The 1,153,433-nt window shown below is 45.3% G+C and overlaps 1 protein-coding gene across 3 annotated transcripts in view; it reads left to right on the top strand.

Moving 5' to 3' along the window:
* Nucleotides 1-54,443, top strand: part of DIAPH2 (diaphanous related formin 2) — a 5,141,990-nt gene extending 5,087,547 nt beyond the window's left edge. For all 3 annotated transcript variants that reach the window (XM_069612994.1, XM_069612992.1, XM_069612991.1), the window contains one exon: nucleotides 44,954-54,443. In XM_069612994.1, coding sequence (XP_069469095.1) covers nucleotides 44,954-45,018 — 65 coding nt within the window. In that variant the 3' untranslated portion in view covers nucleotides 45,019-54,443. The remainder of the gene's footprint in view (nucleotides 1-44,953) is intronic.
* Nucleotides 54,444-1,153,433: the final 1,098,990 nt, after the last annotated feature.

The following is a 1,153,433-nucleotide window of genomic DNA, read 5'->3' as shown; positions in this document are numbered from 1 at the left end:
AAAAAGTGCTGAAGTCTGGATTCTAAGTTCTGGAGATGGTACTTCTGGATATTGCCTGGTCCGGCAGAGTGCTTCGCAAGAAAGTGGAAAGTGAGTCTCTTGCCTGTCCAAAGCAGTCTCTTTTTATGTGTTTTGAAAATGGATGTGTGCGTGGGCAGAACTAAGCCTGCCCCTCACAACTTATCATTGGCCAAGCTCTCCTCTCTCCCTTGATTGGGGGAAGGAATGGAGTGTAATCAGGCATCAATTTTATGGCATACAGAAAGAACACTCCCCTTGTCAATTTGCACACAAATCAATTTTTGATCCAAATACATATTTATCTATGTACCATTCTCTAATATTATATGTCCAGTTAACATATTTTCTGTAGCACCAAACCATCCGATCCCTGTCTTTGTAAGATGACGTGTCCACTTATAACAGAATTCTGCCCTTTTCATCAAGAACACAACTTGCGGAATTTACACAAACATGCACAAGGAATATGGGCATCAGATGATAAAGTGTCAGATTATTAACATACAGACATTCGGAGTAATACCTTATTTTCTGCTACTACCCCCCAGAACATACCGCAGCGTGCTAACCCCTCTTAAAATGTGCACAGAAAAATCACAAGAATAATGATATTAATTATATAATTTTGACAAGTCTGTACTATGAATTATCCATCTTTTTAAAATTATGCTCTGGCCTGAGGGGTGTGGTTCCCAAAGCACATGGTGGAATTTCTGGTTTATCCACTTCCTCCGACTCAGGTTGCTCACAGAGGCACTGCTCCTCCCAGTTTCTCCCAAGAGGAAGCCATTTACGACCCCCCCTAATTTAACATTTGCCTGAGCCAAGGAAGGCTCATTGTTTTGTTTCCCTGCTCCCAGGTGCTCCTCCCCTGATTCAATCAGAGAGGTGTAATCTCCTTTTGGTGGGATCAGCAGAAGGCAGCCAGGCCTGTGAATGCAGTGGCTGAGCAAGTTTCAACTCCTGTCGGGGGTATTTGCCGGGCAGAATTCAATCTCTTCAAGCCAGGCTTCAGCCAAATGTCACTTTTGTTCCCAGTTTTTCTTCATTTAAATCAAACTTACCATTTCTACACATGCAGCTAGAATGCTGATTCTAAGATCAAAACTATTACATTTAAACAATTGCAACCTATGTGACACTCAAAGTAGGTCACTCATTTATTTTAAACATTTCGATTTTAGTGGCTTTAAATCCAATTTCACTTCAGCTGCTGACATCCACAGCTCAGCCAGTTTTGTTATAAACATTGTTTTGGGCTCTTCATCTTTCCAGATTTTGTATGCACACAAGACTACATTCTGCCAAATGTCTGCTGGTGTTCAGTGAGATTTTTGAATATCTTGCAATGTTTAAAATAGGCATTTTTAGCTTGCATTTCAGAGAAACAAAGGTGATTTCAAAGCGCTTTTTGAGCTAACAGTCACTGCTGTTTTTCCTTTGGCACTATGTTTCACTCATGGCGCTTCTGGCCCATCACGCTCGCACTGGTGGGTGGTAGGTCAGGCGACCATTTTGGTGTGCGCAAAAACTGTGCGGTTTTCCTGGATTCTGATGCAATGTGGGCTTTTTTGGCCATCTTGGATTTTCTGAGCCCACAGCCCAAAATGTTGCAGCATAATAACTCAAACATGGGTCAAAACCCCTGACAAGTTGTTGGAAGAGAGAACCCGCCCCTTTCCTATGCCTAGGCTCAAAAGCATGTTTTGGTTGTTTAGGTTTTTTGTTTTGAAGAATAGGAAGAGAAAATAGGTTAGAAAAGAATTTCAGGACAGAGAACTTAATTTATGTTATGACATCCTGACATCCTGACAAACACCCTTTGACCTTGTTTACATAGATTAAGACTTTGTAGTACATGTTTAGGCAAACATTTGGTCTTTTGAGTCTGATGAGATTATAATGTGTATACAAATCATGCCTCCTTGTTTGTCTCCTGATTTTGACCTACCACAACAGTCACAGTAGCATAAAAGCAGGCGTTGGTTGATCAGTTGACAAGCTGAGCTTCATAAACAGCTAGCCAGGACTCAGCAGATCATCTGTGAGTTGGAAGACTGATACACTGGAATACAGTTCATTTTACTAGTCTTATTTTTTCAATTTTACTGTGCTAGAAGTGCCTTACTATGTAGCTTAACTTGTATTCACTGATGCTGCCTGCACAAGCTTTGAACTATTCCTAGTCGGCAGATATTAGTTGCAGTAATGGAAAGATCCAGCAGCAATAGACACTGATTTACAGATATTGAATTAGTTCTGTCAGTTCTCAGTTGGTACTTTTCATTATACATTTTCAGTAACTAGTACCAGAGTAATGCGTCCTTTATGTTGATTATTTGTATTTCACTTAAGCATTTATTGGTGTAGGTCTATTTGCTGTTCTACAGTTTGAGAAGGTGTTTAAAATTGTTTTCTTTCCTTTCTACAGTGGAACACACGTGGATAAATAATGTAATAATTATTGTGGAAATTAATATCTTCAGTTTTGTATATCTAATTGATGATTGTTGATGTCTTTTTCAATATAACGTTTTCTCTAGCCTATTATTTAATCAATGTCTATACACAGATATGGATTCCTTCATTACACAGAATGTACTGAGAGAGTGACACAATTTAAATGATGTTATATATTTCAAGCTACTGGGATCCTTGTCGTCAAAGGTCTGACTAATGATTGTTTTTCATGCAAATGAATATGGTGTTTGCTCAAATAATCATATATCTTTGGTGGCTCAGATGCCACAGAGAACGAATGCTGCTTCACCCTCTTAGTTGTACCTGTCTTTGACTAAATTAAATGACTGGTTGAGGGGTGTGCAGGTAGGCGAGAGATATTCGATCAGTGCCGGTGGGATGAGGGGGAATTTGTATTGCTTGTAATGGCGTCCAGTCCAACCTTGTTACACCTGTGTCCATTCTTGCATTCCCCAAGACTTTTGGTTTCTTGATCCATGTTATCATACGTCTGCTACTACACTTCTGCACATTTACAATTCTCACATGCTGCAAAAGAATCTCTAATTTCCCCATACAATATTTTCTATCACTTGCTCTCATTAAGTAGCTCCTAAACTGGCAACTGAAATTACTTAATCTAGCTTGCCTGGCAACTTCCCATTGCAATAAAAAATTACCCTCCAGTATCAGATTGGAAAGAAATACCCAATCCTTCAGGAAACAGCTGAACACCATACTGTTCAAATAATCAACATCTCCACCATGCTGGCCTTCTTGCAATGCCCCTCTCTTTTGTTCTTTCCCCTTTCTATCTGTGTTGTCCTGTGAACTCTCTGTCCTTGTGTCTTTGTCGCGCCCTGATGCTTGCGAGCTTTCGGCGCGTTATAAATACATAAATAAATAAAATAAATAAATAAATACATAAATTGTTCAGTATAATCACCACTAGGAGGTTGTGTGTTGCTTCTTGACCACTTACTGAAAAGGTTCCTATCCGTTTATTCATGTTTATCTTGCAATTGTAATTACTAGACTCAAAATACACTCCTAGGTCCTATTTTTACTTCTTTCCATGAGGACATTTGAGTGGAAAAGGTTTGAACACCATTTGCTGAGCAAATCGAACTGAGTGAAAGGTGATTCCTACTGCATAAATCCCAATAAATATAATGTGTGTATAGTGTATTACTGTGCTAAAATTGTGGTGCATTCCTTACTTGGAAAACAAATTGGGACACACTGCTCACTCACTGTGTGTCTTTACTATTGAAAGCAGTAAGTGTATACAATACATTTTAAACATTGTATCTCCCTGCTTTGACCTCACGGTAGTGAAATATGAAAAACATACCGAAGTGTGTGACACTATGTCAGGGCAGTGCAATATATTTTCTGCTTCCTGCAAGTCTACCTAGACATGAAAGAAGCAGAGAAGGCCCATTGCTGTGCCTGGAGTGACATATTGCAACTCACTGATAGGGCAGGTCCCCAGGCCTGTCAGTTTTACAATGCAACATGTTGTCATAGTTTGAGGATTTTATTAAATTTGGTGAGCAACTTTTGGTTAAACCAATATAGTAGGTGTTAGAGTAGCCTATGCAGGGGGTGGCCACTTTAAGAATCAAAGAAATTCAGTGGATGATTGTAGAAGAGGGTGAAGCCCACGTAGAGTTTGGAAGTGGTCAAATAGGATTTTGGTGATTGTGATTTTGTAAAAAAAAAAAAACGAGAGGTGAAGTCAAACAGTATGAAGACATTTAACACATTCTGTTCAATTTGGCATGTGGTTATAAAGAATCTGACTGGTAAAGGCATAGGATCCACTGGGACCATAGGTAGGAGTTGGTCTTTGATCCATTCCAGCAGAGGCAATTTAAATTCATCCAACCTCACGCATTCATCAAAAATGCCTTTGTTTGGTTTCTGTCCCCAGACCTTTTTTCTGAAAATTAAGAAGAAATTGAGTACTAACGACAGACTTATGGAAGCTGATGTCATGAGATGATTAGAGCCTGTGGGGGGCCTATAGATGTTGGACAGGATTGCTGAGAGGATTCAGTCTTGGACCTCTCGACAGAAAATATTATTTGTTTTTCATGTTTACAGAGCTAATTTTACTCTAGCCTTGTGATTCTTCAGGAAGGACGTGAACCAGGTTAGAGCAATTGGGCAATCCAAGAACGTTTGGGTAGGTGTTTGAACATTAGTCTTCGACTCATGATATCAAACTCAGGTGAGACAGCAAAGAGGACCAGTGGACAGGTATTTCCAATGTCTAGAGTACTGAGGAGCTCTTATTTTATATTTAGTATGTAGTGCTGGTATTACATTGAGTTTGGAGTTGTACTGGATGTCATATTGATGACTGCATTACTGTATGCTTCCACGCACCGTGATAGTTGCAGAGTGACCTTTGAATGCAGCTATTTTCTGATTGAGGAGAGATCTGATTTTGGCCTGTAATTTGATTAGGTGTCAACGGCAAGTGTCAGTGTACATGTCTAAATTCTTTCCATGAGGAGGTTGATATTATCGTTGGTGAAAAACATCAAATTCCTGTCTAGATCTTTGTCGGACTGGGCCAGGTGTGACTGTTGTCTATGTTCATTGGTGTCATTATTTGCTCACTGGCGTAACAGGGGCCCCCCCAACTCCCGCGGTGTGGGGGGGCCCCATGACCACATGTTCTGGAAGGGGGCCCCACTTGGAGTAAAAAAAACATTTTTTTTAGCATTTTTTATTTTTTTTACATTTTCTTTTTGAATTCATTCTGCATTTCTAAAGAAATTATTTCTGTAACAGAAATAATTTCTTTATGAAGGCCGAGTGAATACAAAAAGTCCGGTGGCTACCCCCACCCCATGACATGAAGATCCTAGGCTGGAGGCCTCCATGTCATGGGGTGGGGAAGCCCTATGACTTCAGAAATAAATAGTTTATTTTTGAAGTCACTCTGCCATCATAAAGAAATTATTTCCGTTATGGTTCAGTCCTTAACGGAAATAATTTCTTTATGAAGTCAGAGTGACTTCAAAAAGAAACAATGGGCCTCATTACGAGCATGGCGGTAGCCGTGCCTGTATGGCAGGCATGGCTACCGCCATGCTCTCTACAGGCACCGCCTCCCAAAGTTGTTCAATAACCGGCACATTACAAGATGAATGGGCCGGTAATTGTCTATTCGTGGGTGGCGGTATTGCCGGGCTCCAGATCCCCATTCTGCCCAATAGGGCAGAATGGGGGTCGGGAGCATGGTTGCGCCGTCACCGTTGATAACGGTGCCGGCGCAATTATGAGTTATGCTCGCGGGTGCCGCACAGCCCGCCAGGAGGAACCTGCGAGCAGAACTCGTAATGCGGCGGGGCGGTATGAATGTTGCCGGTGCCTTACCGGCACCGTTCATACCGTCTCCGCCAGGGTCCTAATGAGGCCCAATGTATTTTTGAAGTATTACGGCTCCCCTCAACCCATGACGTGTGCGTGTGTGAGTGTATGGCGAAAGAGTGCACACAAATGTATGGGTGGCTGGGTATGCATGTGTGCATGTACGGTGAAAGGATGCACACTTAAATATATGGGTGGCTGCCTGGATGTGCCTGTATGGTGAAAGTGTCCACACTTAAATGTATAGGTGACTGTCTGTGTGAGGGTATGGTGAAAGGGTGCACACTTAAATGTATAGGTGACTGCCTGTCTGAGTGTATGGAGAAAGGGTGCACACTTAAATGTATGGGTGGCTGCCTGGGTGTGGCTGTATGGTGAAAGGGTGCACACTTAAATGTATGGGTAGGTGCCTGGGTGTGTGCCTGTGTGGTGAAAGGTTGCACACTTAAATGTATGGGTGGCTGCCTGGGTGTAAGAGTGCACTCTTAAATATATGGATGGCTGGGTGTGCGTGTTTGTTTGTTTGTTTGTTTTATTATTTGTAATGCGCGAGCATACCCTAAGGTAACAGGGCGCAGCAGTTACATGTATATGCGAAGCTTAGTTACAACAACAACAATATATACATACACACAGTAATAGTAATAGCACGATTATACACAAATATACAGATAAACACATGTAGGAACATTATGTACATATTGCAGGAATATGAAAGGACTTGACACCTGGATGTGTTTCAAGGCCTACGTTTTCAACCATAAAACAACCTTAGATCGGAAGTTTTGATAGGGCAAGTGTGTGTGTATATATGGTGAATGGTGTGGGTGCTTGTGTTCAGGGGCGCAACAAAACCTACATTTCAGGGGGGCTTACTTTTCAAATGTTGGGAGAGGTGCTAACTTCACGTGTGGTGGGGAGGAGCAAACTTTGTGTGGGGGCATCTAACTTCTTTACGCATTTTAATGAGACTATTCTAGTGCAGCTTCAATGTTACAAGCAGTTAACTCTCTCCTATAGGTCTGAAAGCACCCACTTATGGGCTGCTGTGAGAATGTCTGGTCTCCTGTTTCCGCTCTACCCTTCCAATCACACCCCTGGCATGCAAGTACAAAACCCACATCACAATTTCAATTGCTTAAAAAATTTGCCATTTGAATGCAGGTACTAACAGTGAAATGATGTACATTAGTAATTGCTGGGCCGGGCCCTTGTTAACGGCAAAACCCAGGTGCCGTTTAAAATCTGTGTCCTTTTCTGTCCGGCAGCTGCTCTGAAGGTCAGCCAGGTCAAGTCAACATAGCCTACAATTTCAGTGGAGGGAGGGAGTGCTGAAGCACAGTCAGTTCAATGGTGTTGCACCACTACTTGTGTTTAATGCCTTGTTTAATTATTGGTAATCTTCTTTACACCTAGCCCTATTCTTCCTCATCCCAGTACTTGTATATGAGGCAGTACTTGTGTATGAGGCACTATGCCTCATACACAAGTACTGGGATAAGGTAGAGGTACAGGAAGGTAATGCCTGACTTAGCTACCTGTAATCTTCATTACTCCTAGCCCCACTCTTCCTCCAGTACTTACCAGTGAGGCAAGGAGCCTCATACGTAAGCACTGGGACAAGGAAGAGGGACGTGGAGGTAATTCTGGGCCAATTAGCTGATTTTGGAGGTTGGGGTAGGGGATGGGAGGGAGAAGGGATGTGTGGGGGGTTGGGATTGTGCAATAAATCATAATGATCGTCCATGTCCATGCTAAGCAGGCATGATATGTGGTATTAGTGGCTAGAGAGGCATTTTGGTGCAGCCAGTCTAGTCATTCCTCAGTTTGGTATGACTTTTTTTAACTGGGCATTTCTGATAAAGCAGTCCTGCTAAGTGTAATTACCTGGCTAGACTGGCATTTGGGTTCTGCCAGTCTAGCCGTTTCTTACTGCGGAACTGCATATTTTTCTGGGCACCTATGATAAAATGATATGTTATGATATGATAAGTCATTTATAACACACCTGTACCCCAGTGTTTTTAGGCACGGCAAGACAAGAGAATGAAAACTGAGGGAGGACAAGACAAATGATCTTACTAAGCCTTGTGTCATTCAGATCGTGCAAGTGCGAGAAGGAGAAGTGCAAGGGGAAAGGGAGGGGGGAAGTGCAAGGGAGAGGGGAGGGGAAAACAGGGCAGCAATGCTCTGAGTAAGTGCCGCCAGGGCAGCGCAGCTCTGGGAAGTGCAAGGATAACAAGGGACTGTAGGGTTACAATTACAACCCCTATCTGCGTGGAGGCAGTGCAAGGGTGACTGATCAAGAAAGAGCCTGGACTCAGTGAGACAGAGGGTAGCCAAGCAACCAGTTGGTACAGCAGACAGGTAGGTCAGCAGGGGAGGGAGAGAGAGAAAGCAGAGGAGAAGAGGAACGTTTTGAGCTGCTTCCGGAACTTCAGACGGTCCGGCTCAAGTTTGGGAGGGTCAGGGAGGCCATTTCAGAGGGAGGCGCCTGCAGGGGAGAAGGATCTACCCCCCCCCACTCTCTGCCTGGAGAAGTATCTAACCCTTAGGGCTCGAGAAGGAAGGTATTTTGGAAGATAGCGTTGGATGTAGTGCGGATCCCAGCCGCAGAAAGCCTTGTGGACAATGAAAAGGGTCTTGAACTTGATCCTTGCAGCCACCGAGAGCCAGTGGAGAGATTTCATGGCTGGAGAGATACAGTCCCTGGGCTTGAGGCCCAGGATAAGTCTTGCAGTCCTGTTCTGGATTAGTTGAAGAGGGTGGAGAGTAGAGGAAGGCAGATTGAGAAAGTGGGTGTTGCAGTAGTCCAGCCTAGAGAGAACCAGAGCTCTGGAGACAATGAGCTTATGGGGGAAAGTGAGAAATGGAAGAGTCCCTTTGAGGAGGTGCAGCTGGAAGTGGGATTTCTTGGCGACGTCCGAGATGTGAGGAGAGAAAGAGAGAGTGGAGTTGAAGATGACACCAGGAATGAGCGAGAGAGGAGAGTAGGCTGAGGTGAGCGTGAAGGAAAGCTGAGTGTCATCTGGATAACACTGTAAATTAGAGGAGAAGGTAGAGATCAGGTGGGTCAAAGGAGCCAAGTAGAGGTAGAAAAACCAGAGTGAGAGGATAGAGCCCTGGAGAACGCCACATGTAGAGAGAGGTGCGGAGTGAAAGGGACAAAGTTGGACCTGCAAGGGGAGGTCCAAGAGGAAGGAGGTTAGCGACTCCAGGGCCTGATCCATGATACCCAGGTTCTCACAGAGTCAATTGATCAGGATGGTGTAGTTGACTGTGACGAAAGCAGAGGAAAGTTCCAGGATGTTGAGGACAGAAGGAATGCTGGAATCAGGGTTAGAGATCAGATCTTCACAGGTGTTCAGGAGAGCAGTTTCCGTGCCTCTGGCAGCTCTTAAGCCAGACTGATGGTCATGGAGACAACCAACAGATTCAATGTGGAGAGTAAGCTGGCAGTTGGCCAGCTTTTCCAAGAATTTGGGAGAGGGGAAAGTTACAGTGGGAAAAGAATGATTACAGAAATCGGCCAAGGCTGGATCGTGTCAATGTGGTCCTTGATGGTTCTGGAGGAGCAGGCGAGCACCTGTTTAGACGACACTTCCATAGATGGGACTTGTCTAGAAACCTTGTCAGGTGTTAGAGAGAAAGAGGAAAAAGGAGGAGGAGAGGGAGAGATGGCCAAAGGGGGCAGAGAGAGGAAGAGGAGATAGTGGACAGGATGTCCTGTGTTTTAGCGGAGAAGCGAGAGGCCAAAGCTGTACAGAGGGCCTGTTGAGTGAACAGGAGAGGTAGAAATCGCAACAGGATTGGCCAGTTGATTTCAGATTTTAAAGAGTTTGCCTGTGTTGTTAGAGGCCGTAGAGACGCAGACTTGAATGTGTGCTCTCTTCTTGATGAGTCTTATTGCTTCGACTGGCATTTTGGTGCAACCAGTCTAGGTGTGTCTTAATGTTACTGTAATGTTATTATGTTTCTACACTGGTCTACATTGTGCAGCCAGTTGGACATGTTTTCATTGGGGCATGGCATTTTTAATAGCAAAGCATTAATGTTCATGTGCACTGTTGGTGACTTGCATGTTTTGGATTGCTGTTACCCTACACAACAATAGCAAACACTGTGGCTTTTTAGTAAATTTTTCTCATAAAGTGTGCTATATATTGCATTAAAACACATATTTATATCTTTCTCCTAGTGCAGTGTGTGGCATACCCCTTCAGCAACACGTTTGTGCATATTGCGCAAGTGTGGTAATCTAGGGCGGCACAGAGTGTGGCGCGACCCGTGATTTGTTGCCGAGTTGGGGGGGCCTACTCAGCATGGCTTGCAGTGGGGCCCCCAGACCTTGTGTTATGCCACTGTATTTGCTTCATTAAAGGGATGGTCTAGTAAAAATTTTTATTTAAAAAATAGATAGGCAACATAAAAAGAAATACTAGCATTCTCTGTTTTAAAACTTCCTGTGTAAAATTTTGAGCTATTCAAGCTCAAAATTCGCAAAAGCAAGCACATGGGCGCATCCATTTTGTGAAATGGAGGCCCTCCTGTGCTGGCTTTTGCTTTTGCGGCACTAATGAAGGAAAAGCCAGTAAAAATACAACGTAAATACAACGTTATTGTGTTGGAAAACGCTGCGGTTTTTCTTTCCAAGTTTCTCAGGCTCCTCCGGCTCGGAGGAGCCTGAGAAACCTGGAAAGAAAAACCGCAGCGTTTTCCAACACAACCGCGTGTGTTTCTGCCTGCTGTGGCTATCACAAAGTGAAAGCCACAGCAGGCAGAAACACAACGCGGTTATGTTTACATGCCGCATAGTGTTTCTACCTACAGATGATTTCCCATTTGGTGCTCTCGGGCTCCCCGTGGGGAGCCCGAGAGACCCAAATGGGAAATGCTAAATGCTGCGTTGTGTCTGCCTAAATCTGCTTTCCCATTTGGGGCTCTCGGGCTCCCCGTGGGGAGCCCGAGAGCCCCAAATGGGAAAGCAGATTCAGGCAGAAACAACGCGGTTGTTTTCCGCAATGCCGCGTTGTTTCTGCCTGAATCTGCTTTCCCATTTGGGGCTCTCGGGCTCCACGTGAGGAGCCCGAGAGCCCCAAATGGGAAAGCAGATTCAGGCAGAAACAACGCGGTTGTTTTCCGCAATGCCGCGTTGTTTCTGCCTGAATCTGCTTTCAGGCAGAAACAACGCGGTTGTGTTGGAAAATGCTGCGGTTTTTCTTTCCGAGTTTCTCAGGCTCCTCTGAGCCGGAGGAGCTTGAGAAACTTGGAAAGAAAAACCACAGCGTTTTCCAACACAATAACGTTGTATTTATGTTTGCGGTCGCTTGAAAAGCGACCGCAAACATGAATACAATGTTTTTAAAGCTGCGGTTTTATTTCTAAGTTTTCCGGGCTCCTCTAGCCCGGAAAACTTAGAAAAAAAAACGCAGCTAGTGCTTATTTTTTTTTAAAAAAAAAAATAGCACTTACCGAGATTTAGCTGCAGCTTTCCTGCTCTGGTCTCCGGTCCCCGTCCTCCGCCGACAGCACTAATGAAGGGAAAGCCACCCAGCGGTAGCTTTTGTTTACTACAGCTGGCTGGCTTTTCCTTCATTAGTGCCGCAAAAGCAAAAGCCAGCACAGGAGGGCCTCCATTTCACAAAATGGATGCGCCCATGTGCTTGCTTTTGCGAATTTTGAGCTTGAATAGCTCAAAATTTTACATAGGAAGTTTTAAAACAGAGAATGCTAGTATTTTTTTATGTTGCCTATCTATATTTTAAATAAACATTTTTACTAGACCATCCCTTTAATGTTCCACTAGAATTGAGCCATTTCTTTTCATTAATTAATGTTTTATAACACAATACCGAAGACCAGTTTCTAAGAGCAGAACCGGAATTTTAACCTGTGTTGCTTTACGTTTTCTTTCTTCCAAGACAAACACCTTGCCCCTGAGTTATGCCCCCCGGCACAAGTGAAGTGAAGATAGCTCAACAGAGCTACATTTTGTGTTGGATGTTAAGTTGGTTAGGGATGGTAAAGATTATGAGTTGTGGTCAGTCCAGGAAAGTGGTGAGTTTTCTCTGCTTTGGAATTCGTGCAATAGGAAGAAAATTAGGTAAAAAACGGTGGCCTCTAATGGGAGCTGGTTGGTCAGCAAACTAATTAAAGACAAGTGTGTGTCAAGAAAAAATAGCACTGCAGAATTGGGATGTGTGCTCTATACCACTCTATCCACACTCAAACAAGTGCTGTAGAATCATCACGTGTCACATATTTTTCAGCAATTTCTGGCAAGGAATGATGAATACAGATATGCTTTGTAATGCCGAATAACTCACATCGTTGGGCTGGACAAGTCATATGTCCTCACACTTGAGTAGATGGCAATTAATTATTGCATCACAAGAAAATTATTCAGATGATGCAAGCATCAATATTCGATGAAACATATGATTAAAGCCATTTGTTGAATCTCTCTTCAAGACAGGTCTATGAGAATACTTCAAAAATACAATGTCAAAGCTCAAAAAAAATATTGTTTACCCCTTTGCACTGCATATATATGCAGGGGGAGACCCCCAGCAGCCCACCCACCCAATACCCCTCCAACCTTTTTCTTAACTTAACCCCCCCAATGTATATATACGGTAACATTGACCTCTCGATATTCTGTGTTTTGGGCTTCTAAATTTGTATATCCTTTGTTTTGGTATGATCCCTAAAAGGCTGGGCACAAGTCGCTAATCACGAATGCCAGTTGCACAGTATTGTTTCTGTACAACTCTGTGGATTGTGCCCAGCACTAAATGTACAAAATGGGTGTCAGGATATTACTTATAATGATCAACTATGTTTCCCAGGCTGTAGGTTTTAGTCGGTGTACTGTCGCAGTCCATATTGTCCAGAATGATGGCTCTTTTACGAGATGTCAAATTAGGACTGTGGCGAGAGAAATAAGTTCTTTGGGACTGTTTTTCCCCGACATTTAGCTGTCAATCTGTTCTTGCAGAGGATACTATGGGTTGGTCCTTTACTGACACACGTGACATGCAAAGATGAGTCTGTAAAAACAGAATTAGTTGTGGCTAGGATGGGGTTGTGTTTGGCTTTGATCGAATTGTGGGTTTTGCAGCATCTATAGCTTTGATATAAGCAGCTGACTGATGAAGTTCTTTAGTGATTTGAAGCGATAGATGCAGTCGAACTGAGGCTTCATGGTGCATTGGTATTGGAGGATGTACATCTATGAGGTGGGTACAATGTCAGAATAGTGGAAAGTGCAATGGACTTGGTATTTGAGACGATGTGATCTTTCGAAGCTGGTGTTGTTGCTTGCTTAACGAGACATCCTGTGATTGCTCCTATTGGTAAGGGACCAGAGCTGTGTCTGGGGTTAGCGTTAATGAAGCAGAAATGTAATGTTGTGGGAACAGTGATTACCCCGAACTATGATTTCCAAAGTTCCAATGTTTGCATCATTGGATATAAGTGGGGGTCGTTGGGTGATCTGACAATAAGCGATTAGGGACCAAGGTCACAAATGTAGCTGATTTAGAGTAGGCTAAGACGTTGTGGATGTGCAGAAAAAGGGGATAGAGGTTAGGAGACTTTGGACTGTATTATGAGACGTCTCAACTTTCAGGTTATCTCTGTGTTGGAGCAGGATGTTTAGTTTACAATTGATGTTTGTTTTTTTAGGTAACATGGAGGGGGAAAGCAATTTCACTTTTTGAGTCAATGTTTTGCGGCAATTGATGTTTTTTTTTAGGTAACATGGAGGGGGAAAGCAATTTCACTTTTTGAGTCAATGTTTTGCGGCGTTCAGTGTGACCATTAAGGTTTGGAACACACACATCAGGAGGAAAGAACGCTGCCATAGATATAGCAATATTCAAGGTGGAGTATATCGGGTTTCCTCTTCATAAACACTGCAACACAACTCGGCACTTATCTTGCCAATGCAAACTCCCAGCCCAAAACGAGAAAGAAATAACATGGAGGCAAAGACATTGATTTTCAGGCCTCTGACCATAAAATCCTTAAGTCCCTCGTCTAGAGATCTCCCTGATTATGGTTCTCCCTGATAATGCTTTCCCTGGTATGCACTTAATATATCAGGAAAACCCATCCTATGAATAGAGCGACAAGACCCTACTCATATTCCAACCCTTTTCAATGGATGATACTGGAGATAATGACAACACAGCACTTATGGAGGAAGTGCTTTCATTTTGCTAAACAAAACACGTAGATTGATGTATTCAATGACTGTGCACCAGAACATTTTTTTTACATTTTCTTCAGAACATCGTTGGCCATTTCTTCTACCTTGAAGGGGTGTTGTTTGTTTACCGCATGTTTTTTTCATAAGTGTACATTGAAGGCGCAGTTGAAATCCCAAACATACGCCTTGCACCTACATGAACAAAATAAGAGTCAATATGACTGAACAGACAAAGCATACATCTAAAATGCAGACCTCATTTCCAAAGGTGTTTCACACCTCAATGAGATTCTCAGATGAGACAAACCGCTTGGCAGAACAAAGTATTTTCAGGGTTCAAGTCCTGAAAATTAAAGTGGGGGGACTCATCAACAAACGCAATAGGATGAGTTGCCAGAAATTAGCATATCAAGGTGAAATATGCACATTTAATTAAATTGGTTTTGCATAAGCACCCAAATTGCACAGGACGAATGGCATTTGCCTTTCATAAAATCAACACACACACAAAACTAAGAGAGGATATGTTCTTCTATTAGTATTTTTCAAAACGTTAAAAGGTGTGCATGTTTTAAACTCCAAGAACCAAACTAATGTTTTCCCTGGAACTTGCAATACTGAAGTGTGATATTTGACCTTTAGTTGTCTGTTATTTTTCATCAGGTTATATAGTGTAATGGTGCAGTGTCTGGCCTGCAAAACCTAACGACTTTAATTCATAAATTCAAAGTGAACTTTCAATGTTTTTCATTTTAGCTGGGGGGGGGGGTGGGCTGATTCCACGCTCTGAAAAAAGTGGGTGGTTCTGTCCACCCGCGTGTACCATCGACTTTATACTGTGTTTCTTTCATATTCAAAGCTCACCAGTTTTTCAATGGCTTGCCTGAGAAAGTAAGCCAGTCCTGTTGTTTTCTGTAATTTTGGAAATTGTCGTTTTTGAATTTCCTGATGTAAATGTAGGGCTGCAAGATCTTTTCTGTATGCTGTTTTGCTTTCACAAAGCGCCAAATCTCCACTATAGTAGTTACAGAGCGCCAATGCTTGCCCATAGATAGGCATCCAGTGCTTCTGCCAGGGGGATCCATAATTGTTTTTTTTGACAGAAAGAAAATATGCACGGGGAAGATGGTTGGGGAAATGTTACATACATGTTACAAACACGTCGCAGAGGGATGCTGTGGGGGTAGAATGTTTTGTGATAGCGAGGCTTCATGTCACTTCTGCTATGTGGACCACACTTGTGCAAAAATAAAGAGACTGACAATGCCTGATGATTGAGTTGTCTTTCCATAGCGCGCTTGGAGGATTGGAATTGAGTATACAATGTAATGTTGGATGTATGAGGGTCTTGAGAGTGTGCTTGGGCAATCCTAGACGTTTGGTTGCTCATTTCTCTGGGCATCTCTGTACGGTGTACCCCAAGTCGAAATCCAGACTGATTGTTCTGTGACTACCAGGCCTGAGGCAAGAATGGCATAGTCTGGAGTGGGCTACTGTGAATGTCATTGGTAACAGAATGTAAGCGAATGAATGGTCAACCTAGTATTTCAAAATTGAAGAAAAGCCTAGCATTTCTACGTGAAAAAGTTATTATTAAGTGTTTGTTTGGTGTCATGTGTTGCAATTAATTTTAATTTATGATACATGGTTTTCCTTATTTGGAAATCATCCATCGAAGGAAAGCAACACACAGCCAATATAGACGTGTGCTAGTATACCCCCAGCTCCTTGCACAGCTTGTGTGCATTAGACTGTTTGGAAAAAATAGGAGGATATGCGACAAAAATGGTAGGCAGGGCGACAAGGGCCTTCTGTGTGTCCGTCTGTATGTATTAATATCCTTGTGCAATTCAGTTATGTTCTGTTTTGCTATGTTATGTCATGTCACTATGCTTTGACGGTTTCCAAAAGGCGATGACACACTTTGTGGCTTGTACAGTACTTTAGACCAGAGGTAGGCCACCACACAGAACTGAGGAACAGGGAGGGAATCTTTTCAAATGCATGGCAACAAACTAAACAGCAGTCCATCCAAAGATCAACTGTGAGGGGCATGACAGTCACCTAGAGTGGAAAGAATTAAGGTGAAACACATGCAATTGTGCTCTAGAATAGACCCACAGGCAAATTAAATGGTGAACTGGGCTGATAGTACACTCAGAACCCCTTTTTTTAATGACAAGGCCCAGAATTCAAGATGCAAAAGAGGACTCGATTACTTTCTCTCTAATGGCATGACAAAAATTAATCTTTTATGTAACATTACCATTTGTTAGGATACTGTTTATGTGTGTGTCCTTCTAAAGTATGATTTGGTAGTGATAAGTGTCTTTGTGCAGCATGCAATTGTAATTAAACTATGCAGCAATTCCGTCTGCATAATACTAGCAAAACATGGGTATTGGCCCATTTTTGTATATATTGCCTAATATTCTTTTTTATTTTCTCGTCTATTTTGTATTAATTTAACTCGGTCATGTTTTTACCACTAGAGACCACAATGAGAATTTGGCAGTAAAGTACAAATGTGGAACTAATGGGTTTCCACCACTTTTACTGCACCGCAAAATTAAAGTTTCAGATTCAAACTCGTAAATTTCCGCCTAGTTTTGTATAGAAGACATTTTCTCCACACAACACCATTACCCAAGGCCGTAATTATTGATCCCCATGAAGTCCAATTGGGCTCCAGAATCACTGAAGGGTCTGCATGACTCTAAATCATGTGGAACCTTCCGGTTACCGCATGCGTAATGTCTGCCATATGGTAATGATTTTGACGTTTGGCAGTACTAAAATGTGCATGATGTCATCTCATCCGTGCATTGACATCCGTGCAACACAGCTGGGGCATGTGCACTGAAATAAGTTAACCAAATGAATTGTGGGATCCTGTTAGTGTATCATCAGATCATTTCAGACTGTTTCTTGACTGCACCCTATGTAATGTGTGTCCATACTTATCCAGGCGATATTTTGGGTGAATTGTTTCTCTGCTTCATGTGTGATTGTAAAGATGTGCACAGGTGTAGGCTTCAACAGAAATAATACCCATAAGCCGCACAGCGGACCAACTACCAGCGAGAACGAAATGCAGAAACTCAGCAATTTCATATTTTTAAAAAGTGAAAGGTACTTTTAATGAGGCTTGCCAATTTGTCAAAGGAAAATCAATGTTGCTTTCCTGGTAACTACGCAATACGCATGCACAGTTGAATATCTGGTTCCTGATCAATACAATTGATTGAATGCAACGATTTAGAATTTGTGAACCCCGTAGACTGAGTCAACATATTAATTATGAAAAGGATTTCTCTGAGCCCATGAGAACTGCTCTGCTGAATTATACACGGTTAATATTTGCGTATTTGGGATGCTTTAGTATGCGTTCTGTCGGTGCTGCAGAGCAGTGCGTTTAGATTTTGCTTTTGGCTTGTCACATATTGCAGGATATTTATCCTTGTACAAGAATCCTCACTTTGCATGTGCCCTCCTGTTAGTCCAGTACAGCCTCCAGTCCTAGTTAAACTCATTACCTTTGGCTGATCCATGGTTTTTCTATTTCTAGATCAAAAGCCATTTTAGCATTCAAACACAACGTTGCATTTGTGTGCAGCTTTTTTCCACAGGAAGGCCGTTCATTTTGTCTAGGTTGTAGGTCGTCAGTGTCTGGCCGATTTTGATATAAGAATGTTTTGACACACCTCCCGTTTGAACAAAGTAACGCTGCCTCTTTTGAGATTGTGCAGTGTCTCCAATTCAAGGAGTATTGGCAAGTCTCTCACTCTGCACTTTCTAAGGAAAACTGTAATAGCGGGACTAGACACGTGTGCCGTCTATGAAGTGATCTATGAAGTACGTTCAGTTAAGATACAACATAACACAGAAAGCAAGCCTCCCGATTCCGGAGCATAAGGCTTCACCCTCATTCCATTATCTTGACAGCCCACCGTCCCCTCGCAATGTTATAGGGAGTATAGTGCTTTGCAGCTTCTCCTTGTGGCAGGGCAGGGGCGCACATAGCCCGTGGCCCGACTGCCGCCTTAGACCTTTCTAGCATGTTCTTGGGACAGCTGCCTTCCCCACTTCATAACAATCCTCTACTGAGGCCACACTCTGGTCATGACTCACTGGGTCACGTGTGTAGTTAATGAATTCAATGGAGCGCATCCCCATTAAGGTTTCATGTCTTTTGTTCGTTCATCTGTACAATATCCTGTATGAATCGAATCCGGGTCACTTCTGCCAGTCACACATGTACTATCTAATCATGTGCTTGGAAACATTAGGCATGCCAGTCAGGTTACGTTCCTAAATATCATCGTTATGGGCCGGTGTGCAGAACACGGAAGGCCAACACAAGAAATACTATAAATAAATTCATGTATACACTTTTAAAAAGTCGGATTTAGTCCTCCAACATAACATTCAATGCATATGTGTTTGCCAATCCTAAAAGAACGGCAAGACCGATGGCACTCTTTCTCCATCATTCAGTAGAGAGTTCATCTTCGGTTACTGTTGCATCTGCTGGGGCTGGAATTTTACATCAGAAACTGCGCGTGTAGGCAACACGTCCTTCCATGCAGAACCTGTGCCTTGCAGAGGGGAATGTGTCTGGCAGCCTAGCGCTATGCAGCGCCGATGAGCCTGCATACTTGCCATTGTGCACACATCCTCTCTGCACGCTCTTAGCTTGCATTCTTCCTTACCTGCCCCTGCTGACTGACACCTGGGAATCGAATGATGTGCTCCGAAAGTGTACCTCGCCGGAAAGGAAGGTAAGCAGATTTTAATAACGAAGGATTTCCTATGGATTTCATCTAATCTTCTTTAAATACCCATGGGCTTTGAATGCAGGCCAAGGCTTTCATGCTATAAATCTAATTTCTGTTGTTGAACCGCTTGCATACATTTAGATCCTCTTTTCTGTGCAGTCTTGGTGAAGCTAAAATGCAGACTGGTCAGGGGAACATCATAATTGTACCCCCACCCCCTCCCCCCACCCATCTTTCACGCCTCAGCAGTGAAGGGGTTCGCCTTGTTTCCCAATCAAACGCTTATTTTATACATACTTGTTTAACATATTAAAAAAGCAAAGGATGACTCAGTTATGAGAGGGTAGAACAAGTTCATATGCCTGTCAAATCTCCCGCCTCCTTGCTCTGGTCCATTTCACGGAAGTGTGCGGATAATAGTATCGAAATAACAATTACAAAAGGGGTTTTAGTAGTGCTGGTGTCCAACATTATGGGGCCAGATTTCTATGTCAGCTGCCAACGCTTGTGAATCCAAGAGTACACATATTAAGCATTGGAATTAAAGGGATATCACATATGTGTTGCATACTAGCCTATGTATTAGCGAGACACTGGCATATTAATTAATATAGGCAACAATTCCCACCGAATCGTATTGTGTGACATAAAAGGTTCCTTCAGTATGACATCATTGAATGAAAATGTACCTCTATTGCTTGCTTAATGACAGATATTGTGTGTTAACTCATTTACTTAATAGCCTAAATTAGCTGACAAAGGCCAGGGCAGGTGGTTAGCCTCGTCACTCCTTCTCCATAGTCTGTGCGTATAATAAGAATCACGTGCCCTTATGATTAGCCACTCAGGAACACTTTGGCAAACATCCATCCCGAGGAAACGCTGCACTGCACAATAGTCCTTTCCTGTTGTTAAGTGGGATCTAAAAGTATACTCTGGAGAGTTAACACACGGAAGTTCGGTTTTGCTTTCAATTGCGTGGTGACGTATGGGGACTGATTAGAGAACGTAGCTGCCTTTGCGTGTTAGGACAATCGCCAGGAGAAAAGCAGATAGACTATTGAGGTCAGTGGCAGAGACTATGAGGTGATCCCCAATGCACTTAATTGTGCCATACATTCAAAACACGTAATAGGGTATTTAAAGACAATTAGATGCAGTGCGCAGGAAATCCTGTTATTTTAAAAAGCTATTGCACTGTGCACATCACCACTAGCAACGCAAGTCACATATACATAATGAAGGAAAAGTGAATATAACGCACATTCATATTTTGGAATATTTTCAAATGTAATTAAGGACCAGGACACCTATTTTTGAGCAGTTTGCAAAGTTGTTCCAGCAGTGAGAGTATTTTTATTTTTTATTTAAGTATTATCAAAGTGGTTATTACCATGAAAGTGAAGAGAGTAGTTCTAAAAGTGTCCATACAGTGAATCCTGGAGGGTGGACAACCTTTCTGATTTTGACAAAGTTACATTACATCTTTTAGCAGTTGCCAAAGTTCAAATTCCACACCATTTGATTGGTTGGCTTCACTTCTCCTGATACAAATACAGCATGGCAACAGTCTAGGCCCTTGATCAGCAGGACCATAACAGTTTGTTGCAGTGTTTGCACTGCTGTCCCTTACATCCAGTCCCACTACCTCAAAAAAGTAAGCAATCAACCCAGCATCTCCTACCTGAATTAATCAAATGTAAGATACTACGGACAGTGAACTTCAAGAGGTTCGTTTCAGTCTACAGTCTCATTCTCATTCTACATTCAGCCCAAAGTAAAGGGAATCAGGATGGAAGAATGTGTTATGTTTGGCTACATAACTGCAGAGGCGTAAACAGGGCAGGACCTGAGTGGGCAAGACCCACCCAAAATCTGTAAATGCCCACTCAACAGCGCTGTGTGGGTAGTTACAGCTGTTCATATCACTGCGGTCGGACCAACTACATTAGCTTCAGTCCCCACTTGTTATACAATCCTGGCTACGCCTCTGAACCACACTCTGAAACATTTGATGTTCTGTCTCCTAAATTGAATTGCAGCTCTTCAATATTTCTATACTTTATTCTATACTGCAAGGTAGAGGTTAAGTATTAACACTCCAAAATGTGAGGCACTGTTTTGATAGGATGCTTAAAGGTTGTGCTATGGAAATCTATACCCTTTGCTGAATGTAAATTCTCTAAGACTTCAGCAAGAAGGGACTGGCATATGAGAATATTGTATTAGCCATAGCATGCATTTCTCAAGCATACACTTGTCCCTCAATATGTAACACTATATGGTGGTGGGCACGTGCAGACCTAAGGACATAGGTTTTGTTACCAAGTAAAATGGGCAAGAATGCATATGATCAGAGGTCAGCTTTTAAAAAGACAATTTGAAATTCTCAGGCTTGTAATAACCACCTGTATATCATATATATATATATATATATATATATATATATATATATATATATATATATATATATATATATATATATATATATATATCTCTCTATATATATATATATATATATATATATATATATATTTGAATTTATTAATAATGCTACATAGATCACAAACAACTTTAGAAACGTGTGTACTTAATACAATTACAAAAGCACAATACAAAGTCATTACACTTCATACACAATCCTAAAATGTGCTCTTATAATCAGAACTTGTGTTTACATAGTTAATTAAAATGTATTCAAATAAATGAATTTCATCAACAATGTTAAAAGTTCATTTAGGTTACCAAAAATACAAAAGTACAATTTGAACTATTATTCAAAATAATCACATAATATCCAAGAAGACTTTATCATCTAATTTAATTTAACTTAAGGAGAGAGGACTATTTAACATCTCAGTTAAAAACTTTGCTACAGTCAAGGACAGAGATACTTGAATGGCACTTATACAAAGTACCCAAAATATGTAATTCTCCAGAGACTAAATAGAATGTACAAATCTTTCAAAAAATAAAATTCAATTATTCTTCAAAGTTACACAGTTGGGTAGCCAGTGCTTACATGTTTCAATTTTTACCTCCTAATTACATAATCTACAGAAACAGTTCTCTTTTAGAATCTTTAATCTGGGAATCCACAACTTCCAATGTGCAGAATAGATTGTCTAATTCTTATGTATATACCTGGGAAGCAAATTAGTTTATGGCATAGGCTTATTATAAAGAGCAATATATTTCAAGAAAATTCGGGGCTAGTTTTTTCTCTTTCAGGTTCACTGCATTTTTTATCCAGTCCCTTAGGGGAGCTTTCTGTTCCATTCTACCCCAAAGGAGCACTAAAGCCTTTCTTGAAAACAGAGATTGAAAGTGTACTGTGACTCTATCTGATCGAGGAAGGCTTTAATCTACTTTTTAAACTCAGAAAACTATTCTCATCTACTTGATTAATCATACCTTTTATTATATGCAGAAGTGATCCAGGAGAAGCCATTTATATTTTAATAAAATGTTTCACTCTATACATTTCAATGAAGGTTTCCAGGGAAATTAAACCCAAATTGAGTCATTTCATTGCCATCCGATAATACATGGGTAGATTTGATTTTCCTTCCAAAATCTGGATTCTATAATCCTAATCCAGTAAGGCATATGACATAATCCCGTCTCAAGTCTATATATTGCCATCAGCATATTTCCCTTCTCTATAAATTGTTCAGATTGGGGTTAAGAAAACACCACCATGCATATCATGGACACATTTCGAAACCACTACATCAATTTAATGCTAAAATTACATGCTTTGATTGAAACTTGTGAGACCTTGAAATAGTGTTCCCAGATATCTATACAAAGTAACTATTTTCAATGACATTGTTTGCACAGTTTCCACACAAAACAATTCTCCTTACTGAGGGATGGAACCAGACAATCTTAATATTCAATTTCTCAGTATTTATTACCATATTTTTTACTTGGGCATAAAGGACTAACACATCTATTGCAGATTGTAAACCAATTTGCCTTTGGCCCAGTAACATGATATATTCCACATAACCCACCCATCCCAATCTGACAGCTCCCAATGTAGACAGACATGAATTAACCATTGCAAGAGTCTCCTGCACATCTGATAAGTTGAGGTGTGATTTGATTATAAAGAGAACCCACTGTGCTATCATGTTTTTCATCATACTCCTTGCCAGGCTGCACCCTCTTGCATATATGGGACTACCTTATTGGGAATGTATCTGGTTTTGCATCAGCGCATAGTGCTGTACCAAACTCATGGTTCTAGATAGAGTTATATGCCTTTGGTCTATGACAAGAGAAACAACCATACTTAAATGACTGGACGTTTTATTGTTAGTCAGCAAACAATCCCGGAAGATATATGAAATACAGTATTTACCTTTGTGTAAATGATTAAGTTTAGATGTCATTAAAAACGTCCCTACACAGTTTTATCACAAACCCAAGAAGTATTTTCCCTTATAATATAGTGCCTCTTTATACTCATAAAAACAAAATGCATACAGATTACTTTCTCAGTTTTATTTAGCATGTATTTATATCTATTATCTAGTTCTTGTAGTGAGAATATATTGTCACTACAATAGTATAGCAAACAATAAGCAATGTCTAACATTAGCAATAGTGTACTTAACTAGATTTCTAGCATCCTACCCTTCTCCAATTCCCTTCTAGGAATCTAAAGCCTACAACTAATCAGCAATCAGTATAGCCATCTAAAATATGACACTGTCAAATTAAAGATATAATCACTTTAGTGTTTTAAGGAGAGGTGTGAAAAGTATAGACAAGAGAGGGAGTCCCAAAAACAAGCTACCTATTGATGTCAACATATAGGTTGGAAATTCAGACTGGCATGAGGCAACTATAGGTCAAAATCTTGTGTGGAAACATATATCACAAGATATAAGCAAAGGCCAGTATTACAAAAATATACTAAATTTTATTTTTCTGGTACATGCTAAAAAGCAGGGACGTCAATGGTCTATTAAAAAAAAAAAAGACAACATGTGACAACATATAACAACAATGAATGAGACACTGTGTTCAAAAGCATACAAATATGTCTGTTGGCATATGTCAAAACTCAATATAGCCCATTGCCGATTTAGAGTGGAGTTAGTAAAACAAGGTGACTTCCAATCGTAAACATTATAAATGATTTTTCAAGGGAGCCCTCAAAGAGGATGTGTCGACAGAGATGACTCTGTTTCCAGCCTTAGATATGTAAACACTCGGGGTAATACGTGTCAACTATTGTACCCGGACACCTGATGGTACGACTAAGGCTTTCGTCAGGACACACAGAGGACACCTGGTGTTGGATGTCGTGTTTTCAGAAGAGATGCTTTTTGTTTGTGAAAAGTGTCAAAAAATAGTATTATAACCATTGTAGAGCCTCTAAAGGGAAACCGCTGAACAGCTCAATCATTAGCCCATAACTACAATTGGTAATGTTTATAAGTTGTCTAAATCCACAGATAAACAGAGAACTAAACGAACAACAATCCACCTGCTGGGTTTCCACCTTTCATCAAACAATGCATGTGTGGATATTCCTAAACTGGCCAGGAGAGGTCCAAAGAGGAGAAAGGGCTTTGAAAGGTGTTATGCACCAATTTGTGGTGCACAACAAAACGGTTCTTTTGGAGGAAGAATAACAGAACATTAGAATCAGGTCAAGTGGCTGTCAGCACTTTATGATATCCACAAAGGGAAACAAGATAGTGATTTGTGCCACACCTCAGATCATTGCTTCCCCCAAACAGTAGTGAAATGTAAAGTGTAACTCAGACACACATGCATCATTCCCAAAGTTACATGTCAGACAATGTACCCAAAATACATGGTACTGAAAGTCTAAAGATTAAAAGTCAAATTCAGACTTACAAAATATAAAAACAACAATTAGATTCAAGAAAAATGTCAAAATTGCAATAGTGGAGAACCAAGGTGCAGATGAATAATAAAATATGACCCCCAACAGCTGCCTATACAAAAGTCGTTCCAATTCTGTCCCACATAGATTCAGTTTAACAGGAGTGTAGGAAGCTCTCTGGGTGCAACAACCCTTTTCAAGCTGTCATTGTGTAATGTTTCATTTAAGGAGCTGGCTGATTCTGCTTTTAGGAAACACAGGGTTATTATGCACACATTTTTAATGTTTGACACTATTTGCTCTGGGGTAGAAAGTATTAACTTAATGTACTGTAAGGGGTTGCAAAAGTGCTACCTTGGCTCATGTATATTAAAAGCAGGGTTTGAAATTGAGAGGAGCCTGGGAGCTAATTAGCTGCTTCTTGTAGCCTGGTTAACTTGACATCAACAGCTGTCAGGAGCTATTTTCGGCTGCCCAGGCCAAACAAACACACCCATGTTTTAACTTTGTGCGTTTGGGACAATGTACACATAAACATTAGGTCCCAACTATATGAAAATGAAAGCATAATAGGCCATAAATAATGTGCAACATTGTATTTTTCCATCTTCTATGGGAGTTTGATTTGTGGAACGCTATGTACTAGCTTATCGTTCACCGGTGGTAGCTATTGGTCACTGGTTAATGCTGGATAGACAGGAGCTGCTTTTAGCTCTTGCTTAGTCAATCTTAATTTCAAACCCTGAAAAACATGACCACACATTTCATCCCCAAGCCTTATTAGTTATGCTCTGTTTTCATCTACCTTCCTACAAAGAAGATAATCATAATCAGTACCTGGAGGCTTGCAGTTTTGGTACCCTGTACTTTACCTATTTATGTAAATGGCTTTATGTCAAAATGAGGCTAGGTATTCTTCTCTTGATTTGTTTAACCTCTGACTAGAACAAGGAAGAAACTCTACTGATTGTTGTCCAGCCTGTCCAGCTGTTATGCAGGATTTAGTACACATCATGCATATTTGCCCGAGGTATTCAGCTACCAGCCAACATTGTCCTACATCAATCTTTGCTTTGAGTAGAATTTTCTTGTGGTCAAATGCACATCTGTCTATTTCAGATGTGCTAGTGAGATTATTTGGGAAATAGATACCTGAGGACATATGTACTTGCTGTGACATATAGCAATATGTTTCTCTATATATTATCGATGGAATGACTGAGATTCATGGTATTTTTGCTATATTCAAATTTGCTTAGGTTGGTTTCAATAACCATTGGTCTTGGGATTTTTTTTATCATATCGTTTGAGAAGATTTAAAATAAATAATAATTATTTACCTTTTGAACATGTGTTCCATTTGAACTTTTAACTGTGTAATCTTTTCTCCATACATAGTTGATCTTGCAGATAAATAAAAATCTGATTTACAGATTCAATTATTGTTATAGTTTGATATTAATTATTCAACTGAATGCATCAAGTGATTACAGTATTTGAGGACATGAACTCTTGTTAGATATAAGAATTCATTTAAGAATAATAATGTAAGGTTGAAAGTTGAAGACTTCTGCTTTATGTCTGCAGCCAATAATCACATTCACGGGTCATATTCAGTGAGACACTGGGCCATGGCTTGTGTGATAGGGTCTATGACTGCACCCTGTCAAAGGGGGAGCAGGGACCGCTCCCGACCCAGGCCACAGTGCTTACCAGAATGAAAGCAAGAGCTATCCCTGTCCCAGAGGTGGAGTGTGGGAGTTGGGTGGGGTGGGCTTAACAGGACACAGCTCTACCTCAGGATATCCTCCATAGAAGACATGCACAAGATCAAGGTCTGTCTCACATTGATGCAGTCCTGGATGCCGAGTGCTTACCTGAAGCACAATCTATCAAAGACCTATTTCGTACTGTTGACCAAGAAAGCCAAACCACTTGACATACAGCATTGGCTCCCCACTATGAACCTCAAGGGCTTCAAACCCCAGCTGACCAACTGTGCCATGTCCCTTGGTTTCTACATTAATAAACACCCCTCCCTCAAGAGCACATAGCAAGGAAGAAACAAACGGCTAAGTACCAACTTTCCCTCTTGATGTTAATATGGCCCTTGATCCCAGCAAACAACGTCCGATTTGCTGTACATGCCTTGGTCGCCTGCCAGGTCTACGGAGGCAATTCCCTCCTGGGAGACCTCCAGGAGACTACCCTGGCACCCCTGAGATGTGTGCTAGATGCCGCATTATGACTCATCAAAGGTGGCAGAGTGTTTGGAAGAGCGTGTTGTTATTTCTACTTGCCTCTATTGGTGCCTGCAGAGTCTGTCTTCACTGTTTACTGCCTCCAGGAGGAGGTGCTACCCTTCAAAGACCTTGCCTGATAGCAAAGCATGGTGCAGTGTTTGGCAGAGTGTCTTGCCAGGCCTACTTGCACATTTGCTTCCTTCAGAGTCTGTCTTTGCTGCTTACTGCCTCCAGGAGCAGGTGCTAACCTTCGAAGACACTGCCTGATAGTGGAGCATGACAGAGAGTTTGGCACAGTTTGTTGCCATGCCTACTTGCCTCTATTGCTGCCTACAGAGTCTGTCTTCACTGCTCACTGCCTCCAGGAGGAGGTGCTACCCTTCAAAGACCCTGTCTGATAGTGGAGCATGGCAGAGTGTGTTGCTGTGTTACTGTGGAGCTGTTGAGGCAGAGTCCCTAGAGTGCAAACCAAATGAAAGATCAACAGAGGAGAGACAACTGGCAAAGAGAACAGGAGGAACCATCCAGTACAGGCTCAAAGCAAACAGTAAGTCATGGCTTAAGCTTGTATACTGAAGTGGTGTGCCTGTGAGGTCGACAGTGTTCATCGGTCAGAGACGTGCTAGGTATTCCAGATCTGCCGAGCTAGCTGTTTAGGCCTGCGAGTGCCTGTGATACAATTTGCCATCCTTTGATGTCTTTGCACTTTTATCCGCAGCTGCTTGAACATTGGGATTATTTGAGTACAGTTTGGTTCTCGACCGGGAACTTATTAGCAGAAGGGTTCCGGATCCACCATTTCAACTCCTACACTGATGACAACCTTTTACGATGAAGCGAACCAAGAATCGCAGAAGTGGGCTCAGTAGTGCTGCCTTGCATGCAGGAAAAAGACCCAAGAGCCTGCTCACACTCTCTAACAATACCACTCTTGATGTTTGCGCAAAAAAGGCCAGATTCGAAGTGCAATTAATGACTCAGCCTACAATAACGACTTTTTTGAAGCCATTTCGTCCACTTCGAAAGTGTGTCTAAACCTGAATTTAAATAACCCCAAAACTAACATTGAAATTACTGACAATGAGTTTTCACTGGCCATTGATAAGAATAATTTGCTCCTTAAAATGTGTTTGGGGTTACATCGTGCCTCTCCTGGTGGGCCTACAACTCCACAGCAGAGCAACGACATGGATAACATCATAGGCACCAGGATATCTGCCACCCCATAGCTTGTGGCTTCTTTGTCTTCTACAGACTCCTTTGAGTCTTCTCTTTCAGAGAATGATGATCTGTCAGCTTCTGCTCCTCAATTGGTGGGCCCTTTGGAAAGATCTCGAGCTTGCATGCTGGTTTATATGGCAAATGTAATTACTCCAAAGTAGATACACTGATGCTTTTGATGACATGTATGGTCAAAGAACAAATGGACACTAAAACGCTATTAGGAAAAATAGTGGATGTCGTCATGACTAATTTCACCAGTTCGAATGCAGCTATGAACACTGAAGCAGTTATGCCTCCCAGGGTAACACATTCATCTGCAAGAGCCAAGAAATACATTTGAACTGACTACATTGAACTTGAGGGTCGATTCACAATGGCCATCTACAAGTGGCCTGGACATTGGAGAACCCATTAATATTAACCACCCGGAATGGGACTATGAACACAAGAAAAACATGTAAAGTTCAAATCTCACTAATCTCGAAACATTTCATCTTCAAGTCCCCAGTGAGCCTAAATCAAAAACAAACTGGAATCAATCAAATACATAAAAAAGGGGACGTAAGATTGCCTTAAGGAAACACTTAAGGAAAGCTAACAACTCCACCGAAACCCTGATTTCTAATTGCCTTCAGGATGGTTCTATTAGGCAGGCCAGACTTTGTGGCCCTATGGTACAATGGTTGCATCCTTGACCTGCCATCTTGGAAACAGAGCCTTCTTCTAATAATAAGTCATTACATGTGAATGTTAAGTCGTGTAGCACTGCTACTCAAACTATAAAGCCCTGTGATGATAGGACAGACCTGGAGGAGGTAGTTCCTATACAAGCACCGACCACTACGGCAAGCACACAATCTTAGGCTCCTACAGGAAACTTCACTGCTCCTAATTCTACAATCAAAGTGATGGAGAAAAAATGCCTGATGGAGGAAGATCTAGCTGCACTGGAAAAGTGGGTCATATTGGAGGATTTAGATCCGTATCCCTATAGTCCTTTCCTAAACCGTACTTGTTTATTACAGTTATTCAGCTCATTCAAACGGGTTAGTATTATCACGTCACCTGAAATTTAGTAAATTGAGTTGCCTTAGTTTGGCAGCGTTACCAACTAGACACCATTGAGTTCAGCTCCCCTATAATGGTTTCTCTATTAAAGGCTAACATTATGGCCCTTGCAAAAATGAGCCTCATACTGTCCACTTGTCAGAAAAACAAGGAAGTGACACATTTCTCAGACGAAGTTTCATCTAAAAAGAAATCCCTTAAAGAAAAGGAATTGGATTCCTCTGAGCATTGCATTCTGCAGACATCCTGTTCATTGGATGGCAACTCCAAGATGACTACACATTGGATTCCTGAAAAGATCCCCTACGCCCTGAATTGATGAATTGCTAAAACACTCCCTTTAACTTGTGTATCTTGGAACACACAGGGCTAATGCTCCTTCGTTATGCACCCTTACGGGTAATGCCTCTGTTGCAATGGCTGACTTGTTCCTTTTACAGGAGATGTGGTCTATACATCCTTTTTAGATTGATGGATTCACCATATTACATAATTATACTATTCCATTTTGTAGAAGGAGAGCAAGTTTGGGACTGGAAATTGGGTGTAAATCTAGCTACCATCTTGATTTTTTTTCTGAACGCATCAACATACCATACCTCTTCACTGCCACACTTAGTTTTAATATTAATGAGCTAGAGAAGATCCTTATTATAAATGTTTACGACCTGCTACTGGGTCATCATACTAAATAAATACAGATGGCAACCAACAAGGTCCTCTTTTGCTTGTACAATAAATATGCAAAGTGTGGCATTTTGATCGCTGGGGATTTAAACCTTAATGACTTGCACCTTAACCAGATCTTCCATGGTGGCCTGGACCGTAACTGGAGTTCTTCTCTTAAGTCTCATGAACTGCAATGTTTGCCTTTTGATCATCAGATATCCCCAGCGGTTCCTTATACTTGGTCAAATGGGCACTCATGCTCACATATAGATTAATTCATTACAGATGTAGCTATGTTGAATTGGTGTAGCATTGTTAGATTACACCCTAATGAGATAAGTGAACATTCTTCATTTCAGTGGACAGTTAGTATGAGTGAGCTGCAATCTCCCAGGCTCCATAACAATGATATAAAGATTAATATTCAGGGCAAACGTATAATTTGGACAGAGGCAAAAATAAAAGAGGTTAACGATTATATTTTCTCTAATCAAGGTGAGTTTATGACATGGATCACACAGAGTCAATGGAGAATGGAGGCGATGACTGAAAAAATTGCACAAATTACCCAGTTGGACACAACTAAGTCACTGGAAAATCACTACAGTCAACACTCATCTCCTTTTGATGGCTTGATCCATCAAATGAAATCCCTCTATCATAAAGCAAGGGTAGGAGTTAGGGGTACTTAAAACATTTATACAAGAACTTGTTATGAACACATAAACATTTTTTGCGTAACATGAACTGGCCACTATTATATGGTCTTCTCAAAACTAATGATAAAACCACATTTTGGGAACATTTTAACAATGCCAAGGCAGGTCTTAATACTGCATAATTGAACCCTTTTTCCGCCACCACTTGGAGTCATCATTGAATTATACTACTACCAGGCATTTGATATGCAGATGGGAATAATTTTTTCTGAGAAACACAATTCCATTCTCTGGGAATACGATTCGGGTGACATGTATACTATACTTACTAACCTAAAGCCTTCAAGAGCCCCTGTGCCCGATGGCATCCCCAGTGTCTTTTGTCAAGCTAATCCACAGCTTTAGTTGAATGTTTTATTCAGCCTTTTTAAAGAAATAGCTGATCAAAGTTGATACTTATACCAGTATTTCAAAAAGGTGACTGTCTTGCTCCTTCAAACTACTGGCTATTAGCCATAATGGACTCCAGCCAAAACATATTTGCAACCATATTATTAAGAAAACTGACAAAGTGGGCAACTGAAAAAGCCCTACTAGGACCATTTAAAACTGGCTTTAGAAAACGTACAGTACAATTGATTACAGTAAAGCGTTCAACTGGGTTTCACGTCCACTAATTGGAGTCCTGGGGCATAGAACTGCAACTGTTTCACGTTATTAAAGTGTTATATACAAACACCTCCATTGCTGTTCATTTAAACCAGGATTTAAACCAGGATTGAAAGCTATTTGGCTTTTGCCAGTGCAACCATGGCCTTAAACAATGCAAAAAGCGTAGCAGGCACCCCTTTCCCGAAAGAACATGGCAGGATAACCCGTTCTGTGGTATTTACCCACTGTGAGAGTCCGCAGCTATCGCTTTTAGCTCACTGTACTTTTCACAAAGGAGGAATATACATTTGCATATCAGTCTTTGTCCCGCCCAGAAAGGCAATCAAGGACCAAAATGTCAGGCAAACCCCCTTTGAACAAGAATACCAACGGCAAACCCATATATGTGTTACAGCCTTGTTGGGCATCATCAATGAGGTTGAGCTGTGTCTCTCTGAGCACAGTGAGCAAGGGGTCCACGTCTGGGTTCCCCTCAAGTAACTTAGGATGACCAACCCCAAGTTTCTTACAAAAATGCAAAAAAGTTAGCAGGCGCCCCTCTCTCAAAAAAAAAAATGGCATGATAACCTGTTCTGTGGTATTTACCCACTGTGAGAGTCTGCAGCCACTGCTTTTAGCTCACTGTACTTTTCACAAAGGAGGAATATCCATTTGCCTATAGGTCTTTGTCCCACCCACAAGGGCAGTGCAGCTCCGAAATGCCAAGCAAACCTCCTTTGAACAAGAGTACCAACAGCAAGCCCACACACGTGTTTCAGCCTTATTGGGCCTTAACAGTGAGGTGGAGCTGTGCCTCTCTGAGCACAGTGATCAAGGGGCCCACCTCTGGGTTCCTCCATGTAACCTAGGGTGACCCACCCCAAGCTCCGTATAAAAATGCAAAAAAGGTAGCAGGCTCCCCTCTCTCGAAAGAAAATGGCATGATAATCTGTTGTGTGGTATTTACCCACTTTGAGAGTCCGCAGCCATCGCCTTTATCTCACTGTACTTTTCACAAAGGAGGAATAACCATTTGCATATCAGTCTTTGTCCCACCCACAAGGGCAGTCCAGCACCGAAATGCCAGGCAAACCTCCTTTGAAGAAGAGTACCAACAGCAACCCCATACACGTGTCTCAGCCTTGTTGGGCCTCATCAGTGAGGTGGAGCTGTGCTTTGGGGCATAGGCTGCGTTTTGGGTCCTATGCTATACATTTATATGCGGCTGATTGGGTTAATGCTAGAATTAATGGCGTCCCTATTGTTTGTCTCACTTATGCTGATGATACCATCCTGTTTGACCGGACACTGATTGGACTTCAACGTTCCATAGATGCTCTGCAGGCATATGCGAACACAAACCTAATAATCACCAATACATCAAAAACAAAAACCATGTGCCTTGGTGGATCCGTTCCCAAAAAACATTCTTCGATTGGAGAACAAAAGATTGTACTCTTTTTCTAGTGGAGGATTATTGTAATTCGGGATTTCCCATCAAACATAACCCCACTATTATGAGTCTTTGATGATTCCCAGAATCTGAAGAAAATGGAATGTGGCGGCTTTGCTGGAGATATATCGAGTCAGCATTATAGCACGCCTCTTGTATGCTCTACCAGTGCTTTTTTATGTATTTGTTTCTTGGTTTGACAGGATCAAGGTAAACATTTTAAGATCCTTTTTTAATTTGTCTTCCTCCATTCCAGTCGAGCCTTTGAGACTGGAATATGGTTTGACCTCTCTTTACTCATTGTGGTTAGCTCAATGTACATTGTTATTTCTAAAGACTACTCGGAGTGCATAAATCCGAATGAGCTACAGTCCCAAACAGGTAAGGAGAGCAAATATAAGTTTATTATTAGACTAAAGCAATGCACCTTAATCTATCTGGCCACACTAGATATCCATATTGAAACGGCCTTGACGGATCCCGATATAGAAACGCTTGTGAAGGCAAAGTCTGGGCTTTGGGACGAAGTGTGTAATATTGATAAGCTTTCTAAGATCAGACGACACACGGAATATTCCACTCACAGCTTTTTATTTGCTTCCCCTCAATCTTATTTAATCAAACACAGTTCAATTGAGCTGAAATGATTCATTGTATTACTGTGTTTAAACTTGTTACCAACTAAGGAACTTCTGGGGGCCTGGAAAACAAATCACAGGAAGCTCGGCTGTGTCGCCGATCCCGGGGCACAATTGACACTGCTCGCCACATTCTTACCGCTTTCCCAGTGTTGGTAAAATCCTGTGCTAAAGGTTACAGCAAATTTGTCAAGCAAATACATTGTATTGAACTAGATCATCCCCATTCAGATTTACTCCTCTTTTGAATGCCTTGTCTGCAGGCTCTCACTCTCTCCTAGCCACTCTCTTACTGTTGCTACTCTCTACCGGCCCCCCGGGCAAATCACCTCTTTTCTCTCTGAGTTGGCCGACCTCTCTTCCTCCCTCCTGGCCTCAACCACTCAACTCTTCCTCCTTGGTGACCTCAACATTCACCTCGATTCTCACTGTCCCTCATCGCTGCTCTTTCGCAACCTCTGCGGTACCTTCTCCCTCTCTATCCTCCCCTGTGGCCCGACGCACTCTGCAGGACACACACTTGATGTCTTGATCTCCCCTGGTCTCCCCCTCTCTATTCCTCTGACCACTCCTCTCTCCTGGAGTGACCACTGCCTCCTCTCCTCCCATCTCTCACTCTCTTCTCCCCAAGCCAACCACACCCCAACACTTCCACTTACCTTCTCGGACATCCGACCTATGAAGCGTGTGTCAGCTGAGGCTTTCGCTGCCACCTTCTCTCCCCCTCCGACTCCCCTGGCTGACTCACAGCCCGACACAACCCTGTCCCTTCTCAACTCTTCCATCTCTGATACTCTTTATGCCCTTGCACCTGTCATGAGGATCTGCTTTAAGTCCAAAGCCAAGTGCAATTCCTGGTATGATTCTGACCTAGCTACACTTAAACATAAGTGTAGGGCGGCTGAGAGGAAATGGAGATCTTCTTGCTCATCCTCTGACAAACTGGCCTGTCGCCTGCTCCAAAGGCAATACCGACTCTCTGTCCGCACTAAGAAGAGAGCCCACATTCAAGCCTGTGTCACTGCGGCATCCAACAACTCGGCAAACTTTTTTAAAATCTGCAAGGAGCGTGCCAACCCTGCAGCATTCTCCTCCCCTCCTCTTGCCTCCCAGGCTCTCTGCAATGCCCTTGCCTCGCACTTTATCTCTAAACCCAGGACATCCTGTCCACCCTCTCCTCCCCCCCCTATTCCCTCTCAGTCTGTGCTTGGAGACCCCCCTTTAAGCACTCCCCCACCATCCTTCTCTTCCTTTTCTATTTTCTCCCCTTACGAGGTTGCTAGACAAGTCCGATCTATGAAAGCCTCGTCAAAACAGGTTCATCCCTGTTCCTCCAAAACCATCAAGGACCACATTGACACCCTCGCTCCTGCCCTTGCTGATTTTTGCAACCACTTGTTTGCCTCAGGATCCTTCCCCTCCCCTCTGAAGCACTCCCTTGTGCATCCTCTTCTCAAGATACCCACAGCTGATCCTTCCTGTCCGGCAAACTATCGCCCAATTTCCATTACCCCCTTTCTGGGCAAACTCCTGGAAAAGCTGGCCATCTCTCAGCTTAACCTTCATTCAGATTCTGTTGGTTGTCTCCATGACCACCAGTCTGACTTCAGAGCGGCCAGAAGTACGGAAACTGCTCTCCTCAATGTCCGTGAAGATCTGCTCTCCAACCTTGATTCTAACATTCCCTCTGTCCTCATCCTTCTTTATCTCTCTTCTGCCTTCGACACGGTCAACCACACCATCCTGCTCAACCATCTCCTTGATAATCTGGGTATCACTGATCAGGCTCTGGCTTGGCTGACCTCTTTCCTCTCTGATCGACCCTCCCAGGTCCAACTGGGGTCTTTCCTATCATCTATCTTCCTCTCCACCTGTGGGGTTCCCCAGGGGTCTAACCTCTCAACCTGGCTTTTCAACCAATACCTGGCAACTCTTGCTCACTGCATTGCCATTTTCTGCTCATATTTCCAGTCCTACGCTGAGGACACTCAACTCATTTTCTGGCTGCCCTCGGCCACGTCCTCTCCCTCTCTCATCTCTGACTGCCTAACTGCCATTCAAAATTGGTGTGCCACCAATGATCTTTGTCTGAATGCCAGCAAGACGGAGATCCTCAGCATCGGCACACCATCTCCATCCTTTTCCCTCACTCTCTGGCTGGCCTCCCTTGGCCCTCCTCCTACCCCTACCTGCGAGGCTAAGAACCTTGGTGTCATCTTTAACTCCACACTTTCCTTCTCGGCCCATATCTCTGATGTCTCTAAAAAGTCAAACTTCCGACTGCACCTCCTCAGAGATATTCTGCCTTTCCTCTCCTTCCCCCAGAAGCTCATGGTATCCCAAGCTCTGGTTCTCTCTAGATTGGACTATTGTAACAGCCTCTTTCTAAATCTACCTGCCTCTACTCTCCGCCCTCTACAACTTATCCAGAACAGGACTGCCAGACTTGTCCTTGGCCTCAAGCCCTGGGATCGTATCTCTCCAGCTTTGCAATCTCTCCATTGGCTCCCAGTGGATGCAAGGATTAAATTCAAAACCCTCTGCATTGTCCACAAGGCTTTCTGGGGCCTGGGTCCAAAATACCTTCAGCATTCCCTCCGCAAATGCCTCCCCTCTCGAGCTCTTCGCTCCTCTACCTCTAAATCCCCCAGGGTCAGTCGTTTTTCAAAGAAACGAGCTGGGGGTAGATCTCTGTCTTCAGCTTGGGCCTCCCTCTGGAACAGCCTCCCTGCCACTCTAAAACTTGAGGAGAACCATCTCCGGTTCCGGAAGCACCTCAAAACCTTCCTCTTTGCTTCTGCCTTCGCTCTCCTTCTCCCCTGCTGATCTGCTCTCTTGGCACTGTGCACCTGGCCACCCTCTGTCCCCTGGGCCCAGGTACCTGCTCACCCTGCCACCTTCCTGCACTGCATCCTGGCCACCCCTTGCACTGGGGACAGTATCTATACCCATATAGCCCCCCCATTTTTCTTCTTTTTCTTCACTTATTCAGACTTACCCAGTCTGCTGCCTTAAACACAGCACTTGCCACTTGCTGGCTGCACTACCACAGTTTGCCTCAATTTTCTATTTATTTTATTTATCTGCGCTCCTCGGCTTCTGCACTTTCCACTCTCCCCCTTCCATGCACTTTTTCCCTTTTCCCTTTCCCATGCACTTGCACGTTCTCAATGTCACTGGGCCTAGTAAGATTGTTTTCATGTTGTTCTGTGTTCTCCCTTGTTCCCCTCCCTTGCCTCTGAAACACTTGTGTACGAGCGTGATACAAATAAAATATCATATCATATCATATCAATTATGGTCCACATCTTATGGTGCTGATTCGATTATAGTGATTTCTGCAGCTTCTGTTATATGGAAATAGTTTTTTTAATTACTTACTAAATATTCTCATAGTTTTAAGGACTATATTTGTTCAGTTTTACATGCAAATCATGAACTAATCTAAATCTGCTGTATTATTTATAATTACTGATTGTCTTAAATAGTGTTTTGTAAATGATATAACTTTTTAACAATTGTATGTGCTTTAGGCTTTTTTTAAATGGCCAAAAAACATTAATGCACAATAAAGAATACAAAATAAATACAATAAAAAAAAGACTCATCAAAGGACTCTGCAAATTCAACCACATCACCTTGATCCCCATCAAACTGCACAGCACCCACTGAAAGTACATATCATCTTCAATCCTACTGCATCATCTACAAAACCATTGCCCTGATGTACTGAAGCTAACTTGCTAATAAAAATCAATATCTCTACAGGAGAACAATCCATCAGAAGTAAAGACATGTACAGACTTTAACTCTGATTGTACAAGAAGGAAAGCATCACAAGACTGGCTTTTTCTTTCTATGCCCCCTGACTCAGGAACCTCCTCCCCATCAACTCAAGACTGAGCCCTTCACTACTACATTTCACAAAGGAGGTCAAGACCCTCCTCTTCAAGGAATGGTTCCTCCCCAACACCTATATCCACTAAAACTTCACTCCTTACCTAACTTGAAACTGGGAGATGTTCACCTCCCTTTCTCATTCCTGGTTGCTTGTAAATCTCCTGATGCCAAATTGCCTGCCCTCTCCCATCTTCCATTGTAAGCTACCCCATCCCTTGAATCTCTGTCTTCCTCACAGTGTACTCCCACTATGGCTGCACAACACTCTGTTGCTTCCTGAAGCTGGGTCAACACTCACTAAAGGGAATAATGCTAATAAAAATAATATAATAATAATAAGTGTTAATGATCACTAGATGGGGAAGCTGTGTTGGATGGAGGCCGGGGTTAGAGTGGACGGAGCCCACTGGAGGTTGAGAGGAAGCCCATTAGTGAAACCTGCCCTCAATCTAAAGAGGGTAAATGTGATCAATAAATGTATCTGTGAAATAATGACCCTTGAACCATTCTTCAGAGTCTGGAAGTGTCTACTGTTATCCATGACACATGATTATTTCAGTTTAACAGCATTGTGTTTATTAAACAATCCTCCATGTAATTCAGGATGTACATGGAGCTGTTGGGAGATTTGCTCTACGGCTCAAGTGTCAACATCTACCGCAATGCTGTTTACAGCCAATTATATCTAAAGGTGTCATCTTTGGTAGATGTCCACTATCTGAGGAACTGTCAGGGTGCAATAGTATACTAGATGTCATAGCAAGTTCCAAGGGCAAATCCCCCTGAAAACGGGTTTACCTTCACCTTCTATCTCTTACTTTTTGGTACATCATTTTCTGAAGGTAATTCTCCCCAAAAGTGAGTTTATGTTAATCTTTTCCATCTTGTCTCTCAGTCTTTGGTACAATTATGATTTGTTCATCTATGGTCTCTTGGGATTTCACACACTTGTGTTTCTTCATTTCACTCTTGAGGTTTCACATTGAATTAGTTTCTTAGTTTCTGCATCCACATATTAAAACTGTAATGGAACTGTTTCTTTTCACTATCTTTACCAATGGTGGAAACACATTTTCTATCTTTCTCTGACTTTCAGTCAGTAATTGAAGGACTGATTATTTAAAGAGTACGTGTTGGAAATGCTCTCCACTCAGCACTCAGTGTGTATTGCATGCAGTAGTGAGAGCTCGTACATAAGTTAATGATAATGTTAAATGTTAATGGTATTTGTGCCTCGCACTGTCACAACCGGAGCGGTCCACAGGCACTCAGGGGGATCTGAAAAGGGCAGGGAGTGGGGTGGTTAGTAGGGTGTAGTGGGAAAAGGAAAGTGAGAGTTTTGATGTACTGTTGGGAGCCTTAGTTCGGTTTGCACAGTTCACTGAGCTTAAGTACAGGTTACGGGTTGGTGCAACTTTCCAGTGTGCTGTTGTGACGGGTTATGTGTTGTTTGTCTGTTGTTGAATTGTGTTGAAATGTGTGGATTGCTGTGCAGAGGAAGTGGTTGTGTGAGTTTGTGTATGAGAAGTGTATGCAGAAGGTTGAGGTTTTAGAGTTGGATTAGCAGGTTGTTTCTTACCTCTTTAACTTTGTGTTTGTGCGCTCAACATCCATGATTATCCTGTGTGTTTGGTGTTGTAATGTATCTTCCTAGTTGGCAGGCACATTGAGAAGTGGCAGTTCTCCTCTGTGTTACTCTAGAAGTATGTATATCTGGCTGATGCAGGCATGTTCCCCTGCCCGGGGTGTGCGATGTTTGGGTTAGAGGGTTCTGGTCACTCCCTGTCCGTTCTGTGTGGGGTCCTTACCTACCTAGGATTACTTTGTGGACTATCTGTATGTGGAATGGGTGATTGAGGTGTCCTCCTCCATGCCGTCTGGTTGGGGAAGATTAAGTTAGGGGTCATGGGTTAATCCTTGGGGATCTTATTACCCTCTGGTTATATGTTTGTTAGTCATTTCCTTCTGGTTCTGGTGCAAAGAGACAAGTTTTGAGTAGTTTTCTGAATTCCAGATGATCCCTTGTGTTGCAAATGTTTTTTGGTAGAACGGTTTATTGCTGCCAGGTGACAGAAAGATGATCCTCTGAATTGTCTTTTATTGTATGGTTTAGGTTCTAAGCGAATGTTGTTGCTTGATCGGAGTGATCTTGTCAGATGGTAGATGGTTATTATTTCATTTAGGAACTCTGCTACTTGGCCATGGATTGATCTTTGCATTATGCATATGATCATATCACTATATTGTTTCATCTACTCCTGCTTCCATTCCTTTTCTGCATTTAGTACACATTGTGGAGTCAAAGCATTGACTCAGAGTACTCCTTCGTATTTGACTGATATGCTCCATACTTCTGGGGGAAGTAGGCTGTCACAAAATGATACAAGAAGGATGGACGTTGTTCTATTTAAGCAGGCATAACATCCACCCAGGTCTGCATATGCTTCTGGAATTCACTCCCAGCTGAGATTTAGATGCCCCCTACCTTCTTAAATCTGCAAAAGGCTTTGTGGTTTTTGTTTTATGTTCTGTTGTACAGTGGTCGAAGTGTAGGAAAAGAAGTAGTGGAACTATGCTCCCTGCTGGCCTGCCCCTGCTCCCACAAACCCCATTGCCACAATCCCTCCCACACACAATACACCACCTAAAACACTTGCACCTGCTGTTTAAGGGAACGTTCAGTGCAGTGCACTGAAAGTGAAGCTTTTAACTTCTTCCTACACTTTTATTTTAAAACAAAACCATTCCGGAACGGTTTCTTTTTAAAATAAAAGTATAGGAGCTGTACAAGGTAATTTAAAAAAGTATAGGAGCACCGCTCCCGACCGCTCCCACTCACTTCGACCACTGCTGTTGTATTGCATTCTTTGTTTAGACTGAAGTTTGTTTTTTTCTTTAAAATTAGTTTAGTCTTTGCTATTGTACAGAGCCCTGCTAACTCCAGGTGAGGGTGCTCTTAGTAGATAATTTAAATAACTAAATTATCTTATCACAAGTAATGCATGCCAGAAAAGACTGGGATGAAAAGGAATGGCAGTTTCTGCTTTTCCTCATAAAGTGGTACCATGAAGGGGTTTTCCATCCACATTAACCATAAGTATGCAGGAAGAAGCCTTCCTTGGCCAAATCCACTAAGACCTTGTAACTGATACTAATCATTTAAGAGTACAAACATCTAACAAGCAATGAGAACACCACAAAGCTGTTGCCCAGTCATATTGAAACTTTAAGATATGGGCAGGACAATCACAGGATTCATTACAGAGAGATTCTTATTAATACGAAACTGGCAAACATATCGTCAATGGAATTCTTGCCGTTTCCATTTGTAAAAGCAAAACATTAGGGTATGGAAACTTACTAACTGCTGGATATTCCAAGTTGTCATTGCATCACACAGGACCCATGAACCAAAACATATAAAATGTCATTATTAGAGTGTTCAGCTGAGGTCCTTTCTGATATATAAACATCTACATTCGAAGAAGCAGCTTGAACAAAATACAAATAAATCATGCTTTGCTAATGCAGCACATTCTTAAGGTTGCCTGAGCTAGTACTTGAGCTTGTAACCTTGTATATCAGGAGATACAATGTTTCTGGAATGATAGCTTCTCCAGAATGGCTAATTTAGCTTACCTACTGAGTCCCTAAGCAGCTTTGCTGGATTTCTAGGATTTATTGTTTTCACCTGGTAAGAGTGTGAGCCTTTTTCCCCACTCTTACGTGTGTTTTGCTGTGTGTGTTTAACATTTTTGTGCTCATAGACTGTGGAGCCTCACCTACTCCATAGGCATTATCTTTCTTTCTGTGTCTTAGACAGCACCTTCAGTGTAGTGACACAGGGTTGTATTTTTCAGACTTCCCACTTTAAACTCCATTTTCTGGGACTGACTACTGTCTCTCAGAACATGTAAAGTTGCCATTGACTTTGTTAGTCTTTTTAAATCCACAGACCCAGTACAAAATATCTTACATAGAGTTATTGAAAGGGTTAATAGTTATCCTTTTTTGTCTGTTCCTCATGGAACATTATTTTGTTCCCTTTTCATTGAGATTTGGCTGGTGGCAGTGGTATCTACACTATTTTTCCTACTGCGGTTATTTTATTTGGTTCTGGCTGGGTTTATTTGCCATTTCTTTTTGTAAAAGTCTTTCTTGTGTTTTACTCTGTGCGCCAAGCCAGGTTTGGTTCCTTTGTTTGCCGTCCTTTGACGGACTTCTACACAGAAGCCCTCTTTAGGCGCCTGAATTTCTGAGGGGGACAGGATGTGAGGGAGGGGTTTGAGACTCCCTGCACAGGGTGTCCTTGGAGACCCATGTGGCACTCTGTATGATTGGCTGTGGTGACTGTCCCGCCGGGACAGCCGCCCTGCTGTGTGATTGACAGCCAGGCTGTGTGAATGGGGGAAAACTGCATAAAAACCATGCGTCTGGGACTGAGAAGGCACTGGATCGAGAGACCCGAAGAGAAGCTGACAGAAGAGAACCTCTACCACGACTGATCCTCCCGGTGAAGCCCTGCTGCGGGTCCACATCTCCAAACTTTGACGACAGGGAAGATCTGCAAGGAATATTCTCCCCTTGAGCAAGCCAGGCCTCCCTCCTCTGGAAGATTTTGCTGTGCACAGCTACAGTGAACCGGATAGCCAGGAGGAACAGACCCTACTTTGGTTTTAAGGAGCGCATCTTTTATTTGTTGCTTTGCTCTGCTGCTGGTTTCTTCCCTGGGCAGTGCAGGACCCTTCAATCTTCCTACTTCGTGTCAGTCGGACAGTCGCTTCAGGAACCATGAGCCTGCAGGACCTGCCAGGAACATCCACCTCAGCTACAGCTTCTTCTCCATTTAAGACAATGTTCAAATCTGGGCGTTCATTTCGTCCAACCACGGTAAAAGTGCTTAAAATCTTTTGTCAATCCAAGGGCTTGTCCTTCTCTATTCTTTAAAGTAACTTTTAGTCCGACCAACTTCGTTCTGAACTCTTGGCAAAGACTTAACCGCGAACTACTCTGAACTGTGTGATCCTCTGAAAAGACTTTGGTGCATTGAATTTGGCCCAGGCATCTTGATTTGATTTCCTCACTGTAGTTACTTTTTCTAGATTTCCCTGCTTACTTACTTGTTGGTGCTGCTCAACTTTTGCCTAACTTTGTCTTTCCCTCGCATTTAAATTACTGGAGTGCCTTTTTGCGCATACTTTATTTTGAGCTTAACCTGTCCAGAATGTATTGGGTGTGGTGTAAAGTATTAAGATTGTGATTTTTCAACTGCTTGATAATAGTGAAATATTTTACAACTGATGGTATAAATAAATGTATATTCTTTTACTCAGAAACCTTGAGTCAGTGTTTGTTGTTGCACAACCCAAAAGAAGATGGGACTGCAGGGTGCTTTACAAATAGAAAGTTCTTATGGGATTAACACCGTGTTCAACATGGGTATTTTGACTGCTAGTCAAATCACAGGTTAAATGGTCACCGTCCACATAAACTGTGGTCAATGAGGTGTCCTACTCCCCAAAACTGCCATGACTATTAGAAGAACAATTGCCAACTGCCACACTACTGTTTGGTTTCAAATATATATATATATATATACACACACACACACACACACACACACACACACACACACACACACACACACACACACACACACACACACACACACACACACACACACACACACACACACACACACACACACACACACACACACACACACACACACACACACACACACACACACACACACACACACACACACACACACACACACACACACACACACACACACACACACACACACACACACACACACACACACACACACACACACACACACACACACACACACACACACACACACACACACACACACACACACCCCCCCCCCCCCCCCCCCCATGTGAGCATGCACACCAGATGCAACTGAATAACGGTCACTCTAAAAGGAACCCTCTGAACAAAATGAGCAAGCCCAGAATGTTCATGAGTGTTCCATGAAGGACTGTGTGAGAGGACATATAAACATCAAGGACGACCAGTAAACAGATGCCATCCTCATCCAGCACACTAAGGGCATTGTCCACAATCTGTAATTCTATGGGTTTTTAAGAGAGTTTAAGGGTTTTTATTTGTCTTATCAACAGAAATCATGTAGGTTACTCGTTGTTACGATATTAAGGCTTTTCGAATATGGAATAATATTCATGGGCATTCGTGCAATTTATAATTTATATTATTTGCTGTTTTCTATAAATGAACGTCTGGCATTGGATATGATATGTGTGTGAATCAATACACTATGAACCTGTGTTTTTTACGAACTATGTCGTTTAAATATTTTACATCAGAATTATATGCATGTACAAGGAATATATTATCCCTGATTTGAGACAGGCCAGGAAGAGCCGAAACACGTGTTATCACCAAAGGGCCAACCTAATAATAAAGCCGTTTTCCATCCTATTGGGCGCAATGTCCTGGATATTTTCTTCATTTTTGTTCATACAGAACAACACTTGCCTACTTCAAACAGGAAAAGGGCTTTCACCCAACCAGGGTACAATAAAAGAGAAGAGAAAAACTGCTCAGGACTGTGCAGGCCTGACGTCATAGGGAGAGACAGCAGTTTCGTGCACAGGAAATATTTCTGAAACAGAAAAAGCCCACCCCTCCTCTAGCTGCCCGTTTTTCTCTTCTTTTATTATTTGTTTGTGTAGCCTGGGGACTGCCCACTATCGAGCGTCATTGAAATGCAAATGGCCCCCACAACAATGTTGAGAGGTTGATCACAATGCTTAGATGGTATGCTAATCGCATGGGTATATACACCCCGAATTACAGATAGGCAATAGGCTGGTTTCTGCACTGATAATTATCTAAAATGTGACTGGCTGTAGGTAATTTAAATTAGACTTAAATATCAAAATACTGAAGAACAGCACAACTAGGTTCTTGATTTGTCTGCCGGCGCTGGTGAATGTAACTTGGTGAAATCATCACGACTGCCTTACTATGGTCTGTCCAAGTACATGAACATGCTGGCCTTCATCACACAATCAGTGAAAAGCAATAGGGCAAAGTTGTCGCCTGCCAAACATTGCCTTAGTGCAAATGTCTTTTGAGCCAATGCGTTTGTTTATCAGAGGACTGCTCTTGGGTGCAGGTTACGAATAGGGCTTTTCCTTTGAACATATTTTACGTTAAGAAGCAACTTGCATGTGGCCTATCACGGAACGTTTAGTTCATGTTTCGAAGAGCAGTGGAGATGAGGCTTCCTTCTAGCGAGAGCTTGCACGTGGCACAGCCGATGTTCATCAGACTGACGGGCTCCGTACATAATGGATAAAGTTGACGAAATCTTCGCCTGTTTGTGTTCAGTAGCGTACCCAGACCGTACGTTGTTTTCCCTCTGGGCACATAGATGCGTGCTCCTTAGTGGCACGCGCCTTCCTTTGCTGCTTTTATCACACCCTCTCCTCTGATCAGAAAAAACCCTTTAATGCTGAGAGCGGAAGTGTTGAACTCAGGCAGGCAGCTGCTGCATGAATCCCCTCTGATCCCTTCTCGCGGCTGCTTATTTACATATTCGTCTTGAAGGAGTCGAGGCAGCATCTGAACAGACTAGTGGCTCCTCGGTGCTTCTGTGTTTAAGTCGTGCCTCGTCCTATTCTTTTGTTTTTCTCACAGTCTTCTCTGTGTTTGTTTTGTTGCAGATGTCAGACGGGCGCCCCTGGAAAGGTCACGTTCCCGCCACAACGGAAGCATGCTGGCCGTGTGATGCCGCCTGTGCCAAAGGCGTTAGAAATACCAGTCACAGGCGTTTGGAGGGAACGAAAGGGATGCTTCAGATCACAGCCTATCGCGGAGACGCTGGGAAGACAATTGAACTCAAGAACTGTTACATATGAAAAACAATGCAAACCTATAATTCCAAGCTTGAAACTCGGCAAACAGTGTTAAAGAGAAAGGATTCTTGTGTTACATTACGCATTGCTGTTACATTGTGACGAACTCGGCTTTCTTACTCGGGGGAGATTTGCATATCACAAACACTTTTTTTTAAATAAATATATATGCAAGAAAATAATATTTTCTAATTGTACAAATGAAAATTCAGTGACAGCTTGGATGAAATATCAAAAAGGAGATGTTTGTCTTAAGGGTTGACGCTCCTTTGTAAATGGGAGCTACACAGAGCATGATTTTATATAAAGGGGTTATCATACGAGAGCATATGTTGTGTACATTGCAGGATGTATTTCTTCTTTTTTTGGCATGTAAAACATGTATTGCACATTAACACGTACAATATGTATACATTCATCAGAAAGGTTCATAAACCAATTTATTATTTTAAACAGAGGCCACGCTTCCTCGATTTAGAATGCTAAATGCAGAGCGAGGCCCAGAAACCTAGCAGCACTAATTAAGAATCCAGCCTAACAAAGACGTTATGAAGAACCATATCTGATGAAGGTGTTTCCTTTGGTGTAACTGTATCTGAAGCGCCATTTTTAACTTCTTGCAGATAAATAATGTGTTGTATGTCTGCATTTGCAGAGAAGAATAATAGAAATACTGAAGAGTTTACATTAAGGAACATTTTAAATAATAGCTTTGTTAATATTAACTTTGCAACAAAAATGACATTCATGATGTATCTTACCAAAATGGTACCTTTAGATTGCTGTGTCTGTATAGCGTTTTATTCTTTGCCTTCCACCTTGTATGTGACCTAGTAATAGCGCCATTGTACCCTAGCCCTCAACTCATTTTATTAAAATGCAGTAATTGGACAAACGCATTAGGGTCGAGTGAGGCTCCCATTGGTGATTAGACTGACACAAGCACAGCGGAAGAGGGTGAGGGAATAAGGAGGTTGTACCTGTAGTGACCTACTGAAGGCTAGGGGCCGATTCAATGGTTATGATGCATTTTATATCGACAATGTTATTTCTAACTTAATCATGAGGTTTCCATACTGCTGCAGGCTACAGGTTGTGACCGCAGTCACAACAAATGCAGAGCGAAGACACGCATTTCAATGTCAAGTGAACTGAGTGATAATCCTGTAGGCTCCAACTTTATTTTTGCTAATGTGTGCCTTGATATTGTAGATAGGTGTGCCTTTGCTGATGATAAAAGCAAGCACCCACAGGACACAGCAACAGCATTTTGTTATAACAGCCCCGTCAAGTCTTAATGTAATCGCTAAAGCAAGGAAATTGAACATTTTTTGTCAGCCTCAACTGAAAGCTTGATCTCCCTACACACGAAAATCTAGACTATGCATCTATACTAGAATCACAAGAGAGAGACCCAAGCATATGTTATGCAAAGAAATATGAGAGTTGGTAGAACCTATTCCAAATACATCTAAAAATCTATATCAATAGGAAAACACCCTATCCACCCAATTTGTTAAAAAAATGTCTATTCCATCAGTGATCAAGAAATCACTGATGAAATAGACAGCAATAATTGTAGATTAAACAGTAGAACATTACACCTGCCAATTGATCAACAAGCGCAAAACCAAAAAGTGAAATCTCCAAAATTCCGAAACAGGCCCCCCCGTTGATCATAATAGAAGAAGCACTGGAACTGTTGGGTGGTTGACCCAAAAAGTAGAAGGATACACTTTGTTAATCGAGAAAATTGGTCATCCATAAAGACCCGGCTTGGAGGATTTCCTCGAGTAATATTAGTCTGGATTTTTAAAGGGAATCAAAACCCTAACATAAAATTGGTGCAATGGAAAGGGTTAGTTTGCTTACCTGAAAATAGTGTATTATATACCTGCCCATACGAATGAATATTTATTTGTGCCAGAGTACCAATCCTCAAAAATTGCTGCAGATATTATACACTGTGAATTTGATTCTACCTTTCTGACCAAGATGTTGAGAAATTATATTTTCAATACAAATGAAAACACAGTGAGGATACACCCAAAGGGGAATTACAATACTGCCTTTCTAATCTTTTTCTAGAGGAGAAGGAACCCATTGATGTCAACTGGGTTAAGGAAATCATCTGTTTCTGACACAGATGTGTCAGCGCAAATATTTTCTCCTAACATATTGCACCTGATATTGGTATTTTTAGTCTATCCCAGAATACCCTCTCTTGGGAAATCACAATTGATGAAGACAGTACAGTATGAATTATGCAGCCCGACAGCTTGATTAGTGTAACCCAGGGTTTTGTCAGAATTATTCCAGTTTTTGTCTTTATGAGCTACGATTTATTTTAAAGAATGTATATGTATTATATGTATTTATATTGAATATTAGTTAGATATTTGTATTGTGATCAAGTTTCAGATATGTTTAGACACATGTTATTCATTTGTGCTACTTGATTTAATGATGTTTTTGGATTAGAGAGAGAAAGAGCAGTATTTGATAGCAGACACATGGGTCCCTTTTTTGTAATTCTGGTTTTGGCCCTAAAACACAGAGGACACCCTTAGTTGTATTGCTAATCTACTTTAAGCATATCAGAGCTGACAACCAAGATCAGGCAATTCTTGTCCGAGTTGATCAACCTTTTGGATATTGAACCAGAAAGTGTATGAGAAGCATTTTTAAATTCTTGTCATCAGATTCACAATGATGACCTGGAATGGATCACACTGGTAAAGTTAGCTTTTTAAATAAAGGAACTTGCAAGCTTGTAACAAAGCACATCACATGGTTCTATATGAGGAGAACTAATCAATTACACTATCTCTTTAATTATAAGAATGTATTTAAAAGCAAGAGACACATGAACGTTTTAACTATATTCTAGAAAAGTTTCCAGACACTTTGTAATTCAAATAAATGTGACCTTATTTCTTCTGGTGCAATACATTTGTGACATAATGTATTCATAGATAGTTATATTTGACAAATATGCAGTAAGGATCACCTATATATACAATTACACACCAGTTAGAGTTGGCAACCACTTTCCCTGGCTTTCACATCTGGTGCAGTGTGAGATCCAAAAGTGAAATATGACTATTAACAAAATAAGATGTCATTGTAATCATAGTAGTCCATACAAATATCTATTTGGTCTCATATAAAGCAGTTTGTCAGGGGCAATAAATTCCGAAATGTTCAGAAAAAAAATGCCTCATACTTTTCGAGTTGGGAGCTTTCTGTCTGGAACAAATAGTTGATCTCCCTTCATCAACAAGCAGTTTATATATGAAAATATCTTTCAGTCTAGCTTCTCAAATGAACCATCCTGGAGCCAATGGCATCACCTGTGCACTATTCGGCCTCTTTGGTCAATCAGGTGCATTCAGTGCTAAAGAGATGCTGTGTTTCATTCACTCATTATTTCTTTAAGGATTTTTATTCATGATATTTGGATTGGAGGACAAAGAACCAACATTGCTGCCCTAAACAAGTGTGACCACATGACAAAATCATCATTACACCTTTGCTCTCTCTTAATACCCGTACACTTATCATAGTGAGTCTTAATAATATGACCAGCCACCCTGCTCAGGGCTTTAAAACCTATAAAATCTGGAGATTGTCATAGTCTTGCCCTTACCAAGAAAATTTGGACCTTGGTCTGTTAAATACTAGGAAAAGGCAGCAGTGGATGGGGACATTTATATGCTGGGGGAAGGAGTATAACACAATTTAAATATTTGTACAAGTAAGAAAGGGCACGAGGGGTAGTGGTAATTTGCATGCCTGTAGAATTAGTGAGTAATGATCAAGACATAGCACTGATTAGACAGTTGCAAATGTAAGATGCTCATGCAATCAAATGCACAGCCATGTGTGTAGATTTTAGCAACATTAAAATGCATCCCCTAACCTATATGTCCTTTAAAGTAACTTCACAATTACCTGTTTATTTTATTCACTGTCATAAACTACACACATGTAGCCACAATGCATACATCGTACACATCCTCATAACCAATGGCCACTTAAATTCATGCTTTCTGTGAAACCCTCAATGCTGTGACTCATCCCACAAACAAACTATCCTGTGGGTTATTAAAGTCACAGTCTTTGCAACTCTTTTTCAGCTATGCTTTGTGTCTGGTGAGTCAACCTGACCTTTGTCTCAACATCATTAATTATCCCGGGAATGCCAATTCCCCTCAAAACCACTAACGTACAATAGACACAAAAACCCTTGAAAAACACAGTTAGTACTAACGTTCAAGGCACCTATCACCCACCCCACAAAGGGTTTGACAAATCATGGAAACACTTGGCATACATGTGTATCATTCCTGGTTTGACACACATTACCTACTTCAGACTAATCAATCTGCCTGTTGGTTTTCACAGAGCATCCAGTCACCATCATATATATCAGAGGGTACCTTGTGGAGAAAATGGACACTATTCAACGCAAAGTTCTAATTTTTCTTGACCTATTAACAGCGTTCGATACTTTGGACCAAAATATCCCAATTAATAGACATTAGGCTCAAAATGAAATTATGAGAATAGCCTTTCACAGTCTGAAGTCTTCCTTTCCAACTGTTCCAGAAAAGTAAAAAAAAAAAAACGTGTATCTTCCTGTGCCAGACTATTAGCTATAGAGTGTGCAGGATATCCTCAGCAGCCATTTCTTTTTACATATTCAGTTAACATAACACTCTCTCAAACAATGCTTCACAACTGGGGGGCTGCCCTTTTAGCCAACCTGCACACCACCATACCCACCAGAAAGAACACAGAGTTTTCTTATTTGTACCTAGGTTATTGGTACTTCTGACCTTCAACCACTACAGATTTTCTGCATCTGATGCTTCCTCTATCCGATGAAAATCGCCACCCACCTATCTTACAAATCCAGGTGCACCAAGGCAAACATTATTGGCAGACAGAAGCTATATGGGACCACTTACATTACCTACCCTATTCACATTCTAGCTGATGACCTAAAACATGTCAAAATTATAAATCAAATGTATGTTGATGCACTTAACTATTTCGTCAGAACCTGTCTAACACAGCCTTCCATCCAAAGAATATTTTAAAGCCATAGCTTAAAAAATGTGTCGGCACAAGAGCATGGCTTACAAAAACTCAAGAAGAGCATTTTAATCAACTGCTAGAAATGTCGATGTCTGTGTAAATGTGGGTTTGCTAGTTCAGCCAACCCCAGTATTTAGTATTGTATATCCATGGATACTTTTCCCAACAAGACCTATGGGCCCCAGTGTTCTTGCCCCTAGTTGTGGTTCCTTGCCCCTCTAGTCTCTATTGTGAAAAACCCAAGCATAAACATGGATGCTGCCATACCTCTAGCATGCCACATTGCAAAGGCAGTGCAGACGTGATTTTTCCATCTCTGAACGGTGCAATAAGTACTTAATTTTTCATCCTTACAGTCAAGGACTATTATAGTCAATGGTTTTATCTCCAGGAAGTTCAGCTATTATAATGTTCTTTTTCTTCCCAAATTGTACATTTCCCAGTAACAACCAATTCCGAATGCTTCATTCATATTATTTCAATATCTAAAAAATGTTGGACCATGTCTCCTTATACTCTGTTCGATTCACTTTCTGCTGGTTGAGGAATGTGTCATATCCAATGCTCTCTGTTTTGTTTTCAAGGTCCCTCATCATCACTAATCTTTGTTTGGGTTATGCTCACTTAATCTGTTTAAAGTGCACATATTGTGCCACAATTGTGTTGGTGGATGGCCTTTTTCTGTTCACTCCACAATGTTGTGGAACACTTTAAGACACAAATTATTTGTATCATCCTCAAAGTAGTTCCTATAAAATATGTATTACAAATAAATTGTCCAGAAGTTCTACCACATGTACAAGAGAATGTTTCTTTCGGATGATTTAAGACTTTGTAATGTACTGATCATTTCGGTGGCATTCTTCATTTAAACAGCTTAAAAATCCATGCTAACAGGAGACAGATTTCAGTTTTAAAAATACATTATGTAGTTGATGGTGGATGTTGAAGAACTAAACAGGTTTTCCCATTTCATTCTGAAAGAGGAGTAGGGTTGGATCTTCAAATATAGATACTTCATATTTACAACAGCTGTAATATTAATTGAGGTCTGTAAAATCCCCATCAAATCTATCTCGAATTTATAATAAAAGACCACTAGTTCCATCTTCTATTTCTCCACTTAAGAAACTCACAGGCTGCACAGACATGTGCTACCACGTCTTGCATTTCATCTATATTGGTGGGGTATTTGGATGCCATCTTGACTTGATGACAATTTGATACATACCTCCTTGTCGGTTTGTTCATCATTGGATGTCAAGATGTTCTTCATAGTAGGGTAAACATCTGTTCATCAATGCAGGCTTCATGAATATTTCAGTAGGGTACCGTTTATAGATTTTGCAGTTATCTCTTTATCATTGATTACAGATTTTGTACTATACCATCCTCCACAGATTATTCTCAGATTAATTACATTCTGCATCACAAGGAAGGTTACAACTCCCAATCATTTAACAGCAGGAGAGATAAATATAACTTTCCATACTTCCCAGAGCAAAACACAAACACTGTCTTTTGGATATAGAATGTATTGAAGATGATTAAAAAAATACCTGAAGTTACTATCATGGGCAAAGCCTAAATCATAGCCTAGATATTACTGAATTTTAAATGAAGTGTTTTGGTGGATATGATGGGAAACATTCTAATCACAGTAGATTGAAGGGGACAGCACATCTACAATGCAACTGGATTCCTTAACCTGTGTAAATACTATATTTTCTAGATCGTTTTCATTGCAAAGAATTACTTCAGTTCACCTTTAAAACTAGTGATATGTTGTTTCCTCTTTCTGTCTTTGGTCTCTCACACCATTCATATGCCCAGACAATATATTACATTAAGATATCTGAATTCAAACAGAGAATGACCATTACTTTCTTTTGCACAATCGTACAACAGTCTATCTTCTATAATGCATGCAAATCTCTCCATCTCATAGTTGATTTGAACTTAGTCTAACCTCCCGCAAAAGCATCCAGTGCACAGGAAGAAGCCTCCCCCTCCCCCAAAACTGAATCATCACAATGCTAATTAACTGACTTTGTGTTGTCTAAATTACCCTACACAATACAGAAAAACATAAAATGAACATCATAATGGCAGTCATGTATTTAAAACACTGTTTTGTTTTAATTAATTCCTGTCAACAATAATTTAGTTTCAAAATGAGTGTATCTAAATGCTTAACTCACTGTAATAAATTCATAATTTCGAGGTGTTTTTTTTGCTATTTTTTTATATTGTGCTTCATGTTGGAATCCAGCCTCTAAGCACGGGATCAGGTATCAAACATGTGTTGTTCGGCATTGACTTGTTTCCAAGATAACCACGTTGCCCTGAAATGATTATCCCAGCCCACATACTTGATCATGTGTCATTAAAATCCTACACCTCCATATATGTTACTTCATATAAGCCAATTGTTGAAACTCTTTTCTCAAAATGTTTATAAATATCTTAAATGGTTTGCATTGCTTGGTTCCTGCTTGAACCCTTTCTCTAAATACTGTATGGATTTGAGTAGCTTAATGTTTTTATTTCTCCATTTCTAGACATGACTGCACCCTATAGGAGTCAAAGAAACTATGTTGTTTTGTTTCTGTCAATCTTTCCAAATCATCAACCTTTTCTGGTAGATGGCTTTATGCTACTGTAATAACTGAATGTTACTGGCATTTTGATCTACACAAGCTATGTTCCTATATTTTCTCAGAGAGAATAGGTATCTGTTTTAAGGATATCATATTTTCCTCTGTTTTGAACAAGGGTCAATAGTGTCTTTCAATTGCATCTCTGCATTTACTGTTTACTTCTTCATGTTCCCCATCAAGGCTGGTAGATTGCCACATTCTATGAGGATCTGCCAGTATAAAATGGCTGCTAGACTAGAATTCCTGAACCATTCCAGTGACATCTCAGCCTGCTGACTGCCAGTACTGCACTGCCCCTTGCAATTCGCCAGTAGCGTTGGTCCGGCTTCTGCTTATTCACTTTGGAATTGTAGATGCTACAACAATAATGCCCTTCTCCTGCACTTACCTTGTCCTCAGCCTCTACACACCCACTACCAGCATTTTAAAGTCAAACGCAACCATCGGAAATTCAACTGAAAACTCACCCTCTGCCCCAGTCACAAGAGAAATTCCAAGGTAGATTAAAAAAATAAATGCATAGAAAGAATGAAACTTGGTGGATGTCTAGAATTACCAGCCAGAAGGACTCTTCTGATTGGATGAATCTACATTGCTTACAAAAATGTGTTGTGTCGATCCCCGGCTTTCTTATCTACTTTTGGAACCATAATTGTATTATGATGTTAAATCAGTTTAATTAAATGTTATAACCAAATGTAAACTGCAGAAACATCTTCAATTGCAGTCATTCACACCTCGAAAGTAACCTACATGGTCATTGTTCAATTTGCTTCTTTGTTAGTGAAAATATGTATGCATCTTATATCACCTGTTTGCCTTGTAGCATATGAGAAATGAAGTGTGTGTTCGTTAATGAAGTTATACTTGCAATGTGTCCACGTCATATCCAGTTATATAGTTCTTGCAGAATGGCAATGCACGCACTGGACTGACAATGAAGGACTTTTCTGACGGAATTGACTTGCCTTATGTCCCACCGCAGCACAGCTGCAAATTATTATGTATAAACAATATGTTGATTGCATTTTTTGTCGTTCAAAGTAATTATCACAACGCATTGCACAACAGTTTTTGCCCTGTCATATTATTCATGCAAAGTACAAAGTAAATATCGTAAAATAGATCATGCTTGAATCATGCATTATTAAAATCAAGGTCACGTTTGTAAGAGATGTGTCCAATACGAAATCAAAGTGGCATTTTCGGAGATGTGGACTCTTTTAAACCGGTGGCATTCTTTCTTGGAGTTAGTGAGGGGGGCATGTTTATGCGTTGCTATATGGGACAACACAATTATTTTAAGTAATGCATAGATGGTGAAATATGTTATTCAGGCAAGGGCATTTCAAAATAATGCAGGAGTAATCTAGTATATTTCTTTGATGGGGCATATGTGTAACTCTCTCATGGGGTCTGTCTCTTCCTTTCAAAAAATAGTTGCCAATATCTATGCTCAACTTTTTGTAAAACGTACACCTCTCTACTCTTTTGTTAATTTAAAATACAATAAAAACTTCAAGTACATTATCATCTCTGGTCTCTCCAGCTGTACTTCTATGTAAATTCGTTTTTTTTGTACAATTTTGACATTGGTCTCTTGGATGTGCAATTTTGTGTCAATGTTCTATTGAGCCAATTGTGGAGCATACGTTATATATAGGAGGTGAATAAAGTTAGGGCCTGATTCTGAAAGAACCGTGCAAGAAAAACAAAAATAATATTAAACATAGCAAAAATCAAACATAGATGACATGCCTTGCAAGATTCTAAGGCATGTACAGGTGGTCATTTTTACACAGTTGACATGTATATTGTAGGAAGGGGGACTGTACTCCACAGCATATCACACTCTGCCCAGACTCCTTGCTCACTTTAGTGTTGCAAGCCTGCTGCCAGCACTAATGCATAATTGGTTCTCAACAATCACATGCACGCTGGTTGCACATTGTGCAGTGGCAGACCAGTGATGTTCCCTTCATTTAATGATGTATAAAAATGAGAAATGCATTCTGCAAGGGCCTTTAATGAGGGCCCAGGGGTGTTACCACCTGGTACATTCCGAGGAACTCATCATGATGGATATTAGCACAAAAGGTTTACAACCCGGAGTGCTAATAGACCTGTATTTCAATAACGTGTCAAGATGAGCACACAACCTGGTCTTTCAAAGAAATACTAACCTAACATGGAGGCTATGGAAAATAGATTGAGTCTCCAATCGGCACCTCACTGCCTTTTCCAATGGCAGCTGGCAGACATGAGAGGAGTGGTGCACTGTGCTGCACTGCTGCAACCTCTTCAGAAAGGTAGGGGGGAGGGAAGGGGTGGTGAGATTAGCGTGGGTGGCAAGGAGAGGGAGGGAACATGCTGGGACGGGCTCTGGCAGCTCCAAGGTTGCTCGGAACATGTGAGGTTCAGCCCACATTCTGAACAACCTGATTGGCTGTGGCACCCCTCTTTTAACCACTGCTTTGCACAATTGTGTGTGGTGTAAAGGCATCAGAATATAAATGTATTCTGATACCCTTTGTGCGTTGCATCCAAGATTTCTGGTGATAGCACGCCCTCTTCATTTGCTCCAGGAAACCTTTGAGAATCAAGCCCAAAAGGTGAGACAAAATGGTACGTCCGTGGCGATTAAATTAGGACCTATTAGGTGTTGGAAATACTTATTTCCTGTCAAGAGACATTACTATGATGGGCCGTTTTGAGAAAATTGAATATAGATGTAGAAATGCAGAGATGTTGCCTATGCAAATCTTCACAGTGATATTAGTTGTAGCTACTCCTCAGCGACAGTTGCACCTAGAGAGCGATGGAAACAATGTTGTGTATTCACATTCAAAGTAGTTTAAAGGGACATTTGTGTCCAGCCTTTATGACACAATGCTATTTTTAGGGTGCACTATTCATTACCATGCACATATGCAGATAAAACATGAATACAATTGTTTACCTTTAACAGGCATAGAATGTCTATTAGAAACGTTTTCAAGAACACAAGCGCTCTGAAACACTTGTGTACGAGCACAATACAGATATCAGTATCAATACCTCGGGATGGCACCATGGTTGCATAGACGGCAGTACACTTCAATGTACAAACAATGTACGGGATCGGCTAGCAGTTTGTATGTTTCACCGGTGACAGCTAGTTTTTGGTATTCATGGAACATAATTTTTGGGATTAAAGTCCTTCAAATACAGATTCAAGCAAACTGGAAAACAAAAACACTGAAAAACAGGAAAAAAAACAGCAATTACAGAAGCAGTATCATAATTTGGAAGAAAGCAATTGGTGACATCAGCAATGAACTAAATGGGTTACCAAACAAACGTCAGAAAAACATGCTAAAAAGTAAAGGTGAATGACATTGTTTTTTTCAGTTGAAACCAAAAGAACATAAATTGTCACCCATTGAGCACATCAATGTGAACGTCAGATTTGCCAAATACTTAAAACCTTTGTGACATTTTAAAACAAACCTTCTTTATTGTTTTTTTCCTTTTACAACAAGTAAACAAATAACCACTATACTTCCCCCCTTCCTATATCCCTCCCTCTTCTCCCCTTCCCAACTACCGAGGCGTTAGTTCCAGTGTGCATGGCAATTTTTGTGTAGTAACCTGCTTTCAATGAATCCTTGTTTTGTTGCATAGCATTCGCTGTCTTCATCAGATAACGTTAATTGCAGGGGACATCCCTTTTCATGCCCTGAGGTTCGTGTCTGGTGAGGTTCGTGTCTGGTGAGCCGATCCCTTCTTTGGGTTCCTCTTGTTTCCACTCTGTGTTGTATTGTCAAAAGGGGGGTGAGTAATCGATTGGTTTGCTACTGACTGCTAGCAATAGTGCGTACCTCCTCACCTAAAAAAGCTCAGACTAATCAAAAGAAACCTTGAAACTACCTGGAGACTCTCTCCCTCAGCTGAAAACAAACTCAACCTAGCCAAGGCATCCTCCCAATATAAGAAAGACATCTTACTAGCCAAAAAGGAAACGTACAATACCAGAATATCACAATCCAAATCTAGTGTCAGAGAACTGTTCAACATCCTTAAAGAACTGGAAACTCCTATTGCCCCCCAAGAAAACTGTACCAAGGATAAAAATTGGTGCTCCAGCATACAGTCGGCCCTCACCAACAAAGTAGCCAATCTACAAACTAAAATTGCCCTCAAAAAAGCTTCTCTTACACCTCACATCCCACAGACTACAGTTCCACATCCAAAACCTAAACAAGAACTACGTTTCTGCTTCGCTAAGGTATCGACCATTGAGGTAGAAAAAGTTATCTTGGGACTAAAACCATCTAACTGTAAAGGTGATCAATGCCCTGCCCAATTAATCAAGGATGCTGCGAGAGAATTATCGCCATTCATAACCAAACTCATCAACTCATCCTTTACCACAGGCACTGTACCGAATAACCTAAAAGAGTCCTGGGTACTGCCACTCCTAAAGAAGCAAACCCTTGACCCGGCCATCCCTACTAACTTTAGGCCTATCACGACCGTGCCCTTTCTTCTAAAAATCTTAGACAAAGTGGCATACATGCAAATACAAAACTTCCTTGAATCCAACCTTTTACTTGGAACACGACAATCCGGATTCCGCCCACAGCATGGGACTGAGACAGCCCTAATCGATCTCAAGGCCCAAATAGATCAATGTAGAGACAATGGCCAAGCAGCCCTTCTCCTATTGCTAGACCTCTCAGCGGCCTTTGATCTAGTCGACCACACAGTATTATGCAGTCACCTAGATTCTGCAGCCCACTTCTCCAAAGAGGCCATAATATGGATCAAGTCTTTCTTGAGTAACAGAACTATGAGAGTCTTCTCTCCCTCAGCCTCAGCAGACCCGATCCCCATAACATGTGGGGTACCTCAGGGATCCTGTGTGTCTCCCACCCTCTATAATGTATTCACAAAGCCACTTTTTGACGAAATGGATCATCTGGGTATTGCCTACACCAATTACGCAGACGATACCCAGATCCTCCTCCCGCTTTCAGGTGACTACGTCAGGGATCTGGCTTTAGTGAATAAAATCTACAGCATCGTTCAGGCATGGATGGCCACACACGGCTTATGCCTGAACGATGACAAAACTGAACTCATTATCCTAGGCACCCAAACATACATAACCAAACTCAGCCCGGATTATGCCAATTTCATCATCGATGGGAACAACATAAAAGTAGCGAAGGAAGTGAAGACCCTAGGCTTCTACCTAGATGTCACCCTGAACTTTGCTAAACAAGTTAACTCCCTAGCCTCAGCTACCGCATACACATGCAAACTAATCAGAGCGAGCAAACAATTCCTTTCTACAGACAGCTGCATCACGCTTGCCAGAGCCCTCATACTCTCCAAATTGGATTATTGTAATGGACTATACATTGGGGCTAATAAACAGATTATTCATAAAATCCAGGTCCTCCAGAACAATGCCCTGAGAGCAGCTCTCAACATTAGTAGAAAGGAGCACATATCCTCGGTAAGAAGAGAACATAAATGGCTATCCACACAGGACAAAATTCAACTTAAAATTGCCTCCCTCACCCACAAGTGCCTCAATAACAAAGCACCACCATATCTCAAGGATAGGCTACACCCTAGAACCTCGACCAGACCCACAAGAACAGCAAATGCTAACTGCCTACAAGTCCCTCGTTTTAAACTTGCGACTATAGGAGGACAGAGCTTCCCAGTCAAGGCAGCGCAGCTGTGGAACTCACTTCCCCTTGGCATCAGAGAACCCCAGCCCTTTGCGAAATTTAGGCAGAACTTGATCAATTGGCTGAGAGTAAATGACGACTAACTAACCTCCCTGTCCTGACTGTTTCCATTGATATACTAACTGAAGCTCCACTGGCACCCCTATACCAGACTATCTAAATCAACTCCCTTTTACACTAGAATGTTCCTGATACCTGTATATTACTACTGTATATATCATTGTACACTATATATTGTATATATATTACTACTGTAGATATTATTATATACTCCTGATAGTGTACCCACACCTGCAAAACTGCGCTGACTCTGGACCTAGCTCCGGCCGCGTATATATATGCCTACTATATACTGTATATTGTATGATACCCTGTACTATTGTATGATACCTTGCACTGTTACCACTTACTATGTACTTGTAACTAAGCCGAGCATTTTCTTGTCCTGTGCGCCCTGATGCCCCAGGGTATGGCGCGCCCTATAAATAATAAACTAAACTAAACTAAACCTAGCTTCCCAAGCCACGTGATAAAAGACGGCCTCTTCCATATTACATCTCCTGCAGGCAGAGGACCTATCTGGATAAATCCTATTTAGTCTGCCCGGTGAATAGTAAACCTGGTGTAGTAATTTGTAATGGATTAGTCTAAACCGGTTGTTTATGGATATGGTGCCTGTTTGCATGCAAATTATCTTCCAGCGCTCTTCCTCTATTGTCTTTCCCAATGTGTTTTCCCAGATTCCTCTGTACCTCTGTCCCCGCTCCACCCCACTCTCTCTAGCCATCTTATATATGGTATACACCAATTTCTTTGTTGACAAAGGATTAAGTAAATATTGTAGTATACAGTGGGGAGTGGGTGCTAGGGGGAATTCGGGCCATTTGGATCTGAGAATCTCCCTGATCCTATAGTATATGAGTACGGTAACATCTGACCACTCCCCCCTCGCCTGTATGGTTTCCCAGGTGATAAACTGGCCCTCGTGGACCAAATCCCCAAGTTCTTGAATCTCTAGCCTCTGTAGGTGAATCCAGAAAGATTTCTTGTGTGTGAGCGGTATGCCGTGTACATTGTATATCGCTAGGCTGGGTGAGTAATGGTTCTGTGAGTTGGATGTACATGTCATCTGTTCCAAAGCCTTACATGTCACCACCGTGGGTTGGACCTCAACTCGAGGCGCACTCGTTGGGGATCCCGATATGATTTCCAGCAGGCTATCCGGATTCACCACTTCTTTTTCCATTCATATATTGAACCTGTGCCGCCAAATAATACAGCTTTAGGTCTGGATATTCTAGTCCACCCTAATCATACAGGAGTGTAAGAGTATTATAGGCCATCCTAGCGTGTTTACCCGCCCATATCAATTGTATCATTGAACTTTTAGTGCATGTCCAAAATCATTCTGCGGGCAAAATAGGTACGTTGTTAAAAATATAAAGTAACTTGGGAGGGATGACCATTTTTGCTAGTGAGATACGCGCCGCTTGTGATATGGGTAAGAGTATCCATGCTTCTAATCTATGTTCCAAGTGATTTACTATCTTAATGTAATTGTGTACATAAAGGTCTCCCACACTGGTAGTCACAAATATCCCAGGTAACGTATTCCTTGTGAGCACCAGCGGAATTCAGCACTGACATCTGCTTGTAGCACTCCCAGAGTCAAAGGCAGTACTTCGGGTATTCTCCAGTTGATTCTTAGCCCAGAGAATTCCCCAAACTTAATTCTTCTTGTGTCAGTGGGGGAGGTTTACTCTAGGGTGCTTAGCATACAGTAATATGGCATCTGCATAAAGCGATATTATGTTGAGTTGTGATTGAGCCTCACACCCCTATGTGCATGCATTTCCCTAATATGACAGGCAAGTGGTTCCATTACTAGTTCAAACAATATTGGTGAGATTGGGCACCCTTGGCGGGTGCCCCTCATTGGGTAAATATAGTCTGCTATTATCCCATTGGTATAGACCGCTGCTTTAGGTGCTGTGTATAGGAGTCAGATCCACCGTAAGAAAGTCAAGCCAAGTCCCGAGCGGAAAAGTACCTCAAAGAGAAAAGGCCAATCGACAGAGTGAAAGGCCTTTTCAGCATACAACGCCGCCACTACTATAGGAATTTCAGGATCTACGTTATGCATAAGCATAAATAGTAATCTCAGATTGTGTTGAGATTGTGTTGAGGGGAACGGCCTGGTATGAATCCTGCCTTTTCCGAGAGGACCCGGGCTGCCATATGAGGGAGTAATCTATCTGCCAGAACTTTTGTGAGAATTCTATTGTCAATATTAATTAAAGATAATGGTCTGTAAGATGTGCACTTTCTGGAAATCTTTGTCCGGCTTCAGGACGACCGTGACCAGTGCTGTTCGAGTAGATTCCGTTAACACACCTACTGCATTCTCATACATGTTGTCGGGGCTAGGGAGTAGTAAGTCTATGTAAGTTTTATATAGTTCTGCAGATATCCAATCATTACCTGGGGCTTTTCCATTCAGGAGGGAAAGTATTACCTTGTGGATCTCTTACTCTGTTATCGGTGTATTTAGTACTCCCCTAGTTCAGGGTCCAACCATCCCAGGGCCACTTCATCTATGTATTGTATCATCGTTTCATGTTCTATCGTTGAGCGGGATGTGTATAGTTGGTTGTAATATTCTCGGAATACGCCATTTATCCCCATCAAGGTTTCCAAACTGGTCCTCCACTTCCATAATGGGTGTTAATCGTTGTTCTAGTTTGATTGCCCACGCCAGTGTTTTACTAGGATGGTCTCCCTTGCCGTACTTTGTCACTAGAATCGGGTCTGCCATCAATCTTTCCTCCATTACTGTCCATTGGCACAATTCCTCCTTTGTTCTCTCAGGCAGTCACGTATATCTCTTTAGAGTCACAATCCCCCTGTGCATTCTCAAGATCTTTAATGGACGCTTATAGCCACCTCATGGACCCCTATATGGCCTTCAGCACCCCCCTTCATTAGACATACAACATCCCCTTACAAATACCTATGGGAACCCAGATTATGCCAGGGTCTGGGCCCAAGTCTATATTAGTTGTGAAGTAAGTCTGTATATCTCGGCTGATTTCATTCCGGAATGCTCCATCTTCCAAGGCCAAGGTCCTGAACCTCCAGACTAATTGCTTTGGAGCGGACACTGGACCTGTTATGTGTATCAGTACTGGCAAGTGGTCGGATAGGGTGCGGGGGAGTATTTTGGAATCAGTGACGCATCTGGCCACATTATAGGTGGCCTTAATATTATCTATTCTGCATGAGCTTCCTAGTACTCCGGAGAAGAAGGTTTATTGCCTGTCGATCAGGTGGTTTTCCCGCCAAATGTTGTGTAAGCCATGATATGATGCGATGTCTGGCCAGGTCTGTGCCACTTGTGGTATGGTTTGTTGTGCCGTGTTGGACCTATCAAGGTCCATATTGAAATATCCGGGCCAAATTATATCGTCCCCCAGGAATTTATGTGTATGGTTAGCGCACTTTTGATAAAATTCAGGGTGAGTCAGTATTAGGTGCTTATATATTTAGCAGGAGTTGTTTCAGACCTGGAGTTTCCCCAGCTAGTATTACATACCGTCCTTCATCATCCCTTATCTGTTCATGTAGACTGAAGTCGAGGGAACTATGAATATAGATCTCCACCCATCTGGGATGTGTTGTATAGGACGAGCCATATCTATGTGTGCCCCGGCCAGATAGTCGAGGTGGGGGTATTTCATGGGCTAGATGCTTTTCCTGTAAGCACAGTATGTTCACCCAATGGTTCTTACTGTAATTAGCTATGAGTCTGTTTATTTTCTGGTTTGGAAGGCCCCTTACATTCCAGCACATTATTGAGATGTTAAGAGGATGTTAATCATCCTCTCCCCCATGGCAGTTGCCCCCATTGTGTGTAATCAGATGCACAGCTTCTACTCGTGTTGTATTGACGGTTCATCTGAGTGTATAGTACTCCCATCCTTATATTGTCATCTAATGTTGGGTGTCTTGACCCACGTTTGAATTATTATGCTACAATATTTGGTGCTGTGGGCTTAGAAAATCCAAGATGGCGGAAAAGCCCACATTTGCGCCAGAATCCAGGAAAACCGCGCAGTTTTGCGCACACCAAAATGGTCGCCGGACCTGCCACCCTCCAGTGCAAAGAAAGATGGTTCTGTTCAAAATCGGTTTTAATTAATGTCAAAAATTGCTAAGATCATGGGCCCAAAACCACCAAACAAAAATCCAACTCTGGTTGAGTGTTCTACTTTACTCTACTGCAGATCCACATCAATGCCATGTCAAGCAAGGATCATATACTATCAAGTAAAATCCTTTCTTTTTTAAATGTATTAATTCAAGACAGCTGTCAAAAATAGGTGCAGTACCGGCATTGGACACTAACCGGCGCTAGCGATCTAAACTCTGATAGGAGAACTGTATTTCAGGAGTTGCAAAAGGATCCTGAGCTAGCTGGGACTTCAAAGGCTTGCTGGTTAATGAAAATTCTTAACACCTGCTTTCCCAGAAGGCAGTCTGATTCAATTAACAGTTCAGAGACCCACACAACAGCCCAGGATATCACATGGCCCTGTTGATTGAGATGGAGGAGTTTCCCCTGCAGCCTGCAGGACACAACACAATAGACCCTTTCAATTGAATAGAAATGCAGATTAGGGTGTAACTGTCAACAGCTGCCCTGCCAGGAAGGAGAGGCCTGTGATCTCTGACTCACCAAGTTCTGGGGGTGGGCCAGACTGGTATGTGAATTCAATTAAGGGCAAATGTATGTTTGATTAAATTGCTTATAAAATCTTGTATTAAGCTCACAGAAATGGGGGTCCTTAATATGGAAAATGCCCTCACGATTTGAGACCAAACTCCACTTGGTGCGGTGTTCTGGGACCGAACCCCGCTATTTATTAATATTGCAGACACAGTGTTTAGGATAGAGACATAGTAATTTCCAGTAATATGCTCAGGGAAGGGGTGCAGGTCTGTGTAAATTTTGAGGAAAAACCAATATGGCGAAAGTCACTAAAAAGCACAAAATGTTGCCATTTTTGAACCCAGGCTCTTAGGGGGATCAGAGTTGGGCAAGAGTGTATCTTAAACTAATCTGTGATATGTGTATGTAATTTCAACGACGTGTGTACCTGGGAAACCTGTTAGTTATGAAAAATTAATTTTCTAAGTAAAAGCAAAGGGATGTATCTTCAATAGATTGTAAAATGGTAGCACTGGATGACTCACAACTCTGTTCCCCAGTCAGGTGACAGAGAATCCTATAGCCTATCAGGATCCTCAGAGGGTTGGGCATAGAAAGTCCGCCTTCTCACCCACTTTCAAAAGACATAAAAAAAGACTGCTTTGGACAGGCAAGACACTCACTTTCCATTTTCTTGCGAAGCACTCTGACGGACCAGACAATATCCAGAAGAACCATCTACAGAACTTAGAATCCAGACTTCAGAACTTTTTCAGCAGGCCTCAAAATCTTTTGCCAATTATTCACCAGCTGGGCGAGCTGTTTGATTCTGGCTAGAACCTTGGGCCAGAACCATATCCAGACCCAGAAAGCAGAGCTGCATCCAGAACCGGTAGCAGACCCAGAAAGACGTGCTGTATCCAGAGAGACCAGAACCAGAGAGACCAGACCGCTGTGAAGTGCCGCTAGCAGACCCAGACCAGACCACTGTGAGCAGAACCAGTACCAGAAGCCGCCAGAAGTCCAGTCCAATCCTGATCCGATCTGTGACGAAGTCGCATTCCTGTCCAAAATTAGGAGTGAGTATTCAGCCAGAACTGTGCAGAACCCATCTCTTAGTTTAAAATAATCTGATTCAAAACATTTGAACCTGTCCAGAACTGCATCATAAGAATCGTGTGTTCATTCTGTCATTTCAAAGCTGAAAAAGTGTCATTTTGTCATTCTGATCCTTCACTTTAATTTTGAGAATCTACCTTCACTAAATCGTCCGTATCTTTTGAATCGTAGGTGCTAGCAACGAGATTTAACTTTCATTTTAAATCTAAGATTCTAAGCTTTCCAGGAAGCCTAAAACCTTCTATTCATTATAGTTTTTCCGTAATCGCGCTCGACGCACTCGTAAAAAGTGCTGCGATTTGCAATTTGGTCCAATTAGCTCCTGTCAAAATAGACACTTTTGCTTGAACTTCTAAAATTCATTTTCAACCTGCTAATCCCTCCTTGAGCATCGCGAGTGTGACTTGAACTAATCTTAAATAGCTATCACCTACCCTGAATCTCCTACAGGGAATTAAAATCATTTTTAGCATATTTTTACCTTCTTTGCATACCACATTTAAAAGTACTTTCGCCTGTGTTTAAAACCATCCCTGTTTCTCTAAGCTTGCTAGGGGGGAACTGAAATTCGTATTGTATTGTGATTGTATTCCTGAAAACTGTGTGCTTTACTCCATCTCCTTATATTGCATAGGGGGGGAGTGAATTGCCACAAGGGGAAAAGTGAACATATTATCTCTTGTGAAACCCTATCAGTTTATTTCTGTACTGCATTTTCTTTCCATCATTGTTTTTCCTTGAAACCATAAAAGCATTCTCAGTTACCTTTTCCTTCCTATACCAACTCCTAAGTAATTAAATAAGTGTACAATTGTAATATTATCCATTGTTGATCACTGTCATATTCTTAAGTGTGATATCAAATATTAATTTATTATAAAAGTGTGATATATATATATATGTCCAGAACTGCATCATAAGAATCGTGTGTTCATTCTGTCATTTCAAAGCTGAAAAAGTGTCAAAGTGTTATATATATATATATAGTTTCATTTTTCCATTAAATCTTTTAAATTGCAAAACAAACCTACTTCTTGGCTCAGTGAGGTCAGGGGGATTCAAAGAGAGGGGCGTTATATAAGGATGTATCATCCAGAGTATACCTTGTCATAAAAATATATAAATAAGGGCTTCTTTGGGCGTCCCAGACGAGGCACTGACTTAGTGGGATTGCTGAATTGAAGTCACTTAACAGATTGGGGGCTCGAGCCGGGGATTCTGGATTAGGTCCCACTTGTGCAGCTTGATACAGTGGGCTAACTGACAGGATATAAAAATCCTGTTGGATCACCACGTCGTGTTACACTGTAAAAACACCCCTCAAAGGAACGCTTTAAGGAAACGGTCTGTTTTGCAAAATAAAATACAAACTTCTGTAAGTCAGGGAGGAAATCAATTTCCAGAATGATGACCTTGGTAGATATCAAAATAGCCAGAGAAACACCCCTTACATAAGCTATTTGTGAGAGGTGAGTGGGCTCATCAGGACCAGGCGGTCCGGTTGCAGGCAATTGCACCCCAGATCACTGAAACAGGGTCAGATAAATGGAGAGATCAGGGTCCCTTACATGTGGCCCTGAGTGAACTATATATGGCCCCTAAGGCCAAGGATGAGCACAACAAGATTGCCAGGGTAGCGGCATATTTATATTTATGTATGGGAGCCATACAGGACAAATGTGCTGAAGGCCAAGATCTGGCAAACAGGCAAGTGGTGGCATTAGAGAAGGCCCAATCTGACCTGGTCTCTTCTGAGCAGAGGCTGCAGAGGAGCCAGGAGTCAGAAAATGATAGTAGGCAGTATATCATTAAAACAAAAGAGGATATAGGTATCCTGCAACAGGAAAAGTCTGACCAGGATAACAGATTTCTGGCCTTGCAGAAGGAGTACCAAGAAGGTTTGCATGCCCTACTGCAGAGCCAGAAAAAGCTGGAGCAACAACTGGACTTCAATAGGGCATGTGCAGAGCAGGTAGTCACCCTGCAAAGCCACCTAGATAGGGAAAAGGCAGAGAGCAATAAACTGATTTTGAAAGACCTGGATACCCAGGCAGAGTTTGATCAAGAACGCCAGAAAGCTGGTGCCTTCCAAAGGCAGAGGGACGACCTGGCGGCACAGATGCATGCTCTTAGTCAGGAAAGGCACACCTTAGGCCAGGAAGTCTGCCAATTAAAAGAAAAAATTGAAGAAAATCACCTGGCCCTCCAGGGACTGGGTGACCTCCAAAAATAGCATCAGAACTTGTTAGAGCACACCAGGAGGGTGGAAGATGCTCTGGCAAGAAAGGAACAGGCCAGTAGGGATCGGACTCAGGAGGTAACCCTCCTGCAGCAAAGACTGGCCCAGTATTCCAGGACCAACTAGGAGGCACAGAGAGAGAATGAGGCTCTCTGTCAGCACACTGATAGGCTCCAGCAACAGGTAACCATGCAGGAGAGACTGATCGAGTCTAGTAAGACCTTAACTGAGGAACTGAAAGCGCAGGCTCTTGCATTTCCACAGGGAGCAGGAGCGAAGTAGGGAAACACCTGAGCATAACCTCAGGAGCCCTAGTACCAGAGGCCTTCATCTCTCCCAGTTCTTGGACTCTGCCACCCCCATGTCCCCTGGCGCACATGAGCACAGGGCCACAGGGATGGCAGATTACTATCCAGCCAAATGTATGGGGCTCATAGGCCAGTACCACCCAGGAATGGATGGGCGGGCTTCCGGGTATGGGCACCTAAGTACAGTGCAATTTAGTGAGGAACCCCAGGAGAGTAGGCCCACTAAGGGCATCCTGAAAACCCCTGCCCAGTTAGGTCAGTGGGGGGGGTACCCATCAAATCCTGGCAGCAAGGAGGAATCTGGAGACTCCTCTGAACGTCACAGGACACAGGAGACCAGGTCCCCACATTCTGCCAGCCATTCCCAGGCTTGCAAAATCCGGGAAAACCTGGAAGATCAGACGGGCACCTCCAGGAGCAGTGCTTCTGAGTCAGAGGATGAATGGACCAGGGTTACCCGAACCAAAAAGGCCAATAAGGCAAAAAGGGCCTTGCTTAAGGACCCCTTAAAACAGATTAAGGCAATAACGAGCGTCATCACCCCTTATCACAAGAACGCCAAGTATTCTGTTTGGGAACACTTGGAGCTTTACGAGCAAATGATGGAGTCTTTCCACTTGAAAGACAGCAGTAGCTGCATTTAGTATCTAAAATGGACATTCTCCCCAGAATACTCCAGTTTCTTTGCGGGGCTGGAGGACCAAAATCATTCAAGATAGTCCACCTACAGGGCGGCCATCTTGAAAAAATGTTCTGTTCACAGAAATCCCCAAGACGCTCGCAAGGCAGCCTACAATTTGCAATGTGAGGAGGATCAGGCCCCACAAGAATTTGTGCAGGAGTTAAAGCGTGCTTTTGCGCAGACTACAAAAAGGGTACGCACGGACAGTAAATAATTTGTTAATACGTTTTTCCATGCCTTACCCAAATACATAATGACCCATCTCGTGAGAGATTTTCACGAGAAAAGATCTTTAGACTGGGTCATTGAGCAAGCCACCCGCATCTATGAGGTGCAGAAACCGGTGGAAAATAAGAATCAGCCCAAAAACCCCAAAACCAACAGCACCCCTTCTGCTGCCAAGGTGACAGAGGTTAAGGATGCCCCCGTTTTAGATCTGGAGATGGGGGGCCTAAAAACCTGCCTGCACCGAATAATTCACAGCCCAGAAGGCCCTCGGGCCAGTCACAGACAGGGGGCCAAGTAGGTAATCCCACAAATGGGGTCCATCGCTCCCCTGACTATGTAAGTCCCCGCTACAAGGGAAACCAACCCATCCTGGGGTATGTGTGGACTCCTCCAGCCCAAGGGGGGGATCCAACGAGGCACCCAACCCAGGGAACCTCCCTCCTAACTTCCCACAGGAGGGCAGAATTTCACCAAACCCTGGGCAGAACTTTTTTCACAGGTATCCACCCAATTTCCAGCCCCAAAATCATCCATCCTTCTTTCCCCAATTCCCTGAGCCCGGACAGCCTAATCTGGGAGAGGGGAGGCCAAGGGTGGAGGGGTACCCAAATCTTCCCAACCCGTGGTACTACCAGAGAAGGGACAGCTACCCTTCCCGGGATCAGCCCAGGGGAGAAAAATAGAACCCCGTATCAGCCTGAGTGGGTTTCACAGTTAGAGAGCCAGGTCCAAAATATGGCACGGGATCTGGGTCACATACTGAGGGCTCAACAGAACCCTCAGATGAGCATGCCAGCGCAGAATGCCCCAAACTCTGGGCCTGGTGCTCCAGAACAATGACAGGGGCAGCACCCCGATAACCCACCAGTTCCCAGGGAGGAGGGACAAGGGGAAGGGGGGTGTAAAACCTTGGAGGAACAGCCCCTGGAAACCCAGGAACCGGAAACAAAATCTCCTACCTCTGAAAGTCTGCCACCCAAGGAGCAGAGAGGAGGTAGGAGAAACAAAGGACCCAAACAGACCCATTTTGTGGAGGAGGTACAGGTCTTCCAATTTGAGGGAGAGGGATACTCAGAGGATCCTGTGAAAATGATCTTCTCCTTCAGAGATGGGGGAACTCCTCCCAAAGAAAAATTGGTCCCAAGGGATTCGAACATAGACTGGGTAGATGTGGGGATTGAGCTGTCGCCGCCCATCATTCTATCCCAGAACCAACAATACCAAAAACCCCTGGTTCAAACCCATCCTGGTGACTGCCCCCAAAAAGGGGGGTGCGGCCCAGAACCGGAACCAGGGGAACCTAAAACCAAATCAATAGACTGGGTAGATGTGGTCATCGAGCTGTCGCCGCCCATCATCCTATCCCATAACCAACAATACCAAAAACCCCTGGTCCAAACCCATCCTGGTGACTGCCTCCAAAAAGGGGGGGCGGCCCAGAACCGAAACCAAGGGAACCCAAAACCATATCCAGTTGCCAACTTTTTCTTTCAGATTCCTGAGACTCTCTACAGAATTTTGCCCAAATCTCTTCTCTCTCAATGTCCAAAAAAATCAGAAAACTAGCCGCCAGTTGTCCAAAAATGTGCATTATCTGTGCTCCCTTACAGAGAAGGACGTTAGATACTATGCCCCAGTTCAAGTACAGGGGCAGTATACAATTTTGGCACTGGTGAACACGGGATCCCAAGCTACCCTTCTGTCCAAAAGGGCCTTTGATGAGCTAAATTTAGGAAGGGGGGAGAATTACCAAATTCCTCTCACCTCGCTTCCTGGATAACTTCAGAACTTTGACGGGAAGGAAATTCCCGTTGAGGGGACTGCAGATTTGGACATCAAAATTGGGCGACACAAGGTGAAACACCCGGTCATAGTGGTGACTCCAGAGGGCACCCCTTATTTACTAGGGAATGACCTCCTGAGAAGGTTGTCACCCGTAATAGATTGCGTAAACAAGGTCCACTGGACCCAGACTTGCCGACCAATAAAATTAAAACAGAGCGTCAACCATGTTAGTTTAAACGGCACCTGTCACATGGTTGAACAAAAATCTGACTAAGTAGAATTTCACTTCCAGAAACACCAAATTCCAGATGTGACAGTAATAGCAGTAGGACAACAGACTGGTGATGGGGGTCCTCTCTATTTCTGAAAATCAACTTTCCCTCCAGTTTAAGGTGGTATTCCACACTGGAAGGAAATACTCTGAAATTTTTTACTAATCCACAATCAGAAACTCCCACTCCTATAGTCCAGAAAGATGTGAAATCAGCTCAGAGCCTGGCTGATGTTCAGCAAATTGGAGAGCAGTTGTTCATCCCCGTTCAGTTAAAAGATGGGAAGGACTCTGTTCTTGCCCGAGTGTGTGTGAACAACAGTAAGAGCTTCATCAGCGAAGCCATGTTCCGACAACTCCCAAAAGATCCAGCCATTCCCACATTCAAACTGATAGACAAATGGGAAATGGATCTGGAAACACCCAATTCGAAACATCTCCTGCCAAGCAGGTGTATGCTCAAAATCTTCATTGGCAACAGGAGCATAGTCCATAATTGTTGGGTCGTGCGAGATTTCACTGCCGCCTTTTACTTAGTCAGTGACATTCTCAATCGCTTTGCCATTAGTTTGGACCTAAAAAACTTCAAAGCTTGGTCCCGATTAGTGGATAATCCCATGGGCTTTGATGATCCAGAAAAAGCATTTAGGTGAGCTCAATTGCTACCTTATGCAGTTCAAATTCAGGTTAAAGAGGAAGTCAGCATCCCAGAAAGGACCCGACAATTTTCCCTGGAAGTGAAAGTTAAAAGAGGACAACAATTGAAAAACCCTGATGCTTATATTCATCTAAATGCTTCTCTCCAACAGCAAGGGTTGGGGGTAAACCCAACACCATTAGTCAATATAGAACATGACACCATTCCAATAGAGGTGGATAACAGTGACTTAAAGAGATTACTCTAGCTGCAGGCACCATTATTGGAATGGCGGTTGATGGCTGACATTTCTCCATTGATTTAGGAAATGAACTGTTAGGACCAATCCCCAAGGACTGTTTTGACAGTGACAGTGATGACAATACAACACCAGACAGGATCAGACAGGATCTTTACCCGGCATGGGGGGAACGTCCTGGTGTACACTTCCTGCCCTTATGGTAAGAAAGATGTGACTTGTGACTTCAGGAGGGATAAGGTGATTTTCCAGGTCCATGAGGGCTGCCTTTCCCACCCGAAGCCTCCAGTCCAAATCAGTACTCTGACCAGGGACTTCTCCACCCAGCTGGAGGAGGCCGCTGAGATAGCAAAACCAGAAGTCTTTCCAGGCTTCAGGCAGATGGTGGAAGAGAGAGCAAACCTAGCTGACGCCTGTGTGACTCTGGAGCAGAAGGAAAAGTTGAAACAAGTTTTCTTGGATTTTCAAGATCTCTTTGTGGTAGACTCATATGACTGTGGTCGCACCGACATCCACACAACAACAATTCCCACGGAACCGGGCATGGCTCCAGTGTTTGTGAAACAATATCGCTTGCCTCTTGCATCCATGCAGTCTCTGTGGAGTAAAAATTCAACGATTGTGAGAAGGCACTTCTGGCAAAGGTGTGGGCATTGAAGAATTACCGGCCGTTTATCCAGGGGGAACACATCATAATGGAGACTCCACACCAGCCTCTGCAATATCTCCAAAGTGACAGAATCCGGGCCGGAAATGTGAGTAATTCCCGATTTACTTCCTGGATTTTGTCAATGCAAGGTTTTCCTGTGGAGGTCAGATATGGCCAAAACAAGAAGAGTCCCCTCGCGCAAGGTCTGGCTGACTTGCATGATTGTGCCAGAGAAAACTGCCTCGAGGACGAAAGTCTAAAAATCAAGGACAACATGGAGGCATACCTTAATTCCCCACACAAAGTCTTTGAAGAAGACAAGTGTGAGGGAATTCCCACTGTCTATGTGGATGGATGCTCTTACCATGTTGACAACAACGGGGAAAAAGAACTTGTGGCCGGCGTAGGGAATGCATAGGTGAATGAGTCCCCAGAACCCTCCGCTGGATACAAAATTGGTCCCCGAAGTAGTCAGGTGGCAGAATTGATGGCTGTGTATCAAGCCATCCTCACTGCCGTCCAACATCAACTCCACGAACTGGTCATAATCACAGACTCAGATTATGTACGGAACAGGATCGTGGAGCACCTGGTTAATTGGAAAACCAGAGGCATGTTATGTGCTAATAACAAACCCTTGAAACATGGGAAGTTAATTCAAAACATTGATGACCTGGTCACAGTGAATGGGATGACCATCTACTGGAAAAAGATCAAGGGTCATTCCAAAGTAGAGGGACCAGACAAAACTGGAAATGAATTAGCTGATCAGCTGGCCAAAACTGGGGCCATCCAAGGGAATCTAATAGAGATTGAGTCCCTGTTGGGGGAAATCCAGGTCACTGCTATGACTAGGTCCCAAACAAATGCTCACAATGATCTTTCAACTGCACAATGGAGCAAGGAGACCCCCAATGCCGATTTGATTACAGCTCAGAAGGGGGATCCAATAATTGGTAAGTTTTACCAACACATTGAGGACCCTGAGAACTTTCCCCTGACGGATACCGATTACATTGGGAAAGAGGACCTTAGAGTGTTGATGAAATGTCAAAAAATGTTCTGAATCCAAGACGGTTTGTTGGTAAGGAAATTCCAAGCTGGCCATGATCAGTGGGTGGTCCCTACCTCATTCCAAAGCCTGATGTTAAGTCACACCCATGATGCCGCCACCGCCGGTCATAGGGGGTTTCACAAAACACTTGAGATTTTAAGAGAGGTTGCATACTGGCCACACATGGGGCAGGACCTTGACCAATACTTGAAGGGGTGTCTTGTGTGTGCACAATTTCAGCCAACATCCCTCACACACCGTGCGCCTCTCCATGGTCAGATTTGCAAATCGACTTCATAGGCCCCGTGATTCGCTCCTCTAGGGGATATAAGTACATGTTGACGGTCACATGCTTATTTACTAAATGGGTGGAATGTCACCCGGCCCCAAACTGCAAGGCAGAAACAGGAGCTGCCCTGATGATCAACCACATCTTTTCATGTTTTGATCTACCCCAAAGGATTGAGTCAGACAGAGGTAGCCATTTTACCAGCGAAGTAATGACTAAGATGTGGGAGATACTGGGGGTTAAAAGGAAGCTACACATTGCTTACCGGCCAACCTCTTCTGGCGCAGTTGAACGTTAAAACAGAACCATTGTGAGCATATTAAAAAAATTTGTGGCAGATTCTGGGCCAAGTTGAGATATCCGATTACCTCTGGTCCTAATGGCCATCAGATCTACCCCTTCATCTGCAACTAATATGTCACCATTTGAGCTGATGACTGGACGCAAGATGGTGCTTCCCCAGCATTTGCTCTACAGGACCCAAGAGCAGATATTGATAAATGTCTCCACAACTCATGAGTATGTGAAGAATTTAAGGAAACACCTCCAACATGCTTTTGCCTATGCTCAGCGGAATCTAGAAAGATCAGCCGAGAGTATGAAAACTCACTATGATTTGAAAACCACCAGGAAAGAATACAATGTAGGAGACCGGATTTATCTATACAATTTCCAAAGAAACCAGGCCAAACAGCAAAAATGTTTACCTACATGGAAGGGACCTTTTGAAATTATAGACAAGATCTCCCCAGTTGCCTACAAGATCCGCATCCCCAAAGGTAGTTTGGCAGAAGGGGAAGACAAGTGGGTCCATATAAATCAGTTAAAGTGTTGCCATCCCAGACACACTCTGCAGCAACTGGAGGAGTCCTCTGCAATACCAGAGGGGGCCGCTCCAGAGTAATTCAGTTCCAACCCTAAAATATCCCACATATAGTCTCTAAAATATTATGATTCTTGAATAATTCTTGATTATATCTTGTTTTTTTTTAAAATAAGAATGTAAATGTCTATTGATTTATAAAATGTATATGCCGCCCCACTATATCAATAGTGGGGGAGAAATGTTTACGAATAGGTATTGCCGCTTTGCTTTGTCATCCTAGGAGAAAGAAAACCTGGAGACTGACCACGGAAGACGACCTGGGGACCGGAAGCAAAGATCAGAGGGGCCCGGGGTACCGCCCAATACTCCCATCAGGACCGGCGAGGAGAACCGATCGAACCACCCTGAGGAAGGAAAAGATGCTGAACTTTGTCATCTGAGGAATCGGAAGAAGATGATGCGGACATCCCAGCGCGTGGATCAAAACATTCTTTGCACCTGACTCCCCCTCGACTCGAAATCAAATCAGAGTCGGGCAGGGGGGCTTGTTGGGTGTCTTGACCCACGTTTGAATTAATATGCTACAACATTTGGTGCTGTGGGTTTAGAAAATCCAAGATGGCGGAAAAGCCCACATTTGCGCCAGAATCCAGGAAAACCAAGCAGTTTTGCGCACACCAAAATGGTCGCCGGACCTGCCACCCACCAGTGCAAAGAAAGATGGTTCTGTTCAAAATCTGTTTTTATTAATGTCAAAAATTGCTAAGATCATGGGCCCGAAACCACCAAACAAAAATCCAACTCTGGTTGAGTGTTCTACTTTACTCTACTGCAGATCCGGATCAATGCCTTGTCAAGCAAGGATCATATACAATCAAGTTAATCCTTTCTTTTTTTAATGTATTAATTCAAGACAGCGGTCAAAAATAGGTGCAGTACCGGCATTGGACACTAACCGGCGCTAGCAAACTAAACTCTGATAGGAGAACTGTATTCCAGGAGTTGCAAAAGGATCCTGAGCTAGCTGGGACTTCAAAGGCTTGATGATTAATGAACATTCTTAACACCTGCTTTCCCAGAAGGCAGTCTGATTCAATTAACAGTTCAGAGACCCACACAACAGCCCAGGATATCACATGGCCCTGTTGATTGAGAGGGAGGAGTTTTCCCTGCAGCCTACAGGACACAACACAATAGACCCTTTCACTTGAATAGAAATGCAGATTAGGGTGTAACTGTCAACAGCTGCCCTGCCAGGAAGGAGAGGCCTGTGATCTCTGACTCACCAAGTTCTGGGGGGCGGGCCAGACTGGTATGTGAATTCAATTAAGGGCAAATGTATGTTTGATTAAATTGCTTATAAAATCTTGTATTAAGCTCACAGAAATGTACAATTTGGGGGTCCTTAATATGGAAAATGCCCTCACGATTTGAGACCAAACTCCACTTTGTGCGGTGTTCTGGGACCGAACCCCGCTATTTATTAATATTGCAGACACAGTGTTTAGGATAGAGACATAGTAATTTCCAGTAATATGCTCAGGGAAGGGGTGCAGGTCTGTGTAAATTTTGAGGAAAAACCAATATGGCGAAAGTCACTAAAAAGCACAAAAGGTTGCCATTTTTGAACCCAGGCTCTTAGGGGGATCAGAGTTGGGCAAGAGTGTATCTTAAATTAATCTCTGATATGTGTATGTAATTTCAACGACTTGTGTACCTGGGAAACCTGTTAGTTATGAAAAAATATTTTAATAAGTAAAAGCAAAGGGGCGTTTCTTCAATAGATTGTAAAATGGTAGCACTGGATGACTCACAACTCTGTTCCCCAGTCAGGCGACAGAGAATCCTATAGCCTATCAGGATCCTCAGAGGGTTGGGCATAGAAAGTCTGCCTTCCCACTCTCTTTCAAAAGACATAAAAAGAGACTGCTTTGGACAGGAAAGACACTCACTTTCCATTTTCTTTCAAAGCACTCTGACGGACCAGAAAATATCCAGAAGGACCATCTCCAGAACTTAGAATCCAGACTTCAGAACATTTTCAGCAGGCCTCAAAATCTTTTGCCAATTATTCAACAGCCGGGCGAGCAGTTTGATTCTGGCTAGAACCTTGGGCCAGAACCATGTCCAGACCCAGAAAGCAGAGCTGCATCCAGAACCGGTAGCAGACCCATAAAGCAGTGCTGTATCCAGAGAGACCAGAACCAGAGAGACCAGACCGCTGTGAGGTGCCGCTAGCAGACCCAGACCAGACCACTGTGAACAGAACCAGTACCAAAAGCCGCCAGAAGTCCAGTCCAATCCTGATCCTATCCGTGACGAAGTCGCATTCGTGTCCAAAATTAGGAGTGAGTATTCAGCCAGAACTGTGCAGAACCCATCTCTTAGTTTAAAATAATCTGAATTCAAAACATTTGTACCTGTCCAGAACTGCATCATAGGAATCGTGTGTTCATTCTGTCTGAATCGTAGGTGCTAGGAACGAGATTTAACTTTCATTTTAAAGCTAAGATTCTAAGCTTTCCAAGAAGCCTAAAACCTTCTATTCATTATAGTTTTTCCGTAATCGCGCTCGACACACTCGTAAAAAGTGCTGCGATTTGCGATTTGGTCCAATTAGCTCCTGTCAAAATAGCCGCTTTTGCTTGAACTGCTAATTTTCAACCTGCTAATCCCTCATTGAGCATCGCAAGTGTGACTTGAACTAATCTTAAATAGCTATCACCTACCCTGAATCTCCTACAGGGAATTAAAATCATTTTAAGCATATTTTTCCCTTCTTTGCATACCACATTTAAAAGTACTTTCACCTGTGTTTAAAACCATCCCTGTTTCTCTGAGCTTGCTAGGGGGGAACTGAAATTCGTATTGTATTGGGATTGTATTCCTGAAAACTGTGTGCTTTACTCCACACCCTCATATTGCATAGGGGGGGAGTGAAATGCCACAAGGGGAAAAGTGAACATATTATCTCTTGTGAAACCCTATCAGTTTATTTCTGTACTGCATTTTCTTTCCATCATTGTTTTTCCTTGAAACCATAAAAGCATTCTCAGTTACCTTTTCCTTCCTATACCAACTCCTAAGTAATTAAATAAGTGTACAATTGTAATATTATCCATTGATGATCACTGTCATATTCTAAAGTGTGATATCAAATATTAATTTATTATAAAAGTGTGATATATATATATATTGTTTAATTTTTCCAATAACTCTTTTAAATTGCAAAACAAACCTACTTCTTGGCTCAGTGAAGTCAGGGGGATTCAAAGAGAGGGGTATTATATAAGGCTTTATCATCCAGAGTGTAACTTGTCATAAAAATATATAAATAAGGGCTTCCCTTGGGCGTCCCAGACGAGGCACTGACTTAGTGGGATTGCTGAATTGAAGTCACTTAACACTAACAATGCCTTAGTTGGGTGCCTTTTTCATGGTGGTATCCCTGAGTTTACAGTTTTGATACCCATTTCCTCCCAATTGTGTGAAAACCATCTTTTCTAAGTCCCCGGTAACCCAGCCTCTCCCACCCACGCCAGAAACAGTAACCTACAGGCTCCCTTCTCACCCCATTCAACAACATTCCACAATAACATGATTTTCATCGCCCCCTCTCATTAATCCCCAACTTAGTTGAAACTGAACAATGCTGCAGTGACTGCGGGTTCTGGAGCGATGTGGGCGGCCGTTTACTCATATTGGTTACGGCCACTATGTATTGTCCACTGGACCCGATTATACCCCTTGGGGTGTATATTTAAAGTGTAGAGGTTAATGTTTTGAGCAAATGAGGCATTTTTATTTCCTGTGCTTGTGTTAAGCTCTGCCCTCACGGCACAAATGAAGCAAAAGCCAGCCAGCTGTAATAAACAAAAGCTACCAGTAAGTGGCTTTTGATTCATTATTGCCAAAGAGTAGCAAATGCAGGCAGGAAGGCTGCATGCTGGTAAGTGCTTTTTAATTTATTTTCCTTACACAATCATGGCAATTATAAATACAACCACGTTGTGTTTATGATAGCCATGGTTTTCTTTCTAAGTTTCCCGGGCTCCTCTGTGCCGAAGGAGCCTGGGAAACTTAAAAACAAAACCACAGCAATAATAAATACAACCTCATTTTATATATGACTGCAGCGGCTTTTGGTTTGTGTATCCCAGGCTCCCCCGTGCCGGGGGAACCCAGGAGACTCAAAGCAAATGTATCGGCATTTATCAATACAAAGTTGTATTTATAAATGCTGTGGTTTTCTTTCTAAGTTTCCTGTGCTCCTCTGGCCCCGTGGAGCCCAGCAATCATAAAAAGAAAACCACATCATTTTTAAATACAACTTTGTTGTATTTATGATTGCTGTTTGTTTTCTTTCTGAGTTTCCCGGGTTCCCCCGTGCCGGAGGAGCCCGGAAACTTAGATAGGAAACCAAAGCAATTATAAATACAACTGTGTTGTATTTATTATTGTGGTGGCTTCAGCTTTCAGTCTCCCAGGCTCCCCTGGCCGGGGGAGCCCAGGAGACTCAAAGCAAAATTACCAGCATTTATAAACAACGTTGTTGTATTTATAAATGCGGTGGTTTTCTTTCTAAGTTTCCCGGGCTCCTCCTGCCCAGAGATCCCAGGAAACTTAGAAAGAAAACCAGAGCATTTATAAATTCAGCCGCATTATATTTATGATTGCCATGGTTTTCTTTCCATGTTTCCTGGACTCCCCCGGGCTGGAGTAGCCCAGGAAACTTAGAAAGAAAACCACAGCAATTATAGATACAACCACATTGTATTTATGATTGTGGTGGCTTCAGCTTTTAGTCTCCCGGGCTCCTCCAGGCCGGGAGAGCCTGGGAGACTCAAGGTGAAAGCTGCTGCAGTCATAAATACAATGCGTTTGTATTTATAATTGCCATGGTTTTCTTTTTAAGTTTCCTGGGCTCCTCCGGCCAGGGGGATCCCGGGAAACAAAAAAAGAAAACCACAGCATTTATCAATACAACAGCACTGCATCTCCCAGGCTCCCCCATTTATTTTACGTTTTCTATGCTTCCCTCGGTGTGGGGAGCACAAAAAATGTCAAATTAAAGTGAAGGCAGCCTCCTCTGTGCATGTTAAGCTCTGCTCTGGCTGCAGTAAGAACAAGCTCCCAGTAGGGAGCTTTTGCAGCTTGATTAGTGCCACCAGAGCAGAGCTAAACATGCACAGAGAAGGCTGCTTGAAATCACAAAATAGTTGCCACCATGTAAACACTTTGAGCCTCGTTTGCTGAAAAGTTTACAAAGGAACTTTCTTTAAAAATATGTTTTACAAATATTTTCGATTATTGCCCATCATTTGGGACAGTAACATTTTAGAGTGAACTATCTCATTAAGGTGAGCTCTGGGGTGGTCCCCACTGAGTCTTGAAGGTTAACTGCAAATCTTTCTGCTGCTTCCGGCGAGGTAAAGAAGGTGGTTGAGCCATTATATTGCACCCTGAGTTTGGCAGGGTACATCATTGCATAATGTTTTCCTTTTTTGCATCAGATGTTTTTAACTGCTTGGAAAGTTTTGCGTTGCTCGTGGACCATCGGCTGAACTCTGGAAAGAGCCAGATCATGGAGGATCCCCACCTAAGGTCCTTCTTGTCTCTAGCTAAGCACCCAGTGCGGGTTTCATTGCGAGCAAAAGATGTGCACGTTCCACCATATACATGTTTGTCCGGGGGGGACATCCAAAATCTCCCCCAATAGGTTCTTCACAAATTTCTCCATGTTGTCGATCACGGTTGACTCTGCTATGCCCAGGATACAAATATTGTTTCACCTCGATCGGCCTTCTAGATCTTCATTTTTAGCAACACTTTCTTGATTGATTGCTGCAATTCCACCACTTCCCACTGGAGAGTAGCGACTTTGTCTTCACCATCCCCTATTCTTTGTTCTGCTTCCGCCATGCAGCCCCACAGTTTGTCTATCTGTATGGCTAAAATTTCCACCTTGCACGTGAGGACATCAATCTTTGCCCCCAGGTTGTCTGTGCTGCTGTTTGACGATCTGTACGGCTGAAATGTCCACCTTGCACGTGAGGGCATCCATCTTTGCCCCCAGGTTGTCTGTACTGATGTTCAGGGCAAAGATAGTCTGGTTCAGGGCAGTAATATCTATTTCTGACGGGGTTTGGCACAGTGCAGGGGTTGATGTTGGTTGAGGTTGATCGGCATATGCAAATTGTACATTTTTAGCTTGTTTCTTGAGGTTGACCATTTTAGCACTGCCTACAGTTTGCCTTTCGTGCGCAGATCCCCGGATGGAAGCCACCGTTGTAGTAAGTTTACAGCCAGTCCAGGAGGCATGTGTTATCAAGGGGTGATTCCGCTCACATTACTGCATTGTTCTCATCGTAGACATCTGTGGGATCTTGAATTGTAATTTCGTAGGGCTTCAGTGGTCTGTATCAGCACTTCCCTCCCTTCCAGGGAGAGTATATCTCCTCAGGGCAGATCCACTGTCACATGGAGGGCTTGATCATAAGGGTATATCTTTTTTCTGCTTGATTACGTGGGATCGGCGGTGACACCAAGGATTAGATGCCCACTTATCAGGCCTTTGATGTATGACCTCAAAAGTCACCTAAAAGCAGAGGTAACAGGCCCTTCTATATTTATTCGAGGTGAGGAGACCCTGGGTTAATATTTGCTCCTTCTCCCCCAAGCTATGCCTCACAGGGTCTCAGACACCGCACGGCATACAGTGTGTGCATTCCGGGTAGCCCCTGCTCTTCATTGTCAGAATTCCTGGGGGGCCTGGATCAGTGGACCATTCGTATTGCTCAATATAATGTTAGTTTGCACGGGATAATGTCTGGTTTATGGGTCAGTGCGCTCGAAATGTTGAGAGAGCAACTCTGTTAGGACCCCTCTGTTGTATCTCGTTCTGGATTGAGGAGGTTACAACCTTCGGCTGGGTGTTGAGGTTATGGAATAGTTCTTTACATTAAGACTTTCAGGGTCCTGGTGTAGGACTGTCTGTTATTGGTGGCTCGCTCCATGCATCGTAGGCCTCTGCTGACTCTGTTTTTTAGGGGTAGCATCTCAAATTCAGGCTCCAAGGTCCCCTGCAATGCAGCCTCACTTTCTTCCATCTCAGGCAAGGCTTGGCTTTACCTGTTATGGGTGGAAGCATGGGTGTCTCCTGATTGCCCCTGCCGGTGCATCCAGTGTTTACAATGTGTTTGGCTGTAATGGCTGAAGCCCCGGGCCTGTGACCTCTGTGTTATATCAGACCGCGTATTGCCGGTTCTTGTTGGAGGGGTTGTGGGGTAGCGTGGCATGTTGCGAGGGTTTGAAGGTATCTGAGTGATCCCTTCCCGTCGGTGCCGCTCCTGTGCTGATGTGGGGATTGAGTGGACCTGGGGGAGCGGCCTGTCATTGCTAATCTTGGACCCCAAAAGGTGTGGGGAGTGTACTTATCAACCACCTGTGTTCAGTGTAGCTATCGTTGTGATTTGGCCCCAACTCGCAGCCTTATGTGTTATGACCTTTCGTAGTCCTCTCTCCACTTTGAGTCATACCATGCCACCCCTGCATACACATGCGGAGCCAAGGTGATCCTGGGTATTTACTCCTCAGTGCACCCAGGAAAAATATCTGTTGGTCACTATCCTGGGACTTGCAGGTTCGCAGTGACTGCAGGAGGTGCAGGGTCTCCTGTCCCCGACCGAGGGTCAATGACCTATCAGGTATCACCCTCCGAATGAAGTCCAAGCACACCTAGCCCAGGGTATGCCTGTCACCAGAGTCTCTCCCCAGGTACTCTCCGGGTTGGTATATGAGGAGCAGGAGCCCCAGCCTTCAAGGGGCGTAGGGCAAAGGGGTTAGTTAGGGGTTCTTCACAGCAGGAAGGGAACCAGAGACCTCAGGTCTAGCCCCAGGGTCCCGAGGTGGAAGATGTACTGATCCCACTCTAATTGTAGCTAGGTAGCAGGAGAAAGGCGTGCTGCTCTGAGGCGACTGTTCTCCGTTCGTCAGCCCTGTTATGGATGTTCGTGGGAGCGGGATTTCCATCCGGATCCTGCCTTTGGAGTTGTTAGCGCGGGGGTCTCACCTCACGTGCGGGGGGTGATATCCTCCCCACTGTTTGTTTTGGCCAGGGTGTGTCTCACCACTCTCCTCTGCTTCCGCATGGCGCTATGCAGCACCTCTGATGTGGGGGAGGTGCAAGCCGCCATGCGGTGTCTGCACCACATACATAGGCCCGGGGCTTGCCCCCTTATGGATCTTCACAGGATGTGGCTTGGGGACCCCCTAAACCCCCTAAAGCGTTGTCTCGTGCATTCACCTTGGCTCCACTGATCCTTGCAGGATGGTGTTTCAATATCTCCCACTTCAGCAGTCTGCATCCGAGTCTGGCCGGGCATTCAACTATGTTCAGTACCACGTCTCCCAAAGGAGTTTCTCAGCGGTGCCGAAACTTGCCCAGATGATGGCCTCCACTTTCCTTTTTATATATATATCTGCCTCTGGGGTGTTATCAAGTCAGCAGGAGTAAGGATTTTACAAGGATTTGTCTGCCGTTAACGGAGCCTCTCAGGTGGCGGCCATCTTGGTTAGCCAGGCAACAGCACCCCTAAAATCTTTGTGACTTAATGTGTAAAAACTGTGAGCTCTGTGACCTTTAATTAAAAGCTTGCTGTAAGTTTGAACAAACGTTTAGTACAGTTACTGAAAATAACATGAAATGTGTCAAACAGGTAAAGAAACATTGAAAAAGCAAAAAGTTTAGCTATTGTATCAAAATATCTCATTATACTGCAACTGTTACTGACATATATGTCTCCTGGTGCTGAAGCATGGGAACTGTATCTGTGTTTGAGTACAAGAAGGGGTGTTGTCTGACGAGGTAATATTGGCAAGGGAGATGAGGCATGAGTCCATGAAGGCTAACACATGGAGAACATGGAAGAAGTGAGAAACAGTGGGTTTCATAGGTGGGCGAGATCAGTGAGAAGTAAGTAAGGGACTATAGAAAGGAATGAATGTTGACAATTTAAGATGAGTGGGTCTTCGATAAAAGGCCAAGAAGAAAAGGGCAGTGGGGGAGGCATACATCCACATCTTAGATCAGGTACACAGATCTTCATCAAGAAACAAATGAAAGAACACAGCAGAGGAAAGACAATGTCAATCTTGAAAGAAGTGGGCAGTTTTGCACTTTCCCAAACTGACAAAGTTGAAATATAATGCTTCATATTTCTGCTGTGGTGAGTTGAAGAAACTCCACATTTACTTATGTAAGGGGGGCAAGATATAGTGAACTGGATTGATCTATCCACAAAATGATGGTGTACAGGAAGAGCCGAATACCGCTACCAGAAGCTACGTTACCTATATGTTGGGAACCGGAAATTGTGACATGTGCAATACCAGTGAAGAATTTTGTTTTTTATTAAATGCTTCGAGATTGTACTGTGCGATGTCTAATGTTACTCCCTGTTTTGGATAATTGTTAATAAAACAGTACTAAGGTTTGCCAACTTCATGAGTCGGTTTGATTATTGATGTATGAGTAAGTTCTGCATCCCCAGCCATCTCTAAGAATTGCTACCTCATCTTAAAGGGCCCCAGGTCCTGGGGTTCACGTAGTAGCATAGGTAGGATGGTTTAAGATCCGTTGACCCAGTAGGCTTTTAAGGGTCTCAGAATATCAGATGTCCTCTGCCATTGGATAGCGGTCAAAAAAGTTCTTGCGAGACATAAAGAGATAGGTGGGATGGGTCCCTCTTTCAATGCATACTCTCCTGGTTTCTACACGGAGCTGAGTGGACTGAAGGCGATGGTGGCCGGTTGAGGAGGAGACAATCCCAAGGATCAGGAGCTGAAAAGCGAATGGTGAGTACATTGAGAAAGGTGGCAAACAATGAATGAACATTGAGTGGGAAAAGTGATAATGGGAATAAAGTAATGGAGGGTTGGTGGGGTACTTAGTTAATGACGAAGAGCGTCACATAGAGGTACTTGGTTAACAACAAAGAGCGTCACATAGAGGTATATATGACAAGGAGCATCACAGAGTAGGGTTAACCTCAGGAGAATTTCGAGATAGGAAGTATCAGAGTCAGAATCGAGAAGGCTTATCAGGAGATGAGGACAAAAAGTGAATCGAGAAATAGAGGGAAAGACGATTGATCTGAAATTGGCCAGTTGCAAGGCAAGGTGGGAGCTTGTTTAGTCTCGAGCACAGAGCTGTGTCTTTGGACGGGCTGACTCTAAACAGAGATGAGAAAGATGATAGCCATAATAGTTGGGGACAAGCAATGTCAGATGAAGACAGGGAAACCTTCCGTGAGGAGGAGGCTAGTGCATGCGGTCCTGACTGATGTTTTCAGACAGACAAGGAAGTAAGGAGGACGGACCAACCTAAAGAAAGCCCGCCAGAGCCTATGGCATACCCAGAGTGACCTAAAAGGCGATCTCATAATGAGAGGGGGGAATCGCTACCACATGTGAGCAGACTGAGGTCATTACCAAGGAGAAGGCAATCAGGAACCATTGTCCTTACTATGGATAGACAGACGTTGGGAGCCGATTGCAATCTTGGGATTTCACAATTCTCCTTGTTAGAAAAAGGAGGGGCCAGACTGCAATATATCCCATGGCCCCAGATGGATAAGGACAATTTAAGATGCAAATTGCCCAGCTTAACGGTGGGGTGGGAAAATGGATCAATGAATTGGAAAAAATGACAGGAGGAAATACTTTAGCTATAGGGGAGATTAAGGGTCAGATATGGGTGCAATTATGGCATGCAAGATGCAGGAAGGTGAAGATCCGCTTGCTTACATTCTGAATTTTCAGGAACAGTGGACTTTGGAAACTCGAGAGTCTTGGGGGAAATAAATACCTGTATTCCATCATATTCTATCATATTTTGCATCATGGGGTTGCCAGAACATGTACAGAAGCTGGTGGGTATGGAACCAAACCATGGCCAAAAATACAGCTGACAATTGCGCACCATTGCCGATTGTTGCAGGAGAAAAATAGAAAAAGGGAAGATGCTAGGAAGCTCGGGGAAGCTAAGCTATTACAGAATACATTGTCAAAATATGCTATAGAAGGGGCGATGTTGTCCAGCGGAGAGGGGATGGGGACACAGCAAGTAGCGGGGGTGCCGCATGCTAATAATCAGCAGCAGTCAGATCAAGGAGGGAATGGATTCATGCCGTGAGGCAGGGGAACAGGTTTTAGATGGAGAGGAGGCTTTCAGAGTAATCAGGTAAGATTCCAGATTAACCAAGGTGGTTTGCAGAATGATAATCAAGGCATGCATTGAGGGCTGATTAGAAGATTCCCTCCTGTGTGTTGGACTTGTGGAATGACGGGCCACATTGCGCAAACATGTGGGAGCCGAGGGTATGTACAGAATGGGCAATTCTCAAGAGGGTGGACAGCTTATCCTCCAGCACATAGCCCAAAAGTAGGGATGTGTTTGCCCAAGATCAGACAGTGTATCAAGCACAAGTGCTGAAAACACAACAGGCTTTGCAACCACAGCAAGCACCATTGAATCCTCCACAAGATCTGTCACAGAACGCACCCATGCTGATACAGCAGAGTGCAAACACAGGACAGGTATTGACTCCTAGAGTAGGGGGGTTCACTATCACGAGAGGGAATCCTTTTATAGGTATGGGAATAAGCATGTACCCACAATAGGACAGCTCACAGGGTGACTTGATGTGTTCAGTAATATCAGTGACACCAAATCCTCAAGAGGAACCAAGGGTTGATGTTACCATAGGAGGAACATTTTTCATTTTTAGTAGACACTGCGGCAACTCATTCATATATACAAGAGGGAAACTTTCCTTATCAGGAAATGCGCATGGGTTCTCTGGAGCTACAAGTAGAGTTCCTGTTACTGAGAAATTGGCAGTCTCTTTAGAAGAGTGTGATATGTCTGTCCCGTTGTTGTATTCAAGACAGACACCAGTTAACAAACTGGGCAGAGATTTAATGACAAAGCTAAATATGACGAGTTCCTTCACTAATGAAGGCATAGTGTGTTCCATGCCAGGAATACATTAGTTAACTGTGGGCGAATTTATCATGGCATTTACAGGACAAATATCTCTGGGGTACGCATTTTGTTGACATGGCTACCCAGTTTAGTGGGCAAGATTATGAGAATCCCTGATGAATTTTATTTCAGGCCACATATACCTATGGAGGAAGAGGAGGGACAAGTTTTTTCCCCTGGAATTACAGGCAGCTATAGTGGTGGGGAATCGGCCATGCTTGAAGGATTTGATGACAAGGGCAGGCCATGGAGAGTATTGATTGCCATTGGGGAAGGGTACAGATTGACTGATGTCACTGACGAGGATATATTTAAAGACGACCCGTCAGATGACCAAAGGATATGAAGTGGATAAGGAGAATCAGTTAATTTTGCATGGAGGAAAGAAAGTTACACCTGAAAGAGCTAAGGCGATTATGAAAACGTCAAAACTGCACACAATATAGCAAATGCAGTAGTTTTTGGAACTGTGTAATTATGTCAGAGCATGGATATTTGATTATAGTTCATACACAAGACCCTTTTGCAGGCACTGAAGAAAGCACAGGTGAATAAGGAAAACATTGAATTGACTGAGGAGATAGAGGAAGGGTTTGACAAATTAAAAAAGGCAATTTGTACAGCTCCAGTTTTAGGAATTCCAAATTATTCTGAGGAGTTCTTTTTATTTTCACACACAACTGGAACAGTTATGACAGCAGTACTCACACAAAGAAACACATTGGGGTACAAACCCTTAGAATATTATAGCGGGATTTTAGACTCAGTTATAAGGGTGATCCCTTATAACTGAGTCTAAAATCCCTTGTGAACAATCGCTGACAGCAGTCGCGTTCAATATCAGAAGTCTGCAAACATAGTGATGGGGTGTACCTTGACTTTATTTGTTAAGCTTGCTTTGTTTGCTGTTTTGGAGAAACCTAAGGGTACACTGACATCTCAAAGAGCTTCAATTTATGAGGTGGTTTTATCGAATCCAGCGATCAAGCTAGTCAGGAGTAAATTGGTGAATCCTGACATGTTTGTAGCCGAACCACTGGCAGCAGATGAGCAAGTGCATGATTTCTCAAATTATGAGGAGTTCCATGACAAGATCCCAAGAGTAAAAGAGAATGCATTATCAGCTGGGGAGGTTCTCTTTATTGATGGGTCTTCGAATATTGATCAAACTAATGGAGAAAGACATTCAGGTTCAGCTGTGGTAAGGCACAGACCCAACAGGGAATTTGAAGTAGTAACAAGTCCAAGACTACCATCTAATTTTTTAGCACAGGCTGCAGAATTGGTGGCACTTATTGTCACGCTCGAGGTTCATGCAGGGCAGGAAGTGCTGGTGTACAGTGACTCTGCCTACGTGATGTCAACTGTGCCCGCAGGGTTAGCACTCTGGAAAAGGAGGGACTACCTCGGAGCGGACGGCACTCCAGTGCAACACGCCACATGATTGGACAGGCTTATTCAAGCACTGCAACTCCCAGTAGCCATCACAACAGTTAAGTGTGCAGCACATACTAAGAGAACTTACTTTATTTCATGCAGAAACCATGCTGCAGATGAAGAGGCCAAAAGGGTGGCATATTCATCTGATATTTATAGTTTTGATACTCCTGATGTCAAAGAAAAAATGCTTGTAATAATGGTTGTAAATGAAGGATTTAATCATTTGTCAAGAACGAAGTTGATGGAAATTCAAGGTGGCATGCCACAGGAAGAAAAGGAACTGTGCACACAGAGGGGCTGTTCTTTTCCCCCTGCCGAAGCATTGTGGTGACAAGTCAGCACTGGCATTGTGGTGACAAGTCAGCACTGGTAAACCAGTGATGCCTGTAGCCTTGTTATGGTGGGTTAGAACAGCTACACTACCCTGCACATGTTACTAGGGAGAGCCTTGCAGCAACCATTGCAGAGGACTTGTATCATACCGAACTGGTTAGAATACGTTGCTTTTTATGTAGTAAATTGCATCGTATGTCAAAAGTTTACTGCTGGGCACATGCTGCAAACAGTCAGAGGAGTAATCCCTCAACCAAATGGTCCTTTTCAGCATTTACATATTGATTATGTTGACATACTTCAGGTTTGTAATGGCTATAGATACATGATAGTAGTAGAGTGCCCCTTTTTGAGATGTATTGAGGCCAGTCCATGCACACATCCTGATGCCACTTGCACTGCAAAGTTTTTAGTTCAAGAAGTATTTCCTAGATGGGGCATACGTGAGGTGCTGAGATCAGACAATGGACCTCATTTTGTGAATGAGGTATTCAAACAGGTTAGCTTATTGCTAAGTATTAAACATAAGTTTTCTTCTGCTTATCACCCGCAAGCAAATGGAATATGTGAAAGACTCAACAGTCTTCCCAAGGAAAGGATAGACAAACTAAAATTGACACTGAAGAAGGGGTGGCTGCATTGACTGCCCCTTGCATTATATGCATTGAGAAATCAGCCTGTCTCTGACCACCACCTCACACCCTACAAACTAGTTACAGGTAGGCAGATGAGAACACCTCTGACTCCTTCATCGAGGACTAAGAGTGATGCCCAGACAACTGCACAATTGTTAGGAAATGTGTTACGTGATTACTTAACATGTATAACTGCCAGTATCACTGTCATTTCAGATCAACTCAAATGAAAGGGTTGTCGGTCTCAGGACACAGATTAAGACAATACAGCAGCTAGACCTAAAAAGCTATGCATTCCTAAATTATTTGCTAGAGACACAGTTCTAGTAAGGAACTTCACAAGGAAGTGGCACAAACTCAGATTTAGTGACACTTTCGTTGTGGAAGACGTTACTCCTTCAGCAGTTAGTGTCCAAGGGAGGCGAGCATGGGTTAATCTAGGAGATGTGAAAGTCTATGCTGGAAAGGCCGACATACCCCCAACTCATTCAGAAGCAAGTAAAGAAGAAGTTCAGCATTTGTAGACTTGATCGATGACGAGGAAGAAGGACGCAAAGACTATCAAGTAGATAGAAGAAAGTGTATATTTGGACTGTGGCTCCTCTGAAACACTCCTTATAAATATGGTAGCAGGAAGTGAGAAAGTTATTGTTCTTGAGCCACAGGAGTTTGTTGACATTGAAATTTGGAGCACTGAAGCAAATGGAAAAATGCTCATCCTTTTCAACGACTGGAATAGGGAGCAGTTCCCCGACTTGTTTCTTACTGAGTTTCTCTTTGGAGGTGCCCACCGTGCTGTCAGATGTTGACATACACAGACTAATTATTGCTGTCTTCATTTTTATACTCCAAGCTTACCTAGGACATGTTAGGCGCAGCACTGATGTGAGCACTTTTATCCAAGATCCTAAAAATAGCCCGGCGATTAGATGTTTATTGGCATCAATTATGGAACAGATTATATAATTACCTGAGCATTTAACTAGATGGCCTGAGTAAAACAAGTTTTTCCTTCCTTAAAAGTAATTACAGGCAAAAATGTGGTCTATTGAACATATTGCTGGTCCAGAAAGTGAACACAGTCAAAGACGTGTGGAGAGACACCAATGGTGGAGCCTAATGTATTGGTGGATAATATATGCCTATTCTGCATCTATCATCGCTTTTCTGTTTCAATTGATCCACACCTTTTACTTTAATGGTTACAAAAGGTAAGGAGTCCCGTTAATCCTTCCAACTCTGGTTACCTTTGCAGAAATAGACTCTGTAAGAAGGCCAGGGCCATATGTAATTGTCCCTACACCAGCAGCCCATGTGAAGGCACCGATTTCTCTGACAAGTGTCCCTATGATTCCTCCAGTAGGAAGAATATATACTGATGTATTTCATGAGTTGCTTATACAAGCTCATCTGGTAAGAAAGAGACCTAATGGAAGTGTGAGGGAGGATGATTACTAATTAAATGATTATTTATCTAAAATATGCATAGCTGTTGAGATAGATGTTCAAACAGCTCATTGACTGATTCACCTTGCACTCTGTCATACAAGAGGTCAGTTCCAGGGTTGAACGGCATCCTTAGTATGGGTGACAAAATAGTCAGCCCCAGAAGAAGATGACTATGTCCAAGATTTGAAGACAAGAGAAAGAGCACACACCAGAGATCATGTGATAAAATATGAAACACCTGGCATGAAGGGAGCTGGAATCAAATGGGAAATAAACAGGAAGCTCAACTGCCAAGGAAAAACTGATGAAGAAGTTTGACGCTGCAAAGAAAGAGGCCAAATGCGAATATGGGGAACAATACTATCTCCAGATGGCTTGGAGGAAGGCATAGTCATATGCAGAGCTGCGGCAGTAACTGGTCATCATAAGCCAGTTTTTGAACAAGTGGAAAATGAATGCAAACCTCTCTGGCCGAGGCTTGCAAAGCATCTGACATGTGTCGAAGACAAAGGAGGCCCATTGCAGATAGTGCCGTTGGTTAGTGCAGAGCTATGCTTCTGATATAATGGCATGAGAAAAGTTGGAGAGAATCAACAGTGCGGTCAAATCTTTGATGTACCAGGAATGAAGGATGGGACTGTGGTGATAATGGATCACTACTGGGCCTGTGGATTCAGAGCATACATGAAGCTGCCCAGAGATTTGGGGAGGACTGTGTTTGTGTTCTATCGTGATTGTTCATGTTCCAGCATTGGTAATCACGAAGAGTGACTTGAACATGCAAGAAGACTGCAAAGAAAGCAGTAGGAATGAAGATTGTGATTGATGTTGCGTCAGAGTTCAAACCCAAAAAACTGACAGATGAAGAAATCAGAGACTATGTAAAGTCCAGTGTTCATGCCCCTGAGGGAACAAAGTTCCTGTATCTGAAGAACCACAAGAAGTATGTGGGAAAATGGATTTACTGCAGTCTCATTGGACAATGCAGTCGTATGACCTGGAGTATTGATGAGCGTGTGAAATCAGCAGGATGCCTGAATGGAGTCATAAAGATATGGACTCCAAAGAAGCAGTTCTTCAGAGAAGGATGTCTTAATGTGAAAAGTGATGAGAGAGTGGTCAATGAATCGTCCAGAGGGGTTAGTGTAGAGAAAGAACCAAATACCCCTACCAGAAGCTCCACCCCCATGTTACTTATATGTTGGGAACCAGAAATTGCAACACATGCAGTACCATTGAGGACGCATATACCGCAAAGAATCCCTGAGACAAGATATCCATTGAGAAAACCCTACATGCATTCACGAGGAAATAATGGTCTTCTAGACAGAGTCCTGGAAGAAGTAATAAAATGAATCAGAAAGAGGACTGGTGACGTCATGAAAAGCAGAACTGACGCACCTAGAAAAAGACACCAATGAAAGAGGAACATAAGCAGTCTATAAAATCTGAAGAGGACTTGTAGAATAGTGAGCCGAATAGTTGTTTTTTTAGGCAAACATATTCTAGGGCATAAAAAATAGCATTTCAATGAATAAACTAAGGAGGTATTCTATTGCATGGGTACATATTTATTAATTGGACACATATCTGTAAGCTTATGACAAATGACAAAGAAAAAACAAAAGTTATGGGAAAAGCCCTCACTCATAGTAAGAGTAACCTGTAAGGGGAAGGTTGTATTTTAGGTAAACAAGCCTTTCAACATTTTCAGCTAAGAGGCTACTTCTGTGTTCAGAATAAATATCTCCAGCTGAACTGAACTGAACTCTCGCTGTCCACACTAGTAGGAGGAGGTGCCAAGTACACACACGCAACTTTTGCCAACCCTGGAAACCGAACACTGTTCATGTCCCACCACTCCAGCGGGTCTGCAGTTTTAGGGAGCAGCGCTCACTCAAAAAGACAGTGAGCTCAGTGTCCAGGGAACTTATTGACTGACTCACAACAGCCGTGGACTGCTCAACAACACTGTCCCAGAATGCCCATATGCCACATGGTGGAACGCTCTTCTTGGGTGGTGGCTCGTCCTCTTGTGGGTCAGGGTCTGCAGGTTGCCCCTCAGGAGGGGAGGACTGCTCACAGAGGGCTAAGGCAGTAGAGTGCATAGAACATTTCACATTGTTGGCCACAACATCATTGCTGTAAAATGTTAATTTGAACCACGGATCAATGCCTGTTGCCACACAGTAGATGGGTATAGCCTCAATGTCTTTGAATCTTGCCTCTACAGCCTTCAATAACTCTGCTTTCACTAGCTTCACACCAGTGTCCCTAACCTCGCCAGAGTTCTGGTAGGCCCTTAAAGCTTTCACAGCAGGAACCACCAAGGAGATGCTTGATGCATGGGAGCAAATCTCCTTTGTGAGCTCTGCAAAGGGTGCCAACAAAGATAAAACATTTTCTGAAAAAAGCCACTGGCCGGCAGAAAGATTTGACACTTTATCGTCCTCCGCACAGTACAAACCTACTGGCCGCCTTTGCCCTACCAGTCGCCCCAGCATCAAAAAGGACGAGTTCCACCATGTAGACACATCTTGAATCAACTGCAATTCAGGCAACCCTAGATCTTGTTGCAGTGCGTGCAGGCAGGACGTGGCGGAACTAGAATGTTTGAAGTGGCCTTCAAGTTTTCTTGCATGTGCCATCATGTCCTACACAGATCTTTGCACAAAAAGGCCATCATGGATGCAAAGCTGTAGGGGGTGAGCAAAACACCCGACAGTAGCTAAGTCTGCTTCCCTGAAGGCCTTGCACATGTTAGCAGCATTATCCCGAAGAATGATGTGCACTTTGGAATGGCTAATTTGCCACCTCTCTAGCATTTCTTGGAATGCTAATCCTATTTTGGCACCAGTATGGCTTCCGCCAAAAGCCTCACACTGCAACAAAACTCCATGCCTTTTCATGTTGCTGGCCAGCCAATGCCTTGTTAAACTCATAAAAGATTTCACAGTGTTATCAGATGTCCAAATGTCCACAGTAAATGCAATTTTCTCAGCTCTCTGAACCTCTGAAGCAATAAACTTGCTCACTTTCTCATACAGGTCAGGGATGATGCGTGTTGAAAAATATTTACGTGATGGTACTTTGTATTTAGGCTCCAATTTATGGAGTAAACACACAAAACCGACATCCTCACCAACAGAAAATGGTTGCAAGTCTAGCGCTATCATTTCGCCAATACTGCGATGCACTGCATGTTATGTTATGTTATTTTGCATGTATGTAGCACCTTATATACCATTGGTATGGTCTGAAGGCGCTGGTAGGTTGAACACCCTTGGGAACCGAAGTTCAGATCAGTAGAGAGAGTAGAGAGTCAAAAGGTGCATGTGAGCACCGGCTATGTGTGCAGCTGGTGCAGTATTTGTGTAATAGCTGCTTCTTAGCGGTAGGTGTGGTGGTTGAGAGATCAGGAGTATGTGTTCATTCTGGCAGGATTTATCCAGACCGAGTTGGCTGCATTATGCCTGAGGAGAACGCCTGGCTGGGGGTTGTGTAACCAGCCGTGTTTTACTTAGAGTGCTGTGGAGTATGCAGCGGATGTTACTATGAGAACAGTTATACCGAATGGTGTCATAGTATCTCTGTGTTCTGGTTGAGTGGTGGTGTAGAGGGGAGAGTAAGCGTGGTGGTGTGATATGATGTGTTATATGCTCTTTCAAAACGTTCTCTGCATTCCAAACCATACTATATACGTCACGCAGTTCTATGCGCTCCAGTCCGTTCCATGCACTCCTATCCACTCCATGCATCCCAATCTGCTCCACACACTCGGTTCGCTCGACACACTCATGCGCTCCAGTCCGCCCCGCGTGCTCCAGTCTGCTCCATCCATGCACTCTTGTCTGCCCCACGCGCTCCATTTCACTCATTCCATCCACTCTACGCATTCAGTATCTCTGCGCAACTCGTCCGCTCTAGTAACAGGTCAGTTCCACTCTGGGCACTCGTTCGCTCCAGGCACTTGTCCTCTTTATGCCCTCACACGCACTATGTATTCACCTGTTTTGCACACTCATTGGCTCTACGCACCCGCCCCCTCAATGCACTCGTCCCCTCTACGCACTCAGCCCCTATACGCACTCAGCCCTTTCTACCCTTGCTGTAGAGTTGCTTGCATCTTCTACTTCTCACAAGTCTAACAACTTGTGGCCCTACATTGATTCATCTTTTTCTTCAAAGACTTCTGAAACATTGTGCTAAGACTTTTCTACTTAACTTCAAGGAAGTGCTTCAGCCCATCTACACTATTGCCTATTGACTTTGGCTTAGCCAGTTTTAACTGAATGACTCCTATTGAGGGATCTGAAAGTATTTGCCTGCTTAAGGAATATGTGTGGTAACTTGTTTGCTCTAATAATCTTTTTCCTTTTTACTTGCTCTTAACTAATCCTGAATGCCAACATTAATACATTAATGTCAACAGCACCCTAGCATGTGCGGAAGGGCTGTCCAGAGGCCACACTTGTTTTTTGTCCAGACAATCTTTAATTGACAGCTGTGACAATGCCCTCTTGCCCTTTGCGGGAGACACATTGCTATTGATTCTCCCAACAACTGCCTCTTTTTTCCTTTCATATTGGACATAGTCATTGTGATGTTTGGACCGCAGATGGTTGGTCAGTGCTGATGTGCTGCACTGTCTCGAGTTTGCAGATCCACGAGACAAAACCGCAAGGCACACAGAACACACTGCCTTGGAGTTATCATCTATTTTAATGGTAAAGTAATCCCACCCAGGGCTGGTTTTCTCCTTGGTGCTACTCATGCCGACAACGAAGGGGGTTCTGCAGCTCTGGGCGAGGGATAGGGTTTCTGCTGGGCACGTCTCCTAGCCGTTGCTTGTGGGCCTTTAGGTAAATCAGAAGCTCATACTGGTGACAAAGAAATGTAAAGCAAAAGTCAAACTTAAGAGTTTTGGCAGGGCAGTACTGCATGATGGCTCTGGGCTCTGAAGTGGTATCAGGGTTCCCTTTAAAAATGTTTTTGAAAAAGCCTTTTATGAAAAATAACTATGTAAAAAACGAAATATGAATGACAAAAATCTCACTTGAAATTGCCAGGAGTTGAAGGAGCCATTATGTACATCCATTGGCGGCGGCAAGCATAATATAGCAGTCTTTCATTTAATCAGGCATATGCACTGAGTGCTAACCTCCCACCTCAAGCTTCCCCATAATAGTAAAACCCCCATAATACTCACCAGGATTGTAGGCACTAAGCAGGCATCTGCATCAAGGTGGTGTAAGTCCATCTCAGGGGTGAGCTTCCTTGGTAGGTGCTGTGTCTTTTCTTTGCTGTGGTATAACTAAAGTCAAGAAAAGGATGATATTACTGCTAGACAAGTGTTGCAGGATCAAGAAAATGCACAATTTTTCTACTCGTCACATTTTGTCACAACAAGTCTACAAGAACAAATAAATGGCCCAGGACAACTGGATCATAAGGTAGAATTCAGAAGATCAAGAAACTCTATGGCCTAAAAGGAAGAAACTATGAGACTCTTTGGGACGCAGAAGTCTCATGACAGCCAGTGGAACTGAGATCAACTTATTTCAGACACAGAACTCTATGGAGGGCAAGGCTAAAAGCAACTCTGGGGGCCGCTCCTGCAGGGACATCATGGCACAATGGAGGGGGTGGAGGACATGCAAGATCATCATGGGACAATGGAGGGGTGGGGGTAAATGGGAGTACATTGCGGGACAACAGTGGGGGTGGGGGGAACATGGGAAAACATTGCGGAACAACAGTGGGGGTGGGGGAACATGGGACAACATTGCGGGACAACAGAGGGGGTGGCGTGAACATGGGAGATCATCATGGGAAAATGGAGGGGTGGGGGTAAATGGGAGCACATTGCGGGACAACAGTGGGGGTGGATGGAACATGGGAGAACATTGCAGGACAACAGAGGGGGTGGCGGGAACATGGGAGATCATCATGGGACAATGGAGGGGTGGGGGTAAATGGGAGCGCATTGAGGGACAATGGAGGGGTGGGGGAACATGGCAGAACATTGCGGGACAACAGAGGGGGTGGGGGAACATGGGAGAACATTGTGGGACAACAGATGGGTTGGGGGGACATGGGAGATCATGGAACAACGGAGCGGGTGGGGGGGCTCATTTGAATTTGAGGCTGCCTGAGTGGGCAAAGTGCCCCGGCAGCCTCATGAGTCTGGGGAGGCCGCTCCTGCAGGAGCGGCCCCCCAATGGAAAACAATGTCGGGCCACCGGCTTTGCACCGGTGGCCCGACCAGAATGAACAAAATTATTGCGGTGAGACCGTGAGGGTGCAGGGCACCCCCGCGGCCTCACCATGATGAGGGGCCATGGGGGGGCACATTTCAAATTGAGGCTGCCAGGGTCTGCAAAGTGCCCCGGCGGCCTCACGAGTCTGGGGGGGCCGCTCCTGCAGGAGCGGCCCCCCAATGCAAAACAATGTCGGGCCACCGGCTTTGCACCGGTGGCCTGACCAGCATAAACAAGATTATTGCGGTGAGACCGCGGGGGTGCAGAGCACCCCCGCGGCCTCACCGTAATGAGGGGGCAAGGGGGGGCACATTTCAAAGCGAGGCCGCCGGGGTGGGCAAAGTGCCCTGGTGGCCTCATGAGTCTGTGGGGGCCGCTCCTGCAGGAGTGTTGGTCCAGATCAGTGAATCCAAAACAATGTTGAGGGTTTGGTCTCAAAGACCAATAGAAGTAAACAAATCATCAGAGTATCCAAAACGATCTACATATTGTAATAAACAAAAATGGGCTAGTTTAGGGAACTAGTCACTGGCCGAACAGGGCAGTGACTGATAAAAGAAGGCCGCACGTGGCAGTTAGGGAGGAGGACTGGGAAGAAGCAGACAGGCCTTCATCCACTCCTTGGAAAATGTAGGAGTACATTACCTGGAAAGAGGTAGTACATTTGTTGACCTTCGCACAACACTTATTCTGGTGAGGGTATGCCAGAGGTTTGAGCAGAAGAGCTGGAGCTGTATTGGAGAGAGGACCCAAGGACAGGTCCTGCCCACAGAGTTTGATAACCAAGGCAAATTCATTCCTTGAGGAACCAAAGAAGAAGGAACTCTCTCAGGAGGTTGAGAATATTGTCTGTCTGAAAAGGTCTCTGAATGAAGGGGAGTGAGTGTAACCATCTCTCAAGAATGTTGTGCAGAATTAAACCTAGATAATGGTGAGACCTGAGAAAAATGTGTGGGAAACCAAGTTTGTGCTGAGACCTGTCAGAATACTGAGAGGAACTGCATTTGTGATGAGACCTAAGAGAAACCAACATCCTAGTTAGATGAATGTGAAACCTGCAAGAAACCATGGTCATCGTGAGAAATGGGAGACAACTAAAAGAAAACAAAGTCATAGCGCAGCCCGAGAACAATTGGAGAAAGCTAAAGTCTGTGACATAACCTAAGAGGATTCTGAGAGACTGAAGTTCATTGCATTGCATAATGTAAGATAACTATAAGGGATCCTAAGGTTGTGGAGAGACCTGCTGGAAATCAAAGTTGCCAAACAGAATAGATACCAGAGACTGATGCTGACAAAGATAATCCTTACTGAGATGTGGGAGGGCTGGTATAGGGAAGCCTGAAAGAATGAGAGGTTGATGGATGACCTGAGAAGTCTGAACAAATCAAGAGAGACCTATGAATGTTCATGCGTTTGAGAACAAGAGGCTTTTTATGTTGAACAAAGAACCTCTGAAAGGCAGAACTGTGATTAACCCCTGGAGGGAACTGCTCAGGAAGCATTTGGTATATGATTTTGTGCTGTCCAGACAAGTGGTCGACTGTAAATTGGTCGAAAGACAAATGGTCAACGTAATTTGGTCGAAAACCAAATGGTCGAATTTTTTATTTTATTTATATATGTATTCTTTTGGTTTTCGTTTAGGGAAAAAAAGGGGTTTTCCCCAACCCCCCCCCCCCAAAAAAAAGGGGTGGTTTGAACAATTTGTCCAGTCGACCAATTTTTTTCGACCAAATGTCTGGTAACCTGATTTTGTCATAGCATATGGATGGACTATAAAAGGATATGTGTGAGGGGACAATTTGAGGGGAGGGATAGGTTGAGGCATATGCAGAGGGCTGATGGAGGGGCCGGTGGGTGGAGGGAGCTTGTAGTACTTTTGTACTGGCTATAAAGGGGATCAAGAAAGTAAAGGAGAAAAAAAGGGGACAGTAATTGTTAATATGAACCTGGAGAGGTGGTTGTTTTTTTACTAGGTGTATTGTTGAATTATTAAGCTGTAGCATGTAGATCACTGCAGTACATATGGAGAAGTGTTGCTAATTTCCAATGTACTGTCTAGTTACATCATCGCTTACCTGATGTAAGGACATTTTGTTTATCTACGGTGAGGACCTTTTTGTCTTTTGCTGGCCTCCATGTAGGATTTTGAAGTGTGAGTGAAGTTAGAAGTAAAATGTGTTTTTTTTTATTTTAGAAAATAATCTGTTATCAATGGAAATATTACACAAGTAAAAATATAGTTGACCTCTAAAGCAGGTCTCTTCAATCCATACGTCTTTCCACTTAGTAATTGATGCAAAGTAAGATTGAGGTTTACTTTGGAGTTCCTCTTCAGATCAAGCAGTAATTCTATCATAGCCGCTTCCTGTGTCACTTCTCATCTGGTATCATGGATCCAAACATCTCTGCATAGCTGTATGAATGGATGCACAGGGGCATGATTATTGGGTTCCCTTTTTTCCGGGAGCATTTGTATTCCCCATTTTGTTTTGATTGGGAGAATAGGCTAGTTATATTGCCTACAATTAGGTTGCCCGTTCACTATGTTTACTCATACCTTCAGAGTTGTGGCTTGAGCCCTTTTGCTTGTCATGAAGAGTTCACTGGCCATTTTACTTAGTGTTTCCTCATCCAAGGACCCACCATGGGAGCAACCGTTGTTAAACATTAGGATGTCTATTAAGGGACCATGTGTTTCTGGGCAAGAAATCCGCCTAGTTCCAAGTAATCTCCAGAAGATGGCAGCACAGAGGAACCAAAGCAAGTTGCCCAAGCACTGCCAACTCATTTTCAAGTGAGCACACCTGCCGATTAGCACAATCCGTAGGTGGCACTCTTAAATTAGTATTTTTGAACTTCTCCTGCTAAACATGGTGTCTTTGTGTAAAAGCAAATGGATGTGACCATATATATCTCTTTACCTGGTACAGGATGCCTGAAGCCAGGGCATTCAAACCAGACCTGACAAGTATTTGAATACTGGGATGCAACCTGAACATAAGAATGGCCTATAAAAGGTCTGCTGTGGTAAGTGACAAAGAGGATGCCCGCCATTGGTATCTACAGACTTCTCAAATGATCATAGGGATCCATGAGTGGCACCCCTTCTGCCAAGAACCCAAGGGAACCCACATTCTCCTTGCAGGAATCTTTTTTTGATTGGGAAGTCAATGTTTGCAGTACACGCATCTTTTGAGGCCTAAACAATACTAGAAAAACCTTCACCAGGATCCTGTTGATGGTGATGTTCCAGTTTCAGTGGGTTTGTTTTTATTCCTATATATAACACTGGTTGAACAGACCACCTGTAAAAGTTGTGCCTGTTGGCCTCATTATGTAGGTGGTGTTCGAATAAGGCAGGAGGAAAGGGAAATTATGTTACTAATGCCTCACATCAGTAGAGAAGGGTCCTTAAAGGTAGGTTTGAGCTTGCATCCTCCTGCAGGCCCTTTCCCCCCTTCCTGATTACTTCATGTTTGCCCTTTTGGTTCCATCTCCTCTGGTGTCATCCCTTTTCCCCTCTAGACCTTCCTCCCCGCTCCCCCCGACCACCGGATTGGTAAGTCACTGGGTCGCCTGACCAGAAACAATCAGAGCACCTGGTGACCCATTCTTCTCTGCTCGTGGTGCATTTTGTTAGGCCACTTAAGCCATGCAAAAGCAGAGAATGGACCCTCAAAGTCAGTTTCAGCAGGCCTACGCCTGCAGGTCCTTTTGCCCCTGCACTGTTCCTCCATTTTTGCCCTTTTGGTTCCCTCTCCTCCCATGTGGTCCCCTTTCCTCTACAGACCTACCAAATTGGTCAGTGACTGGGTCACCTGAAAAGAAACACCTCTCTTCAAGGATCCTCCTAGGGTAAACTGCCCGGGCACCTGGCTAATGGCCAAGGCAAAGAGCAGCTCACTCCTGGGCAGCTCACCTCCCTATTTGCCTCTGTTCACCCATGGATGATGGACCAAGCACCCTGCAGCAACAACTAAGGTAAGGTTGATATGGTTGGTGAGCACAGTCATTACGGTTCTCCATTAAACCCCTGACTTTCCTTCCTATAGTACCACCATCATGTTATAACACTGCGTAGATTACCTGCTGCACCCCCTAGACAGTCCACTAGATGTATATGAACTGGGGAGTAGGCAATGCATTCATTTCAAGCTGATTTTGGGAGTAGGAAATGTATTTTACCAAGCTGTAATTCAGGGCCAGGAAATGTGTCACATCTGTAGGATACTGTGGTACATGGCATTATTTTCAATGGAGATAGTCAGTAAAAATAAAGGCAAATAGAGAAAGCTAATTATTTAGTGAAAATAGAGGCAGTCAAATTAAAAGATAATGCATTGGGTTCATGGGGGCAGTGAACTAGACTTTCAATGGTGTCAGCAAAATGGGTGCAAAGACAGCAGATGCACTGAGCATGTGTAAAAAATGTTCCATATTATAAATGAATTCACCATCTGTGTAGTTTTTCATTAAAAAACTAAAACAGATGAATCCATTAACAGGTCCCTATTAAATAACATTGCACCCAGTTTAATTAGTGTTCCCTTTAACACTGAAATGCAAGGTGGCTCAGATGGAAAATTCTGTTTTCATTCAGTGGAATTGTGAGCGTGCAAGAAGATGTATTTTCTGTATTATTCATTTTGAAAGTGCTATTGTCCTGTGCAGGAAGCAACATTGATACATGTAGGCCCTCGCTGGGTGATTGGACAGAGAAATGCTATGGTTCTAGAAGCTTACTGGGGTGATAGAAGATGTCAGGAAAAGGTCAGGAGGTGGTTATGACTGACCGGTCTGATCTATAAATGAAGGAGGCAGAAAAAGGTGGTGCAGTCTGTTCTTGCTGTCCGGGGAAGAAGGGGAGAGCAAAGCAGACAGAGGGAAGAGCCAAGCTATCCAGCCCTTTAGATGAAGCTGGGGCTGTGAGCTGACCTTCGTGGGTGACGAAAGCAGAGCGGAATTTGCAACACTCCCTTTGCTGATAACCAAGTCAGAGAGAGGGCTTCTCCTGATAACAGTGCAGATACTTAACAGTTTGATGTGAGTATCTGTGGAAATTGAGGAGAATGCGGAGAGAGTGTAACCTTTTCAGTCAGATAGTCAGAATTAGACCATTATTTTAAACTGAGCTTTTATTTCTTTTCTCACGCTGTAATTGAGAACACTGTGGGTTAACAGAGAAAATGAAAAGTGGCTTGTGCTATATATGTTTGTGTCTTTTCTCTTAGAAAGTATACTCTGTAATTGCATCGTGTTGCAAGCTTTGGTAAGAAAAAAAAATGTTTTCACTGTGTACAAACTGGCTCATGTATTTTCTACAAATGTGTTGATTGTGTGATATATGTATCACAACATCTATTTTAAAATGCTACATGCACAAAAGAAAATAATCGCACAAAAACTGAAGCAGTGGGGCTGCAATTTTGTGTCTCTGTTGGTTACTTTGAATGAAGATAATAATCGGGAGGTGTCATAGTGCAACCGACAGCAGTAACATTTTTACCTCATGCGGTAAAGTGAAAGTAAAAGTTGGAGAACCAGATAGCAAGCTAGAAAACCTGTGTGTTCAGCTGTGCATGCTGGAAGCTGAACAGATCCATTAAATTCAGTAGGCCGATCTCGTAAATAAGTTATCAGCAAAACAGCTGGAGCTGTTATGGTCCTCTATGTGTAAGGTCCAATAATCTGCGCATACAGTCAACCCTAAACAGAATATAAATATAAGGGTTCAGAGATTTGTCTCATCATGTAGGGCAGTACTAGAGATATGCTCACCACTGTTATGCCACAATACTAAAATACCACCACTTTACTGCCAATTCCACGAAACCAAAATACCACCCAAGTTTTGTAAGAGCCCTATGACAAAAACCCTAAAAATGTTTGGTGTGTTGGCCTTTGGGAACAGACTGTAAGGTAGTTACTGGGCATGACAAGTGTGTTTTACACAAACATTTGGGCATTTAAAGGGAACTAATTCTGTGAGATTAGTGTAGTGCTGCAAACTGTATCATTAGAGGCCACATTTTCTGAGCTGGTGAAATACCTGGAGGCAAAGCTATTTGACCATGGGGTATGGTCATCAGAAAATGCCGTCCTTTGGCATGACCACATTTGTGGGGAAGTGCAGAAAGAGCCATTAAATGATATTTTTGAAGAAGGCAGCATAATTCAATTCTGCCTCTTGAGATTATTTAGAGCTGCAGACAAAAATGCTGAAAATGATTTTTTGATAAGGCTCTGTACAAAAATCTGGTTTCTTTTAAAAAAGTATTTTTTTTTTATTTGTATTTGGTTCATTTACAAAAATAAAATACCTTTGTAGAACCTTTACAAAACATCATGAAAAGAGGAAACATCATAAGACATTAAAATATCTGATAGAATATTAACATTTTTGAGCTCGAAGACATATATATATTTACGCTCATAAGATTACAAGTTATCGAGGCCTAAATATCATTTCTACTTAAACCGTATCAACTCCTTTTCAATGTATTTACAAAGGCTTACCAATTTGTATAGCAAAGGTTTGTGCATAGCCTGCATCATACGTGCCCACAATAATTGCAAGCAATCTTCAAAGTCCACATTTACAAATTTATAGAGACACTTAGTCCTCACAGTTTTGAAATGTGGACATTCAAGGATAAGATGCTTCATTGACTCAATAGATTCATTGCAAGAAGGGAATTGGCATTTCGTTATCCTTGACTCTTCATAGTTGAGCCAATTAGCTGTCCTTTCTCTGGTATGAAATAGATTCAATCTAAACCGTATGTAGGCTTGTCTCGTATGGTTGCATGGAAAAGTAACAACATCTTCGTATCTAGGTAACCGTGGTTTAAGAAATGCGCAATACTCTTTGTACATTTTATATGATTGTATAGTTTCAATCGTACATCTCCAGTCCTTTTCAAACAACTTTTTTTTTGCAAAGGCAGGACGAAGGTATAAGTCGTCCACTGTAATGCCCAAATCATTCAGCATTCTTTGCATATTTGATTGATACGTTTTAAAGGACAGGGAAGAGGAGGTATTCAACAACCCATTCAAATCCATGTACAATGAGTTTTTTGAAGGGAAACAAATCTTTGCATAGCCTGATAATTGGCGCCATTTCCAACGTGAAGATAGTGCAATCAGCCCTAACTCATGTCTTAATACCGAGTTGGGTGTCGACATTGGCAAATGCATGGAAGATTTAACAATGTACCCTGGGTCATGTCCAGGATAGCAGTAATATCGATGAGACACATATCAATGACATATAAAATAACAGCTTCTATTTTTAAAGTTAGGAATTCAATCATGGGTATCAATGAGAATTTACTATATTTTGTATAGATCAATTTTAATTGAGATACTAAAGTACGTGACTTATTTTTAATTAGGTCAGTCCAATATTTTATTGAATTTTGTGTAGTTAAATTATATCCCTGATAAGTTGCGCTCAGAGAGCATTGTATTTTAATTTGCATAAGCTCCCATTGATATCTTTTGGTATTTTGCTTGCCACCAAATCTAAGAATAACAGTTTTTGCAGGATTACGTATGAGATTGTGTGCAATCGCAAATTCTTGAAAAAGCAATAATTTGGCCTGTAGCCCAGCTGGTGTGGGATCAAAAAGTATAATATCATCGGCAAAAGCGATCCACTTTAGCCGCATTGTTCCAATTTTTACAGAAAACAGGTTGTTGGCCTCCCATAGTTTATCCAAGTCAGCGATGTACAGGTTGAAAAAAGAGGCCGCTAAATTACATCCTTGCTTTAGGCCTATTGATGTATTAATGTGATCTGTTGTTCTGCCATCTTCCGAAATTTTTATCTTATATGAGGTATTAGAATGGAGTTGAATAAACCAATACAGTAATTGTAGTGGTATACCCATCAACTTTAATTTGTTCCACAACAAATTTCGCACCACATTGTCGAAGGCTGATGTCATATCTACCATGGCCACGTATATGGGTTGTGCGTTTTTTTCTTTAGTATCTGCAATCAGTTGCGACATAACCATTGCGTTTAATGAGGTGCTCATGCCCTTTCTGAAGCCTGTTTGATACTTTGAAAAAAGAGCTTTTTCTACAATGAATGCTTCAAGTTCATATAAGAGAAGAATGGCGAACAATTTTGCATCGGTGTCAATCAGTGCAATTGGTCTGTAATTCTGTGGGAGAGCAGGATCGCCCTTTTTGAATATTGGCACGATGTTCGCGGTAGTCCAAGATGAGGGAATCCGACCCGTGTCAATGATATTATCAAATTTGATTTTTAAAATTTCCACCCAAAACTCCGGGTCAGCCTTATAGAGGCATGGAGGAAGACCATCTGGGTCTGCTGATCTAGAATATGAGATCTTTGATATAGCCCATTTGAGGTCTTCTTGTGTCCATTTCAATCGGGCGATCATACTATAGCACAGCTGTGTGTTTGCAATTGATACGAATTTAATAGGGATGCGATATTTTGAATTTATATAAGCGCACCATGTATTATCCGATATGCAGCTAACTGGAGTTAGAGCAGTTTTCTTATCGTCCTTTTTTATCATCTGCCATATAGTTCTTGTGTCATGATGAATTATCGCTTGTATGAGGTCACAATTGTCCTTATTAAACTTTATTATAAGTACATGTTATATATTCCTTTTGAATTCTTTCACAATTAAAGACCTCATATAGCGAAACTGTTCTACTTCATAGCCAGCTGTTTTAAGTTGACGAATTGCCTTCTGTTTCTCTCTCTTAAGTTTCTTAAAGTTGGCATCATAAGGATGCAAGTGCAATGTTTTGTTGTACTTTTTACTAAACGTCAGGAGTGCATTTTCAATTATCTTGACATAATAATTGAGCTTTGATATTTCCAATTCATTTTTAGAGAGTTGAGACAATTTTATCTGTGATGATACATGATTAACAAATTGCTGGCATAGACCTTGACTCCATCTAATGGAGATTTGTGGACGATCAAACTCAACTAAAGCCAGTGCTGGAATACTGGCAAAGTATCTAAATTCCCATTTCAAATTACCGACAATTTGTGCATGATCACTAATCTGTAAAAAACTACATTGGAAGGATGAAATAAACCTGGACAGTAGTCGCAAAACAAAGATAAAATCAATTGAAGACGATTTTGGGCCTCGGGACCATGTTGCTGGAAAGTTAGGGTTTTTATGTGTTACTATGTCCATGTCCCAATTCTCCAACAATTCTCAAAATTGCGCACCCCTATCTTGAGAGGGCCATATTCACTCACTTCTCTGCAATCGCAGTTAAAATCGCCCCCAATCATAATTTCTGTAAATTCAAATTTCATTCTTAGATTTTCTAGGCATGCGTCCAATTCATCTAACATTGCATCGAGCGTAGAGCTCACTGGATTCCAATATAGACAGACAATCAAAATAGAAGGCAGCTTTTTGGACAAACTATTTTGGACAACTACTCCTAAAAGATTTGCTGATTCCCATACTCCTTCAGATCGAAAATTGATTGAATTGTTTATGACTATTGCAAGGCCTCCACTAGGCCTTCCTAGGAGAGGCCTCTTGGCGGGCTTACAATAGGTGGTGAATCCTGGAATAGAAAATGTAGTTAATTTCATTGTCTCCTGTAATATCAAAATTGTGGGTAACTCTGAGATTGATAGAGATGAAGGAGAATGACGCAGACATAATGAACAGATTACAGATTATTCTGGAGGAGGCAATTAAGCAAGAAAAGAATTTAAAATTGGAATTGGAGTCATGTAACAGAGAGATGCAATCTAAATGCAATGAGTTGGACATATAGCTGTCTCGGAAAAGAAAACTAAGGAGAGTGAGCAGGAGCTAAAACAATTAAAAGGGCTGGTAAGTGCCATTAGACAGGATAAAGAGGGCACTGCTTTGGAAATGCAAATGCTCCAAAAGGACATCATGGAGAGGGAAAATGAGTTTCAGGCTTTTGAACAAGAAATGGTCAAAATGCTACAGGAAAATGACAAGAAGGACAGGGAATTTAATCAGTGTCAAATACAGATAAATGAAATGCAAGCCGTGATTAATAAGATTAATGGTGAGAACTCTAACCTTTGTCAGGAGATAGACAGACTTCATAAAAGGTGTAAATATTTAGAACAGCAAATATCCAGTTTTAAATCTCAGGAAAGACAACAAGGCATCACATTTAATAGGATTGAGACTATCCCCAACTCTGCACGAGGAGCAATGTATCAGTAGCTATACCGGTTGTTAGGCCTGATTGTAACCCATTTGGGGGGTTTGGCTTACCCGCCGGTGGTTACCATCAGCCGTATCCATCTGAGAAAAGGAATGAGCAACAGAATAATGCAACTCCAAATATTGACCAAGTAGTCCCATTAAATTAATGAAATTAATCAAGACCTTGATTAAACTGTTCAAAAAAGGAGGCGATTGTTGCATAGAGGATCACTTGGAAACAACGCATGATATATTTAAAGCTCTTCAAATACCTAGGTAACAATATAGGCAGTACTTTCACTTAACTCTTGATTCTGCTACTGCTAGCATTATCAGAAGTCTAAATGAGCAAGAAAACCTGTCATGGGTGGAATTTGAAAAAGAGTTTAGACATCACTTCTCACCATACCAGTCATTGCAAGATGCCAAAAAAGCAGCGTTTACCAGGACAGTAAAGCCAAAAGTGTTGCCTCACCAGTTCCTCCAGGAATTAAAAAGAGCATTCTCCCACTTTGATGTATCTTTTAGCCCTAATTCTGCTGAGTTTAAGACTGCAAATTTTTATGGGCTAGAAAAAAAGAAAAATGTATCAAAGTTGATTTGCAAATTTGACCTGGAGAAATCACTAGCCTGGATTGTAGAATATGGGACCAAACTGTATGAGGTAATATATTGTCAGAGTGAAGAGGGAGCTAGAAATAAAGAGGCAACATCAAAATCCAAAGATTCCACCCCATCGGTAAATTAGATAAAGGGCCTCATTCCGAGTACGGCGCTAACCAATGGCGCTATTAACGCCTTGGTTGACGCCGTACCCGGACCGGCAGCGCCTTGGTGGTTGGCGGAATTACCGCCCCATTCCAAGGTTGGCGGGGCGGTAATTCCCCAATCCCCATTTACCCTTCCCCATTCCCATTCTCGCCCCATAGGGCATAATGGGAGTGGGGAAGGCGTCAATTACGCCACCGTAAATTACGGTGGCGTAATTAACATCAAGGTCCCTTAGCGCCATGGTATTTAACGCCTGCTAAAAGCAGGTGTTAAAAGCACCATGGCGCTAAGGGAACTCGGAGTATGGCGGTAAGGGATTACCGCCACCGCTCTCGTTAGCGGTGGCCGCTATCCCTTACCGCCATACTCGGAATGAGGCCCAAAGTCTCCCAAAATGCTACTATAATCAGCCCAAAATCCGAAAGGAATAATATGACATCTGATCAAAGGGGCGCACCACAGAAGACGCCACCCCAAACACCTGCGTTCTAATCACATGATGGGAGCAATAGAGAAAATTACATTAGTCCTAGATATATGGGAGACAGACCTAGGGAAGGGTACCGACCCGATATGTCAAGCATGAATAACAATCAAAATCATAAACAAAGACACAATGGCCCATAACAGATGCTGGGGGCACATAGCAGATTTGGCACCAACACTATGGTGTATGGCAATCAAGACAGACCACGGTATGTGGATCGGTTCATTGAAAATGGAAATCGGCACAGGGGACAGTTCCCACAAAATGAGAGACAAAACATGAACTATATCCCGCGCCATTATAATCAGTCACCACAACCGGTCGACCACAGCCATAGGATGGTCAGACCTTGATCTCCACCTCCTATGAATCAAGAGTTCAGAAACAACTCAAATAGAAATCAATCTCCTGAGTGATACCAGAACAGATCCAACCACAGTGAATTTAACCAGTACCGGCCTAGGTCGCAAAGAGAAGATTCCAGGGAGATGGACAGATTTCAGTGTCTTGAGGCCCAAGTTAAAATGTTGTATGAGCAAATAGGAAAACTCTGTGCAAGTCAAAAGCACCTGCAAAGAGAGGGTGCAGAATGTCAAAGGAGGGATCTTGTGCGCTCTGACAATAAGTGACTATGTAGTAGCCTCTGCAATGATGAAAGTACAGAATCCCATGAACCAGTTTTGTGTAACGGTCCTGAATTGAATGAAAATACCCATCAATGAAAGCAAAATAAATAGTACACAACAAAACAAAAAGAGAGTGTGGTTCAATTTGGAGTTGAACCAGACCATCGAAGTGTGCGCAAACGAAAGACAGAAAGGAGAAAATAAACAAGAAAATCCAAAAGAGCAGAGAGACAGATTTAAAAGGAGCATCACACACTATGATAAAACACCTGATAAAGAGGTAAATTGTTAAAACATCCTCTCTTGACAGCCAGAATACTAATGAAATGCATACAGAAGAAATGAATGCTCAGAACAAGGGTACAGGCCAGTCCCCTGAAGAGTACTTTGAGCCATACATATTCCAAGAGACAGAGAGAATAGGAACCATACAAGATGTGAAGGGGTGTTATGAGCAGGAAATGGCAAGCTACCACATGATTCTTGTGAGGATGTTTAGTCAAAAAACTGCAGTGTGAACGCTGATGGTCCCCGAACAGAGGGGCGGACAGTGGCTACACTCCAGATGGTTTTGGAACATGGAAAGATAGACAAAGATTCCCAAAATAAGATGGGCGAAAAGGAGGGAAAGGTATAATTTCACTTGCCCCTGTGTTTGGCAAAAAGTAAAAAGGGCCTGAGAAAGGTGAGTCCTAAAATCAGTAAGAATTCACATTTGCTGTGTGTGCTTGAAGAAGTTGAGGACAGATATTATACTCCTCTCACGGTGGAAGAGAAATGCAATGTGTTTGCAATGATTGACACAGGTCCACATACCACGATTATGGCCAAAGAGTTGGTAACAAGTATCAGTGAAGGGAGATCCCCACAAAATCAAATCAAAGTGAAACAAAATGAAGGCACAGTGCATAATTTCAATGGTGAGGAGATACCTATTGAAGGTGTCACTGAGGTTGACATAAAGATAGGAAAACACAGGATGAGACAGGAAGTGTTGATCACATCTCTCAATGAAATTCCATTTTTGATTGGAACAGATTGCCTGAAGAGGTTGTCACCCCTCATTGATGGGGTAAATGGAGTTTTATGGTCCCTAGCCAAGCAGCAATTGAGGCCTAAGAAAGTAAGGTTACAAAACAACAGTATAAAAGAATGCCATACTGTTGCTAAATCAGATGATTTAGTGGAAGTGTATCTTCAGAATGGTTGTGTGACTAGTGTCACTGTCATTCTAATGTGTCAAGGTGAAATGCGAGGTGATGAAGAGAAACAGTCTGTAGAGATGTATTTGGACCCCAAGAAAAAATGGCAAATAGAAATAGATGAGGACACATTACGCTATTTCTTAAAATAGGAAAAATGCAAGCCAGAGAGCAGGCTTCTGTCATTTCAGAGATGAACACAGAGACACACATTTCAGCCCTTTCTAAAAATCACATGGGACATGGGCAGCCATAGGTCCCTATAAGTGTGAATGGTCATTCTGAGATGATACAGGCCACTTGAGCACTTGAACAGGAAAGAAGTTTCATTAATGAGAACATATACCAGCGAATAACTGACAGGGAGTAGATCCCAAAATTCAGAATAAAAAACCAACATTATTGGGTTGGATGATCCGAACTCAGGGAACAGAGTGGTAGGAAGATGCATGCTAAAAAATTACCATTGGCCCAAAAACTATTTGTCATTATGTGTGCATAGTGAGTGGGACACAGAATAACTTTTATTTGGGAAATGACATTATGCACAGAATGTGTATGGTACTGGACTTCCTTAATCGAAAAGTATGGTCCAAGTTAGGGGGAGCTGCACCTGAGTTTGAAGACAAGAGACAGACATATCATTTTGCACAGTTGGTGCCATAGGCAATTGAGCTACACGTGAAGAAGGATGTTACCATTCCTGAATTCACCAGACAAGTTACCATAATATTAAAACACAGAAATGGACAGCAGATGAAGGATGTTTATGCACTTGTGATCTAAATGAATCCATGATGCAGGAAGAGCTATAATGTGAATATGCACCACTGGTTGAGACTGGGGATGGACCCATTAAGACACTGGTGAATAATAAAGGATGTCAGGATATTCATTTAGAAGAGAATTCAGCATTAGGAATGGCAAAACAAAAATCACATTATACTGCAGATTTCAGTAATGCAGTAATTGGGAATATTCCTGAAAGATATGTGAATGCAAAGGGGGAGCTGCCAGAGTCTCTGAACTCCCAACCTAACGGAATATTCAAAATTCAATATGTGTACACTTAGGATTTAAGTGAGATGGTGTGCTGTCACCAAGAGAATTACATATTATTTGATTTAAATGGAAATGAAATAGAGAAACAGCGTATTGAAATGGAAGCGGATATTCCAAAATATTTAAAGATAGCAACTCTACAAAGAGATACAGCCACACGGTTAGAGGAGAGCGCAGAGGTTCCTCCAATGGAGGATTTCCCCGAATTTTCAAAACTGGTGGAGGAACAGGTTCAGGCTGCAGATGCATACACGAATGATGAGAAAAATATTTATGGAATTTAAAGAGGTTTTTTGCCAAAAGATGCATATGATTGCGGCCTATCTGATTTGCCTGTTGCCACATTACCAGAGGGACATGGTAGGGAACCAATGTTAGTGCATCAATATCGGTTGCCACTAGTGTGTTTGGAATCATTAGCTGAGATAATTAAAAATTTAGAATCCAGAGGAATTATTAGGCCCATTCACAGTAATTCACTGGAAATGGGAAAAAGAGCAATGTGAAACAGTGGCTAAACTGAAGGAATGTCTCATGAAGGCGCTGTGTTTGACCTATCCCATAAAGAACCATGATTTCTTTGTAGAAATAGGATTCACTGAGCAATGCATGTCAGCTGTTTTATCTCAGAGGCATGATTTAAATCACCAACTATTGGATTTGCAAGCAAGGCATTATCTCAGATTGAAACTACATTCAGTGAATGTGGGAGAGCGCTACTAACCACTGTTTGGGCATTGCAACACTTCTGTCCCATCATTAAAGGAGAAAAAGTAATTATTGAAACTAATCACCAACCTCTACAATTTTTGCAATGTAAAAGAATTAGGTCAGGTAATTTGGCACAGTCCAGGATTACTTCCTGGACATTGGCATTGCAGGGTTTCCCAGTAGAAGTAGAATATGGTCAAAATAAAAAGCGCTGCCAGATCTGCATGATTGCGCAGCTAGATGCATGCCTGATGAAACAGAAATAGAACCCAATTTGAATGAATTTGAGCAATCCCCACACAAAGCTTTCAATGAGGAGGTGTATGCCAACAGTGTATGTGGAGGGATGCGCATATCATGTGGCAAATAATGAAGAAAAACAACTTGTGGCAGGAATAGGAAATATTTGGTTTAAATGTGACAACATACGAAGAGTGAGCCAAAGAATTGGAGCTAGGAGTAGCCAAGTAGCAGAGTTGGCTGCCATCTATAAGGCAATTGCTACTGCAGTTGAAAACATATTCAAAGAGAGTTTTGGTGACTGATTCTGATTATGTGCAAAATAGTTTTGTAGAGTATTTACCTGGCTGGATGGCAAAAGGGATGCTCACATATAATAGCAAATCCCTTAAACATGGTAAGATGATTCAAACCATAGATAAACTAGTATCAGAAAATGATTTAATAGTACACGGGAGAATATTCCGTGGCCATTTAAAGGTGCCAGGAGATGACAAGGAGGGAAATGACAAAGGAGATCAGTTGGCCAAAACTGGTGCAGTTATGTGAGAGCTGTTTCCTACTGAACATCTACTGGGTGAAATACAGGTAGATGTGATCACATGCTCCAAATCTCCAAAAGAAATCGAACAGCCTGTAGTGCAATGGAATTATGATACCCCAGATGAGGATCTTATCAAAGCACAAAAAGAAGACCCAATTTTAGGCCTATTTTATAATTATTTGGTAGATGCAGAACAAAATCCTCTGTATGAAAACAAGAGCTGAGTGTATTGTTCAAAAACAAAAAGAGAATTAGGCTACAGGATGGTTTGATGATTAGGGAATCTATAACAGGTCAAATCCAATGGGTGGTACCTCTGTCATTTTGGGAGACTGATGTTACATCATGCCCATGATTCAATAACCGCAGGACAAAGGGGTTCACAAAACACCTTTGAAATATTAAAGGATTATGCATACTGGCCACACATGTCCCAATATGTTGAACTATACATGCGTAGGGCTCCATTAATGAAAAGAGCTTTGACCTTTCCATGGTCAGATTTACAAATTGACTATGTTGGGCCTGTAAAAAGATCAGCTAGGGGAAATAAATATGTATTAACTGTGATATGTCTGATGTCCAAGTGGGTGGAATGCATTCCCACACTGGATTGCAGTGCGCAAACAGCAGCCACACTATTAGTGAATCATATATTTTCAAGATTTGGGTTACCTCAAAGAATAGAATCCGACCGGGGAAGTCATTTCACTAGCACATTGATGTGTAAAGTTTGGCAGATACTAGGTGTGAAAAGGAAGCTGCATATTTCATATCGAATCTAGTTGGGATATTCAGTTGCATTTAGTATTAATGGCCGTTAGATCGACTCCTGCTAAAGCAACAAGTGTTAGCCTTAATGGGATATTGACAAAAAGAAAAATGGTATTACCACAACATTTACTGTACAGGACGAATGAGCAAACACTTATGAAGGCCTTCAAAATTCACAAATATGTGGAGGAATTGAGAAAGCACTTACAACATGCATTTGCGTTTGTGCAGTGAAATCTGAAGAAAGCTGCTGATGGTGCAAAAACATATTATGATAGAAAGGCATCTTTAAGGGAATACAAGGTAGGTGATCAGGTTTATAAGTACCACTTTGGGAAAAATAAACATAAAAACTCTAAATTTCTAGCGGCATGGCCGGGGCCATTTGAAATTATAGACAAAGTATCCCCTGTGGTATATAAAATTGTCAAGAAGGAGGGCGAAGTGGGCATAGAGCACTTCGTACATGTAAACCAGATTAAGCCCTGCAACCCAAGACACGAGGTGAAAAGGCTTGAGCAGGTTCAAACTGGTTGAATGAAAATATTAAATGCAGTGAAAATAGAGCTAACAGGGGATTCGAGATAAACATGCCTGTTTGGAAGGAGATATAATGGGACCATGAAAAACCCATAACCGTAGTATTCTTGCTAGCATGTACATTATACAGGGAATGATTCATAGTGCATATAACACAGTGACACAAGAGTAAGTATGATACAGCACGCAAGTAAACAAACACAAGGTCTGTTGAGCAAGCAGAAGTGAATAGAGCCACGCATGACAGTGAAAAGTTGTTTATTCTCTTCATAATGTGGCGCTAAACCAAACTGAGCTCCCTTGACATTTTGTAGCAGGGTGTATTTCTGCATGTGGTCAAGCGGTTTTTGGGAAATGGTAAGGGGTTTTTGAGGTGAAAATATCAAGGGGGCGGGATGTCTATTTTTGAGAATTATTTTGATTGCATAATGTGGGATGTTGTTTTGTATTGCATAATGATGAGTTTAAATTAAGGTGTTCAAGTGTGGCAAACCCATGGAGCCACTATGTGCTAACAATAAGTCCAGTTTTATTTTCAGGCCTTGTAGCAGAAGAGGGATAGAACATTGTTTAATGCTATTACTTAATCTGTTTTTTTTCTATTTACTCTAGAGATGACTAACCCTTTACCCCAGCAGGGCCAGATCCTTGGAGCGCTGGACCCTTGGAGGATGCTATGGGAAGAGGCCCGGGAAAGCCCCCACACAGAAGAATGGGGGTGAACATAAGGAGCCTGAGATGCCAAAAAGATGACATCTGTGGAGGAGATTCTATGAAGTGCCAAACTGGAGGAATTCTGTGGATGACAGCGTTATGTGCAGTGTTGGTGCAGAGACTGATGGACAGGACATCCTGGAGGCGTGATGCTATGTATTCTGGGTACCAGGAACTGAAAATACATATTATTCATTTTGTTTTGTTCATATTCACTTTTGTTTCATTTTTCATGTATGGCTTATGGAGCATACTTCTATGTTGTTTTAAACCAAAATGGATATTGGACTGTGGACAAAGAATGTTTTTTTTTTTGTAAAGTTTTGCTTTTCTATACATTGATATATCCGTGAGAAAGGTTGCTTATCCCATGGAAAATGTATGTAAGTGATGAGCATGTGATTCAAGGTGTATGGGGGTCATTATGAGTACGGCGGTAGGGGGTTAACGGCACCGGTAAGGATGGCGGAGCCGTTAACCCTCTACCACCGCATTTCGAGGTCCCTTAGCGGGTCCCACTAGGGCCGGCTGGTTTTACCAGCCGCCCTTAGCAGGACCCGTTAAGGGACCAGGGAGCTAATAACGGGCCCGCTATTTGCGGGCCCATTATTAGCTCCTTCCCCATTCCCATTGAGCCCTATGGGGGCTCGAATGGGAATAGGGAATGGTTTTCGAAATGGGGACTTACTGGGTTTGCATAGGTCGGAATGTCCTGGTAAGTCACCATTCCGACACCCCGGACACGGGTTTGGAGGCAGCCATGGTGCTATTAGCACCATGGCTGCCTCCAAACTCGTAATGACCCCTAATGATGTTTATTTTGGAATATGGACTTTCCATTTTTTCATGGACATGCATATGTGGACATTTCAAGTGGAGTACATATTTTATATTATTTGTTTCTTTGGTTTAAATATGGACATTTCAAATATGGGCATTTATACCCAATTTTAATTTTTTTTATTTTATTACTATATTATTGTTTTCAACTCCTGTTTTTATGGTGGCTTGTGGAAAAAGAGAGTGTAGAATATTGAATTCTCCCAGAGAAACTCATTCTTATTGGGACACAAAAAGTTGCATACTGTGAAAATCAATTTAAAGAAAGGCAATACATGCTTGGTGGTAGGAGGACCATTCAACTGGGGACCTGAGTAGAAAGAGGTGTGGTGATTTTGGTGGTCCCAATTGTGTTAATGGGGGGGTGGCTTATTGTCTTTACCATTAAGATGAGGGTGTTAGTCATGCTGCTGACAACAATGGGAAAAAGAGAGGTGCCCTGTGGCGCATGCATTCTAGTAAAAGTGGTTGTTGTTCTTCATGTAGTGGTTGTCGAAAGCGTTCCATACATGAGCAACAGAAGGGATGTGTAGGATACTGTGGTACATGGCATTATTTTCAATGGATATAGTAAAAATAAAGGCAAATAGAGACAGCAAATCATTTAGTGCAAGTAGAGGCAGCAAATTAAAAGGTAATGCATTGAGTTCATGGGGGCAGTGAACTAGATTTTCAATGGTGTCAGCAAAATGCATCCAAAGGCAGCAGATTTAAATGCACTGAGCACGCGTACATTTTTTTGCATATTATAAATGAATTCGCCATCTGTGTAGTTTTGCATTGAAAAAAGAACCCAGATTAATCCATTAACAAGTCCCTATTAAATAACATTGGACACTGTTTAATTAGTATTCCCTTTAACATTGAAATGAAAGGTGGCGCAGATGGGAAATTCTGTTTTCGTTCAGTGGAAAGGTGAACATGCAAGGAGATGTATTTGCTGTATTATTCATTTTGAAAGCGCTATTGTCCTGTGCAGGAAGCAAAATTGATGCATGTAGGTCCTCGCTGGGTGATTGGACAGAGAAATGCTATGGTTCTAGAAGGGGTGATAGAAGATGTCAGGAAAGGGCAGGAGGTAGTTTTGACTGACAGGGCTAATCTATTAATGAAGGAGGCAGAAAAAGGTGGGGCAATCTGTTCTTGCTGTCCGGGGAAGAAGGAGAGAGCAGAGCAGACAGAGGGAAGAGCCGAGCTGTCCAGGCCTTTAGATGAAGCTGGGGCTGTGAGCTGAACTTCGTGGATGGCGAAAGCAGCACAGAATTTGCAACACTCCCTTTGCTGATAACCCCGTCGGAGAGAGGGCTTCTCCTGGTAACAGCACAGAGACTTCACAGTTAGATGTGTGTATCTGTGGAAACTGAGGAAAATGCAGAGAGAGTGTAACATTTTCAGTTAGATAGTCAGAATTAGACCATTATTTTAAACTGAGATTTAATTTCTTTTCTCACACTGTAATACACTTTAATTGAGAACACTGTGGCATAACAAAAAAAAATAAAAGTGGCTTGTGCTATATATGTTTGTGTCTTTTCTTTTAGAAAGTACGCTCTGTAATTGCATCGTGTTTCAAGTTTTGGTAAGAAAAGAAAATATGTTTTCACTGTGTACAAACTGGCTCATGTATTTTCTATAAAAGTGTTGATTGTGTAATATATGTATCGCAACATCTATTTCAATATACTACATGCATAAAATAAAATAATCTCACAAAATCCCAAACGGTGGGACTGCAATTTTGTGTCTCTGTTGGTTATTTTGATGAAGGGAATAATTGGGAGGTGTCATAGTGCAATCAACGGTGGTAATATTCTTACCTCATGTGGTAAAGTGAAAGTAAATGTTGGAGGACCATATAGCAAGCTAGAAAACCTGTGATGCATGTGTGTGTCTGTTCAGCTGTGCATGCTTGAAGCTGAACAGATCCGTTAAATACGGTAGGCCGATCTCGTAAATAAGTTATCGGCAAAACAGCTGGGGATGTTATGTTCCTCTATGTGTAAGGTCCAATAATCTGCGCTTACAGTCAACCCTAAACAGAATATAAATATAAGGGTTAGGAGATTTGTCTCATCATATAGTGCAGTACTATAGATATGCTCACCATTGCTATACCACAATTCTAAAATACCACCACTTTACCACAAAACCAAGACACCACGCATGTTATATAATAGCCTTATGACAAAAAACCTAACCCATCTAGATGGATTTTGACAGTAGGACTTGTGTCACACAATGATGGATTTTGCAAGTAGGAAAGGTGTGGCACTTCGATGGAATTATGGGATTGGGAAAATGTGGCACTCAGAAGGATTTTGAGGGTAGGAAATGTATTGCACTCTTATGGATTTTGGGGAATAGGAAAGGCGTATGTATTGCACTTAGCTGTATTCTGGGGTACAAATGTATTGCACTTAGCGGTAGTTTGGGGGTAAGGTATGAGTCACACTAATTCCCACTTCATTGTGACTCTCTCTTGGAGCCCCCCAACGTGTGGACACTTATTTATCAGTCACAACAGCTCCTCTGAATCATTTAAGGACTGGTCCACCATCACTCTGCACGTCTGACTTCCAGGTATTTACGATGCAATATTATGGTGTCCCACCCCCAAACCCCCCCAACCCCACCCCCCCCTTGTTTTCTCCAAGGCATTATTACCAGTGAGTATTACTGCACCCAGCATTTATATAGCTTTCCAATATCTATGGGACTATCACTAGTGCTCGTCTGTGCCCCTATGTGCATGACCGATTACCATGTCATATACGTTTCTAATAATTAGCTTGATAGCTCAAATAATGCCTCCCGTCACGACACGGTTCGATAACAGTGACGCTTTGTAGTTTCCATGGTCACTGCGGCGTCCATCACATTTCCTTTGGCCACATTACGATCATTATCCTTACGCATGCGCATAGCTTAACACGCTTTTCTGTGACGCATGCGCGCTACTATCTGGCTGTTCTATGCGCATGCGCGTTGACCGTTTCTTGTGTATACAGCTCAGTTTCAAACACCATTGAATCTGGCTCCAACGAGGCACTTGTTGCCGGCTCGCCCTTGAATTAGAAAATCATTCTGCTACTCTCGCAGCATTATTCAAGCTGTCGAATTTCGTCTACCCACAGGTAACTGAATTTCCTGTTCGCTTTGTTTCCAGACAATTTACCAGTTAGGGCTTTTGATAACCTTTGGCCACTGGTACATGTGCGTCTTCTTCTTCTTCGCACAGAATTCCTCCATCACGCTGGGGTCATATTACGATTGTTCGCCACTTCCAACATATGAATTTATTAACGCTCTGCTGAAGATTTATAAGAGCGCCCCTTGCACAGAGCCTGCTTTATGAACTACATCTTCATAATCAGGTAATTTTATTTGAGTTTTTTGCCTTTTGTTCCTAAGGCTCAGCTTTTCAAGAAAAGCGCTAATTTAAGCGCCTGGTTTTTAGCTTTGGTTTTTCTTAGCACTAGTATTTACCATATTTATATGGTTTTATCCTCTTTCTACAATTAGGCATTGCACATGAAGACAATACAAGCCATATTTACACTGGCTACAGAGCCTTTATTCATCTTCATGGTAAAGGAACCTGAATCCTTACCTTCAACTTTGTCCCACGCAGGTTAGTTTTTTGTTGGAACACATTTTGGTTTTGGTGGGGCACTGTACTTTCTGCACTCCCGTTTTTTTAATATAATTGTTTTTTAAAAATATACTGTTTTTATGATATACTAAGATCAGTTTTGCTGCACAACACGACATTGATATTTTTTACATATCATTCTTCCCCATAGGGAGACTGGGTCATTACCCTTGAAAAAGGCGCCTGCCGCCGAAACGTCCTGGGACCACTTACCACCTGGATTTCAACAGTCTGTCCCCCTTCATCTTTTGATTAACATCTAGACGTAGGGCCATAGACTTGGTTACCTCCCGCAGAATATTTAGTATACCTTGAAAATAGCAGGTATAATGTATTTGTATCTGTAAAAAAACCCACCCTGGTTCATCACCTACGGTTTTACGTTTTTTCTGTGTTTCTCTAACGACAATTTATGAAACAATTGTTCAGTTTTCATGTTATGTTATTGCAAATCGGTATGGCAACTAATTGAATTATGTTTCCAATCTATTTTTGCTTTGTTTCTATTTGATTATGTTTGCAAAATAAGTGGGCATGTGTTGTTCATATAAAACTATTAAATGTTATGGTTGATTGAATTCATTCCATTCTTCGTCTTTGACATTTTAGTTGAATTAAGCAGCCTAAAAGTCAATTTCATCATTCTATGTGTATTTATTTCTCGTCTAATGAGTTTACAAACTTGTTGATACTTAGTATGTCAAATGGAGTTTACCTCTGCAGTAAATAAGGAATGCAGGAATTGTTTAATGTAAATTAATGTGGTAGGACGCCCTTTCTCATGTTCCCATATGAGTCACACTAAGACAGATTTTGGAGAGTAGGAAAGGAGTCACACTCAGATGGATTCTGGGAGTAGGAATGGCATCACACTTAGACGGATTCTTTGGGTGTAGGAAATGTATTGCACTTAGCTGTATTCTAGGGTTAAAATGTACTGCACTTGGCTGTATTTTGGGTGTAGGAAATGTGTCGCAGTTAGACAGATTTTGGGGAGTAGGAACTGCATCCCTATTAGATGGATTCAAGGGTAAAAGAAATTAGGTAGGTTAACACCTGTGTTGCGCTTAGAAGAAATTGTGTAGATTAGCAAATGTATTGCATATAAAGAACTGTGAAGGCTAGCACATGTATTGCTCATAGATTGTAAATGGGTAGGTTAGCTTAGAAGAAACTGTGAAGGGTAACAAATGTATTGCACTTAGAAGAACTTATGAAGGTCAGCAGATGTACTGCATGTGAAGAACTGTGAAGGCTAGCACATGTAATGCTCTAGAAGAAATGTGGAATGTAGCATGAGGGTGGGCTTTGTCGCTGCACCTAGACATTTAAGGTTGGAATTATATCGAACATGAGGGACCTGTTGATGGGCTGTGTATCAATCTAAGATCCACAAAGAGGGTGGGTACTTTGACGGATCAGAAATGTGAGGCGGACAACTTTGTAAGGTTTTCTCAACAAATGCCATTTTATTAAATTAGAAGGTTGGATAAACGCCCCACTATCCCTACCCGGCAAGGATTTCGCTGCCTAGAATAAACTAAAGGAAACCCTATGAAAGAGGATATCTTTCCCTTACATTTATGCATACAACAGATACATGTATGGCTGCTCAAAGCAATAATGATTGAATTCCTATTGTAGCAACAGTCTCTTTTTAGAGCCTGGGTGAATTCCCCTTCCCCAGATTTCTGCTCCACAGTTCAAGAAAAGAAAGTAAGGAAACCCTGTTTTACAACTAGTTCCCAGCACAGTTATCTGCACCTTCATTTGGTCAATAGAAAGTTCCACCATAGTTCTTAGCAACTTCAATTTGTCAACATAAAGTTCCAAAACTCCAATAATTCAACAAAGAAAGCAGAATACTATTCTTCTCTTTGTCTGATTTATCCTCCTTAGACAAAGGACAACTTCTCAGTTCATCAATAACAACAATGATTGTCTTGGTCGGGATGATTTGTCACAACTGATACATTCTAAAGAAATACAACTTTTTTGTAATAGCTTTGCACATCTCTTTCTTCAGAACCACAAGCAACATAAATTGTCTTGGTCAGACCAACTCTGGAGCACTTCTTCAACTTCCACCTTGTCTACTCCCATGCCAGGTGTCCTCCCCCAAAGGTTTACCATCCAGGTATACTGCCCTGCCCAAACAGTGTTTCACAACAATAAGTGTTTTTGTTGTTAAGGTCAACTGACCCAAGGTTCACAACAGCTTAACAAGATGCAACAGTTAGCAGCTTTAAAATGTTTAACAACTCTTCAGGGAAACCAAGATTCACATTAGTGATCTTTAATACTCTTCTGCAAATAATGCTCCTCTCCTTCTGAATATCCGTTCCCAGAAGGGCAGCCTCTTTTGCCACTCTTGTTTCCCCACTGCACAAGTAACCAAATACTGACAAGCCTAAAGTCTTTTTCTGCTTCTCTCTTGGCTTTGGCAATGTGAGTTAATACCAGCTCTCACCATGTATTGTACCAGGTATGGGAAACAAATCTCACAATTTACGAATCTTTCATTAGCCCCCTATAGCTATCTGCTGGATTGTATTTGCGTTGGTTTTAGTCGCTTTTGGCTTTTGGCTTGGGCAATTCCTGTGGGTGTTACTGCTTAACGATATCGCCCCATCGGGTAGCTGGGTTTTTCATAGACTCACAAGTTTAAAGTGAAAGTCATTTGGTTTTGTTACACAAGGCTTTCACCGCTGTTCTATAGTTTGGTATTCAAGATTATCTTGAGCACCACTTTCACTCATACGCTAGTGCTGCAGTTGCTGCTTTTCAATAGTTTGGTATTCAAAATTACGTTCTGATTTACCTTCACTCATATGCGAGTGCTGCTTATTGATGAACGCTTGCCTGGAACACGCACGCGGGTCCAGAGCGCTCTGGGGTCACTACCTGCTTGTGAACTCCCTGAGTAAGACGAGCGCTTCTGATCCCCATGCCGCTTGCAGCACTTCAGCTTCTGTGGGTTCTCGCGACATGGCAAACTGCTTCTTTTAGTCTGCCTTCCCCCATGCCACCGGCAACAGGAGCTCCTCTTGCTCCTGAGGCCCTCCGGTGCACGCCAGTCAGCAAAGTCTGCCTCAAGGCCCTCAGGTTCATGCCATCCACCTGAGGCGGCCTCATGGAAGGAAAGCTTCCCTCGCTTTTGCTTCCCGCTCCACAGCCACTGCAGAACAGGTCTACAGGGGGCAACGTCCCCCTTGCATGCTTCCCACAGAGCAACCTCTTCACTTCAGGAGTTGGGAAACGCAGACCCTCCCAGGACCGGCAGCTGATATCTGCCGAACCATGGCCCCAGCGTCGTCTCTCTCCTCCAGCTTCTGTCTGGGCTGCCTGCTCGAACCACACTGCTTCTGCTTCTTGCTCTCTCTACTCTTCTCTATGGCCTGTATCTGAGGTGTTCTTTTAAGCCTCACTGTCTGCCTCAGGTGTGGGTAATCTGAATGAACTATCTGACCACTCCTGCAACATTGCACCTTTTAAATCCTTTTCTTTGTCCAAGTACTGAGGAAATTATGGGACTTGAAGTCCCTAATGGCAAATTGAGTGTTTCGAGTTTGATTTCTACTTTTAAACCCAAGTCTGATATTTATAATATTCTTAAAAGGAATATCATGAAGATTAGCCACCAGATCTGATTGAAAAGGAGATGGCAGTTGGTTTAAGTCGTTATTATTCACAGATTTCCTTTCACTGTACCATTGAGTGTTAGGGAGGTTTTTAACTTTATAAGTCTTTCAAATTTTAGAAGGCTTCTTTTTTCTCCCAAGACCTGGGCGTTTGTGATTGTTTTCACTCATATTCATAGGTGTATCTTGTGGAACAGAAAGATGGTTATTATGACAAGCCATCACATACTTTGGCATTGAGGAGAAATCCTCCCTAGAGGAAGACAAATACTGCATCTCATCACACAGAGTATTCTCATTCCCCTGGGCCTTTTCTCCTCCCAGGTGATCCTCCCGCTGAACACCACCCTTGGATCAGGAAGCATCTGCCTTTCCCTGATCACCTGGGAAGAGACTTTAGGCAGGGGTTTAGTGAGGAGTCTGTAGGATTTATCACAGTACTTTATTTCACTTAGATCGTAGGTGAGATTAAATACTGCTTTCTGCACCTAGATGGAATCCAGGGAGTAAACAATGTTGAATGTATAGCTAACTCATTTATTCCTTTTGCACTCCACACCTTTGGAACTTAGCCGAAGGCATGGCCTCACTTCCACCCACATCTGCTTTCACATATAACTCAAACTCTTTTGCACAACACCCCTGGCAGAGAATGCATCTTCCTTTCACAACAACAAATGTGAACTATAGCTACTGTAAGGAATGGTGGCAACAATAAAGACGAACACAAGTGATCACAGTTCAAGGGTGATAATTAAACTGTATGCAGGTTGGAAAAATGCCTATTCTAAACCTAAATCTAAGATGGGAGCAAGCGTCGACTATCAAAGGAAAATAAGGCAGTCCTAGTGGCGTTGTGTCAAATAAAAAGGGCCTATACCTAGAAACCGATTGCCTAACCTTACAACTAATACAAAAAAGGGTGTGGGATGGTTTTCAAGAAACGAAAGAAGTGTTCTCATATAATATGTCAGGATGCGGTAGCTTGGTTCTCCCTTCCCCACGTTTTGAGCACAGGGCAAGGTGGGATCTTGGAGCACAGCACACACTTGAGTTTCCCCAGCACAAGTCGACAGTTCTGTTCCAGTTAATCAGGAGCCTCGATGGCCAAGTTTTGTTTCTCATGAAAGTCTCTTTCCTTCGAGGGCCTGATGTATTCAAGTAACAAAACAAAGGTTTCTTCAACAAATGAAAGTTTGTTTCCGGGGATTTTTCACCCTTCGAACCCCTTCTTCAGGGCACTGACCCCTCTTTACTCTCATCCTATTTAAGGGAATCATGGTGGCAACAAGACAGACACAAGTGATCACAGTCAAGGGTGTCTATTGAACAATGAATGCAGGGTAGAAAAACGCCTAATCTAAACCTAAATCTAAGATAGGAGCAAGCGTTGACAATCAAATGAAAATAAGGCAGTCCTAGTGATATTGTGTCAGACAAAAAGGGCCTGTACTAAGAAACCTATTGTCAAACTTTACAACTAATACAAAAAGGGTGTGGGATGGTTTTCAAGAAAAGAAATGAGTGTTCTTAAAGAATATGTCAAGATGCGGTGGCTTTGGTCTCCCTTCGCCACGATTTAAGCACAGGGTAAGGTGGGATCTTGGTGCACAGCACACACTCAAACCTTTTCAGCACTAGATGACAGTTCCTCTTCAGCTATCAGGGTCGTCGACTGCCAAGTCTTGTTTCTCATGAGTCTCTTGTCTTCGAGAGCCTTACGTATTCAAGCAACAAAATAAATAAACATTTCTTTAACAAATGGATGTTCTTCAGGGTGATAATGGTTCACCCATGGATCTTCCTCTTCTGGACATTGACCCTTCTCATTAATTTGACTCAAAGTTCTGTTCACACAGTAGTGGCAAGGCAATCAATCACCCCCCTGGATTCCCCAATTCTGAGCGTAGAACCCTTGTGATTATTAGCCACACTTCCACGAAGCAATTAATAAACACAAAGTCCTGTTCTATATGTCTGTTGGGTGATGGCTTCACCCCTGGGTCCCCCTTTACCTGGCACAGACCCCTCTTTGCTTTCAGCCTCCCTCCACCGTGTTCACTCTGGCTTTCCCTTCTACGGCTTCAAAACTCTCAATGTCTTTTTAAACAGTTCGTAGTCGACATCCCTCGGCCGGGTTCACGTCTGTCAACAAACTGTTCCTTGGGCCCTTAGACTTTGACCCCCTTTATTGGTATCCCTTCCTAGGGTTCACTCTTACTGTTTCCCAATTTTTTTTACTTTCACTTCTGGCTTTTACTTTCACCAATCTTTGGGGTGACTACTTTTCACCCTTGGATCCCCCTCTACTGGTCTGTGACCCCTCTCGACTGTGAGCCTCCCTCCTCTGGGTTCACTGTGGCCCTCGATTAGGGTGATAGTGGCTCACCCCTGGCGAGATTCACTTCCCTTGTTTTCTCTCTATGCAGGATTCACTTCCCTTGCTTTCACACAGTTTGCAGATCAAAGTCTTTCGATTGTACGGAGATTTCACTAGACGTCCTGTATGACCACTTTGACCTCCTTTTTAACACTTTTCCTAGTTCACAGTTCATTGAGCTTGGTTCAAACTTGCCACTTTGCAATTCTCATTCAACGCAGCCTGGTTCTTATCGGTCCTTCCCTCGACTCACCGGCTGTGATGAAGCACGTGGCTTTCATCTTCACTGGAGTCAAGGCCGGTACCATGGGGCAGGAGTTTACCTCACTCCTGCTTATCGGGGTAGGCTTTCCCCATGTACCATTGACATTTGCTGCGAGACACTTGTGCTATTGTTCTCAGTCTTATGTCCTCTTCCACGAAGGTTCAGTGGACCTGTGACGAAAAGGGCAAGGTCAGTCTCTCCTCACCACCGTCTCTACTCCTGCTGTCTTTCTCCATCTCTTGAACTGCTGTGTTAGTATTAGCAGTGCACGGTGGCGCGAGTTATGGTTGCTTATCTTACCATAACTGCCGAATTTCAGGGGTTTTTCGATTTTACTTTGAACCATAACGTCCCTTTTAACAAAGTTTTTTCATTGAATTTCATAGGTTTTATTAGCGCAACTTAACCATAACATCCCTTTAACAACGTTTTTTTACTGAATTTCATAGGTTTTTAGTAGCGCAACTTAACCATAACGTCGCTTTAAAAAAGTTTTTTTACTGAATTTCATAGGTTTTTAGTAGCGCAACTTAACCATAACATCCCTTTAACAAAGTTTTTTTACTAAATTTCATAGGTTTTTAGTAGCGCAACTTAACCATAACGTCCCTTTAACAAAGTTTTTTTTACTGAATTTCATAGGTTTTTCGTAGCGCATCTGAACCATAACGTCCCTTTAACAACGTTTTTTTACTGAATTTCATAGGGTTTTCGTAGCGCAACTGAACCATAACGTCCCTTTAAGAAAGTTTTTTTACTGGTTTTTATAATATTTTAGTAGCACAACTTAACAATAATAACTTTGACTTTATGTACATGTAATATGGAACATACTGAACCCTTTCTACTGAATTTGACTGTCCACGGACATGTTCGAACAACAGTACCACCACCTAAAAACTCTGGGGGGGTATGTGTAATTGTTATATCATAACATAGGAACATTTAACAAATTCACAAAGCAGCACACATACAAAGTATATGTAGTAATACTTAAGAAATGTAACCCATATATGTAACACACTAACAATTCATTAAAATACAATATGTTCTAAAATGGAATATACCAAAAGAAGATAAAGTGGCTTCCAACATAATTACCTCACAGACACTCCACAACTAAGAGCAAGACCAGACGTACAGACTACTCATCACATACTTTCCTGAAATAGTAAGTGCACTTCATTTTACTCATATATTTATATACTTTCTATATTGGATAAAAAAAAATATTACTTTTTTGTTTTCTCACAGAAATGTGTACTACTCTGGAGTGGCTAGAGGAGCATTTCCCCAAGACGAAATGTCAGAAGATAGTGCACCTAATGGTACACACTTTATTATATAAACCAATTAATAAATATTATTTTGTATACATTTAACATTTACATTTTTTTTTTACAGACCATACAAAAATTGCCACTACCACAGAAAAAGAAGCGGTGGATAACACTCTGGAACACATTAACCAAAAAATGGACCAACTTATGGCAAATTTTAACGATTTAAAGAACTTTGTGGAAGATCACCTAAAACTACCAACAACAAACCATTGTCCCACCTGTACTAGTCCCCCCTCACCATATCCCACTCATTTAACCCCAAACCCTCTCCATGGACCAAAACGTTTTGATGACATTTCCATCCCTTCTTCACCTGATCCCAATTATGTTGAAATCCCTAATTCTCCTGTTTTTGTTTCCGTTTCTGCGCCACCTTCTCAGTCATAAATTTTTTATACATTTCAAATAAAGTTATTTTTTTATATTGTGTTGTAATTACTTTCAGTTCTTTGTGTTAAAACCAATTTAGGTGTCCACGGACAGCGCGGTTGTTCGGAAATGTTCGTAAATAAACGAAAATGTAAGTGTCCTGAGGACACTATATCTGTCCGTAATGTTCTCATGCAAGTTGAAACTGTTCTAAGAACACTCGTACTGTCCTGAAATGTTCGTAAATAAACGAAAATGGAGGTGTCCTTAAGAACACTATGCCTGTTCGTAGTGTTCGCTAGCAAGTTGAAACTGTTCTAAGAACACTCCTGGTGTCCTGTATTGTTCGTAAATAAACGAAAATGGAGGTGTGCTGGGGACGCTATGTCTGTCCATACTGTTCGCAAGTAAGTTAAACTGTGCTAAGAACAAACGGCTGTCCGTAACTGTTTGTTTTACATGTGATGCACTATTAATTAGTTCAGGTTCCGAACACTGTCCATAGAACATCCACACGCATGCGCAAAACAATGTCCGTACATTGGGTTTCCTGCGGACGGCCGCTTACTTAGCGAACATGCTCACAAAGCAATCATGTGACCGCGCCCACGCTGATCGTGTGTTCTGAATGCGTACACTGTTCATATCCCCGAACAGTTTAAAAGTACAATTCCAAGTAATCCACAATATTTCTCACTAAAAACTCACCATACCACAAATCCCACATACTAATCCTAAGTTTCCACATAGTTTTTGTGCCTTTTTGAACCTTTTTTGATGTTCGATCTGTCTTGCGGATGGCGCACATGTCTGCGAATCGTGTACAAGCACCCCTATAAAAGACCACGCCCTAGAGCTCATTCTCATTGTGTTTCTGGCTATTCCACAGAGCACACTGCATTTTGCTGCATACTTTGCAGATTTTGAGATTTCCATCTCCAAGACAATGACATCCATGGCTCCACTATTGCCACCTGGTGCTCCATCTGCCTCAGCACCACCCCCACCCCCTCCACCACCATCATCTCCCCAAGGGCCTGAAGAGGGGAACAGGAGTGAGGATACAGAGGAGAAAAAAGAGGATGACGAGAATGAGGTAGAGGAAATCCCTACTACCCACCCTCGGCGTGATTCTTGGGTGTGGCGGTTGTTTACCGTTCATGGGAATGTTCCTAAGGCTCGTGCGAACCGTGTCACCTGTAATGAGTGCAAAATGGTACTCAGTCACGGGAGGCATGGTGCGTACAGCTTTGGGACCACAACCATGAAGCGACACCTGAACTCATTCCACACTGGGCCCATTCGCCAGGTTGTACCTTGCGAAGAGCGTAGTAGGTTGATTGCCTCTACTTCATCCTCTGTTTCTGATCCTGTCACCACAAGGAACACCTCTGTGGGACAGCGTCTTCCTCAAGCTGCCTCACAGGCCATACAGAATTCTGATGACCCTTACCTTTCGAGGGTCACAGTTGTATGTATGTACTGTGACACAGTACTCTGCAGGGGGGAGCGACTTCGGAGTGCTTTTGAGACTATCGTCTCAGAGCACGAGAAGACCTGCTCACTACCCAAATAAAACCCACTCTACATCTTCCTCTCTCAGCTCGCCCTTTCTTATCCCTATGGTTGGTGTCCCCCCTTTACCCTCCTTTCCCCTCCTCTCCTAGTGTGTCGTGTATAAAAAAACCAAAAAAATACAAAATAACAAAAATCAAAAAAAAAAATAAGGCTCTTTTCAGAGCCGCCTTTCACAGTTAAAAAATAGAAGTGAAGATAAATAAAGCAAGGCCCTTTGTATATCTTAAAAGTCCGCGGACAGTTCGCGAACATAAAAAAAATTGGGGTGCTACCCTATTGTAACCATTGCATTTTTCTCTGGGAGCAAGTGGTGGCTCTGAAAAGAGCTTTTGGGAGGTGTTTGTATGTCAAACTTATAAATACTTAACACCTACTTCAAAATGGATTCTGTATTTCTAAAAAAGGTCGCAATGCATTTTGTACATTTATCAGAAAAATCTGATTGCCAGCATAAGTAAGATGGACTCCATCTCTGCGAAAAATGTGTGTACTACGAAACATAATATTTGCATTGTGAAAAGAAGACATGCCAAAATCTCTTAGGAAGGCACAAACAGCCTTATTGACATTACGCCTTGCTTTCTCCATTTGTGGACCACATGAGAAAGAACAAAGCCACATTTGTCTCTGCGCAATCCGTGAAAAAATTACTTTGGAGTTTGGAAACATGTCCATGATCTTCTGAAGTCCTTCTTTCATTGCAAATTGCAAAGAAATTCCAGACACATGTCCTAAACTGTTCCTTCCACAATAAATTACAATTATGTCTGGATGTTCCTCTATCTTCAAAGTTGCACAGAGAGGTAGCAAGTCCAACCACTTCATTCCACGCACTCCATTCCAGTGCACTTCCACATGTGGGAATCAAAGATCTATAGATACTCCACAGCTTTCTGCATGCACCTTCAACCAATGTATCCACGAGTCTCCCAAAATCCACACAATCTGTTTTTTGAAACACTCAGCCATATCTGTTCTTCTCTCAGCAAAAAGAATATCTGAGAAAACCCCTCCTAGCACAACACACTCACTAAACTTTACTGACCAATCCCTTGCTACATTCAATCTCATTTGCATGCCTCCCCACCCCAAATTCCCCGGATGTAATACGCGGTGTCCTAGAACTACCGCCATGTCCGCGAACATATCGTAACATGGACAGCCCTTCTACCATTTCCACTTCACTCTCTGTACATTCCCTCATTGGATGTAGCTAAGAAATCACATGACCATCCACCAATCAAATCCAAGACCTCTACATGTAACTGCATCATCATAGATCAGCACTGCAAATGTACGGTGAATCTCTCGGAGTACAAGTCTCATACCATTGGCAAGCACGATCTACGAGAAATACTATACAAGTCTAGAAGATTCTATTTGCAGCTTCGTCCATATCCATATGCATGAACACAAACTACAGGTATGCATATTTTCTATACAGTACATGAACACATTTTCTAACCGACATTTACCTTGTATAATCTGTAAAATGAATCTACGATCATTTTTTCATTGTCCTAAAATGAACTGTGACTTACAAACCTTTATACCGTTTAATTTCTTCATACACACACACACACGCAAATAATGTTAAACCAACATTTTTTAAATAAAATATATAGACTACATATAATCAAACAAAAGTACATGCGCACTCTATGATCAAATCTCAAACAATATTTGTACAAACACGTAATTGGTTTTAATTTTTTCAATTTATATAATTACTTACATTTATATAGGACAAGCAGGCTATGACATTGACTCACTATTGTGTGGAAAAGCAGGCTATGACATTGACTCATTATTACCTAGATAAGCTTAATTTTCTTTCCTACAGTTAATCATAAGATAGTTTTCATGGTTTTGAGGAAGGCGCTGAGCATTTCAATTTAAAAAATCTATGTCTAAATTAAAAACAGTGCTATATACAAACCAAACTACTAATTTCTTTCTTTTACAATTGCAGTGAAGACCATTCTCCAGAAAAGAAGCAGTCTAATTTGAAGTACAAAGAACAACTAAGAAGTGAACTGCTCATTTTAGAAAAAAAGTAAGTAAAGTGTTACCATAATATTTGAATTATTACTCAAACACGCTGTAAGGTTAATTCATGCTATTTCTGTGCCTAAGACTAGAGATTCTGCACCATTCTGACCAAAAATCCCCCCGTCTTAAACAGTGATTTACTGACAGAATGGCCCATAACTTCCTATTTTTCGACACACAAATTACCCTTCTCAGCGGCTAGAATTTAGATGTTGTGGAACAAACAACTGTTTTAATTGTATAGCTTTAGATATACTATTTATACTTCTCCAAACCACTGGTTTACTTTTTTCTGTCATCTGAACCCCAGTTTAGTAACACATTAATTCAAGAATACCCATCCCTACTAGTTGTACTTCCCAAAGCACAATCGCACACCATTACATACATCTTTATCATCTTACTCAAACACTCATGCACACAACAAACATGCATTCCAGAACACCACAACCCATACCTTCTGTATTTTTTTCAACAGACCCTAAAGAATGCCTACCAAAAAGCAACTCCGTAGAAAGGAACGCAGAAGTATAGCAAATGAAAAGAAAACTCTCCAACATAAAAATCCATCTATAGCAGAATTTGTAAAAAAAGTTGAAACACAACAGCTAATACAGTCATGTAGTGAAACAGAAGAAGTTTCTAGTACAAGAACTTTGCCTCCTCTATGAAAAAGTAAAACAAACCAAAAAACAATTAACAGAAAATCAACTATCACTACAAATAAAACTTCTTCTATAAATCTTGATGTAGTAAAACTAACCATACCAAGAAAAGTATTTTAGCCAAAATGTTCAGTCAGAAAGTCCTTCAAAATCTTATGAAAACAGGAGAGAAACCAGGTTCAACACTTCAAACCTATCGTAGAAAAGTAATCTTAGAAGCGTTGATAGACAGTGCAATTCTTCTCAAAAGAAAGTTATTTATTTTAGTGTTAAACAGAATAAAACCACTAACAAAACGAATAACTAAATTACAAAAAAGACTTCTCAATAAACAAATGTCAACAGAAATAACTTCTTAAATATCTATGGAGGTGAATGGAGTCACACTACAAGCACAGAACCATACTTTAATGAAGAAGCGTACAAACAAAAGCAAACAAATACAATTGCCATACATAGCAGTGGTCTAGGTTATGAAAAAGTTAATAATACCATAATGGAACAAGAAGTACTCCTTACAAAAATATGCCCTGAAAACGTAGATTTACCCCTCCATTCAACTGAATCAGAACATCTAGTGTACAAATGGCCATGCACGTCAATGTGTAACATTCTCAAAAAAAATTTCAAGTCTTTACGCCAATTCCTCAATCAATATGTGAAAAGCAAAGACAAAATCAAAATTAAACTACTGCAAAATATGGATGCTTGTCCAGTGCGCAAGTACACAGGACTACAAGGACATTCATTGGCCTGCATTACAGGACCTACTTGCAAAACAAACTTCCATGATATCAAAAGGATATCAACACATCATGCAAGTATAAGAAATCTAGTTTATAAACTGTACTATGCTAAAACTCCTGCTTTAGCACTATCCAATTTAAATAACATTCTTCTACATGGTACAGCAAAAGACCTACTAAAAGAAATTGACTATATCCAGACAAAATATGTTGGAAGTGAAACCCACTTACAAGATGAATTAGCTGTAAACCAACTTCGTAACAATTCTGCAAATGGCAACCTTTCACTACACACATACAAAAAAGAAATACTAAAATTTGAAAGTACTCCAGCTGAAGTACCAAACCACGTGTGTGTATGTTGCCGCAGAACTTTTTATAAAAGCAACACAAAAACTGTAGACCTATCATACAAAATAGAAGACAGTGAAGAATCCAAATGGTTTGAATTAGCTCTCTACCTTATAGCAGAAAACAAATACAAAATAACTGACCCCATAATACTTTGCAGTTACTGCACTACAAAACTTGACAACAACCAAACTCCTTCACGTGCTATCACAAATAACTTGGAATTATATCCACTACCAAAACCGCTTCAACAACTTAATTTATATGAGAGCATCATAATTCAAACAGTGCACCCATTTCAAGCAATAAAACGCCTTCAACCAAAAACTACAAAATTACCTCCCTCTGAATTAGTGAAAGGTGTTTGTGGAAAAGTAGTGTATTTACCATTAGATCTAAAAGAAAATGTGCACACTCTAGGAGTGCAACGTCCAATGCAACAATCTTTAATTATCTTGGTAAATGGAATACCTACAAAAGACAAAACAATTCGGCAACAACTGGTAGATTTACATAAAGTTAGAGAAGCCCTGCAATATCTGATGAATATTACAAAGAAATTAATATTGAAGAAAACTTGAAAGATACAACTGAAATAATTCAAGAGACACAAGAAGCTGGTCAATTTGAGCTCCTAGATCCTGCTACAATATCAAACACTTTAGACCATTATACAATTCATCCATTGCACTCTAATGACACCATAGAAGATGCACTGGAAACGTACCAAATGCGTCAAACAAAAGGATCACCAATCAGCATATGGGAAAAAAGTATAGAAGCACGTGCTTTTCCTCTCCTCTTTCCGACTGGCAAAGGAGGAAGATACGATCATAGACCTATTCAAATATCAGCATCAGAATATCGCTCATTATGAATGTATTCTGAAGATACCAGATTTTGACAAAATGTGGAATACATATTCCACCTACTCTTTGAATGTGAACTAGCAACTTTATGTTACGGAGTTGCACACATATTAAAATCAGGATCACACTTTCAAAATATGACAGCTACACAATTATTACAAAAAGTTCAACAAAAAGATGAGGTTTTACAAGCAAATCTTACAAATCTATTAGCAAATATGCGTGGTACTAAAGAGTACTGGTTTCAACGTTATGGAGATATACGTTGTATGATCAGAAACCTTGGCCCACCCACTTGCTTTGTTACATTAAGCTGTGCAGAATATGCATGGGAATATTTACATGCTTTCCTACGCATATCAAATGAAAACAAAGCAAACATATATATACTAACACCTGGAGAACTTTGTTCTCAGGATCCTGTTAATGTTTCAAGATATTTTCACCATCGCTTCATTGCTATGCTACATTTTATTTGTAATAAAACTGTTCCTCCCCTTGGAGAAGTGCAACACTTCTTTTGGAGAAAAGAATACCAATCCAGAGGAGCACCACATGTCCACATGCTTTTATGGATTAAACATGCTCCTAGGTCAAGACAGTGATGCTACAAAAACAAAGGGAAATACTACACCAAATGCCGATTTGGTTTCCCTAGACCAGTTACAAATACAGGTCAAGTGAACAACCTCATGTCTTCAGTTAGACATAGTGTTAAAGGTAAGTCACCTAAAAATACATATTGCATAAAAAGAAAAGAAGAAGAAAAATATATCAATGATTACAATGCAATCATTGCCCACTTATGGAACGCAAAAATAGATGAGCAGTACATTGCAGAAAATTCTACTGCAGTTGCACGATATGTCACAGCATACTTAACCAAATCAGAAAAGACAGAGCTCCAAGACCTCTGGAATGACCTGTCATCAGATAAAACAGTGTCTCAGAAATTATACAGCTTGGGCATAAAAATGCTGTCCCATATAGAATGTGGATCCTATGAAGCAGCTGATCGATTAACTGGTACTGCATTGTATGGTAAATCTGCAAATATAGTATGGCTAAGTCTTGGTCAAGCTAAATCTAGAAAAAGAGTTCTAAAATCATACCAAGATATAGAAACAATAGCCAAACATGATCCCAACAGCCAAGACATTTTAAAAAACAATTTATTGGACACATACTAACCAAACAGGAGTACCACTTTGGAAACCATGTGTCTATACCACATAGCCCAAAACTACACATACAAAAATAATATAAAACCTGATGAACAAAACCGTAAATACAAAGTGACAAATTGTGAAGGCAGCTTAGTAAAACTCACCAAACCAAATTTAATTAATTATATCAAATTGTCATTAAAGACACCTCAACATAAAAAAGTATATTACATGTCCCTGTTACAACTCTTTAAACCATGGAGAAAAGAAGAAGAAATACTAGATAACTATGACTCATATGAAGACGCTTTCAAAGCAAATGAAAGCAGTATAACTGATGTAAACTTTGCACAGTACAAAACAATGTTGCACAATGAACAGCAACACGAAGAAGAACTCCAGGCCTAACAAGATAAGGACACTCCTGACATTAGTCAACCTTCTGTCACAGGAAGCCAAGAACCACTGGGAGACCTACTAATAACAAATGAGGCAGAATTAGCTATGATAGAAGTAGAAAACACCATGTGTCAGTATGAAGATAAAGAAGACTTAACTATAATACAATCAAAGCTAAACAATGAGCAACGTCGCATTTTTCAAGAAGTAACAAAAGAAATTGCACATGGTGTACAACATAAAAAGAAAGAATGCACCTGTCAAAATTACAAATGTATACTATTCTATGTCAGTGGTGAAGCTGGTTCTGGCGAAACATTCCTAATCAAAATCATCAGTAAGTTCCTTCAACAATTGACAAACAACAAACTGTCAGCTGTTGTCACTGCCCCCACAGGTTTAGCTGCCTACAACATAGGTGGTGTCACTTTACACGGATTACTACTCCTGCCAGTAGAACACCAAAACAAATTAGATTATTACAAACTTTCTGCAGAAGCTGCAATGGAACTACGCAGAGTATTGAAACACATGAAAATGCTACTAATAGATGAAGTGAGCATGGTGTCCAACCTAATGTTGGCTTTGATTCACCTCAGATTACAAGAAGTACTCAAAACAAACTATGAAGAGCTCTTTGCAGGAACACACATTATTGTTTTCGGAGATCTTCTTGAATTGACATCAGTAAAAGGTGAGCCTATTTTTAAAACATTAGGACACAAACTCTGCCGTAAAACTGTTGGCAGCATAGGAAATGTCAACCTTTGGCAACATTTCCAATACAGAGAATTAACATAAAACATGCGCCAATCTGCAGATCTCACTTATGCCAACATCTTAAAAAGTATCAGAGTTGGTATACTTTCTAAAGAAGCAGAAGCAATATTGAAAACCCGGCACATTCATGCACTTTATGGTGATAATGCATGTGCTACAGATGTTATGGAACAATTAGCCCACAAAAATGTCAATTGTATGGCCTTAATGCCAACTCTTGCAAGCTGTTTCAAATTCAATGAAATAATGTTAAGTAAAGAAATGCAACCAATAATGGAAATTAGCGCCACAGACAAACTAGATGTACATGGAATGACACTACCCATGTGTGACCAAGCCATAACAAGACTAAATAGTTTAGAAAAATCAATCTCAAACACAGCAGGCTTGGAAAAGATATTAAAATTATCCTTAAATTGCAGAGTAATGCTGAAAGGTAACCTTGACGTGGAGCAAGGACTAGTTAATGGAGCACTGGGTACAGTTGTTGGCTTTCAAACATACCCGCGTAACAACAAAATTCAGTTTGTCAATATTCTCTTTGACAAACTTTCAGAAGTAAAAAGAATAGGACGCTCAACAGCTCGATTCCTTCTCTACAAAGACATGTATGTATGCAGAGTACAATTTTCTCTAACTCTTGCATACGCAGTCACCATTCATAAATCATAAGGTCTTACCCTAGACAAAGCAATGATAGACATTGGTAACACAGTCTTTAAAGAAGGCATGCACTACGTAGCACTATCACGCTTACGTACACTTGATGGTCTATTTCTAATCAACTTTGATGCAAGTAAAATAAACGCTGATATTCCTTGCATTTTAGAATACATTAGACTTTGTTCACTATACACTCCCCATCTAAACACATATTCTGTTCCACAAAAAGTAAAACATTATAAAAGAAAAATAAATCAAACAGAAAAGCAACAGGATGTCACTGCAAGTCCTTCAAAGAGCGTTAAAGAAAGTAATACTTCATCAAGTGCCACAAGCAAAAAAGAATCAATTAGGGAAAGTAAACCAGGTACTTCTTAAAAGAAGGAAGACAAACTCCAAAAAAGCAGTCAGATACAGAACTACCTGGTCCATTTAAACTCTCAAATATAGTTGGTGTAAGTTGCTACGCAAATGTAGCAATGAATATTCTATTTCAATTACCACCAATTGTTTTGAACATTTACTTACACAGTACAGACCCATTGTGTTTGCAAATGTTAGTACTTCACAGAAACGCAGCAAACAATCCTGACAACACGTATAGTGTTTATGGAATAAGACAACAATTGGACTACTGTGCTGGAATGGTGAAATTCACTATAAACTCACAGATAGATCCACAAGAATTTCTAATGTACTTACTATTAGTACTGGAAAACAAAAACATACCAGAAATTAAATCTTCCAGATTTCATACATGTGGAAACATACATGCACTCTCTGCAACAATGTGACACAAGAACAAATCCCCAATGAACGCTTTGTGTATATATCAATACCTAATTGTGAATCCGTTCCATTTCAGCAACTTGTACAAAATGCAAACCATGGTAGATTATGTTCGACCTGCAATTCAGATAATCTCTCCACGTTAGTAATACAAACACATAGTAAATACGTAATACTAATGCTTCTACGTTACAATGCAGATGGTACCAAAAACAACTGCAAGCTGACTGGATTCACACATGGTCAAATATCACTTGGTAGGAAAACCTTCACAACAATAGGTATAATCTACCACGCATGAGCCACAACCAATTCAGGGCACTTCACTGCATATATAAAAAAGAAATGTGGATAGTTTGAATGTAATGATAGTACCAATACTCTAAAGCAGAAATTACCAGCAAATCTTACAAACGCTTATTTAATGTTCTTAAAACCAAAATTTGATAACTAAACTGTACTTAAACCTTAAGTACACTTGTAGTAAAAAAATATAAACTGTCAAAATATTCCAAAAGCAATCTAACTGCCCAAAGATGCTACAACAACTAATCAGATAAATTAATACCACTCAAATAGAGAAAAAAACAGACAGTTAGAATATGCCAATTGGTATCTAACTGTCCCAAAATTTAGAAATATCCAAACAGATAAATCAATACCACAAAATTATATAAAAAAATAAACAGTTAGAATACGCCTACTGGTATCTAACTGCTCCAAAATTTTACAATATCCAAACAAATACCTAATATCTTACTGCTCCCAAAAACTGGAACAATCCAATGTACAAAGCATTAGCCAGAAACAACAAGTAAATACTGAAAACACACAAACAAATAAACTGTAGCATAACACAAAAGGTTTTTTTTTTTAATCCAACATGGATTTTTTTTCTCCCACAGACCCAATGATTTTAGCAACAAACACAGAAACTGAGCAAATTGCACAGTACTCTGGTTTGTCATCTACTAAATATGAGGGTCAAAAAAAAGAAGAAAATGTTGATTGTACAATGTAGTAAGTCTTTATAAAATACTAATACTAACATGCTATTTTCTTTTATCACAGAAATGAACAGGAAAAACATGGACTCCCGTTACTAAACCAAATAGTAAGTATAACATGATAAATACAACGATCGCAGCATATCATACCCATACTGGCTTACAACAATGTTCCTTATAAATTTGTTTTTGACCCAAAGTTATAAGCCACTATGAGTGTGATATGCTGCAGTGCTTGTAGCCAGAGCATAGACTCTTGGGTGCATGGCATATGAGTGTGATATGCTGCGGTGTTTGTGGCCAGGGCATAGAGTCTTGGGTGCATGGCCAAATGGACATGCACCCAACATTCTATACCCTGGCCACAACTACCGCAGCATATCACACCCATAGATTCAAGCATTGCAACCCTTTTAATGTCCGCCAGAGGATGATACGGACAGCGTCCTCAGGACACCCCCCCATTTTCTTTATGTACGAACATTTCAGGACACCGCGAGTGTTCTTAGAAAACTTTCAGCTTGACAACGAACAATACAGACAACGTGTTCAGGACACCCCCTACGAACATTCCAGGACCCCACAAGTCTTCTTAGAACACTTTCAACTTGACACCGAATCCATTCTGCTTATTCACAAACATTTCAGAACAGACATATTGTCCGCAGACAAATCAAACACAACAAAAGCGTCTAGCACATACAAAAAATACAACATTGCACCTATCTCATACTCCCCCACCCTCCCCAAACACTCTTACACACCAACACACTCCACTAAATACAATTTTTAAACCAAGTTTCACCTCACTGTCCGCGGTCGTCCGCTAATGCAAGATGTTGGGCGCCACCAAAAATCTGACGTGCTCCACGCCCCACGCTGTCCAATCAAGGAACATGTCGGATGTCCGCGGACATCGCGCAAGCCGCTCGGCCAATCAGGGCACTGTCCGCGAAGCGAACAGAGATATCACAAATTTGTTTGCCTTACATTTTGGTCATTTTAAAAAAAACTACTGGACGGATTTACACCAAATTTGCAAAAGCACGCTTTCGGGACCAAGCCCCCGCTCCTGCCGCAAATTTGGTGTAAATCCGTCCAGCGGTTTGGGCTGCAGGCGTGCGCAAAGTTTTTTCCCATTATGTCTAGTTTTGGGATCCCCCTTATAACTTTGCCCCCCCCTGGACCAAACCTCTCCAAACCTTGCAAAAGAATTCAGAGTGGGCCATATACTTTTTTTGCAAGGTTTGGTGAGGATTCGTCCAGAGGGAGCGAAGTTATAAGCCACCCAAAAAATGTTCTTCCTATGGAAACACCAACTTAACCATAACTACATGGACGCTACCACGTCTATGTAATATATATATATATGGGACAGCAATCACCCAGTGGAGACAATACAATTCAGAAAATAAGCAAATCAATTGAATTCACTTATAATGATGCAAAATAGAAACACAGGAAAAAGAACAGTTTTGATTAATAATTTCTAATTTGGTACACCTATGGGTGCTTATCGGTGGATCATGTACACACAATTTTAGGCTTGTAACATTAATAGTTCTGATACAATAGGGATATTTTCATAACTTTGGTTCCTTAAGTGATACAGGTTTCATCATTGTCTTCAAAGCACAAGCCTAAAATTAGGTTAACATCTACCAATTTTCAGACTTATCCTTCTTTAGGTTGCACAGTTAAAGAGTTGCAAACTTAACCACAAATACAGATTTAAACACCAAGAAGTTCAGAGTTTTTTTTTCTTCTTTCAACAAACAACAGCTGTCAGATCCCTTTGATCAGGGTGGGGTGTAGAGAGAAGCATCCTGTCCCTCCCCTGCAGAGCATGTCCTTTGTTCTTGGCACAGCCACAAGACGAATGTCTAATGAAGTCTCATTGTGCTCCTTGTTGTCATTATCCGGGAACCATTAGCATCACTTAAGCCTTCCTATAGCAGTTGAGTGTCAAGCTGAAATTTGAATCTTTCCCAGGATGGGATGTCAGATCAGAATGAAATAGTTGATTAGCTCCAGATGGGGTTCCTTTAAATTAAAGTCTTTTCATTTCACACATATAAAATATAAGCACAGTTTATAAGGGATTTGGACATTTAAAAGAATTAGCCCTTCACAAACATGCTTTAAATAGGTGAATTTTGCCCTGTTAATCAGGAAACAGAAACACTTTTAAACTGGGTTTGACAGCTAATTTTCTGATGCAGCTGTCAATCATCGAGGCCTGGCCTTCTCTGAGCCACCTGTAGAATACTTGATTTCAGCAACTTTTCATTTCAATAGCTCACTGGGGAAATGACTGAAATTAGCCACAAAACAGCACTTTGAAGGTTGAAATTGATTAAGAGAACCGTGTTTAAAGGCATTTTTGGATTTTGACCCACTTCTGTGGCCTTGATTCGTGTAACTGGTAACAACACTCACTGGCGGCTGTCATGTTGCCTACCCCCGGGCATCCGGATCGAGTCCATCAGCCCCGGGAGCAGGCATCCAGATACTCATTAAAACCCCAACAGCCCCGGCTGGGGGCTGTTTGGATTCAGTCCTGGCGCCTTAGGCGCCAGGCTCATCATAGAAATCAGTCCTGGCGCCACAGGCGCCAAGCTCATAGACTTTACTTACCTTATGCAGACCATGCTGCAAATGAGTCCGAGCCAACGTGAGGCCTGGATGGGACTATTTTATTATAGGGACTATTTTTCATTCGGGTGTGGTTCTGGGGAACTTCTTACCTGGGACTACTTTGCAGGCTATTTAAACCACACCCGAACAGCAGCCCATGCTTTGCGTTATTCTGCATCCAGCAGCGTGACGCTTACCGTGTCTGCAAGTCAGCATCCAGTCTTCTGCCACGCCCGCCTCGAATCCGGAGCTCCTAGACAAAAGGCAAAGAAAGGGGAAGAGGTCAGATCACAGACATTATTTGATTCCTTACCTGATTCCGGACCCAGCACATCTCCGAGCCTGGAAAGGACATTATTTCAGCACGCATCGCTTTGCCAGCAGCAGCGCTGCGTTATACTCACCAGTCCACCGCATCTTTCGACTCGGCGCTGCCTCCATCATTTTCTTCGTCGAAACCCAGCACCTGGGGGGAAAACAAAAGGAATAACAAGGTGAGCCGAGAAAACCAACAGGACAATCTTTTTGCCACCATAGGCTTACCTGCTTTACCACCGGAGGTATTATTCTTTAATTCGCTGCATCTTCCTATGCCGCACCTATAAAGGGAGAGAAAACAGCAAGTTAAACTCGTGCAACTTTTACCGGACAGTGTTTGGTAATACAGACTCTTACCTGAACGCCATCAGCTGCCTCCTGGCAAAATTCTTTTGGACCCAGCTGCAACCTAACGAGGGAATGGAACAAGAGTGAACATCAGACATATTGAACTCTTTGAACTTTATAGACACTGGAGTCAATATGCCTCCGGAACTCCTCCAGTACCTTCAACCCAGTGAAGTAACTGGTATCTACGCGCCCCTGCATGCCATGCCGGATGGAGAGCTCATCATTTAAAAACATAAGGTGAGGTTACCAATGGGGAATATCGGAGGTGATTAGTGGGGAGAACGAGAACTGTTGGGGGGCCATCACTAAAGTCCACGGGTGGCTAAATCCCTTTCTCCACTTGCAGGAGAATACTTCTACAAGTCCAGCAGACAAGATTAGGTGGGCCAGTCCAGACTGTCATCTCTTCACTACGCATCACGTTGGTGGAGACCTCAGCTGTCCGGGTCCGGTCGACGCCCCTGTGGGAACCAGGTGAGCATAACAGAACGCAAAGCCTATCTACAAATCCCCACCCGGGCGTAATGGAGACCTCAGAAACCCACCAACTAGCCCAATTGTTAGGAGAACTTAGGGCAGAATTGCACTCCGCGTGCCAAGAAACTAATGCCCTCAGGAGAGAACTGATTGTGTCAAAGGAGCGCACTGATGATCTTGCCAGACAACTGCTGCAAAACCAAGCCGGGCAAACACCACTACCTGGACTTGGGGGTAATTCAACCCCCGTTTCATCGAGCAGCCCTGTGCAGGTGGTTCTACCAGGGAGCATTCCTTTAGCTCCACCCGAATGCTTTGCTGGGGACCCGAAAAGGTTTGCCGTGTTCATGAACCAATGCCGCTTGCACTTTTTATGCAGACCAGGAGCTTTTCCAAATGACCAAGCCAAAGTAGCCTTTGTACTGTCATACCTTAGTGGCAGCGCAGCGGATTGGTCAATTCCATTAGTCAACCAGGATGACCCTCTTCTTCGGGATTTTCAGGGTTTTCAATTGAGCATGGAAAGAATATTCGCCAGATATTCACAGGGACAGCCCCTGGATAACAAAATTCTATCCCTACGACAACGAAACCAGGACCTGCTAACTTATATCGCAAACCTCAATAGGTTGGTGGTGGAAACCGGATGGCCAGAGGTAAAGCGAATTACATTATTTCATTGTGGACTTCGGGGTGAACTCAAAGATGTTTTGGCCCAAGTTGTGAACCCACCTCAGGATTGTGCAGAATATATAGACTTAGTGGTCCAGCTAGACCCCGACTTCAGAATAGAAAAGCTGATCGAGCTAAATTCGAGAATCGGGTATTGGTTAAACCCAATGTTACTCCCAAAGGAACAGATGCATCAGAACCAATGCAGATCGGGGGTGTTAAGGGACCCTTAACTCAAAAAGAAAGAGAAAGGAGACGACAGATGCAGTTGTGTCTGTACTGTGGGGCCTCAGGACATTTTCTACGGGATTGCCCTATAAAACCATCCAAGAAAGTAGTCGGAGTTGCTGATAGAAATCAAACAGAGCCTGATTCGGGAAACGACCACGCCTGACAAGAGTAGAGGTCCGCTTGCCGAGCTTAAAGAAGGACACTCAGACGTTGCACTTAATCATACCAATGATCCTTATTGATCCAAGGCAGCCATCACGTATGCACACAGTTAGGGCATACATTGATAGCGGGGCCACAGGAAACTATGTGGACCACGAATTGGCTTCTAGGATGAATCTACCTCTCTGCAAAAAGACCACTTCGGATATTATCACCACAGTCGATGGAACTGAAATTGCCTCTGTGCCTGTAACTCATTCCAACACAGAGATGACACTGTTGGGTCAAGATGGGCATCAAGAGACTAAGGTGTTTGACTTAATCAAAGCCCCGCAGTTCCAAATAATACTGGCGATACCTTGGTTGGAAACACATAATCCTTGTATTGATTTGCGAGAGAAGAGAGTAACCTTCCCGGAGTGTGCACACACCTGTTACCCGGAATAAACCTTGAACAAAAGCCTAGCCACAGTCGCTAATCCAGTCATGCAGTTACCTCAGGAATATCAAGAATTCCAGGATGTTTTCCAAAAAGAACAGGCAAACACCTTACCACCTCATAGATCATACGATTGTCAAATCGACCTCATACACGGTGCACAACCTCCATGCAGTAGAATCTACGCCCTTACGGAACCCGAAAACCGTCACCTACAACAATACTTGGACCAATACCTTGCTAATGGCTTCATTCATCCATCTAAGTCCCCTGCATCTTCAGCTTTATTCTTCGTGCCCAAAAAGGAAGGTGACCTCAGAACGTGCATAGACTACCGCGCATTAAACCAGATCACAGTGAAGAACCGATATCCATTGCCTCTGATCGCCGAACTACTAGACCAAGTAAAGGATGCTTACATCTACACTAAATTAGATCTCCGAGGGGCATATCATCTGGTACGTGTAAAGAAGGGCTACGAATGGAAGACCGCTTTTCGCACCAAGTACGGATTATTCGAATATCAGGTGATGCCCTTCGGGTTGTGCAATGCACCAGCAGCCTTCCAGTATTTTATGAAAGATGTCCTTCGTGAACTCATTCACGTCTGTGTTGTCGTATACATAGACGATATTCTAGTGTACTCCTCCTCAGAATCAGACCATATTAAGCACGTTCGTGCAGTCCTTGAGAAACTATGCCAGTACAAGTTATATGCAAAATTGGAAAAATGTGTTTTTCATGCTACAGAAGTTGAATTCCTTGGATTTATCCTGACTCCAAAAGGAGTCCGAATGGACTCTCGAAAGGTGGACGCAATTCTCAAGTGGCAATCACTCAGTTCAGTTAAAGGCGTGCAAAGCATGCTTGGATTTGCTAATTTCTACCGCAGATTTAAATTGAAATTCACGTCAGCACCTGTCTTAAAGCATCCACGCCCCGAGCTCCCATACATAGTTGAAACTGATGCATCCAGTTTAGCCATGGGGGCTGTCCTGTCCCAGAAGGATCCAGAAACCGGTCAACTTCATCCAGTAGCATTTTGGTCCAGAAAATTCTCGGCCCCTGAATTAAACTATGCGGTTACCGATATAGAGTTGTTAGCCATTAAATCCCCCTTCAAGGCTTGGCGGCATTATCTTCTCGGTGCCAGGCATACCATTACTGTAATCACCTATCACAGGAACTTGCAGTATTTAAAAACAGCCAAGGCCCAATCATCGCGTCAACTTCGATGGGCCTTATTCCTTGCCGAATTCAATTTCGTGATCACTTACCGACCAGGTTGTAAGAATGGTAAGGCAGACGCTTTATCCCGAATCGGGTTGGGAGAAGCATATTCGAACCCAGAACCGGTGCCTATAATTCCTGAACAAAGAATTCTTGGGATAACTACTCTACAGAACTTAGAAGATATTTATTTAAAGATCCAACAACTTTTCGAGTCAGCAGCCCTGCAGGACTGGGTTAAAAAGATTATTCACGATTATTCAGTTGTCAATGACCTACCTTACTATCAAGGGCGTCTATTTCTACCACACAAGGAACTACAAGAACAAGTCATCTCCAATTACCATGAAGCTCTGATGGAAGGGCACCCAGATATTGCAAAAACTGAAGCTAAAATTAAAAGACAATTCTGGTGGCCCACCTGGAGAAAAGATGTAAAGTCATTTGTACTGTCTTGTGGCATCTGCGCCCAGAACAAAAGCCAAAAGAAGAAACCAGCTGGTCTTTTACAACCTTTAGATATTCCATCCACACCATGGCACACTTTGTCTTTAGGCTTTATTACAGATCTACCGCCATGCAATGGATTCAACACCATTCTAGTTATTGCGGATCTTTTTTCCAAGATGACCCACTTTATTCCTTTAAAAGGATTACCTTCTGCTTCAATCTTGGCCAAGGAATTTCTCAAAAATATTGTTTGAATACATGGATTTCCTTCCGTATTGATCTCTAACTGAGGTAGTCAGTTAATTTCACAATTTTGGCAGAAGTGTTTTCAATTGGCACAAATCGACGTAAGGTTATCAACCAGTCACCATCCCCAAACCGATGATCAGACGCAGAGAACCAACCAGACTCTTGAACAATACCTACGTTGTATGCTCTACCAAACCGAAGGTAATTGGAAGGACATTTTATGGATTTCTGAATACGCATAAAATAACTCTGTACATTCAGGAACCGGACAAAGCCCCTTTTATACCATATATGGACATCATCCTCGAACCTCAGAACTCGATTCGCCCCAGCATTTAGAAATGCCGGCAGTAACTCATCTGCATTCTACTATTACACACGCCTTTAAAGAGGCAACAAAACATTTGAAACAAGCAAAAGATAAATACAAGAAAAATGCTGATCAACATAGAAGTGAGACCCCACCATATCGAATCGGAGACCAAGTTTGGCTGGCTACAAGACATATTCCTCTGAAAGGAACTCAGACTTTTAATCCTAGATATTTGGGACCTTACACCATTTAGGCCATTATCAACCCGGTGGCCGTCAAATTAGAATTATCCTTTAATATGCGGATTCATCCTGTCTTTCATGTTTCACTTCTAAAACCAGTTCAACCCGGGACAACATTAACCAAACCACCTGACCCCATCCTAATAGATGGAGAACCTGAATTCGAGGTAAAAAACATCCTGGACTCTAAAATGGTTAAATCAAGACTTTTTTATTTAATCGACTGGAAGGGTTAAAGACCACAAGAAAGGTCGTGGGAACCTAGTGACCACGTTCATGCTCCTCGATTGGTGAAATAATTCCATCGGGACTTCCCAGACAAGCCAGGGCCAAGGAGAAGAACAACTTTAGGAGGGGCCTTGGGGGGGAGTGCTGTCATGATGACTACCCCCGGGAATCCGGATCGAGTCCATCAGCCCCGGGAGCACACATCTAGATACTCATTAAAACCCCAAGAGCCCCGGCAGGGGGCTGGTTGGATTCAGTAATGGCGCCGTAGGGACTACTTTGCAGGCTATTTAAACCACGCCCGAACAGAAGCCCATGCTTTGCGTTATTCTGCATCCAGCAGCGTGACGCTCACCGTGTCTGCAAGTCAGCATCCAGTCTTCTGCCACGCCCGCCTCGAATCCAGAGCTCCTAGACAAAAGGCAAAGAAAGAAGAAGAGGGTAGATCACAGACATTATTTGATTCCTTACCTGATTCTGGACCCAGCACATCTCTGAGCCTGGAAAGGACCTTATTTCAGCACGCGTCGCTTCACCAGCAACAGCGCCGCGTTATACTCACCAGTCCACCGCATCTTTCGACTCGGCGCTGCCTCCATCATTTTCTTCGTCGAAACCCAGCACCTGGGGGGAAAACAAAAGGAATAACAAGGTGAGCCGAGAAAACCAACAAGGACAATCTCTTTGCCACCATAGGCTTACCTGCTTTACCACCGGAGGTATTATTCTTTAATTCGCTGCATCTTCCTATGCCGCACCTATAAAGGGAGAGAAAACAGCAAGTTAAACTCATGCAACTTTTACCGGACAGTGTTTGGTAATACAGACTCTTACCTGAACGCCATCAGCTGCCTCCAGGCAAAACTCTTTTGGACCCAGCTGCAACCTAACGAGGGAATGGAACAAGAGTGAACATCGGACATATTGAACTCTTTGAATTTAATAGACACTGGAGTCAATATTCGTCCTGACCTCCTCCAGTACCTTCAAGCCAGTGAAGTAACTGGTATCTACGCGCCCCTGCATGCCATGCAAGATGGAGAGCTCATCATTTAAAAACATAAGGTGAGGTTACCAAAAGGGAATATCGGAGGTGATTAGTGGGGAGAACGAGAACTGTTGGGGGGCCATCACTAAAGTCCACGGGTGGCTAAATCCCTTTCTCCACTTGCAGGAGAATACTTCTACAAGTCCAGCAGACAAGATTAGGAGGGCCAGTCCAGACTGTCATCTCTTCACTACGCATCACGTTGGTGGAGACCGCAGCTGTCTGGGTCCGATCGACTCCCTTGTGGGAACCAGGTGAGCGTAACACATTCTCCTGCAGGGAGTTATGTTCTGACATCAACCTTGCCTGTGTGTGGCAAGGTGGTGCAGCCTCTTTGTGATTTCTGATCCATGCACAGTTTTTGCAGATTTAGTGCGCACAGGGCTTAGCGCCTCAATTTTTGGCAGTTTTCTTTCCCCCATTGGCAAAGGGATGTAGTATGGCGCATTGGCATGGGTTGAAATATCCCACACTCTCCCTCAGCCACCTTTACTCCCTGTTCTTCCTCTGGCCCCTCGTTGGCCACCTCTCCTCCCTCCTTCTCTGCCATTGTCCTGTTGTCCCCAGATGAGGTTTCTAGACAAGTCTGATCTATGAAAGTCTCATAAAAACAGGTTCACCCCTGTTCCTCCAAAACTATCAAGGACCTGGACCCTGTGCTCATGGAACACACGGGGAAACTCCCACTTGTTTAATGACCCATCACCCAAATTCGACTCGTATCAGATCATTTGTTTTCAAGAAACTTGGCTCTCCAATACTCCATGCTGTGATGGCTTTCTAGCCTTCCTAAACCCAGCCCCGACAAGAATCAAAGGAAGACCCTCATCAGGTCTACTAACGTTTATCAAAATTGACCCCACATGGTCAATACTGCACTCAACAAACATCAACCTGTGGATACAAAATACAGTCATAAAAATAACGACAAAGGAAGGCCCAGACTCTACCACAATGACACCCAAACAAGAATAAAAAATTGCAATCATGAATCTGTACTGGAACCCAGTGGCAATCAACAGTGAAGCGTTCTTGGATGGTGTCTTTCTAACAGTTGACAATCTTGTTCTCAAACATACAAGAATTGAATTCATATTATGTGGCGACCTAAACCTACACCTATGGCAACAAGATGGACAACCAACTCCTAACGAAAAACTAACAATTCGTGAAAAAAAACGGATCAAAGAAACCAGCATATGTAACCTACTATCAATTGATTATCCTAAAGACGAAACAGGCAAGCCCTTTCCCACCTGGTCCCGAGGCAACTCATCTGGCATAATTGATTACACTTATCTTTCCAAAGAGCTAAGAGCTGCAGTACAAACAACAAGCACAATTGCAACAACAAAGAGCGACCATAACCACCTTGTCGTACATGGACAAGACATGCCGCGCCAACCTCAGCCCAAACGTCCTACCCCGTTAGCAGTCTACACAGCTGGGAAAATACTTCGCATAACCCAACAAGCAACAAACTCACTCACAAGACAATTTATCCAAACTACTCTACCTGATGACCAGAAATTAAATTACAGATGGTTACTTCAACCTCACTACAAACCAGCCAAACAGCAAACCTTACAGACTCAACAACACTCCTACAACAAGGAGCTAGTTGAAAGGAAAAGGGCACTGAGAAACACAGTGCGGCAATTGACGAAAAAAAAAGACAAGGAATCATTTGCCAAAATAAAAGCAGCCAAACAAACCTACAGAAACTGGATCAAAACGCACAACATGATGCTACTACAAGCAGATGCAGAAGCAATCATAGAAACTTACAAAACACACAATCTCCGAGACCTATGGAATCTTCTGAACAACAACGCAGCACACCAGCAAAAACTGACAGCAAACGTGACTGAACATCGATGGATTGACCATTACACAAAAATATACAAAGCCCGGTCATCAGAAACTGGAAAAAACTCAAAAAGACAGACTGTAATGTGGATAGTAAACTGCAGCTATCAAGACATTTTTGAGATGATCCAAAAACTCAATATATCTCGTGCTCCAGGCCCTGACGGAACATCGAACGCAATGATAAAGAAAGATCCACACTCATGGGCCAATCTCATGAGGAACATCTTGACGCTCATAAACAAGCTTAACCAGATACCAACATGATGTAAAACTGCGACCATCGTACCTATTCACAAACAAGGTCCGAGGGACGACCCGACAAATTTACACCCAATTGTGTTACTGGATCCGTTAGGAAAGCTGTTCGCATCTGTTCTCCTGAAAAAACTTAATCAGTTGGCAACAGACACAAAGCGCTTCGCAATAAGACAAACTGGCTTCACCCCAAATGTCGGGACAAACATTAACTTACTATTGCTAAATCTGATAAAACACAAAGCAATCCACAACAAATCAAAAATTTACGCGGCTTTCATAGACCTCCACATGGCCTTTGATGGGATATCCCGGCAAAAGCTTTGGAATAAACTTGAAAAATGGGAATGCCCTAATGACATACTAGGCCCAATCAAACAACTTTATTCAAACACCACCATAGCAATAAGACTTACAAGAGAAGGCCACACAACACCAAAAATAAAAGCCGAAAATTGACTAAAACAAGGATGCCCTCTAGCAGCCACATTGTATTATCTCTTTACTGCAGACATCGAGACTCACCTACAGGCCGATGCCCTCAATCCCCCAAAGATTAGCTCAACACCGGTAACAATCATGAAATATGTGGACAATATCATTCTCCTGGACAAGACACCATCAGTTCTACAAAACAGCCTCAGCCAATTAAGCCTCTACATGAATCTTAACGAACTCACCATCAATACAAAAAAGCCAAAAATCATGCAACTGTCCAGACTGACCAATAACAACGGAAAACAACTAAAAATCCATTTAAACGACAATCTGCTTGAAGAAGTAACAACAATTCAATACCTGGGCATCCACATAAACCAATCCAAATCTGAAAAGAGTGGACTCTGAAGCTGGAAAAACAGACTCAATCTCTGGCAAGACAAGGTTGCGTGATCCAACGCAAATTCGGCAAATACTCTTTCAAACCAATAACTACATACTACAAGCAAAAGGTGATTCCGACAATAGTCTATGGAACAGAAGCCATGATACACGCAATGGACTATAGCTGGACAAAATTAGAGGCCCTTTTTTGGCGTAAGATCTTGCAGCTGCCACCTTCTTTTCCAAAGCCTAGGATCAGACATGAAATAGCATTACAGTCCATCAGTTCAATTGTCTTATGGAAACAACTAGACCTATATCGCAAGTTCTTCACCGACGAGGAAACACCAGCAATCCAAATCTTGAAGTTCCATGACGGAGCAATGAACAGCACAATCCTTGCTAAGTGGAAAGGCAATCTGGATCAACACATGCAAACGGAAGAAATCTCACATGAAATCCTTAGGATGCGTCCTCAACATGCAAAAATAATAATGGAAAATGACTGGATTAGAACCCTTGAAGAAAAAACAAAATACACCCTCAACCTACAATGTGACAAAGACATTCGATCCATCAATGAATTACCAGCCTACCTGACCATCTTTCCTGACGCCAAAATCTGTGCAATATATCTGAAAGTCCGAACCAACACTATACCAACACGCTTCTACCTAGCCAAAACCAGACAAATCGCTCCAACAGAACATTTTTACTGCTTCTGTTCAGACACTCAAAAATCTGAAACACTGTTCCACCTACTAATGGAATGCAGCGATCTCTCAGAACAAAGATCGAGATTCGGCGGCCATTACAAGATCGGAGAGCAAATAATGGAGACAGAAGAGAGATGGATGGAGATGCTTAACGGCAAATCGCAATAACTTATCTTGACAATATGCCAATTTCTACAAGAAATTCTAAGTCTTGGCAAACCTGTAATAAGTTAAAAAGAAACCTTGGGAAACTGGAGACAAATGAAAAGTTTAAAAATTAAACTATAACATTTAAAAGAAAAAAAACAAAAAAAAACTATCAAGGGCCACATTGGCACCATTGCCCCTGCTGACTTCTGCTACTACTCCTTTGCCACTGGAGTCTTCCCTTCCCCCCTGAAGAACTCCTGTGTGCACTCTCTTCTTAAGAAACCCTCTGCCGAACCGTCCTGCCCAGCTAACTATCGTCCAATCTCCATCACTCCTTCCCTGGGCAAACACCTGGAAAAGCTGGCCATCTCCCAGCTTAATCTTCACACTGAATCTGTTGGTTGTCTCCATGACCATCAGTCTGGCTTCAGAGCTGCCAGAAGCACGTAAATTGTTCTCTTGAAAATCCGTGAAGACCTGCTCTCCAACCTCGATTCGAACAACCCCTGTGTCCTCATCTTACTTGATCTCTCTTCTACCTTTGACACGGTCAACCATGCCATCCTGCTCAACTGTCTCTGTGATAACCTGGGAGTCACAGATCATGCCCTGGCTTGGCGAACCTCTTTACTTTCCGATCGCCACTCCCAGGTCCAACTTGGGTCCTTCCTCTCCTCTATCTCTGTCTCTACCTGTGGTGTTCCCTAGGGGTCTAACCTCTCTCCTTGGCTGTTCAATCAATACCTGGCACTTCTTTCCCACTGCATTGCTGCTCTTTGCCCCAACTTTCAGTGCTATGCGGATGACACTCAACTCATTTTCAGGCTCCCTTCAGCCACTTCTTCTCCTTCTCTCATCTCGGACTGTATGTCTGCTATCCAGGAGTGGCACGCCACCAAAGATCTCTGCCTCAATGCCAGTAAGACCAAGATTCTCCTCATCGGCACACCTGCTCCCTCCTTTCCTGTCACTCTCTGGCTGGCTCTCTTGGCCCTCATCCTGCTCCCACCTGTGAGGCTAATACCTAGGGGCCATCTTCGACTCCACACTCTCTTACTCTCCTCACATCTGTGATGTCTCTAAGAAGTTTTACTACCAGTTGCACCTTCTCAGAGGTATTCTTCCTTTTCTCTCCTTCCCCCAGAAGCTCACTGTCTCCAGAGCTCTGGTTTTCTCTAGGCTGGACTACTGCAACAGCCCCTTTCTAAATCTGCCTGCTTTTACTCTCCGCCCTTTGCAACTCATCCAGAACAAGACTGCAAGACTTGTCCTTGGCCTTAAGCCCAGGGATTGTATCTCTGCAGAACTGAAATCTCTGCACTGGCTCCCAGTGGCTGCAAGGATTAAGTTCAACACCCTCTGCATTGTCTACGAGGCCTTCTGGGGCCTGGGGCCTCAATACCTTCAACTTTCTCTTCCTAAATATCTTCCTTCTCAAGCTCTTCACTCATCCGCCTCCAACTCCCTCAGGGTCAGGAAATGGATTTGTTGCATCAAAGTTTACATAATGGGTGTGAATCGGTAAAACACAATCTTTCCGAGTATTCACAAGATAACCATGAAATTGTGGAAGATTCAGGTTGCATACTTGGAGCAGACCATTTAATATCACTGAAGGCTTTGCGATATAACATTCTCCAATTGGTACACAAACCTCACTTAGGCAGAAATCTTATGGAACGTCGCCTCAGAGAAAGGCAGTAGTGTGCTACTGGAGAATGCTGAGTGATGTGGAAAGATTAGTGAGGGGCTGTCAAGCATGTGTAAATAGTGATATGTCAAAAACACCATGCAATCTCCCACTAACAACCTGTGCAAATACCAGAGTCAGTATCCAAGAAGTTGGCCATTGACATTACAAGCCACTTCAACCTTTTTGGAGTCAATCTATATAATTGTGTTGCTTGTCTAGGAATGGGGAATTGTTCAGGATATAGTGACGACCAGGAAGGTAATCAAGTTTGTTTATGCAGTGTTCAGGTGAGAAGTTGTCACAGAGGAAATTGTTACTGACAATGGTGTGCAATGTTTATCTGAAGAGATGCAAACATTCTTAAAAGTTCCAGGGATCAGACACGTGTATAACTCATTGTATCACCAAACGATTAACAGTTTAGTCGAATATCTGAACAGATTTATTAAGGAAACTATTCCGCTGGCAGCAGCAACATCTTTGCCATGGCACCATACATTTAAATAACCCTAAAATGCATATAGGGTTACCCCCCACATTGTTACACACATTGAACCTTTTAAGATGATCAGAGACAGAGCAGCCTGTAATTGACTGAATCCGTCATGGACTATGGAAAAGAAAACTGAGACTGTGGACATGCAACGAGTACTAAGGAGAGTAAGAAAGAAATAAGTTAAATATAAAGAGTACTATGACTGTAGGGAGGCAACACCCAACTTAACTATACAACAAGGGGATTGTGTCGGCATAATGAACCCACATAGAAACATAAAACGTGTGTCCAAGTGGGGTGATGCTGGATATTGGCGGGCAGTGGTCCATGGACAACAGACGATGGATCTGATTCGTACAGGCAATCTGTCAAGTAGCTCTATCATCAATGTGTCATCTAGTGGCACCAAAGTGCCACGGGAAATCAGACCCAGAAATCAAAAGAGGACAGACAGCAGGAACAGTAAAGGAAATGTACCAATTACAGACTCACACACAAGGTTTCAAACATCAGTTACAGTGAACAATAAAATACAAACTGCAGCATGTATGGTCTCCCGATCTGGGCGCTGAACGAAATAATAACACAAGGTGATCTATGTATGTTTTATAAATATCTTCCAAAACATATGCATTCCCTAAAATATCCTGCTCCATGCAGCCATTCATCAAGGGACTTTCCTGCCGAATCAGAGCACCAGTGAATGATATTTGGGGTCATGTCCTCATTAGAACACCAATGCATTTTAAATGTATAATATATTATTCATTTTTGGCAGCAGCCTGTATATGAAAATATTTGCTTGCAGCATATTTCGTGAAAAACGATTTCTAAATAATCACACTCCCTGCAAGCGTGTAGAGGAACTTTGGCAAGACACATATGTTGATAGCATTGAATGGCATCCAGAAAAAAATGAGACAGGCTTTTTGCTCCATGTTGGATTTGAGAATAATGGAAAGGAACAAATATATTATTATGAGTGAGCTGAATGGGTACTCAAAACTTAGGAATGCTGTGCCATCCTGTGCTCAGTTATGCCGCAGAGAAGTCCGGGCATTCTACATTACTAAATTCAAGCTCTAGTGGTCTCTTCTCCTGTCTTTACTTTCTCCCAGCTACCCTTATGCCCCGCTCAACCTGTTTGAAATATTGCAGGTCTGTAAGGAGAGCTGAGCAGTGAGAGCGTGGAACACTGCTGAGAGAACACTGAAAGCTGCACCATCATGTCCTTCCCTTGACCAGTGATTCCAGTCACCATAGTCACCTCAACACAGCTGCCAGGATATGCCTCACATCCAGTATAGGTGTGCTGACTGTTCATGGCACACGGGGGAAAGAGTTTGGGCTGCTGCTCAGTGGGCCTTGGAATCTTTGTGTTGCTGCTATATCCAGGGGCGTGATCAGTGGAAGGAAGCCCAGCATGTGCCACCATGGAGCTAGTACTTCAGTGGCCAGAAATGCGCATCCTCACCTCTATCATCCAGTGCATGGAATGCTTCTCCTGCTGAGATAAAGACGTACTCATGGCAAACAGAACCAAGTGGAGAGAGTGTGTAGAGTTTGTACTTGAAAGCCTTTGGCATCACCCATTTCAGGGCTGTGCTATACTGCAGTGTCGGGAATCCCAGAATACTCCATTTCTGAACAGGAAAGATGATGACCTGAATGAATGCCCTCAACTTAACCCTGCGGCTGGGTTGTCCCCTGGAACTGGCACAAAAGGAGCACCATGCAGTGCATGCTCATGCACGTGAGTGCTGAGTAACACCGGAAACACGGCTTAGCATATTTGCACCCATTATTGGTCACCATGTAAAATAGTTAATGATACTATTTCATGCCACTTTAATTCAATGTGTCTCTGTCACAGGTATGGTCATTTGCGTTTGCCAGTCTGCTTGTGCCAACTTGAAAAATTCTAGAATTCCATATATATAGACCATAATATGATATTGCATTATACTTTACATTAAGAAAAATGTGCTTTGAAAGATACAGAGTGCATACAAAGTTAGAAATGTGCATTGTTAAAGAGAAACATGGTGAACGTTTTAGAAGGTCGGCAAAGGCTAAAAGTGTGCAATAACTGACACAGGGGGCATAACGGGGAACTAAGGCGTGCAGTGTGGTGTAGAATGAAGTCATTGATGAGAGGATGTAAGAAATAGATAGAATGGTAAATTGTAAGATATATACATTGCGAGCATGTTAGGTCTTAAAGACGACTGTGGGGTGCTTGTTTAATTGTATCTCCTACACACACCCAGAAGTTGGATGAGAGGAAGAGTCTGCTCTCTCCAGTTGTTTTTAATTGCCTGCGTTAAATGGGAATTTCGTATCACTTCGGCAGTGCCATGGTGGTTGAAGGCAGATGTACCCTGAGTGTAAGTTACGTTGTTGTAATGTTTTGATGATGGGTGGGGCCTAAACCGACCAATCAAATATCGTTGTCATGTTGCCTGTCTTCAGTGATGCATACGCGTGCAATAATCACATTATGCACGTCAAATGCTTGCAGTTCACCTAAACCTAACCAAACGTGCAGAGTGCCTGTCAGAATTTAAGTCAAACATACCTCCGGTAAACTCCTGCAGATCTCCCGAGATGTTGGTTCGTAGTCATGCATTAGATGGCATTTAACCAGATCACTTGTGGGTGGGCAATGTTGTGGCCCTGTCACATGATTTCACGTGGGCAAGCACCTCTAATTTCACTGAAGTTAACTCTAATGACTAGTGAATTAGTAGTTGACAATGTATTTGCAGCCGTGGTCGATCATCCATAAACAGCCATTTTCATACCAGTGGGCATAGTCTTTAGTAGGATTGTGTAGGCCATGGCCCACACTTATGTTGAAGGGTTCAATTATGGTCTTTAAAAAGAATCAGTAAAGGGATTGTTGTGAGCTCCATTGGTTAGCATGGCAAGTGGCGCACATTTCTGTTAAGCCGATTGAAGTGTGCATGTTAATTAATGTTAGTGAAGGGATGGTCGACTGTTAGCTGTTAAACTGTAAAATGGCTAATAGTTTGACATGCGAATTGCAAAACGTTAATATGTTAGATGAATCCCTTTCAGGAACTCTTTTGCACACAACAATTAAATGGTTTTGCAATTAGTTTGTTCCCTATCCAACCAGATGGTATCCTGTATCCCGTCTGTATGACATATGTCTGTGTATTGCATTTAATTGTCACGTGTGTTCTGTGTTTGCCTCTTGTGTGATTGTACATGTTGTGTTTTATGTAAGGAGGAAAGACGTTTAATATTATGTATATATGCACACCTGAGTGAGAGAGTGTGGCAAAATGACTGGAAGAGTACAAGGGTGAGTTGTACTGGAACCACTTACTCGGCACTCACACTTATACAAAATAACAGTGATCACAGTAATAAAGGTAAACAAGAGAACATCAGGAAATGTACCTCCTTTGCCTTTTGTGTTAGGATGGGGAGATGGAGGGCTATACTCTCAAGAGGGTTGTGAATGTGATTTAGTAGCAACCTAATCAAGCAAAGTTTAATAGTACAAACTAAAGGGAACGTCCAATCAAGGTTCTATTGTGTATATGTATCCTCAAACAAATAAGGGGGATGCATGGCCTGAGCTCATGCAGTGAGGGTTTTGCTTGACCCGTGTATGACCACCTTGACACCTCATGTCAGCCTTCCCTAAGGCCTCTTGGTACTTGTAGTTTCTTTACCCTTTTTGTTCAACGCTGTCTCTTCATTCAGGAGAGGGGTATCAGTCAAAGACCTCCGAACAAGCGCCCATGTGGAACCAGATCATTCTACCTCTGGTACCAAGTTCAGTCACAAAAGACTGCTGTCTCTTAATCTTCTTAATGTTGCCAATACAGCCTTGAGTCTAACACAGTCCGGCCCACTATCAGGTTTGTCCGACTCACTGGCAGTGCTGAAATCGGTGTTTCTTCTGTCTTTGGAGACAAGGACGGTACCACAATGGCAACCACGTCTCCCCACCCTGGCTATCAGTGTGGGAGGGTTCCATGTACTGGTGACATCTGTCACATCACTAGCCAGCTGTGATTCCCATTCTTATGTTTCTTTTGTCAGAGGCTTTGCGGGTCTGGGCTGAAAAGGGCAAGGGCAACTCCCTCCTTGACATCCTTTCAGGTCTTGCCACCTTTCTCCTCCATTTGAACTGCTGTCCTGGAATAGCTGCTTCCTCGTGTGCTCAGCCTTGCTCAAAGTGTGATCCTGTGCTCCGCCTTTTATCCCAGTGGGGAAGGAAATGGGCAATCAGGTGTGTGTAGTTGTCAGCAATTGCCTGACTCTGGCTGACCCTTGTGTTGGGACATGTCAGGTAAACGGCTCTGGTATTAGTCTGTTGTTGCTCATGATGTGAGAAAGTATTTGTGTTGGAAAAGGGGTGGTAGAGTTTCTAAGTATCCTACTGGGCAGGATGTGGTAAAGGTGTCATAAGGAAGGAGATACCTCATCTCACCCTTCGGCGTCCCACTTCCACTCCCGAAAGATCCCCCATCCAGGTGATCCTCCCGCACTGGTCCACCCTTGGAAACAGGATTCAATAGCAATATCCATGTCCTGGCCACCTGGATGGCAGATCTCCGGGGACTAGCGGGTGAGACACCTCCTGGTGTCTCACAGCCACTACCCATGCAGAAACAGGGTGAAGTCCTACTTGCAATGCAAGGACATATCCATAGTGTAACTCCGGGAGACGCACCTGCTAAAGGAAGAGCAGGAGGCACTTCTGAACCACTGGGGGGTGGGTGGATTATGGCACTACGTATTTACCTTTTTTGTTCAACACAGTCTCTTCATTCAGGAGAGGAGACATCCGAACAAGTGCCCATGTGGCACCAGACCACTCTACCTCTGGTACCAAGTTCATTCACAAAACACCGCTGTCTCTTAATCTTTTTAATGTTGCCACTGCAACTTTGAATCTAACACAGTCAGTCCCACTATCAGGTTCTTCCGACTCATCGGCTGTGCTGAACTCGTTGGCATTTCTCTGCCTTTGGAGTCAAGGATGGTACCACGATGGTAACCACGTCCCCCCCCTGGCTATCAGTGTGGGAGGGATCCATGTACTGCTGACATCTGTCACATCACTCGCCAGCTGTGATTCCCATTCTTATGTTTCTTTTGTCAGAGGATTTGCGTGTCTGGGTTGAAAAGGGCAAGGGCAACTCCCTCCTTGACATCCTTTCAGGTCTCGCCACCTTTCCACTACATTTGAACTGCCATCCTGGAATGGCTGCTTCCTCATGTGCTCAGCCTTGCTCAAAGTGTGCTCCTGTGCTCCGCATTTTATCCCAGTGGGGAAGGAAAAGGGCAGTCAGGTGTGCATAGTTGTCAGCAATTACCTGACTCTGCCTGATCCTTATGTTGGGACATGTCAGGTAAACGGTTCTGGTATTAGTCCATTGTCGCTCACGGTGTGAGAACGTGTTTGTGTTGGAAAAGGGGTGGTAGGGTTTCTAAGTATCCTACTGGGCAGGGTGTGGAAAAGGTGCAATAAGGAAGGGGATACCTCATCTCACCCTTCAGTCTCCCACTTCCACTCCTGAAAGACCCCCCATCCAGGTGATCCTCCCACACTGGTCCACCCCGGAAAACAGGATCCAATAGCGATATCCATGCCCTGGCCACTTGGATGGCAGATCTCCCGGGACTAGCGGGTGAGACACCTCCTGGTGTCTCACAGCCGCTACCCTTGCAGAAACAGGGTGAAGTCCTACTTACATTGCAAGAACACATCCATAGCGTTACTCCAGGAGACGCACCTACTAAAGGAGGAGCATGAGGCACTTCTGAACCACTGGAGGGTGGGCGGGTTATGGCGCTACATATTTACCTTTTTTGTTCAACACAGTCTCTTTATTCAGGAGAGGAGACATCCGAACAAGCGCCCATGTGGCACCAGACCACTCTACCTCTGGTACCAAGTTCATTCACAAAACACTGCTGTCTCTTAATCTTTTTAATGTTGCCACTGCAACTTTGAATCTAACACAGTCAGTCCCACTATCAGGTTCTTCCGACTCATCGGCTGTGCTGAACTCGTTGGCATTTCTTCTGCCGTTGGAGTCAAGGATGGTACCACGATGGTAACCACGTCTCCCCACCCTGGCTATCAGTGTGGGAGGGATCCATGTACCGCTGACATCTGTCACATCACTCGCCAGCTGTGATTCCCATTCTTATGTTTCTTTTGTCAGAGGCTTTGCGTGTCTGGGTTGAAAAGGGCAAGGGCAACTCCCTCCTTGACATCTTTTTAGGTCTCGCCACCTTTCTCCTACATTTGAACTGCCATCCTGGAATGGTTGCTTCCTCTTATGCTCAGCCTTGCTCAAAGTGTGATCCTGTGCTCCACATTTCATCCCAGTGGGGAAGGAAAAGGGCAGTCAGGTGTGCGTAGTTGTCAGCAATTGCCTGACTCTGCCTGATCCTTGAGTTGGAACATGTCAGGTAAACGGCTCTGGTATTAGTCCGTTGTCGCTCACGGTGTGAGAACGTGTTTGTGTTGGAAAAGGGGTGGTAGGGTTTCTAAGTATCCTACTGGGAAGGATGTGGAAAAGGTGCCATAAGGAAGGGGATACCTCATCTCACCCTTCAGTGTCCCACTTCCACTCCTCAAAGACCCGGCATCCAGGTGATCCTCCCACACTGGTCCACCCCGGGGAACAGGATCCAATAGCGATATCCGTGTCCTGGCCACCTGGATGACAGATCTCCAGGGACTAGCAGGTGAGACAACTTCCGGTGTCTCACAGCTGCTTCCCCTGCAGAATCAGGGTGAAGTCCTACTTGCAATGCAAGTGCATATCCATAGCTTTACTCCAGGAGACACACCTGCTAAAGGAGGAGCAGGAGGCACTTCTGAACCCTTGGGGGGGTGGGCAGCTTATGGCGCTACATATTAAAAGTTTTACAGACGGGTACTGATCTGGATTGATGGGCCACTGCCATTTTACTTACTGGAGGTTGAGAGGGATAGGTAAGGGAGATATATTATTGTCCAGGGTACCTTGACCAGAGGGACATTTGTATTATCAACTTGTACTTCCTAAATCATGGAATCCCGTCACATGTACATGCGCTGTGTAATCTTGTTGCCACTATGTTCAATGGCTTCACTTTGTGTGGTGGGGCCTTTAACTGTGTGAGGGACGCAGAACTTGATAGATCCTCTTGCCCAAATGGTGGCTCTTCCCCAGCTTCCATTGCTTTGAACACGACACTGACTGATCTCAACATGGTGGATGTCTGGAGGGTATTACACCCGGTTGCTAGAGATTTTTCCCTTTTACTCCTCACCTCATAAGCTACACACACACATCGATTAATTTTTTTTGGGTCGGGGAAACTTATAGAATTTAGCGGTGCAGAATATCTGGGCTGCACAATGTTGGACCACTCCCCCCTGATGTTGTAGTGGGGCCTTGTGGCACCAAGACCTAACGTGGCAGTGGGGGCCCTAACAGATGCAGCTTTGAAGAAGTAATTGTTAGACTCCCTGACCAGTTACTTTGAAGACAATGTTGGGAGCGTAGATAGGTCGGGCACCATCTGGGAATCCATGAAGGTTGTCATCAGGGGTGAGGTCATAGCAAGTGCAGGCAACATCCGCCAGGAGCTGCGACAGGTCTTAGAGTCCACAGAGGAGGATATTAGAGCGTTTGAAGCCCAACAGCCAGGCCAGCAGTCAGTGGAGGAGAAAATGGTTGAAGCTTGCTCCAGGTGTCAGAAAGCATGGGGGTGACTGCCCAAATTCAATTATGTCATTCAGGTGGCACTTGCCCATGCAGAAAATACGGGAGGGAAAGCCCTACCAAGACTCAGGACTAGGGGCCATTAACAATTGTGTACAAAAAATGGGGGTGTCCTGACTGGAAAGGTCTAAGCCGACTGCCACTTATTGTTTGCAGCCTAGGTTTATCGACAATGTGTTATCCTTGGGTATCACCATTTGTGTATTTACCAAGGATAACTGTACATAAGAGAACCATATTAATCCACTTGTGCTAGACCGTTAGTCTGTAAAAGAACAGCTTTTATTAAGTGGCTGTCCTTGTTCTTTTACATATTTTTTGTAAAGAAATTATAAGTATAAAATATACAAGTGTACATTTTTTCACCAAAAGTCACACATACAAAATATAAACAAATGTAAAACATAAAAAAGAAAGAAAAAAGAAAAAAGACATGTAGCGAAAGATAGGACAAAGTCATACATGTGCATGCTGACAGAAGTATAACGTCATTCTGTTGCTGCTACTACATTTCATTTTTCTAATTGTAGAAAGTTATCCTCGAAGGTAAAAGTCCTTGGATAGGTCTAACTAAGCCAGGCTAAAGGGTGACCAAGAATTATAATTGATCGACGTCCCTGAAGTGAATCTCTACTTGGATCTAGGGGGGACCCCTCCGCACCGCAAGGGTAAGGGAGTCCCAGGACGTTTCGGCCTTAATGGGTCACAGCCTTCTTCATGGAACCAAGGAATCGAGTCCCCTATGGAAAATTAAGGGAACTTGGGTTACTTGAAACAAGTAACAAAAAATTTTTTGAAGGACACATAATGGTAAAAACGGGAAATATGTACATAAGCATGTCATTGTCACAAGAAAACAAGACCCTATAATTTAAACTTGAAAAATACATGTCTAGTAATACTCGACATGGTGTACCAGAGCTGGCCTCACATCGGCCTTGATTTCTAAAATGATGGTCAAAGCTAAATTGGAAAATATAATAAAATACAACAAATACTCCTTTGGAAAGTGAAATCAAAATTTGAAGGGGCTACTGCCCTAGTGCATTAGATAGAGGGGATGTGCAATGGAGAGGTTATAGTACCGCATTGTTCCAACCACCCCAATCCAAAATATGTAAAGAGAGTACCAAATGGAAAGGAGAGGAAGTACCTTTAGATGGTGCTGTGGCGCAGACACATGGAATTATGTGGCTGCTAAGCAGTACAATGGCCACAAGAATATGGCGTGCTGGACGCTGCTACTGAAGTTGAAACGAGCAGCAAGCGGCTGTCTAAGCAAAGAAAAAGGTAGAAGTTTAGACAGGAGGAAAAGGGGGGGCATGACTAGTGCCTGGTATGGAAGATAGAAGGTCAGACACTAACAGACCATCAAGGCACTAATTTACCTTACAGACGGGAGCCAGTCACCAAAACGGAGCTTCGACTGTCTGTATCGATTTGGAAGGAAGCTGTGCAACATTGCAGGGCTAAGCAATGCTACGCATGCTCCTTATTACGTACACTGCTCCTGCGCGCATGCGCTGAGGGGCTTAGCCAGGTCGGCGTCTCGGTAGCCAGGGTTGAACAGTGCTGAGCATGCACCTAATATCGTACACTAATCCTGCGCGCATGCGCTCTGGGGCATTGCCAGGTCGGCGTCTAAGTAGCCTGGCAACCTGTTATGCGGAAATATACCGTTATTCGCCCGAGTTCTAAACTCGGCTGCTTATATGGTGAACAATTCCACAAATGCAGCTCCAAAATTAAATAGTGAACTACAAATAACAGTCCTAATCAAAGGAGTTTAAGCCCAACCTTCGTTTGATTGTAGCGCAGGGCTAAGCGCCTATAAATCATGGTGGACGGAGCAGTGGCGGGTAAGGAGCGGGAAGGGGGGGGGGGAAGAAAGGGGGTTTGCGGGGGTATAAAATTCCTCACAAATAGGCTATGCTGTGAACATGCCTGTATTGGAATGACTGTCAACTATCCTCCATAAGTACCAGATGAAATTGAGAATGTGTAAACTCCTATGAATGGACAGGAAGGAGACTGAATAAATGCCCACATTGAATACTGGGCGTAATGGTTTGATGTTTTATAATTGACTCTGGGGCTGTGCTTCATTCAGGCCTTTTGTAATGGCCTGAAGTTTATACATCCACCACGATTCTTTAAAGTTCAGGGAGTTGGTGATGTTGCTGGTGTTGTATACTTTGTCTGCAACCCACCATGTAAAGCTGTCCGGGTTGTGTTGGTATTCAAGGAAGTGTGGTACCAGGGGTGCTGTGATATTTTTGCACCGAATACGGGACCGGTGTTCGCCAATTCTCTTGTGGACCGGTCTCGATGTCTGTCCCACATATCTGAGCCCGCAAGGGCATTCGATGATGTAAATCACATTACTAGATTTGCAATTAGAGAAGTGCCTTAATCTCCATTCCTTCGCTCCGATATTGAAGGAGGTCATTTTCTTGGTCTGCTTACATACAGTACAATTGCCGCATGGATGGTGGCCATTGATTTCTCTGAGATTCCATAAGGTAGATCTCGTACTGTTTTTGCTCATCCTGGCATGGGTAAGCATATCCTTAAGGTTCTTTGATCTGCGCAAGGCCATTCTTGGTGTTGGTTCTTTCGGTAAACTGAGCTGGATCAGTGGCCAGAATTTTTTTATGAGACTTTTGAGCTTGGTTGTATTTGGACCGAATGTGGTGACACAGGCCATGATGTTGTCTGCTTGGTTGCAGTGAATTTTGGGTGTAAGTAGGACTTCGCGAGGTGTAAACCTGGCTCGCTTCATGGTATCTCTGAGTAGTTTTTTAGGATACCCTCTGGTTTTCAGTTTGTCTTCTAATGCAGATGCATTTGTTTTAAATTCTGCAATGTCTGTGCAGTTTCTACGAACTCGTAGAAACTGTCCATATGGGAGGTTGTTTCTTAAATTGCGCGGATGGTTGCTTTTGTAGTGCAAAATTGTATTCCGATCAGTTTCCTTTTTAAACATAGTACATTCCAGTTGATTATTCTTGGGTTTGATGGTCAAGTCGAGGAAGTTAATGCTGGAATTGCTGCTGTTAATGGTAAATTTTATTTCTTCCGTACAGTTATTGATCCAATCAAAAAAATTTGCCAAGTTATCCTCCTCTCCTTTCCAAATGAAAATGATGTCATCAATGTACCTATGCCAAAGTATTATGTTGTCCAGGAATGGGTTGCGTGTATTCAGTACATTATTGTATTCATATTCTGCCATAAAGATGATGGCCATACTGGGGGCGAATGCTGCCCCCATGGCCGTCCCTCGGATTTGCAGATAAAATGTGTCCTCAAATTGAAAAAAATTATTAGTGAGTGCCAATTCCAATAGCTCAGCTAAAAAGTTGGTGGGGACTCTGGTTTGCGACATATGATGCGTGAGATGATGTCTAATGCATTCAATCGCTGAATCTTGTGGAATGCTGGTGTAGAGGCTGTTTATATCCATAGTCACTAGTATATCTTCAGAGGGATTGAAAGGTTGATGCTCAAAAGTGTTGATGGTTGCCATGGTATCTCGCAGATAAGTAGGTGTTTTTTGGCTCAAGGGTTTCAGAAAGAAATCAATAAATTTACCAATTGGTTCCAGTATCGAACCACATCCAGACACTATAGGTCGACCAGGTGGTGTGGTCCGATTTTTGTGCAATTTGGGAAGGGCGTAAAACGCGGGAATTCGCCCTTCCGAGTTATTCAAAAATATTTCTTCCTTCTCAGATATCCAATTATTGGACAAAGCAAATTCTGTGATTTCTTTTATTTTTATTTTTATTTCTGCAGTAGGGTCTTTTCGTAGTTTTTTGTAGTTGTCCTCTTCATTGAGGAGCAGTAGCACCATTTGTTTATACTGATCTCTACTTTGCACTACTACTCCACCTCCCTTATCTGCTGCTTTAATGACAATAGAATTATTGTCTGCCAGTTGTTTTAATGCTTTCTGTTCTCCTTGGTTGAGGTTGTGTCTTTTATTCGAAGTTGCATCCTGTATTTTTTGCATTTCTTGTTTTATACATTTTTCAAAGGCAAGAACACATGCCGGCATCTCATTGTCATTGGGAACAAAAACTGATTTTTTCCTAAGTCCTGAATCTTCAGGTCCCATAAGGTCTTCTTTATCCTGAAAGAAGACTTTTCTTCTGATGGTCCGGTAGAAGCTGGTAAGTTCTTGGTCTAGTTGGAACCAATCCGTGCAATTTGTGGGGACAAAGGATAGTCCCTTTGATAACACCGATTTTTCTTCTTTTGTAAGTGCAATCCCGGAGAGATTGAAAATTGGTATTGATTTTAGTATCTCCTCCGTCTCCTGTTCGGAGTGGGTGTCCGCCAGCGTGGGCACTTGCCCATGCAGACAGGATAAACCTGGGAGGCTATTAGCATGGCTTTGCAAGCATGAATACCCTAGGCCCTTGACTACACTACTCCATGATGCTTGTGGGCTCTGTGGAGAGCCCAACAGGTGATCAGTGAAATGTTTACCTTCTACTATACTCAACTGTACAGACATGACCGCCAAGTTCCACAGAAATATTTGACTTAAGCCTTTTCATTGATCCACCTCCCCAGTTTGACAGACAACCATAGAACCTCCTTAGACCTACTCATTACCATGGAGGAATTGGGCGAGGCAGTTGCCTCCATTTCCACTTGTAAGACTCTGGGTACTGATGGGCTCCCCCGTAGTTCTATAAAGCGTACAGCACCCCCCTAGTTCCCATGCTCCTGAAGGTCTACGGAGAAACCTATGACAGTGGCGTGCTCCCAGTTGGCATGAGAGAGACTTTGGTGATACCCATCCCTAAACCAGGGAAGCAAATTGATTGGTGTGACTCCTACAAGCCCCTAGCTATGTTGAACTATGACATGAAGATACTTACACCCCTTCGTAAAGTCATCTCTACCCTGGTACATACTGACCACACCGGGTTTGTGCTGGGTAACAGCACAGCCCTGAACCTCTGTAGACTCCAACATATCATTGACCAAACAAATGAATGTGAAGAACCTCACATGGTGTCATCCTTGGGCACCATCAAGGCCTTAGATTTAGTCTATTGGGAATGGCTACTTGCCTCACTACAGAACTTTGGGTTGGGGGAAGGATTTGTTTGATGGGTAAGAATCTTGTATACCTTCCCAACAGCTAGACAGATATCTGGCAGACAGATATCTGGAGTGTCGGATGCACAACGGGGCCCCGCCAGGGTTGCCCCCTTTCACCCATGCTATATATTTTGGCCATGGTAACCCTGGCTGCATACATGGCTGCATACCTACGTCAGAAGTACCTAGAAGCGGGCGTTACAATTGGTGGCCCAAAGCATCTGATATCACTTTATGCGGATGATGTCCTGCTTTACCTGAGCGAACCACAACATAATCTCCCCATAGTTCTTGAATTGTTGGACAGATTTGCTGAGCTATCTTCTTCAGTAAACAGAAGGCCTGCCTCTTCCCTTTGGCTGGTCTGCGCAGGGCGGGTGTGGCCGATTTACCCGACCTGGGACTCCCATGTGAGCCTCACTCCTTTAGATATCTGGGGATTCACATTACTCATACGCCAAAGGACAAACACAACCGTAAAACACTTTGGGTGGTCGATGGCCTCAGGAAATCCATGTCTTTCTGGTCCTGGCTACCACTATCACTAATGAGTAGAATTGCCAAAGTCAAAATGATTGCCCTCCCCAGGTTCTTATACAGTTTCACAAATGTACACTATTACATTGGGGTCACTTTCTTCTGCCTCATAGATTTTCTGATCAGGAACTTCTTGGCCGCAGGACTTCACAAGATGGTGATTGATGTATTATGCTTACCTTTTAAGGAAGGGGGAGGACAAAGCAACCAAAGCTCAAGCTTTATTATCTAGCTGTCCAACTGAGTTTTTTCTCGAAATGGTTAGAGGATGTCCTGCCGCCTGAATCACTATTGCTTCAGCTTCTGGTGGCTCCAGCCAGGCTTAAAGTAGCTTTTAGTATTCCAGAGAGCTGCATGAACACCCTCCCAATGCTGGTTAGACTGGGTAGGCAGATCTGGTCCAGAGCGATGAAGGTACTCAAGGTGTGTCGACCATATTCGACTAATGTACCAATGGTGGCTGATGTGTGTTCAAATAAGGCTGACCTGGGTGTTGCAAGGTGCTGGGAAGAATATGTTGTATATGTGGGAGGGGGGCATGTATGACAATGGCCAATTTAGAGATATGGACAGCCTGGCACAAAAGTCTGGTCTACCCAAAGGACAGTTCTTGAGGCACACAAAAGTGTTGGGGGTGGAAAGGCATAGTTGGAGTTTGTGGCCTGCTGAGCCTGAGATGACGGCATTGTACACTCTAGAGGATGGCTGGAGACCTGTGTCCAGGTTATACATCTGCCTACTGGATGGCATTAGCCATAGGAACCCGGGCCTGAAACTGAAATGGGATGTAGACATGGGCTCAGCAAATATTGAAACAATGTGAGAAAGGATGCGTGGGTTCCCTGGAAATGTGCCCCGGAATGCAAGGTTCAGGTTGTTGTAACTCAACATGGTTCACTGCACATACATGATCCCTAGTAGAGTAGAAAGATTCAGTAAAGATACGCCGTCGACTTGTCCCTGATCCCATCAGGACAGTGCCGATCTAATTTACATGTTTGGAATTGCATTAAAGTACAAGCTTTCTGGTCCAAAATTGAACATGCCTGCAAGGTGGCTGGTATTAGTAGATACTCCAGAAAAGGTAAACATAAACATGTCACCAGATTCATGGATCTATCATGAATAGTTGTGAAACGATGAATTGCCATGTCCTGGAAGTTTCCAAAGGGTCATGGACTTTGAAACTTGGAGTGAGGCGGAAACAAGAGCCTGTGCTATGCTGCTATTGTCTCATGGTGAAGTACGCAATGACACCTTTATGGCCTGGAAGGCACTGGTCGTCACCATGTTCCACCCGCCAGATGATAAACCCCCATGATAGTCTTGCCTTAGCCACCTTTTTGTAATGAATGGTGCCCCTATGGTCTATGGGACATTGTGCTCACTAACAATTCATCCCCCGGCAAGTGGTCCTATGTCACTCGTTGTGCAACACAATCCCCTACCTAAGAGAGTTGTCTAATTTTTTGCCCAATGTGCGATCCTGGTTAATGTATGGAATGTTTGTGTGTAGTTTGGTTTTTATGTGTAATGTTTTGCTCTATGTCCTGCCATAAGGTTGGGCAATGCTGTAATTATTGATGTACATTGTTTTGTGCTCCTGCATTGTCACAATTGGCTCTGTAATTCAATAAACAAATTTAAAAATAAATAAATGCTTAAACTAATCAACTGCAAGAATAACTAAATAGAAAAACACTCTATAAAACCAACCCCTGTAGAAATAACAAAGTAGATGTAGGGAAAGAAAGATGTAGCACTCATGATTAGAATACTGGGGTGAATAGCAATTTATTAACAACAATGTATTAAAAAAAGGATATGTCTTTAAGTAAAAAGGTGCACAAGTGACCTAACCAGCCTCTAGGCCCCAATATAAACTTGGGGTGCATTTATGGGTCATGGGTCAATAGTACCTTCTTGGTGGTTTGACAGCGTCAAAAAAGGCTTAGAGCTGTTATAAGAGTGGATAGAACTCAGGTTGTTTTCAGCGACTCGTGTTTGCCCACATGGCAAGCTGGTGTCCAGTTGCTTTGGTAACTGTGGCTCAGAGCAGTTTAAAAGGAGGCGTTTTGGTTTGAAGTTGCAAGCACAGAGGTTTGAAGGTGTGGTTGCATGCCAAAAGCATCATAGGAGAGTTTTTCTGGTTTGATAGTGACAAACATGGTTGAAATTGTGTTTAGCGGTTCAGTTAGCTGAACTGGTCCTCCTAATACTGTTTGACCAACTCCAAGGGAACTAGGACAAGATGAGTCCATTGAGGGTATGCTCTGCCAGTCTGAGGAGGTTTGGTGCATAGTGACATGTCCTGGCCCACAGCAAGAGTCACCTCCAATGTGCTCTGTGAGTGGGTAGTGTGCCACAGACAACAGATTCAGAATTCAAAACAAATAGTTTTATTACCTTAAATGCCAGGATGGAAAAATGCCTAACTTGCCCTATGCTAAGGTGGGATTTCCCTAGCTAAAAAAAAACTAAGGAAAGTCTGAGTCAAAGAGTTCAACTGAAGAAACTCTGCGTCCAAAACCCATACTTGCCCTCACAACGGATCTGTACAATGTGTGGGGATGTCAGCAACCAAAACAGTGTCCAACACAAAGTTATGAGCCTCTTCCAGCTTGCAGCTTCCTTTCAGCTCCCTTCCCAATGTATAAAACAGTTTTAGCAAAAGTCTCAAAGTTACCTCTCTTAAGTTTAGAATAATGTTGTTTTAACCAGTGCTCTGGGTTCCCTTCCCCAAGTTCCAAGTGTCACAAATCTAAGCACCAATGAATCTTGAGACTTTTGGCCTCATTACGAGTACGGCGGTAGGGGGTTAAAGGCACTGGTAATGATGCCGGTGCCGTTAACCCCCTACCGCTGCATTCCGAGGTCCCTTAGCAGATCCCACTAGGGCTGGCTGGTTTTACCAGCCGCCCTTAGTGGGACCCGCTAAGGGACCACGGAGTTAATAACGGGCCCGCTGTTTGCAGGCCTGTTATTAGCTCCTTCCCCATTCCCATTGAGCCCTATCGGGGCTTGAATGGTAATGGGGAATGGTTTTCAGAATGGGGACTTACTGGGTCCTCCAAGGTTGCAATGACCCAGTAAGTCCCCATTCCGACTACCGTATGCAGGTTTGGAGGCAGCCATTGTGCTAAAAGCACAATGGCTACCTCCAAACCCGTAATGAAGCCCTTTGTCCTCAAGTCAATAAAGGATTCAAGTCTTCGTGCTCCCTTCCCCAAAGACTTAAGTTCAGCACAAAAAGTAGAAATGGTTCCAGGCCCAGGGTTACCTTCCCCAAGCCTATCAAAGATAATTCTCTGTGATGTGCAGTTTTTTGGCTTCACTTAGATTTTTAAATTGAATGTAGAGTTCAACACTTAATAGTTTTCTCTTGATTTTAATGTTCTGTTTTACTTTTGAACTTAATATGTAATAGATTTTCCCTTTGGTGAAGATTTCACTCAGTTCGGCATTCAATAGCTGTTGAATTATATTTGTTAAGGTTTCCTTCAGTTCAGGATTCACTAGGCATGGGTTCCATTTAAAAAAAAAAACAAAGCTTGTCCCCACAGGCAGTGGTATGAGGGTAATGTGGTGTATAAATTACCTACATCCCCACTATTTTATCTGAACACAAAACCACAGAGATTTTAGAGAATAAAAGATCTTGTGTCTCTCCTCTCTGGATGTGTGAATCAATATTTACCAGCTAATGTCCTATTGTGGGCTGTATCTTCAAAATAACATCATGTGTATGCAGAATCCCACCATTTGTACCTTATTCTGTGCCATTTCAATCAGGCAAGAGAAAAAGGTCTACAATGGACATACATTTCAACAATAAATTCAAAAATGCTTTTCATGGCTTCTTACAAAACTTATGTCAATTTTTTATACAAAAGTTCACAGAATATTCCAAACCGTTTATAAAACAAACTCAGCTTTAGACATACTATAAAAAGAAAAAAACAACAGCTGATCATCTAAATCATTCCAAATTGTCCAAGAAAAAAAGTTGCTTTTTTTATATCAACAAATAAAGCAGAGAAAACAACGAAAAAGAAAGAACACTTTCCAATCTGTGTGTGAATTCACTGAAAAGTCAAAAGAATTAAATTAGTGTCCTACAGTGGGAAATGCTAAAAGGAAATTAAAGCAAATGCATTTATTTCCAGGAAAACCACCCAATTTCCATGATGTTCCTAAACTGATGGTTTTCAGAACACAATCTCAGTGATGTTACAACTCAATTAAAATTTGGAGAGTTGAAAGCATCCCACAATACCCAACAGAGGTGTTTTAAAAATAATTTTTGTTGTAGGACTTGAGATTGAATCTCTCATAGGGAATAGTTCATGTATGAACACTGCATCGTTCTTTCTTACGATACTGTTAGAACACACCTTCCCTTTTACCCTTTGATGTAAGTTTCCGATTAGATCAATGTTCAACACATTTGCTATTCTTTAATTATAATTTTTTTATTTCTTTATTTTTTATTGGCTTTATTTGGTTCTAAAATATAGCAAACATTTTCGCCACTTTACATGAGATATACATTCTTTCATGTCAACATCGCTACTCAGTTAAGGTTTTGTTGATTAGGTTTAAGTTCATCGATTCTTCTAAACATTTTCAAAACTAATTTCACCAAAACTAGAGTCAGTGGGATTTGATTTCCCAACAACAGTTCCTGCCACCATTCTTCTTTTGATCCCCAGCCATACTTTTCCGCAAATTCTACGATGAGGCTAGTTCTTTTCTCTTCCATAGCTGGACAAAATAGGACCTAGTGTTTTAGTGACTCAGTTGAGGACTTGTTCTCACACAGTCTACACATGGCGTTGGACAGACCATTTCTGTGGCGCCTCAATATTTCCCAGTTGGGAGTACGTTTAGTCTAACTCTCATAAATTGGTCCCTATAGAACCAGTATGGGAATTGAACAAGGTACTTTGGCAGGACGTTCAACTTCCTTGCTTCATTAAATGGTTTCCCATAGAATTTCAATTGCTGCCTTTCGTCATGTGCGTTGATCAGTTTCCCCCAGGTCAACTGTGAACGCTTGACAAATTGTTTGCCACTCTGATAGAGTAACATCACTGTTGCAGGACAGTGCTTCCCTTACCGCTGCAAAGCCTCCTCTCTGTGGCGTTTCCAAACATTTTCTGTACACAGCTAGTACTTTCCAAGTTACCGTGGTCTTCATTGAGGTTAGGCTTAGCTCCGTTTGGAGCGCCTGTATGGTGGTGCTTTTTGGAACCCGCAGTACTCACTTCCAAAATGTCCCCTGAAGAGCAGACCAGTTCTAGCATCAAACAAAAAAACAGTTTTCGATCCATATGTTAAAATAGGGAGTACTTTCATACGATAGAAAGCGATGAGTGGGTTTAGTGAAACCTGGCTTGGTAGGTTTCTCGCTTTTGATTTTAGAAGATCTAACCTTGGTAAGTCGCTTCTACTCATATTCAGGCATACGTATGATGTGACCTGGGGGATTTTCTTGCCCCTTAGGTGGCAAATCTTGCCTCTCCTGCGTTGGCTTCCTGGGCCTACACCAAAAGCCATGATCCTTGATTTATCTGGATTTATGTTGAGGCCATTTGACGCCACATAATTTTTAAGGGCCTGCAATCCTACTGGGGTCTGGTCTAACAAGAGCACATCGTTGGCATACAGCAGACGTATCTTCACCCCTCCTATCTTTGGCGGGAAGCACTTGATGTTGATAAAGGCGTCGTCAACATCCGAGATGAACAAGTTGAAAAGCTCAGGGGCCAATGGGCAGCCCTGTTTCAACCCTTTGTAGGTTTGGATCTACTTTGTCAATGTGCCCGATCTTTCCATTCTTATTTTCGATGAGATTCCTGAGTGGAAGACCTGGATCACTTCTAGTGTGTTAGACAGGCAACCCCACTGATTCAATTTTGTCCATAATCTCTGGCAATCGACTGTATCAAAAGCTGCCGTCAGATCAATAAAGGCCATGTAGATGTTCTTTCCTTTGTTTCTTTCCGCCTGGGTTTTAAGGATTTTAATGAGGAAGATGTTCAGAGGTGTACAGACTCCCTTGATAAACCCGGCCTGCCATGGGTCTCTGTGGTTGGTTTCAGTGCTCCATTTCCCCATAGTCTTCAAGACCAGAGAAACAAATACCTTTCCCACAATTTTAAGCAATGCTATGGGACGATAGTTGCTTAGATCTGTCCTCTCTCCTTTTTATAGATCGGTATGGTTACAGCTTTTTTCCAGGATGATGGAAGTTCTCGTCTTCCCATGATGTGGTGAAAAGGGACATTAGAAACTTGGACCATATTGCTGGGTTTGACTTCAGCATGGCTTTGGTAAGCCCATCTGGCCCGAGCACTCTCGAGTCATTTAATTTCTCAATGGCCTCCTTGACTGATTCAAAATAAATGTCTAATTGATCTCAGCAATTGTTTGCCCCTTGGAGCAGTGCAAATTGAGGCGTGTCTGGGTCAAAGAATTTAGAAAAGTATGAAATATAGGTTGCTTTCGCAATCGGATTAGAAACCAACACCTCCTGGGGAGTGTCCAGGGTATTGATGATAGACCAGATCTCAGACGTGTTCTTGGATCTATCAGGTGTAGCATGGTTTTGCCATCTTTCGTCAGAATATCCTTTACCTGATGCTTGTAGTGTTGCCTTAGTTTTGCTATTTTAATTGATGATAAAGCGGTACCTTCTTTTTTTAACACACATATCTTGTGGGTGATGATTTTCTTTTTCTACCAAGTCGCCAATTCGAAGGTGTGCCGATGTTGAAATCCTGGTTTGTTTCTGGTCACTTTCTTGCATTCAAATGATTTAAACAGGCTGGTCTAGTCCAGGGTTTCTGATGTTCTGTTGGTTGCGTGGCCTGTGTTGATTCATTTAGTTTGCCCGTTAGGGCTACCAATTGGGTGTTGCGGATCCTTAGTCGATTCCTGTCTGGGATTACCTCAGGTTCTGAGGTATAACTGCGTTCAAGTCTTTGCATTGAGAAAAAACAGCTTAGTTTCAACAGGTTGTGATCACTTTGCAGCTTTACTTAAATGACCAGGCTCTGAACTACCTTCTTCAGGTTTTCGGATGAACAGATATAGTCGATGGTCTGACCCACCTTCTTACCCCTCCATGTGTTGATGGATGTCCTAGTACCGCTCATGTTATCAGTTAAGATGTATATGTTTCACAATGAGATGGCTTTTCTCCATTGGAGATCCCTTTTCCTTGCGGCTGAAGTACTTAATGGCTCTTCTTCAGTCTCGTAGCCATCAGCCGGCCAACAATGGGCATTTAAGTCACTGCATATTAGAAAATGGAGATCTTTCCATTTCTCCCACATAATATCCACCCAGCCAACCACCTGTTCCGGGAGATCTTTCAGCTTCTCGTTAGTGGGGTTCCAATATACGGGTTTTGAATCGTTACCCGGTCCAACACTTATCTTGCCGATCAAAGCCTGTAAGTGCAGGTGGATTTTATTCATATCCAGGATTTGTAGATGAAAGGTGTTCCTTATTGCAATTAGGAGGCCCGATGTGGGTTTTTCTTGAGTGCCTTTTGGTGCTGGATTTAGATGAACAGTGTATCCCTCCATATGGGTGGCTCTCTCAACCATGTTTCTTGCAAACAAATGATGTCATATTTCCTAGTTAGTAGATCTTTCTTAAGAAACAGGTGGGAAAACTCCTGTGTGTTCAAACTTGCTAATACTAGAGGGGTCTCGTTATACTTTTGTTGTTAATTTTTGTTCATTTTCAGAGCTAGTAACCCCACTAACCATTTGCAGTTATCTTCTGCCTCTTTTGTCTGTCTCCTTGGGGTGCCGGTCACACACCTGCCTAGCTCTCTCCATGGAGATTTTTGTGGTCGGCCTCTCTCTCCATTCAAATCCCCTTTCCTATTGTGGGGTAGGTCTTGTTTTCTCGAGGCGGATTCTCTAGATGTTTGACTCCTTCCACTTAGGACTCTTATGTCAAATCCCATAAGTCTCAAGTACCGAGCTTCCTCTATTAATAGATGTTTGATGAGTTGACTTGACAGGTGTAAAATCACCCAGTCCGTTCTATCTTCTTCCAGTAATTCAATTGTGGTAAGATCGTCTGAGGTCAGGAGTCTCAGTGCTGGTATATGATGAAACAACCGTATGACATTCGCCCTGTTCAGTATTAGGCCATCGTTTGATGGAATCAATCTCTCCAGTATTATCTGTAAGGTTGGAAGTTTGGATTTCCATGATGATTTAAGGTGGCTGTCTTGTGAGTTTTAAGAGGCAGCCATCTTTTGCATTTTATGTTCAGGTGACCTGATGTTTAGGCTAGTTATTCTAAGAGGGGAGATTGAATAGCCATTGTGATTGAAAGAGCTAAGTCCCGACGTCTGGACAGGTTGCTTCAATGTCAGTCCATGTCCTTGGGGGTCTGAACTTCATTCAGCTATCGGTTTCCTCGATTCAGGTATTATCTTAATGAATAGTCTTGGCTGCTGGTTGCTTCTACTTCTAGATGGGCTAGAGCTTCTGTGGTCCGGATCTTCATGTCCTCTTTGATCCTCCACAGGTTCCTGAGTGCTAGACATTGGACGCAACCCACTGTGAATGCCCATGCTGCCATTAGACCTGTTCACAGACGAGAGCTGATGTGGGTGTTCATTTCCCATTTGATGTAAGATCTTAGGTCCTAGTGGTAGTTTCAGCCAGCGAGACCCTCGGCCCCTTGGAGTCTCTGTATCTCTGTCTGATGTCACTGGATTGTAGGTAGGATTTGAGTCAGGGCTGTATGGGGACTGTTCATCAGACTCTGATATTGTGTAGGTAGATAAATTCAACACATCTGCCTCCTATATAGTTTCTATGTCATCACAATGTAGTTTTGCTGTCATTGTTGCTAATGGCCGAAGCAGTGGCAGTTTGGGTGCTTTGTTTGATGTTTTTTGGTTTTCTAGAAGTGGGTTCACAGGGATTGTTTACTTCGTAAGTGAGATATTTTTTATAAAGGTCTTTCTTCCATTTGATCTTAGTCTAATGGGTAGAACTTGTTTTTTGTTTTTTTCCAACTGAATTGACCTGGCCCTGGTGCCTGTTTTTGTGGTTGGTTGTTTTCCATCCTTATCTCACTCTCCCACTGTTCGCGGAGATGATTTGCCCTTGCTGTTCTTTGTGACGTTAGGAAAGATTTCACACATTTTCTTTGGGTTGTTCATGTTATCCTCTTGTGGTGCAATTTTTCGATGGATGTTTTAACCCCTTTTGATGATTCCCTTAGAGCCTGCTGGTCTTCCTTTTTTTTCAGCACGGTATGGATTTTCCTCTAACTGTTGAAGAGGAACAATCTCTTTCTAGATGATGGTGTCATTTTGGTTTGCACTATATCTTAGGTAAACTTGGAGGGGTCAGGTCGCCATGTCTCATCACACGAAGACAGTGACAGGGCCCCCAAAGTTCCTGCTGAAGTGATGACCTGTTCCATTGTGTCAGTTTGCGTTGTTTGGCTAACCAGGGATTTTGGGCTGGTGCTGCTGCTGTTGCCAGTTCAGACACCTCAAATGCTCTGGACAGTCTTATTGCTTGTTTCACTTTGATTTTAGGGTCCAGTATAGTGTGTAGCAATGCCGACACTTTCTCTGTACTAGTGTCGTGATAATGTTGGACGCCAGTTGCAGAATGCTCAACGTAGACCATTTTTTAATGGAGCATTGCGAGCATAGTGGTTTGATCTTTAAATTGATCACCCATGTGCTCGTACAGTTTCATAAACGGTGCCAATATGGAAGTCAGAGTAGAAACTACGAGAAATTCCAATTCTTGGGGGCCACCACATTGGTTGTCCAGACTTTTTTCTTCCGTTTGTGTCCATTAGATACCATGTATGGGGTTTTGTTCCATATCACAGTCTGATTCTCATGTGAAATACTCACTCCAGACAACAAGCCGGTTTGGTTTGCTGAACATTTCCATGAGTTGGTTGTCCAGGCTTTTTTCTTCCATTTGTGATCCATTAGATACCATGTATGGGGTTTTGTTCTGTATCACAGTCTGGTCCTCCTGTGAAATACTCACTCCAGGCAACAAGCCGGTTAGGTTTGCTGAACATTTCCACGAGTTGGCCCCCTGAACGGTAGGGGCGGGCCTAATTCCCAAGCCCTCTCGTAGTTGGGTTAGTGATGAACCATCCGCTTTGTGGTAAATTGCTCCAGCCCACTGAGGGGTGTGGGTGGCCTGCCAGGAAAGGCACCCCAAACGTGTTCAGCCCCAGCCTCAACCGCCAGTGATGTTTCCAGGAGTTGGTCAGATACTTTGCTGTTCTGTTTGTCACTGGTATCACCAGGTTGACTGGTTGGCTGGTGGATGACTGGTGTTCTGTTTACTCCTAGTAATTGTATTTGAGGTTGTACTTGTGAGTAGGAAAAATGCCTTCCACTTAGAAGATCTTGGGGTTTTAATCCCATTGGTTTCCATTTGTTAGTCGCTGAAGGTTTTCTCAGACACGGAATTTCTACCCCTTGAGGCCCCCGGTGCTTTTGGATGTCAAGTCTTCGATGATTGATGTTCCTCAGAAAGTCTCCTGCTTCGTTTAATGGAGTGGCTGTTTGGTAATATGAGTTTGGCCTGGTATTTAGCTGGTAGGCCCCGGGGTGAGCATTTATCATCTTGTTGGAGATAAGTCCTGTGGTGTTTCATGATTGCCTCTCTCTGCAGAACTTTTTTGGTTTTTGCAAGTTGGTACACTGTCTTGGTGACCTCCCCACTTGTTTTGCAGGGATGGTGGTGTTTTGCTCACCAGATCAAATCTCCCGGTTGGGGAAGGCTGCGGATGCTGGTATCCTGTCACACAAACCTCCCCGAGAGACCATCCTCATCAGTCTCCTCCCACACCCGTGTTCCCTACGGGGTGTGGGATGAAGTTGGGTGCCTCCTTCATGCTGTCGATATACATAGCTGTGCTAGATTTAATAACCACTTCCACGTTTAGGGGGCTGGAGGGCATGGTAAGTGCCTGGTGGTGTGTGGGTTACCCGCCATGACCGTTCTTTCTCCTTTTAATTGCGGGCTGCTTTCCTTTGATGCTGCCACAGCTAGTTTCCTGTGTGTGGGGGGAGGTGTTGGAGTGCTTGCTTCCTCCTCCACCTGCGCAGAGGCTCTGCCATCGTCAGCGGCATTCTCCATGTCTCCTGGTCTCCTGACACCTGATACTGAGTGTTGCAGGAGTTGCGGGTGTTGCAGGGCACTCTCCCCTCCTCCTCCCTAGACAGCAGGAGTGCACAGCAGGAGGACATCTGGCACAGCAATTTCCCACTCACATGCTCACCTTTACTTAATGGGAAGTATGAGCACGAGTGTTGACACAATGTCAGGTAAACCTCGGTGTTGGAAACCCCCTGAGGAGCAACTAAGGTTCAGATAAGTGCCGTGTGAGTACTGTGAGCGCTGTGTGATAAGGTGCAGATGTGTGCTGTGGGGAAAACTAAAAAAAACTAAAAAACAGAGAAGAAGGGTTTTTAAGACTTTTCAAGCACCCAGTGCTAGGTGGTCGCTACCCCCCAGCACCTCCACCTACCAACCAGCAGAATGAAAGCTGCTGAGTCCTGGCAAAATGCAGTGTTCTCGGGGTGCTTAGGGGTGCTGCTAGAACCTCTGCTTGATAGTAAGTCCACGTTGTGGCACTTTTCCCGGGAAACAGAGCGCCAGCCTGCAGCCTGCAGTCATCACTACTCAATTCCACCTTCCTCCTTCCTCCTCCTCCTTAGAGGACAGGACCTATGCTTGGAGCGTCAAGCCGCACTGTGTGTCTCTCGTCTTTTCATCTCTCTGCGCATCTCAGAGCCACTTCAAACACTAACTTCCATTTACCATTGATTCTTTAATCATGTTCAATAAGCGTGTGTTGCACTCACAATGGATTTGCTGTTCAGCTGCAGTATAATACCTCTTTAATTCATTTAAAAATGAAATGTCCAGTGCTCAGAGACTTTTGAAAATGTGTTTGTTCCCACATGCGACCACTCCAATACAAAGTATTCCCCTAGGACATTTCAAACACTTGCATCCCGGGTTTCTCCTTTGCTAGAAACTCACTGGTTTAAGGATCTCCCAGCAGAGCGGATCACTCGGCCCTTTGCTTTCCACAACAGGGTTTCAATTCCTGCCCCTCAGGTACTTCTGTGTCTCTGTCTGAACACAAGGATATGAGTACTTGCAATTAAATGAAAAGGGACAGCCTCTCCACACGGCTGCGTTCTCAGCACTCAGTCTGCTCCACGCAGCTTCAGCTCTGGCGCCGCGCTTACATAGGTCAGCTTCCTCTGCAGACTTCAGCATCTCGGCATGCCTCTTCACCACAGTTCCCTTGTGCATCTCTTGGCCTCTCTGCTGCTGCTGCTTCAGCTCCGCCTCTGCTTCCACCTTCATCCTCATACCTTGAATTGGGTTCCTTTTATACACCTGCATCCCTTTAAAAGGCTGCAGTTGTGAATGTTCAGTTAGCCCTGCCTCAGCACAATTAAAGGGGCATGTCTTACCCTTCCAACTATCAGCAGGCATCCCAGTACCAGAGTGGTAAAAGAGCATAGTCTTCATTGCTTCTTCTTTGTCTTAGTACTGTCAATTGTCATGTGTGAAGGAATAACGGGAAATGACTCACAAGAAACTACAAAGGTTGGTGAGGGGTTGGGTTGATCATCAATAGGAAAAAGGGGATACCAGGTCTCGCCCATCTTCTGTTTAACTCTTTTTCCTCTCCTTCTGGTATGTTTGAGTCAATTTTATCTCATACTCTTTTCCTGGTCACTGAGACATGTGTGACAATACCCCATTATTGCCCTTGGAATAGAGGGTTCTTCATGGAAGGGACAGGGTATACTGGGTCTCGCCTGAGTATATCTCACTCCCTATCCCCAAGGAGCCTCCACCCATGTGATCCTCCCTTGCTTCTCCAGCCCCTGTGTCAGGATCCAAACGTGATGGCCTTTCCCTGGCCACTTATGCAGAGGATCCAGGGGGAGTAGATGTGAGGATGTCCTCATGTTTTTCACAGTAGGGAGCAGATCTTTCCTCTGGCTTGGACTTCTCCTTCTACACCTCTGTGGGAGAGGGCTTTGGAAAGATATTATCTTCAAAACTAAGGTCCACATTCATTCTTCCTTAGGTGTTTGTCCAAGAGTGAATCAAAGAAGCTGTGGAAGTCCTGTTCCTTTAAAGGCAAACGTCCAAAGGAGATTTGACTACATTAAGCCTGCTTAAGGGGTCTAATCCCTGTTCTTGAGACAAGTATGTTTTGCCTTCTTATATCACATCCAATGTTCTTTGTACTAAACGAACAGGAGGGGACAGGGAAGCATGATAAAGAGAAAGAAGATGGTGGAATTTTCATCCAGGTGGTATGACCTCCATCTGTCTACACTAACGCTGCCCTCTCCCTTCTAAACAGTATCAACGTCCCTTTTGATATGGTATGAAGTGTGTCCTTTTCGTATGGGTGTGCCACTGATTCCTGTTTCCCAGGCCATTTCCTGCAGGGATGCTGGCTCACTAGATAGAGGTGTTACTCTACTTCACAGTAGATTAAAAATAGGTGACTCCCAGAGCTGAAGTCTTGCTGGGAGCAGCAGAGACTGACTGGCTGTAGGGAATGGACATAACCATTCTACAGCTGAGCTGGGCTCACATGACTGGTACACATGTGATATCAGCTTGATTTGACTGCAATACATATCAGAGAGAACAGCCTCTATACCTTAAATTCAGGTATGGCTTATATTTATAACTTAACAAGTGCCACCATAATAGTACATCTAATTGATATGTGATTTTTGGGAACAGGTTGCATATCTTAACTTTAGTCCCTGTGCTGCAATGACTTGGCTGTCAAAGCAGCTGTTGGATGAGTGGGCACCTGCGACCCCTGAACCTATGATACTGATTCAGGGCACAGGTGTACACTATGCTTGTGGCATGGAGCGTATGAAAGGGAGGCTGAATTAGCAAATTTCCCTTACTGAGATGGAATTACATATATCATTTTATTAATTTAATAAAAAACAAAAAACAAGGTTTCAACACCGTTTCCAGATGGCAATCCATCACAGAGAGAGCATTAATAATGTTATAAATCGGGTAAGGTTTGGAACACATTCAGGTACGACTTATTGTTATAAGTAAGGAATTTAAAACATATAAGCCTGCAGTGGAGATGGTGTGGAGGGGGCTGTTAATCTTCTGTTGTAATATAAGGAAGAGTTGCATATTATTATCTTGACCTTTCTAAAATGAGACTGTCAGGCACAACAGGCGATTCAAATGATTAGAATGTATAGAAGGCAAACATAGAGAATAAAATGTGTGCAAGGTACAATAAGGCATACAGTTTCACTACAAGACATGAGGGCATACTAAGACACAAAGGTGTATTGAGAAGCAGAAAAAACCTTTGAAACTCTGCCCACCTTTCATAGCAGATTGATTGTGTAGGAGACATTTCCACAAGCATCTTCCAAAGAATTTTAAAATAACAACTTCACTAATGTATCCAAAAAGAACTTGCTGTGTCTTGTAAAGTGACGGAAATGGAGTAAAGTTCAATGAAGTAGGATTTCCTAAGGGTGTATCCATCCACATGAAGCCATCAGATTAGCATTCAGTAATTAGTGGAGTAGCAAAAAATATGCCAATCCCCTTGCAAGCAATATGATAGACCTCCCCTCCCCCAAAGCTTAACACAGCATGGGACTTACTTGTCACAATTTGGGCAAGCCTGGACCATCACGCATACTCAGTGCCCATGTTGATCATGCCACTGAAGGGGCACATGCACACTGTGCTGGGTAAAAGATGCAACAATGCTTTTTAATCACAGCTTAAATCGTTCACATAGTGTAGAAATAAGGTGAACATACCTGGTCCCTCGCACGCAAATGTTCCAGCCACTAATTGAAGCTGGCAAATTTAATTAATTGGAGGGGTGTAAATATTTGACACAAGTATGCAAGAGCAACCAAGCATAGCGAAGGAGCCCAAATCACCGAAAAGGGCTTTGTGGGGGATCCTATCCTGAGAACATTTTTGGAAAAATGGTGCATTATTCAACACACTTTCTTTGTAAAATTGGGTAAAATGTTGGACTGTTTGTTTCCGTTTTCGTAGGTTAAAACATAAAATGAACAATAAATGCAAGTCACCAAAAGTACACAGCAGAATTTCCCATCACATTGTCATGCCCCTCTCCACAATATATACCATTATAAAATACTTTTTTACACTGACTGTGCCCATACCTTCCCATGCTGGCTGCAACAATACATGCCAGTATTTCCATATAAGAACATATTCATGTTTGCTTCTTGCATAACGCTACTATAAGAAAACATGCCCAAGCTGGCTCTACCAACATATGCCAGTACCCCCACATAAGAACATACTCATGTTGGCTTTGCAATTAAAAATGCCATGCCACAATAAGAAAACATGTCCAATGTGGCCCAACTGTAGGCCAGATTAGAAGAATAAGAACACGTATCATGCTTGCTTTTTGTATAGATGCCCAGTGAAACATGGCCTGCCACAGTAATAAAATGGCTAGAATGGGTTCACCAAAATGCTGGTCTAGCTACATAATAGCACATATCATGCTTCTTTCATCATGGATGCTGTGGAGAATCCTATGGATCCCTCACTGAAACGCTACCGAAAGTCTCCTTCCAGCTGGCCAAGGAAAGGCAGATGTTTCCTGATCCTGACCTTGGGGATGGTGTACTGCAGGAGGATCACCTGGGAGCAGACAGGGTGCAGCATGGTGAGGAGATTCCATGGGATGAGACGCAGTATTTGTCCTCTGAAAGGAGGTGCCTTTCTGGGTTGCCAAAACAGGTAATGGCATATTGTCATTATCATTTCCCTGACCCTCATATAAGATCTTTGACCTGGGGTACACATTCTGTTAAATATGAGCAATCCTTGTTAATAGAAAGATTGTTTAACACATTTCAGGATTAACACCCTCATTACTCCAAAGGTATAAGGTAAAAGGATTGGCAAAAATGCCTTATGTCAAATATCTTCATATTTAACTACAAATACTAAAAGTCCAACGTTTAAAGAGTTTAAGGGAAATAAATATACCCTTGAAGTTAACTCATTTGTTAAAAGAACTAACTTTGTTGGAGGGGACAATATGTTCAATAACCGCAAGAAAGCTGGGATGAGGAAGAGGGCTGCAGAGGCATGCTGTAGCAGTAGTCAGGCAATTACACCTACCAGATCACACCTGAAGGAACCTGGGAAGTTTAAAAGGCACCCTAATTTGAAGACAATCGGAAGGAGCTGCAACAGTGACTGGAGTGCCAGCTGTAGAAGTAGTAGCAGAAAGAAGAAATCACAAAGCTGGTAAACCAAGAAGAATTGGGAGAACAAGAGGGACGACGGAACTTGAAGACAGCAGATTTCACCTGCTTGTTCTGAGCTGGCCCCAAACTCTGAAGTGAACAGGCAGTGCAGTGGAAGGCATGCAGGAGAGCTGCCTTTCCCCATATGTGCCTGTTTGCTGGGGTTTCTGTGCAGTGAAGGTGTTGGAGACCAAAGCAAGGAGCAGTTATCAAGCCATGGGTCTCAGGAGTGAGAAAGGCTCCATAAATGTGTGGCCAGACCAAAGCCAGAAGTTGTGGCAGAAGTCGTGGAATTGCTGAGATTCGCAAAGCAAGTGTTAGAGAAGCCGGTGAGTGCAGCCCAGCATTCTAAAACCTTGCACAAGCATTGCCAGCAACAGTATCTAGTTACCTATTCACTCATGTGTGATTTAAAGCAAGCTGGAGTTATTTGTTGAAGTTATAATACATGAACAATGGAAAGTAGCACATGTGTATATTAGGAAAGTCCTTTTACTCTTGTGGAGACCCATTGTTAAACCCTAAACATACTGTATCTGCCTGTAGGAGTGGTTGCGTGTCACTAATTAAGAAGAGTGAATGTTGTGAAGACATTACCAAATACCTAACCTTGATAAAACAATTGTAGAAGTCTTTAACTTGTGAAAACTATAAGAGTGGTCGTGTGTGCCTAATTGTATTCCCTAAACAATGACTGTGCGCTATTATTTACTTTAACATGGCATACCTTTTCATATATGTAAGAAGTTAAAGCGTATCCACTATTGATAAAGAGAACAAGCATTGCCCAATTCAAGAGCCCCATACATTAAACCAGCCTTTCTCAGAGTTAAAAAGCAATCTGACTGTTACTGTGAACTTCAAAACTAATAGATTGTTTGCAAAGCGCCAACTTGCCCGCAGGCCACAGAGCGCACAGTTCAACTGGCCTAAGATACATGTGTGCAAGCATTACCTGAAGCTAAGAGAGTGTCACCAAGGCTTCTTGGTAATTACTTTGTCTGATAGCTGGCAGAAAGTTGAAGGTACATTTGGGGAAGGGAAAATGGATGCTTGTAAAGACTGTTTTGAAATTGACATAACCTGTATTGCCAAAGACTGTGGAAAACAGAGAAGTGAGTCTCATAGGCAAACCCAGGTTGTTATTGTGGCAGACAGACAAGAGAGGCAAATAGGCTGCCCTTTTGAAGATATATATTCAGAGGAAGAGTGACTTGCCTACTTGAAGGTGTTGAAATACTTTAAAGTATATCTTGATGAAGCCTATCTATAAGTGCTAATCGCTGAGGTTGTAGTAGTAATCCAAAGTACTGAAGCTGCAGTGGTATATCTGGTTGTCGGTAGATGCAGCATTGTAGTAGCCTAAACAAAGTGGAATACTGTGAGGCAAAGGTGACTATTCTCATGGTGAATCAAGTAGAAGTGAAGTTGTTGAATTGGAAGCAGCAGCACTGTGAAATCATACTGACAAATATACCCTTATGAATTCTAAAACTATAACTAAGGAAATACTAACTGTTAACCAATAACTGGGTATCACTGATAGTTGTGGATATTGCATTTCTTTTGAACTGTGGCAACTCTTCGTAAAGAGGAGACACATCATTGGGGTTGAGATTACCATTGGCAATATTTGGTGGAAGTGGAAAGTGGATATTACACCAAGAAGAAGAGATTTGCTATCATTGGAACTTAGGTTAACAACCCTTAATTTGATGTTGAAACATCAAGAACTGATTTGAGACACTTCTTTCCTTGGTTGAACATTAGCAGAGTTGACCTTGAATCCTGGGCAAGGGAACACACCCAGGACATCAAAAGATTATTCAGAAACTGTAAATCTTATTAATGTTATGTTGTATTGCTATATATTTTCTTTGTGTATTTGTTGCTTAGTGCGAGGGCCAGGTATCCTGTGTTAGAGTGTTTTACCTTAGCTTAAGCTAGGCAGGTTAATCCTCAGTCGAGTAGATATAGTGAGGCATTTTGCTACATTTATTTTGAGAATATTATATGGCATGTTTTGATACATCTTCAAACTGTTGTCCACCTCAGATTGTCAGTCCAGAAAAAGTAGACACCCCTCAATCATAAGGCAATGTACTTTGTTGGCTGAAGACCAACCGCCTCATGTGTTCAGTATTAGAAATATATAGCCATAAGCTTGACTAAAGTGCGGCCATTTTAAGGTGACTGAAATCGCCATTTTGTTTTCTCTAACGTTTGCCTTTTGCTTTCTGTTAAAACTGCTTTGCTGAAAACTTATTCTGCTCCACTAGTGCATAACGCAAGGCCACGAGAGACATGTTGAAACATAACGCAGCAACCCAGACAGAAATGCCGGTCTCCTCCCTCACAAGTCCTTGGAAGTGAGCAGCAAGGCATTCTTGATCAGCACAGAGGTGCCAGCTAGTCTCGTTAATACAGTAGAAATGTTAGAAGCGAACATTAAATGGCTTGAAATATGCTCTTCTTTGTGGCCCCCCTTTCCTGAGCCCTGTAGAGCCCTGGAGAGCAAGTTGACCCCAGTAGACGAATAGAAACTAGGAGATAGCAAGGCCTGTAATGTGTCTCTCCCCTGTACGCAGCTTGCTTGTTAAAACAGAAGCATTGTGTTCTTTAAAACAAAGACTTGTGCCTGTAGGCTCGCAAAATTGCAAACTGTTGCTAAATGAATGTTTGAAGGTGTCATACATGTCACAATTGTCAATCATCGGGCCCAGTTCAAAGGACATACAATATGGGCGGTATTGAATGTGTCACCACTGATTTTAAGATGCTCGTTTTGTATATATGTAACTGTTGTACGATTCTCTTGCTCTTGCGTCCCCCGAGGTCTGGAAACACACGTCGTGGGGCGTGGGACCCAGTTGGCCAACTGAGACTATTTGCTTGCAATGAAAGATGGGTATTGTTGGAATGCATGGGGGAATATTTAACAGCGAGATGGAAACAGTTAATTAGAAGGCTACCACCACAACAGTTGTTGGATTTGAATGCATTAGCACGTACAGAGAGAGATGTAGAAATAAGGGAGCATGTAGACCGACTTTTTGAAATTAAGAATGAACTTGATGATGAAAATGCTTAAATGCTTGCCACACCGGGGTATAGGAGTAAAGATATTAGGAGAGACAGGAAGGAAGCGGTGGTGCCATATATACAGCGGCAATTTTTGTCATCGTCAAGACAGACAGGTGATAAACTAAAAGTATGTATACGAGAGGCGTTAAAATGGATTTCAGATCCTATTATCCCCACAATGGAGATACATGAGAAATTTGAGGAATACCCCTTGCCAATGAAAAGAAAAGCACTGCAGACGATGGTTGAATATTTGATAGACAAAGATATAGATCAGAAGAAAGCCAGCCCCTTAACTGATGGCAGTATACAAGAGAGCATTAGAACGTGCAACAGGAGAAACAGCTTTATCACTTGATTTGGGAATATTATTGCATATGAGAGAAGGGGGAGGAACAGTGAGTGCAGTATTTCCCATGAGAGAAGTCCCACCTACTTTTGTACCAAAGGTAGAGATTCCTGCAACAGGTACCACACCAGCGCGGGTAACGGAAGCACATTATACAGCACAATATGTGCACGTCCACTTCTCCAGAAGCAAATGACATAAAACAGACGATTCCCGATGTAAGAAAGAATCCAGCGGGATTCTATAAGGAAATAGAGTCCTATTTAAGATCGTCCATGTTCACTATGAGTGATATAGATCTAATATTCCCAGTAGTTCTGCCATGGAAGCAAATAAGAAAAGTGGATGATGTAACGGCCTATGGCGCCACTTGGGCGAATTTAATAGTGGAGCATAGGAATAGAGAAGGGGGGGGAAACTGGAGGCAAATATGGTGGCATTACCAGCACGGATAATACAAAGATTGAAAGAAATTGTTCCAGAAAAAAGAATTCAATGGGACAAAATGACTGCATGTGTTCAGGGCAAGGATGAGTTAGTCACAGATTATTTTAATAGATTTGAGGAAGTATTCACAGATTTCAGTGGACAGGATGTAAGCACAGAAGCGGGAAAAAGACTATTTGTCGATATGTATGTGAGAGGGTTAATACTTCCAATTCAAAACCTAATAATGACATCAGAAAGTGCATGGCAAGCAAAAACATTGAGAGATGTATTACATATGGCCCAATATTATGAGAACAGAGTGAACACAGAAAAAGAGAAAGAGGCGAAGGATAGGGCGAATTTGAAACAAGGGGGCTACTTCAGCAAGTGGCGGGACACAATAGAGGGAGAGATAATGCACAAGGCAGAGGTAATTCGAACATGCATGGAAGGCCGCTGGGACTAAATCAGTGTGTGTACTGCAGGGAGGAAGGTCACTGGCGAGCGCAATGTTCACATTTACAAAATAGAAATGGGTATGGCCAGAGAAGACAGCATAGGTGGCATCCAGGAATAAATGGGCAGAATAGAAACAACATGCAGCAGCACCAAAATAGCCAAGGGAATGGTCCCCAAAATCAGAACCAAGCTCAGAATCAAACTGCTTTTACCCAGAATCAGAGCCATCAGAACACACAAAATGGAAATAGAGGAAGGGGCAGGAACATTTCTGACACCCAATCAAATGCGTACTATAATAACAGCAGCGATTACACATCGGATGATGTGTTGTTTCCTCAATAGGACAGCCCAAGACAGGGGTCGGAACCAGTGCCTATTCCCGTGAATCAAAAAGGACCCTACGTAGAAATGAAAGTCAGGAATGGAGAGCATAGCTTTCTCGTAGATACGGGGGCACAAAAGGGCTCGATAGATCATCACTTGGTTCCAGAAATACCACTGTCAGGGCAAATAAATATTTCAGTAGGTTTTACAGGTACCCCAGTGATCAATCCAGTGTCCCAACCAGTAGCAGTGACGTTAGGTCCATTCACTGAATATTGTCCATTTCTCTTAACAGAAAATTGTGGGGAAAATCTTTTGGGGTTAAATCTATTGAAAAAACTGAGTGCAGTTATACATTGCACACCAGATGGAGTGTTCTTGACAATTTCGCCACAGGATGTACCAGTATCTGAATTTCTGTCCAAGCCTTTGCCAGGAGAATTGAGTGAAGTGCCAACTTGTATATGGGCAGTGAATGACAATGATGTGGGATGCTTGAAGATAGAGCCAGTAAAAATTGTTCTAATAGAAGGAGTAACGTTACCACGTATTCCACAGTACAAAATTTCAGCAGAAGGAGAGAAAGGATTGAAAAGCATTGTTTCGGATTTGGTAAAATTGGGGGTGATTGAAGAGATTACAGGCAGTACATGTAACAGTCCCATTCTTCTGGTGTATAAGAAAGGAGGTAATGAGGTACCATATCATTTCCTAATTGATCTGTGTGCATTAAACAAAGTAGTAGATCCTCAATTCTCATTGGTTCCAGACATCACCACAATTTTGACAATGATTCCTGCCTCGGCAGAGTACTTTAGTGTGATTGATTTGAAAAATGCCTTTTTCAGTATTCCAGTACACAAGGAAAGTAGATATCTGTTTGCCTTCACATTAGAGGGCGATCATTTACATTCACGCGCATTCCACAGGGCTACACAGAGAGTCTGAGTATTTACAGCAGAGCATTGAAAGAACAGCTAGATATGCTAGAATTATCGGCAGGTTGTGTATTGTTAGAGTATATAGATGACTTATTGATCTGCAGATACAGAAGAGATTTGTAAAAAGAGCACTGTTTTACTGTTAACACATTTAGCAGCACATGGCCATAAAGCAAGCTTAAAGAAATTCCAATATTGTCGTAAGGAGGTGGCTTATTTGGGCTACCTACTTTCAAGAGAAGGGAGAAGACTGACGTCAGAGAGGATAGAAAGTATTTCTGGTATGCCTATTCCAAAAACACAAAAAGGAGTCAGAGCTATAATAGGCATGGCTTCCTATTGCTGGCAGTGGATTGTAAACTTTGCATTGATTGTGAAGCCAATGGTGGAATTGACAAAAAAGGATGCTGTGATGCCTTTGCAGTGGAATGAAGAATGTCAGAGAGCATTTGATCTGCTCAAAACTGCATTGAGTTCTGCTCCAGTTTTGGGCACACCAAATTATGAGAAAATGTTCTGATTGTTTGTACATGAGAATGAAGGCTGTGCATTGGCTGTTTTGACACAGGAACAAGGTGGAAGAAATAGGCCATGCGGCTATTTTTCTTCCGCGCTGGACCCTGTGGTTCATGCATTACCACAGTGTTTTCGAGCTGTTGCAGCGGCTGCTGCGTCAGTGAAACAAACAGAAGGGATGGTATTGGGGCACACCTTAATATTGATGGTGCCACATGCCATAGACGTTCTATTAAATAGAAAACAGACGCAACACCTCACCTCTGCTAGATTGACTAGATACGAAATTGTCCTTTTTGCGCCACACATCCAAATTATGAGGTGTAGCGCTTTGAACCCTGCAGAATTAATGCCACTACCCACGGAAGAACTAGGTGAAAATGAATCACCTCCCCATGATTGTTTAATTGTTACTGAGGAAGAAAAGAAAGGCAGAATTGATTTGACAGATACCCCACAAAAAGAGCCAGATGGAGAGTTGTTTTGTGACGGCTCCTGTTTTAAACTACCTGAGGGCACATCAACTGCTGCCTATGCTATCACCACGTTGAAGCGAATTGTAGAAAGCAAAAGAATCGCCTACAACTCTGCACAAGCAGCGGAGATAATAGCTTTAACCAGAGCCTGTGAGATTTCTGAAAATCTGAGTGTAAACATATATACTGACAGCCGATACGCTTTTGGCGTGGTTCATAACTTTGGCCGACTCTGGGCTGAGAGGGGTTTCTTGACATCACATGGGGCCAGGATTCAACATGGCTCTTTGATTGTATGATTACTGTCTGCACTTACGTGTCCGAAGCGCCTAGCAATAGTAAAATGCGAGGCACATAGAAAAGTAACATGCAAAGTGGGAGAAGGAAACACATTTGCAGACAGGATTGCAAAGCAAACTGCCACTGATTTGAACACCAAAATGTTGACAGTACAGTCAGAGGAAGTGCCCTGCATGATAGCAAATGGAATTGCTACTATCAAAGAGAAGCAGGCAGAAGCCACTGCTGATGAAATACGAGGGTGGGCTGAGGGCTCTGCTGAATTAAATCTAGAAGGTTGCTGGGTGGACAAGAAGAGTAAAAATTGGATGCTGCCCAACTCCTATGGAACTGCAATGGTCACGATGGCCCACAGCCCTACTCATATTTGTGCCAAAAAGATAGTCCAGCATCTAGCCACAGTATGAGAGAACACACACATAAAGAAAAATGCTGAGAGGATGGTCCAGAATTGTATCACGTGCCTACAGCACAATGTTGGGAAGGGAACGGTGACTCCAACAGGCAGTTTTGGCCCACCCTCTATGCCATTTGAGGTAATCCATTTTGATTTCATAGAAATGGAGAGATGCCAAAACTTGAAGTATGGCCTAGTGGTTATATGTGCATTCAGTAAATGGGTGGAAGCATATCCATTAAAAGACTGTACCTCCATGAGCACGGCAAAAGTAATGTTGAAGGAGTACTTCTCCCATTTTGGTCTGCCCCGTGTCATTTGGTCAGATAATGGTCCGCATTTTGTGGGCACAGTGATATTACAGATTTGCGCAGGTCTCCACATTGACAAAAGATTCCATTGTTCTATGCACCCCATGAGTGCCGGTCTTATTGAATGTCACAGCGGCATTTTAAAAGCCAAAATAAGTAAAATTTGTGCAGGGAACAAGTTAAGCTGGGTAGACACATTACCATTAGCGTTATTGTGCATGCACACATCTGTGCAGGCAAGAACTGGGCTCTCCCCATATGAAATAGTGATGGGGAGACCGGCGAATGTTTGATGTGCACTGCAGCCAAAGCGGTTAAGGGAGCTTGAATACCCTGTGCTCAGCATTTATTGTAATCTGTTAATTCGAAAATTGCGTTTGATTCATCATCAGGTGCAGGAGGCATTACCAATCAGGTACGCTGGTCCGGGGCATGCACTGGAGCCCGGTGAGTGGGTGCTGATCAAGAATTTTGAGAGGAAAACATTGCTTGCACCAAGTTGGCGTGGACCCTATCTGATACTTTTAACAAACCAGACAGCCATCCGCATGGACGGAAGGAAAGCATGAATTCATGCAACGCACGCTAAAAAGGTGCCATCACCATCTGAAAAACTGCCTGATCGAGACGACCAGAAAGAGACAGCGGTCCCAGAAACGAAAGAAACGGTTGCCAGGTCTTTGCCACAAAATCTGCCTGATCCTGAAACGAAGTCTGAAAAGATTGCTGTAAAAGAGGAAGGGCAAAGAGTGACCCTACGTTGTCCAGCAGAATCTGCATCATTGCTGGCTGACACAAAACATGTACCACTTTGGCGCCCACCATCATCTTCCATTGCACCACAGGCTGACTCCGAGCTCGAGTCTGGAAGTGTACCCGCACTATTCATTGATCACACGATACCAGGAGCAAGATGGTGTAATTTGCGGAACCGGGAGAAGGAGTGAGCAAATCTTCATTTTTTAAAATCTTTGTTGCCTCTGTTTCCTATGGTGGATGAAGTAGGAACCGGAGGCCTAGAGGAGAGCGGCGTGAGGGTTGTGCAAATCGACAGCCCAAGAACGGGGCTCCTCGGTGCTAAAAAAAAATCCATGTGCAGATCACCCCTCCCGGGCAAGAGGGTCTCACATGGTACGAGGGCAATGGATAACTGATCTGGAGTTCTTTTAGCAATGTGCAGATGTACAGCGATCTTGCCCAACATATAGCAATCCAGGCTGCTAAGAACTGGCAGAATAGACTGTTGACAATTAACAAACTTATTGACATTCAAACGAGTGCAACAAAAAGAGATATTCACGAAAAACATTGTCGGAGAATAAGAAGAAAGCGAGAGAAAAATGCTGGAACAAGCTTTTGCCCCCTCCTGCACCACTGCTGGTAATGAGTTAAACATAGAGACTGGAAGGTTACACAAAAAGAATTGCCGAAAAAATTGTATGCTGATCTTAACAATAGTAATGTGAATAATGAGTATATTAGCCCCAATAATGACCATATTGTTATTATGGTAGTTGGAAGAAATACACCCCTTAGAAATACTCTTGCCAGTTGAAAACATCTCCACAACTGAAAGCCCGGTCCATGTGATTGCTTATACTTTGTCCCCAATGGAAGAAAGACACAGGGAAGGTTATGGGAATAACACATTACTGCTAATAATGAATATGACTCATTCAATAATGAGAACAAATAATTGCTGGGTATGTGCCCACTTGCCACAGCATGGTGGTCAGGGAATTGGTTGGTATGTGCATCCCCTGCCATTGAGTTCTGCATGTTAGGCATCACTGAGTGCATTATATTATGGGAAATGGAACGAAAGTGAAACTGGTCAATTAGATAGAACAAATATGAATGAATTCGAAGAGATTATTATGAAACCTGTAGGTTGTTCTATATTTCACAAAGCACGGCCGATCACACGAGTAGTGATGCAACAAGACAGACTATTTGTGTGCTATAAATCATCTGTAATCATGTTTCAAATTAACCCAGAAGGAAAAAAGATACAGTGCCCCCCTCCTATCCAGTAAATTACAGTCCACGCTCTGTCCCCTTTTGCCTGAGAAAGAAGGGTTCCTATTTGGTGGGGACATTCACTAGATGTATGAATATAGCATTCCTTGATAAGGAGGTAGAGCCAGTTTATGTAGGAGATCCTGTTTATTTTATATGTGGAGAAAAAGCGTATCCCTGGTTACCTAGAATCTGGGGAGGTACTTGTTACTTAGGATTCCTGTTCCCTGGGGTATTCCTTTCAGAAACAGCAGACATAGCCAAATTGGCCAGGTCAAGACCACAGTGGAATGAGGAAGGAGGTTTAATCACAGAGGACATAGCAAAATCATTCATACCATTTTGGGGCCAAGCAATACATTTGTATAATATAAGACAACTGCCCAGAATACTAGCGAAAACGATAAATGGGACAACAGATATATTATACAATATGACACTAGAGGAAAAAGGAATTAGATTAATGACACTCCAAAACAGAATTGCCCATGATGAAATCCTGGTTGATCATGGCGGAGTTTGCAAAATCGTGGGATCAGCGTGTTGCGAATTTGTAAGTGACTCCTCCCCTATGATTTTCGAAGCGATAAGAAAGTTGCACGTTTTAAGCTCTGACCTTCACCCCCCCCTGAAGGAAGTTGGGATTTAAACATAAGCGCCTGGTTTTGGGAGATATTACGCTCATGGGGCTGGAAATTATTTGCGATCATAGTAGCAGTGCTAGGAATATTCATGACATGTTGTTGTTGCATACACTGCTTACCCATAATATGTACCGAAATAAGCGAGGAGTGTGTACAGATAGTAGAAAAAAAGAGCACTACTAAATCAAGTACTCACGGTAATGATGAATTAAAGACAGTGAAAGAATTCATATCATTCAATATTGATGACAATAAGGAGGAGACCAGTAGTGTACAAGATTCAGAATCAGATACTTGGTTGGAAGAGGATGCAATTATGGATGAAGCGTTTGGCATACGGCCAAAAGGAGGGTTTGTCAGTCCAGAAAAAGTAGACACCCCTCAATCATAAGGCAATGTACTTTGTTGGCTGAAGACCAACCGCCTCATGTGTTCAGTATTAGAAATATATAGCCATAATCTTTACTAAAGTGCAGCCATTTTAAGGTGACTGAAATCGCCATTTTGTTTTCTCTAACGTTTGGCTTTTGCTTTCTGTTAAAACTGCTTTGCTGAAAACTTATTCTGCTCCACTAGTGCATAACGCAAGGCCATTAGAGACATGTTGAAACATAACGCAGCAACCCAGACAGAAATGCCCGCTCTCCTCCCTCACAAGTCCTTGGAAGTGAGCAGCAAGGTATTCTTAATCAGCACACAGGTGCCAGCTAGTCTCGTTAATACAGTAGAAATGTTAGAAGCAAACATTAAATGGCTTGAAATATGCTCTTCTTTGCGGCCCCCCTTTCCTGAGCCCTGTAGAGCCCTGGAGAGCAAGTTGACCCCCAGTACACAAATAGAAACTAGGAGATAGCAAGGCCTGGAAGGTGTCTCTCCCCTGCACGCAGCTTGCTTGTAAAAACAGAAGCATTGTGTTCTTTAAAACAAAGACTTGTGTCTGTAGGCTCGCAAAATTGTAAACTGTTGCTAAATGAATGTTTGAAGGTGTCATACTCGTCACAATTGTCAATTATCAGAACCCAGTTCAAAGGACATACAATATGGGCGGTATTGAATGTGTCACCACTGATTGTAAGATGCTTGTTTTGTATATATGTAACTGTTGTACGATTCTCTTGCTCTTGCATCCCCTGAGGTCTGGAAACACACGTCGTGGGGCGTTGGACCCAGTTGGCCAACTGAGATTATTTGCTTTGCAATAAACCTTAGCTTTTGGGAATACAACCTTGTGTCTCGCGTATCAGTTCGTGTGTGGTGATTGTGCCTTGTTTCCATACGCGAGGGTCCCTCAGGGGCCCCTTCAAGATTACTGACCCCTTACAATGGCCATTAAAATTGCAGTGGTAGCGCACCCTACCATCCGCCCCCACCTTCCAAAATGTGTTAATCGGCCCAGCTCAGATAAAAGTACACACACATTCACACAACATGCAGTCCTTCATTTACACACACCCATGCACCATCCCCTTGCTCATTCAAATGTGCACTTGTATACCATACACTCGATCATTCACACATGCACCCATAGACCCATATATCAAACACTCACTGATTCACACACATTAACTACATTGTATACATCATTGCATGCCCACAAGCATGCATACATCATAAACATGCAACACCCTCGGTCTCATACAAATTTGTTTTTCTTACCTATTTTGGTTGGCAGGCCTCCAAGGGACTCCTCTTCAGCAGGGCTCTGGTTCCCATGCTCCAACACTCAGGCAGGAACCAGGAAGATGTCAAGCTAGGAGAGATGGGTGGAGCCTGACATGTGCAGTGGAGCCAGAGCACCTCCACCTGGTACAGCATCGGAACACATTATTTCTTTTGTGGCTCGAGAAGAAGGTGCTCCAGGCTGCAGTGCCTCCCTCTCGTGCTGCAAAGGCCTTTGTTACAGGAGATGGAGGAGCTGGAGCGCCTGACTCTCGAGCCATAAATACAATAATTAATTATTACATTTCCAGCTTGAAATGGAGGCACTCACTCTCGAGCCACAAAGAACATAATTAATAATTAAATTCACACTGCAGAAGAAATACTGATTTTCTTTGCGGAGCAAGATGGAGGAACTGTGGCACCCCCATCTTTTGCTGTAAATTAAATAATTAGTTATTACCTTTGTGGCACAAGATGGAGGCACTCTGAACTGAAACAGAAAATAGTTCTGCGACAGCAGATAGATGAACCACTCCCTATCTGAGGAAATAACCTATAATAAAAAAAGGCAAAAAACAGTGGCGTACTGTTTGAGCAATTGATGTTCAGTGAGTATTAATCTGCAGAAGTACAGCATGTTCTCTCTATGATATTCGCAAGTGATTGAGACATTAACAAACATCAATATCTAAGCATTTGCACTTATGTTAACCCTATGGATGTGGGGAGTGCTCACTCACCTATTGAATTTGGAGGCATGACTGCATTAGCATGGCTTGATAGATAGATTCCTGGACATCTGAATATTGTTGCTAACCCAAAGCTATTATTTCTGTTTCTAATCCTGATTGTCTTTTAATATAACACTCAAATATTGCAGTATCTGAAACTAAGGCAGGTGACTATGACTGGAATGGGTTATCAATGTAGGTTAATAGTGTTATAAGAGATTTGGGTAATATACCTCCTTCATAACCATGTTTGCATTTACGTACAGCTCCAACAACAAAAGGAGCAAAGTCCTGCGCATCTGGAAGCCTGACTGTATAGATCTCAGTTAATATTTAAGCAATAATCCCCTAGCCGCAGGAGCATTACGCAGTCAGGTAAGGCCCTGGGGCCCATAGTTACAGGCCCGAGTGAATCGAGGACCTTAACCCTTTAAGTGCCACCGACGAGCCGGCTCGTCGGTGGCAGGCGCTCCAGGTTGCCACCGACGAGCTGGCTCGTCGGTTTAGACACTCTGTTTTGCTTGCAGGGGTCGAGCAAAACTGTAATCCAACCCCCGCACGTCGGCGTGAAACTGAAAGTAAATTCCCTGCAGCAGCCATTTTCGGCTGCTGCGGGGAAGAGAGAAGGTAAGAGACCTTCTTGTTCCGCCTCGATCTCCGGCTGTATTGCAAGCCGGAGATCGAGGCGGGTATCGTTGGAAAGGGGAGATCCTCCCCTATCCAACGATACCCATTGTGTGACATTGCTGGCCGCGGATGTGTTCTGAAAATAGACTTGGGGTTACTTGTGTTTTAAGCTTTCCCCTTGGTGACCAGGTAGGTGCACCCACACATGTGAGGTACCGTTTTCATGGGGACACCTGTGGGAATGTGGGACGGTAGGCAATGTGTTTTTGGGGGCGTGTTTCGATGGGTGAGCCAAGCGAAATGTACGGAAAATGCTTTTTTTTCCCCACAGTTCGGACTTGGCGGGGGTGTCTGGGTAATAAATTCTGGGGCGATTTGGGCATATCATACCTCTGCAGATTCCCACGGGTGTCCTCTTTTCGGAAATGCATGGGGTTCCCTCTTTCCCCGGTGGCTTGGACACCCGAGGCCCATATCTGTATGTTGTGCCGGTCGGCAGAGCGTCTCAAATTCCGCTCTGAAAACAGACTTGGGGTTACTTGTGTTTTAGGCTTTCCCCTTGGCGGCCAGGTAGGTGCACCCACACATGTGAGGTACCGTTTTCATCGGGACACCTGTGGGAATGCGGGGCGGTAGGCCATGTGCTGTTGGGGGTGTGTTTCGATGGGTGAGCCAAGCAAAATATGCGAAAAATGCATTTTGTTTCCCCACATTTCGGACTTTGCGGGGGTGTCTGGGTAATAAATTCTGGGGCGATTTGAGCATATCATACCTCTGCGGATTCCCACGGGTGTCCTCTTTTCGGAAATGCATGGGTTTCCCTGTTTTCCCCGGTGGCTTGGACACCCGAGGCCCATATCTATGTGTTGTGCCGGTCGGCAGAGCGTCTCAAATTCCGGTCAGAAAACAGAATTGGGGTTACTTGTGTTTTAGGCTTTCTCCTTGGCGGCCAGGTAGGTGCACCCACACATGTGACGTACCGTTTTCATCGGGACACCTGTGGGAACGCAGGACAGTAGGCCATGTGCTGTTGGGGGCATGTTTCGATGGGTGAGCCCAGCGAAATGTGCAGAAAATGCGTTTTTTTTCTCCACATTTTGGACTTTGCGGGGGTGTCTGGGTAATAAATTCTGGGGCGATTTGGGCATATCATACCTCTGCGGATTCCCACGGGTGTCCTCTTTTCGGAAATGCATGCGGTTCCCTGTTTTCCCCGGTGGCTTGGACACCCGAGGCCCATATCTATGTGTTGTGCCGGTCGGCAGAGCGTCTCAAATTCCGGTCAGAAAACAGACTTGGGGTTACTTGTGTTTTAGGCTTTCCCCTTGGTGGCCAGCTAGGTGCACCCACACATGTGAGGTACCGTTTTCATCGGGACACCTGTGGCAACACGGGACGGTAGGCCATGTGTTGTTGGGGGCGTGTTTCGATGGGTGAGCCGAGCAAAATGTGCGGAAAATGTGTTTTTTTTCCCACATTTCGGACTTTGCGGGGGTGTCTGGGTAATAAATTCTGGGGCAATTTGGGCATATCATACCTCTGCGGATTCCCACAGGTGTCCTCTTTTCGGAAATGCATGGGGTTCCCTGTTTTCCCCGGTGGCTTGGAGACCCAAGGCCCATATCTGTATGTTGTGCCGGTCTGCAGAGCGTCTCAAATTCTGGTCAGAAAACAGACTTGGGGTTACTTGTGTTTTAGGCTTTGCCCTTGGCGGCCAGGTAGGTGCACCCACACATGTGAGGTACCGTTTTCATCGGTACACCAGCGGGAATGCGGGACGGTATACCATGTGCTGTTGGGGGCGTGTTTCAATGGGTGAGCCGATCAAAATGTGCGGAAAATGAGTTTTGTTTCCCACATTTCAGACTTTGCGGGGGTGTCTGGGTAATAAATTCTGGGGCGATTTGGGCATATCATACCTCTGCGGATTCCCACAGGTGTCCTATTTTTGGAAATTCATGGGGTTCCCTGTTTCCCCTGGTGGCTTGGACACCCGAGGCCCATATCTGTATGTTGTGCCGGTCTGCAGAGCATCTCAAATTCTGGTCAGAAAACAGACTTGGGGTTACTTGTGTTTTAGGCTTTGCCCTTGGCGGCCAGGTAGGTGCACCCACACATGTGAGGTACCGTTTTCATCGGTACACCAGTGGGAATGCGGGACGGTATACCATGTGCTGTTGGGGGCGTGTTTCAATGGGTGAGCCGATCAAAATGTGCGGAAAATGCGTTTTGTTTCCCACATTTCGGACTTTGCGGGGGTGTCTGGGTAATAAATTCTGGGGCGATTTGGGCATATCATACCTCTACGGATTCCCACAGGTGTCCTATTTTTGGAAATTCATGGGGTTCCCTGTTTCCCCTGGTGGCTTGGACACCCGAGGCCCATATCTGTATGTTGTGCCGGTCTGCAGAGCGTCTCAAATTCTGGTCAGAAAACAGACTTGGGGTTACTTGTGTTTTAGGCTTTGCCCTTGGCGGCCAGGTAGGTGCACCCACACATGTGAGGTACTGTTTTCATCGGTACACCAGTGGGAATGCGGGACGGTATGCCATGTGCTGTTGGGGGCGTGTTTCAATGGGTGAGCCGAGCAAAATGTGCGGAAAATGCGTTTTGTTTCCCACATTTCGGACTTTGCAGGGGTGTCTGGGTAATACATTCTGGGGCAATTTGGGCATATCATACCTCTGCGGATTCCCACAGGTGTCCTCTTTTTGGAAATTCATGGGGTTCCCTGTTTCCCCTGGTGGCTTGGACACGTGAGGCCCATGTCTGTATGTTGTGCCGGTCGGCAGAGCGTCTCAAATTCTGGTCAGAAAACAGACTTGGGGTTACTTGTGTTTTAGGCTTCCCCCTTGGCGGCCAGGTAGGTGCACCCACACATGTGAGGTACCGTTTTCATCGGGACACCAGTGAGAATGCGGGACAGTATGCCATGTGCTGTTGGGGGCGTGTTTCAATGGGTGAGCCGAGCAAAATGTGCGGAAAATGCGTTTTTTTCCCACATTTCGGATTTTGCGGGGGTGTCTGGGTAATACATTCTGGGCGATTTGGGCATATCATACCTCTGCGGATCCCACAGGTGTCCTGTTTTTGGAAATTCATGGGGTTCCTGTTTTCCCTGGTGGCTTGGACACGCGAGGCCCATATCTGTATGTTGTGCCAGTCGGCAGAGCGTCTCAAATTCCGGTCAGAAAACAGACTTGCGGTCACTTGTGTTTTAGGCTTTCCCATTGGCGGCCAGGTAGGTGCACACACACATGTGAGGTACTGTTTTCATCGGGACACCTGTGGGAATGCGGGACAGTAGTCCATGTGTTGTGTTTGTGTGGTTTTCATAACGTTTTGACCCATTTGCTGGTGGCCTTTGTCACACAACCCTTTCATTTCCCAAATGTGACCTACATTTAATCGCTGCTTTAGGCACCATACACTTTTGTAACCTGCACAAGTGACCTACCCTTGAAAAGGTCTCCCTGTGCTCTTTCAAAAAATGTATGCTTGCCGTTCCTCACCACATTGGTGTTCCCGATTTACACATGCTAAGTGCGTCTGTTCAGGCCGTGAGCGTAAAACTCCTGTGTACCATGGCTCAGTGTTTGGCTTGTGGTATTGCTTGTTTTGTAAAACAGTACAAAAAAGGTGTGCTCTCCTAACTGCAAGAGTCGGGGGAATGTAGCTGAGCATTGCTTTTCTCCAAATTCATAGAAGCCATTGCCGTACCAAGCCAACCATGTCCAACACATAACTTTTTTTCGGTCATTTTCCCACTTTTCCCCCAATCTATGGCAGTTTCCTATACCTAGTTGTTGCCTGACCTACGCAAATCACCCCTTCTGAAACTTGGAATTTTGTCTACTTTTCAGAAATACTTGCCTTTCTGTCCTCCAATTCGGCTTTCCTACCCTTTTCTTCCATTCCGTCCATGCATGTCCAATTGGCAAAAATGGCCAAAATCGCCTACCTCTCAAAAAATGGTTGATAACCACATCAAAATAATTTTTCTTTGTTTCCACTCAACCTGTTCTTGAAAGCCAGGCAATTGGGGAATTCAGCACAGCAAACCATTCGTTCCTAGCTCTTACAAGGAAAAAACCACAGGCTTCTTTGTACATCATTTTATTGGCATTTTTTGAAACATTTTTGCACTCTTTGCTTATTTTCTCTCACCCCCCTACAGCAACCTAGGATTCCTGGGTGGCGTTACGACCGCCTACATGTGGGAAACAAAGGAGCCAAATTTGGCTGAGATACCTCATGTAACAAAATAGTTACAAGCCATTGAATGGCCACATACTGAAATCACCAAAAAAAGGCCCTGGAACTGGGGAGAAATCCCCATGGCACTTAAGGGGTTAATGAAGACCCCGGGGCATTACCTGACTCTGTAATGCCCCCGCAGCAAGGGGCTTATTGCTATTAGAACCCCGGCCGACAAGACTGGGATACTAATAGTATTGTTTTTGTGTTCTGAAGTGCGGCAGCGTTTCAGGACAGAAAAAAAAAGTTTTCAAAAATGGCCGCCAGGAAGGCAAAACGGAGTCTGTTTCCCTTTCCATGGTGGCCCTCGGGAGCGGACGCGCTGGGGACAGAAGTGTTCCAAGCGCGTTAGCACCCAAAAAAGGAACAAAAGCAAGGTAAGTTGGGTTGAGAGGGCAGGGAGGAGATTGTTTGTAGGGTGGGGTGGGGGAGCGGGACGAAACACTTACCTGAATCCCCGGTGGGGCTGGTTGGCAGCCTCCAGCCATGTGGAGGCTCAGAGCAGGGATTGCCCATTTCAAGCCTCCTCATTGGCTGAGGGGCTGCCACTCCACCCACCGTGAACAAAGGAAAGGAAACCCGGGCAAAGGAATTCCCAGTCAGGTAAAGCCCTGGTGAGGCCCAATCACATTGTTTGTTACATTCTGATTGACCCTCGCCGGGTACTAATTAAGGATATGCAACTGCAAATGTAACTGTTAGTGAAAATGCACAATTTCTTGGAATTCACATTTGACCTGGGCTTTCCATCTCCCTATATAATTAAGTCTTATAGATTAAGGTTGAGGCCATTAGTAATCCTGCAGAGGTCTTTAAGAGTTTAGCAAATGCTGTTGTGCAAATAAAAATGAAAGCATTTTTAATGTGGGGAAACGTGGGCACACACTAGTAACTTGTCAATTTAGTTTAATGAATATTGAACTCATTGTGCTGAACTTTACACATTGTTTGTTGGATTGCTATTTAGGAAATTGAATCATGCATGCTTTTTTACGCAGTTCAAGAAAATTGTTTCTGTAATGACCGTTAGGCTGCTGCACAAAGCAGAATGCATGGAATGAATTGTCCATACCAGAGATTTTAAAATGCTTTCCAAAAATTGTGAATGGATGTGATGAAATCTATAATAGAATCCATGTACTTTTATCTGTTGTGGAATGATATGTAAAACAAGGCTGATAATATTATAAAACAACTGGGCCTTTTTGTATAAATCACTTTATTGGCTTTTTGAACAACAAAAGCAAGTATGAAAGCAAATAGCTGTTGTGGCACCATGGCCAAATTTACATTAGTTTGATGCCAACGTCTTAGACAAACATAGACAATGCACATAATAACAGCTTGCTGTCCACCATTGTGACTATTTGTACAACGTGGCATTCTTTTTACTCAGAACACTGTCTAAAATCTCAAAAAGACAAAATAATTATTGTAATTAATTTTAATTCATGTTTTGAAGCCTAATTTCTGGAAAAAAAATCTGTAATGGAAGAAAGGTTTTTTGTATTTTCCTTTTAGCTACTAAGCCACTTTCCATAGTTACCACATTGGTGATCCAACTTAACACTTTGCTGCTGTGCCATGGATTTACAACAGTGTGCTGAGCAATGGGGAGGTGAGACAAAGGCCATGTCCTGCACCTGGAAAATTGAAGAGGAACAGTAGTACGCAGGAATCGTACGTATTAGGCTTCACTACAAAATGTAATATTGAATTTGGGCTGACGGAATAATCATAAAGTTATAATTTATTCACTGGGGTTCTTCCCTTGTAGAGGAGTGATTGCTGGCAAATGGGGATATTTCATTTTCTAAAATTAAGGTGTTTATAGTGAAGACTTGGTCCTCTGTAACCCTTTAACTGTTAGGATCATATACTTTTCTCATGGGACGCTAAGGATGGTTGAAGGGCCTTGATCATGGGTATCTTTGGGTTTTCCACTATTTATCAGGTGGATCACCATCCCAATTCTGACACCATATGTAAGGATGCAGAAGGAGGAGACCGATTCACAAGTGGCATGGTTGTTGGCATAAATCTTTATTATCCAAAAATGAAAGGGAAAGCCTAGCTCTCCCTAAATCTAAGAGTGGTTTCCCTACCTCAACCAAAGTACTAAGGATTCAGTCAGGATGTATAAGTCAATCAAGAATGACTCCCTTCTTCTGGACAGTGTATCACAGTTCCAATTGTATTTGGGACCTTTACCTGGGGCAATGACTTCCTTCCCAGGTCTCAATTCTTTTCCAGAATATAAAACGAAGTTCCAAGTTGAAAGGTCAACAAGCAGCAAAGTTCTCCGTTGATCTCAAAAGGGTCAAGATCAGATTCTAGGATGGGATCTTTACCTGAGAGAATGCCTCCCTTTCCCAGCTCTCAATCAATTTTCAAGGCACAAAACAATTTTCCAGATTAAATATCCAATGCAAACATCAACATTCTTTATTGCCCATAGTTGTTTCTTCACTATTGAGTTCCTGGAGAATTCCTGCCTTCTCCAGGTATCTTGCTCTGAGTATTTTCGCAATGCCAGGGGAATTACTCCCTTCCATTGGCCTTCTCTCAGGCAGACGTACACTTTACAGTTCACAATTCCAGGGGTTATGACACCCTTCCCCAGGCCTTTTCTCAGGCTTGGTTTGCAATTCACAATACCACAGTGTATGATACCCTTTCCCTGGGTCTTTAACAGACTTGGCTTGCATTTCACAATGCAAAAGGGATCTCAGATCCTCCTTTCCATCTCTTTGGCTTGGCCCACTAGGTTCACTCTCTTACCAAGGGTTGCCATGTTATTTTTGTGGGGTCTCCGACCCTGGTCTCTTGTGCCCCTTAGTTTGACCAACTTGGCTCCCTCTCTTGCAAGTACTGTCACGATAAAGATACCCCATTTCTACATGTGGATCCCTGACCCTGATTTCCCTTCCATTTCATTCTGTCCATTTTGGCTCCCTTGTGAGCCCAGTACTGTCATGAGGAATATACCTTGTTTCTGTGTGTGGGTCCCAGACACTGCTATCCAAGCCCCCAATGGAACCGACGTTTAGCACTTTAACTTTGTGGGCCTCTGGATGCTCAGCCAATTCTCCTAGGGTGCTTGCCATCGTTCGACGGGCTTGAGTGGGTTTTTCTCTGCTCACCGGCTCTGGTCCCACGCTTCTCGTTTCCGGTACCGGCTACACGCTCCCAGTGCTGCCACAGGTTCAATCCATGCCATCTGGTTCTTCGTTCCTTTAAGATCAGATGGATTTCTTCTTGTCCAAGTCTCATTTGAATCTCTCGGGCTGGGCGGTCCCGCTGCTTCAGCTTCTGGTGCACCTGTCGTTTTCCCCAATGCAGTATCTCTGGCTTCTCAGAAAGTTCTGTAAGTCTTTTGTCAGTTGTTCTCCTCTATGGAACACTCGAATGGTGATTAACATTCCACCAGGCATTCTTCATGGCTACGCATCTCTTCTTCATCTCAGTTGGAAAGCCATAGGTTTTAATTGGGTCATCTGTCCTCTTCCTCAACCCAGAAGTAGCCACCCCTATAGCCTTGCCCACATACATGGGGTAGTTAGGTAACATGGAGGTGGAGGGCAAGAGATATGAGGATGCATGGGAGAGGCATAAAGGGTTGGAATACTGTGTATCCCTTGGTTAGTCATTTCTGTCTCCACAGGGGGACTCTCTCCCCATGAGATCCTCCTGCTGAGTACCACACCCAGGGGGACTATCGAGTATTGCCCACACATCTCTGGCTTTATGGGAAGCTCCTCCCTACTGGCGAGAAGTGACCACATCCAAGGATTTTTGATCTTTCATTTGTTTTTGCACCAAATGATTGTGCCAACTGCTCTTGGGGGCTGTTCACTGTATTGATAGTGTGTTATTAGTTTCCCCAAATCAAAAAGGAGAAAAAAACAGCCTTTCCCCTTTGTGTCAATTTTTAAAATTGAAAAACCCAAAGAGCAATCCCTGCTCCTAATCCCCAAAAACACAAAGCCAACAAAAAGTTTTACCTTTTACAAGTTTGCCCTTGTATATTTGTTTTTTATCATTTCCTCGCCATACGTGGTTTGATATGCAGTGATGTTTGTATTATTGTCGTACAGTAGTTATTAGGGGTTTTCAGTTGTCATCCTGGGATTGTGCTTTGGTTCTCAGGGGAGTTTTGGTGTTTCACACTTTTGGGGGACCTGGGTGTACTCACTCGTGGTTTTCAGCTTCCAAATGCCATTTGTGGTTGTCATGCAGCATCTGCTTATCCTGCTGGGAAGAAGGTTGATGAATAAGCAGAGGAGCAGTCTTTGTTCATGCAGGATGAGAAGGGCTTCCCCGTGATAAATGAGGAGACAGAGCCTTGTGCTGCATGTGGTGGCTAGTTTACAGGTTTGGGCCATGCAGCATCGCTGATTGTTCTTGTTGACAGGAAGGCTGAAGCATTGTGAACTACAGCAGACGTCATGTTCAAGGAACCAGGACAACCTGAGGAGGCCACAACCATTAACATAGAGGCATGGACATACTGGGCTTCTTGTTCAATTTCCCACATAGGCAGAGCAGATATTGCATTACCTATGAATGGAAGGGAGGCAGTGCCTCTTTTTGACAGTCCAACTGAGGCACCAGAAGCAGGGACGCTAGTGCATGTACCCATGGATGTAAGGTGAGTGGAGGAGCAGGAGGGAATGTTCCTCATGTGGGAAGAGCAGGCATATGAAGCAGCTCCTGTCTGGGCAGGGGTATTCATGAGGAAGTGTTCTTCACCCAGCAGATTGAGGGTGCAGCTGTGAACAGAGGAGACGCCCATAAGGAGGCGTTTCATGTGGCATACCAATCTGTTCAAGTACAGATGTTAGTCCTACATGCAGGGGTGGAGTATAGAAGCAAGTTGAGAAGGCAATGAAGCAAGAGCCACTTCCTATTCCTGCTGTGGTGGAGATGGCAAGCCAAGAACAGGAGGATCCACAGAAAGCAATGACCACTACTCCACCTACACAGCTAACACCGTGCTATGTGTGGATTTATTTTGCCCTACCAACAGGATAGATCCTCGACAGGTAGGAGAGTGAGGTATTCTGCATAGCGGAGGGTCGTGGGAAGAGGTTGTAGTGGTGGCAGATGTTAAGGGGCAAGGGACCTGCCCTAGGTACAACAGCCATGGGAGCCAAGTTTAACAGTTGAACAAGAAGCTATACATGGAAGACAAACCCTTTGCAGAACCTGCTAGTGACCAGGATTCCACTACCACCCTCTCTGGTTGTAGTGGAGAGGATGGCAGTATACAAGCACTTCTCACATCAAAGGTAAAACATGGCAGCAACATCAGGCACAGCATGCCACTATCTCCATTACTGTCCGGCCTGCTCAATCAGTGGCAATGGTAAATGTGAACCTGGCAAGACCATGCCGCCAGCACCACCCAAATGAGCAACTACATCATGAGGCATGGAGGCAACTAAGGCCTTTATTGCTTGGAATCGATTATCCAGAGGGAGCTGGGCATGTAGTTGTGGCAGCCAACCTGAGGTAGCACATGGAGCACCACCATCCCACCTTCAAGTACAGCAATGAGGAAGCCTTGGGGAATGACTAACTTTACTACGAGATCCTCCAAATACAAGAATGGCATCAGTCTGTATGAGAGCTTCAGGTTTATACATCTATGTAATTCGAATGTTCTGCAGCATTGTGTGAGGGAAGTTAAAGGGTGGCTGTGCCGTGGATGTTTCAGGGCACGTGATCTGTAGCACCTTTTCCCCCAAGTCTGCCGGTAGATCCAGGGGAAAGGAGTGAAAGAGAGCAGCCTCTGAATGTAAATGTGTTATTGCAGTGGCGAAATGATGCTACAAACAAGCAAGAAAGTACCGCTGGAGGCCCAGAGACAAAGATTACGTTGTTCTTTAATCAACCAAAAATCAAAGAAGACATTATATGATCTTCAATATACAAAGCAGCAATGAAAAGTGTATAGTGGAAGGGAGATTAGTGAGGTACTTCAAAATTCATACAAGCATCAGACTGTCTCACCTTTCTTTTCAGGGTGTAACGTCCTTTCATCGCCAAGCATGTTTACGTGTGTTTTTTAAACGTGTACGAAATTACGAAAAAGGTTAACAAAATGTTTTTGGGGGTGAGAAAGGGCGGGTAAGGCATTGGGGAGTCGGGGATAATTAATAATAGGCGGTGGAGGTGGGGTTTGGCCCGCCCAAAAATGTGATGACCTTTTTTCGTTATTTTGTACACGTTCAAAAGGCAATCGTAAAAATGCATCAAGATGAAATAACATAAAACCCTTTTCAGTAATCTCGCAAGCTTGATCCTTCTGGTGTTCTCACCTCCACACCTCCATGTGGTACCAGGGGAAACAGCCTTTGTGATCCCTACTGCACACTCTTCCATAAATCACCCTTCAAGATATCAGCGGTACTAGTTGGCTGCTCGGGGTGGGTACAAATCACAAATAGTCTACACGGCTTTTATGTTCAGCTGATTCCAACTAATTATAGCATACAGTCAATTTCAAAGGGCCTGCACCTTTGATGTTGTGCTGTAATGAAAACAAGCATTGCAGAAAACAAGGTGAGCCAACTATACTCTTTCCATCAAACATTCAAGGCCAGTTCATTGGTATCATTCCAAGAAGTGATGTGTAAGCAAAATATCTTGGCAAAGCTACATAGCTTCTGCCTTGCTGGGGCATGCTGAACAGAGAGCTGATTAGCTCAGTGGGCTTCTGCACTGATAACTAAGAATCTGAAACACACAGATATACTTCACTCTTCTTTTTGACTGTAAAACATGACACCTTTTCCCATGTGAAAGCTGCTGGCCATATCTGCTCTGCTGCATTGGGGAATAAATCAAGATTCTTAGTGGGTGGGTGTTTGTGTACTGTGAGAGAACCTGATAACCTTATGGGATGGCTGTGCCCTGTTGGAGATCTTGAGAACCTTAATAGATGGCTGTGCTCTGTGAGAGAACCTCAAAAACCTGTGGGTGGTTGTGCCTTTTGGGATGATTGGAGATCATTAGTGGATGTCTGCACCCTATGAACAATGCAAAGAACCTTAAGGGATGGGTGCAATATGTGGGAAAAGCTTAAAAACCTAATGGGTAACTGCATCCTCTGAGAGAACATGACACCTTTTGACAAGTAGTGCAATCAACATGAAATAATACAAGGATTGCACGAAATACCCTTAAAATAACAATATACAATGAATGAGTAAGACAGCAACTGGTCAGTACAGCTCTTTCACTAGTAAAGTTATCCATTTCACAACCATGTCAACCACGAGGCAACTTGCTCAACCGATTCGGTATCTTTCATGTGCCAAGAAACAAATCATCACGATAATGTGAGCTTTTGCGCTGACTCTGGGTAGATATTATTCCAGAGTTTTCCTCAAGGAAGTGACATAACGCAAATGTTAATGGCTTATCTTGTGGCACTAAATAGTCATTAACCATCTGCACAGCTGATAGTCTGTTGTTTATTCCAATTGAGGATCCATCTGGATTTAAGATGCCTGAGTCACTGATTAGAGTGTTTCCCATAGTTTCCCCTCTGTAGGTTGTGACCACAATTCTCACAATGTTTTAACAGGAGTGTATGATGCACTGCCTTTTAATGCCATTAATCATGAGCTTTAGTTACTTGGTGTGATTTGCAAGATATTAGCTTATTGGTTTTCTTGATCGTGCCAATGTTCTTTCTCCAATTGCTTTCAGAGTCATTGCAGTAAAGCATCCAAGCACATTTTCACAGTGTCCCATCCTTATGCTTTTTTATGTGAGCCCCCTCATAGCCCCCCACCCCGAGAGACCTACAAACAAAAAAGCAGCCATTTTTACTTTCAAATGTTGGGCAATAAAGTAAGCCAGAAGTTTCTCAATGTTCCATTTAAATCCAAATACCTATGTAATACCATACATGGTTGAAAGCGTGTCCCTCATCAGCTGTGCTGCATTGGTATCACCTGCTGCATCACTGGCTTTGCATTGTTGACCAGATTGAACTCAAGCAGGTACACCAGAGGGAGAACTTTACTCGGGCATGCATTATAATAACTTACCTGCTTTATGGCCTCCTTGAGAGGTCATAGCATGGAGCAGACATTTGACAGCAGATGTTACAGACACAGTGTTAAGAATGACCCATCTAGAACTCTGCCCTCAGTGTTGCAGAGATCGGTGATGGCTTTGCACTGCCCACATAGCCTGCAAAATGTGCACAGTAGAGTACCAATGAGTGGTTACATAGGTCTTGTGATGAATCCTGTAGAGTCATCACTAAATCCCAGCCTGATGGTTCCTCACATGTGGCCAAAGGAAGGCAGCCACTACTTGATATTAATGCTGGGAGTGGTAACTGGAGGGCAGATCAAATTGGAGGAGATAGCTATCAGGGGGAAGTGTTGACTCCTCTAGGAGAGACACAATATTCATTTTCTATTGAACATGAGATTCCCATCATACCCAAATACCTAATGGCATGTGGTCAGTGTACAACCTCCTCTCATATAACTACCCAAAGGACAGGCTATTCAAAGATTGCTAAACAGAATAAGGTTGGTATATTGGGGGTTCAGGACATGAATGTGACCAACTAAAATTGTTATAATTCTACCATAGGTAGATTTCCTAAACCCAAGGGTGAACCACAAACCTTTTTTGCAAACTCCCATAAACTTAACAACTCCTGAAATAAGTTACAATTAGCTAAATATAAAAAGACCCAAACCATTATAGACTTCAGAACCCATAATGCCTGTGGTACTAGGCCAAGGATGAAAGACTTAGAATTGATGAAAATTAAAGGTACCATTAAACATAATGAGCGGTCTAGTTTTTGAAGTGTTAAGCACCTGAGTGGGGCATTTCAACTCAGGAATGAGTTACAGCTGGGGGAAGGAGATGCTGATGGAGTAATAGAGGCAGCAGCAGGTCTTAGTGCAGGGCTCACTGTGGAAGCAGCTGCAACACTAGCTGAGTCAGACGCAGGAAAAGGCCTGTGACCGAGAAGAGAGAGTGCAGCTGAAAGCAGTATTAGGTGAAGCTACAGTGTGGAAGATGAGTTCCCAACACTCTGTGAACTAGTAAGGAAGCAGGAGTGGAGACCCTCACGGAGCTGTCAGAGCTCCACCAAAGGATTATGCTCATTGCAACAGTCGTACCGGAGCTGGCAGCAGAGCTGACAGACCCTGAAATATCTGCTGCAGTGCCAGCAAGTGAAAAGGAGACAAAGAAAAGACTGGTGAGTTGGCCTGAAATGCCAGGTGATCCCAGGGTGCTCTGAATAAGACAATTAGCTGGAACTCATAATTTTGAAAAAAGAATAAGTGAAGCAAGACGGAGGCAGCCATGGTGTAACTCTTCTTATATGGGACACCAACTGGGAGACACTTGTAGCCCACATTGTGTGACTCCGAAAGTGACCCGTCTGGAAGACTGTGTTTCCAAGCTTGAAGCTAATACTGATGGCTTGGGGGTGGAGATTACAGACCGTTTCTGGGCTTACAATGAACTGAAAGCAGAACATTTGAAGGAAAGAGAGAAAACCCGTGCGTGAGAAACCTGAAGGAGTCTCACCCGCTAGTCCCCAGGGATCTGTCCTCCAGGTGGCCAGGACACGGCCATCGCTATTGGATCCAGTTCCTGGGGGTGGACCAGTGAGGGAGGTTCACCTGGATGGGGGTCCTTGGGGAGTGGGATGGCGATGGGTGAGACGCGGAATCCCCTTTCTTTCAGCACCTTTTCCCCATCCTACCATGTATGATATTCCAAAATACTGCCTCCCCTTCTCCGACACGAACATTTTCGCACAACATGAAAGACAACAGACTAACACCAGAGCTGTTTACCTGACATGTCCCAAAACAAGGGTCAGACAAAGTCAGGTAATTGACCAGAATCACACACATCTGAAAGCCCTCTCCTTTCCCCACAGGGGTAAAAGGTGGAGCAAGAGAGCATAGGAGGAGCAAGGCAGACCGCACCACCTGAGAGTTAACTCAGAATGGCAGTTCAAAAGGAGGCAAAAGACAGCACATACGGAGGGGGTGACAAAGGAGAGAAGCGACCTTGCCCTTTCCGACCAAGGCTCGTGAAAACTCCACGGATGAAAACCTAAGACTGAGAACAATAGCCAACGTGTATTGAGTCGATACTATAACCTATAACCAGATGGGTGTCCAGTTAAAGTTTTGAAAACAAAAGGATCGAATGCCAAAGGTGAGAGTGTATTCGACCTAAAACAAAAGGATTGACATTTTGTTTAAAATGTATATTTTTTTTTGTTCTAGTTTAGCTTAAAAAATGTGTTTTTACACCAAAAACAGGGGTTTGTGGGGGATCCCCCACCCCCAAAAAATAAAAATAAATTTCGATCCTTTTTTTCAGTCGAATTGACTCGCCCCTTTTGTCATTCGACCGTTTTGAGTCGATACTATAACCTATGACCCAACAGATGTCTATGGTACACGAGACCCTCCTCCACTAATAACCAAGCTGGGGAGAAAAGCTGGTCTCTGTGGTACCAACCTTGACTCGCTACAGAAGAAAGCCAAGCAGTTCATCACAGCCGGTGAGTCGAGGAAAGAGTCGATAAGAAACTGAACTGTGTTGAACAAAAAAGTAGCAAGCAGCTAAATTTGAACTTTGAAAGGTTTAAAGGAAGTGTAGAGAAAGGGGGGGGGAACCCACAACAGAGGCGTCCGGCACCAAACTCTGGGCAATTACCCGATGATAAGAGAATACCATAACCAGAAGGCCTTGGGAAGAGGCGAAGAGAGATCAAAGTGGTCATACAGGGGTTTTGTAAAATACTCTGTACCGTCGAACATCTTTGACAGACAGATGATTGTGAAAGAAAGAGAAATAATACCTGCATGGTGACCTGCATGGCGAAAACGAGTACATGAACTGTCTGTAGAAGTTGGCGAGAGTGAACCCGGTGGAGGGATGCTAACGAGACGGGACAAAGTCTAAAGTCCCATACTGAACTCTTTGTGTAAACGTTGTCAAGAGTGAACCCAGCAGTGGGAAACCGGCAATCAGGGGCGAAGCCTGAAGAACTGTTTAAAGAGACAGTATGACTTGTGAAAATAAGCATTGGAAGACCATGGGAAGTGAATGGTCCCCCTTGTCAAGTGGGTATGAGCCCGGTCGAGGGAGATCCAGGGGTGGAAGGTCCTCACTCAAAGTCCATTTGCAAAGGAACTTTTTGTTTGTTTGTTGTTGAATACATTATGCCCTCGAAGGCAAGAGACTTTTTTTATTGAAAAGAGACTTAGCCATCGAAGAACCTGATAGCTGCAACAGAACTGTCAACTCGTGCTGAGAAAGTTAGAGCGTGTCCTGTGCTGAAAACGTAGGGAAGGGAGACCCCCTGGCAATCACATCTTAACCTATTATTTGTGAATACTTCTTTCTTCATAAAGCCCTTATCCCACACTCTATTTGTAATCGATTCGAAAGGGGTCTTTTTTTGGTGGGGCTTTCAACTTCTTCGACCTTGTGACTTGTTGAGGTTTTTGGTATGTAAGTGTTGCGTATGTGTGAAAGGGTTTGGAGGAGCCACTACCCCACCTCCGTGGTTATTTATATGATTGTTGTTGTCACACAAATAAACTGTGCCTCAAGTTGTTTGTATTCAAGTTCCTTGATTTATAGTTGAGAAAATTGTATTACATCTAATCTTTTTGTAATTAGTTGTAAGTAATTGATAATAGATTTTTCTTAGTATAGGCCCTTTTATTTTGACACATGTAAGGATATATTTGGGGATTTTATTGGTAGTATGCAGTATGCAGTATGAAATGCAGCCATTTCGAAATAGGTGCCAGGTTTTTCAGCAAGCATTATTTTTTTTAATGCATTTAGCAAAACGTTTTAGAAACATGCCAGTCATTTTAAAGTGCAGAAGTACATAGGTACAATTTGGATGTTTTCATGTGCGTACAACTTCATTAGAAATACATAATTAACTAACCCTATACTAATTGTCTTACTAACATATCAACTGCCCCTTTAACATTGTAATCCAGTTTGTGAGCACAGTGAGATTCATTAATTTTTTTCATGAAGAGCAGAAATATGTGCGGCAGGAAGGTAAATGGAAACATTTGCCTGAAGCCTTCATTGTTCTGGAGCAGAGAGAGTTTTTTACAAAACATTTTTGCACAATGATTGGTAGGAATGGAGAGTTGGTACAGCTGATGTCATGGGAGGATGACTTTCAGTTGATAGACAGGGAGTGCTTTTTTAATGGGCAGAATGAGGGGAAGAGGTCAGAGATGCCTGGGATTTGAATGCAAATGGTGACTTCCAGGGGTGGGAGATCCGTGGCTGCAGTCTTGAAGACAAGAGAGGGGGAGAGCTGTCTGGCTTTGAAGCATTCCGAGGCAGTGCAAGGCTGTGTTCCTGGGAGGTGCGCGAGGGAGGTTCCCATAGATAAAGCTCCGGTGGCAAGTGCTTCAGAATTTGCGCATTTTGGTGAGTCAGGTCAAAGATGAGGAGCGTAAGAATGTATGAGATGCATTACACTTATTGAAAGACAGTGTATTGAGATAACTTTAAAAAGAAAAATATCATGTTTCTCTAAGCATGTTTGCACTGGCTAAGAAAATGATGCACACTGAGTTCATTTTGCGATGTGTTTTATTTTGATATTTTTTGATGCATTTATTTCAAAAATAATTGAATACAATGTTTTTATTTCTTCCATGTTGCCATCTCTTCACTGTGTTTATTTTCTAGAGGACGAACATATGCTCGCTGTTGGTAAGCTGGATTGTGTATAACATAAATATATTATAAGAAAAAGCCAAGCTGGTGCAACTTTATTGGTTTTATTTTATGTCTCCCATGTTTACTGTATTAGGGGGAAAAGTCAATGGGTAATTCTAGTGTTATACCAATATGGTAAAGAATTGTGCTACCTCATTTACCACGTGGGACAAGTTTAGGACAAGAGTAAATATATACAAATAAGCAAGACAGAAGGTTGTGTATGTGTGAATGTGCTTTTCTCTGCATGCTGTGAGAAAAGCGGTGCATCAGAGCACATAGGTTACTGAATGTACATAAGTCAGTAACACGGGTTATATACAATAAGTGGTATTCTGAATAAACTCACTGGTTTCTATAAAGGTGCTAAGGCCACAGAGTGCATGCAGACAGCCAAAAAGGGGTCACAATTGTAATAAGGGAGGGTTTGTTCTATGATGGAGCAGTAGTATAAAAAGATATGCTCACCACTATACCACAAAATAAGGTCATTCTAAAAATACCACAGAAATAAGATACCACTAAAGAATTACCGCCAATATAAGCTAACACCATATTATCACCAAAATAAAGTAATATTGAACTATCTCTAATACTAAGGCCAGTTTACCACCAGTTTACCACCAAAATATCATGGTAAGAAAATACTGCCAAATCCCGTATTTTGCCCCAAAAAGACAAAACCTCTTACAGCAACACAGTATACTTGGCTGCGGAGTCCATTGCCATGCTGATTTTTGTGCCTCCAATTTCTATTGTTGCCATCGGTTTTTCAACATCTTCATCTCCCACAATATCTTCTGAATCATCAATGGCGAAAGTGCATTCTTCCAATTCCTCACAAAGTTCATTGACGCAATTGAGGTTCTCCATCTTTGTTCTACAACAATTGGTGAAATGTCCTTTCTTATTACATGTCCTGCATATTTCTTTGATTCCAGGAAATTTATCATTACTAGCTAGATGGTATGTGCTATCACAGCGATAACACTTTCTCCTCTCATTTCCATATTTCCTCTCCTTGAATCTAGTTCCCTTCATCTTTGCTATGGTTTCTCTTTTGGCTCCCAGTTTCCTTCAGGCAATATTCTTTTCTTGAATGGCTAAAACCACATTTGTTGGTGTGTTGAACTTCTTTTGCGACTCTGATAACTTCTTCTATGGATGGATGGCCTTTCGACCACAATTTTTCCCTCACTTTACTGTCATTGCACTCCAACATAAATTGGTCTCATCCAGATTATTGCTGAATTCACATGAAGTGGCTGAACCACGTGATGCTGTAATAAATTGCTCTACAGTTTCCCCAGCTTTTTGTTTCTGTTTGCCAGAATATCTCTCAAGGATAATGCTCACAGATTTTTCATAATGTTTATCTAAAACTTTACTACATTTTTCATATTCTGTAAGCCCCAATGATTCCTCATCCACACAGAATGAAGATTCTCAAATTGCTCTTGCCCATAGTTGCCTAAACAAACAAGTAAGCACTTTTTCCGTTCACTGGAGAAATTCAAACCATGAGCTGCTTATACATAATGGTCAATACGTTTCTTCCATCTTTTCCAGGGTACTGTTGATTCACCCTTGGTATCCAGGAAATAATTTGGTGGGGATATTCCCTGCATTATTGATGTTAGGTATGTTGTTTCAATAGGAATCCTTAGATCAGGACTGTATTTCTTGATTCTTGATGGTACTGATTAATGGCAAGTTTCAGTACTTGTTAATATTTGTTATCCTAAATATCACTGTTTTTAAGGTCTCACTTTCCTTTATTTATAAAAAGTAATGGCTGATTTGTTCTGGAATATGTTTTCACAGAGCTCGGTATGGTGATGGTGGTTGGATCATTTTTTTATTTATTTTATTACTCTTGCTTCTTCAATAGCTCACTTCAACCAAGCACGCATTGCTATACTTTGCTTAACTTAATATCCAAAATGTAGCACCTGAATTGTATTTTATTTTGTTTTAAACATGATGCGAATGTAATTGACCACTACTGATTCCTTGCAAGAACTGCGTGTCTCATTGCACGTTCAGTTACAATGTATGTTACGACAATGTTACTGCACATATGTTACGACAATGTTACTGCACAGTTTGGTATAGTATTTGTTTTTGTTATGCAGCTTGCCTTTTAAAATACTATGTAAGTAGTCAGGGATTTGCATAGCTGATGTGTAGCACCTCCTTTAAATATGCCAACACTTTTTCAACTGCCCCCAATAATCTTGTTGTAGTTATAGTATTACCTATTTAGTTGCCAAGGGAAAACAATGGCAGCACACAAAATGATGCAGAGAAGTTCTTTACTCTAACCACCTTGAAGCACATCGCTGTGTCTCCTTACGCGCAATTGGAATGTCCAGTTGAAAGATGCACCGTCTCGCTCTGGAGGATTTGGTGTGGCTCGCGCAGTTGGGTAGGATGTGGCCGCACGCTACAGTTATTTTCCTTTTGGCCCTCATTACAAGTCAGGCGTTAAGGGTTTAACGGCGCCGTTGGTGCCGTTAACCCTTAACGCCTGATTCACACTTTAACGCCTGCTTTTTGCAGGCGTTAAAGTCCAAGGCGCTAAGCGACCTTGGTGCTAATTACGGCACCGTAATTTACGGTGCCGTAATTGGTGCCTTCCCCATTCCCATTATGCCCTATGGGGCAAAAATGGGAATGGGGAAGGGCAAATGGTGAATGGGGAATTACCGCCCCACTCACCTTGGAATGGGGCGGTAATTCCGCCATCCACCATGGCGGAATCCGGCATGGACCATGGTGCTAATAGCACCATGGTCCACCGCCTGACTTGTAATGAGGGCCATGTCTCAAAAATGCTATGAATGCAACATTAAATTGTTTTGATTGCTGTGCAGCGCATTAGACTTACATCACAATCCTGCACCGGATAGCACATTCACTGTACAGTCTGAGGTGCTCAGGATGCTATTGCAAACCGGTCATCATTTTTATGTAGCACATCCCACATGACAGTATGGGTGTTCTTATTGCAGAGTTAATCTTTGTTTTCATCCGCACGATGCTGCCTCTTTGGAAACCTCTGGGGTTACAAGGTTTCTGCTGCATCACTGATAGTTGCACTTTTCTGCTTGAATAAACGGCTACTCTGTGGGCCACCGTTCAGGGACATCCCACCTTCATCAACCCTGAAATAAAACTTTGCACTGCGTAATGTAAGGAGGAGGTTTATTGAGATAAAGGTTTAGCCCACCGGCTCATTAACAGCAATCCAACAAATGAAATTCTCTCTGCATTTTCCTTTTTTGCATTCATCGACCCTGAAATAAAACTTTGCACTGCGTAATGTAAGGAGGAGGTTTATTGAGATAAAGGTTTAGCCCACCGGCTCATTAACAGCAATCCAACAAATGAAATTCTCTCTGCATTTTCCTTTTTTGCATTCTACATTCTCTGTTCCATGTTCCACAGCGTCATGGTCGATAGTGTACATGAGCAGAACACGGAACAGAGAATGCTGAATGCTACACTAGAAAAATCTGCTCATACAATATTTCCCACCAACTATAACAAGCCACACAGGAAAACAAAAAAAGAGAAAATGGGGAATGTGGACATGACACACCTAACAAATACAACACAGCCTCACTTTTCCAACACCACAAACGGAGCAGGATCATTTTAGGTACACCTCAGACAGCTACAAAGAATCTATTTACTGGGACAGTTAAGACATCAGCAGCATCGGCCAAGACATTAGCACTCATCTCAGGCCTGCAACCAGCAGGCATCTCATCAGCCTGCTCCCCAGCCACTCCTGCAGGCAGACCTTCATCCTGCAGCCTAAATCCCAACAGCCTTCACCTTAGCTTCCCAGCAGGCATCTCATCAGCCTGCTCCCCAGCCACTCCTCTAGGTAGACCATCATCCGGCAGTGTAGCACCCACAGGAAGCCCATCAGCCTCCACCTTAGCTTCCCAGCAGTTATCCATCAACCTGCATGCTACCCCCCTTTAGAGCAGCTGGATGGCACTCCAAACAAAGGATGTATAGGGCCAGGCGTGCCCACTGACTAGCAGGTTGTCGCCACCTACTGTCTTGACCTGCCCACCATTCTCAGCCTTCAAGCCAAAATAAAGAGCTAAATTGAGCCAAACAGGCACACTCTAACATCTATCATCTCCTCCCCTTTTGAAGTGACTTAAAGTGCTATAATTGCATGCAACAAACATATTTCTGCACACGGTTGCCCTGGCAAATGACAACACTGGGCCATGCTTTAATTGTATCCTCTGACATTTCAAAATGAGACGGATTCATCATGACATTTCCTGCCCCACTGTGGCCCTAAACCAAATAGAGGGTGAGTGTCGGCTTCCTCAATTTCATAGTGCACACATGTTGATCTTCACCCAGGGAAAAAGAACATGATTTCCAAAACAGAATCATGAAACACTTCTTCAATGTGCTGGTGGTCTGTGATGCTGACCTGCTCTTCACTCAAGCGTGTGCCAGGCTCCAGGCATGACTGATAGATTCTGGCATAGGCTATCCAACCACTCACCATCAAGAGATTACAACAATGATGTTCATGAGTGCTGCATATATACATGAAAACCCACCCTGTTACCAATACATGCAATTGCACACACACACACCTGCTGTGAATGTGTCCTCCACAGCATCCCACTATGCACACAGGACACACATTGCCCTCTTTATGTGGGGAATTTGTGAACCATAGGAATGATATTCTAGGGAGTGACACAACATTTGAATAATTTGAAGGGGTGGCTAGTTGTAAGGTTTTCCGCATGAAGATGAAGCAAGTTACTGTGGTAGGGGCAGAGGCTGGAGGAGGAGAAAACGAAAGATGGTGCATAGAGTGGTCAGTGAATGGAATTATAACAGAGTGTAGCACAGCATAGGGTGTGTTTAAGAGCATAGTAGGAGGCAGTATTAGCGAAATGAGGGGGAGCAAGGTCATGCACATATTTCACAATAAGCAGTAGAAATCTCAATACAGAGCACACGGAGCGTGTGAAAGCTCCTGCGTGCCGTTGTCGGGCTGAATCTCAGAATGCCGTGTTAGGCGGTTGCCAGGGCTACGGCTAATTAGTATTGCATGTGACCGACACGCGCCGTTGGGCAGCCCCCGGTCACGCAGCAGAGTGTAAGGCAGGTGTAGGCCTGCACAGTTAAAAGAAGAAGCGTGCAATACTAATTAGCCGCAGCCCTGGCAACCGCCTAACACGGCATTCTGAGATTCAGCCCGACAACTGCACGCAGGAGCTTTCACACGCTCTGTGTGCTCAGAGGTATGAGACATGATTGCAACATTTGCAAACCACCGTTTGTAACCACGGTTCGTTACGCTGTCTCACTCACACTTAACCTTTCCCTTCATTAGATTCCATTGGTAAACACGATTGTGTTTACATTAGAGCCGTTGTAATCACGGCTCATCGTTGCGACCCAAGCTGCTGTGGGCATTGACTACAAACGTTACCATCTATGCAACGCTATTAAGGTAACCACAGTTTCTCACACATCTGTCTGTTTTTGTTATCTACCATACAATTGACTTATTATTTCTCTCCATTTTTTTTTTTTTTCTCGTTTAATCCTTCTGGAAATTCCACTGACTGGTATGTTGACATCGCTCTTATTTTCAAAAATATATGCAATTGTTATGGTGACATTGGTACATTATGTTGTTTATGTGCAATTGACTAGACTTTCCCTGAAGAAGGAATTATTTCCGAAATGCATTGGCTTTAGTCTGTATTAGATATGAGTTGCGGCAACTGCTCCCTCACTAAGAAGATATTAGTGGCAGCTTTGTTTGGATAAATTACTATTTGAAAACCAACAGACTTCCTGTTTATTTTTATTTTTATTTTTTACTTTTGATACTTGAAAAAGAATTACATTTTTGAACTTTGAAAGAAATACTAGCCCTTGTCTGGGCCCCATTGAGAGCGGCTGTGTGACCTGGTATTCTTACTCGGTCTCTAGCTTTTGTTGTATTTTTAAGTCAGGGTGTCTCCAGGCTTGTCACAGCCAGCTTCTTTTGAACTACAATTTGCATACTTCTACTTCCACATTGATTATAAGACTGGAAAAGACTCCTAATCAGTGGTGCCCACTCTCTTCTCTGTTTGCTCTTTTTCCTCCCATTGCGAGACACAAAACAGTGGAGGCACACAATTCTTTACTTTAATGATTTTTGTATTTCAAGAATTTATTACATTAATATGTCGTTTGAAGACATAGAAGGTCTTTTGTCGAAGTGCGCTGAAACCTTAGGGTTTTCTACGGAGGAAGCAACCGCAATCCTTGAACTCATCAGCGAAACATCAATAGGTACACATCGAACCACACCAAAGGATCCAGCAAAACGTATTAAACAACTAGAATACTTTGTACAGAAGGAGATCAACAGGAAACTCCACGCAATTACCCTGGGCCGTTACTTAAAAAAACATTGCATTCCAAGGGGACTTAGAATACAACTACGTCTCACCCTCTGCAAAGAGAGTAAGGAATTTGTTCGCAAATGGGAGGCTATCTTAAATAAATGCTCCCTTGACTTGATTTCACTCACCATTCAAGAGCTTGCGAAAAATTTAGTTACTCTCAATACAGAAATCCAGGAGATTGAAAAGGAACTTGTGGAATCATTGAGAAAAGAAGAATAGAACCTTATTCTTTCCGATATAAATACTAAACTTGAAGAGTACAAAACTGAACTGGAACAAAAGAAAGTCAAGAAATTTTAAGCGAGACACGTACGATTACATCAATGACGAAGTATATACTTGGATGGAGAGATATGGCCTGATAGCACCAAAAAAGCTCCATAAGTATCCGTCTGAAAACACCTCCAGCTCGGATTCAGAAACACTGTGGTAGTCAGAGACACCTGTTGAACAAGCAATCAATAATTCAGATCGTACAGCTAGTCCTTTAGTGCAAGCACCCTCCACCTCGGCTTTTTTAGGCACCCGCCCAAAAGAACCTGCAGGGGGAGGAGGAAACCTAAGAACCAAACCACAGACACGTCTACAACTAAGGAAAACTTAGTCATCGACATTTCAGACAGAATCCTCAACAAGCTTGAAGAAGATACACTGCAAAAAGGACTAAGCTTTGTTCCGACTTATGGTACCACACTATTCAACAGCAAGATTGAACTATATAAGTTTGTAAGGAAGTTGAAACTGAAAGTGTTTTTTGAGGAACTAGAAACCTTTGATAAACCAACTCAAAAGTCTGATTTCCAGGAATTCAGGGCCAAGAGCGGATTTGTACCGCCTATCAACGTACCCTCTATCGACATCTTTCAGAGATTGGTCACCCGCGATCTGGAACAGATAAGTTACAGAACTCCACCTCATAAGAACCTTAAACCGCATGAAATGAGGCTTATTAAAGACCTGTATAGTGATACGAAAATAACAATTCGACCTGCTGAAAAAGGTGGTGCCCTTGTGATTCTCAACACTGTGGATTATGATTCAGAATGTCGGAGACAACTTCAAGATGATACCACATATGCCATATTAGACCATGATCCAACCATCTCCATCAAAAACAACTTGGTCATCTTGCTTGATAAGGCGTTAGAACTCAAATGGTTAAATGAACACACACGCAAGTTTCTGCTCAATGATCACCCAAGAATTCCTAATTTTTATACACTCCCTAAAATCCACAAGGATTCCACAAAACCCCCTGGCAGACCCATAGTCGCAGGGATGGACAGTATCAACCAGCCATTGGGCGTTTACATTGACTTTTTTCTTCAACCACTTATACAGAAAACTCCAACCTACACCAGAGACACAACTCATTTTCTTCAGAAACTTAACTCTACCACCCCTCAAAACAACCAACTGATGTTTACCATAGATGTTAAGAGTCTATACACTTCTATACCACACGATCTCGGAATTGAAGCTGTAGAATGGCTGTTACTCCAATCATCAGGTGTGCGTGCCCAAAAAGAATTCATTTTGAAACTGTTACAGTTTATTTCTGAAAACTCTTATTTCTAATATTGTAATCAGATTTTCTTACAAACCTCAGGTACCTCTATGGGTGCCACCATGGCACCTACATATGCCAATTGTTTTATGTTCAAATTCGAGATGGATCATATATTGACCAAACAAGAATGGAAGAAAGACATCCACATGTGGACTCGATATATAGACGACATTTTCGGAGTTTGGACAGGCACAGAGCAACGATTTGATGATTTTTTCGAGTATATCAACAGCATTGACCCACGAGTGCAGTTTAACAGAGAGTCATCACGTGACAAGATCACTTTTCTCGATGTACAAATTGTAATGGAAGACAATAGCTACAGTACCACCCTTTTTTGGAAACCAACTGACCGCAACAACGTGTTGCACCGCCTGAGCTTCCAACAACCGAGTTTACTCAGGAATCTTCCGTTTAGTCAACTGCTATGAGTCAAGAGGATCGTTAGTGATCCTGAAGACTGCATTGCACAACAGCTTGTAATGAAAGAAAAATTCCTTCAACGAGGCTACCATCAAGAAGAATTGGACTCGGCAGTTCAAAGAGTCAACAGCCTAGATCGGGATACTTTACTATCTGTTTCAAAGAAACCAGTCAGAGAGTTGAAATCTCCTGTGTACGTGTTGAAATTCTCCATCCAAAGCAACAAAATCAAGAAGACAATCAGAAAACATTGGAGTATTTTCAAAAATGACACGAGAGTACAAGATCTGTTCAACGAACCACCTGTGTTTGCTTTCCAGAGAAGTAAGAACCTCAGGGATGAATTAGTACAGACAAGATTACCCTCCGAAAAATTGATCACACACTGGACAGGCACATTCCCCTGTTTACACTGCATCAATTGCAACTCTGTAGTAAAAGGGAATGTTATTTTCCACCCACGAACAGGCAAGAAGATTTTTCTTAAGACATTTGGCACTTGTGATAGCACCAACATCATTTATGGTATTAAATGCCCCTGTGGAAAATACTACGTGGGCCAATCCACCAGAGCTGCTAAGATACGGTGGAATGAACTCGGTCCTGCATCCGGAATTCCAACCCGAACTCAGCCGTGGCCCGTCATTGCGCCTCAAATAACCACAACCTTTCACAGATTAAGTTTCTGGTGTTGGAGGTCTTAACCAGGAATAACCCTCATGAAGATCTAGGCTTGCGCCTAAACCGAAGGGAAACATTTTGGATCGATAAACTCTGTAGTCTGGTTCTGAACGGTTTGAATGAAGAGATTAATTACACTGTTATATATGAATCTGGTTTGAAACATCACGACATCTGTGTTCATCCCATTGATGTGTAAATGCACTGCAATCGTGAAGTTTGATGCTGACTCTGTTCTGTTTTCCATTTTATTGACCAACATGTTTTCCATATCTTGTAACATCTTGGATCCTGTGTTACCTCAACAACAACCTCACTGCAAGTCCCGGACCCTGGTCTGGGACCCAAGGTGCCGCCTATAATGGGTGACACCGCCTGCGACGAGGTTGTATCGTACTTTCAACCATTGCTGATTTTGTGTGATTCCATGCACTATCTTCCTTTTTGTTGCAAATTAATGTACCAGCTAAAGTTTAATTATCCCTCAATAGGTGTGCCACATACAAGCCTCAGGTTAATCTACATGTTTTATTCACCTATTGTTTGTTGTCCTGTATGTAATTTGATATGCCTAGTTTTTTTTTTCTTTGTTCACAACGGACCCCGTTGTGGTCCCTTTAACACCCAAGTATTTTTTCTATTTCCATGTATTATCTTCGGTGAGTTCCTTTAATTTTGGGCTAGATACATCTCTCACACAGAACATTTTACTGGTATGCCCATAAATTATATACTTCTTTTAACTGTGCAGGCCTACACCTGCCTTACACTCTGCTGCGTGACCGTCAGCCGCCCAATGGCGCGTGTCAGTCATGTGCAATACTAATTAGCCGTAGCCCTGGCAACCGCCTAACACGGCATTCTGAGATTCAGCCCGGCAACTGCACGCAGGAGCTTTCACACGCTCCATGTGCTCAGAGGTATGAGACATGATTGCAACATTTGCAAACCACCGTTTGTAATCCCGGTTCATTACGCTGTCTCACTCACACTGAACCTTTCCCTTCATTAGATTCCATTGGTAAACACGATTGTGTTTACATTACAGCTGTTGTAATCACGGCTCATCGTTGTGACCCATGCTGCTGTGGGCATTGACAACGAACGTTCCCATCTATGCAACGCTATTAAGGTAACCACAGTTTCTCACACATCTGTTTGTTTTTGTTACCTACCATACAATTTACTTATTATTTCTCTCTATTTTTTTTTTTTCTCGTTTAATCCTTCTGGAAATTCCACTGACTGGTATGTTGACATCGCTATTATTTTCACAAATATATGCAATTGTTATGTTGACATTGGCACATTATGTTGTTTATGTGCAATTGACTAGACTTGCCCTGAAGAAGGAATTATTTCCGAAATGCATTGGCTTTAGTCTGTATTACATATGAGTTGCGGCAACTGCTCCCTCACTAAGAAGATATTAGTGACAGCTTTGTTTTTTCTTTGGATAAATTACTATTTGAAAACCAACAGACTTCCTGTTATTTTTATTTTTATTTTTTACTTTTGATACTTGAAAAAGAATTACATTTTTGAACTTTGAAAGAAATACTAGCCCTTGTCTGGGCCCCATTGAGAGCGGCTGTGTGACCTGGTATTCTTACTCAGTCTCTAGCTTTTGTTGAAGGTTGAAGTCTGCCATAAGTGATATATTCCCTTCAGTAGAAATGAAGTTGAGGATAAGGTCTAGATCTAAGAAAAAGGAAAAAGATGGCAGTGGAGCAAATATATGAGGAGGATGGTAGGGCAGGTGATTGGGACTAGTACGGGTAGAAATACATTCAAATGGGAGTAATAGCAAGTTGGAGGGTGGAAGTGAGCAAAGGGATCAGTCGTGTAGATCATTAGCCCAGTACCAGCTCAACATTCACAATTGTGGAGGGAACGAAAAACGCAGCAGATTTGGGGTGAAAGGCAACATGGGGAGAGGAGTTGAAGTGATGTTCCTTCTCTATGTTATCCCCTTGTTTTTCAGAGTGAGCTCATAAGGATTAGATTGATTGATGATGTAGAAGATTGGATTAACAATATATTGGAAAGTGCAGAGCACAAGTGTGAGACTATTGTGAGAGTGTGCAGGGAGACAAGTAACACTGGGAGAGATGAACATGATAGATGATATTACAAAATGTAGGTGTTCATGGAGGCCTTTTGTAGATGTGGTAAAATGTAGGTACACAAGAAGAAGAAGAAGGGGAGCACATAGAGCTTTCGATTAGATGGATGGGCAATGGATAACATGTCTGTAAGGTATAATGGAATTGTAACACGTGGGTAGATAATAGCATTGGGGGATCACATTATGTGCTGTGGAAGAAGTAGTATGCCAAAGGGGAGAAATGATGGTGCAGTGAGGTGGACAGTGAGCAGAAAGGACTATGTATCGCAGGGGCATTCCATGTAATGAAGGGATGAAGTAAAGTTGTTTGCCTTAATCAGCCAAACAATATAAGAAGCAAATGCAATGCGGCCACCTACAGGAGGAACAGGAAGGGCCATGGGAGTAGCAGATCAAGTAGGCATTCCACATGTATTTTAGATACAGTTAAAGTTCATTTGGACACAGATAACATACATGGACGGTGAATGGACAAAGGGGAGGCCTGAACACATACCTTCCTGAGATCTGGCGTGTTCCAGTGTCTTGTCTGAATATAGTCCTATGTCAGCACACATTGTGTGTTTTAGGCCATGCAGTCTAGATACCCTTCCCTGCACTAGGTGACTAGTAATACATGTTACATCACAAAGCCAGCTATGCAGGTTGCAGATTACAACTAATCTCTTTCCCCAGAATCAAGAAATACAAATGTGCCAGAAAGTATTTTTTACCCTACCCCTGACCATCACTGTCAATGCCCTTGTAGCCTTCATACAAACAGCTTGCCCTGCTACTGCACACATGAATCTTACCCGTGTTCCTTCAACTGCTAAGGGGAGTGGCCACAATCATCACTCATTGGCATACCACCGAAATGCATGTTGCTCACCAATTTATATATACCTGGGCCTTGTCCTTTGCACCTTCAAAAATATTGCAATAACCACCACGACCGTACACTCTGCTATTCTGTTGATGCTGAATACCCCAGTCTCCTTTGGCTGATGATACCACAGTAGAATCCTGAAAACCCCAGATAGCATGACTATAATGTGGCTTGCACATGTGTTCTGAATCAAATTGAATCACAGTTGGCATTCTAAATGCCTTCAAGTGTCTTAGCTGGACAAGTGGTGCATTCACATACGGGCAAGAGAAGTTCTGCATCATCATGGCCATGTGATGCATGTAGCACAACATTTTCCTCTGCTGCAATGTGCCCAAGCCCAAAGAGGGAGATGATGATGCAGGCTCTGAGGAAGGTAGAGATGGCCAAGAAATGGAAACAGCAAGGCCTCAGGAGCAAGAGGACCATATCAATGGCCTCATACTGTTGGAAAATGCCATCAACAACTTTCTTCCAACAGAGGCGAGTGCAACACACCAAGCAAGACCATGGCCCACCTCCCTTTCCCTTGCCTTATCATATAATTCTAAATGAATATACCACACTAACTCTTCAACAAACACATATTCATGAAATGGGAAGTATGGGAAAATTGCTGCTTACCCATCAGGATTGAGGTGAAGGGTTCAGAACAAAGAATGTCCAGTGTGAGTACAAAGAACCAGGTATAATTGTCAAGGAGACGGTTTGCTCTAAGAAATCCAAATTCAAACAGTGCTGGTGGGGGGCAGGGTGGGTGTTGATTCCAGGATAAATAAAACACTGATGCTACAAAACCTACCCAGAAGTGATTATGTGCATAGGCAATGTGATGGGAGGGTGGGTCACTTCCTCACAGAGGCCACTGTGCCATGTTTAGTAGGGGTTTGAAGGCAGCCAATCAGGTGACGGCAGGAAATGTGGGGTGAGCAGGATTTCTCCTGTTTGGCGAGCAGCCCTGTAGTCCTATCAATGCAATATGTGTCAAAGCATGGTGCAGTGGTAGTAAAGGATGCCATTGAGTGGGTCTATTGGTTCAGTGCTGCAGATGAGCCAAGATCAGCATGGCATGAAGAATGGGTCTGCATTGAGGCCTGCTCCAAGGCTAGACAATGAACTTCCCTGGCATGAGCACATGCCTCAGAAGCTCAAGCAGAGACCTTCTACTGTCCCAGTCAGCCATCCTTTCAGACTTGATAACTGGCCTGTGTTGCTGGAATATCAGATCATAGTGTGCTTCGGGGCAAATCAGGTATCTATCTTGGCTGTGCACAAGTCACTGTTGGAGCCACTGCATTCTGATTTTGGGCAAGCCCATCACCCTCTCTTGCCTTCCTGCCTGCACCTTCCCAAGCAAACTCTTCCTAAGCTGGCTAGCTGCATCTAACTCATGCTGCACATTCTCGAGGGACAGTTGGACCTCTTAATCATTGGGACACATGGGAAACAGACATCTTCTAGTTTCCCCCAATTATCTTCAGCCTGTGCCTGGGCTTACACAATGTCTGACACTCTCTGAGCAATATCTGCTTAGAAAATGTTTGTCATAGGTGTTAGGACTGTTTTTCTGAAGTTTTTCTGAGGATTGGTAATAGTTATTTTTCTTTAGTATAGGCTCTTTTTATTTGACTAGACTCCACTATGACTGTATTATTATTATAATTGTATGTTCGTAGCTTGCTCCCATCTTAGATTTAGGTTTAGATTAGGTGTTTATCTCACCAACTTTTACAGTTTAATAAATACCCTTTAACTGTGATCACTTGTGTCTGTATTACTTTGATACCATGCCTGCCTTACGTACGGTGTCAGGGTTGGGATGTGATTCAACTGATAACATTGAAACCCATGCTGATAATTGTTGTACCACCAGAAGGGGAAAATACAATTGTTGAACTCCTCGACTCTGACCACGTATATCCACACTTAAAGAGGCTTTGTTCTCACAACTTCGTATCCGACTGGTCAGCAGGATCTGTTCTTTAGAACTCAAGTGTTACTAGACACCCTTCTTCTCTCACATTATAATATGCAACAGTGGGATCGCATAGTATTGAAAGTTCGACCCATCTATACTTTTATTAGACCTAGTGCTCTGAATACACCACCCACGCTCCCCTTTCAAACCTTTTTATTTTTGGGACCCAATTGCCATCAATTGCGGGCCATCAGAGTTAGAGATTAATTTACCGAAGTCCATTCCATCAGCAAACTCAGATTCAGAGGAATCAGAAGATTTGGAAAACCTTGTCTGAGGGAGTCGAGAGTTGTTTTTTTTTCTGATTCAGAACCATTCACGGAAGGAACCCTTACACCCCGAGAAGCAATGGCCGACCTAGCCAAAATCATTGCCCAGTTAGCGGCCCAACAGACGCAGGCCAAAACTAGACTCCAGGAAAATCTAACTAAACTAATTGAATTGCAGGAAAGACCTTTGCCACCACATGGGGTACTTCAACCATATCTTGAAGGTGAAGATTTAGGAAATGTTTTCTTAAAATTTGAATGTCTAGCTGAACAACTAGGATGGGAAGAGAACCTTAAAAATGCTATTTAGCCCCTTTGCTGAAAGGTGAACTGAAAACCTCCTATCAACTACTTAATCTTGCACAGGGGACCACCTTTCTATCCGTCAAAGAGGGGCTGTTAAATAGAGTGGATCAAATCTGCAATTTCTATCGGCAGAAGTTGAGGACCATTAGATTAAACCGAGGAGAAACCCCCTTAGAAATGGGGGAACATGTTAAAAACACTGTGGCTCTGTGGAATAATGCTAAATCCTCAGAAGAACTGACAGAAATTATCACCCTGGAACAATTCACTAATTCCTCACCCCATTTTATGCAGAAAGTCTTTCTATAGTTACATCAACCTACCCCAGCCACAACCATTGAGACTGGGATGAACGGAAGGATCATAAGCCTTCCTACCAACCTTAACCTCAGGGAATAGAGAAACAAGGGGGATCACATAAAATCAAAGAGGGATGGCACGAGAAAAAGTAGAAATCAGCAAAACTGATCCTAAGACCAAAGAGGAAAGACCAAAGGAGGAAATAAAAGGAAGCAGACCAACGCCTCATGTCTGTTTCTCTGCTAGAGAAACAGGACATGTAGCTAGACACTGTCCAAAGAATCTAAGGGACGAACCTATGGAAATAGGATTAAAAGGTGAAGCATGGGAAGAACCTGCAGAAGAGCTAGAGACCTTAGTATGTGTGTGAAGCTGACTGTACTTTCAAAAAGGTTTGGGTGTACGGGAGGCAAGTAAGAGCCTTGATTGACTTAATAGTAAACAGACAGTTAAATGGGCTGATTTAGTTACAACCAAGGACCTGAAAAATGTGACCCTACTTAGGGTTAAATGTGTGCATGGGGTCAATGAAGTGCACCCCAAAATACCTGGACACATTAATATCCAGGGCAAGTCCTTTGAAATATAGTCAGCCATAATTCGTGGGATCTCTGAAGAAGTTATTCTGGGGATGGATTTCCCTTCCTTCTCTACACTCTTACAGGAAACTCCAACCCCCTTTGGAGATTTTCTACCCCAGAGTTGGTGGAAAGCAGACTATTCTTCTCAAAACTCTCCAACATGGGACTGGGAAGACTTTGAACCCATGAAACCTGAAACAACCCATAAAACCCAATGTATAGGTTACTGTAGTGAGACCAGTAAAACCTATACACCTCTACTGACATGACCACCACAAATCAATGGTATATGTGAGAGTTCTTGGACATCTCTCGTCCCTGTTCTCTCCCAGGTCGTGACAACATGGAACCTGGGAAAAGAACAGGCATATCCACCTTGCATTGGAAAATAGTATGCGAGAACCCTGATGGTTCCTCACTTGCCTGTCCCTGGGGATTCATGCCTCTGGAGGTACAGCAGGATGCCCACAGAGGCTCAGTAAGATTCAGAATTCAGAAGACCATGCATTGCACAATGGCTCGAGTACCCAGGTTATTGGGGTATTGAAGCCCTTCAAGGTCATAGCATGGCATGGGTTGGCTCAAAACACAGGGACTTTTGGGTCTATTGGATCTCATCAGCTTTTGGATAGGAGTCCTTGTGTTTGGGACTGCCAGATTGATTGGAAGGAAGGGCTACAACAGGCTCAAGTTACACATCATGCTCTCTGGTTGCTGGAAATTGTCTCAACTGCAGTTTCTTCATATTCCTCTTCGGATTTGGATCCATAGGTTGACTACTACTTCAGCTGCCAGGATCAAACCTTTATGCAGGAACCCAACCAATCAAACGGCCACCCTCCCAGTTTGAACTGGATTCTCGCAGTCAGGCTGGAAGACAACGAATGAAGTTTTGAGCTCCTCCCTCGCTTACTGCCTTCACAGACACTCTGGAGCCTGGTTGTGGAATCCACAGGCTTCCCGCCAAATATAACACTCACACAAATGACTTATCCACTCTAAATGTCAGGGAAAGAACAAGAAAGGACAAGGAACACTAAAATGGTAAAAAAGGAAGACAGGGACCATTTTAGTAAAATGAGCACCCATCGGTGTCTTTACCAGGGCTGTGGAAACAGCCCACAGTAAAGGTGCACTGAATTAATAACAATGTTCACTACCACCAGCCATTAAAGGTAAGTTTGTTCTTGTAACTTCAATGTTACATTAAGAATGAGAACATGGATATCTAGCATCTCACCAGCACTACACATAAGGTAGGGGGTGATGGTCTCACCTAATAAAATGTAAAAGGGATCCAAAGATCCTTTCTACCCTTGAGAACTGTAGTTCTCACAAGGTTAGCCAGAGAACGTTAAAAGGAGAGCCTCAAGGGCAATCCAGCAACAATAGGCAGTAGGTAACAAAAGTTGTCAAAGAGGATAAAATAAAAAAGACACTATGGAGTGTCTTAAAAATGACACCCATGAAAAGAGTAAAATACTCTGTGAGTGTGGAAAAAGGTTCGCACTCACTGAGTTATAGGGGAAAATAATCTACCAATTCAGCAAAAAGTTCTGGGGTAGACACGGGTCAGGAAGATTTATAATTGATAGGAAAATCTTGCCTAACAATAGGGAGAGGAGCAACCGGTGGAAGAGTAGGAGGTTGGGCAATCAATGCCATTTCCTGGGTAGATACTAATCGCTTGGCTGCTGAAGGAGGTTCAACAACTACCTTACTCGACTGGGCAGATCCTCAACCAACCTCGCCATTCTCCACTTTCTATCCTACTCCACCAATGCCAGAAGGCCCATGTCCCTGAGCTAATGGACCTCCTGCTCAGCTATGATGCCAATGCATGTATAGGTTCATCTGAGAGTGAGGTCTCAGGCCAATGACTGTGCAGCCACCACCCTTGAAGGGGATTGATGTAGCTGGTGTGTGATGGGATTGTGTGTCCTGGAGCATTTGATTCTTCACCCATTTCTGTGCAAGGATTGCTTGCTCTTTCCATTGGTTTTCCATCGTCAACTGCTTCTTCTCAATCATCTTCCTGCTTGGGGGATTCTTCATGGTCTGCATGCTGGTGAAAGCACAGATTTAGTAGGCACGTTTCATTGCACACATTCAACATGTTATAATTGTATGAGAATTTTATTTACTACACATATCTTTGCACTGGCAATTGTCCACCGCTTGTACTGAATATTGGCTGAACTTGCATAAACACATCCTTCTACACATATAGGTGTGTAATTAGTGGATGGCACAAATGCAGGAACAGATGATTGGCTTTCAATACCACACTGCATACATTGTTATTTTGTTTTGGGGGCACATTGCTCTGACAAATTTTGTTCTTGCAGTTATGCCTGCAATTTTGCTGAAGAAATGCTGCACGTTAACATCACTGTCTGTATTTCCAGGTTCTTGTACCCACCCTTGTGAGATATCATCATTGCATTATCATGCTGCAGATATCATGCGACACATGCAGCTGGGTGGTGTGTGATCATGCCATATGTAGGCGGGTGTTTTGACACATGGACCCACCAGAATGACTCCATATAAGTCTGACCCATGGACCTTCACTTGTCTGCAAGTGTAACTACATTCGTAAAATACTGTTGAACTCCAAGTAGGGAGAAAATAGTCATGATACATGTCAACTGATGACCCTCTGTTGCCCTGTTCTTGTAGTGCGTGTTGTGAATGGTAGCCAGCTACAATTTTTTTTTTCAACACAGATGTAGGTCCAAGGGTATTTCTGACCTTAAATAGACAGATAAGATCCTGAATTTGGGTGTTCTCTGAGGTTCGCAGGGCATGGGTCTTTGGGCAATAGGACAGTCCCTTTCTGGTTCGACTTACCCAGCCTTTCCCTCCTCCCTAGCCAGGCGTACATAACAGGGATGTTAGTTCTAGTGAACTGTGCCAACAGTCTGTCTGGGACTAATGATGTTTTCCATAAGACGATGGCTACCTGTCTCCCTGGGGGTCTTCTAGCTGTCCCTAACCTAGCCACTTATTACTAGGGCTGTTATGAGATGGTACCTCCTTGAACTCAGTTCCACCTGTTTTTCGTGCACACACGGTCTTGTGTGACCCTTCCCTACGCTAGTTCCCAAGATGTTCTTCTGCAACAGTACTACTGTCCCTCCTATCTTGCAGGCCGCCTTCCTACCTGCACCCTTAGATGTCAGGACTCCCGTTATTCCTCTATCTTCAACCACCATTCTACTACCAATACCTCTACTACTATCTACCTCCTTCCTCCTCAGTACCACTCTACCTTCTTTTCCCACTCTACTGTTAACAGTGCTTCCACACTACCACAACTATTTCTCTGCTGTTCCTACTACTCCTATTAAAACTAATACTCTCACTAATTCTCTCTCTCCCGCTACTGTCACTTCCAATACTGTCACTACAACTCACTACCATCCACTACAGCTAACTAGCACTTCCTGCTACTACCACCACTCCTAACTGTAACTACCTTCTATTTTATCACTATTTCACACATGACTTACTCTCACACACAAACACTCCACAGAACGCCTTTCACTAATAGCTTCGGCACCCCTGCCGTGCTTGCCTCACACACAGTTACTTAAATACCCCACACCCTCTCTGGTTTGGCCACTTACCATATCCAATAAATTACCTGGCTGAAGGGGTGTGACAGGGGAAGGCTACATGAAGAGCTTAAAAGGACTTGTAAGCCCTGTCCCCTCTTCATGTAGTCCTGCCGTCTTTCAAACTTGGGTCATGTAGTGATCTGTAGGGAACTGCTGCCCTCATGGCTTTTTACAGGCCTAGTTTCCCTGGTGGGTTAATGGAGTTGTTACCACATCCTTCATGGAAGCCTTTCATTAAAAGAAGCCCTGGGTGGCTTAGTGATGGTTCCCTGAGTGCCGGATCCAGTAGGCTATGTCTGCTGAAGCCGTGCTCTTGCTGTGTTGTGTGATTGTGGTCCTTCCTGCACTATTTCTGCCTCCCCAACTCTCCCCTCTGGTGTTCTGTGGGCTATGATTTTGCTGGGCCAACTAACATGGTCTGGCATTCCCACTTTCTTTTGTGGTGCCTGGCCCACCCGCCTCCCTCTGGCGTCTTGATGCAGCACCCTCATCCCCACTGCTGCTGATGAAGGTAAGGAGGGTGTGGGTGGGGACAGTTCACAGACATTCTTCCATGCTGGGGCATCAGGAATCAGGATCTCTCTCTCCCCTGACAGAATTTGTTTTTCGCCCCTGTCACACTGTGCAAAGTACATCTTCACATTCAACGACAAGCCTGCAGGCGGACATTACTTGATGTAATAACGTTCTTGTCTCCCATGTTTGCAGATGGGCCATTTTTACAATTCCCCTCTCCCCTTACCCCAGTACTAGAGCATAAATCTGAAAGTACACTTTGCTGAAATGATAGTTTTAAGAGGGATGGGCAGGGTGCTTTACAGTCATTTTGATGGGCGGAAAATGTGTGGGGTATACTTGTTGGTGGCCCATCAGGGCTCTAGCATGGGGGTGCATTGGTTGGTTAAATTGGGTAAGTTATGTTATGTTATTTAATGTATAATACTTATAGAAAGTTTATATCATGCACCGCTATCCTTTTGCATGCATGGTCTCCAGGCACTCTGGTGGCTTTATAGGAAAAGTGGATAGGGTTTTTAGTGAGGGAGAAAGGGATAGGTGAAAGGCTGTGCTCATCCTTTGATTCACGCTGAACCAGCAGAAACTTCCATCTGTTTGTGTGAGCTTTTAGGATGTCGTCCAGTGTAAGGGTTGTTTCTTGTCTGCAGATATCAGAGATGTCAAACTGAATGGAGTGCTGGCACATTCCTGGTCTCGAGATCCATTGAACAGGAGGCGCCTCGATGCACCCCAATACTGGAGCCATAGATGAGAAGTGTAGAAGTACCACCCTGTACCAGCCTACCTTGTCTGCAACATAGGTGACAGGATACAGGGTATGTCTTCTTGCACTACAAAAAGGATTACTCATGATGAACGTGGTGCAGCAAAAACAGTGCAAGGTACTAGTTGGTAGAATCCAGATGGTAAGTTATGTTATGTTATTTTGCATTTATATAGCGCCTTATATACCATTGGTATGGTCTGAAGTTGCTGGTAGGTTGAACGCCCTTGGGAACTGAAGTTCAGGTCAGTAGAGAGAGTAGAGAGAGTCAAAGGTGCATGTGAGCACCGGGTATGTGTGCAGCTAGTGCGGTATTAGTGTAATAGCTGCTTCTTAGCGGTAGGTGTGGTGGTTGAGAGATCAGGAGTATGTGTTCGTTCTGGCAGGATTCATCCAGACCGAATGTGGCTGCGTTAGGCCTGAGGGGAACGCCTGGCTGGGAGGTGTGTAACCAGCAGTGATTATTTAGAATGATGTGGAGTGAGCGGCGAATGTTGATATGAGAACAGTTATACCGAATGGTGTCATAGTATCTCTGTGTTCTAGTTGAGTGGTGATGTAAGGAGAGAGTAAGCGTGTTGGTGAGATATGATGGGTTACATGCCCTTTCAGAGACTTCTAATTCACGGAGAGGCTATTGGGCACACTTCTAAATTCAACTTTTCACAGAGAGGCTATTGGGCGCACTTCTAAATTCAACTTTTCACAAAGAAGCTATTGGGTACACTTCTAAATGCAACTTTCTAAATGTACTTCTAAAATTCAACTTTCACAGAGAGGCTATTGGGCACATTTCTAAATTCAACTTTCACAGAGAGGCTATTGGGCACATTTCTAAATGCAACTTTTCACAGAGAGGCTATTGGGTACACTTCTAAATGCAACTTTCTAAATGTACTTCTAAATTCAAGTTTTCACAGAGAGGCTATTGAGCACACTTCTAAATGCAACTTTTCACAGAGAGGCTATTGGGTACACTTCTGAATTCAACTTTTCACAGAGAGGCTATTGAGCACACTTCTAAATTCAACTTTTCACAGAGAGGCTATTGGGTACACTTCTGAATTCAACTTTCTAAATGTACTTCTAAATTCAACAGTGCTTACTTAAAGTGATGGGGAGTGAGCGGCGGATGTTGGTATGAGAACATTTATACCGAATGGTGTCATAGTATCTCTGTGTTCTAGTTGAGTGGTGGTGTAAAGAAGAGAGTAAGCGTGGTGGTGTGATATGATGGGTTATATGCTCTTTCAAACGTTCCCAGCATTCCAAGCCATACTATGTACATCACGCAATTCTATGCGCTCTAGTCCATTCCATGCACTCTTATTCATTCCAGGCACCCCAGTCTGCTCCACACACTCCGGTCTGCTCAATGCGCTCATGCACTCGAGTTCGCCCTGTGCACTCCAGTCCACCCCACATACTTGAGTCTGCCCCACGCATGCACTCTTGTCTGCCCCGTGCATGCACTCCTGTCTGCCCCACGCATGCATTCCTGTCGGCCTCTTGCATGTACTCCTGTCCGCCACTCACACTCCTGTCTGCCCCTCGCACTCCTTTCCGCCACTCACACTCCTGTCCGCCACTCGCACTCCTGTCCACCACTCGCACTCCTGTCCGCCATTCGCACTCAAAACCGCTCTATTTACTCCAATCCGTTTCGTGTATTCAAAGTTGTTTTATGTACTCCCTGCACATATTTCATCTGCACCATTCCGTGTATTCTAAGTTGTTTTATACGCCACCCCTTCTATATACATATGTCAGCAGTTCCATCAACGTACGTCACCTGTTCCATCCACGTTCGTCAGGCGTTCCATCCATATATGTGATCAATTCCATTCACATGTATCATTTGTTCTATCAATATAGAATCCATCTACACACTTCGCTCGTTCCGTCCGCTCTATGCATTCAGAAGCTCTACGTACTTATTCGTTCTACGCACTTATCCATACTGCATGCACTCTGTACTCACTCAATCTACATACTCATCCGCTCTACGCAACTTGTCCGCTCTACGCAGCACGTCTGTTCCCTCTAGGCACTCGTTCACTCCACTTTAGTCACTTATTCGCTCTAGGCACTCGTTCGTTTTATGACCTCATATGCACTATGCATTTTCCTGTTTTACGCACTCATCCCCTCTACACACTCAGCCCCTCTATGCACTCGTCCCCTCTACGCACTCATCCCCTCTATGCACTCATCCCCTCTATGCACTCATCCCCTCTCTGCACTCGTCCCCTCTATGCACTCGTCCCCTCTACGCACTTGTCCGCTCCCCGCACTTGTCCGCTCCCCACACTCGTCCGCTCCCAGCCCTCAACCGCTCGCCTCATTCATCCGCTTGCCTCACTCATCCGCTCCACGTACTCATCTGCTCCCCTCACTCATCTGCTCTATGTACTCATCCGCTCTATGCGCTCGTGCTTTCCACGCATTCAACTCATCTGCTCCCCGTACTCATCCGCTCCTGGCACTCATCTGCTCTATGCACTCATCCGCTCTATGCACTCATCTGCTCTAGGCACTCATGCTTTCCACACATTTAACAGCAATATGCACTCATCAGCACTATAAAGTCATTCACTAATACGCAGTAATCCTGTTCTATATATTCATCTGTTCTCTACACTCATCTGTTCTACACTCATCCGCTCCATACACTCATCTGCTCTATACACTCATCCGCTCTGTATACTCATTCGTCCCATACACTCATCCACTCTATACACTCATCCGCTCTGTACACTCATCTGCTCTGTACACTCCTCCGTTCTGTACCCTCCTCCGTTCTGTACACTCATCTGCTTTATAAACTCATTCGCTCTATACATTCGTCAGGTCTGCACATTCATCTGCTCCAGCGAGCCACACACTCTCCACACTTCTGTACTCATCTGCTATCCACACTCATCCGCTCTACATACTCATCCGCTCTACATACTCATCCGCTCTACATAATCATCTGCTCTACATACTCGTCTGCTCTACATACTCGTCCTCTCTACATACTCGTCCGCTCTACGTACTCGTCCGCTCTAAATACTCGTCCGCTCTACATACTCTTCAGGTTTACGCTCATCCATTCTGTACATTCATCTCTTCTACGTACTCATGTGTTCTACTCGCTGCTCTGTATTTACGCACTCATCCACTCTACACGCTTGTCTGCTCTACACACGCAACCGCTCTGCACACTCATCCGCTTAACATGTTCATCCATTCTATACACTCATCCGATCTACATACTCATTCGATTTACATACTCATTCGATCTATTTAGTCATCTGTTCTTCATCTGTTCCGTACGCTTTATCCACTCTAACTATTTAATCCACGCCATTCACTTTGTTTGCTCCTCATGGATTATGTCCATTTCGGCAGTTTAAATCTCTTTACTGTTTCACTATGATTTATTCCTTACTCGTTTAATTCTGTTAGTCCTTCTAGTTTATATTCGGGGTTATTAGCTGTCAATTTCTCGCATCAGGTAGTTTGTTGGATTGGTGTCAAAGACATGCTGTCAGTCTGTTTGGTTAGTTTTGGTACCAGCTGGTTTTAGGGGAAGAGCCAGGTTTTCAGCAGTTTGCAGAAAGACGTTAAATCCTCAGTTCGGCGGATGTGGGGTGGGAGCGAGTTCCACAGGGTGGGGGCCAAGGCTGAGAATGATGATCCACCCAGCCTGACTGAGTTTGTCTTAGGTATGACTAGGAGGCCAGCTGAGCTTGATCTTAGGGTGTGTGGAGGGTGATAGGGTTTTAGCGTGTCTGTTTTATGCAGTGCTCGATGGGTGATGCATAAGGTTTTGAAAGTCATCCTTCGGGCTACTGGAAGCCACTGAAGTGTCTTAAGAGCTGGGGAGATGTGGTCTCTCGGGCCGAGCGCAAGTAGCATTTTGGCAGCCGCATTTTGTGCCCTTTGGAGTTTATCCAGTTGGTACACGTGGACTCCGAGGTATATGGGGTTTGCGTAGTCCAGTCTAGATATAACGATTGATTGGACCGCAGAGAGTCTGTTAGGAAAGGAGAGATATGGAAAGATGCGCTAAGGGTTTTAAGGTGGTAGTGACAGGACTTTGAGAAGTTGTTGACTTGGCTCGAGAGTGTTAGTTAGGTCAGAGTCAAGTGTGCATCCAAGATTTTTCACTGAGTTGCAGGTGGTCGGTGAATTGCCCATGGCAGGTGGACAGGGTAGTGGGTGCGAAAGAAGTTCGGAGTTGCCACATACCATGATTTCTGTTTTGGAGGGGTTTAACAGGAGGTGGCTTTGGGTCATCCAGAGTTCTATGTCGAGGAGGCAGGAGGCCAGGTCAGGTCGGGGGTTGGGTTTTGAGTTCATTCGTTTTAGAATTAGTTGAGTGTCATCAGCGTAGTTGTAACACAGGATGTTGTGTGAACAAATTATTGGTGGGAGGGTGATCAGGTAGAGATTGAATAGGAGGACGGATAGGCATGCTCCTTCTGGGACTCCCGTGTCGACTGGTCGGGCTTCAGAGGTATAGGTGGAGAGTATTGTTATTTGGTACCTATCTTTGAGGAATGAGGCTATCCATTTGAGTGGTTCCACAAATTCCTAGGGAGTGGAGGCGGTCTAGGAGGATTGAGTGATTGATTGTGTCAAAGGCTACAGATAGGTCAAGAAGAATTAGTGCGGCGCATCCTGCGGCGTCTGCCGTCATTTAAGGTCATCCCAGATTGAGATTAGGGTGGTTTCAGTTACGTGACGGGCTCTGAAACCTGATTGTGCGGGGTCTAGGAGATTGTTGGCTTCGACAAAGGCATTTAGTTGGGAGTAGGCGGTTCGGTCAATGAGTTTGGCAAGGAATCTGGTGTTTGAGATGGGGCGGTAGTTTGCAACCCGGTGGGTTGCAACATTGTGCAGGACACATGTTGCCACTATGATCCTGCACACTACTGGGGGCACGTATAGCAGCTGCCCACCAGAGCGGTCAAGGGAGCGAAAGTGTGACTTGAGCACTCCGAATATGCGCTCCACTATGCCCCGGGTTGCTATATGGGCTGTGTTGTATCTTACCTCAGGTGGTGTGGTGGGGTTCAGAATTGGCGTCATCATGTGGGTGCTCAGAGGGTAGGCACTGTCCCCTGGGGAGGTGATTATGGTTACCATTAGTGAGATTGTCACATTACTCAGTATCTGACATGCATGCATTTGCAGAGTCATTCATACTCACCAAGCAGCCATGTATCGCCATGCCGCCCAGCTTCTAGGTCCCGGTTTAGGGGTGACATTCTGAAAATGAAACTATCATGGGTGGACCCTGGATAGTTGGCATATACTGAGGTGATGATTCCCTTGGCATCACATACTACCCGCACGTTGATGGAATGCCAGTGCTTGTGGTTTCTATAGATGTGCTCAGTTGCCCTGGGTGGACGTAGAGCCACATGGGTGCAATCAATGGCACCTAGCACTTTGGGGAAGTGTGCCACCCAATAAAAGTCCTGACGGCAGCCTGCCTTTCTGCAGGTGTTCTGGGCATGTATATGTGCCTGTGGACTGAGGGGCGTGCAGTCATGATGGCCAACACCTGGTGTAGGCAGTGTGACTGCGTGGCCTGTGACACCCCCCCACTATGGCACTTGTCCGCTGAAATGAACCAGTGTCCAAGAGGTGCAGTACATTGAGCACCTTTTCCAAGGGGCTCAATGCTTGGGAGCACAGGGTGGGTGATGTGAGGTCATTCTCCCACTCACTCACCAGGTAGAGTATTATGTGTGGTGGAAACCTGTACCTACCATACACCTGGTCATCAGTCATCCCAGAAAGGCTTGCCCTGGTGTAAAAATTCTGGGCCTGGCTAACCTCGTCCTCCTGCAGTGTCCGACGACCACTGCTGCGAGGAACGGTATATTCATCATAGCGTCTGAGCTTGTTTTTGTTGTTTGTGCACACTTTATGTTGCGCTGGGCCGCGTACGCATACTTCCTGCTGGCGTATGTGTTTCCGGATTAGCGTGTCTTTTTTGGCACACGCGTTTCCCCTGTTCGATTCCATGAATACGTGTTGTAGGCACGCATGTGGGCGTTCTGCGCATTTACCTCCTGTACTTCCCCCGTAACGCCCACATTTTCACTCATTGTTCCCCATTCCACGTGTTACGCCCCCGTGTTCCGGCCACTTTGATTGTGTGCACCGCGCTAAGTGTGCTTTCGCTGTGCACGTAGCACACGCGGTTTGATGACGTGTGTGCCCGCGTGTGCCACTCATGATTTTTGGCACGCTTGCGCTGCGATTTTCACGCTTGCGCTGCGATTTTCTGCGCACATTAATTCCATGAATCGGCCTGTTAAGATCAAGCAACAACCATCAAATAGAAACACAACGCTTTGAGAAAAGGAAATTCGGAGGAACCGCCTTTTTCTCTCTGCTAGACAAACTATGGAACTCGATACCGAAGGAAATAAGAATAATAGAAAAACACCTAACATTCAGGAAATTACAATAAATCTGGCTATTCAACTCACTGAGATAAACCATACTCCTGGACCAAAGCAAACATGAGACAATACAAAATGAAAAACCGACAATAAAACTACTCAACTCCTAGAGATCACCAAACGTCAACTAACCAACCCCCTGCTTTTTTCCACCTCCCCCACAATCACTCAAATACTACACACGCCAAAAGTGCTAGTGAAACAACCCACCGAAACACACAAGTCACACACCCCTCTTGTTATAAAACTGTGTACCTCCTGAGGCCCGGGAGCTTGGCAGTTATATCCCTCATGGCATCTGCGGGATCGGCAACCCTGACATTGCACTGCTTACCTGGGTACTAGTGGTCTTCCTCCCATCCGCTCTGCCATAGTCTGTGTCAGCTCCTTGTTGGCCCAGCAGAGTGACCAGTCCTTGGGGATAACAGGCTACCGGAGGCGTCCAAATTTGCCTGGATGTCGCAGGCATGTTACGGAAATGGTCAGGTAGACGCATGCGTGCAGACACCTAACAATCTTGTTTTGCAGGCATAAAAGCCAGCAGTAAACACAGCCCTGTGCGCCTCACCAACCTTGTTGTCCCGCTCCTGATTTCTGTTCCTTTTTCTCTGTGCATCCTCCTTGGGTGTTTCCTTGACTTAGATATTTATGGTCTGTGTTCCTTGTTCTGCCTCTTTGTTGTTCCAAGTTCTAAACTCTTTGATGACTCCTTTGAATTACTTAATTTGTCGTCAACTGCAACTGAAACTCCAAACCGCCCACACCCAACCTTCAAATCCCCTAAGCCAAACCAGATCATCCTAACTCACACAGCCACCCAATCCCGCCAGAAGCCCACCAATACTTCTGCTTGCCCACTATTCTCATTGATCATCGCCCACCCTACCCCTCACCCTCTCCAGCTTCCAGTCTCTCCGCCACCACCCCCTTCCGCTCCAGCTCCGAGACCAACCTCGCCTGCCAATGTGAACTGCATCCTATTTAATGCCCGATCGTAGCAAAAAACAGACACTGCATCTTTGACCTCCTCGCCTCCGACAAACCAGGCCTGGTTTTCATCACCGAAACTTGGCTCTCTGACGACTTCGCCCCAATCGCTAATGAAGCCTTCCCCCCTGACTACTCCCTCATCCCACTGAACCATCCCTCCAGAGGAGGGGGAGTAGCATTCGTCTTCAAGTCTTTCTTCCACGCCTCAATCATCGATAACCACTCTTCCATTCCTTCCTGCGAATCTCTCCTCGTTAAACTATCCCTCTCCCCGTCGCTCTCACACAGCTTCCTATTAATCTACACACCCCCTGGCTACGATAGACAATTCGCAAACAACCTCTGCGACTCTATTGCCACCCTTCAACTAAATCATCCCAACCTCACCCTTCTTGGAGACTTCAACATATGGCTCGACATCCCCACCAACGCTATGACACACTCTCTAGTTGACGGTTTAGACACAATTACCTCCAACCCCACATAAAGGGCCCGACCCACTATAAAGGACACACTCTTGATGCCATCTTTAGCTCCAACACCCGGATTCATTTAAACCCCCCACCCCTATCATCTGGTCCGATCACTTCATTCTCTCGTTCACCATTTGCTCACCCGACCCCCTTCCCGTAATCAGATCTGAACCTCCGAATCTACGCAAATGCTGGAAAAAACGAATTATCGCCCCAGACCTTGCCGATGTGCCCTTCCAGTCTCCACCACCTACCTGCCAACTCAATAAACAAATAACCAATGACGCTTTTGACTCATGGCTCAACGCATCTCTGATGTGGCTCACACCCCCTTGCAAACCATCAACCCGCCTTGGCCTCTTCCCCCAAATGGTTCACTCCTGAGTTGAAGTCCACTAAACAACTATATAAATACCTAGAACGCAAATGGCAGAAAGACAAAACCAAGGAGAGCAAGGCCACCTTGGCCCGACACCTCTATCAGTACAAGGCCGAAATCCGGAAAGCAAAAAAAGCCCACTACAACTCCCAAATCCTAAACTGCAAAAACCCAAGCAAAGAACTCCACAAAATCATCTCTGAATTCACCAAACCAGCATGCACCACGATCGCCCTGACCCCCTCACAATCACTGTGCGACTCGCTCTCCCTCCACTTTTACACCACGGCTCTCAAAAGAACAAATAAACTAGCCACCAAACTGGCTCTCTTACATCCACCAGAAAATACTCCCCTCATATCGGTCAGCCCACCAGCTGCGACCACCACGCAACCAACGTTCGAATCCTTCAGTCCAATATCACCAGAGCAATTTCTCAAACTCCTATCTGCCCGCAAACCATCTGGCTCTCTGCTGGATCCTTACCCGGCCACAACCCTCAAAGAGATTTTCGCTTCCACCTGTGCAGGAGAACATGCAAGATCCATCATAAATGCCTCCCTTTCCTCTGGTATCTTTCCCAACGCATTGAAAATGGTTCATGTCAAACCACTAATTAAAAAACCTTCCCTTGACCCTCTTGAGCCCAAAAACTACCATGGGAGGTGAAAGGGCATGTGGTGAGGCAGCCCGTACACAGCTGGTGGCTAATTACTTCACCTAAAATCACACCCCTGTGGAGTGCACACAGACCTGGCACATACCAGCTGACAATCAATGATGATGACATAAGGGACAGTCAACAGTCACAACCATACCAGCCTGAGATTGCTCACCTGGAAGTGTTACATTGTGTGCATCCCTACCTACTTAAATATAACCAATGCTGTGTGACAAAAAGACACACATTCATGCTGCATGAATGACTACCCCCTTGCAAAATACAACATGAAAATAGTGCCATGTCACCCAACCCCTCCCCATCTCAGCTACCCAACACACCATGGCATGTCATGCAATGTGAAAGCAGCCAAATGAATGCACAACACATGACACAAGTGTCACAAAGTGCACTGTCCCAAATGTAAACAGGCCACAGACAATATGCTCCCAGTAATCAATAAGAAACAGCACACATGAACAAATACTTACCAGCAACACAATACAGCAACACGGGATGAAACAGTAGCAAATTATGACAGTACAAAATCAAAATAGTGCAAGTCTCACAACCTGAATAAGCCAGCACATCGACCCCTTCCAACTGCAGAGTGTTGCTGTCAGGCAAATGTGTCAGTGTACTGCATACAACATGAACTGCAACTGAAAAGGAGACGACCTTGTGAAGACATGAAGAAGGTACATGTGAATAAGGAGAAAGAAATGGATGCACAAACACATATCAATACACCATGCAGTGTCAATCCAACAACAATCCCCACTAGGGATGTCCACACAGTTATGACTACAGACTGCCCACACAGCTCATGGGAGCCCAATGTCACTGTGTAAGTCACTGTCACTTGGTCACACCCTTTGCAAGCCCATGGAAAGGGGAAGCAGGAGGGGTGTGTGTGTCAGGAACCCAAGCATCTAACCCAAAGACAGGACAAGCCTGCATCCTGCATGTGCCCAGCTGGAATACACAGTGGATGCCCACGGGAGCCACAAAAGGTAACACACTGGAAAACAAAAATTAAAAGAAAAATACAAAAATCAAAAATGGACATGTGTGGACCAGGGGGTGGGGGGAGGCCACCCAGGAGGTTCGAGGACAGGGTGCGCCCCAACACCCACCTGCGTGGATGTTGCGAAAAAAAAATACCTCCATGGGCTCATGGCCGGCACAGCTACGCTAATGTGGGAGAACTGCTGTTGCTCTCTTCACCCTCTGCTGCTACATCAGGAGGTGGCGGTGCTATGGGAGGCAGCCCACGCAAAGCCCTGGTATGGTCCTCCATGGCAGCAAGCATGCAGGTCTGGAAGGTCTGGTTCTGGAGGATGATGGTACGGAGATCCCCATGCAGCACCTCACGGTTTGCCTGCATTTCTGCATGCATGGCCTCACGTGATACCCGGATCTCTTCACGTGTTGCCTGGAGCTCAGCTGAGAGTGAACGTATGAGCTGCTCCAGCTGCTGTTGTGACCTAAAATTTCGGGAAGCCTCAAGTTCACCCAGAGTCGCCCTGAGGAAATGGAGTTCTAACCTCAGGGCTTCCCTGTGGCCCTGTGACACTACAGATATGGCTTCATGCAGAGTCTCCAGTGCCGCCTGTCTTTTCTGTGTGATTGGCAAATGGAGTCTGTTGCCTGATGTTGTGGCTCCATCTGCCTTTCGGGGGGAGAATGGAAGTGGCCACCCTCTCCATTGCCTGAGCCATCATTTCATCCAATGCTCCCTGTTGTGCTGCTATACTGTAGATGGAGTTTTCCCATACAGTATTGCCTGGTGGCGTACGGGCACCATGTCGGCGGGCACCACACCTGTTTGGGGCAAGGCGATCTGCACCTTGCTGAGCTGGCTCTGCCTGAGGCTGCAGAACTGCATTCCCCCTCTGATCTACTGGCCCAGGAACATGGATCAGATGTTGTTGAGTGTGACCCTGTATCCGTAACTGCCAAAGGCGGAGTTACCAACACTGACTTCCGCATTAGAGGGGTCTCCCCCTGGTGCAGGTGGGTTGGTCAGAACAGCATCCCTCCCAGTAACACTCATCTGCAACACCACATATGTCTCACTCTACAATTCAGCACCTGAATCATAGAGGTCTGGGGAGGTGCACCCAGAGACACCCGAGAGTATGGTCTGCAGGAGGATTGGGTTTTCACCCACCACCACCCCACGTCCTCCACTGGTGCCCAGTTGTGGCTGAGTTTCCTCCTCGGTCTGCACCATCTCCTCCACCTCAACAGTATCAAGTGCGTCATCACCTGAAAAAACATGAAAGACAACAAATGGAAACAGGCATGGGCACCATAGCACACACATAGGCCTGACAAGCCAGAGATCAGTACCTGGCATGCATGCACTGTCAATGAGTTGGAATGGGAGGCAAAAATCAGACACTTAGGACTCCAAGATGGAAAAGCTACACATTTGCTGCATGCTGGATAGCACTGGCATCACACATTAGCCTGTGAGTGGCATGTCCAATACACATACATGACACATACCAGCACTCAGATTGCACGTAGCATAGCCATGGTACGTTTGACAAGTACAGCCATATGTTAGTCAATGAGTACTGTCACCCATCCATGTGAGATGGACATCAGATTAAAAATGTAAAATAGTGTGACAAAACACGATTGTGCCACACACTGCAACACATCCAGTGTACAATTATACAGTGATGGCAGGCAGATGGATACATCGATGCTTGGTCACTTAAACATGACAGGAAACAACAATCATGTTCCACATTCAGACAGGCCACAAAAGTTGATGTGAGCAGGCACTTACTCAATCAGCCTGAATGGTCAAATCATTCCCATAACATAGTAATAAATGTGGGACATTGTGGGGTGTAATCTATGCCAGAAGCATGTCACATATGTGGCATTAGGGCAGAAAAATGTGTTGCAAAAATTGGATTATTGAAACAATCAGGCTGAATGAACACTGAAAATTCCAAACATTGTTGTTGCAAGATGACATTTCAAAGGCAACTGCAGCAATGTGGTGCTAATTGGCCACTGTGGTCAGAAGGGATACTGTCATACCCAAATGCAAGGCCGGTGACTGGTTTGGAGGAAGCACATGGGTGACCCATACCACTCATGAGTACACACCCTCACCTGGCAATCAATCATAACACATCACCCAATCAACATACACATGGATTACACACACATGCATGGGCACTCACCGGACAATGCTTCATAATCTGGTAGGTCTCCCACGCCTTGGATCTGTTCCTCTGTGATGAAGGTTCCAGCAACAGAGTCATGTTCAGTGAGTTGGTCGTCCTCTGGTGGAGACCCACCGCCAGTCACCAGAGTAGAGGCATGATTGGAAGCCAGCTTGTTCTTTGCTCTGCGTTTCAGGTCATTCCACCGCTTGTAGCAAACAGCTGTGCGCCTGACAAATCCAAGGGCACTAATGTGGTCCTCGATGGTCTGCCAGTGGGCCCTACGTTGAGCAGGCGTAGTCTTGCAGCCTGCAGTCACCACCATTTCGTGGCTATGTGCCAACACATAGGCCACAAGTGCATCAAGTTCAGCGTCATTGAAGCTAGGCTTCCTTGACGTGCCGGAGTGTGTAGCCGTGTCTTGGGTCTCAGCCTGTAGTGCAAGAGCACCCTTCTTCTTCTTCGTCTTGTAAGGTGGTGCGGATCCTGAGTGGCTTACACCGCTATGGTCAGCAGGGGCAGAAGCGCAGGTGGACTGGGTACTTGAAGCCTGTAAAGGCTCACTGACCAAAGGTCTTGGTGCAGGCATTGGCTGCAGGGTGATGGTGGCAGGGGCAACGTTGATGTGATGGACCTGGGCCGACACTGTACCGGCTGGGAGACTCAGAGCTGGGGTGGATTGAGCTGCAGCTGCCCCTGCAGCCTCCCCACCCTGCCTACTTTGGGCAGCAGATGACATTGCTGCCCCAGATCCACGTGGCCTGGTGACAGCAACTTTCACCACCACATGTGGCTTAGACTTGGTGACCTGGAAGTCAGCCTGGGAGTCATCCTGTGCCGGTTCAGTTGACAAAATGGGCCGTTCCAACAAGGGCTGAGCTGGGATGGTGTCAGCTAACTTTCCCACAACCATGGGGGCGGGCATAGGTGGCCCCGATTGGTCCTCCACACACGGGGCTCTAGGGGCACCCTGAAAATCCTGGCCACATCCCCTACCGCGCCCACCACGCCCACCTCTTTGAGATCGGCCACCTTTGCCTCCCTTACTGCTTGGTCGCCTCCCAACCATGGCACTGATGTTGTTGTGCGTATGGGAGTTGCAGTAAACAATTGTCCTGGGCAATTGGGGTGAAAGGGGTAGGTACTAGATGGAATTCATACCCTAGTGCTCTAGCAAGGCTGTCTGTGACCCCTGGGGGAAGATGATAGGTCACGCAATGCACAGGCACCGCAAAAACAAAAGTACACGTGCACGAAACCACTGGTAGACCACGTGTGTGAAAAAATGAACCCACACTACGCTGTGGCACCCAGAAACACAAAAATAAGCGTACGCATGTTACACGCAGCCTACAATGACCTCTGAAGGGGTACGCGACACACGGGGGCAAGCACAGTTGGAAAATATGTGCGCGACTCACCGTCTGCCTTGAAAGAGAACGTGAAAAAGACACCGCTGCCAAAAGAAGAAAAGAACGCAGTCTGAGGAAACAGGGAGTACGAACTGGAAACGTTGTGAAGTAATTGCGCGTGAACCAACAAGAAGTACAAGAAACACCCACTCGCTCTCCACAAAAAGCACATACAAGTAAATAGCGTGATACTCGTACCTTTTAAGCCAGCCCACACGTGCAACGTCACTTACGCACTTACGCGCTAAGGTCCTTTCCTCCAATAGCATGGTGACGTGCAGTTTTCTCACGTGCTGATTCACTATGCACCCGTGTTGTGGGGAACGCCTGCGCGTGTAACGTCACTTACACGCTTACGTGCTAAGGGCCTTTCCTCGGATTTCACGCTGAAGTGCACTTTTTTCATGTGCCAAATCACTCCGTATCAAGCTGGCCACGCGAAAGCACACAGAAGACCACGCTCCTGCCCAAAAGGCCATTTTCCTGCCCCCAAGAGCCCCGAGCACGCTCCCACCAGCCATCTGTTGCTGCCTGCCTGCTGCCCACGTGCCCTGCCATTTGGTGCCTGCACGTCAGCCATCTGCAGGGGTCCAGTTGCTGTGTCCACCCCTGCTGGAACAGAAGACTCCCAACTGGGATATCATCGCTCTACAGCCCAGCCCCAGGACCCAGTTGCCCACCCACGCCTGCCTCGGGGGTCGCCATGTCAGGGCAAACACCATCTGAGACCACTGGCGACCCCCAGCCAGAGAGGCAGAGGGCCACCAGCTTCAGTGAGAAGGAAGTTGGTGTCCTGGTGGAGCATGTCCTGGGGCATTATGATGCCCTCTTCGGAACATCACGCTCCAACAAGGAAGGATGGGAGAGGATCTGGAAGGACGTAGTGGTTGCCATCAATGCGGAGGGGGTGGCAACCCGCGACATCAAGCACGTCCAGAAGAGCTGGGAGGACTTCACAACCAGGACCCTCTACAAGGCCCGTCGCCTTGTGAAGGCAGAGAATGCAGAGGGGTGCCGGGTCAGCATGAGCAACATCCAGATGAGGGTCCTGGAACACGTAGGCCCAACGCCCCATGCCCAGATCCTTCGGAGGCAGACCCGTCTGGAGTTGAGCGGTAAGTGGCCAAGCATTGCTGTATGAGACAAGGCATGTTGCAGTGTGCTGGTAGTCTGCTACTTGCCTGTATGTGTGACATAGGCCATATATGGATGTGTGTGTGCAGGGACATCATGGTCATGCATGTGAGACCAGTAATGTGTGAACCACATGGATGTTGCATGTGTTCCAATGCAACGTGGGGAGCTGTATGCGGAATGCACACATGAAAGCATGCCAGTCTCTGTTCTTGGACATGGAGGGGGTGTGAGGGATGGTTGCTGCTGTCATGCACATATATGGTGCACATGTGTGTGTTTCTGAGAAGTGTGTGTGTGACTTTGAAACGCCATGGATGCATGACACATGTCCGTGATGATGTGTATATTCACTCATGCAGTGCGGTCACGGTTGTATCCACTGTGTCTGTGGTGTACAAGCCATGATGCATGACCCCCCGGTGATGTGTGTGCATCAGATCAGTATGAGCCATGATGCATGTGAGTTTTAAGGCAACATTTTGGTTAAAAGAGGCCCTTGTATATGGATGCTGATGTTGATTGCAGGCGCTGTGCCTGTTTCTGCATGTGTGTTGCGTGCATTCACCCATGTGTTGTGGAGGGACAGGATGAAAGTGACATTTGACAGTGCCACTCATGTGTTATTGCTTCCTGCCTAGGAGAATATTGTACTGTACCCTGATGCTTGTGTTCTATGTCTCCCTCTACGCAGTGTTGAGTGAAGAAGAGGGCGGAGACGGTGCTGTGGAGCTAAGTGGCAGGGATGCCTCCACTGGGCGGCGACGCAAGGCCCAGCCACCCTCCCAGCAATTGCCATCATCTGGGAGTGAGGGGACTGGTGCCGCGTCTGCCACTACGGCTGTAGCGGAAGGGCCGGGTGAGCCCCCACAGTGGCTTGCAATGGCGGAAGACAGTGCAGAGACATCCAGGTTGGTGGTCTCCACAAAGGAGGAGGAGCCCGCTACTGAGCCGCACATGGGGCCTGGTGGGGGTAGTACCACTGGTGCAAGTGGTGCAGTCCAGGACCAGGGTCAGGAGGCAGCACAGGTCACCACGGAGGGGCCTGTGCATGTTGCTGTCCTTGACCCTGTGACTGCACCACCATGCACCAGCAGGGATGCCCCGTCCCAGGCCCGTCCACGGGTAGGGGGGAGGCCCACGTCATCTGCCTCTCCACTACCTACGGACGAGGGGTCCCATGACCATATGGGCTCCGTCCGGATTGGTGTTGCGTTGCGCACGTGTGACATTCATGATGGCGTGCGTGCTTCCTGGGGCAAGCACGCACGACATCACGAAGAGCGGCGTCTCGACGTGGCACTGTTGGGAACGGCCCTGGTCGGTGGGTTCCTACATGTGCCGCGCACTCTGGCGGACCTCTCCTCCTCTGTGGAGAGTATGTGCCAGTCGTTCTCCCTGCCGTCTTCCGGCCCAGATTCCACCAGGGCCCCCTGTGGACCTGGCCTGACCACAGTCAGGAGTTGGCGGTCCAGCAGGGGTGGACACCACAACTGGAGACCAGCAGATGGAGGATGTGCAGGCATCATCGGACAGGGCACATGGACAGCAGCAGCAGGTGGGAGCAATGATGGCTCTGGGCCATCGACATCAGAGGGGCAGGCATCGGCCAGAGGGCAGGAGGACCCTGGAATGGGTGTGTCTTCCATGTGGCTGCATTTGGGCCAGCATATAGATGCGGAGCGGCGGCGGGCAGAAGAGGCATGGCTCACAATGGTCAGGGCAGAGAACTCCATGCGGAGGGCACTGAGGTGGGCCGAGTGCCTTGACGCTATTCACATGGAGTTGGAGTCCAACATGGCATCGTTCCTGCAAACCCTCGGGGATATGGAAAAGGACAGCCTCCAGGACATAGACCAGGAGTTCGATGATGCCCTGGACCAGGACATCGGAAAGTGAGCCGTCGGTCTAGCCTGCCGCCATTGTAAATAGTTTTTAGTGTTAGGTTTCCTTTTCGTTTTCATTTCTTTTGGGGTGATTGGACTATGCCCCACACTTTTGTATATAGTTCTTTTCTTAGGTAGTTTTTTAGATAGGTTTAATTTCTTTCGTTGGGCTCATGGACCCTTTCAAAATTGATTGTACATAGTTGGACTTTGGATTTATGTGTGCATTTTCTTTGAATTTCACCAAGGGGCAATGGATTTTCATTTTTACGTTTCCTTTGGATTTGTTTTGGTGGACAATGATTTTGGACCATTTTTCTTCTGGATTTATTTGGATTGCATCTACATTTCATTTTTCATATTTTAGGACATGCATTTCATTTCATTTCATTTTTGTATTATTTATTTTTACTTTCATTTCATTACATTGATTTTGATATTTTAATTCCATGTGTGGGATTCGCTCATTGGGTTCATGCATGTCAAATTGTGGTTTTGCACAATCTATGGCAAACAGTGTGCGTGTGTGAGACGGACATGTGTTGATGTACATGGTTGACTTTTGATTTGTGTTGTGACATAGGCATGTCGTGTGGTGGATTGTTAAAATCATTGCATGTCAAGGCTGGGGTGGCGTGCTGTGGAATTGTGGTGCACATGAGGGCCATGATTGTGCAGCTTCCTTTTGTGTTGCAGGGGGACATGAGTCGGGGCCTGCTAGAAGGTTCCCCTCAATGCTGGGTGGATGGGGGTGCTGGGGGACATGAGTCGGGGCCTGCTGGCAGGTGTCCCTCAATGCTGGGTGGATGGGGTGCTGGGTGACATGAGTCGGGGCCTGCTGGCAGGTGCCCCTCAATGCTGGCTGGATGGGGTGCTGGGGGAGATGAGTCGGGCCTGCTGGCATGTGCCCCTCAATGCTGGGTGGATGGGGTGCTGGGGGACATGAGTCGGGGCCTGCTGGCAGGTGCCCCTCAATTCTGTGTGGATGGGGGAGCTGGGGGACATGAGTCGGGGCCTGCTGGCAGGCGCTCCTCAATGCTGGGTGGATGGGGTGCTGGGGGACATGAGTCGGGGCCTGCTGGCAGGCGCTCCTCAATGCTGGGTGGATGGGGTGCTGGGGGACATGAGTCAGGGCCTGCTGGCAGGTGCCCCTCAATGCTGGCTGGAAGGGGTGCTGGGGGACATGAGTCGGGGCCTGCTGGCAGGTGACCCTCAATGCTGGGTGGATGGGGGTACTGGGGACATGAGTCAGTGCTCACTTGTGCATGGTGACATGTGGGCTGGCTGGGGGGCTTCAGCAGGTTGGATGGGCTGCCTGTGGGGCATGGCCAGGGGTGCAGTGTGTACCCCTGTGTTGGGGTCTGACTACAGGCCCTGGGGAGGGGGGAGAGGGCACACCTGGGAGGACACACACTGGCAATTTGTTGGGGCACCCCCAAAATGCACGTACCACGCTCGCACAGGGCCAATCACGTGTGAAACTTCCCGCGCACCCCCAAATACACATACCCCGCTCGCTCAGGGCCAATCGCGTGTGAAACTTCCCGCGCACCCCAGAAATACACGTACCCCGCTCGCACAGGGCCAATCGCGTGTGAAACTTCCCGCGCATCCCAGAAATACACGTACCCCGCTCGCACAGGGCCAATCGCGTGTGAAACTTCCCGCGCACCCCAGAAATACACGTACCCCGTTCGCACAGGGCCAATCGCGTGTGAAACTTCCCGCGCACCCCAGAAACACATGTACCCCGCTCACACAGGGCCAATCGCGTGTGAAACTTCCCGCGCACCCCCGAAATACAGGTACCCCGCTTGCACAGGCCAATCGCATGTGAAACTTCCAGCGCACCCCAGAAATACACATACCCCGCTTGCACAGGGCCAATCGCGTGTGAAACTTCCTGCGCACCCCAGAAATACACATACCCCGCTCGCACAGGGCCAATCGCGTGTGAAACTTCCCGCGCACCCCCGAAATACACATACCCTGCTCGCACAGGGCCAATCGCGTGTGAAACTTCCCACGCACCCCAGAAATACACGTACCATGCTCGCACAGGGCCAATCGCGTGTGAAACTTCCCGTGCACCCCCGAAACATGTACCCCGCTCGCAAACTTCCCACGCACCACACAAATACACATACCCCGCTCGCAAACTTCACGCGCACCCCAGAAATACACATACCCCGCTCAACCAAGGCCAATCGCATGTGAAACTTCCTGAGCACCCCCGAAATACATGTACCCAGCTCGCACAGGGACAATCGTGTGTGAAACTTCCCACGCACTCCAGAAATACACGTACCCCACTCGCACAGGGCCAATCATGTGTGAAACTTCCCATGCGCCCCCGAAATACACGTACCCCGCTCACACAGGGCCAATCGCGTGTGAAACTTCCTGCGCACCCCAGAAATACACGTACCCCACTCACACCGGGCCAATCGCATGTGAAATTTCCCGCGCACCCCCAAAATACACGTACCCCACTCGCACAGGGCCAATCGTGTGTGAAACTTCCCGCGCACCCCAGAAATACACATACCCCGCTCGCACAGGGCCAATCGTGTGTGAAACTTCCTGCGCACCCCCAAAATACACGTACCCAACTTGCACAGGGCCAATTGCATGTGAAACTTCCCACGCACCCCAGAAATACACGTACCCCACTCGCACAGGGCCAATTGCGTGTGAAACTTCCCATGCAGCACGGTACGTGTATTCGGAGGGGTGCGCAGAGATTTTTACGGAATTTTTCGTGATTGGGTGCTGTATGCTGGTCCACTGGCCTGTGCGCCATGGACGGGATTTGTGCGCTGTTCATGGTGCACGGGGAGGGTTTGGGGGGGTAACTGGTGCTGCTGCAGGGTCGCTGCGCCACTCTGCACCACGGCTGATTTTAGATGTTGAAATCCATGAATACGCTGTGCGCGGAAATTGATTTTAGCGCAGGCGGCTCGCGCAGACTGCCACACGCACACACTGTGCGCCAGCCGCATGCGCCACTTGGCCACTGAATTCTATGAATTACCCCCTAAGTCTCTTGCTGGTTGGTAATTTGGCTCCGTGTCTATGTAATGATTTTTGGCCAATGCAGAGGGCATTGAAGTTAATGCATTTCTTTACCAGCAACCAGTGAAGACTTCCCAGGGTCGGTGTGATGTTGTCTCTTCTATTTAGTCTCATGAGCAGTCTTGCTGCAGTATTTTGGATGCATTGTAGTTTTTTTATGAGACGTCCTGGCATTCCAAGATAGAGACTATTTGCGTAGTCTATTCTTTATAATGCTAAGGAAATGATCACACGGGTTCTGTGTGGGAAATCAAGGTAAGGGAGTATCCCTTTTATTAATCGAAGGAGGCAGAGATATGTTTTTGGTCTTGATTTGACTTGTTGTTCCAAAGAGAGGCAGTAGTCCATGAGAATTCCCAGATGTGTTATTACTGTCGATGCCTCCTGTTGGGTTCTGATGACGGTGGCCTTGTCAGGTTTGCCTGTGTTGTATTGTCTTCAGGGGGATAGAACATGATTTCTGTTTTGGTTGGATTTAGCTTGATGGTCTTGTTTGTCATCCAGGTGTTTATGTGAGTGAGACATTTGTTGAGGGTGTTTTCAGGGACTCAGTTGATCGTTATCTTGCAGATGAGTTGGGTTTTGTATGAAAATGTATAGACCCTCAGTGCATGGGTTCAAATGAGTTTCATTGGGACGTCATGTAGATGTTGAAGAGAAGCGGGGAGAGGCTTGATCCTTGTGGTACACCGCAGGTGATTATTTTAGTGTTTGATGTAAATGGTGGCATGTATGTTCTTTCATTTTGTTTGGTGAAGAGGGATTTCAGCCATTGTAGTGCAGAGCATTTAATGTCACATTCCTCCAGTCTCTTTGTTAGTGCTGTGTGCTTTTTTAGTGTTGTATGTCTAATTGTGTCAAAGGTGGCTTACATGTGCAGTAGTATGGGAGCTGATTGGGTTCAGTTGTCTGTGTTTATTTTTTAGGTAGTCCCATATGGAGAGGAGTGCTGATTCAGTTCCTCTCATGTGTCTGAAGCTATGTTGGGATTGGTCAAGTATTGTATTGCTTTCTACCTGATTGAGTAGTTATTTGTAGATGTGATTATCTATGATTTTCACTGGATATGGTCAATTTGATATAGGTCTGTAATTAGTATGGTATTCTGTATTTCCCATCTCATCTTTTAGGGAGGGGTTTGATGTACGCAGATTTGAATGATTTTGGTACTATAAGTAATGGCATGATGTATATGCACAGTGAGCTGCCCATTCAACATCTCCCAAGTCACTACACAGTGCATTCAAAAACTAGTGAGGATCAATGTGGGATCGGATGACATTACAACCCTGGGCTAGACATATAGAGTCATCATTTTCTAAGTTCCTCGAGTGTTGAGGCATGCGTGGAAACATGCATGAAAGCAGTGAAATGGTTGCAAGCATGTGCCGGTGCTCAGGAAATAGTAATCAATTGGTCCTTGTGAGTAAGGACATGAAACAAGATGTCACTTTCACAATCTACCTTCCATGTTCCAAAAATAAATGAATTTGCTGCAGCATAGAATGGTCATTTTGGCATGAATGCATACCAATACTATAGGTATCAACAGCATCTTTCTGCAGATGATAATTGGTGCACTATGTTATGCTTATCCATGATTATCCATCAGATGAGGTATAGATGGCAGGGAGCATGCAGTACAAGGTTCATACGAAGGACATCAATCCTTTACCTCTTGCAATTACATGCATTATTTGCACTCTGTAATGCTACAAGTATGGTTGCATAGAGGGGAGTTCAGTGCACAATAATGACTACATTGGCTGTAATGTCCTTAATTTGTACATGTTTATTCCAATGTCCTTCCATGGCTTCTTGCATGTAGTAACCCATATGGTACATGGCCATCATAGGCTCTAAACTGTGGTCAGGGAGTGGGGGGAATTCATACAACCATGTACTTGGTGAAGTACAGGTAGGTGATGACTTCATGTCCCTTGGGACATTGTCAAGGGGAGAGGCCAAAGATGTTTGGTGGCCACAGTTATTGCGCCTTTGTTGGCAAATGTATGCCAACACTGGATATACCCAGATGCAGTTTGTTTGTTACAAGAGTGGTTTGGGGTTTGGCAATTGATCCGTTAATTGACATGGAATCATTTGCAACGGATAGGAAGCAGTAATTGTCCCAAACCTTGTACAGGGAAGAGGAAGAACATGTATATTTTGAGATTGCACTGGTGAAGGCAGATGCGAAGGCAGATGTCCTTGACAGCTAGGACCGGAATGGTTTAGTGTTCACTAAAGCCATGTATTCTGTCTTGTTAATGGCAAAATAGTATTTCACATTTGCACATCACATCATTGGATGCCTTCTGAATGCTCAACTTCAACCCAAGTCATGACTCCTCAAATTCCCCCAAGGCAACTAAGATCTTTCACATTCATCAACTGCTCCTCCCGTGACCACAGCATCATCTGTGGTTGTGGTTTTCCGTTTCCTGTGGCCCTGCTCTCCATCCATGTCAATGTAGGTTTTTCCAAAGCATCTGGAACTCAGAGTGGGTGCTAGTGGTAGGTGCTGCTCTAATACACGTTGTGAAGATGGGTTCTCACATGTTCCGCTGTCTTGGTGGCAATGTTTGGTTCCCAGGACCTGTGAGGCAAAGCGCCTCATTCACTAGGCCGTCCACTGGGAACCTCAACTTTTTCTCAGTAAAATGGGTCATCCTGAATAGGCCATGGCCATGGTGAATGCCTAGTAGTGTGCAGAAAGATGGCGGCAAGCTGGTCTGGCTTGGAGTGGGCCAAAGTATCTTGCTGCAGGTGCAGGTGCAGGTGCAGGGCATTGGCTGATAAACAGGGTTTTGTGGCGTGACTGGGGATGTAGAGTAAGAGCTTGGTGGCAGGTCTGGGAAGTTGGAGGCAGCAGAAGACAGATGGCTGTGACTGGGGCAGAGGGCAACAGGGGTAACAGGGAGCAAAGCAGACAAAGGGTGGCAAGGCGTGGCAATGTGGCATAAGGATGTATGGGCTCTGCAGCAGGCAAGCAGTGGACACAGTACCAGTCAATGGGCATATGGCATGGGAAACGCAACAACATGTGCATGGTGGTTCCCCCCATTCGATGGTCCCGGTGGATCCTTGATTGGTGGAAATACCTCCATTCCCTAATCAAGTCTAATTGCCATTTTGAGATGGGGAATAACTGTATACTCAAAATTAGGAAGAAACACTGCTGTTAAAACTATTGGGGATGGTAATTCAATTATTAGTTTTAGCTTATCTCAACAAACTCTAGTGACCTCATTATGAGGTCGGTGTGTGGGAAGAATTGGCAGGAATTTTACTGTTATCCCATTACCACCACATTTCTGCTGCATTAATGCACAACTGAACTAGTAGATTGGTGATAGTATGCCAGATTTACCTTCAGCTAAATGCTGGATGTAAATCTTATCGCCTACTGCCAATTTACTGTGGAATTACCACAACAGAACCACCACCGGTGGTAGTTCCATCAAAAACCCAATTGAGTCCTGTGGAGTGAGAAAATGGTGATTTACACCACCATGCCACCACTTGTAATCCTGTGCTAAACCCAGAGCACCAAGTTGAGGTAACAGAAATTGATTTTGATGGTAGTTCAGCAGGAATACCGCAAATTACTGCCAAAATTGTAATGACGACCTTAATAAGGCCCCCCGTGTTTTATCATACCATCATACTCACTTTGATTTCTGTGCTGCCTTGAACTTGAATCAGTACTCAACTGGACGACAGTAGAGTGATTAAAGCACTGAACTGCTGGGGTCTCTTAGTGGTATGCATAGTAACAATCTGGGTGCCTTGATTTGATCCAGCTGTAGTTGGTAATATATCAAGGTAGATACAATTACCCTAGCCTACTCTAGATAAAATTGAATTGTGGGGTTTAAATGCATGAAAAAAATGAAACTGCATTTGGTTGACAGGAGCCTAAAAGTGTAAAACATTGAATGCTCACTGTTGGCTGACAGACAAAAATACAGTGTTTTACTTGCAACTGCCAAATATCAGAATGTTGTTTCCAGAGCAAGATAAATACTAACACTAAATGGGCCTTGCATTTGAGTGACTAGGCCAAAGGCCAGAAACTAATTTCCATTACATGTGAATGTTGTCTAATGTACAGCCTTGCTGACACAGAGAGCAAAGAATAAACAGTAACCTGCATGTTACTATCACACCGGCCAACTTGTAATGAGGCCCATAGTCTGTTAAAGTAATTGGGTACTTCCATTTGTTTTTGCCAACCCTGAAATTCCCTTAATGGAGGGGTGCATACAAAAAAGAAATTCCCAACTCGAAGGCTTCCTGTCGTCCTCCCTTGTGCCCCTGAGAAGTGAACTACACGCGGCGGCATGCCTCATAAAGGGTCTACACAGAAATGACAGCACCACCCAGCCCTCATCGACCTTCAAGTGTCAATCCTACATGACGTTGGAAGGTCTGCAAATATCATTATTTTAGGAAAGCCTGGGTTTTCAAGTGAGGATTGGATGGCTATAGTGACAATGTGGAACCCTGAGGAACTGCCCAGTCCAGTTTTAATATCGGGGGTTTGAAGTTGCCTATTGTAGCTATGTGTGATTTTGTAGAAACAAGTAATGATGGTTCATTGCTAGTCTTTTGATAGCCATGGTTCAAAACCGGCTGTATTACTTGGTGGTGGCTGTATTACTTGGTGGTCTACTTTCTAATTGGAGTCTACTGTTTAGCAGATCATTTCTCTTATAATCACTATAGTAGATTGTGTTCATTTCTGGTGATAGTGCATACTAAATAACTCTTCACTACAAATTTGAGATGTTTGGTATATTTGTTTCTAAAATATTGGATATTTAAAACAGGTTTACTTTGGCTCGGTCTATGTGTTCTGTGGCAGACTCTCTACACAATATGCTTCTCCATGAGATGTATGATCATGCAAACATTCACCTTGCCATTGCACATATCAGTGCAATGCATGAATGAATTCTCAATAAAATGACACTAAACGTGTGCCATTGCAGGACAGTGCAACATATTGTACAAAAGATGAGCAAATAAATGGGCATTTAATGGTGACCCGATGCAATGTGCATCGGCTAGATCTAAATGTTTAATGCATGAAACACGTGCACATTGCATCAGATGCAGCAATAATGTGTGCAATCACCCTAAGAAATACAAAGGAGGAGGCAGCCTCCCTCCCAGCACTTGCGTGTGAAATGAGCACTGTCTGTAAAGTCAGAAACAAAGCCAAGGATGTGGATTATGGTTGCCAAGGATGGCATGGGGGTGGGGGGGCGCTAGTAGAGCAAACAATGTAATTTCTATTGATGTTGACATTACCATTGAGTACATGTCAGCAGACGAGGACACCATCTTACAGCTACATTGCATAAGGTTCACCATAGCAGCCAGAAATGTGCTCTGGAAAGACACGATATCCCTCTTTCCCTTTCCCTTTCCAGAATGAACCCTCAATCCCTCATACCTTTATAGGATACTGTCAGCCCTTTCCCCTCAAAATGTCCCACAGAAACATCACCCTACCACTGGGACGTGGAAAAGACCAACTAGGAGGACACATCATCATTTGGGTAAGACTATAAATCAGTCTTATATGGTTACACAGACACACAGCTATCAAGTAACACAATGATGAAAAAGCAAAACAGAGTCATGTACACTTCATTTAATTCAAACCTCCCCAAACACTACTCTGCTACTGAGGCGAGGATGGGGGCTATGCAGGATTTCAGTTGGAACAGTCAAGCATGTCCAGCTAATAGGTTTCACCATGGTTAGGCAATTGAATTCAATGACCCGCACTTGCAGCTTTTTAGCTAGATCAAGGTGTATACAAATGCTGGCCACCCAGCACATGGGGAGAGACTGGAGAGAAAGAAGTGGGCTGGAGAGCCAGAGTGTGCAGGAGATGAACAGCCTGGACTCCTGTCGCCTGGGCCAAAGCAAACTCTAAGGGTCTCTCTCCCTGTAGTTATTAGTAGACCCAGGATAGAACTCATTTTCCTCATCTCGCCTTTCAGGGAGTCTGAAGAATTCCCCCCCTTCCCCTGAATGTATGGAGGGTTTTATGATGCCCCTCCTGGGCTGAAGTTTTGAATGTTCTCCTCCAGCGAAGCAAGCTAGGGGCTCCCTCTGCAATCTCATTTTTCAGTCCAACTCTCTAATGTTCTCATCAAGGGAGTTTTCATGGTAAGAAGTACTCACTAGATAATTCCTTACTTCCCAGGACACACTGGTCTGACCACTTTCCCTTCTGTGTGGTAGACGTGAGTACTCCTCAGTCTGAGATAAGGACTGGCCTTCTGGATCAGTTTGGCTAATCTTGGGTAAGACTAGGTGTCTCATGTTCGTTTGGCTTGGTAGATGGAAAGCAAGAGGTCAGTCACAGTTGGCTCATAGGAAGTTGTGGTTGACTAGCATGAGGCTCTTGATGGGGAGGACATCACCCCTGGATCAGAGGGCGCTTTCCTATAACCTGATTGGTCAGGGTACCTCAATGCCTGTTTGTGTTTTTCAATTTCATCTGCCAAACTCTCACACCTGCTTCTCTCTGTCTTCAATTCCTGATGGTGTTCAGAGACATGGCATTTTAACTCTGAGACCTGATTGGTTTCAAGCACTTTACTCTGGCCCATTAATTGATATTTTAATTCCCTAATCTGATTTAATTCTTACTTGACTCCTTTTGTTTTGTGTGGTCTGCATTGTGCACAGATATTCAAATCTCTTTTTCTTACTAGTGTCTACACTGTGCTGCCTGTAACAGCTCAGCTTCTGCTTGCCTCACTCGCTCCATGAGTTCTAAACTTTCTTGCCTATTTCCAGTCAGTTCCTGAGAACCTGACTGACTCTATTCTACATCCATTTTCCACTGATGAACCTGTCCAAGGACACTATTCTCCTGGTTGAAGAGGTCTTTTTGCTTCACAAGTTGAATTTTCTGTTGTTTTAAAGTATGTACCTGCTGATATAGCTGATCAAAGTCATTTTGGGAATCACCCCCTTTTATAATTAACTGGATGTTTTCATTTTTCAATTCCTTTACTTGCAATTGAAAGGCCATCTAACAGCCCTCAATTATAACTTGTCTGGTCAATGATATCATGTTGCAGTGTGTTCACATTTTCTACACACTCTTTATCTGCATCTTGCAGTGCAGAAAACTGTGTTTCATGCTCTGCACTCACTTGCTGCTGGGTTTTTTTCACTCATTTTTTAGTTGTTCCATGAGGCTTTCTTGTTTTACCTTGAAAATATGATTCTACTGTGCTTGATCTTCTAACTGTTTAAGGTCTTTCTGCATCTCATTTAGAATCTCTGACTCCCTGCACATGCCTCTCTCTGCTGCACTCGCTCCTCCACTAACTTCAAGTGGAAGTATAGATAAACTGTAAGCTGAGCAATTTGTCTCAGTTCTTCCTGAGCATTTCAGGTAATCTAGAATGCCTCTAATGCTTTTTGCCATATCCCATCTTGACACCAAATGTTTATTCCTTCTGATATAACATCTTGCATCATTTTAGCTTGCCAGCTCCCTTCATCTGCCTCGGTCTACTGACCACGAATTCACAGCTTAGTAAGAAAATGTCTCCTGTTATCATCTAATTCAATTGTATTCATTTTTTTAAATTGCCTTTTTGCAATTTTTGTAGAATTTCCTTTTCACATGGGCAAAAATCACCTTGTTCCTGCCCAATTTCCTTTCACAAAGCCAAATTCAAATCAATTCTTACTCATTCTTAATGTATCACCTATACACCTCACTGGAACTCAGGGTTCAAGTCCTCACAGCACTTTAACAAAACAAAGATGACGTTCCTTCATCAATGCGATTTCATCAAAATGAATAGTCTGTCACACTCCACTTGTCATGAGCCAAGAATAGTCAGCCAAATCCCAGCACAAGCCCCCAGTTTGTAACAGTTCATTGAGAGGCCACCCTCAACACAGGCAGTACCTTCCCACCCCAATCTAAGTGTCACACAATAAATGGTTAGTGTCAGTTATTTTATTCAGCCTTAGTTCAGCCTCAAATCATGGATCTCTCCCCCCGAGCAACCAATGAGCCAAGAACCAGGGCAATGTACAGGTAATATGTTTGTATTTATTTGAATTATAGGTAATTGAAATGTAACACTAAACTACACAGACCACCTTCTCTGTGGCACACAATTAACTTCTTGTTACAAAAATAAATCACATCAATGGATTGGGGAAAACACACATTACAATACTTTTAATTCTACAGAGTTCATTTTCAAGAAATAATCAGCACTGGTCAATGACCAAATTCCATTTACAAATGCAACGCTATGCAATTCTGATTGTTTTCCTGCCCACTTAAAGGCTAGCAGTTTAGTTTTACAAATATGTGCAAATGCATATTGCAATTATTTCACCCACACCTTTGCTTTAAAATAAACACTGGGTGATTTAGCAGTTTGTTTTTCAGACCCCTGTAATAAAGTCTCTTATTAGTCACAAGGGACACACAGACCAGCTGTGGAGACTGATGTTGTCCCCAACTCCTACGCTGAGAGTTATCTTTTTACTTATTAATTTGAACGGGGCTCCTGCAAAAGGCCAATCCTCAGCTAGCAGGGCCCTTTTGTCCCCACTAAGATCTCTGGGGCATATTCTTCCTTTTAGTGCACATTTATATGAGGGAACTCTGGGGAAATTATTGGTTGCTGGGGACCTCCCTCCCAGAGTCCAGTGGCACATATACATTTTCAAACCTGGAGCTGGCAGGATGTTTATTTTTGAGTCTTTGGGGGAACGGTGGGTCACTCTTAGGCTGCTTCCCCCCCACAGCTCTCCTTACTGTACATTTATGTAGCTGCAGCTCCTCAGTTGCACTCTGTCCTTTTAAGTTGTATTTGTCCATATTCCTGGGTTCTTTAACTCTCGTCGCCAATGTAATAAAGTCTCTTATTAGTCACAAGGGACACACAGACCAGCTGTGGAGACTGATGTTGTTCCAGGTATGCTTTATTGGTACAATATGTACAGTTCCAGTTACTCTCAGGTATTTACAGTGGTCTGGATGACAGGACAAGGACAGGGATAGGTAGTACAGTACACATGAAGGAGGAGACCCACCGGCCATCCACTCACTCCAGCTCAGGCCCCCAACTGACTCACTCAGAACATTCATACACTGATGCACTCAACATTCTCCTGGCTGCATCATACATCACATTCTATTGGCAATCACTCCAGGCCAGTGACAAAGTACAAGACTATATATAACAACCCCCGCTACTTTGGTCTGTGTTGTGGAAGTCCGGCAGAAAAATTGGAATGATTTGGGATTTTTGGATTTTAAATCCCCCCCCCACTTCCCTCCACTTAAAGGGCTGTGTTAGGGAAGCTGATCAGAAAGATTGCCCAATTAAATGACAGGTTATAGTTTTCATCGCACACTGGGAATGAGGTCTGTTAATTTAGAATTTTATCAAAAATCATACTGTGGTATACCGCAAAATGGGGAAATAATTAAATTACATTTTTAGTTAAATGGGCTAAGGATCTACACAGTTTTGTCACCCCCAACCGCTATATAGGGAAAGGATTTAAGTCATCGGATTCCCTCTCCTTCTGGTTACAAAGGGCTCAAGTCTGCACACATTGAAAACAAACCTCTGTTTAAAGTTCAGGAAAGCCTGCTGCTTTTCAGGACCCTCTGGAAAGATAGGGCCAGGGTCTGGTCACCCACTCTCAAGGGTGACCCCCATAGAACCCAGTCAGCTTTCAAGCCTTCCTTGAAATAAACAGTTCCACCCAGATGTAATCTCCTTTGGAGTTATCTTGCAGTTTCGAGATGGCACGTTTTAGCAGCTCTGTTCAAAATATTAATTGTATGAGCTCCCTTTTCTCTCATAGTGCATAAACTTCATATGACAGTGGTGGCACCATCAAGATTACAATCTTGGGGAGTACCCTGAAAGAGTTCTTGCAAATAGGATTGGACAGTTACCCTTACCTCTCCTCTCTAATCCAGCCTCTCTAAGGATTGGTTTAGAACAGACATATGGTAACTTCCCTTTGCAACCCCCTTTTGTTTCTATGTCAAATTTTTTGCAAAAATCTAGTTAAGTGTCAAAAACATTTTGATTTACTAGTAACTGCCATCATTTATATATATTCCACTTCAGTTAATCATGGGGAATTAAATCATGACAGCTAGGTCTGCACCATTTTGCATGGCTATTTGGCAATTTCCCCCCATGTTTACAAAAACCATAACAGTTAGGAACAGGTAATTAATTACCCATATTCCTAATTTTACCCTCCACCAGCACGCCAATTCTTCGGGACATGTTAAAAGTTGCCAGGAACAATTGTTAGCTTACCATTACAATTCCTTAAGTCACAGTGGAAGAATTCTATATCAACAAAATCGTCTGGGAATAATCTTAAACATGACACATCAATTAAGAAAATATGACTTATGGTTGCTGAGAAAACGGCCTAATTGACAATAGTCCTTTTAAAGTAATAGTACATCTTTGGGATATGTAAATTGAAGGGCTCCTGTCTCTAGCACCATTTGCTTCTCTGGGAGAATGTTTTTTTATTAGTCTCTTTGTTGTTTGAGGTGTAGGGTTCAGATCGTAAATAGTGGATGCATTTGCCACACTGAGAGCCCTCACTGTAGACATCTGGCATCCTGTCCTCTTATCTGAATGGGCCAGCTTTTGATCTGAAAATATTCAATTTTCCTGTATTTTTTTTGTTCTCCAGAATTCAGTCTTGATTATAGCACAAGTGTTCCCACCTCTCCCCTACATTCCGGTCATGCACCAGCCAGAGCATTTGGCCTGCTCAGAACTGCCCTCAGAGACAGCAGGTCTAGGGAAACTTAGTTTTTGACACCCTCCAGGGACACATTTTATTGCTGATGTAAACAGTGGTATGCAAGCCATGCTTTCAGTGGGGAAGTCCTTTGTGAATTTGACCGAGAGGGCCACCATTTGTCTGTGGCTGAAAGGAACTCAAATATTGCATGTTCTAGCATCAGTCTTGATTATTTTACATATGGTGGGCTTTACTGATTAGGGTTCACTTTGCTTGTGTGCTGAAAGTGTAGGGCTGTTTGTTTCAGTCATTAATAAAAGACACTTTTAATTATCTGCTGTTCGTTTTTCTGCTGAAAAGTAGGTCTGATTTGTCCCACTGCACCACTTTTTAATGGATGACAGTTTCAGTAAATTTGCTGCATTTTGTTCTCACCCAGTAATGTGATGTGCTTTTCCAATCTGCATTTGGTTTATATTTTAGTTTTAGCGTTCTCTGGATTTCCACTGCAGAAAGACAACCACATAGACTGCCTCGGGCCTACAGTTGCTTTTTCATGGAAACAAGATGCACTTTTCTTTACAAATGTTTCCCTGTATTGTGCATATGAAGCATAATATACATTACATCTTGTGAATGCACACTAAGTCTTTTCCCTGACATCTTTTTGTTGGCAGCGAAAAAAAAATTCTCTTGTCTGGCTTTAGCTTGCAAACACACATGCAAAGCCATTTTGGTGCCAGTGTTTAAAAAACATGTTTTTCATGTGAAATGAACTGTTGAATTTCTTCTGCCTTTGTGAATTAAAATGTTTCTTTTCTATTGATAATGACAGGTAGGAGTTCTTCACATGGCCCTTTAGTTCCATTAGTTTGGGACCTTTGATTACACCTCGCACTGCACAGGTGTTTTATGCAGCAGTGGGAGCGAGGACCACATGGGTTCAATCAATGGCAATGCACACCAATGCAAGCTAACTATATCTTAAAATAGCCTCTCTATTCCTACCTTAGAACATAGATAATGTGGTATGGCTATATATACCCTAGCAGATGCAAGGAACACACTGTTAACCTGTTGTATGGACCATGACTGTGAAGATTCAAAATATCCACACTTGGACAGCACTGGAAGGAGCAAGTGTCAAAAAAGTGCAAGGTTGCACATAGCTCCGCACGTTGAAGTATGGCATGTTTTTGCATTGAAGGTGAAGTGAGGCCCCACATTCACTGTCTTCGAGGTCCAGCATTAAATGAGTGGTGAACCAGTACCTAAAGATGCCCTCTTCATTTGCGAGTTTGAAAAGAGAAACTCTTCTCCTCTATATCTATTTCCTCACTACTTCTCATGAGTCCATGAAGCCGCCTAGTGTCCACTGGTTCTTCGATTTTGGAAAGGTGTACCTGATGGAATTGAAAGCCTTTCATATTATGTTGTGTGTTCTGATTGAAATGCTATGTGTCATTTATTTTGGTAGACAAATCATTTGCTAGCTTTGTGAGAAATGTTCCCCCTTTCTTTTTTGAACAAATGGTACTGGGAAGGTTTTTTGGAGCAAGGAATTGGATCAGCTTTTGTTAAATGAGTTTTGAAGCATCTTTCCTCTCCTTTGCTGGTCACTTCCTTCGTGCATGCATTATTGGGCTAGTTTACATGCTTTTGAAATTCTGGCCATTGTTTCACTCATTTTGTATATGTTATTTGCACTAGTGCAGCCCTGACAGACACAATTGTGAGAATTATTTACATCTATGTGTTGCATATTTGTTCTACATCTCAGAATTGCGTCAAAAAAGATGTTTTGCTTTTGATCAAGGACATAATTGTTGACTCGTTCAATGCTTGAAGCATGCCTCATCACAGGACAAAGAACGATAGACCACATCACACCAATCCTGAAGGTGCTTCTCTGGCTACTACTTCAATCATGCAACATGTCCAAGACTGCTAGCAACCCCTACAAAGCAACCACTACCAAAACACCCTCTACTTAGCAGAGAAACTTATCCTTGCGGAAGCCAGCATAACACCAGATGCCAGAACCTCACCAGTCTAAAAACAAATGTAAGAGGGATACAACAAGAAACAGGCATTTTCCTGCTATGACTCCTGTTTATATTTTATTTGATTTCATTGTTTAAAGTGCTTACCTAGCTCGTGAGCAGCGGAGCACTGTTCACACTTTTGGTATCCAGTATTTGGGCTGGCATCTTTTAACAGTAGCACCGTAATGTGAGTTGAGGTCTGTGAGTCTATCAGGATTAGTCATTGGTCAGGTGTTATTGAAATAGTCGAATTTTGAGAGATTTGTGAAATTGAAGAATTGTGGGGGCATTCTGAGCCGATACTGGGATCAAGTTCAAGAGAAGCAGTTTGTGGGTCCTCTCTTTGTGGATTAGTTCTAATTCGATCTGGTTGGTTGATTTGCAGTGCTCCGAGCATGTTCCACAATACATGTTGCGCTTGCCCCCCAGTTCATTGTTGTGATACTTGTGATTGCTATGCAAATCCGACATTTAGTTACTTAGAAACCGTTACCAGTGTAGACAAGAATGGCCCCCTCCAACCTAAATATCAGGAAAAACTTTAGGACCCTGCTATTCACAAAGATCTCCCCGCCACAGATCATTCCACTCAACCCTTTCTCCCCCTCTGGATTTCCCTTCCTCCCCACTGCCACCTCTGATCCCTGCTCCCTGATTCTAACCTCTGAGTATGTCCCCTTTGAACAGTACTCCAAGGTTTCATCACTGGGTTTGTGCTGTATAGATCCCATGCATGTATCTTGTGTGCTTCTATTGATATACCTGTGATCAAGGATGATTTAGGCAGCTTGTTGATGTTATGGGTGAATTTGAATATTTTCTTTAATAAGGGGGATTTGGGTAATATTACATTGTTTTGTTGATGCCTTCATAGATTTGACTAAACTATTTATTTCAACAGGAATGATTGTTGAGAAATTGAGGAAGCTGCATCCAGACTTAAAGGGAGGGTTTATAGATCCGGTCTGGCTTTTGGTACTGTGGCCCTCATTCCGAGTTTGGAGGTAAGTATTGTCCCTTACCGGCATGGCGCAAATAGCGTGTCCGTGCTGGCACCAGTCCGCTAATAGAGGACTATTACGTCTTCGCGGGCGCGAGCTTTGCGCCATGCCAGTAATGTACCTAGCGCCATGCCGCAAAAGGCTCCCAAAAAGCCCTTACCGGCATCAAGCTTAGCGCAGATAACACTACCAACATAGTCCAATGCGTCAATATGTCGTTGTGTATCAGGCCCACTAGGGTGGTGATGGTGTCCCGGTCCAGACGGTACTGGGTGTGGATCTGCTCAGGGGTTAGGTTGAAAGGACCTGCTCTGATGCAAGGGATTGGGGCTGCCGGCGTGGTAACAGTGGCTGCTCTGGTGGGGCATGCTGGGCCTGTCTCACCCTCCTTCTCATCCTGCGTCTCCTCTGTGGTGGCGGCTGTTGTTGTTGATGTTGTGGTAATGCAAGCAAGTCCTCCAGCTCCAGTAATGCTACTACTATTGGAATCAGCTTGGTGTGGGAGGGGGTGTGAGTGTGCTCCTTTTGTACTGGGCCTGACTCCATTGCCTCCACCTGTGCTGATTGTGTGCACGTTTGGCAGTTGGGAACACTGCTCAGGGCTTTTTATACGGCATGTCGGCGATGCTGGTATTTACGGCGTGCCAGTAAGCACTTTTTCCGCCTTCATGAGGCCGTTATTTGCATGTCTGCCTCACTTGTTATCTACTCCGGTTTACGGCATGCCGCTAATGCCGGCATGGTGGGTCGCGCGCGCGCGACCAGACGGCTATTAACGACATTGTACTTTACGATGCCGTTAATAGCGGTCTGGTTGGTCAGAATATCCCGTAGCGGTAATCGATACCGGTATTCCCTTACCGGCATCGTTTTTCCCTTAGCACCAACCTCGGAATGACCCCCTGTATTTGATAGTGTGCATATTCATTTTCGGAAGGAGGGCTATTTGTTTGCGAGTCATAGAAGTGATAGGGTCCACAGAGGCTTAAGGAGGATTGCTTAGTGCGCTATAGTCTATGATTTTTCCGGGCGAATGATAATGAATTTAAAGGCATTATTATTTTTGTGAATGACTGTTCCTTCTTAGATCCCGCTTGTAGTTTCTACAGTCGTACACTAGTGTCTCTAGTCTACAACGTTTACGCTTCATTTTCTAGTCATTCTGTTGAAGGGTTTGGTCATTTTTTGGATAAGAGTCATCAGTGAACCAATGTTTTTTTACCATGAAAGTTGACATTTTTGACAATTCTCTCAGGACGTGAGCGTTGTTGCTCTTGTGTCATTCCATTGATGAACCATTCAGCAAAGGCCGTTTCGTTGATTGCTTTCTAGTGTCTGCATTTGGTATGCCTACTTTCTTTGTACAATGTATGTTTAACTTTATGGGTTACGTTAAAATCTGCTATGGTATGGTACAGTTTCGTCTGGTATAGTATGGTATGGGAAGGGATGATAGGGTGCAGTATCGAACCAAACTGTTTTAGAATGTGGTGTCGAATTTGGAATAATGTGACCTGGGTTCCAATCCTGACTGTATTTTTTTAGAGTTGTGTTTTTGTATTTGTATTCATTTGAAGAATAGGGGTGTCCGTTTTGATCACAAATGATTTACAATAGCATTTTTACTGATCACTGAGACATTCCGAGAGATGGTATCTGCACAAAGGCACACAGGTGACTAGGTGGGCCCGTTTATGAGGGTGTGAACATAGAGAGACATAGATCAGGCACAACACAAATAGGTGATACCAAAAATAACATTAACCTAGCAAGAGTGGAGCACGTGCAGCAAACTAAAGAGAAGTACTGGACAAATAGCCAAAATGATATTACATCACCTGTCCACATTTCTACATTTTTTAATCCTGTGCTGGGATGACAGATCTGGGGCAACGTGCTTGTCTTGGAAACAAGACTATGCGGAGAAGCACAGGTTCATGTGCTCTGAGGCTGGTCTCCGCGCCATGAGCCGCGATATATGAAACCAATTTAATTGTATTCGTTTTTTTGTGTGAAAATCATCTTTTGTCCCTGTGGATCTGTAGAGCCACTTAGCAATATTGGGACTGGAATTAACTTTGTGTTTACTACCAAATGATGTGTGCAACATATTATTGCAGGTGGCGGAATAGTATTTGGAACCAGGAGACCTAAGTTACCACATCAAACACAATGTGTGATCCTGGAAAAATAAGCTTAGCAGCCAAAACCTGAGTCTATCTCTGTGGTATATTTGGAAGTGTTTGTTTGGAGTGTGCTTGGTCTGGCAATTTATTTGTGTGATAGACTGTTGAAGGAGTGTGTGACAAAACTGGCAATGTATATAAAACAGTGCCCACCATTGCTGGAGCTACCTGCCCCAGTCCCGTTTGCACTATGTTCCTAAACAATGCTCTAACTGAATGATTTTTTAGAAGCATATGAATGGCAAAAGAAACTATCACAGTGGAAGTCATTGGGGGTAATTCCGACCCTGGCTGTAAGAGATTAACGGCACCAGTAAAGGTGCCGGAGCCGTCAACCCCTTACCGCCTCATTACGAGTTCTGCTTGCGGGACCCGCTAAGGATGCCTGGTTTTACCAGAAGTCCTTAGCTGGTCCTGCGAGCAGCCCAGCATGCTAACAACGGGCCTGTTATTAATGGGCCCGTTGTTAGCATGCTCCCCATTCCCATTGAACCCTATGGGACTCGAATGGGAATGGCGATGTACCAGGTCCGGGTTCCTTGAATGAGGAATTACCGGGCCCTCCAAGGTCGGAATGGCACGGTAATTCCTCATTCAAGGAACCCGGACCCGGTACCTGGTAAGGGGGTAGCCATGACACAAATAACGGCATGGTTACCTCCTACCTGGTAATGACCCCCATTGTATATTTTCAAGTATCGTAAATCAGAATATCTCACCAAGTCCAGAGAAAACGAATTCTCCCATATATACAGTAGAATCTCTGCACTATCACTTGAGAGTAGAAACACGTTTTGTCACTGTCAATCATGCTCGTGTGTTGCTGTATTTTACAAACAACGAAACGATAACATACGTGCCAACACAACAGATGAAGCTACGAAGGTCATATGGTTGACAATATGCAGCAAACATCACATAAACATGGTCGTAGCATGACATACTCTCACTATGAGACTACAACACAACTTGAGGCTGAAACCCGAGATTATATTAAACAAACAAGTAAAACAGTAAACATGAACGTGAAAGCAACGTATATGTGTATAATAATTGTGGTTCTTTTATCCAGAATGGCGTCACCTAACACACGTATTCTGCCTCTCTAAATTCTGTAAATAATGGAACACAAAGAAAACCGAGAGATAACTGCACACACAATGCAATCTATGGGTAAGTGGATAACAACAGGGTGCGTTTTGATTGCGAATGCTTGCAATCAGCACTGAAGGGAATAAGAGCATTTTCAAGCAATCAATGTTGCTGCATCTATGAAACTAAAACGCATTGTCTGTAACAATGCTTCAGTGTACTGCTATCTGAAAACAAACAAACACGCCATCTTTATTTGACGCAAATCCCGATGAACTGAAACGTCTCTATTAGTTCCATTTCCAGTAAGTTCCTACTTCGAGTAATATATGCAGACAGAGAAAAATGTGAAACGAATGTATATAATAGTAGCAACATTCCCCTAGTTTGTACAAACATATGCATTGTAAAAGTGAAATACTTAAATTGGACACACAGAAATAAGCTAAGCTGTTATATCCACACTTTGGTTACATTACGCTTGACTGCAAAGTCCATCAAAGCACATAAATAAATACCCCTTCCTATAAAAGAAAGGTTAACAAGGTGTACAAACTAAAAGCAAACAAGAAGCTGATATGTACAGCACATGGACGAACATATTCAAGGATTGGTAAATATGGACCATAAGTGACATTGTAAAAGGTGTGAATTTGATCGCATTCTGGGATGCTGGTTTGCCATCTCATTTCAGCACGGGGAAGCCCCGGGAAATGACTACCTCTGGGTCCTCCTTTGGCTTTGAGACCTTTGTGTTGTTTTGCCTTGTTTGCTAACTGGTCAGATGGTATTCCCTTCACCTATAAGCAGAGGTGTTGCTAGGTCTGGAAAAGATCTGGCGCTACACTTATATCGGGACTGTCAGGGACTCTGGGCTTTGCTAGCCTTTTGGGTGCAGCCCCTGAGCTTCTTTCTGGGGCTACAACTAATAGATCTTGGTCTATATCCCCTCAACAACCTCCCTAACAGCGCCTCTGCCTGTAGGGAAATAATTTCACATGAGAAGGTGGGGTAGATTGGATACCGTGGGGCAGTGGTCTTCAAACTTTTTATGCCAAGGCCCCCCTGAGCAAAAAATAAATTGTTCGGGACCCCCTGCCCGCCCCTCTGTGTTGGTGTTATTTCTTTTATAGAGATAGCTGCGAAATGTGTGATGTCCGTATACAAGCACACAGGATTGTTTTGTATATGAGACTCTGACGAGCATGCCAATCAAAGAAGTTGTCTCACATTGTAAATACACTAGGCCAGTGGTCTTCTTTGGCCTGGGCACCCCCTGAGCAAAATGTGGGCAGGCCAGGCCCCCAAAAAATGCCAAATGGACAGTATGTATTGCGCACCGTCACTGCACCCTACTCCCAGTATAGTCCCTGGGCTCCCCCACCTGTTCCCATTACAGTGGCTGGGCTCCCTCATCCCACTCCTATCTACCCAGTCCCGGGGCTCTCCCACACATCACATGCCCTGGGCTCTCCCCATCCTGCTCCCACCACTATCCCATGGTTCCCGCCCATCCTGCTCCCATCACAGTCCCTGGGCTCCCCCATCCCATTCCCAACACAGTCCGAGAGCCAGTGGCGGTTCATGAATTTTTTAAGTAGAGGGGCATAACTATTTCCCCCAAAAATGCCATAGCAATCGAGCACAGTGAGGGAGTCGGAACCAATCAAGGGGAATTTGGGGGGTTTCCCCCAGATAATATTTTTAATAAAATAATGGGTTAAAATATTGCACTGTAGAGCATTCTTTAAAAAATAAATGAAAAGGGCAATATCCAAACAGTTTGCAATTGCTGCTAGGGGGGAAGGGCAGGGGGCAGGTATGACATGTTTTGCTGGACATCTATGATAGATGTCCAGCAAAAACATACCATCCCTGTCACCTCGGCCCCACTAGGCCTAACACAATCAACATGGTTATGTGTGTATTCAAGGCGCTGGGGTACCAAGTGGGGAAGCATGGTATTTTTGACTGGACATCTGTGATAGAAATCCAGTAAAAAAAAATACCATCCATGTCCCCTGGGCTCCACAGCACCTCCGAAGGAGAGCTGATTTTGGCAGGTGGGTAGGGGGATTGTGCAACAAAGACATTTAGGAATTTTAAAAATGCCTTTGTAGTACAACCTTACTTCCCCCCTCTATCCACCACTTGTCAAAATCAGCTCAACAGACCAAAACAAACTAACACACACACATTCATACAGCAATCGCTCTATCATACACACGAGCAACCATCACCATACACTCACACATAACACAAGCATACACGCATCCATACACAGGTTTCAATAAAATAAATGAACATAAACATACCTTCTGCATTGGCCTGGATGTGGGTGCTGAAACGCCCTGTTCCAGTCTGCTCTGTTTGTATGTGGGAGGAGGCGCAGGAGCTCCTCTTCGCACATACAGACGACATGCAGTGCCCCAGCCAGCATTTTCATTGAGCTATGCAATGCTGGCAAAGCAAAAACGCCCCAGCCTTGCATGGCTCAGTGAGCATGTGCGGCTGGAGAATGAACTGAACTGTCAAAGGGAAATAGGGTTTCCCTTTGACAGTTCAGCCAGCCAGGAGCACTCCCTCGGTTGGAAAAAGCAGCTGAGGGAGTGCTCATTGTTTCACTGGGCTGGCTCCTTAGCTCTTACATAATGGGTGAGGGGGCCACTGGGTGGGTACACCCTCACCATTATGGATGAGCCGCCAGGATCGGAATGGCCTATAGGGCAATCCCTGTACCAAAAATGCAAAATGCTAGTGTGGGCCAGTCAAAATGTGCCACCTTTTTGGCCAATGTGGGCCAGTTTGATGAGTTACTTCACGATGCAGTTAGTAATTTTGACCATTGTTGCTGAATAAATATTCTATAAATATCACAATGTATTTACATTTTAACACAAAGCACCCACTTGGGTACTATTCAAACAGTCTGTTAATGAATATCCATTTACAACTGCGGGCCACTTTTTCATTGGTGCCTGAGACAGGGGGCCCATTCCGAGGTGGGTGCAAAGGGATACCGGGCACCGTTAAGGACATCGCTGCCAGTAATCCCTTTGCACCCTATTCCGAGGTCCCTAAGCGGGTCCCGCAATGGGCACCTGGTTTTACCAGCAGCCCTCAGCCGGAGCCGCTAAGGGACCAGTGAGCTAATAGCTAATGGGGGCTGAAATGGGAATGGGGAATGTTTTTTTCAATGGGGACTTACCGGTCCCTCCAAGGTCAGAATGGACAGGTAAATCCCTAATGAACCAGGTCAGACTCGGTACCGGTATGGGAGGGAGTCATCGCGCAAATAGCGCCATGATTACCTCCATACTCGGAATGAGGCCCAGTGTCATGCTTCAGCCTGACTATGTGAGCCGGCCCTGCCCATTTATTCCATTCTAAAAAAAAAAAATCATGCTGGGCTCTCGCGGCCCCCCAGGGATGCTGCCGCGGGACTCACGGGGCCACGCCCCACAGTTTGAATATCGCTGCCATAGGGTAAGGTATTCATTACTGAGGAGAGCTAGCCTGTCAATCAAAAGATCTTCATACAAAGTGAATTAGTCCACAGGGTGTAGAAATAGAGTATGTTGGAATAAATCAATCCTACTGTCCTTTGTGCAGTGACCAGATTTTAAGCCTCATAATGTTACTTGTAACAGACTGATTTCCATTGACGCAGAGTTTCTGGCAAAGAGTTTGATAAACGTACTACCCCTGTGATGTTCGGCCTTTCCATCAGATTGTTTTAATTTTCTGCTTTGGGAGTAAATAGATATAACATCCCAAGAAGATCCTATTTCCTCGTATCGGTTTACTCCCAACTACATCTCTGTTATGAACACATACAGCATAGACAGGGAAGGGAGGGCACTATTACAATGGATCCTTATGAACTCTGGCTGCTCTTAGCCCATGGTAAAAAGCATGAAGTGTCTGTGGGGATCCCTTCACAAAGCATATGTTCCACCATATGTCCTAATTTCTGTGGTGAAACGTTACAAAAATGATCCAAATGAGGCAAAAACCACAGAAAAGTAATTTCCCCAGGTAGTCACAAATCCATACTATGTTGCAGCCTCCTTACAAATAAATATCCCTATAGATCAGGGGATTTTGAATTGTATCAATTTTCTGAAACTTTTCCGGAACATCCCGATGTTCAGACATGCCAGTAAGTTGTTACATAGCGTTTCAAAAGGTACAGATAATGGGGGTAATTCATAGAATTTAGCGCACAAGTGGCGCATGTGGCTGGTGCACAGAGTGGGGTATGTGTATTCCGGGGGTACGTGTGGATTTTTACATGCGATTTTGCTGGCGCGAGCAGGGTACATGTATTCCGAGGGGTGCATGTTGATTTTTACATGCAATTTCACTGGCACGAGTGGGGTACGTGTATTCCGACGGGTGTGTGTGGATTTATAAATGCGATTTGGCTGTGTGTGCCCTCCCGGGTGTGCTCCCCCTCCCTATGCCTTGCAGGTAGCCCACACAACAGGGGACATACCCCATACCCCAAACCCCTGGGCATGCCCCACAGGCAGCCCATCACCCCTGGGCATGCCCCGCAGGCAGGCCACATGGCACCATGCACATGGAAGCCCCGACTCATGTCCCCCCACCTTCCCACCCACCTCCATTGATGGGCACCTGCCAGCAGTCCCCGACTCATGATCCCACCCAACACGTCATCACAATGCAGACCCATGGTCCTTATGGTCACCCAAATCCCACCCCACGCCACCCCAGTCCAAACTCCCAACCAAGCATTCCATCCACTAAACCCCATGTCATGACAGATCCCAAACAACCAGTATGGCCATGAATACATGGCCGTCAGACCCACATAATGGCGACACATGACTGAGAAAACCCACATTGTGACATGCACGAAACCAATGAGAGAAGACCACACAAATGAATTAAAAAATAAAATGTATTCTATACAAAACGAATGCAGAAAACAATGAAATCCAAAGTAAAATGGCTGCAAAGCGTCCGTCCATAAACCAAAATCCAAAGTTGGAAAAAAAGAAAACCATTCCTCCATGGAAAAAATAATACAGTAAATCAGGTCCATAACTATGTACAAATATAAAATCAAGGGTCCATGAGCCCGACAATCCAAATGAAACCTAACAAAAAAACCTACATAACAAACAACTATTTACGACTATTTACAAAAAGGCAGGGCATTGTCCATGCGCCCCAAAGAAAAATAAGTAAGAAAGGAAACCTACACCTACTAAACTATTTACAAAGGCGGCAGGCCAGTCCCATGGTTCATTTAGTGATGTTCCGGGCATCATCGAACTCCACGTTGATGTTCCAGAGGCGGGCCTGTTCCCTGGCCTTGAGGTCTCGCAGGTATGCAGCCATGGAATCCCTCAACTCCCTGCGAGTTTCCTCGAGGCCCTCCGCCCGCCTCAAAGCCCAGTGCATGGAGTTCTCTGCCCTGACCATCCTGAGACCTGCCCTCTCAGCCTGCCACTTCTCTGCATCTATTTGTTGGCCCAAACACTGCCACACGGAAGGCACTCCCACTCCGGGGTCCTCCTGCCCCTGGGCCGATGCCTGCCCCCGGGGTGTTGATGGCCATGAGCCATGATGCCTACCACGCTGATCCTGCCGCTGCCTCCGACGCAACTGACTCTGCCACCACAAGGACATCCGGGCTGATGGAATCCACCGGCGCCGTTGTGCACGTGACATGATGATGATTCTGGCACATCCTCCATCTGCTGGGGTCCAGTTTGTGGGGTGGCCACCCCTGCTGGACCTCCGACTCCTGACTGTGGATCTCCACCAGGCTGGCTGTGTTTGTTGGGCAGATCCACAGGGGGCACTGGTGGTATCTGGGCCAGAAGACGGCATGGTGAACGACTGGTGTATAGTGTGCACAGAGGAGGAGTGGGCCGCAATACTGGCCGACACATAGAGAAAACTCCCGACCATGGTCGCTCCTAACTGGGCCACGTTGGCACACAGTTCTTCATGATGACGAGCGTGGTCCCCCCAGGAAGTATGCACGACATCACAAATGTCATGTGTGCGCAACGCTATACCAATCAGGATGGACTCAATCCGGTCACGGGTCCCCTCGTCCGCAGGTAGAGGAGTGCCAGATGATGTGGACCTCCCCCCTAGCTGTGGACGGACCTGGGATTGGGCATCCCTGCTGGTGCATGGTGATGAAGTCACAGTGTCAGGGACAGAGACATGCACAGGCACCTCCGTGGCAACCTGTGCTGCCTTCTGCCCCTGGACTGCACCACTTGCACCAGTGGTACCACCCCCACCAGGCCCCATGTGTGGCTCTGTAGCGGCCTTCTCCTCTATACAGACCAGCAACCTGGATGGCTCTGCACAGTCTTCCACCATTGCAAGCCCCTTTGGGGGCTCATCCGCCCCTTGCGCTGCAGCCATAATGGCAGACGCGCCACCAGTCCCCTCGCTCCCAGATGATGGAATTTCCTGGGAGGGTGACTGGGCCTTGCATCGTTAGCCGGTGGAGGCATCCCTGCCGCTTCCCTCCACAGCGCCGTCCCCGCCCTCTTCTTCACTCGCCGCTTTGTAAAGGGAGACATTGAGCACAAGTTCAGGGTACGGAGCAATAGTCCCCTAGACATAAAGCAATAGCACATGAGTGGCACTGTCAAACATCACTTCCATCATGTCCCTCCACAACACCTGGGTCAGTGCGGCCAACACACATGCAGGAACAGGCATGGCACATGCAACATACATTGGCATCCATGTCCAAGGCACTGTAGATTCATCCAATGGTGGACTGATACTCACATGCGTCATGGGACATGCTGGTCACATGCACACACATCACCGGAGGGTCATGCATCTGGCCCGGTATACCCCCAGACACAGTGGATGCAAGGATGACTAGGCTGTATCAGTGAATCAACACATCGTCACGGACATGTGTCATGCATCCGTGGCGCACACACTACTCAGACACACGGACATGTAAATCATGTATGTCCATGACAGCAGCACACATCTCTCACACCCCAAACATGTCAAAGTACAGACACAGGCATGCATACATGTGTCCATTCTGATTGCTGCTCCGCATGATGCATTGTAACACATACACCATCCATGTGGGTCACGCCTGACTGGACTCACATGCAGCACCGTCATGTCTCTGCACACACACATCCAAACATGACCCATGTCACACATGCAGCCAAGTAGCTAACTACCAGCACACTGCAACATGCTCTTTTCTAAAAGTGAATGCATGGCCGCTTACTGCTCGACTCCAGACGGGCCTGCATCCTGAGGATCTGGTGGTGATGCACTGGGCGAATGCGCTCCAGGACCCTCATCTGCTGGGTGGTAAGCTGGACCCGAGGGTCCTGTACTTGTAGTCCTCCCAGCGCTTCTGGACGTGTTTGATGTCGTGGGGTGCCACCCCCTCCGCATTGATGGCACCCACTATGTCCTTCCAGATCCTGTTCCGTCCTTCCTTGTCGGTGCGCAATGGTGTGAAGAGGGTATCATAATGCCCCAGAACTTGCTCCACTAGGATACCAACTTCCTTTTCACTGAAGCTGGTAGCCCTCTACCTCTCTGCTGGGAGGTTGCCACTGGTGCCGGAAGGTGTTGTGTCAGACATGGCAACCCCCAAGGCAGGTGTGGGTGGGCAACTGGGTCTGGGCTGTGGAGTGATGGAACACCAGTCGAGAGTCTTCTGTTCCAGCAGGGGTGGTCACAGCAACAGGACCCCTGCAGATGGCAGATGTGCAGGCATCAAATGGAAGGGCACAGTGGCAGCAGGCAGGCAGGCAGCAGAAGATGGCTCGTGGGAGGCTGCTCAGGGCTCTTGGGGGCAGTAATTGGGCCTTCTGGGCAGGAGCATGGTCTTCCATGTGTTGTCACATGGCCAGCTTGATACGGAGTGATTTGGCACGTGAAAAACAGCATGTGTGTGTGAATTCTGAGGAAAGGCCCTTAGCACGTAAGCGCTTAGGTGATGTAACGTGCGCACTGGTGTTTCCCTCGGCATGGGTTGAAGGTCCCACGTGGGTTTCCATCGCTCTGTACGTGCTTTTCGTGGAAAGCGGTGCGTGTGCTTTCCAGACATTGGGGTTCACATGCGATGACTTCACAGCGGCTACAGTGCGTACTTCTTCTTTTGGTGTGGGTGTTGGCTACGCATTCTTCTTCTACACGCAAGGCAGACGGTGAGTCGCACACACTATTTTTCCTACTGCGGGTGTCCCTGTTAGTCGCGTACCCCTTTTTTTCAGGCAAACTAGCCTGCGTGTTGATCACATACTCATTTGTTGTGTTCCTGGCTGCCACAGCGTACTGCCTGTGTTTTTTTACACGCACGTGGGATATAGGGGTTGCATATCTCTTTTTCTTGCTTTTTTGGGATGCCTGAGCATTGCATGACACGTCATTTCTCCTAAGAGGCCACAGAATGGGACATTCATCATAGCTGTATATACGTGCTTTGTTGTTTGTGCGCCCTTTTATACTGCGCAGGGACGCTTCCGCCTGCCTTTGGGTGTTGGACGTGTTAGGCCTGTGCGTGTCTTTTGATGTGCGCGTGTTTCCCCTATTCGATTCATTCGATTCCATGAATACGTGTAGTTCTTGTGCAGGTGGGCGTTCCGTGTATTTCACAGCAGTACTTGCCCAGTTACGCCCTTATTTTCACGCATTGTTCCCCATTCTGCATGTTCCGCCCCGTGTTCCGCCCCCTTTTTGGTGTGTGCGCTAACGTTGTGCGCTTCGCTGTGTGCATTGCGCACAGTTTTCGGGATGTTGCAGTGAAGTGTGCACCCGTGTGCGCCTGTGTGCGCCATGCGCGGATTTGGTGCACATCCCGGGGAAAACACGTGCATGGCCTTCCATGAATCTCACGCATGCGCGTGCATTTACTTTTTCACGCTTGCACCAGCTTGCGCAACGGATTTCGGTGCACATTTGTTCCATGAATTCGCCCCATAGTCACTTTCTGGATCATTTGTCAAGAAAAGTGTGTCTCAAACTGCTAGCATTTGGCCATTATATCTGACAAGGCCATTGTGCTCGGCCTTTGGAAGCATTTGGAGCCTTAGTGCTCATTTGCCATTTGATCATAGTGACTTGCAAAAGGGTGAAGTGTTTCGTTCTAAGATAACTGCTATATCTTTTCATGTTGGTGGTGAGATTTTCACAACAGGCTCTTTTAATCTAAATTTTAGTGGCGTAGAACAAGTTATAGACAAGGAAGCTTACATGTATCACAATTGGATACCGCCTCAATGTTTCTGTTTTAGAGGGACCGGTTTCAAGGGAGGGGAGGGGAGAACCATGAGCACTGATATATAAATGGAAACTGGTTACCCCTGAAAACAGAGGAAACATATAAGCGCATTGCAATAATCAACCAGATGAAATGGTCCGGAGTAAAGAGTAGATTTTTTCTCATCTCTTAGGTCAAGTAATACCTCCGAGAAAAGGTTTTGCAATTAATTGCAATTTTTTAAAAATAATAATGACATGTCAAGGAAATGATGATGTTGACATCCTAAAATAATGGGCCTCATAATGAGGGGTTTTGTTACTTGAAGATAATCGACACAAAGTCAGTAATTATGATCTGAACAGATGATATTGGTCTGAAGACTCACCCAGTATCACAAACATAAAGAATAAGGTTAGTAGTGTGTACTACATGTAGAAATTGAGGAAACAGTTGTCAAACAGAAGAGTTGACTAGTCCTAACTGCTCTCTTCTGTTTTATTTTTATTTCAGTGTCCATTTTGCATAAGTGGGGGTACACTTGATTAATCTCACACACAAAACAAGAATCTCACCCTGAAGAAGGCCTGTCAAACCACTGACCAAGAACGTTTTGGAAAAACATGTCGTGCACAGGGGCTGAAACACATGTACACAACATCACAGCTGGAATGACCGACCATGTTCCCTCTTTATGCCCCCTTCTTGTTTCGAAAGTTATATGAATATCATTTGCTGTTTTGCCCATGATGAAATATGTCAGATTTATTTGGATGGAATGAAGTGTCGAAGTACTAAAGTCACATGTTACTAACCCCCAGACACAATGCATATTATTTAGATTGTTGATATCTGTTTGAACATAGTTGTAATATATGTATTATCTTGTGGTTATGAAACACACATTATTCAAAATAACAAAAAACTTTAACACAAAATATAAATAAATAAATGTATATTTTGAAATAAGATAATCTCCTGTTTCACAATATGCTGAATGTTAGTGAAGCATAAGGTAGTAGTACTATGAATGCATGTGGTATATAGGGAGGGCTAGCCATTTCCCATTTGTATATTAGTGCAAGGAAGTTTACAGTAACGTTTGTGGGATTTGGTTTAGGAGAGGACCGCCTTGGTGGATTGCTTACCTAAGGAATTCAGTTTTTCATTGCTGCTTAAATAAGTGAGTTTGGTTGTGATAGTCAGCTCTTCATGTAATCAATCTTGTGATCCCACACTCTGACTCTTTGTCTGTCAGCGACAACAATATGTTAGGGCTTTATTCAGTATTCATTTCACTGGTTGTTTCCCTTCCAAATTTTCTGGTACTTCATTTTTCACACATCCCTTTGATGCCCGCTTTACTAGAGCTTCTTGAAATCAAATGTTTGTGTCAAAGAAGGCTGTGACCAGCCCCTGGAAGGTTGATATTCCTCGATTTCCCTTTTTCTTTCATCAATCATTACTTGGATATACATTGTGTGCTTCTTAAATATTTCCTTGAGGACATTGGCGGCCTTGGGTGCTGTTCCCATTATCATGTTTCTTCCACATTCTCTACATCTTGGCTCACCTATAGTAAATAGTTCCATTCCAATCTCTAGTGGGTTCTTTGCTTATGTCTCCATAGATGCTTTGATTGTTTATAGCCAACCTGACACCAGGCACTTTGTCCATAGAACATTTTCACTGGTAAATGATGTGATCAGACATTTTGAAAGTTATCCCAGGGTCACAAATGGCACTAACTGCGATAGGCATGATTGTGTGAAAACCACTGCCATGTTCACAGGTTTTGCCATACTGTGCGTGCTAATATCCCATTTATTTTTCACTATCTCTTTTCTTAGGAGTAATTGCAATTTTCGAGCAAGGGTCATATCTAGACAGTCATAGGGAACAGTGTGGAAGAAGGTGCTGGGTGAATTTTAGAGAAGGGTCTGCCTCTGCTTGTGTGTTTATATTAGGACCATTGCACCGCATGAGTCTTCTAGCCCTCAAACCTCCCTATTGCTGGAAATGCTGATGGAAAGTGTGATGAAACAGTTGTGTTAAAAGTACAGCTGTGTGATTGATCTAGAAGCCTTAGTGGTTCATTTGCAAACCGTCTGATTGTGTGGCTAGAGCTGCAAGAGCTGAGTTGGTAGATAGACAAGGAAGACCGTTGGGGGGGGCACACTCACATAACTGCCACCTTCCATATCTTAATCCTCTGCAACAAAGATCCTGTAGAAAAAGTGGGAATATGGAATAGCAAAAAGGACAAAGTTGAACTTTTTTAAATGTTCTTCACATCTTTCTCCTCTTTTCTCTGTTGTTTTGTTAGTGGTATGAGGCAGCACTATGGAAAAAAGACTCCCACCGAAGGTGTATCCGTTTGGTTGTTCCACCTTGGCTTCTGTAGCTAAGAATGCTTACCTATATAAACCCAACCCAGCACTCACGCACAGCCATGCACAATCTGGTTTATTCCACTGTACAGTGCCACCTAGCAGCCAATAAGATGATTCTGAACATTTTATGAAGACCCTTAATCTTATGATTTGCATAAAAAGTGGCAATCCTTTCCCAGAATACAGCATTATGTATTGCAAGTGTTGTAGCTACACAACTAATACTCACCGCCACTTTGTGTCCCTTGAGACCTCTAATTCATTTAACATACAGAAGGTATGGTTGGCAATACAAAAAAACTTTATTCCAGCAACCCAGCTCAACCAAAGTCACACTAACGTTATGTTAATTTGTAATGTAATAGGGGAAACACATTTTTTATCACGAGACGTTTATTCAGAAACAATGAGAAAGAAAATCGATGCGTGGATCTGGACTCCTCACTTAGGATTTGGGACATCAACTATGGTGTCCTGGAGCACCCAAGAATGTTTGTTTCCAAAGAAATTAAAATTATACTATTGACCAATCTAAATGTCTGGGAAGCTTCATTAAGTAATTGTCAGTGACAAATGTCACCAAAGCCTAGTTCCTTAGTCATGACATGAAGAGAAACGGCTTGTCTCTTCCACATATCACCTTGACAGAGATGAGGTACAGCCAGAAAACAAGTGATTACTCGAAAGGATGAAAACCCCAAAAAAGAAAAAAAAGAGTCTGTAGCACTGGGCAGATATGATGTTCAGGATGTTCAGCACCATTGTTTCATTGCTGCATCTAAGCGAGTGGATGCGTTCTCCGTAGTAAATGCCCCCTTGCCCCCATCCTATTGGAGGACAGACAAGGGACCACAATTGGGAACCCATGCACAAGGTTATGTGACATGTGCATACCACGTCGACTGTATGAAAAATGATATGCACTCAGGCAGCCATTCAGAAGATACCCTCACGTTGAAACTGTGGTGGATAATTACCAAGAAGGATGTCCCTTGCTGAGTTGTCAAAAACCAGTCATTAATAAAATGGTGCACAAGATGGACGTACATTAAACAAAGTCTAACAACAGCAAATGAATGTCAGAAAGAAGATATATCACCCTTGGTTGAAATGATATGAAAATACTTAAGGATGACAATGTTAGAATACTAAGAGAAACATGTGCTCCATAATGCAGTATTTATGATTACAAAGAAGAATATAATGTTCACTGATCAAAAACTGTAAATACGCTGAAATGCAAGGTAGAAAGAATGCATAGACGCTTCCTCATGAGAGGTATATATTCAATGTTTAGGACTATCATAGAGCAAGATGGACGACGGCTCATGTCAATCAACCCAGTTACCTCCAAATACAAGACAAGAGTTTTAACATGGAAAGCTGTTTTCCTTGCAAAATAGGGGAGTACATTGGCTTTGAATCAAGGATGCTATTTCGAAAGATGGGGGAAAGCACAAAGGGAGTTTATGAGCAGACCATGTGCAAGGACATTTTTCCCAACGATTAGGAGGAATACAAACTTTTACTGATGCCAAATATTGGACAATTAAGCAGACATAAAATCAGTATGGGATATAGTGAGCAAGTCTCTAAAGGCCAAAAAGAGAACAACACCAAGCATAAATGAATGAAATGATGTTAAATATACTGTCGAAATAAACAAATTCATGGTCTTCCAACATGTGATGGAGAGCTCGCAAACAAGGGCTATTCATTAGGCCTGGAGCTAAAATAGCAGTGTGTCTACACTCCGTCAAATGTCCCTATACAATGCAGACTGGCAAGGGCAACCTTCTAACAGAAGAGACTGGCATGAGGCCTACCGATGATGGAGAGTGGCCTAATTGAGAAACAAAGGAAGCTCATGTATTGACAAACCACTGGGTTTTGTTGCTATGTACGGGCTGCTAACAAGCCGAAAGTCCAAGGTTGGATTTTGGCTACCAACCAATTGGAATAGCCTGCCATGCACTTTTTTATACAATGTTGCAAAGTATTAGAAAGCTGCCACATTTTCTACTATGACTATTACTTTACACCATGTGATTAGAAGTGGCTCAGGGTGTGTCTCACAGAAAAGAGACCACCAATGAGGGACCAACACACACAATTTTTTATATGAAGAGATCATCCCCTAATCCCACCCCTCGATAGGTTTTTAAAATTTGCCACGTATGAAGACATCATTGATGACACATCTAGTAATATAAAAGCTAGAACTAAATTAAAAAACAGTGTGATCTTGCATGAGTTGAATTGATGCGTGTTTGTTCGCTCTGCTTCTTGAGATGAAAGCAGTATTTTACCATCTCCTTTGAGTCTGTCCGGTTATTGGGTCCGAAGTATTTGCTTCGTAATTCTATCTAGCACAACAAAATCTTCAAGGTGCTGAAGCACATTTTGTAGCAGTGCGGTTTGTTCTGGTCTAATTGAGCTAGAACTCAGACCTAGGTTCCTGAATGCTCGACGACTCGCACCATAAACCAGACAAGTGCAGTGTTCCCTGTGGTGAGCAGTGTGCTAAAACTAAAGTCACATGGCTGATATATGGTTGGCAGGTACCCCTTTGAAGGAATTCCTGTTCGGTCCTCCCAGGTGCCCTGCGGACGAAAGACGAACTAGTTGATTACAGGAGAGTCAATGCCGGGGGACTAGACCTGAGGAGCAGACGTAAGTAGACCATCGTAGTTGGTAAAAGCATATGGAGGGAGGGTTTGTAATTATCTCATGTTGTAAACAAGAAGAATGGAGAGTAACCGGATTTCTTGCGATTATATAAATAAGAGATAAGGATACCTTCAATTCACGGGCTCAAGAAAGACAGAAAGGGCATACACTATAGTTCTATAGTAGAACATTAAGGATTCCTACTGGCAGAGCCAGGTAGAAGAGTGAGTGTCAATCCCCCAGAGGGGGTAAATAAAAAGAGAGCAGAATACACCTAATAAGGTAGTGGGAGTAGACATACGCAAAGGGGCATATATATATATATATATATATATAAAAGTGCACATATATAAAGGGTATAATATGATTGTGTAAAAGATAATGGGCCTCATTATAACTGTGCCGGTCCGGTAACAAAAGTGCTGGTAAGCCTACAGGCACTGTTGTTACTGGACCAGCACAGTACAACCCTGCTGGCGGGTGCCGTCCGGCCCGCAAGGGTCAGACCTGCCAGGCGGGACGGCACCAGCTTGCAGAGTTCTCATGGGAGCCCTGGCACCATTGTTAACGGTGCCGGTGCTCCCTTGTCCCCATTCCCATGGAGTCCTACGGGACGCCATGGGTATGGGGACTAACAAAATTACCGGCGCCTGACTTCCCAGCCACTGGACTTGGAATAGGCCGGTGACACCGGGAAGTCAGGTGCCGGTAATTAATTACTGGTCCAGCGGCTACCTGCTGGTTTTACCGGCACAGCTACCACCGGACCCGTAATGAGGCCCAATGTGTTTGAAACGGAAAGCAAAAACAAAGAAAGAATTGCACAGATAAATAAATAAAAACATCTTGTCCTTACACTTTTTTGACTAAGAATCAGCGTCAATCAAAAAGCTAGAAATGGACAAAACCAAAATAGAAGCAAAGAAGACAGTCTAAATATACTAAAAAAACAAGAACGATATAACAATAATTAACCTAAAGTGTAAAGGAAAGACTTAGAAAAATACTGCCAAATAAATGTTGTTTTCAAAAATAATAAACAAAGATAGAGAAAATATTTGGAATATGAGTAGCAATTGATGGTGCGTACTCAAAAATATTGAAACGATATATTTTGTTCATTTCAAAATAAGAAAAAATCTGAGCAAGTATTAACAGCCTGAATCGGCTTGTCACAATGGAGGAGACACTTCTCACACACCTATGCATGACACTGCCAAGATATACAACTAAGATTATGCAGTGCTATTCCGAATGGATTGAGGGCACAATCAATAAGACATTTATGAAATGGCCTCCAGGAGGTTTATCGTCAAATATAATATTACGAAATGTGACAACATATTTGCATGCCACGTATAAGGGGAAGAAGCTAGAGAAGATATTGGCAGTATTAAAGCTTTGGAAAACATATCATAGTGAGAAAGAAGATCCAGCCTATAAGGCGGAGATGCTTAGTCACCATAAAGGGGATTACATAACACTTACAGGGGTTTTAGACTTTAAACGAATTGAAAGCAGCAGCAGGGTATGCAAATCCACCATACAAACCCAGTGACTATACTAGTGAAGAGACAGAAGAAGAAAGTAAGAGCAGAGAATGCAAATATATACAGACACACAATGTACGTTAACAGTGTAATGAGAAGAAGGATAGACAGAATAAACAGAGATAGAAGAAGAGGCAGAGAAATAAAGGAGAATACGAGACACAGTTAAGGGTACAACAAGAGCATAGAATGAATGGTTTGGAGGACAGGTATTACTCAAATGAGATGAGAAAGGTATTGGTGGAGTTCGAGAAAGAGAGGAGAAGGAAGAACAAGACAAAAAAGCAAAGGAGAAGGAAGCAGAGGGGTTATATAAACAAGAGAGGGACAAGCAATGTAAACAAAGGGAAGAGCAAGGAAAGCATAAGGCGAAAAGGAAGAAGGAGATGTAAGAAGAGGAGAAATGAGAAGAAGTAGAAGCCCAAAAATGTAAAGCATGTAGGTTGCTGTCAGAATGCACCAAAGTATCAACCGAAAAGGATACAATATTCAAAAGGATACAGGAGGTAGGGTCTTCCGGATCCCTGTTCACCCGACTTGATAGTCGTGAAGTCAACAAAGACCTTCCAAATGATACAACCCTCTGGCTGATAAAACAGGCAGAGCGATGGATCACTGGAAAGGGCGTGGGTAAGGTATAGTAATCCAGCCTAGGACAAATTAAAGTATCATGAATAACTGCTCCAACCTGAGTATGATGAGTTAGATAATGACAGGAATGGTCACACTGACCTGTATCTCTGGGTAGAACAATCCAGAAGTCTCTTGATGGATTTGAAATGAAGAACAAAACGACAGGGAAGGGAAAATTAGTAAGGGAGACTTATCCCGGACGGAACGAGGCTCACGCTAGATACGGGTTGAATTCACCACAGGATAGCGTCCAAAGTTCAGTTCAAAGTCACTTCCAATAATCCTTGAAAGGCTTCCTTCCCACTTAGGGATCAATCCTTCTATTAGTTCCACAGATGCAGGAGTTAGAAGAAATTAGTGTTTGAAGACAACGTGAGCGTGTGGATTTACACGCGGGCAGGAATCGCGCAGCCTGGGCCAGCCGCGTGTGAAGACAACGTGCGCGTGTGGATTTACACGCGGGCAGGGTTCGCGCAGCCTTGGCCAGCCGCACTTGAAGACGAAGAGCGCGTGTGGATTTTACACGCGGGCAGGATTCACGCAGCCTGGGCCAGCCGCACTTGAAGACGAAGAGCGCGTGTGGATGTTACACGCGGGCAGGATTTACGCAGCCTTGGCCAGCCGCGTATGAAGACAAAGAGCGCGTGTGGACTTTACACGCGGGCAGGATTCACGCAGCCTGGGCCGGCCGCACTTGAAGACGAAGAGCGCGTGTGGATGTTACACGCGGGCAGGATTTACGCAGCCTTGGCCAGCCGCGTATGAAGACAAAGAGCGCGTGTGGACTTTACACGCGGGCAGGATTCACGCAGCCTGGGCCGGCCGCACTTGAAGACGAAGAGCGCGTGTGGATGTTACACGCGGGCAGGATTTACGCAGCCTTGGCCAGCCGCGTATGACGACAAAGAGCGCGTGTGGATTTTACACGCGGGCAGGATTTACGCAGCCTGGGCCGGCCGCACTTGCAGACGAAGAGCGCGTGTGGAATAGCACGCGAAGGGATAGCTCCAGGAATCAGCGTGTGGCGGAACACACGCTATCGAAGGCCCAAAAGTAGCTGTAGGAATATACCAGGATGTAGATCAGAGGTTCAGCTACACGACGCCAATAGAGACGATCAGAAGCAGCGAGTGAAGTTTCTACGCTGCTTAAATACGTGATACCGTAGTTCACGTGACGAAGCAAAGTCACGTGAAGTTAGCGACGTGAAAAGTGTAAACGTCGTTTTCCCGGTAACGTATCGAATAGCCTCCATTTGGAGTAGAACGGTCTAGCTGTTCTACGAGCGTAGCGTCCAGCATGCATGACAGTTGCAAAGAAGGCTAGAGGAAGAGGAATTAAGGGAAGTAAGGAGATGCAAGGAAGAGATGAATAGAAGCAGGGGATTTTAAGATGATGATATTTTATGCTGTAGAAGCATGATACCCATAGAAACGCAAGAGCGAACGGAAGAAGAGAGAGGATCGCAACCATCCCGTGGGTGATGGCGAGGACCATTAGATATGCCAACGTGGAAAGAAGAAGATACAGAAAGCATTGGAACAAGAATGGGGAGACTATATAGAGAAATAAGGGATAAGGAAGGGTATAGAACACAATAGAGTGCACAAGGAGCATTCTTTAGAGGAAGAGTAGGGAGCTTAGATGATGTCAGAATAAACAATCATAGGACTACATCCTTAAGTGGGTTAGATCTTGAGGATGCAGAAGAAGACAAAAGTCAAACGAGTTGAGGTATAATAATGTCAGACTAGGAAATTAAACAAAATAAGGAGACACACACGAAGGTGCATATGGCTTTGCAAGCGAATCAAGCGTATATACAAGGGTAAACTGTTTAGATCTAGAGGACCCGATAAGAAAAAGACCAGAATCAATACCATATACTGAACAACCACAGGTACAATCACATAGTACAAGGGATGCATCCCCACTCTATGTGAGAAGATTAAGGCCATTACCAGGGAAAAGACAAGCAGGAGATGATACTGTTGCCTTAAAACATGGAGTGTGGGTAGGTATGACAAAGGATCAGGGTTTTAACAGTTCCCACTGTTAGAGAAAGGAGGGGGTCCCAGATGGATAAGGATAATATATAATTCACACTGCCAAGTTTGACTTCCAGTGCGGGAAAATGGATTAAGGAATTAAAGAAACGGATGTCAGGAATCACGTTAGCTATAAGCTATATAAAAGGTCTATTATCAGCCATTGCAGGGGAGAGATCTGATGATATTTGGAAAAGAGCAGGGTGCCCAAAAGTAACTGCACAAAATGCAGTGCATGATATAGCACAATTCAATAATTGTAAAGCAGACATATGGCGACTGCTTAGAGTACAATATCCAGATACATTGGATATTGAGATGATATTGACTAGGAAGATGAGGGAGGATGAAGACCCCATTGCTTTTATTCAGGATATATAAGATACATTTAGTGTGGAAATGCATGAACCATGAAATAAACTGTAGCATTATTTTACCATACATTATGCCAGGGACTACCAGCACCAGTACAGAGGCAGTTAAAGAAACAGGTGGGAATGGAAGCAAAACCATGGCCAGAGATATAATTGCCAATCGTGCATTATTATACAATGCTAAAAGAAAAATATAAGAAGAAAGCACAAAGAGGCGAAGATGGTGCAGAAAACAAAATAAAAGTATGCCATAGAATGAGCAGTGTTAACTTGCAGTGAGGGAAGCATGGTGCAAATAGTACAGGTCCCAAAGCAAAATAACATAGTAAATTCACAAGATCAGAATGAGAATAATTATGTGCCGAGATGCAAAGGGAATGGGCCTCGAGGTGGAGGACAAGGAGGATTTCAAACCCCTCAACGAAGGGGAGGATTTAATGGTGGACAAACATTCATATGCTGGAATTGTGGAAAATTAGGGCACATGCTATCGTGTGCTGTGCAGAACTAGAGCAACCATGCCACAGCAGAATTGGCAATCTTCAAGAGGGGCGATGGAATATGCTCCAAAATATAACACAGATTCACAAGGATATTAGGCCCAAGATTACATGCAGAATCAGGCATATGCACCGCAACCAAAGCAGTTTCAGAAAGAGCCAATGCCGACACAAGTGTCACACCACAGCAATTGCAACAAGTACCAATGCAAATGCAATCATTATAGGGGCAGCAACAGCAAGCACCCAGGCAAATGCAACAGCCACTCATTCAACTGATAAAATATATCCCAATGCAACAGACAGGGGCATCAAAATGACAGATGGACACAGGAGCTACACAGGTAGTCAAACCCAAACTGTGACTGTGGTTGGAGGAAATCCTTTCACAGACACGGATCAATGTATACCCACAGTACGACAGCCTACAGGATGACCTGATGTTGTTCAGTACTATCTGTAACACCAGACCCCAAAGAGAAACCATGGGTTAAGGTGACTATAGGAGGAAAGACATACTCATTTCTTGTGAGTGTCTCCTTCATATGTCTGTGAGGGAACATTTTAAATGTCAGGCATTGCCATGAACGCTCAGGGATTTACTGGGGCAACAACTTTAGTTGCATTTCCAAATGAATTACCTATTTCTATAGGGGAATATGACAAGTCTATGCCATTGCTATATATTAAAAAGACACCTGTGAATATATTACGACGTGATTTAATGAGAAAACTTAATATGACAGTGGGCCTCATTACAAGTTTGGCCAGTAAAACCAGCAGGCTGCCGCCAAACTTGCAATATTTTCCGGTGCCCGTGAATGGAAAGGAAAAAAGATGCTCCCCATTCCCATTCGGCCAATAGGGAATGGGGAGTTCGGATGCACCAGCACCATTTTTAACAGTGCCAGTGCATCCAACATGCTGTGCTCGCGGGTGCCTTTCTGCCTGCCAGGTCCGACCTGGTGGGCAGAAAGGCACCCACGAGCACAACTCGTAGTTTGCTGCTCTGAGAACTATGGTACCGGCAAACTTACCGATACCATAGTTCCCAGACCGGCAAATTTATAATGAGGCCCAGTATCTTTTACTGACAAAGGTATAGTGTCTTGAACCCTGGGGACACATTATATAAATGTGAGGGAATTTACACTAGCCTTTGCTGGAAAGAAAGCCTTAAGGGTAGTCCCTCTAGACGAGGAAGTATTCTTGTATGGAGTCCACATGTTATTATCATGGCTATCTAAGTTAGCAGGTAAAATAATAATGATGCCTGATACATGTTTGTTCATGGCATAAATTACCATGGATGATGAGGAAGAACAAGTTATTCTTTTGGAATTTGAAGCAGCAGTGGTAAGAAAAGAAAGGGTGATGCGTCATGGGACAGACGAGAAGGGAAGAGGATGGAGAACAGTGATAGCCCTCAATGAAGGATATAGACTGACATACTTTACAGACGAGGAACTATTCAGATGACAAATTAGTATTCTTTATAAGTGTCACTATTGGATTGATGAGAGTATAGAGGCACCACAGATAATGCCGTTGGTAAAAAATGGAGCAGCCAAATTTTCAGGAAGACATGGAAAAAGTGCCAAGAAACTTATGAACCACAAGTACATATGACATGGGATTACTGAAGGGAGTAGGAGCAGTGACAATTAAGCTGAAACCAGGAGCTATTTAACCACGTGCAAAACAGTTTCCAATGTACAGAGAAGCGAATGAGTGGATATTTGAAACCATTTCTACACTAATGAAACAAGGCATACTGGTACCATCAGATTTGCTATGCATCATGGCCATGTACCCTATTAAGAAATCCAAGGGGGGTTGTGGAGATTTATCCAGGACCTTTGTCCTTTAAACAACATAGTCGAATCAGAGTTTTCTTTAGTTCCAAACCCTGCAACAATATTATTAAATATTCTGTCAACAGCCAGATATTTTACTGTTGTTGATTTGCAAATGCATTTTTCTCAATTCACCTACATGAAGACTCACACGATTTGATATCCTTTCCATATAGAGCAATTCGCCTGAAACATACCAAATGACCTCAGGGGTACCGTGAGTCACCTTCCATCTTTAACAGATTCGTTCAGATGGACTTGGTGAGTTCGAAAGCGATAATATTAAATACATAGATGACAGTTTGTTGTGTAGAGAGACAGAGGAGGGATGCAGAGAAGACTCTGTCAAACCTATGATGATACTCTCAAAGAAAGGGTACAAAGTAGACAAAGAAAAATTACAGTAATGTCAAGAAGCAGCATTATAAATAGAACAATTAATATTGCATGAAGGGAAGAGAGTGACACCTGAAAGAGCGCAAGCTGTATGAGAACTTTGCAGCCAAACACGTGGAGACAAATGCAGCAATGTTTAGGTCTATGCAATTACTACAGGTTTTGGGGCTTTGACTACAGTACATATATTCAACCACCTTTGAAAGTGCTTAGAGAAGCACAGGTGGCTAAAACTAAATTGGTGTGGACAGAAGACATGACTGAAGGATGTAATGAATAAAAAAATGCACAGCTCCCGTATTAGGGATTCCAAATTACAGTGAATAATTTTAGTTATTTTCCCATTCAAATGGAGAAGTCATGACAGCAGTCCTTACACAGAAAACCACACTAGGACATCGTAATAAACTATTGGCTTACTATAGTCAGATTCTAGGCCCAGTTAAGAAAGAACACTATCCCTGCGAACAATATTTGGCGGCTGCTGCATTTGCCATAGAAAATTCTTCAAGTATAAGTGGGATGTTCCGTGACTCTATTTGTAGAGCATGCATTATTTGCAATTTTAGTGAAGCCTAAGAGCACGTTGACCACTCAAAGAACATTGGGGTGTAAGGTATTTATCTCAAACACTGTGATTAACATTGTAACGCCTTGTCTAGTAAATCCAGCAACATTCACAGAAAAAACAGTGGGAGAAGATGATGATGTGCATGACTGTGTTACTTACACTGAATGTTATAATGATATTCCCCATGTTAGAGCGAATGCTCTAGGAAGAGGAGCAGTGGTTTTCGTTGATGGTTCATTACCATTACTGTCAACCTAGTTGATGTCAACAGTACAAGCAGGCTTAGCATGTTCGAAGAGGAGGGGCTTCCTCAGCGCAGAAAAGCACAGAAAGCACTCCAGTGCAACATACAGCGCTATTAGACAATGGGCCTCATTCCGAGTATGGCGCTAACCAATGGCGCTATTAACACCTTGGTTGACGCCGTACCCGGACCGGCAGCGCCTTGGTGGATGGCGGAATTACCGCCCCATTCCAAGGTTGGCGGGGCGGTAATTCCCCATTCACCAAGGCTCTTCCCCATTCCCAAATGAGCCCCCATAGGGCTCAATGGGAATGGGGAAGATGCAAATAACGGTGACCGTTCATTACGGTCATCGTTATTGGCTTGGAGGCCCCTTTGCGCCCTCGACTTTAACACCTGCTCAAAGCAGGCGTTAAGGGCGAGGGCGCAAAGGGAACTCGGAGTATGGCGGTAAGGGATTACCGCCACCGGTCTCGTTACCGGTGGCCGCTATCCCTTACCGCCATACTCGGAATGAGGCCCAATATCATGGAAGCCTTAAACTTTCCACCAACCATTGCCATTGTGAAATGAACAGCACATTCAAAAAGAGCAGACTTTACTCCCCCACGAGAATGAAGCTGCAAACATAGAAGCCAAATGTGCTGCATATTATTCAACAATGTGTGAAGATGAGTTAAAAGATTTGAACAAAGCAAAAGGGTGATAAATTTTAGTAAAAGAAGGAGTTAATATGATGTACATTGTACAGTTAATTGAGATACAAGGACGAGCATCACAGGAAGGAAGAAAAGGAGTGATGTAAAAGTGTGGTTGGTCTATATTCCCCACTGATGCAATGTGGAGGCAGGATGGTACAGGAAAGCCAATTATGCCTATAATTTTATTGAGAGTAGCATTGGGGCAGCTCCACTATCCCCCGCTTGTTACTCGAGAGAGTCTTGCTATTACTATAGAAGAAGGTCGGTACGTACTGAATCTCAGTGAGAATGTCGCACAGTTAATTGTTAAATATTTTGTGTGCCAAGAAATCACAGCAGGGCACATCCTGTGAATGGTGAGAGGTGTAATCCCCAGACCTAATGGCCCCTTCCATCATTTGCACTTAGATATGTTGCAAACATGTAATGGCTATTGATCCATGAAAGTTGTATTTTGTCCCTTTTCCAAATGGATTTAGGCAGGCCCATGCACGCATCCTGATGCTGCATGTGCTGCAAAGTTTTTGGTCCGCAATGTCTTTGCGTGATGGGGGGTGCACATTTTTCCGATCCGACAATGGACCACATTTTGTGAATGAACTCTTTCAAAATATAGTCTGGCTATTAGACATTAAGCATACATTTGCTTTAGCATGTCACTCACAAGCCAACAGTATTTGTGAACGATTAAATGGACTTCTGAAGGAAAGGATAGCAAAGCTAAAGTAAACACTAAAGAAAGGATGGCTCCATTGTCTACATCTTGCATTATATGCACTGAGGAACCAACGTGGGCCAGATCACCATTTAACGCCCCATTAGTTGGTGACTGGACGCCAAACGAGGACTCCTCTCACCCCCTCCGACAAGGGCAAATACATACACTCACAGTGGAGCAAGGGCAAAGGTTACGAAATGAATGATTATTTAAAAACGATGACTCAAATTGTTTTTTCTTTTTTCAACGGATAAAGCGTCAACAGGCGGGGGGTCAAATGTAAACAAAGAGGACAATTGCCTAACAATTTGGGAAACACATTAAAGGCATTGCCAGTATATGTAGGGGACCAAGTGTTAGTATGCAAATCTGTACGCACCTAGAGTACCCCTCGATTTGAAGGCCCATGTGAGGTGGTGGACATAAGCCCCACTGCTGTTTATCTGAAAGGAAGAAAGGCTTCGATCCACCTGCATGATGTCAGATCTTATGCAAGTGAAGCAACATTGACTTCTCCTGCACCTGCTTTCAGTGAAGCAAGGGTCCACAGTGAAGCAAGAGAAGAACAGCAAAGAATGACCACAAGATCAAAGATCAAGAACTTGGATAAAGAAAAGAAAACAATTTTAGAATAGAATTGACTTATGGAATAATTCAGCTGCACTAATCTTGAAGCATCTTCTTTACACTGAAATAGAGAAGACTATGAAATATTCAAAGAGGGAAGAGAATATTTGAGCTGTTATGTTGCTGATCCTCTATACATTCTAATTTGCTGTTTTCTCTTACATACTTCAGACTTATCCAGCTTTAATAGAAAGCAATATGAACATTGTCACATTTTTCAGTTATCCAAAAAATAGCTTCATCTTTTTAAGAATTGTTTTGGCAATCACTTTGCAGTTCTTGTTATAAATGTATGACTTACAGTTAAATTGATTAAAAAAAAAATGATGTATCTTAAAAATAAACTAGTGACAACGGAAATGTTCCAAAAGTTGAGAGCTGTAGCTCCAAGAAAAAGATGTACCAAAAGCAAAATAATTTGGTGAATTTTCTGTTACATTCTGATTTTGACTATTCTCCTTATAACATTGGAATTCACAAATATTATACACAGTGAGAAACCAGGAAATAGGACTTCCCCCACCAGCCCTATTATTCCTATTTTCCAGATTAAGAGACCAAGAACCCCATTATGTTCTGATATAAAAAACTACTTTTCCCGAGTAAAGAGAGATGCTGGAGAAGATAATGAAAGTATTAACTCATATTTAGATAAATCGGCTCATTGGCAAATCCTTTATGGCATAGCACATGAAAGAGGTTGGAGAGAGAACGTCAGAAGAAAATTACTATGTCTGTTCCTTAATACTGTATGCCATGCATGCAATAAGAACAATTATTTCAAAAGAAATGTCTCCACATGATAGAAATGCCTCAGTCATTTAGCAGCCTGCACTACAAGAGGCCAATTCGAAGGGAAGTGTGCAACTTTAAGATGGCGATCAAGACAGTCTTTTCTATTCAAAGATACATATGTAAAGCCAAAAATTATGGACAGTGAATTAGGGTGGACAAACAAAAAACATATATATCCATCCCAATTTGGAGAGAAGACACAAGTTGTTGACATGTAGAGAATGAATTGCTCCAACATAACTGAAAATTAGGGGAGCCAGGATGGTGGGAAAGAACACAGCTGTTGGTGTATGGGCACATAGCAACCATTACTGGATGAGAAGATGGCCTAATATCATGCCTTACACACCTATTGAAGAAAGAAGGAAGGTGCAGAAGGTGAATGATGAATGCTAGAGTCATGGGCTAAGCATGCAAGACTACCAACCTGGGTTGAGAACAAAGAAGGACCAGTACATATATGGCAAGTAAAGAATGCAACAACCTGCTTCAAGAATGATACCAAGGTCTATTTTTGGAAAGAACAAAGAATGTGGAGAAACAATGGAAGCACCAGGAATTAATGGAGGAACTGTTGTTCTAATGGATGGATATTGGGCTTGTGGATCCAGAGCCTACATGCAGTTGCCTAAGGATTGGGGAGGAGTGTGTTCTGTAGTAAATGTACATGTCCCAGCACTAGTGATTCCCCAATGCGACCTCCATATTGAAGAGTTCCCGAAAATGAATGAATATAATGGAAAGAAGAGATCACTTCATCTTTGTCGATTAAAGAGAGAGAATTACTTCTCATCGAATTCCATAAAAGCTTACAATATTTCAGATGAGTTCAAACTATTCAGCAATACTGCCATGATAATGACATTTATATTCATACCAGGACTTCAGACCGCAGTACACACCAGGTGGCTCCAGAGTATAAGATGGGAGCTGCTGCAGGCGATCAACAATAAACGAATTCAATGCAATAAACGTAGAATTGAGAGCCATCACGCTGATGACTCTCCAGAATAAGTATATTTTGGATCTGATAACAGAATTGGAAGGAGGCTGGTGTGCCAAGGTCGATACTTCTTGCTGTACATTTATATCTTTTCATGATGGAGAACATGGTACGTTGACAGAGGCAATCATGATGCTGACAACCTTTCATGCACCGATGGAAGATGAAACTGATAAAACAGAAGGAAAGAAATGGTTTTCATCATTGTTTGGATGGATTCCATCTTGGTTAGCCAATGTTTTTAAACTACTTGGAACAATATTACTGTTGGATTCTGTCTTATAAGGATCATCTTGGGACAATGTTAGAAAACAGCCGAGAAAGCTATTGGAATGGAAATAATGATTAACAAACCTACTGCAGAACAGATACAAACAGAAAAAGGTAACTAAGAAAAAATAAGGGAGAGCTCTCTTGCACATCCGGGAACAAAGTTCTATATGCCCAGGATCAGAAAGAATATGTGGGAAGATTGATATTTCCAAGGAAAAGAAAATATGATGAGATGATTGAAGAAGATGTAGCAGGAATTGCCGAAGAGGAGGCTAAGTGTCTGGTCGAGAATGCAATCTAAGAAGGAATGTAGAGGAGCAAGTGGGCGCATACTCCCTAGTCAATTACCCCTCATCCCCACCATATTGGAGTAACAGACGAGGGACCACAATTGGGAACCTATGCACAAGTTTATGCGACATGTCCATACCACGTCAACTGTATGATAAACAATATTCACACAGGCAGCCATTCAGTAGATACCCTCACATTGAAACAGTGGAGGAAACTTACTAAAATGGATGTGCCTTGTTGAGTTGTCGAAAAGCAGCCATTAATAAAATGGGGCACAACATGGACGTACGTTCAACAAGTCTAACAACAGCAAAAGAATGTCTGAAAGAAGATATATGAACCCATGTTGAAACAATATGAAGATACTTAAGGGTGATGAAGTAAATAGAATACTAATAGAAACATGTACTCAATGATGCACTATTAATGAGTACAAAGACAAATAAAATGTTCACTGATCATTAACTGTAAATACGCTGAAACACAACGTAGGAATAATACATAGAAGCCTGTTTATGAGAGGTATATATACAACGTTTAGGATTACCATCAAAACAAGATGGATTACGGCTCATGTTAATCAACCCAGTTACCTCAAAATGTGAGCCCAGAGTTTTAATGTGGAAAGATGATGAAGAAGCTGTCTTCATTGCAAAATCGGGGAGCACATTGGCTTTGAATCAAGGATGCTATTTCGAGAGATGGAGGAAAAGCACAAAGGGAGTCTATGAGCAGACCATGTGCAACAACATACTTCCCAAAGATTAGGAGAAATAAAAACATTTACTGATAGCAAACATTGGACAATTAAACAGGCATACAGTTGATATGGGATGAGTGAGCAAGTCTCTAAAGGCCAAAAGCAGAACTACACCCAGCATCATTTAATCACATGTTGTTAAATGTACTTTCGAAATGAACAAATTCATTGTCTTGCAACACATGAAGGAGAGCTTGCAAACAAGAGCTATTTATTAGGCCCGGAGCTGAGATAGCGGTGTACCTACACTCCCTTGAATGGCCCGAGACAGTGCAGACTGGCAAGGTCAACCTTCAAACAGAAGACACTAGCATGAGACCCACTGATGAGAGAGTGTGCCCTAATTGGGAAACAAAGGAAGAGATGACGTATCTCTAACCACCTGGGTTTCGTTTCTATGTACACGCTGCTAACAAGCCGAATGTCCAAGGTTGGATTTGGGTTGCCAACCAATTAGAATAGCCTGCCATGCGCTTTATTTGATACAATGTTGCAAAGTATTAGTCTACTGCCACATTTTCTACTATGACGATTAACCTACACCATGTGATTAGAAGTAGCTCAGGGTGTGTCTCACAGAAAAGAGACCATCAATATGGGACTAAAACTCACATTTTCTATATGTAGAGATGGTCCCCTAATCCAATCCCACCCCACGATCAGTTTTTGAAGTTTGCCACGTAGGATGATGTCATAGATGGCACATCTAGTATTATAAAAGCTAGAACTAACTGACAAAAACAGTGCAATTGTGCATGAGTCAAATTGATGAGTGTTTATACCCCCTGCTTTAATTCTTCAGATTAAAGCAGTAGTTTACCATCTCCTTTGAGTCTGTCCGGTTATTGGGTCTGAAGTATTTTCTTGGTAATTCCATCTAACACAACAAATGCTTCAAGGTGCTAAACCACAGCTAGATGGTCAGTGTTGCACGGGAGAATTAGGGAAAGTTGTTGCAGAAGTAGAGTAATCACTGAAATTCACTGAAATGAGAAAATGAAGGAAATGGAACCTCACCTGTTTAAATGTCCTGGCATCAATTCACAAACCTCTAGTATAATTGGCTCTATTAAAAAGTCCATATTCAGATTTTGTAGAGACAGAATGTTGCATTGTTTGTATGGTATGGTAATGTTTATTTGTATAGTGCCTATACACAAGACAAGTTTTTCAAAGTGCTCAAGAGAGGGTGGGGGGCAAGGGGAGAAAAACAACAGTCATTCAGAGCCAGTGAATTTCTGAACGATACCAGTCTGCCCAAGCAGAGTAAGTGTATGAATACATTTAAGAGGGTAGATAAAAGCAAACAGGTCTGACAACGATACTGCAGTTTTTCCAAGAGCAAAGGGCACAACCATGAAGGAGGAGAGACAGGGGAGAAATTATAGACAATCTACAGGTATGGTGCGTTCAGATTGTGCAAGTACACCGCAGGTGCAGGAGTGGGAAGAGGGGGTAAGTGCAGGGAGGGAACTAGTGCGACCAGTTATGATATGATAGGTTATTTATAACACACTTAATACCGAGAGGTTTCTAAGCGCTAACCTGGGGATCGAACCTGTGGTGCTCCATGTTGTCTTGCTTCAAAGGCGAGCATGTTGCTCCTGAGCTATCCCGAGGCAGTTAGTCAGAAAGCTGGTAAGTGCTGATAGAAGTTGTTCTCATGGGTTATTGAGCAAGTGCAGTAACAACAGGGCAAGTGCAGGCCTTGAGGCAAGTACAGGAGGACTGGCGAGGGAGCCAGGGACCTGTGAGACTCTGAGGTATGCCCGGCAGCCAGTCGGCATCCTGTGTGGAAGGGGAGGAAGAGCAGTGAGAGATGTTAGCAGGGCAGGGGGAGAGAGAAGGAATTGGAGAAGAGGAATGTCTTAGGAGTTTCCGGAACTTAAGGAGATAAGGCTCAAGACGGAGTTTGGCAGGGAGGCTGTTCAAGAGGGAGGTACCTGCTAAAGATCTCCTTCCAAATCTCTGCTCACTTTGTTTGGCGGTAGATGAGCAGAGGGCTTGGGAGGGACAGTATTTGGGAAGGCATTGATGCAGATAGGTGTGTCCCAGGCATCAGAAAGCCTTGTGGACAATGCTGAGGGTCTTACACTTGATAATTGCAGCCACGGGGAGCCAGTGGATGGATTTCAGTACCGGAAAGATGTGGTCCCAGGGCTTGAGGCCAAGCATAAGTCTTGCGGTTCTGTTCTGGAAGAGTTGCATAGGGCGCAGAGCAGAGGCGGAGAGGTTGAGAGAGAGGTTGTTGCAGTAGTCCAGCCTTGAGAGAACCAGGGCTCTGGAGACAGTGGGCCTCATTACGAGTCCGGCAGTAGCCGTGACAGTAAAACAAGCATGCTGGCCGCTGGACTTGTGATTTTTCCAGCACCTGGCTTCCCGGAATTACCAGGGTATTATGATCCAGGCCTTCCAGGAAGTCAGGCACTGGAAAAATGGTATTCCCATTCCCATTTCAGTCCCATAGGACTCAATTGGAATGGGGATGACAGTAGCACTGGCATCCTTATGAACATTGCCGGTGCTACTGTGAAAGTCTGTGAGCAGGTGTCGTTCTGCTCCCTAGGTCAGACCTGGCGGGCCGAAGGTCATCTGGCTCACAAACTTGTACTCTGCCAGTCTGGTAACAACGGTGCCGGTAAACCTACCGGCACCATTGTTACCGGACCGGCAGGGTCATAATGACCCCCAATGAGCCTCTAGGGGAAGATGAGAAAAGGAAGAATACCTCTGAGGAGGTGCAGTTGGTAGCTGGACGTTTTAGAGATGTCCGAGGTGTGAGTGGAGAAAGAGAGAGTGGAGTCGAAGAGGAACCCTAGGTTCTTTGCCTCGCAGTTGAGTGCGGGCGTAGGGCCGAAGGAGGCTGGCCAGAGTGAGAGTGGGAAAGCGGGAGCAGAAGTCCCAATGCGAACAATCTCAGCTTTGCTGTCATTGAGGCAGAGGTTGTTTTCAACACACCATGACTGAATTGCAGACAGAGAGTCAGATAAGAGTGAGGTAGAGGAGGTAGCTGAAGGTAGCCTGAAGGAGAGTTGCGTGTCATCCCCATAACATTGGAACTTAGAGGTGAAGCTGACAAATACACATGCCAGGGCAGCATTGTAGACAATGAAGAACCATGGGGATAGGTTTTGACTCTTGGGGACACCGCAGGTTGAAAGAGTGATAGTAGAGAGAAAGGACTCAAGTTGTTCCTGGGATGGTTGGTCGGAGAGGAAGGAGGCTAACCACACCAGAGCCTGACCTGTGATTCCCAGGGTGTCATGGAGACGTGCAATCAGAATGTTGTGGTTTACCGTGTCAAAGGTAGAGGAGAGGTCAAGAAGAATGAAGACAGAGGGAGTGCTAGTGTCAAGATTTGAGAGCAGGTCTTCACTGGTGTACAGGAGAGCAGTTTCCTTGTGTCTGGATGCTCTAAAGCCAGACTGATAGTCGTGGAGGCAAGAAAAAGATTAAGTGTGAAGGGTGAGCTGAGAGATAGCCAGCTTCTCCAGGAGTTTGCCCAGGAAAGGAATGATGGATATGGGGTGGTAGTTTGCCAGGATGGAGGGTTTGGCCAAGGGTTTCTTAAACAGAGGGTGCACAAGGGAGTTCTTGAGAGAGTTTGGGAAAACTCCAGTGGCAAAGGAGAGATTGCAGAAATCAGCCAAAGCTGGAGCAAGAGAGTCAACAATGTCCTTAATGGTTTTTAGAGGGGCAGGGGTCCACCTGTTCGGATGAGGCTTTCATAGAACGGTCTTGTCTGGTGACCTCATCAGGTGTGATGGGAGAGAGAGAAGAGAGGAGAAGTGATGGATAGGCCAAGAAAGGGTCCAGAGGTGTTAGTATATCATGTGGTGTGAGAGAGGAAAGGATGTTGTGGGTTTTTGCGATTAAGTATGAGGCCAGGGCCGAGCAGAGGTCCTGGGTAGGTGTGACAGAAGAGGAGGCTGCTGCAGGATTGCCCAGTTCCGTACAGACTTTGAAAAGTTTGCCCGTGTTGTTTGAGGCTGCAGAGATGTGGGCTTGAATAAAGACTCTTTTCTTGGTGCGGTTTCAGAGTCAATATTGCCTTTGAATGAGGCGGCATGCCAGTTTGTCAGAGGGTTCACCAGATGCATTCCATTTCTGCTCAGCTGCCCTACACTTGTGTTTGAGGGTAGCCAGATCAGAGTCATACTAAGAGATGCACTTTTTGGAAGGCTTCTGTCGGACCCCCATGACAGGGTGAAGAGTGCCAAGGGTGTTGAAGATAGAGAGATTGAAGTAGGCGAGGACTGTGTCAGGGTGGGAGCCAACCACAGTATTTGGAATCGGAAAGTAGATGGAGGCAAAGGCAGCCACTGTCACTCTTTTCATGGGTCTGGTGACTATGAATCCGAGTGGCCGCGCAGGGTGTGCCGTTGCAAACGGTGAGGAGAGCTTCAAGTGGGAAGAGAGAAGAGAGTGGTCCATCCAAGCGAGAGAGATGGGGAGAAGTATAGAGAGAGGGATGTTGATGGAGATGAGAGTCTCCAAAGTGTGGCCCGCTGTGTGTGTGGAGCCAGAAGGTAAGACAGAGAGGGGGAGGGAATCACATAGGTTGCGGAAAGGTCCTGAGGAGCCGGTAGAGTCCAGATGGATGTTGAGGTCACCCAGCAGGAGGGGTTGAGAGGAGGAGGAGAGTAGAGAGGAAGTTAGGTCAGCCCATTCTGAGAGCAAGAGAGTGGATTGTCCTGGTGGCTGATAGAAGGTGGCCACAAGGAGAGAGGATTTGGGAGAGACTGAGAGCCTGCAGACAGGGCATTTGAAAAAGGAGTTGCCCTGAGTGGGGATGATGGACGCAGGTATCCATTCTGGGAAGATCAATGCCACTCCCCCCTCCTGACCTCTTGGGCCTGGGGACAGAAAGGATCTTGTATTCTTCAGGGAGGATTGTGTCAAAGCTTGTGACAGAGCTGTCCTTAAACCATGTCTCTGTGATGGCGAGCACATCAAAATCCATGAGTTCAAGGAGGTTGCAGATGTTGGACGAGTGTTTAACAGCAGAGCGAGAGTTTAGTGTGGCAATATGGAGCAGCTTGCCATCTTTGAGGGTCAGGAGAGCCAGAGGAATAGTGGAGGATAGCGGGGAGCCAAGGCCGGCAAGGGAGCCAGGACAGTAAGGCAAGACCTGGGTGCCTGTGCAGAGGAGGAGGAAGGCACAGCAGGTAAGGGAGCCTGTGCAAAGGAAGAGGGAGGCACAGCAGGAAAGGGAGCCTGTGCAGTGGAGGAGGAAGTCACAGTAGTCAAGGGAACCTGTACAGGCGGATAGGTAAGGTTTGAAAGGCAAAGTAGAAGCCTGTCAAAGAGAAGAAGGTTGGGGTGAGGGCCATGAACCATGACGGTTCCATTCAGATATACATTGATAATGACCCTGGAATTGGTGCAGTGGTCGAGGAGGACCTCCAAGTGTGTGCCACCATTAATGGGAGAAGAGGCAATACGAGAGAGAAAGGTGACCATGTACCGGTTCCATAGGTCGGGTTGTTAAAACTGATATAATATTGTTTCGTCCTCATTGTATATGTTGGCCTATGCCCAGTCGCTTTGCGAGGAAATTCGTATTACAAGGTCGTGACCTCAAGTGAATCAAGCCTCCATTTTAGGTTAGAGCCGCCATTTAAGTTTATTGTACAAAGTCACCCTGTGGCCTAAAATGGCCGTCTCGTGTGCTCTTGTTCTTGCCTTAACCTCTTCAACCTATGTAGGAGAGTTAATGTCCAACCTGCCTTCAGGCTACATGTTAGGGTCATGTAGACCTTGTCCTTTGTTGACCTCGGGATCAGGGGATTACTTGAACCAGCGATGTTAACCTACAAGTATACAAGAACAATAACGCTATCCAAATACGACATGCGAAACATTTGTTTGATCTGTATTAAAGTAATGTGTAAAGAGTGTAATGTTAAACTTAGAGAATAATAATGTTTGTTAGTGAATGTATTAAAAAGTAAACCGCATGCATGAGATATGTAAATTAGGAACGAACCTGGCGTGACCCTAGCCCAGTACATGATTAACTTGAAAGAGGCTGGACATCGTTATAACGAAAATGTATAAATGTATAAACGCCGATGTCCAGCTAGCAAATCCTGCTCACTGCTCACATTGAACCCTGCTGGTGGTCTCTGTGTTGACGGCCAAATAGCTATTTGTGTACTTTGTTTTATAACTGTTCAGTTTTGTAATAAAGATCTGGGAATCTTTACAAGCCCGTGTCAGTGTATTTGCCTTTTGCATGGTGTAAAAGCCTTAATATTGTATTTTTCTGATTCCACAGGGTGATGGAACGACAAAGAGGATGTCTGTGAGAGTCTCTCTGGCGGAAGCCATGAAATAGGTGTTTGCAATAGTAAGGCCTGGGTTAGAGCCCAGTATGTACTTCTTAATTTTCTTCCGGACAGATTTAGTGATAACAGAGGGATAGGAAATAGAGAAGCAGTTAGAGAAGATAGGAGAGATAGATAGTGACATAGCTAGCTGCAATGGTGATGAGGGCATTTACCAGGCTGATGCACTGGGACACCTGTATTGGGGGTGGGGATGAAGACAGTGGTCGTAGGCAATGGAGGGTGGCAAAGGTGGCTTAACAGGTCAAAAAGGCACCTTCTAGGCAACAATGGGGTACAACTAAGAACGATTTTCATGCAAACAGGCACTTTCTATCCAGCAAGGGTGCACAACTAGGAACCATTTTCATGCAAACATGCACTTTTTAGGCAGTAAGGGGGCGCAGTTAAGAACAACTTTCATACAAAGAGCAGACTTTGAAGGGCACAGGGACAGCAGCACGACAATACAGTGGATGGTGAAGTGGGAAACAATGAGTCCAGGCAGAGAACAGAGTCACGTAGAGCTTGGGGCTTTATTGATGTTGATGACTTGGAAGGCAGAGAAAAGGAGATTTTATGGGCCTAAGGCAGCCAATTAACTCACTTGATGGCAAGGGATCGGGAAGAAAACAGTCCAAGCGTAATGTTGTTTCCGAATATGTTTTTTGAGATCATGTTGACTGAATGGTCCAGGAAGGTTTGGTCCGGAGCACGTCCAGGCACTGACAGGTATAGACAAGGACTTCGATGCGGGCCGTAGGTGAAACGGGCCGGCTCCTGCCGCCCGGTTGCTGTGATTGGTTGAAGAAGACCAACCTAACCAATGGGAGGGGAGCAGGCTCAGGCAACAGGGTGCACACTGAGGCCTAATTTGCAGGCAGCCATTTTAACATGGCCACAAAGACAAAGCAAATGTGCAAAGAAAATAAAGAAATCCGGAGAGATAATGGTGCTTGCGCAGGAAGGATTATGTTGTCCTTAGTTTTGTGATATTTTTGAACTACTACAAGTGCAGGGGTTGTGCTTGACTGTTTGATTTGGTAATGCTCCCGCACTGTGCTGGACAGCTGGCACTTCTCTCCATGAGTCCCTTATAAAGAACACAGCCAAACTCCAGTGCATTATACATTTCACTCTTTGTAGTCTTGTTTTCGCACAAATCATACAAACACCAGAGTCAGGCGGATGCATATGAAGTGCATGTAGGTGGATCAACTACTATTTGTTTTCACCAGGGAGCAGCATGCTTTTAAACACCCTATGACTTTTCAGTTAACTATTCGATATACTACTGTTGCTCCTGGATCTTTTCCACTCTGAAGCAGATCTTGACCCCATGGATTTTCCGGTTCTAAATTGTTTCAAGATTATGAGCGCCCAGTCCCTCGAATCCCCTCCCCTACTGAGAACAGCGCAAGTAAGTGCAGTCATCTGTCCGATTCTTCAGGTGTGCTACAGTGTTTTCACCCACCTGGCGGAGGCAAGAGGTGGAGACTACAAAAGGTCTTCACTAGCAGGGAGCACCACACGAAAGTGCAGTAAGTGCAGTCATCGACCTGATTTTTAGACATTGGAGGTGTGCTGCTGTGTTTTCACCTATCTGACCAAGACATGAGTACAGGCTACAAAATGGCTTTCCTTGCATGGAGCGCTGCGTTGCTTGCTTAAGCTGAATAGTCAGCACTAATCTGGAAGGCACTCTTTTTGATAGTTACATTAAGTTAACTTGTGGTAACCATGTTATGACATCTGTGTTATCCCACTGTTGACCGCCCATCATGATTTTCTTCTGTCATGCATGCAGCGCATTTATAACTTGTGTAGTAAGATCAGTACATGCTTAAAACCCTTTTCGCCTAAATGTATAAGGTCAAGTAGAGACGCACCTGGTTCAAAGAGTGACATGAACACTATGATGCCACACTGTCTAATACAACGGACAGGGAAGTATTAGTAAACACAGTAGTGTCGATATCAAGTTAAGGTAAAGTTGCCTCATACTTTCCCATGAAAGGGTCACCTACGCAAACATTTCCTTTGAGGATCACTAAGAAAGTGAACCAGTTTTAAGACCAACATACACAAAGCATTGTGTTAGATAAAGGGCACTCTGGACTCGTAATGAATATCAAAATAAAACGTGATGCATTGAAGGCCGAGTTCGTCATGGGTCACGTTGCAACTAATTATCATTGCGATCTGGCGAGTGTTCAAACAGAAATGACACACGTTTCAGAAGCAGGTGAGCCAAACAATGATATAAAGAGTTGTCCACTCTCCCCATAAAAAATTTAAAAAACTCATTCCCATCAGAGGAGGGGAGATGTTTATTGGTTGAGTGTAACAGCGGACGTATTCTTGCTAGTAAACGTTTTAAGGTCAAAACAACAGAAATACCTGGCAAGTTATACAAGCATAGACACGAAGAATATGAAGGCAGCTGGCACACAAAATTAACAACTGCAACCAAAAGGGCCTGAATAACAATCACTCCCATCGGAAATTCTTAAGGTGTCTTAGATTTGAAGAATCACTAGCTTCTGTGGTAGCAAATGAAAGTGGTACACAACAATCTAAAAGTATGCAGAAATTAAGAGATACAAAAGGAGTTCATTCTGCTTTTATGACAAAAGATATCTACTTATTTAAAAATCGCATAACTTATCAAGTCAATCATTGACAGATCGCTCCATGAAAGCAACCAAGAAAATGAAAAGATCCTGGCACAGGTAGGCAACAGCATTGTAATGGCAGATGACGTGAACTTGTTTACTCAGGAGAATCCATCATTGGTTGAGGGCTCCTGATCAATCACTCAGTCAAATTCTTTGGTCGCCCCACACTTACAACAACATCCTCATTGTGATTGGAAACTGGGAGTATAGGTCCTTTTGGAGATGCTGAGTACATTCTCATTTATTGAACAAGGTTGTTTCTTATTTTCGTATTTGCAATACCCACAATTCAATGTCAAGGTATTGGCATATAATTCTGTTTTCTGTTGACTGTTATGAATACCCTGGTTACATGATACATTTCTATCAATTTCTAGTGTAATTTCAAGTACCCGTTTCAGATACATTTCTATCAATTTCTAGTGTAATTTCAAGTACCCGTTTCAGTGCCAAACTCGAGCATAAAGCTACCCTTTCATTAGTGACAATTTCAGAGGAAGAGATAGCTCTGCTCTGTATACATGTTTTCTGATAATGTATTTCATTACTTCTCATGTCTTTGGCTTCCTACAATTTGCATTTCACGTTCCTGAATACATTTCCACACACACATACACCAGTTTGTACGGTTCCAGAAAGAGAAACAAAGAGAAAGAGAGACAGATTTAGAGAGTGAGAGAGAGAGAGAGAGAGAGGGAAAGAGAGGGGGAGAGAGAGAGAGAGTGAGAGAGAGAGAGAGAGAGAGAGAGAGAGAGAGATGGCTAGCACCTGCACAGAAGATATGCAGTTTCCACACAAGTAACAGTGGCTTTTATTAGGATACACAATTATCTTTTTTGCGAAGAGGATACAGCCATGGGCTCCATGAGAAAGAGGCAATGAGTGCTGATTGCTATAACACAGATCTGCACCAACAGTAAGGCAAATGAGAAAACACAATCATGGATGTAGGCAGTGTGAAACCCCACATCTGAGGCACTTAATGGAAGCTTGGGGCACCTTTGAGATACATCCTGGGGGACTGGGGCAGGGAAAATCCTGGGGAGAGCAGAGAAAGAGATTGGAGAGGAGAGTTAGTGATTAAACAAAATGTAGAAGCTCTATATTAGAACAGGAATGGCACTGTCAGGAATGTGTCCCAGAAGGAACGAGGAGCTGAAAATGAACAAGAGAGTGTCAGGATTGTCATTGAGATGTGACCCCAGAGATCCACAGTTCTCCAGAACCTCGCTGAGAGAAAATAATGTGACCCCCAGACAGAGCTGGTAGGGTTGCCCGTGGATATGGAGAACCCTCGGGAAGTGGCAAACCACAGGACCCTAGGGAGAGAGAACAAAAAGAGGGTATTAATGTCAGTAGATGAATGATATAAGGAATGTATTGGCATAAGTAATAATGAGTACCTGTTTTATGGCTTGTAGATGCAAGGAACAGAAGAGGTTCCAGTCCGAGTCCAAGCAAATTCAGCCAAACCCGGCAACACGAGCACCACCCATCGGCACAAGGATGCAACAAGCTCCAAAGCAATCCAGGTAGAGTTCCAGGTAAGTGTTTTGGGTAGAAGAGGGGCTCAGATATTCCAAGAATCAAGGGATGGTTCTCAGGAATATACAGGCAGTTCAAAAGCTCATTTAATTCTATCCAGAGTATTCCAGAAGAGGGTGGGGGGCAACGTAGCCAGGAGGCATGAGCAAGGAGAAGCACCAAGCCACAGACCGAAGGAAAGGTCTGAAGTGGCATTGAGGAGCAGAGCATTACTAGAGGAAGGCATCTTTAAATGCTGCCGTAAGTGCCTTCCATGAGGGGATGATGGGACATGAAGTCTACACTCATTGAAGACGTACAACCTGCAATCGGTGTTGTGGCAGTACCTGACAGTAACTCTGCCGAAAAGAGCTTTCTGCTGAGGAATTATAAGGGGGCAGTTGCTGAAATTAACAAGACGGTATGCATGGACATTTGTTGCAGTCTCCCAGGAACAGTCTTCAGGTTTGTAGCCTTTCCAATGTACCAGATATTGCACCTGGAGCAGAACACATGGGAGTCAAGGATAGCATTCACTTTCTACTCTGTTTGGCCTTGTACGTCAGTATGAGAGGAATGAGCAGAAGTGTGTGTGGCCTGTACCCAGGGTTTCATTATTGACACATGGAATATGGGGTGTATATGCTATCTTCGGGTAGTGTCAACGTAACAGCCACACAATTGATGATGTGTGCAATAGCATAGGGCCTATGTATCACATCATAAGCTTCCTAGGGACTGGGATGTGGAGGTCTCTGGTAGATAACCATACCAGATCACTGGTTCAATACACAGGATATGATTGACTGTGTTTATCGCATACTATTTGTAGGCGAGCTGTGCACCTCACAAATGTTCTTGAAGGTCCCTTTGGGTGTTTCTTATGGCAATAACGGTATCTTTGGCTATGGGTACCGTGGTGTCTGAGGATAATATGTTCGGCCATAAACAGGGATATCTGATAGAATTGGTGTAAAAACGTGAACAGCCCGTGGAGGAGTGTTTGACGTTGTTAAGCGCGAACTCCGTAGTCAGTAAGAGGTGATCCAAGAACGTTGGATGTTGTGTACAGTAACACCTGAGATGCTGCTTGAGTGTCTGATTCCGCTTCTCTGTCTGGCTATCAGACTGTGGATGGTAACTAGATGAGAGATGTAACTCTATGCTTAGGAGAGTGATGAATTGTTTCCAATACTTAGATGTAAATTGGGAACCTTTTACGGAAACCAACAGCATGGTTGGTCCATGGGGATGGAGAATACAGGACAGCATAAGACATGCTAGTGTGGAGGCCTTGGACACCCATTTGCAGGGGATGAAATTACCGATTTTGGTTAGTGAATCTACCACAACCAATATTGAAGAATATCTATGATCCAGCTGTAATTCCACGATAAAATCCAAGCTGAGTGTATTTCAGAGATCAGTTTGTATCGGGAGTGGAGGATACAACTGTGATGAATCCAATGGAGTCATGACGGATTCCCCGGCAGTGACCACCTCCCATGTGGCCATGGGACAGAAGCTGCCACCTGATACTTACCCTGGGGGCAACTATTATGAGGGAGGATCACATGGAAGGAGACAACTACCGGGGAGATGCCATTACTTCATTGAATGAGACGTCATAACTCCCCTTTTCCCATAAGGAAGACTCCCTTATACGCAAGACCATTTTCAATGAGGAAGACACTCTAATACCCAAGACCTTCATGGCATACTGCCGATAGCAGCATATTATGTTCTCGTGCTAACACACAGAGTCAACACAAAACCTTTTTCTGCCAAGATACCTTTAGAAAAAAAACAGTAAAATTAGCTATTCTAAACCAATGTCACTTATGGACTTTAACTCTCAGAATTCTCCAAATACTGAGAAGAGGAGGAAGCAGGAGTTTGAACAAGATGCCAAGAACCTGAAACTTCATGAGCAGTCTAGTTGTTAGTCCAAAGTACCTGCATGAGGAAACTTTAAGTTGTTGGCTACTGTCCCGAAGCTCAGGAATGCAAAAAGCACATCCCGGTGTGACAGAGCAGAGGAGGCCACTATGTGGGAAGGAGAATTGCTGTACCAAAGATAGAAGTGCTATGGAGATGCTGGGAGCTGCAAAAGAGGTGCTGGGTAGTCAACGAGTCAGGAAGCTGGAGTTCTCCAGTCCAGGCCCTTAAAGAAAGCAGGCATGTTATCACAGATCCGCGAGGGAGGCCAGAAGAACATTTACACTATTCATTTTCGAAGGCGGGTGAAAGCAGCATGTTACAGAAGCGCAAAATGGACCAGAGACGCTGGATAAAGCCAGTGAGTCTTCCCGAAGCAAGTGGGGACCCCAAGGCATTCCGGCAACCACACCAACAGCAATTTGAATCTAAAACAATTGAGGAATTAATTGAATACAAAAAACGCTAAGTGCAAACCCCAAAGAAGGTTTTTTGTGGTCACTGTTTACAGTATTACAATGGTAAGCACCCTGCAAGTACTGTCACAACTCTTCAAAAGCCATCTTGTCAGTCATAGTATAATTCACCTTAGTGGGGCTGAGCTTACAAGAAAAGTATGCTACAGGATGCAGCTAACCCATATAAACACAGTTTTGGGACAATACTGCTCCTACAGCTATAGAAGATGAGTCGGTCTCCACCATGAATGGCTTTCTGTGATTAGGGTGTGACAAAGCAGGGGCAGTAATAGCATTTTGAGTTCATGGAGACAATTCATAAGGGATAGCCCTTTTGGTAAAATTGGTGAAGGACTCAGCAGGAGCAGAATAAATATGAATGAACTGTCAATAAATTAGAAAACCCAAGAAAACCCAGAAGGTTTTTTCTAGTGATGGAAGGCACCCAGAATAGCCCATGTCTTCGTGTTATACATGAAAACCTCCTGTGGATTTAACATATACCCCAAAACTCACTTTTGATGTCACCTGAAAGGTACATTTTTCCAATTTGGCATACAAGCAGTGTTTATACAGGATCTCGAGGACCATGCAGACGTGTTGGATATGGATGACCGGATCTTTTGAGTAGATGACTATATCCTCCAGATACACCACTACATATCTGTCAATCAACTAACAGAAGATATCATTAACAAAATGCTGGAAGGTTGCTGGAGCATTTCACAGGCCATACGGAATCACTATAGATTTGTATAGGCCGTATTTCATGCAGAATGCCATCTTCCACTCAGTAAAGACATCTATCTTACCACAGGGAATCTTGGCGTTGTCTACAAAATTGATTGGGAAGTCATAATCCTGATGGGGGGTTAGCATCTCAACCTCTTTTTGCAAAATAGTTCCTTATAAGAGGAGTATTCCAGGGGTATTTTGGTGGTAGCAGTAAGGGCCTCCCACTGAGACACAAGACATCTTGCACGTGAAGGAGATAAAAAACCTAATTTGCGTTGGTATCATTTTGACGGATGGGAAGGTCCAAAACATTCAAACTGCTCGAGTTGATGGTAGTGTTATTTTGCATCAACCAAGGAGTACCGAAGATGATACCAAAATGAGGCGCCTTACTGAGGTCAGATCTTAGTTGTTCCTTGTGTGCTCTTTCTATGGTGATAGTCTACAAGACTGTTTGGTCTGTTATGGGTCCTAAAATTATGAGTGAGTTGTCCACCACCTGGACGGTCTCAGACATTCCCTTTTTCTCAGTAGATATTGCTAGTGTCAGGACCTAATCTGTGTCCCTATATTTGCCCCAGGCTCCTGAATCTATTAGAGCAGTAGAGACCACAGACTTCCTGTCACTCCATGCCAGCACAATGGGTACATACATATGAGGAGCAACAGAGGGACAATTATCAGTACAAGGGGAAACCGCATGAGAGACAGGGACTGGCATATGTGTCCCATTCAGGTCCGGGCATGTACTTTTTCTATGGTCCAGTCGGATGCACAGGACATTTGCATATAAAATGGCCACTTTTGCCACAATATAGACCAAGGCCATCTTACTGTCGATGATTCCTTTCTGTAATGGTTAAGGGGCACATACAACTCCCAAGGAACTCTTGGTGGGAGCAGTAAAGACAGACACAGGTGCTCACAGTTCAAAGCTGTGTATTAAACTGACTATGCAGGTTGAAAAAACACCTAATCTAAACCTAAAGCTAAGATGGCATCAAGCTACGACCATGAAATGAAAATAAAGGCAGTCCTAGTGGCGTCTTATCAAATGAAAGGGCCTCTACTAAGAAAAACCTATTGCCAATCCTTACGCTAAATACAAACTAAGTGTGTGGGGTAGGGTTCACAAGAAAGAAAGAAGTGTTTATAAATGATAAGTCAGGATGCGGTAGTCAGAGTCTCCCTTCCCCACGTTTTGAGCACGGGACAAGGCGGCACTCCAGAGCACAGCAGAAGCTTGAGCTTTCCCAGCACGGACTTCAGTTCCGCTCTCAGGTATCAGGACCTTCAGTGGTTGAGTCTCCTTTCTACAAAAGGTCTCTTGCCTGCGAGGATCTGATGTGTTCAAAGATAATAAACAAAAGTCCCTTTCTGCTTTCACATTGAGTGAAGCATTTTCACCCCTGGATCCTCCTCTTCCATGCGCAGATCACTTTTGATCATCAGCCTCTCTCCATCGGGTTCAGTATGGCTTTTCTGGTATTCACAAGTCTTATTGTCTTTTTAAACAGTTCACTGTGGACAACCCCATGCCCGGTTCACCTTTGTCAGCACTCTGTTCAACAGGACTTTAGACTTCACCCCAGTGGTCGAAGTGTTTGAAAAGAAGTAATGGAACTATGTTCCCTGCTGGCCTGCACCCACTCCTCGCAAACCCCATCACCACACCCCGACCCACACACAATACAAACCCCCAAACACATGCACCTGCTGTTTAAGGGAACGTTTAGTACAGTGCACTGACAGTGCAAGTTTCAACTTCTTCCTACACTTTTATTTTAAAACGAAACCTTTCCGGAACAGTTTCTTTTTAAAACAAAAGTATTGAAACAGTGAAACTTAATTTAAAAAAAATAGAGGAGCTCTGCTTCAAACCGCTCCCACTCACTTCGATCACTGCTTCTCCCCTTCGTTGGCATCCCTCTGTTAGGTTTACTCTTGCCAACATTTGCTAATCACACATTTTCTTCGACTTTCTTGTGATGCAGGATTCACTTCTCTTAACGTTACAATCTTCTGCCGGTCAAAGACTTTCGAATGTAAAGAGGATTTTATTAGACCCCTGTGTAACCACTTTGACCACTTTCTCACCCTGTTCCCAAGGCCTTCTGGTAACAGTAGTTTAAACAATAGGTAATCACCCAGAGTTTCTCATGTGAGCACCCATGTGGTGCCAGACTCTTCTGCAGCTGGTTTTCCCCTCTCGTATAACAGTTCTTTGTACTTTTGTTGAATTAGCTGTTTGCAACTTTTGTTCAAACACAGTTCAGTTTCTTGTCGTCTCTCCCCTCGACTCACCAGCTGTGACAAACTGCTTGGCTTTTCTGGTCTTTGGAGTCAAGGCCAGTACCAAAGTGGCAAGCGTCTCCCCTTGACTTGGCTGTCAGTGGAGGAGGGTCATGTGTACGGTTTACATCTGCTGCAACACAAGCTGACTACTGTTTGTAGTCTTACAATTCCTTCTGTGGAGGTTTCACAGGCCTGATTTGGAAAGAGCAAGGTTGCTTCTTTTCTTGTTACCCTCTCGGTTCCCGCTGTCTTTTGCCTCCTCTTGAACTGCTGTGCTCAGTTCACTCTCTCGTCGTGTGGTCTGCCTTGCTCGTATTGTGCTCTTGTGCTCCACCTTTTATCCATGTGGGGAAACGAAACCGTCATCGGGTGTCAATTGCCTGATTTTGCCTGACTCTTGTGGTGGGACATGTGAGGTAAACGGCTCTGGTGTTTGTCCGTCGTCTTTCATGGTGTGCAAAAGTGTTCGTGTCAGAAAGGGGGCTTAGTGGTAGAGTGCTTGAGTGCCCTATGGGATAGGATGGGGAAAGGGGATAAGAAGGGTGATACCACGTCTCACCTGTCAATGTCCCACTTCCACTTCCTGAGGACTCCCATTCAGGTGATCCTCCCTCATTGGTACACCACAAGGAACTGGATCCAATAGCGATGGCCGTGTCCTTGCCACCTAGATGACAGATCCGCGGGATTAGTAAATGAGACACCTTCAGGTTTCTCACATTACCCACAGTTGTTTTACCCGATTCCCAACCACCAGACGTAGGAAATGTAAAAAAAACTGCATTTGGTGTTTCTCACCCTTCCACACTCGTATCCTCTGTTCAACCTGTAAAATGAGATATAGGAATTAATGGAATGAAGAAGATACTGAGTGTATTATTCAGAGGATATCTTTTATCTCATTGCACAACCCCTTATGAAACAAGGTGGTTCTTTTGTTATTGGGCCACACCTTTCGGGCCAGAAGCTGGTGAAAGTGTGCTACGTATTGCGCAAAGTATTTATTACCTTGTTTGAGTTCTAGCAATTCTATTTCAGAAGCCTGGGTCTGGTTTCATGTATCAGAGACATGAGCAAGGGCTTGGGTCAAAGCCTCGAAATCGTAAAGTATTGGGTTGTTGTTCTTCAATAGAGGGTTAGCCCACTGTGCTGTCACACTACCTAGATAGGATAGTAGGAATGCAGCTTTGGAAGCAGGGTCAGGAAACGCTGTAGGTCTGCAGATGAAGTGAAATTTACATTGATTAAGGATGGTGTAGTAGGTTTTGGTATCCCCCGCAAATATTTCAGGTGGGGCTAACAGGAAGGGATGAAAAGGCACATGTGGTAATATAAGTTTTTGGTGTGGAAGGACTGGTATTGGAGCAGAGCCTCATTTGGGGGCACTGTCAGCCAATGGATGTCTGCACCTGATCTACACATGTTGATAATGCCTGTATGTTAGTGCATAGCACAGTAAGAGTCTGAGTGATATCTACTACAGGGTGAGCTGCTGGATCCATGAGGACCACAAAAGAGGCTCCTCAAACTGTCTAGATCAGCATTTAGATGTGACCCCACAGAACCACAGTGTACCAGCACCTCCCTGTAGGGAAATAATGTGAACCCCCAGAGAGGGTGTGTTAGCCCCTGAATATGGAGAACCCTCAGGACCCTAGGGAGTGGGAACAACAAGAGGGTCTTAGTGTCAATAGTTGAATGATATATCTATTGGCGTTAGAACTAACACACCTGTTTTATGTCTCGTAGATGCCAGGTATGGAAGAGGTTTCTGTCCAAGTCCAAGTGGATCCAACCAGGCCCGACAGCAAGAGGACATAATATGCTGCTCAAAAATCCAGGTAGAGTTCCAGATAAGCGTTCCATTTGGTAGAAAGTTCCAGATATTCCAAGAGTCGAGCGAGGGTCCTCTGGGATATAACATGGAGCAAGTCAGTTACGAGACCCATTTAAGTGTATGCAGGGTATTCCAGGAAAGTGGATATGCAGGGGAGCAAGACCACCGGATTCAGTGGAGAGTAGTAGAAGTGAAGCAACATGGTCAAGGAAGCCATTGGGCACATTGAATGGGAAGAACCAAGCCAGAGTGATGGACTGAAGGAATGGTTTGAAGTGGCATTGAGGAGCACCACATTACTAGACGAAGGCACCTTTAAATGTCGCTGTTTGTGCCTTCAGTGAAGGATGATGGGACATGATGTTTCCACTCACTGAAACCGTAAGGTGTATGACCAGTGTGGCCTCAGTACTTGACAGAAGGAAAGGGAGAGCAACAGGTCGGACTACGGCATTATCTTAGACAAAGGCAAAGACCAAAGCAAAGGTAATGAGCAAAACTACAAGCCTGCTGAGGGCTATATCTCAGTCAGTGCCTGAAAATAGGATCACAGGTGAAGAAACTGCTGCAAGCATCCTGAAAGCTATATCTCAGACACTAACAGGATCCAAAGATCAAGATTTAGAGACCAGATCTTGGTGAGACTGAAACCATGTTCCAACAGGGCAAAGCCTGGCTCAGCCTGCCAAGCACAAAAAAGTGGCAACACAAACTTGCTGGTAGGATCATGAGAGAAGAAATACTTGGAGGTTGAAATGTTGTATGTGTATAGATTTTAATATCTATAGTGTTATATTAACTAGGCTGACACCCCCAATCTAATATCCCCTGGTATACATTCCCACCCTACAATTCTGAGGATAAGAAACAGGCTATGTCATAAATCAAAATATGTATTACAAGAAATCAGTGCAAATATGGTCCCCAGACTTTATGTAGGGGAAGACACCACATGAAATCAACAACACAATTAAACTCTTCTGTCCCGCAACCGCACCCTTACAAATATTTCCCACAATTCCATTCCTAACTTACAAAAGGCCACCTCTAAACGTTATGCAACTCTATGAACACAACATTGATTATCGGCTAACATATTACAATTCTTCAATTACCATTAGCCAAAACCTAGTTCAGCAAGTAAATGTCAGAACCAGCAAATGGAATATATCTTGAGTGTCAGAAACAAGTATTGGTACCAGTTAAAAATAGAATAGACAATAGTCACCACACTTTACTCCCTTGTCAGAGTGCGAGATTGTGCATTACTAAACTATGTGCATGCAATTAGGCTAAAATGATTTGGATCAAACTTGTGCAGGTTTGAGTTGGGAGAACAGCACTATCAATAATGAACACACAAAATATATTAACTCACCCTTTCCACACAGAAGAATGCATTTCAGAATGTGATTAAACATGGACTATTACTCTTCCTCTTTCACTTTGCAAATTAACAGGATTCACTACAGTATCATTGTGTATAGACTTGGAAGTGACATACTAATCTCCCTTCTCATTCCCAATATATTATGAACATATATATGGCTTCCAAGGGCCAACGGTCTTTGTCAGGCTTTAAGTGGGCCGGGGCCTGCCGGGGCTGGGCCCCGGCAGGCTCCGAAATTTCGTTTTGAGGCGGGGCCCTGCCGGGGCCCACTAATCTCCCCGGGCAGCCCCGGCCACTACACGAAAAGGCATTTTTTTCTACAGCCTGAAGCTCTCGCTCGTGTGCGAGAGCTTCAGGCTTCAGAAAAAAATGCCTTTCGGCTATAATGGTGGCGCCGCACCAGCGAGGCATCCCTTTAATCAAGGGATGCATGTGGGCCGGCGCCACCATTATGGAGAAACGTGAGGCCGCTGGAAGCAGAGGCCTTGCTTTCTAAATACTGAAGCTCCCGCGGATTCGCGGAAGTTTCAGTCTTTAGGAAAAAGGCCTCTGCTTCCATTGGCCTCACCCTGTCAGCCTTAATGGTGACGCTGCCCCTCCCCAGCTGGCGAGGGGCAGAAACACCATTAAGGCTGAATAGGCGAGGCACTGTCCCCTGCCAGGCAAGCCTATACAAAATAAATGCCGAGATCAGCACCCTCTCCCCCATAGGGGAGAGGGTGCTAATCTCTACAAAAGGCTGCCTGGCAGGGGTGCCAGTAGCCCATTGAGCCGGGGCTCGTCAAGGGGGCGTGGCCTAACGGCCCATCAAGACCCCGTTGTTAGGCCACACCCCCTCGATGGGCCCCGGCTCGATTTGTAGTGCCACTTAAGGCACTGGCTGTGATGCTTGAAGATTGGTTCATAGTCTGGGTTAACAACTGTCCCGGGTAAAAACACAATGCGTATGATTCTAATAGGATCGACTGATAGAAACTGCACATTACCTGTGGAGAAATGCAATCAGTGTTACACGGAGCATGCACCATGTTTCTAGAAATAGAATCTCGCGTCGGCACTTCCATATTTTTTTTTCATTTTATTAGCCTTTAATCAATATAAAATCTTTAGGCACACAAAATACAAAATATAGAAGAATTTCAAAATATACTTAAGACATAAGTAAAACCTGCATTTGATCCTAGAGAAGTCCAGCCAAAAGCAATCTTCCATATTGCTCCACGATGGAGAAACAGTACATAAGAGCCACAATAAAACAATCTAAAGCGATAAAATGAAGCAGTGGTACATTGCTATTCTTACTAGCTGGTTAATGTTGGGTGGTTGTTTTCATTTTTAAGCAGGGATGACTTCTTGAGCACCGCTCTATACAGATATTTAGCATAGACATATTTTCCATCGCCTGTAATTCTTTGCAAACTCATTGCTTCCTTTACATGTCTTACACAGCAGATAATTAGTCTTGGTTTCAGGTACGACTTACAGAGGTGCAGGTACAGTGGGCACACGAACAAGAAATATTTCACTGTTTCAATTGCATTTTTACAGTGAGGAAATGTATTGCACACACACGTGTCCCATATATTCAGGCGATATAACAGGGGTAAGATCCCAAAACCGAACTTGACATGCAATTTCGAATTTGGGTTTCTTTAAATCCATGTACACCTCGTAACCCTGGCATGATTTACTCGACCAATGAGTATACTTAGGAGAGTGGCTGAGGCCATTTTCTACAGTAACCCAACTCTCTTTTTGGCAAAGAGATCTCTCATTACAATTGGTTTAGAGTTTATTTCTACTGTATTGGACCAAAGTTCTGTTCTGCAAAGTTCATTTGTGTAAAGTATTCCTTGCATGTGTGCACCACGGTTTAGAGAGTTCACCTTCCTGGTTCATGAGGTCTAGCAGGGCATCTCTGTATTTACCCAATTAATGAGAACACTAAGGTTTGAGCCAATCCACCTGGGACCTGGGGGCAACAATATGCCCCGGTTGACACAAATGTAGCTGCTCATGCGGGGGGGGGGGGATGTAGGTGCGGGATTGTTGGACAGCTATGTGGAAGGCCCAGGATCCGCTTTAGGAAAGCATTCTCTGATGAACTACATTCTGTGTAGCCCCAGATCTCTGCTCCATAAAGCACCAATAGTCTTGCTTGGAGTTATAATTCCTTCATAGTAGGTCTGATTGCACCATTAGTTAAGAAAAATAGGGGGAATCCCAGGGAAAAACTAGTGTAATATAGTTTATGTACCTGACCCAAACCTGGCCTCTTAAAATATAATAAATAAAGAAAAAGTCAGGTAGTAGTGGGTTTATGTCAGGGCCAGTGGAAGCAGAGGGTTCACGGAGCACACTATGGGCCTCATTACGAACCAGGCGGTAAGGGGTTTACGGCAGCGTAAACAGCGCCGACCCTTACCGCCTGAGTACGAGGTCCCTTAGCGCCATGGAGCTTTTAACACCTGCTTTTAGCAGGTGTTAAAATCCATGGCGATAAGGGACCATGGAGTTAATTACGGCACCGTAATTTACGGTGGCGTAATTAACGCCTTCCCCACTCCCATTATGCCCTATGGGGCAAAAATGGGAATGGGGAAGGGTAAATGGGGATTGGGGACTTACCGCCCCGCCAAGGTCGGAATGGGGCGCTAAGTCCGCCAACCACCATGGCGTAAACGTAGTTTACGCCATGGTGGTAAAGTCACGGCCCAGGCGGTAACTTACCGCCTGGGTCGTAATGAGGCCCTATGTATTAACATGCATTTTATTAAGTAATAGCATATAATTCTAAAAATGTATTAAATCAGCCACAAAAATTCAATAAACAAAGTGCATAAGTGCCAACTCAATGGTCAAAATATTACTTCTGTTATGGTCACACAGAAAAACGTATCTATGGACTTTATCAGATGACAAAGATATAGTAGTTGATCTTTTCTCTTTTCCTATCCTGGGAGGTGATTCAAGCTGAAGTTACATTCTCAATCATGTACAGTATAGCACTTCAATAACCATCTACTTAACATGTTTCTATTCTAGTGCTTTTTGCTGAACATTTCTCTGGCGCTATTTTCTTACTTGTAACATGTATTTTCAAAATGTCTTAAGAAGATGTACATATAATAAAGTGCACATGCATTTTTGCAACCAGTGAGTCTGTGTGTCGTTTTCTTATTTTTTAAACATACGCCTAAACTTCGCGACACTTTTTTTTTTCTTCAAACAACGGTCCCCCATGAGTACTCAAAAGTTGCCTGCTCATCTGTGTAGATATGTAGATATAATTGCTGGTGTGTTGTCATAGCCGGGCCCACATCATATATTCCAACTGGATATTTCCTGTATTTGTTGTGTAGATCTAAATTTGGATGTAGTTTTCACAAGATAAGCATGACGTTCGTTTTTAAAGGCTTGATTTCAAGTGACTTATAGGGGGCATAGGTGCCGCGCTATTCATACTGTTGATAATGGCGTAAACCCATGTTCTTGTGTCTCCTCTCTTTTAGTAGGAAGTATGAACGGGCGTAAATCCCTGCTCCAGAGTCTTGTGGCTAGAGGTAGCTCCTCCACATCACGCTCGCCGATGCAGTCAAGATTCTGCTATTGTTCATTCGTGATCTTTGCAATGGCATCACAGTGTCTGGACATCTTCACATCCGCTTTCTCCACATGAATATTCCATTTCCCTGTGGTTGAAAACTTTGTACCCAAATATTAATATTGATTCACTTGTTCAATAATAGTTTTGCCCACCTTTATTAGTAACATTGGCTTTTTAACCCTTCTCTAGGCAAAGACCATGGATTTTGTGTTGTTTAGCCCTTTTGAATTACAAAAATGTAGGAATATACATAAGCCCTGCAGTGAAAAGGGCTGCCGTCTGTTTTGCTGCATTTCACTTCAAAGATCAGCTGTGAGAGAACGCTCGCACACGGACTGAACTGGTGCCTGAAGTGGTGCCTTTACCTTTAATTCGACTCCGGTTCCGCCTCCTGGAAGAAGGAGGAAGGAGGAAGTGCCTAGAAAAAGGGGACCCAGCAGCCCTTGCGGCGATAAGCCCTGCCGCGAAAAGGGCTGCCGTCTGTTTTGCTGCATTTCACTTAAAAGATCAGCTGTGAGAGAACGCTCGCACACGGACTGAACTGGTGCCTGAAGTGGTGCCTTTACCTTTAATTCGACTCCGGTCCCGCCTCCTGGAAGAAGGAGGAAGTGCCTAGAAAAAGAGGACTCAGCAGCCCTTGCGGCGATAAGCCCTGCCGTGAAAAGGGCTGCTGTCTGTTTTGCTGCATTTCACTTCAAAGATCAGCTGTGAGAGAACGCTCGCACACAGACTGAACTGGTGCCTGAAGTGGTGCCTTTACCTTTAATTCGACTCCGGTCCCGCCTCCTGGAAGAAGGAGGAAGGAGGAAGTGCTTAGAAAAAGGGGACCCAGCAGCCCTTGCGGCGATAAGCCCTGCCGCGAAAAGGGCTGCCATCTGTTTTGCTGCATTTCACTTCAAAGATCAGCTGTGAGAGAACGCTCGCACACGGACTGAACTGGTGCCTGAAGTGGTGCCTTTACCTTTAATTCGACTCCAGTCCCGCCTCCTGGAAGAAGGAGGAAGGAGGAAGTGCCTAGAAAAGGGGACCCAGCAGCCCTTGTGGCGATAAGCCCTGCCGCGAAAAGGGCTGCCGTCTGTTTTGCTGCATTTCACTTCAAAGATCAGCTGTGAGAGAACGCTCGCACACGGACTGAACTGGTGCATGAAGTGGTGCCTTTACCTTTAATTCGACTCCGGTCCCGCCTCCTGGAAGAAGGAGGAAGGAGGAAGTGCCTAGAAAAAGGGGACCCAGCAGCCCTTGTGGCGATAAGCCCTGCCGCGAAAAGGGCTGCCGTCTGTTTTGCTGTTTGGCTGGACGCTGGACCTCGGCTGAGGTATTAAGATCCAGGAACACATAAAGACGCTGATACTGGGGAACTCAAGTAAGTCCCCCTCAATGTAAACGTCTGTCTGTAACGAGTGCCAATAATCAGTCTTTTTCGATATGCGATTTATTTGGGCAACACAGGCAAAGACCCACTTATACCTGGAAAACAAACACTGCAAGAACAAAGGCGGAACGGGAGACTGTGGAGGCTTTGACCTCTTTGATCCCGTCAGACGGACGTGACCCGATACAAAAGAGCAACTGAGGAATTATTATGTCAACAAGATATAATCTGAGAAGCGGCCCGGGGGCGGACGACCATAAGGAGCAGGAGGGGGAGAGCCCCAGAAATGACTGCGTTCCAATCCAACATGATAATACCTTGCAGGAGTTGCAAATGAGTATTCCAGCAGGGCAGCCCGTGCTAACCTATGCACAAATACATAACTCTACTCAGTTACATCAGAGTAGAAGGAAAGACCCGGGACATATAGCTGCCTCATTGGTTTCAACGCTTAAACGGGGAAAGGATTTTACACTAACAACCTCAAATATTAAAGGAACTATAGATCACTATTTTCAGGGAGGAGGGCAGAGAAAGTGTATAGAAGAAGGAGAGGGTGTAACAACTCCTATGATTTGCAATATAAACCTGGTGGATGAAAGGAGAAATACTTCTTTGCAAATGGCAAGCCTCGACTTCTCAGATGGCAGCAATTTGTCTGTAATTCCACCAGGGACTGGGTTAGACTCTGATCCCCCATCAAATGAAATAATAAATAACAAAACTGGCCTAGGGGCCCATCTGACAACGAATTCGCCAACGAATACACATGAACATATTCCTCTAGAAAGTCCGTCAACTAAGGAGCACAGCGCTAACCAGATTACTTTAACAGCTCTACATTTTGTCCTCAATTCCTTGGTAGGGGTCTTGGAGGCAACCAAAAGTGACACTCAAGCCCACACTGGGATTTTGTTAGAAATATCTAAAGATTTCGATCTGTTTGAGTCCTCAATAGTTGGCCTTACTACGGCCATAAACAGTACAATTCTTCCTTCAATAACATCATTGACTGGAGCCCTGTCATCCCAAAATATGGAGATAGCTAACATTAATAAAATGCTTCAAAGCATAAGTCTAGATGGAAAAGAAATCAAAGCAATGCTGTATAACTTGTCTCAGATCCAAGGAAATAAGGGGCAAGAACTAGTTCGCTCAGCAGAGCCCGCGAAAGAACAATCTCCAGTGATTTGGGACGACAAGCCATTATCCTCATCAGTGATGGAAGAGTTCTGTCGCCTAGCCCACCTGGCGGAAGCTATTCCACAAGTAGAGGTGATCTGCATAGAGGAAGAGTCTCCCCCAAAACTAAATGACTTGGAGAAGGAAGAGGGTGATGGAGAAGACAAAGAAGAACAAATCGCACAAAAAAAGAGGAGGGGGAGAAGAAGGAAACAAAAAAATGCAAGGCATAAATCACAGCAAGTGTCTAGGCAAGAAAAGAAATAAAAAAACATGAAGGGAAAGAAGGCGAGCAATTCTGATACAAACAAATTCATTCAGAATATAGTGAGCTTACCTAATAAGCAGAATAAGAAAAAGAAGAATAAAGAGGAGAAATTGCTCCTTGGATTTGAGACAGAATCTTCTGGGGTGATTGGGTGTGAAATCAATCAAAAGAAGACAAGGAAAAAATGGAACCCCGATACTAAGGAACATCTAAGAGAACAGTAGTAATACAAACAGAACAAATTGGCAGTAAAAACTTGGAAAACTCAATTGGCCTAGCTGCGGGTATACTACCATTGGAGATTGCAAAGAAATCAATAAAGTGGGCCCCTATTTTTTTGCCTAGGGTTAAACGGGCACCCACAACTTCTCCTCAGTTAAGGGCTCCGGTATTAAAAATAGCTCCGATATTTTTGCAAGGGCAAAAAAGGACCAATAAGGCATCTGAACAATTGGAAAAAGGAGAGGAAAGAGCAAGAGAAAACCTTCTACCAATGGTAACCCAAGGGGAGTTATTATCACCATTAACCTCAGAAGAAGGGGCAATAAACAATGCCTCGTCAGAGCAATTAAAAGACAGTCAAACTGAATGTCGAAAAGAGGGAGAGTTAGAAGGAAGAGCTGAAAGAGAATTAGCTTTGACAAAAATAAATCCGTTTGCTGTACCTCGGCTCTGGTTCCGAGGTCAGAAAGATAAGATGAATTGTAAATATCTAAATAGAGGGTTACTTTTGATATTGTTTAAAAAGATACCAGAACTTTACCTATTATCATCAAGTGATATTGAGTACATTAATTTTCCTGACAGTCAAGCAACCCATTTTGTGGAAGTGGGATTTACATCTAAGGTAGGAGCAAGGGCAGTGTTGGATGCAGCAGATCTCTTGCAGAGTCAAGGTATAATTGTATACAAAGCTATCCCACTAGATTTGGGGGTAGAGGAAGAAAGGGAAAAGGGAGGGAGTGAAGGAGGAATAATACAAAATGATCAAGTAAAAAGAACACCGGTGGCTACCCGTTAGAAATCGGTGGAGGATAAACGGGCAATGTGGGTACTATTACCAGAGATTTTAACACAGGTTTGCCAGAAATTAGGCATGGGTGATACCTGCCTTTAGTTGGGAGAGAATGAGGGTAGTGAGCTGGAACACGCGGGGCTCCAGTTCGTTTAGAAATCTCAATATGAGAGCGGAGATATTTGGTTTAAACGACCTGGTTATCCTACAGGAGACTTGGCTGGTTAATGGGCCAGAATTGGAGGGGTTCAGAATTATCACCCAACCAGCAACAACCAGTGGGAAAGGAAGGCCAAAGGGAGGCCTGCTACTTGCCTGTAAATCCACTCTCTTTAAAGAAGTAAAAATAATCTCAGATGAACGAGAGGGGATTTTGGCAGTAATTTGTGAGGCCTATACATCAAATGGGTCAAAACAAATAGTAGTAGTAAATTTATATTGGAATCCCGTGTGCTCGAAGCTTACTATTTTTCTGGACGGTCTGTCGGGTGTGCTGACAGGAATAAAACTGGCTTATCCCAATGCATATGTGTTGGTGGCAGGAGATCTAAATTCCCAATGTGTGGAGGGTGGTAAAGGGAGAGGTATAATAACCCACAAAGCCATTTCTGCAAATGGAAAAGTGTGGAGATCCTTTTTAAAGAATGGGATCTGAAAATGGGGAATGGATCCCTGGAAGGGGACATTCCAGCAGCAAGTACCTGGTCCCGGGGAGGTTCAGAGTCTATATTGGACTATATGTTTATGTCAGCAGGTATGTTTGCTCAATGTGAAAACATGAGAGTAAGGGAAGGAGGCACAAGCGACCACAAACGTCTGGAAATGTCGGTAAAATGGAAGAATGTTAGGAAGGTAAAGATGCAGATGGACTGCACAGTAGTAAATAATCAGAAAAATCAGCTAGTTAAATATAAAAGGGAGGGAGAGGAGTTGAACAGAGCATTGGATAAGTGCAAACAAGAGCTAAGTGAAAGAAAATGGAAATATATGTGCAATCCTTATGTTTTCCATGACTTCTTGTGGTCGGTTGAAGCCCCAAACTGTGTGACGGGGAAAATGAGAAAAAACCATAAACATACATTTGATAAGCAAACTTGGGAAAAGAAACGTGAGGTGCGGTGGGCAATAAGTGCCATTAGAAGGGAAGAACATGTCATAGCAATCAGAGAAGTTAAAATAAAGGGAATCAGAAGTAAGTATAAACAATGGTCGAAACAGCAGCAAATGCTCCGGGCCCAGGAGGACGGGAAACTATGCTTAAGGCAATTCTAAATAAGAACTCACAAAATTTTTGGTCATTAATTAATTAATTAACCAACAATCGATGGACCAAGCCGGTGCTCAGGCAAATATGGTCACAGAGTTGGAGTGGATAAACTTTCTGTCAAAAAAATATACTAAGCCAAGGGGGGGTTAATTCTTCCCTATTTCCGGAGTACAATGGAATCTGGATATAACGGAAGAGGTCATCCATGCCCTTATAATTAAGTCTTCAGCCTCAAGGGCGGCTGGTCCAGGAGGGTTAGCATATCAAGTTCTGAAAGGAAACCCCAAAAGGTGGGCTGGTCTATTAAATACTCTGTTTCATGGGATCTTGAGTCTTAAAATGATCCCGTCATCTTGGAAGACGGGAATTATCGTCGCAATATTCAAGAAGGGGGACAGAAGAGATCCCCAGAATTACAGACCAATCACCCTCCTTGACGTGGAAAGTAAGTTGTTTTCCAGCCTCGTGTTAAGAGAACTGGAATATTGGGCTGAGTTAAATAACATTCTTCCAAAACAACAGACGTGCTTTCGAAAGGGTCATTCGACATCCTTAAATGGCATAGTGCTTTCCACGCTGTGTAACATCAAGGAGGGGGGAAAAGCCCCACATTTATAGATCTATCTAACGCGTTTAACTTGGTAAATCGGGACAGATTATGGTTTAAATTAAGAGACAGGGGAGCTCCACCCCAACTTATTGATATTTTGGTCTCACTCCACGAAGGAAATTCAGTCCAAGTAAAATTAAACGCAGAGGGGTTCTTATCAGCACTTATCCCTGTGAAGAGGGGGGTGAGGCAGGGGTGTATGGTGGCTCCCTTCTTGTTTAGTTTTTACTTGGCCGATTTTGGGCAGGAGGTCGATGGGGCAGCATTGGGCAGTGCCAAGTTAGGCACAAATTCAATAAAGTGGCTCATGTATGCAGATGATATCGTCCTCCTGGACAGAACACCAGTGGGACTGCAGAGGTTGCTAAATGCATTGGATCAATATATGACAGAAAATGATATTAAGGTTATTAAGAGAAATCCAAAATAGTGATTTTTGGGAAGAAAGGGGATAGAGGAGAGAAATGTGGGTGGTCTATCGGGGATATACGAATTCCGGTAACGGAGGAGGTGATTTACTTGGGATATACTTTGTATGCAACACCTAAAGTGGGCACAGTCTGGGCAGAGATGCTACAAAAATGCAGACAATTGGTGGCCCAACTGCAGAAAATAATCAAGCAGTATTGTAAATTCTCCTTTCTTCCCGCGATTCGCTTTTATCGAGCAAAGATTGTTCCAATTCTTCTATATGGATTAGAGGCAAAACCCCTGGTTTGGAATATAGACTGGCAGATTTTAGAGGGCAAGATTTGGAAAAAGGCATTACATCTTCCAAATAGTCTACTAATGGCTAGCCTGCGATTGGAGCTAGGTCTGTCTTCACTGAGGGCGCTTGCCGATTGGAAGCTCTTATCATTCTACAATCTGATAATAAATCCTAGACTAAACACACTATACGAAGATCTTCAAGTCCATTTGAGCCGAGAATCGGCAGGGATTTTACAGGCCTTAAAAAATGTTTCTCAAGGAATCCTTATTAGATGTAATAGTGGGATAGATACTTTAATTAGTAACCCCATGAAGATTAAGAAGGAACATTTATCATGCGATTGGATAAAGTCAATTAACCACACACGATCCTCAATCATGGCACCCTCGCTCTCACCGACGGATAAGAAATTTAATGCTGTAGCAAATTACTTGATGAAGTTCCCGGATACAATAGGGAGGTAAATCTTTCTCAGACTTCGATTGGGGGTGATCCACACAGGAGAGGTTCTAGCTCGTTGGGGCCAGGGTGAAAGAAGTAGGCACCTATGCCCACAATGTCAAAATCCCAAAAATCAGTCACTGGAGCATCTGTTAAGATTCTGTGAAGGCACATTGGCTGCCCGAAAGAAATATCTGGAACATTTTGTTTGCTCAAGTGACTGGCTGACATCTGATGAGTTTTGGGTACAAATGACTTCGGGCCATGAAACGGCCCTGACCATGAATGTAGTTAGAGTTCTACAACAGTTTTACTTAATATTAATATGTCTTCTTTCTCGTCTGTTATCGGTAGTGAAGCTGTGAAGATAAGAACATTTTGAAAAATATATTTTTTTTATATGACTGTAATTGTGTAAAAAAACTATGTTAGTTTAATATCACAATAAATAATAAAAAAAATAATTTAAAAAAAAATGTAGGAATATATGTCATGCACACGGGCGCATGGAAACAGTGGCATCAGTTCCGTTGGGGCGGCCATTAAGGTTCTGGCACGTTGTTTTCAATTCTAGGTGGCGGTCTAGTCTTTTCACGTCTTTTGTTTGCAACCGCGGCTAGCTGGGAAGTACTTGGTTCTGGTCCTCCTAGCTACCGGTGGGTTGCAACGTCTGGGATACGCTCTCCGCTTGCTCCTACTGTTGCTACAGCGCTTTTTCTCCGTTTCACACACCTTGGGTGCATTCTTTTTTGCTCTGCTCTTTCTCCGTCTCTCTCTTTCGGGGCCTCGCCCCGCCTCTTCCTATTTGCATATTGCACTTACTTTCTGGCGCTTCCGCTCGCTACTGCGAGCATCAGTCTTCTTTTCTTCTGTGTACTTCCACTTTTTCTCTTGCTCCTCGTATTTCTTTTCATCCGAAGTTTTCCTTCTGTCGGAATGCTTTTCATTATGTGCAGTTTCCATCATTGCTCCGGGGTGGATTCCTGCTACTTCCACTCATATAAGGATCCTCCATTGTACTGCTTGGGGAACTCCTGTTTACCGGATCTGATTACTCTGCCGGATACTTGCCAACCAGTCTTCTCTACGATTATCACTGCAACTGGACATAGAACTGGCATAGGGTTTTTTTCTCCATGCAGCCTTATCCCCCTTCTTTTCGCCTGTCTTGGTGGAGGGGCCACAGGGGCCACAGCTTACAGGTGGCCGGTGTGGCTTCCTATCAAGGAAGGCTTGTCTCGGCAACCACACACCAGTACAGAGAGCCAGTACACTACACCACGGATTTCAGTTCTACAGGTGAGGAGTCGGAGGAGGGTAGTGGGTCTGAAGAATTTGAACCGTATTGTGACAATTTGCAAAGCCACCCAAACATGGCAACTTCAGAAAGGTTCAAGAGTTAATGGGGGCTATCCATACGCTTTCTCAAGAGGTTGAAACTTTGAAAAGTGAAAATCAAGTACTTCAACAAATTTCTCAAGAAGTCCAAACCCTAAAGTCAGAAAACATTGTTCTCAAACAACTGGTGACCATTTGAGAAACCCCAACTACTCCCGAACTACCTCCAATGGCCCTTTCATCGGGTAAATTTGACGGAACCTCACGGAAGGTGAAAGAATTTTTGGATGCCTGCAAGGTGTACTTTACTCACAGACCAATCTTATTTGCCACAAGCAAAGCCAGAATAGGTTTTCTTATCTCAAATATGATTGGCAACACCTTGGCTTGGGTTATGCCCTTGGTTACTGGAGAAGATCCGGTGCTACAAGATTACGAAGGCTTTTGTGCCCTCATTAAACAAACCTTAGAAAGACCAGAAACCACTTATTCGGCTTGTGAGGATTTGTTAGACGCACACCAGGGTTCCATAGACATGTTGACATATATCTCAGTTTTCAAGACATTGGCATCTCAGGCGGGTTGGCCTGAGCAAGCCCAATATGCAATTTTTTGGCGAGGTCTTAAAGAAGAGATCAAGGACGATGTTAGGCAGAATCCAGTGCAGTTCCCTTGGGGAGCACTACACCAGATGAGGACTACAGGTGAGAGCAATAAATCTCCTTTGGTATCAGCCTGTACGACAAAGATTTAGTTGGTAGCTGTGGCTGAGCAGTCAGACTTATCTCAAGAGGGAGATGAGCAGTATTCAGGGTTTACACAATAGGCAGTACAGTACAATGGAGCAAGGAAACACTGACCAAAGCATTGTATCAAAAAGAGAATATATTTATTTATCCTATGCACATCGGGCCTCATTACGACCCCGGCGCTAAACCATGGTGCTATTAGCACCATGGTCCATGCCGGGGTCCGCCATGGTGAATGGTGGAATTACCGCCCCATTCCAAGGTTGGCGGGGCGGTAATTCCCCATTCACCATGGGCCCTTCCCCATTCCCATTTTTGCCCCATAGGGCTCAATGGGAAAGGGGAAGGCGCTAAGTACGGTGCCGCAAATTGCGGCACCGTACTTAGCACCAAGGTCCCTTTGCGGCACCCTACTTTAACGCCTGCTAAAAGCAGGCGTAAAGGTCGGGTCCCGCAAAGGGAACTTGTAATGAGGCGTTAAGGGTTTAACAGCGCCGACACCTTTTACGGCGCCGTTAAACCCTTAACGCCAGGGTCGTAATGAGGCCCATCTAGTTTCAACACATAGGGCCTCATTACGACCCAGGCGGAAAACCATGGTGCTAATGCTGGTGACTTACCGACTCCGCCAAGGAGAAAGGGGGAATTACCACCCCATTGCAAGGTAATTCCCCCTTCCTCCATGGCCCTTCCCCATTCCCATTTTTGCCCCATAGGGCTCAAAGGAAATGGGGAAGGCGCTAAGTACGGTACCGCAAATTGCGGTACCGTACTTAGCACCAAGGTCCCTTTGCGGGTCCCTACTTTAATAGCTGGTGTAGACCAGCCGTTAAGGTCGGGTCCCGCAAAGGGACCTCATAATCAGGCGCTAATGGGTTAACGGTGCCGCAGCCTTTTACGGCGCCGTTAACCCATTAGCGCCAGGGTCATAATGAGGCCCATAGATCACAGTTGATAAAGTAAGTTAAGTTTAGTCAACGAAAAGCATATACAACTCCCTATTCAATTGTAGACAAGTTTGTGGTAGAGTGAAAACTGAGCAAAGCGGCACAGTGAAAACCAACTACAAATGGCACTCTAACAATTTAACGAAAGGGAGAGAAAGCACAAGTTAAACCGAAATATCTTCAGACACTCCCTAGCAACACTTCCCTGAGGTTTTGTGAACAAGTAATGCACAGTAACATTTTAGCAGAAAGATAAGTGAATGAAAACTGAGCAAAATGGCACTCCACAAGTTAAAACAGTAGGAAGGAAGAGGGATTTAGAAGATTTAGGTGCATCCACACATTTCTCATTGAAAACCAATCTAGTGAGAGCAGATATAACAAATCAGCCAGAGTCAATAGGCCTGAGCCAGAGTCAGTGGTACAGGACCAAGACCTTAGGAGCAAAAATGTTCTTGTAGCTGCAGTCAAGTCTTTAGTAGAAAAATATTGAAGAGGTAGATGCGAGGTGAAAGACAATGTTAAGAGAGAGGGCGGCCGACCCCACAAGTAGTTAAAGGATTTAAAACACCTTTAGGGCTACTGCGGAGAAAGGGTGGCCTGGTGGAACAATGTACCTTAAACGTGAAGAAGTGGCTCCTGCGGTGGCGGTTGTTCCTGGTAGTTCCTGCAGGTCGAGGGGTCCAACAGAGGAAGAGAGGCTCTCGTCATGGAGGAAGGTTCGAGTCGCTGCACTACCCAGGGATGAAACCAGCCGCCGTGCTGCCAAACGAAGTTTAAAAGGTACGCTCCTTTTAATCGTGGTCCGGGTTGATAGCTGCCTGGCTATTCGGTCTCCAAGTGCGGGGCACTGTCGATTCAACCAAGGCAGGTCCGAGGAAGCGATAGGTGAACTGGTTGACCCCACCTCTCGTCGTGTGGAAGAAAAGTGGTGAGACGATCCGGCAGGGCTTCACCGGTGGTGTAGATGCTGAAGAAGTCTGTGGCTTCTCTCCCCTTTGGTTCCGTAGTTCCAGTGGCGACGTCTTGCTCTTCCAGTCCTCAGGACCCTGCTTTTATGCAGAAAGAGACCCATTCATACAGCCTAGATGTCACTCACACAGTGGAGTGGTCTTCTTGGCGGGAGACCCTCCAGCCTATCAGGTTAGAGTGTGACCTGAGTTGCTGTGGCAACTCTGTCCAGGGGTTCTACTGCCCCTCCCAAACAACAGCCCCACCCCAGAATCAGAGGCGCCAAAAGGAGGGCTTCTTGGCAGAAGCCCGCCAAAAGAGCAAACAAAGGATCCCCGACCTGGGTTAGGAATATGGAGTAAGACACGAGAAAGAAGTTATATCAAAGTTCTGGCAAACAGAACCTACCGGAGTAAAGTTAATAATAAAATAAACCGGCGATATGTTAGAGGCTGTCAGTAAAAGTGTTAGCCTCGAACAATGGGAAAATCCCATAGGGAAATATTTGCGGTCGAATATAAAAGGTAGTAAACACTGCCTCCAGCCAGAAACTTTGTAGATGGGGACTTTAAGGTACCCTCTAGAAAATGAACATAGGGTAAAAACTATTAACCTCTTCCAGTACTTCCATATTAAGATGGGTTGTACTGGTCTAGTTCATATAGATTGACTAGTAAAGTCAATGGGGACTTTACATGCCCTGGGAGACAGTAGTCAGCCCCAGGGTATGGAGTCTATGTTTGGGGGTCGCTACGACACCCCTGTGTCACTGCACGGAGGGTGCTGTGTAACACATGTGCATAAAGATGGTTCCTGTGGGTGAGAGAAAAGATCTGATAGGCATTAAACACAAAAATAGCCTAGAACACAGATAGCAAAGATGCCTAAGAGTGGGAAAAAGAGTCTCACTCTTAGCAGGTAAAAAGAAATAAACCCTTCAGATCCAGCAAAGCTGCTGGGGGACTCTATAGGTAAGGGAAATTAGCCATAAGTGAGAATTCTCCCTAACAGACCAGTTAGCCTGAACACCAAGACTGTCCTCTCTCTCGTATCTGCTATCTGCAGTACTCCAAATTGAACATCGTATGGCGGAAAGAAGAAATGAACATCGGAGATTCAGAGGCAGACTTTCTTTGAGTGGACCCATCCCATATTCTTTGACAGCCTCATCTGACACCCTCATCCTCCATGCAACGAGAGGAACTGATGCAAATAGGAATAACTTGTGGTCCCCTTTCAGCTGAAGAGTGACGGCACCGCAGAGAAAAGGGGTTATGCGCATATTGTGCCTCAGAAAAGCATTCTGTAAACAATTGTGAAGAACTCTCTTCCCACAGGTCGGGAAACGACAATCCTCAAAGTTAAAAGGGACAAAGTTCTGTGGAGCTAAATTCACCTCCAGTCCATACATTTCTTTGTCTGTTTCCTCATATACTCAGTCCAAAACAGAAGATTCCCGGCTATTGGTTGTTACGGTGCATATCAAAGGTAAGCTCGATTGGATGGAAGCATTTGTGTTACTGGACTGTGGTGCCGCATTGGGCCTCTCAGGTGGGTATCTCTCGGGTTGAGAAACTCGAAAACCAGAAGGTAGAGGGAGTAGATGGTACTCCATTGTCCTCTGGTCCTATCACACATTTGACGGAAGAACTCCAACTCAAGGTATTTCAACACTCAGAAACAATCACGTTTGACATCATCCGAGCAGCACATTTTCCAATCATTCTTGGAATCACATGGCTCCGTAAACACAATCCTCACATTGATTGGTCTCGGAACCAGTTGGCCTTTGTTTCCGAGTATTGTAAAGAACATTGTATTACTCCAACCGGTACTGTCAAGATACACGCTGCAAACTCTAATCCCAGCACCATTATAGGGATTCATTCCTTGCCAATGGAATATGCACAGTTCGAACAGGTCTTTACCGATCAAGCACCCCTGGAGCGTCTGCCTTATAGACCTGAGGATAGTGCAATAGACCTGATTCCAGGGGCTTTGGTTCGATTTGGGTGTCTGTTCTCACTTTCCCAAACAGAGAAGAAGGCTCTCTGAACCTATTTAGATAGCAACCTACAAAACGGTCTTGTCCAACCTTATAAATCTCCCGCAGGGGCTTCTCCCTTCCTTATTGCCAAAAAGGATTCAATGGAACTGAGACCCTATATAGACTTCCGTGGGTTAAACAAAGTTACCATTAGAGACCAGTACCCAATGCCACTTATTGTGGATATCTTGGAAGCAGTACATATTTTTTACTAAATTGGATCTTCACAGTGCCTACCATTTGCTCTGCATACGCAAAGGCATTTCGTACTCCTTTTGGCCTCTATGAGTACAGAGTGATGCCTTTTGGGTTAGTTAATGCGCCAGCAATCTTCCAGAGGTTCATGGATCGTATGTTTTCTAATGTAATGTTCATCTCAGTTATCATATATCTCAATGATATTTTGATATTCTCTAAAGACCCTAATCTACATACTCAGCATGTCTTAGAAGTACTTGGTCGCCTCCAAAAGAACCATTTATTAGCCAAATTGGAAAAGTGTGTATTTAGGGTTACTTCTATACCTTATTTAGGATTTATCCTATCCGAAGAAGGTATCTCCATGGATGAAAGAAAGGTCACAGCTATCCTAGACTAGCCATCACCCAAGTCTGTTAAAGAAGTACAGAGATTCCGAGGATTAGCGAATTTCTACCACATATTATCCCAAAATCTTTGGAAGAGGTGCTTCCTATTACTTCCCTTTTAAAGACAAGCTCACATCCATTCCAGTGGACGAAAGAGGCAGAAAGGAGATTCCAGCATCTCAAATCACTATTCTGCTCCGCTCCGATTCTCAGACAACCTGATCAATCTCTACCTTTCATCATTGAAACCGACGCCTCAGCAGCAGCTATGGGAGCAGATTTGCTCCAATAAGTGAATGGTATTGAACACCCCATTGTTTATCTTTCTAAAACTCTGTCACCCAGTCAAAGAAATTATTCAGTCCTGGAAAGGAAACTGATTGCGATGAAAGCCTGTGAATAATGGCGCAATCTACTCCAAGGAAGTGTCCACACTTTTACGATTCGCACAGACCATCGCAACCTCAAGGTTTTGGAAACGATGGAATGTGTTAACTCGCGCCAGGCCAGATGGGCTCATTTTTTTGCGCAATATGAATTTTGTATTACCTATCACCCTGGAAGTTTAAACGTGTTGGTAGATGCATTGTCCAGGAAGATTACCACCGACGATTCACTAGTATCCACCTCAGCATGATCCCTAATAATCTCCGAATTGCTTCTGTGAATACCTTTCTACAACAAGTGAGGCAAGCCGCCTCTCATGAACAAGAAGTTCACTCATCCTTACCTTCAGGATTTGCTGAAAAAGGCGGATTCTGGTTTAAGGATAATCTTCTATACATTCCGACGGAAGAACTACGAAAGAAGATATTACTGTGGTGTCATGATCATCTAGCAGCTGGTCATTGTGGAGTGGCAGGAACGATGGACCTCATCCAGCGTTCTTATTACTGGCCTCATTACCGACGAGATGTGACAGTTTATGTCAAGAATTGCCCGGTATGTGCCAAAAGCAAGTATCTATCAGGCTAACCCATTGGACTGTTAGAACAAACACCAATCCCTACTCGTCCATGTGGTATCATCACCATGAATTTCATCGTAGAATTGCCACCTTCCCATTCTTGCACTTGTATAATGGTTACAATAGACACTTACACCAAATTGGCACATTTTTCCACATTACCCAAACTTCCGTCAGCGGAAGAGATGTCCAGAGTTTTTGTTCGTGATATATTCCGCCTGCACGGGATACCAGACAAGATCATATCAGACCAAGGGTCACAATATACGTCAAGATTTTGGAAGGCAATGTGTCAACACTTAAGCATTGAAAGAGCCCTCTCATTAGGATTCCATCCACAGTCTAATGGCCAGACTGAGAGAGTGAATGCCATCTTGGAGCAATATCTCTGCTGCTATTGCAATCAATAACAAGACAATTGGGTACCATTACTTCCCACTGCGGAATTTGTGTATAACAATGCTAAACATACCGCCATCAATATGTCCCCATTCTATTGCACCTATTTGCTACATCCCAGGAGTATCAACCCAGTGGCTATCAGTCAGACCAACCTGCCAGCAATTGAAATCAGTCTCAATAGGATCAAAGAAGCACATTTAACAACTGTTTCTAGTCTGGAAATCACAGCGCAGACTTACAAAAGGCAGGCAGATGCTCATCATCAGAAGGGGCCTGTTTGGACAGTGGGTTCCAAAGTATGGCTCTCTACCAAATTCCTTCCTAGATGGGCTCATCCATCTAAACTGTCTCCTCGGTTCTTGGGGCCTTTCCCTATTCTCTCTAAGATCAATCCTGTGGCTTCTAGACTCAAATTGCTGCCCAACCTTAAGCGTATACACCCGGTGTTTTATTTCTCCTTACTCAAACCTTTCTCTCCTCATTCCCATGGACGCTCCAACTCCAACTATGACCACTTAAAGACAGACTCTGATGAGGAGTATGAGATATCTCACAATTATGACTCCAGATGTCACAATAGAAGGCTGGAATACCTAATTGGTTGGAAGGGGTATCCTAGATCAGAAGATACATGGGAACCCCTATCACATGTGCATGCTCCCATTTTGCTCAAGAGGTTTCATAAGTTCCAATCCCGGAAAGCCGGGGGGAGTCGGCCTGAGATGGGGGCATACTGTCATGCGCACGGGTGCATGGAAACAGTGGCATCAGTTTCATTGGGGTGGCCATTAAGGTTCCGGCACGTTGTTTTCAATTCTAAGTGGCAGTCTAGTCTTTTCACGTCTTTTGGTTGCAACCGCGGCTAGCTGGGAAGTACTTGGTGCCGGTCCTCCCAGCTACTGGTGCATTACAACGTCTGGGATACCCTCTCCGCTTGCTCCTACTGTTGCTACAGCACTTTTTCTCCGTTTCACACACCTTGTGTGCATTCTTTTTTGCTCTGCTCTTTCTCCGTCTCTCTCTTTCAGGGCCTTGCCCCACCCTCTTTCTATTTTCATATTTCACTTACTGTCTGGTACTTCCGCTCGCTACTGCGAGCATCAGTTTTCTTTTCTTATGTGTACTTCCACTTTTTCTCTTGCTACTCATATTTCTTTTCCTCCAAAGTTTTCCTTCTGTCGGAAGGCTTTTCATTACGAGCAGTTGCCATCATTGCTCCATGGTGGATTCCTGCTACTTCCACTCATATAAGGGTCCTCCATTGTACTGCTTGGGGAACTCCTGTTTACCGGATCAGATTACTCTGCCGGATACTTGCCAACCAGTTTTCTCTACGATTATGACCGCAACTGGACATTGAACTGGCATAGGGGTGTTTTCTGCCTGCGGCTTTTTCCCCTTCTTTTAGCCTGTCTCGGTGGAGGGGCCACAGGGGCCACAGCTCATAGGTGCCGCTATGTCTTTCTGTTGAGGGATGTCTCAGCAACCACACGCCAGTATAGAGAGCCAGTACACTACACCACGGATTCCAGTTCTACAGGCGAGGAGTCAGAGGAGGGTAGTGGGTCCGAAGAATTTGAACCGTATTGTGACAAGATATTAAACTGTTTCTTCAGCCCAACTGACTCGAGGACAGAGTTGTCTGCAAACAGCAGAATTGTGTGTTTACCTGCACCCAAAGTTGGAAAGTTGGAGCATCAGTGGAAGCCAACAGTAGATTATCGACCACTACAGGAATTAAAAGGCAGAACAACGTGGGCACTGGCACACATCCCTGATGTACTCTTTTTCATAAAGCAAAGGGGCTGTTTGCTCTCCACTAAGACCCCACTTTACCACTGCAGTATTACCGGTGTATAACAAGAGCAGACCTGACAAGAGGGTTTACAGTATTCCCAGTTCCAGGTGAAGATTTTCCCAGAGGAATACAACATGGAGATTGGGTGATAATTGGATGGAATCTCACAACCTCCTTCTTGTAGAGCAGCAACATTTTGGCACTTATCCAGGATTTGGGCATGTTACAAGAACACATGATTGCATTGAACAGTTTTACCAAATACAGTGCCCAAATCATCTGCTCATCCTTAAATAGTTCCACTGGAACCTTTTTGGGGTTGCCTTTTGTCTTTATTGCACATTGATTACTTCCAAAGCATCTTTTAATGTAATGACTATTGGATCATGCAGCTGTTCTTCTGGCAATAATCTAGGTGTGTGGTTGAATCATATGTTCTTTTTTCACTATATAGATTCATAAAATGGTCCTGACATTCATTCGCTAGGATGCAACCCTGGACAATATTCTCTTCCCACCACCTTTGCAGTTGATATCAGTTTCCAGAATCTAGTTTTGTCTTTATTGGTTATTGTTCCCAAGATTTCCTTCCAAAGTCTTTCTCAGTGGTGTCTTTTTTTATTGAGGATTACTTTCTTATATTGGGCCCTAGGTGCCCATAGCTCTTCTCTAACTATCACCTGTCTTTATAGCACAGTATAATAATTTCTGCATTGCAGCCCTCCACTCGTTGTCATAGCACACACTCTTGGTTAGTGGTACTTTATTGACTGGTTTGTAGGATTCTATTCTGATGTGATTTGGGCAGTGCCCTTCCCTTGTCGAGATCTAACAATTTCCTCGATTGCCTGGCATGCTCTCTGACATGCACAGGTGCATTATTAGTCAATGCCATATTACCTGCAGTGTGAGGTAAGTCCACGTATATAGCCAACACTAATGGTCTGTGGTCACTGTATGCTCTTAAAATGACTTCGAAATCTTTGAGTAGGGCCCAGGACTGTAGTTTAAGGTGATTGTAATCGATGTGACTGATCCAGCCCCCTAGCATAGGTTACCTTTACCGGGTGGTCCCCTGGGGCCCTTCTATTGCATGCTCTTAAATTCATGGTGGACCAGATTCATGCTATCTCCAGGGCAATCTTGTGTTCCCTGTGCTTTATGGATGTTTTTAGGTCTTGGATACCCCAGGTCTGGTCCTCGTCTTCCAGTAAACCTTCCATTGGAATTAAGGACTCAAATTGAAGATTTTGGTCTCCTGTGTGTTATATGTGCCCGGGGCCCCACACACGCAGGCATTCATGCAGGCACACAAGGAGTACGCGGGACGCGATGTTGGTTCGTCCGCGTCCCGGCGGGAACTGCCGCACGGGCGCACTTTATTGCCGCCGCGCATGCGCGGGCCACAACGAGGCTCGCGCATGCGCGCTATCCATAACTCGGGACGTCACATCCCTTTTCAATTTTAACAAAAATAGAACATAAACTTGCGGGGTGCCTGGTCCCCAATGCAATTGGTGGCCTTGAACACAGCCTTTAGCAATTACACTTACGTCCCATCAGGTCTCTTCGGCTTAGTCCCCCGAGTCCAGGACATAGTCCTTGAGATAGCCTGGCAGCCTCCGCTCTCGGCGGACTGGATATCTCGGTGGGGTCCCAGGTCGCGTGGGACAGCCGGGTCCGGCTCCGGCTGGGGCTTGGTGCCCGCTCTCGCCTTGATCGGCGTGTGGTTCCTCCGTGCTTGTGGCTTCCTCCGGTACTTCATTCTCGACTGGATTTTCAATTCTCTTGAAGAACGACCGGTTGCGTGTAACAGTCCCCCGATCGCAGGCCGCCGTTACCATCGTGCCCTTCACGTGTGTTACCTTCCACGGGCGTGGCTCAAATGGGAGGGACAGTTTGCCTTCCGGGTGTCGATTCCTGACCAACACCGTGTCCCCTACCCGCATTTCCTTTTCCTGTAGCCCTCGTCGTTCACTTTCCTTTTCGTTGCGCCTGATTCGCTCTTCCCGAATGTTCTCATTGTCAATAACTCCGGGTGTTCGGCCTTCTTCCTCCGGTAGCAGTCCTCTTGGGCATCGTCCAAATAGTGCTTCCGCGGGAGCCACTCCCGTGGACTGGTGAGGTGTCGTGCGGTATTCCCTAAGAAATTCCACGAGCTTTCTCTCCAGGTCTGCCCCGCTGCTGGCGGATATTCGTAGGACTTTGTTGAGGGTCCGCATCATCCTTTCGGCTTCCCCAATAGCCCGTGGCCAGAGTGGGGACACCCTGCGATGTTGAATTCCTCTTTCCTTGAGGTAGGTGGCGAACTGGTTGCCAGTGAACGGCGGGCCGTTGTCCAAGCATATGAGGTCTGGGAACCCGTGTGTGGCAAACATCTTGTCTAGTGCCTTCGTTGAGAATTCAGTCGCCGTTGATTCAACTATCTCTACCTCGGGGTATCGTGACCATTGGTCCACCGCTACCAGAAAGTACATGCCCCGTCCTGTTGACCCGAAGTCTACATGTACCGTCCCCCATGGTTTTTGGCTGCGTTCCATGGACCGGATCGGCGGAGCTCTGTCGCCTGGGGTCGCGGCCTGGCACGCTAGACATCTTTTCACAAAGTTCTCTACCATTTTCTCCAAATCCGGGAACCATACTTTGGCTCTTAACCGTGCCTTTGTTTTGACCACTCCCTGGTGACCGACGTGCGCTAGCTCTAGCATCCGGGTCCTCAGCGTCCTTGGCACGACAATTTGGCCTCCTCTCAGTATGAGCCCGTCGTCCGAGATGGAGAGGTCCTCTCGCACCTTCCAGAGCGCTTGGAGGTCTCTCTGGGCCACTTCTAGTCGGCGTGAATTGTCCCGCAGCACCTCTTTCCAGTCACCGCTTCTAATTGCCATTCGGACAATGCCGAAGACCTCGTCGTTGGCCGATTCCGTCGATACGACTGCTCTTGATATCGCCGTCGGAAGAGATCCTTCCACCACTTGACACAGTAGTCCGTGACAGTCACTCGCGCCAATGTCCGTATCCGGATCCTCTTTGTTGGGGTGGCGTGATAGATAGTCTGCCGGGTTGTTGGTGCCTGGCCTGTATATCAGTCTTACCCCATACTCCATCAGCGCCAGCATCCACCTTTCAATCCTGGGTGGTGGTTTCGATGACACACCGGTTAGTATCGGTATCAACGGCTTGTGGTCCGTCACGACCACAACAGGTTTGCCCAAGATGTATAGGCGGAAATGGCGGCAGCCCCACAGGATGGCTAGTGCTTCCCTTTCAATCTGTGAGTATTTCATTTCAGTAGCTCGGGCTCGCATCTACCACCACCTCGGACTCCACTCCAGGGTTGAAATACGCCATGGTGTCGCCATCGGACAGGGCGGTCTTCAGGGTCTGGAATGCCTCTTGCTCCTCGGCGCCCCATTTCCATGCTGTGTCGTTCCTCGTCAGCGCCCTGAGCGGCTCTGCCGTTGACGCTAGCCCTTTGATGAACCGCCCACAGTATGTTACCATCCCCAGGAAGCTTCTCACCTCGGTGGGGGATTGTGGGGCGGCAGCGTTCCTGATGTCCTTGATTTTGGTCGGGTCGGGGGATACGCCCGCTGCATGGAAGATGAAACCAAAGAAACCTATGCGGTCCTTGAAGAACTCGCATTTTTGCCGATGTAACGTGAGGCCTAAACTTTTCAGCCTTTGGAGAGTGCTTTCCAGCCTCTTCACGTGTTCCGATTCCGAGGCTGCGAACACCAGGATGTCGTCGCTCATGTTCAACACGCCTTTGAGGCCTGCTAGGGCCCCTCGGATGGTATTTTGAAATACTTCAGCGGCTGACGAGACCCCGAAGCTTAGGCGTTTGAATTGGTAGAGGCCATTGTGCATCGTGAATGTTGTTATATATCTCGAGTCAAGGTGGAGTTCAAGCTGATGATACCCTGCTCTCAGGTCCAATTTAGAGAAAACCTTGGCGCCTTGTAGTTCTCCAATGATGTCATCGAGGGTCGGTGTTATATGTCTTTCCCTCTTAATCGCTGCATTGGGCAGTCGCATATCAACACATATTCTAACCGCCCCGGGTTGTTTTGGTTTGGGCGTCACCACGATCGGAGAGACCCATGGCGTCGGCCCCTCTACTCTCTCGATGATGTCCATGCTGACAAGGGATCGGAGTTCCTCCTCCACCTTTTCCCTGAGGTGGAAAGGTATCCGCCTGTGTTTCAGGGCCGTGGGCCTGATTGATTCATCGATGTGGAGACGCACCGGGGGCGCTTTCCATTTCCCAATTCCCTCGAAGATGCCTGAGAATTTGTTCAACAGTGTCTCAATGTCTATCTGATATACCTCGTATGCGAAGTGGACGAGGTTTAGTGCCTCAGATGCAGCGCAACTGAGTATGGAGTGTGGGCTAACATCTGTGACGAAGAATCTGGCCTTGATCGAGACTTCCCCCTTTGACACTGGTGACACAAATACCCCTTTGAGAGGCAACGGGGTATCCCCCCGAATGTGAACATTTTTGCCCTGGACTTGTCCAGTGTTGGAGGGCCTGGGAGTCTCAGGTAGTGTTCCTCTGCGAGAACACACACTGATGCACCTGTATCGATGAGAATTTGAGTTGGCACCCCCAGTATGTTCACTTCGCACTTGGGCTGTCTTTTCCGTTTGCTCGCCGATGCAATGTTCGAGATGAAAAAGACCTCGTCCTCCTCTTCTTCGTCTTCTTCCTCTTCCTCGGCGAGCTGTAGCTTTTGGATTTCTAGTTCCAGCGCTGCGATGCTCCGCTGTCTTCTGAAACCGCTACCTCGTACCCTCGCGGGTCCTCTCTGCACAGGCACCGGAGCGGGGGCGCGGCACATGCGTGCATAGTGTCCTGGTTCGTTGCACCTTCCGCAGGACCTACCCTTGGCTGGGCACTCCTCCGTGTGTGGCAGGTCATATCCACAGTATTTGCAGGAAGGTCCAGAGGTGGTAGGGGTGTTGTTTCCGGATGACTTTGGGGTCCATTTGTCTCTTGACTTGGGCCATTTGTTCATGGCATATGCTACATCCCGTGTGCTGGGATGGACCGCTGCGTCCATGTTCGCCCCTCTGGACTCTGCCAGCTCATAGGTTCGGCCACTGTCTTGTATTTGTTGCAGTGACCATCCTGGCTCCCTCAGTATTTGCCGTCTCAGTTTGCCTGAGCTGCAGCCCTGGATAACCTGGTGTCGTATCATCGACTCTTCGTTGTCCCAGCGGCATGTGCTAGCCATTAGTGTCAGCCTTGCACAGAATTGGTCAAGGGATTCCTCCTCCCGCTGTCTCTCCTTGGAAAACAGGAATCTTTCATAGTCTACATTTGACTGGGGGATAAAGTGGTTTTCCAATGCAGTCTTTACCGTTGCATATGTGACTATTCGCAGGTTGAGTGATTCATATATGCGCATCACCTCTAGCCCCGCCGAATGTAGGAGCGTCGCTCTTTTTGAGTCATCATCGGTGGTCCCTGTGGCTGTAAAATACATTTCTAGTTTCTTCACCCATAGTAGCCACCGGGGGCCTAGCTTGGACGGGGGGCCGGAAGTATCAAATTCCTGCATGGGCAGTAGCGACCCCTGTTGAGTCCTTATCACTCTTGTCGCAGTTTCTGTTTCCCCATCACTTTCCGCCATCCTCCCAGGTCGCACAAGCACCTCTCAGTAATTTGGAGGCCGCAAACCTGACTGGGGTGGGGTTCCACGTACCTCAGACTGCTGTTTTCCAGGTCCTTGGTCTCTGCCCAACCGTGTTGTGCTGTCTGCGTCGTTGTGATCGTCCCCAGATTGTTGGGGGCGGTCGGGGTTCCAAAAATTTGTCGTGTTTTCTTGAAGTGGCAGCGCACGAGCACCTTCTCAGGCCGCTACTGCCACTCCACGTGGAGTTTTACCGCTGGGTCCGCTCCGTGTCACTGCGTAGCAACGCGGATTTGTTGTTCCTCTGCACCCACGTGTTGGGCACACGTTGCGGCAGTGATCCCGCTTCGTCGCCAGTTGTTATATGTGCCCGGGGCCCCACACACGCAGGCATTCATGCAGGCACACAAGGAGTACGCGGGACGCGATGTTGGTTCGTCCGCGTCCCGGCGGGAACTGCCGCACGGGCGCACTTTATTGCCGCCGCGCATGCGCGGGCCACAACGAGGCTCGCGCATGCGCGCTATCCATAACTCGGGACGTCACACTGTGCACTTAAATATAGTAAGATTCAAACTTGCAATTCACATTGCAATGATCCTGCTTTCTATTTTTAACTAGCACCCTTTAGTGGAACTCTAAAAACATACTTATGGGACTTAGTTAATGAGTACATTTGATTATTTTTGGGGGATTCATATACTTACTTTTTAATACTACTTTCGACTAATGGAACTAGCACCAGATAGAGCTCTAGTACTCTAGTCTAAGTCTCTATAGACGAAGGTAAAATCTCCTACCATGTGCTGCAATCCCCCTCCTGGACAAGGCTTTTCTTTCCCAGATATCTTTATTCAGCTCATCAACACTCGAGTTGGTCAAACAGCTTTTTGTTCATAATCATATTTTTCTGACTGTCAGAGAGAGTCTGTCCTCTGTTTCTCTTTGTTTAACATTAGACAATCTGACAAATGCTCACGTGACAGCACATCTTCCTGATGTGACCCGTATTTCATTTGGCTGCTGTAATAATCAGACCTACCCATTGAATGAAGAGTTCACTCTCCACTGGATAGTTAGGATTTCTATCCATTTAACGTGAAAAAGGGAGAGGGACGATGCACTGCCAATTGTCCAGGATGTAAAATGTGTTGGTCCTTTCTAATTCATGCAGAAAAATGACAAGTTAATGGAATGCCGATTTCTATAATCTATCCAAGACGCACATTCAGAGATGTGATGTAACCCAAAGGGATATTTATGTAGTTGTAAATGATATTATGGCAATTTTGAATAATTTTCAGAATTGTGGAAAATTGATATTTGGTGTTAGGAATTTCTGATAATCGCAACCCACCTGGTCCCACATGTCTAAGTATTACGATCACTGAGTTATATTAATTTTCAGTTTTAAATGTTAAATCAATGTTTCAATATAGATGCTTTTTTGCCCTGACACAGGAATTTCAGACAAGTAGCCTGCTGTGTGCGTCCATGCTGGGGTTTCAGTGCTCAGTCATGCAAGTCCTCATGGGTAGTTTCTGACATGGATGGATCTGGATGAAATAACAAAAGTGTTTTGTTCTCTGTTCACAGAGCCCATCATCTGGTTGGATTGATTACCATGCACAGTTCAAAAGGATCATTTTTAACAGACAAATCTGCCACATAAAGGAGACCAGTTCCATCCAACAGATAGTAATCTCCCGATTGAGCATAATTCTTCTTCAATTATGAAACATTTCAGATTGTTTATCCCACATTTTCCTCTACAGTGTCTTTAAAAAAACAAAATGGAGTCACCGTAAAATTATAATGTTCATTTTACAGTTAAAATACTATAGGACAGAAATAAATACATAGCTCTTTCAAACAAGGCAAAATATGGCTTTTTAATCATATGCACAGGTACTATATTAATTTGAATCAGTTCAATGTGTCATTATGGCTTTGTACAATAGTCTGAAATAGTTAAATCAATACACAATTTACATACAAATCTTTTAAACAGTGAAGCCCTTTACGCTTCATTCAATGTGTCAGAACTGTGTACCTTTTGTATAACATTGGTATGCTATTTTCTTTTACAGATTTTCTTGTTCTCTCCTTTGAATTGTGTCTGATGTTAATACTTCTGAAACACAGGACATTAATTTCCTTGTTTAGCCAAGTTGTGAAGTTGGTCTTTAGTGCTTTTGTATGCAATGGGATTTCCTAATATTCTGTTGTTGTAATTAAAGTTGTTTACAAACCCATTCCTGTTGGTATTGCTGGCATAAATGTTCCAGGATGTGGAGATATTCCACGTCCCATTGTCTTTTCTGCCGTAATATATTTTCATACAATTGAATCATATACAGGAGAGTTTTTCAGCACCTTTCACTTTAATTTCAAGCAGTCTACTTTTGCCTTTAAATCATGTCTTAGACAAAGTTGATAACATAATTTCTTGTCTGAGTTTGTCATTCTAATAACCTAAGGCAAGGTGGAAAGAAATACTTGCTTGTTAAGGTTTGCTTTCCAACATGTGAAGCAGTCCAGCAAGTTGCCTCATGGCTAGCGGGTGCAAATATCTGTGTCAGACAAGCAAAGATATTCTTGTCTGGACTGAGAAGTTAAGAAGCAAAACAAGTGCTATATTTTATGGTAGGTTACGGTAGGTTGTCTTAAGTTATGCTATATATTTGTATATAGCATGATGGATCCAAAGGTATTACAGTGCTACCAATTACCATGGAAGAGGAACATTGCTGAATGTTGGGTGAGAAAATAAAAAATGTACCATCCCAGATGAAAGTAAAAAAAATGTGTTTCAGCCATTTCTTGAAAATAAGTACATTGTGTACTTGTGTAAGAGACAGAGGGGGGGATCTAGGTGTTTGTGTTGTCAGAAACCAGAAGGTGTCTCACCAACTAGTCCCCAGGATCTGTCATCCAGGTGGCCAGGACACAGCCATCGCTTTTGGATCTAGTTCCTAGGCGTGGCCCAGTGCGGGAGGATCACCTGGGTGAGGAGTCTATGGGTAGTGGGACAACAGATGGAGAGACGCGGTATCCCCTTCCCTGTCACACCTTACCCCATCCTACCGAGTAGGATATTTAGGAACTCTGCCCCTCCCCCTTTTGCAAAACAAACACTTTCACACAGAGAGCTCACAATGAGGGGAAAAAATCGAACACCCGAGCCATATACAGGATGTGTCCCAATACAATGGCCAGGCGAGGCCAGGCAAATACTGACAATCACACACACCTGACTTCCATTACGCTTCCTCACAGTGATAAAAGGCGGGGAGAATCGCCAGCTGCTGTGATACTGTCCTTGGTTCCAACAACAAAGCAGTGTCAGGGAAACAACATAGCTGGTGAGTCGGGGAGACCGATACAAGACCGTCCTGTGTTAAAGTCAAGGTGGCAAGTAGCAACATTGTATGGTGAGCACTGGAATGAACATTGTTAAAACATGTGTGATAAAACAATGCAGGCAAAGTTGAACCGCTGATGAGTGATTGCATTTTTAAGGCAAAATACAATACCCTTGACAGAGTGGTCCGGCACCACGTGGGTGCTCAGTCGAAGGTCTATGTTGGGTATCCAGCTGAGAAATGAAAAATGAAAGTGAGAAAGAAAGCATATCAATAAGAGAGCAAGTAATTGTGAATGAAAGTGGTCCTGCGATGGGTTGAGCAAAGTCCTGCACACAGTAGAATGACTTTGATTTCTGAAGTAAAGAAAGCTTAGAAAAGGAGAGAAAGTTGGTTCAAGCCCGGCACAGAGAGAGATCAATTGAAAGCTTCATGTTAAAGTGGGTCTGAGCCCAGCAGAGGCCTACCTGTGGTGGACAGTGGGTCACCTGAGAAGGTTTTGTGTTAAAGTGGGTCTGAGCCTGGCCAAGGGGGACCCAGGGTGAAGAAAGTGGATCTGAAACCGGTGGAGGGGCACCGAGGGTGAACAGTAAAGCACCCAAGAGATTGTACATGAGAATCCTGAGGAGAAAGGAACTTTTGAATGTTTGTCACATTAGCCCCTCTGAAGTAGGAGACTTTGAATGGTAAGAGAGCCTTTGGCACAGAAGGCTCCCCTGATACAGAAATTTGAACTGCATGCTCGTGCTAGAGAAGCCAGAGACTGTGCTAAGCTCAAGTGTGCCGCCTTGTCCTGTCCTGAAAACGTGGAGAAGGGAAGCCAACGGCTTGAATATCCTACCATCATTTCTTGAACAGTTTTCCTTTGCATACACTATTGTTCCACACCATTTTGGTATTTAGAAGTAAGGATTGGAAATAGGTTTATTAGTATGGGCCCTTTTATTTTGATAGACTCGGCTAGGGCTGCATTATTATTATTTGATGGTCGTAGCTTGCTCCCATCTTTAGATTTAGGATTAGGGGGTTTTCAAATCCAATTGAAGTTCAATAAACAACATTGAACTGTGATCACTTGTATCTGTTTTACTGTTTGATACCATGCCTTCCTTACTGTGTCCTGTACCAAAAGAGCTTTACATCCACCATGATTTAGGTTGACGATATTCCTTAATATAGGTAGGCAAATTCCCATATAGAATTTAATTGAATAACGCCACTAATCTGAACATGTAAGGAGTGGTTAAAGGAAGCCAATGCAAAAATGTGTGACATGGTGAAGCACATGTATGATATAAAGTGTTAATAACTCAATGTGCCATATTCATACTTTAGTACTTGAAGTGTCAATATCACATTTTAAGGCTCCAGCATAAATAGAGTTACAATCATCTAACTTAGAGAATATTGCCCTGACAATACCAGTGCATTGTGTTTTGAAAGAATTAGCTATATCCCTGAGAATGTGAGATCTGAATGAATATATTGTAGATTCTTTGCATTTGATCATTGAATCTGATCAAGAACAGAAGGATCCCTTAGATAGCTCCTCTCTTCATCATTTAGGAAGATTTGACCGTTTAAATGTGAACTTTGAACCAATGGCACTTAAGTTGTTTATCCCTTCCCTCACATTAGAGTTCATTGCAGTATGATGGCAAGGCAGGGGCATTGAATTCAAGGTTAACCAGAAGTCTAGGGAATCCTGGAAAGCCCAACAATTTATAATTGAATGCCTTACTATACATTGTTTGGTCAGTTTTTCCCCAAAGAGGTCATTCTCTTTTTTGTGATCCCTAATTGCATTAGGTGTTCACCAAACCCAAACAATTGTGCATAAAGACATGCGTCGAACCTTATATCCTGTCTCATGCATTTTGTTGATCCGTCATTATACTTCAACTGTACTGCAGCAGTTAATTAGTGCAACAGTACTGATTTCTCTGAATATAATATTAGTTTATTGAACTAGTTGACAAGAGCACACAACTTCTTGATGCTGCTCTTAACTGCAGGGCTGCATCAATGCAAGTTTAGTGGCTGTCAGCAAATGCTTGTGGGACTTTTAAAGCAGACCAGACTAGTGTGAAGGCTCCATGAAGCAAGACACAGACAACAGATTCAAAGTTCAAATAAACGATATTTATTAAATCAAATGTCAGGATTTCCCTACCTAAATAAACTAAGGATAGTCTGAGTCAGTAAGTTCACCATAACCATCTGTCTGTATCCAAAACCTATACTTGCCCTCACAACTAAAGCTAAACTATGTGTAGGGATGTCAACAACCAAAGAAACAGTGTTCACACTCAGGTTCCGAGCTTCTCCTAGCTCATAGTTGGCGCTTAGCTCCCTTCCCCCATGTTCGAGACGGTTCCAACAAAATGGCCTCAGGGTTCCCTTCCCCATGTTCAACACAGTTCCACAGAATGGGCTCGGGGTTCCCTTCCCCAAGTCCAACACAGTTCCACAGAATGGTCTCAGAGTTCCCTTCTCCAAGTTGAGCACAGTGCCACAGAATGGTCTTGTGGTTCCGTTCCCCAAATTCAACACAGTTCCATAAGTTTCAAATTTAAAGTCACATTTATTTTATGACTTGAACGCACTTAGGGTGACCAGCCTCAGCCTCTAGACTTCTCTTGGTTTACTTTCACTCTATCCAATAGTGTTTTGCTTTTTTATCATTTGACTTTGTTTGCAAATAATGTCTCTTTAAATTCACTCCACTTTCTGTTACATTTTTGTGATATTCTCATATCTTTTCGTATGTTCACCATTCAAACCTCATTACATTCTTGACAACTTGTTCAGTATTCATTATTTCATGTTGTGTCTCCAGACCCCCTTTCCATAGATCTTTGCTCGACTGGCATCAGGCGTTACACACACCATGCCTATGGAATGCCCCGGCCTGAGTGATGCTTCCCTGTCACTCACCAGTGTTTGGCCGCTCCTCCGGGTTCTCTGGTTTTGCTCTTGGGTACTTGCTGGCTCTGCTCTCTCTAACACAGAGGTCCAGTGATTAGCACCCGCATCTTCCAGACCTTTCTGCAGCGTTCAGCAGCTTCTCACTCCCAACTGGGATCCCTCAGTAATGGGCTCCACTCAGCTCCAGACCCTCTCGTGGCCCGCTCCAGCCTCAGCATTTTTCTGGCTTCTCGGCAGTCAGCTTCCTTTTCACCTGTCCATGCTCTGCCTGCTCCAATTCAGCATGCCGTGCTCTCCTGCCCAACTGGTTCCCTGCTCTCATGCTTTCTTCCTCTTTATACATCTGCAACCATTTAACAGGTTGCAGGTGACAGTTGTTAATTCTCATTACTTGGCCATAGTTATTGTGACATGCCTAGCCCTCACAACAGTCCTCAGGCCACCTCCTCCTCATCTCACTACCAGAATGGTGAAATAACATGTTAGTATGCACTACTCCTAGTCGCCTCTTCCTCATCTCAGTACTATGATGGTGTGTATGGTGGAAAATGAAGAGAGATGGTTTGCAACAGCCTATAAAGTCAGGCGGAGGGTAAGTTTGGTTCTCACCAAAAGATGGGGATATCATGTCTCGCCTGCGGATATCCTCTGGCCATTCCACACGGACCCTCCATCCATGTGATCCTCTCTCGCATCTCCATCTCCATGGTGAGGATTCAAATGTGATGGCCTTTCCCTGGCCACCTGAGAAGAGAATCCAAGGTAAGTAGGTGAAAGGATACCCTACAGGTTTCGCACACTAGCTAATTCTTTAATTGCAAAGTTTGTACACGCTTTCCTGCTAATAGGTTTTGACTGCATAAGGGCAGTTTAAAAAACAAAAAATGCTCATGTAAATAATTTGGATATCTTTTTTAAAACAATTTTAATGTGATATAGTTTATACATAATCTTTTCACATACAACTAAAATATATTCAACAATGCTAAAAAATATACTATATATGCTTAGATATACATAACAAACAAATAATAATTCCATTAATTCATGCTTCATAAATAATTGCAATACTTAAAATCGGTTAAATTCAATAACAGCATTTACATTAAAACATACAAGAACAACCAAAAGTAACACTTATTTAATTTCACTCAAGACTTTCAACAATCTCACACCAAAGCCTATAAAGTGCTATCTGCAATGTCATTTTCTTTGTGTTCAAGCAATATATCCAGCAGGACTCACTTTGTATAGATTCCAATTCATGGACAAATTGCCCTAAGTTATTCATGTAAACAGGACCAAACTCCTTATAATCAGTTAAGACATGTTTCCCAGTTTCAGTAACAGTACTTACTGCAAATTCGGCAATACATCTTAACAATATCTAATTTCAACTTCAAGCCTAATACAGACAGAACTGGGAGTCGATTAAAATGCATTAATAAAAGGAATCTGCGCATGACCGCTGAAGGACAAAGAAGTAGGTAGCTTTGTGGAGCTTTGAATAGATACATTCTCTCTATTATACATGCATAATTCTTCATCATTGATAAACAATCTACAATTTGAAGCTAGTCCCATCTCTCAGCTTTCCTTAGAAAAGGTCTTTCCATTATATCCTAATTCTCATTCAGATTTGGATACCAACTGATTTCATTAAAAAGTATGTTACATTCACCACAAAATTTTAATTTTGTTTTTTGTTGGGTTTTTTGGCATTTCAAATTTTTATTCCAACGGTGCAATCACAAACAGCACTAGTGTTTACAATATCTCTGGTATACAATCAATAGTGCACATAAAAATTATTTTGCAAAAGAAAAACAAATAATAGCCAACAGTGGAAGACAAAAGGACAAAAGAAGAAAGAAAGAAAGGAGAAAAAAAAAAACAATTGATAAACCAACAGAACCATCAGTGTAATTTCAATGGAACAAGGATCACAAATCACAAGCAATATTAAACATAGCAAGCATACATTCTAAATACAGAGGCATTTCATAGTGCAATAAAAGCAGGATTTAACCATAAACCTCCAAGAATCTACTCCAATGTCCCAAAATGTCTCAAGTTCATCCGAATTCTTGTATATTGTCCTCTCATAAAATGAAACTGTCGAAAGTTCATCCACCCATTCATCAATATTGAAGGAGCTTGTCGACTTCCATGACCTTAATATCATCCTCTTAGCAAACATACTGGCACGTAGGATCCAAGTCGTCTGACCAAAAGACATATCTTCAAGCCCAGACACATCCCCCAGGATAAATAAGGCAGCTGAGGGGAATCACACTGCTCAAAATCAGACCCCACCTCTCGCAGACATCCCCCAAAATTGTGTTGTTTTAGTACAAAACCATAGCAGATGACTGATGGAGCCTTTAGCAGCCTTACATTTCCATAAAGTTCATTATCCACGAGATGTCTCTTAAACAACCTGACTGGGGTCCAGTATGACTGGAAGAGCGGCTTCGTCTGCGATGCTCTGAGGCCCCAGTCCAGACTCACCAATCGGGTACTCTCACAGCAGCGCCACCATCAGGCATCATCAATGTTTTCTCCAAGTTCCTCTGCCCAGATCATTGGCAAGCTCGAGTCAATCTTTCTGAATGATTTTTAAAAAACCATACATCGTGGCAGCCGGGTGAGTAGCACTCTCACACAGCTGTAACACTGACCAGGCTACATTCAGTTATAACAAATCAACATCTCCAAAGCAAGCCATGACAATACCTTCCAGTTTTCTGTAGTCAGAAAATGACCAACCAGCCATATCATAAGTTTGACATAACTGTGCGTATGGGATCCAATTTCCACCATCTATTAGGTCACGGAGGTACTTTATTCCCACCAGAAACCATTCTGGCCAGAAAAGGACCTTTCCTTGACTTTTCAGGGCAGGATTCAGCCAAATTGAGGCATCCAAATGCAGGTAGGGTTCTGCTCCCATGCGCCTCGAGATGTCACACCAGCAATCCTGAAGAAAACTGGTCAGAGCATTCCCTCCCTTCATTCCACATTTCTTTGAAGTCAACAGGGCTCTAGGCTCCAACTGGGATACAGCACCACATTCCCATTGCACACAGTGTGAGCAGTCAACCTCCGGAACAAGGAACTGACACAGATGTCGAGTCGTAAAGGAGAGATGGTATTCAGTGAAATTAGGCAATTTCATCCCACCCTTCTTCAAAGGCAATTGCAATTTCCATATAGCCAATCTCGGAGGCTTATTGTTCCAAATAAACTTCTGCAAAAGTTTATCTATTGTCTTGAAAATATGACCAGGAACCTTGATGGGCAGCATAGAAAGGAGATAATTCACTCGAGGAGCCAGGTTCATTTTAATGCAATTAACTTTCCCCCACATGGATAGTTGCAAAAGTCCCCACCTTCCAATGTCAGACTGTAGTGTTTGAATGAGCAAACCAAAGTTCAACACTGGCAACTTAGTCACATCCAGAGCAATCCAGATTCCCAAATATTTAAGTTGATCGCTACACCACTTAAATCGGTAATGTTCACAAGAACTATGTAAGCACAGACTATTTAGTGGTAGGATTTCAGATTTACCCCAATTGATTTTGTAGCCAGATACATCTGAGAATGCCTGAATGTCATGCATCAAGTGGGGTATGCCACTAGCTGGATCCTGGAGTGCGACCAAATTATCATCAGCGTACAACCAGAGCAAATTTTCACGGTCATTGCCAATTTTGGGTTTAAGGTGTACATCCGCTCTCAGACAGATCGCCAGCGGTTCCATAGACAAGATAAACAGCAAAGGGGAGAGGAGACAACCCTGCCTTGTTCCCCTATGGAGTGTAAATATATCGGAAATGAGACCGTTGGTGAGTACACTAGCAGAAGGACACCTATACAGAAGCTGCACCCACTGCAGATATTTATCACCAAAGTGCATCCTCTTCAGGCAAGAGAATAAGAAGGCCCACTCCACTCTATCGAACGCCTTCTCAGCGTCTAAAGAAATGGCAGCAGCGGGAACCCCCTGCCTATGACCACTTTCAATAGTTAGCAGTAGGTGGCGCATATTATCAGCCACAGCCCTACCTGTAACAAATCCAACCTGGTTTCTGTGAACTACAGTTGTAATCACTTTTTACATTCGCATTGCCAGAATCTTCACAAGTATCTTGCAATCACAATTAATCAGGCTGATCGGCCGATAGTTTTCACACCGCGTGGGGCTCTTGTCTTTTTTCTTGAGAACGGTTATTAAAGCATGTTTCATCGTTCCAGGCAACAGGCCAGATGCAAAGGCCTCCTTGTAGACATCACATAATAGTTGTACAGCAGATTCCATTAGGATTTTGTAGAATTCACCAGAAAGGCCATCCACACCCGGCGAATTGCCCCCTTTAAGTTTTGAAATGGCCAATTTAATATCGTCCACAGTAAAATCCTCATCAAGATTTGCTGATTGATCGTTTGAGAGTTGGGGTATGTCATAAGAGGCAAGAAAATCAACAATATCAGTCTCATCACAGTCCATGCTTGATTCATATCGCTTCGAGTAAAAGTCACGAAACAAATTGTTTATTCCACGCTGTCTAATTTCCGTTACGCCGTTCTGGTGTGCAATTGCTTAAATGAAACAATCACCTTCTGTTACCCTTAGCCTGTATGCCAGCAACTTTCCAGCCTTTTCTCCATTTTCAAAGTAGTTAATTTTTAGTCTGAATAGGGCATGGTCCACCTGACTTGAAATCAATTTATTAATCTCCAACTTGGCCCTCCTAAGATAATTTTTAATACATTCATCCCTACTACATGCAACCAATGAATCCAATCTTTTTGCCTCAGCAGAGAGCCTTTAGATTTCTTTCACTTTCATTCTCCGCTGCTTACCAGTCCTATCAATCAAGAGCCCACGGGCAAAGCACTTCAGCACCTCCCACACTGAGGTTATTTTGACATCATCAGTTCTGTTGATCCAGATGAAATGATCGATTTCATTCTCGATCTTTTCCCTGATAAGGTCATTCTTGAGAATGTTAGAGTTCATCCTCCAGCGTGGAGATTTTATCAAAGCGTGTTGTAAAGAGAGATGCAGAGACACTGGGGCATGATCGGACAGCGCAATAAGTCCAATTTCAGAATCACAACAACTGGAAGTCACTTGTCCTGAGGTCAGAATAAAGTCTATGCGGGAGTATGAGTCATGACACTGAGAATGAAATGTATAATCCCTTTCACACGGGTGCTCCAGTCGCCATATATCAGCCAGGTTGAATTCATTCATTAAATCATCCAAGGATCTCTTGCATTTTTTAGGATTTCTCGAACGGTCTCCATTCGAGCGATCCAAAGCAGGATCTAGCACCAAGTTGAAATCACCAGCCAGCACAATTGAATCCACACTATAACTTTGAAGTAGTGCTGCAAGTCCTTGAAAGAAAGCTGGTTCATCCAGGTTTGGTGCATATACATTACATATAAGCAATTTTGTTTCCTGAATCTTGAGCAGAACACAAACAATTTTCCCCTCTTCAACCGCTTCGCTAGAGAGGACAGTTATTGGCATATTTTTCTTGATCAGCAGAGAGACACCCCTTTTACTGGACGTATAAGTTGAAAAAAAGTTTCACCAACCCAACCTCGCCTCAGCTTTTCAGACTCAAGTTCAGTAAGGTGTGTCTCTTGGAGGAGGACAATATTACAGGAATTTGCTCGCAAATAAGATAACACTTTAGTCCTCTTAGTGACAGTTTTAAGTCCATTAACGTTCCACGAAACAATGTTCAGATGATCCACAATTTTAGCATTCATATTAACATATATAATATATAACTTGATGTATGAGCTCCAGCTAATCAAAAGCAGTAAGGCAAGCGAAAATAAAAGAAAGAGTAAAATGAAAAGAAACCCATGCCCCGATAGGACACAAGGCAACCAGAAAAGCTTATACAGACCACAAATAGAAGACACACTGAAAAGAGAAAGCAACAAGTCAGCACTGTTCAAGAAAAAATCCCAAAGCAACTCACAGATAGTAAGAATCACAAGAGACCTCAAACCTCCCCCCCAAAACCCTGTAAAAACATAACCTCAATGGTAAACGAAGCGCAAAAAACAAAGTATTTCCATCGCCAGCCATAAAGAAATGACTGAAAAAGTACAACAGCATCCTTAGCCAACTAGATTCAAGAGCAACCTATACACATAAATGGAATCTGGCACAGAGATCCAAACAGCAGAAGCAGCCCCAAACCGCCAATACAAAATGGCACCAAAAATTTAGAAACAGGGGAACGCAATTTTTGCTAGTTCCCTGCATACAATCAGCCCCAAGCACAGGGTTCACCACAGTGTTAATAGCTGATTTGAAGGTAAGATGTAACACCAAGGGCAGTTAAAAAAACTGTCTCAATTGCAGCATCTTATTATCTCAAACAGAAGCCATCACTCTCAATGCACCTGTCCCGATTGCCTTCCAATCCCCCGGACTAAATTTGCCCGAACATAACCTTCCCATCCCCATATCCGCCGTGACCCCAGAGATCCTACCTAACCCAGACTGATGGTATTCTTCCCCACCAACCGTTACCCCCATCACATACATCCTGCCATTCCTCATATGGGCAAACTAGTACAATCTAGGCACCGAACTTCCTAGGCATTGACATTTACCTTTCTATGAGCCCAATCCCACATCTAGGACCAAAACAGCCACAGCCATGGAGCCACGTGGAAATTTGTGCACACCCTGTCCTGCTGCATCATCCCCACCGCACCCCTGGAAATTTGCACACACACACCACCAACCGTAACAAGGGCAGCACAGGGAAACAGGGATTAAGGAATGGATTGAAAGGCCCAGAATATCTACACTTATAGAATGCAGAATCGGGTAAACCTGTCACCAAATCTAGCAGTGACAATTATTTCACACAACAGACGCCCTTGAAGGAATGATTACATATCTCAAGGAGTTCCCCAATACCTTCTTACAGAGAAAATGTATTGGAGACAAGTTAGTCCATCCAACACCCCAAACTCTAGGGTGTCAAACAGATCAACCCTGCCAGCACACCGGCTGGCTGTGACTTAACACTGCAGAAAAAAAAGGGGGGGTTGTAGATGGGTTACAGACCAGGCCAGAGGCAATACCAAGTCTAATGTGTGGGGGGTGGAGCGGAAAGTACCAGTACTCCTCACATCAACAGCGATCCCATAAATACATCTCACGGATAGTAAAGCACCCGGAGTCCAGAGAAAACAGGCTCCAAAGAAGGGGGACTAACACTGGGAGCCCCGAGGGAGGGGAGTCCTGCAACGGAGCCATGCAGAGGGAGTATTTCAGCACCACAGTGGTAACACACACCCGCGGTGGGTCCCAGCAACAGGAGCAGCTCCAGCAAATAACAAAGTCTCCAAACATCCTGTTTTTTGGAGACAGACTCCACGTTTACACACCATAAACAGCGAGCACCCTATTTTTAAGAAAATTCTAGACAGTTTCCGTGACCCTCCGATAAAGGCTGTCAGCAGACCAGGGTACACTTTCAATGGCTCTATTCACTTTTCTGTTAGAGGGCGACCACATAAACATACATATCAGCCCTGTCTGCAAACCAACACAACATACACGCTGCAGACCCAAGCAGGCCCCCCCCACAAACCCCGCAGAACCGCCCGTCCCCAGGCAGACCACGCCCACCCCCAAAACCTCCAAGGACTAGAGGCCCCAGGGGTGAAGCGTGGTCCACCCGAAAGCGAACGGCCCTGCAAAGCCCGCAAAAGGAGCACACCGAAGTCGGCAACACTCCCACCACACCAGTGCACAAACGGAGTCACACAACACATCTTTGCTCCGGAGCACCACACGCCACATGGGATAACAGCCTCTGCACTTCATCCAAAAGCAACACCGAAACCGACGTTCAAAATTACACGAAAGCAACGTGCATACATATAAAAGGGAACGTCATGCATGTAGGGGCACGTTAACGGGTGCTTTCCTCTAATATGGGGAAACCGAAGGAAAACAGATATTGAAATGCACACGCATTGACAGTTAAACGGACATAAGTGAAACTATCGATTTATCAACAAAAAAATACTGTATCAAAGCAATAACATACAAATCAGAAATGCAAATAAAAGATGTTCAAATCAACAAAGCAGAATACGCATGAAGTCAGACAATACAAACAACGTTAGCCCTATTGAGATGAGGCTCTCTCAGATGCGATGTGTCGAAGCCAAACACACGCTTGCTCAGGGTTGTCAGTCATCTTTACTCCGTCTGGAAGAAATAGCTTCAGAGTTGCAGGCTTCATCAAAGTAGTTTTAAGGCCACGTTCCCTTGCCAGACGCTTAGCTTCTGAAAATGCCTTCCTCTTAAGTGCCACCTCCTTAGGGAAGTCAGGATAAATGTGAAACTGCTTTCCTTGCCATATTAAAGAATTGCGCTGCCTTGCCATGAAAAATACCTTTTCCTTAGTTGATGTCCGTGTAAACTTCACAATAATTTGTCTTGGCTTCCCATCCTCAATTCTACCAGTCCTGAATGCTAGATCCAGATCACTTGACTGAATATTACAACCAGGCAAACTTCCTTGTGGCACTTCAATCACCAAAGTAGCCAAAAGTTGTTCTGGTTTCTCAGGGATGCCAACCAGGAGAGCATTTTTGCTCATAGCCTGAATTTCCAAGTTCACGTTGGTCAGCTGTAGCTTAGACATCTCCTCCTGCAGTTCCCGATAAGCCCTGTAACTTCCAGAGGCTACTCTTTCCAGTCCAGTTGTCCTGCTCTCCACATCCACCATACGAGTTTCCAAGCCATTAACTTTGCCAGATAAGTCATTCAGGGTAGCCTTCACCTCACTCATGTCACTGGCCACTTGCTTCAACAATTTAAAAATGTCGGCACTGCTGGGAATTTCCTCCTCTGAACTGTCATTGACCTGCTTTGGTTTTTTGGAAAGAGGATTATCCAATGCATCATGTTTCTTCTTGGCTGACATTGTTCAGAAAGTAAGGCCTCAGATGGTTACCAGGGTAGAGGGCAGGAGCTGCTTCCTTAAGCTGCTGCTCTCTCAGAGGCCATTCAAGAATCCAAACATTTTTTATTTCTGTTTAGCTGCATTGGACCCCCAAGCAATGATAACAATGGGCAGCTAGGATTTGTCATAAATTTTATATATAGGATACCCTGTTTTATAAGTACATTACTTTGGAGGGAGATGAGGTCCAGCTCCAATCTAAGTATAGCCATTAAGACAAAGACAGGCAGCCCCAGGATTTTCTTTCCAAAAGTTACCCTCTAAAACATTTAACCAATCTAAATTGTTGATTGCATGTGCCTCCAGGCCATACACTATTGTAGTGGAAATACATTGCCTGTATATTCCATCAAAGCTAGAACCTGCTGTTTGGATACTAAATGTGGATATAGTTTGCATAAGTAGAGCTGGATTTCTTTTCGTTGCACTGTGAAGGCATAATGAAGTAGACACAGACTATTGAATAAAGTGTGGGCTATAAACTAATACTAATTAGTCCTGGGAGGATAGCTCAGGGGCAACGTGCTCGCCTTGGAAGCAAGATGACACAGAGCAACACAGGTTTGATCCCCGGGTCCGTGCTTAGAAACCTCTGGGTATTAAGCGTGTTATAAATAACTTATCATATCATATCAATTCAAAGGAGGTATAGAAAAAGGCCTAACTTGTTCTATGGAAAGGTGGGATTTCCCTACCTAAATAAAACTACTTATAGTCTGTGTCAGGAAGTCCAAAGCAAATGTCTGTCTGTGTCCAAAACCTGTACTTGCCTTCACATCTAATTGTATACAATGTCTATGGATATCAGCATCAAATAGGAAGTGTTCTTCCAGCTCTTGGTTAGAAAAGGAGTTTCCCTTTCCTCCAGGTTCAAGATAGTTCACGTTATAAAAAGAGGGGTTCCCCTTCCTGAGCTTCCAAGTTTTTCAACTTTCCAAAATAACACAATTTCGCTCTTCTGGCGTGGTTACCTTTCACCAATTTTTCATTTTAGATCACATATTTTCCTTTATTCAAACAAAGCTTTGGTTGATTTAAGTGGCTTTTCCTTAGGTGGGTGTACTCAGTCTAGGCACAGTTGTCGGACTGCACGGTCCACCCATTACAGTTCACGCAACCGACACACCTTACTTGCTTCTCCGCAGACACATTGCCACTGTTTCAGCTTCACAGTGGTGCTTGACCTATTCTCATTTCACATCCTCTTGATGCTTTATCAATGCTTGTTTTGCCACAATTCACTTGTTGCACTTTCACATATTCTGAGGGTTCCTGCCACTGCTTATTCTCTCAAATTACACAGTTCTTTGAACTCTTATGGTCTTGTCAATGCTTGCTCTCTTGGTTTACACAGTTATTTTTTATCAGGGAATTGCATAAAACTGCTTTCAATCAGACCAGTTCTGCTACCAGAGACCTCTCGAAATGTTCCTGCCACACTCAGCTTCCACTGCAACACCTCTGCAGCTTGTAGGCCCTTCGGAACACGTCTCTCTGGCTTCACCTCTAGTTTCTCCAGCAAGCGTTCCACTGATGATTCTCCTGCCAATTTAATTGGCCTTACCTGAGCAGGCCATTTATACCGTCCCCTTGGATTCAGGTGCAGGCAATGTTCATTCATTACATAACGATCATTGTACTCGGCATCCCTCTTCCTCGTCCCAGTACCAGAGTGGTGTCTGTGTGTATAAGAGTCAATAAAGAGAGGATGTATGGCTCTGGTTTCTCTCTTCCTCATCCTAGTACCCAACTGGTGTTTACTGGGGGATGATTTACTTGAAATATAGGGAAGGGACTAGCATACATAGGGAATAACCTACAAAGTCCTGGTGGATATTGGACTCATTAGAAAAGGTAAATGGGGGATTCCATGTTTCACCCAAGGTTGCCCCATTCCCACTCCCCAAGTCTCCTCCACCCAGGTGATCCTCCCTCGCAAATACACCCCCAGGATCAGGATCCAACAGTGACTGCCTTTCACTAGCCACCTGGGAGGAGGATATATTGGGGAAAGAAGTGAGGACGCCCGCGGATTCCTCACACTACCCAATCATTGATGGTAACCATGCGTGGAATCAACATCAATGCCCAAGTACCTATAGCTGTTTGTATATTCAACTGGACCCTCGATTGGCATAAGCCTAGTTCTTTTTGGTCTCTTATTTGCGAATAGCATAACCATAGTCTTTTCTCTATTAATGATGAAATGTATTTTATTTTTTAATTTCTTTTTATTTTAATTTCATACAGTTTAAACTTTTGAAATATAAATATCTTAAATAAACAATGCATAATACCTTGAGGAGTATTAAAGAAGTAAACTAAGGTAATAATGATATTGTTTTCTGTTGCACATCACCATAGTTACACAATGTTCCTGTTTAGGCCAGAATAGGTATGGTTACAGATTAATATAAATCCTCTGCATATTATAGGCTTATGATATGCAATGAGCCAATTTTTGGTGGGCAGCTAGAGACTCAGAGGCACAAGAGCAGGTCCATGGTACACAGGTTGCACAGCAGGGGGGCAAGACACAGCCCTTCTTGACACTCCTATTGATTTGATTGGGCTTGATATGGTCCCCCACTGTCCAGCTGAATTTTCACAATCGTCTCTTCATAAAAAGGTCTCTGAAAATAAAGCAAAACCTGAGGACAACAATAATAAGCCAGTTTCAATCATAGTTTTTTTCTATTGACAGAGTCAAAAGCGGCTTTAAAATCAACCAATGAAGCATAAGTATTGCAGCTTCCCACTTCTTTGTCTTTTCAATTAACATATGTAACAACCTCAAGTTATGAGTTGTAGAGGAGCCAACCCTGAACCCCATTTGGTACGGATCAAGAATTCTGGCACTGTCAGCTCACTTAGTGAGCTCATCCAATAGAAAGATGCAAACATCTTCCCTGTGCTGTCTATCATTGATAGGAGTCTGGAATGTGATCTCTCTGCTTGTGAGCCTTTCTTAAATATAGGCACCAATACTGCTTTTCTCAATGAATTAGGGATGTATCCAGTATGCATCCACTTGTTAAACAATACTTCAAGTATACTGGAAGACACCTCAGGATCACCTTTTGGGGCCGCATTAGCTAACCCATTAGGTCCAGCCACCCTAGATGATTTTACAATTTCAAGATCACCTCTATTATATAATAAAGTGTTTTTAACATCATTAACATCATTGCATAAATGGTAGAGGTTTTGCACAATATGATCTCTCCATTGTGACTCACTAGTAGGGTTAATAACTGTAAAGACCCGGAGGGGGGTGTCTGTACTTCCGCTCTCAAAATGGTAGAGGAGAGGCACAGAGGACCCCAGCCAAGATTCTCTGTTATTGGTACCTGGTCGAGCAATCAAGGCCTAGCTTCTCAGGAGGTTATGCAGGATGGTTCTTAAGTACAGTGTAGTCCCCAAGCCGCCACAAAGGAATGTCCACACACTGTATAGGTTAAAATACAGTCTTTATATAATTAATATTCAAGGTTATGTACACGATCACAATAACTCACTTTGTGCTGCAAAAATCAACAATGGTAAATATATATAGTTCTAAGTGGTACCACAATTATTAGCAGATCTCATTAAAGTGCATCAATGTACTCAGGTTAAATGTCACACAGATCCAATTAATAAGGAAACCAACAATAGAAAATAGGAGGAAAGCAGTTGGTTTGAATAATTGGTCGAATACTGGTCCCGCTACCTAGACACAGTTCTGTGTGGAGATCCCCCCACCTGGGCAACCTGTAAAGCAACCTGTAAAGCGAAGATGTATCACAAGGCCATTCCATATATTGTTCACAATTAATTTGTGTCCTACAGTGCTACGTTTAATAATCAGAACTTTCAGAACGTTGTATGACATTTAAAAAAGATTTCCAAGGTAGGACTGAAAGAGCTGATCAGAACATCTTTACCCGATCAGACTTCAAGAGGGAGTAACTAGTACTACTTAGCTTAGTGTGTGTGTATTTCATTTTTGTACTGGATGCCACACCATGGTCTTTTCACAATGCTCCCTGATTGCATGTGTTGAGTGGAAACCTTTTTAGGACAAGCGTGCATTTCTGCGATTCTATCTCTAATCCTGGTTGACATACTACTAGTGGTTTGCAGCATACACACACATGCCTTAAAATACTCTAGCTTATTAGGACGAGTTAGGAGTTGGTGGGAAATAAAGGGCAAGAGTAAGAACTTAATAAGAACACAGGGAAAAAATAAAGGGTGCCTGGCAGAGTCCTGATATGCCCAGGAGGGTACATATATTGATAACAAAAATAATCAGGATGCGAGATCCTCACAACAATACACAGTTTTTGGACATATTTATTTCAATCTCAAAAACCAGTGTGTTAAATTATTACAAACTTTCACTAAGCACAAAAGCGATAATGGACAGATTTCAATATAAAAACATAGGGAAGTGCAGTTGTGCACCCTCATCAGGATGTGGAGGATGAGTACCCTAGTGACACAAGTAACTCAGATAAGTGCTGCCCGAGGCTGTTTTTCAATCCGGGTGTGGTTTAAACAAAAACATTGTACACAACACAAAATTAGAAACATACAACAAAGGGTATTTTCACAGTTGTGCCACAAGTGATCGACACAGTTGTGTTTCGGCCACAATGGCTTGGTAGAAGCTTGTAGTTGTGGTGGCCTTCATCAGGAGAGACTAGTTGGGAGAGTCTGTTTGTGGGTATGATCGTCCAACCGGAGTGAGGCGGTATGCTGTCAGCAAACCTAGATGTAATCCTAGGTCTGGTGGTGTGATGGATACACCAGTGGGTGTGGATCGGCCGTGCCGGGAAAACCCGATTCAGACGGCATTAGGTTTATGATTAGCCATTGATCTAATTAGCATTCTTTTAGTTCTTGCTGGGTGATCAGCAAGAACTGAAAGAATGCTAATTATTATTTTTGTTATCAATATTAATAAGAACACGTATGACAAACATTGTCTTATTCAATTTTTATAATTGTATAATGCTTGAGGTGGGAGATTTGCAAAATGATAGACAATTCTGCTAACATACTTATAAGAAAAGCAAGGGGAGATGTTTGTATAGAAATAGTTCAGCTTTTTGAACATGTGCCTGAAAATAAACATTTTTTGCATGGAAAAATAGCAATAGCAATGATAATAATAGTAATAATAATAATAACAGCAATAATGGCCAAGTGACATTGAGATCGCTCAAGTGCAGGGGAGAGGGGAGAGGAAAAGTGGCAGGGGAGGGGCAGGAAGGGCAAGTGCAGTACACAGGATCTATTTTAAATAACACAGGTAGTGTGGTGAGCAGCTGGCAGTGCAATGGTTAAGTGCAGACACCAGGTTTCCAATAAGTGCAGGTAGGGGAACCGTAAGGTCGCAGATACAGCCCCAAGTTCAAGGGTTACCAGGAGGCAGTGCAGATGTGCAACTGGGTGGGCAGGGAACCTGGGCCCGAATTCAGAGGGTAGCCAGGTGACCAGTGCAGTATTAGAAAGGAGATCAGCAGGGGAGAGAAAGAGAGAAGGCAGAAGCAAAGAGGAAGGTTTTGATGTGCTTCCGGAACTGAAGATGGTTCTGCTCAAGTTTCAGAGAGGCTGTTCCAGAGGGAGGCCCCAGCTGAAGAAAGAGATTTACCACCAAGTCGTTGCTTGGAGAAGTGTCTGACCATGAGGGAGTTGGAGGTGGAGGAGCGAAGATATTTCTGAAGAGAAAGCTGGAGGTAGAGAGGACCCCGGCCCCATAAGGCTTTGGGGACTATGCAGAGGGTCTTGAACTTGGTCCTTACAGCCACTAGGAGCTAATTAATAGATATCAGGTCTGGAGGGATACAATCCCTGGGCTTGAGGCCAAAGTCATGCTTTGCAGACCTGTTCTGGATGAGTTGCAGAGGGCGGAGAGTATGATCAGGCAGATTTAGAAAGAGGCTATTGCAGTAGTCCAGCCTAGAGAGAACCAGAAATTGAGACACAGTGAGCTTTTGGAGGAAGGTGAGGAAAGGAAGAATACCTCTGAGGAGGTGCAGTTGGTAGTTTGACTTCTTAGAGACATCAGAGATGTGAGGAAAAAAGGAGAGTGTGGATTCGAAGATGACCCCAAGGTTCTTAGCCTTACAGGTGGAAGCAGGAAGGGGCCAAGGCAGGCTGGCCAGAGAGTGACAGGAAAGGAAGGTGCAGGTGTGCCGATGAGGATGATTTCCACTTTACTGGCATTAAGGCTGAGATCATTTGCAGCACACCACTCCTAGATGGCAGACAGACAGTCAGAGGTGAGAGAGGGAGAAGAGGTGGCTGAGCGGAGCCTGAAAACAAGTTGCGTGTCATCCGCATATCACTGAAAGTTGGAGCAGAGAACAGCAATGCGGTTTGCAAGAGGTGTCATGTATTGGTTGAACAGCCAGGGAGAAAGTTTAGACCCTTGGGGTGCACCACAGGTACAGAGTGAGATAGAGGAAAGGAAGGACCCAAGTTGGACCTGGGACGGTCGGTCAGAGAGGAAAGCGGTCAGCCAAGTCAGGGCCTGATAGGTGATTCCCAGGTTATCACGGAGATGGTTGAGCAGGATGGCATGGTTGACTGTGTCAAAGGCAGAAGAGAGATCGATTAAGATGAGGACAGAAGGGCAGATTTGAATCAAGGTTAGAGAGCGGGTCTTCACAGATGTTTAGGGGAGCAGTTTCCATGCTTCTGGCTGCTTGAAGCCAGACTGATGGTCATGGAGACAACCTACAGATTAAGTGTGAATATTAAGCTGGAAGATGGGCAGCTTTTACAGTAGTTTGCCCAGGAAAGGGGTGATGGAGATCGGGTGGTAGTTAGCGAGGCAGGAGGGGTTGGCTGAAGGTTTCTTGAGAAGAGGGTGCACAAGAGAGTGCTTCAGGGGGAGGGGAAGGCTCCAGTGGTGAAGGAGTGATTGCAGAAGTAGGTCAAGACAGGAGCGAGGGTGTCAATGTGGTCCTTGATGGTTTTGGAAGAGAAGGGAAGAACCTGTTTTGACAAGACTTTCATAGATCAGACTTGTCTAGAAATCTCATCAGGGGAGAAAAGAGGAAAGGAAGAGAAAGAGCGAGTTGAGGTGGCTGCAGGGGGTGGGGGGCAGAGGTAGAGGAGAGTGGAGGGAGAAGGAGGAGAGGGCGAGAGGATGGACAGGATGTCCTGGTTTAAGAGATTAAATGAGAAGACAGAGTCGTTCAGAGGCCCTGGGAGGGGACAGGAGAGATGGAGACTGCAGCAGGATTGGCCAGGTTCTTGCAGATTTTAAAGGGTTTGGCTGAGTTGTTGGTAATCTAAAAGTAACTATTGGTTTTGACTTCCAAATAACTCCTGTTAGGTGTTCCAAATATGATTATATGCTTTGTTCTGTGTACCTTCAAGCATAGTGTTGTGTTTTTATAAATGTGGTTATATATAATGTGATCGTACTTATTTCACCCAAAATGTATCCGGGCATACTCTTATTTAAGTAGACCATTCACTTTTACAATACATAGTGTTTTTGTGTTTCTTTGCACCATTTGAATTGCAATTTCATTTGTACTGATTCTACAGCCCTCTCTCCCTCCTAAAACAATCCTAGCTGCTCTGCCTACACTAACCTGAAGTCAAGGTGGTACAGCATTATATTACGATTGGACTGTCGGACTGCCCCAGTTGAATATTTTTACTAAGATCTTATTTGGTCTTCAGAAAACCTGTCCTAACAGCCTCCCTGTAGCAAACAAAAATAAGTCATTACAACAAGGTATATATTTGATATATGTACGAGGTGGAGGGGCATCCCATCGACAATACATTTGATGAATGGGTAATTGAAAGGGGTAAAAAGAATGTCCTCGCAGACATAAAATCTATCCCATGGCTCCAGTTGGCTACATGGATCATGCCCTTGCACAACCAATACCTTTTACGCACAGATATCCCATAAAGGTATTCGAAGTTGTCTGGCTCCCCAACTATTTTCACCTTTAGAAAACTGATCTGCCGCCAAGGGAAAACCCTACTCGAATAGTGGGAATCAATTCTTCATCGTCTCAGGCCCCTTCCTGACTTGCTACAGCCTTCACAAGAAGAACCTCTTTTTGCTTCTCCGGCGCGATCGTGCGCTTTCATGCACTATTGCAATGTTCAGCAAAGGAAACCCACTTCTCAGGACTGGACTAGAAAGTTAGGGAATGACTCTGAAATAACGTCTAATTCTCCTAGCATTTTAAGCAACCCTTCACTTTACAGGTTGTGGCTGTGTTTTTCTCATTTTTCGCATTATGAAGTGAATTGAATACACGGTATATAGTACAGTATTGTGTGTGGTAACTGTTTACGCATAATAAAGTTTACTTGTATCTATTGGTCCTGTCGACAATAAATGTATATATATATTTTATATACACTTATCTAAGAGTAATTTTTGGTTCATTGCTGTGTTTGCTCATTGAGGGCTTCTGATCACTATCACCCCTCCTGAGACTTACTCTTGACCGCATGCCAACCTACTTAGATTTGTCTGGCTTCTCCGGAAAGTTCCCCTGTTTCACTAAACTGGGGGTGGCCTCCTATACTTTGGCACATCAGGTAAGAGTTTAGAAATGCATCTTAAAACCATCCTCCAGCACTCGTACTCCCATAGGATCCTCCTTGCTTACCCTATGCACTAGCATGGCTGATTGGCACAAGGCCTAGTCGGAGTATGAATGTAACTAATTTAGCATGGGCACGCAATGTCACCTGTCTCGCATGATGGTAGAGTGGGCTGCCTCAAGTGTGCAAGGGAGTATGAACAGACATGCATGAATTATAGTAAGCGCTGGGCAATTGAAGGCTGTCCCCTGTTACACTCACAACAGAATGAATACAACACCCTAGGGAAAGAAGCCAAGACATAGCTTGGAAGGATAACATGGTTTAATCATACCGAATACAAATATTATCAGCAAAGGTCTCTGCTGCGCGAGAACGTTCAGACTGTTATTGCCTTTTGAGAGGCCACAGCATCAGTAGTGACATCACATATAGGGTCTGAACTCGCACTATTGTGTGCAATGTACATAAAGGTAACATGGATCTGGAAGAAATATAATCAATTGAAAAAGAATGTGTCATCTCTACTGAATGCCACAGAAAACACAACAGGTGTTAATAATCCTCAATGACTATGAAATAATTGGCCCTTTTTACGCTGTGGCTATTAATCCAAAAAGGGATGGTAAAGCAGAAAGCAAACAGCAGTCAAAGAGATATGGTTGATCGGTCTAGATGGAATTTCATGTTTATCCTATTTGTCACATTGAATGTATTTTATATAATTGTATTTCTGACTTATGTTTCTTTATCCCCTTGTAAATGAACCAGTGTATGTTATGTAGTACATATATATGAAAACAAAATATATATTGTGAAAGTCCACCTATTTTGTGGTTCAGGTTATTGTTTATGCATATGTGACATATTTTATCAATAAGCAGATCAGCACACACCACACTCTTAATGTTGTCTGTGAATGTTGGTGACAATGTTAATGATGTATACATGTGAATGGTGTGAGGATGGGTCTGCCTTGATCTCCTCTCACTCACCATGTGCTATTGCCCGCATTCTGAGTGGGTTTCCATCAGTAGTGTCCAGTTAGTGCCCTGGGGCCCTAGGACTCTGAACTTCCCCCAGAAGTGGCACAGCATGCAACAGAAATCACACTATGTGGGGTCCTTCCAACTATGCCAACTTAGTGCTATAGGATACCGGCAATGTGGCTTTCTCCACCAATGTATTGTCAGTAAAATAAGGCTCCAAAGTAATTTGTGTAGCTAAAGCTCCAAAGGTGCATTAAAAAAAAAATTGCATTCGGATTTTATAATTGTTGAATCTAAAATTGTTTTTTGGAGACACGTGTAAGCTTCTCCCTCCTGTGCCCAATGCTCTGACCTGTATTTCCTCATTTGGAGGAACCTCATTCAAATTTTGATATTTCCCTTTTTTTGCATAAAAGGCAACCAATTATTTTGACCCGCTATAAAATAATCTTCAAGTCCAACACATCAACAATAACCAATATCAAATGCCCTCACTACAACTACATTGAGATCTTCAAAGATATTTAGAGAACTGTTTCCTTAAAATCTCTGTTGTTAGATTTCAAATGTTTAAACATTTGTTTTAGCAGTGCACACATACGTCATACCGCTCAACTCACATGCTTTTGGCGGGTGTCACCCGCCACTTAGGCACCTCTGTCACCTGCCAAGATCTCCACACGCCCTTAGGAATCAATGGGCTTTCACCCCTCAAATATAAAATCAGGTGTTTTCACCCGCCAGGGGCCATGAAAGGTTGAGAGCTATGATGCGTTATTTCTGTTTTGAACAAAATTACAATTATACTGACATTGTGTGCTATAGATGAGAAATCTACAACTTATTTGAGGTGCATCTGTGTTTTCCAAACTGACTGACATTACTTGAGGTTCATTCTTAAAATAAACAGATCATATGTTGATAGGGGTTTTAACGCTTCAGCACCTAGTTTGGATTGCGTCTGTATCAAAGTTCCCAAGGTGTCCTCTGTGCCCCCCAGATTTTGAGGGTCTCCTACGTCCCTGCCGCTGGTGCACAGCTCCACTGCTTTTTTTGGTACACTTCAACCACTGGTGAAAGCTTGAAATGTTGCCAGCAGAATTCCCTTTGTTTTGCTTTTTTGTTTACCATGGTTCCCCATTAAACCCCCACCCTCCCCATGGCCTTTAGTATTCCCTTTCACTATAAAGCAAATGAAACCCTAATGCCGCTGGCAACGTTTTTAATTGGCAACATTCCTTTTTCCGGCAATATGACATAATGTGGCCAAGCCAGGTTTTATGCAGTCCGTCATCAATGTCTACTTCAATCTAACCTTCTTGTGATGCTATCGGCAAGAGTGCCGACGCATGCAACTCGGCACCTTGCAGGGAACACATTCCCAAAGCTCCGATCTGAAAAATGAGCAATCCGGCTCCAATTTAGCGGATTTAATGAAACTATATATATTATGAGGATGCTCTTGTTTTACTTTGTGTTTCAATGTCAAGTGACACCTTAGGACAAAGACTGCAATAACCTCAGCTGCGAAGAAAGACACCAATTGATGTATGTTTACCGGAGCCGAGCAACCACAGCACACGAACAATATCTGCGCAAACAGCTTCTTTCTATAAAAAGAAATTAAACAGAGGCCCTGGTGCTCATCTACATTGGACCTCCAGCTGTTTATACACTTTAGGCTAGTTTGTCAGAGTCAATCCGGTGCCCAGAATACAGCCTAGGAATTGAAAAACAGGTTTATCCTGGAATCATTGCAGTTGTGATGTCTTTTCTGGACTGAGAATTCATTACAGTGCAGCGTGACCTGGTTAACACAAGAACATATGGCAAACTCGTTTTTCCTAAATTTAATAGCCTCGTGAATGATAAACCGAAACAGTTTTCATGCCTATAGACGAGGAACACAATGTACCAATTCTGACCATCAGTAGAGCAGGTGATTTACAAGCCAGGAGGAGTAACTCTACCCTGTGCTGCTTTATGTCCCAATTGTGCTACGTCAGCTATCCTTGGATGCAGGAAATACGAGATTTATTGTCGCGGTTGGATTGCCATCATGGTTCTGTTTGAGAACTGAAATTCTTTTTTACTGTCCCAGTCTCCAAAAAAAATATGCATTTTGAGTTTGCCTGCAGTTATCCTAAGAAAGTTACAGGGATACAGGGAGGTTTATGGGCTGCAGGTCAAACCCACTTTGCTTATACACAGTTATCACTTTATAATAATGCACAATAACAATGCATACATGATAAATAACGTGAAACAAAAGCGTAGCTTCTATTTAGTGATGAGTAACTAATTCCTAATGATTGTGCAGCATACACAGACCAGATGGCTCGGTGGTCCTTCTGTATAGAATGTGTGTTTCTCTAAGGATTCACCAGTGTTAAAGAGGGGCGTATCAGGGGTCTGACTCAAGGCTTAACTGTTGGGTCCCAAATAGTTTCCTTTCCGTGTTTATTATTCAGAGCTCTGTATAGCACACAGTTTTGGTATCACGGCACGCTTGCCAGCTGGAAAACATAAAAGATTTAACAAAGTAAACATGGCAGCTGTTGCGTGTGAATAAAGGCAGAAGCCCCATTAAGAGAAGGAGGACACGGGACAGTGGGAGGGAGCGGGAGGAGGGAGGAAGGGGAGGGACAGGGGAAGGAAAGGGCAGTTATGGGAAGACGAAATAAAGTGAAGGTCGAAATGGAAAGTGGCTCCCGACCCGTTATTTAACGCATAGCTCTCAACCATTTATGTCACAAAGGCGGGTGAAAACACCCGATTTTATTTTTGGCGGGTGAGAGGCCCATTGAAATGAATGGGCGTGCAGGAGGCTTGGCGGGTGAGTCAGATGTCTACAAGGCGGGTGACACCCGCCAAAAGCGTGTGAGTTGAGAGCTATGTTTAACGTGCGTGATGCAGCTCATGCCCAGGCCAACAACAGTGTGGAGGGGCACATGTGCCCGCAGTACGGAAGGGCCCGTGTGCCCGCAGTGAGGAGAGGCCCGTGTGCCCTGCAGTTCAGGCGGGCCCTTGCGCCCAGCAATTCAGGTGGGCCTGTGTGCCCTGCAGTTCAGGCAGGCCCGTGCGCCCAGCAATTCAGAGGGGCCTGTGTGCCCTGCAGGCGAGAAGAGGCCCTCGTTGGAGAGCCCGCGTGGCCAACGTATATTGGAGGGGCCCGTGTGCCCAGCTGGCAAAGTGGGCCCGTGTGCCCTGCAAGCGATTAGAGGTCCGTGTGCCCTACAATAGAGAAGAGGCCCGTGTGCCTTGAAGGTGTTAAGGGCCTGTGCGCCTGCAGATTAGAGCGGGCCCGAGCGCCCAGCGATCCGGAGCGAGTGACCTCGCAGGCCCGTGCGCCCGACATCCACCAAGATGAGTACTACTCCCATGAATCCTGGCCAGCTTAGTCAATGATAAAGGGTCAAGTGATTTGTAATCCTAAACACCTAGAGAGCCACAGCGTCCACATTAGTCCATCAGAGAGTTTGTCCTCCGTCTCCAGCAGAAAATACTGACCTGTGACTTTCCCAACTTCAATGATGAGGAAGCTATACGGCTGAGGATCATAGAAGGGTGCACCTCGTCAATGCTCAGGTAACACCTTCTCAGATTGCAGCCCTCACAATAGAACAGCCTGATTACTCCCAGCCCACAGGACCTTGGAGGAGGAGAAGACTTAGAAGATACTGGCAACAAAATCTGAACAACACGAAATGCCACAACTGCGGGTGGGAGATCCCACACAAACGACCATGCCCGGCCATCGGGCAGAGATGACGGTGCTGTGGACAAAAAGGCCACCTTCAATCGGTATGCAGAGCGGGACTGCCTACAAACCCTGCATGCCAATCAAGCATGGCCAGACAACCTGGGCAATCAGGAGGTCCCCACGACCGGCCAATGTGCTGGAGGATCCGAACACCACTGCCCCAAGCAGGATACTTAAGGCTGCCGACAACACGGCCATACATCAAGAAGGACATCGAGAACATGGACACCAACCCACCCAGACTACAAGGGCGCAAACACCCCCTCCGCCCAGAGCTCAGTCACACAAGAAGATACGGAGCAGCACACGGCACACATACCTAATATGTCCAGCGAGACGATCATGTGCCATACAACCACCCAGGACCCTCTGAGATGTCATACCGGGGGGGATGTGGAGGCCACAGTAAACGCTGGTACAGGACAACACTACCAGAAAAGAGCGGAAGCACAACCCCTGGACAAACCTCAAGTCCATGTAGTTCAGTGTAGAACAAATCAGCCGGTACAGCCAAGAGGACAGTCCCACTGCGACCCAACACAGGGAGACTGCAGAGTACCTGCCTCCATCCACATGATACCAAGTCCCGCCCCGGGAACAGCCGTCTCAGCCATCGGACGCCCCTACAGCGCGCCCTCATCAACATCCACTACAGATCATTCAAAGTCACCCACAAGGAGGGCCACATCCCCGAGCAAGATGCGGGAGAAACAGAGGACAAGGAACCAATGATAACCATGGCAAAGAGCCACAGCGAGGTGACGCCAAGGGCCTCCCTCCTCCACGAGCTATACCTGGAGGAGCCAGAACTAAAGAAAGAGGCAAGGACCGAGATGAAAGGAGCAGAGAACATAGAGACACACACAGCACTGCAACAAGGAAATGCAGACGAGAACCGCAAACCACAAAGGAGATCTCATCGAATCACAAGGAGGCCTCAAAGACTGATTGTACAAATGTAACCCACGAACCCTCTTAATAAGTACGGGGGAGGTGTTGCTTGTGAATGAAGGCAGAAGCCCCTTTAAGAGAAGGAGGACACGGGACAGTGGGAGGGAGCGGGAGGAGGGTGGAAGGGGAGGGACAGGGGAAGGAAAGGGCAGTTATGGGAAGACAAAATAAACTGAAGGCTGAAATGGAAAGTGGCTCTGGACCCGTTATTTAATGTGCGTGATGCAGCCCGTGCCCAGGCCAACAGCAGCCACAGTCATACTCTGAGATGCACGCCCAGGTTCTGGGATTATTTGTGAGGTACAGTGATGAATGGCCTTGTACTGCCTTTGTGTAGCAGCTAAACCACAGCAGCCCAGGTCTGCCCTGCCATCATTGGACAGTTTTGCCGTTTAAGAACTTCAGTAGAGAGTGGGAGCATAGAGTCTCCTCTGCCAAGGCACAGTGCTCATGTGCTGGGAATAGACTTATATGACGAAGTACAGCTCATTTAACGATACAGATATACATGATATGTAACTCCCCCCATAGGTTTCCATTGTAACACTTGTGGTAATGGTAAAAAGAGGGGTATTTCAAATACTGTTATGAACTCTGCCATTTTATTTATTTATGTATGTATTTATTCATTCATTTATTTTGTTTGTTTGTTTGTTTGTTTGTTTGTTTGTTTGTTTTATTATTTATAATGCGCAAGCATACCCTCAGGTAACAGGGCGCAAAAGTTACATGCATATGCAAAGCTTAGTTACAACAGCGTAATTATATACATACATACAAGTATACGTACATTATATATAGAAACAAAGTACAGGAACAAGCAAACTGCTTACTGGCATTGGAAGTATATACAGGTGAAAGTGAGATAAAGTATGTACAAATAAACAGTGGGGTGAAGGGACGGTGCTGCTCAGGGTACAGCCTGGCTGCTTGTTGCATTTAATGATCCTTTGCTTTCAACAATAGGATAGCGTTAGTCTGGAAGTTTTGGTAGGGAAGGTCCAATCTCAGGTTGGGCGGTAGGGAGTTCCATAGTTTGGCTGCTTTCACCGGGAAGCTGTTGCCACCTATTGGTGAGCCTTTAAAGTTAGGAATAGAAAAGCTATCTTTGTAGGCTGTTCTGGTGGTTCTCAGGGAAGTCTGTCTGTAGAATCTGTCAACCAGATAGATGGGAGCAGCGTTGTTAAGAGATTTATGAGTAAGTGACAGAGTTTTTAAGAGAATTTTGTTGTTGATTGGGAGCCAATTATTCTGACGGCTGCACACAGAGATGTGGTCTCTTCTGGAGATGCCTAATGCCGCTCTAAGGGCATTATTTTGTAGGGTTTGTATTTTTCTGGTAATAGCTTTGTAGACCTTAGATAAAGTGCATTACAATAGTCCAGGCGAGAAAAGATAAGGGCTCTGGCTAGGGTCATGCAGCTGATGTCGGAGAGAAATGGCTTAGCTGTGCGGATCAGTTTACATGTGTAGGCCGTGGAGGATGCTAAGGAGTTAACCTGTTTAGTAAATGTGAGGTTTGAGTCCAGGTAAAAGCCCAGCATTTTTTTACCCATTGTCCTACTTGGATACTGTTACCATCGATCAAAAATGAGGTATATGCCGGACCTAGTTTCTTTAGCTAGAGGTGGTGCCCAGGATGATGAGTTCAGTTTTATCAACATTCAGGCATAGTCCGTGTATGGCCATCCATGCCTGGATGATGATGTACACTCTGTTCACCAAGGCCAAATCCTCTTCATAATCCCCAGAAAGCGGAAGGAGGATCTGGGTATCATCTGCATAATTAGTATAGATGATACCGAGATGATCCAGATCATCGAAGAGGGGCTTGGTAAAAATGTTGTACAATGTGGGCGAGACACAAGAGCCCTGCGGCACGCCGCAGGTGATAGGTATAGGGTCTGCTGCTGCTATGGGCGAGAAAACCCTCAGTGTTCTGCCATTTAGGAAGGATCTAATCCAGGTAATAGCATCATTGGAGAAGTGAGCAGCTGTGTTAAGGTGGGTGCATATGATAGTATGGTCGACCAGGTCGAATTCTTAATAAGGCACCGAATCGCCTGGAGGCCTCAATGTGCGAGCCTTGAAGTAAATGTGATATGTGGTACTCCCCAGAAATAGATCATGTGGTAAACCATGAGGTGAAATGCCTTCACATATTTCTGCCAATGTGTACTTCTACACAAAATTTGGAGGTACAAATAGTAAAAGCTATGAAAATGCATACATGTGAATCCATATTCTAGTACATCTGTTCATGAGATAAAAACATGTTTGGGGCCGCTAAACTCACGGCTCCTAGATATTACATTCAGAAACATCACACGACTATATGTTGATGAAGGAACTTTAAGTCTCATTGTAATGGCCCTCACAGGTCCACCTGGGAATGCAGTCTGCATCACACAGTGCTTATTCCAGCACAGGATTGTATACCCCAGTTCTCACACTGCCACACTATGATTAGATCCCCTAACACAACTACATGGCAAATAAAACACACGATTTACAGTATTTCTATCACAATCCAAATACATGTTCAAGAAAACATGTATGAAATCACATACGGATCGTTTCGCCAGATGCTGGCTCATCATTGGAAGCCACCATCAATGGAGTCATACACTCACTCACGTATGCGTTATTGCTCTTCATCAGTTTCTGAATAACCAACCGCACCCTCACTTTGCAGGCTCTGCACAGATGGACAGAGCTGGCACTTACTGGCAGAGCACTGAACCCAGCCAGTTTATTACATCCTGTAGCATTGTAATGTCCACCAGGCAGACCCATATGTATTCACTTTAATGACAACCGCGGTGTATGTATGTGGCAGTGGGAATAAACGCTGGTTTTTCCCCGAGAACTGAAAAGTTATGGGCACACTGGAGTGACTGGATTACAGTACCTTTTCTACATCCCGAAGCAAACATAATAAAACAAGATGAAGAATCGGCAAACACTTAACAGTGAGGGGCTGCAGTCCTCTGCGGGTTATTAAGGCCTCACTTAACATGAGCCATTTTTGTGTTCAAACTGCTGACCACGTTGTAGGAATTCAATGGTTATTTCCATTTGATGCATAGCCACTTTGTGTGTTGTATTCTATTTTAAAGGAGTGATACATGTTCAATCTGATGTGGTGTGTTTGAGTTGCAGACAACATTCTCGAAAAATGTTTATTTAGTATAAAATTGACTCTCCAGAGGGGGAGATGCCTACAACTCTGAGAAAATTAAAACAAATCTACAAAGGTCTTTCAGCAAACACATATGTAGACACAAATATGAATATTATGACCAGGCCAGATCCTGGACACAGGCATAGCTTGGCTCAGACTAACAAACCTGGCTTGGAGAAATGGATTGGATCCATATACTAATAGAAGCTTGCTGACACACCAGGGTCCCCAAGGGGTCCAGAGCACTGTGGGAGCCCATGTCCTAGACTCATGAGTCACTGGGCATGGCCTCTGCTCATTCTCAGTATTGTGTTGGTATAGGGGTCCAAAGGACTAGTGGACAGACAAAGTTTAAAGGGCGAGTCTAAAAACAACCAATCTGATTGTTTGGGGTGACCAAATCTTTTCTTAAGGACTGACATCGTGGCCCACATATTGTATGCATTGTTCACTGGGCCCCACCACAAATGCACACCAGTATACTGTAAACTGCAGCCTTCTTTGGGTCATGCTCAACTTGCAGAGGATGAGTGGTGTGATATGCCAAAACAAGTCATTAAAAAACATCCTTTGGCCACAGGTCGATGGCCATCAGTTAGGGGTTGTGGGTGGCATTGTGTGGACAATGTGCGACCAGTCAGGCCCATATTCAAGCTCTTTTGTGGTCAGACCCATTCTTCCGTCCCCATGAAGAAACACGATGGAAAAAGGCTACTGGGGCAATGGAGTAGATCCTGTCAGGAGCCAAAGGACATTTAGAACACATACAATGCAAATGGCGAACAGGAAGCTCAGGCAGAGGCATAGCTTGGCTCAGACTAACAAACCTGACTTGGAGAAATGGATTGGATCCATATACTAATAGAAGCTTGCTGACACACCAGGCCCCAAGGGGTCCAGAGCACTGCGGAAGCCCATGTCCTAGACACATGAGTCACTGGGCATGGGCACTGCTCATTCTCAGTGGCCCCATTGTGTCGGTATAGGGGTCCACAGGACTAGTGGACAGACAAAGTTTAAAGGGCGAGTCTAAAAACAACCAATCTGATTGTTTGGTGTGAGAAAATCTTTTCTTAAGGGCTGAAATCGTGGCCCACATATTGTCTGCATTGTTAACTGGGCCCCACCACAAATGTACACAAGTATACTGTGAACTGCAGCCTTCTTTGGGTCATGCTCAACTTGCAGAGGATTAGTGGTGTGATATGTCAAAACAAGTCATTAAAAAAAAACCTTTGGCCTCAGGTCCATGGCCATCAGTTAGGGGTTGGGGGTGGCATTGTGTGGACAATGTGCGACCAGTCAAGCCCATATTCAAGCTCTTTTGTGGTCAGACCCATTATTCGGCCCCCATGAAGAAAAAAATTGAAAAAGGCTACTGGAGCAATGGAGTAGATCCTGTCAGGAGCCAGAGGACATTCAGAACACACACAATGCAAATGGCGAACAGGAAGCTCAGGCATAGGCATAGCTTGGCTCAGACTAACAAAGCTGGCTTGGAGAAATGGATTGGATCCATATACTAATAGAAGCTTGCTGACACAACAGGGCCCCCAAGGGGTCCAGAGCAGGAGACAGAGGACATTCAGAACACACACAATGCAAATGGCGAACAGGAAGCTCAGGTTGGTGGATATATAAAATATAGCTCAGCAGCAAAGTGCTCATCTTGGAAACAAGCGATACAGAGCAACACAGGTTCGATCCCAGGGTCCGCGCTTAGAAACCTCTGGGTATTAAGCACGTTATAAATAACCTATCATATCATATCATAACCTGGTCTGGGCATAGAACCATAAGCAGAAGGACATTGATTTGAACCTTAGGAAGGTGAGCTTGATGGTGGGTGACAATATCTTCACTTTTAGAAGCACACAGCTGGGTGTCATGCGTGATAGGAATTCCAAACAGGTCACACAACCCAATACCAGGAGTAAAACCACCTCTCGCACTCACGATACCTCCTCGACCAGTAATAGCGCTAAGTTTCCAAAATCACAATTAGTTCAGGGTTCTAGGCTACCTGTGGTGCGAGGGAAGCATGGGCGGTCCTTGTTGCAAGGCCGGGGTGGCGCCCGCCTTCGCTACGTTCCTCGCTTCCATTGGCAGCTTCCGTGGAGGTTGTGAGCAGGCAGACGCCGCTGACCGCGTTCGCTTCCTGGATACGGGACGCTTTCCCGATCACGTGACTTGTCATCCGCTCATGTGATCGGCAGCCACACATAAAGCCAGGTTATTCGAATAGCTCATTGCTTCACAGCTGTTTCCCGTAACACTGTTCAGCATCTCGTCTCAGGATTCAAGTTTCACAGTACTTGACCTCGGCTCACGGATCACGGACTGCTTCCTCATTCAACCTTTGGCACCACTACTTGTTCGGCACAGATACACGGAATACTGACCTTTGGATTACAAACTTTGGACTGCCTTTGGATCTTCCTCTTGCTTTGTTTGCTTTTCATGAACACTCGGAATCGAACCACGGACTGCATATTGGATTTGCCTTCGCCTCGCCCCATCTGTTAAAGTCACGCTCAAGTATCGTTTCATACCAAGTGCCACGAGACATCCAGGTGTTGACAGCCAGCACTACCAGGCTTCAGGGACTGTCTGCGCGCACCCTTGCACCACCACTCCCGATCCAGCCACTCCCTTATCAGGTTTAGGTAAGATCTTTGGGTATTTAGAGTGTGCCTGTTTTCATACTTATACTGTACCTGTTTGTGTTAATACTTGGCTTCCTTCCCACAGCCTTGGGGTCTGCGGTTGCGCCTGGTTCTTGTTGAACAACACCAACACCTGTGGCTTCAAGGCTCACACAGAGAGTATTTTGTCACCTCTCTGTGGGGAACTTGGGGACAGAGGCCCTATTACTCTTCACGACACAGCAAGTCTGACACTGGGTGGTGGTGAATATACGTTTCAAATTTAATTTAATTTGGTTCCACCTATTTCAGAGTAATTCTCCAACCCACACCAAACAAGACCTGGCCAAATGTGATTATGTTTAGGTTGTGTAACAGCCCTGGTAAATATTGATCTAACAGCCCCACACATGCCAACCACATGCCCTCTCAGTGACAAGACAGAAGATGGTTTGCAAGTTCACCTTGTTTCAATAATCTTTTCAAATTCAAAAGGGAACCAGGTAACTCCCCCCTCAAATTGCAAGTGAGTACAGCTGTGGCACAGAGCAAACACGCTGTTTAACCAAATGGTCATAGTGATCCCAATGATCTATTATATAAGATTTTGACCATAAGCCTTGCAATATAATAGGCACATATTTCACCCATTCTAAGTAGGGATGGGGCAATGTTCAAACTATGAATTCAAATCACATACGTTGGCAAACATCGAACCAGAATGTCAAAATCATTAAAAAAAAACTCTAAAACATGTTTTCCAACTAAACTCTATGCCCCAGCCACTAACCCAATGTTGATTCCTAATAGTCACTAACATGTTTGACTTTTCAACAAATGTATAGGGTTCTTGAAATCTGTTCCAGAATATATGGGACAATGAACTTTGCTTGCTCTTGATTCTTACAGACTGACAGTACCCTTAGAAACAATAACCCCAGTTCATTGACTGACTATTATGTTCACACTGTGTTAGATCTTTACAGATATTACTTCCAACCTGTGAGACCGATTTTAATTGGACATCATAGACTGAAGGAATAGATCTTCTGTCAGGGTCACACCAATGGATTGTATTTTATTCAATTTCCCCAAAAAATATATACCTTCTACTACGTTCTAATTCAAAGTGATATCAATGTAATCAGGGTTCCCCAACTATACATTTACACACACAAAGGGATATTATTAAACTCTATAGAAACTAAGTACAATTCCTCAGAGCAGCTACTGCTTTGGGTCTGTCTTTCTCAAATTCAACCTGGCAGTTAGATGGTGACCACACTCTGGCGCCAGATAATGTTCGCCCTCTTTTGGCACCTTGCCGTGGATATGGTTGCTAAGTGCCTCTCAGTCCAGGACACTGGCCTGCTCTGTGATCCTTTCTGTAATCAGTCCACATTGGTAAGGCATTCAATTCAATCCAATCTGCTCCATCCCACAGCAATGCTGTCTGCAAACAATTAAGTTGACTAACAGTTTTTTTAGATGGCTCTCCCCAAAATCATTTGTGTTGAGCATTACATAGACAGAAGACTCCACCATGTATAATATAATATGGCATTGATAACGCACCTATACACAAGTGATTCAGGCGTGACAAGGCAAGGAGGGTGGAACAGAGGGAAGACAGAGACAGCGATCTTACTAGGCCAGGTGAAATTGAGATCGATCAAGTGCAGGGGAAGGGGGAAAGTGGGTGGGGTAGGGGTAGGGGGCAGTGCAGTGCATAGGATAAACAGTAAAATGGTAAAACACTAATAAATAAAAAGCGTGACCAGCTGATGGCAAGTTTAAGTGCAGACATCAGGTGTCAAGTACTGTTAGGGGGCTCTAGTGATACAGAAACAGTTTCCGAGTGCAAGGGTTGCCAGGGGGGTAGTGCAGGTGTGCAACTTGCGGAAAGGGGACCTGGGCCCGAGATCCGAGGGCAGCCAGGTAACCAGTGCAGTTTCAGGTTCAGCTAGGAGATCAACAGAGGAGGGGAGGAGAGAAAGCAGAAGCAAAGAGGAAGGTCTTGAGGTGCTTCAGAACCGGAGATGGTTCTCCTCAAGTTTCAGAGAGTCAGGGAGTCTGTTCCAGAGGGAGACCCCAGCCGAAGAAAGGGATCTACCACCAACTCGTTGCTTGGAGAAGCGACTGACCCTGAGCAAGTTGGAGGCGAATGAGTGAAGAGCTCGAGAAGGAATCTATTTAGGAAGAGAGAGTTTAAGGTATTGAGGCCCCAGGCCTCAGAAGGCCCAGGTGCTTGTGTAAAGGTGTTATCTCCATTTCTGTTTTCATCAGAGGCTCGATTGGATTCGTACCTTAGCCTAGTGATGCCACTCCTAGAACACACCCTATCTCTGTCATAAGAAAAGGGTCCTTCATGGGCTGTCCAAATTGTTTAGCAAATGTTAAAGTTTCACCACACCCCCTGTCATGATGCAATTTGAGCTTATACTGGAATTGAACAATTCTATTTTCTATAACTCTACTTTCTAATTGCCTCATAGGATTATACACTATCTGATGAAGTGTGTCTCTTTATAGAGAAATTAATGTGATTACTCAGGACTCTGTAACTTTAAACGGCCATAGTTATAACATTGTATCCCTTTATGACGTCAATTCCATTTAAATTTTGAATATTGTTATATTTTTAGATCCCTTTTAGATCTCTGTTGCACTAATATGTTTGATCTATTTCTAAAACCTTTAAATCATGAGTTATTAACATGTTTATGCATCCCATATTAACATTGAAAGCAGTCATTGTGAACACATTATTTTGTTGTTGTTCTCTCCCATTTAACATGTATAACACTGTGCTGTTTCCCTAAATTAATATCTGAGGTCTATGCATTCTGAATATGTTTCTTATATCTGCAGTTTTTAAGCTTAGCTCCTTCCCTATCCATCACACAACATCTAAGCTAATGTGACAAGTCCCACCAATATTTATTCTGCAGCCGGTCTTCTCATGCATTCCCTCATCCGTGAAGACAGAATGCATAACCCCTTAGGGCCATATTCATGGAATAATATTCACTGAAAAAACGTAACTTGCGCGCCCCGTTCGTCGATTCATGGAACACAATTCGCGGGGCTTACCCGAGACTTGCAAGGAATCCGCGCCGGTCCAACACATCACTGTGAGCCGACTAATGCCTTGCGCGTTACTCCAAGGGAAGGGTCGGGCGGGCTAGCGCAGCCACCTAAAAAGGGGGCGGAACACATGGACTGAGGAAGAACAAGTGAAAATGTGGGCGTTACAAGGGACGTTCTACCATCAAACAATCGCACCACCCATAGGTGCGCAAAAAAAACACATTCATGGAATTGAACAGGGAACGCCTGCGCGCGAAAAACCATGCGCAAATCTAGAAACACCTACACCATGTTATAGCAGGCATAAACGTCAATGCGCACACTAACAAATGCATAAAAAGCATGTGCGATCACCAAACACACGTATACAGCCACAATGAATGTACCATTTGTTGCAGCAGTCATCCTGGGACACCACAGGAGGAGGATGATGGCCAGGGCCCAGATCTTCCGCCCAAGGACCAACCTTTTTGGGATGCCTGATGACAAGGTCTATGGCAGGTGTAGGCCCCCCATATCATCCTAGACCTGGTCATAGAGTGGGAATATGACCTCACATCACCCACCATGTGCTTGCAAGCACTGAGCCCCATGCAAAAGGTACTTACTCTTTTGTATTTTTTGGTCACTGGCTCATTCCAGCGTACCACCGCCATAGTCAGTGGCATCTCACAGACCATGCATTCACGCTGCTTACACCAGGTTTTGGTTATCATAACTGCACATCCGTCTGTCCACCAGCATATATATATATGCCCAGAACACTGGCAGAAAGGCAAGCAGTGGTCCAGGATTTTTATGGGGTGGCGCACTTCCCAAAAGTGCTAGGTGCTATTGATTGCACACATGTTGCTCTTCGTCCACCTCGAGCAACAGAGCACATCTACAGCAACTGTAAATATTGGCACTCCCTCAATGTTCAGGTTGCGTGTGATGCCTAGGGCATCATTACTGAAGTGTATGCCAACTACCCTGGCAGCACCCATGATAGTTACATCTTCAAGATGTCCCCTCTACACTGGGCCCTGGAAGTTGGGAAGCATGGCAACACATGGCTCATTGGTGAGTATTAATGGACATGCACATCCATGCATGTTGCACACAGACCAATAGATACTGTCAACAAATGACCATAACAACCATGCTCACCTCTACAGGGGACAGTGCTTACTCTCTGAGCACATATATGATGACACCCATCTGCAACCCCAACACACCTGCCCAGGTAAGGTACAACACTGCCCATATTGCAACTCAGAGCATAACGGAGGGCACATTTGGAGTGCTCAAGTCATATTTCCGCCCCCTTGACCACTCTGGTGGTGTGTTGCTTTATGCACCGCCAGTAGTCTGCAGGATCATTGTGGCAGCATGTGTCCTGCACAATGTTGCAACACAGCGTGGTGTCCCAGTGGACATGGTGGTGGCACCCCATCCACACCCACAGGCACACTGCTTGCGTATGGCTGGGCAAAGGGCACGTGGAGAGGCTGCACGTACAAGTTTATGCAATCATATTTCACAGAAAATGCTTCCCCTGTGGAGTGCACACAATCCCACCAAATCCCAGGTGCCATTCAATGATGACAATGGGCCAATCCAATGTTACCAAAAATCCACCATGAGAAAGTGCCATTGGAAGTGCATATGTGTGTGCATCCATTAGAACTATAAAGACATTTATTTTAGTGTTTCCAAATAAACACATTGAAGAGTGATGACACCACTACCGCCATGCCAACCATTTGATTAAATCACCTCTTTGGCACCAAAACCATCCCATGTGTAAAGTTAAAGGATATTGATACCGTCCACTATCCCTGCTTCCCCGGTGCTGTGGCGAATCTGACTAACTAAAATACCTGCCAAATTTGTATGCATCGACAAATCCTGAAACATCATGTCTGAGCTCCAAGCCATACATGTTGTCAACAATTTACCTGGATACAAATTAAAACAAGCACAATTTCAAATAGCTGCACACATGTACTAAAACGTGTATGATGCACACAAACAAGTCCCTATCGTGGAGTGTAGAAAACAGTGCAGTTTTGACACACAAGTTACTCAACATGTCAACATGACCACAATAAACCCCATCCACAAAAGAAATATTAACAAGAGGTAATAGACAATTGTGGAAAAGAGTGCAACCCACCAGAATTACCACATCCATCAAAAAAAAGTAGCCATTCCATAATGATCAAGATACATGCACCTCTTACCTGTCCCCTTGGCATGCAGTCGCCATTCAAATTTCATCAAAGAAATAGCCATCATTCCCTGACGGACAGATTTGCAGACAATGAACAAAATGAAACTGAGTGCAGCTAACACATCCATGCACCCATAAATTCAGGATCCACGGGCACCCTTCAGTGACATACAACACCTGCAAGCAACAACTCACAAGACCACCATCAAAATGTGTCATTGCATAGATGCAGCAACACCTGCACATTGCATGCAAATCAAACACAAAAAACACACAAACTGACAAACAACAATACCCCCACACTGTCTGTCACCCTCAATGACATGCATCAAATGTGCATGTCACATATCCCCATTCACTAGCCAGTGGCACATACACAATGCACACATCAGTCAACATGCTGCGTGAAACTTAGAAGAAATCACATATCACAACACCCAAAAAAATCCAAATCATTCAGAACAACGCCCTAAGAGCAGCACTGAATATTACAAACAATTTAAATATCTCAAACACTAGATGCACTGCCCATTGGCTACCCATCATAAACTGCATCAAATTTAACACTCACCATCACACAAAACTGCATCACTAACATAACCCCCAAAGACCTCACCAACAAAAATTACAAAACACCACTCTTAGAGACCCACCTGAGCCATCACCTCCCACCTCATCACCATGACTAAATTCAAACGAACTAAAGCAGACGGCCGCAGCTTCCCAGTAGTAGCAGCCAAACAATGGGATGCCTTACCGCTCTAATTACCGCTCTCACTCAGATCTGACCATTAACTATACTCTGTCTGCACAAAAATGAAAACCTGGCTCTTTACACAAGACCTGTAGCTTCACTCCATCTAGCTGTGTCATCTCGGTCATTGTTATATTGAATTATGCCTACTCATCCATATCATGCAATATGCCAGATGACTGTTTCACCTATGTACTGTAACAAACGCCCACATACCTCCAGGTAAGGCGCGCTCTACAAATGGAAATAAATCAAATAAAAATAATAAAATAAATATGCAGATAATTGAGCACACAAAAAAGCAGGGACACCCCTGCAAGACTAACAATTAAATGGCAAGGCATGCCATCACCTGTGTAGTATTGTGACAGTGCTCTGAACACAGTCATGGGAGTACATTAATTTATTCATGTATGTATTGTTCACGTGTTAGGTGCTTATACAATTATCAAAACTGTTTCAAAGTGCCCACAGGGCAACATGGTGTGGACAAAGGAAGTTAGACAATTAATGACAACCACGATAATCAATTGAATTAATAGTACAAACAAATCATGAGAATAACTGGAAGGGGAGATGAGGATAGCATGCCTTGTGAGTGTTCAGAATGTGCACATGTAGAGAGGAGGGGGGTAAGGGAAATGTGCTTAGGTGCACATGGAGTAGTGCACTCGGTGAAGTGCTAAGAAAAGAAATGAAAACTTAAGTTCAACTTCCAGTGGTGAGACTGAGCTGAGCAAGTGCAATATATAGAGAGTGGCTTGGATGAGAGATGTGGAGGTTCAGCACCCCGAGGATACATTACGGCCCTGCACATCAGTCAAGCTACTGCATGATGAGCAGGGAAGAGAGGAGGAGTAGGAAGAGGAGAAGACAAAGGTCTTCAGGCTCATTGAGAACTTAAGGAGATCCTGCTCTAGACGCAGAGGGAGATGGAGGCTATTACATAGAAGTCAGCCCGCCGAGCAAACTGATTGACCACCAGTTCTCTGTTTAGGAGACACTTCACACACAGGGAGTTGGTTCCAGAGTAAGCCATGAGTCTAGAAGAGGAGTATTTGATCAGGAAGCATTGAAGATAGAGTGGTGCCCAGCCCCAGATAGCCTTGTGAATGATACAGATGCATTTGAATTTAAACTGTGCAGAGACCGTGAGCCAGTGAAGGATGTGTAGGGCAAGAGAGATGCAGTCCCTGGGCCCTGAAGCCAAGGATAGGTCTTGCTGCCCTATTCTGGTTAAGCTGGAGGGGTTTCAGGGTGGGCAAAGGAAGATTAAGGAGGAGGCTGTTGCAGTAGTCTAACCTGGAGAGAACCAGAGCATGGGTAACATTGGGTCTCTGGGGGAAGGTGTGGAAGGGTACAGTTATTTTGAGAAGGAAGAGCTGAAAGTGGCCCTTATTGTACAATGGGCCTCATTAGGAGTTTGGAGATAGCCATGCCGTTCTTACCGGCATGTCTACCCCCAAACCGGGTACCAGGTCCGGGTCCCAAAAATAGGGAATTACCGGGCCATTGCAACCTTGGAGAGCCCAGTAATTCCCTTTCGCGGGACCCGGGCCTGGTACATGACGGGCCCATTGTTAGCATCCTGGACTGCTAGCGGGTCCTGCTCTGCACATCTGGTCTGGCCAGGCATCCAGAGCGGGACCCGCTGCAGACCTCATGATGTGGCCACCCAGAATGAATGGTGCTGGTCCTTTACCGGTACCGTTCTTTCTGCGTCCGCCCTCCTTGTAATGAGGCCCAATGTCCTGAATATGAGGGATGAAGGAAAGGGTGGAGTCGACGATGACTCCAAGAATCCTGGCTTCAGAGGAAGGAGCATGGTGGGAGCCCATGGAGGAAGGCCAGCGTTAAGGCAAGAAGTAGGGTGCAGGGGATCCAATAGGGAGACTCTAGGTTTTGCTGGCATACAAGCAGAGGTCATTTGCAGTGCACCACATCCGGATGGTGGAGAGGCAGTCAGAGATGAAGGAAGGCGAAAGGGCATCAGTAGGAATTTTGAAGAAGAGTTGTGTGTCGTCAGCACAGCAATGGAATTTGGGGGAGAAGAAGGCAATGACGCACTCCAGCAGATAAATGCATATGTTAAGGAGGCAGGTCAAAAGAATGGAGCCCTTATGTAAGCCACAGGTGGAGATGGAATTAGAGGAGGTGAAAGGGCCAAGAATGGTTTTTGAGGAATGGTTGGTTAGGAGTGAGCTAAGCCAGTCCAGTTCCCGTTCCGAGATATCAAGTGTATCATGGAGACTTTTTAGGAGGATGGAATGGTTCACTGTGTCAAATGCAGAAGAGATATCAAGGAGGATGAGGACAGCAGGGTATTTTGAATTAAGGCATGCAAGCAGGTTGTCACAGGTGTTCAGAAGCAGTGTCCATGGCTCAGGAAGCTTGGAATCCACACTGGTGGTCATGTAGATCACCAACCAGTTCTTCATGGGCATTGAGTTGGGGGGTGTCCAACTTCTCGAGCAGTTTTTCCAGGAAGTGGGAGATGGAAATGGGGCAGTAGTTGGCTGGACTTGAAGGGTCTGCAGATGGTATGGTAAGAATGTACTGTACAAGGGATTGCTTGAGGGAGGATGGAAAAAGACCAGTATCAAAGGAGTTTTTGCAGAGATCAGCAAGAGCAGGGGCGAGAGAGGAGATGTTGTCCTTGAATGTTCACGATAAGCATGGGATATCCTGTTTGGATGAGACCTTCATGGAGTTTCCAACTGTGATTTATTTATTTATTTACTTATTTACTTATATTTTTTATAAAGCGCTACTCGCCTGTAGGTCTCAAAGTGCACATGACTTCTTCGGGTAGACAGGAGCGAAGGAGGAGTATTGGGGGCAGAGGGTAGAGGGTTGCGTTGAAAGAGTGTGTGACAATGATGTTCAGTATTTCTATTGTTTTTGAAAAGAAGTGAGAGGCGAGTTCATTACAAAGCGACTGTGAAGGAGTAGGGGCAGAAGATACAGTGGATCAGTTTGCAAGTTCTCTGCACATTTTGTAGGTTCATTGGTAGTACACAAATACTCAATTCTTGCACTATTGGCAGGATCATGCTTGCCGCATCAATTCACAGAGGCCGATGTCAGAATAGAAGTGTGGCCACCGAGGCAAATACCATGGAAGACAAAGTGATGTGATACAGCAGGCAAGGAGAAATACATGCTCAATGTTGGATGCAAACAAAAAGTGCATGGTCAATGCAGACTTCATTGTGACACCATACAATTGGTCAAATACTGCATTCAATTTAATGCAGCAGTACCAAGCACCCAGCTGCACTCACCTTGAAGCTTCAAAAACCAATGTGCAGCATGCATGGGAAATGCATTTGAAAATACCAACACAACTGAACATAATGTGCTGGCACACAACATAGCATCCCAAAAATGTGCTTCAATGTTCACATGGTTGTGGCTTGTAAATGGTGCGGCACACCGTGTTTGGGACACCCTAAGCAAGAGAAGTCAAATGTGCCGTTGATCCATAACCACGCAAAATGGCAAGGGATGTGAAGTGTCACACAGTACACATGGGCAAAGTGCAATGAGACAGACACCAGCACAAACATCAACACCTGTCACAGGGGCTGCCTCTCGAAGAACTTTTCCTCGATGTCCTTGGTCTCACTGAGAAATGGTTCATGGCCAGCCCTGTTAAGAGCTTTGACACTCTCCTCCCAGACGGCTACAAGATCCTCCGAAGCCCTGAGGACCTGAGGAAGAAAAGGAAGTAGAGATAGGAGGAGGAGAGGAAGAGAGAGAGGACCACATTGACACCCTGGTTCCTGCTTTGGCTGACTTCTGCAACCACTCATTTGCCACTGGAGTCTTCCCTTTGCCCCTGAAGCACTCCCTTCTGCACCCTCTTCTTAAGAAACCTTCATCCAACCCCTCCTGCCCTGCTAACCACCGCCCAATCTCTTCACTCTTTTCCAGGGCAAACTCCTGGTAAAGCTGTCCATCTCCCAGCTTAATCTACACACTGAATTGGTCGGTTGTCTCCATGTCCATCAGTCTGGCTTCAGACCTGCAGAAGCACAGAAACTGCCCTCCTGAACATCCGTGAAGTCCTGCTCTCCAACTTTGACTCCAATACCCCCTGTGTTATGCTCACCTGGTCTCTGCAGGGGTGCCGGGGGTGTTTGAAGCCCTCCCTGGACCTGGCTCCCATGGATCAGCTCTCTTCCCCAGCCACTGCGTTGTCGAGGACCCAGGACACTGTTTCTGCTCCTGAGAGAAGATGAAAGACGGTGACAATGGCGTGGTGACGTCGGGATTCCCCTCAAGCCTTGCGTGCCAGAAGGTTGTGAGCAAGAGTTTGCCCATGCAGGCTCACCTGTTTTGAATGAAAGAGCAGCTCTCCATCCTGCTTCCTTCCAGCAGGGGTGCTGTAGATGCAACTGGTTGTATCACTGGTCCTTGGCATGAAGGTCCAGACTGGCTGCGACCATTCTGTCTTGAAGGTACGTTTTGTAACTATGATTATTGTTCATATTGATAGTGTTAATCTTCCTCCATGATTATTGTCCGTAACCCTATATTGTCCTTTCTCTCTCCCATAGGTATGACGATGACCCAGGAACGTGTGATGACAAGGTCTACTCCAGAGGAGCTAGCAGAGGTAAATGGCCTCTGCCTGAGGCTCGCTGCTTAGAGTATGAAAGTCTATGCAAGTGCTGACCTTGTGTTTCCTTTCACTTTGTAGGTGCAGCTGATCGTTGCTTGATGGGTGGTTTCCGAACTCCGACAGGCGGCCAGAGATGAGGATCCTTGAGAATGGTGCATCGGAAGAAGATCCTGTGTTGATGGAAGTTTCTGGACTGGTAAGGATGCCAGGCGGCACCCGCGAGGTTCTGCAGATCCAGGTAAGATATGCGCATGGCTGCAGAAGGGGAAGCGATAGCAGTGCTTCCAGCGATGGTGCTGCTGACCCAGGTAAGATACGTGCGTAGTTGTCAAAGTGAAGTGATAGCAGTGCTTTCAGCGAAGGTGCGGCTGACTCAGGTAAGAGGTTCGCATAGCTGCTGAAGTGAAGCAGTGGTGTGGCTAACCTCAAGGTAAAATGCTGGAGTAGCTGCAGAAGTGAGGCGATGTTGTGGCTGACCTCAGGGTAAGATGCTGGAGGGTTCCGGAGACTGAGGATATACGTGCTGAAACAGGTAAGGTCTTCTGAACGGTGGTAAGCGTTATGCTGCACTAGCAGACTAACGCAAAGTGCCAGCATGCGGGTGGGGCTGGCTTATATAGCCTGGCCACAACCACTCACTTTAGGCCGTGCCCTGAGGCCCCACCTTGCCACTCCTCCTGCCTTCTGCACATGCCTTCCATGCATTGCTAGGGCCCCGCCCTGCCCAGATGAACGTGCCTTCAACAGTCTGTGTGCAAAGCACACTTTATCATGAGCTTGGTGCCAAAAGCACCAAGACTGAGTCCATTGGGACCCTGCCGGTTGTGAAGTGACTGGCCAATGACCAGTGGTCATGACATCCTGTGTCCTCATCTTACTAAATCTCTGTTCTGCCTTTAACATGGTCAACCATGCCATCTTGCTTCCTTCCTCTCCTTTATCTCTATCTCTACGTGTGGTGTTCGCCAGGGCTCTAACCTCTCTCCCTGGCTGTTCAACCAATACTTTCCACTTCTTGCCCACTGCATTGCCACTCTCTGCCTCAACTTTCAGTGGTGTGCAGACGACACTCAGCTCATTGTCAGGCTCCCTTCTGCCACCTCTTCTCCTTCCCTCATCTCTCACTGTCTATCTGCTATCCAGGAGTGGTGTGTGGTCAACAATCTCTGCCTTAATGCCAGTGAGACTGAGATTATACTCATTGGCACACCTGCTCTCTCTCCTTTTCTGTTGCTCTCTGGCGGGCCTCTCATGGCCCTCTTCCTTCTCCCACCTGTGAGGCTAAAATCCTTGGGGTCATCTTCAACTCCTCTGTCTCCTTCTCTACTCACATCTCTGACGTCTCTAAGAAGTCACACTACCAGCTGCACCTCCTCAGAGGTATTCTTCCTTTCCTCTCATTCCCCCATAAACTCACTGTCTCCAGAGCTCTGGTTCTCTCTAGGCTGGACTATTGAAACAGCCTCTATCTAAATCTGCCTGCTTCTACTCTCCGCCCTCTGCAACGCATCCAGAACAGGACTACAAGACTTGTTCTTGGCCCCACGCCCAGGGATCGTATCTCTCCAGGACTGAAATCTCTGCACTGGCTCCCAGTGGCTGCAAGGATTAAGTTAAAAACCCTCTGCATTGTCCACAAGCCTTCTGGGGAGTGGGGCCTCAATACCTCCAACTCTCCCTACCTAAATATCTTTTTGAAGCTGCAAACACATTTGAGGGACAGGGCCTCCCTGTACTTGTCCTGTAGTCCTTTTTCATTTGTGTTCTGTATTGTTTTCTGCCCAACAGTCTATATGGGGCTCCTGGCAGTGCAGCTCTTCCTGTTTCTGGTTAGGTGTACAGACCCATGGGATACCCTTATGGCACCCATGGGTGGGGGTGCAACCCTGTGCCCTTAGTGTATGTTTTTGGGCACCTGTGTGTGGCCCACAGAGCAGGGTATGGGCTGGTGGCAGCTCCATGCTGAATTTGACAGATGCTCTGAGTATCCTCCATTTTGGGATACCCAGCCCTGCCTTTGGAATCAGTTGATTCTTGGTAGGAAACAAGGTGGCCCTGTGGCCTCTTGCTTTCTATTGCCTGTTACCTTGTTTCCCAAAGTACTCGGAAGCCCTGACTCTGTCCCTTCCCCCTGACTGGCTGTTGGGTGGAAGTTCCATATATGGTGGTGCTTTGAAGTCCAGGTTAGACTGGCTGGAGCCTTCCTAGTGACTGTATGTTGTGGGTACACCCTGTGGGGGGGACCTGGGTGAATGGAGTGTGTGACGAATACTCATTCTGTCTTGTGGATGTCTAGTATCTGGTGTTTGACACAATGACTGGGACAGCCCTGCCCGAAACTGGTATGAATGCAGTGTGGAGTGTTGAATGGCTGGGTACTTGTCCCAATACACATAAATTGTTGTGAGTGTCTGGAGAGAAGTAAATGGCCTGAATGTGCTATGCACCTGATTGGATTCCTGCATGCATGAATGCCCTTCTGACCAATTGGTTGCCTGAGTGTGATCCAGCAGAATGAATGGGAGATCAACTAGTATATCCGGGGGCCTCTCACTGCTAGAATTCGCGTTCAGAAGCTGAAGAGAAACGGGTGTTGAAACTGAAGCTTAACCTTGAAGCCCTGCTGGAAGAGAAGTCTTGATGCTGCTCTACTTCAGCAATCTGAAAGCTGCTGTGTCTCCAAGGACTGACCCAGAGTGGACCTGGTAAGGCGCCCTCTTCCCAAGCTACGAGGGACCATCGTGCACCAGCTGATCTTTGCCAAAGCTCCCTGGTAGACAGACCCAAGGACGCTCTTGCCTCCACCATCGACCACTTTGTCCCGCCGGATAAAATCGAGGCGGCCGACGCATCGAGGAGCATCCGCTGGTGGGTTTCCTGCCACCTGATGACCGTAGAGACGCCGGACGACTCGACGCCCTTGCTGGGCCACAGTTCTTCACAATCTCTTTGCAGTCCTGAACTATCATCCTCGAGGTGCCCCGCATGCCTCTTCCTTGCAGGACGCGAACGCTCCGTCGTCGCTGAGCACCGCTAAAAACGAAGCTGCCACCTCGCTGTCATCGTTCACCCCTTTTTCCTCATGGGATCGCAACAATCCGTGGCTCCTGCCTTAAAGGGAGCCGCTCAAGAAGGATCCGTCGACGACCCGATGACGAACTCTTCTATTCCAGATACATAGGGGTTGTAGAACTATTTTAGAAGGAAATAAGACTCTTTTGAACAATATATGGACTTGGCTTGTACGATATATCTTTATTTACAGGTTGCCCAGGTGGAGGGATCTCCACACAGAATTGTGCCTAGTGGGTAGAGGTCAATATTCTGCCAATTGTTCTAACCAACTGCTTTCCTCCTATATCTATTGTTGGTTACTTTTATTCCTTGATCTGTGTGACATTTGACCAAAGTATAGTTGATGCACTTTAATGAGATCTGATAATAATTATGGTACCATTTTAGAAGTGTACATATTTGCCATTGTAGATTTTCTGAGCACAAAGTGAGTTATTGTGAGAGTGTACATAACCTTGAATATTAATTATATAAAGACTGTGTTTTAACTAATACAGTGTGTGGACATTCCTTTCTGGGGGCATGGGGACTACACTGTACTTAAGAACCAGCCTGCATCACCTCCTGAGAAGCAAGGCTTTGATTGCTCGACCAGGTACCAATAATAGAGAATCTTGGCGGGGGTCCTCTGTGCCTCTCCTCTACCATATATGGACTACCAGACAGATGGTGAAACTCTTGAAGGGGGGGTTGCAACCAATGCAGACTCTGCCCCTGTGGTTTGTGCTGAATCTGATTCTGGTTATGCTAGCATTCCTGCTGCCTCTGTTCCAAAACCCAGCACTGCTCTTGAGGGGGAAGCCCTGAAGATTGAACTTTTAAAATTGGAGCTACAACGGGAACAGTTAGCTTTTCAATACAAAAAGTTGGCAACAGAAGCTGAGTTCAAGAAAGAGGGGTTGGCACAGGAATTGATACTCAAAGATAGGGACACTGAGCACCAACGAATCCAGCTAGAGAAAGCTAGGGTGGAGACTTCAGCTAAACCAGTTGAGAGTGGCAAGTCCCCAGCCACCAAGTTTATGAAAGATTTGGTTGGTGTGTTTGTGGAGGGTTCAGATATCCTCCAGTGGATTGAAGCGTTTGAAATGGCTTGTGCAATTCATGATGTTGATAAGAGAGATTGGGATAAGTGTTTGTTAAGCAGAGTGCCTCAGACTGGATATGACTGTATTCTGAAACTGAGTGTGAAAGAAAGGGGTCAGTATGAGTGCATGAAGTCTGCTTTGATTGCCAAGTTTGGCAAGACACCTACCCAATAGCTTAAAAGGTTCCGTGATTTTAAGAAAAGAGAGAATGGGCCTCATTACAAAGCAGGCGGTCCGGAAATACGGTGGCGGTAAACCCGCCGCCACAGTTGTTTCCGGACCGCCTGATCCCGACTCCTGCAGGCGGGATGTGATGTTCCCGCCAGGTCTGACCTGGCGGGTTTAACACCGCCCGCCTGCAGGCGGACGAGGAAACACCGGCAGCATCACGAGATGCTGCCGGTGTTTCCATGATCCCCATTCCCATTGAGTCCCGCAGGACTCAATGGGAATGGGGATTAACACCATTCCGCCTCCGTGATTCCCGGGACACCGGGGTTGTAATGCCCCGGTAATTCCAGGAATCATGGAGGCGGAATGGTAATACGAGTCCGGCGGTAACCAGGCGGTTTTACCGCCTCGGTTACCGCCAGACTCGTAATGAGGCCCAATGTGTCTTGGGTTGACTGGGTGAGTGCTGTGCACATGAACATGATGGGATGGATTGATGGTTACAAAGTGAAAACGTTTGTTGAATTGTCCCACCATATGTTTTTTGAGCATTTTTCTGAAGCCTGTTCTCCTGAGCTGCATCAGTATGTTGCAGACCAGAACATTTTGGGTCCCTTTAAGCTGGCTAGGTTGGCTGAAAAGTGGGTCTCCCACTGGGTGTCCCCTAAGGATTCCAGTGGGAAGGACAAGGACAAAGAAAAGGGGACCTCTCAGAAAGCTGAGGCGTCCCAGAAGCAATCACAGTTGAATAAACCAAAACCTTCCTCTCCTAAGCCCCACAAGTCTAGTGTGGATAATTCATCTGTGGGTGAGAATAAGAATAGTGGTCCACCTGCTGCAAAGCAGGCTCCCAGTGGCTCAGTACCGTACCCCACATTCCTGGCACTTGCTGGGAATGTGGGGCTCTGGATCACATGAAGGGTGACTCCAAGTGTAAAGGTAAGGCACTTGGAGTACAGGCTGTGAGCCTGAGCTACCCTTACCCCATGTGTGAGGTGGAGGCCACTGTCCTCCCCTCCTCTACAGGAATCACCTTTGGTGCTCCTGTAGAGATTTCCTTAGTGTCCCTTGGGGCCTGGGACCAGTACACAGAAGTACTGGCGACTATCCCACAGAACACCCGTAGGTTTTTGAGAAGTGTCCTCTTGAATGGCCATCCTTCTACTGGCCCGAGAGACACTGGGGCAAGCATGGCAGTGGTGGACAGGACCCTGGTAAAGCCAGAGGACTATGTAGGTTCTCCTCTAAGAACCACCAGGTTAGCCGGTGGGCCTCCTAAATTATCACCTGTAGCCTTTAGTCACACTCATGATTGGAGTTGATCTCTGATGGTCTCCCCATGACTGCTGCTGTAGGCACAGGTGACACAGAGTCTGGCTGTGAGTCAGGTACCCAAGCCAAAGGCGAGGCCTAAGGCAAGAAGATGGAAGAACAAGAAGGCCACCTCTGTCAAGGGGGAGCCTTCTCTTCCTGCTGTTCCTACACCCATTGGGATCAGTGCTCTGGACGGGCTGGGTCCAGTGGAATACCCAAACTTAACTCCTGAGGGAGAAGAGACAGAAGACTGTAGAAGAGGTTCTCAACCCGGAGGACCACCCCAACCTTCAATGCCTGTTGGCTGAAGGGGGACCCTCCCAGGCAGACTTCTGTAAGGGACAGAAAGAGTGCCATTCTTTCGAGGGCCTGTGGAAACAGGCCCTCTCCCAGGCACAGGGAGAAGTGCCTAGCACATTCTGGATCTGCTGGGAGGGTGAGCTCCTTGTTAGTGAGCCCAGTAAGCCTGAACCTGGTGCCCTCAAGAGGTTGGTTGTACCCCAGATTTACAGGCCCTTCCTGCTGTAGTTGGCGCATGAGGTGCCCATAGCTGGTCATCTTGGTACCAAGAAGACTAAGCAGAGGCTCTCTGCCCATTTCTACTGGCCTTGGATGGGAGTAGAAGTGGAGTCCCACTGCAGGACCTGCCCAACTTGTCAGTTGTCGGGCAAGACTGGAAGCAGTGTCATTGCCCCGCTGCAGGCATTGCCAGTGGTTGGCACCCCATTTGATCGGGTGGGCATCCGCATTGTCGGTCCCCTTGACCCTCCCACTTCAGGTGGACATCGGTTCATCCTGGTCTTGGTTGATCATGCCACCAGGTACCCTGAGGCTATACCCCTTCGGACTGTTACTGCCAAGGTGGTTTCCAGGGCTCTCCTGGGCATTTTTACCTATGTTGGATTCCCTAAAGAGGCTGTCTGTGACAGAGGATCCTACTTCATTTTCTAGTTACATGAAAACCATGTGAAAAGAGTGTGGGGTAACCTACACGTTCTCCAACTCGTACCATCCCCAGACCAATGGTCTGGTTGAGAGATTTAATAAAACTCTCAAGGGAATGCTAGGCGCTTTGGAAGAGCCCCTTAGGAGGAAATGGGATCTCCTCCTGCCATGCCTGCTGTTCGCTTACAGAGAGGTACCTCAAGAGGGTGAGGGTTTCAGCCCCTTTGAGTTACGCTTTGGACATCCCATGAGGGGGCCCCTTGCCTTGATCAGAGAGGGTTGGGAGGCCACCCCTCCAGTTCCTGCCAAGCAAGTGGGGGACTATGTGTTAGGCCTCAGACAGAGGATGACACAGATGATGGGTCAGGCGACAGCGAATCTCAAGGCCAGCCATGAATTGAATAAGTACTGACATGACCTTAAAGCCTCACAAGTGGATTGGACTCCGGGACAGGAAATACTTGTGATGGAGCCTACCAAGCCTAGAGCTTTGGCAGACACGTGGACTGGACCCTTCAGGATCATCTCCAAGACGGACAAAGTCAATTATCTGGTTGACATGGGAGCCCTGGGGTAGCCCCACAGGTACTCCATGTTAATAGGCTCAAGCCTTTCCACAGGCGAGCAGGAGTCCCATGTCTCTTGCTAGATTCAGAGCAAGAAGAGGATGAGAGTGAGCCCCTTCCTGATTTGATGCTTAGCAACCCTCAGAATGGCTCAGTGGAGGGAGTACATCTCTCTCCCGATCTGACGACAGAGCAGCAGAGGGTCTGCAGGGCTTTGCTCCAGCAGTATGCCTCTCTGTTTTCACTAACTCCCGGCCTTACACCGTGCTATAGGCACAAAATTGACACTGGTGACAGTGTGCCTGTCAAAAGCAGGTGCTACCATATGTCAGATACAGTTAAGAACCACATCAAGGCTGAGGTCGCCAAGATGTTGGATCTGGGTGTCATTGAACTCTCTACCAGTCCCTGGTCCAGTCCAGTGGTCCTTGCCCCCAAGGCAAGTTCCCAGGCAGGTATCAAGGATTGGAGGTCCTATGTAGACTACAGAGGAGTCAATGCCGTCACCAAAACTGACGCGCACCCATTGCCCCGGACTGATGAGCTTGTGGACACCATAGGTACTGCCAAATTTGTGAGCACCTTTGACCTTATCTCAGGCTATTGGCAAATAGCTCTGACGGACCATGCCAAGGAAAAGACAGCATTCTCAACACCTGAGGGACTCTACCAGTTTAGGGTCATGCCTTTTGGGTTGAAGATTGCCCCTGCCACTTTCCAGAGATTAGTCAATCATGCGCTCAGTGGGCTGGAGGCCTTTTGTGTCTACAGTTCCACCTGTGAAGAGCATTTGCCACATCTGGATAAGGTGTTGCAGGCCTTAAAAAGGGCTAAGCTCACTATGAAGGCCACCAAGTGCCATATACCTCAGGGTAATGTCACATATCTTGGTCATGAGGTAGCAAGGGGTCAAATCCAACCTCTCCCCAGTAAAGCACAGGATGTACATGACTTGGAGACTCCCACTACTCAAACCCAGTTGAGAGCCTTTTTGGGCCTCACTGGGTATTATCACATTTCATGGCGGACTATGGAACCATAGCTGCACCTCTGACAGCTCTGACTTCACCCGAACAGCCTAGCAAGGTTAATTGGACTGAAGACTGTCAGAGGGCCTTTGATGGCTTGAAAGAAAGTCTGTGTAGGGCACCTGTGTTGTGTGCGCCTGATTACAGCAAGCCCTTTATCGTTCAAACTGACGCCTGCGACACAGGAATTGGAGATGTCTTGTCCCATGAATATGACAAAGAGATGGAAAATCCTATCCTATTCATCAGTAGACAACTCAAGGTTAGAGAATTTAGGTGGGCTACTGTTGAAAAGGAATGTTTTAGCATAGTTTGGAGCTTTAGGTGTTTTAGGCCCAACCTTACAGGGTGTACTTTCAAGGTCCAAACAGATTATAGGCCCCTGAAGTGGCTTATGCAGATGAGGGGTGAGAACCTGAAACTGCTCAGGTGGTCCATTAGCCTGCAAGGGCTAGACTTCATCATAGAGCATAGACCAGGGAAGAGTCACAATAAAGTAGATGGCCTTTCCAGAAGGTATGTTGACTGTCTGGATGAGGGTCTCTATCTCGTGGGAGATTAGGCACCCTAACCTCAGTCTGGGGGGGGGACTGTGATGCTGAAAATGCATTGGAGGGACAGGGCATCGCTGTCCCTGTCCTGTAGTCCTTTTTCATGTGTGTTCTGTATTGTTTTCTGCCCAGGAGTCCACATGGGACTCCTGGCAGTGTAGCTCTTCCTGTTTTTGGTTTGTTGTACAGACCCATGGGATACCCTTATGGCACCCATGGGTGGGAGTGCAACCCTGTGCCCCTAGTATATGTCTTTGGGCACCTGTGTGTGGCCCACAGAGCAGGGTATGGGCTGGTGGCAGTTCCATGCTGAATTTGACAGGTGCTCTGAGTATTCTCCATTTTGGGATACCCAGGCCCTGCCATTGGAATCAGTTGATTCCTGATAGGAAACAAGATGGCCCCTGTGGCCGCTAGTTTTCTATTGCCTGTTACCTTGTTTTCTCAAAGTCCTGGGAAGCCCTGACTCTGTTCCTTTCCCCTGACTGGCTGTTGGTTGGAAGTTCCATATATGATATATGGTGTTGTTGTGAAGTCCAGGCCCGACTGATTGGAGCCTTCCCAGTGACTGTATGTTGTGGTTACACCCTGTGGGTGGGACCTGGGGGAATGGAGTGTGACGAATACACATTCTGTCTTGTGGATGTCTAGTATCTGGTGTTTGATATAATGACTGAGACAGCCCTGCCTGAAACTGGTATGAATGCAGTGTAGAGTGTTGAATGGCTGGTTACTTGTCCCAATACACATACATTGGTGTGAGTGTCTGGAGAAAAGTGAATGGCCTGAATGCGCTGTGCACCTGATTGGATGCCTGCTTGCATGAATGCCCTTCTGACCGATTGGTTGCCTGAGTGTGACCCAGCAGAATGAATGGGAGATCAACTAGTATATCTGGGGACCTCTCACTGCTAGAATTCATGTTCAGCAGCTGAAGAGAAATTGGAGTTGAAACTGAAGCTTAACCTTGAAGCTCTGCTGGAAGAGGAGTCTTGATGCTGCTCTACTTCATCAATCTGAAAGTTGCTGTGTCTCCAAGGACTGACCCAGAGAGGACCTGGTAAGGCGTCCTCTTCCCGAGCTACGAGGAACCATCGTGCACCAGCTGATCTTTGCCAAAAGCTCCCTGGTAGATAGACCTACGACAGGCTGCCAACCGGAGACGGGAACTGCCGCGGAATCAGATGGAGAATCCCCTGGACACTGTTGTCCATCATCATCGACGACCGCCGTCACCGACTGGAGCCGCCGTGCTTCCTTTGCCTAAGTAACATTTGATCCAAGGACGCTCTCACCTACACCCTCGACCGCTTTGTCCCGCCGGAGAAAGTCTAGGCCGCCAACAGACTGTGGAGCATCCTGACGACCGTAGAGACGCCGGACGACTTGATGACCTTGCTGGGCCACAGTTCTTCACAATCTCTTTGCGGTCCTGAACTATCGTCATCAAGGTGCCCCGCACGCCTCTTCCTTGCAGGATGCCAACGCTCCGTCGTTGCCGAGCACCGCTAGGAATGAAGCTGCCACCTCACCGTCATCGTTCACCCCTTTTTCCTCGTGGGATCTTGACGATCCGTGGCTCCTGCCTTTAAGGGAGCAGCTCAAGAAGGATCTGTCGATGACCCGATGACGAACTCTGCTATTCCAGGTACATTGGGGTTGTAGAACTATTTTAGACGGAAATAAGACTCTTTTGAACAATATATGGACTGGGCTTGTACGATGTATCTTTATTTACAGGTTGCCCAGGTGGAAGGATCTCCACACAGAATTATGCCTACTGGGTGGGGGTCAATATTCTGCCAATTGTTCTAACCAACTGCTTTCCTCCTATATGTATTGTTGGTTACTTTTATTCCTTGATCTGTGTGACATTTGACCAGAGTATAGTTGATGCACTTTAATGAGATCTGATAATAATTGTGGTACCACTTTAGAACTGTATATATTTGCCATTGTAGATTTTCTGAGCACAAAGTGAGTTATTGTGATAGTGTACATAACCTTGAATATTAATTATATAAAGACTGTGTTTTAACAAATACAGTGTGTGGACATTCCTTTGTGGAGGCTTGGGGACTACACTGTACTTAAGAACCAGCGTCACCTTCTGAGAAGCTAAGCCTTGATTGCTCAACCACGTACCAATAATAGAGAATCTTGGCTGGGGTCCTCTGTGCCTCTCCTATACCATATAGAGAGCAGAAGTATAGACACCTCGCCCCCCAGTCTTTACAATCTTCCTTCGCTCATCCGCCTCCAACTCCCTCAAGCTCAGCCGCTTCTCCAAGCAACGAGCTGGTGGTAGATCTCTGTCTTCATTGGAGGCCTCCCTCTGGAACAGCCTCCCTGCCACCCTGAATTTAAGGAGAACCATCTCTGGTTTCGGAATTAACTCAGGACCTTCCTCTTTGCTTCGGCTATCTCTCCTCCTCTCCCCTGCTAACTTCAAACTGAAAATGCACTGATCACATGGCTACCCTCTGTTCTCGGGCCCAGGTGCCTTGCCACGCCAGCTGCACACTTGCACTGCCTCCCGGGCAACCCCTGCACTTTGGGGCTGTTTTCTGTATCCCTACAGCCCCCACCAGCTCTTGACACTTGATGTCTGCACTTACCCCTGCACTGCAACAAGCTGGCTGCACATTTACCTACTGTTTTTATTTATTTTATTTATTTATTTATTTTACTGTTGATCCTATGTATTGCACTGTCCCTTCCCCCTTCCCTCATGGACTTTTCCCTTTCCCCCTCCCCTGCCCTTGCGCAATCTCTATGTCACCTGGCTGAGTAAGATAGTTGTCTCTGTCTTCCCTCTTTTCCTCCTCCCTTGCCTCATCGCTCTTTGAAACACTTGTGTATAAGCATGTTATAAATGCCATGTCATATCATATCATACTGGTGCCAGCACAAGACAACTGGATCCCAAGTGATCACACACAGTGCACGACTCACATGCAAACACCACACATGTGTCTGCAAATGTCCTTCACTTACCTGTACAGGGTACCCACCTGCCTTGCATACTATGTACACCATCGGAAGACGCTTCCCCTAAATACAATGGCATGCTTAGTAACAACAGAAATAACATGCACATATATGACAACACATGATTGATACTAAATATGTGCAGAGAGCACCCACTGCAAAAGCACCACAGGGAGCAAGAGGGTGAGAGGACAAAGATTGTGATCTGCCCATGAGTGCATCGTACCACAACAGAGAGAGGGAGAGAGAGTGACACCGAGAGAGAAGACCAAGCGCAAATGCCACATCAAGCAGTACACTGCCTGGATTGGAGATGGCCAATTACATTCACTATAGCACAGTAGGTGTGGCCATAGATGAATTGACCAATGTAGGTAATACAGTGACATGAGTAACACTTAAATAACCATACCGGTATGTTAGCATGCAAAGCACATATAGGTTAAGTTACACCTGCCGCAAACATGGTGACCAGTGATGCATGCTCAACATGCAAGACAGTGCTAATGCTTACCCGCTGACTGTGTGCCATGGTGTGAATCCAGCATCACCTTCACCTAGGACTGTGTCTCCAAATTAGGTACAGGAGGGACAGTGCCTGATGGAGGGCATGGGGAGCATGGGCATCAAAGGGTGCAGTGTGTCTCCCCAAGGACAGCAGTCACTGCCAGATCATGGATTACTGAAACAACATGGAAGAAGACATTAGAACAGGCATAGTGAAGTACCATTCACACAACACACATGTGCGAGGTAACACTGAACCCATAGTTACCTTCTGGGCTGGGACAGCTGCTTCAGCTGCATGCTGTTTGTCCTTCTGGGCTGGGACAACTGCTTCAGCTGCACATCCCTTGCCCTTCTAGCCTGAAACAGCTGCATCAGCTGCACTTCACTGGACCCTTGGGCTGGGACAGCTGCTTCTAAAGGAAGTCCCTGGACCCTTGGGGCTGGGACAGCTGCTTCTGCAGAAGGTCTCTGACCTGGCCATCTTTGCCACCTTTTCCTCTTGGGGCCTTTCTACTCACGTTCCAGGTGTAAATGAAAAATGGAAAGAACACCAAGCAATTGTCCTGGGCAATTAGAGTGAGGGGACAGTGTACATGATGGAAGACATACTCATGTGGTCCAGCAAGACTCAAAAGTACCCCAGGTGTCAAAAAAACGGTATGTGTAACGCACAGGCTCCCCAAAAAATGAAATAAATGCATACTGTAGATCAGGATAGCTTCTGTAAAAAGCAGAAAGCGCTACGCGATATGCAGTGGCACCCAGCAACACCAAAAACGCATACGCGAACCCTGGAAAGCTACCCTAAAGGTAAGAATAGAGGTACGCGTTGCACAGGGGAACCAGAGTTGAAAAAATGCATACGCGACTCAAGGTTACCCTAAAAAAATACAAAAATAGACGCGTGTATGCGCAGAGGCAAATCCCTCACCACAAATAAGAAGTTTGTACGGTCCCTGAAGTAAACGGATTGCGTGGCACCCCAAAAAATTCAGTACTTTACTGGTCCATCCCCTCCCCTTCGCACGCACATTTGGAGTTGCTTCTACTCATACTTGTGTATCCCTGAATATGGCATTCTCAATGCCTGTGCGCAGAGTGTGTCACGTAAGTTACACACTGAGGGCCTTTCTTTGGATTTCACGTATCCACGCACATTTTTTACATGCAAAGTCTTGTCACTCTGTTACTGACTGCCATCCGAGATATACACAAAAGATCCATGCTCCTGACTTTGTGCCTTTTACCTGCCTCCTACTGTCCTGTGCTGCCTCCTACTTAGCCATCTGCTGCTGCCTGTCGAGTGTGGGTGCCTGCTGCCCACCTGCACTGTGTTTGGAGTGCGTCAGTCCAGCCATTGTTAGTGTGCCTGTCCTTGGCCCTGTGACCACCTCAGCTGCTTCATCGGACCCCCACCATTCCATACCACCACCACCACTCCACAGACCAGTTCCAGGACCGACCACCACCTTGCACACCCGCACCTGCCTCAGGGGTTGCCATGTCTGCACCATCATCTTCAGACCAGAATGGCAACCCCATGGCAGCGATGCAGAAGGCTGTCAACTTCACTGCCAGTGAAGTTGACATCCTGGTGGAGAAAGTCCTCAAGCATTATGATGCCCTCTTCAACCCTGTGATGTAACGTAGCAAGGAAGGACGTCAGCAGATCTGGGACAGGATAACAGATCCATCAATGCAGAGGGGGTGGCATCCCACACCTTCCAGACCATGCACAAGCACTGGGAGGACCTGAAATCCAGGACCAACAGCAAGGCCCTGCACTACATCCAGGCCAATGCCACTGAGGAGGTGCACTGTGGGTTCAGGTACCAGATGTAAACTACCAACATGCGGGTCCTGGAGAAGTTCTACCCAGCGCTGAACACGCAGGCATGCAAGTTACGTAAACGTCTGGAGTCGACTGGTGAGTATCCATGTGGTGCAATGCTCTATGGTGCACGTTCATGTCACTGCATGTTGGCAGTGAGCCCCTTAGGCTTACCGCAAGTATGCTTTTGAGACGGATAACTCTGTGCATGCTCCAGACATTGCTCTCCATGTGTGCATTCAGACGGTATGTATTTTGAATGAGCTATCACTTGCATTGTGTGTTGTAGAACTGATTTTCAGACTGTGTACATGCAATATTACTTGTGTCTGAGGTGTGCCATTGTGACAAGTGTGACAGTTGAGGTAGTGTTGCCCGCGTCATGTTCATGCATGATGTTCATGTGTATGTGCCAAAGATGGGAATGTGTGACTGGGCATCACTCACACCTGGATGCAACACGTGCATTTGGATGTCTGGCTTAGTCACATAGAGGGATTACAGTTAAGGGGATTCTGATGTGATTGGTCATCACACTGCTTGAGGGCTCTCAGTTGATGTGTGTGCATGGCATGTGTATGTGCTTGTTGCTGTGGCTTGCTGAAATGTGCATGTGCACATGATGCATGTGTGTGGAGCATACACAATTGATTTGTTGTGACAGTGGCAAGTAGCCTGATGTGAATATGTGGAGTGATGACCAGGCATTTGTCTGCATGGATGTGGATTGCATGTCCATGTTTGTAGGTGTGGAGGTTGATGGTTGTTCCCTTGACAAGTCATGTTCATGTGAATGTTGGTGCTGCCACGCACAAATTGGTGTAGTACACTGATGTTTCTGTTCTGTGTCTTCTTTTCCACAGTTGCATCTGATGAAGAGGGCGGAACCAGTTCTGTGGAGCATGGCAGCAAGGATTTGCCAAAGATGGGAATGTGTGACTGGGCATCGCTCACACCTGGATGCAACACATGCATTTGGATGTCTGGCTTAGTCATGTAGAGGGATTACAGTTAACGGGACTCTGATGTGATTGGTCATCACACTGCTTGAGGCCTCTCAGTTGATGTGTGTGCATGGCATGTGTATGTGCTTGTTGCTGTCGCATGCTGAAATGTGCATGTGCAAATGATGCATGTGTGTGGTGCATACACAATTGAATGTTGGTGTTGCCACGCACAAATTGGTGCAGTACACTGATTTTTCTGTTCTGTGTCTCCTTTTATCCAGTTGCAGCAGGGATGCCTCCACCAGGCATAGGTGCATGGCCCAGCCACACCCCCATGAAAGCAAATATTTGGGGTGTGATGTGGCTGTGGCAGCACCAGTGACATCGGGCATAGCTGTTGGGGGTAAGTTCAAGAAGGTGAAGGTTGGTGTGGACTCCTCAGCAGCGGTGGGGACAGGTGATGCCACACAGGGTCCATCCATGGCAGAAGACACCCCGGAGTCATCCAGTTTGGCGTATTGGTAGGGAGAAGAGCTGGCCATTGCAGCCCAGCCCGTGGGGTCGTGTTGGGGTGTTTAGGTGAGCATGCCTATTGCAGTCCTGTCCAAGGGGCATGAGGCTGTGCAGGCCACAGTGGAGGTGCCTGTGCAAAATATAATCCCTGGGCCATCGGATGAAGCAGTATGCGCCTGCCGGGACGCATCCACCCAGAGCCACCCCCTTGTGTTAGCTGATGTGTCCATTGTAACACGGAAAATGGGGCAAAACACATCTGTACCGTAATGTGGTTATAGCCTAGTGCATCCAATTTCTGAAAAACAGGATATAAACAGACCATTTTCGGAGAAACCACTGCGATTGAGGGCAAAGATAGTTATAGAGAAACAAGGCTGTGGAGAAAGACAGAAAGGATACAGTGATATTCTAACTATCCCTTCCTCCTATCCACACCTCAGCCTGGGAAGCGCTGGTGTAACGCCTATCAAAAAGGGATAGGATAAGAAGGTAAACAACTTACTTCTATCAATTGTAAAACATCCAGCCTTGTTCGAGTAGTGCCCATCAACCACTCTCTTCCACTATGTGTATGTATTGGAAGAGACATCAAAACAGCAAAAAATCAGTGCATCAATGGTCTTGGGTACAACCATCCACTAGGGTATTCTTGACTTTAATGACCTAGGGATTGCCTGTAAACCTAGTGCACTGAGATTAAAAGACACAAAGTACAAACAACCCACGTTTGTATAGCAAAACAACATGAAGACAATACACACTCCACTTAACGTTTTAGAGATGTTAATGTTTGAACCTTGGGTGGGGTGAAGTAAAAAGATTGCTCACATACAGTAGGTCAAATTAGTGCCTCTACAGTGTAGCAGTCACAGTCTACCTTTTTCAGTGGTGTTATCCTTACTATGGCCACTTTCTTCCGGACAGTCTTCTGGTTCCCTAGATCAAAGTAGGTCTAATCAGTACCTCCCCTTTATCGGAACCCGAGAGAGGGCGGGGTTATACTTTACCACCTTCTTGGTGTGCCATGGGGCTGGAACAATCGGGTGAACCTTAGTAAGCGGGCTTGTTTTTCTTTGTTTTGGTTCAGACGTGGTCGTAAGAATTCACAGGATGATACCGCACATCACAGGATGCTATTTCCTTCCTGAGTGCTAGTTCTAATCACCGTCCCAGCTCCCGTGTAGTATCCCTTTTTGAAAGGTGTTACACCAGCGCTTCCCAGGCTGTGGTGTGGATAGGAGGAAGGGATAGTTAGAATATCAATGAATCCTTTCTGTCTTTCTCCACAGCCTTGTTTCTCTATAACTATCTTTGCCTTCAACCACAGTGGTTTTTCCAAAAACAGTCTGTTTATCTCCTGTTTTTCGGAAATTGGATACACTAGGCTGTAACCAAATTATGGTACAGATGTGTTTTGCCCCATTTTTCGTGTTACAGAGTATCTAGAGTAAGGGCATTACCCTGTTAACTCACCCTTTGCCCTCCTTTCTAAGTTAAGCTGATGTGTCCACCCAGACTGACACCCCCTTACCAGCTAGTGTTGCCACCCAGGACTATGTGCTACCCCTCCAGGCTGGGTTGGAGTGGTGGACAGCCGTCATTCGTGATGGTGTGCAGGCTACCAGGCTACACATAGTCTGCTTGCACATCATCACAGTGTGGTATCCAGCCTCATCGGCTGGCCTGCAACATGCCTTTTTCCGTATTGTGCTCCATGGAATGTTCACTACTGTGACCCCCTCCTCTTCTTCCGCCTGTGTCCGTCAGTCGTCCTCCAGTGTGCCTTCCGGCCCTGATACCACCGGGGCCCCCTGTGCACCAGTCCCACCCACATTGCCCAGTCTGGTGGAGCCAACATCCCTGCCCAAGTTGAGAGTCCAAGGCAAATCAGCAGAGGTGGTCACTGTGCCTACTCAGGCAACGGCAGGGTCACCGGCAATGGAGGGACAGCAGGCACCTAGAAGCAGTGCACTTTCCGTACACCCCGGGTAGTGTCATCAGCTCGCACGGCGTACACACATTGCAGGCACGGGCACTGTGGTAGCCTGTTGCAACAAGGAGGAGGCTATCTTTTTCAGGGCAGACCATCCAAAGGGGGCTGGAGTGTAGTGTGAGGCAGGGAGCACACGTGGAACTGAGGGACAGGATGGCTTCCATTTTCAAAGGATATGGGCAGCAGATCGGATCAGAGAGGCAGCGGTCTCGGGAAGCGAGGGTTATGTTGGCCAGGGCTGAGATTGCACTGCGTCAGATGAGGAGGCGGGCTGCCATCCTGGAGGCTACTTGCAGAGAGGACGAGGTTATAGAGACACACATGCTGGAGACACTGTAAGCCCTGCAGGCAAGAAGGGAGGGCCACAGGAGGAGTGAGGACATGGTGCTGGACTCAGCCCTGGTGGAAAGGCTAAGTGAGACTGGAGAGGAGGAGTTGGACTAGCCCGCTGCCTGTGTACATAATTCTTTAGGTGTATATTTCCTCTCTTTCTTTATTATTTTCCCGAGACTTTGAAGATATTCCTTCCTCATTTTTATTGTGTATAGTTATTTAGACATAAGATATTCATTTTATGGGGGGTACTGTCCAGTCTGGAGGGGGCTGTCTGTTGGGGGTGTCCAGTCTGGAGGGGGCTACCTGTGGGTGGTGTCCAGTCTGGAGGGGGTTGCCTCTGGGTGTGTCACAGGTGAGGGTGCTAGTGGGTGGTGTCCAGTCCTGAGGGGGCTACCTGTGGGGGGTGTCACAGGTGAGGGGGACAGGGTGGCGGTGTCCAGTCTGGAGGGGCTGCCTGTGGGGGGAGTCCAGTTTGGACAGGGCTGCTGTGGGTGCTGTCCAGTCTGGATGGAGCTGCCTGTGGGGGGTGACCATTCTAAAAGGCACTGCCTGTAGGAGGTGTCCAGTCTGGAGGGGGCTGCCTGTGGGGGTTTTCACGGGTGAGGGGGGCTGGGGGTGGTGTTCAGTCTAGAGGGGGCTACCTGTGGGGGTTGTCACAGGTGAGGGGTGTTGGAGGGTGGTGTCCAGTCTGGAGGTGGCTGCCTGTGGGTGGTGTCCAGCCTGGAGGGGGCTGCATGTAGGTGGTGTCCAGTGTGGAGGGGGCTGCCTGTTGGGGGTGTCCAGTCTGGAGGGGACTGCCTGTCGGTGGTGTCCCGTCTGGTGGGGTTGCCTGTGGGAGGTGTCACAGGTGAGGGGGGCTGGGGTCTGGAGTCCAGTCTGAAGGGTGGTGCCTGTGGGGGGTGTCCAGTCTGGACGGGGCTGCTGTGGGTGCTGTCCAGTCTGGATGGGGCTGCCTATGGGGGTGTCCATTCTAGAGGGCACTGCCGTTGGGAGGTGTCCAGTCTGGAGGGGGCTGCCTGTGGGGGTTGTCATAGGTGAGGGGGACTGGGGAGTGGTGTCTAGTCTGGAAGTGGGTTGGGGGTGGTGTCCAGCTTGGAGGGGTCTGCCTGTGGGTGGTGTCCAGTCTGGAGGGGCTGCCTGTGAGGGTTGTCACAGGTGAGGGGGGAACGAGGTGTTTTCTGTACTACAGTGGTTGATGTGTAGTAGGGGGGTATGTGGACAGAATGGGTGCCAAGGGTGTAGGGGGACTCAAGTTTATGTTAGGGGTGTAGTCTACACTTATGAGGGGGTGCCCACCTTATCGCTGGGGTGCAGCCTGGACCTGTGAGGGAAGGAATGCATTTTCTCTGGGGTGCGGCCTGGCACTGCAAGGTGAGGTGCGCGAACGCGCTGGGGTGCGGCCTGGGTTTGCGAGGGAGGGCATGCATTTCTCTGGGGTGAGGACTGGGATTGCGAGGTGAGGCGTGCGATTTCGCTGGGGTATGGCCTCACCTTGTGAGGGAGGGCACACGTTTTCTCTGGGGTGAGGCCTGGGATTGCCAGGTGAGGCACGCAATTTCGCTGGGGTACGGTCTGGGCATGCAAGGTGAGGTGCACGATTTTGCTGTACGGCATGGGCTTGTGAGGGAAGGCATGCATTTTCTCTTGGGTGAGGCCTTGGATTGTCAGGTGTGGCATGTGATTTCTCTGGGGTACAGCCTGGGCTTGTGAGGGAGGGCATACATTTTCTCTGGGGTGCGGCCTGGCACTGCGAGGTGAGGTGCACGATTTCGCACTGGTGTGGCCGGGGCTTGCGAGGGGGGGCATGCGTTTTCTCTGGGGTGCGGCCTGGGATTGTGAGGTGAGGTGCGCGATTTCACTGGGGTACGGCCTGGGCTTGTGATGGAGGGCACGCTTTTTCTATGCGGTGAGGCCTGGGGTTGCGAGGTGAGGCACCTAATTTCACTGGGGTACGGTCTGGGCATGCAAGGTGAGCCGCGCAATTTTGCTGGGGTGCTGCCTGGGCTTGTGAGGCAGGGCATGCATTTTCACTTGGTTGAGGCATGGGATAGCCAGGTGAGGCATGCAATTTTGCTGGGGTACTGGATGCTGGGCCATGGGTGGCGCAGAGGCCTGCGCCATGATAGTCCTTTAGCTTGATTTTTGGTGTGCGTGGAGGTGTGTTGTTGGTGTTCCTCGCACAGCTTGTTGTTACTTGCACGATGGTTAGTAATGCATCTTGAAATCCATGAATATGCTTGGCGCACAATGCTCTAGGAAAACAGTCTGTCAATCAGGCCCAATATTCTTACTGCACTACAGCTCGCACAGGGTCCTTCTCTGCATGCGCCCCTTGTGCCATTTCTATGCCTGATTCTATGAATCAGGCCCTTAGTGCCACCAGATTAGAGTAGACCCTCTCTCCAAAACCACTTGGTAAATTGGTGGGATTAGCTTGTCAACCTAATGGGTAGATCTGTTTTTCTAATCGTAAAAAGGATGACTGAAAAGAGTGAAATGAACTGTATCATTAAAGTTACTTGTAAACATGAAAGCTGCATAGTGGCTCTCTGCATACATTTGTAAACAAAATACTGAGTTCTCAGGGCTATGAAAATACTTTTTAAACCATGCCCATGCCCTGTGTTTGAGTTGTCAAACCAAAAACTCAACAGTTGATGGTTGTGTACAGAATAAAGACATTCCGTTAACCCGCAGTCTCAGCAAGGTAGTTTCTTACTTGCAAAAACAATAGTTTAAACCCAGGTCAAAACTAATTGGGCCTCATTACGGGTTTGCCGGTCAGGATACAATGGTACTGGTAAGCTTGCCGGTACCATTGTATCCGGACTAGCAAACTCAGAGTTGTGCTCGCGGGTGCCTTTCATTCCACCAGGTTAAACCACCTGCAAGCACAGCTTGCCTGTAGCACAGGCTCTGTAATGATTGGTGCTCGTGCTACAGGCATCCTCATTCCCATTGAGCCCTATGGGGCTCGAATGGGAATGGGGATCACCTGATTCCAGCACCAGCGAAAGGACAATTACCGGGTCCAGCGGGCCGGAATATCCCAGTAATTGCCCATTCGCGGGTGCCGGATCTTTTCACAAGTTTGGAGGTAGCCAGCCTTTATCACAGGCATGGCTACCTCCAAACTTGTAATGAGGCCCGTATTGGCTGTAGTGGCCCAAGAATCTGAATTATGGGAATTTATATAAAAATATGTGTCACACTACAATGCATGTCTCTAATGTACCTCTGTTACTTTGAACACATCATTACTTTTTTAGAGAAGCAGACATACACGTCATTTATAGATAACACTCCCTCACTTCCATCATACTGGAAGAACAGCAAAAAGAGACTTGGCCTCATTGCGACCCTCGCAGTAGAGTGATAATGGCGCCGGTAGTGCTGCCGGTGCCGTTATCACTCTACCGCCACATTAAGAGTACTGCTCGCGGGGCCGCTCTGTACACCTGGTCAGACCAGACGTGCAGAGTGCCACCTGCTAGCAGAACAGGATGGTAGCAACGGTCCCTTTATTAACAGGGCCGTTGTTACCATCATCCCCATTCCGATTGATCCCTTTGGGGGCTCAAATGGGAATGGGGACATACCGGGTCCGGGTCCCGCGAATGGGAATTACTGGGCCCGCAAAGGTCGGAATGGCCCGGCAATTCCCATTTTTCAGGACCCAGACCCGAGTTTGAGGGTAGCCATGCCGGTAAAAACTGCATGGCTACCTCCAAACTCGTAATGAGTCCCACTGTGTTTGATACCTGTTAGCATCCCAATACCACATTGGAGATATGAGAGATGTTATGCACTCAGAAATGCGTATTGTATGTACCCTTGAACTGATGTAGGAGACATAAGCCTGCAAGCACCACTGGACATAGAAGAACTATAGTCTGACAGATGAAAAGTGATGCTACTAAGGATAGAAGATATGTGGGTGTACTAAAACCTATGTATGGATAGCTAAAGAATGCAGATGTAATTAATGTGACAAAGTAAACATATGTGTGAATATAAAGAAAACCATATACACTATGAAGATGAGTGATTAGAGACGTAATAGATGTAAATACACAGAAACACAAGGTAGATAAGATATACAGTAGCTTGCTAAAGTAGGAAATAGAACAAGAGTAAAGCAGTCATGCTAAGAAAATGGACATCAGCATCATATAATAGTAAGCGAGAAGCCTTGAGAAGGGAAACTAAGGCTGCAGTGCTGACAGGCATTTGAATACAACTTTATGCAAAAAAAAAAGATACTTGTTTGGCTCAGAATGAAGGATGCCTCAGCAAGAGCAACTACATGGCTCGAAAGATTCGAAGATGATAAGCTATGTATGTAGGACATATTTTTCTTAGATTAGGTAAAGGAGTGAATAGTTGCGAGTGCCATGTATTGTACAATTAAAGACATGTAAAACACATGAAGGATCGAGCAACCAGGTCTCCAGAGGCCAAGGAGAGTAGTAACACCCAATATTTGAATCAAATAGCACTTCAAAAGAAGAACAGAATGGACAATATCATGGTCTCCTCACAAGTGGTACAAGACCAGAAGACAAGGCCTATTCATAAAGCACTAGACGTAGAGGCCAATGTACCTTTACTCCCTTTAATGTTCTGAGACAGAGAAGATTCAGCAAGGTCAACTACAAAGATAAAGCCTTGGTTTAGGGTCTAACTGATGAGAGATAGTAGGCTAATTAGCTAAGAAATGCAGTTGTCTGACATTGTTCCCTTGCACCTGTGTTTCATTGTTTACGTGCTGCTAATGAGCCGAATATGCAAGGTTGCTAAGAGAGTGCCAAACAATCATGAGGGTCTATGTAATTGATGCAGGTGCTCTTGCAGAACTTTTTTTGATCCAGCAACAAACATATGTGTACTCTTTAAAGTAACATTTAAATAAATTAGACACTGCTTCTTTTCATTATTTAACTTCCCTGGCCCCAGTTTTGTTTTTGGGATAGAAAGCTTTAGGCAGCACCCTTTTGTTTTATTTTAGGATGTGTATACACTTTGCACATATATCAATAACCTTACAGTCAGTAACGTGCCTGTCCAAATATTAGTGGTTGGATTCAAGAGAAAATAAAAGATATAGGTTAGGAATATCATGTATGCATTCCCTCAAGGCAAGAGGGTGTGATACATTCTTCCCTGATAAGAATGCAGAAACTACAACACAGAAGCCCAGGAGACCATCATGCAGTCAAACTTCAGCAGGCAAGGATGCCAATAACGTGTGCTTGGGTGCTCTAAACTTATGTGAGTGACTTGGAAATACCCATCAGTGCCACTGGAACTCGTTTTTGTATAATTGGACAGTAGGTCCTTAGCTGAGACCCTTGCATTGTTGTTATATGATATGATACAGCATTTATAATGCACCTGTAAACAAGTGTTTCTAGGCACCACAAGACAAGGGAGGGAAGGCAGAGGGAAGATCAGACAAACAATCTTACTAGGCCTTGTGACATTCAGCTTGTGCAAGTGAGAGAAAACGAGGTGCAGTGGAAGGCAGTGGTGAATTGCAAGGGAGAAGGTAGGGGGAAGTGCAGTCAGGGTCAGTAAGGCTCTGTGTAAGTGCGACCAGGGCAGCACGGCTCTGGTTAGGTGCAAGTCGGCAGGGGGGATGTAGAGGTTACAGATTACAGCCCCCAAGTGCACAGTAGGCCAGGCGGTAGTGCAAGTAGGACTGGTCGTAGAGGAGCCTGCTACCCAGGGATACTCTGAGGGTACCAAGCAACCAGTTTACACATCAGACAGGAAGGTAAGCAGGGGAGCGAGAGATAGAAGACATAGGAGAAAAATAGGGTCTTGGGCTGCTTCCAGAGCAGCCTCCGTCGTAATGCCTTTGGGATAGGTTTACCTGACTATGTGGTGGGAATATTATGGGAAATTAAATTATCTGATCAAACGGTTCAGAAAAAGTAAGAATGCTAGAGCAGCTCATCCTGATGAGCACTGTAGTGTGCTGTTAAAAAAAAAAAAAATCTGCACCCTAACGCATGATAGTAAGTACAATGCATGCATAAAGCGATCTTATCATGATAATCATACCAGCTACTTGGAAACTAAGTAACATTGTCCTTCAGTGCAAAAAAAGGCTAACGCCCTAGCCAAAAGAAATATTGATTGTTACCAATCCCGGGCAATTCATCTAAAATTCTAGTCCATGTATTTCAAGAAGAGCTAAATTAATTGATTTAGTAATTTAAAGTATTGCATTTTGATTGGACTGTTTTGAGAGTGAGTAATTGAACCCAACATATGTCCTGGCTCACATGTGAAGCAAGGTGATGCTACAATAACACAGAATACATACACCATTTATTACACGACAGGCTTTGACCATTTGATATTCAGACAACTAGAGACCCAATTACATACATGTGGAATTCTGTTAGGCACGCTCCAAACCATTGTTGCTTCACGGACAAATGCTACTGTGCAGGTGAGACTAAACTCAACAGGTGGGCTCTGTAATAATAGTGTGCTCCACCCGGTTTTATATCATTTGTATCTAGCTGACCTGAGTGTCACCTTTTCCAAGAAAGAACATTTCTCTCCATGCCTGCACATGACTGCTTTGTCATGGCTCTGCTATGCTGATGAAAATGTTCTCCTAGTCTTACCCTAATGGCCCTTCAGAGGATTACTAACAGTATGCCTAAAAATTCTGTATGGCATGGGTTGAAAATCAATTGTAATAAAACTAAGATAATGGTGCTTGAAAACATTTCCAGGTGCAAGAGAATTAAATTGCATCTGAATGGTAATCCCAATGAGTTAGTAAACTGTTATAGATACCTTGGGGTTGTGATTAATAAGAAGTTAAACTTGAATAACCATCTCAAGTACACTGCTGAGAAAGTTAATCACCACATGTCGGTACTAGAGTTCTTTTTCAGTTCACACCATGACTTAAAACGTATTTATTTGGATGCTTAGAGGTAAGAAATGTTTCACATAATATTACCAGGTTGTGAAATATAGGTCTATAATAAATATAATCAAATTAGGAAAATTGCATGGAACTAATGTAAATAATGTTTGGGTCTTCACATAGGGACTTCTATTGAGCCCATTTAGTCTGACCTAGTTTTTTAATTTAAGCAAATGCTTTCAGAAGGTAATACACGCTATTCCGAACACCCTTGTCTCCATTATAATAGAGGAATTATCACAAAGCACATTTGAAAGATATTGTAAAGCAATTATTAGGGAATTGAATATTAAATGTTACGATGCTGCTGAGTCTCATACTTTAATAGCATATATAAAGAACACTTTTGGGGCGAACTAGAGCCCAAATAAATTGCAGGAAATTGAGTACTACGTTAAATTCTACAGAGTACATCAAGCATTATCTGCCATTAGGCATGGCAGCACACTATGTTAAAAAGAGTCAAGACTATATAAGACTCAGTTTCAGTGTGTTGCCTACATTACAAGTCACAGTTGCGTGGAAGGGCACACTACCATTTCGAAGAACATTTAGACAATGCAAGAATGGATCTTATTGTGAAAACATCAAACATTTACTGGTTTACTGTACAACATTGGAATCTTAATGCTGTACTAGTTTAAATTTGGAGCCCAAATCTAGCAATGACTGGCTTTGAGGGTATGTGGTCATAAATTATGAAGGTGGAACATTTTTCAATCACTCTTGGTAGTCTGAGTCTCTGAATCATCATCTGAAAGGAAGATGAAGGTGTCCACAGACATTGAAGTTGATGCCTCATCTTTTATTTTTAATAGTCATTGTACAGATATTGTTATTTTATAAAAGGTTATGATATAACCACATTATCTACCCTATAATATAAAATCATAAGTGACGGTTTTGTGTAACGTTTTCATGTAGCATATTTTGTAACGCTCTCAGTTGGGGGTCAATGTATGTCCTACAAACATGGCGCTGGTGCCATTCCGTTCCACATTTAGCCCACCTCAATGGTATACAGTCCAAACTGCAATTCCTAAGGCATTTGCAGGGTATACGTGACAACTTTGTGTAGCTTGTTTTGTAACGTTTTCACTTGGGGTCATTGTACATCCTACAGACATGGGTCTGGTGTCATTCTGTTCCACATTTCGCCCACTTTGATGGTATCCTGTCCAAACTGCAATTCCTGAGGTGTTTGAAGTCCATTAACTGGAGTTCATTCACTGATGAATTTGCATATAAGTGAGGCATTTGAAGTCCATTCACTGGAATTCATTCACTGATGACGTTGTGTTTGAAGTTGTGTATATGTGACGATTTGGTGTAAAGTTTCATGTGAGTCTCAGTTTTCAGGGTCTTTCCATCCCACATGCACCCAACTTTGATGGTATACTGTCCAACCTTTGTATTCCCCTGAGGGGGGATCGTATAAAGCAAGCCCATGGTGGGGTAGCCCTACAAGCGTTTAAGCCGCCAAGTCCAGCTCGCAGCAGTCACCGGAGGGAATGAACGATACAAGCCCCTTGGGGGGTTGGCTGCTGAAGGCACCAGGGGGGCAGGGCCCCCGGGGTTGGGTTCTAAGGGCACCAGGGGGGCATAGCCCTCCTAGTACACATTAGAAAAGTTACAGTCATACCACTTCAGTCACCAAGCCCATGGGTGCTCATCAAAACCTGTTGGTAATCGCAAGCAAAGAATTTGACCTCACCTCTGATTATCAAGTGTTTTGTTGTTCCCTATCATGACATATGCACCCAGGTGCCATTTAGGGTGATGAATAAAATGTGGAGATATTTGGTGTCATCAGCGAAAGAGGGCACTACATCACCATTAACTATCCTTTTGGAAAACCTACCCTGCCTTCATCTTTGTCCAATGCATTTATTAATGATGAGTCAGAGCATGTTCAGTGAAATAAATAGAGGTTAGAGCAGAGTGAACATTGGTAAAAGGAAGGAGAGGAGAAATGGGTTGTACATTCGTCCTTCACATGGAATATAGGCCCTTCCGTCAAACAAGGTTTTAGAAGTAAGAAATAATACAGAAAAAATAACACGTTAAACTGTCTGAATCCAGCGAGTGTGTGTGTGTTAACGTTCTCATAACATATTGCCGTTTATTTTGGTGGATGGTCCAAAGATTGTTTTAGATGGTTATACTTTAGATATACTTCAGGAAATCTTTGATAAGATATTTAGTGTATTTTTTCGATAGGCCATGTTGGTAAATACAAGGTCTTGAAGGAAATTATTTTCCCGGTGGGTAGCAAATGTAGGTTTTTGAGGGTTGCACCTACTTTCCATTGCCATAATCGTGTCCCCTAGCATGTTTTGGATCAAATAAGAATGCTTAATATCATTTCAGCTATTGTTTATGGGCAATCCAACAGTTTTGGGTGGAAATATAGGGTGTAGTCAATCTGGACCCCTCTGTTTCTACTATATTTTCCTTGTGTCAGTTGATGGCCAAGTAAAGGGGCCTATGCGAAAGAGATCATATCAAGAATAAAGGGTATATGATATGATATAATGAGTAAGATAATCTATTATTAGGATTTAATACATTGAAGAAGAAGGATTATCAGATTTCTAAGGCTGGGTTTGTTTCAAACATGCTGTGATGTTTTGGTTGTCAAAAGGGTTTGAGTTCATTTTCAGGTCTATATGAGTTTCTTCTGAATAATTCTTATCTGTTGATGGTTTAACAATACCAGAGGCAATCTAACGAGGGTATTTGAAATATAATATAGTTGACTTTTTCTATTCAACACATAATAACGTGTTATTACGAAAAAGCTTCCAGGGTCAACTGGATAACCCCCCTTTTCCTCCATTCACCATTTTTGGTCATATTACCTGCTCCTATGGTCATCTGAAACTATTGAACTTTGGTAAAGGGCACATTCCACCCACATTAATCTCTTTTTAAACTCTGGAAAGTTTCTGACTTGTGTGATGATTCCTCTATCTGTCTTTTTCGTTATTTATTTAGTTTAATTTAGCCCGTTGTGGATTATTATACAATTACAACAAATATAAATGATTAACAATCAGTTTAAAAGTGAGCTACCATTAAATGAAAACTAGTTGTACATACAATGTTTTCATATTAATACATACATTAAAACACGGGTAATAAGGTTAAGAATCTATCAACTCCAAAACATCTTTACTAAAATGCCAATGTTTTTTCAAGTGAAAAATCAATCCAACATCATTCCAATGAAAAGAAGTTTTGTGCAGTGATACTATGGCATCATCATTAGCAAGAATCCTTGCACAGGATAATAAAACCTTTCTTCTCATGGTATACAAACATTGACAAAAAAAAATCAATGTTTACGGTCCCTTCACCACATAGTCTACGGAATCAAAATTCTCTATGAATTCCTCTGCGTCCACCTAAAACTTCCAGTTTGAACAGAGTTTGTTTGTTTACTTAATCCTCATGTAAGTGTGTACTGTGTGTAAGTGTGTACTCTCCAGTTTAATGAGGAGTTCATCAAAGATATGTTTGACAGCATCAGGAATTATCCCTCTCCTAATCTCATTACTCTTCACCCCACATTTAAGCATTTCATTAACATTAACCAGCACTACATCCGTTAGCATAGTTTCATGCCATTCACTATCCATCACTACCTCTTGGCTGACATTCAGAAGTGTGTACTGTCCAGTTATGAGGGTAGTCAAGTAAATATCTAGGAGGATTGGGATTAGCTTGATAGTGGACTAGTACTACACTGCTAAGAGATGTAGATGTTAATTATGTTTTGCTCAGTGTCTATGTTGTATTTGTTGGTAATAGTCTTAAAGAGGGGGAATGTAAGATCATCAGAGTCTATGCTATCAGGCAGGTTCCAGTTAAAAGATATGTCATCCATACATATACATTAGAGTAATTAAAGAAGTTGGATGATTAAAATTAGATAAATAGATAAGGTGCATAAATGTATCTGGAGACGCATTCCTAAATTATCAGTATCGATAGAGTTTACGTGATTTGAATGGGGTGTTAATGCATTGAAGGACCATTTCAAGATATATTATTTGACTTGAGTGTTCTTAAAGCTGTTTAAGATGGTTTTAAGGCAAGAACTTTCTTTCTGGATTCAAATCTGGTGCCCCGGATTTCAGCCCCATATAATAAAGTGGGCAGGATTGTTGCTCTGTATAACATTAAGTAGGATGTACCAACCATGGTTCCTTGGAAAATAATTGATGGCACCCAATAATTGGTAAACTCTAGCTTCTGTTTATTCTAGGTGAAGTTGACAAGTGAGTGTATCATCAAGGGTTACCTATGTATAAGTATATTGATGAACTAAATCAATGAGGTCTGAACCAATGTGCCAAGACAATCTATTTTTAGACTTACGTTTTCTCGTTCTGAATATCATGACCATGGTTTTATTGACATTGACATTAATGTCATTAGCGTCAGAATATTCACTTACTTTGTTTAGTAGACATTGCAAGGCTTCTGGTGTATGATCCAGGATGACCAAGTCATCAGCGTCACCTAACCACTGAATTTGAGAATCACAAAGCCTTGGAGGATTGCATCAGGAGAACACAGATTTTGGGAGAGTTCCGCAAACTATACATTGAAAATAATTGGCACAAGGATGCAGCCCTGTTTGATGCTGACAGTAGTTGAGATGCTATTAGCAGTGGCCCCTGATCGTGATAGTCTCACTCTAACACTGGTATGAGAATATAGCACAATAAGCATTTTAAATAATACCATAGGGATTCTCCAGTTCTGCAGCTTGCGCCAGAGGCGCTCATATCAAATCGAGTCAAGACTGAAGCTATAGTCAATAAATGCTGCAGGAGTTGTCTGTTCTCTAATGCGCCATTCTGCTTCCACTATGGATGTTAATGCCAGAGGATTTGTCATGATACTTGAAAAGATCCACAGTACAGATAAGTGGTTGAACACTCGTTTATTGAGGAACATAGGTACGCACCACCGGATTCTTCTCTGGTTCCCGCTTAACTGACCAATGGCCCTGCATCCTTTCTCTCACCTTCTAGGTTCTACGTTATATGTTGACATTCCACATATTAGAGGATGATACACATGTCCCATTTTTGCAATACTGAAAAAATATTTAGCTAAATGAAACATTGCTGACAACTCTGTCAACTATCCTACAGAACATAACTATTTACAAACCTACATAGGCCCTCATTACAAGTCAGGCGGTGGACCATGGTGCTATTAGCACCATGGTCCATGCCGGATTCCGCCATGGTGGATGGCGGAATTACCGCCCCATTCCAAGGTGAGTGGGGCGGTAATTCCCCATTCACCATTTGCCCTTCCCCATTCCCATTTTTGCCCCATAGGGCATAATGGGGATGGGGAAGGCGCTAATTACGGCACCGTAAATTACGGTGCCATAATTAGCACCAAGGTCCCTTAGCGCCTTGGACTTTAACGCCTGCAAAAAGCAGGCGTTAAAGTGTGAATCAGGCGTTAAGGGTTAATGGCGCCGACGGCGCCGTTAAACCCTTAACGCCTGACTTGTAATGAGGGCCAAAGTGTTGATAAAATCAAAAGTGCTAATGCTGTATAAGAGTACATGTTTGGATAATTTCAATTAGCATGGCAGTGCATTAGTATGACTAACATTCACATGTGTATAAAGACATTTAACACAACCACAAAGCGGGTTTATTCACCATAGCCTCTCAGATTCAAAGGTCTTCCACACCCACACATGGGGTGAGCTCTCAGCTCTCTGCCTTGACAGATCCTTATCTTTGTGAACACTACAATTCTGCCCTAACGCAGCTTTCTCTTTGTGAACATTCTGGGTACTCAGCTCTCTCCTGATCTGCAAATTCACAGTACCTTTAAAACAACTGCACACTCTGTTGACATTCCACACTCACCCATCTGCCACTTTCACAGAACCATGTAGTATTTTTATAACTTTTACCGGTTTAGACCAAGTGAAACCTCCTTCCACTCTGCTGTGTCTGAATTTTAATCATACCCAAGCCCATTCTTTGAATGCACATTTCTTGGTGGCTTTTCTAATATCAAAGCAAACTTTACTGCATATCTGCTTCTTGCTAATGTTCTCCTTGACCAGATCCATGTCAATGTCCTTCAGGCATGCTCTGGCTAGCCACCCCAGAAAACCCTAGTATTGGGTTTCCTCACCCTTCACATTCAAAAGGGGACACTCCAGTGGTAGCATGCAGGGTAAACCTATAAGTAACCACTGTGTCTTCAGCAGCTTTTCTCCAATCACCCGCTTCTGAAATGGCAGGCCTGATACTGTCCTTAATGACTCTATTAAATCTTTCAACCATACCATTCATTGCTGGGTGACATAATGAGCTTGTTTTATGTTCTATGCCATTCTTTTTTAAACATACCTCAATTTCCTCAGAAACAAGTTGTCTTTGTCTTTTATAATGGTAGAAGGATACCCTTCCTTTCTAAAAATGTAATCTAGACAATTCTCACCCAAGAGATTTCTACCCAATGTAAGAGCATATCCACCAACACAATGCAATACTTAAGTGTTCCATTGAGTCCTTACTGGTCCCACAATATCTAGACCTACTAGTCATTGGTTCCACTCTCGTAACACAACCCTTGCAGTGTCCTCACACACTTCACAATTTCTGATGACACTCTCAACTTTCAAATCCATACCTGGCCACCAATAGTCCTGCCTTACTAATTCCTTTGTTTTGGTCAATCTCTGATGACCGTCATGAGTCATCTCTAAAGTGTTCTCTCATACTCCAACAGGAGCAAACAATTTGTCTCCTCTTAACAGCATCCTATATTTTATGAGGAGTTCATCAAAGACATGTTTGACAGAATCGGGAATTACCCCTCTTTTAATCTCTTTAGTCTTGACCCCACATTCAAGCCTTTCCTTAACAATAAAAATAACTGCATCCGCTAGCATAGATTCATGCCCTTCACTACCTCTTTGCTGTCATTCAGAACATGATCTTCCTTATCCTCCTCATCGTCTTCATCTTCAATCACATTTGTCAATCTCAAGAGACAATACGCTGCCTTGTTTTTTGTTATAACACAGCAGACACTCTATCTCCCAATTGTAAACCTGCAAAGTTGCAACACACTTAGGAATCCTTGACAATACTTAACCCCTTTGTGGTAAGAATCTCTTTGAAAGGTTTGTGGTCTGACTGTACAGTAAATTTCACATCCCACAGAAAGGCACAAAACTTTCAATTGCCCATTTGATTGGTACCTATTGCTTTTCAATTGTGGAATAATGTTTTTTTTTCCACATACCTCAATACTGTAAGGAAGGCATGGTATCAATAGTAGACACAGACACAATAAATACAAGTTTCGAAAACCTGTGTTTGATATTTTATTTTGGGTTGGTAGAATACCAAACTGGCACTGACTCTAGAATGGGAGTAATCTTGACCATTAAATAAATAATAAACAGTCCAAATCAGTCTAGTCTAGTCAAAATAAAAAGGCTTATAGTAAGAAAACCTAACTTTACTCCCCTTCTCAAAATGACAAATGTGTTAAAGTGATACAAAAGGAAAATAGTGTCTCAAAAAGAAATGTTACAATGGCTTTAAATAACAACTCCCTTCCCCTCATTCAGCACCACAAGGTCTAGAAATGTTCCTAAAATATATAGTTGCATGGCACATTTCTTTCAGTCTTGCACACTTTGGCTTACTGGTACAATTTAACAGTTGAGGCTTGGGCTTTAATCTTCTGGTAGTCCAATCACTTCCTTAGGCTTCGTCTGCCTTGCCATAAATATACATTTCCACTTTTGAACTTCACTGTACAGGCTTCCCTCTGCCGGGCTCGAGCCTGTCTCTCAACTTTCACTTTATTACACAGTTCTGCACAGGCTTCCCTCTGCCGGGCTCGAGCCTGTCTTTCTCTTCATGGGGTTTCCCTTCCCCACGTTTTGTCTCAGGTGTCTTTTTATTGTTGAAGACTTTCGAAACTGCAAGGCTTTTACATAGACCTCTGCATGACCACTTCGACCTCTAGTTCAATAATTCTACAATCCACAATCTGCCCTTTCCATCGGCATACGTGAAACCTTCACATTTTGAGGTAAAATTACTTTTGCTTTTAACACAAACCAGACTTTTTTGTCTTTGATAACTCTCTGGATGTGTTAATCAGCCTTCTTTCATCAACGTTCTTCATGCAGCAGTCAGGGCTATTTCCAACTCATCCTCTGCTCCTCCCCAACTCCGTCGTTCACCCGGGAGGGTCGCAGGATGCTTTCAAGTACTTGGAAGGTTTCTGTCTACCGCTAACCTGGTTTTCGAGAGGATAGCTCAGGGGCATACTGGTCACCTTGGAAGCAAGACGACATGGAGCAACACAGGTTCGAACAGCGGGTCCGCGCTTAGAAACCTCTGGGTATTAAGCACTTTATAAATAACAATTTACAATTACATTCTTGGAATGTTTACGGCTTCCTGAAAGTGTGGGATTCTCACCCGGCTCTCTCGTGATCTCCATAACTGCAGATCAGCCCCTTGGCTTTCCGACTTCCATCGCCTTGTTCACATCAGTCCCGAAAGAGCTGTTCCTTCTTGCACCCAGCCTCGCTCAGAGCGTACATGTGCGCACCACCTTTTATTCGCCTGAATGGGAGGGTTAACAAGTGGCAGGTGTACATAGTTAGGCCTCATTACAGGGACAGAGCCATTGCAAGTCAGTAGAGGTAATCTCTGTGACCTTATTACTCATCTACCTCGACTCACTAGTGTTGCGAATATAACCTGTTGAGAAATTATGGGAGCTGTAGTTTCCCATAAAATAAGCAGGGATAAGGATCCGATGGGAAAAAGGGGATACCGTGTTTCACCATTGGGTGCTTCTTCCCCATTCCCTGAGGATCCCCTAGTGAGGTGATCCTCCCTTGCTTGTCAACCCCCAGGGTTGGGATCAAAAAGTGATGGCCCTTCCCTGGTCACTTGAGCATGGGATCCCCAGAGACTAGAATGTGAAATACCCTCACTGCCCTCCTCCATTCTTTTAGGAGAATACAGCATCTAATCCATGTTTACTGGCATCAGTTGTAACCACACTTTTCCTACTGTGATCAAAAATGCTCAATGTAGAAGCATTGGTCAAAGCCAATTTGATCTCTTGAAACCCTTGTTCACACTGTTCAATCCATTGAAATCTCACACCCTTTATAACCAAATTCCTCATGTGAATAGATTTGCTTGCTAGACCTGAAACAAATTTAGAGTAATATTCAGCCAGGAATATATTTTCCTTGTCTTTGGGGCTGGGAAAGTTCTCAATATTGTTTACTAAATTAGTATTACGTCAAATACCTGTTCAGAAATCTCATGTCCCAAATTTTGGATGGCAGTCTTAATAAATGTACATTTTTCCCTACTCAACGTTAAACCTGCATTCATGGACATATCTAGGACCTTGCTTAATCTCACATCATGCTCTTCACAGCTCTCTCCATAAACCAAATGTCATCCTGAAAACACAGGACCCATTTCACGTCATGAAAAAGTTGATAGATAAAGTGCTGAAACACATCTGCGGCAGACACCAAACCAAAAGGCACACACCTGCATTGAAAATACCCTCTGGAGTAATAAACACTGTGATATTTCTGGGAGACGGGTGCAGAACAATTTGGTGATAGGCTGACTTCAAGTCCAAGGTGCTCATGACGTTTGCACCCTTGAGGGTTCCTAGCATCTCAGTTATATTGGGTGAAGGGTGTCTGTCGGGTATCACACAATGATTAACAGATCTCAAATCAATGCAAAGCCTTAACTTACCATTGGTCTTATGCACCACCACTAAAGGAGAAACCCATTCAGAAGATACAATGTTCTCTATCACCCCTTGCTTTTCCATCATTTCTAATTCTTCCTTTACAACAGCCCCAATAGCTAAAGGTTCAGCTATCAGTTTTTGTACAACTGGAACAGAGTCGGCTTTTATTCTAATCTTGTGCATGAATCCTTACATATTACCCACAACTTCTCAAGAACACTTCATGGAGCAACAAATCATTCACACTGTCTTCCACATAAACGGAATCTTCGGCATTGGGACCTAGCTTTATTTTCAGCCTTTCTGGTGTGACCAACTTAAAAGTGGGTCATTCCCCTTTTTTTAAACATAAACCTTCCCCTTGGCTGACCTATCCTTAAATCTTATACCTGCCCAGAACCATCCCTCTAGTTCAATTATATCGGGCCTCATTACTAGATTGGCGCTAAAAAGCAGCCATTAACAGCATGCCGTTAATAACATGTCCGTCTTGGCTGGAACCCGCAAACAGCGGGTGATTAAGAGCGTGTGAGCATGCGCACCCCTGCATGCCAGTAACAGCCGTACCGGCATGCCGGTAATGACCCTCAAAACCCCAGATAGCAGCATCAACAAATGCGCATATAACGGCTCCGACCTCGGCAACCCCCAAATAGCGGTACCGATATTAACATAGTGCTAAGAACGGGCCTGTTATTACCGGACCCGGAAGTAATGTTATTGCGCCGGAACGGGAAATGCTTATGCGGCCAGCTTCGAAAACACAATCCATTGCCATCCTCCACATACAGGATCTTCACCACCAGAACTCCTAGCACGCCACGGACAAAATGTCGAAGTCTACCCAGAAAGGCACTGCCCGCCTGCGTAAACCACGGTTCAAGGATGAGGAGCTGAACATGTTAGCTGACACCGTAGTGGCGAATGCTGATGTGGTGTTCTGCAGCGACCTCAGGTGTCAGCCCAGCTGGAGAAGGAGGCCATCTAGGAAGAAGTAGCCTGGAAAGTAAGTGCAGTCGGCACCACCGCACGCACAGTGTGCGATTTCAAAAAACAGTGGGAAGACTTCAGGCTGAGAGTACGGAACATCTTGTTGGCCAATCAGAGCCAGGGGCTGGTAATAGATGGAAGACCTCATTCACCAGTGAAGTTGGCCAGATGGGAGGAGACTTGCAGCTCAGTCATAGATGTGGAGTCAATTGAAGGAGTCAGTGGAGCTGAGTTTGGCGTGCCAACATCGGCAGATGAAGGTGAGTGACCCTACAAACACACGACAACTAATCATCACCATTGACCTCCAAATGTGACAGCAACGCCAGCCAATACATGGTCCATCATTCACACCTACACATATCCATATACACATGCTGGGCCCACCACTATCACATCCCAATGCATGCTGCATGCTGCACCCATACACGAATACACACCCTACACACAGCTGACCTGCACGTGTCACACAGCAGGTCACTCCCAACACACATCAAGGCCCAACAGCAGCCACCATGGTGTACATGTGAACACCTGCACGATTCCAAACAGCACCCCCCAACCTTGCATGTACCCAGTCTGCTGCAAAGCCAGGCATGTAACTGATCACATGGCGCCACCTGCACAAAGGAAATACATGCATGATGCAAGCACCACCATCACTGATGCCCTGCCACTCTCTCTCCCCCACAGGTACGGATGCAGACAGCGAAGAAGCACAGGGAAGTGCACAATACACAACACCAGCCAAAAGGGCAAGGAGGCAAGGTGATACCACCGGACCATCTACTTCAAGTTGACCAAGGATGGGCCAAGCGGCACACGGGACAACAACCAGTGCTCTACCAGCCACACTGCAACCCACACAACAGACACCTGCGCCTGCACCCCTGGACACACAATCGACACAGGCCGAGGACATATCTGGCTTGGACGATGGCACACAGTCTGCTGCTGCAAGCACAATTGGGGAGATGGCTGCATCGGCACAGCATAGTGTTGATGAGGAAGCTGACCCTGACGATGATGGCAATGCAGGACTCATCCACTCAGAGCCTGTAGGTCGAACACCAAGCCCGCAGGTCACCCCACAGGACACTCCTCACCAGGATTCATCCGAACATGGCAGCCATGGTGAGTGGTCTCCAACATTGCACAGCCCCATATTGCATGCACTACCACCACATAAACCACCAACCACCACCCACACTGCCATACGGGACCTTGAGGGATGTCTGTCCAGGATGGAGGGCCGGCAGGAGAAGATGCAAGGCTATGTCAAGCAGCACCTTGCTGAAGGGGAGACAACACGCTGTGTGATCCATGACAGCACTGCGGCCGTAATCCAGGCCATCAACTCAAGTGCGCAATGGCTTCAATGCCTTGGGACAGATCGTCACCAGGATTGCTGACAGCATGGAGCAGCAGCAAACTCGACCACGCCAGCCAGTTCCAGGCAGACCAGCCCTGTGCACAGGTCCCTGCGAAGTGCACGGCGCTCAGATATCCAACCCCCACCTCCGAAGGGGGCTCCACAGTAGCAGGGCCACCCTGCAGATTCTCTTTAGGAATACATGCAGACACATGTTGTGCCATTGTTGACTTTGGGTGTTAGGGGAGGGTGGAGGGTGGTGGTGGGGTGGTGGGTGTAGTACTGGGGATTTTGGGGGGTGTGGGGGTAGTGTGGGGGTCTGTGGGGGGAGTGAGAGGGGTGTTGGGGGCGTGGATTGTTAAATCATGTTGTACAAAAAAACACTCTAATACACCTGTTGTGTACAAAACATCACATGAGTGGACATTGCTTATTTGTTGTTTGTCCATTTATTGCTTCATATTGAACTGTGCCCATATACCCACACACCCAGTGCCCACAGTTCCCAATACATGGCACCCTCTGCATCCAAGTACATCAGAATGATTGGTCTATGACCAATTGCCGCACTGCGCGACCCTCAAGTGTATCGTGTCCTGGCCTATGTCCAACATCTACTCCTTCCTCTCCTACTTCACCAGGTGGTGGCAGCTCCATGTCAGGTGGCAGGGGTACGTTCCGCCGGATGCACATGTTATGCAGCATTGCACATACCATGATGATCTTGCCCACCTTCTCAGGCCCGTATATGAGTGCCCCTCCCGACATGCTGATGCAGCAAAACTGTGCCCTAAAAAGGCCAAACGTCTGCTCAATGACCACACGCTTAAGTCCTCCTCATGCCTGTTCTGCGGATTCCTGACAGGGGTGAGTAGCCACGCCTTCAGAGGATATCCAGCATCACCTTGAGCACATCTGAACAGCCACTAATCAAGGGCGCCCTCGTCAATGCCCGCTCCCTGGTCGCCCATGCGCTAGATATCGCAGACTTCATCTCTATCAACAATCTACACTTCCTGGCTATCACGGAAACCTGGCTGCACCAAGCAGCAGGCCCAGCCTTATCCCTCGCCATCCCAGAAGGTTATTCAATACTAAGGAAAGACCGGGACATAGGTAAAGGAGGAGGAGTAGCCTTCATCGCTAAAACATCCCTTGGACTTAGATTAATCCCTCCGCCCAGCTTCCGATCTGCAGAACTTCTGTCAGCAAAGCTCCAACTCTCTGCCACACAAACCATACTATTACACCTCCTTTACAGACCTCCAGGCCCCATCACCACATTTGAGGAAGAGATATCTGACCTCTTGACCACCAACACCAAAACAGGATCTCAAATTATCCTTCTTGGTGACCTCAACCTCGGTCTCGGCGACCCAAACGATACCAATGCACTCTCCCTGGAAAGCACCATCTCCCAACTAGGGTTCAAGCTCAGAATCACAGACCCTACCCACAACAAAGGCAGGACCTTGGACTGGCTAGCGGATCTCAACTGCTCTACGACCATCACAAAAAATGAGCAAACTGCTTGGTCTGACCACCACGCCATCTCCTTCTCCATCCAAGGGAAATCACAACCAAACTCTCCAACCCCTACCATCCCCCAAACCCTCACCAGAAACAACCGCAACATTACCTTACAAAACCTCTGCCCACTTATAGACAATATCTGTACCCCTACAAACTACGCCAACCTAGATGCGGAGAAACTCGCTGACCTCTACAACAAAACGTTAGAATCAGCAGTAGACACCATCGCCCCACTCAAACTCACCAAAGCCAAACCGGCAGCCCATATGAACAAATGGTTCACACCAGAGCTAAAAATCCTCCGAAACTCCAAACGAGCCGCAGAAGCCACCTGGAGAAAAACGCCCAACCTCTCCAACAAAACTCAACTCTCGATAGCAGCCACCACCTACAAAACTGCTATCCTTAAGGCCAAAAAAGAGACATATGATAACAGAATTGAGAGCGCCAAATCCAAAACAAAAGAGCTTTTCAATATCCTCAGGGAACTCGAATCCCCCCCCACTCTGGCTGAAACCTGCGTGAAAGATGCAGACTGGTGTGAGAGGATTCAAAAAGCCCTAGCAGACAAAATCACCATGTTACAATCCAAAATCGAACAGAAAAAGCTCAGCCTTTCCAAAAAAACAAACCATCCTCCATCCACCACCCCAAAAACACCTACTTGCCCCCCCTTCTCCTTCTCACCAGTTTCCACTAAAGAAGTAGAAAGCATCATTAAGGGCCTCAAGCCCTCTAGATGCCAAGGGGACTCATGCCCAGCTCCCATCATCCAAGAAGGCGCCAACACTCTGGCCCCCTTCATAACAGCCCTCATCAATGCATCCTTCAAATCAAGCTCAGTGCCCAGCAGCCTCAAGGAGGCCTGGGTCATGCCACTTCTAAAAAAACCTAATCTAGACCCCAATAACCCAACTAATTACAGGCCAATCACCACCGTTCCCTACATCCTAAAGATCCTAGACAGAGTGGCCTACCTGCAAATACAGAAGCACCTGGAAGACAACAACCTCCTGGGTCTCAGACAATCCGGCTTCAGGCCAAGGCATGGAACAGAGTCAGCCCTACTGGACCTAAAAATCCAGATGGACGAGGCAAAGGACAAGGGTAATCTAGCCATTCTCCTACTGCTAGATCTATCAGCTGCCTTCGACCTCGTCGACCATCAGATCCTCACAGAACATCTGATGACCTCAGCGGCCTTCTCTAACCAGGCGACTGCCTGGATCCAGTCCTTCCTAACCAACCGAACCACCCGGGTCTTCTCCCCAGGGGCATCAGCACTCCCTGTCCCCATCACCTGCGGCGTTCCTCAAGGCTCGTGCGTCTCGCCGACCCTATACAATATCTTCACAAAGCTATTGTTTGACTGCCTAGATAACCTAGGTGTCACATACACAAACTATGCTGACGATACCCAGGTTCTCATCACCCTATCAGGGTGCTACGACGAGGACTCCACCAGAATCAACAACCTTTATTTAGAGATCCAAGCCTGGATGGCAGAGCACGGCCTATGCCTCAACGACGAGAAAACTGAGCTCCTCATTGTCGGCTCCCAACATCGACTAAACAAACTAGACCCCCGTTACGCGTCCATCAACATAGACGGTAACCTAATCACAGTAGCCAAAGAAATTAAAACCCTTGGGGTTTATCTAGACTCTACTCTCTCGCTCAAAAGACAGGTGAACGCAACTGCCTCTTCAACAGCTTACACCAATAAGCTCATCAACGCCTGCAAACCTTTCCTATCACCTTCCAGCTGCATTACACTAGCCAGAGCGTTAGTGCTCTCAAAAATTGATTACTGCAATACCCTCTTTCTTGGCTCATCAGAACACAACCTGAACAAACTACAGGTACTTCAAAATAATGCCATCAGAGCCGCCTTCAGTATCCCACGAAACGCCCACATCTCCAGCTTCAGACAAGATGCTCACTGGCTCCCAGTACGAGACAGAATCACCCTCAGATCCCTCGTCATCGTCCATAAATGCCGCTCTAATGACGCACCCAAATACCTGGCAGACAAGTTCCACAACCACACCTCAACTAGACCAACTAGAACACCATACGCACATTGCCTTTCCGTTCCCAAATTCTCCCTAAAAAAAGCAGGTGGCGCCAGCTTCCCGGTCCTAGCTGCCAAACTATGGAACGTTATGCCACCATACCTTAGAGCAGAACCCTCATTTTGGACTTTTAGAGCCAAAACAAAAACATGGCTTTCCAACAAAAACGCTGCTTAATGCACTTCCTCTCTGCATGCCTCTGTTGACCACCTGTAACCCGGTCTGCTACACCGTTGTTGTTTTTATCACAGTCTGTATTGTATATTTTTGCCATGCTGTAACTGTTTCTAAGTCTCCGGCGCCCAGCTACCCCAGGGTTCGGTGCGCGGTACAAATAAATAAACTAAACTAAACTAAACTAAACCTACATGGAGCAGAATGAGGTATGTGTAAGTATAATGCTCAGTTGCCATGTGTGCTCAGCGTGTACATCTTTCAAGTTCATATGCACAATCCCGTCAATGGCAGCAACATCCACATGACTATCAGCCCTGTACAGGGCAGGCCAATCCATGGTGCAAGCCTGGGGTGACATACATGACCTAGGGTCCTAGGCATTTAAACCACCAAGCCCCCTGATGCATTTTGGCTAGGTCCGTTATGTACGCATATGTGAGGGCTGTGAGGGTGAGGATAACTCAAGATACTTTCATCCCTCTCCTCCCATGACCCAGGGGGCATTCCCCTTGCATATGCATGTAGCTCCCCCATCCCCCTCCTCCAATGGCCCAGGGGGCATTCCCCCTGAATATGCATGTATCCCCCATCCCTCTCCTCCCATGGCCCAGGGGGCATCCCCCTTGCATATACATGTAGCCCACCCATCCCTCTCCTCCCATGGCCCAGGGGGCATTCCCCTTGCATATGCGTGTAGCCCCCCATCCCTCTCCTCCCATGGCCCAGGGGGCATTCCCCCTGAATATGCATGTATCCCCCCATCCCTCTCCTCCCATGCCCCAGGGGGCATTCCCCTTGCATATGCATGTAGCCCACCCATCCCTCTCCTCCCATGGCCCAGGGGGAAGTCCCCTTGCAAATGCATGTAGCCCCCATCCCTCTCCTCCCATGGCCCAGGGGGCAGACTCACCCGACAGCCAGCTACTTCGTACGGGGTTGTGAGGAGTTCCGCAGGACCATGGCATCATGCGTGGATCCTGGGTATCTGGCACAGCAATGGGTTATTATCTGGCTGTCATCACACACCATCTGCACATTGATTGAGTGGTATAGCTTCCGATTGCGGTCCACCACCTCCATGGCATGTGGGACTACCAACTCTACGTGGGTGCAGTCGAGGGCACCAATTACTTTGGGCATGCCTGCCATTTTGGTGGCACTTGCCTCCTGTGGTGTCCGTGGGAGGGATATGTAGGCACTTGTGTGCTTCAATAGTGCATCCAGCACTTGGTTTAACACAACAGAGAAGCATGATTGCGACATGCCATGCCTTTGGCCCACTGTTTGTTGGTAAGTGCCTGTGGCCAGGAAGTGGAGCACATATGCCCCCTTCAGCAGAGGGGGGATGGCTGTGCGGATGTTGATTAGGCTGACCAAGTCTTCCTGTATTAATTCCACTATGTTGGTGATGGTGTCCCTGTCCAGCCGGTACAGGGTGTGGATCTGTGCTGGGGTTAAGTCAAATGGATTGGTCCTTATATGTGGGATTGATGGCTGTCTGCGGGGAACAACTACCTACATTGGTGGGATTTGCTGGGCCAGTCTCACCCTCCTTCTCCTCCTGCGTCTCCTCTGTGTTATCTGTTGTACTGCCTGCTCAAGGAGTAGCAGTGCAGGCATGTCCTTCAGCCCCAGTATGGCAAGTGCAAGTGGTAGCATTTTGGTTTGGAAAGGGGTGTGGTGTGTGGGTGTGCTCCTTTTGTGCTGGCCCATTGCCTCCATCTGTGCTGATTGTGTGCACCTGTGGCACTTGGTTACACAGCAGTTTGCTGTTAATGGGTGGTCTGCAATGCCGGTATTGCCGGCATCATGGTGGCCCTTCTTACCGGCATCTTAATGCCGTTATGTACATGTCTTTGCGACTCGTGGTGTCCTCTTTTTTGTGGGATGCCGGTATTACGGGCACGCCATCCACGCGCGCTCGCACGCCGGTACAGTGGTGCACGTCCACAGCGGGTCCTTGTCGATGCCGGTGGGACCAGCGTCTAGGGTCCTAATACTACGGACCGGTATTGGAGGCCGGTATTGCCATACCGGCTCTGTTATTGCCAGACCGCCAACCTCGTAATGAGGCCCATTGCCTCCATATGCCACAGGTTTCACATACGCTACGCTGAGAGAGATAAGTTTTTGTAACTTAATGTCAAAGAAAGACCTGGGGAGCAAAGTAGACATCACTCCAGAATCAATTACCATCACAATGTTCACCGCTTCAATCTAAATGATAGGCATTGGCTTTTCAATATTGTCATCATCACCTTGAATCATGGCACAATTTCGTCAGATGTACTATCAACAAGGAACGTGCATTCTTCCATATCCTCACTCAATTCATCCACACAGTCAACACTGTCACTCTTGGTTCTACAACAAGATGTGAAATGTCCTTGGGTATCCAGATTTTATAACGAAAATGTTATGAAGACATGCAATTATAACGAAAAATTACAACGGCAAAATGTACGTGGGGGTGAGGTAACGGGTTAAATGCTTGGGTGAAATGGTTGGGGTGGGTTTTTAGGGATGGGAAACGTGGGTTTGGTGGGCACTTAAAAAATATATATATTTTTGACATCACAAAATGTTCATTATGAGTGCTTTCTACATAAAATATGTTGTTATAAAGACATGTAACCCATTTGTTGCACAGAGCTTTAATGGCTGGTCATTTATCTCTACTCGCAAAATAAAAAAACTCTCATATTGGAAACATCTCTTCCTGTCATCTTCTTCCTTTCTCTCTTTGTACTTCCCAAATCTCAGTTTCACACTTTCTTTCTTGCCACCTTGTTTCTTTTTGTTAGATCTACTTGGCTGCACTGCTGAAACCTCCATGCCTTGTGCGTCTTCTGTTCTCTTCCCACCAGACTCAGCTCTTTTTTCTAATTCTTTCTTGCATTTGTGTGTTTGTTCCACTTCTTTTGCTACTCTGATGACCTCATGAATAGAAGAATAACTTTTGGACCACAAAGCTTCTCACACTTTTTCATCAGTACACTCCATCATAAACTGGTCCCGTAGTCTCTCATTTAAAGTACTACCAAATTCACATGAAGCTGCCAATCCCCTAAGAGCCATAAAATAGTGTTCTATAGATTCTCCATTATGTTGCTTTCTTTTGCAAAAGTGGTATCTTTCTAAGATAATGCTTACTGATTTCTCATGATGTTTGTCAAGCATTTTTATGCACTTCTCATATTCTGAAAGACCTGCCGACTCATCTCCTGATAGTGCAGGCAACTTCTCAAATTGTACCTCACCATAGCTCCCAAGGCAATGCATCAAAAGACAATTATTTTTTTCGCGAGAGAGATTCAAGCCATGCACCGCAGGCACATAGTGGTTGAATTTGTTTTCCCCACCTTTTCCAGGGCATGTTGGGTTCCCCTTGAACATCCAAGAAGTAGTTAGGAGGATTCACTTGTCATTCCACTATAGTAAATCTAAGAATTATGACTGTCTCGCATCAAATATTGTATAATGTCACTGTAATTATACGAATTATGTTATGCAGAATGTGAAACTTTTGTCTTTGAGTATGAAGATCTCACTTCTCAATTTACTTGCACTGCTCACATTTAAAAAACAATGTATTATCAGATGGTGCTTTTACTCTTCTCTGCGGTCTTGCATGAGTTGTTGAATATAAAGCAGGTAGTCCGAACTGTGTTATACAGAAGAGCTCTCTAATACGAGGGAACAACACAATTGCATATATGCATCTCCTGCTCTTGTGTATAAGGATTGTTGTTGTTGGTTTCCCATGTAACCAAAATGGCAGCACATAGTCTCATGTAGCAGGGTACTTTCCTCCGCATGCACATGAGGGCAATGTTGTCCAAATTGCAGGGAAACCCTCAAATGGCATATAGACATTCTTTACGTGTCCTGTAGCATTAGGGAAATGCAATCAATATGCAGCTCGCCATTTGTCTGCTAGTAGCCGAGTCTTAATGATCCCTAACGAGCTGAGGATTTCACGAAATACAGGGTCACATAATGGAGCAGGATGGCACATATCTGTGTGGGTCCACAACCACGGCCACTCAGTGGGGTTGGCGCAGTCATCCTTGTCACCAGTGAAAAGATACACAGTACAGTTAAGTGGTTGAAGGATCCTTTATTGAGGAACATAGGTACACCCCACTGGCTTCTTCTGTGGTTTCCTCTTAACTGCAAAAAAGATAATTCACTATGCATTCCAAAATTCACTGTAACAACTGTTTTTAGTCACACTATTTGTGGTATTTTTTATAAAACATTTGAAACTAGCTTCAGGTGCAGGGGAGAAAAATGTCAACCCAGGCATATGGTTTGTAAATCTGAAGGACAAAGTAAAAGTTCCTTATGGGGGAACTCCTGTCCCCTGCACACTTTCAATGGCTTGAATAAATAAGCCAAACATTTAAGATAAATGTTCAATTTCTATAACAAGCTTGGAATCCCATTTGGTTAATATGGTTCACATTTAGTAATCATGCAAATTATACAATGATTTTCATTTTCAAAAACAATTTATTATTCTTTTCCATATTCTATTTCGTATGGCCCAACGCGTTTCGAGAGGATTTCTCTTCTTCAGGGGCATTTGTGTACAATCATAATTTAAAGACATATCATTATTAAATTGTAGATTTACAATTGCAAAGTCATTTATGAACATTATTCAGAACACTTCTCAATTATTCATAACACTTCTCAAAGTCCAAATGTTCTGTCTGTGTTTTACAATATTTGCACAGTATACAGGCTATATCTGTACAATTGTCTGTGGTAGATCAACTCATTATGGCTGCTTTCAGTAGAAATAGATGTCACAGCTAGTTAAGGCACTCATAGGGGGGGAATACTAGAAAAGAGTAGTGAGTTGGGTACTGACCTTGATACTTCATAAGTTAAAATGAGTAAATTAATATCCGTTTCTGGTGATATCTGGGCTCATTTGGTTTATTTCTTCAATTCCTGAAGGGTATCAATAACCCTGCCTGACGGAGAGAATATTCATATAGAAATAGCATTTTAGATCTCTGGTATAGCTTCTATAACAAATAACAGAAACAATAATACACAATATATCCTCCAATACATTGACTAAAACATTGACTAAAACCCAGATTGACACACTAAACTTGGGAATATCCTTTATCCCTACAAACTGCATCACTGGATTTGAAGAGGAAGTGAATTTGTTTAAACTCATCCAAAAAATGGAATTAAGAGTGTTTTTCATTCACTACCAGAAACATCAGTAGTACGAAATGTAGGCGCCCTCCCCGTCTTACTACGTGCAATAAGAATAAAAGATACACACCCCAGACGGGAATAAGGCTTAGAGGACAGGTTGCAAGAGTTCAAAAAATAGTTTATGTAATTGGCATCCAAAGAACTCTGCTGCCCGAGAGCGCTCTAACAAATATCACAATTACATCACATTCTAAAGAAAAAAATTGTCATAGATGACGCAATTAACATAGGTCATTGAGTCGGCGCAGGATTGTATAGTCAGTATATTACTATATGGCGGCGGTGTCACAGTACCATCCGGATTGGTTGCTCCTTTGCCGGGAGGGTGGACTTCACGTGATCCCGTTGTCAGTGTCCAGGCGGGGTGAAGGTCAGGTTGCTGCGAAGCGGGGTGGCCACTAACTAGGCTAACATATTACATCTTTGTGGAGCATGCACTAAATAATGATCATTTGCAATTTGTTTGAAAAAATCATTGTAAACCTATAAACTTCTTACATGTATTTACATTGTTAATAACAGTGGCTTATATAGAGCATAGGTTAAAGGGTTTTTGACGATAACATTGATTGAAGCGAGGGTCTGGACTCGCAAAGAATGTAAGGCACGTTGGCATTTGTTAGTAGTGGGAGACAATATACTGTGACAGGGGTCTAATGTTAGCTGGGGCCTGCTTGGTGGGCATCATGGCGAGGTTGCATATCTGGTACATCAAAAGAATACCTTGCAGGGACACAAGGTTACACTGGCAGTAATTTTCCAATGGCGAGGGCAAGGGGTCATGGACAGATTTGTGGAGATGGATGAGCTACTGGGCTTGGCTCAAGCAGGTTCACATGCAGGGCGGTGATCTCAGAGGAAGAGTGAGATGTTACATTTATTCTTTATTACAATTACCTCCGGCTTCAGTGTGAGAATGGAGCTGCAGAGTTTTTCAGACACGGCAAGAGAAAAGGTGGGGGCCATGTGTGATGTGTGTGCGGCGCTGCAAAGGGGAGAGAAGCCTTTTCGTATTATCGTAGTGAGGCCTAGTTACCAAGATGGAGTCAAGGGGGTACAAAAATGGATGCCCTGTGTCCTCGGCAACGGCCCCATCTACGCAAATGCCAACCGATGCTGACATTGCAAAAGTGCAACAGGGGCACTCCCCACCATTGGAGGCACATGGTCTAAGTTTGTACTAAGGGAAGGAAGGATGGAGGGGCCTACTGGCCCCTCACTCCCACACAGTCCCCCATTTTATTACATCTAAAGTAACAAAGTATCAGTTCTTTTTGTTCTCCCTTCGATAATACTCAGCTTCAGCTATTGCTTCATCCCAGGAAGGTGTGCCTTTTATGGGCATCCATGCCCTACATACACTTTTCAGGCTGTGCCCTTTCCTTGCATATTCATCAGGGGTACATGTCATATATATCCCTCCATCCCCGTTCAGGTCAACCCATACTTCATTGTACCATTGCAGCTCTCTGGGTTCTTTTATGGTGGTATGATGTAGATTGTCAACTCTGTCCCCATTCTGGCGGTATACTGCTGTAATGCGATATTTTGGTGGCTTAGGTTCCCCAGTTTGCATCTGGGCATCTATCATGGCTGTTACCGTTGCCTGTCAGCGCATCGTTACCATCATCATAGCTGAATTAGGCTTAGATTCTGCACAACATCGGATACCTAATTGGCACACGCAGAAAAATAGCATTAGGAAGACGATGATAGGAACGAAAATGTTCATCATTGTGTTGAACCAGGACGGTATCCAGCTGAACATGTTGTCAAACCAGGTGGTTGGTTCTACTCCCCCTTCTTTCAACATCCTTTCTCCCAGGCTGTGTACTGCTGATATGACATTGGAAAGTGTTCCATTTTCTGCATCTTCAGATGGCACAAATGTGCAACATGTGCTCCTGATTTTTCAGCAAATACTGCCGTCCATTGCCATGAGGAGATCTAAGACGTACCGGTTCTGCATTGTCATTAGGTACAAGACACGGAGATCCACTTTTATCAAGCTGAACCCTTCTTCAGTGTCGTTGGCAAGTTGGATGAGCTCCCAGCGCACTTTGCGTTAGTTCGGGCCTGGAGTCCTGGTGTTAGTGTATGGAAGGAAAGGTCTGTAAAACCCCCCCCCTGCATTGCCCACCTATGTGAGGCTCATGACTCGTCGCCAGCCCCCCATGCACCTGGGCCCGGGATGCAGGACGGCTGCGGATCTACACGTGAGGTTGCACGGCCAGTAGCCTTGCATAACATAGACACCATTTTGTAATAAGCAAGACTCCATTTTAAGTGTACTGAACCCAGGCCCATGCAGAATAGCTAGCGTACAACACTACAGCTCGGCCCTCACTTGCCCACACACAGAGAGGCCTGCACTTCCCCCAGCCTCCACCCTATGGCAGATCCGCTGAAAGCCTGTTCTCACGAGTAACTAGACACAAACAAGTAACAGAACAAACACTGTATCATTTACCTTCCGCAGTGCATCATTGCCCTAGGAATGACCGGACTTGTAGTTGGAGTATGGAAAAGAACAAAAACCATCCCTCTCAAACAGACCCCGACCCCGCGCCTAACCCCTGCACGAGTAATATATGGTGTCCCTGACCCCCCTGCACAGTTCCCCAGATGAAGTGTTAACCATACATACTAAACCCTCAAGTCTCTCGGCCCTATTCCTGTTGCTAAAGCATGTGTAGTAATTAATGGTAAATGTATAATACAGACTAGTTATATTAAAGCAAAGTGACCCCGTACACCCACAAGATGCCTTCATGTTCCAAGGCCCAGTGTATAACCACTCGATACATTCCCTCTGTGCCAACCAATGTTGCTGCTATTGTAAAAAGGATCATTGAAAAAACATATAAAATGCTTGTGTATGATGTAACGAAATATAATGTATTACATGTGAGCTACATAGGCTATCAAATCAGTTTGTAGTAGAATTGAAATGTTACATTAACATGTTGCTTTCATGCTTTTGAGGGTATGACCCAACCTGATACTACCTCATGTTTTATTCGTCAGCCTTTCTCATGAATTACAAGTATTAAGACCGACTAATGCTATGTACTGGATGTGATATTGACAAATCTCTATAGTTATGAACTTAGTAACAATGTAAATGACAGAAATGTGTAATTTCCCTAATGCTCCCAGCTTTAGCATTCGTCCCCTCCAATGGTATAGTGAGCATCCCCATGAACAGAGTTTTTCTCAGAGTTACAAGGCCATCTCCCCCTCATCCCGCAAGGCCAGCAGGGGCTCTCTGGTGTTCGAGCAGCACAACTTCACCTCCCCACATTCCTGCTGGACCTGCTTCAAGTATTTACCTCCCCCATGGCAGAAACCACCATGGCCAGGCCAAATTAATTATGAGCTACCTGGTCCTAAATCCCTACGCCTTTGAGGTGCCAGCTAGGTGCCCCCACTGACCCAATGGTATCCCAGTTCGCCCTAAATCCAACAGACCACAAAGGTAGTTATCCGTCCTTGTTCAAACATCCCCCAGAGTCATCATTTACTGCATCAAACAGAGTAAAATGATGAAGATAGCCTGACCAATGCCCCCTGATAAAACACCTGGACCCACGAAAAATCGACTCCTTGCTACTGACAACTTTATGATGATGTATGAAAACAGCCTCGTATTGCATATTGTTTTCCTGTTTCCCCGCCTAGGTATTAGGTTAACGTCTTAGAAGTTTTAAATAATAACTTGGTTTAGATGAGTGTGATGAATGGGTTTGAAAGGCCACAAGGGCAAGTTTCTAGAACTATTGTGGTGAATCTCCATTGACAGCCAGCGCCCAAGAGCTCCACCCCGATGAGCCCAGCTGACCCAAGCACGTCATGATGCCACCACGTGGATCTCCACCAATCATGGTGCAACAAACCTATATTCTACATAGTAGCTAGACATCACCAACCAGTCCTCAAGATTGTGTGGCCCCTGTAGCTTACCTCATGCATAACGTGTATTTGTAATATAACTGACTGTCTTTGCTATTGTCAGACAGAGCGCTCTCAGAGTTTGCATAGTCCTTTGCATGCCCTATTTGATTTAGATAAAAACCTTTTTACTTCACCCAGACTTGGTCGTGGTCTCATTCCCTCCTGGGGTGTGTCCTTTATTGCCTCTCATTAAGGGGGGGTTTCTACCTCATTGGGGGATGCTTACTTTCATTAGGAACAAAGCAAAGAATGTCTCTGCAGAGTTGAAGAGTTTATACTTCGGCGAGATTGCGGCAAGAAGAGCAGATGATTCAGAGGAGATGTATTTGGATGATCTCCTTTTGTGAGAGAGTTTGTCTTTTAAGTCGTTTTCTGACAAAAGTTCATATGCTGGAGGCTCTGTTACTTCTGGTCGGGGCAATGCCGATGTGTCAGCCGATTGCCCTGCTGCCGATATGCCAGGCGATTCTCCTTTCTCACCTTGGACGTGACTTTCTGGGATTACCATCAGAGCCGAATGTAGGGTGGCTAGGGCACATGTGCCCTTCCATGACGCCGGGAGATGCAGGTATGCTTGTTTGCCACAGATCCAATACATATTCATGAGGGCCACTGTGCCTTTCTTCATGTCTGGAAGTATGATTGTGTTGTTGCATTGCCTGTTGACGCACATGGTCACATTTCCTTCTCCGTGAAAGCATAGTTCATTTGGTATCTCTTTTTGCACCTTGATTGGCTTTTCTAGTGCTGTAACCCATGTGAGTTTGTCAATGTGTTGGGACCAGACGGGGGTACATGTTTCTTTTACCCATTGAACGTTCTCTTCAGTCAGTCCTCTGAGTGCCTCTGCTTTGCACTCGATTGTTTTGTCATGCCATTTATTTTCTGCGAATCTCGTTCCTTTTATGACGAAGAATGGTTCTTTGATGCATATTACTCCTTGGTGTCTGCTTGTGCACGTTCTCTTGTTCTGCAGCATCTCTATTGTAACTGTGTGTGCCTGGAAGGTGCTCCGAATCCTACACAATACAAGATGAATTAAACATTGGGCGTCTGACAAGGGCACCTCTTGCGGGACCAGTATTTTGGGCATCCCTGATGCGTGCGGTACGAGAGCGCAAACTTAGCAGCTCTCTTTCGTGGCTTGCTTTGCTGTGGCACTCATGTCTGAGTACCATTTATTTGACTGGTCGGGGTGGCGGGGGTCTTCTATTTCATCTAATCCCAGGCCATAATAGACCTCATATCTTTTCCCATCCGCCCCACTTTTTCCTCTCTCCTTGCGGTAACTCCTAACCTTTCGATAATGTATTGGGGACACCCCAGACCATGCTTTGTCATTAACATTATTTACTATGTGTTCAGTTAGCGGTCCTGGTAGTTCATGAGTAGCAGCAACATAAAATGAGGTAGGGTCTCTGGTTGTCTGTACATTAATATTCTTTTCGGTTAGTTCATTTGACCAAAAATAGTCACCATTATATTTGTTTGTTTCATTGTTATTATACAGGCTTATAGTAGCAATTGGTAGGACAGGGGCAGTTGCTGTGTTATTAAAGTGCATCATAATTATAGTGTAGGTTGCATTAGCATCATTATCATTAGCAGAATAGTTTTCTTTCCACATTGTTTTATCCCTTTCCATATTGGTACTGACCCTTCTCGCATTAGCTGTGCCCCGCTCCCTCCTCTGTTTATATCATGGACAAGACATAAGAGCGTATAGTACCAAGCCATGAAGAATAACATCACAGATAGCAATACTGCAGAATACTTTAAGGCACACTCAACATTACTATACTTATTGGCTCTATTGGCAATCCTATCGCTAACTAACATTGAGTCATTTTCTGTGAGTGCGCAGCTTTCGGCAATTGTGTTACCTGGAGGGGCGACATTTAATGGTTAAGTGATGAGAATACATTCATTGTTTACATTGCATAGTTTATTACTGTTTGTGATATTCTTCTTATTAGTCACATACGTATTACTATGAATTACTATGAATCTTTTTCAATAATGCCTTTCTACTGATTGTGCACTTTTTACTTGTAGTGAGCTACTAACATCATTTCTATATGTACACACTTTATGTTTAATTTTGTTCACTTTAATAGAGGGCACAGAACACACGAGCGAGAGATAGAAAGAAAAGATGAGAGAAAGGGAAAGAGAGAGAGAAGGAGAGAGAGAGAAAGAGAGAGAGAGAGAGAGAGTCATTCAAGCGCATTCATATTCATTGTTTCTTTTACACTCTTTGTAATTACGTTTCATTTTTATTCACTATTTCAGTGGTGCTCACACTGAGGGAGTGCTGTATCGCGTGCCTTCATCACATCTGAGAGATACACCCAATACCTCAGTCCCTTCACTCTAACTGCTGTGGGTGTGCAATAGACGACCTCATAGGGTCCATGAAACCTTGGCGAGTTCCACTGCCAAACAAAACTCCTTACGTATACATTATCTCCTGGCATTAATGGGCAACTTGGGCTGTCTGGGGCTGGAGTTACAGTGTCTGTCGCAGCATTCTCAGTAAAGGGTGGTGATATTTGTCACGCTATGCTACGCACTGCGCGCGTCAACTGGGTAAGGTATTCTTTAAATTCTTCCCCCAGCACTGTGACAGCCCGGTGCGCATTCAATGCTTTTCTTATCGGGGAGCGTATGGATACGCCTGTCAGTTACAATTTCATCAGGGCTTAAATGGTGGTCTTTGCTTGGTTGTATTCTGAGTTGGAACAGTGCTAGGGGCAGGCAATATACCCAATTCTTCTTGAGTGTGTTGCGCAATTTTGACAATTTACTATTGAGCAGGCCGTTGATATTCTCCGCCACTCTGTTAGCCATTGGATGGTAAATAGAACAAAGTTTGGGCTTAACCCCTAGAAGCGATGTCACTTCCTTGAAGAGGCCGTTCACAAAATGTGTGCCGTTGTCTGATCTCACGACATTGCAAATTTCCCACCTGGAGAACACCTCCCTCACCAAAAACTTGGCAGCACACTTCACGTCTGGGTGAGGGCATGCTCCTGCCTCCACCCATCTCGAGAAGGGGCATACTACCACAATCAAATATCTGGCCCCATTACATCTCTCCCCCATGTCTGCATAATCAATGTGGAGCTCTCTGAAGGCCCCCAGAGGACGGGGTAAGGTTCCTCGCAATTTTCTTAGAGTCATTCCTGAACTGTACGTCTGGCATGTGGTGCATTCTATGGTGAATTTTGACAAATGCTCCTGCAGATTGGGAACAAACCAGTGCTCCTGTATGTCTACTGCAATATGTTGTATTGCTACATGGGCCGGGAAATGCAGCTGCTCGAATGCTACCTCTGATAATTCCACTGGCATCACTACCTTCCCAGTTACCTCCTGTCTCCAGATCAGATCTGTTGGTGATTGCTTACACCCTGGTTTGGCCCATAACTCTTGTTCTTCCATTGGGGCTCTCCTCTGTAGCTGGTGGTGCACCTCTGCAACTTCTGGCTATCTGGGGTTGTTGGACGTATTATTCTTACTGGCTTACCATTTAAATAGAACAGGAACTCTCCCGATTGCCACTCTTGCTCTTGCCCTCTTGGTATGTGTGCCGATTGTGATGGCGCTGATTGTGATGGTGCACCTATTTACTATTTACTTAAACCGTAAATTACTTCAATTGTGGACATCTGTCTTTTACCATTACTTAAAACATTTTCGCATACATTGCATTTTCAATTTTCTTGATCGACCTTAATTATCTTTTTTCAATTTGTATGTACATAAACAGTTATTAACAGATCAACATATAACACCTTGACACACGTGAAAACATATAACATAAAAACATATAACATTTAACATATACTACCTGCATGCTTTTACTCCCCTTTTCCCCTTACTTTAGTTTCTTTTACCCCCTGTTCTATTTCTTCTCATGCACTCCCATTCTCTTACTCCCCTCTCGCGACCTCACCAAGAATTCTACTCATACGGAAAAAGAATATTCTAAATTACTACTCTGAGTCTACTACATATACGAGACTCCTACTATTTTCTCTTCATCTTCACTTATTTAAGTGCACTGGACGAGACAATGCTACGCAGCGCCGCCTTCTACCCCATTCGGGCTAGGTTTCCTCACTATTCTCTTACTTCTTTATCTCCACAAAACCTAATGGCCATATAAAGGATAGATCCGAAAAGCCTCAATATAATTCACACAGACCCTAACCTTCTTTCAGTCCACTGTTACATGTTCCCCTTCTTCCTTAACCCTTCCCTTACCTCTTGGGAACTTTCGCAAGCAGTACTCACGTGTTCAGTAGGGTGGTCCGAGAGTCACCATTCACGGTCTATCCACAATCTGGTCCGCACCCCAACCAAGCCGTGGGCCACTTTGGGGAGCAGCTTTTACAGTTGGGTATTCGTTAACCGGGAACCCTTGATCCCTTCTCGTTGTGCACACAGGCTGGTTGACCGCAGAGGTGATGGTTTTTCTGGGGGCGTCCCGGATCTCGCCCCACTGCACGGGCCTCAAGGCACCTGTCCCAAACCACGTTGTGGGGGTCAATAAGAATAAATGAGACACATCCCAGACGGGGAGTAATGCTAAGACGACAGGTTGCGAGAGTTCATAAAATAGTTTATGTAATTTCCATCCAAAGAACTCTGCTGCCCGAGAGCTGCCGAGAGCGCTCTAACAAATATCACATTTACATCACATTATAAAAGAAAAAAATCATCATAGATGACACAATTAACATAGGGCATTGAGTTAGTGCAGGATTGGACAGTCAGTATAGTACTATATGTCAGAAGCGTCACGGTTCCATCCGGATTGGTTGCTCCTTTGCTGGGAGGGTGGACTTCACGTGATCCCGTTGTCAGTGTCCAGGAGAGGTGAAGGTCAGGTTGCTGTGAAGCGGGGTGGCCGCTAACTAAGCTTAAATAATACATCTTTGTGAATGATGCACTAAATAATGATCATTTGCAATTTGAACGAATCATTGTAAACCTATAAACTTCTTACATGTATTTACATTGTTAATAACAGTGGCTTATATAGAGCACCAGGTTAAAGGGTTTTTGACCATCATGATAACATTGATTGAAGCGAGGGTCTGGACTCGTAAAGAGCGTAAGGCACGTTGGCATTTGTTAATAGTGGGAGACAATGGGCCTCGTTCCGACTCAGGCGTTAAGGGGTTTACGGCGCCGTAAACGGTGCCGACCCTTAACGCCTGATTACAAGGTTCCCTTTGCGGGATGGCTGTTTAACGCCTGCTTTTTGCAGGCGTTAAAAGCCATGCCGCAAAGGGACCTTGGCGATAATTACGGCACCTTAATTTACGGTGCCGTAATTATCGCCTTTCGCCATTCCCATTATGCCCTATGGGGCAAAAATGGGAATGGGGAAGGGGCCATTGGTGAATGGGGAATTACCGCCCCACTCACCTTGGAATGGGGCGGTAATTCCGCCATCCACCATGGCGGAATTGCAACCTTAGCGGCATGGACCATGGTGCTAATAGCGCCATGGTCCTCCGCCAAGGTTGTAATGAGGCCCAATATACTGTGACAGGGGTCTAATGTCAGCTGGGGCCTGCTTGGTGGGCATCATGGCGTGTTTGCACATCAGGTACATCCAAAGAATACCTTGCAGGGACACAGGGTTACACTGGCAGTAATTTTCCAATGGCGAGGGCAAGGGGGCATAGACAGATTTGTGGAAGTGGAAGAGCTACAGTGCTTGGGTCAAGCCGGTTCACACGCAGGGCGGTGATCTCAGAGGAAGAGTGAGATGTTACATTTATTCTTTGTTGCAATTACCTCTGGCTTCAGCGTGAGAATGGAGCTGCAGAATTTTCCAGACATGGCGAGAGAAAAAGTGGGGGCCATGTGTGCTGTGTGCGCGGCGCTGCAAAGGGGAGAGAAGCCTTTTCATATTATCGCTGTGAGGCCTAGTTACCAAGATGGAGTCAAGGGGGTACAAAAATTGATGCCCTGTGTACTGCACAACGGCCCCATCTACGCAAGTGCCAACTGATGATGACATTGCATAAGGGCAACGGGGGCACTCCCCACCATTGGAGGCACATTGTCTAAGTTTGTACTAAGGAAAGGAGGGACGGGAGGGCCTACTGGCCCCTCACTCCCACACAGTAATAAACCTGATTTTTTGGAAATAAAAAATAAGAGTACATTTCATCCACAAATTAACCATCCAGAGATTAATCTCTTCAAACTCAAAACAACTAAAGATCTTAGACGCCTCAAATATGGCAGTTCAAAAAAGATTAATATCAGGAGACACCAACTCAAACTGATTAAAGAATTGGCAGAGGACAACACAATCAAACTCAAACCAGCGCATAAGGGAGGAGCCCTAGTCCTTATGGACACCGGTTTCTACCACAAGGGTTGTCTTAGATTACTGGAAAATGAAAGAACTTATCTAACACTTGACAATGACCCTATCAAGTCAATAAGAGAGGTAATCAATGAAACAATTGAAAAGGCACTCAACATGGATTGGATATCTGAGGATACAGGTGATTTTTTGATCAAAAGGTTTCCAATAATTCCAGTATTCCAAAATCCACAAAGATAAAAACAACCCACCATTCAGACCTATTGTAGCAGGGACTGAAAGTATATTCCACCCACTGGCCCTTTACCTGGATATATCTCGACAACCTTTAGTGCAACAAACATCCACCTATTTGAAAGACACAGCACACTTTTTACGACTACTTGATGGTATACAGATGGATGACACTACATTGTTATTATTCACACTTGATGTGAATAGTCTATACACATTAATTCCTCCCAGTGAGGAGATAGAAGCACTAGAATGGTTTCTTCTTAAACATAAGGAAACTATGATACAAAAGGAGTTTGCAATACAATTGATAAATATTAACTTGTACAACAATTATTTCCGATTTAATGGGAAATACTATCTACAAATATCTGGAACCTCTATGGGCTCAACAGTAGCATCAGCCTACGCAAATATTTTCATGTTCTTCTTTGAACAATTTTTTTTTTAGAACAAGACCCATGGAAAAACAGGATATAATTCTGGAGACGCTTCATCGACAATATTTTCGGGATATGGCATGGTACAAAAGATTAATTGCTGGAATTTTTTTCATACCTCAACAACTGTCACAAAAGATTAAAATTTACTTTGGAAATTGGTAACCCTGAGATGCATTTTTTGGATGTAAATATAGGACTAACCACCACAGGATTCACCACAAACATCTATAGAAAACCCACAGATGCTAACAGCACACTACACTTTGGAGGTTTTCATCCAAATCACCTTAAAAATAACTTACCATATAGTCAGTGCCTTAGATTGAAAAAAATAACAACAGACGCAATGGAATTGCTGACTGAATGCGAGAGTCTAAAGAACAGGTTTTCAAAAAGAGGATTTGCGGAACAAATCATGGAAAAAGCCATCCAAAAAACCAAATCCCTTACACGGGAAAGTGTACTAAAGGAAAAACCAAAGAAAGAAAACACCAGACTCATCCATACTTTGACATTTTTAAGCCAAAGTTTTCAAATAAGAAGAGTCATAACCAAAAATTGGGATTTGATCCTAATCTCAATAGACTGTTCCCAAAACCACCGATGTTGGCCTACAAACAGGGAAGAAACCTGAACAATTCCCTGATAAGAGCTGAAAAAATCAAAAGACAACTACAACCAAACTTGAGGAGACAAAAACATGGCACTTTTCCGTGCTTAAATTGTCAGCATTTTTCATGTGGCAAATTCTATGTAGGGAAGACAGCACGACGAGCAACAGATCGCTGGACAGAACACAAATCGAACATCAGAACTAAAAATATGAAATCACCACAGTACCATCACTTCCAAGAAAAAGGACACAACATCTCATAGTTACGATGTGTCATTTTGGAAATGATACACCCCCTCCCAAGGGGTGGGGACATAGCCAAAAGACTATCACAGAGAGAACTATATTGGATCCATAAACTGGACTCCATGGCACCCTTAGGACTAAATGAAGAGTATTACTTAGGTCCCTCTCTGTAAGGGACGGATCTAACCAAGTAGCCCCTCTCATTGCTCCTCAAATAACTAAATACTTTTAATGAGAGTGGTTCCTGACGAAAAAAAATATGTGACACAATTCCAACACTTTGGATTAATGTAGAGTAACCAGTGACTACCAAACTTATAAGGTACGTAGGAATCTAGGTTACAAATATTCTGGTATTTTAGAAGTACTTATGTGACATAAAGCACATGATAAAGTAATAAACACCAGATAGTGAACTCGATTCGAGAGACAGCCAAGTTACTAGTGAAAATTCAAACATTTTTTGTACACAAGGATTCAATGTCAAAAGGATTGTTCACAAGGGGTTCTCATGTGATAAAATGCATATAATCAAATGACAACACCAGATTGTGAACTCTGTTGAAGAGACAGCCAAGTTATTAATGAATCTGATGCTCATAAGAAACAGATGCATAATATAACACTCTCAAAACAGAGGACCTATTAGTTAGAAGTGACGTCATTTTAAATGCAATACATATTTAGACACTGAACTTCCATGTATTACTGTTGGTAAGAGACTGCAAAATACCCAGAGAGACAGACATTCTCCATGTAATTAATGTACTTTCATCATGGACTTTACCATTTCTCCACAGGACCTAATGGGATTTCGCATCAGCGAAACCTAACGCTATGACTGGGGTAGATCTCTCACCTTGCTGAGATAAATTTCTTGGCCATTAAGATTATTTAATATGACCTTCTCTAATACCTAAACAATGTTACATCACCGTCCCAATTCACATCAGGGACACTTACACCAATTTGATTTCTTGTATTTTTAGTTTTCGTGAAAAATAGTTCCCATTACTCATCTTTAGTCAGGTCGCATCGCTGCTATATTCTAATCAGCACTGCTTACCTTTATCAGTCTTCAACTACTTTTAAATGTGATGGACTAATCTAGTTCCTTTAAGTAACTGGAACATACGATTTTTTCATAGAAAAACTTTTTTCATTCTTTCAAAATCTCCCCACCATTTAATTGAAGTACATCTCACTCTAATATTTTCTTACTTTTTTAACAATAATAGCATAAATGCAAAATGAGTATAACCAACTTGGAAATATCACTTAATAAACGCTGACATCATATGATGATGCTGTGTTTACATAGTGACGTCATTGCATGTTTTCACGCAATGACATCATCTCCGTACGCCACTATAACAAGTGACCATTTTGTCCCTACCAAACACACACAAACAAGGCGATCCGCAGCTTGATGAACACTAGCATCTGATTTACCGTCCTGGCCATACTAGGTAAGATCCAGACCTTGTATCTATAACTGCTACATATTTTTAAACTATTTCGTCCTGACACTAAAATGGATTCTTCCGCTTTCTTTGTGTCTGTAACTGCTAGATATTTGCAAGCCTATTTTTGTTCTGACATTGAAACAGATTTTTCTGCTTTCCTAGTGATTTGTCCCCTCCTTTTGACAAGACATCTCATGGAAATATCACCATGACCCATCTTTATAACAGGATCTATTGATCGCCCTTTTTATAGGTAAGCCTATGTTTTTTTTAAAAAGACAATTCTATATCCCATATTAGTGAATTTCTTTATCCTTATATAAACACCTGTGCATCTACTCACAGGTTGATTTAGCGCTGCTCCTTTGAACACAGATGTGAATCTCACCTAGATGTCGCCGTCAGTTTCTCTGAACTACCGAAATTGATTATCTTCATAAGCCCCCTTTTTTGGGGTAAGATCATCACTTCTTCAATGTTGATATGCTCAGATAGAAGCTATACCAGAGATCAAAAATGCTATTTCCATATATATTTATTCTCTCCCTCAGGCAGGGTTATTGATACCCCTCAGTAATTGCAGAAATAAGCCAAGTGAGCCCACATATCACCAGAAACAGATATTGACTTACTAATTTTTAATTATGAAGTAACCAAGGTCAGTACCCAACTTGCTACTCTTCTCTAGTATTCCCCCATTGGGTGCCTTAACTAGGTGTGACATCTATTTCTACTGAAAGCAGCCACAATGAGTTGATCTACCACAGACAATTGTACAGATATAGTCCATATACTATGCAAATATTGTAAAACGCAGACAGAACCTGTGTATTTTGAGAAGTGTTCTGAATAATTGAGAAGTGTTCTGAATAATGGTCATAAATGACTATGGGTGCCTTAAATAGCTGTAGCATCTATTTCTACTGAAAGCAGCCATGATGCATTAATCAACCACAGACAAATGTACAGATATAGCTCGTATACTATGCAAACATTGTAAAACACAGACGGAACCTCTGAATAATTGAGAAGTGTTCTGAATAATGGTCATAAATGACTTTGCAATTGTAAATCTACAATTTAATAATGATACATCTTTAAATTTTCTCCTAGAAATTGTTATGATTGTACACAAATGCCCCTGAAGAAGAGAAATCCTCTCGAAACGCATTGGGCAATATGAAAGAGAATATGGAAAAGAATAATACATTGTTTTTGAAAATGAAAACCATTGTTTAATTTGTATGATTACTAAAATTTGATCAAGATTAACCAAATGGGATTCCAAGACTGTTTTATAAATTGAACAACATTTGTCTTAAATTGTTTGGCTTATTTATTCAAGCCATTGAAAGTGTGCAGGGGACGGGAGTTCCTCGATATGGAACTTTTCTCTTGTTTCCTCTTAACTGACCAACCATCCTGCATCATTTCTCTGACATTCTAGGTTCCACGTTCTATGTTCACATTCAACATATTAGAGGATACTACAGTACTCATGTCTTTTCGTAAGGCCTGTCTGCTGCGGGGGTTTGATTTTACATGTCATGCCCCAACTGTACAGTACTAGTAAAAGGACTTGCACAAATATTTAGACCAGCACATCTAACGTGGCCAGAATTCTCGAGTTAGCAGGAATTTTGAATGGACCCTTTTTATGAACTGGAAACACAGTGCTTTCCTGCCATGTTGCAGGGATACAGTTCAAATGTCCACTGAATTTAAGTAAGGTAAATTGTTTAAGAGTCTGCCAAGCTGGATTAGGCTTGATGAGGGCATCACATACCTTTTTTGGTTCAGGTGAGGGGGAATTATTTAAGGATACTATAATGGATGCCAAATCAGCATTAGTAGTTTAGTTTAGTTTAGTTTAGTTTAGTTTAGTTATTTGTATTGGGCGTCTGGCCCGGAGGCATCTGGGCGCATTTCTTGCATGGTTAAACGTTACCATTACAACGTATTTCTTACATAGTACAAATGTTACAGATGTTAACTGGTGCAATTGTTACAGCAAAAGTGCAGGTTCACACAGAAAATAAACAGTCAGCAAAAGTGCAGATCATAGACAAAGGCGCATTAGGATCGGGATGCCGCTATATCCTGCTCAGAGAGCAATTTTTTTGTTTTGCGTTTGAAGGCAAGGAAGGAGGGCTCCTCTCGAAGTAGGCTGTGGAGGGTGTTCCAGAGCTTGGCAGCGAGGACAAGGAAGCTGGCCCCTCCTGCTGTTTGTAGTTTAAATCTAGGAATGGATAATGAGTGTGTAAGAGTTGATCTCAGTGGACATAGGGTAGTGTGTGTAGAGAAGCGGTTGGCCAGGTAATCAGGGGCGAGGATAGCTTGACACTTGAGAGTGATCATTAGGTTTTCAGTGAAATTCTGTGGGCAACCGGTAGCCAGTGAAGGTTACGCCTAATGTCAGAGATATGTAGTTTCCTGGGGAAGTTAAGAGCAGCCCTGATGACATTATTCTGGGTAACCTGAAGTATGTTGATGTTTCTTTGGCTCGTCCCAAGGTAGAGAGCATTATAATAGTCAATCTTCGACAATATGAGTGTTGTAGCCAGAATGATACAGTTATTGATTGTAAGAAAGGGTCGGCATGCTGTTATCAATTTGCATGTGTAAGCTGCAGCAGAAACATCTGTGTTAGTTTGTCGATGAAGTGATAGGGTAGAATATAGATAGATACCGAGGGTTTTAGTCACATTGGGCACCTTGATGGTGTTCCCATGAATGATGAATGATTGGAATACTGTGTCAAGTTTATTTAGTCTAGTCTGAGAACCTAGAATAAGTAACTCGGTCTTATCATCGTTCAAGCACAGCCCATGATGCGCCATCCAAGCTTGAATTACTCTGTGGACCTCATTAAGCGCTTTTAAGTCAGTTGCATAGTCGCCCGTGATAGGGATCAGTATCTGGGTGTCATCTGCGTAGTTCATGTAGGTGATACCCAGAGAGTCAGAATATCAAAGAGCGGATTTGTAAATACATTGTATAATGTGGGGGAAACACAGGACCCTTGCGGGACCCCACATGTGACTGGAGAGGGGAAAAAAACACTTTGCATAAGAAAAGTCTTAGGTGGGGGTGGCGGTCAGCCGGTAAATTGTGTCCTATATTGACTGACACATACTTTTACCAGTCGGTTTTGGGCTCAGATGCAAGCATTGGTACATTTGAATTGGTTGGCCTTTCCGATTTCCCAAAAACATGCAAATCATTATTATGGCCGTAATTGTTAAATCTTGTAATTGTGTTATTTTCAACCATTAGGTGTATTCTTTTTTCTAGTTCTTGATGTTGTACTCAGAAACTGTTTATTTTTGATTTTGCTAGAGTGAAATCTTAAACCATGCCTTTGTGCCCTTTTTGCAGTTGAAATGTTATGGTCATATTGACACTCGTGATTGTGGACAGGATAAGGAGGGTACTTAAGGTACCCAGATGTGGGTTGAGGCATAGTTTCATTGGAGATGTGATAGTTTCAGCGTACAGAGCTAGATTTTGAATGGCAAGAGAAGCCCATTCGAGCTCCTGGAAATCTAAATTATCAAAGCCAAGATTACAATCATCATCAGCCAAATGTTCAAAAGACTCCAACTAAGCTAATTGAAAAACATAAAATCAATATTTATCAACACGTCATTGGCTTTCTTTAGATTTCTGTCGTTCCACCTAATTCTGTTTGTCCCTTGTGTGATATTAATATTGGCAGTGTTGTCATGTGACAAAAGGTTGTCGCAGGAATCCCATCAGTAACTAGAACTGGTAAGTGGTCACTCTCCTCACGTGGTATGACGTTCAAATCCAGATCTTAGTTGAATAACGCTTCAATCTAATAGATGAAGATAATCTAGTGAAATTTCCGGGTGAATCCTTAGCACAACTGCCATTCAACCCTGCCATTCAACAGCCATCGTCCCTGTATCCCAGAAAGTGTAGCTATCTGTCTTTTACCATGATAGATTACCACGTTACCGTAGATTTCTTCGAATACCATTTCACTGAAAATATTTCACCAAAAAAGTTATGGGAAATGGTATATGCATAATGCATAATAGGTGGGGTGTGGGTTAAGGGTATATGTTACGGTAGGGAGGAGTGAGGGGGCCTACAGGGGTTATCCCAGTGCATTTAAAAATACAATTAAAAAAATAAAAATGATGATCTATTTTTAATGGATCAGTGAAATCTCGAGTAGGAGAAATATATTTTAACAAATCACATATATCCAGATACCCACACTTCTCTTTCTTGATACAAAATTCCAAGGAGGAGACATAGCATGGGATACATATTATCACATGTGTGTCATGGCATAGGGCACATGTTCCCAATAGAGACATGCCTTTCGAAGTGCACTACACACACTTAAGTAGTGCCATTATCATCTGTTGGTGTGTTAAGGAGAGCCTTAAGAGTTTCTTTAAACCAGGTCTTTGTAGATGTGACACATAGCTAGGTTGTGGCTTCTCAATCTGTTAATGAGAACTGTCAGACTGTTTATGTCAGTCTGCCTCTGCTACTTTTCGAAGCAGTGTAATGAATGATGCTAAATATGCATTGATAATTGTGTGTGATACATTAATTACCATGGTTAAGCACCTTTCTGCCACGGTGGGAACATTCTCCAGAGGGCAATATGGATTTAAACATTTGAATTGGGAACTAATATGTCATATAACTTGTTTACTCCTCTCTTTATAAGTCTGAAGGGTACATTTAGTGAAAATAAACACATTTTCGAGGTTTTGCAATAACTCATATTTTCAATGGCTTAATCTCTCAACAGCTTGTCATAGGAAACAACTGATAAATAGTAACATCATGCTTAAACATTTTTATTTTAAGTGAGTGCCTGTTTATGTAATGTTTTTCATATACAAATGTATTTAAATATAATAGTTCTTATTTTGCATGTCAAGTTCCACAAGCACACCTGGTGGCTTGTGGAAATAATAACATAAAGAAAATACATGCTTGGAAATAAAACAAAGAGACATTATTACCGAGGATGTAAGTCAGCAGTACTTGCAGTACACTACATACAGCACCTTATGGCTAAGAAAATAATTAACATCACTGGTCAAACGTTTAAAAAATAGATTATTGGGCAGGTAAATCATGTTCTTGCAAACATTAATGTATGAAATATACAAGATATTGTTGCAACACATTTAGGGGGTAATTCATAGAATTCGGCGCACAAGTGGCGCACGCGGCTGGCGTGCAGTGTGCACGTGCGCCAAAACCCATTTTCACGCACAGCGTATTCATGGATTTTAACATCCGTAACCAGCCGTGGCGCAGAGTGGCACAGCGACCCTGCAGCAGCGCCAATTATGCCCCCAACCACGCCCCCTGCGCCAAAAACCTTGCACAAATCCAGTACATGGCGCAAAGGCCAGTGTACCAGCATACAGCCCCCCCAACCACAAAAACGTGTGTAAAACTCCCAGCGCACCCCTCGGAATACACGTACTGCTCTTGCGCTAGTGAAAATGCATGTAAAACTCCCTGCGCACCCCTCAGAATACATGTACCCCTCCTGCACTTGCGAAATTGCGTGTAAAACACCCTGCGCACCCCTCAGAATACACGTACCCCTCTCACACTTGCGAAATAGTGTGTAAAACACCCTGTGCATACCTCAGAATACATGTACCCATCTTGCACTTGCAAAATCGCGTGTAAAACTACACCCTGTGGTGTGGGCAGCTAGTGGGGCATGCACTGGGGTGATGGGCTGCCTGAGGGGAATGTTGAGGGTGGATGGGGGTGCATGTGTGTAATCCTGGGGTGCGCGCGGAGTTCCACACGCGATTTCGCTGGCTGAGCGGGTTACGTGTATACTGAGGGGTGCGCGGGGAGTTCCACACGCGATTTCACTGGCTGCGCGTGGTACGTGTATTCTGATGGGTGCGCGTGGAGTTTCGCATGCGATTTCGCTTGGAGAGCGCGGTACGTGTATTCTGAGGGGTGCGCAGGAGTTCCACACATAATTTTTCTGGCTGAGCGGGGTATGTGTATTCTGAGGGGTGCGCGGGGAGTTTCACACGCGATTTCGCTTGGAGATCGGGGTGCGTGTATTCTGAGGGGTGTGCGTGGAGTTTCACATGTGATTTCGCTTGGAGATTGGGATATGTGTATTCTGAGGGGTGCGCGTGGAGTTTCACATGCGATTTTGCTTGGAGAGCGGGGTACGTGTATTCTGAGGGGTGCGCGGGGTGTTCCACATGCAATTTCGCTGGCTGAGCAGGGTAGGTGTATTCTGAGGGGTGCGTGGGGAGTTTCACACGCGATTACGCTTGGAGATCGGGGTACATGTATTCTGAGGGTTGCGCATGGAGTTTCACATGCGATTTTGGTTGGAGAGCGGGGTACGTGTATTCTGAGGGGTGCGCAAGTAGTATCACACGCAAATTGGCAGTGTGGGTCCTCCCAGATGTGCCCTCTACCCCCTCCCCAGGCCCTGCAGGCAGGCCACAGAACAGGGGACTACCCTGAACCCCTGGCAATGTCCCGAAGGCAGCCCATACACCCTGGCCATGACCCCCAGGAAGCCCCTCCACCCTGGGCATGCCCCCCAGCCAGCCCACATGTCACCATGCACTAGTGAGCACGGACACATGTCCCCCTGCACTTCCACCCACCCAGCATTGACGGGCACCTCTCAGCAGGCCCCGACTCATGTCCTCCTGCACCCCCACCCACCCAGTATTGACGGGCACCTGCCAGCAGGCCCCGACTCATGTCCCCCTGCACCCCCACCCACCCAGCATTGACAAGCACCTGCCAGCAGGCCCCGACTCATGTCCTCCTGCACCCCCACCCACCCAGCATTGACGGGCACCTACCAGAAGGCCCGACTCATGTCCTCCTGCACCCCCACCCACCCAGCATTGACGGGCACCTGCCAGCAGGCCCGACTCATGTCCTCCTGCACCCCAACCCACCCAGCATTGATGAGCAGGCCCTGACTCATGTCCTCCTGCACTCCCACCCACCCAGCATTGATGGGCACCTGCCAGCAGGACTGACTCATGTCCTCCTGCACCACCACCCACCCAGCATTGACAGGCACCTGCCAGCAGGCCCCGACTCATGTCCTCCTGCACCCCCACCCACCCAGCATTGATGGGCACCTGTCAGCATGCCCCGACTCATGTCCCTGTGCACCCCCACCCACCCAGCATTGACGGGCACATGCCAGCAGGCCCCGATTCATGTCCCCCTGCACCCCCACCCACCCAGCATTGACGGTCACCTGCCAACAGGCCCCGACTCATGTCCCCCTGCACCCCCACCCACCTAGCATTGACGGGCACCTGCCAGCAGGCCCCGACTCATGTACCCCTGCACCCCCACTCAGCCAGCATTGACGGGCACCTGCCAGCAGGCCCCGACTCATGTCCCCCTGCACCCCCAACCACCTAGCATTGACGGGCACCTGTCAGCAGGCCCCGACTCATGTTCCCCTGCACCCCCACCCACCCAGCATTGACGGGCAGGCCCCGACTCATGTCCCCCTGCACCCCCACCCACCCAGCATTGACGGGCACCTGCCAGCAGGCCCGACTCATGTCCTCCTGCACCCCCACCCACCCAGCATTGACGGGCACCTGCCAGCAGGCCCGCCTCATGTCCTCCTGCACCCCCACCCACCCAGCATTGACGAGCAGGCCCCGACTCATGTCCCCCTGCACCCCCACCGCCCAGCATTGACATGCACCTGCCAGCAGGCCCCGACTCATGTCCCCCTGAACTCCCACCCACCCAGCATTGACGGGATCTTGCCAGCAGGCCCCGACTCATGTCCTCCTGCACCCCCACCCACCCAGCATTGATGGGCACCTGCCAGCATGTCCCGACTCATGTCCCCCTGAACCCCCACCCATCCAGCATTGACGGGGACCTGCCAGCAGGCCCCAACTCATGTCCCCCTGCACCCCCACCCACCTAGCATTGACGGGCACCTGCAAGCAGGCCCCGACTCATGTCCCCCTGCACCCCCACCCACCCAGCATTGATGGCAGGCCCCGACTCATGTCCCCCTGCACCCCCACCCACCCAGCATTGACGGGCACCAGCCAGCAGGCCCCGACTCATGTCCTCCTGCACTCCCACTCACCCAGCATTGATGGGCACCTGTCAGCAGGCCCGACTCATGTCCTCCTGCACCACCACCCACCCAGCATTGACGGGCACCTGCCAGCAGGCCCCGACTCATGTCCTCCTGCACCCCCATGCACCCAGCATTGATGGGCCCCTGCCAGCATGCCCCGACTCATGTCCCCCTGCACCCCCACCCACCTAGCATTGACGGGCACCTGCCAGCAGGCCCCGACTCATGTACCCCTGCACCCCCACCCAGCCAGCATTGACGGGCACCTGCCAGCAGGCCCCGACTCATGTCCACCTGCACCCCCACCCACCTAGCATTGACGGACACCTGCCAGCAGGCCCCGACTCATGTCCCCCTGCACCCCCACCCACCCAGCATTGACGGGCAGGCCCCGACTCATGTCCCCCTGCACCCCCACCCACCCAGCATTGACGGGCACCTGCCAGCAGGCCCGACTCATGTCCTCCTGCACCCCCACCCACCCAGCATTGACGGGCACCTGCCAGCAGGCCCGACTCATGTCCTCCTGCACCCCCACCCACCCAGCATTGACGAGCAGGCCCCGACTCATGTCCCCCTGCACCCCCACCCACCCAGCATGGACGGGCACCTGCCAGCAGGCCCCGACTCATGTCCTCCTGCACTCCCACCCACCCAGCATTGATGGGCACCTGCCAGCAATCCCGACTCATGTCCTCCTGCACCCCCACCCACCCAGCATTGATGGGCACCTGCCAGCATGTCCCGACTCATGTCCCCCTGCACCCCCACCCACCCAGCATTGACGGGCACCTGCCAGCAGGCCCTGCTCATGTCCCCCTGCACCCCCACCCACCTAGCATTGACGGGCACCTGCCAGCAGGCCCCGACTCATGTCCCCCTGCACCCCCACCCACCCAGCATTGATGGGCAGGCCCCGACTCATGTCCCCCTGCACCCCCACCCAGCATTGACGGGCACCTGCCAGCAGGCCCCGACTCATGTCCTCCTGCACTCCCACTCACCCAGCATTGATGGGCACCTGCCAGCAAGCCCGACTCATGTCCTCCTGCACCACCACCCACCCAGAATTAACAGGCACCTGCCAGCAGGCCCCGACTCATTTCCCCCTGCACCCCCACCCACCCAGCATTGACGGGCACCTGCCAGCAGGCCCCGATTCATGTCCCCCTGCACCCCCACCCACCCAGCATTGACGGGCACCTGCCAGCAGGCCCCGATTCATGTCCCCCTGCACCCCCACCCACCCAGAATTGACGGGCACCTGCCAGGAGGCCCCGACTCATGTCCCCCTGCACCCCCACCCACCCAGCATTGACGGGCACCTGCTAGCAGAGCCCGACTCATGTACCCTTGCACCCCCACCCAGCCAGCATTGATGGGCACCTGCCAGCAGGCCCCGACTCATGTCCCCCTGCACCCCCACCCACCTAGAATTGACAGGCACCTGTCAGCAGGCCCCGACTCATGTCCCCCTGCACCCCCACCCACCCAGCATTGACGGGCAGGCCCTGACTCATGTCCCCCTGCACCCCCACCCACCCAGCATTGACGGGCACCTGCCAGCAGGCCCGACTCATGTCCTCCTGCACCCCCACCCACCCAGCATTGACGGGAACCTGCCAGCAGGCCCAACTCATGTCCTCCTGCACCCCCACCCACCCAGCATTGACGAGCAGCCCCTGACTCATGTCCCCCTGCACCCCCACCCACCCAGCATTGACATGCACCTGCCAGCAGGCCCCGACTCATGTCCTCCTGCACTCCCACCCACCCAGCATTGACGGGCACCTGCCAGCAGGTTCGACTCATGTCCTGCCAGCAGGTTCGACTCATGTCCTGCCAGCAGGTTCGACTCATGTCCTCCTGCACCACCACCCACCCAGCATTGATGGGCACCTGCCAGCAGGCCCCGACTCATGTCCCCCTGCACCCCCACCCACCTAGCATTGACAGGCACCTGCCAGCAGGCCCCGACTCATGTCCGCCTGCACCCCCACCCACCCAGCATTGACAGGCAGGCCCTGACTCATGTCCCCCTGCACCCCCACCCACCCAGCATTGACGGGCACCTGCCAGCAGGCCCCGACTCATGTCCTCCTGCACTCCCACTCACCCAGCATTGATGGGCACCTGCCAGCAGGCCCGACTCATGTCCTCCTGCACCACCACCCACCCAGCATTGACGGGCACCTGCCAGCAGGCCCCGACTCATGTCCTCCTGCACCCCCACCCACCCAGCATTGATGGGCACCTGCCAGCATGCCCCGACTCATGTCCCCCTGCACCCCCACCCACCCAGCATTGACGGGCACCTACTAGCAGGCCCCGATTCATGTCCCCCTGCAAACCCACCCACCCAGCATTGACGGGCACCTGCTAGCAGGCCCCGATTCATGTCCCCCTGCACCTCCACCCACCCAGCATTGACGGGCACCTGCCGGCAGGCCCTGATTCATGTCCCCCTGCACCCCCACCCACCCAGCATTGACCGGCACCTGCCAGGAGGCCCCGACTCATGTCCCCCTGCACCCCCACCCACCTAGCATTGACGGGCACCTGCCAGCAGGCCCCGACTCATGTACCCCTGCACCCCCACCCAGCCAGCATTGACGGGCACCTGCCAGCAGGCCCCGACTCATGTCCCCCTGCACCCCCACCCACCTAGCATTGACGGGCACCTGCCAGCAGGCCCTGACTCATGTCCCCCTGCACCCCCACCCACCCAGCATTGATGGGCAGGCCCCGACTCATGTCCCCCTGCACCCCCACCCACCCAGCATTGACGGGCACCTGCCAGCAGGCCCGACTCATGTCCTCCTGCACCCCCACCCACCCAGCATTGACGGGCACCTGCCAGCAGGCCCAACTCATGTCCTCCTGCACCCCCACCCACCCAGCATTGACGAGCAGGCCCTGACTTATGTCCCCCTGCACCCCCACCCACCCAGCATTGACATGCACCTGCCAGCAGGCCCCGACTCATGTCCTCCTGCACTCCCACCCACCCAGCATTGACGGGCACCTGCCAGCAGGTTCGACTCATGTCCTCCTGCTCCACCACCCACCCAGCATTGACGGGCACCTGCCAGCAGGCCCTGACTCATGTCCTCCTGCACCCCCACCCACCCAGCATTGACGGACAGGCCCCGACTCATGTCCCCCTGCACCCCCACCCACCCAGCATTGACGGGCACCTGCCAGCAGGCCCGACTCATGTCCTCCTGCACCCCCACCCACCTAGCATTGACGGGCATCTGCCAGCAGGCCCAACTCATGTCCTCCTGCACCCCCACCCACCCAGCATTGACGAGCAGGCCCTGACTCATGTCCCCCTGCACCCCCACCCACCCAGCATTGACATGCACCTGCCATCAGGCCCCGACTCATGTCCTCCTGCACTTCCACCCACCCAGCATTGACGGGCACCTGCCAGCAGGCCCGACTCATGTCCTCCTGCACCCCCACCCACCCAGCATTGACGGGCACCTGCCAGCAGGCCCAACTCATGTCCTCCTGCACCCCCACCCACCCAGCATTGACGAGCAGGCCCTGACTCATGTCCCCCTGCACCCCCACCCACCCTGCATTGACATGCACCTGCCAGCAGGCCCCGACTCATGTCCTCCTGCACTCCCACCCACCCAGCATTGACGGGCACCTGCCAGCAGGTTCGACTCATGTCCTCCTGCTCCACCACCCACCCAGCATTGACGGGCACCTGCCAGCAGGCCCTGACTCATGTCCTCCTGCACCCCCACCCACCCAGCATTGATGGGCACCTGCCAGCATGTCCCGACTCATGTCCCCCTGCACCCCCACCCACCCAGCATTGACAGGCACCTGCCAGCAGGCCCCAACTCATGTCCCCCTGCACCCCCACCCACCTAGCATTGACAGACACCTGCCAGCAAGCCCCGACTCATGTCCCCCTGAACCCCCACCCACCCAGCATTGACGGGCAGGCCCGACTCATGTCCCCCTGCACCCCCACCCACCCAGCATTGACGGGCACCTGCCAGCAGGCCCCGACTCATGTCCTCCTGCACCCCCACCCACCCAGTATTGATGGGCACCTGCCAGCAGGCCCAGACTCATGTCCTCCTGCAACCCCACCCACCCAGCATTGACTGGCACCTGCCAGGAGGCCCTGACTCATGTCCTCCTGCACCCCCACCCACCCAGCATTGACGGGCACCTGCCAGCATGCCCCGACTCATGTCCTCCTGCACCCCCACCCACCCAGCATTGACGGGCACCTGCCAGCAGGCCCCGACTCATGTCCCCCTGCACCCCCACCCACCCAGCATTGACGGGCATCTGCCAGCAGGCCCCGACTCATGTCCCGCTACACCCCCACCCACCCAGCATTGACGGGCACCTGCCAGCAGGCCCCGACTCATGTCCCCCTGCACCCCCACCCACCCAGCATTGACTGGCAGACCCGACTCATGTCCTCCTGCACCCCCACCCACCCAGCATTGACGGGCACCTGCCAGCAGGCCCTGACTCATGTCCTCCTGCACCCCCACACACCCAGCATTGACAGGCACCTCAGCAGGCCCTGACTCATGTCCTCCTGCACCCCCACCCACCCAGCATTGACGGGCACCTACCAGCAGGCCCTGACACATGTCCCCCCAACACGTCATCAAGATCCACAATCATGGGCCTCATGTCCACCAAGATTCCACTGCACGCCACCCCACTCTAAAGACCAAATCAAGTATTCCATCCACCCCACATAGAAATGCCAATTACATGACACAACCGAAATGTCAAGTATGTACATCAACACATGTCCTTCACACATACACAATGGGTGCCAGTGATTGCGAAAACCCACATTGTGACATGCATGAAACCAATGAGAGAATACCACACATCGAAGTAATAAACCAAAATGTATTATACATAAAACGAAGGTTATGAAATGAAAACATACAAAATTTCAAACAAGAAATGAAATGCAGCATGTCCCAAACAGAAAAAAATGAAGGAAGTCTCAATCCAAAATAATCCAAATAAAATTTTGTCCAAAGTCTCCGGCCACCAAAGCAAATCCAAAGGAAACGAAAATAGAAAAATCCATTGCTCCATGGTGAGAAAAAAATTAAAATTAAGATAAATCCACTGTCCAACTATGTACAACGAAGAAATCCAGGGTCCAGGAGTCCAACAAATGAAATGAAACCTATAAAAAAAGCATACCTAATAAATAACTATATACAAAAAGGTGGGGCATAGTCCAAGCACCCCAAAACAATGCAAAACAAAAATTAAACCTAAAACTACAAACTATATTCAATGGCGGCGGGCAAGTCCTCCGGCTCACTTTTCGATTTCCCAGGCCAAGGCATCATCGAACTCCTGGTCTCAGTCTTGGAGGCGGGCCTGTTCCATGGCCGCAAGGTTTTGCAGGGACGATACCATGTTCACTTCCAACTACCTGCAAATTGCCTCGAGGCACTCGGCCCGCCTCAGCACCCTGTGCATGGAGTTCTCCGCCCTGACCTTTGTGAGCCGTACCTCTTCTGCCCGCCGCCACTCTGCATCTATCCGCTGGGCCAACTGCTGCCACACTGAAGAAACTCCCAATCTAGGGTCCTCCTGCCCTCCGTCCGATGCCTGCTCCTCTGATGTTGTTGGCCCCGAGCCATCATCGCTCCCACCTTGAGCCTGCTGCTGCTGTGCATGTGCCCTGCCTGTTGTTGCCTGCACGTCATCCTCCAGCTGGTGTCCAGTTGTTGGGGTGTCCACCCCTGCTGGACCTCCTACTCCCGACTGTGGCAGGGATGTGTCCTCCACCAGCCTGGCTGCTGGGTCATGGGCAGCTCCACAGGGCACCCAGGTGACACATGGGCAGGAAGATGGCACGGAGGATGACTGGCGCATAGGAGGTTCAGTTGAGGAGGGGGTTGGTAGAAGCTCCAGCACATGGAGGAAACCCAGCACTGGTGACCCCGCCTAGTAGGTTGACGCAGTCTTCGAGACATTCAAAATGACATGCACTGTCCTCACGAGAACCCCACATGTCATCCCGAATATCACCAACATGCAACGCCACCCCACCCAGGACAGACTCAAGCCGGTTACGGATTGCCATGTCCGCAGGGAGAGGAAGGCCAGTTGTTTTGCGGCTATCCTCTCCCTGAAAATGGGTCTGGACGAAGGCATCCCTGCTGGTGGGGGATGATGCAGTCACAGGATCGGGGACAGGATTACACACAGGCACCTCCGCGGTGGCCTGTGCTGCCTCCTGTCCCTGGCCCTGGACTGCACCACTGGCACCAGTGGAATCCCCCCTCCAGGCCCCGTGTGTGTGACTTCCACGGCCTCCTCCTCAACCAAACCCCACACCAACCTGGATGACTCTGTGCCATCTTTCTCCATAGGCCCCTGTGGGGTCTCAGCTGCCCCTTCTGCTGCCGATGAGTCCACCTCTGACCTCCGCTTCTTGGACCTACCCCCGGCAGCTGCGGCCGCGGAGGCAGCACCAGACTCCTCACTCCCTGACGAGATGACAACCTGGGAGGGGAGCTGGGCCTTGCCTCTCCAGCTGGTGGTGGGATCCCTGCCTCTGTGCTCCACAGCACCGTCTCTGCCCTCTTCATCAGTTGACACTGCAGACAGGGAGAGACAGAACACAGGCATCAGGGCTCTGTACAATGGTATGATACACACATTACAGTTACACATGAGTGGCAGTTCCAAAATGCACACTGCCATCACACTCCCCAACCCACATATAATTTGAACACACACACATTCGCAATTTAACAGGAATCGTGCAGCAGGCAGCAGCATCCATACACATACAGCAGCATGCACATCAGCAGGTCAGCCTCACATCACATGCAACATGGGGACTGCCAAACACATGCACACACGTCACCAGACATGAATGCATCTGTACAACTCCACCACCTGTCACAGTGAAATCATTGCCATCCATGTCACATCTGCAAATTACTCCCCTACATGTGGGTGTCACATGCATCCATGGTGTATAACAGTTGCACATTGCGCCAATACACACACATGCACATGTGCATGGTGCAGATACATGCAGGTGGAACCAGCATCCTTGTGTGACACCACAACCATGGCACAGTACATATACCGAAAATCAAACATGTGTGCACCCACCCATGCATTTTGCCAGCATGCATTTCAACACATACGCCATTGATGTGTCTCACACATGACATGACTCACATGCGGCAGGCTCATTTCCCTGTACACACACATTCACACATGGCCCTACAAACACATTTGTCCAACATGCACACTCCTGGCTAACCTCGACATGCACAGTGTCCAATCAGTACGCATGTACACTTACCACTCGACTCCGGAAAGGGACTGCCTCTCAAGGACCTGGATGTGGAGCGCTGGGTGTACATCCAGGACCCTCATCTGGATGTCAGTAAGGTGGACCCGGCACCCCTCAGCTTCTGCTGCCTTCAAGAGGCGCTGGGCCTTGCTGAGGGTCCTGGACCTGAAGTCCTCCCAGCACTTCCGGACGTGTTGAATGTCACGGGCTGCCACCTCCTCCACATTGATGGCAGCCACAATGTCCATCCAGATCCTCTTCCGTCCTTCATTGTTGGTGCGTGAACTTCCAAAGAGGGCATCATACTGCCCCAGGACTTGCTCCACCAGGATATCAACCTCTTTGGCACTGAAGCTGGTAGCCCTCTGCCTCTCTGGCTGGGGGTTGCCAGTGGTGTTCGATGGTGTTTGCCCCGACATGGCAACCCCAGAGGCAGATGTGGGTGGGCAACTGGGTCCTGGGGCTGAGTCACGCACGCTATTTTACCCACTGCGAGTGCCCCTGTGTATCGCGTACCCGTTTTTGAGGTCATAGTAGCCTGAGTGTCCCACACGTACATGTATTTCATGTTCCTGGGTGCCACCGCGTTGTGCGGGAGGTTAATTCCACGCACGTAGGCTACAGGGGTTGTGTGCACGGTTTTACAGCAGTTTTGGGGTGCCTTAGCATTGTGTGACCCGTCACTTAACCACTGGGGTCACATACAGCCTTGCAGGTGCAGGGGTGCTGTTAACATCTTGCATCCCACCCCCTTCACCCCAATTGCCCAGGACAATTGCTGTGTACACCTCCCATTGGCACCACTATATCTGTGCCGGCACTACTCCATCTGTGCCATGGTTGGGAGGCCACGTAAGGTGAGGGGCGCCTCAGCTGGGCATACTCCATGTGGTGGGTGTAGTCAGGGACGTGGCCGGGCTGACCAGGGAGTAGGGGGACTCTAGGGTGTCCAGATTGGCTGCAGAGGGGGAAGAGGCAGGGGTGCGCCAGCTCGGCACAATGTTGTGCCACATGTTGGTGCAGTCATGCCACCACCCCCTGCGGCTCCAGGAGATGCAGTTCTTGCATCTGACACTGGTGCCAATGTGACCCGGCAGTCTGTTTCATCGACTGCCATGGGTCCAAGGGTAGTGGTAGCTGCAGGTACAGCTGTGGACACCACCACCCAGGTTCAGGGTCTGCCAGCGCAGGCTGCGTTGGCACATGAAGAGTCCATGGAAGAATTCCAGGTGGTCAGGAGGCACACCGTAGGTGCACGCAGGGCTTCCCTGACCAAGGCACGTGTGCCTGGCCATCTATGTCATCTGATGCCCCGACCAGCCGGGTGTTGGCAAGTGCAGGGGAAGATGCAGCCGACACGACCATGGTTGTGAGTCTACCAACCAGGACAGTCCCAGTCAATGACCCTGGCACAGCGGATGTTGCTGCGCAGGGTCCATTCTAGGGCACCCAGCAGCCACTGATGCAAGTCAGGGCTTCACTGCATGTTCCACCACCACTCCCTCGGTTCATTCCACCAGCGTCACTGCCCATACTGATATGGGTGGCATTTGCCTGCCAGGGTCTGGACCAGCGTCCAAGAGGAGGAAGGTTGTACCAGCAGTAGAGGCTGGGACCCCAGACTCAGCTACGGCCCCCAGCATGTCGAGGAAGAAGCCTTTCTGCAAGCAGTAACTGGACTTCCTCATGGACTACGTGCGGGAACACAACCATGACATGCTAGTGGGGCCGAATTGTCACTCTACGGCTGCCCATTGGAACACCCACTGGAAGCAAGTTGCGGATGATATGAGTGCATTCGGCCATGAGGTGCACAAGGCGCAAGAGTGCAAAAAGCATTGGAATGACCTCAAACGCAGTGCTAAGGCAAAGCGTGCCTCAAATTACAATATGACTCTGGTGACTGGTGGTGGACCATCACCTGAGGAGGAAGACCTCACTCTGCACAAGGCTCTCATTGCAGAGTTCATACCAAATGAATTGGTCAAAGGAGTGGGAGAGATGCCGGACTTTGATGCCCAGTCCAGTGAGTGTTGATGCCTGTTGGTCGACGACATGTGTGTTTTGCATGTGTGATGTGTTGTGCTTGACTGCCACAGCATCTCTTGTTTACATGGTTCTCATGTGCAAGTAATGGAATGCTTGTATGATACGTGCCCTCTGTGCAGGATAGTGGACATGTAGAGCACACAGGGACTGTCCTCACCACCACACTAGCACCCTAATCACATGCTAGTCACCAGCTGCCCCTAAAGTCCATGTTTCAGCTCTATGGCACTTCTGCATGTAGCCTGGGGTGTGTTTCCTCTCAGCACTGGGACTGTGTCATTGCATGACTGATGTGCATGTGTCCTCTGCATGCATGCGGGTACTCCACATAGGCATGCTTCCTTGCCCCTCCACTGACCCTGTGCCCCAATTTCGTCATTGCAGAGGTGTGCATCGCGTTGGTGTACTGCAATGGCCTGTTCAAGACTCCTGTGTACATGCAAACTTCCACCAGCCAATCTGCCAGACACATGCAGTGGTGTACATCCTTTGCACTGCAAGCAGGTTGTATCACTTGGACTGTGCAGCTGGCAGATGCTCCGCTGGAACATGATTTCACGTTCATGCTCCATGTGTATTCCATGCATCCCCCTATGTGTCCTTGACTGGATGATCATTGTAGTACGTGTCCAGGATGACATACATTTCTTTGATTTTGATAATCCATTCCAAGCCCACTATGGATCAGTCCCACACCACACACATGTTTTGGGTGTCACAGTCTGTGCAGGGCACAGGCTTCACCATGTTTCAGGCCCACTGACTCTGTTCAACTGGTGTAGGGGCTTCTGCACACATGTCTGCACTACTGAGGGGTCATCATATGTTCTGCTTTCTGTCCCATCATCATCTGCTGTGTTGTCAGTTGAGTCAGATGATGCAATTGATGTTAGACAGCACTGTCTGCCAATGCACAGGTGTCTGGTCGCCCTTTCACTGACAAGCAATGCATCGCTGAATTTTCACTTGGGGGGGGGGTTTGCAGCCATGCAACACATTGCATGCACATTGCACGTGATGCCTGGACTTGCCCTTGCACTGCCTTCAAGTCAATTGATACACATCATGATGTGCTTGTTCATGTGGATAGTGGATAACGTACGCATGTTCTGCACTGCATCAAACCACTTCACAGCCATGTTACAACTTTCTGCAAGCCTAGTCCCTGATGCTATGTCAAAGTGACCGGCCATGCATGCAAGTTTCACATTTGTGTGTGACATGTGTGATTCATCTGTTTGCTGTCAGTGTGATGTCTATGTCTTTGTGTGTGTTATCTGCTTCAGACATGTGTACTAATGAGATATTTTTCTACACTTTCCAGATGATGACGCAATGGAGCCAGAGGGTGGTGTTGTCATGCCAGACACAGGTTTGCTATCACACCAGCAACCCGGCACAAGTGGGGTCGTGGGGTGGTAGGCCACGAGAACCCACATGTGTTACAGACCATCTTGTCTGTGGCTGGCAATGAGTCAGGCCCGGACGATCACTCTAACAAACATGTCGAATTGGATGTGCATCGGGTCTATTCGTCTGGGATGAGTGATTCTGATGTGGACGCTCCTCTGTCCGCGACACCAGCGCTGAGGGGCCAGATGGTGGTGGGACCTCCACCTGTGGTGGATCGGGACGCAGGTTCACCCTCCACACCAGTTTCTTATGTGCCTCGGGCATCACATAGACGGGGGGCTGTAGTCCTGCAGCCGCGGGTGGTGCCAACCCAACATGGTCATCAGCGCTGTGGGCACCGCAGGTGTCAAGCCCAGCAACGCGGTGGCCGCGCGCCACCGAGGTATACTGAGTGTGAGCAAGACATGATTGCCAATTCAGAATGCCTGGGGGCAGCAATGGAAAACATCGCTGTGAGCATGGAGTGTGTGGCCCAATCCGTGCTCCCCCCGCTAGACAGGTGCTTCTCCAGAAGCGGGCAGCACAGTCCACGGCCCGCTCGCTCAGGCTGGGCATGGCGGCCTCAGACAGGGCACGCCAGGCTGAAATGTTGTCTTTGCGGCAAGCAATTGTTGCTCACGCACAGGCACACATGGAGGCCCTGAGGGAGGAGTATGCTTCCCTCAGATCCACTCTGGGTGTCCTCCTGATGTCCCAGAGGGAGTGGTCAGAGGAGAGGTTTGTGCAGCTTGAGCGTACCATCTCTGCAGAGCTATATGCTTGCCGGGTGGTGCATCAGTTGTCCAGCCAGGCCACGCAGGAAGAACTCCGTGTTACACGTGCTACCTTGCAAGAGGAAGCATGCGTATCACAAGAGGTTCTGCATGCTGACATACGTGTCATCACTGCACAGAACCAGGCTCACCCATCCGGCAGACTTGCTGCCGACAAGGGGCAAGCTGCGCCTAGGCATGGTCAGCCTCCTGTACCACGTGTACCCTTTCAGGAGGATACTGACTCGGACGATGAGATAACTCCCACACAGGTCGAGCTGTGCAGGCGTTGAGCCCATGGAGGTTTTTCTTTTTCTCAACATCATCGCATGTAGGTGTTGAGCTGCACCCTGTACCTCCCCCTCCTGGGTGCCTTCCCCCGGGTGGTAAGTGGCCATTTTTGATTTTTATATTAGTTTAGTTAGTTAACATTCTATTTGATAGTTAGTTTAAAGTAGGTAAGGTAGGTTTTTCATACCTATAGTTAATATAGTTTAAAATTGCTTGTCTATTGTGCTTTCATGTGACAGTGTGGTGCTTTGTGGCTTTTGAAAGCATCCACTGTCTGTTCCAGCTGGGCCCTTCAAGTTTGTCTCATTTATGTGTTTCCAGCTTGGGGTCCTGACTCACATAAGCCACTCCTGCTTCCCTTATCCATGGGCTTGCAAGGATGGTTCGGTTTTACAGTCTATTTCACAAGGGCTTTGGACTGTCATATCTGTGGCTTGTCTGCTGCTGTACTACTTGTGTTAACACCCCTAGTGGGGATTGTAGGGGTCTTATCGACCGCATTTCTGCATTATAGATGGGTGGTTTCATGATTCATGTGTCCATTGATTGCTATACATTGTGTTGTATGTTTATTTTGTTTCATGTAGATGTGCTTGATGCACTTCATGCTGTAGACAGTGGGCGCCACACTTTGCCTTTCAAAGTCACACTGATGGTGGATGGAATAGTGATGCACGTCTCTGACATGGTGTAAGAGGATTCAATTCAACACTACAGCTAAGTCAACGCCTAGTCTATAATACTGAATGAAAACCCTTATTGATATATCTTTATGTCCAGTTCATGCGTTCTGGATGACTACCCCTATATAACACCCCTCTCTTGGAATCCCCCTGACCCCACTGAGCCAAGAAGTAGTTCTGTTTTGCAAGTTAAAAGGTTTATTTGATAATTTAAACAAGAGATGTATATATCACACCTTATAATAAATTAATAATTGAATAGCACACTTAATCTGATATGATAAAGATTAACAACGGAGAATCTGGCACTAACGCACTTCTCTATAATCAATAAGGAGTTGACATGAAATGGATAAGGTAGCACACAGGTGAATAGGAACAAAAGAAGAAGGTGGTACAAAATGCTTTATAGAGTTCAAATGGATGCAAGGTTGAATGAATGAAATGCAGTATAGAAATACTCAATATGATTTCAACAAAACAATGTAATCACTTTTCTCTGGCAATCCCCTCCCCCCCTTGATGCAAGGCAAGGAAATGGAAGGAAAACACACAGTTCTCAGAAATGCAATCAAATGTGATTCAGTTCACCCCAGCAAGCTTAGACTACAGAAGTTTGAAAACACAGGCCCAAATTGCTTTGATATGTGCTGGCAATGAATTAAAAAATATGCTAAAAATGCTTTTAATTCCCTTTCAGAGGTTCAGGGTGAGTGATATCTAGTTAATATTAGCTCAGGCTCACTCTTGCAATGATTCAGGGATAGTTTTTATGAGGCAAACGATTTTCTGGCAAATGGAAGGCAAGCAGCAGCTGATTTTACATGTGGAGAAATTTGCAAATCGCGGCAAAATTCACGGATGCGCCGAGCGCTATTACAGAGGAACCACAAGGAATATCCCTATCGTTTTGGGGTCATAGGAAAGCCTAGGATCTCAGCTTCAAAATGAAAGTTACTGCAAGTCTCTAGCACAGACGGTTGCGGAGATATGAGCGATTTTGTGAAGGTCGTTTTTCAGATTTGAAATTTTAAAAGCTCAAAAAGACAAGTGCAGCTTGCAACTAGAAACTGACAAGTGACAGATTTGGAGGCAGTTCTACTTAGATTAAATAGATTGAATTATATTATTTTAACTAAGAGATTGGTTCTGCACAGTTTTCTAGGTACTCACACTATATTCTTGAGTGAAATGGGCCACGCCACGGATCTGGTCAGATTTTAGACTCGCCTCTGGTCTCTGCACTTCACAGTGATCTGGGTCAGCTCTCTCTGGTTCTGCTAACAGGTCAGCTCTACTCTGCTTCTGGTCTGGCCTGATGGATTTGAAGTCTCTATGTTGCTCTCTGAAGGTTGATGGAGGTAAGTATGGGTTTTTCCGGCAGAGCGTCCCGCTGCAGATGGAATTGAAGGTCCCTATCTGTCCTGTCTGTCTGCTTTTATGTGTTTAGAATGTGGGTGTGTTCTAGCATCACTGACCCTACCTCTCTCTCAGCTTCTAATTGGTCAAACTTCCATTTATCATTTGATTGGGGAATGAACTGTGAGTCAGAGGGATGTCATTTTATGGCTTGCAGATAGGACACTCCTCTGTCAGATTGCACACATTCTATATTTGATAATAAAAGACATATTTCAGAGTTACACAGTTGTTTGAAATTACATATACATGGTGTGGCTGAATTTAGCCATGTCTCTGTCCAAATCTGCTGTTTCTAAGAGCTTGCATTCAGAAATGGCACATAATTGACTTTTTAACTGATTTTTCAATTTCTGACATTGACCCAACTTTACATACATGTGTGCAGGGAGTATGGACATTAACTGATGAAGTTTCAGACTTTTAACATGCATACATTTAGAGTAATATCCACTTTTCCGCTAAAACCCCCCTGAACACGCCACCGGTTCTAAAAACCTCTTAAACTGTGGGCAGAAAAATCACAAGAATGATGGTATCATTTATAAAATTTTCACATGTCCGCTCTATGAGTTATTCATCTTTTTAGAGTTATGTTCTGGCTCCAAAGGGGTGTGGTTTCCTCTCAGCACAAGGTAGAAATACTGGTTTTTCCAGTTCTGCCAAGCCAGCTTGCTCTCACAGGCAGTGCCCCTCCCCTTTCCTCAGGAGGAAGACACTTTTTACGACCATTTACGACTCCTGCCAATAAAACCTTTGCCTGAGCCAGGACAGGGCTTTGTTCACTTTCCTGCAGAGCACAGGTAATTCAATTATCAGATAGATGGCATATCCTTAGTGTGAGCAGCAAAAGGGCAGCTAGGCCTGGGAACACAGCTGTGACTCAAGTTTCACTCCTGATGGGGGTAGTTGCCAGGCAGAATTCAGTTCCTTAAGCCAGGTTTCAGATAAAATGTCACTTTTTGTTCCCCAGTTCCTGCATTCAAATAAAACTAAACATTTTTACATATGCAGCTAGAATGCTGATTCTAAGTGCAAAACTATGACATTTCAACAGTTACAAAGGCATGTGACACCAAACATAGGTCACTCAGTTAATCTAAACATTTTCGATTTTAGTGTCTTTAAATCCAGTGCAACTTAAACTGCTGACTTCATAGCCCAGCCAGTCTTGTTATAAACCTTGTCTTATGATCTTCATTTCCCAGATTTTGTAGGCACACAAAACTCCATTCTGCCAAATGTCTGCTGGTGTTCAGTAAATATTTTGCACATATTGCAATGTTTGAAAATAGGCATTTTGACTTGCCTTCAGGGAAACACAGAGTGGTTTTTAAAACGCCGGCTTTTGGATAGTGGTGAGTACTGGTACTGCACCCATTTTTGGGATTTAAGAAATGAATTCCTCACAATTCTAGGTTGCATTTGGCAATCATCATTGCCATTCCCAATGGTTTCAGACTACTGTGCGGGTAGTCCAATGGTGGTTTTAAAGCGCTTTGAAGCTAACCGGCGCTACTGTTTTTCCTTTGGCAACCCATTTCCCTCATGGCAACCCGGCCTTTCATTCTCGCACTGGTGGGTGGCAAGTGAGGCAACCATTTTAGTGTGCGCACAAACTGCGCAGCTTTCCTGGATTTCGGCGCACATGTGGGTTTTCCGCCATCTTGAATTTTCTAAGCCCACAGCACCAAATGTTGTGGCATGATAGCTTAAACGTGGGTCAGGACACCCAACAAACCCCCCCCACGTGACTGCCCCTTGAATTTGAGTCGATGGGGAGTCGCGTGCACAAGGGTTTTGACCCACGCACCGGTCTGTCCGCATAATCTTCTTCCTCTTCTGTAGATGGCACAGTTCAGCATCTTTTCCTCCATCCGGTACTGATCGATGGGTTCGCCTCGCCGGTCCTGATGGGAATATTGGGCGGTCCACTGGGCCCATTGGATCTTCGTTCCCGGTCTCCGGATCGCCCTCCTTGGCCCGTCTTCAGGTTTTCTTTCTCCTAGGACGACAAAGGAAGAGCGGCAATACCTACTCATAGACGTTTTTCCACCACTGTTGAAATAGTGGGGCAGCATATGCATTTCATCATAACGAAACATTACATTCTTATTTTAATAAAAACAGTATGACTAAGAGACAGTTTCATACAAATCACAGTATGTTAGAGACTAGATGTGGTATGTTTTATGATTGGAACTGAATTAGTCTGATACAGTACCCGCTAGGATTCCAGAGGATTCCTCCAGTTGTTGCAGAGTGTGCCTGGGATGGCAACACTTCAACTGGTTTATGTGTACCCACTTGTCTTCCCCCGCTGCCAAAGGACCTTTGGGGATGTGGATTTTGTAGGCCACCGATGAGATCTTGTCGATGATCTCAAAGGGTCCTTTCCATGTAGGCAAAAATTTGCGCTGCTTGGCCTGGTTCCTTTGGAAGTTGTAGAGATAGACCCGGTCCCCCACCTGATATTCCTTCCTGGAAGTTTTCAGGTCATAATGGGTCTTCATGCTATCAGCTGATCTTTCCAGATTCCGCTGAGCATAAGCAAAAGCATGTTGGAGGTGTTTCCTTAAATTCTCTACATACTCATGAGTAGTGGAGGCATTTATCAGTGTCTGCTCTTGGGTCCTGTAGAGCAAATGCTGAGGAAGCACCATCTTGCGCCCAGTCATCAACTCAAATGGTGACATTTTGGTTGCAGATGAAGGGGTAGATCTGATAGCCATTAGGACCAGAGGTAATCGGATATCCCAACTCGGCCCAGAATCTGCCACAAACTTCTTTAATATGCTCACAATTGTCCGGTTATATCTCTTTACTGCCCCAGAAGAAGCTGGTCGATAAGCAATATGCAGCTTTCTCTTGACCCCCAGTATCTCCCACATCTTTGTCATTACTTCACTGGTGAAGTGGCTACCTCTGTCTGACTCAATCCTTTGAGGTAGGCCAAAACGGGAAAAGATGTGGTTGATCATCAAGGCAGCTGCCGTTTCTGCCTTGCAGTTTGGGGCTGGGAGACATTCCACACACTTGGTAAACAAGCATGTCACAGTCAACATGTACTTATTCCCCCTAGCCGAGCGAATCACAGGGCCTACAAAGTCGATTTGTAAATCTGACCATGGCAGTGTCATCCCCCTCTTTTGTAAAGGCGCCCGGTGTGTGAGGGATGTCGGCTGAAATTGTGCACACACAAGACAACCCTTCAAATATTGGTTGAGGTCCTGGCCCATGTGTGGCCAGTATGCAACCTCTCTTAAGATTTCCAATGTTGTGTGAAACCCCCTATGACCGGCGGTGGCCGCATCATGGGCGTGACTTAACATCAGGCTTCGGAATGAGGTAGGAACCACCCACTGGTCGTGGCCAGCTTTGGATTTCCTTACCAACAAACCGTCTTGGATCCGGAACATTTTTGGACATTTCATCAACACTCTTAGGTCCTCTTTCCCAATGTAATCGGTATCCGTCAGGGGAAAGTTCTCAGGGTCCTCAAGGTGCTGGTAAAATTTACCAATAATTGGATCCCCCTTCTGAGCAGTAATCAAATCAGCATCAGGGGTCTCCTTACTCCATTGTGCAATTGAAAGGTCGTTGTAAGCATTTGTCTGGGACCTAGTGATGGCAGTGACCTGGATTTCCCCCAACAGGGACTCAATCTCAATTAGATCCCCTTGGATGGCCCCGGTTTTGGCCAGCTGATCAGCTAAGTCATTTCCAGTTTTGTCTGGTCCCTCTACTTTGGAATGACCCTTGATCTTTTTCCAATAGATGGTCATCTCATTCGAGGTGACCAGATCATCAATGTTTTGGATCAACTTCCCATGTTTCAAGGGTTTGTTGTTAGCACATAACATGCCTCTGGTTTTCCAATTAACCAGGTGCTCCACGAACCCGTTCCGTACATAATCCGAATCTGTGATTATGACCAGTTCGTGGAGTTGATGCTGGACAGCAGTGAGGATGGCCTGATGCACAGCCATCAATTCTGCCACCTGACTACTTCGGGGACCAATTTTGTATCCAGCGGAGGGTTCTGGGGACTCATTCACCCATGCATTCCCTACGCCGGCCACTAGTTCTTTCTCCCCGTCGTTGTCAACATGGTAAGAGCATCCATCCACATACACAGTGGGCATTCCCTCACACTTGTCTTCTTCAAAGACTTTGTGGGGGGAATTAAGGTATTCCTCCATGTTGTCCTTTATTTTTAGACTTTCGTCCTCGAGACAGTTTTCTCTGGCACAATCATGCAAGTCAGCCAGACCTTGCGCGAGGGGACTCTTCTTGTTTTGGCCATATCTGACCTCCACAGGAAAGCCTTGCATTGACAGAATCCAGGAAGTAATTCGGGAATTACTCACATTTCCGGCCCGGATTCTGTCACTTTGGAGATATTGCAGAGGCTGGTGTGGAGTCTCCACTATGATGTGTTCCCCCTGGATAAACGGGCGGTAATTCTTCAATGCCCACACCGTTGCCAGGAGTGCCTTCTCACAATCGTTGAATTTTTCCTCCACAGAGGATAAAGTTTTGCTCGCATAGGAGATTACTTTATTGACCTTGTCATGCTTTTGATATAATACTGCCGTCAAGCACGTATTAGAGAACCCTGTCTCCAGGAAGAACTCCTTGTTTCTGACCGGGTAAGCTAGGCAAGGCGCTTGTGAGAGGCTTCTTTTGAGTTGTTTTACTGCCTCGGCTTGTTCTGGACCCCATTCCCACTTGACCCCCCCCTTCAGGAGATGAATCAGGGGTCTGGTGATCTCTGCGTAGCCCTCAATGAACTTTCTGCTGTAATTAGTCAGTCCAAGGAGGCTCCTTAGTTCCCGCAGAGTTGTGGGGTCTTTCAGTTTCTGAAGTGCTTCCACTTTCTTTTCCTGGGGACAAAGACCCTGAGGAGTAATCTCATGCCCCAAGAAGTTAACACGGGTTTTACACCACTGTGCTTTCTGAAAGGAAAGTTTTGCTCCGGCGGCCCTCAACTGTGTCAGAACATAACGGATCTCCGCTATGTGTTCCTCAACAGTTGAGCTTTTGATGAGGACATCATCTACATAAGCCAGGTTACCCCTTCACCCAAGTCGGGCATGGCCTTGTGTAGAAAAATGTTGAATTCATTGCCGGAGTTGAGGTATCCGAAGGGAGTCCGGGTCCATGTGTACTGCTGGCCCCCAAAGGTAAAAGCCAGCTTGTATTGGTCCTCCCTACTGACAGGCACGGTCCAGTATCCATTGGTCAGGTCTATTGCAGTGAATACCTGTGACCCCTGAATCTGGGCCAGACCTTGGTCAATGTAGGGCAGAGGCCATCGGGAAGTATGGACCCGTTTGTTGAGCTCCCTAAGGTCGGCGCAGAGTCTCCACTGGCCGTTTGGCTTCAATATTCCCAGCACCGGATTATTGAAGGTGCTGTGGACTGGACGGATTATTCCCCGGGACTCAAGGTTCTTAATTATTTCAGTGAGGGACTCCATTGATGCGAGAGGCAAGCGATATTGCTTCACAAACACAGGAGTCATGCCAGGGTCCGTGGGGATTGTTGTTGTGTGGATGTCGGTGCGACCACAGTCATATGAGTCTACCGCAAAGAGATCTTGGAAATCCAAGAAAACTTGTTTCAACTTTTGCTTTTGTTCCAGAGTCACACAGGCATCAGCTAGGTTGACTCTCTCTTCCACCATCTGCCTGAAGCCTGGAAAGACTTCTGGTTTGGCTATCTCCGCGGCCTCCTCCAGCTGGGTGGAGAAGTCCCTGGTCAGAGTGCTGATTTGGACCGGAGGCTTCAGGTGGGCAAGGCAGCCTTCATGAACCTGGAAAATCACCTCATCCCTCCTGAATTCACAAGTCACATCTTCCTTACCATAAGGGCAGGAAGTGTACACCAGGAAGTTCCCCCCATGCCGGGTAAAAATCCTGTCTGGTGTTGTATTGTCCTCACTGTCACTGTAAAACAGTCCTTGGGGATTGGTCCTAACAGTTCATTTACTAAGTCGATGGAAAAATGTCGGTCATCAACCGCCATTCCAATAATGGTGCCTGCGGCTAGAGTAATACTCTTTAAGTCGCTGTTATCCACCTCTATTAGAATGGTGTCATGTTCTATGTTGACTAATGGATTTGGGTTTACCCCCAACCCTTGCTGTTGGAGAGAAGCGTTTAGATGTATGTAAGCATCAGGGTTTTTCAAATGTTGTCCTCTTTTAACTTTCACTTCCAGGGAGAATTGTCGGGTCCTTTCTGGGATGGTGACCTCCTCTTTAATCTGGATTTCAACTGCATAAGGTAGCAATTGAGCTGACCTAAATGCTTTTTCTGGATCATCAAAGCCCATGGGATTATCCGCTAATCGGGACCAAGCTTTGAAGTTTATTAGGTCCAAACTAATGGCAAAGCGATTGAGAATGTCACTGCCTAAGTAAAAGGCGGCAGGGACGTCTCGCACGACCCAACAATTGTGGACTATGCTCTTGTTGCAAATGGAGATTTTGAGCATACACCTGCTTGGCAGGAGATGTTTGGAATTAGGTGCTTCCAGGTCCATTTCCCATTTGTCTATCAGTTTGAAGGTGGGAATGGCTGGATCTTTTGGGAGTTGGCGGAACATGGCTTCGCTGATGAAGCTCTTCCCGTTGTTCACACACACTCGAGCGAGAACAGAGTCCTTCCCATCATTTAACTGAACAGGGATGAACAACTGCTCTCCAATTTGCTGAATATTAGCCAGGCTCTGAGCTGATTTCACATCTTTCTGGACTATAGGAGTGGGAGTTTCAGATTGTGGATTGGTATAGAATTTCAGAGTGTTTCCTTCCAGCGTGGAATACCACTTTAGACTGGAAGGAAGGTTGATTTTCAGAAATAGAGAGGACCCCCCATCACCAGTCTGTTGTCCTACTGCTATTACTGTCACGTCTGGAATCTGGTTGTTCTGGAAGTGAAATTCTACTTGGTCAGATTTTTGTTCAACCATGTGGCAGGTGCCGTTTAAACTAACATGGTTGACACTCTGTTTTAATTTTATTGGTCGGCTAGTCTGGGTCCAGAGGACCTTGTTTACGCAATCTATTAGGGGTGACAACCTTCTCAGGAGGTCATTCCCTAGTAAACAAGGGGTGCCCTCTGGGGTCACGACTATGACCGGGTGCTTCAACTTATGTCGCCCAATTTTTATGTCCAAATCTGCGGTCCCCTCAACGGGAATTTCCTTCCCGTCAAAGTTCTGCAGTTGTCCAGGAAGAGAGGTGAGAGGAATTTGGTAATTCTCTCCCCTTCCTGCATTCAGTTCGTCAAAGGCCCTTCTGGACAGAAGGGTAGCTTGAGATCCAGTGTCCACCAGTGCCGAGATTGTACCCTGCCCCTGTACTTGTACCGGGGCATAATATCTTCCCTCCTTCTCCTCAAGGGGGCACAGATAATGTACATTTTTGGACAACTGGTGGGCTAATTTTCTGGTTTTGGACATTGCTAGCGAAGAGATTTGGGCAGAATTCTGTGGAGAGCCTTGGGAATCTGAAAGAAAAAGTTGGCAACTGGAGATCAGAGCCCTTGTGGGTTCCCCTGGCTCCGGTTCTGGGCCGCCCCCCCCTTTTTGGAGGCAGTCCCCAGGATGGGTTTGAACCAGGGGATTTTCTTGCTGTTGGTTCTGGGATGAGATGGTGGGCGGCGGTAGCTCAGTCTCCACATCTCCCCAGTCTGGATTTGCATCCCTAGGGACCCATTTTTCTTTGGGAGGAGTTCCCCCCTCTCTGAAGGAGAAGATCCTTTTCCCAGGATTCTCTGAGGATCCCTCTCCCTCAAATTGGAAGATCTGTACCTCCTCCTCAAACTGAGTCTGTTTGGGTCTTTTGTTTCTCCTACCCCCCCTCTGCTCCTTAGGAGGCAGACTTTCAGGGGCAAGAGATTTTGTTTCCGGTTCCTGGGTTTCCATGGGCTGTTTACAAGTGAGGAAGGAAGCTTCCTCCAAGGCTTTACACCCCCCTTCCCCTTGTGCCTCCTCCCTGGGAACCGGTGAGTTATCGGGGTGCTGCCCCCGTCATTGTTCTGGAGCACCAGGTCCAGAGTTGGGTGCGTACTGCGCCGGCACGCCCATCTGAGGGTTCTGCTGAGCCCTCAGTATGTGACCCAGATCCCGCGCCATGTTTTGAACCTGGCGCTCTAACTGGGAAACCCGCTCAGGCTGATACGGGGCCCTGTTTTCCCCCCTGGGCTGATCCCGGGAAGGGTAGCTGTCCCTCCTCTGGTAATACCCCGGGTTGGGAAGATTTAGGTACCCCTCCACCCTTGGCCTCCCCTCTCCCGGATTCAGTGGTCTGGGCTCAGGGAATTGGGGAAAGAAGGATGGATGGTTTTGGGGCTGAAAGTCGGGTGGATATCTGGGGAAAAAGTTCTGCCCAGGGTTTGGTAAATTTCTGCCCTCCTGTGGGAAGTTTGGAGGGAAGTTCCCTGGGTTAGGTGCTTGGCTGGATCCCCCCCCTTGGGCTGGAGGAGTCCACACATAACCCAGGATGGGTCGATTTCCCTTGTAACGGGGACTTACATAATCAGGAGAGCGAGGGACCCCATTTGTGGGGCTGCCTCCTTGGCTCCCTGTCTGTGACTGGCCGAGGACCTTCTGGGCCTAGCATTATTAGGTGCAGGTAGGTTTTTAGGCCCCCCCATCTCCAAATCTAAAACGGGGGTGACCTTTACCTCTGCCACCTTGGCAGCAGCAGGGATGCTGTTGGCTTTGGCGTTTTTCTGGGCATTACTTTTGCTATCTATCGGTTTCTGCACCTCATAGATCCGGGTAGCCTGTTCAATGACCCAGTCTAAAGATCTTTTCTCGTGAAAATCCCTCACGAGCTGGGTCATGATATATTTGGGCAAGGCATGGAAAAACGTATTAATAAATTCCCTGCTATCCGTGCGCACCCTTCTTGTGGTCTGTGCAAAAGCACGCTTTAACTCCTGCACAAATTCTTGTGGGGCCTGATCCTCCCCACATTGCAAATTGTAGGCTGCCTTGCGAGCCTCTTGAGGATTTCTGTGAACAGAAAAATGTTTCAAGATGGCCGCCTTATAGGTGGACCATCTTAAATGATTTTGGTCCTCCAGCCCCGCAAAGAAACTGGAGTATTCCGGGGAGAAGGTCCACTTTACATATTGAATACAGCTTTGGCTGTCCTTCAAATGGAAAGTCTCCATCATTTGTTCAAACAACTCTAAGTGCTCCCAAACAGAATACTTAGCGTTCTTATGGTAAGGCGTGATGACGCTCCTGATCGCCTTAATCTGCTTTAAGGGGTCCTTAAGCAAGGCCCTTTTTGCCTTATTGGCCTTTTTGGTTCGGGTAACCCTTGTCCATTCTTCCTCGGACTCAGAGGCACTGCTCCCAGAGGTTCCCGTCTGTTCTTCCAGGTTTTCCCGGATTCTGCGAGCCTGGGAATGGCTGGCAGAATGTGGGGACCTGGTCTCCTGTGTCCTGCGCAGTTCAGAGGAGTCTTCAGATTCCTCCTTGCTGCCAGGATTTGATGGGTACCCCCTCCACTGACCTAACTGGGCAGAGGTTTTCAGGATGCCCTTAATGGGCCTACTCTCCTGGGGTTCCCCCTTGAACTGTACTGTACTTGGGTGCCCATACCCGGATGCCCACCCCTCCATTCCTGGGTGGTACTGGCCTATGAGCCCCATACTCTTAGCTGGATAGTAATCTGCCATCCCTGTGGCCCTGTGCTCATGTGCGCCAGGGAACATGGGGGTGGCAGAGTCCAGGGACTGAGAGGTATGAGGGCCTCTGGTACTAGGGCTCCTGAGGTTATGCTCCGGAGTTTCCCTTTCCCAGCGAACCTCATCTCTATCCGCCCCTGCTCCCTGTTGCAATGCAAGAGCCTGCATTTGTGCCTTCAGTTCCTCAGTTAAGGCCTTACTGGACTCTATCAGTCTCTCCTGCATCGCTACCTGTTGTTGGAGCCTATCATTGTGTTCACAGAGGGCCTCGTTTTCCCTCTGTGCTTCCTGGTTGGTCCTGGAGAACTGGGCCAGTCTTTGCTGCAGGAGGGTTACCTCCTGAGCTGTGTCCCTATTGGCCTGCTCCTTTCTTGCTAGAGCATCTTCCACCCTTCTGGTGTGCTCTACCAAGTTCTGGTTTTCTTTTTGGAGATCACCCAGCCCCTGGAGGGCCAGGTGATTTTCTTCCATTTTTCTTTTTAAATGGCAGACTTCCTGGCCTATGGCGTCTCTTTCCTGACTAAGAGCCTGCATTTGTGCCGCCAGGTCGTCCCTCTGCCTTTGAAGGGCACCAGCTTTCTGGTGTTCTTCATCAAACTCTGCCTGGGTATCCAGGTCTTTCAAAATCAGCTTGTTGCTCTCTACCTTCACTCTATCTAGATGACTTTGCAGGGTGGCTAGCTGCTCCGTGCATGCCCTGTTAAAGTCTAATTGTTGCTCCAGCTTTTTCTGGCTCTGCAGTAAGGAGTCCAAACTGTCTTGGTGCTCCTTCTGCAGGGCCAGAAATCTGGTATCCTGGTCAGCCTTTTCCTGTTGCAGTATATCCATATCCTCCTTTATTTTAGTGATGTACCGTCTGCTGTCATTTTCTGACTCCTGGCTCCTCTGCAGCCTCTGCTCAGAAGAGTCCAGATCAGATTGGGCCTTCTGTAATGCCATCTGTTGCCTATTTGCCAGATTTTGGCTTTCAGCACATCTATCCTGCATGTCTCCCACGTATAGGTACAGGTATGCTGCTATCCTGGCAATCTTATTGTGTTCCTCTTTGGCTTTAGGAGCCATATATAGTTCACTCAGGGCCACATGTAATGGACCCTGATCTCTCCATAAGTCTGACCCTGTTTCAGTGACCTGTCGCGTGATGGCCTGCAACCAGGCATCCTGGCCCTGCTCAACCCATTCACCTCTCACAAATAGTTTATGTAAGAAGTGCTCTCTGGCTATTTTCATATCTACCAAGGTCGTCATTCTAGAGATTGGTCTCTGTCCTGACTTACAGAAGTTAGTATTTTATTTTTGCAGAACAGAACTTTTCTTGGAGTGTCCCTTTTGAGGAATGCTTCACAGCGTAATGCAGCGTGGTGATCCGACCGGATGTATGTATCCCGTCAGTTAGCACACTGTATTAAGCTGCACAAGTGGTAAATCTAACCCAACGTCTCGGCTCGAGCCCCCAATTTGTAAGAGGATTCAATTCAACACTACAGCTAAGTCAACGCCTAGTCTATAATACTGAATGAAAACCCTTATTGATATATCTTTATGTCCAGTTCATGCGTTCTGGATGACTACCCCTATATAACACCCCTCTCTTGGAATCCCCCTGACCCCACTGAGCCAAGAAGTAGTTCTGTTTTGCAAGTTAAAAGGTTTATTTGATAATTTAAACAAGAGATGTATATATCACACCTTATAATAAATTAATAATTGAATAGCACACTTAATCTGATATGATAAAGATTAACAACGGAGAATCTGGCACTAACGCACTTCTCTATAATCAATAAGGAGTTGACATGAAATGGATAAGGTAGCACACAGGTGAATAGGAACAAAAGAAGAAGGTGGTACAAAATGCTTTATAGAGTTCAAATGGATGCAAGGTTGAATGAATGAAATGCAGTATAGAAATACTCAATATGATTTCAACAAAACAATGTAATCACTTTTCTCTGGCAATCCCCTCCCCCCCTTGATGCAAGGCAAGGAAATGGAAGGAAAACACACAGTTCTCAGAAATGCAATCAAATGTGATTCAGTTCACCCCAGCAAGCTTAGACTACAGAAGTTTGAAAACACAGGCCCAAATTGCTTTGATATGTGCTGGCAATGAATTAAAAAATATGCTAAAAATGCTTTTAATTCCCTTTCAGAGGTTCAGGGTGAGTGATATCTAGTTAATATTAGCTCAGGCTCACTCTTGCAATGATTCAGGGATAGTTTTTATGAGGCAAACGATTTTCTGGCAAATGGAAGGCAAGCAGCAGCTGATTTTACATGTGGAGAAGCTTGCAAATCGCGGCAAAATTCGCGGATGCGCCGAGCGCTATTACAGAGGAACCACAAGGACTATCTCTATCATTTTGGGGTCCTAGGAAAGCCTAGGATCTCAGCTTCAAAATGAAAGTTACTGCAAGTCTCTAGCGCAAACGGTTGCGGAGATATGAGCGATTTTGTGAAGGTCGTTTTTCAGATTTGAAATTTTAAAAGCTCAAAAAGACAAGTGCAGCTTGCAACTAGAAAATGACAAGTGACAGATTTGGAGGCAGTTCTACTTAGATTAAATAGATTGAATTATATTATTTTAACTAAGAGATTGGTTCTGCACAGTTTTCTAGGTACTCACACTATATTCTTGAGTGAAATGGGCCACGCCACGGATCTGGTCAGATTTTAGACTCACCTCTGGTCTCTGCACTTCACAGTGATCTGGGTCAGCTCTCTCTGGTTCTGCTAACGGGTCAGCTCTACTCTGCTTCTGGTCTGGCCTGATGGATTTGAAGTCTCTATGTTGCTCTCTGAAGGTTGATGGAGGTAAGTATGGGTTTTTCCGGCAGAGCGTCCCGCTGCAGATGGAATTGAAGGTCCCTATCTGTCCTGTCTGTCTGCTTTTATGTGTTTAGAATGTGGGTGTGTTCTAGCATCACTGACCCTACCTCTCTCTCAGCTTCTAATTGGTCAAACTTCCATTTATCATTTGATTGGGGAATGAACTGTGAGTCAGAGGGATGTCATTTTATGGCTTGCAGATAGGACACTCCTCTGTCAGATTGCACACATTCTATATTTGATAATAAAAGACATATTTCAGAGTTACACAGTTGTTTGAAATTACATATACATGGTGTGGCTGAATTTAGCCATGTCTCTGTCCAAATCTGCTGTTTCTAAGAGCTTGCATTCAGAAATGGCACATAATTGACTTTTTAACTGATTTTTCAATTTCTGACATTGACCCAACTTTACATACATGTGTGCAGGGAGTATGGACATTAACTGATGAAGTTTCAGACTTTTAACATGCATACATTTAGAGTAATATCCACTTTTCCGCTAAAACCCCCCTGAACACGCCACCGGTTCTAAAAACCTCTTAAACTGTGGGCAGAAAAATCACAAGAATTATGGTATCATTTATAAAATTTTCACATGTCCGCTCTATGAGTTATTCATCTTTTTAGAGTTATGTTCTGGCTCCAAAGGGGTGTGGTTTCCTCTCAGCACAAGGTAGAAATACTGGTTTTTCCAGTTCTGCCAAGCCAGCTTGCTCTCACAGGCAGTGCCCCTCCCCTTTCCTCAGGAGGAAGACACTTTTTCCGACCATTTACGACTCCTGCCAATAAAACCTTTGCCTGAGCCAGGACAGGGCTTTGTTCACTTTCCTGCAGAGCACAGATAATTCAATTATCAGATAGATGGCATATCCTTAGTGTGAGCAGCAAAAGGGCAGCTAGGCCTGGGAACACAGCTGTGACTCAAGTTTCACTCCTGATGGGGGTAGTTGCCAGGCAGAATTCAGTTCCTTAAGCCAGGTTTCAGATAAAATGTCACTTTTTGTTCCCCAGTTCCTGCATTCAAATAAAACTAAACATTTTTACATATGCAGCTAGAATGCTGATTCTAAGTGCAAAACTATGACATTTCAACAGTTACAAAGGCATGTGACACCAAACATAGGTCACTCATTTAATCTAAACATTTTCGATTTTAGTGTCTTTAAATCCAGTGCAACTTAAACTGCTGACTTCATAGCCCAGCCAGTCTTGTTATAAACCTTGTCTTATGATCTTCATTTCCCAGATTTTGTAGGCACACAAAACTCCATTCTGCCAAATGTCTGCTGGTGTTCAGTAAATATTTTGCACATATTGCAATGTTTGAAAATAGGCATTTTGACTTGCCTTCAGGGAAACACAGAGTGGTTTTTAAAACGCCGGCTTTTGGATAGTGGTGAGTACTGGTACTGCACCCATTTTTGGGATTTAAGAAATGAATTCCTCACAATTCTAGGTTGCATTTGGCAATCAGCATTGCCATTCCCAATGGTTTCAGACTACTGTGCGGGTAGTCCAATGGTGGTTTTAAAGCGCTTTGAAGCTAACCGGCGCTACTGTTTTTCCTTTGGCAACCCATTTCCCTCATGGCAACCCGGCCTTTCATTCTCGCACTGGTGGGTGGCAAGTGAGGCAACCATTTTAGTGTGCGCACAAACTGCGCAGCTTTCCTGGATTTCGGCGCACATGTGGGTTTTCCGCCATCTTGAATTTTCTAAGCCCACAGCACCAAATGTTGTGGCATGATAGCTTAAACGTGGGTCAGGACACCCAACAATGGCCAGTCACAACCTGCATGAAGAGACACACACAGGGAACTTTTCAGCATTAATTATGTGTTTTGTGCCCTTTCTGCAGGAGATTGAGCCTACAGACCACCTTTGCCGGCAGACATGGCCCATTGTACGTCTGGCAGCTGAACACGTTCGGTGGTTCAGACATGCGCATGTGTGCACAAGCAGAGCCACAGGGATTGTGCTCATACATCCAACAGAAGCAGACGTCTTTCCAGGAACTCCAGGCAAGGTGAGCAGCACAAGGGGCACATACCACACCCAACCTTACACCGGGCCAGTTGCACATGCATGCTAAGTAGTGCCACTGGCGGTGAGCTTGGACAGATATTGGTGTTGAAGGCACAGTACAGCTAAGATGCATTGGTGTACTAATGGCAAGTTGCTTTCCGAGTTGTCATGGGCACACGCAGCGGCAGTCGCACATATCCTCCGGTCAACCATGCTCCATTAAGGCAGATGTATTAGCCCTGTAGTGTTCCGAGCCTGAAAAAGGAGCAGCGCACAGGGGCACCCAGCGAGGGACAGACTCGTGTTCAGTGCATATCATTTGCATGTTCCAATTGACACATCCACTAGCTATTTTATTTTGGGTATGGCGGGACACGACTTGTACTGAAGTCGTACCTCCCTATATGCATCTAGCTCCTTACCCAGGGGCCATTGCATGATGTGTGAATCTTGACACATTGGTCTTCCATTTGCCACGCACCCAAGTGTGCCTGACTTAATGCATTGACAGTATATGAACCATCACGGGAGGAATCTTACGTATGGGTACAAAGCAGCAGACAAGAGTTTTTGTTTGTGGAGGAGTTACTTATTTTGGGGCATGTATGGTGGTGTGGGTGTGTGTTATAGACACATACAGATTAGTAACTCTGACTCTCTTTGCAGCATTGAACTTATCCTGTTACCGGACCTGAGAGTGCGCAGGCAGGAGGCCAGCACTCACCCCAGAGATAAGTCTCTCTTTGACTTCCATTTGACTCATTTGGTACAATGTGCATGATGGACACGTTTTGTCTGATTGAGTGTGTGTTAATGTGAATAGTATATTTTTGTATTTTACCTACTTTCCCTTGACAATCCGACTCCCCTCTCCTGCCCCTCTTTCCAGTTATGAAGAATACCAATTCCTGTCCAGACAACATATCCCTGACCCTCCTTCCCCACCGGGGTCTCAGAGGCCTGTGTAAGTTTGACCTTGCAGGGACCCAGATCACAGTGGGGGTGGTTGGTTCGTGCCAGTCCTGCGCCTGTACACCAGAGCTGTGACACTACACATCAGTTGGTGCTGCATCATTGTATATTATGTACCAAACATGGTACACATCCTGTTGTGGCATTGTTTAACTGTGCTACCTTGGTTGTTCCATCATAGTGCTTGTACTTGTGCTTTGTGATTTACTGCTACTTCAAGTCATCTACTGGAGACTCTTCAGGTGTTTTTGGCTGCCTACAGGCTTTTTGCCTGGCTTGTGTGTTTGGCTCCTTTGAGTTCTCTTCAATTTGGTATTTTTGCCAGTGAAGGTGGCCTCTGAGGGTGCTGGACACTATTTAGACGCAAGGTGGAAGATGGAGACAAAGGGGTAGGGTGATCCTGTGAGCAGGTAGACTTCAAGGAAGAAGGCTACATACCCCAGGCACAGTTGTTCAGTAGGTCATGGTGATATGTGAATGAGGGAAGGTCTTTGGTTGTTGGACAGTTGTCTTGGCCTATAGTGTAATGGGCACCCTGATATTGTAAATGTGATGCCCTATGTACATGATGTGTTCTTCTGGTCAATGCCTGTTCCTGTGAAGTTTTTGCCTTTCAGGTGTGAGGGGATTGGTGTGATTTGACATACTGGGGTGTACACTTGGGGAATGTTCACATGTGATGTGTAGAGAGCACTGATGGTCACTTGATTGCACATGCATGTATTGAGTGCATGTCCCTACTGACACACACAGTCGCACTATGATCCACAACATGCACAGCCACCCTTCCATGTCCACATGTGCACACAGTTAGCCTTCTGGGGACCACTGTGTCCCTGCAGCACATGATCTATGACCATTTGTGGATCCTGTACATGCGTCAATTGTTTATTTATTTATTTTGTCATTTTCATCTGATGCTCAAGGTGATGCTCAAGGTGTGCCTCACACACATTGGCTGGTCACTGTGCTGTGTGCTGAGCAGTGTGTTGCAGGAGATGCACACAGCACACGGATTCAGGAGTATGTATTTTGAGGTGCCAAATATGCATGTGAACAGGCATTCATTGTTATGTTCATGCTACAACTGTTGGTATGCATTTGGGTATGACTTGCTTTGTGTGGGAGGTTGTTGGTCAGTCATTTCATTTGATTCCATGACAGGTATCATTGTCTGAAGCCACTTTCCATTTATCACATGTCTCTTTGTGTATTATTGTTACTGTGTTGGCCTTTTGCTATTGCTTGCCATGTCATGGTGTGGCAGACAAGGATGATGTGGTTTTGGAGAGTTTGGGTGACATGCCAGGGATTGTCATGGCCTGTTTTGCAGGGGTGTGTCATACACACCTTGCATGTGTTCATTTTGGTCACACAGGATTGGTTAGGTTTAAGTAGCTAGGGATGCATACAATGTAGCACTTCCATGGCAACATTCTCAGGGTGGTAAGGTTGTGACAGTTGACTGTCTCTTTGTCATCATCGATTGTCACCTAGTATGTGCCAGGCCCGTGTGCACTCCGCAGGGGTGGGAGTTTAGGTGAAAAATGTGGCCTCAAGCGGGGTCCAGGCTGCCTCGCCACGTGCCCTATCCCCACCCATGGGCAGCGCCGGTGTCTGTGGTTGAGGATGTGGGGGCACCACCAGGTCCACCGGTACGCCCTGCCGTGTTGCTACATTGTGCAGGACACATGCTGCCCCAATGATCCTGCACACTACTGGGGGTGCATAGAGTAGCTGCCCGCCAGAGCGGTCAATGGAGCGGAAGCGTGACTTGAGCACTCCAAATGTGCGCTCCACTATGCCCCTGGTTGCAATATGGGCAGCGTTGTATCTTACCTGGGGTGGTGTGGTGGGGTTCTGGATTGGCGTCATCATATGGTTGCTCAGAGGGTAGGCACTGTCCCCTGGAGGGGTGATAATGGTTGTGATTATTGGGGTTTGTGTATTTGTCTGTGTGTGACATGCATTCATGTGCACAGGCATTTGAACTCACATAGGAGCCATGTGTCGCCATGCTGCCCAGCTTACAGGGCCCGGCTCAGGGCGGACATTCTGTATATGAAACTGTCATGGGTGGAGCCAGGGTAGTTTGCATAGACAGAGGTGATGATTCCCTTTGCATCGCATACCAGCTGCACATTGATGGAATGCCAGTGCTTGCGGGTTCGATAGATGTGCTCAGTGGCCCTAGGTGGACGTAGGCCACATGGGTGCAATCTATGGCACCAAGCACTTTGGGGAAGTGTGGCACCCTGTAAAAATCCTGGACAACAGCCTGCCGTTCTGCGGGTGTTCTGGGCATGTATATGTGCCTGCGCACTGAGGGGTGCACAGTCATGATTGCCAAAACCTGGTGTAGGCAGCGTGACTGCGTGGCCTGTGAGACCCCCCCCCCACTATGGCAGTAGTCCGCTGAAATGACCCAGTGGCCAAAAAATGCAGGACATTGAGCACCTTCTCCAAGGGGCTCAATGCTTGGGAACTGAGGGTGGGGGATGTAAGTTCATCTTCCCACTCCCTGACCAGGTCTAGGATGATACGAGGTGGAAAACTATACCTGCCGTAGATCTGGTTGTCAGGCATCCCAAAAAGGCTAGTCTGGGGGAAAAAATGCGGGCCCTGGCTATTCTCCTCCTCCTGCAGTGTCCCACGATCAGTGCTGCGACAAATGGGGCATTCATCGTAGCTGTATATATGTGTTTGTTGTTTGCGTGCACTTTTATACTGTGTGCGGGGACGCTTACACCTGCCTTTCTGTGTCAGACGTGTTGACGCCTGTGCAAGTCTTTTAGCATGCGCATGTTTCCCGTATTCGAATTCATGAATACGAGTTGTTTGCGTGCATGTGGGCGTTCCGTGTATTTCCCTGCAGTACTTCCCCAGTTACGCCTTCTTTTTTCATGCGTTGTTCCCCATTCCGCGTGTTATGCCTTTTGTCCTGCCCCCTTTTTGGTGTGTGCGCCAACATTGTGTGCTTTCCCTGTGTGGGTCGCGCACAGCGTTCGGGTTGTTGCAATGACGTGTGCGCCCGTGTGCGCCACGCACGGATTTGGCGCACAACCCGTGGAAAACACGCGCAGGCCCTTCCTTGAATCGCATGCGTGCACATGCGCTTGCTTTTTCATGCTTGCCCCACCTTGCACCAGCTTGCGCTGAGATTTTCGGTGCACATTTGTTCCATGAATCGGTCCCTTAGTTAGTGCAGAAGGTATTAGTTATGTTCAGGCAACTCTTCTTGAAGAATGATGCAGTGCTCCAAAATACACTGAAGATATTCTCCTTTAAGTATTAAATTACAAACCGTGTAGGAGAATCTTGAAGTACAACCCGTGTGCCTCTTGTGGCAAATAGTTGGAGCATAGACTGTCGCCGTTGCTAACCGCTTTACCACAACCGCAGGAACTGACAGATGAAGCCAACTACCTGAGTGGCGGCCCAAACAACAAGTGCCATCAATTTTCAGTAAAAAGTACCTATAACATACCTCTGGCCACAGGCATAGCTATCCACACACATCAGTATACAGCAAGGACTATGACAAAATGCGGTCATGCTGTTCACATAAATATCCACCTACTAATACCAGAATACGCCTAAACACTTTTGACATCACAATGCAGCGCAGACCTATGACAAATCTGGGCATGCTGAACACATAGCGAGTTTCTAGCACTCACACCATCTCCAGACTCCTCTCAGCACCCATCCACTTGCCTGAAGGCATAGGTTGCTTCTCTAACAGAGCCTCACCAGCCCTGCTAAGCCTATTTTGACCAAATGCAAACACGCATCCCAATCGTACTCCTTGATCTCCAAAACTCTGGACTTCTGTCCTCTGAGGGCATTCCTACTAAAAGCACAATGAGACTATAATAATGGTAGAAGGGTGCTATACAAATGATAAGAACAATACAATACAATACAGTTTGTTGGAACGTTCTTAATAATCAGGATGCAATATAGTAAACGATTCTGACACTTTAAATAACTGAATATAGTGCCACATATTATTAGCACAGACAAAAATCACTTTGGTCCACCAGGGAGTCAGGCTCGCTGGTCCCAGTGGTTTGTGAGGGGACAGAGTGTGAGCTCAAAACACTTTGAAGCCCGGGCAGATATTCCCTGGGGTAATGACACAGGTTAAGCAAGTAGAGGGCGATGGAAAGAGCGCTTACCTTGTGCTACTGCCGGTGCTGCTCTGTGGCTCTTCACTACCTGTTCTTTGGTCCTATGCTGGTATACGATAAGTGAGCAACCACAGTTCCTTCATAGGCCTTATTGCCAGCCAGGCCCAGCAAACACCAGCATGGTCATTTGGGAAGGCTGCCACAGTCAATAAGCAAAGAGCTTATTTAGCGTCGGCCCCCTGTCCCTTCTTTTCTATGATTGTCTCTCTCTCAAACACAGAGAGGATAGCTCATCATAGAAAGTGGACTGGACTTCAGCTTTGAGTGAATATTGTGGGAGGTGGTTGGCCAAAGCTGAATAGCTGGATTTTTGCCAAATGTCCTCCACATATTCACTCAAAGACCAAACTGGGTACACCCATACTTCATATGGGTTTTTGTGTGGTTCACTTCTATTAGAATTGACTGTCTGGACCTGAGTGCTTTTCTTCATTTTTGATAGGCCGTTTCCAGTTGTTTGCATGCGCTACACAGGATTAGGCTTAATCACAATGTTTTTGTAACCATCTAACGCCAAGTCCCTATTCCTTGTAATGTGTCATCTTTATATGTAGCCCCTGCAAGATGGCACATGTAGTATAGGCATCCGTCAGAACACCATTGATATGTTCATCTAAAAGTATCTCAGGTTCAGGGAATCTAATATCTGAATTGCCTGGTCCAGGTTCAGATATAGCCACAAGGGATACCAAAGAGCATACAACTCAAGATATGTTTTACCTGTTTTATTGAGGACTTCAAAGGATTGGGTTAGAGGATGGTCTATAGAATGGTGGTGTAACACAGGAGGTACTGTTTATATGCAAACACTGCAACTGACTCGGTTCAACATTAAGTCTGTGCAAAATATAATGAAACCAGATGTTAAACGTCCTTCCTCAAGCTAAAACCTACTCTAAAGGACCAGAGGGCCAAAGTCCTTTCATAGTCTTAAAACAAAGAAACTTTCCTAGATGTTCACTATGGAACATGGTCATCCCAAATTTACAATTTTAGGGGTTTAAATTTCTCTGCACACTTATTTCATGAGGTTTGGATTTCACTCATGGATGAGGTCTTAATCCAGCCTGTGGCCTTTGGCTTGCATCCTGGATCATACTTTGTCTGGTGAAGTGTCATCATCCGGAAGGTCAAAACCTAGTCTTGTCACATCAGCACTTACAGATATACTTCCTACCTGATTGTGTACTTGGGGCTAGAATTTCTTTCATCACACCTCGTTCTGAACTAGCAATTATTCATTTATTTTGACTAGTGGCTTTCTTACTCAGCACCAGTGCCTGTACTATAACTTCAAGCTTGCCTACTCTCACACTTACAATAAGGGATTATAGGGAGTGCTTTTTTAATAGTCCTAAACCCAGGCTAACCGTCTTCTCCAGCTCTCCTCTTGTGTGATCCTAGCTTACATGAAGACATGGCTCAACCGCTGTAGTCTACTCCCCTGCTGACTATTGCATTCTGGCTGGCCGTCTTGGAATGGCTGCAGCATTGCACTTTCACCATCTTTCACTCGATTGCCTCTGTAGTCATAACTCTTTTTTTTAGAAACACCATCCCATCCCTCTCACAACCTGTCCGCTGCTATCTCCCTGTTTACTGTTGTTCATTGGGTAGTTAAAACAGCACAGTTTTTTAAAATCATGGATCCACTGTCGTATTTGCTTCATGCCCACTATTGGTTTCGGCATAATAGGCCCACATTTCTCTCCAAATGTACTGGCTGGCATTTTTGATTCCCAGCCAGTGGTGATTTTACTGAACTCCCCATCTTCATATGCAAAGGTAGGAGGCTGTTAGAGGCATGGATGGACCAGCTCATACGAGGTGGGTCTCTCTGTGAATGATGAAGGTGGATCCCCTGGCGACTACCCATCAGGAGATATGGTAATCCCTTCTGAACACCAAACAAGATGCATGGAATTGATTTCATGCAATAATTCCGCATTTTGACGGCTGGAAACAGAGTTTGGTCATGTTTATTTTGTGCAGCCTTCAAATGCGGAATTATCATGATTTTGGGTGGAGTTTCACCCACAAACCACCCTGAAAAGTAATCCCCAACACATACTCACCCTATAAATTGGTGGGACTCACCTCCCTGAACCAGTTTGCTCTTTCACTCTCCCTTCCCTGCCATATACATTCTTATCCAAAGCCCTGCAGACACACAAACACAAACAACCCACACACACACTTATACTTACTCACACCTCCCCTTCCCTTCCATGCTGCAAACACTCCCCCTCAACCCCCCACACAGACAAAATGCAAATAAAATGAAATTAAAACAAAAAGAAAGGGAGAGAGAAAAGAAAAATAGGTTCTGAATAGATACATGTGAAATTATTACAAAATTCAAAGAGCTCTATTACAATTCTTAGTTATATCTGCAAATAAATCTTCAGTCAAGGTAGACTATGGGCGGAACGAGCCTTGTTGCACTGATATGTTAGCTGATAGGAGTGAGTATTAGGAGGCTCACTGCTTACTCTTGTGTTTATTTGTCCGGCGATCCCCGGTTCCTCCATCCGCTGCAATAGTGAGCCAAACATAAAAGGACTGTTACTGGCCGCTGTCATGGAAATGCATGTGGACAAAAGCAAAAAAGTACTAACGAGAGCGAGAGCAGGGTCTCGATCGCTCCAAAAAGCAGTGCACCATTTTGAACTCCGTTATTGGCAACCACAACTATTGTCAGCTGCTTAATGTTGAAGAAGAAGCATACTGGCCATAAAAGAAAATGTTCCTGAATGATGATATTAGCGGCCAGATAATGATAAACAAACACATGCTGAGGCGAATGTACGTTGAGACGTAGGTCTAGTAAGTCAGAGTGCATACAAGTTTGAAAGTTATAAACATATTGTATAAAACATGTCACGGGTACAATGAGAAATGGAAATATATAAGTATGAGGAGTAAATAAACTTGGGAAATATAACAACAGCCTGCATGTATTGAATGCAGGGAGGGGAGTCACATGAAGAAATACCCAGGTATTTGTATTCAGCATAAAGCAAAGATTTGCATGTAGGTCCTTAACAGCTATGCAAAAATCTGGTGACACACAACCATCTAATCTAAGAAGATACTCAGTTCTGCATCCATATTGAGACCTTCCTCAATTGCTTTCAATTAAAAAATAAGCCTTGCATAGTTTCTTCTCATCTGTAGTGTTCGTTGATTGCATCTCAAATTCCTTTCACATGTCTTGATTCCTGCAAATCTTAGCTTCTCCAATTCTTCTCCTTCATGTTCTGAGTTCCAGTGTTGAGCCAGTGGAGCCAGTGGAGCCAGTGGATAGCAGAGATTGTTGGTTCTGATGGCATAGGCATGCTCCCTAATACGCCATCTAAGTTCTTGTTTGGTGCTCCCAATATGGGTCCCAATGATGGTTACAATTGGTTTGGAAAGTTGAAAACAATATATACAAATAATTTTTGTTATTGTATTATGGTGATCCATGAAGAAGAGAAGTATATTCTCCAAACACGTGTGGCTCTGGCGTGGTATATTTTTTGATTTCATGGCATGTATTGCCAACCATGCTTTGCTACTTAAATTGGTTGCACGAAGTATTCGTTCATGTGATTTGTATTTGTAGTGGCACATTAGAGACTAGTTACTTTTGGATTTGCTTAACTCATATTGAATGGCAGGTAAGCATTCCATACTGTTATCTAATCTCATGCAACACTATTTGACATTACCTTATAGCCTCAGTGCATTGATCGGGTGGGGATCTCCCACATCTATATTGTTTTTAACAAACACACTTATACTTACCTTCACCCCCACCCTTCCACTCTACAAAAATTCCACCACAACATGCACACAGATATACAAACACTTAACTCAAACACCTGCAATTTACATCTTGTGACCCAGCCCCATCTGTCTACACCTGCAGCCCCATCTGCAAACCATGCATGAACTTGTGTGTGGCGAGGGGCATGACAGGTTGATTTAGAAAGACTGCTCTTAGTGATCTCAGACCAGTCTTTCTAAATCAGCCTTTTTTGTTTTCGGAATAAAAAAATATATATTTTCGCTGTAATCAATGGACTCTGGATAGACTTTGAGTCTCAGAATGCAAACATAGACTCTGACAAGATATGGGAACCAGCACCCTGTTTAAATCTTTGAGTTATTATGTAGAAGGTGTCCCCATATCAATTTAGGAGCCTTCCAGCTTGGAGAATATTCGCCAAAGAAGTTGCAAAGTCGCAAAGCTCTTGGAACAGTCTAGTTAGAGGTATACATCAAATGCTCGGCAATGTGGCTCTGTGGTGTATGCAGATCCTCTTAAAGTCCTGAACATGATTTCCCTGTGTGAGAGCAGAGAGCCAGAAGTATATATACACAACAATCTAGCACCTCAAGAAAGTTGGTAGAGCTTGCAAACTAAGGAGGACAAAAAAGCGAGACATGTCTTGTTCCGCATTACTAAAAATTCCAAGATGGCACTACCAAACGTGCCACAATTTACATGACATCTTCTCCTCTCCTAGTTCTGTGCCGTGATCTGTGTTCATTCAATTATTTATCCTTTCTTTCTTCTCGCTCCTCTACCCTCCTTCCTATCAATGACTTCTCCTTTCATTCTGTGGACAGCACATCTTGTCTTCTTGCCTCCTTACTGCACTCTTCTCTTGACTCCTCCTTTCCCTCTTGTCCTTTCGCTCATTCTTTGAAACCTTCTCAGCCTTGGCTATCCCCCCTCTTCACTCTCATGCTCCTCTCTTCATAAGCCTGAGCACTGGTGAAAGAACTCTAATTTGCTTGACAATCTAATCTTTCTATCCTCTCTTCATCCCTTCTAATGTTCTCTCTTACTTTTGCCCAAATAGCAATGTTTATTCTCAATTTCTCTCTCTCTCGTCATTCCTGTTGCTTATTTCAGCTACTCAACTTCATTGTCTCCCCTCGGCCTCCTGGCACTGCCCTTTCATGTAAACTTTTTGGTACTGACTTTTTTTAACTTCCAAAGTCAATACTCTGTGTTCTTCTTTTTCAAACAATATGCCGCCTTCCTCTTCTATTGCTCTCTATTTGCCCCCTGATTCCCCAATATACGTTACAGCTGTTTCTCCTTCCCTCCTTCTCTTCTGTCTCTGTCCTCATTTGGTCTACTTTTTGATTCAGATAACTCTTCTTACTTGGCAAATGCTCACTCCACAGCCTCTTCCCTGGACCATATTCCTTCTTCACTCATTGCTTCTATCTAGTGATCTTTGATTCCTTATCTCATGGAGCTTATTAATCTATCCCTCCATCCTCTACCGTTCTCTCATTTTAAGCATGCTGTTGTCATTCCCATTCTAAAAAAGAAAAACACTCTTGACAGTTCTCTGTCATCTAATTTTATCCTATGCCCCCCCTCTTATTTAAAATTCTTGAGCGGTTTGTCTACTCTCAGATCTTCTTTTATATCAACCTTCATTCTCTTCTTCCTCCTCTACAATCGAGCTTTCAATCGTCTCACTTGACGAAATCTGCTCTGTTGCACATATAAAACTCACTTCTCTCTGCTAGGTACAGCAAACTATATTATATTCTTATTCTTCTTGATCTGTCCGTGGCTTTTGATACTGTTGATTACCCTATACTTCTCTATTCTCTTTCATTGCAAGGTCTTTCTGGGTCTATCTTCAAGTGGTTTGCATCTTATCTCTCAAACTGTTCCTATTTGGATTCCTGGGCTGGGCAGCACTCTTCTTCCCATCCACTTCTTTTTGGGGTACCCAAGGAATTATCCTTGGCCCCCTACAATTCTATTTGTGCATTGTTCCTCTTTAAAAGTCTGTTTTCCTTTTCTTATTTTTCGCCCTCCCTCCACAACACTGCTTCCCCGTGTCTCTCTGCTGCAAAGACCTGGATGTCCTCTCAAATTCCTCACCTCAATCCTACTAAGACTGAGATTCTCTACCTTCCTCCTGCCTCCCCTTCACCCACTCCATTGCCACCTGGTGTATACTTCCCTATACTGTGCTCCTCTTCTCCGCATCTCCTAGCAATCTTGGAGTCATCTTTGACCCCCACCTTTCCTTTTCTCTTCTCTTCACATCTCTGCCACTGCCCAGTCTAATCACTTTCATCTCTTCAATCTTCAGTGTGCATGGCTATTCCTCTCTTTTCAGTTTGTGAAGTCTCCTCGTTTACTCACTGTATTTTCCCTTGACTAAATGACTGCTCCGTACTTGTTCTTGGTCTTCCCTCCTCTCATCTTGTCCTTTTGTGTTCTGTCTTTAAGTCTACCATTCACTATTATTTCAGCTCCCGTCCCACTCTCATGTCACTCTTTCTCTTATCTTGGCCTCTCTTGTCTCATTCGACATTTATCTTCTTTCCCATTTTATTTGCTCCTCCCTACCTCTGCTTGATAGTCTCTCTAGCTTTCCTAGCTGTTCCTAGCTGTACGGTCTCTGTGTAGTCAGTCTCTCTTTCTTCTCTCTGTCCCCATACCACCCTACGATTCCTCTCGTTTCCGTTCTTTCATGTTTCTTGCTCCTGTACACTGTAACTCCCTTCCCCTATCTATCCATTCCTCTTCTTCCCTCCATGTCTTTCGAACGCAGCTCAAAACCCATCTGTTTCAGTCATTCCCTGAAATGTAATTCTGTTTCTTTTAATCATTGTCAAAGCGCTTTGGAGAAAGCTCTCTATAAATAAAATAAAATACAAATACACAATTAAACTCATTGCAAACCCTTATTCCAAGCAATCAAGATCCTCAACGTTGCCAATGCAAACAAAATCTAACACAAAGGCTAATGAAGAGGATTAAATGCATAAGGGAGAATAATAATCAGACTCCCAGATTCAAAATTCAAAAGGGAATACAATATGGGAAAAGGGGCAGGAGAACCAACCCTTGGAGAAACATACACGGGTCTGACAGAGCCTGTACAGAGAGAGGATCCAGAGCATGTCTGTCCCTTCCCCCTTTCACTATGAAGAGCACCAAAAGGAGGAGAATTTCCAGGGGTGGGATTACTGGTGAAGCCAGTGCCTACTGTGAGAGAGTCTGCTGCACTCTAGGAGAAGAAGCCTCCTGAATGGAGAGCCTGTGGTACAAAGGCCACTTTGATGGTAGGGGATGTCACACTTTCAGCCTTTTTGGAACTCGGGGCACCAGAAATTAGGATCTCCACCATCAATCCCAAGAGAAGGAGAAATACGTAATTTTCAAATGGCTGTTTATAGAAGAGGTCAAGGTCGCACCTAGAGCATTTGAGAGAAGAACATACACAAATCAGAGATGTTAAAGATGAGCAGCAGTGAGGAACCAGATACCTTCAAGACTGGCAAGGAATCAGATTGAGAATCCAAAGCTTGGGAATAGACTTTGTGACAATCAAAAATCTGAGGTCAAACATGGGACCTGGAATAAAATGTACCAAAAGAACTGGTGAAAAATTCAAAAAAACAGTTGAGATGTCACTGGTTTTCCAAGAGACTTGTTGGGAAACATGAAAAACAATGGGGGTAATTCATAGAATTCAGTGCACAAGTGGCGCACGCGGCTGGCGCACAGTGTGCGCATGCAAATTTCTGAGCCCGCCGCGTGCGCTAAAAACCATTTCCGCGCACAGCGTATTCATGGATTTTAGCTTCCAAAACCAGCCGTGGCGCAGATTGGCGCAGCGACCCTGCATCAGCGCCAGTTACGCCCCCAACCCCTACCCGTGCGCACAAATCCCGTACATGGCGCACAGGCCCCCAACCACGAAAGCGCCTGTAAAACTTCCCGCGCACTCCTTCGAATACACGTACCCCGCTGCACGGGGAGTGTCACACGCGATTGGAGTGGGGTACGTGTTTAACAGGAGTTTGCGGGAAGTTTCACACGCGAAATGCCCTGTGCGAGTGGGGTACGTGTATTCCTGGGGTGCGCGGGAAGTTTTACATGCGATAGGGCCTATGCGAGTAGGGTACGTGTATTCCTGAGGTGCGCGGGAAGTTTCACACGCGATTGGAGCGGGGTACGTGTATTTCGGGGGTGCGCGGGAAGTTTCACACGCGATAGGCCCTGTGAAAGTGGGGTACGTGTATTCCTGGGGTGCGCGGGAAGTTGCACACGCGATTGGAGAGGGGAACGTGTATTTCAGGGGTGTGTGGTAAGTTTCACATGCAAAATGCCTTGTGCGAGAAGGGTACGTGTATTCCTGGGGTGCGCGGGAAGTTTCACACGCAATAGGCCCTGTGCGAGTGGGGTACGTGTATTCCTGGGGTGCGCAGGAAGTTTCACACACAATTGTAGAGGGGAACGTGTATTTCAGGGTACGTGGGAAGTTTCACACGCGATAGGCCCTGTGCGAGTGGGTACGTGTATTCCTGGGGTGCGCGGGAAGCTCCAAACACGATTGGAGCGGGGAACATGTAATTCGGGGGTGCGCGGGAAGTTTCACATGCGATAGGCCGTGTGCGAGTAGGTTACGTGTATTCCTGGGGTGCACAGGAAGTTTCACACGCGATATGGCCTGTGCGAGTGGGGTACATGTATTCCTGGGGTGCGCGGGAAGTTTCACACACGATTGGAGAGGGGAACGGGTATTTCGGGGGTGCGTGGTAAGTTTCACAAGCGATAGGCCCTATGCGAGTGGGGTGCATGTATTTGTGGGGTGCGCGGGAAGTTTCACACGCGATAGGCCCTGTGCGAGTGGGGTACGTGTATTCCTGGGGTGCGCGGGAAGTTTCACATATGATTGGAGAGGGGAACGTGTATTTCGTGGGTGCGCGGGAAGTTTCACACGCGATAGGCCTTGTGCGAATGGGTACGTGTATTCCTGGGGTGCGTGGGAAGTTTCACACGCGATTGGAGCAGGGAACGCGTATTTTCGGGGGTGCACGGTAAGTTTCACACGCGATAGGCCCTGTGCGAGTGGGGTATGTGTATTCCTGGGGTGCGCGGGAAGTTTCACACGCGATTGGAGCGGGGAACGTGTATTTCGGGGGTGCGCAGGAAGTTTCACATGCAATAGGACCTGTGCAAGTGGGGTACGTGTATTCCTGGGGTGCGCTGGAAGTTTCATACGCGATAGGCCCTGTGCGAGTGGGGTACGTGTATTCCTGGGGTGCGCGGGAAGTTTCACACGCGATAGGCCCTGTCCGAGTGGGGTACGTGTATTCCTGGGGTGCGCGGGAAGTTTCACACGCGATTGGAGCGGGGAACGTGTATTTTCGGGGGTGCACGGTAAGTTTCACACGCGATAGGCCCTGTGCGAGTGGGGTATGTGTATTCCTGGGGTGCGCGCGAAGTTTCACACGCGATTGGAGCGGGGAACGTGTATTTTCGGGGGTGCACGGTAAGTTTCACACGCGATAGGCCCTGTGCGAGTGGGGTATGTGTATTCCTGGGGTGCGCGCAAAGTTTCACATGCGATTGGAGCGGGGAATGTGTATTTCGGGGGTGTGTGGGAAGTTTCACATGCGATAGGACCTGTGCAAGTGGGGTACGTGTATTCCTGGGGTGCGCTGGAAGTTTCACATGCGATATGCCCTGTGTGAGTGGAGTATGTGTATTCCTGGGGTGCACGGGAAGTTTCACACACGATTGGAGAGGGGAACGGGTATTTCGGGGGTGCGTGGTAACTTTCACATGCATAGGCCCTGTCCTAGTGGGGTACGTGTATTTGTGGGGTGCGCGGGAAATTTCACACGCGATTGGAGAGGGGAACGTGAATTTCAGTGGTGCACGGTAAGTTTCACATGCGATAGGCCCTGTGCGAGTGGGGTACGTGTATTCCTGGGGTGTGCGGGAAGTTTCACACGCGACTGGAGCGGGGTACATGAATTTCGGGGGTGCACGGGGAGTCCTACACGTGAATTGGCAGTTTGGGTCCTCCCAGGGGTTCCCTCTACACCCTCCACGGCCCCTGCAGGCACCCCACACCACAGGGGACTACCCTGCACCCCTGGTCATGTCCTGCAGGCAGCCCATCCACCATGGGCATGCCCCCCAGCCAAGCCACATGTCACCTTCCACTGGTGATCACCAACTCATGTTCCCCAGCACCCCAGCAGTCAGGGGCACCTGCCAGCATGCCCCCACTCATGTCCCCCAGCACCCCCACCCCCCAGCAGTCAAGGGCACCTGCCAGCAGGCCCCCACTCATGTCCCACAAATGTCCCCCAGCACCCCCACACCCCAGCAGTCAGGGGCACCTGCCAGCAGGCCCCCACTCATGTCCCCCAGCACCCCCACCACCCAGCAGTCAGGGGTACCTGCCAGCAGGCCCCCACTCATGTCCCCCAGCACCCCCACCTCCCAGCAGTCAGGGGCACCTGCCAGCAGGCCCCCACTCATGTCCCCAGCACCCCCACCCCCCTGCAGTCAAGGGCACCTGCCAGCAGGCCCCCACTCATGTCCCCCAGCATCCCCACCCTCCAGCAGTGAGGGGCACCTGCCAGCAGGCCCCCACTCATGTCCCACACATGTCCCCCAGCACCCCCACCCCCCAGCAGTCAGGGGCACCTTCCAGCAGGCCCCCACTCATGTCCCCAGCACCCCCACCCCCCAGCAGTCAGGGGCACCTCCAGCAGGCCCCCACTCATGTCCCCCAGCACCCACATCATGACGATCCTCAATCATGGGCCTCATGGCCACCCACATCACACCCCACGCCACCCCAACCCAAAGACCCAACCAAGTATTGCATCCACCCACAGAGAAATGGCCATTACATGATACAACTCGAATGGCAAGTATGTACATGAACACATGTCCGTCACACACAATGGGTGCAAGTGAATTTGAAAACCCATATCATGACATGCATGAAACCAATGAGAGAATAGCACACATCGAAGTATGAAAGAAAAATATATTTAACACAACATGAATTTAATGAAAAAAAAACACTCAATAATGGGAATAAGAAATAAAATGCAGCATGTCTGGTAAAAAATATGAATTCAGAATCCAAAGAAATCCAAATGAAAATTTGCCCAAAATCTCAGTGCAACCAAGCAAATCCAAGGGAAAAAAAATATATGAAATCCATTGCGCCCTGGTGAAATTAAAATAAAAACGAGAAACATCCACTGTTCAACTATATACAAATTACCAATCCAGGGTCCATGAGCCCAACAAATGAAATGAAACCTACAAAAAACACTACCTAATAAAGAACTATGTACAAAAATGTGGTGCATTGTCCAAGCGGCCCAAAATAAACATAAACAGAAAGGAAACCTAACACTATCTAACTATTTACAATGGCAGCGGGCTAGTCCGACGGCTCACTTTTTGATGTCCCGGGCCAGGGCATCATCGAACTCCTGCTCAATGTCCTGGAGGCGGTCCTCTTCCATGACCCCGAGGGTTCGTAGGGACGACGACATGTTCAACTCCAACTCCCTGCAAATTGCTTCGAGGCACTCGGCCTGCCTCAGGGCCCTCCGCATGGAGTTCTCCGCCCTGACCATTGTGAGCCGTGCCTCTTCCGCCCGCGGCCACTCCGCATCTATGGCGTGGCCCAACCGCTGCCACACGGAAGACACTTGAAATCCGGGGTCCTCCTGCCCTATGGCCGATCCTGCCCCTCCGATGTTGAAGGCCCCGAGCCATCATTGCTCCCACCATGTTGCTGCTGCTGTGCCTGTGCCTGCGCCCTGGTTCTTGCTGCCTGCATGTCCTCCTCCGGCTGGGGTGCAGTTGTCGTGGTGGCCAACCGTGCTGGACGTCCGACTCCCGACTGTGGCAGGGATGTGTCCTCCACCAGCCTGGCCGCTGGGTCAGGGGCAGCTCCACAGGGTACCCAGGTGATACATGTGTGGGAAGATGGCATGGAGGACGACTGGCGTGTAGGGGGTTCAGGTGATGAGGGGGTCGCAAGAAGGTCCAGCACACGGAGGAATGCAGCACCGGTGACCCGTCCCAGTAGGACAACGTGGTCAAAGAGGCATGCGAGACGACATGCAGTCTCTCCACGAAAAGACTGCAGGTCACCTCGCATGCCCCGTTGACGCAACGCTATCCCAGCCAGGACAGGCTCAACATGGTCCCGGATAGCCATGTCCGCAGGGAGAGGAAGGCCAGTTGTTGTGCGCTCATCCCCTCCCCGAAAATGGGTCTGGATGTAGGCATCCCTGCTGGTGCCAGATGATGCAGTGACAGGATCAGGGACAGGATTACACACAGATACCTCCGCGGCTGCCTGTGCTGCCTCCTGTCCCTGACCCTGCACTGCACCACTAGCACTAGTGGAATCCCCACCTCCAGACTCTGTGTGTGTCCCTTCCGCAGCCTCCTCCTCCACCAAACCCCCCACCAACCTGGATGACTCCATGCCATCTTCCTCCGTTGGACCCTGTGGGGTCTCAGCTGCCCCTTCTGCTGCCGAGGAGTCCACCTCCGAACTCTGCCTCTTGGACCTACCCTCGGCAGCTGCGGCCTGGGAAGCGGCACCAGACTCCTCACTCCCCGACGAGATGACAATCTGGGAGGGGAGCCGGGCCTTGCGTCTCCGGCTGGTGGTGCGATCCCTGCCGCTGTGCTCCACAGAACCCTCTCCGCCCTCTTCATCAGTTGACGCTGCAGACAGGGAGAGATAAAACACAGACATCAGGGCACTGTACAATGGACTGATACACACATGACAGTTGCACATGAGTGGCAGTGTCAAACTCTCAGACATGGCATCACACTCCACGACACATATGTCATTTCAACTCACACACATGAGCATTTCCACAGCAATATTGCACCAGGCAGCAACATCCATACACATACTACAGCATGAACAGCCAAAGGTGAGCCTGACATCACATGGAACACAGGGAGTGCATGTCATGATGCCTACCCCCGGGGAACCAGACCAGGTCCAGCAACTCCAGAAGCAGGCATCAAGTTATTTTGAGCAAGCCCAAAAACCCCTGCTAGGGGCTGTTTGGGTGCAGTCCTGGCGCCTATGGCGCCAGGCTCATATGGAGAGTCAGTCCTGGCACCATAGGCGCCAGGCTCATAGAGTAGAACTTATCTGATGCAGACCATGCTGCAGAGCTCCAAGCCAAATGAGGCTTGGAAGGGACTATTTTACCTAGGGACTATTTTTTACTCGGGTGGGGCTGGGGAGGAATATTTACCTGGGACTACTTTGGAGGCTATTTAAACCACGCCCGAAGAGCAGCACACACTTCGCGTTATTCTGCATTCAGCAGCGTAACACTCACCGTGTCTGCAAGCCTGCATCCAGTCTTCTGCCACGCCCGCCTACAGTCTGCAGCTCCTAGAAAAAGGGAGGAACAGAAGGAGAAAAGGTTAGAATAAGAGCAAAACCTTCGATCCTTATCTGAATTCCGGATCCACCGCGCCGTTGAGCTGGAAGAAAGAAGCATTTTACGCGTGCCGCCTTGACTGCTGCAGCGCCGCGCTGAACTCACCGGCCTTCGCAGCATCCTCACGATCCACCGCATCCTTCTGCACGTTCCCGCCGCACTCTGCCACCTAAGGGGAACATAAGGACAGCAAAGGTGAGCCAAGGGAATAAACAGAGGCAATAGTAACTACCCCCATAGACCTAACTGATTACCGCCGTGGTACTATTCCTCTTCACGGGTCGGCGCAGTCTCCATTGCATCCTCGCCGTACCCCGGCCCCTAAGGGGAACAAAAGGACAAGAAGGTGAGACAAAGGGACAAACAAGGGGAACTCTTCTCACCACAATAGACTTACCTAATTTTACCGCCGGAGGCATTATTCCCCGAACTTCATATTTTCTCTCCACACCTGAATAAGGGAGTAAGCAACAGGTTACATTCTGGCCTTATTTTATTGAACTGTGTAGGATAAGCCAAATCCTTACCTGAACTTCGTCAGCTACCACGAGGAACTCTTCGCTGGGGTCAAGCTGCAAACTGCAAGGAATCGGACAAGAGTGAAAGTCAGACATGTGAACTCTTACGAACTACAAACTTTTCAGAGTCAATATTGTTCTGGAACTCACCAATTCCTTTGTGCCAGTGAAGCGACTGGTTATCAACGCGCCCCTGTGCTCAAAGCAGGATGGAGAGCCCATCTTTTCAAACCCTCAGGTGAGACTATAAGAGGGGACATCAAAGGTGATCTGTGGGGAGAACAGCGGGGGTGGGGGATTTACGCTCAACTCCACGGGTGGTTAATTCCCTTTCTCCATTTGCAGAAGAATATTCCTACGGGCCAAGCAAACGAAGCTAGGTGGGCCAGTCCAGCCTGTCATCTCGGCCCTGCGCGTCACATTGGTGGAGACCACAGCTGTCCAGTTCAGATCGACGCCTCTGTGGGAGCCAGGTAATTTTAACAGTGCACTAGACATACACACATGCCACCACACTTACATGCATGTCTACATCTCCTCCAACTGTCGCAATGATGCGATCGCCATACATGTCACATCTGGCATTCAGCCTTCTACATATCAGTGTCATGTGCATCCATGTTGCATCACAGTTGCACACTTTGTCAAATACACACACATGCACATGTACACATTGCTGATACATGCAGCAGGAACCACCATCCAAGTGTGACACCACAACCATGCCAACGTACATACACAGAAATTCAAGCATGTGTGCTCCCACACCTGCATTTGCACAGCATGCTTACCAATACATACACCATCGATGTGTCTCACACCAAAGAGGACTCACATGTGGCAGCCTCCCGCCCCTGATCATACACATCCCTACATGGCCCTACGAAAACACATGTGCAACCTGCACACTACTGGCACACCACCACAGACACAGCGTCAAATCAGTATGCATGTACACTTACCGCTCAACTCCAGATGGGTCTACCTCTCAAGGACCTGGGCGTGGAGCGCTGGGCATATGTGTTCCAGGACCCTCATCTGGTGGTCGGACAGGTGGCTCTGGCGCCCCTTGGCATCCGCTGCCTTCAAGAGGCGCTGGGCCTTGTTGAGGGTCCTGGACCTCAAGTCCTCCCACTGCTTCTTGACATGTTGTAAGTCGCCGGGTGCCACCCCCTCCGCATTGATGGCAGTCACGATGTCCATCCAGATCCTGGTCCGTCCTTCATTGTCGGCGCGCAAACTTCCAAAGAGGGCATCATACTGCCCCAGGACTTGCTCCACCAGGACACCAACTTCCCTGGCACTGAAGCTGGTGGCCCTCTGCCTCTCTGGCTGGGGGTTGCCAGTGGTGCCAGATGGTGTTGTGCCGACATGGCAACCCCAGAGGCAGTAGTGGGTGGGCAACTGGCTCCTGGGGCTGGGCTGTGGAGGGATGGTATCCCAGTCGGGAGTCTTCGGTTCCAGGAGGGGTGGTCACATTAACTGCACCCCTGGCTGACGTGCAGGATGAAAATAGCAGGGCACGTTGCCAGCGGGCAGTCAGGCAGCAGCAGATGGCAGGTGGGAGCGTGCTCGGGGCTCTGGGGGGGCAGTAATTCGGCCTTCTGGGCAAGAGTGTGGTCTTCCGTGTGTTGTTGCGTGGCCAGCTTGATACAGAGTGATTTGGCACGTGAAAATCTTGCATGTCAGCGTGTAATTCGAGGAAAGGCCCTTTGCGCATAAGCGCGTCAGCACACGTACGTGGTTTCATTGGACCAAAGGCCCTTAGCGCGTAAGCGCTTCTGTGACATGACTCGCGCGGCGTTTCCCTCGTGACGTGGGCATAGTGGTTCAGCGCACGTGAAAAAACTGCACGTCCGCGTGTGGATGCGTGTAATCTGAGGAAAGGGCCTACACGCATAAGTGACGTGACGCTCAGGCGTTTCCATCAACATGGGTGCATGTTGATCGTACACGTCCAAAAACTGCACGTCCGAGTGTCAGCTCGTGTAATTGGAGGAAAGGGCCTTAGCGCGTACACGCATAAGTGATGCTGTACGTGTGAACCGCATTAAAAGGTACGTGTAGGACCCCATTCCCTTGTACGTGCTTTTCGTGGAGAGCGAATGGGTGAATTCTGTACTTCTTGTCGGTTCACACGCAATTACTTCACAGCGTTTCAAGTTCATACTCCCTGTTACCTCTGACAGTGTTCTTTATTTTTTTTGGGCCTGTTTCCTCAAACAGCGTTCACTTCTTCTTTTGTCCTGTCTCCTCAGACAGTGTACAGTTCTTCTTTTGGCGGGGGTGTTGCCTATGCGCACACTTTCTTTTTCCAGGCAAACGGTGAGTCGCTCACGCATTTACCAACTGTGCTAGCCCCGTGTGTCGCGTACCCCTTCAGAGGTCATTGTAGGCTGCGTGTAACACGCGTACGCTTGTTTTTGTGTTTCTGGGTTCCACAGCGTAGTGCAGGTTCATTTTTCCACGCACGTGGTCTACGAGGGGTTGCGTACATGTTGATTTTTGTTTTTGGGGTGCGTGTGCGTTGCATGACCTGTCATCTTCCCCCAGGGGTCACAGACAGTCTTGCTAGAGCACTATGGTACGAATTCCATCTAGTACCCTACCCCTTTCACCCCCAATTACCCAGGACAATTGTTTACTGCAACTCCCATACGCACAACAACATCAGTGCCATGGTTGGGAGGCGACCTAGCGGTAAGGGAGGCAAAGGTGGCTGACCTCCAAAAGGTGGGCATGGTGGGCGCGGTAGGGGACCTGGCCAGGATTTGCAGGGTGCCTCTAGACCCCCATGTGTGGAGGACCAATCAGGAACACCCATGCCCCCCCCCATGGTTGAGGGAAACGTGGCTGACACCATCCCAGATCAGCCCTTGTTGGACGAGCCCATTGTGGCACCAGACCCGGCACAGGCTGACTCCCAGGCTGACTTCCAGGTCAGCAAGTCTAAGCCATGTGTGCCGGTGCAAGTTGGTGTCACCAGGCCATGTGGATCTGGGGCAGCGATGTCATCTGCTGCCCCAAGTAGGCAGGGTGGGGATGCTGCAGGGGCAGCTGTAGCTCTATCCACCCCAGCTCTGAGTCTCCCAGCCGGGACAGTGTCGGTCCTGGTGTCATGATGCCTACCCCCGGAGCACCAGACCAGGCCCAGCACCCCCGGGAGCAGGCATCATGCCCCCGGGTAAAAGCCCAGCGGCCCCTTATAGGGGCTCTTTGGACTCTGTCCTGGCGCCTTTGGCTCCAGGCTCATGTTGGACATCAGTCCTGGCGCCATAGGCGCCAGGCTCATAAAGGAAAGTGTTTGGTGCACTTACCTGATGCAGACCATGCTGCATACTCACCTGATGCAGACCATGCTGCATGAAGACCCAAGCCAAATGAGGCTTAGGAGGGACTATTTTTCTGAAGGGACTATTTTGTTACTTGGGTGGGGCTGTGGAAGAATACTTACCTGGGACTTCTTCCAAGGCTATTTAAGCCACGCCCGCCTCGAACCTGGAACACCTGTAAGGAAAGAAGAGAAGAGAAAGGTGAAAACCAAGAACTTATTCAAACTTCTTACCTCCATCCGGAATCTTCACGCCAGCATTCTTGAAGAGAGACTTCCATTTAAAAGCATTGCGTTGCTCGCTGCAGCGCCGCGCTTCACTCACCAGTCCCCGAGACATCTCCCGGCTCCATCGCGGCTGTCAGCACCGGTCGCCACATCTCTGCACCTAGGGAAGAGAAGAATAGACAAAAGGTGAGCAGAGGGAACACAGTAGGAAAGCCGAATTTTCAGCCATAATACTTACCGGCTTTTCGTGGTGAACCATTCCACATTTCGGGTCGGCGCCACTTCTTTGGCAGGTACCGCACCCCGGCCCCTATGGGGAAAGGACAAAAGACATTACTGGGGAATTATAAAGACATTTAGAGGGGTCCCCCTCATCACTAACTCACCTGATTTTACCGTCGGCAATTTAACCCCTCAACGCATCGCCTTCGTTCTGCACCTGAAATAAAGGACAGATCAAAGGTTAGGAAGACAACATTAAAAGAGGCTCACACTTGAACTTTTGAATCTTCATACTTACGGCGTATCGCTCCGAAAAGTCAAGTGGATTTTGCCAGCGCCATTCTGAAAACCAGTGAAGTAACTGGACGAACGCGCGCCCCTGCACCATAAGCAGGATGGAGAGTTCATCCTTCCAAACCATAAGGTGAGCTTAAACTGGGGGTTTTGGAGGAAGTCAGAGAAGAACGAAGGGGGGAGAAAGGGGAAGCAAGCACACTATTCTGCAGATAGTTAATTCCCCTTTCTCATCTGCAGAAGGATATTCCTACGGGCCAGACAAGCAAGATTTGGGGGTCCTGTTCAATCGGTGGTCCGAGTTCTGCGCTTCACGCTTGAAGAGGCCACAGCAACCCAGACTAGACAAGCGCCTCCGTGGGAGCCAGGTGAGCGTTTCACCTGGTCCATCAAACTGACGTTGCCCCTGCCAACATCACACTTTAGCCAATGCCTGTACCAAGACCTATGGTCATTGTGCCTTCGCACACTCCCAGTACCCAGTCCACCTGCGCTTCTGCCCCTACTGACCAGAGCGGCGCAAGCCACTCAGACTCTGCTCCACCTTTGAAGAAGAGGAAGAAGGGTGCTCTGGCACTACAGGCTGAGACCCCAGACATGGCTACACAGTCCGGCACGTCAAGGAAGCCTAGCTTTAATGACCCCGAAGTTGATGCACTTGTGAGATATGTGTCGGCACATAGCCGCTGAATGTTGGTGACTGCAGGGTGCAAGACCACACATGGTCAATGTAGTGCCCTTGGATTTGTGAGGCGCACAGCTGATGATTGCTACATGCGGTGGAATTACCTGAAACACAGAGCAAAGAACAAGCTGGCCTCAAATCATGCCGCTACTCTGGTGACTGGCGGTGGATCTCCACAAGAGGACAACAAACTCACTGAACATGAGTCTGTTGCTGGGACCTTCGTCACAGAGGAACAGATCCAAGGTGTGGGAGATCTACCTGATTACGACGCATTGTCCCGTGAGTGCCCATGCGTGTGTGTGTAATCCGTGTGTATGTTGTTTGGGTTCTGATTGAGTGCGAGGTGAGGGTGTGTACTCCTGAGTGTTATGGGTCACCCGTTTGCTTCCTCCCATACATTCACGTGCCTTGGATTTGGGTATGACTGTATCCCTTCTGCCCACAGTTGCCAATTAGGCCCACATTAGTGCACTTTACCTTGAACTGCCATCTTGCAACTACATTGTTCAGATTTTGTAAGTGTTCATTCAGGCTGATTGTTTCCACTCTCCCATTTTTGCTATGCATTATTCTGCCCTATTGCAACATATGTGATATGCTTCAGTCATTGTTTACAGCCCACACTGGGCCACTATTTTTACCTTGTTATGTTAATGATTACACCATTCAGGCCAATGGAGTATTGGGCTGCAGACATTTTTTTATTAGGGCCTGTTTGCATGTGGAAGATGACAGATGTTTCCTGTAATGTTAAAGTGACCAACCATTGATCAGCCCACAATGACTGTGTTATTGGACACTGTATGTGTTACAGTGTGTGTAACATGCATATTTTGCAACACTATTCAGCATCAATTTCGCATCATGTCAATGTGACATGGATGTGTGACAGTACTCATTCACTGACATATTGCTGTAGTTTTGTAATTTACCGTGGCTATGCTACATGACATCTGTGTGGTGGCATGTGGCATGTTTGTGTATTGGACATGCCACTCACAGCCTGATGTGTGATGCCAGTGCTACCCAACATGCTGCAAATGTGTTGCTTTTCCTTCTTGCTCTGCCCAGTGTCTGCCTTTTTGACTCCACTTCCAACTCTTTGACAGTGCATGCATGGCAAGGTTATAGTCATGTGGGACATGTGTAAATCATGTACTGGATCTCTGGCTTGTCACGGTCTATGTGTGTGCTATGGTGCTCATGCCTGTTTCTATTTGTTGTCTTTCATGTTTTTGCAGGTGATGATGCACTTGGTGCTGTTGAGGTTGAGGAGATGGTGCAGACCCCGGAGGAATCTCAGGCACGACCGGGCACGAGTGGGGGATGTGGTGTGGTGGTGGTGGGTGAAAACCCAATGTTTCTGCAGACCATACTGTCCAGGGGTGTCACTGGGTGCACCTCCCCAGACCCCTATTCAGGTGCTGAGTCGGGTGATGAGACTTATGTGCCGTCGCAGGTAAGTGTTTCTGGCAGGGATTCTGTTCTGTCCAAACCACCTGGACCAGGCGGTAGAACCCTCTATGGGGATGTCAGTGTTGGTAGGTCCGCCTTTGGCGGTTACGGATGCAGGGTCACACTCCACAGCATCTGATCCTGTTCCCGGGCCAGCAGATCAGAGGGGGAATGCAGTCCTGCAGGCTCAGGCAGTGCCAGCACAGCAAGGTGCAGATCGCCTTGCCCCAAACAGGTGTGGTGCCCGTCGAAGCGGTGGCCGTGTGCCACCAGGCAATACTGTATGGGAAAACTCCATGTACGGTATGGCAACCCAACAGGCAGCATCAGTAAAAATGATTGCTCAGGCAATGGAAAGGGTGGCCACTTCCATTATCCCCCCTGAAAGGCAGATGGAGCAACAACAGCAGGCAATAGACTCCATTTGCCAATCACACAGGGAAGACATGTTGGCGTCCAACAGGGACCGACGGGCGGCACTGGAGACTCTGCGCAAATCCATATCAATAGAGTCCCAGGGCCAAAGGGAAGCCCTGAGGGTAGAACTACATAACCTCAGGCAGACTCTGGTTTAACTTGAGGCTTCCAGTAATTTAAGGGCAGAACAGCAGCTGGAGCAGCTCACACGTTCGCTCTCAGCTGAGCTACATGCAACACGTGAGGAGATCCGGGCATCACACGGCCATGCGTGCAGAAATGCAGGCAACCCGTGATGTGCTGGATGGGGATCTCTGCACTTTAATCCTCCAGAATCAGACCTTCCAGACCCGCATGCTTGCTGCCATGGAGAACCATACCAAGGCTTTGCGTGGGCTGCCTCCCATAGTGCCACCACCTGTCATCGAACCTCCTGGGTGTCCTCCCCCACCCACTGTCACCCACATGGCCATTTTTTTTTTTAATTTTTTTTACAGTGTGTTGCCTTGTGTGGCTCCTGTGGGCCTCCACTGTATTCCGGCTGGGCACATGCAGGCTTGTCCTGAGTTTGGGTCAGATGCTTGGGTTCGTGAGACACATACCCCTCCTGCTTCCCGTTTCCATGGGCTTGCAAAGGGTGTGACCAAGTGACAGTGAATTACACAGTGACGTTGGGCTCCCATGAGCTGTGTGGGCAGTCGGTAGTCAATACTGTGTAGACATCCCTAGTGGTTATTGTTGTTGTATTGTACACTGCATGCTGTATTGATATGTGCTTGTGCATCCATGTCTTCCTCCTAATCTGCAGGTTCCTTCCTCATGTCTTCACAAGCCCGTCTACTTTGCAGATGCAGTTCATGTTGTATGCAGTACACTGAGACATTTGCATGGCAGCAACACTCTACAGTTGTAAGGGGTCGATGTGCTGGCGTATTCAGGTTGTAAGACTACCACTACTTGAATTTAGTACTGTCATGTTTTTGCATTTTTCCATGGTGTGTTGCAGCATTGTGTTGGTGGTAAGTATTTGGTAATGTGTGCTGTTAGTTATACATTACTGGGAGCATATTGTGTGTGGGCAGTTTCCATTAGAGACAGTGTACTTTGTGACACTTGTGTCAGGTCTTGTGCATTGCTTTGTTTGCTTTCACATTGCATGACATGCCATGATGTGTTTGGTGGTGGAGCTGTGGAGGGGTTGGGTGACATGGCGCTGTTCTCATGTTGTATTTAGCAAGGGGGTAATGAATTTAGCAGCATAGATGTATGTCTTTTGATGACACAGCATTGGTGGTGTTTGGGTAAGTAGGGATGCACACAATGTAACACTTCCAGGTGACCAATCTCAGGATGGTATGGTTGTGACAGTTGAGTGTCCCTTATGTCATCATCATTGATTGTCAGCTGGTATGTGCCAGAGCTGTGTGCACTCCACAGGGGTGTGATTTTATGTGAAGTAATTAGCCACCAGCTGCGTACGGGCTGCCTCACCACATGCCCTTTCCCCTCCCATGCGCAGATGGCGTGCATGTGGTTGGGGATGTGGTGTCACCACCATGTCCACCGGCAGGCCCCGGCGTGTTGCAAAGTTGTGCAGGACACATGCTGCCACTATGATCCTGCACACTACTGGGGGAGCATATAATAGCTGCCCACCAGAGCGGTCAAGGGAGCAAAAGCATTACTTGAGCACTCTGAATGTGCGCTCCACTATGCCCCGGGTTGCAATATGGGCTGTGTTGTATCTTACCTCGGGTGGCGTGGTGGGGTTCCGAATTGGCATCATCATGTGGGTGCTCAGAGGGTAGGTGGTGATGGGTATCATTAGTGGGGTTGTGACATTGCTCAGTATCTGACATGCATGCATGTGCAGTGGCATTTATACTCACCAAGCCCCTTAAGAGGCTACAGGTGCGTATAAAAGAGAGTGGTCCACACGAGAGAGAGAGAGAGAAAGAGAGAGAGAGAGAGAGAGAGAGAGAGAGAGAGAGAAAGAGAGAGAGAGAGAGAGAGAGAGAGAGAGAGAGAGAGACTGCCCGGGAAGATAGGGTGCTGTGGAGTGGCTGGAGAGGAAAAGTTAGTGAAAAGGATGCCGCCGACTTCAGGAGAGCGGGAAGGTCACCAAGGCTGGAGAGAGCCGCAAGAGAGTCCAGAGCCATGCAGAGCTCTGAGCTGTATGTCCCCAGCAGGGAGCTGGGGGACACAGAAGCTTCCACTTCACTGCAGATGGCATCAACAATTTCCAAAAGAGGCGAGTGCGGCTCGGCAGTACTCCCGATGTGAGAGGGGAGTGAGCAAAAGCAGAAGAGTATCACAGAAGCACTCGGAGGAACTGCCACAAACCGGTGAGTGGCAGGGAAAGAACACTCATACAGTGGCAGTCCAGGGCTTAATATGGGCCAAAGAAGGGGCCACACAAATTAAAGCATATAACGGATGGGTCTGGAGACCCAATCGACATTGTTAACTGTTGAGAGAAATACCAAGTGCCTGATAAATGTTGAATACCAAACTAAAGGAAGGTTATGTATAAGTGAAATGAAAATACCACACAAATGGAGAAAAAGTGATGTGTATTTACGAACAGAGTGAAATTAAAGAAAAAGCATTTATGAACAATGTGAAAGTGAAAAGCCAAGTAAAAACAGTAATGAGAATTGGTGAAACACGTGAAAGGCAAATAAGAAGCACTATTGGTTATTGTGAAAATAAGGTGATAACTAGGAGTAAACACAGTAAAGTGAAGAGTGTGAGAGGCATGTGTTGGCAGAGGCAAGAGAGTGCCAAGACGAAACACGAGTGCAATTGGACTAATGTCATAAGTGCAGAATGGAAACCTATTGTGGAAAAGTAGTCCAATGAAAATAAGTTAACATTTCAAAGTGCCAATGGTTATCAGTTGTAAGACCTAGGATGGGTGGACCGTGTGCTCTGACAACTGTGCCTGGACCGAGCAACCCCGACTTGGAGTGAGCAAAGGAAAACAAGGAAATTGAAGTTGTTTTGTTTCATGATGAATCGAATCCTGGTGCCTCTTCCACCGCGATATCATATGCTGGTCCAGGTTCATTGACAACCTGTGCTTCTGAATTCTTGAAGATCCCTCCAAATATCATCATCATTAAACATATAGTTGGTGTCATCTTCAATGCTGATCGCTTTGCAGCCTTGGTCTTCGCCCCCCCTCGGGGCTTTCCTGGAATCCGTCCACGTGGGCTCCAGGACTCCATCGTCTCCCGTGACCGCCGGTATAAATAGTTAATGTTCTAAATCAAAATAGAAAAGAAACAGATTAAGTATATAGCACAATACTAACTTCACCCTTTTGCCAAAAATAAAACATTTTTTTTCTGAAATTAAACACAGGTTAAAAAGAAAATAAGCATACATGAAACAACATTTTAAATTCAATGCATTTTCATTCTGCATACCAATCCCATAAGCTTCCATTATATATATTTTTTATTTATTTATTTATTTATTTATATAAATTGTATATATATTTACATATATTACAGTGTTTATGTGCTATTATAATAATCAACTTTTTAACTTCTCTGTCACTGCCTCCTGACTGTACCCATTTATTTTATCTTTTTGTGTTCAAGGGACTTTCTGTTGTATTGTGTGCATCAGTGGGCAGTAGCCCACGGGCTTTCTGTTTCTACATGCTCAAGCTGCCTGATCTCGTGTCTGGGATGGCATGGCTTGATCTGATTTACATGGACAAACTGCTCTATCGCTGTTTCACCTTCATTCTTCAAAATTTTATAAACTACAGGAGAGATCTTATCTATAATTCGAAATGGCCCCTGCCAGGCTGCTAGAAATGTAGAATTTTTCTGTTTACTTTTTCCAAAATGAAACTTGTACACCTGATCCTGTACACTGCATTCTTTCACTGATGTTCTTTTATCATAGTATGTTTTAGCACTGTCAGCAGCCCTTTCCAGATTTCTCTGCACAAAAGCAAATGCATGTTGCAAATGCTTCCTCAGTTCATCAATGTACTCATGAACTGTGGATGCACTCACAAGTGTCTGCTCATGTGTTCTGTATAACAGGTGTTGTGGTAACACCATTTTCCTACCTGTCAAGACCTCATGGGGGCTAACACCTGTTGCTTTGGCAGGAGTTGATCTGATTGCCATCAAAACCAACGGTAAACGTAAATCCCAGCTGGAACCTGCTTCTGCCACGAATTTCTTTAAAATATCCACAACAGACCTATTGCTCCGTTCAACTCCACCTGAAGAGGCTGCCCGATATGCGATATGTAGTTTCCTTTTCACACCAATTATTTGCCATACCTTACTCATTAGAGTACTTGTGAAGTGACTTCCTCTGTCTGACTCAATTCTTTATGGCAACCCAAACCTTGAGAACACATGGTTCACCAGCAATGTGGCTGCTGTTTGCGCGCTACAATCTGGTGCAGGAATACATTCAATCCACTTCGACATCAAACATATCACACTTCAAATGTAACGGTGTCCTCTTCTCGACCTTTTTAAAAGGGCCTACATAGTCTATTTGCAAATCTGACCATGGGAGAGTTAGGCCTCATTTCATCAATGGGGCTCTTTGCATTGGTGAAGCAGGTTTAAATTGGGCGCATACTAGACACCCTCTAGTATATAATTCCACATCTTGGGACATATGTGGCCAGTAAGCATAATCTTTTAGTATTTCCAATGTTTTTTGTGAACCTCTGTGGCCTTCAGTTATTGCAGCATGTGCATGTTGTAGCATTAGCCCTCTGAATGAAAGGGGTACCACCCACTGTATTTGTCCTGTTATGGACTCTCTAATCATGAGTCCATCCTGCAGTCTAACTAGTTTTTTATTCTTTAATAGCACCCTCAACTCTTCTTTTCCTATACAATAATTTTCTGTTAAAGGGTTTTGTTCAGGATGTATCAAATGGCTATAATAGATTCCCAAAATTCGATCATTCTTTTGTGCCTCAATCAAATCCTGGTCTGGCATATCATGACCCCACTGTACCACTGGTTGCTCTGTCTCCTTTGGTGTTTTAGAACGTGTTACTGCATCAATTTGTATTTCACCCAGTAAATCATCTATAGGTAGCAATTCTCCCATCACAGCCCCAATTTTAGCCAGGTGGTCTGCCTTATCATTTCCCTCCTTATCCTCTCCGGGTGTTTTTAAATGCCCACAAATTTTTCTCCAGTATATTGTCAAATCATTTTCTGACACTAATCTGTCTATGGCTTGTATCATTTTTCCATGTTTAAGTGGCTTTGTGTTGTATGTAACCATGCCTCTCGCTTTCCAGCCAGGTAAATACTCCACAAAGCTATTTCGTGCATAGTCAGAATCAGTCACCAGGACAATTTCACTGAATTTATTATCAACTGCAGTAGCAATTGCTTTATAAATGGCCGCCAATTCCGCCACTTGACTGCTTCTAGCTCCAATCGTCATCCCTACACTGGGGATGCCTTCACATTTCAACCAGACATTCCCTATTCCTGACACTAATTGTTTATTACTGTCATTTTCAATGTGAAAAGCACAACCATCCACATATACAGTTGGCAGATCCTTGCATGTTTTTTCATCAAAAGCTTTGTGTGGTGATTGTTTAAATTCCTGCAAACTAGGTTCCACTTCCATTTTGTTTGATACTTGTTCAGCTGCACAGTCATGTAAGTCAGCTAACCCTTGAGCAATTGGGCTCTTTTTATTTTGTCCATATCTCACTTCTACAGGAAAACCTTGTAATGCCAGCGTCCATGAAGTAATTCTGGACTGCGCTAGATTACCTGACCTAATTCTTTTACTCTCTAAAAACTGCAAAGGTTGGTGATTTGTTTCAATAATCACCTTTTCTCCCTGAATAATAGGGCGGAAATGTTGTAGCGCCCACACAGTGGTTAATAGGGCCTTTTCACATTCATTGAATTTCATTTCAACTTGGGAAAATGCTTTACTTGCATATGCAATAGTTTTGTGATTCACATCATGTTTTTGTGATAACACTGCTGACATACAATGTTCATAGAACCCTATTTCTACAAAGAAATCCCTACCCTTTATGGGATATGCTAAACATGGTGCCTTTACAAGACATTCCTTCAATTTAACTACTGCCTCAGACTGCTCTTTTTCCCATATCCAATGTGTATTCAGTTTAAGCAGTTTAGTCAATGGTTGAGTAATTTCAGCATAATTTTCAATGAAGTTTCTGTTATAGCCTGTCATCCCTAATACACTTTTTGCCTCTTTCACATTTTTAGGGTTCTTTAATTTTTGTATGGCCTCTATTTTTTTCTTTTGTGGATTTAGTCCATGTTCAGTCACTTCATGGCCTAGAAAGTTCACTTTTTTCTTGCACCATTGTGCTTTTTGTAAATATACTTTGGCGCCTGCTTTCTGCAATTGGCCAAGCACATGTCTTATTTCATCAAAATGGCTTTTCAGGCTTTCATTTTTTATCAGGACATCATCCACATAAACTATGGTTTCTCTTTCCGCTGCATCTGGCATGGCCTTTCTCAAAAATATGGCAAATTCACTCCACTATTGATGTACCCGAACGGAGCTCTAAGCCAGGCATATTGAGTCCTGTCAAATGTAAAGGAAAATAAATTCTGTATCTCCTCTGCCAATGCAACGCACCAATATCCAGAGGTGAGATCTAATGTGGTAAACACTTTTGAACCATGTACCTGAGCTAAGCCCTGATCAATGAATGGTAGTGGCCATCTGGATACTGGCACTCTTTTATTTAACTCCTTCAAGTCTGCACATAGCCGCCATTGACCATTTGGCTTTAACACACCTAAAATAGGTGTATTGGATGTGCTATGAATGGGCCTGATGATTCCCCGAGCTTCCAAATTCTTTATAATCTCTGCTAATGATTCTAAACATGCCAGCGGTAGTCTATACTGGCGTACAAATACTGGACTTCTGCTACACCCTTCTGGTAGTGTGGCCACATGTAAATCAGTTAAACCGCAATCATAAGCATCTTTTGCAAATACGTCCTTAAACTCCATAAATATCTCCCTCAGATTGTTTCTATCATCGCTGTCACAGACATCCGCTAAGGAGATCTGCTCTTCTACCATTTTGGAAAATTCTGGAAAATCTTCTGGTAAGGAAATCTCGGCGCTTTCCTCTAACTGTGTGGCTGTGTCTTTTTGTAAAGCTGCCACTTTTAAATATTTTGGCATATCAGCTTCCACTTCAATGGGCTGATTTTTTGTTTCATTTTCATTTAAATTAAATGTTATGCAATCCTCTTGATGGCAGCAACTGTCTCATTTGAATCATAAGGATACACAGAATGAATTTTAAATATTCCTTTGGGCTGAGAGTCCAGGTGTTCTGGCAACTCACCCTTGGCATCTACATACTTTTCAGGGATATTTCCAATCACCATGTTATCTAAATCTGCCGTATAATGTGATTTTTGTATGGCCATTCCTAATGGGTAGTTTTCCTCTAAATGAATATCCTGACAACCCTTATTATTTACCATAATTTTTACAGATCCTTCACCAATATCTACGAATGGAATGTATTCATAATCCAGGCCTTGCTGTTTTATGGATTCATTCAGGCATACAAATGCATCAGAGTCTTTCATCTGCTGTCCATTTTTGCATTTCAGTGTTAATGCAGGAATAATAGTATCTTTCCTCATTTGTAATTCGATTGCATAAGGAACCAGTTGTGCACAATGATAAGCCCTTCTTTTGTCTTCAAATTCAGGTGCCGGGCCACCTAGGCGTGACCATATTTTTTGATTAAGGAAATCTAACACCATACACATTCTGTGCATGATGTCATTGCCCATGTAAATGTCATTTTGTGCTCCACTCACTATCCATACATTATGGTAAATTGTTTTCTGCCCAATGCTAATTTTAAGCATGCATCTGCCTGCAATTCGGCTTTCAATGTCTGGACTGTCCAACCCAGAAACATATTGGTTTTTAATCCTAAATTTCAGGATTTCCTCCCTCTCCATTATTTTTTGCAACAATTTCTCATTAATGAAACTCCTCTCCTGTTCAAGCGCTAAAGTGGCTTTTATTGTTTTAAAACAGTCATTTATACCAACATGAACCCATGGTTGCTCATCATCCATGTGTATTTCAGCAAGAGTGGTAATGTGTTTTTCTGAATCTGTTTTAGGAGCAATATTCTGTTTGAATGTTTTCTCTTTTAAATAAAAACGTAATGTGTGCTCATCTATGGCAGTCTGCCAATTTTTCCCTGGGTCCAAGTATATTTGTACAGGTAGTCTTTCATTGTCGCTCTGCATTTTGTCTTGACACATTAATATAACAGTCACACTAGGTATGCAACTATTCTGGAGATATACCTCCACAGCATAATTTGTTTTGGCAACAGTGTGACATTCAATTATGTTGCTGTTTTGTGATTTTAGTTTCTTAGGTCTCAATGGTTTTTTGGTTAAGGACCACAGCACTCCATTCACCCCATCTATGAGAGGAGACAATCTTTTCAGGCAATCTGTCCCCATCAGAAATGGAATTTCACAAATAGATGTGATCAATACCTCTTGTTTCATTCTGTGCTTTCCTATTTTTATGTCAACCTCAGCTACACCTATGATGGGCACCTCCTCCCCATTAAAGTTATGCACTGGACCTTGATTTTCCTTGACTGTGATCTGATTCTGTGGGGGTCTCCCTTCATTGATACTCTTTACCAGCTCCTTGGACATAATTGTGGCCTGTGCGCCAGTGTCAATCATAGCAAATGTTTGGCATTTTTCTTCTACAGTGATGGGTGCATAATATCTGTCTTCAACTTCCTTTAATACACATAAGAAGTGTGAATTCTTACTGATTTCAGGGATCACCTTTCTCAGGCCTTTTTCACTTTTGGCTAAGCACATTGGTAAATGGAAAGACATGTTTCCCTCCTTTTTACCCATTTCTGCGCGAGAGACTTTATTCATTTCTCCATGATCAGAGATTTTTTGGAGTGTGGCCACTGCTCGCCCATCCATCTGGGTAACATCAGGGACCACCTTACAACCCTCCAACTGAACATATGTAACAACATCATTCAGCAATTTGTCATTGTTTAATTCTGTGCATTTGTGATCATTTAGTGTGGTACCAGCCCTTTCAGCCTCTTCAAAAATATGTGGCTCAAAGAATTCTTCAGGTGATTGACCTGTACCCTCCTTTTGAGTATTTACTTTTTCTGCCTGTGTTTGGTCATTGTTTTGCTTGCCCAGGGAAGGAGCTATAGCATCCCCACTTACTCCCTGTTCACTGGTATTCCCCATGCATTAGTCATTTTTCTTAAATCTGTCTCTTTGTTCTTTTGGAATTTCCGGTGTTTCTTTTTTATTTGCACAAATCTTCAATGTTTGATTTAGTTCTAGGTTAAACCGTACCTCTTTTTTAGAAGTATTTGCATTTTCTGTTACATGTTCATTTATTGGTGCTTTCACTTTTAAATCATTAGGCATTTTAGAGTCATTATGCAAAATTACATCAGGGCAATCTGTCTTTTTGGCACTGCAGGTGTCATAAGTACTTAGTCACTTCTCAGAAGCCCCCCGGTCATTGCTATGGCCATCAGCCCCCTCTTTAGATGGTTGTTTTTGCGCTGTATAGAGCTTTCCTATTTGCTCAGCTAACATTTTCACTTGGGCCTCAAGGCACTGGAACCTTTCCATCTCTCTAGAATCCTCTTTCGGTGACCTAGGTCGATATTGGTTGTTTTCCCCCTGAATGGATCTATTCTGATACCTCTCAGGTGATTGATGTCTGTTGGGATGGTTTCTGAATTCTTGATTCATTTGTGGAGGGGAGCGGGGTGCACCCATCCTTTGATTATAGTTCCCTGGTGGGGAATCATTGTACTGACGTGGATTGTAGTTCATGTTCTGCCTCATGTCCTGTCTCTCAGATTGTGGGTACTGGCCCCTATTTTGATTTCCATTATCAGTAAATCGATCCACATATCGGGGTCTATCCTGATTACCATATATCATGGTGTTGGGATCAAATCTGCTCTGTGTCCCCAATGTCTGGTAGGGACCATCATTTCTTTGATCTTGATTTTGTCTCTGGTTATTGTTCATACCTGACATATCAGGCCGATATCCTGCCTGGGGTCTGTCCCCTAAATACCTAGGGCTGATGTAGCTCTACCTATTACTAGGATCATGTGATTGGAACATTGGTACAGGAAAGGGTGATCTTTGTTGATTACCCCTTTGTTCAGGTGTCACATTATTTTTACCTGGGCTTTGAGCACACTGAAGGGACATTTTGGCTGACCTGATTTCCATTACTGTAGCTGAGGGTTCTTTAGATTTAGGTCTAGTATCTTTCATTTTATCACTTTCTCTACCCTGACAATAGAGTACCTCATATAGTTTTGTGCTTTGATGTACAATCCATTCAAGGGACTTGTCACGGTCAAATTCACGGACCAATTGGGATATGATGACTTTCTGTAGCCTATAGAAGTATGCAGTTTTAAACTCATTGGAATTTGGGTCAAAGGATACATCAAAGCGAGAAAATGCTCTTTTTAAGTCTTGTAAAAATTGGCGCGGGGATGTATTAGGCCCAGCAGTGATTGTGTAAGCAACTTTCTTTGCCTCCTGCAATGACTGAAAAGGAGAAAAATGACGCCTAATTTATTTTTCAAACTCCACCCATGTCCTATTCTGCTGTTCATTTAATCCCCTTATGATGCTGGCCGTCGGGGCATCTAAAGTTAAATTAAAACATTGTCTGTACTGTTCCTTAGGTATCTGGAGTGCTTTAAAATGTCATGAAGCACTTCTAAGTGATCCTCAATGCAGCATTCACCTCCCTTTTTAAATGGTTTGATCAGAGCTTTACTGGATTTCATTATTTTTATGGGGCTACTTGTTGCAATGCATGGAATTGCACTACTTTGTGGTGATTCAATCCTGATTTCAGGTGTATGGGATTGGTGGCTGCCCCCAATGGGAGTATCAAATCCCCCAAGGGCGCTGCGACCAAGTTCAGTCACCGGCCCAGTCACTGGAGCACTAGCTCTTTGGGCAGAACTAGAATTCACCTCCACTCCATTGAATGTAGTACCCTGCCGCCTCTCCTGGGACCTGGGAATGCACATTTGTTGTTCTAAGTCTTTGCACTTTTTAAGGAGCCTGCATTCTTCATTTTGCAGATAGTTGTTTTCATCACTCATTTTATTTATTACCTCCTGCATGTCGCACATTTGCATTTGGCATTCACTGAATTCTTTGTTTCTCTTGTCTTTTTCTTGAATCATTTTAACCATTTCTTGCTCTGCACCTTGGAGATCACTTTCTTTTTCGAAATGTTCTTTTTGTAAAATCTGCATTTCTGAAACAATCTCATCTTTATCCTGTCTAATGTGGTCCACTAAGGCTTTTAAGTGTACCAATTCTTGCTCACTATCCTCAAATTGTTTCTTGGTTTTGGACAACTGAGCATTAAAATCTCTGCATTTTAATTGCATGTCTTTTTGGCATACATCCAATTCTGCTCTTAACATTTCCTGATTTTTACTTGCCCCATCTAATTCAGTCTTTAACCTGTTAATTAGCTGGGTATCATTTTCCTGCATTCGCAGGGACCTATTCAAAATAAACCATATTTTGGTGCATAGCCGTATTAAACAGTCTTTCTCTGCACTTTTATCGGCTGCATTCAATAATCTTCTAAGGCAGACCTGAATTATGCTGCCTTCTGCAAAAATATTGTCTAGTTTTTCTTTCTGCACCTCACCCTGAATGCGGTCATGCCATTCTAAGGTACTGTTCGACGACCACGTATCATGTACAAACAACTTTGCCTCTAAATATTGTACTAGGTCTGAGAATGTGGTTTCCCTTTGTGACATTCTGAAATTCGTTTTTAGTAACACACTGCTATTATGAAATCGGTTCCCTTTAATGTACAGATGGCAGTGTGAGACACACTTGCCACGCCCAATAGGTGCTCTGTGATCACTTTCCCGGCCTGCAACGCACCATAAATATGTTGGGTATTTTGTGTAGATTTGGGGCCTGGCGGTTTTTTCTTACCGCCGAAAAATAATTTAGCAACAATCACTCCTTGTATTCAGATTGGGTTATGTACAATAATAATACAGTGGATATGCATTATTTCAGTACACAGACATGCGTGGTTGGTATGCGTGGTTGGTATGCGTGGTTGGTATGCGTGGTTGGTGGTATTTTTGGTGAGCATAATTCCTTTGTTTTATTTGTGGCCCCAATATCCAGAACCCCTTTCTTTTGTTTAGATTTTTCGTGTAATCACTAGAGAGACCTCAGGCTTGCATTTCAGGAACACCACATTTTCATTTTTAGTGTGCCACCATGGGCAATTTCTCGCTGTCTTATCTACGGCAGCGAGCTATCATGCGGTATCTATCACCAACTTATTTACGTCTGGTGAGCTATGTCCAGGGCCTCCCTTTCTGCCGACTCATAGACCTCCGCCAGACTACAACACACACAGTTAGTTATAATTGCTCATACTGAATGACATTGTGCACACAGCTGCAGCCAAATCTTATTTTTAGCTACCTTAAAAATGACAATTGCACTGTCTAAACATCTCCCAACATCATCAGCATTGTATTGGTAAATGCACAAAGGAAAGAGAAAATAAAACACACCACCCGTCTGCTTTCAGATATTTTTGTGTATTATAAAAGTTGCATTTAAACACAATCTCACTCTTTTTACAGAAATAAATGAAACAGCACAGTAACTGCATTATTTGTGATACACTGAGAAGAGAGTGGCGGGGAACAAGAATTCAATTTGCAACATTAAACACGTGGGTGAAGCACAGGAATCTCCTTTCCTACACTGACTGAATATTTTCGCACACACTCAGCCCCCACACTTCAGCGAGATAATTACCAGGCTTATTCAGCATGTAACTTCTTTGGCTGGTCGCCTTCAGGAGGGGTTCACCCAGCAAGGACAAGCATTTGCTGTCACTCAAACTGGGACTTGTTGACTGGGAATCCCAGTCTCTGCAACCAAGTTGAATCTGCTTTAGGAATCAGGCATCCCCAGCTATCAACTCAGTCCTTCTCCGAGCTGTGTCAAGATGTCTCTCCCCAGCTTCTTCCCAGAGATTATATAAAAAAACTCTGGTTACCTCCTACCAAAGGATCCTAACCAATACAATTCTATCATGCCCTAACCACCCTCTGCACACAATGGCTTGGCTTATACAGTTGCAACTGTAACCAAACTGATTTCCTGCTTATTCGAGGTCTTCGCTTCCTGCAGTTACTGTGGTGGACAGAACAGCAGAGCAAAAAGGAAAAAAAAACTGAATGTGCGTTTATATAATGACTTTCAGAGCATGTCATTTTCCATTCATTTTGCACTGGAGAACACATTATGTTATTAATGAGTTAGCGTGTTAGTTTTTTGTTAATGAGGTTAGTTCATTAATCCTCAAATGTGTCTCCTGCACAGAGGAATTTCAGGTAAAAATAGTGCGCATTTTGAATGTACAAATGTGTGCTTTTAACTGTGAAAAAAATGATTTGTATTTTATATGTAAAAATCGTTTTTGTCTGAATAACCTGCCCTCACCTATATGTCCATGTTACACTGGCAACACATAGCTTGAAACAATTGCATCATAGCAATGCACCAAACCCATGCAGTGGTACTGCATAAAAAAAACATGCTACACATTGATCCTGTGCAGTAGTGCTGTACTCTGTGCTGTACTCTGTGTTGTAACACGCTAAATAACCTTACAGAAGATGATTTACACCACCTTTATACTGTCATTCGAGTACTCAGATAAGCAGGCCTAACACCTAACCCACGAAAATGCAAACTGGCCCAATTGGCTGATAAATACCTTGGGTGTTTCGTAGGTAATTGTACTGATCAACCCCAGCAAGAAATGGCTGTGGCAGTCCTCGACACCCCAAAGCCAAAAACAAAGAAAGACCTAAGAGTTCTTCTGGGGTTCCAACCTTTTCCAGCAAGACCTCCCGACTCACTGACAAACTGATGAATGTGGAACCCCAAAATTTAAAGTGGGATGAGGAAGATGAGGTTTGTTCTAACACTCTCAAACATACCCTATGTCAAAGCCCCATTCTAAAAGTATCCAATTTCACTAAGGAGTTTATTTTGCAAAACAATGCTTCCATGATGGGTTTAGGAGCCATTCTTTCTAAAAATCACGACTGGCTCAAACGCCCAAACTTAAATGTCAGCCGAAAGTTGCCCCCTAGAGAAATAAACAAATTGGTTCTTGAGCTTGAGGCCTTAGCTATTAAGTGGGCTATCCTACATTTAAAGTACAACCTCTCGGGCTGCAAATCAGATTGATAACAGACAATTCTCCCTTTCTTTGGATCTGTCAGCACAAGGAATCTAATCCTAGGTTTATGCTGTGGTACCTGGGCCTTCAACACTATTGTTTCACAGTGGAACACCGGAAGGGTGGAGAACAGGGTAATATTGACTACCTCTCCCGGTTTCCCTGTGACACACTCAGGTCCATCCTGCATAGCGGCAGGGTATGTTAGGTATCTTAGGGCATCCTCCCATCTACTCCCCTTGGATCTTCCTCTCAGGTGGCCAGGGATGGGCCATCACTTTTGGATCCCGACCCTGGGGGTGGATATTCAAGGGAGGATCACCTGGGTGGAGGACCTTGGGGAGTGCAGGAAAGGTGCCAACGTCATCCATTGAGGCATGTGGGTCTATAACTACTGTTGAAGCACCTGTAGCCATAAAGCCATTCACTGGATATGGTTTGAATGGCTGTCTGGGAGAGTATCTCTCTGCATATGTGTCAGTCACTGGTGATCCTGGGGGCTGTCCAAATAGCGAGTGACTTTGTGCATTCTTGACTCTCCGGGCCGTCATGCTCATGGGGATGAGGGGGCACATTCCTGGTACCCCCTCTTCACCCTATTCTACGAGTGTTATAGATGACAGCGACAAGAGTCCACTTTGGTGGTATTAAACAGCTTCAAACCTGTGAATCTGAAATAACTATTTATTTGACCAGCATGTATGTACAGATGGTAAGTATATACATTAAGAAGATTCATTTCCATTTCAGGTTAATCTGTCAAGGGAAGGTGAGACATCCTTTGCAACCTAGAGAGCAAGAACACAGACTGTGACATTCTAGTTGCTCTTACCTGTGGCTGCCACTACCATTGACCATATGTAATCCAGAGCTTTGTCCTTGCTTAATCAGTACCCTTCTGCACCTATGCCAATTTTCATGTATTGCTTTTGTTGTCACACTCTTGTGTTGCATGGTTTTTCTAGTTTGTCTTTTTAATATTTGGTGAGATATTCTTAAAGAGGTTTAGAATAGTTTCCAAGTTGTGTTGTGACTAATAAAAATGGTAAGAACCTGATAGGGTATTTAGGCTTAGTTTCTTGAATGCCAAGTATAGAACATGATTAGAGTCTTCTGAAAACAAGAGGACGTTGGCACCAGAATAGCATGGCACAACATGTTGCCTGCCTATACGATCGCTTGGTGCGTTAGGTGCATGATACAGAAAAGTGCTTATATCCTACATGCCAGTGGTTTGGATTCTGCTGTGGATGGTTCAACATTTAATCCTTCTGAGATCAAAACATTAAGTCATATTACACTAGGGGACAATAGCACCTGTTTGTTCAGCACTTACAAGTGGAAGAAGAGCTCAGCATTCGCAGATGTTAGAAATATATACCTTAAATGTGTTTCAATTTTTTAAAAGCTATTTTTGTAAGTTAGTACCCATGTCTCCGATATGGAGCTTCTTGATGGTGAAATTGGAGCTTTACCACTTGGTAAAGTTTGGAGTTTCCCTGAAGTGCCCAAAGACGCAGAACTCTCCTTCCAAGTGCTTCCTCTAACCCCCATTCTCACTTACCTGTCAGGGGATTGCCATTTCGTTCCACCTATCCATTGTCCATTTCTGGTTTGCCATTGTGCCCTGCTCTGACACCCGTAACGTACCTCCTGCAGTCCGCCATGCGCCAGCACTGTTCCTCCTCTGCCAACCCTACGCACTTTGTGAAGGAACTCTCGGGGTAACAATCATTGAAAATCCCGCACTGATGGGCTTCCACCGCCTGGTATTGGCTTGGGGAGTGTGTCCATTTCTCCCTGAGCCAATACTATGTAGTAACGCCCAAATTCAACCACCACTCGGTTTATTGCAAACTGATGTAGGTTTATTGCAAACTATTGCACATGCATATGTTATATAATTATGCACATTGCATTGCATATTTTACTACGTATATAGAACTGCAATTCTTTGAAATGTACGTAATGTGCCTGTTTTATATACAACACATTGATTTCATTTAAAATACAATATATAGTACATTTACTTGTTTAGTCACACATTAGCTACAATAATAATGCTTCGTAAAGCCTATCAATAAAGCATAACATTTCCCATATTCACCACCACCTACTAATGATAATTGTGTATTATGTATATATTGTTTACCTCTAAGCGCTTTACACAGAACATACACAGATACAATATCACCCAACCGAGGTTGGTACTCATTTATCGACCTCGGCAGGATGAAAGGCAGATTGTCCTTGCAGGGTTTCGTACCTGCGACCGAAAGATCACAGACAGATAACAACAGTGAGTGTTCAGCCCACTGAGCTATCTTACCAGCTATCACATTGTGATTGTGCACCTATAATTGCTGCTACTTGTGCTCTATTATAATGTTCCCCCTTTTTATTTTTGTTTGAGCTGGCTATATTTGCCGGTCAAGTTGCACAGACTAGAACGCTCGCTTGGACATCCGTGTAGAGCTTGCTAACGTAGGTACGAATCCCGGCAGGGCCAAACTCAGTCTTTCATCCTTCTGAGGTCGATAAATGAGCAGCACACACCGTGGGTAATACCAGAGGGTTCGGAGCGCTATATAAATGCGAAATTATTATTATTACTTTCAGAGAAGTTACATCACAAAGAAAAGTCAGATGTTTGGTGCACTGAGGAAGCCCTCCTACTTGCCACTACTCAATTTATTGTGACAAGACTTGAGATAACAGTCTTTCTAGCTTCAATAAAATAGGCATCTTTAGAAGCTAAAATAGTTATTTCTATCAGAAGAACAGGAAAGACAAGCAATACAATCTGCCTCATAATCAGCTAGCAACAAGAGTCTAGGACAGGAATGCTGAGAGTGGAGAGGATTCATGTTCTCCCTCTCTACACCCTCTCTATACCCCTTTGCCGGTCTGATAGCACAGTGAGTAGAGCGGCGAACTTTGTCATCTGGGCAGAGCCTGCCAGCAGGGCCAAACTTGATAAATGAGCACAACACACCGTGGATAATAATAAGCAGTGCTCAGATACCTGAGGGTATGTAGCGCTATATAAATGCCAAATTATTATTATTACAAATATCCTGGGCTAATAGGTTGTACTTTAAAGCACAATCCATAACCGATAACTAAACAGGTAACAACATGGTGCTACAATTATGTTAATGGACACGTGTTAATGGAGAGCATGTGTAGTAGACAGTGATGATGGTGTTATTATACCTCCTGGAAGGAAACCAGCAGCCACTAGCTTAATATACAGGAAACAGAAACGTATGGTGATCAGAAAACCAACGTTTTCAAATAGTCAAAATATGACTTCCTCCGCACAGACATTGGCATAAGCTTTTCCACTTTCACTTAGCAAATGATAGAGCACAAAACCCGAATTCAAGTTAATGTGCATCATGATGAGTTTAGCGGTAGAGTACAAATTGGTGGCAAACTGGTGGTAATAGTATTATGACCAGTTTAACAACATTTTCCTACACTAAAAAAATCTGAGCAGATCGGAGTTTCACCTGTCTGTATATCTGATGAAATTCTCCAATGAAAATGGGGACTAATATTACCCCTTTCAAAATCCAACAGTAATTTTGCAGGACCGAGTGGCAGTAACAGTAAATGAATATGGAGGTAATGCCTCTGGAATTGCAGCCAAAATCGTGATGGGTCCCAACATTAATGAATTCATGAAGCAGTCCTGAAGCCTTATATTGTGACATTCATTTTGCTGATAGCATTTTCTTAAAATACTAGTAATTCTCAGTGGAGAAAAGCACACCTTCCACATGTATTCAGCCATGTTTAAAACTACAGAATTTACAGTACCCTCACTAGGGATAGAAAGGCCATGTGCCAGGTCAACTTTGGCTATTGGGAATTGGGAATGGAACACACTTTTGGGGTTGGAATAGAGATGCACTAAAACGTACTTAAACCGTTCTTTCGGCGGAGGATGGGGAAACCATACCATTGATCTCAGGCCAAAGGTGGCAATATCTATTATTTATTGCACTCAAAAAGGCCACCAACCCGATCCAACCATAGGTAGTATGGTAACCCCACCAGAATATGCACTCAAATGACCAGTCTGTCACTATGAAAGACCTAAGAAAATCAGAGCTGCAGATCAAATCCGTCCGAGCCTAAGATAAGTATCAATCACACCAAATGCGTGGAAACATGCCGCAGGCACGGCTCCCCATCCATGCACTCTAGACTGCAGCTACTGAGATGTCTGATATGGTCTTGAAGCTTGCATAGTCATCCACACTGAAGCCCCTGCCATTACTGTACAACGACAACCTACGAAAACAAATTTGGTCTAGCTGGGCACACATCAAATCTCCTGCACTAGCACTCTATTTTAAACCACTGATAGCACCCGCTCACGTGCCTGACCTCTGACTTGCTTACTAGTGCCCAGCCAGCCCCCTAAGTCCTAACCCAGCAGAATGCATACACCCATCTTAAAGTCATCTCTTAGAACTTTCCCTTACAAGGACTTTGGTCTCCGAGGGCGTTCCAACCACAATGTGCATTGAGGCCATACAAATGGGGAAATGGTGTTATATTATTGATGACTACAATACAATACACAGTGCTGTGTGACACATTCCATTATTTGATGTGGGGTGAACAATTCCAGCACCATCACCAGTGTTTCATGGAGACAGGTGACACATCAGTCACTGTCTCTCACTTGAAGTGAGTGCCATTGGGAGACAGCTAGAAGAAGAAGAGGCGGGATACCTCAGGGCAGCTTCGTGGGTGACATGTTCACCTGATTTTGTTGTGAGGGAGCAGCAGAGATTCAGAGAGGCAGGTGACACACTTGTTTCCATCTCTTGAAGCGATTGAATGAGAGACGTACCATTGGGAGAAACTATGGTGGAGAAGCTGAACAAGCCAATAATTCCTTATGGCAGTTTCAGCTAAAGTCGCGCTCACTTTATTTTGTAGATGGGTTCAGCAGAGTATCAGAAAGGCAGGTGACACATCAGACAGTGTCTGTCCCTTGAACTGGGTGAATGAGGCATGTGCCATTGGGTGACACCTGGCAGGAAGCGCATGAGAAGCAGGGGATACCTGACTGCATCATGAGGGAGAGACAAACTCACCTGGATTTCCTGGAATGGAACAATAGAGATTCTGGGAGGTGGGTAATGCAATAGTTGGTGTCTACCTTTTGAATCAAGTGGATGAGACACACATCATTGTCTAACACTGCAGAGGATGATCAGGGGGAGGAAGGTATCCCCTAAGGCAGCTTGTGGGAGAAACAGGTTTCTTGGTTTTGCTGGGAGGGTGTGACAGTTTTCCATCAGCTACAGAAAGCCTCACAGATTTTTCAAAATGTTAGGATTTCTAGTAATAGATTGCAGGGACATCATTTCACCAAAATGCCAGGGGTAGCGGAAGTGACATAAAACAACCCTTGACCCCACTGATGACATCACAGGAAGTGATGTAATTTTACCCCGTCCCCAACAGATATCACAGGAAGTGATGGCAAACGACCTTCAGATTTATTAGATGCACCTAGCACCCATGCTTCCATGTGCTCTCATTTCAGCCAGATATAGGAACCGAGACACAGAGGTAGGCAAGATTTTTCCACTTTTGGGGAATGCCATTTTCCAGATTCGATGTGGGGCCTATATGTTAAACATACATAAGGCAGTATTTCAAACAGGGTAACTGAAATCTGTAACCCAGGATACAGATAGTGTATGAAACATTTATAGATCAATGGACACAGAAGTGCATGTTCTCTGTGGCGTTGCTGTGTTAAACAAGCCAAAAAAGTACTGACCTGGGGAGGCGTGCGCTGCTGTTTAACCGGGAAAAGAATGCTGCACAAGCAAGGCGTGAAAATTAAACCATTGACCAGGATTTAGTATCAACAAAATTCCTTGGTTATAAATGTATTGATGATTCAGCTACCACTATGATAGAAGAAACCTATTAGACTGGTATGCGTGAACAGAGGGGAGTGCACCTGATGATGTTATCTTTGCTCGAGTATAATACCTGGGAAAGGTTCTTTCAATATACCCAAAACCCCCTGTATTCTTTATTATATTATCTAAACATAATACTGGGTGCCAGAGGACTTAAAAAAAAAACACCATTTAATGTAATATCATTGCTGCACACATAAATTCAAAGCACCACGCAGTTATTTAAAATTGAAAACCACGACGAGTTGCTTCTCACCTGGGAACTCACTGGCAGACTTCAAGGCACGCACTGCACATTAACCCTTTGTCAGACCCAGCAGTGCCCAATGGCATAGCACAACATTTGGCAGCTCCCATGAGAGCCATGCTGTGGGGACTCCGCCTCCCCCTGCTCCTTAACAAAGCACAAGGCACACTACACCCCCGCCAGGTCCGGGCCACCATGGGTGCAAAATGTCCATGATGATTATGTAGCTGCAGGGGCATACACTACTGCAAGTGAAAGAAGTAAATATGTTTTTCCATCAAAGCTCAAATCTTTAACATCACATAGAGAGAAGGGGGTGGTGCCTGGTCCACAAATATACCAGCCGCCAGTGAGACCATACTTATGTTCGCTTTAAGACATTTTTCTTGGTGTCATTACTGGCACCGGGCACAAAACTGGCTCTGCCAATATATTCCAGTACTCCTATGTAAGTACATACTCCCTTTGGTTTGGCAATTAAAAGTGACATGTCACAATAGGAAAACCTGTCCAAACTGGTTCCAATGTAAGCCAGTCTAGAGCCACAAGAACACCTATGTTGCTTGATTCAATATAGATGCTCAGTTAATAAAAAGTCATGCTACAGTGAAGAATATACAGGCTGCCACACCAAAACATCAGTCTAGCGAGGTGACACTACTTATCATGCTTGCTTTTTTAAAGATGCTGCATAATAAATGTAATGCCACGGTAAGCAATGGCTAGACTGACTGCACCAAAAAAACAGTCTATACAGGGAATGGCACACATGAACTTGCCTTTGCCAAAAAATACCAGTAAAACATGTAAAGTCAATAAAGGATGTAGCAACAATGCTCCAGTGATAGCCAGTCTCCTAGGGCCTTATACACACATGCATTCCCTTTCAACCACTGGTCACTCACCAATACATCTCCTCTTGCACTCACTCACAATAGATTCACCACACAGGCACACACCAAACCCCACCCAGAACATTCAAACACACACTACCACATGTATGCTCATTCACCCATGAGTCACTCAATCATACAGCGGATCTTACCTTCAACCATTGATTTTTCTACACATGTACACACCCATCCGCCCACCACATCCAAAAACACACCATCACATTCATACTCATTCACCCACCAGTCACTCACAACTTCTGTTACATCCACTCATTGTATGTCCTACACAGGCACACAGGCGCACAAACTCCTATGTGGGGTACCCCAAGGATCGTGCGTTTCACCAACACTTTACAACATGTTTACCAAACCACTTTTCGATATCCTTGATTATCTGGGTGTCAGCTATACAAATTACGCTGATGACACCCAGATATTCAACCCTATCACTGGGGATCACACGATTGACACAAAAGCCTTCAACGATATTGATCATGTCATTCAGGTTTGGATGGTCCAACATGAACTCTGTCTCAATGATGAGAAGACAGAGCTCCTCATCTTGGGTTCCCACACCCAACTTGACTCTTCCTTCAAATCTTTTGTCATTGATGGCAAAACCATCAAGGTATCTAACAACACAAAACACTCGGAATCTATTTGTACTCTACCCTTTGACTCTCTAGGCAAACTAAAGCTGTAATTTCTGCTTCAGCCTCTACCTGCAAACTCATCACAGCCTGTCGCTCTTTCCTCACCTTGGCTAACTGCACCATGTTGGCTTGCACCCTGGTTGTGTCGAAAATGGACTACTGTAAAGCTCTCTACTTAGTTAGGAACCAGCCAATGAAACCTCAGCAAGCTTCAGGTCACTCAGAATAACGCCATCAGAGCAGCGTTAAATATTCCCAGGAATCAGCACATATCTGACATCAGAAGGAGTTTACGCTGGCTCTCTGTTGCCCAAAGAGTCTCCTTTAAAGCGCTCGCCTTGACACATACATGCTTGACCAACCAGTCTCCCGGTTACCTAGCCAGCCATTTCACTCACCACACCTCCAACCACCCTCAGAGAGCGACCAAGACACACACTCTATCCTTACCAAGGTTCAAACTACAGACAGCTGGCGTTACTAGCTTCCCAGTTCTCGCCGCCAAACTTTGGAACTCACTGCCCAACCCTCTTAGAGTGGAACCCTCTTTCCATGCCTTCAAGTGTAAGGCCAAACTGTGGCTAGCCCCACAAGTCCTATCTAACACACACATACCCTAATCAGTAGGGTTGTACGAGCTCCCTGGCTTTGGCAGCAGTCCCTATCTGTCAACTTCCATCACTGAAATAAACTGTAATTACTGTAATTACTTGTAAATACTGTGCTCCTGTCTAGGTGTTGCTTCTTGCTGTTATACTTTCATCACATTGCAAGTTTTACTACTCCCTGTATTCTGTTTGTTATGTTTTATGTTCTCACTGCCCTTGTTGTACTCCATTGTAATTTAAACCTGTTGTCATCATGTGTAAGATGTAATTGTAACCAAGATATGCTCCCAGATGCCCTTGGGCCAGGCGCGGTAAACAAATAAAAAAAATACAAATATACACCCACCCAGAACTTCTCTTACATTCGCTCATTACATTGTCTATACAGGCACACACCCACCCATCCAGAAAATTAAAAAAACACACATCACATCACATCACTTCTCATTCACCCACCAGTCACTCACACTTTCTCTTACATCAACTCATTACATTATGTGCCCACAGGCACACACCCACCTACCTAGAACATTCAAAAACTCACATCACATCACTCCTCATTCACCCTCCAGTCACTCACACCTTCTCTTACTTCCACTCATTGCATGCTCTACACAGGCACACACCCACCCAGAACATTACAAAACACACATCACTTCTAATTCACCCACCATTCACATACATACATCTGACACACACTTCACACATGCAAAACATATATCATATAAATAAAGAAAAGTCTTCTTACCTTTTTCTTGCAGCTTCGTTCCATCCTTCCAGGCCCCCTCGGTTCATCTGTGCCGATCACAAACAGGAATCAGGAACCTGCTAGAGCCACCTGGTTCCTGTATCTGAGCTGCAAGGAATACGAGGGAGAAGGGGTTGGAGCTGAATGTGCACATGTCACAGTCAGCTTCAACCCCTACTGATGTGCCTCGCCGGCACAGCCTTCACCCTGATGAGTGTTCCAAGTATCACAGAAGGGCCTGCTACACCAGGAGCACCATTTGTTTTTTTTTTCTATTTTGGCAAAAAGAAAAATACTTTTAAAAAAAATGTTGGGGTCACAAGGGAGTCCCCAGGGGTTGCATGTGGCACCAGGGGGTTGCAGTTGAGACCACTGATGACCACCGAATGACGTCCCTGATAGATTGTGACATGCAAGTAAGATTTGCTAAACAGACTCACATTCAGAGATCACTCTATTTTACAAACTGGTGTTGGTGGAGTTGTACCCATATGATGCATTACTGAACTTACCAACACCCACATATAAGACCCCCCACCCCCCGGATTAGCTGATTCTGGGCATGTTTAAATGTCATGCCAGCAGCATGTGTAGCTGCAATGGGGCTTCACTTATAAAAAGTGCAAAGCCGGTTTGTTCACTACAAAATACTAACTCGAATTATGTTGCCAAATTGACTACAGACGTTGTGGAAGCCAACAATGCATGTCTGCCTCTTCAAGATTCGCCTCAAAGGATTTCTAGCTAGCATGTATAGAGCTCACGTTACTCTTGTTTTTGCATTGACTCTCTGTGCAATACAAATGGGAATACCTTTGAAAGTGAACAAGCAATTTTAAACCCATAATTGTGCCCCCAAGATCTGTTGGCAGAATTCAAATCAAACTATAAGACATATCTGGAAATGGCATTGTGCTGTCTGGAGATCCACAACTATGAAGGTCAGCACAGCTTTGTGTCATTTTATTATCAGCTTGGATTACTTTAGACCTTCATAGTCATTATCAAAGTCCTGCATGTCAAATCATGGTGGTAGTCAAAGGTATAAACCGTTAACGTCATGTTTAAATTCCACCATGTGTTTGTCATGTACTGGTTACCCTCTGACTTTACACCAAAAAACACAAGCATAATACTTTATGCGCAAAGTGCAAACACCATGTTTACTATCCAAAGCGTAAATTATGCCATTGTTTTAAGCATAACATTGTATACCATGAAATTGGATGGGAAAACTGCTAAAACATTGTGCTGGTTGTTACTCCAAAAATTACTTGAAAATACTGTACCTGCTCAGAGCAGATGCAAACTACTGGAGTAAAAAGGTCAATGCAAACAGCAGGTAACAGTCATCCAAAAAAAGTCATGCAATCCTCACTGCAAGCCACACACGTAAGCAGCCACCAATCAGTGGGATGTGTGGCAAATTGGATTCTGCTTCGCAGGAGTGCAAGGGCGAGGAGAGGTAAAATTGCCCACTCAGCCTTCACAATTCTTCAAACCAAACCTCAATGCAGTCATAAAGGTAAAACAGGGACAGTTAAGAGAAATACCTCCTTTGCCTTTTGTGGTAACATGGCCCGTGTGAAGGCTGTGCTCTTCAGAGGCGTGTGAAGGTAAACCAATAGTGACTCAAACAACACAGCAACACAGTCCAAAATAAAGGAAATGTCCAATCAAGCTTCTATAAAAAATATCTATACTTTAATCAAACACACCATGAATAGAAACACTGCACAGAAAACAATCCCGAAAGCAGAACAGAGAAGATGCAACCGTCTGAGGAAAGTAGCACTCTGAGTATAGTAGTATAGTTGGAGGGGTCATAGATAAGTTACTAGCCAGAAAAAGGATATGTTGTTTGTGAAAACAGGAGGAGCAATCATTACCTGACCAGTCTCTATAGCCCAAGTGGACCAGGGATGCAGTTCAGGATCATCAGTCCCTCAACTGAGTTATTGGTGGTTTGATGAAGGAAGACCCAGTGTTGAAGGATGATGCAAGTGGATCAAGCTCCGTTAGAACACATTGGATCACGTAGGCCTAAACTGCAAGCAGGCATTGGGTAGGGGTGAATGTGATTCCTCTGTGTGATAGAAGGGGGGCTCTCAACAATGCAGGATGGTTGGTCCCAGGATTGTTTCACAGACCGAAGGTGCTCTCCAGAGGATGTGGCAGAGACAGGAAAGAGAAAGAAATGCAGAGAGAAATAAGATGGTGGAGGTCTCCTTGCATTGACTAGAGCACTCCTGCCTATTCTACCCCCTCCCTCTTCCCTTCTCAAAAGGAATAAAGGCCTTACAGATGCAGCACCCCGTTGTGAGGCTACTATATTTGAATGGTTGTGATCCTTTGATGCCCCGGGCCACGGCAGCTACCTGCTGTGTGGCTGTCTCTGGCAGAGGGTGTTACTTGCTGTCTCAAACAGATCAAATAATAGGCACTGACCTCCAGGAGCGTGCCCTGCCGTTTGGCAGTCTTCACCCTGCTGATGAGAATACACATCATCTTCCACAGCAGAGCTGACTCGCATGAGCTGACACAGGTGCAATATCAATTTTGATGTGGCAGCCAAGATTATAAGGCCATGCACTATACTTAAACTCAGACAAAGCTTTATTATCTAGTTTATCCTACAACCAGAATGGGTCACTTATGATTGCCAGAGTTTTGGGTTATGTTAAATGTCATCCCTGCACGGCAGAGACTTGGCGGATGCTGTGGCTGTCAAGTGGGCATCTTGTGACATTTGAACCTGCACTACACCAGGAGTCGAGCAAGCACGCTGATCAGGCTACTGGTGCAGCAGGGCACAGAAACACCATGCTTTTGGCATGGAGTTGATGAAAAGGGGAATCTGGTTAGCAGATTACTGTTTGGGGATGGAATTGCCTAATCATTGTATGTATTAATAAACATTAAAAAGGGCTTTGCACCCTTGCCAGATGGTAATTCCTCACAGGTGGAGACTGCATAGAAAACACAGAAAGCAGCAGACTCAATTTTGATAGCGCCAGGAAGTGCCAATATCACTACAAATCAGGCAGCTAAGGCAAATGATCAACCACACACAGGTGGGCAGCAATAGCCTGCAACCCAGCCCATCGGCCAGACAGCCAGCATGCACCGCAGCCCAGGTAGCCCATCAGCCTGCACCCCAGCCCAGGAAGCCCATCTTTCATGATGCCTACCCCCGGGCATCCGGATCAAGCCCATCAGCCGTGGGAGCAGGCATCCAGACATTTACAAAAACCCCAGCACCCCCAGCTAGGGGCTGTCTGGGTTCAGTCCTGGCACCATAGGCACCAGGCTCATAATAAAAATCAGTCCTGGCGCCATAGGCGCCACGCTCATAGACATTATTTACCTCATGCAGACCATGCTGCAAATAAATCCAAGCCAACGTGAGGCCTGGATAGGACTATTTTACTACAGGGACTATTTTTTACTCGGGTGTAGTTCCGGGGAACTTCTTTCCTGGGACTACTTTGGAGGCTATTTAAACCACGCCCGAACAGCAGCACATGCTTCGTGTTATTCTGCATCCAACAGCGTGACTCTCACCGTGCCTGTGGCCTCACCTAGTGCATGCAAAAGTTGGCCTTACTGAAAATTATAAAAAGAGGGATTGTGAAAGAAATGGAAAGGTACATTACTGAATGTGCACAATGGACTCCCAAGTCATGTGTTTCTGCAAATGCTGACTTCATGTAAATGGAAAAGGCACGGCATGATTTGCATTCAAAACTACAGCAGTACACATAGGAAATTATACATTTTAATCGTATGTATCTGGGAAATAAAAAGGGACTCTGCATATATGGAAAAGCAAAGTCAAGCGACTTCAGTGGAAATTAATAAAACACTTACCACCATGTGTAGTGCCATAATGGAAAGGCCTACTTTGTTTTAAAGTGGACACTGCACATACTAAACAGAAATGCATTGGTGAATCATTCAGAATTAACAGTTTTGTTCTTTAACTGTCAGATTTAAGAAATTGTTACACGTGGACAAAGGGACTAAGATGCAATGTATAAAAAGGTTACATGGACAACAATGCTAATGATTAAAAAAGCTATTTTTTTTTCGGAATTGCACATGTGGCTTTGCTTTGCAGCTTCCTCACTCAACTGTGAGATGTACTGGGTTATCTGTTTCAGATAAGCAGAAAAAACAAGCAGGACATCTCAAACCTTTTTTATAGCATCATAAACTGTGATTGGCTTCAAACAGAGACCTTTTATGGCACTTAATGGCAGGCCTGGAATAACGTTGAGGCAAACATAGGCCCATGTCATGTGACTTTTAAGAAATTAAACTTACTGAGCTTGTTGGATGTGAAACCAAAGATTTCCATAATTAAGGTATTGCTATTAATTTACATTGGACAAGTTTCCCTTGATAAAAAGAGAACCGTGCGGTGCACTGAGCTCATCCTGGCCTCATTTTGAAGATTACAAAAATCCTGTCAGTTCTTAGTATATATCAACTTTATGTAAGTTGAGGAATTGGAGTTACAGAGAAAAATGTGATTGTGCAATTCCTGTAAATGATAGAAATCTGGACAAATGATAGAAAGTAAAATAAATGTGTGTTGGGGGAAGTTCATATCCATAACTATTTGGGTTCATGAATAAACTGTGAAAAATGATAGCTTGTCCCACTAAGGTCATGCCGTGAAAATGATAGCTTGTCCAAGGAAGGTCATGCTGTGATCAAACTAGTAGCACCAGGTCCGGCATAAGTCAAGGAATCTGAAAATATATATATATTATTGCGGTTATCCATAAATTGAAGGAAATTGCAATGTAGTGACTTTCTGAGAGACAAACATGCAACTTTAAATGTCATTTTAAATTGATCTATTTCTCTCCTCCCCTCATTATCCATGATCTAGACCTCCTAAACCCCTCTGAAACCCCTTGCTCTATCGGATGGGTGAGACCAGGCTTCGGGAGGGAGAGGAAAATAACTCTCCAATCCAATGCGTGGGAAGATTCATGAGGATGGTGTCAACAGTCCCACATATGTTTAATGTCCTATGACACTGGGGGCTAAAAAAAGAAGAAGAAAAGAGGGAGTGACAGACACTTGCTGGAGTTTGCTGAACTCTGGACTGGAGAATTTCACTTAAAAGATTCTGGGAATAGCCATCTGACAGAGAGAGGCCTGTGGCTGGTGGGACCTTGCTGTGAATAGAGGCCTGAGGTGTGAGCTGACTAACGGTTCCAAAAAGAGGGTCCTAATACCTGGCCAGCTGCCAGGCCATATTAATAGATGTTCAAATGTAAGTAGAATAGATCCTAATGTTACGGAATGTGTGGGGAACAGACTGCATTTTCCCTTAATTTTGGGTGGGGGGCAAAGCTGTGCATACCCTTAGCATATTTAATTTAAAATAACTCAATTAATTCCCCAAGTTATTCTTTTTAAAATTCAAAATCAACAAATCTCATGCCCAATTTACTTTAAAGGACTGTAGCCTAGAAAATAATTGGGTAGCCCTATTTTTCCATTCAACCCCAAACTTCCTTTCAGAAAAGGGTTTTTTTTCCCTAAAACGAAATTTCCTACTGTTGCATCTTTCCACAGATGGTGTTAGTGCACAAAGGGTCACCTGGTACAAAAATAAAAATCCTAACACCCTGCCTTCCCATTGAATGTGAAATTGTCCAGAACGAAAATCCATCTGCATCCCATTGTTCCAAACTCTGTCTTTCAAAATGAAATGTGGTTTATCCCAAACTAAATTCCTATGTGTTCCCACTTCATAAATGTGCCTTTAAACCAAGCGTCACTCTCGAGTTGAATAAATCCACTCTCTCCTGGGATGGGCAAATGACACTGATAGGAAAGGTTTGGGACTGCTTTGGGCTAAAGAAGGAACAAAGGTGCTGATTTTAAATGACTGTGTGTTTTCAAAGTTTCCTATGTGTTCACATGCAATGTGCACTGTGGTTTAAAAGTTAACTGGTATTCATTGAAAGTGACATGTTATTCAGATATATTTGGTAGTGTAGTTATATATGTGCTGAAGTTATCATGTTGTGCCACAGGATTGGTGGCTTGTGTCAGAGTGATGTAGCTGTTATTAATTTTGTGATTAAAATAAATATATAGATATTCTGCTATATACTGGCCTGGTTCCTGCTATTTGGTGGCACAGGGGGAGGAAGCGGAGTGGTATTATACATGTCAGGAATCGACCTAAATAAGAATCCATTCAGTGGCTTATTGAGCAACACCTTGATTGGGGAGGGAAGGAACTTCCCAAGTTGAGAGTGATCGTCCAATAAATCGTTACAAAGCACATGTTTACATAAACACACAAATCCAGCATACACTCAATGTGTGAATGGTCTGTGATGCAGACAAGCACTTCACAAACATGTGTGTCAGATTCCCATGGTCCAGGCACAAATACATGGTACTGGTCCAGATCAACCTGCCGTTCTTCATGGAGGACATATATCAATGTCAGGAATGGCTGCTGGGCATGTAGAGGACAGCACACCAACGCAGAGAAACACACCTGCCACTGCATGTGACATGAGCACAACACATCCTGAATGAAACCGGACAAGAAGGGAACCATAAATAATTCATAAGGGGTGAGGGCTGACTGTAGATGCCAGCACACAAGTGCCTGACCAGCACTGTTTAACGTGGAAGTATCATAACATAAGGACAAGGTACAGTAATAATCGAATAACGCCTGCCCCTCCCGGTGATGACCATTACTCCCATTCATTCTATGCCTACCAAAAGCTGCCAACTCTGACTGTACCTAGTGATACCTGCCCCGATGTGTGCACCCTGACTGCAATATTTGCCACCATTATTGTATACCCTACAGCAGAATCCTTGTGAGAAAATGTCCAATGTATACACACCAGACACGTAATGCTGTACACCCAAATGGCACAAAACATCTGGATTGAATTTCAAGCACAACACTTGCTCGAAAACACAGCATGCTACTCCTGCCCAACCCCATGTCAGTCACAATGGCATGTGAGTGTCTAGGCCCACATGTAGAGCTTCTTGACCAACATCACACACTGATGCATGTTTTCCTTGAACTCAGCATGCTCCCATGAACCACATAGTAGCCCACAAGGCCACTAAAGCTATGTATACATGTTGCAGTGAGATTCCAATGACATGTGATGGGACTCAGCAAGCCCTTGCCAATACAACACAGAATAAAGATATGCATGCCACATAGGGCACCCCCACTGTACGCTTATAACACAGCATGCATGCACCATGGGCTTACACATTGACAACATCCACTGTTACCTGATGTCTGCATGTCTGTCACCTGTCTGCCACTGATGAATGAGAGGAATGGTCACCACAGGCATGCCAACTGCATACCAAGGCCATGCCCTTGAAGGCACATGACTGTAATCTATCCATGGCTGATGACAGCAGTGTGCACTCCAGCCAATTGCCATGAGCACCACTACAACAATACCCACACCCTCACCATCATAGAAAGTGCCTTTGGTGCACTGAATAACCACTTCAGTTATCTGCACCAATCTAGTGCATTCATACACTGCCCAGTAAAGGTGTGCCAAATCGTCAACATGTGCTGCATGTTGCAAAATGTGGCCATCAGATGCAACACCCCCATACCTGATGATGCTATCACAGGGGATGAGTCTGATTTTGAGGTTCATGGTATTGACTGACAGCCACAATGACACAGACAGCAGCAGGTCATTGACAGGCTTGATCTGCATAACTAGCTTGTGTACAGCTTCTTCAGATAGAGGTGATTGTATCCATACAAATTATGGCACATACAACTCACCCACCACCCCACCCCTCCGAACAAGGCACCTCTCAAGGACATGTAACACAGCAACTCTATGCAATGCATTTATTAAACTTTAATGGAAGGGTGTGAAGGAGAGGCATCCTGTGTGATGCAAAAACCGAGGACTGAACTGAAAGTCCCAGGCAATTTCGAAAATATTCCAACGTCCATGTAAATAAAGTTTGAGGCTAACCCCAGGGTTGAGGTATGAAAGTACATGTCCATTATTCAGAAATCAATAGGGGTAAACACAAGACAGCCATCAGGAACAACTCAAATGTATTTCCAAATTGGAAGGGAAAGTAATAGGAAGGCAAGGGACTTGGGTGTGGGCTCACATACTCGAGCATGCCTGATTTTCCTGCTGGCCATGTCTTGTAGTTTATGTGGCTGGTGAACCGTCCAACAACACTGGCGATGGGCAAGGTCAGCCCTCGCAGGCAACTGCTGTGCGGAAAAGGGGGCAGAGGCGGGTGTTGATGAGAAACAGGTAGAATCCCTGCCTACAAACCCATGTTCAGGGCATTGGACTGCTCCTGGTGGGCCAGCATCTCAGTGATGGCAACCTGTGCCTGGCAATACTGCAGGCCGGCCTCCACCAACTGACGGCACAAGGGACCCATCTAGTGGGCCAAATGATGCATCACTGCTGAGGAGGCAACGGCAGCTTTGTAATCTGCCTGGCTGTACATGGAGGCCTGCTCTCAGGCCAATCAGATATCCTCCCTGGTCAGGGAGCAGGCCTCTACCATAGCCACATCTGTTCCACAGACCTGCTGTTGGGTCAGGTGGGCATCTTTTCTGTCCCCATCCTAGGCTCCTATGGTGGCCTGTCTCCATGGATGTCATCCTCTCAATGATGTCTACTAAGAACCCGACAGAAACAGGGTCAGGTGCAATGGGTGTAGACTGGAAATATTGAATGCAAGGTCTGCAATTAGCAGATGACCAGAAATCCCTAGAAGATGTGCAGCACATACCTGGCCATGTAAGAGATGGCTATGCAGGAGAGGTGGTGATTTCCTGCAACACCACCAGGGTGTCCCCAGGCCACAGTAGTGGGATGTCACATGGGACTACAGTAATATTGATCATGGTGGTCACAGTGGTGCCAGTGTCCTGGTCATTGTGGCCATGCATTTGTGATGTACTGCTGGTGAAGAGACAGGCCCCAATGGTGTTAACTGATGGTGGTGAGGTGGCCTCTGGAGCTGATTCTCCTCAGTATCATTTTGACCAGGTTGGCCTGACCATTCCATGGTGTCATCAGCATCACTGTCATCATCATCCACATCCTCATCATCCTCCTCAGTATCATCACCATCCACTTTGAAATATAAAACAATGTCAATGTTGCATGTGGCAATATGGGCTCCATTCAAACATATAGGAAATGTGCTACCTAGACAGTAAAGAGCATGTCAAATGTTATGCCATGTCAGAGCACAGTATAGGGTTTTTATGCAATGCCATTGGTAACTAGGCACTGTGTGGTGCAGACAGATTATGGATATTTGTCTTTCATATGGGGAACATGGCCATGGGATATCATCTGGCCAAATTACCAGCACCCTAAAATTTGTTTCCACATTCCTCTTGGTGACATTACTCTAGCACATGCATCCACAGATATGCCATGAACAGCTGTCAGATGACTAGCCTGATTTGACCTATGATACATTCTATGGAGGTCTGCACACTACTGTTGTCATGCTGCATGAAGGCACACATTGTTGCCATTCTAAGCGGCAGTTGCATGATTTTGATTTTGTAGATATGCAACAAGATGCCATTCTGAGATGGCAATTCCATGCATACATGTCCATATAGTGATGCTGCCCATTGTTCCACACAGTGTGAATGTATGTTCCTGACACACTGTCCTTGCCCATTGTTGCAGCAAGCAGGTCTGTTCCATGTTTAGCAAGTGCAAGAATATGGATTGGATTCCTGTAGTAGCCCAACGTCCCTGACATCTATTCATGGCTGGGGCATTTCTTCTGGCAGAAATCCCCCATTTCACATCTTCAAGGAAAGAGCAAGATCATTTCCCCATCCACTCCAGGGCAGCATATGCAGTGACTGCTGTTTGACTGCTGTTTGACCAAGACCTGCCTGTCTGAATCTTGAAGGCACTGGTACCCACGTCTCTATCTGTTATAAGGTAGAGTCCTGAAAATACTCTCTTGCAACCTTGCTGGCTGGCAAGATCAAAAAAAAGATTTATATTATTCTTTTGGACCCTGGACTGGGTTTCACACCAACCCAGGAGCTAAAGAAACAGCTCTGTGCTATGGTTGCTGCTTCCACCCACATATTAAGCTTCTTTGTGCCCCCTGTTCTTGCTGCTCATGAGCCAGTCCTCATGTTGGACCAGGTTGACACAATGAACAGCAAACAGGACCAGTTCTGGTACAGGAACATCTAATTCGTAAGGGCACCGTGGTACTGTGTAAACTGGCAAGAGATTTGCTTAATATTGCTTACTCATAGACGCCCTTATCACTTAAGGGAGTAGGGCTCTTTTTTGCATTCTGATGGGTATGTTTAAATGTTTTCTACTTCTATGCTGAGTTACCTTGTTTTTATTTGACAGAATCCCCACAGTTAAAAGCAAATATGTCTGCAAACACACCCATCTATAACATTTCTCACTTACAAGGAATAACCCAGGTTCTGAGTAATTAGCCTGGTGTGGCTCTTATAGGATTGTCCTTAGTGTGAGAAACCTGAAGGTGTCTCCCTGCCTAAAAGTCGAGGATCTGTCATCCAGGTGGCCTGGACACGGCCATTGCTATTGGGTCCAGTTCCTGGAGCTGGACCTGTGAGGGCGGATCATCTAAATGGGGGTGTCCTCAGGGAGTTATCATCCACGGGGGTGATGATAACGATGTAGCTAAAAGAAAATACATTACAAAAATGAACTTGCATAACACCATCTATTTTTTTGCAAGCCAAAAATCAAACAAAATGTGCCTTTGAAATCTTCAAATCAAATAAGTGAACAATTAAGTACATAAAATAACACACACAAATAAAATTCTGGAATGAATCGTCCACATAAGAATATGATTATTGCACAGAAAATTGATATTTATGGATGCAGCTTTAAATATAAAGAGTGGCTGCTGGATAGACGTGGTTAATCACAACAGTATCATAAACCAATCAAAAACTTCAAAACACACACAACAAAAACACCCTGCTCATGCAAACTACTAGAAAATTCAAACTAGGAATAATGTTCCTGGAAACAGAGAAAGACTGCAGATATCATGGCTGGTTTGAAAACTGTGTGGCAGATCGGCGGCAGTTGGCTGTTTTGGTTACTAGCTTTTAGTGAGAAACGAAACATTAACATGGACCTAGGTTTGAGTGATTTTACAATAAAATGGTTGTCATCACATATGTGGCCCACTTCTTTTTGTTCACTGACATGTGTAGGCCATGTGATTGTGTTCACTGATAGAGACAATTTTATCAATTAAAAGGTGTTACATATCTACACATTAACCTTTGTGCATGTGGTCAAGGCACTTTCCTTAGGATTTGGCCTCAGTTCATGATACACATACATGGTGAAATAAGCAAGCCTCAAACACACAAATTTGTTTACTTCATGATAAAGTCTAATGTTGCTGTAATTTTTTGGTGGTGTTGTTTCTTTCCTCCTTACTTAAGTTTCCTTGTATGTGAGTCAGATTTGTATGCATTGTTGGCCTTGGTGTGTATTGTTTGTTCTAATATAAGTGTGTAGTAAATCTTCACTTATTAGCTATAAGCTATTTATTCCATGTTTATCATTACTGAAAACTCTGATAAGGTTCTATCATTATTTTACTATCCAAAATTACTAAATTAAAAACATTGTACTTCTATAGTACATGCTGCAGTCATTGCCTATGTCTATATATGATAAGGTTCCTGTATTAACAACAACACTCCAATATTATGTTTTGCAGAAATGAGTGCATTGTTCAATACATTAAGTAGTTCATGATAGATCTCCCAATCACCCCTCACATCTTGTTACTAACATTATAAACACAACCCCTTTTAGAGACTTTTTATCACAATTAATTTCATATGTGATGTCATTGGTGATGTCATCAATGAAATTTGTGATGTCATATTTGATGTCCTGGGTGTTAGTCTTAGCAGTGCATGGTGGTGACACAAGTTATGTTTGCTTAGCGTACCATAACTGGTGAATTTTGGTTATTGTTTTTGTTTTACTTGTAACCATAACTTCCATTTAACAAAGTTTTTTTTACTGAATTTCATGGCTTTTTGTTAGTGTAATTTAACCATAACATCCCTTTAACAATGTTTTTCATCAAATATATATATATATGTATATATATATATATATATATTTTGTTTTTATTTTACACATATATAGAATTGAGTAAAAACACTTTGTTAAGGGACGTTATGGTTAAGTTGCGCTACTAAAAACCTAAGAAATTCAGTAAAAAAACTTTGTTAAAGGGACGTTATGCTTAAGTTGCACTACTAAAAACCTATGAAATTCAGTAAAAAAAACTCACCAGTTATGGTAAGCTAGGCAACCATAACTTGCGCCACCACCGTGCATTGCTAAGACTAACACCCAGGACATCAAAGATGACATCACAAATGTCATTGATGACATCACTGATGACATAACATGTGCCTTTACTTTTCATGAAAACTCTGTACAAGGGATTCTTATTATAATGTTGACAGAAAAAGTGTCAAGGATCACTGGAACAGATATCTTGAGCTATGTAGTGCATTAGGCAATGCATTGATATAAATAGCATTCTATTATGAAGTTCTTTACAGTATAGTAAGCTACTCATCTATAAATATAAGCATTGTGTGCAGCATACATGACGGAGGTGCAATTTTCATAATCTGCCCATGCTGAATAGTGAAATGATAAATGCTTTCTTATTAGAGTTTTGTGTACTGTGCAACATGTAATAAATAGCTAATAAAACCACTTACCACATAATTTCATTATTACATACAAAACACAAAGACACAAAGCATACAAATATGAGTATATATAGAGAAAGTGAAGTGTGCAAAAAAGCAGCAGTAGAAGCACAAAGTGTTCACAACCTAACCGATTATCTTTATGCACAGAAAGGATTACTCTGCTTCAAACCTACCACTTCCCTATGTACAAATAACACATGATGTGACTGCACCCTAAAGAAAGTAAAGCAAATACAAATATGAGCACATCCAGAGAAGTAATAAAAAAACAGCAGAACAATAAGAAAGTGTTGATAACCTTACTGATTGCCTTCATACACAGAAAGCATTGCTATCTTTTAAGTGTGTATTTTCCTTATGTATATGTTTCATATGCTGTGAGTGGACCCTAAGTGAATTATTGTAAGAACATATTTGAAGTATAAGCCTACCAATATAGTACTTTGTGATTTCTTTGTTCCTAACTATTACTGGTCAAGATATATCACTAATGGAAAAAAGAGCGAGTCAGACATGTGATGTCATCAGGGATGTCATCAATGACATTTGTGATGTCATTTTTGATGTCCTGGGTGTTAGTATTAGCAATGCACGGTGGTGGCGTGAGTTATGGTTGCTTAGCTTACCATAACTGGCGAATTTCAGGGGTTTTTCAGTTTTACTTGGAACCATAATGTCCCTTTAACAATGTTTTTTTTACTGAATTTCATACGTTTTAAGTAGCGCAACTTAACCATAATGTCCCTTTAACAAAGTGTTTTTACTGAATTGCATAGGTTTTTAATAGCACAACTGGACCATAACCTTCCTTTATCAATTTTTATTTCATTGAATATACATATTAATATTGTGAATTTGATAGATGTTTACTAGAATTCACTGACTCTATATACATGTAACATAGAACATACTGAACCCCCAGCTAGTGATTTTGATGTCGGCTGACTCTGCGTATGTCCGCGGATGGATGCGGTCAACATCAACACTACCCAAAAACTCAGAGAGTATCTTAAATTGTTCTATCAAGTCATAAAAACACTACACAAGTTCAAAAAGCAGCATATAAACATATCATATGTAATAATAAATAAGAAGTGGAACCTATATATGTAAAACATCAACCATCCATTGAAATACCATATGTACTAAAATGGAATATACCACAACAAAAAAGATATGCCTCCAACATAATTAACTCACAGAAACTGCATAGCTAGGAGCGACAGCAGACCTACACAACAATAAGAACACAACTTACCAGAAGCTAGTAAGTAAACTTCATTTTTCTTATATATTTCTAAACGTTCTGTATTAGGTACACCAAACGTAAAATATATATATATATATATATTTTTTACACAGAAATGGCCAGTACTTTGGAATGGCTTGAGGAAATGACTGAAGATAGTGATACTAATGGTAGACACTTCTCTACATAACCAAATTAATAATCATAACTTTATGTGTACTTAACATTTTTTTTTTTTAACAGACCATACAAACATTGAGAATAATACACCTAAAGACAGATTAGAACATACTCTGCAACGCATGGAAGAAAAAATTGACATGCTAATGGAACATTTCAATCTTTTGAAACATTTTGTGGAGGACCACATAAAGGAAAACATTAAATATCATTGTCCCACATGTACCTGTTCCCCCTCTCCATGTCCCAGTCAACTATCCCCAAACCTTCCCCACCAAGATAAACGTTACAATGAGACGTCCATCCCTTCATCTCCTCCCATCCATCCTCTCCAAACCGTCAATTCCCCTGTGTTTGTGTCTGCTTCCCCCTCTTGTGCATACATTTTATATCTGTATATAATAAAAAAATATAAGATGTGTTTTAATTCATTCCTTTATGTCTTATTTTTTTTAAAAAGGCAGTTAACATGTCCGTGGACAGCACGGGTGTCCAGAATGTCCGGAATGAACCAAAATGGGGGGTGTCCTAAGGACACTATGGGCCTCATTACAACTCAGGCGTTAGGGGTTAACGCCACCGTTAACCCTTAACGCCTGATTCTGATTTTAACGCCTGCTTTTAGCAGGCGTTAAAATCCATGGCGCTAACCTGCCATGGTGCTAATTACGCCGCTGTAATTTACGGCGGCGTAATTAGCGCCTTGCCCACTCCCATTATGCCCTATGGGGCAAAAATGGGAATGGGGAAGGGAAAATGGGAAATGGGGATTTACCGCCCCACTCACCTTGGAATGGGGCGGTAAATCCGCCATCCACCATGGTGTAAACGGAGTTTACACCATGGTGGTAAAGTTGGTGCACTTAGCACCAAGGTTGTAATGAGGCCCTATGTCTGTCTGTAATGTCCACAGGAAGGTTGAAACTGTTCTAAGATGGTGGAGAAATATAACTTTGGCAAGTGTGTTGGTGCGTAAGAGCATTTGGGGAGAGTGGGGGAGTAAGGAATGGGTCAAATGCTGTATTTATTTAGGTGGCAGGCACCCCTGTTTTGCTAGTCTTATCCGCGGATAGCCGTGCTGTCCGGGATGTCCATAATTAGCCAAAATTAGGGTGTCCTAAGGACACTATTCCTGTCCGTACTGGCCGCAGGCAACGTTGAAACTGTTCTAAGAACATATTTGGTGTTCGGGATGTCCGCAATTTACCAAAATGGGGGTGTCCTAAGAACACTATTCCTGTCCGTACTGTCCGCATGCAAGTTGAAACTGTCCTAAGAACATGCGCGGTGTCCGGGTTGTCCGTAATTAACCAAAATGGAGGTGTCCTAAGGTCACTTTACCCGTCTGTACTGTCCGCAAGCAAGTTAGAACTGTTCTCAGAACACATTCGGTGTCCTGAATGTCCGTAATTTACCAAAATGGAGGTGTCCTAAGAACGCTACTCCTGTCCGTACTGTCTGCATTCAAGTTGAAACTGTTCTAAGAACATGCGCGGTGTCTGGGGTGTCCGTAATTAACCAAAATAGTGGTGTCCTAAGAACGCTACTCCTATCCGTACTGTCCGCATGCAAGTTGAAACTGTCCTAAGAACATGCGCGGTGTCCGGGTTGTCCGTAATTAACCAAAATGGAGGTGTCATAAGGACCCTTAACCCGTCTGTACTGTCCGCAAGCAAGATGGAACTGTTCTCAGAACACATTCGGTGTCCTGAATGTCCGCAATTAACCAAAATGGAGGTGTCCTAAGGACACTATGCCTGTCCCTAATGTCCGCATGCAAGTTGAAGCTGTTCTAAGAACATGTGCGGTGTCCGGGTTGTCTGTAATTAACCAAAATGGGGGTGTCCTAAGGACACTATGCATGTTCGTACCGACTTTAGAACATCTACGCACATGCGCATCACACCCATAAGTCCTACGAACATTGCGCCTGTCCGTAACTGTCCATCTCGCTTGTATCGCACTTTTAATTAGTTTCAGGACCCGAACACTGTCTGTAGAACACCTGTGCATACGCACAGCCATTCCTGTACATTTGGTGTCCTGCAAATACCCGTTGCCTTCACGGACGTGTTCGCGATGTCATCATGTGACCGCACCCATGCTGAGCGTGTGTCCTGAATTGCGAACACTGTCCGGGTGCCTGAACATTTTAAAAGTACTTTTTCAGGCAATCCAAAGTATTTTATAGTAGAAATTCACCATAGCACATGTCCCAGCCAATGACCCTGACTTTCTACATACTTTTTGGGACTTTTTGAGCCTTTTATGGATGTTCGATCTGTCTGTGGACAGCGCGGCTGTCCGCGGAGCACGCACCCCTATAAAAGGCCACATCCCAGAGCTCATCCTCATTGTGCTTCTGGCTATCTGACAGAGCATTGTCTACTTTGCTGGTAATCTTCCAGATGTTGCTGCTCTTGCTGCTGCTTTCCATCACACCTGATGGCATCAATACGTGCTGCTCCAGCTGGTGCTACATCTGTCTCAGCACCACCCCCGCCCCCTCCACCACCACCTCCCCAAGGCCTTGAAGAGGGGAACAGGTGTGAGGATGTAGAGGAGGAGGATGAAGAGGATGACGAGGATGAGGTAGTAGAAGTCCCTTCTAACAGCACTTGCCGTGAGTCTTGGGTGTGGCGGTTATTTACCATTCAAGGTAATGTACCAAAAGCATGTGCGAACAAGGTCATCTGCAACCAGTGCAAAATGGTGATGAGTTGTGGGAGGCCTGGTTCGTACAGCTTTGGTACAACATCTATGAAGCGACACCTAAGGTCGTTCCATGGTGGGGCCATTCGCAAAGTTGTTCTATGTGAGGAACGTAGTCGGTTGAGTTCCTCTACCACATCCTCTGTTACCTCTCCTGTCACCACAAGAGACACTCCTGTGGGACAGCGCATCCCTGCAGCTGCCTCACAGGCCATCCATGATGCTGATGACCCTTACCTTTCGGGGGTCACAGTTTTGTGTATGTACTGTGACGCAGTACTCTGCAGGGGGGAGAGACTTCAAAGTGCTTTCAAGACTGCAGTCAAGGAGCACGAGAAGACCTGCCCACTACCTAAGTAAGGCCCACCCTACATCTTCCTCTCTCCACCTGCCCTTTCTTATCCCAGTGGTTGATGTTCCCCCCTTACCCTCCTTTCCCCTCCTCTCCTAGTGTGTCGTGTATAAAAAAAAAATATATAAAACAACAAAAATAAAAAAGGCTCTTTTCAGAGCCAACTTTCACAGTCTAAAAATAGAAGTGACAAATAAATGGATCAGGGCCCTGTGCATTTTTTTAGAAGTCCGTGGACATCTAAAAGTTTGGGGTGCTGCCCTATCAGAATCATTGCACTTTTCTGTGGGAGGAAGTGGTGGCTCTGAAAAGAGCCTTTTGGTGGTGTTTTTTTGTGTTTGAAAAACTTAAATAGTCAACACCTACTGCAAAATGGATGGCTGTAATTCCACAAAATGTCGCAATGCATTTTGCAATGCATTTTGTACATTTCTCAGAAAAATCTGATTACCAACATAAGTAAGATGAACTCCATCTCTGCGAAAAATGTATGTGCTACGAAACATAATATTTTCATTGTGGAAAGAGGATATGCCAACATCACATAGAAAGGCACAAACAGCCTTATTAACATCCGCCTCGCTTTCTCCATTTGTGGACCAAATGAAGAAGAACGCAGCCACATTTGTCTCTGCGCAATACAAGAAAAAAAATTACTTGGGAATTTGGAAACATGTCCATGACCTTCCCAAGTCCTCTTTCTTCGTAAATTGTAAAAAAAATTCCTGACACATGTCCTAAATTGTTCCCTCCACAATGAATTACAATTATGTCTGGATGAAGCTCTGTCTCCAAACTAGCACAGAGATGTACCAAGTCCAACCACTTCATTCCATGCACTCCATGCCAGTGCACTTCCACATGAGGGAATCCAAGATCTGCAGCTACTCCACAGCATTCTGCATGCACCTCCAACCAATGTATCCATGAGTCTCCCAAAATCCAGATAATCTGTTTTCTGAAACACACAGCCATAGCTATCTATTCTTCTCTCAGGAAAAAGACTATCTGACAAACTCTCTCATTCTCATTTGCATGCCTCTCCACCCCAAAATCCCCATATGTAATACGTGCTGTCCGCGGACTACCGCCATGTCCGCAGACATATCAAAAATCTGAGCGTGGTGAATGTAAATTTAAATAGTGTACCCATTTCCCCTTTGAGGTTGGCTCTGAAAAGAGCCGTTTTTTTGTTGTTTTTTTGCAGATGCTTGACAAACACCTGTTATTTTGTATTTTTTTTCTTCTTCCTTTACTACTAAAACCTTCATATAACCTTCTCCAAAGCAACCATTACATTGCGAAACAGCATAGCATTTCCCAAAAAATATAAGGAAATGCCATCTTCCTTAAAATATACAACATTACTGGAATCTGCAAAACTACCACATGGGCACTGTTAATCCTGTTCATATCTTCACAAACTTGTACAATTCCCTGTACATTGCAATCAGACATAGTGCTCCACACCACCTCCACTCCTTTTACATCAAAATTGTTTGCCACATGCCTGCATTGAGCATACTGCTGTAAACCATGCACAAACACATCTCCAAGCACCAACACCCTGACTTTCTCGACCTCTGCCATCTTCACTACACACAGCCTCTTTCAACACACATCCACAACCTCAACATCTGATTGGCTGATTCCTACAGTCCCCGTTCCATGCTGGATTTGCTGGAAAACCCCGGATGTGGCACGCCCTGTTCGCGGACAGCCGCGGTGTCTGTGGACCGCGTAACTCTTAGACAGCCCTTCTACCCTTTCCACTTCACTCTCTGTGCCATTCTGTCATTGGATACAGCTAAGCAGTCATACAACCATCCACCAATCACATCCAAGACCTCTGCATCTAACTCCATCATGAGAGTTCAGCACTTCAAATGTACTGTTGATCACTCTGGTTACAAGTCTCATATCATTGGATATCATTGGAAAGCACCTACTACAAAAACTACTCTACAAGTCTCCAAGATTTCTACTTGCAGCTGCATGCATATCCACATGCATGAATACAAACTACAGGTATGCATATTTTCTGCACAGTACATGTAGAACTCTTATACATGGATATAAACAGAGTAACTGCCACTTAACCTGTACAACCTTTAAAATAAAGTTACTGTAATGTTTCCCATATACTATAATCAACTGTTACTTCCAAACCGGTCGGATATCTATTTTTTTTACACACACACCTCATTCCACACTTCCCTCAAATCTCTCCTTTTCCATTCCCCGCCATGAAACCCCCCTTTTCCCCCCTCCGCCCTTTCCTTATCTCCTTGATCATTTCCCTCCCCCATTGTCACCCTTCGCCCCATCCATTTCCCTCCTCCTCCTCTTCCCTACCCCTCCCTCTCTCTCTCAGTTCTACTGCACTACTCTCCTTCTCCCCTTCAGTTTAATTGCTATACTTACTGTTTTGTTGTGTGGTTGATTCATGTAATTTATGCACCAAATAAACGAAGATTTGTGCATCATTCTGCCCACAAATCACCATTTATTAAACAGGGATTAGCATGCAGAATGACACACAAATCCCTGTTTTTCAGAACACAAATAACATAACTCAGCCCCTAGAATGTTAGTGTTACAACACAAAGAACTGCTTTTAATTTTATACAATTAGATTTACTATTAGTGCTTCTCCTCACCACTAACTCACTTTCTACTGTCATCTGAACTGCAGTATAGTAACACACAAATAGAAAAATAGCCTACCCAACTAATTGTAGTTGCCCAATGCACAATTACACACCACCACATACATCTTTACCATCATACTCAGACACGCATGCATACAGCACACATACATTGCACATCAGCCCAACACATACATTCTTTTCTTGTTTCAACAGACCCCAAAGAATGCCTACCAGAAAGCAAGTCCATAGAAAGCAAAGCAGAAATAGAGCAAATGAAAATAAAAGTGTCCAAAATAAGCATCCATCTCTAGCACAGTTTGTACAAAAAATTCAAACAAAACAGCGAATACAGTCATTTAGCAAAACAAAACAATCTTCCAATACAGAAGCGTTGCCTCCTCTATCAAAATGTAAAAGAAAACAGAACATTATTAACAAGAATGTAGCTACCACAACTGCTAAAACTGCTCCTATAAATCAACCCTTAAAATAGAAAATGAATCTTAGAAGCTTTGATGGACAGTGCAATCCTGTTCAAAAGAAAGTTATTTATTTTAGTGTTAAACAGAATGAAACCACTAACAAAACTAACTACTAAATTAGAAAAAAGACTTCTCAATAAATGGAGTGTGAACAAAAATAACTTCTTAAATATCTGTGGAGGTGAATGGAGTCACACCACGAGCACAGAACCATATTTAGATGAAGAAGCATACAAACAAAACCAAACAAACACAATTGCCATACCTAGCAGTGGACAAGGTTATGAAAAACCTAATAATACCAAAATGCAACAAGAAATACTGCTTACAAAAATAATTGTGTAACTTTGCCATAACATTTTTCAAATCTTTACACCAGTTCCTCAATCAGTATGTGGAAGGCAAAGACAAATTCAAAATGAAACTGCTGCAAAATATGGATACCTCTCCAGTGTGCAAATACACAGGACTACAAGGACATTCATTGGCCTGCATTTCAGGATCTATTTGCAAAAGCACCTTCCATCATATCAAAATGATATCAACAAATCATTCAACTATAAGAAATCTAGTCTATAAACTGTATTATGCTAAAAGTACTGCTTTAGCACCAGCCAATTTAAATAACAATCTTCTACATGGTACAGACAAAGACCTACTGGAAGAAATAGAGCATATGCAGAAATAATATTTTGGAAGTGAAAGCCACTTACATTAGCTGTACACAGAGTAGCAACAATTGTAAAGATGGCAATCTTCTACTACACACATACAAAAAAGAAATAGTAAGATTTAAAAGTACATCCGCTGAAGTACCAAACGATGTGTGTGTGTGTTGCCGCAGAACGTTTTATAAAAGTAACACAAAAACTATAGACGTAACATATAAAATGGATAACAATGAAGATTCCAAATGGTTTGAATTAGCTCTCTACCTTATAGCAGAAAACAATTACGAACTAACTGACAACTTAATACTTTGTAGTTAATGCACTACAAAACTTGACAACAATCAAACTCCTTCACGTGCTATCACAAAAAACTTGGAATTATTCCCACTACCAAAACCCCTGCAACAACTCAATTTATATGAGAGCAGAATAACTCAAACAGTGTACCCATTTCAAGCAATAATACGCCCTCAACCAAAAACAGCAAAATGACCTCCCTCTGAATTGGTGAAAGGCATTCGTGGCAAAGTAGTTTATTTACCATTAGATCTAAAAGAAAATGTGCACACTCTGGGAGTGCAACGTCAAATAGATCAATCTTTGGCAACAACTCGTAGACTTACATAAAGTTAGACAAGCCTTGCAATATCTAAAAGACAATAATGAATACTACAAAGAAATACATATTGAGGAAAACTTAAGAGAAACAACTGAAATAATTCAAGAGTCACCAGAAACTGGTCAGTTTGAACTTCTAGATCCTGCTACAGTATTGAATATTTTAGACCACTACACAATTCATCCATCACACTCTAATGACACCATAGATGATGTGTGAGATACGTACCAAATTCAACAAACCAAAGGATCACCAATCAGCATATGGGAAAAAAGTATAGAAGCATGTGCTTTTCCTCTACTCTTTCCTACTGGCAAAGGAGGAAGGTACGATGATAGACCTATTCAGATAACAGCATCAGAATACCGCTTGTTACGAATGTATGCTGAAGATCCCAGTTTTAGACAAAATATGGAATACATATGCCACCTACTCTTTGAAAGTGAACTAGCAACTCTATGTTACAGAGTTGCACACACATTAAAATCGGGAACCCACTTTCAAAATATGTCAGCTACGCAATTACTACAAAAAGTGCAAGAAAAAGATGAGGTTTTAAATTCAAGCATTACAAATCTGTTAGCAAACATGCGTGGTACTAGTACTGGTTCCAACATCATGGAGATGTACATTGTATGATAAGAAACCTTGGCCCACCCACTTGGTTTGTTACATTAAGTTGTGCAGAATATGCATGGGAGGAATTATATGATTTTCCATGCATATCGAACAAAAACAAAGAAAACATAGATATATTAACACCTTGAGAACTTTGCTCTCTAGATCCTGTTAATGTTTCAAGATATTTCCATCATCGCTTCATTGCTATGCTACACTTTATTTGTAATAAAACTGTTCCTCCCCTCAGAGAAGTGCAACACTTCTTTTGGAGAAAAGAATACCAAGCCAGAGGAGTACCACATATCCACATGCTTTTATGGATTAAAGATGCTCCTAAATTTGATCAAGACAATGATGCCACTGTTTTACAGTTTATCGAAAAGTATGTCACTTGTGAAATTCCATCAGAAGCATCAAATAGTGATCTTCATGTACAAATTGGACAATTTCAAAGACACAAATGTGGCAAATATTGTCGTCGCAAATGCAAAAACAAAGGGAAATACTACACCGAATGCCGCTTTGGTTTCCCTAGACCAGTTAGAGAAACAGGTGAAGTAAACAACTTCATGTCTTCAGTTAGACATAGTGTTAAAGGTAAATCACCTAAAAACACATATTACATAAAAAGAACAGAAGAAGCACAATATATCAATGATTACAATGCAATCATTGCCCTATTATGGAATGCAAACATAGATGTGCAGTACATTGCAAACAATTCCACTGCAGTTGCACGATATGTTACAGCCTACTTAACCAAAGCAGAAAAAAACAGAGCTTCAAGAACTGTGGAATGACCTATCATCAGACAAAACACTGTCTCTGAAATTGTACAGCTTGGGCATAAAAATGCTCTCCCATAGAGAATGTGGCTACTATGAAGCTGCAGATCGTTTAACCGGTACTGTAAGTCTTGGTCCTGCTAAATCTAGAAAAAAAGTTCTCAAATCATACGACGACATAGAAACAATAGCCAAAAATGTTCCCAACAGCCAAGACATTTTGAAAAACAACTTACTAGACACATACTACCCAAACAGAAGTACCACTTTGGAAACCATGTGCCTATGCCACATAGCCCAAAACTTCACATACAAAAATAATATCAAACCTGATGAAAAAAAAGGTAGGTACAGAGTGACAAATTGTGAAGGCATCTTAGTAAAACTTACCAAACCAAGTTAAATTAATCATATCAAATTGTCATTAAAAACTCCCCAACATAAAGAACTATATTACATGTCCCTGCTACAACTCTTTAAACCATGGAGAAACAAAAAGATATACTACATAACTATGACTCCTATGAAGATGCTTTCAAAGCAAATGAAAGCACTATGACCGATGTAAACTTTATACAGTACAAAACAATGTTGCACAATGAACAGCAACACGAAGAACAACTCCAGGCCCAACTAGATAAGGACACTCCCGACAGTAGTCAACCTTCTGTAACAGGAATCCAAGAACCACTGGGACAGCCACTAATAGCAAATGAGGCAGAATTAGCTATGACAGAAGTAGAAAACACCATATGTCACTATGAAGATACAGAAGACTTAACTGTACTACAATCAAAACAGAACAATGAGCAGCGTATCATTTTTAAAGAAGTAAAAAAGAAGTAACAAAAGAGATTGCACATGGTGTACAACACTTTACACCGATTACTACTCCTTTGAGTAGAACACCAAAACAAATTAGAATATTACAAACTTTCTACAGAAGCTGCAATGGAACTATGCAGAGTGTTAAAACAAATGAAAATGCTACTAATAGATGAAGTGAGCATGGTCTCCAACCTAATGTTGGCTTTGATTCACCTCAGATTACAAGAAGTACTCAAAATAAACTACGAAGAACTCTTTGGAGGAAAACACATTATTGTTTTTGGAGATCTTCTTCAATTGACACCAGTGAAAGGTGAACCTATTTTTAAAACCTTAGGACACAAATTCTACCGTAAAACTGTTGGCAGAATAGGAAATGTCAGCCTCTTGCAAGCTTTTCCAAATTCAATGAAACAATGTTGAAAAAAGAAATGCAACCAATAATTGGCATTTCCTCCACAGACAAACTGGACGTACATGATATGACACTACCCATGTGTCAACAAGCCACAACAAGACTAAATGCCTTAGAAAATTCTATCCCAACACAGCTGGTTTTGAGAAAATATTGAAATTATCTTTAAACTGTAGACTAATGCTTAAACGTAACCTTGACGTGGAGCAAGGACTAGTTAATGGAGCACTGGGTACAGTAGTTGGCTTTCAAACATACCCACTTGACAACAACTTTCAGTTTGTCAATAAGGCACAAACATTTAGAAGTAAAAAGGATACTGTGCTCAAGAGCTCGATTCCTTCTCTTCAGAGACATGTATGTACGCAGAAAACAATTTTCTCTAACTCTAGCATACGCAGTCACCATTCACAAATCACAAGGTCTTACCCTAGATAAAGCATTTTTAGATATTGGAAATACAGTCTTTAAAGAAGGCATGAGCTACGTAACACTATTACGCTTACGTACACTTGACGGTCTATTTCTATTCAACTTTGATGCAAGTAAAGTAAATGCTGATATTCCTTGCATTTTAGAATACAATAGACTACGTACACTATACACCCCCATCTAAAAACATATCCTGTTCCACAAAAAGGAAAACATTGTAAAAGAAAACTAATTAAAACAGAAATGCAACAGGATCTCACTGCAAATCCTCCAAAGAGAGTAAAAGAAGCTAATACTTTATCAATTACCACAACCAAAGAAGAACCTATTACTCAAAGTAACTCATGTACTTCTTCAAAGAAGCAACACACACTCCAAAAAATGACTTGGACACAGAACTATCTGGTCCTTTCAAATTTTCAAATATAACTGGTGTGAGTTGCTACGCAAATGTAGCAATCAATATTCTATTTCAATTGCCACCAATTGTTGACAACATTTACTTACACAGTAAAGACCCATTGTGTTTGCAAATGTTAGTCCTTCATAGAAACGCAACAAAAAATCCTGGCAACACATATAGTGTTCATGGAATAATACAAGAATTGGACTACTGTGCTGGAATGGTGAAATTCATTATAAACTCACAAGAAGATCCACAAGAATTTATAATGTACTTGCTACAAGTACTGGAAAACAAAAACATACCTATAAATGAAATCTTCCAGATTTCATACATGTGGAAACATACATGCACTCTGTGCAATAATTTGCAATATGAACAAATCCCTAATGAACGTTTTGTATATGTATCCATACCTAACTGTGAATCTGTTCCATTTCAGCAACTTGTACAAAATGCATACCATGGCAGATTATGTACTACCTGCAATTCAGACAATCGCTCCACCTTACTAATACAAACACATACTACATATGTAATACTAATGCTTCTATGTTACAATGCAAATGGTACTAAAAACAACTGCAAGCTGACTGGATTCACACAAGTCAAGTATCACTTGGTAAGAAAATCTTTACAACCATATGTATCATCTACCATGCAGGAACCACAACCAATGCAGTTCACTACACTGCAAATGTAAAAAAGAATTGTGGATGGTTTGAATGTAATGATAGTATCATTACTTTAAAGCAAAGATTACCCGCTAATCTTATAAATGCTTATTTAATATTCTTAAAACCAAAATTTAATAACTAACCTGTGCATAAACATTAATAAAACTTCAATTAGAAAACTATAAACAGTTAGAATATGCAAACAGGTATCTAACTACCCCAAGATTATGCAACAACCAAACAAATAAATCAATACCACTAAATTATAACAAGAAATAAACAGTTAGAATATGCCAACAGGTATCTAACTGCCCCAAGATTCTGTAACAACCAAACTGAAAAATCAATACCACTTAATTATAAGAAGAAATAAACAGTTAGAATACCCCAACAGGTATCTAACTGCCCCAAGATTTTGCAACAACCAAACAGGTAAATCACTACCACTAAACATAACAATAAATAAACAGTTAGAATACACCAACAGGTATCTAACTGTCCCATAATTTTGCAAAAACCAAACAGATAGATTAACAGAATATAAATAAAAAGTATAATCATATACAATTCAACAAGTATCTAACAATCTGCAACATGCCAACATTAGCCAGAAGCAACAAATAAACACTGAAAACACAAAAAAAATGTCATGTACCAAAACAAAAAAAAGGCTTTTTTTATCCAACATGGATTTTATTTTCCCACAGACCCAATGATTTAACAACAAACACAGAAACTGAGCAAACTGCACAGTACACTGGTTTGTAAACTACTAAATATGAGGGTAAAAAAAAGCTGAAATGTCTATTTTGCAATGTAATAAGTCCTTATAAACTACCAACACTAACATGATCTTTTCTTTTATCACAGACATTGACAAAGAATATATGTACTCCTGTTGCCAAGCCAAACAGTAAGTATATTATAATGAGTACAAATCATAAATACTGCTCCATAACACAATCATTGAAGCAAACATGTAACCGTACACAATGCAAAATGTTTACTTCCATGGATATGTTATACTGCAGTGCTTGTTACCAAACTCTACAATCTTAATGACATGACGTAGCCAAAACTTCACATACAAACTATACAAATCAAACAGTACATAAACTGTAGATTTGCAAATATTTGATAGATATTCAATTCTATGGATGTGATCTATGGGTGTGATATGCTGCGGTGGTTGTGGCCAGGGCCTAGAGTATTGGGTGCATGGCCTACGGCCTTCAGCCATGCATTCAAGACTCTAGGCCCTGGCCACAACCACCGCAGCATATCACACCCATGGTGGCTTATAAATTCGGAGCTTATAACTTTGGTCTTGAGTGCTTGGTCTTCGGCCATGCACCCAACACTCTAGGCCCTGGCCACAAACACGGCAGCATGGCCTTCGGCCATGCACCCAAGACTCTAGGCCGTGGCCACAACCACTGCAGCATATCACACCCTTATATATAGAATCAAACATTTTAACTATGCAGTATGGGCATCTTTATGTCCGCGGACACCTAACGTGTTCTAAGAATGGTTTTATTTTGCTTGTGTACAGCACAGATAGATATACTGTCCTTAGGACACCTCCATTTTCATTGCTTATGTACATCCCGGTCACTGCGCATGTGCTTAGAACAGTTTCAACTTGGCTGCGAACACGGACAGATATACTGTCCTTAGGACACCTCCATTTTGATTGCTTACGGACATCCCGGTCACCGCACATGTTCTTAGAACAGTTTCAACTTTCCTGCAGACACTACGGACAGGAATAGTGTCCTTAGGAAACCTCCATTTTGGATAATTGCAGACATTCCGGACACCGCACCTGTTCTTAGAATAGTTTCAACTTGCCTGAGGACAGTACGGACAGGAATAGTGTCCTTAGGACAACTTCATTTTGGGTAATTGCGGACATCCCGGACACCATGTCTGTTCTTAGAACAGTTTCAACTTGCCTGCGGACACTACGGACTGGAATAGTGTCCTTAGGACACCCCCATTTTGGTTAATTGCGGACATCCCGAACACCAAATATGTTCTTAGAACAGTTTCAAAGTTGCCTGCGGCCATTACGGACAGGAATAGTGTCCTTAGGACACCTCGATTTTGGCTAATTACGGACATCCCGGACAGCACGGCTATCCGCGGATAACACTAGCAAAACAGGGGTGCCTGCCACCTACATAAATACAGCATTTGACCCATCTCTTACTCCCCCACCCTACCCAAATGCTCTTACACACCAACACACTTGCCAAAGTTATATTTCTCCACCATTTGTCACTGTGCTCTCCGCGGATCCAACATGGCGGGCGTCTCGAAAAATCTGATGCACTTCACGCTTTTCACCATCCAAATAACGAACACGCCTCATGTCCGCGGACATGACACAAGCCGCTTGGCCGATCAGGACACTCTCCGCAGAGCGAAAAGGGAAATGTGTCCGCAGAGCAGACATAGATATCACTAATTTCTTGTGACCACATTTTTGGTCATTTTTAAAAAAAACTGCTGGACAGATTTTCACCAAATTTACAAAAGCACTCTTTCGGGACCAACCCGCTGCTCCTGGCGCAAATTTGGTGAAAATCCGTCCAGCAGTTTGGGCTGTAGACGTGAGCACATTTTTTTCCCCATTCAGTCTATGGGAAAAAAGAAGTTTTGGGACCCCCCCTATAACTTTGCTCCCCCTGGACCAAACATCACCAAACTTTGCAAAACACGTCCGAGTGGGCCATATACTTTTTTTTGCAAAGTTTGGTGACGATTCGTGCAGTGAGAGCGAAGTTATAAGCCACCCAAAAAGTGCTCTTCCTATGGGATTAGCAATTTAACCATAACTATACAGCCACTACTGTGGCAGTGTAATAAGCAATTTTAAACATGTGTGTCTTTGTTGCAATACAAATTATTAATTGCCAATAACATAAAGTCCGTGTTACATCCCTGCTTGAGCCTTTGTGTTTAGCAAACTCCATGACTGAACAACATCGTTCTAAAATTACCACCATATTGCGAATACTACAAGAAGCATTCAGTATTTAATTTTATGTATATGTCTCTGGCATACCTGGCTCCTCAGTTCCGCTGGGAATGGTGGCTGATGCTGCTGATGAAAAAGTAACTCAAGCGTCCACTCTCCACATCCTGGAGTACCACTCCAGCCTTCTGCGTTTCCTGCTGGCAGTAGAGTACAGTGGTCAGGGATTAATACCGTGAACAATTCGGATAAGCGCTCAAAGGAGCTCCAATTCTCAGTCGGAGATGAGATGCAAATGCTATGCAAGGAAGGTGAACGCTGAGCTCTTGTGTGGCCACCAAGCTTCCACTTTCGGCTTTCTTCAACGCAGTGCGCCGATTGGACTACACAAATAACCATGTAACGAAGAAATAACAAATATTCACATTATCTCTGATAACGCTGCCTATCAAAAATGTCAGGGATTTCCCTGTTTGGTAAAAAGCATCATTATCAGATGCCATCTATGTCTTTTCCCAAAAATGTGAATGCACTTTTGCAAAGCACTGTGGGTATGCAGCTCTTTAGTAGGGACACTTGCATACCCAGAATGCGCAGCAAACTTAATCTTGCATTATATGCAACAGGAGAGATATTGTACTAGGAAATCGTGGTAACAGTGACACTTGGCAGCACATTCCTGTCCTCTGCAGTGCAGAGTCATGTTCTGATTCCGGGTCATTACAGGAGAGTGGTGTGAGCTCCAAGTGGATTCAGCTTGCATCATTGGTCCAAGTGAGCAGGAGCGGTTGGCAGCGGTGCACCGCTACATTTTTTTATTACATATTACTGTTCTTATACTTTTATTTTAAAAAACGTACAGTTCTGGAATGGTTAGTTTTAAAATAAAAGTGTAGAGGAAGAAGTTGGAACTTGCACTTCAGTGCACTGCACTGAACGTTCCCTTAAACAGCAGGTGCGTTTGTTTGGGGGTTTGGATTGCACATCAGAGGGGTGTGGTGATGGGGTTTGTGGGGAGCTGGGGCAGGCAGCACGGAACATAGTTCCACTACTTCTTTTTGTACACTTCGACTGCTGACCGGTTGATGAAGGACAACTCAGAACTGCACCGGCTGCCATCAAAGTAGGCAACTATTTTACACTGTAAGAACAGGGGTTCTGCTGATACCAGAGGACTGCTACATGTGGCTGCCCAGGTGATTTTGACACTACCATCCCTTGCCAGAGAAGTGAACGGTGAGCGGTCATGGGATTCATAATCTAAAACATCTGGAGAGCTGCGGGTTGCAGACCCCTGTCTTACATTGCCATCTTTCATTTGCATTTTGCTTTCCAAAAAAACGAGTGATCATTTTTCAACAATGTTATGCCCTTGAGAAAACAAAAGCATGTATTGAAACAGAATTCACTTTACTGTGAGGTATCACTGCCTCATTTAATTTGGAAAACAAATTTTGACTATATGGATTGGAATGCATCAAAACAGATTGCATGCCAGCAATGCAGATCCAGGTGCCCCATTATACTGAAAAATGCTCTCCCTGGTTCACCACTCATCACCGCTTCACACCAGAGTCCATTTTCTAGTATGTTAGGGTAGTTTGCATTTTACAGGATACACTGCTTGCTTAAGCTGCAGAAATGGAACATTTACAACATGCATTGACAGAGCCAATAGGCCTGGCTTTTCCTACAGAGGTAACTTAAAAAAGACAAAGATCTATTGGATCTGCCAATGCTTGTAGATGTTCTGTTTAGAATGTTCATATGTATGATCTATTGATAATACACTTACGTGAATTACAGACACATGTTAGATACCCTTGTATAATAGCGCCCTAAGGAACCCACTGCTGTCAAGATATGACACTCCATTCCCAGCTTGTTGGTGCAATCAGTGAAGGGTATATTGGTAGAAAACTCTGCATTGCAAGTTGGAGCCTAGATCTTAAATACAGTTAAAGTTGTGGTCCCGCAGTCTATCTATATCTGCCGATGTTCACAGCAGTTTTATGCCCACATGTATCACCGTGAAGCAATAAGAGAAAAAAGGGCACCCCTGAGAAAACGTTGCCTTTTCCCTCTGGGCAGGAATGTGCTGAAAAGTGAGCGAATATATCCCTTGCCCTACAGCTGTTTGCTTTATTTCCCAGTGGGCCATTTCAGACTTTCATTGGCTCTCTTTACTGCTCCTTCTGTGGGGCCTGCCAGTCTGTCTTGTGTATTTGCTAGTGTAATGTACTACCAGGAGAGGCACGCCTGAGATTGCTTGCTCTTTCTGTGATTAGGCACAACACAACAGATCTATCAGCAAATATAATCCCTTTCTCCACAGAGCAGCGCCATGATTCCCACCGCGCCGGATGGCTTTATGAAGGATCCCGAAAGTAAAACAGTTTGTGGGCAGAGTTTCGCATTGCAACAAGCACATTTTACGTGTCTTAGTTGGTGTGGGTGCAATCGTTCCATTCTCTGTCATTTCCAAATCGTTATTGACGAATAGACATTATCAGACGATTGTTACCTTCGTGAAGGAATGCGCTTACTGTACTCCGCCATCCTTGATTGACTGCTACCTGTGGCACAGTACTTGAGGTATGGCGGTATACAAAGGCCATTAAAACATAATTCAAGTCTCATAAATAAATGCACCCTGCAACGGAAGCGTGCACTATATCCCAAGAAGTGGCCATTGTTGACTTGCAAACATCAAGCGCTGAGTGGTCTAGGGCTAATTGTTTAAATGGGATATTTTCAGTATTTCATACTTCTTTTAACCGCTACCGAAAGTGGCTCTTAATACATCCACCGTTTTTGATGTTGCAAACATGATTTACCTTACAACCGGAAAACCATCAGAACGGATATTTTGTTTGTATTTAGTATTTATGTATTGAATTATAAAAACGAGTTTACCACAACACTATGTTATTTGTCTGTATGTATTGATTTATAAAGCGCTTTTACCAAATGTGCATTCTGTCATGTTCCAACGCATTTTCAAGATCTTATAACATCTAAAATATGTCAGCTCAGCGGTGATGGTGTCAGGTGCTAGCATTGCTATGTTGCCTTAGACCTATGTCTCTACTTTCGCTCACAATGTAACTATAAACAGTACCATTGTGCACCCTACTATATCATGGTTGCAGTATTATTATTATTATTATTATTATTATTATTATTATTATTATTATTATTGACCACATATCTAGTATCGAGAAGCAACAGAAGCAATGGAGTGCTTTACAGCGATATACAGCAATACAGAGACACAACGTAGAGCTTTACAGAGGTATACGACAGTAGATATGCATACCGGAATGCTTTTCAGAGATAACAACAGAACCAATATACAGTGGGGGTGGGATACAGAGGGGCAAAGAGGAGGTATACAGCTGTACCAGGTGGCAGCGAAGAGACGGGTGGGCAGCGCCTAGTTAGTCAGGTGGCGCGATGTGATGGCCTGGGTGTTAAGGAGGAGAGATTCCTTGAAGAGGTGCATCAAAAGACAAATAACATAACATATCAGGTTTCCCCTGAAATACTCATGGGAAACACAGGAATGCACTACAAAGTACTATGAGTGCATTGTCACCATTATTCCTATTTGGCAAATTTGGAGGAAAACACCCAAATTGCAGTAGAGTAATAAACACTTTGTTGATCAGTGTAAATAGACGACTGGGTGAGCCAGGGGAGAGGTAGGAGGAATAGGGAGTGGGGAATATGATGAGACAAAGGATAGAGCAAAGTGGGTAAGCAGGGACAGCAGAAGACAAAAAAGATTGCAGAACAATGCGATAAAACAGAGTACATGCACACTATTCTCAATTATTGTGAAGGCAACCTTTGGAGTACTGTAGGGTATTTTGTGGAGATTTGGGGCCTGACGGTATTTTATTACCGCCGAAAAATAACTTAGCAATAATCACTCTTTGTATTCAGATTTGGCCATGTGCAACAATAATACAATGGACATGCATTATTTCAGCACCCAGACCTGCATATTTGGTATACGTGGTTGGTGGTATTTTGGTGAGCATAATTCCCTTGTTTTATTTGTGGCCCCAATGTCCAGAATCCCTTATCTTTGCTTAGATTTTTCATGTGATCACTAGAGAGACCTCAGACCTACATTTTAGGAATACCACATTTTTCAGTGATAGTGTTGGTGTGCCACCATGGCCGAACTCACTGACTTATTTACGACAGAGAGCTATATATGGTAGTCTTGTGGTAATTTCCACTACCTTATATACGGTAGGGAGCTATGTTCAGAGAGTCTCTCTTCCCGTTGGCTCATGTACCTCCAACAAGCTATGCTACAGTCACTCACAATTATTCATACTGATTCTGACATGCACACATCTGTCTTAAAATGTCCATTGCACTGTTTAAAAATCTCCCCACATCATCGGCATTGTAATGGTAAATAGTAAATACACCACCCGTCTGTTTTCAAATATTTTTCTGTATTATAAAAGTTGCATTTAAACACGATCTCATTCTTTACAGAAATAAATAAAATGGTACAGTAAAAGCATTGTCTATGACACACTGCAAAGAGCGTGGCGGAGAACAGAACTCAAATTGCAACATTGGTATTTGATTAAGACACGCACAGGAATCCAACACTGACTGCATATTACCGTACACACTCAGCTCCCACACTTCTCATTACCTTATCTTTTTAGTTGTTCTCTTTGGCTGTTCTCTTTGTGAATGTGGCTCCCTTGAAGATTAACTCCAGCAAAAAGGAACGCTTGCCTTCTCAAACCGGGGTCATTGCCTGGAATTCTCAGCTTTTGCAGATAGGAATGCCTCAGCCAGTGGAAAGGTCCTTCTTTCAGCTCTCCCCAATCTCGACTGCAGCAGGACGCAGGAATCTGCATTCAGTCAGGAGTCCCACAGCCAGGTCTTCTCCCCAGTAGTGCAGAAAAAATGTCTGCCTGTCTTTTTTCCCGATACTGCCCACTAAAACTTTCATCTCAGCCCTCTGTATGACGTGTCCCAATGAAATCCATCATCTCTCATCCTCCTACTCTCAACAATAGCTTCGCTTATACATTTGCAATTGTTGCAAATCTGACTTCCTTCTTCCTGCAGTTACTGTGCACAAAAACACGGAGAATCAGGCAGAGAAGAGAAGAAAAAAATCTGCACACACATTTAAATGGCTTTCAGAGTATGCCTAATTCTGCAGTGGAGAACACATTTTATTAGTGGGTTATGTTAAATAAGGTTTTATTAGTCAGGTTAATGGTTAATAGGTTAGCTGTTAACTTTCAAATGTGTCTCTCGCACCATAGGCATTTCAGGTGAAAAATGGTGTGCATTTTTAAATGAGCACGTGTGCTTTTAACTGTAAAAATAGATTTGCATCTTATATGTTAAAATCGTTTTTGACTGAATAGCCTGTCTTTCCTTGTTAATCTGGTAACCCATATAGCAATGCACTGCACCCTTGTGGTGGTGCTGCGAAAAAAATTGCTACCTGTGCAGTAGTGCTGTACTCTGTGCTGTTTGCTACCTGTGCAGTAGTGCTGTACTCTGTACTGTAACACGCCAAATATCCTTACATATACCCTCCTTTTGTTTTTAGAACTTGGCTATAATCCAAGCCAATTCCTAAAAACAACTTGTTCTTTTTTTTTTTACAATATAGCAATCCAACAAAATGAATATTCATGTGCATCAATGAAAATTTGCAATCAACATTTCATCTGAGTCCATCAGTTCATAAAATGTTCCACATTTGCCTTCTCAGTTGAAGTGGCATTACTTTAAGTTTAAATTTTCCAAGTCAATTAAAAACAACGAAATAAAACAACTAACTAAAACAAATAATTAATATAACAAATTAAAATAAATAATTAAAATAATAAATACGTGGAACTTCATATGCCGGAACTTTTGTTTTGTCTCTTTTGGTATGTCCCGACCAGCGATGTTATTCGGTTCATTCGAGTACTCTTTCATCTTGGCAATCTTGAATCCACAGTAGTCATCTCTTTTGGCATTCCGGTTATTTTGTCTTCACCTCCACCTGGAGGCAGGCATCTTTTGGTCTTCATCCAGGGGACTCCAGGACTCCATCGTCTCCCGTGACCTCTGATCCCGGAACCTCCGACCAAATAATGTTAATTGTCTAAATCAAAATAGAAAATAAACAGATTAAGTACATAGCACAATACTAACTTCATCCTTTTGCCAAAAATAAAACATGCTTGGTAAAAATATTTCATTTTTTTTTTTTTCTGAAATTAAACACAAGTTAAAAGAAAACAAGCAGATATTCAATATTTAACACACTTTCTCTCTGCACACCAACCATGAGCTTCCATTATATGTGCATTTATTTATTTATTTATTTATATTTATTTTATATTATATTTTACATATACTACAGTGTTTATGTGCCATCATAACAATCAACTTTTTAACTTCTTTGTCTCTGCCTCCTGATTGTACCCATTTATTTTCTCTTTTTGTGTTCAAGGGATTTTATCTGTTTCTACATGCTCAAGCCGCCTGATCTCATGTCTGGGATGGCATGGTTTGATTTGATTTACATGGACAAACTGCTCTATTGCTGTTTCACCTTCATTTTTCAAAATTTTATACACTACAGGAGAGACCTTATCTATAATCCGAAATGGCCCCTGCCAGGCTGCTAGAAATTTAGAATTTTTCTGTTTACTTTTTCCAAAATGAAACTTGTACACCTGATCCCCTACACTGTATTCCTTTGCTGATGTCTTTTTATCATAATATGACTTTGCACTGTCAGCAGCTCTTTCCATATTTCTCTGCACAAAAGCAAATGCATGTTGCAAATGCCTCCTCAGTTCATCAATATATTCATGAACTGTGGATGCACTCACTAGAGTTTGCTCATGTGTTCTGTATAGTAGGTGTTGTGGTAACACCATTTTCCTACCTGTCAAGACCTCATGAGGGCTAACACCTGTTGCTTTGGCAGGAGTCGACCTGATTGCCATCAGAACCAACGGTAAATGTAAATCCCAGCTGGAACCTGCTTCTGCCACAAATTTCTTTAAAATATCCACAACAGACCTATTGCTTCTTTCAACTGTACCTGAAGACGCCGCCCGATATGCGATATGTAGTTTCCTTTTCACACCTAGTATTTGCCATACTTTACTCATTAGAGTACTTGTGAAATGACTTCCTCTGTCTGACTCAATTCTTTGTGGCAACCCAAACCTTGAGAACACATGGTTCACCAGCAATGTGGCTGCTGTTTGCGCACTACAATCTGGTGCAGGAATGCATTCAACCCACTTTGACATCAAACATACCACACTCAAAATATAACGGTGTCCCCTGCTCGACCTTTTTAAAGGACCTACATAGTCTATTTGCAAATCTGACCATGGGAGAGTTAGGCCTCTTTTCATCAATGGTGCTCTATGCATTGGTGAAGCAGGTTTAAATTGGGCGCATACTAGACATCCTCTAGTATATAATTCCACATCTTGGGACATATGTGGCCAGTAAGCATAATCTTTTAATATTTCTAATGTTTTTTGTGAACCTCTATGGCCTGCAGTTATGGCATCATGTGCATGGTGTAGCATCAGTCCTCCGAATGAAAGGGGTACTACCCACTGTATTTGTCCTGTTATGGACTCTCTAATCATGAGTCCATCCTGTAATCTGATTCGTGTTTTGTTCTTTAATAACACCCTCAACTCTTCTTTTCCCATACAATCATTTTCTGTTAAAGGATTTTGTTCAGGATCTATCAAATGATTATAATAGATTCCCAAAATCTGATCATTCTTTTGTGCCTCAATCAAATCTTGGTCTGGCGTGTCATGACTCCACTGCACCACCGGTTGATCCACCTCCTTTGGTGCTTTAGAACGTGTGACTGCATCAATTTGTATTTCACCCATTAAATAATCAATATGTAGCAATTCTCCCATCACAGCCCCAATCTTAGCCAGATGGTCTGCCTTATCATTTCCCTCCTTATCCTCTCCTGGTGTTTTTAAATACCCACGAATTTTTCTCCAGTATATTGTTAAATTATTTTCTGACACCAATTTGTCTATGGCTTGTATCATTTTTCCATGTTTAAGTGGCTTTTTGTTGTATGTAACCATGCCTCTTGCTTTCCAACCAGGCAAATACTCCACAAAGCTATTCCGTGCATAGTCAGAATCAGTCACCAGGACAATTTCACTGAACTTTTTATCAACTGCAGTAGCAATTGCTTTATAAATGGCTGCCAATTCCGCCACCTGACTGCTCCTATCCCCAATCCTCATCCCTATACTGGGGACGCCTTCACATTTCAACCAGACATTTCCTATTCCTGCCACTAACTGTTTATTACTGTCATTTTCAATGTGAAAAGCACAACCATCCACATATACAGTTGGCAAATCCTTGCATGTTTTTTCATCAAAAGCTTTGTGTGATGATTGTTCAAATTCCTGCAAACTAGTTTCCACTTCCATTTCATTTGGTATTTGTTCAGCTGCACAATCATGTAAGTCAGCTAACCCTTGAGCAATTGGGCTCTTTTTATTTTGTCCATATCTCACTTCTACGGGAAAACCTTGTAATGCCAGCGTCCATGAAGTGATTCTGGATTGCGCTAGATTGCCTGATCTAATTCTTTTACTCTCTAAAAATTGCAAAGGTTGATGATTTGTTTCAATAATCACCTTTTCTCCCTGAACAATGGGGCGGAAATGTTGTAGCGCCCACACAGTGGTTAATAGGGCCTTTTCACATTCATTAAATTTCATTTCAACTTGGGAAAATGCCTTACTTGCATATGCAATGGTTTTGTGATTCAAATCGTGTTTTTGTGATAACACTGCTGACATACAATGTTCAGAAAAACCTATTTCTATAAAGAAATCCCTGTCCTTTATGGGGTATGCTAAACATGGTGCCTTTACAAGACATTCCTTCAATCTAGCCACTGCATCAGACTGCTCTCTTTCCCATCTCCAGGGAGTATTTAGTTTAAGCAGTTTAGTCAATGGTTGAGTGATTTCTGCATAATTCTCAATGAACTTTCTGTTATAGCCTGTCATCCCTAATAAACTTTTTACTCCTTTCACATCTTTAGGATCTTTTAATCTTTGTATGGCCTCTATTTTCTTCCTTTGTGGATTTAGCCCACGTTCAGTCACTTCATGCCCTAGAAAGTTCACTTTTTTCTTGCACCATTGTGCTTTTTGCAAAGATACTTTGGCGCCTGCTTTCTGCAATTGGCCAAGTACATGTCTTATTTCATCAAAATGGCTTTTCAGGCTTTCATTTTTTATCAGGACATCATCCACATAAACTATTGTTCCTCTTTCCGCTGCATCCGGCATGGCCTTTCTCAAAAATATGCCAAACTCACTCCCACTATTGATGTACCCGAACGGAGCTCTAAGCCAGGCATATTGAGTCCTGTCAAATGTAAAGGAAAATAAGTGTTGTATCTCCTCTGCCAATGGCACACACCAATATCCAGATGTGAGATCTAATGTGGTAAATACATTTGAACCATGTATCTGAGCTAGGCCCTGATCAATAAATGGTAGTGGCCATCTAGATACTGGTACTCTTTTATTTAACTCTCTTAAGTCTGCACACAGCCGCCATTGACCATTTGGCTTTAACACACCTAAAATAGGCGTATTGGATGTGCTATGAATGGGCCTGATTATTCCCCGTGATTCCAAATTTTTAATAATCTCTGCCAATGATTCTAAACATGCCAGCGGTAGTCTATACTGGCGTACAAACACTGGATTTCTGTTACAACCTTCTGGTAGTGTGGCCAAATGTAAATCAGTTAAACCACAATCATAAGCATCTTTTGCAAATACATCCTTAAACTCCATAAATATTTCCCTCAGGTCGTCTCTATCCTTATCGCTGTCACATGCATCCGCTAAGGAGATCTGCTCTTCTACCATTCTGGAAAATTCTGGAAACTCTTCTGGTAAAGGAATCTCAGCGCTTTCCTCTAACTGTGTGGCTGTGTCTTTTTGTAGAGCTGCCACTTTTAAATATTTTGGCATATCAGCTTCCACTTCAATGGGCTGATTTCCTGTTTCATTTTCATTTAAATTAAATATTATGCAATCCTCTTGATGGCAGCACACTGTCTCATTTGAATCATAAGGATACACAGAATGAATTTTAAATATTCCTTTGGGCTGAGAGTCCAGGTGTTCTGGCAACTCGCCCTTGGCATCTACATATTTTTCAGGAATATTCCCAATCACCATGTTATTTAATTCTGCCGTATAATGTGATTTTTGTATGGCCATTCCTAATGGGGAGTTTTCCTCTAAATGAATATCCTGACAACCTTTATTATTTACCATGATTTTTACAGATCCCTCACCAATGTCTACCAATGGAATGTATTCATAATCCAGGCCTTGCTGTTTTATGGATTCATTCAGGCATACAAATGCATCAGAGCCTTTCATCTGCTGTCCATTTTTGCATTTCAGTGTTATTGCAAACTGTTTTGTAAATGCAGGAATAATAGTATTTTTCCTCATTTGTAATTCGACTGCATAAGGAACCAGTTGTGCACAATGATAAGCCCTTCTTTTGTCTTCAAATTCAGGTGCCGGACCACCTAGGCGTGACCATATTTTTTGATTAAGGAAATCTAACACCATACACATTCTGTGCATGATGTCATTGCCCATGTAAAATTCATTTTGTGCTCCACTCACTATCCATACATTATGGTAAATTGTTTTCTGCCCAATGCTAATTTTAAGCATGCATCTGCCTGCAATTCGGTTTTCAAAGTCTGGACTGTCCAACCCAGAAACATATTGGTTTTTAATCCTAAATTTCGGGATTTCTTCCCTCTCCATAATTTTTTGCAACAATTTCTCATTAATGAAACTCCTTTCATGTTCAAGTGCTAAAGTGGCTTTTATTGTTTTAAGATAATCATTTATACCAACATGAACCCATGGTTGCTCATCTTCCATGTGTATTTCTGCCAGAGTGGTAATGTGTTTTTCTGAATCTGTTTTAGGAGCAATATTCTGTTTGCATGTTTTCTCTTTTAAATAGAAACGTAATGTGTGCTCATCTATGGCAGTCTGCCAATCTTTCCTTGGGTCCAAGTATATTTGTACAGGTAGTTTTTCATTGTCGCTCTGCATTTTGTCTTGACACATTAATATAACAGTGACACTAGGTATGCAGCTATTCTGGAGATATACCTCCACAGCATCATTTGTTTTGGCAACGGTGTGACATTCATTTATATTGCTGTTTTGTGATTTTAGTTTCTTAGGCCTCAATGGTTTTTTGGTTAAGGACCACAGCACTCCATTCACCCCATCTATGAGAGGAGACAATCTTTTCAGGCAATCTGTCCCCATCAGAAATGGAATTTCACAAATAGATGTGATCAATACCTCTTGTTTCATTCTGTGCTTTCCTATTTTTATGTCAACCTCAGTTACACCTATGATGGGCACCTCCTCCCCATTAAAGTTATGCACTGGGCCTTGATTTGCCTTCACTGTGATCTGACACTGTGGAGGCCTCCCTTCATTGATGCTCTTTACCAGCTCCTTGGACATAATTGTGGCCTGTGCGCCAGTGTCAATCATAGCGAAGGTGTGGCATTTTTCTTCTACAGTGATAGGTGCATAATATCTGTCCTCAACTTCCTCTAATACACATAAGAAATGTGAATTCTTACTGATTTCAGGGCTCACCTTTCTCAGATCTTTTTCACTTTTGGCTAAGCACATTGGTAAATGAAAAGACATTTTCCCTCCTTTTTACCCATTTCTGTGCGAGATATTTTATTCATTTCTCCATGTTCAGAGGTTTTTTGGAGTGTGGCCACTGTTCGCCCATCCATCTGGGTAACATCAGAGACCACATTACAACCTTCAAACTGAACATGTGTAACAACATCATTCAGCAATTTGTCATTTTTTAATTCTGTGCATTTGTGATCATTTAGTATAATACCAGCCCTTTCAGCCTCTTCAAAAACATGTGGCTCAAAGAATTCTTCAGGTGATTGACTTGTACCCTCCTTGTGAGTATTTCCTTTTTCTGTCTGTGTTTGGTCATTGTTTTGCTTGCCCAGGGAAGGAGCTATGGCATCCCCACTTACTCCCTGTTCACTGGTATTCCCCATGCATGAGTCATTTTTCTTAAATCTGTTCCTTTGTTCTTTTGGAATTCCTAATGTTTCTTTTTCATTTGTGCAAATCTTTACTGTTTTATTTAGCTCTAAGTTAAACCGTACCTCTTTTTTAGAAGTATTTGCACTTTCTATCACAATTTCATTTACTGGTACTTTCATTTTTAATCCATTAGGCATCTCAGAGTCGTTATGCAAAATTATATCAGAGCAATCTGTCATTTTGGCACTGCAGTTATCATGAGTACTTAGTCACTTTTCGGAAGCCCCCCGGTCATTGCTATGGCCATCAGCCCCCTCTTTGGAAGGTTGTTTTTGCGCTGTATAGAGCTTTCCTATTTGCTCAGCTAACATTTTCACTTGGGCCTCAAGGCACTGGAACCTTTCCATCTCTCTAGGATCCTCTTTCTGTGGCCTAGGTCGATATTGGTTGTTTTCCCCCTGATTGGATCTATTCTGATACCTCTCAGGTGATTGATGTCGGTTGGGATGGTTTCTGAACTCTTGATTCATTTGTGGAGGGGAGCGGGTTGCACCCATCCTTTGATTATAGTCCCCTGGTGGGGAATCATTGTACTGGCGTGGATTGTAGTTCACGTTTTGCCTCATGTCCTGTCTCTCAGATTGTGGGTACTGGCCCCTATGTTGATTTCCATTATCAGTAAATCGATCCACATATCGGGGCCTATCCTGATTACCATATATCATGGTGCTGGGATCAAATCTGCTCTGTGTCCCCAATGACTGGTAGGGACCATCATTTCTTTGATCTTGATTTTGTCTCTGGTCATTGTTCATACCTGCCATATCAGGCCGATATCCTACCCGGGGTCTATCCCCTAAATATCTAGGGCTGATGTAGCTCTCTCTATTACTAGGATCATGTGTTTGGAACATTGGTACAGGAAATGGCGATCTTTGTTGATTACCCCTTTTTTCAGGTGTCACATTATTTTTACCTTGGCTTTGAGCAGACTCAAGGGACATTTTGGCTGACCTGATTTCCATAACTGTGGCTGAGGGTTCTTTAGATTTAGGCCTGGTATCTTTCATTTTATCACTTTCTCTACCCTGACAATAGAGTACCTCATATAGCTTTGTGCTTTGATGTACAATCCATTCAAGGGACTTGTCACGGTCAAATTCACGGACCAATTGGGATATGATGTCTTTCTGTAGCCCATAGAAGTATGCAGTTTTAAACTCATTGGAATTTGAGTCAAAAGATACATCAAAGCGAGAGAATGCTCTTTTTAAGTCTTGTAAAAATTGGCGAGGGGATGTATTAGGTCCAGCAGTAATTGTGTACCCGACTTTCTTTGCCTCCTGCAATGACTGAAAAGGAGAAAAATGACGCCTAATTTCTTTTTCAAACTCCAGCCATGTCATATTCTGCTTTTCATTTAATCCCCTTATGATGCTGGCCGTCGGGGCATCTAAAGTTAAATGAAAATATTGTCTGTACTGTTCCCTAGGTATCTGGAGTGCTTTAAAAATGTCATGTACCGCTTCTAAGTGATCCTCAATGCAGGATTCACCTCCCTTTTTAAATGGTTTGATCAGGGCTTTAATGGATTTCATTATTTTTATGGGGCTACTTGTTGCAATGCATGGAATTGCACTATTTTGTGACTCAATCCTGTTTTCAGGTGTATGAGATTGGTGGCTATTGGGAGTATCAAATCCCCCAAGGGCGCTGCAACCAAGTTCAGTCACCGGCACAGTCACTGGGGCACTAGCTCTTTGGGCAGAGCTAGAATTCACCTCCACTCCATTGAATGTGGTACCCTGCCGCCTCTCCTGGGACCTGGGAATGCACATTTGCTGTTCTAAGTCCTTACACTTTTTAAGGAGTCTGTTTGCTTCATTTTGCAAATAATTATTTTCATCATTCATTTTATTAATCACCTCCTGCATATCGCACATTTGCATTTGGCATTCATTGAACTCTTTATTTCTCTTGTCTCTTTCTTGAATCATTTTAATCATTTCTTGTTCTGCACTCTGGAGATCACCTTCTTTTTCACAATGTTCTTTTTGTAAAATCTGCATTTCTGAAACAACCTCATCTTTATCCTGCCTAATGTGATCCACTAAGGCTTTTAAGTGTGCCAATTCTTGCTCACTATCTTCAAATTGTTTCTTGCTTTTGGATAACTGAGTATCAAAGTCTCTGCATTTTAATTGCATGTCTTTTTGGCATACATCCAATTCTGCTCTCAACATTTCCTGATTTTTACTTGCCCCCTCTAATTCAGTCTTTAACCTGTTAATTAGCTGAGTATCATTCTCTTGCATTCGCAGGGACTTGTTTAAAATAAACCATATTTTGCCGCATAGCCGTATTAAACAGTCTTTCTCTGCACTTTCATCGGCTGCATTCAATAATCTTGTAAGGCAGACCTGAATTATGCTGCCCTCTGCAAAAATATTGTCTAGTTTTTCTTTCTGCACCTCACCCTGAATGCGGTTACTCCATTCTAACGTGCTATTCGAAGACCAATTCCCATGTGCAAATAACTTTGCCTCTAAATATTGCACTAGATCTGAGAATGTGGTTTCCCTTTGTGACATTCTGAAATTCGTTTTTAGTGGCACACTGCTATTATAAAATGGGTTCCCTTTAATGTGCAAATGGCAGTGTGAGACACGCTTGCCACGCCCAGTAGGTACTTTATGATCACTTTCCCGGCCTGCAACGCACCATAAATATGTAGGGTATTTTGTGGAGATTTGGGGCCTGACGGTATTTTATTACCGCCGAAAAATAACTTAGCAATAATCACTCTTTGTATTCAGATTTGGCCATGTGCAACAATAATACAATGGACATGCATTATTTCAGCACCGAGACCTGCATATTTGGTATACGTGGTTGGTGGTATTTTGGTGAGCATAATTCCCTTGTTTTATTTGTGGCCCCAATGTCCAGAATCCCTTATCTTTGCTTAGATTTTTCGTGTGATCACTAGAGAGACCTCAGACCTACATTTTAGGAATACCACATTTTTCAGTGATAGTGTTGGTGTGCCACCATGGGCGAACTCACTGACTTATTTACGACAGAGAGCTATATATGGTAGTCTTGTGGTAATTTCCACTACCTTATATATGGTAGGGAGCTATGTTCAGAGAGTCTCTCTTCCCGTTGGCTCATGTACCTCCAACAAGCTATGCTACAGTCACTCACAATTATTCATACTGATTCTGACATGCACACATCTGTCTTAAAATGTCCATTGCACTGTTTAAAAATCTCCCCACATCATCGGCATTGTAATGGTAAATAGTAAATACACCACCCGTCTGTTTTCAAATATTTTTCTGTTTTATAAAAGTTGCATTTAAACACGATCTCATTCTTTACAGAAATAAATAAAATGGTACAGTAAAAGCATTGTCTATGACACACTGCAAAGAGCGTGGCGGAGAACAGAACTCAAATTGCAACATTGGTATTTGATTAAGACACGCACAGTAATCCTACACTGACTGCATATTACCGTACACACTCAGCTCCCACACTTCTCATTACCTAATCTTTTTAGTTGTTCTCTTTGGCTGTTCTCTTTGTGAATGTGGCTCCCTTGAAGATTAACTCCAGCAAAAAGGAACGCTTGCCTTCTCAAACCGGGGTCATTGCCTGGAATTCTCAGCTTTTGCAGATAGGAATGCCTCAGCCAGTGGAAAGGTCCTTCTTTCAGCTCTCCCCAATCTCGACTGCAGCAGGACGCAGGAATCTGCATTCAGTCAGGAGTCCCACAGCCAGGTCTTCTCCCCAGTAGTGCAGAAAAAATGTCTGCCTGTCTTTTTTCCCGATACTGCCCACTAAAACTTTCATCTCAGCCCTCTGTATGACGTGTCCCAATGAAATCCATCATCTCTCATCCTCCTACTCTCAACAATAGCTTCGCTTATACATTTGCAATTGTTGCAAATCTGACTTCCTTCTTCCTGCAGTTACTGTGCACAAAAACACGGAGAATCAGGCAGAGAAGAGATGAAAAAAATCTGCACACACATTTAAATGGCTTTCAGAGTATGGCTAATTCTGCAGTGGAGAACACATTTTATTAGTGGGTTATGTTAAATAAGGTTTTATTAGTCAGGTTAATGGTTAATAGGTTAGCTGTTAATTTTCAAATGTGTCTCTCGCACCATAGGCATTTCAGGTGAAAAATAGTGTGCATTTTTAAATGAGCACGTGTGCTTTTAACTGTAAAAATAGATTTGCATCTTATATGTTAAAATCGTTTTTGACTGAATAGCCTGTCTTTCCTTGTTAATCTGGTAACCCATATAGCAATGCACCGCACCCTTGTGGTGGTGCTGCGAAAAAAATTGCTACCTGTGCAGTAGTGCTGTACTCTGTGCTGTTTGCTACCTGTGTAGTAGTGCTGTACTCTGTGCTGTTTGCTACCTGTGCAGTAGTGCTGTACTCTGTACTGTAACACGCCAAATATCCTTACAGTACTCTGAGAAATCTGGGCACCATGGCAATTTCTGGAGGTCAGATTTACACATTTGGGTGTAGGTCAGAAGCCGAATCGTGGGGGAATTCTCCACATGTGGAGGTCCGATTTGAGACAGTGTGGCGGTTATTCATGGATTATTTGCGCCAAAAAAAACGGGATTTGTGCGCCATTCTGCCCGCAAATCCCTGTTTAACAAATGGGGATTTGCGGGCAGAATGGCGCACAAATCCTGTTTTTTTCGGTGCAAATAATCCATGAATTACCCCATGTGACTCATCTTGTGGGCAACACATAGGGTGCTACTGCCTTTTCAACAAGCAACATCATGGCCACTGCGTACAATTCTAAGGTCACACCTGATGTACTGCATCTAGTTGTGGGTTCAAAATCCAAATTATTGTGTCTAATTGTACTCATTGATTCACCATGTGACCACTAATTATAGCAGATTTTGAGTACTGAACCAAACATTCTACCAACATAAAGACTTAAAACTGTGGAGTGAACATCTTTTTTTAGTTTAATGTTTTTTTTATTTATTGAGCATTAAAACAATTCATAATAGCAACCATAGGTTACAATAACTGTGAATGAGTTAATACACTACAAATAGTATAAATAAGAATATGAATATGTAAATAACATTAGATATTGAGATAACATAGTCGAGTCAGTCCACCAATGGATAAGTGGTATGCAATGGTCACTAATAAATGACCATTATATATGTAAAAGAACTCCTGAGATGAGACAGGGGACACATGCAAGAGACAACACAAAACTGAAGAGAAGAGACGAGAGGGAAGGGGTGGATAGGAGCAAATTAAATGGCAATATGAGCATTCAAGGTGCTTCATTTAAATAAAATAAAAAGAAATAAAAAAATACAATATGGCGAGACATGTAAGAACATAATACTATGAGCCGTGAGCTGACATATTGTGATGATCAATAAAAAAGGCCCATTTCAGGTTATACTCTGGCAATTTATCTTACTAGGAAGCCATGCAATGTTCAATTCTGTGAGTCTGACAAACATTGTTCCACCAGATTTTACAGGAGATGTTTTGAAGTTGCCTTCAATTGGTGATGATGAATTTGATGGCGATAGCGATGAGAAGATCGTATAAAGTCGAGGACGGGAGAAATATATTTCCTTTACATGCAATACTGCCAAGAAATATTAGCAAACAAAAGAGGCATATGAACTTTAAAGATGATCATTATGTATTTCCAAACATCCTGCCATAAGGGAAAAACATGGGGACAGTAGAAAAACATATGTTTGTATGAACCAGGAGTCCACAAGACCAACAATTCCCATCAGCTTGGGCCTGGGATTTTGTATGTTTTAAAGGGGCAATAAAGGCTTTATGCATAAAGATTAGAAGGTTTTGGGTAATGTTGGCCTTAGTAGAGACCGTCCTAATTCTGGACCATATCAAAGACCACGTGTTATCATCAAAAGTAGTGCATCAATCGGTTTCCTATTGAGTTTGAACAGTCCATTTCAATATTAATGACTCCACAGTTGCCAACAGTTTATAAAGTTGAGCAGCTTTGATATCAGAATTAGTGGAGAGCAATTGTAATTTCGTAGTGTCAGGAGATAAGACATTATAATCATGACCATGTAATCCATCAAGGCATGCATTAAACAATTTGTTATAAAAGGTCAAATCTGATAAAGGTAGAGAGTAAGATTTTCTAAGATCCTGAAATGATGTTATGGTGTGCTGGTGAACAATTTGGTCTATATATCTAATAGCTTTGGAAATCCATCTGGGAGAAGGTTCTGCAATTGGTGACAGATTTGATATACCACAAATAAGGTGTAAGCTATTGGGAGGGGGATTTATTTGTTGGAAAAGGGAAGATTCTAAGGGCAGATCTAGACATTTTATTGAGGTCAGAGAGAGTGGGGGTCGCATGATGGAAGAGAAAATGGTGTCAGTAATGTCATGTGGAAGAGCTATTTGTTTTTCAAGTTTACACCCGGATGGGAGGTCATCGGAGTCTGATGGAGTGTACCAGAAGGTAGTCTGCTTAATTAGGAAAGCATTGTGATATTTTTTTAAATCAGGAAAGCTGACTCCTCCTTTTTCATAAGGGGTTTCGAGTTTGTTGAGAGCAATTCTTTTAGATTTTCATTTGTAACAAAGAAAGTTGAGTAGAATGGAATTAGTGGATTTCAAAAGAGTGGTGGGAAGGGAATGGGGAGCATTTGTAGCATATATAAAATGATGGGGGAGAGCATCATCTTGATGGTGTCAAGACGACCCCACCAGGAAAGAAATAGAGGAGACCAGGTGGAGGTAAACTCGGAGAGTCAGCTGTCTTTATTGATTTTAATAGTGCTGTTAATAGTGGGAGCAAACTGTATACCTAACTATTTAGAAGAGTTAGCACACCATTAAAAACCAAAAATGTGTAATTCATGTTTAAGACAAATGGAATTCAGAGGCAGTAATTCTGATTTATCTCTATTGAGTTCATAGCCCGATACTGCTGAAAATTCCTCTAGAACCGACAACAAGTCCGGAAGGTGTTGTTTAGGATTTTTTGACACGATCAAAATATCATCAGCATATTCAGCGATCTTAGTTTAATGGTTACCTACAGAGATGCCAGTGATATTTTTGTTTCGTCTAATTAATTCTAAGAGTGGTTCAAGGGATAGTATATATAGAATGTGGGGACAAGGACAGCCTTGTCTGGTGCCACTTTGAAGTGGAAAAAATTATGAGGTTTGACCATTGATGAATATGGAGGATTTTGTATTTGAGTAAAGAAGTTTTACAAGAGAAATAAAGTCTACGCAGAATCTGGTGAGTATAGATCTGAGTATTATTTCTTGAAGGTTTCAATAATGCACAGAGGATCATTGATTACCGCGCCTGAGGAATCTTTAATACTAGTAATAAGTGTTTTTTGCTTTTTTTGTTTTGAGACAGGATGCCAGGGCCCGACTTGCCTAATTAGAAGTCAGGTAGATTTCGATTTATATTTAACATAGCCCCAGAGAGCTAGTCTCCAGTAGCAAATCAGACCTGTCTTAGCTAGACATTGCTTGAAGGCTTTATATTTCTACGAATTTTAAAAAAAATATTTGGATTTTCTATCCAAGAATGGGTCAAATACGTGGTTCATGTCTCCACATAGTGTGAGGTTAGGGAAGTTTGATGTAAGAATGATCTGTCTGATAGAGTACCAAAAATCCAGATCAGGGAGAGTGGGACCACATATATTCATAATTGTGATAATGTCAGATCTAATGTGCAATTTAACCCAGGCCCATCTTCCATTGGTGTCCATATCCTGACCAACAATCCTATATGATTGTTTTTTACTAATCAGAATGCATCTCCATTTCTCTTGCCCTCTGCAGGACTAGCTATTACATCTTTTACCCAAACAGGTTTGAGTTTCATAGCTTCTGAACAAACTGGATAGATGTGTTTCCTGCAAGCATACAAGTCAGTATGGGTGGACAGGGGTGGGTGCAGCTAGGTGCAGCCAGGTGCAAAAGAGCAACAGTAAATGGCATTCAGTGGCAGTAAAGACAGGCGAAAGATGTAGCAAACAAATCAGTATATGCAGACAGGGGTGGGTGCAGCTAGGTGCATCCAGGTGCTAAGAGCAGGAATCAAAGGCATTCAATAACAATACAGGCAGGTGCATGGTGCAGCATTGAATATCAGTGTAGGCAGTCAAGAAAGGGGTGCAGCCGGGTGCAACGTGCAGCAAACTATGGCAAGTTCAAAGTGCAATTTTCACGTGAGGGTTTGGGCGTCTACTGTAAGCCGGGGACCCAAAAACCTACTCTTGACCCAGAAGTGGCTAATATCTATAGGCCCATTACCATTGTGCCTTTCCTGCTCAAGATCCTGGATAAAGCTGCCTACACGCAAATCCAGGAATATCTCCAAACCAACCATATCCTAGGCAAAAGACAGTCAGGCTTCCGACCAGGTCACGGAACAGAGTCAGCCCTACTCGATTTAAAAATACAACTTGGAGACATCATGGACAAAAGCAAACCGGCACTCCTCCTCTTACTGAATCTGTCCGCTGCCTTTGACCTTGTTAACCATGATATCCTAGGCTTGCACCTAAAAAATGAAGCACACTTCTCCCCCGAAGCTATCACCTGGGTGGCTTTGTTTCTAAATGGAAGACTCATGAAGGTCTTCTCTGACACTGCCTCAACAACCTCTACTATCATCCACTGCGGCGTTCCCCAGGGCTCATGTGTACCGCCCCTACTCTTTACAATATATTTACCCTTCCACTCTTCAATGATCACGACTCTCGCAACTTAGTGTACACCAACTACGCGGACGATACGCCAGTATTACTCCCGCTAACTGGCACCTATGAAGAAGATATGGCAGCCCTAACCAAAATTTACATAGCCATTGAAACATGGATGGCTGCCAACTGCCTCTGCTTAAACAGGGATAAAACTGAAATCCTCATAGTAGGGACCAGCGAAACTCTCAACAAACTCCCCCCACAATATAAATCCTTCAACATCGACAACTCCTCCATCACAGTCTCCAAGTCTGTCAAAACCCTGGGTGTTCACGTAGACGCCTCACTATCCATGTCCCACCAGGTCAACGCCAAGGCATTCTCCTCAGCGCTCACCACCAAGGTGATCAACGCAGTCAAGCCTTTTCTCTCCACCAAAAACTGCCTATCCATCGCCAGAGCCACAACAGGTACCAAGCTGGACTATTGTAATGCTCTCTTCCTAGGCACCTCTATCAACAACATTAAAAAAAACTCCAAATTACGCAAAACAACGCGCTCCAGGCAGCGCTGACCATCCCCAAAAGGGAACACATCTCCCAAGCAAGGAAAGATGCCCACTGGCTACCGGTTAAGGAACGCATACTCTTTAAAGCCATGGCCATCACACACAGATGCCTCACACTAGATGCCCCACTCTATCTCGCAGAAAGAATCACCCTCAATGCTTCTAACAGACCCACTAGAGCCCACCGTGCCAACCAGATCTATGTTCCCACGTTCAAAAGATCTAGAGCCGGAGGATCTAGCTTCCAACACCTCGTACCCAAAAACTGGATTGCCCTACCAACCTCACTAAGGAATGAAAAATCATACACCAACTTTCGCAAGAACCTAAAAACCTTTCTTTTCCGCTAATGCTTAAATATGCATAGTTATGCTTGCACTGTAACCTCAGCAAAGCCTAACTCCTTGACCCTTGTGGTCTCGTACCACCTTTCAATGTACTATTGCAACCGAATGTTACTCTATACATATGTTTAATCTTGAGCCTACTGTAACAGCGCCACGATGCCTCAGGGCAGTTCTGCGTGCTTTATAAATGCAAATAAATAAAAATAAATAAGATACAATGGAGGGATTAAGATTTTTCAAATGGGAAATAATCTTATGTCTCTTAATTAGGTGATTGCAGCCTTTTATATTCCATGTTACACATCTAAGCCCCATTGTGACTTATAGAAATTGTTATTATAGGTAAATTAGGAAACCAAAGGTTAATAAAGTCAATGAGTATTGTAAGCATTGTAGTACATAAAGCAATCTGAGCCTGCATATGATAAAATATGAGATGCACGATCAATTGTAGGGATGGGCACAAAATGGAAACACAAAAGGAACATGGGAAGGGAAGGGAAAACTTGATTGCAAGGGTAGAAAAGAGAGTAAAGAGCCAAGTATTGAGGGACATTTACGTGATGTTATATGAAGGGTTAGGGATATAAAAGGGATCAAAAATGTTGGAGAAGATAACACCGGCAGGGCTGATAAAAAAGACAGCCCTGGGAGATGGAGTTTACTCAGCGGTGCCCGTCCCACCACTCATGTGGGTACATTTGAAGATTTGCAGCAAACTGTAATATAACAAGAATAGTCAAATCCAGATGTTGATGGGATGATGGGTAGAAATGTATCCATGTTTTCAGTTTTAAGAGAACAAATAAATGCCTTGAGATCTGCAGGTTTATGAAATATTGAGGTACGGCCTTCGAAGGTTACTTTGAATGAGCACGGATGATAAAGTCTGTATCTGACTTTGTGCTGTTTTAGCGCAGGACGACAGGAGAATAACTCTTTCCTTTTTTGGGCAGTTTTCTTGGCGACATCTTGTGAGATGTGAATCCTGTTACCATGCCATGTTTGAGATTTCTTCTGTTTGGATTTTGATATGATGAGCTGTAATTGGGTGTATTCCAATAAGCAGGAAATGAGAGTATACAAATTACGTTGCAATGTTGATGTACTTCTGGCAGGGCCAATGCGATGAGCACTTTGAATATTGAGGGGTATTTCTTTAGGTATATGTAGTACGGCTGAAAGTAGATTCTGAAGAAATGCAATGGTGTCATTCCCCTCATAACCTTCCAGAAGCCCTGTGATGCAAAGGTTATTATGCCTGCTTCTATTTTCCAAATCTTCATTATGTTTTTGAAGGTCCTTAACACATTTTTCCAATTGTAACACTTTAGGAGAGATATCCTCCTTAAGACCCTATTTTCCATTTCTGCCATCCTTTTTTCAAAGACATACCACCTGTCGTACAATTGTTGCAGTTTTTGGTTGGTGGTTTCTATAAAAGGTTTGCGAGACCTTATTTCTTGCAGTATGGTATCAATCTCAGGTTCCACAAGGGATTGCAGTGGGGGCGAGTCACTTTTTAGCCTTCTATTGGTAGTTGAATTAGTTTGCGGTTTCTTTGAGGCTATGGGTGATTTTTGGTTATTTTTCCCTGAAGCCATGCCAAAACAATATGTACCAATAATATGAAGAAAGTATCCAACAATAAATATTACCAGCCCAAAGAGAGTTGAATTGTAGTGTAGATAACCAGAACTTCCAAAATAAATAATATGTTCTTACAACATGATGATATTTGTATCCCATGCTTCAAATTGCCTTGTTAACCTGACGAAGGAGCTGGTTGTTCAAAAAGTCAATAGTATGCATTTAAAACCTAATGAATATTTCTTCAAAATACCTTTGGGACAGTGTATTTTCTCTATAAACACATACGACCACTAGATGGCAGTGCCACAGAAGATGTATACCGGCTAGGCCCAAGTCGGCAGATTGCATAATGTTTCTTCTGAGGACTTCCTCACATGTGACGGGAACACGATGTGAGGAGCTGCCGTGAGCCGTGAGAGATGTTGCAAGGATTCCACAGAATGTTGAAGCTCCGCTCGAAAGGGACACAAAACCTTCCTTCATGCCTGCCAAGAAGGTCGCAGGAAAGGAGGGACCAAAATATTGTGATGGGCGGCTGCAGTAAGGTAAGATAAAGAAGTGGTGGGTCAGAGTGGACCCTTAAGCCGCCATTCCCATTCGGCACCAAGCCACGCCCCGATGGAGTGAACATCTTAATATTGCTTTCCTTCAATTCCACATGCATACATGCTATTCATTCACAAGAATGTCCAACCAAAAGCTAGAGGGGCAGAGTGAAAGCTATGTCTTGATCTAAACACAGTGTTTGAAAACGGACACAGTGCAGCAAAACATATTGTTCTATAGAAATTCCTTTTACATAGCTAGTCTAATGATATCAATTATGTTTTTGCATTTGCTGGTGAGCAGGGTTGAGTCCAGCCCCTACTACTTTGTGAAGTACCCGGTTCCCTGGATGCAAGGGTAGAAAAGCCAACACAGCTATGTGAACACATCAACTAGATGACACAGAAATTGCATAGAAGCTGACATAAAGTGATGCCTCATTGATATCTAATGGCTGACACCAACCAAAACTTAAAGACGGGTCATCTCACATAGGAAGCAATGCACCCGCAACAGAGGCAAAACCCACCAGCACCCATATTAAGGATCTCATTCTGCTTCAATAGATCTTTGTTGTTGAACTCGAGTACTACTAATTTGACATATCCGAATATCTAACACTCAGCTTTTTAGGCTTCCTCTCATTTCATATCCACTGGATACAACCTATGGAAGTAACACTCACACCATAAAACATTGTACCTCATTAAGTAGAAATAGACTCTAGCCGAGTAAATTCCCAGCCCTGCCACACACCATCATGTTACCATAAGCGTCCTTGTTCTCCTTCCAGTAGTCAAACCTCGGCAATTCCCCTCTTAAATCACCTATGCCCTAAAGTCCTTTGTTAATGTCAGAACACACTCTATGAGACCCAAAAATCAAACATGTGCATAGGCACTTGGACTTTCAGCACAACCCCTCACCCACCTGCATCCCCACTGCAATGTCTTGCTCTGGTAAGGCATGTTATACAGTAGTTCCTGCTTAGTGTGTTCACTGGTGTGTTTGTATATTCCTATACTCCTGGCAAAATGTACTGGTGATGTCTACCACACTGCTTCTGAAACTCCAGTGGCTCTTTCCTCCCACTGCTCTGCATTCAGTCTGGTGCTCTGTCTCAGGTTCTGTCTAGAAAAAGACAAGCAGCTTCTTGTGAGGTTGTTCAGGCTTGTTCCAATCTGCCTTATGCTTTTCTTGCTTCAACCTCGCACTCTTCAGCACACCTCCTTTACTTCATTGAATATTTCTGTAGGATTCTTTGTCCATTGGATTGAGGCTTGATCACCTTCATGACATGGGCAGGAATTCCTAAATACCTTTTATGAAATATGGTGCCCGGAGACTGCTGCTAATGCGTTTTTATGTTTCTTTTAATTTGAGCACAAGTGAATGAGTTTGACTTTAACAGAACGGTTTCCTATGGGATTGCGCCATTATAAAACGTTTCCATGAAGCAGGCCCTAAGTACCTGTACATGTTCCTCTTCGTATTCTTTCACAACATGTACAATATCTACGGATGTAAAGGGAACCAAAACCTATTTCTACAGTTTGATCATGAAACGTAGGTGGAGTTAAAAAGGCGAGTTCAGTTCATGTTCCGGATATTGCAAACAGATGGTAGAAAATACAGTGATTGCTCAGTACAATGGCTATTGTTGCAGGCTCACACTTTTGCTGTGATGTTTTAGACATCACTGTGCACTTGTTTATTTAGAAAGTGGACATCTTGTATGACAACCTGTATGGTAAAAGGGCCATTGTTGTCAGAATTAACATCATCGGTATAGAACAGCTGGAGTTGAGAACGTTTTGTTTACATCAAAGTGTGGTTTCTCAGTTGCTTTTTCATAGTATAATAGTGCCCTTCTCTGCCCATATCAAGGAGTCAACCACATGCATGAGAGCGAGCAACAGGACATTGGACAAACCCTCGAGTCATGAATTATTAGTAGGATGAATTAAATTCACTAATCTGTTACTGCGCATAGCACCCAGGACACAGTTGACAGCCAATCAGGGTCAGAGGAACCTGGGCGGAATTTCACGATGTACGTCCACTTTCCATCCTGAGGATGACACCTTTCTCCCTGAGTCTGCCAACGCCAGCAATGCCCTGCCATCCTTCCAACCCAACTCCTCCCACTTGCACTTTCCTTGCCCTTCGCTCGGGCCTATCACCTGGGTCCTGGTCTGTTACCAGCAGATCCAGCCTGCCGCCATGGGTAGCATTTCTAAATGCTCACACAGGGAGAAGGCGGCAGCAATTCATCAGGTAGGTACGTGGGCAGTTTAGAATTAAACCCGCCATCACACATATTTTTTCTCGTTCATATATGTTGGCTCTTTCAGAATGCCTGTCTTTATTTATTACCAACATCTGCAGTGAAATACTCTATCTAAGGGTAGTGAAGGGCTAATTGGCACTCTGGATGCGGATAATGTCCCTTTTTTCTCTTCCAGGCTGTTCCCATCTAAGCATCTAGCAATATGATTAAAGTTGTTCCTTCTAAAGTTTTACTCCATCGAATAGCTGGATATTCAATTGCTCTGTAGCCATGTTAAACACCATGGTTGTTACCCCTATAGGAACATTGTTAGCATCGCATATCATAATGTGACTCTGACTTGTAGGGAAGCAGCATGGTCTTGCAGTGCAGGCCAGCTCCTGAATACTATGTATTCAGTTCATGTGAGGTTGGCACCGTTACTCACTGCCTGATGGTCTAGGTCCTTGCCAGATCCCCCGAGACTGAAGCCTCCAGAAAGATTTGCAGCCTTGCGCTGAAGGGCTTGCTCACCTTCTCCACCTGCTAAAACACCTCATTTCAGGGAATCAAGCACACATGTCTGTGATTGTGCCAGTGGCTCTCCAGCAAAGACTGATGCGTATTGTTTACAACACCCATCAAAGATGATTTGCAAAGATAAGTGAAAATACCACCTATCTCTCCGAATGAACGGTAATGATGGCATCAAGCAGATTGCGCTAACCCAGGAGCGCGGAACTCCCTTGAGGCTGCATCTGTTGCTCATACATCACTTTCCTGTATTGTAACACTCCAGAAGGCGATGAATAGATAAGTTTGCCACATGGGGAAGGCCGCCATTTTACTGCCCATGCATATTTTAAATGCGAAGGTATTGGGTGTATTTCTCTTATGTAAGCTCTGCTCACTAACTGGGACCTGCTACTTGAGTTGGGCTGTGCAGAGTGAAAGCAGGCATCTAGGTTCCATCTCTGGGGCAGCCGGCACGTGCCATATTGCACACCCATGGACTAACGCTTTAACTGTAACGTATGAATGTGAGGGGATTTGTGGTTCTTATAGACGTTCGCATTGTCTTTTAAATGTGATTACCAGGACCCCTATTCCACGTTCTAAAAAAGAAAAGCTCCCCTTTATGTAGCATGCTATCTGGGAACAGATGCTGAGACTGACAGTGTAGCTATCTGTGAATGCACGCTCCGCTTCCACTCAGTGTAGCAAGTAGATCCAATTCAATGACACAGAATTGTGTAAAGGTACCCATTGCGCTCAGTAATGTTCTACAACAAAGAGAAGCTGACTGCCGCTCGCTTTACAGTGTTGCTCGAGCCCAGAGTTTACTGAATCTACTTCCAAAATGGAGCTCTGGAGTGACAGCATGAAGGATCTGTGCAAACCGATAGCAGCAGAGTTTGAGCCACGTCATCAGATAATCAGTGATCCTGACTAAAGAACGCAGGGAATTCGACCAGCTTCCTGCAGAATCCCATATCCAAACAACATAACTCTGACGTAGCTTACATACAAATAATCAATCATCGTACGATTATTCTTGATCTGTGACTTCACCATAAAAAATAAAGTCCAGATGTTACTGTCACCTACATGAATGTAGGTACAGATGTTCTGACCCTAAACAAATGCTCAACATATGAATCTTCTGGATGTATGGCATCAAAGATTACTTGGATAAAGATCAGCGACTAACTCATTCACAGAATTTTTTTTTTGCCATGAACTACTATAATAATGCAATGTGGCTCTATTGTTTAGGGTCCATACATGCCACCCAAGCACAGGTTTTCCAAATGCTGTCATAGATTTTTTTTTTATTTTTTATGTATAGCTTGTTTTATGTATGACTATCTGATGAATATTACCATCATTCTTTAGAAGAAAATGACACTAAAGATGTGTCAGAACAATATACCTGATTCACAAAGCGATTTTCAATAGGACTTTTATGTGGCCTGGGATGGGGACCACTCTCTGCCTGGGGTGGGAGACCTACTATGTGATTTCCCAGAGCCAGTGCTTCCCCAGAGGCAGGTTGTGGACGTTGGAAGGGCCACATCTCTGTCCCATCTACCTGGATCTGGCTAAGTGAACTAAGTGCCTCCTTTTCTTGCCCCATATCTGTTGTACACAATGCTGGCCAGCCTTTGTATGTTTTCCCCATGGAACTACATTAACTAGAAAGCCTTGAGGTGGAGGGAAGAGCAAGCAACCCAATCGAAAGAGAGCTGGCGAGGAACTCAAAGATCACGGAGCAATCAACACATCAAACCTGCATTCCAGATGCTCTGCATAACATGAACTATATAATTGATATTACCATTATCAAATCTACATAGATGGTCACACTTCAAATTGGAAATCCAGATCCTCCGTCCAATCCTGGTATGATCACTGGGCTTGACTACACCTTTAACAGTAAACATATGACCTCTGAATCAACTATACTTTGAGTAGTTGCCTTCCATTACCACACAACAGCGAACCAGCATACAGCAAGGGGGAGGGTTTAGAGACTGTTATACATGCATTAACATAACTTTAACCCAGACTCTTGGAAGAAGGACGCTGCTGGTTGGCCTGGGGAACCATCTAAGGGGACAAACCAATGGAAGGGGAAGTGAGGAATAAAAATGGACATGTATATCAAGGCAGTGTGGGCTGTTCACTTGAGGTCAAGGAAAGAGAAGGAGGACAAACAAATCTAGATGAGGAAGGATGTTGCAGAGGAGCATAGTGGAGGATTGCTGAAAGCATATGCAATGACAAGTATTGGTTGGTGGCAGAGAGTGGTGCTTGAGTGGAGAGAGTGTGCAATGTGAGGGATTGACATTACAGAAGCAGACAAGGAGGTGGATGAGAGTGAATGAAAAGGTGACTGAGAGAGGGAAAACAGGATGACAGTGGGATGACTGGGAGACAGTGTGGGTGAAGTGTAGTGGAGTGGAGTGGAGTGGAGTGGAGTGGAAAGGGCAGAGTAGTAGAGTTGAGAAGGGAGAGGGGTGAATAGTAAAGTGTGGAGGATAGGGAGGTCGAATGGAGAGGGGCGAGTAGTAGAGAGGAAAGGAGTAGACTGCAGAGTTAAAAGTATAAGCAGATACAAAATGATGCTAGGAGTAGAGAGAAGAGCATCAGAGAGACAGTGAAAGGAAGAGATTGATGGCAAGTCAAATGAGAGTGAGGGGATGAGTGGGGAGATAGTAGATTAAAGGGAAAGAAAAATAGAATGTCAGGGTCAGGAGTTCAAGAGCATACAAAAAAGGACTGAGTAGGATCTGGATGATTGGAAAGAACCTTTCTTTGGTGACATTCGAATTGTAGGTTAGGATTCACCTAGATTATTCCAAATAGAAGTGAGATAGAAAAGGGGTTAGCCTTTTATTCCATCACAGTCAGTCAGTCAGTTATTAGCTAGCAGGTATTACGACTCTCTAGTGACCCTCTTACGGTTTTAGGACACCCAGGGGAGACGAGAGAGAGAGAGATCGAGCCCTTGAACTTTTTTCAAGAGTTGGGGCCTCATCGCGACTTTGGCGGTAACCCTTAAATCCGGCGGTAGCGCTATTACCGCTGGATTTAAGGGTCTGCCAAATCAGGACTTCGCTGGGGGGAAATCCGCTGAAAATTTGCGCTCATCCTGCCGGCGGGAAATCCGCCAGCGGTATTAGCGCAAAATTTCCCCATTGAGCCCAATGGGGAATGGGGCATTCCCGAATGGGCTCAATGGGGAATGGGGATTTAAAATTACCACCAAACTCGTGATCCGGCGCTATTAGTGCCGGGGAGTTCGGTGGTAGGGCAGATAGCGCCGGCACTAATAGCGCCAGCGTTACCGCCAAAGTCATGATCAGGCTCTGGGTATGTTCTTGAGGTCATCTGTGACTATACATATTACAGGGTCTGCAATAGCGGCCCTGTACTCAACCCATAGGAAGAGCAGTCTTTGGGTGGCTCATAACTTTCTCGCTGTTCAACAAATCCTCACAATACTTTGCAGAGACAGTATACAGCCAACTCCGAATTATTCTGCTCAATTTTGTGCAATTATGTCAAGGAGGGCAAAAGTTATAGGGCAGTCCCAAAACGTTGAACATCCAGATAGACATGAATGGAAATAAATGTTGCTTGTGGCTACATCCCAAACCGCTGGACGGATTTCCACCAAACTTGCGCGAGAAGCAGCCGCTTGGTCCCAAAAGCAAACTTTTGCAAATTTGGTGTTAATCCATCCAGTAGATTTTTGGAAAATACCGAAAATTTAAGTAAAAAAAACTGTGATATCTCTGCCTGGTGCACAGACTAACTTTCTGGTTCATTGTCTGCGGATGCCTCTGGGTCAATCAGGGAGCTGCGTACCATTCGTAGACATCATATTCACGTGCTGATTGGTCAATTAAAAATGTGAGGTGTGTCAAAACCTTTGAAACAGATGCCATGTTGGATTCACAAACTCTATGTGTAGTTTGCAACATCATCATACATTTTTTTTTTTAAAACACAACATTACACTTGTTAAACAAATGAAACAATCTCTGGTGAGTTAAGGGGTAATGAGGATGGGATATGGCCAGAAAAAGGCAAACATTGTGCGTTTATTCTTCTCCGATGTCTGCGAACTTGACAAATGTTTGAGGACATTCATGCATATTTCTGCATTACAGGGTCTGTGAAGAGCAGATTTTGGTGGGTTTATACATTTGGCACCATTCAACGAAACTGCATGAAGTTTTTCAATATGATTGTAGACCCAACATGTAATGCTTTTGGAAAGATTGGCACCTTTTTACAAAGAGGGGGATTCCAAAATGTTTTAACAGCTTATACATTTGGTGCCATATGACAAATCTGCATACAAGTTTGCAAACATATTATAGACCCAACTGTGAATGTTTTTGCAAAGTTCAGTGAGATTTTGTCAAGCAGGGGCAACATTCGAGCGGGTGTAAGCATTTTTAGATGGCTATAACTTTGACAAACCTGCACAAACGTTTCCAAAAAGAGTGTAGACCCAAATTTGAATGTTAATCCAAAATTTGAATGGATCATGTCAAGCAGGGGCTTATATCATTATTGTTTGTACCTACATTTTGACACTTTTCAAAAATAAAATGCAGACAAATGTGCAGCAAACTTGTGTGAAGAGCATTGGCAAGGGCCCGAAAGCATGCTTTTGCAAATGTGTCTGTTTGATTCTTTGAAAAAAGTGATAATCTAGGTACAGAAATTGTGATATATCTTTGGTGACTGAGGCATGACAATGTCCTTTGGCCATGCCCTGGACAATCTGGCCGCTGGCCATGGCCACCAGGGACCGACAATGGGGTTAAAGTGGGCATGGCCACCAGGGACCGGCTGTGGTAAAACTTTCGTAATCAGGATAATCTTGATTGGAAAATAATTATGCTCATAGCTGCATCACTACCTGAAAACATGCTTGTGCAAATCTGTCCTGTGTTTTATTTGTCCCAAAGTGTCAACATGCATTTACAAAAAATAGTGATATAACTTTGCTGCCTGGGCAGTGGGCCAGGTCTGTGTAAGGACAAATGTCTACACTGATGTGCTTTTTGGGGCATGCAGCATGGCCAAATCCCATGCCCCATGGATTGTGGAGACTGGCCATTGTTGCAAGCCAGGAGCAGTGCCCATTGGTCACATTATGAGGGTATTGTGGCTAGTGGACCAGGATCCAGGCTACGTGAAGTCTGTAACAGGGGTAGTTTGGTGGGGCTGCGGATTGGACTATGGCAATGCCCTCCTCGTAGGGACATCATGCAAAAATCTGGCCAAACTCCAGCTAGTCCAAATCAATACCCTTAGGGCAGCTACAGGATCCTCTAGAAAAGATCACATCTCCAAAGTTAGAAGGCAGGCCCGTTTGCTCCCTGTAAAAGAGAGAATTGTCTTCAAAACCCTTGCCATCATGCACAAATGCCTCCATCAACTTGCACCCACGTACCTGGCTCAGAGAATCATCAAGCACACCGCCACAAGACCACTCAGGAAGTACTACTCCAACATGATTGTCACGCCCAAAACGCGAAAAGTCTGCGCTGGTGGATCTAGCTTCCCCACTTTGGCAGCCACCCACTGGAGCACACTAACTACCCACCTAAGAATGATACACTCCCACCAAACATTTCGGAAAACCATCAAAACTAAACTCTTTGTCTGAAAGCAAAATGTCTGCACTCAGCCTGTAAACCTACTCACTGTTATATGCATTTTCCTGTAACTCTGTTCATCTTTGTGTCTTACACAGTCTGTGTTTCTGTAAGCAAGAGAACTCTGGTCGCCTGTAACCTATTAATCAAAATTTCGTACAAAATCCTGTAACAGCGCCTCGATGCCCACGGGCTGCAAGTGCGCTCTACAAATGCAAATAAATAAAATAAAAATAAATGCTCGATGCTCATCCCCAGGCAATTCAACCATGATTTGCATCCCCAGCATGCGCTCCTGAAAATGAAACACATCAGTATTCGCTGCAAAAAATAGGTTTGTTAAAGGAGGTTTATAGTTCTTTCGTAGATGTTAAAAGAAGAATTATTAATAACATATACACAGTGCTGAAACATCATGAAACATTTTCACTTAGAAAAACCATTGAAAGTCAGTGAATAAACTTTGTTAAAGGGACGTTAAGGTTAAGTTGCACTAATAAAAACAGATGAAATTCACTGGAAAAACATTGTTAAAGGGACGTTATGGTTAAGTTGCACTATTAAAACTATGAAATTCACTGAAATATCTTTGTTATAGGTGTGTTATGTTTAAGTTGCAGTAGAAAAAACCTATGAAATTCTGTAGCATAGTGTATTTCAATAGTTAGGTTAACTTGGTGGGCGGACGGCTGGTTGGCACGAGAGAGAGAAGAACGAGAGATGGAACGTGGGAGAACGAGGACAGCGAGATGCGGGTTTCGAAGTCCAACGCCTGCATTCACTAGTCGGTGGGGCCTGATGCGAATACTTGTTTATGGGAGATAATAAATACTAATCTCCAATCATATCGTACTTGTGTTTCATACCTACTTTTACACCACAAGTGGCGACGAGGATTCAGGCTCCACCGCGCCCCGCCCTGAAGAACCGCGGTGCCGCGACGGATACGATATCCCAGTGGCCGCTCCGCTTTTTCCCTCTGAGCGTTGCAGCGGCCACATTGATCAACCGATAGTGCCGGGGAGGAACGACTGCATCCACAGAGGCCGTTCCGCCTTTCCTGGCGTTGCAGCGCCAGAACAAGTAAGTCCCCGCCCTTTTCCGGATACATAGAGCCAATAAATCTCTAATAACATTACGGACAGCTAAAACTACCGTAATATATAAAGTAAAAGGACACTGAAATCGGGACATACCGTATTACATAGTGTAATTGAGCAGTGAAATCAGCACATACAAGTTTAAAGCCCTACAGGGAGAGTGAAAGTGATACAAAGGGTAATTGAAGGCTATACAAGCTCTCAAACAAAAAAAAAAATTGAAAACTTAACAACTCAATTGAACCTATCAATTTTCAAACGCACAGGCAGACATAAGGAGTATTACAGTGCATCCTCAAATTTAATACCAATGCAATTGAACTACATGTTCCATAAACGATAAATCTACACACGCTCAATCCACCATGGCATTCAGTAGTGTTCCACCCCCCATGTTTTTCCTATCAGAAGTAGGAGAACCATCAATTCCATGGAAGAGGTGGATTAAATCTTTCGAACACTATGCAGGGGTGGTGTGTGGACAGAATTGCAGCGTGGAAAAAAGAAAGTCACTCCTGTTGCACTGTTTGGGACCGGCTGGACAAGAAAAATTTGAAGACTTGCCTGAATTATCACCGGAAGATAGTGCAGATCTAAATGAATATGAGTGCTCAGTAAAGAAGATGAGTAGACATTATGAAAAGAAATTGAGCACCATCCTTGAACGTTATAAGTTTGGGAAAAGAGTCCAAGAAGAAGGCGAAAGTAAAGTGTCGAGCAATATGTAACTATATTAAGAAAATTGGCCAGGACGTGCAAATTCAATGCTCAATTAGAGGAGAGAATACGTGATCAGTTTATGCTGGAATGCAGAAGCAGCAAGGTGAGAGAAAAGTTGTGGGCTGAAGATGACCCACCCCTTGATACAGTTATAAGAATAGCCAAAGAAGTTGAACACACTGAGAAATGTGTTCGAGAACTAGAGAACAGAGTACAATCTATTGAAGTCAAAAATGACACACCAAAGAATAATATTGGTATGAACACTAACAAGAATAATGGATCATTAGCCCAAGTGATGGAAGTAACCGGTGGGAAGAACAAGTGGGACAGAGATCGTAAACCTTCGTGGAATGAAAACAAAAGGAATAAAGGAAATTCCAGCATACACACGAGAAGGAGAAGTCCTCCCTCACGTAAGCAGAGGAACAGTCCAAGAAGGAAAAATACTGGGAAATGTTTTAGATGTGATAGCACAGATCATTGGGCGGACAATCCTGAGTGCCCAGCACTGAAAATCATATGTGGAAAATGCAAGGGCAAGGGGCATTATGCTAGGTGTTGCAGAGCACAGAGTAACTCCATGAATTGGATCGGAGATGATAATGACAGCAATGGAGAAGATGACGAGTGCGTATTTACCATAATGGATGAAGAGCATGAGGAAGAATTAGAAAGCCCCAAAGCTATGGTGCGTGTCGATGGAGTAAACATGCACATGATGATTGACTCTGGTGCCAAATATACCTTAATTCCGCAATGTATGTGGGATAAAAGAAGACATGAATACTTACATGAGTCAGACATAAGACATAGAGCTTATGGCGGAATAAGAATCAACGTTATCGGATGGTTTTGGGGTGAGCTACTGTTTAAAGACAGGAAGGCAAATGGAAAAATTTATATCACAAAGTCAGGCAGAATCCCTTTACTAAGCTGGACTCATCAAAGTAAACTCAAAGTCAAGTTAGATGCCAGTGCAGATGAATCTGTAATGAACATTGAAAATGGGAAGCTAGGAAAACACACAAAAATGAATAATACAAAAACTAACGAAGAAGCATTTAAAGGTGTTTTCAGGAATGAGATTGGATGTTTGAAGAGTTACTCGCATAAGATCAAGATGAAACCTAACTGTGTTCCAGTAGCTCAGAGACTTCGCAACATTCCTTTATCCATGAGAGACGAAGTAAAAAAAGAAATAAAGAGTCTAGAAGACCAAGGTATCATAGAAAGTATCGATGCCAGTGAATGTGTGTCTCCATTGGTTGTCCTAAGGAAGAAGTCAGGGAAATTAAGAATATGTGTAGACATGCGGGAACTAAATAAGTGTGTTATTCCTGACAGACACCCACTTCCCAACATTCATGAAATAGTTTCCACCATTGGGCCATCGAAACATTTCTCCACTCTTGACTTAACATCTGCGTATCATCAAGTAAAATTACATAGAGAATCCAGGTGCATGACAGCATTTATCACACCAGATGGTCTATATCAATATAAGAGGTTGCCTTTTGGGCTTATATCAGCGGCATCTGTCTTCCAGAAAATTATGCATAGTCTGTTTGCAGAAGACCAAGGTGTCATATGTTTCCAGGACGACATACTAATACATGCTATTGATCAGATAACACACGATGAGAGATTACAATATGTATGCAAGAAACTGTATGAAGCTGGAATGACATTAAGCAAAGAGAAATGCAGAATTAATTGTAGTGAGATTGAATATTTAGGGCACAATATATCAGCTGAAGGAGTGAGACCGAAGAAACAACTATTGGATGCCATTGAGAACATGCCAAGACCCAAATCTAAGGAAGAAGTGCGTACTTTCATTGGCATGGCCGAATACTATTCGAAATTCATGCGAGATTTCGCTATGCATACAATTCCACTCCGAGAACTTTTGAAGAAGAAATCATTTGTATGGGACACGGAATGTGAAGAAGAGTTCGAATGGATAAAACATGAGTTGAATAAGGCACCATCACTAAAAAATTTAAGGAGTGGAGAGAAAACAATCATCGCAACGGATGCCAGCAATGTAGGCCTTGGTGCAGTGGTCACACAAATGATCAATGGCAAAGAAAGACTAATAGCTTTTGCATCTAGGCTGTTAAAAGGTGCAGAGAAAACATATGCAGCTATTGAGAAAGAGACATTAGCTATCAAATGGGCTGCAGGAAAATTTCGAAATTTTATTTGGGGTGCAGAAGTGGAATTCCACATGGACCACAAACCACTGGTTCATGTCATAATGAATAAAGGCTTGGAAAATGTTTCGAGCCGCATAAAAAGATGGGTCATACTCCTGCAAGAATACAACTGTGTAGTTAAATATGTGCCAGGTACAGATAATCGTGCTGCTGACTGTCTTTCGAGACTCACCAATGTTTCGGAGATAAATAGTGATGACGATATGAACCCAGAAGTTGTACTTAATATTGAAGAATTATCCATATCGGAGAAGGAATGGGAAGATGCGGAGAAATCAGACATGAAATTTGAGAAATTGAGAGAAATACTACTGAGTGGTAAATCGTTGATCAAAACCAAATATGAAGAAAGTGGACTGATCGAGTTTTGGAAGGTAGCGAATGAACTCAAGGTGGAGAATAATAGAATTCTGAGAGGTGACAGAATCGTTCCACCTGCAAGTCTACGCCAAAGGATCATTACGCTGGGCCACGAAGGTCACCAGGGTATTGTGAAGACAAAAAGGAGAATACGTGATGAATTCTGGTGGCCAGGATATGATCTACAAATTGAAAGGAATATACGTGATTGTATCCTTTGCAAAGAGAGTGATAGAGGGTGTGTGAATGAGAAATATCCCATGGTAGTTACAGATATTCCGAGTAATGTGTGGACTGATCTAGGTATGGATATATTAGGTCCAATTTACAGTGAGGGAAAACAACAATATTGCCTGGTAGTCATTGATCTACTGACTAGATGGGTAGAAGTTATGATCAAACCATGCATGACTGCAAAGATGGTTGTTGAATTTTTGACAGAGATCTGTGGAAGGGAAGGTTTACCAAAGAGCATACTAACAGATAATGGTGTCCAGTTTCGTTCGAAAGAGATGAGAAAATTTTGTGATGAGAATTCCATTGTGCATAAAAGAAGTGCAATATATCACCCTCAGACCAATGGAATAGTCGAGCGTTTTAACAGGGTATTAAAAGATGCAGTAAGATGGGCATGGGCGAATGGTGTGAGATGGGAAGAAGCGGTCAAACAAAAGATTAATGCTCATCGTTTCACAACACACTGCACCACAGGTTTATCACCATTTGAAATGAGTAGAGGTCGGAAGGCCAACACTAAGTTGACGCCATCCTGGATGAAAAGGATGACTGTTATAAAGAAAGATTTTGGAGATGCGTGTGAGAACATCAGAAGTATGCAATTGAAGAATAAAAAAATTCATGATAGAATTGTAGGAAAAATAAAAAAAAAGTCACCATTGGTGGTAGGAGGTTTGGTGAGGATCAAGCTTCCTCCTGTTTTGAGAAATGGCCCGTGCAAATGGTCAAAACCTGTCGGCATAGTCGAAGTGTTTAAGCATGCAGTGAGAGTTCAGGATGGTAGAATCTGGAATATGGAGAGGGTATGTACATGGGATATACCCAAAGCGAATGTGAAGAAACGTGGTAGTGATGAGAGAGACAGTGATGATGATAGCTCCAGTGATGTAGAAAATTGTGATAGGAGTGTAGAGAATAAGAAGAGCATGCAAAGTGTTTCCTTGCCAAAGCCTAAAACAGATATACCACGAAAGTCAAGCAGAGGAAGAATCATTCATGAACCCCGTGGATTAACAGACTTTGCGTGGGGTCATTGAGCCAATGGAAGACTATATATATATATATATATATATTTTGAACTGTCTTAATGTAATTTCAGTTTAACATTATTTGTAGCATTAGATAGATTAAGAAGGGGAGATGTGTAGCATAGTGTATTTCAATAGTTAGGTTAACTTGGTGGGCGGACGGCTGGTTGGCACGAGAGAGAGAAGAACGAGAGATGGAACGTGGGAGAACGAGGACAGCGAGATGCGGGTTTCGAAGTCCAACGCCTGCATTCACTAGTCGGTGGGGCCTGATGTGAATACTTGTTTATGGGAGATAATAAATACTAATCTCCAATCATATCGTACTTGTGTTTCATACCTACCTTTACACCACAAATTCATTGGAAAATACGTTTTTCCAGGGATGCTATGGTTACAAGGTAAAATGGAAAAAAACAAGAAAATCACCAGTTATGGTAAACTATGCAACCATAACTCGTGCCACCGCCATTCACTTCTAAGACTAGCACCTAGGAGATCAACTATGACATCACAAACGGCATTTTACAGACCATCACTGCAAATCTGGAAAATTTTGAATCGGTTTCAACTAATTTCTGTGAAAATATAGATGGGGGTGTGGTTGGGGTATTCATTAAAGTGGGTGGATGTGGGGGAGACTGCGCGGTGTCTCCCCCACATTTATTTTTGCATAAATGAGTTGTACAAAATTCCACATTTTCGGATTTGCAGTGATGGATGCAGTATTTTCATATAGAGCCATGTCAACTTATCATTAGTAATCACTTTCAAAAGTTGTTTTTAATTCTACATGTCTGATCACCTGAAATCGGATGGCACACAGTATAGACAAACAAACAATACGTTAATGCATGTTTTTAAATAACATAGAAATGAACGTTGATTAGGAGGATGCGAGTTTTAGAAACATGCCATTTCTTTTTAGAATAACCCATTTGTAAGAATTCCCTTTTGAAGTTCTGTGCATTTTCACAGTGGCTCAGGAGATGAAGGCTGTCAAAGAGAGTGCGCTCGTCTGCATACAATTACAACCTCTTTGAAGTTACCACAATTAATCACCTCACTAACAGCAGGATAAACACAACAATGCGGTAATCAGTCCTTCTAATGCTGCAAATCAAATAAGGCCACTGGTGAGGAATAGGCGACGTTTAATGGGAGATGATGTGATTAAAACAACAATCCTATTTCTCTTCCAAAGTGTTTATCGTGTAATAATGAAGAGCTTGCCTTCCAAGCACGCAAGCTGGTGCTGGGCACATTCATATCAAGCATTGCAGTGACAAGCAACAGGGTAATGCTGCTCCTGTACTCCAGGACCTTCACAGGCCATAACACGCAAAAGGACATAACTATTATGGGAGGAGAAAGGCGTCAGAGCACTTACAATTAACACGACATTCAACTTGGTTGAACTTTGGTAAAACCTGCAAACAACATCTACATTCAACTTCAAATGCCCCTGCGCCATAACCAAAGTATGTTACACATTTCTGAGCTGGTGTCTACGATGCAGGTCATGGTTTGTGTTATGTGCTATGTCAGGAATGAACAGCTATCTGAACGCGTGCATGCTAGACTATTGCTCGGCATTGCACGAACCGACGCACACATGTTTTTTGACACCAATCAATAAGTTCTTAAAGCATGCCTAATGTCCACTGTACCTTGGGGCAAGGGTAGTGATTGATTTGATGTCTTTCCTTTTAACATTCCTCTACTTTTTACGTCCATATTCACCATTCTATATAGAGGGTTTGTCCATGCATGACCCTTTGCAAGTGTAAAGTTGTAATTGGAGCCTTGGATACTAGTCACTGAGACTATTGCAATGCCCGGGGTGCAACACCTTGTCACATGTTGCACTATGCTTCCGCCTACCCTCTCCCATGCCGAGACCACAGTTCCACAACTGTTTTTGTTACACTTCTACCACTGGGCCAAAGCAGTTTCTAGGCAATGTGGTGGCCATGGTAAACAGCTAAACGAAACCTCCAACCACCCAACTTAGGGCACAGCTCTCTCATATGCTGCAAACCTTACCCCACTCCCCAGTGCTATATCCTACATCAGGGTGCCCCTATTTCCCCAGACAAATTAGAGCAACAAGTGCATGTTCCACATACCCAATGAGCTGGGGTTGGCAAAATCAATTGTGCAGGCTAGCGAACCACAGAGTTAAAGGCCTTGCCCCAGCAAGATACATCTCTACCCATGAAACAATGGAGTATATTTTTCAACTCACCTATACATTACAATCTTTTGTGGGTCTACCTGGTGGATGAGATCAGATATAGAGTAGGGAGACCATTGAAACCTGGTGATGGTATTGAGGTAGCTGTGTTTATGAACTGGCTGCCTGGTGGGTGGCAACAGCCAAAGGAGTGCGAATTGAGAGGCATGCCTCTCCCTTCTGTGAGGGAAGGATGAAAGCCTGCATCGGATGATTCCATGAGTGAGACAAGGGAAACATTAGCCTTTGGTGCACATCACACAAATCATCAACATTATGTATGCAGATAGTGCAGATGATAAATCTGTGTGTGAGCATTTATTTTATTTTCTTTGGGATTGAAGGATGGTGCATTGTTGGCTGGAAAATGTCCTGGCATTTTTCACATTTAAGCCAGCCACATGGTTATTGCAATATGTGTTCAGGAACTGCAGGGAACCGACCAAAACACCACTAATTATCAGATAGGGCTGAGTTTCTGACACTTACCCAGGTTCCCCTTTTCTGTGTATGCAGCCCAACCTTCCCCAATCACCTTCTACTGCACGTTCCTACTTTCGGCGAGGATACTCTCCCTCTTACGTCAATTCTTTTTTTTTTTTTACATTCCATTCTGAATTGCTTTTGATTCCTTGGAAATCCTCTCCCTGTGGGTGGGGAGGGCTAACTAATGGTCTCAACTTGATTAAGGCAGACAATGCCCTGTGAAAGTTGGGACTTTTAGGATGTCAAAGAGGTTCTAAGAGTTGTTTGTTTGTGGTCAGTGTGCAGTGACATATACATTCATCAGATGAAACAGCACTCCCTCACTACCTATGTCTGAAGGGGGGGCTTGGCAGGTGAAGAACGATGGTCTGCAGGGTTGCCCAGAGCAATGCCAGAGGTTAAAATTAATTCTAAACCTTCCAGTCATCACCTCTTTTATTTTGGTGTAGTCACCCCAAGTGGGACAGATATGCCTATATGTGTGTCCCGTGCCTGCTGGGCCTAGTGACACAAGCTATTCCTCACTGATGAGGCCCAACGTGGCCGAAACATGTTTGGGGATGCTTGTGGGCTCATGCAGAAGGGATGTGACCAAGACGTTTGGTCTGAACTGCCCCTTTTTGGGCCCCCTTTTGTAATGGCTTAGCAGGCAAGAACAATGGTCTGGAGGGTTGCCCAGAGTGATGCCAGAGATTAACATTCATTTTAAACCTTCTAGCTTTCACCTCATAAAGGGAGAACATTGGAAAGCATTGCTCTCCCAGCAGGGTCCAAAGAAGATATTCGAAAAAAGAAATTCAAAGATGATTCAAATAAGTGGTGAGAGACCCCTTCTTTTAAAGGTAAATGTCCACAGGTGATTGGACTAAAGCTAGCCTGCCTTAGTGGTACAATCCATGTTATTGAAAGAAGTGGACATCAGACCTAAAGTGCTTTGTTCTAGAAGAAGTGGAGGTAACAGGAAGGAGAGAGAGAGGTATAGAGAAGCAAGAGATACCATTCCTACTCTAACCCTGCCCCTTTCCCTTCTCACTAGGATTAAAGGTCTTTAGACATGCACCACGCCGGTTTGAGGTTACTCCCTTTGAATGGGTGTGCTCCTTTTATGCCTCGGACCTGGACAGATGCCTGTTTTGTGGCTGTCTCTGGAGGAGGGTGTTACTTATCTGCACAAAGAGATCAGAGAAGAGGCATGGCCATTCTGGTTTCTATCCTGTCACTTTGTCATGGTCAGCCAGTCTGGCTGGAATACATATCACCTTCCACAGCTGAGCTAGCTTACAGGAGCTGACACATGTGTGATTTCAAATTGGATGTGGCTGCAATTAGTATGTAGTGCCATGCACCTTAACTTAATTTAGGCATAGCTTGACTTTACAGTTTACCTTGCCACCAGCATGTGCAATGTTAGTTATGTTATGCTAGTTCATATTTGCATAGCACATACTGGCATTGTAATGGCTTCGAATCACTGTGGGGTGGAAGGCCCTTTGGAATACCACACTCTGTGCAAGCATGGAAATTAAAAAGAGCATTATATTGCAGTCAAATAGTAAATATGATTAGGTAACTATTCACTTACTAGCAAAGATGATTAGTTTAAAATATTATAAAACTCATGCAGAGAATTTTGGTCAGGTGCAGATATGGCTGCTATTCAGTGGATATGTGAAAGCTGGACAACATTTCTCATGGGACTCAATATGTATTGTATAGGTCAGAGTGGAAGAAGGGGGGTGGCTATTATATATCGGCACTCAACCCCTTGCACAACTGTCTACAGTTGAGGTCTCTACTGTACTTTACAAGCACACTGAATAACAGGTCAAGGCACAAGTATGATCATTGTCATAGTTTGGTACAGGGGCATACACCCACCAGCCAAAAAGGTTGAGATTAACCATTTTGAAAATAACCAGTTGCCATCTGCATTAGCATGTTGAGATACAGACTGAGGCAGCATGTCCATTATAACTCTGTAGAGAGATGTCCCACTGCCCAAGGTCTGGAGTCTTCTCAACCATGGCCCAGTTTTTATCTAATCCCATTAGCCAACTGTGAAGGCAGGTAATGGGCTGATCATCAACATCATCTAGGTTCAGCTGCACTGAGTCCACTCCAAGTCAATTTTTATGGGTGCCAGTTTTGTTTGTATTTCCTTGCTAATAATGTGGGAGTTCTAGAACCGGCCACTGCTTGAACCAGCTTTCCAGCTCTGGAAAGTGGTTTGGCGGGCTAAGGTCTGCTGGTGTTTCTTTGCTGTCTGCACAGCCACAGTGATACCGTGGGGTCCCCTGTCAGGTATGTCCTCTAGGAAAGATCCCACCTGAGATAAGTTGCCTTTCCCCCCACAAGGCCACCCAACCACAGGTAGTGGATTTAAAGGTGTCTGGTGTGATTCTCCAGTCCTGTCAGGATAATGGCAGTTAAACCTAAATCAGGTAGGTCCCCAATTTTTTATATATGGGAATCAGTGCTCAGAGGGAATCAATATCATGAAGGATACTCAAAGAGTTGAGACTGATTACCCCACTTTACGCTACTATGCCACTATGCCACTAGAACAAGGGTTGACGTATTTAACACATGACGAAAAATGTAATCATATTCCCCATGATGAGGATGGTGCAAAACACATTAGACATATGTAAGAAATGTAATTTATTTCATTGAAATTATATCAAAAGGATTTTTTTAAAGAGATATTACAAAGACACAATTTGACATCATCTTATACTAATAAAAAGGCTCAAAACAAGGATGAGCCAGCACAGCATTTTGAAAAACACAGGGAATAATTTAGACAAGTACTACGTAAAAATCACACAAGTACTTAACAAAAACAATAACAGAACTATAGAGAGAAAATGAAACGAAAGACCCCTTGGTTTATTTGCTGTGGGTGTCTTGGATGGTCGACATGTTTCGGCCTACTTAGATATTTTAGACACTATCCCTAGTGTCATATAGTTTATTAAAGGCCATCTTCAGGACAAAATATTTCTTCACAAACAATCTTTGCTTCTTTTTACCCCTGGAGGTTGTTCGTAAGAAATTAATCTAAAACGACATATAAATAAAAATCAGAGATAGTCAGGAATTATACTGACTCAAGTGTCTGATAATTCAGTGCCATCTTTGGGCTATGCCCAGCTCTACTATCTTTCTATATTTTGCACAACTTTACATATACACAGACAACTGACTCAGTTAAAACAACACATGTTCTTATTAAGTTGGCATGATACTAGTAGCGTAACACACAATAATCTGTATCAACAGCAGTTTCAAAAGAAGTTATTTAGGTGCTGGTACATCTATTCACACAGAAAAAGCATAGGGAAAGTATGAAGAGTTCATCTGTGCATAGTCCAATCAAAGATAACACATGACATAATCACTGTAGTTTCTACTAACAATGCTTTCAACACAATCGTAAAGGTAAAACAGGCACAGTTAAGAGATGTACCCCCTTCACGTTTTGTGGTAACATCGGTGAAGGGAAGGCTGTACTCTCAAGAGGTGTGTGAATGTGGTTCTGTACAAACCCCAACAGTGAAGTATAAACGTCCAAAATAAAGGAATGTACAATCAAGGTTCTATAATAACATGTATACTTTAAACAAATGAACACACCATGTACAGTATTAACTGACTAGAAAACCCCACCTCTGTAGAAAGAACACAGAATTTGCACGGATAGCAGATACATCACTCTGAGTGATGAGACAGGTCACTTTGCCCAAGGGAATTGCCCTATGTTGATACTGCATAATGTTCCTGGTGCTGCTAATGTATCTGCGGAACCTAATGGGATTCATGGATACTACAACCAAAGATAACTGTTTCATAACGTTAAACGTCACATTGCAAATCTGTGAAATATGCACTCATGCATCATGTGGTGTAAAATACATCAAAGCACAGATATATTGCCTTTTTACCATCTCTTCTGACCTACAATTCTGTTGACCAAAACATTCAAATATTTTGCAAAAAAGAGCCACATTCCTCCCCTCCAGTCTATGTTCTGACCCATTTTGTTGAGAATAAATACCTCAGAGAATGCTATATGTCACGTTTACACTTTATCTGGAGAATTTTGCTGCTTTTGATCTGCGAGTCTTGAATGCGGTCTGCGGATCCACTCTCAAAATGTGAAGGGATCATCAGGCAATCTAAGAGACCCCTGTCTGTGAATTGGGGATCCTCGGGTATCCACAGAACCAGATACAGCTAATTTAAAAAGTTATTTTTTAGTCAGCCAAATTAAAAGAATGCTTTTCATTTTAAAATACAGATCTGCAGATGTAACTGCCCAAATGTACAGATGGCATAATGATCTACATTTTTGTTTTTTTATATATGAATCTATTTATGTAAATGTTTCATGCATTTTCACCAAATTTGAAAAAAAAATCTTTTTGGACCAGACGGCACTCTTTAAAAGTGTTTGGAGCAATTCCATCATCCAGCATTTTCTTCTGTAGTTGAGAACTAACCTTTCCAAGGTGAATCTGAATTGGAAATGCAACTTTTGGGAAATCATTGGCTGTGGCCTCCCTGAAGGGAACTTCAAGAAACTTTCCAGCCAGGAGTGAATGTATTTTCTTTTTTTTTTTTAAGTAATTTTTATTAAGTTAAGAATTCACACATTCATAAACAATAGCAAGTTCTTATTTGTAAAATATGTAGTATGTAACCTTTAACAAAACATGTAAGAGTAAATAATAGTAAATAGTAATGGTCAAAATGTATTAATGTAAGAGAAATTCTGAGGTTAGCAATGGACTAGTTATTCATTCGATACAATATTTCATAATGGGGAAACAACTAAAAAACATAAAGAAATAATCATAAAATATACTAACGTACAGACAAGAGACAATAGGGTGAGGGGGTATGAAGAGTAGAAACAGTGAATTTATAGATATATCACTTAGTTCTTATAATTCAAATATTGTATGAACTTATTCCATTTTTTATTGAATTTGTGCAATGAATTATTCATTTATGCAAAGCACTGTTCCATTCTATGAATTGAGCAAATTGAATTCCACCATAAAATATATGAGAGATTGGTTACATTTTTCAAGTTACTAGTTATATTATGAAAGGTAATCATAACAAATAAATTGAACAAATGAGAACATTCAGCTTGATTGATAATGGTAATTTCGATAGAGCCGCACATCAAATTTTAAAGTGATAAGGGAGCAGTCAAGGCAAAAATCAACTGTATTTGTCCCCAAACCTTAGTGCAGAATAAATAAACTTGATTGCATTCAAAAATCATATGTATGAAGTTAGCATAAAATTCTTTACATGTCCAGCATTTACTTCAGGAACCTGGAAGATTTTTAGCAATGCCTTGTGGAGTGATAAAGGCTCTATGCATAATTAAGAAATATGTTTGTGTGAGATAGGCTGCTGATGCGGTGGAGTGACATATAGTCCACATTTTATCCCAAATTTCAGGTGATGGTTGAAAGTCCCAATCTATTTCCCAGTTCCTGATTGTGGTAAGATTGATTGAAGTTGACAAATGTGGATTATTTAAGAAGGAATACAATTTAGCAGATTTATTAGAAGGGTTATTGATTAGAAAAATTAGGAATGGGGAGGGGGATTTCTGATTAATTGTATACAAGGATTTAGAAAGGGTATTAATTAAGGAGGTATGTAAAGAGTGATCTTACTTAGGAATATTATATATAGAGCAAATATTGGTAAAGGATATAATATTACCATTTTTAATCCATTGTTTTTTACGAATTTTATGCCCGTTGAGTACCATCTATGAATTCCATCTATGTTTGATTTAGTAGAATTAAGTTTGTTGAACCATAAAAAGATATCTTCGAGTTCAGTTCTATGAAAGGCTGTAATAGGGCAACTATTCCAAATACTTTTTAAAAGATGTAGTGTTGGATATGTTGAAATCTTTGGCGAAGATGAAGTAGTCCGGAAATGTGATATAGAAAGAGGGGCTAAGATAATAGATTCTATTGAACACCAGCGAGGCTTATTAATTGGGAATGATTCATAATATAAAAAAGTATTAAGTTGTTTCAGGGCAAAAGCTTTATGATAAAGGGGGAAGTTCAGAAATTTTACCGCGTGCTTTGTTTTTGGAAGTTTCAGTTTATTGGAAGCGATTCTGGGAACTTTATTGTTCCAAAGAAATTTTTATAGTATTGAGTCCAGTTTTTTAAAGAAAGAAGAGTGAATTTTGATAGGGATCATTGATAAATGGTATAAAACAAATGGGGTGATCATCATTTTTATGGTATCTAGCCTGTCCCACCATGTGAGATATAGTGGGGACCACCTTTCAATTAATTCTGTAACTTTGTTAATGATATAATTGTTATTAAGGTTAACTGAGAAGATTATATCATTAATCATTGAAATCATTGAAAGACCTAGGTATTTAATTTGGGATGATTGCCATGTTAGTCCCGAAATAGGGGTGTTAGTCCCGAAATAGGGGTGTTAGATTTATCACAGGAGCAAGTTAGGAACATAATCTCTGATTTATCAAGATTTAATTTGTATCCTGACGCTAAGGAGTATTCCGTTTTAATGTTTATTAAATGAGGAATGGAAGTGGCAGGGTTAGAAAGATAAATGAGTCTATCATCTACATAAGCAGATAATTTAGTTTCTATATTGTTTAGAAAATTCCTTTAGTATAAGGATTTAATCGAATGTTTTGGAGTAATGTTTGTAACACGAGATTAAATAATAATGGAGATAGTGAACAGCCTTGGCGGGTGCCTCTTTCAATATTAAATGATGGAGATAAGAGATTATTAATTAGACTATGTGATGATGCAGTGGAAAATAGGATACCACAAAAAGGATTTAATTAGAAAGGACCAAGAAACACAATCAAACGCTTTTTCTGCATCTAGTGTAATAAGAGCGAAGGGGATAATAGAGGTTTGAGTATGCGCTAAAATAGTAAAAAGTAATCTAGAGTTGGAGGAAGAATTCTGACCTTTGATAAAGCTTATCTGATCACAATGTATAAGGTTAGGAAGACTAGATTCTAATCGTTTAGCAAGTATTTTAGCATATATTTTAGAGTCTGAATTAATAAGAGCTATGGGACGATTATTTTTAACCATAGATGGATTTTCGTCTGGTTTGGGAAAGAGAATAAGGAAGGCTTCGCCAAATTTGCCTGGCCGTTGTTCGATATTTATATAATGGGTAAATCATTCTAAGATTTTGGGGGCTAAAGAATCCATAAATATTTTATAAAAATCAAATGGAAAACCGTCAGGGCCTGGAGCTTTATTGGGTTTAGGTTCAATTATTGCTTGTTTTATATGTGACAAGGAAATAGGGGATTCAAGGGATGAAAAATCCATTGGGTGATCGGTATCATTTTTCTTTCAATTATTGAAAAAGGAATTAATATTATCAGAGTCTATAGAATCATCTTTTGAATATGGATCTGATTAGAATTGAATAAAAACATTACTTATATGATTCTGGTTAGTGAGACTGGTGCCATCAAGTTATATGTGTGATTGTTGACTTCTCTTTCTTTTTCTTTAAGTAGGAGGAAAGCATTTTGCCTACTTTATTTGAATTATTGTAGAATTTAGTTTTTGATCTAAGGAGTGAGCTGCTTTATCAGAACAAACTTGATTAAATCCCATACTTTCTTTTGTAAAGGTTTTTAAAATGTTGGGATCTGGATTGGTGAAGTAAGACTTCTCTAAATCTTTTATTCGGGTCTGAGATGCCTTATGTAATTTGTCATTCAGTATTTTCTTGTTGGCTACATATTGGATAATAAAACTTCTGAGTGAAGCTTTTGAACATGCCCCAATTATTATGGATAGATGTATGTTGTGGGAGGTTATTTACTAGAAAATCTTTAATGAAAATGTTTACTTTATCTATGAAAATTTTATCTTTTAGTAGAAAAGTATTACATTTCCATCTGGGAGATAGGTTTTTGGGAGGAGACCATTCAATTTTGTAGAATCTAAAGCGTGGTCAAAAATGGTAATAGGGTCAATTACTGAATTCAAAATAGAGGAGGCTAAAGATTAACAAAAATTTAATCAATTCTTGAAAAATAATGATGCAGACGGGAGAAGAAGGAAATGCCAATTGATTGAGGGTGGAAAAATTGCCAGGAATCTAATAGATTTTGATTTTTTAATAAATTCAGAAAACTAAATACTAATACCAGATTTGGAGTTCATAAAGTTAGATTTAGATATAAGATTTTGTCATAAACTTAGACTGTAAAGTAGTCCAAAAGAGCGTTTTAGGTGCATTTGGACCATAAACATTAACAATTGTGGCTGAAACATTATTAATGATACCTTGAACAATTATCCATCTTCCTTCTGGATCTTTATCTTCATCAATCAAAGAAAAATGAAGGCGCTTATTAATTAGAATAGATATTCCTGCTTTTTATCTACAGCATTAGCATATAAGGTGTGACTAGACCATGCAGCTTTAACTTCAGCATTCTCTGTATCAGAATGTAAGTGTGTTTCTTGCAAGCATATGATATCTGATTTTTGGTTAGACAGTAACGATAAAATGTTCATATGCTCAATTGGGTGATGTCGACCCTTAACTTTCCAAGAAAACATTTTTATATACATGAGGAAAATAGAAAGTAGTAGTAGTGTCCAACATATATGTTAAAAATTTGAAACAAGTAAAAATTAAATATCAATCTGAGATAGATCTTTGAGAAATGGAGTTACATCAATTCATACAAGTATTTGTAAAACTATATGTCAAAGAAACATGAAGGGTTGCACAACAACAATAAATGAAGAGTAATTGAAGACATATGATGAGTGTAATGTTGATATATTTAAAGAGTAAAAGATGGGGTGAAAAAGGATAATAGTTGTGAGAAGAAACAGAGGAAAGAGAGAACAAGTAATTCATGAGGATGTCGGGTGCGAAGATGGAGAGAGCATGAACAGCGAAATGGAGAGCAGAGAGGAAAATACATTTTAAAGAGAAAGAAGATAATAGTCCGAAATTTAAAGACATATATCTTTCAAGGAATTAAAATATATACCAGGTAAGAGTGAGAATTAAGAATAAATGACTTAATATTAACGTGAGAATCAATTAAGACATGAGTTGTTTAAATAAAAAGTTTCAGGTAATAAGTGATAGATCCGAGTTTTTGATAGGAGATCTGGATTTATCTCTAGGTTGGTTAGAGGAGGAAGGAGTTGTTGTAGGGATAGAAGATGTAGACCTGCACCTTTTTGGGGGGATTTAAAATGTTGAAATGTAGTCATTTTTGAAGATGTTGTTTGAAAATTAGCTTTTGAGGAAATGTCTATTGTTGCAACCATGGGAGTAGTGTCCATTGAAGTATTTTGTAATTCTTGTAAAAGATCAAATAAGTCTTCCAGACTAGAGAATTCTTTTGTGGGACCATCAGGGATTGTGATGATCATCCTGGCTGGTTCAAGCAACCCGTATCTAATATTAAGGGATTTAAATGTAGCTCTCATGTTAAGAAATCTCTTTCTTTTTGCTTGAGTTGCACTGGAGAAATCAGAGGAAATGACGATTTTATTGTTTTGCTATAAAATCAGGGGTTTCTTTTTGACAGCTTGTAGTATTTGCCTTGTTTGCACCGTAAAAAGCAAGCAATCATTGGTCTAGGAGAATGATCATTCCTGTTGAATCTAGACCTCATTCATTCAATGTAATATCAAGAATGGATGGAATCCAATTGATCAAGAAGTTAATAGGATTGTCTTCATCCATTTATTCTGGGATGTTGTAAAAGTGGAGGTTATCCCTTTGATTTCTGTCTTCCAAATTTATAATTTCATTATCTGGAGACAATATTTTGGTTTGCATACCCTCCAAGCCTTCAATTATGTCTTCAGCCGAACTTATTCTTTCTTCCGCCTCTTCAAGACTTCCTGTAAACATTTTTATATAATTTCTTTATTTTGTCTTGTATGGATGAAGATCATTCATCTAGCATAGAAATTGAAGTGGCAAGTTCAAGTCCATGCAGGAGTTGATGGATGATGGTTCAGAAGCCATCTTTTCCATACAAATTTAAAGGCAATATAAGAGTCCAAGCAGGATTTGCACCCTGCAACCATCCACCCCCCCGCCTTACCCACAAACCCCCACCTCCTTCCACCACCGACCACACCTCTTCCCCTCCCTAAAACCTGCACACCTAGCCCTAGAAAGAACCGAAGCCGCATCCCTCTCCCCCTCTGACCCCCCTACCCTCTCTCACACTCCAATCGCAGCAAAGAAACTAAAGAGGAAATGTACCTGGTTCCCCTTAATCTCTCAACTCTATTCGCCTCCCCTGTCTCGATCCACCTCCGCTTATCCCAAATCACCTCCTTCTCCCATGGCTTCACCCTTCCTGAAACCCCTCTCCCTCGACTTCTCACCAACTGCATCTGAAACTCCTAACTGCTCACAACCCACCTTCAAATTCACCGAGCCAAACCCGATCATCCTAACACACGCAACCACCCAATCCTGCCCAGAACGCTCCAATTTTTCAGCGTGCCCACTATTCCCAACAACCATCCCTCACACTACCCCGCTCCCTCTCCAGCTTCCACTCTCTCCGCCACCACCCCCTTCCGCTCCAGCTTCGAGACCAACCTTGCCTGCCGATGTGAACTGCATCCTATTTAATGTCCAATCCGTAGCAAAAAACAGACACTGCATCTTTGACCTCCTCGCCTCTGAAAAACCAGACCTGGTCTTCATCACCGGAACTTGGTTCTCTGACGACTTCGCCCCAATCGCCAATGAAGCCTTTCCCCCTGAGTACTCCCTCATCCCACTGAACCGTCCATCTAGAGGAAGGGGAGTAGCATTCGTCTTCAAGTCTCTCTTCCACGCCTCAATTATCGATAACCAACCTTCCATTCCTTCCTGCGAATCTCTCCTCATTAAACTATCCTTCTCCCCGTCGCTCTCACATAGCTTCCTAATAATCTACAGACCCCCCTGGATACGATAGACAATTCGCTAACAACCTCTGCGATTCTATTGCCACCCTTCAACTAAACCATCCCAACCTAACCCTTCTTGGAGACTTCAACATATGGCTCGACATCCCCACCATCCCTATGACACACTCTCTGGTTGACGGTTTAGACGCAATTAACCTCCAACCTCACATAAATGGCCCGACGCACTGTAAAGGACACACTCTTGATGCCGTCTTTAGCTCCAACACACGGATTCATTTAAACCCACCCACCCCTATCATCAGGTCCGATCACTTCATTCTCTCTTTAACCATTCGCTCACCCGACTCCCTTCCCGTACTCGAAACTCAACCTCCCAATCTACGCGAATGCTGGAAAAAACTAATAATCATGCCGGACCTAGCCGACACACTCCTCCAGTCTCCACCACCTACCTGCCAACTCAATAAACAACTAACCCCTGATGCCTTTGACTCGTGGCTCAACACATCTCTGAGGCAGCTCACCCCCCCTTGCAAACCATCAACCCACCGTGGCCCCTTCCCCAGATGGTTCACTCCTAAATTGAAGACCACTAAACAACTATTTAAATACCTAGAACACAAATGGCAGGAAGACAAAACCGAGGAGAGCAGGTCCACCTTGGCCCGACACCTCTATCAGTACAAGGCCGAAATCCGGAAAGCAAAAAAGCCCACTACAACACCCAAATCCTAAACTGCAAAAATCCAAGCAAAGAACTCCACAAAATCATTGCCGAATTCACCAAACCGGCTTGCACCACGGCCATCCCAACCCCCTCACAATCACTGTGCGACTCACTCTCCCTCCACTTTTACACCACGGCTCTTGAAAGGACAAATTCTCTAGCCACCAAACTAGCTCTCTTACATCCACTAGACAATACTCCCCCTATACACGACCAATACACAACCAACATTCAAATCCTTTAGTCCAATATCTCCAGAGCAATTTCTCAAACTTCTATCTGCCCGCAAACCATCTGGCTCTCCGCTGGACCCTTGCCTAGCCACAACACTCAAAGAAATGTTCGCCTCCACCTGCGCAGGAGAACACGCAAGATCCATCATAAATGCCTCCCTATCCTCTGGTATCTTTCCCAACGCATTCAAAATGGTTCATGTCAAACCTCTAATTAAAAAACCTTTGCTCGACCCTCTCGAGCCCAAAAATTACCGCCCCCATCTCAAACACCAGATTCCTTGCCAAACTCATTGACCGAACCTCCTACTCCCAACTAAATGCCTTTTTGGAAGCCAGCAACCTCCTTGATTCCGCACAATCAGGTTTCAGAGCCCGTCACGGAACTGAAACCACCCTGACCTCAATCTGGGATGACTTTAAAAGATGACTTTAAAATGACAGCAGACTCCGCGCGATGCGTCGCTCTAATCCTTCTTGACCTATCCGCCGCCTTTGACACAATCAATCACTCAATTCTCCTAGACCACCTCCACTCCCTAGGAATTTGTGGAACCGCTCTTAAATGGATAGCCTCATTCCTCAAAGATAGGTACCAAATAACAATACTCTCCACCTTTTCCTCCCAAGCCCGATCATTCGACACAGGAGTCCCACTAGGAGCATGCCTATCCGTCCTCCTGTTCAATCTCTACTTGATCACCCTCCCACCAATAATTTGTTCACACAGCATCCTGTGCTACAACTACGCTGACAACACTCAACTAATTCTAAAACTCCTGAACTCAAAACTCAACTTCCGACCTGACCTCGCATCCTGCCTCCTTGACATCGAACTCTGGATGTCCCACAGCCACCTCTTGTTAAACTCACCGACCCCCTCCAACTTTGTGAAGAATCTTGGATGCACCCTTGACTCTGACCTAACACTCGCGCGCCAAGTCAACAACGTCTCAAAGTCCTGGCACTACCACCTTAAAACCCTTAGATGCATCTTTCCATATATCTCCTTTCCCAAACAGACTCTCCGCGGTCCAATCAACCGTTATATCAAGACTGGACTACGCAAACCCCCTATACCTTCGGAATCCACGCGTACCAACTGAATAAACTCCAAAGGGCACAAAACACGGCAGCCAAATTACTACTTGCGCTCGGCCCAAGAGACCACATCTCCCCGGCCCTTAAGACGCTGCACTGGCTTCCAGTAGCGAAGGGTGACCTTCAAAACCATATGCATCTCACATTGAGCACTGCATAAAACTGGACCTCAATATCTTCAAGACAACCTAAAACCCTAACTCCCTCCACGCACCCTAAAATCAAGCTCAGCCGGCCTCCTAGTCATACCGAAGACAAACACAGTCAGGTTAGGTGGATCATCATTCTCCGTCTTGTCCCCCACGCTATGGAACTCACTTACACCCTACATCCACCTAACTGAGGACTTAACGTCTCTCCGCAAACTGCTGAAAACCTGGCTCTTCCCCTAAAACCAACGTGTCCCAAACTAACCCAAACAGACTAATAGCAACTCAACAACACCAATCCAACAAACTACCTGATGCAAGAAATTGACAGCTAATAACCCCTAATATAAACTAGAAGGACAAACTGAATTAAATGAACAAACTAGATCAAAGCAATAAAATGGTTAATGAGAAGTAAATCATACGGAAACAGTAACGAGATTTAAACTCCTGAAATGGACACAACGCATGAGGAATGAACGAAATGAATGGCGTGGATGAAATAGTTAGAATGAATGAAGCCGGTGGAACAGATGAATGCGCTGAGTGGAAGAGTGAATGAGTGGAAGAACAGATAACTATATAGTTCGAGGGGGAGTGGAAGAGTGAATGAGTGGAAGAACAGATAACTATATAGTTCGAATGAGTGTGGAAATTGAATGAATATCTAGATCGGTTGAGTGTATAGAATGGATGAACATGTCGAGCGGATGAGTGTGTAGAGCGGCTGGGTGTATAAAGCGGACAAGCGTGTAGCGCAAATGAGTGCATAAATACGGAGAAGTGAGTAGAACGCAGGACTGCGCAAACCAGATGAATGTGCAGAACGGATGAGCGTAAACCAGATGAGTGTGTAGAACAGACTAGTATGTGGAGCGTATGAGTATGTAGAGCGCATGAGTGTGGCTAGCTGATGTGGAGCGTATGAGTATGTAGAGCGCATGAGTGTGGCTAGCTGATGAATATGGAAGTGCGGTGAATGTGTAGATCGCTGGAGCAGATGAATGTACAGACCTGGTGAATGTATAGAATGGAAGAGTGCATAGAGCGAATGAGTGCATGGAGCGGATGAGTATAGATGAGCATAGAGATGAATATATAGAGCAGGCTATTGCTGTTGATTGCGTGAACACACAAGGGGGACGAGTGCGTAGAGGGGGACGAGTGCGTGGAGCGGATGAGTGCGTAGAGAGGGACGAGTGCATAGAGAGGGATGAGCGCGCAGAGGGGGACGAGTGCGCAGAGGGGGACGAGTGCATAGAGAGGAATGAGTGCGCAGAGGGGGACGAGTGCGCAGAGGGGGACGAGTGCGCAGAGGGGGACGAGTGCGCAGAGGGGGTGAGTGCGCAGAGGGGGTGAGTGCGCATAGGGGGTGAGTGCCCAGAGGGGTGAATGCGCAGAAGGGAGTGCGTAAAACAGGTGAATTGCATAGTACGCATGCGGGCATAAAGCAGATGAGTACCTGGAGCAAACAAGTGCCTGGAGCGAACGAGTGCCCAGAGTGAACATATGTGTAGCGTAGAGCGGACGAGTACCTAGAACGAACGAGCGCAGATTGCATCCAGTACTGATGAGTGCATAGATAGGGTGAGTACGTAGAGCTGCTGAAAGCGTAGAGCGTGGGGCAGACAAGAGTGCATGCATGGGGCAGACAAGAGTCCATGCGTGGGGCAGACAAGAGTGCATGCGTGGGGCAGACAAGAGTGCATGCGTGGGACAGACTAGAGTTCATGCGTGGGGTAGAAAAGAGTGCATGCATGGGGCAGACAAGAGTGCATGCGTGGGACAGAGGGGAACGCGAGGGGAGGACTGGAACATGAGGGGCGGACTGGAACGCGCGGGCGGACTGGAGCACGCAGGGTGGGCTGGAATGCATGAGTGCGTGGAGCAGACCAGAGTGTATAGACCAGACTGGGATGCATGGAGTGAATAGGAGCGCACGGAATAGACTGGAGCGCATAGAATAGCATGACGTATATAGTACGGTTTGGAATGCAGAGAACGTTTGAAAGAGCATATAACCCATCATATCACACCACCATGCTTACTCTCTCCTTTACATCACCACTGAACTAGAACACAGAGATACTATGACACCATTCGGTATAACTGTTCTCATACCAACAACCGCCGCTTACTCCACATCATTCTAAGTAAACACTGCCGGTTTCACACCCCCAGTCAGGCGTTCTCCTCAGGCCTAACGCAGCCACATCCATTCTGGATGAATCCTGCCAGAACGAACACATTCTCCTGATCTCTCAACCACCACACCTACCGCTAAGAAGCAGCTATTACACGAATACCGCACGAGCTGCACACATACCCGGTGCTCACATGCACCTTTTGACTCTCTCTACTCTCTCTACTGATCTGAACTTCGGTTCCCAAGGGCGTTAAACCTACCAGCGCCTTCAGACCATACCAATGGTAAATAAGGCGCTATATAAGTGCAAAATAACATAACAATAACATAACATAATGTGTTCAAAGGTATCGGCAGTAAATACTTTTAAAAGTTGGATTAGGAATTTGATAATGCAAGTAAGGCTACTGTATGCTGAGAAAGAAACCCTTTTTTGAAGAAATGTATCAAAAAATTATTTTGTTTTCAAGATTATAATGACCTCCAGGTAACGTTGAAATTATGACAAATGTATGAATTTGCTGCCGTTGGAAATGATAGAAAACAAACAAAGCAGGAAACGTTTGTTTTTGCACTGTGTGTATGTAGATTTAAGGGATGAGAGGTATGTATGCCGAGCCCACCCAGCTGACGTGAAGTTGGGGAACCGCCTACTGTATCACAGTGCTTTGGCCTGCCACAATGAGCGAGCATGGACTTCAGTAATCCCTCGCGTAGCCATACAAAGTTACACAGTATAGCGTATACAGTCCAACAAATAAGTTAAATGATATTTATACGCCTAATAAAAATGAATTATTTTGATAGCAAAGTTTCACAGTTTGAAAGAGACAGGATAAGGATAGTTTTCCATCCTTTCAATCTGAAACACTGGCCTACTGCAGAGATGGTGAAAACAGACACGACCCAAATGGCGATCTCACTGGGACAACAGATGTGGTCTTCAATGCTCTCAAAAGGAGATGAAAATCAAGCTGTGAAGAGAAAAGAAATGTGCGAGAGACCATGAACCCTGAGTTGGAGATTACAATAACACCAGTTATGACATGAAAGAGAATAATGGTTCAGGCCATCAGTAAACCAGTGTTGTTGGCCTGTGGGAAGAAGGCAGAAGGACACCCAGAAGGACACTTAAAGACAAAACTTTTTAATATCAGGCAGGACACAGACTAAAACAATACATGACAGTCTTTGTTCGAAGACATTTGCCAAAGCTCTTCTATGGCATGGAAAGCCAAAGCAAACCTATCCTAATGCTTTAGTTAAATTTGGCATTTATTTGAGTTGGGACTTTTAGTTTATCTTATGTACTCAGAAGATATTTAATTGTGTCTATTCTTATACTGTATATTATGTTGCCCAATGTGTAACCCGTTCTCTAATAAACATATACACTTGAATTTCTGAATGTGCCTTGTCCTTTGATTCCCAAAACAGATGTGGCATTGCTCAATGGAGTGAACATCTCACAGGTTAATCAGGAGGTAACATGCTTCATGGAAAAGGTGAAAAAGGATGCAACTTTGGTCATAGAGACCAATCCTTGGTTGTCATTGAGTAATCCCTAAGAAAATTGACCCCCGAGTTAATGTTTTACGTACACATCCCTAGCAAGTGATGTATCACATTGATTGGTGCTTGGCCTAACATCCAAAAGAGCAGAAGGAGTAGGAGATGTGTGCACACTGGCTGTGCAAGCACAGTCCTAGAACTTGACTCAACGGCAACCAGAAATCATAGAGCAAACACCGGCAGAGAAGAGGAAAACTCACAAGAGTGCATAAAAGCCAGTGCTCCGGGTCCTCTGACCACCATATTGGCATTACCTGATACCAAAATGGTGGGCAGAATATTGGTAACCTTAGGTTTTACAGACCAGGGCATGGGCTGATATTTGTCAATGCAAGATGCATAACACCTGTAGGAAGAAGGGCCATATTCCTAGTGACCTGGGGGGCAATAAGACAGTGTTCTTGAGAGCTATCATTCCTATAGTGAGAAGAGTTAGAGAAGGAGATCCAGTTGAGAAAAACGTATATTGGTCAAGCCAAGAAGGGCAGACAGCAAGGGAATGACATGGAGAAGTAGTACCGGTATAGCAGAAATTGTCTAGGTAACAGCTAAGAAAATCAACCTTAATAAATGATTGAGAAAGCAATTTTTTATCCCAATCAAGCCATAGTTTAGGGGAAGCCAAATTGAAAGCACAGAATAGGTGTGAGGCCTTATGAGAACATTGTGCCAGAGACTTGGAAGGCCTGATTCTAAACCATAACTGCAGTAAGAGTGAAGTCATCTGGGTTCTCTAGCCGATACAATCACATGAATTGAAGGGCTTTCAGTGTAAATAAACATGTTTTGTTGCTAACACTTCCTAATCCTGGTATGGGGAAGTAAATTGTACTTGGTAGCTGGGAGGATAATTCAAACAATTCAAACCTTATGCCAAAAGGGGGTACATGCAGATCTTTCGATGATAACTGTTGTGAGGCTGTGACCTTGCCCTACAATCAAAGAGCAAGATACAGAGCAAGGTAGAGATAAAGTCAAGATCAAGACAGATGACATCCAGCAAAAATAATACCTCACCCCAAGGCTAATCTAAAACGATTGTGAAAGAGCTGTATAGAGACATTCTAAAAGACCCAAGACTGTGAATGACATGCAAAACACTACCCTGTGAGGTTGTCCATGACAATGGTTTTCATATTTGACTATACAACGGACTATGGACCACTGGTCTATTGGTATCGGACCAGAAATATACATTAATTTGATGTCTTTTCACTGTTGTGTTTAGCCTTTCCTGCTTTCAGTTGCCAACCCCTTAGGTTTTAATCACAGATCCCAGTCATGTTAGAACCAAAAAAACAGATTTTGAAATTCATCTTGCACATGTTTTCGATTGCCACCACAAGTGACACCCCTTCATTTTAGTTTCTGTTATAAGGCAGCACTATATTCATTTGCCAGAAAATTACCTTTGAATTCATATTTGTATGGTAAGTAAATCAAACGACAGAGTGATGCTGCAATTGTAATGAGATTGAAGAAACAGAAGCTCCATACTCGTCAAGAGTGAAGTAAAGTAGCTTTTATTTGGAAATAAAAGAACCATGCAAGGGTGACTGGAAAGAAATGTGTAAAAAAAAGAGCAGGAGCCTTTTTGGTTGAGAAGAAGATCCAAAATATGAAAAAGGAGTCTCCATTGGGCCCAGCGATTTGTATGGAAATCCCCACATTTGTGTTGAAGTTCTGTTATCTTCCTAGTTTCTGTGTATGAATAGTCTGTTATGCCAGGATGAGTTTTATCATCTCATATTTCTTACCTACAGGCTCTGGTGCCTGCCACATTCTTCAACAGGACCTGGAGATCCAGCTAAAGTAGGGACATTTATAATAAATAAAGTGACACAATGGAAGGTTAATCAAATACTGTAAAGGGCTTTGATAAAGGGCATGATTCCAGGATGTTTGTTTGTTTGTTTATTAATTTGTAGGGTGCACCAAACCCTTAGGTAACTGGGCTCAACAAGGTACAGAGGATACTTAAAGCTTAGTTACACAATACATGGGAACACAGTAAGTGGGAACAGTGGGGATCAGAATAATACAAAAATAAAATAGAAGAGTGGTACAGTAGGTTACAGGTATGTAGTACGGCAGATGCATAGGTAAGAACAGCAGAGTTGAGTCCACGAGGGATCATATGTCATTGGAGCGCAGCCTAGTATTCCGCCTAAAACTGAAGTAGGATTGGTCAGTTCTGAGAGCTGGTGGTTCCAGATCTGAGCGGCTTTCACCAGGAAGCTGGGATGTGCAATCCTCAGAGACTCTCTAGTCATCATGAACTCTTATCAGGGCACAAAACGGTATACTACCTGAGTCCTTTTCAGGTTGCAGTCATTATAACCCCTTGCCCACCACAGGTTCAGTGTAGGTTCTAAAAGAGCCTCAAAATAGGTTTGTTGACTCTGGTGGCTTGGAACTACCACCTGTACCTAGGCAAAATCCTGCAGCAGGTTCCTGCCAGCCTTTAGGTCAGTGTTTCTCAGAGGTTCCATATACTGACTGGTCTGCAATCTCACACTTTATACATTATGGCTCACAGAACTACTGTTCTGAAATGCTCTTTTCCTATGGCCTTTTTTGGCTTGATCTCCTCAGGTTCCTCCTTTCTGTCTTTCTACTTTCTACTTTTTCTCCCACTGCTGTAATTCCAACTCTTTTGAACGCCTTCCTGATACACCCCTGACTGGCTTTGATCTTTCTCATTGTATTTGTTGACTAAGGCATGAATTCCAAAAATCATGGCTGTTGGTGTATCATTTTCCTCGATAGCATATTGTTAGCTGATTGATATTCGCTAACAGGCTCCCCCATTCCCCAAGTGCAGGCCACTTATGGCCTACGTGTTGTGTATACTTTTCTGATTCAATTCAGCCGTAGCCTCAACTCTCTGCATTCCACAAATTCTTAGACCCCCATTCCCCATCTTGGTGTTATGCATATCTGTTGTGGCAGGAGTCTATCCGTTGCTTTGAACACTAGCTCTGTCCTTAAGTATCCGCATCTGATGTGAGAATTTCAATGTTATGCATGTATGCTCTTTCTCTGTCCCTTTCAATCCTGCTACCCAATTTTTGCTTGGCTCCTCCCATGATCCATTTTGGCAAATCACATTGAATGCACACTTGAGAATCATGCTTCTCTGTGGACTTTGTAGCACAGCGAGAACTCTGGAAAACCTGGTTGTACGGCAGTGTTTGTAAACCCTTTTTTAGACTGATTTTCTCAGGTTTTTGTATCCTATACATTATTCCTCTCAGAATCTGGTAACATTGGGCTCTTTTCTATACTCTTCATAAAGCACATGGCCTGGCCAGGGCAACTATGGAAGGCTTGTTAAGAGGTGATTGTCTACCACTTAAGATGGTTCTTGCAGGGATAGGGGAGCTCTCTGGGATCCACCATGCACCACCTCTACGGATCACATCAGCTGGCTGTTAGTTTCCACTTTCCTCACTGTTCCCCATTCCTTTTCAATGGGAACAACAAAGGTAATTTTGTCACACTGCCAAATAACCATGTTGTAGTGACAGTTAATTGTGTAAAACTATCTATATGAAATGTGTGCAGATGTGCCACAATTCATTTAGCTTATATGTTCTCAGGGTCCTAACATTGTTGTCGCATTTAGCATGTTTCCTCTGAAGAGCAAAGCAAGCAAAACAGGCTCAGACAATCCAAATGTATTCATTGTATAGAAACACACGCATGTCAGATTTCAGATGAGTTCTCCAGTATCTTCATGGATGACACCCTTATTAACATAGCAAGGCATTCACAATTGAGACAATGAAGCATAAATCATTAAAGGTGATGCTTATCATAAAAATGGTTGCAATCTTCTAATAGAAGAGAGCAGACAGTTTGTTTGCAAAGGGCGGCAAGGAGAAAGGTTAAGAAGAAATTACATCTAAGAAGAGGTGTTAGGGTTGGGCTCTAAGGTAAGTACAGAATGAGCGGTAAATGCATGATAGTGTTCAGTGGAGAGGTCATAGTGTGAATTTGTGATAAGGGCCAGGATACGGCTGGGAGTTGGTGATTTGGGAGAATGGGACAGGACTTTTTATACCTTGTTATACCTATAATTAAATCCATCTATGGAATGTGTTTACCTCTCCCAGAGTGGGTTCTTTATTTCCAAGAAATATCCCAGATCTAATGGACAATCAATTCAGATATTTTTTTTTCCAGTTGGTAGTGATAACTTGAAAAGCAATTCAAATAAATAAGTCAAATAAATACGAAGTGTGGGAGTCTAGGTGGTGCTGAAAGAAAGCACAGCCTAAATATGTGTCTTAAAATGTAAAGGTTCGTCTAACTTAAAGAGACATTTAATAATTCGCCATATATTGTTCCACACATTTTCAGTATATTTACAATCCAAAACCATGTTTGAACGATCCTTCACAGTCATGACAGCTCCAACATTTATTATCGAATGATATCTTAAACTCAAAGAGCATGGCAGGGGTAATAGTAATTCTGTGACAGACAAAGAAAAGAGTTTGATTTAGATTGGCTGTTACAGTTATTATTGCTGTTTTTTCCAAGAAGACAGTCAGGTATAGTCTCCAAACGTTATTGCACAGTCTTGTTGCCATTCTTGCAGAGTTTTCCATTGGAGAATTTCAGTTAAGTCATTAGTAAGGTCTTTATATCGAAGGGAGGCTTAAAACTGATATTTGTGCATACGTTTTAGTCTAACACTGTTGATTTGTACGCAAGATTCCATTAGGACACAGGTTATCTATGATAGCATTCATTAGTAGTGAATATTGGTGATAGGATTTAGGTGTGAGATATTTCACCCTGAATTAAGTGAAAGTGACCGGTGTACCTTGATTAAAAAAGTAATGACACATTTGATTCATCTTAAGATACAACTTTAAAAAAATATATTTTGCCATTCATTTGGATGCAGTTATTTAACTAAATGAACTGTGATACACCCTTCAAGGAAGTAGTTGGGATGAGATACATTCTAATCTGTTTGGCAGTAAACTGAACATTTGTGTATTTAATAAATCTATTTTTTATATTAAATAAATGACATTCAGATAGAGAGATGAGCAAAATCATAGAAGCTTCAGCACAAACCCATGTCGGGGAATCAAAATATTCAGCTTGACAAACCAGCTTTGTGCTTGCTTTAGTATAAAGGCAGAATGATATTTAATAAAAGAGGGAAATCCTAACCCCCTACACGTAACATTTCTCTTCTGTTTACTAAGGGAGATTGTGTGTGTTTTCTTACCCCACAAAAATTTGGCAAGGCATGGATCAATGACTTTAAAGAATGTCCTTGGTATTGGGAGAGGAAGTGTAAATAATATGTATAGTATAATAGGGGAATTCATAATTTGTATGGATTGGAGACGACCCCACAAGGATCGATATAACGTGGACCAGGAATCTAAGAGACTTTTGATTTTGGTTAATACAAGATTAGTATTTTCTTCAATGATATCTTTAACTGACAAGAACATTTGCAGTCCTAGATATTTGATTTTCTAGGAACATCATCTCATGCCAAATGGCAGGACAAGATGTTTAGTACAGTAAATATTCAGGAGAAAATGTCCAACTTATCTTTGTTTAATTTATATCCTAAGGCTACTGAAAAACATGATCTTGTGTCAAGTATCTAGCCTAAACTTATTTCAGGATTCTTGAGGAATAGAAGGATATCATCAGCATGGGCTGCCAATTTAACTTGCACATCTCCAAACATTATTCCCTGGATATGAGAGTGAATTCTAAAAGTTTCTAGAAATGTATCAAGGGCTAAAATAAAAAATAGAGGAGAATATTCTCCTTGTCTTCTGCCTCTTCCTAAAGGAAAAAAAAGGGGGACATCTGACCATTCATGAATATAGTGGTTCTTGGATTTCAATAAAGAACACGAATCATGGATATAAAAGTACCATGAAGGACATGCCATTGCAGCGCATTAAACAAGGAATCCCATTCAACTCTATGAGATGCTTTTTCAGCATCTAAGGCAACTGCTGCATAGGGATCATTTGAGGATGCTGTAAAATTCAAGGAATCTAGAAAGATCCTAATATTAGATGCCGAGAGTATTCCTTTAACATAACCTACCCGATTTTGTTTAATTCATTTGGGCGCATAGAGAAGAAGTCTATTTGCTAAGATGTTTGGGAAGATTTTGAAATCAGTATTACTTTTGGGAGATTTTCCTGTAGCTTTGTGGTAGCTCCCTTGTCATGGGTCAGAGTTTGCATTGTGCTACCTTGCCTGCTGGAGGATACACGCTGCATAGAATGATACTTAGCTCTGTTAGTGTTCCTCAGCCCTTTGCCATGAGCATTATAGCTCTTGGCAGTTGCTGCACCCATCAGCCAAATTCATACATCCTTAAATGAGATGTTCATGATCGCTGTGCTCGCAACCGTGCATTCTCAAGTCTGGCTGCACGTCGCTCTGCTGCTTCCTCGGCACATTTTTGAGCCATTCTAAATCAGAAACATTGAAATGGAATCGTAAAATATTTAGCATAGCGTGTGTTGCTTTTATGTCCAACAGATGCGGCTGTTTTTCTCAAAAAACATATTTTTACCTTTCACAGGTGTGACATCTGAATATAACAGGTATATAAAAACAGGCGCGTATTCGAATGCAATGTTGTGTCAAAATTTTAAAGGAATCAGTGAAGAATTTTCGGAGATTTAAGATTTTGAACAAACAAACATTTACATTTGTATTCATATGTAGATAGGGAATGCCAGAAGCATGGCTTCTGTGAAGGAGCCCATACAAAACTGCAATTATCAGTGGATAAGTGCAACCCCTCCATTCATTCATAAAGTATTTCATGCATAAGAGCGCTGGCAAACATCCTTTCAGAAAAGGATCGCCCTACTCAAAGGGCATGTACTGTAGATAAATCACAGTGTGTATGTTTAAAGTTCATTTATTACATTTATTGTTCAAATTTCATTATAAAACATTCATTTATAAGAAAAACCACATATAACACATTGACATTTTATATATTTAAAAGACAATTTTGAAGATACACATCTCACATCTAGAAAAAACACATATCATATCAAAACCCGTGATCACATCTCACTCATTCTTGCTCACATGCACTTTCATCCACATTCATACCATCCGCCATTCGTACTGTGCAGAAACCAGCAATGCAAGAAATTCTGTTCTAAAACTAGAATACCCATCTATTGGGGCTAGAATTTTGTTGTATTTACAAGCATGTTGAACACTAAGTTTTTCTTACACAAAATTAAACAAGGCAAATGTTCACGAGAACCTGCTTGTGAACATGTATCAATTGCTATATTTTTATGAAAACTCAAGACGGCCCAACTAAAGGCAGTGGGCTCTATGGTGTAGTCTACGCAAGTTTTGGGCACCACAATAGATATATACTATTTCTATCTGGTGCACCTCATAAGGACATACATTTCTTAGATACCAAAAACTAGTTTATGTTAGCATAGTTCAGCTTGATATGTAGTGCATGTCATCCAGGTGTTCCAAATACAACATCTTTCCATTTAAAAGAGATTCATACTTTTATGAGTCAAACTGTGTTTCTGTGGAGGTCACTTCAGCCAGAGAAGGAAAACAGGCAGAGAGAGAGCAACAAGAAAAAAACACAAACAATTGTTTAGTGAAAATCGCTCTCCGCCATGTTTCTCATATTCTCAACATCTTATCATGGCTAGCTGTGCTTGATGTCTAAAAACATAACACTCCAATTCGTCTTCACCATGCCCCTCCATCATTATGGGCATGGCAGGTCTGGTTAATTAAACCCTTATTTTAACAGGAGAGACGAAGTCTCCTCCTTAAGTTGGAAAGGTGATGTTGCTAACTAATATGCTGAAACATCCTTCCCACCCCGCAAAGTGAGAGCACATAGTCTCCTGAATGGACAAGGGCCCCCTGTTGTCTCAATTCCCACCAATTAAAGACAATTCAATATTTGGTTTCAAAGCTCGTCTTACCCCAAATTAAGGGATGACTGCGAAGAGCCTAAGGACACTTGGGTCCAAGGCGTTAGTATTGCTATCTTCAGTAGAATATGTTTCATGCAGTGGTTCTGTTGTAACTGCTGGTGCTTGTCGGGCTTCCTTCCTGGGAAATTCTTTTTCTATCTGTTGATATAGATGTGAAGATGCCATATTATGTTGCACCACCATATGTCCCTCATGCCCACACACCCCCCATGGTCCTGCTGTGCTTCCCCATATGGTTGTTATCCAAAATTGCATCCCTGTGTGTTTGCCTGTCCCAATCTGAACTCTCAAGTGCATTAGTCATCATCATTTACCTTGAGGTTGTGGCCCATTACTTTTGAATGGGTGTCAACTTGCCACAGTTCTTCATTAAGTACAGTTGACAGCTCCACAGGATGCTGATCCCGTTCCCCCTGTTTCTGCAATTGGATCCCACCCTCCCATCTGTGGGTCCTTATTGCATGTGTCCACAATTGCTAAAAAGAGGGAGGAGGAGGGAGAAAGAAAGGAGAGTGCAAAAAATGAGAGAGGGAGTGCAGAGAAAGAAGAAGCAGGGCGGAGATGAGGGCAGGGAGGGAGACACAAGGTGAAGATGAATTAATTGGGTCTGTCCATATCCCATTTCCCGTCTTGGCGTGCAGAGCCAATGCCAGCCCATATCCCCCGCTGGCCACCAAAACTCGCAGAGGAGGGGCAACTCCCAGGAGGGCAGCAAACCGATTGCTGACCTCCGGTGACCGCCCATCCATACGGCAGTCGCGGCACACAGTTGGGAGCAGTGCTTGACATGGCCCCCCCGCCTCAGCGCTCACTCGTAGCGCTGCACATTCAAGGCTTGCCTGAACCTCAATGGGTCTGTGCTAGCCTCTCAATCTGAGTCCCGGGAGTATGCTACACTCATCCTACCTCTTGGTGGGGGTCCAAGCTGCATCCGCCTCACACGTATGAGAATCTCCTCCTGATTGCGCCAATCTCGGAAACCCAGACTTGGCTTCTATTGCGATATTTGGGCATGTACACAGGTGGACACTCCCACCTACGTCGACTACGCCACTGATTATGACGGCGAATTCTCAACGCAACGTCCGGGCTGATGCCCGCATTACGCATTGCCATGAGAACCGTTGGGGTTGGCTTAAAGGGCCAGTAATATCTGAAAACCTGCAGGGAAATCCTTGGATTTTACTTATTTCCGGATTTGATATAGTGAAGAGGAACACATAGTGTCGCCGGATAGTTACCAACATTTTTCTTAAGGTAAAACCAGAGTAAGTAGCAATTCCTTCACATGTTGCCCATTTGGAACACATAGTGTCGCCGGATAGTTGCCAAATTTTTCTTAAGGTAAAACCACAGTAAGCAGCCATTCCTTCAAATGTTGCCCATTTGGAATACCAGTATTTACAAGGTATCATGTACCATAAAAGCTGGCCCATGTTACTGGCAGGTATTATGTCACCCAATTATACTTTTCTGAAGGTAAAACCGGAATCCGCAGCAATTCCTTCTCATGGTGTGCGTTTAGAATGCCAGTGTTTGCAAGGTATCATTTACCATCAAGGCGAAACCATATACAGGCAAATGTTATATCGCACAATTGTGGGTGTCCTTCTTATTGTATTAGAAATGCCCACTGAATCGCTTCATTAAGACCAATTTTATCAGTGTTAAGTCGGTGTATCCATTTGTACTCCAGTTTGGTTAACCTGTATTGCATGGAATATTGACTGCTGTCCCGGGACAAATTGATCTATTGTTGTCCATTGCATATCCTCTTCTGTATGATTTTCTGCTTTATAGTGTTGCACCAAAGGTGCAGTCCTACATTTTGTGTGGATACGAGACCTGTGTTCGCTGTAACGCTCACCTGACTCCCACGGAGGCACTGGCCTGGTTCGCGCTTCTGTGACCTCTTCTAAGGTGATGCGCAGGGTTCGGAAGACGGACTGGACCGGGCCCCCAAATCTGGCTTGTCAGGCTTGCAGAAGTATCCTTCTGTAGGCGAAAATAGGGGATCGACTGTCTGCGGGGTAATGCAATCAGCCTCACACTTTCCCCTCTCACCCTCCTAAAAACCCTTCTGTGATTCCTCGTAGCGTCTCACCTTAGGGTCTGGAAGGACGAGCTCTCCATCCTGCTTCTGATGCAGGGGCGCGTTGGTATCCAGTTACTTCACTGGATTTTCGGATTGGTGAGAACCAAACTTGCTTGGCTTCCAGGTAAGTTTTTTGATAAGAGGTTCCCCTTGTGTCCATACATTAATGTACTAATGCTAGTGTCTTTTTCCCCATAGGGGCCGGGGTACGGAATGCCGGGGAACAGGCACCGACCCGAGCTGAGAGGTGATTGTACCTTCTGTCTTTTGATGGGATTGTGAAGACCTTTAACATTCCAGGATGATATGTTTAAAGATATGGGAACTCTGGAGTAATACAATATAAATTCAGAATAGAAAATTAACTGAATAACAAGATAATAAGAATGTATTGACTTCCAAACAGTTTTGATAAGATTACCAGCAATTATGAATAGTGTGATACCATTAGGGGAAAAACAACAGGAAAAGGAGGTACATAAAAAAAGGTGGTGACAAACAAGAACCTGAAGATGAGTAAAAGTAAATCATGGCTCTTGGTGAGGCAAATCATAATGTAGAGTGGTGCACCTAGCGAGGCCAGGCCTACAAGCCAGTGCACTCACATAGTTAAGCTTAGAAGAGACGAAATATTTACAAGACTTTGGGGGTCATTACGTGTTTGGAGTAGCCATGGTGCTAATAGCACCATGGCTGCCTCCAAACCTGTGTCTGGGTCCGTGGTGTCAGAATGGGGACTTACTGGGACATTCCGACCTAGGCGGACCCAGTAAGTCCCCATTCTGAATGCCATTCCCCATTCCCATTCGAGCCCCCATAGGGCTCAATGGGAATGGGGAAGGAGCTAATAATGGGCCTGCAAATAGAGAGCCTGTTATTAGCTCCCTGGTCCCTAAGCGGGTCCCGCTAAGGGTGGCTGGTAAAACCAGCCAGCCATAGTGGGACCCGCTAAGGGACCTCAGAATGCGGCAGTAGGGGGTTAACGGCACCGGCATTCTTACTGGTGCCGTTAACCCCCTATCGACTTATTTGGAATGACCCCCTTTATGTTGCATTATTTAGAGATAGACCAGCAGTATTAATTTTGAACTTGGGGCCCTTGGCGGGTAGCGTTTAATGCAGTTGGATGGGATGCAGAGTAACTGTTTACACCAAATAATCAAATCAACTTAGGAAGATGACATAGTTTGTTTACTGTTTTATTATCAATTGCCTAAAACAGGGAGTTACAACGGACATCAACAGACGTCGCACAGCATTCTCTCGAAGCATTTAATTAAAAAATCATACATTTATAGCAAAAATGTGTCATACGTGACGCCATACTACATGGCAAACAAGCAAAAACCTATGAGGGATTGTGGTTGGCTCAAGGGAAACATATAAGTATACTTTCTATGAGGGTTTGGGTTGTGATTGGGTCACTAGAGTCAGGTGGACAACTCATGCTCACCCCTAGTGCAAGTCATCTTCATCAGTTATTAGATACACGGTACATCATAGGCTCTCAAACTATTAGGCCCTTTGTTGTATGGTCCTCTACAATTGTTTGGCACAATCGTGCCCTTCTGGAATATTTGTCTTACTAGCAGCACGTAAGCTGATACCCCAGGTGCCAGGAGATTTGACAGACTGTACCTCTCCACCCAATTAGCACACCATCTCTCATCATCCATGCCTTCTGCCATGAAGATTGTCTTTGAACTTGGCCGTGCAATGTATTCTTGTCTCTGGGAATATAAGGGAGGGTGGGCACATGCTCATCATAGTTCTGGAACTGTGTGGCCAACTCTGCTTTCATCCTGGGCTCAGGAGACTGCAATTCGGCTCATTTAGCAGCATTTAATTGTCTAAAATAAATAAAACCTGGCACATGAGGTGTTCAATCTTTTCACCTTAACAAGGGATGATTCAGCATCTAACGATCATTCTTCTTTATGGATAGACAACCAGTCTTTGGCAGCTCCAGCCTTGACACCTGGCCAGAAAAACCCTTCTCGATCCTCCCATGCTCCCAGCTAATTATTTTCTGTGACACAGCTTTCAGCCCTTCTCTTCATGGGTTTGAACTTACTAAATTGTGAAACCGATGTCCAGCTACTACATAAAGGAGGCTCTCTCTTTGTTTGATTGAGAAATTCAATCAATCTTCTTCCTAAATGGGCATCTGCTTTCGGAAATTCTCCAATGTTCAGGTCACTCTGAGGAATCACTAACGCTGGAATATGGATGAGCACCAAGGAACACGTCCCTCCCCAGTCCTTGGGCAGCTTTATGTACTCTCTGGACCCACAAGCCCAATAATGATCCATTAGGATTACTGTCCGTTCCTTCATGCCTGGTACATCCAAAATTTGGCCACAAAAGCGATTCTCTCCAAATTTCCCTGGACCATTATTTTTTAAACATAAGGACACATTCTTCAGGGGTAGTCTCTGCAATGGTCCTCCCTTATCGTCGACCCATGTCAGCAATCTTGCAATCTTCGGCCATTGATCTTTGCATTCTTTTTCTGCATTTGCCACAACTCCTTCCCACTGTCCGGGTAATGCTGCTGCTTTGCACATATCTAGTCTAACAGCCTATCATTTGTGAGTAAGCACTGTTCCTTTGATTTGTAGTTTAACTCTTTCCCAACATTCTCGTATTTCCTTCCCATTTTTATATTTGCATTGCAGAATCTTGTTTTTCTCAATCTTGTTTCCTGCTCCATTTATTCCAGGCTGTTCATATTTTATTATTTGATGCTTTGTTTCTGGCTTCTCTCTTGTTTTTAAATCTTGCACATAATACTCGTCTCATTGAGACATTGCTTTAGTCATCCACACTATGGATGCTGTTCTGCCTTGGAACTGTCCTCTTGTCAGGCAAAGTGAGAGATGTGTCAGGCGACATGCTTTTTTCACTAATACCTCTGTGGCTTTGAATATTTTAGAGATTCCCAAAGCATAAGGTATTAGGGAACACACGTAACAACTCTCCTTAGACGTTCTCCCACTTTTCTAATGTGCTGATTCCACATGTTATTACCCAAGTGTACTGAATTATCTAGATAAGTGTTTAACCCTTCATTATTTTCATCTGCATTTCTCCTAACTCTTACATATGCAAGGTTTGTGTACTGACCACAAACTGAATCAAACATGGTTTTCATAGTGGGGCGAACCAAGGGGATGTCTGCTGTATTTGGACTAATGTGATAAAGAGTGTGAAACAGGAGAAACAGAAAGACAAAAAGAAAAATTGTTCATGCATTCACTATGCACAAAACCAATGACATCCACCTCTATCATCATCCTGGTACTGGTCGTGCTTGTTCACTCCCTAAAATCGTGTTAACCTCGCCATTGCTCATTTCTAAAATAATCATTAGAAAATGCTTTTACTCCCGCGGTTGTAATATATGCTCAATGATTGCAATTAGCAGTCTCCTAATCACAGGGCCCTTTTTAGGATCCTGTAAAAATGTTTGAATATCAATATCAAAAAGCAGGATAAGTCTAAAGGACAAATATAAAAACAGCAAACACGATCCTATGCAGTTTCAGTGAGAAAGCAATCTGGATATTGCTCTCATTTCCAATCTAGAATCTAGAAATAACATTCAGGCATAATCGTGATAAATCAATTTATTTCTAAAGTTCATTTTCAAAGATCCTTTTCACTCTCAGCAAAGGTTTGCACACTATAATAACTATAAGGAATGTCCGACTAAGTCACAGTCCAAATGCAAAATGTGCATTTAACAGCTGGTTGGTTTATCGTCCTTCTTCTTCGTCATCGATCGCGTCTACACACTCTGAAATTCTTCTTCTTGTCTTGCTTCTGGATTGGCAACAGTAGGAGGGGCGGTCTCACTGTTGTACAATTTCACATCATTCAAGTGAAACCAAGCTCACCTGCCTTGGACTTTTATTGCTGAGGGTTTATATTTTCAATGCAAAAGGGGCAATTGAAACATGGATCGTGCCACTTTCGGGTGAAATTGTTAATCAGAATGGTGTCACCAACAAAAAATGTAGGTGCTGATAAAAGTTCAGGAGATTTGGTTGCTGGATTGCCTTCATCTGTGTTCTGAGACCGAACCCTCTGACGTGTTAGTTGATCTGAAATGAGAGAGATGATAGAGGTCATATATGTCAAATAGTTATGCAGCTTATCACCTAACAGTTTTGCTGTACTCTGGGCAACACGTCTACTCTTCGATGGAGGTGTAAGATGCATGACTCCCTGCCACTAGTTCATAAGGGATGAGGTGGTGGTCCGAACCAGGCTGAATCCGTAGGGCATATTAAGTTAAGGGCAGGCAATATAGCCATCCCTTCTTCAAAGTCAGCTTGATTTTGGCAATCCTTTTGTTAAGGAGGGCATTGATTCTCTCGCACAGCCTGTTTGCTTGTGGGTGATAAGCAGAAGAAAAGTTATGTTTAATACTCCATAATAGTCCTATATGTTCAAACACTTCATTAACACAATGTGGCCCATCTCAGCACTTCACACAGACCCCATCTTGGTAAGACAGACAGGCCAATTCATGGAACAAACATGCACCGAAAATCCCAGCGCAAGCAGGCGCAAGGTGGCGCAAGCGTGAGAAAGCAAGCGCACGTGCACGCATGCGATTCAAGGAAGGCACTGCGCATGCTTTCCACTGGTTGTGCGCCAAATCTGTGTGCGGCGCACGCGGGTGCACATGTCATCAAACGGCGTGCGCTACGCGCACAGCGAAAGCATGCATAGCGACACACACACAACAAAAGTGGGCGAAACAGTGGGCATAACACGCAGAATGGGGAACAACGCGTGAAAAAGAAGGCGTAACTGGGGAAGTACTGCAGGGAACTACACGGAACGCCCACACGCACGCGAACAACCAGTATTCATGGATTCCAATACGGGAAACCCGCTCATGGCAAAAGACGTGCATAGGCGTCAACGCATCCACCACACGAAGGCAGGCGGAAGCGTCACCCGCGCACAGTATAAAAGTGCATGCAAACAATAAACACGTATATACAGCTACGATGAATGGCCCATTTGTTGCAGCACTGATCGTGGGACACATTGGAGGAGGAGGAGAATAGCCAGGGCACGTATTTTTTCACCCCGGACAAGCCTTTTTGGGATGCCTGACGACCAGGTCTATGGCAGGTATAGGTTTCCACCTCGTATCATCCTAGACCTGGTCAGGAGTGGGAAGATGACCTTACATCCCCCACCCTCTGCTCCCAAGCATTGAGCCCCTTGGAGAAGGTGCTCAATGTCCTGCATTTTTTGGCCACTGGGTCATTTCAGCGGACTACTGCCATAGTGGGGGGGGTCTCACAGGCCACTCAGTCACGCTGCCTACACCAGGTCTTGGCAATCATGACAGCGCGCCCCTCAGTCCGCAGGCACATATACATGCCCAGAACACCCGCAGAAAGGCAGGCCATTGTCCAGGACTTTTACAGGGTTGCACACTTCCCCAAAGGGCTCGGTGCCATAGATTGCACACATGTGGCCCTACGTCCACCTAGGGCCACTGAGCACATCTACCGAAACCACAAGCACTGGCATTCCATCAACGTGCAGGTGGTATGCGATACAAAGGGAATCATCACCGCTGTCTATGCAAACTACCCTGGCTCCACCCATGACAGTTTCATATAGAGATTGTCCGCCCTGAGCCTGGTCCTGGAAGCTGGGCAGCATGGTGACACATGGCTCCTAGGTGAGTACAAATGCCTGTGCACATGCATGCATGTCACACACACACACAAATACACAAACCCCAATAATCACAACTATCATCACCTTTCCAGGGGACAGTGCCTACCCTCTGAGCAACCACATGATGACACCAATCCGGAACCCCACCACACCACCCCAGGTAAGATACAAAGCGGCTCATTTTGCAACCAGGGCCATAGTGGAGCTCACATTCAGAGTGCTCAAGTCACGCTTCGGCTCCCTTGACCGCTCTGGCGGGCAGCTACTCTATGCACCCCCAGTAGTGTGCAGGATGATTGTGCCAGCATGTGTCCTGCACAATGCTGCAACACGGCAGGGCATATCGGTGGACATGGTGGTGCCCCCACATCCCCAACCACAGGCACAGGTGCTGCCCATGGGAGGGGACAGGGCACGTGGCGAGGAAGCCCGGACCCAGCTTGTGGCCACATTTTTCACCTAAACGTCCACCACTGCGGAGTGCACACAGGCCTGGCACATACCAGGTGACAATCGCTGATGACAAAGAGACAGTCAACTGTCACAACCTTACCACCCTGAGAATGTTGCCATGGAAGTGCCACATTGTGTGCATCCCTAGCTACTTAAACATAAGCAATCCTGTGTGACCAAAAGGCACACATGCAAGGTGTGAATCACACAGACCTGCAAAACAGGCCATGACTATCACTGGTATGTCACCCAAACTCTCCCATACCACAATATGGCATGGCAAGCAATAGCTATACACCAACACAGTACCAATAAGGTACACATTGACATGTGAAAAATGTAAAGTGGCATCAGACAAGGATGCCTGACATGGAATCAGATGAAATGACTGACCAACAACCTCCCACCCAAAAGAAGTCATACCCAAATGCATTCCAGCAGTTGTAGTTGTAATATAACAATGAATGCCTGTCTACATGCACATTGTGCATTGCAAAATCAACACTGCAGCTTCTGTGTGCTGTGTCCACCTCCTGCAACACACTGCTCAGCGCACAGCATAGTGAACAGCCATTGTGTGTGACGCACACACTGAGCATCACATCTAAGTGACAATCTACATCAAAAAGCAAATTACACATGTACAGGATCCACAATTAGTCATAGATCATGTGCTGCAGGGACACAGTGGGTACCAGAAGGCAAACAGAGTGTACATGTGGACATGGAAGGGTGGCTGTACATGTAATAGATCATAGTACGAGTGTGTGGGTCAGTAGGGACATGCACTCAATATATGCATGTGCAATCAAGTGACCATCAGTTTCCTCTACACATCACATGTGAACATTCACCATGTGTACACCCCAGCATGTCAAGCCACAACTATTCCCTCACACCTGAAAGGTAAACACAACACATGAACAGGCATTGATCAGCAGAATACATCATGTACATAGGATACCGCAATTACAATGTCAGGGTGTGCATCACACTGTAGGGCAAAGCAACTGTCAACAACAAAACACCCCCCCCTCCCTCACAAATCACCATGACCCACTGAACAACTGCACCTGGGTTATGTAGCCTTCATCCTTGAATTTCACCTGGCCACAGGATCACCCTTCCCTTTTGTCACCATCTCCCACCTTGTGTGCAAAAAGTGTCCAGCACCCTCAGAGGCCACCTTGACTTGCAAAAATACCACATCAAAGAAAATTCAAAGCAGGCCAACACAGAAGCCAAGCAAAAAGCCTGCAGGCAGCAAAACAAACCAGAAGAGCCTCCAGTAGATGACTTGAAGTAGCAGTACATCACAATGTCCAAGTACTACCACAATGATGTAACAACCAAAGTAACACAGTAAAACAATGTCACAACAGGATGTGTACCATGTGTGGTACATAACACAGAATGATGCACCACAAACTGATGTGTACTGTCACCATCTCCCACCTTGTGTGCAAAAAGTGTCCAGCACCCTCAGAGGCCACCTTGACTTGCAAAAATACCACATCAAAGAAAATTCAAAGCAGGCCAACACAGAAGCCAAGCAAAAAGCCTGCAGGCAGCAAAACAAACCAGAAGAGCCTCCAGTAGATGACTTGAAGTAGCAGTACATCACAATGTCCAAGTACTACCACAATGATGTAACAACCAAAGTAACACAGTAAAACAATGTCACAACAGGATGTGTACCATGTGTGGTACATAACACAGAATGATGCACCACAAACTGATGTGTACTGTCACAGCTCCCGTGTACAGGTGCAGGACTAGCACAAACCAAACACCCCTACCGTGGTCTGGGTGCCTGCAAGATCAAACTCACAAAGGCGTTTGAGACCCTGGTGGGGAAGGAGGGTCAGGGATATGCAGTCGGGACAGGCATTGCTATACTGGATAACCGGAATGAGGGGCAGGAGAGGGGAGTAGGATTGAAACGGGAAAGTAGGAAATGCACAAAACTGTACTACTCACATTAACACATACACAAGTACACCAAACTTGATCATCATGCACATAGTAACAAATTACTCAAATGGAAGACAAAGAGAAACTTATCTCTGGGGTGAGTGCTGGCCTCCTGCCTGCGCACTCTCAGGTCCAGTAACAGGAGCAGTTCAATGCTGCAAAGAGAGCCACAGTTACTAATCTGTATGTGCCTATAACACACAAGCACACCACCATATATGCCCCAAACTAACAAACTACTCTACAAACAAACAATCTGGTGTGGATGCTTCGCACCCATACGTAACATTACCCCTGTGATAGTTTGTACACAGTCAATGCAGTAAGTCAGATGCTGGTGGGTGCGTGGCAAATGGAAGACCAATGTATCATGATTCACACAACATGCAATTTTCCCTGGGTAAGCAGCCAGACGCATATAGCAAGGTATGACTTCAGAACAAGTTGTGTTCCACCATGACCGAAATAAAGTAGGTAGTGCATGTGTCAAATTCTACATGGAAATGAAATGCACTGCACACGAGTCTGTCCCTTGCTGTCTGTCCCTGTGAGCTGCTTCTTTCCATGTCTCAGAATGCTACATGGCTAATACAAGTGCCTCAATGGACCATGGTGGACCGGATGGTATGTGCCACTGCCCCTGCAGGTGCCCCAGACAACTTTCCCATCAACTAGCCATTAGTCCACCAACACATCTCAGCTGTATTGTGCGCTTCAACACCAATATTTGTCCAAGCTCACAGTCAGTGCTGCTACTAAGCATGCATGTGCAACTGGCCTGGTGGAAGGTTTGCTGTGTTGTGTCCCCCCTGTGCTGCTCACCTTGCCTGGAGTCCCTTGAAAAATGTCAGCTGTTTTCGGATGTATGAGCGCAATCCCTGTGCCTCTGCTTGCGCACACATGCGCATATCGGCACTACCAAATGTGTCCAGCTTCAGGACGCCCAATGGCCCATGTCTGCTGGCAAAGGTGGTCTGGAGGCTCATCCCCCTTCAGAAAGGGCATGAAACACATGATTAATGCTTTAAATTCATCTGTGTGTGTCTCTTCAGGCATTTCATGACTGGACCATGTCAGAGACGTACATCAGAAATCACACCATCAGTCCGTCTTTCACAGGCAAAGTGTGGAACACACTATCTACGGCATGAATTGCAGCAAGCACATGTACATTAAAGATAAGAAACATACTACACAATGCATAGCAATGAATGTACACATGAATCATGAAACCCCCCATCTAGTGAAAGAAGGACAGTGGTCAATAACACCCCTATCATCCCCACTAGGGGTGTTAACACAAGTTGGACAGCAGCAGACATGCCACAGATATGACAGTCCAAAGCCCTTGTGTAATATTCTGTTACACCGAACCATCCTTTCGAGCCCATGGATAAGGGAAGCAGGAGTGGCATATGTGAGTCAAGGACCCCAAGCTGCAAACACATACACAAGACAAGCTTGAAGGGCCCAGCTGGAACAGACAGTGGATGCCTTCAAAAGCCACAAAGCACCACACCGTCACATGAAAGCACAATAGACAAGCAATTTTAAACTATATTAACTAATTACACTAACTATGAAAATCCTACATTACCTAATTAAACTAACTATCAAATAGAAACTTAACTAACTAAAAGAAAAATCAAAAATGGCCATATACGACCCAGGGGGGGGGGGGGGGGGCACCCAGGAGGGGGAAGGTACAAGGTGCTGCTCAACACCCACATGTGATGATGTTGAGTAAAAAAAAAAAAACCTCCATGGGCTCAACGCCTGCACAGCCCGACCTATGTGGGAGATAGATTGTCGTCTGAGTCTGGCTCTTCCTGGAAAGGAGGACGTGGCACAGGAGCCTGACCAGGCCTAGCCGCAGCTTGCCCCTCGTCGGCAGCAAGTCTGCCGGATGGGTGAGCCTGGTTCTGTGCGGCGATCACACGTAGGTCTGCATGCAGGACCTCACATGATACGCGTGCTTCCTCTTGCAAGGTAACACGTGTAACACGGAGTTCCTCTTGCAAGGCCTGGCTGGACAACTGTTGCACCTCCCGGCAAGCCTGTAGCTCAGCTGAGATGGTACGCTCAAGCTGCGCAAACCTCTCCTCTGCCCGCTCCCTCTGGGACATCATAAGGACACCCAGAGTGGATCTGAGGGAAGCATACTCCTCCCTCAGGGCCTCCATGTGTGCCTCTGCGTGAGCAGCAATTGCTCGACGCAAAGACACCATCTCAGCCTGGCATACCCTGTCTGAGGCCGCCATGCCCAGCCTGAGCGAGCGGCCATGGACCGTGCCACATGCTGCTGGAGAAGCGCCTGCCTAGCAGGGGGGAGCACGGATTGGGCCATACGCTCCATGCTCACAGCGATGTTCTCCATTGCTGCCCCCTGGTGTTCAGAATTGGCAGTCATGTCTTACTCCCACTCAGTATACAGCAGTTGCGCGCGGCGACCGCGTTGCTGGGCTTGACCCCTGTGGGACCCAAGGACTGGGTGTCCTCGTTGTGTTGGCACCGCCCGCGGCTGCACAACTACATGTCCCTGTCGACGTGATGGCCCAGGCATATCAGTGACTGGTGTGGAGGGTGACCCTGCGTCCCGATCCACCACATCCAGAGGTTCCAAGACTGTCTGACCCCTCAGTGCAGGTGTCGCGGACAGAGGAGTGCCCACATCAGAATCACTCACCCCTGACATATGGACCTGATGCTCATCCAACTCGACATGGACATCAGAGTGGTCATCAGGGCTGGACTCATTGCCAGCCAGAGACAAGATGGACTGTAGCACATGTGGGATTTGTGTCCTACCACTCCACGACCCCCACTTGTGCCGGGTTGCTGTAGTGATAACAACCCTGTGCCTGGCATGACAACACCATCCTCTGGCTCCATTGCGTCATGATCTGAAAAGTAGAGAGAAAAAAGGTCACTACACATGTTAGAAGCACACAACACACACACAGACATCACACAGACACCAAACACATCAAGCAGACATGCCACACACAAAAGAGAACCTGCAATGCATGCTGGGTCAACTTGACACTGCTTCTGTGATTAGGCATGCAGAATGATGTCATTTTGCACAGAAGTGGGTCGATGCATCGCAGCAGATTTGTAAGTTACTCACTGTCTACATGTACAAGTACTTCATGATGTGTATCTGAAAATGTGAAGGCAGTGCAAGGTCAACTTCAGCCATCATGTGCAATGTGCATTCAATGGCTAGCATGGCTACAAGCAAACCACCCCTCCCCCAAGTGCAAATGCAGGGATGCCTAGCATGTTATCAAAAGGCTGACTATAGACCTGTGTATTGACGGACAGTGTAGACTTGCATCAACTGCATCATGTGAGTCAAGTGACAACACAGCAAATGATAGGACAGTAAGCAGGACACATGATGAAACCTCCGGAGTACACCCACGTGTGAAGAAGACACTACACCAGTTGGAAATAGTCATTGGCCATTAAATAGGCTGAGGCCTGAGACCCACACAGACTGTCAGACCCTAAACATGTGTGCAACGCAGGACTGAGCCACAGTGGACATGGGAAGGCTGATGAAATGCCATGCAATGTAGGTCCCCCTGGACTCGTACTACAATGATCATCCAGTCAAGGGCACATAGGGGCATGAGTGGAATACACATGGAGCATGAATGGGCACTCATGTCCCTGCGGGGCATCTGACCTCTGCACAGTCCAAGTGAGACACCCTGCATCAAGTACTAAGGATGTACATCAATGGATATGTCTGGCAGATTGGCAGCTGGAAGTTAGCATGTACACAGGACGCATGAACAGGGAAGTACTCAACGGCAAAATTGAAGCATACCAGTGCTAAGGTGGAAGTGGGGTGCAGAGGGGGGGTGGAGGGGCAAGGGAGCATGCCTACATGGAGTACCCGCATGCAGGCAGAGGACACATGCACGTCAGTCATGCTATGACATAGTACCTGGGCTGAGAGGAAGGTCACCCCACGCTACATGCAGAAGGGCCAGTGAGCTGGAACATGGACTGGAGGGGCATCCAGGTGACCAGCATGTGAGTAGGGTGCAATAGTGGTGATATGGACAGTCCCCGTCCGCTCCACGTGTCCACCATCCAGCAGAGCAGACATGCATCAGGGAAGCATTGCATTACTTGCGCATCAGAACCATGTACACGTGACATGTAGTGGCAGTCATGCACAACACATCACACAAGTAAAACACACATGTTCTCAACAAACATGCAGCAACACTCACTGGAATGGGCATCAAAGTCCGGCATCTCATCCACTCCTTCAACTGATTCAGATGGTATGAACTCTGCAACGAGTGACTCATGCGGAGTGAGGTCTTTCTCCTCAGGTGCAGGCCCACTGCCAGTCACCAGAGTCAAGTTGTAATTTGAGGCACGCTTAGCCTTAGCGCTGCGTTTGAGGTAATTCCAATACTTTTTGCACTCTTGCGCCATTCGCGCATCATGGCCCAATGCACTCACATTCTCTGCAACTTGCTTCCAGTGGGTATCATGGTGGGCAGCGGTAGTCTGACAATTAGGACCCACTAGAATGTCACGGCTGTGGTCCCGCACGTAGTCCACGAGGAAGTCCAGTTCCTGGTTGCAGAAAGGCTTCTTCCTCGACATGCAGGAGGTCGTGGCTGTGTGTGGGGTCCCAGCCTGTGCTGCAGGTGCAACCTTCCTCCTCTTGGATTGTGGTGCAGACCCTGGCTGGCAAATGCCACCCTGATCACTATGGCCAGTAGCACCGGCGGATTGAGCCAAGGGAGTGGCAGGTGGAGGGACGACCAAAGGCCTGACTTGCGTCAGTGGCAGCTGGGTGCCCTCTAATGGACCCTGCGCAGCAACATCCGCTGTGGCAGGGTCATTGACCACGACTGTCCTGGTTGGCAGACTCACAACCAGGGTGTTGTTGGCTGCATCTGCCCCTTCACTTGCCAACACCCAGCTGTTTGGGGCAGCAGATGACATAACTGCCCCAGTGACACGTGTCTTGGTCAGGGCATCCCTGCATGCACCTACGGTTTCCCTCCTGGCCTGTTGGAAATCTTCCAAGGGCTCTTCAAGTGCCAACGCAGCCTGCGCTGGCAGACCCTGAGCCTGGGTGGTGGTGTTCACAGCTGCACCTGCAGCTACCACTACCCTTGGGCCCGTGGCAGTCGATGAAACAGACTGCCGGGTCACACGGGCACCAGTGCCAGATGCAGAAGCTGCATCTTCCAGAACCACAGGGGGTGGTGGCATGACTGCACCGACACAAGGCACAACATCGTGCTCAAGTGGCGCACCCCTGCCTCTTCCCCCTCTGCGGCCACCCTGGGCACCCTGGAGTCCCCCTACTCCTTGGTCACCCCGGCCACATCTCTGACCACGCCCGCGACGAGGAGGACGCCCAGCTGAGGCGCGCCTCACCTTTGGTGGCCTCCCAACCATGGCACAGATGGAGTAGTGCCGGCACAGATGGAGAAGTGCCAATGGGAGGTAGGTGTACACCACAATTGTCCTGGGCAATTGGGGTGAAGGGGGTGGGATGCAAGATGTTAACAGCCCCCCTGCACATGCAAGGCTGTACGTGATCCCGGTGATGTAGTGACAGGTCATGCAATGCTCAGGCTCCCCAAAACTGCAGTAAAACCATGCACGCAACCCTGCAGGCTATGTGCGTGGAATCAACATCCCCCAGTACGCGGTGGCACCCAGTAACACGAAAAACACGTCCGTATGAGACACGCAGGCTACTATGACCTTGAAAATGGGTGTGATACAAAGGGATACCCGCAGTGGGAAAAATAGCGTGCGCAACACTCCGTCTGACTAGCGTGATAATGAAAAACATGCGTAGCCAATACCTAAGCCAAAAGAAGAGATACATCCTTGATCCGCTCTGAAGTTGTGATGGCGCACGAAACAACACGAAGTAGCAACACACGTCGGTCTCCACGAAAGGCACATACAGCGAACTTCTGGCCCCGCTCACCGTTAACCCGTGCTGAGGGAAATGCCCACGCGCGCCGCGCATAGCCCCTTTCCTCGGATTACACGCATTCACACGCAGATGTGCAGTTTTTTCACGCGCGTGCTGAACCACTATGCCCACGTCACGAGGGAAACACCTGTGCGCGCTACGTCACAGACACGCTTACGGGCTAAGGGCCTTTCCTCGAATTACATGCTGACGTGAAATTTTTTCACGTGCCAAATCACTCCGTATCAAGCTGGCCACGGAAAATACACGGAAGGCCATCTGCTGCTGCCTGCCTGCCTGCTGCCCACGTGCCCTGCTATTTGGTGCCTGCACGTCAGCCATCTGCAGGGGTCCAGTTGCTGTGTCCACCCCTGCTGTAACAGAAGACTCCCGATTGGTATCCCATCGCTCCACAGCCCAGCCCCAGGACCCAGTTGCCCACCCAGACCTGCCTCGTGGGTCGCCATGTCAGGGCAAACACAATCTGAGACCACTGGCAACCCCCAGCCAGAGAGGCAGAGGGCCACCAGCTTCAGTGAGAAGGAAGTTGGTGTCCTGGTGGGGCATGTCCTGGGGTATTATGATGCCCTCTTTGGAACATCACGCACCAACAAGAAAGGACGGGAGAGGATCTGGGAGGACGTAGTGATTGCCATCAACGCGGAGAGGGTGGCAACCCGCGACATCAAGCACGTCCGGAAGTGCTGGGAGGACGTCAGGTCTAGGACACTCTACAAGGCCCGCCGCCTCATAGAGGGGGGCCGGATCAGCATGAGCGACATCCAGATGAGGGTCCTGGAATGTGTAGGACCAGTGTTCCACTCCCAGATCCTTCGGAGGCAGACCCGTCTGGAGTTGAGCAGTGAGTGGCCAAGCATTGCTGTACGAGACAGGGCATGTTGCAGTGTGCTGGTAGTCTGATACTTGCCTGTATGTGTGACATAGGCCATGTATGGATGTTTGTGTGCAGGGACATCATGGTCATGCATGTGAGACCAGTAATGTGTGAACCACATGGAACCACCGCATGTGTTCCAATGTTACATGGGGAGCTGTATGCGGAATGCACACATGAAAGCATGCCAGTCTCTGTTCTTGGACATGGAGGGTTGTGAGGGATGGTTGCTGCTGTCATGCACATATATGGTGCACATGTGTGTGTGTCTGAGAAGTGTGTGTGTGACTTTGAAACGCCATGGATGCATGACACATGTCGTGATGATGTGTAGATTTACTCATGCAGTGCCGTCACTGTAGTATCCACTGTGTCTATCCACTGTGTCTGTGGTGTACAAGCCATGATGCATGACCCTCCGGTGATGTGTGTGCATGTGATCAGTGTGAGACATGATGCATGTGAGTTTGAAGACAACATTTTGGTTAACAGAGGCCTTTGTACATGGATGCTGATGTTGATTGCAGGATCCGGGACTGTTTCTGCATGTGTGTTGCGTGCATTAACCCATGTGTTGTGGAGTGACAGGATGGAAGTGATATTTGACAGTGCCACTCATGTGTTATTGCTTCCTGTCTAGGGGAATATTGTACTGTACCCTGAAGCTTGTGTTCATGTCTCCCTCTACGCAGCGTCAAGTGAAGAAGAGGGCTGAGACGGAGCTGTGGAGCCAAGCGGTGGGGATGCTACCACCGGGTGGTGACGCAATGCCCAGCCACCCTCCCAGTAATTACCATCATCCTGGAGCGAGGGGGCTGGTGCCGCGTCTGCCACGGCTGTAGCGGAAGGGCCGGGTGAGCCCCCACAGGGGCTTCCAATGGCGGAAGATGGTGCAGAGACATCCAGGTTGGTGGTCTCCACAGAGGAGGAGGAGCCTGCTACTGAGCCGCACATGGGGCCTGGTGGGGGTAGTACCACTGGTGCAAGTGGTGCAGTCCAGGGCCAGGGTCAGGAGGCAACACAGGTCACCACGGAGGGGCCTGTGCATGTCGCTGTCCTTGACCCTGTGACTGCACCACCATGCACCAGCAGGGATGCCCCGTCCCAGGCCCGTGCGCAGGTAGGGTGGAGTGCCACGTCATCTGCCTCTCCACTACCTGCGGACGAGGGGTCCCACGACCGTATGGGCTCCATCCTGGTTGGTGTTGCGTTGCGCACGCGTGACATTCGTGATGACGTGCGTGCTTCCTGGGCGAAGCACACACGCCATCACGAACAGCAGCGTCACAACGTGGCACTGTTGGGAGGGGCCCTGGTTGTGGGTTCCTACATGTGTCGCGCACTCTGGCGGACCTCTCCTCCTCTGTGGAGACTATGCGCCAGTCGTTCTCCCTGCCGTCTTCCGGCCCAGATTCCACCAGGGCCACCTGTGGACCTGGCATGACCAACACAGCCATATTGGTGGAGATCCCATCCCTGCCACAGTCGGGAGTCGGCGGACCAGCAGGCCTGGACACCCCAACAACTGGAGACCATCAGATGGAGGATGTGCAGGCATCGGACAGGGCACATGGACAGCAGCAACAGCAGCAGGCTCTAGGTGGGATCAATGATGGCTCGGGGCCATCGACATCAGAGGGCAGGCATCGGCCAGAGGACAGGAGGACCCTGCAATGGGTGTGTCTTCCGGGTGGCTGCGGTTGGGCCAGCATATAGTTCTGCATGCGTCGGCGTTGAGGCGGGCAGAGTGCCTCGAGGCAACTCACAGGGAGTTGGAACAGGCCATGAGTGCATCCCTGCGAGACCTCGGGGCCAGGGCAGAGTCCCGACTCCGGGACATCGACATGAAGTTCGATGATGCCCTGGCCCGGGACATCACAGAGTGAGCAGCAGGACTTGCCCGCCGCCATTGTATATAGTTAGATAGTGTTAGACTTCCTTTGTTTTTCTTTTAATTTGGAGTTAATGGACATTGCTCCACTTCGTGTGTATATAGTTTTTTCTTCATAGGACTTTTTTGTAGGTTTCCTTTTGTTTGTGGATCATGGACCATTTGGACTTACATTGTATATAGTTGCAGGCTTGTACATACTTTCTTTTTCTATATTCCCATGGATCAATGGTTATTTTTTATTTGGATTATCTTTTTATTATGGACATTGGCAATGGACCACTTTTTTATTGTACATGATTTTTCTTTTTTTTTACTTCATTGGATTTACAATATTTTTTTTCTAAATCGGTCATTGTACATTGATTTTCAGTTTACTATTCCTCCAAGTCAGTTCATTATGTTTTTAATACAATTTTTATAACTTCTGAATTGGTGTTGTGTTCTGTCATCGGTTTTGTGCATGTCTCATTGAACATATCCTCAGTCGCGTGTTGCCACTGTGTGGCTACGTTGTGCATTCCTGCATGGGCATGGTGGTTCATTTAGACTATCATGGCATGGGTAATTTGGAAGTGGATTCTGTGGATGGTTGCATGCTTGGATTGGGGGCAAGGGCGATTAGGGTTGGCTTTAGGGACATGGGTCTGTTTTGTTAGGACATGTTGTTTGTTGGGCCTGCTGGCAGGTGCCCCTCACTGCTGGGGGGTGGAGGTGTTGGGGGACATGAGTCGGGGCCTGCTGGCAGGTGCCCCTCACTGCTGGGAGGTGTGGGCGCTGGGGGACATGAGTCGGGGCCTGCTGGCAGGTGCCCCTCATTGCTGGGGGGTGGGAGTGCTGGGGGACATGAGTCGGGGCCTGCTGGCAGGTGCCCGTCAATGCTGGGTGGGTGGGGGTGCTGGGGGGCATGAGTCGGGGCCTGCTGGCAGGTGGCCCTCACTGCTGGGGGGTGGGGGTGCTGGGGGACATGAGTCGGGGCCTGCTGGCAGGTGCCCGTTACTGATGGGTGGGTGGGGGTGCTGGGGGACATGAGTCGGGGCCTGCTGGCAGGTGCACTTCACTGCTGGGGGGTGGGGGTGCTGGGGGACATGAGTCGGGGCCTGCTGGCAGGTTCCCGTTAATGCTGGGTGGGTGGGGGTGCTGGAGACATGAGTCGGGGCCTGCTGGCAGGTGCCCATCAATGCTGGGTGTATGGGGGTGCTGGGGGACATGAGTCGGGGCCTGCTGGCAGGTGCCCGTCAATGCTGGGTGGGTGGGGGTGCTGGGGGACATGAGTCGGGGCCGGCTGGCAGGTGCTCCTCACTGCTGGGGGGTGGAGGTTCTGGGGGACATTAATCAGGGCCTTTTGGCAGGTGCCCCTCACTGCTGGGGGTGCTGGGGGACATGAGTCAGGGCCTGCTGGCAGGTGCCCGTCAATGCTGGGTGGGTGGTGGTGCTGGGGGACATGAGTCAGGGCCTGCTGGCAGGTGCCCCTCACTGCTGGGGGGTGGGGGTGCTGGGGGACATGAGTTGGGGCCTGCTGGCAGGTGCCCGTCAATGCTTGGTGGGCGGGGGTGCAGGGGGACATGAGTTGGTGATCACTAGTGGAAGGTGACATGTGGGCTGGCTGGAAGGCATGCCTATGGTGGATGGGCTGCCTGCGGGACATGACCAGGGGTGCAGGGTAGTCCCCTGTAGTGTGGGTTGCCTGCAGGGGCCATGGAGAGGGTAGAGGGCACATCTCGGAGGACCCACACTGCCAATTCACGTGTGGGACTCCCCGCGCATGCCACTGGATACATGTACCCCGCTCTGACAGCGAAATCACGTGTGAAACTTCTCGCGCACCCCAGTAATACACGTACCCCGCTCGCACAGGGACAATCACGTGTGGAACTCCCCGCGCACCCCAGTTATACACGTACCCCGCTCGCAGAGGTCCAATCGCATGTGAAACTTGCCGCGTACCCCCCAAAATACACGTACCCTGCTCGCACAGGGCCAATCGCATGTGAAACTTCCCGCGCACCCCAGTAATACACGTACCCTGCTCGCACAGGGCCAATCGCGTGTGAAACTTCCCGCATACCCCTAAAATACACGTACCCCGCTCGCACAGGGCCAATCACGTGTGAAACTTCCCGCGTACCTCCGAAATACATGTACCCCGCTCGCACAGGCCCAATCGCGTGTGGAACTCCCTGCGCACCCCAGTAATACACGTACCCCGCTTGCACAGGGCCAATCGTGTGTGGAACTCCCTGCGCACCCCAGTAATACACGTACCCCGCTCGCACAGGGCCAATCGTGTGTGAATCTTCCCGCATACCCCCGGAATACAGGTACCATGCTCGCACAGGGCCAATCGCATGTGAAACTTCCCACGCACCCCAGAAATACACGTACCCTGCTCGCACAGCCCAAATCGCGTGTGAATCTTCCCGCGCACCCGAGTAATTCACGTACCCCACTCGCACATGGCCAATCGCGCGTGAAACTCCCTGCGCAGTGGGGTACATGTATTCGGAGGGGTGCGCAGGGAGTTTTACAGGCATTTTCATGGTTTGGGTGCCTGTGCGCCATGTACGGGATTTGTGCGATATACATGGCGCACGAGGAGGGGTTGGAGGTGTAACTGGCACTGCTGAAGGGTCGCTGCCCCACTCTGCGCCACGGCTGGTAATGGATGTTAAAATCCATTAATATGCTGGGCGCGGAAATGGATTTTGGCACACGCGGCTGGCGCAGACTGTCGCCACACGACACACTGTGTGCCAGCCTCGTGTGCCACTTGTGCGCTGGATTCTATGAATTACCCCCTTAATATTCTAAAAACTTTGCTGCACAAGTGGTGACATGGTGTGTACACGGACCTGCCTCAATCCACCTAGAGAAGAGACACACCACCACTATCAGATATCTATATCCATTACATACTTGCAGCATGTCAACATAATCAAAATGTAAATGCTGAAAAGGACCATTCGGTCAAGGAATTACTCCTCTAATCATTCTCAGTGTATGCCCGGCCTTAAACATTTGACACACAATGCAATTCACTACAAGGAATGCAATATGTTCTAACAAATTTGGAATAAACCAGAATTCTGCATTCATTGAAGCAAGACTCTCCCAAGTTACATGTGTGGGGTAGTGCAGCAGCTGTTCAAGTGCTACTTTTAATATTGCTACTGGCACCAGCATTCCAGTGTTATCCTGTCACCATTATTTTTCTGTGGGGGATAAAGAACACCCCCTCCATTTCCATAACTCCTGCTCTTCCTGTGGTACACTCCCTTGAATCTCCATAAATTGGGTCTTCGGCAAATGATTAAACCTTTCTTGCATTACCATAATCGTGACTACTTTCTCCTTGACATGTGGATGGTCAAAACCTGAAATATCTGGGGAATATGCAACCCTTTAGCCTTCTGTGTCTGTGGCTTTGTTCCTGCAAGAAATAATATCAATTTGCTTAATGTGAGTGGTGCATTTAACAACTGCTATGGCTACTGGGAGTTGTAGTGTTTTAATAAGCCTGTCCAACAAGTATGCATGCTGCACTGGAGTGCCGTCCGCTCTGAGGTAGCCCCTCTTTTTCCAACATGCTAGCCCTGCGTGTATGGTTGACATACATAGGCGGAGTCATTGAACCCTGTCACTTCCTGCCCTTTGTGTTTCTCGAGCACGACAATGAGTGCTACCAATTCTGCTGCTTGTGCTGAAAAGTGAGATGGTAGCCTTGCACTTGCTACAACTTCAAATTCACCATTTAATCTATGCCTCACTACAGCTGCGCCAGAATGCCTTTCCCCACTAGTCTGATCAATTTTCGAAGAACCATCAACAAACAGAATTTCCCCTCTTGACAAAGCATTTTCTTTCACACAAGGTATGTCCTCATAAAATCTAACATACTTACATACATACGTGCTGTCATGCACATTATCACATTATGTTACTGGGTCAGTACAAATGTGGCAGGATTTACTTTTTAACACCTGACAATTTTGATTGTTGAGTTTCAAATCAAAACTTCATAGACAGAAGCTCTCTGAGATGTAAATGTACCTTTGGGTTTTTCTAAAATGGCAAACAGAGCATGATCCATGAAGAGCATCATAGAGCAGCCCATTACAATACCTGTAGACTTCTCAATTGCGAACATAGCGGCTGCCTATGACTGTTTGCAAGGTAAGTGTCCTTTCATAACTGGGTCTAAAATCCCACTGTAATACGCTAGAGGGTTGTACCCTATTGTAGTCCTCTGTGTCAGCACTGCTGTCATGACTGTCCCATTTGTGTGCAAAAACAAATAAAATTCCTCCACTTAATTGGGAATTCCTAAAACAGGAGCTGTGCAAACCCTTCCTCCATTTCCTCAGTCCATTCTATTGTAACCACATTCACCTGTGCTTTCATTAAAGCCTGCAAAAGGACTCTTGTGTACAAAACTGTAGTCAAGCACTGAGGCTCTAACATAATTGCATAGTCCCTTAAATTGTTGCATCTGTTTTACTGTGTGCGGTTTTACAGTTTTCATGATTGCGTCAGCTCTTTCAGGTGTCGCCTTTTTTCCCTCATTTGATATCAACTGTCCTACGTATAAGACCACTTCTTGACACTATTGCAATTACTCATGGTCTACCTTTTATCCTTTGTCTGCTAAAATAGTCATTAACTGAATTGAGTCCTGTCTGCACCCATCTTCTGTAGTGCTACACATTTAAATGTCATCTACGTATTGTATAACCACACTTTTCAATTCAACATTGCCACGGTCCATCTGGTGGACCCCGTTAAAGATTGACAGAGATTCACAGTACCCTTGAGACAGCCTAGTGTGTTCCAGTAGCATTTCACGAAACGTAAATTAAGTCAAGTCTTGTGAGTCCTTATGCCACAGGATTGAGAAAAATGCATTTTTCAAATCAATCACTGTGAAATATTGCACTTATACTGGGATGATGAATAGTATTGTTGCTGGGTTAGGAACTAGAGGAAACTCTGCCTCTACAATCTGGTTAATCGGTTTCATGTCTTGTATGAATCTCCATTCCACCCTTTGGTTTTTTTGATAGGATACACCGTGTTATTGCACAATGATTCTGATGGCACCAGAATACCTTGTTGCATCAGTGCTGAAATGGTCTTGAATATACCCTCATCAGCCTCTCAAGACATGGGGTACTGTCTTGCTTGAGGTAAAATTGCCTCTGACTTAAGCTTTATTTTAACTTCCCCTATTCCCTTATATAAAAAACCCTCCTCATAAGGGCCCGTAGTCCATAGGTCAACCTGTACTCTTCTTCGAGAGCAATTACTGTCCTCCATGCTCTACGCTCATCATCCGTTCCTTCGAGCATCGCCATTTCCCTTTGTACTATGGCTGCTTCTAACTCTAGAAGGATTGTCTGCCCCCCTCTTCATCCAAAGGTATCTGTGGTCTGAACAAGAATTAGTCAGGTATCCTCACAGTCTTCCCCAATAAACCAGGTAGCCATGTTAGTATAATGTTCACCTCATAAAGATAAACCTATGGCTCTACTGGAACGCCTCAAAGAGCCACCTGCCCTGTGAACGGCAGCATACATTTGCCCACATTAAAGTAGTGTATTCCAGGAGTGGAACACATTATTCCTTCGTCAGTAAATAAAATCGTCATGTTTAGTTTTGTCATCAAATCTCTTCCTAAAATGTCAACTGGTATCTTTCTGGAATACAACAATGGAACAGACATGTCACTATGGAGACTGGTAATTCTACATTGAAAGGAACTCAACTCGTAGCTCCAGAGAACCCTTGAGCATTCAAGGCAATTTCGGACATTGGATATTTTCCCTCTCGTATACATGAAAGAGAAGCCCCAGTGTCTACTAGAAAAAAAAATGTGCCTCCTATCGTTACATTGGTTTCTCTTGGGGGTCTGGTGTCACTGATAGTACTGAACAAATTAAGTTGCCCTGTGAGCTGTCCCATTGTGGGTACAGCAATATGTAATTGGGTACGTCCATATTTTTTGTTCTCGATTCACCAGTTCAATTGTGGGAAGATGTCACAAGTGTATATAACAAAAGAGTGAGCTGGTTCCCCCTCCCTTAGGTCCACACTATTGGTATGAGCCAACATCTGCATACTGTCTGTAATTATTATTTTTCACACTGTATTTTACCACTTTTTTATTCCAAAATATTTTATTCCATTTTTAATTTTAAACAGCAATTCATACATAAAAACACAAATCCATAAACATAAACATCAAAAACAGACAAACAAATGGTATACACTTTTTTAAATAACAAAGAAGTTTTGCATATTGCGAAAGCCCCATAATTTTGTGATACCTCCAAACAATATGTGTTTTTACATGACAAGGCTCCACTCCACACGTGTTCAGACCATTTTGACGGAGTCCAAATTATAGATCCACTGTTGCTCTGCTTTCCTGAGTACTAAGTCACGCTCTCCACCTCTAATCGGTGTACCATGTACCTGTATGATGAAGCAAAAGATATCTTATGGTTTATTTTGGTGTTTTATCTATGAGCTGCATAAACCTCCCTATTCTTTCACCACACAAAAAGCCTACCCACCCTTCCCCACGCCACCTGGGGTCAGTCTACACACATCATCATTAAGACATCGGTGCATGCCGACAGCCTGCCCATGCCTATCACCCTCCTGCAAGGCTGGCCATGTTATACCATTGAGTGTCACGTCATGCCACACACTGTGCATTGCCTTCATGTAAGGGGGAATGAAACCTATTGTTGAACCCTGCCAACTGCTTATTATATTATATTGCTGTGTGTCATCTCATGCCACGTAAGACCTTTGAGAGTGCCTTTTTCATGCTACCGGCGCAATGTGCACTGCCTTCTCGCTATATCAAATGTAATCGCTTGCTGCACTCCCATACTACATCTCTACGTGTATGTGCCATTGCAAACTGACTGCGCACTTCGCACTTCCATTTGGAATGTGGAATGTAATTTCTTGCTGAACCCTGCCAACTGATTATTATATTATATTGCTGTGTGTCTTTTCATGCAATTGTATACCTTTGACAGCGCCTTCTCATTTTACCGGCACAATGCGCACTGCCCTCTTGTTATATTGAATGAAATCCCATGCAGAACCTGGTCAACTGTCATATTATACTACTGCATATCCCCTCCTGGTGTGCCCTGAGCATTGCCTTACTATAGCTCGGAATATGCCATCTCATGATGCCTGTCTAAAGCGCACTACCCCCCGTAATACTCAATGCAATTGCAGTTTGCACCCTGCCACTATTAAGCCCCTGAACTGACCCAAATCCTGGTGCATGCCTAGTAACGGTGTCTTGCCGGTAAATGCCTACCACAGACAGATTCATCCTCAGCCTCATTATGGCACCCATGCTTCCTAATGCATGGAATATCGCACCAACTACATTCCTTCCTAGTGCACTGACCACCCACAGCAAGACACTCACCTCAACCATTGCATACCAGACCTTAATCCTCACCAAAATCCTTTGTGCCCTCAAGTACAGGAATAAACACTTAGCAACTCGCATACCCTTCCACCATCCTAAAGCACGGATCTAGTACAGCACTACTGACCGGCCAATGACACGATTAGTGCCAATACTAAGAAAACTGTGCTCTACTGAAAAAAGAAACAAACGCATAGCCTCCTGCATTGCCCAACGCCACATACCTACAACCACTCCACCTATCAGAAGAAGGCATGAATGCCTTAACCTCAAAACCACTAGCCCTACAACTCTGACAGAGAAACCTACCTTGCAGAGAATACGTCTTCCTCACAAAGGACCAGACCACACGCAGACCACACAACTCTAGACTCTAACACCATAAACCCCAAAACACAACAGGTAACCCTCCTGCCAAATATCCAACCTCAATGAAAAAAATTCCTACGAAGGGCAACTCCTGCAAACTTGCTACCCCAGCCACCTCAACACCTATGACTACACAGGGGAAAGTAGCCCTTATCAATGCCAGATCCCCCCTAGCCCATGCTTTGGACATTGCGGACCGTATCTCCACTAATAAACTGGACATCCTAGAAATTACAGAAACCTGGCATAACTCAGCAGCTGACCCTGCCCTCACCGTTGCAATCCCAGAGGGTTATACCATCCTCAGGAAAGACAGGGAGACATCAAAAGGAGGAGGAATAGCCACCATCGCCAAAAACAACTTTGCATGTAGAACTATACCTAACACAGAGATCCATTCAAGCGAAATAATATCACTAAAGAGCTCACTTTTGCCTTATTCCACCCTCATTATACACCTCAAATATCGCCCATCTGGACCACTGTGATAGTTTGAGGGGGTCATCGCACAACTATGCTCCACAAATACCAATCCATCCTCAAAAATGATCATCATGGGAAATTTCAATCTAGACCTTAACGACACCGCAGACGCCCAGGTACTTGCAATTGCAAGCACGCTGGAATCACAAGGCTTTCGCCATGCAAATATCCAACCCAACACACAAAAAAGGTCACACCCTAGACTGGCTAGCAGACTGGAATTGCGCTACGAACATTACAGGCAACATCCCGTGCCCATGGTCTGACCACAATCTCATACTATTTAGCCTCAATGACATTCACCAATGGAACTGCCCTCCCCACCACAACCAGAAGACTCTCTTCAGAAATCCTTGCCACATCACCCCCGACAACATACTCCCACTCATCTTAACTCTAATACAGACACAACCACCCAACTCCATCCTATGGATATGGTCACGCTATAGAACCATACCATCCTTGGTGCTATCAACAAAATTGCCCCACTGGGCACCCGCAAACTGAAACCCACTGCACACCAAAACTCCTGGTAAACTACCAGTCTTAAAGCCCTGCGATTAGGGAAAAGAACAGCTGAAAACATCTGAAAAAAAACCTTCTAGCGCTAACAAACAGCAATTTGACACCCTGGCCACAGAATGTAAATCAGCTATTCTCCAAGCAAAAGGAAATTCAGACACCCAAAGAATTGTGCAAGCTAATCCAGAACTAGAGAACTCTTCTTGATTATATAGGAGCTAGAATCCCTGCCCCCACCCCTCAGATCATTGTAATAAAGACTCACAATGGTGCAACAACAATCATGGGCATAGGACATGGGGGATGATGGGGGGACAAATCCCCCCCACAATTTTAAGTGGGGGGATATAATAGCTTCTATCCCCCCCCAGAATGTGTACCTTAAAATAAACACATTCTAGTGTGTTTTGTGGCTAGTTTCCATGTTCAGGATCGAACCCTGGTTGTTCCAACTGTGGGGGGGAAGCTTGGCTGCAGTGCCATGTGGAGCTGCTTGTAAATATGCTGACAGATGTCAGTATCAGTTGCAGGCCCTGCAGTACCACAGCTGGCCTTGTACGCCCCCACGACACTGTCTTGCTTAAGCAAGCTGCTCTTGTTTGCCAGAGATGTCGGAAGGGCTGGGGCAGGATCAGGATAATTGTGGCCACCAATGAAAATATCACAGTAGCACTGCCGCTCGCCTGGAAATGTTCAAAATAATATTTACAAAATGGTGCAATTTCTTTCATGTGGCTTCTTTCCAAACTCCACACTGCACATTTCCCCTTTAAATCACTTCCATGACCAGATACGCCCACTTTTAGTATATTAAGCGATCCACAGACAAGCTGTACAGTAGAAGCCTGCCAGGGTAGCTCAGCAGGTTGACAGACCGATGCTGAGATGTTATATATTCAAAACTACAGGTTGTTAATCATATGACTTTTTGCAATGCCTCATAAAAAAAAGTGTTAATGTGTTTGGCCAGGGTATGGGTTGGGCTGGTTGCTTGCTTATATTCAGGGGGAATGTGGGGATATTTCTGCCCCTGTAGTGAAAATGTAAAGTTGCCACCCATGAACCCACTGTTTAATTTCCTAAAAACTGCTGTCAGCACAACAGAAGCATTTATTTTTGATTAACCAGTTTGACAAGCATATGCCATCTTTATAAATATAACCTCTGCTAAATCACAGAGGGGCACACAAAATAACAGTATATGTGTTGTGTCTGACAAAAAAAACATTTCAAAGAAAACTAGTGAACACAAGCAGCATTTTTCAATTTGGAAATTACTTTTGTTTTTTTTATGGAAGTGTGAAATGTACATTTGGAAAACAATAGTGTGCCTAGCATTTAGAAATCCTGCATAAAACGCAAAGGAAGGAGCACACAAATTACAGGATGTTTGTGTAGTAGTCCAACAAATATCTGTCTTTTTGAGACAGCTACTAATAAATAATAATGCAACAAAGAAGGTTTTGAAGTTTTTAATATAATCGTGAAGGCATATGATATTCCATCTTTTTATAGAGGGGAAATAACCAGGCCAAATAAATATGGGTAAAAATTCGGAGGTTTATAAATATCTCCATCCCGATATCACCCATTAGTAGCTCTCCACTGTTGGCCTCCCCTACAAGTAGCTCTAGCTAACGTAAAGATTGAAGACGCCTGCTCTAGCGCCTTCACCTCAATGTCACGTTTGTGTGTCTCATTCCTGTGGTGCCATAAAACACCTCACTGGGTCCAGGACCAGAACGCCCTCGCCCTTTGCCCGCAGTAACAGAGCATGCCGGGTGTTCTCCCTTCTTCCCAGTACACACAGTGCCAGAACACACACACCTTTTCATCCAGTGTCTTTGACGCTGTAGTCCTGGGTCAAGGGCTGTGGCGAGGAAGGGGGCGCATTGCTGACTGCCCCCCATTCACATTTGCCTTATCTTCCTTGCTCGCATGCATTGGCAGACAACACCATATTTTTACCACCGCATTCAGTGCCCCAGAAAAACCCATCTTTCTTTCCACAATGCATACACTGCCAGCACACACACCATATAACGTTCTTCCCCCAACGCATGCAGTGTTAGATTACCCATACTCCCCAACATAATGCATGCAACGCCTAAAGAAAGTACCCCCAGAACCCACGCGCCCTAGCTCACTTTAACACTTGCATGCAGTGACGAAACACAGCCCATCTATTTCACTGCACCCCACTACACGCACTGTATGAAGACACAACCTTTCCCCCCCCCATCAAGCGCATGTAATGCCAGAACACACACCCCTCTGACGGCCAACGGAGCCCTTTATCTTGCTTAGAACAGTAAAATGAGAGACATTGAAATGGGGAAGATTAACATCTGCAGGCTTCCTACAAGGTAGTACTTAAGGCCATTCTCAAATGGTGCCAACTAGAATGGCTTCAGTGAGCCCCTGACAAACTGGTCAAAATATAATAAAGATTTCTCCAAAATGTGTTTACGCAAAGTGCCAAAAGTAAGCCCCACTCCTCTCACATCAACCTCGTTTGAGGGGTGCCACCCTCCTTGGGATCAGCTTCACCCTCACAAAAAACCAAAGGTTTTTCACAATCTAGAATAGGATGGGCGGACTAGTAATCCCTCATTACCGCCAGAATATATGTGATCTAATTTGCTTTTAATGGGATCACCACTACCAACATCTGAATTAGGCCATCTTGAAGGTTCAGGTGGTTTAGCTGTCCCTGAAACACCAGGCAAGTATCTGCAGTGTGTAAAATACGATGTCAGCTTGCAAAAGTTAAAGTAGACTGTCTGCACACTTGCCCGTGCCTGCGCATAATGAACGTGCCCAGGCCGGGGGACAAACTGCACGTGCCCTGCCTGCGCAGTGCACTGCTGCGCAGCCTCAGCCTTTGTTTTTCCTGAATGAAGGAGAAGCCAGGCAGAGACACATGCTCCAGTGACTCTGTGAGAGCGTGTGTTATTGAAGGAGACAGAGTGAGATAGACTCCTAGTCCGACTGCGACTCGACCTCCACCTGAGTCATCAGCTACCATAAGGTAAGTCAAGTGGCGTGGCCCCCCTCTCCCAGGTGCAGGGTGGCATGGGGAGGATTTATTAGAGGGAATGTGCCATTGCCAACGTCAGGTATACAATTTCTAAGCACGTGTGGTGCATTGCAAAACTGATCAGGAATCTTGGCCTCTTAATGTTTCATTATGAAACATTAAGAGGCCAGGATGCCCTGATCAGTTTGCTACGCGCCGCGCTTGTTTAGAAACTGTACATCTGATGTTGGCACACTTTCATGAATTGAAAAACCTGAGGCCATGCCGCCCTCAGTTTTTTCAATTCATGAAAGTGTGCCCCTGCCAAAGAGGAACATCACATTGGAATGGCTCTTCCTTACTGATGGGCAGCCAGGGCTCACATTTAAGCTCCAAGCATTGGCCAACACGGGCTTGCAAGGCTGCTCAAATAAAACACGGAGGCCATTCACTGACACAGCGGAGGATCATGGGTGCACAATGGGAGCCGGTATTGACATGTACATGCAGGTTCTTTACAAATGCCAGGCACAACAATGTTTAATATATTATGTATTGCCTTTTTTAAGGAGAAGGGCATGATGATTATTTTGCTGCTTACACTAGTGCCCCTAAACCGTCAGGTTACTTTGAGATTGTTTCTAGTTTATTTCCTTAGAGTTGGATCAAGCTGATCGCACCTGACACATTTCTCTGAAAAACAAATTACTAATTCTATGAATGGATCTATAACTGCTTCCCAAAATGAGACCTGGTCCCCCAGCTGGAGGTGACATATATTGATGTGACACTTTGTCCCTCATTGCACTTACTCAACATGATTAGCATAAATGGAGCAACAAGAACCTCTGTTAGAACATTTACGATTGAGGCATTCCGTTATAGTGTACACTGCCAACTGAGTCACTTCTAGGTGATGCCAAGTAAATCTATAGAGAAAATAATGTACAGTGGGGGGTCACACGATTCGCCCAGGATCACATAATCTGGGAAAGACTGGATTTTCTCCAAGATGTCCCTGTACCCCAGGCCTGGCTTGCAAAGTGCAGACACTGCCTGAGATATCAGCCTGACATAGCATACGAAATCCTCATGAAACCATATAAAGTAAAATGAGGATGAGCCAATCTCAAGAAGGGCCGCTACATTGGATGTGTCCTCTTTTCCATAGTAATGTCTAAGGTAGGCAAGGGAAAACACTTGATGTATGCATTAATATCAGTAGGCCTCACTTAAGGCACACCCCTCCACCTCTTTCCACCAACTCACACCTGCTTGACGTTTGGATCGTACCAAACCTAAAGCTTGGTCTCTGGCATGAGGGCTACCTGCATTTCTCTAGTTCAAAACCAGCAGCAGCTGGGTCCACTTAACCGTTCATAAATTCAGTACCGTTCAAATGAGGGTAATAATACCTGCTGTTGCATTGCCTAGAAGCTGAAAGCATCTAGGATGAAGCACTATGACCAAAGTGTTATTATATTCCATAATACAAACTATTACCAGCACAGACCTGAATGCTGTCCCTGCCCAAAATAAACCATTTCTTGGTGCCCATCCTGCGCGTCTCTCAAAAGAAATCAAGCGCAAATCTTCTGTAGGTCTTGGCTAAGCTTCACTGTTTTATTCAGCCTAGTTGTTTCTGTCAGCGTACTTGAGTGGTCGCAGTGCAATCAGATTTTGGGGGTAGATCCTCGGCAGTATGGGGATTTAGTGACTTCTCTATCTGTGCCCCCTTCCAAATATCCATGCTCCTGACTATTTCTTAAGAGTTAATGCTTGCAGGTATCAATGGGCCCTTTAAAGGTCATGGATCTGGCATGCCTGTTCCAGCTTATTCTGAGAAGCTATATGGAGTAGTTGGTCATGCAAGGCGTGCAAGAGAAAACCTGTGAAACGTAAGCCAGGATAGTGAGGGTGCTCTGAAGACTGAGGAGAAAGTGGTGAGTAAGTGTACAGATGAGAGTGGTGGGGTGCTGGCCATGGGGGAATGGGAAGGGAGGGAATGGGTTGCAGTAGAGTATGGGACTGCAAAGTGAAAAAGGGTAGAAAGAGTGCAGAGGACAGAAAAAGAGAGGAGCAAGGGAGGGGAGCGATGGGAACAAGAACGGAGTGCAGATGAAAGATAGGGATGTAGTACAAGAAGGAAAAACTCCAGGACTCAGCGCCATTAAGTATATGTATGCTTGATTTTAATGGTCAATCAAACAAAAAAGTTTATTAGCCCTCTATAGGTTGATTACACGTGTTTCGGCTTGCCTGAGCCTTTTTCAAATCAGGGCCGTGGATAACGTGAAAGTTCCATACGACTGTTGTCAGGTAATTAATAGCGGGGTCAAATCCCCAAGTCCAAAAATCCTTTTGTTCTAAAATTGCACGTGTCGCCTGGTGTCCATGCTCACGAGGCCTGCACGAGGACGATTAGAAGTCGTTTGTTGAAATAATTGCAGATATATACACTACACCATACCTGTCTGTGCATTGATTGGGCCTGATAATACACACGGTGACCCCCTTCTCCCAGGTGCAGGCCGGCATGGGGAGTATTTATTAGAAGGAACATGGGAGCACGGGCTCAACGCTCTACCACTGCCCCAGTGTCATCTGCGCTCCTGTCCTGTTCCTCTCCAGGAAGAGACAGTCACAGCAGGCTGTTCTGAATCAACTCCCTTTTCACTCACTCCCACCTGCAGCCTAGGTCTGAAGTCAGGACTAACCTTAAATGAGGTATATATTCACCTCTGACCTGTCCTGTAGTGGGAGCTGGTGCCAGGGTGCGTGGCATGTTGCCTTGCGAAACAGCATCATGTTATTTGGGCTATTTTAGCAACGCCAGATCTGGTATAGATAAAGCCCTGACTTAGGGATGTTTACTACAAAGCCCTGTGTAGTTAATAACTTAATTGGTGCTGGGAACATACTACTAGTGTAATACAAATGTCTTAGCCAGGGATGCCTTCATCCACTCTATTAGCACTACACATGTCCTTCACTGAAGTCCTGCTAAAAACCAGCAATGGCAAGTGTGTGCTTGTCTATACGTATTGGGCATTTGCCAGGCACTGCTATTAAATGTCCAGGTACTTGCACCATTTTGCAGCTGCTACCATCAGTGGGTACCTAATACCACTATGGCAGTGCTTAGCAAGTGCCTTTTCCATGCCTACATTAAAGCCCAAATGGTTGGCGTTGCCAATGCTTGTTTTAAAACGGCATGTTTGTTACCCACCAACAGCTGACTAATGCATTGTAGACAAGTTTTAATAGTGGCAACCATAAGCCATCTTGGTGACCCAGAAAAAAATAAAGCAGAGCCTCGAGATTCAAACAGCGCTTGTTCCGCTATCCATGTAAATCCAGTAAATACCCTGGTGCCGAGGTATGATTGCAGCCCATAGACTGCTGTAAAGGGGCTCAAGTGGAATAGGATTGGATGGGTTGGCGAAACTCCATCAAGCATCTGCATTTAAAGCGCAGGTGAGAGTATTATAAAAGATCTCTCTAAATGTCCATTGCTGGGAGGATTTTATACTCTGAACTGCTTTTCTTTGTCTTAATTTTCTTCGGTGTTGTTTTCTTCTTTTCTCTTGTTTTATACAGTGATGATATATGTAATTTAATACATACTGCTATTTTAATTTTGTGAAAAGTCGAGTTCTTTAAAAAAGCAAAGTCCCCCCCAGATTTTATGGGTCTCCTATGCCCCTGACAACATTCAATCGGCTCTCCTTTGCAAAATGTCCATACTCCAAGGCAAAATTAAAACCAACAAATCTAAGATAGCGCCTCCGTTCCATACCTCTGATTCACAACCCACACGGCTCAGCTCCCTGCCTAGATTCAAATACATCCCTATATTTATTTTATTTGTTTATTTGTAGGGTGGCGGAAGCCTGCAGGCATCGGGGGGCCACATTGTGACAGAACACGAGACAAGGCCACACATCAGAAACAAGACACTTGGCTAAGCCAACAAAGAGAGGGATCAGTCTAGTAGCTGTCATGGCCACTTGGCCAGGATCACAAGAGTGGTACCATTTAGTGGAGGAAGCAGGGGGCATCATGGGTCACGCACGTCCCTTTGGGACATTTATACATGGGGGCCTGGTTGAACACAGTCATGGCGCCTCTGGAAGGATTTAAACAGGACATTTCCATTATGGGCAGAAGTGCTTAGAATGAACAGGAACTCTTTTATTATGAGCAAGAACACTCTCAAGAACTCTCATTGGTGTAACTAGTCTGGGTGTGGTCTCCATCTTCATCTGCATCTGCATGTGCATCTTCTAACTTCTAGGAGTGGCAGGGTGTGGCATGCAGAACTTTGCTAAGGGGATGTGGTCTTAAGAGCTCAGCTATAAAAGCCAGCCCAACCCCAAGGCACAAGCTTCACGTCATTCTGCACCTCCGTGCAGCGTAATGCTCACCGTCGCCTGGGATTCATCTTACCTGGAGTTACCTTGCCATCTGTATCCATGCTTGTCACTGGAGAATCCTGCTCTTACCTGAAGGATTCCTCCTGGCACCGCGGCTCACCTGCAAACATCTCGGAGTGCAGACATTTTCCTCCTGACACCGCGGCTCACCTGCAAACATCTCGGAGTGCAGACATCTTCTTCTTGACATCGCGGCTCATTGGCATCCACCCCGAAATGCAGACAGAATCATCCAGGCACCACGGCACAACGCACTCCATCCGAACTTGCAGCACCTGCAAAGAAAAGGCAAAAGACAAGGTTAGACACTTAACAGACATCACGTTAAGGGCTTGCTGTCATTAAAACCTTGCGCCTTCCCTAAAGCCATCACTCACCTGCTGCTGAACATTGCGGTTGCATCCATCTTCCGCTCAGCCACGTTTCGCGCCTCCACAGCCTTTGTTAGGCCGCATTTCCACCTATTTGGGAGAAAACAGAGAGAAACGTTATTCAGTGCAAAACAACCACATTGAGAGCAATAACATCATGACATTGAGAGGGAAAAGACAAAGACATTGAAAGAAAGCAGAATGAAGGGAAAGACAAAAGACATTGGGGGTCATTACGAGGGTGGCGGTAAGGGGTTAACGGCACCGGTAAGGATGCCGGTGCCGTTAACCCCTTAACGCGGCATTACGAGGTCCCTTAGCGGGTCCCACTAAGGCCGGATGGTAAAACCAGCCATCCTTAGCTGGAGCCGCTAGGGGACCAGCGAGCTAATAACAGGCACGTTATTAATGGGCCCGTTATTAGCTCCCTCCCCATTCCCATTGAGCCCTATGGGGGCTAGAATGGGAATGGGGATGAGTATTTTGTATGGGGACTTACCAGGTCCTCCAAGGTTGGAATGTCCTGGTATGTCCCCATTCAGGAAACCTGGACCCGGACACGACGTTGGAGGCAGCCATGGCGCTAATAGCACCATGGCTACCTCCAAACTGTTAATGACACCCATTGAGAGAAAGCAGAAAGAGGACTAGTACACAGGTATCAGTGAAGGAACTAGATTCCACCAACAAGTGCCCCTGCCAGAGGTAGCAGGACGTAGTGCTCATCATTCACATTCATCAGGTGAGCCTTATGGGCCGGTACGTGCCCACAGAAATGGCACCTTGGGTTGAAGTGGTTGGGAGACACCACAGTCATCTACCAGCACATTCACGTTTTCCCATATCCACGCAGGAGCAGTGCCACCAATTGTCGCAGCCCATATCTGATCTGCAGGAGACGAAACAAGAAGGGTGAGATCTAACACCAGGGAGGGCTGCAACCGTGCCCCAATGCCTCTGCAGAGACCAGGTGAGCATAACAGTAGCTTTATTCATTTTAAGAACATGTATGTTTTCAGACTTTTTCTGAAAGAGAGATGGTTAGTCTCTCATATTAGCTTGAGCGGCAGGCCGTTCCAATTTGTAGCTTCATGAACCGGAAAGGCTCTGCCTAAACCATTTGCTTTCTTATGTGGTTTAATCACAATAAATCCCGGTGTTTCTGACCTTAGCGTACGTGCTGGTATGTATTGAGCAACCTTTGATTTCAGGTAGGCCGGTGCTTTCCCGTAAAGACACTTGTGAACAAGTGTCATTGATTTGAAAAGAACTCTGTCTTCTACCTTCAACCAGTGTGGCTACCTCCTTGCTTCGCTATTTATGCTACGTCCTCCATTTCTGTTTAATTATTCTAACATCGTTGTTTTGGACTAACTGGTGCATGGCCATGCATTGTTTGCTAGCTCCAAGCAGTAATGCATTTCCATAATTGAGGCGGGATAGAATGCTTGGTCATGCAATAGTGGTGCAGTTTACTTAATTTAGGAGTGGTTTGATTGCTCCAAGGAGTGTAAGATAAAATGAGCAATTTTTATTTACATAAAATGCCTGAGCCTCTGAGCTTAGGCAAGCTTCCAGTGTCATGCCTAATTTCTTAACCTTATTCACCACCTGGATCTGAGTGTCTTTGATCTCAAAAGAGTTATATTGAGGTGATAGTTTACCCCTAGCCTGATGGGAATCAAAGATCATCAGCTCAGTATTTGTTTCTGTTTAAGCACATCCAGTTGTGATCCATCCAAGATTCTATGGTTTTATATAGGTCTGTTACTGATTGCCTGTCTTTCGCATAGTCGCTGCTCAGTTCTACTACTAACTGCGTATTGTCAGCATAGTTTGTGAAGTATGTCTTAATCTTGTCCAATACCTCACAAAGAAACCTTAGGTACAGGTTAAACAGGAGCAGAGATAAGCTCACTCCTTGCGGAACCCCACAAAAGATGTCAGACTCTTTGGAGAATTGGTCTCCCAGTGTACCCTTGATTTTCTGTCAGCAAGGAAAGATACCAGCCAGTCGATTGCCTCTTTGGTTCAGTTGACTACTTTTTGAAGTGTATGCTGAAGTAATGTATGGTTTAAAATGTCAAAGGCGGCACTGGGAGCGAGCAAGATCAATAGTCCTGCTTTGCCTAGGTCAATTATGTCGAGCATACGTGACTGCAGGTCTAACATAGCAGTCTCGGTGCTGTGTGCAGCACGGAAGCTGGATTGTTGAGGGTGAAGAATGGCATTGGACTCGACAAATGACTGTAATTGCGTGGTGGCGACTTTATCCATTATTCTGTAACCATTGCAGATACCAGTAAAACTATACACGGCCTAAAACCCTCTAAATGTCAAGGTGACATCTGCCTAGCCTCTCTCATAACAGAGTCTGCTGAAGAATTAGCCCCGTTCATCACGACTCTGATTAACAACTTGTTCTCCTCGACAGACGTACCAGCTAATCTCAAAGAGGCCTGGGTTCTCCCTCTCCTCAAAAAACCTACTTTAGTCCTGAACATCCCAATGAACTACCATGCAATTACCACCATATCCTTGCTCCTCAAAATACTGGATAGAATAGCGTACATGCAAATACAAAGATTCCTGTAAACACACAACCTCTTGGGCCTCAGAATATCAAGCTTCTGTTCTAGCCATGGTACTGAAACAGCCCTTTTGGACCTAAAGATCCAAATGGATGGGATAAAAGACAAAGGCAATATGGCTGCAACTAGATCTCTCATCAGCCTTTGACCTGGTTAACCATAAGATACTATGCAGACATCTAGCCACAGACGCCCACTTCTCGGACAATGCCATAAAATGGATTATTATTTTTTTTTAATTTAAGATATATGGTTATACAATTGACAAACTTTTTATCAAGATTACACGAAAAGAAAAGAAAAAGAAGAAGAAAAAAAAAGTCTATTGACTTTGACTAAAGTTCCAATTGACTTTTAAAATCAAGGTCACAATCCTTTGAATGTTGATAGCTGTTTCTGTATGGAAATGGAGAATTTGACTACAGCCAAGGATACTGATGTTTTTTCCCCAGATTGTAGCATTTTCCACCATAGCTCCCTTGATTTATGTCCATACTTTGTGATGATCGGGATCATGAAAATATCCCTTTTTGACGATAGGGTCGGACAAACCATCAATAGGTGATACAGATTTTCTATCGACTCTGGGTTCTGACATAATCTACAATTCACAGGAGCAGCGTGATCTCGTGACCAAGTAGTTTCTCTTGTTTTGATCAGGTTAAGCCGAAATCTAAATAGTTGGTCTCTAAAGTACCAGTGGGGGAACAGTTTCAAGTAGCCAGGTAGAGAATTTGGCTTTTTACTGTCTTCCCATGGTTTTCCATAAGTTTTACATGTTAACCATTCTTTCTCGGTCCTGAACCAGTCACAGGAGTATAGCTTTTTTTTTACTTTATCCGGGCTACTGATCAGAGTATCTGCTTCCTCTCCTATGATGTCTAGAAGACTTCGACATTGTTTTTGCCAAGCGGTTAAGAGTGGATCAAGTTCTTCCATAAGGCATTTTATTAGGCATTTAAAACCCCCTTTAGGGTTTTCTTTGATGCATTTTCTGTAGAATGAGAGTGTCTTCCACTCTACAATGCATAGAGGTTAGACCCAACTCTCTGTGGATTGCCTGAATTGGCGTGCCTTTCGGAAGACGAAGTGTATTTTTCAAAAAATGACCTTCTAGAATTGCCCAGTTTTTAGCTTTGAAGTTGAAGGAAGTTTCAGCACCATAGGTGAGAATCGGAATCACCTTAGCTTTGTAAAATTTAATTAATGGAATTAGGCTAAAGCCACAGTAACGTTTCAAAATGATTTTTCCCGAACCTGTGAGGTTATTACTTTCTTTCTTAGTGTTTCAAGACGTGCAGCGTCAATCTTACTTGTGTTGGCGCAGACTCCTAGTTATAGGAAGGATTGTACTACAGGGATTTTGGTTCCCAGTAGTGACCAATGCATCGTTTTTGTAAAAAGCTGGTTCTTATGAACCCCAAATGGTAAAATGGTAGATTTATGCGGATTGATTGTTAGACCGCTGGTTTCGACTTAGAGTTGTAAAGCATTCAGCGGTCTTTGAAGACCAATTGGGGTCTGGTCTATAAGAACCACGTCATCAGCATAGACTAGGCGACTCACTTGGATGTTTGCTATTGATGGTGGAAAGCATCTAATGATATTAGCTGCCGAATCTATGTCGGAGATGAAGATGTTGAATATTTCAGAGGCCATGGGGCAGCGTTGTTTAACGCCTTTATTGGTTGGAATTGGCTCGGTTAATAGGCCTGTTTTATTCAGCTGAACTCTTACGGTGGTGTGATGGTGAAAATCTTTAATGGGGTCTCTGATGGAAGCAGGACAGCCCCATTGTTCCAATTTGGTCCATAGCTTTGGGCGTGAGATGCTGTCAAACGTCTGAGTTAGGTCGATGAAGGCTATGTATATTCTTGAGTCTTTACTTTTCTCTGTGCGGCTTTTCAACAAGTTTAAAATGAATATGTTGAGGACTGTCCCAATGCCTTGAACAAATCCTGATTGCCATGGATCAAAATGGCCAGTTGATATTGCCCAATCTCGCAATGCTCGAAGTACAAGTGTACCAAATATTTTTCCCATGGAATCTAACAAAGCTATGGGGCGATAGTTAGCTGGAATTTGTTGGTTGCCTTTTTTATGAATTGGTACAATTATCAATTCCTTCCATGAAGTTGGTATCTTTTGGGTAATTGTAATGTAATTGAAAAGAATTGATACAAGTTTTGCCCATTCGTGTGGATTTTCTTTAAAGACAGCGTTACTTATTCCATCTGGTCCATATGCATTTGATTTAGACAACTTCCTGATGACATTCTCGATGGTATCCACTGAAGTGTCTATTAAATGCCATTTCTCGTTTTTTGGGGATAATGACATTTCCTCATGTTTATGGTAGAAAATTGCCTTGAAATGAGAGATCCAGGCTGCAGGAAGAATTGGTGTTGACGTCAAGGAATTTTGATCCGTCTGTAGTTGATTTATCTGTTTCCACATGTCTGCAGTGTTAGATGATCTAATGATGTATAACATTTTCTCTGCATCATTACGGTCTAATGTCTTTTTGTAGCGCCACAACCAGTTCCGATATTGCTGTCTTAATTGTTTTCATTTACTTATGCTAGTGCTGAATTGCCTCGTTTTAGATTATTTAAACTTTTCCTCAAAGATTTTTTTTGGAGGATGACTTAATGGTCAAAGGTGTGCCGATGTATAACATGATTCAAATGTGGAGTTTTGATTTTTTCTGGTATATTCTGAACAGACTAAGGTAGTTCAGAGGTTTTTTCTCTCCGGTTGCAGTCAGTTGGTTTATAAAAGTGGTTGAATCTTCAGTCAGTAGAGGGAGATGGGTAGACAGGATTTTGATTTGATATTTTCCCATGTTGAACTCTACCGACTTCATGTTTGTGAAATTTATATTTTCATGGGTTGTAAGTAATTTGGCTGATACTAGATTATGGTCACTATTATCCATATGTATAACTACCCTTTTATTTTCTGCAGTGATCAGATCCAATGAGATGTAAATATATTCAATGATGTGACCACCGCTTCCTTGTTTTCTGGTAATGTGAGCTGGGATGTCTCCAGTGGTGTTACCGTTCAGTAAGTTCAGTTTGTTCGCATTCATTACGATTTTCCACTGATAGCCTCTCTTCTCTGCTGATGTTAATGATAAGCTATTGAGTGCTATGAGGCACCTAGATTCATCCCAGCATTTCGAGTTTAAGTCACCACAGATGATAAACCATGGGTCCACCCATTTTTGTTTGCAGTATACTAGCCATTTTTCAATTTGGTCTGGAAAATTCATGCTTGCAAAGGAGGCTGGATTCCAATACATGTTCAGGACTATAATGGTTTGTCTTGTAGGTTGAGTTGCAGTTTGAATGCATCCTACTATGATTTGAATTAAAGATGTTGGCATAAATTCTGAAGTTACTATGAGGTCAAGCTGGTTGTTGATGAGGATAAGTAAGCCTGACGTTGGTCTTCCAGTGGCCCCTTTAATGGCTGGATTAAGGTGACTTGAGCAGCCTTCAACTATTGGTGGAGTATGCATCCATGTCTCTTGAAGACAGAAGATATCATGAGTTTCAATTCGGTTATCTCCTTCCTGGAATAAGTGACTGAAACCCCTTGTATTCCATGATGCTATTGTAAGGGATGTCAGTGCTGGTGGAAAGGATTGAATCCTTCTTATCCAACCGTACCATGAGGGTATTCTCAACCACAGCATCTGCTCCCCTGGCCCCAGTCACCTGTGGAGTCCCCCAAGGAACCTGTGTCTCCCCTACTCTATATAATGGGCCTCATTCCGAGTACGGCGGTAGGGGGTTAACGGCACCGGTAAGGATGCCAGTGCCATTAACCCCCTATCGCCGCATTCCGAGGTCCCTTAGCAGGTCCCACTAAGGCCGGCTGGTTTTATCAGCTGCCCTTAGCGAGAACCGTTAAGAGACCAAGGAGCTAATAACGGGCCTGCTATTTGCGGGCCCTTTATTGGCTCCTTCTCCATTCCCATTGAGCCCAATGGGGGCTCGAATGGGAATGGGGAATGGTATTCAGAATGGGGATTTACTGGGTCCGCCAAAGTCGGAATGTCCCGGTCAGTCCCCATTCCGAACCACGGACCAGGACACGGGCTTGGAGGTAGTCATGGTGCTATGAGCACCATGGCTACCTCCAAACTCATATTGACCCCCCAATGTCTTCTCCAAGCCATTGTTCAACCTACTGGACAAATTGGGAGTCATCTACACCAACTATGTGGATGACGCCCAAATACTCCTGCCCATCATGGGCAACCATAACCTAGACTCCAATGCCCTAAATTAAATCTACTTAACCATTCAGGCCTGAATGGTACACAATGACCTCTGTCTGAACGATGATAAATCTGAGATACCCCTCATTGGCAATCACTCTCAGTTTAACAAATTGCCCAATGACTACAAAGCTTTCAACATTGACAGCAACACTACCACCACCTTCCCTGAAAGGGGAATTACCAGGCCATTCCGAGTTTGGAGGGCCCTGTAATTCCTCCTTCAGGGAACCCGGGCCCAGACCTTCCCCATTCCCATTTGAGCCCCCATAGGACTCAATGGGAATGGGTGTGGGTGCTAACAACGGGCCGCTTATGACCGGCCCGTTGTTAGCTCCCTGGTCCCCTCGCGGGACCCGCTCTGGATGTCTGTAAAACCAGACGTCCACATCAGGTCCTGCGAGGGAACCTCATAATAGTTGCGGAATGCGTTTAACGGCGCTGGCACCATTACCAGCGCCGTTAAACGCATTCCGCACAGGTTGTAATGAGGCCCAAGGTCTTTACGTAGACTCATCACTCACCTTGAATAGGCAAGTCAAGGCACTCTGCTGAGCTGCTTACCACCAGGAAGGGCAGGAGTCCTTCCCCTCCAGTCTCGCTGCTATTGCGACTCAGTGACGACGTTCCAACGGAATCTTGCCAATCCTGTGATCAGGGTAAGCAGATCCTCTGCATCCCCCTTTGAGAATTAGACTCTGCCTCCTGCCGCTCTTTTTCCCCCACTCCGCTCCATTTTGGCATCTGAATCTGAGCAACAAACACCCAACGTGAGTTTGAAAATGGCGCTGCATACTGTGTTTACTTGGTTGCTTAGCAACATTACACATGCCGCTCACCCTTCCATTGGTTGGGGCCATCCATATCCGGCCCTACACAATGCCGGAAGGAGGGAGCCACAAAGTTCGATATATCTGGGACCTAAAAGCAGCGGCTCTCACTCTGCTGAGCTGCTTACCACCAGGAACGGCCAGAGCCCTTCCCCTCCAGCCTCGCTGCTGCTGCAACTCAGCGACCACGTTCCAAAGGAATCTTGCCAATCCCGTGATCAGGGTAAGCAGATCCTCTGCATCCCCATTTGAGTATTAGAGTCTGTTGCCAGCCGCTCTTTTTCCACCACTCCACTCCATTTTGGCATCTGAATCTGAGCAACAAACCCCCAACTTGAGTTTGAAAATGGCAGCCGCATACTGTGTTTACTTGGTTGCCTAGCAAAATTACACACAACGCTCGTCCTTCCATTGGTTGGGGCCATCCATATCCGGCCCTACACAGTGCCGGCAGGCGTGAGCCACAAAGTTTGACATATCTGGGACCTACAAGCAGCGCCTCTCACTCTGCTGAGCTCCTTACCACCAGGAAGGGCCGGGGCCCTTCCCCTCTAGCCTTGCTGCTGCTGCTACTCGGTGACAACGTTCCAACGGAATCTTGCCAATCTCGTGATCTGCATCCCCCTTTGAGTATTAGAATCTGCCTCCAACCGCTCTTTTTCCCCCACTCTGCTCCATTTTGGCATCTGAATCTGAGCAACAAACCCCCAACATGAGTTTGAAAATGGCGGCCGCAGACTGTTTCTACTTGGTTGCCTAGCAACTTTACACATGCCGCTCACCCTTCCATTGGTTGGGGCCATCCATATCCGGCCCTACACAGCGCCAGAAGGCATGAGCCGCCACTTCCCTCAAAGGCACATGCTATAAGGCACCTACCTGTCTGTGCCTGTCCATGGCTGTACGTCGGCCGGAACCACTAGCCTATCCTGTAAGTACTCTTCACCGCTTGCTACTTCTGTCTCCCCGCTACCTCCTGACAACCCTGTACTGGAACAGCCATGCACTACTCTAGGACTAACACTGCCAGTTGAATTCAGCATCATACGTCCACGCATATTGAAACCATGGCATATCCAGTACCAACTACATCCTGTGATTTACCCTCTGTACCTGTAACCACTAAGAATACCCTGAGTCTTTGAAACCATGTGTTATACTTTTGTTGGGATGCTGAGAACTGCACTGTCTGCTACAGTAACAACTAGACTTCATATTACTCCTCTAGTTTGTTGATTGCACATGCCTATGTCTATGTTGGACTACCCTATTCTGCTGCCTATACTAGCCTATACCCATTCCATTGATTGTGCCTGCCAATGCTAACTCTCGGACTAGCCTATTCTGCTACCTACACTAGCCTATGCCCATTCCATTGATTGTGCCTGCCAATGCTAACTGTCGGACTAGCCTATTCTGCTGCCTACACTAGCCTATGCCCATTCCATTGATTGTGCCTGCCAATGCTAACTGTCAGACTAGCCTATTATGCTGCCTACACTAGCCTATGCCCATTCCATTGATTGTGCCTGCCAATGCTAACTGTAGGACTAGCATATTCTGCTGTCTATAGTAGTCTATGAACACTGCATTGATTGTGTCTGCCTCTGCTATTTGTTGGATTAGCCCACCTGCCTGTGCTAACTGACGGACTAGCCTATACGTCACCACAGGTACCAGTGCTGAATTAAGTACACCAGAAAGATTCTGCTGTACATTCTACTATTGATCCTATCCCTTATCTACATAACAATGCCCCAAGTTAGGCACCAACTGTGTCCTTTATCTGACAGAAACAATAGACTCTTAGGCAGATTACCCCGCCTCTATGAGCCCAGAACTAACAGCAACACAAATCTAAATCCCCTCCTCAACTACAATACCACTGCCCCACACCATGAATCAACATTCATATCTGATCCCCTGCCCAATATACTGAACTCTGCCCACCACCTGCCTTTGAAATAAATCCCACACCAGAACAAATCAATCCAAATCAGGCCCCACTAGACTTCAAGAGCCCAATAACACAACCACTATCTCTGGAGCTCTTTATCAATGCAAGATCTGTAGTGGCACGCACCACTGCAATAGAAGACCTCTTATCTTCTAATGATTTGGACATCCTAGTGGTCACTGAATCATGGCTAAATGACATAGCAGGCCCTGCCCTCATACTAGCCATACCAGACAATGATCAGATACTTAGAGTGGACAGACCCAATACTAGAGGGGGCGGTTTAGCCATTATAGCGAAAACTAATCTTGCTATAAGACTTCGGACTCCTCCACCACTTAAATCCTATGAAATGTTCATGGCCAAACTACCCATATCCAGTTGCCACACCTTAACCATCTACCTGCTATATAAACCACCAGGGCCTATTGGCTCCTTTGAGGAGGACCTATCCAGCCTCCTAGACAATAACACTAAAGACTCCTCACAGATATTAATACTGGGTGACTTCAACCTGGGATTTAAGGACCTAGAGGATAAACATGCTCAGTCATTGGCAACCATCCTGTCAGATCACGGACTTACCCAAAAAGTCCTTGCCCCAACTCATGTCAAAGGAAGGACCCTTGACTGGGTAGCTGACCTGAATTTCATGACTTCCATCACCAAAATAACCCCGCAACTGTGGACCGACCACCACCTGATTGACTTCTCTATAGCAACAGACAAACAAACAAACACCTAAAGTCTTAGTTATGGCACCACCACTTCCTACCAGATGCAAGAAATACATCACCCCAGACAAACTACTACCTCATCTCTTTCCATGACTCAACTCGCTACCAAGCAACTCTGATGCCAACTTCCTCATGGAGGCTTTTAACAGCACCTTGTCTGAGGCCCTAGATTTCATTGCGCCAATTAAGATGCGCAAACGTAAACAGAAGGCTCACCTAAATGCCTGGTTTACACCCCATCTCAAAGAACTGAGACTGCAAAAAAGGAAAGTGAAATCCTTATGGCGACACATCCCCTCAGACGAAAAGAAAATAAAACGAACCCACTTCGCTAACAACTACAAAAAATAAATAATTCATACCAAAAAAGACCTTTTCAATGAAAGAATATCCAAGGCCAGTTCCAATACTAAGGAACTCTTTGTGATCCTCCGGGAACTGGAATCCCCTATTCCACCTTTAGATAATGCACCTAAGGACAAACAATTGTGCACTAGCATTCAGAATGCTCTGACCAACAAAATAAAATCACTCTAAATCAAAATAAATTGCCAATAAAAAAGTCTTGTTGCCCCCCACCGAGACGCAACCTACTACCCCTATTGAAGACCCCAGTACCACAGCACCTTTCAGGTTCACTAAAGACTCCATCCAGGAAACTGAGAAAATCATCTCACCTCTGAAGCCATCTAACTGGCAGGGTGACAATTGCCCTGCACAAATACTTAAAGATGCTGTGAGAGACCTAGTGCCATTCATCCTAAAGCTAATTAATGCTTCCTTCAAGACCAACACCATCCCAAGTAATTTAAAAGAGTCCTGGGTTCTACCTCTGCTCAAGAAACAGACCGTAGACATTTCCATCCCCACCAATTACAGACCCATCACCACAGTACCCTTTCTCCTCAAAATAATTGACAGAGTAGCCTATTTGCAAATTCAGAACTACCTTGAAGCAAACCACCTACTTGGCTCCTGCCAATCCAGATTCAGGCCACATCATGGCACGGACACTGCATTAATCGACCTAAAATCCCAAATTGATGAGCTCAAGGACAAAGGCAAAATGGCTATGCTACTTCTCCTCGATTTGTTGGCGGCCTTCGATTTGGTGGACCACGCAGTCTTGTGTAAACACCTGGCGTCGGCATCCCGCTTCTCAAATGATGCAATAGCCTGGGTTCAGTCCTTCTTAGAAAATATAACAATGAAAGTCTTCTCTCCCTCGGTATCAGCAGACCCAATCCAGACTAACTGTGGTGTTCCACAAGGCTCATGTGTCTTTCCCAGTATGTATAATATATTTACCAAGCCCCTATTCGACAAATTGGACAGACTGGGTGTCACCTACATGAATTATGCAGATGACACCCAGATCCTCAGTCCCCTTTCGGGCATTTTTGACAAGTATATAGCCTTGGTAAATAAAATATACCTCCTCGTTCAGGCAAGGATGGCATCCCATGGCCTCTGCCTGAATGACGATAAAACAAAAATGCTAATTCTTGGCTCTGAGGCCAATCTAAAGAAATTGAACTCCAACTACTTGGAATTCAATATAGATGGCTACACAATCAAAGTAGTTAAAGAGGTAAAGACGCTAGGTTTCTACCTTGATTCCACCTTAACCCTAAGGAAACAGGTAAGCTCCATGGCATCTTCTTCCGCTTACACCTGCAAGCTCATCAGGGACTGCAGACCGACCTTTTCTAACCAAAGCCAGCTGCATCACCCTCGATAATGCCCTAATATTGACAAAAGTGAATTACTGTAACGCCCTATACCTAGGAGCGAACAAATATATCCTTGACAAGATACAAACATTACAAAACAATGCCCTCAGAACTGCCCCTAGCATACCAAACAGAGAACACATCTCCAACATCAGAAGAGATCACCATTGGTTAAAGATAAGTGACAGGATCATACTTAAAACAGTCTCACTCACATTCAAATGCCTTAACAATGCAGCACCGCCCTACCTTACAGAGAGAATGGTCAGAAGAATTTCAACCCACCCCTTCAGAGTGGCCAACTCCCACTGACTAGAGATACCTAGATTCAAGCTTTCAAAAGCTGGAGGCAGCAGATCCCTGGTGAAAGCCGTGCAATCCTGGAACGCATTACCCCCAGCCCTCAGAACTGCCCAGTCCTACTTCAGCTTTAAGCGCAAGACTCTAAACTGGCTGCGAGCTAATGAAATTTGATCCTCTGGAGACTCTGCCTTATACACCTATGTATCTGCCTATGTATGTTACCTACTGTACCTTTATCACTGTACCTGACTGCATTTTCTACCTGACTGTATTCTCCCTGTTGCCTTCACTGTACTTATGCCATTGTGTAACTAAGCCTTGAGTATTCTTGTAGCTGTTGTGCCCAGCTCCTAAGGCTTTGGCATGAATTACCAAATCAACAAACAAACAAAAACAAACAAACAATGCTATTGCGCTGGCAGCGGCCTACACTGCCAAATTGATCACTGCCAGCAGACCATTCCTGACCACAGACAACTGTGTCACCCTTGCTAGAGCACTGATATTGTCGAGGATTGACTACTGCAACTCCCTCTTTGCAGGCTCCAACACCAGGAACATTAAAAATCTACAAATCATACAGAATAATGCAGTCAGGGCGGCACTCGGTATTCCTAAAAAGGACCATATCCCTGCAGCTAGATGCAAAATAAATTTGGCTCCCAGTGTGGGAATGCATAACATTTCAAATTCTATCCCTCACTCACAAATGTCTCTCAAAGACTGCCCCCAGCTATCTATCTAGCCAATTCTCCAAAGTTAAGCTGCCTACACCTTCTTCCTTGACATCCCCTGCTTCAAGCACCAAACAGCAGGCGGCTGCAGCTTCCCAGTGGTCAGAGCTAAGCATTGGAACACCATGCCCCTTGCTCTGAGATCAGACCCATCCCTAAGGTCCTTCCAGAAAGAACTCAAAGCGTGGCTCTTCAATCAAGAAAACTAGCTATTCATGTCCCCCCTAACGCATCATTCATGTCCTCTACCTGCAGACAACCTAACTGCACCTGTAACATGCAACCTACTTTATGCAACTTCCAAATGTAATGTAAGAACAATTGCTGATTAATGTCTGTCATCTGCTGTAACCTAATCCTATACTGATTGTAACCTAAGAGAACCTTTGTAACCACCACGCTTCTGTAACCAGCGCCTTGATGCCCGCGGGCTAAGTGCACTTAAGAAATGTCAAAATAAATACATGAATTAATTAAATGAGCCACTAAAGAATTTTTTGCTACCTTATTTTTTACACAGGATCTGTGTTCACAGATCTGCTGTCTTAATTTTCTTTTGGTTATCCCAATATAGATGAGGTTACACAGACATTTGATTCTGTATATTGCCTATTGCATTGCCCAATCTTTTCCTTTAAGTTCTATGGATTTGATATTCTTTGTGTAGGGGCATACCGAACATTTTCCCCCTTTGAAATGGCCAACCGCCGATTGTAAGCCCCATAGTGTTGGCTGTCTGTGTTTGCTGTTTTGTGCAGCTGGATAAGTATTGGCCAGGGTATCTTTTAGATTTTTTGTCCTTTAAATGCAATTCTCGGATTAGCTGGAATGATGTCAAGCCTTTGAATGATATTCCAGTTTGTTAGGATAAGCCTTCTTAAATCATTGCTAATCGGGCTAAATATTGTTACACCTGGTATTTTTTCCAGATTAGTTGTTTCAAGTGGATTGAGGCATGTATTTCTGTTGGCATGGTATGTCCCCTTGTATGCGGTGCATATCACTTTGGAGGGGTAACCTTGATTGCTTAGCCTCTTTTTTAAGACTATGCTGTGCTGTTCAAAATCTGTGGGTTGTGTACAGTTTCTGCATACTCTTAGACACTGGCCTCTAGGTAGGCTATTTTTTTAGGCTTAGTGGGTGGAAACTGTTATATTGCAAGACCATGTTTTTATCTGTTGGTTTTCTGAATAACATTGTCTCTAACATTCCATTCTCTGTTTTATAAATCAGTAGATGCAAGAAAGGCAGGGTCTCTTGGTCATGAGTCATTGTAAAGTTAATGAATGTGTTTTGGTTGTTAAGCCACATAAGAAACGGATCAAGTTCTATCACAGAAACCTTCCAGACCATGAAAAACCGGCAGGCTGTGGCCAAAGCTCAGAAAAATTCCGGCATCTGAGAATGGGCAATTACCGGGTCATTACGGCCCTGCCGGACCCGGTAATTTCCCATTCGCGGGCACCAAAATGGAATGCTCCCCATTTCCATTGAGCCCATTAGGGTTCAATGGGAATGGGGAGGTCGGATGCACCGGTACCATTCAGAATGGTGCCGGTGCATCCGACATGCTTGGCTCGCAGATGCCGGTACAGCCGCCAGGTCAGACCTGGTGGCTGTAATGGCACCCACGAGCAGACCTTGTAATTTGCTGGTCTGGTAACTATGGTTCCGGCAACCGGCACAGTAGTTACCGGACTGGCAAACTTATAACGAGGCCTATTTGTCTATGTAACAATACCATCCATCTATATTCTGTTTATAAGGATTGAATTCATGGTATATTGATTTTATTTCTAAGCAGTCCATATACACATTGGCAATACTTGTACTAATACTTGTGCCATGTTTTGGTTGTAGAACTGACCCTCATATAGGAAGTAGTTTTCTGTGAGTGCAATCCTAATGCATTTCAACATGAATGTTATAGGTACCTTCTCCAAAGTGCTAGTGTGTTTCTTCAGGTATTGCTCCATAACCATCACGGTCTCCTTTTGTGGAATGCTGGTATACAGTGCTTCCACATCTAAGGACACTAATATGTCCTTCTGTTCAACTTTGATGTTAGCTAGAATGTTGATCATTTGTGTGGTATCTTTTACAAATGAGTGCATTGTCCGCTCAAATGACTGTAAGAAGAAATCTGCATACATGGAAAGTGGTTCCAAAATGGAGCCTATAGCTAAACAATGTATCTCCCTGGTGGAGAAGTTTCATTCTTATGAATTTTGGGCAAGATGTAAAAAGCCGGTATTACGAGGTTGGTTTTGGTAAGAAACAACTGTTCATCAATGTCTATCCATCCTTCGTGAGAGGTATGTGCTAAGAAAATTGAGATTTCTTCTCTTAGTCATTGTGTTGAGTCTGCAGTGAGTCTTTTGTAGAACAGAGGATCTTGTAGGTGTTTTAAAACCTCTTTCATTTAAGCCTCTTGTGGCCATAGGACAATGCCGACCTCCTTGTCAGCTGGTTTTTATGACAAAAGTTGTATTGTTTTGTAAGTTTATCAGGGCTTCACTCTCCTCTTTGTCTAGATTATCTCTATGGTTGTTTTGGGATTTTAGTGAGGTTCTTGTTTTACTTGTGACCTTGTTTTCAAATGCGATGATGGCAGGGCTTGACCATGCTACCAAGCGGCGTAAAACTGGAAGGAGGTTTTAAACCTGTGGTGTTTCTTTTCTTCGGTGACTTCTCCAGTCGAGTGCCAGAAAAAATAATTCAAACCTACTAGTCTGAAGAACTATTGCAGTTCTACCTCAGTCTGGAAATGGTTGGCCCTTGTGGTTGGAACGAAACAAAAATCTTTACTCTATTTTTTTTTCTTTGTCTGATAGCACATAATATGTTAAATAGAAAATTGGTATCACCAATTTTGGTGTTGTATGTTCCCTTGTTGAGTCCACATTCTCGGGGGCCCCTGTTGTTTGTTACATCCGCTTTTCCCTCTCCCTCGAAAAAACTGGGGCTGCTGATCTGGAGGACCTCCTGATGCTGGAGCTGCTTGAAAAAGTAACAAACCTCCTTTTCTGAGAGAGAATTTGTTTTGATTTTCATAGTATGTTTCTACCAAATAGAGGTAGGTTTTCTCTTCCCTATAGTTGTCAATGTCTTTTTTCAATTTCCAGATTTTTCTATCTAGGGTGAATTGTTTAAATTGTCTTATATCGTCTGAGATTTTCTCCAGTTTCTCTGAGAACACTTATGTTTTTTTTTAGATTTAACCATGATGTCAAGAAATACTTTGTCCTGGAGAAGGCCCGAGAAATAACAGTTGATAGCCGTTAGGGAAAACGCACTAAAATCTTTAGGGGCCACAGCATATGTTGACTATCAGTTATGTTATGTTAACCGACTTTTTGTTATACTTGAAGGAGAATGGTCTGAGAGTGAACGTCAAAAAATCCTGGACATGTCATCGGTAAGCAGGAAAACACAAAGAAATGTATTCATGGAGGGCGGATGAGGAAACACTCGAGATGGCAGAATCTATATTTTATCTAGGTACTATGGTCAATAAAAATCTGGATGAAAGCATGCATCTTGATTTTTTTGCGTGTGAAAGTCGGAAGACTAACAGGCCAGGTGCCAGCGTTACATAGGAGGTATGTGGCTTTCTCTGCTATTCCGCTTCTTGCCTTTTATAAACAGAAGGTGGTACAGATTTTTATTTATGGAGTGGAATCCATTTTGAAATCAACATGGAAAGTATGGGGAGTACTGGATGGCTTTACCAGGTTTGCCGTGATTAACTCTGGGTTTGAATAACAATGGTGGAACTGTAGTCAGAGAACAAGGAAACTCAGGACTGGAATCTAGGAAGCTAAAGCTAGTAAACATGGGCTGTCGGCATAGAACAAGGATCCACAGGCAGTGAACAAGATAGTCAGTGGTAGAGAGCAAGGGGCTGCAGACAAGCAAAGAGACTGCAAGCAGGGGAGCAAGGCTGCAGTGAAGGAAGCACAGAGGGGCAGAACAGAAGGCAGGGGAGAGTAGGCAGATTAACAGTGCTGTAAGACAGAGGGCACAGGGCACTGGAAGAGGAGTAGTACCAAGTTCTGGCAGCAACAGGAAAGAGCAGAATTCTGAGGGCCAAGGCACAAAGGGCTTGAAGCAAACTCAATGCAAGAGCCCTATGTTCCTGCAGGCAGCTGCTTCAAAACTGACATGTCCTCTGAGGAGGCAGGCTCATTAGCAGCACCTGGAATAGCACACCGGAAGGTAATCTGTCTCCTCCCTCTCTTGCCTGCTAAAGTGAAAGCAGCACTGATCTCTAAGGCTTCTGGAGATTGTGGTTCTAAGACTGGAGATTGTGGTTCTAAGACTACTGCATGGGAATAACCAGGAAATGAGAACTGCCACAAGGTGCACTAAGGCAATTGACATCCATGTTTTCGGATATACAGATTTGTGAAAGGAAAGGTTAAATAATGATTTGGGGTCTTCTCTGAAGATGGTAGAATATACCATGTAGGTTTGCAGACAGTGCAACCCAGAGACACAGATGCAGAAACATGCTAATAGCCACATGCTTTTCCCATGCTTCTCCTGCCTCTGCCTGACACATTTCTTGAATTACTTGGATGTGGGTACCAGGATCCTCATCTAGTTTCATTGTTTTTGCCAAAATTGAGTTTATGTCGGGAATATTGGGATACATTATCTTCAAATCCTCCCAAACTTGTGCAATACAAATATTGAAGGCCACTCCATCATGGGTGTTCATGTTCAATTGAAGCCCTGGATATGCCACGTTTGTCCAGAGCTCATCTGCCCGTTCCCCCATCAAGGCAGTGAAAAGGCTTTTCATGTCCATAATTGCAATCATAAAACCGGCAGTTTGTTTTTCCAAAGCATAATCCAATTCCCCATCCATGCAGTGATTGAATAAAGTGTCCTCATTAGATTATTTCCGGTCATTGTGTGACCACAGGACATAATATGCCTTCCCCTGACCCTTCTGCAGTAGTGTGAATTGAGCTGCCCCTGCCTTTACTGGGTCTTTCCCCATCTGTCCTCAGCCTCTCCCTACAGTCATCTTAGCTCCACGGTGCATCCGAAGGCCCCATGGTGTGCGTTGCCTGGTTACTACTGGAGCAGGAGTTGCAACTACTACCTCTTGTTTTCCCTGCTCATCATCTGTTTCCCATTCATCCTCTACCTCCACTGTCCCTGTGACCACATACCCTAATCTTTCAATGCGGATGGAAGCATATTTGGCATTGCCGTAACATGCAACATCTCTTTCTTCTCCTTCTTATTTTGTACCTGTGATGGCACCTCCTTCCTGCAGGTCCACACTTACTCCCTTTAAAACTGATTGATCTAACCTAAGGAGGATCTGCCCATGCCTCCATCTCTCTTCCTCAACCTCCTTCACTTGCCTGTTCCCTTCTTCCTGCTCTTCACTCCTGCTCTGTCGTGACCGTGCTACTTCATTCTCCACTAACCCTACTGCTTCTTCCCGTTTCCATTGCTCTTGCCTCTCTACTGCCATCCACAATCAATCTTCTATTCTGGTGATGGGGGCACCTCCTCTCTTCTGAGCTCTTCATCACTCTTTCCTATTCCAGTTCTCCCTCACTCTTGTTCCTCCAGCTCGAATTTCGGTGCTGGTCTTACCGTCAAATAGACCTATCTCATTCACCTTCCATTCGAGACCCATCAATAACTTTTACTAAATAAGCTGTTATTCTTCTGCTCACTTCATGATTCCATCCTTCAAAAAGTGGAGTCGAAGGAGGTGTCAGACCTGTCCATCATGAAACTACCATAGTGGTTACGGGAGAGTATGGAGATTCAATTTCAGGGTTGGTATATCCTTCTGCGGGCAACAAAGGATAGAACCCATATCGGGGTGGTGCGAAAAAAAATCCTACACCCTCCTTTCTCATACCCTCCTCAATAGTCATAGTTGCATTGGATTTACCGCCCTTTTCATACAAACTCCACAACTCCAAGATGTTCAATCTATTCTCCATTTTTTAACCTTTATAGGGAAAGTATGCACATTCTCCAACATACCCTTATCGTAAGACCCTTTGTTAGGCCAAGAATTAAGCATTTTGCTTTTCATTTCCCTCAACCATTCTCAATTGTATTTTACAATCTTTAACTTAAATACAGGGAGCACCTGGCATAAATGATTGAATGGAGTCTCCATACTCTAAACCAATCTAACTGGAAAAAAAATCAAAATTCACTATATAAACCCCAAGAAACAAACCAACACCACAGAGAAATCAATGTGCAAAAATTCACTTTTCCTTTTCCGTTTCTAATAAAGGAATATTTCTTATTTGCTCTCCATACTCGCTTTCACCTCAACCGTCTCTGAAGTTATACACTTCTCAGGCATACCAGAAGGGTCGACTTGAAAGAGAGTGAGGTACTCAAACTGGACTTTAAGAGACTATTTTAAGATAACCATTAGGAAACTACTGAGAATACTGATAAACATTCCACTGTCTTGAACACAAGACCTATGAGCAGTTGGCAGGATCTACAGGAGCTCATGGATAAGACACTGAGAGTCAGAATAGGAAATCCCAATTAACTTGTTTCTAGTGAATGCCTTTTGCATACCTGATATAGATATGAACTAAGATAACCCCGAAGTACAGACTCAAGACAGATGGCTGATGAGAAACATCTAGGAGAGAGACATTCTTTTGGCACACTTTAGTTATTAGTATTAGTGGTAGGGCCAGGTAGATTAGATTTTGGACAGATAACTTTTTTTATTTGGACTTCCTGATGATAGACAAGCACCCTTAGTTTGGTTAGGTAGGGAATATCCCTGTAGCAATAGTGTATGGTAGGCCTTTTCTTTATCATTTTAAAATGTTAAAGGTGCCGTCACGACTGAATCCAAAACACACTAGCTCTCAAGGAGACAAGTCAGCATGTTACATATCACGGGTCTCTACATCATTGGGATCTGGAAACAACTTTGCGACTTGTAAACTGAGGTTGCAAAATCTCCATCAGGACGACGATGATTTGAACTTGAATGGCAGCAATGTGATGAAACTACTTACCTGCATTCCTTCACTTCGAATAATCACGTCTGACGACATACGAATTGTGGAATATGCAACTGAACAATGCTGCTACCAAGTTCTACTGCACATCTCGACAGCACTAGTTCGTAAAACCATCTTGAATGCTGCAGATTAACTATTGAGCTTTGGATTTGACCTTTCACTTGAACCATCTAGTTCCGGCCCCGCCATGTTAAAGTCCAGTCCAGAGCATGTTGCTCTCAATAAAGCGGAACAAAGACGTGTTGATTTACGGCGGAATCTGCATAATGTGGATTCTCAAAGACTGCTTTCGAATCAGACCGTAAAACACAACATGCGAAAAGGAAATGTAGACTGGCAGTAGCCATCAGCTATTGCAAATGAATGTTTGCGAGAATTTCTTTCTTGGAATACCAGAGGGTTCACCCATTTATTCAATCAATTTGACGTGGAATTGGGAAAGGTATTTGTCATCTGCCTACAAGAGACATGGTTAAGCGTGCCCCCGGTCAGAGATGGATTTGTGATCTTATTAAATCCAGCAATTAAAAATGCAAAGGGTCGTCCTTCCTCTGGCCTACTGATGATGATCAGGATAAACACATGGTGGCAGCTTATAGAGACTCTTTTACTCCCAACCCGTTTGTGCAAGGAGCCTTACTGCAATCAAACAACCAAAATATAGGGACAAGGAAGCACTTGCATATTTTAAATGGGTATTGGAACCCGTATAAAATCAACACAAAATCCTTCCTTGATTCAATGATTTATATCATTGATAAAGCCATATTGAACTACAAGAATCTCTCAATCATTTGCGCTGGTGATCTAAACTGTACATGGTTTAAATATGATCATGCTACCCAGATATATAAGTTAGCTCCGACCAACGAAATAGTCTGTCGTGGGCACAAGGGGAGTCAGGTGCTTTACATTCGGAAGTGTCAAATGGTCAATGGACATGTGTCAGGAGATCAACCACCCAGACAAACATGGTCGAATAACAAGGCTCACTCAGTCATTGACTATTTTTGGGTTTCGCAAAACCTAATTGAAAAAGAATTGTCATTATCAATTCTACCTATGCCAAATAGTGACCACAATCTTATGCGGCTCACCTGTACAGTGGAATGGTCAACAGAAACTAGATCCTACGACATTTCTGTTTTAGTGAATGCTGGCGGAAACTGTTTTAGGATCGATAGATCAAAAATACAAAAAATCAATCAGAAATTAATTAATGACGAAGAATCGTCGGTTGAGTACGTTCCCATGTTTTCAGATTTTGTAACTGTACGAGCGTCAAATTCTATTATGGGTCAAAAATATAAACATCTATCATCAATGATACTGACGCAAGCCAAAAAAGCGATGCAACGGGATGTGAGGAACCTGAAGAAGTGGCATATGATCGCCAACGACACAACCTCCATTAAAATCGCAATACACAAACGTCGCCAACTGTATCGAAATTGGCTAAAACCTCAGAAATGCATAATAGAACAAGACAAGGCAGAGTTACTAATGAAACAGATAGTCCAGAGGAACACACGCAAAATATGGGCAATCCTCAACACTGGTAACTCAAAATATCAGCCCATCGTAACAAACAGGATTGATTCAGCGCAATGGGAACTTCATTTTGCAAACATTTTCAGAGCAACCCACAATACGAAGAGGAAGGTTGCCTTGAACAAAACCTGCCTTCATGGCATATGCAAATATCTGCTGAAGATATAAAAACGGCTATCCGGTCCTTCAAGAATTCAAACGCCGCTGGTCCAGACTTAATAACGAACATAATGTTGAAAAACAACGAAGCTGAATGGGCAATATTTATAGAATCTTTATTCTCAAGATTATCATCAGCAATGACGATACCGGCGTCTTGGCGCGAAGCAATAATAGTTCCCATTTACAAGAAGGGCAATCGGGCAGATCCAACCAAATATCGCCCGATTGCCCTGTCGGACACCATTGGGTAAAATCTTTGCGTCTTTTCTACGTCAACGGCTAGTACAATAGTCAGTAGTGGAACAAATTCCCGACATTCGACAAACTGGATTCACTAAAGGCGTTGGAGTTGAAGTGAACTTGCTGCTAATGACCATTTTAAAACTCAAAAGTATAAGGGCTAAAACACGACTGTATGTAGCGTTTATAGATCTACGTGGCGCCTTTGACAGTATCAATCGATCAAAACTATGGCAAAAACTAAAAAATTGAAACTGTCCAAGTAAATTGATTGAGCCAATACGAGCACTACACTCAGATACAGTCATAAGTATAAGATTAAATAATCAAGGGACCTTATCTAAACAAATATCTACGAATATGGGTGTGAAACAAGGCTGCCCATTAGCCGCCGAGTTATTCAAACTGTTTATTGCCGATATTCCAGCGCACCGTAAAAACGTGAGATGCTTTCCACCAATTTTAAACAATACAGAAATTGGATGCCTCATTTACGCTGACGATGTGGTCCTCTTAGATAAGACCCAGATAGGCCTACAACGGCAATTGGCAAACCTACATGAATATCTTAATAACAATGACTTGGCAATAAACATTGAAAAAACAAAGATTATCATCATTGGCAAAACAAACCCCAAAAAACAACGTTCTTTCACATGGCAAATTGATAAGAAACATCTTGACGTAGTGGACTCAATAAGATACTTGGGAATTTCTTTTAACAACTCGCTATGTGAACATCATTGGAAAACTGATTTGACAAATCGTATGATTCAATTCAGTATTCAAGCTCAGCTGTTAAATAAATCTTATGGGAAATTTACTCTAACCCCGATATTGACATTCTACTCTCAAAAAGTAATTCCAGCAATCACTTTCGGATCAGAAGCAGGTTGGAGCATTGACGTCACATTTTGGCAGAAACTGGAAGGCATATTCTGGCGGCGTGTCCTGAAGCTGCCAACTTACATCTCAATGATCCAGCTAAGATACGAGTTGTCCTTAATTTCCTTACATGCCGGAGTCATGTGGAAATCCTTGATGGCACTCCGGAATATGATTACTACGCCCATTCCACCTGCTTATCAGATTTTTTCAACACGACCTGGAACAGGTAAATCAAATCTTCTTGAAGAGTGGAAACAACGCCTGGTACAGATCTTAGCTTATGCTGAGTTGAATACCGATGATCTGATAATGAGACTGCAATCAGTGAAAAAAAAGTTTGAAATTGCGAATTGGATACAGAATAATGAACTACGGCTTAAGATGGCTTCAACTTTAGATTCCGTAATAGGCAAACACAAGTTGGGTGCACCATGTAGCTACCTAATAAACTGCCCGTCTAGACATCATTGTGAACAGTTCTTGCAAATTCGCCTAAATGCCATAAATACTAGAACGACGTTGCGGCTTTGTCATTTAAAAAAAGTAACTGATGATAAGTGTTGCTTTTGTTTGAACGAAACTGAATCCATAGAACATCTTTTAACAAAATCCACAAAGCTTACGTCAAAACGAATGCTGCACCTTGGAAACTTTAGTTCTGCGAGTTCAGAGTCTCGAGACTGGTGGTCTTATGCCATGGCTGGCAATTCCAAGAAATTATGCTGTGCGATTGGTGACTTTGTGGACTCATTAGAATTGGAGGCAAATGCTTAATTACAACATTTTGTGTCGCTTTAACTAAGATGCTGATGAGCGACTGAATGTTGGCACTGGCTGTTTTCCTTCCTTTGTAATAAAAGTCTGATGCCACAGCGATAACGCTGTGACATTTCAGACTGACAATACAATAAAAAAAAATAAAAAAAATAGTGTATGGTAGGCCTTTTTTTATCATTTTAAATAAAAATGGAAGAAATGTCCATCATTTGTCCGACTCCTTCTTCCGACCCGCTACACCACATGGAGTTGATTTTGTAGTGGCATTTGCTTCATGGGCTTTAAGAGATACAGAGACTCAATACTCAGTAATGAAAAAGGAAGCATTCTGTGTTGGGTGGCCCTTTAATGCGTTGGGAGTGTTTGTGTGGGAGAGGAATTTCTCAGGGCAAACGGATCACAAGCCGCTAGTGGGTGTGGTGGAAGGAGTCTCAAGATGTATAATTGCAAGGAGCTAACTTTGTGGTTGAATATGCTCTTCAATGAGACAGTGTATTAGCATATTTTTTATAAAGGGCAAGAGGAGAGGCCCGAGCATTAGAGGTTGCGAATGATTGGGAACAGGATGATGACCAAGTGTTTCACGTTTGTGTTGGTAGTTTTAGTGGAGAGGAGTGGGACAGGATGCTGAGGAGGATGCATGTCGCAAAGAGGTTATTGTGAAGGTGGAAACTGGATGGTGAGAGCAACCAGAAGAGTAGGTGATTACATTTTCTATAGGATCTTTGAAGAGCTCTACCTAGAGGATGGTTTGTTGAGTAAAGGAGGGAAGATTGTCCCTCCTTTAGGTTTGAAACATAAAATTCTAGCTTTGGCTCATGAGGGTCATCTAGTGATTAACAATTGTATGGGCAGGTTGAGATTAAATTATTGGTGTCCCAATATAGATGAGGAAGTGGAGCAGTTGGTCATCACTTGTGCACTCTGTAGTGAGTCAGACAAGTCTATGAGAAATTACATCTAACCAGTGTGACCATTGGACCTGCCGAGTTTGCTGTTGGAGTATTTGGTATTGATGTTCTAGGGCCGGTGGCTGGAGAAAGAGAAAGGAGAAAATATGTATTTGTGTTAATTGACCTTTACTGAATGTGAATGAAGAGGATGGTATTAAATGAAGCAGACTCAAGTGTAATGGTTAACTTCATGGACAACGTATTTCAGGGGTTGTTTTTTTTCTCCAATATACTTACAGACAATGGGGTCCAGTTGACTTCACAGTTGGTACAGTTTTTCCTTAAAGGTGTGGGGGTTGTGCACAATAAAACATCTATGTATCATCTGGAGGCAAATGGTGCTGCGGAGAATTTTAATTGCACCATCTTGCAGGCGAGTCACATGACCATCCAAGAGGAAAGGTGCTGGGAGGATGTGTTTCTCAAGAGAGTGTGTGCTTATCGCTCAGCATCACAAGTCACCATTGGACTTGTGTCGTTTGTGGTGCTAAGTAGAAGAAAACCACACATGACAGTGTGAACTCTGTGAAGTTGGCACCATGGAAGGAGACAGAGACAACACATTCAATATGTAACACATTCCTTTATTAACGTAAATGTCAGGATGGTGTAAGGCCTAACTCGTCTATGCTAAGGTGGGATTTCCCTACCTAAACAAACTGATGACAGTCTGTGTCAGTAAGTTCAACTGAAAAAGTATGTGTCCAAAACCTTTGCTACGACAAAACAATGTGTAGGGATGTCAACCATCAACTAAACAGTTTTCCAAAAGTAAAGGTCTGAGCTATTTCCAGCTCAGGCTTATTCTCCAGCTCCTTTTTCATCAAATGTCATTTGGTTCACCACAAGGTTCACATTTTTGCAAATGTCAGAATGCCCTTCCCCAAGATACACATAGTTGCAGGGAAGCAAGTCTCAGGATTCCCTTCCCCAGGTTTAATATCAAAGAGATGTCACAAAGAAGTGTCTTGGACCTTTGTCTTTAAACTATGTTTTAACAATTCTTCACAGCTCATGGTTCCCTTCCCCAAGTCTAATATGCAACATCGTGTCAAATTCCTTTTGACACAATAGCACTTTCCTTTGTTAGAAGATAGGGGTTCTCTGGTCTTGACGCATTTGTTAGACCACACGGTCCATGCATTGCAGGTCACACTGCTAGGAACCTTGAATTCTGTTTCAGCAGTTCATTATTCAACATATAGGAGTACCCTGGTATTGACACAGTTGTTACATCATGCAAACCACCCATTACAGGTTACGGAACCAGGAATCTTAAGTTCCTTTAAGCGATTCAATATTCATTAAAAAAAGTGGTTTCTTCAGTGTAGCTACAAAACAAACCGTTCCTCAGACTTGAGTTTAATAATGCAGTCAAAGTCCTTTATTTGCTTTAGTTTTCTATTTCCGTTCAGAACGTGATTACAGATTAGCAGGTTCGCTACTTGCATTCTGTTTGTTTATTCAATATTAGAACGCTTGCTATTTTCATTCAATTCAGTATTTAATATTAGCAATGTTTCTCTTTCATCAGTTTGGTATTTCATAATTGCAGTTTTGCTTTTACATTCAGTTTGGTATTCAATATTAGCAGTTGTTTCTATTTGTGTAGTTTGTTTTTCAACATGAGCAGTTTTGCTGCTTCATTCAATTCGGTATTCGGTATTTGCAGTGTTGCTTTTACATTCAGTTTGGTATTCAATATTAGCAGTTTTACTATATTTTCAGTTTGTTATTCAATATAAGCAGTTGTGCTGCTGCATTCAATTTGGTATTCAATATTAGCAATTTTGGTGCTTAATTCAATTCAGTATTTAATATTAGCAGTTTTGTTATTTCATTCAGTTCGGTATTCAAGATAAGCAATTTTATTGCTTCATTCAATTCGATATTCAATATTAGCAGTTTTCTTATTTTATTCATTCGGTATTCAATATTAGCAATTTTGTTGATTTTTGCGCCACTCATTTTCCATTCATTCATGTAACTTCATAGTTCCATTGGTAAGTGAAGTATTCACTCCCTCAGCTCTGTTTACTACCTTTGCAGCCCACCCGGAGCTCCCCGGTCTCTGTGTAACTTCCCCAGCACTCACCGTTTGTAGGTGTCATCTTCCGGCAATCCTTTCTGCTGTCTTTCCCTATGACTGGTGTTTCCAATTCGGCGAGCCCCGCTCGCATGGGGAGTGGAGCTCAGTCAGCATATGTGGCTTCACATGTAGCTCCTTTTGCTCCCACTTAACATGGGTGGCTTCCTTCCACATAGAGGAGGCTTCTCTTGGTTTGACATTGTAAGCCGGCATCCCAATGAGTTTATTCAGAATGCCACGTATTGTATGTAACTCGTGTTACTGACTTATTTACATTCAGTAACCTATGTGCTCAGAGGCACTGCATTCTCTTCACAGCTGCAGAGAAAAGTGCATTCAAACACACACACACACCTTCCTACCTTGCAGAGATAGATATATATATATGCTCTTCCTTGTTTACTACTTTAGCTTTGGTGGTAAAATGACAAATGCTTTACAGCTCTGGTATAAACATCAAACACTTATGATTTCCCTTTCCCTTGAAAAATAACCAACAGACGCATGAAATGATGCACAAAGGAAAAACCCAAACGACTTTCAGTACACAATGTATTATACAATCATAATAACAATGTTACATGAGCTAATGTTACAATCATTTGCTCTTACCACAATTAGTCGCAGCATCAAGCCTACAAAAGATAATAGAATTAAAAAAAATAGAAACCAACACTTCGCAAATGCAACTATGCAGAGAAAAATCTGACAAACTACACTGTCTGGCAAAAATACATCACTTCTCATTCATCATTTTTTTTTTGCACCCCTCACTTAAAACTAACTCACCCAGACAGGCGAAGTCTGAATTACTTGCTGCCAGGACTTATCATCGCAACCTCACAGCTCACAGACACAGAGTTAGGAACTCCTCCAGTTTCAGTGTCAGCAACCCGTCCCTTTCTTTTTTTATGGGCTGCCAGCTGTTTTCAAAGCTGCATTTACCGAGCCCCCATTCGAGGAGACAGCAGCAGCATCCAAATCCCTGGCTGTTCGCATTAAGATCCCAAATAGCTCTGCTCACTTTTTCCAGCTCAGCTGATTAAAAATACTCTCCTTGTCTATCACTCTTATGTCAGCCCTCTCTTGACATCAGCTCTTCCTACCTTCATTTGCCCATCAATTTACAAGTATGTCCTGCACTAGCTACTCGCCTGTTTAGAACAATGAAAGTTTCAGTGTAAAATTGTTTAATCTAGTTCATGCTGATGCATATTTCTCCTCTCCATGGAAACACACTAAAATGAAATTAATCTCACTGGCCCTCATTACGACCCTGGCGGAGAGGGGTTTACGCCAGCGTAATGCATGGCGTGCCTCTCCGCCAGATTCCGACTTTCCGTAGCGCCATGGTGATTTTTACGCCCGGATTTTCCGGGCGGAAAAATCCATGGCGCTACGGGACCTCTTGTTAATTACGCCACCGTAATTTACGGTGGCGTAATTAACGCCTTCCCCACTCCCATTATACCCTGTGGGGCAAAAATGGGAATGGGGAAGGGTAAATGGGGATTGGGGACTAACCGCCCCGCCAAGGTCGGAATGGGGCGGTAAGTCCGCCAACCCCCATGGCGGAGTTGGCAGCTCTGCGCCATGGTCCATGGTGCAAATTGCACCATGGATCTCCGCCAGGGTCGTAATGAGGGCCACTGTGTTTAATGAACTGCATTACATGGTAGAAACAGTTAATGAGTTAGTGGGATACATTAGTATAGGATTAGTTAATGATTTTTTTTAATGCAGTCCCACACAGATGAAAACATCAAAATTGTAAAATATACACATTTTCTGCATTTTAAAATGACAGCACACTGTGCTAAATGCTTCTGAAACTAAACCAATTTTGCTGGTTTGGCTAAATGCTTTCCCAACAATTATTGCTTGCTGGCTTGTTGCTAAAAAGAAAAACGTTTTACTAAATCCTTTTAAAAAATAATGCTTTTTCAAAAAATAATGCTTATTGGCTTGTTGCTAAAAAGCTGTGCCTCACACCTATTTTTAAATGGCTGCATTTACATACTAAACTATGAAATTCCCACTTTTGCTCTTTTTGACTCTATATACATGTGCTGTTCATGAATATTCCCTACAAGTCTCTCTTTTCTGATGCTGCTTCCGTGCTTTGCTTTTATACGCCTTTGGTCCTTCAATGGGCTACAGGTATGTTCCATCAATCAATGCTTCCTGACTCTGAGTACATGCCTGACCTTCATACCTTTCATGCGTCTTCTTCGTCCTAATACCAAAGTGGTGCGAGTCAGTGGTGTTCATTAGACTCCGTTGCTTTTTCCTCAACTCAGTACTAAAGTCGGGAGAGTGCGTAGTGTTCATTACTCTCAGTTGTTTCTTCCTTGTCTTCGTACTGTCAGGTACCCCAAGAGGGGAAAAAAAGGGAGTTGATTTTCAGTAAACCATAACTATAAGGGGGAGGTTAGAATGCTTGTCCCTAGGATAAAGGGGATATTGCGTCTCGTTCAAAGGTACCCCACTCCCAATCTCCACATCCTTGTTCTTGCACATCTAGATTGATAAGCTCTCCTGTTCTTCTCAGGGACAAGGGGGTATATGGAACAATATTCCATAACTGCCTCTAGGCTAGGGGTTCCTTCCTGAAAGGAAGAGGTGGAATTCCGAGTCTTACCCAAGGGCATCCCACTTTCAATCCCCAAGGACCCTCCACCATGTGATCCTCCCTTTCTTGTCTGCCCCCAGGGTCAGGATCCAAAAGCAATGGCCTTTCCCTGGACACCTGCATAGAGGATGCAAAGGGGAGTAGGAGTGAGAATACCCTCAGGTTTATCACACCTCATTGTTTGAGGAGAGATTGCTTTGTGGAAGGGGGCAAACGAGAACTCAGAGGTTCACTAATTAGAGGGGAAGATAAGTAAAGAATGAATGACATGTTCAAACATGTAAAGCGACAGGAGTTTTGTGTGGATGAGAATGTAAAAATCTGAAAAAAGAGGACAATCATGAAAGGTAACAGTAGAATTTGAGGTCCACAATGACACAATGAATTGTACGTGTGTATGATGATGTGGTGTTGACAGAAGATGGAATGTTCTGGAACAACGGCAAGGAGCAAAGAAGTCTGGGTTAAATTTGACATCATGTGGGTGTTTCCGACCGGCTGACTAAACAAACAGTGGACTGATGTTGGGCATTGCTCTTCCATTTTAGTGTGTATGTGTGAGAGAGAGAGAGAGAAAGAGAGAGAGAGAGAGAGAGAGAGATAAAGAAAGAGAGAGAGAGAGAGAGAGAGAGAGAGAGAGAGAGAGAGAGAGAGAGAGAGAGAGAGAGAGAGAGAGAGAGAGAGAGAGAGCGAGCGAGAGCGAGAGAGAGATACTGGGGTGTTTTCTGTGTGTGTGTTTCTGGTAGTATGATGTTGTAATGGAAAGAGGGTTGTTTTATGTTTTTGTGTGTGATGCCTGGATGGAAAGGAGGAGGCATGTAATATTTGTTTGCGTGTGATTGTGTTGCATAGGACAGGGAGTGTTGGGCATTTATGGAATACTGGGGGAAGTCAGGAACCTGAAGGGAACAGAGATTCTTGGCAAGGCAATTGGTGGATGACACTGGTGCAGGCAGATGTACAAGGCCTGTGTACCCACCATTTTATTACCTGCAAATAACTAATGTGTTCTTTATCTCCATTGTCATGAATGTCTACCTTCGTATCAAAGACCTCAAACAACCTCATCAAGCTCTACACACACTTCCCAGTATCTCTTCTTTCAGATCATAACATCAAGTATACTGGGATGTCCTGCCTTCTTTGTTCTAATCGGGATGAGCAATGGTCCATTCTAATCATAACATCAGATGTTATGTAATGTTTTGCTTTGCTCGTTCTGATTACAACAGCCACTGATCATTTCCAACTCCATATTAACTTCATGCCATTGCCACCTTTCAAGTATGGGACTCTTTGGAGATCTGTCTAATGTTCAACAGGGCAGACCTAGTGCTAGGACCTCATAGACTCTAGTGGTATATGTACAGGATAAATGTATGCATGAACAAGGTGAACCCCACTTGTACAAGGAAGGAAAGAATGATGTTTGGCCCAAAAACAAACACACATTGTTGCTGATTAGCATTCCAAAGCAAGTTTCAAAAGAAAGAGAAATTGCAGTGCAGCTGTGGTGATAGTGAAAGCAGATGTATGTTGACAGCTAGTGTTTAGAGCATAACGTTTCTAAAAATGTACTAGAAATTCCTTCCCATATCCCATGTTTTCTACCACCACCTTTCAAGATTGAGATGCCAGCAGAGATGGCACTGATAGGTTGTAGTGGAGAAATAGAGCTCTTATAGTATTTTCTTGCACATTGTTAAGTTGTCAAACTTTTTACAAAAGTGTCCTTTAGAATAAAATCTACAAAACATAACATGGAATCTAATTTGTTAGTCTTGGTGGACGAGAGAGAGAGAAAGAGAGAGAGTGAGACAAAAAGACAGGGAGAAAGAGAGAGAACAAGAAAGGGTTTGTATTACTGCCCGTTGCTTGACATCACCAATGCTCCTTCCCAATGGACTCTCCTGGGAAGTGTGAGAAACCAGAAGGTGTCTCACCCACTAGTCACCGGGGATCTGTCATCCAGGTGGTCAGGACACTGCCATCGCTTTTGTATCAAGCTCCTGGGGTTGGACTAGTGCGGGTGGATCGCCTGAGTGAGGGGTCTTCGGAAAGTGGGAGTGGGACACTGGATGGTGAGACGCAGTATCCTCTTCCTTGTAACAACTTTAGCCCATCCTACCTGGTAGGATATTTCGGCACTCTACCCCCCTCTTTACAACATGAACACTTTCTCACTGACAGCCCGCTCTAAGGGAAAACAGACTAACGCACAAGCTGTATACCTGGCATGTCCCAATACAATGTTCAGGCAAGGTCAGGCAATTACTGACAATCACTCACACCTGACTTCCATTACACTTCCCCACACGGATAAAAGGAGGAGCACGTGAGCACACTCTGAGCGAGGCAAAGCACATAAGGAAACAGCAGTTCCAAGATCTCAGTTTAACATGAGGAGAAAAAAGTTGAAACAGAAGGGTATTGCAAGGAGGAAAGTTCCCTTGGACTTTTTGAGAAGAAACCGTGACTTCCTTGAGATTGCAAAACATAAGACCAGAAAAACCAGCTAAAGAATCCTGCATTGTGTGTCGGAGATACCTGGGGCCCCCTGTGTCAAGAATCAATGGCGAGGAGAGTTACTAGCCAATCCGGTTCAGTCCTTGGCTTCAGTGAAAATAACTTAATTGGTGAGTTGGGAAGACTGATACCAGACTGGTCTGTGTTGAAGTCAAGGTTGCCAGCTGCAACATTGCGTGTCATGTGCAGGAACCAACATTGTTAAAATGCTTGTGATAAGAGGCGCGAGTGAAGTAAATTCAGCTGAGGAGTAAAGAAAGTAGATAAATGTGATCCTAGCCCAGTGGAGGAAGATCATTTGGAAGTGAACAAATAAATGTGAATCGAAGGGGTCCTGTGACGGGTCAAACAAAATCCTGCACACAGTCGAAGGTCTTCGATGTTGATAAAATAGAAGAAGTTTCGGAAAATAAACAAATCTGGTCTGAGCCCGGCAGAGGGAGACCAATTAAATATTTTGTGTTAAAGTGGGACTGAGCCCAGCAATGGGGTATCTGGGTTGAAAAGTGACTCACCCAGAAAAGAAGGTTTTGTATTAAAGGTGAGTCTGACCCCGGTGCAGGGGGATCTGGGGGGAATCGAAAATCACCCAAGAAGTTGTACATGAGAATCCTGAGGATAAAGGAACTTTTGAATGTTTGTTTGTCGTATCAGGCTCTTTGTAGTTAAGAGACTTTTGAATTTCAAAAAGAAGTTCCTGATACTGAGATTGGAATTGCATCCTCATGCTAGAGAAGACACAGACTGTGCGAAGGCCGAGTGTGTTACCTTGTTCCGTGCTGAAAACGTGGGGAAGGAAAGCCAGCAACTACAATATTCTGATATGTAATTTCTTGAACACTTTTCTTTGGCATAACATTGTTTCCCACACTATTTGCATTTAGAACTATGGATTGGCAATAGTTTTATTAGTGCAGGCCCTTTTATTTTGACACAACACGACTAGGACTGCATTATTATTATTTAATACTTCCTCTTCCAGTTCTCCCTCACTCTTGTTCCTCAAGCTCCAATGTCAGTGCTGGTCTTACCGTTAAATAGACTTATCTCATTTAACCTTCCATTTGAGACCCCTCAATAACTTTTATTAAAGAAGGTGTCATCCGTCTGCTCTCTTCATGATCCCATCTTTCAAAAATTGGAAGCGATGGAGGTGTCACCCCTGTCCATATTGAAACTACCAGAGTGATTATGGGTGAGTATGGAGGTTCAAACTCAGGGTTTGTATATCCTTCTGCGGGTCACAAAGGATAGATGGAGTCCATTACAATACTAATGACATGTTGTTCACAGTAGATGTTAGAAGCTTGTACACCTCAATACCCCAGGATCTTGGAACAGAGGCAGTGGAATGGTTGCTGTTTTATAGAAGGTGATTTTCCGGCACAGAAGGAATTCATATTGGCACTTCTACAGTTTATAGGAGAAAACTCATACTTTCGATATCAAGAACAGTTCTATCTGCAGATGGCAGGCACCTCTATGGGTGCCACTAATGCACCAGCCTACGGAAATGCATTCATGTACAAGGTCGAGATGGACCATGTTCTACAAAATCCCACATGGCAGAACATTCTGAAAATATGGATCCTTTATATAGACAATATTTTTGGCATTTGGACAAGTACAGAGAACAAGCTGCAAGAATTCTTCGGATACCTCAATACAGTCGACCAGAGAATACAGTTCACTTATGAACATTCAAAAACAACAATACATTTCCTGGACATTAATATTACAGCTACTAACACAGGATACAAAACCAACATTTACCGAAAAACTGCTGACAGAAACAATCTTTTACACAAACTCAGTTTTCACCAGCAGAGTCTGATTAAGAACTTGCTGTATAGCCAAATGTTATGTGTGAAAAGAATAGTTAGTGACCCTGAAGACTATGCACAGGAAGTAACAGAGATGGGCAACACGTTTATCAAAAAGGCACATGTTTGTTTGTTTCTTTGTTTATTATTTATAATGCGCATCATACCCGAGGGTACCAGGGTGCAGCAATTACATGTATATGCGAAGCTTGGTTACACAGAAATATACAGGGTACATACAGGTAATAAATTATATACAGAGAAGGCATATGTGCAAAACATGATGTGCAGCAGGCAAGCATATGGATACAGGGATATATATACAGAAATAGAGTCTGGAGGAGCGTTAATAACACGCTGTTGTTGTTGTAGCAGAAGCGAAGGTTAGGAGTGCTGGTTGTTAGATTTTAGCCATATGATGGTGTTGGTTCTAAATTTGTGATAAGTTTGGTCTATTCTTGGGCTGGGGGGCAAGGTGTTCCATAATTTGGATGCTTTCCCCGGGAGCTGTTACCTCCAATTGTGGATCGTTTGAAGCTAGGTATAACAAGACAATCTTTATTGATAAGTCTTACTGGTCTAGTGGACGTTTACCTGTGAAATCTCTCAACCAGGTAGATGGGTGTGGCATTGTTGAGTGATTTTTGAGTCAGCAATAGAGTTTTTAGGATGACTTTATCATGGGTTGGGAACCAGTTATTCTGTCGGCTGGTCTCGGATATATGGTCCCAACTGGAAATTCCCAGGGCTGCTCGAAGGGCATTATTTGGTAAGATTTGGATTCTTTTAATAATGGCTTTGGATGATCCTAGGTAGAGGGCATTACAATAGTCCAGGCGTGAGAGGATAAGGGCTCCGGCTAGGGTAATGCAACTGCTTTCAGAGAGGAATGGTTTGCCAGTGCGTATCAGTTTGCATGTGTAGGCTTTGGAGGATACTAGGGAGTTGACCTGTTTCGTGAATGATAGGTGAGAGTCAAGGTAGAAGCCAAGTGTTTTTACCTTGTGCTCTACTTTTATGGTGTTACCATCAATTATAAATGATGAATGATTGGGACCTAGTTTTTTTAGGTTAGGCTTGGTGCCCAGGATGATGAGTTCGATTTTATCATCATTCAGGCATAGACCGTGTGTGGCCATCCATGCCTCGATGATGATATACACTCTGTTCACCAAGGCCAAATCCTCTTCATAATCCCCAGAAAGCAGGAGGAGGATCTGGGTATCATCTCCATAATTAGTGTAGGTGATACTGAGATGGTCCAAATCATCGAACAGGGTCTTAGTGAAGATGTTGTAGAGTGTAGGCGAGACACATGATCCCTGCGGTACCCCACAGGTAATGGGTATGGGGTCTGCAGCAGCTAGCGGCGAGAAGACCCTCATTGTTCTGCCATTTAAAAAGGATCTAATCCAGGTAACGGCTTCCTCAGAGAAGTGTGCTGCCGTATTTAGATGGTTGCAAAGTATGGTGTGGTCGACTAGATCGAAGGCGGCTGAGAGGTCCAGGAGGAGGAGTAGTGCTGATTTCCCCTTGTCTTTGAGCTCATCGATTTGGGTCTTCAAATCGATGAGGGCAGTTTCTGTGCCGTGCTGGGGACGGAAACCTGATTGCCTAGCTCCTATCAGATGTTGTTGTTCCAAATGTTTTTGAATTTGAGTGTATGCTATCTTATCCAGGAGTTTTAGAAGGAAGGGTACAGTAATGATGGGTCTATAATTAGTGGGTGTGGATGGGTCAAGGGTAGGTTTTTTTAAAGAGTGGGAGTACTCAGGATTGTTTAACGTTAGTAGGAATGATGCCCGTCGTGAAGGAGGCATTAATAAGTTGGGTGATGAATGGGGATAGATCATGGGCAGCATCCTTGATAAGCTGCGTAGGGCATAGCTCTCCCTGACAATTCGAAGGTTTGAGGGACAGAATAATTCTTTCCACTTCGAGATTGGAGACCTTGGTGAAATTGAATCACGTGGATTCGTCTCTGCTAGCCTTATTATTGGTACTGGGGGCAAGGGGATCATTTAAGCCAATTCTTTTACATGAAATTTTATTTTGTAGAGTGGCTATTTTATTAGCAAGGGCGAAATGGATATCCTCACACCATTTTTTATCTTTCGTGCAGGTGTCGGGTGGTGCTATTGGAGTCTATATTTCTTTAAGGATAGTGAACAGTTCCTTTATATTGGATTTGGCATTGGATATGCGTGTGTCGAAGGATGTTCGTTTTGCTAGGCACATTTCTTTTTTGTATAGGGAGGAAATTTTAGTCAGTTTCAGTTTATTGGCTTCAGATGGATGTTTGAGCCAAGTAGCCTCGCAGTTTCTTTTCTGTTGTCTTAAATTTTTTAAGAGAGGTGTATACCAATTATTTAGATGAGTTATCTGCTTACTAGGTCTTAGTTTCGCAGGTGTGATCTGATCCAAGGAGGTGGTCATAATTTTATTGAATTCTTCAACCAGTTTCTCAGGGTCAGTATTATCTCGGAGAGAATTGAGAGTGGGGAGTAGCATCGGGATGAGTCTATCCACGGTAATGCTCTTTTTATTTCTGGTAAGTGTAGGGGGAGCCCTGATGGCCGTAGTCGTTGGATGTTTATTGGTGGAGAAAAGGAAGTACACTAAGTGATGGTCTGTCCAAGCTAATGGGGAGATGGATAGGATGTTGGTCTGGCAGTTGTGGTCTGAAACCCAGTCGAGAATTCTGCCCTTCTCATACGTGGCAGTGTTGCTTCTTTGAGTGAGTTCAAGTTCTGATAGGGTGTTAGCTGTGGCTGTGGCAAGCAGGTCTGCTTGGTCATTAAAGCCCATGTTCAAGTCTCCAAGAAGGAGTACTTGTGATGAGCTTTTAAGGTTGTTGGTTAGGATAGAGTTAATGTCATCCACAAAGGATCCAGGAGGGCCAGGTGGGCGGTATATCAAATGGATGTTTAGTGTTTGGGCGTTATATGCTGTAGAAGAGGTGCAAATAGCTGAAACATGGTTGGAAACCCAGAAGAGAGAGGATCTACTAAAAATCAAGGATAACCCAGTCGCAGAGCAACCATTAGTTTTTGTATCTAAGTACTCCAAACAAAGTAACAGGATAAAAGGTATTATCAAGAAGAATTGGAGAACCGTCACATGTGACCAACAAGTACAGCATTTGTTCATAGATGTTCCCACCTTTGCCTACCAAAGGAGCAGAAACTTCAGAGGCAGGTTGGTTAGAACGAAACCCACAACAGAGAGCAGAAGAACAAAACGAATTGGGACATTTCCCTGTCTCAAATGCAGTAATTGTGGGTATGCACTAAAGAGAGAAACAATCAACCATCTGCACACAGGTGAGCGAATCAAATTGCGGAACTATGCAACCTGTGACACTCAGAGCATTATTTAAACAATCAAATGTCCATGTGGACTATATTATGCAGGGCAATCTAAAAGAACAGCAAAGGTACGATGGAATGAACATCGGAAATGCATAAGGAACCACAATATGAACTCGGCCGTAGCAAGACTTTGGCTTGAAAAGAAGCAGCAGAATCTGGCACAAATTTGATTCCAGATTTTGGAAGTGGTTTCTAAATGGCACCCCCATGAGAATATCCAAAGAAGACTGGACCAGAGAGAATCCTTCTGGATTCATTGACTAGGAACTCTGACACCTAGAGGTCTTAATGAGGAGATTAACTTTGTGTGTTTTTTATAATTACATGAACCATTCTGGTTACAATACTGTTGAACTGTATGACTCTACTTTGTAAACAATGGGTTTATTGACACATTACTCACAATTGACCCATGAACAAACAAGCAAGTTTTGAATGTGTTTTTTTTATCACTTGAAAAATCGTATTAGTCAATTGGATGTTGACCAATTGGGTGTTTCCTATTTCTTGACCAATGTACTGGCTAACTGCCATTCAAGATGTTCATACACTGACACTAATTTATCCTCACACCAATAGGCATATGGTGTTTTTTCTTCGGAACAAATGAGATACAGAACTTGTATTTGCTGTCTGTATCCCTTGAAAAATCATACTAGTTAATTGGATGTTGACCAATTCGGTGTTTCCTATTACTTGAGCAATGGTACTGGCTAACTGCCATACAAGATGTCCATACACTGACACTAATTTATCCACACACCAATAGGCATATGGTGTTTTTCCGGAACAAGTGAGATACCAAGCTCAATCTGGTGGTGTTTGCTCAGCTACACAGGAAACCAGGAATGTATACTAGCCACATTAACCCTACAGGTCTGTGGTATTGGGAACTAGAATCTGGACTTAGAAGACAGATACAAGTCTTTATTCACATATAACTGGTGGTATACAGGACAGAGAGTGACTATGCAACCTGCATTCACACAGAACTGCATTCACATAGCAGGTACAGTCTAACATCAAGCTCTGTATGTTTTAGTGAGCGTGAGCGTGCACATATCCATACTATCTCGTAGCATAAAATAATGAATGCCACAATTGGTTCAGTTCTATATAACAACTCCCTGTAGTGAGACGTAGGAGCATGCATACCCACTCACACAGACGAGTTTACAGATGAGCGCTTGTTGCTATGGAAATGCCACAAGCAACATGGTGACTTAGTCCTGCCCTCCCGTTTCCATGGGAGGGTGGGACATGATGCAGAGGCACTCTGGCACTTTGCTGTCAGAGGGCAACTCCATGTCGGGTCACCATAGCAACATATAATACCCTTGCAGAGCCACGCATCCACGCGTTTCTCCTCGGCATACACTGCTGCCCTTGCAACACTGCAGGTAAGGAATGAGAATTTTAAAAGACCCTTACAGCGATCACATGCACACTTTGTGTGTATTTACAGAGGGATATTTTGCAGGTAACCACATCCTAGACAAAGGGATTCGCACTAAGGAAGGTGGGGAAACCTAGGAGAGAGACTCTTATTGAGGTACGACCAGAGTTAATCATTAACACTTCAGTAATATTAATCAGCCAGATGCTAGCTGCTACTTCTGTTAAGATATTTAAGGTAACTTTTGCATGTTTTTCTGTTTTTGTCTTCTCCTACATGTGTGAAAACGTTTGCAACATTCCGGTATGCATTATATATGAAATGTACAAACAGAATGTTTGTATGAAATTTGAATACAAAACATGTATAGCCCTGAACATGGTGTTCCACACTGAAATGCATTTCTCTAAATTGTGAAATATAGATCCTAAAGTCTTTGTCTGCTGTGATTTACAGCGCCCAGTGGCTGGAAATGTTTTGAACAAATACGTCCTACTACTTTTTATAAAGGACTCTGTTATGAATATATGATACTACAGGTTGATTTGAAAAGGAAGTAACATATAAATATCTGTTTGGAAATGGATGCAGAGAACAAAGAAACAATTGAAAGTTTAAGATATGAATAAATGGCCCTGTTTTTTGAGTGCTTTGAGAGCATCAGACACTACTAGGTTTTTGGTTATATAGCTTTGATGTGGTCCTTGTGTCACAGGACCAGTTTAGTTTGATAGTTCCTTGTACAAACTTTTTAGATTTTAACGAACTGGATGCAATAATCAAGAACTTTGGAAATTTGATTAAGCTGTTCAGTAGTGCCCACTTTTATTCTCACTTCCCACAAAAGGATAGAACCCATATCTGGCGGTGCAGAAAAAAGTCCTACACCCTCCTTTCTCATCCCCTCTTCAATGGTCATGGTTTTATTGGCGTCCCCACCCTTTTCATACAACCTCCACAACTCTGAGATGTTCAATCTATTCTCCATTTTTGAACCTGTATACTTAGTTACTAGGAAAGTATGCACATTCGCCAACATAGCCTTATCATAAGACCCTTTGTTAGGCCAAGAATTAAGCATTTTGCCTTTCATTTCCCTCAACCATTCTCAATGGTATTTTGAAATCTTTACCTTAAATCCGGGGAGAACCTGGCATAAATGATTCAATGGAGTCTCGATACTCTAAACCAATCTAACTCAAAATAAATTAAATAATTCCCAATATAAACCCCAAGAAACAAACCCGCAACTCAGAAAAAACACTACCCAAAAAATCACTTTTTCCTTTCTCTTTTGTAATAAAGGAATTTCTAACACTTGCTCTCAATACTCGCTTTCATCACAATCATCTCTGTACTTATACACTTCTGAGGCATACACAAAAGACAGCATATTATCAAAACACACGCCAGCCAAAAACCTCTTCTTTGAGATTTCTGCTTCACTCAAGCATAAAAGGAGCACAATGTTTTCCACTACAACACCGCTGTATCTCTTTCTTTTATACTAGTACAACACTCTTGACTAGAGTGCTGTCTTTTCCTGACTACAGGAAGATACCCTTCACTACTTCGACTAACCTAGAAAAAGCGAGGCACAGACTCCATCTGCACCATCAATACAAAGTAAGGGGCTACCAGAGGTATACTCCAGAAAGTTATCTACAGCTGGATTTACCATAAGATGCCACCTCATCCTAAGGTGTCGGCTCCTGCCAAACAGACAAGCAGACTGAAGGGTATCAAGGCTTGCCTTACAATGGACGTGCAGGTGCGGGAGACCACACCTCTAAAATAACAAACTAGTTAAAAAAGATCTTATAACATAGAACAATCCAGCCACTCCCCCAAAGACACACACTCTTCCAACCTACTTAGCCTCATCTAACTTCACACACACCTATCTTACCCGATCCCAGAGCAAACCCCCCTGTTTCTTCTCCCCTGTTACCATATTGCTTTAACAGGCACTCACACGAAAGTGAACCCCGAAGTGGTTATCCTTTAACCTGTCCAGCACAGTTGGGCCACACTACAACACCACCGGGGGCTAGAAAGGCCTCTAATCAATATGGCACCTGTAGTCCTCTTCTTTGTCATGCACAAAAGACTGGTCCCAGCAGAGAAACGATGTAGCCTAGCTGGGCGGAAAAGAGGCCTGCAACACCCGTAGAGACTGGGGCCCACCAAGGGATGCAAAATGTAGCAGTGGCCCTTTGATCGTCTTAACCCAATGTAGGCCCGCCATTTAAAGAGCAAGTACACGTTTGTCCATAAAGCAGGTTTATTGTACAGATGTCCGGGAGGGGATAGATGACATCAAAGAGTCAAACTAACCAGAGTCTCTCTGAACCACACAAATAACACATAGTTTATAAAATATGCAACAGTTAAGAGACTCTAACAGGTTTTGTTAGAAAGTCAACACCTACACACGATTGATAAAACATGTACAATGTAACCATATTCCCTTCAGTTCCCATACTTCTCATAGGATACATTCATCAAAGCACCATCCTCTTTAAACTTATAATCACATGTTTTATATCTACACTACACCCCTCTCTAGGGTCCTTCCATATTTGGTTATGACCCCATTGCCTAGTTACACAGTTTACAGAACTTCAAAACAGTTTCAATTATTACAGGTTCCATCTGGTTGGAAACCTTTACCCCTAATTGTGATGCACACAGCCATTCTATAGAAATTCCATTGATGTGAAGAGGAGGGGAATGAACAAACCTCCTTTTGATCTATTGTTGCTGGTTTTATCGCCCACATTTGCTGTTGTCCACTTTTCATTCTAAACTATGCAATTTACCATTCCAGCCTACATGGTCCCAACCCACACCCAGACAACTCAATTGAAAATCTGTGATCTATTGGTGGACCTGCCCTAAAAGCGACAGCTGCATCAGGTTAATTGTCCGGTCCGTAAACCCAGCCCGACCAGATGGCTAAAATCCCTCTGTCATTCAATAAAAGGCTCTCATGTACTTACAGAGATTACATCTCTCTTCCATAATAGCAGCAGGCCATACAACAGGGATGGTCAAAACTGACCGCGGCTGCTTCTCCCTCTCAGTCTTCAATATTGCAAAAACAGTTTCTTGGCCATTCAAAATTTCACCTCGCAGATCCACGCTTCAGCGATTCACACAAACTCCCCACAATGAGGAGACATGTGGCACACAGAATCATCTACTCATAATTTCACCATATCTCCCAACTATCCCAACTATCTTTCCTTGTGTTTATGCATGTGTGTGTTATAGACAACTGTGTCCCTTCATCACGATCTCCATCAAAACCTTCTATCTTGCATATACATGTTTAACGCTTTGCTTCTCATTAAGGCTGAGGGACACGCCATGCATTTATAATGTAGCTATACCATATCAACAAAGTTTCCAGTATATATTGCTTTGTGCGTGCAAATCTAATCATGTACAATCTTACGTAAATAACCGTAAAATAATTACATTTTTCCCATTCACAATAACTACACTATATTTGTGCCAATTTGCAACATTGATGTCACCCCAGTCCCCAATACGGTGCAGGTAAATCAAATTTCTCTTTAGCCGTGGGACCTTTATCAACAACCCCTGAAAGGATGGACCGTGGATCACTATCTGAGCTGGTGGCATTACCACTGAAGCGCAGTGCTGGGCTTGGACCCTGTCAAACTATGCTGACACCAGTGGAAACGGGAGAGCTGAAACCTCCCTCCAGGAGCATGGCAACCTACGGTTATGCTGTGAGTCTGGATGTTGTGAAGCCTGGAGCAGGGAAACGAGGAACCGAGGAAGCAGACACTTGTGAGCGATAAACCCTAAAATTCCACCCATGCTGAACAAAGGTACTTGGGTAAAATGGAGAATGGGAGGCTTCTGGGGGAACATACCTTAAATGAAGGAAGTTGTGAAAACTACGACATTGTGGTTGTGACATTGAAAAAGCATAGCTGCATATATCACGAGATACCAAGGAAAGTGTGTGGAAAGATGAAGCATGAGGCTTTGAGAAAGCCGGAAAGAGTATCCTAAGAAAGATGTAAGACGTTACCAAAGTCAACTGTTGAAGAGAGGTGGAATGCCTTAATGAGAGACTTTGAAAAGTACTATGAATAAAGATTACAAATTGTGCCAAGGGCTCAGAGAAAGAGATTAGTAGAGAAACCCCAGGAGTGGTGATGCCTCACTAATGATAAAGATATATCAAACCCCAGAAGGGTCGAGTGGAAAGAGAGTGAGATACTTAAACTAAGAGAAAGGACTTTAAGAGACTATCTTAAGAAAACCATTTGAAAACTATTGAGAATACTGATAAACATTCCACTGTCTGGAACACAAGACCTATGAGAAGTTGACAGGAGCTGCAGGAGCTCATGAATAAGACACTGAGAGCCAGAATAGGAGATGTTAATTAATTTGTTTCTAGAGAATGACATTTGCATACCTGAAATATATATGAACTAATCTAACCCTGAAGTAAAGACTAGGGATAGGTGGCTGATGAGAAGCAGCCAGGAGAGAGACATTCTTTTGGCACACTTTAGTTATTAGTATTAGTGGTAGTGCCGGTTAGATTAGATTTTGGACAGAGGACATTTTTGTTTTGGACTTTCTGATGACAGACAAGCACCATTACTTAGATTGGTTAGGTAGGAAATGTCCATGTAGTAATACAGTATGGTAGGCTTCTTCTTTATTATTTTTAATAAAAATGGAAGATATTTCCAACATGTGTCCGACTCCTTCTTCCGACCCACCACACAACATGGAATTGATTTTGTAGTGACATTTGTGTCATGGGCGTTTAACATTTTAACATACACAGAGACTCAATACTCAGTAGTGAAAAAGGAAGCAATGTGTGCTGTGTGGCCCTTTAATGCATTAGGAGTGTTTGTGTGGGAGAGGAAATTCTCAGTGGATCACAAGCTGCCATTGGGTGTGTTTGAAGAAGTCTTAAGATGCATCATGGGTGGCATCATTGCAAGGAGATAACTTTGTGGTTGAATGTGCTCTTGGAGGAGATAATGTATTAGCATCTTTTTAATGAAGGGCAAGAAGAGTGGCCTGAGTGTTAGAGCTTGTGGTTAATCGGGAACAGTATGATGATCAAGTGTTTCAAGTTTGTGTTGGTAGTTTTAGTGGAGAGGAGTGGGACAGGATGCAGAGGAGGATGCATGTCTCAAAGAGGTTATTATGAAGGTGGCAACTGGATGGTGAGAGCAACTAGAAGAGGAGGTGATTAAATTTACTATGGAATCTGCGAAGAGCTCAGCTTTTATTACCTGCAAATAACTAATTTGTTCTTTATATCCATTTTCATGAGTGCCTATCTTCCTATCAGAGACCCCTAAAATCCTCCTCCAGCTCGACACACAATTCCCAGTATCTCTCCTTTTAGATCATAACTTCCAGTATATTGGAATGGTCTGCCTTCCTATTTCTTATTGGGATGAACAATGGTCATTTCTAATCATGGTTTGCTTTGCTTTTTCTGATTAGAACAGCCACTGATCCTTTCCAACTTCATATTACCTTCCTGTCATTGCCACCTTTCAAGTATAGGACTCTTTGGAGATTTGTCTAATGTTCAAGAGGGCAGAACTCGTGCTAGGTCCTCAGAGGCCCTAGTGGCATATGTACCAGATCAATGTATGAATGTATGCACACACAAGGTGACCCCCACTTGTACAAGGAAGGAAAGAATGATGTTTGTACCAAAAACAAACACACATTGCTGCTGATTAGCATCCCCAAGCAAGTTTCAAAAGAGAGAGTAATTGCAGTGCAGTTTCGGTGATAGTGAAAGCAGATGTATGTTGACAGCTACTATATAGAGAGTAATGTTTCTAAAAAAGGACCAGAAATTCCTTCCCACAACTCATTTTTTCTACACCACCTTTCAAGATTGAGATGCCAACAGAGATGGCACTGATAGGTTGCAGTGGAGCAATGTATAGTTCTAAATTAAAACTTCTTATTGTAATGATTCTGAACATTTGGCAGATTTCTTAGAGTATTTTCTTGCACATTGTTAAGTTGTCAAACTTTCTTCAAAAGTGTGTTTTAGGATAAAATCTACAAAACATAAAATGGAATCTAATTCATTAGCCTTGGTTGAATAGAGAGAGATAGAGAGAGAGAGAGAGAGAGAGATAGAGAGAGAGAGATAGAGAGAGAGAGAGAGAGAGAGAGAGAGAGAGACAGACAGAGAGAGAGAGAGAGAGAGAGAGAGAGAGAGAGAGAGAGAGAGAGAGAGAGAGAGAGGAAACAAAGAGACAGACAGAGAGAGAGAGAGAGAAAAACAAAGGATTGTATTACTGCCCGTTGCTTGACATCACCACTGCTCCCTCCCAACAGACTCTCCTGGTAAGTGTGAGAAACCAGAAGGTTTCTCACTCACAAGTGCCCAGGATCTGTCATCCAGGTGGTCAGGACACACCCATCGCCTTTGGATCCAGGTCCTAGGATTGAACTAGTGCGGGAGGATCACCTGGGTGAGGGGTTTTCGTAAAGTGGGCGTAGGACACCGGATGATAGTATCCGCTTCCTTGTAACAGCTTTACCCCATCCTACCTGGTAGGATATTTCAGCACTCTGCCCCCCACCCCCTTTAACAACACAAACACTTTCTCACTGACAGCCTGCTCTGAGGGAAACAGACTAACACCTGAGCTCTATACCTGACGTGTCCCAATACAATGTTCAGGCAATGTCAGGGAATTACTGACAATCACTCACACCTGACTTCCATTACATTTCCCCACACAGATAAAAAAGCTTAGCATGAGAGCACACTCTGAGTGAAGCAAAACACACAAGGAAACAGCAGTTCCAAGATGGCAGTTTAACATGAGGAGAACGACGGAGGGAAGTTCCCTTGGACTTTGTGAGAAGGAACCGTGACTTTCATGAGTCCTAGAGATTGGAAATCATAAGACTAGGAAAACCAGCTAAAGAATCCTGGATTGTGTGTTGGAGATACCTGGGGCCCTCCCGTGTCAAGAATCAGTGGCAGGGAGAATTACCAGCCAACACAGGTTGGTCCTTGGCTCCAAAAACAAAGTCACTTCAGTGAAAACAACTTGCCGGTGAGTTGGGGAGACCGATACAAGACCGGTCTGTGTTAAAGCCAAGGTTGCCAGCAGCAATATTGTGTGGCGAGTGCTGGAACAAACATAGTTAAAATGCTTGTGATAACAGGCTCGACTGAAGTTAAACTGCTGATGAGTGATTGAACTTTAAAGCAATCTACAATAACTTTGATAGAGTGGCCTGGCACCACGTTGGTCTCTGTAAGGTATCCAGCTGAGTAGTAAAGAAAGTAGATAAATGTGATCCGAGTTTGTCGGGGGGAGATCATTTGAAAGTGAACAAATAAATGTGAATTGAAGTGGTCCTGCGACAGTTCAAGCAAAATCCTGCACACAGTCGAAGGTCTTGGATGTTGATGGAATAGAAGAAGTTTTGGAAAAATACACAAATCTGGTCCGAGCCCGACAGAGGGAGACCAATTGAAGATTTTGTGTTAAAGTGGGTCTTAGCCCGGCAGAGGGGTATCCCGGGTGCACAGTGAATCACTCAAGAAGGTTTTTTATTAAAGGTGGGACTGAGCCTGTTGGAGGGGGACCCAGGGATAATCAAAATCACCCAAGAAGTTGTACATTAGAATCCTGAGGAGAAAGGAACTTTTGAATGTTTGTTTGTCGTATCAGGCCTTTTGAAGTTAAGAGACTTTTGAATGGCTAAGAGAAGTTCCTGATACTGAGATTTGAACTGCATCCATGTGCTAGAGAAGCCAGAGATTGTGCTAAGGCCGATTGCACCGCCTTGTTCTGTGCTGAAAATGTGGAGAAGCTAAGCCAACAACTGCAATATCCTGACATATAATTTCATGAACACTTTTCTTTTGCATGAAATTGTTCCCACACTATTTATATTTAGAAGTAAGGATTGGCTATAGGTTTATTAGTATAGGCCCTTTTATTTGACAAGGCACAACTAGGACTGCGTTATTATTATTTAATGGTCGTAGCTTGCTCCCATCTTTAGATTTATGACTAGATAGGTGTTTTTCAAACCCATTCGAAGTTCAATAAACACCTTTGAACTATGGTCACTTGTGTCTGTCTTACTGTTTGATACCATGCCTTCCTTAAGAAGAAAACGCAATGGGCTTCATTATGAGTACGATGTAGAGTACGATACAGCAGTAATGCAGCAGTTAATCTCCTACCTCTGAATTACCACCACATTGCTGCACGCCATTCTATATGTTTGGTAGTAAGGTGGAGGCTAAACCTTCAACAAAACATTGGAGGCAAATCCTTCCGCTTCCCTCCCAAAAACTGGCAAAATCAAAGGAATTTCTGCTGGTGGAATTCCTGTCAATGGTATTTCTCTTGAAACCCCTATGGAGTCCTACGGGCTGCAAAAATGGGGAATAACACCATCCTCCAACCACTTATAATCCTGCAATAAATCAATAGGACCAAGTGGGGCTAACAATCATTCTGTATGGTGTTTTTTCAGCAGATTTACCACAGAAATACTTCCAAACTCATAATAAGGCCCAAGTGTTTAGTGAGTGGTGGCACGCATGTGTGTGTGTGTGCATGTGCGTGTGTGTGAGTGTGAGACAAGAGAGAGCAAGACAGTGAGTCAGAGAGTGAATGCAAGAGAGGGAATGTCTAATTGACAGTTACTTATATTTTCCAAAAATGCAGGTCTGCACATCTCCCTTGTTATGTTCTCACACCCCATCACCAGCCCCACCATCACCACTGCTCCCTCCCAATAGACTCTTCTGGGGAGATAAAATAAAATAATTGTTAGTCATGTGTGCATGTGTGTGTACCTGTGTGAAAAGAGAGAGCAAGAGAGAAAGAAAGTGAGAGCATGTGGTGAGAGAGAGAGAGAGAGAGAGAGAGAGAGACAGAGAGAGAGAGATTGAGAGAGAGAGAGAGAGAGAGACAGAGAGAGAGAGAGAAAGAGAGAGAGAGAGAGAGAGAGAGAGAGAGAGAACATAATTAAGAGGTAATTATCTTTTTCAGAAGTATAGCTCTTTCAGGTCTTTATTGTTGTTTCCTGTTGGGGCACCATCACTTCCCCTCACTCCAAAATCACCACTTCTCCCACCCAATGGACTCTCCTGGGGGAGAAAACAGTGTGTGCATGTGAGAGAGAGGCAGGAGAGAGAGAGATAGATATGGAGAGAGACAGAGCGTGCTCGTTCACATGTACTCATGGTTCTCTGTGTTTAGGTGTCATCCTGATACTAGTCCTGTCCTTCATTTCCCAGAGGAGTCTCAATCGACTCACTGGTACTGTTATGGGTCATTCTGCTTTCTGTGTTCACGGTTAACGGCCAACACACTCTCAAGCACCATTTCGCCACACCCCGACAGCAATTCATAGAACTGAATTGATTGAACCTATAGCGCATTTCAATGGCATGTTGTTTGTCATCACACGTAGTTGTAGGCTTCTTATTGAGGTACTTTGAGAAGTGCCTGTGATTGTTGCTGCTGTGCCAGTAGTTGTTGTGGTCATCATGGTTATGGTGGAGGTGGTTGTAGTGGATTCAGTGCCTGTAATTGTAAGTACCTGGCAGTACAACCCCTTTGCACCTTTGAGAATCTTGTGGTGTCATCTGAGATGCAGTGACATGACTGGTGTGGCAAGTGAAAATGTCAGAGACAGGACTCCCCTTCACACTTCTTTGCATCAGTTGAGTCAGATGACAGTTGAAGCAGCTTCTGATTCTGTCAACTGAATGGGCAAAATGGCTCCATGTCAATGATTTGCCAGCAATTGTAGTGCCTTCAGATGTTGCTCTGATAGTGGCTGCTGATCTGGCAGTGGTGTTGGTGGTTGCTGATCTAGCAGTGGTGGCGGCTGCTGCTGGTCCGGTGGTGGTATCAGCTGCCACTTGTCTATGGGTTGTGACAGCTGCTGCTGGTCCAGTGGTTGTGATGCAGCTGCAGTTCTGGGTGCAGTGGTAGTGGTTTACTGTCGTGCTGGTAGTTGTGGCAGCTGCTGGTCTGGCAACAATTGTGGGTGCAGTTGCTGGTCTGGTGATGGAGGTGGCAGCAGCTGCTCCAGCAGAGGTTGCTTCCCTTTTGGAATTCTGTGCTGGGATTAGTGGGTATTCCTCCTGCTCCTCTTCATTATCAGCAATGTAGACTCTGCTGGAAGGCTCCTTCATTGGCAAAGGAAGGCCCAACACTACAAAGTAGAATGTTTACAGAGTGGCACCCTGGTATGCTCTACTCCCCTTCGTCCCGCTAGCTGATGATTGTGGCTTCTTCAGAGTCTGATTCTGTGGCAGTAGGGTTGAATGCAGGTTCTGATTGTCTGACAGTGGTGATGACAGTTGCTGCTAAGGCAGTGGTGGTGGCAGCTGCTAGCCCGGATGTTGCTGGTTTGGAATTGGTTGTGGCTGCTGCTGGTTAGGTGGTGGTGGCATTAGCTGCTGGTCAGGTGGTTGTTGCTTCTGAACTGAGATGTTTTATCTGTGGGAGTTTCAGACAGGTGATTCATCAATGTCCACTGCATTATTCTGAACACTTGGTAATAGATGGGAAGAACCAGAGGGTGGACTGGCTGGTGAAAGCACTGTCTCTTATATTTTGAAAGAAACTGTGTTTTAGGAGAAACTAATCATGTACTGTAGATAAGAGTAGATATCAAATCCCAGTGGTAATACAGGGAAGGACTAGCTGGCCCGATTAGACAGTGGAAGCAAGGGATGTGCCATAAAATAGATCTTCTTCCTCCAGATAAAAAATTCATGGGACAGAGAACAGTAGGTTGTGTTCACGATCAAACAAAAGGACATCCATTACCCCAAAAAAATGTGAACATATAAGGAAAATAAATATCCTATTAGTGGCAGTTGTAAGTTATCTTACAAATCAGTTAGTATTGGGTAGTCAAGTGTCGTATTTTGATCAATGGATACTTCAACCTCCTCAAACAACTTTTTCAACAACCTTGTTCCATAAAGAAGGAACAGAAAACCTCCTTTTCTTATTCCACAATCCATTCATAGGAAAAGGAAATCCTGTTTGGTATTGGGAAACCTAAACATCTTCTTTTGATATGGGGAAAGCTAAGGAGACGGGATATGTGAAAGAACATGGAGTGATAGGCCAGGTCTTTGGAGGAAGGGTATGTGATGAATCCTGTGAAGTCACCACTGAACCCAACCCCAACCTAACATCACCTCCCATGTGGCCAGGGGAAGGCAGCCGCTACATGATCCTAACCCTGTAGGTGGTTTCAGAGGGAAGGATCACATAAGAGGAGACAGCTGTTCAGGGGAAGTGGTGACTCCACTAGGAGAGACACAGTATTCATCTTCTGGAGATGAGGAGGAAATCATTCCCAGATATTTAATGGCATACTATCAATGGTTCTATGTCTTAAAATCACAGCAAAAATGGCAGTGTTTAGAAAATATCACTGCAAAAATGCCGTGGTTTTGCTGCATCAATCATGTTAAGGATGCGTGAGACACCCCCGCAGCCCCTGGACCCATTATATCATATAAGGGGAGCGGGGGGACACCCCTGCAGCCCCTGCTCCCCTTGAATTGTATAATGGGGTACACCTTTACTGGGTCAAACCACAGCATTTTTGTTGAAATTTTCTTTACCGCCGCCATTTTTGCCGTGATTTTATTACCTGATACCCTATCAATGCTCCAATCACTCTAACATTAAGGTTCTAAAAACGTGTTATAATGAACCAGTTAAACAGAGTCAAGTTGGAACCTTAGAGGCTCAGGAATGAAAGAGAAAACCATTTCAATTTTGTGATTTTACCTTAAAGAGAACCTCTCCCTCTAATATGAAACTGCAAACTCTTTATCCAGACCCCCTGTTACTCTGGTAACTTTCAATCTGTAGAACATTCTAATGTAAATGAAAATAAAAGAGAACAACTTAATATCACTCATTTTCTTAAGAAGCCCATTTCCCATACTATCAAAAGTCCTGGGACGAAGAAGAGGAACTCAAAGGCAATGGGGACTCATAAGTGTACATATTCAAAGGTGCAGTCTAGGCGTTGCCAATTAGACCACCTAAGCAGGATATTTTAAGCCCATGAAAAGAGTCAGCTCTAGAGGTTGTGGTCATGTTGTGATGAAGTTGAAGCAGAGGAAGAAACAGTTTGTATCCATGTGGGAGGCATATCATGGAAAGCCCAAGCCATCCACCGTGCAAGTGTGGCCAAGAAGAGAAGCCCAACAGCAGATTTTACCTCAACAGATGAAATTCCGAAGAACTAAAAAGTGCTTGCAGCAGAAGACGGCATACTAAGGAGAAGCCAGCCTTGAGGGAGACACGTTACCAAAGCAATGTGAAGCAGACTGGAGAAGCCAAGGAAGATCAATGGATCTTCTGTTACTCACAGAGACTTCCAGACTGCTTACCTGAGGCTCGCTGAGGTGGGAGAAGGGACAGAGTGATGTCTGAAGCACTGCAGCGAGACCAGTCATCTCAAGGGAGTCACGGCGAAGATCGGGTGAGTGTTCAGAGAGTGAGTGGTTGCACCAGGGCACTCCATGAAAGAAAGCTGCCACAACTTAATGTTTTTGAATACCGAACACTTAATGAATCCAAGAAAAATGTATTTAATGAATATCAATTAATGAAAACAAATGCAGATAAGTGGAAAAGAAGAAAGTCTTCGGGCAAACCCCCAGAGAGGAAAGGTTGGAACCAGTACTAGCGAACGGCCAAAAGGCTGACATAATACTTTATACAAATCCCAAGAAGGGAAAGGTTGGAACCAGTATTGCCTACAGCCAAAAGGCTGTTATAAGACTTCATGCAAACACCAAGAAGGGAAAGGTTGTAACTAGTATTACCTACAGACAAGAGGCTGTCAAGCGACTTTGGGGAAAGCACCAGTGGGGGAAGCTTCTAACCATCATTGCCTATCACCAGGAAACTACAGGTCTAGCAAATCAAGACAACCCCTGGGAAACGTTCATATACAGCATTACCAACAACTAAGAGGTTGTGAAAGACTCTTAATGATACAACCACAGTAAAACTTCGCTTTTAAGAGATATAGTTCTGGAAAAACATCTATCTCACATTGCCAGCAGTCATGAAAGAGAATACTGGAATCAAATAAAATGTTTGACGTTAGTGGTAGGAGTTTTCTTCCTGGCAGGTGAGTATAACAGCAAAGCGCTTGTAGTAGTTTTTCCTGGCAGGCAAGTGAACCAGGAAAGAAGTTGGCGATTTAATAACCTTGTTGCAGAAAGAGTTGCGGAAAGAACCTTTTTTGAATGAAAATAATGTATATGCTTTATTCATTGTTGACAATTCAAAACTTCAAAGAAACAATTTGTTGTTTGCTATCCTTACAAAAGAATGTTATTTTCAAGAAGATGCACAGAGAAAGAATAAAATGTTGTTTTGACAAGAAGATGTTTTCTATGATAATATGTTGGACCATGAATGGAGAGAAACTTACCGATCTGCAAAAAAAAGCACTATCCAAAAAAATCGATCTTTGGGACTGGCTAGAAAATTATGCACATCTTGACAAGCTTCCAAAATATAAATTTATTCATCATATGCTCTATTCATTTAAACAAATGCAGTCGTATTTATCCCTCAGTCCCTCCAGTAGACTTAGACGATTTCTACTCTTACTGAGGATTGATAACTTGCCGCTGCTGACCAACAAAAGCAAATATAATGGTCTAACCTCCACAGAGAGATATAGTAGACTCTGTAAGAATAAAGATTGCAAAGAAACAGCTTATCATGTACTATCCAGTTGTGTAAATATGATGGATATTTATTTAGTAAACTTTGGCAACTTTGTGCATGATACGGAGTTCATAAGGGAACCCGCCTTCTGGCAACGCCTCATGGACACCCCAGAGTATGCAGCTGCAGATCGCTACCTTTAGAGTGTGGTGGGAAATTGAAAGAACTTTGAAGATCTCTATATGAACTAGTTAAACAGCATGACATTGACTACGATAGTGGCTTATGATCTTTGTCATATATATTTTAGTATTCCTATGTGTAATCGTTATCAAAGGTTGAATGATCTGAAGAATTGCAAGTGCAATAAGTTCAAATTATGCTTTGCTTAATGATATCTTAAATTTTTAATTGATTAATTGATTAGATGATTAGAATCAATATGGAATATGTAATGTAATATGATGATTTTATATAATTTATCAGTATGTGTAAAGTTTAAATATAAACTGTAACACATTATTATTAAATAACAGATCAATTGGATTTAGGTTTTGAACTTGTGTGTTGGGTGAAAGTTAAGCATCTTTGAAATTGTGTGTTGGAAGAAAGTCAAGCACCTTTGAACTTGTTTGTTGGAAGTAAGTCAAGCATCATTGAAAAGGGATATTGTGGAAGGCATTGTGTTGTTTGATCTATCCATCTATTACCACCCTTAAATATCTAACTGATAACTGATATCAAATCCCAAATATGGGGAACCCCAGGTAAACACTCACCTGGGCAGACAGCAATATCCAGTGGAGGAAGCAGATGCAGAAATGAAAGATCTCCCGGACAGTCCTGCCCCTCCTTCTCCTGGGAATGGAACAACCAGCGAGAGAAAGGGCACGACCCCCAGGGAAACCCTGCGGGGGGAAAAAACCCTGTGTAGAAGCAGGCAACAGGACTTCGGAACCAGGTCTTGAGAATGGTCGCTGCCCACTGGTTTATGGAAGGCTTGATGGCTGGGATGGATTCTCTAAGGATGAGAGACAGAAAATGTAAGTATCTCCTAAAGAGTAAGCAAGAACGAATAAAATGTAGGAAGGTAGGAAAAGATAACCCTCACTTATGGGTCAGTAACGACCTTGGCTACACTGCATGTGCAGACTCAAATCCCCATAAGCAAGAGTGTCCATAGCCAGAAGTTCTAGGAAGAAAATAGAACGATAAGTAGAGAGAGGGATTAACTTCTGAAGAAAGCGCACGGAGGAAAAATAGAAGGACTGCTACCTGATCGTAGGGAAATGAAGACTCACTTTCAAGAGGAGGATGGGTGAGTTATAATATCCTAAACTGGAGATTGACGGAAGCCGCCTTGGAATTTCGGCAGAGGGAGTGAACCGCTGGGAAATCCTAAATGTTGAAAAAACACAGACATGAAAGTTCAGAAAGAAGAAAAGCCAAGTCATTAGAGGACACGAGGCTAAAACCTAGGAGCGAATTTACGGAGCGCCGGTATAAACAGTAGCAACGCATTTGATTGCTGTTCTTTGGTCTGTATATGGCAACACGTGACCAGTAGGTAGCGTCCCTTGCGGACGTTAAATCACTGTACCGCTGTCTCCTGCACCATCAAGTTGGCTGTCGGCCATATTGGACGTACACCTCCGTATTGCTCCGCATAGCCGTCTGCGCTGCCAATTTGACCAACGACTGAAAGCCGTAACACCATCAATTGTAGTGAAAAGGACATTTGCTATTTCTTTAAGAAAGACTCTGTGGGTGGGAAAGACTTTTCTATTTCTCTGAACAGAACTTTGTCAGAACAGAATGATCCTTTGAGTATTGCTGAATTGATCCAGGGGAAGGGAATACAACCCTGATCACAAGGAGTTATTCCAAGATATGTTAGGTTTGAATTGCCAAACTGTTTTTGTTGAATGAAAAGCCATCCATATTTCCCTTGTATATTTTGATTGTTTGTATTATAGATGGATTTTGGACACTAAGGTGATTTTTTGTTTTGTTTTAGTATACTAGGCAGGGACCTTTCTGTTAGGTTAGGGACAGTGAGGCATTTATCAGAACCCGCAATGACACTCAATTAGATTGTGCACACAGGACTGAAGGTGAATACAGGATATTACCTTTCTTAGCATTACAGAGGGCATACTCCAACAATACGCTCACACATGAGATATCTTGGTATTTTATAAAGTTAGCGAAGAACATTTCCATTCTCAGACTAATTATCATTTACATCGTTTGAAGTACAAGTCATGCACATGGGTAAGATGATACTATACTTCCCTTGACATGGTGATATACCTTACACAATGGTGAGTACAGCTACCTTTATCAACACACATTTCAGGTGCTATAATGCCGGGGCATTTGGGACATCCGCCTGTGCACATCATATACAAACAAATTCATGCAATGCTTCTCATATTTCCATGGGGTTGATTTTGGCACAATAAATTGCCAATCTATCAATGGGATTGGCTTAATCACTAAGATGACATAATAGGATTGTGGGTGCTTCACCTCATCCACAATAGAGACACCATAATGTATTTGCAATGTTGTGTCACTTACTACTTACAGTATCAAATTTAAGATGATACAGATTAAGATTAATACCTGACATGCTAATTAGCTAGTATTCTTATGTCTGTTCAACAATGTTATTTACTTCTGCTTTTCCTTTGTTTTTGTTTGATTTCCTCATGCTTTTGCTTTCCTGCCCTAAACCATGAATATGGTATGTACATTTTATTTTCCAATTTTGCCATTGCAAACATAAATTGGTACTATTGACTTTACTATGCATTGATATCAGCCTTGAGAAAGATCTTGGGCCTCATTAAAACTCTGGCGGTAGCCATGCCGTTAAAAACGGCACGGCTGCAGCCAGAGTTGCATTTTTTCCGGCACCCGCGAATAGGCAAGAACCGGGTCATGCCGAGCTCGGCGGACCCGGTAATTGCCCATTTGCGGGTGCCGGAATCAAGGGCGTCCTGATCCCCATTCTGCCCCATAGGGATGAATGGGGATGGGGATGTCAGATGCACCGGCACATTCAGAGTTGTGCCGGTGCATCCGACGTGCTCTGCTTGCGGGTGCCGTTACACCTGCCAGGAAAAACCTTACGGGTGAAACGGCACCCACGAGCAGAGCACGTAGTATGGCGGTCCAGGAACTACGATACAGGCATGCTTAGCGGTACCGTAGTTCCCATACCGCCATGGTTGTAATGAGGCCCCTTCTGTCGGAACACGTGTTGGCTGTATTCAAAAGAACATCGGAACACAATCAATTCAAATCACTGAACACATTATATTTGTACAGACATATCTGTTGTTTAAGTAATTTAGGGGCAAGTGCAACCAACTAGTATAATTGGTTAATTTACCAGAACCCTTTTTCACTTTGAATTTTACTTCAATGATGACAGATGAACAGATCTTGAGGAATTAGGATTTAGCTCTTCCCTTATGGACAAACTGTTATTAGAGGAAGCAGATGAAATCCATAGATTGGGTCATAAAATCTACCAATATAGGAAGGAACAAAGTCACTACAGCCCAACGATGATGGGGAGGAGAGATAATTGGCTAAGTAACAAACCACGTGAGCAATTGATGATAACATGTAATAAGTGTGATGCTGGAAATGCATCGGAGGGACAGGGCCTCCGTATCCTTGTCCTTTACTGCTTTTTATCGTGTGTTCTGTCGTGTTTTCCACGCAGGGGTTCATGTGGGACTCCTGGTGGTGCAGCACTTTCTTTTGGTTTGGTGAATGGACCCGTGGATTTCCCTTATGGAACCCATGGGTGGGGGTAAAACCCTGTGCCCCTAGTGTATGTTTTTGGGCACCTGTGGGTGGCCTGCAGAGCAGGGTATGGGCTGGTGGCAGCTCCATGCTGAATTTGACAGGTGCGCAGAGTATCCTCCATTTTGGGATACCCCGGCCCTGCCATTGGGATCAGTTGATTCCTGATGGACAACAAGATGGCCCCGGTGGCCTCTTGCTTTCTATTACCCATTACCTTGTTTTCCCAAAGTCCTGGGAAGCCCTGACTCTGTCCCTTCCCCCTGACTGACTGTTGGGTGGAAATGCCATATATGATGTTGTTGTGAAGGCCCGACCAGACTAGCTGGAGCCTTCCTGGTGATGTTGTGGGTACCTCCTGTGGGTGGGACCTGAATGAATAGAGTGTATGACGAACATGCATTCTGTGTTGTGGGTGTCTAGTATCTGGTGGTTGACACAATGACTGAGACAGCCCTGCCCGAAACCGGTATGAATGCAGCTTGGAGTGTTGAATGGCTCGTTACTTGTCCCAATACACATAACTTGTTGTGAGTGTCTGGAGAGAAGTGAATGGCCTGAATACCTCGTGTGCCTGATTGGCTGCCTGCCTGCCTGAATGCCCGTCATCGTGATTGGATGCATGAGTGTGACCCAGCGGAATGAATGGGAGATCAACAGTATATCTGTGGACCTCTCACTGCTAGGAATCGTGTTCAGAAGCTGAAGTCCACTACGACGAGTAACTGGAGTAACTGACGCTTGACCTTGAAGCCCTGCTGGGCGAGAAGAATTGCTGTTGCTCTCCTTCACAATCTTTAAGCTGCTGTGCCTCCAAGGACTGACCCAGAGAGGACCTGGTAAAGCGACCTCTTCCCGAGCTACGAGGGACCATCGTGCACAGCTGATCTTTGCCAAAGCTCCCTGGTAGACAGACCTTCAACAGGCTGCTGACCCAATACTGGGACTGCTGCGGAACTCCAAGGAGAAGCGTCCGGACTGTTGTCCACCACTGTCGACGATCGCCCTATCCGACCGGAGCCGCCGTGCTTCCGTTTGCCTAAGAACTTCCATTGATCATCGGACGCTCTCGTCTGCATCGTCACCCGCTTGTCTCCCGCTGGAGAAGGCCCGACCGTCGACACGCCGAAGAGCATCCACCAGTGGGTTTCCAGCCACCTAAGGACCACAGAGACGCTGACGACTCGACGCCCTTGCTGGGCCACAGTTCTTCATCATCTCTTTGCGGTCCAGAACTATCATCACTGAGGTGCCCTGCATGCCTCTTCCTTGCAGGACGCCAACGCTCTGTCGTCGACGAGCACCGCTAGGAACAAAGCTGCCACTTCCCTGCCGTAGTTCACCCTGTTCACTGTCGGACGTTCGACAACCCGTGACTTCTGCCTTAAAGGGAGGGCACTCAAAAAGAGCCGTCGATTCCCTGACACCGAACGCCAAGTTCCCCGACACCTCTCAATGATCTGTGGCTCCCGCTTGAAAGGGAGGCACTCAAGAAGGATCGGTCGGAGCATCATCAGAGAACTCTACTTCACCAGGTACATTGGGGGGATAAACCTTAATAGGAAGAAGTGAGACTATTGAACATATGGACTGGGCTTGTGCGATATATCTTTATTTTACAGGTTGCCCAGGTGGGGGGATCTCCAAACAGAACTGCGTCTAGGTAACGGGCCAGCATTCTGCCTATTGTTTCAACCATCTTATGTTCCTGCCTATCTCTATTGCTGGCTTCCTCGTTATTAATCTGTGTGACATTTTAACCGTACAGTTGATGCACTTTAATGAGATTCGATAACATTAGTGGTACCACTTTAGAATTGGATATATTTATTATTATTGACTTCCGAGTACAAAGTGCGTTATTGTGATCATGTACATACCATTGAATATTCATTATATAAAGACTGTGTTTTCAGTAATACAGTGTGTGGACATTCCTTTGTGGGGGTTCGGGGACTACACTGTACTTAAGAACCAGCCTGCATCACCTCCTGAGAAGCTAGGCCTTGATTGCTCGACCATTGCTACCTTATAGAGAATCTTGGCTGGGGTCTTCTGTGCCTCTCCTCTACCATATAGAGAGCAGAAGTACAGACACTCCCTACCAGTCTTTACACTGGTGGCAGTGGTGGGATGCTTATGGTTTTAAGAATCAGTGTATAACCGTGCCACTTACAAAATATCTGCACTTTATTAGATTAAGGTTTGGGTGTGTACAAAATAACTGCATTACAAGCAATGGAGTCTATTGTGAATGGTAAATTGACTCGGATGAGTTTAGAGGCTCTCCAGAGTGCTTGTGAAGCCAGGGAGTTAGACTTTGTGGATAAGTCTAGGGCTGAGCTGATAGCTGCCCTGGTGGACTACCAGACCGATGGTGAAACTCTTGACTAGGGGGGAATGCAACCAATGAGGACTCTGCCCCAGGGGTTTCTACCAAATCTGTTTCTGGGAATGCCGCCATTCCTGCTGCCTCTGTTCCGAACCCCAGCTATACCTTGGAGCTTGAGTTATTAAGGATGAAATTGGCCTTTGAATATCGCAAGTTGGAAATAGATGCTGAACTTAAGAAGGAGGAGCTGGCGCAACAAGTTGAACTCAAGAATAGGGATCTTGAACTCAAAGCCAAGGACACTGAATGTCAGAGAATCCAGCTAGAGAAAGCTCGAGTGGAGACTTCAGCAAAACCCAGTGAGAGTGTCAGGTCCCCAGCAACTAAGTTTATGAAGGATTTGGTTGGTGTGTTTCCGGAGGGTTCTGATATCCTCCAATGGATTGAAGTGTTTGAAATGGCTTGTGCAATTCATGATGTTGACAAAAGAGATTGGGCTAAGTGTTTGTTAAGCAGAGTGCCTCAAACTGGATATGACTGTATTCTGAAGCTGAGTGTGGAAGAACGGGGTCAGTATGAGTGTATGAGATCTGCTTTGATTGCCAAGTTTGGCAAGACGCCTACCCAATACCTTAAAAGGTTCAGGGGTTTTAAGAAAAGAGAGAATGTGTCTTGGGTTGACTGGGTGAGTGCTGCGCACATGAATATGATGGGGTGGATTGATGGTTAAAAGGTGAAAACTTTTGTTGAATTATCCCACCTATTGTTTTTTGAGCATTTTTCTGAAGCCTGTTCACCGGAGCTGCGTCAGTATGTTGCTGACCAGAACATTTTAGATCCCTTTAAACTGGCTAGGTTGGCTGACAAGTGGGTCTCCCACCGGGTGTCCCCTAAGGACTCCAGTGGGAAGGACAAGGACAAAGAAAAAGAAAAGGGGCCTTTCAGAAAGCTGAGGAGTTCCAGAAGCAGTCACAGTCTAATAAACCTAAACCCTCCTCTCCTAAGACCCAAAAATATAGTGGGGATAAGTCAGCTGTGGGTGGGAATAAGAGTAGTGGTCCACCTGCTACAAAGCAGGCTCCCGGTGGTTCCAGTACCGTACCCCGCACTCCTGGCACTTGTTGGGACTGTGGGGCTCTGGATCACAAAAGGGGTGACTCCAAGTGTAAAGGTAAGGCACTCGGAGTACAGGCTGTCAGCCTGACCTACCCTTACCCCATGTCTGAGGTGGAGGCCACTGTCCTCCCCTCCTATACAGGGATCACATGTTGTGCTCCCGTAGAGATTTCCTTAGTGTCCCTTGGGGCCTGGGACCAGTACGCGGAAGTGCTGGCGACTATCCCACACAACACCTGTAGATTTTTGAGAAGTGTCCTCCTGAATGGCCAGCCTTCTACTGGTTTGAGAGACACTGGGGCAAGCATGACAGTGTTGGACAGGACCCTGCTCAAGCCAGAGGACTATGTAGATGCTCCTCTGAGAACCACCAGGTTAGCTGTTGGGCCTCCCAAATTATTGCCTGTAGCCCGAGTCACACTCGTAATTGGAGATAAGACAGCAAAGCTTCCTGTCCTGGTTCAGGACAATGTCCCTGCTAACATTCTGTTAGGTAACAATATAGTCGAGTTGAGATTGATCGCGGATGGTCTTCCCATGACTGCTGCTGCGGTCACTAGGTTACAGGTGACACCGGGTCTGGCTGTGAGTCAGGTACCTGAGCCGAAGGCGCGGCCTAAGGCACGACGAAGGAAGAGCAAGAAGGCGACCTCTGTGGAGGGAGCTCCTTCTCTTCCTGCTGTTCCTACAGCACCCATTGGGATCCATGCTCTGGACGGGCTGGGTCCAGTGGTAAACCCCATCTCAACTCCTGTGGGGGAAGAGCCAGAAGACTCTCCTGTGGGAGAGGTTCTCAACCCGGAGGATCATGCCGATCTTCAATGCTTGTTGGCTGAAGGGGGACCCTCCCGGGCAGACTTCTGTAAAGGACAGAGAGAGTGTCACTCTCTCGAGGGTCTGAGGAAACAGGCCCTGTCCCAGGCACAAGGAGAAGTGCCTAGGACTTTCCGGATTTATTGGGAGGGTGAGCTCCTTGTTAGTGAGCCCACTAAGCCTGAACCTGGTGCCCTCAAGAGGTTGATGGTACCCCAGGTTTACAGGCCCTTCCTACTGCAGTTGGCGCATGAGGTGCCCTTGGCTGGTCATCTTGGTCCCAAGAAGACTAAGCAGAGGCTCTCTGCCCATTTCTACTGGCCTCGGATGGGAGTAGAAGTGGAGTCCCACTGCAGGACCTGCCCAACTTGTCAGTTGTCTGGCAAAACTGGAGGCAGTGTCATTGCCCCACTGCAGCCATTGCCAGTGGTTGGTACACCGTTTGAGAAGGTGGGCATCGACATCGTCGGTCCCCTTGACCCTCCCACGTCAGGTGGACATCGGTTCATCCTGGTTTTGGTAGATCATGCCACGAGGTACCCTGAGGCTGTACCCCTTCGGACTGTTACGGCCAATGTGGTTGCCCGGGCTCTCCTGGGAATTTTCACCCGTGTTGGATTCCCCAAGGAGGTTGTCTCTGACTGAGGATCCAACTTCATGTCTAGTTACATGAAAACCATGTGGAAAGAGTGTGGGGTAACCTACAAGTTCTCCACTTCTTACCACCACCAAACCAATGGTCTGGTTGAGAGATTTAATAAAACTCTCAATGGCATTCTAGGTGCTTTGGCAGAGCCCCTAAGGAGCAAATGGGATCTCCTCCTGCCATGCCTGCTGTTTGCTTACAGAGAGGTACCTCAAGAGGGTGTTGGTTTCAGCCCCTTTGAGTTACTCTTTGGACATCCCGTGAGGGGGCCCCTCACCTTGATCAGAGAAGGTTTGGAAGCCACCCCTCCCGGTCCCGCCAAGCAAGTGAGGGACTATGTGTTAGGCCTCAGACGGAGGATGACACAGATGATGGGTCAAGCAACGGCGAATCTCAAGGCCAGCCAGGAATTGAACAAATACTGGCATGACCATAAAGCATCGCACATGGATTGGACTCCGGGACAGGAGGTCCTCGTGATGGAGCCTACCAAGCCTCGGGCATTGGCAGATAAATGGACTGGACCCTTCCGGATAATTTCCAAGATGGGCGAGGTCAACTATCTGGTTGACATGGGAGTCCCAGGGGCAGCCCCTCAGGTATTCCATGTCAATAGGCTCAAGCCTTTCCACGGGCGAGCAGAAGTCTCATGGCTCTTGCTAGCTTCAGAGCAAGAATAGGATGAGAGTGAGCCCCTTCCTTATTTGCTGCATAGCAACCCTCAGGATGGCTCAGTGGAGGGAGTGCAGCTCTCTCCAGATTTGAAAACCGAGCAGCAGAGGGCCTGCAGGACTTTGCTCCAGCAGTATGTCTCTCTGTTTTCGCTGACGCAAGGCCTTACACCATGGTGTAAGCACAAGATTGACACTGGTGACAGCGTGCCTCTCAAGAGCAGGAGCTACCGAATGTCAGATACGGTTAAGAACCACATCCAGGCTGAGGTCGCCAAGATGTTGGATCTGGGTGTTACTGAACCCTCAATCAGTCCCTGGTCCGGTCCTGTGGTCCTTGTCCCCAAGGAAAGTTCCCAGGCAGGTACCAAGGATTGGAGGTTTTGTGTGGACTACCGAGGAGTCAATGCCGTCACCAAAACTGACGCACACCCATTGCCCAGGGCTGATGAGCTCGTGGACAGCATAGGTGCTGCCAAATTTGTGAGCACCTTTGACCTCACCTCAGGCCATTGGCAAATAGCTCTGACGGACCATGCCAAGGAAAAGACGGCGTTCTCAACACCAGAGGGACTCTACCAGTTTAGGGTCATGCCTTTTGGGTTGAGGAATGCCCCTGCCACCTTCCAGAGATTGGTCAATCATGCTCTCAGTGGGCTGGAAGCCTTTTGTGTGGCTTATTTAGACGACATTGCCATCTACAGTTCCACTTGGGAAGAGCACTTGACACATCTGAGTAGAGTGTTGCAGGCCTTAAAAAGGGCTAACCTCACTATCAAGGCCACCAAGTGCCAGATAGATCAGGGGAAAGTCACGTATCTTGGTCATGAGGTAGGAGGGGGTCAAATCCAATCTCTCCCCAGTAAGGTACGGGATGTACAGGACTGGGAGACTCCCACTACTCAAACCCAGGTGAGAGCCTTTTTGGGCCTCACCAGGTATTATCGCAATTTCATGGCGGACTATGGAACCATAGCTGCACCACTGACAGCTCTGACTTCACCCAAGCAGCCGAGGAAGGTTAATTGGACTGAAGACTGTCAGAGGGCCTTTGATGGCTTGAAAGAAAGTCTGTGTCAGCACCCGTGTAGTGTTCGCCTAACTACAGCCGACCCTTTATCGTCCAGAGGGATGCCTGCGACACCGGAATTGGAGCTGTCTTGTCCCAGTTAGATGACAAAGGGAGAGAACATCCTATCATATTCATCAGTAGACAACTCAAGGGTAGAGAACTTAGGTGGGCTACTGTTGAAAAGGAATGTTTTAGTATAGTTTGGAGCCTTTGGCGTTTTAGGCCCTACCTTACGGGGTCTACCAGTCTTTACAATAAGTCTCTGGGTTTGCTAGAGAGTCCAGTTTGAGAACTGAATTAGCAACTCCTGCTGGGAGCAGAATGATGACTGGATTTGGTTACCCGGTCCCTTACATCGAGACTTCAAATAATTGGGGGATAATGGAACAGGACTTGAACCTCTTCTATTCTGTCTCTTTTAGTTTGGAATATGCAGGTTTTCCAAAGCTTTATGAATGATGTGACAAAGGCCTACATTTTACATAATTTTCCCGCAAGAGACGTGACTTACCTCCCAAATTAAGATAGATTGATTTTCTATAGTGCAGCAGCTAGCATCAACCCCGAATGGCGGTCAACAACTGGGAGGTTCGTTGATTACAATGGGGAACTCGATCATTAAAAAAGTGGAGGTAATTTCAGCTGAAACACCAGGCATTTTAACTTTAAAGGTCACTTTAAAGATGGTGGTGAAATCCACTTTATTCTTGTTGTTGATTTTTATTGGAATTCCACCTCTTCTACACTTGAATATGTCTTGTTCATTGCGATAAGGTTATTAGCTAAAGCTATGATTTCAGTTGATAAATGTAATATTGTTTTAGCTGGAGACCTGCATTCATATTGCTTCTCAACACCGCTTATCAATGTAATTAAATCACAAAGGGCCTTATTAATGGAAGTGTTTTATAATGACGCAATCCCATAGGCTAACGTTCCATGAATTAGGCCCTTAGTCTGCAGAATGGTTTAAAATGGAGGATGTTTTTTGATGCATGGGATATGCCGATAACTAATGGAAACACGAAAGGAGAGTTAAAAGCTGGGGTAACCTGGGGGAATGACTCACTAACCTCAATAATAGATAAAATTGTGCTTTTCGCACAATGTTAAATGTCTTCAGTTTTTTCAACGTGGATGAATATACTTTTAGTGATCATAATATTCTGACTGCTGCCTTCATGCTTAGATCTGAATCATGCCACTCACAGAGGCAAACACCTTTCACTGTAAACCAAGGGGGCGAACAAATTACTACGTTTCATAGTAATGGCGCTGTTCTAATCAGACCTTTTACACATGTTCTATCAAATTCCTCTATGAAACATCAAAGGAGCCCTTGTTAAGCTTTACGTTCTATGAATTTCTTGTGGTACAAGAATCCTCAGATGTATTCCATTGAAAGTTTAAAGGGAAATCCACAACACGTATTTGACATTGCAAAGAAAGAGAGCACGTAGAAATAAATTACGATCCCTGAATAATTTAAACCTACTTGGTGAGGGCTATATAAGGAGGAACAACATGTGGATGCAAGATCATTAAAAAAAAAGTTTGAGAGCTCATCGTTGTTGCATGGCACAAAGGGAAGGAGAGCAGATGCTTTGCTCTGAAACACTTGTGTACGAGCGTGACAGAAATAAAATATCAATCAATCAATCAAGGCTGACTTCTAGGAATGTATGTAATTTCTGGACTTTGATAAATCGGGAGATTAAGCCCCAACCCTTACCCCAGAGCAACTCTGTAACACAGGCTAGTTAGAATTCCCACGTTGAGGGGCTGTATCAAATGTCTGATAACAATATGTGAAGGAAGGAAGAATATGCTATATCGGTTCTACGTTTTAATCTAGATGATAATGAGTGATTTATTAGCAGGGCAACCACTTCGAGGGCTGCAGGACCCAACGGGTTCACCAACTAAATTCTAAAGGCAGATAAAGTCTACTAGACCAATCTCCTCTTTCACTTTTTCACAAACATCGTAAAGAGCAAACAGATGTCACGCTCATGGACGGTTTTGATAATTGTCTCCATATATAAGAAGGACGATTGTGTTGATCCTTCCAACTACAGGCTGACTGCCCTTGTAGATACAGATAGCAAAATCTTTGCATCATGGATTTTACAGATGTTGGAATCATGGTCATCTAACACAGGAGTACATCATAAACAGCTAATAGGTTTTACAAAGGGGATGACCACTAATAAAAATTGAGTGATGATGAATACTATGCGGGACAATGTATGGTCCAAGCAACACTCTACCCTTTATGCCGCACTAGACTTTTCCAGAGGTTTTGACATGATTAATCGTGTGTGATTACGGCAGAAATTGAAACTGTCTGGCCTCCCGTCCCCACTCTTGGCTATAATTGAGTATATTCATGATAACACCAAGGTTCAGATTAGATTGGACCGTCAGGGTTGCTTGACTAGGCTATTTAATACCAGAAGAGAACTGCGTCAATAGTATATTTTGGCCCCTTGTCTTTTTAATCTTCAACTTGCGGATATCGTGTAGGCACTCCAGAAGGCTGCCTTCATCAGCCCCCAGGTTGGGGATCAGAGGATCTGCTGGATGGCCTATGCTGATGAAATCATATTAGTCAATTTAACTCCTATACTCCCCCAGTGGCTCCTAAACGCCTTCACTTTGTATGATTCACTAAACGATCTGGTAATTAATTACCTGCTTTTCAAAAAAAATCATTCGGGTTTCAAATGGTTTTAGATTCTGTTGAAATAATCCCGACAAACGAAGTTTCTTATTTAGGATGTGACATTTCAGCCCAGCCAAACGTATTGACTATCCAACTGAAATTACAAGACAACATTCACCAATTTGTTTATCAGATGCAGAGGCTATAGATTACATTGGGTAGATTTTCCATCATGCCTTTAATTAATGTTTACGAAGCAAACGTGACCCCTGCCATGTTACATGGTATTGAGCACCGGATCTGGACTGGGTATGTTTGGTCGGCAGCCTTTGGAAAAAGGCACACAACCTTCCCCTCTCTTTTCCCATGGCCTCCTTGCGTTTTGAGTTTCACCTGCTTTCTCTTAAGGCATGGCTGGAGTGGAGGATAGTCCCATTATATGGGAATATACTGGACCTCATTACGAGTCCGGTGGTAGACGTGCCGGTAAAACCGGCAGGCTGCCGCCGGACTCACAATGATTTACCGCCCCTGTGGTCTGGTAAGTCAAGCAGCAGTAATTATTAGACCCCATTCCCATTTGAGCCCCATAGGACTCAATGGGAATAGGGACCATGGAATCACCGACACCCTTAATAACAGTGCCGGTGCTTCCATTAAAGTCTGCGGTAGGGTGCCGTTCCGCCCGCAAACTTGTACTTTGCCTGTCCAGAAACAACGGTGCTGGTAAGCTTAACGGCACAGTTGTTTCCGGACCGGCAAAGTTGTAATGCGGCCCAATGTCTCCTATGGCCTCAACCATATATGTAGATTTGAAAGTTGCAATGAGTGCTGAGTCCATCATGAGTGCTGACTTGATTGAGAAGATGCAAAGTTATCGCTTACATGCTACATTCTCTAGACTATACCAGCCGGCTGGCTCCGTGCCCAGTTACCTGAGTATGTTTCCCTCCATTATTTTTTAAGGCTTTGTTTACATTTGCTGCATACAAGCGAGATCCTGGAAGTTCGTCATGGTTCTCAGGTAATAGATGGAATATGTCAATTTTGCTTAGGGATAGGAGTGAAGCAAACCTTAAGGCATATATTGATAACATGCCCAGAATGTGTAGGTGGCTTTGTCCATTAAACTGAGTGGCTCGACTCTGGGGACGATTTCTGAGATGTTCAGGCAATTAAACATGTTTAACAATTGAAGTTCTTAAAATGATAGGCAAGATTGGTTTATTGAAGTTATTATTGTAATTGGATTATGTATGTGTAGTGGTTGTGTTCTTGGTTCGTGTTTATGTGGGATTTTTATTCTGTTATAATGGTTAAATATGAATGTTTAATATGCATATATTGTGTTTCTGATTTATTATGTGAAATGTCTATTTTTGGTTGTAACACATTCATAAAGAAAGAAAATGACTTCCCAAAATGGTTGCAGGCACGATGTTCTTCACCTTCTGTCACTGTGCTTCTTTTTACAGGAAGGGCACTGCTTCTGGGTAAGAATCTCGCCTGCAACATCTGTGTTAAGAACCGCAGGGTTTGCCAGCTCGTGAACTGTAAAACTGATAACAAAAAAGCATAGCCTTGCCCAATGACCCAAAGCAACACAAAAAGGCAATAGATGAAAAAAGGTAGACCGGGGAGAAAGGATGAGCGCACTGCATAAACCTGAGAGGATGATGTGCTCCGACAGTAAGAACTGACCCCGTGCTCTGCTCCATCTGCCTCGTTGCAGCAGCAGAGAGAGCATTGCTACCGGAAGCCGAGCTTTCATGATAGCGGAATCGCAACCCGCATGTGATTCGCCGGGAGAATGATCTTTTTTGATGTTTTACTTCGGAGTGTGGGGGTGGGGGCATTGGTAGATCAATAGACCTGTGAACGTAAATCCCCTATTAATCCATATAACACGCACAGCTCAGGGAACGACAGTGCATGCTTTAATAGCCTGGCCCACCAATTTGTCTGACAGAAATTCTGCAGGGACTATTTCTTTGAGTGGAGGTGCACTGCAGTATCCGCTCCCACGACATTGCTGCAAGAACTTGAGCACACAGACAAGCTGCTACCTGCTGCGTATTGTCTTACAGGGTGGGTGCCTGACTGGCTAACGTTAAAATTAGATCATCACTCACTTCATGCAATGCGCCAAATATCCCTTGGACGGTAATGGCATCGCTAGAGACTAATTAAACCCTCTAATTAAGTCACTTGAGATCTTGGTCAGTGACTTAGGAAGGCAAGGCTGCATAGCCCCCGGCGAATGTGAGGTGATAAAACAATTACTGTGATAAATGTTTACCATTGTGTCAGCATCCTTTGCAATTACAGTAGAGGATGTGCTTGTGGCACACTTTGAAAAATAAATTAAATCCAGGTCCTCTATCTCATTACAGACCCTTAAAAAAAATAAAAAAATAAAAAATAATATATATATATATATATATATATATATATATATATATATATATATATATATATATATATATATATATATATATATATATATATATATATATATATATGTGTATATACCATTTACATATTGTAAAGTGCGATAACAGCAACATATCAGGGTGTTTGCTGGAGATTTGGGCATGCCACATGAGATGTTGTTCAAACCTAGAAGAAATGCTAAAGAGAATTTTGAATGCAGCATATATAGGATAAAGTGCCCCTACTGTACTTTATGAGGATATTGCAAGTCAACGAGAAGTGCTATGACCAAATAGAGGAAGGAGACCAAGGGACTAGTACGGGGATCATGTTCGTTAATGCAGAGCCACACACCATCACCCCCTTTAATACTGGGCACCTTGCTTAATCTTATGTAAGAGCTCGTTCATTTGGCAGATTCATATAACCACTGTAGAACCTGTTTGGATTTAAAAAAGCTAATATGCAGTGCCTAATGTGTTGCAGCCAAATAGTTTTAGTAGTTTCATAAAATGAATTGAAAAACGTTTCATTTAGTGCTTTAAAATATGTAGCAACATGCAGGTTCCTGCTCACCTGTGTTAAACTCCAGCATTGCAGGCATTAATCATGCTGTCATAAACAGTTGCCTGCGAAGTAATGGCTGTAAAGTGTCCCGTGTTAAAGCATAACAAATAGTAGCCACGTTACTCATTCTGTTCTCTTGGGGTTACGAGCACAACCTTGCTTTATGGAAAACTTTTATTCAGTAAAAAAAAAAAAAAATCATATACAATGTCAGTAACCGTAAAGAACACTACAACAAATAACTGAGTTGATCATGCATAATGTATGTGCCAACGTGTTCCTGGAGTAAGTGCACAGTGTCATAAATAACATTATACATCTATCCACAAATCATCCAATAAAAAATACAACACTGTAACACATTGGCCATAAGATGATCGGCCACCCTATATCTATCAACGTCTTTAATGTCCACTTGTTGTTCATATTGATAAACCAAACATTGTGAATCAACTGAATAACTAAAATGCAGAGACCATTGGTCACCACCCCTCAGGTTATACTCGGTCGCTAATGTCAGTAGATGGCATTCTGCTGCACAGCATCATCTGTCGACACATTGGGCCTCTTTATGACTTCAGCGGTAGCAGGCTGCCGCCGAAATTGGGTCCGGGTTCCCAGAATGGGGAATTACCAGGCCAATCCAGGTTTGGAGGGCCCGGTAATTCCTCCCTCCATGAACCCGGGCCGGACCTTCCCCATTCCCATCTTAGCCCCTATAGGGCTCAATGGCAATGGGAGAGGGAGCAAACAACAGGCCGATTAGGAGCGGCCCATTGTTTGCTCCCTCTTCCCCTTGCGGGACCAGTAAGGACGCCTGGTTTGACCAGGCGTTACTTACCGGGTCCCGCGAGGGGAGCTTGTAATAAGGCGGAACGGGTTTAATGGGTCCGCCTCCTTTAGCGGAGCCCGTTAACCCGTTCCGCTTCACTCGTAATGAGGCCCATTGTGTTTCGGCAATCAAATCAGGGTACAGCTAGGACCGTCCTGTCCCCTTATTTCATCCACTCTGACTTCATCAGGACCAATTCGTTCTGGCACTAACCAATGTTTTACCTTGTTTTGTTAACTGTAAGACATTACAAACGCAAAATCGTAAAATGTCAAATAAGTTCCCGGAAATAACGTCCAATTCATGTTCAAACTACTTCATTATTTAGTCCACTTTTTTCATGTTCTGTTCCATGTTAATTCCACTACCAAGCCATTGTGGCATTGGCTTAATGTAACCCCCAATTTGGAAAGTGTCACCAATCCAGTCTGTCTTGTAAAAGAGTAGATGTGTCCAGCGGTTGAAGTGTACAAAAAGAAAGAGCAGAACTATGCTCCCTGCTGGTCTGACCCCGCTTTCCACAAACCTCATCACTACGGCCCTCCCACGCACAATCCTAACCCCCAAAAACACACACACACCTGCTATTTAATGGAATGTTCAGTGCAGTTCACTGAAGTGCACGTTTCAACTTATTCCTGCACTTTTATTCTAAAACAAACCCATTCCAGAACGGTTTCTTTTTAAACTCAAAGTATAGGAATGGTAAACACTTTTGAAAAAAGTAGAGGAGCACCGCTCCCAACCGCTCTTGGCCACTTCGACCACTGGATATGTCTGTTGTTTCATTATCTACTATTGACTGTTCTCCATACTAACATTATTTCTTTAGAAAAAACGTTTATCATCTTTGTTTTTGTTGGGGACATATATGCACGTCCTTCATTGTGGCCCACTAATGTTGCTGATGTTTAGTGATTAGCTTTCCATGTGCTAAACCTGCATTGATATGCACCTTCGCAAGTGAGGGGTAGAGGGTGGGGGGGGTAGTTCCTCCTCTGCCAGCAGATGATGGGCTATTGAGATCCGATGAGTATTATGGCGTAGGCACACTGACACTTTATCAAAAATCCCTATGTCCTTAGCTCGAAACATCCATACATGTTAATAAAGTAGGTAAAATAATCATGTAAAACATTATCAGTGCACATATTCTGACCAATGTTCACATAGCTTGCATTGCCTTTCATGTATTATGCAGTAATACATTTAAGATAAATCGACGGATGATAAACAATCCCTGGGTGTCGCATTGTTCTGTTCAATTAGGATAAATATGCACAATGTTGTGACAAGTTTTAAACAGTTTATCTGCTGGTTTCTCTCATGACTATATTGGATATCTGGTAATGAGTGTAACAAAACAAAAAAAAACATACATAAGGCCACATTGGGCAACGTACTCGGTAATGGGATGAAATCTCTTTACAAAATAGACCTATTTGTGATGTCACCTTCAAGGAGATAAAAAATGCAAATTATTATAACTGAAAAATGCAAAGCAGTCCAATCTGCTTATTTGAGGAGGAGTTGTGAGTGTACTTAGTTTCATACTCCTTTCTGCATCTAACACTACAGGCAAAATCATACATAACAAATTATTAATTAATGTCAGTGGGACTCATTATAACTCTGGCGGTAAAACGGCAGGCTGTCACCGGAGTCATGCTTTTCTTCTGGCGCCTGGCAATGGGGAATCACTGGGGCATTACAGCCACGGCATTCCCTGAAGCCAGGCGCCGGAAAACGTAACTCTCCATTCCTATTTGAGTCCTATACTGTGTGCAACAGAGTCAGTGCATTCATCAATGTCTGAGAGCGGGTGCCTTTCCGCCCACTAGGTCAGACCTGCAGGGCGGAAAGGCACCCACACGCAGAACTCGGAGTGTGCCGGTCCAGTAACAATGGTGCCGGTAGTTTACCGTCACCAGAGGCATTGCTAAAGGGGGGCTTAGGGGGCTATAGCCCCGGGTCTTTTGGCTGTAGCCCCGGATAAACGCTCAGGGGCTACAACCAAAATGCTAGCTAGCCCCGAGTCCTGACAGTCCTGACATGAGTGTAGCCCCGCATCTTTTCCAGACTTAGCAACACCCCTGACCGGCACCATTGTTACCGGACCGGCATACTCATAATGAGGCCCATTGTTTAATTGTACAGTCAGAGACCACTGTGAAGTGAAGGAACTCGAGGTTAATGCTAAAAGATCTCTAGCAGCCACCAGTTAGTTTGATATTTTACAGCCTTACCTTACCTGGAGTCACATACAATCCAACAGGTGGCTAATTACAAGAGCTAGATTTAATTGCCTGAAGTTGATAGGACATACGGTCAGCTGGCATGGCTTCCCAGAATCTTCGAATTTTGCTCTGTGTCAGGAACCCGTTGAAGATATGTTGCACCTGGTGATGTTCTCGGCTTACCAACACATCAGACAAGCTACAATTCTTCCGGTTCTCAGCCCTTTTAATTGTGTGCAATGCCGCCCTGCTTTATTTGTTCTTCTTTCAGCTGAATCCCTATATGTATTATGCACTCTCATTAGTTTTTTAAAGAAGTCTATGTTTGTTAGAAAAGCTGGTATTGATATCCAGCTATAAAGTGACGTTTTTTTTCTGGTTTTCAATTCATACCTGTTTTTTTTAAATATGTTATTCTATATGGCACTCTGTCTGTTTTTATCATAGGATGCACTATAATTACTATGCAAGTTTGATGAGTTGATGATGTATTTTTTTATCTGTGTGTCTGTTTAATGGAAAAATATCTGAATAAATGCGACCAGGATGATGATATAATTTTATTACTGCCACTTTTACCACTGACTACCGGACTAGTAACAATGGAGATTGGGGCCCATTACGAGTTAGCCAGTATACAGTAAAATTGGCGATAATACTGGTTAACCCCACTTTTATCGAACCAGCAAATTACAAGTCGCTGGTAAAACTTTTACTGGTAATACCATTGTCGGTCATTTCTGTGCTGGTATTACCGCCGACGGTATATCTGACGATGGTACAACCGGCGATGGAATTACTAGCAAAATGGTATTACCGGCATATCATAAGTAGGGAATATGGTGGTAACACAGCCAAATAGTGCTGGTAAAACTGACAAAAGCACGGCGGAGGAACCTCCACCCGAAAGCTGGAGGTAAATGCATACAGGTGAGTGAAAACAGGCCACAGTTGCACCCAATGCACCCAGGTGAATCAAATGCACTCAGGAAGTCTACATAACGGCCAAAACACACTTCCCAACACCCCAATATTGCCACTGGTCTGTGCAAGGGTGTACATGCAGCTGGTCCAGGTGGACTTTGACCTGCAGGAGCAGGAGGACCATCAGTGGGAGCATGCAGCAGAGGACCGGAGGAGGAGGTGGATGGCAAGGAGGAGACGCCAAGCAATGAGAGCATGCATACCTCGGGTTAGGTCCTCACCCTGTACCCTAACAGATGGCCGGATACCCAATATGTGTCGTCTCAACAGGGAGACTATTTCTGATCGGCTGACCCTAATCTAGGGAACATTGGAATCAGGATCAACATCAGGTAAGCCATTCAACTGCTGGCAAATCTGGTGTAGGCTCTGCACTTCCAGGTGATGGTCATGTTCCAGCACACTGCATGGCATCTTGCAGCCAGCATTTTCCAATGTGCTTGGCCAGGTGCTGGAAGGACTTCTGCACCATGTGGGATGGTTCAACACACTCCCCACCACCCTGGCACAGGAGAATGTCATCAAGGCTAGATTCTACACCGTGACACACATTCCCAATGTACTGTCTGCTCCAGATTGCACCCATGTGTAGTTGGTGTCACCCCCGACATCGAGGGAGGTGTAAAGCAAGCATTACCACTCCCTCAATTTCCGGTGATGACCTCACCCTCACCAGCACGCACTGCTGACCACTTTCCAGGATCTACCCATGATGCCATGTCCTGCAGAACAGGACACTGCCAGGGTTCATGGAGAGGCACAGATGGCAACAGACTTGGATATTGGGTGAGTACAAGTTCCATAACACCAACCTTGCTGTACAATTGGCATGACATGGGGGTGGGGTGCAAACAAGGACATTGCATGACCTTTCAAGGCCATGTGCATGCATGATGTCACCCACAGGTCACACATGACAGTTCGCAACCCAGAGGACTACGACATGATGCATGATCCTGCAGAAAATGGCCAAGTCATATATCCCAATCAGACCAATCACACACACAGGAATACATGTGCCATAATGAAACATCACATATCAGTAAACATGCTTGGTCGCCAAACTGGGGAGCTGGCCCACATAGGGGTGCACAAGGCATGTCCAGCCCCGACCCCAACCAGAGCTAGCAAAATGGTTAAAAAGATGACAGTTAGCAACATTACAAATGACCAAGCTGACACCCATTCAATGGAAAATCACCCTGTACAATGATACACATGAAAAGCAGATGCACTACCAACTCTCTGCTTCTCTAAACAGCCTGGGTGCCCCTCGACATCTTTTGGGTGGTAAACCACCAGGTGGGGGGCCCACAGACACCAATCAAACTCCACGGGGGCCGGCATATTAATGTACTGAGGCCAATGCTGCTAAAATACAACTTAGGAACATGACACTGGCAGATGACATGGCATGTACAGTTGACCCATCATGAACTCTACACTGACAACCTTCGCATGACACCCAGAAACACTACAGGCACCCATCAGGGAACAGGCATGGGAGAAATGTACAGGCCCAAACCCCCACCATACGTTGCTGGCCTGTCAAGCACAGATCCTCACAGAGCGTTGGCTGTGAGCAAGAAGTACCATATCAGAAATAACACACCCACTGGAATGTGAGTTCCTGTTGAGTGACAAGACATTGAAATGCATGTAGAAATTGTCTATCAGTATGGTGCTGTTACAGGCAATATATCAGCATACCATTTTTGTTGACACCAATATCCTTTGCTCTTGCATGTGACTCTGGATACCCCCAACTCCCATGGTTGATGACTCCACTCAGAAATACCCACACACCACAGTAGGTTGAAAACAACCATGCATATGTGCACACCAGGTTGTGTGTTGAGCGCATCTTTGGCCTCCTGAAGGTGTGCTTCCATTGCTACACCACTCTGCAGGTGCGCTTACATACAGGCCAGAAAAGGTGGGACAGATAGTGCTTGCATGTGCAGTGTTGTGCAATATATGTATACAGCGCAATGTAGAGGAGCAGCCAAATGCCTCTACTGGAAGTCCCGCCCCTACTTTGCCTATATGTCTGGAAACCGAAAATTGCAACATGTGCAACCCCAGTAATGGTACCAATTATATGAAGAGTCTTTGAGCTAAAGTATCCACTAAGAAAGCCCTACATGAAGTATCCCCGAAAGACTGATGGTCTCCTGAGGGAAGCGCCTGAGAAGTATGAAGATGTGAAAAGGTGAAGTAGTGATGTCACGAAATGAGGGTGATGCACTGAGAAGTATGACCAGAGAAGAGATTGCCTTGGCGATTTAGAATCTGATGGCAAAGTAAAGAATCGAGAAGACTTTCATGTGCGGGATAAAGATTGAACACTGCAGAGAAAACAAGTCATTTTAGAATTGTACAGATGCTGTAACGCAAGTAGACTAAGTATCCATAAGTACACAATACTTCCACACATGAACTGCGCCTCAAACTGTGCAAAACCCTTGTCTGGTTTTTATTCATACTGTAATTGTTTTTAGAGCTCCTATACAAGTGCCCTTTGTGAGACACGTGTTTTGGCACTAAACTGTGCCTTCTTCAAATCAGGGCAAATCAAATGTTCAGATATCACAGTAAGCTGTTTAAAAACGCTAACAGAAATTCAAATAAAACAAATGTATGTAATGATGACAAATAAACAAAGCAATAAAAACCATTATGGTAAAAACATTAAAATAAAGTAAACATTGCAATATCACAGAGATGAGGGAGTGGTGAAAGGGAGGGTGATTAGGTTCAAAGAAAAAGAAGACAAAACACGGGACAGAAAAAAAAAATATTTGTTTTAGCATCAATGCACATTCGAATGAAGGTAGTATCAAAATGTCCCATGTAAATTCTTGATGAACTAAATTGATCTTATTGGTTTATTCCGAATTATTAATCTAAAATGTTACCCATTCTATACTTATTTTAATGCACGCATTTTGACCCATATAGACGACCATAATTCTGATAACGTGTCATAGAAAAGTTAGTTCCGCCTCTTGGAATAAAAGCGAGTGTTACTCTCACCATTGCGTATCTTGTCCGTCTTAAATGTTGTGTTCTTGTAGTTTCCTTTGTCTCTGCTTTACCATCAGTCTTGGGTTATTCCAACCTGCAATATTTTTTCACTATGTTAGTGCGAAATTTCACAAAGGATACTGTTATTGGGCGTAATGCACGCTGGCTTATCAATGCGTCCTTGGCTGCTTATTTAAATAGCTGATAGAGTTCAAACACGTCCTGCACTGTGATATTTTAAAGGCATCATGTAAGAACGAAAACCTGTACTCACATTCAGTGTAAAACTAGTTGCTACACGTGCCATAAGACATGTGTTGGGTGCAGCAATTTGAATGCCAGTCATTAATGCAAACCCTTAATACAGTTGCTCCACGTACAATAAATACTGTTAAATGATGACTTAATGCTGTTCTTCATTATTTGCAAACCATTAATGGTCCAGATCCTAATAATACATGGCTATGTGTCAATTGGGCATTCGTGATGTCTAAATAATAAGGAGTGGTCATGTATGTATCAAATCACCATACTGTTACGTCTTTAAGGAAAATGTGTGCATGCGCAATCCTCGTTCCGGGCGCGCATGCGCAATGCTAATAAAGACGGTCCGTGCGGCAGTTGCTGCCGGGACCTCACAGGCATAAGACGTGTGTCTGTGTTTTCTTGTATGGACGAGTGCATGTATGTTTGTGAGGCGGGCCGAGGTGCCGGTTGCCACATCACATTGGCAACGAGGAGGGACCGAACGAAAGAAACGCTCGACACGCGCGACTGTGTCAATCAAGGGCTTTTTCTTCCGATGAGTCCCGGACCCGACACGAGTGATGGCGGCCATTTTGTTTCAGCGCGTGACGCAATAGCGGCCCACAATGGTGCTTGTGCGCTGCCCACGTGCTGAGGGAAATATAAAACCTCAATTTTTGGAACCCCTGTGGTCTTCCAGCCTGAAGGACTACATTTTGACCCATGAGAAAAGGCTTTTGGGGCAAAGAGGTAGAGGTGTTATCCAGACACCAACTGTCAGTCAGGTGCCGCAACAGATCGTCACCACAGCATCACAGCCCACGCATCCAGGTACGTCAACATCTGTTTGAGCCAGGTTTGCAGCCTCTATTACAAAACTGAGGTGCCTGTGCGACCTGTGAAGATGGCGGACAGTGATGGTGAAGCACCCACGACAACAAGAGTGGTACGAAGACAACATGGATCAGTACAGCCCATGCAGGAGTTCAACACCTCCGGGCCACCCTCAAAACTGGGCCCCAAATGGCTTCTGTGGATAAAGAAATTGGACATGTTTTTCACAGACACAGGCGAAACCGATGATGATGCGAAAGTGGCGACACTGCTCTACTCAGCAGGTACAGAAGTTCTGCGGATCTATAAATCTTTGAACATGCAAGCAGTAACGTATGCGACTGTCAAAACAGCACTTCACAATCACTTTATTCCATTGTCAAACGTAGATTTTAACAGATTCGTCATGTGCGGGGAGAAACAGAATGATGATGAATCTTTGGACCAATTTTGTGCGCAACTGCGACAGCTGGCTGTCAAGGGTTTTGACCCATGTTGAAACAATAGACTGGGTAGATGTGGGGATGAGCTGTCGATGCCCATTATTCTATCCCAGAACAAACTAAATCAATAGACTGGGTGGATGTGGGGATGAGCTATCGCCGCCCACATTCACGCCAGAATCCAGGAGAACTGCGCAGTTGGCACAAGACCACTCCAAAGATACAACCTTCTTGTGGGGGGTTCCATATCACCACTCTACTGGTGCTTCCCCAGCATCTGCTCTACAGGATCCAAGAGCAGACACTGATAAATGCCTCCACAACTCATGAGTATGTGGAGAATTTAAGGAAACACCTTCAGCAGGCTTTTGCCTATGCTCAGCGGAATCTAGAAAGATCAGCTGATAGCATGAAAACCCACTACGACCTGAAGACCACCAGGAAGGAATATACTGTGGGGGACCGGGTCTATCTATACAATTTCCAAAGGAACCAGGCCAAACAGCGAAAATGTTTGCCTACATGGAAGGGACCGTTTGAAATTATAGACAAGATCTCCCCTGTAGCGTATAAGATCCGCATCCCCAAAGGTAGTCTGGCGGAAGGGGAAGACAAGTGGGTACATATAAATCAGCTAAAGTGTTGCCTTACCAGGCACACTCTGCAGCAACTGGAGGAGTCGTCTGCAATACCAGAGGGGACCGCTCCAGATTAATTCAGTTCCAACCCTAAAATATTCCACATATAGCATATAAAATTCTGTGATTCTTGTATATATATATATATATATATATATATATATATATATATATATATATATATATATATATATTCTTGTCTCCTAATTTAAAAAAGAAAATGTATATGTTCATATTTTCTGATTTATAAAATGTATATGTTCAACACACCATTAATAGTGGTGGAGAAATGTCTATGAATAGGTATTGCAGCTTTCCTTTGTCGTCCTAGGAGAAAGAAAACCTGGGGACTGGCCAAGGAGGATGACCGGGGACCGGGAGCAGAGACCCGAGGGGCCCGGGGTACCGCCCAATATTCCCATCAGGACCGGCGAGGAGAACCGATCGATCCAACTGGGTGGAGGAAAAGATGCTGAACTGTGCCATCTACAGAATTGGAAGAACATAATGCGGACATACCAGCACAGGGCTCAAAACATCCTTTGCACCCGACTTCCCCTCGACTCGAATCAAAGCGCAGTCGGGCGGGGGGTTTGTCAAGGGTTTTGAACCATGTTGAATCAATAGACTGGGTAGATGTGGGGATGAGCTGCCGCCGCCCATTATTCTATCCCAGAACAAACTAAATCAATAGACTGGGTGGATGTGGGGATGAGCTATCGCCGCCCACATTCACGCCAGAATCCAGGAGAACTGCGCAGTTGGCACAAGACCACTCCAAAGATACAACCTTCTTGTGGGGGGTTCCATATCACCACTCTACTGTAGGGATGCCATCAAAACAATGTTAAGCAAGGGTCCTATACTATCAAGCAAAAGACCACTCTATTGAAATGCAGTAATTCAAGACAGATCCCAAAAATGGATACAGTACCGGTGCTCACCACTATCAGAAAGCAGGCGTTTTAAAACCACCAGACTTTTGTGTAAAACTGAACAAATGAACCAAAACCAGGCCAAGGAAAGACTTGCTAAGAGGTGGATACAATGTAAAACTATATTCTGAAATGACTTGAAGGAAGTAATTTAATGTATATGTAAAAATTGTAAGTTTGATTTAAACTGGGAACTAAAGTGACATTTAGCTGAATTCTGCCTGACAACTACCCCCGACAGGAGAAACCTGCTCAGCCACTCTTCCCAGAACTAGCTGCATCCTGCTGCCCCCACCAAAAGGAGATGACACCTCTCTGATTAGATTAGGGGAGGGGCACCTGCAGGAGGTTGAACAAAGCACTGTCTTGGGCTCAGGCAAATGGTATATCGGGGGGTCGTAAAATAGCTTCCTCTTGGGAGAAGTGGGAGGAGAAGTGCCTCTGGGAGCCACCTGAGCTGGAGGCGGAGACAGACATAAGCTTCCCCCATGTGCTTTGGAACCTAAACCACACCCATCTGGGCTAGAGCATAATTTTAAAAAATATGGATAATTCATAGTACGGACTTGTCAGAATTATATAAGTAATATCATTATTCTTGTGATTTTTCTGTGCACGTTTTAAGAGGTGTTAGGACCCTGTGGTTTGTTCCTGGAGATAGTAGCGGAAAAAAGGTTGTTATTCCAAATGTATGCATGTTAAAAATCTGACACTTTATCATCTGTAACCCATATCCCTAGTGCACATTTGTGTAAAATCTGGAAAAGTTAGAGGTCGTTATCTGGATGAAAAGGGGAGAATTCTGTCATCAGTGGACACGACATCGTACAAAGACAGGGATCGGATGGTTTGGTGCTACAGAAAATATGTTAACTGGGCCTATAATATTAGAAAAATGGTACATAGATAAATATGTGTTTGGGTCAGAAATAGATTTGTGTGCAATCTGACAAGGGGAGGTTTCTCTGACCATAAAACCTACAGCATCACTCTGACTCACATTTCCTTCCCCCAATCAAGGGAGAGAGGAGGAATTGGCCAATGATAAATGAGAGGGGCAGGTTTAGTTATGACCAACACACACCCACTTTCCAAAACACATAAAAAGAGACTGCTGGGACAGGTAGGGACATTCATTTTCCATTGCTGCGCAGCGTGCTGACCGACGACTTCACATCCAGAGATCCAACACTTAGACTTCCAAGCTAAACAAAGACTACAGAACTTTGAACCAGGAAGGCCCTCTGCAAGCAAAAGTATTTGTCAGCAGGCCTCAAAATCTTTTGCAAACTATTCCACAGCCCAGTGAGCTGTCTGAATTCTTTGCCAATAACTTTTGCCAGTACCCAGAAAAAGCAGAACCCGATCCAGAGAACTTTGGCGAGTACCAGAGACCAGACCAGAGATCCAGAGAACCATAGGCCGCTGTATCCAGAGAGCTGACCCAGATCGCTGTGAAGTGCCGAGACCAGAAACGGAGTCCAGTCCAAAACCTGACCAGATCCGTGACGAGGCCCATTCATTCCAAAAGTAGGAGTGAGTATCCACCAGAACTGTGCAGAACCCAATCTCTTAGTTAAAATAATATAATCCAAACTATTTTAACCTAATTAGAACAGCCTCCTAGAAATTGTGTCATCTGTCATTCTAAAGCTGAACAACTGTCACCTGTCATTTTAAAGCTGAAAGCTGTCAACTGTCATTCTGAAACTGTGATTCATTTCTGAAAATCTACCTTTATTAAATCGTCCGTATCTCTGGAACCGTTTGTCCTAGGAACGAGATTTAACTTTCCTCTGAAAGCTTAGAAACAAGCCTAGAACCGACTTCCTACTCCTTAAACTTTTACCGCAATCGCGATTTACGCACTCGCAAAATTTACCACGATTTGCGATTTGGCCTGATTTCGTCATCTGTAAAAAGATAGCCGCTTTTGCCTGAACTGCTAATATTCATTTGCAACCTAATAAACATCCCTGAACCATTGTTAGGGCTCACCTGAACTGATTTAAAGTGTCTACCACTCACCCTGAACCTCCTAGAGGGAATTAAAAGCAATTTTAGCTTTTTTCACGTCCTTGCCACCACATTACAAAGCACTCTTGCCAGTGTTTTAAAAAGCATACCTGATGTCTAAGCTTGCTGGGGGGAACTAAATTCCGTATTGTATTTGATTGTATTCCTGAAGACTGTGTGTGTTACTTCCATCTCCTTGCATTGCATATAGGGGGGGGGGTGAATTGCCACCATGGGAAAAGTGAACATATTATCTCTTGTGAAACCATATCAGTTTATTTTCTGTACTGCATTTATTCCACCTTGCATTTCCTTGAAACCATAAAGCATTTCAGCTACCTCATCCTCTATACTACTTCTAAGTAACCAAATCAGTTTACCAGTAGAACATTATCCATTGTTGATCACTGTCATATTTTGAGTGTGATATCCAATATTAATTTATTATAAAAGTGTGATAGATATATATTGTTATATTTCTCAAATAAACCTTTTAAATTTGCAAATCAGACCTACTTCTTGGCTCAGTGGGGTCAGGGGGATTCTAAGAGAGGGGTGTTATATAAGGGTTGTCATCCAGAGTACATGAACTGGACCTAAAAATATATCAATAAGGGTTTCCCTCAGCATCCCAGACTAGGCATTGACTTAGCTGTAGTGTTGAAGTGAAGCCGCCTAACAAAGTGGGGGCTCGTAGCCGGAGATTCTGGGTTAGATCTATCACTTGTGCAGATTAATACAGTGTGCTAACTGACAGGAGACATACATCCGGTCGGATCACCACACTGTCTTACGCTGTAAAGCACTCCTCAAAGGAACGCTCTAAGGAAACGGTCTGTTTTGCAAAAATAAAATACAAACTTCTGTAAGTCAGGAAGGAACTCAAATTCCAGAATGACGTCACTGGTAGACATCAAAATAGCCAGAGAGCACTTCTTATATAATCTATTTGTGAGAGGTGAGTGGACTCATCAGAACCACACGGTCTGGTTGCAGGCAATGGCGCAACAGGTCACTGAAACAGGGTCAGATAAATGGAGAGATCAGGGTCCTCTACATGTGGCCCTGAGTGAACTATATATGGCCCCTAAAGCCAAAGATGAACATAATAAGATTGCCAGGATAGCGGCATATTTATACCTGTATATGGGAGCCATACAGAATAAATGTGCTGAAGGCCAAGATCTGGCAAATAGGCAACAGATGGCGTTAGAGAAGGCCCAATCTGATCTGGACTCTTCTGAGCAGAGGCTGCTCAGGAGCCAGGAGTCAGAAAAGGACAGCAGACAGTACATCACTAAAATAAAGGAGGATATGGATGTGCTGCAACAGGAAAAGGCGGACCAGGATACCAGATTTCTGGCCTTGCAGACGGAGTACCAAGAAGGTTTGGACTCCCTACTGCAGAGCCAGAAAAAGCTGGAGCAACAGTTCGACTTCAATAGGGCATGTGCTAAGAAGGTAGTCACCCTGCAAAGCCACCTAGATAGGGAGAAGGCAGAGAGCAATAAACTGATTTTGAAAGACCTGGATACCCAGGCAGAGTTTGACCAGGAGCGCCAGAAAGCTGGTGCCTTCCAAAGGCAAAGGGATGACCTGGCGGCACAGATGCAGGCTCTTAGTCAGGAAAGGGATACCTTAGGCCAGGAAGTCTGCCACTTAAAAAGGAAAATGGAAGAAAATCACCTGGCCCTCCAGGGAGGGGTGACCTCCAAAAAGAACACCAGAACTTGTTAGAGCACACCAGGAGGGTGGAGGAGGCTCTGGCAAGAAAGGAGCAGGCCAATAGGGACACAGCTCAGAAGGTAACCCTCCTGCAGCAAAGACTGGCCCAGTAATCCAGGACCAATTAGGAGGCACAGAGAGAGAATGAGGCTCTCTGCCAGCACAATGATAGGCTCCAGCAATAGGTAGCGATGCAGGAGAGACTGATAGAGTCTACTAAGGCCTTAACTGAGGAACTGAAAGCGCAGGCTCTTGCATTGCAACAGGGAGCAGGGGCAGATAGAGATGAGGTTCGCTAGGAAAGAGAAACTCCTGAGCATAACCTCAGGAGCCCTAGTACCAGAGGCCTTCATCTCTCCCAGTCCCTGGACTCTGCCACCCCCATGTCCCCTCGCGCACATGAGCCCAGGGCCACAGGGATGGCATATTACTATCCAGCTAGAAGTATGGGGCTCATAGGCCAGTACCTCCCAGGAATGGATGGGCGGGCATCCAGGTATGGGCACGAAAGCAAAGTGCAATTTAGTGGGGAACCCCAGGAGAGTAGGCCCATTAAGGGCATCCTGAAAACCTCTGCCCAGTTAGGTCAGTGGGGGGGGTACCCATCAACTCCTGGCAGCAAGGAGGGATCTGAAGACTCCTCTGAGCGTTACAGGACACAGGAGACCAGGTCCCCACATTCTGCCAGCCATTCCCAGGCTCGCAGAATCCGGGAAAACCTGGATGATCAGACGGGCACCTCTGGGAGCAGTGCTTCTGAGTCAGAGGATGAATGGACCAGGGTTACCCGAACCAAAAAGGCCAATAAGGCAAAAAGGGCCTTGCTTAAGGACCCATTGAAACAAATAAAGGCAATAAGGAGTGTCATCACACCTTATCATAAGAACGCCAAGTATTTTGTTTGGGAACACTTGGAGCTCTATGAGCAAATGATGGAGACTTTCCATTTGAAGGACAGCAGTAGCTGCATCCAGTACGTCAAATGGACCTTCTCACTAGAATACTCCAGTTTCTTTGCACGGCTGGAGGATCAAAACCATTCAAGGTGGTCCACATACAGGGCGGCCATCTTGAAACATTTTTCTGTGCACAGAAATCCTCAAGAGGCTCGCAAGGCAGCCTACAATTTGCAATGTGGGGAGGATCAGGCCCCACAAGAGTTTGTGCAAGAATTAAAGCGTGCTTCTGTGCAGACCACCTGAAGGGTGCGCATGGATAGCAGAGAATTTATCAATACGTTTTTCCATGCCTTACCCAAATACATAATGACCCAGCTCGTGATAGATTTTCAAGAGAAAAGATCTTTATACTGGGTCATTGAACAGGCTACCCGGATCTATGAGGTGCAGAAGCCCATCGAAAATAAAAATAATGCGCAGAAAAACCCCAAAACCAACAGCACCCTTGCTGCTGCCAAGGTGGCAGAGATAAAGGTCACCCCCGTTTTGGATTTGGAGATGGGGGGGCCTAAAAACCTACCTGCACCTAATAATGCCAAGCCCAGAAAGCCCTCGGGCCAGTCACAGACAGGGAGCCAAGGAGGTAGTCCCACAAATGGAGTCCCTCACTCCCCAGATTATGTAAGTCCCTGCTACAAGGGAAACCGACCCATCCTGGGTTATGTGTGGACTCCTCCAGCCCAAGGGGGATCCAGCCAAGCACCTGACCCAGGGAACTTCCCTCCTAACGTCCCCCAGGAGGGCAGAAATTCACCAAATCCTGGCCAGAACATTTTCCCCAAGTATCCACCCAATTTCCAGCCCCAAAACCATCCATCCTTCTTTCCCCAATTCCCTGAGCCCAGACCACCTAATCCGGGAGAGGGGAGGTCAAGAGTGGAGCGGTACCCAAATCTTCCCAACCCAGGGTATTACCAGAGAAGGGATAGCTACCCTTCCTGGGATCAGCCCAGGGGAGAAAACAGAACCCCGTATCAACCTGAGCGGGTTTCCAAGCTTGAGCGCCAGGTCCAAAATATGGCACGGGATCTGGGTCACATACTGAGGGCTCAACAGAACCCTCAGATGAGCATGCCACCGCAGAATGCCCCAAACTCTGGGCCTGGTGCTCCAGAACAATGACGGGGACAGCACCCCGATAGCCCACCGGTTCCCAGGGAGGAGGCACAAGGGGAATGGGGGTGTAAAGCCTTGGAGGAAGCTTCCTTCCCCACTTGTAAACAGCCCCTGGAAGCCCAGGAACCGGAAACAAAATCTCCTGCCCCTGAAAGCCTGCCTCCCAAGTAGCAGAGGGGGGTAGGAGAAACAAAGGACCTAAACAGACCCACTTTGTGGAGGAAGTACAGGTCTTCCAATTTGAGGGAGAGGGATCCTCAGAAGATCCTGGGAAAAGGATCCTCTCCTTCAGAGATGGGGGAACTCCTCCCAAGGAAAAATGGGTCCCAAGGGATGCCAATTCAGACTGGGGAGATGTGGAGACTGAGCTACCGCTGCCCATCATCTCATCCCAGAACCGACAATACCAAAATCCCCTGGTTCAAACCCATCCTGATGACTGCCTCCGAAAAGAGGGGGGGATGGTCCAGAACCGGAACCAGGGGAACCGCAAATAGCTCTGATCTCCAGTTGCCAACTTTTTCTTTCAGATTCCCAAGACTCTCCACAGAATTCTGCCCAAATCTCTTCTCTCGCCATGTCCAAAAACCAGAAAGTTAGCCCACCAGTTGTCCAAAAATTTGCATTATCTGTGCCCCCTTGAAGAGAAGGAGGGAAGATATTATGCCCCGGTACAAGTACAGGGGCAGGGTACAATTTCGGCACTGGTGGACACTGGATCCCAAGCTACCCTTCTGTCCAAAAGGGCCTTTGATGAACTAAATGCAGGAAGGGGGGAGAATTACCGTATTCCTCTCACCTCTCTTCCTGGACAACTGCAGAACTTTGATGGGAAGGAAATTCCTGTCGAGGGGACTGCAGATTTGGACATCAAAATTGGACGACACAAGGTGAAACACCAGGTCACAGTAGTGACTCCAGAGGGCACCCCTTGTTTACTAGGGAACGACCTCCTGAGAAGGTTGTCACCCCTAATTGTGTAAACAAGGTCCTCTGGACCCAGACTAGCCGACCAATAAAATTAAAACAGAGTGTCAACCATGTTAGTTTAAATGGCACCTGCCACATGGTTGAACAAAAATCTGACCAAGTAGAATTTCACTTCCAGAACAACCAAATTCCAGACGTGACAGTAATAGCAGTAGGGCAACAGACTGGTGATGGGGGGTCCTCTCTATTTCTGAAAATCAACCTTCCTTCCAGTTTAAGGTGGTATTCCACACTGGAAGGAAACACTCTGAAATTCTTTACGAATCCACAATCAGACACTCCCACTCCTATAGTTAAGAAAGATGTGAAATCAGCTCAGAGCCTGGCTGATATTCAGCAAATTGGAGATCAGTTGTTCATCCCTGTTCAGTTAAATGATGGGAAGGACTCTGTTCTCGCTTGCGTGCGTATGAACAATGGTAAGAGCTTCATCAGCGTACTCCCAAAAGATCCAGCCATTCCCACATTCAAACTGATAGATAAATGGGAAATGGATCTGGAAACACCCAATTCCAAACATGTGTGTATGCTCAAAATCTCCATTGGCAACAAGAGCATAGTCCATAATTGTTGGGTCGTGTGAGACGTCACTGCCGCCTTTTACTTAGGCAGTGACATTCTCAATCGCTTCGCCATTAGTTTGGACCTAATAAACTTCAAAGCTTGGTCCCGATTAGCTTATAATCCCATGGGCTTTGATGATCCAGAAAAGGCATTTAGGTCAGCACAATTGCTGCCTAATGCAGTTGAAATTCAGATTAAAGAGGAAGTCACCATCCCAGAAAGGACCTGACAATTCTCCCTGGAAGTGAAAGTTAAAAGAGGACAAAAATTGAAAAACCCTAATGCTTACATACATCTAAATGCTTCTCTCCAACAGCGAGGGTTGGGGGTAAACCCAACTCCATTAGTCAACATAGAACATGACACCATTCCAATAGAGGTGGATAACAGTGACTGGCACCATTATTGCAATGGCGGTTGATGACAGACATGTTTCCATTGATTTAGGGAATGAACTGTTAGGACCGATCCCCAAGGACTGTTTTGACAGTGACAGTGATGACAACACAACACCAGACAGGATTTTCACCCGGCATGGGGGCAACTTCCTGGTGTACACTTCCTGCCCTTATGGTAAGCAAGATGTGACTTGTGACTTCAGGAGAGATGAGGTGATTTTTCAGGTCCATGAAAGCTGCCTTCCCCACCTGAAGCCGCCAGTCCAAATCAGCACTCTGACCAGGGACTTCTCCACCCAGCTGGAGGAGGCCGCTGAGATAGCAAAACCAGAAGTCTTTCCAGGCTTCAGGCAGATGGTGGAAGAGAGCGTCAACCTAGCTGATGCCTGTGTGACTCTGGAACAGAAGCAAAAGTTGAAACAAGTTTTCTTGGATTTCCAAGATCTCTTTGCGGTAGACTCATATGGCTGTGGTCGCACCGACATCCACACAACAACAATTCCCACGGACCCTGGAATGACTCCAGTGTTTGTGAAGCAATATTGTTTGCCTCTCACATCCATGGAGTCCCTTACTGAAATAATTGAGAACCTTGAGTCCCGGGGAATAATACGTCCAGTACACAGCACCTTCAATAATCTGGTGCTGGGAATATTGAAGCCAAACGGCCTTTGGAGACTCTGCGCAACCTTAGGGAGTTCAACAAACGGGTCCATACTTCCCGATGGCCTCTGCCCTAAATTGACCAAGGGCTGGCCCAGATTCAAGGGTCACAGGTATTCACAGCAATAGACCTGACCAATGGATACTGGACCGTGCCTGTCAGTAGGGAGGATCAATACAAACTGGCTTTTACCTTTGGGGTCAGCTGTACACATGGACCCGGACTCCCTTCGGATACCTCAACTCCGGCAATGAATTCAACATTTTCCTACATAAGGCCATGCCCGACCTGGGTGCGAGGGGTAACCTGGCTTATGTAGATGATGTCCTCATCAAAAGCTCATCTGTGGAGGAACACATAGCGGAGATCCGTTATGTTCTGACACAGTTGAGGGCCACCGGAGCAAAACTTTCCTTTCAGAAAGCAAAGTGGTGTAGAACCTGTGTTAATTTCTTGGGGCATGAGATTACTCCTCAGGGTCTCTGTCCCCAAGAAAAGAAAGTGGAACCACTTCAGAAACTGAAGGATCCCACAACTCTGCGGGAACTAAGGAGCCTCCTTGGACTGACTAATTACAGCAAAATGTTCATTGAAGGCTACGCAGAGATCACTAGACCCCTGATTCATCTCTTGAAGGGGGGGGTCAAGTGGGAATGGGGTCCAGAACAATCCGAGGCAGTAAGACAACTCAAAAGAAGCCTCTCACAAGCGCCTTGCCTAGCTTACCCTGTCAGAAACAAGGAGTTCTTCCTGGAGACAGGGTTCTCTAATATGTACTTGACGGCAGTATTATACCAAAAGCATGACAAGGTCAATAAAGTAATCTCCTATGCGAGCAAAACTTTATCCTCTGTGGAGGAAAAATTCAACGATTGTGAGAAGGCACTCCTGGCAACGGTGTGGGCATTGAAGAATTACCGCCCGTTCATCCAGGGGGAACACATCATAGTGGAGACTCCACACCAGCCTCTGCAATATCTCCAAAGTGACAGAATCCAGGCTGGAAATGTGAGTAATTCCCAAATTACTTCCTGGATTCTGTCAATGCAAGGCTTGCCTGTGGAGGTCAGATATGGCCAAAACAAGAAGAGTCCCCTCGCGCAAGGTCTGGCTGACTTGCATGATTGTGCCAGAGAAAACTGTCTCGAGGACGAAAGTTTAAAAATCAAGTACAACATGGAGGCATACCTTAATTCCCCACACAAAGTCTTTGAAGACGACAAGTGTGAGGGAATGCCCACTGTCTATGAGGATGGATGCTCTTACCATGTTGACAACAACGGGGAGAAAGAACTGGTGGCCGGCGTAGGGAATGCATGGGTGAAGGAGTTTCCAGAACCCTCCGCTGGATACAAAATTGGTCCCCGAAGTAGTCAGGTGGCAGAATTGATGGCTGTGCATCAGGCCATCCTCACTTCTGTCCAGCATCAACTCCACAAACTGGTCATAATCACAGATTTGGATTATGTACGGAACGGGTTTGTGGAGCACCTGGTCAACTGGAAAACCAGAGGCATGTTATGTGCTAATAACAAACCCCTGAAACATGGGAAGCTAATCCAAAATATTGATGATCTGGTCACATCGAATGGGATGACCATCTACTGGAAAAAGATCAAGGGTCATTCCAAAGTAGAGGGACCAGACAAAACTGGAAATGACTTAGCTGATCAGCTGGCCAAAACCGGGGCCATCCAAGGGGATCTAATAGAAATAGAGTCCCTGTTGGGGGAAATCCAGGTCACTGCTATCACTAAGTCCCAGACTAATGCTCACAATGATCTTTCAACTGCACAATGGAGTAAGGAGATCCCTGATGCTGATTTGATTACAGCTCAGAAGGGGGATCTAATAATTGGTAAGTTTTACCAACACATTGAGGACCCTGAGAACTTTCCCCTGACGGATACCAATTACATTGGGAAGGAGGACCTAAGAGTGTTGATGAAATGTCCAAAAAGGTTCTGAATCCACGACGGTTTGTGGTAAGGAAATCCCAAGCTGGCCATGATCAGTGGGTGGTCCCTACCTCATTCCGAAGCCTGATGTTAAGTCACACCCATGATGCGGCCACCGCCGGTCATAGGGGGTTTCACACAACACTGGAAATCTTAAGAGAGGTTGCATACTGGCCACACATGGGGCAGGACCCCGACCAATACTTGAAGGGGTGTCTTGTGTGTGCACAATTTCAGCCATCATCCCTCACGCACCGTGCACCTCTCCAAAAGAGGGGGATGACACTGCCATGGTCGGATTTGCAAATCGACTTTGTAGGCCCTGTAATTCGCTCGTCTAGAGGAAACAAGTACATGTTGACCGTTACATGCTTGTTTAATAAGTGGGTGGAATGTCTCCCGGCCCCAAACTGCAAGGCAGAAACAGCAGCTGCCCTGAGGATTAACCACATCATTTCCCGTTTTGTTCTACCTCAAAGGATTGAGTCAGACAGGGGTAACCACTTCACCAGTGAAGTAATGACAAAGATGTGGGAGATACTGGGGGTCAAAAGGAAGCTACATATTGCTTAGAGGCCAGCTTCTTCTGGAGCAGTGGAGAGATACAACCAAACCATTGTAAGCATATTAAAAAAGTTTGTGGCAGATCCTGGGCCAAGTTGGGATATCCGATTACCTCTGGCCCTAATGGCCATCAGATCTACCCCTTCATCTGCAACTAAAATGTCACCATTTGAGTTGATGACCGGATGCAAGATGGTGCTTCCCCAGCATCTGCTCTACAGGACCCAAGAGCAGACACTGATAAATGCCTCCACAACTCATGAGTATGTGGAGAATTTAAGGAAACACCTTCAGCAGGCTTTTGCCTATGCTCAGCGGAATCTAGAAAGATCAGCTGATAGCATGAAAACCCACTACGACCTGAAGACCACCAGGAAGGAATATACTGTGGGGGACCGGGTCTATCTATACAATTTCCAAAGGAACCAGGCCAAACAGCGAAAATGTTTGCCTACATGGAAGGGACCGTTTGAAATTATAGACAAGATCTCCCCTGTAGCGTATAAGATCCGCATACCCAAAGGTAGTCTGGCGGAAGGGGAAGACAAGTGGGTACATATAAATCAGCTAAAGTGTTGCCATCCCAGGCACACTCTGCAGCAACTGGAGGAGTCCTCTGCAATACCAGAGGGGACTGCTCCAGATTAATTCAGTTCCAACCCTAAAATATTCCACATATAGCATATACAATTCTGTGATTCTTGTATATATATATATATATATATATATATATATATGTGTTCTTGTCTCCTAATTTAAAAAAGAAAATGTATATGTTCATATCTTCTGATTTATAAAATGTATATGTTCAACACACAATTAATAGTGGTGGAGAAATGTCTATGAATAGGTATTGCCGCTTTCCTTTGTCGTCCTAGGAGAAAGAAAACCTGGGGACTGGCCAAGGAGGACGACCGGGGACCAGGAGCAGAGACCCGAGGGGCCCGGGGTACCGCCCAATATTCCCATCAGGACCGGCGAGGAGAACCGATCGATCCAACTGGGTGGAGGAAAAGATGCTGAACTGTGACATCTACAGAATTGGAAGAACATAATGCGGACATACCAGCACAGGGCTCAAAACATCCTTTGCATCCGACTTCCCCTCGACTCGAATCAAAGCGCAGTCGGGCGGGGGGGGTTTGTCAAGGGTTTTGACCCATGTTGAATCAATAGACTGGGTAGATGTGGGGATGAGCTGTTGCCGCCCATTATTCTATCCCAGAACAAACTAAATCAATAGACTGGGTGGATGTGGAGATGAGCTATCGCCGCCCACATTCACGCCAGAATCCAGGAGAACTGCGCAGTTGGCACAAGACCACTACAAAGATACAACCTTCTTGTGGGGGGTTCCATATCACCACTCTACTGTAAGGATGCCATCAAAACAATGTTAAGCAAGGGTCCCATACTATCAAGCAAAAGACCACTCTATTGAAATGCAGTAATTCAAGACAGATCCCAAAAATGTATGCAGTACCGGTGCTCACCACTATCAGAAAGCCAGCGTTTTAAAACCACCAGACTTTTGTGTAAAACTGAACAAATCAACCGAAACCAGGCCAAGGAAAGACTTGCTAAGAGGTGGATACAATGTAAAACTATATTCTGAAATGACTTGAAGGAAGTAATTATTTAATGTATATGTAAAAATTGTAAGTTTGATTTAAACTGGAAACTAAAGTGACATTTAGCTGAATTCTGCCTGACAACTACCCCCGACAGGAGAAACCTGCTCAGCCACTCTTCCCAGGCCTAGCTGCATCCTGCTGCCCCCACCAAAAGGAGATGACACCTCTCTGATTAGATTAGGGGAGGGGCACCTGCAGGAGGTTGAACAAAGCACTGTCCTGGGCTCAGGCAAATGTTATATTGGGGGGGTCGTAAAATAGCTTCCTCTTGGGAGAAGTCGGAGGAGAAGTGCCTCTGGGAGCCACCTGAGCTTGAGGCGGGGACAGACAGAAGCTTCCCCCATGTGCTTTGGAACCTAAACCACACGCATCTGGGCCAGAGCATAATTTTAAAAAAGATGGATAATTCATAGTACGGACTTGTCAGAATTATATAAGTAATATCATTATTCTTGTGATTTTTCTGTGCACATTTTAAGAGGTGTTAGGACCCTGTGGTATGTTCCTGGGGATAGTAGCGGAAAAAAGGTTGTTAATCCAAATGTATGCATGTTAAAAATCTGACACTTTATCATCTGTAACCCATATCCCTGGTGCACATTTGTGTAAAATCTGGAACGGTTTAGAGGTCGTTATCTGGATGGAAAGGGGAGAATTCTGTCATCAGTGGACACGGCATCGTACAAAGACATGGTTTGGTGCTACAGAAAATATGTTAACTGGACCTATAATATTAGAAAAATGGTACATAGATACATATGTGTTTGGGTCAGAAATAGATTTGTGTGCAATCTTACAAGGGGAGGTTCCTCTGACCATAAAACCTACAGCATCACTCTGACTCACATTTCCTTCCCCCAATCAAGGGAGAGAGGAGGAATTGGCCATAGATAAGTGAGAGAGGCAGGTTTAGTTATGACCAACGCACACACCCACTTTCCAAAACACATAAAAAGAGACTGCTGGGACAGGTAGGGACATTCATTTTCCATTGCTGCGGAGCGTGCTGACTGACGACTTTACATCCAGAGATCCAACACTTAGACTTCCAAGCTAAACAGATACTACAGAACTTTGAACCAAGAAGGCCCTCTGCAAACAAAAGTATTTGTCAGCAGGCCTCAAAATCTTTTGCAAACTATTCCACAGCCGGGCGAGCTGTCTGAATTCTTTGCCAAGAACTTTTGCCAGTACCCAGAGAAAGCAGAACCCGATCCAGAGAACTTTGGCGAGTACCAGAGACCAGACCAGAGATCCAGAGAACCATAGGCCGCTGTATCCAGAGAGCTGACCCAGATCGCTGTGAAGTGCCGAGACCAGAACCGGAGTCCAGTCCAAAACCTGACCAGATCCGTGACGAGGCCCATTCATTCCAAAATTAGGAGTGAATATCCGCCAGAACTGTGCAGAACCCAATCTCTTAGTTAAAATAATCTAATCCAAACTATTTTAACCTAATTAGAACATCCTCCTAGAAATTGTGTCATCTGTCATTCTAAAGCTGCACAACTGTCACCTGTCATTTTAAAGCTGAAAGCTGTCAACTGTCATTCTGAAACTGTGATTCATTTCTGAAAATCTACCTTTATTAAATCGTCCGTATCTCTGGAACCGTTTGTCCTAGGAACGAGATTTAACTGCGCAGACAAATCTTAAGGGAGCCAGGCATGACTCTAACACAAATTTAGGACAACGGCAGGGTGTACGAGCTTGCTGAGAGTAGAGGGGCAAGAATGGACGCTGCTGTGTGCCCGTGCAAAAGCGAAGAGGCGTTTGCAGTGGGGAAACAAGCCCCGTCGAAATCTCGCTGGAGCCAGAAGCGCCAAGAAGCAACACCCATGCATGGTGCCCCCATGGTGTGCCAATATTTTGGGTAAGACTTGCCGCACTTAGAGGTCTGTCCTGTAAAGATGAGAGTCTGTGGGAGATGCAACACGTCGGGACACTATGCCGGGATGTGTAGTGCAGCTGCCCCAGTAACCACGCAAAGAGGGCCAGTGAGAGCAAGTGGCAGTGGTTTCAGGAGACAACTGTTACGCTCACCTGGACCCCACAGGGGTGTCGATTGGACCCGGACAGCTGCGGTCTCCGTCAACATGATGCATAGTGCAGAGATGACTGTCTGGACTGGCACGCCTAGTCTTGTCTGCTGGACCCGAAGAAGTATTTTCCTGCAAGTGGAGACAGGGATTAGCCACCTGTGGGTTTTAGTGATGGCCTCCCAACTGTTCTTGCTCTCCCCCACTAATCACCTCCGATCCTCCCTTAGTAACCTCACCTTATGTTTGTAAAAGATGAGCTCTCCATCCTGCGTGTCTTGCAGGGGCGCATAGATACCAGTTACTTCACTGGTTTGAAGGCGTTGGGAGAGTTCCGGTAAGCGGTAAGTATCAAGTTCAAAGAGTTCAATGTGCCCGATGTTCACTCTTGTCCCCTTCTTTCCTTAAGTTGCAACTGAGTTCGTGAGAAGAAGGTCTCGTAGCTGCTGCTGGCGTTCAGGTAAGAGTCTGTGTTCCCCAACGCTGTCCGGTAACTATTGCATGCGTTAACGTGTTGTTTTTCTCCCTCTTTACAGATGCGGCATATGAAGATATTGAGAATAATACCGCAGGTGGTAAATCAGGTAAGTCTATGGTGGTAAGAAGTATTTGTTGATTTCCTTGGCTTACCTTGTTATTCTTGTACCCCTAGGTGCCAGAGTATGGTGAAGAAATGATGGAGACAGTGCCGGATCGAAAGATGCTCTAAGAACTGGTGAGTATGGCGCCGTGCTGGAGCTGGCGAAGCGACGCATGCAGGACTGATGTACTTTCCAGGTCGGGAGATGAAATGGATCCGGAATCAGGTGAGGAATTTGAAATAAGTTTGTTTTCTAACCTTCTCCTTTTCTTCCTCTTTATTCTAGGAGCTCCGGATTCGAGGCGGGAGTGGCAGAAGACTGGATGCTGGCTGCAGGCACGCGGGCGTGGCAGAGGACTGGATGCTGGCTGCAGGCACGGTGAGAGTCACGCTGCTGGATGCAGAATAGCACGAAGCATGTGCTGCTGTTCGTGCGTGGTTTAAATAGCCTCCAAAGTAGTCCCAGGAAAGAAGTTCCCCAGGACCACACCCGAGTAAAAAATAGTCCCTGTAGTAAAATAGTCCCATCTAGGCCTCACGTTGGCTTGGATTTATTTGCAGCATGGTCTGCATGAGGTAAGTAATGTCTATGAGCCTGGCGCCTATGGCACCAGGACTGATTTTTATTATGAGCCTGGTGCCTACGGTGCCAGGACTGAACCCAGACAGCCCCTAGCTGGGGCTGCTGGGGTTTTTGTAAATGTCTGGATGCCTGCTCCCGGGGCTGATGGGCTTGATCCGGATGCCCAGGGATAGGCATCATGACAGCACTCCCCCCTAAGGCCCCTCCTAATGTTGTTCTTCCCCTTGGCCCTGGTTTGTCTGTGAAGTTCCGATGGAATTTCTTCACCAACCGAGGTGCGTGAACGTGGTCACTAGGCTCCCATGACCTTTCCTGTGGTCCGTAACCTTTCCAGTCGATTAAATAAAAAAGTCTTGATTTAACCAACTTGGAGTCCAGGTTATTCTTCACCTCGAATTCAGGTTCTCCATCTATTAGGATGGGGTCCGGTGGTTTGGCAAGTCTTGTCCCGGGTTGAACTGGTTTCAGAAGTGAAACATGAAAGACAGGATGGATCTGCATATTAGAGGGTAATTCCAACTTGGCGGCCACCGGGTTGATAATGGCCTTAATAGTGTAAGGTCCCAAATACCTAGGATTAAAAGTCCAAGTTCCTTTTAGAGGTATGTGTTTTGTAGCCAGCCAAACTTGATCCCGAATGTGATACCGTGGAGCATTGCTTCTATGTTGATCAGCATTTTTCTTACATTTCTCTTTCGCTTGTTTCAATTGTTCTGTTGCCTCCTTAAAGGCTTGTGTAATAGTAGAGTGTAAATGACTAACTGTGCTAAGTGCTGAGGCGAATCGAGTTCTGAGGTTCGAGGGCGATATCCGTATATAGTATAGAAGTGGCTTTGTCCGGTTCCAGAATGTACTGAGTTATTGTATGCATATTCGGAAATCCATAAAATATCCTTCCAATTGCTTTCGGTCTGGTGCAGCATGCAACGTAGGTACTGTTCAAGGGTCTGGGTGGTCCTCTCCGTCTGACCATCGGTCTGGGGATGGTGACTGGTTGATAACCTCACGTCGATTTGCGCCAATTGACAACATTTCTTCCAAAATTGTGAAATGAATTGACTGCCTCGGTCAGAGACCAATACGGAAGGAAATCCGTGTATTCGTACAATGTTTTAGAGGAACTCCTTGGCCAAAATTGAAGCGGAAGGTAATCCTTTTAAAGGAATAAAGGGGGCCATCTTGGAAAAAAGATCCACAATAACTAGGATGGTGTTAAATCCATTACAAGGAGGTAGATCTGTAATAAAGTCTAAAGACAAGGTGTGCCATGGTGTAGGTGGAATATCCAAAGGTTGTAAAAGGCCAGCAGGTTTTTTCTTCTGGCTTTTGTTTTGGGCTCAAATGCCACAAGACATCACAAATGACTTTATGTCTTTTCGCCAAGTGGGCCACCAGAACTGTCTCTTAATTTTCGCTTCAGTTTTTGCAATCCTGGGTGCCCTTCCATCAGGGTGTCATGGTAATTGGAGATGACTAGTTCTTGTATTTCCTTGTGTGGTAGAAATAGTCGTCCTTGATAGTAAGGTAGGTCATTGACGACTGAGTAGTCCGGGCCTTTCTTTACCCAGTCCTGCAGGGTTGCTGGATCGAAGAGTTGTTGCATTTTTGAATGAATATCTTCTAGTGTCTGTTGAGTAGTTATGCCAAGAATTCTTTGCTCGGGAATTATTGGCACCGGTTCCGGGTTTGCATATGCTTCTCCCATCCCTATTCGGGATAAGGCATCTGCTTTGCCATTTTTGCGGCCTGGTTGATAAGTGATCACGAAATCGAATTCGGCAAAGAACAATGCCCATCGAAGTTGTTGCGATGATTGGGCTTTGGCTGTTTTTAAATACTGCAGGTTCCGGTGATCAGTGATTACGGTAATGGTATGCCTGGCACCAAGAAGGTAGTGCCGCCAAGCCTTAAAGGCGGATTTGATAGCTAATAGCTCTTTATCGGTAATCGCATAGTTTAACTCAGGTGCTGAGAACTTTCTGGACCAAAACGCTACTGGGTGAAGTTGACCGGTTTCAGGATCCTTCTGGGACAGGACAGCTCCCATAGCTAAACTGGATGCATCAGTTTCTACTATGTATGGAAGCTCAGGGCGTGGATGCTTTAAGACAGGTGCTGATGCGAATTTCGCTTTCAGCTCTTGGAAGGCCTTTTCAGCCTCTTCGGTCCACAAGAAGCTTTTGTTTTTTCGCAAAAGTGCTGTGATGGGGTGTACAACATGGGAGAAGTCCGGAATGAATCTGCGGTAGAAATTAGCAAATCCGAGCATGCTTTGTACCCCTTTGACTGAACTGGGTGATGGCCACTTGAGAATTGTGTCCACCTTTTGAGAGTCCATTCGGTTTCCCTTTGGAGTCAGGATAAATCCAAGAAATTCAACTTCCGTAGCATGAAAAACACATTTTTCCAATTTTGCATATAACTTGTGCTAGCGTAGTTTCTCAAGGACTGCACGCACATGCTTAACATGGCTTGATTCTGAGAAGGAGTACACGAGAATATCATCTATGTATACGACGACACAGACGTCAATGAGTTCACGAAGGACATCGTTCATAAAATACTGGAAGGCTGCTGGTGCATTGCACAACCCGAAGGGCATCGCCTGATGTTCGAATAATCCGTACTTGGTGCGAAAGACAGTCTTCCATTCGTCGCCTTTCTTGACATGTACCAGATGATATGCCCCTCGTAGATCTAACTTAGTGTAGATACAAGCATCCTTTACTTGGTCTAGTAATTCGGGGATCAGAGGCAATGGGTATCGGTTTTTTACCGTAATCTGATTTAATGCGCGGTAATCTATGTACTTTCTAAGGTCACCTTCCTTTTTTGGCACGAAGAATAAAGCTGAGGATGCAGGAGACTTGGAAGGACGAATAAAGCCATTAGCAAGGTATTGGTCCAAGTATTGCCGTAGGTGAAGATTTTCAGGTTCCGTGAGGGCGTAGATTCTACTGCATGGGGGTTGTGCACCGGGTAGGAGGTGATTTGACAATCTTATGATCTGTGAGGAGGTAATGTATTGGCCTGTTATTTTTGAAAAACATCCTGAAATTCTTGGTATTCCTGAGGTAACTGCACGATTGGGTTAACGACTGGAGCCAGGCCTTTGTTCAAAGTTTTCTCCGGGTAACAGGTGTGTGCACAATCCGGGAAGGTTATTCTCTTCTCTCGCCATTCTATACAAGGATTATGTGTTTCCAACCATGGTGTCCCCAGTATTATCTGGAACTGTGGGGCTTTGATTAGATCAAACACAATAGTCTCTCGATGCCCATCTTGACTCAACAGTGTCATCTCTGTAGTGGAATGAGTTACAGGCACCGAGGCAATCTCAGTTCCATCAACTGTGGTGATGACATCCGAAGTGGTCTTTTTGCAAAGAGGTAGATTCATCCTTGACACTAATTTGTGGTCCATATGGTTTCCTACGGCCCTGCTATCTATGTATGCCCTTACTGCGTGCATACGTGACGGCTGCCTGGGATCAAGTAGGACCATTGGGATGATCAGATGCGAGGTCTGAGTGTCCTTCTTTAAGCTCGGCAAGCGGACCTCTACGCTTGTCGGGCGTGGTCGTTTCTCAAATCAGGCTCTATGTGGCTTTTATCAGCAACTCCTACCACCTTCTTGAGTGGTTTTGTAGGGCAATCCTGTAGAAAATGTCCTGAGGTTCTACAGTACAGACACAACTGCATCTGTCATCTTCTTTCTCTTTCCTTTTGAGTTAAGGGTACTTTAACCCCCCGATCTGCATAGGTTCACGTGCATCTGTTCCTTTGGGGGCAACGTTGGGTTTAACCAATACCCGATTCTCGAACTTAGCTCGATCAGTCTTTCGGTTCTGAAGTCGGTGGTCTAGCTGGACCACTAAGTCTATAAATGCTGTGCAATCCTGATGTGGGTTCACAACTTGAGCCAAGACGTCTTTGAGTTCTCCCCGAAGTCCACAATGAAACAATGTAATTCATTTTTCCTCCGGCCACCCGGTTTCCACCACCAACCTATTGAAGGTTGCAATATAGGTTAGCAGATCCTGGTTACCCTGTCGTAAGAATAAAAGTTTGTTGTCCATGGCTTGACCCTGTGAGTGTCTGGTGAATAGTTTTTCCATGCTCCTTTGAAAACCCTGAAAATCCCGGAGAAGAGGATCATCCTGGTTGACTAACGGAATGGACCAATCCGCTGCACTGCCACTAAGATATGACAATACAAAGGCTACTTTGGCTTGGTCATTTGGAAAGGCTCCTGGTCTGCATAAAAAGTGCAAGCGGCATTGGTTCATAAACACGGCGCACCTTTTGGGGTCCCCAGCAAAGCGTTTGGGTGGAGCTAACGGAATGTTTCTTGGCAAAACCACTTGCACAGGATTGCTTGATGAAACGGGGGTTGGTTTTCCCCCATATCCAGGTAGGGGCGTTTGCCCAGCTTGGTTTTGCAGTAGTTGCCTAGCCAGATCATCAGTGCGCTCCTTTGAGACAATCAGTTCTCCCCGGAGGGCATTAGTCTCTTGGCGAGCGGCATGTACTTCCGCCCTAAGTTCCCCCAATAATTGGGCCAGTTGGTCGGTTTCCGAGGTTTCCATAACACCCGGGTGGGTATTTTAGAAAGTCTTTGTGTTCTATTACGCTCACCTGGACCCGACAGGGGTGTCGATTGGATCCGGACAGCTGTGGTTGCCGTCAACGTGATGCGTAGTGAAGAGATGACTGTCTGGACTGGCCCACCTAGTCTTGTCTGAAGGACCCGAAGAAGTATTTTCCTGCAAGTGGAGACAGGGATTAGCCACCTGTGGGTTTTAGTGATGGCCTCCCAACTGTTCTCGCTCTCCCCCACTAATCACCTCTGATATCCCCTTAGTAACCTCACCTTATGTTTGTAAAAGATGAGCTCTCCATCCTGCGTGTCTTGCAGGGGCACGTAGATACCAGTTACTTCACTGGTTTGAAGGAGTTGGGAGAGTTCCGGTAAGCATTGACTCTGAAGTTCCAGGGGGGATTGGTAAGTATCAAGTTCAAAGAGTTCAATGTGCCCGATGTTCCCTCTTGTCCCCTTCCTTCCTTAAATTGCAACTGAGTTCGTGAGAAGAAGGTCTCGTAGCTGCTGCTGGCGTTCAGGTAAGAGTCTGTGTTACCCAACGCTGTCTGGTAACTATTTCATGCGTTAACGTGTTGTTTTTCTCCCTCTTTACAGATGCGGCATATGACGATATGGAGAATAATACCGCTGGTGGTAAATCAGGTAATTCTATGGTGGTAAGAGGTATTTGTTGATTCCCTTGGATCACCTTGTTATTCTTGTGCCCCTAGGTGCCAGAGTACAGCAAAGAAATGATGGAGACAGTGCCGGATCGAAAGATGCTGTGAGAACTGGTGAGTATGGTGCCGTGCTGGAGCTGCCAAAGCGACGCATGCAGGACTGATGTACTTTCCAGGTTGGGAGATGAAATGGATCCGGAATCAGGTGAGGAATTGAAATAAGTTTGTTTTCTAACCTTGTCCTTTTCTTCCTCTTTATTCTAGGAGCTCCGGATTCGAGGCGGGCGTGGCAGAAGACTGGATGCTGGCTGCAGGCACGCGGGCGTGGCAGAAGACTGGATGCTGGCTGCAAGCACGGTGAGATTCATGCTGCTGGATGCAGAATAACATGAAGCATGTGCTGCTGTTCGGGCGTGGTTTAAATAGCCTCCAAAGTAGTCCCAGGAAAGAAGTTCCACAGGACCACACCCGAGTAACAAATAGTCCCTGTAGTAAAATAGTCCCATCCAGGCCTCACGTTGGCTTGGATTTATTTACAGCATGGTCTGCATGAGGTAAGTAATGTCTATGAGCCTGGCGCCTATGGCGCCAGGACTGATTTTTATTATGAGCCTGGTGTCTACGGCGCCAGGACTGAACCCAGACAGCCCCTAGCTGGGGCTGCTGGGGTTTTTGTAAATGTCTGGATGCCTGCTCCTGGGGCTGATGGGCTTGATCCGGATGACCGGGGGTAGGCATCATGACAACAACGCAGCATCGGCACGCTGGAACAGGACATTAAAAGGCTCCATATTGCTGAGGAGGAAGAGGAAGACGAAGAGATCTTTTTCATCTCAAATCTGGCTATGGGAGCCAAGAAACTGAGGCAGCCGACATGTGTCATGGACATTCAAGGTGCCCCTACACAAGTGCTGATCGACACAGGGGACTCGGTGTGTTTGTTAGCCACTGAACACTATGAAGCCATCCCAGGCCCGCCACCCATGGACAAGTCGAAAGCCAAAATATTCACTTTTGGTAGTAACACACCCCTACCGATCCAGGGGGTGCTTGTGGCACCTGCGTCCCGTGGGGTCAAAGTCATCAAAACGAGATTCTTCGTCACCGACGTCAGACCGCATTCACTGCTGAGCTGCGCCGCGTCAGAAGCTTTAGACATTGTACACTTTGCACTTGAGGTATACCAGGTAGACATCGACCAGCTCCTGGAGAAGTTCTCTAGCATTTTTCAAGGAATAGGCAAACTAAAGGCGGCGGCAGTGCGCCTGCACATTGATGAGACAATTCGTCCCACAGCACTGAAACACGGTAGAATACCTTTCCACCTCCGGTCACAAGTCGAAAAGGAGCTCCAATCACTCGTAGGGATGGACATAATCGAGAGATTCGAAGGACCAACTCCATGGGTCTCGCCGATTGGCGTGGCGCCAAAGCCGAAACAGCCTGGTGCTGTCCGCATCTGTGTGGACATGCGTCTCCCGAACGCTGCCATCAAGCGAGAATGCCATATAACACCTACGCTAGACGACATCGTTGGTGACCTGCAGGGAGCCAAAGTTTTCAGCAAGCTAGATCTGAGGTCAGGATATCACCAGCTTGAACTGCACCCAGACTCTAGGTATATAACAACCTTTACCACTCATGAGGGTCTGTACCAGTTCAAACGTCTCAGCTTCGGTGTGTCCTCCGCTGCCGAAGTTTTCCAAAACACCATAAGGGGTGCATAAGTGGGCCTGAAGGGTGTGCTCAATATGAGGGATGACATTATAGTATTCGCTGCATCCCAGGCCGAACACATGAAGCGATTGGAGGCAACCTTGCAGAGGCTGAAAGAACTGGGCCTCACCCTGCACCGGAAGAAATGCGAATTCTTTGAGGATTGCATCGGATTCTTCAGGTTCATTTTCCATGCGAGTGGGGTGTCGCCGGACCCAGAAAAGATCAAGGACATCTGTGAAGCTGCTGCTCCCCAGTCACCCACAGAGGTGCGCAGTTTTCTGGCGATGGTCAATTATTGTGGACGGTTCATAAAAGTTCTGGCATCCCTTTCTGAACCACTCGGGGCCCTGACAAAAAATGACACTCCGTGGGTCTGGGACAAGAAAGAGCAGGAGGCATTTCTGGAGATCAAGAGGGCACTCTCCGACCAAGACACAATGGCAAATTTCGACCCCACTGCATAGTCAGAGATCGTTGTGGATGCCAGCCCAGTGGGTCTGGGAGCTGTTCTCATGCAGTCAGATGCCAGAGGTGACATGCGCCCCATTGCCTATGCGAGCAAGGCCCTCATGGAGACCGAAGGACACCATTCGCAGATCGAGAGGGAGGCGCTGGCGATCCTGTGGGGTTGCAGACATTTTCGGTTATATATACTCGGAAAACCGGTGACAGTTGTAACAGACCACAAGCCACTTCTGCCGATCCTAGCAGGAGTATCGTCGAAGCCCCCACCTCGGATTGAGTGATGGATGCTTGCTTTCATCGAATATGGAGTCAAACTGGTGTATAGGCCCGCAACAAACAATACAGCGGACTCCTTGTACCGACACCCTAACTACGGAAGAGGTCAAGGACCCGGTGAGCTGTTGGAGTGCCAAGAGTTTATTAACAACATCATTGAAAGTGTGATGCCAGTAGCACTGTCGAGGGAAGTCGTGGCCCGAGAATCAGCAACGGATGAAGTCTTCAAGATCATTCAGGCTGCGATACGAAGCGGGGAATGGAAAGAGGTGCTCAAGAACAACACCAGGCGGGAAGAAAGGGCCCAGAGAGACCTTCAGGCTCTATGGAAAGTTCGGGACGAGCTTTCAATTTCGGATGATGGATTATTGCTACTTGGGAGACAGATAATCATCCCTCAAAAGTTGAGGGCACGAGTCTTGGAACTAGCGCACCCTGGTCACCAGGGGGTCGCAAAGACCAAGGTGCAACTGCGACCAAAAGTTTGGTTTCCAGACTTGGAAAACCTGGTAGAGACACATGTGTGGAGGTGCATGCCATGCCAAGCAGCAAGCCCACTGGAGAGAGCACCGCCGATTATATCTATGGAGAGAAGTTAAAGTCCCTGGGGCACAGTCCATGCCGACCGGGAGGGGCATGTACTTTTTGGCTGTGGTCGACCAATGGTCAAGGTATCCAGAGGTGGAGCTAGTTGATTCAACAGCAAGTGACCACACGATATTGGCCCTGGAAAAAATGTTTGTAACTCATGGCTTCCCGGTAGTCCTATGCTCTGACAACGGACCACCATTCACAGGGAACCAGTTTGCGCAGTATATGAAAGAGAAGGGGATCCAACATCGAAAGGTATCATCACTCTGGCCCCGTGCAAATGGAGAAGCTGAAAGACTCATGAGAACGCTGAACAAAGTATTCCAGATATCGGCAAGTGGCGGAGGAGTTCTCAAGAAGAACCTCTTTGAGTTCCTCCGGGAATACAGAACAACGCCCCACCAGTCGACAGGTGTCGCACCAGCCGAAGCATGGTTTGGGCGTTGCCCGAGGGGACTCATCCCGGAAGTGGAAGGCCGAGAGCCGGGGGTCATCGACAAAGACAAAGTACGGCAAGAGAGAGCGGCCCACAACGAAAAAGAGAGTGGAAGGAGAGGCCTGCAAGAGAAAGAGGTATCCGTAGGGGATTCGGTACTGGCCAGAAACCGCTGACCCGAAGGGAAATTGTCGCTCCCGTACGAACCTCAACCCTGGACAGTTACCCATGTAAAAGGGTCTATGGTAACCGCCGCTAGTGAAAGAAGGACCGTCACTCGCAACAGGTCCTTCTTCATGAAGGTAGAGACACGACCCCGAGAAGCGGAACCGGCAGGGATTCCCCAACCAGCGGAAAGCGCCGAGATTCCAGAAGCAGACGTGCCCATGGACCTGACACCGGGGGCAGGAACGCGGCTGCCGACCCCAAGGAGTAGCAGTCTGTACCATGTGCGACCGAGACGCAACCCGCCAGTTCGGTTTAAGGATTATGTCCTGGACTCAGGAGACTAAGCGGGCGACCAATTCAGGTCAGCAACCCATGGTGGGTTTGGTGAAGTTGTTTTGTTTATATAATGTTTCTGTTTAAAGAAAAGGAGGGATGTTACGTCTTTAAGAAAAATGTGCGCATTCGCGAGCCTCTATCTGGGTGCGCATGCGCAATGCTAATAAAGACAGTCCGTGCGGCAGTTGCTGCCGGGACCTCACAGGCCTAAAACATGTGTCCGTGTATTCTTGTATGGACGAGTACATGTATGTTTGTGAGGCGGCCCGAGGTGCCGGTTGCCACATCACACATACGTCGCTGCAGAAACTTTTCAGTGAAATAATTAGTACGTGCCTATGTATCATATTGTCCGGCTCATGATGAAAACTAGTTGTGTATAATGTTGAATTTACTTCAGTCACTTTCCGAAAAGTTTGTGTCATTAAATGATCACCTGCAGGATGTATCTTGAGGTCCAAAAAGTTGATACTTGTCCGACTGTTGGTCCAGGTGAACTCAATACCTGCATCATTCTGGTTCATCCTTGTCATGAAATCATCTAATTCGTCAGGTGGTCCATTCCAAATACGAAGCATGTCATCTATATAACGTGCCCATAAAATCACTTTTTCCATATAGGCCATATCTGTGTACACATGTTGATCTTCAAACATCCCCATAAAGAGGTTGGCCAACACGGGGGCACATTTGGTGCCCATGGCCACTCCCCTTTTATGTCTGAAGAATTTGTTGTTGAAGATAAATACATTGTATTCTAAGGTTGCCATGAGCATTTCTTTAAGCATGGATTCAAAAGGGCATTTCGAAAACGGAATCTTCTTTAAAGACATAATAAATGGTTTGCACTGCTGAGTCATGTCGGATTGAAGTGTATAATGCTTTCACATCCCATGTGGACACAAGAAAATTAGGTTGCCAGATTATTCCTTCCATGATCTTGATTGCGATTGTTGTGTCCTTAATATATGCTCTTAATTTGGGTATTCTTGGACGTAGTGCATTGTCAATGTATACAGCAATTTTCTCCGTGGCCCACCTGATGCCACTGAGAATCGGTCTCCCTTCAGGAATCTATTCAAATGCCTTTTGAACTTTAGGTAGAAAATAGATTGTCAGCAAAACAGGGTGTTTCACAAATAAATATGATTTCTCCTCATCTGTTAGCAGTTCTTTTCTGTGCCATCCTGTGATCAATTCTTGCAATTCTTGGTTAATTCGGGTCCTTGAGTTGCTGGGCAGTATTTCATAGCATTCTGGTGTGTTAAGATTGTTCATAGCCATTGCTGTATAATCTTTTTGGTTCATGATTATGATATTCCCACCCTTGTCTGCTTCCTTGATGACTATACCCTTGTCTTGCTTTAGGTCTTTAACTGCCTGGTATGGTAGATGATATATTTCCGTCAAATTTCCTTTTTGTCCTATTCTTGCTGTGCCTGTCAGATGTGTCATTCAGATCCTTGGTAACTGCTTTGTAGAAAGTATCAATCATGTTTTGTGGTGAAAGTTGTGGTGTGAATCTGGATTTCGGTTTCAATTCATCTTTAAACAAGCTAACAAGTGCTATCCCCAGCTCCTGTAGTGTGCTGTGTACTTGAAAAGATTCTGTTTCCTGTAAGGATTATGTGTGAATGTTGTCCAAGTCCTCAATGGTCAACATACTCCTTTCTCTCTGGCCTTGGGGTTCATGTTATCTCGTTACTTGTGTTGCGAAAAACTTCTTCAACTCCAGTTTCTGTATAAATTTGAAAAGGTCTATTTGTACCTCTGTATGTATTGTCGTAAATGCATGTGGGCGTGAATGAAAGTCTTTTGTTTAGCAATGTAGTCTCAGTGTAGTGGGAGAACTGCCTCTGTTTCCTTTCACACGCACACAAAACTACAAACCTAAGGATTTGAATAAGGGCGCAGAGCATCTGAAGTTGGTATTCACCAACCCCATCACAAACAGCATAAGTATTTACAAGACTGGCTATACATAGTATATAGTCTGCAGGTGGTGCCGCCAAAATATATGTATATAAAATTATGGACAATCGAGATCACAATTTTTGCAAGTGAGTCTCCATGGAAGAAGACAGATTGAGAGCTATGCGTGTGTCACAGCAAAGGAAAAGCTTGAATTTGAAGCAAGACCAAAGAGGTTGTCTGGCTTGATGTCAAAGGCTGGAAGCAGCCAATAACTGGTTGTCAGCTTGTGAAGAACAGTATATGTGAGAAGCCGAGGAATCCCTTGTTAAATTGCAAAGAGAACACCATGAGTGCCAAGTTTCTTCATTAAAAACTATTAACGGCTGTAATACAGGCCAATTCACGGTCTCTGGTCAGGTGATCTGAGGATGAAAATAGATGAAAAGCATGGTGCACCAGTTTGAAGATAGCGAATGCTCACACTCCCTTATATTCCCAGAGACCATGTGCTACTTCAAGGCTGAGTTCAAAGACAATGTCAATGGCAGACAGCATGAGTGATGAGAGATGTTGGGCTAATTGGGTGGGGAGACACAGTCAAGTTCACCCACCAGCACCTGGGGTACCAGATTACGTGCTGCTAGAGAATTGAATGTTCCATAAGGGTACAAACGTGCCACAAAATGGTAGAAGGCCGTATAAATAAGAGCCTAATAGTTTGAGAGCCAATGATATAATTATTGTCAAAGATGACTTGCACCAAGGGAGGGCATAAATTGCCCACCTGACCAAAGAGACCCAATCACGATCCTATCCCATATAGAAAGTATACTTAGATAGTTACCTTAGTCCACCCACAATCTCCCGTAGGTTTTCTTAGTTGCCACGTAGTATGACATCACATATGACACATTTTTAGTATATAAAAGTGATTTTTTATGAAATGCTTCGAGATTATGCTGTGCGACATCTGTTGATGTCCGTTGTACTCCCTGGTTTAGACAATTGCAAATAAAACAGAGTTATTTGCCAACTTCCTGAGTCAGTCTTATTATTTTGTTTCTTGAGAAGTCATTCTCCGTCCCATGCATAGTATGATGTGTTACCTTAATTAAAAGGGCCTCTAGGGTTCATGTGGTAGCATGTCAGATGGTTGACGAATAGACCCATCGACCAGTAAACTCCAGTACTTCGGACGATCGAGTGCCCTTCGCCATCTAGCTGGAAGATAGCAAAGTTTCCTGAGGAGAGCGCCGATATAGAATTCTTGCAAGAAAATTGCTGAAATCCCTCCTTGTTTTCACAGGCACTTTGCGGACAGAAGGCAAAAGTGGTCTATTGGAGGGGGGGAGTCGATACCGAAGGTTGTGAACTGAAAGAGCGAATGGAGAGTAGATTAAAGGGATTGGCAAATTGAGGGGATGGGATTGTGGTAGTCTAGAAACTATTGGTGACTTAGAAAAAGTAATAAGTGGTGTTTTGTGTGTATATAGATAAGAGATAAAGAGATAAAAGTCTGAGAGTCCTGATCGAAGGGGATTTCAGAAGAAGTCATCATACACTTCAGTCGAAGTAACTTAGGCGACGCAGAGACAGGTCCCTGTAAAATGATGACTTAAATCCTGTCAATCAGGGTATATTTAGGGGCAGAGTTAAGGAAAAAAGCACTGAGGACTTTAATGTGAAGAGTCGACTAGCCTGTCCGTTTGTGTATATGTGATATATTAAGGTGTTGAAGATCAAAAATTGTGTAAGAAAATTAAGAGAAAGTTGAGAAGATATAGCATCTGTCTAGAGAAGTTGTCATTAGTGATTTAAAGCTAGACCAAGACTGTTGGAGAATAGAGGTTTGAGCAGCGATTGTTGGAGCACGCTCATATTTGTTGTTTTCATAAAAGTATTTTTTGTAAGTATTTTTTGGTAAGTATTGACAGTCAATTGAGACTTGTCACAATGGAAGATTCTACTCCTGTCATGCTTTTGTGTAAAACCTTGCCAAAACACATGCCCAAACTAAAACAGTACAGTGCGGAATGGGTGAAAGGCACGGCGGATAAGATGTTCATCCCGTGGCCACAAGGGGGATCTTTGGCAAAAGCAGTATTGCAACACATGACCACATACACTGCATACACGGGAGAGAAATTGGAGAAGAGTTTAGCTATTTTAGAGCTTTGGAAAATGTACCAGGAAGAGAGAGAGGATCAGCCACCTGACGATTGGATGCTTAGCCAATGTAAACAGAAAGGTGTCAAGCCTTCTGCTCCCCTTGCCTCACTTGAAGTAAAAAACATTAGTACAGAAAGTGCAGGATTTTAGCCATTGAAGGAACTGAAAGCGGCAACAGGGTATAGTAATCCAATATACAAACCACCTGCTTATAGCAGTAACAATAGTCCAGAGGAGTCTTAGAGAAAAGAGGAGAACTTGAAGGGGTGGTATTGACAAGCAGAGAAGCGTTAGGAGTACAGCAAGCAGTGAATACATCGCAGGAGAATACTCAACACCCGATAAATGAAGGAGGAAGTGGGTTTATACCACGAGGTAGAGGCATGGGCTACAGAGAAAGGGGTGGATTTCAAAACACTCAAAATGGGTTTCAGAATGGCCAGAATGAGAATCAGAATGTGCAAGGAGGATTTCATCAAGATGGGCTAATCAGACTAAACCCTCCCATAGGTTGGAAAGGTGGAATGATAGGGCACATTGTGCGCACATGTGGGAGTCAAGGTTATATACCAAATAGACAACACGCAAGAGGGGGGACAGCTTATCCTCCAGCATTTAGCTTGCGAGCTAGGCAAGGATAAACCCAGGATCAAACAGTGTATCAAGCACAACCACCACAAGTGCAACAGGTCCAGCAACCACAGCAATCATAGCAATCACCATTGGATCTACTGCAAGGGAAGTCAAAGCACACCCCCATGCAGACAGAGCAGAATGCAAACACAGGACAGTTACTGGCACCCAGACATGGGGGTGTCACTGTAGTGGAAGGGAATCCCTTCACAGGTACCGGGGTATGTATGTATCCACAATAGGGCAGATCACAGGGCGACTTTATGTGTTTAGTACTATCCGTGACACCAGACCCCCAAGAGTAACCAAAGGTTGATGTGTCGATAGGAGGCACAACTTTTTCATTTTTAGTTGACACTGGAGCTGCTCGTTCATGTATAAGAGAGGGAAAATACCCAATGTCAGGAAATGCCATGAATGGTCAAGGATTCTCTGGAGTTACAAGTTGAGTATCTTTCAATGATGACTTACCAGTCTCTATAGGAGAATGTGACACGTCAGTTCCAGTGTTGTATTCACAACAGACACCAGTTAACATTTTGGGAAGAGACTTAATGACAAAACTTAATATGACAATTTATTTTACTGATGAAGGTATAGTGTGCTCCACGCCTGGGATACACTATATGAATGTGGGTGAGTTTATATTGGCATTTACAGGGCAAAAGGCTTTGCGAGAGGTGCCGAGGAAGCCAGAAGTTTTTCTTTATGGGCTGAGCATTCTGTTAACGTGGCTACATGGCTTAGTGGGAAGGACTATGAGGATACCTGATGAATTTCTATTTAGACCACAGGTACCTATGGACGAAGAGGGGGGACAGACTATCCCCTTAGAATTAGATGCAGCCATGGTACGAGGGCAAAAGGCAATGTTCGAAGTACAGGTGATGAGGGTAGGCCATCGAGAACAGTGATTGCCAATGGGCAAGGGTGCAGATTGACTGACATCACTGATGATGATATGTTTAGGGATGATCCATCAGCTGATGAAGTGGTGTTCTTTATGACCATTACATATTGGATCAGAATAGAGAAAAGGGAGCTCATGCAGTGCATGGTAATAATGCAACAGAGTCCAGCATTTTTTGATGAAGAGAAAATGCCATGTGTTTTATTGACTACAAGCCCTTATTAGGTAGGCCTATTAAAAAGAGTGAGCAAGGTTAAAATAAAGCTGAAACCAGGAGCAATTTTACCTCGCGTGGGACAATACCCAATTTCTCGAGAGGCAGATGAGGGTATTTTTAAGACTATTTCAGCAATAATGGAACAAGGTATTCTGGTACTGTCAGAGTCATTGTGTAATACCGCAGTGTACCCTGTGAAGAAATTGAAGGGAGGGTCGTGGAGATCCATTCAAAATGTGAGACCAATTAACCAAATTGTAGAGGCTGAGTTTCCTTTAGTTCCAAATCCGGCGACAATACTATGTCGTATCCCAGTAGAAGCACAACGACTCACAAGATTTAAATTCCTTTATGTTTCGCCAAATTCGACTGAAACCTACTCGTTTGCCTCAAGGGTATCATGAGTCTCTGTTGATCTGTAATAGAGTCCTGCGAATGGACCTTGGAAATATTGATATGAATAGTACCGTAATACAGTACATAGATAACATTCTGATTTGTAGCATAACAGAAGATGAGTGTAGACAAGACTCAATTCAATTAATTACTATCCTTGCAGACAAGGGATACAAGGTAGACAAAGGGAGGTTACAATACTGTCAACAAGAAGTCTTAAAGTCTTACTTTTCAATTTCCAAAAATACAGGTTAACAAAAAGTTCACAGTGGTCCCCCTCTATCAGGCTCAAACCTCTTACAACAAAAGTTCACATTGATCCCCCTCTGTCATGTTCATACCTCCTAAAGCAAAAGTTCACATAGTTCCCCCCTCTGTGGGGCTCAGACCTTTCAAAGCAAAACGTTCACAACACTTGCAGGGGTTCCTTTCACCAAGATTAACTAAGATCTTTGAGGGGGTCCTTCCAATGTGTGTGGCTTTTGTGACATACCTCTGCAGGACCACTTCATCTTTCTGGCTTTCAACTCACATTCCTATATTATTTACCCCAATGCTTTCTAGTCTGGGTAGTACATTGTATTATGCACCAAAGTTCAGCATTCAGCTTTTTACGTTCCTGTTCTCTCAGGGTTAATTTTAATCACCTCGCTTTTACCGTTCATTCATTTTCTCTTTGTAGCCTTTTCACATTTAACAGAGGCTTTCAAGTGAGCTACTTCCTTTTGCTGGACCACTCGGTTACTCAGTATTGCTGACTTTACAGCTATTGTTATTTCGAAGTTCAATTGCAGGTCTGCCTTTCTTTGCATCACATCCACACGCCTGCAGCCTTCAATTTTGCGATATAATGTTGCTGCTTCAATCTTTCTTTAGCACACGCCGGTCTCTCTTGTCACTTGCCAACTCACTGGCTGTGCGTACTTCTTTCTTGTCTTTTACTTTCTTATAATTTGCGAGTCAAGGTTGGTTCTAGAGGCTTGGCCTCACCTCCCCAACTCTGCCATTCACCTGAGAGGGTCACTGGCATCCTTGAAACACAATGCAGCCTTCTAGTTTGGGATTTGGCCTTCTCCACTTATCTTTTGCAACCTTTTGGAGGCAATGACTTCCAGCAGGGAACTCCTTGGGTTCTCTACCTGTGGCTCTCATCCCTCGGTCCTTTTATCTTCTGCAGTAGGTTCGCCTTCGCCCCAGAAGTTCTGCTCTTACTCGTGTTCCACCTTGCTCAGAGTGTGTCTCTCTGTTCTGACTTTTATCCGTGTGAGGAGAGCAAATTGGTATCAGATGTATGCACTTAGAGTCAAGTGCCTGACTTTGCTTGACCCAATTAGCGGGACATGTCCAATGCGATGTATAAGAGTTACCATTGTTACTCTCAGTAAACCTCTTTCTCAGCCCAGTGTTTGTGTGAAAAGGAGGGGTTGGAACATCGGGGAATCCTATGAAATAGGATGGGTTAGATGTACGGGAAAGGGGAGAACACCACGTCTCACCATAAGCTGTCTCACCCTCACTCCCCGAAGAGCCCTCACCCAGGTGATCCTCCCGCACTGGTACACCTGGGTGACTAGCAGATGAGACGCAGTTTATGATTTGGAAACTGGAGTTTAATCACACCAAACAAACTCGCCATAAGCTACAAATCGACTGATTAAAGTAGAACCTGAACATGCAACAGGGTAAAAGTTGCACTAATCGCTGGAGCAATTAGAAATGTTTACTAACCTGACTTTAAGAACTATGACAATCAATTTGATTTCCAAGGAACTGAGCAATGGTTTTCGAATTGTCCCAACATTTCTAACCAGGAATTTGGTACAGGTATTCCTCTAATTCTTCCTTTTTTGGAATGTTATATGAATATCCAATTAGCCTTATTAGTCTCAAATGCCTCTCAAAATCAAAACATTGCCAATTTAGCATTTACAATATTGGGCCTCATTATAGGTTTGCTGGTATCCTGGTGGATAGTCCGCCAGGATACTGGCAATTGATATCACTGTTTCTGGCACACGGTCCAACGGCATTACCGCTGGATTACAAGTGCCAGAACGACGATGTAAATCCATATTCATGGGGGGATTTGCCATCATTACCAGCACCGGCAATACCGTTGCCACTAATGACAGTGTTTTTTTGCTGGTAGGGCACCTGCCTTACCTCCAGCTTTCAGCTCGAGGTAACTCAGGTGCCCCACCAGCAAACCTGTAGTCAGTCGGTCTTGTAAAGTGCAGGTATATGTTAACACTGGCACTTTAAAACCGACTGGCCCACTTTTAATGAGGGCCAACATCTTCGATTACACTTTTCCCCAGGCGTTAGTTATCCTTTTAGGATTACAGGTCTCTCATTGTCAATATATTCCATTATGTGTCAGTGATTGGCGGATGTAAAGTGTCACTTTGCTGAAAAGGGTTTGTTGTCAATTGTGGGTCACTCCTTAATCATCAATGAGCAAACTATGTCACAATAGTTGTGTGATATAATGATGTAATCAATAGTTTCCCTCCATCTACCATTATTAAAAGAATGAGAGACGGATATCTGGGGATACCAAAGCATTGAGCACTCATCAGCAACTTTCCAATAGGAAAGGGCCAAGTGACAAACCTCTTGGATCAGATCTATAATCCTCTACGAGTAGCATAGAAATACCTACATTTATATATTGTCATCAATATCAATCCCATCGTCAATACATGTAACAACTTTGACCTTATAGTCCCTAGTAACGATTAACCTATGATCCAATAGACCCTGAGTTCTTGCTACCAATGTATCCTTTCTATATTCTCAAATTTCTTCTTGTAGGGAAGACATCAATATCCATCATTCAGCACTAATAATGGATTAGTATAGAACGTTGATCAATGTGATGTGTCTATCTTTGTTACTATGGAGTGCAGGCCTTTGGATTTACATGATTATGTCGATGTTACAAATAGGTAACCAATGAAGGCGGATAGTGATTAATATAGGGAGCAACCCCCCACACCCAAAAACCCTTGATTTATGTGGGTAACCATTATATGACATGATGTACATACTTGGATGGAAACACATGTGATAGCCCAAATCTCCTACTGTAGGATAACCTCACAAGTTACATGGGTAGTTCAGAAATATTGTTTGTCTTGTTCCCAGTCCAGCAATGTTCCAAAAGATTGATCTAATATCACGTGATGCACTGGCCTCCAATGAACACTTATTTTCTCTCCTGAATATTCTCTCATCTCCTGCTTGTATGCTTATGACATTCTCAGGACCAATGACATACATATTAGGATGACTTCTGTCCTCCTCTATTTTTGAGTTCACATCCATAGTCTAATAATTTGGGTGGCGCCAACACTGCCATCTCTCGTTGCAGCTGCGTTAGTGATTCAAATCAGATTTTCCTTCAACTCGTTGTCATGGGATAATAACTCTCTAGAAGCAAATAACTTCTTAATGGGGAGTCAGAAGGCCTCTAAAACATGTAATAATAATAATGCCAAATCGATGCAGAAATCATGGTCTACCCCCTCTTTGTCATTAAGTTCCCACCACTGTTGTTACCTCACTTGATTCAAGCCCATATATCCATAATTCTTGGGTGAGTGCAGCACACTATACGTTTAATGATAATTCTATATTCCCTGGAGGGCTCCTTTGCCGAGTACAACAGAAATGGCTATATTGGGGGTAACTAAAATGCACAGTTACTCAGTTCTCTTACTCAATGTTTTTATCCTTCAGCCAGAGTGCTTAGCTGTAATGTTTTTATCTCTAGGTTTATACACTAGGGAAAATTCATAAAATGCATCACCTTCACGTGCAATTGTGTGGTTGGCTCTTTATATTTAAGGGTAATCTCCAGGGGCATTTGTAAGTACAAATTCCAAAGGAGCAGCTTCAATGGAAGCTGCATGATAAAATCACTTAGTACTGTAGGTATTTTGTTGTTATAATTTGTACAGGATTTCAGACAATACACCGACTACTCTTCCCTTATTCTGATGCCTTAGACACCAACTAAAGTGAATGTTATTCTGTTCCTTTTTGCTTGAAATGTATCTCTCATTCTGTTTTTGTTATCCATATTGTTTAGAGCTCAACAATTTCACAATTCATCTGTCCTTTTTTTTAGATAACTTCATTTCTGAAGGCAATTCACTCTAGTTTACCATGGGTTAAATCAGATTTAACAACCAACTTATCTAATGAGAGCTCTAGGATACTATAGTTCTTTGAGATCTTACATATATTTTTTTCAATCAGAGTGAGACTGTATCAAGTTTGTGTTCAGAGAAAAGCTTCAACAGAATTAAATCCTTTGGGCTGCTCAGTTTCTCATTTTACATGTAGGTTACTGTTGCACACTTTTCTAGTCTTGCTCCCATTGTCCATGGGCATCATTACAACGTTGGCAGTAACCCACCGGTGCCACAGGTGGGTTGCTGCCAACCCCAAAACACTTTTTCTGCCACCTGGCAGCCCGGGATATAAGGCGGGAGAAAATGCTGTGCCCATTCCCGTGGAGTCCGAGAGGACTCTACGCAATGCATGCACAGAAGCACCGGCACCATTGTCATTGTGCTTCCATGGCACCCCTTCCTACCAGGGCGGATGCGACCGCAGGTCAGACCTGCCGGGGGCATCTGCTCTGACAGGTCAGACCGGCCGAGCGCATCTGCTCTGGCAGGCAGAGTTCTAGTCTGCCGGTCTGGAAAGAGTACCGTTGCATTGCTACTGGCACCCTTGTTTCCGGACTGGCAGACTCGTAATGAGTGCAAATGTCTCCTACTTCCTTAACTATTATCCTTCAACTGTGAAAGGCTGATCCTTCCTCAAAGCATGTTTTACTGCAGAGAACATGGGTTGGATGGCATCCTTACAACACCCTGCTTGGGAATGTGTTTCTTCAAATTAGTCAAGAGAGATAATTCATCCCTTCTCCCCAAGGGGGGTCCCCCACCCCCTGTGAGGCTGGGGATGTGAGCCTGCTCTGTAGTAACCATCCTAGGGTTAGAGGCAAGTGCAACCCCATTAGGAGAGACTCACCTTTTAGGGACAAAGACTTCTGCTCCCAGGAGGAACTCCAGGCTGGCCATACAATGGCCTACATCATATGTTTTAAAGCACAAGAAAATATGCACTGTCAAGATTGGGATGAAAAATCTCCTAAGAGATATTATTATTTTGTGAGAAAAGGTTGCTGCCCTTTACATCCAGATGTCCACTCTACTGAGACGAGTGCCTCCAAACAGAGAGTAGAGAGAAACTAGGAACCAGAGAGAAGCCTGGAAGAAAGAGAGAATTGTAGACACAGGCTGTTGGAGGCCCCAAGCTGTGAACACTGAACAAGAATCTAAATCAGGAAACTCATGAGTTCCAAACTCGCTTATATCTACTATATGGGATGCCAAAGCTATGGCAATCCGAGACCCAAGAAACCGACAGGGCGGAGACCCAAGAACAAGCAGAGGTGGTGGCGAAACCACAGATACGCATCGAAGAACACCACCAAGACCGCCAAAACAAAGGACCACAAGGTGTCTGGAAGTTCAAGTGAGCATAGGGACCCAGAGAGAAGGAATGAGAAACCAAATACACTAATGCCTGGGTTATTTTGTAACAAATATTCTTGGGGATGGTGTTACAAGGAAAAATGGGACCTCTAATTATCCCAACCACCTGATACATAAGTTGTGAGGTTCATATTCAATGCAATATTCGATGGCATCCACGATACAGAGAGGGACCGCAGACCAAAACCCTTCAACAATGTTCTCATTCAAGGAAAAATCTCAACAGGAGAATGGGAGGTGTGGCGAGATTCAAGAGGATAAGTATATAGTACAGCTAACTTGTCACAGTAGAAGATATGAAGTAGAGTTATCGTTGAAGGCAACTGGATATAAAGATTGTGAATCAAGAGAAAATCATTATAATACACAGCCAACTCATTACAGTAGAAGATATGAAACCGAGTTAGCTGGGAAAACAAATAGGAACAAAGATTGCGAATCAAGAGAGAAGGTTGATAAGAAGCCTGTTCATAAGAGCGAGAACCAGTGGGACAGAAGTAATTATCCAATTTGATTGAAAATAAATTACTGTATGGCTTAGTTGACCGAATTTAGGCTAAACAAAATGATGGTACAATCAAAAATTTGGACAACTAGGCCATACTGTTCCATTATAGCGAACAAGGGGAACAGGGGTTGAGGGGGTGTCCCCCCTCCCCTTGCTTGCTCTAATAGGAACAGGAGTTGCGGGGGTGGCCCCCGCTTCCGGGACATTCGAAGCAGGGGACTTTTAAAACAGAGAAAGGGACCCTGCAGAATCAGTTGCGACCCGCGTTGCAGGGACTGAACTGATGCTGCAGGGTTGCAAGAGAAGTAGGGGAGGGGCGATGGATATAGGGCTGGTGGCGGGCCAGGAATTTGGCTTGTTTGGCCGAACGTAAAAATAGATTTGCGGCGAAATCGACTATGGTCAATTCCATCGCAAATGTATTGACTTTGGTCAAACAACCCATATACGGACTGAATACCTGGGAAAGCAAGAAAACAAGGCACCATGCTGCACAAAAACAATATAGCATTAACAAGACTGAAAGACAGGGCTATGACCCTACACATATAATCAGGACACAATCCCCAGTGATCCGGGGAAAGTGGAATTGTTATAACTACAAAGTAAAGCCTAGGAAAAATGATATTCCCTCGCAGAAGGGCACAACCAGGTCTTTCATCTAAACCGTAAACCAGATAACAGAAAGCAAAAAGGGATTACAGGTAAAGAAAAAATCTGCACCGTCCCACTTGGTGAATTAGAGAAGTTAATACAAGAAGTCACAAGAGACTATTTTTAGATTGTACACTAATGAATGGTATTAGCAGTACCCGAGGAGAAGGGAGTTATTCTCCTGATCCAAGTTTGTTTTCTCTTAGTAGTAGGGTCAGTTAGGGTTGGTGTGTACAGCGGACTTGTTTCTTTGGACATTCAAGACTGATAAACAAGCACATTAGTTAGTAATATAGACATGAACACCCATAGTTATAGGGAAAGTTAGGCCTTCTACCTTTATTTTAATAAACAAAATTATATAATGTCCTCTGAGAATCTGAGTCCTTCTTCTAATGTGCCACAGGCCCTAATTTGACACGTCTCAACCGAGTCCAAACGTTTCTTTCCCTAATTTCCCTCAATTCTGTTATTCCAGGTTATTGCTTTCTGTTTCTCATGTCAGTTAGCACGTCAGAGTGTCAACACGGTCACCAATTGTCTAAAACTGCCACAGACACCCAGATTTCAAACAGATAACTTTAAATGCATGACAATTAACACAAACACAAATATTGCACAATCAAACAGATTTAGTGACAGTACTCCAGGCTGAAATATGAGCCCTATCACCCATGCCCCTGGGGTATAACTTAAAGCATGCTAATACAATATAAATCAAAAAGAAGACATTTATGTATACAGAAAATGGTGTTGGTGGTACTTCAAGACTCAATACATACCCCCTCCATCACCGGTTCCCCGTTCATCCAAATAACAGATTTGATACAATTAACAGAATACACATATTGCCCAATCAGTCAAATAGTTTCAACCACTCCAAAGTCACTGATCACCCAGTCACCGGACATTTAAGATGCCGAACTGCAACTGCAACTGCAATGTAAAACAGTGATTTATTTTTTATTTTGTAACAAATGTTCTTGGGGATGGTGTTACAAGCAAAAATGGGACCTCTAATTATCCCAACCACCTGATACATAAGTTGTGAGGTTCATATTCAATGCAAAATAACAAGTCACTGCCTTATGTGGTGAACCAGCAGAAGTAGTCGAACCAAGATGCAACCAGTTCAATGGTGTTTATTAAAATACAAAGAAAAATGCGTGGCTAGCCCTTCCGCTTGAGGGATATTTTCTACCTAACAAACTAAAACTAATGGTGGTTGTCAAATTTCCAAAAAAGAAATAGTCCTTAGTTCAAACCCTACATGCTAACTGCCCCTCCCACTTATATGAATCAGAGCAATAGCATCTATCCTTGGGTTTTGCTCTGCCCAACTACTGGGATCCCTTTCCAATAGTGGATTAAAAAATGGCTCCAAAGTCTCACAATGCGGTCTTCTAGCCTCTCTGCAGGCTGTGAATGGCCAGTCTTAAATCTTTAGAGAATTCCAACACATTCCTTTCTGTGTGAAAAAAGGTATCTTTGATGCAATGCCACTATTTCTGATTTGAAGTTGAAAAATGTACCTTTCTTTTGTTTGGGCATGTAAACCCTCATGGTCCTCTCTGTTGTCAATCTTGCTAATTTATCAAGATGGTTTGGCAGAATAGCTATGTGTTTTCAGGGTATGGAGTGAATAGGTAGATTTTACTTTCCAGATTATAAAAAAGATCACTTTAGAAACACTGCACTGAGAACTCTGAAAGCAGTCTTTCTAAAGGAAACTGTCACGCCCCTAGAGAACACGAGTGCGCGCAGGGCTGGAAGAGGAGTTGCGGGTGTTTGTGTGTGTGTGTGTCCATGTCCACATGTCTTGTGTGGTGGGGGAGATGCATGGCTGATGCAAAGGGGGATTCCTCTACTTCCAAAATATGCGGGGGAGAGGGGCTAGCAGGGGAAAGGCTTGACTGAACAGTTGGGCAGGTGAAATGTGGTATTTCTGCTTTTTGAGGGCTGCCCAAAATCATCTGAAATAAATCAGTCTTTTTGGTATGTGACCTTCAAAAAGTGGGAACATCACATTTTCATAGGCTTTCACTAGGCCTATTCTGTGTAACCATGTATAATCATCTTTTACACGATGCACACTCTCCAGACCTGGCAGATTCTTCTATTGCCCAGCAAGGCGACATCACACTTCACTGCTCTACTTCTCTTCACTTCTCTCACTACCTTTGTTGGTGTACTATTACTGTTATGTTGTTTTCCATAGAATAGATAAAGAAGCTACTGCTAGCAGAACCCTATGCTATGAAAGGGTGGGAAGGTCCAGCCGTTACACCAGATGCAGCAACTAAATGCCTGCCACCTTTATAAAAAAACATCTGGTATCACCCACCTGGAACAGGGCCAATGATATTTCATACTATTGATCTCTCTATGTAGGCTGCCTATTCTGTGTAATGTGCAGAGATGGTTCTGACAATTTGCCTTGTTGTGAACACTCTCTCCAAATCTCAGCTGTCATTTGTGCCTAAAGAAGATTGCAGTTGGTTATCTCTCAGCATTGGCTCAGTGTGTTTACCGAACCTCCCGCACTGGACACCTGTGGTCCTAGATATCCAGAGCCCACACAACCACCAGATGCTCATATGTTGCCTATGCACAAATAACCTGCAGCAAACACCCATGGTTCCAATAAAAAATACACACTCTATGGAACTCCACAGACTTATATCATAATGCACAACAATTCCCTTAATTGCCTGATAATCCACCAGCATTTATGGAACACCTAACAACAGTCAACACCTGCTATAACCCCACAATTGCTGATGTTAAACACCTCCTAGCCTCTCTGCAGGCTGTGAATGGCCAGTCTTAAATCTTTAGAGAATTCCAACACATTCCTTTCTGTGTGAAAAAAGGTATCTTTGATGCAATGCCACTATTTCTGATTTGAAGTTGAAAAATGTACCTTTCTTTTGTTTGGGCATGTAAACCCTCATGGTCCTCTCTGTTCTCAATCTTGCTAATTTATCAAGGTGGTTTGGCAGAATAGCTATATGTTTTCAGGGTATGGAGTGAATAGGTAGATTTTACTTTCCAGATTATAAAAAAGATCACTTTAGAAACACTGCACTGAGAACTCTGAAAGCAGTCTTTCTAAAGGAAACTGTCACGCCCCTAGAGAACACGAGTGCGCGCAGGGCTGGAAGAGGAGTTGCGGGTGTTTGTGTGTGTGTGTGTCCATGTCCACATGTCTTGTGTGGTGGGGGAGATGCATGGCTGATGCAAAGGGGGATTCCTCTACTTCCAAAATATGCGGGGGAGAGGGGCTAGCAGGGGAAAGGCTTGACTGAACAGTTGGGCAGGTGAAATGTGGTATTTCTGCTTTTTGAGGGCTGCCCAAAATCATCTGAAATAAATCAGTCTTTTTGGTATGTGACCTTCAAAAAGTGGGAACATCACATTTTCATAGGCTTTCACTAGGCCTATTCTGTGTAACCATGTATAATCATCTTTTACACGATGCACACTCTCCAGACCTGGCAGATTCTTCTATTGCCCAGCAAGGCGACATCACACTTCACTGCTCTACTTCTCTTCACTTCTCTCACTACCTTTGTTGGTGTACTATTACTGTTATGTTGTTTTCCATAGAATAGATAAAGAAGCTACTGCTAGCAGAACCCTATGCTATGAAAGGGTGGGAAGGTCCAGCCGTTACACCAGATGCAGCAACTAAATGCCTGCCACCTTTATAAAAAAACATCTGGTATCACCCACCTGGAACAGGGCCAATGATATTTCATACTATTGATCTCTCTATGTAGGCTGCCTATTCTGTGTAATGTGCAGAGATGGTTCTGACAATTTGCCTTGTTGTGAACACTCTCTCCAAATCTCAGCTGTCATTTGTGCCTAAAGAAGATTGCAGTTGGTTATCTCTCAGCATTGGCTCAGTGTGTTTACCGAACCTCCCGCACTGGACACCTGTGGTCCTAGATATCCAGAGCCCACACAACCACCAGATGCTCATATGTTGCCTATGCACAAATAACCTGCAGCAAACACCCATGGTGCCAATAAAAAATACACACTCTATGGAACTCCACAGACTTATATCATAATGCACAACAATTCCCTTAATTGCCTGATAATCCACCAGCATTTATGGAACACCTAACAACAGTCAACACCTGCTATAACCCCACAATTGCTGATGTTAAACACCTCCTAGCCTCTCTGCAGGCTGTGAATGGCCAGTCTTAAATCTTTAGAGAATTCCAACACATTCCTTTCTGTGTGAAAAAAGGTATCTTTGATGCAATGCCACTATTTCTGATTTGAAGTTGAAAAATGTACCTTTCTTTTGTTTGGGCATGTAAACCCTCATGGTCCTCTCTGTTCTCAATCTTGCTAATTTATCAAGGTGGTTTGGCAGAATAGCTATATGTTTTCAGGGTATGGAGTGAATAGGTAGATTTTACTTTCCAGATTATAAAAAAGATCACTTTAGAAACACTGCACTGAGAACTCTGAAAGCAGTCTTTCTAAAGGAAACTGTCACGCCCCTAGAGAACACGAGTGCGCGCAGGGCTGGAAGAGGAGTTGCGGGTGTTTGTGTGTGTGTGTGTCCATGTCCACATGTCTTGTGTGGTGGGGGAGATGCATGGCTGATGCAAAGGGGGATTCCTCTACTTCCAAAATATGCGGGGGAGAGGGGCTAGCAGGGGAAAGGCTTGACTGAACAGTTGGGCAGGTGAAATGTGGTATTTCTGCTTTTTGAGGGCTGCCCAAAATCATCTGAAATAAATCAGTCTTTTTGGTATGTGACCTTCAAAAAGTGGGAACATCACATTTTCATAGGCTTTCACTAGGCCTATTCTGTGTAACCATGTATAATCATCTTTTACACGATGCACACTCTCCAGACCTGGCAGATTCTTCTATTGCCCAGCAAGGCGACATCACACTTCACTGCTCTACTTCTCTTCACTTCTCTCACTACCTTTGTTGGTGTACTATTACTGTTATGTTGTTTTCCATAGAATAGATAAAGAAGCTACTGCTAGCAGAACCCTATGCTATGAAAGGGTGGGAAGGTCCAGCCGTTACACCAGATGCAGCAACTAAATGCCTGCCACCTTTATAAAAAAACATCTGGTATCACCCACCTGGAACAGGGCCAATGATATTTCATACTATTGATCTCTCTATGTAGGCTGCCTATTCTATGTAATGTGCAGAGATGGTTCTGACAATTTGCCTTGTTGTGAACACTCTCTCCAAATCTCAGCTGTCATTTGTGCCTAAAGAAGATTGCAGTTGGTTATCTCTCAGCATTGGCTCGGTGTGTTTACCGAACCTCCCGCACTGGACACCTGTGGTCCTAGATATCCAGAGCCCACACAACACCAGATGCTCATATGTTGCCTATGCACAAATATCCTGCAGCAAACACCCATGGTGCCAATAAAAAATACACACTCTATGGAACTCCACAGACTTATATCATAATGCACAACAATTCCCTTAATTGCCTGATAATCCACCAGCATTTATGGAACACCTAACAACAGTCAACACCTGCTATAACCCCACAATTGCTGATGTTAAACACCTCCTACGTGCTGTCCTAAAAGACACTCTCTACAAACAATTCATGGACAATCTAAAGTGGCCAGACGTCTTCAGTGATCAGGAAAACTTTAAACAAAACATTATTGAATGGTCTCAATGTCTGGTCAGCTTACTCTAGCTGGGCCTCAGTTGGGCGTCTGCCCATTTGGGATTCTGTGGCTCCCATAACCTTTTAGGCTTGTCCAGCCTTAGATAACAATGCCTCTTTTTCCAGGGCTCCCCAAATCCCTATGGCCCACTGGTCGGCTTCCTTTAGCTGGGCCTCGGTTGGGCATCTGTCTGTGCAGGTTTTACTGGCTCACATAACCGTTTGGGCTTTTTCAGCCTTGGATAACAATGTCTCTCTTTCCAGGGCTTCCCAAAACCCTTTGCTCTGTCCTTCTTGCAACCTGATGCTTTTCTCATGTGGAGATCGGGAAACCGATCTCTCTGCTACGGTCTGCGCACGTCATCTGTTAACGGGCCCCATGCCTTGACGGCTTCCATGTGATTGTGCTACAAAGTGAGATGGACAATTTACCGTCTCTGCCTCTCCCTCTAATTCGGCTTTCGTGTTATCAAGGACGCAAGTCTTCCAACATCTTGCTTGTGATTACTTCACTTCCCATGCTACGGTCTCCACAGTTTACCTTGGCTCGCCTCTGTGTAGGATTCTCTCTCCTCCATTTCATTTTCCTCATTGTTTTATGTACTTCATCACAAACAAAATGGGTGTGTCGCTGCTCTATGACTCTGGAGTTCAGGTGAGATCCAGCATTACCGGAACCAACGTGATTGATGGAATGTCACTATTTGGAGAGTTCAAAATAGAAGTAACAAACCGTATTTGTGGTTCCCATGCAGGCAAACAATGTACTATGGCCAGGGAGTTCCTTACAGGAATGGGAGGATTTCCCCAGGAGGGAAGTCACTCCCAGTGATGTCCCACTTTCCCAGACCCCTTAGGAGGGTCTTTTTAAGTAGTCTCACCTCCCTAGCCTCAACAGGGGGTGTTTCCCCTCTGGAGAGAAGGGGCAAATAGTCTGGATTCTTCGCAAACCCCTCCCATTAAAAGAGTGAATCCCCCTTGATTGAGAAGAGGGGAATGGCATAAGAAACCCACATTGCTTTGTTCTCTCCTTCGTTGATCTTCTACTGAGAAGCGCTCATCTCGGAGTTGATTGTTCTTCGTTGGTGATCGTTTCCAACGTCCACACAGATGGTTTTTATTTACCTACAAAGATTTCCCAAGATGATGAGGGAGAATATTTCTTTAAGGAGTTTTATTCAGGAGGATGGTTTAAGAGAGCCAGGAAAGTTGGGAGGGCTGTACCTATGATGACATCCTCCTATAGGCTGGATACTATGGCTGCTCTTCTGTAATGTTATGTTAGGTGACATTTGTATAGCGCCTACTGCCCTTTGTATGACCTCAAAATGCTGTGGTATATGAATGCCCTTTGGAAGAGCGTAGTGTGTGTTGACCTGTACTGAAAAGAGCAGTAATATTTGTGTGTGCATTTATTGCCAAATTAAAGGTAGGCATAGAATGGCTAGGTCTCTAACGGCGGCACATATTGCAAAGGTGTGAGGACAAGTGCTGAGTCTAAATCTATGTGAACAGCTGGACCAAAGTTTTCGTGGGGCTCAGCTGTAGTCTATGGGTTGCAGCATGCAATGGTCGAAGGTGGTGTATTTCTAGAGCAAGGTATTAGTCAAATATCTCAAAGGCAAGGGATCTGCGCCTATGTGAAAAAATGGACCACCTTTTTGTGGGACTCAGTTGTATTCTATGGGTTGCAGTGCACGAGGGTAGAGCATGAAGTAGGTCTAAAGCACCGGCTTCATCCTCGACTCCACACTCTCCTTCTCCGCACACATCTCTGATGTCTCTAGCAAGTCAAACTTCTTACTGCACCTCCTCAGAGGTACTCTGCATTTCCTCTCCTTCCCCCAGAAGCTCACTGTCTCCCAAGCTCTGGTTCTCTCTAGGTTGGACTACTGTAAAAGCCTCTTTCTAAATCTACCTGCCTCCACTCTTTGCCCTTTACAACTAATCCAGAACAGGACTGCAAGACTTGTCCTTGGCTTCAAGCCCTGGGATCGTATCTCTCCAGCTCTGAAATCCCTTCATTGGCTCCCAATGGATGCAAGGATTACATTTAAAGCCCTCTGCATTGTCCACAATGCTTTCTGGGGCATGGGTCCAAAATACCTTCAACTATCCCTCTGTAAATACCTCCCCTCTCGAGCCCTTCACTCCTCTACTTCTAATTCCCTCAGGGTCAGTTGTTTTTCAAAGAAACAAGCAGGGGGCAGATCTCTGTCTTCAGCTAAGGTCTCCCTTTGGGACAGCCACCCAACCACCTTGAAACTTGAGGAGAACCATCTCCCGTTCCAGAAGCACCTCAAGACCTTCCTCTTTGCTTCTGCTTTTGCCCCTCTTCTCTGCTGCTGATCTGCTTCTCTCTCACGGCACCATGCATCTGGCCACCCACTGTCCCTCGAGCCTAGATTTCTTCTCACCATGCCTCCCTCCTGCACTGCCTATGGGCCACCCTTGGCACTGGGATCTGTATCTGTACCCATACAGACCCCCAACTTTTTTCTGCACTTATTAGATATACCCTACCTGACTAATCATGCACTTTCCACTTGCTGGCTGTACTACCATTTTTCACTGCATGTATTTATTTATTTCACTTATTATTTATTCTCTTCTTTCCTCTGTTCCTCACTTTCACCTTCTCCCCCTTCCATGCACTTTCCCCCGTTTCCCTTTTCCATGTACTTGTGTGTTCTTAATGTCACTGGGCATAGTAAGATCGTTATTTTGTACTCCCCTGTTCCCCTCCCTTTGCTTGGTCGCACTCTGAAACACTTGTGTATGAGCGCGATATAAATAAAATATCATATCATATCACATAGGTATTGATAGGATTGCTATGTCGGCGGCTATGTGATAACTGGACCAACAGTTTTTAGTGGGATTCTGCTCTATTCAATGTGTTGCATTGCAAGCGAGTGGCACAGGCTAATTAAGACGCTTGCCAATCCTTAAAAGAAGTTGATTGCAGTAGAGGGCTTTGCTGTGCATAATGTGACAGCCTGACTCCATGGCATACATGCAGAAGACATGCAATTAAAAGCAAAATTAGGGTGAAGTATTTAATGTAGCAAACCCATATTGGGTATTCCCCTGGAGGCAACATGCAAGTATGGCATAGTTTCACAGTTGAAATATTCAGAGTATTGACTTTAAATTGGGAATACCCCAATAAGGAAAGGGTAAGTGTGGCAAAATATCACAGTGGAGAGATTCAACCTAGAAAACCTATATTGGGAAAAGTGGTGGGTCATAAGAAGGATTCAGACTTGTATCAGACTCGTATCTTCTATTTTGAACTCAAACTTCATTTTTTTAAAATGAAAATGCCTGACTTTCCTTAAGCTATGGAGGTTCACGACATAATCAAACTAACTAGGGTGCTTGTCAGTCGTCAGTGAGTCCAAAAAGAAACATCAGTCCAGTCCAAAACTAACCTATAATGACCCTACCACTATAAAAATAACTAAGGTGCAGGAGAATGACTCCCTTCCCCTTTGTAGTGGTTTCTGCAACAGTTAACTTTAAGAAAGTAGTCAATGATACTTCTTGGAGACTACTTTTATCAGATCATATAGTTCACCAATGGGGTTTTTCCAAATTTCTCTCAGACATTGTTCTCTTGTGGATGTATTGCTTCTGTTGGTTGCTCTCTCTTGGCTCTCTTTTATTCCCCTTTTATTAAACACACTTTAGACACCCTCTTGACTCAATCTAATCTCTTCCTGGTTTAAGACAACCAATAACGTTCCAATTATCTATCAGTCTGATTTTTCGTATGTGTTTCCAACATCAATACTGGTAGCAGAATGATTGTTCGTGTAATAATGTTCAGTTCTTTCTTATTCGTTCTTTAATTTTATTTATTTATTTATTTGCATTTATAAAGTGCGCAAACCACCCTCGAGCATCGTGGCACTGTTACAGAATACTCACTTTGAACAGACATCCTTTAACATTTGTCTACATACATAGAACATCAATGGTACAGGTAAGGCAGCATACGTATATTGAGCTGTTAATTGGGTTACAGTTGAACAGTGTGACTATACAGTTGTTAAGGTCTAGCAAAACATTGTGGTTTTCAACCTCTTGTGTAATGCGGGGTAGGTACTTTTGTTTCTTACTCCTGTCGTTAGTGTGTTCCAGTTTGTGGGTGCAAGGTGTTGAAAGCTGGACCCTCCAGCTTTAGCTCTTTTAAAGGCTGGCACATAGATCTGGTTAGTTAAATGGGATCTTGTGGGTCTGCTGGTAGTGTTGAGGGAGATTCTCTCCGATAGGTAGGGTGGGGCATCTAAAGAGAGGCACCTATGTGTGATGGCTAATGTTTTGAATAGTATGCATTCTTTAACAGGTAGCCAGTGTACATCTCTCCTGGCCTGAAAAATGTGTTCCCTTTTGGGGATAGTCAGTGCTGCCCTGATTGCACTGTTCTGTGTGACTTGAAGCTTGTTAAGGTTTTTTGCCGAGGTGCCCAGGAATAGTGCGTTACAGTAGTCCAGTTTGGTGCCTACTGTGGCTCTGGCGATGGATAGAGGGTTTTTGGTAGATAGAAAAGCCTTAACCGCATTGATCATATTGGTGTTGAGTGCAGCGGAGGAAGCTATAGCTTTGACCTGGCGTGACATGGACAGTGAAGTCAAGGTATACTCCTAGGATTTTTACAGTTTCTGAGACGGTGATCATGGAGTTATCTATTGTAAGGTCTTGTATTGTGGTGGGAGCTTGTTGAGTGTTTCCTTAGTGCCTACTATGAGGATCTCAGTTTTGGCCCCATTTAGGAAAAGACTGTTTTCTGCCATCCAGATAGCTGAGTAGATATTGGTTAAGGCTGCAGTGTCTCGTTCGTATATGCCAGTTAAGATGAGTAGTACCTGCGTGTCGTCAGCGTAATTAGTGTAGGCTATGTTACAACAGTCCAAATCTTTGAAGAGTTGGAGGGTGAAAATATTGTAGAGTGTCGGGGCAGTGCATGAGCCCTGCGGGACGCCGCAGTGTATAGTGGTAGGGGAGGCACAGGCTGAGTTTGAGAAGACTTTCATGAGTCTTCCTTTTAAGAAGGAAGCAACCCAAGCGATGGCTTCAGGTGAGAAACGGGCCTCTTTTTTAGGTGCTTCTCTAAGATATCATGGATGACCAGGTCAAAGGCAGCGGACAGGTCTAAAAGAAGGAGAAGTGGCAGTTTACCTTAGTCCATGGTATCGCCAAGTTGCATTTTAAGATCAAGTAGGAAGGACTTCGTCCCATGTCCTGGGCGGAAGCCTGACTGTCTTTTGCCTAAGATGTGTTTTTTTTCTAGATGTTGTTGGATTTGCGTGTAAGCAACTTTATCCAGTATCTTGAGCAGGAAAGGGAAGGTGGTAATTGGCCTGTAATTATTAGCAATTTCTGGGTCCAGAGTATTTTTTTTTAGAAGTGGGATGCACCCAAACTTCTTTTAGACTATCTGGGGCAGTGTTGGAGTTGAAGGAGGCGTTAATGAATGATTTGAGAAACGGGGCAAGAGTTTCTGCACAGCCTTTGACTAACTTGGACGGGCAGACATCTCCTTTGCAGTTAGAGGGCCTTATTTTGTTCACAATCTCAATCACTTCGAGCTCGGGTATTTCCCTAAATTTGAAAGGTATTATGGGGTCTTTGGTGTCCTTTGGCTCTGTGCTAACAGTGGCCTGCTCTGCACTGGCGGTTGTTCTAATATGCTGCGAGAGATTCTTGTGGTGCTCTTGGATTTTCCTTTGGAGGAGTTCAATTTTGTTTTGTAGAGCACTTTGTATTGTATTGCACCAGTTTTTATCTTTGATGATGACCTGGGCTATGGTGGCTGGGTTAGACAGTTCTTTGAAGATTGCAAAGAGTTCTTTAGATTCAGAGCTGGCATTTGTAATTCTATCATTGTAGGAGGCAGATTTGGCTAAGACTATAGCTTTCTTACACTGTGTGGCAAGTGTTTTATAGGATGATAGTGCAGCTGAATTGGGGGAGCTTTGCCATTTCTTCAGTTTCTTTGCATTTATGGGCACAGAGTTCCTTTTGTTCTGTTGAGAACCAGGTGTTTGAGTGTTTTACTTTTTTGGCTTTTTTCTCCAGAAGTGGGGCGAGGGTGTATATGGCAGTGCTAATAGTGGATTTGTAGATATCTGCCAGTACCAATGAGTCTGAGGTTATGGGGAGATTGGATGTGAGGGTACCTAGATGGGGTAAGATACTGTCTTTTGTGATGCTTTTAGTGTTTCTCGCGAGGGCTAGGGTTATGGGGTTCAATTTTGTAGTATTAGTTGCAGTGGTCGGGTTGAGGAAGTGGATGAGGAGATGGTCTGACCATGGAGTGGGGGTGATGGAGCTGATGGTGATGTTGTAGTTGAGGTCAACTACCCAGACTAAGGTGTGCCCTTTGCAGTGCATGGGTGAATAAACTTTTTGGTTGAATCCTAGTTCCTGTAGGGCTCGTTCTAGGGCTTTGGATTGTCTATCATTCTTTTTGTTGAGACCTAGCTAGAAATCGCCTATGAGAATTGTTTTAGATGTGGTTTTCAGATTGTCAGCTTGGAGGTGTGTAAGGTTATCATGGAAGACTAGTATTGGGCTACTTGAGTACTTGACTCCTTATTGGGATGAATGTGAATAGTACAACAATAATTTTCCCTTTGTTCCCACACTGGTTCTTTACTGGGAATGAATGTTTGCAACCCAGTAGTGATTCTTACTTCTTTTCCCACACTACTTCCTCACTGAGATGAGATGCGTATGTATATCTCAGGAAAAACTCCCATTCTAGCTTTTAGAATTTTAAGTAAGCATTTACAAGATTTGCTGGTAATCTCTGTTTTAGGGTAATAGAAGTATCATTACATTCAAACCATCCACATTTCTTTTTTATGTATGCAGTACAGTGACTTGCATTGGTTGTGGCTCCTGCGTGGTGGATTATGCCTACTGCTGTGAAGATTTTCTTGCCAAGTGATACTTGTCCATATGTGAATCCAGTCAGCTTGCAGTTGTTTTTGGTACCATCCGCATTGTAACGCAAAAGCATTACTATTACGGATTCACTATGTGACTGTATTTGTAAGGTGCAACGATTATTTGAATTGCAAGTAGTACATAATATGCCATGGTTTGCATTTTGACCTGCTGAAACTAAATAAATTCACAGTTAGATATGGATACATACACAAAGTGTTCATTAGGGACTTGCTCCTGTGCCAAATGGCTGCAGAGAGTGCATGTATGTTTCCACATGTATGAAATCTGAAAGATTTCATTTATACGTATGTTTTTGTTTTCCAGTACCTGTAGTAAGTACATTGGAAATTCTTGTGGATCTTCTTGTGTTTTTATAGTGAATATGACTATTCCAGCACCGTAGTCCAATTCCTGCCTTATTCCAGAAACACTGCAATTGTTGTCAGAATTTTTGGTTGCATTTCTGTGAAGGATTTACATTTACAAACGTAATTAGTCTGTTCCATTTAAGTAAATGTTTTCAACAATTGAAGGCAATTGGAATATAATATTGATTGTTACATTTAAATAGCCATTTACACCAGTTGTATTGGAAAATGTGAATGGACCAGACAGTTTTATGTCTAAGTCATTTGATGGAAGTACACGTTGTTTCTTTGAAGGGGTAGATGCTTTTGTTTGTGCAGTAGTTACTTCTTTGGTTGTAGTAATTGATTAAGGGGCCGATTCATGGAACAAACGTGCGCCGAAAATCCCAGCGCAAGCAGGCGCAAGGAGGCGCAAGCGGGCGAAAGCAAGCGCACTCGCACATGTGCGATTCAAGGAAGGCGCTGTGCTACTTTCCCACTGATTGTGCGCCAAATCTGTGCATGGCGCATGCTGGCGCACACGTCTCCAACCAGCATGCGCTAAGCGCACAGCGAAAGTGCACATAGCGCAGCGCATAAAACAAAAGTGGGCGGAACAGTGGGTGTAACACGCGGAATGGGGAATAACGCATGAAAAAGAAGGCGTAACTGGGGAAGTACTGCAGGAACCTACACGGAACGCCCACACGCATGCGAACAACCCGTATTCATGGATTCGAATACGGGAAACCCACGCACGGCAAAAGACGCGCACAGGCGTCAACGCGTCCGCCACACGAAGGCAGGCAGGAGCGTTCCCACGCACAGCATAAAAGTGCGCGCAAACAACAAACACGTATATACAGCTGCGATGAATGCCCCATTTGTCGCAGCACTGATAGTGGGACACCGCAGGAGGAGGAGAATAGCCAGGGCACGCATTTTTTCACCACGGACAAGCCTTTTTGGGGTGCCTGACGACCAGGTCTATGGCAGGTATAGGTTTCCACCCCATATCATCCTAGACCTGGTCAGGGAGTGGGAAGATGACCTAACATCCCCCACCCTCTGCTCCCAAGCATTGAGCCCCTTGGAGAAGGTGCTCAATGTCCTCCATTTTTTGGCCACTGGGTCTTTTCAGTGGACTACTGCCATAGTGGGGGGATCTCACAGGCCACGCAGTCACGCTGCCTACACCAGGTATTGGCAATCATGACAGCGCGCCCCTCAGTCCGCAGGCACATATACATGCCCAGAACACCTGCAGAAAGGCAGGGCGTTGTCCAGGACTTTTACAGAGTGGCACGCTTCCCCAAAGCGCTCGGTGCCATAGATTCCACATATGTGGCCCTACGTCCACCTAGGGCCACTGAGCACATCTACCGAAACCGCAAGCACTGGCATTCCATCAACAAACAGGTCATATGCGATGCAAAGGGAATCATCACCTCTGTCTATGCAAACTACCCTGGCTCCACCCATGAAAGTTTCATATACAGAATGTCCGCCCTGAGCCGGGCCCTGGAAGCTGGGCAGCATGGCGACACATGGCTCCTAGGTGAGTACAAATGCCCGTGCACATGCATGCATGTCACACACACACACAAATACACAAACCCCAATAATCAAAACCATTATCACCTCTCCAGGGGACAGTGCCTACCCTCTGAGCAACCACATAATGACGCCAATCTGGAACCCCACCACACCACCCCAGGTAAGATACAACGTGGCCCATATTGCAACCAGGGCCATAGTGGAGTGCACATTCGAAGTGCTCAAGTCACGCTTCCGCTCCCTTGACTGCTCTGGCAGGCAGCTACTCTATTCACCCCCAGTCGTGTGCAGGATCATTGTGGCAGCATGTGTCCTGCACAATGTTGTAGCACGGCAGGGCGTACCGGTGGACATGGTGGTGCCCCCAAATCCCCAACCGCAGGCACAGGCGCTGCCCATGGGAGGGGATAGGGCATGTGGCGAGGAAGCCCGGACCCAGCTTGTGGCCAGATTTTTCACCTAAACTCCCAACCCTGCGGAGTGCACACAGGCCTGAAACATACCAGGTGACAATCGATGATGACAAAGAGACAGTCAACTGTCACAACCTTACCACCCTGAGATTGATGCATGGAATTGCGACATTGTGTGCATCCCTAGCTACTTAAACACAAGCAATCCTGTGTGACCAAAAGGCACACATGCAAGGTGTGAATCACACAGACCTGCAAAACAGGACATGACTATCACTGGTATGTCACTCAAACCCTCCAAAACCACAACATGACATGGCAAGCAATAGCCATACACCAACACAGTACCAAAAAGGTACACATTGCCATGTGAGAAATTTAAATGGGCATCAGACAATGATGCCTGACATGGAATCAGATGAAATGACTGACCAACAACCTCCCACTCAAAATAAGTCATACCCAAATGCATTCCAAAAGTCGTATTTTAAACATAACAATGAATGCCTGTCAACATGCACAATGTGCATTACAAAATCAACACTGCAGCTACTGTGTGCCGTGTCCACATCCTGCAACACACTGCTCAGCGCACAGAACAGTGAACAGCCATTGTGTGTGATGCACACCCTGAGCATTACATCTAAGCGACTAACTACATAAAAAAACCAAAATAGGCATGAACAGGATCCACAAAAGGTCATAGAATATGTGCTGCAGGGACTCAGTGGGCACCAGAAGGCAAACAGAGTGTACACGTGAACATGGAAGGGTGTTTGTACATGTAGTGGATCATAGTGCGAGTGTGTGGGTCAGTAGGGACATGCACTCAACATATGCATGTGAAATCAAGTGACCATCAGTGTTCTCTACACATCACATGTGAACATTCACCATGTGTATACCCCAGCATGTCAAATCACAACTATCCCCTCACACCTGAAAGGTAAACACAACACATGAACAGGCATTGATCAGCAGAATACATCATGTAAATAGGAAAGCACAATTACAATTTCAGGGTGCCCATCACACTGCAGGGCAAGGCAACTATCAACAACAAAACACCCCCCCGCCCTCACAAATCACCATGACCCACTGAACAACTGCATCTGGGTTATTCATCCGACATCCTTGAATTCCACCTGGCCACAGGATCACCCTTCCCCTTTGTCACCATCTCCCACCTTGCCTGTAAAAGGTTGCCAGCACCCTCAGAGTCCACCTCAATTTGCAAAAGCACAACCTCCAACAGAACTCAAAGCAGGACAACACAGAAGCCAAGCAAATAGCCTGCAGGCAGTAAAACAAACCAGAACAGCCTCCAGTAGATGACTTGAAGTAGCAGTACGCCACAAAGGCCAAGTACTACCACAATGATGTTAACAACCAAGGTAGCACAGTAAAACAATGTCACAACAGGATCTGAACCATGTGTGGCACATAACATAGAATGATGCACCACAAACGGCTGTCTACTGTCACAGCTCCCATGTACAGGCGTAGGAGTGGCACCAAACAACCCCCCCCACTGTGGTCTGGGTGCCTGCAAGGTCTAACTCACACAGGCCTCTGAGACCCTGGTGGGGAAGGAGGGTCAGGGATATGCAGTCGGGACAGGCATTGGCATACTGGATAACCGGAATGAGGGGCAGGAGAGGGGAGTAGGATTGACACGGGAAAGTAGGAATGCACCAAAATGTAGTACACACATTAACACATACACAATTAGATCAAACTTTTTCACATGCACATAGCACCAAATTACTCAAATGTAAGTCAAAGAGAAACTTATCTCTGGGGTGAGTGCTGGCATCCTGCCTGCGCACTCTCAGGTCCGGTAACAGGAGCATTTCAATGCTGCAAAGATAGCCACAGTTAATAATCTGTGCGTGCCCAAAACACACAAACACACTACCAAATATGCCCCAAAGTAACAAAATACACTACAAACAGACAAACTTGTGTGAATGCTTCATACCCATACATAACATTACCCCTCTGATGGTTCATATACAGTCAATGCAGTAAGTCAGGCACTGGTGGGTGCGTGGCAAATGGAACACCAATGTGTCACGATTCAGACAACATGCAATGTTCCCTGTGTAAGCAGACAGACGCATATAGCAAGGCCTGACTTCAGAACAAGTCCTGTACCACCATGACCAAAATAAAGTAGCCAGTGCATGTATCAATTTCTACTTGGAAATGAAATGCACTGCACCCGAGTCTGTCCCTTGCTGTCTGTCCCTGTGAGCTGCTTCATTCCATGTCTCAGAATGCTACATGGCTAATACAAGTGCCTCAATGGACCATGGTGGACCGGGGGGTATGTGCCACTGCCCCTGCAGGTGCCCCAGACAACTTTCACATCAACTAGCCATCAGTCCATTAACACATCTGAGCTGTATTGTGCGCTTCTACACCAATATTTGTCCAAGTTCACCGTCAGTGCTGCTACTAAACATGCATGTTCAACTGGCCAGGTGGCAGGTTTGCTGTGTTGTGACCCCCCTGTGCTGCTCACCTTGCCTGGAGTCGCTTTAAACACGTCATCCATTTTCGGATGTATGATCGCAATCCCTGTGCCTCTGGCTGCGCACACATGCGCATGTCGGCAGCACCAAACGTGTCCTGATTCCAGACGTCCAATGGCCCATGTCTGCTGGCAAAGGTGGTCTTGAGGCTCATCCCCCTGCAGAAAGTGCATGAAACACATGATTAATGCTTAATATTCATCTGTGTGTGTCTCTTCAGGCATTACATGACTGGACCATGTCAGAGACGTACATCAGAAATCACACCATCAGTCCGTCTTTCACAGCAACAGTGTGGAACACACTATCTACGGCATGATTTGCAACAAGCACATGTTCATTAAAGATAAGAAACATACTACACAATGCATAGCAATGAATGTACACATGAATCATTAAACACCCCATCTAGCAAAAGAAGAACACTGGACAATTACACCCCAATCATCCCCACTAGGGGTGTTAACACAAGTTCCACAGCAGCAGATATGCCACAGATATGACAGTCCATTTCCCTTGTGTAATAGGCTGTTACACTGAACCATCCTTGCGGGCCCATGGATAAGGGAAGCAGGAGTGGCATATGTGAGTCAAGGACCCCAAGCAGCAAACACATACACAAGACAAGCTTGAAGGGCCCAGCTGGAACAGACATTGGATGCTTTCAAAAGACACAAAGCACCACACGTCACATGAAAGCACAATAGACTAGCAATTTTAAACTATATTAACTAATTACACTAACTATGAAAAACCTACTTTACCTATTTAAACTAACTATCAAACAGAAACTTAACTAACTAAACTAAAAGAAAAATCAAAAATTGCCTCATACGACCCGGTGGGGTGGGGGGGAGGCACCCAGGACGGGGGAGGTACAGGGTGCTGCTCAACACCCACATGCGATGATGCTGAGGAAAAAAAAAACCTCCATGGGCTCAACGCCTGCACAGCCCGACCTATGTGGGAGATAGATTGTCGTCCGAGTCTGGCTCTTCCTGGAAAGGAGGATGTGGCACAGGAGCATGACCACGCCTAGCCGCAGATTGCCCCTCATCGGCAGCAGGTCTGCCGGATGGGTGAGCCTGGTTCTGTGTGGTGATGACATGTAGGTCTGCATGCAGAACCTCCCGTGATACACATGCTTCCTCTTGCAAGGTAGCACGTGTAACACGGAGTTCCTCCTGCAAGGCATGGCTTGACAACCGCTGCACCTCCCGGCAAGCATGTAGCTCAGCCGAGATGGTACGCTCAAGCTGTGCAAACCTCTCCTCTTCCCGCTCCCTCTGGGACATGAGAAGGACAGCCAAAGTGGATCTGAGGGAAGCATGCTCCTCCCTCAGGACCTTCATGTGTGCCTCTGCGTGAGCAGCAATTGCTTGACGCAGATATGACATTTCAGCCTGGCGTGCCATGTCTGAGGCCGTCATGCCCAGCCTGAGTGAGCGGGCCGTGGACCGTGCCGCCTGCTGCTGGAGAAACACCTGCCTAGCAGGGGGGAGCACAGATTGGGCCACACGCTCCATGCTCTGAGCGATGTTCTCCATTTCTGCCCCCTGCCATTCAGAATGGGCAGTCATGTCTTGCTCCCACTCAGTATACTGTGGTTGCGCGTGGCGACCACGTTGCTGGGCTTGACCCCTGCGGGACCCAAGGACCGGGTGTCCTCGTTGTGTTGGCACTGCCCCCGGCTGCACGACTACATGCCCCCGTTGACGTGATGTCCCAGGCACATCAGTGACTGGTGTGGAGGGTGACCCTGTATCCCGATCCACCACGGGCGGAAGTTCCAAAACTGTCTGACCCCTCAATGCAGGTGTCGCGGACAGAGGAGTGTCCACATCAGAATCACTCACCCTGACATATGGACCTGATGCTCATCCAACTCGACATGGTCGTCAGAGTGTTCTTCAGGGCTGGACTCATAGGCAGCCAAGATGGACTGTAGCACTTGGGGGTTTTGTGGCCTACCACCCCACGACCCCCACTTGTGCCGGGTTGATGTAGTGATAACAACCCTGTGCCTGGCATGACAACGCCATCCTCCGGCTCCATTGCGTCATCATCTAAAAAATAGAGAGAAAAAAGGTCACTACACATGTTAGAAGCACACAACACACACACACACACCGACAACAAACACATCAGGCAGACATGTGACACACAAAATAGAACCTGGCATGCATGCTGGGTCAACTTGAATTTGCTTCTGTGATTAGACCTGTTGAAAGGTGGCAGTTTGCACTGAAGTGGGTCCATGCAGTGCAGCGAATATGTGTGTTACTCACTACCTACATGTACAAGGTCTCCATGGTGTGTGTCAGAAAATGTGAAGGCAGTGCAAAGTCAACTTCAAGCATCACGTGCAATGTGCATTCAATGGGTAACATATATACAAGCAAAGCACCCCTCCACCCAAGTGCAAAAGCAGGGATGCCTAGCATGGTATCAAAAGGCTGAGCATAGACCTGTGTATTGACAGACAGTGTTGACTAGCATCAACAGCTTCATGTGAGTCAAGTGACAACACTGCAAATGATGATGGGACAGTAAGCAGGACACATGATGAAACCTCTGGAGTCCACCCACGTGTGAAGAAGACAATACACCAGTTGGACAGAGTCACTGTGCCTCATTACATGGTAGGCGGTAAAAAACGGAATTTACCGGCATGGCGCTTTTAGCGTGTCCGCACTCGCAGGCGACCGTAAATAGCGCCCCATTCCGAGTACGCGGACACGCGCATAGTGCCATGCCGGTAAATGACCCTACCGCCATGCCGCAAAAGTCCCCCAAGAGCACCTTACCGGCTTTGACCAAAGTGCTGATAGCACCTCCGCCCTCACGCTACATGGAAATAGCGGTTACCGCTAATAGCGCTTACCGCCATTAGTGGTCACCGCTATTAGCGGTTACCGTAAAAAAGCGGAACCGGAAATAGCGTCATCGCACAGGAACGGGAAAGAGCTCGGCGGCCATCTTTAAAAACACAATCCATTGCCATCCTCTGCACCCAGGACCTGCAGCAACAAAACAGCTGAAAAAACTTCTTCCCACGAAATCAAAGAATGCCCAAGGCCCTAAAGAAAGCTGATGTGCGCCAGCGCAAACAACGCTTCTCCGACGAGGAGTTGACAATGCTAGCAGACACACTAGCTGAAAACGCAGATGTAGTGTTTGCAAGCGACATGCGGCGTCCCGCTCTGCTGAGAAAAAAGGAGATCTAGGCAGAGGTGGCGCGGAAAGTCAGTGCGGTGGGCACCACCCCCCGCACCGTAAAGGACGTGCGCAAGCGGTGGGACGATCTGCGCCTCCGTGTACGCAGTATACTATCGGCCAAAAGGAGTCTGGCCATGGGCACAGCAGGCGGAGGAGGATCCCCGATGAAGATGCAGGAGTGGGAGGAGACATGTGCCAGCATCATTGGCATTGAATGCATCGAGGGAGTGGGCCAAATGGACCGCGGTGTGGCAACAACGTCAGATGGAGGTGAGTGTCCACGCAAAACACTGCAATGCAAAGCATGAGGTCCTCCCCCAAATGTGACATGGGAATCATCTAATGGATGGGGGCATCACACACACATGCATAGAACCCTGCACACATGCCGTGCACATCCCCACACAACCACATGCATGCAGCACCTCACACACATGTCACCCTGACTCATGTCTGGATGACCCACCCATCTGGCCAACAATGCATGTCCAAACTAGATGTCCAAATCCATAGAACTGCAGCAACAACAACATATGCATGATGCACGTTGACCCATCACTGATGCTATCCCTGTCTTGCTCCCCCACAGGCTCACAATCTGACAGTGAGGAGCTGGACTCTGCAACGCAGGCCCCACCACCCAAAAAGCAAGTCCATTCATTTGGAATACTGATTTGGGAGCATACCTGTAGCATACCTGTAGCCTCGGCTTTCTGCAGATGCGGGACCTGCCTTCACGTTATTGATCTAGCGCTCGCTCGCTTCCTGGAGGAGGCGGAGTTTCCTTGCGCCCACGTGACAGGTCACATGTCTCCTTTCCGGCTCAAAGAGGAGCCCAACCCGCCCGAGTGGCGCAAGTCCATTCATTTGGAATACTGATTTGGGAGCATACCTGTAGCATACCTGTAGCCTCGGCTTTCTGCAGATGCGGGACCTGCCTTCACGTTATTGATCTAGCGCACGCTCGCTTCCTGGAGGAGGCAGAGTTTCCTTGCGCCCACGTGACAGGTCACGTGTCTCCTTTCCGGCTCAAAGAGGAGCCCAACCCGCCCGAGTGGCGCAAGTCCATTCATTTGGAATACTGATTTGGGAGCATACCTGTAGCATACCTGTAGCCTCGGCTTTCTGCAGATGCGGGACCTGCCTTCACGTTATTGATCTAGCGCACGCTCGCTTCCTGGAGGAGGCGGAGTTTCCTTGCGCCCACGTGACAGGTCACGTGTCTCCTTTCCGGCTCAAAGAGGAGCCCAACCCGCCCGAGTGGCGCAAGTCCATTCATTTGGAATACTGATTTGGGAGCATACCTGTAGCATACCTGTAGCCTCGGCTTTCTGCAGATGCGGGACCTGCCTTCACGTTATTGATCTAGCGCACGCTCGCTTCCTGGAGGAGGCGGAGTTTCCTTGCGCCCACGTGACAGGTCACGTGTCTCCTTTCCGGCTCAAAGAGGAGCCCAACCCGCCCGAGTGGCGCAAGTCCATTCATTTGGAATACTGATTTGGGAGCATACCTGTAGCATACCTGTAGCCTCGGCTTTCTGCAGATGCGGGACCTGCCTTCACGTTATTGATCTAGCGCACGCTCGCTTCCTGGAGGAGGCAGAGTTTCCTTGCGCCCACGTGACAGGTCACGTGTCTCCTTTCCGGCTCAAAGAGGAGCCCAACCCACCCTTGCGGCGTTAAGCCCGACGGGGTGAAGGGCGTGGGCTGTTGTGCGGCTGTTCGGCGAGCTGGGGCGTTACAATTAAGCACATAACATACCCCAGAGTCGTGTGGGAGGCAGTCCGCGGTGAAACTGAGAGGGAAGAGGTAAGTCCTCTAAATGGCCGATCAGGGCCCACAAACACGTGCCAAACTAAAGCATTCATTACAAATGCGAGATTATAATGTCAACACGAGGTCATTATGTATGCTTGGGGGCGTACATGATCAAACAGGGTCGCTTGATGGATATGACTGGACAAGAGGAGGGCACAATGAGCGTATGGAAGGACAAACATTTTCATGTAATCCATCCTATGTGTCAAACCAGAAAGCCTGTAATATATCAGCACTGCATCTAATATGCGAACAACCAAAAACTTTAGTACACATTGTGTCAGAGAGACTAAAGATTTTAAAAATAGACGCTAGACCAGCCGATGAAATTGATATGTCCCTTAAACGCCCATGGATAAGAAATGAGCACCCACTTGGTCCACTAGCGGACGCCGCCGCTGGCGCTTCGCCGGTCGAGGCAGAGGTCTCGCCCCGTGCGGCAGCCGTGGAAGCTGAGCTTGGCGTTACCGCAAAGACAACGATCGATGGCCAGGCTCTTTGGAACTCAGAGAAAAACAGGGAAAGCGCCATAAACGTGATTGAAGTGAATATAACGGCCTTCCAGTCGCCGTTTGATGTAACTGACATCGAGTTACTAGAAATAGAAGTACCTGCAAACCATAGCGACTCAGGCCTGGTCAAATTCACTTTTCCCTGTAATGTCCATGATGCCAGCGCTAGCTTGTCCAACCCTGCACACCTTACATCTACCACACGTGATGCAAACCGGGCTCAAGAGCTAATGCCTAAAATGCCGCAATTGATAAGCACACTCAATTTAAATCAAGAGCCCCTGTTGGAAGCAAATAAACGAAAATCAGAGAGAGGAAAGGGTGTCTCTGGCAGCCTAATACAAAACACGTCGTCAAGAGCAAACTCCAAATCGGTAATAGCGGAGACCAGTATCCCAAAGCTAAACACTTTTGGAGTGGACTTGGCAGGTCGTGAAGCCAGGCTGACTGAACGCCTAAAAGCCGACTTTGAAAAAATGAAGGAGCGCCTGTCTGAGAGCCTCATAACTGACAAAAACCAAAAAAAAAAAATAGTGTGCTCCACAAATGTCAAAGCTTTGATGGATGAAGGAACATATGCTCATCAGAACACAGTTTCGAATATTACAGCCCGACAGTGTTCAGATGACCAAACGCTGAACAAAAACGGCGATGTTAGCTGTGGTGAGAATCTGATTCCGCGGAATCAAAACACCATCAATCAAGCAAACACTCTCCACTTGAATCGACTCATAAATTCATCGGCAGCAAGGATTTCCTCGCACTGCTCCACTCCAAATACACAACAACATATGAATGGAGCAGCAAAGTCGTGGAAAGGGACTGTGGACCACGGAGTTCAAGGCATCTCTGACTCGAGCATTTTGCTCGATGAAAACAACTCAGCCCATCACCTCAAGGAGGCCCCTTCCTTTTCGAAATCAAACCTGTCAGCTGCTGCTGCGATACAGATACACAATAATGTTCTCGCAGCAACCTCACTAGCATTAATTCCATTCACAAAACTATATGAGAATCTCCACGAAGCAGTCCAAAACAATGGTGCATATATGGTCCAGCTTAACAACAAGCTTACAAAACTAGAAACCATGAATTTAATGCTGCAAGATCGCCTGGATAAAGAAGCAGAAACCTCTAAATTGTGGCATAACAGATTGAATGAAATCACAGGAAAAGATACAGCGGAAAGAAAAATAATGATGGACACATTAACTGCATGTACGAATCACCTGATGGAAACTAAGAGTGTAAAGCAAGCAAGTTCGACTGAATCGAGTACTATGGAAGATAAAAAAGCGAATTCCAAACAAAAATCGCCCGAAGCGGATGTGGCTTTCACCTTGAGCGACGGGGGATATCAGCTAAACTTTGGAAAGGGTATCAAGATCCCTGGGGCGATTGCGACTCCTGCAGTCCAGAGTGCCGTTATTCCGAGCGATTCCACCTCCGTCATAACTGCTAAACAACTCCATAGCAGTTTAAATGCAGTACTTGTCCCTGATTCAATCGACAATGTAGTAAAAATAGTAAGCAAACAGCTTCTTGAAACAATCGAAATACCTCATTCACCAGTTGTTGCTCAGTGTTCATCAGCAAAAACATCATTTGGAATTTTCAATGGGCCTGCTAAAACGCTGACGACTAAGATCCCCATGCAGAATCTGCAAGGGACCAGCTTTGGTCCTACTAATAAGAAACAAAAAGAAAAAAAGAAGCATTGCACAGTAAACAAGCAAACTAGTAAATCAAAGAAGTTTATAAGAAACTTGACTACACCTGCCAAACTTGGACTCTTCGAAAGAGGTAAAAAAGACGAGCCAGCAAAACCAAGAAACACAAAAGAAATGAAACCGGTGGAATCCAAACCGACTACACCTCTAAAAAACAATTCTAAAAAACGTCAAAGAATAGACTCGGATGTCGAATCTGTTCACTCAGAGGCGTCATCTGATGACCTATGCAACCTCTCCACATACTACGATGAGAACGAGGACGAGCCAAGCGGTGAGGAACATTTCGATACTATAATCGTCCAAAACAAAATGGAAGGCGAGGCCGAATTGGTTGGCAAGACAACATTAAATCCTTGGCTCTCTATCCCGAAGATTGGGAAAAATGATACTGTGCATGAATATGTGAAATCGAGAGCATCTGAAGTTCAGCTGACGGGTAAACCAGTAGCTCCTCGTCAAGCTGTTAAACAAGTACAACGCCTTGTCAGCGATGAGCGGAACCCAGTAATGAAGGAGATTTTGAACCCTAAACAAACGGCCGCACAGAGACTTAAAGTACAAAAACACATTGAACAGGAAATGCCCAAGGAGCACAATGCCATGGTAGCAAAAATTCTTATTGAAAATGTTTTTGTAGACGAAAATGAGGTTAATCTAAATAGAGGAAATGTCATCCGACTTCTTCACTCAGTTCCAGCACTAAGAACGGTGTCCTCTCAGGACATCCAAATCGTTGAGTACATCTCTGAGAAGCATGCAGACAGAGTCTACCTCCATATAAAATCAAGACAAGTAAGACAATTCTATCGGCAAAAGATGAACTCTTGTTCCTGGGCTTCTAAGTCTCTGAAGTGCAGACTGAAAAACCTCACAGCCAGTCAGAAAACAGACAAAAAGCCGCAAACGAGTCGGTCTACGCTAATCGCCGTGAAGAGCTACGTCAGCATCTAATGACTGCCTCAGGACCACAACCGTCGACCAGTAAATGGAAATCAGGAAGGACTAATCATTAGCTATGCCAGAGTTGGGAAGGAATCCCGCTAACATTGATTTCCTGGAACACTCGAGGATTCCATCACTTGTATGCTGACTTTCCGGATGATTTGACCAACAATTTAGCAATTTGTCTACAAGAAACATGGATGAGGACTATACCGAAGAAAGATGGATACGTGACCCTGTTAAATCCGGCAAAGAAAAATGCACAGGGCCGCCCGTTTTCTGGACTTATAACCATGATCAAAATCGGAACCGCCTGGGAAATTCTCGAAACGGACAACCCAAATATCTTCGTACAAAGTACGTTATTACAACACCAAAATGGGAAAAACTCCAATAACCAGTATATCCTGTTAATTAACATATATTGGAATCCTGCCCAGATAACCCCAAAAAAATTCATATCTTCCGTAACGAAGATCATAGATAAATATCAACAAATAGATGGTGAAATTTGTATTCTCGTTTGCGGCGACATGAACACATCCTGGTTTGACTCAAACAAATGTTGTATCGTAGAGACCAGGAAAGAAGTGTCACGCCAACATTCGAGAAGTGCACTATGGTCACTCGCAATGGACTCACGAGATTGCGAAATGATAAATGGACGTGTAGAGGGCGACACACCACCGAAATATACCTGGAATAATAGGGGCCACAAAAAAATTTTGGATTATTTCTGGATCTCAAAGCACTCATGGCATAAAATCAAGAACATGAGAATTTTGGAGACAATAAATAGCGATCATGATGCTCTAGTTTTAACTTTGACTCTCCCCTCAAAACCAGATGGAATGAAAATGAACCAGAGCCTAGTGATAAATAATGGGCAAAATAGATTAAGAATAAACAGCAAACAAATAACTAGGCTGGTTAAAGACTTCCAAAACTTGACACGGGCCAAGGATACAGCGTTAAATTATTGTGCGCTCCTAGCATGCAGGAAAGAAATTTCTCTCTTGAAGATGCCACCAGACAAAATACACGCCCATGATTGGAGTCTCAAAGTCAAGAAGGAAAAAAAGAAATTGCACAAAGACATACATAGATTAAAAATAGAGGGAGCGGTGGGTACTGATGCAAGGATAAAAAAACGCAAACAAAAATGCCGTAATTGGGTGAAATCTTATGCCCATATGCGCGACCAAGAACGTGGTGAAGCCATGTTGAAGCTTATAAAATCAAACAACTGCAGAGAAATCTGGCGAATCATGAACACATTTTCTCGTAATCAAGCTTACAAAATTGGCTTGTGGAGTCACTGAGAGTGACTGGAAAAGCCACTTTAGCAAAGTGTTTGCGATTGAAACCAACCGAATGATTCCACCACAAATAGAAACCAAAGATAAATGGGACTGTAACGAGAATATCGAAGACATCATTGCGGCCATACTAAAGCTTAACAACTCTCGTGCAGCGGGTCCTGATGGCATCACAAACATGATGTTGAAAGCCAACAAACAAGAATGGGCGATCTTTATTGGCAACCTGTTCGCTAAGATCGCAGAGTTTAGTAAAATCCCGCCCTCTTGGACAACAGCGATTATAGTACCCATCTTTAAGAAGGGAAATCGGGCGGATCCGGCAAACTACCGCCCAATCGCTTTACTCGATACAATCGGAAAGGTGTTTGCTGGTTTCTTACAAAAGAAACTCTCTGCTTGGGCTAAGTCGAAGAATATCAATGATTGCCGTCAAACCGGCTTCACTAAGGGAGTTGGCACAGAAATCAACTTGACCCTGGTAACCATATTAAAATTGAACTCCATAGAAAAACGGTCAAAGTTATTCATGGCCTTTATCGATATGCATCAAGCATTCGATACAATAAATCGTACAAAACTATGGCAGAAGCTAACCACGTGGGGCTGCCCTGAGAACTTATTACAACCCATTAAATCTCTACACACGACGACATCTATACAGATTCGACTAAACGAAAAAGGAAATTTGTCAGACTCAGTGATGACACATAGGGGCGTGAAACAAGGCTGCCCGATTGCTGCGTGCCTATTTAAACTTTACATCGCGGACATGCCTTTGGCACTGAGAAAGGTAAAGTGTTTTCCGCCAAAAGTAAATGGACAGCACATCAATTGTTTAACATATGCTGACGACATTGTTTTAGTTGATACAACCCAGATAGGACTGCAACGTCTCTTAACTAAATTACATCAATATATGACCATAAATGACTTAAAAATAAATGTAAATAAAACTAAAATAATGCAAATTGGATCGGCCAAAGGCTACAAAAATAAAAACTTTGTGTGGAAGATCGATGATAATCCAATTGCTGAAATCAACGATATCCGATATCTTGGGATAACGATAAATAAATCGATCCGAGAATGGAGCTGGGTACAGGATATCACACAACGTATGAAAACGCTGGCACTTCAAGGTCGTCGAATTCACAATCTTTATGGCAAATTTTCACTAATACCTGTCAGAACATTCTATTACCAAAAGGTAATACCCGCCATCTCCTTTGGGTCAGAAGCTGGGTGGAACTTAGACTATCAAATTTGGGCCAAGCTAGAAAGCATGTTTTGGAAGACAGTGCTACAACTACCAAAACATGTTTCAATTATTGCCATTAGACACGAGTTGGCTCTAGATGAATTATACTCTAGTGTCCTTTGGAAATCTCTAGCGCTCCTACGAAAGATGCAGATGCCAAATCCGGAACCAGCGTATGAAATATTTGCCACATCAATTAGACATCCGCACACAGATGTAACTTCAAAATGGGTCCAAGGTGTAAGGGAGATCATGCTTGCTGCAGACATCAAGATGGAGTTGCTTTTTGCGCAACCCCAAATTGCAAAACGCAAGATACATGAATGGGCCTGGATGACAAATTTAGAAAAACTAGATGGGTTAGCATCTGCACTAAAACTTGGACCTATAAAGAACCAACGGAACGTAATCCCAAGCTATTTGGTGCAATTTCCATCACGTTACCATCGAGATAAATTTCTCCGCCTGCGACTAAATGTCATTAAAGTAAAGGAAATGCTATTCATGAGACACGATCAGTCCACTTTAGATAATACCTGTAGACACTGTGGAGCTGCAGTAGAATCCTCTAGACATTTAATAGCAGAATGTGCAATCCTTAAAGATCGACGAACACTCCATCTAGCGAAGTTCGCGCCCTTGAATATGAATATGGATGAGTGGTGGTTTCGCGTCCTAAGTGGAAGCTCGGTCCACTTGACATGCGCAGTCGTAAACTTCATGGATTCAGTGATATACTGTATCTGAACAGAAAGTGATGTCGACGATAGCGACGAGCTGCGAGACCTCCGGACTATAAATAGAGATGGGAAAGAGAAAATGGGAATAGCGGTGAAGTAAACGTTTTGTAACAAAAGTGAATGTTTTGTAATAAAAGTTTGTAATAAACTATAACTTACAGCGGTCCAAAGCCACACACGCACCGACAACACCAAGGGTTGATATCCCATCCGACACTGTGGTAGCACCCACACCACCCACCCCACCACTCAGGAGCCAATGGCAGAAGGCACGCTGTCCGCAGCCAATAGCTCCATCGGGGAAGCAGCTACCATGGCACCCATGAGTGATGTGGGGGACCCATGTCCGACACTGGAAGTGGAGCGTACACCCATTCCCCAACTGTCTTCACACCACAGCCCATGCAACACATCAAATGGCAGCATCCATGAGGTGTATGCCGGAGAATCACTGACAGGGTTATTGAGGCCCGTGGCGAGCTCACCTGATGGCGGCCACATGCAGCAAGCTGCGCCGAGGAGAAACAGGGGCAGGGCCACAGATGAGGGCATAAGCCTAATACGACAGCGCCAGGAGGAGCTCAATGCCCTGGTTGGCCGGCAAGTGAGCGAGGCTGCCTTGTCCAGGGAGGAGATTCGGGAATTTTCAAGGGACATGAAAGCCGCCATGGACAGCAACATGACGCGCTTATGTAATGAGATGGCCGCTGTGAGGCAGGTCCTAACCCACATTGCTGAGGCGATGGAGGGCATGCGTCACACACAGGGACCTGATCAACCAGGCACCTCATCGTCTGCCAGCTCCGACCAAACAAGCACCCTGCGCAGGTCCAGCCGGTCCTTGCGGCGGCCAGACTCACAACCCCCCAATGGTGGTAGTGGAGGAAGGAAGTAGGGCCAGCCTGTCACTGTTGAGACTTGCAGACTAATGCAGCACTGATGTGCACACCATGTTTGTGGGAGTTGTGGGGGGAGGGGGGTGAGGGTGTTTGGGGGAGTTATGGGGGGAGGGGGGTGAGGGTGTTTGGGGGAGTTATGGGGGGAGGGGATGAGGGTGTTTGGGGGAGTTATGGGGGGAGGGTGTTTGGGGGAGTTATGGGGGGAGGGGGGTGAGGGTGTTTGGGGGAGTCATGGGGGGAGGGGGGAGGGAGAGGATGTTTGGGGTGGAGGGTATATGCACTTTTGATTCACATAATGCTCAATACACACATTATGGCATGGATAATCACATGACTGGACATTGATTATTGTGTATGTGTGCTTTATTGGTGAAGGGTGCAAAGTGTCAATGTCCTCACAATACCCAGTGCCCTGAGCTCCACATCAATTGCACCCTCCTAATCCATGTGTATCAGAAATAATGGTCTATCAGGTGCTGGCGCACAGCACGTCCCTCCTGGGCATCGCCACCTGCATGACCTGCAGCCCCCTCTCCTCCATCCTCATCCCCGTCATCATCCTCAGCAGGTGGTTGCAGTTCAATGTCAGGGGGCATTGGCACATTCCGTCTGATACACATATTGTGCAGCATGACACATGCCATGGTGATCTTGGCCACCTTCTCATGCCCGTACAGGAGTGCCCCGCCCGACCTGCTGAGGCACCGGAAGCGTGCCTTCAAAAGGCCAAATGTCTGCTCAATTACCACGCGGGTACGGGTATGTGCACGATTGTAGTCCTCTTCGTGCCTGTTCTGTGGGTTCCGTACAGGGGTAAGGAGCCACCTCTTCAGGGGATAACCGGCATCACCTGCATGGGTGCAACAATGGGTATGTGTAAGTGTTTACATGAAGTGGAACCTGTACATATCACACAAACAATCATAGCATTGTGAATGACATCCACTGATCCAAGCACGCATGGCAATCAGGGTAACTGCAATGTGGGAAGGTGAGGTAGTCCTTGCAAGTGGACATGCACCATGAATGCATACGGCAGAGATTGCCATGTCCTGGCTGAGTTTAAGTCATTCCTGTTTCCCGGCCCTGGCAACGTTTGTACCACACTGCTAGTATACTGCCATTCCTCATTTGAAGTCACCATGCTGTTTAATGGCAATTCAGTAGTGTTGTACGGGTGTGGCTCACTTCAATGGCTACAGGAGATCCATTTGTATGCACTCATGGGCGCGGGTCATTTCTGATGTTGTTCAGTGTACATTTCTGATGTGATTTTTCCATGCATGTTGCTGATTTGTCTTATGGGGCAAATGGTGTGTTGTGCGGTGTGAATGTGGTTGGAAATGGCATGTTTGGCATAATGGATTGATATCTTTGTCCGGCAAATCACAACTTGCATGTGGTTTTGTGTCCGGTCCATTGTGGGCGGCCTCACTGGACAGTGATGCTAATATGTATGTCCATTCTTCTCCTGCCACCAGTTCGCACCCAGTTGGAGTATGCATCTCCCCCCCACTCACACCCAGTTGGAGTATGCATCTCCCCCCCACTCACACCCAGTTGGAGTATGCATCTCCCCCCACCCCACTCACACCCAGTTGGAGTATGCACCCCCCCCCACTCACACCCAGTTGGAGTATGCATCCCCCCCACTCACACCCAGTTGGAGTATGCATCCCCCCCCACTCACAATCCACATCACACTGCCATGTGGTTGGCCTGCTACTCACCAAGTAGCCACGAACGTTGTCCAGCATGTCGCTCCATGTATCGTGGTATTGTCGAGTTCCGCAGGACCATTGAATCATGGGTTGATCCGGGATATCGGGCACAACAATGTGTGATGATCTTGTTGGAGTCACATACCATTTGTACGTTGATGGAGTGGTATTGCTTTCTGTTACGGTAGACTACCTCATTGGCATGTGGGACTACCAGTTCAACATGGGTACAGTCGATGGCCCTGATGCAACTTGGGATGCCTGCCAGTGAATGGAAGCCAACTTTAGTGTTGGAGATCTCCTGGGCAGTCCGTGGCATGGCTATGTGTTGACGTGTGTGCTTCAGGAGGGCATCGAGCACCTGGTTCAGCGTGCGTGAGAATACTGGTTGTGATATGCCATGCATCTGACCTACCGTATGCTGGTAGGTGCCTGTGGCCAAGAAGTGGAGCACAGTTACCACCTTCAGCAGAGGGGGGATGGCAGTACGGATGTCTATGAGACTCACAATGTCGTCGTATATTATGTCTACAATGGTGGTGATTGTATCCCGGTCCAGACGGTACAGGGTGTGTATCTGCTCAGGGGTTAGGTTGAATGGACTGGCTCTGATCCTGGGAATTGGTGGCTGCCTCTGTGGTATCACTAGGTGCACTGGGGGTGCTTGCTGTGCCTGTCTTGCCCTACTCCTCCTCCCCCTCCTCCTGCGTCTCCTCTGTGCTGCCTGTTGTTGTAGCTGCTGCACTGCAATCATGTCCTCCAGCCCATGTAATGCTGCTAGCATTGCATCCATCTTGGTGTGGAAATGGGTGTGGGAAGGGGTGTGGTGTGCTCTTTTGTGTTACCAGTCTCCATTGCCTCCACCTGTGCTGATTTTGTCAACCTGTGGCAGGTGGGAACACTGCTCAGGCCTTTTAACGGGTGGTTCGTAATGCCGGTATTAGCGCCTTGCCAGTAAGGGGTTTTTGGGTCTTCGCCATGCCGGTATTGCCATGTCCGCATGGCTTGTGATGGCGTGCTATTAGCGCTATGGCGCTATTTCCGTACTGAGGGGTCGCGCGCCCACGGACTTGCCGCTAATAGTGCCACCGTACTTAGCGGTGCCGCTAATAGCGGTTTGTTCGGGTCATAATTGGGGAGGGGATTTAACGATACCGGTAATCCCTTACCGGTACCGGTAAATCCCTACCGCCTACCGTGTAATGAGGCCCATTGGCCTTTAAACAGGCTGAGGCCTGTGACCCTCACAGATTGTCAGACCCTAAACATGTGTGCAACGCAGTACTGAGCCACAGTTGACATGGGAAGGCAGATGAAATGCCATGCAATTTAGGTCATCCTGGACTTCTATTACAGTCATGATCCAGTCATGGACACATAAGGGCATGCGTGGAATGCACATGGAGCATGAATGGGCACTCATGTCCCTGCGAGGCATCTGACCTCTGCACAGTCCAAGTGAGACACCCTGCATCAAGTACTAAGGATGTACCACAAAGGATATGTCTGGCAGATTGGCCGCTGGATGTTAGCATGTACAAAGGAGGCATGAACAGGGAAGTACCCAACAGCAATATTGTCGCAGACCAGTGCTAAATTGGAATTGGGGTGCAGAGCAGGGGGTTGAGGGGTAAGGGAGCATACCTACATTGGGTACCCCCTTGCAGGCACAGTACACATGCACGTCAGTCATGCTATGCATAGTTCCTAGGCTGAGAGGAAGCTCACCCCACGCTACATGCAGAAGTGCCAGTGAGCTGGAACATGGACCGGAGGGGCAAACTGGTAACCAGCATGTGAGTAGGGTGCAAAAGTGGTGATGTGGACAGTCCCCGTCTGCTCCACATGTCCACCATCGAGCAGAGTAGACATGCATCAGGGAAGCATTGCATTACTCACACATCATAACCATGTACACGTGACATGTAGTGGCAGTCATGCACATCACATCACACAAGTAAAACACACACGTCCTTGACAAACATGCATCAACACTCACTGGACTGTGCATTAAAGTCCGGCATCTCTCCCACTCCTTCCACAGATTCTGATGGTATGAACTCCGCAACGAGTGACTCATGCGGAGTGAGGTCTTCCTCCTCCGGTGCAGGCCCACCGCCAGTCACCAGAGTCAAGTTGTAATTTGAGGCTAGCTTAGCCTTAGCACTGCGTTTGAGGTCATTCCAATGCTTTTTGCACTCTTGCGCCGTGCGCACCTCATGGCTGAATTCACTCACATGTTCCGCAACTTGCTTCCAGTGGATATCACGGTGGGCAGCCGTAGTCTGACAATTAGCACCCACTAGCATGTCACGGCTGTGGTCCTGGACGTAGTCCACGAGGTAGTCCAGTTCCTGGTTGCAGAAAGGCTTCTTCCGCGATGTGCAGGAGGTTGTGGCTGTGTGTGGGGTCCCAGCCTGTACAGCAGGTGCAACCTTCCTCCTCTTGGATTGTGGTGCAGACCCTGGCTGGCAAATAACGCCCTTATCAGTATGGCCAGTGGGTTCGGTGGATTGAGCCAAGGGAGTGGCAGGTGGAGGGACAACCAAAGGCCTGATTTATGTCAGTGGCAGCTGGGTGCCTTCTAATGGACCCTGCACAGCAACATCCGCTGTGGCAGGGTCATTGACCACAACTGTCCTGGTTGGCAGACTCACAACCAGGGTGTTGTTGGGTGCATCTGGCCCTGCACTTGCCAACACCCGGCTGTTCGGGGCAGCAGATGACATAACTGCCCCAGGGACACGTGTCTTGGTCATGGCAGCCCTGTGTGCCCCTACGGTTTCCCTCCTGGCCTGTTGGAAATCTTCCAAGGGCTCTTCAAGTACCAACCTAGCCTGCACTGGCAGACACTGAGCCTGGGTGGTGGTGTCCACAGCTGCATCTGCAGCTACCACTACCCTTGGGCCAGTGGCAGTCGATGAAACGGACTGCCGGGTCACACGGGCGCCAGTGCCAGATGCAGAAGCTGCATCTCCCGGAACCACAGGGGGTGGTGGCATGACTGCACCGACACATGCCACAACATCGTGCTCAAGTGGCGCACTGTGATGCTGGAAATGCATTGGAAGGACAGGGCCTCCGTATCCTTGTCCTTTACTGCTTTTTATCGTGTGTTCTGTTGTGTTTTCCGTGCAGGAGTTCATATGGGACTCCTGGCGGTGCAGCTCTCTTTTGGTTTGGTGAACGGACCCATGGGATACGCTTAAGGCACCCATGGGTAGGGGTACAACCCTGTGCCCCTAGTGTATGTTTTTTTGGCACCTATGGGTGGCCCGCAGAGCAGGGTATGGGCTGGTGGCAGCGCCATGCTGAATTTGACAGGTGCGCGGAGTATCCTCCATTTTGGGATACCCCGGCCCTGCCATTGGGATCTGTTGATTCCTGATGGAAAACAAGATGGCCCCGGTGGCCTCTTGCTTTCTATTACCCATTACCTTGATTTCCCAAAGTCCTGGGAAGCCCTGACTCTGTCCCTTCCCCCTGACTGGCTGTTGGGTGGAAATGCCATATATGGTGTTGTTGTGAAGGCCCGGCCAGACTAGCTGGAGCCTTCCCGGTGATGTATGTTGTGGGTACCTCCTGTGGGTGGGACCTGGGTGAATAGAGTGTATGACGAATATGCATTCTGTGTTGTGGGTGTCTAGTATCTGGTGGTTGACACAATGACTGAGACACCCCTGCCCGAAACCGGTATGAATGGAGCTTGGAGTGTTGAATGGGTCGGTACTTGTCCCAATACACATAACTTGTTGTGAGTGTCTGGAGAGAAGTGAATGGCTTGAATACCCAGTGTGCCTGATTGGCTGCCTGCCTGCATGAATGCCCGTAGTCGTGATTGGATGCTTGAGTGTGACCCAGCGGAATGAATGGGAGATCAACAGTATATCTGGGGACCTCTCACTGCTAGGAATCATGTTCAGAAGCTGAAGTCCACTATGACGAGTAACTGGATTAACTGACGCTTGCCCTTGAAGCCCTGCTGGACGAGAAGAATTGCTGTTGCTCTCCTTCATAATCTGAAAGCTGCTGTGCCTCCAAGGACTGACCCAGAGAGGACCTGGTAAGGCATCCTCTTCCCGAGCTACGAGGGACCATCGTGCACAGCTGATCTTTGCCAATGCTCCCCGGTAGACAGACCTTCAACAGGCTGCTGACCCGATACGGGGACTGCTGCGGAACTCCAAGGAAAAGCACTCAACTGTTGTCCGCCACTGTTGACGACCGCCGTCGCCGACCGGAGCCGCCGTGCTCCCTTTTGCCTAAGAACTTCCATTGATCATCGGACGCTCTCGTCTGCATCGTCACCCGCTTGTCTCCTGCTGGAGAAGGCCTGACCGTCGACGCGCCAAGGAGCCTCCACCGGTGGGTTTCCCGCCACCTAAAGACCACAGAGATGCCGACGACTCGACGCCCTTGCTGGGCCACAGTTCTTCATCATCTCTTTGCGGTCCAGAACTATCGCCACCGAGGTGCCCCGCGCGCCTCTTCCTTGCAGGACGCCAATGCTCTATCGTCGACGAGTACCGCTAGGAACGAAGCTGCCACTTCCCTGCCGTAGTTCACCCTGTTCACCGTCGGACGTTCGACGACCCGTGACTCCTGCCTTAAAGGGAGGGCACTCAAGAAGGGCCGTCGATTCCCCGACACCGAACGCCAAGTTCCCCGACACCTCTCGACGATCCGTGGCTCCCACCTGAAAGGGAGGCACTCAAGAAGGATCGGTCGACGCATCGTCGGAGAACTCTACTCCACCAGGTACATTGGGGGGGGGGTAAAACCGTAATAGGAAGAAGTGAGACTATTGAACATATACACTGGGCTTGTGCTATATATCTTTATTTAAAGGTTGCCCAGGTGGGGGGATCTCCACTCAGAGCCGTGCCTAACGGTAGGGGTCAGCATTCTGCCTATTGTTTCAACCATCTTACGTTCCTGCCTATCTCTATTGCTGGTTTCCTCGTTATTAATCTGTGTGACATTTTAACCGTACAGTTGATGCACTTTAATGAGATTCGATAACATTATTGGTACCACTTTAGAATTGTATATATTTCTCATTTTTGACTTCCGAGTACAAAGTGCGTTATTGTGATCGTGTACATACCTTTAAATATTAATTATATAAAGACTGTGTTTTCAGTAACACAGTGTGTGGACATTCCTTTGTGGGGGTTCGGGGACTACACTGTACTTAAGAACCAGCCTGCATCACCTCCTGAGAAGCTAGACCTTGATTGCTCATCCATTGCTACCTTATAGAGAATCTTGGCTGGGGTCCGCTGTGCCTCTCCTCTCCTATATAGAGAGCGGAAGTACAGACACCCCCTATCAGTCTTTACACGCACCCCTGCCTCTTCCCCCTCTGCGGACACCCTGGAGTCCCCCCACTCCCTGGTCAACCCGGCCATGTCCCCGACCACGCCCGCCACGAGGAGTACGCCCAGCTGAGGCGCCCCTCACCTTTGGCGGTCTCCCAACCATGGCACAGATGTAGTAGTGCCGGCACAGATGGAGTAGTGCCAATGGGAAGTGTACACCACAATTGACCTGGGCAATTGGGGTGAAGGGGGTGGGATGCAAGATGTTAACAGCCCCCCTGCACCTGCAAGGCTGTATGTGACCCCAGTGATGTAGTGACGGGTCACGCTACGCTCAGGCACCCCAAAACTGCAGTAAAACCGTGCACGCAACCCTGCAGCCTACGTGCGTGGAATCAACCTCCCGCAGTACGCGGTGGCACCCAGTAACACGAGAAACGCGTACACGTGGGACACTCAGGCTACTATGACCTCGAAAACGGGTGCGATACACAGGGACACCGCAGTGGGAAAAATAGCGTGTGCGACTCACCGTCTGACTAGCGCGATGCATAAAAACACGCGTAGCCAATACCCCCACCAAAAGAAGAGATACGTCCTTGATAGCTGTGAAGTTGTGATGGCGCGCGAAACAACACTAAGCAGCAACACACGTGGGTCTCCACGAAAGGCACGTACAGCGAACTGCTGGCCCTACTCACCTTTAACCCGTGCTGAAGGAAAAGCCTGCGTGTGTCACGTCACTTACGCGCGTATGCCCTTTCCTCAGATTACACGCATTCACACGCGGAAGTGCAGTTTTTACACGCGCGCTGAACCACTATGCCCACATCACGAGGGAAACGCCAGCGCGTAACGTCAGAGAAGCGCTTACGCGCTAAGGGCCTTTGGTCCAATGAAAACACGTACGTGTGCTGACGTGCTTACCCGCTAAGGGCCTTTTCTCCAATTACACGCTGACGTGCACTTTTTTCACGTGCCAAATCACTCTGTATCAAGCTGGCCACGGGAAAACACACGGAAGACCACGCTCCTGCCCAGAAGGCCGAATTACTGCCCCCCAGAGCCCTGAGCACGCTCCCACCTGCCATCTGCTGCTGCCTCACTGCCTGCTGCCCACATGTCCTGCCATTTGCTTCCTGCACGTCAGCCAGGGGTGCAGTTGCTGTGACCACCCCTGCTGGAACCGAAGACTCCCGACTGGGATTCCATCGCTCCACAGACCAGCCCCAGGACCCAGTTTCCCACCCACTTCTGCCTCTGGGGTACCATGTCCAGCACAACACCATCTGGCAGCACTGGCAACCCCCAGCCAGAGAGGCAGAGGGCCACCAACTTCAGTGCCAGGGAAGTTGGTGTCCTGGTGAAGCAAGTCCTGGGGCAGTATGATTCCCTCTTTGGAAGTTTGCCTGCTGACAATGAAGGATGGACCAGGATCTGGATGGACATCGTGACTGCCACCAACGCGGAGGGGGTGGCAGTCCGCGACTTACATCATGTCAAGAAGCACTGGGAGGACTTCAGGTCCAGGACCCTCAACAAGGCCCGGGGCCAGCTGTCGGACCACCGAATGAGGGACCTGGAAAGCATATGCCCGGACGCTCTACGTCCAGATCCTTGAGAGGCAGACCCGTCTGGAGTCGAGTGGTAAGTGTACATGCAGAGTGATTGGACCATGTGCGTGTTGTGGTGTGCCAGTAGTGTGCAGATTGCACATGTGTTTTTGTAGGGCCATGTAGGTATGTGTATGAACATGGGCATGAGGCTGCCACATGTGTGTCCTCTCATGTGTGAGACACATTGATGGTGTATCTGTTGGTAAGCATGCTGGACAAATGCAGGTGTGGGAACACACATGTTTGAATTTCTGTGTATGTACATTGGCATGGTTGTGGCATGGATGGTGGTTCCTAATGCATGTATCTGCACTGTGTACATGTGCATGTGTGTGTATTTGACAAGTGTGCAACTATGATGCAACATGGATGCATGTGACACTGATATGTAGAAGGCTGAATGGCAGATCTGACATCTATGGTGATCTCATCACTGCAACAGTTGGAGGAGATGTAGACATGCATGTAAGTGTGGTGGTGTGTGTGCATGTCTACTGCACTCCCTGTGTTTCATGTGGTGTCTGGCTCACCTTTGGATGCTCATGCTGTTGTATGTGTATGGATGGTGCTGGCTGTTGTGATATGGCTGTGGAATTGCTCATGTGTGTGAGTTGAAATGACATGTGTGTTGGGGATTGTGATGCCATTTCTGAAGTTTGACACTGCCACTCATGTGCAAATGTCATGTGTGTATCAGTCCATTGTACAGTGCCCTGATGCCTGTGTCCTATCTCTCCCTGTCTGCAGCGTCAACTGATGAAGAGGGCGGAGAGGGTGCTGTGGAGCACAGCGGCAGGGATCGCACCGCCAGCCGGAGATGCAAGGCCCGGCTCCCCTCCCAGGTTGTCATCTCGTCAGGGAGTGAGGAGTCCGGTGCTGCGTCCCAGGCCGCAGCTGCCGAGAGTAGGTCCAAGAGGCGGAGGTTGGAGTTGGACTCCTCGGCAGCAGAAGGGGCAGTTGAGACCCCATAGTGTCCGACTGAGGAAGATGGCACGAGTCATCCAGGTTGGTGGGGGGTTTGGTGGAGGAGGAGGCCGTGCAAGGGACAGACACAGGATCTGGAGGTGGGGATTCCACTGGTGCTAGTGGTGCAGTGCAGGGGCAGGGACAGGAGGCTGCACAGGCCACCTTGGTGGTGCCTGTGTGTAATTCTGTCCCTGATCCTGTGACTGCATCATCCTGCACCAGCAGGAATGCCTATGTCCAGACCCGTTTTCAGGGAGGAGATCCGCTTACAACAACTTGCCTTCCACTCCCTGCGGATGTGGCTATCCGGGACCAGGTTGAGCCTGTCCTGAGTGGGATGGTGTTGCGTCAACGGGGCATGCGAGGTGACCTGCAGTGTTTTCATGAGGACACTGCATGTCATCTCGAATGCCTCATTGACCACGTTGACCTACTGGGACAGGTCACCAGGGCTGGATTCCTCCGTTTGCTGGACCTTGTTCTGACCCCCTCCTCACCTGAACCCCCTATGCGCCAGTCTTCTTCCATGCCATCTTCCCACCCATGTATCACCTGGGTACCCTGTGGAGCTGCCTCTGACCCTGCGGCCAGGCTGGTGGAGGACACATCCCTGCCATAGTCGGGAGTCGGACGTCCAGCAGGGGTGGCCACCTCAACAACTGCACCCCAGCTGGAGGAGGATGTGCAGGCAGCAAGAGCCAGGGCACAGCCAGAGGCACAGCAGCAGCAGCAACAAGGTGGGAGCCATGATGGCTCTGGGCCTTCAACATCGGAGGGGCAGGCATCGGCCAGAGGGCAGGAAGGACCCAGGACTGGAAGTGTCTTCGGTGTGGCAGCGGTTAGGCCATGCTATAGATGCGGAGCGGCAGCGGGCAGAAGAGGCACGGATGGTCAGGGCGGAGAACTCCATGCTTAGGGCTCTGAGGCGAGCCGAGTGCCTCGAGGCAATTCGCAGGGACCTGGAGGTCCAGATGTCATCGTCCCTGCAAACCCTCGGGGCCATGGAAGAGGACCGCCTCCGGGACATCGAGCAGGAGTTCGATGATGCCCTGGCCCGGGAAATCGGGAAGTGAGCCGTCGGACTAGCCCGCTGCCATTGTAAATAGTTTTTAGAGTTAGGTTTCCTTTTCCTTCTCCTTTTATTTGTGGTCAATGGACAATGCCACACACATTTGTATACAGTTTTATTTTTATGTAGTTTTTTAGGTAGGTTTAATTTGTTTGGTTGGGCTCATGGACCCTTTACATAGTTGGACAATGGATTGATTTGATTTATTTTTTGAATTTTGCACATGGATTCATGGATTTTTCTTTTGGACAATGGATTGTGAATAGTTTGATCATGCATTAATTTGAATTTTTTTTCATCATGGACATGGAGTAATGGATTTTCTTTTGGAACAATGTATTGTAAATAGTTGGACTATGGAATAATTTGAATTTTTTTTTTTCATTATGAACATGAAGCAATGGATTTTTTTTTCCCTTTCCTTTGGATTTGCGTTGGTGGAGGGAGAGTTTGGACTGTTTTTCTTTCAAATTTTTTTGGATTGGTTATCATTTTCATTCACTCATCTTTTGCACATGCTTTACATTTCATGTTTGCTATTTTTGTATGATTTCATTTCATTTATTTATTTTTGTACATAATACATATTCATATTTTATTTCCATGTGTGGGATTCGCTCATTGGGTACATGCATGTGAAAATGTGGGTTTACACAATCAATGCCAACCAGTGTATCTGTGTGACGGACATGTGTTGATGTTCATAGTTGACCTTTGGTTTGTGTCTTGAGATAGGCATGCCTGTGTGGGACTCCCCGTGCTCCCACTAGATACACGTACCCGCTCTGACAGCGAAATTGCGTGTGAAACTTCCCGCAAACCCCAGTAATACACGTACCCCACACGCACAGGGCCAATCGCGTGTGAAACTTCCTGCGAACCCCAGTAATACACGTCCCCCACTCGCACAGGGCCTTTTGCGTGTGAAACTTCCCGCGAACCCCAGTAATACACATACCCCACTCGCACAGGGCCAATCGTGTGTGAAACTTCCCGCAAACCCCGGTAATACACGTACCCCACTCGCACAGGGCCAATCGTGTGTGAAACTTCCCGCAAACCGCGGTAATACACGTACCCCACTCGCACAGGGCCAATCGCGTGTGAAACTTCCCGCGAGCCCCAGTAATACATGTACCACACTCGCACAGGGCCAATCGTGTGTGAAACTTCCCGCAAACCCCGGTAATACACGTACCCCACTCGCACAGGGCCAATCGTGTGTGAAACTTCCCGCAAACCGCGGTAATACACGTACCCCACTCGCACAGGGCCAATCGCGTGTGAAACTTCCCGCGAGCCCCAGTAATACATGTACCACACTCGCACAGGGCCAATCATGTGTGAAACTTCCCGCAAACCCCAGTAATACACGTACCCCACTCGCACAGGGGCAATCGCATGTGAAACTTCCCGCAAACCCCAGTAATACACATACTCCACTCGCACAGGGTCTTTTGCATGTGAAACTTCCTGCGAACCCCAGTAATACATGTACCCCACTTTCACAGGGGCAATCGCATGTGAAACTTCCTGCGAACCCCAGTAATACATGTACCCCACACGCACAGGGCCAGTCGCGTGTGAAACTTTCCACAAACCCCAGTAATACACATATCCCACTTGCACAGGGCCAGTCGCGTGTGAAACTTCCCGCAAACCCTGGTAATACACGTACCCCACTCGCACAGGGCCTTTTGCGTGTGAAACTTCCCGCGAACCCCAGTAATACACGTACCCCACTCGCACAGGGCCAATCGCGTGTGAAACTTACCACAAACCCCAGTAATACACATACCCCACTTGCACAGGGCCAATCGCGCGTGAAACTTCCTGCGAACCCCAGTAATACAAGTGCCCCGATCGCACAGGGCCAATCACGTGTGAAACTTCCTGTGAACCCTGGTAATACACGTACCCCACTCGCACAGGGCCAATCGCGTGTGAAACTTCCCGCAAACCCCGGTAATACACGTACCCCACTCGCACAGGGCCTTTCGTTGGTGAAACTTCCCGCAAACCCCAGTAATACACGTACCCCACTCGCACAGGGGCAATTGCATGTGAAACTTCCCGCGAACCCCAGTAATACACGTACCCCACTCGCACAGGGCCTTTCGCATGTGAAACTTCCCGCGTACATCATTAATACACGTACCCCACTTTCGCAGGGGCAATCGCATGTGAAACTTCCCGCGAACCCCAGTAATACATGTACCCCACTCGCACAGGGCCTTTCGCATGTGAAACTTCCCGCGAACCCCAGTAACACACGTACCCCACTCGCACAGGGCCAATCGCGTGTGAAACTTCCCGCAAACCCCAGTAATACACGTACCCCACTCGCACAGGGCCAATCACATGTGAAACTTCCCGCGAACCCCAGTAATACGCGTACCCCACTCGCACAGGGACAATCGCGTGTGAAACTTCCCACGAACCCCAGTAATACACCTACCCCACTCGCACAGGGCCTTTCACGAGTGAAACTTTCCGCGAACCCCAGTAATACACGTACCCCACTTGCACAGGGCCAATCGCATGTGAAACTTCCTGCACACCCCAGTAATACACGTACCCCACTCGCACAGGGCCTTTTGCGTGTGAAACTTCCCGCGAACCCCAGTAATGCATGTACCCCACTCGCACAGGGCCTTTCGCGTGTGAAACTTCCCGCGAACCCCAGTAATACACGTACCCCACTCGCACAGGGCCAAGCGCGTGTGAAACTTCCCCCGAACTCCAGTAATGCACGTACCCCACTCGCACAGGGTCTTTCACAAGTGAAACTTCCTGTGAACCCCAGTAATACATTTACCCCACTCGCACAGGGCCAATCACGTGTGAAACTTCCCACGAACCTCAGTAATACACGTAAACCACTCGCACAGGGCCAATCGCGTGTGAAACTTCCTGGGAACCCCAGTAATACACGTACCCCACTCGCACAGGGCCTTTCGCGTGTGAAACTTCCCGCGAACCCCAGTAATACACGTACCCCACTCGCACAGGGCCAATCGCGTGTGAAACTTCCCGCAAACCCCAGTAATACACGTACCCCACTCGCACAGGGCCTTTCGCGTGTGAAACTTCCCGCAAACCCCAGTAATACACGTACCCCACTCGCACAGGGCCAATCACGTGTGAAACTTCCAGCGAACCCCAGTAATACACGTACCCCCCTCGCACAGGGCCAATTGCGTGTGAAACTTCCCACGAACCCCAGTAATACACGTACCCCACTCGCACAGGGCCAATCACGTGTGAAACTTCCCGCGAACCCCAGTAATACACGTACCCCACTCGCACAGGGCCAAGCGCGTGTAAAACTTCCTGCACACCCCAGTAATACACGTACCCCACTCGCACAGGGCCTTTTGCGTGTGAAACTTCCCGCGAGCCCCAGTAATGCATGTACCCCACTCGCACAGGGCCTTTCGCGTGTGAAACTTCCCGCGAACCCCAGTAGTACACGTACCCCACTCGCACAGGGCCAAGCGCGTGTGAAACTTCCCCCGAACTCCAGTAATGCACGTACCCCACTCGCACAGGGTCTTTCACAAGTGAAACTTCCTGTGAACCCCAGTAATACATTTAACCCACTCGCACAGGGCCAATCACGTGTGAAACTTCCCACGAACCTCAGTAATACACGTAAACCACTCGCACAGGGCCAATCGCGTGTGAAACTTCCCGGGAACCCCAGTAATACACGTACCCCACTCGCACAGGGCCTTTCGCGTGTGAAACTTCCCGCGAACCCCAGTAATACACGTACCCCACTCGCACAGGGCCAATAGCGTGTGAAACTTCCCGCAAACCCCAGTAATACACGTACCCCACTCGCACAGGGCCTTTCGCGTGTGAAACTTCCCGCAAAACCCAGTAATACACGTACCCCACTCGCACAGGGCCAATCACGTGTGAAACTTCCAGCGAACCCCAGTAATACACGTACCCCCCTCGCACAGGGCCAATTGCGTGTGAAACTTCCCACGAACCCCAGTTATACACGTACCCCACTCGCACAGGGCCAATCACGTGTGAAACTTCCCGCGAACCTCAGTAATACACGTACCCCACTCGCACAGGGCCAAGCGCGTGTAAAACTTCCTGCACACCCCAGTAATACACGTACCCCACTCGCACAGGGCCTTTTGCGTGTGAAACTTCCCGCGAACCCCAGTAATGCATGTACCCCACTCGCACAGGGCCTTTCGCGTGTGAAACTTCCCGCGAACCCCAGTAATACACGTACCCCACTCGCACAGGGCCTTTCGCGTGTGAAACTTCCCGCAAAACCCAGTAATACACGTACCCCACTCGCACAGGGCCAATCACGTGTGAAACTTCCAGCGAACCCCAGTAATACACGTACCCCCCTCGCACAGGGCCAATTGCGTGTGAAACTTCCCACGAACCCCAGTTATACACGTACCCCACTCGCACAGGGCCAATCACGTGTGAAACTTCCCGCGAACCTCAGTAATACACGTACCCCACTCGCACAGGGCCAAGCGCGTGTAAAACTTCCTGCACACCCCAGTAATACACGTACCCCACTCGCACAGGGTCTTTCACAAGTGAAACTTCCTGTGAACCCCAGTAATACATTTACCCCACTCGCACAGGGCCAATCACGTGTGAAACTTCCCACGAACCTCAGTAATACACGTAAACCACTCGCACAGGGCCAATCGCGTGTGAAACTTCCCGGGAACCCCAGTAATACACGTACCCCACTCGCACAGGGCCTTTCGCGTGTGAAACTTCCCGCGAACCCCAGTAATACACGTACCCCACTCGCACAGGGCCAATCGCGTGTGAAACTTCCCGCAAACCCCAGTAATACACGTACCCCACTCGCACAGGGCCTTTCGCGTGTGAAACTTCCCGCAAACCCCAGTAATACACGTACCCCACTCGCACAGGGCCAATCACGTGTGAAACTTCCAGCGAACCCCAGTAATACACGTACCCCCCTCGCACAGGGCCAATTGCGTGTGAAACTTCCCACGAACCCCAGTAATACACGTACCCCACTCGCACAGGGCCAATCACGTGTGAAACTTCCCGCGAACCCCAGTAATACACGTACCCCACTCGCACAGGGCCAAGCGCGTGTAAAACTTCCCACAAACCCCAGTAATACACTTACCCCACTCGCACAGGGCCTTTCGCGTGTGAAACTTCCCACGAACCCCAGTAATACACGTACCCCACTCGCCCAGGGCCAATCACGTGTGAAAGTTCCCACGAACCCCAGTAATACAAGTACCCCACTTGCACAGGGCCTTTCGTGTGTGAAACTTCCCGGGAACCTCAGTAATACACATACCCCACTCGCACAGGGCCAATCGCGTGCGAAACCTCCCGCGAACCCCAGTAATACATGTACCCCACTCGCACAGGGCCTTTCGTGCGTGAAACTTCCCGCAAACCCCAGTAATACATGTACCCCACTCGCACAGGGCCAATCGCGTGTGAAACTTCCCGCGAACCCCAGTAATACACGTACCCCACTCGCACAGGGCCTATCGCATGTGAAACTTCTCACGAACCCCAGTAATACACGTACCCCACTCGCACAGGGCCTATCGTGTGTGAAACTTCCCGCAAACCCCAATAATACACGTACCCCACTCGCACAGGGCCTGTCGCGTGTGAAACTTCCCGCGAACCCCAGTGATATATGTACCCCACTCACACAGGGCCAATCGCATGTGAAACTTCCCGCGAACCCCAGTAATACACGTACCCCACTTGCTGTGTGCTGTGTGGCGGCCATGTATACTGGTACAGTGTTAGCTCAGCCCTTTGCGCTGGATTGGGGATTTTGATGGCTTTTCCCTGCGCGAGGGTCGTTCTTGGGGGCGTAACTGGCGCTGCTGCAGGGTCACTGCGCCACTCTGCGCCACCGCTGGATTTGGTATCTAAAATCCATGAATACGCTGTGCGCGGAAATAGATTTTAGCGCACGCGGCTGGCGCAGAGATTCGCACGCGCACACTGTGCGCCAGCCGCGTGCGACACTTGTGCGCCAAATTCTATGAATTACCCTCTAAGTGTCAGTTGCTTTTAATTTCTTTGGAGGTATTGTTGTGAGATCCTATATAATTTGAGTCTGAACTACTTTTCTTTTACAAAGTTTTGCTTTTTGAGGGACAGGGTAGGTTTTGAGATGGGGTGCGTAGAGTGCACATAGTCCATTGTATTCTAAAATGCAAGGAATATCAGCGTTTACTTTACTTGCATCAACATTGACTAGAAATAGTCCTTCAAGTGTACGTAGGCGTGGAAGTGCTACATAGCTAATGCCATCTTTAAACATTGTCTGCCAATATCTATCAATGCTTGATCTAGGGTAAGACCTTGTGATTTATGAATTGTGACTGCGTATGCTGGAGATAGAGAAAATTGTTGTCTGCATACATACATGTTTCTGAAAAGAAGGAATCAAGCAGTTGAGTTTCCTACCCTTTTAACTTCTGACAGTTTGTCAAAGTGGATATTGACAAGCTGAATTTTGTTGTCACGTGGGTATGTTTGAAAGCCAACAACTATACTAAGTGCTCCATTAACTAGTCCTTGCTTCACATCAAGGTTACGTTTAAGCATTACACTACAGTTTAAAGACAGTGTTAATAGTTTCTCTAAACCAGCTGTGTTAGAGATAGAGTTTTCTAAGGTATTTAGTCGTGCTGTGGCTTGTTCACACATGGGTAGTGTCATACCATGCACGTCCAGTTTGTCTGTGGAGTAAATTTGAACTATTGGTTGTATTTCTTTTTTCAACATTGTTTCATTAAATTGTGCACAGCTTGCAAGAGTTGGCATCAAGGACATACAGTTTATATTTCTGTGTGCTAATTGTTCAATGACATCAGTAGCACATGAGTGCATGGATTTGTCTGGTATTTAATATAGATTGTGCTTCTTTAGATAGAACACCAACTCTAATACATTTCAAAATGTTGGCGTAGGTGAGGTCTGCAGACTGACACACATTTTCAGTTAATTCTTTGTATTGAAAATGTTGCCAAAGATTTACTTTTCCTATGCTGTCAAGAGTTTTACGTCATAGTTTGTGCCCTAAGGTTTTAAAAATAGGTTCACCTTTCAATGGTGTAAATTGAATAATATCTCTGAAAACAATTATCTGTTTTCCTCCAAAGAGTTCTTCATAGTCCGTTTTGATGGCCTCTTGTAATCTAAGGTGAATCAAAGCCAACGTTAGGTTGGAGACCATGCTCACCTCATCTATCAAGAGCACTTTCATTTGTTTCAAAACTCTGCGTAGTTCCATTGTAGTTTCTGGTGAAAGTTTGTAGTAGTCTCATTTGTTTTGGTATTCTTCTGGAAGGAGTAGCAATCAGTGTAAAGGGACACCGCCTATGTTGTAGACAGTTAAACCTGTGGGGGCAGTTTGTTGTTTGTCAATTGTTGGAAGAACTTCCTGATGACTTTTATTAAGAATGGTCTCTGAACCAGCTTGACCACTCACATATGGCAGTATAGGTTTGTGCTCTTGACAGGTACAAGTTTTAGTTTTGTGCTGCATACCATGTTCACTTTGTTTAGTTACTTCCAGAAAAACGCTGTTTATTGTTTAATTGTGATTTGAGTATATCAAATTCTTCTGTAGACCCTTCATACTGGCACATGGTGTTTTCTACTTCAGTCATGGCTAATTGTGCCTCATTTGCTATGAGTGGCTGTCCAAGATGTTCTTGGCTTCCTGTTAGAGAATGTTAACTGCTGTCAGGAGTGTCTATATTTAGTTGTGCCTGGAGTTCTTCTTCCTGTTGCTGTTCATTGTCTAACATGGTTTTGTACTGTGCAAAATGTATATCTGTTATAGTGCTTTCATTTGCTTTGAAAGCATATTCATAGGAGACATGGGTATCTAATAAATCGTCTTCTTTTCTCCACGATTTAAAATGTTGTAGTAGGGCCATGTAATACAGTTCTTTATGTTAAGGAGCTTTTAGTGACAATTTCATATAATTATAATGTTCAGATGACAATGCAAAGTGTGCACCTCCTGAGGTGTAATCAGTAATACTGAATCTAAAGCTTTAGGGTTGATACAATTGTTTGTTCTACAATACAGGAATACTATGGTGTTTGAGTAACAGTTAGAACACTACGAGAGTATTGCACTTACTTTGTTGGATGCAAAGAATAGGTTTCTTCAGGGTTCTGTCTTGTACTTTAGATGCTATTGGCTTTCAGAAGTGTGGTCTTAACTTCAATTGTGAAAGAAGGAACTTAGTACATATGTGTGTTAATGGCACAGTATTTTTTCTTGAAGAATAGATTAGTTACATTTGCAGAAGGATTTCTTTCTTGGAAGAGGTACTGTATGTGTTAAATTACATAGCTTTGTATAGGAATGGGGATTTTGGAGCATCAGCATCATTGCTAAGGGGGTTAGTGGAGTATGTATAGGTGTGTCCTATGAGGTGCACTTTTGAAAGTGTGTGTTCCTGTTGCACTGTTTAGTGTGGTAATGGATTAGTGGAAGTTGTAGTAGGGCGAGAAAAAAATCTTGGAAAGATGTACAGATTGAAAAGGAGAATGTCTTTGTGTGTGGGATTCCATTCATTTTTCTGTGCATAGATGCTTGCTCCATGAGTGCAGAAAACCTTTCAGTTGTTTGACTTATTTATCCGCATTTCTTTTAGCACGGTTCTGAATGTACACATGTATTTGTTTGGTTTTGTAAGAATGGTAAGTGGCAGGCACCATGTTTAAATAAATGCACTGTATGTACTTGTAATGCTTTGGTAAAATACAAGCTGGTTTCATGTGTTGTGTGCATTCTAGGAATTTCATAATAGTTTGTTAAGGGGCAAGTGGTTGTGAAAATGACAGAAGGAAATAAGAGAACAACAGTGTGGACATTACAATGAGTAATATGGTAAATTAAAACTTGGAAAGGAGACAGATATGTAAGTGAACTTGATTATAGGAGATGGGAAAAATGACAGCATGTTTTTTTGCAGAATATGCAGGGTCAATGGCAAGTACCCTGTTCACATGCATTTATAAAAGAGTTGCAAATGTACTGTAAACAAAATATTCATACCTGTAATTTGTATTGATGTATTTAGATGTGGCTGAACCTGGAAGGAGAAATCCTGGAGAGTTTTACATTAGTTTTAGCTTTAGGTGCTTTGCAATCACAGGAGACTTGTACTCAGAGTGATGAACAGTTCATCTAAAGTACTGAATTGTGATGACAGAGTTAGTTGTAGAGTTCTTGGATATGATTGGTGAATGGTTGTGTGACTGCTTATGTGTAGCCAATGAGAGAGTGGTGCAGTGATGTGGAAAGGGAAAAGGGCTGCCCCTGTGTTGCTGGGTCCGCGGACACCGCACTAGTTTGCGGACAGGGCATGCCACATACAGCGCTTCTCAGCATCCCTGGCTGTTCTGACTTGAGTGTCGTGTAGACCGATGAGACCTCCGTCCCCAAGTGACGCACAGGGGAACAAAATAGAAACCCGCTGTGCGACCCTTGAGGCCACAGGTGAGAGATGTCTTCCCAGATCCACGGAGCCTCTGGAACACCGATGCTGCTGTCAAGAAGGAATGAGGTTAAGCACCAGGCAATCACAATACAGGCAGGTAAACAAAAGAATCTAAAGTGTCTTACCTATCTGGTGTAAGGGAGACCCAGGTAACCTAGTAGGGAGGTTCGAGGCTCAATAAGATACAGCGGTCCCTGGGGTGGTAGAACCGCAGGTAAGCGTGGATACTGGTAGGCCACCTGTAAGACAGGGCTTGACTTGGGCGTAGAAGTACAGCAAGGATTCCAGGGATGATCCACAGACAAGTCGAGATGCAGTCCAAAAATCCGGCAACAGGTAAACAGTTCCTAGCAAAGGTACAAAGGGGTGTCCAAGAGAGTCCAAGATAGAGTTCCGTGGTCGAGGTAGCAAGGAGCAAGTAGAAACGCCAAACAGGGTCCGAAGCCAGCTGAGAAGCAATGATCGTCCTGCCTCTCAGTACTTTATACTGTGTGTCCCTGGGTCATGTGACGTCTACCAAGATCACGTGAGGAACGCCACACTGTATCACGTGACCAACGTGATGACGTATCGCCGTCCCTTCTGCGATACATCCTCCAAGGCAGTTGCCAATGCAGGAAAGGTTGTAAGCGAGCCCGTACACCAAAGAAGGAACGGTGTTTTCGGTTCTGTGGGTTCACCGAATCCCTTGAGCCTCGAAGCTGGGGTGGAGGTGTTTGGGGAAGGTGAGCAGTGTTCTGATGTGGGGAGGCCTGATGTGCTAAGGATCGCCTAACATAGCCCCTCCCCAACGGCCCACGACCCCGTGGGCAGGATGGATGGTCTAAATGGAAACGGGCTACCAAGCGAGGGGCATTCAGGTCAGAGGTGGAAACCCATGAACGTTCCTCCGGGCCGTAACCCTTCCAATCTACCAGGTACTGGATCCCTCCCCTAAACCACCTGGAGCCCAAAATGGCCGACACTTAGAAAACATCAGGAGAGGACAAGGACACCGGCGCAACAGGGGTACGAAGACGGACAGAGTCGGGACAAGGTTTGAGGAGGGAGACATGAAACACAGGATGGATGCGCCAAGAGCTGGGAAGCACTAGACGGAAAGCCACCGGATTAACAACCTTTGAAATCACATAGGGACCGACAAAGCGAGGCAGCAATTTCCGACAACCCACTAGGCGAAGATGACGGGAAGACAACCAGACCCTGGAACCCACCCCCAGAGGGGGAGCAGCCCGACGTTTGCCATCCACACGGGCCTTCATAGCAGCCTTTGCTTCAGTGAGATGAACCACTGTACTAGCGTGTAAGGCAGAAAGATCCCTAAGACATGTCGTGGCCGCAGGGTTCGCAGAACCGGAAGCATCAGGGACCGGCAAGACCTTAGGATGCTGGCCATAGAGGGCGTAAAAGGGAGAATAACCAGTGGCTGAATGAGCCGCATTGTTATATGCGAACTCCGCAAGCCGCAAAGCGGCCAACCAAGAGGTCTGATGTTGCAATATAAGGCAACGAAGGTATTGTTCCATAGATTGGTTCGTCCTTTCGGTCTGTCCATCGGTCTCAGGATGGTAGGCCGAAGAAAACCTGGTATCAATGCCCAATAGCTTCGTCAGGGATCTCCAAAACCGAGAGGTGAACTGTGACCCTCGGTCAGATATAATGACCGAAGGAAGGCCGAATAGCATGAACACATGTTCAAAAAACAAATCCGCTAATACAGGAGCCGAAGGGATACCTTTGCAGGGAACAAAACGGGCCATTTTAGTGAACGTGTCCACCACCACCCAGATGGAGTCGAATCCCTTCGACTTGGGGAGATCAGTAACGAAATCCATCGTCAACGTATGCCAGGGCCTGGGAGGTAGCGGAAGCGGAAGCAACAACCCAATTGGTCGACCCCTTTGATGTTTAGCCTGAGCACATACTGCGCATGATCTAACGTAACATTCTACATCACGCTTCATAGAAGGCCACCAACACCAACGCTTGAGAAGATCTAAAGTGCGCTCTTGTCCGGGGTGAGCGTTAAAGGGAGCGTCATGAGACCACTCAAGGGCCAGATTACGTGTGTCAGGTGTGGGAAGGAACAGGTGTTCATGTACGAACGGTAATCCATCAGAGAACACAGGGTCCCATTCTCGCAACTGGTCAGAATGATCGCTAGTCCAGGATCGAACCGAGTCTATCAGTGACAATGAGGGAGTACAGAGACAAATCACATGACTCTTTTCGAGAACAGTGTCGGGGAATATAGGCAATTGGACCCCCCCCGGGGAACGTGACAAGGCATCCGCCTTCCCATGTGCTGTTCCAGGACGGTGCATAATACGGAAGTCAAAGGAGGAAAAGAAAAGATGCCATCGGACCTGTCTGCTATTAATGCATTTCAGAGAGGCCAAATCCTGTAGGTTCCGATGATCGGAGTATACTGTGATAGGATATTTAGCCCCCAGAAGATGATGACGCCAAACACGGAAGCGTCCATGACAGCCAAGAGTTCTTTTTCCGTAACGGTATAATGAGACTCAGTACTGGAAAACTTACGGGAGTGGTATGCCACTGGATGTAATTTGCCTGTATTAGGACATGTTTGTGACAGTACCGCCCCGAGGGCAAATGAAGAGGCATCTGCCTCGACTATGAACGGAAGATCCGGATTGGGATGTTGGAGTACCGGTGCGGTAGTGAAGGCGGTTTTCAAAGTCTCAAAAGCCTCCTGCTATTCTCTCTGCCACTGATATGGTACCCGAGGACTAGTCAGGGCCGTGAGTGGGGCTACAATCGTGGAAAAGGAAGAGATGAAACGCCTATAGAAGTTGGCGAATCCTAAAAAGGCCTGCAAGGACTTGAGTGTTTGAGGTACTGGCCAATCTAAGACTGCTTTGACCTTAGACTCGTTCATGGATAATGCCCCAGGGGTGATGTGGAAACCCAAAAACTCAACAGAGGTCTTATGGAACTGACATTTCTCAGGTTTGGCAAATAAGGAATGTTTGCTTAAACGGGTTAATACTTCTCAGACGTGTTTTACATGGTCATCCAGATCACGAGAGAAGATCAGGATGTCGTCCAAATACACAACCATGTACACATCCAGAATATCCCTGAAAATGTCATTCATGAATCGTTGGAACGTGGCCGGGGCGTTACATAAGCCAAAGGGCATGACAAGATATTCGTACAAGCCGTAACGAGTACAGAAAGCAGTTTTCCACTCGTCTCCCTCGCGAACGCGTACCAAATTGTATGCGCCGCGTAGATCAAGTTTGGTAAAAATGGAAGCATGTGTTAAATGATCTAAGAGTGGAGTGATTAACGGGATGGGATATCTATCCTTCTTGGTGATCGCGTTAAGACGCCGATAATCCACACAAGGACGTAAATCCCCCTCCTTCTTGGGTACAAAAAAGATAGGACTTGCCGCTGGTGAAGTGGAGGGGCGGATGTGTCCTAAACGCAGGGCGTTGTGTACATATTCTTTTAACACCAGTTCCTCCGAAGGAGACAAAGAGTAGATCCTGCCCGAAGGAACAGTGGAATCAGGAAGCAATTCGATTGGGCAGTCATAAGTTCTATGTGGAGGAAGTACCTCAGACGAGCCCCGATCGAAAACTGATTCGAAAGCCAGATATTCTGGCGGAATCCCAGACACCAACCCCCCAACAGTATGGGACTGTATGACTTCTGGATCGTCAACCGTCAGTGTGAGTTGTGCTAGGGCTCCCAAGACCCGAGAGGGTGTGTCAGGGGCTTGATGGATCGGGAGACAATAATTCTGACAAATATCGGACTCAAAGAGTACAGTGCCTGCTTGCCAATTGATCAATGGATTATGTTCACGTAACCAGGGAATCCCTAGTATGATACCGAATTGAGGTGCGGTGATCAAATCAAAACTTAAGGTTTCTGTGTGTATGTCCTGTATGTTCAACAAGAGGGGTGCAGTTTGATGTCTCACAGGACCAGAAACCAATGCGGAGCCGTCTACGGCTTGGACATGTTCCGGTCGTGTTTTTACCACTAAGGGTAGATTGAGGGAATGGGCCAAATCAATATCTATGTAGTTACCAGTGGCACCGGAATCAATAATGATATTGACTGCATGTAGAAGGCCAGTAGAGGGACATAGAGTAGCCTTTACGGAGATGGGTTGAACACGAGCAAAGGAAAGAGGGGTTCCCGGAGGAGATGATGGAACACTCGACCTGGTCTCCGGTTCTAAGGTCGAGCCATCCGAAAAACCTGACTCTTCTTGGGACGTCGAGGACACTCTTTCACGAAATGTCCAGTGGTGCCACAGTAAAAGCACGCATTGTCAACCCTTCTACGTTCCCTCTCAGATGTTGTAATAGGACTGCGTACCCCTCCCACTTGCATAGGTTCTTCGGTACCGGAAGCGGGAGTATTAACAAGAGTAGGAGAGGAGGAGGCCCCCAATTCAGCTCTACGCTCCGCTCGGCGTGCATCTACCTGCAGGACGAGATCAACCAATTCCTGATAATGAGTAGGCATAGAGGGGATCACTGCTAAAGCGTCTTTCATGGTGTTACTCAACCCCCTATAAAAGACCACCGCCCGCTTGTTTTCTGGCCATGATGTTTCCGCAACTAGCTGATTAAACCGGGTGATGTAATCTATCAGAGTTCTTTTGCCCTGAGTCATTTCCAACAACTCCAAATCCCTAGACTGTGCCTTGTGTCGAGTATCGAATACTCGGGACATTTCGAGGACCAACAAATCAAAGTCATAAAGAACCGGGCTATTGTTTTCTAACAGGGGATTAGCCCAAGCGGCAGCTGTTCCAGCTAAATGGGAAAGGGCGAAGGCGGCCTTAGCAGTGGACGTGGGAAAAGCCAAAGGCCTGCATAAAAAATGTAACTTGCACTGGTTAACAAAGGTTCTGAATGTCTTGGGATCACCCTGGTAACGTTCAGGAGCAGCCAGGGGGGAAGGAGTTGGGAGGACTATCGGAGTCGGGACTGGGGGTGTAGTGGAGGAGCTGCCATCTCCAAACTCCGGGTCTGCAGGAAGGGAATGTTGAACGCTCTGTATGGTATCCAACCTTTGATGGATCACTGTGTTCGCGGCGGCCATATCTGCCCTTAGTATTGTAATTGCCTGAACTAAAGCAGTTATGGGTTCGTCCGTGGATCCCTGCATCGTCTAACGCGACTATACGGCTTCTCAGTCTGTTCTGACTTGAGTGTCGTGTAGACGGATGAGACCTCTGTCCCCAAGTGACGCACAGGGGAACAAAATAGAAACCCGCTGTGCGACCCTTGAGGCCACAGGTGAGAGATGTCTTCCCAGATCCACGGAGCCTCTGGAACACCGATGCTGCTGTCAAGAAGGAATGAGGTTAAGCACCAGGCAATCACAATACAGGCAGGTAAACAAAAGAATCTAAAGTGTCTTACCTATCTGGTGTAAGGGAGACCCAGGTAACCTAGTAGGGAGGTTCGAGGCTCAATAAGATACAGCGGTCCCTGGGGTGGTAGAACCGCAGGTAAGCATGGATACTGGTAGGCCACCTGTAAGACAGGGCTTGACTTGGGCGTAGAAGTACAGCAAGGATTCCAGGGATGATCCACAGACAAGTCGAGATGCAGTCCAAAAATCCGGCAACAGGTAAACAGTTCCGAGCAAAGGTACAAAGGGGTGTCCAAGAGAGTCCAAGATAGAGTTCCGTGGTCGAGGTAGCAAGGAGCAAGTAGAAACGCCAAACAGGGTCCGAAGCCAGCTGAGAAGCAATGATCGTCCTGCCTCTCAGTACTTTATACTGTGTGTCCCTGGGTCATGTGACGTCTACCAAGATCACGTGAGGAACGCCACACTGTATCACGTGACCGACGTGATGACGTATCGCCGTCCCTTCTGCGATACATCCTCCAAGGCAGTTGCCAATGCAGGAAAGGTTGTAAGCGAGCCCGTAAACCAAAGAAGGAACGGTGTTTTCGGTTCTGTGGGTTCACCGAATCCCTTGAGCCTCGAAGCTGGGGTGGAGGTGTTTGGGGAAGGTGAGCAGTGTTCTGATGTGGGGAGGCCTGATGTGCTAAGGATCGCCTAACACTGGCATGAAAAGGGGACTGTGGGGATTAGCCAATCAGATGATGAAGTTGTTCTTTGTTGGAAGAGAAGATGTGGGTAGTGAAGATTGCAGAGGTGGAGAAAGTGAGGGTGTTGGTAGTTGGAGATCTGTTTGTTAATGTTTTAGAGAGGTATGCTATGTCTAAAGATATGGCTGCCAATTTTGGTTTTGAAGGAGTGGAGGTGTTGTGGTCAACTGTGCCTGGTTCCAATATGCATGCAGTGGTTGGAGTTTGTAAGAGTTTCTTCATGTGGAACAGACCAGATGTAGTGGTACTGCATTAGGGTGCTGTGGATTTGGGATACATCAGTGCTCCTAGTTTGTTCAGTGCTCTTGAAAAATTGGTTCAGGCAGTGATGGTGGTTCTTTCAAGTGCCAAGGTCATGGGACAATTGTAATGTTTTCTGTCCCCAGCAAAATGGTGCAAGATGTTCTGTTAACAAACGCATGTCTGTTTTCTTGTTTACAGCTGGGATGTTGTCTAGTAATAATGACAATATTGTTTCTGTTAATGGTCATTATTTCAAAGCAGATGGAATTTCTTTATCCATACTGGGAAATGCCATGTTATTTGAAAATATAAGGAATGCTTTACAGAGGATCATGTGAAGACATCTGGAGGAAAATAAGTGAAAAAACAAAACAAAATTAACAACATGAAAGGTGTTTCTTTAATAGCATCTTAAAAAAAGGCTTTTTTCAGAGCCACCAGCAAAGAGGAAATGGAGTACCCTGCTTACATTTTCTTTCCCCACTCACACAGATTTCACAATATGTTTGCGGACACCATAGTAGTCCGTGGATCGTGCGTGTTACATACAGGGATTTTGAGGCTGGCATGCATGCAAATGAGACAGTGCAGGCCAAGGGATTGGTCAATAAGGTTTACTGGGTGTGATGTGTAAGGAGAGGCTTTGCAGAAGGTCTGTTTCCTGAGAGGAGAGCAGATAGCTATGGCTGTGTCTTTCAGAAGTCAGAGTGTCTGGATTTTGGGCAACTCCTGGTTACATTGGTTGGAGGTGCATGCAGAGCGCTGTGGAGGGCTCCATATCTTGGATTCCCTCATGTACATGTGCACTGGCATGGAGTGCATGGAATGAAGTGGCTGTATTTGGTTTTTCATTGTGCCAGACATTATTATTATTATTCATTGTGGAGGGAACAGTTTAGGAGATGTCTCTGGAATCTCCTTCCAGTTTGCAAAGAAAGAAGGACTTGGGAAGTCATGGACAAGTTTCCAAACTCTGAGTATTTTTTTCTCATATTGAGCAGAGATTAATGTGGCTGCGTTCTTATTCATTTGGTCCACAAATGGAGAAAGTGAGGCACAATGTTAACAAGGCTGTTTGAACTTTTTAGAGAGATTTTGGCATGCTCTATTTTCACAATTAAAATATTATGTTTCGTAGCACAACATTTTTTTGCAGTTTTCACTTGTGGGATCTGGCCTTCTCCATGTGTCTCTCGTGTCCTGTCGGAGGCAACGACCTGTAGTAGGGAACTCTGGGGTTTTCTGACTCATTGCTCTCACACCTTCATTCGGCTCCAATACGTTTGCCTTCATGCCAGAAGCCCTGCTCGTTCTTGTGTTCCACCGTGCTCACAGTGTGTCTTTGAGTTCTGCCTTTGATTTGTATGAGGAGAGATAATTGGTATCAGGTGTCTGCACATAGAATTAAGTGCCTGATTTGCCTGAGCTGATTAGCAGGACATGGCCGGTACAATGTGTGAAAGTTAATGTTGTTACTCTCGGGCACCCTCTTCCTCGTCCCAGTATTTGTGTAAAAAGTGGGGGAGTTGGGACCGCAGAGCATAGTAATACAAAGGATGTGTTGGATAAACAAAATAGGGGGGAATACCACGTCTCTCTGTCAATGTCTCACCCCCACTCCCTGAAGACCACTCCCCCAGGTGATCCTACCACACTGGTTCACCCCCAGGGTCTGGATTCAAAGAGCACGGCTGTGCCCTGGCCACCTGAGAAAGATATCACTGGGGACTAGTGGGAGAGACACCCTCTGGTTTCTCACACAGGACACAATTTGTCTCCATGTACCCTTATCAATCTAATCATGACCCAGTCTAGTGCAGGTTTCCCCAAGGATACTCACTGTTTCCCGTCCTCTCCAACTTACATGTTTAATCCCAGGAACAAACCCTTGTCAACAAAAAAACATCAATTTCATCCAATAATGCAGATGACACGCAAATTGACTTCTAAAGTGAGATATAGTGCAGGGATGCTGGGAATGAAATGTTTGGGAAGTGTATTAGAGCAAAGGGGGCAGAGAGGAGAGCAGGGGGAGATATTGTAAGTTAACTAAGTTCTGGGGAGCAAGCTCATTCATGGGTTTGAAAACAAGCAGTAGAGGTTTAAAGAGGGACTGTATTTTCATTCTAATCCACCTAGCATGAAGGCAGTGTTTTGAGATAAGAATAAAGATGGCTAAATTGTAAAGGGTGAGCAATTTGTCAAGTGGTTAGAAGGAGTAGTCAAGGTGGCCAATTGAAATACTTTTACAGTAGACCGGTTGGCCGAGTACCAGTGTCCTTATGACACTTTTGGTATAGTAATAGGTTATGAGGGGGAAGATAATTTTGGTTGTAGAGAATGTTAATCATGGCCCTAGTTGAGGTACAGTAATGGAGGTTGTCACTCTCTAAAAGGACCACAGGGTTGGGTTACTTGTCGGAGGAAGTGAGTAATGAGATGGGTGAAGGAAAGAGCGTAGGACAGTAGAGGCAGGAAATTAGATATATATGGTCTTGGAGAAGTTAATCATAAGACAACAAAGTGCCAAACAGTGATGGCTCACAGAGAGACAGGAAGTTAAGCAGGCAGAGAGGTCAGGCATGAAGTTGGGGAAATATAAGAAGATTTGTGTGTCGTCCACCAAGAGTTGATAAGAGAACCCAAAGGAGATCAGTTGCTGGGGGGGGGTAGGTGTTGATGATAAAGAGGAAATGTCCATAGATTTAGCCATGGGGGTACTGATAGGGAGGTAGGTTGCATCAGAAGTGGACATGTTCAAAGAGATGGGGATGGTCTGTTGACAACGGTAGGAGGAAATTCAGTCATGGGTGGTGTCCTTTATTTCAAGCACCATGAGGGTTTGTAGACAAGACGTGTGTTGTAACACTAAAGATGTCAGAAAGGACCAGTAGAATTAAGACTGAAGATGGTTTGCAGTGGTGAGCAGAGGACAGAAAGTAAGAAATATGGGTAATAACTGATTAAGTAGAACGCCAATTGTGAATCCAGACTGGAGAAGCTCTTTGAGCTCATTAGTGTCCAGGCAAGAGCAGAAGCTATTAAACATAACATGTTTGAGGATTTTAGAGGCACAATGGAGGAGGGAGACATGCCACTAGTTGGCAAGATTTCTGGAGTTATCCAAGGGCTTTTTTTTATAATTGATTGGTTTTATAAGTTGAAGTTGGCGGCTAGATAAGATAAGTTGAAAAGGGCAATGTCCTTAACTGTATGTGGTGCAAACGGGTAAGTAGATATGAAGTAGGGATTGTTATTTCCTAGGATGTGTTACAATTCACCAGGAGAGGTTTGGGAGAAAGACCATAAGGAGGAGCTGGAAGAGACAGGTGATGAGCTAGAAATAAGTGGGAGGGGAATTGCTAGGAGGCTGAATTGTGTGTCATTAATCTTCCCAATTTTAGAGAAGTAATAGATGTATTAATTTGCTATAGCGAAGAAGAGATAGCAGGAGGGTGAGGAAGAGATAACATGGCTTAGAGAGTTGTGGGAAGTTTCCAGTGGTGAGATCAAAGAGAAGTAATGAGGCATGAGAACTAGATACATTTGTCTGCATTGAGATTTGATGTGAAGTAGCACAGGACATACTAATAGATAATGCAGAGAGTGAAGCTATGTGTTTTTGCCACCTGCATTGGTGATACTATATCTCATTGTGTGGAGTTTGATCTGATGAGTGATTCCAGGTTGAAGAGGAGGAGTAGACGGGATAATGTATGACATGGATTGAGGTGATCAAAGGTACAGTGGAGAGTCAGGTTAAAATCTGAGAAGGTCTGTTCAATAGTGGAGGCATGTGGTGAATCAAGAGAGAAGCAAAGATCCTGACTTCAGCTAGTTACGACGACATGGATTTAAGTTTGAATTTGCATTACGAGATGTTAGTTTGCTGCAAGTGTGGCTGTTTGGCTGTGCTATGCTATGCTGCTAATGATTCATGGCCCGTCTGCAAGGAGAAGAGCTTGCGTGTTATTTTAACAAACCCTGCCTCTTTCTCAGTCCACCTCCTCCCAGTATTCCTTATCAACACTGAGGTCACGCATTGCAGGTGTGCATGGGAAGTGTGCTGCAATTGTGGCTGTTTGGCTGTGTCACGCTGTCCTGATGATGCTTCACGGCCCGTCTGCAAAGAGAAGAGCTTGCGTGGAAATTCCCGGCAATACTTGAACCCACTTGTTATTTCAAAATGTAAATATTCAGTCTCTTTGTTCAGGACTTACTGGGATTTATGATGGACCTATGTTTCAAGCTTCATGCTACAACTAAACTCTTTTCTTTGTTTCTAGCCCTGCCTCTTTCTCAGCCCACCTCCTCCCAGCATTCCTTATCAACACCGAGCGCGCACATCGCACGTGTGCATCGGAAGTGTGCTGCAAGTGTGGCTGTTTGGCTGTTCGGGTGTGCAGAGGGTGTGGGGGGCGCAGCAACGTCATTGTGTAAAGGTGTATACTAAGCGTTACTATTTAATTTCTTGCCATCCCCCTCGAGGGATGATTATTCTTAAGGTGGCTTTGTAAGCCACTTTAGTGGCTTCACTCGGCTTCGGAAGTTGGTGTTTTCTAAATCCAGGTGAGCGGCATGGGAGGGATTAATATCACTCACATTGATTTAAATTATTTGTGGCTGAGTAATGTTTAGCTGTATCTGAACTCTGAACTTTATTTTCAAATTCAGTCTGACCTTTATCCTGAACTGAGAACACCAATTGAGGAGTCCACACCCATTTGTTAATCCAAAGTCTTATGAGGCCACTATGATCAGCCTGCTTTTTCTTTTTCTTTTTCTTTTTATATTTGGCATGGTCTTATATTTGGTGAATTCAACCAGAGTTTAAGGCTTAATATCATTTTTTTTTTTACTTTCAATCTGCTCCATGGCAGAAATAAACTGCTTTGTATTTGTTATTAGCAACCATTGCTAATCGGTGCTCTGCAGCCATTTGATTGAGTAGTGTCAAAATAGTTGTGAATTTTGCTGGGTTGATTTATTCTGTAACCACTAACTGTCACACTTGTGAACAGCGATTAGAATCAACAACATGTTGGTGGGAACTTTAAGGAGTGGCAAGATGCGAAAAGTGTTAACTTAAAAAAGCGGTATGTCTTACAACAATACTATGGGGATGCCGACTACATGTGCCATAGACACTGCAATCCTTAATACCACCCCTGCACATAATGGGCCTACTGACACAGGTCTGGATATGCTTAATGTGCCCAAGACACAGGCACTGATAAAACCTTTTGAAAATGAAACACAAGAGGCTGCATTTGCTCTTATTTACGCACAGGTGCACATTGCAGAAGATGGATTGCGCATGATCCGGACCTGTCGATACAACAGAGTTTTTAGAGTGTCCAAGAAAGATTCCTCCCCCTGATGGCATCAAACTCAGACATGACTTTCAAACCACTCTTTAATACGTCCATGATGGACCCCGGCAGTAATGGCCGAATTTGACAAGCAGATTTGTCTCTCCTTAGGCCCCTCAACCCAAATTAAGCTAGAGGGGGCGATATTGATAACGTTCATTTTCATAAGTTTAAATATGCAGATTTTGCGATGTTGCATAGGACGCATCCTCCTCAACAAATAGATGACTGCTTGGGGAAAGCCTGCATTATGTCCATAACCACTGATTTATCCACCGAAGCATGAACTTTCCAAACCACCCACATATGCTCTAGTCCGCATCATTTCCACAGGAATTGCAGGATGCTGAGGCAACATTTCCAGTGTTGACACGCATCTTAAACCTTCTCGATAAGGGTCACAAGCAAACTCATCAAGAAATGAAAGAAATAAATACTACAATAGTGGACATAGTAGTAAAAGTGACAAATTAGAAGGGTTTGAGTGAGCGCAGGAAGCGCTAAGAACTGTAACGGTAGTTTCCATCTCAAATCTGGGTACAACTATTATGAAAACTCAGAGCACTCAAACCCTTAATAAAATCATTGGTGAGAGACATACACAAACAATACCATCTAATAACTCTAATAATTTAAAATCTCAGGTAAGAACCTATACACAGGTAGTATTAAATTCTCCTTCTAAATGGGTGGATGAAAATGGTGAGGAAATGGCACGGCTGAGAAAGTCTGTTAGTCAAAATTCTGCCCAAATCAATCAACTGGAATCTCTATTTAATTCTATTCAAATGGTCTCTTAGATCAATTGAAGCAAACTCCCCATGCCGCTGTATTGGTTTTAAAACCAGGCGAAAACCCTGATAGTCCCACAGTTCTTACGGACATTATAGATCAGGAGGCAAAAGGAAGGAACAGTTAAAGATCAAGATGATAACTTAAAACTAGCAGAAGTATCATCTAGACACTTTTCATCCCGTCAGGAAAAAAGAATGTATATCAGAGCTCTGAAGAGACGAACTCTGAGACAGACTTTGACTCAGCAGGGGGATCAAAAAATGATAAACTTTATGATGGTAAAACAAAAAATCACAACTCACATGAAAAGGACAATTGCAATGTATTATTGCAGGAAGATGGGGTGCTTGATCTGAATCAATTGGATGAGGATAGTAAAGTGGCCTTTGAATTAAAAGAAAATCCCTCCAATCGAGCTGCCACCATCGACCCAGATAAGACTTCTGATGGGTCTAACCCGATTTTTATAGGAGAGGAGGAGGTTATATGTAAATGGCATGGGGGTGTTCTTTCCACAGACACTATCACATCAACAATGAAGATAAAGGGCAACCCCAAAAATCAAAAGGGGAAACTAAAAACAATGTCATTAGAACAGATCCATACTTGGACAAAAAATCATCTCCTTAACTTTTTCCCCAAAAAATTGGTGATTGATTCAACAGTGAACCCCTCGGGTTCAACTGTGCCATTACCTGGGGTGACCACAATGGACACACTTGAGACACAGTGCAAAGAATTTGGAAAAGTGATACCGGCTAATGTACCAGGGCACTAAGCGGGAGATGAAATAGAAAGAATTAAGACCATTCCCTCTCTAACACATGTCGCCCATGGAAGTCTTTCCCCAGAGCTACACTCTCGGATCTCAAGGGTTAGAAACAATCTGCAATCTAATGGATTAACAGCTTAAAACACCTGTTCCTCTATTAAGAATGTGAATGGGGTCTCGAGGGAGACAAACAAATCAACAATTGAAATAACATTGAATAACATTGAACCACAAAGACTCCACTGTCCCATTGTTTAGAGTAAATATAAAAGATAGCATTGAGACACATTGTAAAGATGTTGGTAAAATCAGATTGATCAATGCACTAGGGCAATTAAGGGGCGACGCAAATGGGAGGGACTAAGAGCAATCTTCTCCCGAAACATGCAGATTGCAGGGGTTCTTCCTAAGGGCCGGGCTTTTGGGATCTCTAGGGATACAACTTCCCTGCAATCTAATGCAATCTAATGGTCCTGGGGCAGAAACACATCTGAAGATCTCTTCTCTCACATCTACCATGAATGACTCTGTGATGAATGGAACAGGGGTCTCTGGGGAGATAAGGATAGTGAGACTGAACTCATTGTCAGGAGGGTGTTGAAAATAACGCTGGATGAACCACCAAATGTATATAACGCTCCTGAATTTTGGGAAAACGCTCAAACTCAGAGTGCTCAGGGGTTGCCCGTACAAAAAGTGTTGGATTATGCAAACATCCCATCAATACGAATACAATCTAACACATCAGTACTCCCTAATATCATGGAAGCAGAAGAAATAGATAAAAAAACCAAGGGAAATCAAGGTCATTCTGACCTGCAACAGTCAGATAAAAACACTGCCCCTTTGAAGTCTTGGAAATGTGCTATGGTGTCTGGGCCAAACTCCCCTAAAATGGTTAATAAAAGTTATCTAAATCAGGTACAATGGAAGAAAACTTGTTTAATTGATCATGGGGGCCCAGAGTCACTCACATGAGGGTGTATCCTGGCCCTCATGAATGAAATCCCGGCCTTGAGAGTGTTGTCGTCCGAAAGACATTAAACTGGTCGACTTTGTCCATCCATAACGATTAGATCATATCTGTATGGTATTGCACCCAAGAGCCACATATGAAGCCCTTCTCCTACAAGTAGAATTGTTTAATAAGATGGGCTATGACGTTCTGTCCTTTTCCCCTGGCTTTACACTCACAAATATAAGTAGTCAGAGAAAAACTCGGAGTAGAACAACAGACGGTGGAAATCAGGGACCGATTAAGAGCTTGGGTGTGGCCGTAGATGAAACCAGCTGGAAGTGACTAGCAATGACTCTTAGGGAGTCTATATCCCAGCTAAAGGATAGGAAGGGCACTCTTTAATACTAGATGTCTCTCAATACTTTCTTGGAATCCTAGGGGTTACTCACATCTTCTAAATTCAACTAAAGTCTGTACAGAGCTAACACAATATTCCCTTATATGCCTATAAGAAACCTGAATGTCCGGCCTATGTGTGATGGGTGGCTATGAATGCTATCAGGAATTTGAAAATCAAGGAGTTTTAGGTCATCCAACAGGGGGTCTTCTTATAGCTGTACAGACAAAGGGGGCCTTTGATGTTCTGAATTCTAAAGTGGTCGCTCAAGGAATATTGTCACTATTGCTTGAGTTCTCTCATGTAACAGGAAAGGTCACTGTGCTATTAATTAATGGATATTGGTCGCCCAAAAATAATCTTGAAGATGTTTTAGCGATGATGAACGATTTAATTTCAACTGAAACTATCAAATATTCTGGACTACAAGTCATTGTTGTGTGTGACTTAAATGCTGAGATTACACAGGAAGCAGACTCATTTTACACTCACCATAAAGTAAAGGGTCCCAATACAGAAACCAGAAAAAAGGTGCAAGGAAATCAGTGGTTCACCTTTTTTTCGGAATTGGGGCATGACTTTTGCAAGGGTAATTGAGAAGGAGCAATGTTCTGTACGAACTTGGACGGATGGAATAAACACGTCCATTATCAATTACATATTCATGTCCCAGTTTCTGCTTCAGGCTGCGTCAACTTTTAAGATCCTTAAAACAAATACAGTGATCACAGCATGTTGGCGGTTACCTGGGACTTGGGGAACCAAAAACAAATACAACTTGGGTTAACAGGAAATCTGGATGTAAATCCCACTAAGACTAGACTTAAATGGCATGAAGGGAACATTTGTGATGCAAATAACCTTTTCCTGAAAGAAGTTACAGAAACAACTGTACAGGAAAAAACATAACCTATAAAGCCATAATGCTTTTGAACAACATATAGGGAAAATGCTAGATTCAATTAACAAAAAGTCTATACATGGAGTCCATAAGGGAGTTAGACATAAACATGTGTATTATGAATTGGTGAGGCAAAATCAAATGCATGTCACAGAGAAATTAGGCGTTTGAAGAGCTCCGATCTAAGCCCTGATAGTTTTAAGATTATTATAAAGAAAATGAAAAAAAGTGAAACAAAAACAGAAATAACCATAGACGTCTACTTCATCAAGCAGATAATGAAGCCATGTTCAATGCGCTTAAAAATTGTTCTAGTAGTCATTTTTGGCTACTATTAAATAGAGTAGAATCAAGGCAATTAGCCCAGACAAATCCTATCAACAAGCAGGTTCGGAGTGGACATTTTGGACTAATCTATAAAACCACAAATGGGGCTAAAAATTGGAAGGATATGTTGTCACTATCATGGGCTTTGAACCTTCACATAGAAGGTATTGAGACTCAAATGAAACATGCCAGCTCTTCCTGAAAATCCTGAAGTTAAAACCACGATGAAATATTTGGGCTTTCCAATCTGTAGCCAGCCTACGCAATACCAATATCCGGAATACCTACAACAAAAGATTACTCTTCAAATTGCTCATATGAGAAAGGTTGATAATACATTTGCCAAATTTTCCATTAAGCCTCTACTGCGTTACTATACTATGAAAGTAATTCCAAAAATAGTCTATGGCCTGAAAATGTTTCCAGACGCCACAGTTGTAGAACTTTCAAAATTGGAAGAAAAATTATGGAAAACTATAATGTAGTGGGTTCCTAAATCAATTCCTATTGGAGCAATTCGGTATGAGTTTGGTTTACTATCTTGGGATTATTGGGCCCTGTGGCGCAAGCTATCTCTATATGGAAGATTGGTTAATGATTCTGGGGATAATTTGTATATAAATTTGGGGCACAGTTAAAAAAATTATAACTCTGAAATTGAAATATTGCTTAAGCTGCAGAGGTTAATTTTGGAGACTCTTAAAAATCTGGGTCTGGTTGGCACTGATTTGATAAGCAACCAAATTGTTAAAATATACCGATCCTTACCATGACCTGAAGGGAAGCAGGCATGCAGGTGCAGAGCCCCAAGGGAAGCCAGAGAGACGTCTGAGCATACCAAAGTCGGAAGCAAGTGGCAAAGGTATACTGCATAAGTGCAAACAGGACCGAAGACACTACACAGATCCGATGAGTCAGCCCAAACCAAATGGGGACCCCAGGGAATTTTGTTGACCGCGCCAATGGCAATTTGAACGTTATGAGATTACCAAGAAAGAAACAATAAGAAGATTGTTTGAAAGTAAAGAGGGCCGGGTGAAGACCCCAATAACATATTAGGCCATGAAATGCTAGAGTGGGGAAAGGCTTGAACGAAAATTTAATCCAACAGATATACTGAACCAAGAACAGCATTTTCAGTTTTGGATATAAAGAGGAACTTTAACAGAAACGAGAAGTCCTGGCAAGAGAAATATAACAGGCAGTGGAACTATATAAGAAGTGCTGGCAAGAGAAGTATACCAGGCAGTTGAATCACATAAGAAGTCCTGGCAGGAGAGTACACCAGGCAGTTGGAAGTGCATAAAGAGTCTTTGCAGGGAAGAACATCAATCAAATTACAGACCTACAAGACATGTTAAAGAAGGACAGTGTTTGTTAGACAAAGAAGGAACCTGTGTTGAAGAAAGATCACTACACCACTGTATACCTAACAGGATTGTTGTGGGCCAAGGAGAGACACAAAGAACTGTTAGAAGAGGAGACATTGACATCCCATTGCAGAATCAGGGCAAGGGAGCCACCCTCTGGATCCAAGATCCATTTATGTTGGAGCCATTCTATTTTTCCTTTCTTGCAAATACCAGGTTAAAGACATTTCCCTTCTCACTTTATTATTTTGTTTGTAGTGTGAGGATCAGGATAGGATGTTTGGACACAAGTGCGGCTTTTGATTTCTGGCATCGTGCATTCCTGACAACGACAGAACCTTAGTTTTGGGGTTTTAGGTAGGGAAACTCCTCTTTAGAACAGGGTCAGAGAAGTATTTATGCAACCATTTTAAGTTGAATAAAAGTCTTTAACCAGAAATATGACAATTTTGTGTCCGGCTTTCATTTCTGATTCCTCATACTTCACTTCGAATACTGTCTCTATTTACAAGCTGACATTTTTCTTATCTTTCCACACACACTGGTAATTGATCACCCTGCTATTGCCGTTTTTCTGGTTACTGTATCTACTTGGTTTTCGAGGAAGGTTTTGACGTAATGATAACACCCAAATAGATAAAATGATCAACCACCTCATTGGACTTGCCAGAATACTTAAAATAGGTCTTGGATTTCCGACTACTAGCATTATTGAGAACCATCACGCAAAGTGATTGGACATTCAGGATGTTTTATTATGGATAAATTGGACATTCCAGAACCAGGGTGTGAGAGCAGTGGGAGACAATTGGCAGAGAAGTAAGGAGTACTATAGATATATGAAGGGTAAACATGTTTAGAGGGAGTAGGTTGGTCTGGAGACAATTTGTGAGTGGGACGAAGGATACAGACACAATAGGTGAAGTAGAAGAACATGGGGTAAGAGATGAGGGGATGGGAAAAGGGGATGTGAATGCAAACAGAGAATTGACTGGACTGACAAAATAGTCAAATTTGTTTACAAAGGATGACGCAGCAAGGCTTTTATTTTCACTTCTTTCAAGAAACAAGCACTATCCAATTCTACCCCTCAACCCAAGCCAACACACCTAGCCCTTCAGCTCACCTCCACTTAAGCATCCCCAGTGCCTCGACCCCAGTCATCACTACATGGCATGTGGCTGGTTATTCCCTCCCAAGTGAGACAAACAAATCGTTCATATTATATTATAGTCATTGTTTACCTTTACTACCCGCCAACCATCACAATCTAAATCTGGTTCACCTCAATCCCATCATCAACTTCCAGTCTCATCCTCCTCAGTTGAGGGGTGTAGGTCCACTGCCCATGAGTTATATCTGCTTGAAAGGAAGACTCCATTGTTAGGAATGGCTATAACTGGCACAGTCCAAAGCTGGGGGCTAAGTGACCATCTCCCAGTGCCGCAAGGGTCTCAAATGTCCCGGGCTCAGTTCTCCCAATGGCACATGGTCCACCACTGGATTTCCGAGCAAACATTGACAACAGCCAAGAGTCCAAGGAATGCCCTCAAACAAAGCCTGTTATTATTTAAAGAAAAATAAAAACACATTCAGGCACGTAAAGGAATAGGCATTATGGAGGCAACATAGATCAGAAAGTACCATTAATGCAATTAGAATACTTTAAATTGTCTTCATTTTGTTCTACCTGCTCCCAGTGAGAGAAGCACATGATGTCATGTTTATCACCAATCATAATCAACAGTGCTTCCCTGCTGACAAGAGTGATTAAAGGATCAGGAGAGGGATAGAATGATGCATTGTAGGAGAAAATGTTGTGTAGCAGCGAGGAGGAATGAGGGTGCAGGGAGTTCAGCTGTGAGGAGAGAGTCTAGTGCAGCTTTATTCAAACTGTGGGGTATACCCTCCTTGTGGGGCTTGGCCCATGCTTGTAGGGGCATGAGTCTCACGCCTTTATGAGCCTTTATGAGCTACCTTACTGTGAGCTGTGCTATGCACATTGCCGTTAGCATCGACTCTCAGCCTCCAGTGCACCTGTCAATAAATAAACACAAAATGGAAGACTGTGTTTACTTTTTTGTCACATGTCTGATATCAAGGCAAGCACTGTGACCTCTGTACTGACCCAGAGTGCAGCATTCATAGATGCATAGGTTTGGCTTGAGAGGAGTACTCGCACACACCAGAACAGGATATCACAAATGGGATGACAGGAGTCTATAAGGCAGGGAGAGAGAAAGCAACACCAAATTGTGAGTAAGGGTAGAATGTGGAAGATGGAATGTGGAAGAAAGAATAGGGGTGAGAGAGAATAGGGGTGAGAGAGACACACGTGGATGCAGAGGAGAGTCTAGAGAGAGAGAGCATTATTTCAATAATAACGTGAGGAAATAAAGTGAACACAAAGGATAGGCAGAAAAGGATGGATAACTGTCTGTGTTTGGAATGGGAGAGTACAGGCGATAGATATGGAACAGGAAAGAATAGGAGGGCAATGGATTATAGCTTAGAATAGGAGGGAGAGACAGAATAGGGGGAAGGGCAGCATAGTGGGAGAGAGAGTGATTAGGACAGAATAGGAGGGAAAGGCAGAATAGAAGGGAGAGACAAAATAGGTGGGAGGTACATACTAGCAGGATGAGACAGAATGGGAGGGAGATTAACAAATGATAGGGAGAGACTAAGAAAGAGAGGGAAAGATGAAGAGTGAGTGCCAGATAGAGAGAGCATGCAGAGTAGACAACAAAAAGGAGGGATGAAAGCAGACAGAAGAAAGAGAAATCTGAAAGAGAATGGGAATTAACGAAATTTGAGACAGAAAATGTAACACTAAGAGAAGAGACAGACCAGGAAAAGACAGTCGGAAACTAACGAGACAGAATTGAATGAAAAAGAGAAGGACTGTGTAGAGGGAAGAGAACACACACAAATGCAGGGAAAGGAATAGAAGACATTGTTCAAGTGGGATACATAATGGACAGTATATATAACCAAGAGACAAACTGGGTGGAGGGGCAAGAGACATAACAACGAAATTGGAGGGCGAATGGTGACAGCATGGGGGAAAGAACAGGAACATAAGTGTGCAACAATGAGAGACAAAAGACTAAATATGAGGGAATGAGACAAAATAGGTACGAGTACAAGTGTGAACGTGATCGAACAGGAGATTGGGTGAAGGTGGCAGACAGTAGGTCAAGCAAGGGATAAGGGGGATAGAATAGGTGCAGTGAAGAAGGAACATAAAGTACAGTGAAGATAGAATTACGAATGGGAGATGCAGAAGGTCAAGATAGAGAGGAAAAATAGACACCAAGACAGTGACAATGTAAGGGAGTCTGTCACTGTTCTCTACTTAGTCGCCACCATTTTGATGCTGTCTGATTAGACCCTATGACCTCACCCTCTGTGCCTTCGCAGTGAAACAAATTGGATAAGAGGGCAACTGGTCCAGGCTTCTGCCCCAACACCCTCCTACAAAGGAAATTGTCTCACCTCTGCCTCATTTGAATATTTGTATTCTTATTTGTCTATGTTTATAATAAAACATGCCAATTTCATTGGACCACCTCTATTTCTCCTTGAAGACTGAAGAAGCTGAGATGTATATATGAGAGTATGGATACTCAGAATCTTGATATGTTACCCGCTCACAGCTACCCTCTAAAGCCATGTGTAAGTGGTCTCTGGAAAGTCACGAAAGGTAAGATAATGTCTATGGCCATTGCAGGTTGTGAAATCTACCTACGTTCAATGCTTTTCTGGATGGTTGAGACATGCAGGGGACTGCAAGTGCAGCTCAGTGGAATGCATAATCCTGGAGGTAAGTAAACCAGCTGTGCCCACTGAGTCAATTGAATGGAGAACCAGTGTTGCTCCATCTGGTCATCTGCAGAGGGCTGAGTTGGCAAAGCCCAGGAGTACTTTACCAACAATTGTAATTTCAGGAGAGATGCTTGGTCAGTGCCACCTTCCTCTGAATCAGGTCATTGGTCGCAGCAATTGACAAAGCATGTTGCAGATAACCATATTCCTATGTTATCATCATATATGGATGAACACTGGATATGGAAGCACATCTAGCCTCCAATCAGGCACACTTTACCATTCAATGATTAGACAGCCACACAAACATAGATGATTGCCATGTTGAAACCATCCAGACCTTCTTCTTTGCAAATACTCAAGATGTGAATCCCAGGCACTCTTCATATATCCAGTCATATCTGGTAATGGCTTCTCTGAACTCCCAACCTTTTGTTTTACTAAGGCAATGAACAAATCACCCACATGTTTCTATACTTACCATGTAAACACATCATCGGCTGTGGAGTCCCACTGAACTTTTGAATTTAAATTAACATTTAAACAAGGAACTACATGGAACAAGGCATATCACTCTGATTACAAAATAACTGCAGTAGGGCACCTCCGTCTAAGATAACTCGAATGGCTGCCACAAGTCAGGGAGCTCACTCAGTGACTAAGGACTGGCAGGTAAGAGATCTTGGATTCTACCCTCCAGAGCAATTATATGCCAAAGTGTCATTACATGCCTTATTCCTTCCTTCCGGCAAACAGGACAGCATACTTCATCCTGCATGCATCAAAAGGTCATGATTCCCATCTGTTTCCACACACACTAGATCTCTTTCACCCCCCCCTTTTATTTCTGTAACCCTGTGCCAGAATGCCACCAAATTGAGAGAAGTTTGCTAAACGAGACCACTTTACATCACATTGTCTCAACCTAGTGCAGAAACAATGGGCACTATTTTGCCTTGTGTTCTTCATGAGATTACCGGCACCCCATTCATTTCATTCAAAGGCCTATGATTTCATATACTGTTCATAGGCTGCCACCACTGTGAGAGTGTAGGGTATTTAGGTGATGCTGCACATTTTTTGCTGGTGTAAATTTCAATAGTATGTGAAACACTGGTGTGAGATAGCTTTGAGAATTCATACAAACCAGAGTGTAAGGGTAACCTGAGATTTACCCTGTCAGGGCAGTGCACATTTTCAGGGAGTGTAAAGACTAATTAATAACTTCTTACATGACTAATTACTAATCTTATCTTGTAACCCATTAATACAATTAGTGTTTATGATGGGACAGTTGAGTCCATAGCACTTTGTGCACATCAGTGGTGCAACATAGTGTGTAGACCTGGATGCAAATGGGACTGCAAACCCATGCTCTGAAATGCTGCTTAGAAAATAATTGTAATACTTGAAGCAGCTTTTACATCAGGAGACGTGACGGTTAGAGAACTTGGAATGTGCAAAATAACATGCAAAATAATGTTGCTCAAATTAGGCCCATTGTCCGTGTTCTAGCACAGGAAGAAATGTAACTAATTGAGACTGGTGTTCATTGTATAAAAAATATGCTCAAAGGTGACAGTAGAAAAGAAAAGGGACTTCTGGAAGATTCCAGGAGGTTTGGCTATCCAGAGGAGATGTCTGATTGACATGAGACTTCACAGTCAGGGGCAGGCAGTTCTTACACTTTGTGTAGGGGAATATACATTAAGTGGGCATGTGGACAGGAGGCTTTAAAAGAAGACATAGAGAATAAGGTGAGGTATGTTTGCTTTTACTGGGGTCTTTGTCTGCCATGTGAGAGCAGGGGGAAGAGATTAAAAGAAAAGGGAGAACTCTAAGGCCTGGGCTCTGTGCTGAGAACTGAAGAGACGATAGCTGCCAGAGATTGGAGGGGTGAGAGTGAAGGTGTCTGTGGAACATAGAGCTGCAGTGGCTATCTGGGAGTGTGAGGGAGAAACTTCCCAAGTGAGCACAGCAACTTCCATGCGCGTTGACTTCCTGCTGTGGATGAGGTGATCATGACTTTTCGGTAAAGATAATCATGTGCAAAGCAACTTATTAGTAAAGCTCCAGGCCTTGGGGATAGATAGAAGTAAATTAGATAGATGATACAATCTTGGATACAAATTTGGGGTGTTTTTCTCCCCTGTCCAAGAGGCCAATTTCACATAAATACTGAAAGCTTACAATCCTGCCAAAGTAGCTAACAGTTTTCAAGGTAACAGATAGCACTGCATCCTCAGCCAAACAGTAAATTATAAGTGAAGTCTGTTATGGGCGAAATGACTTTATTGCAGGGAGGGCAATGGTTATGAAGTATATTTGCATCACTCCAGTGAAAAATTAGAGATTGCGACTTGCGCTTTCATTCGTGTATCATTGAAAATGTCATGCTGAGTCTATTACATTACGTGTGTTGTTTTGTTCTTCATGAACGCTGTGTGTTGAGTTGAGAATCTCAATTGATTATAAAAATATGTTAAAGAATTGGAGCAGTGTTGGTCTGTTTCTTGTGTGCTCTATTTATTCAGGGTAATGCAAAGACAGATGCTAAACTAGGGGAGTATTTTTACTTACCGCTTGTGGTAAAAAGTAAAGTGCACCAAAACACTGGGATCTGAGTCAAATAATTGCAATCTGATTCCCCCTTCTATAACACATCATTTTTCAGCTGACCTGGTAAGTCTACTCTGTGTAATTACATAGCAATCCAATGTAAATATGGTAGAGAAATTGTGCCTCTAGTGCAGCACGAAGTCTGCTTTTTGTTTTCAGCAAATTATCCCAGTGTAAGTCTAGCCCTGTGTTCTGTGGTAAGCTAAGAAACCTCATAAAATATCCTACAGAGACACAATGCATTAGCCCACCTACAATTCGTTTTTCACATATTACCTTTGACAGGCCAATGCCCTTTTCATGCCTAGCTGCTGTAGATGCACTCTGACAATGTGCAAGAAAAGTAATGTTCAGGGCTGGAGAGCGTACATTGACTAACATAACTAATTTGTATGTGTAGGTGATAAAACATGTGCCATGGAGATTCATTGATATGAACAGGGAAGCATATGATTCAAGGTGATGGATGACAAACAGCATGCAGTACTTGGAAAATCCAGAATTCTGCGATATCATGTTCACCTAGTGGTACAAATACAACTCACTGGTATGTCCCTTGATATCTTCAAAGTACCACTTCACCACTCAACTTTGTACTTTTTTCTAATATCAGTGCTACATTCGGGGTTAACTTTTTTTTCGAACAATTAAACCTTACAGACAAGTTCAATTTCAAAATAATGACGTCTCTTGTCAGCACCTTACAGTAAGTGGTGTGCTCAAGTCGAACTGCCAAGCAGTTCCTTCTGAGTTCTTATTTCCAGTAGTTGCAGATCTGATTTGGCTTGCGGTATTCCAGAGACATAACATGCTATAAATTACTCTTATTACCTTAATCATCGCAAGATTGCTGAATAAGCTCTACTCTATCATTCAGAAATCACATTCCACCAGATGCTCGGGGCCTTAAAGACGTGATGCGTTTTCTAAGGATACGAGTCAATCAATGGATGAAGAATGTTCATTGCACCGCATATCACACGCAAAACAAAGTCCCATGAATATATTTAGAGCGGTGCTCGAGACATAATGTCACCTCTTGCTGAATCTACGGTTCTGAAGTGAATTAAAACTGTAATGGGAATACCATGGGGAACTTTGCACACGCTTTTATCTCAAGTGCCGATACAAATCATAACTCTGAAATGGAATGCTAATGTACCTTTCCTTTCAAAGACATCTGTTTCCATTCCCGTTCACACACCCGTGTACTTAACAGCCTTTTTGCATAACTCCATACCTGGAAATGCAGTCTTGCTAATGTGCAAGTGTGCACGAGTTTGCAAATTGTTTTCTGTCTTGTTATCAACGGATTAACAATATTTACAAGCACTTGTTCCCTTGTTCAGCGGTTTTGGGGTACTGAAGGAAGCCAGCAATTCTATTCAACAAGAATGACATCACAGTTTGCTAGATCAGTAGTTGGGATTGGGTTACTTCCAAGCCTAGCCGTGGGTCACGGCTATCAATTAGCCAGAAGGTTTAAACCGATTAGCAGCAAAGTGGCCAGGTTAATGATGGCAGCGCTCGCCCTGCCTCACACACTTATTAATTCGGAAAGTGGAACCTGCCCGTCTCACATCATTTCTCTGGTAATGGGAGCCCGCCCACCTCTGCTGGCTGTCATGGAAGTGAAGGAACCCTATTTCTCAGTAGGGTCCTTTCATTCGACTAACAAAAATTGATAGATGCAATTATGAATGGAGCAGTACATTTCAATCATTATGCCTGTCCCTGCTGCAAGAATAAATTGAGCAACAAAGCTAGGACTATTTTATTTATCAAGAGATATGATTACTACCCATTACTTTTGTGACAATAATGAAACATGGTTGCAGTACAGACAGTGGTATTCTAATATTATATTAAATCTAGCCATGCTTCCTCATTCGTTTGGCACAGAATCTATGCAGAAAACCTAGAATGGGTGGACAGGCAGGTGGCTCCAAAAGGGAGTCAATGTGGTGTGTGGCCCATTTCACTGTGGGCCTGTTGCCCTTTTAGGAAAGAGTGTCATGACTCCTCAATAAAAGGGGCTCTGCTGGCATGTGAGCAGTGGTGCAGCAGAGCCCCAGGAAGTGGTAACTCGTGTCTGTGTATTTTGTTTGCTGTGTGCTCACGGCCTGGTGCAGCATCCCCAGCCTGGTTGCCCCCAGAGCCGAGGCCGCTGTCTGCTGGGTGCCCCCAGCCAAGGTAACACGTATGGAGATTCGGCCGTCACAGGGTGTCCCCGACTGTATACTGCATGACCACAGTAACATTGGTGAGCCGGGTGACCCTCGCATCTGGTGCAGCCCACCCTGGTGACTGGTGGCGGGCTGCCACATTGGCGACGAGGTGTTCTGGGCCCCGCGCACATCGTTGTTTGGGCTGCCAGAAGCATTCTTTGTGGTCTGGCGGTGAGGATGAGAAGGCGTGGCGAAACAAAGTAGTCGCGTGGCAAGGTAGCATGGCCCAGAAGGTACCTGGGCCTGTAGCGGGGAAGGTGTGGCGGCGCTGTGGCCCAGCTGGGGTCTCCAGCCAAGTGGCAGAAAGGAGCCGCATGTCCAGAGGAGAAATAAAAAAGAACAGCTGAGGGCCTGAGGCGGCAGCAACAAGGAGGGGAGTGGACTGCCGAGCTCGGGGCCTGCAGCAGTGAATTTGAGCAGGCTCTCGCGCGCCCGCTCCGGTGACCAAAGAACATCTGGAGCAGGGCGAGTGAGGCTGTGTGTGTGTGTGTGTGTGTGGCGGCTCGCTTATCGGCCGCAAGAAAGAAAAGAAAATTGAAGGGAAAGGGACGCTGGCCCCAGAAAAGAGGGGCATGACACATCAGGACCCGGATCTGCCATGGGGAAATCAAGAACAATAAAAAGAAGAAAAGAGGTGTGGCCTATGACCACCGGGCCACGTCGGTGAACAAAGGAAAACAGTGAAGCCTGCAGAAGGTAGGCGTGGCCTATCAACACATGGCCTGCGGTAGTGCACAGAAAAAAAACATTCAAGCCTGGAGAGGGTCTGCATCCCTCAATTTTTCTCCGCAGTACTTGCAGCACTGGCAGCACTGCCCAGAGCCTGGCCTGGGTGTTCCATCAGCCGAGGAGGCCCATCTATCAAGGGCATCCAAACAACCACTGAGGGCCCATCAATCTATCCTCGCAGTAGCTCCTCTACTTTCACCAAGGAACCCAGAAGGGTAGCGGCTCCACAAGGGGTTCTTGTGGGCACTTAGTGATCCTCAACCTGCTGAACCAGGTCACTTGCCCATCCTTAGTGGGTACAGAGTGCGCAATGACAAGCAATCATCATGGGGGATGAAGAAACCGAAGGGGCATATCGCCAGTATGTGCAGCTTGCGCCCTTGTCCCTTTTTCATGTGGTGGGGCCTCCTGCCAGTCTAGGACCGCAATGGACAGAATGGGTGGAGAACCTCGAGCTGTATTTCGAGGCCATTGAGATCAAGACCAGGGCAAAACGCCCAACCCTCCTGTACTCAGCCAGCCCAGCTGTCCAGAGGCTGTTCAAGACTTTGCGGCCAATAGACCAGTCATATGGCGCAGCCATTGCAGCACTGAACGAGTACTTCATGCCCATGGTCAACAGGGATTATGAAGGGTTCAGGATGAGATGTGCAAGGCAAGAGGATGATGAGAGCCTTGATGCATTTCGTAGCAAGCTGCGCGACATCGCATTGTCCTGTGGTCTGGGTAACTTCGAGGATGACGAGATCAGTGCTCAGATCATCTATTGCTGTAGCTCTGCTAAGCTGCGGAGACAGGTGCTCAGGGGGCCAGGGCTGGGCCTCGACCGGAAACTGACAGAGGTGCGTGCCTCGGCTATGGACCTCTCCTGGCAGCAGCTCAAGTTGGAAGCCCCATGCAATGTGGTTAAATTGGGGAGGTATTGGTTGTGGGCAAATGGCAAGGAGATAGGCCAGCGAGAAGAGGGGATTGGCCACGGAGAGAGCTAGGTGCCACAATATGCCATAAGTGTGTTCCCTGCTGTTTGTATACTTTTATTTATTAATTAAATATGCTCATAGCCAATACTGGCTTTACATATAATAACAGAATATATACATTAAAAAAGATCAATCTTTTATACAAAGTCTAAAAAAGAATCCTAATAAAAATCAAGCATATTTAACATCTTCTCTTACGCATACATTATCTCAATACATAATCCCTATTGATAATTTTAAATCTCTAAAACAACTTCATAACATGTCATCATATGATAGATCAAGTTAATGTCATTACCACCTAGCAGTCTTTCCCATATGTCATTAAAATACAAATCTTTCTAGTGTTGTCTACAATATCTGGATTCTCTCGCTGTATTCCATTTTGCACCTAGGATTAATATTAAATTTAAACAACAAATATCGTCGAACAGTTCTCCACTATGTCACCACAGTAACATTGGTGAGCCGGGTGACCCCGGCATCCGGTGCAGCCCGCCCTGGTGAGTGCTAGCGAGCCGCCACAGTCAGCAGAACAGAAATACAACACTTAATCCAACTGTGTAGCTCTTAAGAGGGACCACCACTCGAATGCCACCACTTTATTTACTTTCAGGGTAGTCCCCCTCCTTTATTAACTATTGCAATGTTGGTGAATCAGCTCCAGTAATAAGCTGGATTGGTTAGCACGAGGAAAATGAGAACATGCATGCCAACATTGTCCATTCCATTCGGTATCTGCTAGTTCAGTCCTTGTTTTGTCTCTCCATTCTGGGCCTGATAGGGAGAATTATATGCAATTCGAATAAATTGTAGGTGAAAGTTAAATACTCTTAATTGCAGAAAATGCGTTCTTCGATTATCTATGGTAATTCCAGGAGCGTTCATGTCATACATAGAAAGAGCTATACCAGGGCTACAAAAAAAAAGAAATTCCGTCACACGACTGACTGACAACAGATCGACAAAATCGTGCATTTCATAGGCTTCATAGTGATTTGCAAAACTGTCACTGAGGCTGTAGTTACATCCATATGGTTTTGCAGGCTTCAGGGATATAATTGCAGAGCTCGAGCTTTATGCAGATGAGTGATGTCACTGCAGGGCCACAAAATGGAGAGAGATAGTATATAGCCATGGCATGTCAAGGTAGCCAAGGTATGTAACACAGCATTGTGTGTTACACTATTCTAAAAACAAATCATAATCTTACTGTGTTGAAGATGATCATTTGATAACCAATGTTGCTAGTTGCAATCATTTGTCTGCTGTAGGGTCAGAACTTTCATCTTTCTGTGTGATAGTGACACATTATAAAAATAATTTTCTTACATGGCAATGGTACGCGCATTACCCTGTGTCTCTTGCACATTATTGCTGAGCTAAACCCTATCAGAGTCCCACAGGCACTTCTTATACATACTCCAAATAATTTAACTGCACCTGTTATGGAGTTACAAAGTCTTTACATTTTAATTCTAAAGAAACGTTTCGCAGACATTACTTCTAGATAAGCCCCTATGTTGCTTCTGTGAAAAGTTCCTGCATTTGGTGCTAAGGGCCCGATTCATGGATTTATTTGTGTGGAAAATCAGTTCATGAATTAATTGATTCACGGAACTCAATGCGCAGGGCTTACCTGGTACTTTGGAAGAATCTGCGCCGTTCCAACATGTCACAGCAACACCACAACTTCCGTGAGCCTCAAAGCGAAGGGCCGGCCGGGCCTGCGCAGCCACCTAAAAAGGGGGCAGAACATGCGGAATGAGTAAGAACAAGTGAAAATGTGAGCGTTACGAGGGACGTTCCACTGTTAAATAATCACACTGCCCATACGCGTGCAAAACAACCGTATTCAGGGAATTGAACAGGGATCGCCTGTGCACAAAAAAGTACACGCAAATCCTGAAACACCTACGCCGCGCGATAGCAGGAGTAAATGTCAATGCAACACAAACAAATGTATAAAAAGCATGCGCGATCAACAAACGAACGTATCCATCAACGATGAGTGCACCATTTGTTGCAGCAGTCATCCTTGGACACCGCAGTTGGAGGATATCAAGAGCCCAGATCTTCCACCCAAGGACCAGAATTTTTGGGATGCCTGATGACCAGGTCTATGGCAGGTATAGGTTCCCCCTATATCATCCTAGACCTGGTCACGGAGTGGGAAGATGACCTCACATCACCCACCCTGTTCTCGCAAGCACTGAGCCCATGTGTTGGCAATAATAACTACATGTCGTTCTGTCCGCCGGCATATTTTTATGCCGAGACACCTGCAGAAAGGCAAGCAGTGGTCCAGGATTTTCATGGGGTGGCGCAATTCCCAAAAGTACTAGGTAACATTGATTGCACCCATGTTGCTCTACGTCCACCTCAAGCAACAGAGCACATCTACTGCAACCGGAATCATTGGCACTCCATCAATGTTCAGGTTGTGTGAGATGCCAAGCGCATCATTACTGAAGTTTATGCCAACTATCCTGACAGCACCCATGATAGTTACATCTTCAGGATGTCCCCCCTACACCAGGCTCTGGTAGCTGGGAAGCATTGCAACACATGGCTCATTGGTGAGTAGGAATGGTCATGCACATGCATGCATATTGCACATAGACAAATAGACACTGTCAGCAAATGACAATGACAACCATTCTCACCTCTACATGATGATGTCAATATGCAAACCCATCAACACCTGCCGAGGTAAGATACAACACTGCCCATATTGCAACACAGGGCATAGTGGAGCACACATTCAGAGTGCTCAAGTCATGTTTCCACTTTCTTGAACACTCTGGTGGTGTGTTGCTATATGCGCCACCAGTGGTCTGCAGGATCATTGTGGCAGCATGTGTAATGCATAATGTTGCAACACAGTGTGGCATCCCAGTGGACATGGTGGTGGCACCCCAGCCACACCCAGAGGACCGCCAGTTGCTTATGGCTGGACAAGGGCATGTGGAGAAGCTGCAAGTTCCCTGCTTCTGCAATTGTATTTCACATAAAATCCCTCCCCTGTGGAGTGCACACAAGTCCGATACATCCTAGGTGCCATTCAATGATAACAATGGGCCAATCCACTGTGACTACTCAACCACCCTGAGAAAGTGCCCTTGGAAGTGCTAAATTGTGTGCATCCCTTAGATCTAAAACACATTTCATCCTGTGTTTCAAAAAGAAACACATTGAAAAGGGAGTACGCCACTACCACCATACCAACCAAACAATGAAATCACCTCTGTGACACCAAAACCATCCCATATGTAATGTAAAAGGATAATTATACTGAGCACCATAGCCACCGTAGTGGTCCCCTTATTCTGTGGTGAATCTAACTAACTAACATATGGGTAAAATGTGCAAGCATCAATAAATCCAGAAACATCATGTCTAAGTTGCAAGCCATACATGGCCTCAGCTATTCACATGTACAGAGACTGCAACAAGCACAACGGCTAATGTATGAACACATGTCCCAGACTGTGCATGATGCACACAAACATGTCCCTATTGTGGGGTGTACAAAAGAAGTGAAGTATTGACCCACAAGTTCTTCAACATTGCATAACGATCAAAATACATGAACATCTTACTTGTACCCCTGGCATGCAGTTGACAGTAACATGTTACACATGAAATAACCATCATTCCCTAATGGAAGGATCTGCTTACAAAGAACAAGAAACATAGTGGAACTAACACATACATGCCACACAAAAATGAAGACCTTTCAGTGACATACAACACAAGCAAACAACTCACAAGACAACCATCAACATGTGTCCCAGCACACATGCACAAACACCTGCACACTGCATGCAAATCAAACACAGAAAACACACACACCGACAAACAACAACATCCCCACAATGCCTGTCACCCTCAATGACATGCAGCAAATGTGCATGTCACATATCCCCATTCATTAGATGATGACACAGCACACATCAGTCAACATGCTAAATGAAAATGTGAAGACATCACATATGCAGGTAATTGATTCCAACAAAAAGCTGGTACACCTCTTGAAGACTACCAATGACATGATAAGGCATGCCATCACCTGCGTAGCATTGGGACAGTGCAATAAACACAGTCATGGAAGCACATTATTAATAAACATATGCATTGGTAATTTGTTAGGCACTTATACAATTACCCCAAATGTTTCATATTGCATACAGGGCAACAGGGTGGGGACAGGGTTAGGTAGCCAATGAATTACTAACAGAGATAATTAATAGAATCAATATTACAAACAAATCAGGACAATAACTTGGAGGGGAGACAAAACCACTATGCCTTCTAAGTGTTCACAACGTGGAAATGTACAGGGGAGGGTGGCAAGGGAAAAGGGTTGTTTTTGTTCATGGAGAGCAGCTTGCAGTGAAGTGCTAAAAAATGAAAGATAAACATAAGTGCAACCTCCTGTGGTGATGCTGAGCGTGAGCAAGTGCAGTATATACACAATTTATTTGATGACACATGTGGGGGGGTCAGGCCCCCGAGGACATATAAGGGCCCTGCACATCAGGCATGCTACTGTACGATTAGCATGGAAGAGAGGGGTAGAAGAAAGAGCAGAAAAGAAGGGACGTTACGATTATTTGGAACTTAACAAGGTCCTGCCCAAGATGCAGAGGGGGAGCAAGGCTATTCCATAGAAGGCAGCACGCATAGGAAATGGATACACCAACAGCCCTTTCTATACCAAAGTGCTTCATACGCAGGGAGTTGTCAGAGGAATGCAGGAGTCTAGAAGGGGAGTATTTGATCATGAAGCATTGAAGACAGAGTTTTAACGGCCCCAGATATCCCTGTGGATGATACAAAGGGATCATAATGTAATCTGCGCTGAGACTGAGAGCCACTGAAGGCTTTGTAGTGCAGGAGAGATGTGGTCCCTGGGCCTGAGGCCAATGATAAGTCTTGCTGCCCTAATATGGGTAAGCTGGAGGGTTCACAGGGTGGACCAAGAAACAATAAGGAGGAGGCTGTTTCAGTAGTGTAGCCTGCAGAGAACCAGAGTATGGGTAATATTGACTCTCTGGGGGAAAGTGTGGAAGGGTACAATTACTATGAGAAGGAAGAGTTGAAAGTGGGACTTCTTGACAATGTGCAGAATATGAGTGATGAAGGATCTTGAGATCTGAAGCTCAAGGTCTGGTCGGACACACAGGTGCCAACGGAGCAAATGGACTTGGATTCTCTTTTGCTGTAAAAGCAGCAAAAAAATGAAATGGGCTCCCTTGCTCTTTAAAACTAAAATCAAATTACCTGATTTTCCGAACAAAAACTGAAAACGCTATTATTTAAATAAATGACTTGACTATTGCAACAATTAATCAGCTGTCTCGTCTTCTTCTTGTTGTCTGTGTCTTTGTGCACGCGCCCTGTTACCCACGGTCTTCGGTGCAATAGACATTAAAAAATACAAATAATATAAGGATTGCAGAGAGGCAGTCAGCATGAGTGAATGTGCAAGTGTGTCAGTAGGAACCTTGCTGAAGAGTTGTGTGTAGCATAGTACTGGAATTTGTGGGAGAATGAGGCAATGATGTGTTGCAGCAAGGAAATGTATATGTTAAAGACTCATGGCAAAAGAATAGAGAGCTGTGGGGCGCCACAGGTGGAGGAGAAAGTAGGGTAGGAGAAAGGGCACAGAATGGTTTTGTAGGAATGGTTACTTATGAATGAGCTAATCCAGTCCACTGGCTGCTCATGTAGCATTTTAATGAGGATGAAATGCTTCACTGTGTCAAATGCAGATGAGATATCAAGGAGGATGAGGACAGCAGGGGATTAAATATTGATGGATGCTAGCAGTTATTCATTGGTGTTTAGGAGAGCAGTGTCCATGGCTCAGGAAGGTTTGCATCCACACTGGTGTACACTTACACCACCAACAAGTACATCATGGGCATCCATTTGTGGGAGGGCAAACTTCTCAAACAGTTTCTCCATAAACGTGGTGATTGAATTGGGGTGGTAGTTGGCTGGGAAGGAAGCCTCTGCAGATGGTATTGTAGGGTTGAGGTTCACAAGGGAGTGCTTGAGGGAAGATGGACAGGAAACTGCAGCAAAGGAGTGGTTTCAAAGATCAGCAAGACCAGGGGTTATAGAAGAGATGCTGCTATTGATGGTTCTGGATGAGCATGGTCCCACCTGTTTGGATGGGACCTTCATGGAGTTGACAACTCTGGTGACATCTTCAGGGGAGACAAGAGCAAAGGAGGAGAAGGAAGAATAAGGAGGCTGAGTGGTAGAGGGGCCAGAGGGAAGAGGTTTGTGTTGGAAGAGCCTGTCACAAGGCAGTTTAGTATGTCCTGGCTTTTTGAAAATAAATGAGATGCAAGTGCATTACAAAGGGACTGTGAAGGAGTGGGTGCAGAAGATACAGTGGGTGGGTTGGCAAGTTGGCAGCATATTTTGGAGAGTGCACCCATGACGCAAACCACTAGAATGCAAGTACACAAATACTCACCTCTTGCACTCCCGGCAGCACCATGCTTGATGCATAAATGCACAGAGGCCAATGTCTTCCCCTAAATGCAATCACATGCATAGTAACAACAGAAACAACATGCACATCCATGACACACATGATTTGCTCCAGAAAATATGCAGAGACCACCCACTTCAGGACCAACACAGGGTGCAAGAGGGTGACAGAAATAGATTGTGATCAGCCAAGAAGTGCAGTGTCCCAAAACAGAGAGAGGGAGTGAGAATGACACTGAGAAGGAAGGCAAAGGAAATGCCAGATCAAGCAGTACACTGGCTAGATTGGAGAGAGGCAATGACATGCTGTACAGCCCAGTACGTGTGACCATAGATGAATTCCCAAAGGTAGGTAACACAGTGACATGAGCACCACTTAAATAACCATACCGGCTTGCTAGCATACAAAGCACATATAAGCTAGTAAGACATGCATCAAACATGCACACCAATGACACGTGCTCAACATGCAAGATAGTGCTCATGCTTACCCATTGACTGCGCCAGCATGGAGTGATTCCCCCATCACCTTCACCCCTAACTGTGTCTCCTAATCAGGTACAGGACAGACAGTCGCTGGTGGAGGACATGGGGAGCATGGACGTCAAAGGGTGCATGGTGTTTCCCCTGGGACAGCAGTCACCGCCAGATCACAGATAACTGAAACAACATGGGAGAAGACATTGCAACATGCATAGTGAAGTACTATTCACACAGCACACAAGTTCAATTGAACACAGAAACCATATTTACCTGCACATGCCATCCTGTGCACCACTATGCAAACATGAAAGTTGACCTCACTATGCATGCTTGCATGCCCACCACTGCAAACGTCAATGCCTTGAGATGTTAACAGCACACCTCAAGGAAAATATAAGAAAAAAAATAGAAAATAAAGCAGGAAAGGGCAACTCAAAATAAAAAGCCAACAGCTGGGCTTGGGGTGAACAAAATTATACAAAAAAGATACAAATCAAAAAGATAAAAATCAACAATGTCCATCATGGACTGGGGGGGGTCTGTTCCAACCAGGAGGAGAAGGGCAGGTTGCATGTCAACTTCCACATGGGTGGATGTTAAAAAAAAGACAAAAAAATCCTCCATGGGCTCATGGACCACACGGCTATGGTGGACCGGGAGGCATGTCTATGCTGGAACCACCTTCCTGGGTTGAATCAGAAGGTGGTAGTGGTGCTTGAGGCTGACCACACAGTGCCCTGGTCTGGTCTTCAGTGGCAACAGCCATGCATGACATTGCTGAATGCGCCAGCACACTGAGGGCTTGGAGGTCACCATGCACAACATCACAGTGTGCACAGAGTTCTGCCAAGATATCCAGCCTCAAAGTTAGCGTCTCCATCTGGTACAGTCTCCTGGTGGCTGCCTCTTCCTCATGGATTGCAGCTCTGTGGGCCAACAATTCTTGCCTAAGGGCTTCCCTGTGTTCCTGACCCTCTGCAAGCAGGGATGCCTGCAGAGACCTCAGATCTGGTCATCGACTCCTGCTGTTGGCCTCTATACACAGCCTGTGGGAGCAGCATGTGGACCACATGACCTGCAGCTTTTGCTCCACCTGTGTTGCTGGTGGGATAATGGAACTGACCACCCTCAGCCAAACTCTCTAAAGCAGCACCCTGTCATTGTGCAGAATGCAACATCTGCTTCTCCCACTCGGTCTGCCCAGGCTGCTCACATCCCCGTGTGTGTGGGGCCCACACCTGCCTGACTCAATGGAGCATGGCCGTTGCTGTGATGCCACTGTCTCTGGCTGCAGGACTGCAACCCTCCCTTGGACCTCTGGCCCAGGACCAGAATCCAATACATGGAAATGTGGCCTTGCATCTGTAACCACAACAGACAGCCCTGATTGGCCTTGTGAAGACACCTGACCCTCTGTTCCAACAATTGGTGCACTAACTTCCACCAGCATTGAGGATTGCACATCCAGTTCAGCATCAGAGCTACTTCAGTCCCAAGACTCAGTATCGTATGCCGAAAGTCCCAGGATGGTCTGTAGCACCAGTGGATTCTCATGGCCTGCCACAACACGACCACCACTGGTGCTTTGGACCGGCAGATACTCTTCTTCCTCCTCCACTGCATCTGGTGCCTCCTCACCCGCACACGGACAGAAAGAGACATGAGGAGTCATGTGCAATGTGTCTACAGTAAACATGTGTATCACGATGCTGTCATGCAACAAAATACAGGGCAGGTCACTATAAGAGAAGCAGCATCCACACACTATGGCCCTCATTACGACCCTGGCGGATTTTTTCCGCCATCGGCGGACTTTTCCGCCATGGCGCAAAGTCCCTTTACGCCATGGCGGATGGCGGACTTACCGCCCCATTCCGAGGTCGGCGGGGCGGTAAGTCCCCATTGACCCATTTACCCTTCCCCATTCCCATTTCGGCCCCATAGGGTATAATGGGAGTGGGGAAGGAGTTAATTACGCCACCGTAAATTACGGTGGCGTAATTAACACCAAGGTCCCAGAGCGCCATGGATTTTTCCGCCCGCAAAAAGCGGGCGGAAAAATGACCATGGCGCTCCGGGAACTCGTAGTTGGCGGTAAGGGGTCGGCGCAGCTAACGCTGGCGCAGACCCCTTAGCGCCAGGGTCGTAATGAGGGCCTATGTAAAGAAGCGATCTGATCTTGGCATATGGAGACTGGAAAAAACATTAGATGCTCAGGCCCATGCAGCCAGTGGACAAATTGGTAAGAAACATGGTTCTTAGCAAGCACATTATGGCACATGGCACTGCAAAGTATTGACTAATACCAGTGAATTGGGCATGGTCATGTGACTCTGTGACATGCTATTACATGACATGTCAACAGGTAGACACACATATTGACACCCAAGTACGCATCAATCACATGCCACACCAGTGTTGAACTGGCACAGGGACTGCACACAATGGGAACATGCCCTAACTGTGGAAAAAAGGAAACAGTCCCAGTTGAAGTATGACTCTAAGAATAACATCTAGCCAAGGTATATGAAGTGGAGAGAATAATTAAATGCAGTTGGAGATAGGAAGAAGGTACAGTGACCCACAAGAGGGACAGGGACATGGAAACATGGAGTGTGTGGGAAGGTAATAGGGATCAGGCCTCACAGCATGTTGTAGAGAAGGAGACAAGTACCCCCACCTCAACCACTTTGCCCATATTGCCTATATGATGGGAATCAGAGTGTGAGACACATGCGGTGCCAGTGAAAATACTGATACCAAGGAGATTCCTGGAGGCAAGGTTCCCATTGAGAAAGCCATACCTGCATATGAGACAGTATGATATCCATTTGAATGAAATCCGAGAAGATGCAGGACCAATGAATGAAAGAGCAGAATGGTGACGTCACATGAAGCAAGCTAACGTACATAGAAGAGATGCAGAGACAAGAAAATGAAGATGTTCTAAAAGGCATCAAGAATGTATCAAAGATAAGTGACATATTGGGATCAAGATGAAGAGGCTTATGCTACAGAAACTATGAAAATATCAAGTTACTTTACATGTGTACAGATGCAAAGAAACACAAGCAGACAAAGTATTCTTGAGGCTAACTTTGAAATTCAATGAAAAATGTTGTGAAAGGGACATTATGTCTAAGTTGCACTAATAAAAACCTTTGAAATACAATGGAAAAATGTTGTTAAGGGGACATTATAGTTACAAGTAAAACCAAAACAAAACAGAAATTCACCAGTTATCGTAAACTAAGCAACCACAACTCGAGCCACCACGGTGCACTGCTAAGACTAACACCCAAGACATCAAACATGACATCACAAATATCATTGATGACATCACTGATGACATCACATATCTGGTCCACTTGTTTTTGTTCACTGACATATATAGGCCCGGTGGTTTTGTTCACTGACAGTCAGAATATTAAAGTGGAAAAGGTGCTGTATATCTAGGCGTTAACCATGTCATATGTTCTTAAAGTACTTTCCTTAGGGTTTGGTATCAGCTCACGGTGCACATACATGTGGAAATGAGTAGGCGTCAAACACACAATTCACCAGTTATCGTAAACTAAGCAACCACAACTCGCGCCACCACGGTGCACTGCTAAGACTAACACCCAAGACATCAAACATGACATCACAAATATCATTGATGACATCACTGATGACATCACATATCTGGTCCACTTGTTTTTGTTCACTGACATATATAGGCCCGGTGGTTTTGTTCACTGACAGTCAGAATATTAAAGTGGAAAAGGTGCTGTATATCTAGGCGTTAACCATGTCATATGTTCTTAAAGTACTTTCCTTAGGGTTTGGTATCAGCTCACGGTGCACATACATGTGGAAATGAGTAGGCGTCAAACACACAATTCATTTGTATACATGAAGATAAACTTTAATGTTATTAACATTTTCTGATGATGCTGTTTCTTTCTTCCTTACTTTAGTTTCCCTGTATGTGCCTCTGATTTGTATGCATTGTGGTTCTTCATATGTTTTGTTTGTACTAGCACAAGTGTTGTAAGTCTTGAATTGTTAGCTAGTTATTACATGTTTAAAATTACTCAAAACTCTGGAAAGGTAATATTCAGTATTGTACTATCCAAAATTACAAGATTATACATATTGTACTTCTATGGTGCATGCTGCAGTCATTGCCTATGTTTATATATGATTAGGTTTCTGTATTAAAAACAACACTCCAATACAATCATTTTAGATGAGTACATTCTTTACTAGATTAAGTAGTTTATGATAGGTCTCCCGATCACCCCTGACATCCTATTACCCACAATATAAACACAACCCCTTGTAGGGACTTTTCATCAAAATGTATTTCACATGTGATGTCATCAGTGATGCCATCAATGACATTTCTGATGTCATCTTTGATGTCCTGGGTGTTAGTCTTAGCAGTGCACGGTGATGGCGCGAGTTATGGTTGCTTAGCTTACCATAACTGGGGAATGTGTGGGGGTTTTCGGTTTTAATTTTAACCATAACGTCCATTTAACAAAATGTTTTCATAGATTTTCAAAGGTTTATATTAGTGCAACTTAATCATAACGTCCCTTTAACAAAGTTTTTTCAGGGAATTTCATAGGTTTTTATTAGCAATACTTAACCATAACGTCCCTTTAACAAAGTTTTTTCAGGGAATTTCATGGGTTTTTTACAGTACATGCTATTTTCCTACAACTTACTGATATCATATTTACCCAATATAGCAATATTTGTGTCCAATTTACAAAGTGTCACCTTAAATCTCTGCCATTTCCCACCTTCTAGAATCATTTTAGCACTTCTATACAGGTTTTGCAATTATTTACATTTCTCAGTGAAGTACATAGACTCAATAAGATTTTCCAACATTTCAAAGCACAACATTTTATGTTGTGCTAATGGGATTATTGCGGCGTTCATCCCCCATTCCAAGGACTGGAACAGTTGATACCAGCCCAGCAGCCCAAGTTATCAGCCCAAGCGAAGCAAGGGTGTAAAACGAGGTCTCCGGACCATTATGAGCTGAGCTGAGACCAAACCTCAAAAAAGCCATCCCTTGACCCATTGGCACCAGAGAACTACAGACCTATCACCACTGTCCCCTTCCTGCTTAAAATTCTGGACAAAGCAGCCTACTTGCAAGTCCAAAAATTCCTTGAGGACCACCACCTTCTTGGTCTTCGGCCGTCTGGCTTCAGACCACGACATGGGACTGAAATTGCCCTCCTTGACTTAAAAAATCAAATGGATGACATCAGAGACGCTGGCAAACCCGCACTCCTGCTGCTCTTTGACTTATCGGCTGCATCTGACCTTGTGGACCACAATACCCTTTGCCACCACCTATCCATTGCAGCCAACTTCTCCCCCAAAGCATGTGAGTGGATCACCTCGTTTCTACAGGAAAGGGTCATGAAAGTTTTCTCAGACTCTGCCTGTGCCTCCCCTAGCCACATTACATGTGCAGTACCACAGGGCTCCTGCATTGCACCCACCCTCTACAACCTATTCACCAGACCCCTTTTCAACCTTCTTGACGACCTGGGCATCTCATACACCAACTATGATGATGACACCCAGGTGCTCATCCCCCTCTCGGGTGACTATGAAACAGATAAGACCACCCTTAACTCCATCTATAGCACCATCCAAGCATGGATGCCAGAAAATTGGCTGTGTCTCAACAGCGACAAAACTGAGCTTCTGCTGATCGGATCACCAACCATCCTGGGTAACCTTGACAAGAACTACTGCTCCTTCACCATCGACAATATACCTATAGCTGTGTCCCATACAGTCAAAACCTTGGGAGTATAACTAGACTCCAACCTCACCATGAACAGGCAGGTCAACGCCATTGCCTCCTCATCGGCCTATTACGCTAAACTGCTCAATGCAATAAGATCCTTTCTAACCACACAGAATTGCTTCACCATTGCCAGAGCTACCATCGGCTCAAGACTGGACTATTGCAATGCTCTCCTTGGTGGGACTTCATGCAAAAACATCGCCAAACTCCAACTTGTCCAGAACAACGCCATCAGGGCTGCCACAGGATTCGCTAGAAAGGAACACATATCAGACCTGAGAAGATAGGTCCATTGGCTTCCCGTTAAAGAGAGAATCATAGTCACAATCCCGTCCCTCACCCACAAATGCCTCCATGACCTGGCACCCCCCTACCTTGCCCAGCGCATAGTCATTCCCACCCCCGCTAGGCCTTCAAGGCTAGCCTATTCCAACATGATCACTAAGCCCATAACTTGCAGAGTGCGAGCAGGGGGCTGGAGCTTCCCAGCCATTGCGACTACCCATTGGAACGCCCTACCCTCGCACGTCAGGGGAATTGACTCCCACCCAGCATTCCGCAAAGCCATCAAAACAAGTCTACTTACCTAATTGCTTCTACCTACTCCTCAGCTTCTTACTTTTTACACTACTATAACCAAAGATTAACATCCTAAACTGTACCTTGTAACTCATGCTTATGCTGTAAGCAAGTAATCACCGTCTGAATGTAATGACATCTTGCCTACGTACACTTTCTTGAAAAGCGCCTCAATGCCTATGGGCTGCAGTGCGCTCTACAAATGTAAAAAATGTAATATAAAAAAATAAAATTATTCTCCATTCCATTCCCTGTAATGGGGATGAAGGCCATCAGTACCGTAGGTTCCCAAAGCGGGAACCCCGTGTGCTAAAAAAAGGATTTTTCTTCGTATGGTCACCATGGAAAGGGAAGGCATGGTTCGATACAGGGCCCCTCTTCGCATTCCATGGAAGCCTGCAGAAGAAGAAAAGAGAACCCAATGACCATATTACCATGAGCACATGTTTCTTCCCTTTCAAACCCACCACAATTTCGAATAACTTCAGCACAAAGCCAGTCCCAGGTGGACATGGCCACTTTAACCCCATGTGTTGTCCCTCGTGGCCATGGCCAGTAGCCACATTCTCCGGATCATGACCTTATTCCATGACCCAGACAATGTGGCCACTGCTTACGGCCACAGGCTTCATCTAAGTCACCAAATGTATATCACTATTTTTTGTACCTACATTATGACAAAAAATAAAACACTGACACATTTGCAAAACCTTTAAGGTCCTTGCCAATGGTCCTTCCACAAGTTTCCTGGAAATAGACCCATGTTTTATTTTTTCAAAAGTGTCAAATGTATGCACATAAAATAGTCATATAACTTAGCCCCCACTTGACAAAATCCATTCAGACTTTACAAAACATTTATATCTAGATTTCAAATCATTTTGCAAACTTTTGTGCAGATATGTTTGTTTGTTTTTTGTTTGTTTTATTATTTATAATGTGCGAGTGTACCTGAAGGTATCAGGGCACAGCCTTTACAAGAATTTGCAAAGCTTGGTTACAACAGCCAAAATATATACATAGAAACAATGAAGGTACGCAGAGGTCATAGACATATAAACAAGTAGGCACACGTGGTTACAGTGTGTGCAAGTGGCACGAATGGGACAGACTTGGCACCTGAGTGTCTTTGAGGGCCTAAGTTTTCAGCCATGAAACTACCTTAGATCGGAAGTTATGATAGGGCAGGTCCATTCTGAGAGTTGGCGGTAAGGAGTTCCACAGTTTAGCTGCTTTCAAGGGAAGCTGTTGACCCCTATTGTGGAGTGTTTGAAGTTAGGGACAGAAAGGCAATCTTTGTAGGCAGTTCTGGTTGGTCTCATGGAGGACTGTCTATGGAATCTATTGATCAAGTAGATCGGGGCAGCGTTATTGAGGGATTTGTGAGCGAGTGACAGCGTTTTTAGGAGAATTTTGTCTTTGATGGAGAGCTAATTGTTCTGTTGACTAAATCTTGTAATATGCTCTCTTCTGGAGATGCCCAAAGCCGCTCTAAAAGCGTTGTTCTGAAGAGTTTGTAGTTTGCTAGTGGTGGCTTTGGAGGATCCCAGATAGAGGGTGTTACAATTGTCCAGGCGGGACAGTATAAGGGCTCTGGCAAGGGTAAGGCAGCTAGTGTCGGACAGAAATGGTTTGGCTGCGCGGATCAATTACACGTATATGCCGTGGACGATGCTAGGGAGCTCACCTGTCTGCTGAAGGAGAAATTGGAGTCCAGGTAAAAGCCTAGTGTTTTGACCTCTTGTCCAACTTTGATGTTGTTACCATCAATCATGAAAGAGCAGTAGGCCGGGCCAAGTTTCTTTGAACTGGACGTAGTACCTAGGATGATAAATTCAGTTTCATCGTCATTCAGGCATAGTCCATGTGTGGCCATCCATGCCTGGATGATGATGTACACTCTATTTAGCAAGGCCAAATCCTTTGCATAATCTCCAGAAAGCGGAAGGAGGATCTGGGTATCATCTGCGTAGTTAGTGTAGGTGATACCGAGATGATCCAAATTTCGAAAAGGGGCTTGGTAAATATGTTGTACAGAGTGGGGGAGATGCAGGAGCAATGTGGCACGCCACAAGTGATAGGTATGGGATATGCTGCTGCTGTGGGTGAGAAGACCCTCATGGTTCTGCCGTTAAGGAATGATGTAATCCAAGTGATGGCCTCAGCAGAGAAGTGAACTGATGTGTGGAGGTGTGTGCATAGAACAGAGTGATCGACCAAGTCGAAAGCTGCAGAGTGGTCAAGGAGGAGGAGTAGGGCGAGTTGGCCTTTGTCTCTGAGGGTGTCTAGTCAAATGGTCGACAGACAAATGGTCGACACAATTTGGTCGACAGGACACATGATCGATTTTTTTTTTAGTTATATATATTTTTTTAGGTTTTCGTTTAGGGAAAAAAAGGGTTTTTTAGCAAAAAAAAGGGGGTTTAGGGGGTTCGATCATTTAACCTGTCGACCTTTTGGTGTCGACCATTTGTCCTGTCGACCATTTAGATTCGACCATTTGACATACAACCGCTCAGCATATCGATCTGAGCTTTCAGGTCAATGAGAGCGGTTTCAGTCCCGTGTTGAGGACGGAACCTTGATTGTCTGGATCCTAAAAGGTGATGTTCTTCCAGGTACTTCTGTATTTGTATGTAGGTGACCCTGTCCAGGACTTTTAGTAGGAATGGAACAGTCATTATGGGTCCATAATTTGTGGGTGTGGCTGGGTCAAGTGAGGGTTTTTTTAGTAGTGGAAGTACCCAAGATTGTTTTAGATTGGTGGAGATGGAACCAGTGGAGAAGGAGGCATTAATCAGTTTTGTGATGAAGGGGGAGAGGTCACTAGCGGCATCTTTAATGAGCTGTGCCGGGCACAGATCTCCCTGACAGTTGGAAGGTTTCAGAGACAGGATGGATGACTTTTTCTACTTCAAGTGTGGTGACTTTGGAGTGAGTGAGATCTCTAAGAGTAGGCTTCTCAGGTAGTTTTGAAGGGAGAGGGTCATTTAAGGAGGCTTTTTTACAGGATATTTTGCTTTGAAGGTTAGCAGTCTTGTTCGCTAAGGCGCATTGGATTTCTGAGCACCAGTATCTGTCTTTGGTACAGGTATCTAGAGGTACTATGGGGGTTTCTACTACTTTAAGGATAGAGAATAGTTCCTTCATGTTTGATTTCGCTTGGGATATGCGGGAGTCAAAGGAAGTTCATTTAGCCAGGTAGATTTCTTTTTTGTAGAGGGCGGCTAGTTTAGAAAGTTTGAGTTTATTCGCAACTGAGGGGAATTTTTTCCAGGTGGCCAAATAGAACCACATTTATAAGCCTTTACAATATTTTGGGACCCCACTCTAATTTTGCCCCCTCTTGACAGAATGCCACCAGACTGCTAAAACATGTATATCTAGATCTATAATTTTTTTGCAAACCTTTGTGTAGATTTGTCAAATGGCACCTAATTTATAAGCCTTTACATTATTTTGGGACCCCCTCTAATTTTACCCCCTCTTGACAGAATACCACCAAACTTTGCAAACCCATTCAGAATCGGGTTAAGAATATAAATGCAGAATTTCATGCAGTATCATTGAGTGGCGCCAAATTTATAATCCATCCAAGAACTACTTTTCACCAACCCTGTAATGCCGAGGTGCCAGCAAACTTCACAGGACGGTTCGTGAACATCCAAACTGTTCACAGACATTCAGGGTGAAAAATACCTGTTTTCTTGCTTCTTGGAGCCATATCCCATCCCATCCCCATCACCCCTCACCTCCCCAGAGATTATTTGATAAATTTGACAAGTGCAATGTTGTGTTTTTTTTATATGTTTTGAATGCGATGTCTGCGTACAACGGCCGATGTCCGTGAATCCAAGATGGTGGGCGCATCGAGAAAATGTGACGCACCTCACGCTTCACTCCAACCAATCAGTGAACACGTTGTCTATCCGGGAACATGACATAGGTCCATTGGCCAATCAGTGTCCTGTCCATGGAGTGAACTGGGAAGTGTGTCTGCAAGCGGACATAGATATCACTCATTTTTTGGGAGCTACATTTTGGTCATTTAAAAAAAAATACTGAACGGATTTCTACCAAATGTATTAAAACAATCTTTTGGGACCAAGCTGCCACTCCAGCCGCAAATTTGGTGAAAATCCCTCCAGCGGTTTGGGCTGTAGGCATGAGCAAAGTTTTTTCTCCATTCAGTCTATGGGAAAAACAGAAATTTTGGGACCCCCACTATAACTTTGCCCCCCTTGATCAAACCTCACCAAACTTTGCAAAAAAATCCAGAGTGTGCCATATACTTTTTTGCAAAGTTTGGTGAGGATACGTCCAGGGGGAGCAAAGTTATAACCCACCCAAAAAGTGTTCTTCCTATGGGTTTAGCAACTTAACCATAACTACATGGCCGCTACCATGTAATATTGAAGTGAATAAAGAATGAACGTTTCCACTATGTATTATAACCATTCGGGACCAGGGAAGAAAGGCCCCCTTTCCAGTGTGTCACATTTTAAAACAAGTGAAAGAATTAACAAGAATGAAACTCAGAAAGGCAAGGCTGGACGAGCATGAATGTGGATTGCATTTCCATGTGTGTGGGGGTGGAGGGTAATGGTTGTTCCCTTAACTAGTCATGTTCATGTGCATGTTGGTATTGCCACGACATATCGGTGCAGTACACTGATGTTTCTGTTGTGTGTCTCCTTTTCCACAGTTGCTTCTAATGAAGAGGGCGGAAACAGTGCTGTGGAGCATGGCAGCAGGGATGCCTCCACCAAGCAGAGGAGCAAGGCAGCCACGCCTCCATGAGAGCACGTCTTCAGGGAGCGAGGTGTCTGTGGCCATGCCGGTACCAACGGGCAATGCTGCTGGGGGTAGGTTCAAGAATGCAAATATGGTATTGGACTTCACAGCAGTGGGGGAGAAAGGTGATGTCATGCAGGGGCCATCCATGGCGGAAGATGCCCCTGAGTCATCCAGGTTGGCGGGGGCAGAGGAAGGAGGTGGCCATTGAAGCACAGCAAATGGTGTCAGGTGGAGGTGTTGAGGTGGGCGTGCCTACTGCAGTCCTGTCCTAGGGACATGAGGCTGTGCAGGCCACCATCAAAGTGACTGTACAAATTCTTGTCCCTGAGCCATCGGATGCAGCTATATGCACCTGCTGGGATGCCTCCACCCAGACCCTGGTGTCAGCTGTGTCCACCCAGACCGACACCACCTTACCATCTGCTGTTGCCATCCATGACTATGTGCTACCCCTGAAGGCCAGGGTGGCGAGGCATACAGCCGTCATCTGTGATGATGTGAAGGCTACACGTAGTCTGCTTGCACAACATCATGGTAAGGTATGCTGCCTCGTCAGCTGGTTTGCAACATGCCTGTTCCGGTTTGTGCTGCATGGGCTGTCCACAAATGCAACTCCCTCCTCGTCTTCCTACTTTGTGCACAAGTCATCCTCCGGGGTGCCTTCTCCCCTAGATACCACCAGGGCCCCCTGTGCACCAGTCCAACCCACATTTCCTAGTCAGGTGGAGCCAACAACACTGCCCGAGTTGTGAGTCGAAGGTCCATCAGTTGAGGAGGTCACTGTGCCTACCCAGGCATCGACAGGGTCACCGGCAATGGAGGACAGCAGACACCCAGAAACAGGGCATGGGCCATACGCTCCTGGGTATCATCTTCAGCCCGGAATGTGTACAAACAAAGCAGGCACCGGGCAATGTTGCAGCAGCAGGTATTAAGGAGGAGGCTACATATATCAGGGCCCAACATCGAAAGGGGACAGGTGCGTGATGTGAGGTGGGAGGAATAGGTGGACCTCAGGGAAAGGATGTCTTCCGTGTTCCGGCAATATGAGCAGCAAATAAAATCAGAGAGGCAGCGGGCTCAGGAAGCAGTGAATATGTTGGCCAGGGCTGGGATTGTGCTGCGTCGGGTGAGGAGGCAGGCTGCCATCCTGTAGGACACTTGCAGGGAAGTCAAGGGGATAATGGCACATATGCTGGAGGCCCTCCAGGCAACAACGGAGGACCGACTGGGGGATGAGGATTCAGTACTAGACTCTGCCCTCGTGAGAGCCTGAGCAAGTTTGGGGATGAGGAGATGGACTAGTCTGCTGCCTGTGTACAAAGTAAGTTAATTGTAGGTTTCCTTTCTTTCTTTATCTTTTTCCCCATGCTTTTCTGACATCCCTTTCTCTTGTTTACTGTGTAAAGTTTACACATTTTACCTGGACAACTTTAAGCTTCATTTGAAAATGTTTCATGTACATATTTTTTAAATATATATCATTGTGTTAGTAAAATTCAACACTTTGTGCAGTTCATTTGTGTGCTAGCCTGTTTGCTAGTTCTATTTTGAGCCGTTGCATCTCTCCATTGCAAGTCATGTGTCTTGTTGTGTGCATGTTTGTGTTTTGTTTTTGCTAGGATGGTTGTGGATGGCAGGATGCACATGTGTCTGTGGTGGTGTTTCAATCAGACAAATGGGGGTGCACTGTCTATTTGGATTTGGATTGACCTGTGCTGCATCACTCTGTGTTTGGCATCACTGTGGTTGGTGAGTGTTCCATGGTCAGTGTTATTGCTTTGTTATTGCTGTGTAAAACTCATGTCATACATACACCTTCACAAGCATGTGCAATCACACAATGCCTTTTCTCATGTGTTGGTCAATCTCTACCACTGGAATGCAGTATTGGCACTTATTTGATAGAGTGGCTGCACAATTCACCAGTCTCTGTGAGTCACGCTCTCTCTGACTGCCCTACCATCACCCTTTCATGGACTGGTCATGTTATAGTTCCCTGACAGGTATTTTGCCACCCAGCTCAATCATGATCAGGCTGAGACGTGATTGCCCATTGTTTGTGTATCTTGCAAAAAGTTTTGGTATGTTTGCTTCTGTCGTGGACACACATTCTGTCACTGTGCTTGGCATGGGCAGCATGCAAACGTTTTTGCACTCACTTGTTAGATGTGTATGTTAGGGGATGATTAAGCCCTGGAAGGGTGTGTGAACAGATGCTCCACTCATGAATGTACCTCCGGTGATTGCATTTGTTTGGATTTGCAGGATACATGTTCAAGTTGCAATTCATGGTGCTGTCACATCACGGAAGTTCAGGTGAGCAATAGACATTCATTGCAGTGGTGATGTGTCAGACTGTCAGGGTACTGCCTGTGAGAGGTGGCCCATCTGGATGGGGCTGCCTGTGGGGGGTCCCTTCTGGAGGGGGCTGCCTGTGGGGGCTGTCACAGGTGAGGGGGGCTGAGGGGTGGTGTCCCATCTGGAGAGGGGCTGCCTGTGGAGGTGTCCCTTCTGGAGGGGGCTGCCTGTAGGGGGTGTCACAGGTGAGGGGGGCTGAAGGGTGGTGTCCCATCTGGAGGGGGCTGCCTCATGGGGGTGTCCAAGGTGAGGGGAGGTTGGAGGGTGGTCTCCAATCTGGAGGGGGCTGCCTGTGGGGGTTGTCACAGGTGAGGGCGGCTGGGGGTGGTGTCCTGTCTGGAGGGGGCTTCCTGTGGTGGGTGTCCCGTCTTGAGGGGGCTGCCTGTGGGGGTGTCCAGTCTGGAGGGCTGCCTTTGGGGGATGTCCCTTCTGGAAGGGGCTGCCAGTTGGGAGTGTCCCATCTGGAGGGGCTGCCTGTGGGGGGAGTCCAGTCTGGATGGGGCTGCCTGTGGGTAGTGTCCCTTGTGGAGTGGGCTGCCTGTGGGGGGTGCCACAGGTGAGAGGGGCTGGGGTAGTGTCCTATCTGGAAGGGGCTGCCTGTGGGGGTGTCCCATCTGGAGGGGACTGACTGTGGGGGGTGTCCCTTCTGGAGGGGGCTGCCTGTGAGGGGTGTCACAGGTGAGGGGGATGGGGTTGGTGTCCTATCTGGAGGGGTATGCCTGTGGGGGGTGTCCCTTCTGGAGGTGGCTGCCAGTGGGGGGTGTCCCGCCTTGAAGGGGCTGCCTGTTGGGGGTGTCCTGTCTTGATGGGGATGCCTGTGGGCGGTGCCCAGTCTGGATGGGGCTGCCTGTGTGAGGTGTCCCTTCTGGAGGGGCTGCCTGTGGGGGGTGTCCCATCTGGAGGGAACTGCCTTTAGGGGGGGTGTCCCATCTAGAGGGGGCTGCCTGTCGGGATGTCCAGACTGAACGGGTCTGCCTGTGGGGGGTGTCCCATCTGGATGGGGCTGCCTGTGGAGGAGGTGTCCCATCTGGAGGGGGCTGCCCATGGGGGGTGTCACAGGTGAGGTGGTCTGGTGTGTGGACTACAGTGGTTCATATGCAGTAGTGGGGTATGTCGACAGGATGGGTGCCGAAAGTATGGGGCGAACCCATGTTTTTCTAAGGAGTGTAGCCTACACTTATGAGGGAGCGCGCGATTTCGCTGAGGTACAGGCTGGGCTTGCCAGGGAGGGCACGCATTTTCTCTGGGGTGCGGCCTGTGATTGCATGGTTTTGTCATGCAGTTTCACTGGGCTATGGGCTGGGATTGCGAGGGAGGGTCCCTGTTTTCTCTGGGGTGCGGCCTGGGATTGCGAGGTTTGTTGCACGATTTTGCTGGGGTGGGGGCTGGGCTTGTGAGGGAGTGCACACGTTTTCTCTGGGGTGCGGCCTGTGATTGCAAGTTTTTTTCATGCAATTTTGCTGGGGTATAGGCTGGGCTTGCCAGGGAGGGCACCTGTTTTCTCTGGGGTGCGGCTTGGGATTGCAAGGTTTTGATTAGAATTTTCGCTGGGGTATGGCTAGGCTTCCGTGGGAGGGCCTGTGTAATCTCTGGGGTGTGGCCTGGGATTGTAAGGTTTTGTTGCATGACTTTGCTGGGGTACGGGCTGGGCTTGCGAGGGAGAGCACGTGTTTTCTCTGGGGTGTGACCTGGGATTGCAAGGTTTTGTAGTACGATTTTGCTGTGTTATGGGCTGGGCTTGCGAAGGAGGGCACACGTTTTCTCTGGAATGTGGCCTGGGATTGCAAGATGTTGTCGCACAATTTCTCTGGGGTACGGACTGGGCTTGGGCGGGAGGGCACGCATTATAGGGTGTGGCCTGAGATTGTGAGGTTTTGTCACACGATTTCGCTGGGCTTCGGCTTCGGTTTGCAAGGCTTTGTTGCACATTTTCTTTGGGGTGCGGCTTGGGATTGCAAGGTTTTGTTGCACGTTTTTCCTGGGGTGCTGGATGCTGGGCCAGGGATGGCACAGAGGTGTGCACCGTGTTAGTACTTTAACTTGGTTTTTGGTGTTCATGGGGGCATGGTGGGGGCATTCCTCATGGAACTTGTTGTCACTTGCGCAACGGCTAGTAATGAATCTTGTAATCCATGAATACGCATGCTGTGCAATTTATTTTTGGCACCACGGCTCACGCAGGGTCCTTCTTGCAGAGCAGCCCTTGCTACCTTTCTGCACTAGAATCCAGGAATCAGGCCCTAAGTGTGCTCCTGCAAAACCAATTTCACAGGAATTAATATTGGTGGTGGATATACTGTAAGATATGTTTTCATTAATTTATGGCTACTAAAAGAGATGGGCAACCCCAACCTATCACCCCTGACATATAGCCTGAACATTCTGGGCAAGAATTAGGTTGTTTTATCCAAACACATACATATTTAAATTAAGGAACAAAAGGCAGCTCAAAGCTTTATGCAGGGGAAGTCACCATAGCGTAATTCAATCACAGGCTGTTTGTCCACAAAAAAAAGTGAATTTTCACCGGTGTGTTATGCAGTTGCTCATGCACTTCAGTCAAGAACTAGATTTCAAAACGTTTCTGCTTGTGGAATGCTGAAACAGATGAAAAAAACAATGAGATTTCAAAAGGAAAAAAAATCAATTATCCTTGCCACAATGAGAGGAAGTAAGGCATATTGGTATAGATGACACTCAGAGCTTAGATGCATGACCAGAAATGTGGTCCCTCCAACTTGGTTTGTGACTTTAAGTTGCGCTGAGTTTGGTTGGGATGATCTTGAAGAGTGGATTTGTGAAAGTAATCCATAAAAAGAAGAGATAGAGCACATGACGCCAGGAGAATTGTGTTTCGTGGGCCCTGTAAATGGATCACGATTTTTCCATCACTGATTTTTAGCCACGGTACATATATCTAATCTAATAAAGAAAATGGTCCACTAGGTTCTGTGGAACATTTCTTTTGGATAAAAGACTGTGGGCCTCATTACGAGTCCGGCAGTAACCAAGGCGGTAAAACCGCCTGGTTACCGCCGGACTCGTATTACCATTCCGCCTCCGTGACTCCTGGAAATACCAGGGCATTATGACACTGGTGTCCCGGGAATTCCGGATGCGGAATTCGGTTAATCCCCATTCGCATTGAGTCCTACAGGACTCAATGGGAATGGGGAAGTGGAAACACCAGCACCATCTCGTGATGGTGCTGGTGTTTGCACGTCCGCCTGCAGGCGGGCAATGGTAAACCCGCCAGGTCAAACCTGGAAAATCACCTCCCGCCTGCAGGAGTCGGGATCGGGCGGTCCGGAATTAACAGTGGCAGCGGGTTTACCGCCACTGTTATTTCCGTACCGCCCGACCTGTAATGAGGCCCTCTCTGGCTCGTGGGGCTCCACATGTACATTTGTTGCTGTGGACTAAAGGTGCTGCTCAGTTTGGTAAAGAAAGAGATGACTATGTGTTGGTGTTTCTACAAAAATATGTTACATGCTACATCCCTGCACGGCATTTTAAAGCTGGTTTACGCAAAACGATGGAAAAGTTACAAAAGCACTGGTGGGCAAAGTACTGTCAGAAAAAATATAAAAGTAAATACAATGTGATTAATCTGATGGTGTTGTCACTCCTTTCCTAGTAGTGACCTCTCACCATGTGGCCAGGGGACGTCAGTCGTTACCTGGTCCTGACCCTGGGGACGGCGATATGTGGGAGGATCACATGGGGGAAGACAACCTCAGAGGGAATATCGTGGTGCCATCGGATAAGCCATTGTAGCACCCTTCTTCTTTTGAGGATACCCAATCCATCCCTAATGCCTGCATGGCTTACTGTAACACCTCCCTTTATCCACTTTGGAAAGATGCTGAAGAACTTCTAATGGTAGCTGTAAGTTAAAATCATCTGACTTACCCTTTAAAATTAAGGAAAACACCAACTCAGCTTCTTCCTAAAAGTCATCTACAACATACATACCATTAAAGAACATTGTCCCAGTCTTTCCGGACTTTACCTATAGAAATTCCAGAATGGACTTCCATTCCCATAACTTCCAAATAACTGAAATGAGGAAAATGAATGGAAGAATGCAGATCAAGGAATGCCAGGAACACAGACTGTGCTCTAGTTGGTGTGGGAGTATAACTGTGCCTAGGAGACTTAAACCAGTGAAGCAGCTGACAGGAGAGAGCTGCTGGAGCAAGAAAGCCACTTTTCTGTGAACGAGCCGATAGACCGTGAGGCAGAAGAGGGACCCCTGGAGAAGACTGACTTGAGAGCCAAAAAAAAGGAAGTTGACCACAAGAAGTAACACACTGCAGGAATGCCTGAGGCCAAACAAGGTCTTACTGGCATTTGTAGGTGTTTGGAGGCAGCCATCACCTTACCGAAGCCTGAAGGCATGAAGCAGAAGAGCTTAGCAGGGACCGCGGGATGTAGAGAAGCCAAGAAGCGGATACACCAACTAAAGCGGAGACGGAGAAAAAAAACTGACAGCTTAACTTGAGAAAGGAAGAAAATGCCAGCCAAAGCCTTTGAGTCCACCCAGGGGAAGCGGGGTCGCTGAGGCATATTGGTATCCATGTCAAAACCAAGTTAACATTAATGAAGCACATGAGAGAGAGATTGAAAGTAATAGAGTATTACCCCAAAAGAGTGAATGGAAGGAAAACACAAGACTTTCAAGAGTGCAAATGTATGCTATACACGTATATAAGAAAGCCCTTACAGGATAAAAATACCAGGCAAATACAATATTATAAAAGCACAGAAACAAGAGATGATTCACTTTGGACAGGCACACAGAGCGCACCTTAGAAAAGCCCTGGCAGGGAAAGATACCAGGCCGGTTAAAACTGTAAGAAGCATACATAAGAAAGCCGTGTCAGGAAAGTATACCAGGCAGTTGAAAGAGAGTGCACCAAATAAAGTCCTGGCACGGGAGTACCTGGCAGTTGCAAGTTTTTGTATAAGAGGGAGCCTTGTTAGGGAATTAAACAGAGCAAAGACAAATTGAACATTGTATAGAGACTACATGCAGTAAAGAGGCCCTGAGAAAAGCAAATCAGGGTTAGCGAAAAGGCCGTGCTGATCACAAGAGGAGACGTGGAAATCTGGCAGGAGAGCACACCGGTATTCTGAACATGACAAAGATGGAGAACTCAGTTGTTTTGTACATTTAATCAAGAGAAACCTAAGGAACTGACATTGTTTTATAAGCAAACAAGGGAAGAGAAATACAGGGGAAGGGAACCACCCTCTGGAACAAGGAACTTATCTTTGAGTTACACATTCTACTTTTTGAACATTTGTGAATCACTCATGGCCAAAGACATTACCCTTTTCACTTTAGAGTTTAGTTTATTAGAATGTGAGGGCCATAATAGTATGTTGGACACAGGAACATTTTGGTTTGGACATTCTGACTTTGACAGGGACTTAGTATTGGTTTTGAGGTATTTTCCCACCCCTCCCTCTTTACTTTAATAAAAGTCTTTCACCAAAACTAAGAATCCCTTGTGTCCGAGTCCCATTCCTGGCTCCTCACATATGGTGTCAGAGTGGGATAGGGCTCAGTTGACACAATCTAGGGGACCCTTTGGTTTGAGAAACGTAGCAACAGATTTCCGATCCATAAGTAACTACAGAACCATCTATAGATTTTGATTTGTGTGTAGCAGTGGGGAGTTAATACAAACTGGAGATTGGGTTTTAATGCCAACTGACCAAATCTTAATACCATGATCATGCACTTACATCCTTCCCTCTAAGTCAGGCCTAGCTTGGTGATATGGCCTGGATGTTTTAGCAGGTGTCATAGATCACGACTATAGAGGTGCATTAAAAATCTTGATGCAGAACAATGGGAAGGAAGCATATCAAGTAAAGGCAGGAGAAAGGTTAGCCCAGGGAACCCCAGACAGGGCATTGTTTCCCAAAGAAGGGGAGGTTCAAACCACTGATAAAACTGAGAGGGGCATTGGAGAGGCAAATGCAGATCTCCCAATTACCTAGAGGCAGTACTACCTAAAGAACCTAGAGGCAGTACTACCTAAAGCCCTTGGGGGGAAGCAGAGATTATTACAGAAACACATTCAACCAAATGAATGATCTCTTGCTTGCAGAAGCTTTCCTTTGTGTGTAACCTGGAAAGGAAGGTAGAGAGAAGGGGGGAGGGAGGGCGTTTTATTTTCTCTAAAATCCAGACTACTCTATAGTGGTGACCTTAGTCCCAATGGTACTCCAAGATCTCAGATAATGGTACCCAAAATCCACAAGAGGATAGTATTAGAAATTGCTCACTCACATCTAAGAAGTGATCATCTAGGAACAACCAACACACAGTCACAAATATTAAGCCAGTTCTATTGGCCTGGAATTTATGCCGCGGTAAAACAATTTGTGCTTGCTTGTTGCATGTGCCAGAAGACCGGTTTTCAGATGCCCCATCCAGCTCCATTACAGCCCTTACCAATAATTGATGTGCTCTTTTCCTGAATAGGTATGGACATAGCTGGGAGCCTAGAACCCTCAAAACTAGGAAACAGATACATATTGATAATTGTTGAATTATGCTACTCGATATCCTGAAGCATTCCCATTATGCAATAATACAACCCAACAAATCCTCAAGCATTTGTTTCACTCTTTCTCATGAGTCGGCTTCCAGGAGGAGATCATAACGGAACAGGGAACTGCCTTTATTAGTCGACTCATTGCGGAGTTGAAGGAAATCCTGCATATAAAAAATCTCTTGGCACTTCCATTTATCATCCACAAACCAATAGGCTAGAGGAATGATTCAATAAGACCCTGACGCATGTACTAAAGAAGTTAGTAGAGGCAGACAACAAAAACTGGGATATCATGACACATTTGGCCCTTTTTGCCATCCGGGGCAAAAAACAATACTGAACAGGATTTTCTCCATTTGAGCTGTTATACAGTAGAAAGTCACAAGATGTTCTTGTTAAGTTACAAGAGACTTGGGAAGAGTGGAAGAAAGCCACCTTGCTCCTTTCCCAAACTGCCCAGAGGTTAAAGGAGCATATGGCTACTGTCAGAAGTATAGTCCAAGCTCACATGGCGAAAGCTCAAGAAAATCATAAGACCTACCATTATAAGAAAGATTTACTTAGATCCTTTTCCTTTGGACAAAAGGTTCTCGTTCTTCTTTCATCTTCTGCGAACAAGATGTTGTCCAAATGGTACAGCCTTTATGAAGTGATAGAGGAAACAGGCTCATATGACTATTGAGTCTCTCAACCCGGTAGAAGAATTAAGGCCCATATCTATCATGTGAACCTCCTCACGGAGTGGAGAGAGGATTATGTTGAGTACACTACCGTAGTATTGACTACTTTATTGATGGAAGAATCAGATAAAAACTCCTTGATTCAATTGTTAGAACCATTTATGGATGTCTTTAGATTTAAGCCAGGAAGAGTGAAAGGGGTTTTTCATTACATCCGGAAACCTCCACGGAAGGTGGTCCATTTAAAACCCAACCAGATCCTAAAGGCCATAAAGAGAATAGTTATAGAAGAGGTGGAAAACAGGTTAAGCTATGAGATCGTTCAGCTATCTCAGAGCCCTTTGCCCTCTCCAATAGTCCTAATTGCCAAGTAAGATCAATTGTGGAGTTTCTGCATTGACTACAAGAGAGTGAACGCAATTTCCCAATGCGGCAGTTAGGCAATGCCAAGGATAGATGATCTAATTGATAGATTGGGAATCGCTGTCTTCCTACTGTAATAACATGATATGACATGACATTTATAATGTGCCTATACACAAGTGTTTCAATTGATCTGATAAAGGGTTACTGGCAAGTCCCTGTTAATCCCAACAGACAAGGAGAAACACTGCCCCCCCTCCCTTGGACTATTCCAGTTCAAAATATTAAGTTTGGACTACACTGAGCCCCTGCAACTTTCAAAGGTTAATCTTCCAGCATTACTCCTCTTTACTCTGCTTTCTGCAGGGCGTATATTGATGATGTAATCATCCATAGTAGGACATGGGAAGAACACCTACACCACCTATACTTAGTTACCAGAGCGTTGAGGAAAGCCAGGCTTACAGCTAATCTGAAAAAGTGCCACTTGGCCCAGTCTGCTATCAAGTATCTTGGAATATATGATGGCAATGGGCAGGTCCAACCTCAGAGTGAGAAGGTAAAAGCTGTCCAGGATACTCCAGTGCCCAGAACCAAGAAAGATCTAAGAGCCTTTTTTTCTATAGGCACGTTTTTCCCAGTTATTCTCCCACCACGTCTTGCCTTACTGACTGATTAACCTAAGAATGTAGAACCCCAAAAGATAAACTAGAGAGATGAATACCACTTATGTTTTGCAAACTCAAAAACATTATGTGCAATGAACCAGTGTTGAAGGTGACAGACTTTACCAAGGGCTTGTTTTATCAGACCGAGGATTCAAATGTTGGGTTGGGGGCTGTCCGTTCACAAGATCACAATGGCAGAGAACACCCTATTTTGTTTATTAGTAGGAAACTATAGCCCTGAGAAAAGAATTATGCCACTATTGAATTGGAGGCCTTGGCTATAAAGTCGGCAGTGTCATACCTTGAGTACTACCTCACTGGCAGGAAGTTTAGATTGGTCACCGACAAACTCCCCTTTAACATGGATGAGCCTCTTCCTTGGACAGCAATGCACAGGTCATGGGCTGGTTGTTAGATATGCAGTCCTATTGTTTTACGGTACAACACTGAAAAGGAAGAAAGCAGGGAGATGTAGACTTCCTGTCCTGTTTTACAATAGGTGCTGAAAGAACCAGAAGCATTAGAGCAAGGGTATGTAATGAATATGATGGTGTCATCACTCCTTTCCCATCAGTGACCTCTTTCCATGTGGCCAGGGGACGGCAGCAACTACCTGATCCTGACCCTGTAGGGGCGGCTATATGAGGGAGGATCACATGGGGGGAGAAAACCCTTGGACAATATCATGGAGCCATCGGATGAGACATGGTATCCCCATCTTCCTTTGAGGATAACCCATCCCTGCCCAATGCATTAATTGCTCACTGTAACACATCCCCTCATCCACATAGGAAAGATGCTGAAAATCTTATAATAGGAGCTGCATGTAAGTCATCACAATATGGCTTACCCTCTAAAATGAAGGACAACACTTTCTTAGCTTCTACTTACATGTCATCTATAACTGATTTACCTTTAAAGAACAATTACCCAGACTTTCCAGACTTTACCTAGAGAAATTCAAGAATGGACTTCCATTCCCATGACTACCAAAGAACTGCAACAGGGAAGATGAATGGAGCAATGCAGATCAAGGAAAGCCACAAACACAGGCTGCGCGCTAGTCGTTGTGAGCGTATACCTGTGCTGGGAGATTTAAAACAGTGAAGCAGCTGACAGGAAAGAGCTGCTGGAGAGAATAAGCTGCTTCTCTCGGATTGAGTCGTGGATGCAAAGGGAGCCATGCAGCAGACCGGCTCGAGAACTGAAAACAGGCAAGCTGACTGCAAGATGCCTGCATTGGTTGCCTATTCAACAAAGGCTGCAGCATAAGGGTTTATCCATTGTGTTTAAATTCCTCTGGGGCAATGCTCCATCTTATGTCATTGCTAGGCTTAAAAAGAGACCTACTGGATATCTACTATGATTCAGCTGTAACATTTCTTTGGTTCAACCCTTGTCTTCACTGAAGAGAATTGGTGGCGCCAGTTTTAATCTTTGGGCCCCTGCTTTATGGAATTCAGTGCCCAAGCATCTTGCTGAGAGCAGTTCAATAACTATTTTAAGAAACATCTAAAAACCTTCCTATTCGACATAGGACATGGGTAATCTTAAAATGGTTTTTGACACTCATCCTTTTATTTCCATCAGTTTTAACACCTACTGATATTTTCTTGTTGGTTCTATAGGATGGCGTTGGTTTGTGTTCTTTTTTTTTCTGGATTGTTGTTTTGTTCCGTTTGTCTTTTCTCTTGTGCACGCCCTGAGGCCTTTGGGTTAGTGGCACAATACAAGAACCCAGATAGATAGATAGATAGAAGTAACATGATTCAGGAATGACAGAAGACAATATAGGTGTTCCCAGCATTTGCAGGTGTTTGGAGGTAGTCCTTTCCTTACCACAGCATGAAGTTACGAAGAAGAGCCCAGAAGGGACCACAGCAACACCAGAAGCCAACAGAGGGGGCTTACCAACATTCACATGGTATTTGGAGGCAGCCGTCACCTTACTGAAACCTGAAGACATGAAGCAGAAGAGCCCAGCAGGTACAGCAGCACATAGAGAAACCAAGAAGCAGAAATAACAACCAAACAGGAGACCCCGAACAAATGCTGCTGGCTTACTGCGTGAGGATGAGAATATGCTAGCCAAAGCCAGTTAGTCCACCCAGGGGAAGAAGGGATTCCGGGGTATATTAGCCGCCATGCCAACACCAAGTAAACAATAATAAACCACATGAGAGAGAGATGGTGAAAGAGTATTTCTTCAAAAGAGGGAACAAAAGGAAAACACAAAGCATTCAAGAGCGTGAGTGTATGTGATAAACATATATAGGAAAGCCATGGCAGGATAAAATTGACAGGCAAATAAAATATTAGAAAAAAAACAAGAGACTATCCACTTTTGAGAGGTGCACAGAGCCCATCTGAGGCAAGCACCTGGCAGGGCAATATACCAGGCCAATCAAAAGTGTAAGAAGCATATACAAGAATGCCTAGGAGGAGCGTAAACCAGGAAGTTGCAATTGTGTGTTTAAGAGGAAGCCTTGGTAGGGAAATAAACCTGGCAAAGGCCAGTTGTACTTTGTATAGGGATTACATGCAGTAAAGAGGTTCTGAGAAATGCAAATCAGGTTTAGCGAAAAGGATGTGCTGATCACAAGAGGCAGAGTTGAAACCTTGTAGGAGAGTACACTAGGTATCCTGAAAAATATGGAGAGCTAAGTTGTTTTGTAGATTTGATCAAGAGAAACCCAATGAACTGACATTGTTGAATAAGTAACCAAGGGAAGACAAATCCAGAGGAACGCTACCACCATCCTGGAACAAGGAACTCAATCCTGTTGGAACTTTTATGTCTGAGTTACTCATTTTCTTTTTTGAACATTTGTGAACCACTCAAGGCCAAACACATGAACCTTTTCACTTTACAGTTTTGTTTATTAGAATATGAGTGCCAGAATAGTAGTTTGGGCATGAGACAGTTTTGTTTTGGACATTCTGACTTTGACAGACCCTTAGGTTTGATTTTAGGCATGGAAACACCTCTTAAAGCAGGGACAGAGAGGCTTCTCCCTGCCACCTTTTATTTTAATAAATGTCTTTGACCAAAACTATGTGTCCTTTGTGTCTGAGTCTCATTCCTGGCTCCTCACAACAAGGACTACATGCAGCACTCCTTGGAAGGAGTAAGCAGCAGACTCTAAGCCTTGTGTATTTAACCGATGAAGACGGTTGCCGAGTAAAAGATTTGAAAAAACCTTATCTTTCCTCCAAGACTCTTGAAGCATTGAATATCTATCTGAGGTGCTGATTAATATTGACGAATTGTCTCGATTATATCATTGACACTGTGAAGGATTGATTCCGTATTCCTAGTTGCCCATTTGTGAATTGACACATAGTGATTGATATTTGGCGCATACGTTTCCAAAACACAAGGGCAGACGCATTTGTCTGCACTTCACGTCCTGAAGAAGGTCTTGAGATTCAAAAACAGCAAATTGTGTTATATGTGGACCGAAGCACGTGTCGACGACCATAAAAAGATGCTTGGGCTGTTTGTTTGACCAAGAAAAATACGACACCTGAAAGCAAAACTCGGCAGACAACTTCTGAATTTTTGTCTGTAGAAATATATGTTTTAAGTCGAATGATACATTTTCTGGATAGAGCCACATTTGTTTTGTAAGCAAAATTGTGAATGAATGTGTGAGTTTGGGACGAGAGAACTATATATGAAATATATGATGATGAATTGCTATTCATTTTTTTAAAAACATTGCATGTAATAATGAAAGATGTGCTTATTGATTAAAATTTGTAATATTATATTTTGAAAAAAACATCTGTGTCATCCCTATCTACTGGTCCATTTCTGTTTCTTGTAAACTCTTTATATTTGCTATGCCTGTTACACCAGTTGGTCGAGCAAATAGTCTAATTTTCATCTGTTCAACATCATGTTACTGGTAAGTACCCCAGGAATACGTACCATTTAAAAAGAAATAAAGAAGGTCAATTCTTTAATGATTACAATACTGTCATTGCGCATCTTTGGAATGCAAATACTGATGTGCAGTACATTGCAGATAACAATACAGGTGTTTCTCATTATTTTACAGAATACATGACAAAAGCTGAAAAGAAGAATGCATCTTAAGTATGGGCAGACTTATTAGCGGACTTAGTCAGATACGTCTAACGTTTGGTCTCAAGATAATCTACAAAGCTGAAGATTGGCTAGTAAGTTTGCCTCTGTATGGTAGTAGCATTAATAGTCTTGGCCTAGCTGCTATAAGAAATTGGGTACTGAAGACTTTGAGTGAAATTCCGAAGTCAGCTGAAAGAGTACAGGATATTACAGAGATTCTCAACACCAAACTTGATTGATGCCCATTATCCCAATAGGTTTTTAGAGTTGGAGGATCTTAGTTTGTATGTAGTGGCACAACATTACTCATATCGAAAATATGAAGCAAACAATAACAGAGGGCAGTTTAAAGTACATGGATGTACTGCTTTTTTATTGAGACATGAAAAATCAAGTCTCATCAACCATATGAAACTGTCTTGCTAAATTGAAGAGAAACCTTTTTTTTTGTTTGTATTTTTTGCAGTTCTTTTTATGGTGGGCAGAGAGTGATTTGCTTAATTAGATATCCAGGATTTGACCAGTACATAGGGTTACTAGAAAAAGAATGATGTGTGGAGAATCCAATGAGAGTCCACCCAGAAATCTGGTCTGGGCCAATTCTCATGTGGCATGGGGGAGGTAGGTGCTCTCTGATCCTGACCTTGGGGGTGGTGTACTGCAGGAGGATCACATGAGGGAATCAGACCAGGAGAACTGAGAGGAACCCCTTTTTTAACTTTGCCCGTATCCCTGCCCTTTTGATGGCCTTTTCTCATTCTAAAGATGTACGAGAAAATGAAATTTTCTACAGTTGGCTGCATGTCCCCATATCCCTCAGGTACTGTGAAGAAGAAGAGGGCTAAATAGACATGTGGAAGATCAGGTCAGGCAGGCAAGCCTAATAGCTTTTGGCAAGTTCACGTAATTAATTCTAAGGGCATGTACCTGAAGCCAATTATTCCACCAGAGGGGCATAAAAGGCTGCTGCAAGGAGGAGCAGTAGAGAGAAGGAGGAGCTGAAAGGTTGGCTGCAACAGAAGCAGAAGAAATAGAGCACAAGGCTGGCATTTCACAAGGTAGTGTGACCACAGAAGGGGTGCCAGAGCAGAGGAAGAGCCAATTTCCCCTGCAGGCTCTGTGTTGGTCCTGTGCTCACAAACCCAGTTTGGCTGTGGCAGCATTGGAAAGGACTGGAAGAAGCAGGCAGTCTTTCCAGGTGCACCTAATTGGTGTGCATGTAGAGCTGACATTCTGCATCCACCCAAGACTTGTGTGCAGAGGCAAGCTGAGGTAAATTCGAGAGTGGAAGTCTTACCTTTGATGAGGCTGGATTAGAGACACCCGTGCAGCAATGGGGTGGTGGTCCCTGGAGTGCCAGTAGCAGTAGAAGAAAGCAACGTGGGAACCAGAAGCAATCCACAGTTGAAGTGATTGAGGAGTTGGGAAGGATAAGCTCTGTACTCCAAATCAACCATAATACCTTGCCGGTAACTGTAACCAGCTTTATATTCACTCCCGTATATATATTCAAGCAAATTTAAGTTGTTTGTAGAAGAGGGAAGTTGATTTAACAAGGGAAATGTAACATGCAATGAGATTAACAAAGTGGAAAACGTGTGTGCAGTGAATAATTTTCTTATCCCGTTGTTAAATATAACTCGATGATGAGCGGTCGTGTGGCTCCTGTTAACACAGAGAACATTGTTGGTAAACCTACTGAATTCTAATTGACTTTCCCGAAATGTTACGCGCACAGTTTTAACATCTGAAGACGTTGCACATGAGACATTGGTTTCTGATAACCTTGGAGGCTACATATAAACTGACCAAAACGTTGGGAGGCGCAACTATTGAAGTGGCAGATCAATAGTAAAATGAAATTCCATGTGCTTAATTTCGTTTTTATTCAAAAACTAACTTTTCGTAACATTCTTAACAATGAAGGTGAAGTTGTTGAAGAAGTTGAAGCTGAGCAGAAAAAAAATGCAACCCAGGCCAGTAGACCAAACCCTATTGAAGTACATCCAGCCCTTGTTAAAACTGAACACTGTTGTTTGAGAGATTCTGAAGCTATTGTTATCTCAGCAACCTTTACCATAGAGGTGACAAAGGTTATCCAAGGCTGAATGAGTGGCACTGAAGCCTTGGAATAACCACTGGAGAAACAATGCCATTGAAACTGGGGAAGCAAGCTGAGTACGTGTTCAAATCAACACTTTTCAAACTTGTAGAGGTAAAAAAAGTCTTATTGAAGTTGCCTAATATTTTTAAAGTTGTAGTAGTAGCAGTATACTGTGATGGTAGATACAAGGCAGAACAAAAGCCAAAGAGGTTGCCCTCTATTGTCACACAAGAGAGAAGAGTGCCTTGCCAACCTGTAGAGTTCAAAGAGGTTTGTGGAAGTTGCCTAATTTTATGAGTTGCAGAAGCAGGAGCAGAATTGTGGTCACTAATACAATCGTCCGAACTGTAGTAATTCAATATAAAGGAAGCAGAAGTCAACTGTGGGGTAAGGAAGCCTGCTCGCACATTTTCATTAGAAGACAGAGTTGCTGGAGAGAAAGCAAATCCTGAGTAGAAGCATCCTGGCTAGACTCTATATAAAATATGCAGCAGGAGTTGCAAGTAGAAGAGTTGTTAAGCCGAAGTGGTACTTTTTTCTTCAACTTCATACTTTTCCTGGAAGGATGCTGTCCAGAAATCCCATTGGTGCTGCTGCTTTCTTTGTGAAACTGGAAAAGAGAATCCTTTCATCAAGCAAAGAAGACTTGTTGCCAATGGATGTCTTTATTTCTGTGAACTTTTATATCTTTGAAACTTTTCAAGACTTTTCTTTTTCTTGGAAGAATTGACTTTGAGACATTCCTGGGGAGCAATTCTGCACAGAAAAAATAGAAGTCATCCAAGACATTGGTTGTTTTGTACCCGATAATTTATGTTGTTTTCATGTTTCTTTAAATGTTTATGTTGTTTAGTGTGAGGTTTAGTATTGTGAATGCTAGGAGGTTTTCCCTTAGATCCTAGACTAGGTAAGACATTTCCTGGTAGAGTAGGTTTAGTTAGGGTTTATTGTTTGTTTTGGTTTAATGTAAAATGTCTAATCTTAAGAAAACTAAATTTAGTCTGAAGTCTCACATTTGTCAAGAAGAACTTTTGGCAGCTGAACTGGCAAAGGAGACTCTTGCATTCAGTTACACTTCTGCACAAGGTATTGTGAGAAACCAAAGGGTGTCTTACTTGCTAGTTCCCGGGGATCTCTCTCTCAGGTGGGCAGGGCACAACCATCACCTTTGGATTCAGACCCTAGGGGTCAACCAGTGTGTGAGGAACATCTGGGTGGGCTATCTTCAGGGAGTGGGGGTGAGGCAACCAACAGTGAGACGCAGTATCTCCCACCGTCCTGTGCCCATACCCCACCTGATTTTTTAGGATTCTCCAATGTCCCAACTTCCCCCCCTTTCTACATAAACACTGGGCCGAGGAAGAGGGTCACTGTGACTAAAGAGGCTAACCCTTTCATATCTCATAGGACGTGTCATGTTAATAAGGTCAGGCAAAGTCAGGCCCTTGACCTTAATCACATCTAAGACCCATTAGCCCCCCACACACAGATGAAAGGTGGAACATAGACACAGACTGTCAGCAAGGTGAGACACGTGAATGAACAGATCTTCTGGGGTGAAAGAAAACCCATTGGAGCAGGATGACCGATCAAGGGACCAGAGCAAGGGATAGGAAATCCTTGAAGTTCCCTGCAAAAGGTTGTTGCCTCTTAGAAACCATAAAGGAGACATGGAGAAAGCCAAATCCCAGACAAGAAGAAGACTGCATTATGTTTCAAGGATGGAAGCGACCCTCGCGGGTGAATGACAGAGTTGGGGAGGCAAGGCCAAGGCTTTGGTATCAACCTTAACTCGTGAATCAAACCTGCAAAGACAAGAAAGGAATGCCCACAACAGGTGAGTTAGGGAAAGAAATAAAAGGTTGGTTTGTGTCAAGAAAAGATTGAAGGTTGCGCACATGCTGATGAGACGTGAAACAAAGCAAAACAGTAATGAACTTGTAAGTTACAGATAACTGTGAAGACAGTGATACAGAATAGCAGAGTGATCTGGCAAGAGGAAATAACCCACTCAAAAATCTCAGGGAAAGTTTTGATTTCTTGTTATAAAACATCAAAGTGAGCGAACTCTGAAATGCACAATAGTCAAGATTAACCCTGATGAAAGGGGAATTTAAAAGGTGATTGCTTGAAAAGGAAGATTTATTTGAACTTTTCTGATTGAGGTATAGAACTACCAATACCAAGAGACATTGCGGCAAATAACATTAAGGGAAAGCTGAAGTGAAAGTCAAAATGGTCCTGAGGAGGTCTAGGCTAAAAGCACATTCATAAGTCTTCGATATCGGTGAAAGGTCCGAGCCCATCTGAGGGAGAGTGGAAACATGAAATACGTTAAGGTAAAGGGAACTCCTAAAGAATGTGAGTGAAATTTGGGGAAGGGAACCCTTGCAAGTGTTGTGATTGTGAGGTCTGTTCCCGGCAGAGGGAGATCTACATTGAATCAGGTACTTTTTATTTTTTTTATTTTATTGCATCAATTAGTTTCCAGAAAAAACTTGAAATGCACTGTACAATTGATAGAAAAGAAGAAAACACAAAAGAAAAACAAACAACAAAAGAAAAAAAAATCACAACAGGGTGGGACGAAGATACCTGGTGGCCAAGACTGATGGGAGGAGACCGCACATCCTGGCTCCTAGCAACCACAAAAATCTTGGAGCACACCATGAAAATGATAACAGCCGGAGGGGCCCACCATGAGGAGTAGCAGTGACTCTGATTCTTTCCTTTTTTTGCAGCAACTTGTTTTTGTAAAGTTCGCTTACGGAACATATACAAATAAAAACAAAAAAAAATAAAAAAATGTCTCTTGATCATGGGAGACCACAGAGATTATATACTTTGGAACTGGATTGATTTTTTGTTTGAGTGGTCAATATGATGACATTTTCTTTTCACTAAAGTTTCTTTTCTCTACATTTTTTGTACTTACCGTGTAGAACAGGAAGATTAAAATGTCCTGGATCCATGAAATTATTTTGCTCCTGATGAAGGGGGAATCCCGAAATTCATAGAGTTCTGATTGATATATTGTTTTATTAAAATAACTTTATGTTTTTGAAAAAAAGTTTTTATTTGAATTTGTTGTAACAAACTTTGATTCTAGTTCAGTACAGTGTGTGAAGGGATGCAAGGGTCTTTATGTTGTTTTGTGACTGTTTCTTTTTCTTCTTCATGTCATACACATACTAGGGTTATTAACCTGTTTTGTACATGACTCATTTATTGAGCAACATGGCCTTAGGGGCTTGACCCCTTCCTCACTTTGACACTAAGCAGGGTTCATCTCAGTTACTGCTGGGATGGGATACCAACTTTTTCTGTAAACATCTATTTTTTTGTATTATTGAAAAAAGGTCTCTGAGTGCAATACTTTCAAGGACTAACAGTAGCACTGTTTAATAACATTTTATAATTTGGATGCTCATTTGGTCGCCGATTCATGCAGTAAGCAGGACTGACCCTGCTTAGCTTCATAGCGGGACGGACCCTGATCCTGCTTAGCTTCAAAGCAAGGAAAGGGCATGCCTATTTCTCTAAGTGGTCTTGTAACTTTGGCTCATTTATCGGGCAACACGGCCTGAAGAGGCTGGCCCCTTCCTCATTTTGAAGCTAAGCTGGGTCGGTCCTGGTTACTGCATGGATGGCAGACCTGGATGGCAATCATGTCACTATAGATTGGAAAATATCTTACAGAAAGAAAATCCTGTAACCGCATAAACATACCATAGTCCTTTATAGCCACGAAAAACAGCTGAACAAAATGTTGTACCGCCCCTCACCAAAAGCCCCCCCATCTGTGCCAGCTCCCCTGGCTCCTCAGATGTCCTCCTCCCCTGCACTCTCAGTTTCCCCCACAGCACACGCTGTTTCTGTGACACAGTTTGCTTTGAGATATCAGCTATTCGAGGCTACAGACAGCTTTGTGTTGCAATCTCAGTCCATAGACCACCTCCAACTCCCATAATTCTCCAATAGTAAAATAATGAATGCTACCTTATTAGAATTTTGAGTAACATGAATAATAATTCAAGACTCACTACATACTTGTGCTAGTACAAACAATACATGTGAAGACCCACAATGCATACAAATCTGAGGCAAGTACAAGGAATCTAAAGTAAGGACAAAAGATACAACATCACCAGAACATGTCAATAAAATTTAAAGTTCATCATCATGTATACAAATTAATTATGTGTTTGAGACCTGTTGGGTATTTTGTGGATATTTGGGGCTTTGCGGTATTTTCTTACCGCCAAAATACCTTTAGCAATAGTCACTCTCTGTATTCATATTGGATCACACATAACAATAATACATTGCATTATTTCAGAATTCAGACCTATTTAGATAATGTGTGCGATCATTTGCGTGGTTGGTTGGTATAGTGGTTGGTTTATTTGTGGCCCCAATATCCAACATCCCTTGTTTTTTATCTAGATTGTTCTTGATCACTAGAGAGACCTCAGGCCTACATTTTAGGGATACCACATTTTCAGTGTTAGTGTTGTGTGCCACCATGGGCTATTGTGGTATTTTTGTGGTAATTTTCACTACCTTATATATGGTATGGAACTATGTCCAGAGAGTCTCTCTTCCCGTTGGCTCATGTACCTCCAACAAGCTATGCTACAAACAGTCACTCACAGCTGTCCATACTGAATATAATCATGCACACATCTGTTTTAAAATGACAATTGCACTGTTTAAAAATCTACCCACGTTTAAACCTTTTCCCATGCAAAATGAAAGAGAGAAATAATACACACTAGCTATCTGTTTTTAGATATTTTGGTATTATAGAAATTTCCTTTAAACACAGTTTAACCCTTTTTTACAGAAATAAATGAAATGGTACAACATTATTTGTGTTAAAATGAACAGAGAACTGCGAGAATATATTCAATTGGTAACATTAAATATGCTGATAAGGGACTGGGACTTCCTCGAATACACTGACTGAACAGTTTCGCACACTTTCGCACAGCTCCCACACTTCTGTAATTACCTTATCTGTTCAGCATGAGTTTTCTCCGGCTATTCTCTTTCTGAATTTGGCTCCCTTGAAGATTAACCCCAGTGAAAACAAGCGTCTGCCGTTCTCAAACCGGGGTTATTGCCTGGAATTCCCAGCTTTTGCAGCAGGAATGCTTCAGCCAGGAAACAGGTCCTTCTCCCAGCTCTGCAAGATCTCGATTCTTCTCCCCCTCTCCTCAAGCTTCCCCAGCAAAACTCTAATCACAGCCTCTAGCATGATACTTGCTATGACGCTGCTCCAATCACAATCAATCATGTCATCTCCTCCCTCACTACACAATGGCTCATTTCTACAGTAAAAGTTGTAACAAACTGATTTCCTGTTCCTTCGAGCTCTTTGCTTCCTGTAGTTATGTGGACAGGGCAGCAGAGAAAAATAAATGAATGTGCGTTTAAAAGTTCACTTTCAGAGTAGACCTAATTCTGCAGTGGAGACACATTTATATTAGTGGGTTATGTTAAATGAAGTTTTATTAGTCAGGTTAGCTATTAATGAGGTTAGTTATTAATTTTCAAATGTGTCTCTTGCAACATAGGCATTTCAGGTGAAAAATAGTGTGCATTTTGTGCTTTTAACTGTAAAAATAGATTTGCATCTTATATGTAAAAATCGTTTTTGACTGAATAGCCTGTCTTTATTTATATGTCCATGTTACTCTGGCAACACATATAGCAATGCACCACACCCATGTGGTGGTGCTACATCAAAACAATTGCTACCTGTGCAGTAGTGCTGTACTCTGTGCTGTAACACGCCAACTATCCTTACATACCCTCCTTTTGTTTTTCGAACTTGGCTACGATCCAAGCCAATTCCTAAAAACAACTTGTTCCTTTTCTTCTTTTCACAATATAGCAATCCAACAAAATGAATATTCATGTGCATCAATGAAAAAGTTGCAATCAACACAGTATTCATCTGAGTTCATTAGTTTACAAAATGTTCTGCATTTGCCTTCTCAGTGGAAGTGGCATCACTCTAAGTTTCGATTTTACAAGTCAATTAAAAACAATAAAATAAAACAACTAACTAAAACAAATAATTAATGTAACAAATTAAAATAAATAATTAAAATAATAAATACGTGGAACTCCATATGTCAGGACTCTTGTCTGCCTCTGATATGTCCCGACCAGCGATGTTATTTGGTTCATTCGAGTACACTTTCATCTTGGCAATCTTGGATCCATAGGAGTCATCATTTCGGGCATTCTGGTTATCTTGTCTTCACCTCCACCTGGAGGCAGGCATCTTTTGGTCTTCATCCAGGGGACTCCAGGACTCCATCGTCTCCCGTGGGCTCTGATCCCGGAACCTCCGACCAAATAATGTTCATTTTCTAAATCAAATAGAAAAGGAACAAATTAAGTACATAGCTCAAAACTAACTTCACCCTTTTGCCAAAAATAAAACATGCTTGGTAAAAACATTTCGTTTTTTTTTTTTTCCTGAAATTAAACACAAGTTAAAAAAAAACAAGCACATATAAAACAGCATTCAATATTTAATACATTTTCTCTCTGCACACCAACCATGAGCTTCCATTATATATATTTATTTATTTATTTATTTACTTATTTTATATTATATATTTTTACATATATTACAGTGTTTATGTGCAATTATAACAATCAACTTTTTAACTTCTCTGTCACTGCCTCCTGATTGTACCCATTTATTTTCTCTTTTTGTGTTCAAGGGACTTTATCTGTTTCTACATGCTCAAGCTGCCTGATCTCATGTCTGGGATGGCATGGTTTGATTTGATTTACATGGACAAACTGCTCTATTGCCGTTTCACCTTAATTTTCCAAAATTGTATAAACTACAGGAGAGACCTTATCTATAATTCGAAATGGCTCCTGCCAGGCTGCTAGAAATTTCGAATTTTTCTGTTTACTTTTTCCAAAATGAAACTTGTACACCTGATCCCCAACACTGTATTCCTTTACTGATGTTCTTGTATCATAGTATGTTTTAGCACTGTCAGCAGCCCTTTCCAGATTTCTCTGCACAAAAGCAAATGCATGTTGCAAATGCTTCCTCAGTTCATCAATGTACTCATGAACTGTGGATGCACTCACAAGTGTCTGCTCATGTGTTCTGTATAGTATGTGTTGTGGTAACACCATTTTCCTACCTGTCAAGACCTCATGGGGGCTAACACCTGTTGCTTTGGCAGGAGTTGATCTGATTGCCATCAAAACCAACGGTAAATGTAAATCCCAGCTGGAACCTGCTTCTGCCACAAATTTCTTTAAAATATCCACAACAGACCTATTGCTCCTTTCAACTGTACCTGAAGACGCTGCCCGATATGCGATATGTAGTTTCCTTTTCACACCTAGTATTTGCCATACCTTACTCATTAGAGTACTTGTGAAATGACTTCCTCTGTCTGACTCAATTCTTTGTGGCAACCCAAACCTTGAGAACACATGGTTCACCAGCAATGTGGCTGCTGTTTGCGCACTACAATCTGGTGCAGGAATGTATTCAATCCACTTCGACATCAAACATACCACACTTAAAATATAACGGTTTCCCCTGCTCGACCTTTTTAAAGGACCTACATAGTCTATTTGCAAATCTGACCATGGGAGAGTTAGGCCTCTTTTCATCAATGGTGCTCTATGCATCAGTGAAGCAGGTTTAAATTGGGCGCATACTAGACATCCTCTAGTATATAATTCCACATCTTGGGACATATGTGGCCTGTAAGCATAATCTTTTAGTATTTCTAATGTTTTTTGTGAACCTCTATGGCCTGCAGTTATGGCATCATGTGCATGGTGTAGCATTAGCCCTCTGAATGAAAGGGGTACTACCCACTGTATTTGTCCTGTTATGGACTCTCTAATCATGAGTCCATCCTGTAATCTAATTCGTGTTTTGTTCTTTAATAGCACCCTCAACTCTTCTTTTCCCATACAATCATTTTCTGTTAATGGATTTTGTTCAGGATCTATCAAATGATTATAATAGATTCCCAAGATTCGATCATTCTTTTATGCCTCAATCAAATCTTGGTCTGGCGTGTCATGACTCCACTGTACCACTGGTTGATCTACCTCCTTTGGTGCTTTAGAACGTGTTACTGCATCAATTTGTATTTCACCCATTAAATAATCAATAGGTAGCAATTCTCCCATCACAGCCCCAATCTTAGCCAGGTGGTCTGCCTTATCATTTCCCTCCTTATCCTCTCCTGGTGTTTTTAAATGCCCCCGAATTTTTCTCCGGTATATTGTTAAATTATTCTCTGACACCAATTTGTCTATGGCTTGTATCATTTTTCCATGTTTAAGTGGCTTTTTGTTGTATGTAACCATGCCTCTTGCTTTCCAACCAGGCAAATACTCCACAAAGCTATTCTGTGCATAGTCAGAATCAGTCACCAGGACAATTTCACTGAACTTTTTATCAACTGCAGTAGCAATTGCTTTATAAATGGCTGCCAATTCCGACCACCTTACTGCTCCTAGCTCCAATCCTCATCCCTATACTGGGGACGCCTTCACATTTCAACGAGACATTTCCTATTCCTGACACTAATTGTTTATTACTGTCATTTTCAATGTGAAAAGCACAACCATCCACATATACAGTTGGCAAATCCTTGCATGTTTTTTCATCAAAAGCTTTGTGTGGTGATTGTTCAAATTCCTGCAAACTAGTTTCCACTTTCATTTCATTTGGTATTTGTTCAGCTGCGCAGTCATGTAAGTCAGCTAACCCTTGAGCAATCGGGTTCTTTTTATTTTGTCCATATCTCACTTCTACGGGAAAACCTTGTAATGCCAGCGTCCATGAAGTGATTCTGGACTGCGCTAGATTACCTGATCTAATTCTTTTACTCTCTAAAAATTGCAAAGGTTGATGATTTGTTTCAATAATCACCTTTTCTCCCTGGACAATGGGGCGGAAATGTTGTAGCGCCCACACAGTGGTTAATAGGGCCTTTTCACATTCATTAAATTTCATTTCAACTTGGGAAAATGCCTTACTTGCATAGGCAATGGTTTTGTGATTCAAATCGTGTTTTTGTGATAACACTGCTGACATACAATGTTCAGAAAAAACCTATTTCTATAAAGAAATCCCTGTCCTTTATGGGGTATGCTAAACATGGTGCCTTTACAAGACATTCCTTTATTTTAGCCACTGCATCAGACTGCTCTTTTTCCCATTTCCGGGGAGTATTCAGTTTAAGTAGTTTAGTCAATGGTTGAGTGATTTCTGCATAATTTTCAATGAACTTTCTGTTATAGCCTGTCATCCCTAATAAACTTGTTACTCCTTTCACATTTTTAGGATCTTTTAATCTTTGTATGGCCTCTATTTTCTTCTTTTGTGGATTTAGCCCATGTTCAGTCACTTCATGCCCTAGAAAGTTCACTTTTTTCTTGCACCATTGTGCTTTTTGCAAAGATACTTTGGCGCCTGCTTTCTGCAATTGGCCAAGCACATGTCTTATTTCATCAAAATGGCTTTTCAGGCTTTCATTTTTTATCAGAACATCGTCCACGTAAACTATTGTTCCTCTTTCCGCTGCATCCGGCATGGCCTTTCACAAAAATATGCCAAATTCACTCCCACTATTGATGTACCCGAACGGAGCTCTAAGCCAGGCGTATTGAGTCCTGTCAAATGTAAAGGAAAATAAATGTTGTATCTCCTCTGCCAATGGCACGCACCAATATCCAGAGGTGAGATCTAATGTGGTAAATACATTTGAACCATGTACCTGAGCAAGGCCCTGATCAATGAATGGCAGTGGCCATCAAGATACTGGTACTCTTTTATTTAACTCTCTCAAGTCTGCACATAGCCGCCATTGACCATTTGGCTTTAACACACCTAAAATAGGTGTATTGGATGTGCTTTGAATGGGCCTGATGATTCCCCGCGATTCCAAATTTTTAATAATCTCTGCCAATGATTCTAAACATGCCAGCGGTAGTCTATACTGGCGTACAAACACTGGATTTCTGCTACACCCTTCTGGTAGTGTGGCCACATGTAAATCAGTTAAACCAAGATCATAAGCATCTTTTGCAAATACATCCTTAAACTCCATAAATATCTCCCTCAGATTGTCCCTATCGTCATTGCTTTCACACGCATCCACTAAGGAGATCTGCTCTTCTACCATTTTGGAAAATTCTGGAAAATCTTCTGGTAAGGGAATCTCGGCGCTTTCCTCTAACTGTGTGGCTGTGTCTTTTTGTAAAGCTGCCACTTTTAAATATTTTGGCATATCAGCTTCCACTTCAATGGGCTGATTTTCTGTTTAATTTTCATTTAAATTAAATATTATGCAATCCTCTTGATGGCAGCATACTGTCTCATTTGAATCATAAGGATACACAGAATGAATTTTAAATATTCCTTTGGGCTGAGAGTCCAGGTGTTCTGGCAACTCACCCTTGGCATCTACATACTTTTCAGGAATATTTCCAATCACCATGTTATTTAAATCTGCCGTATAATGTGATTTTTGTATGGCCATTCCTAATGGGGAGTTTTCCTCTAAATGAATATCCTGACAACCTTTATTATTTACCATAATTTTTACAGATCCTTCACCAATGTCTACCAATGGAATGTATTCATAATACAGGCCTTGCTGTTTTATGGATTCATTCAGGCATACAAATGCATCAGAGCCTTTCATCTGCTGTCCATTTTTGCATTTCAGTGTTATTGCAAACTGTTTTGTAAATGCAGGAATAATAGTATCTTTCCTCATTTGTAATTCGATTGCATAAGGAACCAGTTGTGCACAATGATAAGCCCTTCTTTTGTCTTCAAATTCAGGTGCCGGACCACCTAGGCGTGACCATATTTTTTGATTAAGGAAATCTAACACCATACACATTCTGTGCATGATGTCATTGCCCATGTAAAATTCATTTTGTGCTCCACTCACTATCCATACATTATGGTAAATTGTTTTCTGCTCAATGCTAATTTTAAGCATGCATCTGCCTGCAATTCGGTTTTCAAAGTCTGGACTGTCCAACCCAGAAACATATTGGTTTTAATCCTAAATTTCGGGATTTCTTCCCTCTCCATTATTTTTTGCAACAATTACTCATTAATGAAACTCCTTTCATGTCCAAGCGCTAAAGTGGCTTTTATTGTTTTAAAATAGTCATTTATACCAACATGAACCCATGGTTGCTCATCTTCCATGTGTATTTCTGCCAGAGTGGTAATGTGTTTTTCTGAATCTGTTTTAGGAGCAATATTGTTGCAATGCATGGAATTGCACTATTTTGTGATTCAATCCTGTTTTCAGGTGTATGAGATTGGTGGCTGCCCCCAATGGGAGTAACAAATCCCCCAAGGGCGCTGCAACCAAGTTCAGTCACCGGCCCAGTCACTGGAGCACTAGCTCTTTGGGCAGAGCTAGAATTCACCTCCACTCCATTGAATGTGGTACCCTGACGCCTCTCCTGGGACCTGGGAATGCACATTTGCTGTTCTAAGTCCTTACACTTTTTAAGGAGTCTGTTTGCTTCATTTTGCAAATAGTTGTTTTCATCACTCATCTTATTAATCACCTCCTGCATGTCGCACATTTGCATTTGGCATTCATTGAACTCTTTATTTCTCTTGACTCTTTCTTGAATAATTTTAATCATTTCTTGTTCTGCACTCTGGAGATCACATTCTTTTTCACAATGTTCTTTTTGTAAAATCTGCATTTCTGAAACAACCTCATCTTTATCCTGTCTAATGTGGTCCACTAAGGCTTTTAAGTGTACCAATTCTTGCTCACTATCCTCAAATTGTTTCTTGCTTTTGGATAACTGAGCATCAAAGTCTCTGCATTTTAATTGCATGTCTTTTTGGCATACATCCAATTCTGCTCTTAACATTTCCTGATTTTTACTTGCCCCATCTAATTCAGTCTTTAACCTGTTAATTAGCTGGGTATCATTCTCCTGCATTCGCAGGGACTTATTCAAAATAAACCATATTTTGCCGCATAGCCGTATTAAACAGTCTTTCTCTGCACTTTTATCGGCGGCATTCAATAATCTTGTAAGGCAGACCTGAATTATGCTGCCTTCTGCAAAAATATTGTCTAGTTTTTCTTTCTGCACCTCACCCTGAATGCGGTCACGCCATTCTAAGGTGCTGTTCGACGACCACGTCCCATGTGCAAACAACTTTGCCTCTAAATATTGCACTAGGTCTGAAAATGTGGTTTCCCTTTGGAAATTAAGGGGAACTTAGTATGTGGAAGTATATGTTGGCAGTGCATGCATACTTGCTAACAAAACCCATACCAATCTGCAGGTGTTCATCCAGTCCCATTCTTTTCTGTGCAATCTGGAACTTGTAGTTCAAGTTTTATGATGGGAAAATTGGAACTACAAGTCCCACAAGGCAAACAAAAAAACAAGGACTACATAACCACCTACAGAATGGAATGGATTATGCTGGCAAGTATGCATGTACTGCCAACATATTAAACTTACAAACATCAAGTGCTACCAATCGTGTCAATCTGCTTTTATTTTATTTTACAAAACAGTTGCACACAGTGCACCTATAAATGCATACATGCATGTTTTAACTTTCATGAACATGCTCCTAAAAAGAAACATTTGTGAACATGCAGCATTTTCCATTTTCAATTCCATAAACATTTCACACTTTCCAACCTCACATATTACACCCCTTACACTGCCACCATTGTCCGCCTGCTCACACATATACCACCAAAGTATCTATATACAGCACTTGACCTTACATATAGAGTACTCTTCTTTTCCAATCTCTACTATAAACACCACACAGTGCTACAACAACAATCTGCCATTTGATTACCACTAGTCGACAATTTCCCTATTCTTAAAAAAACATTGCAATACATTGCCCCACAAAAAAGCACCCTTTCATTAAAATCAGCAGCACTAAAGTAACCTACACATGCACCTTTTTCTTACACCCCTTCTGCACTGTTCTTTCTAATCCTTCAGACACCACTACCATACTCCAATTGTTCTAAGAACATACATAACAAACTTTAGTACACCATCCATAACAAAACTTTATTAACTCTTTTCCCACCACGTACCTTCATGAACAACAACCTCTCTTACTAAAAGTACTTGACCATTACCATATATACCTACTAACGTTCTTTTACAATTACAGGAAAGAAGAAGATTCCCGGACACAGCTACCGAAAAACGAAAACTCTTCACATCCTGCAAAGTAAGTACATTAATATAGTGTTCACCAAATCAACAGCATTGATTTCACTTTTACTCATTATATTGTACGGTGCACACTCTTTCTATTCCTATATCAACACCACTGGGATGACACCCACTGTTTTCCTCAAAAAATCACAATGTCCCTACTTATTCATCCACACCACCACTCTCTTACTCACTAATCCAAACCCATCAAACCTGTACACACTCTTACAACCTTCCCCGAGCACAACTTTCATCCCACTAAGCAATCACGCAACACGCTATTCATCTCTACAATCACACCCACACACCCATGCACAAAACATCCATATACATTCCACAACTTTCAAACCCAAACTTTCTTTATTCTATCAGCCACAACACAATGCCTGCTAAAAAGCAACTCTGTAGAAAAGAAAGAAACAATAGAGCAGATCCAAATAAAAGAAAGCCATATACCCATCTATCTCTAAAAAATTTTTAGAAAACATTCAAACAAAAAAGTTAGTAACCTCACTCAAAAAAACAAAACCAGCAACGACTAAAAAAGGTGAAGCCCCTCTTGCAAAAACTAAAGGTCAATAAATATCTAGAAAGAAAAGCAAACCTACTAATCGACCTAACACTATACGTACCAGCCTTAACATAACTACTGTAAAACAATCCAACAAATGAATGTTAGAAAAAATGCTCAACCCTAGAGTTATTCACAATCTTATCAGAAACGCTGAAAATTCACAATCTAGCACATTTCTGCTAAAGAGAACATTTTTGTATTGATTGAATGTAAACATTAAAAAAAGTACTTCTAAACATGCACAATGTCAATATAGATACCTTTTAAAAAATTCTGTGAAGGTGAATGGATTCACAAAGCAGCACAAATGCCATAGACAGTGATGGTCGAGGGTATGAAATGTTCCACAACATACTTTCAACCTAATGTTCCTTTTGCCCAAACAAACCATTCAGGTTACTACATGCAGCTCAATATGTAACATAAGGCAACAAACCTTCAAATGTTCACAACAATTTCTCAATCACTATATCAAATTAAAAGACAAAAAGTAGAGTAAAAACCATGGACTCCTGTCCAGTGCACAGCCACACTGGTCTGCGAGGATATTCATTAGCCTGCATTTTGGGAACTGCTAGCAAAAGCACCTTGCACAACATCAAAATGTTAGCAACACACGATTCCGCTAAACAGGATGTTGTGCATAGACTTTACTGTGCAAAAACTCCTACTCTAGAACTGCAACATTTAAATAACAATCTCCTACATGGAACAGCCAAATAACTCCTTAAAAAATAGAGTACATTCTAAGTAAGTACTTTGGAACTGAAGTTGACTTAGACAATTCAGTAACTTCAGAAAACATTATGAAAATAAAAAAACCTCACACACAGCAACCTCCTACCAAACACATACAAAAAAGAAATAGTTAAGTTTCAAAACACATCTGCTGAAATACCAGACCAATATGTGTCTGTTGTCAGAGAACATTTCATAAAAAGGGCACAAAAACAGTAGAAATGGGCTACAAAATAGAGGAAAAAGAAGAATCACAATGGTTCCAATTAAAGAGCAGAAAAAAAATACAAAATAACGGACTTCTCAATACTTTGCACATACTGCAACACAAAGCTTCACAATAACCAAATGCCATCATGTGCGATCACTAAAAACGTAGTAATATTCCCAATTCCAAAGGCTCTCTGAAAATGTAACTTGTATGAGAGCATTATAATCCAAACAGTACACCCATTTCAAGCGTTATACGCCTTCAGCTGAAAACAGGCAAATTACCTCCATCTGAGTTACTAAAGGGAATCCGTGGCACAGTGACATATTTGCCAATCTTAAAGAAAATGTAGCAATTCTAGAGTACAACAACCAATAGATCAATCTTTGATTGTACTAGTTAATGGTGTACCAACAAAAGACAAACAAATGTGGCCACAACTAGTTGACTTGAACAAAGTTGACAAGCCCTACAATATCTAAAAGAAGTCAATGAATACTACCAAGATATGAACATAGAGGAACACTTAATAGAAACACCCCAAATCATTCCAGATTCACCCGCAACTGGCCAATTGTATGTGTAGATCCTGTTACTGCAACCGACAATTTATACCAGCATACAATTCACCCACTACAATCCAAAGACACCATTGAAGATGCATTATAAACATATCAAATGCGTCAAGCCAAATGATCCCCAAAGAGCATATGGGAAAATTGTGTAGAAGCACATTCTTTTCCTCTACTCTTTCCTACCGAAATAGGAGTAGTGTATGATGAAAGGTCCACACAAATTAATGTATAAGAATATCGCTCTTTACGAATGTATTCTGAAGACCACAGATTCAGACAAAATGTTGAATACATTTTCCATCCTACTGTTTGAAAGTGACCTAGCAACTTTATGTTGTGGAGTGGCACACACATTAAAAACAAGTTCAATTTTTTTTAACATGTCCGCTACCAACTGCTTCATAAATTAAAGACAAAGATGAAGTTTTGCTGTCAAGTATCACACATCTGTTGGCAAACATGCGTGGTACAAAATAAAACTGGATCCAATGCCATGCTGATGTACATTGTATGGTAAGGAACCTGGGTCCACCCACATGATTTGTTACTTTAAGCTGTGCAGAGTACGCATTGGATGACCTGCATGAGTTCTTATGTAGTGCAAACCAAAATAAAGATGGAATAGATATAAAAACACCATGACAACTCTGTTCTCTTGACCCTGTCTATGTATCAAAGTACTTTCAGCATCACTTCATTGCCATTCTGAACTTCATCTGCAATAAAACTACCCCTCCACTCGGAGAAGTGCAACACTTCTTTTGGAGAAAAGAATATCAATCCAGAGGATCACCACACATCCACATAATTTTGTGGATGAAAGATGCTCCCAAATTTGGCCATGACAGTGACACCACTGGTTTACAGTTTATTGAAAAATGCAACATATATAACCTGCAACATCCCTTCAGAAACCACAGACAGTGACCTTTGCACACAAATCGTTTGCTTTAAAAAACATAGGTATGGCAAGTACTGCCCACCTAGATATAAAAACAAAGGTAAATACTATGCCAAATGTCACATTGGCTTCCCTAGACCCATTTGCAAAAATGGACAAGTAAATAGCTTCACGTCTTCTGTTAGACACAGTGTAAAAGGCAATTCCATTAAAAACACATAGAACAATAATGGGATGAAGCATCCAAGTACATCAATGATTACACAGCAATCTGTTTCCTCTTGTGGAATGCAAACATAGACATACAATACATGGCACACAATTCCGCTGCAGTTGCAAGCTATGTCACAGCCTAAAAAGCTGAAGAAACAGAGCTAAAAGACCTCTGGGATGACATATCATCTGACAAAACACTATCACAAAAATTGCCCAGCTCCGGTATAAAATTGCTCTCCCACAGATAATGCGAGTGTTATGAGGCAGCAGACCGTAACAGGTACAGCCTTATATGGAAAAGCTGAACACATTGTTTGGCTAAACCTTGGTCCTGCCTAATCCCAAAAGAGAGCACCAAAACCCTACTAAGAAATAGAAACAATACTCACAAATGATCTGACCAGCCAGGACATTTCAAAAACAATTTAACTGACACATAGTACTACAACATAAGTACTGCTTTGGAAAACATGTGCTTGTACGACATAGCCCAAAACTACTCCCACAAAAACAATGTCACACCAGATGAGACAACTGGCAAATATTCAGGCTCAACTTCTGAAGGAAGCCTCGTAAAACTTACCAAACCCAGCCTAATTAATCCTACAACATAGAGAACTGTATTGCATGGCCCTACTGCAACTTTCTAAACGTTGTCGAAAAGAAGAAATATGATTAGGTGACTATGACTCATTTGAAACTGCATTCAAAGCAAATGAAATCAGTATAACAAATGCCAATTTCAAACAATATAAAGAAATGTTGGACAATTAATGCCAACAAGAGGAAGAAATTGAAGCTCAACTAGATAAAGACACTCCTGAGGGCAGTCAACCTCCACTTACAGGAAGCCAAGGATAACTTTGAAAACCACTAATTCTAAATGAAGCAGAAATAGCCATGACTGAGGTACAAAATACTATGGGGTCGATTCATGGAGCAAACGTGCGCCGAAAATCCCAGCGCAAGCAGGCGCAAGGTAGCGCAAGCGCGAGAAACGCAGTGCACGCGCACGTGTGCGATTCAAGGAAGACGCTGTGCGTGTTTCCCGCTGTCCGTGCGGCCAATCCTGCCATGGTGCACGCAGGCACACATGGCGTGTGCTACGCGCACAACCAAAGTGGGCGGAACAGTGGGCGTAACACACGGAATGGGGAATAACGCGTGAAAAAGAAGGCGTAACTGGGTAAGTACTGCAGGGAACTACATGGAACGCCCACACGCACGCCAACAACCCGTATTCATGGATTCGAATAGGGGAAACCCGCGCACGGCAAAAGACGCACACAGGCGTCAACGCGTCCGCCACGCGAAGGCAGGCGGAAGCGTCCCCGCACACAGTATAAAAGTGCCACGCAAACAACAAACACGTATATACAGCTACGATGAATACCCCATTTGTCGCAGCACTGCACACCGCAGGAGGAGGAGAATAGCCAGGGCACGCATTTTCGCACCATGGACAAGCCTTTTTGGGATGCCTGAGGACCAGGTCTACGGCAGGTATAGGTTTCCACCCCACATCATCCTAGACCTGGTCAGGGAGTGGGAAGATGACCTTACATCCCCCACCCTTTGCTCCCAAGCATTGAGCCCCTTGGAGAAGCTGCTCAATGTCCTGCATTTTGTGGCCACTGGGTCATTTCAGCGGACTACTGCCATAGTGGGGGGGTCTCACAGGCCACGCAGTCATGCTGCCTACACCAGGTACTGGCAATCATGACAGCGCGCCCCTCAGTCCGCAGGCACATATACATGCCCAGAACACCCGCAGAAAGACAGGCCGTTGTCCTGGATTTTTTCAGCGTGGCACACTTCCCCAAAGTGCTCGGTGCCATAGATTGCACCCATGTGGCCCTACATCCACCTAGGGCCACTGAGGACATCTACTGAAACCACAAGCACTGGCATTCCATCAATGTACAGGTGGTATGCGATGCAAAGGGAATCATCACCTCTGTCTATGCAAACTACCCCGGCTCCACCCATGACAGTTTCATATACAGAATGTCCGCCCTGAGCCGGGCCCTGGAAGCTGGGCAGCATGGCGACACCTGGCTCCTAGGAGAGTACAAATGCCCTTGCACATGCATGCATGTCACACACACACACACAAATAAACAAACCCCAATAATCACAACCATTTACACCTCCCCAGGGGACAGTGCCTACCCTCTGAGCAACCACATGATGACGCCAATCCGGAACCCCACCACACCACCCCAGGTAAGATACAACGCCGCCCATTTTGCAACCAGGGCCATAGTGGAGCGCACATTCGGAGTGCTCAAGTCACGTTTCCGCTCCCTTGACCGCTCTGGCGGGCAGCTACTCTATGCACCACCAGTAGTGTGCAGGATCATTGTGGCAGCATGTGTCCTGCACAATGTTGCAACACGGCAGGGCGTCCCGGTGGACATGGTGGTGCCCCCACATCCCCAAACACAGGCACAGGCGCTGCCCATGGAAGGGGACAGGGCACGTGGCGAGGAAGCCCGGACCCAGCTTGTGGCCACATTTTTCACCTAAACTCCCACCCCTGCGGAGTGCACACAGGCCTGGCACATACCAGGTGACAATCGATGATGACAATGAGACAGTCAACTGTCACAACCCTACCACCCTGCGATAGTTGCCATGGAAGTGCCACATTGTCTGCATCCCTAGCTACTTAAACACAAGCTATCCTGTGTGACCAAAAGGCACACATATGACATGACATGATATGGCCTATACACAAGTATTTCAAGGTGCGATGAGGCAGGGAGGGGGGAACAAGGGAAGACAGACAACGGTACTACTAGGCCAGGTGTCATTTAGATTGTGCAAGTGCAGGGGTAGGGGAAGGGAAAGTGCAAGGGGAAGGGGAGGGGGGGAGTGCAGTACAGGGTGAGTAGACCAAAAAACAAATACATAGGCCAGCTGGTGGCAACAGCAAAGGTAAGTGCAGACAAGTGCTGGGAAGGGGGGGCTGTAGGGATAGAGAGACAGTCCCGCAGTGCAGGGGTTGCCAGGGAGGCAGTGCAAGTAAAGAGTGGCTGGGCCAGGGACTGAGGTCGGTGAAAGTGGCCCAGTTGCAGATCCAGTGCAGTTCCAGTGAAGAATTTAGCAAGGGAGAGGCAGAGAGAAAGCAGAAGCAAAGAGGAAGGTCTTGGGGTGCTTCCCAAACCAGAGATGGTTCTCCTTAAGTTCCAGTGAGGCAGGAAGGCTGTTCCAGAGGGAGGGCCCTGCCGCGGAGAGAGATCTACCCCCAACTAGTTGCTTTGAGAAGCGGATGACCCTGACATGCAAGGTGTGAATCACACACACCTGCAAAGCAGGCCATGGCCATCACTGTTATGTCACTCAAACCCTCCCAAACCACAACATGACATGGCAAGCAATACCCATACACCACAACAGTAACAATAAGGTACACATTGCCATGTCCAAAATGTACAGTGGCATCAGACAATGATGCCTGACCTGGAATCAGATGAAATGACTGACCAACAACCTCCCACCCAAAATAAGTAATTGCCAAATGCATTACAAGAGTTGTAGATGTAACATAACAATGAATGCCTGTCTACATGCACATTGTGCATTGCAAAATCAACACTGCAGCTTCTGTGTGCTGTGTCCTACTCCTGCAACACACTGCTCAGCGCACAGCACAGTGAACAGCCATTGTGTGTGATGCACACCCTGAGCATCACATCTAAGCGACAGACCACATCAAAAAGCAAATTAGGCATGTACAGGATCCATAATTGGTCACAGAACATGTGCTGCAGGGCACAGTGGGCACCAGAAGGCAAACAGTGTACACGTGGATATGCAAGGGTGGTTGTACATGTAGTGCATCAGAGTGCAAGTGTGTGGGTCAGCAAGGACATGCACTCAACATATGCATGTGCAATCAAGTGACCATCAGTGTTCTCTACACATCACATGTGAACATTCACCATGTGTACACCCCAGCATGTCAAACCACAACTATCCCCTCGCACCTGAAAGGTAAACACAACACATGAACAGGCATTGATCAGCAGAACACAACATGAACACTGCAGGGCAAGGCAACTATCAACAACAACCCCCTCCCCTCCCTCACAAATGACCATGACCCACTGAACAACTGCACCTGGGTCATGGAGCCTTCAACCCTCAATTCCACCTCGCCAGAGGATCACCTTTCCCCTTGGTCACCATCTCCCACCTTGTGTGTAAAAAGGTGCCTGCACCCTCAGAATCCACACTCATTTCCAAAATCACAAAATCCAAGCCAGAAAAACGAACCAGAACAGCCTCCAGTAGATGACTTGACATAGCAGTACCTCACAAAGGCCAAGTACTACCACAATGATGCAACAACCAAGGTAGCACAGTAAAACAATGTCACAACAGGATGTGAACCATGTGTGGTACATAACATAGAATGATGCACCATGAACGGATGTGTACTGTCACAGGTCCCGTGTACAGGCGCGGGAGTGTCACGAAACAACCACCCCCACCGTGTCCCGGGTGCCTGCAAGGTCAAACTCACACAGGCCCCTGAGGCCCGGGTGGGGAAGGAGGGTCAGGGATATGCAGTCGGGACAGGTGTTGGCACACTGGATAACTGGAATGAGTGGCAGGAGAGGGGAGGAGGAATGACACATGAAAGTAGGGAATGCACGAAAATGTACTACCTGCATGAACACATACACAATCCAAACAAACTTGGACATCATTGTCATGGCCTTCTGTAGTCCAGGCTTAGGAGTGGCACGAACCAACCACCCCCTCTAGGGTTTTGGCGCCTGCAAGTTTGGGGCTTACACACGCATCCACAACCCCAGCGGGGAAAGAGGGTTAGGGAACGTTGCTTGGATAGGTACGGGAAGCAGGAACACCGGGTAGAGGGTACAGGGTTCAAAATTGCATAGGAGTCCGGGTGATTAGGGGGAAAAAAACATACCAAATTGAATTACACATTCATCCATGCATTAGTCCACCACCCAGCAAGCCTATGCAGAGCATTTTGAAAGAAAAACAACAAGACACTTAGCTCTGGTTTTGAGTGCTGGCCTCCAGCCTGAGCACTCTCAGGTCTGGTTACAGGAGCACTGCAATGCTGCAAAGAGAGCCGCAGTCAGCAACCTGTATGTGCCAATTACACAAAAGCACACCACCAAACATGCCCCATAGCAACAAACTACTCTACAAACAGACAATCTGGTGTAGATGCTTCGTACCCATATATAACATTACCCCTGTGATGGGTCATACACAGTCAATGCAGTAAGTCAGCCGCCGGTGGGTGCGTGGCAAATGGAACACCAATGTGTCACAATTCACACAACATGCAATGTTCCCTGGCTAAGCAGGCATACCCATATAGCAAGCCATGACTTCAGAGCAAGTTGTGTACCACCAGGACCGAAACAAAGTTGGCAGTGCATTTATCAAAATGTACATGGAAATGAAATGCACTGCACCCGAGTATGTCCCTTGCTGTATGTCCCTGTGAGCGGCCCATTTCCATGTCTCGGAAGGCTACATGGTTGATACAAGTGCCTCAATGGACCTTGGTGTACCAGAGGGTATGTGCCACTGCCCCTGCAGGTGTCCCAGACAACCTTACAATCAACAGCCATCAGTCCACCAACACATCTGAGCTGCATTGTATGCTTCAACACCAATATTCGTCCAAGCTCACCCTCAGTGCTGTGACTAAGCCTGCATGTGCAACTCGCCTGGTGCAAGCTTTGCTGTGTTCTGGCCCCCCTGTGCCGCTCACCTTGCCTGGAGTTCCTTGGAACACGTCAGCAGTTCTAGGATGTAGGTCTGCAATCCCTGTGCCTCTGCTTGTGCACACATGTGCATGTGGGCACCAACAAACATGTCCAGAATTCAGACATCCAATGGGCCATGTCTGCTGGCAAAGGTGCTCTGGAGGCTCATCCCCCTGCAGAAAGGGCATGAAACACATGATTAATGCTTCAAATTCATCTGTGTGTGTCTCTTCAGGCATCTCATTACTTGACCATGTCAGAGAGTCACATCACAAATCACACCATCAGTCCGTCTTTCACATCCAAAGTGTGGAACACTATCTGCGTCATGAATTGCAACAAGCACATGTACAGTAAAGATAAGAAACATACTACACAATGCATAGCAATGAATGTACACATTAATCATGAAACACCCCATCTAGCAAAAGCTGAACAGAGGACAATAATACCAAAATCATCCCCACTAGGGGTGTAACCACAAGTCACACAGCACCAGACATGCCACAGATATGACAGTCCAAAGACCTTGTCTAAAAGGTTGTGACACCGAACCATCCTTGCGAGCCCATGGATAAGGGAGGCAGGAGTGCCATATGTCGGTCAAGGACCCCAAGCAGCAAACACATACACAAGACAAGCTTGAAGGGCCCAGCTGGAACAGACAGTGGATGCCTTCAAAAGCCACAAAGCACTGCACTGTCACATGAAAGCACAATAGACAAGCAATTTTAAACTATATTAACTAATTACACTAACTATGGAAAACCTACATTACCTAATTAAACTAACTATCAAACAGAAACTTAACTAACTAAACTAAAAGAAAAATCAAAAATGGCCACATACGACCTGGGGGGGAGGGGAGGCACCCAGGAGGGGGGAGGTACAGGGTGCTGCTCAACATCCACATGCGATGATGCTGAGCCAAAAAAAACCCTCCATGGGCTCAACGCCTGCACAGCCCGACCTATGTGGGAGATAGATGGTCGTTCGAGTCTGGCTCATCCTGTAAAGGAGGACGTGGCACAGTAGCCTGGCCACGCCTATCCGCAGCTTGCCCCTCATCAGCAGCAAGTCTGCCGGACGGGTGAGCCTGGTTCTTTGTGGCGATGTGACGTAGGTCTGCATGCAGAACCTCACGTGATACACGTGCTTCCTCTTGCAAGGTAGCACGTGTAACACTGAGTTTCTCCTGCAAGGCCTGCTGGACAACCGCTGCACCTCCTGGCAAGCCTGTAGCTCAGCCGAAATGGTACGCTCAAGATGTGCAAACCTCTCCTCTGGCCGCTGCCTCTGGGACATCATAAGGACACCCAGAGTGGATTTGAGGGAAGCATACTCCTCCCTCAGGGCATCCATGTGCGCCTCTGCGTGAGCAGCAATTGCTTGACGCAGAGACGACATTTCAGCCTGGCGTGCCCTGTCTGAGGCCGCCATGCCCAGCCTGAGCGAGCGGGCTGTGGACCGTGCCGCCTGCTGCTGGAGAAGCACCTGCCTAGCAGGGAGGTGCACAGATCGGGCCACACGCTCCATGCTCTCAGCGATGTTCTCCATTGCTGCCCCCTGCCGTTCGGAATTGGCAGTCATGTCTTGCTCCCACTCAGTATACTGCGGTTGCGCTCGGCGACCGCATTGCCGGGCTTGACCCCTGCGGGACCCAAGGACCATGGGTCCTCGCTGTGTTGGCACCGCCCGCGGCTGCACGACTACATGCCCCCGTCGACATGATGTCCCAGGCACATCAGTGACTGGTGTGGAGGGTGACCCTGCGTCCCGATCCACCAAAGGTGGAGGAACAAGACTGGCTGATCCCTCAGTGCAGGTGTCGCGGACAGAGGAGTGTCCACATCAGAATCACTCACCCCTGACACATGGACTTGATGCTCATCCAACTCAACATGGACGTCAGAGTCGTCATCAAGGCTGGACTCATAGGCAGCCAGAGACAAGATGGACTGTAGCACTTGGGAGTTTTCGTGGCCTACAACCCCACGACCCCCACTAGTGCCGGGTTGATGTAGTGGTAACAACCCTGTGTCTGGCATGACAACACCATCCTCCGCCTCCATTGCGTCATCACCTGAAAAATAGAGAGAAAAAAGGTCACTACACTTGTCAGAAGCACACAACACACACACACACCGACAGCAAACGCATCAGGCAGACATGTGACACACAACATATAACCTGGCATGCATGCTGGGTCAACTTTGAATTCCTTCTGTGATCAGACCTGTTGAAAGGTGGCAGTTTCCATGGAAGTGGGTCTATGGAGTGCAGGAAATGTGTACGCCACTCACTAACTACATGTACAAGGACTCCATGGTGTGTGCCAGGAAATGTGAAGGCAGTGCAATGTCAAATTCAGACATCACGTGCATTGTGCATTCAATGTGTACCATATCTAGAAGCCAAGCACCCCTCCACCCCAGTACCAAAGCAGGGATGCCTAGCATGGTATCAAAAGGCTGACCATACACCTGTGTATTGACAGGCAGTGTTGACTGGCATCAACAGCTTAATGTGATTCAAGTGACAACACTGCAAATGATGCTGGGACAGTAAGCAGGACACATGATGAAAACTCTGGATGCCGCCCATGTGTGAAGAAGACACAACAACAGTTGGACAGAGTCATTGGCCATTGAACAGGCTGAGGCCTGTGAGCCACACAGATTGTCAGACCCTAAACATGTGTGCAACGCAGGACTGAGCCACAGTTGACATGGGAAGGCTGATGAGATGCCAGGCAATGTATGTAACCAAGGACTTGTATTACAGTGATCATCCAGTGAAGGACATATAGGGGCATGCATGCAATGCACATGGAGCATGAATGGGCACTCATGTCCCACACGGCATATGTCTGGCAGATTCTACGCTGGAAGTTAGCATCTACACAGGACGCATGAACAAGAAAGTACACATTGGCAAGATTGAAGCAGACCAGTGCAAAGGTGGAACTGTGGTGCAGAGTGGCGGAGGAGGGGCAAGGGAGCATGCCTACATGGAGTCCCCGCATGCAGGCAGAGGAGACATGCATCACGGAAGCATTGCATTACTTACACATCAGAACCATGTACAAGTCACATGTAGTGGCAATCATGCACAACACATCCCACAAGTGAAACACACACGTCCTCAACAAATACGTATCAACACTCACTGGACTGGGCATCAAAGTCCAACATCTCTCCCACTCCTTCGACCAATTCAGGTGGTATGAACTCCGCAACGAGTGCCTCATGCGGAGTGAGCACTTCCCCCTCTGGTGCAGGCCCACCGCCAGTCACCAGAGTCAAGTTGTAATTAGAGGCACGCTTAGCCTTAGTGCTGCGTTTGATGTCATTCCAACGCTTTTTGCACTCTTGCGCCGTGTGCACCTCATGGCCGAATGAACTGACATGTTCCGCAACATGCTTCCTGTGGGTGTCACGTTGGGCAGCTGTAGTCTGACTATTGGCACCCACTAGCATGTCACGGCTCTGGCCCTGCACGTAGTCCACGAGGAAGTCCAGTTCCTGCTTGCAGAAAAGCTTCTTCCTCGACAAGCAGGAGGTTGTGGCTGTGTGTGGGGTCCCAGCCTGTGCTGCAGGTGCAAACTTCCTCCTCTTGGACTGTGGCACAGACCCTGGCTGGCTAATGCCACGCTGACCAGTATGGCCAGTGGGTTCGGTGGATTGAGCCGAGGGAGTGGCAGGTGGAGGGACAACCAAAGGCCTGACTTGTGTCAGTGGCAGCGGGGTGCCCTCTAATGGACCCTGCGCAGCAACATCAGCTGTGGCAGGGTCATTGACCGCAACAGTCCTGGTTGGCAGACTCACAATCGGGGTGTTGTTGGGTGCATGTGCCCCTGCACTTGCCAACACCCGGCTGTTCGGGGCAGCAGATGACATGACTGCCCCAGGGACACGTGTCTTGGTCTGAGCAGCCCGGCCTGCCCCTATGGTTTCCCTCCTGGCCTGTTGGAGATCTACCAAGGGCTCCTCAAGTGCCAACGCAGCCTGCGCTGGCAGACCCTGAGCCTGGGTGGCTGTGTCCACAGCTGCACCTACAGCTACCACTACCCTTGGGCCCATGGCAGTCGATGGAACAGACTGCTGGGTCACACGGGCGCCAGTGCCAGATGCAGAAGCTGCATCCCCCGGAACCACAGGGGGTGGTGGCATGACTGCACCGACACATGGCACATCATTGTGTTCAAGTGGCGCACCCCTGCCTCTTCCCCCTCTGTGGCCGCCCTGGACACCCTGGAGTCCCCCTACTCCCTGGTCACCACGGCCACGTCCCCGACCACACCCGCCACGAGGAGGACGCCCAGCTGAGGCGCCCCTCACCTTTGGTGGCCTCCCAACCATGGCACAGATGTAGTAGTGCCGGCACAGATGGAGTGGTGCCAATGGGAGGTGTACACCACAATTGACCTGGGCAATTGGGGTGATGGTGGTGGGAAGCAAGATGTTAACAGCCCCCCTGCACCTGCAAGGCTGTATGTGACCCCGGTGATGTAGTGACAGGTCACGCAATGCTCAGGCACCCCAAAACTGCAGTAAAACCGTGCATGCAACCCTGCAGCCTACGTGCGTGGATTCAACCTCCCGCAGTACGCGGTGGCACCCAGTAACACGAATAATGCGTATGCGTGGGACACGCAGGCTACTATGACATCGAAAATGGGTGTGATACACAGGGGCACCCGCAGTGGGAAAAAGAGCGTGTGCGACTCATCGTCTGACTAGCGCGATGCAGAAAAACATGCGTAGCAAATCCCCCTGCCAAAAGAAGAGATACATCCTTGATAGCTGTGAAGTTGTGATGGCGCGCGAAACAATAGGAAGCAGCAACACACGTCGGTCTCCACAAAAGGCACGTACAGCGAACTGCTGGGCCCGCTCACCTTTAACCCGTGCTGAGGGAAACGCCCGCGCGCGTCACGTCACTTACGCGCATGGCCCCTTTCCTCGGATTACACGCGGACGTGCAGTTTTTCACGCGCGCTGAAATGCCCATGCACGCCTGCGCGCGTCACGTCACAGGGGCGCTTGAGAGGCCTTCTGTCCAATGAAATTGCGTATGCGTGCAGACGCGCTTACGCGCTAAGGGCCTTTCCTCGAATTACACGCTGACGTGCAGAATTTTCACGCGCCAAATCACTCCGTATCAAGCTGGCCACGATTAAGCACACGGAAGACCACGCTCCTGCCCAGAAGGCCGAATTACTGCCCCCCAGAGCCCCGAGCACGCTCCCACCTGCCATCTGCTGCTGCCTGACTGCCTGCTGCCCACGTGCCCTACCATTTGCTGCCTGTACATCAGCCAGGGGTGCTGTCGCTGTGACCACCCCTGCTGGAACTGAAGACTCCCGACTGGGATTCCATCGCTCCACAGCCCTGCCCCAGGACCCAGTTGCCCACCCACTCCTGCCTCTGGGGTTGTCATGTCGGGCACTGCAACATCTGGCACCACTGACAACCCCCGGCCAGAGAGGCAGAGGGGCACCAGCTTCAGTGCCAGGGAAGTTGGTGTCCTGGTGGAGCAAGTCCTGGGGCAGTATGATGCCCTCTTTGGAAGTTCCCGCGCCGACAAGGAAGGACGGACTCGGATCTGGACGGACATCGTGACTACCATCAACGCGGAGGGGCTGGCAGTCCGCAACTTCCAACATATCAAGAAACGCTGGGAGGACTTCAGGTCCAGGACCTTGAACAAGGCCCGGCGCCTCTTGAAGGCAGCGGATGCTAAGGGGCGCCGGGGCCACTTGTCGGAAGATCAGATGAGGGTCCTGGAACGCATATCCCCAGCGCTCCACGTCCAGGTCCTTGAGAGGCAGACCCGTCAGGAGTCGAGAGGTAAGTGTACATGCATCCTGATTGTGAGCTGTGCATGTGGTGATGTTTCAGTAGTGTGCAGGTTGCACATCTGTATGTATGGGGTCGAGTATGGGTGGGGGTGTACAGGGCCGTGAGGCTAACACATGCGAGGGCTGTAATGTGTGAGACATGGATGGTGCTTGTGTGTGTAGGCTTGCATGCCAAATGCAGTTGTGTGGTTGTATGTGTATGGATGGTGCTGGCAGTTGCGATATGGCTGTGGTATGGCTCATGTGTGCGAGTTGAAATGACATGTGTGTTGGGGAATGTGATGGCATGTCTGAGGTTTGCCAATGCCACTCATGTACAACTGTCATGTGTTTATGTGTCCATTGTACAGTGCCCTGATGCCTGTGTTTTATTTCTCCCTTCTCCCTGTCTGCAGCGTCAACTGATGAAGATGGCGGAGAAGGTGCTGTGGAGCACAGCGGCAGGGATCCCACCGCCAGCCAGAGACGCAAGGCCCGGCTCCCCTCCCAGGTTGTGATCTCGTCGGGGAGTGAGGAGTCTGGTGCCGCGTCCCAGGCCGCAGCTGCCGGGGGGAGGTCCAGGAGGCGGAGGTTGGAGTTGGACTCCTCGGCAGCAGAAGGGGCAGCTGGGACCCCACAGGGCCCAACGGGGGAAGATTGCACAGAGTCATCCAGGTTGGTGGGGGGTTTGGTGGAGGAGGAGGCCATGCAAGCAACAGAGACTGGGTCTGGAGGTGGGGATTCCACTGGTGCTAGTGGTGCAGTGCGGGACCAGGGACAGGAGGCAGCACAGGCCGCCGCGGAGGTGCCTGTGTGCAATCCTGTCCCTGATCCTGTCCCTGCATCATCTTGCACCAGCAGGGATGCCTATGTCCAGACCCATTTTCAGGCAGGGGATGAGCTCACGACAACTGGCCTTCCTCTGCCTGCGGACGTGGCTATCCGGGTCCGGGTTGAGCCTGTCCTGACTGGTGTGGCGTTGCGTCAACGGGCCATGTGAGGTGACCTGCAGTCTTTTCATGAGGAGACTGCACGTCATCTCGAATGGCTCGTTGACCGCGTCGGCCTACTGGGACAGGTCACCCAGGCCGGATTCCTCCGTTTGATGGGGCTTGCTACGACCCCCTCCTCAACTGAACCCCCTATGCGCCAGTCGTCCTCCGTGCCATCTTCCCACCCATCAGTCACCTGGGTGCCCTGCGGCGCTGCCTCTGACGGTGCGGCCAGGCTGGTGGAGGAGGCATCCCTGCCACATTCGGGAGTCGGAAGTCCAGCAGGGGTGGCCACATCAAGGACTGCACCCCAGCCAGTGGAGGATGTGCAGGCAGCAGGAGGCAGTGCACGGGCAGAGGCACAGCAGCAGCAGCAACGTGGTGGGAGCCATGAAGGCTCAGGGCCTTCGACATCGGAGGGGCAGGCATCGGCCGGAGGGCAGGAGGACCCAGAACAGAAAGTGTCTTCCGTGTGGCAGCGGTTTGGCCACGCCATAGATGCGGAGTGGCAGCGGGCGGAAGAGGCACGGCTCACGATGGTCAGGGCGGAGAACTCCATGCGGAGGGCCCTGAGGCGGGCCGAGTGCCTCGAGGCAATCCGCAGGGGTTTGGAGGTGGACACGTCGACAGCCCTGCAGACCCTCGGAGCCATGGAGGAGGACCACCTCCGGGACATTGAGCAGGAGTTCGATGATGCCCTGGCCCGGGACATCCAAAAGTGAGCCGTCGGACTAGCCCGCTGCCCTTGTACATAGTTCTGTAGTTAGTGTTAGGTTTCCTTTGGTTTTGCATTTTTTTGGACCTTTTGGACAATGGGCCACATTTTTGTATATAGTTTTTTTTTATTAGGTAGTGTTATTAGATAGGTTTCATTTCTTCTGTTGGGATCATGGACCCTGGCTTGTTCATCTGTACATAGTTGACTGTTGGATTTTCTTTTTTTTTTACAATTTACCCATGGAGCAATGGCTTTCAATTATAATTTTCCATTGGATTTTCTTTTGTGGACTGTGACTTTGGACACCATTCCTTTGGATTATGATGTTTGGTTTTGCATTTTTTCACGGACATGCTTCTTTTTATTTTTTTACATTCCCATTTCTGTTTGTTTATTTTTGATTCAATTTATGTTTCCTTTAATACATATTTTTTGTTCAAACTTCAATGTGTAGTATCATCTCATTGGTTTCATGCATATCATGATATGGGTTTTGAGATTCACTGACACCCATTGAGTGTATGTGAGGGACATGTGTTCGTTTCCAAACTTGCAATTGGGGTTCTATCATGTTATTGCTGTGGGGCAGAGAAGCCCTTAAACTTGACTCCTCCTGGTTCAGCTGCCCCACAGCGCCATCAGGCGGACACGGATATTGTGACAGAGCCCCCACTACAAATTCTAACAAAGGCTCAAGTTCATAATAAACTTTCTTCACCACCAGCAGAACGTGCGGAACTGTCCATTTATGAAAGAAATGGCCTAAAATCGCCAGAGGGAGGGGACAAGACTCTTGAACACTCAGTTGAGACGATTCCAACCTCGCCCGCACTAACCTTCTCTCCTTTGGCCCCCATAAGTCTTGTGTCCATCGAACCTGAGGTTGTCAAATCTATAGACTTGAGGAGGGGTAGCAAACAGGGGGATCCAACTCGCCAATTACATGGAATCCCATTTAGACTGCTTTCTAAGAAAAATTTTGACCTTCCAAAGTCTACCAAGCGAACAGCTGCAAAAAAACCTCCGAGATTAGAAACACCAATGGCGAGTCAGCGTTTGGAAAACTCACTAAAAACGCTTTTTCACAGACAAGCCACAAAGAAATTGCACCACGCAGGGCTTGGGGAAATTTCAGACGCAGACCTTTTGGAAGCCCTCTTAGAACCTCTACTCACTGCATCATCGGGCTCTCAGAAGAATTCCTCCAACAGTGGGTTTATGGCTCCATTAACTCATACAAAGGTGCATCCAATAGATACTCCTAACTTTGGTCCATCAGGCTCACCAACTTTCTTGGAACTACAAAAAACTGGGATAGAGAAACCGGTAACTCCACCACCATCACTAGTGCATAATGAGCCTTGTGGTGAAGTCCAGGAGTCTCACAGTGAAGCCCTAACTGTCTCGGAGGCTGACCCTTTAATTGAACCTCTACTGAGAAGTAAGAATTTCTTACCCCAGTCAGACAGCACAAGAACAATACCACCTCTACCTGTGTCACCGGATCTAATCTGTTCGGGGCTAGCTGACAGTCCAAGTCCGACGGAGTACCCTTTTGAGAAAAGCAACTCGGGATACAAGCCCACCCCTTCGGTGGCTCCTTTGGCCAGGGAAGCACATGAGGAAAATGGAATCAAAGACGTCCTGCTGGACCCCCGAGAGGGCTCCATCCCAAGGCTGACGACCTCCCAACAGAAACCAAAGGAACTACCGCGGCTATGGCCGCCTTCAACACCTGTGAGTTCCGCATCGAATAGAAGATCAAGTGAGGCTTCTTACACTATCCCTAAGGAGACTCCGTCAAAAAAAGCGGATTTCATGTACATCATGTCTGCTGTAACCATCGCTCTAGCACCTTTTTGCAAACTCTATGAGGCAATAAACGACTCTTTGAAAGACCACACTTCTATCTTTGCGATGATGAATTCTAAGCTCATTTACTTAGAAGGTTACATCAACGCTTTAGAGAAAAGAAAAACTGACCCAATTGGTGCTTTGCAGCTCCAACAAGTTGAGTTCATGGAAGCCCTATCAAGCTTAAGAAAAACCAACAAAGATAGCCTAGGGATGGATGTAAGTACCCAAACAATAGCACCAGTCACTCCGTGCAGCGACGTATCCTACACTGATTGTGGGACAAGGCCAAAAGTGGGCTCAACCTCCATGTCAGGCTCTCTCAACACACTGCCAATTAGAGCAAATCTGACATCTAACAATCTGAGCGTAAACGATGTAATTTGTTTAGACGCCATCCTCCCACAGAAAGACCACTTAGGATCGAAACTCACCCAAGGCCCAGGCTACAAACCAATGAACCCAGGGCCGCGTTTTGAGGGGAATTTGGACACGAGACCAAAGCAACAGACTCTCAAAACGCACACATGCCTCAAGACGGCTCCTTTGTTTAAAGCATCTCCAGTAATGCCGCAATGTGATCTCCAACAAAAAGATCCCTTACCAAAGACGCCCCAAAACTGGGGAGGGATGAAACCAGTGACAACAAATGAGTCAGACATAGAGGCACATCTAGAAGTCACATCGCAGTCACCAAAAACAGTAGAAGATTTTCTTATGCAAAAGGACTTGATGGACATAAGTCAACACTTTGACGACTCCCCGGACAAACTGAAAGGGGCGAACTCTCGTCTAACTAAGATGACACACAACCAGCAGTCAGTCACGAGAGACCTTTCAGGCTTTAGCTCACTGGATGAGCGCTTCAAATCTCTACATAACACTCAAGGGGATCAATTCAGGAAATTCACTGAAAAGCGTCCTGAACAAAATTGTGAAGTGGTCTCACCTCCTCATCGGCCTCAAGTGACGTATAGATCAAGAGTTCACACTCAAACAAAATCTGATCTACCGGATAATTCTAAAGACTTGAGGTATTCTCACAAGAGAAAGGGACCTCAAGAATACAAACAACATGAGAATGGGGATCGTAGATTCCATCATTCGAAGAAGTCGCACCAAGACTTGAAACACCACAACAAGAATCCAGCGGTCAAAATACGCCAACGGTCTGGGAACCAAAAATATCTGGTACTAAATAGACGTACGGTGTTGAGACTGCTACATAGTATCTCCTCTTTAAGAAATTTAAAATCAGAGGACCTTACAACGGTGGAACCTTTCCACAAGGACCATACAGCATATTGTCTGCTATACACACCATCAGCTGATGTGACTACAGCACTACTAGCAGCAGAGGAAGTACTATTCAAACAAGGGTTTGAGTTAACATTAACCAGACCACCTAGAACAGACAACGACAAGACAAAGGATTGGACAATGGAGAAAAGATCAAACGAAGAATGTCAGTCCACTAACTCAAAGGAAAATTCCGTAAAGAAACCACCAGCTACTCTTAAGTCCAACACGATCGACTCTATTCCTCAGGGGAAAGCAAATTCCCCTAGTAGCTCTTCTAACACAAAGGCTCCCACAACCTTAGAAGAGACCCAAAAAGTGACTCAGACCAGACCGTCTTTAGAATTGTCTTCATGGGCTTGGCTACCAAAAGCTTTATCCACACGCCTACAGAAATAGCCATCAGAATCTACAAACACTGACCAAGACCAACATCAACTGACTCTGGCATCATGGAACACAAGAGGGTTTTTACATTTGACAACTTCTGGAGACATCAATTTAGGGGACTATGACATCTTATGCCTCCAAGAAGTCTGGTTACAAACCAAACCAACATTGGATGGTTTCGAGATCGCCTTCTCAGAATCATTAGCGGGCCCTAAAGGAAGACCATCATCAGGCCTAATCATCGCAGTCCGGATGGGTGTGGGTTTAGAAATAACCAAAACCATCTTGACGACCCCATACGTCATCGCGGTACTCATCTCGTGGCAACGAAAGGAGGCTGGGGAAGAACATCAAACATGCACCCCCCTGTTGGTGATGTCGATCTATTGGAACCATAAAGGGATTCAACAGACCTCACTGTTTGATATAGTAACCTCCACATTGGACTCAGTCTACTTAGAGTTTGGGGTATGCGATGTTATAATATGTGGGGACTTAAACATCAAGTGCCCATTGGCTAATAATAGCACCACAGACCCCGCACAGAGTAAGCCTTGTAAACAAGGCTTAGCCTGGCAGAAGCTGATGACGGCCAGACATCTTTTCAACTCTGCAACTACATTTCTTGACTCTATCTCTCTACCAACATGGAAAAGAGGTTTGACCAGCTCAACAATAGACTACATATTCGTCTCTGATTTGCTGTTAGCCCGGTTGATAGATTTCAACATTTGCCAGTCACAGCAAAGCGATCACAACCTGCTGGCCATTAAATGGGCCTCCATAAAACCAGATACAGATCATTACTCTGAAAGAATAGAACCGGTAGGAAAAGGCAACCGGGTAAGGATCTCACGGACCAACATTCAAGAAATTACTTGTTTGTATGGAAGCAGCAAGGAGGCCGCAAAGGTGGACTACAGACCATTTTTGGAACCTTATAGAGCCTCGTTAAAAAGATCGAAGGGGCCCAATACAACCCAGACCTACCATGCACATACTTTTGACTCGCTGTTGGTGGCACAGCGAAACATCCTCCGCAGAGCTAAAAGAATGGCTGCAAGAAACAACTCGCCCGCTACTAGGGCTTACATGAAGGAGACAACAAGAGCCTATAAAAACTGGCTACGGGGCCACCGCTTAAAACTACACCAACAAGACTCTGAAAACATGTTAGAACAAATTGGAAAATCCAACTCTAGAGACTTTTGGAGTCTGGTTAACCCACGAGCTAAGGAGGCATCTACAATGATGCTAAACAGTATATCGGAACCAGCATGGACTGGGTTCTACTCATCACTCTTCAAATCTCCAGACTCTGAGGCAGGACCTTTATATCCCCAGACGACAGCTCGGTGGGTCGACCTTTCGGACAGAGCTGAAATTCTGGACAAAATACTCAAACTAAAGAAATCAAGGGCTCCAGGGCCTGACGGTCTGTCAAACGAGAACTTGAAATCCGCGCCAGAAGAATGGGCAAACCTGCTGAGCATAATTTTCTACAAATGCACTACCTCTCGCTCAATCCCGCCCACTTGGACCTCAGGAATCATTATTCCCATATTCAAAAAAGGAAGGAAGGACGACCCTAGAAATTTTCGCCCGGTGGCCCTCCTAGATGTGATAGGGAAAGTTTATGGTTCCCTTTTGTTGGATCACTTTAATCAGTGGGCAAAAAGTGCGCCCTGTAATGACCCTCTTCAATCGGGGTTTAAAAAAGGAGTAGGAACTAGTATAAACATCTTTATACTCAGCCTCTTAAAAGCAAAAGCCCGCGAAAAAAATCGGAACCTGTTTTTGGCATTTATAGATCTGTCCCAGGCCTTCGACTTAGTCAACCGAAGGAAGCTCTGGGGAAAACTTTCCAGTTGGGACTGCCCTCAGGAGATCCTGAACCCCATCAAGGCCCTGCACGCTGCCACATCAATGCAGGTACGACTGAATACCAACGGCCGACTCTCGACATCCATAACAACAGACAGAGGGGTTAAACAAGGCTGCCCACTAGCACCAGCCCTTTTTCTGTCTTATTTTGGGGACTATAAAGATTCTCTAATCAGCGCACGAGTATTCCCCCCAGAACTGGGTAAAGAGAAGATCCCGAGACTCCTGTATGCAGACGACCTCATTCAGCTGGACCAGACCCCAATTGGTTTACAACGGCAGCTATCTGCATTGATCACATATACAGCCGCCAACGACCTAGAGGTAAACAAACAGAAAACGAAGATAATGGTATTTGGAAAGAATCAAGAAAAGACAAAAATGAAGAATTTTTCGTGGTATCTGGCCACAAACAAAATCGAACAAGTGGCTGAATTTAAATATCTTGGAGTCCTCATTGACTCCACGGCCAATGACTTAGCGATGCAGCACCATCTTTCTGAAAAAATGAAAACTCTAGCCTCGCAAGCAAAAATACTGGATAACAAATACGGACGTTTTTCATTGTTGCAACTACTTAAATTCTACAGGGGCAAAGTTATCCCGGCCATCACCTATGGAGTCGAGGCCATGCCATCTTTACCTCACTTCATATGGGCCAGACTGGAGAGTCAGTTCTGGCGCTCAGTACTGAACATGCCATCTTCTACTCCGATTGCTCTGATTAGACGTGAACTTTCCCTCTCTTCCTTAGAGTCAATCGTGAAAAGAGCGTCAGTTATGTTATATCGGAAAATAATAGATCCTTCTTCCTCTGCAATTTTCCAGATGGTCCATGAAGAGATGAATCCAAGCAAATCCATGTTATCGTCCAAATGGGAGCAAATGTGTTTACAGCAACTTGACATCTGCGGCAGCTCGATTGAAGAACTTCTGGGGAACCCGACAAGAACTAAAACCCGACTAGAAGAATTGGACTGGATAAATACATTGGAAAAGGCATCTGAGTACAAGTTAACTAGCCACCTTCCACCAACAAACAGAAAACTGAATGTACTCCAACCCTTCCTGACAAAGCACCCAGACAAAAAAACTAGGAACACTCTACTCCGTGCGAGGCTAAATTTGCTACCTACAAATGAGATTCTGTACACAAGGGACCTTTCAACAACAAATACTTGCCGCTTTTGTAATAACATTGAACAAAGCGAAACATTACGGCACCTTTTACTACTATGTCCAGGTACTGGCAAATTTAGATCACCATACATTCTTCATCACTTAAAAAACTCCTATCTGAGGGAGGAAGAGCTCTGGTGGGAGCGCCTAATAGGAGGCTTGAGAACATCTTGGTCTATTGCAGCCACAAAAATTTTGGATCAGATCTTCGCACATGTACCCCCGTCTTAACGGGCCTGGCCACAGAAGTTGACAGTTTGACAGATAATTGTTGGAACTGGGGAGTGTTTTCCGTTGTTTTTCGTTCATCCTCTTGTAAAAATCACCACGGTGATTATACACTCGTAATAAAAAAAAAAAAAAAAAAAAACAAATTGCCATTTCTAAGTGGGTGGATGCAATACTCGGGTGGGTGTTTTGCATTTGGAGGCTGACCATAGGGACCAGGGGTCTAGATTGTGATGACATGTTGGCTGGGGAACATGAGTTGGGGCCTGGTGGAGGGTGCCCTACAGTGCTGGGGGGTGGGGGTGATGGGAGACATGAGTGGGGGCCTGGTGGAGGGTGCACCACAGTGCTAGGGGGTGGGGGTGCAGGGGGACATGAGTTGGACATGAGTGGGGGCCTGGTGGAGGGTGCCCCACAGTGCTGGGGGGTGGTGGTGCAGGGGAACATGAGTTGGACATGAGTGGGGGCCTGGTGGAGGGTGCACCACAGTGCTGGGGGTGAGGGTGCGGGGGATATGAATTGGACATGAGTTTGGGCCTGCTGGCAGGTGCCCCACAGTGCTGGGGGGTGGGGGTGCAGGGGAACATGATTTGGGGCCTGGTGGAGGGTGCCCCACAGTGCTGGGGGTGGGGGTGATGGGAGACATGAGTGGGGGCCTGGTGGAGGGTGCACCACAGTGCTGGGGGGTGGAGGTGCAGGGGGACATGAGTTGGACTTGAGTGGGGGCCTCTTGGAAGGTGCCCCACGGTGCTGGGGGTGGGGGTGCAGGGGAACATGAGTTGGACATGAGTTGGGGCCTGGTGGAGGGTGCCCCACAGTGCTGGGGGGTGGTGCTGGGGGGTGGTGGTGCAGGGGAACATGAGTTGGACATGAGTGGGGGCCTGGGGGAGGGAGCACCACAGTGCTGGGGGTGAGGGTGCGGGGGATATGAATTGGACATGAGTGGGGGCCTGCTGGCAGGTGCCCCACAGTGCTGGGGGGTGGGGGTGCAGGGGGATATGAGTTGGACATGAGTGGGGGCCTGGTGGAGGGTGCACCACAGTGCTGGGGGGTGGGGGTGCAGGGGGACATGCGTTGGACATGAGTGGGGGCCTGGTGGAGGGTGCACCACAGTGCTGGGGGGTGGGGGTGCAGGGGGACATGCGTTGGACATGAGTGGGGGCCTGCTGGCAGGTGCCCCACAGTGCTGGGGGGTGGGGGTGCAGGGGAACATGATTTGGGGCCTGGTGGAGGGTGCACCACAGTGCTGGGGGGTGGGGGTGCAGGGGGACATGAGTTGGACATGAGTGGGGGCCTGCTGGCAGGTGCCCCACAGTGCTGGGGGGTGGGGTGCAGGGGAACATGAGTTGGGGCCTGGTGGAGGGTGCACCACAGTGCTGGGGGGTGGGGGTGCAGGGGGACATGAGTTGGACATGAGTGGGGGCCTGCTGGCAGGTGCCCCACAGTGCTGGGGGTTGGGGGTGCAGGGGAACATGCGTTGGGGCCTGGTGGAGGGTGCCCCATAGTGCTGGGGGGTGGGGGTGATGGGAGACATGAGTGGGGGCCTGGTGGAGGGTGCACCACAGTGCTGGGGGGTGGGGGTGCAGGGGGACATGAGTTGGACATGAGTGGGGGCCTGCTGGCAGGTGCCCCACAGTGCTGGGGGGTGGGGGTGCAGGGGAACATGAGTTGGGGCCTGTTGGAGGGTGCCCCACAGTGCTGGGGGGTGGGGGTGATGGGAGACATGAGTGGGGGCCTGGTGGAGGGTGCACCACAGTGCTGGGGTGTGGGGGTGCAGGGGAACATGAGTTGGACATGAGTTGGGGCCTGGTGGAGGGAGCCCCACAGTGCTGGGGGTGGGGGTGCAGGGGAACATGAGTTGGACATGAGTGGGGGCGTGCTGGCAGGTGCCCCATAGTGCTGGGGGGTGGGGGTGATGGGAGACATGAGTGGGGGCCTGGTGGAGGGTGCACCACAGTGCTGGGGTGTGGGGGTGCAGGGGAACATGAGTTGGACATGAGTTGGGGCCTGGTGGAGGGGGCCCCACAGTGCTGGGGGTGGGGGTGCAGGGGGACATGAGTTGGGGCCTGGTGGAGGGTGCCCCACAGTGCTGGGGGTTGGTGGTGATGGGAGACATGAGTGGGGGCCTGGTGGAGGGTGCACCACAGTGCTGGGGGGTGGGGGTGCAGGGGGACATGAGTTGGACATGAGTGGGGGCCTGCTGGCAGGTGGCCCACAGTGCTGGGGGGTGGGGGTGAAAGGGAACATGAGTTGGACATGGGTTGGGGCCTGGTGGAGGGTGCCCCCACAGTGCTGGGGGGTGGGGGTGCAGGGGAACATGAGTTGGACATGAGTGGGGGCCTGGTGGAGGGTGCCCCACAGTGCTGGGGGTGGGGTGCAGGGGGACATGAGTTGGACATGAGTGGGGGCCTGCTGGCAGGTGCCCCACAGTGCTGGGGGGTGGGGGTGCAGGGGAACATGAATTGGGGCCTGGTGGAGGGTGCACCACAGTGCTGGGGGGTGGGGGTGATGGGAGACATGAGTGGGGGCCGGTGGAGGTTGCACCACAGTGCTGGGGGGTGGGGGTGCAGGGGGACATGAGTTGGACATGAATGGGGGCCTGCTGGCAGGTGCCCCACAGTGCTGGGGGGTGGGGGTGCAGGGGAACATGAGTTGGGGCCTGGTGGAGGGTGCCCCACAGTGCTGGGGGGTGGGGGTGATGGGAGACATGAGTGGGGGTCTGGTGGAGGGTGCACCACAGTGCTGGGGGGTGGGGGTGATGGGAGACATGAGTTGGGGCCTGGTGGAGGGTGCCCCACAGTGCTGGGGGGTGGGGGTGATGGGAGACATGAGTGGGGGCCTGGTGGAGGGTGCACCACAGTGCTGGGGGGTGGGGGTGATGGGAGACATGAGTTGGGGCCTGGTGGAGGGTGCCCCACAGTGCTGGGGGGTGGGGGTGCAGGGGAACATGAGTTGGGGCCTGGTGGAGGGTGCACCACAGTGCTGGGGGGTGGGGGTGATGGGAGACATGAGTGGGAGCCTGTTGGAGGGTGCATCACAGTGCTGGGGGGTGGGGGTGCAGGGGGACATGAGTTGGACATGAGTGGGGGCCTGCTGGCAGGTGCCCCACAGTGCTGGGGGGTGGGGGTGCAGGGGAACATGAGTTGGGGCCTGGTGGAGGGTGCCCCACAGTGCTGGGGGTGGGGGTGATGGGAGACATGAGTGGGGGCCTGGTGGAGGGTGCACCACAGTGCTGGGGGGTGGGGGTGCAGGGGGACATGAGTTGGACATGAGTGGGGGCCTGCTGGCAGGTGCCCCACAGTGCTGGGGGTGGGGGTGCAGGGGAACATGAGTTGGACATGAGTTGGGGCCTGGTGGAGGGGGCCCCACAGTGCTGGGGGGTGGGGGTGCAGGGGAACATGAGTTGGACATGAGTGGGGGCCTGCCGGCAGGTGCCCCACAGTGCTGGGGGGTGGGGGTGCAGGGGAACATGACTTGGGGCCTGGTGGAGGGTGCCCCACAGTGCTGGGGGTTGGTGGTGATGGGAGACATGTGTGGGGGCCTGGTGGAGGGTGCACCACAGTGCTGGGGGATGGGGGTGCAGGGGGACATGAGTTGGACATGAGTGGGGGCCTGCTGGCAGGTGCCCCACAGTGCTGGGGGGTGGGGGTGCAGGGGAACATGAGTTAGACATGAGTTGGGGCCTGGTGGAGGATGCCCCACAGTGCTGGGGGGTGGGGGTGCAGGGGAACATGAGTTGGACATGAGTTGGGGCCTGGTGGAGGATGCCCCACAGTGCTGGGGGGTGGGGGTGCAGGGGGACATGAGTTGGACATGAGTGGGGGCCTGCTGGCAGGTGCCCCACAGTGCTGGGGGGTGGGGTGCAGGGGAACATGAGTTGGGGCCTGGTGGAGGGTGCACCACAGTGCTGGGGGGTGGGAGTGATGGGAGACATGAGTGGGGGCCGGTGGAGGGTGCACCACAGTGCTGGGGGGTGGGGGTGCAGGGGGACATGAGTTGGACATGAGTGGGGGCCTGTTGGCAGGTGCCCTACAGTGCTGGGGGGTGGGGGTGCAGGGGAACATGAGTTGGGGCCAGATGGAGGGTGCCCCACAGTGCTGGGGGTGGGGGTGATGGGAGACATGAGTGGGGGCCTGGTGGAGGGTGCACCACAGTGCTGGGGGGTGGGGGTGATGGGAGACATGAGTGGGGGCCTGGTGGAGGTTGCACCACAGTGCTGGGGGGTGGTGGTGCAGGGGGACATGAGTTGGACATGAGTTGGGGCCTGGTGGAGGGTGCCCCACAGTGCTGGGGGGTGGGGGTGCAGGGGAACATGAGTTGGGGCCTGGTGGAGGGTGCACCACAGTGCTGGGGGGTGGGGTGATGGGAGACATGAGTGGGAGCCTGGTGGAGGGTGCACCACAGTGCTGGGGGGTGGGGGTGCAGGGGGACATGAGTTGGACATGAGTGGGGGCCTGCTGGCAGGTGCCCCACAGTGCTAGGGGGTGGGGGTGCAGGGGAACATGAGTTGGGGCCTGGTGGAGGGTGCCCCACAGTGCTGGGGGTGGGGGTGATGGGAGACATGAGTGGGGGCCTGGTGGAGGGTGCACCACAGTGCTGGGGGTGGTTGTGCAGGGGGACATGAGTTGGACATGAGTGGGGGCCTGCTGGCAAGTGCCCCACAGTGCTGGGGGGTGGGGGTGCAGGGGAACATGAGTTGGACATGAGTTGGGGCCTGGTGGAGGGTGCCCCACAGTGCTGGGGGGTGGGGGTGCAGGGGAACATGAGTTGGACATGAGTGGGGCCTGGTGGAAGGTGCACCACAGTGCTGGGGGGTGGGGGTGCAGGGGAACATGAGTTGGACATGAGTGGGGGACTGCTGGCAGGTGCCCCACAGTGCTGGGGGGTGGGGGTGCAGGGGAACATGAGTTGGGGCCTGGTGGGGGGTGCCCCACAGTGCTGGGGGGTGGGGGTGATGGGAGACATGAGTGGGGGCCTGGTGGAGGGTGCACCACAGTGCTGGGGGGTGGGGGTGCGGGGGGACATGAGTTGGACATGAGGGGTGGGGGTGGGGGTGCAGGGGAACATGAGTTGGACATGAGTTGGGGCCTGGTGGAGGGTGCCCCACAGTGCTGGGGGGTGGGGGTGCGGGGAACATGAGTTGGAAATGAGTGGGGGCCTGGTGGAGGGTGCCCCACAGTGCTGGGGGGTGGGGTGCAGGGGGACATGAGTTGGACATGAGTGGGGGCCTCCTGGCAGGTGCCCCACAGTGCTGGAGGGGTGGGGGTGCAGGGGAACATGAGTTGGGGCCTGGTGGAGGGTGCACCACAGTGCTGGGGGTGGGGGTGATGGGAGACATGAGTGGGGGCCTGGTGGAGGGTGCACCACAGTGCTGGGGGGTGGGGGTGAAGGGGGACATGAGTTGGACATGAGTGGGGGCCTGCTGGCAGGTGCCCCACAGTGCTGGGGGGTGGGGGTGCAGGGGAACATGAGTTGGGGCCTGGTGGAGGGTGCTCCACAGTGTTGGGGGGTGGGGGTGATGGGAGACATGAGTGGGGGCCTGGTGGAGGGTGCACCACAGTGCTGCGAGGTGGGGTTGATGGGAGACATGAGTGGGGGCCTGGTGGAGGGTGCACCACAGTGCGGGGGGGTGGGGGTGCAGGGGGACATGAGTTGGGCATGTGTTGGGGCCTGGTGGATCGTGCCCCACAATGCTGGGGGGTTGGGGTGCAGGGGAACATGAGTTGGGGCCTGGTGGAGGGTGCACCACAGTGCTGGGGGGTGGAGGTGATGGGAGACATGAGTGGGAGCCTGGTGGAGGGTGCACCACAGTGCTGGGGGGTGGGGGTGCAGGGGGACATTAGTGGGGGTTCAAGCTAGTCCCCCGTGGTGTGGGCTGCCTGCAGGGGCCGTGGAGGTGGTGGAGCGAACACCTGGGAGGACCCACACTGCCAATTCACGTGTAGTACTCCACGGAACCCCTGAAATACACATACCCTGCTGATATCGCGTGTGAAACTTCCCGTGCACCCCAGGATACACGTTCCCAGGACATTCGCGTGTGGAACTTCCAGCACACCCCTGAAATACACGTACCCTGCTGATATCGCGTGTGAAACTTCCCGCGCACCCCAAGATACACATACCCAGGACATTCGCGTGTGGAACTTCCAGCGCACCCCTGAAATACACGTACCCTGCTGATATCGCGTGTTAAACTTCCCGCGCACCCCAAGATACACGTACCCAGGACATTTGCGTGTGGAACTTCCAGCGCACCCCTGAAATACACGTACCCTGCTGATATCACGTGTGAAACCTCCCGCGCACCCCAAGATACATGTAACCAGGACATTCGCATGTGGAACTTCCCGCGCACCACTGATATACACGTACCCTGCTGAATTCACGTGTGAAACTTCCCGCGCACCCCTGATGTACACGTACCCTGATGGAATCACGTGTGGAACTTCCAGCGCACCCCTGAAATACACGTACCCAGCTGAAATGACGTGAGGTACTTCCCGCGCACCCCAGTGATACACATAGCCCACTTGCCATGCTGGTACAGGGTTAGCGCAGCCCTTTGTGCTGGATTGGGGATTTTGATGGCTTTTCCCTGTGCAAGGGTCGTTCTTGGGGGCGTAACTGGCGCTGCTGCAGGGTCGCTGCACCACTGTGCGCCACGGCTGGTTTTGGTGGCTGGAATCCATGAATACGCTGTGCGCGGAAATGTATTTTGGCACACGCGGATGGCGCAGGATTCGCACGCGCACACTGTGCGCCAGCCGCGTGCGCCACTTGTGCGCTGAATTCTATGAATTACCCCCTATGTGTCAATATAAACAATCTAAAGAAGACATGTCAGTACTCAAATCACAGCTAAACGATGAACAAATCATCATTTATCTAGAAGTCAATGAATAAATTGAACATGGTTTTAAACATGAAACTAAAATGTCTAGCTGTAAAAAGTATAAACCTCTGCTCCTGTATGTAAGTGGTAAAGCTGGTCCTCATAAAACATTCTTAATTAAAATAATCGGCACATGTCTACAAATTTAGCAAACAACAATCTTTCAACTGTTCTAACAGCCCCACAGGTTTAGTTGCCACAACATAGGAAGTCCATCTTTACACTGCCTATGCCTCCTTCCACTAATGGTAAAGGTAATGGTAATGTTTATTTGTAAAGTGTCTATAAACATGGCAAGTGTCTCAAAGTGCTCAATGGAGGGAGGGAACAAGGTGAAAAAACAGCAGTCAAACAGAGCCCTTGAATTTCTGAATGATACAAGTCTGCACAGGCAAAGTAAGTGCATATAATACAATTAACAGTGTAGATAACAGCAAATAGGTCTGATGCAGTTTTTCCATGTGCATAGAGGTGCCACCATGCGAGGAGGGGAGACATGCAGGATAGATAGACAACCTTCAAGGCATGGTAAGTTCAGATTGTGCAAGTGCACAGACGGTGTTATGCTCACCTGGTCTCCACAGGAGCGCTGAATGGAAATGGACGATCCGATGCTGAATGGCTCCACATGCCCCTCTGTTTGCCCCTTCCGTCACGAACAGCAGATTTGCCTTAATGTTATGAATGGCGGACTCTCCATCCTGCGACTGTATGCAGGGGTGTGTAGCAGTTCAAGGATCTAGTTACTTCACTGATTCTGAAGAGTTCCAGACAACTATGACTCAATGGGGTAAGTCTTCATACCAAAGGCATGGCTTGCTTAAGAGTTCAAGTTGTAAAAAGTCCACTCTTGTGCCTCTTCTTTGCAGGTTTCCCCTTGGTGCATAAAATGAAGCAGACTCCTCCCCAGAAATGTTGAGCTGAATTTCAAGGTAAGTTTCCACGCTAGCGTTATGCAATAATATCTCAACATACGGAATTGTTCTTCTGTGCAACTAACCTGCTGTTCTTATTCTATTCTGCAGGTGCGGTACCTCTGGGGCGGAGATCGCGTGATGATGTCTTGAGGGACCGCAAGGAAATGCAGCCTTCAGGTGAGTAGTAGCGCTGCGTGAGATTTAAATGTCTTTTATGAGGCCCTTGCCCGTTGCGCAGCTAACCTGATGCCTTCTTTGTATTTGACAGGTGCAGCAGCTCCGGAGTGGTGATCGAGTGATGGTGCTTCGATGGATCACAAGGGTGAGCTGCCTTCTGGTAAGTATTAGCATTGCGCAGCGTTGTATTGGCTTCAACGTGGTCTGCACGGTTAACCTGGTGTCTTCCTTTTCACCTCAGCAGAAGTGGAGACTCCCGAGTGATCGAGATGGAGCATCAGGTAAGAGTCTTGTTCAGTTTCTACCCTCTCTTCTTTCCTTGCAGGTAGCTCGTGAAAATCTGAATGGGCGTGGCTGCAGACTGGCCTCAAGTTAGCAGACACGGTGAGCGTTACGCTGCAGGAGTGCAGAATAACGCAAAGCGTGATCTTTTCTGAGGGCGTGGTTTAAATAGCATTCCTGAAGTAGTCCCCAGGTAAAGTAGTCCCTCCAACCACACCCTATCAAATAGTTCCCAGGGAAAGTAGTCCCTTCAGCCTGCCTAAGACTGGTTTCCACATGATTCTCTTTTTTTGTAGCCTGCCTTGCTTGAAAGGGCAATATGAGCCTGGCGCCAACGGCACCAGGACCGAGTCCAGGAAGCCCTTAGGCAATCGTTTGGGGCCTTAAAGGTCCCCATGGGTGCCAGTACACTGGGCAGGCTGGTCTGCTCCTGATATCTGGGGCAAGCACCATCACAGATGGTACAGGAGAGGGGGGGAAGTACAGGGGGAGTCCAAGTGTGCCCAGTCAGCAGACGGAACCTGGGGTAAGTCCTCGTAGATGGCACTCTTATGGGCCATTGACCAAGTGTAGTAGCAATGAGGAAAGTTCAGGCCCGGAGGCCAGTGTTTAGGACAGCGCGGGTGACAGTGACCTGTGAGAGTCTGAGGTATGCCTGGCGGGCATACAGCAAGCTGTGTGGAAAAGGAGGGAGAGAGGGTTAGAGCGGAGACAGAGTTTAGCAGGGTAGTGGGAGAAAGAAGGAAGAGGAGAAGAGGAATTACTTAAGGAGTTTCCAGAACGTAAGGAGATCAGGCTAAAGACGGAGGCGGCAGCAAATTTATTCCAGATGGAGGCTCCTCCTGAGGATGAATATCTCCCTCCAAATCTCTGCTTGGAGAACCAGCTCACTCGCAGAAGGTTGGAGGTAGATGTCAGTACAACATTTAAATAAATTAGAATACTAAAACATTATCAGCAGAGGCTGTGACTGAAGTATGCAGAATTCTGAAACAAATTAATGTGCCCCTAACATATGAGGTAATCATGGCTTCCAACCTCATGTTGGCTTTAATTCACCTCAGAATGCAGGAAGTCCTAAAAACTGACAGAAAATCTGTTTGGAGGAAAATATGGAGACCTCCTACAATTGACACCTGTAAAATGCCAACCTATGTTCAAAACAGTAGGACACAAACAATGCTGCAACACACTTGGCAGCATTGGAAATGTAAATCACTGGCAAATCATTGGTACAGAGAACTAACTCAAAACATGCATCAGACTGCAGACCACGCCTATCCTAACATTTTAAAAAGCATTAGAACTGGTCTGCTTGCAAAAGATGCAAAATCCATATTAAGTACTAGACGAATCAATGAGCCATATGGGCAAAATACATCTGCTCCTGATGTCATGGAAACAATAACTCAACAAAATCTAAAATGCATGTCCTTAATGCCAACCCTTGCAAGCTGTAATCAATTCAAAAAGACACATTTTTAAAAAAATGCACCCATACTCTATATCAGCTCCAAAGACAAATTAGAAGTGTATGGCATGCAATTCCCTATGTGTTAACTAGCAACCACACAACTAAGTACCTTAGAAAAATAATTTGGATTGGAGAAAATATTAACTTTGTGCCTCAACAGCAGAGCAATTCTAAAGTGTAACTTTGATGTACAAGGTTTAGTTAATGGAGCAATTGGTACATTTGTTGGCTTCCAAGCATATCCACATGACAACAACATTCAGTTTGTCAACATTGACTTTGACAAACTTGCAGAAGTGAAATAAATTGGACATACATTAGCACGTTTCCTTCTTTTCAAAGACATGTACGTACGCAGAGAATCATTTTCTCTCTCTCTTGGACATGCTGTCACTATTCACAAATCGCAAGATCTAACCCTAGATCACACATTGATTGATGTTGGACGCACAGTCTTTAAGGAAGGTATGAATTATGTAGCCCTGTCATGTCTGTGTACACAAAATGGCCGGTTCCTCGTTAACTTTGATGCAAACCAAGTCAATGCTGACATTCCCACAGGCCATCCCCACACTCTCTGGTCCCACTGTGTTGTTCCCTTGTGCCCCCTCCTTCTTGAACACATGAGTCTGTCCTGGTGCATTCTGGTTTCACCATCACCGTCTTGTGGCCAATGCTGGATTTTACTTTTTTGGACTTCATTGAGTCACAGTGTGTCACCCTTTCTCAACTCTCAAGCTGGGCTTCCCTTGCATCTTGTACTCATGGTGGCCCTGAATCATGCTGTTCCCATCTTCATCTTGTATCCTGGCTTGCAACATTATGCGTTACTACTGACTTCTGCAATTGTATTTGCTCTCCCCTCTTGCTTCTCCACTCTTTTTGACTGCTAATTCTCTGTTCTCTCCTCCCCTCCCCTTTCCCTTTTCCTATCTACTCCCCTCCTCCCCTTACTTTCTTCTATGCACTTATTCTATCAGAATTGTCCCTGGACCTAGTATGATAGCAACCTCATATGTCGCTCCCCCATCACCTTACTGCCCCACCTCCCTCCAGCACTATCTGAAATGTTGTCAAGCCTAGTACGATAGACGCTTGGTTTGTTCCTCCCTCCATTTCTGCACCCCTCTCCTTCACCTTTTGTTTTCCTCCGGCTCTACCAGAAATTTTGTCAGGCCTAGTACGGTAGTCGTCTGTCTGTTTCCATTTCCTTTCCACTCTCCCCCTCCCTTCCTTATATATGTTTTAGGACGCGCACTATCTGGAATGTTCTCAGGCCGAGTACAATAGTTAATTTCACATCCTTACTGTTCATGGCCTGTAAGAATGTCATCGTATTTTCCCTTGTTCCCTCCCTTGACTTGAAGCGCTTTGAAACACATAGTGTATAGGCGCTATATAAATAGACTATCATATCATATATCATTCCTTGCATCATAGAATATATCAGGCTATGTGCACTGTACACCCTTATGTAGATATGTAACCAGTACCTAAAACATTTAAAAAGAAAAGTAATGCAAACAGGATTCACAACAAATTTCCCAAAAATACTGCTAATGAAACAATGACCAAATCCTTCTCCATCAAATAATACAACCAAAAAACTGTCTACAAACTCATATTTCTTCAGAAAAGAAGGAGACAAAGATCTATTCTCCAAAAAATCGGTAGGCCCATCAAATGATGCAGACACACAACTCTCTGGTCCATTTAAATTGGGCAACACAACTGGAGTAAATTGCTCTGCAAATGTAACAATCAATGTTCTCTTCCAAATGCCACCAGTTGTTAACAACATTTTCTTAAACGGCTCTGACCAGTGGTGTTTGCAAATGGTCGTCCTTCATAGAAATGCCACAACTAATCCTGACAGCACTTAAAGTGTCTCAGGTATAAGGCAAGAATTGGACTACTGTGCAGGAATGGTAAAATTTACCATAAACACACAAGATGATCCTCAAGAATTCCTAATGTACTTATTATAAGCCCTGGAAACCAAAAACATCCCTATGAATGAAATCTTCCAGATTTCATACACGTGGAAACATACGTGCACTCTCTGCAACCATGTTTCACAAGAGCACATCCCTAATGAACGATTTGTATATGTATCCCTACCAAATTGTGAATCCATTCCATTTCACCAGCTTCTGCAGAATGCAAATCATGGCATATTATGCAATTTTTGCAATTAAGACAATTGTTTGAGTATGAAAATCAACTCATACAGCCAATATGTCATATTATTGCTTTTTAGATACAATGCAAATGGTACCAACAATAACTGTAAGCTTACTAGCTTCACACACAGCCAAGTATCTCTTGGCAAGAAAACCTTCACAACTGTAGGTATAATGTACCACAATGGTGCTACAACCCCTTCAGGACACTATAATGCATATGTCAAGCAAAATAAGTGGTTGGTTTGAATGTAACAACATCTCTGTAACTCCAAAACATAGGTTGACAGAAAATCTAACAAATGCCTATTTAAGATTCCTTCAACCCAAATTTACTCACTAAACTGTAGCACAATAAACATTTAGAATATGCCAACATGTATCTAAATACATCCATAATACTACAATAGTTCTTTTAAAAATCAAGATAGTTTGAATACGCCAACAAGTATTTAACTATTTAAAAAATACCCTTCATTGCAATACACTTGAAATACACCATCACAATTCTTGTTAGTATAAAAATTCTTCTGAAGTCTAATGTAGTTAGAATACACCAACAGGTATCTAACTACTTAATAGCACCACACTTCAAACAAACAACCACACTTACACTGATATAATTGCAGTGGTTATTTTTTAATCCTCCATGGAATATATTTTCCAATCACCCAATGCTTATTGAAGTCACTACAACAACAGTGTACCACACACTAATGTTGTACCAAACATAGTACATGGAATGTACTGTTTATAAGGGTTATAAAAAGTAAATATATATGTAAAATCGGAAGCTGTTGAACCTTTTCAAATATCCTGCTTAACAAATTATAATGTTTTTTCACAGAAAACGAACCAGAGATTGCATCTTTACAACTTTATACAACTAACAAACCGTACCAACTGTAAACAAATACATATTGCATAAGCACTATCCTCAACTCTAAAACAATCATAAATACCACATACTTTCTACTCCCCCTGCAGTACCTATAATTACTATACACATATTACTGTAAAGGTTGTGCCACCACAATATAATTTAACCATATTAGAAGTATGTACGATACACCTGCAAATAACAAAAATTCGCCCTGAACCCCCAGCCATTCAATTGGTGTCCACAGACAATAGCCATCTCTGCTCTTCCACTCCCTCACAGTTGAAACAGTTGAATACTTCCCTCACTCATCCTATTATTAACCCTGACTCTCTCCCAACACGTCCATCACTCTGGCTGTGTGCCTTCCATCTTGACCAGCCCCCTCGTATTTTCCACTCAAGTCTCCTGTTGGACACCAAAACTGACTGCAGACTCAACGGCACCTGCAGATCCTATTTTCACCTATAAAAACAGCTCCATATCATTTTCATTCCATTCCCCTATGCTTTCTTTGCCCTCTTTCAGACATCTAATAACCTCAAATGTGTTTTCTAAGCTGTTTATTCATGGCGCGCTCTGTGGACTGCCGCAGTTTCCGCGGAGCGGGCGGCTCCCACGACTACCTTTTTCACTTAGAAGAACAGCTCCATATTATCTTTATTCCACTCCCCCATCAAATAACCCAAAATGTGTTTTCCAGACTTTTCCCCCAGCACGCTGTCCATGGACACCAGCCACTGTGCACAGATCCAACATGGTGGGCATTTCCAAAAATATGATGCTCTGCACGCTTTCCACCATCCAATCACTAGGAACGTTTGATGTCCTCAGATATCTCGTCGCCCCCTGATTTGCTGTGAGGCCTGTTTGTGGAGTGAATAGGGAAGTGAGTCTGTGGGAGGATTCATTCAGGCAGGGGCAAAGTTATAAGCTACCCAAAATGTGCTTTTTCTATTGGTTGAGCAACTTAACCATAACTACACGGCCGCTACCGCAGGCAGTGTAATATATGTTCACTGAAAAAACAGTGTTAAAGGGACCTTATGGTGAAGTTGCACTAATGAAAACCTATTAAATTCAATACAAAACTTGTTAAAGGGGCATTATGGTTACAAGGAAAACCAAAAACCCCCAGAAATTCGCCAGTTATGGCAAGCTAAGCAACCTTAACTCATGCCACCACTGTGCATTGCTAAGACTAAAACCCAGGACATCAAAGATGCCATCAAAAATGTAATTGATGACATCACTGATATCCACAAGCTATCACTCAGTCACCAAAGTTATACCACTATTTTTTGTACCTGCGTTATCACACTATTCAAAAAATAAAACACAGACTCATTTGCGAAAATCAAGTTTTTGAGTCCTTGCCAATGCTCCTTGCACAGGATTGCTCAAATCTGTCAATGATATAGTTTTTGAAAAGTTACAAAATATACATACATAAAATAGTCATATAATTTACCATAGCTTCAAAATATCCATTGTACCCACATTATGACACTTTTCAAAAAATAAAACACAGACACATTTGCGAAACCCAGCTTTCGGGTCCTTGCCAGTCCTCCTTGCACAGGTTTGCTGTAAATCTGTCAATGTTTCATCTTTTGAAAAGTGTCAAAATGTATGTACAAAAAATAGTCATAAAACTTTGCCATATCTTAACACAATCCATTCAGACTTTGCAAGAATCTTCAAGTTTGGGTCTTTAATCTATAATCGCTCCTCTAACTTTTCTGCAGATTTCTCAAATGGTAACAAAGTTATAAACAATCTAAAATTGTTCAAACCCTACTCTAATTTTGCCCCCTATTCACAATAACACACCAAACTTTTCAAAATCATTCAAATCTGATTCATCAAACATCACCAAATTTATAAGCTTTTTATATATTTTCGGACCCTCTGTCTAATTTTACTCGCTCTTGGTGAAAAGCACCAAACTTTGCAGGGTTGGGTCAAAAATGAAATTGCTAAATTTCATGCAGTTTCATTGAATGGCACCAAAGTTATAAGACATACAAAAACTCATTTTCACCAACCCTATTATGAAGAAATATGCATGGAAGCCACCAAACATCTGGGATGTCCGAGAACATCACAGGAAGAGGTTCAAGTACATCTGGGAAGAAAAAACACCCAAGTTTTGGATTGTTATGTCCATATCCTACCATCATAACCCCTCACCTCCCAGAGATAGTTTATTTTGTTAATCAAGTGCAATGTTCTGTATTTTAATATGTTTTAGCCATGATGCCTGGTATTTTTGATGCACCTCACGTTTTTAATTAACCAATCAGTGGGTACGTAGGATGTCCGCGAATGTTATGCCACTCTCTGATTGGTCACAAGGTGTTTGCAGACCATTAATGAAGTGAGTCCAAGAACTCAAACCCAGATATCACAAATATATTTGGACCTACGTTTTGGCCATTTTGTTTAAAACTACTGGACAGATTCACACCAAATTTACAAAGCTTTATTTTGGAACCAAGCTGCTGCTCCTGGCGTAAATTGGGTGAAAATCCGTCCAGCAGTTTGGGCTACAAGCATGAGCAATTTCTTTTTCCCCATGTATCTATGATGGTCTCAACATATTTGGGACCCCCCTATAACTTTGCCCCCCCTGGACGAAACCACACCAATCTTCTGAAAATCTTTCTGAGTGGGCCATATACTGGCCATACACCTTTTTTGCAAAGTTTGTCAAGGATTTGTTGGGGGGGGGGGTTATAAGCCAGACATAATTGGGGTCTTTTTATGAGTTGAGCAACGTAACCATAACCACTGCAGGCCCTGTAATACACATATTTCACCACGGTTATATTTGCTCTAGTACTAATTACACTTGCACCATTGCAACATTTCTATAATACCACTCCAAGTTCTTTCATTTCCTAGATATACATGATTTTTGCAAAAGGGCTATTTTATTCCGTAGTGCTAATTACACTTGGACTGGTGCAAAGTGTCTGCAATACCACCCCAACAGTTCCAAAAACAAAAGCTAAACTGAATTGCTGTAAGTACGGAATGCAGAGTACATTGATGTCATTTGTGCGCTACACGAGGGCTCAGCTGCCTAAAACGGCAAAAGCTGCTGCTCGCTCCAGAGCCATGTCGTTGTGAATATTCTGTTTTTGATCACAAGCTTGTTTATCTCCCAAGATTGTGTTACCGTCCTTTACAAAAGGAGAGCCTGCCTGAGGCCCTTAATGTTCCACATTCCTAATTGCATATCGATTTAACTATTCTTGCATAGCAATCATGACCAGCACTTCATTTTCACCTCCTGTTGCTTGAGAACGGTTATCTGCAGTGCATGTATCGTAATGCATAACATTGTCAAATGCTTTAATTTTTAGTTACATGTGTCTAATACAACACAAAACAATGTTTGATTCTGCTGTACATAGGAACTTTTTTCAGCGATCATGAACGGAGAAACTGTATAGCTGTTAACCACTTCTTATTAAATGCCACATTGTATGCTCCCACTGCTTTAATATTAGTGTACGTGAATGGCAAACATTGTAGTTTAATGTATGCCGAATGGCACAAATGTACCACTATCGCATACACCATCATTACAATCAATTCAAACGCATGTCAATTGGTGCTTGCATTTCTTAAATTCTCAATTGTAAATCCTCAGTCCACAGAATGAAAAAGATGTCTTATAAAAGGAAGTGAACTCTTTGCTTGTAACAAGTGTGTTCCTAATACATTAGATGTGAACATCACCACTGAGCACCTGAACATGGGGAAGGTGCCTGAGCTACACTTAGTGATGCCACAAAAGAATGTGTGCCCTCCCCTCTTTATATGAGTCCCAGCATCTCAACTTGTAACCGCTCAGAGACTCACCAATTAGCTCATTGTTTTACTTCCCCATCTTGAATTGTTCAGCTATTACAATGGCCCTCATTACAACACCGGCGCTAAACCATGGCGCTATTAGCACCAGGGTTGGTGCCGGTGTTGTAACGAGTCCGCTATGGTTCAATGGGGAATTACCACCCCATTCCAAGGTTGGCGGGGCGGTAATTCCCCATTGAACCATGGCCCTTCCCCATTCCCATTTTTGCCCCATGGGGCTCTATGGGAATGGGGAAGGCGCTAAGTACGGTACCGCAAATTGCGCTACCGTACTTAGCACCAAGGTCCCTTTGCGGGTCCCTACTTTAACGGCTGGTGTAGACCAGCCGTTAAGGTCGGGTCCCGCAAAGGGACCTCGTAGTAAGGCGCTAAGTGTTCAACGGCGCCACAGACTTTTACAGCGCCGTTAAACACTTAGCGCCAGGGTCGTAATGAGGCCCAATGACTCCAGACGCACTCCGTGGATAAGAATTGCTCATTTAAAAAAGGTATGTTTTGTTGTCATACACCTCTCACTCTCAGGATCATCACACTGCAGATAGTAAATGTCACAAAGATGCTGTGTTGTGACCTACTCTTCGCTATCCATTCCTCTGTGCTAGCCAACGATTGGTTCCCTGGTGTGAGTGCTGTATGCCCTTTGTAATACAGTGTTGAGTGCCTACTATGCATGAATGTTCTGAAGTACTTTTCCACAATTAACTTCAATCATCTGAATTTTGGGAGTTTCTTCCAGAATGACCCACAAACTGAGACATTAGCAGAATTTTGAATTTTCCCTCCCCAAACACCTAGTGACAAGCCGAGAGGTAAGAGACATTTTAAAATCTTTACTGGGTATTAGAGAAGGGTGTCCAAACATGAGATACAAGGGGATCAGATGCAGATCCGGGTGGGTGGTTGCTGCCTCTTAGGCTGATGTTTGGTCAGGTCTATACGCAAATTTACCATTGGAGAAACAGTACATTATTATGCGTCCTGTAAACTGAAATAGTAACTGAATAAGTAATCAGTGACTCAGAAAACTAGAAAAAAGTGAATAGTAATGAATGTTTGTATTCATTACTCACCAAGTCTGGAACTTAAGCTGACTAGCACAGCATCAGTGCCCCCACACAAGGTTTTCAAAGAAATCGAACCAGCAAAGTTCTTGACCCAGCAATTGAATGAAAACATTTCCTACCCCAAGCCACATTTGACAGAGTTTACCTTCTGTGTGAGGCTGTCATAACACACATCATTCAGCATGAAACCCAACAGGCAATCTCAGACTTTAAAGTGAAGGTGGTCTGTCCCCACTTTACAATTAGAAACTCAGAATAATGGACACATCCCAGTAGGGAATGAGACCAGGAGATTGGTTGTGAGAGGCAACAAAGTTTATGTAATATTCAGCATCCAGAGAACTCTGCTGCCTCGAAAGCGCTCTGGCAAACAATACAGATAGAATACATTATAAAGGGTTAAAGTGTCATAGATGACGTTTTCTATACAGTCTACAAGTTACATTTGGATTGGTGAGGGAATGGGTCCTAGTATAGTGCTTTAGGGGCAGGCTCCACGAGATTGGCTGGCAGCTTGGTGGGTTGGCGGGCATCTCGTGGTTCAGCTGGACCGGTCCGTGTGAGGTGAGGGTCGGGTTGGATCCGGGAGAGATGCCTGGTACCGCCTAACTAATGTACATGCTGCCACAAGACATGCAGTAAATAATAATCCATAAACTAAACCTTTGGTACTAAGAGATGCCTATAAATTGTACACATTTATTTACATTATCCCGCTTCAGATCATTGGCAAGGTGAAAGAAGTGGGGTTATTGCACTCTGAGTGGTTTGTTGGGGGGTGTGATTAACAGTGGTCAGGTTTGGCAATTCAGAGTGTCAGGGGATAGATTGACATGTGTTAGTTTAGGACAAAATATATAATGACAGGAGCTTGATTTTATTGGGGGCACTCTAGGGTGGTCAGCAAGGAGGAGTCACACTTCTGCTACATCGAAAGAAGGCTTGGAGGGGCACAGGGTTGAACAGGCAGTAATTTTCCAACAGTGGGGGGGGGGTGAGAGGTGCAGGAGCGGGTTTGTTGAGATACATGGGCCACATCTCCTCCTCTCCCATTAATGATGGCACTCGCTGGGAAGTTCTCATGGCTTCCTTCGACTCCTCTAAAGTCATCATTAATGTCTACCTAAATGGCACTGTCATAGCCCAAGGCCCTCAGGCCAATCTCCGCCTCTTTGATAAGCGCTTCCCTCACCTCATCAATTTCCTCTCATCTCCTGCTGTCCCCTCCTCTCCCCCTTGGCTACCTTGCCCTCTCTCTCCTCCTCTGCCCCTCCTAGGGCTTTTTCTCCTCCACAGGGCGTACCTCTGATCTGTATCCCTCCCAGAAGGTCTTTAAGGCTGGCAACCTTCTTCATTTTGCCATTTTCAACTCTCGCTCTGCTGTCAAACACTCCTCTGACATCTGCCACCTCCTTGAAGAACTAGACCTTGATGCCCTTGGTCTTACTGAGACATGGTTCACGGCCAGCTCTGTCACGAGCTTTGACACTCTCCTCCCTGATGGCTACAAGATCCTCTCAGCACCAAGATCCTCCAAGTCCTGTGGGGGAGGGGGCGGGGCCCTGATCTTTCCTGAGTGGATTCCTACCTCTATCATTCCCACTCTGACCTACTCTTCTTTCGAATGCCTTGTCTGTAGGCTTTCTCTCTCGCCTACCCATTCTCTTACTGTGGTTACCATCTACCGGCCTCCTGGTCAAATCACCTCATTTCTCTCTGAGTGGGCAGACCTCCTCTCCTCCCTCCTGGCCTCTACCACTCAACTCCTCCTCCTCGGTGACCTCAATATACATTTAGACTCTCCTTGCTCACTTGCTCATCCTCTGTACTCTTCCGTGACCTCTGCACCTCCCTCTCCCTGTCCATCCGCCCCTCTGGCCTGACTCACTATGCAGGGCACACACTTGATGTCTTGATCTCCTCTGACCTCCCCCTCTCCATCCCTCTGACCACTCATCTCTACTGAATTGATCACTCCCTCCGCTCCTCTCATCTCTCCCTCTCTTCTCCCCAAGCCAAGCCTACCCCAACACTGCCACCTACCTTCTCCGACATCCGGCCCATGAAGCATGTGTCAGTTGAGGCTTTTTCTGCCACTTTCTCTCCCCCCCTCCACCTTTGGCTGTCTCACAGCCAGACACAGCCCGGTACTGCTCTACTCTTCAATTTCTGATACGCTTGATGCCCTTGCCCCTGTCATGTGGATCCGTTTGAAGTCCAAAGCCAAGTGCAATTCCTGGTATGACTCTGACTTAGCTACACTTAAATGTAAGTGTAGGGCAGCTGAGAGGAAATGGAGGACATCCTGTTCATCCTCTGACAAACTGGCCTGTCGCCTGCTACAAAGGCAATACTGACTCTCTGTCCTCACCAAGAAGAGAGTCCACATTCAAGCTCGTGTCTCTGCGGCATCTAACAACCCAGCCGAACTCTTTAAAATCTGCAAGGAGCTGGCCAACCCTGCTGCAGTCTCTACCCCCCCTGTTGCCTCCCAGGCTCTTTGCAATGCCCTTGCCTCTCACTTCATTTAAAAAACCCAGGACATCCTGTCAACCCTCTCCACCCGCACCCCTCCCCTCCCCTCTCCATATGTGCTTGCTGAGCCTCCTTTAGCCACCCCCCACCATCCTTTTGCCTTTTCTCCCCTGACGAGGTCGCTAGACAAGTCCAATCTATGAAAGCCTCGTCAGAACAGGTTCATCCCTGTTCCTCTAAAACCATCAAGGACCACATTGACACCCTTGCTCGGGCCCATGCTGATTTTTGCAACCACTCCTTTGCCTCGGGATCCTTCCCCTCTCCTCTGAAGAACTGCTTTGTGCATCCACTTCTCAAGAAACCCACAGCTGATCCTTCTTGTCCAGCTAACTATCGGCCAATTTCCATGACTCCCTTTCTTGGCAAACTCCTGGAAAAGTTGGCCATCTCTCAGCTTAACCGTCATTCCAATTCTGTTGGCTGTCTCCATGACCACCAGTCTGGCTTCAGAGCTGCCAAAAGCACGGTAACTGCTCTCCTAAACATCTGTGAAGATCTGCTCTCCAACCTTGACTCTAACATTCCCTCTGTCCTCATCCTCCTCGATCTCTTCTGCCTTTGACACAATCAACCATACCATCCTGCTCAACCGTCTCTGTGAAAACCTGGGTATCACTGATCAGGCTCTGGCCTGGCTGACCTCTTTACTCTCGATCAACCCTCCCAGGTCTAACTTGGGTCCTTCCTTTTATCTATCTTCCTCTCTACATGTGGTGTTCCCCAGGGGTCTAAACTCTCTCCCTGGTTTTTAAACCAATACCTGTCAACTCTCGCCCACTGCATTGCCACTTTCTGCTCAAATTTCCAGTGCTACGCTGATGACACTGAAATAATTTTCAGGCTGCCCTCTGCCACCTCCTCTCCCTCTCTCATCTTTGATTGCCTAACTGCCATTCAAGATTGGTGGGCCACCAATGATCTTTGTCTGAATGCAAGACGGAGATCCTCCTCATTGGCACACCTTCACCATCCTTTCCCCTCACTCTCTAGCTGCCTCCCTTGGCCCTCCTCCTACCCCCACCTGCGAGGTTAAGAACCTCAGGGTCATCTTTGACTCCACCCTTTCCTTCTCCGCCCACATCTCTCTGAAAAGTTCTCTAAAAAGTCAAATTTCTGACTGCACCTCCTCAGAGGTACTCTGCCTTTCCTCTCCTTCCCCCAGAAGATTGTGGTATCCCAAGCTCTGGTTCTCTCTAGCTTGGACTATTGTAACAGCCTCTTTCTAAATCTACCTGCCTCTACTCTCCGCTCTCTGCAACTAATCCAGAACAGGACTGTGAGACTTGTTCTTGGCCTCAAGCCCTGGGATCGTATCTCTCCAGCTCTGAAATCTCTCTATTGGCTCCCAGTGGATGCAAGGATTATATTAAAAACCCTCTGCATTGTCCACATGGCTTTCTGGGGCCTGGGTCCAAAATACCTTCAGCTATCCCTCCCCAATTACCTCCCTTCACAAGCTCTTCACTCTTCTACCTTCAACTCCCTCAGATTCAGTCGTTTTTCAAAGAAACAAGATGGGGGTAGATCTCTGGCTTTGCCTGGGGTCTCCCTCTGGAACAGCCTCCTTGCCACTCTAAAACTTGAGGAGAACCATCTCCGGTTTTGGAAGCACCTCAAGACCTTCGTCTTTTCTTCTGCCTCTGCTCCCCCTCTCCCCTGCTGATCTGTTCTCTCTTGGCACCATGCACCTGGCCACCCTCTGTCCTCTGGGCCCAGGTACCTGCTAACCCTGCCACCCTCCCGCACTGCCTCCGGGCCACCCCTTGCACTGGGGTCTGTATCTCTACCCATACAGGCCCCCCTTCTCTTCCTGCACTTACCAGACCTACCTTGTCTGCTGCATTAAACCTAGCACTTGCACATTGCTGGCTGCACTACCACTGTTTGCTGCCTTTATTATTTATTTATTGTTCTTTATCTGTTTCTCCTCTGCTTCGCACTTTCCACTTCTCCCAATTCCATGCACTTTCCCCTCCCCCTCTCCCATGCACTTGCATGTTCTCAATGTCACTGGGCCTAGTAAGATCGCTGTTTTGTTCTCCCCTGTTCCCCTCCCTTGCCTTGTCGTGCTCTGAAACACTTGTGTATGAGCGCAATAGAAATAAAATATCAATATCAATATCAACAAGTCATGATTCGGCCCGGTCCCACACAGGGCAGTGATCTAAGAGGAAGGATCAAAAGAATACACTGTTTGCTTTCAACAATTTGCGCCAGAACATCCGTGAGAAATGGGCTTGGATGGCACAGGCGCTGGAGGAAAAAGGTGGGGGCTGTCAGTGCTCGCTGTGCACGGTGCTGCAGTGGGGATAGAATGATTCACAGATACAGAAATGCGGCCTAACCAAAGATGGAGTCTGGGGTACACAAAATGGAGTATAAATGTGTCTTGAAATAGCCCAGCTTCTGCATGTGCCAAGGACTTGTCCACTGAGGCCACAGAAGGGCAAGGAAGGCGTCCCTCCACTTATTGCAAGAGCAGGTGGTCCCTTTCGTGTCAAATGTATGGGGGTGCAAACCGACACCCTCCTTCCTTACATTACCCCTTTTCGTTACATTTAAAGTAACAAATTATTCTTAATGTTACTAGCATTCCTGTAGTGTTCTGCCTCCAGCACCGCCGCATCCCAAGCAGGTGTCCCTTTTATTGGTATCCAAGCTCTACAAACATCTCGTAAGCTTTGACCCCTTCTAGCATATTCATCAGGGGTGCATGTCATGTATATTCCCCATCCCTGTTCAGGTCCACCCACACCAACTTATACCATTCCAGTTCCCGTGGTTCTTTGATAGTGGTATGATACAATCTATCCACCCTGCCCCCTGGGTTGTGAAATACTGCTGTTATACGGAATTTAGGATTGTTAACTTCCCCAGTCTGTATTTGCGCATCTTTCATCATTTGTACCCTTGTCGTTTTGCCCATTGTCACCATCATCATCACAGAACTAGCCATTGATTTTGCACAGCATCAGAAGCCTACCTGGCAAACACAAAAAATCAGTAACAGGAAAACTATAATTGGGAAAATTATTTTCATCATAGTTCTGAATCAGGAAGGGATCCAGTCAAAAATGTCATCGAACCAATTGCTTGTTTGTATCCCGCCTTCCTTCGAGGTTGTGCACTGCAGATATCATGTGTGATAAAGTTCCATTGTCAGCATAAGCAGAAAGTACGAATGTGCAACATGCACTCCCGATGTTTTGGCAAACTCCGCTGTCTATTTCTGTGTGGAGGTCTAGGACGTACCGGTTTTGCATGATCATCAACCGCAGAGCTCTGAGTTCTACTTTGATCATGTTGAATCCCTCTTCTGTGTCGTTGGCCAGCTGAATCAGCTCCCAGTGAACTATTTTCAGCCACTTGTCGTTCGCTTGCGACTGGATACTTGGCACAAGTGAGGCAAAGAATGTTTCTGCTGTGTTAAATGGTGTATATTCATCAGGAATTCCTGTCAAGAGTTCTGAGGGCTTTCTTGAGATATAGATTGATGATCGCCTCCTGCAGCACACTCTTTCCTGCAACTCATCTTCTGATAGGATGTCGTATGTGGGGGTTGTTGGCTGGGGTGCCGAGGACGTTTTGGTTGGCACCCTCTCCCCATGGAGATGGCTTTCTGGGATCATCATCCGGGCCAAATGCAGCGTGGCCATGGTGTAGGTACCTCTCCATGATGGTGGGAGGTGCAGGTACGCTTGCTTGCCGCATTCCCAGTAATTGTTCATTAAGGCTGCTGTGCCTCTCTTCATGTCTGGGAGGATGAGTGTTTTGTTGCAGTGTTTATTTGATCCCATGGACACCTTCCCATCTCTGTGAAAGCAAGGTTCGTACTGTATTTCTCGTTGTACCTTGATGGGTTTTTCCCAGCTCAGTTTGGCAATGTGTTGAGACCATGTTGGAGTGCATGTTCGTTCGACCCATTGAAATTGCTCTTCCGACAGTCCTCGCAGCGCTTCTGTCTTGCAAGTTATTGTCTCTTCTTGCCATCTGTTTTCAGCAAACATTGTCCTTTTGATGATGAAAAACAGCTGCTTCACACAAAGTACTCCTTGAAGTTTGCTATTGCATGTTCTCTCATTCTGCAGCATTTGTACTGTTACGGTGTGTGCCTGGAAGGTACTCCAAATCCTACAAAGGGCTAGATGAATGAGACACTGGGCATCCAACAAAGGCATTTCTTGGGTATGAGAACTTTGGCCGTTCCAGAGGCATGGTGTATCAAAGAGCAAACGTAACAACTTTTTCTGGTCACCTGTTTAGCCATGGCACTCATATCTGAATGCCATTTATTAGATCGGTCAGGGTGGCAGGGGTCTTCTACAGCATCTAATGCCAGGCCATGATATGTGTTGTACCTTTTGCGTTCCGCCCCCCTTTTCCGCCTTCTATTCCCCCCTAAACCATTATATAACTTTTTCAACCTCTGATATCGTATAGGGACAATTTCTGCCCATTTTTCATCATTGTGTTCACTATCACTCTCCCAAGACTGTGAGATTGAATACATTTGTGGGGTTGAGGCAGGGGGTTTAAAGTGCATATTTTCGCCATCTGGTTGCTTGCATATGTACATATGGCGATACCACTACATCAAATGTTGGCTTGTCAACATTATGGTCATTTGATACTTCATCAACATCATAATTCATAGCAGCATATGTAAAGGTTGGGGCTTTAACAGTTCGGTTGTTGTGCAGAGTGGTGAGATTAATATTTGTAAAGGCATTGTGGGCCCATATTACTTTAAACCCATTCCAAATGAGGCTTGATCCATCTTGTATTAGTTTTACCCTGTCTCCCCCCTCTTTTATATCACCCAAGATAAAAGTAATACTTCAGTACATACCTAAACAAAACACATTATGGAGAAAACAAAGGCAACAAGATAGAACCCACACTCATAACTATAAGCTCTAGTAGCAGTAACATCTTCTCTATTGCTATCTACAGTTGTAGTGTTGTTTGAACCTGACGGGGCGATACAAATGGGTTAAGTACACACAAATAAACAATATACCCTCATTTATATCCTGAGCAGGCAATTGAGTTAAGTTAATTTGAGGACCAGTAGTATATGGAGAGAGAGAGAGAGAGAGAGAGAGAGAGAGAGAGAAAATGAGAGAGAGAGAGAGAGAGAGAGAGACAGAGAGAGAGAGAGAGGGAGAGAAAGAGAGAGAGGGAGAAAGAGAGACAGAGAGAGAGAGAGAGAGCGAGAGAGTGAGAGAGAGGGGGAGAGAGAGAGAAAGAGAGAGAGAAAGAAATAGAAAGACAATACTTTGCATCTTATTAAATCATGTTTTACTTCTAATATATACTTCATAATTCTGTATACTGTCATGAAATGTTGCACCCATTGCGTTTTTCTGTACTTTTTACGTATGTCACTTTACTTTCCTGTTCTTGTGGTTGTTCCCCATGGGGTGCTGTGCTATTGTGTGCTCTTCTTACGTCGGAGAGGTCTATCCAATATTTCAGGCCCTTAACCTTCACAGCAGAAGGTCTGCAAAACACTACTTCATAAGGGCTGTGAAATCTTGAAGAATTCCATCTCTGCACACAACTACACACATATACACTCTCTCCCGGCATTAACTGTGACATTGGACTGTCTGGGGCTGGGTGTTTGTATCTGTTTCACCTTCTCGTGTGAATGGGGGCGCTATCTGTTTGGCTATACTTTGCACAGCTCTTGTCAGTTGAGTAAGATATTCTTTAAACTCTATGAGCATCTGATGCCCTCCTCACTGGAGATAGTGGCGTTTTAATCTGTCTCCCCGTCACTATTTTGTGCAGAGTCAAATTATGTTCCTTACTAGGCTGTGTTCTGAGTTGAAACAGTGCTAGGGGCAGTCAATACACCCAATTATTTTTTAGGGTGTGACACAATTTAGAGAGCCTGCTGTTAAGGAGGCCGTTGATCTTCTTGACCACCACGTTTGCCTGCAGGTGGTAAATCGAACACCGTTGGTGCTTCACATCTGGCAATGAACTTTGAAAAGGTAATTTACAAAATGTGTACCGTTATCTGAGCATATGATGTCACAAATTCCCCACCTGGCAAATACTTCCTTTACCAGGAACTGTGCCGTGCATTTTGCGTCTGGGTGTGCACAAGGTCCTGCTTCCACCCTGCGTGAAAAGGGGCACACCACCACAATGAGATATCTTGCTCCATTGCACCTTTTGCCCATGTCTACATAATCTATGTGTAACTCTCAGAATGGTCCAAATGGGCGAGGCAGTGTTCCCTGTAGTGTTCTAAGGGTTATCCCCGAGCTGTATGTCTGACATGTTATAAATTCTATCAGTAGTTTTGCAAGGTGTTCTTGGAACTTTGGACCAAACCATTCCTCCTGGATGTCTGCTGATATGTGCTGCTTGGTAACGTGTGCAGAGAAATGAAGCTGTTGGAATGCTATGTGCAATAATTCTACTGGAATTACAACGTTTCCTGTCATTTCCTGACACCAAAGGAGGTCTGTGGGTGACTGCCTGCACCCCCTTTTACCCACACTTCCTGTTCTTCTATTGGGGAGTGCCTCTGTAACTCTATCATTTGCATAATTGGTGTGGAGTTATACCTGTCTTCTTTATCATCCTATGTGTTCTTTTTGACTACACATTCAACTGCTTAGGGTGTGTTAAAGTATGCTGCTTCTTTCGCAGCGGCATCTGCCACTGCGTTTCCGAGCGAGATGATATCAGTGTTATTCATGTGAGCCTGGCATTTCACCAAAGCAACCGCTGATGGTGCAGCCAATGCTTCGATGAGATCATTCAACAACTGTGCGTGTTGTACTAGGGATCCCTCTGCTCTTCTGAATCCTCTTCTTCACTATTGTGACAGACCAGAGTGCACCGTGGTTGTCGCGTATGCTGAGTCAGAGTATATTGTCACTGCGCATCCTTTGGAGGTGTGTAATGCTTCAATTAGTGCTATTAACTCTGCCACTTGTGCAGAGTAATGGGAAGGGAGACGTTTTTGCACTATCACCTCATACTCATCTCCTACTCTCACTACTGCTGCTCCTACATGTTTTTCCCCTGTCTCAAGATCAGTTGACGCTGATCCATCCACGAAGTACACCTCACCTCCTTCTAGGGCATTTTCACTGGCTTTAGGAATGTCGTCATCTTCTCATCATAGGTGACGCAATTGTGAGCTTGCATGTCCTCCACTGTACATGGTTCTGTGATAAAAGTAGGTGGGTTTACAGTCTTACAGCGCACAATGTGTATGTTTGGGCTCAATATTATTATTTCATATGCTGTTGCCCGCTGTGTTGTGAGTGTGGACTTTGATCTTTCAAGTATGGCAAATAAAGAGTGCTCGACAAATAACGTCACTGAACATCCCATCACTATGGTGGCACTTTTCTCTATTGCGAAGGCTGCTGCTGTGAGTGCTTGTTTGCACGTGAAGTTCCTTTGCATCACAGACTCTAATGTGCCGCTGTAATACGCCAATGGCTTGTGGCCTAATTATGTTTTTTGTGTGAGCACTGCCGTCATTAGGGTGCCATTGCAGTGGGAGAATAAGTAAAATTCTCGATTATAATCTGGTGTCGCTAGAACCGGTGCTGCTGAAATAATGTCTTTTTATTTAAGGAACTGTGTAATCATTTTCTGTTTCCATTTTATTGGTGCACTGTCTTTTTGGGCTTCTTTTAGTGCCTGTAGAAGGGGTCTATACTGCTTAATAAATTATCCATGCATGGCAGTAGTTGCATATGCCAAGGAATTTCTGCATGTCCTTTACAGTTTTGGGCATCAGTGTTGCACGTATGGCTGTTGCTCTGTCTGCGATTATTTGCTTACCGTCTTTTGATATTACCTGCCCCAAATACAATACTTCTGTTAGGCAGTACTGCTACTTCCCCTTGTCTACTTTGTACCCCTTTGTTGCTAGCAAATTCAACAGGGTTATTGCGTCTGCTCTACATTGCTCTTCACTTTCACTGCAGACTAAAAGGTTGTCTACAAATTGAATTATTGTGCTCTTTACATCAATGTTTTACAGAGGTCTTCATGCAAAATTTTGTTGAAAATGCTGGGGCTCTCACAATAACCCTGTGGCTATCTGCAATGCTAATACATTTTCCCTCCTAGGGTAAATGCCGTTAGGTATTGGGAACTGAGATAAAGTGGCACAGAGAAAAAAAGCATTTTCAGGTCCACTACTGTGAAGCACGTGGCCTCCTCCGGGATGCTGTATAAAATGGACGCAGGATTTGGGACCAGAGGGAAATCCTTCTGTATGACATCATTAAGTGGGCGTAAGTCCTCTATCATCCTCCAAGCCCCACCCTTTGCTTTTTTGATCAGATAGATAGCCGTATCGCAAGGTGAATTTGATGGCATGATAATTCCCTGTTGTAGTTATGCATTTATCATCTCTTTTATACCGTCCTATGCTTCCCTGGACAGGGGGAATTGTTTTACTCTGGACGGCATTGCACCTGGCTTTATTTTTATTTTTATGGGTGTTACTTCCTGTAAAAGCCCTACATTGTTTGGCCCTGTACTCCATAAATTGGGTAGTACCTGTTTAGTGTCTTCGTCAAAAATTGAAGGCGGTGCACTGACACTGGCCATGAGGGGGTTATTCACCTCTCTATTTTGAATCATTATGTCACAAGGCATACACAATTCCATGATAATCTCCCCTTCAGTGTTACTGTCATTGAACAGCTCTTTGTTAGTAACATCACATAGCGCTATATTTGGGTCTACGCACAATTCTGTTCTCCACTCACATCCATGCGTGTCCAGTCCTATTGCCACAATATGTTTAGCGATATTTGCACCCCTTGTAGGTCAATCAAGAGGATGGTACCTGGCACAATTTCTGGGGATACTACTGGGTGGAAAATAAAACCAGCTGGTACTCGCCATTCTTTTTGTGTTATTTCAGGCACCACTCTAGCTAGTACCTGTATCCCATAAATGAACATGTCAACATCTGTGGGCACCCCCCTCACTGCTACTTCATTTGTCATGGTACTGATCATTAGCATTGCCCTGAGTGGGCATACCCCTGGAGTGGAGCACACTATCCCTCGTTCTGTAAAGGCGATGGTCATATTAAGTTTACTGAGGAGATCTCTCCCCAGCAAATTTATGGGCAAGTCTTCGTGGTACAACAAGGGTGCCGGTACCATCTTTCGTCCCACCGTTAAATCCAAATCTTTTGTGTAAGGAACCTTTGAAATTGCCCCAGAGAATCCCTGAGCTTCTGGATTTTGGCCCGACAGCAGGAACCGGCCTTTCATGAGGCACAATTCTTCTGCTCCTGAATCCACCATAAAGATGAACTGCTTGTTCCCTATCTCCACCCCCACCAGTGGTTACTCATCTGGACGTAGGGCAGTTGATAGGACTGGACACGCAAGTGCTCTCTGTGGGCTGTCCTAATCTGGGTAGGTACTTGTCCCGGGGACAGAGAAAACATTCTCCATGACCATTGCCGTTCTGCGGAATGGCGCAGGAGCACCATTCGCAGAAGTAGTGATGACATTTCTGTGGGTGTTTCCCATGGTGTTTTGATGTGCTAATTGTGGTTGCCTGCCCTGTTGCAGCGCTTGTGGCCCTTGCTGGATTGGTTTGGTCCCTTGTTGCAAATTATTGTAATATTGCTCCTGTTGTCCATGACCACCCATCGGTAATCCATGAGGGCTGCCCGGGTGAGGGTGGCCAAATTGCTGCTAATTTCCTGGTCATTGGAGACCTTGATAATATCCCATGGGTTGTGTGTGGAATTCCCTTGAAAAATGTCCCCACCTCCCGCAATTCCAACATGTCTCCTGGCCCCCTCCCCGAGGCCTTTGTCCTCCAAACCCACCTCTCTGTCCCCTGCACCCACCTCATCCATTTCCAGGGATTCCCTGCCATTGGGGTCCCTCGTATTGCTCCTCGCTGGCCCACTGTCCATGTCCGTTTGCAGACCATGTTGCTGCTATGCTTGCCAGTCAAACTCATGACCCTCCTCCCGGTCTCCCTGTCTCTCAGTAGGCAGGGCCACTTTTACCGCGGCGACCTTCACCAGCTTATTTTGTACAAGTTTTCTTGTCTGCCAACCTCCTCTGTGAATTTTTTTTCTCTTTCTTTGATCCTCCTAAAATGGTGTACTATAATGCTCTAAATTTCAGGCCATCCTTTGGCTTCTATCCCAGCAATTATATCTAGGGCCTTCTGTACCTCCTTCATGAGGCCTCACTTGATGATAAAGTAAAAATGGGAGGTTGACTGGTCCCAGGCAGTGCCTGTCTCTGATCTCCACAGGTCCTGCACCCGAAGAATGTACTGCACAGCCTCTTCCTCATCCCCATGGTGCATTGCATCACCAAATGTAAATCTGGGGTGTCAGGGAAGGTCCTCCGGAGAGCATCCCACACTTGACACCGTACATTATTAAACGTGGACCCATCAAGGCAGTCACAATCTATTATCACTTCCAGGAAACCGGCCTTTACTCATACTCTGTCTGCCTGGTCTCCCACAGTGGACATCAGCAAGCTCTTTACATCCCCTATAGCCAGAGGGACCCCTGCAGTATGCTACTAAAAATCATAGATCCACTTTCCCGCCCTCCCAAAAGTGGAGGCAAGGCCTTCAACAGATTATTATTGTCCGTCTGTGTCCATGGTATTTAATGGGGCCTTCCTGATCCCTTGTGAATGAGGACCATTTTTGTTTTGCTCCTTTTCTTACTTACCTTTACTCCTTTCTTCTTACTCAATGACATGTTTCCCACCCTACTTCCGAGCCTCCCCTGCCACCTTTCTCGTGCCACTCAATCTTCTGGCTCTTCTAGTAGTGGCAGTGGCATTCCTGCTGCCGCCACCTCTTCCTCATACTAATCCAGATCACTCCAAACCTCATCTATTTCTCTGTCAGATACTACACTTCCTTGCTCTTCACTCTCTTGGCTACATTCTTGTCCCACTCGTACTATCTTTATTGGCGTATTATTAAGGTGGAAGAAGAATTCCCCCGATTTCCACTCATCCTCTGGCTGGCTAGATGTATTCCTGGATGGGAGAGGTGACAGTGTTGGCCCACCTACTGAGATGGATGGCAGCTCCCCTCCCCCAGGCAACATGTGTCCCCTGTCACACAGGGCTCTCAATCGTGTCAATTCCATTTGTGTGCTGGTGGGTTGTCTTTCTAAATCATTAGTTAGGCTTGCAAGATTTACTGGTGGGGCACATGTGGGACCGTACAAACCTCTAGGGTCATAGGGAGGCCGGGCTGTCGCTGGGGGAGCAGAGGGTGTGTTTGGCGCAGGCAAATAAGATGGGTCACTGAACCCCGCAGCGGGTCTAGTTAACAGTGGGTAAAGTCTATTGAGCACTTTGTCCCCCATTTTTGTTAGTTCCCCTCCATCTGCTTTTCCTACCCCTACTACGGGGCCTGGTATCATCTCAAATGGCGCTTCCTTGTCTGCACCACTCACAGGGGGTGTTTCTTCTAACATCCTCCAAAGATTGAACACTTCTCATCTATTTTGAAGTTGCTTTCCCCGGTACTTGGCCAACAAGTGGGTTGTCACAAGATTTAATATTCTTTTATCTAACGATCCCCCTTCTGGCCATACTTGGAACGATCCCTCCCGCCTTTATTTCAGTAAGCCACTCATCATGGCACTTCTGGATTTTCTCGCTTTACAGGCGGAGGTGCTGGCAAATATGTGCTAAGGGTATATCTCCCCCATAAAACCGCGCTTGATTCTCATGTACACTCGTATGTGTGTGTGTGTCAAACAAGATCAAGAAACACTTCTGTTCATCTTATAACACTTGATAGGAAATTATGACATCACAGGTTAAAGAACCTTCATTACACCTTTTCGACTCAGCATATTTCAAAAACATAACCTCAACAAATTCAACACAACACAATTTTACATATACTCTTAGACATACTGATATGTTTGACTTTAACAACAATTAACATAAATTACAGATCTGCTGCTTTTCTAGTTACATTCCCCGCCCTTCCCTTGATCTCCCTATCATGTTGTCTTTCCACACTCTCTCTCCTCGTTCCCCCTTCCCTGAGCCCCTTTTGGGACGACCTCTAAAAGAGTTATGCACACAAGAAAAAGAGTTTGCTTATATCTCCTGAGTCTATTCATTACACAAGACTCCTACGTTTTCTATTTTATCTCCACTTATTTCCTGCACTGTTCGAGACAATGCTATGTGGTGCTGCCTTCCACCCCCTTTCGGAGATAGGTTATCGTACTTTCCCGTATTCCATTACCTCTATATTCACAACCTAAGGGCCATATAAAGAAAAGAGAAGAAAAAGCCTACCAGTCAATGCTCACACAAGCCCTATATTCTCAATCTGACTCCCCCACTATTCCCTAACTGCTACACTTATGGTCATCACTTCCTTTTTAAATCCCCCTACTTTGAGGTTCTCGCAACTAATACTCCCATATCTGGGGTGACCCGAGAGCCTCTGTTCACGGTCTAGCCACAATATTGGGCGCACCCCAACCAAGCCGTGACCTGCCCCAGCGAGCAGTCGGGTGTTTGCAATGGCCAGGACACTTGGAGCCTCTCTGGTGCATAAGCTTACTGGTCATCCGCAGGTGGCGATGGTTTTGCTTGGGGGCATCCCAGATCTCGCAGTACGACATAGGGGTGTCTCTCAGTGCACCCTCGATCACGTCCCAGGGGTCACCAAGTGAAGGTGGTCAGTCCCCACTTTACAATTAGAAACTCAGAATAACAGACACATCCCAGTAGGGAATGAGACCAGGAGATTGGTTGTGAGAGACAACACAGTTTATACAATATTCTGCATCCAGAGAACTCTGCTGCCTCGAGAGCGCTCTGGCAAACAATACAGTTTGTCAGGTGTATCGACCGACGTTCAAGTTATTATGCTGCAACATTTGGTGCTGTGGGCTTCGAAAATCCAAGATGGCCGAAAAGCCCACATTTGCGCCAGAATCCAGGAAAACCGTGCAGTTTTTGCACACACCAAAATGGTCACCTGACCTTCCACCGACCAGTGCGAGCGTGATGGGCCAGAAGCACCATGAGTGAAACTTGGTGCCGAAGGAAAAACAGCAGTGCCTGTCAGTTCAAAAGCGCTTTGAAATCACCTTAGTGTCTCTGAATGCAAGCTCAAAATGCCTATTTCAAACATTGCAAGATATTCAAAAATCATACTGAACACCAGCAGACGTCTGGTAGAATGAAGTCTTGTGTGCATACCAAATCTGGAAAGATGAAGAGGCTAAAATAATGTTCACAACAAAACTGGCTGAGCTGTGGATGTCAGCAGCTTAAGTGAAGTGGGATTTAAAGCCACTAAAATCGAAATGTTGAAAATAAATGAGTGACCTACTTTTGAGTGTCACATAGGTTGCAACTGCTTAAATGTCATGGTTTTGAACTTAGAATCAGCGTTCTAGCTGCATGTGTCAAAATTGTAAGTTTGATTTGAATGAAGAAAAATGGGAACAAAAGTGACCTTTGGCTGAACCCTGGCTTAAAGGGACTGAATTCTGCCCGGCAACTACCCCCGACAGGAGTTGAAACTTGCCCAGCAACTGCATTCACAGGCCTGGCCTGCCTTCTGCTGCCCCACCAAAAGGAGATTACACCTCTCTGATTGAATCAGGGGAGGGGTACCTGGGACTGCAGTGAAACAGAACAATGAACTTCCCTTTGCTCCAAACACGCCCATCTGGGCCAGAGCATAATTTTAGAAAGATGGATAATTCATAGTACAAAATTGTCAAAATTATATCAATAATATCATTATTCCTGTGATTTTTCTGTGCACATTTTAAGAGGTGTTAGGACTGTGTGGTATGTTCTGGGGGGTAGTAGCGGAAAATAGGGTATTATTCCAAATGTCTGTATGTTAAAAATCTGACACTTCACCATCTGATGCCCATATTCCTTGCGCACATTTGTGTAAATTCTGGAAAAGTTTAGAGGTTGTGTTCTGGATGAAAAGGGCAGAATTATGTCAGAAGTGAACACAACATCTTACAAAGACAGGGATCGGATGGTTTGGCGCTACAAAAAATATGTTAACTGGACATATAATATTAGAAAAATTGTACATAGATACATATGCATTTAAGTCAAGAATAGATTTGTGTGCAAAGTGACAAGGGGAGTGTTCTTTCTGTATGCCATAAAAATGATGCCTGATGTTAGGCGGAAACCTGTGCAGTTCCCTCTGGGACCACTGCAAAAGATTTAGGACTACAGGTGTTTGGCAGTAAACCCACTTGGTAGCAGTCTGTACCACACAGATTCACTTGGTAGCTGTGTCTGAGCAGTCAGACTTCCCTCAAGAAGAGTTAGGCAGTTTGTGGAGTATACAAAATAGGGCAATTTACACAGTAGAACAAGCAAACACAGAACAGTGCTTTGGTGTAAAGATATATAGTTATTTATTTATAAAAACACATCTATGGAAAACACACTGGCATTAATACGGCAAACAACTTCAATCACAATTACTATAAGTAAATCAATCCCCCTAACAATAGTTCGACAAGTCTTGGTTCAACGGCACAACTTATTTGCAGACAGAGGTGAATGCTTTAACCTAGATGGCACTCTAGTATTCGTTAGGACGGGAGAGAAAAGGCAGGGTCTGAAATCAACTCGGTACCAACACTTTTACGAACAAATGCAAGGCAAGTAAGGCAGAGTCTACTGTAGATCGCAAAGTTCAGAGTCCAGGCCTACTCGGAGAGAGGCAAGGCGATATGTCCCAGAAAGTATCACAGTGGGAATGCACTTCGAGTCCTTGGCGCAAATTGTCACAGAAAGATTGGACCAGTTCAGAACAGAAAGTTAAGAAGGCTTGGAGGCGACCCAATGGAGAGGCGAGGATTAAGACACCTCACGCTAACCGACACAAGGGAAGCCAGGCAGACACGGTACCTTGTATGTGGAGAGACAGCTCTGGCGGGGGCAGTTGTTCCTGGTGGTGGATGCAAGTCGGGGCTTTGCCAAGAGAAGAGATGCTCTCGTCGTCGAAGGAAAGTTGAAGATCATTGCACCGCCAGGGAAGAGACCAGCCGCGGAGTGCTCCATCACAAGGCACCACCTTTTGGTCGCGGTACGGGTTAGTGGCTATCCGGTTGCCGGGGTGCTTAGCACAGGCAATTCGACCACTACGTCCTGGAAGCGAAGAAAAAGCAAAGGGGACTGGTTGTTCCACCAGTCAGGGGAAGAAGACTCTCCAGCCGGGAGATCTCCTCTGTCGTTGGGAAGTGGTGAGTCGGTTCAGCAGGGCTCCACCAGAGGTGTCGTCGTTGCAGGTCGGCTCAGCATTACCCTCGTCGGATTCTTAGGTCTTGTGGCGACTTCTGAAGATCCATTCCCAAAAGCCCTACTTTTATGCAGAAAACCCCCATTCATTCAGGCTAGCTGTCAATCAAAACACGCTAAGTGGTGAGCGGGGTGGCTCACCACTTGGGCCAATCACACCAGTGTGTGACTTGAGTTGGCAAGGCAACTCAGTCCAGGGTGCTTAAACCCCCTCCCACACCCTCTGAGGTACCCAGACAGAATGGCACCACTTTGGAGGGCCTCTGTGCAGAAGCCCGCCAAAAGTGGAACAAAGGGCTCAACCTTTGGTTTTTCCCTCGAATAACAGACCCAGGGGTAATCGAATTACCCCTACTAGTATGTCCACAATAGGATGGTTTGTACTAGTTCTGTTAGTAGATTTAGGTCTAGTAAAGCCAATGGTGACTTTACATGCCCTGGGAGACAGTAGTCAGTCCCAGGGTATGGAGTCTATGGTGGGGATCCTCTAGGACGCCCCAGTGTTATGGCACGGAGGGTGCGGTGTAACACACATAGAAAAACATATGAGACCCTATGGAGTAAAAGACCCCATAGCCCATAGAACACATTGACATTCAAAGGAATTAACCACAATCATGTCCAAGAGTGGGAGAAAAAGAGTCTCAGTCTTGGCAGGATGGAAAAAAACAAACTCCAGAAATCCAGCAAAGCTGATGGGGGACTCACTAGGTTAGGAAATTCAGCCTAAACAGCAAATTCTCCCTAACACCTGATGACACAGGATGACTAACAATTCAGTTCCCCAGTCAGGCGACAGAGAATCCTATAGCCTATCAGGATCCTCAGAGGGTTGGGCATAGAAAGTCAGCCTTCCCACACACTTTCAAAAGACATAAAAAGAGCCACTGAGATCCAGGTAGGGACATTCACTTCCCACTTCAAACTGATTTCTTGCGAAGCACTTTGACGACGACTCCAGATTCCAGAACTTTGAAGCAGAAGGCCTACTGCAAGCTAAAAGTATTCTCAGCTGGCCTTACAATTTTGCAACCTGATTTACCCCAGACTTCCAAGGGGCACATCAGAATAAAACAGCGGGCTGTGCTGTTTGATTCTAGCCAAGAACTTTTGCCGGAACCAGAGACCAGACTGCTGTGCAGTGCCAGAACTTTTGCCAGAACCAGAGATCCAGACCAGCAGAGCAGAGCTGACCCACATAGCTGTGACTTCAGAACCACCCGCCAGAAGTACAGTCTAAACCTGTTGACCAGATCTGTGATGAGGCCCATTCCTTCCACAATTAGGAGTGAGTATCCAGCCAGAGCTGTGCAAAACCAATCTCTTAGTTTAAAATAATCTAATTCAAACCATTTCCACCTATTTAGAACTGCATCATAGACATTGTGTGTTCGTTCTGTGATTTCAAAGCTGTGAAAGTGTCATTTGTCATTCTGAGCTTTACTTTATTTCTGAGAATCTACCTCCACTAAATCATCCGTATCTTTTGAACCACACGTCCTACCGAGATTTAACTGTCATCTTAAAGCTAAGAATCTAAGCTTTCCAACAAACCCAAAACCGACATTCTACTCCTTATAGTTTTTCCGTAATCACGCTTTACGCACTTGGAAAAAGTGCCGCGAATTGCAATTTGACTCAATTTCTCCACCTGTCAAAAATAGCTGTCCTTTTCCTTGCAAATGCTGAAATTCGTTTTCAATCTGATAATCATTCCTGATTAATTGCTAGTCTTGACCTGAACTAATTCAAAGTAGCTGTCACCTACCCTGAATCTCCTATAGGGAATTAAAAAATCATTTTAAGCATATTTTCACTTCATTGCAAATCACATTAAAAGTATTTCTGCATGTTTTAAAATGATACCGGTTGCTCCAAGCTTGCTAGGGGGGAACTAGAATTTTTATTGCGTTTGATTGTATTCCTGAAGACTGTGTGCTCTCCTTCCATCTCCTTATATTGCATAGGGGGGGAGTGAATTGCCACAAGGGGAAAAGTGATTATATTATCTCTTGTTGAAACCATATCAGTTTATCCCTGTGCTGCATTCTTTTCCATCATTGCATTTCCTTGAAACCATAAAGTGTAATATTATCCATTGTTGATCACTGTCATATTCATAAGTGTGCTATCAAATATTAATTTATTCATAAAAGTGTGATATACATATATTGTTTAATTTTTCAAATAAATCTTTTAATTTGCAAAACAAACCTACTTCTTGGCTCAGTGAGGTCAGGGGGATTCAAAGAGAGGGGCGTTATACAAGGGTTTATCATCCAGATCTATGAACTTGTCATAAAAATATATAAAGAAGGGCTTCCCTTGGGCATCCCAGACTAGGCATTGACTTAGTTGGAGTGCTGAATTGAAGTCACTTAACAAGATACAAAACATTATACAGGGTTACAGAGTCATAGATGATGTTTTCTATACAGTCTACAAGTTACATTTCAATTGGTGAGGGAATGGGTCCTAGTATAGCGCTTTAGGTGCAGGCTCGACGAGATTGGCTGGCAGCTTGTCGGGTTAGTGGGCATCAAGTGGTTCACGTGGGCCAGTCCGTGCGAGGTGAAGGTCGGGTTGGGTCTGGGAGAGGTGGCTGGTACTGCCTAACTAATCTACATGCTACCACAAGGCATGCAGAAAATAATAATCAACAAACTAAACCTTTGGTACTAAGAGAGTCCTATAAATTGTACACACTTATTTACATTATCCCGCTTCAGATCATTGGTGAGGTAAAAGGTGTGGGGGTCTTGCCCTCCGAGTGGCTTGTTGGGGAATTGATTAACAGTGGTTGGGTCTGGCACTTCAGAACATGAGGAGATAGATTGACATGTGTTAGTTTAGGACAAAATATATAATGACATGAGCTTGGTTTCACTGGGGGCACTCTAGGGTGGTCAACAAGGAGGGGTCACACTTCTGCTACATCAAAAGAAAGCTTGGGGGGCACAGTATTGAACAGGCAATAATTTTCCAACAAAATGGAGTCCAAATGTGTCTTGCAATAGTCCCGCTTCTGCATGTGCCTAGGAATTGTCCACTAAGGCCACAGAAGGACAAGGAAGGCGTCCCGCCACTTATTGCAAGAGAAGGTGGTCCCTCTCGTGTTGAATGTATGGGGGGGCAAACCAACCCCCTCCTTCTTTACAAAAGTCAGAGTTTAGGCTTCTTTCATACTTTGTACAAACAGACAGTGGAACTGGCATAGTATGCCCATCCAAAAAATGTTTCCCATAAACTCAGTGAGGATTATATAGAAGAGAGAGTATGATGCATTTTCGTCATTTAAATTGACAAAATACCTACTAAAAAAGCATCCCATAATGTTATGAGGGCAAAATTCTACAGCACAATCTGGGACCATTACAATTCTACTTAGGTTACTCCCTGTTAAGATCACCAACTCTGACTGATCTTTCCATTTTAGAAAGTAAAGTGGGCATTTGGCAATCACACTAACGGGGCGATTAATGGAATTAATGTGCGCTGAAAATTCCCACGCAAGCGTGCAAAACCGTGCGAATCACAGTGCAAGTGCGAAAATCGCAGCAAAACCTGCGCACATTGATTCATGGAAGTCCGTGCGCGAGTAAAATGTGGGATGTGCGCTGAAAATCTGCAGGGTGCACGCCGGCGCACAGGTCATCTAACGGCGTGTGCTACGGCCACAGCGAAAGCACACATAGTGCGGCGCACATAACAAAAGTAGGCGTAACACGGGGCGTGACACAAGGAATGGGGAACAACGCGTGAAAATGTGGGCATCACGGGGGAAGTACAGGAGGCAAGTGCGCGGAATGCCCACACGCTCGCCTACAACACGTATTCATGGAATCGAATAGGGCAAACCAGTGCACCGGCGAAGACGCGCACAGGCCTAAACACGTACGCCACACAAAGGCAGGCGGTAGCGTCCCCGTGCATGAAAAAAATGTGCGCCAAAATGTGCGCTAACAAAAACCACGTATATACAGCTCTGATGATTGTCCCATACTGTGGCCCTCTAGAACAAATGACGTGCAAAGGGGAACGCGACAAACACGAACATCTGCTGTGTCAAAAATAGCGTGTGCGTGTATTTCGGGGGTGCACGGGAAGTTTTACACGCGATTGGCCTTGGGCGAGCGGGGTGCATGTAAATCTGGGGTTGCAGGAAGTTTCACACGCGATAGGCCGTGTGCGAGTGGGGTGCATGTATTCCTGGGGTTTGCGTGAAGTTTCACACACGATTGGCCTGGGTACGTGTAAATCTGGGGTGCGTGGGAAGTTTCACACGCGATTGGCCTTGGGCGAGCGGGGTACATGTATTTCGGGGGTGCGTGGGAAGTTTCACACGCGACAGGCCCTGTGCGAGTGGGGTACGTATATATCTGGGGTGTAGGGGAGTCCTACACGTGAATTGGCAGTGTGGGTCCTCCCAGGTGTTCCCTCTACACCCTCCACGGCCCCTGCAGGCAGCCCACACCACAGGGGACTACCCTGTACCCCTGGTCATGTCCCGCAGGCAGCCCATCCACCATGGGCAGGCCCCCAGCCAAGCCACATGTCACCTTGCACTACTGATCACCAACGCATAACCCCCTCCACCCCCACCCCCCAGCAGTGCAGGGCACCTGCCAGCAGGCCCCCACTCATGTCCCACTCATGTCCCCTTGGACCCCCACCCCCCAGCACTGAGGGGCACCTTCCAGAAGGCCCCCACTCATTTCCCCTTGCACCCCCACCCCCCAGCAGTGCAGGGCACATGCCAGCAGGCCACCACTCATGCCCGCTTGCACCCCCACCCCCCAACACTGAGGGGCACCTGCCAGCAGGCCCCCATTCATGTCCCCTTGCACCCCCACCCCCCAGCAGTGCAGGGCACCTGCCAGCAGGCCCCCACTCATATCCCCTTGCACCCTCACCCCCCCAGCAGTGCAGGGCACCTGCCAGCAGGCCCCCACTCATGTCCCCTTGCACCCCCAGCACTGAGGGGCACCTGCCAGCAGGCCCCCACTTATGTCCCACTCATGTCCCCTTGCACCCCCAGCAGTGCAGGGCACCTGCCTGCAGGCCCCCACTCATGTCCCCTTGCACTCCCACCCCCAACACTGAGGGGCACCTGCCAGCAGGCCCCCACTCATGTCCCCTTGAAACCCCCCCAGCAGTGCAGGGCACCTGCCAGCCGGCCCCCACTCATGTCCCCTTGCACCCCCGCCCCCCAGCACTGAGAGGCACATGCCAGCAGGCCCCCACTCAAGTCCCCTTGCACCCCACCCCCCAGCACTGAGGGGCACCTGCCAGCAGGCCCCCACTCATGTCCCACTCATGTCCCCTTGTACCTCCACCCCGCAGCAGTGCAGGGCACCTGCAAGCAGGACCCCACTCATGTCCCCTTGCACCCCCACCCCCCAGCAGTGCAGGGCACCTGCCAGCAGGCCCCCACTCATATCCCACTCATGTCAAAGTGCACCCCCAGCAGTGCAGGGCACCTGCCAGCAGGCCCCCACTCATGTCTGCTTGCACCCCCACCCCCCAGCAGTGCAGGGTACCTGCCAGCAGGCCCCCACTCATGTCCCCTTGCACCCCACCCCCCAGCACTGAGGGGCACCTCCCAACAGACCCCCACTCTTGTCCCCTTGAACCCCCACACCCAGCACTGAGGGGCACCTGCCAACAGGCCCTGACTCATTTCCCCTTGCAGCCCCACCCCCAGCAGTGCAGAGCACCTGCCAGCAGGCCCCCACTCATGTCCCCTTGCACCCCCAACCCCAGCAATGAGGGGCACCTGCCAGCAGGCCCCCACTCATGTCCCCTTGAACACCCACCCCCAGCACTGAGGGGCAGCTGCCAACAGGCCCCCACTCATGTCTCCTTGCACCCCTATCCCCCAGCAGTGCAGGACACCTTCCAGCAGGCCCCCACTCATGTCCCCTTGTACCCACACCCCCCAGCACTGAGGGGCACTTAAAAGCAGGCCCCCACTCATGTCCCCTTGCACCCCCACCCCCCCCCCAGCGCTGAGGGGCACCTGCCAGCAGGCCCCCACTCATGTCCCATTGCACCCCCCCAGCACTGAAGGACACCTGCCAGCAGGCCCCCACTCATGTCTCCTTGCACCCCCACCCCCCAGCAGTGAAGGGCACCTGCCAGCAGGCTCCCACTCATGTCCCCTTGCACCCCCACCCCCAGCACTGAGAGGCATCTGCCAGCAGGCCCCCACTCATGTCCCCATGCACCCCCACCCCCCAGCAGTGCAGGGCACCTGCCAGCAGGCCCCCACTCATGTCCCCTTGCACCCCCACTCCCCAGCACTGAGGAGCACCTGCCAGCAGTCCCGCACTCATGTCCCCTTGCACCCCCACCCCCCAGCACTAAGGGGCACCTGCCAGCAGGCCCCCACTCATGTCCCCTTGCACCCCCACCCCCCAGCAGTGCAGGGCACCTGCCAGCAGGCCCCCACTCATGTCCCCTTGCACCCCCACCCCCAGCACTGAGGGGCACCTGCCAGCAGGCCCCAGTCATGTCCCCTTGCACCCCCACCCCCCAGCACTGAGGGGCACCTGCCAGCAAGCCCCCACTCATGTCCCCTTGCACCCCCAACCCCCAGCACTGAGGGGCACCTGCCAGCAGGCCCCCACTCATGCCCCATTGCACCCCCACCCCGCAGCACTGAGGGGCACCTGCCAGCAGGCCCCCACTCATGTCCCCTTGCACCCCCACCCCCCAGCACTGAGGGGCACCTGCCAGCAGGCCCCCACTCATGCCCCACTCATGTCCCCTTGCACCCCCAGTCCCCAACAGTACAGGGCACCTGCCAGCAGGCTCCCACTCATTTCCACTTGCAATCCCACCCCCCAGCACTGAGGGGCACCTGCCAACAGGCCCCCACTCATGTCCCCTTGCACCTCCACCCCCCAGCACTGAGGGGCACCTGCCAACAGGCCCCCACTCATTTCCCTTGCACACCCACTGCCCAGCAGTGCAGGGCACCTGCCAGCAGGCCCCCACTCATGTCCCCTTGCACCCCCACCCCCCAGCACTGAGGGGCACCTGCCAGCAGGCCCCCACTCATGTCCCCTTGCACACCCACACCCCAGCACTGAGGGGCATCTGCCAACAGGCCCCACTCATGTCCCCTTGCACCCCCACCCCCCAGCAGTGAAATGGCGATCTCATGACACAAACCAAAAGTCAACTATGTACATCAACACATGTCCGCCACACGAAGGCATGCCGTAGCGTCCCTTCACTAACAAAAAGCCTGTATATACAGCTCTGATGAATTTCCCATACTGTGGCCCTCTAGGACAAATGACGTGCAAAGGGGTACGCGACAAACACGTACACCCGCTGTGTCAAAAATAGCGTGTATTGCGGGGGTGCGTGGGAAGTTTCACACACGATTGTGCCTGGGTGAGTGGGGTACGTGTACTTCAGGTGCTAGTGGGAAGTTTTACACGTGATTGTGCCTGGGTCAGCGGGGTACGTGTACTTCAGGGGCTCGCGGGAAGTTTTACACGCGATTGTCCCTGGGTGAGCGGGGTACGTGTACTTCAGGGGCTCGCGTGAAGTTTTACACGCGATTGGGCCTGGGCGATCGGGGTACGTGTATTACTGGGGTGGGCGGGGAAGTACAGGAGGCAAATGCGCGGAACGCCCACACACACATGCCAAAAAAGACACGCTAATCTGGAAACACGTACGCCAGCAGGAAGCAGGCGTACGTGGACCCGTGCAGCATAAAAGTCTTCGCAAACAACAAGCAAGCTCAGACCCCAGGATGAACATACCGTTCCAAGCAGCAGTGGTCGTGGGATACCGGAGGAGGAGGAGGAGGATAGTCAGGCCCAGAATTTTCACACCCAGAACCAGCCTTTTTGGCATGCCTAATGACCAGATGTATGGGAGGTACAGGTTTCCACCTCACATAATACTCGACTGGTCAGTGAGTGGGAGGATGACCTCACATCACCCACCCTCTGCTCCCAAGCACTCAGCCCCATGGAGAAGGTCCTCAATGTACTGCACTTTTTGGCCACCGGATCATTTCAGCGGACAAGTGCCATAGTGGGGGGGGGGGGTGTCACAGGCCACGCAGTCACATTGCCTACAACAGGTCTTGGCCATCATGACTGCACGCCCATCAGTCCGCAGGCACATATACCTGCCCAGAACACCTGCAGAAAGGCAGGCTGCCGCCCAGGATTTCTACCGGTTGGCACAATTCCCCAAAGTCCTAGGTGCCATTGATTGCACCCATGTGGCTCTACGTCCCCCCAGGGCATCAGAGCACATCTATAGAAACCGCAAGCACCGGCATTCCATCAACGTCCAGGTAGTATGTGATGCCAAGGGAATCATCACCTCAGTATATGCCAACTATCCAGGGTCCACCCACGACAGTTTCATTTACAGAATGTCAACCCTATACCGAGACCTAGAAGCTGGGCGGCATGGTGATACATGGCTGCTCGGTGAGTATAAATGCCACAGCACATGCATGCATGCCAGATACTGAGTAATGTCACAACCCTACTAATGATACCCATCACCACCTCCCCAGGGGACAGTGCCTACCCTCTGAGCACCCACATGATGACGCCAATTCCGAACCCCACCACGTCACCCGAGGTAAGATACAACACAGCCCATATTGCAACCCAGGGCATAGTGGAGCGCACATTCAGAGTGCTCAAGTCACGCTTTCGCTCCCTTGACCGTTCTGGTGGGCAGCTGTTATACGCTCCCCCAGTAGTGTACAGGATCATAGTGGCAGCATGTGTCCTGAACAACGTTGCAACACGCCGCGGCCTGCCGGTGGAAATGGTGGTGCCCCCACATCCCCAACCACATGCACGCCCGCTGCACATGGGAGGGGAAAGGGCATGGGGTGAGGCAGCCCGAACGCAGCTGGTGGCTAATTACTTCACTTAGAATCACACCCCTGTGGAGTGCACACAGCCCTGCCACATACCAGCTGACAATCGATGATGACACAAGGGACAGTGAACTGTCACAACCATACCAGCCTGAGATTGATCACCTGGAAGTGTCACAATGTGTGCATCCCTACCTACAGAAACACCACCAATGCTGTGTCATCAAAAGACACATATGCTGCTAAATGCATTACCCCCTTGCAAAATACAACATGAGAACAGTGCCATGTCACCCAAACCCTCCCCAGCACCACCACCCAACACACCATGGCATGTCATGCTATGTGAGAGCAAACAAAGCAATCCCGAAAACCTGACACAAGTGTCACAAAGTACAGTGTCCCTAATGGAAACTGGCCACAAACAATATGCTCCCAGTAATGTTGAACTAACAACAAACATGACCAAATACTTACCAACAATACAATGCAGCTACACAAGCTCAAACATAACTAAAACATGACAGTACTAAGTTAAAGTAGTCGTAGTCTTACAACCTGAATATGCCACCACATCGCCCCCTTCCAACTATAGTCTTGCAGGCTTCAAACTTGTCTGTGTACTGCATACAACATGAACTCCATCTCCAAAGTAGACGGCCTTGTGAAGACATGAGGAATGAACCTGCAAATTCAGAGGGAGACATGGAAGCAGAAGCATACATAATTCCAACATGTAGTGTACAATACAACAACAATATACACAAGGAATGTCTACACAGTATTGACTACAGACTGCCCACACAGCTCATGGGAGCCCAACATCACTGTGTACATCACTGTCACTTGGTCACACCCTTTGCAAGCCCATGGAAACGGGAAGCAGGAGGGGTGTGTGTCTCACGAACCCAATCATCGAACCCAAACTCAGGACAAGCCTGCATGTGCCCAGCCGGAATACAGTGGATGCCCACGGGAGCCACACAAGGCAACACACTGTTACAAAATAATCAAAAATCAAAAATCAAAAATCAAAAATCAAAAATCAAAAAAGCAAAAAGCAAAAATCAAAAATGGCCATGTGGGGGGTTGGGGGGGAGGGCACCCAGGAGGTCCGAGTACAGGGTGCGCACCAACAGCCGCTTGTGTGGATGTTGGGAAAAAAAACACCTCCATGGGCTCATGGCCTGCACGGCTATGCCAATGTGGGAGAACTGCTGCTGCCGCTCTGAACACCCTATGCTGCTGCCACAGGAGGTGGTGGTGCTATGGGAGGCAGCCCACGCAAAACCCTGGTATGGTCCTCCATGGCAGCAAGCATGCGGGTGTGGAAGGTCTCATTCTGGAGGATTATTGTGCGCAGATCCCCATGCAGCACCTGACGTGATGCCCGGATCTCCTCCCGAGTTGCCTGCATCTCAGCTGAGAGCGAACGTGTGAGCCGCTCCAGCTGCTGTTCTGTTCTCAAGTTAGTGGAAGTCTCAAGGTCAACAAGAGTCCCCCTGAGGTGATGGAGTTCTACCCTCAGGGCTTTCCTGTGGCCCTGGGACTCTATTGATATCAATTGGCATAGAGTCTCCAGTGCCACCCGTCTGTCCCTGTTGGACGCCAACATGTCCTCCCTGTGTGATTGGCAAATGGAGTCTGTTGCCTGCTGTAGTAGCTCCATCTGCCTTTCAGGGGGGACAATGGAAGTGGCCACCCTCTCCATTGCTTGAGCCATCATCTCAACTGATGCTGCCTGTTGGGTTGCCGTACCGTAAATTGATTGTTCCCATGCGGTATTGCCTGCTGGCTTACGGCCACCGTGTCGGCGGGCACCACACCTGTTTGGGGCAAGGCGATCTGCGCCTTGCTGTGCCGGAACTGCCTGAGGCTGCAGGGCTGCATTCCCCCTCTGATCTGCTGGCCCAGGAACAGGATCAGATGTTGTGGAGTGTGACCCTGCACCCGTAACCGCCAAAGGCTGACTAACCAACACTGACATCCCCATAGAGGGTTCTACCCCTTGTGCAGGTGGGTTGGACAGAACAGAACCCCTTCCAGAAACACTTACCTGCGACGCCACATAGGTCTCATCATCCAAATCAACATCTGAATAGAGGTCTGGGGAGGTGCACCCAGAGACACCCCTTGACAGTATCGTCTGCAGCAAGAGTGGGTTCTCACCCACCACCACACCACGTCCCCCACTGGTGGCCGGTTGTGCCTCAGGTTCCTCCTGGGTCTGCACCATCTCCTCAACCTCACCAACATCAAGTGCGTCATCCCCTGCAAAAACATGAAAGACAAAAAATGGAAACAGGCATTAGCACCATAGCACACAAATAGGCCTGACAAGCTACAGAACCAGTACATGATTTACACATGTCCCACATGACTATAACCCTCCCATGCATGCACTTTCACAGAGTTGGAAGGGGAGGCGAAAGTCTGACACTGATGACAACAAGATGGAAGAGCAACACATTTGCTGCATGCTGGGTAGCACTGCCATCACACATTGGCCTGTGAGTGGCATGTCCTATACACATAACTGACACATGCCATCACACAGATGGCATGTACCATAGCCATGGTACATTCCACAAGTACATCCATAGTCAGTGAATGAGTACTGTCACCCATCCATGTGAGAAGGACATGAAGAGATGAAAAGTGCCACATAGTGTGAAAAGATATGCCATGTGCCACACACTGCAACACATCCAGTGTACAAAAATACAGTGATTGCAGGCCCATGTACACATCAATGGTTGTGCACTTCAACATGACAGGAAACAACTAGCATGTCCACATTCAAACAGGCCCAAAAAATCATGTGAACAGGACAATACTCATTCAGCCTGAATGGTCAAATCTTTCAACTACCAAGGTGACACATGTGGGCCTATGTGGGGTTCTTCACTGACAGAAGCATGTCACATATGTCACAATAGGGCTGAGGAATGTATTGCAAAAGTGGGAGAATTGAAACAATCAGCCTGAAAGAACACTGAAAAATACAAACAATGTTGTTGCATACTGCCACCTCAAGGGCAACTGCCGTAATGTTGTGCTAAATTACTACTGTCGGCAGAAGTCATAGTGTCACACCCAAATTCAAGCCGCAGAATGTTTTGGATGAAGCACATGGGTGACCCATACTACTCAGTCACACACACCTTCACCTGGCACTCAATCAGAACCCGTCACCCAAACAACACACACATGCATTACACACACACGCATGGGCACTCACCGGACAATGTGTCATAATCGGGTAGTTCTCCCACACCTCGGATCTGTTCCTCTGTGACGAAGGTCCCAGCAACAGACTCATATTCAGTGAGTTTGTTGTCCTCTTGTGGAGACCCACCGCCAGTCACCAGAGTAGCAGCATGACTTGAGGCCAGCTTTTCCTTTGCTCTGCGTTTCAGGTCGTTCCACCGCTTGTAGCAATCATCAGCTGAGCGCCTCACAAATCCAAGCGCACTTATGTGGTTGGCGATGGTCTGCCAGTGTGCTTTACGTTGACCAGGTGTGGTCTTGGACCCTGCAGTCACCACCATTTTGTGGCTATGTTGCAACACATAGCGTACAAGTGCATTAAGCTCCGCGTCATTAAAGCAAGGCTTCCTTGAAGTGCCAGAGTGTGTAGCCATGCCTGGGGTCTCAGCCTGTCGTGCCAGAGCACTCTTCTTCCTCTTTTTAGAAGGTCGAGCGTAGCCAGAGTGGCTAACGCCGCTCTGGTCAGTAGGGGCAGAATCACAGGTGGACTGGTTTGTTGAAGTGTGCGAATGCACATTGACCATAGGACTTGGTGCAGGCATTGTCTGAAGTGTGATGTTGGCAGGGGGAACATCAGTATGATGGACCAGGACCGACACTGTCCTGCCTGGGAGAGTCAGAACTGGTGCGCCTGGAGCTGCAGCTGCCCCTGCAGCCTCACCACCCTGCATACTTGGGGCAGCAGATGACATAGCTGCCCCAGATCACGTGCCATGGTGACAACTTGCACCGCCACACGTGGCCTAGACTTGCTGACCTGGAAGTCAGCCAGGGAGTCATCCTGTGCCAGGTCAGGTGCCACAATGGGCTGGTCCAACAGGGGATCGTCTCAGCCACGTTTCCCTCAACCATGGGGGGGGCATGGGTGTCCCTGATTGTTCCTCCTCCAGACATGGGGGTCTAGGGGCACCCTGCAAATCCTGGCCATGTCCCCTACCGCGCCCATCACATCCACCTTTTGAAGGTCGGCCACCTTTGCCTCCCTTACCGCTTGGTCGCCTCCCAACCATGGCACTGATGTTCTTGTGCGTATGGGAGGAGCAGTAAACTATTGTCCTGGGCAATTGGGGGTCAAAGAGGTAGGGTACTAGATGGAATTCGTACCCTAGTGCTCTAACAAGGCTGTCTGTGACCCCTGAGGGAAGATGACGGGTCACGCAACGCACAGGCAGCCCAAAAACAAACATAAACATGCACGCAACCCCTCGTAGACCACGTGCGTGGAAAAATGAACCAGCACTATGCTGTGGCACCCAGAAACACAAAAATAAGCGTATGCATGATACACGCAGCCTACAATGACCTCTGAAGGGGTACGCGACACACGGGGCAAGCACAGTTGCTAAGTATGTGCGGAACTCACCGTCTGCCTGGAAAAAGAACGTGAAAAATACACGCGTGTGCGCGTTGGCAACACCACCGCCAAAAGAAGAATTGTACGCTGTCTGAGGAGACAGGACAAAAGGAGAAGTGAACACTGTTTGAGGAAACAGGCCCAAAAAAAGTAGAAAAATGAAAGCTGTCAGAGGTAACAGGGAGTACGAACTTGAAACGCTGTGAAGTAATCGCGTGTGAACCGACAAGAAGTACAGAATCCACCCACTCACTCTCCACAAAAAGCACATACAAGGAAATGGTGTCCTACACGTACCTTTTTAACCGGCCCACACGTACACGTCACTTACGCGTGTACGCGCCCTTTCCTCCAATTACACGCGCTGACACTCGGACATGCAGCTTTTCCACGTGTGCTCTGTCATCACGTGCTATGAGGGAAACACCCCCGCGCGTCACGACACAGACGCGCTTACACGCTAAGGGCCTTTGGTCCAATGAAATCACGTACGTGCGCTGACGCACTTACGCGCTAAGGGCCTTTCCTCGAATTACACGCTGACGTTTTTTCTTTATTTTGGACCGCTTGGACAATGCACCACATTTTTGTATATAGTTTTTTTATTAGGTAGCAGTTTTTGTTAGGCTTAATTTCTTAAGTTGGGTTCATGGACCCTGGATTCTTCAATTGTACATAGTTCTACATTGGATTCATCTTTTGTAATATTTTTTTTGTGTTCACCATGGAGCAATGGTTTTTACTTTTTATTTTGCCTTGGATTTGCTTTTTTGGACTGTGACTTTGGACAACATTTCTTTTTGGATTTCTTTTGCTTATGTTTTCTTGATTTTCATTATTTATCGGACATGGATCATTTATTTTGTTATTCCCATTGTTGTGTGCTTAATTTGATTTACGTTCATGTTATCTTTAATATATATTTTTTTATACTTCCATTTGTGGTATTATCTCATTGGTTTCATGCATGTCATGATGTGGGTTTTGACATTCACTTGCACCCATTGTGCAAGGGGACATGAGTGGGACATGAGTGGGGGCCTGCTGGCAGGTGCCCTGCACTGCTGGGGGGTGGGGGTGCTGGGGGACATGAGTGGGGGCCTGCTGGCAGGTGCCCTGCACTGCTTGGGATGTGGGGGTGCAAGGGGACATGAGTGGGGGCCTGCTGACAGGTTCCCCGCACTGCTGGGGGTTGGGGGTGCAAGGGGACATGAGTGGGGCCTGCTGGCAGGTGCCCTGCACTGCTGGGGGGTGGGGGTGCTGGGGGACATGGGTGGAGGCCTGTTGGCAGGTGCCCTGCACTGCTTGGGGGGTGGGGGTGCAAGGGGACATGAGTGGGGGCCTGCTGGCAGGTGCCCTGCACTGCTGGGGGGTGGGGGTCCTGGGGGACATGAGTGGGGGCCTGCTGGCAGGTACCCTGCACTGCTTGGGGTGTGGGGATGCAAGGGGACATGAGTGGGGGCCTGCTGGCAGGTGCCCTGCACTGCTGGGGGGTGGGGGAGCAAGGGGACATGAGTGGGACATGTGTGGGGGCCTGCTGGCAGGTGCCCTGCACTGCTGGGAGGTGGGGGTGCAATGGGACATGAGTGGGGGCCTGCTGGCAGGTGCCCCTCAGTGCTGGGGGTGGGGGTGCAAGGGGACATGAGTGAGACATGAGTGGGGGCCTGCTGGCAGGTGCCCCTGACTGCTGGGGGGTGGGGGTGCTGGGGGACATGAGTGGGGGCCTGCTGGCAGGTGCCCTGCACTGCTTGGGGGGTAGTGGTGCAAGGGGACATGAGTGGGACATGAGTGGGGGCCTGCTGGCAGGTGCCCTGCACTGCTGGGGGGTGGGGGTGCAAGGGGGTAATGCGTTAGTGATCACTAGTGCAAGGTGACATGTGGCTTGGCTGGGGGGGCATGCCCATGGTGGATTGGATGCCTGCGGGACATGACCAGGGGTGCAGGGTAGTCCCCTGTGGTGTGGGCTGCCTGCAGGGGCCGTGGAGGGTGTAGAGGGAACACCTGGGAGGACCCACACTGGCAATTCACGTGTAGGACTCCCCTGCACCCCCGAAATACACTGGCACAGGGCCTATCGCGTGTGAAACTTCACGCGCACCCCAGTAATACACGTACCCTGCTGAAATCGCGTGTGGTACTTCCCGCGCACCCCAGAAATACACATACCCTGCTGAAATCACGTGTTAAACTTCACTGCATCCCAGAAATACACGTACCCTGCTTAAATCGCATGTGGAACTTCCCGCGCACCCCAGTAATACACGTACCCCACTGAAATCCTGTGTTAAACTTCCCTGCTCCCCAGAAATACACGTACCCTGCTGAAATTGCATGTGGAACTTCCCACGCACCCCAGTAATACACGTTCCCCGCTTAGTGTTTGCTGTTTGGCAGCCCTGTATACTGGTCCAGGGTTAGCGCAGACCTTTGCACTGAATTGGGAATTTTGATGGCTTTTCCTTGCGCGAGGGCGTTCTTGGGGGCGTAACTGGCGCTGCTGCAGGGTCGCTGCGCCACTCTGCGCCACGGCTGGTTTTGGAGGCTAAAATCCATGAATACGCTGTGCGCGGAAATCGTGTTTACCGCACGCGGCTGGCGCAGACATTCTCACGCGCACACTGTGCGCCAGCCGCGTGTGCCACTTTTGTGCGAAATTCTATGAATTACCCTGAAAGTTTTTCTAACCTGTGTTCATTCTGCAGCACTGCTATTTATGATTTTGTCAACTAACCTCATCTGAGATGAAATTCCTGTCTGTTTTCCAATGCACTTCTTTTGAAAGAGTGGCCTTAGGAGTCTGATAGAGCATTCACTGAATGAGCATGCACATAGTATTTGACATAAGCAGTCTGTCCAACCTAAACCAACAATTAATGTACTCATTTTTCGTGCAATAGTGATCCGTGTACAGGTCAGTATACATTTCGAATGTGTAGAAAAATCACCCTGCCTTTGGGAAATTGTACTTATCATTAGGTACTCATGAAACTGGGTCAATATTAGTTTTGAGTTTCTTTTGGAAATGCATTTGCTAATACAACTCACCTCTAGAAATGGTGTCTTCACCGTGTTCTTTAACTCTTGCATGCTGCTATCAATTGTCCATTGTATCGCTCGCCAGTTCAGCTTACCTAGTGTTTGAAAAATACAAATGATTTGGGACAGACAGATTCTTTAATAAGTGTTAAGTCATTTGGTGTATGTGTTTCTTTGTCAATGTGCATTACACCTTTCTTATTTGCCCACTCTGAATGAGGTGCTGCTTTCATGAGAACTTCCCTTTCCCATTCACTGGGGTCCATTTTGATAGGGCCCTAGAAACACATGGCATTTGCCAAAATGTGGACTCATCTATATTAGGAATAGAGCTCAAGTAATATGTCACTTCACATTCCCAAGATATACTTCCGCAGTTCCCTCCTTGCCAAACTGCTCTGCTTCTTTTCTCCCACCAAGGCCATTTCTAATTTCTGTAATAGTTATTTCCTGTGTGGTCCACTCTTCTCATTAAAGAGGCAGTCTTTCAGAAACAAAACATTTAGCAAATTGTCTCTCACCTGAGTCTGAATCCAACAGACAAATATCTACCCTGCTAAATATAATCATCCACAACAGGATTCACAGACAGTATGTCAACAGGGACCCTTGCTGTCTGACAGACGATTTCATGGGTTCATCCAGGGACATCTCTGCCGAGGATTGCTGTTTCTGAACTAGCAGACTTTTCACTGACTACCTTGTTAACAGGCAATCCTTTCAGTGGTGGTTTTCCACAAACACCCATTGTCCACATTGGAAAGGATGACTTGGTGCTGCTGGTTCTTTAGGGAGTGCCTTCTTTACCTGGCAAAAAATACATTTCACAACTTTGAGCAGTTCTTGGCAGTACTGCACTACAGAGTCATCAATCAGCTGGACATTGCGTTGGCTCAAAGTCTATGGCAGAGACTCTGGTGAATGCATCCGTCTTGCAGAGAAAATGTCATGCTTGCCCAATTGTAACCTGATTTGCAGTTCCTCTCACGCTCTGATCAGCGCAAGCGGCAGCACAGTTGGCTCCTTCAAAATAGTTTCTGGATTTATTTTGGAAATCCCTTTCTTAAGAAATCCATGTTGCCTTCCTAGTCACTATTTGTGGGTGATAATGGTGATGGAGCTATGCCCCCCACATTATGGGATGATTTTTAAGTAGAATTTTTGTCAATATTTAATACTTTGCGGAGTTCCTGTCCTATGGGAAGTGTTTTCCTCGGTCACTGTTAACATTCACTGGCACCCTAAATTGAAGGATAAAGTATTATATCTGAGCGTTAACTAGATACTGTGTGTTGGCTTTATGCACAGATATGCCTCTATCCATGTTGTGAATATGTCAGTCACATCAAACACATACTGTAACCGCTATCTTTGACAACTGAATTAAATCATACTGGAATTAAGTAACAGGAAAGCATGGACTGAGTGTGATCACCTATCAACATTTATACTTTTGCTCAGGTTCTGTCATTGGCAAACTAAGCATTTACAGCAGAACTGTTCTGCTACTTGCTAAAATCCTGTGTAGTACCCTCCTTTCTGTAGCTGGGCTACAGTGCACTACTTTTGCAACATTCATCACACAGTAAAGCACACATGTGAAATTAATCTAAACAATTGGGAACAACTTAACCAATTAACTCACGTTAACATAGCCCTACTCTCTTCCATTCAATTTTTTAGTATCTGGAGCGCATTCCTGCTAGCTCATCCAGTATGGAAAAAGGAGTTACTATAGACAACATGTGTCTTTGTGGCATTATTCTATCTAGCAGAGAACGGAAGTAAGGGCTGCTTCTGCTGCCATTTTGTCTGCAAGAGTATTTCCTTGTCTGATTTAATCTCTCAAGAGCTTAGTGCACTATTGTTAATTCTTTATGTGCATTTGATCACTCTGGAAGGGCATTTACATACTGGGTGGTTTTTATTTTTTATTTTCAACATATACAATACAATCCTGCCGCCCTTCTCTGCCCCTTCCCCCCTGTGTGTGTGTGTTTTAATATGTGTTTCTGTGACTATTAAGAAACCTCTTCCAGTGCACTGCAATTGATAATCATGCACCATCCCAAAAGTATAGCGAGAGTAAGTAAAAATAGTCTTCCATTCGCCTTTTCATATTTCAAGGGAACAAGATCAGCTATCTCTGCTGAGAAATATATCTGGGAGTTGTGCACTCTGGATTACTGCCTGTTCTGAACAGACTTGCTATCTTGGTTTTAACTCCCCCTTTTGATTTGTAAAACTAGACCTGACCACTCAATACTCCTCAACTAAATTTGGCAGTGGGATTTCTATTAGATCTTGCCATGTTTTGATGAGTGCAGCAGTGCTTTAGAGGAAATAATGGGGCCCCATTCTGTCAGGCATGGCAGTAATAGGGCTGTATTGAACACCAGGCATTGTGTGAGTGTTATTTAGGTTCAATCTAGCACAAGTATCTCCTATTTAGTGGATTTTCATGGAGATAAATATGCCTTTGTTTTAGGTAACAGAAATGTTTCTGCCTGTGACGCTCCCACAATGCGGTATGACCCTCACATTATGTGTTCAGATCATTGCACTGTTAGCTCGTCTGTGGCAGATGACCGCAGGCTAGTTGGGAACGCTGACCATTATAGCACCACATTATTTCATGTTGTGGCAATTAGTTGATTTTTTTATCACTATGCTTTGCGGCGTTACTGCCTATGCATATCTCTTTCTTGCATAAACAAACATAAATACATACATAAACATACATGATACACGGCTTTAGATTATCAGGCAACACACATGACTGGCTCAGGCTCACTTTGTGTCTTCAAAGGCTTGCTCTTTGAGCCTGGACACTGTAGTGGCTTGGGTGTTTGGAAAGGAGTAATTTCTTGCAATGGACTATATATAGTAGGATGCACTATTGTCCATTGATGACAGTACCCAGTATCACCCACAAAGGACCTAATTTGATTAATTGCTGTTGGTTTAGTCAATTACCGAATGACTTCTATTCAGGAATATGAAATATTCCTACTTCCTGTTGTTATATATTATCCTATCTAAGGTACCTCTTGTTTGCACAGCTGTAATTTCGGTTTGGATTCATTATGACATCACACTTTACAAAACCAATGTCTCATTATTACAACCCTTGTGCAAAGGAAAGCCGATCAGTAGATTGTCCATATTTGGTACGAAAGCTGAACCCTTTGAGAATTGAAGATCCTCTATGTTCGTTTCCAATATTGGGAGAACAGTGTGAGAATCTCAGTGTACGGGATGCAGTACCACATCCACTACAACCCATAGTGAGTATATGCAAACAATATGTAGCTATTAGGGTACCCTGGAATGGAAAAAACAAAACAAATGGAAGACAAATCAACACCTGTGAATTAAGCAGTAGTTTAACGGATGCATGGGAGTATGGTTGCTGGGTTCGTGACTATTGGGAATTTGGGTAGAACTACTGCATTTATTACTCATTGATCTTGACCACATCACCATTTATCTCTTCCTGGCTTCTTAGCAGGCAAAATGTGTGCATTACATGTGCTGGCTGTGGGGATAATTACCCCTTATTCCAATAACGTTTGGGATATTATTGAAATTCTTACTTCTGCTTCTGGCTTTAAGGGATATAGGGACTTTCTTGGTAAGAGTTTTGTGTTGCCTACCTCGATTTGCACTGGTTTAGCATTATGTATGTCCCCCTTCAATCCCCATCTGCATAAATAATTCCTGAGACACCTATCACAGTAATGATATACTCTATGCAATGTCTGCTTCACTTTATCTTCCCCACCCCTTTGCTCCTCTGAGGGTAGTTCTACCTCTTGCATTATTATTAGTCTGACCTAATGTTAATTCTGAATATCTGAATATGTGGAGTGCAATACATGGTGCATTATAAATTGCACAACAAATTGTATCCTAACAAATTTACTTCTGGCAATGGGCTCCAGAGAAATGCATGATTATCTCAGATTCGACAATGTCATCAAACAATGTCACGGATTTTGTCACACAATGTATCACTGAGGTATTAGCAATATCGATAACTCACAAAGTTTTGTGTGATCGCAAAACAGTTGGGAATTTGCTGTACTTGATTGCTGAATGATTTGACACAGAATCTATTAAACATGGTACACTTTCCAATTCATTATGCATTTGATGAAATTAACTTCTTGATGAAATGAACTTCTTGATGCAAGTAGAGAAACATATTTTTCCTTTTGGCGTTCCTAGCAATTGTTCTATTGCCTGTACTGTGGCTGAAGCTGTTTTGCATTCATGCTTGGAAAAGGAGGAGCAGAGGAAATAGCAGCCCCCACAACTTGGAGTTGAGGCCAATTTTGGGCATTCAAACTTTCAGTTCCCACTCTGCTTACAACAGTGACACAAAGTATTATTTGTCACCCAACCACTCTATCTTTTTGTGGGTTGGGGATCTCTTCTGCAACCACTCAATCTTCTCATTGGTCATCCAGGTCCTCTCAAGCTGCTGGACACTGCCACCCATATTCACAATCATTTTCCACCTCCTTCCCTATTGCTCTAATGCAGATGCAAATTCTGCAAATGAATTGCCTTGAATTTACATTTTCTCAGCTCTTTCTTTTGTTCTTGACAAGGGACATAGTCATTTACTACCATAACCAGTTCACAGAGGGCCATTATCTTTTTTTTTTTTTTTTTATTATTTTGGATGGCTAATTAAATCAACCTTTCAAAACAAAGTTAAGACATAACACACATATCATAAAACGAAATTTTGTCAAATAGAGTAAAATTAAAAAACATTTGCTTAACTAATGATTAAGACAAATAAGTAAAACCCTCTACACAGCTACTTTCAGTTAGCATGTCTAATTCTATGAGTCGGCCAGTAATAACATGTTAAAATCAGATGCAAACACATCACATTCAAGTTGACGATGTATATGGAGAGCCAAGTACTACCCCATTTCTTCTATTGAGCAAGCAGCTTACTTACTTGGATATATTGGACATAATATCTTATTTAGAAATTGGATAGTGGCTATTCTTACTGTTATCTTTGGGGTTGCAAACAGCTCATGCCATAGCTCATCATTAGAGCGTCTTATGTAATGGTACCTTGTTAGTTTGTCAGCAATGTCTTTTCTCTGCAATTGTAGTGCAACACATTCTATCAGTAAATGTTTCAGGGTTTCTTCAGATTTTTCGTCATTGCACAATCGACAAAATGAGGAGTCTCTCTTAATAGTTCCCCTCCTTAACAGAACTTGTTTAGTTGGCCATAAATTCAGGCGAAATCTCAATATTTGATTTCTCAATTTGTGAGAAGGGCATTTTAATAGATAGTCAGCAGTTTCCCGGAATTTTTTATGCCCAAACAGAGCTCTATCAAAGTCTTTTAGTTTCATACAATTCTGTTGAGTTATGTGCCAATCTAAATGATACAGTTTGGTTTTAGCTTTAGTAGGATTAGATAGTAAGAGATCTAATGAGATGTTGGCTTCTGTTAGGTCCGACAAGACGGCCGCTCTCCAGTTTGATGGAAATAAATGTTCTGATCGCAACAAATAGTCTGCCAGAATTCTTAACACACTATTGCTGGATAAACCCAACACACATTTCCGAAATAAGCAGCATCTCTTCCAGGATGCTTGAATGTTCACTGAGAGAATTCCCAACTCAAAACGAAGCAGTGCCGTTGGGCTAGAGTTTGGAAGATTCAGAACTTTCTTCCAAAACCTAGCCTCAATTTTGTTCCAATAACCGGCCTGTAAAGGTGACCAGGCTTCAGAACCATAGGTAACAATAGGGATTACTTTCTGCTGATAAAAAATAAGAATGTGTTTGCACGAGAACTTACCATACTTGTATTGTAAGATTCTCGCTTGCGATATTAAAGTGGATAATTTACCCTTTATACTATCTCTTTGGGGTATGTTAATAGGAGAGTTGCTAAATGTGACTCCTAAGTATTTATATTCATTGACTATTTTCAACTTTTGATTGTTCAAAAGCCAACCATACTGTTTCTTTGCTCTGAGTCCATGCCTCCCCAGTTCCATCACTTGTGTTTTCTCCAGGTTTAAGGTTAAATTATTCTTGGCAACGTACTGATCGAGTTTATCAAGCATGTTTTGCAGGCCTCTCGGTGTTTGCGAGATGAGAACTAAATCGTCTGCATACAAAAGCCATGCAATGACCTGGTTGCCAAGTTTGGGAGCATCATTCACAACATTGTTAAATTCGTTACCGAGATCAAATATAAACAAATTAAACAATGTAGAGGCTAAAATGCAGCCTTGTTTCAGGCCGCGTTTGGTAGGTATTTCATCCGATAGCAGCCCTTCTAAGTTCAGTTTAACTTTCATTGAGGTATTTGAATGAAGTAAATATATTAAATGCACAAGTGAGGATGGACAGCCAAATTTTAGTAATTTCTCAAATAATAGGTTCCGATCAACCGAGTCAAAAGCTACTCGAAAATCAACATACGCCAAATATATTGGTTGATTTCTTATGGCGTATAACTCTTTGATTGCATTGAGGGTCGTTATGTTAATACTGGTGCCAAGACCTCCCACAAAACCAGTTTGAAATGGATCTCGCCGGTTCTCTTCTGACGCCCAATTGTTGAGATCTCTTAAGACAATTCTGCTAAAGATCTTGCCAGGGGCGTCAAGAAGGGAAATCGGACGGTAACTGGCCGGATTCGCTCGATCGCCTTTCTAATAAATTGGCACTGTAATAGCCTTACACCACGACGGAGGAATTGCCTGTTTTATTTGCAGGACCTGGAAGATAGCATAAAGAATAGATGCCCATAATTCCGGATTCTGTTTTAAGGCATAATTTGATAAGCCGTCAGGCCCTGGAGCTCTTGAAGAGCTAGCTTTGTTGATGTAAAACAAAACATCTTCGCGATCAAAATTAATCTGAAAGGATGAGTTCATTGCTTCTAGATTCAGCTTTGAGATATTATTGGACGGAAGATCATAAATGCTGGTGAAATAAGCGACCCAACTTTTCTCCGACACACCATTAAGTTGTGCTGTTAGCTGCGGAGCACCTGCTCCATTATTTATCATTTTCCAGATTTGTGATGTATTTTTAGTTTGAACCATCTGTAGCCACTTTTCTCCATCATGTTGGTACATATCAGCTTTATGACCTCGGATCCAATTTCTATATTTGGTCTTCAAATTACGTAGGGCCAGTTCTCGATAATGTACCGGTAAATAAGAAATCTGCCTTTTCTGTTTTCGATATTGCCTCTTTTTATCTCTAATGGCCAGATCAAATACATGAATGTGCCACTGCCTACTCTTCTTAGTGTCTGGGGTTGAAACAGGGGCAAAAAGATGCATTTTATCATGATAATCAGTAGTATCCATACCTCTTAGCAGTCGCTGTTGGTCATTTGTTACACTGCATGCAAATGTTTGCAGTGCATCACTTGACCAATGTAGTCTGTTTCGTTGGGGATTTATAATTAGACCACTCAATTGATTTTGACTGGAGCGAAGTTCTTCCTTGGTTTGAATAAAAAACTCAGCTCTCAGAATCCAATGATCACTCGCTGTGGTGGGAACTACCCTAAACTCGGAGATTTTCTCAAACAGCCCTCTATCAACATACATATAGTCAATTATAGCATTTTGAGCACCACAAGTCCAAGTATATGATGGAGGATTATCAGTTTCCACTGCCCCATTTAGCATAATTAGGTCCCAAGTATTAATAAAGGCCCTCCACGGCGAGACCCGATCCATACTTCTTTTCTTAGATGGTGCCAACAGATGTATGTTCAAATCTCCGGCTAATATTACATGCGCAATGTCCGGGATAGTTATATTATCTTCCATTAATGCATTCAGATCATTAAGGAGAGTAAAAGTTGAAATTGCAATTGGGTTCCAATATATGTTTATAACTAAGAATTTCAGTTTTTGGAACATTATTACTGAGCATTGCAAATAAGAGTTTGGATTGGGCCCCTCAGAGATAATGGCTATCGTGGACATATTAGAGATAGTTGCCAACCCAGACATAGGTCTACCTTTTTGTCCCTTAATTGCTGGAACTAGATGGACATAATGATTGTCCCACGATAGGGGGACGGTCAGCCAGGTTTCTTGCATAAGAACTAGATCACACTCTTTCAAATCACACTTAGCGTTATTTAACAGATGCTTGTGTCCCCTAGTGTTCCAGCTCATGACTACCAATTTCTGACCTCGGGCATCGGAATCATCGGTTCCTAGTTACGCTTTCCCACAACTGCATCCCCTACCTGAGGTGTGCTCACCACTAGTTACCTGACTAGCAGGTTTAATGGCAGCCTCCACCGGACGGGATTCAATTGTGGTTGGAATTAAATCAAAGCCCAAATCAAAAAATTCAGATCTAGCGGACCAGATGATATTATAAATGATGCGAGAGCTTAGCCACATGCAGGACACCGTTGGGTCATTATCATCGGGGAACTCCACTTGTACCACATCACCTGAGGAGATATCCTCCAAGTTTGGGATATCTGCAAATATTTGCATGATACTTCCTCTGTTCATTATGTATGTTGGAAAGGAACCCCCCCGACAACTAAGGAACAAAGAAAGCAATTGGGTAGGCTTTTTACTCTTGGGTGGTGCCTTGAAGTCAGGGTAACTCCGCTTACTAGATGTATCTCTATTCTTACAACATTTTGTCTCCTCCAATGGAGATTTAAACGTTACATTCTTAGAGGTGCTTTCTTCATGAGATGGATTTACCACATCAGAATGGCCATTCCTCATTGCCTTCAAGGATGATTTAACAATTTTTTGTTCTGAGGTCAAAGCAACTAGACAGTCTTTAATTGTGCATAGAATATTATTTTGCAGATTGTCTTGAGCATCCGAGGTTGTTTTGGTTGTTAGTAGGTCATTCTTAGAGGATTTTGCTTCCTGATTAGAGAAGGCCCTCTCGCCATTAGTATTCTCATCATCCCCTGACTCAGGTTCCTCCACTGATGGATTGAAAATCTGAGATAGTGGATGAGTCACATGCGGCTTAGGATGGTATTGACTCATGTACTCATCCACGGCCTTTCTAAGATCCTGCGTATTAACTGTGGCATTAGGCACTGGGTCAACTTTCACTCGATTATTCTTCAATGCAGTTGGCACTTGAGTCGGCGCCGTTACATTACTGGATCCACTCCCTAGTTCCTGCGCAATATGCACCAACTCGTCTAGGGGAGCATAAGGGAGAGTCACATGGTTGGGATCCGTACCCTTATTCATCATTCTTTGTCTTTCCTGAGATAGATTCTGATATTTTTTTGTGATCGCATTGGAAGCTAACATTGAGCATCTATCTGGTTTAGATAGAGATTTAAAGAATTGTTTCGCAGACCCACTCGCAGCCATTATTTTAGACTTCTGATTTTTTGATTTCTTTGGATTTATAATTAATTGATTGGAGGGGCCCTTAGACTTTTTCACAAATATCGTATAAGCCCCTTTTGACTGCTGTGTTTCTCTTATTTTTGGATCATCAGCTATAGGAGCCCCTGCCTCCTCTTCACTCAATACAAACTGGTCGGATGAGGGCTCCATTACTGTCATCTTCACAAGATTTCCTCCCCTCACACCGTTAACAGATTTGGCTATTTCTATTCTTGAACCTGACTGTAGCACCAAAGGTGCATTCATTGTCTCCTTAGCTGTTACTTCTCTTATGATGCCCTCAACAAAGGGCACAGCAGTGTTAACGCTTCGTATGTTTCCCCAACTATAACTGGGCTCAATTTGCCATTTAGTTGGTCATCAGTATTTTTGCAGATTAATAACAACATACCCAATTGTTTTGACAAATGAGCTGCCTGTTCGACGTCAGACTCTTGTTTTTGGGCCAAGGACAAACCAAATGCCTTCTGAGAACTTTGAAAATTGTTAACATTATCTTGTATTACATTAATTTTGGAGTCTAAAGTTTCAAACAATCTAGCTAGGGACATCAATGCCATATTCATATTTTCCAATGATACGGGAGCTTCTTTTTTTGTCACAGGGTCCGGACTTGTAATCGAGCTGTTTCCATTTAGTCTCCTGGGAGTCGGCGGAATGAATGAAATCGAACTTTCGGATTCGGAAATATCTCCGGTATTAAATAGTGCTGGAGATTTAGAAAGATCAGATTCGTCGTCCTTGGCCACAAGGCAAGAGTCCGATGACTCCAGCTCTATGATTGCAACATCTTTAGCAACATCAACATCCTGGCTTTCTTTCGGGAGGGGAGCTACACTAGCAACCCCTGAACGAGCATTCTGTAGTATCATTGAGTCAGACAGTGAGATATTACATAACTGTTCTTCCACCTCATTGCCACCATTTGGAACCTGCATCACCTGTGGGTTCGCAACAGATTGCTGAGCAGAGCTCGCCCCTAGGTCGTTACAGAGGGGCTGCGCCTCTATATTTGATACACTTAGATTGTTAAGTTCAGGCATTCTAGCCACAGAGCGTGGTGTCCGACAGCTGTTAAACCCAAAGTTTCTTAAATCGCCCATGACGGAATCAAGTCGTGATCTTCTCTTCTTTATTCGCTTGTCCCACGGTGCACTTTTAGCAGAGGGTCGTGCCGTTTTTAGAGACGACGCTGGACTGTCTCTTGAAGTGGACTCCAGTAGGGCATGCACTCGTTCCGTGCTAGGCATGCCAGTGCGAAGTGTGTACATCTTAACACTGGGGTGCCTCTTTTTAGACACCACAAGGTTTTTATGGCACTTGATTACAATGCGCCTTCCTAATATCTGACTGCAAGACAAAACACCAGCTAAAATAACCGGCACTTTGCCGCGGCGAAGCGGCAAAGCGGGACTTAACAGGGCTTTACACGGGCGCGCGCGCGCGGTGCGCGCGCCCCTGAGCTTATATAGCTCCTCCCAGCCCTTGGTGCAGTAAAGCCTAAACAAGAAAGAAGTGTGTTATAGTTTGTTTTTATAGTTATTATTTCTTCATACAGTGCACAGTTCGCTCTTTCTTTCACCTGCTGGGTCTTGTAGTTGATGCAGCAACAAATCCTCAGTCCACAGAAAAAGCGCCCGAGAAGCGTCCGCGGCAAAGCGGGACTTAACGGGGCTTTACACGGGTGCGCGCGCGCCCCTGAGCTTATATAGCTCCTCCCAGCCCTTGGTGCAGTAAAGCCTGCTGGGTCTTGTAGTAGATGCAGCAACAAATCCTCAGTCCACAGAAAAAGCGCTGGAGAAGCGTCCGCGGCAAAGCGGGACTTAACGGCCATTATCTGCCACCCTATACAAATCTGTTTCAATTGCTGTTGAGTCCCAGGTATGAAATCCTGAACAAATGCAGCCGCTACTGCTTCGTGTGCTGTTTCTGCATGCTTATGCATGCTTATGTATGCCTATATGATGCTTACAAAACCTTTGAATTATCTAGATAGTCTGCCAGTGACTCATCAGCAGTAAGAAGGCAGAAGAGGCAAAGCGGCTGCCCTTTTATTGGAGCATAGAAAGGAAGAGTGTCTTGGCTACCTGTAGAGGTTGAAGTGTCATGTCATCATGTGCTCAGCAATTCTGAAATATAAAACTGAAGCAGAGGTACCTGAACTGTGGAGGTGTATAACACTGTCAGTGGACATCACATTGGTCCCACAGTAGGACAAACGTGACTTCTCTCATAGTAACACTAGAGGAAGAGGGGTTGTTAAGAGAGAAACAGCAACCCAAAGAGAAGTATTCTGATCATTATACCAAATGTACTGCAGAGGTCTTAACGCATTTTAAAGTACAGTTCGATACCTATTCTTTGCACTGTGGCAAATAATCTTGGAAAAAAGAGGTCCAGGATTACCATTGGTGCAACTTTCTAGGCTGGAATTGGAAGGGGTACTTTTTAACTGAAACCAGAGTATTGTTACCAGCAGATATTTGTTTCTTCATTTATTTATTCTGTCATTTGCATAGCATGCCTAACCCAGAGGCAGCTGGGTACTGTTAACGTAAGAAGGTTGGTTTTCTTAGTTACATAAAGCATTGAGTTACAGATGTTGTGTTACAAGTAGTTATAAAGGCATCTGGGCTCTGGTTGCATAGGAAGGTTGGTTGTCCTCATTACATATGGCATTGAATTACAGAAGTTGTGTTACAAATAGTTACACAGAGAGTTGGAGGATGTGTGGCAACAAATACGATGGGTGATAGAACAGCATTGAAATGAAGTCATGGTAGTTACAGATCGTGGCTGGCAAAGGTTGTATAACAAGCAATACATACAAATGCAATATATACAATACAAGAAGATAGCATCACATTGTGCAGAGAGAGGCAGAGGTTGAATGGTGAGCAGTACACGGATTGGGAAAATAACATCACATTGTACATTGTGAGGAAGACTATCATTGACTTAGGGCTTAGTAGGTGCTAATGGTTGCACATAAGGAACATTGCTTGCAGCTTTGGAGTTAAAATTACTATGAGTCTTGGGAAAAGAGCCAGGTTTTGAGGCCATTACGGAAGGACCATAATGAGGGGTTTGATCTTAGGGTTAAGGGCAGTGAGTTCCATTGTTTTGCTGCGACCACAGGAAAACTGCAGCCTCCAGCTTTTTGACGTTTGTATCTGGGGATGGCAAGGTGACAGGAATATGAAGATCTGGTTGGTCTGTTGGATTGGGATTTGGATATTTGTCTAGCTAGGTAGAGTGGGGCGCTATTGGATAGACATTTGTGTGTCAGAGAAAGGGTTTTGAATTAACTTTTATTTTAATTCAGAACTGACAAGAACTTGTTCAAGACTTTTCTTTACATTTGAACATTTGGGAATTTGACTTTAAAAATGCTGGGGAAGGGATGTTACCAGGACCGGTGAAGGTCATTCAGATATTGCTCAATTCTTGTTTGTTAACTTATGTTGTTTTATTTAATTCTTTGAATATTTTGTTGTTTATTCTAAGGGCCAGTTTACTTGTGATGGGAGTTGTTCCCTTAGTCTTAAGAAATGGTAGGGACTTCCCTTATAGAGTAGGGCAAGCAAGGCATTATTTGCAAGCTTTTTCTTTAATAAAATGTCTAATCTTGAGAATACAACAAGCAGTTGTCTATCCCAAATTACTGACTCCTCACACTGTGCATCTACTATAGTTAAATAATTCAGACTTTTCAGCCCAAGAAGAAACACCAACCTTCAGGGTTAGCTTTCCTTTGAAACCCCTCATAGAGGTGGTTTTGATTCAAACTCCTACCTACCCATTGTTTGCATTGCAAGGTTTGAAGGGATGTGGTGTGCTTCACCAATTAGCATGTCAGCTGGGAATGGTGAATTTGAGGCATTGCAGCACCAAATTGTCAAAGAGTAAATTTATCTTGTGAATGCATCATCAGTCAGACACAGACAACAGTTTCAAGTTCTCTTAACAAAGTTTTATTAACTCAAAAATGCATGGTGGAGTAATGCCTTACTTGCCCTATGCTAATGTGGGATTTCCCTACCTAAAGAAAACAAAGGATAGTGTGCATCAGGAAGTCCAAAGTAAAAACATCTGTCTGTGTCCAAAAACCTATACTTGCCCTCACAACTAACTGCATACAATGTGTAGGGATGTCAGCATGTCAGAACATCTAGCTCTTTGGCTTGTAATCAGCTCCCCTTCCCCAAGTTCAAAGTAGTTGATCAAGCACAGGGGTTCCCTTCCCCAAGAGTTCAAGTCTTTCAGCTTTCAAAACAACACTTGACTGCAAAATCACAAAAAGGTCTGCACACAACTCAAGCTTCTTAATAGGTGTTTTCAGTGGCTTTTCTATTCAGGAGCACCCTGTCTGGGTGCAATTGTCAGACCACATGGTCCACCCATTACAGTTCACGGAACCAGTATCCTTCCTTGATTGCTTTTCCTTTAACACCAGTCCAATGCTTCTCCTCAGCAGGGAGGTTTGCCTCAGTCACATGTTTCACACCTTATTGACACTGTATTGACACTGTATTGTGGCTTGTTTGGCCACCATGCACTTGTTACTCCTTCATAGTTTCCCTTGGCTATTGCCAATGCTTGTTCCCTTACAATATACAGTTATTTGCACTTTCTCAGATGTGGCCAATGTTGGATTTCTCATATCATGTATACAACTCTTTGTGTTTTCTTGGCTTTACAGCCACTTGTTTTCAGTTAATGCAGCTCATAGTTTAAAAACCTTCCTTTCAGTAAGATTCACAATATTTCTTTCACTCTTCTTAAAATGCAAGAGTGTTCCCAACTTCCTTGTGTTTTGTTAGGTACTCAATATGCCTTTAGACCTGTTTTAACTTGTTTTCATTTCGTTCGATATTCAAAATGCATTGCTTTCATTTCGTTTGGTATTCAAAATGCTTGGTATTTGCTTTAACTTGCATATTTTCCATTTATATGAATGCCCTTAGCTTTATTTCTATGACCTCCTGCCAGCCCGATGTTCTCCCTTTCTGGTTGCACTCACTGGTCAGTCTTATGGCTCTTTGCAAGGTCCTCCCCCGCCACACGTTTCTGCTTCTCTGTGCGGTCGGTGCGTCTTCTAGCAATCTTCTTGTGGCTCGCACACACCCAGCAGTGCTTCCTTTGTGAAGCAGGACTCACACAACAATTTCCCTAAATTCTGCTGGCCTTCTTCTTACGGCTTGCCACCAGCTTCCAGCATTCTGTGCCTTTGCTTCCCTCTGCATATGCTCTGCACTTTTCCAAGGGTCTCAACCACTCCTCCTGCTAAACTTCCACACAGGATAGGTCTGCCTGCACCCAGCAGGTCGTGAGCATTCTGGCACAGCTGACTCAATTTCTCTCTGGGTTCCAGATTTTAAATCCCCTGCCTATGTGCTCTAGCATCTTCAGGCATTTCATGTGCTAGATGGAATTACCAATAATGATCTCAGAACCAAATAACCAGACAGACTCAAGGGATATGGCAAAGTACTACTTTATTATTAGCATAAAATAAAGTAGGGCAATCTGGCGAATAAGAGGCAGTAATTCACACACTCACACCAAGTGTGATCATGCAAATGTTTAGTGCCTCATTATGAATCATCTATGACATCATCCTATGTGGTAACCTGTAAAACCTATTTAAGGGAGCAACTGGTTAAAGGGACATGTTTACCTATCGTATGTATAAGTTAATAACTTCATTGGATGCCCCTTATTTAGTGGGCATGTCTTGAACCACCTCTTAATATGTATAATACTGATCATAGAAGAAAAATGGCAGTGTGTTGGTCTTTGCAACATTGTATATCATGTTGCTACGTAGACCCTCTAATTGGTTTGCATGCTTTCACAACCTTGGACTTTTGGCTCATTAGCAGCACACAAGTAAAATGAAACTCAGGTCGCAAGAGCAACGTCATACTACTCCCTACTTTCCCAGTTCGTCCATCTTCTCTCATCTGTCAAGCCCTTAGCCAAGGCTTCACCTTTGTAGTAGCCCATGATGCCTGTTATCTATTCTGGGACATTCAAGGGAGTGTAGGCACACCATTATCTTCATTTGAGTTTGATCAGTATCCCTTGTTTTCAACTACTGAATCATGTGTGTTTTTTGCTTATTTCAAGTAACTTTGGGTCTCACCCTAAGTTACTAGGGCAATCCAGACGTGTACCCCTTGCTCACTATTCTTAGAGAGGCACAGCTACACCCTACTGATGAGGTTCAACCAGACCAAAACACGTGTCTGGGGTTGCTGTTGGTACTCTTGTTCAGAAGAGAATTGCCTATCATTTCGGTGCTGAACTGCCCCAGGGCAGGACAAAGACTGATATGTTTGGGATATTTCTTCTCTGTGAAAGAAAGTGAGCTAAAGACTTTGGGTAAGGCTCTTGTAACCAGGACTCATGTCTGGCAGAGAGTCTCCCAGGACCCCCCTTGTTATTTGCATATTTCAAGTAACTTTGGGTCTCACCCTAAATTATTAGGGCAATCCAGACGTGGACCCCTTGCTCACTATTCTTAGAGAGGCACAGTTACACCCTACTGATGAGGTTCAACCAGACTGAAACATGTGTCTGGGGTTGCTGTTGGTACTCTTGTTCAGAGGTTAATTGCCTATCATTTCGGTGCTGGACTGCCCCAGGGCAGGACAAAGACTGATATGTTTGGGATATTTCTTCTCTGTGAAAGATAGTGAGCTAAAGACTCTGGGTAAGGCTCTTGTAAACAGGACTCATGTCTGGCAGAGAGTCTCCCAGGAACCCCCTTGTTATTTGCATATTTAAAGTAACTTTGGGTCTCACCCTAAGTTAGTAGGGCAATCCAGACGTGAACCCCTTGCTCACATTTCTTAGAGAGGCACAGCTACACCCTACTGATGAGGTTCAACCAGACCAAAACACGTGTCTGAAGTTGCTGTTGGTACTCTTGTTCAGAGGAGAATTGCCTATCATTTCGGTGCTGGACTGCCCCAGGGCAGGACAAAGACTGATATGTTTGGGATATTTCTTCTCTGTGAAAGATAGTGAGCTAAAGCCTCTGGGTAAGGCTCTTGTAACCAGGACTCATGTCTGGCAGAGAGACTCCCAGGACCCCCCTTGTTATTTGCATATTTCAAGTAACTTTGGGTCTCACCTTAAGTTAATAGGGCAATCCAGACGTGGACCCCTTGCTCACATTTCTTAGAGAGGCACAGCTACACCCTACTGATGAGGTTCAACCAGACCAAAACACGTGTCTGAAGTTGCTGTTGGTACTCTTGTTCAGAGGAGAATTGCCTATCATTTCGGTGCTGGACTGCCCCAGGGCAGGACAAAGACTGATATGTTTGGGATATTTCTTCTCTGTGAAAGATAGTGAGCTAAAGCCTCTGGGTAAGGCTCTTGTAACCAGGACTCATGTCTGGCAGAGAGTCTCCCAGGATCCCCCTTGTTATTTGCATATTTCAAGTAACTGTGGGTCTCACCCTAAGTTACTAGGGCAATCCAGACGTGGACCCCTTGCTCACATTTCTTAGAGAGGCACAGCTACACCCTACTGATGAGGTTCAACCAGACCAAAACACGTGTCAGAAGTTGCTGTTGTTACTCTTGTTCAGAGGAGAATTGCCTATCATTTCGGTGCTGGACTGCCCCAGGGCAGGACAAAGACTGATATGTTTGGGATATTTCTTCTCTGTGAAAGATAGTGAGCTAAAGCCTCTGGGTAATGCTCTTGTAACCAGGACTCATGTCTGGCAGAGAGTCTCCCAGGATCCCCCTTGTTATTTGCATATTTCAAGTAACTTTGGGTCTCACCCTAAATTACTAGGGCAATCCAGACGTGGACCCCTTGCTCACTATTCTTAGAGAGGCACAGTTACAACCAGAAGAGGATCAACCAGACTGAAACACATGTCTGGGGTTGCTGTTGGTACTCTTGTTCAGAGGTTAATTGCCTATCATTTCGGTGCTGGACTGCCCCAGGGCAGGACAAAGATTGATATGTTTGGGATATTTCTTCTCTGTGAAAGATAGTGAGCTAAAGACTCTGGGTAAGGCTCTTGTAAACAGGACTCATGTCTGGCAGAGAGTCTCCCAGGACCCCCCTTGTTATTTGCATATTTAAAGTAACTTTGGGTCTCACCCTAAGTTAGTAGGGCAAAAAAAGACGTGAACCCCTTGCTCACATTTCTTAGAGAGGCACAGATACACCCTACTGATGAGGTTCAACCAGACCAAAACACGTGTCTGAAGCTGCTGTTGGTACTCTTATTCAGAGGAGAATTGCCTATCATTTCGGTGCTGGACTGCCCCAGGGCAGGACAAAGACTGATATGTTTGGGATATTTCTTCTCTGTGAAAGATAGTGTGCTAAAGCCTCTGGGTAAGGCTCTTGTAATCAGGACTCATGTCTGGCAGAGAGTCTCCCAGGACCCCCCTTGTTATTTGCATATTTCAAGTAACTTTGGGTCTCACCCTAAGTTACTAGGGCAATCCAGACGTGGACCCCTTGCTCACATTTCTTAGAGAGGCACAGCTACACCCTACTGATGAGGTTCAACCAGACCAAAACACGTGTCTGAAGTTGCTGTTGGTACTCTTGTTCAGAGGAGAATTGCCTATCATTTCGGTGCTGGACTGCCCCAGGGCAGGACAAAGACTGATATGTTTGGGATATTTCTTCTCTGTGAAAGATAGTGAGCTAAAGACTCTGGGTAAGGCTCTTGTAAACAGGACTCATGTCTGGCAGAGAATCTCCCAGGACCCCCCTTGTTATTTGCATATTTAAAGTAACTTTGGGTCTCACCCTAAGTTAGTAGGGCAAAAAAAGACGTGAACCCCTTGCTCACATTTCTTAGAGAGGCACAGCTACACCCTACTGATGAGGTTCAACCAGACCAAAACACATGTCTGAAGTTGCTGTTGGTACACTTGTTCAGAGGAGAATTGCCTATCATTTTGGTGGTGGACTGCCCCAGGGCAGGACAAAGACTGATATGTTTGGGATATTTCTTCTCTGTGAAAGATAGTGAGCTAAAGACTCTGGGTAAGGCTCTTGTAACCAGGACTCATGTCTGGCAGAGAGTCTCCCAGGACCCCCCTTGTTATTTGCATATTTAAAGTAACTTTGGGTCTCACCCTACATTACTAGGGCAATACAGACGTGGACCCCTTGCTCACATTTCTTAGAGAGGCACAGCTACACCCTACTGATGAGGTTCAACCAGACCAAAACACATGTCTGAAGTTGCTGTTGGTACACTTGTTCAGAGGAGAATTGCCTATCATTTTGGTGGTGGACTGCCCCAGGGCAGGACAAAGACTGATATGTTTGGGATATTTCTTCTCTGTGAAAGATAGTGAGCTAAAGACTCTGGGTAAGGCTCTTGTAACCAGGACTCATGTCTGGCAGAGAGTCTCCCAGGACCCCCCTTGTTATTTGCATATTTAAAGTAACTTTGGGTCTCACCCTACATTACTAGGGCAATACAGACGTGGACCCCTTGCTCACATTTCTTAGAGAGGCACAGCTACACCCTACTGATGAGGTTCAACCAGACCAAAACACGTGTCTGAAGTTGCTGCTGGTACTCTTGTTCAGAGGAGAATTGCCTGTCATTTCGGTGATGGACTGCCCCAGGGCAGGACAAAGACTGATATGTTTGGGATATTTCTTCTCTGTGAAAGATAGTGAGCTAAAACCTCTGGGTAAGGCTCTTGTAACCAGGACTCATGTCTACAAGAGAGTCTCTCATGATCCCCCTTGTTATTTGCATATTTCAAGTAACTTTGGGTCTCACCCTAAATTACTAGGGCAATCCAGACGTGGACCCCTTGCTCACTATTCTTAGAGAGGCACAGTTACACCCTACTGATGAGGTTCAACCAGACTGAAACACGTGTCTGGGGTTGCTGTTGATACTCTTGTTCAGAGGAGAATTGCCTATCATTTCGGTGCTGGACTGCCCCAGGGCAGGACAAAGACGGATATGTTTGGGATATTTCTTCTCTGTGAAAGATAGTGAGCTAAAGACTCTGGGTAAGGCTCTTGTAACCAGGACTCATGTCTGGCAGAGAGTCTCCCAGGACCCCCCTTGTTATTTTCATGTATGCGGAGACCACAAATGTATCCATCTCTATGGTCTATATACTGCTATTTGATTCAATTGAGTTGGGTGTCATTACCGTTCTTGGCCTCTGGAGACTTGTTCACTCCATGTTGCATACATTTTCCGCATCTTCAATTGTCTAATACTTGGCTCTTGCAGATGTTTTCTCCTTTGCATAATCTAAAAGAAATATATCTTATGTACATTGTTTATCCTTTTGACTGCCCTTGTGTCATGCAATTATTCCTTAGAGTAGCATCCTTGATCCCAGTCCAATAAATTCCTCTGTATTACTTACACAAAACAGTTTTTCCAGTATCTGCAGACTCTGCAGCCCTGGTCTGACTCTGGGGTAGCTTGATTGGTTTTAATATGAGTCTGATTTCCATCTATTCAACCATGGCCACTCTCACCATGTTATATTTTCGTCTGCATCAAGCTTCTATATATCTCATCTACCTTGCGTTTCAGTGTATATACATTTATTAGTCAGCAAGTTATGTTATCTTCTTTGCACATCAAATTTCGACATATATTTGATCACATGGTTCTCTTATTACTTCAGTGACGTCTTTATTCTTTGATTATGTGCATATTGTTTCAGTGAGTCCCAGTATCTTTGCTCTATGACATCACTCTGCTCTAACCGGTCTTCACTTATAGCTCTATGATGTCCAAAGGTGTGTGCAGACATCATTCCACCCTCTCAGTGCAAATGTACATTCGATACAGTTGTCTGAGTGCATATCATCTCTCAGACACTCAATGCATCATTGGAATGATACCAGGTGTCCCAGATACGGCTTTTCTCCTACTGTTCAAGTATGATGGAGGTTAAGGGGGGAAAGCTAGGGATAACATGTCCACCTGCTCCTGTGCAACTCCATTCTCATTCCAAAAAGGACTAGACAGCTCACCATCAAAGCGCTACTCCTGCTTTGCTCTTGATATCCTCCTCCTCGTCCCAGAATTGGCTGGGCTTGATAAGTGTTTGCTTTCACACAATAAGAATGTGTTGTTCTTGGTGTTGTCTTCTTTATCTCCGTACCATATTGATGCAATTTGGGAAATACTCTAGTGGTGTCACAGGGAACGGGTTGACAAAAGCCTATAAAGGCTTGGGGTGGAGGGTTTGTGGTGAGAGTGAAATGTGGGATACAATTTCTCCCCTAAGGAAATGCTCTCCCCACTCCCCAAGCCTCCTCCACCCAGGTGAACCTCTCTCGCATATCTACCCCCAAGCCTTCCGAGAAGAGGATACCAGGGGAAAAGAAGTGAGGACACCCTCAGGTTCCTCACAATTTTCAAATAATCCAATGGGCAACCTCAAGCAGCAAGGTACATATTTATGTATTATTTATTTATTTATTACATTTGTTACATGCCCAGACCCTCAGGTATCACGGCAAGGTTGCAGAAAGATTATTCACAACTACACAGAGATTATTCACATTATTGCACAATGGGATTAACTGATTAGTTATAGGCAGACACTCAAGCAATATAGCATAATTACATACTGTTACACAAGGATGAAAGTTACAAATTGAGTGGGGCGTATTTGCGGCCACTCAAGACAGTTGTCCTTCACATTAGTTAAAAAGCCATGTTTTGAGTGATTTTTTGAAACTTGAAAAGGAGCCGACTTCTTTGATACTGTTGGGAAGGGAGATCCAATGTTTGGGGGCTAAGTATTTGAAACTACTACCCCCCGCTTTAATATTCTTGTAGCGTGGTATCTCTAGTAGTGGGTGGTTATTGGATCTTAGTGTTCTTATGGCTACTTTTTTTTGCAGTACTTGTCAGCATTTCAGAACATCTAGCTCTTTGGCTTGTAATCAGCTCCCCTTCCCCAAGTTCAAAGTAGTTGATCAAGCACAGGGGTTCCCTTCCCCAAGAGTTCAAGTCTTTCAGCTTTCAAAACAACACTTGACTGCAAAATCACAAAAAGGTCTGCACACAACTCAAGCTTCTTGATAGGTGTTTTCAGTGGCTTTTCTATTCAGGAGCACCCTGTCTGGGTGCAATTGTCAGACCACACTGTCCACCCATTACAGTTCACGGAACCAGTATCCTTCCTTGATTGCTTTTCCTTTAACACTAGCCCACTGCTTCTCCTCAGCAGGGAGGTTTGCCTCAGTCACATGTTTACACCTTATTGACACTGTATTGACACTGTATTGACACTGTATTGTGGCTTGTTTGGCCAGCATGCACATGTTACTCCTTTGTAGTTTCCCTTGTCTCTTGCCAATGCTTGTTTCCTTATAATATACAGTTATTTGCACTTTCTCAGATGTGGCCAATGTTGGATTTCTCATATCATGTATACAACTCTTTGTGTTTTCTTGGCTTTACAGACACTTGTTTTCAGTTAATGCAGCTCATAGTTTCAAAACCTTCCTTTCAGTAAGATTCACAATATGTCTTTCACTCCTCTTAAGATGCAAGAGTGTTCCCAACTTCCTTTTGTTTTGTTCGGTACTCAATATGCCTTTAGACCTGCTTTAACTTGTTTTCATTTCGTTCGATATTCAAAATGCATTGCTTTCATTTCGTTTGGTATTCAAAATGCTTGGTATTTGCTTTAACTTGCATATTTTCCATTTATATGAATGCCCTTAGCTTTATTTCTATGACCTCCTGCCAGCCCGATGTGCTCCCTTTCTGGTTGCACTCACTGGTCAGTCTTATGGCTCTTTGCAAGGTCCTCCCCCGCCACACGTTTCTGCCTCTCTGTGCTGTCGGTGCGTCTTTTCCTAGCAATCTTCTTGTGGCTCGCACACACCCAGCAGTGCTTCCTTTGTGAAGCAGGACTCACACAACAATTTCCCTAAATTCTGCTGGCCTTCTTCTTACGGCTTGCCACCAGCTTCCAGCATTCTGTGCCTTTGCTTCCCTCTGCATATGCTCTGCACTTTTCCAAGGGTCTCAACCACTCCTCCTGCTAAACTTCCACACAGGATAGGTCTGCCTGCACCCAGCAGGTCGTGAGCATTCTGGCACAGCTGACTCAATTTCTCTCTGGGTTCCAGATTTTAAATCTCCTGCCTATGTGCTCTAGCATCTTCAGGCATTTCATGTGCTAGATGGAATTACCAATAATGATCTCAGAACCAAATAACCAGACAGACTCAAGGGATATGGCAAAGTACTACTTTGTTATTACCATAAAAATAAAGTAGGGCAATCTGGCGAATAAGAGGCAGTAATTCACACACTCACACCATGTGTGATCATACAAATGTTTAGTACCTCATTATGAATCATCTATGACATCATCCTATGTGGTAACCTGTAAAACCTATTTAAGGGAGCAACTGGTTAAAGGGACATGTGTACCTATGGTATGTATAAGTTAATAACTTCATTGGATGCCCCTTATTTAGTGGGCACGTCTTGAACCACCTCTTAATATGTATAATACTGATTATAGAAGAAAAATGGCAGTGTGTTGGTCTTTGCAACATTGTATAGCATGTTGCTACGTAGACCCTCTAATTGGTTTGCATGCTTTCACAACCTTGGACTTTTGGCTCATTAGCAGCACACAAGTAAAATGAAACTCAGGTTGCAAGAGCAACGTCATACTACTCCCTACTTTCCCAGTTCGTCCATCTTCTCTCATCTGTCAAGCCCTTAGCCAAGGCTTCACCTTTGTAGTAGCCCATGATGCCTGTTATCTGTTCTGGGACATTCAAGGGAGTGTAGGCACACCATTATCTTCATTTGAGTTTGATCAGTATCCCTTGTTTTCAACTACTGAATCATGTGTGTTATTTGCTTATTTCAAGTAACTTTGGGTCTCACCCTAAGTTGCTAGGGCAATCCAGACGTGTACCCCTTGCTCACTATTCTTAGAGAGGCACAGCTACACCCTACTGATGAGGTTCAACCAGACCAAAACACGTGTCTGAAGTTGCTGTTGGTACTCTTGTTCAGAGTAGAATTGCCTATCACTTCGGTGCTGGACTGCCCCAGGGCAGGACAAAGACTGATATGTTTGGGATATTTCTTCTCTGTGAAAGATAGTGAGCTAAAGCCTCTGGGTAAGGCTCTTGTAACCAGGACTCATGTCTGGCAGAGAGTCTCCCAGGACCCCCCTTGTTATTTGCATATTTCAAGTAACTTTGGGTCTCACCCTAAGTTACCAGGGCAATCCAGACGTGGACCCCTCGCTCACATTTCTTAGAGAGGCACAGCTACACCCTACTGATGAGGTTCAACCAGACCAAAACACGTGTCTGAAGTTGCTGTTGGTACTCTTGTTCAGAGGAGAATTGCCTATCATTTCGGTGCTGGACTGCCCCAGGGCAGGACAAAGACTGATATGTTTGGGATATTTCTTCTCTGTGAAAGACAGTGAGCTAAAGCCTCTGGTTAAGGCTCTTGTAACCAGGACTCATGTCTGGCAGAGAGTCTCCCAGGATCCCCCTTGTTATTTGCATATTTGAAGTAACTTTGGGTCTCACCCTAAATTACTAGGGTAATCCAGACGTGGACCCCTTGCTCACTATTCTTAGAGAGGCATAGTTACACCCTACTGATGAGGTTCAACCAGACTGAAACACGTGTCTGGGGTTGCTGTTGGTACTCTTGTTCAGAGGAGAATTGCCTATCATTTCGGTGCTGGACTGTCCCAGGGCAGGACAAAGACTGATATGTTTGGGATATTTCTTCTCTGTGAAAGATAGTGAGCTAAAGCCTCTGGGTAAGGCTCCTGTAACCAGGACTCATGTCTGGCAGAGAGTCTCACAGGATCCCCCTTGTTATTTGCATATTTCAAGTAACTTTGGGTCTCACCCTAAATTACTAGGGCAATCCAGACGTGGACCCCTTGCTCACTATTCTTAGAGAGGCACAGTTACACCCTACTGATGAGGTTCAACCAGACTGAAACATGTGTCTGGGGTTGCTGTTGGTACCCTTGTTCAGAGGAGAATTGCCTATCATTTCGGTGCTGGACTGCCCCAGGGCAGGACAAAGACTGATATGTTTGGGATATTTCTTCTCTGTGAAAGATAGTGAGCTAAAGACTCTGGGTAAGGCTCTTGTAACCAGGACTCATGTCTGGTAGAGAGTCTCCCAGGACCCCCCTTGTTTTTTGCATATTTCAAGTAACTTTGGGTCTCACCCTAAATTAGTAGGGAAATCCAGACGTGAACCCCTTGCTCGCATTTCTTAGAGAGGCACAGCTACACCCTACTGATGAGGTTCAACCAGACCAAAACACGTGTCTGAAGTTGCTGGTGGTACTCTTGTTCAGAGGAGAATTGCCTATCATTCCGGTGCTGGACTGCCCCAGGGCAGGACAAAGACTGATATGTTTGGGATATTTCTTCTCTGTGAAAGATAGTGAGCTAAAGACTCTGGGTAAGGCTCTTGTAACCAGGACTCATGTCTGGCAGAGAGTCTCCCAGGACCCCCCTTGTTTTTTGCATATTTCAAGTAACTTTGGGTCTCACCCTAAGTTAGTAGGGAAATCCAGACGTGAACCCCTTGCTCACATTTCTTAGAGAGGCACAGCTACACCCTACTGATGAGGTTCAACCAGACTGAAACATGTGTCTGGGGTTGCTGTTGGTACCCTTGTTCAGAGGAGAATTGCCTATCATTCCGGTGCTGGACTGCCCCAGGGCAGGACAAAGACTGATATGTTTGGGATATTTCTTCTCTGTGAAAGATAGTGAGCTAAAGCGTCTGGGTAAGGCTCTTGTAACCAGGACTCATGTCTGGCAGAGAATCTCACAGGATCCCCCTTGTTATTTGCATATTTCAAGTAACTTTGGGTCTCACCCTAAATTACTAGGGCAATCCAGACGTGGACCCCTTGCTCACTATTCTTAGAGAGGCACAGTTACACCCTACTGATGAGGTTCAACCAGACTGAAACATGTGTCTGGGGCTGCTGTTGGTACCCTTGTTCAGAGGAGAATTGCCTATCATTTTGGTGCTGGACTGCCCCAGGGCAGGACAAAGACTGATATGTTTGGGATATTTCTTCTCTGTGAAAGATAGTGAGCTAAAGACTCTGGGTAAGGCTCTTGTAACCAGGACTCATGTCTGGCAGAGAGTCTCCCAGGACCCCCCTTGTTTTTTGCATATTTCAAGTAACTTTGGGTCTCACCCTAAGTTAGTAGGGAAATCCAGACGTGAACCCCTTGCTCACATTTCTTAGAGAGGCACAGCTACACCCTACTGATGAGGTTCAACCAGACCAAAACACATTCCTGAAGTTGCTGGTGGTACTCTTGTTCAGAGGAGAATTGCCTATCATTTTGGTGCTGGACTGCCCCAGGGCAGGACAAAGACTGATATGTTTGGGATATTTCTTCTCTGTGAAAGATAGTGAGCTAAAGCCTCTGGGTAAGGCTCTTGTAACCAGGACTCATGTCTGGCAGAGAGTCTCCCAGGATCCCCCTTGTTATTTTCATGTGTGCGGAGACCACAAATGTATCCATCTCTATGTTCTATATACTGGTATTTGATTCAATTGAGTTGGGTGTCATTACCGTTCTTGGCCTCTGGAGACTTGCTCACTCCATGTTGCATACATTTTCCGCATCTTCAATTGTCTAATACTTGGCTCTTGCAGATGTTTTCTCCTTTTCATAATCTAAAAGAAATATATCTTATGTACATTGTTTATCCTTTTGACTGCCCTTGTGTCATGCAATTATTCCTTAGAGTAGCATCCTTGATCCCAGTCCAATAAATTCCTCTGTATTACTCACACAAAACAGTTTTTCCAGCATCTGCAGACTCTGCAGCCCTGGTCTGACTCTGGGGTATCTTGATTGGTTTTAATATGAGTCTGATGTCCATTTATTCAACCATGGCCACTCTCACCATGTTATATTTTCCTCTGCATCAAACTTCTACCATGCGTTTCTGTGTATATACATTTATTAGTCAGCAAGTTATGTTATCTTCTTTGCACATCAAATTTCTACATATATTTGATCACATGTTTCTCTTATTACTTCAGTGACGTCTTTATTCTTTGATTATTTGCATATTGTTTCAGTGAGTCCCAGTATCTTTGCTCTATGACATCACTCTGCTCTAACCGGTCTTCACTTATAGCTCTATGATGTCCAATGGTGTGTGCAGACATCCTTCCACCCTCTCAGTGCAAATGTACATTTGATACAGTTGTCTGAGTGCATATCATCTCTCAGACACTCAATGCATTATTGGAATGATACCGGGTGTCCCAGATAGGGCTCTTCTCCTACTGTTCAAGTATGATGGAGGTTAGGGGGTGAAAGCTAGGGATAACATGCCCACCTGCTCCTCTGCAACTCCATTCTCATTCCAAAAAGGACTAGACAGCTCACCATCAAAGCGGTACTCCTGCTTTGCTCTTGATATCCTCCTCCTCGTCCCAGATTTGGCTGGGCTTGATAAGTGTTTGCTTTCACACAATAAGAATGTGTTGTTCTTGGTGTTGTCTTCTTTATCTCCGTACCATATTGATGCAATTTGGGAAATGCTTTAGGGGTGTCACAGGTAACGGGTTGACAAAAGCCTATAAAGGCTTGGGGTGGGGAGTTTGTGGTGAGAGTGAAATGTGGGATACAATTTCTCCCCTAAGGAAATGCTCTCTCCACTCTCCAAGCCTCCTCCACCCAGGTGAGCCTCTCTCGCATATCCACCCCCAAGCCTTCCGCGAAGAGGATACCAGGGGAAAAGAAGTGAGGACACCCTCAGGTTCATCACAATTTTCAAATAATCCAATGGGCAACCTCAAGCAGCAAGGTACATATTTATGTATTATTTATTTATTTATTACATTTGTTACATGCCCAGACCCTCAGGTATCACGGCAAGGTTGCAGAAAGATTATTCACAACTACACAGAGATTATTCACATTATTGCACAATTGGATTAACTGATTAGTTATAGGCAGACACTCAAGCAATATAGCATAATTACATACTGTTACACAAGGATGAAAGTTACAAATTGAGTGGGGCGTATTTGCGGCCACTCAAGACAGTTGTCCTTCACGTTAGTTAAAAAGCCATGTTTTGAGTGATTTTTTGAAACTTGAAAAGGAGCCCACTTCTTTGATACTGTTGGGAAGGGAGATCCAATGTTTGGGGGCTAAGTATTTGAAACTACTACCCCCCGCTTTAATATTTTTGTAGCGTGGTATCTCTAGTAGTGGGTGGTTATTGGATCTTAGTGTTCTTATGACTACTTTTTTTGCAGTACTTTCTTTAAATACTTGGGAGCTGTGTCCTGTTGGCATTTATAGGTTATACACAGAGTTTTAAAGATCTTAGATATGTGATCTGATTTCCTGATGCCGAGGGCTGCTCTAAGGGCTTTATTTTGTATGTGTTGTAGTTTTTTTTTTAATTGGATTAATTGGATTTCGAGGTATCTAATAGTAATACATTACAATAGTGAAGTTGTGAAAAAATCAAGGCTCTGGCCAGAGTAACGCAGTTAGCAGGGGTGAGAAATTGTCTACTTAGCACAATTAGTTTCGCTGTGTAGGATGTGGTAGATTAAAGGCAGGAAAATACTGTTAATGAGTAGGGTGTCTTGGATATAGTTATCTGAGAGTGGGATGAGGATCTGGGTGTCATCCGCGAAGTTTGTGTAGATGACACCCATATTGTCTAAAGCTAAGAAGAGGAGCTTTGTGTATGTGTTATAGAGTGTGGGTGAAAGGCAAGAACCTTGGGGCACTCAAATGGGGACAGAGATGGGGTTAGCAGCTTCCTTGCCTATAGTGACTCTTGAGGTTTGGTCAGCTAGGAAGGATTTAATCCACATAGTAGCATCCATGGAGAAGTTAAAGTCTTTTGCTAGAGTGTTGCAGAGTTTATCATGATCCACTAGGTCGAACGCAGCAGAAATGTCTAATAGCAGGAGGATACATAGTTTGCCTGAATCTCTAATGGTATCCATCTGGATTTTGAGGTCCAGTAATGCCACATCCGTGCTGTAGTTTGGCCTGAACCCAGATCGTCTTGAGCCAAGAAGTTGGTTATTTCCGAAGTGTGATTGGACTTGATTATAAGCTATTTTATCAATGATTTAAAGTAAGAAGGGAACTGTCATTATTGGACGGTAATTAGTGGGTACTGTCGGGTCTAGAGAAGGGTTTTTTAGCAGTGGGGTAACTCAGGCTTCTTTAATAGTAGCTGGGACCAGATTGGCTTTGAAGGAGGCATTCACGAAATTGGTAATGATAGGTGTGAGTGTGTGGGCACATTATTTAACTATTTGTGCTGGGACGGAGTCTCCTTTGCAGTTTGATGCTTTAAGTTTGGTAATGGTGTCACAGACTAATTCTTGTGAGCCTGGGTGAAGGCAAATAGTAGGCTGGTAGTAACAAAGAGATTGAGAGGATGTTTGTCACTAGCGGGTTTATTTGCTAGCACATTCTTTTTGGTGGTAATTTTAGATTGTAGCAACTTGATGTTGGTTGCTAGAGCATTTTATATGATGGTGCACCATTCTTTGCTTGGTTTGGTGGGGTTTATGATCAGGATTGGGTTTTCCAATTCTCTCAAGATGGAGAATAGTTCTTTGGAGTCAGAGGCACAGTTGTTAATCCACGTATTATAGGCATTGGCTTTGGGCGAGATTATGGCTGGTTTACAACTTTTATTAGTCATTACGTATGCATTTTCTGATTCTAGCGTAGGGTTTTTCCCATAAGCATGTCCCAGGGCCCGTTTCTTTCTTCTAAGAACAACCAGATTATCATTAAACCAAAAGCATGACCTTTTGTCAGTGCGTTTTGTTTTATTGGTTGGTGGTGCTACTGCATTGATCATAGAGGTAAAACAGTTTTTGTACATATCAACTAGGAAACATGGATTGTCACTAGTGATTGACATGGTATCTAGGGCTTTACTCAGTGTGGGGCTAAGGTTGTCTGGTGTGAGCTTACAGAGAATTCTAGCTTCATAAGTGAGAGTTGATTTTTGTTCAGCAGGGAGAAGTTCATCAGTAGTAATAGTGAACTGGATGTTGAAGTGATCTGTCCAATTGAGTGGAGAGATAGAATCAATAGCAATGGTGGAAGGAATTATGCATAAGGATCCAATCTAGGGTTCTGCCCTTGATATGGGTAGGGGCGTTCACAAGTTGTGTAAAGCTCATGTCCTTGAGAGCCGAGTGAAGGGCTTCTGCTTTGGTGTCAAGACTATCACTGAAACCTAAATTTATGTCTTTGAGTATGACGCATTTAGTATTGAGTTTCATGAATGTGGCAAGTAAAAGGGGGATGGCTGTTTGAGTTAGGCACTCTGTAGATGACAACGAAATTGATGGTGGTTTTATCATTGATGGCTAATTTAGTATGAAGGAGTTCATAGCCAGCAATGCTTTCAATAGGGCATGATCTCAGTCGGAGGTTAGTCTTAGCTATGATATCAACTCCACCTGCCTGAGATTGAGTCCTACCTGCTCTGAAAATGGTGTATTCAGCTGGGATTGCGAGTGACAGAAGAGGGCCTGAGGCTTGGTACAACCAAGATTTGGTAATGACTAGGAGATCTAGATGAGAGACCAGTATAAGATTGTGAATTTCAGTGGTGTGGGCTCCTAGGGAGTGGGCATGCATGAGTGCACATTGGAGGATGGTAATAGGATTCTGTTATTTTGTTTAGGGATGGTTGTTTCAAAGGAATGCTTTGGGTGTGAAGTGGGGGGGTTTGTTTGGGGGTGATATTGGGCAGGTGAGGACAGAAGGTGCTAGGGATTTGGGTCGGTGTGTGCATTGGATTTGGCAAAGGTTCCATGAACACGCCTTAGAGTACGGGATCATAGACAGTAGCATCTGGTCTCACACAGGATAGGGTGGGAAGGGTAGTTTCCAGTATTGGGATGGATTTTAGTGTGCTCTGTTGTGAATCGATTAGTGTGAGGTACTTTGGAATATGTAAGGTCATTTAGGCGAGTGGTGCAAGATTGGGTGGTGACTGCTGGGAATGGTGGCATAGTGGGTAAGAATGGTGTGGGGCACGTGATTGGAAAGTGCCAGGGACAGGCAAGTTTAGAATGGCCATTCTTATAAGTTACAAACTGATTACCAAGGCAAGGTCTTCTATTTTCAACAATTCAAAAGGGAAACATGATTATTGTAAGCCAAGTGTGCATGATGAATAGAGGTTGCAGTTTAACAGCATAACTTGCATGTCACTATAGAATATAGGCATAGTACAGTCTACTTTGAGGGTCGGAGTGGTATGTGGGATTACAGAACTGGTAGAGGCAATACATAGCTGCATTAGCAGCTACGAGGGTGAGCAGTTGACTAACAGCTGACTCTTAAAGCAAATGATCAGTACACTTATAGAGCTAATAAAAGTGCACACAGTCAACGTCATTACTGAATTAGCTGGAACTCTAGACATAACAACAATAAAGTAGTGCCGATCTAGATCATAATCAGGTTCAATATAGTACATTTACATGCTGGATAGCAGAACATAACATGCAAATCACAGAATAGATAGCAGTCGTCCGGCAATATATACAACATCATCTAGATTCATAACCATATGTATTTAAGTAAGCAGCTTTTACCCAGGGTCCCCTATTTGGAAAGGCAAATGATGAACACGGTGCTAGGCATGCACAGCTAGCCAAGGTAAATCATAGGTGAGGTGGAGGGCATGTTGGGTTATAACGCTAGCACAGTTCATAAGCTGTCGATTAGATGAGAGAGCACAGCGGCCTAGCCTACTGTGGCAGTGCACAGCAGGTACGACTTGACATACTGGTGTAGCCCCCGCAGACAGTGACAAAGAAGTGCCATGGGTATTTCTCCCCAGTGCCAGAGCCTTTTTTGGTGATTTTGGTATGTGGCCATTCAATGGCTTGTAACTTTTTTGTTACATGAGATATCTCGGCCAAATTTGGCTCCTTTTTTTCCCACATGTAGGCGGTCGTAACGCCACCCAGGAATCCCAGGTTGCTGTAGGGGGGTGAGAGAAAATAAGGAAAATGTGCGAAAATTTTGGGTTTTTTCAAAAAATGCCAATAAAATGATGAACAAAGAAGCCTGTGGTTTTTTCCTTGTAAGAGCTAGGAACAAATGGTTTGCTGTGCTGAGTTCCCCAATGTGTTGGCTTTCAGGAACAGGTTGAGTGGAAATGGAAAAAAATTATTTTGATGGGGATATCAACCGTTTTGTGAGAGGTAGGCGATTTTTGCCATTTTGGCCAATTGGACATCCATGGACGGAATGGAAGAAAAGGGCAGGAAAGCCAAATTGGAGGACAGAAAGGCATATATTTCTGAAAAGTAGACAAAATTCCAAGTTTAGGAAGGGGTGATTTGTATAGGTCAGGCAACAACTAGGTAGGGGAAACTGCCATCGAATGGGGGAAAAGCGGGAAAATGACTGAAAAAAAAGGTATGTGTTGGACATGGTTGGCTTGGTACGGCAATGGCTTCTATGAATTTTGAGAAAAGCAATGCTCCGCTACATTCCCCCGACTCTTGCAGTTAGGAGAGCATACCATTTTTGTAGTGTTTGTACAAAACAAGCAATACCACAAGCCAAACACTGAGCCATGGTACACAGGAGTTTTACGCTCACGGCCTGACCAGACGCACTTAGCATGTGTAAATTGGGAAAACCAATGTGGTGAGGAACGGCAGCCATACATTTTTTGAAAGAGCACAGGCAGACCTTTTCAAGGGTAGGTGACTTGTGCAGGTTACAAAAGTGTATGGTGGCTAAAGCAGCGACTAAATGTAGGTCACATTTGGGAAAAGAAAGGGTTGTGAGACAAAGGGCTCCAGCAAATGGGTCAAAACGTTATGAAAACCACACAAACACAACACATGGCCTACCGTCCCGCGTTCCCACAGGTGTCCCGATGAAAACGGTACCTCACATGTGTGGGTGCACCTACCTGGCCGCCAAGGGGAAAGCCCAAAACACAAGTAACCCCAAGTCTGTTTTCACACCGGAAATGTCACACTCTCCCATCATACAGATATGGGCCTCGGGTGTCCAAGCCACCGAGGAAAACAGGGAACCCCATGCATTTCCGAAAAGAGGACACCCGTGGGAATCCGCAGAGGTATGATATGCCCAAATTGCCCCAGAATTTATTACCCAGACACCCCTGCAAAGTCCGAAATGTGGGGAAAAAAATGCTTTTTCCGCACATTTCGCTCGACGCACCCATCGAAACACGCCCCCAACAACACATGGCCTACCGTCACGCGTTCCCACAGGTGTCCCGATGAAAACGGTACCTCACATGTGTGGGTGCACCTACCTGGCCGCCAAGGGGAAAGCCTAAAACACAAGTAACCCCAAGTCTGTTTTCACACCGGAAATGTCACACTCTCACATCATACAGATATGGGCCTCGGGTGTCCAAGCCACCAAGGAAAACAGGGAACCCCATGCATTTCCGGAAAGAGGACACCCGTGGGAATCCGCAGAGGTATGATATGCCCAAATCGCCCCAGAATTTATTACCCAGACACCCCCGCAAAGTCCGAAATGTGGGAAAAAATACGCATTTTCCTCACATTTCGCTCGACTCACCCATCGAAACACGCCCCCAACAACACATGGCCTACCGTCCCGCGTTCCCACAGGTGTCCCGATGAAAACGGTACCTCACATGTGTGGGTGCACCTACCTGGCCGCCAAGGGGAAAGCCTAAAACACAAGTAACCCCAAGTCTGTTTTCAGAGGGAAAACTCAGACATTCTGCCGACCGGCACAATGTACAGATATGGGCCTCGGGTGTCCAAGCCACCGAGGAAAACAGGGAACCCCATGCATTTCCGAAAAGAGGACACCCGTGGGAATCCGCAGAGGTATGATATGCCCAAATTGCCCCAGAATTTATTACCCAGACACCCCTGCAAAGTCCGAAATGTGGGGAAAAAAACGCTTTTTCCGCACATTTTGCTCGACGCACCCATCGAAACACGCCCCCAACAACACATGGCCTACCGTCACGCGTTCCCACAGGTGTCCCGATGAAAACGGTACCTCACATGTGTGGGTGCACCTACCTGGCCGCCAAGGGGAAAGCCTAAAACACAAGTAACCCCAAGTCTGTTTTCACACCGGAAATGTCACACTCTCACATCATACAGATATGGGCCTCGGGTGTCCAAGCCACCAAGGAAAACAGGAAACCCCATGCATTTCCGGAAAGAGGACACCCGTGGGAATCCGCAGAGGTATGATATGCCCAAATCGCCCCAGAATTTATTACCCAGACACCCCCGCAAAGTCCGAAATGTGGGAAAAAATACGCATTTTCCTCACATTTCGCTCGACTCACCCATCGAAACACGCCCCCAACAACACATGGCCTACCGTCCCGCGTTCCCACAGGTGTCCCGATGAAAACGGTACCTCACATGTGTGGGTGCACCTACCTGGCCGCCAAGGGGAAAGCCTAAAACACAAGTAACCCCAAGTCTGTTTTCAGAGGGAAAACTCAGACATTCTGCCGACCGGCACAATGTACAGATATGGGCCTCGGGTGTCCAAGCCACCGAGGAAAACAGGGAACCCCATGCATTTCCGAAAAGAGGACACCCGTGGGAATCCGCAGAGGTATGATATGCCCAAATTGCCCCAGAATTTATTACCCAGACACCCCTGCAAAGTCCGAAATGTGGGGAAAAAAACGCTTTTTCCGCACATTTCGCTCGACGCACCCATCGAAGCACGCCCCCAACAACACATGGCCTACCGTCACGCGTTCCCACAGGTGTCCCGATGAAAACGGTACCTCACATGTGTGGGTGCACCTACCTGGCCGCCAAGGGGAAAGCCTAAAACACAAGTAACCCCAAGTCTGTTTTCACACCGGAAATGTCACACTCTCACATCATACAGATATGGGCCTCGGGTGTCCAAGCCACCAAGGAAAACAGGAAACCCCATGCATTTCCGGAAAGAGGACACCCGTGGGAATCCGCAGAGGTATGATATGCCCAAATCGCCCCAGAATTTATTACCCAGACACCCCCGCAAAGTCCGAAATGTGGGAAAAAATACGCATTTTCCTCACATTTCGCTCGACTCACCCATCGAAACACGCCCCCAACAACACATGGCCTACCGTCCCGCGTTCCCACAGGTGTCCCAATGAAAACGGTACCTCACATGTGTGGGTGCACCTACCTGGCCGCCAAGGGGAAAGCCTAAAACACAAGTAACCCCAAGTCTGTTTTCAGAGGGAAAACTCAGACATTCTGCCGACCGGCACAATGTACAGATATGGGCCTCGGGTGTCCAAGCCACCGAGGAAAACAGGGAACCCCATGCATTTCCGAAAAGAGGACACCCCTGGGAATCCGCAGAGGTATGATATGCCCAAATTGCCCCAGAATTTATTACCCAGACACCCCTGCAAAGTCCGAAATGTGGGGAAAAAAACGCTTTTTCCGCACATTTTGCTCGACGCACCCATCGAAACACGCCCCCAACAACACATGGCCTACCGTCACGCGTTCCCACAGGTGTCCTGATGAAAACGGTACCTCACATGTGTGGGTGCACCTACCTGGCCGCCAAGGGGAAAGCCTAAAACACAAGTAATCCCAAGTCTGTTTTCACACCGGAAATGTCACACTCTCACATCATACAGATATGGGCCTCGGGTGTCCAAGCCACCAAGGAAAACAGGGAACCCCATGCATTTCCGGAAAGAGGACACCCGTGGGAATCCGCAGAGGTATGATATGCCCAAATCGCCCCAGAATTTATTACCCAGACACCCCCGCAAAGTCCGAAATGTGGGAAAAAATACGCATTTTCCTCACATTTCGCTCGACTCACCCATCGAAACACGCCTCCAACAACACATGGCCTACCGTCCCGCGTTCCCACAGGTGTCCCAATGAAAACGGTACCTCACATGTGTGGGTGCACCTACCTGGCCGCCAAGGGGAAAGCCTAAAACACAAGTAACCCCAAGTCTGTTTTCAGAGGGAAAACTCAGACATTCTGCCGACCGGCACAATGTACAGATATGGGCCTCGGGTGTCCAAGCCACCGAGGAAAACAGGGAACCCCATGCATTTCCGAAAAGAGGACACCCGTGGGAATCCGCAGAGGTATGATATGCCCAAATTGCCCCAGAATTTATTACCCAGACACCCCTGCAAAGTCTGAAATGTGGGGAAAAAAACGCTTTTTCCGCACATTTCGCTCGACGCACCCATCGAAACACGCCCCCAACAACACATGGCCTACCGTCACGCGTTCCCACAGGTGTCCCGATGAAAACGGTACCTCACATGTGTGGGTGCACCTACCTGGCCGCCAAGGGGAAAGCCTAAAACACAAGTAACCCCAAGTCTGTTTTCACACCGGAAATGTCACACTCTCACATCATACAGATATGGGCCTCGGGTGTCCAAGCCACCAAGGAAAACAGGGAACCCCATGCATTTCCGGAAAGAGGACACCCGTGGGAATCCGCAGAGGTATGATATGCCCAAATCGCCCCAGAATGTATTACCCAGACACCCCCGCAAAGTCCGAAATGTGGGAAAAAATACGCATTTTCCTCACATTTCGCTCGACTCACCCATCGAAACACGCCCCAACAACACATGGCCTACCGTCCCGCGTTCCCACAGGTGTCCCGATGAAAACGGTACCTCACATGTGTGGGTGCACCTACCTGGCCGCCAAGGGGAAAGCCTAAAACACAAGTAACCCCAAGTCTGTTTTCAGAGGGAAAACTCAGACATTCTGCCGACCGGCACAATGTACAGATATGGGCCTCGGGTGTCCAAGCCACAAAGGAAAACAGGGAACCCCATGCATTTCCGGAAAGAGGACACCCGTGGGAATCCGCAGAGGTATGATATGCCCAAATCGCCCCAGAATTTATTACCCAGACACCCCCGCAAAGTCCGAAATGTGGGAAAAAATACGCATTTTCCTCACATTTTGCTCGACTCACCCATCGAAACACGCCTCCAACAACACATGGCCTACCGTCCCGCATTCCCACAGGTGTCCCGATGAAAACGGTACCTCACATGTGTGGGTGCACCTACCTGGCCGCCAAGGGCAAAGCCTAAAACACAACTAACCCCAAGTCTGTTTTCAGAGGGAAAACTCAGACATTCTGCCGACCGGCACAATGTACAGATATGGGCCTCGGGTGTCCAAGCCACCGAGGAAAACAGGGAACCCCATGCATTTCCGAAAAGAGGACACCCGTGGGAATCCGCAGAGGTATGATATGCCCAAATTGCCCCAGAATTTATTACCCAGACACCCCTGCAAAGTCCGAAATGTGGGGAAAAAAAACGCTTTTTCCGCACATTTCGCTCAAAGCACCCATTGAAACACGCCCCCAACAACACATGGCCTACCGTCACGCGTTCCCACAGGTGTCCCGATGAAAACGGTACCTCACATGTGTGGGTGCACCTACCTGGCCGCCAAGGGGAAAGCCTAAAACACAAGTAACCCCAAGTCTGTTTTCACACCGGAAATGTCACACTCTCACATCATACAGATATGGGCCTCGGGTGTCCAAGCCACCAAGGAAAACAGGGAACCCCATGCATTTCCGGAAAGAGGACACCCGTGGGAATCCGCAGAGGTATAATATGCCCAAATCGCCCCAGAATTTATTACCCAGACACCCCCGCAAAGTCCGAAATGTGGGAAAAAATACGCATTTTCCTCACATTTCGCTCGACTCACCCATCGAAACACGCCCCCAACAACACATGGCCTACCGTCCCGCGTTCCCACAGGTGTCCCGATGAAAACGGTACCTCACATGTGTGGGTGCACCTACCTGGCCGCCAAGGGGAAAGCCTAAAACACAAGTAACCCCAAGTCTGTTTTCAGAGGGAAAACTCAGACATTCTGCCGACCGGCGCAACTTACAGATATGGGCCTCGGGTGTCCAAGCCACCGAGGAAAACAGGGAACCCCATGCATTTTCGAAAAGAGGACACCCGTGGGAATCCGCAGAGGTGTGATTTGCGCCCATCGCCCCAGATTTTTTTACCCAGACAGCCCTGCAAAGTCGGAAATGTGGGGAAAAAAACGCTTTTTCCGCACATTTCGCTCGCCGCACCCATCGAAACACGCCCCCCACAACACATGGCCTACTGTCCCGCATTTCCACAGGTGTCCCGATGAAAACGGTACCTCACATGTGTGGGTGCACCTACCTGGCCGCCAAGGGGAAAGCCTAAAACACAAGTAACCCCAAGTCTGTTGTCCATTCTGCCGACCGGCGCAACTTACAGATATGGGCCTCGGGTGTCCAAGCCACCGAGGAAAACAGGGAACCGCATGCATTTTCGAAAAGAGGACACCCGTGGGAATCCGCAGAGGTGTGATTTGCGCCCATCGCCCCAGATTTTTTTACCCAGACAGCCCTGCAAAGTCGGAAATGTGGGGAAAAAAACGCTTTTTCCGCACATTTTGCTCGACGCACCCATCGAAACACGCCCCCCACAACACATGGCCTACCGTCCCGCGTTCGCACAGGTGTCCCGATGAAAACGGTACCTCACATGTGTGGGTGCACCTACCTGGCCGCCAAGGGGAAAGCCTAAAACACAAGTAACCCCAAGTCTGTTTTCACACCGGAAATGTCACACTCTCACATCATACAGATATGGGCCTCGGGTGTCCAAGCCACCGAGGAAAACGGGGAACCCCATGCATTTTCGATAAGAGGACACCCGTGGGAATCCGCAGAGGTGTGATTTGCGCCCATCGCCCCAGATTTCTTTACCCAGACAGCCCTGCAAAGTCGGAAATGTGGGGAAAAAAACGCTTTTTCCGCACATTTCGCTCGCTGCACCCATCGAAACACGCCCCCACAACACATGGCCTACCGTCCCGCGTTCCCACAGGTGTCCCGATGAAAACGGTACCTCACATGTGTGGGTGCACCTACCTGGCCGCCAAGGGGAAAGCCTAAAACACAAGTAACCCCAAGTCTGTTGTCAGAGGGAAATCTCCGACATTCTGCCGACCGGCGCAACTTACAGATATGGGCCTCGGGTGTCCAAGCCACCGAGGAAAACAGGGAACCCCATGCATTTTCGAAAAGAGGACCCCCGTGGGAATCCGCAGAGGTGTGATTTGCGCCCATCGCCCCAGATTTTTTTACCCAGACAGCCCTGCAAAGTCGGAAATGTGGGGAAAAAAACGCTTTTTCCGCACATTTCGCTCGCCGCACCCATCGAAACACGCCCCCCACAACACATGGCCTACCGTCCCGCGTTCCCACAGGTGTCCCGATTAAAACGGTACCTCACATGTGTGGGTGCACCTACCTGGCCGCCAAGGGGAAAGCCTAAAACACAAGTAACCCCAAGTCTGTTGTCCATTCTGCCGACCGGCGCAACTTACAGATATGGGCCTCGGGTGTCCAAGCCACCGAGGAAAACAGGGAACCCCATGCATTTTCGAAAAGAGGACACCCGTGGGAATCCGCAAAGGTGTGATTTGCGCCCATCGCCCCAGATTTTTTTACCCAGACAGCCCTGCAAAGTCGGAAATGTGGGGAAAAAAACGCTTTTTCCGCACATTTCGCTCGCCGCACCCATCGAAACGCGCCCCCCACAACACATGGCCTACCGTCCCGCGTTCCCACAGGTGTCCCGATGAAAACGGTACCTCACATGTGTGGGTGCACCTACCTGGCCGCCAAGGGGAAAGCCTAAAACACAAGTAACCCCAAGTCTGTTGTCAGAGGGAAATCTCCGACATTCTGCCGACCGGCGCAACTTACAGATATGGGCCTCGGGTGTCCAAGCCACCGAGGAAAACAGGGAACCCCATGCATTTTCGAAAAGAGGACACCCGTGGGAATCCGCAGAGGTGTGATTTGCGCCCATCGCCCCAGATTTTTTTACCCAGACAGCCCTGCAAAGTCGGAAATGTGGGGAAAAAAACGCTTTTTCCGCACATTTCGCTCGCCGCACCCATCGAAACACGCCCCCCACAACACATGGCCTACCGTCCCGCGTTCCCACAGGTGTCCCGATGAAAACGGTACCTCACATGTGTGGGTGCACCTACCTGGCCGCCAAGGGGAAAGCCTAAAACACAAGTAACCCCAAGTCTGTTGTCCATTCTGCCGACCGGCGCAACTTACAGATATGGGCCTCGGGTGTCCAAGCCACCGAGGAAAACAGGGAACCCCATGCATTTTCGAAAAGAGGACACCCGTGGGAATCCGCAGAGGTGTGATTTGCGCCCATCGCCCCAGATTTTTTTACCCAGACAGCCCTGCAAAGTCGGAAATGTGGGGAAAAAAACGCTTTTTCCGCACATTTCGCTCGCCGCACCCATCGAAACACGCCCCCCACAACACATGGCCTACCGTCCCGCGTTCCCACAGGTGTCCCGATGAAAACGGTACCTCACATGTGTGGGTGCACCTACCTGGCCGCCAAGGGGAAAGCCTAAAACACAAGTAACCCCAAGTCTGTTTTCACACCGGAAATGTCACACTCTCACATCATACAGATATGGGCCTCGGGTGTCCAAGCCACCGAGGAAAACGGGGAACCCCATGCATTTTCGAAAAGAGGACACCCGTGGTAATCCGCAGAGGTGTGATTTGCGCCCATCGCCCCAGATTTTTTTACCCAGACAGCCCTGCAAAGTCGGAAATGTGGGGAAAAAAACGCTTTTTCCGCACATTTCGCTCGCCGCACCCATCGAAACACGCCCCCCACAACACATGGCCTACCGTCCCGCGTTCCCACAGGTGTCCCGATGAAAACGGTACCTCACATGTGTGGGTGCACCTACCTGGCCGCCAAGGGGAAAGCCTAAAACACAAGTAACCCCAAGTCTGTTGTCAGAGGGAAATCTCCGACATTCTGCCGACCGGCGCAACTTACAGATATGGGCCTCGGGTGTCCAAGCCACCGAGGAAAACAGGGAACCCCATGCATTTTCGAAAAGAGGACCCCCGTGGGAATCCGCAGAGGTGTGATTTGCGCCCATCGCCCCAGATTTTTTTACCCAGACAGCCCTGCAAAGTCGGAAATGTGGGGGAAAAAACGCTTTTTCCGCACATTTCGCTCGCCGCACCCATCGAAACACGCCCCCCACAACACATGGCCTACCGTCCCGCGTTCCCACAGGTGTCCCGATGAAAACGGTACCTCACATGTGTGGGTGCACCTACCTGGCCGCCAAGGGGAAAGCCTAAAACACAAGTAACCCCAAGTCTGTTGTCCATTCTGCCGACCGGCGCAACTTACAGATATGGGCCTCGGGTGTCCAAGCCACCGAGGAAAACAGGGAACCCCATGCATTTTCGAAAAGAGGACACCCGTGGGAATCCGCAGAGGTGTGATTTGCGCCCATCGCCCCAGATTTTTTTACCCAGACAGCCCTGCAAAGTCGGAAATGTGGGGAAAAAAACGATTTTTCCGCACATTTCGCTCGCCGCACCCATCGAAACACGCCCCCCACAACACATGGCCTACCGTCCCGCGTTCCCACAGGTGTCCCAATGAAAACGGTACCTCACATGTGTGGGTGCACCTACCTGGCCGCCAAGGGGAAAGCCTAAAACACAAGTAACCCCAAGTCTGTTGTCCATTCTGCCGACCGGCGCAACTTACAGATATGGGCCTCGGGTGTCCAAGCCACCGAGGAAAACAGGGAACCCCATGCATTTTCGAAAAGAGGACACCCGTGGGAATCCGCAGAGGTGTGATTTGCGCCCATCGCCCCAGATTTTTTTACCCAGACAGCCCTGCAAAGTCGGAAATGTGGGGAAAAAAACGCTTTTTCCGCACATTTCGCTCGCCGCACCCATCGAAACACGCCCCCCACAACACATGGCCTACCGTCCCGCGTTCCCACAGGTGTCCCGATGAAAACGGTACCTCACATGTGTGGGTGCACCTACCTGGCCGCCAAGGGGAAAGCCTAAAACACAAGTAACCCCAAGTCTGTTTTCACACCGGAAATGTCACACTCTCACATCATACAGATATGGGCCTCGGGTGTCCAAGCCACCGAGGAAAACGGGGAACCCCATGCATTTTCGAAAAGAGGACACCCGTGGTAATCCGCAGAGGTGTGATTTGCGCCCATCGCCCCAGATTTTTTTACCCAGACAGCCCTGCAAAGTCGGAAATGTGGGGAAAAAAACGCTTTTTCCGCACATTTCGCTCGCCGCACCCATCGAAACACGCCCCCCACAACACATGGCCTACCGTCCCGCGTTCCCACAGGTGTCCCGATGAAAACGGTACCTCACATGTGTGGGTGCACCTACCTGGCCGCCAAGGGGAAAGCCTAAAACACAAGTAACCCCAAGTCTGTTGTCAGAGGGAAATCTCCGACATTCTGCCGACCGGCGCAACTTACAGATATGGGCCTCGGGTGTCCAAGCCACCGAGGAAAACAGGGAACCCCATGCATTTTCGAAAAGAGGACCCCCGTGGGAATCCGCAGAGGTGTGATTTGCGCCCATCGCCCCAGATTTTTTTACCTAGACAGCCCTGCAAAGTCGGAAATGTGGGGAAAAAAACGCTTTTTCCGCACATTTTGCTCGCCGCACCCATCGAAACACGCCCCCCACAACACATGGCCTACCGTCCCGCGTTCCCACAGGTGTCCCAATGAAAACGGTACCTCACATGTGTGGGTGCACCTACCTGGCCGCCAAGGGGAAAGCCTAAAACACAAGTAACCCCAAGTCTGTTGTCCATTCTGCCGACCGGCGCAACTTACAGATATGGGCCTCGGGTGTCCAAGCCACCGAGGAAAACAGGGAACCCCATGCATTTTCGAAAAGAGGACACCCGTGGGAATCCGCAGAGGTGTGATTTGCGCCCATCGCCCCAGATTTTTTTACCCAGACAGCCCTGCAAAGTCGGAAATGTGGGGAAAAAAACGCTTTTTCCGCACATTTCGCTCGCCGCACCCATCGAAACGCGCCCCCCACAACACATGGCCTACCGTCCCGCGTTCCCACAGGTGTCCCGATGAAAACGGTACCTCACATGTGTGGGTGCACCTACCTGGCCGCCAAGGGGAAAGCCTAAAACACAAGTAACCCCAAGTCTGTTGTCAGAGGGAAATCTCCGACATTCTGCCGACCGGCGCAACTTACAGATATGGGCCTCGGGTGTCCAAGCCACCGAGGAAAACAGGGAACCCCATGCATTTTCGAAAAGAGGACACCCGTGGGAATCCGCAGAGGTGTGATTTGCGCCCATCGCCCCAGATTTTTTTACCCAGACAGCCCTGCAAAGTCGGAAATGTGGGGAAAAAAACGCTTTTTCCGCACATTTCGCTCGCCGCACCCATCGAAACACGCCCCCCACAACACATGGCCTACCGTCCCGCGTTCCCACAGGTGTCCCGATGAAAACGGTACCTCACATGTGTGGGTGCACCTACCTGGCCGCCAAGGGGAAAGCCTAAAACACAAGTAACCCCAAGTCTGTTGTCCATTCTGCCGACCGGCGCAACTTACAGATATGGGCCTCGGGTGTCCAAGCCACCGAGGAAAACAGGGAACCCCATGCATTTTCGAAAAGAGGACACCCGTGGGAATCCGCAGAGGTGTGATTTGCGCCCATCGCCCAAGATTTTTTTACCCAGACAGCCCTGCAAAGTCGGAAATGTGGGGAAAAAAACGATTTTTCCGCACACTTCGCTCGCCGCACCCATCGAAACGCGCCCCCCACAACACATGGCCTACCGTCCCGCGTTCCCACAGGTGTCCCGATGAAAACGGTACCTCACATGTGTGGGTGCACCTACCTGGCCGCCAAGGGGAAAGCCTAAAACACAAGTAACCCCAAGTCTGTTGTCAGAGGGAAATCTCCCACATTCTGCCGACCGGCGCAACTTACAGATATGGGCCTCGGGTGTCCAAGCCACCGAGGAAAACAGGGAACCCCATGCATTTTCGAAAAGAGGACACCCGTGGGAATCCGCAGAGGTGTGATTTGCGCCCATCGCCGCAGATTTTTTTACCCAGACAGCCCTGCAAAGTCGGAAATGTGGGGGGAAAAACGCTTTTTCCGCACATTTCACTCGCCGCACCCATCGAAACGCGCCCCCCACAACACATGGCCTACCGTCCCGCGTTCCCACAGGTGTCCCGATGAAAACGGTACCTCACATGTGTGGGTGCACCTACCTGGCCGCCAAGGGGAAAGCCTAAAACACAAGTAACCCCAAGTCTGTTGTCAGAGGGAAATCTCCGACATTCTGCCGACCGGCGCAACTTACAGATATGTGCCTCGGGTGTCCAAGCCACCGAGGAAAACAGGGAACCCCATGCATTTTCGAAAAGAGGACACCCGTGGGAATCCGCAGAGGTGTGATTTGCGCCCATCGCCCCAGATTTTTTTACCCAGACAGCCCTGCAAAGTCGGAAATGTGGGGAAAAAAACGCTTTTTCCGCACATTTCTCTCGCCGCACCCATCGAAACACGCCCCCCACAACACGTGGCCTACCTTCCTGTGTCCCCACACGTGTCCCGATGAAAACGGTACCTCACATGTGTGGGTGCACCTACCGGGGGCGCAAAAGGAAAAGGGTAACCGACTGGGAACCCCAAGCCATTCGCCACTGCCCATTTTGTTCATGTGGGCAACCTACAGATTTGGGCCTAGGGTGTCGCAGCCAGCAAGGGAAACAGGGAACCCCATGCATTTCCCAAAAGAGGACACCCGTGGGAATCCACAGAGGTCTGACTTACGCAAATAGGCCCAGAATGTAATACCCAGAACCACCAGCAAAGACCCACATGGGAGAAGGGTGCCCAAGGCCAGGGATATTACCGCCGACTTTGCTGGAGCCCTGGCTGCCCTGCGTTACAGCTTCTCCCCACCAAGGAGTCTCGGCAGTGTGCCAATACCTCCCCGAAGGGAAAAGCTGTAATGCAGCCAAGCCGCAACTCCAGGACAGTTGGAGGTGATCTGCCCAGACGGGCCATTCCCACCCACACCACCAACAATCCAGCCCCAGTCTCACCCACCCCACTGACAGTGGGCCCTAACCATAGAATAATAAAAAACAGTACTCACATAACATTGCAGCTGCTCGGGTAGAAAAAGCTGTAAACAAAACAAAGAACATGTGTTACCTATGGCCACACCAGCAAAATGTAGCCCTCCCCGGGGGCAGATAGGGGGGGGGGGTTGTCCTGCACTCCTCCCTGGGCTGAGGCGTCCGTTCCTAGGAGCAGATATCTGGTCCCAGGAAGGGCTGCATGACTTGGCACCCACTCCATTGCGGGTGGGGGGGGTCAACGCCCCATCCCATTAGAAAATTCCCTGACCCATTGGGGTGCCCCACCGCCCCCCCTAAAAAGCGTTCCACCATTTTCATTTTTTTCCTTTGGTAACCCAACTCCCCTTGGTGCAGAGGGTCACATTGGTGTGCCAATCTGGCGCCGGGGTGCCCAAACCTTACTGCCCCACCCACTGGGGGGGCCTGTCCCACCATTTTTGGGGGCCCTCTCCCCCCTCACCCCAAATGGCTGGGGGACACACCTCATGCAGGCCTCCCTGGGCCTCCTCCAAACGGCTGCGTGAGGTACACCCCACCTCCATTTGGGGTGAGGGGGGAGAGGGCCACCCCAAAAGGTGGGGCAGGACCCCCAATAGATGGGGCAGTAGGGTTTGGGCACCCTGGGGGCAGATAGCCACACTAATGTGGCCATCTGCACCAAGCAAAGTTGGGTAAACAAAAACAAAATATACAAAACCACAGGCTGCTTTTTAGGGGGGGCTGAGGGCCACCCTAAATTGGCAGCGCATGATGTACCGCAACGGGGGGTGGCCCTCAACCCCCCCACCCCAAATGGAGGGCCCCACCTCATGCAACCCTCCCTGGGGGCAGATATCTGCTCCTAGGAAGGGGCATCTGACCCCAGGGAGGGATGCATGAGGTGAGGCCCCCCCTATCTGCGCCCAGGGAGGGTTGCATGAGGTGGGGCCCTCCATTTGGGGTGGGGGGGGGTTGAGGGCCACCCCCCGCTGCGGTACATCATGCGCTGCCAATTCAGGGTGGCCCTCAGCCCCCCCTAAAAAGCAGCCTGTGATTTTGTATATTTTTTTTTGTTTACCCAACTTGGCTTGGTGCAGATGGGCCCATTAGTGTGGCTATCTGCCCCCAGGGTGCCCAAACCCTACTGCCCCATCTATTGGGGGTCCTGCCCCACCTTTTGGGGTGCCCCCCCCACCCCACCCCCAATGGCTGGGGGACACACCTCATGCAGGCCTCCCTGGGCCTCCTCCAAACGGCTGCGTGAGGTACACCCCACCTCCATTTGGGGTGAGGGGGGAGAGGGCCACCCCAAAAGGTGGGGCAGGACCCCCACTAGATGGGGCAGTAGGGTTTGGGCACGCTGGGGGCAGATAGCCACACTAATGTGGCCATCTGCACCAAGCAAAGTTGGGTAAACAAAAAAAAATATACAAAACCACAGGCTGCTTTTTAGGGGGGGCTGAGGGCCACCCTAAATTGGCAGCGCATGATGTACCGCAACGGGGGGTGGCCCTCAACCCCCCCCCCCCCACCCCAAATGGAGGGCCCCACCTCATGCAACCCTCCCTGGGGGCAGATATCTGCTCCTAGGAAGGGGCATCTGACCCCAGGGAGGGATGCATGAGGTGAGGCCCCCCCTATCTGTGCCCAGGGAGGGTTGCATGAGGTGGGGCCCTCCATTTGGGGTGGGGGGGGTTGAGGGCCACCCCCCGTTGCGGTACATCATGCGCTGCCAATTCAGGGTGGCCCTCAGCCCCCCCTAAAAAGCAGCCTGTGATTTTGTATATTTTTTTTTGTTTACCCAACTTGGCTTGGTGCAGATGGGCCCATTAGTGTGGCTATCTGCCCCCAGGGTGCCCAAACCCTACTGCCCCATCTATTGGGGGTCCTGCCCCACCTTTTGGGGTGCCCCCCCCCACCCCACCCCCAATGGCTGGGGGACACACCTCATGCAGGCCTCCCTGGGCCTCCTCCAAACGGCTGCGTGAGGTACACCCCACCTCCATTTGGGGTGAGGGGGGAGAGGGCCACCCCAAAAGGTGGGGCAGGACCCCCAATAGATGGGGCAGTAGGGTTTGGGCACCCTGGGGGCAGATAGCCACACTAATGTGGCCATCTGCACCAAGCAAAGTTGGGTAAACAAAAAAAAATATACAAAACCACAGGCTGCTTTTTAGGGGGGGCTGAGGGCCACCCTAAATTGGCAGCGCATGATGTACCGCAAGGGGGGGTGGCCCTCAACCCCCCCCCCCACCCCAAATGGAGGGCCCCACCTCATGCAACCCTCCCTGGGGGCAGATATCTGCTCCTAGGAAGGGGCATCTGACCCCAGGGAGGGATGCATGAGGTGAGGCCCCCCCTATCTGCGCCCAGGGAGGGTTGCATGAGGTGGGGCCCTCCATTTGGGGTGGGGGGGGTTGAGGGCCACCCCCCGTTGCGGTACATCATGCGCTGCCAATTCAGGGTGGCCCTCAGCCCCCCCTAAAAAGCAGCCTGTGATTTTGTATATTTTTTTTTGTTTACCCAACTTGGCTTGGTGCAGATGGGCCCATTAGTGTGGCTATCTGCCCCCAGGGTGCCCAAACCCTACTGCCCCATCTATTGGGGGTCCTGCCCCACCTTTTGGGGTGCCCCCCCCCACCCCACCCCCAATGGCTGGGGGACACACCTCATGCAGGCCTCCCTGGGCCTCCTCCAAACGGCTGCGTGAGGTACACCCCACCTCCATTTGGGGTGAGGGGGGAGAGGGCCACCCCAAAAGGTGGGGCAGGACCCCCAATAGATGGGGCAGTAGGGTTTGGGCACCCTGGGGGCAGATAGCCACACTAATGTGGCCATCTGCACCAAGCAAAGTTGGGTAAACAAAAAAAAATATACAAAACCACAGGCTGCTTTTTAGGGGGGGCTGAGGGCCACCCTAAATTGGCAGCGCATGATGTACCGCAACGGGGGGTGGCCCTCAACCCCCCCCACCCCAAATGGAGGGCCCCACCTCATGCAACCCTCCCTGGGGGCAGATATCTGCTCCTAGGAAGGGGCATCTGACCCCAGGGAGGGATGCATGAGGTGAGGCCCCCCCTATCTGTGCCCAGGGAGGGTTGCATGAGGTGGGGCCCTCCATTTGGGGTGGGGGGGGTTGAGGGCCACCCCCCGTTGCGGTACATCATGCGCTGCCAATTCAGGGTGGCCCTCAGCCCCCCCTAAAAAGCAGCCTGTGATTTTGTATATTTTTTTTTGTTTACCCAACTTGGCTTGGTGCAGATGGGCCCATTAGTGTGGCTATCTGCCCCCAGGGTGCCCAAACCCTACTGCCCCATCTATTGGGGGTCCTGCCCCACCTTTTGGGGTGCCCCCCCCACCCCACCCCCAATGGCTGGGGGACACACCTCATGCAGGCCTCCCTGGGCCTCCTCCAAACGGCTGCGTGAGGTACACCCCACCTCCATTTGGGGTGAGGGGGGAGAGGGCCACCCCAAAAGGTGGGGCAGGACCCCCAATAGATGGGGCAGTAGGGTTTGGGCACCCTGGGGGCAGATAGCCACACTAATGTGGCCATCTGCACCAAGCAAAGTTGGGTAAACAAAAAAAAATATACAAAACCACAGGCTGCTTTTTAGGGGGGGCTGAGGGCCACCCTAAATTGGCAGCGCATGATGTACCGCAACGGGGGGTGGCCCTCAACCCCCCCCCACCCCAAATGGAGGGCCCCACCTCATGCAACCCTCCCTGGGGGCAGATATCTGCTCCTAGGAAGGGGCATCTGACCCCAGGGAGGGATGCATGAGGTGAGGCCCCCCCTATCTGCGCCCAGGGAGGGTTGCATGAGGTGGGGCCCTCCATTTGGGGTGGGGGGGGGTTGAGGGCCACCCCCCGTTGCGGTACATCATGCGCTGCCAATTCAGGGTGGCCCTCAGCCCCCCCTAAAAAGCAGCCTGTGATTTTGTATATTTTTTTTTGTTTACCCAACTTGGCTTGGTGCAGATGGGCCCATTAGTGTGGCTATCTGCCCCCAGGGTGCCCAAACCCTACTGCCCCATCTATTGGGGGTCCTGCCCCACCTTTTGGGGTGCCCCCCCCCCACCCCACCCCCAATGGCTGGGGGACACACCTCATGCAGGCCTCCCTGGGCCTCCTCCAAACGGCTGCGTGAGGTACACCCCACCTCCATTTGGGGTGAGGGGGGAGAGGGCCACCCCAAAAGGTGGGGCAGGACCCCCAATAGATGGGGCAGTAGGGTTTGGGCACCCTGGGGGCAGATAGCCACACTAATGTGGCCATCTGCACCAAGCAAAGTTGGGTAAACAAAAAAAAATATACAAAACCACAGGCTGCTTTTTAGGGGGGGCTGAGGGCCACCCTAAATTGGCAGCGCATGATGTACCGCAACGGGGGGTGGCCCTCAACCCCCCCCCCACCCCAAATGGAGGGCCCCACCTCATGCAACCCTCCCTGGGGGCAGATAGGGGGGGCCCCACCTCATGCATCCCTCCCTGGGGTCAGATGGCCCTTCCTAGGAACAGATATCTGCCCCCAGGGAGGGTTACAAGGGGTGCCCCCTTTCTACTTTGGTTGGGGGGCACCCCCCCTATGGGGGGACACCCCCTTCCTTTCATTCAGTAAAAAATCCATGGTGGCTAGTGGCCTCCACCCCTTCCCCCAACCCTGTTTCCCATCATTTCATTTTTATTTTTTATTTTACATTCCCTTGGGGCAGATGGTCAGCCATCTGCCCCAGGGTTCACATACACGTGCCCCCATGCTTTGGGGTCGGGAGGGGGGAGAGGGCTGCTTACTTGAAGCAGCCCCCTTCCCACCCCCCACCTCACAAAGAGATCCATGGTGGTCTAGTGGGTTGCTGGTCACGGATCGAGCGCTCTGCGCCGATCCGTGACCAGCAATGCCTCATATGTGGTGTCCTTGGAAAGGGGAGAAAGTCCCCTTTCCAGGGACACCACTTTCTGCTCAATCCCTGGTGGCCTAGTGGGCCCCAGGACCCCAAACCCCCTCCCACCTCCCCCAATCCCTCGGATTATTTTCACGTTTTCTTTTATACATTTCCCTGGGGGCAGATGGTCAGCCATCTGCCCCCAGGGTTCATTTTCATGTGTCCCCATGCTTTGGGGACCGGGGGGGGGGGGAGAGGGCTGCTTACCTGAAGCAGCCCCCCTCCCCCCCAACTCGCAAACAGATCCATGGTGGTTCAGTGGGTTGCTGGTCACGGATCAGCGCTCTGCGCTGATCCGTGACCAGCAATGCGGCATATGAGTGGTGTCCCTGGAAAGGGGAGAAAGTCCCCTTTCCAGGGACACCACTTTTAGGTCAATCGCTGGTGGCCCAGTGGGCCCCAGGGCCCAAAACCCCCTCCCACCTCCCTCCTTCCCTCGATTTTTTTTTTTTTTTCTTTTCTTCCCCCACCCCTGGGGGCAGTGATCATCTGCCCCCAGGGGTCCCTGGCGCTGTGGCCCCATGCTTTGGGGCCACGGGGGAAGGGGGCCGCTTACCTAGTAAGCAGCCCCCCCTCCCCCACGCGTCACAAAAGGATCTTCGTTTGATCCGTGACGTTGCTGCCCGCGGATCGAGGCGCCCTGCGCCCGATCCGCGAGCGGCAAAGCCACACAATGGGTACCGTTGGAAAGGGGAAGATCTCCCCTTTCCAACGATACCCGCCTCGATCTCCGGCTTGAAATACAGCCGGAGATCGAGGCGGAACAAGAAGGGCACTCACCTTCTCTCTCCAACGCAGCAGCCGAAAATGGCTGCTGCGGTGAAACTGAAGGAAATCCAACCCCCGGGCAGTGAGGGGGGACCTCCCCCTCACATAGCCCGGGGGTTGGATTACAGTTTTGAGCGATCCCTGCTTTGCAGGGATCGCTCAAAACAAGGTGCCGAAAAGGACGAGCTATCTCGTCCTTGGCACTGCGTGTGCACTTCCAAGGACGAGATACCTCGTCCTTGGCACTTAAAGGGTTAAGTAAGCAGCTTTTACCCAGGGTCCCCTATTTGGAAAGGCAAATGATGAACACGGTGCTAGGCATGCACAGCTAGCCAAGGTAAATCATAGGTGAGGTGGAGGGCATGTTGGGTTATAACGCTAGCACAGTTCATAAGCTGTCGATTAGATGAGAGAGCACAGCGGCCTAGCCTACTGTGGCAGTGCACAGCAGGTACGACTTGACATACTGGTGTAGCCCCCGCAGACAGTGACAAAGAAATGGGGGTGGCAGATGAGATAGGCCTATCGGGGCTACTGTTTAGAATGTACCTTTGGATTTTTCTCTGGACCGGCGTGACCATGGGTTGGTCTGCAGTGTTCAGGTAGCTTTGGGTTTTTCGTTCGTGCTCCGAGGGTGGAGAAGTATGGATGACTGGGTGTAGGGGACTGCACGTACCGGCTACGGACAGGCTAAAGACAGGCGGGAGGCCTTATAGACATGGCCTTGGATGACCAGGCCGGCTTCCGCCTTCTGATTCCGTCGGGGTCAGTAAATAAAGCAGAGCAGCAAGGCCAATCACGTCACTACAGTTCCAGATACGCATTGCTAGGCAACGTATACACAATGAGTGGCAGAGGCCATCTTAGCTTACCTCCACATCACGATCAGATTGCAGGCAACGATCGTCGATGCAGCACAGAGGTAGGAACGATTCGAAATCCAATTATCTCATATGGATGGGGCACGCAGGCTGGATGAGGATGCCTGGCAACCTCTGGCTAGGTCCTGGGGATGCAGCAGGGTGCTGGGTGCTGGGTGATGGGCTCCTGCCCTCCCCCCTCCTCCTCCCTGGAAAAGGTTCACGTGACTGGGACAGGCGAAAGACAGGCGGGAGGCCTTATAGACCTGGCCTTGGATGACTAGACCGGCTTCCGCCTTCCGGTTCTGTCAGGGTCAGTAAATAAAGCAGCAAGGCCAATCACGTTGCTGCAGTTTCAGATATGCGTTGCTAGGCAATGTATACACAACGAGTGGCGGAGGCCATCTTAGCTTACCTCCACATCACGATCGGATTGCAGGCAACGATCGTGGTGCAGCACAGAGGTAGGAATGATTTGAAATCCAATGATCTCCTATGGATGGGGCACGCTGGATGGATGAGGATGCCCAGCAACCCCTGGTTAGGTCCTGGGGATGCCGCAGGGTGCTAGGTGATGGGCTCCTGCCCTCCCCCTTCCTCCTCCCTGGAAAAGGTTCACGTGACTGGGAAAGGCTAAAGACAGGTGGGAGGCCTTATAGACCTGGCCTTGGATGACCAGGCCGGCTTCCGCCTTCCAGTTCCATCGGGGTCAGTAAATAAAGCAGCAAGGCCAATCATGTTGCTGCAGTTCCAGATACGCAATGCTAGGCAACGTATATACAACGAGTGGCGGCAGCCATTTTAGCTTACCTTCGCATCACAATCGGATTGCAGGCAACAATTGTGGATGCAGCACAGAGGTCGGAATGATTCGAAATCCAATGATCTCCTATGGATGGGGCACGCTGGATGGATGAGGATGCCCGGCGACCTCTGGCTAGGTCCTGGGGATGCAGCAGGGTGCTGGGTGATGGGCTCCTGCCCTCCCCCCTCCTCCTCCCTGGAAAAGGTTCACGCAACATAGTTTAATTGTATGCAGATGTGCAACAATTGGACAGATAAGTTGGCATATTTTCCTCATCACAAAATTGTGTCCTGTGAATACAGAAAACTGTAGGTTGTTCTGGGGTTTACTCAATGAGCCTTATACAAACATGCCAGTATGATACATTTAGTTGAACACATTAATAATGAACTTCCTAAAATGTTACACTCTAATCTTGGAGGGCATTGCGTTGCAGCATCAATCAAGAGCTGTATGATTACTTGTGGCCAACTCATATAGTACAGATCACCACCTCTATTCAATCTTTCCGTTATTCAAAAGAAAAGCCGATAATGCATCAAGAATGCATGTGATCCTTATTCTCAAGCAGCAAATCATGCCCTAATGACTTTATTTGCAGTTCTGGGCATATCTTTGCCTCATACAGAGGCTATTATTTTGCTCAGACGTCTTTATGGGTGTACAACCAATCCGATATTTTACTGTGCCATCCCTCCAGACAGGGCTGCTGTCAACACCTCCTCTATCAGTTATGGATGTGGTATTTCTCTGTCTGTAGCTCATGTATGTCTTTATTGTTGGCCTTGACCTTTCCTTCCTCAGGTGGCAATTCCTTTCTTTTTGTAAGAGTGAGAAATGGATATATAAAATGCCAATTCTATCAACAGCACTTTATATATACGTACATTATAGTCATAAAATGTGCACATTTTGAAATATATGGAACTCAATTACATGGGATGATGTATCTAAACAATTCCCTGTTGGAAGCATCTTCGATATTAACAAATGATTGGACATAAAAGTAGTGGTCTAACCTAAAAAGGCAAACATACACTGAAAAATGGGAAACATATCTTTATTTATATAGAGAAGCCTCTGAATTACTTAACAATTTGGAGTAAAAGGCATAGAGAATTCCAATGAAAAATGTAAAAGTTAGGTTGGTATGTTAATATTGAACATTAAGTCTCTGGGACATCTTTCCTCCATGATTCAACCATCTGCTCTCCATTTTTACCAAATAACAAAAGAGAAAAAGGGGGAGGATACACCTGAAGACATTACAGATTTTTTCAACAGCTCTTTAGGCCAGTACCATACTATGGCTGCCCTGATATTGCAGCAATAACGGCAACGCGAGGATATCATCATGCAACACGTTGCATGATGACATCATCGTGTGTATTTAAACACAGAAGTTATCTTGGACTTTAATGCACATTTTTCGAGGGAGTCTTACAAGGAGAGACTCTGAGAGGTGGGTACCAAATTACCTAAGGAGCTTCAGTCCCAGTTCTTTTGCAACTATTTTTGAATAGGAATGGGCCTCCCTACAGAGCATAACATTCCTAAACTATGGTTGTTCTTTTTTCAGGCTATTCTCTATTTTTGTCAATCTATTTGTGGGCCATTTAGAAACAGGAAATTGGCTACTGTGTGTAGTGGGATCAAGTAACTTGAGGGAGACCAAGTTTCATTGGCCATCTATAAATCCCCACGTAAGTTTGAAAGGTTACAGTGCCACTTTTTTTTGTTTAAGGGGGACTGGGTACTAAGTAATGGACCCAGCAGTGTTTGCTTTGTTTATTTATCTACAGAGCTATTCACACTGTTCATAAGAGACGAAAAATACTCAGAGAGAGACCACCTCCATCTCTGGGGTAAATTTAGAGTGCAGACATCAGCACCAGACAAAAGAAGCTGATTTATCCAGAGTAAGGAAGCCAAGGATTGCAACACTGTTGGTTGCCTTTGGTCTATCAAAGACATTTCAGAGAGACCATCCAGGTATATGATTAATGTGTATACCTTGGGGGAAGTGTATTGGTGAAGGTAAGAGACCCTATCAGTATTATATACAAATTGTGTCTTTATCCCTATAGAGATATTCAGCAAGACCACGGTGTTAGAGGGTGAAAGTCATTGGGCCTCATTACGACCCAGGCGGTAAGGGGTTTACGGCAGCGTAAACAGCGCCGACCCTTACCGCCTGAGTACGAGGTCCCTTAGCGCCATGGCGGATTTAACACCTGCTTTTAGCAGGTGTTAAAATCCATGGCGCTAAGGGACCACGGAGTTAATTACACCACCGTAATTTACGGTGGCGTAATTAACGCCTTCCCCACTCCCATTATGCCCTATGGGGCAAAAATGGGAATGGGGAAGGGTAAATGGGGATTGGGGACTTACCGCCCCGCCAAGGTCGGAATGGGGCGGTAAGTCCGCCAACCACCATGGCGTAAACGTAGTTTACGCCATGGTGGTAAAGTCACGGCCCAGGCGGTAACTTACCGCCTGGGTCGTAATGAGGCCCATTGACAGTTAACACACCAAAAATATTCTTGCCCCTTATGAATGTTTAGCATTATTCGGACTTAAAGGACTGAAACTTGTACAAGTTGGGCTCTTAGTATAGCATGAGAGAGTGTGATTAGCTTGTCCACGCTAGCAAAATTCAGAATTGATATTACAGTGGATTTGTTTTGTATAACCTGTGTATACATGCTGCTATCCTTTACTATTTTTGATTTAGACTACAGTTTTATCCATTTGTTTTAAGGGTTTTTATGGAAATATTATTGTTTGTACATTTTTCCAATCAAATTTGATATTCTTTTTATGTTAAAACAATTACATGTGTCTGGTTTGAGGTCTAGTATATGTCAGTACCCCTTCCATGTCTTTCCTGTGAAAGTACCTATGACACTTACTGGGCCTCATTACGACCCTGGCGGAAAGGGGTTTACGCCGGCGCTAACATCGCCGACCCCTTCCGCCTTACTACGAGGTCCCTTACCGCCATGGCGATTTTAACGCCTGCTTTTTGCAGGCGGTAAAATCCATGGCGGTAAGGGACCTTGTCGTTAATTACGCCACCGTAATTTACGGTGGCGTAATTAACGCCTTCCCCACTCCCATTATGCCCTATGGGGCAAGAATGGGAATGGGGAAGGGTAAAATGGGGATTGGGGACTTACCGCCCCGCCAAGGTCGGGATGGGGCGGTAAGTCCGCCAACCACCATGGCGGAGTTGGCAGCTTAGCGCCATGGACCATGGTGCTAATAGCACCATGGTCCTCCGCCATGGTCGTAATGAGGCCCACTGTCTCTCCTTCCTTTTGTTTATTTACTATATACTGCCCAAGAGGTAGGAAGGCTAGCCAGTAGGAGATTAGTGTGTTTTCTCTGTGTTATGCATCTCGTGACTGCAACATATCAGTCTCCCTGGGCCTGTGGGGAAATGTGGAGCTGATTGCCATTCCCCTTGAGTACATTGAAAACATGAAGATTGCTTTGATGTAGAGAGAGAGAAGTATTGCCCAAAATATTTATTTTAGGCCATATTTTCACCTCTTACTCACTATCATGATACAAAGGGTGCACCTGCGAGATATGAATAATCACCTTTGCACCTGAAAGACATTTTTAAATGAAGTAAAAATGAGCTGAACAAACTATAACCTTTTCTAAGTACCTTTAAGACATTGCTCCTCACTATACTTTAGGCAGTGCAGTAAAACTGCAGCAGTAATAGTGTTAATGCCACATTACCACACTGCCCAATCACGAGTTTGATGAAAAGTTGGAGGAGTCACCTCCAGCTCTCAGCTGAAAATGAATGCACTGAATTTCCACCAATTTTTGGTGCAATTATCACGGCACAATTACTGCCTCTCTAATTTTTTCCAAAAATGCCCCATTGAGTCCTAGGGACTCCAGAAAAATTGGGACTTTCACCGCCACTTGTAATCCGGCAGTAATACCTCCGGACCAAGTGGCAGTAATGATAATTGCATTGGGTGGATTTAATGTTGGGATACCACCCAACTTGTTATGAGGCGCATTGTGTCCAGACACCGAGCTGTTAATGCCAAAGGACATGCAATCTCTCCTGTGCAAATCAGAACGTTGCCACATGTAAAAGTGGTAAGCACGAAGCATCTGGAATATGATTAGCAGCAAAAGAACTTAGCCTGGCCCAAAGATTACTTATTTTTCAGCTCAATTTCCCAGCATGTATCTTTAATTTTTATGGCAAATGTAGAGAATATACATCTTTAATTTCAAAAGGTTGTTTCTTGCTTTCCAATGGTAATTTATGTCAAGAGAAAAATAATGCATTCAGAAATGAGGAAAGGAAAGACCATTTAAAGTTCCATTACTTTGAATAACCATGTGTTCTATTCAGCTTGAGCCTGTGCTGATTACATGATAACTGGGTTTGGTTGTAGCAGTGTAGACTCAACAACAGACATTTGTGTCATAAGACTGGACAGAAGGTTGTTGTTTATTATCAGTAAGATTCACCTTTCTGTTCAAACCAGTTTACCAGACTCTGCTCATTAGAGCGTTTTTACCCCAAGAGAAAATCATATATGGATCTTTCCTTTAGCAGTATTATGGAAAAGAGCGTGTTTGCAATGTAACATTGTGTGGTCAAAAAGGGTATTTTCTTCTGACACATTTAAATCAAAGATGAACAAAAATGTTTCATATTTTGTCAAGTAACCAGAGATATAATTATTTAAATGGAAAATCCCTGGGACCTAACAATGACTGCACATTCTCAATAAATAATGTATCTTTCAGCCAACACCACATTGTTATTGTGTACTATTATCCATCTTGATATGTAAATGATAAAGGTTTGTAGTCTATTGTTCTATTACATTCACATCAAAAGCATATTACAAACATGGCATGCCTCTCCATTGGATTAGGAGTACGTTTCCCCCATCCTTTTCAAGTCACAAGACTTTGGTGGATAGCCCCACCTTGCAAGTCACAGAACAAGGAGTTAAAGCCCCCCCCCCACTTATTCACAATATAAGGGGAAGAGTTTTAATTTTAAAATACCTTACACACAGACAGCTATTACAGTATCATATCAATATTATTCTAGATATTACTGTAAGAAAATGGCTGGCCGGGGGAGAACATACACCCACTGGAGAGCTGGTATTCCATTGAGGCTGCAGAATAATGACCCACTCTCAGAAGTAGAGGATCAGTCCAAATAAGCTTCTAGATTGCCCTATAGACTATTCTGTGATAACTCCCTGGGTTTAATGGTGGGCTGGGAGCAACAAATGGATGCTAATTTTAAAGAGACATAGTAGAAGTGAAAGATAAAACGAGACTGTGTTTTAAATCTGAAGGTACAACTGAGATTTTATTTACAACAAAACCAAGAGTATTTTTAAATGTCTGTCGGTGCAAAACTAACATGCTCAATTTACATGTAGTATTGTTCTGCAAAATTAAGGGAAATAGAATTGGTTTCTCTAGTTGTGCCACATCATTAGACTGATATGTCAAACAATAATGATGATGACGAGATAGATGATGATTATTATTCCCTGATTTTCAAATATACCGATTTTTACACAACAATACAGACAGAAATCAATTTGTTTCCTGTCAGTGTTTATTTATGAAAAAGAAAAGTCGACATCTTCTCAATCTCTGTTTGCCATCAGTCATTCATTGCTGGCAAATGGCTGTGCAACAGAGAGAATGCAGAGTGTGCACGATTGGGGTGATCTTACAGTACATACGCTAGACAAGATTACAGAGCAGCAGCCACTATACCTCAGGGCATTTGGGAATGCTCTACGATAATTATACCACCATATGACTAGGGCAATGGACTTGCAGTGCCTCCAACTCTCTGCAACAACAGCATCAAATACAGTGGCTGGACAGAGGAACAGAAATCTGAAGGAGTCAATATAAGCAGGTGCATAGACCATGCAAACTACCCTGCTCCTGACCTTGCAGCATATCTGGGGACAGTAGTCAAAACCTTCAACTTCGGTTAACCCCACAGAATACCCACCTCCTTGTAGCCTCTCTTGTCAGTCCCAAAGCACTGTGGTGACATGCACGCTGAGTAATTTGGCATGCCAAAATGGCCACATAAATGAAACTTCAGTACTTGTGACACTCAAGATTTGCTCAAGGGAGGTGGCAGGGTACGGGTTTTGAGGAAGAGGGAGGTGGAGGGAATGGTGTTTGGAATGAGTGAGGTGGGAAGGCAAGGGATTTGGGGAAATGGGAGCAGGTAGGTGGGGATGAGGGAGATGGGAGTGCATTATTTTTGTGGATGAAGTTGGTAGGGTATGGGTGTTGGGGATGAGTGAGGTGGGAGGGAAATAAAGTTGGAAATGAGGGTTGCACAAGGGCAATGTTGTTGGGGATGAGGAAAGTGGGTGGGCATGCATGGTGAGGATGACAGACGTGGGAAGGCATGGGTGTCGGGTGATGAGGTTGATGGGACGTGAGGGGTGTTCACGACTCGAGTAGTGGGAGTCAAGGGTGTTTTTGAAATTCAAATATATTTACATATACACAGTCATATTTGAGTCAATGTTTCAGATTTACTATGTAAACATATGCAATCATGAGAAATATGGGTAATCAAATGTTCTTAAAAGAAATACTCAATCAGTTCTTGGCACAAGAGACATCCATTCCTTCATTCATCATGGTTTCTGTGTGGTGGCAATTGGTCCCTGGCATTGGGTCATCATTCTTCTCTGGGGTTCCAAGTCGAGATCCAGGGGCAGAGGAATTTGTCTCCCATTAAACATGTGCGGCACGTCACACACAAAACAAAACTTTTTTCCCAACTTGTATGTCTTGTCCATCAAGGCACCTCCTGTCTGATGGAGACACCAGAACCATCCCTTCAGCAGGTCTTAAGTGTGCCTCTTTGTATACATCCTCCTGTGCTGTGTGTGGGTTATGGACAGGTATCGTCAGCCAAAGGAGCTATTGACAGTCATAGTCTCCTTTGAAGGCAATAAGGATATCTGTCGGTTTTGGAAAAAATCTCCAAATGTAATAAGTAGCTATAACATGATGGTCAAAATGTTAGCTACTCTACATATGGCACATTTGATTTCCAGAGTTGTCTCTCTGCTCCTATGTTATATAATGTCTCATGGAATGATGTGGGTGGTTAATGTCAGTAGGTGAATCAACAATTTTGCACATCACTGATGTACCAGAGTTAACGGACCTATACTGTAAATGCATTGCCAATGAGCATGATATATGTGGATCTTCAGTACTGGGCATTCATGCAGGTGCTTCGATGTGCTTTCTGATTATCTTGGGCACTTTTGTAGAGTGATAATGCTCTTGGGAAATAACATTCATGGGCTGCAGTCTTCATTTAATCACTACCAAGCAGTGATGCACTGTTATCTTGCACACGAGGACTGTGCAAATTCCTGTTTAGGTATTGATTCGCTATGCATTGTGAGACATGTAGTTCACTTTTTGTACATGTGGGTTGTTCACATGTTTGTCATGCCCTGATATCCTGCGAAAGCCTTGTCTGATGGGATGGTGCTTCTTATGTGTTGTGTCAGAGGGCAGGCCCTTCATACACAGTGATGTGACAGGACATGCATTACAATGCCATCAAATTGGTGAATCCCCCCTCATTCCTACCATTCACGCTTGTGAAGAATGTATGTGTTGTTTAATCCAGGACTGTTGCCATATGTTGGTCTCCATATGTGTTTGCAGTGTACAGTTGCACAGGACCATTGCATTATGTATAGAATATGGAAATTGGGCACATGAGTGGGTCATGGTGAGGGCTGTGTCATAGGTTACATGTACCTTAAGCAAATGCTGTTGTTTGTTTTGTTGTTTCAGAACAATTAGAAATAGGTGGGGGTTATTCCATCACCCTACGCTTGCCACTTGCACAGGACCATCGCATTATGGATAGAATATGGAAATTGGGCACAGGAGTGGGTCATGGTGAGGGCTGTGTCATAGGTTACTGTCACTACCCACACTCTGAAGACCCCCTGGCCAACCTATGGGCAAGGGAGAGTCTTGACTCCAGTCCCCACTAAACCCAAGAATGTGCAGCCTAGGCCTTCTTGGGGCCAGTCCTGGCGCCTTTGGTGCCAGGCTCATGTTTGAATATGGACTTGTGCTTGGGAACTACTTTTCGTTAATGCCAGTCATGTGGAGGCATCCACATAACCTGGCTCCTTGAAACCAGGCTTGCAGTATAGTGTTTTTGGGTGTGGTACCATGGGGACTATTTTACCTGTACTTCTTTCTTGAAGCTATTTAAACCACACCCGAATGGACTGACACACATCGCGTTACTTTGCATTTCTGCAACATAAGGCTCACTGTGTTCAGCTTCAGCCACAAACCTCGGAAGAACAGCACCTGCAAAAAAGGAAAAGGCATTGTGAGAAAAGGCAGCAGCTTACCTGAACATCATCGCCAGCGGTCTGCAGCTCTCCCGACCATCATCCTGGAACCAGCGCTCCTTCGGATCGACGGACCTGTAAAAGAGAAGAAACAAGGCATTAGACATTGTCCAATTAACTAACCGTGCCGAAAGGCTTACCTCACCAGCCGCTCCTCAATCAGCATCACTACGGAAATTCCATGCTCCGGCCGAGTACCGCGACCTGTGGAGAGGAAAAGATGACAGGTTAGCAAATTCAAGGCATCTTAAGCGCAGCGTATAGCGCCTACTCACCGCATCAAGGTGCTCCAAAAATGCCCATACTTACCGGCGAAATTCAGATTCCGCCTTGCCACATATTGGACTTCCGCGTACCTAAGGAAGAAAAAGACATTGTTTAAAACAGACATGCAAGGACAGCAATATTCATAGCAATAAGTCCTACCTGAAAGACTCAAGACGGGCCGGCATCAGTGAAGCAACTCGATCGCCATTGCCCACCAAGCACAATGCGCCCCCGCCAACATCTAAAACAAGGTGAGGAGAAGTCCAGAAGGGTCTCAGACCTACAGGGAGGTGGGAGGCTGTTTACCCCGGTTGCCCAGTCCTGAACATAGCTTACCTGTATTCCAGGCAGAACTTTTCCGCTGGTCGCATCTGGGCATCGCAAGGAGGGACATCTGAACCCCAACTGCTGGCTGGCGCCCCCGTGGAACCAGGTGAGCGTAACAGTTACATGTCCCTTAAGCAAATGCTGTTGTTTGTTTTGTTGTTCCAGAACAATTAGAAATAGGTGGGGTTTATTCCATCACTCTACGCTTGCCACTCAATTATGTTTTGGTAGTTGGACTGTTGCTTCATGGGGTGAGTCAGGGTATCCCCATATCTTACTTTTTTAGAACATTACAGGGTATATCACCCCTAGTGAGCTTCTGTCCCCTTAGGTTGTAATTAGTAACTTGACTCTAGTAGTTGTATGTCTCATTACAGTTTTATGAGTATTGCCCCATGTCGACAAGTGTTTCAAAGATTTGTTTCTCATCAAGACCGGGCCAATCTTACATATGTATAATTAACATCCATTATCATGAGTGATAATCATCACATTTTCAATGTTCAAAGGATTAAAATTAAAATTAAATAAAGGAACATGATATGATAGGTTATATTGTCCATCCCAACATCAAATCATCCGCGAAATAATGTTATTTTGATCAAAAACAGAACATATGGGGTTTGTAAGGGAAGGATTGATAATGAAGGAGATACAAAAATAGACACATTCACATTAATATTAGTTAGCTAATTCATAGCATTATTATTAGCACATCACATTTTTTCTTCAAAGGAAACACTTTTGTCAGGATAGCAGAGCAACAACTTTTGGAATTGCAATAGTTCATCACGAGGTGATAAAGTAACAAGTTCCTTACAACATATCTTTTTACCACAAACCGTGTTCAGTATATCATCTTCTTCTTTCCGGGTATACTCACCTACCAGGACAAATTACTACTTTGTCCTTTTCCTGGTTTACTCGACTGCCAGGATAACACTCCTATATCTAATATTGTGTTTAGTGGCAATGCTTGTTCCAAGATTCTCCACACCAGTATCCTAGGTGAGGAGGTTTGAACAATGATATCCTCTCGCTTGACAATATGGGTTACATATCTCCCCAAGTTTGTATCCCAAAATAAAGTGAGTTGTGCCATTCCTGCCTCTGTGTTACTCTTCTGTAGCACTCTGGCTTCTGGCAATTGTAAGGAACTCATGATGGCAACAGCAAAGACAGACACAAGTGATCGCAGTACAAGGGTGTCTATTAAACTGTAAATGTAGGGTGTAAAACGCCTAATCTAAACATAAATCTGAGACGGAAGCAAGCTTCGGCCAGCAAATGAAAAATAAGGAAGTCTTGTGTGTAAGGATATATTTGGGGATTTTATTGGTAGTATGCAGTATGGAAATGCAGCCATTTCAAAATAGGTGCCAGGCACAGTCTTTCAATGAGCATTATTTTTTTAAAGCATTTAGCAAAATGTTTTAGAAACATGTCAGTCATTTTAAAGTGCAGAAGTGCATAAGTACAATGTGGATGTTTTCATGTGCCTAAAGCTGCATTAGAAATACATAATTAACTAACCCTATACTAATTGTCTTACTAACATGTAAACTGTCCCTCTAACATTGTAATGCAGTTTGTTATGCCTATGCTTCCAAGATGATGTATTAGATTATGGAAACAATCAAGAAGAACATGATTTTAGGATTCGCAAAGTTTTAGATATTACAAATGCAAGTTCAACAAATCCACTATCCAATATTTGGGGCATGAGATTTCTGATAAAAGTATTAAGTCTACAGAGAATTTAGTTAATACCATTCTCAATTTTCCCAGTCCTGATAGTAAAGAAAAAGTAGTCTCATTTTTGGGCATGGCTGATTATTACACCAAGTGTATTCCTGACTTGGCGAGTAAGAAGTTTCACATGAGGAAGTTGGTGAAGGAAGGTCTAACAATTAACTAGGATGATCAATGTGAGATGGAATTCAGCACGATAAAAATAGATTTGAACAATGCACCATCTCTAAAGAGTTTTAATCCTATCAAAAAAGGTTCCTCACTACGGATGCCAGTAACCATGGTTTAGGAGCCGTATTCTCCCAAGTAGAAGGTGTTATGTAATACTCCATTGCTTTTGCCTCCAGAATGTTAAGGGAGGAAGAATATAACTAGTCCACAATTGTGAAGGAGCTGTTAGCCATAAAATCGCCGATTGATACGTGTCACTCATTTCTCTGGAGAATGAAGCTTGCTGTAAGGTCAGACCACAAACCACTCAAGCGGATTTTACCTACAAAAGGTTTAGATAAGGTTCCTTCAAGAATTCGTAAGTGGGTAGCAGGATTGCAAGAGTATAACTGGGATGTAGAGTTTATTCCTGGGGTCAAGAACAAATTGGCTGATTATTTATCACAGTTAACCAATGTTGTGGATAGTGATACTGATGATGAGTGTGATGAAGAACACATTTTGTATGTCAATCAAGAAGTTGTATCAGAAGAATGGGGCAAGCTACAACAGCAGCTGCAGTTCTCAAAATTGTGAAAGAAAGTCATGAGAGTGTTCTAAAGGACAATGAGATTAGGAAAGGTAACTTACCGGAGGCTGTCAAGCATGTGTTTGATGAATTACATTTAAATAAAGGTATGGTGTTGAGAGGTGACACATTGTTTCCACCCACTGGGTGAGGAAGAACATTTTAGAATTAGCACATAAAGGACGCCAAGGTATGATGAAAACAAAGCAGCGCATCAGGCAAGATTATTGGTGGCCTGGGATGGACCTGCAGCTAGAGAGGCTCATTAGAGATTGTTGTAAATGCGAAGATTCCGCTAAGACTAAGTACACCAAAAGACAAGAACCAATAACCATAATGTCCATTCCCACTATACCTTGAGAACATGTAGGTTTAGACATTGTAGGTCCAGTAAGAACTAAAGGAACACTGAGATTCTGTGTTGTTCTGATTGACATTTTATCTAGATGGGTGGAAATTGAATGGCTGCAGAATATATGCTCCAAAGACATTATTGCATTTTTGGATGCGATTTTTAAAAGGGTAGGTTATCCCACAACCATTATAACAGACAATGCCATCAAACTTGTATCAGAAAAAATGAAAACATTTCTCAAAGAGAATGGAGTAGAACACAAACACAGTTCCATTTATCATCCTGAGACAAATGGAATTGTCAAGAGATTTAATAAAGTCTTAAAGAATAGCATCAAGGGTGCTATTGCGGAGAATGGTGACTGAAAGAGGTCTGCTGAAGAGACAGTTGTCGCGCACAGATTTACACCACATACCACCACAGGCATTTCTCCTTTTGAAATGTTGAGGGGCAGGAAGCTAAACACAAGGGTTTGTTCCTCATGGTTGGGTAGAGCTTGTAAAAAAGGACATTGATTTTAAAGAAATTAAGAAGAATATTTCTTACAGACAGTTGAGTAATACACTCTGTTTTGATACAAAGAAGGCAGTTAAGGAATGCTGTGTGAAAGTGTGTGATTGGGTTAGAATTAAACTTCCAAACTCAACTGCTGGTAGATGTGTGGATTGGTCAGAACCAATACAAGTACTAGAGAGGTTCCATGGTGCTGTCAGGGTGTCTAAATTGGTTCAGGACTGGCAACTGATGGTGACACATTGGTCGGTCCAACGTCTGCTTACAGACGATTAGAAGCATTTTCTAAGCAACTCACACCCAAGCCTATGTACAATATACTTTATAGCTAAAGGTCATAAGTCATATGACACTTTTCCATCCTTCAGGCCAATCATGAATAGTATTGGCTACATTACTGAGCCCGTTTCCAAAAACATTGATACACACTTATGAACACTTCTGTCAGGCCTCGCCTCCTACATCAAAGGTACCAAGCATGTTATCCAGCAATTGGAAGCAATCAATTTTGAAACACATTACATACTTGTTACTCTAGAAATCTCATCTTTATATAGCAGCATACCACATTACACAGGGATTGAAACAATCAACTATTTTTTGAAGGCAAGGCCAGTCTCATACTACAGTCAAAACAACATGCTATTGAAAATGTTAGATTTCATTTACCAACAATATATTCTTGTTTAATGACCACATTTATAGGCAGAAACTATGGACTGTTGTGGGTGCAAAATATGCGCCCTATATGCGAACTTCTACGTAGGTCACTTTGAGCTAGAGCACGCCTGGCAACATGAAGCCTTTACTACACAAAATAACATCATCTACTGGGGAAGGCATAACGATGATGTTCTTGTAATCTGGAACGGAGACACAAACACCCTTGAAAAATACTATGACTATCTCAACTCCAAACAATATAATTTGAAATTCACTATTAATGAAAGTACGACATCAATAGATTTCTTGGATCATGAACTTTATGAGAAGAATGACAAAATCCACACAACTCTCTCTGTTAAGCCAACCAGTGGAAACATAATTCTGCATGCCGAAGGTAACCACACGCAACATATCATTGGAAACATACCCTATGGCGAGATGCTCAGGATAAAAAGAAATTGCACATAACAACAGGAATACGAAAACATGTCAAAGTCTCAATGTAAAAATTTGAAGCTCGAGGCTACAACCACAAACACCTGCACAAAACATATGTTAAAACAGCAAAAAGGCCAAGAGAGGAACTTTTAGTAAACAAACATGTCACAACTAACCCTTTCAACAAGATAAGATTCATTACCACTTACTCATCCAACACCAAAGAAGTTAGAAAAATCCTAAAGAAAAATTGGCATATTCGAAAATTGGATTCAGACGTCTCAGGATACCTTGACAAACAAGTGAACATTAACTTTCGCAAAGCTAGAAACTTCCAAGATATCCTGAGCCACTCACACTTCACCACTAAAAAGCCAACCATTGGACTACGACAACTATGGGGTTCAAAGCCCCTTAGAGATAATTACAAATGTGACAACTGCAAGAGCTGTGCTTTTTTAGCAAATGGCAAATCAGACATCTCTTTACCAAATGGAAAAGTGCACAAAATGAAAGACTTTATCAACTGCAACACAAAATCAGTGGTCTATGCTATCGAGTGTACTTGCAGCAAACTGTATGTAACCAGCACAACAATGCTCAAGACCAGAATTCAGAAACATTTTAGAGCTATTGCAAAGGAAGATATACAAAACCCTTCAGCATATCACCACCTAACAAAACATAAAGGAGAATCTAAAAACAACATGAAATTTTATGGAATTGAAAAAATCATGAAACCACCCAGAGGAGGCAATTTGGAAAACATGTTACGATCCAGAGAAGCCTACTGGATTTGGACACTGAACACTTGCCATAGTGGACTGAACGCAGATGCTGGGATGATCCATCTCCTGTAAAGAATGACTGCAACAATGTTAAAGTTGTTTAGCCTCTCATCACATCTTAAGAATGTATGGTCTATTTTGCCAAACTAGTATCCATATATCCAGTTTTTTGTCATACCAATGCACTCATAATGATTTAACTTGTTTCACATATTTGCCTATTGAATTAAGGACTTTAAGTCACATGAAACACTATTCAAGTTGAACATAATAATGTTTTCCAAAAAAAAAGCCAACCCATTACAAGATGAGGGAATATGCAGTACATGATCCCAATAATCAAAGTGATCACGAAATCTATTTACCAAATATTAGAAACAGACCACAGTAGAACACTAGAGTGTGAGTCGTAAACTGCTCATAGAACTGATCTTACTATCTAATATATAAGAACTTATACCCTTGGTTGGATATTGTATTGTCTAAATGGATCCCAATTCAAAATGGTGAACTCGCTGTCACATGATTACGGAGCACACGTGACCGCGAGCCCGCACATTTCAAACAAGAAACTGTAACGAACACAGGTTACAGGGGTCAAGTCCTAAAGATTAAAGTGGGGGGACTCATGAATAAACGAATGAGATGTGACATCGCCAGAAATGATCAAATCAAGCTGAAATATTCACATTTCATTAAATTGGCTTTGCATAACCACCCACATTGCACAGGACGAAAGGCATTTGCCTTTCATAAAATCAATACATACACAAAACCAAGAGAGGTTTTTTGAAAACTTTAACAGGTGTGCATGTTTTAAACTCCAGCCAATACAAATGTTTTTCCTGGGACTTGCAGTAATGAAATGGGACATTTCACCTTTAGTTGTTTGTTATTCTTCTTCAGGTTAACATAGTGCAGTGGTGAAGTGTCCGGCCTACAATCCCGACGCCTTGGTTTGATACCTGAGGTCGGCTTTAATTCATAAATTCAAAGAGGACATTCAATGTTTTCATTTTTGCTGGGGGGGGTCTGAGTCCACCCTCTGAATAAAGTGTTGTGGAATATGTTAGGTTATGTTAAAGGTACTTATATAGCGCACCGTCACCAATGGAATTGGCCCCCAGGCGCTCTGGCAGATCTGTAAACAAGAAAGACGGGATAGGATTAGTTGGAAGGAGGGGAGCAGGAGAGTGGGAGAAGTGATGTGCTGTTGGCAGGTTCAGCCTGGTATACAGCGAGTGCTGGGCGTTGGTGGTAGTTTTGGATCGGACGAGACCTTGAGTGCTGTAGGTGATGCTTATGTTGTTGATGCGGTGTGGTAAAGTGCATGGGAATTGCTGGGAGAGAGATGGTTGTGTGGCTTTGTGTGGTTTAAGTATGCAGAAGATTGAGGGTTGGGTTAGTGGGTCTGTATCCAGATTCAGGTACTTCTGATTCCGTTAGAGTTGTATCCCTGTGGGTTGGGTTGATGCTGGTTCCTCGTGGGCAGATTTGCTTTGTTGGTGCTGTGCTGAACCCGCTGTTTCATAGTGAGTATTGTTTGGATTTGATTTTCTTCGCTTGTTGGACTGGGATGGTAATATCTATTCTCTTGTTTTCTAGTGTGACACTGGTCAGTTTAGCTTTTGGATGGCTCAGGGTCGGAGTGGTGTTGGTGTGGCTTTCTAGTGCTTCCGTCTTGTTGATCCTGCGTGTTTGGTTGTTCGTTTCCACCTGTCATGACTGTCTTTGAGTTGGTTCTTTGGTTTCTGTGGGGTGAGCATCCTTGAGGCTGTTGTTTAGTTGTAGTTTGTGTGATGGGGCATAGTGCTTCCCACTGTGTAGTTGACAGACAGTGTGTAATGATGAAACATTCTGTTTATCATCCACTGGATTGGGGCGCGTGGTGTAGTGCTTCATTCCCTCTCTATCTGTCGTCCTTAGGTCTGTTGGGAATGGGTGTAGTTTAAGGTCATGGTCCTCTTGAATATGGAACAGAGAATGTAGAATGCAAAAGGAAAATGCAGAGAGAGTTTCAGTTATTGGATTACTCTTAATGAGCCAGTGGGTTAAACCTTTATCTCATTAGTACCCAGCATGCCGTGTCCACGGGAAAAACTAAACGTGGATTGGCTGGTTTCCGAGCATACCACATTTTAATTCCGTGGACGCATGAATGTCGTTTGCGTGCCGGGTACACTCTTTTTTCAAGGCAACCTTGGAAAGGGAGAAGTGACCACATGTAACCCCTTCTCCCTTTTCCAAGGTGGCCTTTTTTATTATTATTTTTCTCCCATTCATTAATACGGTGCAACTTGGCCCAAAATGGCACCCTACTGCTCCGTACTAATGAAGCAGTATGTGCGGTCTAGTGTTCCTAGAACCAGTGCGTACTGCAACAAAACCTTTTCAAACGGCAAGGACATGTCGCATGAAAAGGTTTCATAAGCCATTAGTGTTCCGGGGCTGCAAACTCGGGAAACCCAGAATCCTGAGCCTGCAGACCCCGGAATACAAATGGCAATAATCGCTGAGCCAGCGAGCCATTACTTCCTTATGGTAATGCCCCAGGGCCACCGTTAAGGACCCGCTATGCTTGGGCCTGTAACTTGAGGCCCCAGGGACATTACCATCGGCTCAGCAGTTATTGCCACAATAAACCTCCTCCTTACATTACGCAGTGCAGAGTTTTATTTCATCTAGGCTATGTGATTTGATACTTTCACATGAACAAATTGCACCTTATTTGACCAGGTGCAGCTTTTATTGCTAAATGTTGTTTCTAACTTAAGTGCAATGGTACATTATGATAATACATTATATAAATAACCAATTACATATATTGGATGATGGATTTTTGTAAGTTCTTAAAAGCAAGGAAAAAAAGAAAAGGTAACTACAGCGTAGTCTGACGGTAGTGTGTTATATGGAATGTTAAACAAGGTACAAACCAATACACACCTTATTTTCATGCCTTGAGTTTACACTCCAAGATTTATAAAAGGATCCCCTTTGTGATCTCATGCATTCTATGGTATTCAGTCGGTTCACTGACTCTTTTTAAAGTGAAATGCTGCTTTGTCAAATATTCCTTGAGGTGCAACTTCAAAGCCTTTTATTTTAAACAAGACATACTACTTAATACAATATAATACAATATAATCCTTAGTCACCAATGTCATGCAAAATGTAGTTAAGGGGGTGGATGGTGTAACATAAATATGTGAAACTGGCAATTCAAAGCCCCAAAGCCTGGGGTGGATTGAGAAGCAAAAGTAAATGCTCTTGAAAATGAACCCATATTACAATAAACATATTATGATGTTTTAATCTGGCGACATCTAACTCAGTGGTACTTTCCACTAACCCTAAACAGTATGTATATTTATTAACCAAATAGAAATAATCAGTTTAAAGATAAACAAGTTATGCTTCTGTGAAATTTCAAGCCCAATGAAGGAAAATAATCAACACAATTTTTACCTCCGCTTTCAATTCTACAGTTATAAAAATGGAAACTTGTAACACAAACATTACCACTTATATGTTTTGTTCACCCTGGGCATGCATAGACCATTGATTAAAAATGTGTGAAGATCCAGGATAAGACTTTCATGTGTTAAACAAACAAATTAATTAAAAATATCCCTGCCTATCCAATTCTCTACACTTCCCCCGTATTGCTAATATATACCAAGCCCTTGCTCAATAGGCATGTCAGCATTTCAACAGCATTCTAAAAACTCAATGGCAAAAAACTACTGGACCTTCATGTATGTAAATGTCTTGTAGAAGGAAAATGTATGTTAAACATGTGTGTAGGCTAGATTCTCTTCGGCAATATTTAATTTCCGTGTAAAATGGCACCTTTCAAATTTTCAATGGACAACTCAACAATGTGAAAACGAGTAGCGAGGAATCAAACGTCCCTTTTGTCTGGAACTTAGCATTAACAACAATATTCTGCTTGATGGCATATCCAGGAATTACTTCAATGATATTCTATTTAAAAGTAGGCACACAGTGAGATGCCCATTTAACTTCCCTAATGGTTCTTCTGTGCTAGACGTCATTACACAGATAAACAGTCAGGGGATCTCATTGTATACACAACATGGAACCTAGTGCATACTAGTCTATATATTTGTCCAGAAACACATTGGGGCCGATTCATGGAACAAACGTGCGCCGAAAATCCACGCGCAAGCAGGCGCAAGCGGAAAAAAAGAGGCGCACGCGCACGCGTGCGATTCATGGAAGTCCCTGCGCGTGTCTTCCTCGGGATGTGCGCTAAACCCGTGCATGGCGCACACGTCACTGCAACATCCCGAAAGACGTGCGCGACGCGCACAGTGAAAGCGCACAACCTCTGCGCATACACTAGAAAGTGGCCGGAACACGGGGCGTAACGCGCGGAATGGGGAACAACTCGCGAAAACAAGGGCGTAACAGGGGATGTACTGCAGGGAAGCAGACGGAACGCCCACACGCATCCGAACCACACGTATTCATGGAATCGAATAGGGCAAAGCCACGCACAGCGAAAGACACGCACAAGCCCAAACACGTCCGCCACACGAAGGCAGGCGGTAGCGTCCCTGCGCATTACAAAAGTGGCAACATACATCAATAGTGCCTGTGCGAGCGGGGCACGTGTATTTCGGGGTTGCGCGGGAAGTTACACACGCGATTGAGCGGGCTACGTGTATTCCAGGGGTTCGCGTGAAGTTTCTCACGCGATCGGGCCTGGGGGAGCGGGCTACGTGTATTTCAGGGGTTCGCGTGAAGTTTCACACGCGATCGGGGCTGGGGGAGCGGGCTACGTGCATTTCAGGGGTTCGCGTGAAGTTTCTCACGCGATCGGGCCTAGGGATGCGGGCTACGTGCATTTCAGGGGTTCGCGTGAAGTTTCTCACGCGATCGGGCCTGGGGGAGCGGGCTACGTGCATTTCAGGGGTTCGCGTGAACTTTCTCACGCGATCGGGCCTGGGGGAGCGGGGTACGTGTATTTCAGGGGTTTGCGTGAAGTTTCTCACGCGATCGGGCCTGGGGGAGCGGGGTACGTGTATTTCAGGGGTTTGCGTGAAGTTTCTCACGCGATCGGGCCTGGGGGAGCGGGCTACGTGTATTTCAGGGGTTCGCGTGAAGTTTTACACGCGAATAGCCTGGGCGCGTGTATTTCAGGGGTGCGCGGGAAGTTTTACACGCGAATAGCCTGGGCGCGTGTATTTCAGGGGTGCGCGGGAAGTTTTACACGCGAATAGCCTGGGCGCGTGTATTTCAGGGGTTCGCGTGAAGTTTCTCACGCGATCGGGCCTGGGGGAGCGGGCTACGTGTATTCCAGGGGTTCGCGTGAAGTTTCTCACGCGATCGGGCCTGGGGGAGCGGGGTACCACTCACCGTCTGCCTTGCGTGTAGAAGAACGCATAGCCAACACCCGCTGTGAAGTAATAGCGTGTGAACCCCAACGGATGGCAAACACACGCACCGCACGAAAAGCACGTACAGAACATAAAGGCATGCGGGATCTCCAAGCCCTGCCAGGGCAACGCCCGTGCGCAAAACGTCACAGACACGCTTACGCTGTAAGGGCCTTTGGTCCAATGAAATCGCGTACGCGTGCTGACACGCTTACGCGCTAAGGGCCTTTCCTCGATTTTCACGCTGACGTGCAGGATTTTCACGTGCCAAATCACTCCGTATCAATCTGGCCACGCGAAAACACACGGAAGACCACGCTCCTGCCCAGAAGGCCGAATTACTGCCCCCCAGTGCCCCGAGCAGCCTCCCACGTGCCATCTGCTGCTGCCTGCCTGCCTGCTGCCACCGTGCCCTGCCAGTTGGTGCCTGCACATCAGCCATCTGCAGGGGTCCAGTTGCTGTGTCCACCCCTGCTGGTACAGAAGACTCCCGACTCGAATAACATCGCTCCACAGCCCAGCCCCAGGACCCAGTTGCCCACCCACTCCTGCCCCTGGGGTTGCCATGTCGGGCACATCCACATCTGACCCCAGTGGCAACCCCCGGCCAGAGGGGCAGAGGGGCACCAGCTTCACTGCCACCGAAGTTGGTGTCCTGGTGGAGCAAGTCCTGGGGCAGTATGATGCCCTCTTCGGATCGTCCCGCGCCAACAGGGAAGGACGGGATAGGATCTGGGCCGACTGTGTGGTTGCCATCAACGCGGAGGGGGTGGCAACCCGCACCATCCAGAAGGTCAAGAAGCGCTGGGAGGACTTGAGGTCCAGGACCCTCATGAAGGCCCGGCGCCTCGTGGAGGGGGGCCGGGGCCGCATGAGTTCCATCCAGTTGAGGGTCCTGGAACGCGCACAGCCAGCGCTCCACGCCCAGGTCCTTGAGAGGGAGACCCGTCTGGAGTTGAGCGGTAAGTGTCCAAGCATTGCTGTGTGATCCAGGGCATGTTGCAGTGTGCTGGTTGTCTGATACTTGCCTGCATGTGTGACATAGGCCATGTATGCATGTATGTGTGCAGGGACATCATGGGAATGCATGTGCGACCTGTAATGTGTGAACCGCACGGTTGTTGCATGTGTTTGAATGCGACATGGGGAGCCCTGTGCAGATTGCACACATGAGAGCATGGCCGTCTCTGTTCCTGGACATGGGTGGGGGCGAGGGATGGGTGCTGATGCCAGATACATATGTGGTATCCATGTCTGTGTGCCTGACCTGCGTGTCTGTGACTTGTGAGTGCCATGGATGCATGACACATGTCTGTGACAATGTACAGATTCACTGATGCAGCCCAGTCATCCTTGTATGCACTGTGATTGGGGTGTACGGGGCCAGATGGATGTGACTGAGGTGAAGTGTGTGCATGTGATAGGCATGACCCATGATGCATGTGAGTCCCATTACATTGTATGATTCGAGAGTCCATTGGACATGCATTGAAATGTCCATGGCACGCACCATGACTGTCACTGTGTGTGTTTTGCCTGGACTGACACATGTGTTGTGGTGTGACATGATGGAAGTGTACTTTGACAGTGGCACTCATCTGCTATTGCTTCCTGTCTAGGGGACCATTGTACAGTACCCTGATGCTTGTGTTCTATGTCTCCCTCTACGCAGCGGCTAGTGAAGGAGAGGGCGGAGACGGCGCTGTGGAGCAAGGCGGCGGGGATGCCCCCACGGCTGCAGCGGAAGGGGTGGGTGAGCCCCCACAGGGGCCTGCTATGGCGGTAGACGGCGAGGAGCCATCCAGGTTGGTGGTTTCCACAGAGGAGGAGGAGGCCACCACTGAGGCGCACATGGGGCCTGGTGGGGGCATCCCTGCTGGTGCAAGTGGTGCAGTCCAGGGGCAGGGGCAGGGGACAGCACAGGTCTCCCTGGAGGGGCCTGTGCATGTCGCTGTCCCTGAACTTGTAGGTGCACCACCTTGCACCAGCAGGGATGCCCCGTCCCAGGCCTGTCCGCAGGTAGAGGGGATGTCCATGTCATCTGACTCCCCTCCACCTGCGGACGAGGGGTCCCCTGGCCGTGTGGAGAAGGTCCTGATTGGGGTTGCGATGCGCACGGCTGTGATTCGTGATGCCGTGCGTGCTTTCCAGGAGGAGCACGCACGTCATCACGAAGAGCACCGTGCCGACGTGGCCCAATTGGGATCGGCCATGTTCGGGGGTTTCCTGCATGTGTTGGCCAATCTGGCGGCCCTCTCCTCCTCTGTGGAGACTATACGCCAGTCGTTCTCCTTGCCGTCTTCCAGCCCAGATGCCACCAGTGCCCCCTGTGGACCTGCCCTGACCAATGCAGCCAGCTCGGTGGGGATCCCATCCCTGCCACAGTCGGGATTCAGAGGTCCAGCAGGGGTGGACAACACAGCAACTGGACCCCAGCAGATGGAGGATGTGACGGCATCATCGGGCAGGGCACGTGCACGACGGCGTCGGTGGTTTCCATCATCCTGGATGCCGTCGTGCTGGCAGAGGCAGTGGCGTCGGAGGCAGCAGCAGGCTCGACGTGGGAGGCATCATGGCTCGGGGCCATCAAGATCAGAGGGGCAGGCATTGGCCGGAGGGCAGGAGAACCCTGGGATGGTAGTGTCTTCCGTGTGGGAGCAGTTGGTCCAGCGGATAGGTGCGGAGCGGCAGCGGGCGGAAGAGGAGCGGCTCACCATGGTCAGGGCGGAGTTCTCCATGCGTCGGGCGTTGAGGCGGGCTGAGTGCCTCGAGGAAGCTCGCAGGGAGTTTGAGCTGGACATGGGGTTATCCCTGCGAGACCTCGGGGCCAGGACAGAGTCCCGCCTCCAGGACATCGACATGGAGTTCGATGATGCCCTGGCCGGCAACATCACAGAGTGAGCCGCAGGACTTGCCTGCTGCCATTGTATATAGTTATATAGTTAGTGGTAGGTTTCCTTTGAATTATTCTATTTTTTTATTTGGTTGCGATTGGACAATGCGCCACTTTTTTGTATATAGTTCAGTTTTTAGTTAGTTGACATAGTTAGGTTTCATTTGGTTGGGCTCATGGACCCGGGATTGTCTTGTATATAGTTCTTCAATGGATTTTTGGATTTATTGGATTTTTTTCATGGACATTCAACTTCTTTTTGTTGATTTGCTTTGTGGTTTTTCTTATTTCATTTCCATTCTTGTTGATTTTCAATACATTTTTATTTTCATCCTTCAATGTGTCGTATCATCTCATTACTTTCATGCATGTCATGTTGGGTGTTTTAACATTCACTTGCAGCCATTTTGTGTGACAGACATGTGTTCATTTGCATTATTTACATTGGGTGTGTAACATGTAATTGCCTTTGATATGTGGGTGGATGTGATAGTTGGCTGGGCCTTTTGGCAGGGGAGGATGGCCATTACGGACATGATTGGGGATTGTGGGGACCCAGGTGCAGGGGGGCATGGATGGGACATGGGCGAGGGCCTGGTGGAGGGTGCCCCGCAATGCTGGGGGGTGGGGATGGTGGGGGACATGAGTTGGACATGGGTGGGGGCCTGCTGGCAGGTGCCCCACAGTGCTGGGGGGGTGGGGGTGGTGGGGGACATGAGGTGGACATGGGTGGGGGCCTGCTGGCAGGTGCCCCACAGTGCTGGGGGGTGGGGGTGGTGGGGGACATGAGTTGGACATGGGTGGGGGCCTGCTGGCAGGTGCCCCACAGTGCTGGGGGGTGGGGTGGTGGGGGACATGAGTTGGACATGGGTGGGGGCCTGCTGGCAGGTGCCCCACAGTGCTGGGGGGTCGGGGTGGTGGGGGACATGAGTTGGACATGGGTGGGGGCCTGCTGGCAGGTGCCCCACAGTGCTGGGGGGTGGGGGTGGTGGGGGACATGAGTTGGACATGGGTGGGGGCCTGCTGGCAGGTGCCCCACAGTGCTGGGGGGTGGGGGTGGTGGGGGACATGAGTTGGACATGGGTCGGGGCCTGCTGGCAGGTGCCCCACAGTGCTGGGGGGTGGGGGTGGTGGGGGACATGAGTTGGACATGGGTGGGGGCCTGCTGGCAGGTGCCCCACAGTGCTGGGGGGTGGGGGTGGTGGGGGACATGAGTTGGACATGGGTGGGGGCCTGCTGGCAGGTGCCCCACAGTGCTGGGGGGTGGGGGTGGTGGGGGACATGAGTTGGTGTTCATTAGTTCAAGGAGACATGTGCCTTTGCTGGGGGGCATGCCCATGTTGGGTGGGCTGCCTGCAGGACATGACGAGGGATGCAGGGTAGTCCCCTGTGGTGTGGGCTGCCTGCAGGGGCCGTGGAGTGTCTACAGGGAACACCTGGGAGGACCCACACTGTCAAATCACATGTAGGACTCCCAGCGCACCCCTGAAATACACGTACCCTGCTGAAATCGCGTGTAAAACTTCCCGCGCACCCCTGAAATACACGTACCCTGCTGAAATCGCGTGTAAAACTTCCCGCACACCCCTGAAATACACGTACCCTGCTGAAATCGCGTGTAAAACTTCCCGCGCACCCCTGAAATACACGTACCCTGCTGAAATCGCGTGTGGAACTTCCCGCGCACCCCTGAAATACACGCGCCCAGGCTATTCGCGTGTGGAACTTCCCGCGCACCCCTGAAATACACGCGCCCAGGCTATTCGCGTGTGGAACTTCCCGCGCACCCCTGAAATACACGCGCCCAGGCTATTCGCGTGTGGAACTTCCCGCGCACCCCTGAAATACACGTACCGTGCTGGAATCGCGTGTAAAACTTCCCCTGCACCCTGAAATACACGTACCCTGCTGATATCGCGTGTGGAACTTCCCGCGCACCCCTGAAATTCGCGTACCCTGCTCGCACGGGGCCAATCGCATGAGGTACTTCCCGCGCACCCCAGTGATACACGTAGCCCACTTGCTGTGCTGGTACAGGGTTAGCGCAGCCCTTTGCGCTGGATTGGGTATGTTGATGGCTTTTCCCTGCGCGGGAGGCATTCTTGGGGGCGTAACTGGCGCTCCTGCAGGGTCGCTGCGCCACTGTGCGCCACGGCTGGTTTTGGTGGCTGGAATCCATGAATACGCTGTGCGCGGAAATGGATTTCAGCGCACGCGGCTGGCGCAGGGATTCGCACGCGCACACTGTGCGCCAGCCGCGTGCGCCACTTGTGCGCTGAATTCTATGAATTACCCCCATTCTCTTTTGAAATGTTTCCTCACTTTTCGGGATGCACGTTGACAATATAGATTCCCACCCCTCAGTACCGAAAAAAAATGCAGGGGCAAGGGTTTAATCTAATTCGAGTATCACTACCCTCAGGATTATTTCCCATTATATGATAATCAAACATGAATTTATTTTGGCTGTCTCACAAACAGGTGGGCACACTCTTATGGACTGGTACAATTCTCTCCCTCATGGAATAGTTGGGCATAAGTTAGCAAGATGGGATCAGCTTTCCTCCACAACCTGTCTGCTGTCTCTCCCTTTAAATAAGGCCTTGGACGAGTTACGCGTCTCAGCTAGAATTTTGAAGATTAGCCACGCACGTCAATTAGCCAGGCAGCAATTTTAGATATATTTGTGAAGATTAGACATGCAACACATTTAGATAGATTTATGAAGATTAGCCATGCAGCACTTTTAGATACATTTGTGAAGATTAGCCATGTGACACATTAGAAATTTGTCACACTTAGATTTTTTAACATTAGCCATGCATCAAACGTGGGTAGAACTATGAAGATTAGTCATGCATCACATTAGATAGAATTGTGTAGATTAGCCAAACAATTGAACTTAGAGAGTAGGCAATGTACTAACCAGCCCACTCCTGCTTCCTCCAACACACCACCCAAACACTATACACATCCACTGGGCTAGCCAAGCTATATAATAAAACACACCCAACACAAGTAACACCCATTTAAAACACACAAACCTGGACACTGGACATTACACATACAATACAGCAAGCCAGTTTACACAACCTTAAATACAAGCCAATCTACACATAAAACACACTGATATGCTGCGACATAACACACAGTCACATAGAAAACACTTGATGCATTGGACTTTACCCATATGGATACAACACGCCAGTGCACACAACCTTAAATAACAGGCAACCTACACAAAAAACACAGAGACACACCCCAACACAACAAACTCTCCCAAAGAAAACAACCCAGGCATTGGACTTTACCCATAGTGAGGCTTCTGAGGGTGTCCACACTTCTTTCCCAATATATCCTCCTCCGAGGTATCCAGGCAGGGAAAGGCTGTCGCTATCGAATCCTGAGTCTTGAGGTGGATATACAAGGGAGGATCACCTGGGTGGAGGAGAATTGGGGAGCAGGGATGAGACACCTTTGGGTGAGACACAGTATCCCCCATTTCCCTTTTATAACAAGTCCAATATCTCCAGGCCTTTCTAGCTTAGTACCAGTCCCTTCCTTATATTCCCAGCAGATCATCTCCCAGTAAACAACAGTCAGGTACTGGCATAAGGAAGAGACAAACCAGAGCCATAGATCCTCTCTTTATTGACTCTTACACGCACACAGATCACTGTGGTATTGGGACAAGGAAGAGGGATGCCGAGAACCAAAATTGTTATGTAATGAGTTGACATTCCCTACACCTGAAGCCAAGGGGATGGTATAAATGGCCCTCTCAGGTGAGGCCAATACAATCGTACGTGGGCCACTTATTGGAGAAGCTGGAGGTGAAGCCAGAGAGATGCGTGCACAAAGTGCCTAAAAGCAGCAGAGTCGTTGCAGGAGAAGCTGATTATGGCAGGATCATTTGAGAGGTCTCTGGTTGCAGAGCTGGTCTGCATACCTCAGACTCTCTTTCTGTACAGCGCAGGTGGCAGAGACCCTGGAGAAGTGACATGCCGAGCCAGGAGAAGTGACAGCCACACTGAGCCTGCCGTCACAGGGAAGAGAACCTGGAGAGAGCATACCAAGTGTGCCAGAGAGGTCTGAGTGACTCCAGGAAGCTGAGGTGTAGACCATGTGTTTGCTGCAGGTTGGATCATTCGTGAATGCCTGTTGAGTTTGAACTCAGCCAAATTCCTAAATACCTTGGATAATTAAGATAATACAAACTGATAAGAAAAGAGTGAATGATTTTGTGAATACCAAACTGTAAAAGAGATGAAAGAAAGGCTAACTTGGAGCCAAGCAAAATACCATGGTGAATTAAATTAAAGTGTGAGTTTAAGCAAGCTTTTTCCGAGCCAAGAAAGGGCCAGAGAAAACTGTAATATTTGAACTTGTGACTACGCCCATGAACAAGTGTACAAGTTCCTAGCAGGAGAGTATACTGGGAATTATATGTTGCTTTCTACAAAGTGACTGATTTGAATGAAATGAAGCCCAATATGTATTCAGTTGTCTGTGTCTACTTCATAATGCATTTACAAATTGTGCCAGGAGTGGGATGCTCTCTGTTGATATAAATTGGGGACCCCGTACACTAAGGAGAGAAGAGGACCCTTTTGCTTCTTGTAGACCAGAAACTCTCAGGAAAAGAAACTATCGTAAAGGTTCAGGCGCAGGAGAAAGTTTCACAAGTCAAAACCTTAATTACCACTTAGTGTCAGATTCCAGTTAAGTGTCAGGATCTAGTATATGACTCACACATCCTTCTCGACATTCTTAACCTTACCACCTACCAGTTAAAAAAAGTGACAGAATCCTCTTGAATATTTGGAAATCACAAAGATTAATTTGGCCAGGGGCTTTAAGTTTGTTTGTCGATAATTTGGAAGGCTCCACTCTAGCTCCACATTCCACTTCTCCAGAGTTAGTCAGAGTTACAAGGGAGAAAAAGGGTGTGAATCCACCCAGCCTAACCGAGATTGAATCAAGCCCAGAAACAACGAGCACTCAGAGTTCTTTTCCCTCTGCAATTCTGGAGAAACCAGAACCAAAAACACCTTGCCTCAAGACATCATGGCCACAGTAGAAACTGTGTTGGCCCAATTGGCGGCACACCAAATTCAAGCTGAGGAACAGTTCCAGACCGGGCTGGAACGACTTTTAGGGAGAATTCTCCAAAAGTGCGAGTTTCCCTTACCTTTTGAGACCCACAGCAACTTTGCTGGATTTCTAGGATTTGATGTTTTACCTGGAGAGAGTGTGAGCCTTTTTATCCACTCTTTCATGTATTTTGATGTGTGTTTTACTGTTGTGTTCTTTGGTTATGGAGTTTTAAAACAACTTCAGTGGCATCATCTTTTTCTGTTTGTCACACAGCACCTTCAGTGCAGTGGCACAGGGGTGTCTTTCAGACTCCCCAAGGTTTAAATAAATTCTCTGGGACTGACTACTGTCTCCCAGAGCCTGTAAAGTTAAATTGACTTTACTAGTCTCTTTAAATGTACTGACTTTGCACACCCTATCTTACTATAGAGTGCTGGAGGGGTTACCTAGCTTCCCCTGAGTCAAAACACTAATGTAACAGTAAAATGTTACCCTTTCCTACTTTAAATGGCTGGTGGCAGTGGTTTTGATCAACTACTGTGATTCTTCCTGACCGCTAGCAACGGTAGCTATAAATCGTGTCAGCCATGTATTTCAATATGGCGCCCAAGACCTATCTGTAAAAACAGACAACGGTCATCTTTCTTTGCCATTTCCTTTAGGAAAGGTCATTCTTGTGTTTGTCTCTGCGCACCAAATCATGTTTGGTCCCTTTGTTCGTTGGCCTTTGGCGGGCTTCAGTGCTGAAGCCCTCCTCTGGCACCAGGCTTCCTGGGGTGGACAGGATGTGGGGGAGGCGCCCGAAACTCCCTGTGCTTAGTCTACTAGGGGACCTGAATGCACTAAGGCGTGATTGGCCAGCTGGCTGTCCGGCAGGACCAGCTACCCTACTGTGTGAGTGACAGCCAGGCTACAATGAATGGGGGAATACTGTTTAAAAGCAGGTCTCTGGGACTTGGAAAGCAGAGTCGACCACTGGAACGAAAGAACCGAAGAGGAGAGGAAGAAAGAGGACTGCCACAACTCCTAGACGACCGGTGAAGCTCTGCTGCAGGTCCAAATTGCCTGAAACTCTGACGACAGAGAAGCCCTTCAAGGTTAACATCTTCCCATGAGTTTGGTGGGAACAACCAACTCGCAAGCCACCTGGACACCATCCTATTCTGGTCAAATTGTCAAATTTTCATGTTGCAAACCGGATAGCCAGAGGGAAGGAAACCAGCATGTGGACTTTAATGCGCTCACACCTTAAACCAACGTCTTGCTACAGCTTTCAGCCTCTTCCCTGGGCAGTGCAGGAACCTCCCGACGTCCTCCTTCTTGTCCCCACGATTGAAGCTCAGGAACAGCGAGATCTGCTCGAACTGCTAGGAACAACTGCAACAGCTACAGCTTTCTTCAATGACAGGGTACTGTGCAAACGTGGTCTGGAAATATTTTAGGCCATCGAGAAAGTGTGTGAAACTTTCCTCAACTACGAAGGCTTGTCCTTCCCCTAACATTCGTCATACTTTATCACCTAGCCAAATCCTTTAAAAATCTGTGGCAAAGACTTAACCATTATATACCAGAACTATGCCATCCTATACAAGAGACTCTGAACAATTGACTTTGGCCCAGGCCTAAGTCAACAGAAATTACTAGTCTGTAGCTAGGCTACAGCTTTTGGCCTCTTCCCTGGGCAGTGCAGGAACGTCCCAATGTCCTCGTTCTTGTCCCCACAACTGAAACTCAGGAACAGCAAGATCTGCTCGAACTGCCAGGAACAACTGCAACAGCTACAGCTTTCTTCATTGACAGGGTACTCTGCAAACGCGGTCCGGACATATTTTAGGCCATTGAGAAAGTGTGTGAAACTTTCCTCAACTACGAAGGCTTGTCCTTCCCTTAACATTCGTCAAACTTTATCACCTAGCCAAATCCTTTAAAAATCTGTGGCAAAGACTTAACCATTATATACCAGAACTGTGCTATCCTATACAAGAGACTCTGAACTATTGACTTTGGCCCAGGCCTATTGAGAAGAATTGCAGGTTGTATTTAACTGAAACCCTTTGCCCTGTCTATGAATGTATTTTGACAGTCTATTCTTATAACCTTGTCTTTTCCCTCCTTTATTAAGGGGCCAATTCATAGAATTCGGCGCACAAGTGGCGCACGCGGCTGGCGCACAGTGTGCGCGTGCGGTAGTCTGCGCCAGCCGCGTGCGCCGAAACACATTCAGGCGCACAGCGTATTCATGGATTCCAACATCCACAACCAGCCGTGGCGCAGAGTGGCGCAGCGACCCTGCAGCAGCGTCAGTTACGCCCCCAAGAACGCCCCTTGCGCAGGGAAAAGCCATCAAAATTCCCAATCCAGCGCAAAGGGCAGCAGCAAACGCAGAGCGGGGAGCGTGTATTTCAGGGGTGTGCGGGTGTCTCCACACGCGATAGGCCTGGGTACGTGTATTACAGGGGTGCGCGAGAAAATCCACACGCGATTGGCCTGGGTACGTGGATTTCAGGGGTGCGCGAGAAATTCTACACGCGATTGGCCTGGGTACGTGGATTTCAGGGGTGCGCGAGAAATTCTACACGCGATTGGCCTGGGTACGTGGATTTCAGGGGTGCGCGAGAAAATCTACACGCGATTGGGCTGGGTACGTGGATTTCAGGGGTGCGCGAGAAATTCTACACGCGATTGGCCTGGGTACGTGGATTTCAGGGGTGTGCGAGAAATTCTACACGCGATTGGCCTGGGTACGTGGATTTCAGGGGTGTGCGGGTGTCCCCACACGCGATAGGCCTGGGTACGTGTATTACAGGGGTGCGCGAGAAAATCCACACGCGATTGGCCTGGGTACGTGGATTTCAGGGGTGCGCGAGAAATTCTACACGCGATTGGCCTGGGTACGTGGATTTTAGGGGTGCGCGAGAAATTCTACACGCGATTGGCCTGGGTACGTGGATTTCAGGGGTGCGCGAGAAAATCTACACGCGATTGGGCTGGGTAAGTGGATTTCAGGGGTGCGCGAGAAATTCTACACGCGATTGGCCTGGGTACGTGGATTTCAGGGGTGCGCGAGAAATTCTACACGCGATTGGCCTGGGTACGTGGATTTCAGGGGTGTGCGGGTGTCCCCACACGCGATAGGCCTGGGTACGTGTATTACAGGGGTGCGCGAGAAAATCCACACGCGATTGGCCTGGGTACGTGGATTTCAGGGGTGCGCGAGAAATTCTACACGCGATTGGCCTGGGTACGTGGATTTCAGGGGTGCGCGAGAAATTCTACACCCGATTGGCCTGGGTACATGGATTTCAGGGGTGCGCGAGAAAATCTACACGCGATTGGCCTGGGTACGTGGATTGCAGGGGTGCGCGAGAAAGTCTACACGCGATTGGCCTGGGTACGTGGATTGTAGGGGTGCGCGAGAAAGTCTACACGCGATTGGCCTGGGTACGTGGATTTCAGGGGTGCGCGAGAAAGTGTACACACGATTGGCCTGGGTACGTGGATTTCAGGGGTGCGCGAGAAAGTCTACACGCGATTGGCCTGGGTACGTGGATTTCAGGGGCTCGCGGGTGGTTCCACACGCGAAAGGGCCTGTGCGAGTGGGGTAGTGTATCACGTGGGTGTGCGGGAAGTTCAAGACGTGAATTGGCAGTGTGGGTCCTCCCAGGTCTCCCCTCTACCCCCTCCACGACCTCTGCAGGCATCCCACACCACAGGGGACTACCCTGCACCCCATGTCATGTCCCGCAGGCAGCCCATCCACCATGGCCATGCCCCCCAGCCAAGCCACATGTCCCCTTGCACCCCCACCCCCCAGCACTGTGGGGCACCTGCCAGCAGGCCCCCACCCATGTCCAACTCATGTCTCCCACCCCCCAGCACTGTGGGGCACCTGCCAGCAGGCCCCCACCCATGTCCAACTCATGTTCCCCACCACCCCCACCCCCCAGCACTGTGGGGCACCTGCCAGCAGGCCCCAACCCATGTCCAACTCATGTCTCCCACCACCCCCACCCCCCAGCACTGTGGGGCACCTGCCAGCAGGCCCCCACCCATGTCCAACTCATGTCTCCCAGCACCCCCACCCCCCAGCACTGTGGGGCACCTGCCAGCAGGCCCCCACCCATGTCCAACTCATGTCTCCCACCCCCAGCACTGTGGGGCACCTGCCAGCAGGCCCCCACCCATGTCCAACTCATGTTCCCCACCACCCCCACCCCCCAGCACTGTGGGGCACCTGCCAGCAGGCCCCAACCCATGTCCAACTCCTGTCTCCCACCACCCCCACCCCCCAGCACTGTGGGGCACCTGCCAGCAGGCCCCCACCCATGTCCAACTCATGTCTCCCAGCACCCCCACCCCCCAGCACTGTGGGGCACCTGCCAGCAGGCCCCCACCCATGTCCAACTCATGTCTCCCACCCCCCAGCACTGTGGGGCACCTGCCAGCAGGCCCCCACCCATGTCCAACTCATGTTCCCCAGCACCCCCACCCCCCAGCACTGTGAGGCACCTGCCAGCAGGCCCCAACCCATGTCCAACTCATGTCTCCCACCACCCCCACCCCCCAGCACTGTGGGGCACCTGCCAGCAGGCCCCCACCCATGTCCAACTCATGTCTCCCAGCACCCCCACCCCCCAGCACTGTGGGGCACCTGCCAGCAGGCCCCCACCCATGTCCAACTCATGTCTCCCACCCCCCAGCACTGTGGGGCACCTGCCAGCAGGCCCCCACCCATGTCCAACTCATGTCTCCCACCACCCCCACCCCCCAGCACTGTGGGGCACCTGCCAGCAGGCCCCCACCCATGTCCAACTCATGTTCCCCACCCCCCCACCCCCCAGCACTGTGGGGCACCTGCCAGCAGGCCCCCACCCATGTCCAACTCATGTTCCCCACCCAACATGTCATCACAGTCCAGATCCCTGGTCTCTATGGTCAGCCCCCAAATGCAAAACACCCACCCGAGTATTGCATCCACCCACTCATATTTTGCAATTACATCACAGAACACCAATTGCAAGTTCCAAAACACACACATGTCCCTCACATACACCCAATGGGTGTCAGTGATTCTCAAAACACATAACATGAAATGCATGAAAACAATGAGATACCACACATTGAAGTTCAACAAAAAAATAATGTATTAAAGGAAAGATGAATAGAAACAAAAATGAAGAAACAGAAATGTGAATGGAAAAAAATGAAAAGAAGCATGTCCGTTCAAAACTTAAAAAAATAAAGAATATAGAAATCCAAAGTAATGTAGTACAAAGTCAATGTCCACCAAACAAAATCCAATGGGAAATAAAAATAATAAGCCATTGATCCATGGAGAATGTTAAAAAAGAAAGTATGTACAAGTCCACAACTATGTACAATGCAAGAAGCCAGGGTCCATTATCCCAACAAAATAAAGGAAACCTATCTAACTACACTAACTAATTAAAAAAACTATATACAAAAATGTGGCCAATGTCCAAAAGGTCCAAATGAAATAAAAACAAAAATGAAACCTAACACTACCTACATAACTATGTACAAGGGCAGCGGGCTAGTTCCACGGCTCACTTCTGGATGTGCCGGGCCAGGGCATCATCGAACTCCTCCTCAATGTCCCGGAGGCGGTCCTCCTCCATGGCCCCGAGGGTCCGCAGGGCCGTCGACGTGTCCACCTCCAAAGCCCTGCGGATTGCCTCGAGGCACTCGACCCGCCTCAGGGCCCTCTGCATGGAGTTCTCCGCCCTGACCATTGAGAGCCGTGCCTCTTCCGCCCGCTGCCGCTCCGCATCTATGGCGTGGCCCAACCGCTGCCACACGGAAGACACTTTTTGTCCTGGGTCCTCCTGCCCTCCGGCCGATGCCTGCCCCTCCGATGTCGAAGGCCCCGAGCCTTCATGGCTCCCACCATGGTGCTGCTGCTGCTGTGCCTCTGCCCCTGCACTGCCTCCTGCTGCCTGCACATCCTCCGCCGGCTGGGGTGCAGTCGTTGACGTGGCCACCCCTGCTGGACGTCCGACTCCCGACTGTGGCAGGGATGCCTCCTCCACCAGCCTGGCCGCACCGTCAGAGGCAGCTCCACAGGGCACCCAGGTGACTGATGGGTGGGAAGATGGCACAGAGGACGACTGGTGCGTAGGGGGTCCAGCTGAGGAGGGGGTCGTGGCAAGCCCCATCAGACGGAGGAATCCGGCCTGGGTGACCTGTCCCAGCAGGCTGACGTGGTCAACGAGCCATTCGAGATGACCTGCAGTCTCTTCATGAAAAGACTGCAGGTCACCTCGCATGGCCCGTTGACGCAACGCCACACCAGCCAGGACAGGCTCAACCCGGGCCTGGATAGCCACGTCCGCAGGCAGAGGAAGGCCAGTTGACGTCAGCTCATCCCCTGCCTGAAAACTGGTCTGGACATGGGCATCCCTGCTGGTGCAAGATGATGCAGGGACAGGATCAGGGACAGGATTGCACACAGGCACCTCCGCGGCGGCCTGTGCTGCCTCCTGTCCCTGGTCCTGCACTGCACCACTAGCACCAGTGGGATCCCCACCCCCAGACCCCGTCTCCGGTGCTTGCACGGCCTCCTCCTCCACCAAACCCCCCACCAACCTGGATGACTCTGTGCCATCTTCCCCCGTTGGGCCCTGTGGGGTCCCAGCTGCCCCTTCTGCTGCCGAGGAGTCCAACTGCAACCTCCGCCTCTTGGACCTCCCCCTGGCAGCTGCGGCCTGGGACGCGGCACCGGACTCCTCACTCCCCGATGAGATGACAACATGGGAGGGGAGCCGGGCCTTGTGTCTCCGGCTGGCGGTGGGATCCCCGCCGCTGTGCTCCACAGCACCTTCTCCGCCCTCTTCATCAGTTGACGCTGCAGACAGGGAGAAACAAAACACACGCATCAGGGCACTGTACAATGGACACATAGACACATGACATTTGTACATGAGTGGCATTGGCAAACCTCAGACATGTCATCACAATCCCCAACACACATGTCATTACAACTTGCACACACGAGCCATACCACAGCCATATTGCAACTGCCAACACCATCCATACACATACAACAGCATCAGCAGCCAAAGGTGAGCCAGACATCACATGCAACACAGGAAGTGCACCACACATGTACACACACCACCACACTTGCATGCATGTGTACACCTCTGCCAAGTGTTGCAGTGTTCAGACGGGCATCCATGTCACATCTGCCCATCAGGCTTCCACTTAAAGCTGTCACATGCATCCATGTTGCATCACTGTTGCACCCTTGTCAAATACACACACATGCACATGTACACAGCGCTGATACATGCAGCTGAAAACAACATACATGCGTGACATCACGGACATGTCTACTCACATACACATTCATACAAACTTGTGTGCCCACACAACTGCATTTGGCATGCAAGCCCACACACACAGGCACCATCCATGTCTCACACATTACAGCCCTCGCATGTGTCAGCCCCACGGCCCTGTACACCCGCACCCATACTCGACCCCATACAAACAGATGTGCAACCTGCACACTAATGAACAATCACCACACGCACTGCTCACAATCAGGATGCATGTACACTCACCGCTCGACTCCAGACGGGTCTGCCTCTCAAGGACCTGGACGTGGAGCGCTGGGGATATGCGTTCCAGGACCCTCATCTGTTCTTCCGACAAGTGGCCCGGCGCCCCTTGGCATCCGCTGCCTTCAAGAGGCGCCGGGCCTTGTTCAGGGTCCTGGACCTGAAGTCCTCCCAGCGCTTCTTGACATGTTGGAAGTCGCGGACTGCCACCCCCTCCGCGTTGATGGCAGTCACGATGTCAGTCCAGATCCGAGTCCGTCCTTCCTTGTCGGCGCGGGAACTTCCGAAGAGGGCATCATACTGCCCCAGGACTTGCTCCACCAGGACACCAACTTCGGTGCCACTGAAGCTGGTGCCCCTCTGCCTCTCTGGCCGGGGGTTGTCAGTGGTCACAGATGGAGTTTGCCCCGACATGACAACCCCAGAGGCAGGAGTGGGTGGGCAACTGGGTCCTGGGGCTGGGCTGTGGAGCGATGGAATCCCAGTCGGGAGTCTTTGGTTCCAGCAGGGGTGGTCACACCAACAGCACCCCTGGCTGATGTGCAGGCAGCAAATGGCAGGGCACGTGGGCAGCAGGCAGTCAGGCAGCAGCAGATGGCAGGTGGGAGCGTGCTCGGGGCTCTGGGGGGCAGTAGTTCGGCCTTCTGGGCAGGAGCGTGGTCTTCCGTGTGCTTACGCGTGGCCAGCTTGATACGGAGTGATTTGGCACGTGAAAATTCTGCACGTCAGCGTGTAATTCGAGGAAAGGCCCTTAGCGCGTAAGCGCGTCTGCACGCATACGCATTTTCATTGGATCAAAGGCCCTCAGCGCGTGAGCGCGTCTGTGACGTGACGTGCGAGGGAGTATCCCTCATTGCACGTGATGACAGTACACACGTGGATTCCAACCAATCGCGTGTGAAAGTTCACGGGACCCCGGAACACACGTACCCAGGCCAATGGCGTGTGGAACTACCCGCGCACCCCAAAACACACGTACCCAGGCCAATGGCGTGTGGAACTACCCGCGCACCCCAAAACACACGTACCCAGGCCAATCGCGTGTGGAACTACCCGCGCACCCCGAAACACACGTACCCAGGCCAATCGCGTGTACGCTCGCTCCCCTCCGATCAGACGCGATGACACCCGAATACGGGAAACCAATGAGTCCGCCCACACGGAGGCGTCCCGCGCCCGCGCACAGCATAAAAGTGAGCGCAAACAACAAACGCGTATATACAGCGACGATGAATGCCCCATTTGTCGCTGCACTGATTGTGGGACACCGCAGGAGGATGAGAATAGCCAGGGCACGCATTTTTGCACCACGGACAAGCCTTTTTGGGATGCCTGACTACCAGGTCTACGGCAGGTATAGGTTTCCACCCCATATCATCCTAGACCTGGTCAGGGAGTGGGAAGATGACCTCACATCCCCCACCCTTTGCTCCCAAGCATTGAGCCCCTTGGAGAAGCTGCTCAATGTCTTGCATTTTTTGGCCACTGGGTCGTTTCAGCGGACCACTGCCATAGTGGGGGGGGTCTCACAGGCCACGCAGTCACGCTGCCTACACCAGGTACTGGCAATCATGACAGCGCGCCCCTCAGTCCGCAGGCACATATACATGCCCAGAACACCCGCAGAAAGGCAGGCCGTTGTCCTGGATTTTTTCAGGGTGGCACACTTCCCCAAAGTGCTCGGTGCCATAGATTGCACCCATGTGGCCCTACGTCCACCTAGGGCCACTGAGCACATCTACCGAAACCGCAAGCACTGGCATTCCATCAATGTACAGGTGGTATGCGATGCAAAGGGAATCATCACCTCTGTCTATGCAAACTACCCTGGCTCCACCCATGACAGTTTCATATACAGAATGTCCGCCCTGAGCCGGGCCCTGGAAGCTGGGCAGCATGGCGACACATGGCTCCTAGGTGAGTACAAATGCCCTTGCACATGCATGCAAGTCACACACAGACAAATATACCAACCCTAATAATCCCAACAATTATCACCTCCCCAGGGGACAGTGCCTACCCTCTGAGCAACCACATGATGACGCCAATCCGGAACCCCACCACACCACCCCAGGTAAGATACAACGCTGCCCATATTGCAACCAGGGGCATAGTGGAGCGCACATTCGGAGTGCTCAAGTCACGTTTCCGCTCCCTTGACCGCTCTGGTGGGCAACTACTCTATGCACCAGCAGTTGTGTGCAGGATCATTGTGGCAGCATGTGTCCTGCACAATGTTGCAACACGGCAGGGTGTCCCGGTGGACATGGTGGTGCCCCCACATCCCCAACCACAGGCACAGGCGCTGCCCATGGGAGGGGACAGGGCACGTGGCGAGGTAGCCCGGACCCAGCTTGTGGCCACATTTTTCACCTAAACTCCCACCCCTGCGGAGTGCACACAGACCTGGCACATACCAGGTGACAATCGATGATGACAAAGTGACAGTCAACTGTCACAACCCTACCACCCTTAGATAGTTGCCATGGAAGTGCCACATCGTCTGCATCCCTAGCTACTTAAACACAAGCTATCCTGTGCAACCAAAATGCACACATATGACATGTGACATGACATGAGCCATACACAAGTATTCCAAGGCACAATGAGGCAGTGGGGGGGGAACAAGGGAACACAGAGAACGGTACTACTAGGCCAGGTGTCATTGAGATTGTGCAAGTGCAGGGGTAGGGGGAAGGGAAAAGTGCAAGGGGAAGGGTGGGGGGGAGTCCAGTACAGGGGAAGTAGGCCCAAAAAATAATACATAGGTCGCCTGGTGGCAACTGCAAAGGTAAGTGCAGACAAGTGCTGTGAAGGGAGGGCTGTAGGGATAGAGAGACAGTCCCGCAGTGCAGGGGTTGCCAGGGTGGCAGTGCAAGTGGACAGTGGCTGGCCCAGGGACCGAGGTTGGTGAGAGTGTCCCAGTTGCAGCTCCTGTGCAGTTCCAGTGAAGAATTCTGCAAGGGAGAGGCAGAGAGTAAGCAGAAGCAAAGAGGAAGGTCTTGAGGTGCTTCCAGAACTGGAGATGGTTCCCCTCAAGTTCAAGTCAGGCAGGAAGTCTGTTCGAGGGGGAGGGCCCTGCTGCGGAGAGAAACCTACCCCCAGCTAGTTGCTCTGAGAAGCGGATGACGTGGACATGCAAGGTGTGCATCACACACACCTGCAAAACAGGCCATGGCCATCACTGTCATGTCAGTCAAACCCTCCCAAACATCAACATGACATGGCAGGCAATACCCATACACCGACCCAGTAACGATAAGGTACACATTGCCATGTCCTAAATGTACAGTGGCATCGGACAATGATGCCTGACCCGGAATCCGATGAAATGACAGACCAACAAAAAGTCCCACCCAAAATACGTCCATTCCAAATGCATTACAACAGTCGTAGACGTAACATCACAATGAATGCCTGTCTATATGCACATTATGCATTGCAAAATCAACACTGCAGCTCATGTGTGCAGTGTCCTACTCCTGCATCACACTGCTCAGCGCACAGCACAGTGAACAGCCATTGCGTGTGATGCACACCCTGAGCATCACATCTAAGTGACAGACTACATCAAACATCAAATTAGGCATGTACTGGAACCATAATCGGTCACAGAACATGTGCTGCCGGGACACAGTGGGCACCAGAAGGCAAACAGTGTACACGTGGATATGCAAGGGGGGGGAGTACATGGAGTGCATCCGAGTGCAAGTGTGTGGTTCTGCAAGGACATGCACTCCACATATGCATGTGCACTCAAGTGACCATCAGTTTTCCCTACACATCACATGTGAACATCAACCATGTGTACACCCCAGCATGTCAAACCACTACTATCCCCTCGCACCTGAAAGGAAAACACAACACATGAACAGGCATTGATCAGCAGAACACAACATGTACATAGGACAACAACATTACAATGTCAGAGTTCCCATCACACTGCAGGGCAACGCAACTATCAACAACAACCCCCCCCCCCTCGCAAATGACCATGCCCACTGAACAACTGCACCTGGGTCATGGAGCCTCCAACCCTCATTCCCACCTGGCCACAGGATCACCTTTACCCTTCGTGTCCATCTCCCACCTTGTGTGTAAAGAGATGCCTGAACCCTCAGAATCCACACTCATTTCCATAATCACATAATCCAAGGCATGAAAAGGAACCCAAACACCCTCCAGTAGATGACTTGACGTAGCAGTACGTCTCAAAGGCCAAGTACTACCACAATGATGCAACAACCAAGGTAGCACAGCAAAACAATGTCACGACAGGATGTGAGACATGTGTGGTACATGACATAGGATGATGCACCATGAATGGATGTGTACTGTCACAGGTCCCCTGTACAGGCGTCGGAGTCTCATGAAACAACCACCCACACCATGTCCCGGGGGCCTGCAAGGTCAAACTCACACAGGCTCCTGAGATCCTGGTGGGGAATGAGGTTCAGGGATATGCAGTCGGGACAGGTGTAGACACACTGGATGACTGGAATGCGTGGCAGGTGAGGGGAGTAGGAATGAAACATGAAACTAGGGAATGCACGAAAATGTACAACCTGCATGAACACATGCACAATCCAAACAAACTTGGACATCATTGTCATGGCCTTCTGAAGTCCAGGCTCAGGAGTGGTACGAACCAACCACCCCCTCTAGGGTTTTGGCGCCTGCAAGTTCGGGGCTTACACAGGCATCCGCAACCCCAGTTGGTAAAGAGGGTCAGGGAACGTTGCTTGGATAGGCATGGGAAGCAGGAACACCGGGTAGAGGGTACAGGTTTCAAAATTGCATAGGATCACGGGTGATTAGGGTAAAAAACATACCAAATAGGACCACACATACATCCATGCATCAGTACACTCCCCAGCAAGCCTATGCAGGGCAGTTTGTAAGAAAAACAACAAGACACTTATCTCTGGTTTTGAGTGCTGGCCTCCTGCCTGCGCACTCTCAGGTCTGGTTACAGGAGCACTGCAATGCTGCAAAGAGAGACACAGTCAACAACCTGTACGTGCCAATTACACAAAAACACAACACAAAACATGCCCCATAACAACAAACTACTCTACAAACAGACAATCTGTGCTCCATGCTTCGTACCCATATATAACATCACCCCTGTGACGGGTCATTCACAGTCAATGCAGTAAGTCAGCCGCTGGTGGGTGCGTGGCAAATGGAACACCAATGTGTCACAATTCACACAACATGCAATGTTCCCTGGGTAAGCAGACAGACCCATATGGCAAGCCATGACTACAGAGCAAGTTGCGTACCACCATGACCAAAACAAAGTTGCCAGTGCATTTATCATGAAGTACGTGGAATAGACATGCACTGCACCCGAGTATGTCCCTTGCTGTATGTCCCTGTGAGCTGCCCCTTTCCATGTCTTGGAAGGCTACATGGTTGATACAAGTGCCTCAATGAACCTTGGTGTACCACAGGGTATGTGCCACTGCCCCCGCATGTGTCCCAGACAACCCTACTTTCAACAGCCATCAGTCCACAAACACATCTGAGCTGCATTGTGTGCTTCAACACCAATATTTGTCTAAGCTCACCCTCAGTGCTGTGACTAAGCCTGCATGTGCAACTCGCCTGGTGCAAGCTTTGCTGTCTCGTGGCCCCCCTGTGATGCTCACCTTGCCTGGAGTTCCTTGGAACATGTCAGCAGTTCTTGGATGTGGGTCTGCAATCACTGTGGCTCTGCTTGTGCACACATGTGCATGTGGGCACCAACAAACGGGTCAGGAATTACGTCGTCCAATGGGCCATGTCTGCTGGCAAAGGTGCTCTGGTGCCTCATCCCCCTGCAGAAAGTGCATGAAACACATGATTAATGCATCAAAGTGATCTGTGTGTGTCTCCTCAGGCATCTCATTACTTGACCATGTCAGAGAGTCACATCACAAATCACACCATCAGTCCGTCTTTCACCTCCAAAGTGTGGAACACTATCTACAGCATGATTTGCAACAAGCACGTGTACAGGAAAGATATACAACATAATACACAATGCATAGCAATCAATGTCCACATTAATCATGACACGCCCCATCTAGCAAAAGCTGAACAGTGGACAATTACACCTAAATCATCCCCACTAGGGGTGTCAACACAAGTCACAAAGCACCAGACATGCCACAGATATGACAGTCCAAAGCCCTTGTGTAAAATTCTGTAACACCGAACCATCCTTGCGAGCCCATGGATAAGGGAGGCAGGAGTGGCATATGTGAGTCAAGGAACCCAAGCAGCAAACACATACACAAGACAACCATGAAGGGCCCAGCTGAAACAGACAGTGGATGCCTTCAAAAACCACAAGGCACCGCACTGTCACATGTAAGCACAATAGACTACAAATTTTAAACTAACTCAACTATTAACTAATTACACTAACTATGGAAAACCTACATTATCTATTTAAACTAACTATCAAACTGAAACTTAACTAACTAAACTAAAAGAAAAATCAAAAATGGCCACATACGACCCGGGGGGGAGGGGAGGCACCCAGGAGGGGGGAGGTACAGGGTGCTGCTCAACATCCACATGCGATGATGCTGAGCCAAAAAAAAATACCTCCATGGGCTCAACGCCTTCACAGCACGACCTATGTGGGAGATAGATGGTCGTCCGAGTCTGGCTCATCCTGGAAAGGAGGACGTGGCACAGTAGCCTGGCCACGCCTAGCCGCAGCTTGCCCCTCGTCTGCAGCAAGTCTGCCGGACAGGTGAGCCTGGTTCTGTGTGGCGATGTTACATAGGTCTGCATGCAGAACCTCACATGATACACGTGCTTCCTCTTGCAAGGTAGCACGTGTAACACGGAGTTCCTCCTGCAAGGCCTGGCTGGACAACCGCTGCACCTCCCGGCAAGCCTGTGGCTCAGCCGAGATGGTGCGCTCAAGCTGTGCAAACCTCTCCTCTGCCCGCTGCCTCTGGGACATCATAAGGACACCCAGAGTGGATCTGAGGGAGGCATACTCCTCCCTCAGGGCATCCATGTGCGCCTCTGCGTGAGCAGCAATTGCTTGACGCAGAGACGACATTTCAGCCTGGCGTGCCCTGTCTGAGGCCGCCATGCCCAGCCTGAGTGAGCGGGCCGTGGACCGTGCCGCCTGCTGCTGGAGAAGCACCTGCCTAGCAGGGGGGAGCACAGATCGGGCCACACGCTCCATGCTGTCAGCGATGTTCTCCATTGCTGCCCCCTGCCGTTCTGAATTGGCAGTCATGTCTTGCTCCCACTCAGTATACAGCGGTTGCGCGCGGCGACCGCGTTGCCGGGCTTGACCCCTGCGGGACCCAAGGACCGGGGGTCCTCGCTGTGTTGGCACCGCCTGTGGCTGCACGACTACATGCCCCCGTCGACGTGATGTCCCAGGCACATCAGTGACTGGTGTGGAGGGTGACCCTGCGTCCCGATCCACCACGGGCGGAGGAACCAAGACTGTCTGATCCCTCAGTGCAGGTGTCGCAGACAGAGGAGTGTCCACATCAGAATCACTCACCCCTGACACATGGACTTGATGCTCATCCAACTCAACATGGACGTCAGAGTCGTCATCAAGGCTGGACTCATAGGCAGCCAGAGACAGGATGGACTGCAGCACTTGGGGGTTTTCGTGGCCTACCACCCCACGACCCCCACTAGTGCCGGGTTGATGTGGTCTTACCAACCCTGTGTCTGGCATGACAACACCATCCTCTGCATCCATTGCGTCATCACCTGAAAAATAGAGAGGAAAAGGTCACTACACATGTCAGAAGCACACAACACACACACACACACCGACAGCAAAGGCATCCGGCAGACATGTGACACACAACATATGACCTGGCATGCATGCTGGGTCTACTTAGAATAGCTTCTGTGATCAGACCTGTTGAAAGGTGGCAGTTTGCATGGAAGTGGGTCTATGCAGTGCAGAAAATGTGTACGCCACTCACTACCTACATGTACAAGCACTCCATGGTGTGTGCCAGGAAATGTGAAGGCAGTGCAATGTCAAAATCAGACATCACGTGCATTGTGTATTCAATGTGTACCATGTCTAGAAGGCAAGCACCCCTCCACCCCAGTACCAAAGCAGGGATGCCTAGCATGGTATCAAAAGGCTGACCATACACCTGTGTATTGACAAGCAGTGTTGACTGGCATCAACAGCTTAATGTGATTTCAATTACAACACTGCAAATGATGCTGGGACAGTGGGCAGGACACATGATGGAAGATCCGGAGGCCGGCCACGTGTGAAGAAGACACGACAAGAGTTGGACAGAGTCATTGGCCATTGAACAGGCTGAGGCCTGTGAGCCACACAGATTGTCAGAGCCTAAACATGTGTGCAACCCAGGACTGAGCCACAGTTGACATGGGGAGGCCGATAATATGGCAGGCAATGTATGTAACCAAGGACTCATATTACAGTGATCATCCAGTCAAGGACACATATGGGCATGCGTGCAATGCACATGGAGCATGAATGGGCACTCATGTCCCTGCGGGACATCTGACCCATGCACAGTACAAGTGGGATACCCTGCATCGAGTACTAAGGCTGTACCACACGGCATATGTCTGGCACTTTCTAAGCTGGAAGTTAGCATCTACACAGGACACATGAACATGAAACTACACATTGGCAAGAATGTAGCAGACCAGTGCAAAGGTGGAACTGGGGTGCAGAGTGGCGGAGGAGGGGCAAGGGAGCATGGCCACATGGAGTCCCGCATGCAGGCAGAGGAGACATGCATGACGGTGGCATTGCATTACTTACACATCAGAACCATGTACACGTCACATGTAGCAGCAATCATGCACAACACATCCCACAAGTGAAACACACACGTCCTCAACAACTACGCATCAACACTCACTGGACTGGGCATCAAAGTCCAGCATCTCTCCCACACCTTCGACCAATTCTGGTGGTATGAACTCCGCAACGAGAGCCTCATGCGGAGTGAGTTCTTCCTCCTCTGGTGCAGGCCCACCGCCAGTCACCAGAGTCAAGTTGTAATTTGAGGCACGCTTGGCCTTAGTGCTGCGCTTGATGTCATTCCAGCGCTTTTTGCACTCCTGCGCCGTGCGCACCTCATGGCCGAATGAACTGACATGTTCCGCAACATGCTTCCAGTGGGTGTCACGTTGGGCAGCCGTAGTCTGACTATTGGCACCCACTAGCATGTCACGGCTGTGTCCCCGCACGTAGTCCACGAGGAAGTCCAGTTCCTGCTTACAGAAAGGCTTCTTCCTCGACGTGCAGGAGGTTGTGGCTGTGTGTGGGGTCCCAGCCTGTGCTGCAGATGCAACCTTCCTCCTCTTGGACAGTGGCGCAGACCCTGGCTGGCTAATGCCGCCCTGACCAGTATGGCCAGTGGGTTGGGTGGATTGAGCCGAGGGAGTGGCAGGTGGAGGGATGACCAAAGGCCTGACTTGTGTCAGTGGCCGCTGGGTGCCCACTAATGGACCCTGCGCAGCAACATCTGCTGTGGCAGGGTCATTGACCGCAACGGTCCTGGTTGGCAGATTTACAACCGGGGTGCTGTTGGGTGCATCTGCCCCTGCACTTGCCAACACCCGGCTGTTCGGGGCAGCAGATGACATGACTGCCCCAGGGACACGTGTCTTGGTCTGAGCAGCCCGGCCTGCCCCAATGGTTTCCGCCCTGGCCTGTTGGAGATCTACCAAGGGCTCTTCAAGTGCCAACGCAGCCTGCGCTGGCAGACCCTGAGCCTGGGTGGCGGTGTCCACAGCTGCACCTGCAGCTACCGCTACCCTTGGGCCCGTGGCAGTCGATGAAACGGACTGCCGGGTCATACGGGTGCCAGTGCCAGATGCAGGAGCTGCATCCCCCTGAACCACAGGGGGTGGTGGCATGGCTGCACCAACACATGGCACACCATTGTGCTCAAGTGGCGCACCCCTGCCTCTTCCCCCTCTGTGGCTGCCCTGGACACCCTGGAGTCCCCCTACTCCCTGGTCACCACGGCCACGTCCCCGACCACGCCCGCCACGAGGAGGACGCCCAGCTGAGGCGCCCCTCACCTTTGGTAGCCTCCCTACCATGGCACAGATGTAATAGTGCTGGCACAGATGGAGTGGTGCCAATGGGAGGTGTACAGCACAATTGACCTGGGCAATTGGGGTGAAGGTGGTGGGAAGCAAGATGTTAACAGCCCCCCTGCACCTGCAAGGCTGTATGTGACCTCGGTGATGTGTTGACGGGTCACGCAACGCTCAGGCACCCCAAAACTGCAGTAAAACCGTGCACGCAACCCTGCAGCCTACGTGCGTGGATTAAACCTCCCGCAGTACGCGGTGGCACCCAGTAACACGAATAACGCGTACGCGTGGGACACGCAGGCTACGATGACATCGAAAATGGGTGCGATACACAGGGGCACCCGCAGTGGGAAAAGGAGCGTTTGCGACTCACCGTCTGACTAGCGCGATGCAGAAAAACACGCGTAGCCAATACCCCCGCCAAAAGAAGAGATACGTCCTTGAGAGCTGTGAAGTAGATGGCGCGCGAAACAACTGGAAGCAGCAACACACGTCGGTCTCCACGAAAGGCACGTACAGCGAACTGCTGGGCCCGCTCACCTTCAACCCGTGCTGAGGGAAACGCACGCGCGCGTCACGTCACATGCGGACGTGCACTTTTTCACGTTTGATTACGCGCATTACACGCGGACGTGCAGTTTTTCACGCGCGCACGCTTATGCATGGGCCCTTTCCTCCTATTACAAGCGGACTTGCAGTGTTTCCCGCGCGCTTACGCGCATTACACGCTGCGTGCAGATTTTTCACGTGCCTAATCACTCCGTATCAAGCTGGCCACGCGGAAACACACGGAAGACCACGCTCCTGCCCAGAAGGCCAATTCACTGGCCCCCAGTGCCCCAAGCAGCCTCCCACATGCCATCTGCTGCTGCCTGCCTGCCTGCCTGCCTGCTGCCATCGTGCCCTGCCATTTGGTGCCTGCACATCAGCCATCTGCAGGGGTCCAGTTGCTGTGTCCACCCCTGCTGGTACAGAAGAGTCCCGACTCAAATGACATCGCTCCACAGCCCAGCCCCAGGACCCAGTTGGCCACCCACTCCTGCCCCTGGGGTTGCCATGTCGGGCACATCCACATCTGACACCAGTGGCAACCCCCGGCCAGAGGGGCAGAGGGGCACCAGCTTCACTGCCACCGAAGTTGGTGTCCTGGTGGAGCAAGTCCTGGGGCAGTATGATGCCCTCTTCGGATCGTCCCGCGCCAACAGGGAAGGACAGGAGAGGACGCGGAGGGGGTGGCAACCCGCACCATCCAGAAGGTCAAGAAGCGCTGGGAGGACTTGAGGTCCAGGACCCTCATGAAGGCCCAGCGCCTTGTGGAGGGGGGCCGGGGCCGCATGAGTTCCATCCAGTTGAGGGTCCTGGAACGCGCACACCCAGCGCTCCACAGCCAGGTCCTTGAGAGGGAGACCCGTCTGGAGTTGAGCGGTAAGTGGCCAAGCATTTCTGTGTGAGACAGGGCATGTTGCAGTGTGCTGGTTGTCTGATACTTGCCTGCATGTGTGACATAGGCCATGTACGCATGTATGTGTGCAGGGACATCATGGTTATGCATGTGCGACCTGTAATGTGTGAACCGCATGGTTGTTGCATGTGTTTGAATGCGACATGGGGAGCCCTGTGCAGATTGCACACATGACAGCATGGCAGTCTCTGTTCCTGGACATGGGTGGGGGCGAGGGATGGGTGCTGATGCCAGATACATATGTGGTATCCATGTCTGTGTGCCTGACCTGCGTGTCTGTGACTTGTGAGTGCCATGGATGCATGACACATGTCTGTGACAATGTACTGATTCACTGATGCAGCCCAGTCATCCCTGTGTGCACTGTGATTGGGGTGTACGGGGCCAGATGGATGTGACTGAGGTGAAGTGTGTGCATGTGATAGGCATGACCCATGATGCATGTGAGTCCCATTACATTGTATGATTCGTGAGTCCATTGGACATGCATAGAAATGTCCATGGCACGCAGCATGACTGTCACTGTGTGTGTTTTGCCTGGACTGACACATGTGTTGTGGTGTGACATGATGGAAGTGTACTTTGACAGTGGCACTCATCTGCTATTGCTTCCTGTCTAGGGTACCATTGTACAGTACCCTGATGCTTGTGTTCTATGTCTCCCTCTACACAGCGGCTAGTGAAGGAGAGGGTGTAGACGGCACTGTGGAGCAAGGCGGCAGGGATGCCCCCATGGCTGCAGCGGAAGGGGTGGGTGAGCCCCCACAGGGGCCTGCTACGGCGGTAGACGGCAAGGTGCCATCCAGGTTGGTGGTTTCCACAGAGGAGGAGGAGTCCGCCACTGAGGCGCACATGGGGCCTGGTGGGGGCTGCCCCTGGTGACTGGGGTGTGGGGGTGGTGGGAGACATGGGTGGGGGCCTGGTGGAGGCTGCCCCTGGTGACTGGGGGGTGGGGGGGTGGGAGACATGGGTGGGGGCCTGGTGGAGGCTGCCCCTGGTGACTGGGGGGTGGGGGTGGTGGGAGACATGAGTGGGGGCCTGGTGGAGGCTGCCCCTGGTGGCTGGGGGGTGGGGGTGCTGGGAGACATGGGTGGGGGCCTGGTGGAGGCTGCCCCTGCACTGCTGGGGTGTGGGGGTGGTGGGAGACATGGGTGGGGGGCTGGTGGAGGCTGCCCCTGCACTGCTGGGCGGTGGGGGTGGTGGGAGACATGGGTGGGGGCCTGGTGGAGGCTGCCCCTGCACTGCTGGGGGGTGGGGGTGGTGGGAGACATGGGTGGGGGCCTGGTGGAGGCTGCCCCTGGTGACTGGGGGGTGGGGGTGTTGGGAGACATGGGTGGGGGCCTGGTGGAGGCTGCCCCTGCACTGCTGGGGTGTGGGGGTGGTCGGAGACATGGGTGGGGGCCTGGTGGAGGCTGCCCCTGCACTGCTGGGGGGTGGGGGTGGTGGGAGACATGGGTGGGGGCCTGGTGGAGGCTGCCCCTGGTGACTGGGGGGTGGGGGGGGTGGGAGACATGGGTGGGGGCCTGGTGGAGGCTGCCCCTGGTGACTGGGGGGTGGGGGTGTTGGGAGACATGGGTGGGGGCCTGGTGGAGGCTGCCCCTGGTGACTGGGGGGTGGGGGTGGTGGGAGACATGGGTGGGGGCCTGCTGGAGGCTGCCCCTGGTGGCTGGGGGGTGGGGGTGTTGGGAGACATGGGTGGGGGCCTGGTGGAGGGTGCCCCTGGTGACTGGGGTGTGGGGGGGTGGGAGACATGGGTGGGGGCCTGGTGGAGGCTGCCCCTGGTGACTGGGGGGTGGGGGGGTGGGAGACATGGGTGGGGGCCTGGTGGAGGCTGCCCCTGGTGACTGGGGGGTGGGGGGGTGGGAGACATGGGTGGGGGCCTGGTGGAGGCTGCCCCTGGTGACTGGGGGGTGGGGGTGGTGGGAGACATGGGTGGGGGCCTGGTGGGGGCTGCCCCTGGTGGCTGGGGGTGCAGGGGGACATGCGTTGGTGGGCAGTAGTGCTAGTTGATATGTGGGTTGGCTGGTGGGCATGGCCATGGTGGATGGGGTGCCTGCAGGACATGTGCTGGGTAGGCCCCTGTGGTGTGAGCCACCTGCAGGGGCCGTGGAGGGTGTAGAGGGTACACCTGGGAGGACCCACACGTGCAATTCACGTGTGCTGCTCCCCGCGCACCCCTGTAATACACATACCCCGCTCAATCGCGTGTGGAACTTCCCGCGCACCCCCGGAATACACGTACCCCGCTCAATCGCGTGTGGAACTTCCCGCGCACCCCCGGAATACACGTACCCCGCTCAATCGCGTGTGGAACTTCCCGCGCACCCCTGAAATCCACGTACCCGGCCAAATCGCGTGTGGAACTTCCCGCGCACCCCTGAAATCCACGTACCCGGACAAATCGCGTGTGGGACTTCCCGCGCACCCACGAAATACACGTACCCCGCTCATTCGCGTGTGTTACTTCCCGCGCACCCCCGGAATACACGTACCCCGCTCAATCGCGTGTGGAACTTCCCGCGCACCCCCGGAATACACGTACCTCGCTCAATCGCATATTTGACTTCCTGCGCACCCCCGAAATGCACGTACCCCGCTCATTCGCGTGTGTAACTTCCCGCGCACCCCCGGAATACACGTACCTCGCTCAATCGCATATTTGACTTCCCGTGCACCCCCGAAATGCACGTACCCCGCTCTCTCGCGTGTGTCACTTCCCGCGTACCCCCGGAATACACGTACCCCGCTCAATCGCCTATTTTACTTCCCGCGGCGCCACTTTTTTGATGCGCTGGGACTCTACCGCCTGCCTTCGTGTGGCGGCCGTGTTTCAGCTTGTGCGTGGCTTTGGCTGTGCGTGGGTTTGCCCTATTCCATTCCATGAATACGTGTGGTTCGAGTGCGTGTGGGCGTTCCCTCAACTTCCGTGCAGTACATCCCCAGTTACGCCCTTATTTTCGCGTGTTGTTCCCCATTCCGCGCGTTACGCCCCATGTCCCGCCCACTTTCTGCTGTGTGCGCTGAGGTTGTGCGCTTTCACTGTGCGCGTCGCGCGCCGTCGCGCACGCCTTTCGCGATGTTGCAGTGACTTGTGCGCCATGCACGGGTTTGGCGCACATCCCGCGGTGAACACGCGCAGGGACTTCCATGAATCGCACGCGTGCGTGTGCGCCTGTTTTTTTCCGCTTGCGCATGCTTGCGCCTAGATTTTCGGCGCACGTTGGTTCCATGAATCGGCCCCTAAGTATCTGAAGTGCCATTTTGCTCCCACTTAATTTTGGAGCTAAACTTGTTCATTTACTTACCGGTTGGATTTTTGTGGTGTATTAGTGTGTGATATTGAACTGCTTATGCTAGAGTAATATTTTCTAACTGGCTGAGTAAATAAATGTATATTCTTTTTTACGAAGAAACCTTGTGTAAGTGTATATTTGAATCACTGTATTTGTTGGTCCTTTGTGTAACTTGTTCTACTGCTCACTTAAACTCTTGAGATAAGTCCGGCTGCTCAGCCATCACTACCACTTTACTGTGTAGTACAGGTGTGTACCAAAGGTGAAATTGTGCTTACACTTGTAGTCCTAATTGCCTGTAGTGTTCCCCAAGGGTACTGCAGGTGATTCTGCCTAAAAACGACTGATTGCCACCCAAGAAAAAATGAATATACCACAGGGGGTTCTTCAACCATACAAAGAGGGAGATGACCTAGGAATTTCTTTCTTAAATTTTGAAAGATAAGCCATCCAATTCCAATGGGGGAATGCTTTAAAACTCTGATATCTAGGTCCTGTCCAGAAGGGTGAATTACAATCCTCCTACCAGTAATTGAATCCCCCGGGAACAGCTCCCTTTCCTGAAATCAAGGACGGTCTCTTACAAAGGGTGGGACAGACTAGTAATTTCTGTTGACAGAGACTTTGAAGCATTAAATTGAACCCCATGGAAACACCAGTTGAATTGGGAGAGCGAGTTAAGAACATGATTTCTTTATGGTTGGGAAGAACAACGTTACCTGAGGTATCGGAAGCTGTGAACCTAGCAAAATCATCAATTCCTTGCCCCCTTCCTTCAAAGGACTGTTTTACAACTCAGCAAACAGACACACTGGCTTTAGCTATTGAAACTGCACAAAACTTTACAAATGCCAATGAACATTTCCATCTGTTACACCAAGTTGAAGAGAGAAGGGAAAATCGAGGGCCCCATCGCCATAATGTCCAAACAAGAGAAAGATTGAGTGTCAGCAATAGATCCAAGGAGTTTAATAGCGGGGAAAGGGAGAAAATAGAAAGAAAATCAGAAACTATAATAAGGTAAGAAATAAGGGGTGAGGAAAGTCGACCGGTTAAACCTATGGTTCTTGTATGTTTCTCCTGCAGAGAGTACGGATCTCTAGCAAGAAATCGCCCACAACACATAAAGGAAGAACCCATTGAGATTGGGTGTATAGTACGGGAAGAATGGGAAAATCCATATCCCTATGAGGTTATTGAAACGCAAAGTATTTTTTTTGTGGGACATCGACTGAATCCACCCATGAAACAGTGCTAGTGAAGGATTCCCAGTACAAGCCTTGATAGACTCTGGCAGTAAGCAAACCGCATTACGAGCCGATTTGGTTCCCCCTGAGATGTTGAAAAATGCCCCTTTGGTAAGAATCACCTGTGTCCACAGCGATCAGGAGATCTACCCTAAGGTTGTTATTCCCATCCATGTGCAAGGAAAAACTATTCTTTTTCTCTCAGCTATTATTCTAGATGTGAAAGAAGAAACAATCAGTTGTACAGACTTCCCTAGTTTTCCATCATTGATACAATAAGTCAGTCTACATACTCATAGGTTCTCCCCCTTTAGAAACTGGCAAGAAGAACCATTTCTACCTGAACATTCGGTTTGGGATTGGTCCTCTATCCAGGTGGCCTCTCATTGACCCTCCCCGCCACCCAGATATTCCAACACCATATGTCCCTTATGCGGGAGGTCCTATTCATAGGGGAAGGGAATGTGAGGAATCTGAGAGCGTCTTCACTTCTTTCCCCAATATATTCTCCTCCCAGGTGGCCAGTTAAAGGCTCTCGTTATCGGATCCTGACCCTGCGGTTGGATATATGAGGGAGGATCATCTAGGTGGGGGAGACTTGGGGAGTAGGGAAGAGACACCCTTGGTTGAGACAAGGTATACCCCATTTCCCTTTCATAATGAGTCCAATATCCCCCAGACCTTTGTAGGTTATCGTCCCTTCCCTCTCTTTCGAGTAGATCATCTCCCAGTAAACCCCAGTCACGTACTGGGATGGGGAGGAGACACAACAGAGCCATAGAGCCTCTCTTTGTTGACTCTTACACGTACAGACACCATTCTGATACTGGGATGAGGAAGAGGGATGCTAAGTCCCAAGATCATTATGTAATGAATGAGCATTGCCTACACCTGAAGCCAAGGGTATGGTATGAATGGCCTGCTCATATGAGGCCAATAGAATCGTCCATGGACCGCTTGCTGGAGAAGCTGGTGGTGAAGCTAGAGAGACACATGCACACAGTACCCACAAGCTACAGATTTGTTGCAGTGGAAGCTGATTGTGGCAGGAGCATTCAAGAGGTCTCTGGTAGGAGATCTGGTCTGCATACCTCCCAGAGTTAGAGAGACTCTCTCTCTGTACTGCTGAGGAGGGGGAGACCCTGGATAAGAGGCACGCCGAGCTGGGGGAAGCGACATCCACAGCGAGCCTGCCATTGCAGAGAAGAGCACCTTGTGACAGCATACTTGGTGAGTCAGAGAACCCCAAGTGTATCCGGGATGCTGAGATGTAGATCGCCTGGTTGCTGCAGGTCAGGCCAATCAAGAGTCAACCAGAGACCATTTTGTCAATATGAATGCCTTTTGAGTTTGAAATCAGTCAAATTCCTAAATACTTTTGATAATCACTATGACACAAAACTGATAAGAAAACGGAGTGCAATGTTTTGTGAATACCAAACTGTAAAAGTGAACTAGGTTCCTTCTCAGCCCTTCAAGAGAAGTTAGCAATGCATTAGAGATATATGGAGGATGCATAGTTTACTCAGACATCAATAATAGACACAACTCAGGTAGTTGGCAAAAGATACTGTTTTAATTACAATGATCTTAAACAGGGAGTAGAAGGGACATCAACAGACATCCCTCATGGTCCCTCTCAAGACTTCTCAAAGCATTTAGAAAAAAACATACTGTTAGTTGTACATCATGAATATTAAAGATAAGGCACGCGGTCCGTAGTTCAGATGTACGCTTTATTTAATAAGATATCAAGATGGATGTTTAGCAGTGCAGATATAGGTGATAAGTATTAAAACAGGGAGAAGGCATCCACCTGTCTGTAGCAAACAAAAGCAAGCCCCCAACTGATTCAAAAAGAACGTTCCCTCTAAACATCAATAAACATTCTATATGAACATTCCATATGGAACCAAGCTCACCTGCATTGTATTTACATAGAACTCAACACATCTACCCCCTTTAACCTTTGAAAGAGGAACTCATAACCATGTAAATATGTGAAATTGCATAAGATTCATCTGGTGTAGTGCATCAAAATAATTAGATAACAATGCATGAAATTCATTAGATACAACAATTGTACTCCTCACAACAAAATCAATGGTCCTTCAATATGAGTCACTCCATAACCATCTGAGCTGTGGCAGGCCATTACCACTCACCCTCACAATGCGGGAACCAGCCCCCCAAAATAGTCCATACTAAACCCACAACTTAATCACGGTCAAACCCCTTGAGAAGGAACAGTCGTAACAAGTATTACCAGAGATAACCTAAGACCATCCTACCTTAAAGTGTGGAAGAAAGAAACCATGCTCTAGTGGAAGTTTAATTACAATGCAACAGTTGTGTCACCCCAAAACAACATCAACTTGCATAGATATGCTGGGGTGAGCAAGATACAAAAGTGTGATGCAAAAAATAACGCAGCACCTCCGTGCACATACTCTGGGTTACGTGATCCCAACTATAACATTGTCAACATAGGTGGAATTCCATATCTAATTAAACTAAGCCGCAACACGGTAAACACTGGGACACACAATCCCTTCAAACTTGACACCAAATTGTCTAAGCTTCTGGTAATATATCCACAAAACCTGTGGCTATACAGCCAGTAATGGAGCAAACAAACCCCAACGACCTGACACAAATGTCACACCAACCACATAATAGGTGAGAACAAAATTCCACCAACTCAAAATGTCAACTAGTGCGAGACGACCACCACTAAGTGAGACCCAAAATCCCACGCACCCAGTGCGAAGACTGTCAGACCGCCCAAATACCTCCAAATGCATGTAGTGCGAAGGATACAAGTTCACCAAAACTTACACCTTTGACTGGGACCACACATCCCCTACTCATCAAAATGCACGTAGTGCGAAGGACAACAGTCCGCCCAAAAATCTCAGAATGCACGTAGTGCGAAAGACAACAGTCCGCCCAAAAACTTTAAAATGCACGTAGTGCGAAGGACAACAGTCCGCCCAAAAACTTGAAAATGCACATAGTGCGAAGGACAACAAGTTCAACAAAAGTTGCACCTTTTACCAGGACTAAACTTCCCACCAAAATACCCAATTCATTACAATGCACCTAGTGCGAAGGCCAACAAGTTCACTAAAACTTGCGCCTTTTACTGTTACACATTCCACCAAAACACACATCTTGTAAGAAGGCACCTAGTGCGAAGGAGCAAAAAATCCCAACAAAATAACCAGAATGCTGCAAAGGAAGGGTTATTAGGTGCAAAACATAATCACCATAGTGCAAATGACAAACTGGTAAAATTTCATCATCAACCCCCCTTATTCTTTTGTGAGCCAGTTTAACAAAATATTTTCTTCCTCAATGGCTCCTTAAAATGGCCAAAATATTCATCAACCCACGTCAACTCTGAATAGTTGCTTTCCTCTGTGATGACAGGATACACTTGAGCACTTCCCAATAACTCATCATCAACCCTTGAAGGCAGCTCCGTAAAGTTCCCAGAAATGTCATCAATCCAATTGAAATTGGATGGAGCATCGTCCAGCCGCTATCCTGCCGGCTCTTGAGCTTTTTCAGCCTTGCAATCCTGATCAGACCATTCACATGCAGTACATAAACCTTTATTGTCACTTACTATATCTTCATTTTCCTTAATAAAACTCCTCTGCAAACCCTTCTCTGTGTCCATGCCTTCGCCCGACACATCCAGAAGCAAAATATGACCCCCCTTCAATTCATGCCTCATGTCAGTACAGGGCTCGCTCCTTGATGAGCTCTTATTCACACCCTCTCTGATTTTTCTGATGGCTGTGATGTAAGGCCAACCTCCCTTAGAGAAAACAGACCGCGCTCCCATGCCATTTAAATGAGGCAGTGTGTTCACTTCAGGCCAACCGTCACTCGCGTGGCACGAAGGAGTCAAACTTCCTCTCAGTGACGTCACCACAACACTCTGGGAGATCCACAGCTTCAGTGATCCCAAAAAGCCTCTCATGTCATCAATGCACAACAAGCTATTACTCACGCTTGTATGTCGGAACACAGTCCTGTCTCCGCTCTCAGCACACATATGGCTCTCACAGGAAATCGAGGTACACAATTCCAGCAATCCGCATTCTGTTACCTCGGTTAGCTCTGTGTGCTGGCATCCTCTCCAGGCAGTACTGTTACCTGCCATGCAGCTCATTGTTATGCCAGTATGGGCTCCATCCACCCCCTCCGGCGCGGAGACATCATCTGGATGAGGGGGCGGGTAGCAGACCCGGTGGATACCTTCCCAAAGCGTCGGCTCTTCTCTCCGTGCGCGCTTCACCTCATATTGTTTTTCTTCCCTGTGCACACTATCGATGCTGTAGCTGCCAGGTTCCTTCACCATGCCGTCCTTTGTGTCCATGCGGACACTTTGCTCAATCCCATCCTCGTCGCCAATATTAAGTTGTACATCATGAATATTAAAGATGAGGCACGCGGTCCGTAGTTCAGATGTACGCTTTATTTAATAAGATATCAAGATGGAGGTATAGCGGTGCAGATATAGGTGATAAGTATTAAAACAGGGAGAAGTCATCCACCGGTCTGGTAGCAAACAAAAGCAAGCCCCCAACTGATTCAAAAAGAACGTTCCCTCTAAACATCAATAAACATTCTACATGAACATTCCATATGGAACCAAGCTCACCTGCATTTTATTTACATAGAATTTAACACATACATTCTTATAGTAAAAAATCATCATAGGTGACGTTTAACCTACGTATCACTAACATCATCCTACATGGCAAACTACAAAAACATAATGGTGACTGTGATAGGTTCTACAAGGATCATCTAAGTATACGATCCATACTCGTCTAGGGCAGTGGAATTCTGTGATAGGCCTCTTAACATCAGGTGGGGCAACTAAGCCCTTCCCTAAAATGTGTCACTACAAACGTCACTAAATACACAACGTCTAATTGTTTACACAACTATAGGACCCTTGATCATGCAGTCCTCTATCATTGGTTAAATTATAACCTACGCCAGTGTCCTCTCAATCTACATTGGCAGTACGAAGGCAGAACATCCAGGTGCAGATGAGCTAGTCTTAACCATAGCTTCCCACCAATTAACATATCCATCCGTCATCACCTCAGTGGCCGACTGTCAATTAGGTAGCAGGGGAATGAAAGCATGCTCTGCCCTCGTGCATAGGTGTGACCATTATGTTCATACAACTTCTTCTCCCCACATGACTAAAGAACACGAAATCGAGCAGTTCAGTGTATCAAAATACTATTCTTTAATAGACCTCTGATGTCTTCTTGTTTTTGTCCATGCCTTCTGAACAGAAGCTTCGTTCTTTCTCACAATTTGTATCCAATGCCAGCTCACCCCAGCCTGATAAGGCATTGGCTTCTTGGCTCATCCAATTTTGCCTTTCCGAGTTTTCTCCTGCAATTTATTTGTTTTCTAACTATGACAAATGAAAAAGCTTGGTCTTCCTTCTTTTGCTCAGCACTGCTATTATACATAGTGGGTGCATCCATCCTTTACTGGCTCCAATATATATATATATATATATATATATATATATATATATATATTCAGTGAAAAGAACTTTGTTAAAGGGACGTTATGGTTAAGTTGCGCTACTAAAAACCTATGAAATTCAGTGAAAAAACTTTGTTAAAGGGACGTTATGGTTCCAAGTAAAACCGAAAAACCCTTGAAATTCACCAGTTATGGTAAGCTAAGCAACCATAACTCGTGCCACCACCGTGCACTGCTAAGACTAACACCCAGGACATCAAAGATGAGATCACAAATGTCATTCATTACATCACTGATGACATCACATGTCTGGCTCACTATTTTTTCTTTTGCTGACATATCTAGGCCACATGGTTTTCTTCAGTAACAGTCAGAAACTAAGAATTTTATTTTATTTGTAGACATATCCTTCTAGTAGGTTCTTACAGTAATGCCCTTACAGTACAGTCACATCATATGAAACATATACATATGGGAAAACACAAGCTTGAAAGACAGCAATCCTTTTTGTGCATAAAGATAATCACTAGACTTATGAGCACTTTCTGATAGTTCTGTTGTTTTTTTTATGGCTGTACTTTCCCTGTATATGGTCATATTTGTATACATTGTACTCACACTACTTTCCTTAGGGTCCAATCACATCAAGTGATACATATACTTAGGGTAAATAACAGATTTGAAACAGAGCAATCATGTATTTGCATGAAACTTATCAGTTAAGTTATGAATTGTTTCTGCTACTACTTGTGCTTTTTTGCTAACTTCACTTTCCCTGTATATACCCATATTGGTATGTGTTCTTGTGTCTTTGTGTTTTGTCTATAGTAATGCAATTATGTAATACATGGGTTTTATTAGCTACTTATTACATATTTCACAGTACACAAAAATCTATTAAGAAAACAATTATCATTTCATTATTCAACAGATCAACATTACGAATATCATACCTTCATCTTGTACGCTGCACACAATGTTATGTTTCTGTATGAATAGCTTAGTATACTAGATAGAACCCCATAATAGGATGCTATTTATATCAATGCATCGTTCAATGCACTTATTAGGGTATATTTCTTGCAATGATTCTTGACACTTTTTTCGCAACATAATAAGAATCCCTTCTACACATATTTCATGAGAAGTACATACACATGTGATGCCATCAGTGATGTTATCAATGACATTTGTGATGTCATCTTTGATGTCCTGGGTGTTAGTCTTAGCAGTGCACGGTGGTGGCGCGAGTTGTGGTTGCTTTGCTTACCATAACCGGTGAATTTCAAGGGTTTTTCGGTTTTATTGGAACCATAACGTCCCTTTAACAAAGTTTTTTCACTGAATTTCATAGGTTTTTAGTAGCGCAACTTAACCATAACGTCCCTTTAACAAAGTTTTTTTCACTGAATTTCATAGGTTTTTAGTAGTGCAACTTAACCATAACGTCCCTTTAACAAAGAATTTTCACTGAATTTCATAGTTTTTTAGTAGCACAAATTAACAATAATGACTTTCAGGCCGATTCATGGAATAATTAGCGCGGCGCAAGTGGGCAAAAACGTGCGAATCGCAGTGGAATAGGGAAAATCGCAGTGCAAGTGCGAAAATCGCACGAAAAGCAGTGCACATCGATTCATGGAAGGCCGTGCACGAGAAAACCATCGGATGTGCGATAAAAAAGTGCGCGGCGCACGTTGGCGCACAGGCCATCTAACTGCGTGCGCCAGGTCACAGCAAAAATCGCACAGGCCACAGCGAAAATCGCACATAGCGCGGCGCACGCAACAAAAGTAGGCGGAACACGGGGCGTAACACTCGGAATGGGGAACAACTTGCCAAAACGTGGGCGTCACTAGGGAAGTACAGGGTACAAGTGCGCGGAACGCCCACACGCTCGCCTACAACACGTATTCATGGAATAGAATAGGGCAAAAAAGCGCACGCTCAAACCAGCGCACAGGCACAAACACGACCGCCACAAGAAAGCAGGCGGTAGCATCTCTGCGCCTGGAAGAAATGTGCGCCAAAAGGTGCGCCAACAAATAGCACCTATATACAGCCATGATGAATGTCCTATATTGTGGCCCTCCAGGACAAATGACGTGCAAAGGGGTACCCACAAACACGGACACCCGCTGACAAAAAATACGTGTGCGTGTATACCGGGCTGCGCGGGAAGTCTCACACGCGATTTCGGCAGGGTACGTGTATTTCAGGGGTGCGCGGGAAGTTCCACACGCGATTGGCCCAGTGCGAGCAGGGTACGTGTATTCCATGGGTGCGCGGGAAGTTCCACACATGATTTCAGCAGGGTACGTGTATTTCAGGGGTGCGCGGGAAGTTCCACACACGATTTCAGCAGGGTATGTGTATTCCAGGGGTGCGCAGGAAGTTCCACACGCGATTTCAGCAGGGTACGTGTATTTCAGGGGTGCGCGGGAAGTTCCACACACGATTTCAGCAGGGTATGTGTATTCCAGGGGTGTGCGGGAAGTTCCATACGCGATTTCAGCAGGGTACGTGTATTTCAGGGGTGCGCGGGAAGTTCCACACGCGATTTCAGCAGGGTATGTGTATTTCAGGGGTGCGCGGGAAGTTCCACACGCGATTTCAGCAGGGTATGTGTATTTCAGGGGGGCGCGGGAAGTTCCACACGCGATTTCAGCAGGGTATGTGTATTTCAGGGGTTCTGGGGAGTACTACACGTGAATTGGCCGTGTGGGTCCTCCCAGGTGTACGATCCACAACCTCCACGGCCCCTGCAGGCAGCCCACACCACGGGGGACTGCCCTGCACCCCTGCTCATGTCCCGCAGGCAGCCCATCCACCATGGGCATGCCCCCCAGCCAACCCACATGTCACCTTGCACTACTGATCAACAATGCATGTCTCCCACCACCGCCACCCCCCAGCCACCATGGCCAGCCCCCACCAGGCCCCCACTCATGTCTCCTATCACCCCCACCCCCCAGCAGTGCAGGAGCAGCCTCCACCAGGCCCCCACTCATGTCTCCCACCACCCCCACCCCCCAGCAGTGCAGGGGCACCTTCCACCAGGCCCCCACTCATGTCTACCACCACCCCCACCCCCCAGCCACCAGGGGCAACCTCCACCAGGCCCCCACTCATGTCTCCCACCACCCCCACCCCCCAGCCACCAGGGGCACCCTCCACCAGGCCCCCACTCATGTCTCCCACCACCCCCACCCCCCAGCAGTGCAGGGGCACCCTCCACCAGGCCCCCACCCATGTCTCCCACCACCCCCACCCCCCAGCAGTGCAGGGGCACCCTCCACCAGGCCCCCACTCATGTCTCCCACCACCCCACCCCCCACCATCAAGGGGCACCCTCCACCAGGCCCCCACTCATGTCTCCCACCACCCACACCCCCCAGCAGTGCAGGGGCACCCTCCACCAGGCCCCCACTCATGCCTACCACCACCCCCACCCCCCAGCCACCAGGGGCACCCTCCACCAGGCCCCAACTCATGTCTCCCACCACCCCCACCCCCCAGCCACCAGGGGCACCCTCCACCAGGCCCCCACTCATGTCTCCCACCACCCCCACCCCCTTGCCACCATGGGCAGCCCCCACCAGGCCCCCACTCATGTCTCCCACCACCCCCACCCCCCAGCAGTGCAGGGGCACCCTCCACCAGGCCCCCACTCATGTCTACCACCACCCCCACCCCCCAGCCACCATGGGCAGCCCCCACCAGGCCCCCACTCATGTCTCCCACCACCCCCACCCCCCACCATCCAGGGGCACCCTCCACCAGGCCCCCACTCATGTCTCCCACCACCCACACCCCCCAGCAGTGCAGGGGCACCCTCCACCAGGCCCCCACTCATGTCTACCAACACCCCCACCCCCCAGCCACCAGGGGCACCCTCCACCAGGCCCCCACTCATGTCTCCCACTACCGCACCCCCCAGCCACCAGGGGCACCCTCCACCAGGTCCCCACTCATGTCTCCCACCACCCCCACCCCCCAGCAGTGCAGGGGCACCCTCCACCAGGCCCCCACTCATGTCTCCCACCACCCCCACCCCCCACCATCCAGGGTCACCCTCCACCAGGCCCCCACTCATGTCTCCCACCACCCACACCCCCCAGCAGTGCAGGGGCACCCTCCAGCAGGCCCCCACTCATGTCTACCACCACCCCCACCCCCCAGCCACCAGGGGCACCCTCCACCAGGCCCCCACTCATGTCTCCCACCACCCCCACCCCCCAGCCACGAGGGGCACCCTCCACCAGGCCCCCACTCATGTCTCCCACCACCCCCACCCCCCTGCCACCATGGGCAGCCCCCACCAGGCCCCCACTCATGTCTCCCACCACCCACACCCCCCAGCAATGCAGGGGCACCCTCCACCAGGCCCCCACTCATTTCTACCACCACCCCCACCCCCCAGCCACCAGGGGCACCCTCCACCAGGCCCCCACTCATGTCTCCCACCACCCCCACCCCCCTGCCACCATGGGCAACCCCCACCAGGCCCCCACTCATGTCTCCCACCACCCCCACCCCCCAGCAGTGCAGGGGCACCCTCCACCAGGCCCCCACTCATGTCTACCACCACCCCCTCCCCCCAGCCACCATGGGCAGCCCCCACCAGGCCCCCACTCATGTCTCCCACCACCCCCACCCCCCAGCAGTGCAGGGGCAGCCTCCACCAGGCCCCCACCCATGTCTCCAACCACCCCCACCCCCCAGCCACCATGGCCAGCCCCCACCAGGCCCCCACTCATGTCTCCCACCACCACCACCCCCCAGCAGTGCAGGGGCACCCTCCACCAGGCTCCCACTCATGTCTCCCACCACCCCCACCCCCCAGCAGTGCAGGGGCACCCTCCACCAGGCCCCCACCCATGTCTCCCACCACCCCCCAGCCACCAGGGGCACCCTCCACCAGGCCCCCACTCATGTCCCCCTGCACCCCCACCGCCCAGCATCCAGGGGCACCCTCCACCAGGCCCCACCCATGTCTCCCACCACCCCCACCCCCCAGCAGTGCAGGGGCACCCTCCACCAGGCCCCCACTCAAGTCTCCCACCACCCCCACCCCCCAGCAGTGCAGGGGCACCCTCCACCAGGCCCCCACTCATGTCTCCCACCACCCCCACCCCGCAGCCACCATGAGCAGTCCCCACCAGGCCCCCACTCATGTCTCCCACCACCCCCACCCCCCAGCCACCATGGGCAGCCCCCACCAGGCCCCCACTCATGTCTCCCACCACCCCCACCCCCCAGCAGTGCAGGGGCACCCTCCACCAGGCCCCCACTCATGTCTCCCACCACCCCCACCCCCCAGCAGTGCAGGGGCAGCACCACCAGGACCCCACTCATGTCCCCTGCACCCCCACCCCCCAGCATCCAGGGGCACCCTCCACCAGGTCCTCACAATCCCCAATCATGTGCGTTATGGTCAGCCTCCACAGCCAAAAAGCCCTACCAAGTAACCCATTCACCCACATGGAAATGGAAATTACATGTTACACCCCCAATGTTCATGAAGCTAATGAACCCATGTCCGTCACACACAATGGTTGCAATTGAATGGGAAAACACCCAACATGACATGCATGAAACCAATGAGATGATACCACACAGTGAAGTATGAAAACAAAATTGTATTGAAAAAAAGAAAGAATGCTAAAGAAATGAAACAAACTACAATGGGAATGAGAAAAAATAAGCTGCATGTCCGTATAAAAAAAAACAGCAAATCCGAATCCAAAAAAATGTCGTCCAAAGTCAAATGTAAAAAAATATCTATCCAATTAAGAACTATGTAAAAAACTTCCAAGGGTCCATGAGCCCAACTGAACAAAGGAAACCTACAAAAAAAACCTAACTAAAATGCAACTATATACAAAAAGTGGAGCAGTGTCCGTCGACTCCAAATCATAAGAACAAACAAAGGAAACCTAAAACTAAAGAACTATATACAAAGGCGGCGGGCAAGTCCAGCGGCTCACTCCGTGGTGTTCCGGGCCAGGGCATCATCGAACTCCTGTTCGATGTCCCGGAGGCGGTCCAGTTCCATGGCCCCGAGGGTCCGCAGGGACGACGCCGTGTCCTCCTCCAACCCCCTGCGGATTGCCTCGAGGCACTCGGCCCGCCTCAGGGCCCTCCGCATGGAGTACTCCGCCCTGACCATTGTGAGCCGCGCCTCTTCCGCCCGCCGCCGCTCCGCACCTATGGCGTGGCCCAACGGCTGCCACACGGAAGACACTCTCTGTCCTGGGTCCTCCTGCCCTCCGGCCGATGCCTGCCCCTCCGATGTCCAAGGCCCCGAGCCTTCATGGCTCCCACCATGTTGCTGCTGCTTCTCTGCCTCTGCCCGTGCACTGCCTCCTGCTGCCTGCACATCCTCCGCCGGCTGGGGTGCAATTGTTGATGTGGCCACCCCTGCTGGACGTCCGACTCCCAACTGTGGCAGGGATGCCTTCTCCACCAGCCTGGCCGCACCGTCAGAGGCAGCTCCACAGGGCACCCAGGTGACTGATGGGTGGGAAGATGGCACAGAGGACGACTGGCGCATAGGGGGTCCAGTTGAGGAGGGGGTCGGAGCAAGCCCCATCAGACGGAGGAATCCTGTCTGGGTGACCTGTCCCAGCAGGCTGACGTGGTCAACGAGCCATTCGAGATGACGTGCAGTCTCTCCATGAAAAGACTGCAGGTCACCTCGCATGGCCCGTTGACGCAACGCCACACCACCCGGACAGGCTCAACCCGGACCTGGATAGCCACGTCCGCAGGCAGAGGAAGGCCAGTTGACGTCAGCTCATCCCCTGCCTGAAAACGGGTCTGGACGTAGGCATTCCTGCTGGTGCAAGATGATGCAGGGACAGGATCGGGGACAGGATTGCACACAGGCACCTCCACGGCGGCCTGTGCTGCCTCCTGTCCCTGGTCCTGTACTGCACCACTAGCACCAGTGGGATCCCCACCTCCAGACCCCGTCTCTGGTGCTTGCACGGCCTCCTCCTCCACCAAACCCCCCACCAACCTGGATGACTCCGTGCCATCTTCCCCTCTTGGGCCCTGTGGGGTCCCAGCTGCCCCTTCTGCTGCCGAGGAGTCCAACTCCAACCTCCGCCTCTTGGACCTCCCCCCGGCAGCTGCGGCCTGGGACGCGGCACCGGACTCCTCACTCCCCGACGAGATGACAACACGGGAGGGGAGCCGGGCCTTGCGTCTCCGGCTGGCGGTGGGATCCCCGCCGCTGTGCTCCACAGCACCTTCTCCGCCCTCTTCATCAGTTGACGCTGCAGACAGGGAGAAATAAAACACAGGCATCAGGGCACTGTACAATGGACACATACACACATGACAGTTGCACATGAGTGACATTGGCAAACCTCAGACCTGTCATCACAATCCCCAACACACATGTCATTGCAACTCGCACACATGAGCCATACCACAGCCATATCGCAACTGCCACCACCATCCATACACATACAACAGCATGAGCAGCCAAAGGTGAGCCAGATATCACATGCAACACAGGAAGTGCACCACCCATGTACACACACCACCACACTTGCATGCATGTGTACACCTCTGCCAAGTGTCGCACTGTTCAGACGGGCATCCATGTCACATCTGCCAATCAGGCTTCCACATACCGCTGTCACATGCATCCATGTTGCATCACTGTTGCACCCTTGTCAAATACACACACATGCACATGTACACAGTGCTCATACATGCAGCCGAAAACAACATACATGCGTGACATCACGGACATGTCTACTTACATACACATTCATCCAAAGATGTGTGCACACACAACTGCATTTGGCATGCAAGCCTACACACACAAGCTCCATCCATGTCTCACACACTACAGCCCTTGCATGTGTCAGCCCCACGGCTCTGTACACCCCCACCCATACTCTACCCCATACAAACAGATGTGCAACCTCCACACTACCGAATAATCACCACACGCACTGCTAACAATCAGGATGCATGTACACTCACCGCTCGACTCCAGACGGGTCTGCTTCTCCAGGACCTGGACGTGGAGCGCTGGGGATATGCGTTCCAGGACCCTCATCTGTTCTTCCGACAAGTGGCCCCGGCGCCCCTTGGCATCCGCTGCCTTCAAGAGGCGCCGGGCCTTGTTCAGGGTCCTGGACCTGAAGTCCTCCCAGCGCTTCCTGACATGTTGTAAGTCACGGACTGCCACCCCCTCCGCGTTGATGGCAGTCACGATGTCAGTCCAGATCCGAGTCCGTCCTTCCTTGTCGGCGCAGGAACTTCCGAAGAGGGCATCATACTGCCCCAGGACTTGCTCCACCAGGACACCAACTTCGGTGGCACTGAAGCTGGTGCCCCTCTGCCTCTCTGGCCGGGGGTTGTCAGTGGTCACAGATGGTGTTTGCCCCGACATGACAACCCCAGAGGCAGGAGTGGGTCCTGGGGCTGGGCTGTGGAGCGATGGAATCCCAGTCGGGAGTCTTCGGTTCCAGCAGGGGTGGTCACAGCAACAGCACCCCTGGCTGATATGCAGGCAGCAAATGGCAGTGCACGTGGGCAGCAGGCAGTCAGGCAGCAGCAGATGGCAGGTGGGAGCGTGCTCGGGGCTCTGGGGGGCAGTAGTTCGGCCTTCTGGGCAGGAGCGTGGTCTTCCGTGTGCATACGCGTGGCCAGCTTGATACGGAGTGATTTGGCACGTGAAAAGTCTGCACGTCAGCGTGAAATTCGAGGAAAGGCCCTTAGCGCGTAAGCGCGTCAGCACGCATACGCGATTCTATTGGACCAAAGGCCCTCAGCGCGTAAGCGCGTCTGTGACGTGACCCGCACGGGTGTTTCCCACACAGCACGTGATGACAGAGCACACGTGGAAAGACTGCATGTCAGAGTGTCATCGCGTGTAATTGGACAGCACGTCAGAGTGTCATCGCGTGTAATTGGTGGGAATGGGCCTAGCGCGTATACGCGGCAGTGACAAAGTGTGTAATTGGTGGAAATGGCCCTACACGCAGAAGTGACAAAGCGTGTAATTGGTGGAAATGGCCCTACACGCAGAAGTGACAAAGCGTGTAATTGGTGGAAATGGCCCTAGCGCGTACACGCCGCGTAAGTGACGCTGGACGTGTGGGCCTGTATAAAAGGTACGTGTAGAACACCATTTCCTTGTACGTGCTTTTCGTGGAGAGCGAGTGGGTGAATTCTGTACTTCTTGTCGTTTCACACGCGATTTACTTCACGGCGTTTCAAGTTCGTATTCCCTTTTACCTCTGACAGCTTTTTCTCTGTTTTCTCTTTTACTGGTTTACCTGGGCCTGTTCCCTCAAACAGTGTTCCCTTCTACTGTTGTCCTGTCTCCTCAGACAGCGTACAAATCTTCTTTTGGCGGGGGTGTTGCCAACGAAACGCACTCCTTTTTCACGCTCTTTTAACTGGCAGACGGTGAGTCACGCACGTATCTAACATCTGTGCTTGCCCCGTGTGTAGCCTACCCCTTCAGAGGTCATTCTAGGCTGCGTGTGACACGCATACGTTCATTCTTGTGTTACTGGGTGCCACAGCGTAGTGCAGGTTTTTCTTTCTGCACACGTGGTCTAGGAGGGGTTGCGTGCACGTCATCTCCCTTTTTTGGGGCTCCTGTGCGTAGCGTGACCCGTCATCTTTCCCCAGGGGTTACATTCAGCCTTGCAAGAGCACTAGGGTACAATTATCATCTGGTACCCAACCCCTTTGACCCCCAATTGCCCAGGACAATAGTTTACAGCCACTCCCATACGCACATTTACATCAGTTCCATGGCTGGGAGGCGAGGATTCCGTAAGGGTGGCAAAGGTGGAAGAGCCACAAGTGGTGGCCGTGGTGGATCCGGTAGGGGACGTGGTCGTTACTTGCAGGGTGAGCCTGTCCCCCCATGTGTGGAGGACCAGTCAAGGGCACCCATAATACCCCCCCCTCCCGTTGAGGCTGATGTGGCTGACACCATCCATGCTCAGCCCTTGTTGGACCAGCCCATTGTGGCACAGACCTGGCTGACTCCATGGTTGACTTCCAGGTCAGCAGGCCTATGGCACGTGTGCTGGTGCACGTTGATGTCACCATGCCACGTGCATCTGGGGCAGCAAGGTCATCTGCTGCCCCAAGTAGGCAGGGCGGAGAGGCTGCAGGGGCAGCTGCCGCTCCATCCACCCCAGCCCTCACACACCCAGCCAGGACAGTGCCGGTCCTAGTCCATCCTGCTGACATTCCCCCTGACACCATCACACTTGAGCCAATGCCTGCACCAACTCCCATGCTGAGTGTGCAATCCCACACTCCTGATACAGAGTCCACCAGGGCTCCTGCCTCTAGTGTCCAGAGCGGCACAGGACACTCAGGATCACCACCACCTTCCAAGCGGAAGAGGAAGAGTGCTCGTCCGGCACAGGCTGATGCCCCAGACACGGCTACACAGTCGAGGAAGCCCAGCTTCACGGATGACGAACTGAATGCACTTGTCGAGTATGTGTCCGCACATGACAACGAGATGGTCATTGTTGCAGGATCCAAGACCACACCTGCACAATGCCAGGCACACTGGCAGACGGTTGCGGACATCGTAAGTGCCCTTGGAATCGTGAGGCGCACAGCCAATGATTGCTAAAAGCGCTGGAATGACCTAAAACGCAGGGCAAAGAGTAAGCTGGCCTCAAGTCATGCCGCAACTCTAGTGACTGGAGGTGGGTCTCCAGTAGTAGACATGGAACTCACTCCACATGAGTCAGTCGCTGGGACCTACGTCACGGAGGAACAGATCCAAGGCGTGGGAGATCTGCCTGATTACGAGGCATTGTCCGGTGAGTGCACATGCATGTGTGTGTCATCCATGTGCATGGTGTGGGTGAGGGCTTCTGTTTGTGTGCCAGGTGAGAGTGTGTGTGCCTGAGTCATATGGGTCAGCCATGTGCTTCATGCAATACATCCTGCACAGCTGCATTTGGCCATAGCAGTATCCCTTCTGCCAACAGTAGACATCTAGCCCAACTGCACGCCAGTTTCCCTTGAAGTGTCACCTTGCCACAACATTGTTGCTTATTTTTCACTGTTCATTCAGTCAGATTGTTTGCATTCCACCACTTTTACTAGGCATGTCGCAGTCCTCTAGTCACATGTCTGACATGGCTATGGTAAAGTGGAGTGACTTTGTTACCTGGATATCATTTGTTCACACATGTCCCTGTGCAATTGGACCATTTCGGACTGGCAGCCCCAGGTGAAAAATCTGACCTGTTTGAATTAGAAAAGCTATTACATGTGGGAACTGGACTGAATGAATAGGTGCTGCCCTCCTCTCCATCTTCACTCAATAGCAATGGTACATGCCATCTGTGTGAAGGCATGTTTGTTTCACCTGGCAATCACAGGACAATGTGTGATGCCACTGCCAGGCAGCATGCAGAAAATGTGTTCATCTTCCATCTTGGTGTCATCAGTGTGTGCCATTTGCCTGCCCTTCATATGCAGTGAGGGTGCATGCATGGGAGGGTTTTAGTCATGTGGGTCATGTGTCAATCAAGTACTGGGTCTCTTGCTTCTCAGTCCTCATTGTGTGCCATGGTGCTAATGCCTGTTTCCATTTCTTTGTTTTTATGTCTTTGCAGGGGAAGACGCACCTGATACTGCTGGGGTTGTGGAGATGGTGCAGACCCAGGAGGGGTCCGAGGGCCGACCAACCACCAGTGAGGGACGTGGTGTGGTGGTGGGTGAGAACCCACAACTGCTGCAGGTCGTGCTCTCATGGGGTGTCTCTGGCTGCACCTCCCCCGAGCTGTACTCAGGTGTTGATTCGGATGAGACCTACGTGCCGTCGCAGGTGAGTGTTCCAGGGAGGGATTCTGTTCTGTCCCACCCACCTGCACCAGGGTCAGAACCCTCAATGGGGATGTCAGTGTTGGCAGCTATGCCTTTGGTGGTTACGGATGCAGGGTCACACTCCGCGACATCTGATCCTGTTCCTGGGCCAGCAGATCAGAGGGGGAATGCAGTCCTGCAGCCTCAGGCAGTGCCGGCACAGCAAGGTGCAGTTCGCCTTGCCCCAGACAGGTGTGGTGCCCGCCGACGTGGTGGCCGTACGCCACCTGGCAATACCGCATGGGAGCAATCCATTTACGGTATGGCAACCCAACAGGCAGCATCATCCGAGATGATGGCTCAGGCCATGGATAGGGTGGCCACTTCCATTGTCCCCCCTGAAAGGCTGATGGAGCGACTACAGCAGGCAACCGACTCCATCTGCCAGTCACACAGGGAGGTCATGTTGGCGTCCAACAGGGACAGGCGGGCGGCACTGGCGACTCTGCAGGAGGCCATCTCCATATAGTCCCAGGGCCACAGGGAAGCCCTGAGGCAGGAGCTCCTTCACCTCAGGACGACTCTTGTTGAGCTTGAGGCTTCAACACACCAAAGGACAGAACAGCAGCTGGAGCGTCTCACCCGTACGCTCTCAGCTGAGATGCAGGCAATGAGGGCGGAGGTCCGGGCAACCCGTGAGTTGTTGCATGGGGACCTCCGCACACTCATCCTCCAGAACCAGACCTACCACACCCGCATGCTTGCAGCCATGGAGGAGCAGACTAGGGCCTTGCGTGGGCTGCCTCCCATAGTGCAACCACCTCCGGATGCAGCTGCACAGGGTGATATGCCCCCCAGAGCCCCGAGCACGCTCCCACCTGCCATCTGCTGCTGCCTGACTGCCTGCTGCCCACGTGCACTGCCATTTGCTGCCTGCACATCAGCCAGGGGTGCTGTTGCTGTGACCATCCCTGCTGGAACCAAAGACTCCCGACTGGGATTCCATCGCTCCACAGCCCAGCCCCAGGACCCAGTTGTCCACCCACTCCTGCCTCTGGGGTTGTCATGTCGGGGCAAACACCATCTGTGACCACTGACAATCCCCGGCCAGAGAGGCAGAGGGGCACCAGCTTCAGTGCCACCGAAGTTGGTGTCCTGGTGGAGCAAGTCCTGGGGCAGTATGATGCCCTCTTTTGAAGTTCCCGCGCCGACAAGGAAGGACGGACTCGGATCTGGACTGACATCGTGACTGCCATCAACGCGGAGGGGGTGGCAGTCCGGGACTTACAACATGTCAGGAAGCGCTGGGAGGACTTCAGGTCCAGGACCCTGAACAAGGCCCGGCGCCTCTTGAAGGCAGCGGATGCCAAGGGGCGCGGGGGCCACTTGTCGGAAGAACAGATGAGGGTCCTGGAACGCATATCCCCAGCGCTCCACGTCCAGGTCCTGGAGAAGCAGACCCGTCTGGAGTCGAGCGGTGAGTGTACATGCATCCTGATTGTGAGCAGTGCGTGTGGTGATTATTCGGTATTGTGCAGGTTGCACATCTGTTTGTATGGGGTCGAGTATGGGTGGGGGTGTACAGGGCCGTGGGGCTGACACATGCGAGGGCTGTAATGTGTGAGACATGGATGGTGCTTGTGTGTGTAGGCTTGCATGCCAAATGCGTGCACACATGTTTGGATGAATGTGTATGTAAGTAGACATGTCCGTGATGTCACGCATGTATGTTGTTTTCAGCTGCATGTATGAGCACTGTGTACATGTGCATGTGTGTGTATTTGACAAGGGTGCAACAGTGATGCAACATGGATGCATGTGACAGCGGTATGTGGAAGCCTGATTGGCAGATGTGACATGGATGCCCGTCTGAACAGTGCGACACTTGGCAGAGGTGTACACATGCATGCAAGTGTGGTGGTGTGTGTACATGTGTGGTGCGCTTCCTGTGTTGCATGTGATGTCTGGCTCCCCTTTGGCTGCTCATGCAGTTGTATGTGTAGGGATGCTGGTGGCAGTTGCGATATGGTTGTGGTATGGCTCATGTGTGCGAGTTGTAATGACATGTGTGTTGGGGATTGTGATGACATGTCTGCGGTTTGCCAGTGCCACTCATGTGCAACTGTCCTGTGTGTATGTGTCCATTTTACAGTGCACTGATGCCTGTGTTTTGTTTCTCCCTGTCTGCAGCGTCAACTGATGAAGAGGGCGGAGAAGGTGCTGTGGAGCACAGCGGCGGGGATCCCACCGCCAGCCGGAGACGCAAGGCTCGGCTCCCCTCCCGTGTTGTCATCTCGTCGGGGAGTGAGGTGTCCGGTGCCGCGTCCCAGGCCGCAGCTGTTGGGGGGAGGTCCAAGAGGCGGAGGTTGGAGTTGGACTCGTCGGCAGCAGAAGGGGCAGCTGGGACCCCACAGGGCCCAACAGGGGAAGATGGCACGGAGTCATCCAGGTTGGTGGGGGGTTTGGTGGAGGAGGAGGCTGTGCAAGCACCAGAGACGGGGTCTGGAGGTGGGGATCCCACTGGTGCTAGTGGTGGAGTGCAGGACCAGGGACAGGAGGCAGCACAGGCCGCCGCGGAGGTGCCTGTGTGCAATCCTGTCCCCGATCCTGTCCCTGCATCATCTTGCACCAGCTGGGATGCCTACGTCCAGACCCGTTTTCAGGCAGGGGATGAGCTGACGTCAACTGGCCTTCCTCTGCCTGCGGACGTGGCCATCCAGGTCCGGGTTGAGCCTGTCCTGGCTGGTGTGGCGTTGCGTCAACGGGCCATGCGAGGTGACCTGCAGTCTTTTCATGGAGAGATTGCACGTCATCTCGAATGGCTCATTGACCACGTCAGCCTGCTGGGACAGGTCACCCAGGCCGGATTCCTCCGTCTGATGGGGCTTGCTCCGACCCCCTCCTCAACTGGACCCCCTACGCGCCAGTAGTCCTCTGTGCCATCTTCCCTCCCATCAGTCACCTGGGTGCCCTGTGGAGCTGCCTCTGACGGTGCGGCCAGGCTGGTGGAGGAGGCATCCCTGCCACAGTCGGGAGTCAGAGGTCCAGCAGGGGTGGCCACATCAACAACTGCACCCCAGTCGGCGGAGGATGTGCAGGCAGCAGGAGGCAGTGCACGGGCAGAGGCAGAGCAGCAGCAGCAACATGGTGGGAGCCATGAAGGCTCGGGGCCTTCGACATCGGAGGGGCAGGCATCGGCCAGAGGGCAGGAGGACCCAGGACAGAGAGTGTCTTCCGTGTGGCAGCGGTTGGGCCACGCCATAGTTGCGGAGCGGCGGCGGGCGGAAGAGGCGCGGCTCACAATGGTCAGGGCGGAGAACTCCATGCGGAGGGCCCTGAGGCGGCCCGAGTGCCTCGAGGCAATCCGCAGGGGGTTGGAGGAGGACACAGCGTCGTCCCTGCGGACCCTCTGGGCCATGGAACAGGACCGCCTCCGGGACATCGAACAGGAGTTCGATGATGCCCTGGCCCGGAACACCACGGAGTGAGCCGCTGGACTTGCCCACCGCCTTTGTATATAGTTCTTTAGTTTTAGGTTTCCTTTGTTTCTTATTATGATTTGGGGTCGACGGACACTGCTCCACTTTTTGTATATAGTTGCATTTTAGTTAGGGTTTTTTGTAGGTTTCCTTTGTTCAGTTGGGCTCATGGACCCTTGGATGTTTTGTACATAGTTCTCCATTGGATTGATTTCATTTTTGATGTGACTTTGGACAACATTTTTTTGGATTTGGATTTGTAGTTTTTATTTTTTTAGACGGACATGCAGCTTCTCTTTTTTTCTTTGCCATTGTAGTTTGTTTCATTTCATTTGCATTCTTTTTTTTTAATACAATTTTGTTTTCATACTACACTGTGTGGTATCATCTCATTGGTTTCATGCATTTCATGTTGGGTGTTTTCCCATTCAATTGCAACCATTGTGTGTGACGGACATGGGTTCATTTGCTTTATGAACATTGGGGGTGTAACATGCAATTTCTATTTCCATGTGGGTGAATGGGTTACTTGGTAGGGCTTTTTGGCTGTGGAGGCTGACCATAACGCACATGATTGGGGATTGTGAGGACCTGGTGGAGGCTGCCCATAGTGGCTGGGGGGTGGGGGTGGTGGGAGACATGAGTGGGGGCCTGGTGGAGGGTGCCCCACAATGCTGGGGGTGGGGGTGCAGGGGTACATGAGTTGGACATGGGTGGGGGCCTGCTGGCAGGTGTCCCACAGTGCTGGGGGGTGGGGGTGCAGGGGTACATGAGTTGGACATGGGTGGGGGCCTGCTGGCAGGTGGCCCACAGTGCAGGGGGGTGGGGGTGGTGGGGAACATGAGTTGGACATGGGTGGGTGCCTGCTGGCAGGTGCCCCACAGTGCTGGGGCGTGGGGGTGCAAGGGTACATGAGTTGGACATGAGTGGGGGCCTGCTGGCAGGTTCCCCACAGTGCTGGGGGGTGAGGGTGGTGGGGAACATGAGTTGGACATGGGTGGGGGCCTGCTGGCAGGTGCCCCACAGTGCTGGGGGGTGGGGGTGGTGGGAGACATGAGTGGGGGCCTGGTGGAGGGTGCCCATGGTGGCTGGGGGTGGGGGTGGGTGGGAGACATGAGTGGGGGCCTGGTGGAGGGTGCCCCTGCACTGCTGGGGGGTGGGGGTGGTGGGAGACATGAGTGGGGGCCTGGTGGAGGGTGCCCCTGCACTGCTGGGGGGTGGGGGTGGTGGTAGACATGAGTGGGGGCCTGGTGGAGGGTGCCCCTGCACTGCTGGCGGGTGGGGGTGGTGGGAGACATGAGTGGGGGCCTGGTGGAGGGTGCCCCTGCACTGCTGGGGTGTGGGGGTGGTGGGAGACATGAGTGGGGGCCTGGTGCAGGGTGCCCCTGCACTGCTGGGGGGTGGGGGTGGTGGGAGACATGAGTGGGGGCCTGGTGGAGGGTGCCCCTGCACTGCTGGGGGTGGGGGTGGTGGGAGACATGAGTGGGGGCCTGGTGGAGGGTGCCCCTGCACTGCTGGCGGGTGGGGGTGGTGGGAGACATGAGTGGGGGCCTGGTGGAGGGTGCCCATGGTGGCTGGGGGGTGGGTGGGAAACATGAGTGGGGGCCTGGTGGAGGGTGCCCCTGCACTGCTGGGGGGGGGTGGTGGGAGACATGAGTGGGGGCCTGGTGGAGGCTGCCCCTGCACTGCTGGGGGTGGGGGTGGTGGGAGACATGAGTGGGGGCCTGGTGGATGGTGCCCCTGCACTGCTGGGGGTGGGGGTGGTGGGAGACATGAGTGGGGGCCTGGTGGAGTCTGCCCCTGGTGGCTGGGGGGTGGGGGTGGTGGGAGACATGAGTGGGGGCCTGGTGGAGGCTGCCCCTGCACTGCTGGGGGGTGGGGGTGGTGGGAGACATGAGTGGGGCCTGTAGGAGGCTGTCCATGCACTGCTGGGGAGTGGGGGTGGTGGGAGACATGAGTGGGGGCCTGGTGGAGGCTGCCCCTGCACTGCTGGGGGGTGGGGGTGGTGGGAGACATGAGTGGGGGCCTGGTGGAGGGTGCCCCTGCACTGCTGGGGGGTGGGGGTGGTGGGAGACATGAGTGGGGGCCTGGTGGAGGGTGCCCATGGTGGCTGGGGGGTGCGGGTGGATGGGAGACATGAGTGGGGGCCTGGTGGAGGGTGCCCTGCACTGCTGGGGGGTGGGGGTGGTGGGAGACATGAGTGGGGTCCTGGTGGAGGGTGCCCCTGCACTGCTGGGGGGTGGGGGTGGTGGGAGACATTAGTGGGGGCCTGGTGGAGGGTGCCCCTGCACTGCTGGGGGTTGGGGTTGTGGGAGACATGAGTGGGGTCCTGGTGGAGGCTGCCCCTGGTGGCTGGGGGGTGGGGGTGGTGGGAGACATGAGTGGGGGCCTGGTGGAGGCTGCCCCTGCACTGCTGGGGGGTGGAGGTGGTGGGAGATATGAGTGGGGGCCTGGAGGAGGCTGCCCATGCACTGCTGGGGGGTGGGGGTGGTGGGAGACATGAGTGGGGGCCTGGTGGAGGCTGCCCCTGCACTGCTGGGGGGTGGGGGTGGTGGGAGACATGAGTGGGGGCCTGGTGGAGGGTGCCCCTGCACTGCTGGGGGGTGGGGGTGGTGGGAGACATGAGTGGGGGCCTGGTGGAGGCTGCCCCTGGTGGCTGGGGGGTGGGGGTAGTGGGAGACATGAGTGGGGGCCTGGTGGAGGCTGCACCTGCACTGCTGGGGGGTGGGGGTGGTGGGAGACATGAGTGGGGGCCTGGTGGAGGCTGCCCCTGCACTGCTGGGGGGTGGGGGTGGTGGGAGACATGAGTGGGGCCTGTAGGAGGCTGCCCATGCACTGCTGGGGAGTGGGGGTGGTGGGAGACATGAGTGGGGGCCTGGTGGAGGCTGCCCCTGCACTGCTGGGGGGTGGGGGTGGTGGGAGACATGAGTGGGGGCCTGGTGGAGGGTGCCCCTGCACTGCTGGGGGGTGGGGGTGGTGGGAGACATGAGTGGGGGCCTGGTGGAGGGTGCCCATGGTGGCTGGGGGGTGGGGGTGGATGGGAGACATGAGTGGGGGCCTGGTGGAGGGTGCCCTGCACTGCTGGGGGGTGGGGGTGGTGGGAGACATGAGTGGGGTCCTGGTGGAGGGTGCCCCTGCACTGCTGGGGGGTGGGGGTGGTGGGAGACATGAGTGGGGGCCTGGTGGAGGGTGCCCCTGCACTGCTGGGTGTTGGGGTTGTGGGAGACATGAGTGGGGTCCTGGTGGAGGCTGCCCCTGGTGGCTGGGGGGTGGGGGTGGTGGGAGACATGAGTGGGGGCCTGGTGGAGGCTGCCCCTGCACTGCTGGGGGGTGGAGGTGGTGGGAGATATGAGTGGGGGCCTGGTGGAGGCTGCCCATGCACTGCTGGGGGGTGGGGGTGGTGGGAGACATGAGTGGGGGCCTGGTGGAGGCTGCCCCTGCACTGCTGGGGGGTGGGGGTGGTGGGAGACATGAGTGGGGGCCTGATGGAGGGTGCCCCTGCACTGCTGGGGGGTGGGGGTGGTGGGAGACATGAGTGGGGGCCTGGTGGAGGCTGCCCCTGGTGGCTGGGGGGTGGGGGTAGTGGGAGACATGAGTGGGGGCCTGGTGGAGGCTGCACCTGCACTGCTGGGGGGTGGGGGTGGTGGGAGACATGAATGGGGGCCTGGTGGAGGCTGCCCATGCACTGCTGGGGGGTGGGGGTGGTGGGAGTCATGAGTGGGGGACTGGTGGAGGCTGCCCCTGCACTGCTGGGGGGTGGGGGTGGTGGGAGACATGAGTGGGGGCCTGGTGGAGGGTGCCCCTGCACTGCTGGGGGGTGGGGATGGTGGGAGACATGAGTGGGGGCTTGGTGGAGGGTGCCCATGGTGGCTGGGGGTGGGTGTGAGACATGAGTGGGGGACTGGTGGAGGGTGCCCCTGCACTGCTGGGGGTGGGCGTGGTGGGAGACATGAGTGGGGGCCTGGTGGAGGTTGCCCCTGCACTGCTGGGCGGTGGGGGTAGTGGGAGACATGAGTGGGGGCCTGGTGGAGGGTGCCCCTGCACTGCTGGGGGGTGGGGGTGGTGGGAGAAATGAGTGGGGGCCTGGTGGAGGCTGCCCCTGGTGGCTGGGGGGTGGGGGTGGTGGGAGACATGAGTGGGGGCCTGGTGATGGCTGCCCCTGCACTGCTGGGGGTTGGGGGTGGTGGGAGACATGAGTGGGGGCCCGGTGGAGGCTGCCCATCCACTGCTGGGGGGTGGGGGTGGTGGGAGACATGAGTGGGGGCCTGGTGGAGGCTGCCCCTGCACTGCTGTGGTGTGGGGGTTGTGGGAGACATGAGTGGGGGCCTGGTGGACGCTGCCCCTGCACTGCTGGGGGTGGGGGTGGTCGGAGACATGAGTGGGGGCCTGGTGGAGGCTGCCCATGCACTGCTGGGGGGTGGGGGTGGTGGGAGACATGAGTGGGGGCCTGGTGGAGGCTGCCCCTGCACTGCTGTGGGGTGGGGGTGGTGGGAGACATGAGTGGAGGCCTGGTGGAGGGTGCCCCTGCACTGCTGGGGGGTGGGGGTGGTGGGAGACATGAGTGGGGGCCTGGTGGAGGCTGCCCCTGCACTGCTGTGGGGTGGGGGTGGTGGGAGACATGAGTGGGGGCCTGGTGGAGGGTGCCCCTGCACTGCTGGGGCGTGGGGGTGGTGGGAGACATGAGTGGGGGCCTGGTGGAGGGTGCCCATGGTGGCTGGGGGGTGGGGGTGGGTGGGTGACATGAGTGGGGGCCTGGTGGAGGGTGCCCCTGCACTGCTGGGGGGTGGGGGTGGTGGGGGACATGAGTGGGGGCCTGGTGGAGGGTGCCCCTGCACTGCTGGGGGGTGGGGGTGGTGGGAGATATGGGTGGGAGCCTGGTGGGGGCTGCCCATGGTTGCTGGGGGGTGGGGGTGGTCGGAGACATGAGCGGGGGCCTGGTGGAGGCTGCCCCTGGTGGCTGGGGGGTGGTGGGAGACATGAGTGGGGGCCTGGTGGAGGGTGCCCCTGCACTGCTGGGGGGTGGTGGTGATAGGGGACATGGGTGGGGGCCTGGTGGAGGCTGCCCCTGGTGGCTGGGGGGTGGGGTGGTGGGGGACAATAGTGGGGGCCTGGTGGAGGCTGCCCCTGCACTGCTGGGGGGTGGGGGTGGTGGGAGACATGAGTGGGGGCCTGTTGGAGGCTGCCCATGGTGGCTGGGGGGTGGGGGTGGTGGGACGACATGCATAGTTGATCAGTAGTGCAAGGTGACATGAGGGTTGGCTGGGGGGCATGCCCATGGTGGATGGGCTGCCTGCGGGACATGAGCAGGGGTGCAGGGTAGTCCCCCGTGGTGTGGGCTGCCTGCAGGGGCCGTGGAGGTTGTGGAGCGTACACCTGGGAGGACCCACACGGCCAATTCACGTGTAGTACTCCCCAGAACCCCTGAAATACACATACCCTGCTGAAATCGCGTGTGCAACTTCCCGCGCACCCCTGAAATACACGTACCCTGCTGAATTTGCGTGTGGAACTTCCCGCGCACCCCTGGAATACAAGTACCCTGCTGAATTTGCGTGTGGAACTTCCCGCGCACCCCTGGAATACACGTACCCTGCTGAATTCGCGTGTGGAACTTCCCGCGCACCCCTGAAATACACATACCCTGCTTGCACGGGGCCAATCGCGTGTGGAACTTCCTGCGCACCCCTGAAATACACGTACCCCGCTCGCACTGGGACAATCGCGTGTGGAACTTCGCGCGCACCCCTGAAATACACGTACCCTGATGAAATCGCATGTGGAACTTCCCGCGCACCCATGGAATACACGTACCCTGCTTGCACTGGCCCATTCGCGTGTGGAACTTCCCGCGCACCCCTGAAATACATGTACCCTGCTGAAATCGCGTGTGGAACTTCCCGCGCACCCCTGAAATACACGTACCCTGCTTGCACGGGGCCAATCGCGTGTGGAACTTCCCGCGCACCCCTGAAATACACGTACCCTGCTCGCACTGGCTCATTCGCGTGTGGAACTTCCCGCGCACCCCTGAAATACACGTACCCTGCTGAAATCGCATGTGGAACTTCCCGCGCACCCCTGAAATACACGTACCCTGCTTGCACGGGGCCAATCGCGTGTGGAACTTCCCGCGCACCCCTGAAATACACGTTCCCCGCTTGGCGTTTGCTGTTTGCCAGCCCGGTGAACTGGTCCAGGGTTAGCGCAGCCCTTTGCGATGATTTAGCGATTTTGATGGCTTTTCCTTGCGCAAGGGCGTTCTTGGGGGCGTTACTGGCGCTGCTGCAGGGTCGCTGCGATTCTCTGCGCCACGGCTGGTTTGGGAGCCTAAAATCCATGAATACGCTGTGCGCGGAAATCGGTTTTAGCGCACGTGCCTGGCTTGCGACACTTTTCTGCGAAATTCTATGAATTACCCTCTTTGACTTTATATACATGTCATATGGAACTGACTAGATCTCTTCTTATGAACTTGATGTCCGCGAACGTATTTAATGTTCGCGGACATGTTCGGAGAACAGTACCACTACCTAAAAACTGTGGGGGGGGGTGGGGTATGTTTGATTGTTATATCATAATATAGGAACATTTAACAAATTCAAAAAGCAGCACACAAACACATTATATATAGTAATAAATAAGAAATGTAACCCATATATCTAACACACTAACCATTCATTTAAATACAGTATGTTCTGAAATGGAATATACCACAAGAAGATAAATTGGCTTCCAACATAATTACCTCACAGACACAACATAACTGAGAACAAGACCAGACCCACTGAATACATAGGACTTATTTTACCAGAAATAGTAAGTGTACTTCATTTTACTCATATATTTATAAACTTTCTGTATTAGATTAAAAAATATATTATCTTTTTTTTTTTCTCACAGAAATGTCTAGTACTCTGGAATGGCTAGAGGACAATTTCCCACATGAAGAAATGTCACAAGATAGTGAAACCAATGGAAACCAATGGTAAACACGTTATAATATAAACCATTTATTTATTATTTTTTTATATACATTTAACATATATATTATATATATATATTTTTTTTTGTACAGAGCATACCAAAATAGAAAAAACTTCAGAAAAACCTGTTATGGATAACAGTCTTCACAATATAGAAGAAAAAATGGATGTATTGTTGGCGAATTTTAATAATCTAAAAACTTTTGTAGAAAATCATTTCAAACCAAAAACCTCGTACCATTGCCCCACATGTACTTTCCCTCCTCACCATATCCCAGTCAATTATCCCCAAACCTTCTCCATAATCCAAAACGTTTTGATGAGACTTCCATCCCTTCTTCACCTAATACCAATCATGTTGAAACCCCAAATTCTCCTGTTTTTGTTTCTGTTTCTGCCTCACCTTTTCTGTCATAAATTATTAATATATGTTAAATAAAGTTTAATTTTTATATTGTATTGTCAATAGTTTCCGTTTTTTTTTTAAAAAAAACAATAAAAGTGTCTGCGGACAGTGCAAGCGTTCTGAAATGTTCGTACATAAACGAAAATGGAGGTGTCCTGAAGAACACCACACCTGTTCGTACTGTTCGCTAGCAAGTTGAAACTATTCTAAGAACACACGTGGTGTCCTGAAATGTTCGTAAAGAAACAAAAATTAAAGTGTTCTAAAGAACACTATATCTGTCCGTAATGTTCGCTATCAACTTAAAACTGTCCTAAGAACACATTTGGTGTCATGAAATGTTCGTAAATAAACGAAAATGATGTGTCCTGAACAACAGTACTACTGTTCGTAGTGTTCGCTAGCAACATGAAACTGTACTAAGAACACATGCGGTGTCCTGAATTGTTCGTAAACAAACAAAAATTAAAGTGTCCTAACGAACACTATACCTGTTCGTAGTGTTCGCTACCAAATTAAAACTGTTCTAAGAACACAATTGGTGTCCTGAAATGTTCGTACATAAACAAAATTACAAGTGTCCTGAAGAACCCTATATCTGTCCTTACTGTTCGCTACCAAGTTTAAACTGTTCTAAGAACACACGCGGTGTCCTGAAATGTTCGTTTCACGTGTGACGCACTTTTAATTACTTCAGAACCCGAATAGTGTCCGTAGGACATCAATGCGCATGCGCTAACCAATCTCCGTGCACTTGGTGTCCTGCGGACATGCGCTTCCTTCGTGGACTAGTTCGCGAATGGATCATATGACCGCGCCCACTCTCATCGTGTGTCCTGAAATGCGGACACTGTTCGTGTCCCCGAACAATTTAAAAGTACATTTTCAGTTAATCCATAATATTTTTCAAAAAAATCTCACCATGGCACAAGTCCCACATAGCAATCTTGAATTTCTATATACCTTTTGAAACTTTCCGATCCTTTTTTTGTGTTCGATCTGTCCGTGGACAGTGCGCATGTCCGCGAACCGCGCACATGCACCCCTATAAAAGACCACGCCCAAGAGCTTATTCCCATTGTGTTTCTGGCTATTCTTCAGAACACAGTGATTTTTGCTGCCACCTGCAGACTACACCATCATCGAGATGGCATCCTTGGCTGCTGAACTGCCACTTGGTTCTGCACCTGCTTCAGCACCACCCCCACCCCCTCCACCACCACCACCTCCCCAAGGGCCTGAAGAGGGGAACAGGAGTGAGGATGCAGAGGAAGAAGAAGAGAATGATGAGAATGAGGTAGAGGAAAACCCTACTACCCGCACTAGGCGTGAGTCTTGGGTGTGGCAGTTATTTACCATTCATGGTAATGTTCCTAAGGCTCGTGCGAACCGTGTTACCTGCAATGAGTGCAAAATGATACTCAGTCGCGGGAAGCACGGTAAGTACAGCTTTGGGACCACTACTATGAAGCGACACCTGAGGTCATTTCACTCTGCGGCTATTCGCAGGGTTGTACCTTGCGAAGAACGTAGCAGGTTGATTTCCTCTACTTCATTCTCTGTTTCTGATCCTGTCACCACAAGGACGACCTCTGTGGGACAGCGTCTTCCTCAAGCTGCCTCACAGGCCATACAGAATGCTGATGACCCTTACCTTTCGAGGGTCACAGTTGTATGTATGTACTGTGACACAGTACTCTGCAGGGGGGAGCGACTTCGGAGTGCTTTTGAGACTATCGTCTCAGAGCACGAGAAGACATGCTCACTACCCAAATAAAACCCACTCTACATCTTCCTCTCTCAGCTCGCCCTTTCTTATCCCTGTGGTTGGTGTCCCCCCTTTACCCACCTTTACCCTCCTCTCCTAGTGTGTCGTGTCTGAAAAACCAAAAGTAAATACAAAATTACAAAAATAAAAAGAAAATAAGGCTCTTTTCAGAGCCGCCTTTCCCAGTTAAAAAATAGAAGTGAAAATAAATGAAGCAGGGCTCTTGTAATGTTTAGAAGTCCGCGGACAGTTCGCGAACATTAAAAAAATTGGGTTGCTACTCCATCACAAACATTGTAATTTTCTCTGGAAAGAAGGGGTGGCTCTGAAAAGAGCCTTTGGGTGGTGTTTGTAAGTCAAAAATTGTAAATGCTTAACATCTACTTCAAAATCGTTGTTGTAATTCCAAAAAAGGTGGCAATGCATTTTGTACATTTCTAAGAAAAATCTGATTGCCAGCATAAGTAAAATGGACTCCATCTCTGCGAAAAATGTATGTACTACAAAACATAATATTTTCATTGTGAAAAGAAGACATGCCAAAATCTCTTAGAAAGGCACAAACAGCCTTATTAACATTGCGCCTTGCTTTTTCCATTTGTGGACCAAATGAAGAAGAACGAAGCCACATTTGTCTCTGCGCAATCCGTGAAAATATCACTTGAGAATTAGGAAACATGTCCATAACCTTCCTAAGTCCTTCTTTCATAGCAAATTGCAAAAAAAATCCAGTCACATGTCCTAAACTGTTCCCTCCACAACGAATTACAATTATGTCTGGATGTTGCTCTGTCTCCAAAGTAGCACAGAGAGGTAGCAAGTCCAACCACTTCATTCCACGTACTCCATGCCAGTGTACTTCCACATGTGGGAATCCAAGACCTACAGCTACTCCACAGCTTTCTGCATGCACCTTTAACCAATGTATCCACGAATCTCCTAAAATCCAAACAATCTGTTTTCTGAAACACACAGCCATAGCTATCTTTTGTTCTCTCAGCAAAAAGAGTATCTCAGAAAATCTCTCCTGGCACAACACACCCACCAAACTTTCCTGACCAAAAAGACTTCTCAATAAGCGAAATATCAACAGAAAGAACTTCTTAAGTATCAGCGGAGGTGAATGGAATCACACTACAAGCACAGAACCATATTTTAATGAAGAAGCGTACAAACAAATGCAAACAAATACAATTGCCATACATAGCAGTGGTCGAGGTTATGAAAAAGTGAATAATACCATAATGGAACAAGAAGTACTTCTTACAAAAATATGCCCTGAAAACTTAGAATTACCCCTCCATTCAACTGAATCAGAACGTCTAGTGTACAAATGGCCATGCACGTCAATGTGTAACATTCCCAAACAATATTTCAAATCTTTACGCCAATTCCTCAATAAATATGTAAAAAGCAAAGACAAAATCAAAATTAAATTACTGCAAAATATAGATTCCTGTCCAGTGTGCAAGTACACAGGACTACAAGGACATTCATTGGCCTGCATTACAGGACCTACTTGTAAAACCACTTTCCATGATATCAAAAGGATATCAACACATCATTCAACTATAAGAAATCTAGTCTATAAACTGTACTATGCTAAAAGTCCTGCTTTAGCACTAGCAAAGTTAAATAACATCCTTCTACATGGTACAGCAAAAGACCTACTTGAAGAAATTCACTATATCCAGAAAAAATATTTTGGACGTGAAAGCCATTTACAGAATGAAATAGCTTTAAACCAATTAAGCAACAATTCTACACATGGCAACCTTTTGCTAAACACATACATAAAAGAAATACTAAAATTTAAAAGTACATCAGCTGAAGTACCAAACCATGTATGTGTATGTTGCCGTAGAATTTTTTATAAAAGTAACACAAAAACTGTGGACCTATCATACAAAATAGAAGACAATGAAGATTCTAAATGGTTTGAATTAGCTCTCTACCTTGTAGCAGAAAACAAATATGAAATAACTGAGCCCTTAATACTTTGCAGTTATTGCACTACAAAACTTGACAACAACCAAACTCCTTCACGTTCTATCACAAATAATTTGGAATTATACCCAGTACCAAAACCTCTACAACAACTTATTTTATATGAGAGCATCATAATTCAAACAGTACACCCATTTCAATGAATAATACGCCTTCAACCAAAAACAGCAAAATTACCTCCCTCTGAATTGGTAAAAGGCATTCGTGGAAAAGTAGTTTATTTACCATTAAATCTAAAAGAAAATGTGCATACTCTAGGAGTGCAACATCCAATGCAGCAATCTTTAATTATATTAGTAAATGGAGTACCTACAAAAGACAAAAAAATATGGCAACAGCTGGTAGATTTATATAAAGTTAGACAAGCCTTCTAATATCTTAAAGAGAATAATGAATATTACAAAGAAATTAATATTGAAGAAAACTTGAAAGATACAACTGAAATAATTCAAGAAACACAAGAAGCTGGTCAATTTGAGCTACTAGATCCTGCTACAATATCAAATACTTTAGACCATTATACAATTCATCCTTTGCACTGTAATGACACCGTACAAGATGTACTGGAAACTTACCAAATGCGTCAAACAAAATGATCGCCAATCAGTATATGGGAAAAAAGTATAGAAGCACGTGCTTTTCCTCTACTCTTTCCTACTGGCAAAGGAGGAAGGTATGATGATAGACCTATTCAAATATCAGCTTCAGAATACCGCTCATTACGGATGTATTCTGAAGATCCCAGATTTAGACAAAATGTGGAATACATATTCCACCTACTCTTTGAAAGTGAACTAGCAACTTTATGTTACAGAGTTGCACACATATTAAAATCAGGATCACACTTTCAAAATATGACAGCTACACAATTATTAGAGAAAGTGCAACAAAAGGATGAGGTTTTACAATCAAATATTACAAATCTATGAGCAAATATGCATGGTACTAAAGAGTACTGGTTTCGACGTCATGGAGATGTACGTTGTATGATCAGAAACCTTGGCCCACCCACTTGGTTTGTTACATTAAGTTGTGCAGCATATACATGGGAAGATTTACATGATTTCCTACGCATATCAAATAAAAACAAAACAAACATAGATATTCTAACACCTGGAGAACTTTGTTCTTTGGATCCTGTTAATGTTTCAAGATATTTTCACCATCACTTCATTGCTGTGCTACATTTTATTTCTAATAAAACTGTTCCTCCCCTTGGAGAAGTGGAACACTTCTTTTGGAGAAAAGAATACCAAGCCAGAGGAGCACCACATATCCACATGCTTTTATGGATTAAAGATGCTCCTAAATTTGGTCAAGACAGTGATGCCACTGTTTTACAGTTTATTGAAAAATATGTCACTTGTGAAATTCCATCAGAAGCCACAAATAGTGATCTTCATGCACAAATTTTACAATTTCAAAGACACAAATGTGGAAAATATTGTTGTTGCAAATACAAAAACAAAGGCAAATACTACACCAAATGCCGATTTGGTTTCCCTAGACCAGTTACAAATACAGGTCAAGTAAACAACCTCATGTCTTCAGTTAGACATAGTGTTAAAGGCAAGTCACCTAAAAATACATATTACATAAAAAGAAAAGAAGAAGAAAAATATATCAATGATTATAATGCAATCACTGCCCACTTATGGAATACAAACATAGATGTGCAGTACATTGCAGACAATTCTACTGCAGTTGCACGATATGTCACAGCATACTTAACTAAAGCAGAAAAGACAGAGCTCCAAGACCTCTGGAATGACCTGTCATCAGATAAAACAGTATCTCAGAAATTATACAGCTTGGGCATAAAAATGCTCACCCATAGAGAATGTGGATCTTATGAAGCAGCTGATCGTTTAACTGGTACTTCATTGTATGGTAAATCTGAAAATATACTATGGCTAAGTCTTGGTCCAGCTAAATCTAGAAAAAGAGTTCTAAAATCATATGAAGATATAGAAACAATAGCCAAACATGATCCCAACAGCCAAGACATTTTAATAAACTATTTATTGGACACATACTACCCAAACAGAAGTAATACTTTGTAAAACATGTGTCTATACCAAATAGCCCAAAACTACACATACAAAAATAATATGAAACCTGATGAAAAAAAAGGTAAATATAGAGTGACAGACTGTGAAGGCAGCTTAGTTAAACTCACTAAACCAAATTTAATTAATCATATCAAATTGTCATTGAAGACTCCTCAACATAAAGAAGTATATTACATGTCCCTGCTACAACTCTTCAAACCATGGAGAAAAGAAGAACAATTACTAGATAACTATGACTCATATGAGGATGCTTTCAAAGCAAATGAAAGCACTATAACTGATGTAAACTTTACACAGTACAAAACAATGTTGCACAATGAACAGCAACATGAAGAAGAACTCCAAGCCCAACTAGATAAGGATACTCCTGACAGTAATCAACCTTCTGTAACAGGAAGCCAAGAACCACTGGGAGAACCACTAATAACAAATGAGGCAGAATTAGCTATGATAGAAGTAGAAAACACCATGTGTCAGTATGAAGATAAGGAAGACTTAACTATACTACAATCAAAACTAAACAATGAGCAAAGTAGCATTTTTCAAGAAGTAACAAAACAAATTGCACATGGTGTAAAACATGAAAATAAAGAATGTTCCTGCCATAATTATAAACCTATACTACTGTACGTCATTGGTGAAGCTGGTTCTGGCAAAACATTCCTAATCAAAATTATTAGTAAGTTCCTTCAACAATTCACAAACAACAAACTGTCAGCTGTTGTCACTGCCCCCACAGGTTTAGCTGCCTACAACATAGGTGGTGTTACATTACACCGATTACTACTATTACCAGTAGAACACCAGAACAAATTAGACTATTACAAACTTTCTGCAGAAGCTGCAATGGAATTACGCAGAGTATTGAAACAAATGAAAATGCTACTAATAGATGAAGTGAGCATGGTCTCCAACCTGATGTTAGCTGCGATTCACTTCAGATTACAAGAAGTACTCAAAACAGACTATGAAGAGCTCTTTGCAGGAAAACACATTATTGTTTTTGGAGATCTGCTTCAATTAACACCAGTAAAAGGTGAACCTATTTTTAAAACATTAGGGCACAAACTCTGCCGTAAAACTGTTGGCAGCATTGGAAACGTCAATCTTTGGCAACATTTCCAATACAGAGAATTAACAGAAAACATGCGCCAATCTGCAGATCTCACTTATGCCAACATTTTAAAAAGTTTGAGAGTTGGTATACTTTCTAAAGAAGCAGAAGCAACATTGAAAACCCGGCACATTAATGCACTTTATGGCGATAATGCATGTGCTACAGATGTTATGGAACAATTAGCCCACAAAAATGTCAGTTGTATGGCCTTAATGCCAACTTTTGCAAGCTGTCTCAAATTCAATGAAATAATGTTAAGTAAAGAAATGCAACCAATAATGGAAATTAGCGCCACAGACAAACTAGATGTACATGGTATGACAACACCCATGTGTGACCAAGCCACAACAAGACTAAATAATTTAGAAAAATCAATCTCAAACACAGCAGGCTTAGAAAAGATGTTAAAATTATCCTTAAATTGCAGAGTAATGCTTAAACGCAACCTTGACGAGGTCCAAGGAATAGTTAATGGAGCACTAGGTACAGTTGTTGGCTTTCAAACATACCCACGTGACAACAAAATTCAGTTTGTCAATATACTCTTTGACAAACTTTCAGAAGTAAAACGGATAGGACGCTCAACAGCTAGATTCGTTCTCTTCAAAGATATGTATGTAAGCAGAGAACAATTTTCTCTAACTCTTGCATACGCAGTCACGATTCATAAATCCCAAGGTCTTACCCTAGACAAAGCAATGATAGATATTGGTAACACAGTCTTTAAAGAAGGCATGAGCTACGTAGCACTATCACGCTTAGGTACACTTGACGTTTTTTTTCTAATCAACTTTGATGCAAGTAAAGTAAACGCTGATATTCCTTGCATTTTAGAATATAATAGACTTCGCTCACTATACACTCCCCATCTAAACACATATTCTGTTCCACAAAAACTAAAACGTTGTAAAAGAAAATTAAATCAAACAGAAATGCAACAGGACGTCACTGCAAATCCTCCAAAGAGAGTAAAAGAAACTAATACTTCATCAAGTACCACAAACAAAAAAGAATCAATTAGAGAAAGTAAACCAGGTACCTCTTTAAAGAAGGAAGACAAACTCCAAAAAAAGCAGTTAGATACAGAACTACCTGGACCATTTAAATTCTCAAATATAGTTGGTGTAAGTTGCTATGCAAATGTAGCAATGAATATTCTATTTCAATTACCACCAATTGTTGACAGCATTTACTTACACTTTAGAGATCCATTGTGTATGCAAATGTTAGTACTTCATAGAAACGCAAAAAACAATCCTGACAACACATATAGTGTTTATGGAATAAGACAAGAATTGGACTATTGTGCTGGAATGGTGAAATTCACTATAAACTCACAGGAAGATCCACAAGAATTTTTAATGTACTTACTACAAGTACTGGAAAACAAAAACATACCTATAAAGGAAATCTTCCAGATTTCATACATGTGGAAACATACATGCACTCTGTGCAACAATGTGACACAAGAAGAAATTCCCAATGAACGCTTCATATATATATCATTACCAAATTGTGAATCCATTCCATTTCAGCAACTTGTACAAAATGCAAACCATGGTAGATTATGCTCTACCTGCAATTCAGATAATCGCTCCACGTTAGTAATACAAACACATAGTAAATACGTAATACTAATGTTTCTACGTTACAATGCAGATGGTACCAAAAACAACTGCAAGCTGACTGGATTCACACATAGTCAAATATCACTTGGTAAGAAAACCTTCACAACAATAGGTATAATCTACCACGCAGGAGCCACAACCAATTCAGGGCACTACACGGCAAATATAAAAAAGAAATGTGGATGGTTTGAATGTAATGATAGTACCATTACTCTAAAGCAAAGATTACCAGCAAATCTTACAAACGCTTATTTGATGTTCTTAAAACCAAAATTTGATAAATAAACTGTATTTAAACCTTTAAGTAAATTTGTGTTAAAAAATATAAACTGTTAGAATACTCCAAAAGCTATCTAACTGCTCAAAGATTCTACAACAGCTAATCAGATAAATGAATACCACTAAATTAGACCAAAAAATACACAGTTAGAATACGCCAATTGGTATCTAACTGTCCCAAAATTATAAATTTGTGTTAAAATAATATAAACTGTTAGAATACTCCAAAAGCTATCTAACAGCTCAAAGATTCTACAACAACTAATCAGATAAATGAATACCACTAAATTAGGCCAAATAATACACAGTTAGAATACGCCAATTGGTATCTAACTGTCCCAAAATTTAACAATATCCAAACAGATAAATCAAAACCACTAAAATATATTAAAAAAATAGACAGTTAGAATATGCCAATTGGTATCTAACTGCTCCAAAATTTTATAATATCAAAACAAATGAAGAATCTGTTACTGCTCCAAAAAAAATACAACAAAGCAAAGTATAAAGCATTAGCCAGAAACAACAAGTGAACACTGAAAACAAACAAACAAATAAACTGTAGCATAACAGAAAAAGGTTTTTTTTAATCCAACATGGATTTTTTTTTCTCCCACAGACCCAATGATTTTAGCAACAAATACTGAAACTGAGCAAATTGCACAGTACTCTGATTTGTACTCTACTAAATATGAGGGTCGAAAAAAAATAAAAGTATATTGCTTATAATATGTAATAAGTCATTACAAAATACTTATACTAACATGCTATTTTCTTTTATCACAGAAATGAAGAAGAAAAACATGGACTCCCATTACTAGACCAAACAGTAAGTATACAATAATAAGGACAACCATAGCAGCATATCACATCCATAGTATCTAATATCTTTGTTTCTTATACATTTGTTTTTCACCCAAAGTTATAAGCAGATATGAATGTGATATGCTGCGGTGGTTGTTGCCAGGGCATACAGTCTTGGGTGCATGGCCAAATGGCCATGCACCCAAGACTGTATGCCCTGGCAACAACCACCGCAGCATATCACATCCATAGAGTCAAACATTTCAACTATGATCTATGGAAAATTTTAATGTCCGCAAACAATGTGAGTGTTCTTGGAACACTTTGAACTTGCCAGCGAACAATACGGACACCGTTTTCTGGACACCCCCTACGAACATTTCAGAACAACGCAATAGTTCTTAGAACACTTTCAATTTAACAACAAACATTACGGACAGCGTCCTAAGGACACCCCCTACGAACATTCCAGGACACAGGGAGTGTTCTCAAAAACGTCTTCAGAACACCCCCATTTTGTTTATTTGCGAACATTTCAGGACACTGCGGGTGTTCTTAGAACACATTCAACTTGACAGAGAACAATACGGACTGCGTCCTCAGAACACCCCCTGCGAACATTCCCCGGACACCGCAAGTGTTCTTAGAAGCTTCTTCAGAACACCACCATCTTGTTTATTTGCGAACATTTCAGGACACCGCAAGTGTTCTTAGGACACATTCAACTTGACAGAGAACTATACGGACAGCGTCTTCAGGACACCCCCTACGAACACTCCCCGGACACCGCGAGTGTTCTTAGAAGCGTCTTCAGAACACCCCCATTTTGTTTATTTGCAAACATTTCAGGACACCGCGAGTGTTCTTAGGACACATTCAACTTGACAGAGAACAATACGGACAGCGTCCTCAGGACACCCCCTACGAACACTCCCCGGACACCGCGAGTGTTCTTAGAAGCGTCTTCAGAACACCCCCATTTTGTTTATTTGCGAACATTTCAGGACACCACGGATGTTTTTAGAACACATTCAACTTGACAGAGAACAATACGGACAGCGTCCTCAGGACACCCCCTACGAACATTTCAGGACACCGCGAGTGTTCTTAGAACAGTTTCACTTTGCTTGCGAACAAAACGGACATATATTGAGTCCTTAGAACACCCCCCAGTCAGTTTATTTAGAACATTTCAGAACACCCGTGATGTCCGCAAACAAATCGAACACAAAAAGAACGTCTAACACATAAAAAACACAACTTTCATCCTATCTCATACACTCCCACCCTCCCCAAACACTCCTACACACCAACACACTCTACTAAATACACATTTTGAACAAAGTTTCACTGCGCTGTCCGCGGACGTCTGCGAATCCAAGATGGCGGGCGCTACCGAAAAATCTGACGCGCTTCACGCTCCAAGCCGTCCAATCAGCGAACACGTTGCATGTCCGCGAACATCACGCAAGACGATTGTCCAATCAGGACAATGACGCGGAGCGAACAGGGAAGTGTGTACGCGAACCGAACACAGATATCACTAATTTTTTTGACCTACTTTTTGGTCATTTTAAAAAAAACTACTGGACGGATTTTCACCAAATTTGCAAAAGCACGCTTTCGGGACCAAGCCGCTGCTCCTGGTCCAAATTTGGTGGAAATCCGTCCAGCGGTTTGGGCTGTAGGCGCGAGCAAATTTTTTTTCCCATTCAGTCTATGGGAAAAAAAAAGGTTTTGGGACCCCCCCTATAACTTTGCCCCCCCTGGAAGAATCCTCACCAAACTTTGCAAAACAATTCAGAGTGACCCAAATACTTTTTTTGCGCATTATTGGCGCATGTTTTCTGTTAATTCTCTGTATTGGAAATGTTGCCAAAGGTTGACATTTCCAATGCTGCCAACAGTTTTACGGCAGAGTTTGCGCCCTAATGTTTTAAAAATAGGTTCACCTTTTACTGGTGTTAATTGAAGCAGATCTCCAAAAACAATAATGTGTTTTCCTGCAAAGAGCTCTTCATAGTCTGTTTTGAGTACTTCTTGTAATCTGAGGTGAATCAAAGCTAACATCAGGTTGGAGACCATGCTCACTTCATCTATTAGTAGCATTTTCATTTGTTTCAATACTCTGCGTAATTCCATTGCAGCTTCTGCAGAAAGTTTGTAATAGTCTAATTTGTTCTGGTGTTCTACTGGTAATAGTAGTAATCGGTGTAATGTAACACCACCTATGTTGTAGGCAGCTAAACCTGTGGGGGCAGTGACAACAGCTGACAGTTTGTTGTTTGTCAATTGTTGAAGGAACTTAGTAATGATTTTGATTAGGAATGTTTTGCCAGAACCAGCTTTACCACTGACGTACAGTAGTATAGGTTTATAATTATGGCAGGAACATTCTTTATTTTCATGTTTTACACCATGTGCAATTTGTTTTGTTACTTCTTGAAAAATGCTACTTTGCACATTGTTTAGTTTTGATTGTAGTATAGTTAAGTCTTCCTTATCTTCATACTGACACATGGTGTTTTCTACTTCTCTCATAGCTAATTCTGCCTCATTTGTTATTAGTGGTTCTCCCAGTGGTTCTTGGCTTCCTGTTACAGAAGGTTGACTACTGTCAGGAGTATCCTTATCTAGTTGGGCTTGGAGTTCTTCTTCATGTTGCTGTTCATTGTGCAACATTGTTTTGTACTATGTAAAGTTTACATCAGTTATAGTGCTTTCATTTGCTTTGAAGGCATCCTCATATGAGTCATAGTTATCTAGTAATTGTTCTTCTTTTCTCCATGGTTTGAAGAGTTGTAGCAGGGACATGTAATATACTTCTTTATGTTGAGGAGTCTTCAATGACAATTTGATATGATTAATTAAATTTGGTTTAGTGAGTTTAACTAAGCTGCCTTCACAGTCTGTCACTCTATATTTACCTTTTTTTTCACCAGGTTTCATATTATTTTTGTATGTGTAGTTTTGGGCTATTTGGTATAGACACATGTTTTACAAAGTATTACTTCTTTTTGGGTAGTATGTGTCCAATAAATTGTTTTTTAAAATGTCTTGGCTGTTGGGATCATGTTTGGCTATTGTTTCTATATCTTCATATGATTTTAGAACTCTTTTTCTAGATTTAGCTGGACCAAGACTTAGCCATAGTATATTTTCAGATTTACCATACAATGAAGTACCAGTTAAACGATCAGCTGCTTCATAAGATCCACATTCTCTATGGGTGAGCATTTTTATGCCCAAGCTGTATAATTTCTGAGATACTGTTTTATCTGATGACAGGTCATTCCAGAGGTCTTGGAGCTCTGTCTTTTCTGCTTTAGTTAAGTATGCTGTGACATATCGTGCAACTGCAGTAGAATTGTCTGCAATGTACTGCACATCTATGTTTGCATTCCATAAGTGGGCAATGATTGCATTATAATCATTGATATATTTTTCTTCTTTTCTTTTTATGTAATATGTATTTTTAGGTGACTTACCTTTAACACTATGTCTAACTGAAGACATGAGGTTGTTTACTTGACCTGTATTTGTAACTGGTCTAGGGAAACCAAATCGGCATTTGGTGCAGTATTTGCCTTTGTTTTTGTATTTGCGACAACAATATTTTCCACATTTGTGTCTTTGAAATTGTAAAATTTGTGCATGAAGATCACTATTTGTGGCTTCTGATGGAATTTCACAAGTGACATATTTTTCAATAAACTGTAAAACAGTGGCATCACTGTCTTGACCAAATTTAGGAGCATCTTTAATCCATAAAAGCATGTGGATATGTGGTGCTCCTCTGGCTTGGTATTCTTTTCTCCAAAAGAAGTGTTGCACTTCTCCAAGGGGAGGAACAGTTTTATTACAAATAAAATGTAGCATAGCAATGAAGCGATGGTGAAAATATCTTGAACCATTAACAGGATCCAAAGAACAAAGTTCTCCAGGTGTTAGAATATCTATGTTTGTTTTGTTTTTATTTGATATGCGTGGGAAATCATGTAAATCTTCCCATGCATATTCTGCACAACTTAATGTAACAAACCAAGTGGGTGGGCCAAGGTTTCTGATCATACAACGTACATCTCCATGACGTCGAAACCAGTACTTTTTAGTACCACGCATATTTGCTAATAGATTTGTAATATTTGATTGTAAAACCTCATCCTTTTGTTGCACTTTCTCTAATAATTGTGTAGCTGTCATATTTTGAAAGTGTGATCCTGATTTTAATATGTGTGCAAGTCCGTAACATAAAGTTGCTAGTTCACTTTCAAAGAGTAGGTGGAATATGTATTCCACATTTTGTCTAAATCTGGGATCTTCAGAATACATCCGTAATGAGCGGTATTCTGAAGCTGATATTTGAATAGGTCTATCATCATACCTTCCTCCTTTGCCAGTAGGAAAGAGTAGAGGAAAAGCACGTGCTTCTATACTTTTTTCCCATATACTGATTGGCGATCATTTTGTTTGACGCATTTGGTAAGTTTCCAGTACATCTTGTACGGTGTCATTACAGTGCAAAGGATGAATTGTATAATGGTCTAAAGTAGTTGATATTGTAGCAGGATCTAGTAGCTCAAATTGACCAGCTTCTTGTGTTTCTTGAATTATTTCAGTTGTATCTTTCAGGTTTTCTTCAATATTAATTTCTTTGTAATATTCATTATTCTCTTTAAGATATTAGAAGGCTTGTCTAACTTTATATAAATCTACCAGCTGTTGCCATATTTTTTTGTCTTTTGTAGGTACTCCATTTACTAATATAATTAAAGATTGCTGCATTGGATGTTGCACTCCTAGAGTATGCACATTTTCTTTTAGATTTAATGGTAAATAAACTACTTTTCCACAAATGCCTTTTACCAATTCAGAGGGAGGTAATTTTGCTGTTTTTGGTTGAAGGCGTATTATTGATTGAAATGGGTGTACTGTTTGAATTATGATGCTCTCATATAAAATAAGTTGTTGTAGAGGTTTTGGTACTGGGTATAATTCCAAATTATTTGTGATAGAACGTGAAGGAGTTTGGTTGTTGTCAAGTTTTGTAGTGCAATAACTGCAAAGTATTAAGGGCTCAGTTATTTCATATTTGTTTTCTGCTACAAGGTAGAGAGCTAATTCAAACCATTTAGAATCTTCATTGTCTTCTATTTTGTATGATAGGTCCACAGTTTTTGTGTTACTTTTATAAAAAATTCTACGGCAACATACACATACATGGTTTGGTACTTCAGCTGATGTACTTTTAAATTTTAGTATTTCTTTTTTGTATGTGTTTAGCAAAAGGTTGCCATGTGTAGAATTGTTGCTTAATTGGTTTAAAGCTATTTCATTCTGTAAATGGCTTTCACGTCCAAAATATTTTTTCTGGATATAGTGAATTTCTTCAAGTAGGTCTTTTGCTGTACCATGTAGAAGGATGTTATTTAACTTTGCTAGTGCTAAAGCAGGACTTCTAGCATAGTACAGTTTATAGACTAGATTTCTTATAGTTGAATGATGTGTTGATATCCTTTTGATATCATGGAAAGTGGTTTTACAAGTAGGTCCTGTAATGCAGGCCAATGAATGTCCTTGTAGTCCTGTGTTCTTGCGCACTGGACAGGTATCTATATTTTGCAGTAATTTAATTTTGATTTTGTCTTTGCTTTTTACATATTTATTGAGGAATTGGCGTAAAGATTTGAAATATTGTTTGGGAATGTTACACATTGACGTGCATGGCCATTTGTACACTAGACATTCTGATTCAGTTGAATGGAGGGGTAATTCTAAGTTTTCAGGGCATATTTTTGTAAGAAGTACTTCTTGTTCCATTATGGTATTATTCACTTTTTCATAACCTCGACCACTGCTATGTATGGCAATTGTATTTGTTTGCATTTGTTTGTACGCTTCTTCATTAAAATATGGTTCTGTGCTTGTAGTGTGATTCCATTCACCTCCGCTGATACTTAAGAAGTTCTTTCTGTTGATATTTCGCTTATTGAGAAGTCTTTTTTGTAATTTAGTTATTAGTTTTGTTAGTGGTTTCATTTTGTTTAACAGTAAAATAAATACATTTCTTTTGAGAAGAATTGCACTGTCCATCAATGCTTCTAAGATTAATTTCCTACGATAGGTTTTAAGCTTTGAACCTGATTTCTCTCCTGTTTTTATAAGATTTTGAAGGACTTTGTGATGGTATATTTTGGCTAAAATACTTTTCTTGGTATGCTTACTTTGCACTATATTAAAATTTGAAGAAGTAGTTTTATCTGTACTGATAGCTGATTTTCTGTTAATTGATTTTTGGTTTGTTTTACATTTTGATAGAAGAAACCAAGATGTTGTACTTGAAATTTCTTGTGTTTCACTAAATGATTGTATTAGCTGTTTTGTTTCAACTTTTTTTTACAAATTCTGCTAGAGATGGATGCTTATGTTGGACACCTTTATTTTCATTTGCTCTACTTTTGCGTTGCTTTCTACGGACTTGACTTTTGGTAGGCATTCTTTAGGGTCTGTTGAAAAAAATAAAGAAGATATGGGTTGGGCTGTTCTGGAATGTATGTGTGCTGTGTGCATGAGTGTTTCAGTAAGATGATAAAGATGTATGCAATGGTGTGTGATTGTGCATTGGGAACTAAAACTAGTAGGGATAGGTATTCTTGAATTTATGTGTTACTAAACTGGGGTTCAGATGACAAAAAAAAAGTAAGCTAGTGGTGTGGAAAAGTACAAATAGTAAATCTAATGTATACAATTAAAACAGTTGTTTGTTCTATAACATGAAAATTGTAGTGGTTCAGTTGGGTAATTTGTGTGTCCAAAAATAGAAATTTGTGGGCCATTCTGGCTGTAAATCGCTGTTTAAGACATGGACATTTTTGGACAAAATGGTACAAAATCTCTATTTTTAGAAACCGAAATAGCTCGTATTAACGTTACAGTATATTTGATTAATAATACAAATATTATGGTGATATTTTACTTACTTTTTTTTAAAATTAACAGGTAACTTCTTAGTTTTTCTTTCTTCTTCGAATTTGGCTGCTTCTTTTCAGGAAACTGGTCTTCACTGCAATTGTAAAAGCTTCAAATTAGTAACTTTGTTTGTATATAGCACTGTTTTTAATTTAGATATTGTTTTTTTAATTGAAATCCTCAGTGCCTTCTTTAAAACCATTAAACTAATTTATTTACATAAGATACATTGCATCAGTTCAGTACATATGATATGTTCTTAATGAACAAATTGTATTGAATGACTAACTGTAGCAAAAAAAAATATCTTTACTATGTCTTGTGAAATTTATAATATATTAGTGAATACCACTATTTCTGTAAGTAATCATTTCTAGGTAATAGCGCCTCAATGTCATGTCTAATTTAAAGTAATTAAGTAAATAAATAAATAAATGAAAACAAAAATATGAAATTGTATAAGTATTTTTATAAAGGTTTAAACATAGATTGTGTTTGCATGCAATTTTGTTTGAATATATGTAGTCTATATATTTCATTTGAAAAATGTTAGTTTAACATGATTTGAGTGTGTGTGTATAAAGAAAGTAAATAGTATAAAGGTTTATAAGTGATAGTTGATTTTAGGAAATTGAAAAAAGTACATTAAATTCATTTTACAGATTTTACAAGGTAAAAGTCTGTTTGAAAATGTGTTCATCTACTATACAGAAAATATGCATACCTGAAGTTTGTGTTCATGCATATGGATATGCATGGAGCTGCAAGTAGAAATCTTGAAGACTTGTACAGTATTTCTGGTAGATGCTGCTTGCCAATGATATGACACTTGTACTCAGAGAGATTCAGAGTACATTTGCAGTGCTGATCTATGATGATGCAGTTAGATGTAGAGGTCTTGAATGTGATTGGTGCATGGTCATGTGATTTTTGAAGTACATCCAATGAGGGAATGGCAGAGAGAGTGTAGTGGAAATGGTAGAAGGGCTGTTCATGTTACGATATGTCCGCGGACATGGCGGTAGTTCACGGACATCGGGAGTTACTTCCGGGGATTTTTGGGTTCAGAAGTCATGCAAATGAGAATAAGCACTGAAAGTGATTGGTCAGGAAAGTTTGGTGGGTGTGTTGTGCCAGGAGAGATTTTCTGAGATACTCTTTTTGCTGAGAGAACAAAAGATAGCTATGGCTGTGTGTTTCAGAAAACAGATTGTTTGGATTTTAGGGGATTTGTGGATACATTGGTTAAAGGTGCATGCAGAAAGCTGTGGAGTAGCTGTAGATCTTGGATTCCCACATGTGGAAGTACACTGGCATGGGGTACGTGGAATGAAGTGGTTGGACTTGCTACCTCTCTGTGCTACTTTGGAGACAGAGCAACATCCAGACATAATTGTAATTCGTTGTGGAGGGAACAGTTTAGGACATGTGACTGGAATTTTTTTGCAATTTGCTATGAAAGAAGGACTTAGGAAGGTTATGGACATGTTTCCTAATTCTCAAGTGATATTTTCACGGATTGCGCAGAGACAAATGGGGCTTCGTTCTTCTTCATTTGGTCCACAAATGGAAAAAGCAAGGCGCAATGTTAATAAGGCTGTTTGTGCCTTTCTAAGAGATTTTGGCATGTCTTCTTTTCACAATGAAAATATTATGTTTTGTAGTACATACATTTTTCGCAGAGATGGAGTCCATCTTATTTATGCTGGCAATCACATTTTTCTGAGAAATGTACAAAATGCATTGTGACCTTTTTTGGAATTACAACAACGATTTTGAAGTAGATGTTAAGCATTTACAATTTTTGACTTACAAACACCACCCAAAGGCTCTTTTCAGAGCCACCACTTCTTTCCAGAGAAAATTACAATGTTTGTGATGGAGTAGCAACCCAATTTTTTTAATGTTCGCGAACTGTCCGCGGACTTCTAAAAATAACAAGAGCCCTGCTTCATTTATTTTCACTTCTATTTTTTAACTGGGAAAGGCGGCTCTGAAAAGAGCCTTATTTTTTTTTGATTTTTGTAATTTTTTATTTTTTTGGTTTTTCAGACACGACACACTAGGAGACACGACACACTAGGAGAGGAGGGTAAAGGAGGGTAAAGGGGGGACACCAGCCACAGGGATAAGAAAGGGCGAGCTGAGAGAGGAAGATGTAGAGTGGGTTTTATTTGGGTAGTGAGCAGGTCTTCTCGTGCTCTGAGACGATAGTCTCAAAAGCACTCCGAAGTCGCTCCCCCCAGCAGAGTACTGTGTCACAGTACATACATACAACTGTGACCCTCGAAAGGTAAGGGTCATCAGCATTCTGTATGGTCTGTGAGGCAGCTTGAGGAAGACGCTGTCCCACAGAGGTGGTCCTTGTGGTGACAGGATCAGAAACAGAGGATGAAGTAGAGGAAATCAACCTGCTATGTTCTTCGCAAGGTACAACCCTGCGAATAGCCCCAGAGTGAAATGACCTCAGGTGTCGCTTCATAGTAGTGGTCCCAAAGCTGTACTTACCGTGCTTCCCGCGACTGAGTATCATTTTGCACTACTTGCAGGTAACATGGTTCACACGAGCCTTAGGAAAATTACCATGAATGGTAAACAACTGCCACACCCAAGACTCACGCCTAGTGCGGGTAGTAGGGTTTTCCTCTACCTCATTCTCATCATCCTCTTCTTCCTCCTCCGCATCCTCACTCCTGTTCCCCTCTTCAGGCCCTTGGGGAGGTGGTGGTGGTGGAGGGGGTGGTGGTGGTGCTGAAGCAGGTGCAGCACCAAGTGGCAGTTCAGCAGCCAAGGATGCCATCTCGATGATTGTGTAGTCTGCAGGTGGCAGCAAAAATTACTGTGTTCTGAAGAATAGCTAGAAACACAATGGGAATAAGCTCTTGGGTGTGGTCTTTTATAGGGGTGCTTGTGCGCGGTTCGCGGACATGCGCACTGTCCGCGGACAGATCGAACACAAAAAAAGGATCAGAAAGTTTCAAAAGGTATATAGAAACTCAAGATTGCTATGTGGGACTTGTGCCATGGTGAGATTTTATTGAAAAATATTATGGATTAACTGAAAATGTACTTTTAAATTGTTCGGGGACACGAACAGTGTCCGCATTTCAGGACACACGATGAGCGTGGGCGCGGTCATATGATCCGTTCGCGAACTAGTCCGCGAAGGAAGCGCCTGTCTGCAGGACACCAAGTGCACGGAGATTGGTTAGCGCATGCGCATTGATGTCCTACGGACACTGTTCGGGTTCTGAAGTAATTAAAAGTGCGTCACACCTGAAATGAACATTTTAGGACACCGCGTGTGTTCTTAGAACAGTTTAAACTTGGTAGTGAACAGTAAGGACAGATATAGCGTTCTTCAGGACACGTGTAATTTAGTTTATGTACAAACATTTCAGGACACCAATTGTGTTCTTAGAACAGTTTCAATTGGGTAGTGAACACTACGCACAGGTATAGTGTTCTTCAGGACACCTCCATTTTCGTTTACGTACGAACATTTCAGGACACCAATAGCGTTCTTAGAACAGTTTGAACTTGCTAGCGAACAGTACCGGACAGGTATAGTGTTCTTTAGGACACTTTAATTTTTGTTTGTTTATGAACAATTCAGGACACCGCATGTGTTCTTAGTACAGTTTCATGTTGCTAGCGAACACTACGAACAGTTGTACTGTTGTTCAGGACACATCATTTTCGTTTATTTACGAACATTTCAGGACACCAATTGTGTTCTTAGGACAGTTTTAAGTTGATAGCGAACATTACGGACAGATATAGTGTTCTTTAGAACACTTTAATTTTTGTTTCTTTACGAACATTTCAGGACACCACGTGTGTTCTTAGAATAGTTTCAACTTGCTAGCGAACAGTACAAACAGGTGTGGTGTTCTTCAGGACACCTCCATTTTCGTTTATGTACGAACATTTCAGAACACTAGCACTGTCCGCGGACACTTTTATTGTTTTAAAAAAAAAACGGAAACTATTCACAATACAATATAAAAATTAAACTGTATTTAACATATATTAATAATTTATGACAGAGAAGGTCAGGCAGAAACAGAAACAAAAACAGGAGAATTTGGGGTTTCAACATGATTGGTATTAGGTGAAGAAGGGATGGACGTCTCATCAAAACGTTTTGGATTATGGAGAGGGTTTGGGGATAATTGACTGGGATATGGTGAGGAGGGACAAGTACATGTGGGGCAATGGTACGAGGTTTTTGGTTTGAAATGATTTTCTACAAAAGTTTTTAAATTATTAAAATTAGCCAACAATACATCCATTTTTTCTTCTATATTGTGAAGACTGTTATCCATAACAGGTTTTTCTGAAGTTTTTTCTATTTTGGTATGCTCTGTACAAAATAATAATATATATGTTAAATGTATATAAAAAAAATAATAAATAAATGGTTTATATTATAAAGTGTTTACCATTGGTTTCACTATCTTGTGACATTTCTTCATGTGGGAAATTGTCCTCTAGCCATTCCAGAGTACTAGACATTTCTGTGAGAAAAAAAAAAAAGATAATATATTTTTTAATCTAATACAGAAAGTTTATAAATATATGAGTAAAATGAAGTACACTTACTATTTCTGGTAAAATAAGCCCTATGTATTCAGTGGGTCTGGTCTTGTTCTCAGTTCTGTTGTGTCTGTGAGGTAATTATGTTGGAAGCCAATTTATCTTCTTGTGGTATATTCCATTTCAGAACATATTGTATTTAAATGAATGGTTAGTGTGTTACATATATGGGTTACATTTATTTTGTATTACTATATATAATGTGTTTGTGTGCTGCTTTTTGAATTTGTTAAATGTTCCTATATTATGATATAACAATCAAACATACCCCACCACCTCCCCCCCACAGTTTTTAGGTAGTGGTACTGTTCTCCGTACATGTCCGCGAACATGAAATAAGTTCGCGGACATCAAGTTCATAAGAAGAGATCTAGTCAATTCCATATGACATGTATATAAAGTCAAAGTCATTATTGTTAAGTTGTGCTACTAAAAAACTATGAAATTCAGTGAAAAAACTTTGTTAAAGGGACGCTATGGTTAAGTTGCGCTACTAAAAATCTATGAAATTCAGTGAAAAAAACTTTGTTAAAGGGATGTTATGGTTAAGTTGCGCTACTAAAAACCTATGAAATTCAGTGAAAAATCTTTGTTAAAGGGACGTTATGGTTCCAAGTAAAACCGAAAAACCCTTGAAATTCGCCAGTTATGGTAAGCTAAGCAACCATAACTCGCGCCACCAATGTGCACTGCTAAGACTAACACCCAGGACATCAAAGATGACATCACAAATGTCATTGATGACATCACTGATGACATCACATGTGTATGTACCTCTCATGAAATATGTGTTGAAGGGATTCTTATTATGTTGCGAAAAAAGTGTCAAGAATCATTGCAAGAAATACAATCTAATAAGTGCATTGAACGATGCATTGATATAAATAGCATCCTATTATGGGGTTCTATCTAGTATACTGTGGGATGTTTTTACCCATGCATCCGAGCCCTACCAAAAAAAAAACTGTGCATTAGTGGCATTGAAAACATCATGCTGGCCAGAGCTTCCCAGAAAATGCACAGGGAAATGCATGAAGAATAGGCTGCCTCCCATTTTTGCCGATGTTATGGGCACAGAAGGGCACTGCCTAAAACCACCATGGGCTACCCACACAGTAGCCTGAAACCATAGGGAATGGCAATGCTGATTGCCAAAAGCAACCTAGAACTGTGGGGAATTCATTTTCTTAAATCCCAAAAATGGTTGCATTACCAGTACTCACCACTATCAGAAAGCCGGCGTTTTAAAACAACACCAGGCATTTGTGTAAAACTGAATAAATGAACCCAAAGCAAGCCAAAGAAAGACTTACTAAGAGGTGGATACAATGTAAAGTTATATTCTGAAGTGACTTGAAGGTTTATAACAAGACTGGCTGAGCTCTGCAGGTCTGCAGCGGCTTAAACTGAAACTGGATTTAAAATGACCAAAAATCGAAATGTGTAAATAAACTGAGGGACAGACTTGTGACTGCCACATAGTTTGTCACTGTTAAAATGTCATAGTTTTGAACTTAGAATCAGCATTCCAGCTGCATGTGTAAAAATTGTTAGTTTTATTTGAATGCAGAAAACTGGGTAACTAAAAGTGACAGTAGCTTGGGCCTGGCTTAAGGAACTGGATTCTGCCCGACAACTTCCCCCCAATTGGAGTGAAACTGGATCCACAGCAGTTCTCAGGCCTGGCTGCATTCTGAGGGGAGGTTACCCCTCTCTGATTGAATTACCAAGGGACTGCTAGAGACTAAACAAAGGACCCAGGCAGAGGGTTTATTGGGGGGAGGCCATAAATGGCTTCCTCTTGAACAATGGGCCTTCCAGGGCCCAGGCAGATGGTTTATTAGGGGGACCGTAAAATAGCTTCCTCTTGGCAGAAGCTGGGAGGGGCAGGGTCTCTGAGCTTGGCAGAAACTGGATAAACTGGTTTCTACACCATGGGACCTGAAAAGACACACCCCTGTTGGCCAGAATATGATTCTAAGAAAGATGTATAACTCACAGTGCGGACTTGTCAAAATTATTTAAATGATACCATAATTCTTGTCAATTTTCTGTGCACGTTTTAAGACGCGTTGGGAATTTGTGTGATGTTCTGGGGCAAAACCCCACTATTTATGGCTACTACAGACTCTGTGTTTAAGCTAGAGAAATGGGAATTTACTGGAGTATGTAAGGACAGGCCGTGTATATGTGTATAATTTTTAATGAAGAACCAAGGTTGCATAACCCACTAAAATCGAAAATAAGTTGCCAACTTTGAATGCAAGCCCTCAGGAAGAGCAGAGTTTAAACAGAGTATACCTCATGTGATAGGTAATATGTACATGCAATGACAAATCACTATGTATTTGGGGAATGTGTATTTTGATCAAATATAGATTTGTGTGCAATTTGACAGGGGAGTGTCCTTTCTGCGAGCCATTAAATGACATCATTCTGACACACAATCCTGCTCTCCAGTGAGAACGCAAAGAATTCTCCAACCTATCAGAACTCTGAAGGGGTTGGGCCTAGAAAGCTAGCCTCTCCACCCACTTTCAAAACACATAAAAAGAGACTGCTGGGACAGGTAGGGACATTCAATTCCATTTGCTGCGGAGCATGCTGACCGACGACTTCACATCCAGAGATCCTACACTTAGACTTCCAAGCTAAACAGAGACTACAGAACTTTGAACCAAGAAGGCCCACTGCAAGCAAACGTATTTGTCAGCAGGCCCAAAAATCATTTGCAGACTATTCACAGCCGGACCCAGGTGTTGATTCTGGCCTGAAACCCTGTGCAAGAAAGATCCAGAAGCAGTGCTGTACCCAGAGAAAGCAAATCAGTATCCAGAACCAGAGGCCAGAGATCCAGAGTGACCCAGACCGCTGTTAGCAGAACCAGAGAGCTGACCCAGATCACTGTGAAGTGCCGAGACCAGAACCGGAGTCCAGTCCAAAACCTGACCAGATCCGTGGGGAGGCCTATTTCAAAATATATTGTGAGTACCTAGCAGAACTGTGCACAACCAATCTCTTAGTTAAAATAATATAATTCAATCTATTTTAATCTAACCAGAACTGCCTCCTAACTGTTACCTGTCATTTGCAAAGCTGTCACCTGTCATTTTCTAGCTGCAAGCTGTAACCTGTCGCTTTGAACTTTTAAAATTTCAAATCCGAAAAACGACCTTTATTTAATCGTCCGTATCTCTGGAACCGTTTGGGCTAGGAACTTGGTTTAACTTTCCTCTGAAAGCTTAGAATCCCTGCTTTTTAAAAAGCTTAGAACCGACTCCTTATACTTTTGCCATAATTGTGATTCATGCATTCACGATTTGGTTAAAAATTCAGCCACGTGTGAAAACAGCAGCTTCCTTGCTTTCCTTTGCCAAAAATTCGTTTAACCTGCTAGTTACTCCTAGATCCTTGCTAAAGTGAGCCTGAACTCATCCCAAGTATATTTCACTCACCCTGAACCTCCTAAAGGGAATTAAAACCATTTTCAGCATATTCCTCACTTCATTGCCAGCACATATAAAAGCATTTTGGGCCTGTGTTTCAAACTTCTGTAGTCTAAGCTTGCTGGGGTGAACTGAATTACATTTTATTGCATTTCTGAGAACTGTGTGCTTTCCTTCCATTTCCTTGCATTGCATAAAGGGGGGGAGTGGATTGCCAGAGGAAAGTGATTACATTGTTTTGTTGAAATCATATTGAGTATTTTCTGTATTGCATTTTCATTCAACATTGCATCCATCTGAAACTAGATAAAGCATTCTCTACCACCTTATTCTTCTGTTCCTATTCCCAAGTGTGCTACCTCATCCTTTATACTACTCCTGGGTAATCAAATCAGTTTATTAGTAGAACATTACCCATTGTTGTTAACTGCTCATGTTCTGAAGTGTGATATTAATTATTAATTTATTATAAAGTGTGATATATATATATATATATATATTGTTTACATTCTCAAATAAACCGTTTAAACTTGCAAAACAGAACTACTTCTTGGCTCAGTGGGGTGAAGGGGGTTCCAAGAGAGGGGTGTTATATAGGGGTAGTCATCCAGAACTCATGAACTGGACATAAAGATATATCAATAAGGGTTTCCATTCAGTATCCCAGACTAGGCATTGACTTAGCTGTAGTGCTGGATTGAATCATCTTACAATACTAAGCTACTCATACAGAAACATAACATTGTGTGCAGCGTACAAGATGAAGGTATGATATTCGTAATGTTAATATGTTGAATAATGAAATGACAATTGTTTTCTTAATAGATTTTTGTGTACTGTGAAATATGTAATAAGTAGCTAATAAAACCCATGTATTACATAATTGCATTACTATAGACAAAACACAAAGACACAAGAACACATACCAATATGGGTATATACAGGGAAAGTGAAGTTAGCAAAAAAGCACAAGTAGTAGCAGAAACAATTGATAACTTAACTGATTAGTTTCATGCAAATAAATGATTGCTCTGTTTCAAAGCTGCTATTTACCCTATGTATATGTATCACTTGATGTGATTGGACCCTAAGGAAAGTAGTGTGAGTACAATGTATACAAATATGACCATATACAGGGAAAGTACAGCCATAAAAAAAACAGAACTATCAGAAAGTGCTCATAAGTCTAGTGATTATCTTTATGCACAAAAAGGATTGCTGTCTTTCAAGCTTGTGTTTTCCCATATGTATATGTTTCATATGATGTGACTGTGCTCTAAGGGAATTACTGTAAGAACCTACTAGAAGGATATGTCTACAAATAAAATACAATTCTTAGTTTCTGACTGTTACTGAAGAAAACCATGTGGCCTAGATATGTCAGCAAAAGAAAAAAGAGGGAGCCAGACATGTGATGTCATCAGTGATGTCATCAATGACATTTGTGATGTCATCTTTGATGTCCTGGGTGTTAGTCTTTGCAGTGCACGGTGGTGGCGCGAGTTATGGTTGCTTAGCTTACCATAACTGGCGAATTTCAAGGGTTTTACTTGGAACCATAACGTCCCTTTAACAATGTTTTTTCACTGAATGTCATAGGTTTTTAGTAGCACAACTTAACCATAACGTCCCTTTAACAAAGTTTTTTTCACTGATTTTTTCACTGAATTTCATAGGTTTTTAGTAGCGCAACTTAACCATAACGTCCCTTTAACAAAGTTTTTTCACTGAATACATATATATATATATATATATATATATATATATATATATATATATATATATATATATATGTATCTGTTGGCACATGCCGCAATCTATTAATTATAAAGCTAGCCTTTTAAGAATATTTCATCTGCTTGTGTTTCTTTGGATGTATACATGTGTAAAATAGCTTGATCTCTACCTTATGTCTGTAGAATAAGTTTCTTCATCTTGATCCCAAGATGTCCTCAGTCTCGATACTTTCTTGATATCTTACAAGCTTGTCTGCATTCTCTTAGTTTCTGGATCTCTTATCTATTTGTCAGAATTACTCTGTTATGATGTCACTGGTGATGGTGACATCACAATTTTTCTTTACCATTCATTTTCTCTGCTTCTTTAGGGATTTTATTGAGATGACCATCATATTGTCTCGTATGCAGGTATGTTTTCCTCAATGGGCACCTTGCCTCCCAGATTTTCCTAGGTATCAGTATTTTTACTGGAACTGCACATGTTTGCCACTCTGGGACCCAACATACAGGTGCTGCGGGTGTGATGGTTGGGTGGGGGTACCTAGCTCCTTCTCTACCAAAGAAATGAAAGAAAGGCTAACCTAGAGCCAAGCAAAATCCCAGGGTAAATTTATTTAAAGTGGAAGTTTAAGGAAGATTTTTCCAGGCCAAGAGAAGGCCAGAGAAAACTGTAATATTTTTACTTGTGACTACGCTCATGAACAAGTGTACAAGTTCCCAGCAGGAGAGTATACTGGGAATTGTATATTGTTTTCTAAAATGTGACTGCTTTGAATGAAAGGAAGCCTTTTTGAACCTGATAAAAAGGAACTGTGTAACCTGAGAGACCAAGCATTGGCAAACGCCATTAGAACATACAGAACTGAGTAATTTGAGAGAATAAGCAGTGGCAAGAGCCAGGAGAATATGTGAAAGGTCAATCAGTAAATGGTGGCAAAACAAGAAGTGATATAGCATCAAGAGGATGTGAAATGAGAATAGGATGAGCACCACTGTGAAGCTGAAACAGTGGAAACATGCCTATGAAGAAGAAGCAAGTAACGTGTGTCAGTTGCGTGAATTGACATTGGTGAACCTTTTGGTCCATCAAATGCTCCTAGACCGAGTACACCCACCTAAGGAAAAGCCACTTAAATCGCCCTTAAGCTTGTGGTTGAATATAAAGGAAAACTTGTATGATCTAAAATTAAGGAACTGAATTCTATGAAATTGGTGAAAGGTAACCAAGCTAGAAGAATTGTGTTGTTTTGGAAAATTGAGAAACTTGAAAGATTGGGGAAGGGAACCCTTCTTTTTTTGTAACATGAAATATCTTGAACCTTGGCAAGGGAAACCTCTTTTCCAACCAAGAGCTGGAAGAAGCTCTGAACTTTTTTTTGAAAACTTTTCATTTTGATGCTGACACCCCTTCACATTGTATACAATTAAATGTGAGGGCAAGTATACATTTTGGACACAGACATTTGATTTGAACTTCCTGACACAGACTGTTATTAGTTTAATTTATGTTGGGAAATCCCACCTTAGCATAGGGCAAGTTAGGCCTTTTTCCAACCCTCTTTTTTATTTAATTAAAGTTTATAGCCCTAACCTTATTCAGTTGTCTGTGTCTACTTCATGATGCCTTCACACTGTATGGATACAACACACCAATGCCAGCAACCAACCATCTGAAAGCCAACATACACATATGCCAGTTTCTCCTGGTTCTGGATTTATCTTATCACTATCCCCTCACTAACCAACCCCATTCTATTTTTTGTAGAGCCACGTGAGAACCCAAAGACTGCATTTGGATGGTAGCGGTGCATGGCGTAAATCCGCACAGCATTTACTCCTACTAGGCCTCACATACAGGGCTCTGACAGTAATCCAAAATGGGTCCAAAAGGTGAGCAATCTGTTCCTTCTCCCCACCTGTTTGGTATCAATTCTTCTTCCTCTCCAACTGTCATTGAGTGAGTCTCTAGTGAGTATATGTTGGCCCTTTTATTAGAAGAAAAAACACTCCTTGATGTGATATGATACAGCATTTGTAACACGCCTATACACAAGTGTTTTTAAGGTGTGTGTAATTTCTCCAATCTAGTTGGTCAATGTATGTGATTGGACAGTGTTCCAAAAGTGACATCACAATATGCATACCTCTCCGTGATCATTGGGCATATTACTAAAGGGGGCATTCTGATGGGAGTACATTCTAAACCCATTTTCCCTCCCATTTGATGTGATGTCATCTCAGAGTTTTCTTGCATTTAACATTGTAACATTCTGAAAAAGTAAATTCCACACATATGACCACTCTACTAATCGACTCACCAAATTTCTCACTCTGGCACAAATCAAACAACACAATTTTCATCATGATAGCATAACTGGTTAATGACATATGTTTTGGCTTATAGCTTATACTTTTCTGTACAAATTATATGTTTCCATCTTAAATCAATGGGCTCATCATTGCAAACTCTAGGATATATGGATCACTGGTGTGCACCATTTCTGTGTTTCAAAATGCAAATTCACCTAATTTGCATAGTTAAAAATCACATTAGAAAAATGATTGTTGGTACATGTAATAGACATTTCCAAACTGGGCGCTTTACAAAAAATATATATATCTTGTTACGACATTGTAATAGGGAGATATCACCAAAAATATGAATCCAATATAGCATTTTTTCTTTTACAAAATATTATAGGGCATCTGCAATGGGGTCTGTCAATCACATAGCATCTGGTGTCTTTAGTTCTTTAGCTGATAGTTCAAGGCTAAATACATGTATGACTTCAGTCTGGCAGTAGTAAGGTGTTTTGAAGTTTGAAGTACTTGGTGGTTTATGACTCCTGCCCCTCTTGGACCACTTCCTAGGTCTGGTAGATTTTTAGATAAAGACGCTGTTTTTCCAGGAATCTTTCCCGTCCTTCAGGAGAAGCCTGGAAGATTGAAATAGCAGATTGGACAAAACCGGTCAAGCAGAATTCTCATTATTAGTTTGGGCTATTAGGTGGTAGAACCACCCCTAAACTGAAACTATTGCATTAGAGTACAGACAGGGAGACATGGCATATGATGAGGGACACACAGCCTAAGGGAATTGTGTAAGTATTGTGTCCACCCATTGACTGCCCATGGCCATACTGATCCCTATGGCTATACCCAACCAGTTCCTGCCCCTCCCCACCCAACACACCTCCTCAAGGGAACTCTTTCCACTCGCTTTAATCAGGCCTTACCATGAGACTTTGTACGCACAGTGCATGTCCTTCACTGAGGAATTTTAAAAACAAGGATTGCCAAAGCCACCATTTATGTCTTGTGTATAGGTATTTGGTATTTGCCAGGCACTACTATTAGATGACCAGGTACTCACACACATAAATACCTGTGTTTACTCATGTGTGTGTGCACCTGCTGACATCCATTGGCAGTTAATGCCAAAGTGACAGTGCCTGGCAAGTGCCTACACAAAACCCCAAACTGTTGGCATTACCAATGCTTCTCTTTCTTAAGAGAGTACAAGTCATAAAGAAGCCCCCTCAGAATGAATTACAAGTGCGGCCTCGCCCTGTGGCAGAACCGTTATTATTTTTATGGTTCAATCTCTTCAAACGAAATCCAGATACTTGTGAGGGAAGGACAGATCAATTCTATTGTGGTGTTGCTGGGGCTGGGTAAGTGAACAAAATGCCAGACATCAAAGTTCAGTCCTGGCTTCATTTTAATTTGGCCACCTTCATAATTGTAGCTTTTAATAAATACATTAATCTTTTATAACAGGCTTAATACCAGAGACTAGTCTCTAATCACAGGGCAAGGATTCAAACCTGTTTTGCACTATTTGTCTTGCTTACCAAAACAAATGTATTGCCCGTGATATATCCACCCAGCTTTTTAAATAAGCATTTTCCTGTTCCACTTTGTTTTCCCTTTTCATACAACACAGAAGTTTATTAATTGTATTGGCTTATCAAACTCGTATCACAGATCCATGTTTTCAATATCTGTAGGTTCCCTTATCCCAGTTCTTAAATTCTGTAAAGGAGAATGAAACCAACAGCAGCAGAAAATGCACATTTGTTTTTCTTTCTGTGACTATAAATTGCATGGTATTCTCCTAAGATTAAGCAGTTCCCTTTTTTAACGAAAGTTGCAGAATGCTTTCTGGCACTTTGACATCTTTATCTCTGTCCTTGGGAAAATATCATGATCTTTGGGGACTTAAAAATATTGCATGTTTTTAGTGAGTGTTTTTTTCTCAAATGCTGTGTGCAGGCCTTAATTTACATGTTTACACGCTGAGAAAATTGAGTCACTTCAGTTCCAGTAGCTGTAATTCCAGCAAACAAGCTGGTGTCTCTCTCCCAGGTTAATCCTAACCACCTTTGAGAATGGTATCCAGGTGGTTTACGAGTTGATTGGTCCCACCAACTCAAAGGAAGAAGTCGTCCTTGAAGGGGCTTCTCTGTAGAGATTAACTTGGCGATTCAGACCTGCAGCAGGGCTTCACCAGGCAAACCAATAGTCCAGGAGTTGCAGCAGCCGTCCTCTTGCAGCTCATCTTCGGTTCTTTCATTCCAGTGGTTGACTCTGCTTTCCAGTCCAAGAGACTCACCTTTTAAACAGTTTTCTCCCTTTCATTCCAGCCTAGCTGCCCCTCACCCAACAGGGTGGCTGTCCTTGCCGGACAGTCAGCCAGCCAATCACGCCAGAGTGCATTTGGGTCTCCTAGGAGACTAAGCACAGGGAGTTTTGGGCACCTCCCTCACTTCCTGCCCACCCCATACACTCAGACGCCAGAGGCAGTCTTCAGTCCTAAATCCTGCCAAAGGCATAGAAACAAAGGGACCAAACCTGGTTTGGCATGCAGAGAAAAACTCTAGAAGGACCTTTCCAAAAAGAAATGGTGAAAAAAGAAGACCGGGACCCATTTAAACAAAGGGGCTTAAGGCGCCATCTTGAAAAACATGGCTCCTGCAATTTTTAGCTACCAGTGTTCGCGGTCGGGAAAAATCATGGTAGTTTCTTGTAAAACCACTGCCAACAGCCATTTCAATAGGAAAGGGTAGCATTTGACGACTACATGAGTTTCTAGACATAGGAGATACTAGGTAACCCCTCCAGCACTCTATAGAAAGATAGTGTGTGCTGGGTCTAGGAATTTAAAAAGACTAGTAAAGTCAATTTAACCTTACATTCTATGGGAAACAGTACTTTATCCCAGAGAAGGTATTTAAACCTTTGGGAAGTCTAAAAAGTCATCCCTGTGTCACTGCACTCAGGGTGCTGTGTAACACACATGCAAAGATGCCTATGGAGTTATCTTAAAACTCCATAATCAAAGAGCACAAGAGTAAAACACATATCAAAACACATGAAAGAGTGGGAAAAAAGGGTCACACTCTTTCCATGTACAAAAATCAAGTCCTCAAAATCCAGCAAAGTTGCTGGGGTTCTCTAAGGTGAAGGGAATTAGCACATTTATGAAAATTCTCCCTAAAAATGCTCTGCATCTTTTCTTTGGATCAACATTCCCTATGATGTGAGTGAATATAGCTAGCAAGCTTAACATTTAGAGAAATGTGTCCAAAGAGTTTATTTTAAAGCAGATGTTTCCCTATATAGGGATTCAAAAGAAGATAAACATAACAACATGAAGAGACACACAAGATCTGTAATGATTGAGCAATAACATACTGGAAATGATATGCTTTGTTAATGGGATGTGGGGGATGAGGAGAGATAGAAGGATGTTAATAGGGTGACTAGCACAGAGGGTGCATGCAATTTGAAAAACTAGGTACACACAGTAGATAGGCCCCTGTGTGCCCGTCCGCCACTGCCTCAAAGGAGCGTCCAGTCTGTATACTGTCCAGAAGAAGGTTTGGAAAGGCTGGGAATGTGAGAGAGTTGACCCCCTTTTTTTTCTACCTGATCCTCATGGTAGGCACCTGTGTCTCTTTCTCCCCCTCCTCTTGCTCTGCTACCTGTCCCTTCCCCCTCTTTCCTCCCTCCCGCCCACCGCCTCCCATTGGTGAACGGGCCCAACTCTGTTTGTGTGCCTTGACCATAAACGGTCACCGTTTCATTTCTGCCAGATCCTCGTGGTGGGGTAAGTGTTGCACTGCTAGAACCAGTGGGCTCATACTTTAAAACATTTCACTCCTACAATCTGGTTAGCGCTGTAGCGCTTGTGCATGGTTCAAGCCTCCACTAAATTAATTACTTTATTTCCACGCTCCCTGATGCCGCAGCACCTGTGTTTCCCTCTCCCCCTCCTCTTGCTCTGCTACCTGTCCCTTCACGCTCCTACCTCCCTCCTGCCCACCGCCTTCTATTGATGTACTGGTCGCTGATTAAGCAGCCTTCCAGGCAGCCCCTGCTGGCAGCCCCTTGGCAAAGGACCCCATGGATAATGACAGCAACAGCAATTATCAGCTCCAGTGGTGTCTGCCGGTGTCTGGCGGGGAAGCATGAAGTCTGCTGCCGTCAACTTGCTGCAACAAAACAGGAAAGTTGAATCTGGGTGTTTTGCATTGTGCTGTGCTTGAAAACTGGGCCTTTTTTCTTCTTTGTGAGTCATTTGTTCTTCTCCTCGTGTGACTTCCCTTTTGTAGTGACCCCCATGCTCATCCTGCATTGTGTGCTGCTGGGCTGTGTGCCCCCTCTCTTCGTCATGCCCTCTCCTCCCACCTTCCTCCTTCGCACCCTCTATGGTGCTCTCTGTTTCTCCCATCATCCCTAACTGCTACTCTATCTCCTATCCTATCCCTCTCACTAAGTCTGGAAGGAAAACATTCAAGAGGGACGCCTGGTCTCCAACCCAGGGCTCTCTGTCAGTGATACCTACACCAGTGATCCTCCAGCCATATCCTTATCGACATCCTCTTTGTTGTTCCCTTGCCAGGCCTATGGACCCATCATATGGTCTCTGTTTCTCTCCCCTTTTTCCTACTCTCCCATTAATGGTGGCACTCGGTGGGAGGTCCTCCTGGCCCCCTTCCACTCCTCCAAGACCATCATTAATGTCAATCTGAATGGAACCATCTTGATCCAGGGCCCTCAGCCCAACTGCCTCCTTTCTGATAGACGTTTCCCACGTCTTATCAACTTCCTTCCTTCCATCTCCTGCTACTCCTACCTTCACCCCTTTGGCTCCTCCGCCACCTCCTTCCTCTGCCACCTCTCTGGCACCCTCCTCATCCCCTCCTACTACTCTTCCATCTCTTTTTCCCTCCTCTGCCCACTCTTGGGCCCCTCCACAGGGCGCACTTCAAGGCTATACCCCTGCAGAGAAATATTTCAAATGTGTCAATCTGCTCCACGTCAATACTCTCAACTCTCACTCTGCCGTCAAACACTCTTCCGATATCTGCTGACTCCTCAAAGAACTTGATCTGGATGTCTTCGGTCTCACTGCGACATGGTTTATGGCCAGCTCTGTCACAAGTTTTGATACTCTCCTCCCTGATGGTTACAAGATCCTCTCCAAGCCCAGAACCAACCGTCCAGGAGGTGGAGTAGCTCTGATCTTTCCGGATTGAATCCCTGCTTCTGTCATTCCTACACAGGCCTATTCCTCCTTTGAATGCCTGTCTACAGGCTCTCTATCTCTCCTGGACTCTCTCTTACTGAGGCCACCATATACAGGCCACCTGGTCAGGTCTCCCTCTTCCTATCTGACTGGGCTGACCTCTCCTCTTCTCTCCTTGCCTCTACCTCACAACTTCTCCTACTCAGAGACCTAAACATCCATTGTGATGCTTCTAAGCCCTCTTTGGGGCTCTTTCACAATCTCTGCAACTCTCTATTTCTTTCTATTTTACCCTCTGACCCGACACAGTCTGCCGGGCAAATCCTGTATGTTCTCATCTCTTCAGACATCACCCTCTCTAACCCACTCACCATTCCTCTCTCTTGGACTGACCACTTTCTGCTTTCCTCCCACCTGATTCTCTCTGTCCCCAAGGTGAAGCCGACCTTAGCACTGCCACCCACCTTCTCGGTTATCTGGCCCATGAAGCATGTGTCAGTGGAGGCTTTCGTAGCTACTTTCTCTCCTTCTCCTACGCCTGCAGCTTACTCACACTCTGACACAGCCCTCTCTAACCTGCGTCCCTCTATACCCAACAGTCTTGTTGTCCCTGCCACTCTCATAATGATGCATTTAAGGTCTTCCTCCAAGTGCAACTCTTGGTATGATTCCTACCTCCCCACCCTTAAACACAAGTGCAGGGTGGTTGAGAGGAAGTGGAGGGCATCAGGCGCATTCTCTGACAAATTGGCCTGTTGCCTGCTCCAAAGGAAATACAGATTCTCTATCCTGTCCAAGAAGAGAGCCTACAAACAAGCCTGTGTCTCTGTGGCCTCTGATAACATGGCCAAGTTCTTCAAAATCTGCAAGTAAGCAGAGTAGCTAGCGAATCCTGCTGCAGTCTCCACCTCTCCTGTTCCCTCACAGGCCCGCTGCACAGCTCTGGCTTCATAATTCATCACTAAAACTCAGGACATCCTGTCCTCTCTCTCCTCTTTCTCTCCCTCTACCTCTCTCTACCACTCTCTGCCCACCTCTCCCACTGCTCCTCCTTTCTCCTCTTTCCCCCTGTTCACTCCTGATGATGTTTCTAGACACGTCTGATCTATGAAAGTGTCGTCCAAGCAGGTGCTCCCTGCTTCCTCCTGGATCGACCGTCCCAGGTCCAACTTGGGTCCTTTCTCTTCAACACCTCTCTCTCCAGATGTGGTGTTCCCCAGGGCTCCAACCTCTCACCCTGGCTTTTCAACGTCTACTTGGCACCTCTGCCCCACCTCATTTCTTCCTTCTCTTCTAACTTTCAGTGTTATGCAGATGACACTCAGCTCTCCCCTCAGACTCTCCTCAGCCTCCTCTTCTCTCTCACTCATTCCTGACTGTCTATCTGTGATTCAGGAATTGTGCGCCTCCAACGATCTGTGCTGTTTTTCCCCACCTTCTTTGACCAAACTGATTCCTTGTTTTCCTGTCCTTTGGATTGACCACATTATCTTACTGTGTGCTTTTCTTCTTTCTCCCTTCCAACTCCCCTCCATTTTGCCTCACCCCCCTACATGGAAGTGCTATGCCATTGCTACTGGTAATATCCTAGATGAGATTAGGACGGTGTGATCCCTCAACACTATTGACATGTCTTCCATCTCCCAGGCATTCATTACTGTAGCTGATCATTTGGCTCATCGTCTCCCAAATAAACCCCAGGGCCTGTTTTTCTGAACCTTGGTTTTCCTCTTGTCTTGCTGAACTCCATCTTTGCCGTCGACAGGCGAAAAGACGTTGACATGCCAACTATTGCCCATTGGCCAAAGTGGTTTTTCAGCAAGATTCAAGGGTGTACCACCATGCCATCTTTGAAGCCAATTGTAATTACTTCACAGACCATCTTAAGGAGCTCTTTAAAGCTGTTCAATTTCTCTTCACTAGGCACTCTTTCGCTACCTCTGTTGCACTGTCACAGGAGATATGTCATATCCTATCAGCTTTTTTCACTACTTAAATTGGTAACATTTGTCAAACAATTTCTAACCCGCTGCCTACTCCTGACCCGAACTGTAATCTCCACACAACCCTGTTATCGACCTGTTGTTGGTCCTCTTTTCATTACTTTGGACCCCGAGATATAATTCCGGCTATTACCAAACTTAAGACAGCCTCCCCTATGGATCCCATCCCACTCTTTATTGTGAAAACATGCATTTCTGAACTCGCACCACTGCTGACTGAGGCAGTGAACCTCTCGATGGCCCCCAGCTTTATTTCCACTGATTCTGAATCATGCCCTAGCCAACCCCTTACTGAAAAATCCTTCCTTGGATTCCCTTCTTACAGCTAACTATCACCCCATTTCCCCCTCCCCTTTTTGAAGAAAACTCTTGAATCCCTAGTTACCCCTTTGCTTTCTTCCTTTTTGGAAGAATCCTTTCTTTGACCCCTTCCAGACCCAGTTCCGATCTGGGTGGGGTATGGAGTCTATCCTGGTTTCCGTCATGGACGACCTGCCCATGATTACTGACCAAGGTGGTGTCGGAGCCCTGATTTTACCTGATTTATCAGCGGCATTCAACACCATCGAGCATACCATCTTGATTGAGAGTTTGATAGCTGCCTGTATCTCTGGCCCTGTCCTGGCCTATTTCCACTCTTTTCTTGCTGACCGCTTTCAGGCTCTATCTCTGCACCCCTTCCAATCTAATTCTGTTTCTGTTACCTGTGGAATCCCTCAAGGCTCTGCTCTGTCACCAATTATCTTTAATGTTTATATGGAGCCTCTGGCTAAACTCATCCAATCCTTTTTCTTCCGCAGTTAAATCTATGCGGATGATACCCAGATTGTGATGCCCCTCAACCTTGCCCTTTCTGAGGCGTCATCAAATATCAGGAATTGCCTGACTGCGGTTGGTGATTCGATGAGCTGTAATTGGTTTAAATCGAATCGCAACAAGACTGAGGTTTTAATCAGGGGTGTCCCCTTGATTACCCCGGTCTGGATACCTGAGCACTGGCCCCTTTCCATTGACCCATTCCCTAAACCTGTTGCCGTTGTCAAGGACCTCGGAGTTAAGATCTCTGTCACCCTTTCTATGGACACTCAGGTTAGCTCTGTTTGTCAGAGAGGCCATTTTAAGCTTAAAATCTTACGAAAGGTCCTTCAGTTCCTGCCCCCCGACATACAAGCCCATGTGGTGGCATCCTCTGTTTTTGATTCCCTGGACTACTGCAACTCTCTCTTTCTGTCTCAGCCCTTATTTATACTTTAATGCCTTCAGATACTATAGAACACTGCAGCCAAAGTGGTTACTGGTGTCTCGATGCGGGACCATATATCCCCCATTCTGCTCTGCCATCATTGGTTCCCTGTTAACCATTGAATTCAATTCAAGTCTCTCTGCATTATGAACTTGGCCTTTTATGACCCCATGGCTGACTTTTTGCAGTAAAATTATATTGCTATGCTTCTGGTTTTTTGAGTCTGGTCCCTAGGTTTCATCGGGCCAGGATTGGCAGCTGTGCTTTTTCAGTGCCTGCTGCGGTTCTATGGAGCAAGCTCCATAGCTCCCTTTGCACTATTGATAATCATCTCCTGTTTCGGTGCTCCCTTAAAACTCTTCTGTTCGAAGCTGTTTATTTTTGCTTGTCTTGTTCTTTTTCTCTTTTTTAGTCTTCCTCCTATTAGCACCATGATGCCTACACGTAGTGCTAACATAACATAACATACATAACATAGGAATGACAAGTTAAGTAAGCTGTCAGTGAAAAGAAACAGTGTCACAGTGAGATAGGACTTAGTTACATCAGACATTGCAAAGGGGACAGAATTACCGGCCCACTAAGAGTATCTGCAGACAGGCCCTGCCTCTTCCCTTTTCGCTTCCTGATGGATACTTGTAACTGGATGGCCAGATTTCTAGTTCGTCAGAAGGAAGAAGAGGGAGAAATTACCAAATGTGCACCTTTTTCATTTGATTGGGTTGTGCATGATGCAGTGAAGGCCCTGACATCAGGTTTGAAGCACAGCACATTGGGCCTCATTACGACCCTGGCGCTAAGTGACAAACGATGGCGGTAAATGCTTACCGCCATCGTTTTCCGCCAGGTCTGATCATGACTCCTGACCGTAAACTACGATGCCAATAGCGGCATCGTAGTTAACGCTGCCGCTAACTGCGCTAAGGGTGCGCGCACGCGACCGCCCACACCGTACTTAGCGCCATGGCGGAAAGGCACGCAAATGCCGACCCAAGCGGACATGCACCTAACGCCATCACCGAGGCCGCAAAGTACCTTACCGCCATGGTGCAAATAACGCCATCGCGAACCAACCGTAAAGGGCCAATTCAAGTGAATGCAGCTGCCACAGGTGCACAGAAACAGCACAGGTGAAGGCAATACAGACTCAGGGGAGTACAAAAAGAGCACACCCCACCCCTACCCACACCCAGTCACACTCCACAATGATGCCAATACGACTAGCAATGTTGGGGCTGGAGGACCTGATAGCAATGCATGTGCTACTACAACAGCAACAACAACAACAACAACAGGCAGCACAGAGGAGACGCAGGAGGAGAAGGAGGGCAAGGCAGGCCCAGCAAGCCCCACCAGCACAGCCAGTGCCACCACGCAGGCAGCCCCCAATCCCACGCATCAGAGCCAATCCAAACAACCTCACTGCTGAGCAGATCCACACCCTGTACCGTTTGGACCGGGACACCATCACCGCCATCGTAGACATGATACACGATGACATCGTCAGCATGATAGAAAGTCCAACCGCCATCCCCCCCTACTGAAGGTAGTGGCTGTACTCCACTTCCTGGCCACAGGCACCTACCAGCACACAGTGGGGCACCTGCATGGCATTTCACAACCATTATTCTCACGAACACTCATCCAAGTGCTCGATGCCCTCCTCAAGCACACAGACGACCACATCTCATTACCACGGACTGCCCAGGAGATTGCAAACACCAAAGTGGGTTTCCATGCACTAGCCAGCATACCCGGTTGCATTGGTGCCATCGACTGCACCCATGTGGAATTGGTGGTTCCACGTGCCATGGAGGTACCGTACCGCAACCGGAAACAGTTCCACTCTATCAACGTGCAAATGGTCTGTGACTCCAACAAGATCATCACACATTGTTGTGCCCGATTCCCCGGATCAACCCATGATTCCATGATCCTGAGGAACTCCACAATACCACGCTACATGGAGCGACATGCAGGCCCAAGATCCTGGCTACTCGGTGAGTGCTATGTCATGGAAGTGGGCATGGGAATGACGTACCAGTGCATACTCCACCTGGCAGAAAAGGGGGGGGGGATGATGCATACTCCACCTGGCAGAAAGGGGGGGGGGATGATGCATACTCCACCTGGCAGAAAGGGGGGGGGGATGATGCATACTCCACCTGGCAGAAAGGGGGGGGGGATGATGCATACTCCACCTGGCAGAAAGGGGGGGGGGGATGATGCATACTCCACCTGGCAGAAAGGGGGGGGGGGGATGATGCATACTCCACCTGGCAGAAAGGGGGGGGGATGATGCATACTCCACTGGCCTGTGAGTAACACAGAGAACGGATACAGAGGAAGGGCACTCACAATGCACAAAACCCCTCTGCATACATAGGGTGATGGCATGCAAAACAGGCCATGGCAGCAATGAGCATATACTGGTTGCATAGTGTGAATCAATTAGTGCATGTAGAACTGAGCCAAGGTAACAGTTCCATGCCAGCCATGGTGGAACATCATGTTCCTGATCAGACAACATGACTGACACATACATTCTCGCCTACATACAGGTGATGCAG

The sequence above is a fragment of the Ambystoma mexicanum genome, chromosome 5p, assembly GCF_040938575.1.
Source record: "Ambystoma mexicanum isolate Mex_15411 chromosome 5p, UKY_AmexF1_1, whole genome shotgun sequence".
In the NCBI taxonomy this organism is placed as follows: Eukaryota; Metazoa; Chordata; class Amphibia; order Caudata; family Ambystomatidae; genus Ambystoma; species Ambystoma mexicanum.
This window is presented reverse-complemented; position numbering and strand designations above follow the sequence as displayed.